General features: G+C 44.1%; 1 protein-coding gene and 1 long non-coding RNA gene across 2 annotated transcripts; one reads left to right on the plus strand and one right to left on the minus strand.

The window, feature by feature from the left end:
• Positions 1 to 184,902: 184,902 nt before the first annotated feature.
• LYST (lysosomal trafficking regulator) lies at positions 184,903 to 974,037 on the minus strand. The gene is made up of 52 exons (XM_073671457.1): positions 973,791 to 974,037; positions 945,140 to 945,329; positions 937,443 to 937,533; positions 909,859 to 911,797; positions 897,433 to 898,357; positions 892,534 to 892,695; positions 833,909 to 834,059; positions 816,444 to 816,655; positions 805,288 to 805,354; positions 787,007 to 787,116; positions 786,375 to 786,768; positions 782,255 to 782,396; positions 737,084 to 737,257; positions 724,491 to 724,651; positions 724,174 to 724,364; positions 717,847 to 718,092; positions 703,464 to 703,637; positions 664,920 to 665,063; positions 653,448 to 653,585; positions 636,190 to 636,388; positions 626,139 to 626,237; positions 599,612 to 600,254; positions 595,701 to 595,878; positions 574,626 to 574,795; positions 560,748 to 560,978; positions 557,580 to 557,746; positions 554,987 to 555,136; positions 551,407 to 551,598; positions 532,445 to 532,584; positions 530,815 to 531,021; positions 502,092 to 502,268; positions 490,093 to 490,169; positions 470,162 to 470,350; positions 447,862 to 448,007; positions 436,195 to 436,291; positions 420,317 to 420,378; positions 398,939 to 398,994; positions 380,190 to 380,342; positions 378,434 to 378,678; positions 376,350 to 376,416; positions 375,337 to 375,493; positions 367,913 to 368,053; positions 365,896 to 366,113; positions 364,806 to 365,036; positions 343,059 to 343,248; positions 334,241 to 334,377; positions 311,960 to 312,058; positions 308,301 to 308,440; positions 292,692 to 292,789; positions 267,139 to 267,295; positions 232,092 to 232,163; positions 184,903 to 186,855 (listed from the first exon to the last, which is right to left on the minus strand). Exons 2-52 carry the CDS (start codon positions 945,320 to 945,322, stop codon positions 186,714 to 186,716), a joined length of 11,031 nt encoding a protein of 3,676 aa, XP_073527558.1. The 5' UTR covers positions 945,323 to 945,329; positions 973,791 to 974,037; the 3' UTR covers positions 184,903 to 186,713.
• Positions 817,817 to 856,460, plus strand: LOC141257206 (uncharacterized). The gene is made up of 3 exons (XR_012318038.1): positions 817,817 to 817,880; positions 833,335 to 833,428; positions 856,301 to 856,460. It is a non-coding gene; the product is annotated as an uncharacterized lncRNA (long non-coding RNA).
• Positions 974,038 to 1,030,599: the final 56,562 nt, after the last annotated feature.

Consider the following 1,030,599-nt stretch of genomic DNA (forward strand, 5'->3'; position numbering starts at 1 on the left):
TATTACAGGGTGTGGATGAGACTCTCCTCTCATCTACACCCGGGTACCATTCGCACATTAGAACGCTTGGATTACGCATGTACATATACAGTGATGCGTAATCCATGCGGTCTAATGCAAGTCAATGGCGGCGAAGACGCAGCACTTCCGCAAAATAATTGGTAGTGCTGCGTTTTTTTCCGCAATGATAATCCGCAGCGGAAATTTCCGCAGCATGTGCACAGCACATGCGGATTATCATTGGGGTACATTGCTGCCCTTCTACTATGCGTTTTTAATGCGTTTCCGCAGCTGCAAAAATGCTGCGGAAACGCATTAAAAACGCATCGTGGGCACACAGCCTTACAGTTTTCCATAGAACTTTGAGCACCAACTGTCATCTCCTATTTCAGTAATGGGAAAATCTGTATTCACTGAAGACATTTTTTTCCCGTTAAGTTAATATTTTGAGAATCAATGTTCAGTCCATGAGAATGAAGCAGATTTCTATAAGATATATTACAAAGCTGATTTTTTAACGTGAACTATTAATGTGTATGTGGGGGGAATTAAATTAAAACAGTGGTTTCTCTTTAAGAACCCTTGGATTCAGCTCATCTGTTCCCGCAGCCTTGTTCACATTGACTTTATGTAGCTTCGCTTGGTTTAGATCTACATTTAGACAACTGAGTATATTAGATGATGAATTAATAGCGCTGGGATCGACTACATCCTCAGCGCTTTCTTCTTTGCTATATATTGAAGACACTATTTAGGAATTCTGCATTCTCTTGATCTTCACTGATCAACTCCACATTACAATAATGTCTAATACTCAAGTAGCAGTCACTATTCTGCTGTTATATGTTGAGTTATACTCCATTCACCTCCAGGGTTGCATTCACTATCCTGCCATTACATCAAGAAAGGAGGGGGCTGGAAACAGCAGAGCTAGGGGGAAGCCACCCATGACCGGGGTTGGCCGGAGGTTTCATTCCCCTCCCAGGTCTGATAGCTTGAATAGTGCAGGTTGGGGATTGGGTAATGGGAAGCAGGGGGGCGGGTAGTGGAAAAGGGGGTATATATAAGGAAAAGTGCGGGAAAACCGCCATTCCCTGAGGAACAACGGAGAGAGTTACCTGTAATGGCGTCCGTTCAATCCCTGGTGGGCCAGCTTCAAGTTGCAGCACGATCACGGAGAGAGGGATGGCTGGAGGCCCAGCTATCTGCCTTGCTGGGAACAGCCGCGGACGCAGAAGCGCAGTCTGGATCAGTAAGAAGGAGCAGGAGGAGGAGGCCACGGCCCCCGGAGAGACTGTCACCCGAGGTACCCACGCGGAACAGGCGCAGGCTCCGGAGCCCCTCCGGGGACCCTGCGGGGGGAGAGCGAGTTAGGGTGGTTCCTGCCCGATGCTCTCGCCCCGCCAGGAATCCACCTAGGCGGCCTGTTGCCGCCGTTCAGCGCGGAGTCCGGCCTACACAGGAGGCGAGGGACGCACCGGATACACAGCCGACGGGACAAGCATTGCGAGACACGGGAGTTCGGACAGTAGCTGGGGGGCGCGTGCGCGGCGCACCTGCGACGCGTGGCGTGTCTGCGACGCGTGGCGCACCTACGTCGCGCGGCGCACCTGGGATGCGCAGTGCGCCTGCCGGCAAGGCCCAGCAGGACTGGATTAGAACCGGAACCATCGAGGGAACAGTGCGGAGGACGGCAGGCACCACTGGCAATGCTCTTGTCGGGGTGCCTGCTGGGACAAACACGAGGAAGACGGGGAGGCAAGCATCCACGGGCAGGCAGCAGTCACGGGATCCACTGCCGCGTGGCTCAAGTGGACGACGTGGAAGGGAAGGAGCGGCGGGCAGCATCGAGCTGCCTGGCAGCACCGGTTCGGGAAGCACGGACCAGGCCCGTGGGTCTGGGTCCAGGAGTCGGAGGAGGACCAGAGCGACATCCAGGATTACAAGACGGGATGGTGGAATACGGTCGCCGAGACGACAACAGCCAGCTGTATCCGTTCAGGTCCCCCCTGGTGACGAGGAGGCCAGGGGCGCGGGCCTGGAGGAGCGAATGGACACCGATGGATCCGACTACAATAGCGACCGCGATGGAAGGAGCGAGCATCTGGATTCAGGATTTCCGGCTGGCGGGGACACAGCACCTGCGCAGCGGCGTGAGTATGATCGTACAGCGTGTTTGGGGCCCGCGGGGGCGGTTTTGCTTGATGAAGGTAGTGATCGGGAGCTAGCATTGAGGGGGAGGGGTTTAGCTGGTCCGGATGGGGCAGAGGTATCCGGAATTAGAGATATATTATATAGCATGTCACAGGTTTTGATGAGAATGGAGAGTGCGGCAGCGGGTGTGTCAAGAGGATCCCCCGTGGATGCCTGGTTACCAGCGCAAGGGTTGTCACCGCAACTTACTGGGGTAGAGGTAGGATCAGCGGCGGGCGTCGAGGGAGTAGCGACTGGGGTTTCAGTCTCGGTACAGACGGAAAAGGACAAGGGTGATACTGTGAAGCTTGATGACAGGGCAAAAGGGGAGGTTTATGTGTGCTTCGATGGGCCGCTGGGGGCACATTTAAAGAAAGAAGTGAAGGAGAAAATTTGGCGTGATGAATATGTGGAAATTTTCTCCCTTCTTCACCTGGAGAAGTTTAATTTAGACAAGGGGAAGAAGGATGATAGCAAGAAGGAGGAGGAGGAGGAGGAGAAGCGGAGGTGGCGCTTGATTCCTCAGACTTTTGTGAATTGGCTTCAAGTTTTTGATATATTGGCCGGGGTCATTGGGGAGAAGTTTCCTGACAATTGCTCGGGTTTATTCTACTATTTAGATGCGATTGGGGAAGCGCATCGTATTTACGGGGGACAAACATGGCTTAGGTATGATGAGCAATTCAGACAGAGGAAGGCGGTACGGCCGGAAATCAGGTGGGACCAAAAAGATATTGGGCTTTGGTTAAAAGTAATGGCCCCCGCTAGATACGGGCAGTCTTTTCACGGGAGTGGGGGGAGCGGGAGTTACTCATCAGGAACGGGCGGAGGCAGCCAGGGAGCACAGGGAGGAAAACATAAGTCAGGAACGTGCTGCCAGTTTAATGACGGCTAGTGTAAATTTGGGAATGGCTGTAAGTTCAAGCATGTTTGCTCCCATTGTAACGGGAGCTCCCACGGGGTGGCAAAATGTTTCAAGAAAGGAAAGGGACGAACGTCGGCGGGTTCTGGTCAAGGGGGCGACTCCGGTGAATCTTCCGAGGATGGCCCCCTTTCTAAATAGATACCCTGACCAAGCGAAGGCCAGAATTATTAGTGATGGGTTTTTAGAAGGTTTCAGGATTCCGCCTCCTGAGCATACAGTCCCCTTTTCGGTTAAGAATCTTAGGTCTGCTTTGTTGCATCCAGAGGTTGTTAGTGTTAAGTTGGCAAAAGAAGTCGAGTTGGGTCGCATGGCGGGGCCTTTTGATAGTTTACCAGTGGAAGGCATGATCATTTCTCCATTGGGGGTTGTGCCTAAGAAGGAGCCGAACAAATTTTGTCTGATTCAGCATCTGTCGTACCCAAAAGGTTGTTCGGTCAACGATGTTATAGCCCGAGAATTATGTTCTGTGGAATATACTTCATTTGATGCGGCTGTGGCTTGGGTTCGCAGGTACGGGCATGGGTCACTGTTGGCAAAAACGGATGTTGAGTCAGCTTTTCGGCTCCTTCCGGTTCACCCGGACAGCATTCCAATGTTGGGTTGTTTTTGGAACAATGGTTACTACTTGGATAGGTGCTTGCCCATGGGCTGCTCTATTTCATGTTCATTATTTGAAACGTTCAGTACTTTTCTCGATTGGGCCGTCAGGGATGTTGCAGGGGTCCAGTCTGTTATCCACTACCTGGATGATTTTTTGTTCATAGGCCCACCTGATTCGTTGGTTTGTAATAATTTGTTAGCAGCCATGGTGTGGGTTGCGGAACGTTTCGGGGTTCCTCTGGCAAAAGAAAAGACCGAAGGTCCTTGTACGGTATTGACTTTTTTAGGCATTTTGATTGACTCGGAACATATGGAGTGTCGACTGCCCGAAGAAAAGTTGCTGTTACTTAGACAGGAGGTTGTGAGAATGGTAAAATTGCGTAAGACGACTTTGAAGGAGCTTCAATCACTGCTGGGGAGACTGAACTTTGCCTGTAGGATCATGACTATGGGTAGAATATTTTGTCGTAGGTTGTCAAGGGCAACGGCGGGAGTGGAGGCATTGCATCACTTTATTCGTTTGAATAGAGAGCATAGAGAGGACTTGTTGGTGTGGAAGCGTTTTTTGGACACGTACAATGGCAGGTCGTTGATTCAGCAGGATTTCCTGAACAGCTTTGATTGCGAGATTTATACCGACGCGGCTGGCATAGCAGGATATGGAGTTTTTTGTAATGGAAAGTGGAGCGTAGGCAAATGGCCCAATTCCTGGAAAGAGAGGGGTTTCACAAAAAATCTGGTTCTTTTGGAACTGTTCCCAATTGTAGTCGCGGTCTGGATTTGGGGCGAATCTTTTTCGAATCGGAGAGTCAGGTTCCATTGCGACAATATGGGCGTGGTGGAAGTGATTAATAGCCTATCGGCCTCGTCTCCTCCAGTCATCAAGTTGGTCAGGGAACTGGTGCTCCGCTGCTTGGAGCTTAATGCATGGATTTCGGCTGTATATGTGCCAGGTGTCAAAAACTCTATAGCGGATGCTTTGTCTCGTTTCCAGTGGGAGCGTTTCCATTCATTGGCACCAGAGGCAGAAGTCGCAGGAGTGGAATGCCCTTCGCGGTTGTGGCAGCTGGTTTCGGACGAGCCGGAAGATTGATCCAAGAGTGGGTGGCGAGTTCAACCTGGGCTGCTTATGAGGCATTGTGGAACATATGGCAAAGTTGGGTGTCACAGTGGGGGGCACTAGAGAGTGACAGAGATAGGACGTTGGCGATATTGTTTTTTGTTGGTAAAGCAGCGGACTCTGGGTGGTCAACATCCAGAGTGAGTAAATTTATAGCCGGGCTTGCTTTTGGCTTTTAGTTACAGGGTTTGACGGACGTTACTAAATCCTTCTTGGTCAAGCAGGCTCTCAGGGGTTTTCAAAAAGGAAACAAGAGTTTGGATAAGCGTAGGCCAGTCACGTTTAGCATATTGGAAAGGTTGGGTCTGGTTTTGGAAACCATTTGTTGTTCCAATTTTGAGGCGGCATTGTTAAAGTTGGCATACGCTTTAGCTTTTTTCGGGGCTATGAGAGTGGGTGAATTGGTAGCCCCGAATAGGAATAGAGAGGGAGGTCTATTAGCCGAAGACATGAGCTGCTGGGCCTGGGGGATCGATTTTTGGATCAGACGGTCTAAAACGGATCAGTTTGGAAAAGGGAAGTGTGTCGTCTTAGGTAGAGTGGAAGGGGCTCTGATGTGCCCTAGAAGGCGCTTAGAGGCCTACTGGCAATTGTAGTCAAATAGATCGGGCCCACTATTACGGCATCGCGACTGGTCATTTCTTTCCCGTTTTCAGTTTATAGCGGTCTTAAAAAAGGGGGTGCAGGAGTTGGGTCTCAGTCCCGAGATTTACGGTTCGCACTCCTTTAGGATCGGTGCAGCGTCGGAGGCTAACAGACGCGGTTTAGGGGCTGAGACGATAAAATGGATCGGAAGATGGAGTTCGGACCATTATTTGTCATATGTTCGCAGTTAATTGCCGCAAAAACTTTGTTAGATGTGGAATAGTGGCTAACCTGCTTGTTTATTATTCTTTTAGGTGATGTTCCCTCGTTAGTCTGGATCATTGGACACTCATATGTGCGAGGGATGGTAGGCAATTAGGTTTTTCAAGGGCATAAGCGGTCATAAGGTGGCTCGGTTTTAGGGGCATGGTATGGGGGCGCTTTTTGTCAGAATTTCATAAAGCGGCGAGGTTAGATCGAACACCGGATATTTTAGTGGTGCATTTGGGAGGAAATGATTTGGGGGCACGGCCAGTGAGGGAGTTGATTAGGGATATTCGTTTTGATCTATTGAGATTGTGGACCTCATTTCCGGGGATTTTGACGGTCTGGTCGGATATAGTGCCCAGGAAAAAATGGCGGGCGGTTCGATCGGAAAAAAGCATAAACAGGGCACGAATACAATTGAATAGGGCAGTGTCTGGCTTCGTGGTAAGGAATGGGGGCATAAGTATTAGGCATTTTAGAGTTGGAAGCAGGGGTTGGAAATTTGTGGCGGAAGGACGGGGTGCATCTCAATGATATAGGTATGGATATTTGGGCCCTTTCAATACAGGAAGGAATTGAAAGGGCATTGGTGGCTTTGGGGCACTCACGAGCCTAAGGTTTCAGGGCTGTTCGTGCTGGCGGGGGGGTGGGGTTCTTGGAGTTTGTTTAAATTGAGTGGGGGTGATCTGGCAGTCGGTTATGGGCTCTGGACGGGGTTTTACCTCGGGAGCAATTTGTTGGTTGGGCTTCCACAGAATGTGGAAGTTTTGGTGCCCTTGAGCTGGTGCTGAACGGCTGAGGGTAAAATGGCGGTTTAATTTTGAGTTATTTAAAGCCAGATCTATTAGCTCCAAGAACCCTCCCTCCATTTAGTCATATATATATATTTATGTTATTGTTATTTGTTGTTTGTTAATAAATGGCCTCTGTGGCCAAAATATTTCCAACAGATAACTTGTGGTGGAGTTTTTATTTCGGGGAAGGGATCAGGGGGATCTCTGGTTACGTTGGATTGAGAAGAAAAAGGTATCAGTTAAGAAACCGTATTGGCCGTAACAGGTCAAGGAGGGGGCTGGAAACAGCAGAGCTAGGGGGAAGCCACCCATGACCGGGGTTGGCCGGAACTTTCATTCCCCTCCCAGGTCTGATAGCTTGAATAGAGCAGGTTGGGGATTGGGTAATGGGAAGCAGGGGGCGGGTAGTGGAAAAGGGGGTATATATAAGGAAAAGTGCGGGAAAACCGCCATTCCCTTAGGAACAACGGAGAGAGTTACCCACCCTCCCTCCCTCTTGTTGACTATGGCTTTTAGGTGAGTGTAAAAAAAAAATAAAAAAAAAATGGGGTGTATACATGTGTTTTTCCGTTTTGTTTCCATTTGTCACAGTGGCGGGGGGGGTTCTTGGAGTTGGTTTAAATTGAGTGGGGGTGATCTGGCAGTCGGTTATGGGCTCTGGACGGGGTTTTACCTCGGGAGCAATTTGTTGGTTGGGCTTCCACGGAATGTGGAAGTTTTGGTGCCCTCGAGCTGGTGCTGAACGGCTGAGGGTAAAATGGCGGTTTAATTTTGAGTTATTTAAAGCCAGATCTATTAGCTCCAAGAACCCTCCCTCCATTTATTCATATATATATATTTATGTTATTGTTATTTGTTGTTTGTTAATAAACGGCCGCTGTGGCCAAAATATTTCCAACAGATAACTTGTGGTGGAGTTTTTATTTCGGGGAAGGGATCAGAGGGATCTCTGGTTACGTTGGATTGAGAAGAAAAAGGTATCAGTTAAGAAACCGCATTGGCCATAACAGGTCATGCTACTGTAGTCACCTCCAGAGCTGCAGCCACTATTCTGCTGTTACATCAGGTATTAGGCTATGTGCCCACAATGCTGAATTGATAGGGATTTTTCCTGAGCGTTTATGCCTCTCCCATGCTGATTTTACATGCCTTATTTCTGCCAGAGAGAAGCATTTTTTAAGCGTTTTCGCATGCGTTTTTTCAAGCGCTTTTCCAAGCGATTTTGAGCATCACTTAGAAAAGGGCTTGACAAGTTGGTCACCACACAATATAAATCCATGCAACTGGCATGGATTTATATTGTGTGACCAACTTATGCTGTTTTAAATGCAGCATCAATAGTAAAAAAAAAAGAATTAAAAACGTAAAAAATAAAAAAAAAACATTATATTTACCTCTCAGTTGGGGTCCTGTGTCCTCGGCGTCCCGCAGTGTTCTGATAGGACCTGCGGTGACGTCATTTAGTCAGCTGACAGGTCACGCAACCGCTGACGTCAGCGTTCATGTGACCATCACATGACTGAATGATGTCACCGCAGGTCCTTTCAGAACACTGCGGGACGCCGAGGACAGTGGACGCCACCTGAGAGGTAAGTATAATGTTTTTTTTTATTTTTTACATTTTAATTCTTTTTTTTTACTAATGGTACCCAGGTCTGGAGGAGAGTTTCCTCTTCTCCAGACCCCGGTACCATCCGCGCATTGAACCGCATAATATCCTCGAGTATACATGTATACATGCGGATGTTACGCGGTTCAATGCAAGTCAATGGAGGTGATTTCGCACGATAAATGGTTGTGCTGCGGATTTTTCTGCCATGATAATCTGCAGCGGAAATTTTCGCAGCATGGGCACAGCACATGCGGATTATCATTGGTGAACATGGCAGACAACTTAACAAGCGTTTTAATGCGCCACGGAAATGCATTAAATCCGCATCGTGGGCACAGAGCCTTATACTAAATCCAGAGCTGCAGTCAGTATTCTGCTGTTACATTGTGTCTTATACTCCAGTCACCTCCAGAGCTGCAGTGGAAATGTCTACATACAACTTCAAACCTCACAATAATGTATCAACCTAACATTTTTTACTCTTTACCTAATCTATTTATTCTTTACATTCTGTTATTTTTCTGATTCTTTAGCATTATGCAGGGGGCATGACATGTTTTTTACGGACATGGCTTAAAATATGTGGCCGTCCTAGAGGGCAAGTAGGAAGTGACAGACCCCACAGTAGACATAGAGGGCAGGCAGAGTGACAGACCCTGCACTATACATGGAGGGCAGGCAGGGCTGCCACCAGGAATTTCAGGGCCCCATACTGGCAAAATTTTTGGGCCCCCTTGAGACTCCGCCAAAGGGACATAGTGTCGCCCTGCACAGTAAAAGGACCCCCCACTGAAAACAGTGTCCTCAAAAATAAAATACATCACAACTGTAATAATATCCCTTAATTAGCCCCTACAGTAAGAATCCTAAATCCTGTCCCCTTTTCTGTAATAATGGACCCCATCCTGGTCCCCATGTGTCTCCATCCTGCCCCCATGTGTCTCATTCCTGGCCCACATGTGTCTCCATCCTGCTCTCATATGTCCTCCCATTCTGGCCCCATATGTCTACATCCTTCCCCCCATATGTCCTCCCATCATGGCCCCTCTCATCCTGGCCCCATATGTCCTCCCATTATAGCCCTATATGTCTCTATCCTGTCCTCCATATTTCCTCCCATCCTGGCTCCGTATGTCCTCCCAACCTGCTCCCTTGTCTCCATCCTGCCCCCCCATATGTCTCCATCCTGCCCCCTATATGTCCTCCCATCTTGGCCCCATATTTCTCCATCCTGCCCCTTCATATGACCTCCCATCCTGGCCTCATATGTCTCCATCCTGCCCCCCATAGGTTTCCATCCTGCCCACCATATGTCCTCCCATCCTTTTGACTCGCCCCATGGGCCTGTGTTGTGCAGGTGAACCCGGAACCGGGCCTGTTGTAGAATGCTGGGGGTTGTAGTCTCCGTGTGGCGGTGACCCGGTCCGTGCCCAGGGTGGTCAAACCAGTGGCAGTCTTAATGTATAGCAAATGTCCGACTACGCCACCCGTGGATTGCGGTCAGTGGGGACCGCCACTGCGCTGCCGACCGCTGAGGCTGATGTTGTTTGCGCAGCCGAGTATGGGATAACTCCCCACGGGAGAAGTATTGCCTCAGGGCAGCTAATGTGAGAGATGATGGGAGTGATGGTGTGAGGGTCCCAGTGCTAATGGTGCTGGTGCGGCAAGGAATCACAGAGTCGTGAGGTGCAGTTCAGGGTCTTTACTGATGGTACAAGGCAGACCCTCCCGGGAGTACTGGCTAGTATAAGGGGCCTGGTCAGTCTGCGAGCAAGCAGGAGTTCCCCTGGCCAGGTGGAGTTGTAGGCCTCCCCGTTTATCTGCACTCTTCCTGGCTACCTGGCTGTAAGCGGTTACAAGTAGCCCACGTCCCTGAGTATACCGTGTGGTGCTCACCCGTATGGCTGGTGACTTGGGGCCTTCTGTTAGCCTCCGCTCCCGGATGGCGGCGCTGGTCCCTTCTTTGTGACTGAGACTCCGGGCTTCTATGGCCAGAGGACCTGTAATCCCCTGCCGGTTGGTTTCTGCTGCTGGGTATATATCAGTGCCCACAGCCTTGGACTCCTGTGTCCGGTTTTAGTAACTTCAGCCAGGGCGAGCTATATCTCTGCTCACAGCCCCTGGCCTTCAGCTGCTGCTCCTACAGAGCTCCTGTTCTCACTTTCCCTCTCCAGGCTCTGACTGCTCTGCTTCTTCTGCAGGCTCTGTCTCACCTAATCCCGCCCCAGACCCAGTTTATAAGGGCAGATTCCTCCCCTCCCAGATCTGGGCGGGCAGTGTTGCATGCTTAGGGCTCCTGACCAGAGAAACCTCCCACTTGCTCTCAGACATAATATCTCAATTACTGTGGCAACCAGACCCCTGGGGTGTCACATTCCCCCCTAGTAAATTTTAGTACTCCGGGACTAAACACATTTTTAAAGAAACATAAATACAGGGTATAAACAATAATACGATAACATATTTACAAGAAGCTTTAGTTCTTTAAAGGTCACGGCGTGTCCGCAACCGGGTGTCCATATCACCCAAGGTGAAGTTTTTGAAACAAGAGGGTGTCCATGTCACCCAAGGTGAAACTTTAAGCGAAGTAGGGGACCTGTCCAAAGCAAACCCCTTGCGTTGGCCTTGGGCGTGGCTGCAAGGGTAGACTAACTACTTTGGGCCGCAAGGAGGCCACGCCAGACAGGTTTTCTCTTCCGCGGCCGTCTTCGCAAAGGGGCACCAAGGTGCAACGATCTACAAAACTGTTCCGGTTATCCAGCGTCCATAACCTGTTAGTCCATAAAAATCTGCAGGGTAACTGAGAAACATAATTAATAACAGGCAACAAACATAAACCATAAACAGTTAATAGATAAATTCACAGTGCATTAGTTTAGATTCTCCAGCGAGCGGGCATCTGACCTCTAGTGACTCTAGTGGACCTACGGAGCTCACTAACTGGTTCTGCACTACAGGGTGTAGGAGGTGTTATGCGTAAGCTGGGCAGCTGTCTGCGCACTCTTTGGCTCACTAGGGGCACGGCAGGCTCACTACTAGCAGAGGGTTGATCCTCCTGTACTGCTGGTGTGGACTCTTCTGCCTCTTGGGCCGGCTGCTCTTCCAGCTCTACCGGTTCCTCTGTAGGCACTTGCGGGGCTGGCTGGAGAAAGGTGAGGACGGGTACCACGACAGCGCCGTTTACTTGTGTCCAAGACCGGGGGAAGTCTCCGAGTACGGTACTGATCATTTCTTCCCTTTCCTCTGCGGGTTGAGGGTTTCCTTGATCTTCTTCAGGGCTTTGCAGCTGCTCGGGACACTTCTTCAGGTGGTCTCTGGAGACAATGGCTGTGGTTTCTCCTCCATCCTTACTGATTACGCAGATTTTTGGGTTCTCATGGCTTGATGACAGTACGGTGTACGGGTCCTTCTCCCACTGGTCATCCAACTTGTGGAGCCGCCTCTTCCTCTTCAAGACCTGCTCTCCAGGTACCAGGGGAACAGCGGGAGCATACTGGTTATAAGCCTTCTCTTGCCTTTCTCTAGCTTGAGACAGACTTCGCTCGACGCTCTCCTGTACTTTCCGATACTGCTGCTGCCGTTCTGTATCCCAGTCTGCCTCTGGCGAGGTGTCCTCAGGCGTCAGGACTCCCATATCCAGGTCAATAGGCAGCTTACCAGGTCTTGCTCTCATTAGGTAAGCCGGGGTACAGTTGGTGGAACCTACAGGGATGTGGTTATACAGGTCCACCAGATCGGGCAGTTTCTCAGGCCACAGACTGCGTTCTTCCAGGGGCAATATTTTTAGCAGATCTATCACCACCTGGTTCATCTTCTCGCAGAGTCCATTGGTTTGAGGGTGATAGGGCGTTGTTCTTATCTTCTTGCAGCCATACAGGTTGCAGAACTCCTGGAAGACCTCCGCTTCGAAGGCTGGTCCTTGGTCTGTCAACACTTGGTCTGGGTACCCGTATGGACGGCAGAAGTGCTGCTGGAAGGCTCTAGCTGCTGTTTGAGCCGTTAAGTCCTTGACCGGGACCACCACCAGGAACCGGGAGTAATGATCTACGATTGTGAGGGCGTAGACATACCCAGATCTGCTTGGAGCCAGTTTCACATGGTCCAGGGCTACCAGTTCCAGTGGCTGTCTGGTGATGATGGGCTGCAGGGGAGTCTTCTGGCTGGCTCGGTGTTTTCTTCTCAGGTGGCACGGGCCACAGTCTCTGCACCACCTCTCGATGGCTCCTCTCATGCCTACCCAGTAGAACCATTCACGCAACAAGAAGTCCAGCTTCTTCCATCCGAAATGCCCTGCTCCGTTGTGGTATGCCTCCAGAACCATAGCCGCGTCTCGTCTTGGGACCACTACCTGCCAGGTCAACTCATATGTTCGAGAGTTAACCATTCTCCGGCACAGCTTCTCCCTGTAGAGGAACAGCTTACTTTTCTCCTTCCACAGTTGCTTGGTCTCCTCCGGAGCATCTGGGTCAAGACGGGCATCGGCCTGGGTCAGCATTTCCTTCACCAAATGGACTGCGGGATCATTGTCTTGCGTCTCCGCCCAGTTGTAGTGGGGCAAGGGATTGAACGTCACGGAGCGCCTGTCCTTCACACAGTGGGAATACAGGGTAATCCCATGACGGTGGAAGGCAGGGAGCTCAACTTCTTCCAGATCTTCTGGATCTTACCCTACGTCCGGTAAGTTCGGCATTCTAGACAGGGCATCCGCGTTGGCATTTGAGCGTCCCGCCCGGTATTTGATGGTGAATTCAAAGTTGGACAGGCGGGCCATCCATCTCTGTTTCAGGGCACCGAGCCTTGCAGTGTCCAGGTGTGTCAACGGGTTGTTATCCGTGTACACGGTGAATTTGGATGAGGCAAGGTAATGCTTGAAACGTTTGGTCACTGCCCACACTACTGCCAGGAACTCCAGCTTGAATGAACTATAATTCTCAGGGTTCCTCTCCGTGGGCCGTAGCTTTCGGCTGGCGTAAGCGATTACCCGTTCTTTCCCTTGCTTGATCTGGGACAGTACGGCTCCTAGCCCGATGTTGCTTGCGTCCGTGTGGAGGATAAAGGGCTGGCTGTAGTCTGGATATGCCAGGATTTCATCCCCCGTGAGGGCCATCTTCAGCTGGCAGAAGGACTCCTCTTCCAGCTTTTCCCACCTAAAGGGCGGCTTCTGGTTTTTGGCTTTCCGAGATTGACCTATCAGGAGGTCCTGCATAGGGGCTGCCATTTTGGTGAAACCGGGAATGAATCTTCGGTAGTAGCCTACCAACCCGAGGAACTGCCGCACTTCCTTTATGCTGGAGGGTCTTGGCCAGTCCTTAATCACGGTGATCTTATCAGGGTCAGGAGCCACTCCGTCAGCACTCACAACGTGTCCCAGTTATTGCACCTTTGGTTTCAGGAGGTGACACTTGGAGGGTTTCACCTTTAGGCCGTAGTTTGCCAGAGCTTCGAACACTTCTGGCAGGTGTTTCAGGTGGTCCTCGTAGGTCTTGGAATAGACGATGACATCGTCCAGATATAACAGGACCGTCTCGAAGTTCCGGTGTCCCAGACAGCATTCCATCAACCGTTGGAAGGTTCCTGGTGCGTTGCAGAGCCCGAACGGCATACAGTTAAATTCGCTGAGACCCATCGGGGTGGTGAATGCCGTCTTCTCCCGGTCCGCCTCTGCTACAGGAACCTGCCAGTACCCGCTAGTGAGATCCAAAGTAGAGAAGAAGTTAGCAGATTTTAATGCAGCTAAGGACTCTTCTATCCTTGGTAACGGGTACGCATCTTTGTGTGTGATACGGTTGACCTTCCTGTAGTCTACACACATTCTCATGGTGTTGTCTTTCTTTTTCACTAAGACTAGTGGAGCTGCCCAGGGGCTACAGCTGTCCCTGATTACCCCAGCCTCCTTCATGTCTCTAAGCATCCCCTTGGCGTGTTGGTAGTGTGCCGGGGGTACGGGTCGGTATCTCTCCTTTATGGGAGGATGGTCTCCCGTGGGGATGTGGTGTTCTACCCCCTTTACTCGCCCGAAGTCTAGCGGGTGTTTACTAAACACTCTCTCGTACTCTCGAACCACCCGATAGACTCCCTGTTTCTGGTGTGAGGGAGTGGAGTCAGTACCCAAATGCAGTTGCTGACACCAGTCCTCCATTGGTTTCTTAGAGCCGTTACCTTCCTCTGGTTGAGATGGAGGCAAGGGTTCCACGGCCTGTACAGAATTCTGGTTTATGGTGAACAATTTGGCTAGCGTGGCATACCGGGGCAGGTATACTTCTCTCTCCCCGATATTTATGATGCGAACGGGCACCCTCCCATGGCGTACATCGACCACCCCCCGTGCTGTCAAAATGATGGGCCTACTGTCTGAGTAGACGGGTTCTACCATTGCTTGGTAGTCTCTACCTCTTAGACCAATAGCTGCCCGGCACCAAATCATCATCTCACTTTTTGGGGGCATGGCAATAGGGAACGGGTCACACATTCTCACGCTACCTATCTCACCACCAGATAGTTCCACCTGTTGCCGCTTCATCAGTGCCCGGATCTCTTTTTGGAGCACACGCTGCTGGCCGGAACTGGCGTTCTTGGCAACCTGCTGTAAAATGAGAATCACCTCTGCAAGACAATTTTCAATCACATTACTTCCCAAGGTTATTCTAGGGTGACTCTCATGACGGTCTATGTCCACTATAATCAGTCCTTGTGCCGCCAGTTCGACTTTACCGATCTTAATTGTCACCTCTTTGAATCCCACCTGCGGCACGGGCTGACCATTGCTGGCGATGATACTCAGGTCGTCATCTGGGTAGCGGGTTATGTCCGAGTCATTCCAGTACTGTTTAAAGAGCACGTACGGGATGGTGGTCACCTGTGACCCAGTGTCTAGTAGGGCACTCATAGGAATGCCATCCAGTACCACAGGCAAGATTGGACATCCCCCTACGTATTTATCACGCCAGTTTGATGGGCCTGATGGTCTTATGCCTGGGGGTTGGCCCTCTACCCCAGGTTGTGCCCGTTTAAATGACAGTACCTTGCCATATGTCCGGGTTGATTGCAGCGGCGGCAGATGGGTCGTCCGTCCTCGTTGTATCTGTCGCTGGGTCTTCCTCTGGCCGGTGGGGTCCTCCTCAGTCGGTGCCACGGGACGTCCTCCGGTCCGGATGCCAGCTGGATCTTTCCTGGAGAAGAGACCTGTAAAGACTGCACAGTTCTGGTTAGCGCGGCAACGCTCTTAGTCAGCTCTTGGACCTGATGGTGCAGGTCTGTAGCCGGGTCACTGTTTAAAGCCTGCGCATCAGCTCCCACAGGCCCTGCAGACAAGGGCGCCGTCTCCTGGTGGTAAGTGATAGCAGGGCGCCTGTGGGTCACAGCGCCACCTGGTGCCGGTTCTCGGAGCACCCGGATGGCTCTGTCCTTGAACTGTGCAAAGTCCAGGTTAGGGTCCTGTAAGGCCATTGCCCGCAACTGGGTTCGGTGGGCATTGCACAGTAGACCCTCAATAAATTGTTCAGTCAACAGCTTATCTTCATTTCCCACGCTGTCAGGGTCTGCCTGCTTAATGGCTCTCAGGGCCTCTTGTAGGTTTAGAGCATAGTCTCTTATACTCTCATGTGCCCGCTGTTTACACCCGTAAAATCTGAACTTTATTTCGGCTGAGGTGCGGGTATCAAATGTGTCTTTCAGCCGGGCTAGTATTTCTCTGACAGTCCTCTTCCTCCCAGGTGGCCAGGACTTTACCTCCCTTTGGGCTGCCCCGATTAATTGGTCCACCAGGATGCTCACTTTTTGCTCTTCTGTGAGGGGGTACACCTGGAAGAGGCTATCCAGTCTTTCTCTAAAGTCATTTAGGGTATGTGACTCCCCTGAGTACTGGGGTAGCCAGGTTGCCCCCGGGATATAGGGCATGGTGAATGGCATGACTGCTGCAGCAGTTGCGCTGGCGGTGGCTGTGGCAGTGGAGCTCCCCTCGGTATCCGGCATCCTCCCCCCCCCTAGTGGACCGTGGCCTACCTTGCGATGCTCTTCTTCCGTAGGCCGCGGCTCCGCAGTCGATCGTCGGGGTTGAGGACCTGGCGTCGCGCTCCGATGACGTCAGCGTCGCTCTTCCTCCCTTCCAGGACCTTGCGCAGCGTCAGAGCGTGGGGCGGAGCGTGGGGCGGAGCTTCGGTTCTCGCGCGCTTTCGGCGTCCACGCCCCTCTTTTTCCTGTGCGGCGTCCCGAAGATGGCGTCCGAAGGCGGGAAGCAGCTGCGGATGGCAGGAAGAAGGCAGAAGACGGCGGGAAACGGTCCAAGATGGCGTCTGATGGCGGGAAACGACTCCGGACGGCGGGAAACTTCACCACAGGTAAGTATAAAAGTCTCTTTTTCAGGCACGCAGTACCCGGTGGTTGCGGGCACGAAATCCTGCCGACTACGCCAAAGTTGACACACCCCCTGGGCCTGTGTTGTGCAGGGGAACCCGGAACCGGGCCTGTTGTAGAATGCTGGGGGTTGTAGTCTCCGGGTGGTGGTGACCCGGTCCGTGCCCAGGGTGGTCAAACCAGTGGCAGTCTTAATGTATAGCAAATGTCCGACTACGCCACCCGTGGATTGCGGTCAGTGGGGACCGCCGCTGCGCTGCCGACCGCTGAGGCTGATGTTGTTTGCGCAGCCGAGTATGGGATAACTCCCCACGGGAGAAGTATTGCCTCAGGGCAGCTAATGTGAGAGATGATGGGAGTGATGGTGTGAGGGTCCCAGTGCTAATGGTGCTGGTGCGGCAAGGAATCACAGAGACGTGAGGTGCAGTTGAGGGTCTTTACTGATGGTACAAGGCAGACCCTCCCGGGAGTACTGGCTAGTATAAGGGGCCTGGTCAGTCTGCGAGCAAGCAGGAGTTCCCCTGGCCAGGTGGAGTTGTAGGCCTCCCCGTTTATCTGCACTCTTCCTGGCTACCTGGCTGTAAGCGGTTACAAGTAGCCCACGTCCCTGAGTATACCGTGTGGTGCTCACCCGTATGGCTGGTGACTTGGGGCCTTCTGTTAGCCTCCGCTCCTGGATGGCGGCGCTGGTCCCTTCTTTGTTGCTGAGCCTCCGGGCTTCTATGGCCAGAGGACCTGTAATCCCCTGCCGGTTGGTTTCTGCTGCTGGGTATATATCAGTCCCCACAGCCTCGGACTCCTGTGTCCGGTTTTAGTAACTTCAGCCAGGGCAAGCTATATCTCTGCTCACAGCCCCTGGCCTTCAGCTGCTGCTCCTACAGAGCTCCTGTTCTCACTTTCCCTCTCCAGGCTCTGACTGCTCTGCTTGTTCTGCAGGCTCTGTCTCACCTAATCCCGCCCCAGACCCAGTTTATAAGGGCAGATTCCTCCCCTCCCAGGTCTGGGCGAGCAGTGTTGCATGCTTAGGGCTCCTGACCAGAGAAACCTCCCACTTGCTCTCAGACATAATATCTCTATTACTGTGGCAACCAGACGCCTGGGGTGTCACACTTTCCCCATATGTCTCCATCCTGCCCCTCCATATGTCCTCCCATCCTGGCCTCATATGGCTCCATCCTGCCCCCCATAGGTTTCCATCCTGCACCCCCATATGTCTCTATCCTCCCCCCCATATGTCCTCCCATCCTTTCCCCATATGTCTACATCCTGTCCTCATATTGCAGATGTCAGTACATAAAAAGTAAAAAGTTTCTCCTTACCTGATCGCGGTTCAACGGCATCCTCTTCCTCAACCATCTGAGGCGCAGACATGTCGGCGCATGACAGTGACGTCATACGCCGGCGACGTGTGCACCAACGTCAGCTGCCGGCCTCAGATTGTCTGGCAGCTTCTATTGCAGTGCAGAAAGCGGGTCCTGCACGGAAATAGATTTCAACTGAACGTGTGTCCTCGGACGCACATTCAGTTACTGAACCAGCAGAATCCTGCCCCTGTAACCCGGTGAGCAGAAGCAAAAATAGGGGGGCCCAGTCTGGGCCCCCCTCCTTGCTTCTGTTCACTGGGCTCTATATGGCAGTAATGCCCTAATGGCAGCCCTGAGGACAGATAGAGAGTGACAGACCCCGCACTACACATGGAAGGCAGGTAGAGAGTGATTATATCATACTACATATACATGGCAGATAGAGATGATCCTAACAATTTATTTTGCATCAGTACAAGAACCCGAAACATAGAGCCAATGTCATTAAAACTATCCTCTGTGTAAAGAATTAGGAGTCCAGCAAGTGATGATCAGGCCTCCACAGAGCCATAATCTCAACATCATTCAGTCTGTCTACAATTACATGAAAAGACAAAAGGATTAGCAGAGGAACACTGTATGATGGTCCCACCCACAACTCGTCAGTTCATCAGATGACCCCCAAACTCTGCATTCAAGCCACAGTACACTCTGAAGACAGTGAAGCATGATGGTGCAAGCATCATGATATGGGCATGTTTCTTTTACTATGGTGCCAGACCTATTTACCGCATACCAGGGATCATGGACCAGTTTGCATATATTATAATACCCGAAGAGGTCCGGTTACCTTCCAAGAGGACATGCCCTTGAAATAGGTGTTTCAACAAGACAACGACCCTAAACACACCAGTAAACGAGCAAAATCTTAGTTCCAGTCCCACAAAATTGAGGTTATGGAGTGGCCAGCCCAATCCCTGGACCTTAATCCTATAGAACACTTGTGGGGTGAAATACAAATGCTGTTTCTGAGGCAAAGACAACAAATGCGCCAAAATTGTGGGATGTAGTCAAAGCATCCTGGCTAGAATAACAGTTGACAGGTACCAGAAGTTGGCTGACTCTATGCAACATAGATGTGAAGCAGTTCTAAAGAACTGTGGTTATACAACTAAATATTAAGTTAGTGATTCACAGGAATGCTAAATCCTCAAAAAGAGAGTACATATTGTGACTTTGTAAAGACAAATGCAGACACTGCTATTTTTTGGAACAGCCCAATGTTCATTTTTTGTTATTTTCTGTAAAGCAGCTAAAATTATACACATTTCTCTTCATGTTTTGAATTAGAAAACAGAGTGCAATGTTCCCAATGCATGGAAATAAAGACTAGTATAAAGATTTTGTGCTTAACTCATGTTTTTGAACACACTGCTATTATTTTGTACACTACTATATGTCACCCATCCTGGTATATATCTTTCATCCTGGCCCCATCCTGGTATATACAGTATATTGCTTATTCTGCTATATGTCCCTTATCCTTGGCCCCATCCTGATATATATCCCCCATCTTAGTATATGTCATCCGTGCTGCTGCTGTTCTTTAATGTATAAAATAAAATTAATTATCATACTCACGAGGGGCGTACATACAGTGGTGGCCAAAAGTATTGGCACCCCTGCAATTCTGTCAGATAATACTCAGTTTCTTCCTGAAAATGATTGCTATCACAAATTCTTTGGTATTATTCTCTTCATTTAATTTGTCTTCAGTGAAAAAACACAAAAAGAATTGTCTTAAAGCCAAATTGGATATAATTCCACACCAAACCTAAAAAAGGGGGTGGACAAAAGTATTGGCACTGTTTGAAAAATCATGTGATGCTTCTCTAATTCGTGTAATTAACAGCACCTGTAACTTACCTGTGGCACCTCACAGGTGTTGGCAATAACTAAATCACACCTGCAGCCAGTTAACATGGATTAAAGTTGACTCAACCTCTGTCCTGTGTCCTTGTGTGTACCACATTGAGCATGGAGAAAAGAAAGAAGACCAAAGAACTGTCTGAGGACTTGAGAAACCAAATTGTGAGGAAGCATGAGCAATCTCAAGGCTACAAGTCCATCTCCAAAGACCTGAATGTTCCTGTGTCTTCCGTGCGAAGTGTCATCAAGAAGTTTAAAGCCCATGGCACTGTGGCTAACCTCCCTAGATGTGGACGGAAAAGAAAATTTGACGAGAGACTTCATTGCAAGATTGTGCGGATGGTGGATAAAGAACCTCGACTAACATCCAAACAAGTTCAAGCTGCCCTGCAGTCCGAGGGTACAACAGTGTCAACCCGTACTATCCGTCGGCGTCTGAATGAAAAGGGACTGTATGGTAGGATACCCAGGAAGACCCCACTTCTTACCCCGAGACATAAAAAAGCCAGGCTGGAGTTTGCCAAAACTTACCTGAGAAAGCCTAAAATGTTTTGGAAGAATGTTCTCTGGTCAGATGAGACAAAAGTAGAGCTTTTTGGGAAAAAGCATCAACATAGAGTGTGCAGGGAAAAAAAGAGGCATTCAAAGAAAAGAACACGGTCCCTACAGTCAAACATGGCGGAGGTTCCCTGATGTTTTGAGGTTGCTTTGCTGCCTCTGGCACTGGACTGCTTGACCGTGTGCATGGCATTATGAAGTCTGAAGACTACCAACAAATTTTGCAGCATAATGTAGGGCCCAGTCTGAGAAAGCTGGGTCTCCTTCAGAGGTCATGGGTCTTCCAGCAGGACAATGACCCAAAACACACTTCCAAAAGCACTATAAAATGGTTTGAGAGAAAGCACTGGAGACTTCTAAGGTGGCCAGCAATGAGTCCAGACCTGAATCCCACAGAACACCTGTGGAGAGATCTCAAAATGGCAGTTAGGAGAAGGCACCCTTCAAATATCAGGGACCTGGAGCAGTTTGCCAAGGAAGAATGGTCTACAATTCCAGCAGAGCATTGTAAGAAACTCATTGATGGTTACCGGAAGTGGTTGTTCGCAGTTATTTTGGCTAAAGGTTGTGCAACCAAGTATTAGGCTGAGGGTGCCAATAATTTTGTCCGGCCCATTTTTGGAGTTTTGTGTGAAATGATCAATGATTTGATTTTTGCTTCATTCTATTTTGTGTTTTTTCCTTGCAAGCAAATTAAATGAAGATAATAATACCAAAGAATTTGTGATTGCAATCATTTTCAGGAAGAAACTGAGTATTATCTGACAGAATTGCAGGGGTGCCAATATTTTTGGCCACCACTGTAGAAGTCATGGTGTTCCATAGAAGAAGTATAATGCACTCCCCATAGACCTCCATATACAGGTGCTTCTCAGAAGATTAGAATATCATCAAAAAAATAATTTATTTCAGTTCTTCAATACAAAAAGTGAAACTCATTATATAGAGTCATTATAAACAGAGTGATCTATTTCAAGTGTTTATTTCTGTTAATGTTGATGATTATGGCTTACAGCCAATGAAAACACAAAAGTCATTATGTCAGCAAATTAGAATACTTTATAACACCAGCTGGAAAAATGTTTTTAAAATCTGAAATGTTGGCCTACTGAAATGTATGTTCAGTAAATGCCCTCAATACTTGGTCGGGGCTCCTTTTGCATCAATTACTGCATCAATGTGATGTGGCATGGAGGGATCAGCCTGTGGCACTGCTGAGGTGTTATGGAAGCTCAGGTTACTTTGATAGCAGCCTTCAGCTCTTGTCTGCATTGTTGGGTCTGGTGTCTCTCATCTTCCTCTTGACAATACCCCATAGATTCTCTATTTGGTTAAGGTCAGGTGAGTTTGCTGCCAATCAAGCACAGTGATACTGTTGTTTTTAAACCAGGTATTGGTACTTTTGGAAATTTCAATCTCCAAAAAGCTTGTCGGCAGAGGGAAGCATGAAGTGTTCTAAAATTTCCTGGTAGACGGCTGCGCTGATTTTGATCTTGATAAAACACAGTGGACCTATACCAGTAGATGACATGGCTTCCCAAACCATCCCTGATTGTGGAAACTTCACACTAGACCTCAAGCAGCTTGGATTGTGTGCCTCTCCACTCTTCCTCCAGACTCTGGGACCTTGATTTCCAAATGATATGCAAAATTTACTTTCATCTGAAAACAACACCTTGGACCACTGAGCAACAGTCCAGGTCATTTTCTCCTTGACCCAGGTAAGACGCTTTTGGCTTTGTCTATTGGTCATGAGTGGATTGACACAAGTAATGCGACACTTGTAGCCAATGTCCTGGATACGTCTGTGTGTGGTGGCTCTTGAAGCAATGATTCCAGCAGCAGTCCATTCCTTGTGAATCCCCCCAAATTTTTGAATGGCTTTTCTTAGCAATCCTTTCAAGGCTGCTGTTATACCAGTTGCTTGCGCACCTTTTTCTACCACACTTTTTCCTGCCACTCAACTTTCCATTAATATGCTTGGATACAACACTCTGAAAAGCCAGCTTCTTTAGCAATGACCTTTTGTGGCTTACTCTCCTTGTGGAGTGTGTCAATGACTACCTTCTGGACATCTGTCAAGTCAGCAATCTACTCCATGATTGTGGAGCCTACTGAAACAGACTTAGGAATAGTGTTGAGCCACCCCCGTAGTGTTCGAGTTCGGTTCGGTTCGTCGAACACCCGTGTGTTCGCCGAACTGTTCGTCGAACTGTTCGTCGAACACCTTCGAACACCGTTAAAACCAATGGCAGGCAAACAAAAACACATAGAAACACATAGAAAACACCTTCAAAGGTGTCCAAAAGCTGACAAACTGCTCAGAAGACACAACTAACACATGGAAAAGTGACAAGTACATATAGTCATGCGAAAAGAAAAGAGGTGGAGGAGTAAAAGGAGGGGGAGACACAGATATAGGCATGTCATGCCCTTCTAAAATCCAAAAAGTGAGAAGCCGACACGTTCAGTCCGCTCCTGCCCGTGCCACCTCCGTGTCGCCGGGTTTGTGCCAGAGCCGCGGTGAACCCTGACGGCCAGCCCCCCTCTCCCAATACTGGTGCCTGTCCGCTGGTGGGTCGAGCGAGCCCCCCTGTGGTGGAGGCAGCTCTAAGCTTTTTAATTTAAAGTCTCATGCCAGCAGCCGCGTAATTCCAGCTCCAGTAGCGTCCACTAAAGCTGCTGCAGTTAAAAAGCTTTTATAAGGATCGAGCTCGACTGTCCACCGCAAGGCATCCTACTGCCAGTCCGAGCCCCTATGCCTTGGGGTGCCTCCTGATGCTCTTCACTGAGTATCCCGTGGTCCCGAAGCATTTCCTTTGAAAAAATGAAGTGTCCAAACTACAGGTGGTGTAGCTTGCTTAACAGCCGGGATAATCCGCTGACTAGCAGACACTGCTACTAGGCACAAAGTATTTCCTGGGCTAGATGCAGTTAAAAATTTGTAATTAGATACTCTCGTTGGATGCTGAGAAAGCATTCCATAGAGTCTCCTGGCACGCCATATATGATTCTCTTAAAAAGCTTGGGGTAGGGGTCTAGGGGACCCTTTTATAGCCAAAATCACGGCCCTGTATCGCAATACGTCACCTAGGCTGAAGATAAATGGAACTGTAGCACCCTGAGGGCTCGGTTGCTACAGAGGTATTGCACCTCACCCAGAGGTGTGATATCTCACTCTCAGGTAAGGATGTAGTGTGGATCAGGACCCGACACCTGCATGTGTAGCGCCCCGAGGGTTCGGCCGCTACAGGGGTATTGCACCTCAGTCCAGAGGTGTGGTATTCCACTCCCGGGTAAGGATGGAGAATGGACCAGGGCTCAGTTAGCTGCATGCAGCACACACACCCCATTTCCGAGGGACAGCTCAACGGTGCTCCCACTAGACAGAAGTGCAGGCACGACCGACCATGTCCCTGCTGGAGTGGGGGGGGAGGGGTGGAACACCCAGTGCTGTAGGGGCAGATAGGGGTTGGTTCCTGAGCGTAGATAGGAGCTCATTGGTTGCTGGTCACCTGGGCTCATGGTCACAGGGAGGTATAAAAGGTGGCACCATCTTAGATCAGGGTTCGTTCTGTGGAGAGGAGAAGACAGGGAGCAGCAGCTCAGGCTGAGTGCTGCTCCAGAGGCAGGCCTAGGGAAGAGGCCGGGGCCTGAGAGGAGAAGGAGAAGTGGGCCTAGAGAAGAGGCCGAGGAGGAGGTGAAGGGGAGCTGAGATTCTGGCTCATCTCAGCTCCAAGAGAAAGGAACAGAAACAGAAAGGAACTGCAAAGAAGGAGAGACAGAGAAACAGAAGGGCTCAGGAACAAGAAGGTGGAAGGGACCCTAAGAACCCACGAGAATCCAGCGTGCAGGGTCAGGCAGATTAAGGGTACCGGATCCCAAGTTGGTGGAGGAGAAACAACCCTCAGCCAAAGACCGGTCGTCGTGATCATCTATTGGTGCGACACCTCATCAAACCTGCTAGGAAGGCACCATATAGGACAGCGGAGGACGGGGCCCACGTTTAACCGCACAAGTCCGCGGCAGCCGGACAAAAGTGGGTCACTGGTGAGGCAGGCCAGAGAAAGGATTGAAGGGGGTCCTGTGCCATGCTCCTGAACTGCCTGGGAGTTGACCGAGCCCCACACCTGGTGGACGCAGCACGGCTCGGGCAGTCATTGCCAGCTGAAGTGACTTGGATATTAACCGTGAGTAAAGACGCTGGACTGCAGTACGTTGTCTGTGTGCTTTTTCGCTCCTCCGGCACTACCGGTACTGGGACTCTCACTACCATCACTCCCAACATCCACTACACTGCCCTGGGGCTGCACTCTTCCCGTGGGGAGTCACATCACCTCAGCTGCACCCATCATCAGCCCCAGCGGACTGCCTTGCAGCGGCGGTTCCTAATAACCGCAATCCACGGGTGGCGTAGTCGGACATTATCTAAAGCACGTAGCAGACTACCATTGGCCTGACCACCCTGAGCCGCGGGACCGGGCCGCCACTACTACTACCCCCATCGTTCCCCTATCGCCCAGATCCGCGTGCCCCACGGCCCAGGGGGCGAGTCACATGCATTACACCACATTGCCGTGGGGCAGGGCGACCAATATGCCCCTGAGATGGGCACGACAGTCCCTGTCCCTGGCTGGAGTGGGGGGAGGGAACACTGAGGAAGGGGAACCCTGTAGTGCAGGAGCAGGGAGGAAGCAGTTCCTGGGTGCATTGAGAAGGGAGTATAAAAGGTGGGCACCATCTTAGTTCAGTGCAGAGAAGTCTGAGCAGAATTGGCAGGGAGCAGGGGCTCTGCATGAGCTCTGCTCCGGAGGCGGGCCTAGTAACAGAGGCCCAGGCCTGGAAGAGGGAGAAGGAAGGAAGAGGAGCGGAGAAGGCTCCAGGAACGAGGAATGAAGGGATCCCAGGGGTGCGGACGGGCGAGTCGCCACCGCACTCCCGAATCCACCTGCGTGGAGGGGTCAGGCCAAAGGGGGAGACCGGTCCCCGAAACTAGTGGAGGCAGGAAACGACCCTCAGCTAGAAACAGGAGGCTGTGACATTTTATGTGGCGCAGCCCCTCGCTACACCCGCTAGGAAGGCACCACATAGGGTCAGGGAAACTGGTGCCAAGTTTACCAAGAGGAGGCCCGAGGCAGCCGGACAGAAGGGTTGGTAAGAAAGGCCAGACAAAGGACACACAAAGGGGGTCCTGTGAAGCACTCCAAAGTTATCTGGGAGTTGTCTGAGCCCCTCACCTGGTGAGCACAGTAAGACGTGGGCAGCCGTTACCTGCAGACGTGGTCTGGATAATAAGAACTGTGAGTAAAGGCCCTGGACTGCATCACTGACTCCGTGTCATTACTGCTGCTGCCCTGCACCATCACCCCCATCCTCCGCATACACTGCCCTGAGGCTATACTCCTCCCGTGGGGAGTTATGCTACGCTCTGCTGCACCCACAACACCAGCCTCAGCGGTCTGCCCTGGAGCGGCGGTTCACTCTGACCGCAATCCACGGGTGGCGTAGTCGGACATTTAAACATCAAAACCACATAAATAGTTCCGCCACTGGTTTGACCGCCCTGAGCCACGGAACCGGGTTGCCGCCACGGAGACTACAACCACCAGCATCCACCAAAAAGGGTCCGGCTCCGGGTGTCCCAAGGCCCAGGGGGCGCGTCAGAACATTTTCATCACCTTTCACAATCACCAATGGGACAAGGCAGGGATGTTCTCTGTCCCCTCTCTTATACATCCTAGTGACGGAGCACCTGCTCTCATCAATTCGCCATAACCCCAATATTAGGTGGATTGAGGTGGGAGGCACCGAGTACAAGTGCTCTCTATTTGCTGATGATGTCCTAGTATATATCACTCAATCACATATATCCATCCATGCTGTTATGGCTGAAATAGATCACTTTGTTACATGGTCAAATTTTAAAATCAATGCAGCGAAGTCTGAGGCCCTCGATGTCTCCCTCCCCAAATCCATATAGGATTCCATCCAGTCCAACTTTCCCTTTGCCTGGCCCTCACAGGGTATCAAATACTTAGGAATTCCTATTCATAGAGACCTCTCCCATCTATGTTATCTTAATTTTGGGCCCTTTATTGAACAACTCCATACAGACCACGGTTGGCAAGTTAGAACTGTAAGATTCACTACGTGAACCACTGGTGTTTTGTGGAAAAGCACATGTACATGTGGCACCCCAGGGGTCTGGTTTCCACAGTAACAGCAATGTTATGTCTGAGAGCAGGTGGGAGGTCTCTTGGTCAGGGATCCTGTGCATGCCACACCTCCTGCCCAGTCCTGGGAGGGGAAGAACTTCCCCTATATAAACCTAGGGCTGAGGCAGGGTTAGTGAGTAGAGAAGAAGTAGAGACAGAGAAGAGAAGCAGATCTAGGAAAAGAACATCAGGAGCTCTGTGGGAGCAGTGCTATAAGGAGTCAGGGGCTGGCAGCTGCAGAGCTCGCCCTGACTGAGAAGCTATCACCGGACCCGGAGTCCGAGGCTGTGGGGACTAATCTTTACCCAGCAGCAGAAACCGCCCGGCAGGGGATTTCAGGTCCTCTGGCCAAGAAACCCGAAGGCACGGTCACACGCGTGGGACCAGCACCGCCGTCGTGGAGCGGACGCCACTAGAAGGCCCCGAGTCACCGGCCATACGGGTGAGCACCACACGGTACACTCAGGGACGTGGGCTACTTATACCCGCCTCTAGCAAGGTAGCCAGAAGAGTACAGTCAGTTTGGGAGGCCTACAACTCCGCCTGGCCAGGGGAGATCCCATCTGCTCAAGGACTGACCAGGCCCCGATCGCTAGCCAGTACTCCGGGAGGGTCTATCTTTATCACCAGTAAAGACCCTGTGTAGCGCCGGCGTCCCTGCCCTCTGCTAGGCAGGGACGCTGCTCCCCTCACCGCTCTGCTCCGTGCCCGGCGTCCTCTCCCCGCTCTGCTGTCAGCGCGCGCTCCTTCCCGGCGTCCTCCTCCCGCTCTGCTCTCAGCGCGCGCTCCTTCCCGGCCCCTGTGCTTAGGGCGCGCGCGCGCGCGCTCCCCTCCTCTTAAAGGGGCCGCGCGCGCCGCCCTAAAGAGTCCCCGGCCAATGGCCGGAGGACTTCATCATATATAAGGCACCTCCTCCAAAATGGAGGTGCCCGAGCAATGTTGTTTGCACCTGTGTCTCACCTGTGCTTCAGCCCTCAGGTCCCGTTGCCAGTTACCTGCCAGTTTCCTGCTAGTTACCTGCCAGTTACCTGCCTGTTTCCTGCCTGAATACTTGTTACCTGTCTGCCAGTCTGAGGTCCGACGGTCTGCCTTACTACTCCTGTCAGTCTGTCTAAAGGACCAGCCTGCCCGCTCACCTGGGAGCGCATATCAGCTACCTGCCTGCTTGCCTGAGGTCCGACGGTCTGCCTTACTACTCCGGCCAGTCTGTCTATGGACCAGCTTGCCCGCTCACCTGGGAGCGCTTCTCCGTTATCTGCCTGCTTGCCAGCCCGGAGGCTCCGTTGTCACGTGCTGTGACCACCAGCTATCTCAGAGACTCTTGCCCGCTCACCTGGGAGCGCATCTCCGTTACCTGCCTGCTTGCCAGCCCGGAGGTCCCGTTGTCACGTGCGGTGACCACCAGCTATTCCAGAGACTCTTGCCCGCTCACCTGGGAGCGCTTCTCCGTTACCTACCTGCCTGCCAGCCCGGAGGTTCCGCCGTCACGTGCCGTGACCACCTGCTATTCCAGAGACTCTCGCTTGCTCACCTGGGAGCACACATCTACCATCTGCCTGCTAGCCTACCCGGAGGCTCTGCCATCACAGGTCGTACCTACCCCTTACCCAGAGACTGCCCTGATCACTTGCCGTAACTCCCTGTCCGTTCACCCAGAGACTGCCACCCGCTCCCTTACAAGGGCCGCCCCCCTGTATAGTAGCTCAGAGGTTCCGCCTCCCGGACCCGTTACAGTCCGCCTCCCGGACCCGTTACAGTTTGCTCGGGCCATGGAACCCGGTGGCACCCAAGCTCCCTCGCTCACGGACCTGTGTCATGAACTGTCCCGTCAAAGGTCCCAACAGGAGTCCATCCTGGGTCACCTGCGGAATGTCAATACTCGCCTGGACACTCTGACTGCACCACCTGCAGCCACTGCCAGTACCATGACTCGCAACCCGGCAGCTCCGCTACCCACTAATACCATGGTAACCTATCCCGGTCCCCGGCTGTCTGCACCTCCTCGCTTCGGAGGCGACTCCGTCCAGGCTCGGGGCTTCATAAATCAGTGCACCCTGCACTTTGAACTTTTGTCCCATCAGTTTAATTCCGACCGGGCCAAAATTGCCTTTATCATGTCCCATCTCACCGGGGAGGCCCTGGCCTGGCTAAATCCTCTATGGGAGAGAGGAGACCCCCTGGTGTCCAACTTGCCTGCTTTTCTCTCGGCTTTCCGGAAAGTCTTCGACGAACCCGGACGGAAGACCTCATCCGCATCCTCTCTGCTACGCCTCCGTCAGGAGGGTCTCACCGTGGGCCAATATGCCATACGGTTCCGCACCCTTGCCTCGGAGCTGGCTTGGGATAACGACGCTCTGGTATCCGTCTTCTGGGAGGGTCTGTCCGGTCGTATTAAAGATGAACTTGCTGGTCGGGACATTCCTACCTCTCTCGATGATCTAATAACCCTTGCCACCCGGATTGACCTACGGTTCCAGGAGCGTGCCAAAGAGGTCACCCGTGAGAGAAGGATTCCACGTTTAGCTCCTACTTTCCAGAAACCCGTCATTCCCTCCATCTCTCCCCAGGTACACTCTCCTGAGCCTATGCAGGTCGACCAGACCAAGATGGTCAAAACCCGTCAGGACTCACGCCGTGCCGAGGGGAGCTGCTTCTACTGTGGCAGTAAGGAGCACCGGATCCGTGCCTGCCCGGAGAGGTCGGGAAACGCCTGTGTCTAGGTTCGCTCAGAGAGGTCCACCTAGACAAGAATAAATCCTCTCCATCCCTGCTGTTGTCAGTTTCGATCATCTACGGGGAGAACCGTTATTTCGAACTAGCCCAACTTGACTCTGGAGCAGCCGGGAACCTTATTTCACAGTCCCTGGTTGAGAAATACCGCATCCCCACCAAACCTCTGGCTGTACCCTTGTCTGTCGCTGCCGTGGATGGGGGCCTCTTACCTCGCCCCATTCAACTCATCACCGAATCCATTACCCTGCAGGTGGGAATGCTGCATTCTGAAAGTATCTCCTTTCATGTTCTGCCTGGACTCTCTCACGCCCTCTTGCTAGGTCTGCCCTGGCTCCAGAGACATGCACCCGTGCTAGACTGGCAAACCGGAGAGGTCCTTCGCTGGGGACAAGACTGTCATAAAACCTGCCTGGTTCCCGTCCATCCCGTCCGTCCCTCTCCTACCCCAGCTAATCTACCTGGACTTCCGATTCCTTATTGGTCTTATGCAGATGTCTTTAATAAAAAGGAGGCAGAGACATTACCACCACATAGACCATACGACTGTCCCATCGATCTACTACCCGGTACTACTCCTCCCCGTGGGCGTATCTATCCTTTATCCGCTGCTGAGACCCGGTCAATGTCCGAATATATTGAGGAGAATCTGGCCAGAGGATTCATCCGGAAATCTACCTCCCCGGCGGGAGCAGGCTTCTTTTTCGTCAAAAAGAAGGACGGCTCTCTCCGTCCCTCTATAGACTATAGAGGCCTAAACCTGATCACGGTGAAGAATAAGTACCCCCTTCCGCTCATTCCAGAATTATTTGATCGTCTGAGGGGGGCTAGGATCTTCACCAAACTGGACCTTCGTGGGGCGTACAACCTGGTTCGTATTCGTCAGGGGGATGAATGGAAGACGGCATTCAACACCCGGGACGGCCACTATGAATACCTGGTAATGCCCTTTGGTCTCTGTAACGCTCCTGCCGTCTTTCAAGAGTTGGTCAATGACATCTTCCGGGACCTTCTCTACTCCTGCGTAGTGGTGTACCTGGACGACATCTTGGTCTTCTCTCCGGATCTCCAGACTCACCGGAGGGACGTTCGTCAGGTCCTGCTCAGGCTAAGGCAGAACCATCTCTACGCTAAATTTGAGAAGTGCCTCTTTGAGCAGACCTCGCTTCCGTTTCTGGGCTACATTATCTCTCAGACCGGCCTACAAATGGATCCTGAGAAACTGTCTGCCATCGAGAAATGGCCCCGACCGGAGGGGTTGAAGGCCATTCAGCGATTCCTGGGCTTCGCCAACTACTACCGCCTCTTCATACCACACTTCTCTTCCCGGACGGCCCCAATTTCTGCGCTCACCCGTAAAGGTACTAATCCCAAAGAGTGGCCACCCGAAGCAGAGGAGGCCTTTCTTTCCCTTAAACAGGCCTTCTCTTCCGCCCCGGTGCTGCATCGCCCAGATGGCAACAAGCAGTTCTTCCTGGAAGTTGACGCCTCCTCCTCTGGAGCCGGAGCGGTACTTACTCAAAAATCATCTTCCGGGAGGATGGTAACTTGTGGCTTCTTCTCTAAACTCTTCTCCTCCTCTGAGCGCAACTATTCCATAGGAGACCGAGAGTTATTGGCCATCAAACTGGCATTGGAGGAGTGGCGTTACCTGCTCGAGGGGGCTCTTCACCCGGTAATAATTTACACTGACCACAAGAACTTGGCTTACCTCCAGCATGCCCAGAGACTTAACCCGCGCCAAGCCCGGTGGTCCTTGTTTTTTGCTCGTTTTGATTTTGTCCTTCATTTTCGCCCGGCTGACAAAAACGTCAAGGCGGACGCCTTGTCTCGGTCCTTTCTGGTGTCTGATCTCGAGGAGGATCCGAAACATATCATCGATCCCGCCAGAGTAATGCAGGTGGCTCCCGTGAGTCTAAATCGTCTTCCTCCTGGTAAGACGTTCGTACCAGTACCTGATCGGGAGAAGATCCTACACTGGGGTCATTCGTCTAAACTAGCTGGCCACGCCGGTCAGAAAAAGACCCTCCAGCTTATTACCCGGCACTACTGGTGGCCTAACCTGCACAAGGATGTAATAGACTTTGTTTCTGCCTGTGTGTCCTGCGCCCGCAACAAAGTTCCGAGACACCTGCCGGCCGGCCGCCTCCTACCTCTGCCAGTACCTGCTGCCCCCTGGCAGCATATAGCGATGGACTTCATTACTGATCTGCCCGTCTCTGCCGGTTGTACGGTCATTTGGGTGGTCGCTGACCGCTTCTCCAAGATGGCTCACTTCATTCCACTGCCAGGTCTTCCGTCTGCACCCGAGCTGGCTAAAGACTTTATCCGCCACATCTTCCGTCTTCATGGCCTGCCCCGTCACATCGTGTCGGATCGTGGGGTACAGTTCACTTCCCGTTTCTGGAGAGCCACTTGTAAATTGCTGGACGTCACCCTGGACTTCTCCTCCGCTTACCACCCACAGTCTAATGGTCAAGTGGAGCGGATCAATCAGAACCTGACCAGTTACCTTCGGCACTTCGTTAATGCCCACCATTCTGACTGGGTGGATCTCCTGCCATGGGCCGAATTCTCGTACAACAATCACGAGAGCGAGTCTTCCTCCAAATCCCCGTTTTTTGTAGTCTACGGTCAGCATCCTCGGATCCCGTTTCCCGTCTCCACCTCGGCGGACAATCCGGCTGCGGAATCTCTTGTTAACAAATTTTCCTCCATATGGGAGAGTACCCGGTCCGCACTCCTTCTGTCATCCGAGCGTATGAAAAGACACGCTGACAAAAAACGTCTGGACCCTCCTCAATTCCGCCCTGGGGATAAAGTCTGGCTCTCGTCCAAATATGTCCGGCTCAAGATCCCTTCCTATAAGTTAGGGCCTCGGTTCATCGGCCCACTGGAGGTCATCAGTCAGATCAACCCGGTGGCCTATAAATTGAAACTCCCGGCCAACTTACGGATCCCTAACTCCTTCCATGTGTCTCTCCTCAAACCTGTGGTGCTTAACTCTTTTTCCAAGTCTACAGGTACGCCTCCTGCTCCGGTTTCTGCTGAGGACGAGTTTGAGGTAGAGAACATTCTTGCCACCAAAAGGGTAAGAGGAAAGACCTTTTTCCTGGTAGATTGGAAGGGGTTTGGTCCTGAGGAGAGAACGTGGGAGCCCCGGGAGAACATCCATGCCCCTCTCATCCTAGCTAAATTTCTGTCTGGCCTAAAAAAGGGGGGGCCTAAAGGGGGGGGTACTGTAGCGCCGGCGTCCCTGCCCTCTGCTAGGCAGGGACGCTGCTCCCCTCACCGCTCTGCTCCGTGCCCGGCGTCCTCTCCCCGCTCTGCTGTCAGCGCGCGCTCCTTCCCGGCGTCCTCCTCCCGCTCTGCTCTCAGCGCGCGCTCCTTACCGGCCCCTGTGCTTAGGGCGCACGCGCTCCCCTCCTCTTAAAGGGGCCGCGCGCGCCGCCCTAAAGAGTCCCCGGCCAATGGCCGGAGGACTTCATCATATATAAGGCACCTCCTCCAAAATGGAGGTGCCCGAGCAATGTTGTTTGCACCTGTGTCTCACCTGTGCTTCAGCCCTCAGGTCCCGTTGCCAGTTACCTGCCAGTTTCCTGCTAGTTACCTGCCAGTTACCTGCCTGTTTCCTGCCTGAATACTTGTTACCTGTCTGCCAGTCTGAGGTCCGACGGTCTGCCTTACTACTCCTGTCAGTCTGTCTAAAGGACCAGCCTGCCCGCTCACCTGGGAGCGCATATCAGCTACCTGCCTGCTTGCCTGAGGTCCGACGGTCTGCCTTACTACTCCGGTCAGTCTGTCTATGGACCAGCTTGCCCGCTCACCTGGGAGCGCTTCTCCGTTATCTGCCTGCTTGCCAGCCCGGAGGCTCCGTTGTCACGTGCTGTGACCACCAGCTATCTCAGAGACTCTTGCCCGCTCACCTGGGAGCGCATCTCCGTTACCTGCCTGCTTGCCAGCCCGGAGGTCCCGTTGTCACGTGCGGTGACCACCAGCTATTCCAGAGACTCTTGCCCGCTCACCTGGGAGCGCTTCTCCGTTACCTACCTGCCTGCCAGCCCGGAGGTTCCGCCGTCACGTGCCGTGACCACCTGCTATTCCAGAGACTCTCGCTTGCTCACCTGGGAGCACACATCTACCATCTGCCTGCTAGCCTACCCGGAGGCTCTGCCATCACAGGTCGTACCTACCCCTTACCCAGAGACTGCCCTGATCACTTGCCGTAACTCCCTGTCCGTTCACCCAGAGACTGCCACCCGCTCCCTTACAAGGGCCGCCCCCCTGTATAGTAGCTCAGAGGTTCCGCCTCCCGGACCCGTTACAGTCCGCCTCCCGGACCCGTTACACCCTGAATTACACCGCATCGTCTCTGAGTGATTCCTGCTACCCCCATCATCCACGTCGGCTGCCCTGAGGCCATACCCCTCCCGTTGGGGGTGATACTATCACGCTGCACAATCCTACCACCGGCCTCAGCGGTCTGCCCTGCAGCGGCAGCTCCTTCGCTGCATTCAACGGGTGGCGTAGTCGTACAACATCTACCACTAATACAGCGCCACTTAGTCTGACTCCCTGGGCACGGACCGGGTCACCACCACGAGACTACAACCCTCAACAGATCCGGCTCCGGGTAAGCTCCCGCGTGCGCAACGCTGCACGATACAGGCCCAGGGGTGCGTCAACTTTTGGCGTAGTCGGCAGGATCTCGTGCCCGCAACCACCGGGTACTGCGTGCCTGAAAAAGACTGTTCAAACTTACCAGTGGTGAAGATTCCCGCCATCCGGCGCCATCTTCTGTCTTCTTCCCGCCATCCGCGAAGTTTTCCCGCCATCCGGCGCCATCTTCTGCCTTCTTCCCGCCATCCGTGGAGTTTTCCCGCCGTTGGACGCCATCTTGAAGACGCCGCGCGGGAAGAAGAGGGGCGTGGACTCCGAAAGCGCGCGAGAACTGAAGCCCCGCCTCACGTGCGGACGTTGCGTAAGGTCCTGGAAGGAGCATAGCAGACGCCGACGTCACAGGAGGGCGACGGAAGGTCCTCAACCCTGACGATCCACTGCGGAGCCGCGGCCTACGGAAGAGGATCATCGCAAGGTAGGCCACGGTCCACTAGGGGGGAGGAAGATGTCGGATACGGAGGAGAGCTTCACCGCTTCAACCCCCGCCAGCGCCACCGCTGTTGCGGTCATGCCTTTCACCATGCCCTATATCCCGGGGGCAGCCTGGCTACCCCAGTACTCAGGGGAGTCACATACCCTGCATGACTTTAGAGAAAAGCTGGATAGCCTCTTCCAGGTGTACCCCCTCACAGAGGAGCAAAAAGTGAGCATCCTGGTGGCCCAATTAACCGGGGCAGCCCAAAGGGAGGTAAAGTCCTGGCCACCTGGGAGGAGGACTGTCGCAGAGATACTAACCCAGCTAACCGAGGAGGAGCTGCAGTACTACCAATACGAGGAAAGCCAAGAGGACCCGGACGGGTCTGAGGACTACCCTCAGGAGGGAGCACAAAGAGGACATAGCTACTGAAGGGAAGTAGCGTGAATAAAGAGCTGTAAATAGTTACCCGTAAGGGTACAAGGACTGCTGCTAATTAAAATATGGTCCCCGTTGGGATTAGTGAATTGTTCCACATGTGCCCCTATCTTAAACCAGGCTGAGGACTGTGAGCAGCCATTCCTTATCCCCACTGGCTGAGGACTGAGAGTGGCCATATCCTGTAAATAATTATGTGTTTCTAGTTATTTATAGGAGTCCTTGGTGGATTTACCGGGAATCCTTTGTGTATAGTTGGAGCGTAACCCAGGACGGACTAAAGACTGTTAAGGACTCGGGGCAGGACAGACCCCTACCTGGTTACGTCTCCCTGTTTTGGTGAAATGGACACCTTGCTTTTCTTCAAAAACTGCACCCGGTTGCGGACACGCCGTGACCATCTTTATATGTTTTTCTTATTGTACTATTATTGTTTATACCTTGTTATGTTTAAAAATATGTTTAGTCCCGGAGTGCTAAATTTCACTAGGGGGGAATGTGGCACCCCAGGGGTCTGGTTTCCACAGTAACAGCAATGTTATGTCTGAGAGCAGGTGGGAGGTCTCTTGGTCAGGGATCCTGTGCATGCCACACCTCCTGCCCAGTCCTGGGAGGGGAAGAACTTCCCCTATATAAACCTAGGGCTGAGGCAGGGTTAGTGAGTAGAGAAGAAGTAGAGACAGAGAAGAGAAGCAGATCTAGGAAAAGAACATCAGGAGCTCTGTGGGAGCAGTGCTATAAGGAGTCAGGGGCTGGCAGCTGCAGAGCTCGCCCTGACTGAGAAGCTATCACCGGACCCGGAGTCCGAAGCTGTGGGGACTAATCTTTACCCAGCAGCAGAAACCGCCCGGCAGGGGATTTCAGGTCCTCTGGCCAAGAAACCCGAAGGCACGGTCACACGCGTGGGACCAGCACCGCCGTCGTGGAGCGGACGCCACTAGAAGGCCCCGAGTCACCGGCCATACGGGTGAGCACCACACGGTACACTCAGGGACGTGGGCTACTTATACCCGCCTCTAGCAAGGTAGCCAGAAGAGTACAGTCAGTTTGGGAGGCCTACAACTCCGCCTGGCCAGGGGAGATCCCATCTGCTCAAGGACTGGCCAGGCCCCGATCGCTAGCCAGTACTCCGGGAGGGTCTATCTTTATCACCAATAAAGACCCTGAATTACACCGCATCGTCTCTGAGTGATTCCTGCTACCCCCATCATCCATGTCGGCTGCCCTGAGGCCATACCCCTCCCGTTGGGGGTGATACTATCACGCTGCACAATCCTACCACCGGCCTCAGCGGTCTGCCCTGCAGTGGCAGCTCCTTCGCTGCATTCAACGGGTGGCGTAGTCGTCCAACATCTACCGCTAATACATCGCCGCTCAGTTTGACTCCCTGGGCACGGACCGGGTCACCGCCACGAGACTACAACCCTCAACAGATCCGGCTCCGGGTAAGCTCCCGTGCGCGCGATGCCGCGCGACGAAGGCCCAGGGGTGCGTCATACACTGTGTTCCAAATTATTATGCAAAAAGTGTTTAGGAGTGATAAGGGAAGAATTTGTTTGTTTGTCAGTTAAACTCATTGATGGTGATGTGTGTCAGGGCTCTTTATATCACTGTAAGCAATTGCAGACACCTGTGCTAATTAGTTTGGCAGGTGTGTCCAATGAAAGGCAAGACTACTTAAGAAGGCTGTCTCACATTATTAAGCAGCCTACATTTTCTGCCAAAATGGGAAAGAAAAAGGATGTGTCGGCTGCTGAGAAGCAACAAATTGTGGAGTGTTTAGGTCAAGGCATGACTACAATCAACATTGTGCGATGATCAGGATGAAGTGTCTTGGCAATCAAGAAGTATGTAGCTGATTAACAGTACACACGTGTGCGTGCTGATAAGGGCAAATTGAGGACTCTTTCCTACAGGCAATTACGTCAGGTTGAAAGAGCAGCGGCAAAAAAGCCTTGTCATAGCAGCAGACAAGTTTTTGAAGCTGCTTGTGCCTCCAACGTCCCCCGAACAACAAGATGCAGGGTCCTTCAGAGGTTTGCAGCTGTGCATACGCCATCCTGTCGACCTCCTCTATCCACTTCACACAAGCAGAAACGGCTCCAGTGGGCCAAACATTACATGAAGACTGATTTCAAAACTGTTTTGTTCACGGATGAGTGCCGTGCAGCGCTCGATAGTCCAGATGGATGGAGTGGAGGATGGCTGGTTGATGGACACCCCACGCAAACACGGCTACAGCGCCAACAAGGAGGAGGTGGAGTAATGTTTTGGGCTGGAATCATGGGGAGAGAGATTGTCGGCCCCTTTAGGATCCCTGAAGGTGCTAAAGATGAACTCCATAATGTATGTGGATTTTCTCAAACAGCACTTCCTGCCATGGTTCAAGAAGAAGAACCGTGTATTTCACAGCAAGATCATTTTTCTGCATGATAATGCACCATCTCATGCTGCACATAAAACATCTGCATCTCTGGCTGATATGGGCATAAAAGGGGACAAACTTATGGTGTGACCCCCATGCTCCCCTGACCTCTACCCCATTCAGAACCTTTGGAGCATCATTAAAAGGAGTGTCTATGATGGCGGGAGGCAATTCACATCTAAGCAACAGCTCTGGGAGGGTATTCTGTCCTCATGCAAAACAATTGAAGCAGAAACCATCCAAAACCTGACAAATTCAATGGACGAGAGAGTTCAGAAGCTCCTTTCGAACAAGGGGTCCTATGTGAAAATGTAACATCACCTAGAATAAAGTTTTGAGTTGAAAACTGTTTGATTTCAGTTTCTAACAACGTGCTAATGCTTATAATTTCAAAAATGACCATTTTTTTGGTCTTTATTAAAATGAAAAGGTTGATCGAAAAGTTTGGGGGATCTAAGAGTGTGGCAACCCAGTAGTCATGATTACTTCGAATTCTGACAATATGAGGGTCATGCTGCAGGTAGTGCAGCAAGAAGGCACTTATGTGTCTTGCGCATCTCGGAGCCCCAAAATTATTTTCCGGGCTAGATGCAGCTAAAAATTATTTTTAATTTTAAATCTGGTGAAGCTTTAGTATAGATGGCCTAATAGGATCAGTGCTGCACACTGCTACAAAGCCCAAATTATTTTCCAGTCAAGATACAGATAAACATGATTAGTAATTTGAAAGCTTAAAACGGTTGGTAGGGTGATTTTAACCAATCATCAAGCTTTTACTCTCCCCAGGATGACACAGGGGTAGAAAAGTCGTTTCGGATCCATGATTTGTTCATCTTTATGAACGTGAGTCTGTCTACATTATCAGTGGAGAGCCGCGTGCGCTTATCTGTCAGCACACTACCAGCAGCGCTGAACACACGTTCAGACAGAACGCTGGCTGCGGGGCATGACAAGATCTCCAAGGCGTAAGTGGCTAGCTCCGGCCATTTATCCAGATTGGAAGCCCAAAAAGAGCAAGGGTCCAGTGACACAGTCGTGGCTTCAATGTTTACTTGGAGATACTCCTGTACCATCGTCTCTAGGCGTTGACTATGTGTCAGACTTCTTGTCTCCTGTGGCCTTGCAAAGGATGGGCTAAAAAAGTGGTGAAATGATTCCGCAAAATTGATGTTACCAGCAGATACTGTGGTTCTGTTACGGTTTGAGTGCTGAACACTTGACGGTCCCACGGTTGGCAAGTTGGAACTGTGAGATTCACTACGTGCACCACTGGTATTTTGTGGAAAAGCACATGTAAGATTCTGCAACAGTCTCTGCTGATACTCCTGCATGCGTGCATCCCTTTCTATGGCAGGAATAATTTCTGCAAATTTACTTTTGTACCGGGGATCTAACAGTGTGGCAACCCAGTAGTCAGGATTATTTCTAATTCTCACAATTCGAGGGTCATGTTGCAGGTAGTGCAGCAAGAAGGCACTCATGTGTGTTGCGCATCCAGGAGCACCAAGTCCCTGTTGTGTTGGTGGCGAGGTAACAATCATGCTTCCTTCCTCTGTCCTCTCCCCCCAACCTCGCACAACAGAAATGTGATCAAGGTCTCCCTCATCTGATGAGTCTTCCATCAGTTCGTCCTCCACTTCTTCCTGGGCTCCTGCACCTTCCTCACTAGTTTGGCTGCTACCATGCGCCCTGGTAAAACCATCTCCCCCACCCTCACATGCCTGCCGCCTTGGTGCTGCCGACCGTCTGGACCTTGCAGATGTTAGCCCTTCCGCATACAACTCCTCCTCCTCTACTTCCTCCACCTCCTCTTGTGCCACCACCTGACTCCGAATTCTGTTTAACATGTGCTCCAGCATGTAAATCACCGGAATAGTCATGCTGATAATGGCATCGTCAGCACTAAACATCTTCGTCGCCATTTCAAAACTGTGCAGAAGGGTGCATAGGTCCCTGATCTGAGACCACTCCTCCAGCGTGATTTGCCCCACCTCTGGATCTCGTTGGCCCAGGCTATACGTCAGAACGTATTGCACCAGGGCTTGTCGGTGCTGCCACAGTCGCTGCAACATGTGCAGAGTTGAATTCCACCGGGTAGGCACATCGCATTTTAGCCGGTGAAGTGGCAGGCCCAACGACTTCTGTAGAGATGTAAGTCGCTGAGCTGCGGGATGCGAACGGCGAAAGTGAGCACACAGCGACCGTGCCCTCTGCAGAAGGCCATCTAGTCTGGGAAAGTGGGCTAAAAATTGCTGGACAACCAGGTTCAACACGTGAGCCATACAAGGCCGCACCCAGGTTTGCAGCATTGTCGCACACGGCCTTCCCTGGTTTCAGGTCCAGTGGAGACAACCATTCATGAAATTGGTTCTCCAGAGCTGACCACAACTCCTCAGCTGTGTGACTCACATTTCGAAGACATTTCAATGTAAAAACCGCCTGATGACGTTGAGCCCTACTGCCAGCATAGTAAGGAGGTGTGCAGGATCCCTTCTGCGCAGTTAGAAAGCTTGTGGCATAACCAGACAGGCTTTGGGTGCAGGTGGAAGACCGAGAGGAGGTTGAGGAGGCAGAAGCAGTGGAGGAACTTTGACATAAAGAGGATTGACGCACAACTCGTGGGGACGGCAAGACTTGGACAGCAGCCCCTTGTCCTGCTGTCACCATAGTTACCCAGTGCCCAGTCAGCGACATGTAACGCCCCTGTCCATGCCTACTCGTCCAAGTGTCTGTGGTGAAATGCACCCTGTCACACACAGAGTTTCTCAAAGAAGCGGTGATGTTGTGTGCGACATGCTGGTGGAGCGCAGGCACACCTTTCATTGAGAAGTAGTGCCGACTGGGCATCTGGTACTGGGGCACTGCGACGGACATAAGGTCTCGAAAATCCTCTGTGTCCACCAGGCGGAAAGGCAGCATTTCTGTAGCCAAGAACTTGCAGATGGTGAAATTCAACCTCTTAGCTTTCTCATGGCTAGGAGGAAATGGTCTTTTACTTGTCCACATCTGAGGGACCGAGGGCTGGCTATTGTGCTTAGATGGGGTTAATAAGGGTGTCACCGGCAAACTGCCGGTCTGTGAGGAAGATGCAGGCGGACATGTTAGGTTGCCTTGATCCAAAGGTGGTGCTATCGATGTCGGACAGCGCTCAACACCAGCTGGTGTTACCACCTCCAAAGAAAATGATGACCTGCAAATCACGCTGGCTGTTGCGGGTAAAGAGGTGGCAGGTCTGCGCCCCAAAACAGGTGTGACTGCTGTCCCCCCAGTCACAGAGGATGAAGAGGCCGCGGATGCACAAGATATGGCAGACGGTGGTTGGCCCGGCCGGCTAGGCCGCATTGTAGCACACTGAGCTTCCCACTGCAACTTATGCTTCATGTCCATGTGCCGGTTCATGCATGAAGTACTCAAACTATGTATTTTTTGGCCTCTACTTAGCTTTTGCTGACAAATGTTACAGATAACACGAGTTGGGTCATCTTTATCGATCTGAAAAAATGCCCAGGCTATGCAAGGCTTAGCACCCATGCGACCTGAAGAGCCACCACGACTTGTGGTGAGAGGCAGAGTTGCGTTTGAGGATGCAGTTGTTGACGTGCTTCCAGTACTACGTCTCTGTCCAGGAAGGCGCAACCTGACCTCGTCGTCACTAGCTTCTTCCTCCACCTCCTCTGCTGACCTCATCTCTTGGCTGACTGTGGGTTGACAGTAAGTGGGATCTCCAACCTCATCATCATCACCCTGTGCGTTATCACACCCGTCGTCCTCAGAGCCAACCTGTTCCTGCCCTGACAAAAAACTAAAGTTGTCGCTCCAATCAGGTATTTGAGTCTTATCATCGTCTTCCTCATTGTCTCCACCAACAGGAGTTACAGTTTGGGAATGAGGGTCTACATTATGGTCAGAACCTTCTGCGTCTGGTCCTGGATCCGACTCATAAAGATTCTGGGGATCAGTGCAGATCATTTCCTCGTCTGGATTCACAGAAGCGCTGGAGTCAACCTCTGATTCCCAGGCTATAGTATGAGTAAACAGCTCTGCAGACTCAACCATCTGTTCTACCTCATACTCAGACGGGCAGCTGGAGATTTGGGAGCTGTGAGGAAGCAAGTGCGATTGGGGTGACACCTTTGAGGACTGGAGTATTTGTGATGTTGAAGTTGATGTGGAGGAGAGCCCACTTAAAGGAGCACTTGATATCCGTTGAAGTACCTGCTGTTTTTGTGCCTCATCTGGAATTTGTAGCGATTGGCGTGGCCGTAAGAAAGGGATCTTAACACATTGTCCGCTAAAAGAAGTAGACATTTTAGTTTGGCTGGAAGATGGTCTTTCTTCTGCAGATGTTACTGTTGCTTTAACACCTACCCCACGGACACAACCTTTTTTCCCCTTCCCAACACGCCTATTCCCCTTTCCACCAGCAGCAGGCCTTTTTCCACTCATTTTGGTGGTTAACTAATTAACAACTCTGGAGTTGTTTGCACAAAAAAACAATGGATGGGAACCGAGCAGAGCTGAGTGGCCAAACTGTGGTATTAGGCCAAAACTATTGGCTGGGTTAGATGCAGAAAAAAATTATATTCAATTTGCAACCTGATGGAGGTCAGTATAGATGGACTAATAGAGAAAGTCCCACACACTGCTAGAAGGCCAAATATTTTTTCAGAGCTAGATGCAGAAAAAAATATATTCAGTTTGCAACCTGATGGAGGTCTGTATAGATGGATTAATAGAACAAGTCCCACACACAGCTAGAAGCCCAATATTTTTTCAGAGGTAGATGCAGAAAAAAATATATTCAGTTTGCAACCTGATGTAGGTCTGTATAGATGGATTAATAGAACAAGTCCCACACACAGCTAGAAGCCCAATATTTTTTCAGAGGTAGATGCAGAAAAAAATATATTCAGTTTGCAACCTGATGGAGGTCAGTATAGATGGACTAATGCAACAAGTCCCACACACAGCTAGAAGCCCAATATTTTTTCAGAGGTAGATGCAGAAAAAAATATATTCAGTTTGCAACCTGATGGAGGTCTGTATAGATGGATTAATAGAACAAGTCCCACACACAGCTAGAAGCCCAATATTTTTTCAGAGGTAGATGCAGAAAAAAATATATTCAGTTTGCAACCTGATGGAGGTCAGTATAGATGGACTAATACAACAAGTCCCACACACAGCTAGAAGCCCAATATTTTTTCAGAGGTAGATGCAGAAAAAAATCTATTCAGTTTGCAACCTGATGGAGGTCTGTATAGATGGATTAATAGAACAAGTCCCACACACAACTAGAAGCCCAATATTTTTTCAGAGGTAGATGCAGAAAAATATATATTCAGTTTGCAACCTGATGGAGGTCAGTATAGATGGATTAATAGAACAAGTCCCACACACAGCTAGAAGCCCAATATTTTTTCAGAGGTAGATGCAGAAAAAAATATATTCAGTTTGCAACCTGATGGAGGTCAGTATAGATGGACTAATACAACAAGTCCCACACACAGCTAGAAGCCCAATATTTTTTCAGAGGTAGATGCAGAAAAAAATATATTCAGTTTGCAACCTGATGGAGGTCTGTATAGATGGACTAATACAACAAGTCCCACACACAGCTAGAAGCCCAATATTTTTTCAGAGGTAGATGCAGAAAAAAATATATTCAGTTTGCAACCTGATGGAGGTCAGTATAGATGGACTAATAGAATGATGCTATGCCCAAAAGATTTTACTTCACTAGGTGCAGTAAAAAAAATTGGTATTCTATACACAGGTGGTATATCTTGCAACACAGATAGGCTACTCCACTGACTAACACACTCTGCAATAGGCCAAAAAGGATTAGCTTTGCTAGATTCAGCCAAATGCTGTGAAAAAAACTTGCACAGCACTGGCACAGACCTGCCTGGCAAAAACTGATAGGAACTGATGTAACCTAGTCCTGAAAAGGACTCCAATTACAATTAGTCTTTACTCCCACAATCTATCTATTTAAGAGCACAGACCTGCCTGATAAAAGTCGTAGGAAATGCTGTAACCTAGTCCTTAAAAGGACTGCAATCACAACTATTCCCTACTCCCAAGCTATCTGTAGATTTGTGCGAAAATTGGCTTGAAATTAACAAGGTATAGCGCACACAGCAACAGCGGTGCCGTCTAACACGCAGCTGCAGCAGTGAGAAAATGGTGGCGACGGGGAAAATGGCTTGGTCTTATAGGGCAAGGACATGTGACATACACTGCCAATGACACATGCCCTTGCTTGTGTGAAAAAAAGCACTTCGCTCCGTGTGTGCGCTGCTGATAGGCTGACAGATTGCACCTCCCCACTGTAAATGCGGGAAAGAGAAAAAAAAATGGAGATCTTCATTGTTCCTGCAGAGATCCATCCCCTGCCCCTCCCCCCACCCCGCTGTACACTCAAACTGCGTATTAACATTAATTTTCATCATTACTGAGAAAAAATCCAGTTATGATTTTGGTGCACGAACAGTTATCGAACATAACCTCGAACAGCCGAATTTTTCTCAAATTGTTCGTGTTCGCCGAACGGCTCGAACACCGCCCAAAACAGCTCGAATTTGAGATTGGCGAACAGTTCGAGTAGAACAACGCTCATCTCTACTTAGGAACCTTTGTAAATGCTTCGGAAGCCTTTGCAGGTGTTTTTTGTTAATTATTCTAATTTACTGAGATAATGACTTTTGTGTTTTCATTGGCTGTAAGCAATAATCATCAACATTAACAGAAATAAACACTTGAAATAGATCACTCTGTTTGTAATGACTCTATATAATATACAAGTTTCACTTTTTGAATTGAAGAACTGAAATAAATTAACTTTTTGATGATATTCTAATTTTGTGAGAAGCACCTGTAGTATAATGCATCCCATGGTCTTTCATATAATATAATGCACAGCTCATAGTCCTCCATATAATATCCTGCACAGCCCATAGTCATACATGTAGTATAATACACAGCCCATAGTCATCCATGTAGTATAATACACAGCCAATAGTAATCCATAAAGTATAATGCACCCCCATAGTCACCTATAAAATATAATGCACCCCATAGTTATCCATGTACTAGTATGGCCACAGATTTAAAAAAACAAAACAAAAAAAAACACTCACCTATCCTTCGCTCCCTCCGCTGCACGTGTCCTCTTGTGAAGCCGAAAGTTGACTTTGGCCTGCGACAGGACCAAAATAAGGTCACTGCCATGCACCCTGTCACATGCACGTTGATGTCAGCTGCTGGCCTCTGATTGGCTGGCAGCATGTATTATCGCGCACGTACCCGATGAGTCTGTGCAAGGCAATACACTTCAACTGGATGTTACTTGTAAATGTTTCAACAATAAGGCATGAATGTGTAAGCCAGTGACCGGATGCAACGCCCAGATAAAGCACGAGGCGGAAGTAACCACTGAAACTATTTAGTTCCCTGATATGGCAGGAATAGTGGTAACTAAAGCAATGACAAATTATGCTAAACAGAATAATTATAGCATAAAATATACAATAACAAATATACAATGAATCCTCGGGTTCACTCTAGCTACTATAACAGTCTCTTGCTATACCTTCTTATAGCCTCTGACAAAGGGGATGATATCAACTGGCCCCTGCCCTTGCTGTTGCACTTGCCCAGACCAATCCCCATACAATACGTCGGTGCTGGAAGCAAGACTCGGCTCACTTGTGCCTACCGTCTTCAGGGACCAGCAGCAACAGGACAATAAGCAAGCAGCTTGGTGAGAAGGCAACAACTGTTGGCACAATTATTAGGAAATGGAAGAAGCACAAGATGACTGTCAATCTTCCTCGGGCACGGGTTCCATGCAGCATCTCACCTCGTGGGGTAAGGATGATTCTGAGAAAGGTCAGGGATCAACCCAGAACTACATGGGAGGACTTGATAAATGACCTGAAGAGAGCTGAGACCACAGTCTCAAACATTACTGTTAGTAACACACTACGCCGTCATGGATTAAAATCCTACAAGGCACGCAAGGTCCCCCTGCTCGCGCCAGTACATGTCCAGGCCCATTTGAAGTTCGCCAATGACCATCTGGATGATCCAGAGGAGGCATGAGCGAAGGTCATGTGGTCAGATGAGACCAAAATAGACCTTTTTTGTATCAACTCCTCTCGCCGTGTTTGGAGGAAGAAGGATGAGTACAATCCCAAGAACACCGTCCCAACCGTGAAGCATGGTGGGGGAAACATCATACTTTGGGTGTGCTTTCTGCAAAGGGGACAGGACGACTGCACCGTATTGAAGGGAGGATGGATGGGGTTATATATCCTGAGATTTTGGCCAACAACCTCCTTCCCTCTGAAAGAATATTGAAGTTGGGTCATGGCTGGGTTTTTCAGCATGACAATGATCCGAAGCCCAGCCAGGGAAACTAAGGAGTGGCTTAATCTACCTGAGTGAAGTTTTTTTTTTTTTAAAAGACTGTGATTCTATTGTGTAAATGCACCCTGAGCCCCCCATGCTGCCTCACTTTACATAGCGAGCCCCAATGCTGCCCTTTCTCCATACTAAGTCCACCATGCAATACCCTCTCCACAGTGAGCCCTCCATGCTGCCCTTTCTCCATAGTGAGCTCCCCATGGTGCCCCTTTTCCATACTGAGCCCACCACACTGACTCTACATACTAAACCTGTCACATTGCAGAACTGTCTATTTTGTGCCCCCCATACTGACCCGCTCCATGTACCCCACATGCTGACCCTGCCAAGCTGCCACCTCTCCATACTAAGGCCCCTCACACTGCCTCTTCTCCATACTGAGCCCATCACTTCCCAACTCTCCACACATAGCCCCCATGCTGTGCCTCTCCATACTGAGCCCCCCATGCTTTCTCTTCTCCTAACTGAGCCCATCCCACACTGCTACTTCTCCATGCTGAGCCCCCCATGCTGCACTCTCTTCATACTTAGCCCCTCACACTGTCACACATCCATTTTGTCTCTTGCACTATCGCTCTTTCTGAAAGCGCTCCTAACAGTTGAAAAAGATCAGTCCATGATGGTCCAGCTTCAAGCTTGAGGCATGAATAGTTAAAATCCATTATTTATTGGTTGTGATTAAAACCTGGTCATACCTTGAATATTTTGTGAACTGTATCATCATGTTTTAATTGCAACAAATAAATAATGGATTTTAGCTATTGAGGTCTCAAACTTGAAGCTGAACTAGGTGAGTTGGTCTCCTTTTTCACTAGAAGTCCCACAACCTCCCAGTCTACAGTAATACTCCCCCCTAAGCTCCAGTCTACAGAAAATTCCCAGCTGAAATTTTGACTTTATATGCTTACCTGCTCGCTGCTCCAGTTTATTTTCTTTTTGTGTTGCATTTTTCAGTTACTTCTGCAGCCTCATCATGCTGCAGCGATATCAGCAGCATGAGTACACTGCCACATTAGGGCAGAGAATGGATTGGAGCTCCTCTGACCCTGGCAGTGCCAGAACACTCAGAAGTTCATTTGCATTTATGTCTTGTATCCTGGTGCAGCTCCCCACAACCCGCCGCCCTAGGCATTGGACCTCCGTTGCCTAGGGCCTGGATAGGTGATAACTTCCTTTTACCATCCACAGAGGAAACTGCTAAAGGATCCGCCAGACGTATGGTAGGAATCTGAAAATGCTCCACAACGGCCTGTTGAATGAGATTCCCAGTGGGCAGTCTCAAAGAAGCGGGTCTCACCACTGGTAACAGAAACGGACAAAGTCAAGGGCGGAGAGGAAGAACTCTTGCCTAGGATGACCTGTCAGAGCGGTCCTAGACACTGGAGTTTCCCGGTCTCACCGGGCAAGAGCGGATCTGATGCTCTATATTGCCACAATAGAAGCAACTCTGCTCGGCACGACGGGTCTCCTGCCGAGACTTGACCATCTTGGCTTGATCAATTTGCATCGGTTCTGGAGAAGACACTCGGGGGAGTGCAAGTTGCGAGACGGGACTTTGGAAGACTAGAGCAAGACGCGGAGGTCTCCTCTCACAGGTCATCTCCTTAGCGCGTTCCAGGAAACGGATGTCAATCCGGGTAGCTAATGACACCAGGTCTCCAGGGAGGGTGGTATGTCACGATAGGCTAGCTCATCCTTGATCCGTCCGGAAAGGCCCTCCCAAAAGGTGGACACTAGGGCCTCATTGTTCCAAGCAAGTTCAGATGTGAGGGTTCGGAAACATATGGCATACTGGCCCACAGTGAGACTCCCTTGGCGGAGACGGAGAAGTGAGGAGGCAGAAGAAGATTTTCGTCCGGGCTCATCGAACACCTTCCGGAAGGTAGTGAGGAAGGCATGAAGATAGGACACCAGGGGATCCCCTCTCTCCCACAGAGGGTTAAGCCACACCAACGCCTCTCCGGTGAGGTGAGACATGATGAACGCCACCTTGGCCCGGTCGGAGGTGAACTGGTGTGCCAGTAGTTCAAAGTGCAGCGTGCACTGATTTATGAAGCCCCAACATAGAATGGGGTCACCACCAAAACGTGGAGGCACAGAGAGTTGGGGTCCAAAGCCGGATGCCACAGTGCCACTTGGTTGAGGTGCCGCCGGTGCGTGTGCCGCTCGGTTAGAGACGGACACAGTCGGGGTGAACAGCGCGTCCAGGCGGGAGTTGACTGTCCGCAGATAGGACAGGATAGTATCCTGTTGGGATCTCTGTCGAGAGACCTCTTGGTACAGGTCTGAGAGCGAAGGAGCCTGGGAGCCACCGGGTTCCATGGCCTGTGCAAACTGTTACAGGTCCGGGTGGTGGAACCTCTGTGCTGAGTTGCAAGGAGGGACCAGAGGGGCGTAACTAAGTGCCAACTCGGACCGACTCTGGCCACATGCCAGCTTAATCGACTCCATGAACCAGGGAGGGACCAGGCAGATGGACTAGGTGCCACTCTGGGACCTACCTTGTGTGAGAGCAGACGACTCCCATGGGTCAGATGGCTGAACCTGACCGGTACAGTGAATGAGCACGGCAGGTAGCTTGATGGGTGGTCTGGGTAGGCAGGCAGGCGGGTTCGGCAGGTAGCCAGACAGGTGATCCAGGTAGGCAAGCAGGCGGACACGGCAGTTGGCCTGACAGGTGATCTGGGTACACAGGCAGGCGGACACGGCAGGTGGCCTGACAGGTGATTCGGGTAGACAGGCAGGCGGGCACAGCTGACAGAAACTGCCCATCTGGTTTCCGGAGCCACTGGGAATCTCATTTCACAGACTGTAGTGGAGCAGTATCAGATTCCTACCATACGTCTGGCTGAATGGGAGGCTTCTTCCGGAGAACATCCTGCTCGTCACAGAGACTGTAACCCTTCAGGTGGGAATGCTGCACTCGGAGAAGATCTCCTTTCATGTGCTTTCTGGTTTCTCTCACTCCCTCTTGCTTGGTCTACCCTGGTTACAGAGACATTAACCCATCCTGAATTGGAGATCTGGTGAAGTGCTCCGTTGGGGTCAGGAATGCCATGAGTCCTGCCTGGTTCCGGTCCGTCCAGCTCGACCCCCGTCTACTCCAGCTAATCTACCTGGTCTGCCGGCACCCTACTGGTCCTACGCAGACGTTTTTGACAAAAGGGAGGCAGAGACTCTACCACCTCATAGGCCGTATGATTGCCCCATCGACCTGGTACCTGGTGCTTCTCCTCCCCGCGGGCATATCTACCCCTTGGCTGAGACTCGGGCCATGTCTGAGTACATAGAAGAGAAACTTGCTAGGGGATTCATCCAGAAATCTACCTCCCCGGCTGGAGCAGGATTATTCTTCGTTAAGAAGAAAGACGGCTCACTACATCCCTGTATCTATTAAAGGGGCCTTAACCAGATTACCATCAAAAATAAGGAGCCCCTGCCTCTCATCTCTGAGCTGTTCGACCACCTTAAAGGTGCGAAGATCTTCACCAAGCTAGATCTTCGTGGGGCGTCATGGAGACGAGTGGAAGACGACATTCAACACCCGGGACGGTTACTATGAATATCGCGTGATGCCCTTTGGTCTCTGTAATGCCCCAGCCGTCTTCCAGGAGCTGGTTAACGACATCTTCCGTGATCTCCTGTATTCTTGTGTGGTGGTGTACCTGGACGATATCTTGGTCTTCTCTCCGGATCTGCCCACACACCGGAGGGATGTTCGTCAGGTTCTGCTAAGGCTCCGGCAGAATCGCCTATACGCAAAATTTGAGAAATGTCTCTTCGAGCAGTCCTCCCTTTCATTCCTGAGCTATATTATCTCTGAGACTGGTCTGCGGATGGACCCCGAGAAGGTCTCTGTCGTCTTAAAGTGGCTCCGACCAGAGGGGTTGAAGGCGATACAGCGATTCCTGGAATTCGCTAATTATTATCGCCTATTCCTCCCTCATTTCTCTTCCTGGACAGCTCCCCTCTCCGCGCTCACCCGTAAGGGAGCAAATCCCAGGGAATGGACTTCCGAATAGGAGGAGGCCTTCTTCTCCCTAAAACAAGCTTTCTCCTCCGCTCCTGTGATGCACCGTCCGGATTGCCACAAGTCTTTCTTCCTGGAGGTTGATGCATCCTCCTCCAGAGCCGGAGCTGTGCTCACCCAGAAATCCCCGTTTGGTAGAATGGTAACCTGCAGCTTCTTCTCCGAGCTCTTCTCCTCGTCCGAGCGCAACTACTCCATTGGAGATAGTGAGCTGCTAGCCATCAAATTGGTGCTGGAGGAGTGGCGTTACTTGCTGGAGGGGGCTCTGCACCCAGTGGTCATCTACACTGACCACAAAAACCTTGCCTATCTGCAGAACGCCCAAAGACTTAATCCGCGTCAGGCCAGGTGGTCTTTATTCTTTGCCCGATTCTGCTTCACTCTACATTATTGTCCGGCGGACAAGAGCATTCAAGCTGACGCTTTATCCCGCTCGTTCCTGTCCACCGACCAAGAGGAGGAGCCTCTATATATCATCGATCCCTCCAAAGTGATGTCCTGTCTCTTCTTCCACCTGGTAGGACCTTTGTGGCGGTTCCGTAAGAAGATTCTACTCTGGGGCCATTCATCCAAACTAGCCGATCATGCTGGTCAGAGGAAGACTTTTCTGCTCATCGAACGACATTACTGGTGGCCTTCCCTGTGCAAGGATGTTGCGGACTTCGTCGCGGCTTGTTCCTCCTGTGCCTGTAACAAGGTTCCCCGGCACCTTCCATCCGGCCGTCTCCTTCCTCTTTCCGTGCCTTCCGCTCCGAGGCAACACATTGCTATGGACTTCATTACGGATCTCCCTGTTGCTGCCGGTTGTACTGTCATTTGGGTGGTCGCTAACTGCTTTTCTAAAATGGTCCACTTCATCGCTCTGCCTGGTCTTCCGTCTGCATCTGTGCTGGCTAAGGACTTCATCCATCACATCTTTCATCTTCACGGCCTACCCCTCCACATTGTGTCTGATCGCGGGGTTCAGTTCACTTTGCGCTTCTGGAGAGCTACGTGCAAGCTGCTGGATGTCTCCTTGGATTTTTCCTCTGCTTATCACCCTCAATCCAATGGTCAAGTGGAACGTATCAACCAGGCCCTTACTAGCTTTCTCCGATACTTCGTCAATGCTCACCATAACGATTGGGTTGAGCTCCTGCCCTGGGCAGAGTTCTCCTATAACAACCATGAGAGCGAATCTTCTTCTAAATACACGTTCTTTGTGGTCTACGGTCAACACCCCCGGATTCCGTTTCCTGTCTCCTCTTCAGTGGACAATCCTGCCGCGGAGTCTCTTGTCAGCGAATTTTTGGCTATTTGGGAAGACAACAGTTCTGCACTTCTTCAGTCCTCCGAGCGGATGAAGAGACATGCTGATAAAAGACATCTGGACCCGCCTCAATTCTGTCCAGGAGACAAGGTCTGGCTTTCCTCCAAATATGTTCGTCTCAAGATGAATTCCTATAAGTTGGGCCCGCGGTTCATCAGTCCGTTCGAGGTCTTGAACCAAATCAATCCCGTGGCCTACAAGCTGAAACTCCCGGTCACCTTACGAATTCCCAACTCCTTTCATGTATCCCACCTCAAACCTGTTGTCCTTAATTCCTTCTCTGACGATCCAGGTATTTCTCCAGCTTCAGTCTCCGCTGAGGACGTCTTTGAGGTAGAAAACATTTTGGCCACCAAGAGGGTAAGTGGAAAGACTTTCTTTCTTGTGGATTGGAAGGGGTTTGGTCTGGAGGAGAGGTCTTGGGAAGCCAGAGATAACATTCATGCCGCTCATCTTCTTGAAAAATTTCTCTCAGGCTTAAAGAAGAGGGGGCATAAAGGGGGGGGGGGATGCACTGTAGCATCGGTGTCTCTGCCTCCTGCCGGGCAGAGACGCCGTTCCCCTTACCGCCGTGGCCCTGGTCCGTGTGACCTTGGTCGGACCGTGTAGGTACTTAGTCATGTCCCTCTGGTCCCTCCTTGCACTGAAGCACAGAGGTTCCACCACCCGGACCTCTAACAGTCACATTTTCCTGAGGAGACAGCTCAGTGTGTCAGTACTATAGGACATGATGAAGAGCTGCCACAAACAGTCCTTGGTAGTGAGGGTAAGTGAGGAGATCTGTCCTGTCACTGTACCCTGCTAGTAGAGGTCCACACATCACATAAGGGACCAGCCTATTAGGGGCCTATCACATTGTGTTCATGAGTTCCGTAGGGGCATATGTCCAGGGATGGATTAAGTGTAGCCAGGGTCCCGGGCAGTTTGGAAGGCGCGGGCCCCCCACCAACCAGCTACCAAATGTATCACGTGACATGTCACATGACCCCCTATGATATATCATGTGATAGGTTCTGTGCGTAACACACAGATGCTTTGGTGCATATCCGTAGATGGAAAACGATAGAGATAGCGGCGTGAGCAGCAAATTTTTCCCTTGTGTATAGCACCATACATAACATAGCGCTATATAAAATAGAGCAGGGGTGGGAGATTAATTTTCACAAGGGGCCACATGAGAGACTAAACGCAAACCGGATGGAATAGCATGCCGCTGCAAGATGCTGTGGTAGCCATACTTGTTCAGTATGCCTTCAATTTTTAATAAATCCCCTACAGGGTCACCAGCAAAGCACCCCCACACCATCACACCTTCTCCTCCATGCTTCACGGTGGGAACCAGGCAGGTAGAGTCCATCCGTTCACCTTTTCTGCGTCGCACAAAGACACGGTGGTTGGAACCAAAGATCTCAAATTTGGACTCATCAGACCAAAGCACAGATTTCCACTGGTCTAATGTCCATTCCTTGTGTTCTTCAGCCCAAACAAGTCTCTTCTGCATTTTGCCTGTCCTTAGCAGTGGTTTCCTAGCAGCTATTTTACCATGAAGGCCTGCTGCACAACGTCTCCTCTTAACAGTTGTTGTAGAGATGTGTCTGCTGCTAGAACTCTGTGTGGCATTGACCTGGTCTCTAATCTGAGCTTCTGTTAACCTGCGATTTCTGAGGCTGGTGACTCGGATAAACTTATCCTCAGAAGCAGAGGTGACTCTTGGTCTTCCTTCCCTGGGGCGGACCTCATGTGAGACAGTTTCTTTGTAGCGCTTGATGGTTTTTGCAACTGCATTTGGGGACACTTTCAAAGTTTTCCCAATTTTTCGCACTGACTGACCTTCATTTCTTAAAGTAATGATGGCCACGCGTTTTTCTTTACTTAGAATTTGTATTATGGCAAGAAAAAAGCAGCTAACAGTCTATTCAGTAGGACTATCAGCTGTGTATCCACCAGACTTCTGCACAACACAACTGATGGTCCCAACCCCATTTATAAGGCAAGAAATCCCACTTATTAAACCTGACAGGGCACACCTGTGAAGTGAAAGCCATTTCCGGTGACTACCTCTTGAAGCTTATCAAGAGAATGCCAAGAGTGTGCAAAGCAGTCATCAAAGCAAAAGGTGGCTACTTTGAAGAACCTAGAATATAAGACATATTTTCAGTTGTTTCACACTTTTTTGTTAAGTATATAATTCCACATGTGTTAATTCATAGTTTTTATGCCTTTAGTGTGAATGTACAATTTCCATAGTCAAGAAAATACAAAAAAATCTTTAAATGAGAAGGTGTGGCCAAACTTTTGGTCTGTACTGTATATATACCCTAATCAATATTTTTCAACAATCTGACCAGAAAAAAAATTAACAAAGTCCAAGAAGAAGCGTATATGATGTCCTTGTCAAACAAAGCACCCTTCAGATCATAAATTGCCAGTCAAGTGGCAATGCAAATAATGGGTTTGTCCAATACTTGGAATGCCCCTTCTCATACCCCACATTTTGCCCCAATAGAATAAAAGTGTCCCGGGGCTCTCATGTTGTTTTTATGACACGTGACTCCGATGCCCAATCAGCATTAGCGTCACTGTCCCCGCCTTAGGAAATATTGAACATGAAGAGGAAGTCCAAGCTGCAGCCGATCTCTCACTTCCTCTTCATGTTCAATTCGACAGAAGGTGGAGACAGTGATGCCAGCACTGATTGGGCACCGGGGTCACGTGTCATACAGCCACACAAGAGCCCCGGGATCGTGAGTGCCAACACCGCAGGAATAGCGGCGACACCGGAGGGGAGTATAGGCTTTTTTATTTTAGCGGGGCCAAACATGGGGGAGGAGAAGAGGTTGTCCTAGTAGTGGGCAACCCCTTTAAAACCACAAAACATCCGCATACCTCAGTCACAATTCTGTGAACATGGACTATCCTACTATATATATATATATATATATATATATATATTTATATTTATACATATAGCTCCTATATGAGTCTCCTGTATACAGTGTGTGCCCCCATACTGCCTCCTGCATCCAGTGTGTGCCCCCATATCGCCTTCTATGTACAATATGAGCCCCTATATAGCCTCCTATATAGAATATGAATCTCTATATAGCCACCTGTATGCAATATGTGCCCCGATATCGCCTCCTATTTACATAATCATCCATCGTATAGCCTCCGATATACAGTATGATCCCCATATAGCCTCCTATATACAGTATGAGCCCCCATATAGCCTCTTATATAAAGTATGAGCCCGCACATAGCTCCCTATATACAGAATGAGCTACTATATAAAGTTTGATACCACACATAACCTCCTATATACAGTATGAGCCCCATATATTCTCCTATATACAGTATGATCCCCATATAGCCTCCTATATACAGTATGATCCCCATATAGCCTCCTATATACAGTATGAGCCCCCATATAGCCTCTTATATACAGTATGAGCCCGCACATAGCTCCCTATATACAGAATGAGCTGCTATATAAAGTTTGATCCCACACATAACCTCCTATATACAGTATGAGCCCCATATATTCTCCTATATACAGTATGATCCCCATATAGCCTCCTATATACAGTATGAGCCCCCATATAGCCTCTTATATACAGTATGAGCCTGCACATAGCTCCCTATATACAGAATGAGCTCCTATATAAAGTTTGATCCCACACATAACCTCCTATATACAGTATGAGCCCCATATATTCTCCTATATACAGTATAATCCCCATATAGCCTCCTATATACAGTATGATCCCTATATAGCCTCCTATATACAGTATGAGCCCCCATATAGCCTCTTATATACAGTATGAGCCCGCACATAGCTCCCTATATACAGTATGAGCCCCCATATAGCCTCTTATATAGAGTATGAGCCCGCACATAGCTCCCTATATACAGTATGAGCCCTATATATTCTCCTATATACAGTATTAGCCTCATATAGACTCTGTATATAGTATGAGCATGCATATAGCCTCCTATATACAGTATGAGCTTGCATAAAGCCTGTTATATACAGTATGAGCCCCTTATAGCCTCCTACATACAGTATGAGCCTGCATATAGCCTCCTATATACAGTATGAGCCTGCACATAGCATCCTGTATACAGTGGGAGCCCCTATATAGTCTCCTGTATACAGTATGAGCCCCCATATAGCCTCTTATATACAGTATGAGCCCGCACATAGCTCCCTATATACAGAATGAGCTCCTATATAAAGTTTGATCCCACACATAACCTCCTATATACAGTATGAGCCCCATATATTCTCCTATATACATTATGATCCCCATATAGCCTCCTATATACAGTATGATCCCTATATAGCCTCCTATTTACAGTATGAGCCCCCATATAGCCTCTTATATACAGTATGAGCCCGCACATAGCTCCCTATACACAGAATGAGCTCCTATATAAAGTTTGATCCCACACATAACCTCCTATATACAGTATGAGCCCCATATATTCTCCTATATACAGTATTAGCCTCATATAGACTCTGTATACAGTATGAGCATGCATATAGCCTCCTATATACAGTATGGGCCTGAATATAGTCTCCTATATACAGTATGAGCTTGCATAAAGCCTGTTATATACAGTATGAGCCCCATATAGCCTCCTACATACAGTATGAGCCTGCATATAGCCTCCTATATACAGTATGATCCTGCACATAGCATCCTGTATACAGTGGGAGCCCCTATATAGTCTCCTGTTTACAGCATGAGCCCCTATATAGCCTCATGTATGCAGTGTGTGCCCTATATCGCCTCCTATTTACAGTATGAGCCCCTATATAATGTAAGGTGGCTAATGGGAGGTATGAGTTACAGAGATGGCTGGTCTCTGTGATGTAACCCGGAGTGTTTCTCTAGTGCATACCGCACTAAGAGGTCGAATTGGTGCACCTGGGACAGGGTTACGGGTAGCTGTGAAGAGTTGGGCAGGTCTAGCTACCCACATACCTCACCTCTGAGTGTGGCTACCTGCCTATATAATGGATACTGTTGTTTGACACATGGTCTGTGTTTGGAGGGAGAAGGCCTCCTGTGTGTTGTTTCCAAACTGAACTGTGTGCTGGATGCTTACCAGCCGTTTACCAGAGACTTTGCTTAAAGCACTGTATTCTTTTGCTTTTGCCTGCACTAAAGACTGTTTGCTTGCATTTTGCTTTTGACAGTTTACAGTGGGTGCGGACAGTATTCAGACCCCTTTAAACTTTTCACTCTTTGTTTTATTGCAGCCATTTGGTAAATTCTAAAAAGTTCATTTTTTCCTCATTAATGTACACTCTGCACCCCATCTTGACTGAAAAAAAAACAGAAATGTAGAAATTTTTGCAAATTTATTTAAAAGAAACCCCTGAAATATCACATGGTCATAAGTATTCAGACTCTTTGCTCAGACACTCATATTTAAGTCACATGCTGTCCATTTCCTTGTGATCCTCCTTGAGATGGTTCTACACCTTCATTGGAGTCCAGCTGTGTTTAATTAAACTGATAGGATTTGATTTGGAAAGGCACACACCTATCTATATAAGACCTCACAGCTCACAATGCACATCAGACCAAATGAGAATCATGAGCTCAAAGGAACTGCCAAGGACCTCAGAGGCAGAATTGTGGCAAGGAACAGATCTGGCCAAGGTTACAAAAGAATTTCTGCAGTACTCAAGGTTCCTAAGAGCACAGTGACCTCCATAATTTTGGAAGAAGTTTGGGACCACCAAAAGTCTTCCTAGACCTGGCCATCCAGTTAAACTGAGCAATCGTGGGAGAAGAGCCTTGGTGAGAGAGGTAAAGAAGAACCCCAAGATCACTGTGGCTGACCTCCAGAGATGCAGTAGGGAGATGGGAGAAAGTTCCACAAAGTCAACTATCACTGCAGCCCTCCACCAGTTGGGCCTTTATGGCAGAGTGACCCGACGGAAGTCTCTCCTCAGTGCAAGACATATGAAAGCCCACATAGACTTTGCTTAAAAACACATTAAGGACTCCCAGACTATGAGAAATAAGATTCTCTGGTCTGATGAGATGAAGATAGAACTTTTTGGTGATAATTCTAAGGGGTATGTGTGGCGAAAACCAGGCACTGCTCATCATCTGCCCAATACAATTAACGCGCCCCCTGTGGTCGTGGGGTACTCGGTAGCCGGGCCGATCCTTTTCTGGGGTAGTCACGGTTGCAGTGACCCGGTCCGTGACCCAGGGTGGTCAATTAGAGGAAAAGTAAAAGGGGAATAAAGTTTTTGGAGATCATGTTCGTGACGCCACCTGTGGTATGCGGCTCTATGGGGCCGCCGCTGAGGTGCAGATCCACTGGAGCTGATGGTGACGCAGTAGAGTTGGTTCAGCTCTCCACAGGCAGAGCTAAGCTCCAGGGCATTATATGATGAATTGTGGAGGTAGATGTTGTTGGTGCAGTGTAGAGCAGGGCTAAGAGAGCGCAGATAATGACCAGACAACAAATTAATGGCGGATTCCTCTTTCTTTACTTGCGGCTTGTCAGAGCAGACCGGGGCATGGGTACTAGCTGGTGGTAGAGGTCTGGGCGGCCTAGATGCAGTTTGGGAGTCCACCTCGCTAGGTGGAGTTGTAGGCCTTCCCACTGCGCTATTCTCTTTGGCCCTGCTGCTTGAAGCTATGCTGCGGCCCTCGTCCCTGAGCAAAACGTCTATTCCTCACCCATATGGCAGGCAGCTCGGGCCTTCTTCAAGTGTCGCTCCTTCGTGGCGGCGCTGGGCCCTAGGATGCTGCTGAGCCGCCGGGTGTCTGGTGGGGCCAGAAGACCTGCAGTCTCCTGCCCTCCGGATTTAGCTGCCGGGCCCTCAGTGCCCGCACAACCATGGACTCCGGTGTCCCATTCCCTTGCGCTTCTCTCTGGGGCGAGCTTGTGTAGCACCCTGAGGACTCAGCTGCTACAGGGGTATTACACCTCAAGCCAGAGGTGTGGTATTCCACTCCCGGGTAAGGATGGAGTGTGGAACTGAGCTCAGTAGGCTGCATGCACTACATACATCCCATTTCCGGGGGACAGAACGACGGTACTCCCACCAGTATATGTGCAGGTACGACAGCGTCTGTCCCTGGCTGGAGTGGGAGGGGGGTGGAACATCCCAGTAGTGTTGGGGCAGATAGGGGGAGTAGTCTGGGTAAAGATAGGAGCTCATTGGGTGCTGGTCACCTGAGCTCACACATAGAGGGAGTATATAAGGTGGGCACCATCTTAGAACAGGGTGAGTTCAGTCAGGCAAGAGGAGCAGAGCAGAGGAGCTCAGCCAGGAGGGCTGACAGGGAGCTGTGGCTCCGGCTGGGCCCAGCTCCAGAGCAGAGCCTGCAGAGAGAGAGAGAGAGGAGTCAGAAGGACCCAGAGAGGAAACAAGAAGGAACCCCAAGACCCCAGAATAAGGACAGAAGGGTGAAGGGTTGGCGGACATGGGTACCGGATCCCAAGCTGGCGGAGGCCCAAAACGAACCTTAGCCAGGAACCGGAGGTCGTGGTCAGGATCTGCCACGACCCTCACCAAATCCACTAGAAAGGCACACCGAGTATAGGGTCAGGGAGCCCAGAGGAGGCTTGACCACCAAGAGACCCGAGGGAGCCGGCCAAAAGTGGATCCCTGGTGGGAACGACCAGAGGAAGGGAGAGTCAGAAAGGAGCTCAGGACCACGCTTCGGAACTGCCTGGGGGTTAGCCGAGTCCCGCACCTGGTGGACGCAGCACGGCTCGGGTGGTCACTCAAGGCCAGAGTGACTAAAGCAACATCAGTGAGTAAAAACCCTGAAACTGCATCTCCTGACTCTGCCTCTCCTTCCTGCATCATCACAACCCCCATCATCTACACCTGCTGCCCTGAGGCCATACCCCTCCCGTTGGGGGTTATACCATCACTGCTGCACATATACCACCGGCCTCAGCGGACTGCTCTGCAGCGGCGGCTTCAAAGCCGCACTCAACGGGTGGCGTAGTCGACAATCAAGTTAACATCTACTGCCATAGACTGCCACTTAGTTTGACACCCTGGGCACGGACCGGGTCACCGCCACAAGGACTACTACCCCTATCCAGATCCGGCTCCGGGTATCCCCTGCACATGGCCCAGGGGGTGCGTCACTTGTTCACAGCTCCCTTCCCCAGGTCCTTCCTCATCGCTCTCCTGTCTCCAACTCTCCTTCCACTAACTTTTCTAACCCCGCCTCCAGATTCCAATTTAAAGGGGAGGAGCTCCCCTTTCTGGTCTGGAGCCAGGAAAGTGTTGGATGCTGGTATACCTGATCAGGGGACCCCTCCTTGCTTCAAGGCATGGCATCACCCCCTGTGAGGGAGGCAATGCCACTGTGGCAACCGGACTCCTGGGGCGCGACACAATCCCAACAGTGAAACATAGTGGTGGCAGCATCATGCTATGGGGTGTTCTTCAGCTGCAGGGACAGGACGACTGGTTGAAATTGAAGGAAACATGAATGCGGCCACGTACAGCGATATCCTGGATGAAAACCTCTTCCAGAGTGCTCTGGACCTCTGACTTGGCTGAAGGTTCACCTTCCAACAAGACAATGATCCTAAGCACACGGCTAAAATAAGAAAGGAGTGGCTTCAAAACAACTCTGTGACCATTCTTGACTGGCCCAGCCAGAGCCCTGACCTAAACCCAATTGAGCATCTCTGGAGACACCTGAAAATGGCTGTTCACCAACGTTCACCATCCAACCTGATGTAACTGGAGAGGATCTGCAAGGAAGGATGGCAGAGGATCCCCAAATCTAGGTGTGAAAAACTTGTTGCATCATTCCCAAGAAGACTCATGGCTGTACTAGCTCAAAAGGGTGCTTCTACTCAATACTGAGCAAAGGGTCTGAATACTTATGATCATGTGATATTTCAGTTTTTCTTTTTTAATAAATTTGTAAAAATTTCTACATTTCTGTTTTTTTTCAGTCAAGATGGGGTGCAGAGTTTACATTAATTAGAAAAAAAAATTAACTTTTTAGAATTTACCCAATGGCTGCAATGAAACAAAGAGTGAAACATTTAAAGGGGTCTGAATACTTTCCGTACCCACTGTATAAAATTAGTAAACTGCTATGGACATTTAAAGGAACATGCCTCCTGCTTGCTTCTTATCGCACCTCAGTGAGTACAATCCCTACAATAGCCTCATGTATACAGTGTGTGCCTCCATGTCGCCTCCTATATACAGTATGAGCCCCACATTCCATACACATATTAATAAAAAAAATTACATATAGACATACTCACTTTGTTCCCGTTCCCTCGACACTCTGCTCCGGTACCTGAGGTCTATGCCAGGATATGTGTGCCACAGATGGCACAAAACATTATAATGAGTGCAATCTGGCTACGGGTTCCACCCAGAGGCTCGGGCCCCCGGCAGTAGCCAAGATTGCCCTCATTAAAATTTGCCTATGCATATGTCTGAACCCCCGTAAAACAGGATGGGGTCATAGACAGTAATGGTGACATCAGAACGAATGTGAGCTCTGGCATGTGGCATTTTTGGTAGAGTACATCTACAGGAGGCGGCTCATCAGAGCGCCCATGGCCCCGTCGGCACATACGTCCAAACCTTGTTTTGCGTGGGGGGGGGTTCAGACATATGCCCCGACGGGAACCATGAATGCAATGTGAAGGCACCCTTACTGCAGTCTCTCTGACTGCACTACCGCTACTAGCACTCGCGAGTTATTCTTAGGGCACGGGTCTGCAGCATGGCAAAGCATCAAGTGGCCCCAAACAGCCTCCAGGGGATCGGCCCGGGGACAAAGGTCACTCTGCCTTGCAGCCCAGCCTGCCCCTGTCTATGCTCACAGGAACATAACCAAAAACCAGAGACAGTTGAAGCACTTATATAACATACCCCATGCAGCCCTTTGACCCAACCATCCTTACATAAAAAATACAGAGTAAAATCCATACTTTTACCAAGGCACCTCAGATACTAAGGCCCCTATTCAGTGACACCCACTATAGAGCATTTTTTGACCCTGGCGTACCTCCCATGTTCTCACTATCTCTGATCTCACTACTCCCTTGTATCTTTTGAGTCACATCACATATATTTGTTGCACATATTTCACAGCTCTGTCACATGACACATATAAAATAGCATTAACATACAATTATATGACATTACTGAACCTAACCAAATAGAATTATAATAGATATTACTTTACTGGTAATATGTAGCAAATATAACAGTGTACTGTAGCACCTGGTAGCTTGAGATCACACATATTCATATTTGCATTGTAATGAGGTGGTGTCTACATTGCAAGCAGGTCAACAGTATCCCATAGAAATCAATACAGGATGTATCAGTGTCAGACAATTTAGAACATAACAATGGGATTCCGGTGGCATTTGTCCTAAAATAAGAACTCTTCCTCCCAACAACATTTTTATCCTCTTAATATATTGCAGTCATCATATTATATAGTACTGTGTACTTACAATTGCTCATTTTACCTTTCTATCCAGTTTATTCTTCTTTTCTATTAGGTCTATGATCTCACGTGAGTAAAAACGAACTATCTGAATCTTTCTAAGCTCCATGTATAAACAAGAGGTCAATTTTCCCTGTATGAGTCATGAATTACTGCAAAAGTCCCTGCCAGGGGGGAAGAGGGAGCAGCTGGGTCAGGAGTTGAAAAGAGGAATGATCCATGCATGGAAATGAGACTTCTTGTTTCTACATAAAGCAGAGAAAAGAGCAGAATTAGCTGTGTAGAAAGGCAAAATGAGCAATGGTACGTGCATAGCATCATATAATATGATAATTGCAATATATTAATAGGTTAAAAACTTTGATGAAAGGAGTGCTTCTTTAATTTCTGTAGAAGACTACTGGACTCAGAGGCAGATGTTGCACGCACGCCACTAGGTTCATATAGGGGCGATACAGGTTACATGAATTCTTTGGAATCCTGGGGGAACCGTTACTCAGGGCGACCATAGACCATGTGCTGCAGCTTCTCTCAGGCACACAGGGGTATTGACCCTCAGGCACAGACACGTAGGTTGTTTCACTTGCTGACCAGACATACTTGACAAGAGTCCTCATAAACGGTAGAACAGTAGCATTTAATAAGAAGCCGCACAGCCAGTGCAAGTTAAGTCTTATGAGCAACAGGCTCCAGTGACAAACAGTACAGTTTCCTTAGCAGCACAGAAGTTCATAGTCTTCCAGTAGTACAGGACAGCACAGTTCTAATGCAAAGGCACAATAATAAACACAGCATTCTTTACAGCACAGTGAGATGGAGGAGGGAGGGTTTGCTGAGAGAGATGATCCCTGTGACACCATTTCTTCCAGTCCTTATCTGTCTGCTTGACAATACTCTGCACTGTTAGTTCAGGAACTCTACCTTATCCTGTGCTTAGCTTCACTCCTGACTTGAATACTTTTCACTTGCAGGGGCGCTTCTGTTAGATACAGAACACACACACCACCTTTCTCTTGGATCCACCCAGACAGTAAACAACTTCCCCACAATCCCCCCTGGAGCTCTGCTAAAAGACTCCCCTTCTCCTGTGACTGTGTTAACCCCTCTAGTTGCTGGATGCTTCTGGAGCAAAACACTTCCTGTCTCATGTGCACTACTTCTGCATGTTACACAGACATACAATGGGTGTATCCTGGACAGCTGCAGAAAAAATTCAAAAGGTAAAAGGAACTCACTTCAACCTCCAAAACATATGACATTGTGCATTATTGAGCTATTAAACTGCAAAGGCCCAATATATTGTTCTTCCTCAGGGGCCCTTTTCTGCCAGCTTCAGCTCCAGTCTGGACCCATTTTTCAAAGGAAAAACTCCAAGTGGGTGGGACTTAACAGTAGCAGGGCAGAAATGTGAGGGTGGATCATAATGCAGCTGGTTGTATTGCAGCCAGACACAGGACAGTGAGATGCTGATTCTTTAGATCACATAGATAAACATTTCTTTACATATTCCTTTATCATTTTAATTGTAATATGAGATATCTTGTGCATTTTCAATGTATAATGTTCATTTAAATGACCGTACAGTCATCTCTATTCTGCCCTACAAGCAGCTCATTGCTTGGCAGGAAGGAGACGATTACCACATTCCGCTTCCTGTAAGACCACAGGGTATCTCCGGACTTTCCTCAATGTAGAAGAGAAAAAAGAGAGACAAATGCACATAGGGTGATACAGTATAGGGTAGAGGAAGTGAGGGGGAGCTGAAGGGGGTGCTCACCTGACCAGGTTGTGCATGTCACAACCCCATTATATGCCTGTAAAGTATACAGCTGCTGCAGTCACACCTGCGGATAGAAGGAAATCTTCATCTATAAATATATAAAAGGAGATGTATGTTTCTGGTTGACTGCGCTGCTGCTGGAAAAATAGTCATTCCACGCTGTGGTAGTATTGGATGGGGAAAAAGAAATGAATGCATTCATATAATGTAGAGTGAGTATGCAGCAGGGTGTATATACAGTACAAAGGGTGCACAGTGACAGAAAAAAGTATTCGTATCCCTTGAACTTTTCTACATTTTGGGATGTCAGTTTAGGTGGACAGCCATGTCTTAGTAGGTTTGCAGTTGTGCCATACTCCTTCCATTTTTGGAGGATGGATTGAACTGTCCTCTGTGAAATGTGCAGAGCTTGGGCAACCGTTGCACCCTGACTGCCAGGTTTGTGCCCAAATGTGCCATAATCTCCACCGTCAGATTACTTTACTCTTTGGCATGCTGCAGAGCAAGGTCGTAGTACACTTTCTGCGGTTCCCCAGTATGGTATGGAGTTAGGAGCTCTGCCCATTGCACTGGGGGAAGTTTCTCCTTGTCTGTTATCCTGTCAAAGACGGTCAGGAAAGCCTTAGGAGCTGATATAATGTAATAGGTAAACAGCAGCCATTCAGCAATTCAAAAACATCAATTCAAGAGACAACGTTCAGACAATATTGTTAGCAGAGGATTAATCCGCGTGACATCCAGAGTTTAGAACACAGAATGTAGGTTTATTTATATCCAGCATAGGCACAGCATGGAGTCTGGTGTTACTGCAGCATGAGGAAATCAAAAAGCAGATATATAACAACAACACAGGAAGAGAAGGAGGGGGCATCCTGTCTGTGGGAGGTTTTTTTTTTTTAACTAAACTTTGTTAACAACCTCACAATATGCACAACATATGAAACAGCACAGTAGTTGTTGCAATACACATACAGATTAATATGTATTATTCAACAACTACTTATCCTCTTAGTCCCATTGTGGTTCTCAATTCTGGGAACCTAGCTCGTGGCAATGGCTTTGTCATAATGTCAGCTACCATCTTATCAGTTTCACAATAGACAAACTGAATTATTCCATGATCTATCAAATCACGTAGATGATGATGTCTGACATCAATGTGCTTGGTTCTAGCACTGATCTTTTCACTGTATGCAAGTTTAATGCATTCTTGGTTGTCCTCATAAATCACCGTCGGCTGAGTTATCGGTTTGCCAAGATCGTCCATCAATTGTCTTAGCCAAACAACCTCCTGGCTAGCATAGGCTGCGGACACATACTCCGCTTCTGTAGATGACAAGGCAACAGACACTTGTTTCCTACTAGACCAGGAGATTGAACTCTCTCCAACTTTAAACAAGTATCCACTTGTGGATTTACGATCACGCGAATCACCAGCCCAATCCGCATCTACATAGCCGGTAAGTTCTAGATCTCCTGCTGCAGATAGTTTTAAATTTACATCTTGCGTTTCTTTCAAATATCGGAGAAGTCTCTTAACAGCATTCCAGTCTCTTTGGCGCGGTTTTTCCACATATCTGCAAAGGATTCCAACTGTTGTTGTGATATCCGGTCGAGTCATAGTTGATATGTATAGAAGTGCCCCCACTGCCTGACGATATTTCTCATTGTTAGGCAACAGGTCATCTTCTCCTTCCAGCTTCAGGTAGGATGGTTCCATTGGGGTTGATATACCTTTGGCCTCTGACATTTTAAACTGATTCAGAATCAAATTAATTTTTGCACTTTGGTTTAGAAGAAAACTTCCATCTTCCTCTCTCTGGATTTGGATTCCTAGATAATATGTCACAATTCCAAGGTCTTTTGTTTCAGAGTGCTGATTCAGAATTTCAGTCATTTTTCCAATTTCTGCGTCGTCTTGATGAACAACAATCACGTCATCCACATATAAGAGAATATACATCCACTTTCCATCTGTATATTTTGTGTATAAGCATGGATCTGCTTGACCTCTTTTAAATCCTTCTTCCAACAAGACTTTATTCATCTTGGTGTTCCATGCTCTTGCTGATTGCTTAAGACCATAGAGAGATTTTTGTAGTTTGCAAACAAGATTCTCTTCACCTCTTTTTACATAACCTTCAGGTTGAGTCATGTATAAGTCCTCCTCAATGTCACCATTTAAAAAGGCAGTTTTTATATCCAAATGTCTGACATACATCTTTTGTACAGCAGCTACAGCTTACAAAGCTCTGAACGTGGTCTGTTTAGCGACTGGAGCCATACTTTTGAGAATATCCTTTTGCGACCAACCTTGCTTTGAATCTGTGGACTTTACCTTCAGAGTCATATTTGGTTTTAAAGACCCACTTGCACTTGATTGCCTTTTTGCCCTGTGGTAGCTTGGTGAGTTTCCAAGTTTGGAGTTGATGAAGCGATTTGATTTCCTCATTAGCGGCATCGATCCACTTTGTTCTTTCATGGACAGGTAGTGCTTGCATTTCATCCCATGACTGCGGCTCTGACTCAGGTAGTGTCTTGACAATGTAGGATAGACGTTTAGCTGGTATACCTTTGTTTGATCTTGACGATCTCCTGATTTCAGATTCACCTGATTTTTCTGTTGTTCCTTCATTAGTTGAAGAATCCAGCCAGACCTCTACATCCTCCTTGTTGCTGTCTTGTAATTGTGACTTCAGCTGGACTACTGGCATGATGTCACAAATCTTGGGTGATACAAAGTTCTCATCAATCACTACATCTCTACTTATTGTGATCTTGTTTGTTTCTGGGTGTAGAATCCTATAACCTTTCTGGGTTTCGCTGTAGCCTACCAGGATACCTTCCTTAGCGTGAGATTCCCACTTAGTTCGCTTTTCTTTGGGAACATGTACAAATGCTTTACTTCCGAATATCCTTATGTGATGTAATTTTGGCTTTCTGCTATTCCATTGTTCAAATGGAGTTTTCTCTGTAGCTTTACCTGGTAGTCTGTTCTGAAAATAGCAAGCTGTCATGATTGCTTCACCCCAATATGCTGTGGGCAGATTTGCATCAAATAACATGCTTCTTCCACTTTCACATAGTGTTCGGTTCCTTCTTTCCGCGACACCATTTTGCTCTGGGTTGTACGGTACAGTGGTCTGAAATAGGATTCCATTTTTCTTTAAAATGCTCTGTGTCTCATTACTTGTATATTCAGTCCCATTATCTACACGTAGAATCTTTGGCATTCTTCCAAATTTATTATATACTTCAGCTAGGTATATTTCAAGTTTCTCTGGATCTTCCTTATTGCTGTGAAGCAGGTGGACAACTGTATATCTTGAATGATCATCAATAAATGTGAGAAAATATCTCTTCTTCCCTGGGGTCAGAGTGCTCATTGGACCACAGACATCTGTGTGTATTAAATCTAGTGGCTGTGCTGTTGTTGTACTAATTCTCTTAGGAAAAGCTTTCCTAGACATTTTCCCTTTGATGCAGCTAGTACACTTCATTGTCTGGTTACATAGATCAATTGTAATATCCTCAGCTAGTTGCTTTTGGACTAACTTTCTTATTGCTCCTGGGTCTCTGTGTGCCAGACGCCTATGCCACACATGAATACAGTTTTTATGCTCTTCTTGTTGCGCTGTATACACACACTCTTTGCATTTCAGCTGATAAAGTTCATCTGTGATGTTTCCCTCTACTAGTGTGTGACCTTCCTTTGAGATGATGCAGCTATCATGCTTAAATGTAACTTCATTTCCTAGTTTTGTGAGTTTCTTCACAGATAGTAGATTACTTTCAAGACTAGGCACATACAGCACATCCTTTACTGGGATCTTCCTGCTTTGTGTTGGTGAGATTTGACAATCAATATAACCATCTCCTATGCCTTCTGAAGTCATGTACTGACCATTAGCCATAATCACTTTCTCTGATTTACTTTGGTCAAGCTTAGAAAAGAAGTCTCTGTTATTAGTCATGTGACTAGTTGCTCCAGAGTCTATACACCATGCATGCTTTGATGTATTTGCACTGACAGTAAATGCAGTTTCAGTATTCACAGAATCATTTTCTCCAGATACAGCACTTTTAACCCTTTGATGACTGCTTTGCTTTTTCAGCTGATTCATTCTAGCTTTTCAGACTCTGCAGTCAGCTTTCAAATGTCCTGATTTCTTGCAAACAAAACATTCACGTTTTTCTTTTATGTGCTTCCTGTTATCAGCTTGGTTTTGTGTCTGTAAAGCAGATTCTGTGTTGCATGTCCTACTGTTTACACCTTCTGCCTTTCGCTTATATTCATCTATGAGCTTCCCCCTGACATACTCCAGTGTAAGCTCATCATCTGGACGAGCATCTAGTGCGGTTACAAGCGTATCATAGCTCTCTGGAAGGCCACTAAGCAGTAATGCGGCCACATGAAAGTCCTTTAGATCTTCCCCAATGCCTCTCAGGCGTTCTACAACTTCCAGAACACTTCTTATGTAATCCCGCATATCCTGGCCTTTCTGTAGCTTAGACTGGTACAGCTTTCTCATGACATAGAGCTTATTGCTTACATTTATCCTCTCATGTACCTTTTGCAACTGCTCCCACATTTCCTTTGCAGTATTACATTTACACACATGCACAATCTGGTCATCATCTATACTGAGTGATATGGTACTTTGTGCTTTCTGATCCATCTCTGTCCACTCCTGTGGCACTGGGTCAGGTTTAGGCTCCTGTGTGTATTTCCACGTACCTTCTCTTATCAGCAGCATTTTCACTTTGAATTTCCAGGATTGATAATTCTGGTTAGTGAGACTTGGCACTGTAAATTTCATGGAGCTGCTGGTGGTGGCCATCTTTGCTTCTTCTCAGTTTGCTGTCTTTCTTTCTTTTCTTTCCTCTGTGTTCTGGGGATCTGTGACTCTGGGACTCTGGTATATCTGGGCCCATAACCTGTTAGCAGAGGATTAATCTGCGTGACATCCAGAGTTTAGAACACAGAATGTAGGTTTATTTATATCCAGCATAGGCACAGCATGGAGTCTGGTGTTACTGCAGCATGAGGAAATCAAAAAACAGATATATAACAACAACACAGGAAGAGAAGGAGGGGGCATCCTGTCTGTGGGAGTTTTTTTTTTTTTTAACTAAACTTTGTTAACAACCTCACAATATGCACAACATATGAAACAGCACAGTAGTTGTTGCAATACACATACAGATTAATATGTATTATTCCAACAAATATGAATAATAGTCTATACTTCTTCATCTACTGCAAATATATGTCTGGCATAATTATGATTAAATGCTATGTCGTCACATTGGGCATATTAGGTGTTGACATAGTGGGGCCAATATTATTCACAAGCTCAGATGCTGAAGCACGATAAGACATCGGTTCCAGAGGCAACTGAGATGAGGAGAGAGAAGCCATGGTCTCCTGTATCATAGCCACCTCTGATATTGGAGGAGTAAGGGATAGGAAGCATTCAATAGGACCAGTTTCAGCCATAAGTGAAGCTATATTGTGTTCTGTGGGATTTGAGAGCTTGGTGGGACAAAACTTAATCTGTTGTTGTCAATCCCCTTCTCCTTAGAGTCCATTAAAAAGGCACATATAGAAGTCCTTGTATTTAAGTAGCATAAATCTAACTCAATAAGTGGATTCTTTCTGATGAGGTAATAGAAGTTGGGCACAGGACCCTCCAGGAGCTGGGAATAGGTGGTCCCTCGTCTGTAGTGCCAAATAGGCAAAAACATAGGGTGAACAGATCATTCAGATAACAGGAGCAACGTCTAATGTCAAGGTCTCCCCAGAGTGGTTAGCGTGGGGGACACAGAGTTTCACAGGCCCATTAAAATATTTATTATACATTTAAGAATTTTTGCTATATTATGGCTGTACTTGTGCTTCCCTTACATTTCTGCTTTTCCCTTCTACTCTTTCCCGCAATGGTACTTATCATTTGAGAGTCAATGTTGTTTCAGCTGTGGTCCTCCACGAGCAAGTTTTGAAAGATTCTGTCGTTTGAAAGGAAGATGTATCTTTATCCTGATTGGTGACCTAGTGCTAGAGACGGAAATATTTCTGCATAAAAGACCCAGCTTCATCAAAATCCGGGGTAGTCCGTGCACAGCAATTCACCAGCGTCCTACCCTCTTTCTGTTGCAATACCTATTAGTTGGCTTAGGCTGGGAGGACTTGGTCCATTTTTGATAGTCACAGTTGATTATTTGATTACTGATAGATTAGTTTAATCCATGGTTTTTAATAATTATGAACGTAATAATTAATGTTTTAACCTTTAACCCCTTTAAAGCCCAGGGTGTACTAATACGTATCTGCGTCCTGGGACTTAAGAGCCTGATACGTATTAGTACGCCCTATCTTTAATGAAGTCGCTGTGATCGCATTAAATTTCCGGCGCCATCTTACCTCTGGGTAGATGGCGCCGTCATTCCAGGGGGTGTCGCTGCCCCCCCGTATCATTGATCACTGTGATTGGCTGTTCAAATCTGAACAGCCAATCACAGCATTTGTCACTGTTTCCAGCAATCTAATTGCCGAAACAGTGATCTGCAGCCTAGGATCGGTGCTCCTAAGAGCACCGATCCTAGGCTGTTACTAGAATACCCCAGCCCTGGCCCCAAAGCGCTAAGACCGGTGCGATCGCACCGATCGTAGCTCTACTGCGCGGCGACAGGGCAGTCATGGGGCAGTGACCGGCTTGTGACCTGAATGTCACCGCCCCATGACCCCCTGTAATGAATGTAAAGCCCCCAGACTACTGTGATTAGAGGGATCGATGATTACATAGCTATACGTATAATACAGGTGACAGGGCGGTCACAAGGAGGTGTCACCTCCCTGTGAACCCCTGTGGTGCATGCTCTGCCCCAGCCATGTCTGATTGGTGCGATCAATGTCACCAATCAGATGGCTGGGGCAGAGCATGCACCACAGGGGGTCATAGGGAGGTGTCACCTCTCTGTGACCGCCCTGTCACCTGTATGTTACCTGACCGGGAGGTGACTGGGTGGTGACCGGCCTGTCATCACCCTATCACCCCCCTGTGACAGCCCTGCAGACCCTCACACTTGGTGAGGATTTCTGCAGAGCGGTCACGTCTGATCTGTCTGCCGCTGGGCCTTGTAGTGCCACAGAATATTCTGTGACACCACAAGACCATCTTCTCACCTGCTCCAGTCGCTGCTGCTGCTGCTCCTGGATCTTCTGCTTTGGCGTCCTGGGTCTCCTGCTCTTGACCTGCTGTGGTTCCAGCTTCAGAGCCTGCTGCTGATCCTGCTGCTGATCCTGCTGAAGAACAGACAAGACTTTGGTAAATCCATCTCTATTCTCCCCTCATCCATCCCAAGCCCCCCCCCCTCTTTTTACCCCCCTTCCCACCATTTTTATTTTTTTTTGTGCGTCCTGCAGCGGTCTCCAGCTCCGGTCCTGGTCTCCAGCGCTGCTCCCGGTCTCCTGGTCTCCTGCTCCGGGCTCCCGGTCCTGCTGCTCCGGGCTCCCGGTCCTGCTGCTGATCCTGTTGATCCTTTGGTAAGTCCATCTCTGATCTCCCCTCATCCACCCCAATCCCCCTCTCCCTACTCCCCCGTCTTTTTACTCCCCTTCCCACCACAATCCCCCCTCACCCAAGTGTCTCTGTTAATTCTCTCTTTTCTGGTCTCCTGCTCCGGTCTCCAGCTCCTGTCTGCGTCTTCTGTTCCGGTCCTGCTGCTGATCCTGCTGATCCTTTGGTAAGTCCATCTCTGATCTCCCCTCATCCACCCCAATCCCCCTCTCCCCACTCCTCCATCTTTTTACCCCCCATTCCACACCAATCCCTCTCACCCCAGTGTCCCTGTTAATTCTCTCGGTTCTGGTCTCCAGCTCCAGTACCAGTCTCCTGCTTCAGGCTCCCGGTTTCATTCTCCGGGCTCCCGGTCTCATGCTCCGGGCTCCCAGTCCTTAAAGAACAGAGAAGACTTTGGTAAGTCCATCTCTGATCTCCCCTCATCCACCCCAATTCCCCTTTTCCCACTCCCCACACATCCGTGCCCACATCCAGCAGCCACCGAGTGTTGATCGGTGACATAGTTCACCAATCCACACTCGTGCTCACTGTTTTCACCACATACAGTAGTTCCTTTTTCCACACACTTTAAATAAAGTACTGACACACACGCACCACATACATAACAAAAAAAAAAATGTCCCACTCATCCCAAACTCGCTATTCAGCAGAGGAGGCATACGCTTTTCTTGCCTCCGACACTGACAACGAGGGCGAGGATCCCATATTTCTTTATTTTTCCTACTCCTCAGGTGCTGCTGTACTGCCCCGCAGTCGTCCCAGGAGAGAAGATGATCCAGCACCCCCCCCCACTACTGATCCTGAAAAAGCCAGAACTTCGGCAATTCTGGAGTGTTGACGTTTTGTATAACACTCCAGTGTCCCGAATGGTCATGATCCGGGAACGTTTTCAGGCCATCCACAAGTTCTTGCATTACCAAGATAATGCAAGGTGTCCTGCACGCGATGACCTGAACTTTGATCATCTTTTCAAAGTTCGGCCGGTCATCGAACACTTCAACAACAAGTTTGCTGAAGTGTACGTGCCCCAAAGGGACATCTGCGTGGATGAGTCCTTAATCGCTTTTAAGGGGCGGCTTGGATTCCGGCAGTACCTGCCCAGTAAGAGGGCCAGGTACGGAATCAAGCTGTATAAGCTGTGTGAGAGTACCTCAGGGTACACTCACAAGTTTAGAGTTTACAAAGGGAAGGACTCCCGGATTGAACCCCCTGAATGTTCCCCTGTTCTGGGAGTGAGTGGGAAAATTGTGTGAGACTTAGTGCAACCACTGCTGGATAAAGGTTATCACTTGTACGTGGATAACTTTTATACCAGTGTCCCTTCTTCAAGTCCCTCTCTGCGCGACGTACCGTAGCCTGCGGTACTGTCTGCAAAAATCAGAGAGGCCTCCCAAAGACGCTAATTGGGCAGCTGCTCAGAAGGGGTGAGAGCAGAGCCCAATGTAGCGACCACCTGCTGGTAGTCAAGTACAAGGACAAGAGGGATGTCCTTATCTTGACCACCATACATTGTGATGGCAGCACCCTCAGCACTGTACAAGGTTCCACTACACAGGTCGCCAAATCAGACTGTGTAGTGGGGTACAACAAGTACATGGGTGGAGTTGATCTCTCTGATCAAGTTCTCCAGCCGTACAGTGCTTTCAGAAAGGCCAGAGTGTGGTACAAGAAGCTGGCTGGGCACATCATTCAGATGGCAATGCACAACGCTTTCCTTCTTGTCACAATGTGCAGGCCAGACTTCTACGTTGTATCTTCACTTCCAGGAGGCCGTTATCAAGGCCCTAATATTTGGCAGTGGTGACGGAGCAAGCCCCAGTACTTCCGGAACTGAAGGACCTCAAATTGTACCGGGCCAGCATTTCCCAGGGCATATCCCACACAGCAGAAAAAAAAGGTAAGTCACGAAAGAAGTGCTGAGTGTGTTATAAAAGGGGAATACGCAAGGATACCATTTATCAATGTGACACCAGCCCCGACAAACCTGGCCTGTGCATGAAAGAATGCTTCAGAAGGTACCATACTTCCATGGACTACTAAATTAATTTCTGACGTATGACAATCTGACGAACACTACACAACTGACGTAGTGTTCGTCAGGTTGTCCTATACAACTGACGTATGACACTACATTATAATGTTGAAAAATCAGCTATCACTTCCAAAAAGGGGGCACTTGTTGGGCATTTCCACTGTTTAGGCACATCAGGGGCTCTGAGAACGTGACATGACGCCCTCAGACTGTTCCATCAAAGTCTGCCTTCCAAAATGTCACTCCTTCCCTTCCGAGCCCTGACATGCGCCCAAACAGTAGTTTTCTCCAACACATGGGGTATCAGCATACTCAGGAGAAATTAAACAACAACTTTTGGGGTCCAATTTCTCCTAATACTCTCGTGAAAATAAAAATATTGCGGCTAAAAGATCGTTTTTGTGGGAAAAAAAAGATTTAATTTTTTTTCACGGCTCTACGTCATAAACTTTTGCAAAACATTTGGGGGTTCAAAGTGCTCACGACACATCTAAATAAGTTCCCTGAGAGGTCAAGTTTCCAAAATGGGGTCACTTGTGGGTGGTTTCCACTGTTTAGGCACATCAGGGGCTCTCCAAACGCGACATGGGGTCAGCTGTCAATTACAGCGAGTTTTGCATTGAAAACGTCAAATGGCACTTCTTCCCTTCTGAGCCCTGCCGTGCGCCCAAACAATGGCTTTCCCCCACATATGAGGTATCAGCGTACTCAGTAGAATTTGCACAACAACTTTTGGAGTTCCAATTTCTCCTGGTATCCTTGTGAAAATAAAAAAAGTTGAAAAAAAGGTAAATGTTCATTTTTTCCTTTCACGTTCAATTAATTGGTGTGAAGCACGTGGAGAGTTAATAAACTTCTTGAATATGGTTTTGAGCACCTTGAGGGGTGCAGTTTTTAGAATGGTGTCACTTTTGGGTATTTTCTGTCATAAAGGCCCCCTCAAAGTCACTTCAAATGTGATGTGGTCCCTAAAAAAATGGTTTTGTAAATTTTGTTGTAAAAATGAGAAATCGCTGGTCAACTTTTAACCCTTATAGCAAAAGGGTACCCTTAACAAAAAAAAATTTTGGTTCCGAAACTGTGCTGATGTAAAGGAGACATGTGGGAAATGTTATTTATTAACTATTTTGTGTGACATATTCTGAGCTATGCTAGATCTGCAGCAGAGAAAAGGTGATTTAAAAACTACAGTAAGCAGACCAGTAAGTGAAATATCGCTGGAATTAGGGTCTCTGCCCCTTCATCATGATGCACTCAGGTGCGGTAGCAAAAAACCTGATGACAAATTCATTTTGAGTTAATTGGTTGTATTTTTGTTGGGTTTTGTGCCACCATGCTTGTAGTAATGACAATTAGCTGGTAAAGTGCACGCACCACCAAGTTCCATCAGGAGATGACAGAAGACAACTGCTTATATTAAAGTGTGCTACATGACAGCAGGATGTTGATTTTGCTTCTATTATTTGGACATTAAGGTTGGGTGGGTGCAACCTAAATAAAGAGTGGCAGCCAAAAATGCACAGTTACAAAATGTCAACAAGAAAGAAACAAAGGATCCAAGGAAATAATAGGATATCTTTATTGTGAACTCTATCAAAAGAAAAGCAGAATAAATCCACAGATTACAAAAATCAAAAAAGCACAGCGATGTGGGCAAAATGGCCAATCCATATCCCAAGTCATGGACATAAGGACACTCCACCCCATACTGAAAATAAGGGTTCCCAGGAAAGAGACAAGAATAGTAAAAAATACTCAATAAGTACAAAAGACTCTTATATCCATGTAACAGAGGCAATATAGCACGGAAAGAGAATTACTAAGCATTGCAGAAAATGGCCAGCAATACAGTGCCTTGAAAAGGGATTCATACCCCATGAACTTTTCCACATTTTTCATGTTACACCCACAGACTTAAATGTATTATATTGGGATTTTATGTGATACCAACACTAACTAGCAAGTATTTGTGAAGCGTAAAGGAAATGATACATGGGTTTTTAAACATTTTAAAATATTATTTCTAGTAACCTGATATATGAGAAATAGTATTATATTATGTTTTTTTAAACATAAGGAAACCCTAGAATTACATTGGTAATGGGAAGAGCTGGTATTTTATAGTATGTTAAGTTTTTTAATGAATTCTTGACATATTATTATATCTCTTGTGTATGTGGATAAAAATAATGTATTATGAAATTAAAAACAACAGCACTAAAAGCCGCCATGAAGTTCTCTGCCGTTCCTCTGGACCCTAAACTGTCACCCATGATGCCCACATCACATTGTATAAGGCAGAGCAGGTCCATGGGCCGCTGCCTGGCTGGTGCCACCTGAGGGTTCCATCACCTGTACACGACCAACTGCCATTTACTTTCAACTGTCGGCTGAAGTGATCGGACGGAGGTCTACAGGCGGGAAGAATGGCGTCTAATGGACCCAAAGAGAGCGAGTATAAGAAGAGAGAAGAGAAGAGGAAGAGAGAAGAGAATAGTGATACCACTGGATTAAATAAGATCATGAAGAAGAGAAGAGAGGCCAAAGACCATGGATTGGAGGATGAAGAGCCAACACCTGGATGCAGCAGAGACCCCGGAACATCCAGCCCCTACCCCAGCCTTAACATGAGCAACTTTACCATCCATGAAACCTTGGGTAGGGGCAGCTTTGGCAAAGTAAGTTTTTATATATTTTTCTTTATCAATGCATATTTGCCATTTTGTCTCCATTTGTTATCTTCTTTAGGTAGATATTCATTGAAGTGTTCTTCTATGAGTGTTCATCCAGGTGCTCCCCTGCCCCCATTATTATTTCACATATTGTAAACAAAAATCACTGCGCTAGAAGGATGAAAACAGAACAACTCCTAAAGCAGGGGTCTCAAACTCGGCTGGGTATTTGGGCCGCACATGGAAAAAATTTGAATTTGGGGGGCCGCATTCTTTGCAGGTCAAAGTGACATTTATAGTGATACCATTTTTTTTTGCATACACCTTTTGAACATTTTTGCTGTGTTTATTTTATTTTTTTATAGCTTGGGTCGTTATGGATGTGGCGATAATAAACGTGCACTTTTTTGTGTTTACTTTAGTTTATATAAAAAAAGCATTTTTGGTGCCAAAATATTTTTTCATGCTTTATTTTTATTTCTTTTTTTTAAATTTTTACAATTTTGTTTCCCCCAATTGGCCACATACAGTAATATTGTCTTACAATTAGCATCATATAGTAATCCTGGCAAACATCTTGAAGTAATGTCCCATCCTGGTCCCCATCTTGTAGTAATGTGCCGCATCCTGGTACTAATCTTGTAGTAATGTGCCCCAACCTGGTACTAATCTTGTATTAATATGCCCTATCCTGGTCCTCATCTTGCAGTACTGTGCCCCATCCTTGTCCTAATCTTGCAGTACTGTGCCCCATCCTTGTCCTAATCTTGTAGTAATGTACCCCATCCTGGTCCTAACCTTGTAGTAATGTGCCCCATCTTGATCCGAATCTTGTAGTAATGTCCCACATCCTGGTCCTAATCTTGTAGTAGTGCCCAATCATGGTCCTCATCTTGGATAATGCCCAATCTTGATTCTCGTCTTGTAGTAATGTCACATCCTGGTCCTGATCTTGTAGTAATAAGCCCCATCCTGGTCCTCATCTTGAAGTAATGCCTCATCCTGGTCCCCATCTTGGAGTAATGTCCCCATCTAGGTCCCCATATTGTTGATATGTCCCCTGTGCCGTTTTTCACACACACATAAAAGAGAGAAAAAAAAAATATTCTTCTCACCTGTCCTCCATTCCCGCTGCGTTTCTGCTGCACATGCAGGCACCACAGACCCCTTGATGATCCCGACCTGGTCCAGGTGGAGCCACCAAGAGCAGGGCTGCATTGCTGCGCAGAGACAGTCTCCCAGTACAGCATTACCAATGCCAGCCGCTGGCCAATCAGAGGCCAGCAGCTGACATCTGCGCATTGCAGTGACATCATACGCCGCTGTGCCGGTACACTAATGTCAGCTGCTGGCCTCTGATTGGCCAGCGGCTGGCATTGATAATGCTGTGCTGGGAGATTGTCTCTGTGTGGCAATGCAGCACTGCTGTTGGTGGCTCCTCCTGGACCAGGTCAGGATCGTCAAGGGGTCTGTGGCGCCTGCGGTTGGAGACCTCTGCCCTAATGACTGCTCAAATGGATACTGAAAAAAGCAAACAACTGACACTTAAAAATAATTGAAGGAAAAGTGAGGTAGTGATAATCAGTTGTGACCGTTCATTCAGTTTACCACCGATAATGGCTTGAACTGTTTTACATAAATCACACCACAAATAGCGCGGGTGTATACCGACACAATAGTCACATTGAGTATACACACCCCACTGATGAAAGATATAGCAGTGTCAGTGTTTGCGAAAGGCGTAGGGGAGAAGTACGGCACTTCCAAGCATCCGTATTTCAGAAGCAGTGTGACGTCACACGCCGTCTGCTCCAGTGCACGGTTCAATTCAGTTTCAGGTGAGTCACCGGTCGGGACTCCACTTCACTGCGCATCTTTAAGACCTTTAAGACCTTTCCATAGAGCAGTCATGGAGCAGACAGTGCATTATGCAGAAAGCTTAGCTTTGTTCTGCTATAAGGTCCAGGTTTTTAGCAGACTCACAAACCACTCAGTCTAGGTGTGTTTCTCCTTATTTTTTTCCTCAGGTGGTCCTGACATCAATCCCCTGCCGAAACATCTATATGGCTGTAAAGATGGTCAAGAAAAAGAAGGTCAATGAAAATATCATTATAAGAGAGCGGCGGATACTCCTGGCGGCTCGAGACTGCCCATTCCTTTGTCACTTCTATGCCGCACAATAGTCTCGGAAGCGCGCGTATTTCATCACGGAGTATCTGTCCGGTGGCAGCCTCGAGGCTTTGATTGAACTGTGCAGCTACTTGAACATCGACAACGTAAGGTGAGGAAGATACACCAAAAAGAGAGAAGGGGTAGAAATAAAAGCGGAGGCTGGGATATAGCTGGGAGAGGACTGGCAGGACATGGTGGGAAGAAATTGCCAGCGATGACATTGATACTACACCCTGTTCTCTCCATCAGATTCTACACAGCAGAGATTGTATGTGGTCTCCAGTTCCTCCATGGACACAACATCGTCCACCGGAAAGCAGAAATTTCGTCCTTCTCTGTTTCCTTTATATTCTAGAAATATTTCCCCCAACTTTCCAGGGCCCCTGTCTTCCTATTCTACCTAATCTTGCAGTTACCAATTTTCCATCTCTTGTATCACTGGGCAGATTTCTTATCCTATTGTCTTTTTTCATTGCAGAGATATTAAGCCAGAAAACATCATGTTGGATGCAGATGGCCACATCCGTATAATTGACATGGGGCTCGCCCAAGATGGTGTCACCTCCTCCAATAACATCACTGGAGTGACGGGCACTTTCTATTTCATGGCCCCTGAGGTACTTCGTAAAAAAGGATATGGCACAGCAGTGGATTGGTGGAGCCTGGGGATTGTGGTATCCGAGATGGCAACAGGACGCCCCCCATTTTACACCGGCTCCGACAGCAAAATGGCTCACAGAGCTATAACCAAAAGAAAGCCTGAAATTCCATCTTGGCTTGATGCTGACTTGAAAGATCTCATCAAGAAGCTGCTGTGCAAAAATCCTCAGAAGCGATTGGTTGTGTGCGGGAACATCAGAGAGCATCCATTCTTTACCACCATCGGCTGGGAGGATCTGGAGAGAAGGAGAGCACAGCCACCATTCATACCATTCAGGCCAGTTCTGGAGAACCATCTTAGGCAGTGGCAGAAGGAAAAGAAAGCCCTTGACCCCGTGGCCTGCTTTAATTACGTGTCACCAAGCTGGGCCCGGTAAGATCATCCTTCTCCAAGGAAAAATCTCATCAAATGTTCTTCTTACCTAGTGGCCATTATCACCATCCTTGTCTTCTCCCACTTTGTCTGCAAATGACTATGTGTCTGTTATTCTTAGGTAGATGAGAATATCTGGGTTGTGAAAGAATCCAAGACCATCTGGTGAGTGACCGCTGTACACACAAGATACCGATCATTATATTTGTACATTATATCTGATGTTCATTATAATGACCATTCCTTTTAGATAACAGAAGATCCAGGAGATAGAAGTTGTTGAAATGTCTTCCCCTTATGTCTTGCAGGATAAGCCCGTGCCAACTGCCCAGAACTTCTTGCCTCCTGACCCATACCTCATGTCTCTGCTGCTGTCACCTCGGCTGCCAGAAAACATCATCTTTCTCCATAACATCTTCATGCTGGACCACAGCCATCATGCCATCGTGTCGCTGCACCAGGCCCTTGACTTGGCATCCTCCAATCCTGGGCTGGCGTTTGCAATCACTCCAGCCCGAAGATCTTCTGCAGCCTCAGGAGCGGCTTGTGCTTAGTGTCCATCTGGTGAGTTCAGGAACAGTAGTCTAATATAGGCTATTATCCCTGAACTCACCTAAGCACAGGCGGGGTAAGTATTTCATCCATCACATCCACATCACCCACACTACATGATAGGCATAGGCCCCACACTACATGATAGGTATAGGCCCCACACTACATGATAGGCATAGGCCCCACACTACATGATAGTTATAGGCCCCACACTACATGAGAGTTATAGGCCCCCACTACATGATAGCTATAGGCACCCACACTACATGATAGGTATAGGCCCCACACGACATGATAGGTATAGGCACCAACACAGACAGACATAGCACGAATATAGAGATTTCGGCTTTTGATCCTGGGATTTAATCTGATCGCCACATTTGGGGTCAGGAAGGAATTTTTCCCCCTAAGATGAGGATAATTGGCCCATTCCTCATGTGGGGGTTTTCGCCTTCCTCTGGATCTACACGGCCTTAAATAGGTTTAGTAATATATCAATAAGTAAGATTCACACAAAAGTAGTGCAAAAAAAAGTTTTAAATTACACAAAACAAACACATTTTTAGTGTAAATATATAACAATTCATTAAAATATTTATATAAAAAAAATCTCACTTCCACTACTTACAGGTTAGGTACGAGCCTTTGATCCTGGGATTTATCACGATCGCCATATTTGGGGTCAGGAAGGAATTTTTCCCCCATCTTGAGAACAATTGGCACATTTCTTACATGGGGTTTTCGCCTTCCTCTGGATCAACACGGCCTACAAATAGGTTTAGTAATATAAAATAAATAAGTAGGTTCTCATATTTATAACGAAAAAATATATGAAAAAAATAGAATTTGATTTTTGGTTTCAAAAAATTAGTTTACTTAAATATAAAAATAAATTAGTCCAAAAATAGAAAATAATTAAATAAAATAATTACACATACGTACATATATGTATCACACATTAGCTATGATAGTTGTATAAGTAATTCACATATTAATAGCTTATTATAAATATATATATAAAAAAAAAATTAAAATATAGGCAGGTTTTCAGATAATTCATAGCTGACACACATAATTTATACCGTAGCTCAGTGCAAAAATAAGAAAAAGTTAAATAGTTTAAGACATTTTTTAGAAATTAGTTTAATTCCACAGGTTTGGTATCAGCCCTTGATCCTGGGATTTATTCTGACCGCCATGTTTTATTTGGGGTCAGGAAGGAATTTCCCCTCCTGATATGAGGAGAATTGGCCTATTCCTCACAGGGGGTTTTCGCCTTCCTCTGGATCAACATGGCCCATTAATAGGATTATTCTAATAGATGAAAAATGTACACATATACATAATCGTAAAATATATAATATCCCTGTCTATAAATAAAATCTTTCTTTTACCCCCTACATCATTGTTCTTGTCATTATTTCATTGGATGTCCATGTAGTGAATGTGCGTTTAACCCCTGAGTCTTTGTTCTCCAGCACAATGGATCTTGATAGGATCGTCTAGTCTCATGTAAGGTTTCTCCATATGGGTCAGAGGTAAAGCCCCAATGTGCTGTGAATAAAGACCAAAATGATCCCTTCTGCACAAACCTCGTGCAGTAAGTGAGTACCCGGCAACAAGTGCTAAACTTCCCTACAGCGCCTCCAAAGACGAAATTAAGTAATGCACATGGTCGTCTGTAATCATTGGGCTGTCCATAGAAATCATGGAAATGTTGAGTCCTCGAGAGCAGGAGATGCTGTTTGTTGGTCATCTCCTTTCTGACTAATAGATGAGAATAGACAAAATCAATGGACAATTTTTAGAAGTGTTGAGCCACCAAAGAAATATATATGAACCTACATATAGATGCACAACCATTAATCATTAGAAAGTAATTTTATTGAGACAAAAAATTAAAAACATAAGAAAAAGGGAAATAACCTACACAGGTGGAACAAACCGGCGAGCAAACGTGCACCAACAAAATATACATACATGATTATAAGATGATAATAAATAAAAAGGTAATCATTCAATTAAATATGCAAGAATTCACAACAAAATGTGGCATGATATGTTCCAACTAAGTATAATAAATAATACACTAAAGCAGGGGTCCTCAAACTACGGCCCGCGGGGCTGTGGGCAGAGGAGAGCGGTGTCAGCGCCCGCCCTTCTCCCCCGCTTGCTCAGGGCCCCGGCAGCCGGATACTTACCCCTCCCCGTGCCTCCGCAGATACGCTGTCTTCCTGGTGCGCGCTCCCTGTGACGTCTTTACACCGCGCCCTCCCCTGAGCCATCACAGGCAGCGCAGAGCGGGATGACGCTGGAGTACAGACCTGAGCTGCGGCAGCAGGTGAGGAGAAGGGAGGTGAGTATTTCATTTTTTTTTTCAATGTATGGAGGCATGGGACAAAATATTAGGGGTGACATGCTGCATGGGGCATTATATGGGGGGGGTGACATGCTGCATTGGGCATTATATGGGGGGGGTGACATCCTGAATGGGGCATTATAACGACAGGGGAGTGATATCCTGCATGGAGCATTATATGAGGGAGTGACATGCTGCATGGGGCATTATATGGGGGGGGTGACATCCTGAAAGGGGCATTATAACGACAGGGGAGTGATATCCTGCGTGGCGCATTATATGGGGGAGTGACATCCTGCATGGGGCATTATATGGGGGGTAACATCCTGAAAGGGGCATTATAACGACAGGGGAGTGATACCCTGCATGGTGCATTATATGGGGGGGGTGACATTCTGAAAGGGGCATTATAACGACAGGGGAGTGATATCCTGCATGGCGCATTATATGGGGGGGTGACATCCTGAATGGGGCATTATAACGACAGGGGAGTGACATCCTGCATGGGGCATTATATGGGGGGTGACATCCTGCATGGGGCATTATAAGGGGGGAACAGCCTGCATGGGGCATTATAAGGGGGAAATAGCCTGCCTACTGAGGACCTATTCTGCCTATTGGGGACATTTACCTGCCCATTGAGGACCTATGCTGCCTATTGGGGACATTTACCTCTCCATTGAGGACCTATGCTGCCTATTGGGGACATTTACCTGCCTATTGGGGACATTTACCTGCCTATTGGGGACCTATGCTGCCTATTGGGGATATTTACCTGCCTATTGGGGACCTATGCTGCCTATTGGGGACATTTACCTGCCTATTGAAATAACGGTTTATCTAACTTTACTTGTACTTCATTTTAAATATTGTATTTGTTCCTGTATTGTTTTTTTTTTACGTCAAAATAAGATATGTGCAGTGTGCACATTCCGGCCCTCCAATGATCTGAGGGACAGTGAACTGGCCCCGTGTTTAAAAAGTTTGAGGACCCCTGCACTAAAGGGTATTAGCATAGAACTTACATATAATAATTAATAAAGTAACAGTGCACATCAATTGGAGCCGATTATACACAGTACAGACCAAAAGTTTGGACACACCTTCTCATTTCAAGAATTTTCTGTATTTTCATGACTATGACTCGTTTTTCTTTACTTAGCTGCTTTTTTCTTGCCATAATACAAATTCTAATAGTCTATTCAGTAGGACTATCAGCTGTGTATCCACCAGACTTCTACACAACACAACTGATGGTCCCAACCCCATTTATAAGGCAAGAAATCCCACTTATTAAACCTGACAGGGCACACCTGTGAAGTGAAAAACATTTCTGGTGACTACCTCTTGAAGCTCATCAAGAGAATGCCAAGAGTGTGCAAAGCAGTCATCAAAGCAAAAGGTGGCTACTTTGAAGAACCTAGAATATAAGACATATTTTCAGTTGTTTCACACTTTTTTGTTAAGTATATAATTCCACATGTGTTTATTCATAGTTTTGATGCCTTCAGTGTGAATGTACAATTTTCATAGTCATGAAAATACATAAAAATCTTTAAATGAGAAGGTGTGTCCAAACTTTTGGTCTGTACTGTATATGAGGTAAGTAAGTGTAAAAGTGCAAAGTGCATAAAAGGACCAAGGATCATACCAAGTTCAGCACAATCTAAATATCTACCAAACTGAATATGGATGTTAAAGTGACAGTGCATAAATGCATATGAAGTAGGTGTAAGAGTGCAAAATGCATATAAATAACCATGCTCATATTGCTCAGACAGGGTAGATAAAGTAGATAGGAGAAAATAACACTAGAATTCAACTGGGCTTTGACGATAGGTATAGGCCCCGGAAAGATGGTGGTCAGCAGCACTTACTGCAAAGGACGCACGTCCATAATCCTCAAGGAACCCACTTGAGGAAATATCAGCATACAAAAGTAAAAGACAGCGTCCATACCAGGGTGTTCAATTGCAAAAGAGGTGTTTATTCTGCCATCCCAAAACACACAAGAAGGACCTGCCACATCACAGGAAAGCGATCATATGACCACACCCATGTGACCTATGATCCCATCATGTTTGCACAAACAGCGTACATTATTGGTCTAAATGCACATTTTATTGCTAGAATTACCCCCACATTATGTATATATACCTCTCCTAACTCCATTTAATATAAACATTGTAATGGCATAAATTGTAAGCGCACACTACCTGTCAGCTGCATCTGCAGGACCGGCCACATCACTAAAGGGCAGTCACATGACCAAGACCACATGATCAGCGGTCATGTGGGCTCAACTATTCACCAAGACTCTCATTCAGCACTAGGGTAACTACCACAAGGAATAGGGGTGGGAAAGCAGAGGGGTGGGGGGAAACAAACTAATGGCTCTAGCATCATTATAATTATTGCAATAATATATATGCCTATGTACAAAAATGCATAAAAATCAAGCAAAAAAAATATCTCCACAGTGAGACAATCATAGGAGGATCAAAGTTCGGGGAGAGGGCCATAGTTAAGCCTACATATAAATTTATATATAAAAATAGTAGTTATCCCCTAAAGGGGTAAATGCCTGATATCTTCGCCCCCGTACTTAGATCCACCTTCAGATTCATCCCAACAACTGGTCTAAAAGACGAAAAAGAAAAGAAGTGTTAAAATCACATATACATATTCTATAAAATAGATCTATGACATCTACCTGCTCCAGATGATGTAGAGTTAGAGTGGAGAATAAGTAAAAAAACGAAATATTAAGACAGTTGAGCGATGAATTGGTTTATGAAAGACTATCTGCCAATCCTACAATCCGTTTTCAGACAGAATTGCAGCTTCTACTTAATGACTCCCTACATACTGGACTCATTGACCAGAATCTGGCTGACTATCTTATCATTGATTCACCCGTGGTGCCAGTCCTATATACTCTTCCCAAGATACGTAAGGATATGGATAACCTCCCAGGACGCCCTATTGTGTTGGGGAGGGGGTCTATATTCAATAGAGTTGCCATTTTTTTGGATCGTATCTTACGTGTTTTTGCTACAAATGCCCAGTCGTATATTCGAGACACCAGTGACTTTTTGAATAAAATTAAGAATGTTAGAGTCACGGATTCAACTATCTTAGCGTCATTTGATGTTGTCTCATTATACACATCCATTGAACATACTAAGGGATTGGTGGCACTTGCAGAGGTGCTATTGAGCCGCCCTGCTGCGCATTGGTGCCACAGAACCCAGAAGGGGGCATGGATGGACTTCTCCACAAGAGGCCCTCACACATTCACACACCTCCACCCTGCCACCTCAGACCAGCAGAGGGAGCCCGTTAGGGATATATAAAGGGAGGGTGGAGCCAGGCAGCTCAGTTAAGAGTTAGTTAGTCTCTCAGACACAGAGAGGGACAGAGCTCAGAGTTGAGCAGAGAGCGTGCTGACGCTCAGAGAGCAGCGAACAGGCAGCAAGCTGGCTGCTGTGCTTAGGCGAGCCAAGGCCTACAGCACGTGTGAAGACCTAGTGAGGGCCCTGAGTGTGGCCGAAGGCGAGAGTAGAAGGAACAAGTAGCAAGGGGGCAGAGGAGCATACCAGGCTCACCCCGATATATATATCGGACACCAGGTCCGCACCTAAAGGGACCCTTTACACCCAGCAGGAACCACCGGAACCCCTGGAGGACTACAGGTCCCAGGTTTACCAAACGCTGACTACAGTACCAGGGCTAGGAGTCACGGAGGCCCCAGCAACCAGGGAGAGTGATCCCAAGAGATGGCCCTACCACCAGGTCAGCAGGTGCAAAGACAGACAGTAACCAAGCTAGGCCTAGCTCCAGGCAGGTCAGAAGCTTAGCGAGTAAAGCCACGGATCAGGAAGCCCTATACCCGCTCACTGGGAAAAGTCCAAAAGTGCCCCCCTTTATCCGGAGTACACTGGACCGTGCCTGCACCATCACCAGTAAAGGTACTGAAGCTTACCCCAGTGTGAGTGTCCGTCTTTCCTCCGGGACCGTCCTGCCTTCTCTCCCCTGCACCACCATCCATTACACCCCCACGCTGCCCTGGAGCTAGCTCTACCTGTGGAGAGCCACACCATCCCTGCTGCCATAACACCAGCTCCAGAGGACTGCTCCGCAGCGGCGGCACCCCTTAGTCGCATTCCACAGGTGGCATCACGAACTTTCCAAATCCCCTATACAGTTAGGTCCATATATATTTGGACAGAGACAACATTTTTCTAATTTTGGTTCTAGACATTACCACAATGAATTTTAAACAAAACAATTCAGATGCAGTTGAAGTTCAGACTTTCAGCTTTCATTTGTAAAAACTGTATATTCCCCTTTTTACTGACCGCCCTGGGTCACGGACCGGGCCAGCCATCGTGATATCCCCTACCGGCAGACACAGAGGCCCGGCTGCCGAGTACCCCATGGCTCAGGGGGCTCGTCAGCCTTGGCATCACGAACAGGATTCCGTGCCTGTTGCCATCGGGTACTGTGCACCTTAAAGGAATGTAATACTCACTGTGGTGAAGGTTTCCCGCCATTCCCGAGATTTCCCGCCATTGTCCGCCATCTTCCTGTCGCCACGCGGAAAGAAGAGGGGCGTAACCGCGGGAATTGAAGAGGCGTAACCGCTGGTAACGCGCGAAGCCCAGGACACGCCCCGCCCCTGACGTCGAACCAGGAAGCGTCAGGTCCTGGAAGGAGCCCAGAGGACACTCTGACGTCAGACGCGAGAGACGCAAGGTCATGGAAGAAGACCGTCACCCACGGAGCTGCGGCCTACCTGATAAAGAAAGTGAAGAAGGTAGGCTCCAGTTCACTAGGGGGGCGCAACCATGGCCGACGACCAGCAAGCCTCCGGAGCACCGGTTAACGCTCCTGATGCCCAACCTGCGCCAGGCGCTGCACAGGCCGGAACGGTCGCTCCACTAGCAGGGGTCGTGAACCCGTTAATACCCATGGCCCTGCCGTATATCTCTGGAGCGAAGTGGCTCCCCCAGTATAATGGCAAACCAGACACCCTGTCCGGATTCAAGAGAAAAATATGCGGTGTGCTAGACATGTATTCTATGACCGGTAAACAGAGAGCCGCTGTTGTGCTGGGACAATTGACGGGTGCTGCAGAGCGGGAAGTTGAAATCTGGCCATCCGCAGACCAGGAATCAGTATCCATCATCTTTAAGAGACTGCAAACTGTGTTTGAATACCGCACTGAGACGGATCTCCGGATGAGGTTCTACCACTGTGTTCAGAAACCTGGGGACAGTATCCGGGACTACGCCTGGCACGTACAGGAAGCCCTGAGGGCCCTGAAACAGGTTAGTCCAGCCAGCATACAAAATGAAAATAAAATGCTGACGGAACAGTTCATCCGGGGGTTGAGGTCCCAGGAGGAGAGCAGAACTGTACGGTGGTGGGCCTTAGACCATCCAGATGCCAACTTTGACACCCTGAAGGACATGGCCATAAAGGGTCTGCAGCCCCTGGAAACAACAGATACTGCTGTCCAACGTTACCAGGGTGGGGCCACCCCAGTGCCTGCAGCACCCACTGCTCCTTCATTAACGGCTGAAACAAAGATGCAAACAGTGCCTCCTAGCAAGCTGTACAGCCTGCGCTCTGAAGTGCGCCAGTTAAGTAAAACCCTGGCTACTGTCCTGAGCACCGTGCAGCTACAGACGGAGCCTGAGCCGGAAGGAAGGATCCTACTGGCCGACAGCCCTGAGGATGTCCCCTGGATGAGGAGAAGAAGGAGGACAACGCCACCCCGTAGGAGGACAACGCCACCCCGGAGGAGGACAACGCCGCCCCGTGGGAGGACCAACGACCAACGTCACCCTCCTCGAGAATTCATCTGCTACCGCTGCCAGAAGGCAGGCCACACAGCGCGGAACTGTCCTTTAAACGAGCAAACTCTGGGGCCGAGGGCCGACACCCAGGAGTAAATCAAGCAGGCCCATCAAGCTGGTACCATCGGTTCGTGGGAGGAAGACCTTTCCTGTCCATTGTGCTGGATGGCATCGCGACACATGCCCTGCTGGACACTGGATCTCAGGTAACCATCATGCCTGATGTCCTCTACAAAAGGTTCTGGTCCATAGACGAACTCCAGCCGCCAGCACAGAACCTTTCCGTGTATGCCTCTAATGGCCTTCCTCTTAACCTGGTAGGGTTTAAGGATGTGACAGTGAAGATAGGGAGAGCGGAACTAAAGGACCAAGGACTGATTGTAGTGGAGTCTAACCCTGGTGATACAGACTTGTATATGATACTTGGTACAAATATTGTCGGTAACTGTTTGGGAGAAGTGTTGTTTTTGCTCCAACAGATTTCTGACACCGCCAAACCAGGGCAGAGGAAGGTGCTCCAGAGAGAGATACGAGCCCTCCTATACCAGCAACAGGTAAAGCTAACAGGTGGTGAGATTGGTAATGTAGGGGTGACAGACCCGATACCCATTGTGATTTCCCGATGAGTGAAATGCTGATTTGGTGTAGGGCAGGTCTCAAAGGACAGAACTACCAGGTGGTAGTGGAGCCCATTAGCTCAGAGCACAGACCTACACTCTTAACTGCCAGAGGGGTGGTTGATGTACGCAATGGGAGGGTACCCGTACGTCTCCTAAAATGTGGGGAGGATGAAGTTAAATTACCACTGTTGCCAGGTTGTATACTGTGGATAACAACGCCATACACACAGTGGAATCCTTGACCCCACCAGAGACAGTGGAGGACAACGACTCCGAAGCTCAGTTGGAGGATTGGAGTCAACAGCTCCATGTTGGGACTGACGCCACTCCTATCCATTAAAAACAAGGTGTATACAGGGTGGTTCAGGAAAATGAACAGGTATTCAGCAAACACTCACTTGATTTTGGGAGGATTAAAGGGGTACAACACCATATACCCTCAGGTGACCATCCACCCATCAAAGAAAGTTACAGGCCCATACCACCAGCACACTACCAGAAAGCGAAGGAAATGTTGCATGACATGAAGAAGGCAGGGGTAATAAGAGATAGCTGTAGCCCCTGGGCAGCTCCCCTGGTCCTGGTCAGGAAAAAGGATGGAAGCATGAGAATTTGTGTAGATTACAGACAGGTAAACCGCATAACACATAAAGATGCATACCCTTTGCCCCGTATAGAGGAATCCCTGGCTGCACTAAAGTCTGCAAATTACTTCTCTACCCTTGACCTCACTAGTGGTTACTGGCAAGTAGCAGTTACCGAGGAGGACTGGGAGAAGACGGCCTTCACTACCCTGATGGGACTCTGCGAGTTGAACAGTATGCCGTTCGGACTCTGCAATGCCCCTGGAACGTTCTAGAGATTGATGGAGTGCTGTTTGGGACACCGTAACTTCGAGACCGTGCTGCTATACCTGGATGACGTGATAGTGTACTCCAAGACGTATGAGGACCATTTGAAGTACCTGGCGGAGGTATTTGAGTCGTTGTCTCGGTATGGGATGAAATTGAAACCTTCCAAGTGCCACCTGCTCAAACAGAAGGTTCAGTGCCTGGGGCATATCGTCAGTCCAGAAGGAGTAGCACCAGACCCGGAGAAGGTCACTGCCATCCAGAAATGTCTGGAACCGAAGAATCTCAAGGAGGTACGTCAGTTCCTGGGACTGGTCGGGTATTACCGGAGATTTGTGAAGGACTATACCAAGAAGGCAGCGCCTTTGCAAGATCTCCTGGTAGGACAGTCCAACAGAGGCAAGAATCCCTTCCAGTGGGGTAAATGTCGCAGAGTGCATCTTCTTACAGTTACCACTGTACTTACGAGAGCTTCAATCAGCAAGATATCTTGAGTAAACAGTATTTACTTCATATTGGTTAAACATGAGATACAATTCAGTGTCACACAGTCCGTGTGCTGCTTACATAACACATTCAGGAAAAAAACACACACAGGAAGTAAGAACAACCAACAATTGAGAGCTTTCCTCCCACCATACAGCAAGCATATAACTTTACACACTATCGCCATCTGCTGTCTGGTTAGTGTAAAGTCCTCCTTTCACTTATAATAAGTCCTAATCTGTTGTATATGACAACACCCTTTCTCAACAGTAAGGACTTATTCAATCAAACCCAACTTTTTTATTAGTCTCTGGTGTTTATCAACATTCAACGCCTTTGTGAAGATGTCTGCTGTCATTTCTTCAGTAGGACAATACTCTAACTTCAAGACTCCTTGTTCCTGATGATCTCTCAAGAAATGATATTTCACATCAATATGCTTGGTTCTTGGATTGACTCTTTCCATCTGAGCAAGAACAAGACATCCTTGATTGTCCTCTTTCAGTTTTGTTGGTTCCAACTGTGGTTGTCCTAATTCTGTCAACAATTGTCTTAACCACAGTACTTCTTGACTCGTATGTGCTGCGGCAACATATTCTGCTTCTGTTGAAGACAGTGTCACAACTGACTGTTTCTTACTTTTCCAACTTATTGGTCCACCTGAGAGAAAAAAAATATGTCCACTGGTAGATCTTCTGTCAGTTGGATCTCCAGCCCAATCTGCATCAACATATCCTGTTATAATGCAATTATCACTTGTGGGTAATTTCAGCTTAACATTGCTAGTTCCTTTCAAATAATGCATTACTCTCTTCACGGCATTCCAATCAGCTTTATTTGGTTTTGATACCTTTCTACTCAGGATTCCTACTGCTGCTGCGATGTCTGGTCTTGTAACGGTCGCTAGATACAGTAGTTTTCCTATTGCTGTTCTGTATTCTTCATTATTTGGTAGCATATTTTTTTCACTGTTCATCTCTTTGAGATAATTAGTTTCCATTGGAGACTTTACTGTTTTTGCATCCTTTAATCCAAATTTTTCTGTTATGTCTTGAATCATGTGATTTTGATTCAGTAGGAAACTTCCGTCTTCTTCTCTTTCTACCTGTATTCCTAGGTACTGTTTTACATTTCCCAAGTCTTTGATTTCGAAATGTTGCTTCCGGATTTTCAGAATGTTTTCTTTATCCCTTTCTTGTTTAAAACAAATCAAAATGTCGTCTACATATATGAGTACATAAATCCATCTATTAATCAGCCTTTTTATGCATAAGAATGGATCAGCTTTGCTTCTTTGAAATTTTTCATTTGTAAGTACTTCCATGATTTTGTCATTCCACGCTTTAGCTGCTTGCTTTAAACCATATATGCTTTTCTGTAGTTTGCAAACTTTTTTTGGATTTCTTTCATATTTGAATCCTGGAGGTTGTTCCATGTAAATGTCTTCTGTTAAATCTCCATTCAGAAAAGCTGTCTTTACATCCAGATGTCTCAGTTCCATCTGTTTCATTGCTGCAACTGTAAGTAAAGTTCTTATTGTAGTGTGTTTGACAATTGGAGCAAATGTCTCATCATAGTCTTCTCCATATTTTTGAGAATACCCTTTAGCTACGAGTCTTGCTCGGTATCTTTCAGCTGTGCCATCTGTTTGGTATTTTACTTTAAAAATCCATTTACATCCTATGGCTTTTCTTCCTTCTGATAAATCTGTTAGTGTCCATGTATTTGAATCATGCATGGATTTAATTTCTATTTCTGTTGCTTCTATCTATTTATTAGCTTCTTCTTCAGGAAGTTTAGATACGTCTTCCCAAGAGGTAGGTTCATAGATTTTTCTTATGCTTGTCTTGTATGAGAGACGTTTTGGTGGTTTTCCTTTGTTCTCTCTCATTGAACGTCTTGGTTCTGTGTCTGTTTATAGTTGTGATTCTTCACTTTCAGTATTTTGTTCTTCATTAATTTCTACTTCTTTCTCATCAGATATTTCTTCAGTTATGTCACTATTGTTTTTCTAATTTTTTGTTTCAACTGAAATCATAATATCTTCATTTAAATCTTCAATGAATGTCACACTGTTACTCACCGTAACTCTGTCTGTTTTGGGATCTAGGATTCTATATTCTTTGCAATTTTCACTATACCCAACGAATATTTCTTCCATGGATCTGTTTTGAAGTTTGGAGCGTTTTTCTGTTGGAATGAATATAAAAACTTTACATCCAAAAACTTTTAAATGATTGACACTTGGTTTCATACCTTGCCACATTTCATATGGAGTTTTCGTCAGTTTTCTGGAAAAAAGTCGGTTCTGTAGATATGTAGCTGTCATTGCTGCCTCACCCCAATATTTCTCTGGTAGTTTGGAATCCATCAGCATACATCTTATCATTTCTGTTAAGAGCTCTGTTTTTCCTTTCTGCTACTCCATTTTGTTCAGGTGTGTATGGAACAGTTTTCTGGTGTTCTATTCCATTTTGTCTTAAGTATTCTTCTATTCTGTGACCTGTAAATTCACCTCCATTATCACTTCTGATGACAATTGGCTTCCTTTGAAATATGTTACTTGATCTTGTTACATAGTATACAAGTTTATCAAAAACTTCACTTTTGTTCTTAATTAAGTATGTGACTGTGTATCTTGAGTAGTCCTCTATAAAAGTCAACATGTATCTATTGCCTCCTGATGTAGTCACTTTCATGGGTCCACATACGTCAGTATGCACCAAATCAAGTGGTCTTTCGCTTTTCATCTCACTTTCTTTTGGAATAGATATCCTTGTGGCTTTGGATTTTATACAACATTCACATCTTACGGTAATTGAGCAATCTGATATCTTTAAATCTTTTGTCAATTCTTTTCTCTGTAGTTCCCTTATACTGTCAGGGTGTCTATGTCCTAGACGTCTATGCCACATGTGAATACAGTTTTTGTGATCATGTGTACATACCTTCATCTGTTCCTTTGGTGTGTCAAAATGATATAATTGTTCATCTGCCTTGACTTTGGTGATCACCTTGTTTCCTGCAATAATTGCACACTCATTGTCTTTGAATTTTACTGTAAGTCCTTTTGCTGTTAAACGTTTCACAGATAATAATCCGACTTCCAGTTTTGGAACATACAACACATCCTGTACAAGTATCTTTGAATCTTGTCCGAACTTGTTTGAACAATTTAGCATACCTTGTCCGATACCTTCTGCTGTTATTTTGCTTCCATCAGCAAGATAAATGGCTTCTTTCTTATCAAAATCAAGATCAGTAAAGAAATTCTTGTCACTTGTCATATGACTCATTGCTCCTGAATCAATAAACCAACCAAGTGATGATTTCTTGCCTGTTACTTTAAATGTGCCATTCCAATTATTCTCACATGAATCGGAAATTGTGTTTTTTACTTTCTGTGTATGCTTTTTATGTTGTAATTTTTGTTGTTCTGCTTTCCATATGGTACAGTCTTTCTTTAAATGACCTTTTTTCTTACATCTGAAGAATTCTCTTGTCTCTTTATTGTAGGGTTTTTTAAATTCTGTAGCTTTAAGAGCGTTTTCACTGTCCTTTTCAGTAGAAGTAGAATTTCTTTGTTCTTTTCTTCTCTGATATTCATCTATTAGTCTTGTTTTCACAAAATCTAATATAATGTCAGTTTCTGGTCTCGTCTCAAGGGCATTTATCAAGGCTGTATACGAATCTGGTAAACTGCACAATAATATAGCTGCTACATGACTATCTTTAATGTCTTCACCAATAGATCTTAGCTGTGATATCACTTCCATCATTGAGAATATGTGCTTCTGCATGTCGTCATTTGCACTCAATCTCATACTGTAAAGCTTTCTTAATAAAATTAACTTGTGATTCAAGCTAGGTCTTTCATACAGTTTTCTTAATTCTTCCCACATTCCTTTAGCTGTTTCTTCATTTCTTATATGTATTAATTGAGCATCATCCACTAATAAGCTAATGGTGGCTCTCGCTTGTCTATTCTTCTTATCCCATGTCTGATTATCTTGATCTCGGCCTTTCTGTAACAATTACTTCCCATAAATCATCCTTAGATAACAACATCTCTACTTTGAATTTCCATAACTGATCATTTTCACTATTCAGTTTAGCTACTGTGAATTTCAGTTCTGTGTTACTCATCATCTTTATATAGTCTTACTTGTTTAGAGAGTTGTACTGAAGATATTCTCCTGTTTGCTTTTTTTCTAGCTGATAGTTCCTGTATGTCCTGCCTGTGTTGAATTCTCTGTAATTATATCCAGCTTCTGGGATCATGAATTCCTTTGTCACTCTGTATCTGGATTTATTTCCTTCTGTTTACAGAGCTTATCTGTGTGCTCCGTTATCTGGGGTTATAAACCAGGATTCTCTTGTAGTGCGGGCCTGTAGTGTCTGGGCCTTAGTGTCTGGGTTCCGGCCTGGGCCCATAACCTGTCGCAGAGTGCATCTTACAGTCACCACTGTACTTACGAGAGCTTCAATCAGCAAGATATCTTGAGTAAACAGTATTTACTTTATTGGTTAAACATGAGATACAATTCAGTGTCACACAGTCCGTGTGCTGCTTACATAACACATTCAGGAAAAAAAACAAACACAGGAAGTAAGAACAACCAACAATTGAGAGCTTTCCTCCCACCATACAGCAAGCATATAACTTTACACACTATCGCCATCTGCTGTCTGGTTAGTATAAAGTCCTCCTTTCACTTATAATAAGTCCTAATCTGTTGTATATGCCAACAGAAAAGAGCAGGCTGAGTCCTTTGCAGTGATGAAAGAGATCCTGACTGGCGAAGAAATCCTGGACTACCCTGACTACAGCCAACCTTTCCTGCTGTACACTGATGCCAGCAACGAGGGACTAGGAGCTGTGTTGAGTCAGAAGCAGTATGGCAAAGAGAAGGTGATTGCATATGCCAGCAGGAAGCTTCGTCCGACCGAGAGGAACCCAGAAAACTATAGCTACTTCAAGTTGGAGCTCCTGATCTTGGTCTGGGCCATCACTGAACGATTCAAGCACTATTTGACCTCCGGTAAGTTCACGGCTTACACGGACAACAACCCCTTGACACACCTACAGACAGCCAAGTTGGGAGCCATGGAACAGCGTTGGATGGCCCGGCTGTCAAACTATCAATTCACCATCAAGTACCGGGCAGGCCACAAGAACGCCAACGCCGCTGCCCTGTCCAGAATGCCTCACCAGTCAGACACTGAAGAAGAAGTAGATGACCTGGAGGAGATTGATCTACTTGACTTCCACAGAAATGGGATGGTCCACGAGCAGCGCACCTCCAGGAGGTATCGTGGTAAGACACTAAACCCGTTACCTCATCACAGTTGGAAGGAGACACATGACAGCGACCCGGTTGTCAGCCGTATCAAAGAACTGATAACCCAGGAAGGTTCCTCCCTGGAGAAGGACGCTTCTCCACAAGCCAATCAACTGTGGAATGAGAGAAGCCGGCTGTTCATCTATAGAGAGAAGCTGTGCCGAAGGTATGTCAACCCTAGGACCCATGAGATGGTATGGCAGATCGTAGTGCCCAGGACAGACATCCAGATGGTATTGGAGGCTTACCACGATCAAGCAGGGCACTTTGGCTGGAAGAAGCTGGAAACCCTCCTGAAGAATCAGTTTTATTGGGTTGGAATGCGGAGTTCCATAGAGAGGTGGTGCCGGGATTGTAGACCCTGTAACCTCAGAAGAAAAGACTACAGCAGCCAGAAGTCACCCTTGCAGTCCATCAAGACAACCCAGCCCCTGGAAATCGTCGCTCTAGACCACATCAAGCTGTCACCCAGCAGGTCAGGCTACTCATATGCCCTGACCATGGTGGATCACTACTCCCAGTTCCTGGTGGTAGCCCCCATCAAGGATCTGACGGCAGAAACTGCAGCAAGGAAGTTTCAAGCCTATTTCTGCAGACCACATGGATACCCGGATAAGGTTCAGACGGATCAAGGCCCTGCCTTTGAAGCCGAGCTGTTCAAGGAGTTTTGCCATCTGTATGGGTGTAAGAAGATCCGGACTACACCGTACCATCCCCAAACCAACGGGTTATGTGAAAAGATGAATAACATAGTCATCGACCTGCTGAAGACCTTACCTCTAGAAGAAAGGAATCAGTGGCCAGACAGACTACCTGACCTGGTAGATCTGTACAATCACATACCTGTGAGTTCCACCAATTGTACTCCAGCATACCCCATGAGAGCAAGACCCGGAAAGTTGCCCATGGACTTGGAGCTTGGAGTGGTAGAGCCAGAAGCAGATATGTCCACTGAAGACTGGGATGCGAATCGACAGGAGCAGTACAGGAGAATACAGGCCTGTGTCGAAGACAGTTTAAGTAGGGTGAGAGATAAGCAGGAAGCACAGTACAACAAGAGAGCACCAGCCGAACCCTTGACACCTGGAGAAGTTGTGCTGAAACGAAAGAGAAGAAGCCACAAACTTGACGACCAGTGGGAAAGGGAACCTTACACTGTGTTGAATTCCAGATTCGACAATAGGAAAACATGTCTAATTAGCAAAGACGGAGGAAGAACAACTGCAACGGTATCAAGAGATCATCTGAAGTTGTGCCCAAGTCCGCTGAAGCCCCAGGAGGAAGTGTCTCTCACCTAACCGAAGGAGCCTAAAGAAGAAGTACTCCATACTGTCTTAGGAGATTTCCCGGCAGATTGGCCTCAACTGGATGAAGCGGTAATAATACCTGTGCTACACTTCTACCAACAGCCAGAAGACTCTCCACCGCAAGTAAGACCTGTAAGTGACCCAGAAGAGCCTGCTCAGGAAGAATCCCCGGAAGAAGGATCACCGGTAGAAGCAGAGCCAGTAGGCCCAGTAACCAGTGTACTTGCCAGTCCCGTAGAGAGGTTAAGGCAGTCTTGCAGTCCACCTACACATAGAGCGGAAAATAGCGCAAGCATCCACACTACACGCATCCCCGTACTACGTAGGTCATCGCGTAGCACAAAAGGCCAGACCTCTGTGAGGTATAAGGAGTAAGTTAAAAATACCTGCAGTATAAATAGTTATCCAGTGGGGTATTGCATAATGTTTATTGTATAAACTGAAATACATGTGTGTATTTAATTACCCGTAAGGGTATATATAAAGGACTCATAGGCTGAGGACTGTGAGCAGCCCAAAAACTGTTCATGTACATAGTTGTGACGCGCCCCTGGGCCTGCTGTGTCGCACAGCGTCTCGCGCTCGGGGGCTTACCCGGAACCGGATCAGATGAGGGTTGTAGTCTCCGAGTGGCGGGGACCCGGTCCGTGCCCAGGGAGTCAAACTCAGTGTGTGGCAGTCTTGATAGGTGTTATTTGAGTGTCGACTACGCCACCCGTTGATTTGCAGCTATGGAGCTGCCGCTGCAGGGCAGACCGCTGAGGCCGATGTAGAATTGTGCAGCGTGATAGTATAACCCCCAACGGGAGGGGTATGGCCTCAGGGCAGCCGACGTGGAAGATGGGGGTAGCAGGAACCACTCAGAGACGGTGCGGTGTAATTCAGGGTCTTTACTGGTAACAACGATAGACCCTCCCGGAGTACTTGCTAGCGAACGGGGCCTGGTCAGTCCTTGAGCAGATGGGATCTCCCCTGGCCAGGCGGAGTTGTAGGCCTCCCGAACTGACTGTACTCTTCTGGCTACCTTGCTAGAAGCGGATATAAGTAGCCCACGTCCCTGAGTGTGCCGTGTGGTGCTCACCCGTATGGCCGGTGACTCGGGGCCTTCTAATGGCTTCCGCTCCACGATGGCGGTGCTGGTCCCACGCGTGTGACCTTGCCTTCGGGTTTCTGGGCCTGAGGACCTGAAATCCCCTGCCGGTCGGCTTCTGCTGCTGGGTAAGAGTTAGTCCCCACAGCCTCGGACGCCGGGTCCGGTAAGAAAGCTTCTCAGTCAGGGCGAGCTCTGCAGCTGCCAGCCCCTGACTCGTAGTAGTATTGCTCCCACTGAGCTTCTGCTGTTTCTTCCTATGACTGTTTCTTGTCTCTGCTTCTTCTCTACCCCTAACCCTGCCTCAGCCCCGGGTTTATATAGGGGAAGTTCTTCCCCTCCCAAGACTGGGCAGGAGGTGTGGCATGCACAGGATCCCTGACCAAAGGACCTCCCACCTGCTCTCAGACATAACATTACATTACTGTGGAAACCAGACCCCTGGGGTGCCACATTCCCCCCTAGTGAAATTTAGTACTCCGGGACTAAACATATTTTAGAAAAACATAACAAGATATAACAACAATAATAGTACAATAAGAAGAAACACATAAAGGTGGTCACGGATATCCGTAACCGGGTGCAGTCTTTGAAGAAAGCAAGGTGTCCATTTCACCAAAACAGGGAGACGTAACCAGGTAGGGGTCTGTTCTGCCCCGAGTCCTTAACAGTCTTTAGTCCGTCCTGGGTTACGCTCCAACTATGTACACAGGATTCCCGGTAAATCCACCAAAGACTCCTATAAACAACTAGAAACACATAATTATACACAAGCAATAAGAAAAACAGGTAACCACAAATAAAACAACTTATACATTTCAAATCCTCCAACGTGCGGGTAACTGGCCTCTAGTGGCCCTAGTGGACCTACGGAGCTGACTGTCTAGCCCTGAACTACAGGGTGTAGGAGCTGTCAAGGGTAAACTGGGCAGCTGTCTACCGGCTCTTTGGCTCACTAGGGGTACGGCAGGCTCACTATAAGCAGAGTGATCCTCCTGTTCTGCTTGTGTGGAGTCTTCTGCCTCCTGGACCGGCTGCTCTTCCAGCTCTACCTGTCGCTCTGTAGGTGCTTGGGATGCGGGTTGGAGGAAGGTGAGTACGGGTACCACAACTGCACCATTGACTTGAGTCCAAGACCGAGGGAAGTCTCCGAGCACAGTACTAACCATGTCTTCCCTTTCCTCTACGGGTCGAGGGTCTTCTTGTTCCTCTTCAGGGTTCCGTAGCTGTTCGGGACACTTCTTCAGGTATTCCCGGGATACAATGGTTGTTTCCCCTCCGTCTTTACTGATGGTACAGACCTTTGGGTTGTCGTGGCTTGAGGGCAGTACGGTGTACGGGTCCTTCTCCCACTGGTCGTCCAACTTGTGGAGCCGTCTTTTTCTCTTCAAGATCTGCTCTCCGGGTACCAGGGGAACAGCGGGAGCATACTGGTTGTAAGTTTTCTCTTGTCTTTCCCTAGCCTGACAGAGACTTCGCTCCACACTCTCCTGTACTCTCCGGTACTGCTGCTGCCTCTCTGTGTCCCAGTCTGCTTCTGGTGAAGTGTCCTCGGGTGTCAGGACTCCCATTTCCAAGTCAACAGGTAACTTACCAGGTCTCGCCCTCATTAGGTAAGCCGGGGTACAGTTGGTGGAACCTACCGGGATGTGGTTGTATAGGTCCACCAGATCGGGCAGCTTCTAGGGCCACAGACCGCGTTCTTCCAGGGGCAACGTTTTCAGGAGATCCATTACCACCTGGTTCATTTTCTCACAAAGTCCATTAGTTTGCGGATGATAGGGTGTCGTCCTTATCTTCCGGCAGCCATACAGAGTGCAGAATTCTTGGAAGACCTCCGCTTCAAAGGCAGGTCCCTGGTCTGTCAACACTTGCTCCGGGTACCCGTGTGGACGGCAGAAATGCTGCTGGAAGGCTCTAGCTGCTGTTCGAGCTGTTAAGTCCTTGACGGGGACGACAACCAAGAACCGGGAGTAGTGATCCACGATGGTTAGTGCGTAGACGTAGCCACTTCTGCTTGGGGTCAGTTTTACATGATCCAAGGCTACCAGTTCCAATGGCTGCCGGGTGACGATGGACTGCAGGGGAGTCTTCTGGCTGGCACGGTCCTTCCTTCTTAGGTTGCACGGGCCACAGTCTCTGCACCACCTCTCGATGGTTCCCCTCATGCCTACCCAGTGGAACCGCTCGCGCAGCAGGAACTCCAGCTTCTTCCATCCGAAGTGTCCAGCCCCGTCGTGGTATGCCTCCATCACCATGGCTGCGTCTCTTCGTGGCACCACTACTTGCCAGATTAGTTCATGCGTCCGGGAGTTAACCATTCTGCGGCACAACTTCCCCTTGTAAAGGAACAGTCTACTCTTTTCTGCCCACAGTTGCTTGGCTTCCTCCGGAGCGTCTGGGTCAAGGCGAGCCTCTGGCCGAGTCAGCATCTCCTTTAGCAGCCGGACGGCAGGGTCGCTGTCTTGCGTTTCCGCCCAGTTGTAGTGAGGCAAGGGGTTAAACGTAGCGGCTTGCTTACTCCCTACCCGGTGGGAACACTGGATAGTCCCATGACGGTGGAACGCAGGGAGTTCGACTTCTTCCAGTTCCTCTGGATCTTCTCCTACGTCCGGTAGATTTGGCATCCTGGACAGGGCGTCCGCGTTGGTATTGGAGCGTCCTGCCCGGTATTTGATTGTGAACTCGTAGTTGGACAGACGAGCCATCCATCTCTGCTCTAGGGCACCGAGTCTTGCTGTGTCCAGGTGTGTCAACGGGTTGTTATCCGTGTACACGATGAACCGGGAAGAAGCGAGGTAGTGCTTAAAGCGTTCGGTGACTGCCCACACCACTGCCAGGAACTCTAGCTTAAAGGAGCTGTAATTCTCCGGGTTTCTCTCGGTGGGTCGCAGTTTTCGGCTGGCGTAAGCGATTACTCGTTCTTTCCCCTGCTGGATCTGGGACAGCACAGCTCCTAGCCCGATGTTACTTGCGTCAGTGTAGAGGATAAAGGGCTGGTTGTAATCGGGGTACGCCAGGATTTCATCCCCCGTGAGGGCCATCTTCAGCTGGCGGAAGGACTCTTCTTCTAACTTCTCCCATCTGAAGGGCGGCTTCTGGTTCTTGGCCTTCCGGGACTGGCCTATCAGGAGGTCCTGCATGGGAGCTGCCTTTTTGGTGAAACCGGGGATGAATCTGCGGTAATAGCCTACCAACCCAAGGAACTGCCGCACTTCCTTTATACTGGAGGGACTTGGCCATTCCTTAATTGCGGTGATCTTATCAGGGTCGGGAGCCACTCCGTCAGCGCTCACCACGTGTCCCAGGTACTGCACCTTTGGCTTCAGGAGGTGACACTTAGAGGGTTTCACCTTCAGGCCGTAACTTGCCAGGGCTTCGAACACTTCCGCCAGATGTTTCAGGTGGTCCTCATAAGTCTTGGAATATACGATGACATCGTCCAGGTACAACAGGACCGTCTCGAAGTTTTTGTGTCCCAGACAGCACTCCATTAATCGTTGGAAGGTTCCGGGTGCGTTACAAAGTCCAAACGGCATACAGGTAAACTCGCTAAGTCCCATCGGGGTGGTGAATGCGGTCTTCTCCCGGTCCGCCTCTGCTACAGGAACCTGCCAGTACCCGCTAGTGAGATCCAAGGTAGAGAAGAAGTTAGCAGATCTTAAAGCAGCCAAAGACTCCTCTATCCTTGGTAAAGGGTACGCATCCTTGTGTGTGATACGATTGATTTTCCGGTAATCTACACACATCCTCATAGTGTTGTCTTTCTTTTTGACTAAAACTAGTGGGGCTGCCCAGGGGCTACAGCTATCCCGGATTACCCCAGCCTCCTTCATGTCTCTAAGCATCCCCTTGGCGTGTTGGTAATGTGCAGGGGGTACGGGTCGATACCTCTCTTTTATGGGAGGATGATCTCCGGTGGGGATGCGGTGTTCTACCCCCTTAACTCGCCCGAAGTCTAACGGGTGTTTACTAAACACTCTCTCATACTCTTGAACCACCCGGTAGACTCCCTGTTTCTGGTGGGAGGGAGTGGAGTCAGTTCCCAAGTGTAGTTGCTGACACCAATCCTCCATTACTTTCTTAGAGCCGTTACCTTCCTCCGGGTGAGATGGAGGCAAGGGTTCCACAGACTGTATAGAGTTTTGGTTGATAGTATATAATTTGGCTAGCATGGCATACCGGGGTAGGTATACTTCCCTCTTCCCGATATTTATTAGGCGAACGGGCACCCTCCCATGGCGTACATGAACCACCCCCCGTGCTGTCAAAATGGTGGGCCTACTGTCTGAGTAAACTGGTTCTACCATTGCCTGGTAATCCCTACCTCTCGGACCAATAGCTGCCCGGCACCAAATCATCATTTCACTTTTTGGGGACATGGCAATAGGGAAAGGGTCACACATTCTTACGCTACCAATCTCACCGCCGGAGAGTTCCACCTGTTGCCGTCGCATCAGTGCCCGGATCTCTTTCTGGAGCACTCGCTGCTTGCCGGAGCTGGCGTTCTTGGCAACCTGTTGTAAAAGGAAAATCACCTCTGCAAGACAATTTTCAATTACATTAGTTCCTAGCGTTATCTTTGGGTGACTCTCGTGTTTGTCAATGTCTACAATAATCAGTCCCTGTGCTGCCAGTTCGACTCTACCAATTTTAATGGTCGCCTCTGTGTCCGATCTGTGGCACGGGCTGACCATTGCTGGCGATGATACTCAAGTCGTCGTCAGGGTAGCGGGTTATATCCGAGTCATTCCAGTACTGCTTGAAGAGCACGTACGGGATGGTGGTGACCTGTGACCCGGTGTCCAGTAGGGCACTCATAGGGATGCCATCCAGTACCACAGGCAAGACTGGACGCCCTCCGACATATTTGTCGCGCCAGTTCGATGGGCCTGGTGGTCTTTTTCCTGGGGGTTGGCCCGCTACCCCCAGGTTGTGCCAGTTTAAAGGACAGTACCTTGCCATATGTCCGGGTTGATTGCAGCGGCGGCAGATGGGTCGTCCGTCCTCGTTGTACCGGTCACTGGGTCTTCCTCTGGCCGGTGGGGTCCTCCTTGGTCGACGCCACGGGATGTTCTCCGGTCCGGATGCCAGCTGGATCTTCCCTGGAGTGGAAGCCTGTAAAGACTGCACAGTTCGGGTTAACGCAGCAACGCTTTTAGCTAGCTCTTGGACCTGATGGTGCAGGTCTGGAGCCGGGTCATTGTTCAAAGCCTGCGCATCAGCCCCTACAGGCCCTGCCGACAAGGGCGCCGCCTCCTGGTGGTAAGTGATAGCTGGGCGCCTGTGGGTCACAACGCCATCCGGTGCCGGTTCTCGGAGCACCCGGATGGCTCTGTCCTTGAACTGTGCAAATCCCAGATGAGGGTCCTGTAGGGCCATTGCCCGCAACTGGGTTCGGTGGGCATTGCAATATAAACCCTCTATAAATTGTTCAGTCAACAGCCTGTCCTCGTCTCCCACGCCGTCAGGGTCGGTCTGCTTAACGGCTCTCAGGGCCTCTTGTAGGTTCAGGGCATAGTCCCTTATACTCTCATGGGCCCGCTGTTTGCACCCGTAGAATCTAAGCTTGATCTCGGCTGAGGTGCGGGTATCAAAGGTGTCCCTCAGCCGGGTTAGTATCCCTGCGACAGTCCTCCCCCCAGGTGGCCAGGACTTTACCTCCCTTCGGGCTGCTCCGGTTAATTGGGCCACCAGGATGCTCACTTTTTGCTCTTCTGTGAGGGGGTACACCTGGAAGAGGCTATCCAGCCTTTCTCTAAAGTCCTGCAGGGTATGTGACTCCCCTGAGTACTGGGGTAGCCAGGCTGCCCCCGGGATATAGGGCATGGTGAAAGGCATGACCGCGACAGCGGTGGCGCTGGCGGGGGTTGAAGCGGTGAAGCTCTCCTCCGTATCCGACATCCTTCTCCCCCCTAGTGGACCGTGGCCTACCTTGCGATGATCCTCTTCCGTAGGCCGCGGCTCCGCAGTGGATCGTCAGGGTTGAGGACCTTCCGTCGCGCTCCGGTGACGTCGGCGTCTGCTGGGCTCTTTCCAGGACCTTACGCAACGTCCGGACGTGAGGCGGGGCTTCAGTTCTCGCGGGCTTTTCAGAGTCCACGCCCCTCTTCTTCCCGCGCGGCGTCCTCAAGATGACGTCCAACGGCGGGAAAACTCCACGGATGGCGGGAAGAAGGCTGAAGATGGCGCCGGATGGCGGGAATCTTCACCACAGGTGAGTTTGAAAGTCTCTTTTTCAGGCACGCAGTACCCGGTGGTTGCGGGCACGAAATCCTGCCGACTACGCCAAAGTTGACGCGCCCCTGGGCCTGCTGTGTCGCGCAGCGTCTCGCGCTTGGGGGCTTACCCGGAACCGGATCAGATGAGGGTTGTAGTCTCCGAGTGGCGGGGACCCGGTCCGTGCCCAGGGAGTCAAACTCAGTGTGTGGCAGTCTTGATAGGTGTTATTTGAGTGTCGACTACGCCACCCGTTGATTTGCAGCTATGGAGCTGCCGCTGCAGGGCAGACCGCTGAGGCCGATGTAGAATTGTGCAGCGTGATAGTATAACCCCCAACGGGAGGGGTATGGCCTCAGGGCAGCCGACGTGGAAGATGGGGGTAGCAGGAACCACTCAGAGACGGTGCGGTGTAATTCAGGGTCTTTACTGGTAACAACGATAGACCCTCCCGGAGTACTTGCTAGCGAACGGGGCCTGGTCAGTCCTTGAGCAGATGGGATCTCCCCTGGCCAGGCGGAGTTGTAGGCCTCCCGAACTGACTGTACTCTTCTGGCTACCTTGCTAGAAGCGGATATAAGTAGCCCACGTCCCTGAGTGTGCCGTGTGGTGCTCACCCGTATGGCCGGTTACTCGGGGCCTTCTAATGGCTTCCGCTCCACGATGGCGGTGCTGGTCCCACGCGTGTGACCTTGCCTTCGGGTTTCTGGGCCTGAGGACCTGAAATCCCCTGCCGGTCGGCTTCTGCTGCTGGGTAAGAGTTAGTCCCCACAGCCTCGGACGCCGGGTCCGGTAAGAAAGCTTCTCAGTCAGGGCGAGCTCTGCAGCTGCCAGCCCCTGACTCGTAGTAGTATTGCTCCCACTGAGCTTCTGCTGTTTCTTCCTATGACTGTTTCTAGTCTCTGCTTCTTCTCTACCCCTAACCCTGCCTCAGCCCCGGGTTTATATAGGGGAAGTTCTTCCCCTCCCAAGACTGGGCAGGAGGTGTGGCATGCACAGGATCCCTGACCAAAGGACCTCCCACCTGCTCTCAGACATAACATTACATTACTGTGGAAACCAGACCCCTGGGGTGCCACAGTTGCACTCCCTGGAGTGCCCCTTAAGTGACCACGGAACAAAAACCCGTTTGGCGTGGCAGAAGATGTGGTCCAGCACCTGGATCACCTATGCCCTGCAGCCATGCCCAGGGCCTACGTTGAGGGTTTTCGGACGGGTCCCTCATGCTGCTCATCTTCACCAGTGAGATGGACACCAGTTAATGGATCTCACTGAGACTTTAAGAAGAGTGTTTTATATAAGAAAATGTATTAATGTTATTATTGTATTATAATGTTACCTGTAACGTTCAAGAAAAGTGCCTCCCATAAAGGGAAGAAATGTTATTGTTTAACCTGTTTTGAGAAAAATGCTTCAGTCCAGGAGTACTGAGGTTTACTAGGGGGGGATGTGGCGCCCTGCTGCGCATTGGTGCCACAGAATCCAGAAGGGTGCATGGATGGACTTCTCCACAAGAGGCCCTCACACATTCACACACCTCCACCCTACCACCTCAGACCAGCAGAGGGAGCCAGTTAGGGATATATAAAGGGAGGATGGAGCCAGGCAGCTCAGTTAAGAGTTAGTTAGTCTCTCAGACACAGAGAGGGACAGAGCTCAGAGTTGAGCAGAGAGCGTGCTGACGCTCAGAGAGCAGCAAAGAGGCCCCACCACCAGGTCAGCAGGTGCAAAGAGAGACAGTAACCAAGCTAGGCCTAGTTCCAGGCAGGTCAGAAGTTTAGCGAGTAAAGCCACGGATCCGGAGGCCCGATACCCGCTCACTGGGTAGAGTCCAAAGTGCGCCCTTCATCCGGAGTACCCTGGACCGTGCCTGCACCATCACCAGTAAAGGTACTGAAGCTCATCCCCGTGTGAGTGTCCGTCTTTCCTCCGGGACCGTCCTGCCGTCTCTCCCCTGCACCACCATCCATTACACCCCCACGCTGCCCTGGAGCTAGCTCTACCTGTGGATAGCCACACTATCCCTGCTGCCGTAACACCAGCTCCAGAGGACTGCTCCACAGTGGCGGCACCCCTTAGCCGCATTCCACAGGTGGCGTCACGAACTTTCCAAATCCCCTATATATTCCCCTTTTTACTGACCGCCCTGGGTTACGGACTGGGCCAGCCACCATGATATCCCCTACCGGCAGACACAGAGGCCCGGCTGCCGAGTACCCCACGGCCCAGGGGGCGCGTCACTATCAGGCTCGGACATGGCGACCAATTGTACACGTCTTGTCCTGACGCTGATTGAGTTCATCCTCGTGAGGAATTGTTTCATTTTCGGGGATGATTATTACTTGCAGCGCCGCGACACCGCCATGGGGTCCAATATGGCTCCACTTATGCAAACATCTACATAGTGATGTTCGAGGACAAGTACATGTACAGTTCCACCCATTGGCACCATGTCCGGGCCTGGTGGCGCTATATAGATGATATTTTTCTGATATGGGAGGGTGGATTGGACGGGCTCCTTATAGTGCAAAATGAGGTGAATCTAGTATTCCCGGAGCTGCAGTTCACACTATGCCATTCTACTGTTGAATTGCAGTTCTTGGATAGGTTCGTATACAAGTATGAGGGCCAGTTGTATACAGACCTTTATGTTAAAGGTACAGACAGAAACAGACTATTGCGCTTTGATAGCAACCACCCCCGCAAGATGATCTGTTCCTTACCATGGAGTCAATTGATTAGGGTGAGATGGATTGTTTCGTGCGAAGAGAGGGTGGATGCGAGACGGGAGCAGATGTGTCATAAGTTCAGAATGAGGGGATACCCTAGTCGGGAGGTCAATAGATACAAAGGTCAGGCTTTGGGATTAAATCGTGAAGATCTATTAAAGGGTGTTCGCCACAAAAGGAATGCCAAAAGGATACCTTTTGTATCCACGTATAGTCCGGCTAGCGGGCGTATTGGAAGCATCCTATATAAACACTGGCCCCTTTTACAAAAAGGTCTCCCAAATATACATGATAATACAAAACCCATTTCTTATAATAAAATCACAATAACACAGGTGTGGATAAATAATGGCCATGATGTTTATTTTTGTTAACTTTATTAATAAATATAATATTAATAACCAACAAATACATAATTAATTTACTAATAAATAATTCCAATCCACCCAGCATTTGTCTCGCCCAGGGGGAATATGGGGGAGACTCGGTACCCGGGCCTTTACCTCCTTGGGATGTCACGGCAGTCGGCTCCTGGGCCCGTCCTCTGGGTCACTCTTTAAAAGGGGTTTTAGTGTTTTTAGTTTGTCTCGTGACGCCACCTGTGGTTTCCGGTAATAGTTACCGGCGCTGCTGCAGACCTCCGGGGGTGATGGGATGGCAGTTGGGATGTTTCTGCTCCCCACAGGCAGAGCGGGCCCCCGGGGCAGTGTAGGTGCAGATGGTGATGCTTGGCGTTGTAGTGCAGGTGCGGTGGGGTGATGGAAATAACCGACAGAGATAGTGGTGTGCAGTCATCGAAGTTTACTCGCAGTTCTTTTTAGTTTCCTCGGGTACACTGTCCAGGTGTCAGACTCCCACGTCGCACTGCGTTTGCCAGGTAGGGGTTTCAACACTCCTTCAGGTGTATCAGAAGCACTTTACGGGACCCCCTGTCTTTATGTTCCTTCCTCGGCAGACTTCCCGCGCTGGGTCTCCTCTCTCTTGCCCTGTGCTCCCCATACACAGTCCCGATCGGGTACTCTGAAGTCCCTCTGGGCAACCTGGAGTTCCCGGATCTACTTGATGCCCTTCACGGTGACTAGGGTAAGGCTGTGGCAACTGCACCATGGAAGTGCAGAAGTCTCCAGTTTTTCCAGCCGAGACCTGGAGTAACACGGCTGGTCCATGGACCGGTTCCCTTCCTGTGGCCTGATCCCTCTAACGCCTGGCAGATTCGGGCGTACGGGTGCCGTCCTGCACTCACCGTACCCCCTGGGATCCCTTCTGTTACCGGAGCCTTCCTCCCTGACTCCCCTCGCACTACTGGGCCTCCATCTTACCAGGTCCCACTCTGGAGCAGAGCTCCTGAAGAGACTATGCTCCCCTCCTCTCCTTACTGCTCACTTCTCTGCACAGCACTGCACTCACTAACTAAAATGGCTTCCCTTTTTATATCTATTCTCTAAGTGCTCCCCTGTTCTACATCCTCCACCCACACCCACTACTGGTTCCCACTCTCTTTGGTTCCCCCCACTCCAGCCAGGGACAGGGCTCAGCAGAACACAGCGCATCTTGCCCTTCCAGCCAGCCTGGAGTAGTGTAGTGTTGAATGCGGGTGTTGGGGTCCCGGGCAGAACTCCATCCTTACTTGAGAGAAGGAGATGCCACACCTCTAGGTGAGGTGCAGTACCTCTGTGGCGACTGTACCCTCAGGGACGCCACACATTCACTGGGCGATTTTCCTACTAACCAGACCTCGAAGAGGAATGGCCCCCCCAAAAACAACACAGCCATTTCTCAATAATAGACTGTAAGTCTAAATTAAAGATGTCCAGGCCAATATCTGATAAATGAACTAGATCCCTACAGTATAAACCTGGGGTAAAGCCTTCCAGGTCTATATGTCTGAATGAAAAACCGTTTAACAAAAGCTTAAATTTCTCCATGCTCCTGTGAACCCTCTTCCTGATTCTTTCCATAAAACGAAGGTTTCAGGATGACCAAATTAATCTGGGAATGATCTCGGAAAAACAAAACATGAATGGTAAAATTCAGTCTTTAGTAAAGAAAGATCCCTCCGCATAAATGATAATAGATCCAATGTGTTGATCTTTCCGAGATCATTCCCCCCAAGAAGAAAAACAATTAAGTCAGGGTATGGCCACTTTAAAACTAAAATCCTCATTTCATCTCGCAAGTTTTTCCACTTCATCCCTCTGACGCCATGCCACCAGACTTCAGTTGAAGAAGGGTGAAACGACAAGTTCTTTGTATAAGACCTGAGTGCTGCTCTTTTTTCAGCCCAAAAAACGAATGAATGTCCCACAATCCATATAACGATAGGATCTAAAAGATGAATTCAAACTTTAATGACTGTATAGGTTTGGACGAACATACAATCTAAATCTGTTCGATTCCCATCTGCCCAGTTTCATAATCTGTTCGTCGCGTAAGCCCAATCGGGACGCCTCAGTTGCAGCTCCTATACGAAAGGAGTGGGAAGAAATCCTCAAATTAGATTTCCCAATCTTATTCAAACATCTTTTAAGTACCACATTAAACTGAAAAACCGTGGCAGGGAAGCCATTAGCATGTGTGAACAAAGAGCCAGGGCCTTGAATCCTTAGTGTCAGCCATTTTTTAACCACTTCGCGCCAGAGCCTGTTTTTGCCTTCGTGACCGGGCCAAGTTTTTCAATTCTGACCACTGTCACTTTATTAGGTAATTACTCTGGAACGCTTCAACGGATTCCCCTGATTCTGAGACTGTTTTTTTGTGACATATTGTACTTCATGATAGTGGTAAAATTTCTTTGATATCACTTGCGTTTATTTGTGAAAAAATCAGAAATTTGGCGAAAATTTTGAAAATTTTGCAATTTTCAAACTTTGAATTTTAATGCCCTTAAATCAGAGAGAGATGTCACACAAAATAGTTAATAAATAACATTTCCCACATGTCTACTTCACATCAGCACAATTTTGGAACCAAAATTTATTTTTGTTAGGAAGCTATAAGGGTTAAAAGTTGACCAGCGATTTCTCATTTTTACAACAAAATTTACAAAAACATTTTTTTAGGGACCACATCTTATTTGAAGTGACTTTGAGGGGCCTTTATGATAGAAAATACCCAAAAGTGACACCATTCTAAAAACTTCACCCCTCAAGGTGCTCAAAACCACATTCAAGAAGTTTATTAACCCTTCAGGTGCTTCACAGGAATTTTTGGAATGTGGAAGAAAACAATGAACATGTAACTTTTTTTCACAAAACTGCTACTTTAACCTCAAATTTTTAATTTTCACAAGGGCAGCCAGAAAAAATGGACCCCAAAATGTGTTGTGCAATTTCTCCTGAGCACGCTGATACCCAATATGTGGAGCAAAGCCACTGTTTGGGCGCACGGCATGGCTTGGAAGGTAAGGAGCGCCATTTGACTTTTGGAATGGAAATTTGACTGGAATCGATAGCGGACGCCATGTTGCATTTGAAGAGCCCCTGAGGTGCCTAAACAGTGGAAACCCCCAACAAGTGACCCCATTTTGGAAACTAGACCCCTCAAGGAACTTATCTAGATGTGTGGTGAGCACCTTGAACCCCCAGGGGCTTCACAGAATTTTATAATGTTGAAGTGTGAAAATAAAAAAACACATTTTTAACACAAAACTGCTACTTTAGCCTCAAATTTTTAATTTTCACAAGGGCAGCCAGAAAAAATGGACCACAAAATGTGTTGTGCAATTTCTCCTGAGCACGCTGATACCCCATATGTGGTGCAAAACCACTGTTTGGGCACACGGCATGCCTTGGAAGGTAAGGAGCGCCATTTGACTTTTGGAATGGAAATTTAGCTGGAATCGATAGCGGACGCCATGTTGCATTTGGAGAGCCCCTGAGGTGCCTAAACAGTGGAAACGCCCAATAAGTGACCCCATTTTGGAAACTAGACCCCTCAAGGAACTTATCTAGAAGTGTGGTGAGCACCTTGAACCCCCAGGGGCTTCACATTAATTTATAATGTTGAAGTGTGAAAATAAAAAAACACATTTTTAACACAAAACTGCTACTTTAGCCTCAAATTTTTAATTTTCACAAGGGCAGCCAGAAAAAATGGACCCCAAAATGTGTTGTGCAATTTCTCCTGAGCACGCTGATACCTGATATGTGGTGCAAAACCACTGTTTGGGCGCACGGCATGGCTCGGAAGGTAAGGAGCGCCATTTGACTTTTGGAATGGAAATTTAGCTGGAATCGATAGCGGACGCCATGTTGCATTTGGAGAGCCCCTGAGGTGCCTAAACAGTGGAAACGCCCAATAAGTGACCCCATTTTGGAAACTAGACCCCTCAAGGAACTTATCTAGATGTGTGGTGAGCACCTTGAACCCCCAGGGGCTTCACATTAATTTATAATGTTGAAGTGTGAAAATAAAAAAACACATTTTTAACACAAAACTGCTACTTTAGCCTCAAATTTTTAATTTTCACAAGGGCAGCCAGAAAAAATGGACCCCAAAATGTGTTGTGCAATTTCTCCTGAGCACGCTGATACCCGATATGTGGTGCAAAACCACTGTTTGGGCGCACGGCATGGCTCGGAAGGTAAGGAGCGCCATTTGACTTTTGGAATGGAAATTTAGCTGGAATCGATAGCGGACGCCATGTTGCATTTGGAGAGCCCCTGAGGTGCCTAAACAGAGGAAACCCCCAACAAGTGACCCCATTTTGGAAATGACACCCCTCTGGGAATTCATCTATGGGTTTAGTGACCATTTTAACTCAATGGATGATTTCCAGAAACAAGCACGCAATGGAAGGTTTAGATTCTGGAGAACCCCCCCCTGGAAATTAAGTGAGCTCTACTCGAATGTGTCATTCACTAAATGAACCAAATGTTTGAATGACAAATTGGGATACATTTTTACAGTTTAAAAATGTGGTTCTGTGTGGAAGATTTTAAAGCAGTCAGTGACGCATAAGGCTGGCAATGATGGGCATTGTGGGCAATAGTAGCGGGTATCATGCCTCATTCCTCTCTTAGTACATACACGACATCTTTTCTGGGGGTTTCTTCTTGTTTCCGTTGCTGGAATAAGTGCAATAAAATGTCGCTCAGTGAGTCTTTTCACATCCTCAGATTCTAATGGATGAGCGGGGCTAACACTTTGAAAGACAAGATTTTCAATGACCTTTTCTTGATAATCAAGAAAAGGATCTGAATTTCCTGCTTTTTTGTACAACACAAAAGAATTGTATGTGGCCACCTGAAACAAATAAATAACCAACTTTTTATACCAGGTATACGACTTTCTTGATACCTGGTATGGCTGTAGAACCTGGTCTGCAAGGTCCACACCCCCCATGTGTTTGTTGTAGTCAATGACTGACATAGGTTTTTGCTTCGGAGTGGTGGATCCTAGTTCTACAATGGCCCTTGTGGCATCTGTGTGGATCGAGCTGAGGACAAAAATATCCCTCTTATCCCTATATTTCAGGGCAAGCAGCTCTCCGTTGCGTACAGCCCCTGACTACCCCTTTTGGAACTTTTGGTTGACCAATGGCTGTGGAAACCCCTGACGGTTTTTACGAATGGTCCCACAAGCCCTGATGTTGTGTTCAACCAGACTTTTAAATAGGGGTATGCTGGTGTAATAATTGTCCACATATAGATTGTAGCCTTTTTGAAAAAATGGACTTATCAGCTCCCAAACAATTTTTCCAGATGTCCCCAGATAAGTAGGGCATCCTGGTGGGTTTAGTTGGCTATCTTTCCCCTCGTATATGCGAAAAGCGGATGTGTATCCGGTTGAACTTTCGCACATTTTATAGATCTTTATTCCAAACCTTGCCCTTTTAGATGGGTTAAATTGCTTGAGGTGCAGTCTTCCTTTGAATTTTACAAGGGACTCATCTATAGAAATATTTTGTGTTGGGGTGTAGAGCCTTAAGAATTTTTCTGACAAATTTTCAATGATGGGTCTAATTTTATATAACCTGTCATGTTCTGGGGCATTTCTGGGCAGGCATTGACTATTGTCGTTAAAATGCCAAAACCGCATGAGCATTTCATAACGGGTCCTAGGCAGAATGACTGAAAACATAGGGGTGGCTTGAACAGGGTGGTTGGACCAGTAGGATCGAATGCTCGGTTTTTTAACAAGCCCCATGGCAAATGTAAGTCCTAAAAATTTTTTTATTTCCGGGACATTAGTTGGTGTCCATAAATTTGCCCTAGCATAGTAAGATCGGGGATTCTGGCTTATGAATTGGGATGCATATAAATTTGTTTGCACGACAATATGCTCTAGCAAGCTGTCTGTAAAAAACAAATTAAAAAAATGAATTGGTCCAAAATCTTCCACCTCCACATTTTCACCAGGAGTGGCGTTGAAATCAGGGCTAAATGGAGCAGCCGAATCCGAAGCCTCCCATCTGGGAAATGCTAGATCATGTGGCAAAGCCCCTTGTACACTGGCGTGCGCCAATTCACTAGTAGCAGGGACAGCGCTTGTACTGGGCAGTGTTCCCTGATTTGGAGACGTTTCTCCAGTAGCGCTATTTGCCCCTATTGCTGTACTGGTCCTTGGGCTTGAGGATGGACCAGAATCACTGCTCATTTCTGAGCTCTCAGTGTCACCGCTACTAAAGCCCTCAAAATCCATATCTTCATCTGAGATTGCACTGTCATCACTATCAGAACACAGCAGGGCATACACCTCTTCTGCAGTATAAGTCTGATGGGCCATTTTATTTTTATATTTTTTGACTGGACTGAACGGACCGGACTGGACTGACCGGACTGACTGATCTGACAGGACTGACTGACTGGACAGACTGATCTGACAGGACTGACTGATCTGACAGGACTGACTGACAGGACAGACTGATCTGACAGGACTGACTGATCTGACAGGACTGACTGACAGGACAGACTGATCTGACAGGACTGACTGATCTGACAGGACTGACTGACTGACAGGACTGACTGATCTGACAGGACTGACTGACTGGACAGACTGATCTGACTGGACTGACTGATCTGACAGGACTGACTGATCTGACAGGACTGACTGACAGGACAGACTGATCTGACAGGACTGACTGATCTGACAGGACTGACTGACTGACAGGACTGACTGATCTGACAGGACTGACTGACTGGACAGACTGATCTGACTGGACTGACTGATCTGACAGGACTGACTGATCTGACAGGACTGACTGACAGGACAGACTGATCTGACAGGACTGACTGACTGACAGGACTGACTGACTGATCTGACAGGACTGACTGATCTGACAGGACTGACGGACTGACTGATCTGACAGGACTGACTGATCTGACAGGACTGACGGACAGACTGATCTGACAGGACTGGCTGATCTGACAGGACTGATGGACTGACTGATCTGACAGGACTGACGGACTGACTGATCTGACAGGACTGACTGATCTCACAGGACTGACTGACTGGACTGACTGATCTGACAGGACTGACTGACAGGACAGACTGATCTGACTGGACTGACTGATCTGACAGGACTGACTGACAGGACAGACTGATCTGACAGGACTGACTGACTGATCTGACAGGACTGACTGATCTGACAGGACTGACTGACTGACAGGACTGACTGATCTGACAGGACTGACTGATCTGACAGGACTGACTGACTGGACAGACTGATCTGACTGGACTGACTGATCTGACAAGACTGACTGACAGGACAGACTGATCTGACAGGACTGACTGACTGACAGGACTGACTGACTGATCTGACAGGACTGACTGATCTGACAGGACTGACAGGACTGACTGATCTGACAGGACTGACTGATCTGACAGTACTGACGGACTGACTGATCTGACAGGACTGACTGATCTGACAGGACTGATGGACTGACTGATCTGACAGGACTGACGGACTGACTGATCTGACAGGACTGATTGATCTGACAGGACTGACGGACTGACTGATCTGACAGGACTGACTGATCTGACAGGACTGACTGACTGGACAGACTGATCTGACTGGACTGACTGATCTGACAGGACTGACTGACAGGACTGACTGACAGGACTGACTGACTGATCTGACAGGACTGACTGATCTGACAGGACTGACGGACTGACTGATCTGACAGGACTGACTGATCTGACAGGACTGACGGACTGACTGATCTGACAGGACTGATTGATCTGACAGGACTGATGGACTGACTGATCTGACAGGACTGACGGACTGACTGATCTGACAGGACTGACTGACTGACAGGACTGACTGATCTGACAGGACTGACTGACTGACTGATCTGACAGGACTGACTGACAGGTCTGACAGGACTGACTGATCTGACAGGACTGACTGACTGACTGATCTGACAGGACTGACAGATCTGACAGGACTGACTGATCTGACAGGACTGACTGACTGACAGGTCTGACAGGACTGACTGATCTGACAGGACTGACTGACTGATCTGACAGGACTGACAGATCTGACAGGACTGACTGATCTGACAGGACTGACTGACTGGACAGACTGATCTGACTGGACTGACTGATCTGACAGGACTGACTGACAGGACAGACTGATCTGACAGGACTGACTGACTGACAGGACTGACTGACTGATCTGACAGGACTGACTGATCTGACAGGACTGACGGACTGACTGATCTGACAGGACTGACTGATCTGACAGGACTGACGGACTGACTGATCTGACAGGACTGATTGATCTGACAGGACTGATGGACTGACTGATCTGACAGGACTGACGGACTGACTGATCTGACAGGACTGACTGACTGACAGGACTGACTGATCTGACAGGACTGACTGACTGACTGATCTGACAGGACTGACTGACAGGTCTGACAGGACTGACTGATCTGACAGGACTGACTGACTGACTGATCTGACAGGACTGACAGATCTGACAGGACTGACTGATCTGACAGGACTGACTGATCTGACAGGACTGACTGACTGACTGACTGACAGGTCTGACAGGACTGACAGATCTGACAGGACTGACAGATCTGACAGGACTGACTGATCTGACAGGACTGACTAACCCTAACTTACTTTCTTTTTTATTTTATTTTTTTCAATTTTACAGTGGCAAGGCTGACAGCTCTTGTCACACTGTTTGTCCTCTGCTCTCTCACTGAGATCAGAGGAGAAACAGTGTTCTATCAGGCAGATCGCCCGGGAAAGTTTGTTGCTAAAACAAACTTCCCTGGTGATCTCTCTGATTGGCTGGTGTGACGCTGACATCATCGAGACCTGAGCCAATCAGGTCTCGATGATGTCAGAGGTCACAGCACCGGGATCCCCGCTGCTCCTGAGGTATGTGGGGGGTCCCGATCGCCGACCACCGGCTGTCACTATCTTTTAAATGCCGCGATTGCTATGGATCGCGGCATCTAGAAGATAGGAACAGGTTAACATCATGGGGACCTGATCCAATCAGGTCCCCATGATGCCACATGTCAGAGCTATCGCTCTGAACCGGTACCGCAGCGCTAGCAGGACCCTGGGGGTCCTGAGCGCTGCGGGACCACCCACCGTTTTTAAACGTCGGCGCTGCACAGAGCCCAGCAAGCGCCGACGTTTATGTACAGTGGGCGGTCGGGAACCGGTTAATATTGTTTACGGGACAAGTGGGAGAATCTGTTATAGCGTTCAGTCTAATTGATGAACCTCAGCCTAGTTGGTCAGTTTTTGAATATCTAATAAACAAGTTGATGCTATTATCAGTTACCTCGACATCCTCAATAAACAGACCAGAAGGCACTGTTTTTTTGTATGAAACTCTCTCTCCTACCCATAATGCAGCAAAAAATGCTAAAGAAAATGCTGTATTAAATAACCACGCTTCAATTACATCTGAACATACCGAGTAAAGAGCTACGCACAACTCTTTAAGCAAGGAAAAGGAAATAGGACGCCTATTGTCCGGAGATAAATTATTCTTCCTAAAGCCCTTCAGAAATTGCTTAACTGGAAATAAGCCAGACAAAGGAGTCTTTCCAGCTAATTTAAGAAAAAATGACACCCCCGCCATTGCATTTGGAGAGTCCCTGTGTGCCCAAACACTGGAGCTCCCCCACAAGTGACCCCATTTTGGAAACTAGACCCCCCAAGGCACCTATCTAGATGCATAGTGAGCACTTGGAACCCCTAGGTGCTTCACAAATTGATTCGTAAAAATGAAAAAGTGGTTTTTTTTTCACTTTTTCATTTTTACGAATCAATTTGTGAAGCACCTGGGGGTTCCAAATGCTCACTATGCATCTAGATAGGTGCCTTGGGGGGTCTAGTTTCCAAAATGTGGTCACTTGTGGGGGAGCTCCAATGTTTGGGCACACAGGGGCTCTCCAAACGCAACATGGCGTCCGCTAATTATTCAAGCAAATTTTACAATCAAAAAGTCAAATGGCGCTCCTTTCCTTCCGACCCCTGCCGTGCGCCCAAACAGTGCTTTTTCCCCACATATGGGGTATCTGCGTGGCAAGGGGAAATTGCACAACAAATTTTGGGGTCCATTTTTTCTTGTTACCCCTGTGAAAATAAAAAAAATTGGGTCTAAAGTAACATTTTTGTGAAAAAAGTTAAATGTTCATTTTTTTCTTCCACATTCCAAAAATTCCTGTGAAGCACCTGAAGGGTTAATAAAGTTCTTGAATGTGGTTTTGAGCACCTTGAGGGGTGCAGTTTTTAGAATGGTGTCACTTTTGGGTATTTTCTGTCATAAAGACCTCTCAAAGTCACTTCAAATGTGATGTGGTCCCTAAAAAAATGGTTTTGTAAATTTTGTTGGAAATATGAGAAATCGCTGGTCAACTTTTAACCCTTATATCTCCCTAACAAAAAAAATTTTGGTTCCAAAATTGTGCTGATGTAAAGTAGACATGTGGGAAATGTTATTTATTAACTCTTTTGTGTGACATATCACTCTGATTTAAGGGCATAAAAATTCAAATTTTGAAAATTGCAAAACCAATCTCAGAATCAGGGGGATCCGTTGAAGCGTTCCAGAGTAATTACCTCATAAAGTGACAGGGATCAGAATTGTAAAAATTGGCCTGGTCATTAACGTGCAAACCACCCTCGGGGGTTAAGGGGTTAACTACATCACAACCAGAACCTTGAAATGGTGGAACAAAAAAAACGCAAAAAATTAAGTTACTGCCCAACCGATCTGGGTAAATGTCTAACCACGGTAGCATTTTTTGCAACATCACTGGAGTCGCTGCTTTTTGCATTACTGTCTCTGAAATTATTTTGTTGGCTCTGATTCTGCTTCCTAAAACACTTTGACATTGGATGGGAGCCTCCACAAAATGCCACAAAAGCGGCAGTTATTGAGCCATTTACAAGATGCCTCATTAAAGGCGAAAGAAACAACTTTTGTATTGGTGTTGCTCAAACCTGTCCTAACGGATGGAGTCCTCTGAGGGAGCGTGAGATTGATCCATAGACCAATATCTTTGTTCCCCCAGCACAAATTTGGATAAGCTGCCATCTTTTGCCTAAAAGCTTCATCGTAAGATAGCCAGGCCATGCCGCCAAAATTACGATATGCTTCCAGGATAATATCAATATGTTGAAATAAACCTGAACAAAGTTTTGGATATCTTTCACCCAGAACAGCTGAATAAATAGCAAAACCCTGAAGACAATTATTAAAAGATCTGTGCGTATTACGCTTTTTTTCATCGGACTCAGGCTTCTCATCTTTTTTACCATATTTGATCAGCCATTATTTTGCTGAGGGTAGCAAGGAAAAAATATCAATGTAATCCCTATTCCAAATCTTTTCTTTTAAAGAAGCACTTAAATGAAGTCTAATGGGGAGAGCTCACATGTAAGTGCTTCTAGATGTATCTCAGGTAAACCTGGCGTTATATTAAAATTTACACCCAAGTTAGAAATGTTCTGTGAAGTATTAGGGGGAACGGTACTAACTGACCTGCCTAATACTTCACCTAATACCTCAATTAAAATGTTCCTAACATCAGTGTGGGGAACTCTTTTCTGAATTCTAGTGTTATTTTCTCCTATCTACTTTATCTACCCTGTCTGAGCTATATGAGCATGGTTATTTATATGCATTTTGCACTCTTACACCTACCTCATATGCATATATGCACTGTCACTTTAACATCCATATTCAGTTTGGTAGATATTTAGATTGTGCTGAACTTGGTATGCTCCTTGGTCCTTTTATGCACTTTGCACTTTTACACTTACTTACCTCATATATATAATCGGTTCCAATTGATGTGCACTGTTACTTTATTAATTATTATATATAAGTTCTATACTAATACCCTTTAGTGTATTATTTATTACACTTAGTTGGAACATATCATGCCACATTTTGTTGTGAATTCTTGCATATTTAATTGAATGATTACCTTTTTACTTATTATCATATCATAATCATGTATGTATATTTTGTTGGTGCACGTTTGCTCGCCGGTTTGTTCCACCTGTGTAGGCTATTTCCATTTTTCTTATGTTTTTAATTTTTTGTCTTAATAAAATTACTTTCCAATGATTAATGGTTGTGCATCTATATGTAGGTTTATATAATAGATGAGAATACAGAACGGGGTCCATTCTGTTACCTCAGATTCCCATAAAATGGCATTTGGATATTGGGTTTTCTAAACTGTTCAAGAAAATTAAAGGTTCAGTCACCGCTAAGTATAGAGTGATCAGTAGCTGTAACCGCACCCCGGGACTCACTGATAGCCGGCTCAGTAGTGCACCAGTATAGATCTGGATGTCATTCAGTGCCGAAGATCGGTTACAGGAATGCTGGTAGGCTCTTGGATCCAGGGCCAGGATCATGAGTGCACTACCCTAAATTTCTAGTTAGTTTTTTTACATTTTTTTTAAAATTAGAATAAACTTCTGTACAGGCACGCACACACACAGGGTTTGCCTGACACACCCTCACGTCACCTTGTAGATCCTTGCCAGCACCATGGTCCTCCCTTTCGGCGCCAACTACAGAAGATGATTTATCCATCCATGTGCAAAGTGACTGCACAGCATTGTGAGAAGCTAGAGGAAGGCTGTGGGGAACAAGACAGCCGGCCCAGAGGAGAGGGGCGACAAATGCAGCCTTCTCCCATCTGTGGCTGCTGTTCACACACAGGAGCTTCCTCCCTCTCCTGTAATGCCATTACCAGCTCTGCATTAGGGCCGGCTGTCAGTCAGTGTTGGGGTGCGGTTACAGCCGCCGCTCTCTATACATAGAGCTGTGATTGAAGCTGAGCAGGAGCCACCCCTGAGACTAAAAGAGAGAGACTGCAGGGAGGAATAAAGTTCATTTCCTCCCAGCAGAGGGGCTTTAAGTGTCGGCACTGCATGGTGTCAGAACACTATTAACCTGCAGATTAAAAATAGCAAATAAGTGGTACCCAGTTAGTTATAATAAATAGCAAGAGGGTAAAACATAACCTTTATTCAGTATTGTTTTAAAAAAAGGTTCAAAAAGGTGCAAGGTGCATGCATAAGTACAAGAGGTACCAAAGTACAATAATTTTAAGACACAATAGGAAACTTATCCTTATCCTGATGGTGTTCCTATATAAGAAATAGGTCACACAAGACCTTTGAGGAAATGATTTCTCAGGTAAATGATGAATACTAACAAAGATAATCTCACTGGTATAGTTCACCAAACAACCGTGTCCTCTCTAGTAGTGTTGAGCCACCCCCGTAGTGTTCGAGTTCGGTTCGGTTCGTCGAATACCCGTATGTTCGACGAACTGTTCGTCGAACTGTTCGTTGAACACCTTCGAACACCATTAAAACCAATGGCAGGCAAACAAAAACACATAGAAACACATAGAAAACACATAGAAAACACTTCAAAGGTGTCCAAAAGCTGAAAAACTGCTCAGAAGACACAACTAACACATGGAAAAGTGACAAGTACATATAGTCATGCGAAAAGAAAAGAGGTGGAGGAGTAAAAGGAGGGGGAGACACAGATATAGGCATGTCATGCCCTTCTAAAATCAAGAAAGGCTGGAGTAAAAATCTAAAATCAGCCTACCAACACCCAGACATCGTGACAAGAAAATTAAAGAAAGAAATATCTTTAGGTAGAATGGCGGTTCCATTCAGAACACTTTCCTTACAAGATGTAGTGGTATCCCCGTTGTGAGTTGTGCCAAAAACGGAACCCAATACATTCGGACTAATCCACCATTTGTCATATCCAAGGGGCAGGTCAGTAAACGACATCGACGCGGAACCAAGTACAGTAGTATATACTGTACATCCTTTGACAAGGCAATCAGGCCGATCAAGAAATTGGGAAGGGTCACCCTAATGGCCAAAACAGACATTGATGCGGAATTCCGGTTACTTACTACCTGTACCTCCTCAACCTCTTCTCAGTCCTCCACCTGCACCCAAAGCCTGTCTGGTAATGCCACCCGCTTTCTAACTGCGCAGAAGGAATCCTGCACACCTCCTTACTATGCTGGCAGCAGGGCTCAACGGCATCAGGCGGTGTTTACTTTGAAATGTCTGGGAAATGTGAGTCACACAGCTGAGGAGTTGTGGTCAGCTCTGGAGACCCAGTTTCATGAATGGTTGTCTCCACTGGACCTGCAACCAGGGAAGGCCGTGTGCGACAATGCTGCAAACCTGGGTGCGGCCCTTCGCCAGGGCAATGTCACACACGTGCCTTGTATGGCTCACGTGTTGAACCTGGTTGTCCAGCAATTTTTAGCCCACTATCCCGGACTAGATGGCCTTCTGCAGAGGGCACAGTCGCTGTGTGCTCACTTCCGCCATTCGCATCCCGCAGCTCAACGACTTACATCTCTACAGAAGTCGTTGGGCCTACCAGTTCACCGGCTGAAATGCGATGTGCTGACACGGTGGAATTCAACTCTGCACATGTTGCAGCGACTGTGGCAGCACCGACAAGCCCTGGTGCAATACTTTCTGACGTATAGCCTGGGCCAACGAGATCCAGAAGTGGGGCAAATCACGCTGCAGGAGTGGTCTCAGATCAGGGACCTATGAAGTTGATGCGCCCCCTGGGCCGTGGGGTACCCGGAGCCGGGCAGGTAGAAGCTGGGGGTTGTAGTCACTGTGGCGGTGACCAGGTCCGTGATCCAAGGCGGTCAATCCAAGGGTAATTTGTATATATGGGTTTAATAATGTCCGACTACGCCACCTGTGGAGTGCGGCCAAAGGGGCCGCCGCTGCGGAACAGTCCTCTGAAGCTGGTGGTTTTGCAGCAATGGTATTATTACTCCCCACAGGAAGAGTGTAGCTTCAGGGCTGTGTGGGTGGATGATGGTGGTTGTAGTACAGGCAGTCAGTAATGAACACAGAGTCCGTGTGATGCAGTCCCAAGATCTTTACTCACAGTTGTTGCAGTCCAGATTACAGGTACCAGAGCAATCTCCCCCGTCGTGCTGTGCGTACTCAGTGAGGGGCTCAGTCCACCCCCAGATAGCTCCAGAGTACTTAGCAGGACCCCCTTCTGTGTGTACTTTCTCTGGCCTTCTCCCTGCACCTCACACCCAGTGACACTTCTGTCCAGTATCCTCGGGCCTTGGCGGGCGACGTGTGTTCCGTCCCCTTGGTCCTATGTGGCTACCTTCTTAGTGAGACTGGTGTGGACTTTGACCTGCAGTACATGAAATGCTGCAGCCTCCGGTTTCTAGTTGAGCCTTGCTGTTTCTCCGCTAGTTGAGGGACCGGTTCCCCTTATCTGGCCTGACCCCTCTACCTCCTGGTAGCAGCGGGCGTACGGGTGGCCTTCTGCACGGCCCGTACCCCTAGGGTCCCTTCGGTTCCTGGAGCCTTCCTGATCCCACTCCTCTCTTCTCTCCTTCAGTCCTGGGCCTCCCAGGCTAGGTCAGCCTCCGGAGCAGAGCTCATGCAGAGCCTCTGCTCCTGTCACTACTCCTCCTCTGACTGGCTTGCTCTTTCTAAGATGGCTTCCTATTTATACTCTCCCTGTCATGTGCTCCCCTAAGCTGCTTTCTCCACCCACACCCACTACATAGGACCCTCCCATCAGCTAGGGACCTGGGACTGTGCTCTCCCTTAGGAGCAATCTCGCCCTACCCCCACTGCGGGTATGTGTTGGATGCAGGTGTTAGGGTCCCGAACCATACTCCTTCCTTACCTAAGGGTGAGATACCACACCTCTGGGTGAGATGCAGTACCTCTGTGGCGACTGAACCCTCAGGGGCACCACACACCCTTCTACACAGTTTTGAAATGGCGACGAAGATGTTTAGTGCTGACGACGATGCCATTATCAGCATGACTATTCCGGTGATTTACATGCTGGAGCACACGTTAAACAGAATTCAGAGTCAGGTGGTGGGACAAGAGGAGGTGGAGGAAGTAGAGGAGGAGTCGTATGCGGAAGGGATAACATCTTCAAGATCCAGACGGTCGGCAGCACCAAGGCGGCAGGCATGGGAGGGTGGGGGAGAGGGATTAACCAGGGCGCATGGTAGCAGCCAAACTGTTGAGGAAGGTGCAGGAGCTGAGGAAGAAGTGGAGGATGAACTGGCGATGGGCATGGAAGACTCATCAGATGAGGGAGACCTTGATCACATTTCTGTTGTGCGAGGTTGGGGGGAGAGGGCAGAGGAAGGAAGCATGATTCTTACCTCGCTACCAACACAGAAAGGACTTGGTCCTCCTGCATGCGCAAGACACATGAGTGCCTTCTTGCTGCACTACCTGCAACATGACCCTCGGATTGTCAGAATTCGAAGTAATCCCGACTACTGGGTTGCCACACTCTTAGATCCCCAGTACAAAAGTAAATTTGCCGAAATAATTCCTGCCATAGAAAGGGATTCACGCATGCAGGAGTATCAGCAGAGGCTGTTGTAGAATCTTACATGTGCTTTTCCACAAAACACCAGTGGTGCACGTAGTGAATCTCACAGTTCTAACTTGCCAACCGTGGGACTGTCGAGTCTTCATCACTCAAACCGTAACAGTAACACAGTATCTGCTGGTAACAGCAATTTTGTGGAATCGTTTCACCACTTTTTTAGACCATCCTTTGCAAGGCCACAGGAGACAAGAAGTCTGACACATAGTCAACGCCTAGAGAGGATGGTACAGGAGTATCTCCAAGTGAACATCGCCATTACTGTGTCACTGGACCCTTGCTCATTTTGGGCTTCCAATCTGGAAAAATGGCCCAAGCTCGCCACTCACGCCTTGGAGATCTTGTCATGCCCTGCAGCCAGCGTTCTCTCTGAACGTGTGTTCAGTGCTGCTGGTGGTGTGCTGACTGATAAGCGCACGCGGCTGTCCACTGAGAATGTAGATAGACTCACATTCATAAAGATGAACAAATCATGGATCCGCAAGGACTTTTCTACCCCTGTGTCATCCTGGGGAGACTAAAAGCTTGAAGATTTGGTAAAATTACCTCACCAACCGTTTTAAGCAACTCTGGGGCAATTGATGCCACTTAAGTGGTGTCTGTGCCACAATTTTTGGAAAAAATGGAGAATCTTTTTGGAGTCCCCTTGCTGTGTTTTACGTGATGTTGGCATCGTCAATTCCAGGTGGGTTGGGTCGTTCCCTACCCTTTTAACTGTAAGAAACTACATACACTATGGCTTGGGGTAACACAGATGGTTGAGTTTGAAGAACTGTTTACTCAGAGGTCTGCTCCAAAGCTTCAGTGTCTGCTAGTCAGCGTAGAATTTTTAACTGCATCTAGCCTAGGCAATACTTTGGGCGTAGTAGCCCAGCTGCGAAGCAAGCTGCACCGCCTGTGTATCTAATAAGAATTTTTAAATGCATCTAGCCTAGGCAGACTGTGGGGACCCCAACCAAACCCAGACGCTCAGCCCCCCTACCGCCCCCCTTTCCTTGACAATACAATAATGTAACTCTTACAACTGGATGGGTGAGGATCGGTCACAGCTTTATTAACTCTTTATACTCATTCCATTAAAAAGGCATTTTATTTCTAAAATAATTCAGCTTGTTGCAGCATGCCCTGGGTCTCCACACCGGCAAGTTGGCCAACAAGTGTAACTCTCCAACATGTCCTTTCTATTTTCAGGCCACGGAGGATCCTGCGTACTCGTATGCAGGACTCTGACCCCCATCCATCACTCTTAACGCTTGTTCCACTCCGTCCTGGAGTCCTGACAGGAATATGTCCAGTCCAATATCCATTAAGTGAACACCGTCGGGCCGTATGAGGCCTGCTTTATCTCTTTCCAGTTGTCGGTGTTGTATCACTACACCGCCTCTGTCTCTTCTAAATTTTGCCATCCGAATATTTATTACCCGCCTTGTCCGTTCGATGGCCGTGATGTCTCGCGCACCTTGCCATACCGCTATCGGCACAATCTCTGACCATACTATAGTTAGTTTTGTGAAAAATTCTCTGAAGCGCTCAGTGTCTAGTTTCATTATTGCCATTAGTTATGCGCTCTTGTGATGACCTAGGTCGTTTCCCCCGGCCTGTATAACTAAGATGACCGGACCTCTTGCCTCTCTCCCTAACTTGATTACCTCCATTAGTACCTGTGGCCATAGCAGGCCTCTAATACCTCTCCAGTTGAAATATGTGTTATGAAACTCTAATTTCCTCCCGCCTGGGCGGACTTTTGCCTTTTTTTCTGCCCAATATATATACGAGTGGCCTATCACCCACACTGTTGGCTTAGCATTAGTGTTGAGCCACCCCCGTAGTGTTCGAGTTCGGTTCGGTTCGTCGAACACCCGTGTGTTCGCCGAACTGTTCGTCGAACTGTTCGTCGAACACCTTCGAACACCGTTAAAACCAATGGCAGGCAAACAAAAACACATAGAAAACACCTTCAAAGGTGTCCAAAAGCTGACAAACTGCTCAGAAGACACAACTAACACATGGAAAAGTGACAAGTACATATAGTCATGCGAAAAGAAAAGAGGTGGAGGAGTAAAAGGAGGGGGAGACACAGATATAGGCATGTCATGCCCTTCTAAAATCCAAAAAGTGAGAAGCCGACACGTTCAGTCCGCTCCTGCCCGTGCCACCTCCGCGTCGCCGGGTTCGTGCCAGAGCCGCGGTGAACCCTGACGGCCAGCCCCCCTCTCCCAATACTGGTGCCTGTCCGCTGGTGGGTCGAGCGAGCCCCCCTGTGGTAGAGGCAGCTCTAAGCTTTTTAATTTAAATTGTCTCTCTAATTTGAATGAATACACTTTAAATCCATTTACAAGGATCTATTGGAGGGCAAGTCTCATGCCAGCAGCCGCGTAATTCCAGCTCCAGTAGCGTCCACTAAAGCTGCTGCAGTTAAAAAGCTTTTATAAGGATCGAGCTCGGCTGTCCACCGCAAGGCATCCTACTGCCAGTCCCAGCCCCTATGCCTTGGGGTGCCTCCTGATGCTCTTCACTGAGTATCCCGTGGTCCCGAAGCATTTCCTTTGAAAAAATTAAGTGTCCAAACTACAGGTGGTGTAGCTTGCTTAACAGCCGGGATAATCCGCTGACTAGCAGACACTGCTACTAGGCACAAAGTATTTCCTGGGCTAGATGCAGTTAAAAATTTGTAATTAGATACTCTCGTTGGATGCTGAGAAAGCATTCCATAGAGTCTCCTGGCACGCCATATATGATTCTCTTAAAAAGCTTGGGGTAGGGGTCTAGGGGACCCTTTTATAGCCAAAATCACGGCCCTGTATCGCAATACGTCACCTAGGCTGAAGATAAATGGAACTGTAGCACCCTGAGGGCTCGGTTGCTACAGAGGTATTGCACCTCACCCAGAGGTGTGATATCTCACTCTCAGGTAAGGATGTAGTGTGGATCAGGACCCGACACCTGCATGCATTACACCACATTGCCGTGGGGCAGGGCGACCAATATGCCCCTGAGATGGGCACGACAGTCCCTGTCCCTGGCTGGAGTGGGGGGAGGGAACACTGAGGAAGGGGAACCCTGTAGTGCAGGAGCAGGGAGGAAGCAGTTCCTGGGTGCATTGAGAAGGGAGTATAAAAGGTGGGCACCATTTTAGTTCAGTGCAGAGAAGTCTGAGCAGAAGTGGCAGGGAGCAGGGGCTCTGCATGAGCTCTGCTCCGGAGGCGGGCCTAGTAACAGAGGCCCAGGCCTGGAAGAGGGAGAAGGAAGGAAGAGGAGCGGAGAAGGCTCCAGGAACGAGGAACGAAGGGATCCCAGGGGTGCGGACGGGCGAGTCGCCACCGCATGCCCGAATCCACCTGCGTGGAGGGGTCAGGGCAAAGGGGGAGACCGGTCCCCGAACTAGTGGAGGCAGGAAACGACCCTCAGCTAGAAACAGGAGGCTGTGACATTTTATGTGGCGCAGCCCCTCGCTACACCCGCTAGGAAGGCACCACATAGGGTCAGGGAAACTGGCACCAAGTTTACCAAGAGGAGGCCCGAGGCAGCCGGACAGAAGGGTTGGTAAGAAAGGCCAGACAAAGGACACACAAAGGGGGTCCTGTGAAGCGCTCCAAAGTTATCTGGGAGTTGTCTGAGCCCCTCACCTGGTGAGCACAGTACGACGTGGGCAGCCGTTACCTGCAGACGTGGTCTGGATAATAAGAACTGTGAGTAAAGGCCCTGGACTGCATCACTGACTCCGTGTCGTTACTGCTGCTGCCCTGCACCATCACCCCCATCCTCCGCATACACTGCCCTGAGGCTATACTCCTCCCGTGGGGAGTTATGCTACGCTCTGCTGCACCCACAACACCAGCCTCAGCGGTCTGCCCTGGAGCGGCGGTTCACTCTGACCGCAATCCACGGGTGGCGTAGTCGGACATTTAAACATCAAAACCACATAAATAGTTCCGCCACTGGTTTGACCGCCCTGAGCCACGGAACCGGGTCGCCGCCACGGAGACTACAACCACCAGCATCCACCAAAAAGGGTCCGGCTCCGGGTGTCCCAAGGCCCAGGGGGCGCGTCAGAACATTTTCATCACCTTTCACAATCACCAATGGGACAAGGCAGGGATGTTCTCTGTCCCCTCTCTTATACATCCTAGTGACGGAGCACCTGCTCTCATCAATTCGCCATAACCCCAATATTAGGTGGATTGAGGTGGGAGGCACCGAGTACAAGTGCTCTCTATTTGCTGATGATGTCCTAGTATATATCACTCAATCACATATATCCATCCATGCTGTTATGGCTGAAATAGATCACTTTGTTACATGGTCAAATTTTAAAATCAATGCAGCGAAGTCTGAGGCCCTCGATGTCTCCCTCCCCAAATCCATATAGGATTCCATCCAGTCCAACTTTCCCTTTGCCTGGCCCTCACAGGGTATCAAATACTTAGGAATTCCTATTCATAGAGACCTCTCCCATCTATGTTATCTTAATTTTGGGCCCTTTATTGAACAACTCCATACAGACCACGGTTGGCAAGTTAGAACTGTAAGATTCACTACGTGAACCACTGGTGTTTTGTGGAAAAGCACATGTACACTGTGTTCCAAATTATTATGCAAAAAGTGTTTAGGAGTGATAAGGGAAGAATTTGTTTGTTTGTCAGTTAAACTCATTGATGGTGATGTGTGTCAGGGCTCTTTATATCACTGTAAGCAATTGCAGACACCTGTGCTAATTAGTTTGGCAGGTGTGTCCAATGAAAGGCAAGACTACTTAAGAAGGCTGTCTCACATTATTAAGCAGCCTACATTTTCTGCCAAAATGGGAAAGAAAAAGGATGTGTCGGCTGCTGAGAAGCAACAAATTGTGGAGTGTTTAGGTCAAGGCATGACTACAATCAACATTGTGCGATGATCAGGATGAAGAGTCTTGGCAATCAAGAAGTATGTAGCTGATTCACAGTACACACGTGTGCGTGCTGATAAGGGCAAATTGAGGACTCATTCCTACAGGCAATTACGTCAGGTTGAAAGAGCAGCGGCAAAAAAGCCTTGTCATAGCAGCAGACAAGTTTTTGAAGCTGCTGGTGCCTCCAACGTCCCCCGAACAAAAAGATGCAGGGTCCTTCAGAGGTTTGCAGCTGTGCATACGCCATCCTGTCGACCTCCTCTATCCACTTCACACAAGCAGAAACGGCTCCAGTGGGCCAAACATTACATGAAGACTGATTTCAAAACTGTTTTGTTCACGGATGAGTGCCGTGCAGCGCTCGATGGTCCAGATGGATGGAGTGGAGGATGGCTAGTTGATGGACACCCCACGCAAACACGGCTACAACGCCAACAAGGAGGAGGTGGAGTAATGTTTTGGGCTGGAATCATGGGGAGAGAGATTGTCGGCCCCTTTAGGATCCCTGAAGGCGCTAAAGATGAACTCCATAATGTATGTGGATTTTCTCAAACAGCACTTCCTGCCATGGTTCAAGAAGAAGAACCGTGTATTTCACAGCAAGATAATTTTTTTGCATGATAATGCACCATCTCATGCTGCACATAAAACATCTGCATCTCTGGCTGATATGGGCATAAAAGGGGACAAACTTATGGTGTGACCCCCATGCTCCCCTGACCTCTACCCCATTCAGAACCTTTGGAGCATCATTAAAAGGAGTGTCTATGATGGCGGGAGGCAGTTCACATCTAAGCAACAGCTCTGGGAGGGTATTCTGTCCTCATGCAAAACAATTGAAGCAGAAACCATCCAAAACCTGACAAATTCAATGGACGAGAGAGTTCAGAAGCTCCTTTCGAACAAGGGGTCCTATGTGAAAATGTAACATTACCTAGAATAAAGTTTTGAGTTGAAAACTGTTTGATTTCAGTTTCTAACAACCTGCTAATGCTTATAATTTCAAAAATGACCATTTTTTTGGTCTTTATTAAAATGAAAAGGTTATTATTATTATTATTTATTATTATTTATTATTATAGCGCCATTTATTCCATGGCGCTTTACATGTGAAAAAGGGGGTATAATACAAGAACAATTTCAATAATCTTGAACACAATGTGACAGCGACTGGTACAGGCGGAGCGAGGACCCTGCCCGCGAGGGCTCACAATCTACGAGGGATGGGTGAGGATACAGTAGGTGAGGGTAGAGCTGGTCGTGCAGCGGTATGGTGGAGCGGTGGTTACTGCAGGTTGTAGGCTTGTCGGAAGAGGTGGGTCTTCAGGTTCCTTTTGAAGGTTTCCACGGTAGGCGAGAGTCTGATACGTTGGGGTAGAGAGTTCCAGAGTAGGGCGGAAGCACGGGAGAAATCTTGTATACGGTTGTGGGAGGAGGAGATAAGAGGGGAGTAGAGCAGGAGATCTTGTGAGGATCGGAGGTTGCGTGCAGGTATGTAACGGGAGACTAGGTCGGAGATATATGGAGGAGACAGGTTGTGAATGGCTTTGTATGTCATGGTTAGGGTTTTGAACTGGAGTCTCTGGGCAATGGGGAGCCAGTGAAGAGATTGACAGAGAGGAGAGGCCGGGGAATAGCGGGGGGACAGGTTGATTAGTCGAGCAGCAGAGTTTATGATAGATTGGAGGGGTGCGAGAGTGTTAGAGGGGAGGCCACAGAGCAGGAGGTTGCAGTAGTCAAGGCGGGAGATGATGAGGGCGTGCACTAGTGTTTTTGCAGATTCATGGTTTAGGAATGTGCGGATCCGGGAGATATTTTTAAGTTGGAGTCGGCAGGAAGTGGAAAGGGCTTGGATATGTGGTTTGAAGGAGAGTTCCGAGTCCAGGGTTACCCCGAGGCAGCGAGCTTGAGGGACTGGGGAGAGTGGGCAGCCATTGACTATGATGGATAGGTCAGTTGGGAGGGTTGAATGAGATGGCGGAAAGATGATGAATTCTGTTTTGTCCATGTTAAGTTTTAGAAATCTAGCAGAGAAGAAGGATGAAATAGCAGACAGCCATTGTGGGATTTTGGTTAATACGGAGGTGATATCGGGTCCAGAGAGGTAGATCTGTGTGTCATCAGCATAGAGGTGATAATGAAAGCCATGAGACTCTATGAGCTGTCCCAGGCCTAAGGTGTAGATGGAGAAGAGCAGGGGTCCTAGAACTGAACCTTGGGGGACACCGACAGATAGGGGGCGAGATGAAGAGGTGGTGTGTGAGTGGGAGACACTGAATGTCCGGTCTGTTAGGTATGAGGAGATCCAGGATAGGGCTAAGTCTGTGATGCCGAGAGATGAGAGAGTCTGTAGTAAGAGGGAATGGTCCACTGTGTCAAAGGCAGATGACAGGTCTAGGAGGAGGAGGACAGAGTAGTGTCGCTTAGATTTGGCGGTTAGTAGGTCGTTTGTGACTTTAGTCAGTGCAGTTTCAGTAGAATGGTGCGGTCGGAAACCAGATTGTAGGCGGTCAAAGAGGGAGCAGGAGGAGAGGTGGGAGGACAGTTCAGAATGGACATGTTGTTCCAGTAGTTTTGAGGCATAGGGGAGAAGTGATATGGGGCGATAGCTAGACACAGAGGATGGGTCAAGGGAGGGCTTTTTGAGGATGGGTGTGATTGAGGCATGTTTGAAACATGAGGGGAAGACACCAGTTGTTAGTGACAAGTTGAAGAGGTGGGCTAGGGCTGGGATGAAGATAGTGGTAAGGTTTGGGATGAGGTGGGACGGGATTGGGTCAAGTTTACAGGTGGTGAGGTGTGATTTGGAGAGTAAGGAGGAAAGTTGATCTTCAGAAATGGTGGAGAATGTAGTTTTGGAGGAGGAGGGTTGAGTAGGTGTGGGGAGGGACTGTGGGGGCTTTAGGCAAAAGCTTTGTCTGATGGTGTCAATCTTCTGCTTGAAGAATGAGGCAAAGTCTTCGGCTGAAATAAGAGGAGAGGGAGGAGGCACTGGGGGACGGAGGAGAGAATTGAAGGTGTTGAATAGTTGTTTGGGGTTGTGGGACAGGGAGGATATGAGAGATGTGAAGTATGTTTGTTTTGCTGCAGTGAGTGTGGACTTGAAGGTAGTGAGGGACTGTTTGAATGCGATGAAGTGCTCATGGGAGTGGGACCTTTTCCATCTACGTTCAGCAGCCCTGGAGGCCCGTCGCAGTTCTTTAGTTAGGCTGGTGTGCCAGGGTTGTCTGTTGATTGTGCGAGTCTTGGTATGCATGAGGGGGGCGACCGAATCGAGAGCTGCAGCTGTTGTGGTGTTGTATAAAGTGGCAGCAGCATCTGCATCATGTAAGGAACTAATGTCTGTAAGAGGGAGGAGGGATTCAGAGAGAGAGTGTAGGTCAAGGTGTTTGAGATTTCTACGAGGGTATTCAAGTTTGTGGAGTGGGGATTGTTGCCCCGGGGAGGAGAGAGAAGAGAATGTGAGTAGGTTGTGGTCAGAGAGAGGGAGAGGTGAGTTAGAGAGGTTAGATAGGGAACAGAGGCGGGTGAAGATGAGGTCCAGCGTGTGGCCGTCTTTGTGGGTGGGTGTGGAAGACCACTGGGTAAGACCAAAGGAGGAAGTGAGGGATAGAAGCTTAGAGGCAGCTGAGAGGGAAGTATCAATGGGGATGTTAAAGTCGCCCATGAGGATAGTGGGGATGTCAGAGAGGAAATGAAGTAGCCAGGTGGTGAAGTGGTCAAAGAAAGTGGTGGCTGATCCTGGGGGGCGGTAGATGACAGCCAGTTGGAGGTTGGAGGGGGAGTAGATGCGCACACAGTGCACTTCAAAAGACGGGAGAGTAATTGCGGGCGGCAGTGGGATCTGGGTGAAGGAGCAGTTTTCTGAGAGGAGGAAACCTATTCCTCCACCGTGCTTGCCGTTGGGGCGGGGGGTATGGGAGAGGTGGAATCCGCCATACGAAAGTGCAGCAGGAGAGGTTGTGTCGGAGGGGGTGAGCCAGGTTTCAGTGATTCCGAGGAAGGAAAGCTTGTTAGTGATGAAGAGATCGTGAATGTAGGAAAGTTTATTGCAGACAGAGCGAGCGTTCCATAGAGCTCCTGTTAGTGGAACTGGGGAAGCGGGGGCTGGGCGGATGGGTGTAAGGTTAGAAGGGTTACGAGAGTTTGGGATAGATCGGGGGTAGGAGGTGGAAGTGAATGTAGGGATGTGGTGAGGAGGGCCAGGATTTGGAGAGATGTCGCCGGCAGTAAGGAGGAGCAGAGAAAGCGTTATTAGGTGGGAGCAGGAGAGGGCATGAGGTGGCTGTCTGTGTTGATCGAAAAGTTTGGGGGATCTAAGAGTGTGGCAACCCAGTAGTCATGATTACTTCGAATTCTGACAATATGAGGGTCATGCTGCAGGTAGTGCAGCAAGAAGGCACTTATGTGTCTTGCGCATCTCGGAGCCCCAAAATTATTTTCCGGGCTAGATGCAGCTAAAAATTATTATTAATTTTAAATCTGGTGAAGCTTTAGTATAGATGGCCTAATAGGATCAGTGCTGCACACTGCTACAAAGCCCAAATTATTTTCCAGTCAAGATACAGATAAACATGATTAGTAATTTTAAATCTGGTGGAGCTTATTATACATGGCCTAATAGAATCAGTGCTGCACACTGCTACAAAGCCCAAATTATTTTCCAGCCAAGATACAGATAAACATGATTAGTAATTTGAAAGCTTAAAACGGTTGGTAGGGTGATTTTAACCAATCATCAAGCTTTTACTCTCCCCAGGATGACACAGGGGTAGAAAAGTCGTTTCGGATCCATGATTTGTTCATCTTTATGAACGTGAGTCTGTCTACATTATCAGTGGAGAGCCGCGTGCGCTTATCTGTCAGCACACCACCAGCAGCGCTGAACACACGTTCAGACAGAACGCTGGCTGCGGGGCATGACAAGATCTCCAAGGCGTAAGTGGCTAGCTCCGGCCATTTATTCAGATTGGAAGCCCAAAAAGAGCAAGGGTCCAGTGACACAGTCATGGCTTCAATGTTTACTTGGAGATACTCCTGTACCATCGTCTCTAGGCGTTGACTATGTGTCAGACTTCTTGTCTCCTGTGGCCTTGCAAAGGATGGGCTAAAAAAGTGGTGAAATGATTCCGCAAAATTGATGTTACCAGCAGATACTGTGGTTCTGTTACGGTTTGAGTGCTGAACACTTGACGGTCCCACGGTTGGCAAGTTGGAACTGTGAGATTCACTACGTGCACCACTGGTATTTTGTGGAAAAGCACATGTAAGATTCTGCAACAGTCTCTGCTGATACTCCTGCATGCGTGCATCCCTTTCTATGGCAGGAATAATTTCTGCAAATTTACTTTTGTACCGGGGATCTAACAGTGTGGCAACCCAGTAGTCAGGATTATTTCTAATTCTCACAATTCGAGGGTCATGTTGCAGGTAGTGCAGCAAGAAGGCACTCATGTGTGTTGCGCATCCAGGAGCACCAAGTCCCTGTTGTGTTGGTGGCGAGGTAACAATCATGCTTCCTTCCTCTGTCCTCTCCCCCCAACCTCGCACAACAGAAATGTGATCAAGGTCTCCCTCATCTGATGAGTCTTCCATCAGTCCGTCCTCCACTTCTTCCTGGGCTCCTGCACCTTCCTCACTAGTTTGGCTGCTACCATGCGCCCTGGTAAAACCATCTCCCCCACCCTCACATGCCTGCCGCCTTGGTGCTGCCGACTGTCTGGACCTTGCAGATGTTAGCCCTTCCGCATACAACTCCTCCTCCTCTACTTCCTCCACCTCCTCTTGTGCCACCACCTGACTCCGAATTCTGTTTAACATGTGCTCCAGCATGTAAATCACCGGAATAGTCATGCTGATAATGGCATCATCAACACTAAACATCTTCGTCGCCATTTCAAAACTGTGCAGAAGGGTGCATAGGTCCCTGATCTGAGACCACTCCTCCAGCGTGATTTGCCCCACCTCTGGATCTCGTTGGCCCAGGCTATACGTCAGAACGTATTGCACCAGGGCTTGTCGGTGCTGCCACAGTCGCTGCAACATGTGCAGAGTTGAATTCCACCGGGTAGGCACATCGCATTTTAGCCGGTGAAGTGGCAGGCCCAACGACTTCTGTAGAGATGTAAGTCGCTGAGCTGCGGGATGCGAACGGCGGAAGTGAGCACACAGCGACCGTGCCCTCTGCAGAAGGCCATCTAGTCTGGGATAGTGGGCTAAAAATTGCTGGACAACCAGGTTCAACACGTGAGCCATACAAGGCACGTGTGTGACATTGCCCCGGCGAAGGGCCGCACCCAGGTTTGCAGCATTGTCACACACGGCCTTCCCTGGTTTCAGGTCCAGTGGAGACAACCACTCATGAAATTGGTTCTCCAGAGCTGACCACAACTCCTCAGCTGTGTGACTCACATTTCCCAGACATTTCAATGTAAAAACCGCCTGATGACGTTGAGCCCTACTGCCAGCATAGTAAGGAGGTGTGCAGGATCCCTTCTGCGCAGTTAGAAAGCTTGTGGCATGACCAGACAGGCTTTGGGTGCAGGTGGAAGACCGAGAGGAGGTTGAGGAGGCAGAAGCAGTGGAGGAACTTTGACATAAAGAGGATTGACGCACAACTCGTGGGGACGGCAAGACTTGGACAGCAGCCCCTTGTCCTGCTGTCACCATAGTTACCCAGTGCCCAGTCAGTGACATGTAATGCCCCTGTCCATGCCTACTCGTCCAAGTGTCTGTGGTGAAATGCACCCTGTCACACACAGAGTTTCTCAAAGAAGCGGTGATGTTGTGTGCGACATGCTGGTGGAGCGCAGGCACACCTTTCTTTGAGAAGTAGTGCCGACTGGGCATCTGGTACTGGGGCACTGCGACGGACATAAGGTCTCGAAAATCCTCTGTGTCCACCAGGCGGAAAGGCAGCATTTCTGTAGCCAAGAGCTTGCAGATGGTGAAATTCAACCTCTTAGCTTTCTCATGGCTAGGAGGAAATGGTCTTTTACTTGTCCACATCTGAGGGACCGAGGGCTGGCTATTGTGCTTAGACGGGGTTGATAAGGGTGTCCCCGGCAAACTGCCGGTCTGTGAGGAAGATGCAGGCGGACATGTTAGGTTGCCTTCATCCAAAGGTGGTGTTATCGATGTCGGACAGCGCTCAACACCAGCTGGTGTTACCACCTCCAAAGAAAATGATGACCTGCCAATCACGCTGGCTGTTGCGGGTAAAGAGGTGGCAGGTCTGCGCCCCAAAACAGGTGTGACTGCTGTCCCCCCAGTCACAGAGGATGAAGAGGCCGCGGATGCACAAGATATGGCAGACGGTGGTTGGCCCGGCCGGCTAGGCCGCATTGTAGCACACTGAGCTTCCCACTGCAACTTATGCTTCATGTCCATGTGCCGGTTCATGCATGAAGTACTCAAACTATGTATTTTTTGGCCTCTACTTAGCTTTTGCTGACAAATGTTACAGATAACACGAGTTGGGTCATCTTTATCGATCTGAAAAAATGCCCAGGCTATGCAAGGCTTAGCACCCATGCGACCTGAAGAGCCACCACGACTTGTGGTGAGAGGCAGAGTTGTGTTTGAGGATGCAGTTGTTGACGTGCTTACAGTACTACGTCTCTGTCCAGGAAGGCGCAACCTGACCTCGTCGTCACTAGCATCTTCCTCCACCTCCTCTGCTGACCTCATCTCTTGGCTGACTATGGGTTGACAGTAAGTGGGATCTCCAACCTCATCATCATCACCCTGTGCGTTATCACACCCGTCGTCCTCAGAGCCAACCTGTTCCTGCCCTGACAAAAAACTAAAGTTGTCGCTCCAATCAGGTATTTGAGTCTTATCATCGTCTTCCTCATTGTCTTCACCAACAGGAGTTACAGTTTGGGAATGAGGGTCTACATTATGGTCAGAACCTTCTGCGTCTGGTCCTGGATCCGACTCATAAAGATTCTGGGCATCAGTGCAGATCATTTCCTCGTCTGGATTCACAGAAGCGCTGGAGTCGACCTCTGATTCCCAGGCTATAGTATGAGTAAACAGCTCTGCAGACTCAACCATCTGTTCTACCTCATACTCAGACGGGCAGCTGGAGATTTGGGAGCTGTGAGGAAGCAAGTGCGATTGGGGTGACACCTTTGAGGACTGGAGTATTTGTGATATTGAAGTTGATGTGGAGGAGAGCCCACTTAAAGGAGCACTTGATATCCGTTGAAGCACCTGCTGTTTTTGTGCCTCATCTGGAATTTGTAGCGATTGGCGTGGCCGTAAGAAAGGGATCTTATCACATTGTCCGCTAAAAGAAGTAGACATTTTAGTTTGGCTGGAAGATGGTCTTTCTTCTGCAGATGTTACTGTTGCTTTAACACCTACCCCACGGACACAACCTTTTTTCCCCTTCCCAACACGCCTATTCCCCTTTCCACCAGCAGCAGGCCTTTTTCCACTCATTTTGGTGGTTAACTAATTCACAACTCTGGAGTTGTTTGCACAAAAAAACAATGGATGGGAACCGAGCAGAGCTGAGTGGCCAAACTGTGGTATTAGGCCAAAACTATTGGCTGGGTTAGATGCAGAAAAAAATTATATTCAATTTGCAACCTGATGGAGGTCAGTATAGATGGACTAATAGAACAAGTCCCACACACAGCTAGAAGCCCAAATATTTTTTCAGAGGTAGATGCAGAAAAATTTTTTATTCAGTTTGCAACCTGATGGAGGTCTGTATAGATGGATTAATAGAACAAGTCCCACACACAGCTACAAGCCCAATATTTTTTCAGAGGTAGATGCAGAAAAGAAATATATTCAGTTTGCAACCTGATGGAGGTCAGTATAGATGGACTAATAGAGAAAGTCCCACACACTGCTAGAAGGCCAAATATTTTTTCAGAGCTAGATGCAGACAAAAAATTATTTTGAATTTGCAACCTGATGGAGGTCAGTATAGGTGGACTAATAGAACAAGTCCCACACACTGCTAGAAGGCCAAATATTTTTTCAGAGCTAGATGCAGAAAAAAATTATATTCAGTTTGCAACCTGATGGAGGTCTGTATAGATGGATTAATAGAACAAGTCCCACACATAGCTAGAAGCCCAAATATTTTTTCAGAGGTAGATGCAAATAAAAATTATTTTTAATTTGCAACCTGATGGAGGTCAGTATAGATGGACTAATAGAGAAAGTCCCACACACTGCTAGAAGGCCAAATATTTTTTCAGAGCTAGATGCAGATAAAAATTATTTTTAATTTGCAACCTGATGGAGGTCAGTATAGATGGACTAATAGAACAAGTCCCCCACACAGCTAGAAGCCCAAATATTTTTTCAGAGGTACTGTAGATGCAGATAAAAATTATTTTTAATTTGCAACCTGATGGAGGTCAGTATAGATGGACTAATAGAGAAAGTCCCACACACTGCTAGAAGGCCAAATATTTTTTCAGAGCTAGATGCAGATAAAAATTATATTCAATTTGCAACCTGATGGAGGTCAGTATAGATGGACTAATAGAGAAAGTCCCACACACTGCTAGAAGGCCAAATATTTTTTCAGAGCTAGATGCAGATAAAAATTATATTCAATTTGCAACCTGATGGAGGTCAGTATAGATGGACTAATAGAGAAAGTCCCACACACTGCTAGAAGGCCAAATATTTTTTCAGAGCTAGATGCAGATAAAAATTATATTCAATTTGCAACCTGATGGAGGTCAGTATAGATGGACTAATAGAACAAGTCCCACACACAGCTAGAAGCCCAAATATTTTTTCAGAGGTACTGTAGATGCAGATAAAAATTATTTTTAATTTGCAACCTGATGGAGGTCAGTATAGATGGACTAATACAACAAGTCCCACACACAGCTAGAAGCCCAATATTTTTTCAGAGGTAGATGCAGAAAAAAATATATTCAGTTTGCAACCTGATGGAGGTCAGTATAGATGGAGTAATAGAACAAGTCCCACACACAGCTAGAAGCCCAAATATTTTTTCAGAGGTAGATGCAGATAAAAAATATTTTTAATTTGCAACCTGATGGAGGTCAGTATAGATGGACTAATAGAGAAAGTCCCACACACTGCTAGAAGGCCAAATATTTTTTCAGAGCTAGATGCAGATAAAAATTATATTCAATTTGCAACCTGATGGAGGTCAGTATAGAGGGACTAATAGAACAAGTCCCACACACAGCTAGAAGCCCAAATATTTTTTCAGAGGTACTGTAGATGCAGATAAAAATTATTTTTAATTTGCAACCTGATGGAGGTCAGTATAGATGGACTAATAGAGAAAGTCCCACACACTGCTAGAAGGCCAAATATTTGTTCAGAGCTAGATGCAGAAAAAAATTATATTCAGTTTGCAACCTGATGGAGGTCAGTATAGATGGACTAATAGAGAAAGTCCCACACACTGCTAGAAGGCCACATATTTTTTCAGAGGTAGATGCAGAAAAAAATATATTCAGTTTGCAACCTGATGGAGGTCTGTATAGATGGATTAATAGAACAAGTCCCACACACAGCTAGAAGCCCAATATTTTTTCAGAGGTAGATGCAGAAAAAAATATATTCAGTTTGCAACCTGATGGAGGTCAGTATAGATGGACTAATACAAGTCCCACACACAGCTAGAAGCCCAATATTTTTTCAGAGGTAGATGCAGAAAAAAATATATTCAGTTTGCAACCTGATGGAGGTCTGTATAGATGGATTAATAGAACAAGTCCCACACACAGCTAGAAGCCCAATATTTTTTCAGAGGTAGATGCAGAAAAAAATATATTCAGTTTGCAACCTGATGGAGGTCAGTATAGATGGACTAATACAACAAGTCCCACACACAGCTAGAAGCCCAATATTTTTTCAGAGCTAGATGCAGAAAAAAATTATATTCAATTTGCAACCTGATGGAGGTCAGTATAGATGGACTAATAGAATGATGCTATGCCCAAAAGATTTTACTTCACTAGGTGCAGTAAAAAAAATGGTATTCTATACACAGGTGGTATATCTTGCAACACAGATAGGCTACTCCACTGACTAACACACTCTGCAATAGGCCAAAAAGGATTAGCTTTGCTAGATTCAGCCAAATGCTGTGAAAAAAACTTGCACAGCACTGGCACAGACCTGCCTGGCAAAAACTGATAGGAACTGATGTAACCTAGTCCTGAAAAGGACTCCAATTACAATTAGTCTTTACTCCCACAACCTATCTATTTAAGAGCACAGACCTGCCTGATAAAAGTCGTAGGAAATGCTGTAACCTAGTCCTTAAAAGGACTGCAATCACAACTATTCCCTACTCCCAAGCTATCTGTAGATTTGTGCGAAAATTGGCTTGAAATTAACAAGGTATAGCGCACACAGCAACAGCGGTGCCGTCTAACACGCAGCTGCAGCAGTGAGAAAATGGTGGCGACGGGGAAAATGGCTTGGTCTTATAGGGCAAGTGACGCGCCCCCTGTGCCATGTTCAAGGGATACCCGGAGCCGGATCTGGATAGGGGTAGTAGTCCTTGTGGCGGTGACCCGGTCCGTGCCCAGGGTGTCAGACTAAGTGGCGGTATATTAGCAGTAGATGTAGGACGACTACGCCACCCGTTGAATGCAGCTATGGAGCTGCCGCTGCAGGGCAGACCGCTGAGGCCGGTGGAAGGATGGTGCAGCGTGGATGGTATAACCCCCAACGGGAGGGGTATGGCCTCAGGGCAGCCGACGTGGATGATGGGGGTAGTAGGAACCACTCAGAGACGATGCGGTGTAATTCAGGGTCTTTACTGGTGACAAAGATAGACCCTCCCGGAGTACTGGCTAGCGGTCGGGGCCTGGTCAGTCCTTGAGCAGATGGGATCCCCCTTGGCCAGGCGGAGTTGTAGGCCTCCCCAACTAATTGTACTCTTCTGGCTTCCTTGCTAGAGGCGGGTAAAGGTAGCCCACGTCCCTGAGTGTACCGTGTGGTGCTCACCCGTATGGCCGGTGACTCGGGGCCTTCTAGTGGCTTCCGCTCCACGACGGCGGTGCTGGTCCCACGCGTGTGACCGTGCCTTCGGGTTTCTTGGCCAGAGGACCTGAAATCCCCTGCCGGTCGGTTTCTGCTGCTGGGTCAAGGTTAATCCCCACAGCCTCGGACTCCGGGTCCGGTGGTAACTCTTCAATCAGGGCGAGCTCTTCAGCTGCCAGCCCCTGATTCCTTTTAGCACTGCTCCCACTGAGCTCCTGATCTTTCTTTCCTAAGCTGCTCCTCTCCAGACCAGACTATGTCTCTGTCTGGGACTCCTCTTCTTCTCACTAACCCTGCCTCAGCCCCAGTTTTATATAGGGGAAGTTCTTCCCCTCCCAGGACTGGGCAGGAGGTGTGGCATGCATAGGATTCCTGACCAAGAGACCTCCCACCTGCTCTCAGACATAACATTGCTATTACTGTGGAGACCAGACCCCTGGGGTGCCACATTCCCCCCTAGTGAAAGTTAGTACTCCGGGACTAAACATACTTTTGTAAACATAACAAGGTGCAAACAATAACATTCTGATAGAGACAACACATAAGGTGGTCACGGCGTGTCCGCAACCGGGTGTAACTTTTGAGGAAAACAAGGGTGTCCATTTCACCAACACAGGGAGACGTAACCAGGTAGGGGTCTGTCCTGCCCCGAGTCCTTAACAGTCTTTCAGTCCGTCCTGGGTTACGCTCCAACTATATGCACAAAGGATTCCCGGTAAATCCACCAAAGACTCCTGTAAATAACTAGAAACACATAATTATACACAAGCAACAATAAACAGGTAAACATTAATAAAATAGTTTGAACATTTAGATCCTCCACCGTATGGGCAGCTGGCCTTTAGTGACCCTAGTGGACCTACGGGGCTGGTTGATTGGTCCTGAGCTACAGGGTATAGGAGCTGTCAAGGGTAAACTGGGCAGCCGTCTACGGACTCTTTGGCTCACTAGGGGTATGGCAGGCTCACTATAAGCAGAGGGTTGATTTTCCTGGTCTGCTTGTGTGGGGCCTTCTGCCTCCTGGACCGGCTGCTCTTCCAGCTCTACCTGTGTCTCCGTAGGCACTTGGGATGCTGGTTGGAGGAACGTGAGGACGGGTACCACAACAGCACCATTGATTTGAGTCCAGGACCGAGGGAAGTCTCCGAGCACAGTACTAACCATATCTTCCCTTTCCTCTACGGGTCGAGGGTCCTCTTGTTCCTCTTCAGGGTTCCGTAGCTGTTCGGGACACTTCTTTAGGTGATCCCGGGATACAATGGCTGTGGTTTCCCCTCCGTCTTTACTGATTGTACAGACCTTTGGGTTGTCATGGCTTGAGGGCAGTACGGTGTACGGGTCCTTCTCCCATTGGTCGTCCAACTTGTGGAGCCGTCTTTTCCTCTTCAAGACCTGCTCTCCGGGCACCAGGGGAACAGCGGGAGCATACTGGTTGTAGGTTTTCTCTTGTCTTTCCCTAGCTTGACAGAGACTACGCTCCACGCTCTCCTGTACTTTTCGGTATTGCTGCTGCCTCTCTGTGTCCCAGTTGGCTTCTGGTGAAGTGTCCTCGGGTGTCAGGACTCCCATCTCCAGATCAACAGGAAGCTTACCAGGTCTTGCCCTCATTAGGTAAGCCGGGGTACAGTTTGTGGAACCTACAGGGATGTGGTTGTATAGGTCCACCAGGTCGGGCAGCTTCTCAGGCCACAGACTGCGTTCCTCCAGGGGCAATGTTTTCAGGAGATCTATCACCACCTGGTTCATTTTCTCACAAAGTCCATTAGTTTGCGGGTGATAGGGTGTTGTTCTTATCTTCCGGTGTCCATACAGGGTGCAGAACTCCTGGAAGACCTCCGCTTCAAAGGCAGGCCCCTGGTCCGTCAGCACCTGCTCCGGGTATCCATGCGGACGGCAGAAGTGCTGCTGGAAGGCTCTAGCTGCTGTGTGAGCCGTTAAGTCCTTGACGGGGACGACAACCAGGAACCGGGAGTAGTGATCCACGATGGTTAACGCGTAGACGTAGCCACTTCTGCTTGGGGTCAGTTTTACATGATCCAAGGCTACCAGTTCCAACGGCTGTCTGGTGATGATGGACCGCAGGGGAGTCTTCTGGCTGGCACGGTCCCTCCTTCTTAAGTTGCATGGGCCACAGTCTCTGCACCACCTCTCGATGGTTCCTCTCATGCCTACCCAATGGAACCGCCCGCGCAGCAGGAACTCCAGCTTCTTCCATCCGAAATGCCCAGCTCCGTCGTGGTATGCCTCCATCACCATAGCTGCGTCTCTTCTTGGCACCACTACTTGCCAGATTAGTTCATGCGTCCGGGAGTTAACCATTCTGCGGCACAACTTTCCCTTGTAAAGGAACAGTCGACTCTTCTCAGCCCACAGTTGCTTGGCTTCCTCCGGAGCGTCTGGGTCAAGGCGTGCATCTGGCCGAGTCAGCACCTCCTTTACCAGACGGACGGCAGGGTCACTGTCTTGCGTCTCCACCCAGTTGTAGTGAGGTAAGGGGTTCAACGTAGCGGTTTGCTTACTTCTTACATGGTGGGAATACTGGATAGTCCCATGACGGTGGAACGCGGGGAGCTCAACTTCTTCCAATCCCTCTGAATCTTCCCCTACGTCCGGTAGGTTTGGCATCCTGGACAGGGCGTCCGCGTTGGTATTGGAGCGTCCTGCCCGGTATTTGATTGTAAACTCATAGTTGGACAAGTGGGCCATCCATCTCTGCTCTAGGGCACCGAGTCTTGCAGTGTCCAGGTGTGTCAACGGGTTGTTATCCGTGTACACGGTGAACCGGGAAGAAGCGAGGTAGTGCTTAAAGCGTTCGGTGACTGCCCACACCACTGCCAGGAACTCTAGCTTAAATGAGCTGTAATTCTCAGGGTTTCTTTCGGTGGGTCGCAGTTTTCGGCTGGCGTAAGCAATTACCCGTTCTTTCCCCTGCTGGATCTGGGACAGTACGGCTCCTAGCCCGATGTTACTGGCGTCGGTGTAGAGGATAAAGGGTTGGCTATAATCAGGGTACGCCAGGATTTCATCCCCCGTGAGGGCCATCTTCAGCTGGCGGAAGGACTCTTCTTCCAGCTTCTCCCATCTGAAGGGCGGCTTCTGGTTCTTGGCCTTCCTGGACTGGCCTATCAGGAGGTCCTGCATAGGAGCTGCCTTTTTGGTGAAACCTAGTATGAACCTTCGGTAGTAGCCTACCAACCCGAGGAACTGCCTCACTTCCTTTACGCTGGAGGGGCTTGGCCATTCCTTAATTGCGGTGATCTTATCAGGGTCGGGACCCACTCCGTCAGCACTCACCACGTGTCCCAGGTACTGCACCTTTGGCTTCAGGAGGTGACACTTGGAGGGTTTCACCTTTAGGCCGTAGTTTGCCAGGGCTTCGAACACTTCTGCCAGGTGTTTCAGGTGGTCCTCGTAGGTCTTGGAGTAGACGATGACATCGTCCAGGTATAACAGGACCGTCTCAAAGTTCCGGTGTCCCAGACAGCACTCCATCAATCGCTGGAAGGTTCCTGGTGCGTTGCAGAGTCCAAACGGCATGCAGGTAAACTCGCTAAGTCCCATCGGGGTGGTGAATGCGGTCTTCTCCCGATCCGCCTCTGCTACAGGAACCTGCCAGTACCCGCTAGTGAGATCCAAGGTGGAGAAGAAGTTAGCAGATTTTAAAGCAGCCAAAGACTCCTCTATTCTTGGTAAGGGGTACGCATCCTTGTGTGTGATACGGTTAATTTTCCGGTAATCTACACACATTCTCATGGTGTTGTCTTTCTTTTTGACCAAGACTAGTGGAGCTGCCCAGGGGCTACAGCTATCCCTGATTACCCCAGCCTCCTTCATGTCTCTAAGCATCCCCTTGGCGTGTTGGTAGTGTGCAGGGGGTACGGGCCGATACCTCTCTTTTATGGGAGGATGGTCTCCCGTGGGGATGTGGTGTTCTACCCCCTTGACTCGCCCGAAGTCTAACGGGTGTTTACTAAACACTCTCTCGTACTCTTGAACCACCTGGTAGACTCCCTGTTTCTGGTGGGAGGGAGTGGAGTCAGTACCCAAATGTAGTTGCTGACACCAATCCTCCATTATTTTCTCAGATCCGTTACCTTCCTCCGGATGAGATGGAGGCAAGGGTTCCACAGACTGTATAGAATTTTGGTTGATAGTATATAATTTGGCTAGCGTAGCATACCGGGGCAGGTATACTTCCCTTTTCCCAATATTTATTATGCGAACGGGTACCCTCCCATGGCGTACATCAACTACCCCCCGGGCTGTCAAAATGGTGGGCCTACTGTCTGAGTAGACTGGCTCTACCATGGCCTGGTAATCTCTACCTCTCAGACCAATAGCTGCCCGGCACCAAATCATCATTTCACTTTTCGGGGGTATGGCAATAGGGAAAGGGTCACACATTCTTACGCTACCAATCTCACCGCCGGAGAGTTCCACTTGTTGCCGTCGCATCAGTGCCCGGATCTCTTTCTGGAGCACTCACTGCTGGCCGGAGCTGGCGTTCTTGGCAACCTGCTGTAAAATGAAAATCACCTCTGCAAGACAATTTTCAATCACATTAGTTCCTAGAGTTATCTTTGGGTGACTCTCGCACTTGTCAATGTCCACAATGATCAGTCCCTGTGCTGCCAGTTCGACTCTACCGATTTTAATGGTCATCTCTCTAAATCCGATCTACGGCACGGGTTGACCATTGCTGGCAATGATACTCAAGTCGTCGTCAGGGTAGCGGGTTATATCCGAGTCATTCCAGTACTGCTTGAAGAGCACGTACGGGATGGTGGTGACCTGTGACCCGGTGTCCAGTAGGGCACTCATAGGAATGCCATCCAGTACCACAGGCAAGACTGGACGTCCTCCTACATATTTGTCGCGCCAGTTCGATGGGCCTGGTGATCTTTTTCCTGGGGGTTGGCCCTCTACCCCAGGTTGTGCCAGTCTAAAGGACAGTACCTTGCCATATGTCCGGGTTGATTGCAGCGGCGGCAGATGGGTTGTCCGTCCTCGTTGTATCGGTCGCTGGGTCTTCCTCTGGCCGGTGGGGTCCTCCTTGGTCGACGCCACGGGATGTCCTCCGGTCCGGATGCCAGCTGGATCTTCCCTGGAGTGGAAACCTGTAAAGACTGCACAGTTCGGGTTAGCGCAGCAACGCTTTTAGCTAGCTCTTGGACCTGATGGTGCAGGTCTGGAGCTGGGTCATTGTTCAAAGCCTGCGCATCAGCCCCCACAGGCCCTGCCGACAAGGGCGCCGCCTCCTGGTGGTAAGTGATAGCTGGGCGCCTGTGGGTCACAACGCCACCCGGTGCCGGTTCTCGGAGCACCCGGATGGCTCTGTCCTTGAACTGTGCAAAGTCCAGATGAGGATTCTGTAAGGCTATGGCCCGCAACTGGGTTTGGTGGACATTGCAATATAGTCCCTCTATAAATTGTTCGGTCAACAGCCTGTCCTCGTTTCCCACGCTGTCGGGGTTGGTCTGCTTAATGGCTCTCAGGGCCTCTTGTAGGTTTAGTGCATAGTCCCTTATACTCTCATGTGCTCGCTGCTTGCACCCATAGAATTTAAGCTTAATCTCGGCTGAGGTGCGGGTATCAAAGGTGTCCCTCAGCCGGGTTAGTATCCCCGCGACAGTCCTCCTCCCAGGTGGCCAGGACTTTACCTCCCTTTGGGCTGCCCCGGTTAGTTGGGCCACCAGGATGCTCACTTTTTGCTCTTCTGTGAGGGGGTACACCTGGAAGAGGCTATCCAGCTTTTCTCTAAAGTCATTCAGGGTATGTGACTCCCCTGAGTATTGGGGTAGCCAAGCTGCTCCCGGGATATAGGGCATAGTAAAAGGCATGACTGCAGCAGCGCTGGCGCTGGCGGGGGTTGAGGCAGTGAAGCTCTCCTCCGTATCCGACATCTTCCTCCCCCCTAGTGGACCGTGGCCTACCTTGCGATGATCCTCTTCCGTAGGCCGCGGCTCCGCAGTGGATCGTCAGGGTTGAGGACCTTCCGTCGCGCTCCTGTGACGTCAGCGTCTGCTGGGCTCCTTCCAGGACCTTACGCGACGTCTGGACATGAGGCGGGGCTTCAGTTCTCGCGCGCTTTTGGAGTCCACGCCCCTCTTCTTCCCGCGCGGCGTCTTCAAGATGGCGTCCAACGGCGGGAAAACTCCACGGAAGGCGGGAAGAAGGCTGAAAATGGCGCCGGATGGCGGGAATCTTCACCGATGGCGGGAAGAAGGCTGAAGATGGCGCCGGATGGCGGGAATCTTCACCACAGGTAAGTTTGAAAGTCTCTTTTTTCAGGCACGCAGTACCCGGTGGTTGCGGGCACGGAATCCTGCCGACTACGCCAAAAGCTGACGCGCCCCCTGGGCCATGTTCAAGGGATACCCGGAGCCGGATCTGGATAGGGGTAGTAGTCCTTGTGGCGGTGACCCGGTCCGTGCCCAGGGTGTCAGACTAAGTGGCGGTATATTAGCAGTAGATGTAGGACGACTACGCCACCCGTTGAATGCAGCTATGGAGTTGCCGCTGCAGGGCAGACCGCTGAGGCCGGTGGAAGGATGGTGCAGCGTGGATCGTATAACCCCCAACGGGAGGGGTATGGCCTCAGGGCAGCCGACATGGATGATGGGGGTAGTAGGAACCACTCAGAGACGATGCGGTGTAATTCAGGGTCTTTACTGGTGACAAAGATAGACCCTCCCGGAGTACTGGCTAGCGGTCGGGGCCTGGTCAGTCCTTGAGCAGATGGGATCCCCCTTGGCCAGGCGGAGTTGTAGGCCTCCCCAACTAATTGTACTCTTCTGGCTTCCTTGCTAGAGGCGGGTAAAGGTAGCCCACGTCCCTGAGTGTACCGTGTGGTGCTCACCCGTATGGCCGGTGACTCGGGGCCTTCTAGTGGCTTCCGCTCCACGACGGCGGTGCTGGTCCCACGCGTGTGACCGTGCCTTCGGGTTTCTTGGCCAGAGGACCTGAAATCCCCTGCCGGTCGGTTTCTGCTGCTGGGTCAAGGTTAATCCCCACAGCCTCGGACTCCGGGTCCGGTGGTAACTCTTCAATCAGGGCGAGCTCTTCAGCTGCCAGCCCCTGATTCCTTTTAGCACTGCTCCCACTGAGCTCCTGATCTTTCTTTCCTAAGCTGCTCCTCTCCAGACCAGACTATGTCTCTGTCTGGGACTCCTCTTCTTCTCACTAACCCTGCCTCAGCCCCAGTTTTATATAGGGGAAGTTCTTCCCCTCCCAGGACTGGGCAGGAGGTGTGGCATGCATAGGATTCCTGACCAAGAGACCTCCCACCTGCTCTCAGACATAACATTGCTATTACTGTGGAGACCAGACCCCTGGGGTGCCACACAAGGACATGTGACATACACTGCCAATGACACATGCCCTTGCTTGTGTGAAAAAAAGCACTTCGCTCCGTGTGTGCGCTGCTGATAGGCTGATAGATTGCACCTCCCCACTGTAAATGCGGGAAAGAGAAAAAAAAAATGGAGATCTTCATTGTTCCTGCAGAGATCCATCCCCTGCCCCTCCCCCCACCCCGCTGTACACTCAAACTGCGTATTAACATTAATTTTCATCATTACTGAGAAAAAATCCAGTTATGATTTTGGTGCACGAACAGTTATCGAACATAACCTCGAACAGCCGAATTTTTCTCAAATTGTTCGTGTTCGCCGAACGGCTCGAACACCGCCCTAAACAGCTCGAATTTGAGATTGGCGAACAGTTCGAGTAGAACGCTCATCTCTACTTAGCATCATCTGTAAAAGAAACAAACCACGTTAGGATAACAAGTCCGGTCTTATGTGTCTCGCCAAACACGTGGATCGCCATCTCCCTATCCTCTGAACTTCCGTTTCTGACAGTCCTGCTCTTGCTGCTTCCGTGGCCGTACCTATGCGGAATGAGTGTGTCCCGTAATCTTTGGGGTGGTTCCCTGCCGATGTTATGCATTTATTAAATATAGCTTGGAACTGGTATCTTGATAATGGCGTTCCACCAATGTGTGATAGGAAGAAATTACTTTGTGATCTGATGGTTATATATGTTTCTACTATTGTTACCCGACTCAGTGTACCGTTTGTGGGTTGTAGAAGTACCCAAGTGCCCCTGCCCGCTGGAACCGTTTTCGATTGGCGTATGCGCAGACGTATTGCATTATTGGCTCTGACTACGTCCTGGTGTAATAAGCCTCCACTGGTGGTAATTTTGGATTAAGGGACTAATTCGCTTATGCATAGTGCCCCGAAGAAGGCGATCGCAAATGCAGTAGACAGTAGTGTTGCTTCAAATTGTGAGTGTCATGTTAATGGTGTTAGGGATATGATGTAAGAAATCAGTTTTAGTGACACGGGACGGGACGTCTACAGTCCTGACTTGGCTGACCCCTTTTCCACCCTTTTATGGATTGTCTGATGATGAATCTCTTTGTCACATCTCCCCAATTCAGTAGTTGGAAGTGAAATGCTACTCCGGTCAGACACCGCTGCGCTGACGCCCCTGATATGCCCCTCATCATTAGCTGGTGGAGAAATTCTATGGTGACTTGTAATCTGGCTTGTTCACATTGGTCAACCTGCTACTAGTCGTGTCCATTCTTCCCATGCCTTACCGTATGCTTGCCACGTCGATGGGGCAACTGACGCTCTGACTAATGGCATCAACTATTCGCCATTAGATCCCGCAGGGAGGGTGGGCAACTGTTGCCCGATGGGTGGGCGTTGGGGAGGAGCTCTGTGAAAATCTGCCAATTGAATTGTGATAAAGAGTTAGCAGCAGCTTTAGACCCCTCAGCATCGTGGCTAGCGCGGACCCATACATTGTGTTTTAGGCACAGGAATGCTAGCCGGCGTAGTAGGCCTAGCACTGGGAGAGACGATGATGCCATCTTATTAATGCAATGCGCTAGGCTGGTGTTTTTTTTTATGAAGCATATATTTTTGTTAGCCAGGCGCGCACCCCATATTTCTATTGCTACCACTATTGGGAAGAAAATTATTTTACAAGCAAGATGCAGCTAAAAACTATTATTAATTTCAAAGCTGGTGGAGCTTGGTATAGATGGCCTTATACAATGAGTACCACACACTACTACTGTGTCCAAAATTATTTTCCAGGCAAGATGCAGCTAAAAATTATTAGTAATTTGAAAGCTGGTGGAGCTTAGTATAGATGGCCTAATAGAATGAGTACCACACACTGCTAATATGTCCAAAATAATTTTACAGGCAAGATGCAGCTAAAAATTATTATTAATTTCAAAGCTGGTGGAGCTTGGTATAGATGGCCTAATACAATGAGTACCACACACTGCTACTAAGCCCAAAATTATTTTCCGGGCTAGATGCAGCTAAAAATTATTATTAATTTCAAAGCTGGTGGAGCTTGGTATAGATGGCCTAATACAATGAGTACCACACACTACTACTATGCCCAAAATTATTTTACAGGCAAGATGCAGCTAAAAATTATTATTTATTTCAAAGCTGGTGGAGCTTGGTATAGATGGCCTAATACAATGAGTACCACACACTACTACTACGCCCAAAATTATTTTCCAGGCAAGATGCAGCTAAAAATTATTAGTAATTTGAAAGCTGGTGGAACTTAGTATAGATGGCCTAATAGAATGAGTACCACACACTGCTAATATGCCCAAAATAATTTTACAGGCAAGATGCAGCTAAAAATTATTATTAATTTCAAAGCTGGTGGAGCTTGGTATAGATGGCCTAATACAATGAGTACCACACACTGCTACTAAGCCCAAAATTATTTTCCGGGCTAGATGCAGCTAAAAATTATTATTAATTTCAAAGCTGGTAGAGCTTGGTATAGATGGCCTAATACAATGAGTACCACACACTACTACTATGCCCAAAATTATTTTACAGGCAAGATGCAGCTAAAAATTATTATTTATTTCAAAGCTGGTGGAGCTTGGTATAGATGGCCTAATACAATGAGTACCACACACTACTACTATGCCCAAAATTATTTTCCAGGCAAGATGCAGCTAAAAATTATTAGTAATTTGAAAGCTGGTGGAGCTTAGTATAGATGGCCTAATAGAATGAGTACCACACACTGCTAATATGCCCAAAATTATTTTACAGGCAAGATGCAGCTAAAAATTATTATTAATTTCAAAGCTGGTGGAGCTTGGTTTAGATGGCCTAATACAATGAGTACCACACACTGCTACTAAGCCCAAAATTATTTTCCGGGCTAGATGCAGCTAAAAATTATTATTAATTTCAAAGCTGGTGGTGCTTGGTATAGATGGCCTAATGCAATGAGTACCACACACTGCTAATATGCCCAAAATTATTTTACAGGCAAGATGCAGCTAAAAATGAATATTAATTTCAAAGCTGGTGGAGCTTAGTATAGATGGCCTAATAGAATGAGTACCACATACTGCTACTAAGCCCAAAATTATATTCCGGGCTAGATGCAGCTAAAAATTATTATTAATTTCAAAGCTGGTGGAGCTTGGTATAGATGGCCTAATAGATTGAGTACCACACACTGCTACAGGCCCAAAAGGTTTTACTTGGCTAGGTGCAGTAAAAAATTAGTATTACATACACAGGTGGTGTAGCTTGCAACACAGATAGTCAGTGGAGTAGCCTTGCAAGAGGCCCAAAAGGATTGCTTAGTTAGATTTAGCCAAATGCTGTGAAAAACACTTGCACAGCACTAAAACAGACCTGCCTGGCAAAAAGTGATAGGAACTGATGTAACCTAGCCCTCAAAAGGGCTGTAATTACAACTAGTCACTACTCCCAACCTATCTGTCGATTTAAGAGCACAGACCTGCCTGCTAAAAGTGCTAGGAACTGCTGTAACCTAGCCCTCAAAAGGGCTGCAATTACAAACTAGTCCCTACTCCCTAAACCTTTCTGTCTATTTAAGAGAAAATTCGCTTGCAATTCAGTTACACAATATAGCGCTAACAGCAGCAGCAGTGCCGTCTAACACTCAGCTGCAGCAGTGAGAAAATGGTGGCGACGGGAAAAATGGCTGGGTCTTATAGGGCAAGGACATGTGACATACACTGCCAATGACACATGCCCTTGCTTGTGTGAAAAAAAGCACTTCGCTCCGTGTGTGCGCTGCTGATAGGCTGACAGACTGCACCTCCCCACTGTAAATGCGGGAAAGAGAAAAAAAAATGGAGATCTTCATTATTTCTGCAGAGATCCATCCCATGCCCCTCCCCCCTGTACACTCAAACTGTGTATTAACATTGATTATCAGCATTACTGTGAAAAAATCCAGTTACGATTTGGGTGCACGAACAGTTATCGAACATAACCTCGAACAGCCGGATTTTTTTCAAATCGTTCGGGTTCGTCAAACAGCTCGAACACCGCCCAAAACAGCTCGAATTTGAGATTGGCGAACAGTTCGATTCGAACACCGCTCATCTCTACTCTCTAGCTATTTCCCATCCATAATTCAGCCAAATAAGATAAGGTATTGATGTAGATACAGTACAATACACAGCGTATGGGAAAGGTATATGCTAGTAAGTGTATAAAGCAACTCAGCCAACCATATAGAACAACAACAACAGCAAAAATGTATTCATTATATCCACAACTGAATAAACTATTTTGTGGCATTAAATATTATGATATAATCATAGAGGAAATTTTTCAACTTATCTGATCCTCCATTAATGATGGGTATGCAGTCTCAACGCAGGCCGGCTCCCGACGCGTTTCCCTTTAATCATCAGGGGAGTAAAGTGCCTATAATCATGCCCCCATTCGTTGGATATGCTTCAGTGGCTGGTTCAGCACTTTACTCCCCTGATGATTAAAGGGAAACGCGTCGGGAGCCGGCCTGCGTTGAGACTGCATACCCATCATTAATGGAGGATCAGATAAGTTGAAAAATTTCCTCTATGATTATATAATAATATTTAATGCCACAAAATAGTTTATTCAGTTGTGGATATAATGAATACATTTTTGCTGTTGTTGTTGTTCTATATGGTTGGCTGAGTTGCTTTATACACTTACTAGCATATACCTTTCCCATACGCTGAATATTGTATCTATATCAATACCTTATCTTATTTGGCTGAATTATGGATGGGAAATAGCTAGAGAGGACACGGTTGTTTGGTGAACTATACCAGTGAGATTATCTTTGTCAGTATTCATCATTTACCTGAGAAATCATTTCCTCAAAGGTCTTGTGTGACCTATTTCTTATGTAGGAACACCATCAGGATAAGGATAAGTTTCCTATTGTGTCTTAAAATGATTGTACTTTGGTACTTATTGTACTTATGCATGCACCTTGCACCTTTTTGAACCTTTTTTTAAAACAATACTGAATAAAGGTTATGTTTTACCCTCTTGCTATTTATTAACCTGCAGATTAACCCTATATCTGTAGGTTAATAGCGTTATTTTACATGACAGGTTCCCTTTAACCTATGATGTCGTTTTGGCACAGGCAGAGGCTGGCAGGTAAATTTTAGCCTGGGGGGAAAACATACAGCAGTGGCCCATGAGCGGCCCATCCTAAGGGCTCATTCCGACCTCAGTGATTTTTCATCAGTGTATAAGTGACAAACCAGAAGTGGAACATACCGAGAAAAACTATAATTGAAAGATTGACATCTGTTCGGTGTTTTTTAGATACTCTTGGTTTTGGCATACAAATATTGATGAAAAATCACTGACAACTACGGTATGTGCACACGTTGAGGATTTTGTGCTTAGAAATTTCGACACCATTTTTGCATCTCTTGTTAGGAAAACACAGCCTCAAAAATATTGGGTTTTTGCTACGATTTTGTAGTGTTTTGCCGCATTTTTTGCTTGCATTTTTCAGTGCATTCAATGGATGAAAAACGCAGACAAAAATGTACAGAGAATTGACATGCTGCAGATTATTTTCTGCACCAAATCAGCAAGTCAAAAATACTCAACGTGTGCATGACACTTCAGGTTTCTCATTCACTTTGCTGGCATCAGGTTTTGCTAGCAAATCTGCATAGCAAAAACGCACCAAACCTGCACCAAATCTGCAACGTGTGCACACATTCTAAGGCTACATTCCCGCGATCAGGAATCAGCAGCGCTTTGGACAGGGATTATTTTCGCTGCGTTTAAGGCTTTGAGTTCTAATCACGCAGGTAAATCCGCACCCTATACATTCTATAGTGAAAATTAGTCTCCGCTAGAGAAATTGACATTCTGAGGTTACGTAAACCCGCGCCGCTGGTGAGTTTACGCGGCGTCACATAGAAGCACAGTAGGCATGGGATTTCTATAAATTCATCTACTGTGCTTTTAATGTACAACGCAGCGTTTTGGATACAGCACAGGTGAGCTATGTCCAAAACGCTCCAAATACTGATCGTGGGCACAAACCCTTTGTGTATTTACAGCTGCCATTAAAAGACAGTGGCTGATAGTGCTTTAACATTGGGATTACACAAGCAAGGCATTATAATCACATCACCCCACTTGCCCTATCATCACACACAGTCCCCTCATACACTCATTCCAGTATAAGCACGCCCTCTGTAACATAATTGCATATGCCACAGGTATTATTCATTATTTGTACTCATAGAAATATATACCTTGCAGTAATATATCTCCTATGTAGTATAATAATCACCCCCACAGGCTTATACACACAGATACACCCCTGTAGTATAATTGCCCCGTTATATAATCACCCACAACACTTACACTAATATCACTCCTCACAGTATATTTACATACATCCCTTGTAGAATAGTAAATCACCCCCATTACTGGAGTATACAGTACAGACCAAAAGTTTGGACACACCTTCTCATTTAAAGATTTTTCTGTATTTTCATGATTAGGAAAATTGTACATTCACACTGAAGGCATCAAAACTATGAATTAACACATGTGGAATTGTAGCACCCTGAGGATTCGGCTGCTACAGGGGTATTGCACCTCAAGCCAGAGGTGTGATATTCCACTCCCGGGTAAGGATGGAGTGTGGAACTGAGCTCAGTTAGCTGCATACACTACATACATCCCATTTCCGAGGGACAGACCGATGGTACTCCCACTAGGTATATGTGCAGGTACGACAGTGTCTGTCCCTGGCTGGAGTGGGAGGGGGGGTGGAACATCCCAGTAGTGTAGGGGCAGATAGGGGGAGCAGTCTGGGTAAAGCTAGGAGCTCATTGGGTGCTGGTCACCTGAGCTCACACATAGAGGGAGTATATAAGGTGGGAACCATCTTAGATCAGGGTCAGTCTTCTGTAGAGAGTGAGTTAGTCCTGAGAGAGGTCCAGGAGCGCCTGCAGAGAGAAGAGAGAGAGGAGAAGAGAAGGACCCAGAGGGGGAGAAGAAGGAACCCCAAGAACCTAGTATACAACCAGAAGGGTGAAGGGTTGGCACGCAAGGGAACCGGATCCCAAATTAGTGGAGGAGAGAAACAACCCTCAGCTAAGAACCGGAGGCTGCGACATTACATGTGGAGCAGCCCCTCACTAAGTCCACTAAGAAGGCACACCAGGCATAGGGTCAGGGAACCCCGGAGAGGTGCACCCACCAAGAGGCCCGAGGGAGCCGGATATAAGTGGACCCCTGGTGAGAAAGGCCAGTAGAAAGGACAGTCAGAAAGGGAGCTCAGGACCACGCTCCAGAATTGCTTGGGGGTTGGCCGAGTCCAGGACCTGGTGGACGCAGCACGGCTCGGGCAGTCACTCAAGGCCAGAGTGACCAACAGAACAGCAGTAAGTAAAAACCCTGAACTGCACAGCCCGACTCTGAGTCTTCTTACCATCCACACTGCACCACCACTACCACCATCCTCTACACCTGACCCCCTGAGGCTATACCCCTCCCGTTGGGGGTTATACTACCCGAAGCTGCACACATACCACCAGCCTCAGAAGACCCTGCTGCAGCGGCGGCCGTATTGACCGCAAATCAACGGGTGGCGTAGTCGACACTAAGAACTAATAACATCTGTAAAGACTGCCACACACTGAGCTTGACACCCTGGGCACGGACCGGGTCACCGCCACTCGGAGACTACAACCCCCATCTGATCCGGCTCCGGGTATCCCCCAAACAACACTGGCCCAGGGGGCGCGTCAACTTTGGCGTAGTCGGCAGGATAACGTGCCCGCAACAACCGGGTACTGCGTGCCTGAAGAAAAGTTCACCGTTACCTCAAAAAGAAGTCTCCCGCCGGTTCCGGAGGGTCCCCGCCAACGGACCCCATCACAGGTCGTTTCCCGCCGGTTGTCCGCCATTTGCAGCTTTTTCCCGCCATCCATGGAGTTTCCCGCCACTGGGAGACGATTCCCGCCATTTCCAAAGATTTCCCGCCTTGGCAGAGCGGACGCCATTATGGGCGTGCCAGAGGGTGGCAAAAGGCCACCTCCCATCGTGGGCCAGGTCGAAGAATGGCGCCAAAAGCGGAAACCGCGCCCACCAACAGAGACTGTGATGCTGGAAGTGTCCATCAGCGTGAGAGAACTGCCCCTGGAACTGACAATCACTAAGTTGCCCCGGGACCACCCTCAATGTGGGCGGAGACAGAACAAAAGAACGAAGATGGGTGCAGCCTGGAGGAGTCTGGAGAGAGCGCACCCGGAGACAAGAAGTCTGGAGAGGAGTCCAGAGAAAGCGTACCCGGAGATGGAGGGAGAGACAGGCAGCACCGACCCAGTGGTCAGGAGCCTGCTGCAAGCAACAACCCCACTAGGCTTAGTGGAGATCCTAGCACAGCTCCCCCGAGACCGGGAGTGTGCACAGACCGCGCTGGAGGGCCTCGCACGGAGGATGGCCCAGGTGCAGCAAGACACGCTGACGGAGTGGAGCCGTGAGATGGCCCAGCAGACCGGAACCCGTCAGCGGAGCACGCCACCCGAGACGAGGAGACAGACCGCCTCTGAGGATGGCGCAGGAGGAATGAAGGCAGGAGACGGCGCCGAGAAGGGAGCTGAACGGACGGAGGCAGGTAAAGGGGACGTCTCTACCCCGAGCCGAGAAACTGTGTACCTGTCCCAGCTCCCCGTCGCAGAGCCCGAAATTCCCCCTGCCGTGCCCGTCGCTGCATCGTCACCGTGCCAGACTAGGCCTCAAGCAGAAGCCGCGGCCGCGACCCCTGTGACGTCACGCGCCTCAACCCTGAGCGCGGCAAAGCAGGAAACACCACCGGCCTGGTCGCAAGGTCTAGTACCCCCGGGCGCCGCAGTACCAACAGCGCCCTTTACCTCCACTGAGCCACCGGCCTGGTCGCTGGGCCAAGTAACCCCGGGCGCCGCCGTCTTCACGGTGCCCTTTACGTTCAGGGTACCCCAGGCCTGGTCGCAAGGCCCGGTCGACCCGGGCGCCGCTACCATCAACGCGCCCTCAACATCTCGAGTGCCGCACCTGGGCGAAGATCTATTTGCCCAGCACACGTGCCCGGATGGGCAGCCCTTTGTATGGCCCCAGGAGTACTACCAACTGGAACTCCAAAAAGCAAGGCCCCTGTGCGAGCCCCTGATTCCGGCTCCGAAGCCCGTTAAAAGGACCCCGCTCCCGCTGGAAGAAGCGCAGTTCGAGTGGGACCCCACCGGAGGAGACCTCATGGGGTTCACTCAAGAAACGCGGGCAGCCGCAGCTGAACGTGCGGAGTGCTGCCGGCAGCAGTTAGAGGTCTTCGACCGGGAGAGGAGAGAGAGGCGGGTCCGAGAGCAGCGGCTGCAGGAACAGAGCGCAGAGCAGAAGAGCCGGACCAGGAGGAACCCCCGTGCAGCCCACGGTCCCCGTGCCACCGGGACTGTAATTAAATTCCAACTGCAGCACGGTTGGGGTTTCATAAGAGACCATCATACCCCCGGCGACGTCTTTGTAACCCGCAGAGACCCATCTGCCGGAGGGACACAGAGGTCGTGACCTATATGTAGGGGACGAGGTCACGTTCACCCGGCACAAGTGTGCCAAAGGACCCTACGCCCTCCATGTGCATCGCCTGACGGAGGAGCTGCGGTGTGAGGAGGAGCAAGAGGACCCGGACGGGTCTGAAGAAGGAGCAGGAGGACGCCGTCATTAAAGTACGGTAAAGAGACTGTACATAGTTACCCGTCGGGGTACAGTGAACTGTTACTGCTGCTAGTTAAAATATAGTCCCCGTTGGGACCAGCAAATTGAACTGAAACCCGTGTGTCCCTATTCCCACTGACCGAGGACTGAGAGCGGTCATTCCTTTCCTAATACCTGGCCGAGGACTGAGAGCGGCCATATTTCCCCTTGTATATAGTTGCGCTTTTCAAGGCGCCCCCTACCGGTTTTATAGGAAAGACGTATTTTTCTACCAGAGACTGTCGCACTTTACCCGGTCACAAGTTGCACCGTGGCCGGAGGAACAAGAAAAAGTTTATGCTGCTGAAAGTGTTTATAATGTTTTATATGTTTATGTTGTTATGAAAATTTGTATGTTTGTGGATGTTTTGTTTTCTTACAGCCCGAGGACGTGCTGTGATTTACCAGGGGGGAATGTAGCACCCTGAGGATTCGGCTGCTACAGGGGTATTGCACCTCAAGCCAGAGGTGTGATATTCCACTCCCGGGTAAGGATGGAGTGTGGAACTGAGCTCAGTTAGCTGCATACACTACATACATCCCATTTCCGAGGGACAGACCGATGGTACTCCCACTAGGTATATGTGCAGGTACGACAGTGTCTGTCCCTGGCTGGAGTGGGAGGGGGGGTGGAACATCCCAGTAGTGTAGGGGCAGATAGGGGGAGCAGTCTGGGTAAAGCTAGGAGCTCATTGGGTGCTGGTCACCTGAGCTCACACATAGAGGGAGTATATAAGGTGGGAACCATCTTAGATCAGGGTCAGTCTTCTGTAGAGAGTGAGTTAGTCCTGAGAGAGGTCCAGGAGCGCCTGCAGAGAGAAGAGAGAGAGGAGAAGAGAAGGACCCAGAGGGGGAGAAGAAGGAACCCCAAGAACCTAGTATACAACCAGAAGGGTGAAGGGTTGGCACGCAAGGGAACCGGATCCCAAATTAGTGGAGGAGAGAAACAACCCTCAGCTAAGAACCGGAGGCTGCGACATTACATGTGGAGCAGCCCCTCACTAAGTCCACTAAGAAGGCACACCAGGCATAGGGTCAGGGAACCCCGGAGAGGTGCACCCACCAAGAGGCCCGAGGGAGCCGGATATAAGTGGACCCCTGGTGAGAAAGGCCAGTAGAAAGGACAGTCAGAAAGGGAGCTCAGGACCACGCTCCAGAATTGCTTGGGGGTTGGCCGAGTCCAGGACCTGGTGGACGCAGCACGGCTCGGGCGGTCACTCAAGGCCAGAGTGACCAACAGAACAGCAGTAAGTAAAAACCCTGAACTGCACAGCCCGACTCTGAGTCTTCTTACCATCCACACTGCACCACCACTACCACCATCCTCTACACCTGACCCCCTGAGGCTATACCCCTCCCGTTGGGGGTTATACTACCCGAAGCTGCACACATACCACCAGCCTCAGCGGACCCTGCTGCAGCGGCGGCCGTATTGACCGCAAATCAACGGGTGGCGTAGTCGACACTAAGAACTAATAACATCTGTAAAGACTGCCACACACTGAGCTTGACACCCTGGGCACGGACCGGGTCACCGCCACTCGGAGACTACAACCCCCATCTGATCCGGCTCCGGGTATCCCCCAAACAACACTGGCCCAGGGGGCGCGTCAGAATTATATACTTAACAAAAAAGTGTGAAACAACTGAAAATATGTCTTATATTCTAGGTTCTTCAAAGTAGCCACCTTTTGCTTTGATGACTGCTTTGCACACTCTTGGAATTCTCTTGATGTGCTTTAAGAGGTAGTCACCGGAAATGGTCTTCCAACAATCTTGAAGGAGTTCCCAGAGATGCTTAGCACTTGTTGGCCCTTTTGCCTCCACTCTGTTGTCCAGCTCACCCCAAACCATCTCGATTGGGTTCAGGTCTGGTGACTGTGGAGGCCAGGTCATCTGGCGTAGCACCCCATCACTCTCCGTCTTGGTCAAATAGGTGTGTTTGGGGTCATTGTCCTGTTGAAAAATAAATGATGGTCCAACTAAACGCAAACCGGATGGAATAGCATGCCGCTGCAAGATGCTGTGGTAGCCATGCAGGTTCAGTATGCCTTCAATTTTGAATAAATCCCCAACAGTGTCACCAGCAAAGCACCCCCACACCATCACACCTCCTCCATGCTTCATGGTGGGAACCAGGCATGTAGAGTCCATCCTTTCACCTTTTCTGCGTCGCACAAAGACACGGTGGTTGGAACCAAAGATCTCAAATTTGGACTCATCAGAGCAAAGCACAGATTTCCACTGGTCTAATGTCAATTCCTTGTGCTTTTTAGCCCAAGTCTCTTCTGCTTGTTGCCTGTCCTTAGCAGTGGTTTTCCTAGCAGCTATTTTACCATGAAGGCTTGCTGCACAAAGTCTCCTCTTAACAGTTGTTGTAGAGATGTGTCTGCTGCTAGAACTCTGTGTGGCATTGACCTGGTCTCTAATCTGAGCTGCTGTTAACCTGTGATTTCTGAGGCTGGTGACTCGGATAAACTTATCCTCAGAAGCAGAGGTGACTCTTGGTCTTCCTTTCCTGGGGCGGTCCTCATGTGAGCCAGGTTCTTTGTAGCGCTTGATGGTTTTTCCAACTGCACTTGGGGACACTTTCAAAGTTTGCCCAATTTTTCGCACTGACTGACCTTCATTTCTTAAAGTAATGATGGCCACTCGTTTTTATTTACTTAGCAACTTTTTTCTTGCCATAATACAAATTCTAACAGTCTATTCAGAAGGACTATCAGCTGTGTATCCACCAGACTTCTGCACAACACAACTGATGGTCCCAACCCCATTTATAAGGCAAGAAATCCCACTTATTAAACCTGACAGGGCACACCTGTGAAGTGAAAACCATTTCCGGTGACTACCTCTTGAAGCTCATCAAGAGAATGCCAAGAGTGTGCAAAGCAGTCATCAAAGCAAAAGGTGGCTACTTTGAAGAACCAAGAATATAAGACATATTTTCAGTTGTTTCACACTTTTTTGTTAAGTATATAATTCCACATATGTTAATTCATAGTTTTGATGACTTCAGTGTGAATGTACAATTTTCATAGTCATGAAAATACAGAAAAATCTTTAAATGAGAAGGTGTGTCCAAACTTTTGGTCTGTACTGTACATACAGCGGGTGAAATAACTATTGAATACAGAAAAACCAATGGGGTGCAAATGACCTTGGAGGGATATATACATAAATGAATACAAAAGCGGAGAACCCTAACAGGTATCCCTCACTAACAGGCCAGAAAACGTAACTTTTAATTAGTATAAGATTAAATGAGGGTGTAGAAAGTGAAACTTTAAAAAAACACATGCCTCTAGTTTGTTATTATATTGCATGTGCATTGAGCCATTGCTTCTACTGATCAGGCGATAACACCCCGGGGTGCCATCATTCACAGGCAAAACAGGGCAATTCAATTTAAAGTATCAAGTCCCCCCAACATGTTTCACCATTTACACGGCGTCATCGGGGGCAGGGACACAAACAATAATGGCCGCCGGCCGTCACGCCCCCTATATCTAGCCTATGTAGGTGTAGACCCACCAATAAGGCACTGAGTGATATATTTGCAATTACCAGTCATGTTGATCGACAGTCCATGCCAATCCTAAAGCTGCTACGTATCACTATCATCCAGTCACACACAAGCATCGTATAAGCAATGTTACTATGGAAATGACTTGCCAATCCAATAAGCTTGCGGTACTACACAGCCCAATGAAGAGTCCACTCGTCACCCAAAACCTCACCATGACGTCTGACACTTTAATAGGGCAACATTCATCGCAGTGCAAGCCAATCCTATGGCTGTGACATACCGCTATTAGCCAACCACGTACAGGTACCGCCTCATGGTCCGTTGTCACAGTAATGAACTACCAATCAGGTCAGTCTGCATCGCCGCATGGACCAATAAGAGCTGTGCTCGTCAGCCATAGCGTCATAATGACGCGGAATAATGTGATATGGCAATTGCCTCTATGAATACTCCGCCCCCCTGTGTACTCTTGGAGTTCCTAAGCGCTCGTCATGATGATGCAACGCATTGTGATTGGATGAGAATTCAGCCGAATCGCTGTATCTGAAAAGACATAGAGCTATGCCACCGCCTATTTACACATTGTAGAGGGATTGAATGCATCATTGTTTTTACATTCAATAGGAAACTTATCCAAACAGCCTGTGTTTAGCTTTGTATTATGAATTTTAATTTTTATATTCTTATTTATAATAAATATGTTTAAAAATAAAAATAAATGTTCAGCATAAAGTATCTTATTTCTATCTTAGCAGTACTACATAATAAGAAAAAATGTAAAATAAATACATAATTTTTGATACCCTGTAGAATGTAAGCCTGCAAGGGCAGAATCCTCTTCCTTCTGTACGAGTCTATCATTGTTCGTGTGTTTACTGTAAGTGATATCTGTATTTGGTAGGTAACCCCTTCTCATGTACAGCACCATGGAATCAATGGAACTATATAAATAAATAATAATAATACACATAAAGGTGCTTCTCACAAAATTATCTCAGTAAATTAGAATACTTTATAACACCAGCTGGAAAAATGATTTTAAAATCCAAAATGTTGCTCTACTGAAATGTATGTTCAGTAAATGCCCTCAATACTTGGTCGGGGCTCCTTTTGCATCAATTACTGCATCAATGTGACGTGGCATGGAGGCGATCAGCCTGTGGCACTGCTGAGGTGTTATGGAAGCTCAGGTTGCTTTGATAATGCTCTTGTCTGCATTGTTGGGTCTGGTGTCTCTCATCTTCCTCTTGACAATACCCCATAGATTCTCTATTTGTTTAAGGTTAGGTGAGTTTGCTGCCAATCAAGCACAGTGATACTGTTGTTTTTAAACCAGGTATTGGTACTTTTGGCAGAAATTTCCTTCTCCAAAAAGCTTGTTGGCAGAGGGAAGCATGAAATGCTCTAAAATTTCCTGGTAGACGGCTGCGCTGACTTTGGTCTTGATAAAACACAGTGGATCTACACCAGCAGATGACATGGCTCCCCAAACTATCACTGATTGTGGAAACTTCACACTAGACCTCAAGCAGCTTGGATTGTGTGCCTCTCCACTCTTCCTTCAGACTCTGGGACCTTGATTTCTAAATGAAATGGAAAATTTACTTTCATCTGAAAACAACACCTTGGACCACTGAGCAACAGTCCAGGTCTTTTTCTCCTTGGCCCAGGTAAGACGCTTATGGCATTGTCTATTGGTCATGAGTGGCTTGACACAAGGAATGCGACACTTGTAGCCATGTCCTGGATACATCTGTGCGTGGTGGCTCTTGAAGCAATGACTCCAGCAGCAGCCCACTCCTTGTGAATCTCCCCCAAACTTTTGAATGGCTTTTTCTTAAGAATCCTTTCAAGGCTGCGGTTATCCCGGTTGCTTGTGCACCTTTTTCTACCACATTTTTTCCTTCTACTCAACTTTTCATTAATATGCTTGGATACAGCACTCTGTGAACAGCCAGCTTCTTTAGCAATGACTTTTTGTGGCTTACCCTCCTTGTGGAGTGTGTCAATGACTGCCTTTTGGACATCTGTCAAATAAGCAGTCTTTCCCATGATTGTGAAAGAGCAAATTGGGTTGAAATATTTGCTACTCAAACCCCAAAGAGACAAACCATTTACCGCATTCGTGACAAATTCAACACCACTGGCTCAATTCTTAATGCTCCAAAAACTGGTCGACTGCACTCCAGGAGGCAAATAGTGCTCCATCCCTCCTGAGTCTCGGCATGTGGCTAAGCAGTACCATACAGTCACATATGGTGTATTGCCACATTCAGGAGAAATTGTAGCACAAATTTTGGTGCCGTTTTTACCCACTTTCCCGTGTGAAAATGTAAAATCTGGGGCTAAAACAAAATTTTGGTAGTAAAAATGTAATTATTTTTTCTTCACTGCCCAATGGTATAAAATTCTGTGACACACCGGTGGTGTCAATAGGATCACTGCACCCTTAGATGAATTAATTGAGAGGTGTAGTTTGTAAAATGGAGTCACTTATGGGAGGTTCTGCTGTTCTGGAACCTCAGGAGCTCTCCCAGTGGGTCATGGCACCCGCAATCCAGAACAGAATAGTCTGCACTATAATATGGCGCTCCTTCCTTTCTGAGCTTTGAACTGTGCCTGAGAAGTATTTCTTGATTATATGTAGGGTATTGGCGTACTCAGGAAAAAATGGACCTCAGTTTGTTGTAAAAATTTCTCCTATTAGCCCTTAGAAAAATGTAAAACTTGGGGCTAAAACAACATTTCAGTGGTAATAATTTAACTTATTCTTTTTACACTGCCCAATGGTATAAAATTCTATGAGGCACATGTGGTGTCAATACGATCACGGCACCCATAGATTAATTCGTTGGGGGTGTAGCTTCTAAAATGAGGTCACATATGGGGGTTTCTGTTGTTCTGGCACCTCAGGGGCTCTGCCAATGTGACATGGCTCCCTCGAACCATTCCAGCAAAATCTGAACTTTGACATAGCACTTCTTCCCTTCTGAGCTTTGCACTGTGCCTCAAAAGTAGTTTTCGGCGACATATGGTGTATCGGTGTACTCAAGAGAAATTGCACAACAAATTTTGGGGTCAATTTTCTCCTGCTGTCCTTGTGAAAATGAAAACATTTAGGGCTAAAACAACATTTTTGTGGGAAAAATATCTATTTTTTTTATTTTCACAAAGTTGTAAAATTCTGTGAAACACCTGGAAGTTCAAGGTGCTCACCACATGTCTAGATAAATTCCTTAAGGGGTCTAGTTTCCAAAATAGGGTCACTTGTCAGTGGTTTCCACTGTTTAGACACATCAGGGGCTCTCCAACCGCTACATGACACCTGCAGACCATTCCATCAAAGTCTGCTCTCCAAAATGTCACTCCTTCCTTTCTAAGCCCTGCCTTGCGCCGAAACACTAGTTTTCCCCCACATGTTGGGTATCGGCATACTCAAGAGAAATTGAACATCAAATTGTATGGTGCAATTTCTCCTGTTACCCTTGTGAAAATAAAAAAATGGGGCTAAAATAACATTTTTTTATGGGAAAAACTTGATTTTTTTATTTTCACAGCTCAAAGTTATAAACTTTTGCGAAGGTGCTCACCACACATCTAGATAAGTTCCCTGAGAGGTCTAGTTTCCAAAATGGGCTCACTTATGGGGGTTTTCTACTGTTTAGGGTCATCAGGGGCTCTCCAAATGCAACATGGAGTCCGCTAATTATTCCAGCAACTTTTGCATTCAAAAAGTCAAATGGCGCTCCTTCCCTTCTGAGCCCTGCCGTGCACCCATACAGTGGTTTTCCCCACATATGGGGTATCGACATGCTCAGGAGAAATTGCACAACAAATTTTGAGGTCCATTTTTTCCTGTTACCCTTGCGAAAATAAAAAAAATTGTCAAAAAAGTAAAATGTTCATTTTTTTCCACATTCCAAAAATTCATGTGAAGCACCTGAAGGGTTGATACATTTCTTGAATGCTGTTTTGAGCACCTTGGGGGTGCAGTGTTTAGATTGGTGTCACTTTTGGATATTTTCTGTGATATAGACCCCTCAAAGTCACTTCAATGTCAGGTGGTCCCTAAACAAATGGTTTTGTAAATTTTGTTGGAAAAATTAGAAATTGCTGGACAACTTTTAACTCTAACAAAAAACAAATTACGTTTTCAAAATTAAGCTGATGTAAAATAGACTTGTGGGAAATGTTATTTGTTCACTATTTTGTGGGAAATAGCGCTCTGATTTAATGGCATAAAAATTAAAAGTTTACAAATTGCAAAATTTTCAAAATTTTCGTCAAATTTACATTTTTTTTCACAAATAAATGCAAGTCATATTGAAGAACCACTTTCGTGAAGAATAATTTGTCACAAAAAAAAACATTTTCAGAATCAGTGGGAACTGCTGAAGCTTTCCAGAGTTATTACCTCATAAAATGACACTGGTCAGAATTGTAAAATTTAGCCTGGTTATGACGGATCAAACAGGCTTGGGGGGTGAAGGGGTTAAAGGGTCGAATACAATAGGTAGCACTAGAGCTAAAGTATTCTTCCCCTCTGAACAGGCTATTTGCATATTTAAATTTCCAGAGAAGAGTTGCCTGACCTTTAGGTCTCCTTGCACCGATTTGGCACTCTGCATAAGGTGAAACATTACCTCTTAGACCCTTATTAGAGGCTTCTCACATAGCCAACTCAGAACTTTTGTTTTGCTTTAATGGGGGACAAACACCCTAAAATATGTGTTACTAGCACCTTTGGAGCTTATTTGTAGGTGCTCTATATTTTAAAATATGCGTGATATCTACATTTATAATCACTATTTAATTGCTCACTTTCTCATATTTTTTATGCCATTTATAGCGCTTGTTTATGCTTATTGCATTTTTGACTGCAGATTATACTATTATCATTAGCACTGTATATTTTGATATACATATATATATCCTCATTTAGATTGCAAATTGTGATTTTTGGATCTTGCATCTATTGTATTCATATAATCACTATCCGACAATCCAAAATGACTCTTTGAAATTTTCCACTCTTTCCTGAGCCCTAAAGTACAGGCTCCTATCACCAAACTCAACACTGACGATCTGGACACTTATTTCCAAGAAAAAAAAAAATCAACTGGGCAGCACGGTGGCTCAGTGATTAGTACTGCAGCCTTGCAGCGCTGGGGTCCTGGTTTCAAATCCCACAAAGGACAACATCTGCAAGGAGTTTGTATGTTCTCCCCATATTTGCGTGGGTTTACTCTGGGTTCTCTGGTTTCCTCCCACTCCAAAGACATACTGATAGGGAGTCTAGATTGTGAGCCCCAATGGGGATAGTGCCCATAATGTCTGTTGAGCGCTGTGGAATTTATGGTGCTATGTAAGTGAGTAAAATAAATAAATAAACTATATCCATGAGGACATTTCCGCCCAATCACCTTAAGTTCACTTTCCACTTTTGGACTTGTCACAGGAGAAGAAATTACCAGGCTCCTCGCTTCTTCTTGTCCTATAAACCTGCACCAATGACCCTTTTCCCTCACATCTCCTTCAGTCTTTCTCCCTGGCTTTCATCTAAAATATTTAACCTGTTTCTTCTAGAATTTTTCCCTCCTCTTTCAAACATGCTGTCGTAACCCTTTTACTAAGAAAAACATCCCTTGACCAGAACTGCTCTGCTAACTACAGACCAATCTCTAATCTGCCCTTCATCTCTAAACTCCTGGAATGTTTGGCCCATGTGTTTTGTGTGTGTTTGTTACTTTTGGATATTTGCCATTTTAAAATATATATAGTAAACGTTAAGTTTTAGTTCCACATTTTGCTGCTATTGGACTACCGGATTTGGCCCAGGGCTGATTGTCTGATTGTTGATCCCACCTTTTTTGCTTCAATACTGTCATTTTATGTACAAACGTATTATGTGGCACTGTATAAAATGCCTGTAAAAAGTCTATATAGAGGACATCAACAGCCGTAACCTAATCCAGTCTGGAACTTACCTCCTCAAAGAAGCTGATCAGATCAGTTTGACAGAACTGATATCTCTTAATCCCATGTTCATGTTGGGTTATGAGGTTATTTTTATTAATATACTCCAGCAGCCAGCAAAGATTTTGTCCACATAGATGTTAAACTTACCGGCCAATAATTTAAATTTTTCCCCCCTTTTTGAATATTAAAACCACAATTATGCACCAGTCTTGTGGTACAGAAAAGTGAGAAAAAAGTGTCCATTTTGGTGGAGTTGGAGTGGGTATAAAATGGATCGACTCTGACTCAGGGGCAGACATACCGCCGATGCAACTGCACGGGGCCAGGAGGTGCAGGGGGGCGGGCCCTTGCAGGGTGGCTAATACTGAAGGCAATCTGGTCTGCTTCTCGGAACCAGAGGCTCAGGGGGCCCATGGCCAGATTGCCCTCACCATACACGGCAGGCAGGAGCGATCCCTCCAGCCCCGCTGCTGACAGGAGGAAAATGGCAGCGGAGCTGAGGGATCCGTCCTTTGTTACTGGCCAGCGCTTCGTCCCTGACACATGCTCACGCTTCTTGATGACACCAGCATGCAGCGTGGGCCTGTGTCAGGTAGAAAGATGTCGGCAATGAAAATGCTGCGTGAGAACGGACGGAGAGGTAAGTGTTTTTTTTTGTTTGATATTTTACTAGCACACTGGGTACAAGTCCATGACAAAGAGGGGTGGTGTGGGAGAGCAATGATGGAGGTGGGAGAGAGCAATGATGGAGGTGGGGTTGAGCAATGATGAAGGTGGGGGAAAACAATGATGGAGGTGGGGGAGAGCAATGATGGGGATGGGGGAGAGCAATGATGGGGATGGGGAGAGCAATGATGAAGGTGGGGGATAGGACAATGATAGGCATGAGGGAAACAATGATGGAGGTGGGGGAGAGCAATGATGGAGGTGGGGGAGAGCAATGGTGGGGAGAATAATGGTGGAGATGGAGAGCACTGATGGAGTTGGGGAGAGCATTGATGAGGATGGGGAGAGCAATGATGGGGATGGCCAAAGCAATTATGAGGATGGGGAGAGCAATTATGGGAATGGGGAGAACAATGATGGGGATAAGGGAGAGCAATGATTGAGGTGGGGGGGGAGCAATGATGAAGGTGGGGAGAGCAATGATGGGAAGAACAATGATGGGGTGGGGGACAACAATGATGGAGGTGGGGAGAGCAATGATGTGGATGGGGAGATGACAATGATGGAGGTGGGGGGAGAGCAATGATGGAGGTGGGGGAGCGCAATGATGGAGGTGGGGGAGAGCAATAATGGAGTTGGGGAGAGCAATGATGGGGTTGGGGGAGAGCAATGATGGGGAGAGCAATGATGGGGATGGGGATAGCAATGATGGGGATGGGGGAGATGACAATGATGGAGGTGGGGGAGAACAATGATGGAGGTGGGGGAGAACAATGATGGAGGTGGGGGAAAACAATGATGGAGTTGGAGAGAGCAATGAAGGTGATGGGGAGAGCAATGTTGGGATGGGGAGATGAAAATGATGGAGGTGGGGGAGAACAATGATGGAGTTGGGGAGAGCAATGATGGGGATGAAGGAAAACAATGATGGAGGTGGGGGAGAGCAATGATGGGGAAAACAATGATGGGGTGGGAGAGAACAATGATGGAGAGAACAATGATGGGGGTGGGGGAAAACAATGATCGAGTTGGGGAGAGCAATGATGGGGATGGGGTAAAGGACAATGATGGGGATGAGGGAAAACAATGATGGAGGTGAGGGAGAGCAATGGTGGGGATGGGGAGAGCAATTATGAGGATGGGGGAGAGCAATTATGGGAATGGGGAGAACAATGATGGGGATAAGGGAGAGCAATGATTGAGGTGGGGGAGAGCAATGATGGGGATGGTGAGAGCAATGATGAGGATGGGGGAGAGCAATTATGGGGATGGGGGAGAGCAATGATAGGGATGAGGGAGAGCAATGATAGGGATGAGGGAGAGCAATGATGGAGGTGGAGGAGAGCACTGATGGAGTTGGGGAGAGCATTGATGGGGATGGGGAGAGCAATGATGGGGATGGCGAGAGCAATTGAGGATGGAGGAGAGCAATTATGGGAATGGGGAGAACAATGATGGGGATAAGGGAGAGCAATGATTGAGGTGGGGGAGAGCAATGATGGGGATGGTGAGAGCAATGATGAGGATGGGGGAGAGCAATTATGGGGATGGGGGAGAGCAATGATAGGGATGAGGGAGAGCAATGATAGGAATGAGGGAGAGCAATGATGGAGGTGGGGGGGAGAACAATGATGGAGTTGGGGAGAGCAATGATGGGGATGAAGGAAAACAATGATGGAGGTGGGGGAGAGCAATGATGGGGAGAACAATGATGGGGTGGGAGAGAACAATGATGGGGAGAACAATGATGGGGGTGGGGGAAAACAATGATCGAGTTGGGGAGAGTAATGATGGGGATGGGGTAAAGGACAATGATGGGGATGAGAGAAAACAATGATGGAGGTGAGGGAGAGCAATGGTGGGGGAGAGCAATGATGGAGTTGGGGAGAGCAATGATGGGGATGGGGAGAGCAATGATGGGGATGGGGGAGAGCAATGATGGGAATGGGGGAGAGCAATGATGGGGATGGGGAAAGCAGTGATGAGGATGGGGGAGAGCAATGATGGGGATGGGGAGAGCAATGATGGAGGTGGGGAATAACAATGATAGAGGTGGAGGAGAGCAATGATGGAGTTGGGGAAAGCAATGATGGGGATGGGGAGAGCAATGATGGGGATGAGGGAGAACAATGATGGCAGTGGGGGAGAGCAGTGATGGGGATGGGGAGATGACAATGATGGAGGTGGGGGATTACAATGATGGAGTTGGAGAGAGCAATGAAGGTGATGGGGAGAGCAATGTTGGGGATGGGGAGATGACACTGATGGAGGTGGGGGAGAGCAATGATGGATGTGGGGAGAGCAATGATGGGGAGAACAATGATGGGGGTGGGGGAGAACAATGATGGGGCGGGGGAAAACAATGATGGAGTTGGGGAGAGCAATGATGGGGATGAGGGAAAGGTCAATGATGGGGATGAGGGAAAACAATGATGGAGGTGAAGGAGAGCAATGGTGGGGGAGAGCAATGATGGAGTTGGGGAGAGCAATGATGGGTATGGGGGAGAGCAATGGTGGGGGAGAGCAATGATGGAGTTGGGGAGAGCAATGATGGGGATGGGGAGACCAATGATGGAGGTGGGGGAGAACAATGATGGAGGTGGAGGAGAGCAATGATGGAGTTGGGGAAAGCAATGATGGGGATGGGGAGAGCAATGATGGGGATGAGGGAGAACAATGATGGAGGTGGGAGAGAGCAGTGATGGAGGTGGGGGAGAGCAATGATGGGGAGAACAATGATGGGGGTGGGGAGAACAATGATGGAGGCTGGGAGAGCAATGATGGGGTGTTGGAGATAGGACAATGATGAAGGTGGGAAAGGTGACAATGATGGAGATGAGGGAATATGATGGATATGTTTTGATTGGTGCATGACTAATAGTATATTAATGGTGGGGTACATATCTGTATTCAGGCGTGCAGTGCGGGGGAGACACTTGTATCTCTACAATATATGTGACCTTGTTATTTTTAGGGCTACGGTGATCATCTTAAGATGTGTCGTGGCTTGAAGATGTCGACATGAAGGTCTGACTAGATGGAGAAGAAGCAGCACAAACCGACTCTAATCAGACGAGACGTCAGAGCTAAGTGCCTGGATGTAATTTTTATTCTGTATCTGCACTGTGTGACTTGGAGTGATAATGTGATTCGTAAAATTCCTTAGGCTGTATTCTCACATTTGTGTGAAATGTCCGTGAGCTGCCAGATTTTTTTATCGGACGGCATAAGGACTCGTAGTTTTCTGGGTCCATTCACACATCTGTGAAAATCACATATCTGAGAATGAGGTCCGTGAGGGTCAGAGAATGTTCTGTTCTAATCAGATTTTGAGGATCAGAATAGTACATACTCAATGCGTCTGTAAAAGCGGACATCACACCAACACTGCACATGGATACAGGAATGTAGCCTTATTATGTATAGCACAGTCCCTTAGTATATAGTGTACTCACTTATTATGTATAGCACCGTCCTTTGTTACAAATTTTCCTCTTTTATTATATATAACACCGTCCCTTATTACGTACCATCCTCTCTAGTTATATATGGTGCTGTCTTATTATATAGTTTCATCTGCTGTTATGTACTGTGCTGTCCCTTACATAGTGTATTCTTGTTATTTTTGTCAGTCGCAGCGCCCTCTTTTACTACACAGTCGTCTCTTGTTAAATAAAATATGACAGCTGATGGAGGAACATCTGACCAGAAGACCAGTCCATCAGCTCCTGCATCAGAAAGAAGCTTTCCCATGCTCCATCAGCCGTCATTGCATTATATATCTAACAAGAGAGGACGCTATGTAATAAAATACAGGGAGCTATACTGTCCGATATTTAAGGGACGATGCTGTACATAACAAGAGAGGGCACTGTGTAATAAGGGATGGTAATATACATAATAAAGGACACTATGTAAGATATATATATATATATATATATATATGTGGCTATATATATATATAGCTGTAGCTTTGTCACCATAAAAGGAGGGGGGACCGAGGCACATTTCTTGCACAGTGGCCCCAAGCTATCAGTGTCCTCCCCTGATCTCACCATATAATAAATTGGTGCAGTAGTACAATGCAGGATGTGCCGTAAATGTTTTCATATGAATTTGGGAAAGTTATGAAATGTCCTATGGTCTGCTCCTGATCTAAGGATGTAGGCTTTTAGTTGAGATAAATCTCTGCTGCACTTTATGAATGTAGCATCGGCATCCCTGCCCTCTGCTTGGCAGGGACGCCGTCCCTCTCACCTCCACGCTCCTCACGTGGGCCCCTCCGGCGCTCCTGCCTCTGTCGGCGCAGCAGCGTCCCTGCCCCATGTCAGACAGGGACACCGTCTCTCTCGGCCCCCGGCTACTGGCGCGGCTTCGCCCTGCGCTCCGTTCCCTGCTGTGGCCGGCGCGCGTTCCTCCTCCAGCAGAATGCTTAGGGTGCGCGCGCACACTCCCCCCCTCTTAAAAGGACGGCGCGCGTCTTCCTAAAAAGTCCCCGGCCAATGGCCAGAGGACTTCCCATATTTAAGGCACCTCCTCCAAAATGGAGGTGCCCGAGCAACAGTTGTCGCACTGTGTCTTCACCTCTGCTTCAGCCCTCAGGTCCCTTTGCTAGTCTGACTAGTCCAGCCTGTTACCTGCCTGTCACTTGTCTGCTACCTGGAAGCACCTGCCAGCACTCGCTGAGTCTATCCTCCTGCTTACCTGGAAGCGCCTGCCAGCACCTGCTGAGTTATCTACCTGCTTATCCGGAAGTTCCCGCCAGCACCTGCCGCGGCTATCCACCTGCTACCCGGAGGCACCTGCTAGTACCTGCCGTGTCTATCTGCCCGCTGGGTTGAAGGTACCTGCCGTTTACCCAGAGACTTTCCCCGTCACTTGCCGTGACCACCTGCCTGTCTACCCAGAGACTGTCCCCGTCACTTGCCGTGACCACCTGCCTGTCTACCCAGAGACTGTCCCCGTCACTTGCCGTGACCACCTGCCTGCTTACCCAGAGACTGTCCCCGTCACTTGTTGTGACTACCTGCTTGCCTCCCCTGGGAGTCACCCGCTTCCTTACAAGGACTTCCCCTTTGTATTGCAGCTCAGAGGTTCCACCTCCCGGACCTGTTACAATGAACATGCTCAGTAGGGAGGCAGTGCTGTGGAGTCGAGAAGTTGGAAGTCAGGGAAATTGAGGAGTCGGAGTCAGTGGTTTGATTTACAGACTCCACTGCCCTGGAAGACATCAGCTCACCGGTATAGGAGGTTTTCCATAATGGATGCAGTGTACGGAGACTCCAGCCCGGTTCCTGGGTGATAAGAAGTGTGGAGAAGTGCGGAAAGTGATCCAGGAATCACAAAAATTGGGTAAGTTAAAACATCACATTTATTAGACCATTAAAATCAAGGAAAAATATAATTATAATAAGTGAGAAAAAATAAATATACCGAGTCTACGTGTTTCGAGCTATAAACTCTTAGGCTAAGTGCCCACGATGCAGAAATGCTGCAGATTTTTTCTGCATCTCCATGGCAGGAAAAACACATGTGGATTTTACATGCGTTTTTCCTGCCAGGTAGAAGCGTTTGTCAAGCGTTTTTGCATGCATTTCCGCATGCGGGTTATCAAGCGCTTTTCCAAGCGATTTTAGCATCACTTGGAAAAGTGCTTGACAACTTGGTCACACTATATAAAACCATGCAACTGGCATGGATTTATATAGTGTGACCAAGTTAATAGTTAAAAAAAAGAATAAAAATGGTAAAAAATAAAAAAAAACATTATACTCACCTTCTGATGGCCCCCGGTCTTCTCTCCGGTGCGTCCGGTCTCTTGTACGGCTCAAGGTGGTGTAAAAGGACCTTCCATGATGTCATTTAGTCATGTGACAGGCCATGCGACCGCTGACGGCATGACTAAATGACGCCATGGAAGGTCTTTTTACACCATCGCGAGCCACCAGGGAGCCAGAACACACCATAGAGGAGACCGGGGGACATCGGAAGGTGAGTATAATGTATATTTTTTATTTTAAATTCTTCTTTTTAACAAGTACTATGCTACCCGGGTCTGGATGAGAGTCTCCTCTTCTCCAGACCCGGGTACCATCCACACATTGAATCGCTTAATATCCGCATGTGCACATGTAGTCATGCGGATATTAAGCGATTCAATGCAAGTCAATGGCGACAATTATGCTGCGTGTCCGCAAAATTAATGGACATTCTGCGGATTTTTCCGCAATGATAATCTGCAGCGGAAAATTTTTCAGAATGTGCACAGAACATGCGGATTATCATTGGGGACCATGAGGCACGTATTACCAAGCATTTTTTAAGCGTTTTCCCTTGTGGAAATTCCGCGGCAAAAACTCTTGAAAAACGCATAGTGAGCACGCAGCCTTAGTCTTGACTATCATTTGAAATGCATAGACACGGTGTCTTTCCTTTTTTCCCCTTGGTTCTACTGGTCTAATAAATGTGATGTTTTAACTTACCTAATTTGTGTTGCTGCTGGATCCCTTCTCACACTTCTTCCTGTGGTACAGACCCTGTTATTTTGAAATCCTTGAATATTAGAAATAATGGTCTGTCTATCATGGTATTTAATTACTGCAGTACTCTGGGGTGTATGCCTTTCAGGCTCAGTGATTTGTCTATTTTGGTGTTTTAAGGTAAAACTGTCCTTCTTGATGGGTTAGGCAAGTGACATTTGATGACATCCCTGATCAAGTCATCTGTCATGGGATTTTCTTGTATAAATACTGTGGAGAAGGCGGCATTTAAAAGATTGGACTTTCCCTTATTATCCACCATTTCACCCAGATTATTTTTGAGGGGTATTAAACAACAAAATTCAGCGATGGCTGTTACCTGATTATCCCATTGTACCCATTTTTCATGGGTTCCCCAAATCACACAAGGGTATCTTTTCTCCCCCCCTTCGCTCTATTATCTCGGGTATGGGTTCACTGAATGAGAATTTAAGCTAATGGCTGGATGAACATTTGTATCCTTTGGTTATTCAAACACCAGCCTATTTGAAAGATACTACATGTGTCCTGAGGGTTTTTGACCAGTTCGTGTGGCAGGAGGAATATAGGTTTGTCACCAGCGATGTTGTCAACCTGTATTCCTCCATCCCTCATGCATTGGCCATCATTGTGATTCAACACCACTTGAATAAATATAGTGGATATTCTGTGAATTTAACAAGGTTTATCATAACATCTTTAAAATATTTGTTGTCCCACAACTACTTTATGTTTGATTCTAAATATTATTTACAGGTACTTGGAGTCCCCATGGGCTCCAAATTCTCACCATCTTTGGCTATTTTGTACATGTCCTGGTTGGAAGAAATGTACATTTTTTTTCTGATGATGATTCTTTTTTTTAGCACATTTTTTGGTTTGGTAGGTATGTTGATGATTTACTTTTGGTATGGACCCCCAGTGACCCCCATTTAGTTTCACAATTTGCTTTATATTTGAATTCCAATCCCTTAATTCTAAAATTCACTGTCAGTGAACCTTCAATTTCCACTCCATTTCTGGATATTTCCCTGACAGGGATAATAACATCTCATAAAGTGGATACCACACTCTAACCTTTGTCGGGCAACACATTACTGTTACCTTCCAGTTCTCATCCCCGCTATACAACTAATGCCTTTCCATTTGGTGAATTTAATCGAGCCCGATGTATATGCTCTTCAGTTCTTCACATAGTTCATTTGTTCATGAGTCATACCATCAAGCAGAGACTCGCTGATAGAGGCTATGGTGCCTCCCTTATAAAACGCGCTTTCAACACAGTCTCTGCAAAACCTAGATCCCTGCAAACCAAAAATGTCTCCAATGTTGATGGCGATTCCATTCTGACATTCACCACAGCATATAGCCCACAATTCAAAGATATTAAATACGTAATTTTTAAATATTTACCTGTCACTAATTAAGATGATATTCTCCGGCAGGTCATTTCTAAGGGCTGTAGATGTATTCCAAAGAAGGGTTTAACACTGGGAAATATTCTTTCCCCTAGCTTGTTGAGACGTCCCACAAACAATAATAACTGGCTAGCAACCACTGGATTTCACTAATGCGGTGGTTCTAGGTGTAATCTCTGTTATTATGCCCAGGATAGAACCTATTCTTTTCCTATTACACCTAGTGTCCAGCATAATATTACCAGCTTTATCAATCGTGATACAAAATTAGTTGAGTATTGCATTTATTGGTCACATCCGTTATGTCGGATTCACCACCCGAAAATGATAGCGGAGCGTATTTCAAATATCAACAGTTGCAATAGCACATATTCTGGGGCATCAAAACATTTCGTGTCCATATATAATAATGATCTCACACATTTTTCTTTCTTTGGTCTTTAGGAAGTTAATTATCCGGTACGGGGTGGAAACAGACAAACACCTTAATATGCGTGAAGCCTTCCGGATCTTGCGCTTAAATACTAAATACCCTTCGGGTATGAATTTCCACAATGATCTATTTTACATCTAAATTCATACTGGTTTATTCCGAGCAGACCATCTATATGGTGATAATCCATGTTTTCTGAACTTATTTAGTGTTTTTTCCAGTTATTATTTGTTGGCGTACTTATTTGCCTTCCTGTATATTGCGCCATCATTGCTCAATCATCATCGCAGAACGCACACAAATGACGCAAATATCCTAAAGATTTCTCAGCAATGACTGCAATTAAAATAATCAAACAATTTTGTACAGCTTTTTTTTTGCTTTATTTTTCATATATTTGTTTTTTTGCCAGTTTTTTCGCAATATAATTTAATTATTAGTTTTTTGTTGATACAGATAGAAATTCCCGTTACATCCACGGCTTCATGAATTAGTTCTGCATCAGATATTTGTTTTTGTCAGTTTCATTATAACTTATATCTGTTTTTCGTTGATACAGATAGAAATTTTTGCTACATCTATAGCCTCGTGATCAAGTTTTGCATTATACTCTATGCAGACGTATCCCATCGCAATCTGATCTGTTATACATTCAATTCTTGGATAGCATGGATTTGTATGTTCCATCTAATTTGGAAGAAGTCTAATATATATATATATATATTTTTTTTGTTTGGCATTGTTATTGCGATGCTATATATTGAATCTATTATTAATTTCAAGCATGTATGTTTCGGTAACTCTACAAACAGTATATTGCCCTACCTTCCGTTCCTACTGTTGATGGCATCTGCAATGTTTTAACTCTGTGATCTCACACTTTCATACTAACCCCGGTGTTGTGTTCCTATATGGGCTAATCCCCTGGCAACTAACACCGTGGTTTCCACACAAATTTCCTGCAATAAACAGTTTATATACAGAGTGGGATACAAATATGCATGAACAAGATTAGGAGGTTTCATTCTATCTTATTTTTCACCATAATGCTGTTTTGCATTTCTGGCTTGTTCGTGTGATGCTTGCAATGATCACCTTGTCTGCATTTGATCTAATTGTCTTCAATGTGAACTGTGGCTGTGATTTTCTTGCACGCCTTTTGCATGTTTAATTGATTTCTTATTTAATGTCCATTATGCTTGTATATATATGACTCCATTGTCCTTTTCTCATCTGCTATGACTAAGGGCGCAACCCTAGCACCAGAAAAGAATTTTAAATTTTTCCCCTTTTTGTTAAATGATCCAATAAAGTTTTTTCATATTTTACCTGTTGGACTGCGGATTTTCTCCTTCTTGTTTTCTCCATATGGCTGTGCTCACCAGCGGGACCGGCACCCTTCAGTGGACTATCTTCACCCTGTTTGGATTCAGCTTTGCAGCTCCCTAACCCTCCCTCCTATTTTTGAGAGGGCTAACATTATCATTTTTGAGTTTCTTACTTTTCATAAAGTTGAATATTTTTGGATTATTTTTTTTTCTTTTGCAATGAGCCTATCTCTCAAGCTTTAGCTGCCTTGATTTTTTTTTCATAATTTTTTGTTTTTTAATCAGTGAATGCCTATTCACTGCACTCTTTTGCTTTAGCTCTCTAAACGCTTTATTTTTTTTGCCATTTATTACATCACAGCTCTATTTAGATATAATGGTTTTCTCCTAATTATAACTCATTTATTCCTATGGAGTACATAATGATCAGGACTAGTGATGGGCGAGCACTAAAATGCTCGGATGCTCGTTACTCTAGTCGAGAAAATTGTAATGTTCGAGTGCACGATCCGAGTAACGAGTATAATGGAAGTCAGTGGGAAACTGGCATTTTTTCGAGGCCCTCCCTCAAAGGTCTCTAGAGGGTCTAAAAATTGGTCAATTTGATGGAAACAGTGCTGAAATGGCATGGGAACAGCATGGGAAAGACCCCTGGAAGGATATCTGAATCCCAGGTCGCTTCTGTGAACAATATTGTCAGAGTATTACGCCACTTTTACGGATTTACAATAAAACATACAAAAACGAAGATAAAATGGATTTTCCTGGAAAAAAAGAAACATTCTTTCCAGGATAATTTCTTGTAAAGAAGGCAAAAGAAATAAGAGAAAATAAATGCTCCTCCAGACCTTGGGCTATGATCACATGTAGTGTTTTTGCACGTTTGCATTGCTATCAATGGTGAAAAAAAACATTCACCAGGAAATTTAATTTTAACATTTTACTACCTAATCTGGCCATGTGGTGTGTGAGACATGATCAAACACATCCTGTTTCATTTATAAAGGAGGGACTCTGAAAGTTGAATTTTTTTTTTTCAGGGCCATCAGGTGCCCTCACTATTTGTAGATGGCCATCAGGCAACCCTTACTATTGTTAGAGGGCAAGCAGTCGGCCCTCACTATTGTTATTGCATCCCAGGTAATGGGTCTTACAGCAGGACAATGACCCCAAACTCAACTAGAAGGTGGAGCCTCCGAAAATCATTTTATCCCATTATTAAGGAGTGGGTCTCATAGACTGGTAAAGCCTATGCACTAAGTGCATAGGCTAACATTTACCCCTGGGGGGTATACAGATATCCCAAAGAATGTTAAAGGTAATCCTGTAAAAATTATTAATGCGGGCATCATAAACTCTCTTAAAAAATTAATTGGGGGGTTGCTTGATGATCACCTGGTTTATATGGAGGTGGAGGAGGAGGACAACATTAAAAAGATGAAAGCCTGAAGGTAATACTCATGTTTGGGTGGGAAGGGGTGCATGGGAATATACTGGATTTCAGTTTACGTTCCGCTGCTGTCATCCGGTGGTGTTGAGAAGTCTGGGCCAATCAAGTCCTTGTTCATTTTGATAAGAGTCAGCCTGTATAGCTTCTTGCTCCATTTCAACTTGCTCTGCCTGCAAAGCCTCCTCTTAATTGTGAGCAGAGTATGTTTCAGTAAACAGAGAAGCGGGATGGTTACGCTGATTATGCAGTCATCGCCGCTCACCATCTTGGTTAAGTCTTCAAAGTTTTGGAGAACTGCACAGATGTCAGACATCCATGCCCACTCATCAGCTCTTATGTGCAGAGGATGACTGGAATATCGAGGGGCATATTGGAGCTGGTATTCAACTACTGCCCTATGCTGCTCACAAAGCCTTGCCAACATATGTAACGCTGAGTTCCAATGCGTGGTGACATCGCACACCAATCTATGAGCTGGAAATTGCAAACGCTGTTGCAGCACTGCCAGGGGGCAGAAGCTGTAGCTGACATGTGAAAATGGGCACACACGCGGCATACTTTCACAAGTAGCTCAGGCAGATCTTCGAAGGTTTTTAGAAACCACTGAACCACCAAGTTGGGCCAGGCATGATACAGTTGAAACCAGACGTTTACATGCACTATATAAAAAGACAGATATGCATGAAATCAGAATAAACATTTCCCATTTTAGGTGAATTAGGATTACCATAATTTTTAATATTTGCCAAATGCCAGAATCATAAGAGAGAGAGAATGTTTTAAGGCATTTTTTTTGCTTACTGCAAAGTCAAAAGTTTACATACATTTCATTAGTATTTGGTACCTTAAACTGAATGACTATTGCCCTTAAACTGAATGACTTGGGTCAAACGTTTGGGATATCCTTCCACAAGCTTCTCACAATAGTTGGTCAGAATTTGGGCCCATTCGTCCTGACAAAACTGGTGTAACTGATCCAGGTTTGTAGGTCGCCTTGCTCGCACCACCCTTTTCAGCTTTGCCCATACATTTTCAAAAGGATTGAGATCTGGGCTTTGTGATGGCCACTCCAAAACATTGACTTAGTTATCCTTAAGCCACTTTGTTACAATTTTGGCAGCATGCTTCAGGTCATTGTCCATTTGGAAGACCCATTTCCGCTCAAGCTTTAACTTCCTGGCTGATGTCTTGAGATGTTGCTTCAGTATTGCCACATAATCTTCTTTTCTCATGATACCATCTATTTTGTGAAGTGCACCAGTCCCTCCTGCAGCTAAACAACCACACAACATGATGCTGTCACCCCCATGTTTCACAGCTGGGATGGTGTACTTAGGCCGGACATTCCCATCTTGTTTGTACTTGCGTATAATTGTTTGTACGGATGAACAAGGCACCTTCAGGTATATTGAAATTTTACCCAAGGATGAGCCAGACTTGTGCAAGTCCACAATTCTCTTCCTGATATCTTGGCTGATTTCTTTAAACTTTCCCATGATGCTACACAAAGAAGCAGTGTGTTTCAGGTGTGCATTAAAGTACATCCAAAATGCTAACAGCAGTATTAATTTATAACGAGCCCTAATGAGGGCTGTTATTGCAATTCAAAGAAATAGAATTGTCGAATCCTTGCCTGTACGCAGATAAAATTCTCTCCCTCATTCAGCAGCATCTCTCCCTGCTCTGCCTGTTTCCGTTGGTAGACTGTGTTGAGCAGAGGGGCCAGGGTCTTTAATAGACCCGATGACGCTATGTGGAGAGCCAATCACGGTAATGCCACTACGAACATGGCTACGGCATGACTGATGGGCAATCCCTGCATGATTATTGGCCATCTAAAAAGCGGGGCAGGGACTCTAGCTTCTGCCCGAGCATTCAAAAAATACTCGTTGAGTAACGAGCATATTGAGTACACTGATGCTCGATCGAGTAACGAACAGTGACAGTGACTAGCTCCCTCATCACTAATCAGGACCTATTCAGGATGGTTATAAAAGTGTCCTATTTGCTTTGTGTATTTTTATTTTCAAAGGCATTATCCCAGTTTATGGTATTAACTCCAAGCGTATGGAAATTAGCCTTCCTGAAGTTTAGTTTCCTTGTTGCCCTTTTAGTATACTGCTTATTAAAAGATAAGTAAACACTTATTATTTTATAATAAATAAATATTATCCAAGAGACTCCCAATCCGTACATTTGATACGCTGTCTGACCTATTGGTTGAAGTTAGTAGTGTCCCTCCTCACATCCTCCATTTTGTTGGGTCCAACACTTGTCTTTTATTATTGTCAAAAACCTGATTCCTTTGATGGACTTTCAGGTTTCTGCTCCCCGACTTATATCAGGGTAGTTGAAGTCCCTCATAATAATGACTTCTCTCAGCATCACCTATTTGCTTTATGAGGATATTTTCGTGACTAAAGCGAACATCACCACTGCTGCCAATGCTGGTATGCTCAGTGACCTGCTAAATAATAAAAATATAATGTTCACTGTAGTTGGTACTGGAGCAGTAGCAGGTAACTAGTTGTGGACCTGGGGAAGGTGAGTACCTGCAGTGTATGTTGTTTTATATTTATGAAAGTACTTGGGACAGATTTGTTTAAAGTGTAAAACCAATTTAATTCCCTTTGTACATTAGGATCAGCTCCCACTTGCACTGTCGATTCTATGTAAAGAATGAAGTCTTTAAATGCACTCCATTTGAGCAATAATTAACGCAGCAAGTAGTATCTGTTAAGGGGCATATGTAGAGTTTATGCTGCCCTAGGCACTTTTAGTATTGAAACCCCCTATTGGTGAGCTGGACAGGTGCTAATACACCTTAGAGAGCTTGACAGTCAAACACTTGAAAGCTATCCCTCCTGACTTTTCCTTATGTGCTATTAAATAGGACGTTTTTCTTCATTATACTGTGTGCTGCCTCCATATTTTTTATACTACATCGGAGGGTTGGTATATACCTGGGAGGCTTTGCACCCTGCTTTGCTGGTGCGGCTTTTGTCTTTTTCTACTAGATAGATAGATATGATGGGGATAGATAGCTAGATAGATGATAGATATGATGGAGATTGATGATAAATAGTGAGAGGTAGATAGACCTACAGAGCTCTGCTATGTACACATTATGTGCATTGCTATTTCCTATCTGATGGAAAAAGCAGTGTAAGGCTATGTGCCCACTATTCAGAAATGCTCCGGATTTTTCCTGAGCGTTTCTGCATCTCCCTGGCAGAAAAAACGCATGTCGATTGTACATGTGTTTTTCCTGCCAGGGACAAGTGGAAGTGAAGCGTTTTTATCATGCGATTTTTGCATGCGGGTTGTCAAGCACTTTCCAGGCGATTTTAGCATCACTTGGACAGTGCTTGACAACTTGGTCACACTATATAAATCCATGCAACCGGCATGGATTTATATAGTGTGACCGTAAAAGAATGGTAAAAAATAAACATTATACTTACCTTCTGATGGCCCCCGATGTCCTTATCCGATGCGTCCAGTCTCCCCGGTGTCTCGCGGTTTTGGAAAAGAACCTGCCATGACGTCATTTAGTCATGTGATGGGTCACGCGACCGCCGACCTCAGCGGTCGCGTGACCCGTCACATGACTAAATCACGTCATGGCAGGTCCTTTTAGACCATCGCGAGCAGCCGGGGACAATGGACGGATCGCTATGAAGACCGCGGGCCATCAGAAGGTAAGTATAATGTATATTTTTTATTTTATTCTTTTTTTTTTACAGGTACTATGGTACTCGGGTCTGGAGGAGAGTCTCCTCTTCTCCATACCCGGGTACCATACGCACATTGAACAGCATGTGCATATGTAGTGATGCGGATATTATGTGATTCAAAGCAAGGCAATGGCGGCGAAAACGCCGTGATTCCGCAAAATAATTGGTAGTGCTGCGAATTTTTCCGCAATGATAATCCGTAGCGGAAATTTCCGCTGCATGTGCACAGCACATGCGGATTATCATTGGGGAACCTGGCAGACCTTCTACCACGCGTTTTTTAAGCGTTTCTGCAACGGAATTGCCGCTGCGGAAACACTTAAAAAACGCATAGTGAGCACACAGCCTAAATGCATATGTGCAGAGCTGAGAGGTGTTTGCAGTTTGTTGCAGGTTTCTATGCATCTTTAACACCAGACTGCTCTGCACAGTGATGAGTCTGTTGCTGCTCTGCAGGCAGCATGTTCCTCCTTCCCCAGCCCTTGTGCTCAGGATGATGTAGCAGAGCTGACACCCCCTCCCCCACCTCTCCTCAGGAGATAACAGCATTATATAGTATACGTCCTGCTATAAACCTTACACTGGTTGTGCTCTGGGGTTCACCTGCATCTGCTCCTGATTAGTGGAACTGCGTGGAGAATCCTGTTGCTTCAACAATCCAGCCTGGCAATGGTGCCACAGGGGGCCCTCAGACACTCCTCTCTGAGAGGGCCCACTCCCATACTACATCTCCCCCACGGACATTGCTCAGGCTGGGAGGCCCCTTTATCAGTGAAGACCAGGGAAACAAGTGTTATTACTTACTGTTTATTTCCCAGTTTGTCCCCAGTGACGCAGCAGGAGCCGTGCATTTCCCTCTGATCTTCAAAGTTCGCACGTCGCCTGGTAAGTGAAGAAGGAGGAGGCGCTTCACCAAATCACAGCGCAGCTCTTTGCTGAGCCGTGCTGTGCAGCCAATGAACAGAGGCACAGTAAAAGCTAACACAGACTGGCTGCTGTGCATTATAATGAGGGCAATCTGGTCAAGCGCCCCCCAAAAAGGCTCGGGCACCGGGCGGTAGCCCAGATTGCCCTCATTATAATCCGCCTATGAACACACCCCATAAATTAAGTGCTCTCTCCTCGCTACAGTAATGGCAAATGTGTAGACAGTAACTGTGGTTTAAGCACACTGTAGGGCTCATAAGGTAGGGGAAATTTGGATTTGGGAGCGCAGATTTAATTAGATTTCTTTTGGTTGGGGAGCTCTGTTGCTTTTCCAGAACCTTTATGGTACCAGTAATGTGGAAATCCCTTATATTTCTCTTAACAGATGACGGACATAAGTGGGAGTTTGTTTTTGTTGGTTGATTTCAAGCTTTTATTGGTGCCATTTTGGATCACTGTTAAGGCTCAGTTCACATTTATCCTCTGCTCTATACTGAGCACTTAAATCCAAATCTCGGAAATACATCTGAGGTTGTGGGTTGAATTAATCACCTAGGAAAGTTAATGATGCAATTAGTTTTATTTCTTCGTCCATGGTCATACAGCAACTTCATGTATATGGCCACAATGAAATGCCCCCAGTTCACAAGATCTCAACGAGAACCGGTAGTTCCACTGCCCCCGTACCAGACGATACCCACTGTCTCACAACTTTTGATTGGTTCACAGCTTTGGTATCTCCCACCGGTATAGTCTGCAGTCACAGTATATGCTCCTCCAGATGACGGATCCCACAACCGTAGCACATGTATCCAGCTCCAGCCAGCAAACCCCCCCCCATTCCATCATCAGTGTCCTAAATACCCCAAGCAGACCCTCCCTCGGTATAAAGCCCGGCCCTCGGGAACCACTCCCCCCCTAAAGCTAACTGGGCATTGGTGGAGGTATTGTCCTGATATTCCCGGTATATATCAATCTTTTAGGTTTTGCTACACACTAAAAAACGTTTTTTGTTTGTTTTTACAAATATTTTTGCACTACAGTATTTTATATGCTATAGTTTTTAAATTTTTCTGCGACAGTCATGTGAGGGCTTGTTTTTTGAGTTGAAAATCTTATGGGTAGGATTTTGGGGTACATATTAGTTTTGAATCAATCACTATCCATTCCAATTTTTGGGAGACAGAATAAGCAAAACCAGCAATTTAGGATATTTTTTTTCCTTTCTTTTGTGCTGTTCACTGTGTGGTAAATGTGATAACACAAGTTTATTCTCAGGGTCAGTACGATTATACTGATACCACATTTATATAGTTTTTTTTTTATGTTTTGCCACATTAACACTAATTGAAAATAAAATGTTTTTGCATCACTATTTTCTGAGAGCTGTAGCTTTTTTTTTATTGTTTCCACTGACAGAGCTGTATAGAGTCTTGCTTTTTCTGGGACAACATGCCTTTTTCAGGGATATCATTTCTATTTACATACGGCTTTTTGATAGGATTTTATCTTACTTTTTGATTGGCGGTTTGATGAAATAACAAGCTTTTAATTTTGAGGTATTCACTGTAGGTGTTAAATAGTGTGACAGTTTTATAGATCAGTTTGCTCTGAATGCAGCAATACCAAATATGTGTACTTTTTCGTTTTTATATAAAATATACGTTATTTACAGATAGAATTTTTTTTTCGTGCTTCAATTTGTGGGCTTTTTTTTACTTTTTTACTTAGTCCCTCTATGGGACTTTCATTTTTGTTTGCCTGATCACTGTTCCTACGCATTGCAATACACATGCATTGCAATGCATTAGTCCTGTCAGTTTTACACTGACAGAATGCCTGTTAGACCCAGCAAAAAACATTAAAATACAAACTTTAAGTTGTAAGGAAATTGTAGTTTTATTTACTTGTAGTGCAAAGAAAACAGTGAATGTACATAAAGAATGATAAAGAAATTGTCATCATACCTCCTTTTATTCTTTTATACATATTACTCAAAAGCAAAAAAGTGACATCTGAAAATTCATGCATAATAATTTTAAATTTAATATTCTTTTTCCTGAAAATTTTTAAATGGAAGCTGCAATCATACTCGCTCTGCCAGAGGTGTCATGAATTGTGACGTGAAAAATAGGGCTGTGTGCAGCGTTATTTTGCCTGTCAATATGATAGAACAGCGATGGACTACAAGCCACTAAATCAGACATGAACAGAGATTTATATATATTGTACCAAATATGTATGAAGATCCCGCAGCATTGTATCAATACAACCATATTCTTCGGATTCACTTTGTGTGCTTCTGTAAGCAGCACCTCATTAAAATCCCCTATGGCTAAAGGACAACTTGACTGCTTCCAAAAAATATTTCAATTGTAAAAAACTTAGGCAGATGATTTTGAAAGCAAATATATGAAAGTTAATCAGCTACACTAATTTAAAGGTGGAAGCCTTAAAAGGCTCTAAGGATTATGCAACAGTACATCCACAAAGAACTTGTGTGGCATATACAAACAGAAAGGTAAAAGTAAAAAAAGAGACAAACAGCACTAAACAAATTATGACATAACAGTAAAACAAACATAAAACTACAACAATTCTCTAAGTTGAATCTATAAAGTGACAGAACACATCATTCGCAGTCATCACTAGAATGGGTCACCTGACAATGAATTTTCAATCAAAACATATAAATAGCTTATTGTTACAATATAATTCATCAATTTCTGACAGTGAAACTAGCACAATAATACTACATGATGTGTACTGGAACAATAAAGATTATATATGTGTAACAATTTAAATTGCATGTCACTAAAAGAAAAAAAAAAATAGATCAGATTTCTGGAAAGTGTATATAGACGTATTCTCGGCATCTCTAAGATGCCTTCAGGAGATCTGCTTTTCCATATGGTTTGTCTACTTTGATCAAAAATATGAATGGATCCTTAGACAAAGAAAAGGAAATGATTAAAAATGTTTTTCTTTTCCTTTGTACTAGGATCTGCCTTCATGTTCTCAGCAGCACATTTACATTCATAAATTAGCCCTTATAAATACAAATGTATTTAAATGTAATAAAGCAAAGAGCAAACACATGACTGCAAAAGTTTTGCTGAAAAAAACACTTAAAAAATACCTATTACTTGAAACAAATATGTAATTTTTTGCCTGGTGTAAATGTCAATGTTCTCCTGAATTTGGCATTGTTAATTTTTAGTTATTGCGCCTCTCAGTTCTTGAGTCATGGACCCCTCTTCCCTGTATATGAATCTAATTTTGTTAGCCAAGGGGGCATGATCCTCAAGAAGACACCTACAAAAAACTTGAGGACTACGCCCACTTGGGTAACAAGACTAGAATTATACACAGGAAAGAAAGGGCATATCTTTGGATCGGAGAGGAGTAGAAAAAAATGTCAGATCTAGAAGAACAAGTATATTTACATTAGATTATTACAAATGTATGTCAAGGGATGGGCATGACTTATTTTATTCTTTGGTAGAAACCTGTACTTCATTGTACTGATCAAATGATCACCTAATATCATATGATGAAAGGTTTTCCAAACAAAATAACCTTTCATTGAAGCTTAAGAGCTAACAAATGCATTAAGCAATTATCAATATTTTCATGATCAAATATATATTTATCAATATTAACAAAGCTAAAATAGATTTTAAGCAAATATTTTTTGAAATGTCGCTATAGACGTTTGTAAACATTTGCAAATTACGGCAGTTTCTAACTTTTTAACAAGCCGCATAGTTGCTGAGGAATGCGTAAAACATGGGTAACTTCTTCAGACGTTGTTGGTCCTTGCGACACCAACCAATCACTGTACCTTCACTGTTTGCAGTGTAAAGATGATGGCCATCACAGGAAAAAGTAAGGCTGGAAGCAGAGCAGATAAAATGGTACATATTATATTACATGGAACTTGATTTAAAAGGCATTAACAAGAAGTCACATGCCATTTTTGTTTTCAAATTAGCACATTTTCAAGGAGATTATAATAAAGTTTTAAACATAAAAAAATGTTTGGAAAATAAATGTTTACAGCTGTGATAAGTGAACCTGTGTCATGCTTATAGTGTCCATATTAGGATTCACAGTTAAATAACATATTAATATACTGCAGATTTGACTACTTCCCTGCCTACTGATAAACTTCAGCCCAAGGCCCCTATACATATTGTGTATGGAGTCTCACAACTCTCCTTGACAGTTAATGACAGGGAGGAAAAATAATTTGAATACTTTTTTGCTTTCAGGGGACATACAGTAAGCCAGTCAGAAGTGTCTGGAGAGGCAATCTCCTCTCTGTGTATTACATACACATGAATTCTCAGCTGAACCAGAAAAGACTGTCTCCCGAACAAATGTTTAGCTATCAGCTATTTTATGTGTATGGACAGCTTTAACGCTTTCACCCCCTGGGCGATTTTCCATTTTTTCGTTCTTTCCTCCCCTTCTTCCAAGAGCCATAGCGTTTTTATTTTTTCATCAATACAGCCGTATGAAGGCTTGTTTTGAGGGACGAGCTTTACTTTTGAATGACACCATTATTTCTACATTGTGTACTGGAAAGCGGGGAAAAAATTGCGAGTGCTGTGAAATTGAAAAAAAATTCCACAACTGTTTTTTTAGGTTTCTTTTATTTACTATGTTCACTATATGGTAAAACTGACCTGGCAATATAATTCTCCAGGTTAGTATGCAGTAGTGTTGAGCCACCCCCGTAGTGTTCGAGTTCGGTTCGTCGAACACCCGTGTGTTCGCCGAACTGTTCGTCGAACACCTTCGAACACCGTTAAAACCAATGGCAGGCAAACAAAAACACATAGAAACACATAGAAAAGACCTTCAATGGTGTCCAAAAGCTGACAAACTGCTCAGAAGACACAACACATGGAAAAGTGACAAGTACATATAGTTATGCGAAAAGAAAAGGAGGGGGAGACACAGATATAGGCATGTCATGCCCTTCTAAAATCCAAAAAGTGAGAAGCCGACACGTTCAGTCCGCTCCTGCCCGTGCCACCTCCGTGTCGCCGGGTTTGTGCCAGAGCCGCGGTGAACCCTGACGGCCAGCCCCCCTCTCCCAATACTGGTGCCTGTCCGCTGGTGGATCGAGCGAGCCCCCCTGTGGTGGAGGCAGCTCTAAGCATTTTAATTTAAATTGTCTCTCTAATTTGAATGAATACACTTTAAATCCATTTACAAGGATCTATTGGAGGGCAAGTCTCATGCCAGCAGCCGCGTAATTCCAGCTCCAGTAGCGTCCACTAAAGCTGCTGCAGTTAAAAAGCTTTTATAAGGATCGAGATCGGCTGTCCACCGCAAGGCATCCTACTGCCAGTCCCAGCCCCTATGCCTTGGGGTGCCTCCTGATGCTCTTCACTGAGTATCCCGTGGTCCCAAAGCATTTCCTTTGAAAAAATGAAGTGTCCAAACTACAGGTGGTGTAGCTTGCTTAACAGCCGGGATAATCCACTGACTAGCAGACACTGCTACTAGGCACAAAGTATTTCCTGGGCTAGATGCAGTTAAAAATTTGTAATTAGATACTCTCGTTGGATGCTGAGAAAGCATTCTATAGAGTCTCCTGGCACGCCATATATGATTCTCTTAAAAAGCTTGGGGTAGGGGTCTAGGGGACCCTTTTATAGCCAAAATCACGGCCCTGTATCACAATACGTCACCTAGGCTGAAGATAAATGGAACTGTAGCACCCTGAGGGCTCGGTTGCTACAGAGGTATTGCACCTCACCCAGAGGTGTGATATCTCACTCTCAGGTAAGGATGGAGTGTGGATCAGGACCCGACACCTGCATGCATTACACCACATTGCCGTGGGGCAGGGCGACCAATATGCCCCTGAGATGGGCACGACAGTCCCTGTCCCTGGCTGGAGTGGGGGGAGGGAACACTGAGGAAGGGCAACCCTGTAGTGCAGGAGCAGGGAGGAAGCAGTTCCTGGGTGCATTGAGAAGGGAGTATAAAAGGTGGGCACCATCTTAGTTCAGTGCAGAGAAGTCTGAGCAGAAGTGGCAGGGAGCAGTGGCTCTGCATGAGCTCTGCTCCGGAGGCGGGCCTAGTAACAGAGGCCCAGGCCTGGAAGAGGGAGAAGGAAGGAAGAGGAGCGGAGAAGGCTCCAGGAACGAGGAATGAAGGGATCCCAGGGGTGCGGACGGGCGAGTTGCCACAGCACGCCCGAATCCACCTGCGTGGAGGGGTCAGGCCAAAGGGGGAGACCGGTCCCCGAAACTAGTGGAGGCAGGAAACGACCCTCAGCTAGAAACCGGAGGCTGTGACATTTTATGTGGCGCAGCCCCTCGCTACACCCGCTAGGAGGGCAGCACATAGGGTCAGGGAAACTGGCGCCAAGTTTACCAAGAGGAGGCCCGAGGCAGCCGGACAGAAGGGTTGGTAAGAAAGGCCATACAAAGGACACACAAAGGGGGTCCTGTGAAGCGCTCCAAAGTTATCTGGGAGTTGTCTGAGCCCCTCACCTGGTGAGCACAGTACGACGTGGGCAGCCGTTACCTGCAGACGTGGTCTGGATAATAAGAACTGTGAGTAAAGGCCCTGGACTGCATCACTGACTCCGTGTCATTACTGCTGCTGCCCTGCACCATCACCCCCATCCTCCGCATACACTGCCCTGAGGCTATACTCCTCCCGTGGGGAGTTATGCTATGCTCTGCTGCACCCACAACACCAGCCTCAGCGGTCTGCCCTGCAGCGGCGGTTCACTCTGACCGCAATCCACGGGTGGCGTAGTCGGACATTTAAACATCAAAACCACATAAATAGTTCCGCCACTGGTTTGACCACCCTGAGCCACGGAACCGGGTCGCCGCCACGAAGACTACAACCACCAGCATCCACCAAAAAGGGTCCGGCTCCGGGTGTCCCAAGGCCCAGGGGGTGCATCAGAACATTTTCATCACCTTTCACAATCACCAATGGGACAAGGCAGGGATGTCCTCTGTCCCCTCTCTTATACATCCTAGTGACGGAGCACCTGCTCTCATCAATTCGCCATAACCCCAATATTAGGTGGATTGAGGTGGGAGGCACCGAGTACAAGTGCTCTCTATTTGCTGATGATGTCCTAGTATATATCACTCAATCACATATATCCATCCATGCTGTTATGGCTGAAATAGATCACTTTGTTACATGGTCAAATTTTAAAATCAATGCAGCGAAGTCTGAGGCCCTCGATGTCTCCCTCCCCAAATCCATATAGGATTCCATCCAGTCCAACTTTCCCTTTGCCTGGCCCTCACAGGGTATCAAATACTTAGGAATTCCTATTCATAGAGACCTCTCCCATCTATGTTATCTTAATTTTGGGCCCTTTATTGAACAACTCCATACAGACCACGGTTGGCAAGTTAGAACTGTAAGATTCACTACGTGAACCACTGGTGTTTTGTGGAAAAGCACATGTACACTGTGTTCCAAATTATTATGCAAAAAGTGTTTAGGAGTGATAAGGGAAGAATTTGTTTGTTTGTCAGTTAAACTCATTGATGGTGATGTGTGTCAGGGCTCTTTATATCACTGTAAGCAATTGCAGACACCTGTGCTAATTAGTTTGGCAGGTGTGTCCAATGAAAGGCAAGACTACTTAAGAAGGCTGTCTCACATTATTAAGCAGCCTACATTTTCTGCCAAAATGGGAAAGAAAAAGGATGTGTCGGATGCTGAGAAGCAACAAATTGTGGAGTGTTTAGGTCAAGGCATGACTACAATCAACATTGTGCGATGATCAGGATGAAGTGTCTTGGCAATCAAGAAGTATGTAGCTGATTCACAGTACACACGTGTGCGTGCTGATAAGGGCAAATTGAGGACTCTTTCCTACAGGCAATTACGTCAGATTAAAAGAGCAGCGGCAAAAAAACCTTGTCATAGCAGCAGACAAGTTTTTGATGCTGCTGGTGCCTCCAACGTCCCCCGAACAACAAGATGCAGGGTCCTTCAGAGGTTTGCAGCTGTGCATACGCCATCCTGTCGACCTCCTCTATCCACTTCACACAAGCAGAAACGGCTCCAGTGGGCCAAACATTACATGAAGACTGATTTCAAAACGGTTTTGCTCACGGATGAGTGCCGTGCAGCGCTCGATGGTCCAGATGGATGGAGTGGAGGATGGCTGGTTGATGGACACCCCACGCAAACACGGCTACAGCGCCAACAAGGAGGAGGTGGAGTAATGTTTTGGGCTGGAATCATGGGGAGAGAGATTGTCGGCCCCTTTAGGATCCCTGAAGGTGCTAAAGATGAACTCCATAATGTATGTGGATTTTCTCAAACAGCACTTCCTGCCATGGTTCAAGGAGAAGAACCGTGTATTTCACAGCAAGATCATTTTTATGCATGATAATGCACCATCTCATGCTGCACATAAAACATCTGCATCTCTGGCTGATATGGGCACAAAAGGGGACAAACTTATGGTGTGACCCCCATGCTCCCCTGACCTCTACCCCATTCAGAACCTCTGGAGCATCATCAAAAGGAGTGTCTATGATGGCGGGAGGCAGTTCACATCTAAGCAACAGCTCTGGGAGGGTATTCTGTCCTCATGCAAAACAATTGAAGCAGAAACCATCCAAAACCTGACAAATTCAATGGACGAGAGAGTTCAGAAGCTCCTTTCGAAAAAGGGGTCCTATGTGAAAATGTAACATCACCTAGAATAAAGTTTTGAGTTGAAAACTGTTTGATTTCAGTTTCTAATAACCTGCTAATGCTTAGAATTTCAAAAATGACCATTTTTTTGGTCTTTATTAAAATGAAAAGGTTGATCGAAAAGTTTGGGGGATCTAAGAGTGTGGCAACCCAGTAGTCATGATTACTTCGAATTCTGACAATATGAGGGTCATGTTGCAGGTAGTGCAGCAAGAAGGCACTTATGTGTCTTGCGCATCTCGGAGCCCCAAAATTATTTTCCAGGCTAGATGCAGTTAAAATTATTATTAATTTTAAATCTGGTGGAGCTTAGTATAGATGGCCTAATAGGATCAGTGCTGCACACTGCTACAAAGCCCAAATTATTTTCCAGTCAAGATACAGATACACATGATTAGTAATTTGAAAGCTTAAAACGGTTGGTAGGTTGATTTTAACCAATCATCAAGCTTTTACTCTCCCCAGGATGACACAGGGGTAGAAAAGTCGTTTCGGATCCATGATTTGTTCATCTTTATGAACGTGAGTCTATCTACATTATCAGTGGAGAGCCGCGTGCGCTTATCTGTCAGCACACCACCAGCAGCGCTGAACACACGTTCAGACAGAACGCTGGCTGCGGGGCATGACAAGATCTCCAAGGCGTAAGTGGCTAGCTCCGGCCATTTATCCAGATTGGAAGCCCAAAAAGAGCAAGGGTCAAGTGACACAGTCATGGCTTCAATGTTTACTTGGAGATACTCCTGTACCATCGTCTCTAGGCGTTGACTATGTGTCAGACTTCTTGTCTCCTGTGGCCTTGCAAAGGATGGGCTAAAAAAGTGGTGAAATGATTTCGCAAAATTGATGTTACCAGCAGATACTGTGGTTCTGTTACGGTTTGAGTGCTGAACACTTGACGGTCCCACGGTTGGCAAGTTGGAACTGTGAGATTCACTACGTGCACCACTGGTGTTTTGTGGAAAAGCACATGTAAGATTCTGCAACAGTCTCTGCTGATACTCCTGCATGCGTGCATCCCTTTCTATGGCAGGAATAATTTCTGCAAATTTACTTTTGTACCGGGGATCTAACAGTGTGGCAACCCAGTAGTCAGGATTATTTCTAATTCTCACAATTCGAGGGTCATGTTGCAGGTAGTGCAGCAAGAAGGCACTCATGTGTGTTGCACATCCAGGAGCACCAAGTCCCTGTTGTGTTGGTGGCGAGGTAACATTCATGCTTCCTTCCTCTGTCCTCTCCCCCCAACCTCGCACAACAGAAATGTGATCAAGGTCTCCCTCATCTGATGAGTCTTCCATCAGTTCGTCCTCCACTTCTTCCTGGGCTCCTGCACCTTCCTCACTAGTTTGGCTGCTACCATGCGCCCTGGTAAAACCATCTCCCCCACCCTCACATGCCTGCCGCCTTGGTGCTGCCGACCGTCTGGACCTTGCAGATGTTAGCCCTTCCGCATACAACTCCTCCTCCTCTACTTCCTCCACCTCCTCTTGTGCCACCACCTGACTCCGAATTCTGTTTAACATGTGCTCCAGCATGTAAATCACCGGAATAGTCATGCTGATAATGGCATCGTCAGCACTAAACATCTTCGTCGCCATTTCAAAACTGTGCAGAAGGGTGCATAGGTCCCTGATCTGAGACCACTCCTCCAGCGTGATTTGCCCCACCTCTGGATCTTGTTGGCCCAGGCTATACGTCAGAACGTATTGCACCAGGGCTTGTCGGTGCTGCCACAGTCGCTGCAACATGTGCAGAGTTGAATTCCACCGGGTAGACACATCGCATTTTAGCCGGTGAAGTGGCAGGCCCAACGACTTCTGTAGAGATGTAAGTCGCTGAGCTGCGGGATGCGAACGGCGGAAGTGAGCACACAGCGACCGTGCCCTCTGCAGAAGGCCATCTAGTCTGGGATAGTGGGCTAAAAATTGCTGGACAACCAGGTTCAACACGTGAGCCATACAAGGCACGTGTGTGACATTGCCCCGGCGAAGGGCCGCACCCAGGTTTGCAGCATTGTCGCACACGGCCTTCCCTGGTTTCAGGTCCAGTGGAGACAACCATTCATGAAATTGGTTCTCCAGAGCTGACCACAACTCCTCAGCTGTGTGACTCACATTTCCTAGACATTTCAAAGTAAAAACCGCCTGATGACGTTGAGCCCTACTGCCAGCATAGTAAGGAGGTGTGCAGGATCCCTTCTGCGCAGTTAGAAAGCTTGTGGCATGACCAGACAGGCTTTGGGTGCAGGTGGAAGACCGAGAGGAGGTTGAGGAGGCAGAAGCAGTGGAGGAACTTTGACATAAAGAGGATTGACGCACAACTCGTGGGGACGGCAAGACTTGGACAGCAGCCCCTTGTCCTGCTGTCACCATAGTTACCCAGTGCCCAGTCAGCGACATGTAACGCCCCTGTCCATGAATACTCGTCCAAGTGTCTGTGGTGAAATGCACCCTGTCACACACAGAGTTTCTCAAAGAAGAAGTGATGTTGTGTGCGACATGCTGGTGGAGCGCAGGCACACCTTTCTTTGAGAAGTAGTGCCGACTGGGCATCTGGTACTGGGGCACTGCGACGGACATAAGGTCTCGAAAATCCTCTGTGTCCACCAGGCGGAAAGGCAGCATTTCTGTAGCCAAGAGCTTGCAGATGGTGAAATTCAACCTCTTAGCTTTCTCATGGCTAGGAGGAAATGGTCTTTTACTTGTCCACATCTGAGGGACCGAGGGCTGGCTATTGTGCTTAGACGGGGTTGATAAGGGTGTCCCCGGTAAACTGCGGGTCTGTGAGGAAGATGCAGGCGGACATGTTAGGTTGCCTTGATCCAAAGGTGGTGCTATCGATGTCGGACAGCGCTCAACACCAGCTGGTGTTACCACCTCCAAAGAAAATGATGACCTGCCAATCACGCTGGCTGTTGCGGGTAAAGAGGTGGCAGGTCTGCGCCCCAAAACAGGTGTGAACGCTGTCCCCCCAGTCACAGAGAATGAAGAGGCCGCGGATGCACAAGATATGGCAGACGGTGGTTGGCCCGGCCGGCTAGGCCGCATTGTAGCACACTGAGCTTCCCACTGCAACTTATGCTTCATGTCCATGTGCCGGTTCATGCATGAAGTACTCAAACTATGTATTTTTTGGCCTCTACTTAGCTTTTGCTGACAAATGTTACAGATAACACGAGTTGGGTCATCTTTATCGATCTGAAAAAATGCCCAGGCTATGCAAGGCTTAGCACCCATGCGACCTGAAGAGCCACCACGACTTGTGGTGAGAGGCAGAGTTGTGTTTGAGGATGCAGTTGTTGACGTGCTTCCAGTACTACGTCTCTGTCCAGGAAGGCGCAACCTGACCTCGTCGTCACTAGCATCTTCCTCCACCACCTCTGCTGACCTCATCTCTTGGCTGACTGTGGGTTGACAGTAAGTGGGATCTCCAACCTCATCATCATCACCCTGTGCGTTATCACACCCGTCGTCCTCAGAGCCAACCTGTTCCTGCCCTGACAAAAAACTAAAGTTGTCGCTCCAATCAGGTATTTGAGTCTCATCATCGTCTTCCTCATTGTCTCCACCAACAGGAGTTACAGTTTGGGAATGAGGGTCTACATTATGGTCAGAACCTTCTGCGTCTGGTCCTGGATCCGACTCATAAAGATTCTGGGCATCAGTGCAGATCATTTCCTCGTCTGGATTCACAGAAGCGCTGGAGTCGACCTCTGATTCCCAGGCTATAGTATGAGTAAACAGCTCTGCAGACTCAACCATCTGTTCTACCTCATACTCAGATGGGCAGCTGGAGATTTGGGAGCTGTGAGGAAGCAAGTGCGATTGGGGTGACACCTTTGAGGACTGGAGTATTTGTGATGTTGAAGTTGATGTGGAGGAGAGCCCACTTAAAGGAGCACTTGATATCCGTTGAAGCACCTGCTGTTTTTGTGCCTCATCTGGAATTTGTAGCGATTGGCGTGGCCGTAAGAAAGGGATCTTATCACATTGTCCGCTAAAAGAAGTAGACATTTTAGTTTGGCTGGAAGATGGTCTTTCTTCTGCAGATGTTACTGTTGCTTTAACACCTACCCCACGGACACAACCTTTTTTCCCCTTCCCAACACGCCTATTCCCCTTTCCACCAGCAGCAGGCCTTTTTCCACTCATTTTGGTGGTTAACTAATTCACAACTCTGGAGTTGTTTGCACAAAAAAACAATGGATGGGAACCGAGCAGAACTGAGTGGCCAAACTGTGGTATTAGGCCAAAACTATTGGCTGGGTTAGATGCAGAAAAAAATTATATTCAGTTTGCAACCTGATGGAGGTCAGTATAGATGGACTAATAGAACAAGTCCCACACACAGCTAGAAGCCCAAATATTTTTTCAGAGGTAGATGCAGAAAAAAATTATATTCAGTTTGCAACCTGATGGAGGTCTGTATAGATGGATTAATAGAACAAGTCCCACACACAGCTAGAAGCCCAATATTTTTTCAGAGGTAGATGCAGAAAAAAAATATATTCAGTTTGCAACCTGATGGAGGTCAGTATAGATGGACTAATAGAGAAAGTCCCACACACTGCTAGAAGGCCAAATATTTTTTCAGAGCTAGATGCAGATAAAAATTATTTTTAATTTGCAACCTGATGGAGGTCAGTATAGATGGACTAATAGAGAAAGTCCCACACACTGCTAGAAGGCCAAATATTTTTTCAGAGCTAGATGCAGACAAAAAATTATTTTGAATTTGCAACCTGATGGAGGTCAGTATAGATGGACTAATAGAGAAAGTCCCACACACTGCTAGAAAGCCAAATATTTTTTCAGAGCTAGATGCAGATAAAAATTATTTTTAATTTGCAACCTGATGGAGGTCAGTATAGATGGACTAATAGAGAAAGTCCCACACACTGCTAGAAGGCCAAATATTTTTTCAGAGCTAGATGCAGAAAAAAATTATATTCAGTTTGCAACCTGATGGAGGTCAGTATAGATGGACTAATAGAACAAGTCCCACACACAGCTAGAAGCCTAAATATTTTTTCAGAGGTAGATGCAGAAAAAAATTATATTCAGTTTGCAACCTGATGGAGGTCTGTATAGATGGATTAATAGAACAAGTCCCACACACAGCTAGAAGCCCAATATTTTTTCAGAGGTAGATGCAGAAAAAAAATATATTCAGTTTGCAACCTGATGGAGGTCAGTATAGATGGACTAATAGAGAAAGTCCCACACACTGCTAGAAGGCCAAATATTTTTTCAGAGGTAGATGCAGATAAAAATTATTTTTAATTTGCAGCCTGATGGAGGTCAGTATAGATGGACTAATAGAGAAAGTCCCACACACTGCTAGAAGGCCAAATATTTTTTCAGAGCTAGATGCAGACAAAAAATTATTTTGAATTTGCAACCTGATGGAGGTCAGTATAGATGGACTAATAGAGAAAGTCCCACACACTGCTAGAAGGCCAAATATTTTTTCAGAGCTAGATGCAGACAAAAAATTATTTTTAATTTGCAACCTGATGGAGGTCAGTATAGATGGACTAATAGAGAAAGTCCCACACACTGCTAGAAGGCCAAATATTTTTTCAGAGCTAGATGCAGAAAAAAATTATATTCAGTTTGCAACCTGATGGAGGTCAGTATAGATGGACTAATAGAACAAGTCCCACACACTGCTAGAAGCCCAAATATTCTTTCAGAGCTAGATGCAGAAAAAAATTATATTCAATTTGCAACCTGATGGAGGTCAGTATAGATGGACTAATAGAATGATGCTATGCCCAAAAGATTTTACTTCACTAGGTGCAGTAAAAAAAATTGGTATTCTATACACAGGTGGTATATCTTGCAACACAGATAGGCTACTCCACTGGCTAACACACTCTGCAATAGGCCAAAAAGGATTAGCTTTGCTAGATTCAGCCAAATGCTGTGAAAAAAACTTGCACAGCACTGGCACAGACCTGCCTGGCAAAAACTGATAGGAACTGATGTAACCTAGTCCTGAAAAGGACTCCAATTACAATTAGTCTTTACTCCCACAATCTATCTATTTAAGAGCACAGACCTCCCTGATAAAAGTCGTAGGAAATGCTGTAATCTAGTCCTTAAAAGGACTGCAATCACAACTATTCCCTACTCCAAAGCTATCTGTGTATTTGTGCAAAAATTGGCTTGAAATTAACAAGGTATAGCGCACACAGCAACAGCGGTGCCGTCTAACACGCAGCTGCAGCAGTGAGAAAATGGTGGCGACGGGGAAAATGGCTTGGTCTTATAGGTCAAGGACATGTGACATACACTGACAATGACACATGCCCTTGCTTGTGTGAAAAAAAGCACTTCGCTCCGTGTGTGCGCTGCTGATAGGCTGACAGATTGCACCTCCCCACTGCAAATGCGGGAAAGAGAAAAAAAAATGGAGATCTTCATTGTTCCTGCAGAGATCCATCCCCTGCCCCTCCCCCCACCCCGCTGTACACTCAAACTGCGTATTAACATTAATTTTCATCATTACTGAGAAAAAATCCAGTTATGATTTTGGTGCACGAACAGTTATCGAACATAACCTCGAACAGCCGAATTTTTCTCAAATCGTTCGTGTTCGCCGAACGGCTCGAACACCGCCCAAAACAGCTCGAATTTGAGATTGGCGAACAGTTCGAGTAGAACAACGCTCATCTCTAGTATGCAGATACCAAACATATATATATATATATATTTTTTTTTTACTTAAGTGGTGAAAAAAAATTCAAACATTTGTAAAAAAAAAAAAAAAAATTTTGCTTTTGTAAAGGTTTTCCATATTTTTATAGATCGGATATTTTTGAATGCAGCGATACCAAATATGTGTATTCTTTTATTGTTTTATTCTGGCCACATCCACTTGTTCACGTGTTTGTGGTTAGGCAGTCCTTCCCAATAACTGCGTTGGTGAGGGCACAGGAAATGTTCTGGGACACGTGCTTTTGTAAGGTGGGGACGCCACACCGGGAGAAACAGTCCCAGCTGCCGCCATGAGGTTGTGGAAAGTTTCCACCTCCACGATCCTAATAGGATAAATTTCTAGTGCAAGCAGTCCAGAAATGTGGCAGTTGCGCTTGCATTCCAAGAACTGGGGTAGGGAGAACTGAACGCTGCGCTGGGACAAGGAGCAGGACGGGAAGCATCTTGGACAGGGGATTAGCGTGCAAGCACAAAAGCGGGACAAGAAGTGGTGTCACCTGCAGACCCTGTTTGTGGGCCCTGGCGTTTGGCCCAGCTAGTCAGGTGCTTTGCTGTCATGTGCCTGAGCATGCCGGTGGTGGTCAGGCTGGTAGTTTTGGTGCTCTTGCTGATGCTGGCCTGGCAGATGCTGCAAATGGCCTTTTTGGTGTCTTTAAAAAACAACCAGACTCGGGAAGACCTAAACAGAATGCTTGCTCCAGCCTGTTCTGGAGCTACGCCTCCCTCCCCCTGTGTGCTGCTGTCCTAGCTCTGCATGTACCCTTGTCAGGTTGGGTCAGTGACTTCATCGTCCCCCACCTTGTCTACCACTTCCGCACCCAGGTTCTCCTCCTGACTTTCTGTCCATTGTGTCTTGTCATCATCCATGTTTTGCAACAGTAATTGCACTTTCCCACCGTCACCTTCGTATTACCATGGCTGCTGAAATATTTGGGCATTGCTACATGCGATCTCCTGTTGCCCTGGTTGAAGCGGACCGAGCGAGAGGCCAGAATCTTTAAATGGAAAGATGAACAAAACAGTTCTTCGGAGTGTCCAAGTGTAGGATCAGTTGTCTCAGGGAACTCAAAATGATGGGAGGAAGGAAGATCAGGGTGAGGAATATGCCGACTCCAAGTAAAAAAAAATCTCCCGTATCCGCACATTCCTCAACCAGACTCACGTCTACTAAGACTGGATCATGTGGCAGACAGGGTGGTGGTGGTGGCAAACTGAGTGGAAGCATTATCTGCTATCCAACCAACAACCTTTTTACACTGCTATGGCTTCAATAGTGGTGTTTCGTGGCCCCCTAGAAACTGGGACAGGAAGGTAGCTCGCCATGATGTGGGTGTTTCTTGTGCTCCCTCAGAAGGCACAGTTTCATCCTGCCCACGGCCTCGGCCTCTGCGTGCAGCATCACCATTATGTCCACTACCCTGTCCCTTGCCACGAGCCTTGCCTATTTTAAATGGAATTTAATATTAGTCACGTTGCCAAAAATGTCTGTATTATTACTACAGTAATATAGGATCACGTCTGATGACCACAGTTTTAGGCAGTGACCTGGGAGTCAGAGATGTTTCCAGGGGTCTTCCCTATGCTGTTCCCATGTCTTTTCTGCATTGTATGGATGTGTCTGATCATGTCTTACTCACTACATGGCCAGATAAGGTAGTAAAATGTTAAAATGACATTTACCGGTGAATGTATTTTTCACCGTTGAAAGCAATGCAAAAGTGCAAAAAACGCATTAAAAACACTACGTTTGAATGTAGCCCAAGGTGTGGAGGATCATTTTTGCTTTTGGTTATTTATTTTGCCTTATATACAAGTCAGTACCCTGGAAAGGATGTTCCTTAACATGTTTCGCAGGAAAATCCATTTTGGTTTAGTTTTGTATGTTTGATTGTGAGCCCATAAAAGTGGTGTAATACTCTGACAATATTGTTCACAGCAGTGACTTGGGAGTCAGAGATGCTTCCAGGGGTCTTCCCAATGCTGTTCCTATGTCATTTGAGCACTGTTCCCATCGATTTGGGCAATTTTTAGGGCCCCTGAGGACATCCGGGGTAAGGGGCTGCCGGAAAAATGTTCGAGTTTCCCATTGACTTAGATTGTTGCTCAGATCGAGCACCCAAGCATTCCAATTTGCTCGACCCGAGCATTTTAGTGCTCGCTCATCACTACATATGAGGGCTATCTTAACATCTGCTACAATGTATTTGTTCATGGAGCACTCAAAGACAGAGACCTCATTGTACTACTGTGTGAAAATGTTACAAGCATATACCATATTTTTTGGACCATAAGACGCACTCCCCCCCCCCCCCCCCCCACAAATTTGGGAGGAAAATTTGGGGGGTGCGTCTTATGGTCCAAACGTAGATAGTTACGGTACCTGATAGTTGCGATGGTGGTGGAGCAGGATCGCAGGGCCCTCCGTTCCCTCCTTCAGGAACCCGGCGGTGGCGGCAGCAGAGGAGGAGGAGGTGAGATACTGCGGGCCGATGTCTGGCTGGGGGCCGTTGAGCAGCGCAGGTTTCCGGTGTGTGCGGCCATCTTCCTGAAGCTGTGATCTACAGGAAAATGGCAGCCTGAGCCGGCGCATGCGCAGACTTGTAGCTTGGACGGTCATTATCCTGTAGATCACAGCTTCAGGAAGATGGCTGCGCACACCGGAAAGCCGCGCATGCAGCTCTGCCAAGCCGCTCACCGGTCCCGGCCCGCAGCCAGACACCGGTCCCGGCCCCCAGGCAGACCCCGACACGCAGCCAGACACTGGCCCCCAGCCAGGCCCCGGGCCTCAGTCAGTCCCCAGTCCCCCAGCAAGGCCCCAGTCACCCAGCCAGACACCGGCCCCCAGTCAGGCCTTGGGCCTCAGTCATCTCACCTCTTCGGCTGCAGCTGCCAATTTCCTGAGGGTGGGAACGGAGGGCCCTGCGATCCTGCTCCACCACCACAACAATTCCCCATTGCTGGAGCACCGGCTTCCTGAAGAACTCTGCCTCCTGTGACCCTCGCTCCACCGCCCCCCAGGTAAGATACCGTACCTATTCAGACTATAAGACGGACCAACATCTTATAAAAATATATATTTTCCTATATGCCACCGAAAAATTTGGGGTGCATCTTATAGTCCAAAAAATACGGTATATATAAAGAAAAAGACAAAAGCAGCACCAACAAAGTTGGGTGCAAAGCCTCCCAGGAAAAAAAAGTTGGAAGCCGCACGCCATATTGTATAGAAAAAAGTGCTGCTTAATAACCAGTGAGGTGACGTTTTGGCTACAAGTGTGAGCCTTTCTTAAGCAATATACAAGTCCATGTGCAGAGTATTAAGGTATACAAATTAGCAAAAGTATTTAACAACAATGACAATAATATGACCATATCATAATATCAAAACATGATATACAGACCAATAGTGTAAGTACATGATAGTAAAAGTGGTAACATAGTAACACAATAACGTACAGTACAGACCAAAACTTTGGACACGCCTCATTTAAAGATTTTTCTGTATTTTCATGACTATGAAAATTGTACATTCACACTGAAGGCATCAAAATTATGAATTAACACATGTGGAATTATATACTTAACAAAAAAGTGTGAAACAACTGAAAGTATGTCTTATATTCTAGGTTCTTCAAAGTAGCCACCTTTTGCTTTGATGACTGCTTTGCACACTCTTGATGAGCTTCAAGAGGTAGTCACCAGAAATGTCATGAAAATACAGAAAAATCTTTAAATGAGAAGGTGTGTCCAAACTTTTGGTCTGTACTGTAGGTTGAAAAAAGACCTAGGTCCTTCAAGTTCAACCTTCCTCCCCCAATTGTACTCCCTACACTAACACTACACTAACTTACTGGGACTGGGCCTCACAATGTATTACCACCATTTTTATTATTGCTGCACTATTACAGTTAAAAATGTACCTGCTTCTAATTAAATTTTTTTAATTACTTTTATATTTTGCATAACTCTTGTGAATTTAATAATGGTACTACTAAAATCCCTATGTCTAAATCTGTTGATCCAGAGCAAGGAAAAAACCTCAGGACACCTTAAACAAAGTTGTGTCACAGGGAAAAAATTCCTTCTTGACCCCGAGAAAAGGCGATCAGTCCTAGAACCCTGGATCAAACCTAATCATGTTACTAGTTATGTCAATACTATTATCGTATTAAATGTACAACTATAGGTGTAATATTTTGTCTAATTTAACTGTAACCAGCAATGTGTATCGAGGAAATCATCCCACCCTTTTCTGAACGCTGTTATAGTGTCGGCCATCACTACCTCTTGTGGTCGTGCATTCCATAGTCTGACTGCTCTGACTGTAAAGAACCCTTTCCTGTTTAGCTGCTGGAATCACCTTTCTTCCACAGGTAATGAGTGCCCCCTGGTCCTTAGTATGGTCTTTGGAAGGAATAAGTCATGTGCTAGTTCTTTGTACTGACCACACATATATTTATACATGTAAATGAGATCCCCTCTGAGGCGTCATTTTTCTAAGCTAAACAACCTCAACTTTTTTCAACCTCTCAACCTATGAGAGGCTTTCCATTCTTTCTAATAATCTCGTTGCCCGCCTTTAAACTGTCTCTAACTTCTGAATATCCTTTTTAAAATGTGGAGCCCAAAACTGGATCCCATATTCCAGATGTGGCCTCACCAGTGATTTATAAAGGGGCAACAGTACGTGGGATTTTATTTCTCTTTTTATTCACCCTAAAATTTTGTTTGCTTTTGCAGCTGCTGCCTGACATTGAGTACTGCTGCTCAGCTTACTTGTAACCAGAATACCCAAGTCCTTCTCCTGTTCTGTAGTCCCGAGTATACTCCCATTTAATGTGTATGCAGCAATAGGATTACTCCGTCCTAGGTGCATTACTCTACATTTATCTACATTAAACCTCATCGGCCAAGTGTTTGCTCATTCAGTCATCTTATCCAGATCATTCTGCAATATTGTAATGTCAAGATCAGATTTTAATATCCTACATAGTTTGGTGTCGTTCGCAAAGACTGACATTTTACCCTCAATCCCATCCCCAACGTCAGATCCCTGCGGCACCCCACTGCTGACTATATCCCATTTAGAGAACATACCACTTATGACAACTCTTTTTTTCCCATTTTTAAGCCAATTCCTTACCCATCTGCATATAGTTCCCCCAAGTCCTTGCTTCTGGAGCATCAGTATAAGGCTGTTATGTGGTACAGTATCAAATGCCTTTGCAAAGTCCAGATAAATCACATCAGCTGCATTACTAACATCCAGATTTGCAGTTACCTCCTCATAGAACCCCAACATGTTGGTTAGACATGACCTGTTTTTCATGAATCTGTGCGGATTATCAATTATTATATTATTTTCTGTGATATAACTCTGCAGGTCATCACTTATATTGCCCTCAAAAACTTTGCCCACTACTGAGGTCAGACTTACTGGACGGTAGTTACCGGGTATAAAGTACATTTTAGTAGTGCATACAGCAATAAACCAAACAAAAATAAATAATATTTAAATTAATAATCAGAAAAAAGCTCTAGAGGATTATTATGTACCACGAGTCATGAAACATTCATATTAGCGCCAATATCGGCATCCTATTATATCAAAGGCGCATGCCCGATCAGGCTCTGAAGTATCCAGAGCCATCTTGGTATAGGAAGAGATGTCATCTGTGCATGCGTTCCAAAGTAATGACGACGTCACATGGTGCGCACCTTCTTGCGCATGCTCCACTACTATCTGAGGATTTAAACACTTATCTTGGGTTATAAACATCATCTTAATTAAAGGGGAAATATATTTATGGCACATATCTCAATATAAGCAAATAAAGGCCTAACTGTGAATATAAAACATGTGAAACCAATTAGTACTCCATGAGTTTTTTCCAAATTTAGAGTCCACTGACTCCATCTTTAAAAAGATTAAATAATCCGGGTAAAAAAGATTTCTAACTCTTTCATGCACGTTGGACTAGACTTTATTATATCTGAAAACTGAGATTGGCTTTGGAGTCACACCAAATAGTACAGGAACACCTGCCATTGGCTGGGGCTGGCAACCTGTTGACCAAAGGAACAGAGGGAGATATGCATCCCCTAAGGAACGCAATTCTCAACCTCCATTTCCAGTTGGATAAGATATCTGTAGTCTAGCCTTCATAAATCAGATAATGTTTTCAGAAAGTTCATTAACTGTGTACATACTCTGTCCAAAGAGATACTAAAGGGAGTCTTGTTGCTTGTATACAAAAATATCAAAAATAGATGAAGTTGAATAAGAGATTTTATAAAGAAAGAAAAAAGACATGCAATTATACAGTATACCTCTTTAGATCTTTATTAATGGAATGAGTCATGTACCCTAGATAACTCCACAGCAGTTATGTAAACTAAAAAGGAAAACAAAAAAAAATTACCGTATATACTCATGTATAAACCAACTTTTTCAGCACATTTTTTATGCTGAAAAAGTCCCCCTCGGCTTATACTCGAGTGAGGGTCCCACTTACCCAGGGCCGGTGTCAGCACCCGGGCAAGTGCCAGGGCCCTGAGCAGTCGGTGGGGCCCACTCACCATCGGGGACACCTCGGCACTATGGGGCCCGTGAGGGGGGAGGCCGGTTCCAGTGTGCGCGAGTGGGCCCCTTCCCGCTTGCTCAGGGCCCCGGCACAATACTTACCTCTCCCTGTTCCTCTGCAGGTCTTGTCTCTCCTGCGTCTCCTGACTTGTGAAGTCTCAGGGGAGAGGGTGCGATGACATCTTTACAGTGCGCCCTCTACTGAGCAGGCACAGTGAAGAGAGCGACGCTGAGGAGTCTGGAGCAGATCAGCGGCAGCGAGGAGAGGTATTTTATTTTTTTATGTATTGAGCAATATATGGGGCTCATCCAGCATGAAGCATTATATGGGGCCCATCCAGCATGGAGCATTATACGGAGCCCATCCAGCATGGAGCATTATACGGGGAACATCCAGCATGCAGCATTATACGGTGCCCATACAGCATGGATCATTATATGGGGCTCATACAGCATGGATCATTGTATGGGGCCCATACAGCATGGAGCATTATATGGGGCCCATACAGCATGGAGCATTATATGGGGCCCATACAGCATGGAGCATTATATGGGGCCCATACAGCATGAATCATTATATGGGGCCCACAGAGCATTGATCATTGTACGAGGTCCATACAGCATGGAACATTATATGGGGCCCATACAGCATGGAGCATTATATGGGGCCCATACATTTACCAGTAGCTGCTGCATTTCCCACCCTAGGCTTATACTCGAGTCAATAAGTTTTCCCAGTTTTTTGTGTGGTAAAATTGGGTGCCTCGGCTTATATTCGGGTCAGCTTATACTCGAGTATATACGGTAATACCTAATAGCTATATCACAAAATGGAGAGAAATCCTATGCAGGAAATCAAAGGTAAACAGCATTACCTATAGAGTGACACCCAATTTGAAATGTTTAGACACTGGTAAGTCAAACCTCTTTTACGTATCGTATATCTGTGATGGTTTATTCTTGTTTTTAAGTCTCATGTCGTTTCCCCTATGTACCAAAGGTTGCATGGCCATTGTAAAAGGTAAATCACATACTCTGAAGAGCAGGTTAAATAATAATTAATAGTAAAAGCCTCCTTAGAAACAGGGTGTTGAAATAAATTACCTTTTAACATGTTTGTTTACGCAATTTAGACAAATGAGGCATGGGTAACAACCAGTTCTATGTTTACCAGTTAAAGAGGTTTGGATGGAGGACCTTTGAGAAAATATATCAGAGTGAACTAGCTTATCTATGATGTTTCTAGCACATTTGTATGAAATCAGTGGTGGAGACCTATATTCCTCTATCTGGTAGACATCTTCTCAACATGGACCAATGTCATTTATCGATATTGGCTATAATTTTACTCTCTTCACAGTAAAGCCCCCATCTCACATAGCGAGATCGCTGCTGTGTCACGGTTTTGGTGACGCAACAGCGACCTCACCAGCGATGTCGCTATGTGTGACACTTTGCAACGATCAGGCCCCTGCTGTGAGGTCGCTGATGGCTGCAAAGTGTCCTGGACCATTTTTTGGTCGTTGCTCTCCCGCTGGTCAGCACACATGGCTGTGTGTGACAAGTGGGAGCAGGGATCAGGCTGGTAACTATGGTAAACATCGGGTTACTAGGGGCACACGCGCTCCTAGCAACCCGTTGTTTATCATGGTTACGAGCCTGCTAAAGTGAGCGGTAACATCCCGCTCACTGTAGCAGAGTGGTAACCATAATAAACAACGGGTTACTAGGAGCGCGTGTGCCCATAGTAACCCGATGTTTACCATAGTTACCAGCCTGCTCCTGCTTCAGCAGGCTGGTAACCAGGAGTAGGACATCGTGGAAAGATTCTTTCCACGATGTCGCTGCTCCCCTGATCGTTGGTGAACCTGCCTGTTTGACAGCTCACCAGCGACCACATAGCGACGCAGCAACGATCCCTGACAGGTCGTATCGTTGTCGGGATCGTTGCAGTGTTGCTAAGTGTGACGGGGCCTTAAGTGGTTACCATTGGTATCCTATTCAATAATCTGTCTTTTCTAGTTACATTGTTTAGAAGGGTAGACTGTTCTAAACCCATCACTTTATCCTTCCATTTATCTAACAATTTCTTAGGTTAGTTCCTTTGTTTAAACTTGTTAGTCATACTTTCCAGAGATGTGTTTAACCCCTTTACCAACTTGAGTGTTCCCATTTTTGTTTTTTGCCATAACTTTTTTATTTTTCGGTCAATATGGCCATATGAGGGATTATTTTTTGTTGGACGAGTTTTACTTTTGAACAACACAATTGGTTTTACCATATTGTGTACTGGAAAACTGGAAAAAAATTCAATGTGCGGTGAAAAGTGCAATTCCACAATTGTTTTTTGGTTTTCTTTTTTACCGTGTTCACGAAATGCTAAAACTAACCTGCCATTCTGATTCCCCAGGTCATTACAAGTTCGTAGATACAAAAAAGAATTAAAAGTTTGCAAAAAAAAAGCCATTTTCCGAGACCCATTGCGTCTTCATTTTCTGGGATCTGAGGCCGGGTGAGGGCTTATTTTTTGCGCGCCGTGTTGACGTTTTTATTAATACTATTTTGGGGTACATACGATCTTTTGGTCACCTGTTATTGCATTTTATTGCAATGTTGCGGTGACCAAAAAAAAGTAATTCTGGTGTTTTGATCTTTTCCTCATTATGCCGGGCGATTCTGAACGCGGCAATACCAATGTTTTATTTTGAATGGGGCAAAAAGGGGGTGATTTGAATGTTTAATATATATATATTTTTTCAATTTTTCAAAAGATTTTTTTTTCTTTACACATGCTTCAATAATCTCCATGGGAGACTAGAAGCTGCGATCATCCAATCGCCTGTGCTACACACAGCAGGGCTCCAGCTGTTGAAATAAATTCAACCACAATAGATGTATATGTCATGTTACACATATTTTTAATACTGCCGTTTCATGATTTATTGAGGTGTATAGAGACACTACATCAAAAGACTCTAGAATAATTATAATTTAGCTTAATGGCCTCAGGTTTACATAAAAAGTCAGTAGTGTCTAATATGAATGAAGTTGCTTGTGTGACCAATGGGCACAAGACCTTATCGAAAAAAAAGCATACCAATAATAACCACTTACTGTTAAGAGAGTAAAATTATAGCCAACATCATTAAATGACATTAGTCTGGGGGGCGTGGCATGGAGTAGGACACAGCACAGAAGGGTCCCGCTTTACCTATGAGATCTTATCTTCTTCCTCGTTCTGCTACACCTACCGAACACGGGAAAAAGAGGAGTGAATACCCACATACCCGATTCCTCGAGAGCTCCAGCCGGTAGAATGACCCGCCAGAGGCAGAAAGATCCTGTAGGAGCAGTACACGTTCATGGTCAAGATGGCGCTGACATCATAACTGAGGCTGAGGATGGAGGTGGTGGTGAAATTAGAGCGCTTTGCCAACCTGGAAAATGAGACTGCTAATATGCACACTACTGCTGCAGTACCTTATGACTCTGTTGATAGCAGCCTGGCAGGAGAGGAGGTGGAGAAGCACCAAACTCCAGCGGAGCATGGTGTGCAGGATTCTCTGGGGAGAGAGCTTGTTTATCAGGCTGCAAGCGGTGAGGAGCCGCCTGAACCGACAATCAAAGATGTGTTCCCTGTGGTATTTTTCTGTAAGTCTACATTAACTACTCTGACCCAACAAATGGGAAGTATAAAAGAGGACATGGCTAACATTAAATCCGAGCTTAAGTGGGATATTGAAAGAACGGGTGCAGTGGAGGAGAAAGTGAGGAGCACTAATAAGGATATCATCTGGAATGTGAAAAGGGTGTAAAATAGATCAGTCCAACGACTATCAGAACTGGTTGCCAAGGTGGATGATTTAGAGAACCGCATGAGAAGAAATAACCTAAGAATAATAGTATTCCCTGAGAAAACAGAAGAGAACACCCCAACTGAATTCATAGAAAGCTAGCTTAAACATAAATTCGGGACTGATGTTCTTACATCATTATTTGACGCTGAAGGAGCTCATAGGGTGCCGGCGAGACCCTTGCCCCCTGGACAGCCCCCTCATCCAATGTTCACCAGGATTCTGCATTACAGAGGCTGTGACATTATATTAAGATGTGTGAGAGATATGCAAGATTTGTCTATAAATGGGAACAGAGTCTCCATCTTCCCAGACTTCTCCACAGAAGTTCAAAAACAGAGGCTGAAATTTACAGAAGAAAAGATTGAGAGACCTATACCTCTCTTACTCTATGTTTTGTCAGGCGCGACTGAGAGTTGTTGCTCTGAATGAATCTCACTTTTTTCTGAGAACGGAAGAGGCCATGAAATGGATGGATCAACATGAACGACAACTATGCGCAATCCAAAATGAAGATTGTTAAGGGAGGAGAGGCGTTCGGTTCTGCGGACAACTCTTTTCTATTTTTTTTTTCCCTCCTGCCGGTGGGGAACTTTTCACGCTTGTGAATGTAGCATAATGCTAGACTCTGGCTTTAGCTTTGAAAATATTCAAACTAATTCTTTTTGACTTTTCCAATAATATAATATGTTTAGGTATTCTGTTTTTTGAATATAATGTTTACTTGTTTGAAATTTAATGATTTTCTTCTTGAAAAGATAGTAGCAGAAGGGGAATATGATAATGGGAGACCTTTACGTACATGACTGTTATAAGCTGGAGGGCTCTTCATCTGTAGTAGGAGTTTAGTTGCCTGATCTCTCAGTGGGAGAGGAAAGTTGCACTCCTTATATGGCTATGTTTGGTAGAGGTGAGGGAACGGGGGAGAGGGGGAGTTTTGGGAAATTGGTTTAATGCCACTCATTATTGCCTTATTTAGTTACAAAATATTGTATAATTCATACTCTGATAGGGTATTTCATGTTTTGATAGATGACAGTTTCCCGAATAATCCTTTTTCCGTTACCAAAAAGGTCAGGAACAATTAAATACTTAGTGGCAATGTTCGAGGTCTCTTGGGTGGGGTAAAAAGAGCTGCAAATTTTCATTATATTCAATGTTCTAATCCTACTATATGTCTCCAGGAAACACATTTTACAAAAGAAAAGACCTCTCTGGTAACTAAGAGATGGATGCAGGCAAGTTACCACTCTATTTTCTCATCATACTCTAGAGTAGTTTCCATTTTGATTCCCTCTGCTGTGCCATTTGAACTAAAATACGTTAAGGTAGATACTGATGGACAATTTGTTTTACTGATATGCAGAATATTAGACACAGAGGTTTCTTGTCTCAGTTTACGTTCCACCGCCATATAGCAGTAAGATACTACAAAAATCATAGACTTGTTAGCACAGTAGCAAGAAATACCTCTGCTAATTGTAGGTGATTTCAATAATATTATAGACACTGGAATAAAGGGAAACATGATACTAAAACGGTGGCGGGGAACATGACCACCTTGGGTCATATATACAGGAGTTAGTATTGAAAGATTTAAGGAGGAGTAGTTACCCTAACATTTACCGTATCAATATGGCTTTGGTTAACTCCTTAAAGGGAATCTGTCACCCCCCGGAAGATTTGAGACCTCTAATGTGGGCATACAGGTTATAGAAAAGTAAATCTATACATACCTGTTTGGCCCATAGTAGAGGTCTGCTTGCAGTGAAATGGAGTTTTATAAAATCTTTTTTCACATGTTTGGCATCCCCCGGATGCCAAGAAATCCCCGCCTATCTCTTTAGTTAGCCCAGAAATCCCCGCCTAACTGCTTATTTAGCATGTTCCCCATCCCCTGCACGTCACAGGGCCCTGTGACGTGCACTGGTCTAACTCATTTCCCGTGCATGAGACGCTCACATGAGGAGCGCTTCATTTCCTCCAGGCCCCGTTTGTCTCTGCACTATTCCACAGTGTTCTGGTGCTCAGGCTCGCCGGCGTAGGGCCATGTGACATGCAGGGGAGGGAGGGAGGGGGGACATGTTAAATAAGCAGATAATGAACGGCATGAACGGGTTGTTCAATGATTACAGAGGGCAATATCTGACCATAGTCCACTTTGTGTATCACTTTTGCTGGGTAAAGACTCCCCTTGAGTGTGGAGGCTCAATGCTTTCTGGTTGCAAATTATAAATGTAGATAGAATATTGTCGTATTTGGAAGAATTTTTTTTCATCTGCATTTGTCTCATGTAATGCAGCGGCTTGCAGCATTACTGTAATGGTCCAGGGGGTGTGCTCTAGCTGACCATTTACCTCTCCCTCAGGTGACTGTTCACATGACTGTGACATCATCGCAGGTCCTGTGCACTGAAGGATATATAAATCTTGGTGCTTTTGAAACGGTGTGAAAGGCGTGAGGCTTGTTTCCCGTGTGTGGGACACCGTGAGAGTGTGAAGCCTGGTGAAGCCTGAAAGGCAGAGCCTGGATCCCCGTGTGTGGGGGATGCCAGTAGCCTTGGACGGCAAGAGTCCTGAAAGGCAGAGGCTGGATCCTTGTGTGTAAGAGATGCCAATAGCCTTGGAGGGAAAGAGGCTTGGAAGACAAGAGTTCTGAAAGGCAGAGGCTGGATCCCTGTGTGTCAAAAATAGCAAATAAGTGGTACCCAGTTAGTTATAATAATAAATAGCAAGGGGGTAAAACATAACCTCTATTCAGTATTATTTTAAGAAAAGGTTCAAAAAGGTGCAAGGTGCATGCATAAGTACAATAAGTACCAAAGTACAAAAATGTTAAGACAAAATAGGAAACTTATCCTGATGGTGTTCCTATATAAGAAATAGGTCACACAAGACCTTTGAGGAAATGATTTCTCAGGTAAATGATGGATACTAACAAAGATAATCTCACTGGTATAGTCCACCAAACAACCGTGTCCTCTCTAGCTATTTCCCATCCATTATTCAGCCAAGTTAGATAAAGTATTGATGTAGATACAATACACAGCATATGGGAAAGGTATATGCTAGTAAGTGTATAAAGCAAATCAGCCAACCATATAGAACAGCAGCAAAAATGTATTCATTATATCCACAACTGAATAAACTATTTTGTGGCATTAAACATTATCATATAATCATAGAGGAAATTTTTCAACTTATTTGATCCTCCATTAATGATGGGTATGCACTCTCAATGCAGGCAGGCTCCCTTGACAAGCCAAGGCCCAGCCAAGACCTCAACTGCGCATGCGCTGCCTCCGGCGGCCATCTTCCTAAAGCCGTAGGCATTATGGAAATGGCCGTCGAGATCCCAGTGTGCGCATGCGCCGGCTTGGGCAGCCATCTTCCTGTAGTGCACTGCGTTCTGCTTCACCACCGACACCGAGCCTATAGCATCTCACTGCTCCTGCCACCGGGTTCCTGAGGGAGGGACCCTGCTTAATGCTATGCCACTCTACCATCACCACAACCTCCTGCTGCTGGGGCACCGCCTTCTTCCACCCAGGGCCCTTTGCAATGCTACAATTCTGCCAGCTTCCTGAGGGACCCAGCCTCCTGTGACCCCCACTTCACTGCCTTCCCCCTGGTAAGAGACCTATTCGGACTATAAGACAAACCCCATGTTCTAAAAACAATTTTTCCCATTTTCCACAGCAAAATTTAGGTTGCGTCTTATGGTCCGATGCGTCTTCTAGTCCGAAAAATACGGTATATCAAAGTTAGTTCACCCAGACCAAATGGGTTCATGGCTAATAAATCTACTGCAATTAATATCCGTTGCCTATTCCTTAATATGCAGCATCCATCTGACAATATGGGTCATAGAGTAGTATTGTCTTTGGACACTGCTAAAGCATTCGAGAGTGTAGAGTGGAGATTCCTGTGCGCGGTTTTACAAAAAATTGGGGTTGGGTCTATCTTTATATCATGGGTCCAATTGCTTTATTCTTCCTGAATATTAAAGCGAAGATTAAAGTGAATGTGGTGCTGTCTCAAAGCTTTAACATGCACAGAGGTACAGGTGTGTCTCACAAAATTAGAATATCACCAAAAATTTAATTTATTTCAGTTCTTCAATACAAAAAGTGGAAGTCATATATTATATAGAGTCATTACAAATAAAGTGATCTATTTCAAGTGTTTATTTCTGCTAATGTTGATGATTACGGCTTACAGCCAAGGAAAACACAAAAGTCATTATCTCAGTAAATTAGAATAATTAACAAAAAACATCTGCAAAGGCTTCTAAGCGTTTAAAAAGGTCCCTTAGTCTGTTTCAGTAGGCTCCACAATCATGGGGAAGTCTGCTGACTTGACAAATGTCCAGAAGGCAGTCATTGACACACTCCACAAGTAGGGTAAGCCACAAAAGGTCATTGCTGGCTGTTCACAGAGTGCTGTATCCAAGCATATTAATGGAAAGTTGAGTGGCAGGAAAAAGTATGGTAGAAAAAGGTGCACAAGCAACTGGGATAACTGCAGCCTTGAAAGGATTGTTAAGTAAAGGCCGTTCAAAAATTTGGGGGAGATTCACAAGGAGTGGATTGCTGATGGAGTCATTGCTTCAAGAGCCACCTCACATAGAAGTATCCAGGACATGGGTTACAAGTGTCGCATTCCTTGTGTCAAGCCACTCATGACCATTAGACAACGCCAGAAGCGTCTTACCTGGGCCAAGGAGAAAAAGACCTGGACTGTTGCTCAGTGGTCCAAGGTGTTGTTTTCAGATGAAAGTAAATTTTGCATTTCATTTGGAAATCAAGGTCCCAGAGTCTGGAGGAAGAGTGGACACAGAATCCAAGCTGCTTGAGGTCAAGTGTGAAGTTTCCACAATCAGTGATGGTTTGGGGAGCCATGTCATCTGCTGGTGTAGGTTCACTGTGTTTTATCAAGACCAAAGTCAGCGCAGCCGTCTACCAGGAAATTTTAGAGCACTTCATGCTTCCATCTGCCCGCAAGCTTTTTGGAGATGGAAATTTCATTCTCCAGCAGGACTTGGCTCTTGTCCACACTGCTAAAAGTACCAATACCTGGTTTAGAAACAACAGTATCACTGTGCTTGATTGGCCAGCAAACTCGCCTAACCTTAACCCCAAAGAGAATCTATGGGGTATTGTCAAGAGGAAGATGACAGACACCAGACTCAACAATGCAGACAAGCTGAAGGCTGCTATCAAAGCAACCTGGGCTTCCATAACACCTCAGCAGTGCCACAGGCTGATCGCCACCATGCCACGTCACATTGATGCAGTAATTGATGCAAAAGGAGCACCGACCAAGTATTGAGTTCATTTACTGAACATACATTTCAGTATGCCAACATTTCGGATTTTAAAAACATTTTTCAAGCAGGTGTTATAAAGTATTCTAATTTACTGAGATAATGACTTTGTGTTTTCATTGGCTGTAAGCCATAATCATCAACAATAACAGAAATAAACACTTGAAATAGATCACTCTGTTTATAATGACTCTATATAATATGAGTTTCACTTTTTGTATTGAAGAACTGAAAAAAATTTAATTTTTGAGGCTAATCTAATTTTGTGAGAAGCACCTGTACAAGGCAAGGATGCCCACTGTCTCCGCTACTGTTTGCCATCACCATTGAGCCTTTGGCTGCTGTGATAAGAAACTCCTCAGAAGTAGTAGGGTTCAGACATGGGCAGATAAAGGAAAAAAAATTGCATGATATGCGGATGATATTTTGCTTTTCTTGGGGTATTGTGAAGACTCATTCCTAAATGTTAAGGATATTCGTGGGAAGTTTGGTTCTTTATCTTACTATTAATTGGGGTAAATCAGTATCGTGTCTTTTGGATATTCCAGTTATTAATTTTAAAGGACAGAATACACAGTTGTCTCCGATTTTCAATATCTGGCTATTACAATATCCCCTTCACTTAGGAACTATGAAAAAAATAACTTCTTTCCCATAGTAGAAAAAATAAAAATGAAAATAGCAGCATGGTGCAAATTGCATCTTTCGGTGGTGGGACGACTGAACCTCATTAAAACGGTATTGATGCCTCAGATTCTATATATACTCAATAATGCACCTGTTTGGATACTTCTAAGTAGATTTCATAGGATAAATGCATTTTTTAGAGATTTAATTTGGCGTAAGGGGCACTCTAGAATCAGATTAGGGCCATTAACCCCTTTACCCCCCAGGGTGGTTTGCACGTTAATGACCAGGCCAATTTTTACAATTCTGACCACTGTCACTTTATGAGGTAATTACTCTGGAACGCTTCAACTGATCCCCCTGATTCTGAGGCAGTTTTTTCGTGACATATTATACTTCATGATAGTGGCAAAATTTCTTCAATATCACTTGCATTTATTTGTGAAAAAAATGGAAATTTGGTGAAAATGTAGAAAATTTCGCAATTTTCAAACTTTGAATTTCCATGCTCTTAAATCAGAGAGATATGTCAGACAAAATAGTTAATAAATAACATTTCCCACATGTCTCCTTTACATCAGCACAATTATGGAACCAAATTTTTTTTTTGTTAGGGAGCTAGAAGGGTTAAAAGTTGACAAGCGATTTCTCATTTTTCCAACAAAATTTACGAAACCATTTTTTAAGGGACCACATCACATTTGAAGCGACTTTGAGGGGCCTTTATGACATAAAATACCCCAAATTGACACCATTCTAAAAACTGCACCCTTCAAGGTGCTCAAAACCACATTCAAGAAGTTTATTAACCCTTCAGGTGCTTCACAGGAATTTTTGGAATGTGGAAGAAAAAAATGAACATTTACATTTTTCACAAAAATTTTAATTTAGACCCCAATTTTTTTATTTTCGCAAGGGTAACAGGACAAAATGGACCCCAAAATTTGTTGTGCAATTTCTCCTGAGCATACAGATACCCCATATGTGGGAGAAAACCACTGTTTGGGCGCATGGCAGGGTTCGGAAGGAAAGGAGCACCATTTGACTTTTTGAATGTAAAATTTGCTTGAATAATTAGCGTATGCCATGTTGCGTTTGGAGAGCTCCTGATGTGCCTAAATAGTGGAAACCCCCCACAAGTGACCCCATTTTGGAAAGTAGACCCCTCAAGGATTTTATCAAGGGGTATAGTGAACATTTTGAACCCAGAGGTACGACACAGAATTTGCTAACATTAGGTCATCATATTGAATAAGTTGCCGTTAGTCTTGAGCGCAAGTGCTCACTACATGAGTTTGCATTGGGTACTCGGGTACGCACCATGTACCGCGGGTGCTCAAGTGACATGCTCGAGTCCCCACTCCGCATGTTTTATGGTTGTTAGACACCCCAAAAAAACATGCGGGGATCGCAGACTCAAGTAGCGAGCACTTGCGCTCAATACTGATCGCCATATCGTCATCATTTATTTTTCTTTACTTTCGAAAAAATCCCAACTCTAGCGCAACCCCAACCCTAGCACAACCCTAACCCTAACACAACCCTAACCATAACCCTAGCACAACCCTAACCCTAGAGTTTATTTTTTATGCAGTTCCTCATGCAGTATAAGTGATTAGACGACTTTATTATTCGGGTAGGTCCGATGACAGCGATACCAGATTCATAGCGGGTTTTCATTATTGATACCTGTCACACACTAAAAGACATTTTTTTTTGTTGCAAAGACTAGTTTTTGCATCATCATATTTTGAGAGCTATAATTTTTCCACGTTTCGGCCGACAGAGTCATGTAACAGCTTGTTGTTCGCGGGACAAGTTGACGTTTTTTATTGCTACCATTTTCAGGCACGTGACATATTTTGATCGCTTTCTATTTCGATTTTTGGGAGGCAGAATAAACAAAAACCAACAATTGAGGAATTGTTGTTTTTTTTTAAAATTATGCCGTTATGCGTGTGGTAAAATTGGTAAGGCAGCTTTATTCTTCGGGTCAGTACGTTTACACTGGTACCACATTTATATCGTTTTTCTATGTTTTGGCGCTTTTACACAATAAAAGCTATTTTCTAGAAAAAAATATATTTTTTGCATCACTTTATTCTGAGAGCTGTAACTTTTTTATTTTTTAGCTGATGGAGCTGTATGGCAGCGTGTTTTTTGCGGGACAAGATGAAGTTTTCAGCAGTACAATTTTTATTTATATTCGTCTTTTTGATCGCATTTTATGCCATTTTTTGTTTGGCGGTATGATGATAAAGCATCAATTTTTGATTTTTTTTTTTTACAGTGTTCACTAAAGGGGTTAACTAGTGGGACAGTTTTATAGGTCAGGTCGTTCCGGACGCGGCGATACCAAATATGTGTACTTTTATTGTTTTGTTTTTTTCATAATAATATTTAATGATGGGTACATTATATTTTTATTTTTTGTGGATTATTTTTTTTAAAATATTTTTACAACTTTTTTTTTTTTTTAACACTTTTTTTTTACTTTTATACCTTGTCCCACTATGGGACTTTTACTTTTTTTACTCTGATCGCCTCTATAGCATAGGGATGGAGCACAATCCCTGTGCTATACAGGATGTCAGCGCTGCAGAGACAGAAGATACTTTGATCGTGCACTGCGCATGATCAAAGTATCTTGCGGCTGTCTGTGGTGTCCCAGATGTTGTCATGACGACATCTGGGTCACCATGACAACCAAGGGACCCGGCCTCAGACAGCGCGGGACGCCGGGGAAGAGGGGAGTACCGGTGCTTACCTCCAGAATGCTGCGATCGACTTTGATCGCAGCATTCCGGGGGCTAATGTGTCGGGAGGGGTGCGGGACCGCATCCCAAAGATGAAGGAGGTTTAACTTTACCTAATCCTTGGTTATATTTTCTACCGACCCAGATTCAACATCTAAGGGGCTGGAAAGAGATGATACCAAAAGATTCGATAAGCATCATTATTCAAAACTTGGTGGGAGGAGGACCCCTGGTGAGCAGCTTGGGAGGTCGGGAAATTTTTTAGTCTGTCGTGACAGGGTCACTCGTGTTATATATAAGGGGAGGTATGTGTCACTATGGATGCTAACCTGTGTGAATTGAACCTACAACTTTTCCCCAGCATGTTATATGTTGGGGGCGTAATTACCATTGTGAAGGGTGTGGTTTTGTGTGAATGGCATAGAGCTCCGGTGGGAAGCCATTCACCATACCTCCTGTCAGGGTGTGGCTGAGCAAGCTTAAATGTTCAGGCACTATTTTTTTTCCCTGATGTGATCTGGAGAGTGAAGTATCCAGGCTGTGTGTGGAAGCTAGAGAGCTCCACAAAAAGATTTTACCTGAATGGCTGGTGATACCGAGAGCGGATGGAACCCGCTCACTTATGGACTGTGCTATACTTTATGTTTTGTTTTGCCATTAGGCCAGAAAGGCCGTGTTTACTTTGCTGACTCTCCAGTGCTGATGCCGCTACAATAAACCTGCAGAGGAAACAGTGTCCTGAGTCTACTTCTGGAAGCAGCCGAGTGAGTCTTCTTGCCGCACTGTCTAAATTCCCTATATTGGGCCTTACTTGAAAAGATCTCGTCTAAAATTAAACAAATTAGAGAAGTAGAGTTCCTTACGATATATTCACCCATTTGGAATACTACACATCTTTCAGAATTTTAGAAACTTTCTGTATCTGGAAATTGGAGGTTTAGGGGTATTCTATATATTAACTAGATAATTAGTAACGATGTGCTCAAAATATTTGAGTGTCTAAAGGAGGAATTTCTTCTGCCCGATAGTAGTTCATTTCAACATCTACAGCTTAAATATGCACATAAAACAGTGTAAATGAAAGAATGGTGTGGTCCAGAAGGATATTACACTGGATACTATATGCTCAACATGGTTACTAAGGGAATAATTTCTTGTAAATATAACGATTTATTTGTCTTTCTGAAAAAATTCCCTTTGCGGATCAAGACAAAGTGGAAATTGAAGATTGAAGTCATTCCTGAGGACAAAGGGTCCGCAGTTCTGGAGAATGTCCCTGGTCTCTCAATGAGTGAACCTGGTAGACTCTCTCGCAGTTGTATATCATTCATAGAGTATAGAGATTTCCTAAGATGTTATTCGATATAGGCTTTAGGCTTAACTCCGACTGCCCACGCTGCTCTGGGGAAGATGTGGGAATTTTTCAAATGCTTTGGTCTTGCTCGCAACTATGCTCAGTTTGGATTGTGGTTCTCAACCTTATAGAACTAGTGTTTGCCTAGAGACACTCCAATTTGTATTCTGGGATACGTTGATGAGTTGAATGTAGGTGAGGTGGGGAAAATTGCTATTGCATGTCTGTTGTTGGCTGCCAGGAAAGTCATCACCAGGAACTGGATTTCGGAGAAGCCGTCAGCCCGCAGAGAGTACATTAAACATATAAAATCTCTTATTTTAACTGAAAAAGGAGTATATATTAAAACAAATAGAAGTGCTTATTTTGATAAACTGTTGTCCCCATGGGAGAAACATAACTATTAGACTCTAAATTAAAGTGTTTTGGGGTGTTTATGACTTTAAAAGTAATGTATATGTTAGATAATATGCTGACTAGTTGCCTCTATTCAGGGATCAAACATACATAATGAGGTTAATTATTATTTAACCTGCTCTTCAGAGTATGTGATCTACCTATTACAATGGCCATACAAACTTTGGTGAATAGGGGAAATGACATAGGACTTTTAAACAAGAATAAACTATCAAAGATATACAATAAGTAAAAAGAGGTTGGACTTACCAGTGTCTAAAAATTTTGTTGAATGTATTTAACATAACGGTGTATAATATGTAAGGTACTTATATGACCTGATGTATAATGTTGCTTTTTCATTTCTCTGGGCACACTGTGCTCTTTCTAAATCTAATAGATACTGTCATGTTTGGTTGCCATACATGGGTAGCCAAATATACAAATGTTTGGTTGTCATGCATATAAATATTAGCATATTGGAATACACTGTTTTGCACAGCAGCACTTTAACTTACCGTTTGGCATTCTCACTATCGCATTACATGATGTGAGTGCATGCGCGTCGGTCTCGATGCTCCGTGCACTAATCTCCCAGTGTTCTGTCCCGTCGCAGCCACGTGGTTGCTACCTGGCGCCGGCCGCTCCACGTGATCGTGACTGAAGGGCAGATGGGCGGTGACGGGGTTGATGATGCACCGACATGCATGCGCTGAATAAACCACCATCATTGGTCCTTGCCGATCATGTGATCGGAAGGTCCTGTTATTTAACCTGGGACATTTTCTATACTTGGCCACGCCTCATGAGGAAGCAAGTACCGTGAAACGTGAGTTGGGGTCATTGGGCGGGTGTGCTACCATCATGCAAGGCAATGAATAATTATTACTTCATGCAGTGACTGTTTGTCTCAACTATCTCCTTCCTGCCTCATTGCGGAGTCACAGCATGCTGCATGATACAAGCGGCTGAGTGCATTTAATTTTATGCCCATCATAGTGAGCTGCATATTTGTAGCCTTTCACCAGGGATTAATTATCAATTTTCATGGTCTTCATTATATTCATGCAATGAGCGTTAATAGTATTAGTTGCATGACCATTTTTTATTTATTTATTTTTTCTTAAGTATTAGCAGCTGCAAGGCGGTGGTGTTCATACCGTGCAATAACTGAGGCAGTGACCCAAGCAAGTCCAACATAAACAGCTTTATTCAGCAACTCACAGGTAAATCGAAAAGTCCTGCGGTTCGCAACCGGGTTAACACGAGTCCTTAAACAACGGTTGCGCCGGGCCGCTCAGAGCCTGACAGGTGCAGAGCCTTCCCAGGCGTGGGTTCAACCACACTCAATCATGCTGAGCTTTCCTGCTATGCTCCTAGCAGGTTCCAACATAGAACAACACTAATCCTTAGTGCAGGGGTTTTTAAAGGACCTGTGGCAAGAGCCACTGGAAAACCCGGGTTGGAGGGAGGAGGCCACCCCACTGCCTCCTGTAACCTCCTCCAAGAAGTGAAGGCCCTGCCGGGTTTTACTTAATCTGCCTTAGCCAGATAGCCTGACCAGGTCAATGCTCACCTTCATTCCTGCATTGAAGCCGCAGGTGAGTTTGTGACTGCAGTGCACTCCAATGGATTTAATAGGTCTCTGTACACATTCTGGGGGATATATAACGTCCCTCGTATACGATCCCGGTCACTGCCTCACACAGCACATCTATAACATTTCTTGATCTTTTTACCAATCATGGAGTGTGATAGGGCATATAATTTCTGTGTTAACTACACAGGTATACTATGCTAGTTCCTCTTTTGCTAATATTAGAGGTTATTAGGTTAGGTTATTATTAGAGGTTACTATCACATTTGTCTTTGTATTGTGACTGGTGGCAGTAGTGGCCCTGATACTGGGTTTATTATTCACTATTGCCCATACTATGTGTGATCTGTTTTTAATTATTTGTTAATAAACTATTTTTCATTTTTAGTAGCATATTTTCTTCATATATATTAGTTTTAGTCGCCACAATTTTGTGGGCATTATTGAGTCACTTACACATTAAGTTAAGATGTTGTCACGCTAGGTAAGGGGAGAACCACTGTATACGACGTGAAAAGGGGAGGGAGCCCTACAACTAGGGAAAGGGAGAGTGGAGACCCCTAAAAAGATCTGACGACAAACCCTGACTCCCCTATAGACCCTAAATAGGTTCTGCACCTATCGCCCAGCAGAAAACCTGACCCTAAGGCTAGGCCCTAGGTAGGTAGGGGTGAGCACTAAGTCAGCTCCACTACAACTGAAATACACACATGAGAAACAAACAGGGCAATACACTTAGCTCCAAGATGGCACTGGAAAAATCACTACAACAATCTACAAAGGAACTCCAAGGTAATTCTAGTCGACTACTAGAATCCCAGGTGTGAAGAATATTCAAGATAATCCCATGTCAATCATTGTGCCCTGTTCGACACTCTTGCAAAGGAGGGGGCCAAGAGGCAGGGAGTGACATCCTTCACAGCAGCTGTGAGTGGCACAGGACGACCCCTCCCCCAGGCCATGTGCTCCTTTAAGTAAGATACTATAATTCAACACCGAGTTATGGGATTATGATACATCCCAGTGCTAAACCAATTAGATTTCTGGAAACCCAAAAGAATGGGGAATGTCACCCTAGCTTTCAGCACAGTCCAGTGCATAGGGAAAGGGAGATACCCGGAACAGCCTTGCGGGGGGCCCTAGTGTGTCCATGGTCTACTATGAAAAGGCAGCGGCAGAAGAGAACCAGGCAGACGAGTATGCTGGTACTGTTAGAAGGCGCACAAATACTGAAAGCAGACACATTGTCAACCACATCCTGATGCAACCCTGGCCACCAAACACTATGGGAAAGGAAGTCCACAGTTGCCTTACTACCTGGATGACCAGCAAGCACAGAGTTGTGATGTTCCTTAATTACTTCACGGCACCAATTAGATGGCACAAACAACCTCCCGGAAGGACAGGAGGCACCCTGAGCCTCCAACACATCCCCTTCGAGGTCAAGGCACAAGGCCGAAATGACCAATCCCTCCTGCAAAATAGGGACAGCGTTTTCATGGTCACTACCACCAGGGAAGCTCCGGACAATGCATCAGTCTTGATGTTTTTAACTCCTGGACGGAAAGTGACAACAAAATTGAACCTAGTAAAAAACAAAGACCATCTAGCCTGCCCAGGGTTGAGATGCTTAACAGACTGGAGATATGACATGTTCTTATGATCCGTGATAACAGTAACAGGACGGACTGCCCTCTCCAACCAATGTCGCCATTTCTCGAAAGCCAATTTAATTTCCAAAAGCTCCCTATTTCACATGTCAATTTCTTTCAGCTGAAGATAGTCTCTTGGAAAAGAAACTGCATGGACGCCATTTACCAGGGGACGGACCCTGAGACAACACAGCCCCAAGCCCCACCTCTGACACATCAACAACGAAAGGTTGAGACATATCGGGTTGACTGAGTATAGGTGCCGTGGCAAAACATCTATTTAAAGAGGAAAAAGCCTGCTGGGCGGCATTCGACCATTTAGAAAAATTCGGCCCCTTTTTTGTCATGTCAGTGAGGGGTTTCACTATTACCGAATATTTCTGGATAAATTTCTGGTAAAAATTAGTAAACCCCAGAAAGAGCTGCAATGTCTTCAGGTTCTCAGGATGATCTCAATCAAGTATAGCATGAATCTTCTCAGGATCCATCCGAAAACCCGACGGTGACAACAGGTACCCCAAAAACTGCACCTCATCGACAGCAAAAACACATTTCTCCAGTTTGGCATAAAGTTTGTTATCTCTTAAAATCTGTAGTACATGATTAGAGACACATTAGGGTCATGTTATATAAGGTGAGTAAAAAATATCATCCAAAGAGACCACCACATACCCGCCCACTAAATGGTGTAAAATATTGTTTACGAAATGCTGGAAAACCACAGGTGCATTGGTGAGACGAAAAGGCATAACCAGACATTCGAAATGACCCTCACGGGTATATTGAAAGCCATTTTCCATTCATCCCCTTCTCTGATTCTAACCAGATTGTAGGCTCCCCTTAAATCCAACTTGAAGAACACTTTAGCAACCTCAAGGATACGGATCTCGGACGGTAATTTGATTTCATTCCCAGAAATCTAAACAGGGATGGAGACACTCAATCTTTCCTATTAACGAAGGGGGGGGTCTGATATGTCCTTTCTCCAGACTCTCAGCAATAAAATCCTTCATGGCTTGTCTCTCAGGACCAGAAAGATTATACAGTCTGGACTTGGGTAGTTTAGCTCCAGGAAGAAGGTTAATGGGACAGTCATAAGCAAGATGAGGAGGCAAATCCTGACACCCTGTTAGAAAAAACGTCCTCAAAAGCAGACATAAATGCAGGTAAGGTCTCCTTAGAGATCACAGAAAGAGAAGTGTTTAAGCAGTTTTCATTACAGTAATCTCCCCATTCCACAATTTCCCTGGATGGCCAAACCACTATCGTATTATGTTTCACCAACCAGGGTAGACCCAGTACAACAGGAGTGGGTTGAGTGGGAAGGCCCTCCAAGACATATCAAGGAATTACTTCATAATGAAGGGGTTCCACCCTTAGTCTTATATCATGTACAATCTGTGTCAGACATCTCTGAGCAAGTGGCGCTGAGTCGATGGCATAAATGGGAATGGGCTTAGTTAACGTGCTTAAAGTAAGCCCATGAGTTCTCACAAATCCAGCATCAACCATGCTGACTCCAGCTCCACTGTCCAAAAACACAGAAATTCTCTCAGTCCTGCTCTCTAGTACCACCTCTGCAGTCAGGACAAACCGAGAGCTGCGTGTAGAAGACAAACACACCCCCTGATTATCCAACTCCACACTACCAAGAATCAACTGAGTTCCAAATGTTGCTTTTAGCTTAAGAACCGACGGACAGACCCCAATAAAATGTCCCTGTTTATTTGGATAGAACATAAAATATATTTATTGTAATACAACTTTGGAACAAAAAACTTTTGCATATTTACAATTTATTATACACTATGCAGTAAGTGGAAAAAAAACAGTTTTCAACAAAAACATACTGAATAACATTTGTGGAGTCTATGAATTTGTTTTGAGAAATAGTATCACCTCCATCAGATCCTCCTTCATAGAGGACCTCAAATCTGAACTAATTATTTTATGGCTAGAGAACAACCTCTCTACACTAACTTGGGTTGGTGGCAAAGCAGTAACCACATGGGCAATATCTCTAACAATTTCAGGAATTTCCTCATGCACAGTCAGTTTTCATGAACGATTGAACTCCTCTACTTCTTTGAGAGCAAGTGAAAAATTTTGAAGCACGTCTCTTCAAGATGGAATCAATTTTAGGGGGTTCTGGCAGCGATAGCCAATTTCCTCACTTTGCTAATCAGAGTTGCAGCATGTCCCTCTTGCAGACTTTCTCTTATTGCCAGCTGATGCGTGCGCACAACACAACACGTGATGAATAGGAGAGAGGTGTGAAGCAGCTTCAACAAGATCATCTAATTGTAAAGAATCATTTTGCTGTTCTTCTGTAGTAATATCTGTTTGTTCCTCAGTTATGGGAACAGGACTGTGGCCTTCTATCTCCAACATACTGAATTTAAAATGTTCTTCTAGCTGCTGTTCACTTTTCATTATTCTCATTCATCAGTTTAATTGTACTTATCATGTTGGAAGAATTATCAGTTATAAAAGCAAGAACCTGTTCTTTTTTGTTCTTAATCCTGCTTTCCTGTTCACTCATGCAGTTCTGAGATGAGTGCAGGCATTCCCATTGTTTTTTTCCCCTTATCTGTAGAGGAGGAGCTTCACTACTTATCATGTACATAAACTGCAACACAGATTCATCTCAGCTAAAAGTTTAGACCCTTAGATCAGAAATAGGACAGACATTTATAGGACATTTCATAACTTTCCCAAATCCTTATAAAAAAAAAATATTTCCCACAAACTGCATTGAACTACTGTACCCAATTTATTATATATTTTAGGAGTCGGAGTCGGTCCATTTTATAACGACTCCACCAAAATGGACACCGACTCCACAGCCCTGATCATACATAAGGGCCAGAGCTCCAAAAAATGATTCAACCGATTGGAGGCAAGCAGAGCCTTGTGGCAAAGAGAAAGCCCAGGATTAATGATCTCCTTGTAACAGTGAGATCACAATCCCCATTCGCTGCTCCTCATCTCCAGAAGAGAAGGGTCGAGGCTTAAAGTATAACCTACAAGCGTCTTTAAACACAGAAAATCTGTCTCTACCTCCTAAAAACCTGTCTGGGAGGGCAATTTGGGCTCAAGCTGGACTGGCGTACCGTGAAAGTCCCCAACATTAGGAGTCTGAAGCCGCTGCTATTGCTGCTGAACAGGCCAGCTACCCCCAGTGACAAATTCTGAAGCCACTCTGCCAGCACTGAAACTGGATCCATAGCAATGCAAAAAAAAAAAAACAACACAAAAAAAAACAAAGTCAGGTTTTTTTTGCTTTTTTTTACTGGCTGGTGATAATGTCACGCTAGGTATGGGGAGAACCCAGTGTATCCGATGGGAAAAGGGGAGGGAGCCCTACAACTAGGGAAAGGGAGAGGGGAGATCCCTAAAAAGATCTGACGACAAACCCTGACTCCCATATAGACCCTAAATAGGTTCTGCACCTATTGCCGAGCAGGAAACCTGACCCCTAGCTGACCCTAAGGCAAGGCCCTAGGTAGGGAGTGGGAGGGGTGAGCGCTAAGTCAGCCCCACTACAACTACAGTAAACACAGGGGAAACAAACAGGGGAATACACTCTAAGATGACAGCAGAGAAAGCAGGATAACAATCTACGAAGGAACTCCAAGATAATTTTAGTCGACTACTAGAATTCCAAGCTTCAAAAACTATTACACGTTATCACCAGCACCTCTCTGAGGGTCTGAGTGTATTTCAGGACACAGGAAGGAAGTGCTGATTAACAGCAAAAAGTTGAGGATAACTCAGGGTCCTAAAGAGAAAGGTATAATCCCCAAGCAAGGTGTGGATCACCGCTGGGTCGTAAAGAGAGAGGAATAATGAAAAGCTCAGGGAGATGTTTGTAAAGCCAAAAACAGCGACCTTCTACAACTGGGCACCATATGACTGTCTGGCAACCTTGACACACCAGTGACAAAATGTTTAACTGGGACTTTTTTTTAAACATTTTGTTGAATGTGGTCACTCTGAAAAAAATGTAAAATGTTGAATTATTGACCATGTACTCCCCCTGAGGAGAGGGGGAGATAGAGTAAAGCTACTTAAAATTAAAATACTTCAATGGATAAGATTAAATACATTGAAACCATATGGACTTAATGTAGATTTCAAATTGGGTGTTACTCTATAGGTAATGCTGTTTGCCTTTGATTTCCTGCATAGGATTTCTCTCCCTAATATAGCTATTAGGTATTAATTCTTTTTTGTTTTCATTTTTAGATTACAAAACTGCTGTGGAGTTATCTAGGGTACATGACTCCTCCCATTAATAAAGATCTAAAGATGTATATAATTGCATGTCTTTTTTCTTTCTTTATAAAATATCTTGTGCAACTTCATCTTTTTTTGATATTTTTGTATACAAGCAACAAGGCTCTCTTTAGTATCTCTTCGGACAGAATATGCATGGGGTTAATGAACCTTCTGAGAACACTAACTGATTTATGAAGGCTAGACTACAGATATCTTATCCAACTGGAAATGGAGGTTGAGAATTGCGTTCCTTAGGGGATGCATATCTCCCTCTGTTCATTTGGTCAACAGGTTGCCAGCCCCAGCCAAAGGCAGGTGTTCCTGTACCATTTTGTGTGACTACGAAGCCAATCTCAGTTTTCAGATGTAATAAAGTCTAGTCCAACGTTCATGAAAGAGTTAGAAATCTTTTCTACCCAGATTATTTAATCTGTTTAAAGATTTTGTCAGTGGACTCTAAATTTGGAAAAAACACATGGAGTACTAATTGGTTTCACATGTTTTATATTCAAAATTGGGCTTTTATTTGCTTATATTGAGATATGCGCCGTAAATATCTTTCCCCTTTAAGATGATGTTTAAAACCCAAGATAAGGTATGCTCCCTAGATTTTTTTCCCCTTAACTAAGATGCCGTTTAAATCCTCAGATAATGGTGGCGCATGCGCAAGAAGGTGCGCACCATGTGACGTCATTATATTGCAACGTATGTGCAGATGACATCTCTCCCTATACCAAGATGGCGCTTGATACTTCAGAGAGCAATCACGCATGCGCAATACAGTGCTCTTTCCTTTTTTATGTTTATTATTTCCTGACATGCTTAATATAATAGGACGCCGGTTTCGGCGCTAATATGAATGGGGTGAGTCATGTTACATAATAATAATCCTCTACGGCTGTTTTCTGATTATCAATTGAAATATTATATATTTTTCCATGGTTTTACTGCTGTATGCACCCCTAAAATGAACTTTATACCACTGTTACTATCATGTACTTACACTATTTGTCTGTATATCATGTTTTGATATTATGATATGTTCATATTATTGTAATTGTTGTTAAATACTTTTGCTAATTTATATACTTTAAATACACTGCTCATTCCACTTGTATATTGCTTGAGTAAGGCTCACACTTGGAGCCGAAACATCGCCTCATTGGCTATTAAACAGCACTTTTTTCTATACAATATGGCGTGCTGCTTCCAACTTTTTTGCTATATATATACAGCACAGACCAAAAGTTTGGACACACCTTCTCATTTAAAGATTTTTCTGTATTTTCATGACTTTGAAAATTGTACATTCACACTGAAGGCATCAAAACTATGAATTAACACATGTGGAATTATATACTTAACAAAAAAGTGTGAAACAACTGAAAATATGTCTTATATTCTAGGTTCTTCAAAGTAGCCACCTTTTGCTTTGATGACTGCTTTGCACACTCTTGGCATTCTCTTGATAAGCTTCAAGAGATAGTCACCGGAAATGGTCTTCCAACAATCTTGAAGGAGTTCCCAGAGATGCTTAGCACTTGTTGGCCCTTTTGCCTTCACTCTGCGGTCCAGCTCACCCCAAACCATCTCGATTGGGTTCAGGTCTGGTGACTGTGGAGGCCAGGTCATCTGGCGTAGCACCCCATCACTCTCATTCTTGGTCAAATAGCCCTTACACAGCCTGGAGGTGTGTTTGGGGTCATTGTCCTGTTGAAAAATAAATGATGGTCCAACTAAACTCAAACCGGAAGGAATAGCATGCCGCTGCAAAATGCTGTGGTAGCCATTCTGGTTCAGTATGCCTTCAATTTTAAATAAATCCCCAGTGTCACCAGCAAAGCACCCCCACACCATCACACCTCCTCCTCCATGCTTCATGGTGGGAACCAGGCATGTAGAGTCCATCCGTTCACCTTTTCTGCGTCGCACAAAGACACGGTGGTTGGAACCAAAGATCTCAAATTTGGACTCATCAGACCAAAGCACAGATTTCCACTGGTCTAATGTCCATTCCTTGTATTCTTTAGCATAAACAAGTCTCTTCTGCTTGTTGCCTGTCCTTAGCAGTGGTTTCCTAGCAGCTATTTTACCATGAAGGCCTGCTGCACAAAGTCTCCTCTTAACAGTTGTTGTAGAGATGTGTCTGTTGCTAGAACTCTGTGTGGCATTGACCTGGTCTCTAATCTGAGCTGCTGTTAACCTACGATTTCTGAGGCTGGTGACTCGGATAAACATATCCTCAGAAGCAGAGGTGACTCTTGGTCTTCCTTTCCTGGGGCGGTCCTCATGTGAGCCAGTTTCTTTGTAGCGCTTGATGGTTTTTGCAACTGCACATGGGGACACATTCAAAGTTTGCCCAATTTTTCGGACTGACTGACCTTCATTTCTTAAAGTAATGATGGCCACTCGTTTTTCTTTACTTAGCTGCTTTTTTCTTGCCATAATACAAATTCTAACAGTCTATTCAGTAGGACTATCAGCTGTGTATCCACCAGACTTCTGCACAACACAACTGATGGTCCCAACCCCATTTATAAGGCAAGAAATCCCACTTATTAAACATGACAGGGCACACCTGTGAAGTGAAAACCATTTCCGGTGACTACCTCTTGAAGCTCATCAAGAGAATGCCAAGAGTGTGCAAAGCAGTCATCAAAGCAAAAGGTGGCTACTTTGAAGAACCTAGAATATAAGACATATTTTCAGTTGTTTCACACTTTTTTGTTAAGTATATAATGCCACATGTGTTAATTCATAGTTTTGATGCCTTCAGTGTGAATGTACAATTTTCAAAGCCATGAAAATACAGAAAAATCTTTAAATGAGAAGGTGTGTCCAAACTTTTGGTCTGTACTGTATATATATAGATATATATCTACATATACTTAAATGTATATATGTATAAATATAGCGACTGCAGACTTTTATGTCAAAGAAAACCTATATGCCTACCATATAATACATGGTCCGCAAATCCCTATAATCAAAGCAAAACCAAAAAGATCTGTTCTGGAGAAAGAGATTACAATACGGGGGAGAGGAGAAACCTTTCCCTCCGAAATGAATAATAATAAAGTCTATAAATAAGTATTCTCCAAACAGACGCATATAAGGGAAATTAGAAAAATTATTCTTTATTGAAGAAAATATATAAATATCATAAAAATTACAATCAATATAAGTAATAAAGTACAAAGTAAGGACAGTGGGGGAGAGGACAGCTAAAAGGTAATATAATGAGGTGACTGGTATAACAAAGAGACTAACACCAGAAAAAAGCATTCAATGGATGGCAGATGTAAATATGCTGCCTATGGATAAAGAATCCTAACACTGACCATATCAAAAAATAATGATTACAAATCCTCTTAGGGAAAGCTAAAAGCACGTCTAGCAAAAGACCAAAAAATCCTGTATGTAAAGTACATGCAGGTAAATATCAAAATGGTTATATGCTGTCAAATAGACTGTAACCGTAATAATTGCGCAGTAGGGTATACATATCAGTGAATTGTAGAACCAGATATGGAGCTTCCATTACCTTGGGTCATGTCTATGGAGTCCAAGGCAGCGTGGGAAAGAATGCTGGGAGTGCAAGGCAGCCTCGACGCGCGTTTCGCCCGGAAGTGGCTTCGTCAGGAATGTAAAGGTAATGGAAGCTCCATATCTGGTTCTACAATTCACTGATATGTATACCCTACTGCACAATTATTACGGTTACAGTCTATTTGACAGCATATAACCATTTTGATATTTACCTGCATGTACTTTACATACAGGATTTTTTGGTCTTATGCTAGATGTGCTTTTAGCTTTCCCTAAGAGGATTTGTAATCATTATTTTTTGATATGGTCAGTGTTAGGATTCTTTATCCATAGGCAGCATATTTACATCTGCCATCCATTGAATGCTTTTTTGGGGTGTTAGTCTCTTTGTTATACCAGTCACCTCATTATATTACCTGTTAGCTGTCCTCTCTCCCCCTCCCCCACTGTCCTTACTTTGTACTTTATTACTTATATTGATTGTAATTTTTATGATATTTATATATTTTCTTCAATAAAGAATAATTTTTCTAATTTCCCTTATATGCGTCTGTTTGGAGAATACTTATTTATAGACTTTATTATTATTCATTTCGGAGGGAAAGGTTTCTCCTCTCCCCCGTATTGTAATCTCTTTCTCCAGAACAGATCTTTTTGGTTAGACTTTTATGTCAAACCTGGGCAACCACTTTAACATTCTGTCACTGTTGTAATACTTCTAAACTCAACTTGAAAACCTGTGTTAGAAATGCAGACTCAAGCCCAAATGTATCAGTATATTTTTGTGGTGTGCTTTAGTTCAAAATAGTATCTTATTTACAATGCCACATATTTATTAAGCATTTATGCCATGCAAGTCAGCTTGTAAATGTGGGTTTGGCCAAGATTTGAACACATTAAAGGGGTTGTCCGGTACTTTTAAAAAAATGCCAGTGTGTTTTAATGATAAATACAACCTTCTTTCTAATTACCTTGCACTGCTGATACTGCCTGTGAGCAGCGCCATCGGTGGCCGCTCACAGGCATCACGTGCCCCGGCGCTGGAGTCCCCGCGATGGCTGCTGGGTTGTGGGCGGGGTTATTCCCCTGCGTCACACCCGGCATCCACCGCTCGCTCTGCCTCTCCACATTCACTGGGAAAGCGCACAGTGGATACTGGGTGTGACGCAGGGGAATAGCCCCGCGGTGGAACGCGGAAGAGGGACCCTCGGCTGCAGCTGCAACTTGTCGTGACGTCAGCGGATGTCAGCGCCGGCTGCAGCCGGGGGTCACATGCTGCCTGTGAGCGGCCAGTGATCGCGCTGCTCACAGGTAGTATCAGTAGCGCAAGGTAATTAAAAAGAAGGTTGTATTTATCATTAACACACAGTGGCATTTTTTTAAAAGTACCGTACAACCCCTTTAAAGAAATGCAACTTCTCTTAGAAGAATGGCAAAAAATTGTGTTTCTAAAGCACACAGACCCTGGTGCAGAAAAGTTGCACAATTTTAGATAGTACTGGCAGTTGTGTCTGTTGGGATAGAGTAATCAAAGAATGTAAATGTAGTCAGATATTTGGCCCATTTCTCAATACCTAGCTTTAATTTAGACATGGGCTGAAAGTATATCCCTTTTGAGAAATGTAGGTCAAAAATAGTAGAATATTTTAATCAAGACTAATTGCTAGAATTAATAGTTGCTACAAATCAGACCCATTTCAACACAGTAAATATTTGACTTACCTTACTATTGGTTTATTTGACTTTGGGAATGTTATTTCTCGAACTGGCTTCAAATCCCATGTACTCCACAATCTGTGAAAGGAAGTTATATATACTCATCACTCCATTATCAAATAAAGAAAATGATCACATTGCTGAAGCCCAAGTAATACCATGATATAAGATACAGTAGAGTGTTTCCATCTGGGGCATTTATGTCATATTGACAGCATATGTCATAAATAACCCACTGCTGGGACAAGCATCTATTTCATGAACAAGGCCCAGTTAAGCAAGCGTGGCTCTCTCTATTCATTTCTATGAGAACTCTACTACACATTTATGTCTTAGCAGGACGGTGGCTCAGTGGGTAGCACAGTAGTCTTGCAGCTCTGGGGTCCCGGGTTCAAATCCCACCAAAGACAACATCTGCAAGGAGTTTGTATGTTCTCCCCGTGTTTGCATGGGTTTCCTCCCACACTCCAAAAATATACTGATCGGGAATCTAGGTTGTGAGCCCCAATGGGGACAGTGATGATGATGATGTCTGTAAAGTGCTGTGGAATTAATGGCGCTATATAAGTGAGAAAAATAAATCAAAATAAAATAAACATCCTGTGGATATGCCATAAATATTACAACTGGGGATTCTCTTTGGTTCTTTGCTAGATCAGCAGACGTGAGCATAAAATCTTTCACCAAGGTTCAACTCTCTTTATAATCATGTAACCTCTGAACACTTTACCATCTTAGATGATCAGCAATGTTGCCTTTAATTTTATTAATGGCTGTGGATTATTTTGGATGTTACCTTTAAACTTTTCACAATTCTCTACCACCATCAAAATTACTAATGACAGCCATCAACTGAGAACTGTGAAAAATTCAGCAACCGCAAAATTCATTAAAACATCGAAGTTATTTGTAGATTAAAGGCCATGTTCACACATTGTGTTTTTTCAGCATTTTTTTAATGCAAATTTTCAGGTGCGTTTTACAGCACCAGCAAAGTCTATGAGTTTCAGAAATCTCATGCACAAACCTTGCTTTTTTTAATCCGTATTTTGTGCTGTGCATCTTTTTTGCACAATAGAGCATGTCACTTCTTTAAGCGTTTTTTTCTGTGCTTTTCATCCATTGAAAGCAATGGGTGGTGAAAAAATGCTGAAAAGATACTTAGTGTGAACATAGGTATCAGATTTTGCTGTGCTTTAAGTGAAAAAAAAAGTACATCAGTATGTGAAACTCATTTATTTTTGTGTTTATACCATCTTGTCTTGGTCACCTGAGATGGCAGTGTTTGGATTAGGACAGTTTAATTAAATTAGTGACGTGTAAAGTGTAAACATTTGCTGAGCTAGGTGTGAGATTGAAGAATACCTATGGCCCACGGAGGTGTGAAATTGAACAACGCCTGAGCAATTCAATGGCAGACCATAGTGTGAAAATAAAGTGTCCTACAAACTTAATACACTGCCAGTGTCTTAGGTAAACTATTCCTGAACAATTCACCTCCCCCCACTGTTACATTTCTAATTCTAGTTAATATGGTTTCACAATGTCTTGCATTGGTGACCAGTGTTCATGCGTCTATGGTGGAAGCCAAGCTGAACTTTGGAATCGTGAGAAACGCAGCAAAAACGCTGAAAAAACGCACCAAAACCTGTGTTTTTGATGCAGCTTCTTTCCTGACAAGAGATCAGGTTTTGCTGCTGAAAAAACGCAATGTGTGAACATAGCCTAAAACATGAAAAAGTGAACGTCAAAAAACGTATTAGCAGAAAAAAAAACAACCGGAAAAAGAAAATAGTACACAAAACGAAAAATTAATTATTAATAATTAATTATTTTTAGCCAAAAATGTATAATTCAGAAACATAAATAATATCCTGTAAGAAAATGTCTGTATATATATATGTACAGTATGTAACACGAATAGCTCAAATGCTACTCAATCTAAAAAAATATAGATCATATCAAAAAGGAATTTTACTTTCAACATGATTATATTGATAAGTAAATAAATCTACTGTTATATCTTTATACCACCATTCCTCATTTCGCTCATATGTATAAAGCTGTATCAAAGCCATTTTAACGAAGAAAAAAAAATCACTGTATTTTCAGTTCTCTTCTATGGATAAATCCTATGCAAGTTTCTCAAAGTAGCAAAAGACAATGTATTTTTTTTATAATAATAAAACATTTAAATAAAGATACATTAAATAATTTTTATAATTTAACCCACTGGGGAATCTGGTGGCTAGGTGAAAAGCCCAAAAGGCTTCTTGTTTAAAGAGAAGCCGCAAGTGGGTAAATAGCTGGCTGAGTGATAGAAAGCAGAGGGTGGTTATCAATGGAGTAAGCTCAGGGGGTGTCAGGGTAACTAGCGGGGTGCCTCAAGGGTCTGTCTTGGGCCCTATATTATTTAATATATTTATTAATGATCTAGTGGAAGGGTTGCATAGTAAAATAGCAATATTTGCAGATGATACTAAACTTTGTAAAGTAGTTAATACAGATGAGGATAGGGCACAGCTACAGGAGGATTTAGATAAATTGGGGAGTTGGGCCAAAAAATGGCAAATGGGGTTCAATGCCGATAAATGTAAGGTCATGCACATGGGAAAGAAAAACAGCAGTCACCCATACATATTAAATGTGAAACCGTTGGGGAAATCTGACATGGAGAAGGACCTGGGCGTCTTGGTTAATAGCAAATTAAATTGGAGTGCCCAGTGGAGTGCCCAGTGAAGGCAAATAGAGTCATGGCATGCATCAGAAGAGGAATAGGGGTATATGATGAGAACATTGTTCTTCCTCTGTATAAAGCGCTGGTAAGGCCGCACTTAGAATATTGTGCACAGTTCTGGGCTCCGGTGCTCAGGAAAGACATATTGGAGCTAGAGAGGGTACAAAGGAGGGCGACTAAGGTAATAAAGGGAATGGAGGGACTAGAATACCCAGAGAGGTTGTCAAAATTAGGCCTATTTACATTGGAAAAGAGAAGGCTTAGGGGAGACCTCATAAACATGTATAAATACATCAGGGGGCAATACAGAGATCTCTCCCATGACCTGTTTATACCAAGGATGGTGACAAAGACGAGGGGGCACACTATGCGTCTGGAGGAAAGGAGGTTCCTGCACCAGCATAGAAGGGGATTCTTTACGGTCAGAGCCGTGAGACTCTGGAACTCGCTGGGAGAGGAAGTGGTGTTGTCCAACTCACTTAAAGAGTTCAAGAGAGGCCTGGATGCCTTTCTTGAGAACAATAAAATTACATCTTATGCTTAGTTAATTAATCCAGGGATTTAATCTGACTGCCAGATTGGTGTCGGGAAGTGAATTTTTCCTCAATGATGTAAATTGGCCTATACCACATGGTTTTTTGTTGCCTTCCCCTGGATCAACGCTGCGGAATAGCTGCAGTGCACAAGAAATAGGCTGAACTGGATGGACGCTAGTCTTTTTTCGGCCTTATAAACTATGTAACTATGTAACTATGTAATCCCCGCCCTGTGATTGATAGAGTGGAACAATTTCCTTGGTGAATGCCATGGAAATTTTGAATGAGAACAAAGTTTTTGAGTCAACAATGAATTTTTCATTTTGTGTATTTTCTTCTTCCGCTTTTTTTTTTTTTTTTTTTGGGGGGGGGGGTGGGGTGGTTTGTTTTTGTTGTTTTTTCTCCTCCCCCCTCCCTTCCCATACCTTTTTCTCACTCTCCTCCCTTTCTTTTCTCTTGTATACATAGGGTTAACAACTAATCACATCTGTGATTTGTCCATTCCACATCTATTTTCAATGCTATATGCATTCATAGCTCCTGCATGTTAAATGTCATGATTAAGAGGTAGTGTAGCTCGAAACGTACCAAACATTGTTTTTTAACTTTTACTTTTTCATGTTTTAATCTAGTAATGAATGTGATGTTTTAATGAATTTTGCAGTTGCTGGATTTTCCACTTTTTTTCCCAGTTCACTTGCTCAGGAAACTAGCCTGAAGCCTCCGTGCACCGCACCCAAATTCCAGGCATTTCTCAACCCACTGACCTGATGATTGCTTCATTGCATTTTTCTACACCAACTGAGAACCACAGTGCTAAAATGATTTATCCTCAATATATCAACATAAATACTACCATACTATAGACCTCCAGTGATATTAACTTGAGCTGATAGATCACCTTAAACCACACAAGACAATATGTATAAAGCCCTAAAACATCGTAGGTCACCAGGGATATTATGATTAACTGTTGAGCTACTGTAGATTACAAGAATTATTTCAAATAAATCCCTCTGACACACCATATATTATTTTGCAACAACAGTGGCATGTAAAAGTTTGGGTACCCCTGGTCAAAATTACTGTTATTGTAAACAGTTAAGCAAGTTGAAGATTAAATGACCCCTACAAGGTCTAAAGTTAAAGATGACACATTTCATTTGTATTTTAGGCAAAAAAAGAAAAACAAGATATATATATTTTTTTTTTTCATCTTTTACATTTTAAAAATTACAAAAAGGAAAATGGGCCAATGCAAAAGTTTAAACACCCTACACATGGTTAGTACCTAGCAGCACCCCCTTTTGCAAGTATCACAGCTTATAAATGCTTTTTGTAGTCAGCCAACTGTATTTCAATTCTTGTTTGAGGGATTTTCATCTGTTCATCCTTGGAAAATTTTTACAGCTCTGTGAAATTCCTGGGTCGTTTTTCATGCACTGCTATTTTGAGGTCTAGCCACAGATTTGCAATGATGTTCAGATCAAGGTACTGTGAGGGCCATTGTAAAACCTTCAGCTTGCACCTTCTGAGGTAGTCTATTCAGGATTTTGACTTGTGTTTAGTATCATTATCCATTTGTAGAATCATCCTCTTTTCAACTTCAGTTTTTTGCAGATGGTGTTATATTTGCATCAAGAATTTGTTGAAATTTCATTGAATCCATTTTTCCTTCTGTGAAATGTTCTCCATGCCACTGGCTGCAACACAACCCTAAATCATGACTGATCCACCCCCATTGCTTAATGGTTGGCGAGATGTTCTTTTCCTGAAATCTTGTGCCCTTTTTTCTCCACACATATCTTTGATCATTGTGACTAAAGAGTTCTATTTTAACGTCATCGATCCACAGGACTTATTTCCAAAATGCATCAGGCTTGTTTAGATGTTTTTTTGCATACTTCTGACAATGAATTTTGTGGGGAGGACGCAGGAGAGGTTTTCTTCTGATGACTCCTCCATGAAGGCCATGTTTGTGCAAGTGTCTCTGAACAGTAGAACAATGTATGACAGCTGCAGATAAATCTTTCTGAAGGTCTTTTGCAGTCAAGCGGAGGTTCTGATTTGACTCTCTAGCAATACTACGAGCAGCTCTCACTGAAATTTTGCTTTGTCTTCCAGACTTTATCTTGACCTCCACTGTTCCTGTAATTTTATCACATCTATGCTTCTCTGTGAGCCAGAAAAGCAAATCTATACCTGCTACAACCTGGCATACTTCATGTTCTGGCATGACCACTAATGAACCTGTCAGTCGGCTTGTGGTCCCACCCCTTTCACTGAACTCCATCCACTCACTTTAAACAAAACTTAAAAGGCAATGGGGAGATTTTGGGGGGTACAAGGTAAAATATAGCCTAGTTTAACACTTATACATCCGCAATACATCTGCAAGGATTATGTTCCACTTCTTTGATCTCTTTTTTATTCTTTCATCATTATAACTGAATTAACTTACTCTCATCAAAGTGCCAATGCTTTATTAATTTAAACCACATTTAATATGTTCTTTTGCAAATAAAATATACTAGTAATCAAGACACTATAAATTCGATTAATGAAAGTGTTTGACTTTTTGCAATTTCATGCCAGTTTTGGCCAGCACAGCCAAAGTGGGCAGAGCTGGAGTGGGACAGGGTGTCATGAAGCCTGCCTGATAAATTCATCAAAAGTTGTGGCATACCTTACACCAGAAATGATACTCCAGTCAATCATTAGAGAAGTGTTTTTGGCAAAGTGCAAAGAGACGCATGTCAGTGATGTGATGTGTCTAATTCAAGTGCTGTGTGCCTGATAATAAATTAGATGCACCTTACTCATTAATACTGGCATGTACAGTGACAAACTTATTTATCTTTCAAGAGTTAAAGGGATGCCACTTTCTCTGCTGGTTAATGCAGCTTTACTCATTAACTGACCATCACTTCTGACCATAAAATGGCTGCTGATTGAGAAGCATGTGACCAGACCAGCAGCTTTCCCATGTGAGGTGTTTTACAATTGGAGGAGGCTGATGGACAGGTCTGGTCACGAGTTCCACCATCAGCAGCCATGATCAGAAGTACTGGTGAGTTAGTGAGGAAAGCTGCACCAACAAGGGAAAGTAGCCAACCATTCTAATGACCATTAATATTGTACATTTGGTGTAGGTAAGAGACGCTCCCATTGCTTATGCCAAAAGTACCCACAGACAATTTTACACCCAAAACTAGACGTTTTTTTTTGAGCATCCACTAGCCTGGTAAAGATAGATATACCTGTTTTTCAGTACATAGTCAATTTCCTAAACAGTTAGGCACTGCAAGTGAAAGTGCGTGTGCATACCTGGCCTACTTGTCCTACTTTTCTACAGGGGATGACCACGGGAGTTAGTATACTAACCATACAGGCAACATTATCCACCAACGGATCATCCTGAGAGTCAACCACTCCAGTTCACCAGGTTGAATATTTTATGAGTTGCACCATCCTTCACATTAATTAAATATTTATAATTTTACCTATTATTCTCTTGATTTTATGTGAGCCTGTTAGCCCAGTGCGAATATCTTATGATTATATTGGATACAAAGCCCTAAATCCCTGTTTTCTTATGGTGTGGTTGTTCACCTTTTTTGCAATGCCTAACTGTATAGGAAATTGACTATATACTGAAAAAAAGGTATATCTATCTTTACCAGGCTAGTGGATGCACAAAAAAGACGGATTTTGGTAAGACCTTACCTGTAAAATCCTTTTCAGCGAAGGAAGGAAGGGAGACACAGATCCATTACTAGTGGGTAGGCGGAGCCCCACAGGGATAGTTCACCTCAGATTAGAAAAAGTGACAACCGGCCCCTCCAGCTTAGGCTCCTCCTACTCCCATGTACTTCAGTCCGTACAGAAGCTAAGGAAGAGCAGACAACACCAGCGGAACAACACAACCCCTTCTGAAAATTCAGAAATGCGAGAGAACAGTCTCACAGAAAAAACACACAGTCCCAGGCACTACTCACTGGACTTGACAACTGCGATGAGCTGGCAATGCTGGAACAGAGCCCTAGCGCGCCGACCCCAGCCCAGATGACCGCCATCAGAGAGGAGTCGCGCCGCATCTAGAAAACAATAATGCACCTCTGCCATGGGAGGGTGCTGTGTCTCCCTTCATTCCTTCGCTGAAAAGGATTTTACAGGTAAGGTCTTACCAAAATCCATCTTTCAGCAGCAGAAGGGAAGGAAGGGAGACACAGATCCATTACTAGTGGGACGTCCCAAAGCAGTCCAGAACTCAAGGGTGGGAAACAGTGGCAGAATCGCCAACACCCCAACAACTTAGTCAAGCGCGCAACAAGCGCCAAAACTAGATAAAGAGATAACCTAAACCACCACCGCCTGCAGGACCCTGCGTCCCAAGGCCGCATCGGCGGAAGCACTCACGTCCACTTTATAAAATTTAGTAAAAGTGTGAAAGGAGCGCCAGGTAGCCGCCCGGCAGAGCTGCGCTGCCGAGGCCCCCTGATGAAAAGTCCACGACGAACCAACAGCTCTCGTGGAATGAGCTCGAACCTTAACCGGACAAGGCTCGCCCTTGAGCCGGTACGCTTCCAGGATAGCCGAACGTATCCACCGAGCTATAGTGTCCTTAGAGGCCCGCTGACCACGCCGACGACCAGCAGGAATCACAAAAAGAGAGTCCGACTTCCGAAACCCTTGCGTGATTGAAAGATAGAACTTCAAAGCCCGCACCAAATCCAACGAGTGCAAGGCTCGCTCTTTTGGACTTTTGGGATTCGGACAGAGGGAGGGCAACACGATGTCCTGATTGACGTGGAAACGCGACACCACTTTAGGCAGAAAATCGCCACGGGTACGAAGCACCACGCGATCCGAGTGGAACTCCAGAAAAGGGGGCAAGCAAGACAGTGCCGCCAACTCAGAAACCCTTCTCAAAGAGGTGACCGCCACCAGGAAGGCCACCTTCCAAAAAAGTAAGTAAAGCGTAGCTGAATCCGTAGGCTCAAACGACCCATGCTGAAGAGCCTCCAAGACTAGATTGAGCCACCAAGGAGCCACAAACGCCCTCCGAGGCGGAAACTGACGTGCAACCCCGCAAAAAAACGAGCGCACATCCCTGCGCGAGGCAATAGCCTTCCGAAAAAGCACGGATAGTGCAGATACCTGACCCCGCAAGGTACCAACCGCCAGACCCTTGGCCAAACCACATTGCAGAAAAGCCAATAAGTTGGGAATGGAAAAAACCCTCGGGTTCCTTGACGATCCAGAACACCATGAATAGAAGGCCTCCCAAGTTCTGTGATAAATCCTAGTCGTAGCTGGACCTCTGGCAGCCCGCAAGGTGGCAATGACCTCGGCCGAAAACCCACGACGGGTCAAGATCTCGGTCTCAAGTGCCAAGCCGTCAAACGAAGCGACTTCAGGTCCGGATGACGAATGGGCCCTTGGGTTAACAGGTCCGGGCGAAGAGGTAGTGGAAAAGGAGGCGCCGCCAGAAGATACACCAGCGTTGAATACCACGCCCTCCGCGGCCAATCCGGCGCCACCAAAATTGACGGAATTCGTTCAAGTTTGATCCGCCGGATGACCAGAGGAAGCAAGGATACCGGCGGAAATGCGTAGATCAGCTCGAACTGGTCCCACGGGGCCACTAGAGCATCTACCGCCACAGCCTGTACCTGGACATGAACGTCGGAATCCTGGCGTTCAGCCTGGATGCCATCAAGTCCACCTGGGGAGTCCCCCAACGCGAGCACAGCAGTGTAAAAACTTCCGGATGAAGACTCCATTCTCCGGGATCCACCTGCTCGCGACTGAGGAAGTCCGCCGTGATATTCAGCACTCCTGGGATGTGAATCGTGGAGATGGCTGGGACCCTCGACTCGGCCCATACCAGGATCCGAGAGACATCCATCATGAGTCTGGAACTCCTCGTCCCGCCCTGATGGTTAATATACGCGACCGCATTGTCCGTTTGAATCCAGACCAGCAGACCGCTCAAGGGGACCGTCCAATGTCGGAGGCAGAGAAAATGACCGACCACCGTGGGAGGAGGACGGATTTCCCCAGGGATAAAGTCAGGGGACGTAACCACCATCCAAGAGACTCTCGCACCCTGCGGGAGATACCGACACAGCGATCTAGCGAAGAAGGCGATCGGTCCCAACGGGTCACAATAAGATTTTGGAGACCCCGGGAATGAAATTGTGCAAACGGTACCGCTTTCATTGCTGCCACCATCAGACCCAGAAGGCGCATACACTTCCGAAGGGACATCGCCATCGCCGACCTCATATTCTGGACATGGTGACGAAGGTTCGCTTGTTTGTCTGGAGGCAGGGACACCACTGCTCGAACCGTGTGGAAATGCATCCCCAAGAACAGGATTGACTGCGACGGCTCCAAAGACGACTTCTTCCAATTGACCAGCCACCCAAAGTCCTCCAGGTGCTGAAGGAAGAGATCGCGAGCCGTCACCGCCTCCTCCGCTGTGGATGACACAATTAACAGGTCGTCCAGGTAGGGGAGAATCGTAACCCCTTGCCTTCGAAGGAGCGCCATGAGCGGCGCCAGAATTTTTGTAAAAACCCTGGGCGCCGAGGCCAACCTGAATGGTAGGGCCACAAACTGGTAATGGGCCTGACCTATGGCGAAACGCAGGAAGATCTGGTGAGCCCTGCCGATAGGGACATGCAAATAGGCGTCGCGGATCATACTGCGACAGGGCCGCCACGACAGAGCGAAGAGACTCCATACGGAATTTCCGGGTCCGGACATAAACATTCAATTCTTTGAGGTCCAGAATGGGGCGAAACTTGTCCTCATTTTTGGGGACCACAAAAAGGTTGGAGTAAAACCCCCTTACCCGGTCCTCCGGCAGAACTGGAACCACCACCCCCTGCTGCAGAAGAGAGTCGACCTCCCGCAGCAGTGCGGCAGCCAGCTTGGGCTCGGACGGGATGCGTGACTGACGAAATCTGTCCGGGGGTCGAGAAGGAAACTCTATGAAATAGCCTGCCGACATAACCCGCGTCACCCAGGCGTCCGATACGCTGGACGCCCAAATCGACCCGGATTGAAGCAGACAACCTCCCACCCGAGAGCCCTCAAGAGGGTTCCTGGCGTCAGTCCACCTTAGCGGGCTTTTTGTCAACCTCCCGTTTGTCCTGACGGAAATGTTGCTTCCAGGGTGTACGGGATTTCTGGGTGGTCTTCTTTCCGGAAGACGAGGGACGACCCGATCTCCAAGAGGGCTGACCGAACCGTCCCCTGGGCCGAAAGGACCGACGACCACTACCGGCACTTGACTTGCCAGACGTAGAAGCCGCTGCTTTCCGCTGCGGCAAAGCCGAATCCTTGGCCTTAGCAATCAGCTCCGTGAGGTCCGAACCAAAAAGCTGACCGCCCTTGTACGCCAGACTCAGCAAACCTTGTTTGGATACCGCGTCTCCAGTCCACTGTTTAAGCCACAGTGCTCTCCTGACTGAGACGGCCGAGGATTGAGCCCTCGACAGAACAGAAGTAGTATCCAGCACTGCGTCCCTGCCATATCGGGTCGCCTCTTCCAACAGCTGGAAGAGCCTTTCCTCCTCAGACAGTGGAGTCCCATCTCGCCACGCCGTCCGCAGCTGATCCAACCACCACAGAGAAGCCTCACTAGCCCACATGGCCCCCAAGGCCGCTCGGAATCCATGACCCGCGGCCTCGTAGATGGACTTCGCCGCTAACTCCGTGCTTCTATCCAGCGGGTCCTGTAGACTCGCCTTCCCTTTAACAGGAAGCAAAGAGGATTTGCTCAGCTGAGACAATGGCACGTCCACTTCAGGAGAGGGGACCCAATTAGTGATCATCTCCGTGGAGCAGGGATACAGGGCATAAAAAAACCGCATCCCCCTGGAAGCGTTTATCCGGACACAGGCGTTCTTTCTCCACCGCCTCGTTAAGTTCATCGTGCGCTGGCAGCGTCGAACGAGCCCGACGCGACTCCTGATACAGCCGGGCCAACTTGCCAGGGCGCCTCGTCACCTCTTCAGACAGCTATAACGCTTCCCGCATAGCCCCAACAAAAGCGTCCACGCGGCCCGAAAGAGAAGCAGAGCGACCCTGCCGATCCTCTTCATCAGAATCGGAGATCTCACCAGCAGAGTCTGTCGGTGATTCCAAAGCCTCTGACGCACTGCGCGGAGGAGACAGCGCCACCACAGGCCTGTGGCGCTTCTTGCCTCGTGACGTCGGTTGGGACTTAGCTGATACCCAATGACCCAGGAGGTCAGACAGACTGTCAATGGAGCGAGTGAGCGCTTCCACTTTAACATCACTGAGACCCCCGACCAGTGTCGAACCTGACGCCGTCGAAGACCCGGCGTATCAGATACGCGTGACCGATCCTGAAGCGGACCGGGGGAGAGGTCCGCGCCCCCTGGTCCCTGATCCGACATGCCCCGACACAGTTGCGAGCGTCATGGATAAGGCGGTAATAACCCCTTACAATGGGTACGGGAACCGAGGATGTGTGATTCTGCTAATACAGCCTGTTCCTACACACAAAACCCCCAAACACTGAAGGGTTAAAGCTCCTCCTTAAAGGGAGAAGAGCTACCCCAGCTGCCTGCAGAGCAAAAGTTAACCTAACAGACTAGGGTCCAGAAAGGGTTAACTGCCCTGGAAGGCCAGACCCCTCAGAAGGGGTTAATGCTGCTGACCACGCAATACGCCTTTGCCTTAGAAGGATAGCGGTGTGCTAGTCCCTCAGCGGGGAAGAAGCAGCGCTGTATATAGCACACCCTGTCTGCCTTAAGAGGCCAGCAGCAAGGTGCTCTGCGCTGCAATAGTGTGAGAAAGGAATCTTCTGCCTTAAAAGACAGAAGTGACTCACCAGCTGGCCGGGGTGACTGCTCTTCCTTACACAGTGCTCGGTGTCTGGTGTAGAGAGCGGGTAGCAGGGAGCAGGAGGTAGCACAAGGTAATGGCCGGAAGAAGAAGAGGGGGCTGGGACAGCTCCAGCGCGCGCTTTCCTGGCACTTCCTGTCTGAGCTATGATGACAGGCAGCAGAGAGGCGCGAAGCCACGCCCCCCGCCGCCGCTACCAACGGAGCCCGCGCTCCTCCGTCCCTGCTCCCCTGCCGATAACACAAACGCCTGCAGCGGAGATATCCTCCTGCAGGGACAAAACAAGCAGTCACCACTTGAAAACAGTAACAGCGGCTGCCACAGCAGCCGCTGAAGCACTCAGACCACAGAGAGCACTTACCCAGCTGAGCGCCACAGGGACCCCCAGGGATGTGTGGCGCCGTGGCCCTTTGCTCCCCCCACGGAGGAGCGCGCAGGGACCCCATAGAAGCGGTGTGCGTCTCAGCCAGGGAGCGCCCTGTATCCCCCGGGGCCGGCAGGCTTCTGCGGGGACCTCCTTAGGGAGTACACAGATCTGCCAGGGGAGGGTCAGGGGTCCCAGCAGCGCCGAGACCCCCTGACACCTCTAGACCATGGGGGGTCCAGGTCTCCGGAGTAAAATAAAAAATTCTTCTGAGGAGCGACTATCCTCTGCGACCTCAAATTTTAGACTGAAGAACATGGGAGTAGGAGGAGCCTAAGCTAGAGGGGCCGGTTGTCACTTTTTCTAATCTGACGTGAACTATCCTGTGGGGCTCCGCCTACCCACTAGTAATGGATCTGGGTCTCCCTCCCTTCCCTTCTGCTGCTGAAACCCTCTAGTTTTGGGTGTAAAGTTGTCTATGGATACTTTTGGCATAAGCAATGAGAGCGTTTCCTATCTACACCAAATGTACAATATTAATAGTCATTACCATCCTTTACATCAATTAAATATTTATAATTTTATCTATTAATCTATTAGCCCAGCGCAAATATCTTACGATTATTTTTTAGCAATACCCTTGTCAACTTGTGGCTGTTATTTTATTCACTGCAGGTCTAATTAGTTATACCTACTAGCACCCCTACATTCTATTTTTGTATAATACCTACTAGCGCCCCTACTCTACAGGTATGTATGAAATATGGCTTCAATTTTTGATACTTTTTTTTAAAATACATTATTTTAAAATACATTATTTTTTAGCTTTGATAGTAGAGACCTAAAATAATAGAGAATAAGGCCAAATGAGCATAACAATGCTACAAATGACTTGGCGTAGCTTCACAAACAGACTCTTCAAGCCTGATTCATTAGCCCCTTTCTAAAAAGAGACGTAGCCATACATCCCTGTGGCCTGGTACTTATTGACCAGGGACGTATGGATATATGTAGACGATTTTGCGCGCACAGAGGCTGTGAGCGAGCGATCGCCGCCAGGTGTCAGCTGATTCTGACAGCTGACACCCAGCACTCAGTGCCAGGAGCGGTGCTCGCATCGCTCCCGACACTTTAACCCGCTAAGTTCTGCGATCCCAGCATTTAGCATGCAGGCAGGGAAGAAAGCCCCTTCGCCTTTGGATCGGAGACCCCGTGACGTCATCCGGATCACCAGAACTAGGAAAGTTGCCAGATCATGCGCAGTGTATGATCTGGCAACTTTGTGTGTCAGTGCAGAACTGACAGATTGCATAGTATAAGAATGCTCCTGCATTCCTATTCTATACAAGCGATCAGCCTGTAAATATTGAAAAGTCTCAGAGTGGGACAAAGTGTGAAAATGGAAAAAAAAAAAGTAAAAATATAAAATAAAAAAAATAAATGAAAAACAAGGCAAAAAACAATGCTTTATCATCATACCGCCTAACAAAAAGTGCAATAAAACGTGATCAAAAAGATGTATGTAAATAAAAATGAGATCACTGAAAACTTCATCGTGTCCCGCAAAAAAAGCCACCACACAGCTCCATCAACGGAAAAATAAAAAAGTTATAGCTCTCAGAAAAAAGCGATGCAAAAATAATTATTTTTTCTATAAAATAGTTTTTATTGTGTAAGAGCGCCAAAACATAAAAAAAGCTATAAATGTGGTACCGCTGTAATCGTACTGAATCGAAGAATAAAGCTGCCTTATCAATTTTACGACACTCGGAACGACATAAAAAAAAAATACCCCTAAAAAAATTCCTGAATTGCTGTTTTTTGTTCATTCTGCCTCCCAAAAATCTCAATAGAAAGTGATCAAAAAATGTAATGTGCCCGAAAATATAAATGTCCAATAAAAACGTCAAGTAGTCCCGCAAAAAACAAGCCCTCACAAGCCCAGTCTGTTGGCCAAAATATGGAAAAATTATAGCTCTCAAAATATGGCGATGCGAAAACTATTTTTTGCAATAAAAAGCATCTTTTAGTGTGTAACAGCAGCAAAACATAAAAACCCGCTATAAATCTGGTTCTGGTATCACTGTAATCGCATCGACCTAAAGAATAAATTCACCTAATCAATTATAAGGCACGAGGAATGGCTTAAAAATAAATAAAACCAATTCTTCACCTGCTGTTGATTTGTTCATTCTGCCTCCCAAAGTTCGCAGTGTGGCTCGGCTCACATTTATTCTGCGCTCTGCGCTTACATCGACGTTTTCTTGTAAATCTCTATAATGAGGCACATGGAGGCACTGTGGATGCCATCTGGCCTATGATTGGTCAGCGTCCGTCTTTTTATTAGGCATGCATAAAAGTGCCGTCGCCCACCGTTTTGTGCACTTATCAAAAGGATAATGCTGAACAGAGGCCAGATGGAGTCCAGAGTAACTCTGCTGCCTCATTATAGTGAATGGATCCCTCGGGGGTTCATCTGAATCATGTTGTCAGAGATTTAGATGGAAACCCCGATATAAGTGCTCAGCATAAAGGGCAGGATAAATGTGATCCAAAATGTTATGTAAAATGTTCCCAACAAAAGCTTCAACTCAAACCACAAAAAAAAGTCCCACTCAGGTCCGTCATACGTAGGGGCTTCCACATTACTGGTATGACAAAGGCTCTGGAAAAACGCCATGGCTCATGGCCTCCCAAAAGAAATTGAGCAAATTCTGCACTCCAAATTGCCTCCCTCCCTTCTGAGCTCCAGTGTGTGCCTAAACCGTAGTTAGCGTCCACATGCTTGGCATTTCTGTAGCGATGAAAGCCTGCCTAATTTACAGGTGTGTGTCTCCAGAAGCATGAGCCGGGCACAATGTACTGATCACTTCAACTTACTGGCCACTACAACGACAGTTTGAAATTTTTACTCAGCAACATCCGCTGATGCTTGTTTCTGGAAAAGACCCATGGAGTCAAAATCGTCACTACACCTGTAGATAAATTCCCAAATGGGTATAACTTCCAAAGTGGGGTCACTTGAGGGGGGTTCTGCTATTTTAGCACTTAGGGGCTCTGTATATGGAATCTGCAAACTTATCTAGAAAAATCTGAGCTCCAAGAGGCAAAAAGCGCTACGTCCCTCCAGATTCTCGCCGTATTGCTAAGCAGTACTGTACAGCCACATATTGGGTATTACTATGTTCAGCAGAAATTGTGGGACAAATTGTGGTGCCATTTTTACCCATTTCCCAGTGTGAAAATGTAAAATCTGGGGCTAAAACAAAATTTTGCTTTGTTTGTTGTTTTGTTTTATTTTTTTCTTCACTGCCCAATGGTATAAAATTCTGTGATCCACCTGTGGTGTCAATATGCTCAATGCACCCCTAGATTAATTCATTGAGGGGTATAGTTTCCAAAATGGGGTCATTTGTTGGGATTTCCACTGTTTAGGCACATCAGGGGCTGTCCAAACGCGATATGATACCTGTAGACCATTCTATCAAGGTCTGCATTACAAAATGTCACTCCTTTCTTTCTGAGCCCTGCCGTACGCCTAAACAATAGTTTTTCCCCACATAAGGGGTATCTGCGTGCTCAGGAGAAATTGCACTAACAAATTTTGGGGTCCATTTTCTCCTGTTACCCTTTTGAAAATAAAAAAAATTGGGGCTAAAAAACATTTTTGTGGGAAAAATGGGATTTTTTCATTTTCACGGCTCCACATTATAAACTTGGGGGTTCAAAGAGCTCACCACACATCTAGATAAGTTCCCTGAGGGGGTCTAGTTTCCAAAATGGTGTCACTTGTGGGGAGGTTTCCACTGTTTAGGCACATCAAGGGCTCTCCAAAGGCAACATGGCGTCCGCTAATTATTCCAGCAAATTTTACATTAAAAAAGTCAAATGGCGCTCCTTCCCTTCTGAGCCATGCCGTTTTTCCTGTTACCATGGCGAAAATAAAAAAATTTGGGTCTAAAGTAACATTTTCATGAAAAAATTAATTGTTCATTGCTTTCTTCCACATTCCAAAAATTCCTGTGAAGCACCTGAATGGGTAATAAACTTCTTGAATGTGGTTTTGAGCACCTTGAGGGGGTGCAGTTTCTCGAATGGTGTCACTTTTGGTTATTTCTGTCAAAGGTCGCTCAAAGTGACTTCAAATGTGATGTGATCCCTAAAAAATGGTTTTGTAAATTTTGTTGGAAAAATTTGAAATCGCTGGTCAACTTTTAACCCTTATAGCTTCCTAACAAAAAAAAATTTTGGTTCCAAAATTGTGCTAATGTAAAGTAGACATGTGGGAAATGTTATTTCTGAACTATTTTTTGTGGCATATCTCTCTGATTTAAGGGCATGAAACTTCAAAGTTTGAAAATTGCGAAATTTTCAAAATGTTTGCCAAATTTCCGATTTTTTACAAATAAACGGCAGTCATATTAAATAACTTTTACCACTAACACGAAGTACAATATGTCACAAAAAAACAATCTCAGAATCAGTGGGATCCGTTGAAGTGTTCCAGAGTTATTACCTCATAAAGTGACAGTGGTCAGAATTGTAAAAATTGGCCTGGTCATTAATGTGCAAACAGCCTTCAGGGGTAAAAGAGTTAAGGTTGGTATAGTACAGTCTTAATGGAGGGGCTTGGCACGGTATGGTGTGCCTAATTCATTAAGATACACATGCCACTTAAAGGGGTTGTCCCACGAACAAAGTACATTTTAATCAATAGATCTTGGAATAAAAATAAGTTCCACAATTGTTCAGACCCAATCATTATACAGTACATAGCAGGGGCACATTTATAAGATTATCTCAGCAGAGGAACATTTTTTCAACAAATTATTTTTATTGAGATTTTACAACATTTTTAATATTAGGAGGGATGCGTGGGAAGAGGGGAGGTTAAAAGGGGATGGTAAAATGGGGAAAAGATAGGAGAAAATAGGTATGGAATAAACCAAACAAACGGTACAAATAAGTCATTACGAAGTAATACTTGCATAATGAGAAAGCAAATAATGCTTTTGAGTATTATAATTGTTACATGAATATTGTTAAAGTATTTCTATAGAAAAAACATACATCGTTTAATCTAAGAACTCTCAAGTTTCCGGCCTTACAGTTTACCATAAAATGACCGCAATGACTTTGAAGGAAACTCTTTGTTCCAGAGATCCCATCTATTGCAGTACTGTTGGAGAGTATTACTTCTTACCTCATATGCTAGTTCAAATGAGTTATGAATTGTAACGTTATCAATTATTTCATCAATAGATGAGATATTACAAGGTATCCAGTTAGATGCTAGTACATTCTTTGTTACTAAAATGAGATGTAGAATAATAGATCTGGATTTAGGTGGAAAATTATCCAGTGATAATAATGCAAGATGTGGTTCCATTGGTATATCCGTGTCTGTTATTTTTCTTAAAAGTGTAAAAACTTACTCCCATAGTTTTTAATTTTGGGGCAGTCCCAAAATATATGATGTATAATTTGCTACCAGCCCACATTCTCTCCAACACAGATTTGAGTCATTTGCAAATGCTAAATGTAGTCTAGAAGGTGTGCAATACCATTTGGTTATAAGTTTTAAGAATGATTCCTGCAATGTGGCGTTAATGGTTGAAGAATATGTAAGTTTAATAGTTTTTTGCCATTTTTCATCAGAGAATGGAGTATTTAATTCCCTTTCCCATTATTTTAGGCATAGGGAGGTTTTGAAAACCAGTCCAGATTTATTATTGAATACATTTCTCTGGTTTTCCATAGGTTAGCTTGTATTGGGTTTTGTATAACCAATAGAATGTCTTTTGGAAGGACCAATGGAAATTGAAGGTGTTTCCTCATGTATTTCCTTAATTCGAAAAATATGCAAAATTCTTCTAGTAAGTTGAAGTTCCATTTTAGAGTTTGGAAATTTATGAAAGAATTTGGCTTATTTTCTTTTATAAAACATGAAAGGTTGTTTATTCCCAATTTCTACTATTTTTTATGAGATAAGCAGGGGATAAAAAATTGAAGAATAGAGATTGGTAAATTTTTAAGAGATATCTCGGTAAGAGATGCCTTAGATTTGTTGAGAAGACTTCTCCATGTTGTGATTGTGGATGCTATCAGGGAATGTGATGGAAGACTAAGTTTAAGGTTGAGTAGATAGGCTAGTATAAGTGATGATATTGGTACCTCATTAGTAGAGGATTCTATTTCAAGCAAAGGAAGTGTTGGTTTGTAAAAACCAATGTCTACTTTGCATAGCCAAACTGGCTATATGGTATGCGCTAAGATTTGATAGGCCTACTCCACCCCTTTTTCTGTGCTTAGTTATGTTTCGAAATCCTGGCTGGTTTATGATTCCAGATAAGTCCCATTAATTGCTTTTGTAGTCCGTTTAACCAACTATCTGGAAAAAGATGGGGGATAGTTCTAAAAATGTACTGTATTTTTGGAAGTATGCACATTTTGTATAGAATTATCTTACCCTTCCCTGAGGATTCGTTCTTTTCAATATTTATTATTTTATATTTCTTTGTATATGCTAGTTAAATTAGCCTCTATTATATTGGATATTGGGTTAGTTATTTTAATCCCTAAATATGTAATAGAATTGTTTCCTCAAGAGTAGGGAAATTCTCTTTTAATAGCTTTAATTATTTCTAGATCTAAATTAAAACTCACAATTTTTGATTTTTTAGGGTTAATTTTATAGTAAGATACATGTGAAAAGATATTGGTTATCTTGGTTAGTTCTTGTAAGGAGCTTAAAGGGTATTCTAGGGTAAAAACTGTGTTATCAGTAGGTTAATTTTATATTACCTGTTATTGGTAGAAATTCCCTTAATTAAATAATTAGATCTAACAAATTATGCTAGGGGGTTCCATTGTTAGGGAAAATAAAAAAGGTGACAGCGGGCACCCCTGCCTATTGCCATTAGAAATTTCAAAGTTCTTTAAAGGACAGTTGTCCATCAAAATGTTAGCTGAAGGAAAGGTATAAAGGGCTTGAATAGCTTTGAAAATAGGGCCTACAAACCCAAATTTATTTAAAGTCGCCAGTGTGAAGCCCCAGTGGATGCGATTAAACACTTTTTCGGCGTCCACTGAAATTATTAGAGATGATATTTTATCTCTTTCTATGATGGAAATCAAATTAAGTAGTTTGCTTGTTCCATCTGAAGCTTGTCTCCCCTGGACAAAGCCTACTAGATCTGAATGCACCAAGTCAGGGATAACCTTTGAACTATGAGCTTGGCATACAATTTAATATCAGTGTTTAATAAAGATATTGTTCTGTAATTGGATAAAATAGAGGGATCTGTATCTTGTTTTGCAATTACAGCGATTGTAGCTTGCAATAATTCTTTGGTGAAAGTAGCTTTCTTTGCTGAATAGTTAAACATATTCAATAAGGGTATAGCTAAACGCTCATTGTATTGTCTATAATATTCATTTATAATTCTGGGCCCAGAGATTTGTTTTCCTTTAGTTTATGAATAACAGATTTAACTTCATCGAACGAAAAGGGTGTATTTAATGTTGATATTTGCTCCTCCGATAGAGTAGGGAGTTAAATGTTATTAATAAACTGGTTTATAGCATGTTTGTCGGGTTGGGGTGTATTCTTGTCTTCTTTAACCCCTTAACCCCTGAGGGTGGTTTGCACGTTAATGACCAGGCCAATTTTTACAATTCTGACCACTGTCACTTTATGAGGTAATTACTCTGGAACGCTTCAACGGATCCCACTGATTCTGAGATTGTTTTTTCGTGACATATTGTACTTCATGATTGTGGAAAAATTTCTTTGATATCACTTGCGTTTACTTGTGAAAAAAATGGAAATTTGGCGAAAATTTAGAAAATTTTGCAATTTTCAAAATTTGAATTTTTATGCCCTTAAATCAGAGAGATATGTCACACAAAAGAGTTAATAAATAACATTTCCCACATGTCTACTTTACATCAGCACAATTTTGGAACCAAAATTTTTTTTGTTAGGGAGCTATAAGGGTTAAAAGTTGACCAGCGATTTCTCATTTTTCCAACAAAATTTACAAAACCATTTTTTTAGGGACCACATCACATTTGAAGTCACTTTGAGGGGTCTTTATGACAGAAAATACCCAAAAGTGACACCATTCTAAAAACTGCACCCCTCAAGGTGCTCAAAACCACATTCAAGAACTTTATTAACCCTTCAGGTGCTTCACAGGAATTTTTGGAATGAGGAAGAAAAAATGAACATTTAACTTTTTTCACAAAAATGTTACTTTAGACCCAATTTTTTTTATTTTCACAGGGGTAACAAGAAAAAATGGACCCCAAAATTTGTTGTGCAATTTCCCCTGGGCACGCAGATACCCCATATGTGGGGAAAAAACACTGTTTGGGCGCACGGCAGGGCTCGGAAGGGAAAGAGCGCCATTTGACTTTTGATTGTAAAATTTGCTTGAATAATTAGCGGACACCATGTTGCGTTTGGAGAGACCCTGATGTGCACACAATTTTGGAAACTAGACCCACCAAGGCACCTATCTAGATGCATAGTGAGCACTTGCAACCCCCAGGTGCTAACAATTTGAGCCGATTTTCCATTCAATTTGTTAGCGGACACCATGTCGCGTTTGGAGAGCCCCTGATGTGCCTAAACAGTGGAGCTCCCCCACAAGTGACCCCATTTTGGAAACTATACCCCTCAAGGATTTTATTAAGGTGTATAGTGAACATTTTGAACCCAGAGGTACGACACAGAATTTGAAAACATTAGGTCATCATATTGAATAAGTTGTCATTAGTCTTGAGCGCAAGTGCTCGCTACTTGAGTTTGCATCGGGTACTCAGGTATGCACCATGTACTGCGTGTGCTCGAGTGACATGCTCGAGTCCCCGCCCGGATGTTTCACGGTTATTAGACACCCAAAAAAAACATGCAGGGATCGCTCGTGCATGGCAGGCAATCCCTGCAAAGTTTTTTGGGCCGTGAAGCATATGGGGCGGAGACTCGAGCATATCACTCAAATACCCACGATACTCAATGCATACCAGAACACCCGATGCAAACTCAAGTAGCGAGCACTTGCGCTCAACACTAGTCGCCATATCGTCATCTTTTTTTCTTACTTTTGAAAAAAATCCCAACCCCATCACAACCCTAACCCCAACCCCAGCCCTAACCCTACCACAACCCTAACCGTAGCACAACCCTAACCCTAGCCCAACCCTAACCTGAGAGTTTATTTTTTACGCCGTTCCTCATGCGGTATAAGTGATTAGACGACTTTATTCTTCGGGTCGGTGTGATTACAGCGATACCAGAATCATATGGGGTTTTTATGACTGACAGCTGTCACACACTAAAAGACGCATTTTTTGTAATATCTAGTTTTTGCATCGCCATATTATGAGAGCTATAATTTTTCCAGATTTTGGCAGACAGTCATTTGACGGCTTGTTTTTTCGGGATGAGTTGACGTTGTTATTGGTGCCATTTTCAGGCACGTGACATTTTTTGATCGCTTTCTATTCCGATTTTTGGGAGGCAGAATAAACAAAAACCAACAATTCAAGAATTGCTTTTTTTGTTTTCTTTTTTATTCTGTTCCACGTGTGGTAAAATTGATAAGGCAGCTTTATTCTTCGGGTCAGTACGTTTACAGCGGTGCCACATTTACATCGTATTTCTATGTTTTGCACTTTTACATAATAAAAGCAATTTTATAGAAAAAATTATTTTTTAGCATAGCTTTATTCTGAGAGCTATAACTTTTTTATTTTTCGGCTGATGGAGCTGTATGGCAGCTTGTTTTTTACGGGACGAGATAATGTTTTCAGCGGTACAATTTTTATTTATATTTGTTTTTTTGATCGCGTGTTATTCCATTTTTTGTTTGGCGGTATGGTGATAAAGCATTTTTTTTGCTTTGTTTTTTATATATTTCTTTTACCGTGTTCACTGAAGGGGTTAACTAGTGGGACAGTTTTATAGGTCAGGTTGTTCCGGACGCAGTGATACCAAATATGTGTACTTTTATTGTTTTTTTGTTTTTTTTTTATAATAATATTTATTGATGGGTACATTATATTTTTATTTTTGGTGGATTATTTTTTTTATTTATTTTTTATATTTTTACAATTTTTTTTAAATTTTTTTTTCACTTTCTGATACTTTTTAGACTTTATTTCTTTGTCTCACTATGGGACTTTCACTTTTTTTTCTCTGATCGCCTGCATGGCACAGGAATGCAGCACCATCCCTGTGTCATGCAGGCTGTCAGCGCTGGACAGGGAGAAGATTGTTTGGAGATGTACTGCGCATGTCCAAAAATCTTCCTGCTGTCTGGTGACCCGGATATTGTCATGAAGACATCGGGTCATCATGGCAACATCCTGGAAGCCACGGCAGACAATGCTGGAAGCCGGAAGAGGAGGTGAGTATCTGCGATCACCTCCCCTTGCCACCGCAATGCTGCGATCGACTTCGATCGCAGCATCGCGGGGGTTAATGTGCTGGGAGCGGTGCGGGACCGCTCCCTGCACATAGTACCGGGTGTCAGCTGTGACAATCAGCTGACACCCGGCGGCGATCGCGCCTGCACAGCCTGTGTGCGCGCGCGATCGCCATGACGTACTAATACGGGTCTGGGTCTTAAGTCTCAGGGCACAGACGCGTATTAGTACGTCAAATGTTGTTAAGGGGTTAAGATTATATAATTTTGAGTAAGGGATTGTAGCAGTTTATGATAATTTTTTGAATAACTGATTTTTCATTCTCTTTAGTTTTTCTGCTGTGTTGGCAGTTTAATTTAATTAAAATATTGAAATTAATTAAGTAGGCTGGGATTTCTTGGCGTCCCCCGGACACCAAGCATAGCTAGAATGATTTTATAAAAATCATTTTCAAAGCAATCAGACCTCTAATAAGGGACATAGAGGTAAGTATAGATTCACATTTCTATCACCTGTATGTCCATATTAGAGGTCTGATAAGTCCCAGGAAGTGACAGATTCCCTTTAACCAAGTTTTCAGAGTGAAGATTTTTTGTCTAGATCTTGAAGTAGTGTCCATACTTTGATCAGGGATTATGTTCAAGTCTCCAAATAGAATCAAATCTCCTCTCTGGACTTTTTCAATTTTTCCATTAATCTATTCAGAAACATCTGACCTCTGTTTGGTGCATAGATATTGACTAATGTGTCTTCCTTATTATTAATTTTGCAGACCAAGATGTGATAGCTACCATTTTTATCCTTTGTCTCTGAGATATATTGGAATATAACCGTATCCTTATAAGTGTGATAAACCCCACTTTCTTTTTCTCAGAAACGGCAGAAAATATATGGGTGAAGTTTCTATGTTGAAACCTGGGTGGGCCATTCGTGCAAAATTTGGATTCTTGGAATCAGATTATTTTAGCCTTAGATGACTTGGATTTCTTCTAAGCCATATGCCTTTTGAAGGGACTGCTTAGTGTTAAAAATTTAACTGCCATTTAATAGTAGTGGAAAAAGCATACCTTCTGGCTGGAATATAACCCTTCTAAAAAACTTTAAGATCAAACACAATTGAATAATGTAACTACAATGAAAACAATTGCTTAAATAACGACATGACCCTATAATCAGGGGTCTTCAAACGTTTTAAACAGGGGGCCAGTTCACGGTCCCTCAGACCATTGGAGGGCCGGAATATAGTTTTTAAAAAAAACTATGAACAAATTCCTATGCACACTGCACATATCTTATTTTGAAGCAAAAATTTATAATGCCCCATTCAGGATGTCACCCCCCATATAATGCCCCATGGAGCATGTCACTCCCCCATATAATGCCCCATGCAGCATGTCACTCCCCATATTATGCCCCATGCAGGCTGTTACCCCCCCATATAATGCCCCATGCAGCACGTCACTCCCCCCATATAATGCCCCATGCAGGATGTCACCCCCCCCCACCATATTATGCCCCATGCAGGATGTCACCCCTAATATTATGTCCCATGCCTCCATACAATAAAAAAAAAAAAAAAAAAAAATGAAATACTCACCTCACTCCTCCTCACCTGCTATCGCTGCTCTGGTCTGGACTCCAGGTTCGCCGGCGTCTTCCCGCTGTGCACTGCCTGTGACGGCTCAGGGGAGGGAGCGGTGTAAAGACATAACCGCACCCTCTGTCCTGAGACGTCACAGGGAGCACAGAGCAGGAAGACAGCGGATCTGCGGAGGCACGGGGAGAGGTAAGTATCCGGCTGCCGGGGCCCTGAGCAAGCGGGGGAGAGCGGGCGCTGGCACTGCTCTCCTCCGCCCACAGTCCGGCGGGCCGGATAAAAATCCTCCGCGGGCCGCATGTGGCCCGCGGGCCGTAGTTTGAGGACCCCTGCTATAATCATGCAACATAGCCGAACTGTTGACGGAAGAACAAATAAACACATCTGATACTTCTCAGCGAGAAGGGTGAGCTCCAAAAAAAGACCTGCGAAATGCCTCAAAAAAAGGTTTAAAAATTCAGCAGAGTCTCTGCTATGATATCCTGGGGAAAATAATAAAGTTTGTTTCAGAAGGAATGGCAAAAGAAGCATTTATTAACCTTCCTTATATCCAGGATTGTCTCTTTTCCCATTAGCATGTTTAGCAGTTCTGTTTATTTTCAGGGATGACAGGAAGACTTGGCCATCTTCTGGATCTTGAATGGTTATGGTTTTTCCATTATGGAATATTATCAATCTTGTTGGGAATCCCCACTCGTAGGTGATGTTAATTAGCCCGAAAAGCAGAGTTAATTGTTGCAAAGCTTTTTCTTGCTTTGAGGGTTTCCTTTGAGAAATCCGCATAGACTTTTAAAGTTTTTGTATGGTGGAGGGAGGTTTATGTTTCTCTTTAAATATTCCATAAGCTATTCTTTAGTGTGGAAATAATGGAGTTTAAAAATGACATCCATGCGAGCTTCCTTGGAGGTGAAAATTGGCTTCTGGAGCCTATGGGCTCTGTCTATGATGGTATCAGGCTCATCAGGGACGGTAGTGTTCTCAGAATCTGTGTTGAATAGTGGATAAGGTCATTTTGGTGTATGTTCTCCGGTATCCCCCAAATTTTTAAATTGTTCCATCTGTTCCTGTCCTCGAGGTCGATGATCTTAGTTTTAAGAAGCTTGATTTATTCTTTGAGGAGATTTTTATTCTCTTTCATAGTATCTTGTCTGATAAGTACGTTTTCCACCTTTTCTTTCATTTCAGAGACTCTTGCTTTGACTTCTTGAAGGGAGATTTGCAGGGTGTCGAACCTTTAGTTAAGAGCGGACTCTAGGGATTTGGCAGACAATGTAATTAGATTACAGAGGAATATTTCTGATGGGGATAGGTTGTTTATGATTGTCAGGGTTTTGAGCTTCAAAGAAAGGAATCTTTTTTAAATCCATATGAAAAATCTTGTGGGTTTGTGATATCCATCCTCGAGCGCTGTTTCTGAGGGCTGCCGTTAGAGTAGTCATTTGACTCATCTTCAGAATTATCATATATAAAAACTGCCGCCCCTTCTATGGTTGCAGAAACACTCTCCATCTCCTTCCGTTTATTTCTGGAGACTGATATTCTAGTGTTCGAGAGTCCTTTCTTAGAGGGGATCTGTCTCGTAGAACTGATGTAAATTTGGTGTCTGCTTCACAGGCATTGGTGTCTTGACTTATTGTATTTAATATCTTTCTGGGTGTGAGGGCTTCCTTTAGTGAATGATCCAGTAAATATCTTTCTATTATGAGACTTTCATGACTAGTAATATGGAGTGATTGATCCATTAGTAATAGGGTATGCATCCGGGTAGTAGCTTTAATCCAATCCCCCCTCATCTGTTTCATTATTATTCCTCTTTACAAAGCTTAATGATCTTTCCTTTCCATCATATTTCTGTCCCATATATTGTCCTACTGACAGAGATTGTTTAACAGAGGGGATAACAGTTTTTTTTTTATGTATTTATTTGTACAAAGGATCATTCCTTGCAGGGATTTCTGTTCATGCTCGGAATCTTATACATTGATTTGTATGAGCACCTAAATTTTTGTCTCCGCCCCCTGTCCAGAGCTCGGAGCTTGAGTTATAAAATCCTCCACTATCTTGTGTTTCTAGCAGAGTCTGAGTGTCACCCTTTTGAGTGACAGCATCTATTTTTACTGCTGCTCCTCTTTGTGCCTGAAGCTCTGTACCTTTATTAATATATCCACTACTTCTATGTGAAAGCAGCTGGGCAGTGTCAGGATGTAGAGACTCCTTCAGATCGTACAGTGAGTCCCTGGTTTGATTGTCATCAGAGCCTGTGGCTGCTGCTCCATTCCATATCCAGAGCTCAGAGCCTGCATTATTAAGCGCTGATATCTTGTCAGCTGTGCCCCTATGCAGGGACTCCTTCAGCTCATGCTGGGAGTCCATGCTTTGATTAAGAACAGTGCCTGTGGCTGCAACTCCGCTCCGTTCCCGCTGGGAGTCCCTGCCTTGAGTAACAGTGGCACTTCTGCCAGCAGCTTCACTCCGTGCCTGGAGCTCTGAGCTTATGTTAATGAGCTCACTGCTCCTATGGCTGTGCGAATGAATTTTAGATGCTGCTGGGGGATCTTTTCTACTCCGAGCACTGCAGGTGTCAGCTGTCATATGGGCAGAAGGGGTGCTTTCTGTAGTGAAGTCTCTGATGGTCAGGCACTCTTGACTTCTGTCATCACTGGTTATACTGGTCTCGCTGCGGTCTTCATGCTGTAGGCAGGTGTTGGCCATCTTGGATTTCCTCTGTGGCAGGGGGATCCTCCTTAAACTTGCGATGTCTTCATCCTCTTTCTTGGATAGAAAAGCTTAAAAAAAGCTTGGTAGAAGGCCTGCCATGTTCCCCAGTGATAATCCGCATGTGCTGTGAACATGCTGCGGAAATTTCCGCTGCAGATTATCATTGCGGAAAAAAACGCAGCACTACAAATTATTTTGCGGAAGTGCTGCGTTTTCGCCGCCATTGACTTGCATTGGAACACATGGATTACGCATCACTGGATCTGTACATGCGCATTCCATGCGTTCCAATGTGCGGAGGGTAACCGGGTGTGGAGGAGAGGAGACTCTCCTCCGGACCTGGGTACCATAGAACCTGTAAAAAAAAAAAATAAATAAAAAATAAATATTATACTTACCTTCTGAGGGCCCCCGGTGTGCTTGTCTTGGATTGCCGGCAGATCGCGGTGGACTGAAGGACCTGCACTTACGTCATTTAGTCATGTGACAGCAGGTCCTTCAGTGTACCGCAAGCTGCCGGCAAGCCAGGAGGGATCGAATAAAGACTCCGGGGGCCATCAGAAGGTAAGTATATATTTATTTTTTTTACCATTCTCTCGGGTCACACTATATAAATCCATGCCGGTTGCATGGATTTATACAGTGTGACCAAGTTGTCAAGCACTTTCCAAATGATGCCAAAATCGCTTGGAAAGTGCTTGTCAACCCGCATGCGGAAATGCATGTGAAGCACGCTTCACATCCACTTGTCTCATGCAGGATAAACGCATGTACAATCCGCATGTACAATCCGCATGCGTTTTTTTCTGCCAGGGAGATGCAGAAACGCTCAGGAAAAAATCCGGAGCATTTCTGCATTGTGGGCACATAGCCTAAAGTCAGAAAATGAAACTTCCTTTTCCAAGATAGCTCATGCCTAGTTCTCCAGATGTTTTTCAAAGCTGATACGTGGTGAGAAAAAGAAATGTTTGTGAAATTTTTGGCTCAATATGCACCCAAACTGCTGTAAGGTAATTAATAAATGTGGACCTATGATCATCTGCCAGGAAAGTAGTAAAAGATCATCTTTTAACCCCTTAAGCCCCGCGGGTGGTTTGCACGTTAATGACCGGGCCAATTTTTACAATTCTGACCACTGTCACTTTATAGGTAATTACTCTGGAACGCTTCAAGGGATCCCCCTGATTCTGAGATTGTTTTTTCGTGACATATTGTACTTCATGATTGTGGAAAAATTTCTTCGATATCACTTGCGTTTATTTGTGAAAAAAATGGAAATTTGGCGAAAATTTTGAAAATTTTGCAATTTTCAAAATTTGAATTTTTAAGCCCTGAAATCAGAGCGATATGTCACACAAAAGAGTTAATAAATAACATTTCCCACATGTCTACTTTACATCAGCACAATTTTGGAACCAAAATTTTTTTTTGTTAGGGAGCTATAAGGGTTAAAAGTTGACCAGCGATTTCTCATTTTTCCAACAAAATTTACAAAACCATTTTTTTAGGGACCACATCACATTTGAAGTCACTTTGAGAGGTCTTTATGACAGAAAATACCCAAAAGTGACATCATTCTAAAAACTGCACCCCTCATGGTGCTCAAAACCACATTCAAGAACTTTATTAACCCTTCAGGTGCTTCACAGGAATTTTTTGAATGTGGAAGAAAAAAATGAACATTTAACTTTTTTCACAAAAATGTTACTTTAGACCCAATTTTTTTTATTTTCACAGGGGTAACAAGAAAAAATGGACCCCAAAATTTGTTGTGCAATTTCCCCTGGGCACGCAGATACCCAATATTTGGGGAAAAAATACTGTTTGGGCGCACGGCAGGGCTCGGAAGGGAAGGAGCGCCATTTGACTTTTTGATTGTAAAATTTGCTTGAATAATTAGCGGACGCCATGTTGTGTTTGGAGAGCCCATGTGTGCCCAAACTTTGGAGCTCCCCCACAAGTGACCCCATTTTGGAAACTAGACCCCCCAAGGCACCTTTCTAGATGCATAGTGAGCACTTGGAACCCCCAGGTGCTTCACAAATTGATTCGTAACAATGAAAAAGTGAAAAAAAAAAACACTTTTTCATTTTTATGAATCAATTTGTGAAGCACCTGAGGGTTCCAAGTGCTCACAATGCATCTAGATAGGTGCCTTGGGGGGTCTAGTTTCCAAAATGGGGTCACTTGTGGGGGAGCTCCAATGTTTGGGCACACAGGGACTCTCTAAATGCAACATGGTATCCGCTAACAAATTGAATGGAAAATCGGCTCAAATTGTTAGCGGACGCCACATTGCGTTTGGAGAGCCCCTCTGTGCCCAAACTTTGGAGCTCCCCCACAAGTGACCCCATTTTGGAAACTAGACCCCCCAAGGCACCTTTCTAGATGCATAGTGAGCACTTGGAACCCCCAGGTGCTTCACAAATTGATTCGTAATAATGAAAAAGTGAAAAAAAAAACACTTTTTCATTTTTATGAATCAATTTGTGAAGCACCTGGGGTTCCAAGTGCTCACTATGCATCTAGATAGGTGCCTTGGGGTGTCTAGTTTCCAAAATGGGGTCACTTGTGGGGGAGCTCCAAAGTTTGGGCACACAGGGACTCTCCAAATGCAACATGATATCCGCTAACAATTTGAGCCGACAATTTGTTAGCGGATATCATGTCACCTCCCCTTGCCCCCGCAATGCCGCGATCGACTTCGATCGCAGCATCGCGGGGGTTAATGTGCTGGGAGCGGTGCGTGACCGCTCCCTGCACATAGTACCGGGTGTCAGCTGTGACAATCAGCTGACACCCGGCGGCGATCGCGCCCGCACAGCCTGTGTGCGCGCGCGATCGCGATGACGTACTAATACGGGTCTGGCTCTTAAGTCCCAGGGCACAGACGCGTATTAGTACGTCAGATGTTATTAAGGGGTTAAAGTGAATCTGTCAGCAGGCTTTTCTATGTAATCTGAGAGTAGCATAATATAGGGCAAGTGAGCCCGATGTATCACTTAGTTTACTGGGTGCAGCAGTGGTGACACAGAGTTCTTAGATGCAGCATAAACTAGAGCTGAGAAAGCTAACCGAGCCAACATCACAGCTTTCTATGTACAGTACAGACCAAAAGTTTGGACACACCTTCTCATTTAAAGATTTTTCTGTATTTTCATGACTATGAAAATTGTACATTGACACTGAAGGCATCAAAATTATGAATTAACACATGTGGAATTATATACTTAACAAAAAAGTGTGAAACAACTGAAAATATGTCTTATATTCTAGGTTCTTCAAAGTAGCCACCTTTTGCTTTCATGACTGCTTTGCACACTCTTGGCATTCTCTTGATGAGCTTCAAGAAGTAGTCACCGGAAATGGTTTTCACTTCACAGGTGTGCCCTGTTAGGTTTAATAAGTGGGATTTCTTCCTCTATAAATGGGGTTGGGACCATCAGTTGTGTTGTGCAGAAGTCTGGTGCATACACAGCTGATAGTCCTACTGAATAGACTGTTAGAATTTGTATTATGGCAAGAAAAAAGCAGCTAAGTAAAGAAAAACGAGTGGCCATCATTACTTTAAGAAATGAAGGTCAGTCAGTGCGAAAAATTGGGAAAACTTTGAAAATGTCCCCAAGTGCAGTTGCAAAAACCATCAAGCGCTACAAAGAAACTGGCTCACATGAGGACCGCCCCAGGAAAGGAAGACCAAGAGTCACCTCTACTTCTGAGGATAAGTTTATCCGAGTCACCAGCCTCAGAAATCGCAGGTTAACAGCAGCTCAGATTAGAGACCAGGTCAATGCCACACAGAGTTCTAGCAGTAGACACATCTCTTCAACAACTGTTAAGAGGAGACTTTGTGCAGCAGGCCTTCATGGTAAAATAGCTGCTAGGAAACTACTGCTAAGGACAGGCAACAAGCAGAAGAGACTTGTTTGGGCTAAAGAACACAAGGAATGGACATTAGACCAGTGGAAATCTGTGCTTTGGTCTGATGAGTCCAAATTTGAGATCTTTGGTTCCAACCACCGTGTCTTTGTGCGACGCAGAAAAGGTGAACGGATGGACTCTACATGCCTGGTTCCCACCGTCAAGCATGGAGGAGGTGGTGTGATGGTGTGGGGGTGCTTTGCTGGTGACACTGTTGGGATTTTTTCAAAATTGAAGGCATACTGAACCAGCATGACTACTACAGCATCTTGCAGCGGCATGTTATTCCATCCGGTTTGCGTTTAGTTGGACCATCATTTATTTTTCAACAGGACAATGACCCCAAACACACCTCCAGGCTGTGTAAGGGCTGTTTGACCAAGAAGGAGAGTGATGGGGTGCTACGCCAGATGACCTGGCCTCCACAGTCACCAGACATGAACCCAATCAAGATGGCTTGGGGTGAGCTGGACTGCAGAGTGAAGGCAAAAGGGCAAACAAGTGCTAAGCATCTCTGGGAACTCCTTCAAGATTGTTGGAAGACCATTTCCGGTGACTACCTCTTGAAGCTCATCGAGAGAATGCCAAGAGTGTGCAAAGCAAAAGGTGGCTACTTTGAAGAACCTAGACTATAAGACATATTTTCAGTTGTTTCACACTTTTTTGTTAAGTATATAATTCCACATGTGTTAATTCATAGTTTTGATGCCTTCAGTGTGAATGTACAATTTTCATAGTCAAGAAAATACAGAAAAATCTTTAAATGAGAAGGTGTGTCCAAACTTTTGGTCTGTACTGTACATTGTTCATTGACAATGAGCTGCTTATCACAGGAGTGACAGAGTCAGACAAGTGCTCACAGGAGCACCAATCTGGGCAGTGATAATAAAACCTTCATTGTAAGTAAACAACAGCAAAAAAAAGTGACACATTGTTGAATTCTATGCTACAGCTCCTGTGTCCTGCTGCCTTCAGATTACATAGCAAAAACCTGCTGACTAGAGATGGGCGAACCCGAACACTAAAGTTCGGGATCCATACCGAACACCTAGTGTTTGGACACGGACCCAAACATGGACTTCCTCAGAAAGTCTGTGTTACTGTTCAGATTCGGGTGTTTCCCATTCTGTCAGCTGCGTGACAGAGCGGGAAACAGGGTCAGAGAGCTGCAGGATCACGCTGTCAGATGTCAGTGTGATCCGCAGCTGTGACTGTGATCCACGGTAAAAAGCTTACCGCGGGTCACAGGCGTACTACTACTCTCATCAGCCTACGCCTTCTGTCACTGTTAAAAGCGAGCACAGGTTTCAATGATGGGCATTGTCATCAGCTGGCGCCTTTGCTCAAAGTTAGAAAAAAAAGTAAAAATTAATAAGTAAATATTGAAATAAAAATAAAAAACACAGTTATACTCACCTAACACCTAATCCCTGAAGCCCTTGTCCCCTTTAAAAAATAAAAAAAAACACCATAATACTTACCTTAATGCTTAATCCCCAAAGCCCATGTCACCTGTAAAAGAGAAAAAAATAATAAACCACCCTAATACTCACCTAAACAAGACGGCATCTTATCCAACATCTAATGCATCCATCTGAACCACCAACTCTTTGGATTAGTCCGGGGCCACGAACACTGGCTGTTTCTCGGTCATACTTCTCTACGACCTTCTTAAGAATAGACTTCCAGGTTTTAGAAAACCTTTCCACCAGACCGTCCATCTGTGGATGGTACATTGAGGTCCTGAGTTGAGTAATTTGCAGGGTTTTGCTCAACTCTCTCATCACCCTCAACATGAATGGAGGCACTTGGTCCGCTAGGATATCCTTAGGCAAACCCATCCTAGAAAAGATATGGACCAACTTCCGAGCTATACACTTAGTGGAGCAATTTCGCAGTGGTACGGGCTCCGGACACCGTCTAGGATAAGGGCAGGATCACCAGAATATTCTGATGCCCTCTGGCGGACTTGACCAGAAGTGCCATATCATGGCTATGTGATCTAATGGGACCTCAATGATGAGCAACGGCAATAAGGGACTACGGAAGTGAGCCACTGGGGAAGTCAGCTGGCAGGTGAGACAGGACCTACAATAGTTCATGATTTCACGGTGACAGCTGGTCCTGTCGAACCTCTGGAGGATCTATTCCTGGGTTCTGTCTACCCCCAGACGACCATCTAACACATGAGCATGGGCCAGATCTAACATCTTGCGTCTGTATGGCCCTGGTACCAGTAACTGCTCGATCACCTCACCTCTCTGCCTGGTGGCCCGATATTGTAAGTCCCCATTTACAGCAAAATATGGATATCGGGTGTTGGATCCCGGCTGTTGAGCAACACCATTAAGTACAGTCACATTATCAAACGCTCCTTTAAGAGTTGGCCTCAGGGGACACTGCCTCATCCTCATCGCCAACCATCACACAAAAGGGAAACCCGTCAGACTTGGCCTGTGTTGCGCTTTCTTTGAGGGTGACCGGGCTGCTGCCTTGTAACCAGGAGATCCCATTTTCCCCCACAAGCCCCAAAACAAGGCAAAGTCCCGCCTTATTATAACAGGGTGTAATAGGTCCTTGACTATTCCAAACTCATGGGACTTGGTGCCACAGTTTGTGTCAATGACCACTCGGGCCACAGGGTAGTCTTTAGTGGGGATATGTCAGAAGCTAGTCCCACCCATCTCTTTAACTGCTCGTAAACCCGGCCCTTGACACGCCCTATTGACTTTCTTAGCACTATAGGTGCTGGAGCCTGCTTTTCCAGGCTTACATTGCTGAGGCTACCATCTTCAATGATACATATCTACCCTCGAGGACCTGTCTGGCAGCTATCTTACAAAGTAAAGCACAAGCGATCAGATGATTGCAGCTTCAAGTCCCCTAAAAGGACTAGTAAATGCAGTAAAAAAGTTTTAAAAAAAGTATTTAAAAATATGAAAAAAAATAAAACAAGTTCAAATCACCTCCATTAAAAATTGAATAGTTAAAAAAAAACCACACATTTTGTATTGCTGCATTTGTAAAAGTTCAAGCTATCAAAATATAAAGTAAATTAATACGATTGGTAAGTGGTGTAATGAGAAAAGAAATCAAAATGCAAGAATTAATGCTATTTTGGCCACCAATAACATGCAATAAGAGGCGATCAAAAAAACATATCTACCCCAAAATGGTATCAGCATAAACATCAGCCCAGGGCTCAAAAAATAAGCCCTCAAAAAGCCCCCTATCCTGAAAATAAAAAGCGTTACAGGTGTTAAAAAATGACGACACAAGCAAAGTTGTTTTTTTTTAATGCAATTTCTAATTTTAATCACCCCTTAAATAAAAAAAACTATACATATTTTGTATCTGCATAATCATACTGACCTCGAGAATCATATCAGTTTTACAGTATAGTGAACATGGTAAAAAAAACCACCCTAAAAAAAACATTGTGAAATTGCATTTTCTTTGCAATTTCAACCCACTTGGATTTTTTTTCCTGCATTCCAATGCATCACATAAAAAATGAATGATGTAATTCAAAAGTACAACTTGTCCCGCTAAAAAAACATCCCTCATACAGCTATGTGGATGGAAAAATAGAAAAGTTATGGAAGAAGGACAGGAAAAAAAATTAAAACGAAAAAAAAAAGAGGAAAATCACGTGGGGATGAAGGGGTTAAACCAATGTTCACAAGATCGAGGTTTCAAAAAATTAATAAAATCAAATTGTAAATATTGGAATAAATACATTGACAGGCTGTCAAAGACAGCAGCAAAATTACCTTCCTTCAAGACAAAATGGGTTTCACTCCACTTGAAATCATCCTATACATTTCAGTACAACAGATGTATTTACAGTATAATCTTACCGCACAACACCATTTTCCAGTCCTCCAGCAACAACATTAACAGATATTCCCTCTGGTTGATTTGAAAATGCAATACAGGAAATTGTCTCTCGGCAATGTACATGTCCAATAAGATCACCATTTACAGTCCAAAGTCTCAGGTCACTGCCACCGCCAACTAAAAAGAAAATAAACCTTGTATAATACACTGTTCATTCTGATGCATACCTAGAATACCCAAATTATTTAATTATATCTAGTCCGAACTTTTTGTAGAGGAACAGATATTTACTTACAGGAGTGCATAATAGTTTGTCAGCAAAAAAGAAAGTGAGGAGTCAGAATTATGTGCAGATGAGATGTTATGGTGTAAAAGGTTGAACCAGGTATCACGGCAAATAATGACATTAAAAAGGGTCTGTATCATGCAATAAATTGTGGACCAAAATCTGGTTCTAGACAGCGACTGTAGCAAGAAGAGAGGTAGCAACATAACACCTCATTAGGACTTTGCAGTCTGATTCTAGTTAGTCAATTTCTGTTGGTCAATTTTTAAGAACACTCTCAAAAACGGCTCAGATGACTGATTTCCTTCAGGAGGAAAAACATGTCAATTCGTTTTAGTCGAAGTGTAAAATAACAAATCTATTAAACTTGGCTTTATATTTTTTATTTTATTCACTTGTATAGTGCCATTAATTCCACAACGCTTCACAGACAATATCGGCACTGTCCCCATTGGGGCTCACAATTTAAATTCCCTATCAGTATGTATTTGGCGTGTGGGATGAAACCGGAGAAACCGGAGGAAACCAGCGCAAACACAAGGAGAATATACAAAACTTCTTGCAGATGTTCTTGGTGGGATATGAACCCAGGACCCCAGCGCTGCAAGACTGCAGTGCTAACAACTGAACCATTGTGCTGCAAACAATATATAGTGATAGAATCACTCTGTTAGTCAATGATAAAAAAAGAGATAAATTAAAAAGAAAAAATGGGCAGGTAAGATTGATTACGTGTTATGGCAGCCATTAGGTTGAAAAAGATTCTGGTTAAGAAGTGGCCCCATCTTGTTTTTTGTGATGATATCAGATGAATTCTTGAGGATAGTTTTCTTGCTAACAGACCTCCTAATCTGAGAGACTTGTTGATGAGAAGTATGTTCAAAAACATCTGTTAAATATGAATTGGTTATCAAATTGCTCCAAGACAATGTACAAATATTCAATGTGTAACTTTCTGCTTAAAACTCAAATGTTTCCGAATTCTAAAGAGGATAAAACACTCTTTATCAAAGATTTCCTTATTTGCAAATCCTCAGTAGTGGTGTATGTAAAATGTCCCTGCAAGGTAAAGACAGTACGACCCCTATGGCCAAGGCCCCACTATCAGTATTTAGTCAGTATTTGGTCAGTATTTGGTCAGTATTTGATCAGTATTTTCTCTCAGGAGTGGGAGCCAAAACCAGGTGAGGAACAATCAGAGAAAAGGTATAATAGAAACAAGTCACCAATTCTGCATTTATCACCCACTCCTGGTTCTGGTTCCCACTCCTGAGAAAAAATACTGACCAAATACTGATAGTGGGGCTGTGGCCTTAGTGTGAAAATCAGTGAAAATATAGGGGGCATAAGATGAGGATATGATAACAAGTCCTTGGCTGCACACTTTCATATGATATCTGATTTGTGTTTTATGGGAATTCACCAACTGCATTTGGGTAGGAGAAGAGGTAATGCCAATAAAATGTTACTTCAGAAGGAGGCAATTTAGATATATAACCTAAACACATCAGCACCGATTTATTCAGACTGGTGTTTCGCATGCTAGTCTTAAAGAGGGGTGTGCAGGAATAAGAATATGTCAAGTTCATTAGGAACGAATCAATGAATTTGGCACATCTTGGTGGCATGCGCCTCACCAGAAATCTTACTCCAGCCAGGGAGTGGATTAACATTTCTGGAGTAAGAAACACTAACACTTGAAGAATTTGATGGGTAGGTGTAGCCAGGCACCGTCCAGCCCTAGCTCCTCCCCAACTTTGGCCATTTTGTGGAGCCGCCCAAAACTGGCATGAACACGACAAAAGTTGCAAAATTTTTGAACAAATTTGTGTTGCTCAAACATTTTGTAACTTTTTAAATGTTTTACACATAAAACACTTTGATGAATGGGGGTTGTTTGTTTTCTTCAGAACTTAATAATGCAATTTAATATAATCGTTTTCTCTGAGTCCAAAAAAAAAAATGAAAGAAAAAGTAGGGATTACTTCTGATGAGCTTTGACTTTGAATGAACAGTATAACTCTAATATCGACACAGGAGTATATACTGTTATACTATTGTTATCTTGATGAAAATCAATTCCTGTGAATAATGGAGTAATAATTGTATTTGCACTTTAAACTCTTCTTTGAATAGCCCCAATTTGGAATGTTTTTTTATTTATTAGGAATGAATATTATTTTTTTTTATTCATTAGACACAAGAAATATTTCCAGCATAAGTTTAACCCCTTCACGACCTCGGGATTTTCCGTGTCCGTTTTTTGCTCTTTTTCTTCCCAGCGCCCTAACTTTTTTATTCTTCCATTAATATGGCTGTGTGGGGGCTTGGTTTTTGTGGGACGAGTTGTACTTTTGAATGACACCATTGATTCTACCATTTAGTGTACTGGAAAAAGGGAAAAAAATTCCAAGAGAGGTGAAATTGCAAATTTTTTTTTTTTTCCTTGTTCACTAAATGCTACAACTGACCTACCATTATGATTCTCCAAGTCACGAGTTCCCAGATGACAAACATGTATAGGTTATTTTTTATTTATGTGGCTTCAATAGTCTCCTTAAGAGACTTGAAGCTGCGATCGCCCGATCGCTTGTGCAATACATAGCAGTACATCAGCCTTGCTATGTGTAGAAAAAATCATCATCTGCTATGAACACCGGCCATGTTCACAGGAGTATTGTAGCACCCTGAGGATTCGGCTGCTACAGGGGTATTACACCTCAAGCCAGAGGTGTGGTATTCCACTCCCGGGTAAGGATGGAGTGTGGAACTGAGCTAGTAGGCTGCATGCACTACATACATCCCATTTCCGGGGGACAGAACGACGGTACTCCCACCAGTATATGTGCAGGTACGACTGCGTCTGTCCCTGGCTGGAGTGGGAGGGGGGTGGAACATCCCAGTAGTGTAGGGGCAGATAGGGGGAGTAGTCTGGGTAAAGATAGGAGCTCATTGGGTGCTGGTCACCTGAGCTCACACATAGAGGGAGTATATAAGGTGGGCACCATCTTAGAACAGGGTCAGAGTTTAGCCTGAGGAGCAGAGCAGAGGAGCTCAGCCAGGAGGGCTGACAGGGAGCTGTGGCTCCGGCTGGGCCCAGCTCCAGAGCAGAGCCTGCAGAGAGAGAGAGAGGAGTGAGAAGGACCCAGAGAGGAAACAAGAAGGAACCCCAAGATCCCAGAATAAGGACAGAAGGGTGAAGGGTTGGCGGACAAGGGTACCGGATCCCAAGCTGGCGGAGGCCCAAAACGAACCTTAGCCAGGAACCGGAGGTCGTGGTCAGGATCTGCCATGACCCTCACCAAATCCACTAGAAAGGCACACCGAGTATAGGGTCAGGGAGCCCAGAGGAGGCTTGACCACCAAGAGACCCGAGGGAGCCGGCCAAAAGTGGATCCCTGGTGGGAACGGCCAGAGGAAGGGAGAGTCAGAAAGGAGCTCAGGACCACGCTCCGGAATTGCCTGGGGGTTGGCCGAGTCCAGGACCTGGTGGACGCAGCACGGCTCGGGTGGTCACTCAAGGCCAGAGTGACCAAAAGAACACCAGTAAGTAAAAACCCTGAACTGCATCTCCTGACTCTGAATCTTCTTTCTGCATCATCACAACCCCCATCATCTACACCTGCTGCCCTGAGGCCATACCCCTCCCGTTGGGGGTTATACCATCACTGCTGCACATATACCACCGGCCTCAGTGGACTGCTCTGCAGCGGCGGCTTCAAAGCCGCACTCAACGGGTGGCGTAGTCGACAATCAAGTTAAACATCTACTGCCATAGACTGCCACTTAGTTTGACACCCTGGGCACGGACCGGGTCACCGCCACAAGGACTACTACCCCCATCGAGATCCGGCTCCGGGTATCCCCTACAGCACTGGCCCAGGGGGCGCGTCAGTATCATATTGCCAGGGGGTCTTCTGCAGACTCCCGGCTGTCATGACAACCCGTCGGCGCCTACCGATCACTCTGCTGGGTGGGCTTTGTGACGCACTTCCGGTAAGCTAAAGTTAAATGTCGCTGTCAGAGATTGACAGCGGCATTTAACAAGTTAACAGCCACAGGTGGATCAAGGTTCCACGCTCAGTTGTTAGCTGCACTCCAATCCCCCTCCCCAACCCCACTTTCTGCCACCAAGCGCTGATCAGTACTTGATCACTGATTAATACTTGATCGCTCGATTTTTTGCCGTTTTTTGTGTGCATTCTGCAGCGGCCGAGCGCTGATCAGGGATCATCACTGATCAATGTCTGTGCTTGCTGCTTTCCAGGACTTTTTTTTTTATCACAGTCCATTTTTTCTCCCTCCCCACTTTGCACCACCTCCGTGCGTACATCTAGCAGCCGCCGAGCGTTGATCGGTGATGCAGTCACTGGTCCGCACTCGCGCTCTCTATTTGCACCACCTCCGGCTATTCCTTATTTTTTTTTATCTTTTTCTTCCAGAAAAAAAAAAAGTTTACACCAAGCACACTGACACACACACGCGCGCACACATACACACACACACACACACACACACACACACACACACACACACACACACACACACACACACACAGTACAGATCAAAAGTTTGGACACACCTTCTCATTTAAAGAGTTTTCTGTATTTTCATGACTATGAAAATTGTACATTCACACTGAAGGCATCAAAACTATGAATTAACACATGTGGAATTATATACTTAACAAAAAAGTGTGAAACAACTGAAAATATGTCTTATATTCTAGGTTCTTCAAAGTAGCCACCTTTTGCTTTGATGACTGCTTTGCACACTCTTGGCATTCTCTTGGAGGCCAGGTCATCTGGCGTAGCACCCCATCACTCACCCCCTTGGTCAAATAGCCCTTACACAGCCTGGAGATGTGTTTGGGGTCATTGTCCTGTTGAAAAATAAATGATGGTCCAACTAAACGCAAACTAGATGGAATAGCATGCCGCTGCAAGATGCTGTGGTAGCCATGCTGGTTCAGTATGCCTTCAATTTTGAATAAATCCCCAACAGTGTCACCAGCAAAGCACCCTGACACCATCACACCTCCTCCTCCATGCTTCATGGTAGGAACCGGGCATGTAGAGTCCATCCGTTCACCTTTTCTGCGTCGCACAAAGACACGGTGGTTGGAACCAAAGATCTCAAATTTGGACTCATCAGACCAAAGCACAGATTTCCACTGGTCTAATGTCCATTCCTTGTGTTCTTTAGCCCAAACAAGTCTCTTCTGCTCGTTGCCTGTCCTTAGCAGTGGTTTCCTAGCAGCTATTTTACCATGAAGGCCTGCTGCACAAAGTCTTCTCTTAACAGTTGTTGAAGAGATGTGTCTGCTGTTCATGTGAGCCAGTTTCTTTGGAGCGCTTGATGGTTTTTGCAACTGCGCTTGGGGACACTTTCAAAGCTTTCCCAATTTTTCTCACTGACTGACCTTCATTTCTTAAAGTAATGATGGCCACTCGTTTTTCTTTACTTAGCTGCTTTTTTCTTGCCATAATACAAATTCTAACAGTCTATTCAGTAGGACTATCAGCTGTGTATCCACCAAACTTCTGAACAACACAACTGATGGTCCCAACCCCATTTATAAGGCAAGAAATCCCACTTATTAAACCATTTCCGGTGACTACCTCTTGAAGCTCATCAAGAGAATGCCAAGAGTGTGCAAAGCAGTCATCAAAACAAAAGGTGGCTACTTTGAAGAACCTAGAATATAAGACATATTTTCAGTTGTTTCACACTTTTTTGTTAAGTATATAATTCCACATGTGTTAATTCATAGTTTTGATGTCTTCAGTGTGAATATACAATTTTCATAGGCATGAAAATACAGAAAAATCTTTAAATGAGAATGTGTCCAAACTTTTGGTCTGTACTGTATATAAAAAAAAATGTTGTTCCGCTTGTCCCTAACCCTCTATTTAGTGGAGGAGGCATACGCTTTCCTTGCCGCCGACACTGACAGTGAGGGAGAGAATCCTACCTTTCTTTATTTTTCTGACTACTCGTCGTCGTCATTCTCCTCCTCTTCCTCCTCAGGTGCTGCTGAACCGCCACGCAGATGCCACAGCACAGAAGACGAACCAACACCCCCTATTACTGACCCCATATGGACCTCGCCCCCTGAAAATTATGAACCACTGATTCCTGATTTTGTGGCGGAATCAGGAATCAAGGCTCTGATATTTGGCAGGGGTGACAGGGCGGGCCCCAGTATTCCCGGAACTGAAAGAAAATAAATATTTTTTTCATGGTGTTACGTTAACTTTTGCGAAACAGTTGGGGGTTCAAAATGCTCACCACCTTAAGGGGTCTAGTTTCCAAAATGGGGTCACATGTGGGGAGTTTCAACTGTTTAGGCACATCAGGGGCTCTCCAAATGCTACATGGCATCTGCTCTCAAATGCAGTGAGTTTTACGTTGAAAACATCAAAGGGAGCTCCCTTCTGAGCCCTGTCGTACGCCCAAACAATGGCTTTCCCCCACATATGGGGTATCAGCGCACTCAGCAGAAATTGTACAACAACTTTTGAGGTCCAATTTCTTCTGTTACCTTTGTAAAAATAAAAAAATTGGGGTCTAAGATAAAATTTAATGAAAAAAAGTTAAATGTTAATATTTTTCTTTCACATTCGATTAATTGCTGTGAAGCACATGAAGGGTTAAAAAACTTCTTGAATATGGTTTTGAGCACCTTGAGGGATACAGTTTTTAGAATGGTGTCACTTTTGGGTATTTTCTGTCATATAGGCCCCTCAAAGTGACTTCAAATGTGGTGTGGTCCCTAAAAAAAAAAGGTTTTGTAAATTTTGTTGTAAAAATGAGAAATCGCTGGTCAACTTTTAACCCTAATAACTTCCTAATAAAAAAAAATTGGTTCCAAAAATGCGCTGATGTAAAGTAGAAATGTGGGAAATGTTATTTATTAACTATTTTGTGTGACATATCTCTCTGATTTAAGGGCATGAAATTCAAATTTTGAAAATTGTGAAATTTTCGTCAAATTTCCGATTTTTTCACAAATAAACACAAGTCATATTGAATACATTTCTACCACTATCATGAAGTACAATAGGTCACAAAAAAATCTCAGAATCAGGGGGATCCATTGAAGCGTTCCAGAGTAATTACCTCATAAAGTGACAGTGGTCAGAATTGTAAAAATTGGTCTGATCATTAATGTGCAAACCACCTTCGGGGGTAAAGGGGTTAAATAAGGGGACATTAGCTACAATCTCATTGGGCAGTTTTGAATTTTTCTGGCCAATATACAGTCGTGGCTGAAAGTATTGGCACCCTTGAAATTTATCCAGAAAATAAAGTATTTTTCTCAGAAACTTATTGCAATTACACATGTTTTGTTATACACATGTTTATTTCCTTTGTGTGTATTGTAATAATGCAAAAAAAACTGAGAAAAAAGGCAAATTGGATATAATTTCACACAAAACCACAAAAATGGCCGGACAAAATTGTTGGCACCTCTTCAAAATTGCGGGTAAACAACTTTATTTCAAGCATGTGATGCTCGTTCAAACTCAACTGTGGCAAGTAACAGGTGCGAGCAATATGAAAATCACACCTGAAACCAGATAAAAAGGGGAGAAGTTGACTCAATCTTTGCATTGTGTGTCTGTGTGTGCAACATTATACATGGAGAACAGAAATAGTAGAAGATAACTGTCTGAGGACTTGAGAACCAAATTTGTTGAAAAATATTAACAATCTCAAGGTTACAAGTCCATCTCCAGAGATCTTGATGTTCCTTTGTCCATTGTGCACAACAAAATTCTACTGTTTACAGAAAACGAAATGAGGCCTATAAAGAAAAGAACACTGTACATACAGTTAAATATGGTGGAAGTTCAAAGATGTTTTGGGTTGTTTTGCTGCCTCTGACACTGTGTGCCTTGACAGTGTGCAAGGCATCATGAAATCTGAAGATAACCAAAGGATTTTGCATCGCAATGTAGTGCCCAGTGTCAGAAAGCTGGGTTTGCATCCTAGGTTATGGTTCTTCCAGCAGGACAATGACCGCAAACATACTTGAAGAAGCACCCAGAAATAAATGGAAACAAAGTGCTGGAGAGATCTGAAGTGGCCAGCAGTAAGTCTGGATCTAAATCCCATTGAACACCTGTGGAGAGTTGAGAGGTGTAAGAATCTTGTTGATGGTTATAGGAAGCAATTTATTGCAGTTATTTACTCCAAAGGGTATGCAACTAAATATTAAGCTGAGGGTGCCAACAAATTTGCTAGGCCCATTTTTTAGGTTTTGTGTGTAATGATGTCCAATTTGCCTTTTTTTTCCCTTTGTTCTTTTTTGTGTTGTTCCAATACACACAAAGTAAATAAACATGTGTATTTGCAATAATTTTCTGGGATAAATACTTAAGTTTCTTAGCCGGTATTTGTGTCTACAGTCCTCCTTGTTGCCCATTTCTTGCAAATTGTCTCTTCAGAGAGGAAGAGGACTAGAACTCTAGTGCCACCTTTAGGAAATAGGAACACTAAAAGTCAATATCGACTCTCTAACGAGCCTTGTCACATGACTTAGGATAAAAGCCAGAACCAGAATATCAATTTGCAGACACTGTGTTTCGGGCTAATGCCCCTCGTCAGTGCAAAGTGTATGATCTGGTTTGGCTGGGTGAGAGGCGTCAGACCGGTATCCAAGGGGTAACGTTTCTCCTTGTGGACAGTAACATTTAAGCATGTCAAGGTGAGGAGACTTTTAAGCCACAATGCTCCTAGCTGGCACTAGAGTTCTAGTCCTCTTTCTCTCTGAAGAGCCAATTTGCATATTTCCCATAGGAGCATTGTGGCTGAAGGAAGACCCAACCACAAGTCTCCACATTTCAAAAAATTAGGGCCATACACCACTAGAGTGGCATCAATTTCACCAGAATAGAAATAGTATAATGAGGAACGAAACTCCTACCACTACAGGAAACACTCTAAAAGGAGACCCAACCAGGTGTCTCCACATTTCAAAAAATTAGGGGCAGACACCACCAAAGTGCCATCAATTTCACTAGAGTAGAAATAGTATGATACGGACTTACACACCTTCCACTACAGCCAGCCCAGCAGATGGAGACCCAAATCAGGAGTCTCCACATTTCAAAAAATTATTCGTAACAGCAGCAGCAGCAATAGCAGGCATAAAAGCCATGACAAAGATGTCATGGACTGCAATAACATGAGATCAATGCAGCACACTAAAAACTACACCATCGCCTAGTCTGCACAGTCTGCGATTGGGGTGCAAAAGTCCTTGGAGATCCATGACTTGTTCATCTTTATGAAAGTTAGGCAGTCTATACTTTCAGGGGACAGCCGGATACACGTATCTCTCAGAACACAACCAGCAACGCTGAAGACACGTTCTGAGAAAACGCTGGCGGACGGGCATGATAAAACCTCCATGGCGTGACAGGTCTTCCATTTTTGAAGACCAAAATGTAAAAGGGTCCAAACCCTCCTTGATGGTATTGATATTCCGGCACCATGCTCTCCAGTCGTTCACTACGTGTCAGACTTGTACTCTGTTGTGCTGGTGCACGAGCTAGTCTAAAAAATGTGTAAAAGACTCACAGAAATTGCTTCTGCCACTTACACTGCTGCTGCTAATGTTTTTGCATTGACAAATTTACGTTCCTGGGGTTGGAAGTCTAGAGTTGCAATGCACACTGTGTGCCTCACTGCTATCTTGGGGAAAACCTCTCCTAAGGTTGTCTAAAAGCGTGTTTCGATACTCCAGCATGAGCGGGTCCCTTTCCAGGGCGGGAAGCATCTGGCAAAATTAACTTTTGTACCGTGGATCTAGCATAGTGGCAACCGAGTAGTCAGCACTATTTCGAATCCTAACAATACGGGGATCATGTTGCAGATAAAGAAGCAAGAAGGCGTTCATGTGTCAGGCTCTTCCATGAGGAGCAAGTCCATGGTGTGTTGGTGGCTGGGTCACACTGATGCTTGCTTCCTACATCCAGTTCCGCCAACCATGGACAACAGTCCAACAATCATTATCCTCTTCTTCTCCTGACTGTTGTTCGCCCATCACCTCTTCCTCCTCCTCCATTTGTTCCTCGGCTCCTGCACCTTCACTAGCAGTTTGTCTGGTACCACGAGCCCCCCTCGATTGCTGTAATCCACCCTCCCTTGGCACCCGCCTGTGTGACAACAGTCTGGAACTTAAGAGACATTGTTATCCCTTCCGCATCCTCCTCTGCTTCCTCCTCTTCCTCTGATACCACCACCTCCTCCTGCAGAATGTGCTCCAGCATGTAGATGACCGGAATAGTGATGCTGATGACGGCATTGTCAGCGCTAACCATCTTAGTAGCCTAGTGCGAAACTAAGCAGAAGGGTGCAGAGGTCTTTAATTTGTGGCCACTCTGCAAAAGTGATTTGCACCATGTCTGTACTGCGTTGGCCCAGGCTACATGACATGAGATACTGCATCAGGGCTCATCGCTGCTGCCACAGTCGCTGCAACATGTGCAGAGTGGAATTCCACCATGTCGGCACATTGCATATCAACTGGTTGACCGGCATGGCCAAAGACCGTGCTTGGGCAGCAGCGCATCCAGGCCAGGATAGTGGTGGACAAATTGCTGTACCACCAGGTTAAGAACGTGAGCCATAAAAGGCACGTGTGTGAGGTTGCCCAGGCATAGGGCCGCCACCAGGTTCGCACCGTTATCTCACACGGCCTTCCCTGGCTCCAGGTTCAGTGGAGACAGCCATTGCTCAAACTTGGCCTGGATAGCTGTACACAACTCTTGAGCTGTCTGACTGCCATCTCAAAGACATTAATTTTAACACTGCCTGATTGCGGTGAGCCCTGGCTGCACAGTACGGAGGTGGAAGGGATTCTCTCTGCACTATTAGAACATGTATCATTAAGGCAGAGTTTGAGGGCGCAGGTGGAGGCCCTAGAGGAGGTGGAGGAGGAGGCAGAAGCAGTGGATAAAGTGTGAAATACAGATGTTTGTCCTGCAAGCCTTGGGGATTCCAAGACTTATGGAGCAGCCTCTTCCCCCGTCTGCCCCCACAGCCACCAGAGTCACCCAGTGCCCAGTCAGCTAGATGTAACGCCCCTGGCTATGCTTACTTGTCCAAGTGTCTGTGGTGAAATGCACCCTGTCAGACTTACATTTATTCAAGGAACGGGTGATGTTGCCTGGGACATGCTGGTGTAGCGCAGGCACAGCTTTCTTAGAGAAGTAACGGCGACTGGGCAACTGGTATTTGGGGACTACGATTTCCATTAGTTTTAGGAAAGCGTCTGTATCCACCAGGTGGAAAGGCAGCATTTCCGTGGCCAACAGATTGGAGATGGTGGAGTTCAACCTCTTAGATTTGTCATGTATAGGATGAAACAATCTTTTACGTGACCACAACGACAGGACCGAGGGCTGGCTGCAGCGCTGAGTGAGGATGGAGTAGGGTGAACATGACAAACTGCTGCACCTCGAGTGAGGTGCAGACGGACATGTTACGATGGATTGAGAAAGATGTGTTGTGATCTGTGAAAAAAAAAACACCAGTTACTTCTGTTACAGCTGATGGGCTCTCACTCACCCAGATTAGAGCAGGTAAACAAATGGAGGTTCTGCGGCCGTAGATCTGTGTGAGAACACTTGCCACGGTGATGGAGAAGGAATAAGCAGCAGATACGGTTGATGGGGAGGCCGATTGTTGGTGAGGCCTACTGGTCCGCATTTTATCGCAGTAAGATTCCCAGACTTAGGAATGTTGATCGCACATGTGCCGGTTCATGCATGTAGTAGTCAAATTATTGCAATTTTTGCCTCTACTGAGTTGTTTTTTTGCAAAGTTGGCAGATAACGTAAGTTGGGTCATCTTTTGCGGTCTCAAAAAAGGCCCAGGCTAGGCAACCCTTTACGTCCCTGCGAACTGCTGACCCGCGACCGCTGCTAGCCACAGCCACAGTTGTGACTGAGGATGCAGTGCTCGTTGTGGTTGCTTCACTCAATGTCTGTGTGGTAGGCCACAATGTAACCTCCTCGTCTTCCTCCTCTGCTGAGCTACTCAGCTGCGTGCCTCCAGGTTCAAACCAAGTAGGATCTACAACCTCATCATCATCCTCTCTGTTCTCCCACTCTTTGCCTTGAGTCACCCTTATCCTCTTCCTGCCCTGACAGCACAGTACAGTCCGCGTGCGCCTCAGGCATCTGAGTCTCATCAGGATCACCTCCACCCCCGAGGGTTAACGTCTGGTGATAAGAGTCAGGATTCTGCTTGAACCCTACACTTTGTCCTGCCCCGGATCCAACAGAAAAAAAATTTGGGCATCGGTGCAGATGCTTTCCTTCTCGAGTCTGTGAATCTTTGGAGCAGACCTCTGATGCCCATGGCATAGAATGTGTGAACAGCTCTGCAGACTCGCCCATCTGTGGTTCACAACAGTTAGTTGGAGAGTTGGGATGCGGGGGGGAAACAAGGGTAATTGGGGTGCCATTTCTGAGGACTGAACTGTGTATGATGTTGAGGTGGAGGAAGAGGAGGAGAGGCCACTAGATGCAGAGCTTGCCATCCACTGGAGCACATGCTCTTTCTGGCCCTCATCTACAAGGCTTACCACTGTGCGGCAGCCAAAGAAAAAAATGGAGTAACCCATCCAGTAACAGAAGTTGTCAGTTGTCTTTGGATAGCACGTGACTGTGTTGGTTCACTAGAGCTTTCACTAACATTACCACCTACCCCACGTACACCTTGAACATCAAGCCTATTCCCCCTTTCACCACGACCTCGCTTTTTCCCACTTAAGATGGTCAGTGTGGCTGGAGCACGCTATTAGCAACAAAAAATTAGATTTTCTACTGCGAAGCTGTGGATACAGCACAATCTCAGCACAAAAAAGAATTACAAGCTGAGATGTGGTCTTGTTTATGTAGCATGGTATCAACAGAAAAAATTAGATTTTTTACTGTGGGGCCCTATATACAGCAGAATCTCAGCACAAACCAATTAGAAGCTCAGATGTGGCATGCTTTATGTAGCACAGTATTAACAGAAAAAATAAGAGTTTCAAAGGTGTACTCCTGCATGGAGCACAATATCAGCACAACAGAGTTCTATGCTGAAATGTGTGTGGCATGGTGTCTGGACCACACTAATATGCTGGAAGGTTGATTTCACAGCCACACAGGATCCTATTTATCTAAACTATATAACTTACAAGCAAATGCCTAGCTAACTATCTCACTCGCTCATAACTATCTCACTCGCTCACTATCCAGTTTCAGCAGCACTCTTTATATCGAGAGGGGCATGTGACTTCAGCAGTCAATGACACAAGCCCTTGTGTCTGGACATTGTGGATGGTTCCTGCACCCTGATTGGCCCTGATTAAAGAAAAATTAAGAATAGCAGTCTGCCGCTCCCCTAACCGATCCCTACACCAAGCAAACACCCCCCACTCATCATACAGCACCACTATCCTAGACAAAGCCCTAAAAAAACACTAGTGGAAACATGATAATTTCCAGCATTCGGCTGAATTTTGCCGATTTTGAGTAAAAATGTTTGTGGATCTGATCACGAATCAGTCCGAATGTGCAATGTTTGTGCTGAATTTGAAAAAAACATACGTTTTCCGAACATGTTCGCTCATCTCTACACCCTACCTTCAAAAACGCCTACAATTTAAATGGGCTGGTAGAGTAGAATATACATCACCTGCTGGTTAAATGGGGGGAGTGCAAGGTCAAACAGGAGGCAGTTACCACCTCCTATAGTAATATGTAAAAAGAACTGACCAGCACATCCTAATGTGAACAGGTGCAAGCTGCAGAAACGGAATAAGATATATAAAAAGAAAGCGCAGCAGCACTCCATTATGGCCAAAATACATAAAGACAATAAAAATGTTTGATTTAAACTGTGTTATTACTCAATGAACTTTACTTACAAAAAACTGAGGTTCTTAGCGCATAAATTGGCCAATTCATGTGTGCCCATCAACCGCTCACCCTATTTAACCAGCAGGTGATGTATATTCTACTCTACCAGCCCATTTAAATTGTAGGCGTTTCAGCCCAGAAGTGACATGTTCTGTCCAGAGTTATAGGCTTGCAGCCCAAGAGAGGCATGTAGGCAGAGTAGTACCCATCAGATGGGAGGTCACCTTGCAGCGGTTAATGGGAGTGCTGCTGCGCTTTCTTTTTATATACCTTATTCAGTTTCTGCAGCTTGCACCTGTTCACATTAGGATGTGCTGGTCAGTTCTTTTTACATATACAGTACAGACCAAAAGTTTGGACACACCTTCTCATTTAAATATTTTTCTGTATTTTCATGACTATGAAAATTGTACATTCACACTGAAGGCATTAAAAGTATGAATTAACACATGTGGAATTATATACTTAACAAAAAAGTGTGAAACAACTGAAAATATGTCTTATATTCTAGGTTCTTCAAAGTAGCCACCTTTTGCTTTGATGACTGCTTTGCACACTCTTGGCATTCTCTTGATGAGCTTCAAGAGGTAGTCACCGGAAATGGTCTTCCAACAATCTTGAAGGCGTTCCCAGAGATGCTTAACACTTGTTGGCCTTTTTGCCTTCACAGTGCGGTCCAGCTCACCCCAAACCATCTCGATTGCGTTCAGGTCTGGTGACTGTGGAGGCCAGGTCATCTGGCGTAGCACCCCATCACTCTCCATCTTGGTCAAATAGCCCTTACACAGCCTGGAGGTGTGTTTGGGGTCATTGTCCTGTTGAAAAAGAAATGATGGTCCAACTAAACGCAGACTGGATGGAATAGCATGCCGCTGCAAGATGTTGTGGTAGCCATGCTGGTTCAGTATGCCTTCAATTTTGAATAATTCTCCAACAGTGTCACCAGCAAAGCACCCCCACACCATCACACCTCCTCCTCCATGCTTCACGGTGGGAACCAGGCATGTAGAGTCCACCCGTTCACCTTTTCTGCGTCGCACAAAGACACAGTGGTTGGAACCAAAGATCTCAAATTTGGACTCATCAGACCAAAGCACAGATTTCCACTGGTCTAATGTCCATTCCTTGTGTTCTTTAGCCCAAACAAGTCTCTTCTGCTTGTTGCCTGTCCTTAGCAGTGGTTTCCTAGCAGCTATTTTACCATGAAGGCCTGCTGCACAAAGTCTCCTCTTAACAGTTGTTGAAGAGATGTGTCTGCTGCTAGAACTCTGTGTGGCATTGACCTGGTCTCTAATCTGAGCTGCTGTTAACCTGCGATTTCTGAGGCTGGTGACTCGGATAAACTTATCCTCAGAAGCAGAGGTGACTCTTGGTCTTCCTTTCCTGGGGCTGTCCTCATGTGAGCCAGTTTCTTTGTAGCGCTTGATGGTTTTTGCAACTGCACTTGGGGACACTTTCAAAGTTTTCCCAATTTTTCGGACTGACTGACCTTCATTTCTGAAAGTAATGATGGCCACTCGTTTTTCTTTACTTAGCTGCTTTTCTCTTGCCATAATACAAATTCTAACAGTCTATTCAGTAGGACTATCAGCTGTGTATCCACCAGACTTCTGCACAACACAACTGATGGTCCCAACCCCATTTATAAGGCAAGAAATCCCACTTATTAAACCTGACAGGGCACACCTGTGAAGTAAAAACCATTTCCGGTGACTACCTCTTGAAGCTCATCAAGAGAATGCCAAGAGTGTTCAAAGCAGTCATCAAAGCAAAAGGTGGCTACTTTGAAGAACCTAGAATATAAGACATATTTTCAGTTGTTTCACACTTTTTTTTAAGTATATAATTCCACATGTGTTAATTCATAGTTTTGATGCCTTCAGTGTGAATGTACAATTTTCATAGTCAAGAAAATACAGAAAAATCTTTAAATGAGAAGGTGTGTCCAAACTTTTGGTCTGTACTGTATATATATATATATATATATATATATATATATACACACATTTTTTTTTAAGACGTGAATCTAGGTTTTCTGGCACTCGTGGCAAGAGTTCAGTTTGGTGCCCCCCACCACCCTCCCAGCACATATGTGATTTGCACCCTTAGTCACGTGCCGATGAGCTGCTCTCCTTAATTCTCTAAATGTTCAGTGAAAAACTGAGAGGAGCAGGAAGAGAAGCTAGTTGTCACGTGACCGTAAGTATGAAAATCGCATACGAGTCAAGTGGCCATGTGATAACTGATGAAACCTGCAAGCACATCTGAATCCTGACAGTGAGTGTATTACACATTGTTAGGATTGGCTACAGGGCTTCATTTTATAATTAAAGGACTTGTCCAGGTTTGAGATGAAAATCTGTAGTCACTCTATGTGACTGCAGGCTTCTGAATTCTCACAGCGCATGCACTGTACACTTTTTTGGATTCTTCCTTGCACAAGTGTGTGATTGGTATACTTCTTGCCACATTCCGACTAGACGTGTCCGGCCTCGCGCTATTCATTTTCATTGAGTGAGGCCACATGTCTAGTCGGCACGTGACCTCATGTATGCAAATCGCCTTAACGAGAGAATCCTGACAGTGTGCACTGTGAGAATGCAGAAGCCTGCAGTCACATAAAATAACTTGGACAACCCCTTTAATGCTCCTAACAAATAAAAATATGGTTATTAGTCAGTATCACAAAAAACATTTGCATCCAGGTATCTGATGCATGACATGGTCTCTGGAGTCGTTTTCTTTCTTTTCTTCTTCATCTTGTCCAGACGCCATGATGACTTTTCTCATCCACAGCCCGTCTCTGCAGGCTTCCATCTTCCCCGGTCTTGTGCAGCACATCCCCACATGATGCCCTTAAAGATAGCAGTATTATCATAATGCTCCTGAATAAAAATATTTGCCCTACACTGAGCCCCTGAAAAAATAATTGTCCCTCATTCTATTCCCTGCACAAAATATGACCCCCACACTATCCCTCTTATGGTACAAGCTCTCCACACTGCCCTCTCTTCTCCATACTGGCCCCCACTTCACACTGTCGTCTCATACTGTGTCCCCCCCCCCATAGGGCCCAGTCTCTATACAGTGCTCCCCCAACCACTCTCGGCTTTCTATTGTTATGATAGGCTACAAGCACTAAGGAAAGACAGGAGATCTGTCCCTACAATAGAACTAAGCTAGATCCCTACGATGTAACGGGGAACCTGATCCTGCGATCAGACCCGCTAAAGTCCTCAGCTAGTCTGAACGAAGACCTATAGATGTGAGGGAGGGATCCCTACAAGAACTAGGGACTGGGAGAAAGTAGGACACCTCCTAGCAGAAATTGTAGCAGTAAAAGACAAACAAACAACATAGAACATAGAGGTCAAAAGACCTAGCTAAACTGACTGAGAAAGGTAACAAAGCACCTGGCTAGCTTAAGAGTAGAAATTACAATGAAGTCCAGCAAGGCCAAAAGGGAGGAGCAGGATTAAATAGGCAAAAACGGTCATGTGACCAGCATAATAGAAAAAACCTAACAGGAGAGTTCTAACAGTACCCCCTCTTCTATGAGGATCCTCCGGATCCCCTAGGCCCAGGCTTATAAGGAAACCTCTTGTGAAACGCTCTGACAAGTCTGGAAGCAGAAACATCATCTGCCCTCACCCATGAGTTATCCTCGGGACCGAAACCCTTCCAAGCGACAAGATACTGCAAACTCCCTCTATACCGTCTAGAATTAAGGATGCGGGAAATTTCATATTCCCCGTACTCCACCACCAGAGGAACAGTGGCAGTGGCGTCTCTATCTGATACATAAGCTTTTTTCAATAGAGAAACATGAAACACCGGATTAATCTTCCAGGAGGTAGGAACCTCCAACCTAACAGCAGATTGGTTAACTACCTGAAGCACCTTAAAGGGCCCTACAAACTTGGGACCCAATTTTTTAGAAGGAATCCTCAACCGCAGATTCTTAGAGGACAACCAAACCATGTCACCAACCGTAAACAAAACCTCTTGACGTTTCCTGTCAAAGTACCTCTTAGATTTTTTGTTAGCCTCCTGAAGATTACCACGCACATCCGTCCAACTCTCTCCAAATCACCGGAAAAACTCTCCTCCTCAGGCACAGCCGATACCAATTTGGAGAATGACCCAAAAGACGGATGTCTCCCAGAACAACAAAAAAAAGGCGAACACCCAGCAGAAGAGGATGTATGGTTCTTAAGAGCAAATTCAGCAAGCGGCAGAAACTCAGACCACCCCTCTTGATTGTCTGCCACAAAACAACGCAAGAACTGCTCAACATCCTGGTTCTTCCTTTCTGTCTGGCCATTAGACTCAGGATGATATCCAGATGAAAATGACAAATGAACTCCCAACCTGTCACAAAAGGCACGCCAAAAACAAGCCACGAACTGAGGTCCCCTATCAGAAACAATGTCAGTAGGAACACCATGGAGTCTGACAATCTCCTTGACAAAGGCCTTAGCGAGTGTCTTAGCGCAGGGCAGTTTGATGAAGGGAACCAAGTGACACATCTTGCTAAACCGGTCCACAACCACCCAGATGACCGTGAAACCCTCAGAGGAGGGAAGGTCAGTAATAAAGTCCATAGCCAGATGTGTCCAAGGTGCACTAGGAACCTCCAGAGGGCAAAGCAACCCCGCAGCAGGAGTATGTGAAGACTTAGATCTAGCACACACAGTACATTGACGCACCCACTTAATGACCTCCTTCTGCCATCCAGGCCACCAAAAACTGCGACCCACAAGTCTCTTGGTCTCAGAAATTCCAGGATGACCTGCCAACCGAGACTCATGACACTCAACAAACAAATCTCTCCTAAAGGTCCTAGGCACAAACAACCTTCCATGGGGAGTGTTAGATGGGGCATTCTCCTGGGCTTTCAGAATCCCATCTTCCAAAATGGAGTCCAATGCTGCTATCACAACACCTTCCTGTAAAATGCTCTCCTCCTCCTCAGTACCAACCATGGGAGAAAAACTGTGAGATAAAGCATCAGCTTTTACATTCTTGGTACCCGGAATGTAAGTAACAGAAAAATTAAACCGCGAAAAAAAAAGTGCCCACCTAGCTTGGCAGCATCAAGGTAGATCTGATTTTTATGATCAGTGAAAACCTGAATGGGAAAATCAGCACCTTCCAAGAGATGACGCCAGTGTTCAAATGCGAGTTTAATAGCCAGCAATTCCCGATTACCAATATCGTAATTAAGTGCAGTCTCAGAAAATTTTTTTGAAAAAAAGGCACAGGGATGTACTCCATCCTTGTTTTCCTGAGACAACACCGCACCGACCCCCACAGAAGAAGCATCAACCTCAACCAAAAACGGCTTAGTCACATCAGGCTGCATAAGGATGGGGGCAGAGCTGAACCTCTCCTTTAGAAACACAAAAGCTTCAATGGCCTCAGTAGTCCACTGAACCGTATTAGAACCTTTCCTGGTGAGATCGGTCAGTGGTTTAACAATAATAGAAAAATTTTTAATGAATTTTCTGTAATAATTGGCGAAACCCAAAAACCTCTGTATCGATTTCAAACCAATAGGCCTAGGCCATTCCTGCACAGCTTGAACTTTCACCGGGTCCATCTCAAAGCCCTCGCTGGAGATAATGTAGCCCAAAAAACGAATTCTCTGTACAGTGAACTCACATTTCTCCAGCTTAGCAAAAAGCTAATTGTCAATCAATAATTGCAATACCTCACGTAAGCTCCGCCAATGAGACTCCAGGTCAGGCGAATAAATCAAAATGTCATCCAAATACACAACCACATTTTTGCCGATCAAAGGTCTAAGGATGTCATTAATAAGATTCTGAAAAAATGCTGGTGCATTGGTAAGACCAAAAGGCATAACCAAATTCTCAAAATGACCCACAGGAGTGTTAAAAGCAGTCTTCCATTCATCACCCTCCTTCATGCGCAACAAATTGTATGCCCCCGGAGATCAATTTTAGAGAACCACTTGGCCCCCACTAACTGGTTAAACAAATCAGGAATCAATGGCAGTGGGTAGGGATTGCGTACAGTGATTTTATTAATCTCGCGAAAGTCCAAACAAGGACGTAAACCGCCGTCCTTTTTTTAACAAAAAAAAATCCAACAGCCACAGGTGACTTAGAGGGTCTGATATGACCGGCGGCCAAGCTCGTCTGTATGTATTCCTCCAAAGCCTTTCTCTCAGGAATAGTCAGATTAAATAAAAGACTTTTAGGAAGAGTCGCTCCAGGGACAAATTCAATGGTACAATCGCAGTCTCTATGGGGAGGCAAAATTTGCGACTCCTCCTCAGAAAAAACTTTCCAAAAATCCTGAATAGGTACAGGTAACTCCCCTTTATCCACAGCAGCAATGCGCCCGTTACAACACTTTTCATAACACTTAGGGCTCCAGGACTTAATTTCATTGGTAGACCAATCCAGTACAGGATTGTGCAATTTTAACCAGGGCAACCCCAAAACTACTGGAGAAGGCAAATTATTTAATACCACCAAATCCAAATTTTCTTGGTGAATACCATTAATAGTGAGGGGAAATTCATAAACCTTGTGAGTAACACATTTCAAGGGAGTGCCATCGACAGAAACCATGGCAATAGGGGATGACAAAGGTTTGGGTTTTAAATTAAGTTTTTCCAAGAATCCCCCATCAATCACATTCAGAGTTGAACCACAATCCACAAATACCCGAAATTCAATTAATTCTTCCTGAGTTGCGGTAGTAGCAGAAAGAAATACCCCCTTAGAATTTAAACAGGCTATATGGGCGTAACTGACCTTTTTTTTTTCTTTGTTCATACGAAGCACACAGTTCTTAATGAAATGGTCAGATTTGCCGCAATAGAAGCACAAACCTTCAGAAAACCTGCGGTCTTTTTCCTGAGAGCGGGGTGACATCGCCCCAATCTCCATCGGCTCTCCAGTGTCAGTACAGACCCTCTCAAGACTCGGAGCTGACATGGCAGAGGATTTACTCACATTAACCCTTGCACGCAGTCTCCTGTCCACCCGTATAGCTAATTGCATTGCCTCCTGCAAGTTTCCAGGTGTAGGATAAGCAATCAGCAGATCCTTAACCCTTTCACCTAGCCCAGCAAGAAACAAACTTTTCAGAGCAGAATCGTTCCACCCCACCTGAGCAGACCACCGATGGAAGTGAGTACAATAATTTTCCACATTACCTGATCCCTGTCTCAAATGTCTCAATTCCGTCTCAGCTGATGAGACACGATCAGGATCATCATACAACAACCCCAAAGCAGAAAAAAAACTATCCACTGATCTAAAGCACGGATCACTAGGTTGGAGAGAAAAGGCCCATCCCTGAGGTTCTTTGCGCAAAAGTGTCATTATGAACCCTATGAGCTGTGATTCATCACCAGAGGATCTGGGTCTCAAACGAAAATACAATAAACAAGCATTTTTAAAGGAAAAAAAATCTTGTTGTTCACCAAAAAATAAAATCAGGTAATCGTACCTTTGGCTCCACAAAATGCGCTCCAGAACAGCTACTCACGTGTTGTTGGAGCTCGGCCACCTCCAGAGAGAGTCCCTGCAGGCGTTGAGCCAAATCCTGAACCGACACCATGATGGAAACTGGAGGTCTTTCCTTAGAGAAATTTTTTGGGCTGGACTTACTGTTATGACCTGCTACAAGCACTAAGGAAAGACAGGAGATCTGTCCCTACAATAGAACTAAGCTAGATCCCTACGATGTAACGGGGAACCTGATCCTGCGATCAGACCCGCTAAAGTCCTCAGCTGGTCTGAACGAAGACCTATAGATGTGAGGGAGGGATCCCTACAAGAACTAGGGACTGTGAGAAAGATGGATACCTCCTAGCAGAAATTGTAGCAGTAAAAGACAAACAAACAACATAGAACATAGAGGTCAAAAGACCTAGCTAAACTGACTGAGAAAGGTAACAAAGCACCTGGCTAGCTTAAGAGTAGAAATTACAATTAAGTCCAGCAAGGCCAAAAGGGTGGAGCAGGATTAAATAGGCAAAAACGGTCATGTGACCAGCAAAATAGAAAAAACCTAACAGGAGAGTTCTAACAATTTTGTCTGCACCGATCCCTCCCTTGCTCCACAAACTTGTGTCCTCAAATAATCTCCACCCAATTTCCACACAGTAAATACCCCCCACACACAAATACCCATACACAGTAAATACCCCCCACACACAGTAAATAGCCCCACAGTAAATACCCACACACATTCACAGTAAATACCCCCCACACACAGTAAAACCCCCCACACACAGTAAATAGCCCCTCACACAGTAAATACCCCCGACACACATTAAATACCTCCCACACAGTAAATACCCCCCACACACAGTAAATACCCCCCACACACAGTAAATAGCCCCCAACAGTAAATACCCACCACACAGTAAATATCCACCCACAGTAAATATCCTCCCACATTAAATACCCCACGCACACAGTAAATACCCCCCACACACACAGTAAATACTCCCACACACACATAGTAAATACCCCCCCACACACACAGTAAATACTTCCCCCCACACACAGTAAATACCCCCACACAGTAAATACTCCCCACACAGTAAATATCCACCCACATTAAATACCCCCCACACACAGTAAATATCCACCCACACACATAGTAAATCAGTGAATACTCCCCCACCACACACAGTAAATACCTGCTCCACATACAGTAAATACTCCCCACAAACAGTAAATAACCCCCCCCACACAGTAAATATTCCCCCTGCATAGTGTATTTACCCCCACCCAGCATAATTATCCCCCACACACAGTAAACCCCCTCAACATTAAATGTCCCCCAGCCTTCTGTTACATTTAATCTTCGGTGTCTTCAGCTCCAGTCTGGAGCACTATCCACCTGTTCTTCGTGCTGGATGCTGTCAGCAGCGTGATCACATGACCTGATCACCCTGCTGGCGTCACTCTGACTCGGAGGTCAGAGCTTCAATTGTACTGGTGTCTGAGAGACATGAGTACAATCACTGGGAGCCGGCGCTCTGCAGCTTCTCAGAGCCAGCAGTCAGCTTGACAGCCGGCTCAGAGAAAGGCCGAATCCCAGTCCGGGGATGGCAGAATGCAGCCGCCGGGGATGACACTTTGGACCGCCGCATTAGGCGGACCCAACTGCGCCCCCCTGTCGGCTGCATGCCTCGCCTGCTCCCCCCTGGAAGCGCTTCTGTATATTTACATATGAAGTCAGCACTATAAATCAGAAAATAATGTGCTCATAATTAAAGTAAGCAAAGGGACACATATAAATATAGAAAATATTGAACCCTAAAGCCAGAACTCCAATCAGAGAGTGCACATAATTGTGCAGTATACTGCACCTTGCTGCACATGTGAAATTAAGTACTGCCACAGAAAAAAATAGCACATAACCCCAAAAAATAACAGTTAGGCTATGTGCCCACGATGCAGAAATGCTCCGGATTTTTCCTGAGCGTTTCTGCATCTCCCTGGCAGAAAAATCGCATGCGGATTTTATATGCGTTTTTCCTGCCAGGGACATGCGGATGTGAAGCGTTCTTCACATGCATTTCCGCATGCGGGTTATCAAGCACTTTTCCAAGCGATTTTAGCATCACTTGGAAAGTGCTTGACAACTTGATCACACTATATAAATCCATGCAACCGGCATGGATTTATATAATGTGACTGAAAGAATGGTAAAAAATAATAAAAAAAAAATCTATACTTACCTTCTGATGGCCCCCGGTGTCTTTATTCGATGCGTCTTGGTTTGCTGGCAGCTCGCGGTAGATTTAAGGACCTGCCGACGTCAGCGTCGCGTGACCCGTCACATGACTACATGACGTCAGCGCAGGTCCTTTAGTCTAACGCGAGTTGCCGGCAAGCAGAGACAAGGATTCCGGGGGCCATCAGAAGGTAAATGTAATATTTATTTTTTATTTTATTCTTTTTTTTACAGGTTCTATGGTACCCGGGTCCGGAGGAGAGTCTCCTGTCCTCCAGACCCGGGTACCATCTGCACATTGAAACGCATGGAATGCGCATGTACAGATCCAGTGATGCGTAATCCATGCGTTCCAATGCAAGTCAATGGCGGCGAAAACGCAGCGTTTACGCAAAATTAATGGTAGTGCTGCGGATTCTAAATTTGGTATAAATAGTTTTCGAATATTTGATCAATACTGACAGCGTTGGCTGTAATGCAGCCATCTATATTTCTACGTTTTATCGGGCAGTGAAGAGAGAGGTTCTTTTGCTAATAGTGGGCTTGGCTCATTATAGAGAGAGTAAAACCATCGGTTAGTCCAGTAGATAAGCTTTCTACTTTTGCAATGAGCTAGAGGTTGAGCTCAACATTTAGGATGTCAAACTTGGATTTAAGCTGTGGAGAAAGATATGTTTTTCATTCTCTCTCTGCTGTGTCAAGTTGTGATTATAAGGTGGATACTTTGGTGTTCCTGAGCTTTTAAGTGTGAGATGCAGGCTCAACCAGAGTAACGTTGGTGGCATCCTATGATGTGGAAGAAGGGGGAGCAGAAAGCATGGTAGAGCAAGAAACAAAAATATTGTTATGATCCATCCAAATGGTATATAAAACTGAAGTGGATGAAAATGGAAGGAGGGAAAAGGAATTTAAAAAGACATGGTCTATGCGAGAGAAAGAAGGGTGAGGGTTGGAGTAGAAGTCCTTGAAGTTCTTCCCAGATGTTACACAAGCCATAACTTTGAAGAAGTTATGGAAATGTAGTAGTGTCTGGGTCACCAAAAGTTGATTTCGGGTATCTGGTAGATTTGTCAACAGTTGGATCAAAAATAATGTTGGAATCTCCGGCTTCTGCAAGAAGAGTTGCTGAGGTGTGTTAGGGATGTAATACTAGACAAGAGTGAGGTCGACATCGAACAAGGATCCCTGGAGTAGGAGATAGCAGAAAGGAGGGTTGACTATTTCCTTTGAACATAAAAAAAGAAGTTCGCACAGGCTTTGAAAAAGTTGGTAGATTAGGTGTATTGGGGTTGCTGGAAGCTGGAATGGAGTGTTTAGTGGATTTGTATATAGTTGAATCAAAACGAAAATTGGTATTTCCGGTCAATAGAAAAAACCCTATCTAGTGTGCAGAAATCACTATAAAAAAAAGGAACGTGTTGCTGATATTTGTCAGAGACGTAATAGGATAAATTTTGAGGTTGATATCAAACAAAAACTCCCTGAAGAAGGGTTTAGTGGCCAAATAGGATTGAATATTTCCTTTGAACATATAAAGGGAAGGGTTTTCTTAAAGTTTTTAATCTTTTAGTTTTCAAAGCCAAAGATAAATGTAAAATGTATTTTCAATACATAGTTACGTACAACTTACCTGAATCACAGACTGTTGCAATGTCTCCTGTTGTTTCACTAGCGGACACTGCTGTTACGGGACTTTTGTGGCCAGTGAGGCTTTGCACATAGCATAATCTTAAGAAAAAATAAATAAATAAATTATTCCTTGCACATATACACGTAATTAATAACACATTTTTAAATTGGGTACGTTTAAGGATTTAGGAACAAACATAGCCACACCATAATCGATGTGCCCAATCCTACACTTATCTCTTGAGGGAGGTTGGAGGGGTTTTTTTTTTGCTTTTTTTATTAATCTTTTTTCTTCTTTTAATTCTAATTTCAAAGCATGTACAACATGCAAAACACTACAGGAGAGGGAAGGAGAGTAAGGGTGCATTTATACTGACCGATAATCGTGAAGAAGTGTTCTTAGTAATGCTCGTTTCAAGTGAAATGATTTTTAAGCTTCCTGTGCTAATAGGACATGCACTGCTGAATACATTAATATTCCATGCACACAGAATCGTCTCTTTCCAATGATTATGTGCACATAGGAAGCGTGGTCGGCCTGTCTAAACAGCCAATTAAATGACTGCCCATCGTTTACAGCCACAGGTTGGATAGTGTAAATAAGCCTTTAGCATGTTGGAAACAAAAATGAACAGGCACTGGAGGTGTCAAACCAACACAAATAAATACAGTCAGTTTCATATCCCCAGAAATATAAAGGCAACGAGCAAGTAGCTGTCATGGGTTTACCGCGACAGAGGAACCAGAAGACCGCATCATCTGATTTCTCCTACTCCTGCACTGATTAGAAATATTTTACCTCCATATTAAATGATGGTTTCTTTTAGCAGTGCAGGGGTTAATCTGCTTAGCTGTGAGCTCCTGGAAGCTTACCTGCCTTGATGCTCTCAGCTGTTCACAGTTAGCCACTCCCCTTTCCTATATATTCTGGGATTTGGCTAGCAGTCATTGCCTGAGCTAGCTCCATGATGAATATGGTTCAGGAGTTTGGTGGTTAGTTGTTGTTTGTGAAGGTGTTTGGTGGATTTATCTAAGACTATTGCGGAATTTTGGTTGTCCCCATTCTCCACTCCCCGGTGTTTACCTCTGTTGCTTGTGTGAGTATATTTGCATGTTTGGTATTTTCCTTTAATCACTGTTTATATTACCTTGTTAGTCTGGTTGGTGTAATGTCCTCTACTACTACTACTACTACTACTCTCCTCTTCCCTGGGTAGGGGGAGGGAACAGACTGAGGGCGGATTTAGGAGCTCAGACAAGGTACGTGGCCCTGGCTTCTTCGCGTTCAAAAGTAATCTGGGGAACAGGGATAGCTAGGGCGCCCCTAGCGTTAGGGACAGGGAAGGAGCCCCTGGTCCCAAGATACCCGACAACAGAGTCGTGACATTAGCTCTGGCCTAAACCGTTTTTTTGATCCATCATGGATCCTATCACTGCTCTTACAGGGCAACTGCAGCAACTCAACCTGTAGGTGGCAGATTTATGCACTATCGTTTTGCAGCACCCTAACACATCAGGTTTCGGAACCGTGACTCTCAGGCAACCCTTAGTGGAGATCGCTTTGCCTGACAGGATTTCTGGGGTGTGTGACATGTTTATTGTTTTCAGGGACCTGTAAGCTACACTTCAGGTTATGTCGTTTCTCCTCAGGAACCGAGGAGACTCCAGTTAACCTTGAGGTGGCCATGTCTCTGGTTATGCGGCTGGATCGCCGTCTTCACCAGAGACATGAAGAGACACCCCAATGTACGGGAGGTCCGGGTCAAGGGAACACTGGTCTGAGTCATCTTAGGAACCCATGCAGTTGGGTGGGGCGACTCGTTCTGTGGATCAAACTGTAGTTTGGCGTAAAGGGGAAGTGTATTTACTGTAGGAAAAAGGGTCATTTCGTGGGTGCTTGTCCTTCCCTACCTCACCATAAACAGCCGCCAGGTGTACATATCTCCTCCGTGGGTAGGTCACAATTTTTTTTACTGGCTGAAATCCATCTGGGCAAAAATAAGGTGGTTATTTCTGTCTTTCTGGACAGTGGAGACAGGTTTAATTTGATCGATGCTAGGTTCGTGCAGGTCCGGGGCCTCAAACCACATACACTGTGCAGACAAATACCCATAATCGCCCTTGATTCTGTACCCTTGAGTCAGGGGTATTTTACTCAAGTCGTCCAAGGGATACATCTAGAGGTAGGAGCCATGCACTCAGAATGTACTGACTGTTATGTTCTAGAGGGTCTGCCCTCTCCTGTGGTCCTTGGACTACCTTGGCTCATACTGCACAACCCTGTAGTTTATTGGCATACTAGGTAGGTGGTAAAGTGGAGCGAGTATTGTCAAAGACACTGGGCACTCAGCTAGCTAGGGTGGATACCCAGTCTATGCCTAAATATCTATCTGACTTTGGGGATGTGTTTTCGGAGCAGGGATTCCAAGAACTTCCTCCCTATCGTCCTTATGTCTGTGCCGTTAATCTTCTTCCCCGGGGCCAAGCTGCCTAAGAGCAGGCTATATAATATCTCTGGTCAAGAGAAGCAAGCCATGAAAGACTATATCTTGGAAAATTTGGCAAAAGGTCATATCAGACCATCCTCATTCCCCGTTGCTGTGGGGTTTTTATTCATAAAGAAGAAAGAAGGGAGTTTACACCTCTGTTTAGATTTCCACAAACTCAATCAGAACACGGTCCGGGATCCGTATCTGCTACCTCTCATCCCGGACCACTTTAATTAGATCGTAGGAGCAAACTGGTTTTCTAAACTGGATCTCAGGGGGGAGTATCTCATTTGTGTTATAGGGGGATGAGTGGAAAACAGCCTTCAATTCACCTGAGGGACATTATGAGAACTTGTGATGCCACTTGGGTTGACTAATGATCCCGCCGTCTTTCAGCACTTTGTATATGACATCCTTAGTCACCTGGCAGGTAGATTTGTTGTGATCTATCTTGATGACATATTAATTTATTCGCCTGACCTTGAGTCACATCAGGTACATGTCAGGCAGGTCTTACATATTCTCAGAGACAAATTATTTGTCAAACAGAAATATATGTTCTCGGTTGAGGAGATCTCTTTTCTGGGCTACATTTCATCGTTCCCTGGTTTTCGCCATGGATCCGGCGAAAGTCCGGGCAGTACTGGATTGGGATCATCCAGAGAATTTAAAGGCGTTACAAAGGTTTTTGGGTTTCGCCAATACTACCACAAGTTCATCTTAAACTTTTCGGTAGTGGCCAAACCTCTTACAGATATGACCAGGAAAGGGACGGACTTTTCCAGATGGTCCAGTCCGGCAAGGGAGGCAATCAATACCTTGATGGAGTATTTTACATCTGCGCTGATTCTCATACAGCCTGACGACACTCAGCCATTTATTGTAGAAGTTGACGCATCTGAAGTGGGGGCTGTTTTGTCGCAGGGTGCGTCTCCTGGTAAATGGCATCCATATGCAAACTTTTCTAAAAAAAAACCTCATCCGCTGAGAAAAATTATGACTTCGATAACAGGGAACTCTAGGCAATCTAGTGGGCCTTTGAACAGTGGCGTCATTTTCTGGAGGGGGCAGTTCATACAGTTATGGTAATCACAGATCTTAAGAATTTTGTATGTTTAGAGTCTACGAAACATTTATCGCCTAGACAAGCAAGATGGGCATTATTCTTTACCAGGTTTAACTTTTTTGTTACATATAGGCTGGGGCATAAGAACATTAAGGCGGATGCCTTATCTCGTTGTTTTCCTGGAGGTGGAGATACCCTTGTTACGACTTTTACTTCCTCCAGATAGTGAAGTTCGATCGTCTTCCAATACCACATAAAGGGGTGGTTATTACGACTATGTGCTCCGATCTTGAGAAGGAGGTTGTTGAGGCTCAGGGGACGCCCCTGCTGCCTGTCCATTAGGTAAACTGTTTGTACCTGTGAATCTCCATCTTACAGTTCTTAGTGAACATCATGATTCGGTCTTGGCCAGACATCCCAGTAATAAAGCCACCACAAATTTTCTTACTCAGTGTTTTTGGTGGTCAGGGGTTCATCAGGATGTTTGGGAGTATGTAACCGCCTGCAGTGTTTGTGCGCGTTCTAAGACCTCTCATACGTGTCAGTCTGCGTCTCTCCAACCATTGCTGATTCCCAGTAGACCTTAGACTCATTTATCAGTTGATTTGATCACTGACCTACCTGTGTCGACAGGTAATACTGTAATTTTGGTGGTGATGGACAGATTCAGTAAGATGTCACATTTCATTGCACTACTCGCTTTACCTAATGCCAAGACCTTGGTGCAAATTTTTTATCAGCGAGATCTTGAAATTACATGGAATCCCTACCGATCTTGTTTTGGATCGGGGGGGGGGGGGTTGCAGTTTATTTCCAAATTTTGGAGGGCAAACTTGTTTGGGGATCCATCTGTTGTTCTCTTCAGCATTTCACTCGCAGTTTAATGGGCAAACTGAACGTGTTAACCAGAATCTTGAGACTTATCTTAGGTGCTTTATGTCTGAGAATCAGGAGGCTTGGGTTATTTACCTCTAGCTGAATTTGAGGTGAATAATTGTTGTCATAAATCTACTGGTGAGTCCCCGTTCTTCGGGCATATGGGTTTCATCCTCAGTTCAGATTATTTAATAGGAATCATTCTTCAGGAATACTTAAAGAACGCTTTCCATCTTCAATTACGTCTGGGTGGCAAGGGGTTCTTAATAGTTTAAAGAAGATGGGGTCCAAATATAGGAGTGTGGCTGATCGGAGATGTTTGGTGGGTTTGGACCTGTGTTGTGGTGACTTGGTGTGGTTGTCATCAAGGAACACTAAGTTGAAGGTTCCCTCTTGGAAACTGGGCCCCAGGTTCATCGGTCCTTATAAGATTGTGGCCATTGTTAATCCCATAGCATTTCGCCTTGCTTTGCCGCCCACCTTTAAGATTCATAGTGTGTTTCACCGGTCTCTACTCAAAAAATACATTGCGTCTTCTGTACCATCACTGCTACTGCCATCTCCGGTCATTGTGGATGGAAATTTGAAATAGTTAAGATTGTTGATTCTCTCTTAGTTCGTCGGTCGCTTCAGTATCTGGTACACTGGAGGGGTTACAGTTCTAAGGAGAGGATGTGGGTACTAGTATCTGACATCCATGCGGCCAGGTTCATCTAGTCTTTTTACGAGGCACACCTTGATAGACCCGGTTCTGAGGTTCTGGAGGTCCCTTGTAGAAAGGGGGGGTACTGTCACGGGTTTACCGCGACAGAGAAGCCAGAAGACTGCAGAGTTTGATTGCTTTTACTCCTGCACTGATTAGAAGCATTTCACCTTCATATTAAACAGTCACTGCCAGAGCTAGCTTCATGCTGCATATGGTTCATGAGTTTGGTGGCTTGATGTGGTTTGAGAAGGTGTTTGGTGGATTTATCTAAGACTGTTGCATGGTTTTGGTTGTGTGTTAATTTTGTTTTTTCCCCAGCCTCCACTCCCCGGTGTTTACCTCCTATTGTTTGTGTGAGGATATTTGTATGTTTGGTATTTTCCTTTATCCATTTATATTACTTTGTTAGCCTGGCTGATGTATTGCCATACACTACTACTTCCCTCTTCCATGGGTGAGGAGAGGGAACAGACTGAAGGCAGATTGAAAAACTCAGACAAGGTACATGGGCCTGGCGTCTTCTCCTTCAGAAGTAATCCAAGAAACAAGGATAGCTAGGGTGCCCCTAGCGCTAGGAACAGGGAAGGAGCCCCTGGTCCTGGGATACCCGACAACAGAGACGTAACAGTAGCCCATGAAAGGAATGGAAGAAAAGGAAGATATAGGGAAAGAAATAACCATGATGTCACTCTCACACTTTTTTAAGAGAAAGAGGGGGCAGAAGGACAGCCAGTCTTTACAGAAAATAACAAAAAATTAACATTAATGAACATTGGGCTGTTCTAAAAAAAATAGCAGGGTCGGCATTTGTCTTTACAAACTCACGATATGTACTCTTTTTTTTGTGGATTTAGCATTCCTGTGAATCACAAACCTAATATTTAGCTGTATGATCACAGTTTTTTAGAACTGCTTCACATCTATAAGTAACCAAAATTTCATTAGGTACATCATAATGGAAAAGACCACCCGATCCCAATTAGGGTCCCAGGTGATTATCAATGCCACTCCATAGATGAAAAAATGGACAAAAATCTGAGTGTTTTTTGGCAAAAAAGTAACAACACACTTTATTGAACATATAAGACAAATAACATATGAAAAAAGGATGACTTGGGCAACTTGTCAATATGAAGATAATACAATCACTGATCACTCTTACCCATAAATAGAAATCAAAGTGCCCAGCATAAGAAATCGCCAACGCACATTTCGCGTGGTGTATTAAAGCTTCCTCGGGGGGAATACCTGTAGGACCTTCCATGCTTACTTAAATACCTTCTAGGACCTGTGGTCACATGACCACGGTGCACCAATGAAATCCCACTTTTTCGGAGCATGCGCACTGAGCTGCACTCGTCAACCACACCCCCATGGCAATCAAGTAGTACTACGCATGTCAGGCAAACCAGGACGCGTTGTCATGGCTCCCGGACATGCGCAGGCCACATATAGATGCCGGGAGAAATGCAGGGACGCCGAAGAGCATAGCACACACGCGCACAAAGAGACAGGTGACAAAATAGTACATGAACATTATAATCGCATAGTACAATAATCCTCCATGATTCATGACTTGAGTGAAGATAGTATATTTCATGGTGCATGGATCACATCGACCCTCCCGGCCGACCGATCGTTTCAGGAATCGACGGTCTATGTGAACCTGTGTGCAAATTCATAGACTATTATTTAAAATCAATGGTGGAAACTTTACCATCCTTTGTCAAAGACACGACGGATGTGCTGAGGAGGGTGGATGGGATCTTTGTGGAATCTGATATGCTGCTTGTTACTGCAGATATTGAGTCTTTATATACCTGTATTGACCACAGAGATGGCCTCAACACTGTCCGCTTCTTCCTGAGGAACTCCAACTGGGACAGCCATCTGGGCGATTTGGTCCTTGAGTTGCTCCAGTTCGTATTAACCCGTAATTTTTTCGCATTTAAGGATATTTTTTATTTACAGAAGCGCGGCACTGCCATGGGTGCGGCCTGCGCGCCAACGTATGCAAATCTCTTCCTAGGTTACTGGGAGAGGGGTTTGCTTGGAGACGTGGGGTCACCTGTGGTAAATCGACTCACTGGGCTTCTAAAAGAGGCAGATACAGGGACTGTTTCTATTTGAAGTGCGTCTGATTTATTGCAGTCCTCATAAATCACATCACCAGAAAAAGTAAATACAGCCTTTGTCTGGCAGAAAGTAAAACATAAAATAACAAGTCCATACAATAGTGCTGTTTAGCCCACCTGGCTTAGACTCCAGAGTCCATGTCCTTTAACAAAGGGATTCACACCAGGAGACCTGCAATCTCCATATATCCAGCATGTGTGCCACAAACAGCTCAGAGATCTCACCTCCAGCCCACCACACACTAAATGCTCTGTAAGGATGCGTTCACACATTGCGTATTTCCCTGCATTTTTTTACCTGCGTTTTTTTACGCAGGTAAAAAAAGCACCTCCATTCACACACTGCATAAAAAAGCGCAGCAAAAAACGCAGTGTGAAATGAAGGGTGACATGTGTACTGTCTGTGTGTCTATGTGTCCTGTGTGTCTATGTGTCGTGTGTGTGTCCCTAGCAGTGTATGTACAGACTATGGATACTCACCTACCCGATGGATGAGAGACGCGTCTGCTCCGTCCCGAGCTTGCAGCATCTGCCGTGAAGCAATCAGCTGATTGTCACGTGACCGGCTTGTAATCAGCTGACCGGAAGCCGATTACAAGCCGGTTAGCTAACAGCTGATCGGCTCACCGGAAGATGCTGGAAGCGCGGGATTGGAGCGGACCGGACGCCTCTCCCCTGACATCGGGTAGGTGAGTATCCACCTGCGCCTCCGTAAAAAAGCGATGGAATTACGCAGTGTGTGAACACCGCTGCGTAATTCCATCGCTTATAATGGGCACAATAGTGCGAAAGCGCGGGCTGCCCTGCGTAAAGAATTGACATGCCAATTCTTTACGCAGCTGCGCTTTCCCGCTGAGTAAAATTACACAGTGTCTGAACGGCAAAGTGAATTTCCCATTCACTTTGCTGGCAGACACAAAGCACATTGCGTATTTTCAAAAAGCGCGCGCAAAAATACGCAATGTGTGAACGCAGCCTAAGGCTGTGTTTTCTATCCTCTCAGTTCCTCCCTTTCTACAGGTGCATTAATCACCCTAGGACCAAGATGGCCGTTTAACCTATTCGTGTGCTGGAAACTTTTCACTATGCACAATCACTGCAGCTATCAATATCAGTGCTACATATCTCTCTCCCCAGAAACCTGCCAGTGACTCTGTCACACACCCCACAAGTGTTCTATCGGATTAAGCTCCAGCGATTGGGCTGGCCACTCCATAATCTCAATTATGTTGAACTGGAACCAAGATTTTGCTCGTTTACTGGTGTGTTTAGGGTCGCTGTCTCATTGAAACACCCATTTCAAGGGCATATCCACTTTGGTGTAAGGCAGCATAATCTCTTCAAGTATTTTAATATATGCAAACTGGTTCATGATCCCTAGTATGTGGTAAAAAAGTCTGGCACCATAGTAAGAGAAACATGCCCATATTATGATGCTTGCACCATCATGCTTCACTGTCTTCAGAGTGTACTGTGGCTTGAATGCAGAGTTTGGGGGTCGTCTGACGAACTGTCTGTGGCCCTTGGACCCAAAAAGAACAATTTTACTTTCATGAGTCCACAAAATGTTTCTCCATTTCTCTTTAGGCCAGTTGATGTGTTCTTTGGCATATTGTATCCACTTCAGTACATGTGTTTCTTTTTTTTTTTTTTTTTTTTTTTTAACAGTGGGACTTTGCGGAACTTGTTGCTAAGAGATTAGCTTCACACAGGCGTCTTCTAACTGTCACAGAATGCACAGGTAACTTGAGACTGTCTTTGATCATCCTAGAGCTGATCATTGGCTGAGCCTTTGCCATTCTGGCTGTTCTTAGATCCTTTCGAATGGTAGTCTTCCGTTTTCTCCCATGTCTCTATGGTTTTGCTTTCTATTTTAAAGCATTGGAAATCATTTTAGCTGAACATCCCTTCATTGTCTGCACTACTTTATAATTTTTACCCTCTCCAATCAACTTTTTAATCAAAGTGCACTGTTCTTCTGAACAATGTCTTGAACGACCCATATTTCTCAGGCTTTCAAGAAGAAATGCATGTACAACATGTGCTGGCTTCAACCTTAAATAAGGGCCATCTGATTCATATCTGTTAATTCACAGAATGATTGACCTCACTAATTGAACTCCACACTGCTATTATTTTGAACACACCCCCTTTCAATTAATTATTCAAGTACACAGACTCAAAAACATGCAGATCATGAATGCTGAGTATAGCATCGGCATCTCTGCCTCTTGCCCGGAAGAGACGGCGATCCTCTCACCGCCACGGCTCGACGTTCCACGTTCCTCCCTCTGGCCTTCCTGCTGCGTCTGCCCGGGGTTCGTGCACCATACTAAGGGCGCGAGCTCCCTCTCTCTTAAAGGGGCCGCGCGCACCGTCCTAAAGAGTCCCCGGCCAATGGTCGGAGGACTGCCCCTATTTAAGGCACCTCCTCCAAAATGGAGGTGCCTGTGCAAAATTGTTGTTTGTGTGCTTTCACTCTCTCCAGCCCTCTGGTTCCAGCCGTGCCTGCCAGCCTGTCTATCAGCCATGTCCGCCAGCCTATCAGCCGTGTCCGCCAGCCTTTCCGTCAGCCGTGTCCACCAGCCTGTCCATCAGCCGTGTCTGCCAGCCTGTCCGTCCACCTTCCCGGTCCCTCCTTGGTTCACGGAGTCGATTAAGCCGCCGTGTAGCCAGGGTTTTAATATAATACAATTAATATGCACTTTATTGTATGAAATAAGTATTTTATACAATAGAAAAACAGAACTTAATATTTGGAACAGAAACCTTTGTTTGCAATTACAGAGGTCAGACATTTCCTGTAGTTCTTGACCAAGTTTGCACAGACTGCAGCAGGGATTTTGGCCCACTCCTGCATAGAGATCTTCTTCAGGTCTTTCAGATTTCGTGGCTGTCGCTGGCCAACATTGAGTTTCAGTTCCCTCCAAAGATTTTCTATTGGGTTCACGTCTGGAGACTGGCTAGGCCACTGCAGAACCTTGAAATGCTTCTTTCGGAGCCACTCCTTATTTGCCCTGGCTGTGTGTTTCATGTCATTGTCATGCTGGAAGAAGCAGCCATGACCCATCTTCAATGCTCTTACTGAGGGAAGGAGGTTGTTGGCCAAAATCTAGCCATGCTTGAGCACCCCCAAAGTATTATGTTTCCCCCGTCAGGTTTCATGGTTGGGACAGTGTTCTTGGGTTTGTACTCCTCCTTCTTCCTCCAAACATGGCCAGTGGAGTTGATACCCAAAATTTCTATTTTTGCCTCAACTGACCACATGACCTTCTCCCATGTGTCCTCTGGATCATCCAAATTGTCATTGGCAAACGTCAGGTCATTGACCAGGTCCTCCTGTGTAGTTCTGGGCTGATTCCCGACCTTTCTGAGAATCATCCTTACCCCACGAAGTGAGATCTTGCATGGAGACCGAGGAAGATTGACAGTTATCTTGTGTTTCTTACGTTTTATAATAATTGCGCCAACAGTTGTTGCTTTCTCAACAAGCTGCTGGCCTATAGTCCTGTAACCCATCCCAGCCTTGTGCAGATCTACAATTTTGTGCATGGTGTCCTTAGACAGCTTTGGTCTTGGCCATGGTGGAGAGGTTGGAGTGTGATTGATTGTGTGGACAGGTGTCTTTTATACAGGTAACAAGGTCAAACAAGTGCAATTAATACATATAATAAGTGGAGAGTAGGAGAGCTTCTTAAAGAAAAACTAACAGGTCTGTGAGAGCCAGAATTCTTGCTTGTTGGTAGGTGATCAAATATTTATTTCATGCAATAAAATACAATTTAATTATTTAAAAAATCATACAATATGATTTTCTGTTTTTTATGTTTAGATTCTGTCTCACAGTTGAAGTGTAAAAATTACACATCTCTCCATTCTTTCCTTATGAGAACTTGCAAAATCGTCAGTGTATCAAATACTTATTTTCCCCACCGTATACCCCTCACATAGAATGGGCAGAGTTATCAATTAGCAATTATAAAAAAAGTGTTCTATTTTGCAAAAACAGCATCATGATTCTCCCAGTAAAAAAGATTTACAAATGTAAATATATAGATGAGTGTATATATAAATTTTATATATTTTTTTTATGTATATTTTTTATTACCGCAATTATATATGTGTATTATCTCTATTCAAATTTGTAAAACTTTTTATTGGGAGAATCATGATGCTGTTTTTGCAATATATAACATGTTTTTAAGAATTGTTAATTGGTGGTAATGCCGCCCATTCTATGTAAGGGATATAATAGAGCTGACTATGTGATCATTTCTTATACACCTGGGGAAGGCTGGATGCAGCCGAAACGCAGTGTTTTTTTAAATAAAAAGTTTTCATTTTTTTATTACCTTTGTTTTATCTGCACTCACTGGATCAATTAGCCTCTTTCCATCACATTTGGAGCGCTATTTGTTTTTTCAGTTCATAACTTACACTGAGACTGCTGTACACTGTGTGCAGAATTATTAGGCTAGTGAGTATTTTGACCATATCATCATTTTTATGCATATTTTCCAAATATAAGCTGTTTATATAAAATTGAATGCTTATTGGATAAAGCATATCAGGTAATGTGTGAGGATATCAAGCTGTGCAGAATTATTAAGTATCTTGTTTTCCAAAAAGGAGATGCAGCATTATTGATATTTCCAAGCTATTGTTGACAAGACCAACAAAAGTTTTGGCGCAAATAGTCAACCGGGTTGCAAAAATGTGTTTAGACAAAAAGGCGCATATTAACTGCCAAAGATTTGAGAAGAATGGCCCGATGTATCAATATAAAAAAGAATTAATCCGATCGGTAAACGGCGTAACGAAAAAAAAATTCTAAACGCCAGAATTACATTTATTGGTCGCCGCAACATTGCAATAAAATGCAATAATGGGCGATCAAAACATCGGATCTACCTCAAAATGGTATCAATAAAAACTTCAGCTCGGTGCGCAAAAAAGAAAACCCTCAACCAGCCCCAGATCCAGAAAAATGGAGACGCTACAGGTCTTAGAAAATGGCGCTTTTTTTTTTTTTACCAAACTGAAATTCTTTTTCACCACTTAAAAAAGAACCTGTACATGTTTGGTGTCTACGAACTCGTAATGACCTGGAGAATAATAATGGCAGGTCAGTTTTAGCATTCACTGAACGTGGTAAAAAAAATAAAAAAAACCCATCTGTGGTATTGCACTTTTTTTGCAATTTCACCGGACTTGGAATTTTTTCCCGTACATGATATGGTAAAACTAGTAATGGCGTTGAAAAGTCCAACTCGTCCCGCAAAAAATAAGCCCTCACACGGCCATATTGACCAAAAAATATAAACGCTATGGCTCTGGGAACAAGGGGAGCAAAAAAGGAAAATGCAAAAACGGAAAATCCCAGGGTAGCGAAGGGGTTAATCTAAGTAATTAGCCACTCCTGAGACTGCAGGGTGGCTGGTAACATAGGCAATGAGCTTTACACTATAAAATTAAAAATCCTATCCATTCATGAAACAGAGAGGATTTTTAAGAGTTGATTGTTTTCACAAACACTTGAGACAACAAATTTAAGAAATTAAAAAACAGTTTTGTTCTACAATACTCATAAAACAGTAAAAAAACAAATGATAAATTGTTGATACAAACCTTTGCAAAACAAAATATCCCCTCCCCAACATACACCCCACAAGAGAGATGTGAACTCTCCAGTGTCATGCTATATATATATATATAAAATTTGTCATATCTCAAAATGAAATTGCCAATAACTTACTCATCTTGATCTCCCCAATCTTAAATCCCACAGAACACATCAGAAGTCATATTTATCTATTTTGCATGCTTACATAGTCTAACGTCCGTTGCTGGCATGGTTCCCCTGCTCTCTCCATGCGGGGCCGCCGACATACCGCCCGAGCCGCCGCAGCATCCTCTCGCTCCTCCTCCTCCTGTGCATGCCTTGTCTTCCGGCGGCAGACCTAGTGCACTGGGAGGCATCTTTTATATAAGGCACCCTCCCCCACAGGGAGGTGTCTGAACAACATCTATAGTTTGTTATTGGTAGTGTGTGTGCGACTGTATGTTGCCAGGTCCCCCATCCTTAGTCTAATATACCTATTTCCCTGTCCTGTATTGTCCTTGTAGTCCTGTGTAGCTTATATGCTATCCTGAAGCCGCTCCAGCGGTGCCTTAATAAAGTGACAGCATCAGCGGTAGTTGAACCATTTGCCGAGACCTGTGTGTCTGAACGATAGCCTATCCCCAAAGTTCACATTGTCCGTACTGTACTTCAGTTCCCGAGTCCTTCCTGTCTGTGACTCCGCTCTTTTGTTCCCGTCCAGCGAACCCGACCCTTGGGATCGGCATCTGTGGTACTGGATACTGCCAAGGAGTGTTACCTGGAGGCTACCTGCAGCTTGAGCCTGACTCCACCTTCAGGAGCTCCAGTGAATACAAGGTAGCCGCTTAGCTACGCCCCTCGTAGGCAAGCCCGGACCCGTGGCACAGTGGGTCCACCAACCATGTGCGCCACCAGTGAGCGTGACACATAGCGCCATTAACTTCCACAATAGTGGAAAGGACAGTGATGATGTCAGTATCATTATCATGATCCTCATTGGGGCTCCCAATCTAAACTGGATTGCCCAGGGGAAACCCATACAAATTCCTTGCAGATGTTGTCCTTGGTGGGATTTGAAATGAGAATCTCAGCGCTGCAAAGTAACAGTGCTAAGCCACCACTGAGCCACCATACTGACCTTTTGTAGTCACCCACAGCAAAAGTCAATGTCCGAAGATTGCCCTAATGGCCTCTCAAGTCATCCAGCAGGGTAAAAATTCTTTTAAGAATTTAGGATATCCCACCACTAAGCAACATATCATATATCAATCCAAATATGGTGTCCTACATCTACCCAAAACACCTTTTATGATATTCTGGTATGTCTACCAAATACAAGTTGGAATGTTCTGGAATGCTAGCAAACTCCATACATTCCAACCGCATGTGGATTAGGTTAATTTCCACTACGCCTCATTTAGGACATTTAGAATTATATCTATTTCCTATTTTAAATAAAAAGAAAGGCGTTATTTACACTGTATATATCAGGAAGATACATAGTGATGTGGCTCTCTAAAGGATATTTTAGTGATAAACTAGTAATCAGTCCTAAATAAAGTTCCTATTTATTTTAATATTCTATATATGTCTACTTTATGTTGGCATCATTTTTTTTATGGGTGTGGTGGGAGACAGACATTTGATGGCTTAGACTTTTAGTACAAGAAAAATATATATTGAGGCTTCAGAGTTCTCAGTGGTTGATACCTTTTTAATGGCTAACTGAAAGATGGTAATAAATAGCAGCTTTCGAAACTATGCAAGTCTTTTCATCAGGCTCAGTATAACACAAAATCTAAAGAGTCACATATTTATACAGTACACAGGAATAATGCAGTAAATAAGACAAGTGATGTGAAGCAGAACTATCAGTATGGGAAGGGTTGTGGCAGTAATATTGGAGGAGTTCATAGATAAGGAGTGTGAAAGTTTTATGGTCTCCTGAGTGAGGTCTAGGCCAGGGTTATGATGCTCCCAAATGGTCTGAGGAGCACATTTCTTAATTGATGTGGAAAGACATAAATATATGTGACACATTCATTCCTCATCTGAGTGTGTCAAAGGTTGTCATAAGTTTGTACTCCTAGATTCTTCTGTCTATCTGAGATTTGAAGTTACCTTTTAATACCAGCAATTTCCTGTCCATGATGCTGTGATCAGGGCTACAAAAATGTTTGGCCACAAGTAGATCGCTTTTTTTTTTTTTTTTCTTTTATTGTGTGGCAATGAGAGAATTCTGAAATAATTCTTTTTGGTATGATTTTTTCGCTTTACATGCCAAAAAACATTTTAACAGGGGTGTGCAGACTTGTTATATCCACTGTACTATGGACAGAGACAGATATGGGGAATCATAGATGGGTGTGGACATAGACTGATGAGCAGAAGTGTACGGTCAGTGTAAGTAGGTTGTCACATCTATGCCAGTGTGACAGGTGGGGGATAAGGTTACGACACAAAGACAGACACAGAGTCTTGGAGAGGGAGCTTAGATCTCAAACACGACACATTCAGTACTGACAAAAACAACTGAAGTATGTAACTGCGGAAATACTACAATGAATCTGTATTTTCCAGTAACTGTTTCAACCTCCATAAAGGAAACTCAATAAATCATTATATTTTTTATAAATATATTTATCATGAGTCATGTTGCTCTAACCTGATCAAGAATACAAGGTAATATAACATACGTGAACCCAATATCTAACAAACCAAATAAGTAGAACATACCTGTTTAGGTCCCATATGATGCATGTTCCATCCATGCTGACACTTATCAGTATGCTGAATGGTTTACAAACAAACAAGCTGGTTATTTCTCCACAATGGCCATATAATTGTACTTGTGATTCTACTTCAATTTCCATTGGCTGCATAAAATAACCATAAATTTAGAAGAATCAATGAACAACTAAAAAAAAATTTCAATAGATTTGTCCATAGCTTCTATGCAAAGCTATGCATTTCCATAATTACAAGCAGGAAAAGGTTGAGCTTTGGCTTTATGGGAAGAAGCCAGTTAGGTACAGGGCTGTATTTCTCATCCAGAATTTAGGTATGTTATGATACAATACATTTTTTATGACTTATTTTTTTTATTTAAAATTAATGCTACACTCAGCATCGCCCACTGAAACAAATGCAAGCTTACACCTGTCAGACAGACACTGTCAGGTCACAGCAGTTTCAGGCCCCGGGTGTAGGCCACACTCGCATCAGTTTTGTGGGCAAATGAAAAGTAGAAAGAGGCTCTGATCAGTCTGCTATTTAAATGTTTCCCTTATTGTACATTTTTGCCACTTTCTGCTAAAATATCCCGATAACCTACCCAACCTGTAGCACTTAACAGCAGATCCCTAACTACTGTACTGTCAGGGAGAGGTCATCAGCCACTAAGCGTATGTGCACACAACGCCTTTTTCAAAAGGATTTTACTCGGAACCCGCCTGAAAAAGGTAGTACAGAACGTTAAAAATAATTTGGCCTTTTGTTACTTCTTTTAACAGCTTCATGTTTCAAAAGTCATGACGTGGCTAAAAACTGACCTTACCATTTTTCAGGTGTCTTCTAAAAAATAAAAAAAACATTGGTGGCAGCAGAAACTGAGAAAATAATGGCAAAACACTTCAGGAAAAACACTGCTTTTCTCCTTCAAAAATTATACAGATACCTCGGCAGGTATAAGACACCATGTGCACATATATTCCATTTGCAGTGTATGATTTGTTTTTTTTTCGGTTCCTTTGTGTACCTTTTTAAGTGTTTTAAGCTTTTGTATGTGTTTGATTACTCAAATAACATTCGGTATCCTCTTGCAGGTCTTCTTGCCTTCGCTTCCTCCCAGTTTAGGTGTTTGCAAATGAGTGGATTATACTATATTATATTATATAACCGGCGATGACCATGGTTGACGGTTGTTAATTGTGTTTTCGGCAGAGTACGTGTGGTGCATTCCCCGGATGATCTCTTGAGGTTTGAGAAACACATATCTATAAGTATGATAGGGGCCAAAAGATTTTCTCTGGAAACTGGATGAATAGAGGATTGCGGCTAAGTAAGGCAGAGGGATTTTATACTGCCAAGAGATCATGGGTCTGATTCATTAAGACTAGCGTTTTCCACACCAGTCTTAGTGAACTGGACCACTGGAGTAAAATGCATCTAGTTCATTGAGGTATGAGGTATGCTCATGTGATAGCGAGGGGCAACCCACCTTAACAGCATGTCGCTGTCAATGTTATATAGTTGAAGGAGCAGTGTTTCAGCAAACACGAATAACATGGATTTGCTACTAATTAGTATTTGGTCAGGTAACCAGAAGAAGGGTGCGTGAATAGTCACCCATTATCCTATGAAGCCCAGCGACAGTCAAAAAGATGTCGGCGATCGGGCAGAGATTTAATATGGAAAGCAGGTGACCCCTGCCACATTGCAAATTTGCACAAAAACTGAGAAACATGACAAAGACTTTAAGATTTTGACTTGGCTTCTAAATATCCCAAACCTCAATCTAATCATACATCTATGACATATTAATCATATGTTGCAAACAGTATAACAACACAAACATTGGGGATTAGATAAATGCAAATGTGTAACCCCATGTCACCAATGAAGGCTAAGCACCCAGATAAAAACCTTATATTGTTTTTGGCTTTGGCTACATGTAATGTTGTTATTTATGAAGGGTTGATGTTTTTACTTTTCTCTAGGACCCTTAATATATATTTTTTATTTGTTATTATCAATTTTCTTATTTTTATGAAGTTTTCATTATATCTTTATTTACATTGATTTATTTTTATTTTTTTCATTGGATCCTTTACCTTTTAGTTCTAAAATAAATCATGTCTTTTTGATAATTTTTCACTGTATTGGGCCTAACTAACTATGATCGATACGGTGTTATAATTTGGATTATATTGATCCTTTATTCCCCATCTTGGTATTTTACATAATTACCTCACATGCACATGCATGGCAACCATTGTGGGCGATACACATTGACACGTATCTATAGGTGTCTTGGGTTGTGTGACCAGACTCTGGCTTGCCTAACTTCTCACGTGCCCCCGATGATGCTTCCTACTTGACACTTTATTAGTGTGCGCAGGCGTCTGTGCCAGAACCACTTTATGCGCCGCAAAATGACTAGCAATTTACAGTACCTAGTATTATTAGCTCTTTATTCCGATTGGTCTTTGGATGGTTTAAGAGATATGCTCTGTTCAATGTGATGCCACATGCCAAAATGCGTGTCAAGGTGGGTGCGACACTCATAGGAGGACTATGGATAGTTCTCTCTATAGATTCACTCAGCATTGATTGCTCTTTTACCTAAACTTTTTAGTCTGTTGATAAAATTGATTAGCATTTTTGAGCTTTGCATTTTTTGAGTACCTATTATGTTAATATTAGTGTGTGTCACCATTCCATTTGAGTGACATTTTATTTTCTACTAAGGCTACAGGTAATGTTGTTATTTAATACAGGTTGATGTTTTTACTTTTTTCTATGACTGTTTACTTTTTCTATGGAGGAGCTAATCTATCAGATATGATATGTGTCCATGAAGGTCTTTATGTTACAAAGAGGTTGTCCGGTCAAAAGTGATAAGTCTGCAGTCACTCTGTGTGACTGAGCGCAAGCACTGTGCGCTGCGAAGATTCAACGGTTTTGAGCCGGGAACGGTGGTGATTTATGCGATATGCAAACTTCTGGGCAGAAACAGTCTAGTGGGCGCGACCTCGCTCTATACATTTGTATGGAGCAAGGCCATGCACACTATATGGCTTCTGCCTAAGAGTATCCATATTGCATACGTCACCGCGATTTCCGGCTCAGAAACCGGTGAATCCTCGCAGTGTACAGTGTGTGCGCTGGAGAATCTGCAGTCACACAGAGTGACCAGAGACTTTTCATTTTAGACAAGGACAACCATTTTAAATGATCTACTGCAAGGTAATCACAGAACACCACCTTTTGCAGCCTATGCTTTCAGAGTGGCATGGGGAAAACTAAAGGTTCCCATACACAGAGCAATGTCGGCCAAACATGCTGATATCGACGGGTTCAGTAGACAGTTTAATGTGTATTGGGGATCTGGCCAACTACGAGAAGATGTAGATCTCCATGTCCAATTTCGGACTGCTGATCGCATCGTTTCCTGGAGATAAGATAAGGTTTTCTTATGGAGACATAGGAACTATTGGCTGAGTGAGTACTCCTGTTTATGGGAGAGTTGACTGAGATGGCTGTCGGCTAAATGATCGACCAACAGCCATCTAATCTAAGGTGTATGGCCTGCTGTACACAACATTAGGCAAGTAGCTATAATTTGATGGCTGATCAGTATATATATATACACATATATATGAAGATAAACATACCATGGTATTAGTGAAACGATTTAAGTATGCAGTGATGACACCACATTTGCTCCCAGTGTAGAGTTGACAGCTGTCTGGTACCCAAGCACAACTTGTGACCTGTGTAAGGAATACAAATACTAGTTAATGTAAGTAAATTTAAAGTGGGTTGTCAACTATGAGAAAAGTTTTTCCTATAAGCTCCGTTAGTAGTAATATAGACAAACAGTTCTTTACTTCCCCTCCCCAGGTCCAATGCTGCGTCTCTAGCTGTACCGGGGTCTTTTGTTGTGTACAGTGCTGATGTCACTTCAACAGGGCTAAAGACTTAACTCAGTGGCTCTGCAAATCTAGATGGCACAAACAACTTACAGTAGATCTCTTTGGTCACTCATTGGCTGCCACGGTTTTGATGTGTCATCAGAAATGCAGACAACAGACACCGAGGTACAGACCTGAGGTTGGACCCAGGGGGAATAAGTAAAGCACAGATTGTTTTTATTGCCAGTGGAACTTCTAGGAAAACTTTTATGAAAATATGAAATAAGAATAATAAACAAGAAAATAGTTCTGATTTAAAGGCTTAGGTTTGTAGTGGTTAATCAGTGATGGTATTTCTTGTTCCTTCATTTCTTGTTAGCAACCGACTAAAAACATGGTTGCACAAATTATGTCATTCAACATTAAGCTTTCCCAGGGGACTGGATTTGTAAAATTAAACTCTAACCGGTTACCGACTGCCCACTGTAGTTAAATGTCGGTGCTTGCTGGGCTTTGCTGCAACACAAGGAAAAAAAACATGCTATGAATACCGGGATTACCAAAAATAACAAAAGTAAATTTTATTGAAACACACCACAAAACAAATTAAAAACATTTAAAAAGTCATGGAATGACAAAAAAGTAACAATTAGCCCAAAATAAGGCTGCACTCTGTCTGCCAAGCAAATAAGAGAGATAAATAACTAATCAATATCACAGAAATACATAGTATCAAAAAGGCCTCAGGACAACACAGATTCAAAACCCTACGGCGTGTATAACATAATAGAAGAAAGACACTGTTGGAAATGAGTGAATCAATATACACCTGGAGACTAAATCGCACACGAATACAGCAATACTGCCCAGTTGACCCCGCTGGTCCATGCTGATCACTTTTCGTTTTCAGAACTTGATTTGCACTTGGCATTTTTGCTTATTATAGTAGGATAAGAGCATTTGCTCTATTGAACCTTTTGCATTTTTTGGTTCATGTCTTCCAATGTGCTGTATTTGTGTGCGATTTAGTCCCTAGGTGCATATTGGTTCACTCATCTCCAACAGTGTGTTTCTTCTAAAATGTTATATACACTGTGGGGTTTGTTGGTCAGGTCAGTTTTATTGTTTTTTTTTACTCTGCTGTGTATTAGCACATATTTATGGTTTCCTGACAATACATGCACACATGATATTGAATCTCTGTTGTCCTGAGGCCTTTTTGATGCTATGTATTTCTGTGATATTGATTGGTTATTTATCTCTTATTCGCTTGTAAGATGGGGTGCAGGATTATTTTAGGCTGATTGTTACTTCTTTATGTCATTCCATGACCTTTTAAATGTTTGTTTGTTTTTTTTCTTGTTTTGCTGTGTGTTTCAATAAAATGTATCTTTTTTATTCTTGGTGATGCCTGCGTTCATAGCATGTTTCTTTTTGCCTGTGTTGCAATAAGTCATTTTTCACATGCTACAGGTTGATCCTAACTATTGGGTGGTTCCCTCCCTTTCTCGCTGGACTTTGCGCAGTGCCAATGTCTGTCCACGATTGGTAGTCTCGCAGCGCTCAAAACACCCAGGGGTCCTGCAAGCGCTGAGATTCCGGTGCAGAGCGATAGCTCTGAAAGGTGAACACATTGGGACCGGATTGTCTCAATGATTTTACCCCTTTGTTATCTTTTAGATGCCGCGATTAATAGCAACTGCGACATTTAGAAGATTGTGAGATGGAGAGGACTCTTTTCCTTACCTCTGCAGCCTCACCGTGACCTGATCACGGGAGGTAGGGGCGGGGAGAGGGGGATCCGAGAGTTGTCATGGCAGCCGGAGGTCACATGATGACCTCTGGGTCTTGCTAGCTACGACAAGCCTGCTAGACCCAGCCAGCAGCAGGGTCTGACAGGCAATCTACCAGTAAAGCAGACAGGGCTCATGTATTGAAATAAAAATTGAAGTTCCATACAGGGACTATGTAAAAAAAGTTAAACTTTTTTTTTTTAAACGATTTATAAAAAATAAATCACAATATAAAAAAAAAACTGAAAAAATATGAAACCAATAAATATGTATGTTTATATAAAAACAAAAATAAACATAAAAAATACACATATTTGGCATCAGCGCATCCGGAAAGACCAGATCTATAAAACTGTCACATTAGTTAACCCCTTCAGTGAACACTAACAGAAACAAAAAACGCAGCAAAAAACTATGCTTTTCATCATACTGCCAAGTTAAATAAAACGCGATCAAAAAGTCAAATGGAAATAAAAATGGTATAGCTGAAAACGTAATTTTGTCCCACAAAAAACAAGCTGCCATTCAGCGGAGCAATAAAAAAGTTATACATTTCAGAAAATAGCGATACAAAAATAATTCTTTATTCTATAAAAATAGTTCTTGTTGCGTAAAAGCCCCAAAACAAACCAAAAAACAACCTGTAAATGTGATATCGCTGTAATCGTACTGACCGGAAGAATAAAGCTGCCTTATCAATTTTGCCATGTGGTGAATGGCATTAAAAAAAAAAACAACCTTAAAAAACAGATCCGTAATTGCTGTTTTTTGGTCATTCTGCCTGTCAAAAATCTGAATAGAAAGTGATCAAATAATGTTATGTGCTCAAAAATGGTACCAAGAAAAAAAGTTAACTTGTCCTGCAAAAAAAACAAGCCCTCACATGATTTCTTTGTGAGAAATATAGAAAAATTATAGCTCTCTTGTATAAAAAGTGTCTTTTAGTTTGTGACAGCAGCCAAACATAAAAAACAATATAAATCTGGTATCACTGTAATCGCACAGACCCGAAGAATAAAGTAGTCTAATTACTTATACTCTACAAGGAATGGCAAAAAAAAATGAATAAAATAAATTTTTGGCCTGCTGCTGATTTGTTTATTCTGTCTCCCAAAGATAGCAGTAAGGCTCGGCTCACATTTATCCTGCGCTCTGCGCTGAGCGCTTACACCGGTGTTTCCATGTAAATCACTGAAATGTGAGTCAGACGGAACCCCCGGAGGAAGATTCCCTATAATGAAGCAGATAGAGATACTGTGGACGCCATCTGGCCTGTGATCCAGCGGTGTTCGTCTTATTAAGCATGCATAAAAGTGCGGTCCGCCACGTTTTTTGCACCTCTGAAAAGAAGGATACCACTAAACAGAGGCCAGACGGAGTACAGAGTAAATTATTCCGCTGCCTCATAATAGTGAATGGCTTCTTTGGGGGGTTCATTTGAATTACGTTATTTGGAGATTTAGGTGGAAACCCAGGTGTAAGAGCTCAGCGTAGAGCACAGGATGAATGTGATCCAAAATGTTATGTAAAATGTTTCCAATTAACGCTTCAACTCCCACAAAAGAACAAGTCCATCATCTGTTAACAGAAGTCTAGGGGGCTTCCATGTACCACAAAAGTTCTGTAGGGGGGGCACTATGGTACCTTGCCCCCGAAAAGAAATCCAGCGAATTCTGCACTCCCAAATCCAAATGCCCCCTTCCTTCTGAGCCCCAGTGTGCCTAAACCACATTTAGCGTTGAATTGGGTGGAATTTCTATAGCGATGAGAGCTCGCTTAATTTACAGGGTGCGTGTCTCCAGTATCACAAACAGAGCACAATGTATGGGCACTACAATGTACAGGGTGCTACAATAGAAGATTTGCAATTTTAACTTGGCAACATCCACTGCTGCTTGTTTCTGGCAAACACCCATGGAGTGAAAATCGTCACTATACCAGCAGATGAATTCCCAGAGGGTTGCAATTTCCAAAATGGGGTCACTTGAGGGAATATTCTGCTCTTCTGGCACTTAGGGGCTCTTAACAGTGGCATATAAAGGTTTGGGCACCCCCGGTCAAAATTACTGTTATGGTAAAAATTTAAGGAAGTTGAAGATGAACTGATCTCTACAAGGCCTAAAGTTAAAGATGAAATATTTTGCGTTGTAGTTTAGGCAAAAATAAATATCATTTTCATCTTTTACATTTTAAAATTTACAAAAAGGAAAATGGGCCGATGCAAAAGTTTGTGCACCCTGCATGGCTGGTTCCTAGTAGCATCATCTTTTGCAAGTATCACAGCTTGTAATCGCTTTTTGAAGCCAGCCAACTGTCTTTCAATTCTTGTTTGAGGGATTTTCATCCATTGTTCCTTAGGAAATTCTCCCAGTTCTGTGAGATTCCTGGGTCATCTTGCATTCACTGCTCTTTTGAGGTCTAACCATAGATTTTCAATGATGTCCAGATCGGGGGACTGTAAGGGCCATTGTAAGACTTTCAGCTTGCGCCTTTTGAGGTAGTCAATTGTGGAATTTGAATTGTGTTTAAGATCATTATCCATTTGTGGAAGCGATCCTCTTTCAGCTTTTTTTTTACAGATGGTGTTATGTTTGCATCAATAATTTGTTAAAATTTCATTAAATCCATTCTTCCCTCTACCTGTGAAATGTTCCCCGTGCCATTGGCTGTAACACAATCCCAAAGCATGATTAATCCACCTCCATGCTTAATGGTTGGCGAGATGTTCTTTTCCTGAAATTCTGTGCCCTTTTTTCTCCACATATACCTTTGATCATTGTGGTAATTTCTTAATTACATTTTGAACTGATGAAAGGGCAACTTGAAAACGCTTTGCTATCTTCTTATAGAGTTATCATGCTTTGTGGGCCTCTACCATTTTCATTTTCAGAGTGCGAGGCAGCTGCTTAGAACAGGCATGTCCAAAGTCCGGCCCGCGGGCCATTTGCGGCCCGCGGTCCGGACTAATAAGGCCCCCAGGTATCCAGCAGCATGTACCTTGCGGCCGCTGCCGCTCTCGTCGCCACCGCCGCTCTCGTCGCCACCGCCGCTCAGTACTCCGGCGCAGGGAGAAGAGCCGAAATCTCGGACATCGCGAGATTTCGGCTTTCCTTCTCCCTGCGCCGGAGTACTGAGCGGCGGCAACCGGCCAGCCAAGATCTCGCGACGTGCGAGATCTCCAGCCCCCAGGGGTTGTAAGACGTTCAGAGGTCAGATAGGCTGAAGACCTCAGCTTAGTTGTGTAAAATTATATAAATAATATATATATTAAGTTATATATAAGTCCCTGCGCCACCTTACACCTCCAGAAAGGTTAGGCCAGCAGGGCTCTCACACAAGCTTGTGGTAGCAAGCTGTCATACCCTTCATTAACCCCTGACTGCCTGTCACTGTGCTATAATTCCATTATCTGATGTGCGACTGTTGCACAGCTTGCTATTCTCTGCCTGTGTTATAAAGCATATAGCAGTATCTTATTTTTGCTGTTCCACCCTCTGCGCCTTTTAATCTCTCCCCTTCTGGCCAATTTTTATAATGGCAACTACAAATAAGAAACGAAAAGTTGACAGTGAGGGCTGCCGCTTCCAGGACAAGTGGAAAGTAGAATATTTTTTCACTGAAATAAAGAATCACTGTGTTTGTCTGATATGCCAAGAGACCGTTGCTGTTTATAAAGAATTTAATGTCAAGCGACACTATCAGACGAGACATAGCACATACGACAAGCTAACAGGGCACGACCGAAGTGAAAAGTATAAGCAACTTGAAGCTGTTTTATTGTCACAACAGCGATTTTTTACAAGAGCCCGTGAGTCAAATGAAAATGCCACAAAGGCGAGCTATGAGGTGGCAGCGTTAATTGCTAAAAATTGCAAATCTTTTGCAGAGGGTGACTTTATCAAAGAATGTGTTATGAAAATGGTAGAGAATGTCTGTCCCGAGAAGAAGCAAGAGTTTTCCAACATTTGCCTGGCTCGTAACACTGTAGCACGGAGAATTGAAGAAATTTCATCGGATATTAAGAGACAGTTAATGTCAAAAGGAGCTGATTTTGACTTCTTTTCAATAGCCTGTGATGAAAGCACGGACCTATCTGACACGGCTCAGTTGCTGATTTTTTTAAGAGGGGTGGACGATGAAATGAATGTGACTGAAGAGCTACTTGACCTCCAGAGCCTCAAGGATCAAACAAGAGGGAAAGATTTATTTGATTCTGTTAGTTCTGCCATAGATGACATGAAACTGCCTTGGAACAAAGTTACTGGGATTATTACTGATGGGGCACCTGCCATGACTGGTGAACGAAGTGGATTATCAACCCTAATCTGTAACAAGGTGAGCGAAGAAGGAGGCAAAGCTATTAAACTTCATTGCATCATTCATCAACAAGTTCTCTGTGCTAAACATCTCCAATATGATCATGTTATGAAACCGGTACTAAAGACCATTAATTTTATCCGCTCTAAAGCCCTGTGCCACCGCCAGTTTAAACAGTTTCTACTGGATATCCAGGCTGAATATGAAGATGTTTCATATCATAACGATGTAAGATGGCTCAGTCGGGGGTCTGCACTGCAACGTTTCTACTCTCTCAGAAAGGAAATAGGAGAATTCTTGGAAACAAAGGGACAAACGATGCGAGAACTATCTGATCCAATTTGGCTGGCTGATTTGGGGTTTCTAGTCGACCTAACAAAGCATCTGAATGTACTGAACATGAATCTTCAGGGCAAAGATGCAGCGGTGAACCAACTTTATTCACACCTCAAAGCCTTTGGAACAAAGCTGCAACTTTTCCTAAGGCAGTTGTCACAAACACCGCCCAATACCATCCATTTTTCAGCGCTACAGGAAATAATTAACAGTTTTCCACAGGATGATATCCATGCGCAAATAAGCAGGTATGCAGCAGACATCACATCTCTGGCTGGGGAGTTTCAACGGCGCTTTCAAGATTTTGCAGCTATTGAAAAGGAGATCAGCATTTTCTCCTCTCCATTCTCTGTTGACCCCGACAATGCTCCTGATCAGTTGCAGCTCGAGCTCATTGAGCTACATTGTGACAGCGAGTTACGCAGTCGTCATCAACAGCTCTCTCTTGTTAACTTTTACCGCCAACTGGATAAGAGCCGGTTTCAAGAGATTCGAACATTGGCTAAGAAAACCCTGAGCTTGTTTGGCTCAACATATTTGTGTGAGAAGACATTCTCTGTTATGAACTTTAACAAGAACCGCGTGAGGACAAGACTAAGTGACTCTCACCTGCGTGACATTTTGCGCATCAAAACCACGGCCATTGAACCAGACCTAGTCTATGTGCTGCAGTCCAGATCCCAGTTTCACCCTTCACATTAGTGCAGGCTAGTTTCTTTTTTTTAATTGAGATTAATATGTTGTAAAATCTCAATTAATGTCAGTTGGATAGACAGTTATATATTTGAACACATGTATACTTGCTGTTATGTTCCTGTTCACATTTTTTGAACTTATAAGTTGACAGACAACCTTACATTACTTTGTGTAATGTACTTTAAAATGTTCCTGAGATATCTCAGTTTCCTGTTTTTATTATATTAAAGGGGTTGTCCAAGTTCAGAACCCAGACATACCCCCTTTTTCACCCAGGCAGCCCCCCTGCCATGGGCATCAAAGCATCTCATGCTCCGATGTGCTCCCTTGCCCTGTGCTATTTACAATGACACACTGCCGGTAGGAGGCTTCACCGGCTCTAATGTGCAGGCTTTAGCGCTGCTCTAGCTGGTTTACTGGTGATAAAGCCCGCCCATCAGTGCCGGTGACGTCACTGGGCTTTCTGCCAGCCCCGTGGAGAGCCGGGTATGTCACTAGAACTCCAGAAAATGCCTTTCCTCTGCGCAATTTAGTGCAGGGCAAAAGTAGGACATTGGAGCATAAACTGCTTCGATGCTCAAGTCGGGGAGGGGCTTCCTGGGTGAGAATGGGGGTATGTCTGGGTTAACCCCTTTAAGGCAGATTGATTAAACACCTGTTTAGATTTGTCATCCAAGTCACAAAATAAAAAGTATGCCGTTTTCAATAAACTTTGCAAAAAAAGTTTATTTGCATTCATTTTAATGGTCCAAAGAATGTCAAGCAAAATGATCGGCCCTCGCACATGTTCACTTCATCAAATTTGGCACTCTTAGAAAAAAGTTTGGACACCCCTGGCTTAGAAGAACCCATGTTTGCTGTTTTTTGGCACAAGGTTAGAGGAGGCTGGGTTTTATAGAGCTGGGAAATTTGAATCACCTGGCATTTCATAATGATAAAAGGCCATAACCTTAACAGGCTAATTTAGGTCTGAAACCTTGGTCAAAGTTATCTGATCACACAAATCTCCAAGTGAGCCCAAACGTTTTCTTCAGAATACACAAACAAAGCTGTTCAAAAAAGTCAGAGTAGGGTGAATATAATTATTAACACATTGCCAAAAGGCAAAAAAATCCCTAACTAAAGACCATTAAAATTTAACTTTTAATTACACTATTTAAGAGGAAAACAAAAATTAAAAATGCAATGGTCAGTATGTGGTTCAGACACATTATGGTACGGTACCTATTTTCGTTATTTACAGTAACCACTATTTATTATGTACATCCTAATCAATATCACTCCTAAAGTCTACATGTAGCTTAGTGCAGCCGCGGATCTACACTATCCTGTGCTACATGCACGCCAATTTATATCCCAGTTCATTTCTTAAACTTTTTTTTCAGTTAGTGTGCACCAAGCTTATATAAAGGTGTGGTCTGCCTTTTCCTTGAGCTGGAAATTCTATTCATCTTGTTCTCAATGGCTGTGTGTTTACTAGCCGGGCTCAGTCTTTCTCTGCCCTTATCCACAATAATGTCACTTGACAAATGGTAAGGTTTTAAATATTAGCGTTAGGACCAGTGTCGGACTGGGGTGTCTGGGGCCCACAGGAGGAATTGATCCTCAGGGTCCACCCTACAGCAATATGCAAATAACTATTAGCCAATATTCCCGTTATAGTGGAGCGTCGACTGTAAATCACAGGCGGCTCCTGCACATATACCGTGCACCACCATAACTGGGATGTACAATTATGGTAGTTTGCATTAAAGGGGTTCTTTGGTTAAAACAAGTTATCAACGATCCATGGGATCCACAGGATCGGTGATCACTTATTGATTGTTTGGGTCCGAACATAGGTGCGTTTTCCAATCGGAAGAATGGGGAAGTTTTATCCCTGTCAGGACACTTATCCCCATTTTAAAATGCAGCGGCAGGTGGGACGTCTGACTGCAGCTCCATTCATTATCTTTGGGGCTTCCAGAAAAAAAACAAGAACAGCCACTGAGGGAATGAATGGATCAGTGGTCAAGTCGCACATGAGCTCCAGTCTAATGGGGATCAAAGCTCCACATTCTACCAATTGGTGCAGGTCCCAGCGTTCAGACCCCCACTAATCAATAATTTATCACTTATCCTGTGGAGAGGTGATTACTTGTTTTCCCTGGAGAACCTCTGTAAGTGCATCTTGTTCCAAGTATTTAATCACTAATGGAAATAAAGAATCTTCTCCTAATTAACACCAATAGAACCACATACAAGGGAGAAATACTACCACACCATGGCCAGACCACATATTACCACCACATAGTGATCGAATAATACTACATACAAGGGACAAATACAGTGACACCCATGACCAGACCACATATTAACACCACATAGTGACCGAATAATACCACATACAAGAGAGAAATAACCCCACACCGTGACCAGACATTAACAGCATATAGCGTCCAATAATTCCCCATAATTGCTCCCCCCCCACCTCCTCTATCATTGCTCCCTTCCATTCCCATCATTGCTCTCCCTCACCTTCTCAATCATTGCTCTCCCCCCATCTTCTCCAACATTGTCATATCTCCCACACCTCCTCCTATCATTGTCATATCTCATCCATCATTGCCATATCTCCCCCACCTCCTCCATCATCATTGCCATATCTTTGCCCACCACCTCCATCATCACTGCCATATCTCCCCCACCTCCTCCATCACTGCCATATCTCCCCCACCTTCTCCATCATCATTGCTATATCTCCCCCACCTCCTCCATCACCATGCCATGCATATCTTCCCCCACCTCCTCCATCACCATGCCATGCATATCTCCCCCCATCTCCTCCATCACCATTGATCTCTCTCATCTCCCCCCACCTCCTCCATCACCATTGCTCTCACTCATCTCACCCCACCATTGCGCTCCCTCATCTCCGCCCATCATTACCATTGCTCTCCCTCATCTCCCCCCACCTCCTCCATCACCATTGCTGTCCCCATTTCTCCCATCTCCAGTCCAGTGTAATTTAAAAAAAAAACAAAACACTTACCTCTCAGCCAGCAGCATCGTCCTCTGCTTCCTGTCTGGCATCTTTCTCCCTGACACAGACTGGCGCTGCAAGATGACGTTATCAAGCAGTGTGAGCCTGTGTCAGGGAGGAAGCGCCGGGCAGGAAACAGAGGGCAGATCCCTCCGCTCTGCTGCCATTTTCCTGCTGTCGGCAGCGGAGCTGGAGGGATTGCTCCCTGCCCGCTGCACAGGATGAGGGCAATCTGGCCATGGGCCCCCCGGAGCCTGGGGGTCCGTGAAGCAGGCCAGATTGTCCTCATCAGCCGCACTGCAGGGGCCCTCCTAACCCTCCGGGCCCTTGCAGTGTGGAGCACCGGTGGCCATATTAACCAGGGGCCCCCGTGCGTCCTCTCGGGGGCCCGCTGAGGACCCGGGCCCACCGGAGAATTCTCCGGTGTCCCGGTCCGACCCTGGTTAGGACTGTCCCAAATAGGGTCACCATGATGTGGTAGGATGGCTTTTGCATTATTTCGATCAAAATTATGTTAACTAAGTACCCTATATTATTTTCATACACTATGCTCTTTATTTATTGCAGGGTATGTGTATATTATGTTTCTGTCTCTGTTTTTTTTTCTGCTATTCAATCAACATCCACATATCTGACTCATGCTGTTAAAAGACCACTCTAAGCCTCCCCAACATGTTTCACCAGACTAACTGGCATCATCAGGGGACTGAGGCTATAATGATCAATTACATGGCTTACAAGGTGGTTTAAAGATTGGTTTCTAATGTCATTAAAGGTCGTCTATATATATTTTAGATCCATATAAAAGGTAAGTATTCCATAATAATGATCCATATTTTATTTTAACTGTTTCATACATATTTAACTATTTCAAACTTTTGCATCAACCCATTTTCCTTTTTTTTAATTTTTAAAATGTAAAAGGTGAAAATATATATATATTGTTTTTGCCTAAAATACAAAGGAAATGTGTCATCTTTAACTTTAGACCTTTTAGAGATCATTTCATCTTCAACTTGCTTAACTGTTCACAAGAACAGTAATTTTGACCAGGGGTGCCCAAATTTTTACTACCCACTGTATATGGAGTCCGCAAACTATTCTACGATAATTTTTTCTCCAGGATTCAAATAGCTTTCCTCCCCTCCCGAGTGGCTAAGCAGTACTGGACATGATGGGGTCCAGAGATGGGGTATTGCCACGTTCAGAAGAAATTGTATGACACATTTTGGTGATATTTTTACCCATTTCCCTTGTGAAAATGTAAAATCTGGGGTTAAAATATTTTTTGTGGTAAAAATGTATTTATTTTTTCTTTACAGCCCAATGGTAAAAAATTGTGAGACACCTGTGGTGTCAATGTGATCACTGCACCCCTAGATTAATTCATTGAGAAGTGTAGTTTGTAAAACAGGGTCAATTATGGGGGGGTTCAGCTGTTCTGGGACCTCTCAGGGGCGGTGCCAATGTGACATAACACCCGCAAACCATAAAAGCAAAATCTGCATTGTAATATAATACTCCTTCCCTTTTGAGCTTTGCACTGTGCCTCAAAAGTAGTTTTAGACCACTTATTGGCATACTCAAAAGAAATTGAGTAACAAATTGTATTGTTTCTTTTCTCCTTTACCCCTTTTGAAAATTACAAACTTGGGGTCAAAGCAACATTATAGTGTAAAAAATGTTAACATTTCATTTTCTCATCCCAATGTTATATAAGTCTGTGAATCACCTGAGGGTTAAAAATACTCATTATACCCCTCTATTAATTCCTTGAGAGGTGTAGTGTCCAAATTGCGGTCAATTGTGGGGGTTTCTGCTGACATGGGCTCTTGAAATGTGACATGCTGTCCACAACCTCATCCAGCCAAAATGGCGCCCATGCCCTTTCGAGCCGTGCCCAATGGTATAAAATTCTGTGACTCACCTGTGGTGTCAATATGATCACTACACCCCTAGATTAATTCATTGCGAGATGTAGGTTGTAAAATGGGGACTCTTATAGTGAGTTCTGCTGTTCTGGCACCTCAGGGGCTCTGCCAATGTGACATGGCATCCTCAAACCAGTCCAGCAAAATCTGAACTCAAATATGGTACTCCTTCTCTTCTGAGCTTTGCACTGTTCCCTAAATTAGTTTTGTACCACATATGGGGTATTGGAGTACTCAGGAGAAATTGCTCAACAAATGCTGGGGTCCATTTTCTCCTGTTACCCTTGTGAAAATGAAAAATTTGGGGCTAAAACAACATTTTTATGGGAAAAATTAGATTTTTTTTATTTTCACGGCTCAATGTTATAAAATTCTGTAAAGAACCTGGTAGTTCAAAGTGCTCACCACACATCTAGATAATTTTCTTGTGGGGTCTAATTTGCAAAATGGGGTCACTTGGGGGGGGTTTGCACTCTTTAGGCACATCACAGGCTCTTCAACATGGCGTCCAGTATCAATTCCAGACAATTTTGTGTTTCAAAATTCAAATAGTGCTCCTTCTCTTCCAAGCTCTGCCACGCGCCCAAACAGTAGTTTTCCCCCCAGATATGTGGTATTGGCGTACTCATGATAAATTGCACAACAAATTGTATGCTGCATTTTCTCATATTACGCTTGTGAAAATGCAATATTTGGGAAGTAACATTTTTGTGGGAAAAATTTAAATGTTCATTTTTTTCCCTTCCACATTAATTCCTATGAAGCACCTGAAGGGTTAATAAGTTTCTTGAATGTAGTTTTGAGAACTTTGAGCAGCGCAGTTTTTAGAATGGTGTCACTTTTGGGTATTTTCTTTTATATACGCCCCTCAAAGTCACTTCAAATGTGATGTGGTCCCTAAAAAAAATGGGTTTGTAAATTTTGTTGGAAAAATGAGAAATTGCTGATAAACCTTAACCCTTCTAACTTCCTAACAAAAAAAATTGTTTAAAAAATTAAGCAGATATATAGTAGACATGTGGTAAATGCTATTTATTAATTATTGTGTGTGCTATAACGCTCTGGTTTAAGGACATAAAAATTAAAAGTTAGAAAACTGCAAAATTATTATTTTTTTTTTCACAAGTAAATGCAAAATATATAGTCCTTAATTTATCACTAACATGAAGTACAATTTATCCCGAAAAAATAAACTTAGAATCATTGGGTTATGTGGAAGCGTTTCAGAGTTATTACCTCATAAAGTGACACTGGTCAGAATTGAAAAAATTGGCATGGTCATGAAGGTGAAAACTTGCTCTGGCGCGAAATGGTTAAAACACACTAACTGGCACCCACTTTTATTAACTCTTAAAGAGAACATATCACCTGAAAAAACGCTATTAACCTGCAGATATTAGGTTAATCTGTAGGTTAATAGCGTTCTGAACATGGCCCAGCGCCAGCACTTAATTTCCTCCAGGCAGCGGGAGTTTAACTCTATTCTCCCCGGCAGCATTCGGCATTGTCATGCGGGTGGCATCAGCGCAGGTTCAGTTAATGCTCTGTGTATAGAGAGCGGTGGCTGTAACTGCACCCCCAACACTGGCTGACAGCTAGCTCAGCATTAGGGCTGGCTGTCAGTCAGAGCGGTGACCGAACCCATGCCGATGCCAACCCTGTGACTGAAACCCGAACGCTACCGGGGAAAATAAAGTTAATATCCCTCCCAGCAGCGGGGGTCTAAATGCCGGCGCAAGGCAGGTTCAGAACGCTATTAACCTGCAGGTTAAAGTGCAGGTTAATAGCGTTTTTTCATGTGACAGGTTCCCTTTAATAGAGAAAAATAGAAAAAGAAATATGATAATTGTTTATCGGTAATTTTGATTTTCCAGAACCATGACAGCACCATACAGAGAGAGAGGATGTCTGCCCCCAGGAACAGGAAACCTACCAAAATAAAATGGATGACACCTCTCTTCCTCCCCAGTGTGTTTACAGAGAATAAGAGGTAACCGCCTTGTTAAGACATCTATGCATACAACAATAGTTAACATTCACCTTATAGTGTTTACACAAACCAGTGTTTTTTTTTGTTTGTTTTTTTAAAAACAGGACATTTTCCACCACCAACGTGAAAGAAGAGGGAAAGGAAGTAGCACGGTGCTGTCATGGTTCTGGAAAATCAAATTACCGGTAAGCAATTATCATATTTACCCTTCACCATGACAGGACCGTACAGAGAGATTAATATAGATGAAATCCCTAGGGTGGGACCACTGCTGAAAGAACCTTTCTCCCAAAGGAAAGATCAGACAGCCCAAGATCCAACCTGTAGTGTCGGAAGAAGGTGGTCGGAGACGCCCAGATTACCGCTTTGCAAATATGGCAGCCGCGACCAATCAGCAGAGCGGGGTTTAAATGTGGCACCAATAATGCTGATTGGACCGGGGAGCGGCGCAGCCTGTGCGGCTACTTCCGCTGCGAGAAGCAGGGAGATGAGCGGCTGCTCGCAGCAGAAGCATCTCGACCGGCGGCGCCGCTCCCCGGGCCTTCGCTCACACTTGCCCTCCGGAGATCAGCGGGCCAAGCCGCTGATCTCCCGACGTTAGCCGCATGGAGGTGAGCGGCGCCGCCTGTCGGGGTACTTGTGCTGCCAGCAGCGGGGAGATGAGCGGCTAGCGCCGGTCATCTCCCTGCTGCATCGCCGCTGATCTACGTCCGGCAGATGAGCCGCTAACGGCCGCCATCTTTTTCTGAAATCCCGCGTCGCTGATTGGCCGCGGCAAGACCAATCAGCGACGCGGGATTTCCTGGACAGACAGACGGGATAAGACAATTATATATATATATATATATATATATATATATATATATACATACATACATACATACATACATACATACACATATATATATATATATATATATATATATACACACACACACATACACACTAGATGGTGGCCCGATTCTAATGCATCGGGTATTCTAGAATATGTATGTAGTTTATTCAGTCATCCTCATTGGAATATTTTCGATTATTACCCATTGGAAGACAGGAAGAGTAAATCGTGATAGAATACAGTAAAGAAGTATCTGTTCAGCGCGCTGTGACTGACAGAACTTGTCCAGTAAACGTGAGTGACCTACGTCGCGCTGTGATTGGGGGTTAAATTCCGCACCAATATCTCTGATTGGTCGCGGCCGGCTTTCGTAAATACCTCATGTTGCCAATACTGCTTGTGCGCGGCGCTATCGCTGACCGCGCACAGGCAGCACGTCACCCCCGGCAGCAGCCGGCTCTTGCTTCCGCTTACGTCACGACTATTTGCGGCTGCAGCCAGGGGTCTCCTGTTCCGCGTTCAACGGTGAGTGACGGGTTGTGGGCGGGGTTATGCCCCATCACACCCGGCATCCACCGCACGCCCATTCATTGACAGAGCGCGCGGTGGATGCCGGGCGCCACCCATCAGGGAATGCGTGGTTCAAATCCTGCGCCAATTCGCGGCCGGACTGCGCCTGTCGCTGATTGGTCGCGGGCGACTGGCGTGACCAATCAGCGACGCGGGATTTCCGTTACAGACAGAATTAGACGATTATATATATACACCGCGTGCAGAATTATTAGGCAAATGCGTATTTTGATCACTTTGATACTTTTTATACATGTTGTCCTACTCCAAGCTGCATAGGCTTGAGAGCCAACTACCAATTAAGTAAATCTGGTGATGTGCATCTCAGTAATGAGGTGGGGTGTTGACTAATGACATCAACACCCTATATAAGGTGTGCTTAATTATTAGGCAACTTCCTTTCCTTTGGCAAAATGGGTCAGAAGAGAGATTTGACTGGCTCTGAAAAGTCCAAAATTGTGAGATGTCTTGCAGAGGGATGCAGCAGTCTTGAAATTTCCAAACTTTTGAAGCGTGATCACCGAACAATCAAGCGTTTCATGGCAAATAGCCAACAGGGTCGCAAGAAGCGTGTTGTCCAAAAAAGGCGCAAAATAACTGTCCATGAATTAAGGAAAATCAAGCGTGAAGCTGCCAAGATGCCATTCGCCACCAGTTTTGCCATATTTCAGAGCTGCAACGTTACTGGAGTATCAAAAAGCACAAGGTGTGCTATACTCAGGGACATGGCCAAGGTAAGGAAGGCTGAAAAACAACCACCTTTGAACAAGAAACATAAGATTAAACGTCAAGAATGGGTCAAGAAATATCTTAAGACTGATTTTTCAAAGGTTTTATGGACTGATGAAATGAGCATGACTCTTGATGGGCCAGATGGATGGACCAGAGGCAAGACCAATAAAGGGCAGAGAGCTCCATTCCGACAGACACCAGCAAGGTGGAGGTGGGGTACTGGTTTCGGCTGGTATCAAAGATGAACTTGTGGGATCTTTTCGGGTTGAGGATGGAGTGAAGCTCAACTCCCAGACCTACTGCCAGTTTCTGGAAGACAACTTCTTCAAGCAGTGGTACAGGAAGAAGTCGGTATCGTTCAAGAAAAACATGATTTTCATGCAGGACAATGCTCCATCACATGCATCCAACTACTCCACAGAGTGGCTGGCCAGTAAAGGTCTAAAAGAAGAAAAAATAATGACATGGCCCCCTTGTTCACCTGATATGAACCCCATAGAGAACCTGTTGTCCATCATAAAATGTGAGATCTACAGGGAGGGAAAACAGTACACCTCTCGGAACAGTGTCTGGGAGGCTGTGGTGACTGCTGCACGCAATGTTGATCGAAAACAGATCAAGCAACTGACAGAATCTATGGATGGAAGGCGGTTGAGTGTCATCATAAAGAAAGGTGGCTATATTGATAACTAATTTTTTTTTGTTTTTGTTTTTGCATGTCAGATGTTTATTTCTAAATTTTTTGCACTGATATTGGTTTACCTGGTGAAAATAAACAAGTGAGATGGGATTATATTTGGTTTTTATTAAGTTGCCTAATAATTCTGCACAGTAATAGTTACCTGCACAAACAGATATCCTCCTAAAATAGCCAAATCTAAAAAAAAAACACTCCAACTTCCAAAAATATTAAGCTTGGATATTTATGAGTCTTTTCAGGTTGATTGAGAACATAGTTGTTGATCAATAATAAAAATAATTCTGCACACAGTGTATATATATGCATAAACAGTTTCCGTCAATAGACTATATGTTGCGGTGATCCGGAGGTGCCCGCCGACGTCGCAAGCTCTAGCTGGAGCAATAGTTTCCAGAAGGGTGTTCCCACCTCTCAGCCCAGCCCTCTGGCCGCCAGGGTTACAGGCACCGCACCTCACCAGGAGAAATCTCCCTAGGTATGTTCTGTAGGTATCCTCTTCCAGGAACAGGAAACCACACTGGGGAGGAAGAGAGGTGCCGCCCCTTTTATTTTGGTAGGTTTCCTGTTCCTGGGGGCGGATATCCTCTCTCTCTCTCTCTGTACAGTGCTGTCATGGTGAAGGGTAAAACAGCAATTCTGCTGTGTTTTTTAAGTTTTAAACTTATGCTATGCAGGTGTTGCACAAATAAAGTGTAACCTTTTTGCTATGGATGCGAGCGATTATACACAATTTTTATGCAACAAAAACAATGCAATTTCAACTTTTATGCAATAAATACACAATTTGGAAAATAGAATAATTTTGTTTTGATCACCATATTCTAAGAGTCATGAGTTTAAAATGTTTCCATCAACAAAGCTGGTCACTATATATTTTTTGCATAAAATCTAGTTTTCGGCGGTACCACTTTGAGCTACACAGTGTATGACTTTTAAATCACTTCTTAAAGGGAGCCTGTCACCAGCTTTGTGTCATAGCAGCTAAAAATATAAACTTATTCAGCGTCTGTGCTGCATTCCCTAAATCCTTCTATTAACCCCCTGACACTTCCTGTATACCCCCGAAAAACCTTTTTAATGTCTCCCACGCTGAATGCTAATCTTCTCAGTCAGGTCCGATGGGCGATGCTTCGCGCCTCTCCATCCCTCCTTCCCCCAGCTGCTGTTTGCTATCCTTCTGCTTTGATTTACATGGGTGATGCCTCCTGCGTCATCCAAATAGCGGGGTGAAATCCCACGCTTGCGCAGAGAAATCGCTGGCTCGCGTCTGTGCACTATGCTCTGCCCTACTGCAAGCAGAGAAGAAAACCTTAGTGTGCATGCGCACAGCAAGGGCCGCGGAATACTTCCGGTACGTGCACCGGAAAGACGTGTGCCAGCGCAGGCGCGCTTCTGTTTTTCGGCTTTGCCTGCAGTTGGGCAAAGCATACTGCGCATGCGCGAGCCGGCGATTTCTCTAAAAACTGCACGCCTCAAGGTGCTCAACACCACATTCAAGAAGTTTATTAACCCATCAGGTGCTTCACAGGAAATAATGGAATGTGAAAGGAAAAAATAAACATTTATCTTTTTTCACAAAAATGTTACTTTAGATCCAATTTTTTTTTACTTTCACAAGGGTAACAGGAGAATATTGACCCCAAAATTGATTGTGCAATTTCTCCTGAGCACGCCGACACCCAATATGTGGAGCAAAACTACTGATTGGGCGTACGGCTGGGCTCGGAAGGGGAGGAGCATCATTTGACTTTTTGAATGCAAAATTTGTTGGAATAATTAGCGGAACTCATGTCGCGTTTGCAGAGCCCATGATGTGCCTAAACAGAGGAAACATCCCACAAGTGACACTATTTTGGAGACTATACCCCTCAGGGAACTTATCTAGATGAGCTGTGAGCACCTTGAACACCCAAGTGCTCCACATAAGTTTAAAAGGTTGAGCCATGAAAATGAAAAAAAACAAACACTTTTTTGTTCCCACAAAAACGTTTTTTAACCATAAATTTAGCATTTTTATAACAGCAACAAGAAAACTTACACTGTACAATTTGTTGCGCAATTTCTTCTGAGTACATAGATACCCCATATGTAGGGGGAAAACTACTGTATGGGTGCACGGCAGAAAGGAAGGAGAGATGTTTTGGAACGCAGACTTTGATGGAATGGAATGTGAATGTCATGTCGTGTTGGAGAGCCCCTGTTGCGCATAAACAGTGGAAAACCCCCACAAGTGACCCCATTTTGGAAACAAGCTGTGTGGTGAGTACTTTGAACCCACAGGTGTATCACACAATTTGACAACGTTGATGTGTGAAAATGAAAAAATATATAATTTTTCCCACGAAAATGTTGTTTTAGCCCCAATTTTTTTCATTTTCATGAGGATAGCAGGAGAAAATGGACCACAAAATTTGTTGTGCAGTTTCTCCTGAGTACGCAGATACCCCATATGTGGTTGAAAACTACTTGTGAGGCACAGTGCAAAGCTCAGAAGAGAAGGAGTGCCATATTGGTGTTCAGACTTTGCTGGACTGGTTTGAGGGTGCCATGTCATATTGGGAAAGCCCATGATGTGCCAGAACAGCAGAACTCCCTATAAGAGTCCCCATTTTACAAACTACATCTTGCAATGAATTAATCTAGGGGTGCAGTGATAGTTTTTTTTTGCAGGACAACTTGATATTTTCAGCGGTACCATTTTTATTTACATTTGTCTTTTTGATCACATTTTATTCCACTTTTTGTCTGGCAGTATTATGATAAAGAATAATTTTTTAACTTGTTTTTTTTTAGACGGTGTTCATTAAAGGGGTTAATTATTGGGACAGGTTTTTAGGTTGGGTCTTTCCAGATGCAGCGATATCAAATGTGTGTACTTTTTTTGTTTATATATTTTTTTCATAAAAATATTTATTTATGGGTACTATATATACATGTGTATATGACTTTGTCCCACTATGAAACTTTCACTTTTTGCAGGCTGATTGCTTGTATAGCATAGAGATGCAGGAGCATTCCTATGCTATGCAAACTGTCAGCGCTGCACTGACAGGCAAACTCGTTAAATCATGCAATGAGCATTATCTAGCAACTTTGCCATCTCTGGTGACCCGAATCCAGTCATGACGACATCGGGTCACCATTGCAACGATCGGGGGCCACGCGATAACATCGCGGGTCTCCGATCCGAGCGCAGAGGGACTTTCTTCCTTCTGCCAGCTCGCTAAATGTTGCAGCATTTAGTGGGTTAAAGTGCCGTGCTGGGTGTCAGAATCAGCTGACACTCGGCGGCGATCGCGCGCACACAGCCTCTGTGCGCGCAACATCACCTGGGCGTGTCCATACATCTAAGGTCGGTAAGTACCTACCGACCTGGACATATGGATACGTCCAAGGTCATGAAGGGGTTAATCAAAACACATTTTATTGGTAAAACTGATATTTTTGAGCTTTCTTTAATGCAAACACATTTTAAAAAAATTATTAGTTCCACCAGGGAACTTGAACATGCAATCCTTTAATCACACAGATAATACTGGCAACTACAAATGTAGAAAAGTGTATTATCGATGTCTGCGAGTGTTAAGGCTTGCTCACAAAGTCGATGATTCTCTCGTGTGAGAGAATCTAGCTGATTATGCTAATGACATCCGATCCGAGTGTGCTCTGATCCTCTTGAAGAGAGAATCACAGCACAGGTGCAAAGGAGATGTAGAATGTAATTTCTCTATCTTCTCCATTGTCTCTGTGTAAGTACATCGGACTGACCTCGAGTGCAGTCTGATGTTTCATATGTACCCATAGACTTGAATGGTTGCACGTGAGCCGATCATCAGAGGCACTCAGAGCATGCTGTGAATGTTTTCTCATGCCAAATATGCATGAGAAAAAAATCGCAGATCTGCACGGTCCCATAGGATAACATTGGGCTGAGTGCTATCCGATAAAACATTGCATAGCACTCACCCATGTTATACGGCAGTGTTAGCGAACCCCTATACTCACAATCAACATATTGGACCTTACTTCTGGCAGAATCTGATGGGCTTACACATATGGCAGACCCAGAAGGTGTTGTTAGATCTACGATTGCCATTACAACCCATCGAAAACCTGCAGTAGAGCTGTAGGGATGCAAATAGAGTGGCAAAGTTGGACACTCCCCCTTTCAAACTACTCATATGCTGCGGTCATCACTGACAGTGGTATCTGAAGGTTAAGGTTAATTTCCCACAAATTGGTTTTTGGTGAGTTTTTGACGCTGCATATTTTAACTGAGCACAAAAAATGCAGCGTCTTCAGTTCTAGCGATGTGGATGGGATTTATAGAAATCTCATGCCCACTGTTCTTTTTTTTAATTAGCATAAACTGATAATAATATTTTTATTTATATAACGCCAACATATTCCGCAGCGCTTTACAATTCAATTTACATACATTATCATCACTGTCCCCATTGGGGCTCACAAGCTACATTCCCTATCAGTATGTCTTTGGAGTGTGGGAGGAAACCAGAGAACCTGGAGGAAACCCACGCAAACACGGGAAGAACATACAAACTCCTTGCAGATGTTGTCCTTGGTGGGATTTGAACCCAGGACCCCAGCACTGCAAAGCAACAGTGCTATCCACTGAGCCACTGTGCTGCCCTGTGGTGTGAGCTTAAAATATGCAACATGTCAATTTCTCTTGTGAGTACACTGAGTTTTATGTGCACATTTTCCCATTAAAATTAAATTAAATGAACATCCACTGTTAAAAAACGCATGACTATCAAAGTTTTGTCAAAGCCAAATACCAGGAAGTATAAAAAACAAATCAGCTTTATTTAAAACATGGCACACTAAAAAGAAACAAAAACCACAGCGTCAAATACAATTGCATGTAAAAAAAAAAATGTCACAAATGCAATGAATAAAACGCAAGCAATCTAAGTTACATAACAAGTGTAGAAATGCTGCGGAAAATGTGCAACATCTAAAACTCACCAAATACTATTAGTATTGACTATTAAAGGTGCTGTGGATTTTTTTTTTGAGACACCTCTACATACAATCAATTCTCATTCGTATAAGATCGGAATTTTCCTTTAAAAGTAAGTAAAAGTAAAAATGTTACCTTATGCAGTTCAGAACACTGAATAAAGTTTACGGGAGGCTCACTCTGTTTGCTTTTCAGTCTCAGAATATTATCAGGATATCCCCAGCTTAGTATTGCAGACCATTGGATATCAGTGCTATGCATACTTCGAACACCTAAACAAGGAGAGTACGGTTTTACTTTGAAGCACTGGTTTATTAAATGACTTTTCTAAAAAAACGGGATCGAATATGAGAATTATAAAGTACGTTTTATTCCATGTTAATTTACCTCTGCTCTTGGAAAAATGTGCATTGTAGTCACAATTATTCACAAACTGCACTATAATAGTATATCACAGAGGGTAGTACCCTTCACAGCAATATATTTTACAACATTTGTAGAGAAAAATGTGGTATTAAACAGCAAAGATATCACTTAAGGTGAAAAGAATGTGTTTATCTCTTCACACCAACATAACTGGGTTGTCAAGAGAGTTACTAATTTACTTTAACCCCTTTACCCCAAGGCTGTTTTCACCTTCATGACCAGGCCAAATTTTACAATTTTGACCACTGTCACTTTATGAGATAATAACTCTGGAACGCTTCAACGGATCCCCCTGATTCTGAGATTGTTTTCTCGTGACATATTGTACTTCAGGATAGTGGTAAAATTTCTTCGATATCACTTGAGTTTATTTATGATAAAAACAGAAAGTTGGCAAACATTTTGAAAACGATGAAATTTTCAAACTTTTGATTGTTATGCCCTTAAATCAGAGAGATATGTCACACAAAAAGTACATAAATAACATTTCCCACATGTGTATTTTACATCAGCAAATCAGGGGCCAGTGACGTGCATGCTTCTCGTTCACACCCTGCGCATGCGCAAAGAGCCTATAACGCGAGGTACGCTTTTTTCGCTACCGGCCCCATTTTTCCCTGCAGTGGTCTAGTACGCAGGTGCCTGTGGTACAGTGACTCCCCGGAGTCTGTGCACTAGACCACTGCACACAGTATTTAATATAAGGGCAGCACTGAGGGAAGTGAGGAAAAGCCAAACTCTGCTACAAAAGGAAGGTTGTAGAAGAAAGTTTCATGTCACAGGTCATACACCATGGCAAGACTGAGCATTAGTGATGATCGAGCATGCTCGTTGCTCAAGATTTACTCACATGTATTAAAGCCGTCAAACAGTCGCAAATCATGTTCACGGAGCGACGAAAGCTTAACCCCCGAGCACGCTGAAGATAATAGGTGCTTGCCCGAGCATGCTCGTAAATCTCGAGCAACGAGCATGCTCGATCATCACTACTGAGCACAGCAACAAGACACAAGGTAATTATTCTGCATCAGCTAGGTCTATCCCAAGCAAAGATTTCAAAGATTGGGGTTTCAAGATGTGCTGTTCAAGATTTTTTGAAGACGCACCAAGAAATTGTCAATGTTGAGAATTCTAGAAGCAATGATAGACAAAGGACTTTTTATTATAGTCTAGGAAATCCTAAAGCTTCCAAAGGGAGAGATAATGGTGGGTGCTTAAAGATTCCCTTCAAGCAGCTTCAGGATCACTGGCCAGGTAAAATGTATTGTTTAGTTGATGAGGCAGCATAAAACACAGATGGACTCCCGGTTTTACAGTTGACGCCTGTGTTACACAGAATACACAATATTACGCAAAGGAGAATTATCTGATTCATACAACCTCAGAGCAGAACATGAAAACATGACTATTTTTTCCTATTTCTATTTTTCCCTGAACAATACAAAATTAATTCATATCAGCAACACCTTTAAAGAGAAGCGCTCACCAGAAAATTACCTATTGTTTTAATCAGGATTTTGGGGTAAATGCATTTTTAAAAAAATTGCAATGTTTTTATTAATTTATTTTTTATGTTGATATAACTATAGGAGCTTGTTTTTTGCGAGAAGAGTAATAATTTTGAATGACACTATTCTGTTTACCATATAATGCTATATTTTGGGGATTTGATGAACGTCTGTGGAAAAAATCCCTTTTTGCTGCAGATTTCATTATCAGTTTATTCTAAAACATATAACTTTGCCATTCACCTTTCCAAGCAAGCCTACTTTACCACCCTCATCATCTCACAATCCAGTAATCCTAAACAACACTTTGACACTTTTCTTTCCTTTTCAGTCCTAAAGTGATGGCCCTTATCGCTAACCTCCGTGCTGGCGCTCTGGCCAATTATTTTCTAGGAAAAATTTACCATATCAGACAGGAAATTGTCTCAGGTCCCCTAATATCATGCAACCTCTTCTATACCCGGCTCCTCGCTTCTTTTCACTTTACAATGTGCACCAGTGACTCTATTCACTCTCACCTGCTCTGCCAGTCCTATGGAATGCACTAAAACGGACAATTTGGTTAATTCCCACTATACACAGTTTTAAGCGTGCCTTAAAAATGCATTTCTTGACTGGCCTACCACCTTATCGCACTAATCTAACTCTTTTCTGTTCTCTCTTTCAATTTTTTTCTCTGAGCCTGATCCCTACTATTCATCTGTTTCCACTCTCTCCATGCACTCAATAGCACTTTGTATCTGTACTGATATAGATTTTGGCTGATGACCGCTTCATGCAGCGTTATTTGAAGGTCCGTATTTTTTATATTGATGGCTGGACCATGCACTAAAACACGGGCATACACTGACAGTGGAGGGTCCCTGTGCAGGACTTTTGTCTGGGCCCCCCTATCAAGCCCCACCCACATATATACACGCACATTAATATTTATATCCCCTTAACGACCTTGGGTCTTTCTGTTTTTGTGTTTTCATTTTTTGCTCCCCTTCTTCCCAGAGCCAGAACTTTTTTAATTTTCGGTCAATATGGCCATGTGAGGGCTTATTTTTTGCGGGACGAGTTGTACTTTTAAACTCCATCACTGGTTTTACCATATCATGTACTGGAAAATGGGAAAAAAATTCCAAGTGCGGCAAAAATGCAAAAAAAATGCAATTCCACAGTTGTTTTTTGGGTCCTTTTTTTTATTTTCCGAGACCTGTAGCGTCTCCATTTTTCGGGATCTGGGGCCGGGTGAGGGCTTATTTTTTGCGTGCCGGACTGTCGTTTTTATTGATACCAAATTGGGGTAGATCCGATGTTTTGATCGCCTGTTATTGCATTTTATTGCAACGTTGCAGCGACCAAAAAAAACGTAATTCTGGCGTTTAAAATTTTTTTCTCGTTACGCCGTTTACCGATCGGATTAATTTTTTTTTTATATTGATAGATCGTGCGATTCTGAACACGGCGATACCAAATATGTGTATGTGTTGTTTTTTTTTTTTTTAATTATTTTATTTTGAATGGGGCGAAAGGGGGGTGTTTTAAACTTTTATATATTTTTTTAATATTTTTAAAAACATTTTTTACACTTTCTGCATGCTTCAATAGTCTTCATAGGAGACTAGAAGCTGCAGTTTCCTGATCGTTTCTACTGCTTACCGGCTGAGCAGATTGGCTGTATGCAGGAGAAATACTCCTGTGCTATGAGCGCCGACCACTAGGTGGCGCTCATAGCTAGCGAGACATGACAACCACAGGGGTCTGCTGCAGACCCTGGGTTGTCATGCCAACCCATCGGTGACCCGCGATCACGTGACGGGGTTACCGATGGGCGGGGCCTAGGAAGCGCTTCCCGGAAGCGCGAGTTGAATGCCGCTGTCAGAGATTGACAGCGGCATTTAAGTGGTTAACAATTGTGGGTGGATCGCGATTACACCCGCGGCTGTTGCGGGCACACGTCAGCTGTAAATATCAGCTGACATGTGCCCGGTTCAGTGCGGGCTCAGCGCCGGAGCCCCCGCTGAACCGGCCTTTCCGACTTGGTGCGTACTATTACTGACCAGGTCGGAAAGGGGATATTCACATTGAGCACAATATAATATAATATGTCCATTTACACATTATACATACTTGTACTTGTACATAGTACACACATGCACAAAATAATATGTATATTGTCATGCACTAGTTCGCATCACTAGACGATTTTCTTTCCACTTTTTCCTTCAAAGTTATAAGGACTTGTTTTTTTGTGAGACGAGCTGTAATTTTGTTAAGTGTCATTTTTACAAACTTACAAACCCGTGTGTATATATATATATATATATATATATATATATATATATATATATATATATATATATATATATATATATATATACATATACATATATATATATATATGCTACTGAACCCGGGTGGCGAGCATTTTTATTGGTATGTGGTCTCCAATGCTGGTATGGGCTGCCCCTCCTGGTATTTGTGCTGCCACCATCCAGTCCCCACCATTCTATCCTGGTATGCATGGCAACCCTCATCACCAGCCTGGTACGCATGGCAACCCTCATCCCCATCTTGGCACGCATGGCACCCCTCATCCCTATCTTGGTATGCATGGCACCCCCCATTCCTATCTTGGTACGCATGGCACCCCTCATCCCTATCTTGGTATGCATGGCACCCCCCATTCCTATCTTGGTGTGCATGGCACCCCTCATCCCCAATCCTCGTATGCATGGCTCCCTCATCCCCAATCCTCGTATGCATGGCACCCCTCATCCCTATCTTGGTATGCATGGCACCCCTCATCCCTATCTTGGTATGCATGGCACCCCTCATCCCCAAATCCTGGTATGCATGGCACCCCTCATCCCCAATCCTGGTATGCATGGCACCCCTCATCCCCAATCCTGGTATGCATGGCACCCCTCATCCCCAATCCTGGTATGCACGGCACCCCTCATCCCCAATCCTGGTATGCACGGCACCCCTCATCCCCAATCCTGGTATGCACGGCACCCCTCATCCCCAATCCTGGTATGCATGGCACCCCTCATCCCCAATCCTGGTATGCATGGCACCCCTCATCCCCAATCCTGGTATGCATGGCACCCCTCATCCCCAATCCTGGTATGCACGGCACCCCTCATCCCCAATCCTGGTATGCATGGCACCCCTCATCCCCCAATCCTGGTATGCATGGTCCACTCACCCCCCAATCCTGGTATGCATGGTCCCCTCACCTCCCAATCCTGGTATGCATGGTCCCCTCACCTCCCAATCCTGGTATGCATGGTCCCCTCACCCCCCCAATCCTGGTATGCATGGTCCCCTCACCCCCCAATCATGGTATGTGTGGTACCCCTCATCCCCCACTCCAGGTATGCATGATCCCCTCAACTCCCAATCCTGATATGCACAGTCCCCTCACCCCACAATCCTGATATGTATGGTACCCCTCATCCCCCCAATCCTGGTATGTGTGGCCCCCTCAACCCCCAATCCTGGTATGTATGGCACCCCTCATCCCTTTCACGCTGCACACACATACAAAAAAATAAACATTTATATTCACCTTTCTTCCCTGTGCTCCAGCGCTGCTGTGTCCTGTTCAGCCGGAGGCGCTGTCCGGCGCCATTTTGCTGAAGACACACTGCAAATGTGTCTTCAGTAAAATGGCCCCGGATAGCGCTATGTGCATGCGCCGATTCCGACGCCTCAATCCTGCCCCGGTCTCCAGCGAAGAGAGGCGCCGCGGCAAAGTTCCTGCCAGTCAGGTAAGTTTTTAAGTATGGCGCCAGAGATCGCGGTATCCATTCAGTGTCTACGCATACTGTGATGTCCGGAGCCATACACACTCCTCTTACCTGTAATGGCTCCATGCGGTCTTCTGTCTGGAGCCAGACTGCGCAGGCGTGTCACGCTTGCGCAGTCTATAAAGGCTTCAGAGACATGCATCTCCCGTTATATTATAGATATATATACAGTGTATATATATATATATATATATATATACAGTGCCTACAAGTAGTATTCAACCCCCTGCAGATTTAGCTGGTTTGATAAGATGCAAATAAGTTAGAGCCTTCAAACTGCAAACGAGAGTAGGTTTTATGAACAGAAGCATAAATCTTACAAACCAAAAAGTTATGTTGCTCAGTTGAATTTTATTAAATTTTAAACATAAAAGTGTGGGTCAATTATTATTCAACCCCTATGTTTAATATTTTGTGGAATAACCCTTGTTTGCAATTACAGCTAATAATCGTCTTTTATAAGACCTGATCAGGCCGGCACAGGTCTGTGGAGTTATCTTGGCCCACTCCTCCATGCAGATCTTCTCCAAGTTATCTAGGTTCTTTGGGTGTCTCATGTGGACTTTATTCTTGAGCTCCTTCCACAAGTTTTCAATTGGGTTAAGGTCAGGAGACTGACTAGGCCACTCCAACACCTTGACTTTTTCCCTCTTGAACCAGGCCTTGGTTTTCTTGGCTGTGTGCTTTGGGTCGTTGTCTTGTTGGAAGATGAAATTACGACCCATCTTAAGATCCTTGATGGAGGAGCGGAGGATCTTGGCCAAAATCTCCAGGTAGGCCGTGCTATCCATCTTCTCATGGATGCGGACCAGATAGCCAGGCCCCTTGGCAGAGAAACAGCCCCACAGCATGATGCTGCCACCACCATGCTTGACTGTAGGGATGGTATTCTTGGGGTCGTATGCAGTGCCATCCAGTCTCCAAACGTCACGTGTGTGGTTGGCACCAAAGATCTCGATCTTGGTCTCATCAGACCATAGAACCTTGAACCAGTCTGTCTCAGAGTCCTCCAAGTGATCATGAGCAAACTGTAGACGAGCCTTGACATGACGCTTTGAAAGTAAAGGTACCTTACGGGCTCGTCTGGAACGGAGACCATTGCGGTGGAGTACGTTACTTATGGTATTGACTGAAACCAATGTCCCCACTGCCATGAGATCTTCCCGGAGCTCCTTCCTTGTTGTCCTTGGGTTAGCCTTGACTCTTCGGACAAGCCTGGCCTCGGCACGGGAGGACACTTTCAAAGGCTGTCCTGGCCGTGGAAGGCTAACAGTAGTTCCATAAGCCTTCCACTTACGGATGATGCTCCCAACAGTGGAGACAGGTAGGCCCAACTCCTTGGAAAGGGTTTTGTACCCCTTGCCAGCCTTGTGACCCTCCAAGATCTTGTCTCTGATGGCCTTGGAATGCTCCTTTGTCTTTCCCATGTTGACCATGTCTGAGTGCTGTTCACAAGTTTGGGGAGGGTCTTAAATAGTCAGAAAAGGCTGGCAAAAGAGATCTTTAATCCACACATGTGAAGCTCATTATTCTTGGTGCCTGAACTACTTCTTAATACTTTAGGGGGACCAAACAGAATTCTTGAGGTTTGAGGGGTTGAATAATAAATGACACTCTGAATTAACTTTTAACGTTTTAAAAAAAAAAACAAAAAAAAAAAAACAAAAACAAAATTTGCTGCAGTGCATTTTCCACTTCCAGGCTGATCTACAGTACAAATGTCACAATGCCAAGTTAATTCCGCATGTGTCAACCAGCTAAATCTGCAGGGGGTTGAATACTACTTGTAGGCACTGTATATATATATATATATATATATATATATATATATATATATATATATATATATATATATATATATATATATATATATATATCTGTTACAGATTTGTTAATTTTTTTATGTAATTAGGACAAAATAACATGACCATTGTTTAAGCTATTTACCTGTGTAATGGTGGCTGCTTCTGCTGGGTTTGGCCTCACCTCCTGGACCCCCTCCATACATGGGGACGCAACATAGGACATTCTATTATGTCCTATGTTGCAAAATGGTTACATTTATATGAAGAGTTTTAACAGTTCGGGATCATTCAAACGATTGTATATTCGGTCCGGCTGCAGTTAGTAAAGCTCGACAGTACACTGACCGCATATACAGTTGTCTGAATGAATGAATCAGTGCGTACATACAATTTTTCACATGGATCAACGGCTTGCGTGAAAAAAATGGCAGCATGAAGCAGTCTGGTGTTTTATAGACCAAGCTAGTGCATGTCATTAGCAAGTAGCATTCAACTCCTTTGCTATTCACACAGAGCCAGTCACATCTGCAATTGGGGGACATGCCTGGTCTTCCGTTAGGTGACCACTGCTGACAACATGCTCATTAACCCCATCACCCCTGGGCGATTTTCTTTTTTTCTTCGGTTTTGTTTTTTCCTCCCCTTCTTCCAAGAGCCATAACTTTGTTATTTTTCCATCAATATGGCCATATGAGGGCTTGTTTTTTGCGGGACAAGTTGTACTTTTGAATGACACCATTCATTCTACCTCATAGTGTACCAGAAAATGGGAAAAAAATTCCAAGTGCATTGAAATTGCAATAAAAAGTGCAATTTCACAATTGTTTTTTGGTTTTTTTATTTACCATGTTCACTAAATGGTAAAACTGACCTGGAAATATGATTCCCCAGATCAGTATGTGTAAGCAAATACCAAACATAAATAAAAATAAATTATGTAAGTGGTGAAAACAAAATTGGAAATTTGTTAAAGAACTTTTTCATTTTTCTGTCCATAGAGCTGTATGTTTTTTTCGCATGTTGAGTAGTGATGCGTAAGGTGTTATCCGAGCACACTTGAGTCATAACCGAGTATCTTCTTGTGTGCTCGAAAAATATGTTTGAGTCGCCGCAGCTACATGTCTCGTGGCTGTTAGACAGCCACAACACATGCAGGGATTGCCTGTTGATTAGACAGCTGACTAGGTTAGGACTCGAGCGTGCTCGGATAACCTCTTATCTGAGCACATTCGTGCATCACTAATGTTGAGCCATTTTGTCATGGATTTTCAAAGTAAACACACCAGTCTCATCAGGTCTCAGAGATCTATTTATTAATGTATGCAGTTTGCATTGTCAAATCAGTTGACAGATCAGCTAAATGGTCAAAAATCTCCCAGTTCACAAAAGGGTAAAAAATAAACATAATTACCTTGTTCCTTGCTGTAACTCATCATTAGGCAGAATTTTCTTGATAGTCCACATATAGCTTTAGTGGGCAAAGCCTGTAACGATCCAAATATTTCTCCATGAGGCTGACTGAAGCAGACAGTGGGATCTGGAGCACTTGGAGAACCAACAAATTCACCCCATTTCAGTCCTCGTATCCAAGGTAATGGACTCTGTCATTTCAAGAAATTGAGCTTTAATCCACAATTTAAAGCTGTTTACCATACATGAAAAATGACAATCAAGTGTAAAGAAATGAAATATATAACATACAAGTAAAAAAACAATTATTCATCTAGATCCGCCATAGCTGAAAATATTGATTATCAATACGATACCACTCAAATAGTAGATTAGGCAGCAAGTGATAAGTCAGCTCAACCAACCAAAATTGTTCATAGGAAGTAGTAAAGACAGACTGTCCGCAACATTTGTACATCTAATATGTAAATTCATTTACTTGAGTTTTTTAATTGTGCTTTTGATAGTTTTTTTTTTTACATGAGTTACTATCATGTTTTGGATGCTGCGCTTTTTGTATGTCACGTTTGTTACAACAGCACCGGCGCCCCTGCACGTATCCCCTTCCTCTACCCTGCAGGGACCCGGCGGGTTCACATACCCGTCTGCGCTCCCCCGGCTTCTCTCACCTCCCACGACCTGCGAAAGGCACGCAGGTCTCCTGGGAAAGTGTTTAGGGTGCACGCACTCCCTGCTTATTAAAGGGGCTGTGCGCGTGCTTCTGAAAATGTCCCCAGCAAATGGCTGGGAGACTGTCACGACTCTTACTGGGTATGCCAGGACCAGGGGCCCTTTCCCTGTTCCTAACGCTAGGGGTGCCCTAGCTGGCCCCGTTTCCCGGATTACTTCTGAAGGTGAAGACGCAAGGGCCACGTACTTTGTCTGAGCTCCTCAATCCACCCTCAGTCTGTTCCATCCCCCAACTCAGGGAAGAGGGAAGTAGTAGTGTATGGCAATACACTAACCAGATTAACAGGGTAATACAAACAGGGATAAAGGAAAATGCCAATCAAAAAAATATATGCACACAAACAACAGAGGGTAACACCGTCAGTGGAAGATGGGGAAAAACCTAAGTAGGAGGAGGAGAAGATTAACCCACAACCAAAACCACACAACAGTGTTAGATAAATCCACCAAAAGCCTTCTCAAACAACAACAAACCACCAAACTTCTGAACCATATGCAGCAATAAAGCTAGCTCTGGCAATGACTGTTTGCCAGAGCCCAGAATATATTGGTGAGGGGAGTGGCTAACAGTGAACAACTGGGAGTGGCAAGGCAGGAGCTCACAGCTAAGCAGATTAACCCCTGCACTGCTAAAAGAAGCCTGCACCATTTAATATGAAGGTGAAAGGCTTCTAATGAGTGCAGGAGTAGGAGAAATCAGACGCTGCGGTCTTCTGGCGCCTCTCTGACGTGGTAAGCATGTGACAGAGACATTAGGTATTAAAGGTACCTTCTCCAAAGGGGAGGTGCCTTAGCAACTTTAGTAATCAGTATACTTCCTGTTACCTAGTTATAAGGTCCCTGTGCTCTCTGAATCTGATCCTGTCTGCACCTATACCCGAACCCATCCTGCCTGTGCCTACTCCTGTTCCTGATCCATCAGAACCAGCACCTGTGATCTGTGACCGTCCTGTGTTCCTTATTATGCATCTGTCTATCTGCCATATCCCTCCTGCTATACCATTTCCTGGACGGTCCTGCTTCCCTGTCCCTTTGGGGTCAGCTGCCATGGCTCCAGAGTCAGTCTTGAGGTAGCACCTGGCATCCATCTGGGTTCAAGTCTAACCACACCATCAGGGGCTCTAGTGAAGAACCAGATGTTCGATTAGTTACACCCCTCCAGGCTCTCTCCGGACCTCGGCACAGTAGTTCCACAACCATGTGCGTAACAATGTTTTAACTAAAGCTGCTTTCTTTTTACTAATTCCTGGTATTAGGTTTTGACAAAACTTTATGGATACAGTCAAGTGTAGTTTACATGCATCTATAGTGAGTTTCCACAGCGGAAACACATTAAAAACACATTTGCATTTTTTACCCATGGATTTTCTGCATCTACTGCAATTCTATTCAGAAAGTCCGCACATAAAACTCGACTAACAAGCAAGAGAAATGAACATGTTGCAGATTTAAAAAAAGCAAAGCATCTATAAATCCCATCGACTTTGCTGGAAGGGTAAAATGCTGCGTTATTTGTGCAGTGAAAATACACAGGATCAAAAACTCACCAAAAACTCAGTGGGAGAACTTATAGAGGTTGGCCCCTACTTTTTTATTGCTGGCTTATCATTAGGATAGGCCATCAACATCTGATTAGTGGGGTTGTGACACCCAGTACCCTCACGGATCAGCAGTTACCGGCGCCAGCAGAAAGTTCTCAGATGCTGCCGGAACACAGCAGCTCCGTCATTTCTTTACTGTCCATGGCACTATGTGAACAGGTAATGACATTTTATGTGCTGATGGTGAGCTGTAGTTCATTGTTCATTTGAGCTAAGATGACAAAAGCTTATTTTCCTTTTGCAGAGCTTGTGCACTAAAAAAGATTAGTCAGCAGGCAAGTGAAAAGGAGTTCTCACACCGAGATGACTGCACATAGAATCACAACCAGTTCTTTCATATGATATTGAGCCTCCTTCACCAACAGTGGTTGCTGTATCATCTTCTCCCAAACTGACAGAAGAAAATAGAATTAGTCTTAACGGTAATTCGGTTTCTAAGATCCTCCACGACAGCACCACCTGGAGGTTGCCTCCCCATCCTAATTAGGGACAGGAAACACAAGAGGTTAAATAGCCCCTCCCCTATACTATACCCAGTGTTTTCAAAGGACCACACAAGACGAATGCTTCAATAATATTTTATTAACACTAAGGAGTTTTTCTGAAAGATCAACAAAGGGTGGGATTTACCCGTGCTGTCGTGGAGGGTCTTAGAAACCGAATTACTGGTAAGACTAATTCTATTTTCTCCAATCCCCTCCACGACAGCACCACCTGGAGCAATACTAAAGAATGAATTTAGGGAGGGACAAGCGCCTGAAGGATTTTCCTTTCAAATGCTAGGTCTCTATTTGACATTACATCCAATCTATAATGTTTAGGAAAGGTTTGGACAGATGACCATGTAGCTGCCCTGCAAATCTGATCGACGGATGCACTAGCCTTTTCAGCCCAGGAGACAGACATGGCTCTGGTGGAATGAGTTTTCAAGGATTCTGGAGGAAGTAAATCTTGATTTTTGAATGCCTCACAAATCACTTTTTTAATCCAATTTGCCAGCGTGTTTTTGGAGATTTTCTTCCCTTTGTTGGGGCCTCCATATTGTATAAATAGGCTCTGATCCTTTCTCCACGACTCAGTCTGACTTAAGTAGAAGATGATAGCCCTTCTAACATCCATCGAGTGGAACTCCTCTTCCCTGCTATTTGATGGATTCTCACAAAAGGATGGAAGGATTATAGGCTGAGACATATGGAATTCAGATGAGACTTTGGGAAGAAATGAAGGCTCCAACTGGAGGATGATTCTGTCTTCCAGTACTTGAAAGTAAGGCTCTCTGATAGAAAGTGCTTGAATTTCCCCCACTCTCCAAGCTGTATTCAGGGCTATCAACAATGCTGCTTTCCATGACAGCTTGTCTATTTGAGATTCAGATATTGGCTCGAAAGGTTGCATGGTAAGACCTTTAAGAACCGTATTAAGATTCCAAGGTGGAACATTCCTTGCTCCCTTCGGGTTCATTCGTGATGCAGCCATCATGAATCTCCTAATCCATCTGTTTTGGGCCAAGTCAGTATCAAAATAGGAGCTTAGGGCTGAAATCTGGACCTGAAGAGTGCTTGGTCTTAATCCTTTAGACCAGTGTTTCCCAAACCCCATCCTCACGGCCCCCCACAGGTCATGTTTTCAGGATCTCCTTAGTATTGCACAGGTGAGGGAATTCCTGATGCCTTGATGATACTTCAATCACCTGTGTAATACTAAGGAGATCCTGAAAAAATGACCTGTGGGGGGCCGTGAGGATGGGGTTTGGAAAACACTGCTTTAGACAAACTGTTTTGTAAAAAATCCAGAATCTTAGACATATTCATCATTCTGTCTATTGCAATCCCCATTAGGAAATGAGCTCCATTATTGACAATGCTATCCAGTGTACATCTTGCCACATGTATGTATTCCTTGAACAGTCGGTCGGGGTTGCTTACTGCTGCGCGAGATGTGTGCACGTTGTGCGTTTGGAAGCCCAGATACTGGATCTAAACGAGCAGCTGGCAACACTGAGATCCATTGACAACATGGAAAGGAGTCTGCTGCTCACTGAGCAGCAGCTCATTGGGGTAGATGTGGGGGAGGGTGGTAGTCGGGAGCTGCAGGACAGTGAGGTCGCTAGTTGGGTGACAGTTAGAAGGGGTGGTAGAGGGAAGAGTGCCAGGGAGGCTAGTCCTGATCTGGCACACCCCAATAAGTTTGCAAAGTTGGCAGATGAGGGGAGTGACGGTACAGGGGTAGCACTACTGCAGCAATGCATGTCTCTTGAAAGCCGGAGGAGTGTCAGCTCCAGTAAAGAGGGAAATAGGAGAGTAGGGCAGGCCAGGCAGGTGCTGGTAGTGGGGGACTCAATTATCAGGGGAACAGATAGGGCAATCTGTCACAAAGACAGGGATCGTCGAACAGTGTGCTGCCTACCTGGCGCTCGAGTCCGGGCGGAGAAAGTGGCTAGAAGGTTGGAGGAGTGTTTAAACTAGGGATTGGGGGGGAGGGTATTCATTTTATAGGTGGGGAAGATAGTGCAGATAGTGACCTGGGCACAAATAAAGAAATTGGGGGTGGGGTTAGAACTGTCAATAAAGTAAGAAGGAATAGAGGTACAGAGAGATACATAAAATGCATGTACACTAATGCCAGAAGCCTCACCAACAAAATAGAGGAATTAGAATTAATTTTGTTGGAAAATAATTATGACATGGTAGGGATATCTGAGACGTGGCTGGATGAGACCCATGACTGGGCATTTAATTTACAGGGCTATAGTCTGTTCAGAAATGACCGTACAAACAAGCGAGGGGGGGGGTGTTTATATGTAAAATCATCCTTAAAACCTGTCTTGCGGGAGGATATATGTGAATCTAATGAAAATGTAGAGTCCCTGTGGGTGGAGATAAGGGGAGGGGGAAAAAATAATAAATTACTGATAGGGGTTTGTTATAAGTCTCCAAAAATAATGGAAGTAGCGGAGAATATCCTCGTAAAGCAAATAGATGAAGCAGCGACTCAAGGAGAAGTCATTATTATGGGAGACTTCAACTACCCTGAAATACATTGGGGGACAGAAACATGTAGTTCAAGCAAAGGTAATAGGTTTTTGACAACTATGAGAGACAATTACCCTTCACAACTGGTTTGGGACCCAACAAGAAGGGGGGCACTGCTAGACCTAATATTAACCAATAAGCCAGACCACAGATCAAATATACGGGTTGGGGTCACTTGGGTAATAGTGATCACAAAATAATACGTTTTCATGTAACCTTTAATAAGACGTGTAGTAGAGGGGTTACAAGGACACTAAACTATAGGAAGGCAAATTTCCAACGGTTAAGAGATGATCTTAGTGCAATAAACTGGGACGATATCCTGAGACATAAAGCTACACAAAGCAAATGGGAGACATTTATTAACATCCTGAATAGGACCTGTGCACAATATGTACCCTTTGGGAATAAACATGCTAGAAATAGGAGGAAACCACTATGGCTAAATAGAGCTGTAAGGGGCGCAATAAGTGACAAAAAGAAAGCATTTAGAGAACTAAAGCAAGTAGGTAGTGATGAGGCATTAACTAAATATAGAAAATTAAATAAATTATGTAAAAAACAAATCAAGGCAGCAAAGATTGAGGCAGAGAGAATCATTGCCAGAGAAAGTAAAAATAACCCCAAAATATTCTTTAACTACATAAATAGTAAAAAACTAAAAAATGATAGTGTTGGCCCCCTTAAAAATAGTCTGGGTGAAATGGTGGATGAGGATGAGGAAAACCAATATGCTAAATGATTTTTTTTCAACCGCATTTACACAAGAAAATCGCATGACAGAAAACATGATCAGTGAGAACAAAAATTCTCCATTAAATGTCACTTGCTTAACCCAGCAGGAAGTACGGCGGCGTCTAAAAATCACTAAAGTTGACAAATCCCCCGGCCCGGATGGGATACACCCGCGAGTACTGCAGGAATTAAGTAATGTCATAGATAGACCATTATTTTTAATCTTTAAAGATTCCATAATAACAGGGTCTGTACCACAGGACTGGCATATAGCAAATGTGGTGCCAATATTCAAAAAGGGGACAAAAACTGAACTTGGAAATTATAGGCCGATAAGCTTAACCTCTACTGTGGGTAAAATCCTGGAGGGTTTCCTAAGAGATGCTATAATAGAGTATCTGAAGAAGAATAACCTCATGACCCAATATCAACATGGGTTTACGAGGGACCGTTCCTGTCAAACTAATCTGATCAGTTTTTATGAGGAGGCAAGTTCCGGACTGGACCAAGGAAATGCAGTGGATGTTGTGTATATGGACTTTTCAAAAGCTTTTGATACGGTTCCACACAAAAGGTTGATACATAAAATGAGAACAATGGGGATAGGGGAAAATATATGTATGTGGGTTAAGAATTGGCTCAGTGATAGGAAACAAAGGGTGGTTATTAATGGAAAACACTCAGACTGGGTCTTAGTTAACAGTAGGGTACCACAGGGGTCAGTATTGGGCCCCCTTCTTTTTAACATATTTATTAATGACCTTGTAGGGGGCATACAGAGTATTATTTCAATATCTACAGATGACACTAAACTCTGCAGGGTAATCAATACAGAGGAGGACAATTTTATATTACAGGAGGATCTATGTAAACTAGAAGCTTGGGCTGATAAATGGCAAATGAGCTTTAATGGGGATAAATGTAAGGTAATGCACTTGGGCAGAGGAAATAAAATGTATAATTATATGCTTAATTGTAAAACACTGGGCAAAACTGTAACTGAAAAAGACCTGGGTGTATTGGTGGACGACAAGCTCACGTTTAGTGGCCAGTGTCAGGCTGCTGCTACAAAGGCAAATAAAATAATGGGATGCATTAAAAGAGGCATAGATGCTCATGAGGAGAACATAATTTTACCTCTATACAAGTCATTAGTGCGACCACACTTAGAATACTGTGTACAGTTCTGGTCTCCGGTGTATAAGAAAGACATAGCTGAACTAGAGCGGGTGCAGAGAAGAGCGATCAAGGTTATTAGAGGACTGGGGGGTCTGCAATACCAAGACAGGTTATTACACTTGGGGTTATTTACTGTGGAAAAAAGAAGGCTTAGGGGTGATCTTATTACTATGTACAAGTATATGAGGGGACAGTACAAAGACCTTTCTACTGATCTTTTTACTCGGAGGCCTGAGACGGGGACAAGGGGGCATCTTCTACGTCTGGAGGAAAGAAGGTTTAATCATAATCAAGATTCTTTACTGTAAGAGCAGTGAGACTATGGAACTCTCTGCAGCATGATGTTGTAATGAGTGATTCACTGTTAACATTTAAGAAGGGCACGGATGCCTTTCTTGAAAAGTATAATATTACAGGTTATAAATACTAGATTCCTTGATAGGGCGTTGATCCAGGGAACTAGTCTGATTGTCGTATGGAGTCGGGAAAGAATTTTTTTCCCCAATGTGGAGCTTAGTGTTTGCCACATGGGTTTTTTTTGCCTTCCTCTGGATCAACATGTTAGGCTATGGGTTGAACTAGATGGACTTAGTCTTCCTTCAACCTTAAAAACTATGTTATGTAATATATTATATTCGGCTGAAAGTGATCTAGTGTATGAGGGTCATACCATAGCTTGAAGGTCTTCCAGATCTTTCCATAAATGGAGTTTGTGACCTGCTTCCTGCAGTGTATGGATCACCTCCTCTGAAAAGCCTCTGGCTTTTAGGATGGTGGCTTCAGAAGCCAGACTGCTAAGGACAGATTTTGAGGGGTCGGATGGTAGATCGTACCCTGATGCAGCAGATCGTGTATCTGAGGAAGAATCAGCGGATCTGCCACCTTCAAACTGTTCAATATTCCGAACCATGCTCTTTTGGGCCATATCGGAGGTATGAGGATTGTTTTTACTCATTCGGCCCTGATTTTTTGTAAAGTCATTGGTAACAACGGAATTGGGGGAAACACATACGCGAGTCTGACATTCCAAGGATGAGCAAACGCGTCTATCCCCGCTGCTGGATCCTTGGGGTCCAGGGAGAAAAAGGTTTTTGCTTTTGAGTTCTCGTGGTTTGCGAACAGATCCATTTCTGGATTTCCCCATTTCTGTACAACCATATGGAATATCTTCCAGTTCAGACTCCATTCTCCCGGATGAATGTCCTTTCTGCTTAATAAATCTGCCTGATAATTGTCGGAGCCCTTCAGGTGCAGAGCCGACAGGGATAGGAGATGAAGCTCTGCCCAGTGAAAGATCCTTTCTGAGATTAATTGCAGGTTTCTGTTCTTTGTGCTTCCCTGATGTCTCAGGTGGGCTACCGTTGTCATATTGTCCGAGTATATTCCGACATGCGACCCCTGGAGTAGGGACTCGGCTGCCAGAAGGGTCTCTTCCACTGCTTTCAATTCTCTTAAGTTCGAGGACTGATCTGCAATTTCTTGTGACCAAATTCCCTGAAAGGCCACCTGGGAGACTACAGCTCCACATCCCCTCTTGCTGGCGTCTGTCTTAACTGATACAAATGGATGCTGAAACCATACTGTTCCTTTCTCCAGATTTCTCGGACAAAGCCACCACCTTAAAGATACTTTCACCTGCTCTGGTAGATGAATCCTACCGGTGAGGGAACTTAGAGATCTGTCCCAGTGGGAAAGGATGAAGCTCTGGAGAAACCTTGTATGTGCTTGAGCCCAAGGTATCGCTTGAAAAGAGGAAGTCATGGTCCCCATGACGGACATGGCGAATCTTATTGAGACCTTGTTCTCGTTCATTAGTGCACGGACTTTTGACCTCAGCTGAATTTGCTTTTGCCTTATCAAAAACGAAGCTTGCTGCTGGGAATCTAGAAGAATCCCCAAAAAGGTCTTCTTGGTGGAGGGAAGTAGATCGAACTTGTCGCGATTTATCAGCCATCCCAATGATTCCAGAGTATGAAGAGTCATCTGGAGGTGCTTCTCCAATATTGGGGCTGAGGGAGCTATTAATAAAAAATCGTCCAAATATGGGACGATACCGATATCTCGTCTTCTTACAAAAGCCACCACTTCCGCCATGAGCTTCGTCAACAAGAGGGGTGCCGACAAAATCCCGAAGGGAAGCAGGTTGAACTGAAAATTATGTATTCTTTGATTTTGACTTACAGCAAATCTGAGGAACTTCCTGTAAGAAGGATGAATTGGCACATGGTAGTACCCCTCTTGCAGGTCTATTGTTGCCATCACAAAATCTTCCCCAATCAGTGGAATTGTGGACTTTAAAGATTCCATCTTGAACCTTCTGTATTTTACATATTGGTTGAGACATTTCAGATTGAGAATTATCCTGTAGGCACCTGACGCCTTTTTTAACAAGAATATTCGAGAATAGTGACCTTCTACTCGTTCTCTGCCAGGAACTGTTGATATTACTCCTGCATTTTGTAAATCCTGGAGACCTGATATTAGGCCTTTCTGCAATCTTGAGGAAGACAAGGTTGTTATCTCTACTCTTCTTGGTGGGTAAGCAGCGAAGTCCATTTTGATTCCTGTTTCCACTATCTCCAGTGTCTTTCTGTCTGTTGATATTAGCCGCCACTGTGGAAGGAAACTTGCAATCCTGCCTCCTACCTTCCTGGCGTCATGGTCTGTCTTGTCTGGAGTTTTGAAAAATATTCTTCCCTCTTCCACCTTTTGGTAAGACCAGCGACCAGATTTTCCTTTGCCTCTATAGTGAAATGATTGCTGTTGCTGAGATGGAAGAAATGGCCTATTCCTAAAGTTCTTTGGAACATTTGGCTCTGGTAAAGATTTTTTCTTGTCCGATGCTTTTTCTAATAGCTCATCTAAGGCCACACCAAACATATATTCTCCTTTAACCCCTTAACCCCCGAGGGTGGTTTGCACGTTAATGACCAGGCCAATTTTTACAATTCTGACCACTGTCAGTTTATGAGGTAATTACTCTGGAACGCTTCAACGGATCCCCCTGATTCTGAGATTGTTTTTTCGTGACATATTGTACTTCATGATTTTGGTAAAATTTCTTCGATATCACTTGCGTTTATTTGTGAAAAAAATGGAAATTTGGTGAAATTTTGAAAATTTTGCAATTTTCAAAATTTGAATTTTTATGCCCTTTAATCAGAGAGATATGTCAAACAAAATACTTAATAAATAACATTTCCCACATGTCTACTTTACATCAGCACAATTTTGGAACCAAATTTTTTTTTTGTTATGGAGCTATAAGGGTTAAAAGTTGACCAGCGATTTCTCATTTTTCCAACAACATTTACAAAACCATTTTTCTAGGGACCACATCACATTTGAAGTCACTTTGAGAGGTCTTTATGACAGAAAATACCCAAAAGTGACACCATTCTAAAAACTGCACCCCTCAAGGAGCTCAAAACCACATTCAAGAACTTTATTAACCCTTCAGGTGCTTCACAGGAATTTTTGGAATGTGGAAGAAAAAAATGAACATTTAACTTTTTTCACAAAAATGTTACTTTAGACCCAATTTTTTTTCTTTTCACAGGGGTAACAAGAAAAAATGGACCCCAAAATTTGTTGTGCAATTTCCCCTGGGCACGCAGATACCCCATATGTTGGGAAAAAACACTGTTTGGGCACACGGCAGGGCTCGGAAGGGAAGGAGCGCCATTTGACTTTTTGATTGTAAAATTTGCTTGAATAATTAGCGGACGCCATGTTGCGTTTGGAGAGCCCCTGATGTGCCTAAACATTGGAGCTCCCCCACAAGTGACCCCATTTTGGAAACTAGACCCCCCCAAGGCACCTATCTAGATGCATAGTGAGCACTTGGAACCCCCAGGTGCTTCATGACGTACTAATACGGGTCTGGCTCTTAAGTCCCAGGGCACAGACGCGTATTAGTACGTCTAATGTTGTTAAGAGGTTAAACGGGATGGAACAAAACTTTGATTATCTCCGCTCCACATTTTCAGCCATAAAGCTCTTTTCGTGGAATTGGAAAGTACTGTCGATCTTGCTGCAATTCTAAGAGACTCTGCAGAGGCATCCACTAAGAATCCTGTGGCTTTCTGCAGTAAGGGAAGAGATGCAAGAAGGTCCACCCTGGGAGTACCTTTCCAGAGATTATCCTCTAATTGCTGTAACCAGAGGAACATGAATCGTGCTACACAAGTTGAGGAGATGTTTGTCCTTAGGGAAGCCGCAGATGTTTCCCATGTCTTCTTCAACAGGCTGTCCATCTTCCTCTCCATTGGATCCTTTAGTTGGGAGGAGTCTTCGAATGGAAGGGTCGTCTTTTTCGCCATCATTGCAACTTGAACATCTACTTTTGGAATCTCTGACCATGCTTTAGTCATACTCTCATCTAGCGGGAATCTCTCTTTCATTTCTCCAGCAATATTTAACCTTTTTTCCGGAAACTCCCATTCATCCATGATGAGACTACGGATATTGTCGTGCACCGGGAACACTAGCTTTTTCTTCGACTTTAAGCCCCCAAACATCTCATCCTGGATTGTATGGGTTTTCTTCTCTTCCTCCACCTGCATAGTGTCCCTCACTGGTAATAACAACTCTTCCATATTTTCTGACGAAAAATAGAACCATTCCCCTAACTTCTTCCATAAGGGACGGCTGTTCCTCTTTCACACTATTCTCCGTACATCTCTGGCACAGGGGTTTCTTATGGCTTGAGGTAAGCTTTTTCCTACAAATGGCACACTTGCGTATTGTAGTACTTTCACTCACTTTCGGTGCAGGATCCTTGTCTCCCTAAAATTAAAAGGGGCGATGTATTTAAAAACTATTTGGATCCTGCTCAAGAGAGTGAGGAATAACCTATCCCAGGAGTACTTACTGGGGCAGTGTTCGCGCCGGGCTCTGCAGATGCAGGCTTTGAGATAACACCTTCCATAGCAACAGACATTTTCTGTCATACTTTATCGGTGTCTTCTCATCTGGGCCTTTTATAGAAGGAACCGAGAATCAGCGCTGACTCCCACCAATCAGGTGGCAGTTTTCCTCCATTTTAGGGGAAAAACGCGGTTTTGATTTCAAATTTCCCACCGCAGCCCCATGTGTTCCACTGTGGAAAAGAACCGGAAGGGACGTCGCCGGCCAAACACCACATACTTCCGGTGCGTCCTGCATGCACGCCGGACACTGCCATGGAGGACGGAGGATCAATCTACACGCTGGGGAGCTACGGGAGGCCCCCAGCCCCCCTGTTAGAACCCTCCTGTTAGTTTTTTCTATCTTGTGTTTTGCGGTCACGTGACCATCTGCCTATATATTCCAGCTCCGCCCTTCTGGCTTTGCTGGACTTCAGTGTTGTTCGACTGTCTTGCTAGCCTGGTGCTTCTGTGCCTATCTCTGTCAGTTCGCTTGGTCCTCTGGGACCTCTAGTACTTTTTGTCAGTTTGTCTTTTGTGTTCTGCAACAACTTCTGTTTAGGTGGTGTCCCTATTTTGTCCCAGTCCTTAGTCCTTTTAGGGACCCCTCCCTTAATTCTATAGGTCTTCGTTCAAACCTATTAGGGATTCAGCTTAGTCTTACTGTAGGGACAGCTTTCCCCCTCTTTCCTTAGTTCTTGTTGCAGATCATAACACCCCCACCCACTCAGCTTTACCCGAAGGCGCAGGAGAGTGAGGAGATAGCTCCCGTTCCCTCCGGAGTGAGATCAGGGAAGGAAGGCCAGAGGCGTTCGATCCCTGCAGCCCGGCTCAGGTTATGTTAATACAGCACTGCTCACCGTCCACAGCTACCCTAGGAAACCTCTTCATACCATAGGGACAGGAAAACACTGGGGATAGTATAGGCAAGGGGCTATTTAACCTCTTGTGTTTCCTGTCCCTAATTAGGATGGGGAGGCAACCTCCAGGTGGTGCTGTTATGGAGGGGATTGGAGAAAAAGCAGATATGCGCTATCTTTTGGCATGATGTGAGCTCCACTCTATATCATCGACGCCACCACCCTCCTCTCCTCTTCTTTACGCACATCACCTCCTCACATCATCTCCTTATCACTCCAATATGGTTCCCTGGTTCTGAACACCATACAATCATCATCATTAAAATCTTCCCTGAATCAGTTGACAATTGTCTCAGTGTGGGACATCAGTGGCTTAATTGAGCAATCATTCCTTTCACTGAAAACTTGCACGGCTCTTGCGAGGATTCTGTGCAGAGTTTTGAGGAATCAGACTCAGTGTTTTATTTTTTTTTTTACCTGGGCAATACTGTATGTGTAGCAGTTACACCCCTCCCCCCTCTCTTGTTTTTTGTCCTATCTTTTGTTTGGCAATTACGGCTGCAGTTGGTGAGCCCTGGTATAACCAGCAGACCAAGGATGTTCTTTTTTTATGATTTTTATTTTATGTAATTAAATATGCTGTATTGTGTTGTCCCCTTTGTAAAATCTTTTGTATACTTTTTTTTATAAACATTGCTTATCTTTCTGGATTAAATATAAAATTTAATATTTCTGTAAGCCACACGCTACCTGTACGGTGTCCAGTCGGCCTGAAAATGATTGGTAGTGGCAGCGAGTGGTTAATTTTTTTTATTGTGGAGCTGGCAGTGACTGTACTGAGGTATATATAATGGGGAAAATAAGTATTTGACACAATGCAGATTTTGCTAATTTTCCCACCGACAAAGCATGGAAAGGTCTGTAATTTTTATATTATGTACACTTCAACTGTGAGAGGAAAAATCTTAAAAAAAAATCCATAAAATAACATTGAATAATTTTTACATAATTAATTTGCATTTTATTGCATGAAATAAGTATTTGAATACAATACAACAGAACTTAAAGGGGTATTCCCATCTTCAAGATCCTATCCCAACAAATAGTAGGTGTAATAATAGTAATATTAGCAAATACCTCCAATTACAAATGTAGTATAGTTTTTCTAATTTGCTGTGTCGCTTACCTCATGTGCAGGCATTGCAGATCCTTAGGTATCCTTGGTTACGACCACTCATATAGTGACAGTTAGTTAGCTAGTTGCTAGTGGTCGTAACCATGGATACCCAAGTCCTGCAATGCCTGCACATAAGGAAAGACATCATGAATCAGGAAAACTATACTACATTTCTAATTGGAGGTATTTGCTAATATTACGATTATTACACCTACTACATATTGGGATAGGATCTTGGAATACTCCTTTAATATTTAGTACAGAAACCTTTGTTTGCAATTACAGTGGTCAGATGTTTCCTGTAGTTCTTGACCAAGTTTGCACACTCTGCAGCAGGGATTTTGGCCCACTCCTCCATACAGATCTTCTTCAGATCTTTCAGGATTCGGGGCTGTCGTTGGGCAACACTGAGTTTCCTCCAAAGATTTTCTATTGGGTTAAGGTCTGGAGACTGGCTAGGCCACTTCAGGACCTTGAAATGTTTCTTTGGAGTCGCTCCTTAGTTGTCCTGGGCCTGGCTGTGTGTTTCGGGTCACTGTCATGCTAGAAGACCAACAGTGTCATTATAATGCTCCTGAATAAAAATATCTGCCCTATGCTAAGCCCCTGTAACTCTCTCAATGCTCCATGCACAAAATATGACCCCCACACTTTACCCCTCTTATGATACATGTCCTCCACACTGTCCTCTCTTTTCCATACTGAGTCTCCTCTTCAGACTGTTCTCTCACACAGTGTCCCCCCTATATTGCTCAGTCTCTACACTGTGCCCCTTCATCACACAACCCCTCCTCAGCATAATATTCCCTCCTTGCTGTGCCCTCATGCTGTCCCCTCTCTATACCTCCTCCCACAACTACCTAATCTCTGTTTTGTGTCCCCTCACACTCTTCTCCCCCCATGCTGTCTCCTCACATCATTCCCCCACTCTCCATACTGTCTCCTTATAATCCCCCTTCCCCAATCTGTTCCCGCACCCATTCACTATACTGTTTCTTCACACATTCTCACCATATTGTCTTCTATAATTTCCCCCCCATCTCTCTCCAATTATAATAAATCTTCAGAAGAGCACAGACATGCACAAAGACACACATGCAGACATGCAGAAGTGCACACACACATACATGTGTGTGCAGATACGCACATATACACACACAGACATGTAGACACACATGCGGACACGCACAGATACACATGTAGCGCAGGTGAACACACACACACTTGCAGACGTGCACATTCACACACGCATGCAGGCACACACTCATGTAGGAAAACTCACACACGTGCAGACATGCACACAAATACACACGCAGACATGCACACACACATAAATGCAAAACGCACTCATGCACAGACACACACAGAAATGCACACTCAGATACGCACACAGAAATGCATACTTAGATACACACACATACAGAAATGCACACATAAACACATGCACACAAGCAGACAGACGCACGCACACACACACATGCAGACAGACGCACGCACACACACAGAAATGCACAAGCACAGGCAGACACACACATGCAGACATACAAAGACATATGTACGCACACTGAAATGCAGCAGCGCGTGTGCACACACAGAGATGCACATGTAGACATGCACACCCAGGCAGCCTCACACGCGTATATACACATAGACATGCACAGACAAACATATACACAAACACATATAGATTCATATAAACATATACAAATATTAGGCTTTGCTTGTTTCTTCGACGGCGGCGCACGGTGTGACATCACTTTTAGCAGATGTGTCTGCTAACTGTGACACGGCTGTGCCTGCGGCCGTGCAAGCGACCCCTGCTCCCTGGCCCAACCCGCCACTGTCCTGAGCGTTGCGCATGCCCTGCACTTTTAAAGGGCCTACGGCCACAAATACTTATGTATATATATATTTTTTCCCCTCTCTCTTCAACAAGGGCCCATCGGGTATTTCCCCGATACCCCACCAGGCCAGTCTGAACCTGCCAATTATATAAGCTATTTAGAACAATTACCTTTGGGCATGTCCTGCTATTAACCCCTCAATGAATAATCACGAACATATACATAACTAAAAATAGAAGAAATATAAAAATTCAACTCATCTATTCTCCCATTAAAAGTGAAAAAAATAAACCATATTTTGTATCGCTGCGTTTATAAAAGTCCAATCTGTGAATATATTAAATGAATTAACCCATGCAGTAGGTGCCGTAAAGAAAAAAAAAATCAAAACACCATATTAGCGATTTTTTTTTGGTCACTACTCCTCCCTAGAAACATTGTTTGTATCCCAAATTGGTATCAATAAAACAGTCATTTTGCCACGCAAAAAATCAAGCCCTCACACAACTTCATCAACAGAAATACTGTGACACAGTCACTTTTTTAAGAATTTGGATTTTTTTTTCACCAAATGAAGAAAAAAATCTATGCAAGTATGAATTGCCGTAATTATACTGATCCAAAAAACCATGGTGGCATAGTATTTTTTCCACCATTTCAACCCACGTGCAATTTTTTTCCTGTTTTCCATAAGTTATACTGAGAATAATACACACATAGGTGGACTCCTTACACGAATTAGGTGACTTTTGGAGGCAATTGATCACTACATGCATGTCACAATTTTCAGATTTATATTTTTAAAATATTTAGAAAACCATGTATCATTTCCTTTACACTTCACAAAAACGTGCTGCTTTGTGTTGATATATCACATAAAACTCCAGTAAAACACATTTAAGTTTGCGGGTGTATCGTGAAAAAAAAAAGTGTCCAATATGGTTCTTTATTTTTTGCCTCTACGCTCCAATGGATTCACTACAAATGCCATCATGCATAACCAGTACAAAGAGGAGCAGTGGCTGGTTTACTTGTATAAGCTTTCGGACTGAATTGAACTTTTTATAACCAAACCTTGCCATAGAGAGCGGCTCTGCTTAATCTCGCTCATTGAGAGTTGATTTTTCTTGTTATCATACTATGTCAGCCTGCGTAAAGCCAGTGTAGTAGGGGGAACAAAACCACTGCACCAATAGCACAATATTTTTCGTGGTCATTAGATAAAATACAGTGGACTAACCAGAATTACCAGGTATATGTGGAGGATGAAAAAGGGTCCTAATAGATCATCCTCTAAGACTCAATAAAATTCACTCTCATCACTATCGCCTGTAGATAAAGAAGTATATGGCCATTCTAATGCTACCCATAGTGAAAGATCTGTGATTGAGAGACTTCTGGGACATTTTAAGGGGAGGCCTACGAATAAGCTGAAATTAACCCCACCACAGTCTATGGAGAAAAAATCCAAATCAAACAACTTTGAGGTAATCAACCTTTCAAATCATGCTCTATCTAATGTCCAACGTGAAGTACTATCACTAGGGTTGACATTTCTCCCAACCAATAACTAACTTTTGTCTAGCAATGAAGGACCTACAATTGTTTTTGAGAAAAGTATTTTTGTGCAAATTACATGCTAAATCGGCTGTGGATGATGGTCTCAACAGTACTATGGAACGGGAGAAGCTATATATTCTAGAGGAACTGGAAAGAGAGAGTGCCTCGAATGCTTCAGGTACTTTTCTGACCTCTGTCCTTGCCAGTTCTACCAATCCCTCTTCCTTTATTCTGTGCCCTAGGGGGAAATATTTAACAAACTGGTTTTGGGGGACTTCAAAAAGCTCCCTAGCACAATCAAGGGCGATAATTTGACCAGTGCTCTTTGTACAGCACTCAAAGAACTTAAATCTCTGAGTGATGTAGTCTTTAAGCGGCAGGTAAGGGGGGGGAATGGTGGTATGGCCAATCGTGGGGTACGAAAAAGAAGCATTTAGAGTATTCTGGGATTGTGAGGAATATACCTCCCTACCGCACAATCCCAGGGGATTATCCCTAAGAAAGTATTTGATTGTCTGTGTGTTAAATGTCAGACTGGACCAACCTTCTACCTATTACCAAAGATCCATAAGGATCCTTTGGAACCCCCAGGACGTCCTATTGTCTCTGGCACTGGAGGGCTGTGTGATCCGGTATGCAAATTTATTGAACATTATTTACATCCATTGTTCGAGACGCTGCCATCCTATGTCAGAGACACTACTGATGTCTTAATGAGGATTGATGGTTTGTGCCTGGACATAGACCTGCTACTAATTGTAGCGGACGATGAGTCTGTGTATACCAGCCACAGACATGTGGATGGACTGAAGGCTGTGGAATTCTTTCTTGGTACAAGCAATTTGGATATTTCATTATGTTTTCTCATCTTGGAGCTGTTACAGTTCATCCTTACTTAGAATTTCTTCACATTCAAAAATTGTTCTTTTCTTCAAAAACGCAGCACTGTGATGGGAGCTGTGACACAAGGTGTGGGAAAGACTAAAGTGCAACACGAAGGGATGAGGAGAGCCCAGACACTAGGGAAAAGGCGAGTGGAGACCTCTTAGGCTGAGTTGTAATTATCCTGTCTACCCCTACAGTCACTATATTGGTTCCTCACCAATTGCCGCACAGGAACCTAAAACCCTGTATTTCCCTAGAGATAGGCCCTGGCTAAGGAAGGGGGAGATGAACACTATTCAGTCCCCACTGACAACTAAACACAACAAGGTAGACCGACACGGGGGAAAGTAACTAAGCTTGAGCCAACTTCAGAGAGATTACACACACGTCCTCTTAGCACCAGAGAAGAAGTAACCAGACTGCAACAGCTCCAAGCCTTCACAAGGGGTCATGTGAATATCACCGGCCCCTCCCTATTGCAAACAAAGTATTTAAACACCAAGGCCAGGGTGTTAATTAGCAAGAGGGAGGTAGCCGCTGGGTCTTAGAATGAGACAGATCTAAGAAGGTGCCTGTAATTTCATACGAAGAGATCTCCTGCAACCAACTGCAGGGCGACTGTCTGTATCAACAGACACACCCGTGACAGGCGCAGAGTGTGAGCTGTTGTACGAAAATTTCTTTCTAGGCTACTGGGAGAGGGAGACCTTCGGCGACAGCACGCGCAGCCTCCTAGGCGGAGTACTGGTACAGATATATTGATAACATTTTCATCATTTAACAGGGTCCAGAGGCTGGGCTTAGAGACTTCATCGGTGTCGCAAAATCAGGCTTACGTATAAATGTAACAGAATTGAAATAGATTTTTTGGACAAAAAGATAGAAATTCAATCAAATGGATACGTTCAAACCGGTGTTTTGCGTAAGGAAACATCAGTTAATGCTCTACTACATGCAACATCTGCCCACACATATTCCACTATTTGGGCTATCCCTATAGGACAATTCTTAAGAATGAGGCGTATTTGTTCTACCGATGGTGCCTTTGAAGCTCAGGCTCAGCACCTTAGTCATAGGTTCTGGGAACGTGGGTACAGTAATAAAAACATCAGGAAGGGCTATTACGGTGAATGCATAACCCCACGTAACCAATTGCTTTGTAATTCTCAGAAAAAAAAACAAAGAAAGACCCACCCTTTAGGTTCATCTCCACATTCAACAGTCGATGGTCTGATATATGCCAAATTTTACATAAGCATTGGCAAGTGTTAAAAACAGAACCAACATTGAATCGTGTTCTACCGGACCGTTCACTGTTGACTGCTAGGAGGGGGAAGAGCCTGAAGGACATCCTGGTCAGAATTACACTGCCAGTCCCTCCAACATGTTCGGTGCTGGAAGGCAAAGATGAGGCTGCTATCCATGTGGCTCGTGTGTGGCATGTAGAAACATACATGCAACCACCTTCTCATCTGCAGTTTGCAGACTTTCAGATCACTAGCTACATTTTCTGTAGTACTAGTCATGTGGTATATCTTGCCACGTGTACGTGCAACCTTAGCTATGTGGGTCTCACATCACGAGAATTTCGCATTCGTGCAAGGGAACACATTAGGGACATCAGGGCAGCAAGGGATGTGGAGGATATCACGATCCTTAAGACAGTCCCTTAACATTTCAAGCTGCGCCATAATTGCAATCCAAATGGCCTAAAAATCAAAGGCATTGATAAAGTACACCTTGGTATTAGAGGTGGGGATTGTAAGCAAATTTTGGCGCATCTTGAATGTTGATGGATTGTCACCCTGACCCTACATGGCCTTAATGAATAACTTAGCTGTACTCCATTTTTATAATGGTCCTCTATTTTTCTCTGGATTTTAATTGTGTTTTTATTTGCTTTTTCATTTTAGTAGTGACATATACCTGTGGGACATCGTCTTCTTTCTCTTTCCCCCTGCTCACCATCGGATCTCCAAAATCATTTCCATTTTACATCTATGGATGACCTGTCAATGCCATTCTATTCTTGACAAAATATGTAACATCTATTATATAGTGTTTCTCTGTATGTATGATTATTTGCACTTATCATGCAGAATATTGTGATTTATGTGGTTATGATGTACCGCTTGAACTCATTACTCATACTTTTTTTGTATTGTTTATATATTTATCTACCTCTCCTGTGGTTTCTTTTTCTCCTCCATTATTTTCTTTTCTCTTTCTTTCTTTTTCCTCCCTTTTTCACCTTGCACATCATTCACATCAACATACCTTTGCCCTTAATTTCTCCCTCAAGTAAAATGGCCGCCACCTGCGTATGCACGGTGAATTTCCTATCCGCCTGCATCTCACATGGCATCCATAAGGGGCAGAGTTAGTCACTGACGTCAAGGGAAATATTTTTTCCACACCGACGCTGTCGCCAGGATTAGCCGGATGTGAAGCGGCCAGTTGTTGGAGTGCCACCCCGCACGAGCTAAATCAACGTGGCAGGAAATATACACACCTGTGAGCAGGCAGATATAGATATAAATACACACAACTCACATGATTCCACATCGCCCCCCGAGGAAGCCTACGCGAAACGCGCGTCGGGGCTTCAGATTCACATCAGGACAACTCTCCACATGGGTAAGCCATGCAACTATACTTAGCTTTTGTGAACAGTTCCCCATTAGCATGTTTAAATCTATTCCTTTCAAACGTGCATATACACATCTCTCCTGACTGATCTGAGCACACTATTGAAACTTTTTCTGCACTTTAACTCCATATTGTGGCATAATGATATTATTACATGATGTGCTTGAATTTCTTGGAAATCGAATTTGGATTAAAGGTGACATGTATTAATTATATTCTATGCCCATTCACTGTGGATTACCAATGTCTTCTTGTCATTCTGTTCTTTTGCGTCCTCACCCATGACCTACTATTTTATGTCTAACTGTCCATCTTTAAGTGTTCTTTGACACTAATTTTAAACATTCATTTTTCAAGACTTGAACATGATTCATATTTTTTATGACTCATAATTTGGGGATTATTTACTCCATCATTTTGCAGGATATATAATAGTTATATTTATGGACTATCGTACTGCAAGAGCTGGTAATTACAAAGTCTAGGAATATTTGAAGGACAATAATTATAATTGAATAGTTATAGCAACTGTTTTGCTAAGAGAAATTATTACAAACTTTCAAATTATATTAAATGGCTTTTTTACATACAGGGAATGTAGGCTCCTTGCTGTGCTCTCTGCTTTCCCGAAAAGCAAATTGAACGAGCAATCCCATGGCTGCAGGGAGTTCTCCTTCCATCAGAAGCTTTGATCCTGTGCGATTCACATGGGATGATTGGAAAAGTTGGCGTGGAGTTTGCCCATATGTTTTTATCATAGTTTCTAAAGCCCGCCTCTGTACGGGGTCTTCAACTGCTGAAACATCCATTCCAAAGTAAGTCTAGAGGGAAAAACAAAGCATTAATCTTATGCCCTAAATCAGTTGATGCACATTATTAATAAGACTATCTCAGCAAAAACCTAGATGACCTACTGCTGGGATGTGGCATTAATATGCCTTCTGTTAAATTGAAGTAGCATTCTGGACAACTGGTGGGAATAAGGTAAAAAAAACACTGAACACACAATTAAATGTGCCGCCAAATAGAAGCAAATGCACATTTTTCCGGGTTGACAATTTTTGGGTTGTCAATTGAATATTTTGTTCCCAGTAACTGAAATAGTTACTTTGTTTTCATTTTTCACTTTTTCATCATGCACAGTACTTTTACTAACAATCTAAAATAATTGCTCTAGGATTGGGAATTCAGTGGCTTGGTGGTTAGTACTGTTGCTTTACAGCTGTGGGGTCCTAGGTTCAAATTTCACCAAGAACAACATTAGCAAAGAATTTGTACTCCAAAGACATACTGATAGGAAATTTATATTTTGAGCCCCTGTTGGGACAGTGATAATGTCTGTAAAGCGCTACGGATTATGATGGCGCTATATAAATAAATAAAATACATAAATGACCCTCAATCTAGCATGTATCACCTATACAGTGGATAGGTGATAAATGTGGCAAGCTACAACACTAACACAATACAGAGACGTGTAAGTACACACGGACGGTACAGGGAAACTGCGAATGGCTCATTGAATCAGTTTAAATCAGACCAAAGACACCATCTGTTGGCATCACAGGAACAGATGTTCACAACTGAACTCTAATTTTAAGGCTTCTGGTAGAACATTTATTAAAATAATATTGATAAAGTAGTTTTTAACAGATTATTTGTAAACAGTGTTAGACTCACAGCTGGATGAAACACATTGATAGCTTGAACAGCAGAACGTCCTTTTTGTTTATAGCCGAAAACCAGATCAATCCAATGACAAATAGTTTGAGAAACGTATTCTGATTCGAGGGCTTGTCGGTGAATCAAGATGAAAAGGCGAGGATCATTTCGCGCCCAAGTTGGAAGATTAACATGATTTACACGTTCTCCATTTTGGCGAATACCAAAATCAAAGCCTGTGTAATTTAAAAACAAATGCTTAAAGAACAGAAACAGACAAGTACTACAAGAACGGAGGCCAAACAGTGTCCACGGTGACTCCTTAGGCTTAAAGGGAATCTGTCCCCCCTGGGCGATATCAGACCTCTACTATGGGCATAGAGGTGATAGAAAAGTAAATCTATACTTACCTGTATGGCCATAGTAGAGGTCTGATGGGAGTCTGTCCCCCCTGGGAGATATCTGACCTCTACTATGGGCATACAGGGTATAGAAATGTAACTCTATACCTACCTGTATGGCCCATAGTAGAGGTCTGATGGGAATCTGTCCCCCCTGGGAGATATCTGACCTCTACTATGGGCATACAGGTGATAGAAATGTAACTCTATACCTACCTGTATGGCCATAGCAGAGGTCTGATGGGAGTCTGTCCCCCCTGGGAGATATCTGACCTCTACTATGGGCATACAGGTGATAGAAAAGTAAATCTATACTTACCTGTATGGCCCATAGTAGAGGTCTGATGGGAATCTGTCCCCCCTGGGAGATATCAGACCTCTACTATGGGCATACAGGTGATAGAAAAGTAAATCTATACATAGCTGTATGGCCCATAGTAGAGGTCTGAATGCAGAGAAATCTGGTTTTATAAAGTCTGATTTCCCGAGGCTTGGCGTCCGGGGGACACCAAGCAAACCCCTCCTATCTGCTTACTATTCCCCTAAATGGCCGCCCCTGTGCTAAATTACCATATTCCCCTCCTCCCCTGCACGTATAGTAATTTAGCACAGAGGCGGCCATTTAGGGGAATAGTAAGCAGATAGGAGGGGTTTGCTTGGTGTCCCCCGGACGCCAAGCCTCGGGAAATCAGACTTTATAAAACCAGATTTCTCTGCATTCAGACCTCTGCTATGGGCCATACAGGTAGGTATAGAGTTACTTTTCTATCACCTGTATGCCCAGAGTAGAGGTCTGATATTGCTCAGGGGTGGGTGACAGATTCCCTTTAATGAAGTGAACGGATCCATCGGGGTACGGTTATAGAAACACACAAGCCAAATAAGGCAATTATTAATTTCCAGAAAAACTATTTACCTGCAGATGCACAGTTAATTTGCAGGTAAATAACATTTAAATCTTATGTAGCCCCCTCACAAGAGCAGTGGCTACAGGTCGAAAATTACGTTTTCTTCTCACTGTGGCCACTTACTTCCACACATTGAGGAAGTGCAGGGAGTGGTTAATCACTGCTCAGTATAAAGTGTTTGCAGACGTAATCACATCCTGGCACTGTGACGGCCTGCTCTCCAGTGTAATTTCTCATGTGGTGTAGTTTATCTGCGGCTGTATATATCCTTCATATTTATCCTATTAAACCCTCTAAGGACCAGATGTTTTTATTTTTTTTTAAATTATGTTCTGTTATGTAAAACCATACAATTCAAAGAGGGTTACTTAGTTTTTCTCACAACTGTACATAGGTGGTCAGTCTTCCAGAGCAAAGTATCTTTATGTCAGCAGTTTTCTGCTTGGCTCATTGAAGGTGTCCTGAGAACTAGGTCTGCTGCATTTTACCGCATGCCTGAAAAAGACGAGTAATTACCGAACGGAGGCCAGACATTTTCCACGGTGACTCTGTAGACTTAATTGAAATGAATGGCTCCATCAGGGTACGGTTATAAAGTTCTTGTCAGAATCCTGTTTTTCAGGGATTTCGTCAGAAACTCAAACATTATGATCGTCAGAGAGTACTGTGTTAGTGTGGCCCTAGCTCCTTTTTTGCAATGAATAATACCCACATCAATTAACATACCTTCTCTGTTCACTAAAAATTCAGGTAAGTAAAAAAATTCTGGAATCAACTCTTTTACATCAGTCATCGATTCATATGAAGACAATCGCCATGTTGTATTCATGGAATGAAAGGTTCTGTCAGGAATATCAAAGCTCTGATCTGAAATGGAAGCAATGTAAAAGAAGTGTGTAAGGGAAAAATTACTTTATGAAGTTAGTGTATCTTTATTCATGGTACCTTTCCCTGAGAAATAGCATACCCGTAGTTCTGAAATGGCTGACTATATTGCAATAAACAAAAACAGTTTGCTAGTTACATTGCAAGAAAGCTATCTCTAAAGTAACATGCAAATCCATCCTTCCACGGACAGCAGAACCACAGGTGTGCTTCTTAGAAAGACTTATCTACATGGACATACTGTACAGTTAATTTATAATGCCATTTTTCCCTGACTGACACGCTTTAAGGGTGTAAACTACAGTCACAGTATAAAAAATGAGCTATAGAAAAACCCAATACATTTAAAAATACCTTGGTAAAAATTACATGCAGCTGAAAAGTTTGCACTGGTATAAATCATAAGTTCCAGTTAAGATTTAAGTTGCTTATTTTACTTTTTACAAAATAAAATAAAAATTATATACAAATCTATATATATCTATGTCTATAGCGCACAGAGTGGTAAAGGGACCCATTCCCACCCCCTAAACAGGTGGAATTGTGCAATATAATGAGCTATTGTGCTGCAAAGGGCCTATAGATTGCTCTTGCAAAGGGCCCTCTCCTGACTGTATCCGCCAGTGATATATATATATATATATATATATATATATATATATACAGTACAGACCAAAAGTTTGGACACACCTTCTCATTTAAAGATTTTTCTGTATTTTCATGACTTTGAAAATTGTACATTCACACTGAAGACATCAAAACTATGAATTAACACATGTGGAATTATATACTTTTCTAGGTTCTTCAAAGTAGTCACCTTTTGCTTTGATGACTGCTTTGCACACTCTTGGCATTCTCTTGATGAGCTTCAAGAGGTAGTCACCGGAAATGGTCTTCCAACAATCTTGAAGGAGTTCCCAGAGATGCTTAGCACTTGTTGGCCCTTTTGCCTTCACTCTGCGGTCCAGCTCACCCCAAACCATCTCAATTGGATTCAGGTCTGGTGACTGTGGAGGCCAGGTCATCTGGCATAGCACCCCATCACTCTCCTTCTTGGTCAAATAGCCCTTACACAGCCTGGAGGTGTGTTTGGGGTCATTGTCCTGTTGAAAAATAAATGATGGTCCAACTAAACGCAAACCGGATGGAATAGCATGCCGCTGCAAGATGCTGTGGTAGCCATGCTGGTTCAGTATGCCTTCAATTTTGAATAAATCCCCAACAGTGTCACCAGCAAAGCACCCCCACACCATCACGCTTTCTCCTCCATGCTTCACGGTGGGAACCAGTCCATCCGTTCATCTGTTCTGCGTCGCAAAAAGGTACGGTGGTTGGAACCAAAGATCTCAAATTTGGACTCATCAGACCAAAGCACAGATTTCCACTGGTCTAATGTCCATTCCTTGTGTTCTTTAGCCCAAACAAGTCTCTTCTGCTTGTTGCCTGTCCTTAGCAGTGGTTTCCTAGCAGCTATTTTACCATGAAGGCCGGCTGCATAAAGTCTCCGCTTAACAGTTGTTGAAGAGATGTGTCTGCTGCTAGAACTCTGTGTGGCATTGACCTGGTCTCTAATCTGAACTGCTGTTAACCTGTGATTTCTGAGGCTGGTGACTTGGATAAACTTATCCTCAGAAGCAGAGGTGACTCTTGGTATTCCTTTCCTGGGGCGGTCTTCATGTGAGCCAGTTTCTTTGTAGCGCTTGATGGTTCTTGCAACTGCACTTGGGGACACTTTCAAAGTTTTCCCAATTTTTCGGACTGACTGACCTTCATTTCTTAAAGTAATAATGGCCACTCGTTTTTCTTTACTTAGCTGCTTTTTTCTTGCCATAATACAAATTCTAACAGTCTATTCAGTAGGACTATCAGCTGTGTATCCACCAGACTTCTGCACAACACAACTGATGGTCCCAACCCCATTTATAAGGCAAGAAATCCCACTTATTAAACCTGACAGGGCACACCTGTGAAGTGAAAACCATTTCCGGTGACTACCTCTTGAAGCTCATCAAGAGAATGCCAAGAGTGTGCAAAGCAGTCATCAAAGCAAAAGGTGGCTACTTTGAAGAACCTAGAATATAATACATATTTTCAGTTGTTTCACACTTTTTATTAAGTATATAATTCCACATGTGTTAATTCATAGTTTTGATGCCTTCAGTGTGAATGTACAATTTTCATAGTCATGAAAATACAGAAAAATCTTTAAATGAGAAGGTGTGTCCAAACTTTTGGTCTGTACTGTATATGCCCCTAATATAGGAAACAAATCCTTTTCCAAACAATTGGAGACTAGACTTTTGCTTGACTCCAATCTTAACAAAATAGTAGGCGGAGATATTAATTCAGTGGTTTCAGTGCACGAGGATAGGAAAAACACTGCTGGTACTCCGCAATCAATAACCTCGCATGACAAAGCGCTAGCACCTCTTATGTCTACCTGCCATTTAATTGATTCATGGAGGTTCCTGAACCCTAGTAATAGAGAATTTACACATTTCTTACACGCCAATGACTCTTGGTCTCGTATCGACAATATTCTTGTCTCTTCTTCTCTGTTGGCTAACTGTACACATTGATAAAATTGATATTTCAGACCATGCTCCAGTAAGTTTGGAACTATAAAAGAAATTCCCTCGGGGCCCTGATTTTTTATGGAAATTTCCAGATTATTTTTGCAAAGACGATTAATTTATTTCCTCTCTCAAATTATGGTGGCAAGAATTCTTGTCTGACAATTCGGCACAACAAGATGACCCCACATTGCTATGGGAATCGGCCAAGGCGGTACTTAGGGGGAAAATTTTGGCATATACGTTTTCTCAAACAAGCCTACACATTTCTTCTTGACCCTTCCCCTTTAAATAAATGACAATGGTCTCAAAAGCAGCCTGAATTCAACCAATACGCAGATCTAAGAGAAAAATCCTCTTATCTCAAACAGAAGCATATTTTTATAGGTTTGGCAACAAATCAGGGAGGATGATGGCCAATTTAGCTAAAGGTCTGAAAAAGCCAAAGGGAATTTTCCAATTAAGAAATTCCAACGGGGTAATTCACACGAATCCGAAATCAATTAATGAGATCCTAGGCTCATTTTATAAGGACTTATATAAAAATCCAAAACAAGCCTTGCCCCTCTCCGATACACTCTTAGATAGGGTCAAATGACCTTTATTTTCAGAAGAACACAAATCAATATTAAATAAACCTATCTCATTGGAAGAGATTACTAATACAATTACAAATTTAAAACCAAACAAAGCCCCTGGACCTGATGGATACACTTCTGATTTCTTTAAATCCTTAAGGGAAGAGGTTTCCCCGTTATTAGTATCGATCTTTAACAAAGTAACTAATGGCGATCCCATTTTCCCTTCCGCAAATATGGCTTATATCAAATTATTACTAAAACCAGACAAAGATCCATTATCCCCCAATTCATACAGACCGATTTCCCTTATAAATATCAACTTCAAGCTATTGTCTAAAATAATGGCTTACAGACTGGCCTCTATTCTACCCCACCTTATATCTCCTGTACAAGCAGGCTTTGTTAAGGGTCGCTCAGCCACGCTAAATATTAGGAAAGTACTGTTGGCGCTAGATAAAATCCACTCTACACCTAATTTGAAAAGTTCCCCGGCGGTTGTCTACCTAGACGCCGAAAAGGCCTTTGATAACATTAGTTGGGATTGGTTGTATAAGGTCTTAAAAAAAATGTCATTGTCTGGCCCCTTTTTTAATTATATACGTAGTTTATACATGTCTCCAAAAGCTCAGGTTTATACCCCGGGTTTTCTATCCACTCCCTTCCCTCTTGAAAAGGGAACGAGACAAGGGTGTCCTTTGTCCCCCCTACTTTTTAACCTAGCACTAGAACCCTCAGTTCGTACTCTATCAGACCCTAAAACTTTTTCAGGCATCCAATTTACTAAGAAATCAATTCAGGCGGCATTTTTTGTACAGGTTAAATTATCCCCCCCTCGTCAAAAAAATTACTAATCAATTGAAGTCATGGCAGGAATTGCCCTAGTCTTTTTTAGGCAGGGCACATTTGTTCAAGATAATCAGTGCTTCTAAAATAATGTATAAACTCCAAACTCTACCATGGCTACTGAAACACACTGACGTGACTACACTCAACAGGGCCTTTAGTCATTTTATATGGAGGGGTTAACGTTCTAGGATTAACCTAGACAAACTTATGTCATTCAAAGACGATGGTGGCATCAATTTTCCAAGCATCAGGAACTATAACCTTGCCTGCCTCTTTCGATACATAATTGACTGGCTCCACAAAAGACATACATACTCTGATTACTCTTTGGAATCAGATTATGCTTACCCCTTCAATTTAACTGCACTTCTCTCTATACTTCCCTAACCCCAGCAATCAAAAAAATCTGTAACTTTTAAATACACCATTTCCGCTTGGAAAGCGGTTAGGAAGAAATATGGCCTTTCTTTCAGAATTTCTAAGCACCTGCCGCTATGGCGGAATCCAGAATTTCCACAGGGCATTGAAAACAAATTATTTTTAAATGGCAGCAAGCGGGTATAGATAACATATCTCACCTTCTCCACCCAACCGATCAGAGATGGTTGACGCACCCAGAGTGTATGGACAAATATGATCTACTTCTCCAACATGGCTTTCAATATGAACAAATTAGACTTTCCATTATGTCAAACTTAAGGGATGTCACTTTCAAGACCTCCCAAAATGAACTGGACGTCATTCTACTATCCCCAACGGGCACCCCCTCAATATCTAGTCTTTATTCGGTTATGAAATCTAATTTGTTAAAGATTCACCCTGACATTTTCTTTAAATATTGGAAGCAACAATTGGAAGACGTTGAAATTCCCACTAAGATCAGATTAGGCTGGAAGTTATTTAGAAAATACATTATAAATGAAACATGGAGAGAAACTCAATATAAAATAATACATGGGGCCATATACGCCTTTAATATACCGAAAAAAGATCCATTATCAAATAGACTAATTGCATGCCCTAAGTGTCATCATCCATACTCTGACCTTATGCATGGCCTATGGTCCTGCACCGATTCAACAGCATATTGGGATCAGGTTTCAGATTTGATTTATACTATATTGGGTCCAGGGTTGTTAAATATTAATTATAGATATTCATTTTATTCTTAATTCTGTACCATACAGATTGCATCAGCCATCGTTTCTAGATGACATGCGCTATTTGTGTGTGTATTTTTAGTTCACTACTATATGCGGAATGACAGGTGCAATAAAAGCCCATGTTAGAAACAGGGGGGCTCTCTTGCCATTCTACAGGACACAGGAAGAGGGTCTGTGTGTAAACCAGCTGCTGATGTCGGCCCAGGAAACACGTTCTTTACCCGAACACATGGTGTCATCCGGACACACGTGCTGGACACAGACAGACGCAATCTACCATCCAGAATCCCAGGGAAAGATGGGTGAATCTCAACAATTAAGCTAATTATGGACAAATGGACAATCACTTTGTAACTAATTATTGTGTGTACCTTCTGCAATAAATCTTTTAAATGGACAACCCGAGAATAAATAGATACATTGTTTTATAAGAATATCTTGATATTGATACTTTGAGAAGTCCTCGATAGAGAAAAAAAATACAGAAAGAAGTATTTATTTTACAAGGGTACACCCGCTCTCCATACTTAGCCCTACTACATTATTGGAGTAACACAGAGAACCCCTACAAAAAAAAAAAAAAAAGGCCCCCCAAATCTGCTCCATACTCTACTCTTCCTGGCAAAAAAACAGATACTCAAACATTGGCTAGACCCTAACATCCCCCCCATAGCAGAGCTGATGATCCAACTGAAACACTTTATGGGAGTAGAACAACTAGACGACCTCAGTAACAAGAATCAACAGGCTGGCAAATTTTTATCAAAATGGAAACAGTTTAGTATAACGTGTTGCTCTCTGACTGAAAAAAATAAAATTGTCGAACCATTTACCTCTACAGAATGGTATATTCTAGAGGATCTAAACAACAACTTAGGACTATTACGCGTAAACTAAAACATGGGAGATAATTAGTAAGAATTACTTATATTTACTTAATTCCTTTTGCTGACAATGATTACTGTACGTTGTTAATACTTAATCTTTGTTTATTTGTTATGCCAGTTAATCAAAATGTATTGATTATACATTGTGCCTGATCTGCGTACAGACTCCTGATTAATGTTCATTTTGGCTCTGTTCATATGTCTTTATATGTTCTTCTTTTCTGAAAATCCAAATAAAAATGATGTTTGAAAAAAAGAAAAAAAAAAGATTCAAGTCTCCTAAGGGAATTTTTAAACACAGTGAAAAGTAAGGAAAAAAAAGTTTTAAAAATTATGAAAAAAAAATATAAAAAAAATCAAATCACCCCCCCCCTTTTGCCCCATTGAAAATAAAATAAATAAAAAAATATATATACAGATACATATTTGGTATCGCTGCATTCAGAAAAATCTAATCTATCAAAATATAAAGTAAAGTAATCCGATTGGTAAACGACGTAACGAGGAAATTAATCAAAAAGCCAGAATTACATTTTTTGAACGCCACAACATTGCAATGAAATGCAATAAGAGGCGATGAAAACATTGTATCTACCTGAACATGGCATCAATAAAAATGTCCGCACAGGGTGCAAAAAATAAGCCCACACCCATCACGAAAAATCAAAACGCTATAGGTCTCGGAAAATGGCGACAAACGCAAAAACTTTTTTTCATACAAATTTCGGAATTTTTTTTCACTACGTAAATAAAAAAAACTATATATGTTTTGAATCTGAGTACTCATGCTAAACTGGAGGATCATATTGACAGGTCAGTTTTACCTATAGTGAACATGGCAAATAAAAAAAATTATGGATTTGCACTTTTTTTGCAATTTCACAACACTTGGAATTTTTTTTCCAGTTTCTAGTAAAGTATATGGTAAAATCAATGGTGCCATTAAAAAGTACAAGTCACCCCGCAAAAAAAAGCCCTCATATGTCTATATTGACGGAAAGATAAAAAAGTTATTTGATCCCATTCCTGAGAAAAAATACTGACCAAATACTGATATTGAGGCCGTGGCCTTAGTCTTCTATTCTGGACCTTGCGGTCATGAATATTAGGTGTGGGAATTACAAAATTTACGGTCATTTGTTGTAATGCTTGAAGTGAAGAAGCAGCAACACTGTATGGACACTCACACACCTCTAATCATGCTTAGAAACTTACCTTGATATGCAAGGAACATTTTGGTGAAAGGAGGCAATCTGACCAAAAAGTGAAGCACGGTACCACTGTTCGAATAGTGTGATCCATAGTGATATGGCTGCACTGGAGGCATTGGGTCATCTTCTCTATCTGTTTTGCAATACTCATCTTCCAAATACTAAAAATATATACAAATTTGTTAGGTTCAAATTCAAGTAGACGTCCATTATCAAAAGTCTTAGATATATTTCACAAGGTACAGGATAAAATTAGATCTTTACATTAAAAGGAATCTGCCGCCCCCTTTTTGAGCTTTTTCAGCTATTAATATGGGCATACAGGTTGCATACAGGTGAAATTAGTCAAAACTGTATGCCTCATGGATGTGGCCTTGTTCAGTAAAAATTACATCTTTCAGGCTAATGGGGTATATGCTCCCCGGTAGATTAGACTGTCTCCGGTCTTTATTATACAAGATTTCTCCTCCCCATCTCTTCAGACGTCCCTTTGACGTCACGTGCGAGGCCGGAAATCCCGCGCCTGCGCATTCTGCCTGCTGTTGCTTCTGGATTTGCCCCTTGATATGTAATTGCCTTTGTCCAGCAAATTTTTAATTACCGGAAATAATATTTAGAAAAAAAAATATTTTTTTATTTGTTATATATTTAAATATTAAAAAATGTGTTATTTTTGATGATTGTTACTCTTCACGTACTACATCTCAGTCCCCATTCACTTCAATAAAAGCTGCAGCACCTGACAACAGCCACTATACAGTGTGTGTGGCACTGTGCAGATTCGGCTCTATACACAATGTACATCTCGCCTCTGGAGCTGTAAACCCCTGATCAGTGCACAATACTTTCTAGATTGGATTTTGTTTATTGTTTTGCAATAGTACCATAAGACAAAGCGAGAGCAACAATTAATAACTAACAAAATAACAATTTCTTGTTTTGGATTCTAAAAAAAATGTTCAGTTTTGACTGAAGGTGTGCGAAAATTACAGAGGCTTTCAAGATAGTCTTTGGTACCTTGTAATTATCTGTATAACGATCTTCTTTCTCCTTTGATTGAACAGCTATAGGTTTCACAAGATTCCTTCAGCACAAAAAAAAAATAATCAAGTATATGGAAGACACAAACTCAAATAAAGATCCCAAGATGTAGAGGTAAATTTATAACAGATATAAGCGCCTACTGCTGAAATTTGAATTTGTAACACGCACTGTTTGTCACAAAAATCACACTTTATATTGTAAGTACTGACATCCTCAGCAAAATCTGCATGTTAATAAACCTATAGACTAGCAAATATTTAAAGAATCCATGTGGAAAAATGTGCTATATTTCCATGTATATTTAGCCAGATATAGATTTCTGTGCATAACACTTAGATTTCTGCAACTCCCTGTTAGCTGTCCTGTGTCGATTGGCACAAGGTCCGAAGTCATCTTAATATTAAAAGCAATTAAGAGGGCTCAAAGCTTAAAGGGGCTGTCCGGTCCAAATCAATAAGTCTGCAATTACTCTGCAGACTGTCACTTATACATCACTTCTATAAGTCACTTATACATACTCCCGGCCAGTGGCTGTGGCCTTGCTCTCCATACACTTATCACACCCACTAGACAGCCGCCCACTATTGAGCCCACTGGCCGGGAGTATGTATAACTCATACATACCCCCCTGTCCCGGGTCAAAAACCGGCGAATCCCTGCACTGCATGCGCTAAGGGGATTCATGTGACTGCAGACTAATCGATTTGGACCAGACAACCCCTTTAAAGAGGGCCTGTCACCAGGTCAAAAGTGGCCAGTTTTTGCTCTTATTTTATCCCTGCTGTCTCCTACGGGAATAAAACCATCATTTGGTTTACAGTTTAAGAGATATGTGCCTTTATATTTAATGCTAATTGTTATAGTCTTTACTAAAGGGGCTCGGATAGCAGGTTAATAATGCAGAGCACCCTAAAGACACGCCTCAAGAGAATCCTTAGAGAAATACTCTCTTGCTAAAAACCCAAAAATTAGCACCCAATCAAAAATCCTATATCTCTGGAATCATATGGAGGATTTAGAAAAAAAAAAAAAAACATTACTCAGGGAAGCAGTGAAAATAAATTAAGTGCAAAAACTGGCCATTTTGGACCTTGTCCTTTACCAATATATGACGTACTGGGGCATCATATGCCAGCTCCCTGACTTTGATGCAGGCTCAGAAACTGATCCTGCATCTTTGCCAGCAGATGATGACTGAGTTTTTCAGCCATCATCTGCCTCTAACAGCCATGAGTAATGCGCAGCTCTGTGGCCCGCGGCAATTAATCTGTTAAATGCAGCTGTCAATCTGTGACAATCACTGGCTGCTCACAGGCATCTCGTGACCCCAGCTGCAGCCGGCGCTGACATCTGCTGATGTCATGAAAAGTGCTGGCAGCAGCTGGGCGTCTCGGTCTTCTGCGTTCCACTGCGCTCTTTCCTAATTTATGGGGAGAGGCAGAGTTGGGTGTGACGCGGGGGGTAACCCCGCCCACAACCCAGCAGCCACCGCGGGGACCCCAGTGCTGAGTCATGCCTCACTTGTCGTGACGTCAGCGCGGGGTCACATGATGCCTGTGACCAGCCCAGGATAGCGCAGCTCACAGGCAGAAACCGCAACGTAAGGTATTTATAAAAATCCTTAGCGGCCCCGGGGGGATACATTGGGCCGGGTAATATAAAGTACTGGACAACTTCTTTAAAAAGGTTGTCTGATTGAATGTTATCACCTATCCACAAGGGAGGGGTCCAACGGCTGTGACTGCCTTCATTTGTAGAATGGGGCATTTCTATCCCTTGTTATAAAATAGATCGGCAGGTTGGATGACTAACCACAGCTTCATTCATTCTCTATAGGGCTGCAGGAGAAAGTCAAGCGCAGCTCTCGGCAGCCCTGTAGGGAATTAATGGAGCGGCGGTCAATCACTGCTAATTAAAGCTTCTTGCACTGTCGATAAGAAATGGCGCAAGCTGTCTGAACCCCACCAATCAATAAGTTATCACTTGTCCTGTGGATAGATGATACAGTAGTTGTCTGGTGAAATCAAGTTAACTACAATGGCTAATCACATAAATACCTGTATATTAAGGTGCTGCTAAGGTCCAGTGTTTCACTGGTGTAATCACTGAGTATGAATGGAAACACAGGATACTGCATTAAGTCATTGAATGATCGTCCAGCATGTTTGTTCAAGTGAGTCAGATATTCAAAGTTGGTTATCTGTCCAGAACACCAGAGTTGGGTCAGAGCAGTAATGTTTCCATACTCTAATAGATTTGGAAGATCATTGGACAATATTTTCTGGAAAACATCATCTCGAACCTTAAAGAGAAACCATACAATTTGCTTAATATGCATTTTCAAAAGCTTTGTATTAATACAAAGATAGGAAAAAGCTATCTAAGGGTATGTTCACATGAGATCTTTAAAGGGATTGTGTAGGTTTGCCACAAAGGTCTGGCAGACTTGTGAATCCTCATGTCGCATACAGTGTGCGCTGTCAAGATTCTCCAGTGCCGGCGGTGAGACTGGGCAGTCATGTGACTGCAAGTATGCAATATACATACTCTCGGCTACATTCTGACTAGACGGAACTGAGCAAGGCTGCGCACGTCTAGTTGTAATGTGGCTGATACCCAGCGGCAGAGAAACCTGACAGCGGGCGCTGTGCCTGATTTGAGGATTTATAAGACTGCAGTCACTTATAGTGACACCAGACTTTCATGCCAGACCCAGTAAGACACTGGCAGACCCGCCGAGTTTTTCAAGCCGATGACGCTTCAGGAAATTGCTGGCAATCTTTTTCCTGAAGCCTCTTCTCCAGCATCTTTTCAGTCATTTTTGAGGCATTGTCTTTTTTAATAAAATTTGAACTATAAATAGCGAACTGTTTCTGCCCGAAAAATTAACAGCTTCCTTCTTTCAGCGGCTTCATAGCTTTCAAAGCCCGTAGCGGTTAAAAGAAACTCCAAAAGACAAAACATACGCTCAGCAAGTCATTTTGACATTTCTTTGTTCATTCCTTGTAGTGTTTTTTAGTGCTTTTTCAGGTGGGTTCCAGTCAGAATCTGACTTAAAACGACGTTGTTTGCACATGCCTTAAGAGGGAATTTAATGATACAAAAGTCTTTTTGTAACTAAATGTGAATCAGTCTTTCCAATATCTTTATCTCACTTTTATTCCACCATTAATAGCGTCCGGCCCTTGCATCTGCCTCACAACTTCCTTCTCCTCTGTGCGTGTACATCTATGGCCCCAATTCATCAAGAGCTTTTAGCCACAACTCTGTTGTATATCTGCTTGAAATGTTGCAATTTTTGTGACTTTTGTCATTTTTACAGCAGTCCCGACCAGTTAGGGCAACTTTTTGAAAAGTGAGCAGAGCACGAGAGGGACAGGGTACGGCCAAATGCTTCCAAAAATGTAATCATAATTTAAGCCACAAAGTGACGTAACTTATGCCAATAATGTAAGCTAGCCCATAGCGTACGCAGTAGAAAGATGCACCTGTTTCATTATGAGATGCATGCATATTTTCACATATGGAAGTAATGGTATACAGCAGCTGTATAGGCACTTTTGCACCCTGTAAAAATGATACCTAGAGACCCTAGGTGCTCTCATGAGAAATGCAGGGTAGAAGCCAATTGTAAATCAGGCTGGAAGTACACTTGGGACATGTCAATGCTTTTGGGCTGTGTTTTTCAAGTGCACTTACTACCTTATTTGCTTATGTGTTTTTAAATGAACATTTATGTACTGTATGAAGAATTCTGATGTATTCTAACTCATTTGTAACAAACTAACGGTGTCAGTAATGCCATACACTTACCTTTGTACTGTCAAAAGCCAGCAACAAGGTTCTACCATTTGTTAAAAACGTTTCTAAAGCATTATCTCGTAACTGCCACCAGCGTTTGTGGACTTCTTTTATTTCTTCATAAGTCCAGGAAAATGATGCAGGTTCTGATTCGCCAAGGAGGGTCTGTAAACAGCATAAACTACAGTAAATTATACATTTATTGTAATTAAAGGTAGTCTGTCAGCCTGTACTTAACACATAGCCTTGTACACTGCCCCTGTTAAAAATCACACCTTTAGTGATCTAATTACTGCTTCTGTTTAGCGAAACTTGAAGTTTACCAAATTTGATAATTAAAGGGGTTGTCCACTACTTTATATGATCCCCCAGTGTATTCCCCCAGGGCCCATAAGTGTTTCTCTAAATACCTTGTGGTGCCTTTTCTGCCTGTGAGTGACGCTATCACTGGCCACTCACAGGCATCACGTGACCCCCGGCTGCAGCCGGCGCTAACATCCGCTGATGTCACGTCAAGTTCCAGCTGCAGCTGGGGGTACTCACTTCTGTGTTTCACGGTGGATGTTGGGCTGTGGACAGGGTTACCCTGCGTGTCACACCCGGCATCCACCGCGCGCTCTCCCTCTCCTCATTCACTGGGAAAGCGTGCAGGAAAACCCCGCCCACAACCCAGCATCCACGGCGGGGAGAGCGTCACTAATGTCACGCCTCACTTGACGTGACATCAGTGACGGGTCTCGAGATGCCTGTGAGCGGCCAGTGATAGGGCTGTTCAAAGGCAGAAAAGGCACCTCAAGGTATTAACAAAAACACTTCTGGGACCCAGGGGGATACATTGTGGGGGTTCATATAAAGTAGTGGACAACTACTTTAAGGTGCTCAGTGTACCTTGGCACAGCTGAAAGGCTCAGTGTTTCAAACTGGTTTTGCATATCCCCTTGGTTGTCTCTGAAATGTCTCTGCAGACACTGTTTGCTCCAATCAAGTGAGAGCTATTAACCACCATTGAGTAAGATGGGGGGGGAGCAAAACCAGTGGGTGGAGAGGTGCAATGAGCTGGGTACCTTATTAAACATAATTTTCTGCAAAACCGAGTCAGTGATAAGAACATTAAGGTGTGATTTTTATAGGGGCTATATCCTGTGTAAGGCTATGGCCCCGATTCACCAAGACCAGTGATTTTCACGGCGGTCTTGATGAAGGGGCGTGTTGGGGTCAGATGCCCTTGATTCATTAATTGGCGTCTGACTACATCATGCCAGGGACTACAGTCACATTTCTGGAGTAAGGAATGCCACAACTTGTCATGAATTACATTAGCAGTGCCATCACACCACATATTGCCCAAATCCCAGCCCAGCTCTGCCCATTTTGGAAAAGCTGTCCAAAACTGGTGTAAAAACGTCAAAAGTCACAAAATTATTGTGCAAAAATGTGGTGACTTTTCAAAGACTTATGCCAGAATTCTGGTGTAAAAGCTTTGATGAATCGGCCTATGTGTTTAGTTTCTACTGTCAGTTTGGTCTGAAGGCACTGAATATACCGCACGTGAGTAGAATGATCAGGAGGAAATGCCAAAATAAAATACATTTGGTAAAGTTGAACATGGAAAAACAATAATTTACAACGGTAAAGAGATGTCAAAAATAGTTCAGTACATAAATGTTTTAAGATAACAAATCTGATAACATTTCATCACCTACTAGTAATAAGCAAACTGTATGCACAGGCACTCGAGAGAGCAACCACAACAGAAGCAAAATATTCCATATCTCATACTGAAATAGAGAACTGCCTCCCAACACGAATTATGTCTGAAATTATAGAGTGAATTGAAAAGGCTTTCCACCCCTCTCTTTTATTTTCTATAATAACTAAGAGTTTTATACAAAAGTAAGTAAGTAGGTGGCGCTAGAGTTCTAGTCCTCTTCCTCTCTGAAGAGACAATTTGCATACAAAAGTAATAAATACCATATACTTTTCCTGCCGATCCCACGAGGACAGAGCAGCTGCCAGGGACTAGTATGAGAATACGTGTTGTTTATTAATTATATAGCATTATGGAAAATAACAGAAAGGTAAGGAAAGACCATTTAGAATGTTTTTCTACTTCAGTCAATATCCTCCGTGGGAGGCTCTGTTTATGGCTATTTTCCGCATTGGCTCATCTTTCTTTGCTTAAAGGGATTTTCCCATGAATGAAAGTTAATTTTAAAAATTGTCTGTCTGACCGTGTATGGAACATACCACATCTCCTGGGCAGGGGAGGAAGCAAAAGACAATACAGACATTACAGCAGGGGATCGCAGAGGAGTCATTTTCTGAGGTAAAATATTGTTTAAAAACAGGCAGTGAAATGTTTTACCACAGAAAATGACTCCTCTGCGATCCTGTGCTGTAATGTCTGTATTGTCTTTTGCTTCCTCCCCTGCCCAGGAGCTGTGGTATGTTCCATACACGGTCAGACAGACAATTTTTAAAATGGAATTTTGTTTGTGGGAAAATCCCTTTAAGTGTCTTCTGCCATTACCAGCAGAATGTAACTTAGAGACTGTAGGACCCATTATTAATTGTCAAATAAAGGAGAATTTACACCTAACCACTAAACAACCACCAATTAGAAAATATTTACTGATTGGTGGTCGTTTCATACCGGTTTACACAAACAGACTGTGGTAAAGATGCCCACTGAACAATCGGTAATTGATCACTCCGAGTGCAAAGGCGGCCATTTCACCTAATGAACAATCATTTTGCTTTTTTATCGGGTGACTGGCAGATTGTTTACACTGTAAGCTTATAGAGAAAGCTAGGAACTCTCGTCCACGATAAGCATTCAGTGAGCAGTCTCATTAGTATGTTCTGGAATCAGCCTACTCCTTTCTTTACATTTTGCCCTATGATGCACTTTGCTTGTATTGTCTAGCTCTTATCTTTCCTATGTCTTATAAGATATAAAGTAAGTAACCAAAAGGGTAAGGTAGAAACTGTAACGTTGTGAAGTAGTTTGGGGGGGGGGGGGGGATATACAGTACAGACCAAAAGTTTGGACACACCTTCTCATTTAAAGATTTTTCTGTATTTTCATGACTATGAAAATTGTACATTCACACTGAAGGCATCAAAACTATGAATTAACACATGTGGAATTATATACGTAACAAAAAAGTGTGAAACAACTGAAAATATTATCTTGAAGCTCATCAAGAGAATGCCAAGAGTGTGCAAAGCAGTCATCAAAGCAAAAGGTGGCTACTTTGAAGAACCTAGAATATAAGACATATTTTCAGTTGTTTCACACTTTTTGTTAAGTATATAATTCCACATGTGTTAATTCATAGTTTTGATGCCTTCAGTGTGAATGTACAATTTTCATAGTCATGAAAATACAGAAAAATCTTTAAATGAGAAGGTGTGTCCAAACTTTTGGTCTGTACTGTATGTCCTGAAAAAAGGGTTTATCACAAAAAAAATGCACTTTTGCTCAATACAAAAAAAACAAACAAAACTGAATGAAAACACAGATACAAAAACTTCTGCATCCTGTTTCACTAAACGTCCACATTACGCATGTATAATAATGCTAAACAACTTAGCAAAGCCATGGTTAATTTGAGCCTAAAGGGGTGGGTCACTACTCCACAGTGGGCAGTGAGACCCACCCAGTAGCTGTCAATGGAACAATGGAAAAATCGGAGGACGCAACAGCAAAATAGGTGAAAATATAAAAATACATTTTATTCATAATTGTCATTAAAAGATGTATATGCAAAGACAACACAAGGAAGGCAGACAGTAAGCACATACACAGTGAAGGAAATAACTATTTGATCTCTTGCTGTTTTTGTAAGTTTGCCCACTGACAAAGACATCAACAGTCTATAATTTTAAGGGTAGGTTAATTTTAACATTGAGAGATAGAATATCCAAAAAAAACATCAAGAAAATCACATTGTATAAATTGGATAATTTTTTTTTTGCATTTTGCAGTGAGAAATAAGTATTTCATCCCCTACAAACCGTTATGAGCTCTGGCTCCTACAGACCAATGTGGGAAAGTGCCAAGTATTAGTAACCCGTGCGCAGGTCTACTTCCCACCACCCCTACTCCATCCCTTGGCACACAACCTGGTAGGTTTTAGGATTCCTTTTGAGGGCTGTTTGGGGACATATTACTAACACTTTGCACCTTCCCACATTGCTCCTCCTATCCCATACCTATCTTTACCCTGATGTTATTGTTCCCTATAGTGCCCCTTTAAATATACATAAAGTGTGAACCACTGTGCTTGCCGCAGAATACTTATGGGAGCCACATACGTATGTGAGGTCTCCTTGGCCATAGGCCGTAGTTCAATAGCAGTTAGGGTTTAGTGGATTAGTCCAGGTTTGGTGCATGCAGACTTATATTGTCTCCAATCAGTACTCCCAATAAAATATCTAACAACTTTCCACCACTCTTTGGTACAGGTTTATATTTACATTAAGGCTGGGTGCCCATGTAGCGTTTTTCAAGCGTTTATGCTGCGGAATTTCTGCAGCGTAAACGCTTGTGAAACGCTAGGTAATCCGCACCTCATGGTCCCCAAGGGGATTCCGCATGTTCTATGCACATGCTGCGGATTTTTCCACAGCGTTTATGCTGCGTACAAAAATCCGCAGCATGTCATTTAATTTTGCGGAAGCGCAGCGGAATTCCCGCCATTGACTTGCATTGAGAAGCATAGAAACCGCGACTGTACATTTGTACAAGCGGCTTCTATGCGTCTCTATGTGCGGATGGTACCCAGTTCTGGAGGAGAGGAGACTCTCATCCAGACCTGGGTACCATTGTACCTGTAAAAAAAATATGTGCTTACTGTCTGCCTTCCTTGTGTTGTCTTTGCATATACATCTTTTAATGACAATTATGAATAAAATGTATTTTTATATTTTCACCTATTTTGTGGTCTCGCCCCTCCGATTTTTCCATGTATAATAATACGCTGGCCTTTCTGTTTCTTAAGTTGGAAAGAGGTTTAGGTATAACTGGTGAAAAGTCCTATTTTGTGGTGGCAGGTCATGAGGAATCATACAGAATCAGGAAGGAGACAAAGAGTAATTTTATGCTCACATCTGCTACGCAAGTTCCTTCATCACAGATTATATTGAAAAAAATGCTGTGCTACATTGTCCAGTAAAATGTCAGACACTATAAAAAAGACCTAATAGAGACCCCATAATAAGTCAATGGAAATTGTTGGGGCATGCAAGTTTTTGTCATTTGATGGGTTTTACATTGCAATTAATTTTTATTTACTCTTTTTTATGACTGAACAAATCAAAAGAACTACCACATATTTCCAGCTCACAATTAGCGCTATACTTACCTCGCACACGTGCGCGGCTTCTTCCCCTCTCATCATTGATCCTCTGAAGTTGGATGCAATCGTAGCGGCTTCAGAGAGGCGCATGATTGGAGGTGAATATAACGCTAGCAATGATGCAGACGCTTGTAAGTTATGTTATCACGCCCACAGGGGAGTGATTACATGCCAAGTCCGCTGACTAGCGTGGGGACACTAACACCCCCAAGACTACTCAAAGCCCTCATTTACATATGATAAACTGACTTATTTTTTTCTAAAGATCTGTTTATGTATGTAATGTAATACAGGGACTATTAGGCAGGGTGTTTATATATGCAGACACAACTGCTGGTAGTTCTGGGGGCACAGGGGACCTAATAATAATAATCTTTTTATTTATTTATCTAGCACCAATATTATATTCCACAGCGCTTTACAATTCAGACAATTTACAGACATCATTGGCACTGTCTCCATTGGGGCTCACAATCTAGATTCCCTATCAGTATGTCTTTGAAATGTGGGAGGAAACCAGAGAACCCGGAGGAAAAACATGACAAGTTCCCTTTAATAATAAAGACCTTCAGTTAAAAATGGCATTTTTTGTTTACTTGTGTTATCTTTGCCTGCTCCTGCATCCCTATACTATAACAACGATCAGCCTGCAATTAGTGGAAGTCCCATAGTGGGACAAAGTGTAAAAGTAAAAAAAAAAAAAAAATTGAAAAAAAAATTGTACAAATTTTTTTTGAAAAAAATCCCCAAATTATAAAAAAAAAATAAAAATATACCGTTCACATAAAAATATTTATTTATGAAGAAAAAAAAAGAAAAAGTACACATATTTGGCATCGCCACATCCAGAACTACCTGACCAATAAAACTGTCCTACTAGTTAACCCCTTCAGGGAACACCGTAAAAAAAAAAAAAAAAAAAAAGAGGCAAAAAACGATACTTTATCATGATACAAAAACATGAACAAAAAGTTGAATGAACCGCAGTCAGAAAGACTAATGTAAATCAAAACAAGCTGCCATACAGCTCCATCAATGGAAAAATAAAAAAGTTATAGCTCTCAGAATAAAGCAATGTGGAACGACATAAAAAAAATAATAATTCCTGAATTGCTGTTTTTTGATCATTCTGCCTCTCAAAAATCAGAACAGAAAGCAATCAAAAAATGTCACATGCCCAAAAATGGTACCAATAAAAAAGTCAATCTTCCCGCAAAAAACGAGCCTGTCGGCCGAAATATGGAGAAATTATAGCTCTCAAAATATGGCGATGCAAAAACTAGCTTTTGCAATAAAGAGAGTCTTTTAGTGTGTGACTGCAGCCAAACATAAAAACCCGCAATAAATCTGGTATCACTGTAATTGCACCTGAAGAATAAAGTCGTCTAATCACTTATACCACCCCAGGAATGGCGTAAAAAAATAAATATAACCAATTTTTCACCTGCTGTTGCTTTGTTCGTTCGGCCATCTCCAAGATGCTATCCCAATATGTAGTAGGTGTAATAATAATAATATTAGCAAATACCTACAATTAGAAATGTACTATAGTATTTTTGATTCGCAATGCCACTTACCTCATGTGCAGGCAATACAGGATCTTAGGAATCCATGGTTACGACCACTAGCAGCTAGCTAACTAACTGTCATTATATCAGTGGACGTAACCATGGATACCTAAGGTCCAGTATTGCCTGCACATGAGGTAAGTGGCATAGCGAATCAAAAATACTATAGTACATTTCTAATTGTAGGTATTTGCTAATATTATTATTATTACACCTACTACATATTGGGATAGGATATTGGAGATGGGAATACCCCTTTAAGGCTCGGCTCACATTTATTCTGCACTCTGCGCTTATACCGGGGTATCCATGTAAATCACTGAAATATGTGATTCAGACAGAACACCTGGCGGAAGATTCCATTTAATCAGGCAGATGAGGGCACTGTGAATGCAGGCTGGCCTATGATCCATCGGCAACCATCTTTTTATTAGGCATACATAAAAGTGTTGTCGCACACAGTGTTTTGCATTGCTGAAAAATACAAAACTGAACAGAGGCCAGACGGAGTCCAGAGTAGCTCTGCTGCTTTATTATAGCAAATGCATCCCTGGAAGTTCATCTGAATCACGTCACTAGGAGATTTCAATCGAAACCCTGATATAAGTGCTCAGCGTAAAGCGCAGGATAAATGTGATCCAAAATGTAATGTAAAATGTTCCCAACAAAGCTTCAACTCAATCCACAAAAAAAGCAAGTCCCCACTCAGGTCCGTCATCTGTTATCAGAAATATAGGGACTTCCACATACAGTTGTGCTCAAAAGTTTATATACCTCGGCAGAATTTTTGCTTGCTTGGCCTTGTTTCAGAGAATATCAATGATAACAAAAAAACGTTTTCTCCACCCATGGTTATTGGTTGGGTGAAGCCATTTATTGTCAAACTACTGTGTTTACTCTTTTTAAACCTGGGAATGTGTGAGCTACAAAGCCACAGGAAACTTGGTAAAAGTTGAAGGAAAGATGAATGCAGCACGTTATCAGCAAATACTGGAGGTAAATTTGCACTCATCAGCCCGGACGTTCCAATATGACAACGATCTAAAACACAAGGCCAAGTCGACCAGTCATTGGCTACAGCAGAACAAAGTGAAGGTTCTAGACTGACCATCTCAGTCTCCTGACCTCAATATCATTGAGCCATTCTGAAGAGATCTCAAGCGCGTAGTTCATGCTAGACAGCCCAGGAATTTACAGGAACTGGAGGCTTTCTGCCAAGAAGAATGGGCAGCTTTACCATCTGAGAAAATAAAGAACCTCATCCACAACTACCACAAAAGACTTCAAGCTGTCATCGATGTCAAAGGGGGCAATACATGGTATACACTGGGGTATGTGAACTTTTTGATCAGATGTTTTTGGTCATTAAGATTTAAAAAGAGAAAACACAGTAGTTTGACAATAAATGGCTTCACCCAACCAATAACCATAAGTGGAAAAATAGTTTTTTTGTTATCATTCATATTCTCTTGAAACAAGGCCAAGAAAGCAAAAATTCTTCCACGATTTGTATACTTTTGAGCACAACTGTAACTGCCAGCACAAAGGCTCTGAAAAAGCGCCATGGCTCATTGCCCCCCAAAAGAAATTCAGCAAATTCTGCACTCCCAAATCTAAAAGCCTTCTGAGCTCCATTGCGTTCCTAAACCGCAGTTAGCATCCACATGTTTGACATTTCTGTAGCGATGATAGCCTGCCTAATTTACAGGTGCGTGTCTCCAGAAGTATAAGCTGGGCACAATGTACTGGTCACTACAACTTACTGGTCACTATAACGGCAGTTTGCAATTTTCACTCCGCAACATCAGCTGCTAGTTGTTTCTGGAAAAGACCCATGGAGTCAAAATCGTTACTACACCTGTAGATATATTCCCAAAGTGGTATAATTTCCAAAATGGGGTAACTTGAGGGAGGATTCTAGCACTTATGGGGGCTGTAAATGGAGTCTGCTTACTATTCTAGAAAAATCTGCTCTCCAGGAGGCAAAGAGCACTGAACTCCAATATGGTGCTTCTTACTTCTGAGCTTTGCACTGTGCATCAAAAGTAGTTTTCGACCACATATGGGGTATCGGCATTCATACGAAAAATTGCACAACAAATATTGGGGGTCCATTTTCTCCTGCTATCCGTGTGAAAATGAAAAAATTGGGGGCTAAAAAAAACATTTGTGGGAAAAATATATATTTTTTCATTTTTACAGATCCACGTTGTAAAATTCTGGGAAGCACCTGTGGGTTCAAGGTGCTCACCACACATCTAAACAAATTCCTTGAGGGGTCTAGTTTCCAAAATGGGGTCACTTATGGGGGTTTTCCACTGGTTAGGCACATCAGCGGTTCTCCAAACGCGATATGGCGTCCGCTAATTATTCAAGCAAATTTTACATTCAAAAAGTCAAATGGCACTCCTTCCCTTCCAAGCCATGCTGTGTGGTTTTCCCCCACAAATAGGGTATCGGCGTGCTCAGGAGAAATTGCACAATACATTTTGTGGTCCATTTTTTCCTGTTACCCTTGCAAAAATAAAAAAAATTGGGTCTAAAGTAAAAAATTTTTGAAAAAAGTTAAATGTTCATTGTTTTCTTCCACATTCCAAAAATTCCTGTGAAGCACCTGAGGGGTTAATGAACTTCTTGAATCTGGTTTTGAGCACCTTGAGGGGGTGCAGTTTTTAAAATGGTGTCACTTTTCTATATTTTCTGTCATAAAGGCCCCTCAATGTCACTTCAAATATGGCGTTCGAAACACGTTACTCCATGGAATTTTACTATGGAATCTGTTTTTATAAAACAATAATTTTTTGGACTATTTAATTAGCTGGAACTCATCCTTCTTTTTCTTGGACTAAAATTTGTGATGTGAGTCCCTAAAAAAATGTTTTTGTAACTTTTGTTGGAAAAATTAGAAATCGCTGGTCAACTTTTAACCCTTATAACTTCATAAGAAAAAAAAAATGTTGGTTCCAAAATTGTGCTGATGTAAAGTAGACATGTGGGAAATGTTATTTATTAACTATTTTGTGTGATATATCTCTCAGATTTAAGGGTATAAAAATTAAAAGTTTGAAAATGATGAAATTTTAAATATTTTCGCAAATTTCCGACTTTTTACAAAAAAACGCCAGTCATACCAATTAAATTTTACCACTATCATAAATTACAATATGTCACGAAAAAACAATCTGACAATCAGTGGGATTCATTGAAGCATTCCAGAATTATTACCTCATAAAGTGACAATGGTCAGAATTGTAAAATTTGGCCCGGTGATGATGGTAAAAACAGGCTTGGGTGTGAAAGGGTTAAGGTTGATTTCCAACAATGAGTTTTTAGTGAGTTTTTATGATCTGTATTTTCGCTGAGGAAATAAAGCAGCGTTGCCAGTTCCAGCAAAGTGGATGTGATTTATAGAAATCTATTTTATTTTTATGCAGCATAAACTGAACTGTGGTGTGGGTTTGAAATCCACATGTCAATTTGTCTTGCACATAAAACTCGTTGAGTTTATGTGTGGACTTTCCCAACAGAATTACATTTGATGTGGAAAATCTGCACGTAAAAACACATATGCTGCAGAAAAGCACATGTAATCCACACAAGACTATATCAATAAAATTTAGTCAAAGTCAAAAAATATCAAAACCAAAGCAGATTTAAAAAATGACATGCCAAAAAATGCAAATTCAAAATAAAATAAAAACGCATGGAAAAAAACACAAGTAACCTAATAGGGGCAGAAATACTGCAGAAAATCTGCATCATCAAAAACTCACCAATATTCATGATTGGAATATTGCCTAAAGGTGGAAAAAGAGCTGAAATGATTCTTCTTGATAAGACTCCCCCAAAGCACTAAGCAGAGGGGTAACATGGTTGGGAGGGGGACCCATAATGCCAGCAGCTATGTTTTACATAGCTGTGTAGATTTTAATCAAGGGGGAACCTGCATTATTGGGAGGAGCCTGGTGGCTTTCTGGGAGGGGAAATAATCAGGGAATGTAATTCCTGTCTTATCTCTCTACTCTCTCCTTCTCTTGCCTTAAGAGCTGGAGGAAACATTTTCCCTCCCAACCACCCTATTAGGCCTCGGCCCCACTATCAGTATTTGGTCAGTATTCAGTATTTTTACTCAGGACTGGGAACCAAAACCAGGAGTGGGTAATTAATGCAGAGTTGGTGCCCTTTTTTCCATTACATATTTTCTCTGATTGTTTCTCACCTTTTGCTCCCACTCATGAGAAAAATACTAACCGAATACTGACCAAATACTGATAGTGTGGCCGTGGCCTTACAATCACTTCTCCAATTGTTTAATTCAGCTTGACTTGCATAGTTATGCATATATTATTGTATTTGTTATATTACCTGTCATGTATCTTGTTGCATGTCCGATTCTATCATGTATATAAAGAGCTAAAATTGGATAAAACTTTCTAAGCCCAAGTGAAGGGCAATCCTTTAGTCATGGTTCCCTAGAGGTTTCCTTCACAGGTTTTTTTTCTCCCTTGAGCACAGTAGGATGAATCAGAGGTTGGCTGTGTTTAAGCCCCTTATTATAATTTATGCAGGCACTCTAATTTACAGTATATCACAAAGGGAATACACCCCTCACATATTTGTCAATATATACATTTTCATGGGACAACATTGAAGATATGACACTTTGATACAATGTAAAGTAGTCAGTGTACAGCTTGTATAACAGTGTAAATGCGGTCTGCCCTCTAATTAACCCAACAAACAGCAATTGATGTCTAAACCGCTTGCAACAAAAGTGATTAACCCCTAAGTGAAAATGGCCAAATTGTGCCAAATTAGCCATTTTCCCTCCCCGGTGTCATGTGACTCATTAGTGTTACAAGTTATCAGATGTGAATGGGGAGCAGATGTGTAAAATTTGGTGTTATCGCTCTCACACTCTAATACTGGTCACTGGAAATTCAACACGGCACCTCATGGCAAATAACTCTCTGATGATCTGAAAAAAAAGAATTGTTGCTCTACAAAAAGTTGGCCTAGGCTATAAGAAGCTTGCCAACGGACTGAAATTGAGCACCAGCACAGTGGCTAAGACAATAAAGTGGTGTAACAAGACATGTTTCACTCAGAACAGGCCTCACCATGGTCGTCCAAAGAAATTGAGTGCACATGCTCAATGTCATATCCAGAGGTTGTCTTTTCAAAATAAATGTATAAGTGCTACCAGCATTGCTGCAGAGGTTAAAGGGATGGGTGGTCAGCCTGTCAGTGCTCAGATGATGCACCACACACTGTATCAAATTAGTCTGCATGGCTGTCATCCCAGAGTGAAGCCTCTTCTAAAGATGATGCACAAGAAAGCCCACAATAACTTTGCTGAAGACAAGCAGACTAAGGAAACTGCTTACTGGAACCAAGTCCTGTGGTCTGATGAGACAAAGATATACTTATTTGGTTCAGAAGGTGTCAAACGTGTGTGGGCAACCAGGTGAGGAGTAATTAGACAAGTGTGTCTTGCCTACTGTCAAACATGGTGGTGGGAGTGTCGTGGTTTGGGGCTGCATGAGTGCTGCCGGCTGTGGGGAGCTACAATTCATTGAGGAAATCATAAATTCCAACATGTACTGTGACATACTGAAGCAGAGCATGATCCCCTCCCTTCGGAAACGGGGCAGCAGGGCAGTATTCCAATAGTATAACGATCCCAAACACACTTCCAAGACGACCACTGCCTTGCTAAAAAAACTGAGGGTAAAGGTGCTGGACTGACCAAGCAGGTCTCCAGACCTAAACCATATTGAACATCTGTAGGGCATCCTCAACCAGAAGGTGGAGGAGCGCAAGGTCGCCAACATCCACCAGCTCCGTGTTATCGTCATGGATGAGTTGAAGAGGATTACAGTGGAAGCCTGTGAAGCTCTAGTGAACTCCATGCCCAAGAGCATTAAGGCAGTGCTTTTAAATAATGTTGGCCATGGCCACACAAAATATTTACACTTTGGGCACAATTTGGCCATTTTCACTTAGGGGTGTACTCACTTTTGTTGCCAGTGGTTTAGAAATTAATGGCTATGTGTTGAGTTATTTAGAGAAGTGTTCCCCAACTCCAGTCCTCAAGGCCCACCTAACAGGTCATGTTTTCAGGATTTCCTTACTATAGCACATATGATGGAATTATTGCCTGTGCAGGTGATGTAATTATCACCTGGACAATACTAAGGAAATCCTGAAAACATGGCCTGTTGGTGGGCCTTGAATTCTGGAGTTGGGGAACACTGATTTAGAGGGCACATCAAATTTACACTGTTATACAAGCTGTACACAGACTACTTTACATTGTATCAGTGTCAGATCTTCAGTGTTGTCCCATGACTATAATAAAATATTTACAAAAATGTGAGGGGTGTACTCACTTTTGCAATACACTATATACAAGTGCTTCTCACTAAATTAGAATATCATCAAAAAGGTAATTTATTTCAGTTCTTCAATACAAAAAGTGAAACTCATATTATATAGAGTCATTACAAACAGAGTGATCTATTTCAAGTGTTTATTTCTGTTTTTCTGTTCATGTTGATGATTATGGCTTACAGCCAATGAAAACGCAAAAGCATGATCTCAGTAAATTAAAATAATTAACAAAAAACACCTGCAAAAGCTTCCTAAGCGTTTAAAAATGTCCCTTAGTCTGTTTCAGTAGGCTCCACAATCACGGGGAAAGACTGCTGACTTGACAGATGTCCAGAAGGCAGTCATTGACACACTCCACAAGGTCCCAGAGTTACAATTTTCATTTGGAAATCAAGGTCCCAGAGTCTGGAGGAAGAGTGGAGGCGCACACAATCCAAGCTGCTTGAGGTCTAGTGTGAAGTTTCCACAATCAGTGATGGTTGTGGAGCCATGTCATCTTCTGGTGTAGGTCCACTGTGTTTTATCAAGACCAAAGTCAGCGCAGCCGTCTACCACGAAATTTTAGAACACTTCATGATTCCCTCTGCTGACAAGCTTTTTGGAGATGGAAATTTCATTCTCCAGCAGGACTTGGCACCTGTCCACACTGCCAAAAGTACCAATACCTGATTTAAAAACAACAGTATCACTGTGCTTGATTGGCCAGAAAACTCGCCTGACCTTAACCCTATAGAGAATCTATGGGGTATTGTCAAGAGGAAGATGAGAGACACCAGACCCAACAATGCTGAAGGCTGTTATCAAAGCAACGTGGGCTTCCATAACACCTCAGCAGTGCCACAGGCTGATCGCCTCCATGCCACGCCGCATTGATGCAGTAATTGATGCAAAAGGAGCCTCGACCAAGTATTAAGTGCATTTACTGAACATACATTTCAGTAGGCCAACATTTCAGATTTTAAAATCATTTCTCAGGCTGTTATAAAGTATTCTAATTTACTGAGATAATGATTTTTGTGTTTTCATTGGCTGTAAGCCATAATCATCAACATTAACAGAAATAAACACTTGAAATAGATCACTCTGTAATGACTCTATATAATATATGAGTTTCACTTTTTGTATTGAAGAACTGAAATAAATTATTTTTTTGATGATATTCTAATTTAGTAAGAAAGCACTTGCATGTTCACCATTGAATTCAACCCTCAGTGACTGAGCTAATTTTGACCTTTATGACCAGGCCACATTTTACAATTCTGACCAGTGTCACTTTATGTGGTATCAACTCTGGAACACTTCAACGTATCCCAGTAATTCAGAGACTGTTCTTTCATGACATATTGTACTTTTGTACTTCATGATCGTGCTAACATTTATTCCATAGGACTTGCGTTTATTTGGGAAAATATCACAATTTTAGGGACAATTTTGAAACCTTTCAATCTTTATATCCTTAAACCAGTTAGTCAGGCTGTACAAAATAATAAATAACATTACCCATATGTATATCTTTACATATGCATAATTTTTAAAATGTCATTTTATTTTGTTAGGATGTTAGAGGGGTTAAAAGTTGAGCAACAATTTCTCATTTTTGAAATTTTTTTACAAAACCTGTTTCTTTAGGGACCTATTCATATATGAATGGACTTTGAGTGGCCTATATATTGGAAACTCCCCAAAATTGATACCATTTTAAAAACCACACCCCTCAAATACTTCAAAACCATTGTCAGGATTTTTTTTTAACCTTCAGGTGCTACACAGGAATCAATGCAAAGTGGAATGGACAAAAAAAATAATTTTACCTCTAAAATGTTGCTTTAGCCCAAATTTTTTCACTTTTGCAAGAGGTAACACTAAAAAGTGGACCCCACAATTTGTTACTCACTTTCTTACGTGTGCGGCGATACCCTAATTGTAGTCAAAAAGTTCTGTTTGGGCAAACGGGCAGACTCAGAGTGAAAAGGAGTAATATTTTAATTTTGGAACACAAATTTGGCTGAAATAGACTGAAGGCGCCATGTACCATTTGCATGGCCCTAAGATGTCTAAAAAGCAGAAATCCCCACAAATGATCCCATTTTGGAAACTACATACCTCAAGGATTTTATCCTGGAGTACAGTGAGCATTTTGAACCCACAGATACTACACAGAATTTGGTAACATTAGGTCGTCATATAAAATATGTCATCATATCATCATAAATCTTTTTGTAACTGTTGAAAAAACCCTAAGCCCAACCCTACCGGCAAAGAATGAAAGAAATAAAAACTGTAAAATGATTTGTTTTTTGTTATGATCTGCAACATGTACTAAGGAAAGATAGGGGAAAGCTGTCCCTACAGTAAGACTAAGCTGAATCCCTACGATGTAGCGGGCTGTCTGTTCCTAGCGAACAGACCCACCTTTGTCCTTGGCTAGTCTGAACGAAGACCTATAGCATAAAGGGAGGGGTCCCTAAAAGAACTAAGGACTGGGACAAAAATGGGACACCTCCTAAACAGAGAAGTTGTTGCAGAACACAAAAAGACAAACTGACAAAAAGGTACTAGAGGTCCCAGAAGGACCAAGCAAACTGACAGAGAAAGGCACCGAAGCACCTGGCTAGAGAAACAGTCAAACACCTGAAGTCCAGCACAGCCAAAAGGGCGGAGCTGGAATATAAAGGCAGATGGTCACGTGACCGCAAAACACAAGATGGAAATAAAAAAACAAACAGGAGGGTTCTAACATTTTTAATCTCACTAAGAGGAGGACACAGGAGTGTATTATCATGGGGGTGCACAGCAAGGCGCTGTCCTAATTACTGATTATTTGGCTTGTGATCACTGTGATAGGACCTATCACAGTGATCAAAAGTCAGCAACCAATAGGAAAAATCTCTGCAGGGTGCCGGCAGGTAGATCTCGGCGGGCACTCACTGTGCATGCGACCGCCAATTTACTTCAGGAGAAGGAGGGCCAGGAATGGCGTCGCCGGTACAGAGGGTGTCCTGGGGACATCATTTCTCTCTCCTCTGACATGTTATATCATGTCAAAGGAGACAGAATGATTTTTAAACCAGATCACACTTTTTTTCTTTTAAAGTGATCGCAAAATCGGGGACTGGAAAACCGATCATGTTCTCAAGGGCCTCAGCTACCCCCCGTAACTGAAACCACGGACATTTTCCAATTTTTGGGGGCGCTATACACTTATTCCCAATCACGGTTTTAAAACGGCAATGAGGGAATATGGCCCTTTACCAGCCGCTGTTTTAATGCGCATCGGTGGTCGTTAAGGTGCTAAAGGGAATTTGTCACCACATTTGACCTATCTGAACTATTAATATAGGCATACAGGTTATAGACTGCTGAAAAAGTTATACCTGTATGTCTCATATCAGACGCCTTGTTGTGAATAAAACATCTATTATAACTTTATGTAAATGACCTCTTCCAAGGGATGGGGAGGATGCTGCCAGGAAGATAAGCTCTGAAGGTGGAGTTATTTTAAATTATAGGGGGAATTACCAGTGTGATGTGTGATGGCCGCTCTCCTGATCTCACTGCAGAGCTGTGTGTGATTATACCTGACACATCTCCTCTCAGCTTTAATCTCACAGGCAGACAAGGCTGTAAAAGTTTGGTAATACAGCAGAGCTCAGAAAGAAGCAGCAAATGTGTCTGCAAGAAGGCCAATTTCATTTCTCCTGTTCTGTGTTAGTTACTTGGCCCACACTGGTAACTCCACTTTTTAATTAAAATAAGCTCTGGAGGCAGAGTTATCTTCCAGGCAACATTCTCCCCATAATCTGGAAAAGGTCATTTACATATAGGAAAAACATGGATTTCTCTGGAATAAGACATCAGATCGCAGATATCAAAGGTATCATTTTATTCCGCTTCCAGTGACCTGCATGTCTATATAGACGGCTTAGGAGGGCTGATCCTACTGACAGATTCCTTGTAAGTCAAAAGGAAAAGAGTGACAAAAAAAGCTTTGAATTTATCTTTTAGGTGAACTGTCACGGCTTTGTGGTTTAGGAGTCAGGTGGACGTTGCAGGCAAGTTACAGTGCACTAATTGTAACTAATACAGGATGTAAAACCTCATGGTAGTGAACAGGCTTGGCTACAGGGGGCCAGCCTGAAGTATGTGGTATGATAACATCTTTTCAGCAGTCTGGCCTTTTGCAGTATGTCAGACAGCTGTAATATCACCGTATGAATCCCTGTGGCTGAGCATTTAACCTGACTCCTACTATGGTTGTTAAAATCCTGTGACTTAAAGGGGTTGTCCACTACTTTAGATTACCCCCCCCCCCCAATGTATCCCCCCAGGGCCCCTAAGACTTTTTGTAAATATCTTCGGCTGCAGATAATGCCTGTGAGCGGCGCTATCACCACCGATAGCGCCACTCACAGGCATTTTCTGCAACGGAAGGTATTTACAAAAAGTCTTAGGGGCCCCGGGGGGATACATTGGGGAGGGGGGGGGGGTAGTCTACAGTAGTGCACAACATTTTTAAATAAAGCTGTGGCCATTTTTGAAACTAGTGTGTTTTGTGTATTTATTTCATTGTCGACACACTGTAGTTATGGTTGTTTTTAGGGGTAGTGAGGGTACATCCCATTGCCAAAAGTTAAGATTCTTCTATATGACAAAAACCTGGCATTTCCACAGCGGTATGTATATATATATATATATATATATATATATATATATATATATATATACACACATACATATACAGTGGGGATTTCACTCTTTGGTAGTTGCCAGGTCCACCCAGGCACGAAGCTTCCTAGTGCAAACAGGAAAGTTTATTGAACATCATAAACTTTCACATAAGGGAAAAGAGACACTTTCCTCCGCCATAAAGGTAAAACAAAATCAAACAAAAAGGCCAGAGACAAAAGGTCAGAGGTTTTTCCACCTCTACTCACAGACTGTGAGGGAGTTCAGCTGCCCTTTTAACCCAGCTGCACCTTCCTAAAACCCGGACCCAAAAATCTGGGCCCATTAACAAACTTCTCAGCACCTATTTTGCTGGGGCCTTCTTCTCTGGGTTTCACATAACCGAGGCCAGGGACCTTGGTGACATACACATTCCATTCCAACTGCAAGCCTACAAAATGTTATATATATGGCCTGTATGGTACAGATCAAATTTCAACGTTAAAATTATAGTATTCATTAAAATTACAAACTGAATACAATTGACTTATAGCATCTATACATACAGTAGATGACACAGGATCCACCATTCATAAATCGATGATTGTCATAGCTCACCTTCTCCTCCTCATTGCACACTGACCTTTGCCCAGATCAGAGTATGTTCTCCAATCATATTATCATATTCAATTTGCCTGAAACATATTGTGGCCAACATACAACAGAGCTAAAGCAACTTTACTTTATATTTAAGAGTGTTTATAATACTTACATTGGATTCCACGGTATCAGTTGTAGAGTCTTCAACAAAATACATGCCAGTTTTCCCTAAACCGAAAAGGAAAATAGTAAAAACTAAAATATATAGAGAAGAAACTAAAATATAAGAACAATACATAAATATATACAGTAATGCTGCAATGTAAGAATGATTTCAATACTAACAGATAATAGTTTATTTTTTTCAACTAACAAAAAGCAACGTGAATGAATAAAAGAGAAATCTAAATCATACAATATTTGGTGTCACCACTCTGTCTTCAATGCAGCATCAATTCTTTTAGATACACTTGCACAAAGTTTTTGAAGAAACTCGTCAGGAAGGTTGTTTCAAATATCTTGGAGAATTAAGCACACAAGCATCTTTAAGCTTGTGCAAACAATTTTTGACTTTTCATGTAATACTAAATAGTTTCTATGATGTTCATATTCTTTTCAGTGAAGATAACTCTTAAATGAATCAGTCAACAGGTTTTTGCTACTTAATCTGAGAGCAGCATGATGTAGAGACAGAGACCCTTATTCCAGTGATGTATCACTTACTGTGCTGCTTGCTATATTCTTTATACAATTACTATTTTATCAGCAAATAAGCAGGAGATTATCACTAGAGGACTTATAAACATGTAGTCCTTCATGTTTATGAGCTATGTATAACACCACCCCCACCACTGATTGGCAGCTTTCTGCCTATGCACATAGAAGGCTGTCAATCAGTAGTGTGGACAAGGTAATACAGAGGTCAGGATTCAGAGAACTGGTGGATCTGCAGCATATTAAACAATGATATTATCAAACCTGTAACAATCAGCCCAGTAAGTGATACATTGCTGGTAAAGGGTATCTGCTCCTACAGTATATTAGTCTAGGGTGAGGTAGCAAAAACCTGGTGACAAATTCCCTTAATGACAATGTATGAATTGTGTAATTATTCTGCGGCAGAATAAATTGTGAGCCAATCAGATGGCTTATTGACGGACCTGTATAATCCAAAAGTATCTGCCTGTATTTCTTAGCATTGAAGATACCATAAATACTGACTAAATTCCCAACTACATTTGATGAAATCAAAACCCAAACTCACAAGGAACATCCACTATTCTTCATTGTTGCTTGCAAACACTCATTATTATACTGCTCTCCAGTCCACTTTCACATAGTTTTTAAACTAACTTGCGCAAATCCTGCTAGCTTTTTTGCGAACAACTAGCCTTCTGTTACAACAAAATATTTCAAAAATTTCAGAACACTTGCTACAATATTTATGCACCCTGGATCTTATATTTTCATGTACAGTTCAGTCACTTGTCCTTATATCCATGTTGAAGGTGTAAGGTGCCCTAGCGAGGTAGTTGTGGGCGAGTTGTGGCCCCTGCTCGCTTTGGCACCTTACAGACAATTCGTGTCCTCCCTCTGATGTGTGGCTGTGCATGTGACATTCTTCACTTACTTCACACCATTCTGTTGCGGCTGTCTCCAGACATTTCTCTTCTGGGACCAGGGCAGTAATAATTTCAGAGGACACAAAGTTATTAAACATAACTGGGGTTTTACTTGGGGGAAAGGAGTAATTACAATATTTACAGTCTGGTAGATTGGATAAGGCCCAACAGGTTCTTGTCTTCCATATAGGCGCTAAAATCATCTTCAGCCCTGGTGCCCTCTTTAGGTGAAGCATCTCTCTGTTTCTATTCCTTAGCCTAAGAGACAGTTCCTCACCAACAACAGTGTGCCCAGATCCTTTATCTCCCTCACGGCTTATCCTGGAGTCCTATTTTCCTCTGCTACCTGCAGACTAGAAGTGCCCCGGGTCCTCAATACTTCTGTTGAGTTTCTCCGGCCGGCTAATGGGACTCCTGCGTGAGGAGATATTCACGCTACGGATTCACTGTCTGAGGGTAGAGAGCCCCCGTCTACCCTAGCAGCCAATTTCCCTGGGCGTCCACACATAAGAGTTCCCGTCACGTCCCTGACAGGGCTTCAACTAACTCAAAAATAACGGCTGCAGCTATTTTTAGCACACCCAGAGGCGCCACCCACTAAGCCATCTGCTTTGCAACTGCCTTGCCTCTCACTGACAACTGTGCCCAGCAGTGGCATCTTTTGGCTGATAAAAAGTACTGCAGCCCCACAAGGAATTATATCTAACCTCTAGACATGCCCAATGTCTATCCCTGTCACTACGTTTCCCCCTTACTCCACTGACTGCGCCACTGAAATTAACCCCGTAACTTGACCTAATAGCAGTTCAGAGAGTGCCTAACTATGGGAATATGTAATTCTAACTACTTCAGTCCCAGGGGAAGGTTACACCCTTCCTCACTATTACAAAAGGTACGGCTTGTTAGCCGCAATCCTTCCATAAAGACCACTTCTGGTCAGACTTCTCCCAACAGTAGATGTGTGTAGCTGTGTCCCACTAGTTGCTACCAGTTCTGAGCTGATGGCACTGCTGGAAATCTTCTGATTTCAAAGTGAAGTAAGCATTATGAATGTTTCATCGGCTGCACTAAGTCTCTTTGGCTGACCAATAAGTCTAAAGTCCTCAATGTTACACATTTCTTGGAGCTTCTTCAAAAGAGGTTGAAAATCTTGAAAACCCAGTCTGCTTTGAAATCTTTGCGTGGGAGAAACCTTACGCATGCTGTATAACTACATTGCGTCTTGTAGATGGCTCAGTCTTGCTGTGGGGTATGACCTGTGACATGAAACTATCATTAACCACCTCAACATTATCACAGACTTGGGCTATTCCTCACACAGTTTTAAGCCTGCTACATAGCTGCTTTAGTTTCAGTTCATGCCTGTTTTTCAATCTAAAAATGATGTTCATTATCACCGGTGTGGTATAATTGGTTACTCATACATGTGATTACTATAATGCTACAAAATTCATGACTTTGTGCAAATATACCTTGAAGAATTGAGGCTGTTTTCAACTCAAAGGGTGGTCACACCAAAAATTGATTTGATTTCATCCTGGTATATATGTCCCTCATCCTCGCCCCATCCTGGCATAATATATCCCCCATCCTGGTACAGTTGTGCTCAAAAGTTTACATACACCGGTAGAATTTTTGCTTTCTTGGCCTTGTTTCAGAGAATATGAATGATAACAAAAAAACTCAAGCGCGTAGTTCATGCTAGACAGCCCAGGAATTTACAGGAACTGGAGGCTTTTTGCCAAGAAGAATGGGCAGCTTTACCATCTGAGAAAATAAAGAACCTCATCCACAACTACCACAAAAGACTTCAAGCTGTCATTGATGTTAGAGGGGGCAATACACAGTATTAAGAACTGGGGTATGCAAACTTTTGATCAGGGTCATTTGGATGTTTTTGGTTGTCATTAAGATTTAAAAAGAGAAAACACATTAGTTTGACAATAAATGGCTTCACCCAACCAATAACCATGAGTGGAGAAAAAGTTTTTATCATTCATATTCTCTGAAACAAGGCCAAGAAAGCAAAAATTCTGCAGGGGCATGTAAACTTTTGAGCACAACTGTATATGTCAATCATCCTGTGTCACAAGGGTGTCACGTCCTCCTGGGAGACGTAGAGTTAGAAGGTCACAATGGGTAATGAATCGCAGGTCCTCTTTTGATATGGTGTGATTTGGGTGCCATTTTAAATGGATTTCCTTTACATCAGTGCTGAAAGCTTAAAAAACTTTCTATGTTGGCTGGAAACAAACAGTGTTGTTGCTCGCAGCTGCTGATATCATTTCCTCTCCCTACAGTTAGGGTCTCCGTTCCAGGGACAGTTTTAGGCCCCTCTCCCTTACTTCAGGCCGTCACATCGCTACATTTTCACCGGCCCCACATTTTGATTCTTGCTATGGATCCAGTCGCAGTCCTTGCAAAACAATTGCAGGGTTTGTAGCTTGAACTGTCAGACCTGCAATCTAGAGTCTCGCAGCAGCAGACTATTGGTCTGCCGGGCAGTCAGGTGGAACCTGAACCTAAGATGGCCCTTTCCGGATAGGTTTTCCGCAGGACGTGATAAATATGTTGTGTTCTGTGAAGCCAGCAAGCTTTATTTTAGGCTTCGTCCACGTTCATCTGGGAGTAAGGAGCAGTGAGTTGGGATTGTTATTTCCTTCATTCAAGGAGATCCTCAATCCTGGGTCCCCCAGACTCACTATCTGTCCGGTCGGTTGATGGTTTTTTTGCGACGCTAGGCCTTGTGTACGACAATCCGGACCGTTTGTACCTTGCAGAGTTCAGTAGATGGGCTACTGACACTAGGTTGAACGATCCTGATCTTAAGAGTCCGTTTTGTCAGGGTCTGTCTGAAAGATAAAAAGACGCACTAGTGCCTCTTGGGGCGGAGGCCGCCATGGCTCTAGCCATACGTATAGACAGATGCGTCAGGGATAGCCCTGTTGTGACTCCACCCTCTTTGGTATTCCGTAAAACCAAAGTTCTCCCTGTGTGCTCCAAAAAACCAATGCAGTTAGGGGAGGCCTCACCTCGGTATGGATCTCTTGCTGTTAAAAAAGTTGGAAATATTCTAACCCCAGGTTGTTTGGAGGATAACAATCTGGGTGTATATATCTCCTCCATATGTGTATCTCAGTTTGTCTTACCTGTGGATGTGGTTTTAGCAGTACGAAAACTGAGATAATGTCTATCCTCTTGGATAGTGAGTTGGGCAGGAGCCAATATGGTGGATGCTCGGTTCCCACGGGACCAAGGTCTTTCCTGTAGGACGCTGGCGAAGTCCATATTCATCTTTGCGATTGACTCCGCACTTCTCGGTCAAAGAAATTTTACGCAAATAGTGCATAATGTGAACCTGCGCATGGGGGCTCTCCACTGGGAGCTCGTTTCTTGTTATAATCTTGGAAGGTCTTCCTATTACTATTGTGATAGGCCTTCCCTGGATAACTATGCATAATCCGGTTATTGATTGGCAGTCCAGAGAAATATTCAAGTGGAGTGATTTCTGCAAAAATAATTGCCTGAGTACCATCATTTCTACTGTTTCCACTAAAACCATACCCTCCCCACCGTGTGTATGATTTCCCCGTAAACTTGGTCCCTGGAGTGAAATTACCCAAAACCAGATTATACAATCTGTCTGGCCCTGAAAAGCACGCCATGAAAGACTAAATCTCTTAGAGTCTTGCTAAGGGACATATTAGACCCTCCTCTTCGACTGTAGTGGCGGGGTTCTTTGACAAGAAGAAAAATAGGGGCCTGCGTCCTTGTTTAGATTTTCGTGAGTTAAATCGGATTACTATCAGAGACCCATATCCCCTGCCATACATTCCCGACTTATTTAATCAGTTTGTTGGGGCAAAATAGTTTTCTAAATTGGACCTCAGGGGAACCTATAATCTGATTAGGATTAAGGAGGGGTATCAATGCTAGTGTTGAGCCACCCCCGTAGTGTTCGAGTTCGGTTCGGTTCGTCGAACACCCGTGTGTTCGCCGAACTGTTCGTCGAACACCTTCGAACACCGTTAAAACCAATGGCAGGCAAACAAAAACACATAGAAACACATAGAAAACACCTTCAAAGGTGTCCAAAAGCTGACAAACTGCTCAGAAGACACAACTAACACATGGAAAAGTGACAAGTACATATAGTCATGCGAAAAGAAAAGAGGTGGAGGAGTAAAAGGAGGGGGAGACACAGATATAGGCATGTCATGCCCTTCTAAAATCCAAAAAGTGAGAAGCCGAGACGGCCAGTCCGCTCCTGCCCGTGCCACCTCCGTGTCGCCGGGTTTGTGCCAGAGCCGCGGTGAACCCTGACGGCCAGCCCCCCTCTCCCAATACTGGTGCCTGTCCGCTGGTGGGTCGAGAGAGCCCCCCTGTGGTGGAGGCAGCTCTAAGCTTTTTAATTTAAATTGTCCCTCTAATTTGAATGAATACACTTTAAATCCATTTACAAGGATCTATTGGAGGGCAAGTCTCATGCCAGCAGCCGCGTAATTCCAGCTCCAGTAGCGTCCACTAAAGCTGCTGCAGTTAAAAAGCTTTTATAAGGATCGAGCTCGGCTGTCCACCGCAAGGCATCCTAGTGCCAGTCCCAGCCCCTATGCCTTGGGGTGCCTCCTGATGCTCTTCACTAAGTATCCCGTGGTCCCGAAGCATTTCCTTTGAAAAAATTAAGTGTCCAAACTACAGGTGGTGTAGCTTGCTTAACAGCCGGGATAATCCGCTGACTAGCAGACACTGCTACTAGGCACAAAGTATTTCCTGGGCTAGATGCAGTTAAAAATTTGTAAGTAGATACTCTCGTTGGATGCTGAGAAAGCATTCCATAGAGTCTCCTGGCACGCCATATATGATTCTCTTAAAAAGCTTGGGGTAGGGGTCTAGGGGACCCTTTTATAGCCAAAATCACGGCCCTGTATCACAATACGTCACCTAGGCTGAAGATAAATGGAACTGTAGCACCGAGGGCTCGGTTGCTACAGACGTATTGCACCTCACCCAGAGGTGTGATATCTCACTCTCAGATAAGGATGGAGTGTGGATCAGGACCCGACACCTGCATGCATTACACCACATTGCCGTGGGGCAGGGCGACCAATATGCCCCTGAGATGGGCACGACAGTCCCTGTCCCTGGCTGGAGTGGGGGGAGGGAACACTGAGGAAGGGGAACCCTGCAGTGCAGGAGCAGGGAGGAAGCAGTTCCTGGGTGCATTGAGAAGGGAGTATAAAAGGTGGGCACCATCTTAGTTCAGTGCAGAGAAGTCTGAGCAGAAGTGGCAGGTAACAGAGGCCCAGGCCTGCAAGAGGGAGAAGGAAGGAAGAGGAGCGGAGAAGGCTCCAGGAACGAGGAATGAAGGGATCCCAGGGGTGCGGACGGGCGAGTCGCCACCGCACGCCCGAATCCACCTGCGTGGAGGGGTCAGGCCAAAGGGGGAGACCGGTCCCCGAACTAGTGGAGGCAGGAAACGACCCTCAGCTAGAAACCGGAGGCTCTGACATTTTATGTGGCGCAGCCCCTTGCTCCACCCGCTAGGAAGGCACCACATAGGGTCAGGGAAACTGGCGCCAAGTTTACCAAGAGGAGGCCCGAGGCAGCCGGACAGAAGTGTTGGTAAGAAAGGCCAGACAAAGGACACACAAAGGGGGTCCTGTGAAGCGCTCCAAAGTTATCTGGGAGTTGTCTGAGCCCCTCACCTGGTGAGCACAGTACGACGTGGGCAGCCGTTACCTGCAGACGTGGTCTGGATAATAAGAACTGTGAGTAAAGGCCCTGAACTGCATCACTGACTCCGTGTCGTTACTGCTGCTGCCCTGCACCATCACCCCCATCCTCCGCATACACTGCCCTGAGGCTATACTCCTCCCGTGGGGAGTTATGCTACGCTCTGCTGCACCCACAACACCAGCCTTAGCGGTCTGCCCTGTAGCGGCGGTTCACTCTGACCGCAATCCACGGGTGGCGTAGTCGGACATTTAAACATCAAAACCACATAAATAGTTCCGCCACTGGTTTGACCGCCCTGAGCCACGGAACCGGATCGCCGCCACGAAGACTACAACCACCAGCATCCACCAAAAAGGGTCCGGCTCCGGGTGTCCCAAGGCCCAGGGGGTGCGTCAGAACATTTTCATCACCTTTCACAATCACCAATGGGACAAGGCAGGGATGTCCTCTGTCCCCTCTCTTATACATCCTAGTGACGGAGCACCTGCTCTCATCAATTCGCCATAACCCCAATATTAGGTGGATTGAGGTGGGAGGCACCGAGTACAAGTGCTCTCTATTTGCTGATGATGTCCTAGTATATATCACTCAATCACATATATCCATCCCTGCTGTTATGGCTGAAATAGATCACTTTGTTACATGGTAAAATTTTAAAATCAATGCAGCGAAGTCTGAGGCCCTCGATGTCTCCCTCCCTAAATCCATATAGGATTCCATCCAGTCCAACTTTCCCTTTGCCTGGCCCTCACAGGGTATCAAATACTTAGGAATTCCTATTCATAGAGACCTCTCCCATCTATGTTATCTTAATTTTGGGCCCTTTATTGAACAATTCCATACAGACCACGGTTGGCAAGTTGGAACTGTGAGATTCACTACGTGCACCACTGGTATTTTGTGGAAAAGCACATGTAAGATTCTGCAACAGTCTCTGCTGATACTCCTGCATGCGTGCATCCCTTTCTATGGCAGGAATAATTTCTGCAAATTTACTTTTGTACCGGGGATCTAACAGTGTGGCAACCCAGTAGTCAGGATTATTTCTAATTCTCACAATTCGAGGGTCATGTTGCAGGTAGTGCAGCAAGAAGGCACTCATGTGTGTTGCGCATCCAGGAGCACCAAGTCCCTGTTGTGTTGGTGGCGAGGTAACAATCATGCTTCCTTCCTCTGTCCTCTCCCCCCAACCTCGCACAACAGAAATGTGATCAAGGTCTCCCTCATCTGATGAGTCTTCCATCAGTTCGTCCTCCACTTCTTCCTGGGCTCCTGCACCTTCCTCACTAGTTTGGCTGCTACCATGCGCCCTGGTAAAATCATCTCCCCCACCCTCACATGCCTGCCGCCTTGGTGCTGCCGACCGTCTGGACCTTGCAGATGTTAGCCCTTCCGCATACAACTCCTCCTCCTCTACTTCCTCCACCTCCTCTTGTGCCACCACCTGACTCCGAATTCTGTTTAACATGTGCTCCAGCATGTAAATCACCGGAATAGTCATGCTGATAATGGCATCGTCAGCATTAAACATCTTCGTCGCCATTTCAAAACTGTGCAGAAGGGTGCATAGGTCCCTGATCTGAGACCACTCCTCCAGCGTGATTTGCCCCACCTCTGAATCTCGTTGGCCCAGGCTATACGTCAGAACGTATTGCACCAGGGCTTGTCGGTGCTGCCACAGTCGCTGCAACATGTGCAGAGTTGAATTCCACCAGGTAGGCACATCGAATTTTAGCCGGTGAAGTGGCAGGCCCAACGACTTTTGTAGAGATGTAAGTCGCTGAGCTGCGGGATGCGAACGGTGGAAGTGAGCACACAGCGACCGTGCCCTCTGCAGAAGGCCATCTAGTCTGGGATAGTGGGCTAAAAATTGCTGGACAACCAGGTTCAACACGTGAGCCATACAAGGCACGTGTGTGACATTGCCCCGGCGAAGGGCCGCACCCAGGTTTGCAGCATTGTCGCACACGGCCTTCCCTGGTTTCAGGTCCAGTGGAGACAACCATTCATGAAATTGGTTCTCCAGAGCTGACCACAACTCCTCAGCTGTGTGACTCACATTTCCCAGACATTTCAATGTAAAAACCGCCTGATGACGTTGAGCCCTACTGCCAGCATAGTAAGGAGGTGTGCAGGATCCCTTCTGCGCAGTTAGAAAGCTTGTGGCATGACCAGACAGGCTTTGGGTGCAGGTGGAAGACCGAGAGGAGGTTGAGGAGGCAGAAGCAGTGGAGGAACTTTGACATAAAGAGGATTGACGCACAACTCGTGGGGACGGCAAGACTTGGACAGCAGCCCCTTGTCCTGCTGTCACCATAGTTACCCAGTGCCCAGTCAGCGACATGTAACGCCCCTGTCCATGCCTACTCGTCCAAGTGTCTGTGGTGAAATGCACCCTGTCACACACAGAGTTTCTCAAAGAAGCGGTGATGTTGTGTGCGACATGCTGGTGGAGCGCAGGCACACCTTTCTTTGAGAAGTAGTGCCGACTGGGCATCTGGTACTGGGGCACTGAGACGGACATAAGGTCTCGAAAATCCTCTGTGTCCACCAGGCGGAAAGGCAGCATTTCTGTAGCCAAGAGCTTGCAGATGGTGAAATTCAACCTCTTAGCTTTCTCATGGCTAGGAGGAAATGGTCTTTTACTTGTCCACATCTGAGGGACCGAGGGCTGGCTATTGTGCTTAGACGGGGTTGATAAGGGTGTCCCCGGCAAACTGCCGGTCTGTGAGGAAGATGCAGGCGGACATGTTAGGTTGCCTTGATCCAAAGGTGGTGCTATCAATGTCGGACAGCGCTCAACACCAGCTGGTGTTACCACCTCCAAAGAAAATGATGACCTGCCAATCACGCTGGCTGTTGCGGGTAAAGAGGTGGCAGGTCTGCGCCCCAAAACAGGTGTGACTGCTGTCCCCCCAGTCACAGAGGATGAAGAGGCCGCGGATGCACAAGATATGGCAGACGGTGGTTGGCCCGGCCGGCTAGACCGCATTGTAGCACACTGAGCTTCCCACTGCAACTTATGCTTCATGTCCATGTGCCGGTTCATGCATGAAGTACTCAAACTATGTATTTTTTGGCCTCTACTTAGCTTTTGCTGACAAATGTTACACGAGTTGGGTCATCTTTATCGATCTGAAAAAATGCCCAGGCTATGCAAGGCTTAGCACCCATGCGACCTGAAGAGCCACCACGACTTGTGGTGAGAGGCAGAGTTGTGTTTGAGGATGCAGTTGTTGACGTGCTTCCAGTACTACGTCTCTGTCCAGGAAGGCGCAACCTGACCTCGTCGTCACTAGCATCTTCCTCCACCTCCTCTGCTGACCTCATCTCTTGGCTGACTGTGGGTTGACATTAAGTGGGATCTCCGACCTCATCATCATCACCCTGTGCGTTATCACACCCGTCGTCCTCAGAGCCAACCTGTTCCTGCCCTGACAAAAAACTAAAGTTGTCGCTCCAATCAGGTATTTGAGTCTTATCATCGTCTTCCTCATTGTCTCCACCAACAGGAGTTACAGTTTGGGAATGAGGGTCTACATTATGGTCAGAACCTTCTGCGTCTGGTCCTGGATCCGACTCATAAAGATTCTGGGCATCAGTGCAGATCATTTCCTCGTCTGGATTCACAGAAGCGCTGGAGTCGACCTCTGATTCCCAGGCTATAGTATGAGTAAACAGCTCTGCAGACTCAACCATCTGTTCTACCTCATACTCAGACGGGCAGCTGGAGATTTGGGAGCTGTGAGGAAGCAAGTGCGATTTGGGTGACACCTTTGAGGACTGGAGTATTTGTGATGTTGAAGTTGATGTGGAGGAGAGCCCACTTAAAGGAGCACTTGATATCCGTTGAAGCACCTGCTGTTTTTGTGCCTCATCTGGAATTTGTAGCGATTGGCGTGGCCGTAAGAAAGGGATCTTATCACATTGTCCGCTAAATGAAGTAGACATTTTAGTTTGGCTGGAAGATGGTCTTTCTTCTGCACCTACCCCACGGACACAACCTTTTTTCCCCTTCCCAACACGCCTATTCCCCTTTCCACCAGCAGCAGGCCTTTTTCCACTCATTTTGGTGGTTAACTAATTCACAACTCTGGAGTTGTTTGCACAAAAAAACAATGGATGGTAACCGAGCAGAGCTGAGTGGCCAAACTGTGGTATTAGGCCAAAACTATTGGCTGGGTTAGATGCAGAAAAAAATTATTTTTAATTTGCAACCTGATGGAGGTCAGTATAGATGGACTAATAGACCAAGTCCCACACACCGCTAGAAGCCCAAATATTTTTTCAGAGCTAGATGCAGAAAATTTTTTTATTCAATTTGCAACCTGATGGAGGTCAGTATAGATGGACTAATAGACCAAGTCCCACACACTGCTAGAAGCCCAAATATTTTTTCAGAGCTAGATGCAGAAAAAAATTATTTTTAATTTGCAACCTGATGGAGGTCAGTATAGATGGACTAATAGACCAAGTCCCACACACTGCTAGAAGCCCAAATATTTTTTCAGAGCTAGATGCAGAAAAAAATTATTTTTAATTTGCAACCTGATGGAGGTCAGTATAGATGGACTAATAGAACAAGTCCCACACGCTGCTAGAAGCCCAAATATTTTTTCAGAGATAAATGAAGAAAAAAATTATTTTTAATTTGCAACCTGATGGAGGTCAGTATAGATGGACTAATAGACCAAGTCCCACACACTGCTAGAAGCCCAAATATTTTTTCAGAGCTAGATGCAGAAAAAAATTATTTTTAATTTGCAACCTGATGGAGGTCAGTATAGATGGACTAATAGACCAAGTCCCACACACCGCTAGAAGCCCAAATATTTTTTCAGAGCTAGATGCAGAAAAAAATTATATTCAATTTGCAACCTGCTGGAGGTCAGTATAGAAGGACTAATAGAACAAGTCCCACACACTGCTAGAAGCCCAAATATTTTTTCAGAGCTAAATGAAGAAAAAAATTATTTTTAATTTGCAACCTGATGGAGGTCAGTATAGATGGACTAATAGACCAAGTCCCACACACTGCTAGAAGCCCAAATATTTTTTCAGAGCTAGATGCAGAAAAAAATTATATTCAGTTTGCAACCTGATGGAGGTCAGTATAGATGGACTAATAGAATGATGCTATGCCCAAAAGATTTTACTTCACTAGGTGCAGTAAAAAAATTGGTATTCTATACACAGGTGGTATATCTTGCAACACAGATAGGCTACTCCACTGACTAACACACTCTGCAATAGGCCAAAAAGGATTAGCTTTGCTAGATTCAGCCAAATGCTGTGAAAAAAACTTGCACAGCACTGGCACAGACCTGCCTGGCAAAAACTGATAGGAACTGATGTAACCTAGTCCTGAAAAGGACTCCAATTACAATTAGTCTTTACTCCCACAATCTATCTATTTAAGAGCACAGACCTGCCTGATAAAAGTCGTAGGAAATGCTGTAACCTAGTCCTTAAAAGGACTGCAATCACAACTATTCCCTACTCCCAAGCTATCTGTATATTTGTGCGAAAATTGGCTTGAAATTAACAAGGTATAGCGCACACAGCAACAGCGGTGCCGTCTAACACGCAGCTGCAGCAGTGAGAAAATGGTGGCGACGGGGAAAATGGCTTGGTCTTATAGGGCAAGGACATGTGACATACACTGCCAATCACACATGCCCTTGCTTGTGTGAAAAAAAGCACTTCGCTCCGTGTGTGCGCTGCTGATAGGCTGACAGATTGCACCTCCCCACTGCAAATGCGGGAAAGAGAAAAAAAAATGGAGATCTTCATTGTTCCTGCAGAGATCCATCCCCTGCCCCTCCCCCCGCCCCGCTGTACACTCAAACTGCGTATTAACATTAATTTTCATCATTACTGAGAAAAAATCCAGTTATGATTTTGGTGCACGAACAGTTATCGAACATAACCTCGAACAGCCGAATTTTTCTCAAATTGTTCGTGTTCGCCGACCGGCTCGAACACCGCCCAAAACAGCTCGAATTTGAGATTGGCGAACAGTTCGAGTAGAACAACGCTCATCTCTAATCAATGCCCTTACAGGAATCATATTACAAACTTGTCTCAAGATGGTATTATACACCTACTAGGCTTCATCATATCAATTCAAGCAACTCTCCCTTTTGTTGGAGAAATTGTGGCCAAAGGGGTGATATCATACATCTTTTCTGGAGTTGCCCCAAAATCCAAAAATTATGGGCTCAGACATCCAAACTACTTAATAACCTATTGAACAGAGAATTCAATATCCCTCCTCAAATGGCCTTACTTTCTTTAGGTTTAGAAACTCAGTCCCTTCAAGAGATCACTACTAATACACATTTTTTTAGTCATCAAGAATGCTATTGCATTCTATTGGAAAAAGCCTGACATCCCCACACTAAAAGACTTAATAGAAAAAATGAATCCGCATAGGACATATGAATATAGATTTGCTGTTATTAACAACTGCGTGGTCAAGTTATCAAAAAAATGGGATATTTGGACAGTTAAGTTTCCATACAGATGTGTGAGTCTTTTGCAACCGTTATCTCACCTGCATTACATAGCTGATCAATCATTAATGGTACTCTGTAATTCTCTTGCATTGTTAATTGTTTATTTTATGTTATAATATTTTACATATGTTATACTCTATTGTTAAATACCAACATTAGTTGATTCAATTTCTTCCCCCTTCCCCCCTCAACTTTCCACTTACTTCCCCTTCACCAGATTCCCCCCTCCTCTATACTCCTTATCTTCCCTGACCCTTCATTTTCAATTATTAAAAAATTTAATAAAAATTATTGTAAAAGGATTAAGGAGGGGGATGTGTGGAAGACGGCCTCTCCTGAAGGGCATTATGAAAACCTTGTTATGCCCTTTGGTTTGATTAATGCACATGCCGTTTCCAAAATTCTGTCAAAGACATTTTTCGGCACCTTGTAGATAGATTTATTGTGTTGTATCTTTACGATATTTTGATATACTCACCTGATCTCAAGTCACATCAGGTACACGTCAGGCAGGTTTTACAGGTTTTGAAGGATAATAAACTGTATGCCAAATTAAAAAATGTGTATTTAACGTACAAGAGGTTCAGTTCCTGGGTTTATTTCTGCCTGTTGCAAGTTTCTGGATGGATCCTGATAAGGTCTGTGCAGTTCTGGAATGGGATTTGTCAGAAAATCTAAAAGTGTTACAACGCTTTTTGGGGTTTGCTAACTATTATTGGAAGTTTATCCAACACTTCTCATCGATTGTCAAACCACTGGTCCAACTGTGCCCATCAGGCATTTTCTTCTTTGAATAAGTGCTTTTCCACTGCTCCTGTACTCATTAAACCTGATGTTTCCAATCATTTGTTGATGTTGACGCATCTAAGGTGGGGGTCGGAGCAGTGTTGTCTCAAGGTTCGTCCCTTGGTAGGTGGTATCCATGTGCCTTTTTCTCCAAAAAATTATCGGCGGCAGAAAGGAACTATGATTTGGGCAATAGATAACTTTTGGCCATCAAGTTGGCTTTTGAGGAGTGGCGTTACTTTATGGAGGGGCCAGTGCACCCTGTCACTGTCATTACTGATAATATAAATCTGTTATACCTCGAATCCGCTAAATGTCTAAATCCTAGACAAGCTAGATTTTCTTTGTTTTTTTCCAGGTTTAATTTTATTGTTACTTACTGTCCTGGGAGTAAGAATGTCAAAGCTGATGCTTTATCTTGGAGTTTCCTTGGGAGCGGTAGTTCAGATGACTGTCCCCTTTTTACAAGAAGGGGTGGTCTTCTCCACCGTGTGTTCTGAGCTGTAGGGAGATGCAATGAAGGCTCAGGGGGACACCCCAGCTTGTTCTTCAGGGAAACTGTTTGTATCTTTGCATCTGCGTCATTAAGTTTAAGGGGCACATCATAGCTTGGCTCTTGCTGGTCATCCAAGTAGTAAAGCAACCTTGGACCTCCTTTCTCGTCGTTTTTGGTGGCGAAGGTTACATCAGGATGTAGTCGACTTTGTGTCTTCCTGTAATGTGTTTGAGCATTCAAAGACTCCGCATACTCCTCCGTCTGGGGCTGTTCTAACATTAACCATACCTGACTGGTCATGGACATATTTATCCATGGATTTTATTACAGATCTTCCTTCCTCCTCTGGTAAGACTGTTCTCTTAGTGGTGGTGGATAGGTTTAGTAAAATGGCACACTTCATTGCTTTACCTGCTCTCCCTAACGCCAAGACACTGGCTCAGGTGTTTGTCACAGAGAACGTGAAGCTTCACGGGGTTCCCTCGGATGTGGTGTCAGATCGGGGGACCCAGTTTGTATCTAAATTCTGGAGGGCATTTTTTCTCGTCTGGGGATGCATCTATCCTTCTCTTCTGCATTCTATGCTCAAACCAATGGTCAGACTGAATGTCTAAATTAAAGCTTGGATGCACACCTCAGGTATTTCGTGTCTGATTATCAGGGGGATTGGTCATATTTTTTACCTTGAGTTGAATTTGCTTTAAACAATCGTCGCAATGAAACCATTGGTCGCCATTTTTTGGTGCATATGGCTTCCATCTGCAGTTCTGTAATTTCAGTAAAGATAGGTCTTCAGGGGTTCCTGGGGAGGAACGATTTTCATCATCATTCTCATCTGTATGGCAAGGGGTTCAAAACAACTTAAAAATCACAGGCGACAGATGCAAATGCATGGCTGATAAGAAACGGTTGGCAGGTGCAGACCTGGGTGTCAATGATTTAGTATGACAGTTTACCAGAAATATTAAACTGAAAATTTCTTCCTGGAAATTAGGTCCTAGGTTTATTGGTCCTTACAAGGTGGCAGCCGTAAATAACCCTGTGGCTTTTCGTCTTGAGCTTCCTCTAACTCTCAAAATCCACAATGTTTTCAACAGATCATTGCTCAAAAACATGTAGCGCATGTGGAGCCATCACTTTGCTGCCGCCACCGCATATTGTTGATTGTAGTTTGGAATTCCAGGTGGCAAGAATTGTGGATTCACGTATGGTTCGCCACTCTTTACAATACTTGGTGCATTAAAAGGGGTATGGTATTTGGAAGAGGATGTGGGAACCAGCATCAGAGGTTAATGCCAGGAAACTAATTCAGTCCTTCTATGCAGCCCATCCAGATAAACCCGGGTCCCGAGGGTCCAGTGTCCCCTCGTAGAAGGATGGGGTACTGTCACAGGGGTGTGTCCTCCTGGGAGACCTGGAGTCAGAAGGTCACAACTAGTAATGAATTGCAGGTCCACTTTTTAGACTATGTGATTCGTGTCCCATTTTAAATGGATTTCCTTTCCATCAATGCTGAAAGGGTTAAGGTCTCTTTTTATGCTGGCTAGGAACATACAGTGTTGTTGCTCACAACTGCAGCTATCATTTCCTCTCCCTACATGTACTAGCTCTGGGCATTTCTTCCTTGCCAGTGAAAGAATCTTCTTCCTGGAAAGTGTAGAGATGTGTAGTGATGGAGTTGTAAGTAGTTGCTGGAGTGTTTTGGCGTGCAATAGTTTCATGAGTATTTATCTCATCATCCGTATTCCTATTTAGTTTGTTTATTCCTCCCTTTCCCTATCCTCCTCCCCATTTGTGGTGAGTGTTTTAATACGATAGTGGTTTTTAGTTATCCCTGTCTGTCTTTGTGTCTTGTTTCTCTCACACTTCTGTCCCATGCCTCATGGTGTGGGGGAAGGACAGATTAGGGTTTAGCAGGAATATAGTAAGGTTGGAGACCCAGGCCTCTCTACCATCAAGTGTACCCCTGGGACAAGGATAATTAGGATCCCATTTCTCGGGACGGTTTTGGGCCTCTCTCTTTATTTCAGACCGTCACATTGTGACATCTTGGCCCCATCCTGGTATATATCCCCCATCCTGGTATATACAGTGGGGAAAAGAAGTATTTGATACACTGCTGATTTTGCAAGTTTTCCCACCTACAAAGAAGGGAGAGGTCCGTAATTTTTATTGTAGCTACACTTAAACCGTGAGAGACAAAATCTAAAAATAGAAACCAGAAAATCACATTGTATGATTTTAAATAATTAAAATTGCATTTTTTTGCATGAAATAACGTTTTGATCACCTACCAACCAGCAAGAATTCTGGCTCTCACAGACCTGTTACTTTTTCTTTAAGAAGTCCTCCTACTCTGCACTCATTACCTGTATTAATTGCACTTGTTTGAACTCATTATCTGTATAAAAGACACCTGTCCACACACACAATCAAGGACACTCCAACCTTTCCACCATGGCCAAGACCAAAGATCTGTCTAAGGACACCAGGGACACAATTGTAGACCTGCACAAGCCTAGGATGGGCTGCAAGACAATAGGCAAGCAGCTTGGTGAGAAGGCAACAACTGTTGACACAATTTTTAGAAAATGGAAGAAACACAAGATAACTGTCAATCTTCCTTGGTCTCGGGCTCCATGCAAGATCTCACCTTGCTCATGGGGTAAAGATGATTCTGAGAAAGGTCAGGAATCAGCCAAGATCTACACTGGAGAACCTGGTTAATGACCTGAATAGAGCTGGGACCACAGTCTCAAACATTACCCGTTAGTAACACACTACCCCGTCATGGATTAAAACCCTGCAAGGCACGCAAGGTCCACCTGCTCACGCCAGCATATGTCCAGGCCTGTTTGAAGGTCACCAATAACCATCTGGATAATCCAGAGGTGGCATGTATTCTTGCCCTCTCAACATGAAGAGAAACTGCTGCTCTGTTGACAGGGAGTAGCTGAATCTCTAGCAGGAGCCGTCAATGACCGGCGCCAGGTACAACAGACAGGTAGTTGACTCTGTTAACAACTACATACCTTTTTTTAAAGTACCAGATATCCCCTTTAAGTCCGCAATAATGGTGAGGTGGTTAAGGATATTTTCATTTCACAGGTCATACACCACGGCAAGCCTTCTACAAGACACAATGTAGTTATACACCATCCGTAAGGTTTCTCCCACGCAAAGATTTCAAAGCAGACTGGGTTTTCAAGATTTTCAACCTCTTTTGAAGAAACACTAAGAAATGTGTAACATTGAGGACCTTAGACACATTGGTCAGCCAAAGAGACTTAGTGCAGCCGATGAAACATTCATAATGCATACTACCCTTTGAAATAAGAAGCCTTCCAGCAGTGCCATCAGCTCAGAACTGGTAGCAACTAGTGGGAGACAGCTACACACATCTACTGTTAGGAGAAGTCTGACCAGAAGTGGTCTTTATGGAAGATTGTGGCTAACAAGCCGTACCTTCAACATGGATATAAGGACAAGTGACTGAACTGTACATGAAAATATAGGATCCAGGGTGCATAAATATTGTGGCAGGTGTTCTAAAAGTTTTGAAATATTGTGTTGGGAGCACATGACTTCATTGCCATGTGCCCCTAGTCACGTGTGCGTCGACGTCAACTGCTGGCCTCTGATTGGCCGGCAGCTAGGACACACATCCAGCTTAAGTATCGGCTGGCATCGGTGGGCCCCTCACCCACCGGTTCCGTTTCCAGTGGCGACCTTTGTAACCCTGGAAGTTACGCCCCTTATTCTTATTTTGCAGCATGTTTTCTACATCTGCCTAAAACATTTGCACAGTACTGTAGGTTGAAACAATGTCATTAACAGGAAAAAACAGCAGTTTAGAAGGCATAAAACTAGGTGAGGAGCAGCAAAAATTTGCTATATGTGTGAGTTTGTTAAGACTATTTCATATCATGGGTCGTGCCTACTTCCCTTTGATATCAGAAGATGTCCAGAAGTGCCATCAGCTCAGAACTGGCAGCAGCCTGTGAGTCACTGCCATACCTATCAAAGGGAAGTAAGAAAGATGTGGCTTTCATCTGATGCACTTATTTTCCTTGGATAACTACAGCATATATGGTGGCCCTCAATATTGCCCATTTATTGTTGCTTATTCAAAACACAACATCTTAAAATGCCAGTCTGCCTTGAACATTTTTCCTAGAAACCTTGCTTATTTAGTATAACTACTTGGTGTGTTGTTGCTATGCTCAGTCTTATCATGCTGTATGACCTATGACATGAAACGGTCTGGAATTAACTAATCTATATAGCAGATTTTGGCTGTTCCTCATCTAGTTTTAGGCCTTGTACACAGATGTTTTTTTTTTCAGTTACTGGCTGTATTTCAACCTACAGTAATGTGTGAAAGTTTTAGGCAGATGTAGAAAAAAAATCTGTAAAGTAAAAATGCTTTCAAAATAGAAGTATTAATGATTTTATTTTTATCAGTACACAAAACAAAATCAAATATTTTGTGTGACCACACTTTGCGTTCAAAATACCTTCAATTCTTCTAGGTATGCTTTGCACAAAGTCTTGGATTTTGTAGAATTATAGTAGTCCGATTGTATGAGTAATCAATTATACAAAACAAGTGATAATGATCATCATTTTCATATGTAAGTTGATAAACAGACATTAACTGAAACTAAAACAGCTTCATAGGAGGCTTATAACTGAGTGAGGAACAGCCAAAATCTGCAATAGAGGTGAGATTCTTTCATGTCATAACTGGCGAGATCTCCCTGTTTAGTTAGAAAAGAGAGACCAGAAAGTGTTCCCATATGTGTGAAGCCCAGGAACACCTCTGTACTTCAATAGAAGACCGATCACTGCAACTCCCCCGCCCTTCACCAGCGATAAGTACTGTATTTTTCAGACTATAAAAAGCACCGGACCATAAGACGCACCCCAAATTTTGGGGTGGAAAATAAGAAAAAAATATTTTTTAAAAGATGGGGGTCCATCTTATAGTCTGAATAGGTATCTTACCTGGGGGGCGGTGGAGCAGGGGTTCACAGGAGGCAGGGTCCTTCAGGAAGCCAGTGGAAGTTGAGGAATGCTGCAGACCCTGGATTCGAGAAGCTGGTGCTCCAGCAGCAGGGAGTTGCGGTGGTGGTGAAGCAGGATCGCAGGGTCCTCCGTTCCCTCCCTCACAACCCAGCTGCTGCAGCAGAAGAGGTGAGATGCTGCGGGGCTGATACCCGGCTGGAGACCGGTGTCTGGCTGTTGGTTGCGGCCTGGCGCCGATGTCTTGCTGTGAGCATCGTGAGCGGCTTCCGGTTCCCATGGCAATCTTTCTGAAGCTGTGATCTGCAAGAAAACAGCTGCCGGCCTGGCAGAACGCATGCGCCGGCTCCGGCGGCCATTTCCTGTAGAACACAGCTTCAGAAAGATGGCCATGGGAACGGGAAGCCGCTCACGCAGCTCTGTCTGACAGCCAGACACCGGCCCCAGTACCTGGCCCCCAGCCAGATACCGGCTGCCTCACCTCTTCTTCTGATGCCGCCACCTTCCTGATGGAGGGGGGGGGGGGACGACGACGGAGGGCCCTGCGATCCCGCTCCACCATCACCGCACCCCCCATTTTCCTCGCAAATTTGGGAGAAAAAAAATTTGTCTTATGGTCCGAAAAATACGGTATATTACAGTTGACCCTGCCTGCCAGCAACTTCTCTGTCTATCACGATCACATTGGTCATTTCTCTGATCAGAGCGTTTTCACTCTGATCACAGCACAGACAAGTGTGAAAATGATAGTGAAGCTGTAGACAAGAAGGGAAGTCTTCTAATAAAGTAGCAGTGTGTCCCTGGGAGCAGCGTGCTTCCGGTCTCTCTGCCTGCACATGCGCATTAGAAGCATGCATAGTGCAGAGGGATTAGTGAGAAGTCTTCCGTGCTTCCCTTGAAAAATAAGTACAAAAAACAAAAGATTTTTAGATAGATGCATCCTGCTTTGAAAGTCAGTATCTATGTAAAATAAGTAAATACACACATATAATTCTTTTTTTTTTTCTAATAAAACTAGATTTTTGGTGATAGGTCCCCTTTAACATCATAGAGGCAGTCTGGGATTCCATCAAGAGATAGATCAATTTATGCCTGCATCGAAAGTAGTTTGCATGCGTACCTAGAAGAATTATGCTGTTCTGAAGGTAAAAGCTGGTCAGACCAATTATTGATTTTAGATTTCTGTTTTGTTCATTCACTTTGCATTTTGTTGATTGATAAAAACCAACTATTATCACTTCTATTTTTTAAAGCAAACTTTGCAGGATTTATTCCACATCTGCCTAAAACTTTTACACAGTACTATACATATACCCACAACTTGACAATGTACAATGTAAATGTAATGTAATTTGAAGCTTACCAACCTAATAATAGTTCTCCAATTGTTTCCCTTGCTGGTGCTACATTAATACACCTTCGATTTACCCTAAACAGAAGGTAAAAAAATAAATATATTTAATTGAAAAAAAATTAAAATGTGAAAATACATTCCCTTAAAGTTGTGTGATAATAAAGGTTTGAAGTACGATAGCCCAGTTCCTTTCCAATGCTGATATTTATTAACTATTACTATTACTTATTAACTTTATACATGTTGGAGATTTGATTTCTGGAACTCCGACCGATTCAGAGAATGTAGGGTCTCCGGTGCATGTTTTTTCCTGCTTAATATCACTCTCATCTGTGCAGGAACCTGTAGCGCATTCCCATTCAAAGGTACTGTGGAGGTCATCTGGCATCACTTTATAAGAAGCTTGCTGGAGGCAATCAAAATGAAATCCTGATATGTAAACTACAACAAACAGAGGGATTTATAATTTGGTACCAAACTAAACAGAATAGTATGTTAGATTGACTTATTAAAATCATATCTGTCTCCAGATTTCACAATATAAACTGCATACATTATTAGATAGAACTTTTAGATATTATTATCACCATACACAGGTGAAAGGTTCTCCAGCAAAACATTTCTGAACTGTAGCTCCGATTACGTCATATACTTACTTCAGTGCCCCTACTGTCTCCACTTGGCTGCTTCATTTCCTTTCCGCTGACATCCCCACTATCATCTTGGGCGACTTCAGCATCCCCATCGACACATCTCTCTCGGCTGTCTCTAAGCTTCTATCCTCTTTTGGCCTCGCTCAATGGTCTTCCGCAGAAACTCACAAAGATGGCCATACTCCGGACCTCATCTTCCCCTGCCTCGGTTCCCTATCTAACCTCTCGAACTCATCTCTCAATCTTTCCGACCACAACCTACTTACATTCACTTCCCTCTCCTCTCCTGGTCCACAATCCCCACTCCATAAACCTGCACAACCTTGATCTACACTCACTTGCTGAGTCCCTTCTCCCTCTTACAGATATAAGTTCCTTACATAATGCAAATGCTGCTGCAGCTTTATATAACACCACAATATCTGCAGCTCTCAAATTGGTCGCTCCTCTCACACATACCAAAGCTCGCAAAATTAACAGGCAACCTTGGCACACCAGCCTGACTAAAGAACTGAGGCGGGCTTCCAGAGTTGCTCAGCGGAGATGGAAAAGATCCCACTCCAAAGAGCACTTCATTGCATTCAAAGAGTCCCTCACTACTTTCAAGTCCACACTCACTGCAGCAAAACAAACATACTTCTCATCTCTCATATCCTCACTGTCTCGAAACCCTAACAAACTCTTCAACACTTTCAATTCTCTCCTGTCCCCCAGCACCTCCTTCCTCTTCCTCTCATCTCACCTAAAGACTCTGCCTCATTCTTCAAGTAGAAGATTGATAACATCAGAGAAAGCTTTGACCCCCACAGCCCTACTCATATCTTCTCAGCCCTTATCCTCCAAAATCAGCTTCTCCGCCATTACGGAAGATCAACTTTCCCCTTTACTATCAAGATCACATCTCACCAGCTGTGTACTCGACCTTTTACCGTCCCACCTCATCCCAAACCTCACCACAGTCTTTACCCCAACCCTAACCCATCTCTTCAGGCTATCACTAACATCTGGTGTCTTCCCCTCATGCTTTAAACATGCCTCAATCACACCAATCCTCAAAAAGCACTCCATTGATCTATCCACCCTGTCTAGCTATCTCCCCCATATTACTTCTCCCCTATGCCTCAAAACTACTGGAACATGATGTCCATCTTGAACTGTCCTCACACATCTCCTCCTGTTGCTCCCTCTTTGACCACTTACAATCTGGTTTCCGATGGCACCATTCCACTGAAACTTCCCTGACTAAAGACACCAATGATCTACTACCCGCCAATTCCAAGTGACACTACCCTGTCATCTGCTTTTGACACAGTGGACCATTCCCTCTTACTACAGATTCTCTCATCTCTTGGCATCACAGACTTGGCCCTATTTTGGATCTCATCATACCTAACAGACCGGACATTCAGCGTCTCCCAATCACCCACCACCTCGCACCCTATCTGTCGGTGTCCCGCTAGGTTCAGTTCTAGGGTCCCTGCACTTCTCCATCTACACCTTAGGCCTGGGACAGCTCATAGAGTCCCATGGCTTTCTGTATCACCTCTATGATGATGACACACAGACTTACTTCTCTGAACCCAATATCACCTCCCTACTAACCAGAATCCCACAATGTCTGTCCGCTGTTTCATCCTTTCTCTCTACTAGATTTCTAAAACTTAACATGGACAAAATAGAATTAATAATCTTTCCCCCATCTCACTCAACCCCTCCAATACACCTATCACTTAAAGTAAATAGCTGCTCACTCTCCTCAGTCCCGCAAGCTCGATGTTCGGGGTAACCCTGGACTCTGATCTTGGCTTCAAACCATATATCTAAGCCCTTTCCACTTCCTGATGACTCCTACTCAAAAATATTTCCCGGATCCGTACATTTCTTACTCAATAATCTGCAAAAACCCTAGTCCATGCCCTCATCATCTCCTGCCTCGACTACTGCAACCTCCTGCTTGTGTGGCCTCCCCTCAAACACTCTCGCACCCCTCCAATCTGTCCTGCCTAATCCACCTGTCCCCTCGCTAGTCCCCAGCCTCTCCCCTCTGTCAATCCCTTCACTGGCTCCTCATTACGCCGAGACTCCAGTTCAAAACCCTAACCATGACATACAAAGCCATCCACAACCTGTCTCCTCCATACATTTGTGACCTAGTCTCCTGGTACTTACCTACACGCAAAGTCCAATCCTCACAAGATCTCCTTCTCTACTTTCCTGTTCCCACAATTGCATACAAGTTTTCTCTCGTGCATACCCCCTACTCTGGAACTCTCTACCTTAACATATCAGACTCTCGCCTACCGAGGAAACCTTCAAAAGGAATCTGAAGACCTACATCTTCCGACAAGCATACAACCTACAGTAACCAGCGCTCTACCAAACCGCTGCATGTCTAGCTCTACCCTCACCTACTGTATCCTCACCCATCCATTGTAGATTGTGAGCCCTCGCGAGAAGGGTTCTCTCTCATTCTGTACCTGTTGGTGACTTGCATTGTTCAAGATTATTGCACTTGTTTTTTTATTATATATACCCCTTTTCACATGTAAAGCGCCATGGAATAACAGGCGCTATAATAATAAATAATAATAATAATGATTTACAAGTTCTCCTGTTTGCACTCTAATTGGCTTAATGAGGTGGTTGATATGCCTTCTGATATGCACTGATCACTAGTTATATTTCCTGATGTAGCACTGCAAGTCCCAACATTTGCTTTAACCCTTCTCCTTTCTCTATAGTCTGCAGAACATTACTTTTACCATTTAATCAGTTCGCATCTTAGTGATTGATATTTTTGTCACAATATCCCTTGATTTAGTACCACAAGTCCCAGCACATTACCTAAATGTTTCCAATTTACCATCCAGTTTTATCATTACCAACAGTGCATTACATTTTAAACTATACAATTGGTTTTACAAGTCTCTAGCATTGCTTGACATAGATCTTTAATAGTTCAAAACTTCGATGTATGCACCATGCATTTTCCTAAATTATTTTTTTAAATGCATGGTACCTACAGTGAAACATGGTGGTAGCAGTGTCCTTATGTTGGGCTGCATGAGTGCTCCTGGTGTCAGGGAGCTACATTTCATTGATGGTATTATAAATTCACAGATGTACTGCTCAATATTGAAAGAGAAGATGCTACCATCACTTCTTGATCTTGGTAGATGTGCACTTTTAAAACAAGACAATCATTCAAAACACATATCTATGGCATTTCTGAATAACAATAAGGGTGAAAGTGATTCAGTGGCCAAGTATGTCTCCTCATCTGAACTCATTTGAACACCTATGGGAAATTCTGAAGAGACAAATGTAGCATCACTCACAATCCGTCATCCAGGCTCTAAGAAGTCATTATTAAAGAATGGAAAAAGATGTTGTAATATGTCGCCAACGTGGTCATTTCATGCCTAGAAGACTTGGTGCAGTCCTTAAAAATCATGGAGGTCATACAAAATCCAAGATGTAGTAGTTTTTGATATGGGGCATATTCATGTTTGCATCAACTAATGTGAGTAAAACCGAATATACTGTAATAAAAGTTATATTATTAACCTTCATCCTATGGGTTAAAGCATGTTCTATGAAACTCAGTCTTGTCTAAATTTTGGAAATTGTTCTGGTGTTCAGTGAGATCTTGATTAAAATCTTACGTTTCATTCAAAATGGGTGTACCTATTTATGCTGAGCTATATAAATGTGTATATATATCTATATATATATATATCTATCTATCTATAATATAACCGGAGAGGCGTTCCTCTGTCTGAAGCCTTAATAGACTGCGCAATGCGCAAGCGCGACAGGTCTGTGCAGTCTGGCTCCAGACAGAAGAACGCATGGAGCCGTTACAGGTAAGAGGAGTGTGTATGGCGCCGGAGATCGTGGTATGCGCAGGCACTTAACGCATACCGTGATCTCCGGAGCCATACTTACCTGACTGGAAGGAGCATTGCCGCGGTGCCTCTCTTCTCGCCAGAGACCGGGGCAGGAGTGAGGCGTCGGAATCGGCACATGCGCATAGCGCTATAAGGGGCCATGTTACTGAAGACACATTTGCAGTGTGTCTTCAGCAAAATGGCGCCGGACAGAACGGTATGGGCACGCGCGTACTCCGCCGCCACATTCCTTCCCCGGCCTCCGGCAGAACGGGACACAGCGCTGGAGCACAGGGAAGGAAAGGTGAGCATAAGTGTTTATTTTTTGTATGCGTGCAGCGTGATAGGGATGAGCGGTGCCATACATACCAGGATTGGGGGGTGAGGAGACCATGCATACCAGGATTGGGGGATGAGAGGTGCCATGCATACCAGGATTGGGGGGTGAGGAGACCATGCATACCAGGATTGGGGGATGAGAGGTGCCATGCATACCAGGATTGGGTGGTGAGGGGTGCCATGCATACCAGCATTGGGGATGAAGAGGCCATGTATACCAGGATTGGGGATGAGGAGGCCATGCATACCAGGATTGGGGGATGAGAGGACCATGCATACCAGGATTGGGGGTGAGGGGTGCCATACATACCAGGATTGGGGGGTGAGTGGTGCCATACATACCAGGATAGGGGTGAGGGGGTACCATTCATACCAAGATTGGGGGGTGAGGGGACCATGCATATCAGGATTGGGGGATGAGGGGGCCATGCATACCAGGATTGAGGGATGAGGGGGGCATGCATACCAGGATTGGGGGATGAGGGGGCCATGCATACCAGGATTGGGGGGGTGAGGGGACCATGCATACCAGCATTGGGGATGAGGGGTACAATACATTCCAGGATAGGGGTGAGGGGTTACCATACATACCAGGATAGGGATGAGGGGGTATCATGCATACCAAGATTGGGGAGTGAGGGGACCATGCATACCAGGATAGGGATAAGGGGGTACCATACATACCAGGATAGGGATGAGGGGGTACCATGAATACCAGGATTGGGGGGTGAGGGGATCATGCATACCAGGATAGGGATGAGGGGGTACCAAGCATACTAGGATTGGGGGTGAGGGGACCATGCATACCAGGATGAGGGGTACCACACATACCAGGATTGGGGGGTGAGGGGACCATGCATACCAGGATAGGGATGAGGGGGTACCATGCATACCATTATTGAAGGGGTGAAGGGACCATGCATACCAGGATTGGGGGGTGAGTGGACCATGCATACCAGGATGAGGGATGGGGTGCCATGCATACCAGGATGAGGGGTACCATACATACCAGGATAGGGATGAGGAGGCAATGCATACTAGGATAGGGATGAGGGGTGCCATACATACCAAGATTGGGGGATAAGGGGGTATCATACATACCAGGATTGGGGGATCAGGGGGTATCATACATACCAGGATAGGGATGCGGGGTACCATGCATACCAGGATGAGGGTACCATGCATACCAGGATAAGGGATGGGGTGCCATACATAACAGAATTGGGGGATGAGGAGTGCCATGAATACCAGGAAAGGGATGAGAGTGCCATACATATCAGGATTGGGGGATGAGGGGTGCCATGTATACCAGGATGAGGGGTACCATACATACCAGAATAGAGATGTGGGGTGCCATGCATACCAGGGTGAGGGATGGGGTGCCATGCATACCAGGATGAGGGATTGGGTACCATACATACCAGGATTGGAGGTTGAGGAGTGCCATGCATACCAGGATTGGGGGATGAGGAGTGCCATGCATACCAGGATTGGGGATGAGGAAGCCATGCATATCAGGATGAGAGATGGGGTGCCATGCATATCAGGATGAGGGGTACCATACATACCAGGATAGGGATGAGGAAGCCATGCATACCAGGATGAGGGATTGGGTACCATGCATACCAGGATTGGGGGATGAGGAGTGCCATGCATACCAGGATTGGGGATGAGGGGTGCCATGCATACGAGGATTGGAGATGAGGGGTGCCATGCGTACCAGGATTGGGAATGAGGGGTGTGCCATGCGTACCAGGATTGGGGATGAGGGGCGCCATCCGTACCAGGATTTGGGATGAGGGGTGCCATGCATACCAGGATTGGGGATGAGGGGTGCCATGCGTACGAGGATTGGGGATGAGGGGTGCCATGCGTACCAGGATTGGGGATGAGGGGTGCCATGCACACCAGGATTGGGGATGAGGGCAGCACATAAGAGGATGGAGGAACAGGATTGGGGAGCACAAATAGCAGGATGGCGGGCAGCACATACCAGCATGGGAGACCATATACCAATAAAAATGCTCACCACCCGGGCGTAGAATGGGTTCAATAGATGATATATATATATATATATATATATATATTGAATTGGCCAATTTATGCGCTAAAAACCTTCATTTTTTGTAAGTACTTGTTGCTTAGTTAAACAGTTTAGATCTAATATTTTCATTGTTAAGATGTATCTTGGCCATATGGAGTGCTGCTGCATTCTTTTGATATATTTTATAGTTACAGCAGCTGGCACCAGTTCACATTAGGAGGTGCTGGTCAGGTTTCTCTGGTTTGTGTGTATATATATATATATATATATATATATATATATATATATATATATATATATATAACTATATATATATATATATATATATATATATATATATATATATATATATATATATATATATATATATATACACATACACAGTACAGACCAAAAGTTTGGACACATCTTCTCATTTAAAGATTTTTCTGTATTTTCATGACTGAAAATTGTACATTCACACTGAAGGCATCAAAACTATGAATTAACACATGTGGAATTATATACTTAACAAAAAAGTGTGAAACAACCGAAAATATGTATTATATCCTAGGTTCTTCAAAGTAGCCACCTTTTGCTTTGATGACTGCTTTGCATATAGAAGATAGACAGAGGAGAGGGGGTCGTCTTACTTACCTCTCCGACGACCCCTGATACCTTCCAGGACCTGGGGTTGCTATGGCAGCTGGAGGTCACATGACCGCCTCCAGATCTGCCATATATGGTGTCCTGCCTGGCTCAGCCTGCACCTGAGGCCAGGCAGGAGACTCTGACTGTGAAACAGTCAGCGAAGATCTCATGTAATGTAATACATGTCTATTACATTACATGAGATCAGTGATCAGAAAGATAAAAATTAATGTCCCACACAGGGACTAAGTAAAAATGTAAAAAAAGTAAAAAAAAATGTTTTTAAACTGTTTAAAAAAAAAATCACAAAATAAATAAAAATAAATAAATAAAATATTAAACCAATAAATCCGTATATTTTTACAAAACCAAAAAAAGTACACATATTTGGTATCGCCGCGTGCGAAACAACCCGAGCTATAAAACTGTCACACTAATTAACTCCTTCTGTGCACACCGTAATAAAAATAAATAAAAAACGGAGCAAAAAAATATGCTTTTTCATCATATCGCCAAACAAAAAGTGGAAAAAAATGCGATCAAAAAGCAAAATAGAAATAAAAATGGTACCGCAAAAAAAAAGCCGCCATACAGCTCCATCAGCCGAAAAATAAAAAAGTTATAGCGCTCAGAATAAAGCAATGCAAAAAAAATATTTTTTTCTATAAAATTGTTTTATTGTGTAAAAGCGCCAAAACATAAAAAAAAAATACAGTAAGTGTAGTATCGCTGTAAACGTACTGACCCGAAGAATAACGCTGCCTGATCACTTTTACCACACGCAGAACGGCATAAAAAAAAACCTCAAAAAACAATTCCTGAATTGTTGGTTTTTGTTAATTTTACCTCCCAAAAAACGGAATAGAAAGTGATCAAAAAATGTCACGTACCCAAAAATGGTAGCAATAAACTCGTCCCGCAAAAACCAAGCCGTCACATGACTCTGTCGGCCGAAATATGGAAAAATTATAGCTCTCAAAATATGGTGATGCAAAAACTAGATTTTGCAAAAAAAAGCGTCTCTTAGTGTGTGACAGCTGTCATAAAAACCCGATATAAATCTGGTATCTCTGTAATCGCACCGACCCGAAGAATAAAGTAATCTCATCACTTATACCGCACGAGGAACGGAGTAAAATATAAATAAAACCAATTCTTCACCTGCTACTGATTTGTTTATTATGTCTCCCAAAGATCGCAGTAAGGCTCTGCTCACATTTATCCTGCGCTCTGCGCTGAGCACTTACACCAGAGTTTCCGTGTAAATCTCTGAAATACGTGATTCAGCCGGAACCCATGACGGAAGATTCCCTGTAATGAGGCAGATATAGGCCACTGTGGATGCCGTCTGGCCTGTGATCCCACGGTGTCATTTGTTTTAGGCGTGCATAAAAGTGCGGTTGGCCACAGTTTTGTGCACTTCTGAAAAAAAGGACACCGCTAAACAGAGGCCAGACGGAGTCCAGAGTAACTCTGCTGCCTCATTACAGTGAATGGATCCCACAGGGGTTTCATCTGAATTACATCACTTGGAAATTTAGATGGAAACCCCGATGTAAGTGCTCAGCCTAGAGCGCCAGATAAATGTTACGTAAAATGTTCCCAATAAAAGCTTCAACTCAGTCCTCAAAAAAAGCTAGTCCCCACTCAGGTCCGTCATCTGTTAGAAATATAAGGGACTTCCAAGTTACTGGTAGCAGAAAGGCTCTGGAAAAGTGAAATGGCCCTTGCCCCCCAAAAGAAATTCAGAAAATGTTGTGCTCCCAAATCCAAATGCCTATTGTACAATAATTTGTTCTCCAATTGTCAAATAGCACTCCCCCCCCCCCCCCCCCAGATCTCGCCGTATGGCTAAGCGGTACGATACAGCCACATATGGGGTATTGCCACTTTTAGAAGAAACTGTGTGACACATTCCGGCACCATTTCTACCCATTGCCCTGTGTGAAAATGTAAAATCTGAGGGTAAAACATTTTTTTGTGGTAAAAATATAATTATGCTTTATTCACTGCTCAATATGGTATAAATTTAAAAATTAAAAAATACTCACTACTTCCCTAGATGAATTCCTTGAGAGGTGTAGTTTACAAAATGGGGTCACTTGTGGGGGTTTCTGCTGTTTCGGCATGTCAGCGACTCTTCAAATGTGACATGGTGTTTGCAACCTATCCCAGCCAACATAGCGCTCCTTTCTCTTCCGAACCCTGCCGTACACCAAAGCAGTGGTTTTCCCCCACATATGGGGTATCGGCGTACTCAGGAGAAATTGCACAACAAATTTCATGGTGCAATTTATCCTATTACCCTTATGATAATGCAAAATTAAGGGATGAAAAACGTTTTTGTGGGAAAAATGTGAAAATTTTATTTTTACAGCTCAATATTATAAACTTCTGTGAAGCACGTTGGGGTTCAAGGTGCTCACCACACATCTACATAAGTTCCCTAAGGGGTCTAGTTTCCAAAATGGTGTCACTTGTGGGGGGTTTCCACTGTTTAGGCACATCAGGAGCTCTCCAAACGCAACATGGCGTCTGCTAATTATTCAGACAAATTTTACATTCAAAAAGTCTAATGGCGCTCCTTCCCTTCCGAACTCTGCAGTGCGCCCAAACAGTGGTTTTCCCTCACATATGGGGTATCAGCACGCTCAACAGAAATTGCACAAAGAAATTTGGGGTCCATTTTTTCCTGTTACCCCTGTGAAAAGAAAAAAAATTGGGTCTAAAGTAACATTTTTGTGAAAAAGTTAAATGTTCATTTTTTTCTTCCACATTCCAAAAATTCCAGTTTAGCACCTGAAGGGTTAATAGAGTTCTTGAATGTGGCTTTGAGCACCTTGAGGGGTGCAGTTTTTAGAATGGTGTCACTTTTGGGTATTTTCTGTCATAAAGACCTCTCAAAGTGACTTCAAATGTGATGTGGTCCCTAAAAAAATGTTTTTGTAAATTTTGTTGGAAAAATGAGAAATCGCTGGTCAACTTTTAACCCTTATAACTTCCTAACAAAAAAAAATTTTGGTTCCAAAATTGTGCTGAAGTAAAGTAGACATGTGGGAAATGTTATTTATTAACTATTTTGAGTGACATATCTCTCTGATTTAAGGGCATGAAAATTCAAATTTTGAAAATTGCTAAATTTTCAACATTTTCGCCAAATTTCTGTTTTTTTCACAAATAAACGCAAGTTATATCGAAGAAATTTTACCACTATCATGAAGTACAATATGTCATGAAAAAACAATCTCAGAATCAGGGGAATACGCTGAAGAGTTCCAGAGTAACTACTTCATAAAGTGACAGTGGTCAGAATTGAAAAAATTGGTCCGGTCACGAAGGCAAAAACAGGCTCTGACACGAAGTGGTTAATAAATAAAAAAAAATAAAAAAAAACAGTGGGGGTCACTCGTAACTTTCATAATCAGCAGAGGGAAAGCTGAGGGCTGTGGGCTGACGTTAACATTCTGGGAAGGAGACAATATCCATAAAGGTTCCCGGGCTATTAATATCAGTTCACAGTTATCTGCGCAACCTTTACTGGTTATTACAGGGGAGACGGCCGTTAACCTAGATTTATTCAAATTGAGCACCCAGCCCAGATTCTCTAAGATGGACATCACTATTTTTAGATGCTTACTACATTTAAGGGCCGAATTACCAACTATCAGGAAATCATCCAGATAAGGGATAATTAATATGTCATGTTCTCTGACATGAGCCATTACCTCTGCCACAATTTTGGTAAATACCCGGGGGGCTATGGTTAAACCGAACGGCAGGGCCCTATATTGAAAATGCTTGATGATCCCATCTATAACCACGGCCACTCTAATATATTTCTGATAATCTGAATGGATAGGTACATGGTAATAGGCATCTTTCAAATCCAAAACTACCATGTAACAATCTGGAAACAGCAACTTTATTGCTGACTTTATCAATTCCATTTTGAAGGTGAGGATTATCAGGAATTTATTCAGTGCTTTTAAATTTATAATACACATGAAAGAACCGTCCGGCTTAGAAACAAGAAAGAGAGCGGAGTAAAATTCCAACCCTCTTTCGGGCGCCGGGACCTCCACCAGGACTGCTTTATGAATAAGGTCCAGTACTTCTTCCTGAAGAACGAACTGTTCTGATATAGAGGAACGGAAGGGGGTCAAGATAAACCTTCCACAAGGAGCTGCTTGGAACTGGAATCTCAGACCTGAACCTATCAGATTAAGGATCCAGTTACTGGCTGAAATCTTTGTCTAGGCAGGTAAGAAGCCAGTCAGCCTCCCCCCCTACCTGGGTTACAAGTCATTGACTCGATTTCTAGGCCTCCCGAGTGGAAGAAGACGTACTGAACAGAAGACCTCTACCTTTGGGTTTACGGTCTTCCCATTTATCCTGGTCTCTCTATGGCTTTTTACGTACAAATCTTCTCCTGCGAAGAGACTGCTTATAGGCAGGCATGGACAGGCTAGGGAAACCTTTCTTCCTGTCGCTTGCTTTGTCTCGGATTTCATCCAGGACTGGACCGAAGAGATGTTCCCCTTCGCAAGGTAAAGCACAGAGTCTAGTTCTAGCCTGGATGTCACCCGGCCAACACTTGAGCCACAGAGCCCTGTGGGTTGCATTAGACATGGCGGCCGATCTAGCAGCTAACTTAACCGAGTCCGCTGAAGCATCCACTAGGAAGGCTGCTGCCCCCTGCATGAGTGGGATACTAGACAAGATCTCTTTCCTGGATGTATTGTTTTCTAAATGAGACTCCAGCTGATATAGCCATATCATCAAAGAACTAGCTGTACAAGTCGCGGCAATTGCCAGATTTAAAGCCCCAGCGGTTGTCTCCCAGGTGCCTTTGAGAAACACATCCGCTTTTCTGTCCAGAGGATCTTTAAGAGCCCCCATATCATCAAAGAGGAGAGCTGACTTTTTAAAAACTTTAGTTATAGCTGCGTCTAGTTTGGGAGCCTTCTCCCAGGAGGAGGAGGCCGAGTCCTCAAAGGGGTACTTTTGTTTAAAGAATAGAGGGAGAGAACCCTTTCTTTCTGGCTTTTGCCACTCTCTATGGATTAGATCCTGAAGTTTATCTTTAAACGGAAAACATTTTCTGTTCCTCTGCCCGAGTCCTCTGAACATGACGTCTTGGACTGACTTCTCTGGTCTGGAGTCCGTAATGCCCAAGGTTGAGCGGACCGCTTTAACCAACAGGTCAACTTCATTTAACGAAAAGCAGTGCTGGCCTGAACCACTATCCGAGGATGAGGAGGATGAAGAAGATGAATCGCCAGAGTCCACCTCCTCGGCTGACGATAGGGAATAATCAGGAGTTGGGGAGACCTCAAAGTTAGCTTCCTTCCTCTCAGACTTTTTAGAGAGGACTTAACTAGGGATTTTAAGCCTGAGGCGAAACTAGAGGTCTCATGTGCCAAAGTTTGGTTTATGCAGAACATCCACAGTCTTTTGGAATATGAGTCCGCCAATACGGCCTCGCATAAGGCACATTGCTTGTGTTTAGCTTTGGAGGTACACTTCTTCCCCTAAACGGTTAAGAAGGGACACCGTATTACCTAAGGGAACTTTCTCGAAGATCACTTACCCAGAGCTCAAATAGCCGGTACTGGTTTAGCTGGAGGACCTTTCTCAGCCAGGGGATCGTAACTAGGGGCTGCAGATTCGTCCGTCCTGTTAGAGTCTCGATAGCCGGACCGGGTTCGCCTAGCCGAAGTCAGAGAATTGCTGGTGACTCGGGGGGGTCGTGGGGCTCCCCAGGCGACGGCTGAGATGGAGAAAGTGGTGGCCGATGGATTTGCTGTTGCACGTCTTCAGAATCCATTAATAATAGAGACCTGAAGTAGCTGGGAAGTCTAGAGCAGCGATATCTCGACGCTTAGATAGTAGCGTCTGCTTCCCCTTAATTCCCCCTCTTTATTTTTTCGATCGCCATCTGCTGGTTGGAGGGGATATTGCAGCGCTCTCCTGGCGTCTGCATGCACGTGGATCGGACTTCCTGTCTGGTCACATGACCGCCCCGACATCATCATACACGCCGCCAGCCTAGTAAAAGATCGGAAGCATGCGGAGCCGCCGCATTCTCCGGCGCTGAACATAGAGGCGCAGCTCCTGCAATCGGCGCTTTCTCCCTCCAGCAGGCTGCTCCAGACAGGGACACAGCACCAGCGTTCACCTGCTGCTAGGGGCGGTCCTACCCCAGCTGGGGCGCAGCTCCCTCAAGAGTCCTGCGCACAGGTTTGGGGCTGCCAACCCCACACAGGGGCGCAGACCCCCAATGCCGTGCCCACCTCAAGTTGGGGCTGCCATCCCCAGATAGGGTCGCAGCCTCTGCCATCACGCTTCATCTGGCTGGAGCTGCCACCCCAGACAGGCGCGCAGCTCACACAGCCCAGGTCACAGGACGGTACCGAAGCTGCTGATGCCAGACAGGGGCGCAGCTCGACAGCACGCTTCTTCCGGACGTCTTCACAGGTAAGCCTGTCAGAGGTTCCCTCCATCAAGGACAGGAAACCAAACTAATGCGAGAAGATAGGGCCGCCCCTTTTAAGCCTGTAAGTTTCCTGTCCTTGGTGGGTGGATCCCTTCTCTCGTGGTACTGTCATGGTCGACCGATAAAACCAGATTTAAACATTGGGCCATTTTCTGATAATACATCCTCTTTAAAGAGATATTCCCATCTCCAAGATCCTATCCCAATATGTAGTAGGTGTAATAATAATAATAATAGCAAATATCTTCAATTAGAAATGTAGTATAGTACTTTTTATTCGCTATGTCTCTTTCCTCATGTGCAGAGCATTGCAGGACCTTAGGTATCCATGGTTACGACCACTAGCAACTAGCTAACTAACTGTGACTTTATCAGTGGATGTAACCATGGATACCTAAGGTCCTGCGATGCCTGCATATGAGGAAAGAGACGCAGCGAATCAGAAAAATATACTACATTTCTAATTGGAGATATTTGCTAATATTACTATTATTACACATACTACATATTGGGATAGGATCTTGGACATGGGAATACCCCTTTAAAGAGTAACCGTCAGTTTCATTTTTCTTCATACAGAAATAGTATGCGTAAAAATAAAATTGCCGGCATGTAAATGTAACATGAGATATGATCTGTAGCAAAGAGTAACCTGCACTACATGTTATACTCTCATACTTTGTATAGTGAATATAATTACTGTGTACTGCTTACATGATAACAAATTGCTAATAACTAGTGTTGAGCAAGTATGTTCTGTTAACCCTTTCGCCAAGTATGCTCGGGCCGAGCTCTGAGTATTTACAGCTGCTCGGTGATATGGTTGAATCGCTCCCGTGTGCATAATTTGCAACTGTTTGACAGTTTTACTACATGTGAGGAATGTCTATTTCTTACACATTCCTCACATGTAATAAAGCTGTCAAATAGTTGCAAATCATGCACACGGGAGTGAATCAACCATATCACCGAGCAGCTGTAAATACTCGGAGCTCGGCCCGAGCATACTCGGAACAGAACATACTCGCTCAACACTACTAATAACCATTTTCAATAAAAAAAAATTGCATACAAACTTTGGACATCTGCTCTAGTGATTGTGGAGTCCCAGTCATTGGACTGTAAGGAATCAGACATTTTTTCATCTACCTAGGGAATAGGGGATAAATTGTAGTACAAAATCTTTTTATAGATTTAAAGGAAATCCAGTTAAAACCATCTCCTCATACATCTACATACACTCCTACAGGGCTCAATAAATATATTATCATAATTTCTTGTTTTTCTTTAAAAAGTTAGAACTATTGAAAAAAAAAAACAGATATTCAAAGGAGAAATCAAAGCTTGCAGATGAATGATCAGGATAAGAACAGTAATGAGAATAATCTTGAGTAGTGAACAAAAAAAATTTAAGCACAAAAAGTTCTATGCCTTCACTGCTGCGATTGTTCTACACATACTACACTCTTTTAAAGGATATCTGTCACCAGATTTCACAATCCTACTGCATAGATTACATCTGATAAGGCAGGTAGGTATACTTATTTTGAGAATCCATGTCAGAATGGTTGCATAACGCTGATATAAAAATGAGCATGAGTACTGGATTTCTCACTCTCATTTTGACATCTGGAGAAAAACTTAAAAAACGATTGCACAGCCATTCTGATATGGATTTTTTTCAAACACGTACCAATCTCATGGAGTCCAATAGATCTATTAATTAATGTATGCGGTTTGTATTTGAAAATTTAGCGACAGATCCGCCTTAAATAAGATGGAAATAAAAGTAAATTACCATAAATGAAAGGCTTTGTACATACAATTTAGAATGCTTACCTTATATGTTCACTTGCTGCTTTCTCTTTTACAGTAGAAGATAAAGAGGAATGTGTTTTGTCTTCAAAAAAGTATGACAGAGGTGGCTTAATAGATTCTGAAACCGGACAAGAAAATTAATTGAAAACAGCAAAATAACAAAATCATAGGAGGAAAAACAGTAATAATAATGGCAGTGACTAATATAAATTATGTACGATCTATAATATAATGGGAAATGCATGTCTGAAGCCTTTATAAGACTGCGCAAGCGCGACACGCCTGCGCAGTCTGGCTCCAGACAGAAGACCGCATGATGCCGTTACAGGTAAGAGGAGTGTGTATGGCGCCGGACATCACGGTATGCGTAGATACTCTCCGGCGCCATACTTACCTGACCGGGAGAAGCGTTGCCGCGGCGCCTCTCTTCGCCGGAGACCGAGGCAGGAGTGAGGCGTCGGAATCGGCGCATGCGCATAGCGCTATCTGGGGCCATTTTACTGAAGACACATTTGCAGTGTGTCTTCAGAAAAATGGCGCCGGACAGCGCAGTATGGGCACACGCGTACTCCGGTGTCACACTCCTCTCCCGGCCTCTGGCAGAACAGTACACAGCAGCGCTAGAGCACAGGGAAGAAAGGTGAGTATAAGTGTTTAATTTTTTGTATGTGTGTGCTGCGTGAAAGGGATGAGGGGTGCCATACATACCAGGATTGGGGTGTGAGGGGGCCATACATACCAGGATTGGGGGGATGCGGGGTCCATGTATACCAGGATTGTGGGGTGATGGGACCATACATACCAGGATTGGGGGGTGAGGGGACCATGCATACCAGGATTGTGGGATGAGGGGACCATACATACCAGGATTGGGAGGTGAGGGGACCATGCATACCAGGGTGAGGGGACCATGCATACCAGGATGAGGGGTACCACACATACCAGGATTGGGGGGTGAGGGAACAATGCATACCAGGATTGTGGGGTGAGGGGATCATGCATACCAGGATGAGGGGCACCACACATACTAGGATTGTGGGTTAGGGGACCATGCATACCAGGATTGGGGGGTGAGGGGACCATGCATACCAGGATTGGGGGTTGAGGGGAGCATGCATACCAGGACGGGGGGGGGGGGGTGAGGGGACCATGCATAACAGGATTGGGGGGTGAGGGGATCATGCATAGCAGAATAGGGATGAGGCGTACCATACATACCACGATAGGAATGCGATGATCCAAGATTGGGATGAGGGGTGCCATGTATACCAGGATTGGGGATGAGGGGTGCCATGCATACCAGGATTAAGGATGAGGGAGCCATACATACCAGGATTGGGGATGAGGGGTGCCATGCATACCAGGATTGTGGATGAGGGAGCCATACATACCAGGATTGGGGATGAGGGGGCCATGCATACCAGGATAGGGATGTGGCGGGCCATGCATACCAGGATTCGGATGAGGGGCCGTGTATACCAGGATAGGGATGAGGGGTACCATGTATACCAGGATAGGGATAAGGGGTACCATGTATATCAGGATTGAGGATGAGGGACCCATGCATACCAGGATAGGGATGAGTAGTGCCATGCATACCAGGATGAGGGTGAGGGAGCCATGCATACCAGGATTGGGGATGAGGGAGCCATGTACACCAGGATTGGGGATGAGGGAGCCATGCATACCAGGACTGGGGATGAGAGCCATGCATATCAGGATTGGGGATGAGAGAGTGATGCATACCAGGATTGGGGATGAGAGAGCCATGCGTACCAGGATTGGGGATGAGGGAGCCATGCATACCAGGATTGGGGATGAGGGAGCCATGCATATCAGGATTGAGGATGAGGGGTACCATGCATACCAGGATTGGGGATGAGGGAGCCATGCATACCAGGATTGGGGATGAGGGTGCCATGCATACCAGGATTGGGGATGTGGGGTGCCATGCATATCAGGTTTGGGGATGAGGGAGCCATGCGTACCAGGATTGGGGATGAGGGAGCCATGCATACCAGGATTGGGGATGAGGGGTGCCATGCATATCAGGATTGGGGATGAGGGAGCCATGCGTACCAGGATAGGGGATGAGGGAGCCATGCATACCAGGATTGGGGATGAGGGGTGCCATGCATACCAGGATTGGGGATGAGGGAGCCATGTGTACCAGGATTGGGGATGAGGGGTGACATGCATACCAGGATTGGGGATGAGGGGTGACATGCATACCAGGACTGGGGATGAGGGGTGGCATGCATACCAGGATAGGGATGAGGGGTGCCATGCATACCAGGATAGGGATGAGGAGTGCCATGCATACCAGGATGACGGTGAGGGAGCCATGCATACCAAGATTGGGGATGAGGGAGCCATGTACACCAGGATTGGGGATGAGGGAGCCATGCATACCAGGATTGGGGATGAGAGAGCCATGCATAACAGGATTGGGGATGAGGGAGCCATGCATACCAGGATTGGGGATGAGGGGTGCCATGCATACCAGGATTGGGGATGAGGGAGCCATGCATACCAGGATTGGGGATGAGGGGTGCCATGCATATCACGATTGGGGATGAGGGGTGCCATGCATATCAGGATTGGGAATGAGGGAGCCATGCGTACCAGGATTGGGGATGAGGGAGCCATGCATACCAGGATTAGGGATGAGGGGTGCCATGCATATCAGGATTGGGGATGAGGGAGCCATGCGTACCAGGATAGGGGATGAGGGAGCCATGCATACCAGGATTGGGGATGAGGGGTGCCATGCATACCAGGTTTGGGGATGAGGGAGCCATGTGTACCAGGATTGGGGATGAGGGGTGACATGCATACCATGATTGGGGATGAGGGGTGACATGCATACCAGGACTGGGGATGAGGGGTGGCATGCATACCAGGATAGGGATGAGGGGTGCCATGCATACCAGGATAGGGATGAGCAGTGCCATGCATACCAGGATGACGGTGAGGGAGCCATGCATACCAAGATTGGGGATGAGGGAGCCATGTACACCAGGATTGGGGATGAGGGAGCCATGCATACCAGGATTGGGGATGAGAGAGCCATGCATACCAGGATTGGGGATGAGAGAGCCATGCATAACAGGATTGGGGATGAGGGAGCCATGCATACCAGGATTGGGGATGAGGGGTGCCATGCATACCAGGATTGGGGATGAGGGAGCCATGCATACCAGGATTGGGGATGAGGGAGCCATGCATACCAGGATTGGGGATGAGGGGTGCCATGCATATCACGATTGGGGATGAGGGGTGCCATGCATATCAGGATTGGGAATGAGGGAGCCATGCGTACCAGGATTGGGGATGAGGGAGCCATGCATACCAGGATTGGGGATGAGGGGTGCCATGCATATCAGGATTGGGGATGAGGGAGCCATGCATACCAGGATTGGGGATGAGGGGTGCCATGCATACCAGGATTGGGGATGAGGGAACCATGCGTACCAGGACTGGGGATGAGGGGTGACATGCATACCAGGATAGGGATGGGGGGGGGGCATGCATAACAGGATAGGGATGTGGGGGGGCCATGCATACCAGGATTCAGATAAGGGGCCATGCATACCAGGATAGGGTTGAGGGGTACCATGCATACCAGGATGAAGTATGGGGTGCCATGCACACCAGGATAAGGATGACGAGTGCCATGCATACCAGGATGGGGGATGAGGGGTGCCATGCATACCAGGATAGGGATGGGGGGGCATGCATACCAGGATAGGGATGTGGGGGGGCCATGCATACCAGGATTCAGATAAGGGGCCATGCATACCAGGATGGGGTTGAGGGGTACCATGCATACCAGGATGAAGTATGGGGTGCCATGCACACCAGGATAGGGATGACGAGTGCCATGCATATCAGGATGGGGGTGAGGGGTGCCATGCATACCAGGATGGGGGGTGAGGGGCCCATGCATACCAGGATGGGGGATACCATACATACCAGGATAGGGATGAGGGATGGGGTACCATGCATACCAGGATAGGGATGAGGAGTACCACACATACCAGGATTGGGGATGAGGGGTGCCACGCATACCAGGATTGGGGGTGAGGGGTGCCATGCATACCAGGATTGGGGGTGAGGGGTGCCATGCACACCAGGATTGGGGGTGAGGGGTGCCATGCACACCAGGATTGGGGGTGAGGGGTGCCATGCATATCAGGATAGGGATGAGGGGTGCCATGCATTACAGGATAGGGATGAGGGGTGCCATGCATACCAAGATAAGGATGAGGGATGCCATGCATACCAGGATAGGGATGAAGGGTGCCATGCATACCAGGAATGGGGATGAGGGGTGCCATGCATACCAGGATTGTGGATGAGGGAGCCATGCATACCAGTATTGGGGATGAGGGAGCCATGCATACCAGGATTGGGGATGAGGGAGCCATGCATACCAGGATTGGGGATGAGGGAGCCATACATACCAGGATTGGGGATGAAGGGAGCCATGCATACCAGGATTGAGGATGAGGGAGCCATGCATACCAGGATTGGGCATGAGGGGTGTCATGCATACCAGTATTGGGCATGAGAGGTGCCATACATATCAGGATTGGGGATGAGGGAGCAATGCATACCAGGATTGGGGATGAGGGAGCCATGCATACCTGGATTGGGGATGAGGGAGCCATGCATACCAGGATTGGGGATGAGGGGTGCCATGCATATCAGGATTGGGGATGAGGGGTGCCATGCATATCAGGATTGGGAATGAGGGAGCCATGCGTACCAGGATTGGGGATGAGGGAGCCCTGCATACCAGGATTGGGGATGAGGGGTGCCATGCATATCAGGATTGGGGATGAGGGAGCCATGCATACCAGGATTGGGGATGAGGGGTGCCATGCATACCAGGATTGGGGATGAGGGAGCCATGCGTACCAGGACTGGGGATGAGGGGTGACATGCATACCAGGATTGGGGATGAGGGGTGCCATGCATACCAGGATTGGGGATGAGGGGTGCCATGCATACCAGGATAGGGATGAGGGGTGCCATGCATACCAGGATAGGGATGTGGGGGGGGGCATGCATAACAGGACAGGGATGTGGGGGGGCCATGCATACCAGGATTCAGATAAGGGGCCATGCATACCAGGATAGGGTTGAGGGTTACCATGCATACCAGGATGAAGTATGGGGTGCCATGCACACCAGGATAGGGATGACGAGTGCCATGCATACCAGGATGGGGGTGAGGGGTGCCATGCATACCAGGATGGGGGATACCATACATACCAGGATAGGGATGAGGGATGGGGTACCATGCATACCAGGATAGGGATGAGGAGTACCACACATACCAGGATTGGGGATGAGGGGTGCCACGCATACCAGGATTGGGGGTGAGGGGTGCCACGCATACCAGGATTGGGGGTGAGGAGTGCCATGCATACCAGGATTGGGGGTGAGGGGTGCCATGCACACCAGGATTGGGGGTGAGGGGTGCCATGCACACCAGGATTGGGGGTGAGGGGTGCCATGCACACCAGGATTGGGAGTGAAGGGTGCAATGCATATCAGGATAGGGATGAGGGGTGCCATGCATTACAGGATAGGGATGAGGGGTGCCATGCGTACCAAGATAAGGATGAGGGATGCCATGCATACCAGGATAGGGATGAAGGGTGCCATGCATACCAGTAATGGGGATGAGGGGTGCCATGCATACCAGGATTGTGGATGAGGGAGCCATGCATACCAGGATTGGGGATGAGGGAGCCATACATACCAGGATTGGGGATGAAGGGAGCCATGCATACCAGGATTGAGGATGAGGGGTGTCATGCATACCAGTATTGGGCATGAGGGGTGCCATGCATACCAGGATTGGGGATGAGGAGTTCCATACATGTCAGGATTGGGGATGAGGGAGCAATGCATACCAGGATTGGGGATGAGGGATCCATGTATACCAGGATTGGGGATGAGGGAGCCATGCATACCAGGATTGGGGATGAGGGAGCCATGCGTACCGGGACTGGGGTTGAGGGGTGCCATGCATACCAGGATTGGGGATGAGGGAGCCATGAATACCAGGATTGGGGATGAGATGTGCCATGCATACCAGGATTGGGGATGAGGGGTGCCATGCATACCAGGATTGGGGATGAGGGGTGCCATGCATACCAGAATTGGGGATGAGGGGTGCCATGCATACCAGAATTGGGGATGAGGGGTGCCATGCATACCAGGATTGGGGATGAGGGGTGCCATACATACCAGGATAGGGATGTGGGGGGGCCATGCATACCAGGATAGGGATGAGGGGTACCATGCATACCAGGATAAGGTATAAGGTGCCATGCATACCAGGATAGGGATGAGGAGTGCCATGCATACCAGGATGGGGTTGAGGGGTGCCATGCATACCAGGATGGGGGTGAGGGGCCCATGCATACCAGGATGGGGGTGAGGGGTGCCATGCATACCAGGATGGGGTTGAGGGGTGCCATGCATACCAGGATGGGGTTGAGGGGTGCCATGCATACCAGGATGGGGGTGAGGGGCCCATGCATACCAGGATGAGGGATACCATACATACCAGGATAGGGATGAGGGATGGGGTACCATGCACACCAGGATAGGGATGAGGAGTACCACACATACCAGGATTGGGGATGAGGGGTGCCAATCATACCAGGATTGGGGGTGAGGGGTGCCATGCATACCACAATTGGGGGTGAGGGGTGTCATGCATTCCATAATTGGGGTGAAGGGTGCCATGCATATCAGAATAGGGATGAGGGGTGCCATGCATACCAGGGTAGGGATGAGGGGTGCCATGCATTACAGGATAGGGATGAGGGGTGCCATGCATTACAGGATAGGGATGAGGGGTGCCATGCATACCAAGATAGGGATGAGGGGTGCCATGCATACCAAGATAGGGATGAGGGGTGCCATGCATACCAGGATAGGGATGAGTGGTGCCATGCATACCAGGATAGGATGGTGGCGACAGGATGGGGGCAACACAAATACCAGGAGTGGGGCAGCACATACCAGCATTGGAAACCATATACCAATAAAAATGCTCACCACCTGGGAATAGAACGGGTACAATAGCTAGTTTATATATAAAGATATATTCTAATATTGTAAAATGTCTACATTAAAGTACCGCAACTCTCAAAGAGAATCTGCCACCTAATGTGACAGCAGCATGCTGTAGACACAGAGACCCTGATTCCAGCGATGTGTCACTTACTAGGCCACATGTGCCAATTTTTATAAAATCACGGTTTTATCAGCAGGAGATTAGAGAACTAGTATACCTGCTACCATTTAGTCCTCCATATTCATGACCTTTGTATAACCCTTCTCAGTGGCGTAACTTAAAGCTCATGGGCCATAATGGAAAAGCTCCATCGGATCTCCAATTATTGTAAAACATTAATAGTATTAGTCTTTTCATATAAACCAAAAGGGACTTTTTGGGCCCTTATTGTAGTTACGCTGCTGCCCTGCCCCCACCACTGATTGTCAGCTTTCTGTCTATGCACAGTGTACACAGAAAACTGTCCATCAGTAATGTGGACAGGATTATATAGATTCTGAGACTGTTTTTTTCTTGATTTACTGCTCTTTATTTTAACAATAAGCTAATAGCAATCATCTGAGAACAGTATAATGTATGGGTAGAGACCCATATTCCAGCGATGTATCACTGACCGAGCTTCCTTGCTGTAGTTTTGATAAAAATCACTGTTATATCTGTTGCAGATATATCAGTTCTCTTAATGCTGAGCCCTGTATAACCACGCCAACACCACTGATTATAAGCTTTCTGCCTATGCATAGTGCACATAGAAAGCTGTCAATCAGTGGTGTGGGAGGGGTTATACACAGTGTTGATGAAAATTGAGGACTACAGGGAGCAGCCTTACTAGTCATCTAGTTATAATTTCATGCTGATTTACCAGTGATTTTATCAAAACTATAGAGACCCCTACAGTTGCAGCTTAATTGTCACAGCAGTCACACGCCGGCGCCTGCACAGAAGAATAAGCAGGGCAGATAAGGTAATTGATAATAGTGAGAATGCAGGGCGCAGGCGGTGGATTCCGGAGCCACAACTGCACATCACATGGCACTGTGACATGGGAAGGGGGTGGTATGATAATGAACATTTCTTCCAGGCACCGAACACCCCGAAGCCTGGAAGAAATCATTAACAAAAGATTAAAATGCTATTTCTCAACAACAAGGCAGAAGCTATGAGGCATACAGGTAAGACTAGTTTAACCATTTTATTATCTGCATGCCCATAGTAATAGCTTAAAAGCATCCCAGGGGTGACAGATTCCCTTTAAAATGTCGATACCACCGCAGAATACTTTGGTGATCAGGTGGGTCACATTCATACTGTCTTTGGAACGCTCGCTGCACAGTAACAATTGATTTATGCTTTGCATACTGTAAAACCAAACACTTTCTCTTACATAGCCGTCATTTTGGGATCTGATGCGGCGTTGCCACCCGGTGAGTCACAAGCGAGTCTACACGCGCGAGTTACAAACTCTGAGATGTGACCTTTCGATAAGTTATTATTACAAAGGGTGAAATTTATATCTTTGCAGTAATATGAATGCAAAACCCGATGAATATTTTAGAATCACCCTGAATATTATATCTTTTCATTGATTTTGAGTATAGGGATTTAATAGGGGCGCTTTGGTGGAGTGTGGGCGCCATCACACATATTTAGAGTGCCAACCCACATGGCCAAGTAGGAGCAGATAGGGCAAGATTAGGGATATGCTAGCCTGGTACACCTCAATATTTATCCCATATTATAGACCCTAAAGGGAACCTTTTTTAATTATCTATTTCTTGTATACCATAATTTAGTCTCATTATCCCTTTATACTCTATAATTTTCTAATCATATGTATAAGGATGCTGCTTTAAGTCTTTTTAGTGTTTTTTTTCTATTCATTAACTTTATTAATCTTGGGGCACCCTGTGTTATTTAATTTTACGACTGACTTTTTCTTGTAGGTCCCTATCCTCACAGTTATCAATGGTTATTTCACGTGTTAATGACATTATGCTGTGTGAAGAAGTAAACATCATTAGAGGGGATATAGATAATTTTGAGCAGATATAGGTGCCGTGTCTGTCCTCGTCTCATATTCTTGAAATCCGGTATTTGCCAATTTAAACTGCTTTCCTTGGCCTGTAAGTACTCTTCCTATTTGTCCATTCTCATTCTGGAAAGGTGTGAATTCTATGTCAATAAGTTACTTTATGTTTCTTAGACTGATAACGATCTTGTAATACTAAGTACATGTAACTCTCCTATAAGCCTTCCATGTTGCATTACGTTATGGACATTTATTTGAATTGCACTTTATTTTATATCACTTAAAGAGAACCTGTCAACAGTTTTGTCATGTGTCAACTAAAACTATCACCTTATTCAGCGCCTGTGCTGCATTTCATAAATGGATATGTAACCCCCTTTGGGCAGAGCTGAAAGCATCAGTGCATATGCGCACAGCAAATAGTTCTGGTACGTGAGCCGGAAAGACGTGTGCCGGCGTATGAGCACTGATGTTTTCGGCTATTTGGATGACGCGAGTCATCACCCATGTAAATCAAAGCAGGATAACGGCGAGCAACAGGCCGAGAGGAAGGATAGAGAGCCCACAATGGACGCCCCTCAGACCGGACTGACAGGATTAACATACAGCGTGGGAGAACTTTAAAATGTTTTTGGAGGGTATACCGGGTCAGAGTGTTATATATCCATTTATAGAATGCAGCACAGGCACTGAATATAGTGATAGTTTTAGATGACACATGAAAAACTGGTGACAGGTTCCCTTTAATAAAGTTCATACATTTGAGACTAAGTAACAAAATGGGAAACCCTTCCTTAGTATTAAAAAGTAAATTGGCAACCAGGTAATATAATTCCCTATGGAATAATTTTCTATTAGTGTTCCTTTATAAAAATAGAGAGGTTTGAGCTGTTCCCAACCTATTGTATATACTATGCTATTCTTTACAAATTCATACATGTTCTATTTTTTCATGTATTTAGTATAAGATTGGCTGCAGATGAGCATATAAAAAATTGTTAGTTGAGTTTTCCGGATGAAACTCCAAACGGATGATGTTCATACATGTGCTATCCGTGTATATATTTTTTAAATCCGCATGACATCCGTGAGATTTCCTATGTGATCCGTTTTCATACATCTATATTAAATAATGTGCATGATCAAATACAGTTTCCTAGGTTTATATTAGAAATGTATCTGTGAAAATCAGATGTCACTTGGATGTTGTGTCTGGGATCTGATTTTTTTACGCACCCATAGACTTGAATGGGAGAGTCTCATCCGAGACTCTGAAGAAAGCAGTGGATGCTGTTATTTTTTTTCAGGGACAATCGGACTGAGAGAAAAATTGCTCTTTGAACAGCTCTACTGAATAACATTAGTCAGTGTACTGTCCGATCAAAAATTGGAGAGAACAAGTCCCGATTGATATGTTTGTCTGCATGAGCCCTAAAGGAAAACCATCACCAGGTTTATGCTTCCCAATCTGCGGACTGCATCATATAGGGTCAACAATCCTGATTACAGTGGTTTTACTTACTGGGTTACTTTCTGTACTTTTGTTAAAATCAGTGCTTAATTGCTGAAGCTCTGCTAGACGTTTCATTGATATCCGGCTAGCCATGCCCACACCATTGGCCGACCGCTTTCTGCCTATTCTTTGTATAGGCAAAAAGCTGTCAATTAGCTTCAGGGAGCTGAGGCGAGATGGAGCTCAGAATATTCTGAGGACTACATATTAGGAGGTCATTAAGAGAACTAGCAGAACACATAAAACAGTGTATTAAATGATCTACAGCAAAAACCCCAGAATTAAGGTATTTTCATCTACTTTACACTCCCCTCAGGACCTGGTGATAAAGTCCTTTTAAGTTTCTTGCCTTGTCACACAATGAGCACCCGATGGAGTTATTTGTATGTATGTGCTGCTTATGTTCTACTTTTAAGCATTTAACAAGGCAAGGTATCAAAAGATATGATGGCTCTTTACAAATAAAAACACTGAGGTACCAATGAAAATATGAATATTTTGTAGTCAAATAAATATATACTTGCAAATCATTTGCAGAAATTATTCCTGAACTGATGTATAGTGTGATAAAAACTTATCTGGACAACCATACAAGTCCAGCACCCAGATTTGGGGTTTTCACTACCAAGTAATTAGGGCCAGTCACTATACTATACTATACTATACTATATTACGGTATACTATACTATAGTAAAGATATGTTTGGTTATGATGATAGTCTCAGTCCAGTTATCCCAGCACAGTGTCCTTCTCTTCAATCTTTTCAAGGTTTACTGTGAAATCCTGTTCATCTTCCCGCTACTTACCTCTGGGCTATTTGGATCTTTACACTAGTACTTTGCCGATTAGAAGAGATACCTCAACAGCCTATATTAACACGAGCAAGTGCATTCCTAGGAGCAGGCTGAGATACTAGTTCAAGGAAATCATGAAATGTACTCACAGCCCACCGAAAACAGTTGCACCAATATATGGGGGCTTTACAAGTAGTAAGAGAGTTTCCAAAAAAACAAACAAAAAGGTAGTGGAAAATAAATAACTTGCCTTCTTTTTTTTGCCTGTCCAGGAGAATGTACTTGTTTGGAATTGTTAAGTAGCATTTTTGTAAACGTCTTCTCTCACGATTTGGACCCTCAGTTGGATCAAGCTGAAAAGAAGTCGGATATGATGCCGGGTCATACCAAACAGCCCTTTAAGATAAGATGCATAAAAAGTGTTAGAATAGAGGTATTAAAGATGAACTTGGCAGCAGCAAGAAAAAAGTCATACAATAAAACACACAACTGACAGCAAATTAAAGTAAAATAAATAAAAAGTAAGAGAACACCCTTCTTAAAGAAGTTGTTCCATAAACAATCTGACATATCCACCAGAAGATGATGAACATATTATCTCTAGAGATCCAGATGCAAAGGTCACCAATGATTCAAAGTACAAGGGTTCCAAAGTCACCTCTCTGCATGCAGAAACAGAGAGGATGTGAGACCACCACGTTAAAATACAGTGAATTGAGCTGTGGTCACACATCCTCCCTACAGCTCCATCAGAAATCACACTGGGCCAGGATTGCTCGCAGATTAATATTTGGGATCCATGGTAGGCACAAACCAGAGGAAAATAGGCACTACAGAACAGACCTAAGACTAGAAAAGAAGCAACTAAAAAAACCCAGTTAGCAGAATTGACCTTATAAATTAGGATCTTGCAACAATGTGATATGTCTATGTCATATCTTAATAACAATAATAATACACAATTTACAGGTATATATGGTAATCAAATTGATTTTGAGGAGCAGAGGAGTGAGGGATGAGTACCTGCTAGAAAGCGAACCACAACTACCGTAACTTAACTCTCTGTTACATTATGTGAGTTATCACCCATTCCATTTGCTTTAGACGTATTAACAGTGAGTATGTTTTTATAGAGAAGTCACTGGAATTGTTCGAGAGATTAAATTCAAGAGGATATGACAAACAGGTTGTCCTGGAGGCAATGAGTTATTTCAGAGACAATTAGCCTTTCAAAAAAAGAAAAACGTTATGGAAAGATCTGTCTTTTCATTTCATTTCAGTCCACTAGCAGATAAAATGAAGGGTACAATAAGGAGACATTGGCATATCATTCAATCAGATCAGGAGCTAATCGAAGGAACCCGTACTCCCCTTAATGTTGCTTTTCATAAATGTAAAGCCTTAAAAACTAGCTAGTACGTGGTAGATACATGGATAAAAAAAAGACATGGATAAAAGAATTTAAACCTAAAAGAAATCATATGTGGTTGTGGTTCATGTAAGTTTTGTTGCAAAATGTGTATAGGGGCCAATCTAAGATTAGTTTCTATTAATCATATGGTCAAAGAACTCATTAGCTGCAGAACGAATGATACAATACGCTCTATTTGTTTTCATGACCATACCATTTCTATTTCAGCAGGAAAAGGTTGTCTATGCCTAATTAATGTTGTTACATGAAAAACACAATGGAGATTCATTCTGGCTCAGATTTTCTGGTATACAACGGATTTATTTGCCAGTTTCTGGTGGAGACAAGAATAAGAGTTATTGAGATGTAGGGATAACTGGATTATTAAAGCAGATGCCAGAGGTCCATTAGGTCTTAATGACAGCAATGAATGCTCAGCATTCTTATAATATTGCACTCTATATGGATTTATGTGGTCTTTTTTAACCCCCTTCACAACACCCCAGCCTGTTTTCACCTTCATGACCAGGCAAATTTTTTCAAATGTGACTTTACGAAGTAAAAACGCTGGAACACTTCAACGTATCCCAGTGACTCAGACAGTTTTTTCATTACATATTGTACTTCATGATAGTGGTAACATTTGTTCGATATGACTTGCGTTTATTTGTGAAAATATTGGAAATTTGATGAAAATTTCACAATTTTTAATCTTTCAATTTTTATGCCCTTAAATCAGAGAGTTATTTCACACTAAATAGTTAATAAATAACATTTCCCACATGTCTACTTTACATCAGCACAATTTTCAACCATTTTTTTTTGTTAAGAAGTTAAGGGTTAAAAGTTAATCAGCAATTTCTCATTTTTTCCCAACAAAATCATTCTTTAAAGGACTACATTACATTTGAAGTGACTTTGGGGGTCTTTATAACAGAAAATACCTAGAAGTGACACCATTCTAAAAACGGCATCCCTTAAACTGCTCAAAACCACATTCAAGAAGTTTATTAATCCTTCAGGTGCTTCACAGGAACTAAAACAATGTGGATGGAAAAAATTAAAATTTTACTTTTCCCAACAAAAATTTTACTTTAGCCCCAAATTTTGCATTTTCACAAAGGTAACAGTAGAAACTGCACCATACAATTTGTTGTGCAATTTCTCCTGAGTACGTGAATACCCCATATGTGTTAAAAAACTACTGTTTGGGTGCACAACGGTGCTCAGAAGGGAAGGAGCGCCATTTGAATTTTGGAGCGCAAAATTGACTGGAATAGATAGCGGACGCCATGTTGCACTTGCAGAGCCTCTGATGTGCCAAAACAGTGGAAACCCCCCCACAAGCGACGCCATTTTAGAAACCAGATCCCTCAAGGAATTTATCTAGATGTATGGGCACCTTGAACCCCAAGTGCTTCACAGAATTTTATAATGTTGAGTCAGGAAAATGAAAAGTCACTTAAGCCCCAAATTTTTTATTTTCACAAGGGTAAAAGGAGCTAAATGGACCATAAAATTTGTTGTGCAATTTCTCCTGAGAACACCAATACCTTATATGTGGTTGAAAACTACTTTTGAAGCACAGAAGGGAAGAAGCGCCATATTGGAGTAAAGATTTTGCAGGTGCTCACTGGCAGAGCCCCTGAAGTCCCAGAACAGTCCCATGGAAGGGAAGGAGTTCCCGACAGATGACGTATAGATACGTCATGGTGATCATGCGGGTAGAGAGTTGTGTGCACTTGCCGCAAGGTGTTCAGCTAACATGATAGCTGACATCCGGCTCTCACTGCCAGGCTGATTAACCTCCTAAATGCTGATTAACCCCCTAAATGCTGTGATCTATATCGATTGCAGCATTTAGGTAGGGACGTAATTAGAAGGCCCGATTATTGCCATGCAGATCCGAGGTCGTCAGGACGACATCCTGGTCACCAGGCTGCTAGATGGTCTAAGAGGCTTCTGTCATTGCAGCCCTGACAGTTATAAAGCATTGTTTGTTTAAAAGAAAATAAAAAAGTACACGTCTGATATAGGTCGGGTTGCTTCAGATGTGGCAATAAAACTGTCACAGTAGTTAACCTCGTCAGTGAACACCGTAAAAAAAACTATGTTTTTTTATCATACCGACGAACAAAACGTGGAATAAAATGCGATCAAAAAGAAAAATGTAAATAAAAATAGTATAGTTGAAAACATCATCTTGTCCCGCAAAAAAAAAAAGCCGCCATACAGCTCCGTTAGCGGAAAAATTAAAAAAAGTTAAAGCTCTTAGAATAAGGTGATGCAAAAATAATTTTTCTTTCTATAAAATAGTTTTTATTGCATAAGAGAGTCAAAACATTTAAATTTTTTATAAATGTGGTATTGCTGTAATCGTACTGACTTGAAGAATAAAGCCACCTTATCAATTTTACCACATGCAGAACGGAATAAAAAAAAGAAGAAAAACAATTCCTGAATTGCTATTTTTTGTTTATACTGCCTCCCAAAAATCGGAATAGAAAGCGATCAAAAAAAGTTGTGACCAAAAATGGTACTAATAAAAATGTCAATTTGTCCTGCAAAAAACAAGCCCTCACTTGACTCTGTTGTCAAAAATATGGAAAAATTATAGCTCTCAAAAATGGCGATGCAAAAACATTTTTTGCAAAAAAAAACAAACCCGCTTTTTTGGTGTGTGACAGTAGACAAACAAAAAAAAATACAAATCTGGTATCGCTGTAACAGCACCGTGCCAAAGAATAAAGTCGAAATCATATAGAAAAGCGTACACAAGAACCCAAAAAAATTAAATAGAATGAAATTTTATTCAAAGCAATTTTACTTAAAACAAACAAAACATGTTAAAAATTACAGTGGGAAACCACAAGATGGCAGCACAATCCATAGTGTCAGTTGTAAGAGCAAAACAAAAGTACTAGGATTGTCCGTATGACCAGGGACATGTCCATAAATGAGAACATAGTCTCTAATATATTGGACAAACCAATCCGCTTCCCTGCATACATGTATAAACTAACAAATCAAAAATAAGCATATACAATACCTAGGAATGAATGATGCCGCCAGCCCCTACGAATGTTTTGGCGCGAGCCTTCATCTGGGGGTGGTATCACACCAGTGAGGGCAGGTATTTATAGGTATAAGTAACCAATCCTCACAGGGAACATAAATCTAGTAAACATTCAGGCCAATCGGGTCACACAATACAATCTGTGGTGTATGGATACCACCGGAACTACATATGTAAATATGGAGATAGTTATGCTGTGTTTGGGGAGGTACCTCAGTCAGCCAGCCAATCCTAGTGGAGAGGGAGTATCTAAAAGATGACATCTTAAGGAAAATTGCTTTGAATAAAATTTCATTCTATTTTATTTTTTTGGATTCTTGTGTACCCTTTTCTATATGATTTCAACTTACCTTGTACTCCTACTTGTTTCATGGTGGTTTGGGACACCCTATAATAGTTGTGGAGTTTTCACACTGACATATTTCATTTATGGGTGTCGCCTTTCCTTGACTCGACTCCTTTGTATTATTCGAAGAATAAAGTCGTCTAATCACTTACACCACAAGAGAAATGGCAAAAAATTTTTTAAATAAAAACAATTATTCACCTGTTGTTGATTTGTGTATTCTGCCTCCCAAAGAACGCAGTAAGGCTCAGCGCACAATTATCCTGCGCTCTAAGCGGAGATCTTACACCGGGGTTTTCCATGTAAATCTCTGAAATATGTGAATCAGACAGAACCTCCGACGGAAGATTCCCTATAATGAGGCAGACGGAGGCACTGTGGACACAGTCTGGCTTATGATCCGGCGGTGTCCGTCTTTTGAAACCTGCATAAAAGTGTGGTGGATCACAGTTTTGATCACTTCTGAAAAGAAAGACAACACTGAACAGAGGCCAGATGGAGTCCAGAGATACTCTGCTACCTCATTATAGTGATTGGATCCTGCAGGGGTGTCATCTGAATCATGTCCCTCAGAGATTTAGATGTAAGAGCTCAGCGTAGAGCACAGGATAAACATGATCCAAAATGTTATGTAAAATGTTCCCAAAAAAAGCAAGTCCCCATTCAGGTCCGTCATCTGTTAACGAAAATATAGGGGGCTTCCACGTTACTGGCAGTACAAAAGATCACCCTTGTGAAAATAAAAAATATGGGGCTAAACTAATATTTTTGCGAAAAAAAGTAAAATGTTCATTATTTCCTTCCACAATTCTTTAATTCTTGTGAAGAACCTGAAGGGTTAATAAACTTCTTTAATGTGGTTTTAAGCAATTTGAGGGGTGCAGTTTTTAGAATCTTGTCACTTTTGGGTATTTTCTATAATATAGGCCCCCCAAAGCCAATTCAAATGTGATGTGGTCCCTAAAAAATGGTTTTGTAAATTTTCTTAGAAAAATGAGAAATTGCTGATCAACTTTTAACCCTTAGAACTTCCTAACAATTTTTTTTTTTTAACTGAACTGCATTGCTGCACACTGGCTGAAGTAAAGTGATGATGTCATCATGTCTGAGACAAAAAGCCTTGGACTCCTGGGAATTAGGATACACAAAGTATTTCACAGTGATCACTATTCATGGCCAAAATTTACATGGCTCATCTTCATATAAGGTACTAGATGGCACAATTTTGCATAACGAGGAAGACATCACCTATTGTCATTGAATTTAATTCATTCCACCTGTGTCTGATCAGAATTTTGTCCAGTGTAAAGGGGAAGTTCATGTGTGTGCATGTATATTAGGGTGACAATACGTTCTATAGGAAAAATAAAAATTTGTTTTATTCCAAGTCTCAACCCCTATAATTGTTACACATAATGATCAGAAATAGCCGTTAACAAAATATTTATTTTGGTTGTGTTTAAAAGGTGGCTCAATGTCAGCTCTTGAACATTTAATAGCCATTAAAATAGGATTTGGGTAGTTTTAATATAGAGCAGCAATAAGGGCCCCACCGCTCCTTGAAAACATCTCCAATTTACTTATTTGTAATTTGTAAAGAATATTTATTATTATTAATATTAGTTTATATTTCCTGTTTCAAAGTAAACTTGTCAGATTACAGACAACATTCAGTATTATTCACTGTTTTAGGTAAGTCTAATCTCTAAATGTTAACGCAGCAGCCTACACCACTCCCATTGTGCCTTTTACTGTCTAATTACATTTTTGCCTGAAATTCACTTACTTTAATTTATAATAGGAATTTGCTAGTGTTGATGAAGTTATGTAATTCGACACGACCAGTAGTAACACTGGTACAAAGGCTGATGTGCATCCTCTTGCAACAGAAACTGCAGAAAGAACTACTGAGTTTGCTGTGTATTCACATTCACAAGCTAATAACTGCAAGGGTGTTTGATGAATTGTGGCCGGCATCAACATGTCCAAATATGAACGTTGTTACGAGAGATTTTCGGCTGCCTGGAATCAACTGGATAAAACCAAGTTTTCGGCTGGAATGGAAGATGACAATTTCAACTGAGCTAGGTCCACTTAAGGAGTGTCTAGTTGAATTTTGCACCAACCAGCTTGCACAATGTCATCCAAGAGGTGATTACAAGAAATTCTTAACACTGGCACTCTTGTTCCTTGGTTCGCCAGCATATCCAAATGTACACATCAACACTCCAGGCGCCTGCCGTCGGGCCCAATTGATGGCCAAAGTGATACACACTCTGAAGATCTTCATGTTTCGTCACCAATTTAATTTAACTTTGAGAGAGTTAAAAATCTCCGGCAATTTAGCACTTTTATTGTCCGCTTATACTTGAAGGCTTGTTACCTCTGTCAGATCCCAGCCACATTGCCGCGAAACGACTTGACATCACTGCAAGAACTTATAGCACACACATGAATCAACGCGTCTGTTGCTTTGGCAGCTATGAAAACTTTCGACAGACACCTGTGGTACCTCAGTAAGATTATGATGGGTTTGACTTTTTTGGAGATTGAGATTCCAACTGCAGAAAAGGTTGAGATGATACTGACTCTGCAGAAGGAAGGAAACGATGTCTGCTCAACTTGAGTGCAGCTTGCCGAAGACCTTGTTTGTTGCCCTGGAAATAAACCAAGATTTTCTTCATCAAGATCCACCTCTGTGGCACACTAATGCAAGGTACACTGATGAATCCTCAAAAGTCGCCAGACTGAAAATCATTAATGATGCCACTGAACGCTCCCATTGCACTCATGAGTACATTCAATTCATTACTGAGCACTCAAGATGACCAGAAACACTTTATTCTCCAGTGTGTGGAGAAGCATTGCAATTAGTATCATGAAGCGTGTTTAGTTAAAAAAAAAAAAGTGAAACTACTGTAAAATTGCACATTTACTTTGCTGCAAGACATTTATTGCAAATAATTGTTAGTTTTGTGATAATTGAGCTACCAGTAAACAATGTTGAATGTTACAAAACTTTGTGCATGTTACACTCACACCAAAGGGAATTATTCCCAGGGGTGAGTCCTAAAAATTGACACAATTTTTATTTATTTATTTTTTTTAACTGTCACGTGTGTGTGTGTGCGTGCGTGTGTATACATATGTATACACACACACTTGAAACCAGAAGTTTACATACACTATATAAAAAGACACATGCATGTTTTTCTCAATATCTGACATGAAATCAGAATAAACCTTTCCTATTTTAGGTAATTTAGGATTACCATAATTTTTAATATTTGCCAAATGCCAGAATAATGAGAGAGAGAGAATGTTTTAAGGCATTTTTACTTACTGCAAAGTCAAAAGTTTACATACACTAAGATTACTATGCCTTTAAACAATTCTGGATGGCCCGTATGATGATGTCATGTGTTGGAAGCTTCTTTTTTTGGCAACATCTGAGTTAATAAGAGACACACCAGTGGATGTATTTTAATGCACACCTGAAACACACTGCTTCTTTGTGTATCATCATGGGAAAGTCTAAAGAAATCAGCCAAGATATCAGGAAAAGAATTGAGGACTTGCACAAGTCTGGCTCATCCTTGGGTACAATTTTAAGATACCTGAAGGTGCCTCGTTCATCTGTGCAAACAATTATCCGCAAGTACAAACAAGATGTGAACGTCCAGCCATCATACCGCTGAGGAAGGAGACGGGTCCTGTGTCCCAAAGATGAACGTGCTTTGGTCCGACATGTGCATAGCAACCCAAGGACAAAAGCAAAAGACCTTGTAAAGATGATGGCGGAAGCTTGTAAAATTGTGTCAATATCCACAGTGAAATGAGTACTGTATCAACATGGGCTGAAAGGCCACTCTGCCAGGAAGAAGCCATTACTCCAAAACATAAAAAAGTCAGATTAATGTTTGTAAATGCACACAGGAACAAAGACCTTAATTTTTGGAGACATGTCCTGTGGTCTGATGAAACAAAAATTTAACGTTTTGGGCATGATGGCCATCGTTACGTTTGGAGGAAAAGGGGAGAAGCTTGGAAGCCTAAGAACACCATCCCAACTGTGTAACACGAGGAGGCAGCATCATGTTGTGGGGTTGTTTTGCTGCAGGAGGGATTGGTGCACTTCACAAAATAGATGGCATCATGAGAAAAGAAGATTATGTGGCAATACTGAAGCAACATCTCAAGACATCAGCCAGGATGTTAAAGCTTGGGCGGAAATGGGTCTTACAAATGGCTGCTCGTCCAGCCATTCACTGAGATTTTCGTTTAAAGAATCGATTCCCGAAATTATAGGGCGCAATGGGGGAGGGAAGACGTCCTTGTGTGAGAATAAGGATGATCCCTCTATACTGTGACATCCCTTCTATTTTGCAAGCTAAACATTCCCAGATCCTTTAACCATTCCTCGTAGGATATACTTTGCAGTCCACTAACCAGCCTGGTAGCTCTTCTCTGAACTTGCTCTAGTTTTTCGATGTCTTTTTTTTTTAAATGTGGTGTGCAGAACTGGACACAGTATTCCAGATGAGGTTTGACCAAGGAGGGGTAGAGGGGATAATTATTTAACGTGATCTAGACTATATGCTTCTCTTAATACATCCCAGAATGGTGTTTGCCTTTTTTTGCTGCTGAATCACACTGTTGATTTATGTGCATCTGTGGTCTATTCGTATACCCAAATCTTTTTCACTTGTGCTGTTCCTTAGTTCTCTTTCTCCCATTTTGTAGACATAATTTTCGTTATTCTTGCCCAGATGTAGAATCTTGCATCAGTCCTTGTTAAATACGATTCTATTAGTCGCTGCCAATTGTTCAAGCTTATCTAGATCCTTCTGAAATCTTTATCTGCCTTCTCTAGTGTAAGCTATCCCTCCTAGTTTTGCATCGTCTACAAATTTAGTTAGTTTACCTTAAGTTCCCTTATCTAGATCATTTATAAAAATGTTGAATAACACTGGAGCCAGGACAGAGCCTTGTGGTACCCCACTTGAAACACTTCCAATTGGTGTGCAACTATTTATTACCACCACAAATTGAATACGATCACTGAACTAGTTATGAATCCACCTAACTGTAGCCCTGTCAATCCCACACTTCGTCATTTTTTCAATAAGGATAGTATGAAATACTTTATCAAATGCTTTGTTGAAGTTGAGATATACTATATTTACGGCATTTTCCTGATCCACCTATTCCATCATAGACGGAAATTAGATTAGTCTGGCGTGACTTATTTGCTACTAACCCATGCTGGCTCTGATTAATTACTGTATTCTTATCCAAGTACTTACATATATGCTGTTTAATAATTTGTTCAAAGATCTTTCCTGGTATAGTAGAAGGGCTCACTGGCCTGTAATTAACTGGCTTCATCTTCTTTCCATTTTTGAAGATGGGGACAACATTTGCCCTTTGATAATCTTCCGGGACTTCTGTTCTCCAGGATTTTTTAAAGATTCTGGATATTGCTTCTGCAATTTCCTGTGCTCTCTCTTTCAGTATCCTAGGATGTAATTCATCTGGACAAGGAGATTTAAAGTCATTTAAATTAGCAAAGTGTTTCCTTACCATCTCTCTGTTTATAGAAAGTGTGGATTCTTGATGTAGGAGCATGATGCATGATGTAGGGGCAGATACCCTGATTCCAGCGATGTATCACTTACTTGGTTGTGTGTTATTTCAATAAAATATGGGTTTTATGAACAGGAGATTATCACTGAAGGACTAACTGCCTCATGCCATCTCCTATTCTATGTAACCCCGCCCATACCACTGATTAGGAGTTTTCTGTTGATATACAGTGTACACAGAAAGCTTTTCATCAGTGGTGTGGGCGGGGTTACACAGGTCTCAGCATTTCAAGTTCGGCTTAACTATGCATCTGATCAGCCTGTGTATAGGCCATTGTGAAAGGTGAGGGTGCAGAGCTGTGACCACGTTTATTGAGAAGGGTGGATCCATTGATATCAGCTGTGTATAGAGGTATTATCTGTCTTTGTTATCCAGCCCCTGATAATATGGAACATCACTGAAATGTCATCCTGAAAGGACATGAAGTGCGAGTCTAAAAAGCCCCAGTGGCCAGTGTAAAAATTGCAAGATTACTAGTTTTGCCTTTATTTTTTCATCAAAGTATAGATGATGATATAAAACAAAAAAACGCTGAATTTTTTTTAAATACAAGTAACAAAAACCTGATTTAAACAAAGGGTCATTTTCTGATGATAGCTTCCGTTTAAGTGGAGAATCGGTTTGCTCTTCTGTTAGGAGTGACTATTTCTGCAACAGATTTAAGGCTTTTTTTGGAGCAAGATGTGAATAACGCTATTTTTCTGGATAATAAGTTTACCTGGATATCCCCATGTGTATGGGACACAGTGATCAATGAGGGCCTTTGGGGCCTAGGAGATAGTTTCTTTATTCTATTCAGTGTGGCTGTAGCAATGCTGTGGAATCTTTCAGGCACTCCATTTAGATCTTTAATGGCAGATGCTGCACTAAGTATTATTTCTTTAATATTGTATAAGTGAAATCTTGCTATAACATGTCTTAGAGAAGCATTGTCAATTTCGGTTTGCAGTGCACACGATCACGATCAATGAGGAGATCCTTATGTTCAACATTGGGAATAAGTGTGTTAGAGACCAACTGAAGGATCAAGCAGATATCCCACCACTGCCACCAATTTGTAAGTAATCAGCCAGTGATCTCCCAGATATACCATTGCTGCCAACAATTTCCCACAAACCAGCACTCCAAATGCCTCCAATCTTCAGGACAATTATGCAATTGACTGACTATTGATGGACAAAGCCATGGCTGCTTTTACTACTAGGCAGGTTATTGTGCACTTCCCAGTTACATATATAGTTACGCAGGTTGAATAAAGTCCAAGGTCCATCAAGTTTAACCTTCCTCCCTCAATTGTACATTTTGTATAATTTAACTGTATCCCACAATGTTATGTGTATCGAGGAAATCGTCCAGCCCTTTTTTAAAAGCTGTTGTAGTATCGGCCATTACTACCTCTTGTGGTAGGGAATTCCACAGTCCAACTGCTCTGACTGTAAAGAAATCTTTCCTGTTTAGCTGCTGGAATCGCCTTTCTTCCCCTTGTAATGAGTGCCACCTGGTCCTTAGAATGGTCTTTGGAAGGAATAAGTTATGTGCTAGTCCTTTATACTGACCACACATATACAGTACAGACCAAAAGTTTGGACACACCTTCTCACTTAAAGATTTTTCTGTATTTTCATGACTTTGAAAATTGTACATTCACACTGAAGGCATCAAAACTATGAATTAACACATGTGGAATTATATACTTAACAAAAAAGTGTGAAACAACTGAAAATATGTCTTATATTCTAGGTTCTTCAAAGTAGCCACCTTTTGCTTTGATGACTGCTTTGCACACTCGTGGCATTCTCTTGATGAGCTTCAAGTGGTAGTCACCGGAAATGGTTTTCACTTCACAGGTGTGCCCTGTCAGGTTTAATAAGTGGGATTTATTGCCGTATAAATGGGGTTGAGACCATCAGTTGTGTTGTGCAGAAGTCAGGTGGAAACACAGCTGATAGTCCTACTGAATAGACTGTTAGAATTTGTATTATGGCAAGAAAAAAGCAGCTAAGTAAAGAAAAACAAGTGGCCATCATTACTTTAAGAAATGAAGGTCAGTCAGTCTGAAAAATTGGGAAAACTTTGAAAGTGTCCCCAAGTGCAGTTGCAAAAACCATCAAGCACTACAAAGAACCTGGCTCACATGAGGACCGCCCCAGGAAAGGAAGACCAAGAGTCACCTCTGCTTCTGAGGATAAGTTTATCCGAGTCACCAGCCTCAGAAATCGCAGGTTAACAGCAGCTCAGATTAGAGACCAGGTCAATGCCACACAGAGTTCTAGCAGCAGACACATCTCTACAACAACTGTTAAGAGGAGACTTTGTGCAGCAGGCCTTCATGGTAAAATAGCTGCTAGGAAACCACTGCTAAGGACAGGCAACAAGCAGAAGAGACTTGTTTGGGCTAAAGAACACAAGGAATGGACATTAGACCAGTGGAAATCTGTGCTTTGCTCTGATGAGTCCAAATTTGAGATCTTTGGTTCCAACCACCGTGTCTTTGAGCAACGCAGAAAAGGTGAACGGATGGACTCTACATGCCTGGTTCCCACCGTGAAGCATGGAGGAGGAGGTGTGATGGTGTGGGGGGTGCTTTGCTGGTGACACTGTTGGGGATTTATTCAAAATTGAAGGCATACTGGACCAGCATAGCTACCATAGCATCTTGCAGCAGCATGCTATTCCATCCGGTTTGCGTTTAGTTGGACCATCATTTATTTTTCAACAGGACAATGACCCCAAACACACCTCCAGGCTGTGTAAGGGCTATTAGACCAAGAAGGAGAGTGATGGGGTGCTACGCCAGATGACCTGGCCTCCACAGTCACCAGACCTGAACCCAATCGAGATGGTTTGGGGTGAGCTGGACCGCAGAGTGAAGGCAAAATGGCCAACAAGTGCTAAGCATTTCCGGGAACTCCTTCAAGATTGTTCTAAGACCATTTCCGGTGACTAACTCTTGAAGCTCATCAAGAGAATGCCAAGAGTGTGCAAAGCAGTCATCAAAGCAAAAGGTGGCTACTTTGAAGAACCTAGAATATAAGACATATTTTCAGTTGTTTCACACTTTTTTGTTAAGTATATAATTCCATATGTGTTAATTCATAGTTTTGATGCCTTCAGTGTGAATATACAATTTTCATAGTCATGAAAATACAGAAAAATCTTTAAATGAGAAGGTGTGTCCAAACTTTTGGTCTGTACTGTATTTATAAAAATTTTTATGATTTATTTAAATGTCGCTGGCAATTTGTTTCTCTGTAGATAACTTTATTAGCTTGATATCTATTTTACATTTCTTATTTAGACCTTTATACTCCTAAAATGCTATTTCTGTATTTCTTGAAGGCCCTTTGTTTTTGTCTTATTAAGCTTTGTACTGTCTTGTTTATCCATAATGGTTTCTGTTTATCCCTGGACATTTTATTACCAGAGGGTATAAATTTTCTACAGGATTCTAATAGTATATTCTTAAACATGCCCCATTTACGTTCGGTATCCCCAGTTACCATGGCATGGTTCCAGTCTACATGATTAAGCTCTTCCCTTAATTTGTTGAAATCAGCTTTCCTGAAGCTCCAGGCTTTTGCATTTCCTTTTTAAATGTTTGATTGAATATTACTTTGAAACTTACCATATTATGATCACTGCTTCCCTAATGCTCCAAGACCTGTAGATCTGAAACAGTATCTGGTCTATGTGACAGAACCAGATCCAGCAGATTACCTCCACTGGTTGGTTCATCTACCAGCTGAGAGAGGTAATTGTCCTGAACTGTGCATAAGAACTTGCAGCTTTTAGCACAACCAGAAGATTCTATGTCAAATTGAATGTCCGGATAGTTAAAATTCCCCATAACAAGGACCCTATTATTATTTGCTGCCTTTTAATTTGTTGCAGAATTTCATCCTCTACCTGTTCAGCTATGAGAGTAGGCTTGTAACAAACTCCAATTGGAAGCTTTCCATTGTACATGTACCCATACTGACTCTACATTGTCGCAGCTCCCCCCAATGTCGTCACTGAGAACAGGTTTTAAGTTGGATCTTACAAAAATACACACCCCTCCACCATTTTTGTCTTTCCTGTCCTTTTTAAGGCTGTGTGCACACGATGCGTTTTTAATGCGTTTCCGCAGCGTTTTTGCAGCTGCGGAAACGCCGCGGAAACGCATTAAAAACGCATGGTAGAAGGGCAGCAATGTTCCCCAATGGAAATCCGCATGTGCTGTGCCCATGCTGCGGATTTTTCCGCAGCGTTTATGCTGCGCTCAAAAATCTACAGCATGTCCATTAATTTTGCGTAAACGCGGCATTTTCGCCGCCATTGACTTGCATTAGAACGCGCCAATTCCGCAAGACTGCATCTGTACTTGCGTTATTGGCGCGTTCTAATGTGCGGATGGTACCCGAGTGTGGAGAAGATGAGACTCTCCTCCACACCCAGGTACCATTAAAAAGCTGTAAAAAAAAGAATAAAATAAAAAAATAAGATATATTCACCTTCCGACGGCCCCCGGTCTCCTTCCCTCTGCTTGCGTGCAAGACTGAAGGACCTTCGGTGACGTCACAGTCATGTGACCGCAGGCCCTTCAGCGCAGTGTCTCGCGATATCCCGGCAGCCAGGAACGAACGCGGCAGCACACGCCGGGATATCGGAGGGTAAGTATAGCTTTATTTTTTTATTTTTTAACATTCTTACGGTCACACTATATAAATCCATGCTTGTTGCATGGATTTATATAGTGTGACCAAGTTGTCAAGCACTTTTCAAGTGATGCTAAAATCGCCTGGAAAGCGCTTGTCAATCCGCATGCGGAAACGCATGTGAATCCGCATGTATTCCGCAGGAAAAACGCATGTACAATCCGCATGCGTTTTTCTGCCAGGGAGATGCAGAAATGATGCAGAAATTTTCTGCTTCATTTCTGCATCGTGTGCACATACCCTTAGGCTATGTGCCCACGATGCAGAAATGAAGCAGAAAATTTCTGCAGCATTTCTGCATCTCCCTGGCAGAAAAAAAACGCATGCAGATTGTACATGCAGATTGTGCATGCGTTTTTCCTGCAGAATACATGCGGATCCACATGCGGGTTCACATGCGTTTCCGCATGCAGATTGACAAGCACTTTCCAGGCGATAGCATCACTTGGAAAGTGCTTGACAACTAGGTCACACTGTATAAATCCATGCAAACAGCATGGATTTATACAGTGTGAACCGTAAAAATTAAAACAAATAAAGCTATACTCACCCCCGAGGCCCCGGCGTGGCTGCAACGCTCGTTCCTGTCTGGTTCCCGGCTGCCGGCATATCGCGAGACAGAGCGGTGAAGGGCCTGCGGTCACATGACTGTGACGTCACCGAAGGTCCTTCAGCGCTGCTGGCATTCAGAGAGAAGACGCCGGACAGGTGAGTATAAACTTTATTTGTTATTTTATTCTTTTTTTACAGGTACAATGGTACCCAGGTCTGGATGAGAGTCTCCTCTCCTCCAGAACTGGATACCATCCGCACATAGAGACGCATAGAAGCCGCTTGTAAAAATGTACAGTCGCGGTTTCCATGCGTCTCAATGCAAGTCAATGGCGGGAGTTCCGCTGCGCTTCCGCAAAATTAAATGACATGCTGCGGATTTTTGTACGCAGCATAAACGCTGCGGAAAAATCCACAGCATGTGCATAGAACATGCGGAATCCCCTTGGGGACCATGGGGTGCGGATTACCTAGCGTTTCACAAGCGTTTCCGCTGCGGAAATTCCGCAGCATAAACGCTTGGAAAACGCTACGTGGGCACACAGCCTAAATGTAGTGTAAATTTTGTTTGCTAGACTTCTTGCATTTGCCAGCAAACATTTAATATTATTAGCACATTTGTTACTCCTATTCAGCTCTCTACTTTCCTTGCATAGCCCAAACCCACCGAAATTCTCATTAACCCCTACTGTCTCACTCTCTCTGTCTACTCTATCCCCTTATTAGCACAACTACCCTTCTCCACCAGATCCTACTTTAAAAGCTCCTTCATCCATCTGATTACTTTTTCCCCAAGCACAGCTACAACATACAGTATATACACACCCGATTCCAACACATGGAATATTTGTATATACTTCTTACAGTCACCGTTTAAGCAGTTGTCTTCACTAAACAAATAGGGCAGAGATTCTTTGCAAGCTTTATACTGGTCATGGTTAAACTATTATGAGCTGCACTGAACCATAATTTTTTACTCCGCAGCATTGCTCTCCAGAAATGTATCAGCATTGCATCCTTGATTCTTTGACTGGGGGCGCTGGTGTAATCACTATATATATATTAGGAAAAAATCTGAAGGTATTCACATTATGAAGAGAATACAGCAGGGTATACAGTATATACATTACATAGGGTATACAGCAGTGTGTGTACAGTACATGTATACAGTGCTGGTCACCATTATTGACACTCCATTTTTTTCATAGACTGTACAATATCTACAGAACTAAATGGAAAGTACCAAAGTTATATCCTCAGGATTTTTTAATTAGTGGTAAGAAGTAATACAACAATAAAACATTGTTTTTCAACTTCCATGTTGCAATTTATAAGAAAAGAAAAAACTGAATAAACATCATGTGCAGCAATAAAAGCAACCATAATTAATACTTGGTTGCACACCCTTTGGCATTGATAACCTCCAAACGTTCCTTGTAGCCATCTATAAGCTTCTTGCACTACTCAGCTGGAATTTTCTCCCATTTTTCCTTTGCAGTTTGTTCAAGGTTTTTGAATGTTTGCAGGGTTCTTTTTCCCAATGGTAAATTTCATCTCACCCCAAAGATTTTCAATGGGATTGAGGTCAGGACTCATTGCTGGCCATTCTAAAACAGTAACTTTTTTCTTTTTCAACCATTCCTGTGTACTTTTGGATGTGGGTCATTGTCTTACTGGAGGACCCATGATCTTCGACTTAAACCAAGTTTTCTTACACTGAGTAGGACATTTTGCTATAAAATCTTTTTAAGAATACTCAGATTTCATGATTCCTGTGATACGGCCAAGGCCTCCAGTACCGGATGCAGCAAATCAACCCCATGCTTAACTGTTGATAAGGTGTTTTTTTTCCTTATACGCTTCATTGTGCCGTTGTAAACAAACTGTTGTTTTGCATTGCCAAAAAGCTCTATTTTTGTTTCATCTATCCACAGAACATTTTCCCAGAAGCATTGTGGTTTTTCAAGGTACTCTTTAGCAAAGATCAGTCACTCTTTTTTATGTGTTTTCTTCAGCAATGGTTTCTTCCTGGTCTTCGCCCCTAACGCTCTGCTTGGTTTAGTGTGCGGCATATGGTACTTGTTAAACCATGATCCCAGACTGTTCCAGGTGGGCTTTCAGGTATTTCAATGTTTGACGTGGTGTTGTTTTCACCAATCGCACCAACCTTCAAAGACATCTCTTGTCAATTTTGCCTCTTTCCCCCATGTCCAGTGAAGTTCTTGATGGTTCCATGGTTGGCAAACTTCTTAATAACATTGCACAGAGTTGAAACTGGGATACCAAGGTCTTTGGAGATGGGCGTATACCCTTTTGAAGTCTTGTGTTTGCTAATGATAGCAGTTCTGATGTCGTCAAACAGCTCCTTTGTCTTCACCATTGTGACAAAGGATCAGGGCCTACCGTGTGGCTTTTTAAAACAGTGAAGTCATCATTCATTGGCTAAGTCTTGCCACATGGGCAAAGACAATCACAACAGAATCTCTTTTGTGATTTACCACAGGCGAGTTAAAATATGTTTCCATACTAAATTAATGTAAAGGGTGCCAATACCAGTGTCACAGCAAGCTTTAGATTTTTCCATTTTTCCCACCTGTTGTTTTTGGTTTTAAATTATTGTTCATCATTTGCTCTTTTGTATTTAACACGAGTGCTCTATACAAAAAAACTGTTTCTCTTGATTCATTTTTTTCAAGAGATATTCCACATTATGTACTTAAAATTCATGGGTGCCAATAAGGATGAGCTGGACTGTATACACACCCTGCTGTATACATACAGATAGAACAAAGAGCAGGATCTGCAGGGAGAGATTGCAGAATTCACAGAAACAGAGTGAGCCCTGCTGAATGCAGTTCTGCCCACCCGCACAACAAGGCCTGCCTACCCCGTCAGTTTCCAGAACCTGGAAGTGAGGGAGAATCTGACCTGACATCACAGGAAGCAGGAGATTCTCTTCCAGAGATCATGTGGGCAAAATAGAAGCTCAGGTTACAGCAGGATTTAGCACCAGATATTTAGTGAAGTGCTTTTCTGTGGCAGTTAGTTCAGATGTAAAGTAGTGGCTCACCCCTATAACTGCTTTTGTGAGCTGTACATCTGTTGCTGAGACACTTTTTTTGACTTTAGGTCATGGAGTTACCGAGAAGTGTAACTGCTAAGGTCGGCATCTGGCCATGCCGTCCACTTACCAATCCACACAGATATTTGTCACCATAATATCCCATATCCTGCACAAACGGTATCTTGATTTTATTCACTGCATAAGTAACACAAATGGTTAAGTTGTGCTTTTACATAATAACATGTTATAGTGTGGGTCAATTTCAGTTTCAGATTTTCTCTGCAACATATGGATGCAACTAAATAATGTGCACAGTGCTAGTAGAAAGCAAATGTTCAGTCTAGGAAATCCAGTCAAAAATAGAGTGTGTTCACATCCCATGTGAATGTACCCTAATTTGCTAAATGTGCCAACGTGCGGGGGAGGGAGGGAAAATGGTAACTAGGCTGATAGGCGGCGATTTAGGGGAATCAGATAGGCGGGCATTGCTTGGCATCCCCCGGACGCCAAGCCTGTTGGAAACCAAAAAGATAAAACTACTCTTCCATGGGCCATACAGGTAAGTATAGATTTACTTTTCTATCACCTGTGTTCCCTTAGTAGAGGTCTGATAACTCCAAAGTGGTGACAGATTCCCTTTAAGACCTTAGATGCATTTGTCAATAGTAACATGTACACAACTTGTGCACAGCCAGGTCATATTCCACACAAGTAAACACTGTGTTACTTGAGAGTCTTAGGGTATGTGCACACGATGCAGAAATGAAGCAGAAAATTTCTGCATCATTTCTGCATCTCCCTGGCAGAAAAAACGCATGCAGATTGTGCATGCAGATTGTGCATGCGTTTTTCCTGCAGAATACATGCGGATCCACATGCGGATTCACATGCGTTTCCGCATGCAGATTGACAAGCGCTTTCCAGGCGATTTTAGCATCACCTGGAAAGTGCTTGACAACTAGGTCACACTATATAAATCCATGCAACCAGCATGGATTTATATAGTGTGACCCGAGAGAGTGTATATACTTACCTCCGATGGCCCGCGCTGTCCTGCTTTACACTCCGTTCTCCCGGCTGCCGGCAACTTTGAATTGAAAGAGCTGCTGACGTCAGCGTCACGTGACCCATCACATGACTCTGACGTCAGCGCAGGTCCTACAACTCACTGCAAGTGCCGGGAACCAAGCAGGAGCGCTGCGCGGGCCGACAGATGGTAAGTATATATATATTTTTTATTTTATTCTTGTTTTACAGCTTTTTTAATGATACCTGGGTGTGGACGAGACTCTCCTCTCCTCCACACCCGGGTACCATCCGCACATTAGAACGCGCCAATAGCGCAAGTACAGATGCAGTCTTGCGGAATTGGCGCGTTCTAATGCAAGTCAATGGCGGCGAAAACGCCGCGTTTACGCAAAATTAATTGACATGCTGCGGATCTTTGAGCGCAGCGTTTACGCTGCGGAAAAATCCGCATCATGGGCACAGCACATGCGGATTTCAATTGGGGAACATTGCTGCCCTTCTACCATGCGTTTTTCATGCGTTTCCGCGGCGTTTACGCAACTGCAAAAACGCCGCGGAAACGCATTAAATGCGCATCGTGTGAACTCAGCCTTATGCTTAACTGAGGAATACAGAAACTGAAATCTGTATACCTAGAATAGGCCTGTACCCACACAAGATTAGACTGGACCTTCCAGGAAACAGAAGATCCACTGGAGAGCCCCTGACTGAAACCATTCCCTATCCCTAACCAACACTATAGTATACATGAATATAATCTTCCTGCCCTACAATAATATCACATCAGAGGCAGCCAGTTGTGTCTTGAGCCGTACACAGCTCTCCAGTCGTGTCACTTTCTTATGGCTGGGATGTGGGAATTTCTTGAGTGACCGTTTCCTTTTCATGAGCTAATGATACTGTGAAACATTAATAGTCTGTCATTGCTCTTATTCTAAAGTCTAAACTGGTATAACTATATTTGCAAATAGAGATACAGTAAGTGACTTTGAACAAGCAGCATTGATTCCGAGAACTGCTCTGGGAACTTCTATTGCTGGGACTGGTGATTTTGCATGACTGATAAGAGGCCAGCGGTGTTCTGAAGATGCAGTGAGAACTGGATGGGTGATTGAGGAGCGGAGCGTCCGGATGAGTGAGCTGTAAGGTGGATTCTATTGACTTTTTTTTATTTTTTTAACATTCTGAAGGCCTTTTACGATTCAGAAACATATCAGCCAGCTCTCACCATTTTGCTGAATTTGTGAGGAAGCAAGTTACAAAAAATCTGCAATTTGGCAAATGCAATTTTTTGTAAAATTCGAGTAGATTACAATTCAACTCTACAATTAATTTGATAATATCTACATGTGACCTTTCTGTTATATATGATTTTGGCACATTTAGCAAATTAGGGTACATTCACATGGGATGTGAACACACTCCATTTTTGACTGGATTTCCTAGACTGAACATTTGCTTTCTACTAGCACTGTGCACATTATTTAGTTGCATCCATATGTTGCAGAGAAAATCTGAAACTGAAATTGACCCACACTATAACATGTTATTATGTAAAAGCACAACTTAACCATTTGTGTTACTTATGCAGTGAATAAAATCAAGATACCGTTTGTGCAGGATATGGGATATTATGGTGACAAATATCTGTGTGGATTGGTAAGTGGAGGGCATGGCCAGATGCCGACCTTAGCAGTTACACTTCTCGGTAACTCCATAACCTAAAGTCAAAAAAGTGTCTCAGCAACAGATGTACAGCTCACAAAAGCAGTTATAGGGGTGAGCCACTACTTTACATCTGAACTAACTGCCACAGAAAAGCACTTCACTAAATATCTGGTGCTAAATCCTGCTGTAACCTGAGCTTCTATTTTGCCCACATGATCTCTGGAAGAGAATCTCCTGCTTCCTGTGATGTCAGGTCAAATTCTCCCTCACTTCCAGGTTCTGGAAACTGACGGGGTAGGCGGGCCTTGTTGTGCGGGTGGGCAGAACTGCATTCAGCAGGGCTCACTCTTATAGACCGTGCTTTGTTTCCCCCCGGCCGGGTTTGTATGAGCACAGTGCCGCAAAAAGTCTTCTTGTTATGTGCCGGGAGTCAGTGGAGCGGAAGTCACAGTGACTCCCCGGCGACTGCACAATAGAGCACTGCGGCACTGTGCTCATAAAAACCCGGCCGGGAGGAAACAAAGCGCGGTCTATAAGAGCCGTGTTTTGCGCATGCGTCGGGAGGGGAGGAAGGAAAGCGCACGTCACAGCGCCCTGTGACGTGCGGGGGAGGGAGGGAAATGGTAACTAGGCTGATAGGCAGCGATTTAGGGGAATAATAATCAGATAGGCGGGCATTGCTTGACGTCCCCCGGACGCCAAGCCTGTTGAAAACCAAAAAGATAAAACTACTTTTCTCTGCAACCAAATCTCTACCATGGGCCATACAGGTAAGTATACTGTAGATTTACTTTTCTATAACCTGTATGCCCATAGTAGCATAACCATGATAACTCCCAATGGGTGACAGATTCCCTTTAAATTATAGCGCCGGGATTGTAATTCTCTCAGGTCCCGGCCACTGTAGTGGGAAGTCAGCTGTAATATACAAGTTGACAACTGCTGACAATGGTGTGGCTACAGCTTCTGTGCCAAAGGTAGTCATTTACTATTGCGCTGTAAGTATATCCCGCTAGAAATGTAAAAGAATGTATTGTTGCCAAGTATTAGTAATTACTTACCTGTCATGAGTCATTTGCTGGACAAGTTCTTGCCAATGTCGATTTGCACTTAAATCAACCTTGTACATATTGCGAATGTGTTGTATAACAGTTTTTCTCTCCATTCCCTGAGACAAACACACACTCTGAGTTATATCACCAGCTATTTTGGAAATCTCTTTCAATTTTGATTCTAGACGTTGGAAAAGTCTGTAAAGAAGGATAAAAATAAACGAGTAAATATGATGAAATTGCCATTAACCCTTTCACCAAAGAAAGGTGTATTGTCAGTACGTTTGACTGACAGGTGTTCCTTCAATAGGCGCTCCTGGTCAGTAACAATTTATCCAAATGAGCTGATTTGTTAAAAAGTAGTGGAAAACATGTCGCATTTTGCCTCAATTGTAGTGAAAATCAGAACTAGTAGCCACATATCTCCTGTGGAGTATTGCTAATAAGAGAGGAGGGAGGCTGTCTTATCACCTTGAGACCACCATCTGGTAGCATCTGTACATCTGCAGCCCGTATAATACACCTGCCAGTGGACTACCAAATGAAAAAGTTAAGAAATATTTATGAAGTGTAATGATACAGTAGTTTAAAATTGTCCCTGCATTTGTATAAGTATTTGTGTGAAAGCATTCCTGCATGTGAAGAGGTATGTGCATGAAGCTGCTGTGGATAAACCTATAAGAAGGAGATCCGGAAATTTGTCATGTAGCATTATAATTTACTATTAGGACCGGAAGAGATTCTTTTTCCCTCATCTGAGTGTGGCTCAAAGGGGTATGGCATTGTTCACTAATATTTTTTTAGGAAAACTTTCCTCTTTCCAATGAGACACACTCCAATACTCTTTTTGACCGAAAATGATTTACATACATGATATATATTGATATACATGGCAGACCTCTTACCAAGCGATTTTAATGCGTTCCCACGGTGGTTATTCCACCGCGGGAACGCATTAAAACCGCGTCGTGTGCACTCAGCCTTAGAGTAAGTAGATCTTTTAAATGTGATGCAAGAACACACCTAGTTTGGAGATTCCACAGAAGCTGCATGCAATATGTGCCATTTCCTAAAAAAGAATGTGCACATAATTGATAAAGTCAGTAGCTAAATGGAATGCATGTGTGAATTGACAGCACAGCCCTAATATAAAAGGTAACATCAGGGTGGCTCAGTGTTTAGCACTGTTGCTGTGCAGTGCTGGGGTCCTGGGTTCAAATCCCACCAAGGACAACATCTGCAAGGAGCTTTTAGGTTCTTCCCGTGTTTGTGTTGGTTTCCTCCGGGTTCTCCGGTTTCCTCCCACACTCCAAGACATACGGATAGGGAATTTAGATTTTGAACCCCAATGGGGACAACAATGATAATGTATGAAAAACGCTGTGGAATATGATGGTTCTGCGTATGCAAAGCATACTAAATAAATAACCACACAAAAAGCTGGCCACGCTTCCCAACTTTTAGTGTACAACATGTTCGCTTGCTTCTAGTTCTGTGTTTGTATATTGAGCTTGGTTCTGGTAACAAATCTAAGTACTTCGCTAGCTTTGTTCTATTACTGTATCTTTGTACTGTTTGGTTCTGTTACAGTAACAGGACATACAGTATAAAGACTAAGCCTCTGTAATAAACCATGTGGGGACTGCTACCCTAAGCTTTTGGGCCTGCACTTTATATTTTCTCCTCTTGTGGACGCCTCACTGTGCTATTGTGGTAACTATACCAGAATTTTCACTGTTATTGCTATATTTATTATATAATGTATATTAGATACCATCTAAAACACTATAGATAAAAACATAAAACACAAAAATATTGAATTATCAATTAAGTCAATAAATGACAGTTTATTTGTAAGTGGGAAAGAAAGCAAAAAAATGGAAAAGATGTTTATTAAAATGAAAGCTGCTGAGCTCTGGAACTGCTGATCAGCAGAATCGAGGAGGGGGAGTTCATGTTTTCTGCGGTGTTGAAAGGCTAGCTAAAGGAATCACTGTAAAGCTAGGGGGTGAGTGAGGAATACTGAAAGACCTGGGTGACTACCCAGAAACCATTCAAGGGCCCACTGTGCGTGTAGCCTTCATAACCACAACCCAGAATATGACTGAAGTGTGGACTGCTGACTGAAAAGACTGGTAAGAGAAAATGTATAGGGCATGAAATCACCTGTCAAAGGGTAGGGGAAAGGAGGCTGCTAATTGCCTAAATAAAGGAGTGCAGCAAGACTGTGTAGAGGTTACCCAACCTGGTCACCCGGGCTGGGTGAGCTACTATTGTGTAATTAGGGTGTCATGGCAATTGTATTGCTTTAATTGAATAGAGATGTGCAAGACCTATTGTATGCTGGCAGACTGACAATATGAACATGGCTAAAAATAGGAGAGGAATGATAATAAGAATTGATGTGTACTGTACATTTAAAATGGAAGAATATATAGGAAATTAGAGACTGCTGGGGCCAGCTACTGGAAAAATAGTGTCAGCTAACTGATGATTGTAGGAGACTTGATGAGTGTTTTATCAGCAAGAGATTATCACTGCCTGGACTATGTCTCATGGTCCTGCTAGACCAACCACGCCCATAAGCAGTGATTAGCAGCTCACTGTCACTATGCAATGTACACAGAAAGCTGTGGAGGGGGCTGGGTTAGCTTTCTGAGCTCTTCTACATGCAATATCCAAGAACTCTGATGGTGTCAGAACAGCTCCACCCAGTAAACTAAGTGATACATTGTTGGATTCAGGGTCTGTTTTCCTACATTATGCTGCTCTCAGATGAGGTAGCAAAACCTGCTGACAGAATCCCTTTAAGGCTATGTGCCCTCAATGCTGAATTGATGCGGATTTTTCCTGAGCGTTTCTGCATCTCTCTGGCAGAAAAAACGCATGCGGATTGTACATGAGGATTGTACATGCGGATTGTACATGCGTTTTTTTTGCCACGGAGAATCGTTTTTTTAAGCGTTTTTGAATGCATTTTCGCATGCACTTTTCCAAGCGATTTTGAGCATCACTTGGAAAAGTGCTTGACAAGTGACGTCATTTAGTCAGCTGACAGGTCACGTAACCGCTGATGTCAGCGGTCGCGTGACCATCACATGACTGAATGACTTCACCGCAGGTCCTTTCAGAACACAACGGGACGCCGAGGACAGAGGACTCCACCGGAGAAGAGACCAGGGGCCGCCGGAGAGATAAGTATAATTTTTTTTTGTTTTAATACTTTTTTTTTACTAATGGTACCCGGGTCTGGATGAGAGTTTCCTCTTCTCCAGACCCGGGTACCATCCACGCATTGAACCGCATAACATCCGCACGCATACATGTATACATTCGGATGTTATGCGGTTCAATGCAAGTCAATGGCGGCAATTTCGGCGAGATTACGCACAATAAATGGTTGTGCTGCGCATTTTTCCGCAATGATAATCCGCAGCGGAAATTTTCGCAGCATGTGCACAGCACATGTCGATTATCATTGGGAAACATGGCAGGCAACTTAACAAGCGTTTTTAATGTGTTTTTGCGGCGGAAAACGCATTAAATCCGCATCGTGGGCACACAGCCTTAATAGGTGGAGTATGCAACTGTGTAATCAATACAACTGGAAGATCAGGAGGTAAGGGAATGGGATTAGTAGGTAACTAGGTGGTGAAATAAAACTAAACAAACTAAATTGGGAAGTGAGGGTGGTATTAAAATAATGCTAATTTGGGTCATCTTCTTAAACCATCACTTTCTTTGCCCGGTCATCCTACTATATTAGCAACCATTCATTCATGGAAAAAGTTGACGCATTCAACTAAAGCAGACACCAGTAAATTATCTATATCCTCTCCTCTGTCAACGTTACAAGTTATAATCCCAAGTATTTCCCTCTCCTGGTGCAAAAATAGTATTCACCTAATTAGTGACCTTTATGAAACAAGCAACCTAGCTTGCTTCCAAAATCTCTCAGATCACTACCAGATACTCAATATCCACTCCTTCAGAACACACATAATAATATCCTTGACCAAGTCAAAGTCAAGGGTGCTAGGTTAGGCCTATTTAACCAAGGTGCAATAATTTCCTCCAATTTTTGACATGTTTTTCTTTTTTGGTACACGAATTTCTCAAGACGTATAGTACTATTTATGGCATCTATAACTTCTTTGATAGACTGCAACTTTACAGTGAGCAGATATACTCTTCCGAGCCTGATACAGTATCCAGAAGATAGCGAGTCGGTGACTCTCCCTAACAGGGATTTCTGCCATATAACCAAGAATGCACACTTTAGGATCGTCTGGGATCTGACAGTTAAAAATACAATTAATAAGGTCCAGCACATCTCCCCAGAAGCGTCTCAAGCGAGGACAATTCCACATTAAATTAATTAAGTCTGCATTTGATACACCGCATTTCCAGCATTGCGAGTCTGGCTTAAGTCCCATTTTAAACAGTAAGAGAGGTGTCTAGTACAATCTACGTATTAAAAAGAAGTGCGAGAATCTAGGAGACTCACTAACGGATACCTTTGGCATTTCTTGCTCTATTTCATCCCTTATATCATCATTTATAGCGCCAGTATTTTTTGGCCACTTCTCTTTTACAGAACAAGACCCTTGTTTGAGTCTAGCTTCTAGCAGACATTTATAGTGTAATGATATAACACTTAAATTTGTACCCCCTCCAGTCACCACGTCTAGGAGCAGAGCATTTGCTATTGGGGTCAATGAGCGTGATCTAGACTGCATCAAACATGCATGTTTTAATCCCTTTACGACCCTGGGTTTTTCCGTTTTTGCGTTTTGAATTTTTGCTCCCCTTCTTCCCAGAGCCATAGCCTTTTTATTTTTTGTTCAATATGGCCGTGTGAGGGCTTATTTTTTGCGGAACGAGTCGTATTTTTAAACGTCGTCACTGGTTTTACCATATCGTGTACTGGAAAATGGGAAAAAAATTCCAAGTGCGGTGAAATTGCAAAAAAAATTAAATTCCACTTTTATTTTTTTTTTACCACGTTCACTGAATGCTAAAACTGACCTGCCATTATTATTCTTCAGGTCATTACGAGTTCATAGACACCAAACATGTATAGGTTCTTTTATATTACATGGTGAAAAAAAATCAAAAGTTTGCTAAAAAAGATGGCGCCATTTTCTGAGACCTGTAGCGTCTCCATTTTTCGGGATCTGGGGCCGGGTGAGGGCTTATTTTTTGCGCAACGAGATGATGTTTTTACTGATACCATTTTGGGGCACATGTGATGTTTTGATCGCCCGTTATTGTATTTTATTACGAAGACCAAAAAAACGTAATTCTGACGTTTAGAATTTTTTTTCTCGTTACGCCATTTACCGATCGGATTAATTATTTTTTTATTTTGATAGATTGGGAGATTCTGAACGCGGCGATACCAAATATGTGTATGTGTTTTTTTTTATTATTATTTTATTTTGAATGGGGCAAAAGGGGGGTGATTTAAACTTTTATTTTTTTATATATATTTTTAAAAACATTTTTTTACACTTTCTGCATGCTTCAATAGTCTCAATTGAAGACTAGAAGCAGCAATTTTCTGAAATGCTCATGTGCTATGACGCCGACTACTAGGTGGCGCTCATAGCAACCGAGATATGACAACCACAGGGGTCTGCTGCAGACCCCGGGCTGTCATGCCGACCCATCAATGAACCACGATCACGTGACGGGGTCACCGATGGGTGGGGTGAATGCCGTGCTTCCGGCGCGGCACTGTTAAATGCCGCTGTCAGAGATTGACAACAGCATTTAACTGGTTAACAGCCGCGGGTGGATCGCTGTTGCGGGCACATGTCAGCTGTAAGAAACAGCTGACATGTGCCCGGTTCAGTGCGGGCTCAGCGCCTGAGCCCTCACTGAACCGGGGGTGATAGCCTGGGGCGGACTAATACGCCCTAGGCTTTAAAGGAGTTAATTGTAAATATTGAAAAAACTTACTATTCGGCAGGCCAAATTCTTGTTTAAGCATTTCAAAAGACTTAAAATGACCTTCTGCATAAAGCTGAGTGATTCTATTCACATCTACATTTTCCCATAATTCAAATCTATTTAGCTTAGCTAATTCTGGGTATCCAAAGTTTCTCCATATTAGAGCATAGTTAGCGACTCCTACTATCTTAAACAGCTTTATGGCTTTGTTCCAAATTTTATCAATACAAATCATTATTTCAAGGGTAGGGTTCATGGTTGACAGGAATGTCCCAGGTTCAAGCATTTGGGTAAGATTATTGCCATTTAACACATATCTGAGTATCTGCATGGAAGAGAAGGGGGCGTCATCTTCCACATCCCATCCCTTTAAGTGCTGTAATTGTGCAGATATATAATATAAGAACGGATTAGGAATTACTAAACCTCCCCCTATTTTAGGTTTATGAAGCGTTTCTAACTTAATCCTCGGAATTCCTTTTTTTCCAAATTAAATCTCGAAATATACTATTAATTTTATGAAGTATGCACAGGGTCAACCAGATTGGTGTATTATGTAGCACATATAAAGCTTGTGGCATAAGAACTATTTTAATTCAATTGGCCCTTCCAATTGGAGAAATTGGCAACTTGCACCAGGCATTCGTTTTTTGTTGGCATTGGTTAAGCATCGGCAGAATATTTAACATTTCAAAATCTCTTCATTATTTCCCAAATTCGAATTCCAAGACATTGCAATGACGACGCCACTTTCAACTGTCCAGCCAAATCATTGACTTCAGGAGTGGGGCCTATAGTCATAAGAGACGATTTGTCCCAATTTATAGATAGCCCTGAAAGGGGTGTAAACTGGTTTATTATGGACATTGCCTCTTTCAGTGAAATTGGCCAGTCACCCAAATATAACAATATATCATCCGCATAAAGCGCCACTTTTTCGTGGAGGGAGCCAAACTGAAATCCCTTCACCTCAGTAGATATCCTGATCGCCGCTGCCAATGGCTCACTTACTATAGAGAATAGCAACGGGCATAAGGGGCAGCCCTGTCCTGTTCCTCTACGTAAGGACTCTTTCACACATAAGTGTGTCCGGTACGTGTGGTGACAATTTCCACACATACCGGAGACACTGACACACGCAGACCCATTCAAATGAATGGGACTGTGCACATGTCAGTGTGTTTCCAAGGACCGTGTGTCCATGTGATCTAAAAATAGACATGTCCGTTTTTGGCCGGCAGAATGGATTACACGGACCTATTCACGTCAATGGGTCCGTGTAAACACGTCCCGCACACTGATGCCATCCGTGTGACACATACCGGCGCTTGGGAATCAGCGGTACAGTTAGCGCTGTTCCCAAGCGCCGGGTGCTGAATGCTGCCCTCATCATTGTCCCCTGCCGGATAATGATGAGAGTAGTAGTCTGCTCCCGAAGTGTCCACCTGTAAAAATAAGAATAAAATAAAAAAATGCATATACTCATCTGTCCTAAGTGTCCCCAGCTGTAATCCATGCGACCGCTTAGCAGAGGAGCCGGCGAGAATGACTCCTGCAGTGAGCGGGCCAAAGAGCTGTGCTCAGCGAGCAGTGTCCTGTCACTCACTGAGCACAGCAGATGTCTGGGGCTCACACGCTGCAGGAGTCAGTATCCCCGGCTCCTCTGCTGAGCGGTTGCATGGATTACAGCGGGGGATACTTAAGAAAGATGAGTAAAATAAACTTCCGAAAGGGGTATAATTTCCAAAATGGGGTCACTTGAGGGGGGATTCTGCTCTTCTAGCACTTAGGGGCTCTGTATATGGAGTCTGCAAACTATTCTAGCAAAATCTGCGCTCCAGGAGGCAAATAGCACTCCGCCTCTCCCGAGTCTCACCGTATGGCTAAGCAGTACTGCACAGCTACATATGGTGTATTTCTACATTCAGCAGATGTTGTGGTACAAGTTTTGGTGCCATTTTTACCTACTTCCCCATGTGAAAATGTAAAATCAGGGGCTAAAACAAAATTTTGTTGGTAAAAATGGAATTATTTTTTCTTCACTGACTAATGGTATAAAATTCTGTGACACACCCGTGGTGTCAATATGATTATTGCACCCTTAGATTAATTCATTGAAAGGTGTAGTTTGTAAAATGGGGTCACTTATGAGGGGGTTCTGCTATTCTGGCTCCTCAGGGGCTCTCCTAGTGGGTCATCTCACCTGCAAACAACAACAGTAAAACCTGCAATAAATTACGGCTCTCCTTCCCTTCTGAGTTTTGTACTGTGCCTCAAAAGCAGTTCTCGATTACATGTAGGGTATTGTCGTACTTAGGAGAAATTGCACAACAAACTGAGGTCCATTTTATCCTATAATCCCATATAAATATTAAAAATTTGGGTCTAAAACAACATTTTAGTGGTAAAAATTTAATTATTCTTTCTTCATTGCCCTATATAATAAATTTCTGTGAGGCAGATGTGGTGTGAACATGCTCACTGCATACCTAGATGAATTAATTGAGAGGTGTAGTTTGTAAAATGAGGTCACTTATGGGGGTTTCTGCTGTTCTGGCACCTCAGGGGCCCTGCTAATGTGACACGGCACCCTCAAACCATTCCAGCAAAATCTGAGCTCCAATATGACGCTTCTTCCCATCTGAGCTTTGCACTGTGCCTTAAAAGTAGTTTTCGACCACATATCAGTGTAGTCAAGAGAAATTGCACAAGAAATTGTATGGTCTATTTTGCTCCTATTACCCATGTGAAAATTAAAAATTTGGGGCAAAACCAAAATTTTTGCGGGAATTTTTTTTTTTTTTTAATTTTCATAGTTCAACGTTATAAACTTCTGTGAAGCATTTTGGGGTTCAAGGTGCTCAATAAACATCTGGTTACATTCCTTGAGGAGTCTAGTTTCCAACATTGGGTCACTTGTGGGGTTTTCCACTGTTTAGGCACATTAGGGGCTCTCCAAATGCGACAGAGCATCCGATAATGATTCCAGCAAATTGTGAATTCAAAAAGTCAAATGGCTCTTCTTCCCTTTTGAGCCCTGCTGTGCTAAGTTTTCCTCCACATATTGAGTATCGGCGCAATCAGGAGAAATTGTACAACAGATTATATGGTACATTTTCTTCTGTTACCCTTGTGAAAATGTTAAATTTGAGGCTCAAAGAATATTTTTGTGGGAAAAAGTAAAATGTTAATTTTTTTCCTTCCACATTGCATTAATTCTTGTGAAACACCTGAAGGGTTAATACACTTTTTGAATGTGGATTTGAAGGGTGCAGTCTTAGAATGGTGTCACTTTTGGGTATTTTCTGTCATAAAGGCCCCCCAAAGTCACTTAAAATGTGATGTGGTCCCTAAAAAATAGTTTTGTAAATTTTGTTGGCAAAATGAGAAATCGCTGGTCAACTTTTAACCCTTCTAACTTCCTAACGAAATTATGTTTCAAAAATGATGCAGATGTAAAGTAGACATGTGGTAAATGTTATTTATTAAAGAAGTTGTCCACTACTTGGACCATCCCTTCTTATACCCCACGCTTGGCCCCAATAAAAAAAAGAAAAGCTTATATACTCACCTTGCATGCCAGCACCATTCCAGCAGTGTCGTCACTTGCGTTCCCAGGGCTCTCATGTTGTCGTTCTGACGCGTGAGCCAGGCGCTCAATCAGGGCTGACGTCACTGGCCCTGTTTTCTTAAGAACTGAACATGAAGAAGAAGTGAGAGCGCAGCCGCAGCCCTGACTTCCTCTTCATGTTCAATTCATACGAAGGCGGGGCCAGTGCCGCAAGCGCTGATTGGGCATCGGGCTCACGTGTCATAACAACCGCACAAGAGCCCAGGGAACCCGAGTGCCGACACCGCTGGAAACGCCGTTGGCACGGGAGGGGAGTATAAGCCCAAGAAGGGGTTGTCCTAGTAGTGGACAACCCTTTTAACTATGTTGTGTGACATAACGCTCTGGTTTAAGGGGATAAGAATTAAAAGTTCGAAAATTGCAACATTTTCTAAATTTTTGGCAAATTTCTGACATTTTCACAAATTAACTCAAGTTATATAGACCAAATTTTACCACTATCATGAAGTAAAATATGTCACAAATATATGTTCTCAGGATTAATGGAATCCTTTGAAGTGTTCAAGAATTATTACCCCATGAAATGACACTGGTAAGAATTGTAAAATTTTGCCTGGTCATGAAGATGAAAACAGACTTGGGTGGTGAAGGGGTTAATGTCACCCATAATCTGTACAATTCAATTGAAATTCCACCCAGAATGATTTCAAAGACGTAAAATAATGTGGCTGTACATATGTATGCAATCCTTTAAACTAATACATTGTTGAAGTACTCTTTGAATTTCTGACAGCATTCAGTATTTTGGGTAGGATTTTGTCAGCATGGCACATCTAGAATTGTCAATCTTTGCCCACTCTTCCTTGCATCAGCACTCCAAATCTGTCAGACTGTGATTCAGGTCTGGGCTCTGGCAGGGCAATTCCAAAACTTCAATTGTCACGACACAGCTGTGAGATGACCAGGGATCAGGGGCTCCTACCCTGACCCTAACACTAGGGGGTGCCCTAGCTCGCCCTATTCCCCGGGATACCTCTGAAGGTGAGGATGCCGAGGCCTCCTCCCTCGTCCTAAACTCCTGAGATAGGCCTCCGCTTGTTCTCCTCCCCCACCCGGGGAAGAGGGGCGCTACTGTGCACCGAAGTGCACCCATCCGACAAACTGGCAACACAGACATGGATAAACAGAAAACTCCAGGCACACAAAGTATTCTCTCACATATAACAGAGGGAAGCACCGGGGTGTGTAGGTAGGGCGAATAAACCAAAATGGAGAAGGATAAGAAATAACCACGCATACAAACCAGACAACAGTCACAAGTTATTCCTCCCAAACTTCTTCTCATAGAACTCCTCACTCTCCTTAGCCATGCAGGAAATGCTAGCTGACAAGGATTTAGTATCAGAGCCCAGTATATAAAGGGAAAGGGAGTGGCTAACAGAGCTCAGCTGTGAGTACAGGGAAATCCAACATAGCCGCTTAACCCCTGTTCTGCCAGAAGAAATAAATACATTTAAAAATGACGGAGAAGTGCTTCTTCTCGGAGCTGGAGCAGGAGCCATCCGGCGCCGAGGTCTCCTGCCTCCATCCTGTCGCGGTAACCCCGTGACATCAATATTTTTTTTGGTAAAGCCATTCTTTTGTTGATTTGGAGGTATGCTTAGGGTCACTGTCATGCTAAAAGGTGAAATTTCTCTCAAGTTTCAGCTTTTTATCACAGGCTTGAAGGTTTTCATTAAAAATTTACTGATATTTGGAAATGTTCATAATTTCTTCCATTTTGACTAAAACCCTGGGTCTATCTTCCAAAAAATAGCCTTAAAGCATAATGCTGAATCCACCATGATTCACTATGGGTATAGTGTTCTTTTGATGATGCGCAATGTTGGCATTGTGTTCAACATCCCTTTTGGAATTATGGCCCAAAAGTTCAACCCTAGTCTCATCTGACATAACATTTTCCCACCTACTTTTGGTAGACTTGATATAGGTTTTGGCAAAATGTTTTTCTTTGTAAGAAAAGGCTTCGATCTTGTCACGATACCCAACAGGCAGGATATATGAATAATATAGGATATTGTTGTCACATGCAGTACACAACCAGTAGTTGCCACAAATTTTTGCAGCTCCTTTGATGTTGCTGTTGGCCTCTTGGAAGCCTCCTGGACCAATTTTCTACTTGTCTTTTCATTAATTTTTGAGGGATGGCCAGTTCTAAGTAATGTCATTGTTGTATAAAAATTAAGCCACTTCTTAATGGCTGTCTTTACAGTGTTACAGAGTATATCTAATGATACCTTTTTTCGTACCCTTCTTCTGACTGATAACTTTCAACAGTGAGATCCCTGTAATGTGTTGTAATCTGTTTATAGACTATGGCTTTTGCTGTAAAATACAACTAAAAAAATGTCAGGAAAACCACAGTAGAACAGCTAAAACACATAATTTTAACTTTGTTACTTTTATTTTCCTTCTAAAATTATTTCAGTTTATTTCTTAAAAATCATTTTTTGCTAGTCATTTAAAAAAATCATAGCAAGAAGAATAATTTCAGATTTTTTTTCCACCTTTCATGCCAACCATAGTCTGTACAAATATATTGATACGCAAACTGAAAACATTGGCTGGTAGCCATTCGGCTATGATTAGCCAAAACCTACATCATATTTCTGTCCAACTGCTACACTGATGCCTCCAGTCATTGCACTGGTTGCCCATACACTGCAGCAGTGTTCCCCAGCTCCAGTTCTCAGGAGCCACCAATAGATCATGTTTTCAGGATTTCCTTAGTATTGCACAGGTTATAACTACATTGTAGCGTCGGCATCCCAGCCTCCTGCTAGGCAGGGACGCTGTTCCCCTCACCTCTCTGCTCCGTGCCCGGCGGCTTCCTCCCGCTCTGCCTGCAGCGCCCGCTCTCCCCCGGTCACTGTGCTTAGGGCGCGTGCGCGCGCGCTCCCCCTCTCTTAAAAAGGGCCGCGCGCGTCGCCCTAAGGAGTTCCCGGCCAATGGCCGGATGATCCTCCATATATAAGGCACCTCCTCCAAAATGGAGGTGCCCGAGCAATGTTGTTGCACTGTTCACTACTCTGCTTCAGCCCTCAGGTCCCGTTGCCAGTTACCTGCCAGTCTCCTGCCAGTTTGCTGCCTGATTCCTGCCTGTCATCCGCTTTCCTGCTTGCTAGCCTGAGGTCCGACGATCTGCCTTCCGACACCTGTCAGTCTGTCTATGGACCAGCTTGCCCGCTCACCTGGGAGCGCTCACCTGCTACCTGCCTGATAGCCTACCTGGAGGCTCCGCCGTCACGTGCTGTGACCACCTGCCAGTCCAGAGACTCTTGCCCGCTCACCTGCTACCTGCCTGTTAGCCTACCTAGAGGCTCCGCCGTCACGTGCTGTGACCACCTGCCAGTCCAGAGACTCTTGCCCGCTCACCTGGGAGCGCTCATCTGCTACCTGCCTGTTAGCCTACTTAGAGGCTCCGCCGTCACGTGCTGTGACCACCTGCCAGTCCAGAGACTCTTGCCCGCTCACCTGGGAGCGCTCATCTGCTACCTGCCTGTTAGCCTACCTGGAGGCTCAGCCGTCACAGGTCGTACCTGCCCGTTTACCCAGAGACTGCCCCGGTCACTTGCCGTGACCTCCTGCCCGTTTACCCAGAGACTGCCCCGGTCACTTGCCGTGATCTCCTGCCTGTTTACCCAGAGACTGTCCCGGTCACTTGCTGTGACCTCTTGCCCGTTTACCCAGAGACTGTCCTGGTCACTTGCTGTGACCTCCTGCCCGTTTACCCAGAGACTGTCCCGGTCACTTGCCGTGACCTCCTGCCCGTTCGCCCAGAGACTGTCCCGGTCACCTGCTGTGACCGCCTGCCTGTCTTCCCTGGTCGCCACCCGCTTCCTTACAAGGACTGCCCCCTTGTATAAGTTGCTCAGAGGTTCCGCCTCCCAGACCCGTTACATACATCACCTGCACAGGCAATAATTCCATCACCTGTGCAATACTAAGGAAATCCTGAAAACATGATCTGTTGGTGGGCTTTGAAGACTTAAGTTTAGGAACACTGCACTACAGAATCCAATATAAACTTTTCAACGTTACATACACAGCTCTCCACAGTTCTGCACCGCACTACATCTCCTCCATCATCTCTGTCTACCAGCCTACCTGTCCTATTCATTCCAGTAATGACCCAAGACTAACATCCTCTGTAACCCAAACCTCACACTCCCAGCCTCCAGGAATTCTCTCATGCAGCACCAGTTTCTGGAATGCACAACCACAGAGAATCCAGTTAATTCACAGTATCCACAGTTTCAAGCATGCCTTAAAATGCATTTCATTAGACTAGCCTATCACCTAACTAATCTAACTAACTATTCCCTGTTTTGTCTTCCACAAACTCAGTAGTACTTCGTCTCTGTACTTCTACAGATACTGGCTGGTGACTGGTTCATTCAGCGTTATTGGAATGCTCCTATTTACTTCCTATAGGTGGCACTAGAGTTCTAGGTCTCTTCCTCTCTGAAGAGACAATTTGCCTATTAAACTAATGGCTGGACCTTACACGACAAGCAGTTTATTTTGACTTTTTGTGTTACCCTATTTCCTCATATTTTGTAAGCCCTCAGTCATCTTGAAATCCGTTGAACTATGTGTTACTCTGTAATGTCTTATTTAATTTTCACAAGTACCCTCTGAATTGTAAAGTACTGCGGAATCTGTTGGAGCTATAGAAATAAAAATTATTATTATATCAAGTAAGTCAAAAGCATGTAGGAAAAAGTGTTATGATCAGATATGCCCAAGGGTGAACTTTTTGGCCAAAATTCCAAAAGTTATGTTTGGCACAAACCGAACATTGCATATCACCAAAAGAACACAACATTATACTTCTCGACTGTATTTCGGCAGAAGGAACTGAGGCTTTAGTCTAGGTGGAGAGAATTATAAACAGTTCCAAATATCAGTCAATTTTGCAACAAAACCTTTAAGCCTCTGTGGAAAGAGCTGAAGATGAAGAGGAACTTCACCTGTCAGTGTGACAACGACCATAAGCTTACCTCCAAATTAACAAAAGAATGCATTCGCCAAAAGATGATCAAAGTTTTGGAATCGCTCAGGCAAAGCCCATACCAGAATCCAATTGAAAATCTGTGGGATGATCTGAATAGGGTTGTAGACAGGTGATGCCCTCGCAATCTGACAGATTTGGAGCACTACTGCAAGGAAGAGTGGACAAAGATTGCCAATTCTCGATGTGCCATGCTTATAGACTTCTACCCAAAAAAGACTGAATGCTGTCATAAATTCCAAGGGTACCTCGACAAACTATTAATTTAAGGTTGTGAATATATACGCAACCATATTACTTTAGTTCTATATTTGTTTTTCTGTCCCCCAAAAAAATTCAGTTTAGTTTTCAAATGAATTGTGCAGATGGGTACACATTAAAGGAGGTAATCTTTTAGGGCGCAGACAGGGTCACATTGCAGTGGACGGACTGGCCCGACACCTCTCCCGACCTGAGCATGACAGCGTGATGTATTTCTATGCAGCGGTCATGCTCAGGAGAGCCGATGGTCAGTGCTGACCATCCGAGGATGGCAATGAGATCCTCGCACAAGAAATACGGCCGTCTGTCTGCCCCTTAAAGTGATTCTTTTTGGTATGATTTTTTTTTTACATGACAGAAACCTGGCATTTTAACCCCTTAGTGAGGAGGTCAAATTTTTCAAATTTGACATGTGTTCACTTTGTGTGTTAATAACCCTAGAATGTTTCAACATATCCCATTGATTTTGAAACTTTTTTTTGTGACACCTTAAGCTATGTTAGTGGTAAATTTGGGTTGATACGTTTTGCGTTTATTTATAAAAAAAAAAAAATACACAAATGGCAAAAACATCAAACAACCAGCACTTTACAAACTTTGAATGCTTATACCTTTAATTTAGACAGTCATGCTACACAAAATAGTTAATAAACAAAATGTAACTTAGGTTTGCCTTACATAATCATCATTTGTAAAAAATCCTTTAATTTTGTTAGGATATTAGGATTTTAGCAACAATTTCACATTTTTTTCATTTTTTTTCAAACCAGTTGAGTTTTGAAGTGACTCTGCAGAACCTATACATTGGAAATCCCCCAAAGTGATACCATGTTAAAAACATCACTCTGCAACATTTTCAATACTGCTGTTAGGCAGTTTGTTAACTGTTCAGAAGCTTTTCAAAAATAACCGCAAAGTGGAATGATTAGAATGAAAAATGATATTTTTACGACTACAGTGTTGCTAACTTCTTAACAGGCCACAGTAGCTAGCAGACTCTAAGGCCATTTCTTCGCCTTGGATTGCCTTGGCAACCATCAGGTCTATACAATCACAATCTCAGGGTGCCAATGGTGTTAATAGGGAATCCCCACGCTTTCTTAACCATCTAGATGACATTGTCACTATTGACAGCAGTATCTAAAGGGTTTAACGGTCATGAACGGTGCCAACACAGATCATGGCTGAGACAGCTATAAGGAAGTGGAGGTGTTGCCCACTACCCATCCCCCTCTTGAGGATATGTGAAGTGATGTAAAACACTATGATGCTTGTATGTTTAATAATTTGTATTGATAGTGATAGAATTGTGCTTAGCCCAGCTATAGGTAGTTGACAGGGATAGTTATAGTTAATAGCTCGGACATAAGTGAGGGAACAACAGAGAGCTCCCGGGTAGAATAAGGGATGAGCTAGAAATAATCGCAGACCTCAAGGTCTGGCTAGGCAGTGGAACCGAATACAGCGGGTGCTTTTGTGGCAACACGGAGACGACCGAGGTAGGTAATGAGCTCCTACGTGAGAAGTGACAACGAGACGGAAATAATGTTTGGAGTCAGACCAGAGTAAAGTAGAGAAAAGTAAGAAGTATCGGGGCCTGGGGCAGGAAGCCTAGCAGGACGGTACGAAGTTGTCTGCTAGTCGGGTAAAGGGACGGAGAAGGAAGGATAAGTGAGAATAAGAGGAAATGCCCCCGTGTGGTAGTCCAGAGGCGTCAATGCGGGTAGCTAAGTAGCAGCTACATTGGCAGAGAAAACTCCCCTAAGGGGAGAAGTACACGGAGCCGCGGGTGGAATTATAGAACTCTTGCTTGCTGGACTGTAGTGCCATTATTGGGGAATAGGATTCTCCAGGAATAGTGTGGTGGGCTGTATTGAGATTCAAAACGGAAGAGAAGCCGACAAAACGAGTCCAATGGTAGGTATAAATATTAAAATACAACTTTATTTGAATAAGAATATTAAAATAAAGGGGCGGAAAAACAACCAATTAGAAAAGTGGACACAATTCCAAGTGACAGTTAACAATACAAACAGGTATCTGGCAAGATGGAATACAATGATGATAAAAGGTAAAGGTGATAGATGTGTAGAACCACAAGTAAAATTATATAAAATTGCAGATAAATATTAGTATATATTGAAACTCATAATAAAATGCAAGAGTGCATAAAACTATAAAAAGACCTTAATGCCAGAACCAAGTGAGGTAGCCAAGTGATAATGTATGAGACGAAAGATATAGGTATAGATGTGTGGCTGTAAGCAACTTCGTATAGTTAGTAAGGTGCAAGTGCATAAGTACCTGGAGTCCACATGGTTACTGCTTGGTATGACATATAGGGAACACTTACTGATATACAGTTCTCAAAGGACTGTGCCAATAAACCATACTATGTCCAAAGTACCATCATGGGACAGTACCTGTGAAAGAGGGTCAGTAGTGGTCTGACCAATATGTACTAATATTAACCTGCAATTTTATATAATTTAACTGTCACTTGGAATAGTATTCTATTTGGTTGTTTTTCTCACCCCCTATTTTAATATTCTTGATCAAATAAAGGAGTATTTTAATATTTATCATACCAAGGACTCGTTTAAGGCTTCTCTTCTGTTTTGAATTTCGCCATCCTCTCCAATGAGTCATTTAATTAGTCCGGGGCACACATGTGGTGGTAGTAGGGAGCTTTTCAAGCACTAATTTATGATAATTAACAAATATACTACCTTCATGTGTATTTATCCCTTCTTTTGAGTTTTCTCTTGTTAATGGGCTGTGTTGAGGCAGAAGAGCCAAGTGGAGTTGAAAGCAAAAGTGACTTCAGGGAAAGTGAGTGTTATTGTTCCATGTCAAAACAGAAAAGTCCATGAAGATGAATGCCTACTGTATGCTGTACATAGTTCCACATAAATTATTCTTCAGTAAAACTATGTTTATTTATGGACTATGGTCTCCCTCACTGAACTCTGTAACATCAGGCCCTGGCCGACTGACTACAATGGCATCATGCGGTCTGCAAGGGCATATCATCATCACACCAAAAATCCATACACCCAGCCAGACCACCCATTTCTATGTAGTGCGCCGAGATATGAAGCACAAGTACCTCGCCCATGGCTACCGCTCCACGCCACGTTACACAGCAGAGTGTCAGCTATAGTGTATAGCTGCATTTTACGTTTTTGGTGGATGTTATGCTCTTATTCTCAGGTCAGTTAAGAGACATATTAGCATTGGTGGTAACTAAAAGCTTAATATGGCTGTGCACCCTTTTTATGACCACTGTATAATACTCAGCATAATACTATACAAAACAGTACTAGAAACATATCACCTGCAGAGATGTCACTGAACGATAAGCCTTTTTATTATAAAAAAAAATGATAAGGAGTAGTCATGCCACATGAGGAGATGCAGCTCATCACTATACCTAAGTGCCTGGGTAAGTGTAGACCTAGGGAATTTGTAGGATCCTTGGTTAGATCAGGTAGTCCTGCTTGTTAAAGGTTTCATCGTCATTCACAAATCAGGTGTAGCTTATGTCCAAATTTAGCTGCATTCAGAACACTAATGGCAGACAATGTGCTATAATTGGTATTAATGGACATTAGGCAAACTAGATAATAGATGTGACTCCTGTAGCTCACACTTCAAGCCACTACACACATAGATTAAATGTTTACTTGCCCAGCAGAGATGTCACATCCTAGAAGTGGAGGGTGAGCAGAGGACAAAGCCAGTATTTCCTCCTTCTAAATTTACCCACTGAGCTGCTACTTGGATCAATTTACACAGCAGGAGTCCGTACAAATCTGACATCCATCCATCCGGGAAACACATGAAAACATGTGCTCTTACACAAAATGCTAATGCAGGAGCGCTGGAGGCGGAGAGTAAGGCTATGTGCACACTTTGCGTTTTCTCTGTGTTTTTACGTGCGGAAATGGGTCAAAAACGCTAGGGAATCCGTGTGTCAGCTAATGCAATGACAATCGTGCTGTGCACATGATCAGGAATATTCCTGTCAGGATTGTCATTGCATTTAAATCTGCAGCATGTCAACTCTTTTTGCGTTTCTGCAATGTTTTTAACCCATTGACTTCAATCGAGTCAGTCAAATCCGCAGCAAAAACACAGGTATAAAAATATTTGCGTATTTGCTGAAGATGTTTGATGCGTATTTGACTGACTCAATTCAAGTCAATGAGTCAAAAACGCGGCAAAAACACACAAAGAATTGCCCACAGGAAGACTACTCCTCCCATCATCCACCGACTGCTCCCGCTGATAATAGCAAGAGCAGGCGCAGCTGAGGGGAGAAGTAGTCTCCTAAGCTGGCACCTGTGCTCCGTGTAAAAAAAAAAAAAAGGTTAAAATAAATTGCTATTAAAATAAAAAACACCTTATATTCACCTACCGCCATCATCACGAGTGTCCCACGGTGATCCGATCACTCAGCAGCACTCTATACACTGACAGGAGTGCGATCGCTCTCGGCAGTGTATAGCGCTGAGCTGCCGGGACTGAGGTCACTGGAGTTCAATCAACTGATGATCAGCTGAGAGCTCCGGTCACCTCACTTACGGCACCGATGCTGCGTGAGAATTTTCTCATGCAACACTAGTTCAGTAAGTGAGGTGACCGGAGCTTATCAGCTGATGGATTTTTTCTGTCTTGATAATTCAATGTTTTTAGTTATTGTTTTACTTGATATATCTCCAATCAGTGTTTTCAAACCACAATGGCAAAACAATAGCCTGTTTTTTTGGCATCCGTCTATCCGATTTTTTTCTATTCAATTGGTTTATTTTATCGTACCTGATAAAGATCAACGTGCTGTGAGTGTAGAGGTGGCTTATGTGCGTCTATGAGTGTGAGCATGAATGCTATAGCGAGTAAGATAGTAACACCCCTTTAAGTATAACAGTAGCTACTGCAGCTATCAAGCAACAAAACATGTGTAGAGCATTTAGCTCTATAGGTCTGAGACCATCAAGATTCAGTTTTACATTTACCCGTAAAACAACAATTGATAACACAAAATAATTGAAACACATTAATTATATATTTTCTTACTTTTGTTGATTATTTACAATTGTTTTTTTCCAAGCTTCTTTGTTGGCAAGCTCTTCGTGCTTATATTTTACCTGTTCCTGAAAATAAAATTCATGTGTTACATTTAACGCAATCAAAATTTTATATTGTAAAGTATATTTTAGTTACAAAGCATGCCGGGACAATACATCTTTGCAGTAAAAAAACAAAATACGCAATAACATGATATATGTTAATAACACTGATGCTTCTCTCATATTTCCAACAAAACCCCTGCAGGAGCCGCTTTCTGAAATTATGTCCTAAAAAAAGGATGAATTAAAAACAAAAATCTAGAGAGGAGATTGGTGTTCTAAACAGTCAACCATTGGAAGGTTTGTGGTTATGTGGTGGCAAATTAAGAATTGTGGATGTTTGGGTTAGAGAGCAAAGAGAAAAAAATGTGGTCTCAGTATTCAAGTATTTTAAAGGGGTATTCCCATCCCTAAGATCCTATCCCGATATGCAGTAGGTGTAATAATAATAAAATTAGCAAATACCTCCAATTACAAATGTAGTATAGTTTTTCTGATTCACTATGTCGCGTATCCCATGTGCAAGGCATTGCAGGACCTTAAGTATCCATGGTTACGACCACTAGCAACTAGCTAACTGCTACTATATCAGTGATCATAACTATGGATACCTAAGGTCCTTCAATAGAACATATAATGGCCCTCAACTACTAAAACAATCCCCTCTGGAGCATAACATCAAAACCTACAAAGAACCATAGGGATAAAAAGTCTCAATTTTATTACACAAATATAAATAAGTATCATATATCAATTTTTAGAATACATCCTAAATTACATGACACAGAAACAGAAAACACCAGGCTACATTTCCTATCACAATAAATAGAAATACCCCTAGTATATAAATCAATTGTGCAATAAATACCAAAATTTATGATATCATAAATATAACATTTATACATAGAAAGCACCCAGATCACACTTGTATGACCCCAATAATATAAACCACATCATGGACCAACATGCATTATGTATCTAAACAGTATGTTGCCTGTAATTATATGCTACAACCTGCAGCCACAAGAAAATCTATATACCTGAATTCATGTTTGGACAGACCGGAGGCCAGGGATAGGGAAGGGATAGGGAAGGAATAGCCAGGAAACGCCGCCTCACACTGCGGCTTCATCAGGAGGTGTGTCATGACGCTTACCCCATATGCAGGCATTGCAGGACCTTAGGTATCCATGGTTATGACCACTAGCAACTAGCTAACTAACTGTCACTATATCAGTGATCATAACCATGGATACCTAAGGTCCTGAAATGCCCTGCACATGGGGAAAGAGACAGAGAATCAGACAAACCATACTACATTTCTAATTGGGGCTATTTGCTAATATTATTATTACACCTAATAGATATTTGGATAGGATTGGAGATGTAAATACCCCTTTAAAGGGCCACAAGATTTCGGTTCCTTAACCCCTTTCTGACATTTGTGGTAATAGGACATCCTTGCGCCCTGGGCCTATTGAGCCAGGGATATACTATTGCGCAGCATGTGATCGCGCCCGCACACAAGCAGTGCGGGGCGATCGCCGCTGGGTGTCAGCTGATTGTCACAGCTGACACTCCCTACTACATGCCAGGAGCGGTCCCGCACCGCTCCCGGCACATTAACCCTCGAAATGCTGCGATCTAAGTCGATCGCAGCATTCCAGTGGCAAGGGGAGGTAAGTGCTGCTTACTTACCTCTACTCCGGCGTCCTGTGCTGTCTGTGTGGGGTCCTGGTGGTTGTCATGGTGACTTGATATCATCATGACGACATCCGGGTCACCAGACAGCAGGAAGTTAGGTAAACTGTTTTCAGTGCGCGGTCTAACTAACTTGTGTGTGCAGGGCTGCAGCTTGCATAGCATAGAGATGCTGCTGCAGCATTTCTATGCTATGCAAGCGATCTAGGTGAAAAAAAATATAAGTCCCATAGTGGGACAAAGTGTAAAAGTTAAAAAAGCATCAGAAAGTGAAAAAAAAAATAAAAAAAAACAATCCCCAAAAAATAAAAATATATTGTATTCATGAATAAATATTATTCTGAAAAAACAAACAAAAACAAAACAATAATTTGGTATCGCCGCATCCGGGACGACCTGACCTATATAACTATCCCACTAGTTAACCCCTTTAGTGAACACGGTAAAAAAATAAAATAAAAATGAAGCAAAAACCGATGCTTCATCATACCGCCAAACAAAAAATGGAATAAAACGCCATCAAAAAGAGGAATATAAATAAAAATGGTACTGATGAAAACGTCATTTATCCCACAAAAAACAAGCTACCATACAGCTCCATCAGCTGAAAAATAAAAAAAATATAGCTCTCAGAATAAAGCGCCAAAATATAAAAAAAAACGATATAAATGTGATATCGCTGTTAACGTACTGACCCGAAGAATAAAGCTGTCTTTATCAATCTTAACACACGCATAACGGCATAAAAAAACCCAAAAAAACCAATTCCTGAATTGTTGGTTTTTGTTTGTTCTGCCTCCCAAAAATCGAAATAGAAAGCGATCAAAAAATGTCATGTGCCTGAAAATGGTACCAATAAAAAAGTCAACTCGTCCCGCAAAAAACAAGCTGTCACACGACTCTGTCGGCCGAAATATGGAAAAATTATAGCTCTCAAATTATGGCGATGCAAAAATTAGTCTTTGCAAAAAAAGTGTCTTTTAGTGTGTGACAGCTGCTAAAAATAAAAACACGATATGAACCTGGCATTGCTGTAATCGCACTGACCCGTAGAATAAAGTCGTTTAATCACTTATACCGCATGAGGAAAGGTGTAAAAAATAAACTCTAGGGTTAGGGTTGTGCTAGAATTAGCGTTAGGGTTGTGCTAGGGTTAGCGTTAGGGTTGTGCTAGGGTTAGCGTTGGGGTTGTGCTAGAGTTAGCGTTGGGGTTGTGCTAGAGTTAGCGTTAGGGTTGTGCTAGAGTTAGCGTTAGGGTTGTGCTAGAGTTAGCATTAGGGTGGTGCTAGGGGGAAGAGATTCAAAGCACACTCTAGACTTGGGTGATGAACAGTTTATTTACATCACCCAAGCAGAGTCCAAATAGTGCAGAAACATATATGTGCTTGAATGTGACCAAAATAGAAGTTTCGACCCTTGTGGGTCCTTTTCAAAGAGTAATTTGAGCGTAGAACAGAAAGAGGAAAGGATAAGATTATTTTTTTAACATGCTGGTCAGACTGCACTTCAAAGGAATAGGTGTAAGCTTGGTCCAACGGAGTCAGGTCAGGGTGCTCCCATGCCCTGTGGTCTTAGTTCATGTGCTCATGTGACCACAGGGCATGGGAGCACAAAACTCTGGAGTGGTGCTTTAACATCTGATGTTGTGGCTTTATATCCTTCTATACATCATTATGTTGCCTCCAAATACTTGTCTTACCATTTAGAGATATATAGTACTGGGTCACTGGTAGGATATATGAGGGGAGGTATGTGTCACGCAGGTTGCTAGCCTGTGTGAACTGAAACCAATAAACTTTCTGCCAGCATATTATATGCTGGGGGTTAACTCTTTTAAAGGGTGTGGTTTTATGGGAATGACAGAGATGGGAGGGAAGTCATTCCTTAAATCAGAGAGATATATCACACAAAATAGTTAATAAATAACATTTCCCACAGGTCTACTTTACATCAGCACAATTTTGGAAACAATTTTTTTTTAATTTTTTTTATTAGGGAGCTATAAGGGTTGAAAGTTGACCAGCGATTTCTCATTTTTACAACAAAATTTGCAAAACCATTTTATTAGGGACCACATCACATCTGAAGTGACTTTGAGGGGTCTTTATGACAGAAAATACCCAAAAGTGACACCATTCTAAAAACTGCACCCCTCAAGGTGCTAAAAACCACATTCCAGAAGTTTATTAACCCTTCAGGTGCTACACAGGAATTTTTGGAATGGGGAAGAAAAAAATGAACATTTTAACTTTTTTCACCAAAATGTTACTTTAGACCCAAATTTTATTATTTTTGCAGGGGTAACAGGAAAAAATGGACCCCAAAATTTGTTGTGCAATATCCCCTGAGCACGCAGATACCCCATACGTGGGGAAAAAGCGCGGCAGGGCTCAGGAGCGCCATTTGACTTTTTGAATGTAAAATTTGCTTGAATAAATAGCGGACGCCATGTTGCGTTTAGAGAGCCCCTGATGTGCCTAAACAGTGGAAACCCCCCACAAGTGACACCATTTTGGAAACTAGACCCCTCAGGGAACTTATCTAGATGTATGGTGAGCACCTTAACCCCCAGGTGCTTAACAGAAGTTTATAACATGGAACCGTGAAAATAAAAATAAACAACTTTTTCCACAAAAATGTTCTTTTAGCCCCAATTTTTTTATTTTCAAAAAGGTAAGAGGAGAAAATGGAACGTAAAAACTGTTGTGCAATTTCTCCTGAGTACGCCAATTCCCCATATGTCGGGAAAATACACTGTTTGGGTGCACGTCAGGGTTCAGAAGGGAAGGAGCACTGTGACTTTTTGAACGCAAAATTGGCTCGAATCAAGAGCGGATGCCATGTCACATTTCGGGAGCCCCTGATGTGCCTAAATAGTGGAAACCCCCCACAATTGACTCCATTTTGGAAATTAGACCCCTGAAGGATTTTATCAAGGGCTATAGTGTACATTTTGAACCCAGAAGTATGACAGAATTTGATAACATTAGGTCATCATATTGAATAAGTTGTCATTAGTTTTGAGTGCATGTGCTCGCTACTTGAGTTTGCATTGGGTACTCGGGTAGGCACCATGTATCGCGGGTGCTCTAGTGACATGCTCGAGTCCCTGCCCCGCATGTTTCACGGTTGTTAGACACCCAAACAAAACATGAGGGCATCGCTAGTGCATGGCAGGAGATCCCAGCAATGTTTTTTTTGGCCGCGAAGCATATGGGGCAGAGACTCAAGCATGTCACTTGAACACCCACGATACTCAGTGCATACCCGAGCACATGACGCAAACTCATGGAAGAGAGCACTTGCGCTCAACACTGGTCGCCATATCGTCATCATTTTTTTTTCTTTACTTTTGAAAAAATCCCAACCCCAACCCTAATACAACCCCAAACCTAACTCCAACCCTAACCCCAACCCTAGCCCCAACCCAACCGTAACCCTAGCTCAACCCTAACCCTAGTCCAACCCTAACCCTAGTCCAACCCTAACCCTAGTCCAACCGTAACCCTAGCCCAACCCCATTCCTAGCCCAACACTAACCCTAGCCCAACCACAACCCTAACCATAGCCTAACCCTAACCCCAACCCTAATACAACTCCAACCCTAACCCTAGCCCAACCCTATAACCCTAATACAACCCTAGAGTTTATTTTTTTCCACCGTTCCTCGTATGGTGTAAGTGATTAGAGGACTTTATTCTTCGGGTCGGTGCGATTACAGCGATACCAGATTCATTCATTCATTCGGGTTTTTATGACTGACAGCTGTCACACACTAAAAGACGCTTTTTTTTGCAAGGACTAGTTTTTGCATCACAATATTATAAGAGCTATAATTTTTCCATATTTTGTCTGACAGAGTAATGTGACGGATTGTTTTTTGCGGGACAAGTTGACGTTTTTATTGGTACAATTTTCGGCATGTGACATTTGTTGATCGCTTTCTATTCCGATTTTTGGGAGGCAGAATAAACAAACACAATCAATTCCGGAATTGTTTTTTGGGGCTTTTTTTTATGCCGCTCCGCTTGTGGTAAAATTGATAAGGCAGCTTTATTCTTCGGGTCAGTACGTTTACAGAGGTACAGCATTTATATTATTTTTTATGTTTTGGCGCTTTTACACAATAAAAACAATTTTCTAGAAAAAATAATTTTTTTGTATCGCTTTATTCTGAGAGCTATAACTTTTTTATTTTTCGGATGATGGAGCTGTATGGCGGCTTGTTTTTTGCGTGACAAGATGACGTTTTCAGCGGTACCATTTTATTTACATTCGTCTTTTTCATTGCGTGTTATTTAATTTTTTGTTTGGCGGTATGATGATAAAGCATTGTTTTTTGCTTCATTTTTTATTTTTATTTTTTACCGTGTTCACTAAAGGGGTTAACTATTGGGACAGTTTTATAGGTCAGGTCGTTCCGGACGCGGTGCTACCAAACGTGTACTTTTATTTGTTTATTTTTTTTCATAATAAATAAATATTATGGGTTCAATATATTTTTATTTTTTGGGGATTATTTTTTTCATTTCTTTTTTATATTTTTACAATTTTTTTTCACTTTCTGCCATTTTTTTTATACTTTTACACATTGTCCCACTATGGGACTTTCACTTTTCCAGCCTGATCGGCTGCATGGCATAGAGAGCAGCAGCTCCCTATGCCATGCAGTCTGTCAGAGCTACACACAGGGGAGACATTACTTTGGTCATGCACTGCGCATGACCAAAGTAACGTCCTGCCTCCTGGCGACCCCGATGTTGTCAAGACGACATCGGGTCGTCGTGACAACATCCGGAAGCCGCTGCAGACATCGCTGGACGCCGGCTGGAGAGGTGGGTATAGCGATCACCTCACCCCTTGCCCCCACAATGCTGCGATTGACTTCGATCGCAGCATTGCGGGGGTTAATGTGCAGGGAGCGGTGGGGGACAGCTCCCTGCACATAGCACCGGGTATCAGCTGTGACAATCAGCTGACACCCGGCGGCGATCGCCCTACACCGCTTGTGTGTGGGCGCGATCGCCGCACGCTTAATAGTACGTAGCTGGTCCATAAGTCCCAGGGCACAGCTATGTACTATTACTGATGTCGTCAGAAAGAGGTTAAAGGGGGCGTTTGACCAGGTTACTGTATGTAATTGGGTTGCCCAAGAGCCGGGGGACGATACCAGGTTCCCCCATTTTGCAGTTCAGGGTGAGTTGCTATATCGGGTGGCTAAACTAAGGGGCGGTGAGACAGTGGAACAGCTGTTAGTGCCAGGGCCATAAAGAAGGAGGGTATTGGATATGGCCCATTCACATGTTCTGGGGGGACACCTAGGGGGTCAAGAAAACTCAGGAGAGGATTTTAAAAAGATTTTATAGGCCTGGGTGTAACCAAGAAATTCTCAACTATTGTAGGCCCTGCTCCACCTGCCAAATAACCGCTCCCACTTCTGTAATCCATTCGTTCCACTGTCGGTGATAGAGATCCCCTTTGAGAGGATTGCTATGGAGCTAGTAGGGCCCTTAGTCAAGTCAGCCCGGGGCCAGCAATACATTCTGGTGATCATAGACTATGCGACCCTGTATCCAGAAGCGGTACCGCTAAGAAATTAATCAAGTAAACGCATAGCCAGGGAACTTGTGCATATATTTGCCAGGACCGGTCTGCCGAAGGAAATCCTAATGGACCAAGGGACCTCGTTCATGAGCAAAGTAATGAAGGAGCTGTTCAAGGTTCTCCATATTACCCAACTGCGAACATCCGAAAACCATCCGCAAACAGACGGCTTAGTAGAGCGCTTTAACAAGACCCTGAAAGCGATGCTCAAGAAGGTCGTAGGGAAAGATGGACATGACAGGGACTACCTACTGCCCTCCTGCTCTTCTCGGTAAGGTGGTTCCTCAAGCCTCTACCGTTTGAGCTACTGTATGGACGACATCCGCGGAGGCTCCTGGATATCACTAACGAAACCTGGGAAGCAGAGGCCGCATTTCAACTGTTGAAGTCAGCACTGTGTAAACAGCCAGTCCTGGTCGCACCAGACTTTAAGAAAGGGTTTGTGGTCCAGACAGATGCTTCAGAGGTTGGTCTAGGAGCAGTACTCTCTCAAGAGATAAATGGGGAAGAACATCCCATTCTCTGAGCCGGAAGCTTCCCCCCCCCCCCCTGAGAGAAAAACTACGCAATAGTAGAAAAGGAGTGTATAGCCATAAAGTTGGCCGTAGATGCACTAAGATACTACCTACTAGGCCGGAAGTTTAAGTTGGTGTCAGACCATACTCCGTTGAGATGGTTGAAGGAAAAGAGGGGTAAAAATGCCAGGGTAACTAGATGGTTCTTAGCTATTCAGGACTTCAACTATCACATAGAGCAGAGGCCCAGGAAGTTACATGGGAACGCTGATGCCCTTTCTAGAATTCCCTGTCTGGTATTGGAAGGTGTCCAAACCCCCAGCTTTGTGCAGAGGGGGGGGATATGTGACAGGGTCATTGGTAGGATATATGAGTGGAGGTATATGTCACGCAAGTTGCTAGCCTGTGTGAACTGAAACCAATAAACTTGTTATATGCTGGGGGTTAGCTCTTTTAAAGTGTGTGGTTTTATGGGAATTACATAGAGATGGGAGGGAAGTCATTCCCCATACCTCCACACTTGAGGGTGTGTCTGTTTTTTTTTTCTCTGTTGTGTGGTTTGGAGAGGCAAGGTCTCCAGACTGGGAGAGCTTTAACTCAGGACAGAGCTGAAGGCTGTGACTACAACCTGTGTGGACGAATCCCATACTCATATGGACTCAGCTATCATTTATTCTTTTGTTTTGTCGTTTTGCCAGTAAGGCTGTGTTTATTTTGCTGGAGTCCAGAGCTTTATGCTGCTTAATAAAGCCTGCAACGAAAACCCGGGTTCCTGAGTCTACTTCCGGAAGAGGCCGAGTGAGACGTCTTGCCACAGTACATATACTACACAGATTAAGGAATTTTAAGTTATGGCTGTTGAATGTCTTTTAAATTAGAACTATTTTCCCTTGACAAATATATATATACTTTATTTTATTTTACAGAAACAAGGAGTTTGTATGGGAGCGAAAGTCTCTCCCTCACGCACCAATATTGATATATACATATGGGATCCAATATATTTGACATTTCTAATCCATTTGCTCATCATGTCAAATGCTGTTGTCGCTATATAGATGAACTATACTGGTAGCGATGAACTGGTGCGTTGAGGTATGTCAGCGGAGCAGACTTTTTTATATTATGTCCCTAGCAATCCAATTTAAAATTTACAGGTCAGTTTAATTACAGTTACAATTATTTTTTGGATATCACTGATTGCAAATATGGATAAATATACAGTTGGGGTTATACCTTTATGAAAACCCATATCCAGCAACATTATACTTAAAGGGGTTGTACCACCATAAAGAATATTTTTAACCAAACAGAAAAGGTGGAAATAAATGGTTTTGTAATGTATTAAAAATTATGCTTCATTCAAAACAAGCCAAGCTTTTATCTTCTGAAGTATGTTCCCTAGCGTCACCTGCTGTTATTACATTCCATCCTACCGGTGGCCGATCAGCTGGCAGAGTATGCGCAGTTCCTGTCATCATAAGAGGTCCGACTTCCCCCAATCCAGTCATATCCCACATACACACGTGGTCAAAATTGTTGGTACCCCTCGTTTAATGAAAGAAAAACCCACGAGTTTAATTTTTTTAAAAACTCTGTGGAAGCAGGGTTGAAAAGCAATGTCTGACTTTCATTTGATCATTTTCATAGATTTTTAATTTCTTATTACTTTTGTCAGATTCAAGTTATTTCTGTGACCATTGTGGGTTTTTCTTTCATTAAACAAGGGGTACCAACAATTTTGACCACGTGTGTATTAAAGGAAATATACTTACAGGTGAATTGCTTATGAAAACATTACTGCTTTGATATGGTAACATACAATAAGGAGTCTGAAAGAGTATGTTTTAGATTAAGAGAGATGGGGCATCTCAACTGGTCACTAAATACAGCTAAATCCAGTTCCCACAATTGATAGAAATAAATTAAAAATGTAATCACAACAAAAATATTAATAACTATCCAGTCACTTTTTCAACAACAGTCTTCCACACAATTACATTATTAAGATAATTAAATTGTCTACCCATATTAAAACAGTACCCCAAATTACGGAGCTTCCTGAAAATTGACGTTCACTATGTAGCCTGAAAAGTGCCCATCCTAGACTCAATCCTATACTCCTGAGGATAAAAAATGCACCAATAAAACATGGCTCTCTCGATCACGTTTTTTTATGTGTGGACATGACCATTGTATATCCTGTAAATAAACGTCAGAATTTTGTTCTATAAGAACTGGTCAAAACATTTTTCTCACACATAAGTGGGGTGTTAAAGGGGTATTCCCATCTCCAAGATCCTATCCCAATATGTAGTAGGTGTAATAATAATAATATTAGCAAATATCTCCAATTAGAAATGTAGTATAGTATTTTTGATTCGCTATCTCTCTTACTTCATGTACAGGCATCGCAGGACCTTAGGTATCCATGGTTACGACCACTGGCAACTTGCTAACTAACTGTGACTTTATCAGTGGTCGTAACCATGGATACCTAAGGTCCTGTATTGCCTGCACATGAGGAAAGACATAGCGAATCAGAAAAACTATACTACATTTCTAATTGGAGGTATTTGCTAATATTATTATTATTACACCTACTACATATTGGGATAGGATCTTGGAGATGGGAATACCTCTTTAAAGCTTTTAGGTTCTTAGGGATAGAAAGAGTTCATGAGCCAATACAGGGGGGATCATAAAAGGAAACTGCTGAATAGGAAATCAAAGTGGGTACTGACTTTGGACACACATGGGTTAAACATTAGACAGGATCTATTATTATTATAGTAATGTCCCATCATATGATTGTTTTGTAAAACTACAGTTTTTGTATTTCTGTATGTACTACTTCCAACTACCGTATATACGTTTTTCCAAATATTTGTTTTTTATTTTTTTGTCGGCAATGTTTAGCTCTGATTGGACGTTTTGAATGCACATCAATTGGCTGACGCCATTTAAACAGATCTAAATACACATTACTGTTATACCATGAGAAAGGCTACACGCTGAAACACATAGGTTTACACCTTTAGTCTATGTTCACACACAATGTTTTTTTCTACAGCAAAAAAGGACTCTACTGGCAGTTAAAATTTGGCCAGGCCACGTTCACACATTCAGTATTTTACATCAGTATTTACAAGCCAAAACCAGGAGTGGAACAGTCAGAGGTAACATATAATAGAAACACGTCACCACTTCTGTATTTATCACCCACTCCTGGTTTTGGCTTAAAAATACGGATGTAAAATACTGACCAAATACTGAACATGTGAACGTGGCCTTAGAGAAATTTAAGAGTAAAAAAAGAGATCCATCAAGCAGGTTGTTGGAAGGAAACAGTTTTCACCTTTCTTAAAATGATTGTCATACAGTCACATGAGCTACTAATTTAAAGGCAGTCAGTAAGATCAACCCCTGAAAACACATGCAGTATGTGGATATGCAGGTCTTTAAAAGCAAAATCTATCAACACCATCTTCTGTCTATTGCATTACTGAAGAGCAGTGCTTCCCAAACTCCAATCCTCATGGCCCCCAACAGATCAGGTTTTCCTTGGTATTGCACAAATGATGGAATTTTATTATCAAGGCATCAGAAATTGTCACAGGTTTCTCACCACTGCAATACTAAAAAAAATCCTGAAAACATGATGTGTTGGGGGCCATGAAGACCAGTGTTTGGGAAACACTGCTCTAGAATAATTGGCGTTTTCATTCATGTGGAAATGTCATGAGGCATTAAGTGCTCTAGGCGTGACAGAGCACATCCCATCCTTAGCATCCCAAGGTTCTTTTCCTACCAGGCACCAGTCTCTTTTGCTTGATCGGTAGCCATCAATCACGCTAAAGAGCCTGGTGCTGAGCAAAGAAATAACCTTGAGAAAGATGCTCGGGAAGTGCTCTGTCACAATCAGAGCATTTAGTGCCTCATTTGCATATGGATAACAATACTGAGTTCTCCGTAATGTAGCAACAAACAGAAGAAATAATGGTTTCAATGGATTTAGATTTCAAAGACCTGCATGTGGTTTGGGGATTGATCTTACTAACAGATTTCCTTTAGGAAAAGGCAACAGAGCAAAACAACTAATACTCAGGATGTAAAGTTCTCAAACCTCTTTATAAGCCTTAATTAGGTCAAGCTCGAGGGGAGCATTTGGAGGGATACATTTATAGCCAGACTCCTTTAGTGCACTCATAAGTAATGCCCCCATGGTTTGGTCTTCTTTTGTCAATTCCTCCTTGTGATTGTACATCAATTCAAACAAATACAGAGACATCTTGGGTCCATGCTGAAAAATAGTATAAAAGTAAAAAAAGTTCTCAATAATTCCAAATACCATAAACAGATATACATTGCAAATTGAAGATTTTTACATTCTTCAACATTGAAATTGCAATATCAAGAAAAAAAAGTTGTGGAATTACAGAAATCACAGGATTCAAAGATATTTTAATGATATGCAAATGATGAAGAAAAAGATGAAAAAAAAATTCTAAACTTCTCAATTTATTCATTATGGAGAATGAACACCACAAGCAAGAATATACGTTTTTACACACCTTGGCATATAATTAATGAGGTTCATAACGATTGTCTGAAGAATGTTCCCTCACACTGAATGCACTTGTGCATGCAAATCATCAATGCCTCATTTCCATATAAATTAATATTCACAGTAAACATGCAATAATCCCATACAGATGCTATGATGTTGGGATTAGGGTTCTGTTGGCAGACACATTATCTCTTACAGGACTCTTCAGTTCTTTTTTACGCTGGAATACCCCTTAATGACATTAGTAGTATTGTTTGGGGTTGTTGAACTGCTGCAGAATAAATTTTGAGCCAATCAGACAACTTCCCAATGGTTTAACATGATGGAAAATGCAGCCCCAATACACTGGAACTTGTTAACGCAACTAACCAGACTCTACCTGAACTATGAAACCTTCAAATCCATGTCAACAATGCCTACAACTCACAATGACCCTGCTGCCTGTGACGTCACTTGTGGGGGCTGGGTTGTTTTCTGCTTGCTTTCTCTTACAGTGCGCACTGACCACTGTACACTGAGAAGACTAGTGCACAGTGACAAAATGAGCATTTGTAGGAATTGACACCTGACACCTGCTCAGGCTGGGACTAGCCCAGTGCCTGAAATGGACATCGCTGATAACGCTTGATTTCAAGATCAGAGTAGAGGCTGCGGCATTGAAAGCAGACACTGTCCCCTGATGACTACTCATTTGTGTACCCAGCATGCACTGGGGTTTCTCATCACACAGGAAGTATTAAAAAAAGTAAAGCAGTTAGACAGAGTAGTTAGGGAATGGATAGGGACTTTTTAATTAAAGTATATTAGAAAAGAGGTTAGATTATGACATTAAATAAACAGAAATTTAGGATGAAAATCAATTTTAGTTTCGGACCACCCCTTTAAACCCTTAAAAGCCCAGGGCGTACTAATACGTACCTGCGCCCTGAGCTTTAAGAGCCAGGTACGTATTAGTACGCCCTGTTGATTTCGCCTGCACACAGGCTGTGTGGGCGCGATCGCCGCCGGGTGTCAGCTGATTGTCACAGCTGACATCCGGTGCTATGTGCTGGGAGCGGTCCCGCACAGCTCCCGGCACATTAACGCCAGCAATGCTGCGATCGAAATCGATCGCAGCATTGCGGGGGCAAGGGGGGTGATCGCGATACTCACCTCTCCTGCCGGCGTCGAACGCTGCCGCGGCTTCCCGGATGTTGCCATGACGATCCGATGTCGTCTTGACAACATCCGGGTCACCAGACAGCAGGAAGATACTTTGGTCATGCGCAGTGCATGACCAAAGTATCTTCTGCATCTGCAGCGCTGACAGCCTGTATAGCACAGAGATGGTGCTCCATCCCTATGCTATACAGGCGATCAGAGTTAAAAAAAAAAGGTAAAATCCCATATAAAAGTAAAAAAAGTGTTAAAAAATGAAAAAAAAAATAATTTTTTTTGTAAAAATATAAGAACAAAAACAAAAAAATAATCCACCAAAAATAAAAATATAATGTACCCATCAATAAATATTATGAAAAAAACAAAACAATAAAAGTACACATATTTGGTATTGCCGCGTCCGGACAGAACGACCTGACCTATAAAACTGTCCCACTAGTTAACCCCTTTAGTGAACACGGTAAAAAAAAAAAACGAAGCAAAACACAATGCTTTATCATACCGCCAAACAAAAAAATGGAATAACACGCGATCAAAAAGACGAATATAAATAAAAATGGTACCGCTGAAAACATCATCTTGTCCGTCCCGGAAAAAACAAGCCGCCATACAGCTCAATCAGCCCAAAAATAAAAAACGTATAGCTCTCAGAATAAAGCGATGCAAAAAAATATTTTTTTCTATAAAATAGCTTTTATTGTATAAAAGCGCCAAAATATAGAAAAACAATATAAATGTGGTACCGCTGTAAATGTACTGACCCGAAGAATAAAGCTAGCTTATCAATTTTACCACACGCGGAACAGCATAAAAAAAATTAAAAAAAAAACAGTTCCTGAATTGTTGGTTTTTGTTTATTCTGCTTCCCAAAAATGGTAATAGAAAGCGATCAAAAAATGTCACGTGACTGAAAATGGTACCAATAAAAACGTCAACTTGTCCCGCAAAAAACAAGTAGTCACATGACTGTCGGCCAAAATATGGAAAAATTATAGCTCTCAAAATATGGCGATGCTAAAACTAGATTGTGCAAAAAAATGCGTCTTTTAGTGTGTGACAGCTGTCAATCATAAAAACCCGATATGATTCTGGTATCGCTGTAATCGCACCGACCCGAAGAATAAAGTTGTCTAATCACTTACACCGCACGAGGAAAGGCGTAAAAAATAAACTCTAGGGTTAGGGTTGTGATAGGGTTAGGGTTGGGGTTGTTATTAGGATTGGGGTTGTATTAGGGTTGGGATTTTTTTCAAAAGTAAAAAAAAAAAAGATGACGATATGGCGACTAGTGTTGAGCGCAAGTGCTCGCTACTTGAGTTTGCATCGGGTGCTCGGGAATGCACCGGGTATCGCGAGTGCTCAAGTGACATGCTTGAGTCTATGCCCCATATGCTTCGCGGCCAAAAAAAACTCGCGGGGATTGCCTGCCATGCATGAGCGATCCCCGCATGTTTTTGGGGTGTCTAATAACCGTGAAACATGCGGGCGGGGACTCGAGCATGTCATTCGAGCACGCGCGATACATGGTGCATACCTGAGTACCCGATGCAAACTCAAGTAGCGTGCACTTGCGCTCAAGACTAATGACAACTTATTCAATATGATGACCTAATGTTATCATTCTGTGTTGTACCTCTAGGTTCAAAATGTTCACTATACTCTTTGATAAAATCCTTGAGGGGTGTAGTTTCCAAAATGGGGTCACTTGTGGTGGGTTTCCACTATTTAGGCATATCAGGGGATCTCCAAACACGACATGGCGTCCGATCTCAATTCCAGCCAATTTTGAGTTCAAAAGGCCACACAGTGCTCCTTCCCTTCTGAACTCGGCCGTGCGCCCAAACACTGTATTTTCCCCACAGATGGGGTATTGGCGTACTCAGGAGAAATTGCACAAAAGTCTTTGGGGTCCATTTTCTCCTCTTACCCTTGTGAAAATAAAAAAAATGAGGGCTAAAACATCATTTTTCAGGAAAAAGTTTGATTTTTTTATTTTCACAGCTCTATGTAACAAACTTCTGTAAAGCACTTGGGGGTTCAGGGTGCTCACCACACATCTAGATAAGTTCCCTGAGGGGTCTAGTTTCCAAAATGGTGTCACTTGTGGGTGTCTTCCACTGTTTAGGCACATCAGGGGCACATCCGCTAATTATTCAAGCAAATTTTACATTCAAAAAGTCAAATGGTACTCTTTCCCTTCCGAACCCTGCCGTATGCCCAAGCAGTGGTTTTCCCCCACATATGGGGTATCGGCTTACTCAGTAGAGATTGCCAACAAGTTGCATGTTGCAATTTCTCCTGTTACCCTTATGAAAATGCAAAACTGGGGGCTGAAAAACATTTTTTGTGGTAAAAATGTGAAAATTTTATTTTCATGGCTCCATGTTATAAACTTCTGTGAAGCACCTGGGGGTTCAAGGTGCTCACCACACATCTAGATAAGTTCCCTGAGGGGTCTAGTTTCCAAAATGGTGTTACTTGTGGGGGTTTTCCACTGTTTAGGTACATCAGGGGCTCTCCAAATGCAACATGGCGTCCGCTAATTATTCAAGCAAATTTTACATTCAAAAAGTCAAATGGCGCTCCTTCCCTTCCGAACCCTGCCGTGCGCCCAAACAGTGGTTTTCCCCCACATATGGGGTATCTGCGTTCTCAGGGGATATTGCACAACAAATTTTGGGGTCAATTTTTTCCTGTTACCCCTGCGAAAATAAAAAAAATTTGGTCTAAAGTAACATTTTTGCGAAAAAAGTTAAATGTTCATTTTTTTCTTCCACATTCCAAAAATTCCTGTGAAGCACCTGAAGGGTTAATAAACTTCTTGAATGTGGTTTTGAGCACCTTGAGGGGTGCAGTTTTTAGAATGGTGTCACTTTTGGGTATTTTCTGTCATAAAGACCCCTCAAAGTGACTTCAAATGTGAAGTGGTCCCTAAAAAAATGGTTTTGTAAATTTTGTTGGAAAAATGAGAAATCGCTGGTCATTAGAGATGAGCGTTGTTCTACTCGAACTGTTCGCCAATCTCAAATTCGAGCTGTTTTGGGCGGTGTTCAAGCCGTTCGGCGAACACGAACGATTTGAGAAAAATTCGGCTGTTCGAGGTTATGTTCGATAACTGTTCGTGCACCAAAATCATAACTGGATTTTTTCTCAGTAATGATGAAAATTAATGTTAATACGCAGTTTGAGTGTACAGCGGGGTGGGGGGAGGGGCAGGGGATGGATCTCTGCAGGAATAATGAAGATCTCCATTTTTTTTTTCTCTTTCCCGCATTTACAGTGGGAAGGTGCAATCTGTCAGCCTATCAGCAGCGCACACACGGAGCGAAGTGCTTTTTTTCACACAAGCAAGGGCATGTGTCATTGGCAGTGTATGTCACATGTCCTTGCCCTATAAGACCCAGCCATTTTCCACGTAGCCACCATTTTCTCACTGCTGCAGCTTCGTGTTAGACGGCACCGCTGTTGCTGTGTGCGCTATACCTTGTTAATTTCAAGCCAATTTCCGCACAAATCTACAGATAGCTTGGGAGTAGGGAATAGTTGTGATTGCAGTCCTTTTAAGGACTAGGTTACAGAATTTCCTACGACTTTTATCAGGCAGGTCTGTGCTCTTAAATAGATAGGTTGTGGGAGTAAAGACTAATTGTAATTGCAGTCCTTTTCAGGACTAGGTTACATCAGTTCCTATCAGTTTTTGCCAGGCGGGTCTGTGCCAGTGCTGTGCAAGTTTTTTTCACAGCATTTGGCTGAATCTAGCAAAGCTAATCCTTTTTGGCCTATTGCAGAGTGTGTTAGTCAGTGGAGTAGCCTATCTGTGTTGCAAGATATACCACCTGTGTATAGAATACCAATTTTTTTACCGCACCTAGTGAAGTAAAATCTTTTGGGCATAGCATCATTCTATTAGTCCATCTATACTGACCTCCATCAGGTTGCAAACTGAATATATTTTTTTCTGCATCTACCTCTGAAAAAATATTGGGCTTCTAGCTGTGTGTGGGACTTGTTCTATTAATCCATCTATACAGACCTCCATCAGGTTGCAAACTGAATATAATTTTTTTCTGCATCTAGCTCTGAAAAAATATTTGGCCTTCTAGCAGTGTGTGGGACTTTCTCTATTAGTCCATCTATACTGACCTCCATCAGGTTGCAAATTAAAAATAATTTTTATCTGCATCTAGCTCTGAAAAAATATTTGGGCTTCTAGCTGTGTGTGGGACTTGTTCTATTAGTCCATCTATACTGACCTCCATCAGGTTGCAAACTGAATATATTTTTTTCTGCATCTACCTCTGAAAAAATATTGGGCTTGTAGCTGTGTGTGGGACTTGTTCTATTAATCCATCTATACAGACCTCCATCAGGTTGCAAACTGAATATAATTTTTTTCTGCATCTACCTCTGAAAAAATATTTGGGCTTCTATCTGTGTGTGGGACTTGTTCTATTAGTCCATCTATACTGACCTCCATCAGGTTGCAAACTGAATATATTTTTTTCTGCATCTACCTCTGAAAAAATATTGGGCTTCTAGCTGTGTGTGGGACTTGTTCTATTAATCCATCTATACAAACCTCCATCAGGTTGCAAACTGAATATAAGTTTTTTCTGCATCTAGCTCTGAAAAAATATTTGGCCTTCTAGCAGTGTGTGGGACTTTTTCTATTAGTCCATCTATACTGACCTCTATCAGGTTGCAAATTAAAAATAATTTTTATCTGCATCTAGCTCTGAAAAAATATTTGGGCTTCTAGCTGTGTGTGGGACTTGTTCTATTACTCCATCTATAATGACCTCCATCAGGTTGCAAATTGAATATAATTTTTTTCTGCATCAAGCTCTGAAAAAATATTGGGCTTCTATCTGTGTGTGGGACTTGTTGTATTAGTCCATCTATACTGACCTCCATCAGGTTGCAAACTGAATATATTTTTTTCTGCATCTACCTCTGAAAAAATATTGGGCTTCTAGCTGTGTGTGGGACTTGTTCTATTAATCCATCTATACAGACCTCCATCAGGTTGCAAACTGAATATAATTTTTTGTCTGCATCTAGCTCTGAAAAAATATTTGGCCTTCTAGCAGTGTGTGGGACTTTCTCTATTAGTCCATCTATACTGACCTCCATCACGTTGCAAATTAAAAATAATTTTTATCTGCATCTAGCTCTGAAAAAATATTTGGGCTTCTAGCTGTGTGTGGGACTTGTTCTATTACTCCATCTATACTGACCTCCATCACGCTGCAAATTGAATATAATTTTTTTCTGCATCTAGCTCTGAAAAAATTTTGGGCTTCTAGCTGTGTGTGGGACTTGTTGTATTAGTCTATCTATACTGACCTCCATCAGGTTGCAAACTGAATATATTTTTTTCTGCATCTACCTCTGAAAAAATATTGGGCTTCTAGCTGTGTATGGGACTTGTTCTATTAATCGATCTATACAGACCTCCATCAGGTTGCAAACTGAATATAATTTTTTTCTGCATCTAGCTCTGAAAAAATATTTGGCCTTCTAGCAGTGTGTGGGACTTTCTCTATTAGTCCATCTATACTGACCTCCATCAGGTTGCAAACTGAATATAATTTTTTTCTGCATCTAGCTCTGAAAAAATATTTGGCCTTCTAGCAGTTTGTGGGACTTGTTCTATTAGTCCACCTATACTGACCTCCATCAGGTTGCAAATTCAAAATAATTTTTTGTCTGCATCTAGCTCTGAAAAAATATTTGGCCTTCTAGCAGTGTGTGGGACTTGTTCTATTAGTCCACCTATACTGACCTCCATCAGGTTGCAAATTCAAAATAATTTTTTGTCTGCATCTAGCTCTGAAAAAATATTTGGCCTTCTAGCAGTGTGTGGGACTTGTTCTATTAGTCCACCTATACTGACCTCCATCAGGTTGCAAATTCAAAATAATTTTTTGTCTGCATCTAGCTCTGAAAAAATATTTGGCCTTCTAGCAGTGTGTGGGACTTGTTCTATTAGTCCATCTATACTGACCTCCATCAGGTTGCAAACTGAATATATTTTTTTCTGCATCTACCTCTGAAAAAATATTTGGGCTTCTAGCTGTCTGTGGGACTTGTTCTATTAGTCCATCTATACTGACCTCCATCAGGTTGCAAATTGAATATAATTTTTTTCTGCATCTAACCCAGCCAATAGTTTTGGCCTAATACCACAGTTTGGCCACTCAGCTCTGCTCGGTTCCCATCCATTGTTTTTTTGTGCAAACAACTCCAGAGTTGTGAATTAGTTAACCACCAAAATGAGTGGAAAAAGGCCTGCTGCTGGTGGAAAGGGGAATAGGCGTGTTGGGAAGGGGAAAAAAGTTGTGTCCGTGGGGTAGGTGTTAAAGCAACAGTAACATCTGCAGAAGAAAGACCATCTTCCAGCCAAACTAAAATGTCTACTTCTTTTAGCGGACAATGTGATAAGATCCCTTTCTTACGGCCACGCCAATCGCTACAAATTCCAGATGAGGCACAAAAACAGCAGGTGCTTCAACGGATATCAAGTGCTCCTTTAAGTGGGCTCTCCTCCACATCAACTTCAACATCACAAATACTCCAGTGCTCAAAGGTGTCACCCCAATCGCACTTGCTTCCTCACAGCTCCCAAATCTCCAGCTGCCCGTCTGAGTATGAGGTAGAACAGATGGTTGAGTCTGCAGAGCTGTTTACTCATACTATAGCCTGGGAATCAGAGGTCGACTCCAGCGCTTCTGTGAATTCAGACGAGGAAATGATCTGCACTGATGCCCAGAATCTTTATGAGTCGGATCCAGGACCAGACGCAGAAGGTTCTGACCATAATGTAGACCCTCATTCCCAAACTGTAACTCCTGTTGGTGGAGACAATGAGGAAGATGATGATGAGACTCAAATACCTGATTGGAGCGACAACTTTAGCTTTTTGTCAGGGCAGGAACAGGTTGGCTCTGAGGACGACGGGTGTGATAACGCACAGGGTGATGATGATGAGGTTGGAGATCCCACTTACTGTCAACCCACAGTCAGCCAAGAGATGAGGTCAGCAGAGGAGGTGGAGGAAGATGCTAGTGACGACGAGGTCAGGTTGCGCCTTCCTGGACAGAGACGTAGTACTGGAAGCACGTCAACAACTGCATCCTCAAACACAACTCTGCCTCTCACCACAAGTCGTGGTGGCTCTTCAGGTCGCATGGGTGCTAAGCCTTGCATAGCCTGGGCATTTTTTCAGATCGATAAAGATGACCCAACTCGTGTTATCTGTAACATTTGTCAGCAAAAGCTAAGTAGAGGCCAAAAAATACATAGTTTGAGTACTTCATGCATGAACCGGCACATGGACATGAAGCATAAGTTGCAGTGGGAAGCTCAGTGTGCTACAATGCGGCCTAGCCGGCCGGGCCAACCACCGTCTGCCATATCTTGTGCATCCGCGGCCTCTTCATCCTCTGTGACTGGGGGGACAGCAGTCACACCTGTTTTGGGGCGCAGACCTGCCACCTCTTTACCCGCAACAGCCAGCGTGATTGGCAGGTCATCATTTTCTTTGGAGGTGGTAACACCAGCTGGTGTTGAGCGCTGTCCGACATCGATAGCACCACCTTTGGATCAAGGCAACCTAACATGTCCGCCTGCATCTTCCTCACAGACCGGCAGTTTGCCGGGGACACCCTTATCAACCCCGTCTAAGCACAATAGCCAGCCCTCGGTCCCTCAGATGTGGACAAGTAAAAGACCATTTCCTCCTAGCCATGAGAAAGCTAAGAGGTTGAATTTCACCATCTGCAAGCTCTTGGCTACAGAAATGCTGCCTTTCCGCCTGGTGGACACAGAGGATTTTCGAGACCTTATGTCCGTCGCAGTGCCCCAGTACCAGATGCCCAGTCGGCACTACTTCTCAAAGAAAGGTGTGCCTGCGCTCCACCAGCATGTCGCACACAACATCACCGCTTCTTTGAGAAACTCTGTGTGTGACAGGGTGCATTTCACCACAGACACTTGGACGAGTAGGCATGGACAGGGGCGTTACATGTCGCTGACTGGGCACTGGGTAACTATGGTGACAGCAGGACAAGGGTCTGCTGTCCAAGACTTGCCGTCCCCACGAGTTGTGCGTCAATCCTCTTTATGTCAAAGTTCCTCCACTGCTTCTGCCTCATCAACCTCCTCTCGGTCTTCCACCTGCACCCAAAGCCTGTCTGGTCATGCCACAAGCTTTCTAACTGCGCAGAAGGGATACTGCACACCTCTTTACTATGCTGGCAGTAGGGCTCAACGTCATCAGGCGGTTTTTACTTTGAAATGTCTGGGAAATGTGAGTCACACAGCTGAGGAGTTGTGGTCAGCTCTGGAGAACCAATTTCATGAATGGTTGTCTCCACTGGACCTGAAACCAGGGAAGGCCGTGTGCGACAATGCTGCAAACCTGGGTGCGGCCCTTCGCCGGGGCAATGTCACACACGTGCCTTGTATGGCTCACGTGTTGAACCTGGTTGTCCAGCAATTTTTAGCCCACTATCCCAGACTAGATGGCCTTCTGCAGAGGGCACGGTCGCTGTGTGCTCACTTCCGCCGTTCGCATCCCGCAGCTCAGCGACTTACATCTCTACAGAAGTCGTTGGGCCTGCCACTTCACCGGCTAAAATGCGATGTGCCTACCCGGTGGAATTCAACTCTGCACATGTTGCAGCGACTGTGGCAGCACCGACAAGCCCTGGTGCTATACGTTCTGACGTATAGCCTGGGCCAACGAGATCCAGAGGTGGGGCAAATCACGCTGGAGGAGTGGTCTCAGATCAGGGACCTATGCACCCTTCTGCACAGTTTTGAAATGGCGACGAAGATGTTTAGTGCTGACGATGCCATTATCAGCATGACTATTCCGGTGATTTACATGCTGGAGCACATGTTAAACAGAATTCGGAGTCAGGTGGTGGCACAAGAGGAGGTGGAGGAAGTAGAGGAGGAGGAGTTGTATGCGGAAGGGCTAACATCTGCAAGGTCCAGACGGTCGGCAGCACCAAGGCGGCAGGCATGTGAGGGTGGGGGAGATGGTTTTACCAGGGCGCATGGTAGCAACCAAACTAGTGAGGAAGGTGCAGGAGCCCAGGAAGAAGTGGAGGACGAACTGATGGAAGACTCATCAGATGAGGGAGACCTTGATGACATTTCTGTTGTGCGAGGTTGGGGGGAGAGGACAGAGGAAGGAAGCATGATTGTAACCTCGCCACCAACACAACAGGGACTTGGTGCTCCTAGATGCGCAACACACGAGTGCCTTCTTGCTGCACTACCTGCAACATGACCCTCGAATTGTGAGAATTAGAAATAATCCTGACTACTGGGTTGCCACACTGTTAGATCCCCGGTACAAAAGTAAATTTGCAGAAATTATTCCTGCCATAGAAAGGGATGCACGCATGCAGGAGTATCAGCAGAGACTGTTGCAGAATCTTACATGTGCTTTTCCACAAAACACCAGTGGTGCACGTAGTGAATCTCACAGTTCCAACTTGCCAACCGTGGGACCGTCAAGTGTTCAGCACTCAGACCATAACAGAACCACAGTATCTGCTGGTAACATCAATTTTGCGCAATCATTTCACCACTTTTTTAGCCCATCCTTTGCAAGGCCACAGGAGACAAGAAGTCTGACACATAGTCAACGCCTAGAGACGATGGTACAGGAGTATCTCCAAGTAAACATTGAAGCCATGACTGTGTCACTGGACCCTTGCTCTTTTTGGGCTTCCAATCTGGATAAATGGCCGGAGCTAGCCACTTACGCCTTGGAGATCTTGTCATGCCCCGCAGCCAGCGTTCTGTCTGAACGTGTGTTCAGCGCTGCTGGTGGTGTGCTGACAGATAAGCGCACGCGGCTCTCCACTGATAATGTAGACAGACTCACGTTCATAAAGATGAACAAATCATGGATCCGAAACGACTTTTCTACCCCTGTGTCATCCTGGGGAGAGTAAAAGATGGATGATTGGTTAAAATCATGTTTATCTGTATCTTGGCTGGAAAATAATTTGGGCTTTGTAGCAGTGTGCAGCACTGATTCTATTAGGCCATCTATAATAAGCTCCACCAGATTTAAAATTAATAATAATTTTTAGCTGCATCTAGCCCGGAAAATAATTTTGGGGCTCCGAGATGCGCAAGACACATAAGTGCCTTCTTGCTGCACTACCTGCAACATGACCCTCATATTGTCAGAATTCGAAGTAATCATGACTACTGGGTTGCCACACTCTTAGATCCCCCAAACTTTTCGATCAACCTTTTCATTTTAATAAAGACCAAAAAAATTGTCATTTTTGAAATTATAAGCATTAGCAGGTTATTAGAAACTGAAATCAAACAGTTTTCAACTCAAAACTTTATTCTAGGTGATGTTACATTTTTACATAGGACCCCTTGTTCGAAAGGAGCTTCTGAACTCTCTCGTCCATTGAATTTGTCAGGTTTTGGATGGTTTCTGCTTCAATTGTTTTGCATGAGGACAGAATACCCTCCCAGAGCTGTTGCTTAGATGTGAACTGCCTCACGCCATCATAGACAATCCTTTTGATGATGCTCCAGAGGTTCTGAATGGGGTAGAGATCAGGGGAGCATGGGGGTCACACCATAAGTTTGTCCCCTTTTATGCCCATATCAGCCAGAGATGCAGATGTTTTATGTGCAGCATGAGATGGTGCATTATCATGCAAAAAAATGATCTTGCTGTGAAATACACGGTTCTTCTTCTTGAACCATGGCAGGAAGTGCTGTTTGAGAAAATCCACATACATTATGGAGTTCATCTTTAGCGCCTTCAGGGATCCTAAAGGGGCCGACAATCTCTCTCCCCATGATTCCAGCCCAAAACATTACTCCACCTCCTCCTTGTTGGCGCTGTAGCCGTGTTTGCGTGGGGTGTCCATCAACCAGCCATCCTCCACTCCATCCATCTGGACCATCGAGCGCTGCACGGCACTCATCCGTGAACAAAACAGTTTTGAAATCAGTCTTCATGTAATGTTTGGCCCACTGGAGCCGTTTCTGCTTGTGTGAAGTGGATAGAGGAGGTCGACAGGATGGCGTACGCACAGCTGCAAACCTCTGAAGGACCCTGCATCTTGTTGTTCGGGGGACGTTGGAGGCACCAGCAGCTTCAAAAACTTGTCTGCTGCTATGACAAGGCTTTTTTGCCGCTGCTCTTTTAACCTGACGTAATTGCCTGTAGGAAAGAGTCCTCAATTTGCCCTTATCAGCACGCACACGTGTGTACTGTGAATCAGCTACATACTTCTTGATTGCCAAGACACTTCATCCTGATCATCGCACAATGTTGATTGTAGTCATGCCTTGACCTAAACACTCCACAATTTGTTGCTTCTCAGCAGCCGACACATCCTTTTTCTTTCCCATTTTGGCAGAAAATGTAGGCTGCTTAATAATGTGAGACAGCCTTCTTAAGTAGTCTTGCCTTTCATTGGACACACCTGCCAAACTAATTAGCACAGGTGTCTGCAATTGCTTACAGTGATATAAAGAGCCCTGACACACATCACCATCAATGAGTTTAACTGACAAACAAACAAATTCTTCCCTTATCACTCCTAAACACTTTTTGCATAATAATTTGGAACACAGTGTACATGTGCTTTTCCACAAAACACCAGTGGCTCACGTAGTGAATCTTACAGTTCTAACTTGCCAACCGTGGTCTGTATGGAGTTGTTCAATAAAGGGCCCAAAATTAAGATAACATAGATGGGAGAGGTCTCTATGAATAGGAATTCCTAAGTATTTGATACCCTGTGAGGGCCAGGCAAAGGTAAAGTTGGACTGGATGGAATCCTATATGGATTTGGGGAGGGAGACATCGAGGGCCTCAGACATCGCTGCATTGATTATAAAATTTGACCATGTAACAAAGTGATCTATTTCAGCCATAACAGCATGGATGGATATATGTGATTGAGTGATATATACTAGGACATCACCAGCAAATAGAGAGCACTTGTACTCGGTGCCTCCCACCTCAATCCACCTAATATTGGGGTTATGGCGAATTGATGAGAGCAGGTGCTCCGTCACTAGGATGTATAAGAGAGGGGACAGAGAACATCCCTGCCTTGTCCCATTGGTGATTGTGAAAGGTGATGAAAATGTTCTGACGCGCCCCCTGGGCCTTGGGACACCCGGAGCCGGACCCGTTTTGGTGGATGCTGGTGGTTGTAGTCTCCGTAGCGGCGACCCGGTTCCGTGGCTCAGGGCGGTCAAACCAGTGGCGGAACTATTTATGTGGTTTTGATGTTTAAATGTCCGACTACGCCACCCGTGGATTGCGGTCAGAGTGAACCGCCGCTCCAGGGCAGACCGCTGAAGCTGGTGTTGTGGGTGCAGCAGAGCGTAGCATAACTCCCCACGGGAGGAGTATAGCCTCAGGGCAGTGTATGCGGAGGATGGGGGTGATGGTGCAGGGCAGCAGCAGTAACGACACGGAGTCAGTGATGCAGTCCAGGGCCTTTACTCACAGTTCTTATTATCCAGACCACGTCTGCAGGTAACGGCTGCCCACATCGTACTGTGCTCACCAGGTGAGGGGCTCAGACAACTCCCAGATAACTTTGGAGCGCTTCACAGGACCCCCTTTATGTGTCCTGTCTGGCCTTTCTTACCAACCCTTCTGTCCGGCTGCCTCGGGCCTCCTCTTGGTAAACTTGGCGCCAGTTTCCCTGACCCTATGTGGTGCCTTCCTAGCGGGTGTAGCGAGGGGCTGCGCCACATAAAATGTCACAGCCTCCTGTTTCTAGCTGAGGGTCGTTTCCTGCCTCCACTAGTTTCGGGGACCGGTCTCCCCCTTTGGCCTGACCCCTCCACGCAGGTGGATTCGGGCGTGCGGTGGCGACTCGCCCGTCCGCACCCCTGGGATCCCTTCGTTCCTCGTTCCTGGAGCCTTCTCCGCTCCTCTTCCTTCCTTCTCCCTCTTCCAGGCCTGGGCCTCTGTTACTAGGCCCGCCTCCGGAGCAGAGCTCATGCAGAGCCCCTGCTCCCTGCCACTTCTGCTCAGACTTCTCTGCACTGAACTAAGATGGTGCCCACCTTTTATACTCCCTTCTCAATGCACCCAGGAACTGCTTCCTCCCTGCTCCTGCACTACAGGGTTCCCCTTCCTCAGTGTTCCCTCCCCCCACTCCAGCCAGGGACAGGGACTGTCGTGCCCATCTCAGGGGCATATTGGTCGCCCTGCCCCACGGCAATGTGGTGTAATGCATGCAGGTGTCGGGTCCTGATCCACACTCCATCCTTACCTGAGAGTGAGATATCACACCTCTGGGTGAGGTGCAATACCTCTGTAGCAACCGAGCCCTCAGGGTAATACAGTTCCATTTATCTTCAGCCTAGGTGACGTATTGCGATACAGGGCCGTGATTTTGGCTATAAAAGGGTCCCCTAGACCCCTACCCCAAGCTTTTTAAGAGAATCATATATGGCGTGCCAGGAGACTCTATGGAATGCTTTCTCAGCATCCAACGAGAGTATCTAATTACAAATTTTTAACTGCATCTAGCCCAGGAAATACTTTGTGCCTAGTAGCAGTGTCTGCTAGTCAGCAGATTATCCCGGCTGTTAAGCAAGCTACACCACCTGTAGTTTTGACACTTAATTTTTTCAAAGGAAATGCTTCGGGACCACGGGATACTCAATGAAGAGCATCAGGAGGCACCCCAAGGCATAGGGGCTGGGACTGGCAGTAGGATGCCTTGCGGTGGACATCCGAGCTCGATCCTTATAAAAGCTTTTTAACTGCAGCAGCTTTAGTGGACGCTACTGGAGCTGGAATTACGCGTCTGCTGGCATGAGACTTGCCCTCCAATAGATCCTTGTAAATGGATTTAAAGTGTATTCATTCAAATTAGAGAGACAATTTAAATTAAAAAGCTTAGAGCTGCCTCCACCACAGGGGGGCTCGCTCGACCCACCAGCGGACAGGCACCAGTATTGGGAGAGGGGGGCTGGCCGTCAGGGTTCACCGCGGCTCTGGCACAAACCCGGCGACACGGAGGTGGCACGGGCAGGAGCGGACTGAACGTGTCGGCTTCTCACTTTTTGGATTTTAGAAGGGCATGACATGCCTATATCTGTGTCTCCCCCTCCTTTTACTCCTCCACCTCTTTTCTTTTCGCATGACTATATGTACTTGTCACTTTTCCATGTGTTAGTTGTGTCTTCTGAGCAGTTTGTCAGCTTTTGGACACCTTTGAAGGTGTTTTCTATGTGTTTCTATGTGTTTTTGTTTGCCTGCCATTGGTTTTAACGGTGTTCGAAGGTGTTCGACGAACAGTTCGACGAACACACGGGTGTTCGACGAACCGAACCAAACTCGAACACTACGGGGGTGGCTCAACACTACTGGTCATCTTTGAACCCTTATAGCTCCCTAATAAAAAAAAATTTTGGTTCCAAAATTGTGCTGATGTAAAGTAGACATGTGTGAAATGTTATTTATTAACTACTTTGTGTGACATATCTCTCTGATTTAAGGGCATAAAAATTAAAATTTTGAAAATTGCTAAATTTTCGCCAAATTTCTGTTTTTTTCACAAATAAACGCAAGTGATATCGAAGAAATTTTACCACAATCATGAAGTACAATATGTCATGAAAAAACAGTCTCAGAATCAGCGGGATCCGTTGAAGCGTTCCTGAGTAATTACCTCATAAAGTGACAGTGGTCAGAATTGTAAAAATTGGCCCGGTCATTAACGTGCAAACCACCTTGGGTTGTAAAGGGGTTAATGCATGCAGTCTGGGGTTGCACCGTTCCATGTTCATATCGACCCCCCATAATGATAATTTTTCTTTTTGTATTTTCCTTTACATTGAATGTATTCTGGCATGTGTTAATTTATGATGCAATAACTTTGCAACGCTTCTTCATATCAAAGTCATTCTGAGACTGTTTTTTTGATGATACACTGTATTTCATGTTCGTTGTATATTTAGGTTGGTATATTGTGGCTTTTTGATTTTGAACATCTGAAATTTGATTACATTTTATATAGATTTGTAATTTTCAAAGCTTGAGTTATTAACATTCTAAACCAGATAAGCATACCACAAAAAAAGTTAATAAAACATATTTACCATGTCCTCTTTATATCAGCATAACTTTTCAAATGTCCTTCTGTTTTTTTTAGGATGATATAAGTGTTTAAGTTTATCAGCAAATTATTAAAAAATGCTATCTAGAAGTTTGTTAATCTTTAATTTAAGGGGTAACATTTTTCCTTACAGAGAGTGACATGTTAAGCATGTCACGGTGAGAAGACTTTTAAAGCCGCAATGCTCCTCTGGGAAATATGCAAGTTGTCTCTTCAGAGAGGAAGAGGTCCAGAACTCTAGCGCCACCTACAGAAAGTAGCCATTCTAAAAGTCAATAGTGACCCTTTAAAGAGCCTTGTCACATGACTTAGGATATAAGCCAAGACCAGAAACTCAATTTGCAGACACTGTGTTTCGGAGAATTGCCCCTCGTCAGTGCAAAGTGTGAGTTCTGGTTTGGCTGGGTGAGAGGCGTCAGACCGTATCTAAGGGGTAACCTTTCTCCTTGCGGAGAGCGACATGTGTTTTACAGGAATTAACTCAAGTGGTTTGACTTTTTATGGTCTCGGTTTTGCATAGCAACACTCGGCAATTACAGGATGCCAATGATGTTAGGGAGGAAGCTACCTTCCTCTGTTAACCATGTAGATGCCAATGTCACTAATGACATTTGCATCTAGAGAGATAAATGGCCATGATCGGTGCCAACCAAGGGTGGATTAAGGGTAGCCAGGGCCCCAGGCAGTTTAGTAGGCGTGCCCCCCCCAGGTACCTCAAGTATCACGTGACTTGTCACATGATCCCCTTTGTTAAATCATGTGATAGGTCATGTGAGCAACACACAGGTGCTTTGGTGCACATCTGTAGACGGAAAAAGATAAAAAGCGGCGTGCTGTGCGTGCCATGCAAATTTTTCCCTTGTGTGCATAACATAGCACTAAACAAAATAGAGCAGGGGTGGGAGATCAATTTTCCCAAGGGGCCACATGAGAGACCGTGACTGTTGTGGAAGCCGCACTAATAGGCTGAAATTAATTCTTCACAATATTAATATTAACATATAAATTATAAATTATTTGTATGACAATATTGAGCACAATTAAGTATGCTGAGATCCCACTATATACAGTATATGCCCCTTAGGTACAATATGAGCCCCCACATAATCCCTCTATATACAGTATAAACCCCACATGGCTCCCTAGATGCGGTACAAAGCCCCACATGGCTCCCTAGATGCGGTACAAAGCCCCACATGACTCCCTAGATGCAGTACAAGGTCCCACATGGCTCCCTAGATGCAGTACAAGGCCCCACATGGCTCCCTAGATGCGGTACAAAGCCCCACATGGCTCCCTAGATGCGATACAAAGCCCCACATGGCTCCCTAGATGCGGTACAAGGCCCCACATGGCTCCCTAGATGTGGTACAAGGCCGCACATGGCTCCCTAGATGCGGTACAAGGCCCCACTTGGCTCCCTAGATGCGGTACAAGGCCCCACATGGCTCCCTAGATGCGGTACAAGGCCGCACATGGCTCCCTAGATGCGGTACAAGGCCGCACATGGCTCCCTAGATGTGGAACAAGGCCCCACATGGCTCCCTAGATGCGGAACAAGGCCCCACATGGCTCCCAGGATGCAGTACAAGGCCCCACATGGCTCCCTAAATACGGTACAAGGCCCCACATGGCTCCCAGGATGCAGTACAAGGCCCCACATGGCTCCCTAAATACGGTACAAGGCCCCACATGACTCCGTGATTTGGCTTAATCCCTGGTATGTATTGGCAACTATTATTCATTATAGGGATTATACATTGAAGGGAGTTGATGAGTAATTCCCTCCTGTCTACTCTTTATGTATTATAGAGGTGATTTACTTGATTACCATACATATATATATATTTATTGATTTTGATTGTTAACCACTGTTGCTATGACAACAACAGTTTGGTGCTCTCTAAGCCTGAGTAATATGATTGTATAAATTAGAATATGTGGGGTCCGTTGGGGCAGTGACTGTGCTTTGTGAGAGGCTTTTTAATGCTACCACTGTTCTCAGGTTCACTTCTCCCCTATTTTGTGCCTTCTATTCTTTTTAATAATAAACTTTATATGAATTTCTAAAGAAAACCTTTGGCAGTCCCTCTTTCGTTGTATGCTTCGGTTTTCTAATTTAAAATAAACGATGGGATTCAATTAGTCCTTTTATGATGGTGCTTTTGGATATTTATATCATTGATTAATATTAATTATGATAGACCCCATTTGGGGCATATGCACTATCGTGTTCTATGAATTGTTATAGCCCTTTTAAACCTTGTAGTGACAAAGTCAATTTTGAGGTTAATGACCAAGCCCATTTTTCAAATCTGACCAGTGTTACTTTATGTGGTAATAACTCTGGAATACTTACAGTATATATCCTAGTGAATATGAGATTTTTTTTTCGTCACACATTGTACTTTATGCTAGCAGTAAATTTAAGTCAATATGTTTTTTCTGTGAAAATATCTGAAGTTTGTTGAAAAACTAGCAATTTTCAAACTTTGAAGGTTTATATCCTTAAAACATATTATCACACCACAAAAAATAGTTCATGAATAACATTTCCCATATCTCTTCTTATGTCAGCACTATTTTTCAAACGTCCTTTTATTTCATTACAGTGTTAGGAGGGTTAAAATTGTACAGCAATTTTTGAGTTTCTCAAGGAAATGTAAAAATACATTTTTAGAGACCTATTCAGGTACCTAAAAAATTTCTCTTGAACGCAGCAAGAAATTACATGTGGTCAAAAACTGTTGTTTGGGCACACAGCTGGGCTCGGAAGAGAAGTGGTGCTATTTGGTACTTGGAGTGCAATTTGGCTGGATTAGATTGCAGACATCATGACTCATTTGCAGAGCCCCTGAGGTGACCAAACAGAAGTGAACCTATTTTTGAAATTAAACCACTCAATGAATTCATGTAGGGGTGTGTTGAGCATTTGAACCTAGGGGTGCTTTATATAACTTTAGAACATTTGGGTGTGAAAATGAAGAATTGCATTGTTTATAGTAAAATGCTTTTTTAGCCCCAAGTTGGTAATTTTCATAAAGGTTAATAGGAGAGAAAGGACCCCATAATTTGTTACACAATTTCTCCCGAAAGTGGCAATTGTTATGAACAACAATTAAAGTTTTAATTCACAGAAAGGGTAATAGGAGAAAATTGACAGGGCATCTTGTTATGCACTGAATGAGGCAATATCCCATATGTGGTGGTATTTGAGCAAACGGCAGTGATCGGATGGGAAGGAGCACTACTTGGCTTTTAAAATGCAGATTCCGTTTAAATCGATTCTTGGCTCAATTAGCCGAGCCCCTGAGGTGCCAGATCAGCGGAAGCCCCCACAAGTGACCCTATTGTGAAGAATATGGGGGATATAATTGCATGCCAATCAACTGTTGTTTCATATTTGGTCTGAGATTATAGACCTTCTTCAAAATGTAAAGCTGAGACAGGACACCTGGCTTAGCAGGTGGTCCAGCTTCAAAGTGGAAAAACTCACACCCCTAGCAGCCTAGCTGGGAACAAGGCCTTTCTGGCAGGATGAACCCCTGCTGGGAGCCCAAGCTGCTTAACTGCTTCAAAGAATCCTCCCAGATTATGGACGGAAGCTGTAATTTCATAAGGAGTTAAGGAGTTACATTTTTGAGATTTCATGAACGGGATGAATGCCCGCTAGGGTATCGACCCGTTCGAGCACCCCGGGGTGGGGAGATGCGTAGAATGGCTAGTAGAAGCCAGGTATCAAAGAAGTGTTTGGTCGCCAAGTGTAACTGGGGCCTGGCCAGATCCGATGGTGCCAAAACTGCCTCCCTATGTCCTTCCTTTGAGAAGTTATGATCAATCATAGGTTTTGGAGTTTAAGCTACCAGGCCCAATGAGAGGGAAACTAGAACCATCCCAAGAGGCAAGAAAGAGAGTGACTGACCAAGGGGTTAATTGCTCATGCGAAGCTATGGCCACTGTTCTCATAGAATCATAGAATCATAGAATGGTAGAGTTGGAAGGGACCTCCTGGGTCATCTGGTCCAACCCCCTGCTCAAAGCAGGATTCACTAGATCATCTCAGACAGATGTCTGTCCAGCCTCTGTTTGAAGACGTCCATTGAAGGGGAACTCACCACCTCTCGTGGCAGCCTGTTGCACTCATTAATCACCCTAACTGTCAAAAAGTTTTTTCTAATATCTAATCTGTGTCTCCTCCCATTTAGTTTCATCCCATTGCTTCTAGTCTTTCCTTGTGCAAATGAGAATAAAGATGATCCTTCTACAATGTGACAGCCCTTGACATATTTGTAGACAGCTATTAAGTCTCCTCTCAGTCTTCTTTTTTGCAAGCTAAACATTCCCAAATCCTGCAACCGTTCCTCCTTCTAAGGGAGGTCACGCAGTGTATTATGTTGGAAGAAACCAGAAATCACTGGCACCACAGACCTCCAATGTAGCTGTGCAGCATCAAAGACTAACATCCACCTGGTAACTGACTATTGTATCATCTGCTTATACTTATTGTACCAGCACCTGTATTTTCATATCTGACCACCGTATGTTTATCCACTCTGTATATAGTGTTTTGTCTAGTGTGCCCTTAAAGCAATAAAATATTTTAACATTGGGCTGCTCTTTTATCTCGATCCACAAATCCACAATCGATGTTCTCGGTTTAACGTCACATGCTATCGTGCCTGGTTTCTGGCCAAATATTATCCCGTTAATTTATCAGGCTTATATCCATCGCGGAACTGGTGGCAGTCCTAACAGGCCTTGCAAGGCTCTGTTTCACTGATGCTAGTGGAATGGGTCTTTCAGCCTGTCAGGGTTGTGAGTGACTGTTATGCCACGTTGACCACCCTCTCTCACACCCTGTGCCTTAATATGCCCGTGTGGATAGGGGGTGTCTGTGTAAAACTGTGCCAAGCTGAACTTGCGTATCCCCAGGGGGTGCGGAACATCACGCTAGTGGAAGTGAGGACACCATACCGCGTGACCCCAACGTATTAGTAACATCAGGCGGTGTGGTTCTTCACATCCATATTGGAAGCTCAAGGCTTAAGGTTTTCATCTAGGCCCTGGGTATAGTGTGTATTTTGAACCCATAGGTGCCTCACAGAATTTTATAACATTAGGATGTAGAAATATAACATTTTAGTGGTAAAAATGTAATTTTTTCTAGTAGCTGCAAGTTTGTCAGTTACATAAGAGTTAATATGTGAAATTGGACCCAACAATTTGTTGAGCAGTTTTTCCTGTACGTGATGATGCCACATATATTCTCAGACATTGCTGTTTAGCCACACAGAAGGACTGAGAAAGAAGGAGCGTTATTCAGCTTTCGGAGCACAGATTTTGTTGTAATAGTTGCGGGTGACATTTGTGGAGCCCCTAAGGTGCCAGCAGAAAAAAACAAAAGTGACCCCATTGTAGAAATTGCACCTCTCAATGAATACATCTACAACTGCAGTCACTATTTTGGCCTACAGGTGTGTTCACTTTATTTTGGAGAATTGCAAATATGCCAGTTTAGTACCCATACCTTGTGCATCTGTAGACTCACACTGCATAAACTGTTAAGTAGCATCTCCCCGCTACAGTAATGCCAAACATGGGGCCACTTACTGCGGGTTTAGGCACAGTGGGGCTCAGAAGGAGGGGGGCATTATGAGTTGGGAGTGCAGATTTCACCGACTTATACTTGAAGGGGTGAAATCCATCTCACTTTACAGAGTCTTTGTTCTACCAGTAACGTGAAAACCCTTATAATAACAGTGACAGATGATAGACCTGACTGGGGGCTGGTTTTGTGAGAGGTTTTATTGATTTATTTTTTGATCACTTCCAGTATAAAAGTGAGCACGCTGAGCACTTACGTTGGGGTTTCTGAGTAAATCCCACAAAAACGTGATTCAGATGACACCCCCAACAGAACCACCCACCATATTGAGGCAGATGGAGGTCTGTTCCGGTAGTATTTATTTTTTTAGGCGTTGACACATACAGGTGCTTCTCACCAAATTAGCATATCATCAAAAAGTTAATTTATTTCAGTTCTTCAATACTAAAAGTGAAACTCATATATTATATAGAGTCATTACAAACAGAGTGATCTATTCCAAGTGTTTATTTCTGTTAATGTTGATGATTATGGCTTACAGCCAATGTAAACACAAAACATCGTGTTTGTTTAGATGAACTTTACACTGGTTCAAGTATTTTAATAAACCAGTGGGAGATTAAAAGAGACAGCGTTTTAGTGTTTACCGATCTACCACAATGTGTCAAGTGACCGTTTTACAGTTCTTCCGGACGCCACGATACCAATTAGGTGTACATTTTTTTGGTTTAACACAAAAGCTGCATTTTTAGTGGCAAAATTAGTTCATTATTTTCTGTGTGCTTTTTTGTGTTTTTTTTCACATATTTAATTTCCTTTTTTTTTTTTTTTTTTTTTTTTTCACATCCCGCTGTTCCAAAACCTTTTGGGGCAGATGCCGCAATGTGTCAGCTGTCATAAACAGCTGTGACCCGTGGGATTTTCGCAAATAGGTGACAAATGTTAGAACAGTGAGGTATGACTGCTTAGAAACTTGTAAACTGTTTTCTTCCACTATTTCCTACCTGAAGGTACCAAACCACTTTGTAGGTTAATGACAAGGCCTCATTTTTTAAATTTGACCATTGTCACTTTATGAGGCAATAACTCTAGAACGCTTCAACGGATCCCGCTGATTCTGAGACTGTTTTTTCGTGACATATTGTATTTTATGATAGTGGTAAAAGTTTTCCCATAAGACTTGCGTTTATTTGTGAAAAAATTGGAAATTTAGGAAAAATTGTAAAAATTTCACAATTTTCAAAATTTAAATTTTTATGCCCTTTAATCAGAGAGATATGTCACACAAAATAGTTAATAAATAACATTTCCCACATGTCTACTTTACATCAGCACAATTTTTAAACCATAATTTTTTTTTGCTAGGAAGTTATAAGGGTTAAAATTTGACCAGCGATTTCTCATTTTTCCAACAAAATTTTTAAAACCATTTTTTTTAGGGACCACATCACATTTGAAGAGACTTTGAGGGGGTCTATATGTCACAGGTGTGCAGAAGTGACAGACAGTCGTCCTGCAGTTGGTTGCAGGAAATCTCTGTTTGGCATTACAGACACCTTCTTAGAGGCTATCTCTAGGACCCAGCGGCTACCTTCCTCTGGCTAATTAACACTCAGGCCTGGGTGTAAAAATACCTGCTGTGTGTCAGAGGGAGGTGCCGGCGATATTCATTACTCCTTGTGAAGGTTTGAGCGAGAGCAGCACTTCTTCCTCTCTGGTGCTTGAGGTCGTGTGCGCATTTGTCTGGAGTTGTCTGGAGTCATCTAAAGCTAAACAATTTTCCCTTTTTTGTCCTCCCTTGTTGTCTTTAGTGTTCAGTGGGAATCGACTAGTGCTCATCTCCTTCCTTCCCTAGCCAGGGCCAAACGCCAGGGAAAGACAGGGAGAGGAACGTGTGTGGCGATTTGTGAAGAGCCAATATAGGGACATTAGGGGAGACAGGGTGATATTCTACCAGCCAGGAGGTCTCCACTCCCCCCTTTCCCTAGAGTGTGGGCTTCCTTTCTCTCTTCCCTTTGTGTTGCACTAAGTCTTTCCCACACCTTGCGTGACACTATATGACAGAAAATCCCCAAAAGTGACACCATTCGAAAAACTGCACTATTCAAGTTTCTCAAAACCACATGCAAGAAGTTTATTAACCCTTCAGGTGCTTCACAGGAACTGAAGCAATGTGAAAGAAAAAAATGAACATTTAACTTTTTTTCCCCATAAATTATCTTTTAGTCCCAAGTTTTTTATTTTCACAAGGGTAACAGGAGAAAATGGACCTTACAATTTGTTGTACAATTTCTCCTGAGTACGCCAATACACCATATGTAAGGGAAAACTACTGTTTGGGTGCACGGCAGGGCTCGGAAGGCTAGGAGCACCGTTTGACTTTTTGAATGCAAAATTGGCTGGAATCGAGAGGGGACGCCATGTTGCGTTTGGAGTGCTCTTGCTGTGCCTAAACAGTGGAAACATACCACAAAAGTGACCCCACTTTGGAAACTAGACCCCTCAAGGAACGTATTTAGATGCGTGGTGAACACCTTGAACCCCCAGGTGCTTCACAGAAGTTTAAAAAGTAGAGCTGTGAAAATAATCTATTTTTTTCCACATAAATGATCTTGTAGTCCCAATGTTTTTATTTTTACAAGAGTAACAGGAGATAATGGACCTCAAAAGTTGTTGTGCAATTTCTCCTGAGTTCCCTAATACACAATGTGTGGTCGAAAACTACTTTTGAGGAACAGTGTAAAGCTCAGAAGGGAAGAACCGCCATATTGGAGTTCAAATTTTGTTGGAATGGTTTGTGTGTCATGTCACATTGGCAGAGCCCCTGATGTGCCAACACAGCAGAATCCCCCATAAGTGACCCCATTTTACAAACTAAACCTCTCAATGAATTCATCTAAGGGTGCAGTGATCATATGAACACCACAAGAGCCTCACAGAATTTTATACCATTGGGCAGTGAAGAAAAAATAATTACATTTTTACCACAAATATTTTGTTTTGGCCCCAGATTTTACATTTTCACATGGAGATATTGGTAAGAAAAATGGCACCAAAATGTGTCACACAATTTCTGCTGAACGTGGCAATACCCCACATGTGGCTGTACTGTACTGCTTAGCCACACGGTGAGACTCAGGAGGGACGGAGTGCGAATTTGCCTGCTGGAGTGCAAATTTTGATAAAATAGTTTGCAGACTCCATATACAGAGACCTTAAGTGCTAGAAGAGCAGAATCCCCCCTCAAGTGACCCCATTTTGGAAATCATACCCCTGCCAAACTTGTGGATGCTAAATGTGGCTTAGACACACTGTGGTGTTCAGAAGGAAGGGGGGATTTGGATTTGGGAGCGCAGAACTTGCTTAATTTCTTTTGGGGCGGGCAAGGAGCCATTTTGCTTTTCCAGAGCCTTTGCACTACCAGTAACGTGGAAGCCCCCTATATTTCCATTAATACATGACGGACCTGAGTGGGGGCTTTTTATGTGAAGCTTTTATTGGGAACATTTTACATAACCTACTAAAGAAAAATGTCAATGCACACTATTGTGATCACCTCAAAAATGACAACATTTTTATTGGTCACATAACATAACAAAAACATAACAAAACATCAAACCACTACAAGATTAAAAACATTAAAAAACACAAAAAGGCATGGAACAAAACACACTAGGTCTATGTTAAGGCCCAGTGACCCTAGCCAGTGGTTATGGGTCCAAAACAACACATGGATGATACAAGTGCTCCAATGCAGTGAAAGTTCAAAGTCATGATGGGGATAACCTGTCCTGGTGCACGAACTAGCATGCGGCTATGACGCGTTATCCCAGTCATTGAACGTAATGAGGTTAAGCCGGTTTCACACATACGACATTCACAGTCTGAGTACTAGGTGAGAGTCTACCGAACAGAACTCAACAACCTTATATGTGCCTATGAGACTGCTGATTTTAGGTCCGATGACCTGCGGCCGGTCCAGACCTCACAGTCCGTACCTGGACCGTCAATGTCAGTCGTATGAAACCGGCCTTAGTTTTAGCGTAGTATGAATCCCATGTCATAGTTAATTATGAGTAAAAGTAGTGGCTAATACACTGTCAAGTGGAGAGCTGTTCTGAGGCAATTAATGAATTAATTAGAACTTTATCTTGAAGCAGATTTGTGTGACTCATTGTGAGGCGTTACCTAAGGATATGTCATCTCCATACAGCACACACAGCCCAGGAGATGAGGTCTGATACCTCTTCCTATTTGGAGTTTAATGAAAGTGATGTCCCAAGAAAGAGGAGGAAGGAGATGGAGATATGCCGGGAAGAAGATATTTAATATGGTGAGGGTTTATAATGTGGTATCCTTAGGAAGAGAGAAAGCCTGAAACGCATAGATACCCCTATATACATATGTTTCTATGTTATTATTATCATTAATTATGAATCAAATTAATATATATTAATGGATTGGCGCTGTGCCCACTTGATGTTTAATGGCCATCGGAAAATTATATTTGGATTTCATACATTTGGAAGTGGGGAGACACAATAGCAGTCCCCCCCTATAAAAAGTGAGTGATTCATAGTTGTTAGTTTACACTTTTTGAAAGTACCCTGGTGTATTTGGTAACTTGCTCTCAGATTTTCTTCATTTCATTCCTGTATATTGCCTGCATGGTTTCTGCACTTGAGAGGATTCGCCAGTTGTGGATTGCATTTGAGTAACCAGGACACTTTGAGTCAGCTTTTGCTGGGTGCTAGTGAGTGCTAGTTATCTGTCACTCACAGAGTGATAGTGAAGATTGCTACATGCATTTGTGTCAAATTCTGTGCATGTTATCAGGCTAAAATCACCAGGGTATGTGAACTTTTGATCAGGGTCATTTGGATGTTTTTGGTTGTCATTAAGATTTTAAAAGAGAAAACACAGTAGTTTGACAATAAATGGCTTCACCGAACCAATAACCATGAGTGGGGAAAAATTCTCTGAAACAAGGCCAAGAAAGCAAAAAGTCTGCCGGGGTATGTAAACTTTTGAGCACAACTGTAGCTATATCGTCATCCTGTTTTCGTCAATTTAGTCAAAAGTGCTTTACCAGTGGTAGGTATTTTTTTTGCTTTATTTTCTTGTTTTCTGTGTGTACATAGGGAGAGACCTGTCAGTCAATGGGATTGGGGTGGAGAGAAGTAGCCAGGGACCATCCTTCCATTAGTTAGCCATATAGTCACTAGAGGGCTTTTCAAAGTATGCTCTCTGTGAAAGAGTATTAGAGGAAAAGTCCATTTGCACAAACCAACTGGCATCATGATACAACTTTTACCAATCGGTGGTCGCTTGACAGTCTGTTTACATAGGCAGACCAAAGCAAACGATGCAAACTGAGAAATCTAGACTAGATTGTTCACTGCGAATAGGCCACAATAATTGTGGGCAGCGAGTGTCCTGTTTACCCAGCATGACGCACTGCAGACAAATATGTTCTTTTATGCTTCACAACAGATTAAGTCCTTGATAAACAAGTGTTTTGCTTGTTCATCTGGTGATCAACAGCCTGTTTACATGACAAGGTAATATTGAAACAAGTGTTATTAACAATGCCCGTTCAAGATTATTTTAAGTATTTATTTATTTATTTTACTCACTTATATAGCGCCATTGATTCCACAGCACTTTACAGACATTATTATCACTGTCCCCATTGGGGCTCACAATATCTTGCAATATAAATGGCCATCATTCCGACAGCATGAATCAAATGGTAGGTTCTCCCTTAAAGGGGTTGTCCGGTCAAAAGTGATAAGTGTACAGTCACTCTGTGTGACTGCAGACTTATGAATCCCCCCAGCGCAAGCACTGTGCGCTGCGGGGATTCACCGGTATGAGACCCAGGACCGGAGGCTATGTATATGTTATACATATCCCCGGCCATTCAGCGCCACCTCTCTCCAATCACTTGCATGGAGCGAAGCCACGCGCAGTCTAGTTTAGTGGACAGCCAGTGGGCGCGTCCAACTAAAAGGCGCGGCCTCGCTCAATAAAAGTGTATGGAGAGCGAGGCAACGCCCACTGGCCGAGGGTATGTACAAAACATACATACCCTCTGTTACAGGGTCTCATACCGGTGAATCCCCGCAGCGCACAGTGCCTGCGCCGGGGGGGATTCATAAGTCTGCGTCACACAGAGTGACTTATCACTTTTGACCTGACAACCCCTTTAAGTGCTGAATTTATAGACAAAGACGATACACATCTGTAAAATATTGTTCTAATTAAAAAGATTAAATAGTAGTAAAAAAATGTCAACAGCAGTTCTGAAACGGACTGAAAAGGACTCTGACAGAAATATAAAGTTTTGGAAATAAACACTTACTTGCAAACCAGAACTGAAACATTCTGTTAAAATATCCTGATGTCTTGGTTCATTTACTATTTGAAGAACTTTTGTTCGATTCTCAGTTGACTGTGAAGGTGACAAAAGATGCACCAAAAGCCTTACCAGCTGAAGGCGAAAAGTATCAGTACATAGATAAAGAATAGTCTTCCACTGATGTTTAGGAAAGCTCCCTTTACCTGAGCCCTGCAGAAGGAGGAAACTTAGTATGAGAACATTTACAGAAAAAACTTAAATGAATTAATTGAAAAGACGTTTACATTCACATATGACAGATTTGTTGCAGAAAGGTGTTATACAGTGTACTTCTGAATGTGGTTGTTTATTTGCAGAGTTGTTAGGGTATGTGCACACGCTCGGTTTTGGCAGCGCTTTGAACACAGCATACTTTATGCTGCGTCCAAAGCGCTGCACGCAGGTGAATCCGCATGTGTTCATTGAACCATGCGGATTCACCGCATCCTATACTGTACAATGCACTCAAATAATTTCTCTTGCGGAGACTGCAGTCTCCGCAAGAGAAATTGTCACGCTGCGGTCTGTGAAGACGCGCCTAATGTCCGTGTCCGCGGGTGATCCACGGATGCACGGAGACACATAGTGGGTATGGGATTTCTTGAAGTCCCATCCACTATGCTGTAACATCTGGTGCGTTGTGTCCAATCCGCTGCGATTACTGATCATGTGCACGTACCCTAACTGAACTTTGTGTCACAAAGTGAATTTATCCTGGACCTCCATCTCCAAGAAACAGGCATACTGTGAACAAGTGAAAGTCATTCTTTGCATAGGAGTTGGGAACATAGGGATAGAGTCCAGTGTATCTATGAAAAATTAGGAAGACAATAACCCTACTCAAACTAACTGCAAAAACAAATAATTTTATTCACACTCCACACACAAAAAAAATATTTACTATGCAGCATTTTAAAATGGAATATTATTTTTTGAGATGATGGTATGATTTCATATTCACTCCTGAATTTAGAAGGCATTGCTGAACATTGCATCTCTTCCCTGTCCTGCTGAGTAATGGGAATGTTAACAAATTCATAGAGGTGTCTTGTTCTATAATAGTTACGTTCTAATCTTTCCTTTTCTAGTCCCCCACTTTTTAAGTGCCCATTTTCTGCTTTCTTTCGTGCTACATATTTTGGGCAGTTTTCGGATGTACAGAAGTAGAGTGCTCATCCCATGAAAACTCTGTTTCCTACTCTGTTAGGACTTAAAAAAAAACACAATTCTTATTTATACTGATCTACAAATGTAAGTTGTCAGTTGCCTCAAACAAGCCTAGACTTGAGTGTTCATGTTTTACTTGTTTCTTTTAACATCTCAAAAAAATTGAATGTTTAAAAAAAAGTGAATTTTTTAATGCCTTAATGTATCAATACTGAAGGTGTTAAAAGGCCTATTCAGCACTTCTCTGTTTAGTATCAGGAGGTGAATCGCCATCCTGATGTGGCATAAAAAGCAGTCTGCTGATTTAATGGTTTATTCTTATTTGGTAACTGAAAACATGGATCATGAAATAGCACAAACATTAAAAAGCGGCATTGTCAAATAAGAAAACCAGATGTTGTTAATTTATAATAAAAATTATACATACAAATGAGAGCATGATTCCTTCAATCATGAGTCTTAATAATTCACTTTGAAATTCCTTTTTTACATGGAAAACATTCAAATGTAATTCATCTTCAGATGCTTCTAAACACAATTCTGGGTCTACTTTTTCTTCTGCAACATCTAAAGCAAACAAACCAAAATCAAGCACATTTCATGTTTAGAAAATGTAACTGTTGGCATCTAAATCTTATCTCTATCTGCACAAATAAAAGAAATGTGTTCTTTTGAATGAAGCATAAGTACAAAATACACCGAATTAAAATGGAAAGTCACGGCACATTTTAATTCTTACCCACAAAAATTGTATACGCAAAGGAAATTTGGTACACTGTATATCAATGAAAGCATAACTTGCTTGGCCACAGAGTGTATTATTCTACTGTATCCACAGTAGAGATGAGCGTTGTTCTACTCAAACTGTTCGCCAATCTCAAATTCGAGCAGTTTTGGGCGGTGTTCGAGCCGTTCGGCGAACACGAACAATTTGAGAAAAATTCGGCTGTTCGAGGTTATGTTCGATAACTGTTCGTGCACCAAAATCATAACTGGATTTTTTCTCAGTAATGATGAAAATTAATGTTAATACGCAGTTTGAGTATACAGCGGGGTGGGGGGAGGGGCAGGGGATGGATCTCTGCAGGAATAATGAAGATCTCCATTTTTTTTTTCTCTTTCCCGCATTTACAGTGGGGAGGTGCAATCTGTCAGCCTATCAGCAGCGCACACACGGAGCGAAGTGCTTTTTTTCACACAAGCAAGGGCATGTGTCATTGGCAGTGTATGTCACATGTCCTTGCCCTATAAGACCAAGCCATTTTCCCCGTCGCCACCATTTTCTCACTGCTGCAGCTGCGTGTTAGACGGCACCGCTGTTGCTGTGTGCGCTATACCTTGTTAATTTCAAGCCAATTTTCGCACAAATCTACAGATAGCTTGGGAGTAGGGAATAGTTGTGATTGCAGTCCTTTTAAGGACTAGGTTACAGCATTTCCTACGACTTTTATCAGGCAGGTCTGTGCTCTTAAATAGATAGATTGTGGGAGTAAAGACTAATTGTAATTGGAGTCCTTTTCAGGACTAGGTTACATCAGTTCCTATCAGTTTTTGCCAGGCAGGTCTGTGCCAGTGCTGTGCAAGTTTTTTTCACAGCATTTGGCTGAATCTAGCAAAGCTAATCCTTTTTGGCCTATTGCAGAGTGTGTTAGTCAGTGGAGTAGCCTATCTGTGTTGCAAGATATACCACCTGTGTATAGAATACCAATTTTTTTACTGCACCTAGTGAAGTAAAATCTTTTGGGCATAGCATCATTCTATTAGTCCATCTATACTGACCTCCATCAGGTTGCAAATTGAATATAATTTTTTTCTGCATCTACCTCTGAAAAAATATTTGGGCTTCTAGCAGTGTGTGGGACTTGTTCTATTAGTCCATCTATACTGACCTCCATCAGGTTGCAAACTGAATATAATTTTTTTCTGCATCTAGCTCTGAAAAAATATTTGGCCTTCTAGCAGTGTGTGGGACTTTCTCTATTAGTCCATCTATACTGACCTCCATCAGGTTGCAAACTGAATATATTTTTTTTCTGCATCTACCTCTGAAAAAATATTGGGCTTCTAGCTGTGTGTGGGACTTGTTCTATTAATCCATCTATACAGACCTCCATCAGGTTGCAAACTGAATATTATTTTTTTCTGCATCTACCTCTGAAAAAATATTTGGGCTTCTAGCAGTGTGTGGGACTTGTTCTATTAGTCCATCTATACTGACCTCCATCAGGTTGCAAACTGAATATATTTTTTTTCTGCATCTACCTCTGAAAAAATATTGGGCTTCTAGCTGTGTGTGGGACTTGTTGTATTAGTCCATCTATACAGACCTCCATCAGGTTGCAAACTGAATATATTTTTTTCTGCATCTACCTCTGAAAAAATATTGGGCTTCTAGCTGTGTGTGGGACTTGTTGTATTAGTCCATCTATACTGACCTCCATCAGGTTGCAAACTGAATATATTTTTTTCTGCATCTACCTCTGAAAAAATATTGGGCTTCTAGCTGTGTGTGGGACTTGTTCTATTAATCCATCTATACAGACCTCCATCAGGTTGCAAACTGAATATATTTTTTTCTGCATCTACCTCTGAAAAAATATTGGGCTTCTAGCTGTGTGTGGGACTTGTTCTATTAATCCATCTATACAGACCTCCATCAGGTTGCAAACTGAATATATTTTTTTCTGCATCTACCTCTGAAAAAATATGTGGCCTTCTAGCAGTGTGTGGGACTTTCTCTATTAGTCCATCTATACTGACCTCCATCAGGTTGCAAACTGAATATAATTTTTTTCTGCATCTAGCTCTGAAAAAATATTTGGCCTTCTAGCAGTGTGTGGGACTTTCTCTATTAGTCCACCTATACTGACCTCCATCAGGTTGCAAATTGAATATAATTTTTTTCTGCATCTAACCCAGCCAATAGTTTTGGCCTAATACCACAGTTTGGCCACTCAGCTCTGCTCGGTTCCCATCCATTGTTTTTTTGTGCAAACAACTCCAGAGTTGTGAATTAGTTAACCACCAAAATGAGTGGAAAAAGGCCTGCTGCTGGTGGAAAGGGGAATAGGCGTGTTGGGAAGGGGAAAAAAGGTTGTGTCCGTGGGGTAGGTGTTAAAGCAACAGTAACATCTGCAGAAGAAAGACCATCTTCCAGCCAAACTAAAATGTCTACTTCTTTTAGCGGACAATATGATAAGATCCCTTTCTTACGGCCACGCCAATCGCTACAAATTCCAGATGAGGCACAAAAACAGCAGGTGCTTCAACGGATATCAAGTGCTCCTTTAAGTGGGCTCTCCTCCACATCAACTTCAACATCACAAATACTCCAGTCCTCAAAGGTGTCATCCAAATCGCACTTGCTTCCTCACAGCTCCCAAATCTCCAGCTGCCCGTCTGAGTATGAGGTAGAACAGATGGTTGAGTCTGCAGAGCTGTTTACTCATACTATAGCCTGGGAATCAGAGGTCGACTCCAGCGCTTCTGTGAATCCAGACGAGGAAATGATCTGCACTGATGCCCAGAATCTTTATGAGTCGAATTCAGGACCAGACGCAGAAGGTTCTGACCATAATGTAGACCCTCATTCCCAAATTGTAACTCCTGTTGGTGGAGACAATGAGGAAGACGATGATAAGACTCAAATACCTGATTGGAGCGACAACTTTAGTTTTTTGTCAGGGCAGGAACAGGTTGGCTCTGAGGACGACGGGTGTGATAACGCACAGGGTGATGATGATGAGGTTGGAGATCCCACTTACTGTCAACCCACAGTCAGCCAAGAGATGAGGTCAGCAGAGGAGGTGGAGGAAGATGCTAGTGACGACGAGGTCAGGTTGCGCCTTCCTGGACAGAGACGTAGTACTGGAAGCACGTCAACAACTGCATCCTCAAACACAACTCTGCCTCTCACCACAAGTCGTGGTGGCTCTTCAGGTCGCATGGGTGCTAAGCCTTGCATAGCCTGGGCATTTTTTCAGATCGATAAAGATGACCCAACTCGTGTTATCTGTAACATTTGTCAGCAAAAGCTAAGTAGAGGCCAAAAAATACATAGTTTGAGTACTTCATGCATGAACCGGCACATGGACATGAAGCATAAGTTGCAGTGGGAAGCGCAGTGTGCTACAATGCGGCCTAGCTGGCCGGGCCAACCACCGTCTGCCATATCTTGTGCATCCGCGGCCTCTTCATCCTCTGTGACTGGGGGGACAGCAGTCACACCTGTTTTGGGGCGCAGCAGACCTGCCACCTCTTTACCCGCAACAGCCAGCGTGATTGGCAGGTCATCATTTTCTTTGGAGGTGGTAACACCAGCTGGTGTTGAGCGCTGTCCGACATCGATAGCACCACCTTTGGATCAAGGCAACCTAACATGTCCGCCTGCATCTTCCTCACAGACCGGCAGTTTGCCAGGGACACCCTTATCAACCCCGTCTAAGCACAATAGCCAGCCCTCGGTCCCTCAGATGTGGACAAGTAAAAGACCATTTCCTCCTAGCCATGAGAAAGCTAAGAGGTTGAATTTCACCATCTGCAAGCTCTTGGCTACAGAAATGCTGCCTTTCCGCCTGGTGGACACAGAGGATTTTCGAGACCTTATGTCCGTCGCAGTGCCCCAGTACCAGATGCCCAGTCGGCACTACTTCTCAAAGAAAGGTGTGCCTGCGCTCCACCAGCATGTCGCACACAACATCACCGCTTCTTTGAGAAACTCTGTGAGTGACAGGGTGCATTTCACCACAGACACTTGGACGAGTAGGCATGGACAGGGGCGTTACATGTCGCTGACTGGGCACTGGGTAACTATGGTGACAGCAGGACAAGGGGCTGCTGTCCAAGTCTTGCCGTCCTCACGAGTTGTGCGTCAATCCTCTTTATGTCAAAGTTCCTCCACTGCTTCTGCCTCCTCAACCTCCTCTCGGTCTTCCACCTGCACCCAAAGCCTGTCTGGTCATGCCACAAGCTTTCTAACTGCGCAGAAGGGATCCTGCACACCTCCTTACTATGCTGGCAGTAGGGCTCAACGTCATCAGGCGGTTTTTACATTGAAATGTCTGGGAAATGTGAGTCACACAGCTGAGGAGTTGTGGTCAGCTCTGGAGAACCAATTTCATGAATGGTTGTCTCCACTGGACCTGAAACCAGGGAAGGCCGTGTGCGACAATGCTGCAAACCTGGGTGCGGCCCTTCGCCGGGGCAATGTCACACACGTGCCTTGTATGGCTCACGTGTTGAACCTGGTTGTCCAGCAATTTTTAGCCCACTATCCCAGACTAGATGGCCTTCTGCAGAGGGCACGGTCGCTGTGTGCTCACTTCCGCCGTTCGCATCCCGCAGCTCAGCGACTTACATCTCTACAGAAGTCGTTGGGCCTGCCACTTCACCGGCTAAAATGCGATGTGCCTACCCGGTGGAATTCAACTCTGCACATGTTGCAGCGACTGTGGCAGCACCGACAAGCCCTGGTGCAATACGTTCTGACGTATAGCCTGGGCCAACGAGATCCAGAGGTGGGGCAAATCACGCTGGAGGAGTGGTCTCAGATCAGGGACCTATGCACCCTTCTGCACAGTTTTGAAATGGCGACGAAGATGTTTAGTGCTGACGATGCCATTATCAGCATGACTATTCCGGTGATTTACATGCTGGAGCACATGTTAAACAGAATTCGGAGTCAGGTGGTGGCACAAGAGGAGGTGGAGGAAGTAGAGGAGGAGGAGTTGTATGCGGAAGGGCTAACATCTGCAAGGTCCAGACGGTCGGCAGCACCAAGGCGGCAGGCATGTGAGGGTGGGGGAGATGGTTTTACCAGGGCGCATGGTAGCAGCCAAACTAGTGAGGAAGGTGCAGGAGCCCAGGAAGAAGTGGAGGACGAACTGATGGAAGACTCATCAGATGAGGGAGACCTTGATGACATTTCTGTTGTGCGAGGTTGGGGGGAGAGGACAGAGGAAGGAAGCATGATTGTTACCTCGCCACCAACACAACAGGGACTTGGTGCTCCTGGATGCGCAACACACATGAGTGCCTTCTTGCTGCACTACTTGCAACATGACCCTCGAATTGTGAGAATTAGAAATAATCCTGACTACTGGGTTGCCACACTGTTAGATCACCGGTACAAAAGTAAATTTGCAGAAATTATTCCTGCCATAGAAAGGGATGCACGCATGCAGGAGTATCAGCAGAGACTGTTGCAGAATCTTACATGTGCTTTTCCACAAAATACCAGTGGTGCACGTAGTGAATCTCACAGTTCCAACTTGCCAACCGTCAAGTGTTCAGCACTCAAACCGTAACAGAACCACAGTATCTGCTGGTAACATCAATTTTGCGGAATCATTTCACCACTTTTTTAGCCCATCCTTTGCAAGGCCACAGGAGACAAGAAGTCTGACACATAGTCAACGCCTAGAGACGATGGTACAGGAGTATCTCCAAGTAAACATTGAAGCCATGACTGTGTCACTGGACCCTTGCTCTTTTTGGGCTTCCAATCTGGATAAATGGCCGGAGCTAGCCACTTACGCCTTGGAGATCTTGTCATGCCCCGCAGCCAGCGTTCTGTCTGAACGGGTGTTCAGCGCTGCTGGTGGTGTGCTGACAGATAAGCGCACGCGGCTCTCCACTGATAATGTAGACAGACTCACGTTCATAAAGATGAACAAATCATGGATCCGAAACGACTTTTCTACCCCTGTGTCATCCTGGGGAGAGTAAAAGCTTGATGATTGGTTAAAATCACCCTACCAACCGTTTTAAGCTTTCAAATTACTAATCATGTTTATCTGTATCTTGGCTGGAAAATAATTTGGGCTTTGTAGCAGTGTGCAGCACTGATTCTATTAGGCCATCTATAATAAGCTCCACCAGATTTAAAATTACTAATCATGTTTATCTGTATCTTGACTGGAAAATAATTTGGGCTTTGTAGCAGTGTGCAGCACTGATCCTATTAGGCCACCTATACTAAAGCTTCACCAGATTTAAAATTAATAATAATTTTTAGCTGCATCTAGCCCGGAAAATAATTTTGGGGCTCCGAGATGCGCAAGACACATAAGTGCCTTCTTGCTGCACTACCTGCAACATGACCCTCATATTGTCAGAATTCGAAGTAATCATTACTACTGGGTTGCCACACTCTTAGATCCCCCAAACTTTTCGATCAACCTTTTCATTTTAATAAAGACCAAAAAAATGGTCATTTTTGAAATTATAAGCATTAGCAGGTTGTTAGAAACTGAAATCAAACAGTTTTCAACTCAAAACTTTATTCTAGGTGATGTTACATTTTCACATAGGACCCCTTGTTCGAAAGGAGCTTCTGAACTCTCTCGTCCATTGAATTTGTCAGGTTTTGGATGGTTTCTGCTTCAATTGTTTTGCATGAGGACAGAATACCCTCCCAGAGCTGTTGCTTAGATGTGAACTGCCTCCCGCCATCATAGACACTCCTTTTAATGATGCTCCAAAGGTTCTGAATGGGGTAGAGGTCAGGGGAGCATGGGGGTCACACCATAAGTTTGTCCCCTTTTATGCCCATATCAGCCAGAGATGCAGATGTTTTATGTGCAGCATGAGATGGTGCATTATCATGCAAAAAAATGATCTTGCTGTGAAATACACGGTTCTTCTTCTTGAACCATGGCAGGAAGTGCTGTTTGAGAAAATCCACATACATTATGGAGTTCATCTTTAGCGCCTTCAGGGATCCTAAAGGGGCCGACAATCTCTCTCCCCATGATTCCAGCCCAAAACATTACTCCACCTCCTCCTTGTTGGCGCTGTAGCCGTGTTTGCGTGGGGTGTCCATCAACCAGCCATCCTCCACTCCATCCATCTGGACCATCGAGCGCTGCACGGCACTCATCCGTGAACAAAACAGTTTTGAAATCAGTCTTCATGTAATGTTTGGCCCACTGGAGCCGTTTCTGCTTGTGTGAAGTGGATAGAGGAGGTCGACAGGATGGCGTATGCACAGCTGCAAACCTCTGAAGGACCCTGCATCTTGTTGTTCGGGGGACGTTGGAGGCACCAGCAGCTTCAAAAACTTGTCTGCTGCTATGACAAGGCTTTTTTGCCGCTGCTCTTTCAACCTGACGTAATTGCCTGTAGGAAAGAGTCCTCAATTTGCCCTTATCAGCACGCACACGTGTGTACTGTGAATCAGCTACATACTTCTTGATTGCCAAGACACTTCATCCTGATCATCGCACAATGTTGATTGTAGTCATGCCTTGACCTAAACACTCCACAATTTGTTGCTTCTCAGCAGCCGACACATCCTTTTTCTTTCCCATTTTGGCAGAAAATGTAGGCTGCTTAATAATGTGAGACAGCCTTCTTAAGTAGTCTTGCCTTTCATTGGACACACCTGCCAAACTAATTAGCACAGGTGTCTGCAATTGCTTACAGTGATATAAAGAGCCCTGACACACATCACCATCAATGAGTTTAAGTGACAAACAAACAAATTCTTCCCTTATCACTCCTAAACACTTTTTGCATAATAATTTGGAACACAGTGTACATGTGCTTTTCCACAAAACACCAGTGGTTCACGTAGTGAATCTTACAGTTCTAACTTGCCAACCGTGGTCTGTATGGAGTTGTTCAATAAAGGGCCCAAAATTAAGATAACATAGATGGGAGAGGTCTCTATGAATAGGAATTCCTAAGTATTTGATACCCTGTGAGGGCCAGGCAAAGGGAAAGTTGGACTGGATGGAATCCTATATGGATTTGGGGAGGGAGACATCGAGGGCCTCAGACTTCGCTGCATTGATTTTAAAATTTGACCATGTAACAAAGTGATCTATTTCAGCCATAACAGCATGGATGGATATATGTGATTGAGTGATATATACTAGGACATCATCAGCAAATAGAGAGCACTTGTACTCGGTGCCTCCCACCTCAATCCACCTAATATTGGGGTTATGGCGAATTGATGAGAGCAGGTGCTCCGTCACTAGGATGTATAAGAGAGGGGACAGAGAACATCCCTGCCTTGTCCCATTGGTGATTGTGAAAGGTGATGAAAATGTTCTGACGCGCCCCCTGGGCCTTGGGACACCCGGAGCCGGACCCTTTTTGGTGGATGCTGGTGGTTGTAGTCTCCGTGGCGGCGACCCGGTTCCGTGGCTCAGGGCGGTCAAACCAGTGGCGGAACTATTTATGTGGTTTTGATGTTTAAATGTCCGACTACGCCACCCGTGGATTGCGGTCAGAGTGAACCGCCGCTCCAGGGCAGACCGCTGAGGCTGGTGTTGTGGGTGCAGCAGAGCGTAGCATAACTCCCCACGGGAGGAGTATAGCCTCAGGGCAGTGTATGCGGAGGATGGGGGTGATGGTGCAGGGCAGCAGCAGTAACGACACGGAGTCAGTGATGCAGTCCAGGGCCTTTACTCACAGTTCTTATTATCCAGACCACGTCTGCAGGTAACGGCTGCCCACGTCGTACTGTGCTCACCAGGTGAGGGGCTCAGACAACTCCCAGATAACTTTGGAGCGCTTCACAGGACCCCCATTATGTGTCCTTTGTCTGGCATTTCTTACCAACCCTTCTGTCCGGCTGCCTCGGGCCTCCTCTTGGTAAACTTGGCGCCAGTTTCCCTGACCCTATGTGGTGCCTTCGTAGCGGGTGTAGCGAGGGGCTGCGCCACATAAAATGTCACAGCCTCCTGCTTCTAGCTGAGGGTCGTTTCCTGACTCCACTAGTTTCGGGGACCGGTCTCCCCCTTTGGCCTGACCCCTCCACGCAGGTGGATTCGGGCGTGCGGTGGCGACTCGCCCATCTGCACCCCTGGGATCCCTTCGTTCCTCGTTCCTGGAGCCTTCTCCGCTCCTCTTCCTTCCTTCCCCCTCTTCCAGGCCTGGGCCTCTGTTACTAGGCCCGCCTCCGGAGCAGAGCTCATGCAGAGCCCCTGCTCCCTGCCACTTCTGCTCAGACTTCTCTGCACTGAACTAAGATGGTGCCCACCTTTTATACTCCCTTCTCAATGCACCCAGGAACTGCTTCCTCCCTGCTCCTGCACTACAGGGTTCCCCTTCCTCAGTGTTCCCTCCCCCCACTCCAGCCAGGGACAGGGACTGTCGTGCCCATCTCAGGGGCATATTGGTCGCCCTGCCCCACGGCAATGTGGTGTAATGCATGCAGGTGTCGGGTCCTGATCCACACTACATCCTTACCTGAGAGTGAGATATCACACCTCTGGGTGAGGTGCAATACCTCTGTAGCAACCGAGCCCTCAGGGTGCTACAGTTCCATTTATCTTCAGCCTAGGTGACGTATTGCGATACAGGGCCGTGATTTTGGCTATAAAAGGGTCCCCTAGACCCCTACCCCAAGCTTTTTAAGAGAATCATATATGGCGTGCCAGGAGACTCTATGGAATGCTTTCTCAGCATCCAACGAGAGTATCTAATTACAAATTTTTAACTGCATCTAGCCCAGGAAATACTTTGTGCCTAGTAGCAGTGTCTGCTAGTCAGCGGATTATCCCGGCTGTTAAGCAAGCTACACTACCTGTAGTTTGGACACTTAATTTTTTCAAAGGAAATGCTTCGGGACCACGGGATACTCCGTGAAGAGCATCAGGAGGCACCCCAAGGCATAGGTGCTGGGACTGGCAGTAGGATGCCTTGCGGTGGACAGCCGAGCTCGATCCTTATAAAAGCTTTTTAACTGCAGCAGCTTTAGTGGACGCTACTGGAGCTGGAATTACGCGGCTGCTGGCATGAGACTTGCCCTCCAATAGATCCTTGTAAATGGATTTAAAGTGTATTCATTCAAATTAGAGAGACAATTTAAATTAAAAAGCTTAGAGCTGCCTCCACCACAGGGGGGCTCGCTCGACCCACCAGCGGACAGGCACCAGTATTGGGAGAGGGGGGCTGGCCGTCAGGGTTCACCGCGGCTCTGGCACAAACCCGGCGACGCGGAGGTGGCACGGGCAGGAGCGGACTGAACGTGTCGGCTTCTCACTTTTTGGATTTTAGAAGGGCATGACATGCCTATATCTGTGTCTCCCCCTCCTTTTACTCCTCCACCTCTTTTCTTTTCGCATGACTATATGTACTTGTCACTTTTCCATGTGTTAGTTGTGTCTTCTGAGCAGTTTGTCAGCTTTTGGACACCTTTGAAGGTGTTTTCTATGTGTTTCTATGTGTTTTTGTTTGCCTGCCATTGGTTTTAACGGTGTTCGAAGGTGTTCGACGAACAGTTCGACGAACACACGGGTGTTCGACGAACCGAACTCGAACACTACGGGGGTGGCTCAACACTAATCCACAGCCTGAGGATGCAGATACATTGAGAGATGCCAACCATCAGAACAAGTGTTGGAATGAGCCTTTGTCCCCAAATAGTTAGCATTGGCTCGCTGTTTGACTTAAAAACGCTAGGCTGATTAAGGTATTCACTATTTATGGACAAAAATCTGCCCATGTAAATGTGCATTTAAAAGCATCAGTTGTTGGGGCTGGAAAAATCACGTGTTAAAATATATTTTGAATATCATATATGTACATATACAAACTGTACATTATATATATATGTGTGTGTGTATATATATATATATATATATATATATATATATATATATATATATATGAAAAGCCTCTCAGCTTTCTGACATATGATGATTTCATATAATCTACATCCATAGCTATACACAGTACAGACCAAAAGTTTGGACACACCTTCTCATTTAAAGATTTTTCTGTATTTTCATGACTATGAAAATTGTACATTCACACTGAAGGCATCAAAACTATGAATTAACACATGTGGAATTATATACTTAACAAAAAAGTGTGAAACAACTGAAAATATGTCTTATATTCTAGGTTCTTCAAAGTAGCCACCTTTTGCTTTGATGACTGCTTTGCACACTCTTGGCATTTCCTTGATGAGCTGCAAGAGGTAGTCACCGGAAATGGTCTTCCAACAATCTTGAAGGAGTTCCCAGAGATGCTTAGCACTTGTTGGCCCTTTTGCCTTCACTCTGCGGTCCAGCTCACCCCAAACCATCTCGACTGCGTTCAGGTCTGGTGACTGTGGAGGCCAGGTCATCTGGCGTAGCACCCCATCACTCTCCTTCTTGGTCAAATAGCCCTTACACAGCCTGGAGGTGTGTTTGGAGTCATTGTCCTGTTGAAAAATAAATGCTAGTCCAACTAAATGCAAACCGGATGGAATAGCATGCCGCTGCAAGATGCTGTGGTAGCCATGCTGGTTCAGTATGCCTTCAATTTTGAATAAATCCCCAACAGTGTCACCAGCAAAGCACCCCCACACCATCACACCTCCTCCTCCATGCTTCACGGTGGGAACCAGGCATGTAGAGTCCATCCGTTCACCTTTTCTGCGTCGCACAAAGACACAGTGGTTGGAACCAAAGATCTCAAATTTGGACTCATCAGACCAAAACACAGATTTCCACTGGTCTAATGTCCTTTCCCTGTGTTCTTTAGCCCAAACAAGTCTCTTCTGCTTGTTGCCAGTCCTTAGCAGTGGTTTCCTAGCAGCTATTTTACCATGAAGGCCTGCTGCAGAAAGTCTCCTCTTAACAGTTGTTGTAGAGATGTGTCTGCTGCTAGAACTCTGTGTGGCATTGACCTGGTCTCTAATCTGAGCTGCTGTTAACCTGCTATTTCTGAGGCTGGTGACTCAGATAAACTTATCCTCAGAAGCAGAGGTGACTCTTGGTCTTCCTTTCCTGGGGTGGTCTTCATGTGAGCCAGTTTCTTTGTAGAGCTTGATGTTTTTTGCCAAGAGTGTGCAAAGCAGTCATCAAAGCAAAAGGTGGCTACTTTGAAAAACCTAGAATACAAGCCATACTGTATTTTCAGTTGTTTCACACTTTTTTGTTAAGTATATAATTCCACATGTGTTAATTCACAGTTTTGATGACTTCAATGTGAATGTACAATTTTCATAGTCAAGAAAATACAGAAAAATATTTAAATGAGATGGTGTGTCCAAACTTTTGGTCTGTACTGTACATATACACACGAGTGTTAAAAAGTGTTTGCCCCATTCCTGATTTTTTATTCTTTTGCATGTTGTCACACTTAAATGATCACAAAACAAATTTAAATATTAGATAAAGATAACACAAGTAGAAACAAAATGCATTTTTTTAAATGAAGATCTTTATTAAGGGAAAAAGAAATTCAAAACTACAGAGCCCTGTGTGAAAAAAGTGATTATCCCCCCCCTTAAGGCTATGTGCGCGCGATGCGGATTTGTAGCAGAAATTTCCTGAGCGTTTTTGCCTCTCCATGGCAGAAAGAACGCATGCGGATTTTACATGCGTTTTTTGAAGCGTTTTTGTACATCAATGAATGCTTTTTGGAGCTAAATAAAGTTATTTGGTAGGACATTGCTTAAACCCTTGGATTACCATAGAACTGGGGTGAGTATATTGGTTCATTTAAATGTTTAAAGACTGTGTCTGCTGTAATTCAAATACAGTGTGTAACATCCCTGGCGGCGTGCTTGCATAGTGCACCACCTCCCACTATGCAAGACCGCAATCTTACCTGTCAGTCCAGCCTGCAAATCTTGCTCCAGTTCATGCTGTGTGCATGTCTCTTGACTGACTGCTTAGGGCGGCGGCCTGGTAACTTCATGATTCTTATAGCTGCTGTGGGCGCACCCCTAATGCGTCTCCAGCCTATTGCTGTGAGTCACTGGATATTTAAACCCCCTCCACCCAGTAGGAGGTGCCTGAGCAACACTAACATTCAGTGTGCTCCTTTACTCTGAAGTTGCCAGGTCCAGTTCTGCTTCTTGTCGGTTTCCGCCATCTCTGGGGACTGCATACCCAGACCTGTTATCTGTGACTTCTTGTCCGTTTCCGCCATCTCTGGGGGCTGTATTCCCAGGCTCGTTCTTGTATCTCTTGCAGTAGCAGTTCCTGTCTGAACTGTATCCTAACCTGTTACCTGTTTGTCTCTATGTCCGTACCTTCCCTTTTCCTGCAGTATATGAACCTGCACCTAACTCCAACTCATTGTCTCTGTACTTCTGTTTGTGAGTTTTGTGTCCACTCGCTACTTCATAGGAAGTACCTTGTGTGTATCTGGTTCTGCTTGTCCCTTTTCCCTTCCTCTGTATCTTCCTCCTGTGTTCTAGCCATCCTCCTGTATTTTCCAGTCTGTTCCATATGAACAGAGCCCTGTCCTCTCTGCCTGCATCTTCAGCCCTGTTCGGCTCTGCTTGCCCACCGCTCCGGCGGCTTCCCTCTGCTCTGACTTGCCCACCGCTCTGGCGGCTTCTCTCTGCTCTGACTTGCCCACTGCTCTGGCAGCTTCTCTCTGCTCTGCCTTGCTCACCGCACCAGCGGTTTCTCTCTGCTCTGACTTACCCACCTCTCCGGCAGTTTCTCTCTGCTCTGACTTGCCCACCGCTCCGGCGGTTCTGCTCTGCTTTGTCCACCGCACCTGCGGTTTCTCTCTGCTCTGCCTTGCCCACCGCTCCAGCGGCTTCTCTCTGCTCTGCCTTGCCCACCGCTCCGGCGGTTCTGCTCTGCTTTGTCCACCGCACCTGCGGTTTCTCTCTGCTCTGCCTTGCCCACCGCTCCAGCGGCTTCTCTCTGCTCTGCCTTGTCCACCGCTCCGGTGGTTCCGCTCTGCTCAGTCTTGTCCACCGCACCTGCGGTTTCTCTCTGCTCTGCCTTGTCCACCGCTCCGGCGGTTCCGCTCTGCTCTGCGTTGCCCACCGCACCTGCGGTTTTCGCTCCGCTCTGCTTGCTCACCGCACCAGCAGTTCCTCTCTGCTCTGCCTTGTCCTCCGCTCCGGCGGTTTCGCTTTACTCTGCTTGTCTACCGCATCTGCGGCTCTGTACCTGTCTCCCAGTCTGTACTGGACCCTATCCAGCCTGCGCTCCAACCTGCTAGTACCTCCCTGTCTGCACTCCAGCCGTGCTTGCCAGTATCTCCCTGTCAGCATACCAGCCGTGCTTGCCAGTGCCCACCTGTCTGCATACCAGCCGTGCTTGCCAGTGCCCACCTGTCTGCATACCAGCCGTGCTTGCCAATGCCCACCTGTCTGCATACCAGCCGTGCTTGCAAGTGCCCACCTGTCTGCATACCAGCCGTACTTGCCAGTACCCACCTGTCTGCATACCAGCCGTACTTGCCAATACCCACCTGCCAGTATACCAGTCTAACCTGCCTGTTCCTGCATTCCCCGGTGTGGGTCAACAACTGTGACCGGGGTCTGACCTGGAGCCGCACCTGGTCCCTCTGCTCGGTTCCTCCTTGGTCCACGGAGTCGATTAAGCCGCCGTGCCACCTTGGTCGGATCGGGTTGATACTTAGTTATGCCCCTCCAGGCACTCCTCGGTTCATGGTACAGTGGGATCACTAATCACACTAACGCCAGTCAGTCCGAGCGCGAGCGTAACACAGTGTTTACTCTGTGTCTGTGTGTTTATTTAACTCTTTACTTTACTTTAATTAAGTTTGGTCATGAAAAGGTCTGATTGACACCTTGACATAACCAAACAAAAGAGCTGGGAGTCAGCTAGTCCCTATTCACCCTATTTTCATTAGCATTTCTATTAATGTAATTTATGCAGCTGCTGTGAGCTGCTATTTTTAGCCTGGGAAGGTGCCATTAGGCAAACGTTTTCCCTGGCAATAATTATCATCTTACAACTGTTTCATTAGCCGCTATGTCCCCCCGATCAGCTCTCAGCAGCGCTTTGGACGCAGCATATTTTTGTTGCGTTCAAAACACCGTGTTCTAATACTGCACTTTTGATGTTGGTACATGTGAATCCACCGCATCTAATGACACTTCAATCGGTCAAAATCTACAGCGGAGACTAAAGTGTCCGCTACAGAATTTGACATGCTGTGGGTGAGTTTGGGTACGTGGACACGGTCAGGAGCCGCTGCAGGTTTGACACTGCGTGTTTATACAGCATCAAACCCGCAGCATCCAGATGTTACAGCATAGTGGATGGGATCTCTAGAAATCCACTAAGATTTCATCAGAGGCTGCGAATCACCCGTGGACACTGACATGTGGCACGTCTTTCAGGACCGCAGCATGTCAAATTCTCTTGCGGAGTCGCTAGTCTCTGCAACAGAAAATTGATCACTAGAATGTATTGAATGCTGTAAATCCGCATGGTTCAGTGAACACATGTGAATTTACCTGCATTCAATAGAATGTAATGTTTTGGACGCAGAAAAAATTTGCGTCCAAAGCGCTGCCAAGTCTGAATTATGGGCACAAAGTCTAAAATTAAAAAAAAGAAAAATGGCGTGGGCACCCGCGTCATTTTTATAACCAGCAGAGGGAAAGCCAACCGCTGGGGGCTGATATTAGCAGCCGGGGAAGGGGCCATTAGCCAACAATTTTCCCCGGCTATTAATATCAGTCCACAGCTGTTTGCTTAGCCTTTACTGGCTAGATTACAGGGGGACCCCAGAAAAAAATTGACGTGTATCCCCCTATAAAATCTACCCAGCAAAAGCTAAACAAGACAGCTGCAGGCTGATATTAATAGCCATGGAAGGGGCCATGGATACTAGCCCTAGCGCAGCTAATAATATCACCCCTCAGTAGTCCCAGAAATGGCGCATTCATAAGATGTGCCAAATCTAGCGCTTAGCCTCCGCTCTTTCCACTGCCATGTAGCAGTGGCGAGTGGGGTAATGGGGGTTGGGGTTCACGTCAGCCTTGTATTGGCGGCTGACGTGAAGCCCAGGTTAGAAATAAGACGCCCCCATTACTAACTGCGTAGTAAAATGGTCGCTGCTTTTTCAATAAAAGACACAGCCAGAATAAAGTATTTCAATGAAATAAAAAACACACACGGTTCTACAATTATTTTTATTACCCTCTGTCCATGAAGCCCTCGATCTCCTGAAAAAAACGTAAAAAAATAAACAACCATATCCCTCACCTGTCCGCCATCAACGACACAGTCCATGATTACGCCGAGTGTCCCATGGCGATCTAGGATCACTGATGTCACTGCTGTAGAAGACAGCAATGTATACTGACAGGGGTGTAAAATTTCCCCTGCCAGTACATATGTTGCTGCAGGAGGTCACTGGGGTTCATCAGCTGAAGATCAGCTGATCAGCCCCACTGAGCATACCACTCTGGGAACATTCTTTCTTGCGAATGTTCCCAGGGTGAGCATCAGCTGATGGTCAGGTGACTATCAGCTGATCGTTGCCGGCACTGATCAGCTGATGGCCACGTGACCATCACATGATCAGTGACGTCACCGCAGGTCCTAGCAGCTCGGTACACTGCGGGGCGTGAGCCCGCTCCCCGCAGTGTACCGCTGACTGCCGGGGAAATAGCATCGCCGGGGACCAGGAGGACAACGGGGGCTGCCGGACAGGTGAGTATAAAGTTTTATTTCTTTCTTTTTTTTACTACCGTGGGCACACTGCTGCTCCTCTCATCCACACAGTTCTCACTGTTATCAGCCAGAGCCGCGGTCGGATTAGAGAAGTAATAGCCTCCTCGCCCGACCTGGGTACCACCCGCACCGCGTTTCCGATGCGATTTCGCGCCTATTGATTTTCATTGAAACCCAGCAATTCCGCAGGTATAGATATTCTATCTGTGGGTTTGCTGCGACTCAATGGGTGCGAATTCGCCGCAGAATCACGCAATGAATGGTTATGCTGTGGTTTTTACCGCAATGGTAATCCGGAGCGGAAATTTCCGCATCATATGCACAGCACACCCGGATTACCATTGCTATACATGGCAGACCTATTAACAAGCGGTTTTAATGCGTTTCTGTGGTGGCAAAATAGCCGCGGAAAAGCATTAAAACCGCGTGCATATAGCCTAAAACATAAATTAATTGTGGTTCATCACATCATTGGGAAGCTGAGTTCAATTTCTCAACCTTACACAGGCCTGATTACAGCCACTGATTACTGCCACATCTGTTCTCAATCAAGAAATCACTTGAATAGGATCCTCAAAAGTTAGACATCATGCTGCGATCCAAATAAATTTAGGAACAAATGAGAAACAAACTAATTAAGATCTATCAGTCTGGAGAAGGTTATAAAGCCATTTCTAAAGCTTTGGGAATCCAGCGAACCCCAGTGAGAGCTATTATCCACAAATAGCGAAAACATGTTACAGTGGTGAACCTTCCCAGGAGTGGCCGGCCAACTAACATTACCCCAAGAGCGCAGCAATGACTCATCCAAAAGGGCACGATAGACCCCACAACAACATCCAAAGAACTGCAGGCCTCACTTGCCTCAGTTAAGGTCAGTGTTCATAACTCCACCATAAGAAAGAAACTGGGCAAAAGTAGCCTGCATAGGAGAGTTCCAAGATGAAAACCACTGCTGAGCAAAAAGAACATAAAGGCTCATCTCAGTTTTGCCAGAAAACATCTTGATGATCGCCAAGACTTTGGTGAGAATACTCTAAGCTGACGAGACAAAAGTTGAACTTTTTTGAAGGTGTATGTCCCATTACATCTGGGGTAGAGGTAACACAGCATTTCAGGAAAGGAACATCATACCAATAGTAAAAAATGGTGGTGGTAGTGTGATAGTCTCAGGCTGTTTTGCTGATTCAGGACCTGGAAGACTTGCTGTGGTAAATGGAACCATGAATTCTGCCGTCAACCAAAAAATCATGAAGGAGAATGTCGGGCCATCTGTTTATGACCTCAAGCTGAAGCGCACTTGGATTAGCAAGAGGCCAATGATCCAAAACACACCAGCAAGTCCACATCTGAATGACTTAAGAAAAACAAAATTAAGACTTTGGAGTGGCCTAGTCAAAGTCCTGACCTTAATCCGATTGAGATGCTGTGGTACGACCTTAAAAAGGCAGTTCATGCTCGGAAACCCTCCAATGTGATTGAATTACAACAATTTTGCAAAGATGAGTTGACCAAAATTCCTTCAAAGCGTTGTAAAAGACTCATTGCCAGTTATCGCAAACGCTTGATGGCAGTTGTTGCTGCTAAGGGTTGCCCAACCAGTTATTAGGTTTAGGGGCAATCACTTATTCACACAGGGCTCAGTTTTGGATTTCTTTTTCCCTTAATAATAAATACATTCATTTACAAACTGCATTTTGTGTTTACTTGTGTTACATTTATCTAATATTTACATTTGTTTTGTGATCTGAAACATTTAAGTGTGACAAACATGCAAAAGAAAAGGAAATCAGGAAGGAGGTCCAATGCATCACATAAATAAATTTGGAAAAATTTTTGCTAACTACCCTCTTTGATGTCATGGGTGCAAAATATCTAATTAATAATTATGGGTCAATGGATATTGGTAAATATCTCTTCACTTTTTGATTGCAGGTTATTTAACTTTTTTAACATCATACAATAAAAAAAGATTGTAAACCTTGATAAATAAGTCTGTTGACACCAAGAACTGTCAATCGCTGAAGTCTTTGCACAAACTCTGATTCAGAAGCGCTTATTGGATTTTCTTGACTCATTCTTTTGTGCATTAGTTCTGTAAGCGCACTACTTGCAAAGGAACGCATAGTCATTAAAAGAGGGTCTGATTGAGCAAAAGGTAACCTTTGTGCACCTAGAAAGCAAACATAAATTGTTAAAGTGTATAACAAAAGTAAATAGTTTTTATATTGTTCTTTTATTATTTTGGAATATTCAAATTTTGCATGGTTTATGGAATAAGTAAAGTACACAGATTATCCTGGTTGTACATGCTGTTGTGTAAAATTATTGGCTGGTCAGAAAAATATTCCATATTTCTACAACAATATATTCACATATACACACTTTTTTTTTGCAAGATGCTACTTAGTAATGTCTTTTAAATTATTTCATTTACACAAAGGTTGTTTTTACAAGCTGTACCATGGAGCTGTAGAGAGGATGTTATCTAATTTCATAATAGTTTGTATACCTTAATGAGACTGATATACTTTCTTTAAAAATTCATGTCAAAATAGCTGTATAATCCTTTTTGAAATGTAACCCAATTTCAAAATGAGCATTTTTGGATGTCTTCCTTTGGTTCATCTTTACCTCCCTTTCATTAATTCTCTGCATCAGTGATTATGTCTTTGACCTGGATATGTGATTGCTGCAGCCAACTATTCAATGTAACAGGTCATCGGTATCACCAATGATTGACTACAGCAGTCATATGCCTAGGTTGAGGACATTATTGCGGCAGGAGGTCATGGAGATGATAGGGGAATCCAAGACGTGCAAGAACCAGTACGAAATGGAAATAGGTACTGGATTATGTTTTAGGTTTTTAAATGTAAACAGGGTATGCTTGGAAGATGATGTGGACACACAAGCTAGCTTCAGTTCGTTGGCAGTTGGAGAAGGAGTATACAGAAAAGCTCAAGGGACTCACCGAAGTCCCACCTGAATCTAAGTAAGTTGAAAGCATTTCACTTTGGCTTTTCTTTCACTTGTTGTCAGGGTTTCCTCTATCCTCCAGGGAGGCAAGGATTACCAATACTGTATCACTTGCTAAGGCCAGGGATTTACCACTCGCTGTGCCAATAGAACTCTAAAAAGACTCCTCACCAACTGCCACAGGCTCCTCCTACTAACAGACAGAACACACTCAAGAACAGGCACGCATTGGCTTCCAGGGGATACAGAGGGGGCACAAACTACTATCACCACAGCGTGACATTATAACTGGCTTAGGAAATACCCCCTTAGAGTGAATGTTTTTTTTTTTGTTAACTTAGACAATTCTAAACAGTTTAAGAAATTAAAGAGGTTTGGGTATGTGTACACTGAGTCTTACTGCTCAGTTCTTGGAGCAGAAACTCCAAGTTTTTGAGGAGTTTTGATATTTGGAAGAGGATTTGCAGAGTTTATGCTTCAGAAATTTCATGAAATACTCCATGTGTACATAGCCTTATCCAGCAGGACAATTTTTTTTTACTGATGGTAAACTTCAGATAAACATCTAGCAAAAGCCTAACAGTCAGATAAAGGAAACCTATAATTAAAAAAATATATATTTCTCAACTGCAATTGTAACAAATATTAAGATATTAAAATAGCAGAGTTTGTATGCAGCAATCCCAACAAATTAACATAACATGTTTATTCCAAAAATATTAAAAGTATCGTAAAAATTATAAAAAGGAAAAATGGGCCGGAAAAGAGGTTAATAAAATCACATTAGGAAAAGAGGTGTTTCGAACCTCATAGGTACTTAATGATAGCCTGTTATATAATGATAGCCAAGCGTATTTAAACGCTCGCTTGATACCGGAAGGTAGTGTATACTAGGCAGAATATACTAATAGCAAGGCATTCCCAATGTACTATATCAGTATAAATACATCACATCTATTTTGAAATTAATTAAGACCTGCTGGTATTTGAGTTTCCAGGTTAAAGATCCAGTGTTCTTCATTCATTAAAAGTGTCTCCAATCACTGCCTCTGACAAATCTCTTAACCTTTTCTATTCCCGATGCACTATACTGTGTTAAATCACCAGTGTATGTTTCTAAGAAATGGTGGGATGCTCCTGACAGACTTTTTTTTTTTGAAATTTGAAAGGTGAGCTGGCCATGTACTTTAGTTGGGCCAAAAGCATGTGAACTAATAACCAAGCTGATGCTTTTACAGTTTAGTAATGTACTGAAGAAACTGATAGTGCAAATGTCTTAAATGGTCACTATTGTTTCAACAAACTTATGGTTATTATATTGCTAATATCTAACCTACCAAACGTGTAATATACTTGCAATAAAAAAATTTGTGTGAAAAATTGCTGTAAAGTTACGGCCACTTCAGATAACTTGCTGTCTTCACAAGCCTGAAGCTGCTCCGGCTCCCGCAGACACAGGACCTCCTGCTGCACAGAGCCTCAGACTGCCCCACAGCGGAACCGGGTAAATCCCTCATTGACCCCAGGAATTGGCTCTTATGCTTCTACATGAGCAATGCTTGACAGACTATACTTGATGCACTGTATACAGACAAAGGCAGCATCTCCGTATTTATTACTAAATTACCCAGTTCATTATTATATTATATAAAAGCGTACACTGAGATGACATAGAAAAGCCATAGCCTTCTCAATATTACCATAAGGGCCGTTTCCCCACCAATCATCTGACAGCTTCTTGCTGTTGTTTAAAGGGGTACCCAGGGAGATAAAAAAAAAATTCTACCGTCCCTGCACTCAAACTATAAAGATGAGATTCCCAGGGCAGTTTTATGATCTTTAGAACCCTTGTAATCCCATGTGACAGAATCTGCTCCCCCTCCCATCTGAGTCATTACATCACACACAAGTGTTCAGCTCCCAACTGTAAGGAACAGCCAGCCTGAGAAGAGGGGCATGGCCACTTCCCTGATCTCTGCAGAGAATCAGCGATGATCAGCAGACTGGCTGATAACAGTGGAGAGCTGCACACTGCTGTTATGGAGAGTGGGGTGAAAAGTAGCTTCTGTCACACCAGCCCCTGATAATAGCTCCCTGTCTGCAGTCGGAGGTGAGGGGGCATGGCCTGCTCACTGCTAGCAACCCTGCAGACAGCGAGACCTTATCAAGTGGCTGGCGGCTGCTGCTACTAAAAGCCAGGAGCAGGCCACGACCCCACCACACCCCCTCACCTCAGACTGTAGACAGGGAGCCATTATCAGGGGGCTGGTGTCACATACACCTGTCATACACTTGTATGGAGCAAAGCCGCGCCCACTAGTCGGGCTCTGGCCGGGAGCATGTATAACACAGAAATACCCTCCAGTCACGGGTCAGAAACCGGCGAATCCCCACAGTTCCTGCGTTGGGGTGATTCATAAGTCTGCAGTCACACAGAGTGACTGCAGACTTATCACTTTGGACAAGAGAATCCCTTTAAGAAGGAACCGTCGAATGGTGGATAACATGTTTAATAGTTACAATAAGTACAAACACAAAGACAACTATAGAATTTTTTTTGTAATCAATCACATACTACTTACCGGTTGCACTTTTTCTTTTAGGGTATTTTGCATGTGAAGATTGAGGACAATTAGAAGGGGAGAAAATATTTTGAGGATCCTGGTTTGAAGTTGTTTTTATGAACTCCACAGCAGAGTGTAAAATTTTGAACTGCATTGCAACAGCAATGTCTGGAAAAGAAAAACACCACCAAAACAAACTTATTGTGAGTCAAATTCAATCTTTAAAAGGGATCCTTTTATATCCAAAAACACTATTTACCTGCACAAATAGGGTTAATATGCAGGTAAATAAGGTTAAAATACTGCCCGTCTGCCTTACTGGAAGGAAGAGTGGCAACAGGGAGAAAATGACGTTTTATCATCCCTTTAGCCATTCACTTCCAGTCATAGGGGCGGTTACAGTCCCCCCGGACTACACAGGGACAGCGCTGTAATCACTCCCTTACACAATGAATGACAGCCTGCTCTGAAGCACATGTGTGCATTATACATTTTGCTGCGTACACCATGCAGTATATATAACATGTTATATTGATTCTGCAGGTCGTTACATTTACTGGCAATACTGAACTTGTATTTATTTTTGTATTTTACTACTTTTGCACAAAAAACACCAATTTTTGTGAAAGAAATATTTTGTTATTATTTTGCTACATTTTGTCAGCAATAACGTGTTTTTTTTATCAACGAAGCTGTGTGGGACTTTTTCTGGCACATTTTTTTCGGGTACATATAACTTTTTCATTCCATTTTTTTGCATAAGGGGAATGATGAAAAACAACCATTCTGCCAGGTTTTTTTTAAGGTTTTTGTTTCAGCATTCATCATGCAGTATAGATGAAGTGTTAACTTTATTCTGTAATGCAGTATGATTACGACATTTACACAATTATTTTTCTTTATATTATATTTCTGCGCAATATACAAAAACAATTACAAAATTGTATGCACAGTGGCTTGCGAAAGTATTCCCTCCCTTGGCTTTTTACTTGTTCTGCTACATTACAACCTGTCTTTAACTATTTTTGTAATCCATTAATGCATAAATATAAACAATTAATATGAGACATGTACACACTGCAACATAAGACCTATAGAAGAATACACAACTAACCAATAATGTTAAATCACCATTTTATTCAATAACACATAAAAACAGAAAGAAAAAAAGGAAAAACCACCAAAGTGGACTAAAATCCAGGTGAGTATAAGGCTGTACAGTGACAAATTTTTTTTGTCCAATAACAAATTGTACATGATGGTAATAAATAACAACAATTAAAATCACTATGTATGAAGGACAAACAGATCAAATTAAGTACACTATATATCTCAGATTATCTCCATTATTAAACCATTATTAAATAAATAAATAAATAGGTAAAGTGTCAAGTACCCAATCTGCTGTAATATACTATTACTAATAATCAAGAAATATATCAATAATAATAGAAAAAGTGCATATTAAATACTCAGGTAATCAATTTGTATCAGTATCTAAATCAGGAAAAATAAATAAAGTGCCAAGTGCTAATGTAATAGAAATAAATCATGAAGTACAATATAGAGACACCATGAAGATAGGAGTAAAGATTCCAACAAAGATCCTAATGGTTACTGAATATGAGCCGATATAAAAAGTGTCCACCACAGCCTTATATCACCGCTCCCAACGTGCGTTTCGCCAGGGCTTTATCGAGGGAATGACAAAGTAAGGGTAATCCTATATAAACCCGAGCTATCCAACAGGATTAAGTCTGCACGCCTGTAATTAATTAGTACCATGCATGGTAAAGGTACTGACTAATCACAGGCATGCTGACTTAATCCTATTGGATAGCCTGGGGAAACACTGTTTTCTAATACCCATAACTTTCTTTTATTTTTCTGTAGACAATTGTGTGAGGGTTTATTTTTTTGTGAGACTAGCTAGAGTTTTTACTAGTACAAATTTTGGGTACAAATGAATTTTTGATAATTTATTCAGTTTTGTTTCTGTAGAGGGAGTGGGCAAAAAACTGTAATTCCTTATGTCCCTACATCATCAAAACATATGGGGAACTTCTCTACCCTGCGAACTAAGAGGACAGGCAGAAATTTTAATTAAACCATAGACGGTGTCCTGAAACTCTATCCCCTTTGTATTTTTTATGCATTTTCCAAGATATAATACTTCACCAAGATACTCCAATATAAATATATCTGAGACTTAACCTAAACTGCCCTCTGTGGGATCTCTCATACAATTAAGATCCTTACTTTGAGACCTTTAACCCCTTCACCACATTTGGTTTTCCCTTTTTCTCCCCTTGAACGCGTCTGGCCATTGTGTTCACACCCACAATAAACTGTCTGCGCGGACTGAACAACCAGTGTGAGTTCCCATGTGCGCATACACACGTGCGGCAGTGAGCGCTGTCCATCAGAAGTAGTCCAGGAGCACTAGAACACCCTCATTTGCACAGAAATTCAAAGATATTTTCTTAGGCATTGTAACAGATACAGTAGTATTATCAATTTTATAAGGGCTAAATTCTAAATATAGTCAGTTTAAAAGGCATTTTGGAGGTGACACACTCCCATTAACACAAACTTAAATGAAAATCCTTACTTTGCAACTTTTCATTTTTGCTTTCATTCAGATATCCAAGAATCACTATCAAATCCTCCACAATTCGAAAATACTGGGATCCAGATGAACTACAGGAGTGTATAGTAACAGCTATCAGCAGTTGCTGCAAGTCAGAAGCAAGCAAAATATATTCATCCTGGGAAACGCTAGAAGATGGAACGAAAAAGTTTACAATGTTTGAATGAGTGGGGTGTATATTAATACATAAACCTCTGTAATATATTAGGGAAATGTGGCCTCCTCCTCACCTTCTCACAGCCTTCATCTTTGACTAACAAATATAACAGGAACTGGTTACATTGTACATGCAGTTCAATATGTGGTCAGCATATTATAGAGGAGAAACTGAGCCGCATGCTATACAAGCTGTTGGAAAAGATTTAGCACAGCTTTTATTTTAAGCAATAAAATCTCTAGTGTTTGTATACAGAGGAGTCCAGCAGGCGGTCCTATTGAGCGATTGACGGCTATCTCTGCAAGCACAGTCATATAGGGCAGACTGTCAATCACTGAATAGGACTGCCCACCGAACTCATATGCACACAAACACCAGGGATTTTAATGAACAAAATGTAAGTTTTGGTATAACATCAAGCCTGCAGATCAAATACCATCTTCAACAATACATCCAGTTCACTTTAAGAAGAACTGGATCACATGACTTGTGAGGAATCTGCAGTAATCACCAATAAATTGGCTGGAGGCATAAAGGTTACATATCCCATCACCATTACATTGTATTTGTTTTCAAGGCAAACTTTCCATGCTGCCTGATTGTCAGTCTGTAGGTTATCTTAAAGTGGTTGTCTGAAACCAAACTTTAATGTAATCCGAAATGTCTATTTAATGTAATAATCTAATCACTTTTCTAATATATTGTAATATAGTTTCATTTAAAATTAAAAATTTGCCTAGCCCCTATTTTAATAGTGTACTAGGCAATTAGTCATTCTTTTCCCCTTGGCCTTATAAGAATTATCAGGCTTTGTGCGCAGGGCAGCATCAGCTATACATCCAGAACTGTGTACTAACTATGCAGAACCATGATGATAATTAAAAAGGTTTCTAACCTTTTTAACCCCTTCACGCCACGGGCAATTTCCATTTTTGACTCCTTTTCTTCCCAGAGCCATAACTCTAATTTATTTTGTCTACATACATGTATGGAGGGCTTGCTTTTTGCAGGACGAATTGTACTTTTAAATTACACCATTCATTTTACCACATAGTGTACTGGAAAATGGGGGAAAAATTCCAAGTGCGGTAAAATTGTGAAAAAAGCACAATTCTGACATTGTTTTTTCAGGAATTGTTTTCAAGGTGTACATTTTGTGGCAAAAATGACCATGCAATTTGATTCTCCTCATCAATATGATTACAGCGATACCCAACATGTATAGATTTTTTTATTATTTTAGTGGTGAAAAAAAATGAGACGTCTGCAAAAATAAAAATGTTGGGTTGTGTCACTATTTTCAGAGACCAGTAACATTTTTAAATTTCAGCTGATCAAGCAGGGTAATGGCTTATTTTTTTGCGGGGCTAGACAATGTTTTTACTAGTACCATTTTGGGATAGATGTGACTTTTTGATTGCTTGTTACAGCATTGTTAATGAAATTGAGGTGACCAAAAAACATAATTTTGGCGTAATTTAATTTTTTCCATTTACAATGTTTACCGATCGGGTTATTTTTCTATTTTGATAGATCAGACTTTCCTGTACACGGCAATAGCACAGATATGCATTTTTTATTATCTTTAATTTCAATGGGGGAAAAAGGGTGTTTATTTGAACTTTGCTTTTTTCCCCATTTTTGAAGACTTTTTTTTTTTACTCTTAGCTGTTATTGTTAGCCCCCTTAGGGGACTTGAAAATGCAATCGTCCGATTGCCTGTGTCATATGCAGCACTGCGACAGCAAATATGACAGTCTTCCTTGAAGCCCAGCCACAGGCAGGGTGTCAAAGGAGCTCCATAATGATTGGCACGAGGGTCATCAGCTGACCCCCGGCTGTCATGACAACCAATCGGTGACCTGCGATCAAGTCACAGGCGCAACGATGGGCAGAGAAAATGACACTCGAGCATGTCAGTGCGTATTAAATGCTGCTCTCAGAGACTGACAGCGATAATTAACAAGTTAACAATCATGGGCGGAGCACTGCTCGACCGTCGATTATTAGGGGCAGATCCTGGCTGTGATACACAGTCACCACCTGCCGGGTGAATGAGCCCGCTCCATACACCCGCTTCCGACATATGCCGTACATGTACGGCGAATGTCGTGAAGGGGTTAATAGATAAAGCTGTTAAGTTATGACAAAACCTTGCAATTTAAACCTTATTTCTATTGTGTAGTACTATTTTCCAGGTTGTTGTATTCAGGTAAATAAAATTGGCCATCTTGCTGTATCATAGATAATAGTGCTGGGAAATCTTAATATTTAATTCTTGACGTTTACACAGTTTTGTGTATTGCAGTAGCGTGAAAAATCTAGTAACAATCACAATAATATTTTTTTATCTTTCGTTTCTTTATTAATCTATGCAAGGATGACAAGTTTGAAATATCTAAAAAAACACATAGAAAAGCATTGAATGTTTCTAGTTATGTACAATGCGCTGTAGGTAATGGTGGTACAGCCCCATCAAGCCTACCCTATTTGAACAGATAAGCAGTGCATTTAAATATGTATATTGATACTTAAGGCCGAATTAATCATTGCATTTCCGCCAGTTTTTTGTATTAAATACCTCACAATTAGTGACTTTTTGATTTGCAACACCAATTTTTTTTTTTCATATTTTTTGTGTCACTTTGCGAAATATGCAAAAAGTTGCAAAACCGATTAAAGACTTAAAAAAATGGTCAGCTTTAGGCTTTGCACAAAATTCATGAATCTAGTGAGCCACTTTGGTGAATTTGATGCAAAAAATGATAGTGAAAACCTCAAGTCAAAAGAGACAAGTGATTTAACCCCTACAACCCCCATATGATGAATTGGGTCCTTAGTGTTTGGCTGCACAACATCAATATACATCTACCACTGATGAACAGTATTCAAATGGCTGCTTATTGAGCGGGGTATGCTCGTATAATTATCTGTGCGGCTCACATAAATATCACAAAAGAAAACAATCTTACCTTGTTTGAATACCACATAGGGTTGCTAATGTATTACACAAGGCATACAGCAAACCACTGTCAAGCAGCATATCGGCAACTTTTGAGCAAGAATTAATCATCTGAAGCAAAAGGCAAAAGGAGTTGTGCAAAAGGCGAGCATCATGTAAAGAGTTCTCAATCAATCCAAGAACTGGGATGATGCACCACTTCCTGAAAATATTTGCAGATTTGATTTCATCAACATTAAACCTGTTTAGGAAAAAAACAAACTATTAGCCATTTAAATAAATATCTTTATTGAAATTAAAACCCAAACCCAGACAACTATTTATCAAGTTTTATTGAAATTGCACAAATACAGCCGTGATAATAACTCCATTCATTCCCTATGGAGAGACCAGATCCATTCCCTTTGGGAAAACACTCAGCTTTTTTTAACAGACCCATGAAAAAATTAATGGCACTGCGTCCAACCTAACACACCATTTTTGTAGTGGGCATAAAAATTACCGGATCTGCCAATCCAACAATCAGCAAGTTATCATCTATTCTTTCAATAAGGACAACTAGCCGTGTTCAAGCACTTTTGTAAATGAGATTTTCCATTATGTCCTAAACCGGTATGCTTTCGTATACCTACATAACATTTCTCTAAGATCTGGACTCTTATCAATGGCATGTTTTTTTCAGTTTTACACAGAATGCAGAAAAATATTCTACAGAAAATTCAAGAAATGCATATTTGAATTTCAAGAATTAGGGTATGTGCCCACGATGCAGATTAGAAGCAGAAATTTCCTGAGCATTTCTGCATCTCCTTGGAGGAAAAAACGCATGCAGATTTTACATGCGTTTTTCCAAGAGATTTTGAGCATCACTTGGAAAAGGGCTTGACAAGTTGGTCACACAATATAAATACATGCAACTGGCTTGGATTTAAATTGTGTGACCAACTTAGAGGAAATTTCTACTATCAAATGCTGTATCTAAAGTAAAAAAAATAATTAAAAAATAGAAAGAAATAAAAAACCTTATATTCACCTCTCCGGCGGCCCTTGGTCTCCTCCCAGCCGCATCCTCTCTCCTCGGCATCCCGCGGTGTACTGGCAGGACCTGTGGTGATGTAATTTAGCCAGCTGATGGTCACGCTGCCGCTGACGTAAGCGGTCATGTGATGGTCGCATGACCATCAGCTGACTAAATGACGTCACCGCAGGTCCTGCCAGTACACCGCGGGACGCCGAGGAGAGAGGATGCGGCGGGGAGGAGACCGGGGGCCGCCGGAGAAAGGAGTATGAATAATTTTTTACATTTTTTACTTTATAATTCTCTTTTTACTTGCAGGTATCATGGTACCCAGGTTTGAGGAGAGTCTCCTCTTCTCCAGACCCGGGTACCATCCGCACATTGAACCGCATAACATCCGCATGTATACACTTATACATGCGGATATTATGCGGTTCAATGCAAGTCAATTGGTTGTGCTGCAGATTTTTCCACAATGATAATCCACAGCGGAAACTTCCGCAGCATGTGCACAGCACATGCGGATTATCGTTGGGATACATCCCAGACCTCTTAACCAGCAATTGTAACGCGTTTCCGCCGCGGAAACGCATTAAATCCATATCGTGGGCATTCAGCCTTACCATTTCTAGGACATATCATCTCAGGTGACTTCCAAATGGATTCTGAAAAGGTTTAGGCAATTCTGTAGTAGCCACAATCCGTGGGCCCTAAAACACTTCAAAGATTCGTTGGCTTTATTATTACTGGCAGTTAATCAAGAACTATTCCCAAATAGTTTTCCCTCTTCCTTACCCGGAAGGGTACCAATTCTTGTAACTGGCTGAACTCTGCAATCCAATCATTCAGTCTTCTGAAGTCTTGTTTCTCCTTTGCTACATTATGCATCATACTGATCTCAAGAAACCAATAGCTGGTTCTCATGCAGAGTCTTGTGAGTCTGACAACCATTACCCTCAATTATTTATTTTTTAAACATTCTTGCCTTTTCAGTGAAATTATTACACTGAAGACCAGAAACGTCTTGCCATTAAATTGGAAGAGTTTTGACATCTTTTGGAAGGAGTTAAGTGACCTGTTACCATTTATATCAACCAAAAAAATCGAATATCTTCAATCTGGCCACAGACTGAATCCTCATCTCAATTTTGATCCTATGGTTCAGAAGGAAAAAACTACACCCTGTTTAGATTCTTTGATCCATTTGACATCACTGAAGAGTCACCGTCTCATATTATTGAAACTAAATGCATCTTGGCAAATTTTTCTGTCTCCTAATGTTCTCTCCGAAGACACAATACTTGGTCTCTAAAGCAATGCGCCAGAAAGTGTTGACTTGGGCCCATTCCTCATTTTTTTCTGGTCAAACAACTTGCTTCTATTGGTGTCATAAGTGGAAATATGATTTTAACAGGAACCTGTCATTAAATTCATACTTATCATACTGATCAATGGCCAACATGAATTAAAGCCGGACTGCATGATTGCAGTCAGGTATGTTTTACTTTGAAACACTGCGTAACTTCAGAGGAAACATAGTTTGAATACCCAGCCGGGGACCATAGAGAGAATCTTGATTAGTCCTATGACGTCCCAGGCAGGCTTCTTCCCACCCTGCTTCAGTTGATTGTACACACATGGGAAAAACAATTAGTCAAGTGGAGCGCGGCAGAGAGACGTCTGCTACTGAGGCCATCGTCTTCTTTTCAAACTATATTTTATCTGAAATGCCCCAGAGTTTTAGGGTAAAAGATACCAGGCTGCAATCGTGCAGCCAGGCTCTGACACATGTCTGTGGTTTAGGCAGTATGAACCTAAAGATAAATTCACTATAAGAAGTTTGTGGCATCTTTCCTTTAATGTGCCCAATTGAACTCCATTTGTAAAGCACCTCTTGATTGTTTGCAACCACTATCCATTCCGAGACCTTAGTCTAAATTTTCCAAAGACTTTTTCCCAGACCTTTCTGTTGCACAAAAATGTACTACTATTTGGGTCGTGGGGGGGATCATTTCTGTAAAATATCACGTTTTGTTGCTCCAATCTGATGTCAAATTCTGGTCAAAATCTTGGAAAACATCTGCATTTCATGTATTACACGTGACCTATCTAGCTTCATGCGAGGAAAATCGAAAGCCCTCAACCCCTGTTTATTTACCTGCAGACTATCTATGATAAAAAAAGATGCTAATAAACCCTTAGATTCTACTGAGTGGTCTTTTCTCTGGATGACCATGCACCAAATGGACTTTGGGCCAATGTTTATTAAATGGGTAAAACTCTTACACATGTATCAGGTACGTACGTACGTACATGTCTGATTATTCTCATTTACGTATCAACTTTCCTTATATAAAATAAAGTACTACGTATCTTGAAAAAGTTTCTAGTACGCATCTATTCTAAATACATGAAGGAGCAGCGCGACATGCCAAACCCTAACATTTCCCTGCAATGAACTCTTTGTAACCAATGGACCACATCCAAACCGAACAAGGGTCACTTTAACAATTCCCTGGTCCATCCTTTAAACAAGTATAGGTGTTGCATTCTGAACACAACTAATAACATCAACAAGTATTACATATTTTCTAATAGCATCCAATATATGTGAGCCTGTCTATATTCAATAATCTCAAATCCAGGTTCTCTTCTTTAATTTGACAGAGTCGTAGATCCAGGGTCTGTTGCCAAGATCTGCAATATTCTTGGTTGAGAGGGGAGTCTTCTTTACCAGATCCTAGACTATATAACCTGGAAGTTCAACTTTCCCATATATGTAGATGGACTTCCTGAGTGGCCCTTATGGCTATTATCCAATCTTATGACCTAGAGATTAGATTGCATGTATGGTTTTGCTCCTCTAAGGGGGTCCTTGAGTACACAGCAGATACCCAATCCTCAGGCAGACTGTATAGGTCTGTGCTGCAGTCGGATAGCTTTTCTGGGTGCCTAACCTATAACAATCACAACCATCTCTGGCATAACAAGACTCTTTTTGAACTACTTGACCTGAAAAAGGGGCCTTTATGGGAGAGAGTAGGATTGTTTACTTGGGTCAAGTTGTTCGCAGGTGGGGTCCTTAAATCACTCCAGGCCTTGAAGGATGACCTTGCTCTCTTGAATAATTTACTTTTCCATTTCCTACAGCTCAGGATACCTTGTAGGCTCAATTCCTGAATGCTCCTCATACCCTAAAGGATTTCCCCGTGACCAGAGTGCCATTAGACCCACCAACAGGAAGATGCATGTTCTATGTGCACATTCTGCTACTGGCTGAAAGTACTGGGAAATCCCTTCTCTACATTATACATCGTACATATCATGCCAAAGCCAGAGTACGAAGGGTTCACTCACAACTCCAAGATTTATGCCATATTATCGTAGGGGCACAGAAACGTTTTCCTACCTCCTGTGGGTATGTCCAGTGATTAGTGGATACTGGGTCCAAGTGGTTAAATTTCTACAGGATAGTATGGGGATGACCATCACAGAGGACTCTGGAACTTGATGACCCTGAACAGTACTTGGTGACATCAGACAGGCTGTTTGTTTATTTCTCAGAAATTCATGGTTACGAATTGGCTGTCTCATAGAACGTACATACCATTTCTGAATGTAAATCGGAATTAAATCTTTCCTTTGTTTTGAAGCGCACCTGTCAGCAGGATTGTGCTCAATAAACTACATACAGTGTCAGATGCGCAATATTACACTGATTAAAATGATGCCTTGGTTGATGAAATCCGTCTCCAAATCTTTACTTTCAGTTTGGAGATAATGATATGCTCGTGCTTCGGAGCGGCCTGTGGGGGGAGCTCTATCTGGTGCTCTGCTTACATATTCATCTATATGCTCTTATGATAGCTCACTGATCGTTCACTGACCTGCCTCCTATTTTACATAATGCATCTAGTAGTGCAGGGCTAGGTAAAATAGGAGGCAGGTCAGTGGAGGCACAGTAAGCTGTCATAAGAGCACACAGATGAATAAGTCACATTTTAAGAGCCCCTGACATGCCAAAACCCCCAAAAGTGACTCCATTTAGCAAACTACTTTCCACTTCCTGCCGACTCCAACTCAAAAATATCTCCTGGATCCACACATTCCTCAACCATGAATCTGCAAAAACACTAGTGCACGCCCTCATCATCTCCCGCCTTGACTACTACCATCTCCTGCTCTGTGGCCTTCCTTCCAACACTCTTGAACCCCTCCAATCCATCCTAAACTCTGCTGCCCGACTAATCCACCTGTCCCCTCGCTATTCCCCGGCCTCTCCTCTCTGTCAATCTCTTCACTGGCTCCCCATTGCTCAGAGACTCCAGTTCAAAACCCTAACCATGACATACAAAGTCATTCAAAGCCATCTCCTCCATATATCTCTGACCTAGTCTCCAGTTACATACCCACACGCAACCTCCGATCCTCACAAGATCTCCTTCTCTACTCCCCTCTTATGTCCTCCTCCCACAATCACATACAAGATTTCTCCCGTGCTTCCCCCCTACTCTGGAACTCTCTACCGCAACACATCAGACTCTCGTCGACCGTGGAAACTTTCAAAAGGAGCCTAAAGATCCACCTCTACCGACAAGCCTACAACCTGCAGTAACCACCGCTACCCTCACCTACTGTATCCTCACCCATCCCTTGTAGATTGTGAGCCCTCGCGGGCAGGATCCTCGCTCCTCCTGTACCAGTCGCTGTCACATTGTGTTCAAGATTATTGTAATTGTTCTTGTATGTATACCCCTTTTTCACATGTAAAGTGCCATGGAATAAATAGCACTATAATAATAAATAATAATAATAAAACTGCACCTCTTAAGATCTAAAAAAGCAATGCATGTAGGATGGGAAAAATAAGTGAAGGACAGATTAAAGGTGTTACTGTCCTTCACTTATTTTTCCCATCCTACATGCAGTTATTTTTTAGATCTTAAACGGGCGATTCTTGATGGTTATATTGTTACCTCTACATTTTTGAAACCCAAGTCAGGTAATAGTATTTTGCATGCCAATAGCGGACACCCACAACACACCATCAAAGCCACATCGGTAGGTGAACTCACGCAAATCAAATGTAACTGTAGTAGTGTGAACAAATTGGACAAAGAAATTTCAGAATGCAAAACTAGACTAACTAGAAGAGGGTATCCCTCAGACATTCAAAAGAGCCGAAAACATAGTTAAGAAAAAAACAAGATCAGACTTAATTCAGATGTCATCTTACAATATTTCTGATAATACATTTCCCAACAAACAAAAAAACTAAAGGAGTGGACAAGCCAGTAATTTCTCTTAAATTCAGCACCCAGTTTTCCAAAATTAAACATAATGTATTAAAACATTTGCCCACTCTATATGAAGATGCCACAATGGCTAAAATACTAGACCCAGGTTGTTTGGTAGTTGCAAAACGAACCCAAACATTGGGGAATTTATTATCTCCTAGTTTTATTGATCCAACAAAAAAAGTCACACTTGGCTCAATTGTAGAGGTTTTTTCAAGTGTGGCCAAAACCATTGCGGTATGTGCCGCTATGTTAAAGTCACAAACAACTTTTCCAACACAGATAAATCACAGCAACATGAGATAAAGAATTATATCAACTGTAACAGTGACCATACAGTCTATATATAACTTGAATGCACAAAATGCAGTGTATTGTATGTTGGTTGTACTATACAAAAAATTAAGAGGAGCATTGCAGAGCATATAGTCAATGTAATTAACCGCAACATTTCTTGCACTTCCAGGCATTTCATTCAGGTCCCCAGTAGAAATACTTCCTCCTTCCAGGTTTATGGCATAGAGTGACTTTGCATGAATCCTAGAAGCGGTGACAACTGGAGAAGCCTACTCGATCGCGAAGCTTTCTGGATGTACCACCTAAACACATGTTATCCAGATGCTTTGAACATGCGGCGCGAGTTGCTATTTCACTATACCCAAGTGCTATATAATGTGTTCCGTCAATATTAGATATAAACATTTCTCTTTACTTGGCATGTTCATGTTTGATTATACATATATTTTTTGTGACCACATGTTTTTAATAATACCACGTGTTTTGTATATGTTGTTCTATTGGCGGATTTGTGCATATACAGTACAGACCAAAAGTGTGGACACACCTTCTCATTTAAAGATTTTTCTGTATTTTCTTGACTAGGAAAATTATACATTCACACTGAAGGCATCAAAACTATGAATTAACACATGTGGAATTATATACTTAACAAAAAAGTGTGAAACAACTGAAAATATGTCTTATATTCTAGGTTCTTCAAAGTAGCCACCTTTTGCTTTGATGACTGCTTTGCACACTCTTGGCATTCTCTTGATGAGCTTTGGAGATGTATCTTGGCATCTATTTTTAATTCTCAATTAAGAAGAATTTTTGGACTATTCCTGAGCTGGAACTTCCTTTCTCTTTTTCTACATTCACGTTACGAAGTGGTTCCTCGTGTTCCGCGCTCCAGGACACTAGAGCACAGGTGAGCTTGTGAGTTTTTCTGTCATGCAAGGTGTGGGAAAGACTTAGTGCAACACAAAGCGTAGAGGGAAAGGGAGCCCAGACTCTAGGGAAAGGGGGGAAGTGGAGACCTCCTAGGTTGACCTAGCATCAGGCTGTCTCCCCTAACGTCCCTGTATTGGCTCTTAACCAATCGCCGCATGTGTACCTCGCCCTGTCTTTCCCTGGCGTTTGGCTCAAGCTAGGGAAGGGAGGATATGAGCACTAGTCGATCTCCACTAAACACTATAGACAACAAGGAAGGACAAACAGAGGACAAGTGCTTAGCTTTAGATGACTCCAGACAAATGCACAAACACGTTCTCAAGCTCCAGAGAGGAAAAGGTACTGCTCTTGCTAAGCCTTCACAAGGAATAATGAATATTGCCGTCTATAACACAGCAGGTATTTATACACCCAGGCAAGGGAGTTAATCAGTCAGAGGGAGGTAGCCGCTGGGTCCTAGAGACAGCCTCTAAGATGTCTGTAATGCCAAACGTAGAGATCTCCTGCAACCAATTGCAGGATGACTGTCTGTCACCTCTGACACACCCGTGACATTTTCCCTTCGCACTGGAGTGTGTCAATGAATGCCTTCTGGACATCTGTCAAGTCTACAGTCTTCTCCACAATTGTGCAGCCTACTGAAACAGACTAAGGGACATTTTTAAATGCTTAGGTAGCCTTCACAGGTGTTTTTTGTTAATTATTGTAATTTTCAGAAATAACGACTCTTGTATTTTCATTGGCTGTAAGCCATAATCATCAACATTAACAGAAATAAACACTTGAAATAGATCACTCTGTTTGTAATGACTCTATATAAATATGAGTTTCACTTTTTGTATTGAAGAACTGAAATAAACTTTTTGATGATATTCTAATTTAGTGAGATTCACGTGTGTGCGCGCGTGTGTGTGTGTGTGTGGCAGAACTGGGTAGTTGTTGTCTTCCATAATAATTACTTCTCCCAATTCGCTGCATCATCTATTTGCTTTATAAGGATATTTAGAGATTTATAAGGATATAAAACTGCTGCACTACAAAGACAGAGATGCCATCCTTAAGGTTGCCTGTGATAAAGGAGACTTATCTATTAACGGCCAAAGAATTTCCTTTGTTCCAGATTACTCCATTGAAGTTTCAAAACGTAGGGCGCAGTTTCTTGATGTAAAACGAAGACTGCGTAGTCTGCAAACCTCATACTCCATGATTTACCCTGCGACACTTAGAGTGGTGGCTCTGGGAGAGACTTTCTCTTTTGAACAAACGAAAGATGGACTCCGTTGGATTGATCTGAATGAGCATGGGAACCGTCAAAATCAGCAACTTTGAACCTGGATAATTAAAGATACATGCCATCGGAGTTTCCCGATTGAATATTGGAGTCATATCCTTTACTGCCTAGCCCACGGCCCAGTGGACACAACTATCCTGAGCTATATCCGAATATTGCAGGCCCCCAGGAATTGTTTAACCCTTTTCGTTTTAGGATGATTGTTTGCTTGCCTTGTATATGGCTACAGCATGGACTGGTGCCTTTCCTCATCCAGATTGAATGGATGGATTAATGTTTACTTGTTTAAATGTATTTGTGGGGTTTGTGTTTCTATACCTTGTTGTCTGGTTCTGCAAATACCAGCGGTCAGGTCGACTAAGTGGAAATACTGTAAAGAGGTTTATAAAAGGGAAGAGAAAGGTGAGATACCATATAAGTCACCTGTATTTTTCAATCCCTATATAAGTAGATATAATGTCTAATAAAGTAAAATGTCTTTCATGAAATGTTAGATGTCTGGGGGACTCCTTAAAGTGAGCGGCGGTCATTGAACACATCCTGGATCACCTGCCTGCAGTGGTGTGTCTGCAGGAAACACACTTTGGGAAAAACAGTGTTGTGGTCATGAAATATTCATGGATAGGCCACAGCTTCCAATCTACCTTCTCCACATATTCTAGGGGGTTAGCATCCTAGTACATAGGACTATCCCTTTGGACTTAATTGATTCCAAGATAGATGGAGAAGGCAGATTTGTGGGCATCCACTGTAAAATATTCACAAAATAAATTTTACTTGTGGCAGTCTATGTTCCTCCTCCATATAACAACATTACTTTGAAAAATATTGCTTCACTAATGAACAAGATGCCGGGAGTTCCAGTCCTTTGCATGAGAGATTTCAACAATGTTGTTGATTTCTTTTGGGATAGATATAAATTAGACACTGCTACAAAAAATGCCCCCGTAACTAAGTTTGGAGAAAAATTATCAGAACTATCATTAGTGGACATATGGCGTCTCAAATATCCTAACACTAGACAATTTTCTTACTATTCTTAGACACATAAAACATTGCGTATTGATATGATATTGGGCACAGAACATATTTCCCCCTTGATAAGAGCAGTGGAATATTTACCCAGAGAGCTATCAGATCATTCACCCTTGCTGACTACTCTTCGTTTTTTACCCAGGCCGCTGGATTCTCTGACTATGTGGGCCATGAATCCCTTCTGGCTTCAAATTATAGATTTTACATTGATCACATCTACTTAGAACACTATTCTAAGGCAAACGAGTGTCGCAAAACACATTATGGGATGCCATGAAAGCGTGCTTACGAGGAGTCTTAATACAGGCCATTAACACATCCAAAACTAAGACAAAACAGTTTGGGGAGATTTTACGGGATAGATTAGATCTACAGAAGATAAATTTGTACTAACCGGTGTAAAAGAGGACCTGATGGAGTGGGGAGAGGCACAAGAAGCGTACACCACACATCAAGGAAAAAGCAAAAAATAAAGGCATGTTTGCCCAGACACACTTCTTTGAGGGGGAGAAGGTGGGACACTTATTGGCCATGATAGCAAGAGCCCAGATGGGGAGTTCTTTTATTGGTGCTTTGAAGGACAAGGAAAGAGTGGTAGTAAACCAGACTGACCAGATATCAAACTGCTAGAACTTTATAAAGATCTATATACATCCAAACTGCAATTTAATAGAGAACAGATCTTATCTTATTTGAGGGAAATCAAACTACCGACATTCAGCAGTAAAGATCAAGAATTATCATACAGACCACTACAGCTGGAGGAGTTACAAATGGCTGTAGACTCTATGACTAATAAATCGCCAGGACTTGATGGGCTTCCCACAGAAGTATATAGGAAATTTGGAAATATTCTACTTCCCCACTTACTGGCTAGCTTCGAGGAAGCAGTGAGGAGGGGAGCCCTATCCCATTCAATGCAAGAGGTGGTGATCGTAGTCATACCTAAACCAGGTAGAGACCATTTAATCCTTGACTCATATAGGCCCATATCTATATTGTCAACTGATGTTATAATTATTGCGAAGGTTTTGGTGTCTAGATTGAATACAGTAATTTCCACAGTAATTCATACTAATCAGTCAGACTTCATGCCTGCTAGATCCACAGTTGTTAATATCCGGAGATTGTTTCTTAATCTTCAGTTGCCGGTGGATGGTGATGGGGACCGGGCAGAATGTTCTCTGGACGACGCTAAGGCATTCGATTGGGAATATTTATGGGCGGTGTTGCAAAAATTTGGTATAGGACCTAGTTTTATTTCATGGGTTAAATTGCTGTATGGTAGGTTGGTGGCTAGAATATGGGTAAATGGACACCTCTCCACCGCTTTTGGACTGAGTAGAGGTAAGCGGCAGAGGTGCCCGTTGTCCCCCTTGCTCTTTGTACTGGCCTGGAATCGGTTATCAGGGAGCATCCAGGAATAGTTGGGTTTCGTAGAGGGAATAGTTAAGAGAAGGTCGCTTTATACGCTGATGACACTATTATTTCTGGCTAAAACTTCTGAGTCCCTTCCTATAGCAATGAAAAGATAGAAAAATTTGGAAAATACTCTGGTCTGAAGATAAACTGGAGCAAATCAGTCATACTTCCATTGGATAATACAGATGAGAATGCTTCTCACTACATTAATTCGTGTTTACAATGGATATCGGAGTTTAAATATTTAGGCATCAATATATCGGCAAAAATAAATGTTGAGAAACTTGAATCTTGACCCAGTCTTAATTAAATTTAGAGATAAACTAGGCACCTGGTCTAAGTTACCGTTGTCGGTTGTGGGCCGTGCTAACCTGGTCAAAATGATCTGGATGCCACAATTGCTGTATGATTTAACTCCTGGAGCGCCAAGGGTTTAAACAGACTTAATCAAGTGCTGATAGGTGATGTGATTAAGAAATTCTCACAGCTGCAAAACGAATATGGGTTACCTCACTCTGAATTCTATAAATATACATAAATTTAGGCACGCATATCAGGTGGAAAGCACTGTTCTGGAAGGGGGGGGTACCCCGAAACTCAATAATACAGAGAATAGCTAATCTACACAGTTCTCGTGGACTGATCTCATTACTTTATAACATCCTCTTTATAAATTATATTGACAAACTAGGTGATAAAATCAAAAGAGAAATGGGAGAGTGTAATGGGACCCATAGAGGAAAATCACTGGTCAGATATACTGGAAAGAGTTCCACAACTGTCTTTAAGTGAATCCCATAGACTGTCCCATATATATGTGATACACCAGGTATACAGGACCGCAATTCTTATTTAACATAGGATTTTGTTGAAGCCCCCACTGTCCTAGATGCAAAACTAACATAGCAGATATGCTTCATATGATGTGGAACTGTCCTAACTTGGTGTCCTTTTGGAAGAGTGTTGTAGCAATGATTAACAGGGTTTATTCAATTAACGTAGAGCTTTCACCATTAGTATGTATACTGGGATATGTTGAAGATCTGACTATTGATGAGTATGGCAAAATTGCGACAGCACGTATGTTATAAATGGCAAGAAAATTGATAGCCCAAAAATGGATACCAGACCAGGAGCCTATGATATCAGAATTTATTGATAAAGTTAACTGGCTAGTAAATTGGAAAAAGGCATATACCCAAGAAGAGATACTATCTCTAATTTTGACAAGCTATGGGGTCTATGGATTGATGGCTCTGGTTTGACATCTAGGCAACTGAGGAGATTTCGCCTTGGATTGCTATGTGTTACGTTTATATGATGCCTCAAATTAAACGTCTTAGGAAATTAATAAAAATGTTATTAGTACTTCCACAAGTTATAGGTAATTGGATTGACTATTGTCACTATGTTCACATATTTGTTCATCTAATTATGCTGGTTTTGCAGAGCCAAGATGTATAAATAACTCATGTTTAATGCTTCTTAAGATTGGAGGGTGGAGAACTGTGTTTCTCCAATGTTTGTCTGGTTGTTGTTTTTTTTACCTTTGTGAAAATCTTTATAAAAATCAATAAAAAACATTTGATTTAAAAAAAAAAAGTTTGTTTAAAGGGCTGGCTCACAATTCCTGTTCTAGTTAATCTCAAAGGTTTTTCGATGAGGTTAAGGTCAAGGCTTTGTGTGGGCCAGTCAAGTTCATATAGACAAAACTCACTCAATGCATCACAACTGCACTGTCTGGCTTCTCCCTTTGTCTATACAATTTATTGAAAAGAAATATTCACATAAATCAGTTAGCATAAGGAGGGATACGCGGTATATTATTCACACATGGAACTTTTAAAGCTGTTACCTCTGAAGTACCTCTGAAGGAGTTTTCTGAAATAAATTAGGTTGCAAATAGGATATTGAGACAATCAATTTTAAAGTTCACAATTACAGGAAGATATAAACAGTACATGTGTCACGGATGTGTCAGAGGTGACAGACAGTCGTCCTTCAGTTGTTGGCTGGAGATCTCCACGTTTGGCAATGCAGAAAGCTGCCTAGATAGGAGGCTGTCTTTAGGACTCAGCGACTACCTCCCTCTGGCCTGGGTGTATATATACCTGATCTCTCCAGGTGGGCGTCGCGACGGTTATACTCATTTCTACTTGGAACTTGGCTGAAGCAGCATCACGTCCTCTCCGGAGTCTTGAGGCCGTGTGCCCTGTTGGAGTTTCTTCTAAAGCTAAGTTCTTATTCCCCTGCGGTGTCTTTCCTTTTTGTCTTTAGAGTGCTAGCGGAGGTTGACCAGTGCTCATCTCCTTCCACCACCAGCTATAGCGTTATGCCAGGGATAGTAGGACGGGGCACGTGATCAGCGACAGCTGCCGAGGCTGTATAGGGACGTTAGGGGGAGACAGGGTGACGCTAGTCCAGATTAGGAGGTCACCTCTTCCCCCTTTCCCCGCTGTGTTGCACTCACACCTGGCGTGACAGCTCTATGGTTAGCTACTGAGGGGCAAGAGTTCCACACTGCATTTATACAGTGTCTGTCAGGACATGCAACTGGTATGAAATACTAAAAAGAATAATTGATATGATACTTACTCCTCATCCAATCCAATGTGTCGCCCGAAGGACATTTCAAGCAAACATTCCAAAACTTCTTGACTACCCTGATGGAGATATAGCTGGTTGGCAAGTAGGGAGAAACCACTTTTCTTTAAAAAGGCCTCCTTCTCTTCTTTAGATGCCCGATGAAAATAAGCATTCAGTAGCTAAAAAAAAAAAATAGATTTTACATATGTGGCATTACACATACATATATACAGAATATTTTATACATACATTATATTTTAGAATCCTTTTCCAGACTAGTAGGCGAGTTCCCCTCTAGGGAACTTAAACCTGTAATCACACAATTGCAGGTACAATATATTACAATACTTTTGTATTGCAGTGTCATTCTAACAATCTCCTATTAATTAATACTACAGAAATAGGAGATATAAGGGTCCAGGCTGTTTGTGCGTGATACATGGGGTGTGGACTATATGTGGATGGGGTACATGGGGGTGCAGACTTTATTTGTGTGTACATCGGGTGTGGACCACGGCTGTGGAGTCGGAGTCGTGGAGTCCGACTCCTAAAATATATAATAAATTGGGTACAGTAGTTCAATGCAGTTTGTGGGGAATATTTTTTCATAAGAATTTGGGAAAGTTATGAAATGTCCTAGAAATGTCTGTCATATTCCTGATCTAAGGGTCTAGACTATTAGCTGAGATGAATCTGTGCTGCAGTTTATGTACATGATAAGTAGCGAAGCTCCTCCTTTACAGGTAAGGCGGAAAAAAAATAAAACACACAAGGAAGAAGCCTGCACTCATCTCAGAACTTCTGGAGTGAAAAGGAAAGTAGGATTAAGGTAAGTACTTCTTAAAGCATATCTAAACTTTCAATAAACGGTGCATAAATCAATAGTGCAGTATATGTTGTCTCTGTATGCTTGATGTTTTAGTTCGTATTTCCTCTTAGCTTATAAGTATATTTTATGTTCTATCTAAATGGCTTGATTTATGTATCATAATAATGATTAAAAGCCTGATGTTACAATTTTACTATAGTAAATATATCACTTAAACTTAACATGAGCCATGTATGCGGGAGTCGGTGTCATGGAAATCGAGGAGTCGGAGGTGTGGACTGTATGTAGAGGTGGTACATGGGGGTGCAGGCTGTATGTGCGTGGTACATGGGGTGTGCACTGTATGTGAAAGAGCGCCACAAGCACTCCTTAGTGGAGCTGAAGATACAAGCAAATTTTACTGTAGACAGAGGGAGGGCACAGTATGGAAGGAGTAAAGTGTGAAGAGCGGGTACACTATGGAGAGGGGGCATTGAAGAAGGGTTTGGAGGCTATATTTTATAACGCAGGAACAGTGTGTAGGGAGGACAGTGTATAATAATAATAATAATATTTGTTTATTTTTATAGCGCCAACAAATTCCGCAGCACTTAACAATTAAGCGGGGACGTGTACAGACAATAAATTCAATACAATTTAAGACAGTTTAAACAGTTACATTAGGAGTGAGGTCCCTGCTCGCAAGCTTACAATCTACAAGGAAATGGGGGGGACACAATAGATGAAAAGTGCTTGTTATTTCAGGTCTGGCAATTATATAAAGCTGTATGATCCAGTCATCAGCCAGTATGTTTAAGTGCAATAGTCGAGTACTGAGTGCAGTTATCTTGTGCATGGAGGGTGTGGAGACAGATGAAGAGTAGGGAACAGATTCTGAATACTATTTAGAAAGAGGGAACAGGGGAAAGTTAATTTACTGAGTAGTTAAGGTGTTAAGCTTGTTTAAAGAGATGGCTTTTTAAAGCGCGCTTGAAGATATGGGGTCTAGGCATCAGTCGGATAGCCTGGGGTAGTGCATTCCAGAAAACTAGCGCAGCACGAGAGAAGTCTTGGAGACGGAGGTGCGAGGTTCGGATTATGGGGGATGTTAGTCTTAGGTCATTTGTAGAACGGAAGGCACGTGTAGGGAGATAGACAGAGATGAGAGAGGAGATATAAGGCGGTGCAGAACTGTGGAGAGCTTTGTGGGTGAGAGTGATGAGTTTATATTGGACCCTGAGGCGGAAAGGCAACCAGTGTAAAGACTGGCACAAGATGGAGGCATCGGTGAAGCGGCTGGACAGAAATACGACCCTGGCTGCCGCATTCAGAATGGATTGGAGAGGAGAAAGTTTTTTTTAGAGGGAGACCGATCAGAAGAAAGTTGCAGTAGTCCAAAACGCTGCAGAAACGCTTAAAAAACGCATGGTAGAAGGCCAGTCATGTTCCCCAATGATAATCCGCATGTGCTGTGCACATGCTGCGGAAATTTCCGCTGCGGATTATCATTGCGGAAAAAAACGCAGCACTACCAATTATTTTACGGAAGTGCTGCGTTTTCGCCGCCATTGACTTGCAATAGATCGCATGGATTACGCATGACTGTATATGTAGATGCGCATTCCATGCATTCTAATGTGCGGATGGTACCCAGGTCGAGAGGAGAGGAGACTCTCCTCCGGACCTGGGTACCATAGAAAACTGTAAAAAAAATATATATATATATACTGACCTTCTGGCGGCCCCTGATGCACTCCTCCTCGCATGCCGGCAGATCGCGATGGACTGAAGGACCTGCGCTGACGTCATAGTCATGTCACGGGTCACTCGACGCTGACGTCGGCAGGTCCTTTAGTGTACCGCTGCCGGCAAGGGAGAACGGAGTGAAGCAGGACACCGGGGGCCATCAGAGGGTAAGTATATATTTATTTTTTTTATTTTTTACCATTCTTTCGGTCACACTATATAAATCCATGCCGTTTGCATGGATTTATATAGCGTGACCAAGTTGACAAGCACTTTCCAAGTGATGCTAAAATCGCTTGGAAAGCGCTTGTCAACCCGCATGCGGAAATGCAAGTGAAGAACGCTTCACATCCGCATGTCCCTGGCAGGAAAACGCATGTACAATCCGCATGTAAAATCCGCATGTACAATCCGCATGTGTTTTTTTCTGCCAGAGAGATGCAGAAACGCTCAGGAAAAATCCTGAGCATTTCTGTATCGTGGGCACATAGCCTAAGAGTTTTAGCAGTTTCAAAGGTGAGAAAAGGTCGGATACTGGAGATGTTTTTAAGATGCTGGTGACAGGAGCAAGTGAGTGATCGGATATGGGGGGTAAAGGAAAGGTTAGTGTCGAATATGACCCCCAGGCAGCGGGCGTGCTGCTTGGGAGTTATGGTTGAACCCTCCAAGGTAATTTCGATGTTAGGTAGAGTTGGGTTAGTGGAGGGGAGAAACACAAGAACTTCAGTTTTAGAGAGATTCAGTTTAAGATATAGGGAGGACATGATGTTAGAGACAGCAGACAGACAATCCTTGGTATTTTGTATTAGGGTAGGGGTGATGTCAGGTGAAGAGGTGTACAGTTGAGTGTCGTCAGCATAGAGATGATACTGGAACCCAAATCTGCTGATTGTTTGTCCAATAGGGGCAGTGTATAGAGAGAAGAACAGTGTATATGGACCATAGTTATTAATGGGGGATGGTTAGACAGTTAATGTTTATGAAAAAGGACAGTGTGATGGCCATAGTTAATGGGGGGGGGTGATGGAGAGGTATTATAATATACAGGTGCATCTCACTAAATTAGAATATCATCAAAAAGTTAATTTATTTCAGTTCTTTAATACAAAAAGTGAAACTCATATTATGTGGAGTCATTACAGAGTGATGTATTTCAAGTGTTTATTTCTGTTAATGTTGATGATTATGGATTACTGCCAATGAAAACACAAACGTCATTATCTCAGTAAATTAAAATAATTAACAAAAATCACCTGCAAAGGCTTCCTAAGTGTTTGAAAAGGTCCCTTAGTCTGTTTCAGTAGGCTACACAATCAAGGGGAGGACTGCTGATTTCACAAATGTCCAGAAGTCAGTCATTGACACACTCCACAAGGTCCCAGAATTCCAATTTTCATTTGTAAATCAAGGTCCCAGAGTCTGGAGGAAGAGTGGAGGCGCACACAATCCAAGCTGCTTGAGGTCTAGTGTGAAGTTTCCACAATCAGTGATGGTTTGGGGAGCCATGTCATCAGCTGGTGTAGGTCCACTGTGTTTTATCAAGACCAAAGTCAACGCAGCCGTCTACCAGGAAATTTTAGAGCTCTTCATGCTTCCCTCTGCCGACGAGCTTTTTGGAGATGGAAATTTCATTCTCCAGCAGGACTTGGCACCTGTCCACACTGCCAAAAGTACCAATACCTGGTTTACAAACAACAGTATCACTGTGCTTGATTGGCCAGCAAACTCGCCTGACCTTAACCCCATAGAGAATCTATGGGGTATTGTCAAGAGGAAGATGAGAGACACCAGACCCAACAATGCAGACAAGAGCTGAAGGCTGCTATCAAACCAACCTGGGCTTCCATAACACCTCAGCAGTGCCACAGGCTGATCGCCTCCATGCCACGCCACATTGATGCAGTAATTGATGCAAAAGGAGCACCGACCAAGTATTAAGTGCATTTACTGAACATACATTTCAGTAGGCCAACATTTCAGATTTTAAAAATATTTTTCAAGCAGTTGTTATAAAGTATTCTAATTTACTGAGATAATGACTTTTGTGTTTTCATTGGCTGTAAGCCATAATCATCAACATTAACAGAAATAAACCCTTGAAATAGATCACTCTGTAATGACTCCACATAATGAGTTTCACTTTTTGTATTGAAGAACTGAAATAAATTAAGGTAAATTTTTGATGATATTCTAATTTAGTGAGATGCACCTTTATAAGGGGGGATGGTGTGGAGGCAATAATTTACAGGAGAGGAGGTCATGTATCACACTGCCTCCGCACTTCATCTCCATATATCTCACTTTCCATCAGCGTCAATCTGTGCCATTGACGACTGCTGCTTGAGAGGAAATCTCGCACGTGTGCACTAATGTTTCTTCTTCCTCCGCAGTCTTCTGCCATCCTATAGGCATCAAGTGTAATCTGTGAAGGTGCTGTTCCCAGCGTGATTAGACGCACGCGTCAGAGATCACTGGGAACGGCAACTTCGCAGAAGACATTTGATGCCTATAGAAGGGCGGAAGACTGTGGAAGAAAGGAGAGAATAGTAATGCTCACGTGCGAGATTTTCTCTCAAGCGACAGACGATGTCACAGGGACAGAGAGTCTCTTATGGGAGGTGAGATATATGGAGATGAAGTGTAGAGGCAACATTATCTTCCTCCCCAGAGCCTGGAAGAGGTCATTTATATAAAATGATAAAAGAGGATTTATCCACAACAAGACCTCTCACCAGAGTCTCCCACACACCGAGTTCTTCTGTGTTCTCTATGAGAAAAGCGCTGTCAAACATCTTTGGTGGTGGCCTGTCTCCTAGACAATAAAATGATCAGCAGTCTGATAGTAGACATGGCATGTCCTCACGTCACCAACAATCATTTGTCAGGGGCCCTTTACATATTCCCCAGGTGAGTATTTGGTGTATGGGATTAATCGAATGGGAGGAGAATCAGGCAAGAGGCAGTTACACTCATCCCATTAACCAGCAGGTGTTGTATAAACAGCTCTGCTTGCCCTTTAAATGTAGGTGTTTATAGCCCAGAAGAAGACATGTTTGTCCATTTAGTTGTAGGCTTGTAGCCCAAAAGTGGCATGTTAGGCAGAGTAGTTACCCATGAGGGGGAAGTCACCTTGCCGTGGGTGATGGGCACACATTAATTGGCCAATTTATGCGATAAAAACCTTCATTGTTTCTAAGTACTTGTTGCTAAGCAAAACAGTTTAGATCTAATATTTTCATTATTTTCATTGTTAAGACGCATCTTGACCATATGGAGTGCTGCTGCATTCTTTTGATATATTTTATAGTTACGGCAGCTGGCACCAGTTCACACTAGGAGGTGCTGGTCAGGTTTCTCTGGTTTGTATTTTATATATATATATATATATATATATATATATATATATATATATATATATATGTATATATGTGTATATATATATATATATATATATATATATATATACATACATACATATATATATATATATATATATATATATATATATATATACACACACACAAACACACACACACACACTACCATTCAAAAGCTTGGGGTCACCCAAACAATTTTGTGTTTTGCATGAAAACTCATACTTTTATTCATCAAATGAGTTGCAAAATAATTAGAAAATATAATCCAGACATTGACAAGTTTAGAAATAATGATTTTTATTTGAAAGATTAATTTTCTCCTTCAAACTTTGCTTTCGTCACAGAATGCTCCTTTGCAGCAATTTCAGCATTGCAGACCTTTGGCATTCTAGCTGTTAATTTGCTGAGGTAATCTTGAGAAATTCCCCCCATGCTTCCTGAAGCTCCTCACACAAGTTGGATTGGCTTGGTGGGCACTTTTTGCGTACCATACGGTCAAGCTTCTCCCACAACAGCTCAATAGGGTTGAGATCTGGTGACTGCGCTGGCCACTCCATTACAGATAGAATACCAGCTGCCTGCTTCTTCCCTATAGTTCATGCATAATTTGGAGGTGTGCTTTGGGTCATTGTCCTGTTATAGGATGAAATTGGCTTCAATCAAGCGCTGTCCACAGGGTATGGCATGGCGTTGCAAAATAGAGTGATAGCCTTCCTTATTCAAAATCCCATTTACCTTGTACAAATCTCCCACTTTACCAGCACCAAAGCAACCCCAGACCATCACATTACCTCCACCATGCTTTACAGATGGCGTCAGGCACAATTCCAGCATCTTTTCAGTTGTTCTGCGTCTCACAAATGTTCTTCTGTGTGATCAAAACACCTCAAACTTTGATTCGTCTGTGCATAAAACTTTTTTCCAATCTTCCTCTGACCAATGTCTGTGTTCTTTTGGCCATATTAATCTTTTCCTTTTATTAGCCAGTCTCAGATATGGCTTTTTCTTTGCTGCTTTGCCCTGAAGGCCAGCATCCCGGAGTCGCCTCTTCACTATAGACGTTGACACTGGTGTTTTGCGTGTACTATTTAATGAAGCTGCCAGTTGAGGAGCTGTGAGGCATCGATTTCTGAAACTAGAGACTCTAATTTACTTGTTCTGTTGCTCAGATGTGCAGCGGGGCTCCCACTTCTCTTTCTACTCTGGTTAGAGCCTGTTTGTGCTCTCCTCTGAAGGGAGTAGTACATACCGTTGTAGGAAATCTTCAGTTTCTTGACAATGTCTCGCATGGAATAGCCTTCATTTCTAAGAACAAGTATAGACTGTCGAATTTCACATGAAAGTTCTCTTTTTCTGGCCATTTTGAGAGTTTCATAGAACCAACAAATGTAATGCTCCAGATTCTCAACTAGCTCAAAGGAAGGTCAATTTTATAGCTTCTCAAATCAGCGAAACCGTTTTCAGCTGGGCTAACATACTTGTGCAAGGGTTTTCTAGGGTTTTCTAAACATCCATTAGCCTTCTTACAAAGTTAGCAAACACAATGTATCATTAAAACACTGGAGTGGTGGTTGTTGGAAATGGGCCTCTATACACCTATGTAGATATTACAATAAAAACAAGACGCTTGCAGCTAGAATAGTCATTTACCACATTAACAATGTATAGAGTGTATTTCTGATTCATTTAAGGTTAGCTTCATTGAAAAAAAATGTTCTTTTCTTTCAAAAATAATGACATTTCTAAATGATCCCAAACTTTTGAACGGTAGTGTATATATACATAAACACACACGTATACATATATATACTAGCAATAGAACCCGTTCTAAGCCCGGGTGGCGAGCATTTCTATTGGTATATGGTCTCCCATCCTGGTATTTGTGCTGCCCCCATCCTGTTCCCCCATACTGTTATGTGCTGCCACCATCCTATCCTGGTATGCATTGCACCCCTCATTCCTATCCTGGTATGAATGGCACCCATCATCCCTGTCCTGGTATGCATGGCACCCTTCACCCCCATCCTGGTATGCATGGCACCCCTCATCCACAATCCTGGTATGCATGGCACCCCTCATCCCCAATCCTGGTATGCATGGCACCCTTCATCCCCAATCCTGGTATGCATGGCACCCCTCATCCCCAATCCTGGTATGCATGGCCACCTCATTTCAAATCTGGTATAGATTGCACCCCTCATCCTAATCCGGGTATGCATGGCACCCCATCTCTCAGCCAGGGATGCATGGCCCCCTCATTCCAAATATAGTATACATGGCACCCCTCATCCCAATCCTGGTATGTATAGCACCCTATCGCTCATCCTGGTATGCATGGTACCCCTCATTCCTATTCTGGTATGTACGGTACCCCTCATTCTGGTATGCATGGCACCCCATCTGTTAGAACTCTCCTGTTAGGTTTTTTTTAGTTTGCTGGTCACATGACCATTTTTGCCTATTTAATCCGGCTCCGCCCTCCTGGTCTTGCTGGACTTCATTGTATTTACTACTCTTGAGCTAGCTTGGTGCTCTGTTGCCGTTCTCTGTTAGTTTTGCTAGGTCTTCTGACCTCTATGCTTTTAGTTGTGTGTTTGTCTTTGACTGCTACTATTTCTGCTAGGAGGTGTCCAAACTTATCCCAGTCCCTAGTTCTTGTAGGGATCCCTCCCTCACATCTATAGGTCTTCGTTCAGACTAGCCGAGGACTTTAGCGGGTCTGATCGCAGGATCAGGTTCCCCGTTACATCGTAGGGATCTAGTTTAGTTCTATTGTAGGGACAGTTCTCCTGTCTTTCCTTAGTCCCTGTAGCAGATCATAACAGTAAGTCCAGCCCTAAAAAAAAAAAAAAAAAAAATTTCTCTAAGGAAAGACCTCCAGTTTTCCATCATCGTCTCGGTTCAAGATTTGGCTCAACGCTTGCAGGGACTCTCTCTGGAGGTGGCCAAGCTCCAACAACACGTGAGTAGCTGTTCTGGAGCACATTTTGTGGAACCAAAGGTACGTCTGCCTGATTTATTTTTTGGCGAACAACAAGATTTTTTTTCTTTTAAAATGCTTGTTTATTGTATTTTCGTTTGAGACCCGGATCCTCTGGTGATGAATCACAGCGCATAGGGTTCATAATGTCACTTTTGCGCAAAGATCCTCAGGGATGGGCCTTCTCTCTCCAACCTAGTGATCCGTGCTTTAGATCAGTGGATAGTTTTTTTTCTGCTTTGGGTTTGTTGTACGATGATCCTGATCGTGTCTCATCTGCTGAGTCTGAATTGAGACGTTTGAGGCAGGGATCAGGTAATGTGGAAAAATATTGTTCTCACTTCCGTCGGTGGTCTGCCCAGGTGGGGTGGAACGATTCAGCTTTGAAAAGCTTGTTTCTTGCAGGGCTAGGTGAAAGGGTTAAGGATTTACTGATTGCTTATCCCACACCTGGAAACTTGCAGGAGGCAATGCAATTAGCTATACGGGTGGACAGGAGACTGCGTGCAAGGGTTAATGAGAGCAAATCCTCTGCTATGTCAGCTCCGAGTCTTGAGAGGGTCTGTGCTGACAATGGAGAGCCGATGGAGATTGGGGCGATGGCACCCCGCTCTCAGGAAAAAGATCGCAGGCTTTCTGAAGGCTTGTGCTTCTATTGCGGAAATTCTGGTCATTTTATTAAGAACTGTGTGCTTCGTTTGAAGAAAGAAAAAAAAATGGTCAGTTATGCCCGTATTGCCTGTTTAAATTCTAAGGGAGTATTCCTATCTGCCACTACTGCTGCTCAGGATGAATTAATTGAATTTCGGGTATTTGTGGATTGTGGTTCTACTCTGAATGTGATTGATGGGGGATTCTTGGAAAAACTTAGATTAGAACCTAAAACTTTGTCATCCCCTATTGCTGTGGTTTCTGTTGATGGCTCTCCCTTGAAGAGTGTTACTCATAAGGTCTGTGAATTTCCCCTCACTATTAATGGTATTCACCAAGAAAATTTGGATTTGGTGGTATTGGATAATTTGCCTTCTCCAGTAATATTGGGGTTACCCTGGTTAAAATTGCACAATCCTGTACTGGATTGGTCTACCAATGAAATTAAGTCCTGGAGCCCTAAGTGTTATGACAAGTGTTGTAACGGACGTATTGCTGCTGTGGATAAAGGGGAATTGCCTGTACCTATTCAGGATTTTTGGAGAGTTTTTTCTGAGGAGGAGTCACAAATTTTGCCTCCCCATAGAGACTATGATTGTACCATTGAATTTGTCCCTGGAGCGACTCTTCCTAAAAGTCGTTTATTTAATCTGACTATTCCTGAGAGAAAGGCTTTGGAGGAATACATACAGACAAGCTTGGCCGCCGGTCACATTAGGCCTTCCAAGTCTCCTGTGGCTGTTGGATTTTTTTTTGTAAAAAAAAAAGATGGTGGTTTACGTCCTTGTCTGGACTTTCGTGAGATTAATAAAATTACTGTACGCAATCCTTACCCACTGCCATTGATTCCTGATTTATTTAACCAGTTAGTGGGGGCCAAGTGGTTCTCTAAAATTGATCTCCGGGGGGCATACAATTTGTTGCGCATGAAGGAGGGTGATGAATGGAAGACTGCTTTTAACACTCCTGTGGGTCATTTTGAGAATCTGGTTATGCCTTTTGGTCTTACCAATGCTCCAGCATTTTTTCAGAATCTTATTAATGACATCCTTAGACCTTTAATCGGCAAAAATGTGGTTGTGTATTTGGATGACATTCTGATTTATTCGCCTGATCTGGAGTCTTATTGGCGGAGCCAACGTGAGGTATCACAGTTATTAATGGACAATTCGCTTTTTGCTAAGCTGGAGAAATGTGAGTTCGCTGTACAGAGAATTAGTTTTTTGGGCTACATTATCTCCAGTGAAGGTTTTGAGATGGACCCGGTTAAAGTTCAAGCTGTGCAGGAATGGCCTAGGCCTATTGGTTTGAAATCGATACAGAGGTTTTTGGGTTTCGCCAATTATTACAGAAAATTCATAAAAAAAATTTCTATTATTGTCAAACCGCTGACCGATCTCACCAGAAAAGGTGCTAATGCTGTTCAGTGGACTTCTGAGGCCATTGAAGCTTTTGTGTTTCTAAAGGAGAGGTTCACTTCTGCTCCCATCCTTATGCAGCCTGATGTGACTAAGCCGTTTTTGGTTGAGGTTGATGCTTCTTCGGTGGGGGTCGGTGCGGTGTTGTCTCAGGAAAACAAGGATGGAGTACATCCCTGTGCCTTTTTTTAAAAAAAATTTTCTGAGACTGAACTTAATTACGATATTGGTAATCGGGAATTGCTGGCGATTAAACTCGCATTTGAACACTGGCGTCACCTCTTGGAAGGTGCTGAATTTCCCATTCAGGTTTTCACTGATCATAAAAATCTGATCTATCTTGATGCTGCCAAGCGCTTGAATGCCCGTCAGGCTAGGTGGGCACTTTTTTTCTCGCGGTTTAATTTTTCCGTTACTTACATCCCGGGTACCAAGAATGTTAAAGCGGATGCTTTGTCTCGCAGCTTTTCTCCCATGGTCGGTGTTGAGGAGGAAGAGGAGAGCATTTTACAAGAAGGTGTTGTGATTGCTGCTTTGGACTCAGTTTTGGAGGATGAGATTCTTAAAGCTCAGGAGAATGCCCCATCTAACACTCCCCATGGGAGGTTGTTTGTGCCTAGGACCTTTAGGAGAGATTTGTTTGTTGAGTGTCATGAGTCTCGGTTGGCAGGTCATCCAGGAATTTCTGAGACCAAGAGACTTGTGGGTCGCAGTTTTTGGTGGCCTGGATGGCAGAAGGAAGTCATTAAGTGGGTGCGCCAATGTACTGTGTGTGCTAGATCCAAGTCTTCGCATGCTCCTGCTGCGGGGTTGCTTTGCTCTCTGGAGGTTCCTAGTGCACCTTGGACACATCTGGCTATGGACTTTATTACTGACCTTCCCCCCTCTGAAGGTTTGACGGTCATCTGGGTGGTCGTGGACCGTTTTAGCAAGATGTGTCACTTGGTTCCCTTCATCAAACTGCCTTGCGCTAAGACACTCGCTAAGGCCTTTGTCAAGGAGATTGTCAGACTCCATGGTGTTCCTACTGACATTGTTTCTGATAGGGGACCTCAGTTCGTGGCTCGTTTTTGGCGTGCCTTTTGTGACAGGTTGGGAGTTCATTTGTCGTTTTCATCTGGATATCATCCTGAGTCTAATGGCCAGACAGAAAGGAAGAACCAGGATGTTGAGCAGTTCTTGCGTTGTTTTGTGGCAGACAATCAAGAGGGGTGGTCTGAGTTTCTGCCACTTGCTGAATTTGCTCTTAACAACCATACATCCTCTTCTGCTGGGTGTTCGCCTTTTTTTTGTTGTTCTGGGAGACATCCGTCTTTTGGGTCATTCTCCAAATTGGTTTCGGCTGTGCCTGAGGAGGAGAGTTTTTCCGGTGATTTGGAGAGAGTTTGGACGGATGTGCGTGGTAATCTTCAGGAGGCTAACAAAAAATCTAAGAGGTACTTTGATAGGAAACGGCAAGAGGTTTTGTTTGCTGTTGGTGACATAGTTTGGTTGTCCTCTAAGAATCTGCGATTGAGGATTCCTTCTAAAAAATTGGGTCCCAAGTTCGTAGGGCCCTTTAAGGTGCTTCAGATAGTTAACCAATCTGCTGTTAGGTTGGAGGTTCCTACGTCCTGGAAGATTAACCCGGTGTTTCATGTTTCTCTGTTGAAAAAAGCTGATGTGTCTGATGGTGACGCCTCTGCCACTGTTCCTCTGGTGGTGGAGGACGGGGAATATGAAATTTCCCGCATCCTAAATTCTAGACGGTATAGAGGGAGTTTGCAGTATCTCGTCGCTTGGAAGGGTTTCGGACCTGAGGATAACTCATGGGTGAGGGCGGATGATGTTTCTGCTTCCAGACTTGTCAGAGCGTTTCACAGGAGGTTTCCTGGTAAGCCTGGGCCTAGGGGATCCGGAGGATCCTCTTAGAAGAGGGGGTACTGTTAGAACTCTCCTGTTAGGTTTTTTTTAGTTTGCTGGTCACATGACCATTTTTGCCTATTTAATCCGGCTCCGCCCTCCTGGTCTTGCTGGACTTCATTGTATTTACTACTCTTGAGCTAGCTTGGTGCTCTGTTGCCGTTCTCTGTTAGCTTTGCTAGGTCTTCTGACCTCTATGCTTTTTGTTGTGCGTTTGTCTTTGACTGCTACTATTTCTGCTAGGAGGTGTCCAAACTTATCCCAGTCCCTAGTTCTTGTAGGGATCCCTCCCTCACATCTATAGGTCTTCGTTCAGACTAGCCGAGGACTTTAGCGGGTCTGATCGCAGGATCAGGTTCCCCGTTACATCGTAGGGATCTAGTTTAGTTCTATTGTAGGGACAGTTCTCCTGTTTTTCCTTAGTCCCTGTAGCAGATCATAACACCATCCCTCATCCTAGTATGCATGGTACCCCGCATCCCTATTGTGGTATGCATGGTACCCCTCATCCCTAATGCTGGTATGCATGGCACCCCTCACCCCCCAATCCTGGTATGCATGGTCCCCTCACCCCCCATCCTGGTATGCATGGTCCCCTCACCCCCAATCCTGGTATGCATGGTACCCCCTCATCCCTATCCTGGTATGCATGGTACCCCCTCATCCCCCAATCCTGGTATGCATGGTCCCCTCACCCCCCCCCAATTCTGGTATGCATGATCCCCTCACTCCCCCAATCCTGGTATGCATGGCACCCCTCATCCCCCAATCCTGGTATGCATGGCACCCCTCATCCCCCAACCCTGGTATGCATGGCAACCCTCATCCTGGTATGCATGGCACCCCTCATCTTCTAATCCTGGTATGTATGGCCCCCTCATACCCCAATCCTGGCATGTAAGACCCTTCATGCCTATCACACTGCACACAAAAATAAAAATCAACACTTATACTCACCTTTCTTCCCAATGCTCTAGGGCTGTGTCCCGTTCTGCCGGAGGCCGGTGGAGTAGTGCGGCGCCAGAATAGGCGCATGCCCATACCGTGCTGTAAGCGCCATTTTGCTGAAGACACACTGCAAATGTGTCTTCAGTAAAATGGCGCCGGATAGCGCTATGCACATGCACCGATTCCGACGCCTCACTCTTGCCCCGGTCTCTGACGAGAAGAGAGGCGACGCGACAATGCTCCTCCCGGTCAGGTAAGTATGTAAGTATGGACCCGGAGATCGCGGTATGCGTTCAGTGCCTATGCATACCGCGATCTCCAGCGCCATACACTCCTCTTACCTGTAACGGCTCGATGCGTTCTTCTGTCTGGAGCCAGACTGCGTGACGCGCATGCGCAGTCTATAAAGGTTTCAGATAGGGGGAGGCAAATATATACAGTACAGACCAAAAGTTTGGACACACCTTCTCATTTAAAGATTTTTCTGTATTTCCATTACTATGAAAATTGTACATTCACACTGAAGGCATCAAAACTATGAATTAACACATGTGGAATTATATACTTAACAAAAAAGTGTGAAACAACTGAAAATATGTCTTATATTCTAGGTTCTTCAAAGTAGCCACCTTTTGCTTTGATGACTGCTTTGCACACTCTTGGCATTCTCTTGATGAGCTTCAAGAGGTAGAATATAAGACATATTTTCAGTTGTTTCACACTTTTTTGTTAAGTATATAATTCCACATGTGTTAATTCATAGTTTTGATGCCTTCAGTGTGAATGTACAATTTTCATAGTTATGAAAATACAGAAAAATCTTTAAATGAGAAGGTGTGTCCAAACTTTTGGTCTGTACTGTATATATATATATATATATATATATATATATATATATACACATATACATACAGTGAAGGCAATAATTATTTGATCCCTTGCTGTTTTTTTAAGTTTGCCCACTGACAAAGACGTGAAAAGTCTATAATTTTAAGGCTAGGTTAATTTTAACATTGAGAGACAGGATATCCCCCACAAAAAATCAAGAAAATCACATTGTATAAATTAGATAAATTTATCTGCATTTTGAAGTTAGAAATAAGTATTTGATCCTTTGCAAACCATTATGAGTTTTGGCTCCTGCAGACCAGTTAGACGCTCCTAATCAACTCGTTACCTGCATTAAAGACAGCTGTCTTACATAGTCACCTGTATAAAAGGCTCCTGTCCACAGACTCAATTAATCAGTCAGACTCTAACCTCTACAACATGGGCAAGACCAAAGAGCTTTCTAAGGATGTCAGGGACAGGATCATAGACCAGCACAAAGCTGGAATGGGCTACAAAACCATAAGTAAGACGCTGGGTGAGAAGGAGACAAATGTTGGTGCAATAGTAAGAAAATGGAAGAAATACAAAATGACTGTCAATCGACATCGATCTGGGGCACCATACAAAATTTCAGCTCGTGAGGTATCCTTGATCATGAGGAAGGTGAGAGATCAGCTTACAACTACACAGGGGGAACTTGTTAATGATCTCAAGGCAGCTGGAACCACAGTCAACAAGAAAACCATTGGTAACACATTACGCCTAAAAGGTTTAAAATCCTGCAGTGCCCGCAAGGTCCCCTTGCTCAAGAAGACACATGTGCAGGCCTGTCTGAAGTTTGCCAATGAACACCTGATGATTCTGTGAGTTATTGGGAGAAGGTGCTGTGGTCAGATGAGACAAAAATTGAGCTCTTTGGAATTAACTCAACTCGCCGTGTTTGGAGGAAGAGAAATGCTGCCTATGACCCAAAGAACACCGTCCGCACTGTCAAGCATGGAGGTGGAAACATGTTGTCGGGGTGCTTCTCTGCTAAGGGCACAGGACTACTTCACCGCATCAATGGGAGAATGGATGTAGCCATGTACCGTAAAATCCTGAGTGACCTCCTTCCCTCTGCCAGGACATTAAAAATGGGTCGTGGCTGGGTCTTCCAGCAAGACAATGACCCAAAAAATACAGCCAAGGCAACAAAGGAGTGGCTCAAAAAGAAGCACAGTAAGATCATGGAGTGGCCTAGCCAGTCTCCAGACGTTAATCCCATAGAAAACTTATGGAGGGAGTTGAAGCTCCAAGTTGCCAAGCGACAGCCTCAAAATCTGAATGATTTAGAGATGATCTGCAAAGAGAAGTGGACCAGAATTCCTCCTGACGTGCGCAACCCTCATCATCAACTATAAAAAACGTCTGACTGCTGTGCTTGCCAACAAGGGTTTTGCCACCAAGTATTAATTGTTGAGTGCCAGAGGAATCAAATACTTATTTCTCACTGCAAAATGCAAATTTATCTACAGTAAATACTCAAGTATAAGCAGAGTTTTTCAGCACATTTTTTGTGCTGAAAAAGCCCTACTCTGCTTATACTCGGGTATATACCCGAGTATATAGAGATTCCGTTGGTGGATAGCGTCGGGGGGTTGCGGTGGAGGAGGAGCAGGGCACACGCAGTAGCCGGCTGCTGCAGCTACCACGTGTGCCCGCTAAAGAGAAATTAATATTCCCTCTTCTCCACGCCTATGGGCGTGGAGAAGAGGGAATATTCATTTCTCTTTAGAAGTGGGCACGGAGGAGCGCAGCTCCTGCTAACAGTGCCCGCTACTAAAGAGAATGCATATTCATTGTTCTCCACGCCCATAGTCCCGGCGTGGAGATTAGTGAATATGCCGGCAGCAGCTCCTTTCAGTGTCTGAGAGCGCATGGCTATGACGCCATGCGCTGCTCAGATGCTGACATGAGCTGCAGCAATAGAACCGAACACAGCGCTGGAGCAGAGGTGAGGAAGGAAGGTAAGTATGTGTTTATTTTTTTATGTGTGTGGTGATGGGGCCATACATACCAGGATTGGGGGATGAGGGGTGCCATACATACCAGGATTGGGGGATGAGAGGTCCTATACATACCAGGATTGGGGATGAGGGGACCATGCATACCAGGATTGGGTATGAGGGGACCATGCATACCAGGATTGGATATGAGGGGGCCATGCATACCAGGATTGGGGATGAGGGGGCCATGCATACCAGGATTGGGGATGTGTGGGCAATACTTACCAGGATGGGGAAATTTACCAGTAGCTGCTGCATTTTCCTCCCTAAGCTTATACTCGAGTCAATAAGTTTTCCCAGTTTATTGTGGTAAAATTAGGTACCTCAGCTTATACTCGGGTCGGCTTATACTCGAGTATATACGGTAATTTATACAATGTGATTTTCTTGACATTTTTTTGGATATTCTATCTCTCAATGTTAAAATTAACCTACCCTTAAAATTATAGACTGTTCATGTCTTTGTCAGTGGGCAAACTTACAAAAACAGCCAGGGATCAAATAATTATTTATATATATATATTTCAAAAGAAAAGCAGACAGCACTACAATAGTTGTGAAAAAATTAGGAAATAATAATGAAATGAGCCTTGCTTATATGAGTAAAATATCTACTAGCAGCTTATATAATAACCCTCCACCTTATTTTAAGAGGTTATAGCGCAAGCATCACGCTAGGGGATGTTTTCCCAAATAAAAATGGCAACCGCAATCTCTTTTTGATTACTACGAATGGGCGGAAGTTCATGCGAACAGCGTGGTATAATGACTGATCAGACCTTTGTGACGCGCACGGACATGAGCAGTGCTGTACTTCCGGACGCCGTGTAAAGGCGGTGTGTGTCAAAATTATTTACTATAATTTTATATGGGCGAGTCAACCTTCTGTTCTAATTATGCACAGGTGCGCAAATCACATCAATTATTGAACAGGACACTTTATCTATTGGAGATATGATGAATTTATTCATATGAATTATCAAGGTATTTTCGGTACCATATAAAACATGCACTGATCACTTTAAAATGTATTTTAATCCATCACTGTATTTTATGAAATCTATGTTGAATGACTCATAATAGTAATATATAAATTCACTGGTATATATACTCTACACTTGCTTTTGCACATTGCTTGAAAAAGGCTGTTCTCAGCCGAAACATTGCCACACCTGATGGGCCAATACTGGTGCTGTTCCATTCTCTTCCAAACTATATATATGATATGGCTTAATAAGTGGACATTTAACCCCTTTACCACCGAGGGTGGTTTGCACATTAATGACCAGGCCAATTTTTACAATTCTGACCACAGTCACTTTATGAGGTAATTACTCTGGAACGCTTCAACGTATTCCCCTGATTCTGAGAATGTTTTTTCGTGACATATTGTACTTCATGATTGTGGTAAAATTTCTTCGATATCACTTGCGTTTATTTGTGGAAAAAACGGAAAGTTGGCGAAAATTTTGAAAATTTTGCAATTTTCAAAATTTGAATTTTTATGCCCTGAAATCAGAGAGATATGTCACACAAAATAGTTAATAAATAACATTTCCCACATGTCTACTTTACATCAGCATAATTTTGGAACCAAAATTTTTTTTCATTAGGGAGCTATGAGGGTTAAAAGATGACCAGCGATTTCTCATTTTTACAACAAAATTTACAAAACCATTTTTTCAGGGACCACATCACATTTGAAGTCACTTTGAGGTGTTTTTAGGACAGAAAATACCCAAAAGTGACACCATTCTAAAAACTGCACCTCTCAAGGTGCTCAAAACCACATTTAAGAACTTTATTAACCATTCAGGTGCTTCACAGGAATTTTTGGAATGTGGAAGAAAAAAATTAACATTTAACTTTTTTCACAAAAATGTTACTTTAGACCCAATTTTTTTTATTTTCGCAGGGATAACAGGAAAAAATGGACCCCAAAATTTGTTGTGCAATTTCCCCTGAGCACACAGATACCCAAAAAAGTGGAAAAACCACTGTTTGAGTGCACAGCTGAGCTCGGAAGAGAAGGAGCGCCATTTGTCTTTTTGAATGTAAAATTTGCTTGAATAATTAGCGGACACCATGTTGCGTTTGGAGAGCCCCTGATGTGCCTAAACAGTGGAAACCCCCCACAAGTGACACCATTTTGGAAACTAAACCCCTCAGGGAACTTATCTAGATGTGTGGTGAGCACATTGAACCCCCAGGTGCTTCACAGAAGTTTAGAACATTGAGCCGTAAAAATAAAATGTTCACATTTTTGCAACAAAAATTTTTTCAGCCTCCAATTTTGCATTTTCATGAGGGTAACAGGAGAAATTGCACCATGCAATTTGTTGTGCAATTCCTCTTGAGCACGCCGATACCCCATATGTGGGGGAAAACCACTGTTTGGGCGCACGGCAGAGCTTGGAAGAGAAGGAGCGCCATTTGACTTTTGAATGTAAAATTTGCTTGAATAATTAGCGGACGCCATGTTGCGTTTGGAGAGCCCCTGATGTGCCTAAACAGTGGAAACCCCCCCACAAGTGACCCCATTTTGGAAACTACACCCCTCAAGGATTTTATCAAGGGGTATAGTGAACATTTTGAACCCAGAGATACGACACGGAATTTGATAACATTAGGTCATCATATTGAATAAGTTGTCATTAGTCTTGAGCGCAAGTGCTCGCTACTTGAGTTTGCATCGGGTACTCAGGTATGCACCATGTATCAAGGGTGCTCGAGTGACATGCTCGAGTCCCCGCTCGCATGTTTCATGGTTATTAGACACCCAAAACAACATGCGGCGATCGCTCGTACATGGCAGGCAATCCCCGCAAGTTTTTTTTGGCCACGAAGCATATGGGGCAGAGACTCGAGCATGTCACTTGAGCACCCGCGATAGTTCGTGCATTCCTGAGCACCCGATGCAAACTCAAGTAGCGAGCACTTGCGCTCAACACTAGTCGCCATATCGTCTTTTTTTTTTTCACTTTTGAAAAAAATCCCAACCCCATCACAACCATAACCCCAACCCCAACCCCAAAGTTTATTTTTTACGCCGTTCCTAGTGCGGTATAAGAGATTAGACAACTTTAATCTTCAGGTTGGTTCGATTACAGCGATACTAGAATCACATCAGGTTTTTATGATTGACAGCTGTCACACACTAAAAGACGCATTTTTTTGCAAAATCTAGTTTTTGCATCGCCATATTTTGAGAGCTATAATTTTTCCATATTTTGGACGACAGAGTCATGTTATGGCTTGTTTTTTGCGGGACAAGATGACGTTTTCAGCGGTACCATTTTTATTTATATTCGTCTTTTTGATTGCGTGTTATTTCATTTTTTGTTTGGCAGTATGATGATAAAGCATTGTTTTTTGCTTCGTTTTTTTACTGTGTTCACTGAAGGGGCTAACTAGTGGGACAGTTTTATAGGTCAGGTCGTTCCGGACGAGGTGATACCAAATATGTGTACTTTTATTGTTTTTTTTTCATAATAATATTTATTGATGGGTACATTATTTTTTTATTTTTGGTGGATTATTTTTTTTTTATTTATTTTTTTTCCATTTTTTAACACTTTTTGGATTTTAATTCTGTGTCCCACTCTGGGACTTTCACTTTTTTTATTCTGATTGCCTGTATAGCACAGGAATGCAGCACCATCCCTGTGCTATAAAGGTTGTCAGTGCTGCACAGGGAGAAGATTGTTTGGAGATGCACTGCACATGCCCAAAGAATCTTCCTGCTGTCTGGTGACCCGGATGTTGTCATGACGACATCGGGTCGTCATGGCAACTTCCAGGAAGCCGCGGCAGACAGCGCTGGAGGCGGGAAGAGGAGGTGAGTATTGCGATCACCTCCCCTTGCCACCGCAATGCTGCGATCGACTTCGATCGCAGCATTGAGGGGGTTAATGTGACGGGAGCGGTGCTGGACCGCTCCCTGCACATAGTACCAGGTGTCAGGTGTGACTATCAGCTGACACCCGGCGGCGATCGCCAAGCACCGCTTGTGTGCGGCGCGATTGCCATATGACCTAATAGTATGTCATTGGTTCAATCAGCCCAGGTCACCATGACGTACTATTAGGTCATACGTCAGAAAGGGGTTAAAAAACATTATGAATTTATAAGCATTTCTTCAGAATATTAATTTTTTTTTAATTCTTTCCACCCGAAGCATCATTTTTTTTTCTATTTTATGATACAGTAAACTATGCAAATTGCAATACTTGCGGTTACATCACAGAACCCTTTCACTGGCAATACTGGGGGTGCAGTCACTATTTAAGCAGAAGACCGGACAATCCTTTTAAAAGGTAACAGCACACACCGAGACAAGAATAAAAAGAATAATAAACACATAAAAATAAAATCTTACTTTCAGAACTCCTTGTTGAACAAGTAACGATGGATGGTTAACCAACACTATAAGGATATCAGCGCATATGATTTCACTGAAAACTTCAGAAACCATAAAATCTGGCATAGTAATTAGAACTCCACATAGAAGGCTATAAAGCCCGCAGCACACAAGTTGCATACATTCATCCACTGATCTTTAAAAAGAAAAAAAAAACATTTGATATAAAATGTTTTGTTAAATACATTTATAACATGATAATAGCAATATAGAAAAAGTTAATACATCCTATTCAATGTAAGTATTAAAAAGGACCTTTCACCAAATTTTTCATGTTGAACTGGACACAGAATGTAATAGTGGCTATAAAGTGGAATTTGGGCTCATTCAGACGTCTGTAGATTTTGGTCCGATAGTGGACCGCAGTGCATGGAATGGCCGTGCGTGACAACCTCATAGAAATATATGAAGCTGTCACACCTAAATCAGGAGACCAGGAGCCAATCCGTGTATTAATGGTCCACGCTCGGATTGATTGGCAAAGACATCTAAATGAGCTTTTTTTTATTTTTTTTTATTTTGCCTTTCCGTTACAGAGATATTAGCAGTTACAGTATTTGGCATCTAATCAGTTAATTTTGTCCATTTGAGTGTTTTCAGATTTTCACTTGGGGTGTACTTCTTCCCTCTGTGTATGAATGGCCCTATCATCAGCAGGCAGCAACACACTGAAGGAGGAAGAACTCGCCCCTATCATTTGTTAGAGCAAGTTTCTTACAAGTTGCTGTGAGACCAAGACAGTGGGTTCGGAAAGTATTCAGACCCCTTTAAATTTTTCACTCTTTGTTTCATTGCAGCCATTTGGTAAATTCTAAAAAGTTCATTTTTTTTTCTCATTAAAGTACACTCTGCCCCCATCTTGACTGAAAAAAAACAGAAATGTAGAATATTTTTCAAATTTATTAAAGAAAAACTGAAATATCACATGGTCATAAGTATTCAGACCCTTTGCTCAGTATTGAGTAGAAGCACCCTTTTGAGCTAGTACAGCCATGAGTCTTCTTGGGAATGATGTAACAAGTTTTTCACACCTGGATTTGGGGATCCTCTGCCATTCTTCCTTGCAGATCCTCTCCCGTTCCATCAGGTTAGATGGTGAACGTTGGTGGACAGCCATTTTCAGGTCTCTCCAGAGATGCTCACTTGGGTTTAGGTCAGGGCTCTGGCTGGGTCAGTCAAGAATGGTCACAGAGTTGTTCTGAAGCCACTCCTTTGTTATTTTAGCTGCGCGCTTAGGGTCATGGTCTTGTTGGAAGGTGAAACTTTGGCCAAGTCTGAGGTCCAGAGCCCTCTGGAAGAGGTTTTCATCCAGGATATCTCTGTACTTGGCCGCATTCATGTTTCCTTCAATTGCAACCAGTCATCCTGCCCCTGCAGCTGCAAAACACCCCCATAGAATGATGCTACCACCACCATGTTTCACTGTTGGGATTGTATTGGGCAGGTGATGAGCAGTGCCTGGTTTTCTCCACACATACCGCTTAGAATTATCACCAAAAAGTTCTATCTTCATCTCATCAGACCAGAGAATCTTATTTCTCATGAGTCTGGGAGCCCTTCATTTGTTTTTGAGCAAACTCTATGCGGGCTTTCATAAGTCTTGCACTGAGGAGAGGCTTCCTTCGGGTCACTCTGCCATTAAGGCACGACTGATGGAGGGCTGTAGTGATAGTTGACTTTGTGGAACTTTCTCCCATCTCCCTACTGCATCTCTGGAGCTCAGCAACAGTGATCTTGGGGTTCTTCTTTACCTCTCTCACTAAGGCTCTTCTCCCACGATTGCTCAGTTTGGCTGGACGGCCAGGTCTAGGAAGACTTCTGGTGGTCCCAAACTTCTTGCATTTAAGAATTATGGAGGCCACAGTGCTCTTAAGAACCTTGAGTAATGCAGAAATTCTTTTGTAGCCTTGGCCAGATCTGTGACTTGCCACAATTCTGTCTCTGAGCTCCTTGGGCAGTTCCTTTGAGCTCATGATTCTCATTTGGTCTGACATGAACTGTGAGCTGTGAGGTCTTATATAGACAGGTGTGTGCCTTTCAAAATCAAGTCATAACAGTTTAATTAAACACAGCTGGACTCCAATGAAGGAGTAGAACCATCTCAAGGAGGATCACAAGGAAATGGACAGCATGTGACTTAAATATGAGTGTCTGAGCAAAGGTCTGAATACTTATAACCATGTGAAAACGCTTAAAAAATGCTTGGTAATACGTGCCCCATGGTCCCCAATGATAATCCGCATGTGCTGTGCACATGCTGCGGAAATTTCCGCTGCGGATTACCACTGCGGAAAAATCTGCAGCATGTCCATTAATTTTGCGGAGACGCAACGTAATCGCCGCCATTGACTTGCATTGAAACGCTTCATATCCGCATCACTACATGTGCACATGCGGATATTAAGCGATTCCAGGCCTGGAGAAAAGGAGACTCTCATCCAGACCTGGGTACTCTCATCCAGACCTGGGCACCATAGAAACTGTAAAAAAAAGAATTTAAAATAAAAAATAAAGATTATACTTACCTTCCGATGTCCCCCGGCCTCCTCAGCGATGCGTGCGGTGTGTTGGGCGGCTCGCGGTGGTGTGAGGACCTGACATGACGTCATTGAGTCATGTGACAGGTAACGTGACCGCTGATGTCAGCGGTCGCGTGACCTGTCCCATGACTCAGTGACGTCATCGCAGGTCCTTCACACCCCCGCAAGACACCGGGGAGACCGGACGGAGAGGAGAAGGAGATCGGGGGCCATCAGAAGGTGAGTATAATCTTTATTTTTTATTTTTCACCATTCTTATTCTTTTTTTTCAACTATTACTTGGTCACACTATATAAATCCATGCCGGTTGCCGGTTGCATGGATTTATATAGTGTGACCAAGTTGTCAAGCACTTTTGCATTAAATGCAGTGAATCTGCATGGTTCCTGGTTACCTGCGTTCTATATAACGCAACGCTTTGGACGCAGCATAAAAAAATCCATGCGGATTTAGCTTGAAAATAGACCTGTGATGCTGATTTTTAATCCATAGAATTTCATTTTACGTTACACATTTTCACCTCTACTAAGAAATAGCACTTGAAAGGTTCACCACAACATTAAAGAGAACTTGTCAGGCGATTCATCCTCCCCCAGATCTCGGACAGCAAGAATCGCAGTCTGGCAGCACCGTAGCAAACCGTATATTAGTGAAGTGTTTCAGAGAAAACATACTTTGAAGATCCAGACAGGGACCATAGCCATAGATAACATTAGTGTGGTGCCGCCTCTGGCCAGCTCTTCCTAGAGCCGCTACTGTTGATTGATAAGTCTCTACCTTGCATGTACATAGGGAGAACGCTGTCAATCACCTGCAGAGGAACAGCTGGCCGAGGGCAGAGCTAGACTAGTCTAGTCTCAGTCTATGGTCTCTGGATGGATCTTCAAATTATATTTTCTCTGAAACATCATGGTTTGGGCAGCATGAATCGCCTGACAGGTTCTCGATAAAATCAAAGCAAATTACTGGTTTAGAAAATGTAATAATTAGCACATTGGAGGAGAGCCCGTGTTATCTTTACTTTTTAATGTTACATATCTATTCTGTGTGAATATGACAAACCATATCAGCAAATATTTCCAGGTGGTTATATCATATCTGCACATGTATTGTATACAATGAGTGAGCAGAGTTCAGAATCAAATTTGTATGTGAGAGAAAAGAAGATCCTGTTTTATTCTTTGGTGGGTATTTGTGTGTCTAATAATTGATATATCATCACCTTGTGTATATCAGAGTAAAAAAAACAATAATGAAAAACAAAACATTTCCCTTGTGTTCTGAAAGCATGTTGACTTAAATAATGTATAATAAAAAGAAATATAGTACCTTTCTTCCATATTGACTAAATTTGCATGAGCAAGACCGAATACCGGTGAGAAGGAAAAGCGCCTCCTCCGATCTTCAGATTTTTTATTTTCTGGAATAACTTGCCCAGTTACATTAGGGAAAGATCCACATAAGGAGAAAGGAAGACTAATGCTAGCAACATTGACATGTCCTTGTCCAAGTGAGTAAATCCCTTTCAATTCACCAGGCCTCAGCAAAACTGTGTCTTCTCCTATTACGTCCTGAGGTGTTAGGATGCTTGACTCCTCATTTACAGCAAACTGGTCCAAATCATCTTTAGGGAGCTCAGTTACTGTGATATAGTCAGGAAGTAAACTTGACTCACAGACTGTTTGGGCTGACTCACAGACTGTTTGGGCTGACTCACAGACTGTTTGGGCTGACTCGCAGCTGCTCACATTTTGATCATCTTCTGTTTTAAGCACTTCTAGCCTGTGGTCAGATCTGCACGTTTCATTTCTCACTGACTTTTCACTGTTTGTTAGATCAACTTCACTCCTACTAAAGTGATCTCCTAATATGACCGGCTGCACTCTGCGTAAACGAGAGGGAGATGCTGGCAAACTCTTGGAACGAAACCTCTTAAGGTGGTGTTGTGATGAAAATACAGAAGTTTCTTCACCTATATTAAAGAAAATACATATTATTATACAATACTTTATAAAAACTAGTCAGCATTTTAGTAAGCAATAACAAATTATTTTGTCCTACCTACCTAACCACTATTAGTTGTGAAAAGAAAAATACAGTAGTGGCCAAAAATGTCTGACACAAATTTTGGTTTTCACAAAGTATGCTGCTTCAGTGTTTTTAGATCTTTTACTCAGAAGTTTTTATGGTATACTGAAGTACAATTATAAGAATCTAATACGCTATTAAACTTTTAAAATTAAAAAACTTTTTAAAATTAACAAATACATCAAGTTTTGTCATCAGAAAAAAACGCTATTAGGCTATGTGCCCACGTTGCGGAACTGACGCATATTTTTTACGCTTCTCCCTGGCGGGAAAATCGCATGCGGATTTTACATGCGTTTTTCCTGCCAGGTAGAAGCGTTTGTCAAGCGTTTTTGCATGCATTTCTGCATGCGGGTTATCAAGCGCTTCTCCAAGTGATTTAAGCATCACTTGGAAAAGTGCTTGACAACTTGTTCACACTATATAAATCCATGCAACCGGCAACCGGCATGGATTTATATAGTGTGACCAAGTAATAGTTAAAAAAAAAGAATCAGAATGGTAAAAAATAAAAAAATAAAGTTTATACTCACCTACCGATGCATTCTCTGCCCCGTCCGGAGTCTTGAGCTGCTCACGCTGTTGTGTGCAGGACCTGCGGTGACGTCATTGAGTCATGTGATGTGTCACATGACTCAATGACGTGGCAGGTCCTTCACACAACAGCGCGACGGCGGGAAAACACCGGGAAGACATCAGAAGATAAGTATAAACTTTATTTTATTCTTTTTTTACAGGTTCTTTGGTACCCAGGTCTGGATGAGAGTCTCCTCTCCTCCAGACTTGGGTACCATCCGCACATTGATTCCGCATGCGGAAACGCAAAATTAATGAACATGCTGCGGATTTTTGACCGCAGCATATACGCTGCGGAAAAATCCGCAGCATGGGCATTGACATTGCGGAATGCCATTGAGGACCATGGGGTGCGGATTACCATGAGTTTTACAAGCGTTTACGCTGCGGAAATTCCGCAGCATATACGCTTGTAATACGCAACGTGGGCACGCAGCCTTAACCTGCACATATGGAGAGAATATGCAGAGTAATAGCAATTTTTCTGGTGACAGGTTCACTTTAATATTAATAGTGTTTCCCCCCCTATTTCTCAAGACTTCTGCAATTCGTCCTTCCATGCTGGTTATCAGTTTCTGGGCCAAAATCCCATTCTTCTCTAATCAGTGCTTACAATTTATCAAAATTTCTGTGTTTTTGTGTCTCAGGAAAGAAAAACAGGTGTACCAGCTCACCATATCCAAAGTCCAGAGACCCGGAAAATGTTCAGACCAAATGTGGAATACGAAGTAGAAAAAAAGAGATAATTCAGCTTCTGGTAAGTATAAAAATTCCAAACATTTATTACAGATTTAATTAAAATCCAAAATCCATGGCCTTGAGGAAGAACTCAGTTAACGTTCGAAACGTCATGCTTTATCCTGCTCCCTGTTTGCTATTCTAATATTAGATTTTAATTACTGTACGTCTCCAATAAATGTTTTGAATTTTTATACTTACCAGAAGCTGGATTTTCTCTTTTTTCTACTTTTGTTTCTCAACCTGCTTTTTGATGATTGACTTGAAGTTCTCAATTGAGATGTGGAGGAGTTTGGCCAAGAGTCCAAAATTTCAATGTTCTTTTCACCAAGCCACTTATTTAACACTTTTGCGTTGTGGCATGGTGCTGAAAAATGTAGTTCATCTCCAAATTGCTTAAGAATCATTGGGAGAAATTTATCTTTCAGAATTATTTTGACAAAATTCTTTATTTATAGCAATGTTCTTAGGCAAAATTGTGAGTTAGCCCACTCCCTTTGGGAGCAACCAAATACAAGACTAGTCTAAGGATGCTTCATGGTTGGGATGACAAGGACTCATTGAAGAAGTCACCTTCTCTTCTTCGTATAATCATTCTTCCAGATGTCTCAATCAGTCTCAAAGAGGTTTCATCCGAGAAAATAACTTTACCAAGTCCTCTGTTGTCCAACCACAGGTGTAGCTAGGGGTAGTGTTGAGCCACCCCCGTAGTGTTCGAGTTCGGTTCGGTTCGTCGAACACCCGTGTGTTCGCCGAACTGTTCGTCGAACACCGTTAAAACCAATGGCAGGCAAACAAAAACACATAGAAACACATAGAAAACACCTTCAAAGGTGTCCAAAAGCTGACAAACTGCTCAGAAGACATAACTAACACATGGAAAAGTGACAAGTACATATAGTCATGCGAAAATAAAAGAGGTGGAGGAGTAAAAGGAGGGGGAGACACAGATATAGGCATGTCATGCCCTTCTAAAATCCAAAAAGTGAGAAGCCGACACGGCCAGTCCGCTCCTGCCCGTGCCACCTCCGTGTCACCGGGTTTGTGCCAGAGCCGCGGTGAACCCTGACGGCCAGCCCCCCTCTCCCAATACTGGTGCCTGTCCGCTGGTGGGTCGAGCGAGCCCCCCTGTGGTGGAGGCAGCTCTAAGCTTTTTAATTTAAATTGTCTCTCTAATTTGAATGAATACACTTTAAATCCATTTACAAGGATCTATTGGAGGGCAAGTCTCATGCCAGCAGCCGCGGTAATTCCAGCTCCAGTAGCGTCCACTAAAGCTGCTGCAGTTTAAAAGCTTTTATAAGGATCGAGCTCGGCTGTCCACCGCAAGGCATCCTACTGCCAGTCCCAGCCCCTATGCCTTGGGGTGCCTCCTGATGCTCTTCACTAAGTATCCCATGGTCCCGAAGCATTTCCTTTGAAAAAATTAAGTGTCTAAACTACAGGTGGTGTAGCTTGCTTAACAGCCGGGATAATCCGCTGACTAGCAGACACTGCTACTAGGCACAAAGTATTTCCTGGGCTAGATGCAGTTAAAAATTTGTAATTAGATACTCTCGTTGGATGCTGAGAAAGCATTCCATAGAGTCTCCTGGCACGCCATATATGATTCTCTTAAAAAGCTTGGGGTAGGGGTCTAGGGGACCCTTTTATAGCCAAAATCACGGCCCTGTATCGCAATACGTCACCTAGGCTGAAGATAAATGGAACTGTAGCACCCTGAGGGCTCGGTTGCTACAGACGTATTGCACCTCACCCAGAGGTGTGATATCTCACTCTCAGGTAAGGATGGAGTGTGGATCAGGACCCGACACCTGCATGCATTACACCACATTGCCGTGGGGCAGGGCGACCAATATGCCCCTGAGATGGGCACGACAGTCCCTGTCCCTGGCTGGAGTGGGGGGAGGGAACACTGAGGAAGGGGAACCCTGTAGTGCAGGAGCAGGGAGGAAGCAGTTCCTGGGTGCATTGAGAAGGGAGTATAAAAGGTGGGCACCATCTTAGTTCAGTGCAGAGAAGTATGAGCAGAAGTGGCAGGGAGCAGGGGCTCTGCATGAGCTTTGCTCCGGAGGCGGGCCTAGTAACAGAGGCCCAGGCCTGGAAGAGGGAGAAGGAAGGAAGAGGAGCGGAGAAGGCTCCAGGAACGAGGAATGAAGGGATCCCCGGGGTGCGGACGGGCGAGTCGCCACCGCACGCCCGAATCCACCTGCGTGAAGGGGTCAGGCCAAAGGGGGAGACCGGTCCCCGAACTAGTGGAGGCAGGAAACGACCCTCAGCTAGAAACCGGAGGCTCTGACATTTTATGTGGCGCAGCCCCTCGCTACACCCGCTAGGAAGGCACCACATAGGGTCAGGGAAACTGGCGCCAAGTTTACCAAGAGGAGGCCCGAGGCAGCCGGACAGAAGTGTTGGTAAGAAAGGCCAGACAAAGGACACACAAAGGGGGTCCTGTGAAGTGCTCCAAAGTTATCTGGGAGTTGTCTGAGCCCCTCACCTGGTGAGCACAGTACGACGTGGGCAGCCGTTACCTGCAGACGTGGTCTGGATAATAAGAACTGTGAGTAAAGGCCCTGGACTGCATCACTGACTCCGTGTCGTTACTGCTGCTGCCCTGCACCATCACCCCCATCCTCCGCATACACTGCCCTGAGGCTATACTCCTCCCGTGGGGAGTTATGCTACGCTCTGCTGCACCCACAACACCAGCCTCAGCGGTCTGCCCTGGAGCGGCGGTTCACTCTGACCGCAATCCACGGGTGGCGTAGTCGGACATTTAAACATCAAAACCACATAAATAGTTCCGCCACTGGTTTGACCGCCCTGAGCCACGGAACCGGGTCGCCGCCACGAAGACTACAACCACCAGCATCCACCAAAAAGGGTCCGGCTCCGGGTGTCCCAAGGCCCAGGGGGTGCGTCAGAACATTTTCATCACCTTTCTCAATCACCAATGGGACAAGGCAGGGATGTCCTCTGTCCCTTCTCTTATACATCCTAGTGACGGAGCACCTGCTCTCATCAATTCGCCATAACCCCAATATTAGGTGGATTGAGGTGGGAGGCACCGAGTACAAGTGCTCTCTATTTGCTGATGATGTCCTAGTATATATCACTCAATCACATATATCCATCCCTGCTGTTATGGCTGAAATAGATCACTTTGTTACATGGTAAAATTTTAAAATCAATGCAGCGAAGTCTGAGGCCCTCGATGTCTCCCTCCCCAAATCCATATAGGATTCCATCCAGTCCAACTTTCCCTTTGCCTAGCCCTCACAGGGTATCAAATACTTAGGAATTCCTATTCATAGAGAACTCTCCCATCTATGTTATCTTAATTTTGGGCCCTTTATTGAACAATTCCATACAGACCACGGTTGGCAAGTTAGAACTGTAAGATTCACTACGTGAACCACTGGTGTTTTGTGGAAAAGCACATGTACACTGCGTTCCAAATTATTATGCAAAAAGTGTTTAGGAGTGATAAGGGAAGAATTTGTTTGTTTGTCAGTTAAACTCATTGATGGTGATGTGTGTCAGGGCTCTTTATATCACTGTAAGCAATTGCAGACACCTGTGCTAATTAGTTTGGCAGGTGTGTCCAATGAAAGGCAAGACTACTTAAGAAGGCTCTCTCACATTATTAAGCAGCCTACATTTTCTGCCAAAATGGGAAAGAAAAAGGATGTGTCGGCTGCTGAGAAGCAACAAATTGTGGAGTGTTTAGGTCAAGGCATGACTACAATCAACATTGTGCGATGATCAGGATGAAGTGTCTTGGCAATCAAGAAGTATGTAGCTGATTCACAGTACACACGTGTGCGTGCTGATAAGGGCAAATTGAGGACTCTTTCCTACAGGCAATTACGTCAGGTTGAAAGAGCAGCGGCAAAAAAGCCTTGTCATAGCAGCAGACAAGTTTTTGAAGCTGCTTGTGCCTCCAACGTCCCCCGAACAACAAGATGCAGGGTCCTTCAGAGGTTTGCAGCTGTGCATACGCCATCCTGTCGACCTCCTCTATCCACTTCACACAAGCAGAAACGGCTCCAGTGGGCCAAACATTACATGAAGACTGATTTCAAAACTGTTTTGTTCACGGATGATTGCCGTGCAGCGCTCGATGGTCCAGATGGATGGAGTGGAGGATGGCTGGTTGATGGACACCCCACGCAAACACGGCTACGGCGCCAACAAGGAGGAGGTGGAGTAATGTTTTGGGCTGGAATCATGGGGAGAGAGATTGTCGGCCCCTTTAGGATCCCTGAAGGCGCTAAAGATGAACTCCATAATGTATGTGGATTTTCTCAAACAGCACTTCCTGCCATGGTTCAAGAAGAAGAACCGTGTGTTTCACAGCAAGATCATTTTTCTGCATGATAATGCACCATCTCATGCTGCACATAAAACATCTGCATCTCTGGCTGATATGGGCATAAAAGGGGACAAACTTATGGTGTAACCCCCATGCTCCCCTGACCTCTACCCCATTCAGAACCTTTGGAGCATCATTAAAAGGAGTGTCTATGATGGCGGGAGGCAGTTCACATCTAAGCAACAGCTCTGGGAGGGTATTCTGTCCTCATGCAAAACAATTGAAGCAGAAACCATCCAAAACCTGACAAATTCAATGGACGAGAGAGTTCAGGAGCTCCTTTCGAACAAGGGGTCCTATGTGAAAATGTAACATCACCTAGAATAAAGTTTTGAGTTGAAAACTGTTTGATTTCAGTTTCTAACAACCTGCTAATGCTTATAATTTCAAAAATGACCATTTTTTTGGTCTTTATTAAAATGAAAAGGTTGATCGAAAAGTTTGGGGGATCTAAGAGTGTGGCAACCCAGTAGTCATGATTACTTCGAATTCTGACAATATGAGGGTCATGCTGCAGGTAGTGCAGCAAGAAGGCACTTATGTGTCTTGCGCATCTCGGAGCCCCAAAATTATTTTCCGGGCTAGATGCAGCTAAAAATTATTTTTAATTTTAAATCTGGTGGAGCTTATTATAGATGGCCTAATAGGATCAGTGCTGCACACTGCTACAAAGCCCAAATTATTTTCCAGTCAAGATACAGATAAACATGATTAGTAATTTGAAAGCTTAAAACGGTTGGTAGGGTGATTTTAACCAATCATCAAGCTTTTACTCTCCCCAGGATGACACAGGGGTAGAAAAGTCGTTTCGGATCCATGATTTGTTCATCTTTATGAACGTGAGTCTGTCTACATTATCAGTGGAGAGCCGCGTGCGCTTATCTGTCAGCACACCACCAGCAGCGCTGAACACACGTTCAGACAGAACGCTGGCTGCGGGGCATGACAAGATCTCCAAGGCGTAAGTGGCTAGCTCCGGCCATTTATCCAGATTGGAAGCCCAAAAAGAGCAAGGGTCCAGTGACACAGTCGTGGCTTCAATGTTTACTTGGAGATACTCCTGTACCATCGTCTCTAGGCGTTGACTATGTGTCAGACTTCTTGTCTCCTGTGGCCTTGCAAAGGATGGGCTAAAAAAGTGGTGAAATGATTCCGCAAAATTGATGTTACCAGCAGATACTGTGGTTCTGTTACGGTTTGAGTGCTGAACACTTGACGGTCCCACGGTTGGCAAGTTGGAACTGTGAGATTCACTACGTGCACCACTGGTGTTTTGTGGAAAAGCACATGTAAGATTCTGCAACAGTCTCTGCTGATACTCCTGCATGCGTGCAAACCTTTCTATGGCAGGAATAATTTCGGCAAATTTACTTTTGTACCGGGAATCTAACAGTGTGGCAACCCAGTAGTCAGGATTATTTCTAATTCTCACAATTCGAGGGTCATGTTGCAGGTAGTGCAGCAAGAAGGCACTCATGTGTGTTGCGCATCCAGGAGCACCAAGTCCCTGTTGTGTTGGTGGCGAGGTAACAATCATGCTTCCTTCCTCTGTCCTCTCCCCCCAACCTCGCACAACAGAAATGTGATCAAGGTCTCCCTCATCTGATGAGTCTTCCATCAGTTCGTCCTCCACTTCTTCCTGGGCTCCTGCACCTTCCTCACTAGTTTGGCTGCTACCATGCGCCCTGGTAAAACCATCTCCCCCACCCTCCCATGCCTGCCGCCTTGGTGCTGCCGACCGTCTGGACCTTGCAGATGTTAGCCCTTCCGCATACAACTCCTCCTCCTCTACTTCCTCCACCTCCTCTTGTGCCACCACCTGACTCCGAATTCTGTTTAACATGTGCTCCAGCATGTAAATCACCGGAATAGTCATGCTGATAATGGCATCATCAGCACTAAACATCTTCGTCGCCATTTCAAAACTGTGCAGAAGGGTGCATAGGTCCCTGATCTGAGACCACTCCTCCAGCGTGATTTGCCCCACCTCTGGATCTCGTTGGCCCAGGCTATACGTCAGAACGTATTGCACCAGGGCTTGTCGGTGCTGCCACAGTCGCTGCAACATGTGCAGAGTTGAATTCCACCGGGTAGGCACATCGCATTTTAGCCGGTGAAGTGGCAGGCCCAACGACTTCTGTAGAGATGTAAGTCGCTGAGCTGCGGGATGTGAACGGCGGAAGTGAGCACACAGCGACCGTGCCCTCTGCAGAAGGCCATCTAGTCTGGGATAGTGGGCTAAAAATTGCTGGACAACCAGGTTCAACACGTGAGCCATACAAGGCACGTGTGTGACATTGCCCCGGCGAAGGGCCGCACCCAGGTTTGCAGCATTGTCGCACACGGCCTTCCCTGGTTTCAGGTCCAGTGGAGACAGCCATTCATGAAATTGGTTCTCCAGAGCTGACCACAACTCCTCAGCTGTGTGACTCACATTTCCCAGACATTTCAAAGTAAAAACCGCCTGATGACGTTGAGCCCTACTGCCAGCATAGTAAGGAGGTGTGCAGGATCCCTTCTGCGCAGTTACAAAGCTTGTGGCATGACCAGACAGGCTTTGGGTGCAGGTGGAAGACCGAGAGGAGGTTGAGGAGGCAGAAGCAGTGGAGGAACTTTGACATAAAGAGGATTGACGCACAACTCGTGGGGACGGCAAGACTTGGACAGCAGCCCCTTGTCCTGCTGTCACCATAGTTACCCAGTGCCCAGTCAGCGACATGTAACGCCCCTGTCCATGCCTACTCGCCCAAGTGTCTGTGGTGAAATGCACCCTGTCACACACAGAGTTTCTCAAAGAAGCGGTGATGTTGTGTGCGACATGCTGGTGGAGCGCAGGCACACCTTTCTTTGAGAAGTAGTGCCGACTGGGCATCTGGTACTGGGGCACTGCGACGGACATAAGGTCTCGAAAATCCTCTGTGTCCACCAGGCGGAAAGGCAGCATTTCTGTAGCCAAGAGCTTGCAGATGGTGAAATTCAACCTCTTAGCTTTCTCATGGCTAGGAGGAAATGGTCTTTTACTTGTCCACATCTGAGGGACCGAGGGCTGGCTATTGTGCTTAGACGGGGTTGATAAGGGTGTCCCCGGCAAACTGCCGGTCTGTGAGGAAGATGCAGGCGGACATGTTAGGTTGCCTTGATCCAAAGGTGGTGCTATCGATGTCGGACAGCGCTCAACACCAGCTGGTGTTACCACCTCCAAAGAAAATGATGACCTGCCAATCACGCTGGCTGTTGCGGGTAAAGAGGTGGCAGGTCTGCGCCCCAAAACAGGTGTGACTGCTGTCCCCCCAGTCACAGAGGATGAAGAGGCCGCGGATGCACAAGATATGGCAGACGGTGGTTGGCCCGGCCGGCTAGGCCGCATTGTAGCACACTGAGCTTCCCACTGCAACTTATGCTTCATGTCCATGTGCCGGTTCATGCATGAAGTACTCAAACTATGTATTTTTTGGCCTCTACTTAGCTTTTGCTGACAAATGTTACAGATAACACGAGTTGGGTCATCTTTATCGATCTGAAAAAATGCCCAGGCTATGCAAGGCTTAGCACCCATGCGACCTGAAGAGCCACCACGACTTGTGGTGAGAGGCAGAGTTGTGTTTGAGGATGCAGTTGTTGACGTGCTTCCAGTACTACGTCTCTGTCCAGGAAGGCGCAACCTGACCTCGTCGTCACTAGCATCTTCCTCCACCTCCTCTGCTGACCTCATCTCTTGGCTGACTGTGGGTTGACAGTAAGTGGGATCTCCAACCTCATCACCCTGTGTGTTATCACACCCGTCGTCCTCAGAGCCAACCTGTTCCTGCCCTGACAAAAAACTAAAGTTGTCGCTCCAATCAGGTATTTGAGTCTTATCATCGTCTTCCTCATTGTCTCCACCAACAGGAGTTACAGTTTGGGAATGAGGGTCTACATTATGGTCAGAACCTTCTGCGTCTGGTCCTGGATCCGACTCAAAGATTCTGGGCATCAGTGCAGATCATTTCCTCGTCTGGATTCACAGAAGCGCTGGAGTCGACCTCTGATTCCCAGGCTATAGTATGAGTAAACAGCTCTGCAGACTCAACCATCTGTTCTACCTCATACTCAGACGGGCAGCTGGAGATTTGGGAGCTGTGAGGAAGCAAGTGCGATTGGGGTGACACCTTTGAGGACTGGAGTATTTGTGATGTTGAAGTTGATGTGGAGGAGAGCCCACTTAAAGGAGCACTTGATATCCGTTGAAGCACCTGCTGTTTTTGTGCCTCATCTGGAATTTGTAGCGATTGGCGTGGCCGTAAGAAAGGGATCTTATCACATTGTCCGCTAAAAGAAGTAGACATTTTAGTTTGGCTGGAAGATGGTCTTTCTTCTGCAGATGTTACTGTTGCTTTAACACCTACCCCACGGACACAACCTTTTTTCCCCTTCCCAACACGCCTATTCCCCTTTCCACCAGCAGCAGGCCTTTTTCCACTCATTTTGGTGGTTAACTAATTCACAACTCTGGAGTTGTTTGCACAAAAAAACAATGGATGGTAACCGAGCAGAGCTGAGTGGCCAAACTGTGGTATTAGGCCAAAACTATTGGCTGGGTTAGATGCAGAAAAAAATTATATTCAATTTGCAACCTGATGGAGGTCAGTATAGATGGACTAATAGAACAAGTCCCACACACAGCTAGAAGCCCAATATTTTTTCAGAGGTAGATGCAGAAAAAAATATATTCAGTTTGCAACCTGATGGAGGTCTGTATAGATGGATTAATAGAACAAGTCCCACACACAGCTAGAAGCCCAATATTTTTTCAGAGGTAGATGCAGAAAAAAATATATTCAGTTTGCAACCTGATGGAGGTCAGTATAGATGGACTAATACAACAAGTCCCACACACAGCTAGAAGCCCAATATTTTTTCAGAGGTAGATGCATAAAAAAATTATATTCAGTTTGCAACCTGATGGAGGTCTGTATAGATGGATTAATAGAACAAGACCCACACACAGCTAGAAGCCCAATATTTTTTCAGAGGTAGATGCAGAAAAAAATATATTCAGTTTGCAACCTGATGGAGGTCAGTATAGATGGACTAATACAACAAGTCCCACACACAGCTAGAAGCCCAAATATTTTTTCAGAGGTACTGTAGATGCAGATAAAAATTATTTTTAATTTGCAACCTGATGGAGGTCAGTATAGATGGACTAATAGAGAAAGTCCCACACACTACTAGAAGCCCAATATTTTTTCAGAGGTAGATGCAGAAAAAAATATATTCAGTTTGCAACCTGATGGAGGTCAGTATAGATGGACTAACAGAGAAAGTCCCACACACTACTAGAAGGCCAAATATTTTTTCAGAGCTAGATGCAGAAAAAAATTATATTCAGTTTGCAACCTGATGGAGGTCTGTATAGATGGATTAATAGAACAAGACCCACACACAGCTAGAAGCCCAATATTTTTTCAGAGGTAGATGCAGAAAAAAATATATTCAGTTTGCAACCTGATGGAGGTCAGTATAGATGGACTAATACAACAAGTCCCACACACAGCTAGAAGTCCAATATTTTTTCAGAGGTAGATGCAGAAAAAAATATATTCAGTTTGCAACCTGATGGAGGTCAGTATAGATGGACTAATAGAACAAGTCCCACACACTGCTAGAAGGCCAAATATTTTTTCAGAGCTAGATGCAGAAAAAAATTTGATTCAGTTTGCAACCTGATGGAGGTCAGTATAGATGGACTAATAGAATGATGCTATGCCCAAAAGATTTTACTTCACTAGGTGCAGTAAAAAAATTGGTATTCTATACACAGGTGGTATATCTTGCAACACAGATAGGCTACTCCACTGACTAACACACTCTGCAATAGGCCAAAAAGGATTAGCTTTGCTAGATTCAGCCAAATGCTGTGAAAAAAACTTGCACAGCCCTGGCAAAAACTGATAGGAACTGATGTAACCTAGTCCTGAAAAGGACTCCAATTACAATTAGTCTTTACTCCCACAACCTATCTATTTAAGAGCACAGACCTGCCTGATAAAAGTCGTAGGAAATGCTGTAACCTAGTCCTTAAAAGGACTGCAATCACAACTATTCCCTACTCCCAAGCTATCTGTATATTTGTGCGAAAATTGGCTTGAAATTAACAAGGTATAGCGCACACAGCAACAGCGGTGCCGTCTAACACGCAGCTGCAGCAGTGAGAAAATGGTGGCGACGGGGAAAATGGCTTGGTCTTATAGGGCAAGGACATGTGACATACACTGCCAATGACACATGCCCTTGCTTGTGTGAAAAAAAGCACTTCGCTCCGTGTGTGCGCTGCTGATAGGCTGACAGATTGCACCTCCCCACTGTAAATGCGGGAAAGAGAAAAAAAAATGGAGATCTTCATTGTTCCTGCAGAGATCCATCCCCTGCCCCTCCCCCCACCCCGCTGTACACTCAAACTGCGTATTAACATTAATTTTCATCATTACTGAGAAAAAATCCAGTTATGATTTTGGTGCACTAACAGTTATCGAACATAACCTCGAACAGCTGAATTTTTCTCAAATTGTTCGTGTTCGCCGAACGGCTCGAACACCGCCCAAAACAGCTCGAATTTGAGATTGGCGAACAGTTCGAGTAGAACAACGCTCATCTCTAGCTAGGGGTTTAGCTCGGGGTAGTGAAACATCTGAGTGGGCCCCTAACCAGGCAACCCTGCTTACAACTACGGTGGTGCATCCTAATTGTGGGAATAGGGGAACCTCAGCAGATGACCATGGTATAACTAAAAATAAATCTCTATACAAAGACCAACACCGATATTACTGCCATATGGCACCCAGGTAGTGATAGATACCAGTCTTGAAGAACATATACGAGATTACAGAACAGTTATAGATGGTGACTACAAGCTTATGTTCTTTCTGATGGAGTTTCACTTTTTCCATCTTTTCCATCAGGCCCAGACTGCCATGATGACTTATCCAGCCACGAATCGTCTGCAGAGTTTACAACATGGACACATTCGACTTCTCACATTTCCAACACGGTCCCCATCTATTCCCAACCTGCATAAAACTCATCATGCTACTGAAACCCCAATACTGAGCTGCTGCAGCCGTATGTGTCCCTATTACTGCACTTGCTGAGTGACACAAAAACAGTGCTCCTCTTACTACCTCACATAATAATTGCCCACCACTGTGCCCCTTATATAGTAAATGCCTACTTTGTGCTCTCTAGATGGTAAACGTTCCCCCTAGAAAATATTAATGCCCTGTGCAAGTGCCCTAGAAAACCGTGTCCACACTTAGTCTCTAGAAATGCCCAATGTGCACCTTTGACAGTCACAATACCGTGAGTGGCCCTATAACAATAATGCTTCTTAAGTGCCCACTGAACATTTAATAATATCCCCTTAGTCATGTACAGCTCAGTATTATGAGCCTACAGCTTCTCTATACACAGTATAAGGGACCCAAAGCTCCACTATACACAATATATCGCTCTCACAGCTTCCCTATACACAGTATGACGGGCCCACTGCTCCCTCAAAACACAATATAATGACCCTCACAGGAGTCCACACACTGTATAATGGCCAACACAGTAATACCCACACTACATAATGCCCCCCACATTGTTTAATGGTCCTCACAGTAGCCCCCATATTGTATAGTGGCTCCCTCAGTAGTGCTGATAAAGTATAATGTCCCCACACTGTATATTAGCCCCTGCAGTAGTCCCCACAAAAATGATGGACCCTAAACTGTATAAGGGCCCTCACATTAGCTCTCACACTGTATAATGGCTCTCATCGTAATTCCCACACATTTTATTGGCTCCCACACTAGTCCACACACTGTGTGATAGACACCAAGCAGTATCATGGCCCTCTAGTTAGCTCCCACCGTGTAATGCAATAATAGCAAAAGATAATAGGCCAACAAAAATCTTATGTTACCCAAAATTAACACAATCGTAGATATATAGCAGCAAGGTGAGAATAATTAAACATAACTTTTAATTATCATATATAATAGCAACCACCCAAAACACCTCACGAGGGGTATTCCTAAAGGCCAGTACCTGCGTATATGCCGTAATTGCTCCGATAATGAGGCTTTTGAAAGACAGGCAAGTGAGTTAAGAGAGAGATTTCTCCAAAGGGGCTATCCTAACTCAATAGTAAAGGAAGCCTATAAAGGAGGCAAAGTAAAAAAAATAGGGTTGAGCTACTGGCATCCACGCCGAGAAATGAGGTGGAAAATTTTATCATATACAGGTGCTTCTCACAAATTTAGAATATCATCAAAAAATTAATTTATTTCAGTTCAATACAAAAAGTGAAACTCATATATTATAATTTTAGAGCACTTCATGCTTCCCTCTGCCGACAAGCTTTTTGGAGATGGAAATTTCATTCTCCAGCAGGACTTGGCACCTGTCCACACTGCCAAAAGTACCAATACCTGATTTAAAAACAACAGTATCACTGTGCTTGATTGGCTAGAAAACTCGCCTGACATTAACCCCATGCAGAATCTATGGGGTATTGTCAAGAGGAAGATGAGAGACACCAGACCCAACAATGCAGACAAGAGCTGAAGGCTGCTATCAAATCAACCTGGGCTTCCATAACACTTCAGCAGTGCCACAGGCTGATCGACTCCATGCCACGTCACATTGATGCAGTAATTGATGCAAAAGGAGCCCCGACCAAGTATTGAGGGCATTTACTGAACATACATTTCAGGAGGCCAACATTTCAGATTTTAAAAACATTTTTCAAGCTGTTGTTATAAAGTATTCTAATTTACTGAGATAATGACTTTTGTGTTTTCATTGGCTGTAAGCCATAACCATCAAAATTAACAGAAATAAACACTTGAAATAGATCACTCTGTTTGTAATGACTCTATATAATATACGAGTTTCACTTTTTGTATTGAAGAACTGAAATAAATTAACTTTTTGATATTCTAATTTAGTGAGAAGCACCTGTATATCACGACAAACACGAATGGGACACACGAAATAAGGTCCATATTGACAAAGCAATGGCTTATTCTCATGACGAACAAAGATATCAAGGGGCATGTGGATTCAATCCCTGGAGTTCCTATAGAAAGGATAGGTCACTCAGGGATAGACTGGTCCAAAGTCATTTTTCTGCACCATGCCCCAGAACATTGCTTTCTACTGATCTTAAGGGATGCTATAGATGCGGAAGGTGTGTTGCTCACTCCTAAGTAGCAACTGGTAAGACCTTTTGTAGTGATGGTACACATAGGGAATTTGAGATTAGGGACTTTATTATCTGCAGTACAAAGGGAATTGTATACAATGCCACATGTATGTGCGGCCTTGAATATGTAGGCAAAAATAAAATGTGAATTTAAATGTTGCATTGGAGAACACATGGGAGATATCGCACACAAAAGAGACATCCCACTGGCAAAGCATGTCAATTCCTACCACAGCGGAGAAAAAACTTCAGTCAAGTTTATAGGAATTGATAAAATAGTTAGGGCAGTTAGGGGAGGAGACTGGGATCAAATGATTATGAGAAAGAAGACCAGATGGATTTTTACCTTGGGGGCGGTCTCCCCATCTGGGTTAAACAAACAATTACATTTTGGGTGTTTTTTATAATAGTATTTCACATCAATTTATATAACATCTTTATTAATAATCTGATTATGCGTTTTGCAATGACTGAATTTTTTTTTTCAGACCCAGACCATTTACTATATAAATTTCCCTTCTGGAGTGACTAGGGATCTGGTATTAACTCCAGTCTTTATAATGTCTCTGAAAGATCATCAGTACCGTTGGCTAAAGCGGATGATTGATTAAATTATGAGAGGACAATCTTCAATATGGTAGTATATCTATTTGGATGGAAATGCCTGCTGTGAGAATCCTGTTCCTTTAAGGTGTTGTAGGACCAAATACAGATAGTACTTCATGGAGCACCTGTACCCTTAATAGAATCGTATGTGTTACCCTTTTTGACATACCTACTCAAAGGGTTATGTTACATGGAGGATCAATTGCACAGTGTCACCTTCTTGAAAATGGGACCTATGTGCAGACGCCACAAAGAGATTGAGCCAAGTTCACAATTGTGATCACGTGACGCGTCACATGACTTGTGGCGAGTCATGTGACTTATGATGCGGCTCTCCAGGAAGGTCCTGCAGAGCTGCGCTTCCTTTAACACTGATTGCGATGCCTTGCGGCCTCGGGCCCGAACGGCCTGGACGCATGGCAACAAGACGATATATTCCAGGTAATACTTCCTGGATGCGGTGCGTGGTCCTCAACCACGTGTGTTTGATTTTGATTGCATGCAGATGAGGCCAGGTCACATGGGACTCCTAACCAGGTACTTATATGGATTGGATGAGTCTTTCCTCTGCCACACTATTCTGATAACCAGCAGGGTGGTCAGTGGACATTTAGCCTTTAATCGGTCATAATGCATGCACATATCCTCCCTGACACGTTTCTCCTAATAGGTCAACAGGGAGGATATGTGCATGCGTTATGACCGATTAAAGGCTAAATGTCCACTGACCACCCTGCTGGTTATCAGAATGGTGTGGCAGAGGAAAGACTCATCCAATCCATATAAGTACCTGGTTAGGAGTCCCATGTGACCTGGCCTCATCTGCAGGGTTATTCGGGGCCAGTCCAGCTGAGGGACAGCTGTGGACTGCCCTTGTAAGTGCAGGAGTTATGGGGCATTTAGAGTTATTATATTGACCCATAGGGCTTAATAGGCCTAATTGCTCCCATCTCTACCCTTTCCAGACCTGATGAGGATTCTGTCCTTTGTTGCCTTGGATGAGGAAGAACTTCCTATCCATCCAGTGGACCAGAATATTTTGTGAGAGATTTCCATTTTTTCCCATCGATAATGTTGGCATTTTCCCTTGTACTTCACATGCACAGTGTATGACCACTGTCATTTTCAGGTATTTTTGTGGAGTCTTTCTTACAGGTCCATTTTGTTTACAGATATTATGTCCACCACTGTGGTGGTCTGTTATTTTAATGTATATCTATGAAAAGCTGAGGCATTTCATTTTTAAACTACTGTAGTTGCTTTTATATACGATACTTAAAAGTTATGTTTTATTATTCTCACCTTGCTGCTACATACCCACTGTATAATGACCCCACCAGTAGTCACCACACTGTATAATGGCCCCCAAATTTTATGAGTACCTCACACCAAATGAGGGTCCCCTACAATAGTTCATACAATGATTGAGGGTCCCCATACTTTATGATGCTTCCACAGTGACACTACAAGTTTTAATTAAAATAAAAAACATCATATACTTCACCAAACCCAGAATCCAGACGAATACACGGGCAAAACGTGGATGGACCAATGCTTTGTCATCATGCTTGGCGCAGACGTGAGCCAGCGACAGACTCTTTTTGTAAACTGTATCATTAAAGCGACAAGCCGTCTACAAAACACGAGAGCAGTAGTGCAGGAAAATCATGTCGACCTGCATTAACGCAGAGCTTAACTATATTGGTGTGCTGCGTATGCCGATACAGGAGTGGTGGTAGCTCTGAGTGGAGGGGTCCCAGGTGACCGTACCCTATCCCACCTGGTAGCTATGCTACTGGTGCCCCCTATAAACAATAATGCTTCTTAAGTGCTTGCTTAACATTCAATAATTAGTATACGGCACTCCGGGACTGTGAAAAGGTTTCCGAATAGGGTAAAAATCAATAATAGAAAATATTGAGGTATGCAACAAGAATGAAATTTTATTCACATTGTACTAAAATTTCATTCTTGTTGCATACCTCAAGTGTCGAGTTCTACTTATATTAACATTTAATAATGTTCCCTGGGTCTCCCCATGTACAGTAATAATGGCCCAAGTATCACTGATGTGAGCAGGCGGTCATGTGACCACAGGTATGCAACTTGCAGTCATGTGACGTCTAGACTCCTTTGGCTTCTCTCAATTCTCTTTTATTGAAAGATGCCAAACGCATCTAGTTAGCAAGTGCAAGTAGAATACATGTGCTCGAATGACTGCCTGATCGCACCTGATCGGACTCATGACAGCAGGCGCACTGCCCTGTCATGATTTGGCAGTCTGCAGTCACATACAGTACAGACCAAAAGTTTGGACACACCTCATTTAAAGATTTTTCTGTATTTTTCCCAGAGATGCTTAACACTTGTTGGCCCTTTTGCCTTCACTCGGCAGTCCAGCTCACCCCAAACCATCTTGATTGGGTTCAGGTCTGGTGATTGTGGAGGCCTGGTCATCTGGCGTAGCACCCCATCACTCTCCTTCTTGGTCAAATAGCCCTTACACAGCCTGGAGGTGTGTTTGGGGTCATTGTCCTGTTGAAAAATAAATGATGGTTCAACTAAATGAAAACCGGATGGAATAGCATGCCGCTGCAAGATACTGTGGTAGCCATGCTGGTTCAGTATGCCTTCAATTTTGAATAAATCCCCAACAGTGTCAGCAGAAAAGCACCCCCACACCATCACACCTCCTCCTCCATGCTTCACGGTGGGAACCAGGCATGTAGAGGCCATCCGTTCACCTTTTCTGCGTCGCACAAAGACACGGTGGTTGGAACCAAAGATCTCAAATTTGGACTCATCAGACCAAAGCACAGATTTCCACTGGTTTAATGTCCATTCCTTGTGTTCTTTAGCCCAAACAAGTCTCTTCTGCTTGTTGCCTGTCCTTAGCAGTGGTTTCCTAGCAGCTATTTTACCATGAAGGCCTGCTGCACAAAGTCTCCTCTTAACAGTTGTTGAAGAGATGTGTCTGCTGCTAGAACTCTGGCATTGACCTGGTCTCTAATCTGAGCTGCTGTTAACCTGTGATTTCTGAGGCTGGTGACTTGGATAAACTTATCCTCAGAAGCAGAGGTGACTCTTGGTCTTCCTTTCCTGGGGCGGTCCTCATGTGAGCCAGTTTCTTTGTAGCGCTTGATGGTTTTTGCAACTGCACTTGGGGACACTTTCAAAGTTTTCTCAACTTTTCGGACTGACTGACCTTCATTTCTTAAAGTAATGATGGCCACTCGCTTTTCTTTACTTAGAATTTGTATTATGGCAAGAAAAAAGCAGCTAACAGTCTATTCAGTAGGACTAACAGCTGTGTATCCACCAGACTTCTGCACAACACAACTGATGATCCCAACCCCATTTATAAGGCAAGAAATCCCACTTATTAAACCTGACAGGGCACACCTGTGAAGTGAAAACCATTTCCGGTGACTACCTCTTGAAGCTCATCAAGAGAATGCCAAGAGTGTGCAAAGCAGTCATCAAAGCAAAAGGTGGCTACTTTGAAGAACCAAGAATATAAGACATATTTTCAGTTGTTTCACACTTTTTTGTTAAGTATATAATTCCACATGTGTTAATTCATAGTTTTGTTGCCTTCAGTGTGAATGTACAATTTTCAAACTCATGAAAATACAGAAAAATCTTTAAATGAGAAGTTGTGTCCAAACTTTTAGTCTGTACGGTAGATTGACTGCATATTTTATCCCAAGTCTGGACAACCCCTTTAAAAGGAGCCCGACAGGTGATAAATGCTGCCCAAATCACATGCAGGATGTATCAGGCACAAGCAGTAGTATTCCAGCCATGAATGTTTGTTTCTGAAACGCTGTGGTGTTTCAAAAAAAGACATACTTCAACCGAAGCCACACTGTGCACTCGTCGTACAGTGACTGACAAGCCTCTTCCTACATGCACGTACAGGCAGAGACCTGCCAGTCACTGTCAGCAGGTGGGGAGAAGCAGCTGGGACCCGCCTGTATGACTAATGTACAGCGTGGGTTAATAGCGCAGCTATTCAAAGTATCTTTCTCTGAAACACCTCAGCTTTACAGAGTCAAGCATGCCTGGCTGAGATCATACAGCCGGGGACCAATACATTCGGCACATGGTTGGGCAGCATTTTTAGGACTTACATTTTCCATGGGTCTTGTTAACTGGTCCAACCGCCCTGTTGAAGCCACCCCTATGTTTTCTGCTGTTCTTCCTAAAACCCGTTATAAAATTCTCATGAGATTTTGGCATTTTAACGTCAATAGTCAATGCCTGCCCAGAAATGCCCCAAAAAATGACAGATTATATAAAATCCGACCCATCATTGAAGACTTGACAGAAAAGTTCTTAAGGCTCTACACCCAAACACAAAACATTTCTATAGATGAGTCCCTTGTAAAATTCAAAGGAAGACTGCACCTCAAGTAATTTATTTCATCTAATAGGGCAAGGTTTGGAATAAAGCTCTATAAAATGAGCGAGAGTTCAACCAGATACACATCCGCTTTTCGCATTTATGAGGGGAAAGATAGCCAAGTAAAAGCCACCAGGTGCCCTACTAATCTGGGGACATCTGGAAAAATCGTTTGGGAGCTGATAAGTACATTTTTACAAAAACACTACAATCTGTATGTGGACAATTACTAAACCAGCATATCCCTATTTAAGTCTGGTTGAACACAACAGAGGGGCTTGTGGGACCATTCGTAAAAACCATCAGGGGTTTCCACAATCATTGGTCAATGAAAAGTACCAAAAGGGGCAGTCAGGGGCTGTACGCAATGGAGAGCTGCTTGCCCTCAAATATAAGGACAAAACAGATATTTTTATCCTCAGCTTGATCCACACAGATGCCACAAGGGCCATTGTAGAAGGATGATCCACTACTCCAAAGCAAAAACCTGTGTCAGTCATTGACTACAACAAACACAAGGGGAATGTGGACCTTGCAGACCAGGTTCTACAGCCTTAACAGGTATCAAGAAAATCATATACCTGGTATAAAAAGTTAGTCATTTATTTGTTTCAGGTGGCCACCTATAATTCTTTTGTGTATACAAAAAAAAGCAATAAATTCATATACTTTCCTTGATTATCAGGAAAAGGTAATTGAAAATCTTGTTTTTGAAAATGTTAGCCCAGCTCATCCATTAGAATCTGAAGATGTGAGAAGACTCACTGAGCGACATTTTATTGCACTCATTCCAGTAACAGAAACAAGAAAGAACCCCCAGAAAAGATGACGTGTATGATCCAAGAGATTAAGGAGGCATGATGCTATTATTGCCCACAATGTCCATCATTGCCAGCCTTATGCCTCACTGACTGCTTTAAAATCTTTAAAATCTTCCACACAGAACCACATTTTAAACTGTATTAATGTATCCCATTTTGTCATTCAAGCATTTGGTTTATTTAGTGAATGACACATTAACAATTTCCAGGGGTGTGAGGGGGGTGGGTTTCTCCAGAATCTAAAACTTCCACTGTGTGCTTGTTTCTGGAAATCATCTATGAAGTTAAAATGGTCAAAAAAAAAACCCACAGATGAATTCCTAGAAAGGTGTCATTTCCAAAATGGGGTCACTTCAGGGGGGAATTCTGCTAATCTGGCACTTAGCAGCTCTGAAAAGTGCCAGAACAGCAGAATCCCTCCTGAAGTGACCCCATTTTGAAAATGACACCCCTCTGGGAATTCATCTATGGGTGTAGTGACCATTTACCTATCTACCTATTTTCCATGTAAAATCTGAAGTTAAAACAACACTTTAGTGGTAAAAAAGTGGTAATTATTTATTCTTCACCGCCCAATGGTATACATTTCTATGGAACAGCTCTGTGGTGTCAGTATGCTCACTGCACCAATAGTTGAATTCATTCAGAGGAGTAGGTTGTAAACTGCGGTCACTTTTGGGGGGTTCTGCTGTTCTGGCACCTCAGGGGCTCTGACAATGTGACATGTCATCCACAAACCAGTCCAGCAAAATCTGCTCTCCAATACGGTGTATACGCCGTACAAACCACACACACTGTATACGCCGTATGCACCACCACAGACACACACACTGTACACACCACACACACACTGTATACGCCGTACAAACCACACACACTGTATACGCCGTATGCACCACCACAGACACACACACTGTACACACCACACACACACTGTATACGCCGTATGCACCACCACAGACACACACACTGTACACACCACACACACACTGTATACGCCGTACAAACCACACACACTGTATACGCCGTATGCACCACCACAGACACATACACTGTACACACCACACACACACACTGTACACACCACACACACAGTGTATACGCCGTATGCACGACCACAGACACATACACTGTACACACCACACACACACACTGTACACACCACACACACACTGTATACGCTGTATGCACCACCACAGACACATACACTGTACACACCACACACACACACTGTACACACGACACACACACTGTATACGCCGTATGCACCACACACACACTGTATACGCCAAATGCACTACACACACACACTGTACACACCACACACACACACTGTACACACCACACACACACACTGTATACACCGTATGCACCACTACACACACACACTGTATACGCCGTCCGCACCACACACACACTGTATACGCCGTCCGCACCACACACACACACTGTATACGCCATATGCACTACACACACACACACACACACACTGTATACACCACTACACACACACACACTGTATACGCCGTACGCAACACACACACACACACACTGTATACACCGTACGCACCACCACACACACTATATACGCCGCACGCAACACACACACACTGTATACGCTGTACACACACACACACACACACACACTGTATACGCTGTATGCACCAACACACACACACTGTACACGCCATACGCACCACACACACACTGTATACGCCGTACGCACCACACACACACACACTGTATACGCCATATGCACCACATACACACACACACACACACACTGTATACGCCATATGCAGCATACACACACACTGTATACGCCATACGCACCACACACACACTGTATATGCCATATGCAGCATACACACACACTGTATACGCCGTACGCAGCCTCTTGCGGGGTACCACCAGCGGAACACAGTCGCGAACGCGCCGTACATGCCGTCGCCAGGATCAGCCGAATGATTCACTGACCGCCGCCATCTTTGTACAGGAGGAGCGCATGTGCAGTTTTAATGTGACCACCGTTATCGGTCTGCACAAATATGGCGGCAGTCTGAAGTACTGTGCCTGCGCAAATTCCGCGCAGGCGCAGTGAATCATTTGGCTGATCCCGGCGGCAGATGCACGACTACAGGCAGAAGAAGCCGGTCACATTAAAGGGGTTTTCCCACGAATGAAAGTTCATTTTAAAAATTGTCTGTGTCACACCGTGTATGGAACATACCACAGCTCCTGGGCAGGGGAGGAAGCAAAAGACAATACAGACATTACAGCACAGGATCGCAGGGGAGTCATTTTGTGAGGTAAAACATTTCACTGCCTGTTTTTAAACAATATGCTCCCATGTCAAAGTGAAAGGTATTAATACACCACTTCAAGGAAAGTTGTTATGTAATAGTGATAAAATCTTTACAAGGAATGTTGTTTATAAAAATGTTTTACATTAATCTATTTAATTTGTAATATGATTAATAGATACCGTGTATGATTTACAGGTAGATGATGGATAAATATCACATAGATATACATAGATAGTATAATAAACAGATAAGATATTTTATATATACACATATATATGACAGACATAGATAGGTGGATAGATAGATGCACATACACATAGATAGATGTTTCATAGCTATGAGATAGATATAGATTGTGTGATATATAGATAGATATTTAATATTGTAAGGTGATCACAGGGGAGATATGTGTCATCCAGTTTGTAAAACTTGGTGATATGAACCCAGATTTAATGCTCCAGTGTCGCAGATGGTGAGAGACTTAAATTAACTTTAGAAGGGCTGGGTTTTTTGTGAACAGCTAAAAAGATGGGCGGGACGGCCATTCACCATATCTCCACCTCAGGGTGTGATCCATAGAGATAGATAGATATAAACATACATTGATAGATAAATAGATAACTAGATAGATATGAGATACATAGATAGATGATAAATACATATGACATACACTGATAGATGATAGATACATATGAGATACATCGATGATAGAGACATACATAGATGAGAGATAGATAGAAATGACATACACACATTAAATATAGATTGAGACACAGACAAATAACAGATGATAGAGACATAGATGATAGATCAATATAAAATACATATATAATAGATAGATACAGGGATAGATAGATAGACATAGATTATAGAATAAAATGTGTTTTTTGTCCTTATGTGGATAGAATGTAAGTTAAAGCACCTTTGTCAAATTTTTCCATGTTAATACAATGTTACCTGTACCTACTTTGCTTTCATTTTAACACAAGGGGAGGGGTAAGTGCACATAGGAAAGAGGACACACAGGGGGGAGACAGCTGAAACGAGGGAACACATGGAGGGAAGAAGACAGCACAGGGGTGGAGAGAGAGAGGGCAGACAAGGGGGAGAGCGCATGGGGTACACAGGTCAAAGAAGAGATCACAGACGTGAGAAATCAGCACATGGGGGAAAGAAAGAGTGGATAGGGGGGAGAGAGACAGAGCACAGGGGGGAGAGAGCTAAAACGGGACAGCACATGAGGGGAGAACACAGCACAGGAAGGAGAGAGACAGTAGACAAGGGGGAGAGCACATGGGGTAGACAGGTCAAAGAAGAGAGCACATGAGAGGAGAAGACAGGAGATGGGGAAGAGAGAAAGCGCACTGGGGGGAGAGAAACAGAGCACAGGGGGGAGAGAGCTAAAACGGGACAGCACATGAGGGGAGAACACAGCACAGGAAGGAGAGAGACAGCAGACAAGGGGGAGAGCACATGGGGTAGACAGGTCAAAGAAGAGATCACATGAGAGGAGAAGACAGCAGATGGGGAAGAGAGAAAGCGCACAGGGGGAGAGAGACAGAGCACAGGGGGGAGAGAGCTAAAACGGGACAGCCCATGAGGGGAGAACGCAGCACAGGAAAGAGAGAGACAGCAGACAAGGGGGAGAGCACATGGGGTAGACAGGTCAAAAAAGAGATCACATGAGAGGAGAAGACAGCAGATGGGGAAGAGAGAAAGCGCACAGGGGGAGAGAGACAGAGCACAGGGGGGAGAGAGCTAAAACGGGACAGCCCATGAGGGGAGAACGCAGCACAGGAAGGAGAGAGACAGCAGACAAGGGGGAGAGCACATGGGGTAGACAGGTCACATTAGAGAGCACAGACAGGAGAAATCAGCACATGGGGGAAATAGAGAGTGGATAGGTGGGTGAGCACATGGGGGGGGGGGGGGGGAGTGATTCTCAACGCTGCAAAGCCTGCCCCTATCATGACATTATCCGCCCCCTCCCCCCCGATGCCTCCATCTAGTTGCTACTATAAAAACTGAAGCAACAAAGTAAAAATAAAAACTTTCGTCAGACACAAAAGATTGTCCATAACCGTATATTCTACTACAGACCTCTATACTTTCATATCTTCAAATATAGCACCACTCGAATTTTGAACAGCACAGCCAGTTCTTTTTCATACAGAGATCTTAGTGAGGATTTCATTTTGAAGTCTTGATGTTTTTGGGGTAGTAGTTTGGACTAGAAAATAAACATTTATGAAATTTGCATTCACCCTTTGAGCTAATTCAAGTTGTGATTCTATGTACTCTGTGTGGTAAATACAGTTACATAGGGTGTAAAAAGACAATTGATTAAAAAACATTAAGAGAGTCTGTTGAATAAAAAAGTTGGCAACAAAAACAGGACTCTTTAATTTATATTACTGGGAGCTGTGTAAAGCTTGGTTTTCCTTATGGTACTGTGGATGGTACTGTAGCTCCAGAGAAGGTTTCCAATAGCAATACTCTTTGTGAACAATAATGACTGCTTTTCAAACACTACCCTTTTGCCTCCTAAGGGAGAAAATACTTCTGCCTGACCTCAAAAAGATGGGATCAGCAATTATTGGGTAAGCACCAAATTTAAGGGGTTATCCGGTCTTGGGGTTCAAGTTTGCAATCACTTTGTGACTGCAGACATATGAATCTTCATAGCGAGCACCATATGAAATTCTTACTGACCTTTTCTGGAAAACACAGCACTGATTGAAGATTGCCCTCCAACTGAAGAATGCCTTTGACTTATTACAGATTTAAGTTTCTCTTGAAATATCTTATCATCTGACAAGAGAGAGAGAGAGAGAAATAACAAAATTACTATTTAAAATAAAAGTTGAAAAGCAAAATTAAGAAATTCTTAACATTCACACTAATTAATGTATCCCAAAAACATGTGCTGACCTTAACGTGTTCCCCTGTCAGGACTCTTTATAATCAAAAGTTGTCATCAGGTATAACAGCCAGATGAGTAGTTTTCTCCAGAGTCAATTTTTCACTTTTCAAAGACTCTCCATTATGGCTAATAGGGAGGGACGCAGTGTAGGAGAACCCCCTTCCTGTGGAGATTATGTTCTTGACTACAACCAGTGCATCTGCACCTCCCCTTATAACTATGATCATTGTATGAGCCCAGTTAGTGCAGAAACATGTTTTAGACACAGTAGCACAGTATCAAGTGACCATCTAAAATATTTAAAGGAGAACCTGTCAAGTGCCCAAACTATTATCCTGCAGATATAGGTTAATCTGTAGGTCAAAAGCATGCTAAAGCTGACCAGCTGCAGAGCTGAAGGTTTAGCTACCGGGAGCAAATTAACTTTATTCCTCAGTCATAGAGGCGTGGCTTCAGTTACCGCTAGGTATAGAGTGAGCAGCAGCTGCAAGCACGCCCTGGCATTTTGACTGGCACCATCTCTGCAATGATACTCTGTAGAGATGGACAGCTGTCAGTTAAATTGCCACGGTATGCTTACAGCAGACACTCACTATGTACTAAGCGGTGACTAAGACTGCACTGGCACGCCTCTATGACTAAAAGCCTTAGGATACCAGGAGGAATAAAGTTAATTTCCTTCTGGTAGCCATGTTTTCAGTAAACCGTCTGGGCAGCTTTAAAATGCTATTAACCTGCAGATTAACACGATATATGCAGGCTAAAAGTTTTGGGGATATGACATCCTCATACTTTTCAGGTCTCTAATTATAGCATATATATATATATATACACACACACACACGAGGGGCATTCATTAAAGATTTCCCCTGACCCACTTCCTGTGTACTGAGAGCAATGAAACTTGGCACAGTTATTAGTCCTTCTCTACATAGGTGCCACCTAGGGACACACACTTCTCCCTTCTCTTTAAGCAACTGTAAACACCTCGCTTGTAGAAGTCCCTTTGGTGAGCATGCCACATCTCTTGGTTTTGATGGCCTCATGCAATTTCCACAGCAGTGAAGTAAAGTCAAAAGACCTTGTGAAGATGATGGCGGAAGCTTGTAAGATTGTGTTAATAACCAAAGTGAAACAATACTGTATCAACATGGGCTGAAAAGCCACTATGCCAGGAAGAAGCCATTACTCCAAAAGAAGATTAATATATTGGAAATGCACAATGGAACAAATACCTTAATTTTTGAAGACATGTCCTGTGGTCTGATGAAACTAAAATTGAACTTTTTTGGGATAATGACCATTGTTACATTTGGAGGAAAAAGGGAGAAGCTTGGAAGCCTAAGTAATGGCTTCTTCCTGGCAGAGTTTCCTTTCAGCCCATGTTGATACAGTACTCATTTCACTGTGGTTAATGACACAATCTTACCAGCTTCTGCCATCATGGTCACTAGGTCTTTTGCTTTTGTCCTTGGGTCGATATGCACATGTCGGACCAAAGCACGTTCATCTCTGGGACACAGTACCCGTCTCCTTCCTGAGAGGTATGATGGCTGGACATTCCCATCTTGTTTGTACTTGCGTATAATTGTTTGTACAGATGAACGAGGCACCTTCAGGTATCTTGAAATTGTACCCAAGGATGAGCCAGACTTGTGAAAGTCCACAAATCTTTTCCAGATATCTTGGCTGATTTCCTTAGGCTTTCCCATGATGCTACACAAAGAAGCAGTGTGTTTCAGCTGTGCATTAAAATACATCCACAGGAGTGTCTCTTATTAACTCAGATGTTGCCAAAAAAGAAGCTTCCAAACACATGACCTCATCATATGGGCAGTCCAGAATTGTTTAAAGGCATAGTAGACTTTGCGATAAGTAATAAAAATGCCTTAAGGGTATGTGCACACGATGCAGAAATGAAGCAGAAAATTTCTGCATCATTTCTGCATCTCCCTGGCAGAAAAAACGCATGCAGATTGTGCATGCGTTTTTCCTGCGGAATACATGAGGATTCACATGCGTTTCCACATGCGCTTCCGCATGCGGATTGACAAGCGCTTTCCAGGCGATTTTAGCATCACTTGGAAAGTGCTTGTGACAACTAGGTCACACTATATAAATCCATGCAAACAGCATGGATTTATATAGTGAGACCCGAGAGAATGGTAAAAAAAAAAAATACATGTATACTTTACCCTCTGATGGCTCGCGCTGTCCTGCTCACTCCGTTCTCCCTCGCCGGCAACTTTGAATTGAAAGACCTGCCGACGTCAGCGTCACGTGACCCGTCACATGACTCTGACGTCAGCACAGGTCCTACAACTCACTGCAAGTGCCGGGAACCAAGTATGAGCGCTGCGCGGGCCGACAGATGGTAAGTATATATATATTTTTTATTTTATTCTTTTTTTACAGCTTTTTTAATGGTACCTGTGTGTGGATGAGACTCTCCTCTCCTCCACACCCGGGTACCATCCGCACATTAGAACGCGCCAATTACGCAAGTACAGATGCAGTCTTGCGGAATTGGCGCGTTCTAATGCAAGTCAATGGCGGCGAAAACGCCGCGTTTACGCAAAATTAATGGACATGCTGCGGATTTTTGAGCGCAGCGTTTACGCTGCGGAAAAATCCGCATCATGGGCACAGCACATGCGGATTTCAATAGGGGAACATTGCAGCCCTTCTACCATGCGTTTTTAATGCGTTTCCGCGGCGTTTACGCAACTGCAAAAACACCGCAGAAACGCATTAAATACGCATTGTGTGAACTCAGCCTAAAACATTCTCTCTCGCTCATTATTATGGAATTTGCCAAATATTAACCACTTCGCACCAGAGCCTGTTTTTGCCTTCGTGACCGGGCCAATTTTTTCAATTCTGACCACTGTCACTTTATGAGGTAATTACTCTGGAACGCTTCAACGTATTCCCTTGATCCTGAGATTGTTTTTTCATGACATATTGTACTTCATGGTAGTGGTAAAATTTCTTCGATATCACTTGCGTTTATTTGAAAAAATCGGAAATTTGGCGAAAATTTTGCAATTTTCAAAATTTGAATTTTCACGCCCTTAAATCAGAGAGATATGTCACACAAAATAGTTAATAAATAACATTTCCCACAGGTCTACTTTACATCAGCACAATTTTGGAACCAAAATTTTTTTTTGTTAGGAAGTTATAAGGGTTAAAAGTTGACCAGCGATTTCTCATTTTAACAACAAAATTTACAAAAACATTTTTTAGGGACCACATCATATTTGAAGTCACTTTGAGGGGTCTTTATGACAGAAAATACCCAAAACTGACACCATTCTAAAAACTGCACCCTTCAAGGTGCTCAAAACCACATTCAAGAACTTTATTAACCCTTCAGGTGCTTCACAGGAATTTTTGGAATGTGGAAGAAAAAAAATGAACATTTAACTTTTTTCACAAAAATGTTACTTTAGACCCAATTTTTTTTATTTTCACAGGGGTAACAGGAAAAAATGGACCCCAAATTTTTTTGAGCAATTTCTCTTGAGTGTGCTCATACCCCATGTGTGAGGGAAAACCACTGTTTGGGCGCACGGTAGGGTTTGAAAGGGAAGGAGCGCCATTTGACTTTTTGAATGTAAAATTTGTTTGAATAATTAGCAGACGCCATATCGCATTTGGGGAGCCCCTAATGTGCCTAAACAGTGGAAACCCCCCACAAGTGACACCATTTTGGAAACTAGACCCCTTAGGGAACTTATCTAGATGTGTGGTGAGCACCTTGAACCCCCAGGTGCTTCACAGAAGATTATAATATTGAGCTGTAAAAATAAAATATTCACATTTTTCCCACAAAAAATGTTTTTCATTCCTTAATTTTGCATTATCATAAGGGTAATAGGATAAATTGCACCATGAAATTTGTTGTGCAATTTCTCCTGAGTACGCCGATACCCCATATGTGGAGGAAAACCACTGCTTTGGTGTACGGCAGGGTTCGGAAGAGAAAGGAGCGCTATGTTAGCTGGGATAGGTTGCAAACACCATGTCACATTTGAAGAGTCGCTGACATGCCGAAACAGCAGAAACCCCCACAAGTGACCCCATTTTGTAAACTACACCTCACAAGGAATTCATCTAGGGAAGTAGTGAGTATTTTTTCATTTTTAAATTTATACCATTGGGCAGTGAAAAAAGCATAATTATATTTTTACCACAAAAAAATGTTTTACCCTCAGATTTTACATTTTCACACAGGGCAATGGGTAAAAATGGTGCCGAAATGTGTCACACAATTTCTTCTAAAAGTGGCAATACCCCATATGTGGCTGTATCGTACCGCTCAGCCATACAGCGAGATCTGGGGGGACGGAGTGTTATTTGACAATTGGAGAACAAATTATTGTAGAATAGGCATTTGGATTTGGGAGCACAAAATTTTCGGAATTTCTTTTGGGAGGCAAGGGTCATTTCGCTTTTCCAGAGCCTTTCTGCTACCAGTAACTTGGAAGTCCCTTATATTTTTAACAGATGACGGACCTGAGTGGGGACTAGCTTTTTTTGAGGACTGAGTTGAAGCTTTTATTGGGAACATTTTACGTAACATTTATCCGGCGCTCTAGGCTGAGCACTTACATCGGGGTTTCCATCTAAATTTCCAAGTGATGTAATTCAGATGAAAACCCTGCGGGATCCATTCACTGTAATGAGGCAGCAGAGTTACTCTGGACTCCGTCTGGCCTCTGTTTAGCGGTGTCCTTTTTTTCAGAAGCGCACAAAACTGTGGCCAACTGCACTTTTATGCACGCCTAAAACAAATGACACCGTGGGATCACAGGCCAGACGGCATTCACAGTGGCCTATATCTGCCTCATTACAGGGAATCTTCCGTCATGGGTTCCGGCTGAATCAAATATTTCAGAGATTTACACGGAAACTCTGATGTAAGTGCTCAGCACAGTGCGCAGGATAAATGTGAGCAGAGCCTTACTGCGATCTTTGGGAGACATAATAAACAAATCAGTAGCAGGTGAAGAATTGGTTTTATTTATTTTTTACGCCGTTCCTAGTGTGATATAACTGATTAGATTACTTTATTCTTCGGGTCGGTGCGATTACAGAGATACCAGATTTATATCGGGTTTTTATGATTGACAGCTGTCACACACTAAAAGACGCTTTTTTTTGCAAAATCTAGTTTTTGCATCACCATATTTTGAGAGCTATAATTTTTCCATATTTCGGCCGACAGAGTCATGTGACGGCTTATTTTTGCGGACGAGTTGACATTTTTATTGGTACCATTTTTGGGTACGTGACATTTTATGATCGCTTTCTATTTCGTTTTTTGGGAGGTAAAATTAACAAAAACAAACAATTCAGGAATTGTTTTTTGAGGGTTTTTTTTATGCCGTTCTGCGTGTGGTAAAAGTTATCAGGCAGCGTTATTCTTCAGGTCAGTACGTTTACAGCGATACTACACTTACTGTATATTTTTTTATGTTTTAGCGCTTTTACACAATAAAACAATTTTATAGAAAAAAATATTTTTTTTGCATTGCTTTATTCTGAGCGCTATAACTTTTTTATTTTTCGGCTGATGGAGCTGTATGGCGGCTTTTTTTTGCGGAACAAGATGACGTTTTCAGCGGTTCCATTTTTATTTCTATTTTGTTTTTTGATCGCATTTTTTTCCACTTTTTGTTTGGCGATATGATGAAAAAGCATATTTTTTTGCTCCGTTTTTTATTTATTTTTATTACGGTGTGCACAGAAGGAGTTAATTAGTGTGACAGTTTTATAGCTCGGGTTGTTTCGGACGCGGCGATACCAAATATGTGTACTTTTTTGGGTTTTGTAAAAATATACGGATTTATTGGTTTAATATTTTATTTATTTGTTTAATATTTTATTTATTTATTTTTCTTAATTTTGTGATTATTTTTTTTAAGAGTTTAAAAACTTTTTTTTTACTTTTTTACTTAGTCCCTGTATGGGACATTAATTTTTATTTTTCTGATCACTGATCCCATGTAATGTAATAGACATGTATTACATTACATGAGATCTTCGCTGACTGTTTCACTGTCAGTCTCCTGCCTGGCTTCAGCTGCAGGCTGAGCCAGGCAGGACACCATATATGGCAGAGCTGGAGGCGGTCATGTGACCTCCAGCTGCCATAGCAACCCCAGGTCCTGGAAGCTATCAGGGGTCGTCGGAGAGGTAAGTAAGACGCCCCCCTCTCCTCCTTCTATCTTCTATATGCCGCGATCACTATAGAACGCGGCATATAGAACATAGCAAAGGGTTAACATCACTGGGACCTGATCCAATCAGGTCCCGATTATGTCCCCTGTCAGAGTTAACACTCTGCACCGGAATCGCAGCGCTTACAGGACCCTGGGGGTCCTGAGCGCTGCGAGACCACCCACCGTTTTTAAACGGCGGCGCTGCACAGAGCCCAGCAAGCGCCGACGTTTATCTACAGTGGGCGGTCGGGAACCGGTTAACAATGATGATAATCCTAATTGACCTAAAATCATTTTATATAGTGTATGTAAATATGTACTGTATATGTACTGTATACATATACAGTACAGACCAAAAGTTTGGACACACCTTCTCATTTAAAGATTTTTCTGTATTTTCATGACTTTGAAAATTGAATCTCATAAAGAGAATGCCAAGAGTGTGCAAAGCAGTCATCAAAGCAAAAGGTGGCTACTTTGAAGAACCTAGAATATAAGACATATTTTCAGTTGTTTCACACTTTTTTGTATATAATTCCACATGTGTTAATTCATAGTTTTGATGCCTTCAGTGTGAATGTACAATTTTAAAAGTCATGAAAATACAGAAAAATCTTTAAATGAGGTGTGTCCAAACTTTTGGTCTGTACTGTGTATATATGTATATATATATATATATATATATATATATATATATATATATATATATATATATATATATATATATATATATATATATATATATATATATATATATATATATACACACACACACACTGCTCAAAAAAATAAAGGGAACACTTAAACGACAGAATATAACTCCAAGTGAATCAAACTTCTGTGAAATCAAACTGTCCACTTAGGAAGCAACACTGATTGACAATCAATTTCACATGCTGTTGTGAAAATGGAATAGACAATAGATGGAAATTATTGGAAATTATCAAGACACCCTCAATAAAGGATTGGTTCTGCAGGTGGGGACCACAGACCACATCTCAGTACCAATGCTTTCTGGCTGATGTTTTGGTCACTTTTGAATGTTGGTTGTGCTTTCACACTCGTGGTAGCATGAGACGGACTCTACAACCCACAGAAGTTGCTAAGGTAATGAAGCTCCTCCAAGATGGCACATCAATGCGAGCTGTGGCAAGAAGGTTTGCTGTGTCTGTCAGCGTAGTGTCCAGAGGCTGGAGGCGGTACCAGGAGACAGACCAGTACACCAGGAGACGTGGAGGGGGCCGAAGGAGGGCAACAACCAAGCAGCAGGACCGCTACCTCCACCTTTGTGCAAGGAGGAACAGGAGGAGCACTGCCAGAGCCCAGAAAAATGAGCTCCAGCAGGCTACAAATGTGCATGTGTCTGCACAAACGGTTAGAAACCGACTCTATGAGGGTGGTATGAGGGCCCTACGTCCACAGATGGGGGTTGTGCTCACAGCCCAACACCGTGCAGGACGCTTGGCATTTGCCACAGAACACCAGGATTGGCAAAGTCGTCACTGGCGCCCTGTGCTCTTCACAGATGAAAGCAGGTTCACACTGAGCACATGTGACAGACGTGACAGAGTCTGGAGACTCCAAATCCAGGCCTCCATTGGTTAATAAATGTGATTTCAATGGATGATTTTTGTGTGATTTTGTTGTCAGCACATTCAACTTTGTACAGAACAAAGTATTCAATGAGAAGATTTCATTCATTCAGATCTAGGATGTGCTATTTGAGTGTTCCATTTATTTTTTTGAGCAGTATATATATATATATATATATATATATATATATATATATATATATATATATACACACACACACAAATATATACACATACACACACACACACACAGGTGCATCTCAATAAATTAGAATATCATCAAAAAGTTAATTTCAGTTCTTCAATACAAAAAGTGAAACTCCTATATTATATAGAGTCATTACAAACAGCGTGATCTATTTCAAGTGTTTATTTCTGTTAATGTTGATGATTATGGCTTACAGCCAATGAAAACACAAAAGTCATTATCTCAGTAAATTAGAATACTTTATAACAACAGCTTGAAAAATGTTGTTATAATCTGAAATGTATGTTCAGTAAATGCCCTCAATACTTGGTCGTGGCTCCTTTTGCATCAATTACTGCATCAATGCGGCATGGCATGGAGGCGATCAGCCTGTGGCACTGCTGAGGTGTTATGGAAGCCCAGGTTGCTTTGATAGCAGCCTTCAGCTCATCTGCATTGTTGGGTCTGGTGTCTCTCATCTTCCTCTTGACAATACTCCATAGATTCTCTATAATAGATTCTCTATGGGGTTAAGGTCAGGCGAGTTTGCTAGCCAATCAAGCACAGTGATACTGTTGTTTTTAAACCAGGTTTTGGTACTTTTTGCAGTGAGGACATGTGCCAAGTCCTGCTGGAGAATGAAATTTCCATCTCCAAAAAGCTTGTCGGCAGAGGGAAGCATGAAGTGCTCTAAAATTTCCTGGTAGACGGCTGTGCCGACTTTTGTCTTGATAAAGCACAGTGGACCAACACCAGCAGATGACATGGCTTCCCAACCATCATTGATTGTGGAAACTTCACACTAGACCTTAAGCATCTTGGATTGTGTGCCTCTCCACTCTTCCTCCAGACTCTGGGACCTTGATTTCCAGATGAAAATTGGAACTCTGGAACCTTGTGGAGTGTGTCAATGACTGCCTTTTGGACATCTGTCAAGTCAGCAGTCTTCCCCATGATTGTGGAGCCTACTGAAACAGACTAGGGGACCTTTTTAAAAGCTTTGGAAGCTTTTGCAGGTGTTTTTTTTTGTTAATTATTCTAATATACTGAGTTAATGTCTTTTGTGTTTTCATTGGCTGTAATCCATAATCATCAACATTAATAGAAATAAACACTTGAAATAGATCAATCACTCTGTTTGTAATGACTCTATATACGAGTTTCACTTTTTGTATTGAAGGACTGAAATAAATTAACTTTTTGATGATATTCTAATTTAGTAAGATGCACCTGTATCTCTATATCTAGCTATATATATCTATATCTAAATATATAGATATATATAGAAAAAATAGTCTTCCTTTGTTGCTTTTCTTTTCATAAAAATAAGTAGCATACTTAACCTCTAAGACGGTTTAGTTTTTTTTTTGTTAAAGGGAATCTGTCACCACTTTGGAGTTATCACACCTCTACTATGGGCATACAGGGTATAGAAAAGTAAATCTATGATGTGCAGGGGAGGGGGGGACATGATGATTAAGCATATAGGCGGGGATTTGGGGGAATAATAAGCACATAGGCGGGGATTGCTTTGGGGTCCCCCAGATGCCAAGCCTGTAGAAAATAGAATTGATTAAAGAGCTTTTCTCTGCAATCAGACCTCTGCTATGGGCCATACAGGTATGTATAGATTTACCTTTCTATACCCTGTATGGCCAAAGTAGAGGTCTGATAAGTCCAAAGTGGTGACAGAATCCCTTTAACACATCAAGTGAAAATGTTTTAAGAATAAATTGCTATAAGGGGTAGAGAAACCATTATTTTGTTACAGAATTAAGCAAGTGGTTATCTAACATTGAAGTAAAAAACTTAGAAAAAGATGGCACCTCACCTATGTGTAAGGAAAATAAAAAATTATTGGGATTATGACAAACAAAAGTGTTTGTTGGTGGATGGACTGCCAATAAAAAACTGACGATTAACTTAAGTAGGTCCAACTCCGGAGGTGATCCAAGTACTTCTTCAATAATTTTTATATAAGATCCACAAACTTCTTGAGGAACAGATGTTATATAGCCTTCCCTATGTTCCTGGTATAGGAAAGAAAACATAAAAATGAAAATTAATAACACAATTTAAAAAATGCAACTACAACTATTAAAACAAATATAATAAAGGAAAAGTGACTGGGCTGAAAATAAGCGTGCGTTAATGACTAGAAAACTAACATCTGTATTTATAAGCTGTTAAACGTAAAATCACTGTTAGGCTAAGTGCCCACGATGCAGAAATGCTGCAGATTTTTTCCGCATCTCCCTGGCAGGAAAAACGCATGCGGATTTTACATGTGTTTTTCCCACCAGGTAGAGGCGTTTGTCAAGCGTTTTTCCAAGCGATTTTAGCATCAGTTGGAAAAGTGCTTGACAACTTGGTGACACTATATAAATCCATGCAAACGGCATGGATTTATATAGTGTGACCAAGTTAATAGTTAAAAAAAAAGAATAAAAATGGTAAAAAATAAAGATTATACTTACCTTTTGATGGCCCCCGGTGTTTTCTCCTCAGCGACGTCATTTAGTCATGTGACAGGTCACGCGACCGCCGACGTCAGCGGTCGCGTGACCTGTCACATGAATAAATGACGTCATGGCAGCTCCTTTCACACCACCGCGACCCATACAACAGACCGGACGCATCGCTGAGGAGACCGGGGCCATCAGAAGTTAAGTATAATCTTTATTTCTTATTTTAAATTATTTTTTTAACAGGTTCTATGGTATCTGGGTCTGGAGGAGAATCTCCTCTTCTCCAGACCAGGGTACCATCCGCACATTGAATCGCTTAATATCCGCATGTGCACATGCGGATATTATGCGATTCAATGCAAGTCAATGGCGGCAATTATGCTGAATGTCTGCAAAATTAATGGACATGCTGCATATTTTTCCGCAATGATAATCCGCAGCGGAAATTTCCACAGCATGTGCACAGCACATGGGGATTATCATTGGGGATCATGGGGCACGCATTATCAAGCGTTTTTTAAGCGTTTTCGCTGCGGAAATTCCGCGGCAAAAACGCATAGTGGGCACGCAGCCTATCACTAGCTAACTTGATCTCTGAAGCTTTTAGGTTTATTGCTTCGGCTTATACTGTCCACATGAAGACGTTTTTACTTGTAATGATGGTGGAGATAAGTTGATACAGTATGCATTTCTCTAATAAATGGAATATTTATATTTATTTTTGAATAGTTATTTTCAAGTTCTTTAAAATGTAAAAACAAGCAATTTTGCAAAAGCAAATATTTAAAAAATGCTCCATTCTAATAGTTTACTGCTGGTTGTCTAAATTATTGGTTGCAGTCGCAGGCTATCAGCATTGGCCGGCAAGGAGTTCAGCATTTGCTAACACTGCTCTGAATGTATCTGTTAGAGAAGTAATTGTAACTCGGTCAAATGTTAAATCAATGCATTACATAGTAGTTCTCCATTTAGTTGGTGTTCAGGGTGTAAGTCTATGCTTCCTTAGTGTTAGACAGGGTACAGCAGCCTTGCTACTTTTTGGGAAATGTTATTTTTGATAATTATGTATGGTTTTCTGTATCGTATGATGTGTGTTCGTTGTGTGTATAGAGATTACTTTGGTCTCTGGTCCTCTCCCAGTTTTCCTCCTTTCCTTCACTCAGACTGTGGTATTAACTGGACCAGATACATCACACAGGAAGTAGGAAAAAATGCAACAGCAGTTAGAGGGTGTAGTGAGGGAACTGGAGGGAATTTTTAATACAAGCATATTAGAAAATAGATTAGTTTACGGCACTAAATACATAGGGATTTAAATTAAAATTTATTTGACTTTCTGACCACCCCTTTAACTTCATCTCAACTGCATTCTTTTCAAAGATCTTCTTGCTCCTCAGCAAACATTGACGAGAAATTTGCCATCAACAACTGTCAAGCCATGTTAGTAACTAAAGTGGGCGAATTCCAGTAAAAGTTTGTGATTATGAAACATGACTTACAGAAAATTAGAGAACACATCAGTGGTGAATTGCAGAATTTCAGATGCAGAGAATACTATGAGGCCTACTCTGTCTCAAATTGCAAAATTAAAGAAACAAATTAATGTTTCTAGTGAAAAAGCAGATGATGCTGAAAATTGGCTCAGGAGAAATGATATCACGATAGGGGGGCTTCCAGAGAAAACCTAAGGACCTGATGCCGTATCCTTTATTAAAAACTAGTTGAAAGATCTGTTGGGTGAAGAAGTTTTCTCGCCGTTCTTTACCATCAAGAAAGCAGATAGAGTACGCACATGACCAGGCCCTCCTAGTAACCCTCCTAAGCCATTATTTTCCCAACTATTGCAATACTGTGATATAGATGGCATACTTAGGGCTATCCTCCTTAAGCATGAGGTGCTGTGTCATAACAATTCGATGGCTTTTTACCTGGATTTCTCATTTGTCGTGGGTTAAATAATCAAATATTAATTCCTAATTACAACTCTGAACTGGTACATTGCTTCACCTGCATGAAAGTTTCAGCTGACAATACATGTGTTATTTCTGTACACTTAGCTCAGGGTAGACGGTAACACCATATATAGAAATAGGTGCTATATGATACATATATAAACCATGTGACACACGGGGGGGGCTCTCTTCAATCACTTCATTTATTATAAAGGTCTACGTGCAACAGCAGACACGTGCTACTATAACCTACTGTAACCCGGACGGACACTCATGGACTCGCAACTAATCTACTGAGCTAATTATGGACAATTTCTTTGTAAACTACTTGATCTATTTTATATTTTCCTGCAAATCTATTTTATATTTTACTACTGTATTTAGTCTACACTGTGCCCGCTACTAAAGAAAATGAATATTCACTGCCCCCCGCGCCCATGGGCGTGGGGAGCAGTGAATATTAATTTTCCCTAATAACCGGCACAGTGTGACCGCAGCGCGGCTCCTAGTATGTATGGCACCCTTCATACCTATATGTATGGCCCCCCTCATCCCTCATCCTGGTATGTATGTCACCCTTCATCCCTGTATGTATGGCCCCCATCATCAAGGTATGCTTGGCACCCCCTGATTCCCGTCATGCTGCACAGAAAAAAAATAAACTTTCATACTCACCTCCAGTGCTGTGTCCAGCTCTGTGTCGGAATAGTCACTGCTCCCTACGCCGGTTCTGCATGCGTGGGGAGCAGTGACCATTCATTCTACCTAATAGCGCGCACACTGTACCCGCAGCATAGCTGCTGCTGCGCTCGGCTGTCAGTGTGCCCGCTATTAAAGCCCATGAATATTCACCACTCCCATTGGTGTGGTGAATATTCATGGCCTTTAATAGCGGGCACACTGACTGCGAGCGAAGCAGGAGCAGTGCTGCGGTTACAGCGTGCGCGCTATTAGGGAGCAGTCCCGGCGTGGGGAGCAGTGACTATTCCGGCACAGAGCGGAAGATAGCGCTGGAGGAGAGAGGTGAGTCTGATTGTTTATTTTTTTTCTGTGCAGCGTGACGTGGATGAGGGGCCATACATTCAGGGATGAGGCATGAGGGGGGCCATACATACAGGGATGAGGCATGAGGGGGGCCATACATACAGGAATGAAGGGGGCCATACATACAGGAATGAAGGGGGCCATATATACAGGAATGAAGGGGGCCACACATACCAGGATGAGGAGGGCCATACATACAGAGATGAGGGGGGGCCATACATACAGGGATAAAGGATTAGGGGGGATATACATACAGGGATGAAGAGTGCCATACATACCAGGAAGAGGAATGAAGGTACCATACATACCAGGAAGAGGGATGAAGGTGCCATACATACCAGAATGGGTGTGAGGGGTGCCATGCATAACAGGATGGTGGATTGGGGTGCCATTCATACCAGGATTGTGGATCGGGGTGCCATGCATATCAGGATGGAGATGAGGGCCACGTATAACAGGAAGGAGGGGGCCATATATACCAGGATGGGGGATATTAACAGAATTAGGGGACATTACCCTTATAACAGTGTCAGCAGCAGACCCTCTCCTCCTTAACAGGGCATCATGACCACATTTTTTGCTTATTTTTTTTTCTATTTTCCTCCTCTAAAACCTAGGTGCGTCTTATGGTCTGGTGCGCCTTATAGTCCGAAAAATATGGTAAGTGTTGTTTGCCAGAGGAATCAAATACTTCTTTCTCACTGCAAAATGCAAATACATTTATCTAACTTATACAATGTGATTTTCTTGATTTTTTGGGGGGGATATTCTATCTCTCGTTGTTAAAATTAACCTACCCTTAAAATTATAGACTGTTCATGTCTTTGTCAGTGGGCAAACTTACAAAAACAGCAAGGGATCAAATACTTATCTCCTTCACTGTGTGTATAATATGTGTGTGTGTGTGTGTGTGTGTGTGTGTGTGTGTGTGTGTGTGTGTGTGTGTGTGTGTGTGTGTGTGTGTGTGTGTGTGCGTGCGTGCGTGCGTGTAGCGGCCTCACATCCACTCTGACTCCTTCCTTGCACCTCCAGCCAGTGAGGAAAGCGGCTATTGTCCACCTATTTTTCTACCTGGAGTGGCATTCTTGAACTATAGGTGTGGGGGTTTTACTGGCCATTTCTACTCATTTTGATATTATCTATGGCATTTATTTAGAACACGGGGTCAATATACCTTAACCTGGCCTGATACTCCAGCACCTGGCACTCAATTGCCTACAAACCTCCCCCACACATTTTTTCAATACTTGTTCTCAGGTTTATGATGTTACAGTCTATCATTTAGTGCTGGAGGTTCATTAGTATATCAGCTTTTCTCTTTACAGTGTGTGTGTGTGTGTGTGTGTGTGTGTGTGTGTGTGTGTGTGTGTGTGTGTGTGTGTGTATACACACATATATACAGTACAGACCAAAAGTTTGGACAACTGAAAATATGTCTTATATTCTAGGTTCTTCAAAGTAGCCACCTTTTGCTTTGATGACTGCTTTGCACACTCTTGGCATTCTCTTGATGAGCTTCAAGAGGTAGTCACCGGAAATGGTTTTCACTTCACAGGTGGGCCCTGTCAGGTTTAATAAGTGGGAATTCTTCCCTTTAAATGGGGTTGGGACCATCAGCTGTGTTGTGCAGAAGTCTGATGGATACACAGCTGATAGTCCTACTGAATAGACTGTTAGAATTTGTATTATGGCAAGAAAAAAGCAGCTAAGTAAAGAAAAACGAGTGGCCATCATTACTTTAAGAAATGAAGGTCAGTCAGTGCGAAAAATTGGGCAAACTTTGAAAGTGTCCCCAAGTGCAGTTGCAAAAACTATCAAGCGCTACAAAGAAACTGGCTCACATGAGGACCGCTCCAGGAAAGGCAGAGTCACCTCTGCTTCTGAGGATAAGTTTATCCGAGTCACCAGCCTCAGAAATCGCAGGTTAACAGCAGCTCAGATTAGAGACCAGGTCAATGCCACACAGAGTTCTAGCAGCAGACACATCTCTTCAACAACTGTTAAGAGCAGACTTTGTGCAGCAGGCCTTCATGGTAAAATAGCTGCTAGGAAACCACTGCTAAGGACAGGCAACAAGCATAAGAGACTTGTTTGGGCTAAAGAACACAAGGAATGGACATTAGACCAGTGGAAATGTGTGCTTTGGTCTGATGAGTCCATATTTGAGATCTTTGGTTCCAACCACCGTGTCTTTGTGCAATGCAGAAAAGGTGAACGGATGGACTCCACATGCCTGGTTCCCACCGTGAAGCATGGAGGAGGAGGTGTGATGGTGTGGGGGTGCTTTGCTGGTGACACTGTTGGGGATTTATTCAAAATTGAAGGCATACTGAACCAGCATGGCTACCACAGCATCTTGCAGCGGCATGCTATTCCATCCGGTTTGCGTTTAGTTGGACCATCATTTATTTTTCAACAGGACAATAACCCCAAACACACCTCCAGGCTGTGTAAGGGCTATTTGACCAAGACGGAGAGTGATGGGGTGCTACGCCAGATGACCTGGCCTCCACAGTCACCAGACCTGAACCCAATCGAGATGGTTTGGGGTGAGCTGGACCACAGAGTGAAGGCAAAAGGGCCAACAAGTGCTAAGCATCTCTGGGAACTCCTTCAAGATTGTTGGAAAACCATTTCCGGTGACTACCTCTTGAAGCTCATCAAGAGAATGCCAAGAGTGTGCAAAGCAGTCATCAAAGCAAAACGTGGCTACTTAGAAGAATCTAGAATATAAGACATATTTTCAGTTGTTTCACACTTTTTTGTTACGTATATAATTCCACATGTGTTAATTCATAGTTTTGATGCCTTCAGTGTGAATGTACAATTTTCATAGTCATGAAAATACAAAAAAATCTTTAAATGAGAAGGTGTGTCCAAAGTTTGGTCTGTATTGTATATAGATATATACATATCTATCTATATGATTATATATATATATATATATATATATATATATATATGACAGATAGATATCTATATCTATTGTAATGCAGCAGCTTGCTAGCATTACTGTAAATGGTCCAGGATGTGTTTACCGGACCATGTACCTTCCCCTTTAACTGACTGGTCACATGACCGTGACATCACACAGGTCCTGATGCACACAGTTAAGGTCCTGTCAGTATGTGTATGTGTATGTGTGTGTGTGTGTGTGTGTGTGCACGGGATGCATATATAAACCCTGCTTAATTTGAGACAGGTGTGTTCAGTGTGAGGCGTGAGGCCTGTGCTCCGTGTGTGTGGGACACCGTTTGTGAGAGGCCTAGTGAGGCCGAGTGAAGCCTGGCAGCCTGAAAGGCAAAGACTGCATCCTGTGCGGATGCTAGTGGCCTTGGAAGGCAGCGGTTTTGGAGTGAAGCCTGGTACCTGAAAGGCAGAGCCTGGGTCCTGTGTGGATGCCAGTGGCCTTTGAGGGAGAGCCGGCTTGTTGAGGAACCCTGAAAGGCGCAGGCTGGATGTCAAGTGTGGAAGACATACCAGTAGACTACGAGGGGACGACGGCTAGAGACCCCTACCTGGGAAGCCACAAAGCCACAGTGGTGGCAAGCGTAATGGACTGCAGCAACTAAACCCGGCAAAGGTAATACCCTGTGCTATATGGACATTGTGATATGAACATTGCTACTTTATTACCTTGCCGTAAGCTGTAACCTGGAGCAAGTGGGCCTGTGTGCCACTTGGCTCATGAACATTGTGTTTATGTGTGTCGGCGTGCCACGGAGTTGGACCCGGTGAACTGTGGCTTATGAAGTAATAAACTGCAGCTTTGTGAGAAAAACGTAAAGACATTGCACGTGTGCATTGATTGACGCAGCGAAGCGAGTAACCCCCAGTATGATGACTAGCGCTGCCTTACACTATATATATATATCTATCTATCTCTATATATATGTATAGATATATATATATATATAGATATATACATATATATAGAGAGATATACACACATATATACACTAGCTATTGAACCCGTTCTACACCCGGGTTGCGAGCATTTTTATTGCTACATTTTTGTGCTACCTTGAAGGGAACCTGTCACCAGAAATAACGCTGTTAACCTGCATATATGTGATTAATCTGCAGGTTAATAGCGTTATTATGCTGCCCGATGCCGGCATGCAACCGTATGCAGAGGGGAAAGCCTTAGTTACTTACCGGTAACGGGATTTTTCGGAGCCCATGACAGCACCACGTGAGAGAGAGAGGATCCGCCCATCAAGGACAGGAAACCTACAGGTTAAAAAGGGCGGCCCTCTCTTTCCGCCTCAGTTTAGTTAACAGAGCATGAGAGTACCGCCAAGGTTAGTTATAACAAAACAATCACATTAAGTACATTACTTTTCATCAATTTCCCACAAGGGTGCACAAAAAGAAATCAAATCTACAGGAGTGCACAACACCAGTGAAGGGAGGGAATATACGGGTGCTGTCATGGGCTCCGAAAAATCCCGTTACCGGTAAGTAACTAAGGCTTTATTCGGTCGTCCATGACAGCACCACGTGAGAGAATTACGGAGACGAAGGAAATTAGGGAGGGACCACAGCTTGAAGCACCCTTCTCCCGAAAGTGAGATCTGCAGAGCCACCCAGATCCAATCTATAGTGCCTATAGAAAGTAGAGGGAGAAGACCAAGTGGCAGCCTTACAAATCTCCTCAATGGAAAGCCCTGTCTTCTCCGCCCAGGAGGTTGACACCGCTCTGGTAGAATGCGCCCTCAATCCCTCCGGTATCTCTTTATCCCCTGAGGAGTATGCGAGGGAAATGGCCTCCTTGATCCATCTAGCGATTGTAGCTTTTGAGGCCTTACAACCCTTCCTAGCCCCCTGATAGCAAATAAATAGGGACTTATCCTTTCTAAAGCCATGTGATACTTCTAAGTACCTTAGTATGCACCTCCTAACATCTAAAGTGTGAAGTCTCTCCTCTTTTTGATTTTTGGGCGGAAAGCAAAAAGTTGGGAGAACTATTTCCTGGGTTCTATGGAATCGAGTGGCCACTTTAGGAATAAAGGCTGGATCTGCTTTTAATATAATCCTATCGTCCAGAATTTGCGTGAATGGAGGGCATATTGAAAGGGCCTGTAGGTCACTGACTCTCCTGGCTGAAGTTAGGGCTACTAACAGGACCGTCTTTAGGAAAATAATTTTGGGGGAGACTAAATCTAGTGGCTCAAAAGGAGGACTGGTCAAGGCATCTAAGACATAATTCAAATCCCAGGGAGACATCTTTGCTTTGGTAATGGGTCTACACCTAAAGGAAGCTTTTATAAAACGGTCTATCCAATAGTTATCGGCAATATTGGAAGAAAATAAAGCTCCCAACGCCGACACCTGTACTTTCAAGGTACTGGTAGTGAGACCTAATTCTAAGCCTCGCTGCAGAAATTCCAGAATTTTCCCAATAGGGGGCCCCTCCTCCACCTTAACTTCTGCAAAGGACAGAAACTTCCTCCAGGTCCTGGCATAAATACGGGTGGTAACAGGTTTTCTGCTAGCCAGGAGAGTATTCACTACATTTGCGGGGAATCCTTTGTTGGTCAATAACACCCTCTCAAATTCCACGCCGTCAAATGTAGACTCGGGGTTGGAGGATGGGAAAGTGGCCCTTGAGTGAGGAGGTCCGGAATCTCCGGAAGAACCCAGGGATCTGATATGGACATCTTCCGGATACAAGGGAACCACGGTCTTTTGGGCCAAAAGGGACATACGAGTATCACTCTGGCTCGGTCTGCCCTGATCTTTTTTATCACCGCTGGGAGCAGAATCATGGGAGGGAAGGCATATGCCAGAGGAAACCTCCAGGGAACCATAAAGGCGTCCACTGCCAGGGGTCCTTCTCTGGGGTCTAAGGAACAAAAATTTTCCACTTTCCGATTGGCTCTTGTTGCGAATAAGTCCACAGACGGAAGGCCCCACATCTCTACGATTCTGGAGAATATTTGTGTATTTAGGGACCACTCTCCTTCTTTTACAGAAGTACGGCTGAGGAAATCCGCTGTGATGTTTTCCTTGCCTTTTAGATGAGTAGCCGAAAGAGAGAGACCGTGATCTTCGGCTTTCAGCAGAAGTGCGTTCGCTACCCTCATCAAGTTTCTTGAGCGGGTTCCCCCTTGGTGGTTTATGTAAGCTACCGTGACTTGATTGTCCGAGAGTACACGGACATGCTGGTCCTGAAAATATATAAGGAACTCGTTGAACGCATGCTGCACCGCCAGAAGCTCCTTAACATTTGATGACCACTGTTGCTCACTGCTTGACTAGGTTCCCTGCACTAATTTCCCTTCAAAGTGAGCTCCCCAACCTGTAGCACTTGCATCAGTGGACAAGACTGCAGTTGGACTACATTCCCAGGGAACCCCTTTAGCAAGATTGTCTTGTCGTAACCACCAACGAAGGGACCATATGGCACGAGGACCTAGCGTAAACTTACGGTCTAGATGCCCCTCTAAAGTTGCGTTATTGTACAACACATCCCACTGAAAGGCTCTTGAATGCAATTGTGACCAACGAACCGCAGGAAAAGTGGAGGTGAAGGTTCCCAATAGTGACATGGCCTTACGGAGTGACATAGAAGGTTTACGTATACATTGTTCTACCAACTCCCGGATTCTATCAATTTTCTCTTCTGGAAGACAACATAGCTGTTTCCTGGAATCTAATATGACCCCCAGATATTGTTGTACCTTGAGTGGAGATAGTCTAGATTTTTCTAAATTTAGAAACCACCCCAAACTCTTTAAGACCGACATGGTCTCCTGCAGGTGGGTCTCGCATTGAACCAACGAATTCCCCACTATCAGGAGATCATCCAGGTAAGGGATAATTAGAATGTCCCTTTCTCTTATATGGGCCATAACTTCCGCCATTACTTTAGTAAAAACCCGTGGGGCTATAGCTAAACCGAAGGGGAGTGCAGTGTATTGGAAGTGTTTAACCACCCCGTCTATTTCAATGGCCAGCCTCAAGTATTTCTGGTAATCACTATGAATTGGGATATGGTAATACGCATCTTTGAGATCGAGCACTACCATATAGCAGTGGGGAAAAAGTAACTTTATTACGGATTTTAAAGACTCCATTTTAAAGGTGTGTATTTTAAGGAAATTATTCAGGGGTTTCAGATTTATAATTGTCCTGAAACTTCCATCCGGTTTCGGAATCAAGAAGAGCGGGGAGTAGAAACCAAGACCCTTTTCAGCTTCCGGAACCTCAATCAGGACGTGCTTTCTTATTAGGGTTTGTACTTCCGAAACGAGGGCAGCCTGGCGTTCTGGGGAAGAACTGGAGGGAACAACCATGAACCTTTTGTGAGGCAATGCTTTAAATTGAAACTTAAGACCATACTTAATCAGGCTCAAAATCCAATTACTATGAGAAATCTGTTCCCAAGCTGGGACAAAAAATGACAATCTCCCTCCCACCTGGGCTGATTGTGTATCCCCTGGCTTCTGCTCAATTTTTGGAGACGGACCAAAGAGTAGACCTCTACCTTTTCGACCTCTTTCATCAGACTTGTCTTGCTCCCTGAAATATCTCTTCCGGAAAAATTTCCTCTTCCGGAACGATCTCTTAAAGGAGGGTAGAGGAACTGATGGAAACCCCTTCTTAGGGTCCCCCGCTTTCTCCAATAAGTCGTCCATGGTCTGACCAAAGAGGTATTCCCCTTCACACGGGATTGTACACAGTCTGGACTTAGTCTGTAAATCCCCTGGCCAGTTTTTAATCCACAAGGCTCGCCGAGCCGCATTTGACAGTGCTGCTGACTTTGCTGCCAACCTCACCGAGTCCACAGATGCATCAGCAAGAAAAGCTGCCGCCCCCTGAACCAGTGGAAGGGAAGAAATAATGTCTTTCCTAGAAGTCCCATCCTTCAACTGACTGTCTAGCTGTTCAAGCCACACCATCAGGGCTCTGGACGTACAGGTAGCTGCTACTGTTGGTCTCAGTGCTCCCGCAGGTGTCTCCCATGCCCCTTTCAGGAAAGTATCAGCCCGTCTGTCTAGGGGGTCTCTCAATGCACCCATATCATCGAACGGGAGGGAAGTTCTTTTCGCTGCTTTAGTAACAGCAACATCCAGCTTGGGTGCTTTTAACCAGGAGGAACACATAGCATCCTCAAACGGATATTTCCTTTTAAAGGATGGAGGAACACTACCCTTCTTGTCAGGCTTTCTCCACTCCTTATCAATGAGGTCTTTCACCCTTGAATTTACTGGAAAGACCCTTCTCTTCTTTAGCCCCAGACCACCAAACATAACATCCTCAGCTGACTTCTCTACCCTCGAGTCCACTATCCCCATTGTAGATCGGACGGCTTTTACTAGGGCATCGACCTCCTTCAGGGGGAAGCACTGTCTGTCTGGCTCACTATCAGAGGAAGAGAAGGCGGAGGAGGAAGCGACCGATAGCTCAGAGTCTGAACCCGGCTGGGTTTCTTGAGGAATATGCCCAGACTCTGAACCTTGCAATGCTTTGCCTATTTCTTCCCTTATTAAAGTTCTTAGGCCTAGGGAAAAATCTGGGGTCTCCTCCGATATCATTTTGCTGATACAAAGCTGACACAACCTTATGCTATAAGAATCAGGGAGTGGACAGCTACATAAGGCACACTCTCTGTGCTTGGACTTCGAGGAACATTTCTTGCTCTAAAAAAAAAAATAGATAGAAAAAAGGAAGAAACATTAGTAGAACTTTCACGAAGATTCCACTCACCCCACAGAACCTTCGGTACCGTAGAAGCAGAGGAATCCAACATGCATGGCGAGGAATCACGCCGCACCGGACCGTCCTTCCTGCTCTTAGTGGTAGCTCTTCTAGTTGCACGACCAGACCCTAGCCGGGAATGACGCTGCGCCACTAGTTGTGAGGGCTCCCCAGAGGGCTGCTCCTGCAGCAGATGTTGTTGCCTAGGTGACAGCTCCTGTGAATCTTCCATAGCTTACAATGTAAGAATGGGCTGGGAAGCACCTCTGTATGTTACCAGACTCTTTATATACTGGTATACTGGCCATACAGGTACCATGTGTGGGTGTGTGTTTCCTTTTTTTTTTTTTTTTTTTTTTACCCAGGAGGGCGTTACCTGCTCCTTGGTCTTCCTCCCCAGGTCCAGGTGGGATCCAGGTGGGCTACTCGCCGCCAGGTCCTCAATCCCCCGGCGTTCAGCTGCTCGCGCCAAAAAATTCAAACGAGCCCCACCCCTTCCGGTGACGTCACAGGGCTTCCTGCCCGGCGCACCGGAAGTCGCGTCAGAAGGTCGCGCCCGTCACGTGCGCCACTGGCGCGACCTGGATCTCCTGCAAGCGGTAGCGAGGGGGGGGGGGGAGCCCGCTAGCGGCCCCACACCTGGCGGACATCTACCTCCCGTGAGGCGATGTCGCGCCTGCCGCAACGCTCACGGAGGCGCCCCCATGAGCCCTGCGGACCGGCTCCAACCACCTGCTGTGGCCCTCTCTGGGACAGGAGTCCATCTTCTGCAGGTAAGCCTGCAAGGTCCCCCATCATGGACAGGAAACCTAAACTGAGGCGGAAAGAGAGGGCTGCCCTTTTTAACCTGTAGGTTTCCTGTCCTTGATGGGCGGATCCTCTCTCTCTCACGTGGTGCTGTTATGGACGACCGAATAAAAAATGAATTTTATTCTCCCCGCCATCATTCGGTTTCAGTCATGGGGGCGGGTGCGTGGGCGGTTCAGTCATTGCTCTGAGTATAGAGAGCACCACCGGCTCTGACTGACACTAGCTCTACATTGGGGTTCAGCTGTCAGTCAGGGCCGGGGCATGGTTACAGCCGCTCTGTTTACTAAGAGCACGACTGAGACCGAATGATAGCGCGGAGAATAAAGTTGATTTTCTCCTTGCTGGATTCGGCTGCATGCAGGCGCCAGGCAGCATTGTAACACTATTAACCTGCAGACTAACCGCATATCTGCAGGTTAATAGTGTTATTTCTAATGACATATTCCCTTTAATTTTGTTGTACAATACTTCAATAAAATGGCGCAAGAATCAGGGCATGAGTATACTGTTGTCACGCTGTCTCTGTATACTGGAGGTAGGGGGCCTAAGCTGACCCTAAGCTGGGGCCCTGACTAATCCCTCAACCTGGAGGTACTGTTAAAGGTACAGAGGTCCAGGCCGCCAGCGTAACCCCTACCTCCTGAAGATCCCTGCACCTCAGTAATCTAGTCCTGAGAAGGACCCCGATCACAACCAAAGGGAACAAGAAATAATATGCCCAAACACAGTATTTAGACGAACGAGACAGTACAAGGGAAAAACCAAAACCACCTTGCATACAAACAACTTCTCAACTACAACAGAGGGAAAACCAACGGGAAAGGAGATAAATGATAAAGCGAGGAAAGGGAAAAAACACTTCCAAATACACTTATCTCAGCAACTCCAAACACCACGATCCGCTCTGTCAGTCTGAATGAAATGCTTTCACCGACACCTCCCAAACAGACCAGCAGGTATATGAAGGAGTCTCACTACAGAAGTATTGATTGCAGCTGGGCGAGGCTGGACCTCATCTAGCCCAGAGAGAGAGAGAGAATTAACTCCCTCACTGCCGAGAAACACAAAGCACCAACAAGTCAGCTGCGAGAAGTCAGGCTGTGTACTCGTGACGATCTTCGTGGCAACACACCCGTGACAACTGTGCTATCCGGCGCTTTTTTTTTTTTTTATTAAAGACACTGTGTCTGCAAATTCGCATATACAGTGTCTTCAATAAAATGGCGCCGAAGATCACTATGTGCACACGCTGACTCCGGCGCCATTTTATTGAACTATTGCACTAAAATGTTAACATAGCAGTGCACACACTGGGGATAATGGCGACGGCTGGCGTGTGTGCACTGCTATGCTGACGTGATAGTAGAATTCTTCAATAAAATAGCGCCAAAGTCAACGCGTGCGCATCCTGTGATATACAGCGCCATTTTATTGAAGACACTGTATATAGTGTCTTAAATAAAATGGCGCCGGAGATCGCGGTATGCGCACTCGCTGACTCCAGTGCCATTTTATTATTGCCTGTGATACAGGCTGTAGGAGGCCGCACCTTTCCCAGGCTTTAGAGGTGGCGGGGAGCCAGGATCACCGAAGTGGAGGCACGGGCCAGCAATGGGACATGCGAGTAGTGGGTGACTGATCGGCCGCCTGTGTTGGCAGCGTTGGCGTCCGCACTACGGCGCCATAGTGCGATATGCACATGCACTGACTCCAGTGCCACACTGCGTAACATCTATGGTTATATTATAGGTGTGTTTAGAATAGCAGCACAGTACTATTGTTGTTGGTTCAATACTTACTAAAGCAACCAGGCAAAAGCCTCCAAATATAAGAAAAATAGAATGAAGGCAGCACTCCAATAGAAATTAATTCCACTAGAGTGCTGCGTCGATGTATTCTCAGTACCTTATATATACAGTGCTCAGCATAAGGGAGTACACTCCTGTATTATCAGTATACTATATATACAGCGCTCAGCGGGAGTACACCCCCTGTATTCTCAGTACGTTATATATACAGTGCACAGTATAAGTGAGTACACCCCTGTATTATCAGTACATTATATATACAGGGCTCAGTATAAGTGAGTACACCCCTGTATTATCAGTACATTATATATACAGAGCTCAGTATAAGTGACTACACCCCTGTATTATCAGTACATTATATATACAGGGCTCAGCGTAAGTGAGTACACCCCTGTATTATCAGTACATTATATATACAAGGCTCAGCGTAAGTGAGTACACCCCTGTATTATCAGTATACTATATATACAGCGCTCAGCATAAGTGAGTACACCCCTCTGTATTCTCAGTACATTATATATACAGTGCTCAGCATAAGGGAGTACACTCCTGTATTATCAGTATACTATATATACAGCGCTCAGCGTGAGTACACCCCCTGTATTCTCAGTACGTTATATATACAGTGCTCAGTATAAGTGAGTACACCCCCCTGTATTCTCGGTACGTTATATATACAGCGCTCAGCATAAGTGAGTACACCCCCCTGTATTCTTAATACATCTTATATATGCCAGATGCGTCCTTCTGTCCAAAGCCGGGATGGAACGGGTTCAATAGCTAGTATTATACATACATATACACAGTCACACTTGCTGTGGTTACTCTGTAGCCTTTTCTCTGGCTCCACACACAGTATATACTGTATAGATAGAAACCCCTTTATATACACTTTCCATGTTTCTATAATGGTACAATTTGGGAAATGAGCTTTTAGGGTTACTACACTGCTGCTGAGCAGAGGTGCTCCCTAAAAACCAGCCTGGTATCTGGGGACGTGTCTCATTAGAACACTGTACGCTGAGCTGCCAATCCCAAGATGGTGGATCCCATAAACTGATTTTCTCATAACATAATTAACGTAATGATAGTCAATATTCTTCCAAAAGTAGTTTATTTATACAGTCTCCTTACTGTAATATATCATAGAATGTATGAAAGCGATAGGTCCTCTTTAAATCTGTGTGTTGTGAAATGATTCTACAAGGTAAAAATACAGTACATTTATGGTTTAGATTGCTCAAGAAATATTCAGAAAAAAACAATTCCAAATTGCAGAACGTCTTAAGCGATTTATTTATTGGAGTGTAGTTGTCAATTCCAGTATGTGGGTCATAAGATCCAAACCATCAGGAAACGCATGAACTAGGGCTAATATTAAAAACTGTGTTCAGAACCATAGTGTTTCTCAATACTTTTGTTTTGAGCAAAAGAAAGATCATGCATCCCTAAAATTAACTACCCTTGAACATATTCCCCAAATCATTACAGTAGACCAATTAACAGGGAATCCTTTTGGATTTATAAGTTTACATTTTACACTAGAAGGGCTAAATGAATGTGTGTAAAACACAAGTTAAAATTTCTATTTCTTGTTTTTTTATTTATATATTTTGTGTGTATTTTCTATATATTTTTTTTTTTACATCTTTTTTTATGTCTTTTGTAACCCAAACCTCAACATGTGTTTGTCATTTAGTGACAATCTTGATAGTCTGAGTATTTCAGCTAGGTCTGTGAAATTGTTTGACATGCCTGAAAAAGAAACCTTATCAGTATGAAAATGCACTGTATATATTTCATCCAATAAACTTTTTTATTTTTGCATACCCCTTTACTCCTATTGGCTTGTTCCTGTTATTTTTCTACACTATGTAGTTGATTTTATAGGTGGAGCAGCAGCCGCTGAGGAGAGTCCAGTATCCAATTTCATGTTTATCCTCAATGTTGTGCTTTATCCTTACACAAATACACCGGGTGAGCACTTACCGTACATTTTTCATTACCTTTACCTGGCCATATTTTTTTTCACTATGGAAAGCTCCAGATGATATTTTTTTATATTCTCACTGCAGGAAACCACATTTCGATTTTAATAAAACACTGGTTAACTAACCCTAGAGGTCAAGTGTCTAACTTAATAAATAAGATTTTCCTAATTTTATGTAAAATTTTTCATCTGACAGTTTTTCCCTCCTATAGAAGACAACAAATTCTTAAGTATAATTTAAGTCTGGAACCCTTTAATAAATATTACATTTCATTAAATGTAAGTGAAGTAAAGCTTATAAAATGACATACCTGTAGAACCTGACAACCAAGCAGGAAGTGATGCACCACTTTGGCTTTTAATAACTGTTTTATATTAAACACTTTGTAAGGATGGGTATCTCGGATTAAAAGCTCCAGACAGGTCATTAAAGTTTCCCAGACTCCAACCTAAAAATAAAGGAAATCAAATTAGCAATTAGGTAAGAGTAAAATCTAAAGTATATATACAGCTATACAGTGACAACAGCTATGCCTGCTCTCATGTAAAATACAGACAGAGAGGGAACATGCATAATCTTCAGAAACCTTTATCCCACATCAACATCTGTAACTGTTCCCGAGACTTGTGCCCTATATACCTCCACACACTCCTGCTAACGCCTGTACTGACAACCAAGACAACTCATCTAATTATTAGTTAAAAATATTCCTACCATTATATTTGTTACTTTTCACAACTTAATTTCTTTATGGAGGACAGCCATTTCCTATAGTGGGGTGACTTTGAGACTGTAAACAAACCTGTGGCTGGCAGATGTGGGAAGGGGTGGGGTTGCTGTGCCAGGCAATTATTGGGGACCTACGGCTGGAACTCTGGGGTCTCCTCTAACAAATAAAAACAAGATTCTTTTCCCCTCCAAAATAAAAGATTAACCAGATACTGAGCACACAAAAACATATCTTTAGTACTTTGTAAAACATCAGACAAAAAACAAACAGTATAACTTGGCGTGCATCAAGTATGCAACAAAGCTGTCATTTGTCATTGTAGCCCCAAGTTGCTTGCGCTACTGTGAGCAATCTGAGCATTCTACACATGCCATCATGGCTTGTAGTGTCTTCAGGCTTGTTTCTAGCACACCTGGCACACCATTACTTGGCAACTGCAAGGGAGATGCCAGCTGTGGATCTTGATGATTTGTGTGCCTACGAGAATTCAGTGCGACAGAAAATTCCTCAGACATCCTCATTGTTAACATGACAATAAGGGCATGAATTTCTTTGCATGCCTCCCATACTGAACAAATAGAAATTTATAGAAAATGTTGTTCTCATGTTTTTTTTTTACTGTTCCTGCACTCATACTTTAACCCCTTTACAACCCAAGGTGGTTTGCACGTTAATTACCAGGCCAATTTTTACAATTCTGACCACTGTCACTTTAGGAGGTAATTACTCTGGAACGCTTCAACGGATCCCCCTGATTCTCAGATTGTTTTTTCGTGACATATTGTATTTCATGATTGTGGTAAAATTTCTTAGATATCACTTGCGTTTATCTGTGAAAAAAACGGAAATTTGGTGAAAATTTTGAAAATTTTGCAATTTTCAAAATTTTAATTTTTATGCCCTTAAATCAGAGAGATATGTCACAGAAAATAGTTAATAAATAACATTTACCACATGTCTACTTTACATCAGCACAATTTTGGAACCAAAATTTTTTTTTATTGGGAGCTATAAGGGTTAAAAGTTGAGCAGCTATTTCTCGTTTTAACAACAAAATTTACAAAACCATTTTTTTAGAGACCACATCATATTTGAAGTCACTTTGAGGGGTCTTTATGACAGAAAATACCCAAAAGTGACACCATTCTAAAAACAGCACCCCTCAAGGTGCTCAAAACCATATTCAAGAACTTTATTAACCCTTCAGGTGCTTCACAGAAATTTTTGGAATGTGGAAGAAAAAAATTAACAATTAACTTTTTTCACAAAAATGTTACTTTAGACACAATTTTTTCTTATTTTCGCAGGGGTAACAGGAAAAAATGGACCCCAAAATTTGTTGTGCAATTTCCTCTGGGCACCCAGATACCCCATATGTGGGGAAAAACCACTGTTTGGGCGCACGGCAGGGTTCGGAAGGGAAGGAGCACCATTTGCTTTTTGCATGTAAAATTTGCTTGAATAATTAGCGGATGCCATGTTGCATTTGGGGAGCCCCTGATGTGCTTAAACAGTGGAAACCCCCCACAAGTGACACCATTTTGGAAACTAGACCCCTCAGGGAACGTATCTAGATGTGTGGTGAGCACCTTGAAACCCCAGGTGCTTCACAGAAGTTTATAACATTGAGCCGTAAAAATTTTCACATTTTCCCCACAAAAATGTTTTTCAGCCCCCACTTTTGCATTTTCATAAGGGTAACAGGAGAAATTGCACCATGCAGTTTGTTGTGCAATTTCTCCTGAGTAAGCAGATACCCTATATGTGGGAGAAAATCACTGTTTGGGCGCATGGCAGTGTTCGGAAGGGAAGGAGCGCCATTTGACTTTTTGATTGTAAAATTTGCTTGAATAATTAGCGTACGCCATGTTGCATTTGGGGAGCCCCTGATGTGCCTAAACAGTGGAAACCCCCCACAAGTGACACCATTTTGGAAACTAGACCCCTCAGGGAACTTATCTAGATGTGTGGTGAGCACCTTGAACCCCCAAGTCCTTTACAGAAGTTTATAACATGGAGCCGTGAAAATAAAAAAATCAAACTTTTTCCACAAAAATTATGTTTTAGCCCCAATTTTTTTATTTTCACAAGGGTAAGAGGAGAAAATGGACCCCAAAAACTTTTGTGCAATTTCTCCTGAGTAGGCCAATACCCCATATGTGGGTAAAATACAGTGTTTGGGCGCACGGCAGAGTTCAGAAGGGAAGGAGCACTGTTTGACGCCCCTGATGTGCCTAAATAGTGGAAACCCCCCACAAGCGACCCCATTTTGAAAACTACACCCCTCAAGGATTTTATCAAGGGGTATAGTGAACATTTTGAACCCAGAGGTACGACACAGAATTTGATAACATTAAGTCATCATATTGAATAAGTTGTCATTAGTCTTGAGCGCAAATGCTCGCTACTTGAGTTTGCATCGGGTACTCAGGTATGCACCATGTATCACGGGTGCTCGAGTGACATGCTTGAGTCCCCACCCGTATATTTCACGGTTATTAGACACCCAAAAAAAAACACGCGGGGATCGCTCGTGCATGGCAGGCAATCCTCGCAAGGTTTTTTTGGCCGCGAAGCATATGGAGCGTAGACTCGAGCATGTCACTCGAGCACCCACGATACTCAATGCATACCCAAGCACCCGATGCAAACTCAAATAACGAGCACTTGCGCTCAACACTAGTTGCCATATCGTCATCTTTTTTTTTTTTTACTTTTGAAAAAAAAAACCAACCCTAACCCTAGCACAGCCCTAGCGTTTATTTTTTACGCCGTTCCTAGTGCGGCATAAGTGATTAGACAACTTTATTCTTCGGGTAGGTGCGACTACAGAGATTCCAGAATCATATCGGGTTTTTATGATTGACAGCTGTCACACACTAAAGGACGCATTTTTTTGTAAAATCTAGTTTTTGCATTTCCATATTTTGGCTGACAGAGTCATGTGACTGCTTGTTTTTTGTGGGATGAGTTGACGTTTTTATTGGTGCCATTTTCAGGCACGTGACATTTTTTGATCGCTTTCTATTCCGATTTTTGGGAGGTAGAATAAACCAAAACCAACAATTCAGGAATTGTTTTTTTTTTTTCATTTTTTTATTCTGCTCCGCGTGTGGTAAAATTGATAAGGTAGCTTTATTCTTCAGGTCAGTACGTTTACAGCAGTACCACATATCGTTTTTCTATGTTTTGGCGCTTTTATACAATAAAAGCTATTTTATAGAAAAAGTTATTTTTTTGCATTGCTTTATTCTGAGAGCTATAACTTTTTTATTTTTCGGCTGATGGAGCTGTATGGCGCTTGTTTTTTTGCGGGACGAGATGACGTTTTCAGCGGTACCATTTTTATTTATATTCGTCTTTTTGATCGCGTGTTATTCCATCTTTTGTTTGGCGGTATGATGATAAAGCATTGTCTTTTGCTTCGTTTTTAATTTTTTTTTTTACCGTGTTCACTGAAGGGGTTAACTAGTGGGACAATTTTATAGGGCACATCGTTCTGGACGCGGCGATACCAAATATGTGTACTTTTATTGTTTGTTTGGTTTCTTTCATAATATTTATTGATGGGTACATTATATTTTTATTTTTGGTGGATTATTTTTATTTTTTTTTTTTTTTCACTTTCTGACAGTTTTTTTTATTTGTATACTTTGTCCCACTATGGAACTTTCACTTTTTTTTATTCTGATCGCCTGCATAGCATAGGGATGGAGCACCATCCCTGTGCCATGCAGGCTGTCAGCGCTGCACAGTGAGAAGATAGTTTGGTCATGTACTGCGCATGACCAAAAAATCTTCCTGCTGTCTGGTGACCCGGATGTTCTCATGACGACATCGGGTCGTCATGGTAACATCCGGGAAGCCGCGGCAGACGGCGCTGGAGGCCAGAAGAGGAGGTGAGCATACGATCACCTCCCCTTAGCCACAGCAATGCTGCGATCAACTTCGATTGCAGAATTGCGGGGGTTAATGTGCCGGGAGCGGTGCGGGACCGCTCCCTACACATAGTACCGGGTGTCAGCTGTGATCACAGCTGACATCCGGCGACGATCGCGCCCGCACAACCTGTGTGCGCGCGCGATCGCCATGACGTACTAATACGGGTCAGGTTCTTAAAGCCCAGGGCACAGAGGCGTATTAATACGTCATGGGCTTTAAAGGGGTTAAAGATGAGATGGTCAGTGCAGTTTTTAACCCTTGTAATTCCATGTGAGAGAATCTGCTCCTCCCACCCGTCTGGGTCATTACATTATACACTAGGTGCTGCTCCCCCCTGTAAGGAACAGCCAGCCTGAGGAAAGGGGGCGTGTTGGGGGCATGGCCTGCTCCCAGCTAGTAGTCCTGTTAAGGAGCCATTATCATCAGGGGGCCACGCCCCCTCACCTCAGACTGCAGACAGGGACATTATAAGGGGGCTGGTGTGACAGAAGCTGCTCACCCCTCATTACATTACAAGGACATTACAGCAGTGTGCAGCTTTTCGCTGTTATCAGCCAGTCTAATAGCCGTTTCCTTGCAGAGTTACAGGGGAATGTCCACGCCCCCTCTTCTCAGGCTGGTTGTTCCCTAAAGTTGGGAGCTTAACCCTTGTGTGTGATGTAATGACCCAGACGGGAGGGGGAGCAGATTCTGTCACATGGAATTACAAGGGTTATAAAGATCATATAACTGCACTGGGCATCTCATCTTTATAGTATATGAGTGCAGGGACAGTACGAACATCTTTTAATTCTCCCCAGAGTACCCCTTTAACATGTCTATCAATCCTTTGATTGATCCATTATATTTGTGCAAGAATTTTCAACTTTTTTATTTTTTACACTCAAACCACTTTTCTAAACAGAGGTAAGTGGAAAACCATGCACATCCAGACAAATTTACTATTTACTATAATTAATGCCAAAAACTGGCGTAAATTATAGTGCATACCTGGTGTAGGGGTTTTACTCACTTGGGTGCGACGGGGGAGGAGAACAGGAAGCATGTTCCTTTAAGAGTCCATGTCGGTTTATTGCTTCATAAACCAACAAGCAAGAAAAAGAAAACAAACAGCCTTTAGATCAGGCAAACAAAGTAAAGTGTCCTTAGCAGGTCTCTGCTTAATCAGTCCTGTGGGCACCCAGGCTGCGTAACGTCCAGTATCCTGGCTCGGTCTGGAGCCAACCACACACAGGAGGCCTTCTCCCTCCAAACACACAGACCATGTGCAAAGCAACAGCCTGCATTTTATAGACTGTTAACCACACCCAGAGGTAAGGTATGTGGGTTGCTGGACTCGCCCATTCTCTCCTAGCTACCCGTACCCCGGCTCCCAGGTGCACTAAACAAACCCCTTAGTGCAGTATGCACTAGAGAAACATTCCGGGCTACATCAGAGACCAGACATCTCTGTGACACATACCTCCCATCGACTACGCGACCATTAGCCACCTTACACTGGACTGACTTTTTGGCACATGCCCATCAAGAAATGCCTTATTATGCATTTTCATCAGGTTATTTCTTGTGTTCATATGAAGGTTTAATTTATAAAAACTTTCAATCTCTCACTAATTCTTATTGTATTGTAATTCTGCATATTGTCTCTTTCATTTTCATACTTTTTATTTACTACTCATCCAATGGTTCTCATCTTTCTTGGCAACATCTTTACATTCCACCTTCACTATCTGTATTATTGGTTGTTTTATTTGCAGTGACCTTGTATGTGTCATTTGTAGGACAATACTTCCATTTGTGTATGTACCATGTACTCCTATAGCAAGGGCCGGCAATAAGAGGAGTAACTGGGTAATTGGCAAAGGCCTCCAATCCCTTAGGGGATCCTAGATTATACAGCAGGAGCTACACTGATAACAGCATTATCATAATGTGGAGACTGCATCAGGAACTTTGGTGACATCACGATCATGTGACCGTGATGTCACCACTGGTCTTGTACTCTGCAAGAGTCAGAAGAACTGAAGAGCAGATAAACTGGTAGTAAGTTTTCTATTGTGTGTGTCTGTCTGTGTATCTGTGCGTATGACCAAAAAAAAAAAATTCTTGGTGTAAAGTAGCACCAGTAATCCATATAAGAGAACAAACTATCCGAATAGTGGAAAATATAAAGCTTTATTGTATACTATTAAAAAAAAAAAAAAAAAAGTGCATAATAAAACCAGTTAAAAATGAAAGACAAAAAAAGTATTAGTCTTTGCAGAAAATACAAAATCTCCACAACAGAATATGGTTGTGGAGAAATAGACTAACACCCTCCAAGATATACAGATTTATGCATGGGTAATATGTCCAAAAAATGATGATGGCAAAATATAACAGTAACACCTATATTAAATCAAAAAGAACACAGAAATATAGTAAATTCAAATAAGTAGTAAGGATATCAGATCAAGAAAAAGACGTGTGACCTTTTGATATTACACAGAGTATGAATAGAGGGAAGGGAGAGGCTAACACCAACAACATGTGGCTTCTTCAGGGGAGTGTGTCAAATGTTCATACATTACAGCTATACAGTAACTGTATAGGAAAGCACTGGAGATTGCACTTTCCTATACAGGGGAAACTGCAAAGAGATGTATACAATGCAGTAACGTCTCTTTAAAGTAGGTCCCTACAGTGGACGGATGCTTCGGGATTCAAACTGACAGTGCACTCTGATATAGAAGGGTTAATATTTTCTTCTATACTCTATATTTTGGTTAATATTAACTAGACTCCTATTAAGTTAGTTATTTTTCTTAAAGCGCACCTGTCAGCAGGATTGTGCTCAGTAAACCACATACACTGTCAGGTGGGTGACATTACACTGATTAATATGATACCTTGGTTGATGAAATCCGTCCTGTGGTTCTTGTGTGATCTTTATTTTCAGTTTTGAGATAATGATATACTTGTGCTTCGGGGCGGCCTGTGAGCAGAGGCTTTATCTGGTGCTCTGCTTATATATACACTTTCTGCATTTTGGACAGGTCACTGATCCTTCAGTGATCAGCCTCCTAATTTAAATACTGCATGTGTAATTCTGTGGTTGAAATCAAGAAATTTACATGCAGCAAAATGGCCCCGCCACCCGTGCATGAGCAGTAGCATCTCTCGTTTGCCAACAGATGCTACTTCGCAAGCACGGCTGGCGGCGCTATACTCCAGCAGCCAAATTTTTTTCCTACAGCAAAATGACGCCTGCGCAGTAGCATCTACCGCTTGCTGATAGATGCTACTGCGCAAGTGCTGCCAGCGGCGCCATTTTGTTGGAGGGAAAAGAAATTTGGCTGCAGTAATATGGCGCCGCCGGCCGAAATTGCGAAGTAGCATCTGTTGGAAAACTAGAGATGCTACTGAGCATGCACGGGCGCCAATTTGCTGCATGTAAATTTCTTGACTTGAACCACAGAATTATATACGCAGTATTTAAAATAGGAGGCGGAAGGATCAGTGACCTGTCAAAAACGCATAAAGTGAAAATGTAAGCAGAGCACCAGATAAAGCCCTCCCCAAAGGCCGCCCCGAAGCACGGGCATATGATTATCTCAAAACTGAAAATAAAGATTACACAAGAAACAACAGGACAGGTTTTATCAACCAAGGTATCATATTAATCAGTGTAATGGCGCCCACCTGACAGTGTATGTGGTTTACTTAGCACAATCCGGCTGACAGGTGCGGTTTAAGGTTTCATATTTGATTTAATATTTTCCTATACAATGCTTCGAGAAACTCAGTTATGGGTAGTGCAGTGGGAAAGGTATGACAGCTAAAATTCTCATAACTCATTTCTGAGAAGGAGGCAGCTGGCAGAATTTTCTAATTGAAACTACATCAGTCTGAAAATTGTATAAGAAAACTGCTCACAGGAGAATATACAGAATTGTTTATGCACATGACCGGTGTGCATTCTTTTTTACGAGCGCTCGGAACGAAGGAGCTCTAGTGCCACAATTTGGCCTCACTGGTGATCCCATAATCTGACAGAGTACCAAAAAAAACAGCTACATCAACACTGATGGGTGCATACCTCCTGAGTGTATGCATCCAACAGAATCCACAAGTGCAGTGTGGTCCTAGCTTTAGTTTGGGCCGCTTCCGGAGTAGTTTCAGCTGATAGTGAGATTGACGGTCCCCCACCAATTTTATATTGAGGAGAGTCGTCAATTTTAACAACTATGCGGTACATGTCTCCGGAAGCACAAGCCAGACACTAAAATGGTATATCAGCAATTTTGATTCTGCAACACACTAATTTCTAGAAAATGCCAGTGTGGTCAAAATAGTCACTACACCACTAAATGATTTTCCTGAGTGTAATTTTCAAAATGGGGTCACTTTTGGGGGATTTCTGCTGCTTTGGAAGCTTAGGGGTTCTGCAAACGGTGCCCAAAAACTTTGCCATAAAACTCTCCTCTGTAAAAGCCAAATGGTACTCTCTCTTTCTCTTCAGAGCCCTGCCATATGCCCAAAGAGAAGTGTATAACCACAAAAAGGGTATGGCTGCATTTGGAAGAAATTCTTTATAAATGTTTGGGTTTATTTCCTCCTATTATTCTTTGTGAAAAATAAAAATTTAGGGCTAAAAAACATTTTTGTGTAAAAAAACTTAACTTTTAATTTTCACATGCCAATGTTATATAATTCTTTCACGCAATAAAATGAGGAATACAGTGGTTCAGAGTCCACGCTGCCCAAGTTTCAAAAGTACGATCACCCACAAAGGTGAAACATGAATGCAGTCTATTATGTCAATGCGTTTCAATGAACTCAAACCTCTTCATCAGGACCAAACCACAATCACAATTGAGTAGACCTGTGATAGGAAGAATATAACCCGAAAATGCATTTAATCATGGTGCAATACAGCACAACCCAAATAGACAAAGATCTATGAATAAACTAAAAAACTATTTCGAACAACAAAATTAGACTACCATAGAAGATTTAATCCATATCAATTTATTGAAAAAGACACCACATGACAAACAAGCATTAAAAATACATTAAAGACAAGATAAAATGAAGTAAATAAATGAAAGGGGAGAGGCAATGAGACATCAGCAGCATAGAATAATAAATTCAACGTGCTGGGTCAGAAACCAAAGTGTATGAAATGTATAGGAGTATAAGGTGCCAGTGCACATAAAGTGACAAATGCAAAGATGAGACCAGTGTGTATGAACAGTAATCTGGTACCTACACATAGGTGAAGTAGAACACCTAAGTTTGCAAAAAAGGAAGGAGTTTTTAAATATTTACTGACCCAAATTCGGGCTGGAGATATGTCCACGCCACCCCTCACACCAACGCGAGTTTCACTCGTGGTTCCTCAGTGAGTGATAGAATAGGTGGGGCAGGTACAGCTGATAAATCACAATTGTGGTTTGGTCCTGAAGAGAAGGTTTGAAAACCTTGAAACACGCTGACACAATAAACTGCATTCATGCTGCACCATTGCGTGTGATCGTACCTTGGAACCGTGGGCAGCGCAGACTCAAACACCGTATTCCTCATTTTATTGCATCGTATCTCATTGGTGGTCCTGCAGCAGCCTTTACATGCTTCTATAGGAGTTGTTACTGTCACAACTCTATCAGGTGCGTGTACCAATAAAATGTTATATTACTTGGTTATAAGATAAGACCCTAATTGCACCCTTTTGTCTCTCCAATTTTACCATTTGATTTACAAAAGTTTTTGAGACAGCTGTGGGTTCAATGTTCTCATCACAACCTTACATGGAATTCCTTGAGAGGAGTAGTTTCCAAAATGGGGTAATTTGTGGGGGGTTACTGCTCTTCTGGCAGTACAAGGGCTCTAAAAATGTGCCATAGTGCCAGCAAACCATTTCAGCAAAGGCTGGTTTCCAAAATGGTACTCCTTTCTTTTGGTACTGTGTGACAAACAGTTTTCAGCAACATATGGGGCATTGCCGAAGAGAAATTGCGCAATAAATTCAGTGGTTTATTTTCTCTTGATACCCTTGTGAAAATGAAAAATTTGAGGCTAAAGCAACATTTTTTGGGGAAAACGTAATTTTTAATTTTCATGGTTCAATGTTTTAAAATTCCGTGTAGCACCTGTGGGTTCAAGATGTTCACCACACCCCTAGCTAAATTCTTTGAGGGGTGTAGTTTCCAAAATGGGGTCACTTGTGGTGGGTTTCCACTGTTTTTGCACATCTGGGGCTCTTCAAATACGACAGACATGACGTCAGCTATCTATTCCAGCCAAGTCAAACAGTGCTGCTTCTCTTCAGAGCCCTGCTGTGTTCCCAAACAGTACTTTTTCACCAAATATGGGGTATTGGCGTATGCAGGAGAAATTGCATAACAAAACAGTATGGTACATTTTCTCCTGTTACTTTTGCGAAAATAAATAATTTGGAGCTTTGTGGGAAAATTAAATTTTTTATTTTTTCCTTCCAAATTGCTTTAATTCCTTTGAAGCACCTAAAGGGTTAATAAATGCCTTGAATGTGGTTTTGAACACTTTGAATTGTGCAGTTTTTAAAATAGTGTTACTTTTGGGTATTTTTTTTCATATAGGCCCTTTAAAGTCACTTCAAATGTGAAAAAAATTGGCTTTGTTGGAAAAATGAAAAATTGCTGATAAACTTTGAACCCTTCTAACTTTCTAGCAAAAAAAAAATAATGTTTCAAAAATGATGCGGGTGTAAAGTAGACGTGGTAAATAATATTTATTAACTATTGTTTGTGGTATAACTATCTGGTTTAAGGGTAATAAAGTTCACATTTTTAATATTAGAAAAATATTGACAAAAAGTTTTAAAAATTTTGCAAATAAATGCAAAACCATATTGACTTAAATTTACCACCATTATAAACTACAACGGGTCACAAAAGAGAAAGAAAAGCAATCTCAGAATCAGTGGGATACTATGAAGAATTCCAGAGTGTCACTGGTCAGAAATGAAAAATTTGGCCTTCTGTAGTCTAGTATGAGAATAGGACTTATTTTTTAAATAGTTTTAGGAAAAATAAAAAACTAATTTCTTCAAAAGTGCTAAATAACACATTAGCATATTTTAATATATACCTCTCCCTTTGACCAAACTTTCCAATCTAAGAGCAGCTGTTCCAGTAATCCAACATCTTGAATTACAGCAGTTGTTTCATTATGTGGGCAAAAATTTTCATTTTCATTTAGTAACATATCACCAGTGCATCCTTTCAGAATAATCTGCAATATAAACAGAGTAAACATGAAAAAAAGACTATATGGAATTTGCAAAAGTAGTAGGAAAAAACATTTCACTTGATAAACTAAAACATTTTTCAAATCAAATAGTTCAATCCTAAGGCCCCTAAACACAGATAAAAGCAGACAAGACTCGATTTTGGAGGAGCATCTAAAGTGTATTTAGGCGTCCTGACACTCCTCCAACATATGATGCTTTTCAAAAAGCTATGCATGCAAATAGTGTTTGGGGTTGTATCTAACCAATAAGAAATTTTAAGGCTATGTGCCCACGATGCAGAAATGAAGCAGAAAATTTCTGCAGCATTTCTGCATCTCCCTGGCAGAAAAAACGCATGCAGATTGTGCATGCGTTTTTCCTGCAGAATACATGCGGATCCACATGCGGATTCACATGCGTTTCCGCATGCAGATTGACAAGCGCTTTCCAGGCGATAGCATCACTTGGAAAGTGCTTGACAACTACGTCACACTGTATAAATCCATGCAAACAGCATGGATTTATACAGTGTGAAATGAAAACAAATAAAGCTATACTCACCCCCGAGGCCCCGGCGTGGCGGCAGCGCTGCTTCCTGGCTGGTTCCTGGCTGCCGGCATATCGCGAGACAGAGCGGTGAAGGGCCTGCGGTCACATGACTGTGACGTCACCGCAGGTCCTCAAGCGATGCCGGCATTCAGAGAGAAGCCTTCGGAAAGGTGAGTATAAACTTTATTTGTTATTTTATTCTTTTTTTACAGGTACAATGGTACCCAGGTCTGGATGAGAGTCTTCTCTCCTCCAGAACTGGGTACCATCCGCACATAGAGACGCATAGAAGCCGCTTGTAAAAATGTACAGTCGCGGTTTCTATGCGTCTCAATACAAGTCAATGGCGGGAGTTCCGCTGCGCTTCCGCAAAATTAAATGACATGCTGCGGATTTTTGTACGCAGCATAAACGCTGTGGAAAAATCCGCAGCATGTGCATAGAACATGCGGAATCCCCTTGGGGACCATGGGGTGCGGATTACCTAGCGTTTCACAAGCGTTTATGCTGCGGAAATTCCGCAGCATAAACGCTTGAAAAACGCTACGTGGGCACCCAGCCTAAGGCTGTGTGCCCACGTAGCATTTTTCAAGCGTATATGCTGCGGAATTTCCGCAGCGTAAACGCTTGAAAAACGCATGTAGATCCGCACCCCATGGTCCCCAATGGCATTCCGCAATGTCAATGCCCATGCTGCGGATTTTTCCGCAGCGTATATGCTGCAGTCAAAAATCCGCAGCATGTTCATTAATTTTGCGGAAGCGCTGCGGAATCAATGTGCGGATGGTACCCAAGTCTGGAGGAGAGGAGACTCTCATCCAGACCTGGGTACCAAAGAACCTGTAAAAAAAAGAATAAAATAAAGTTTATACTTATCTTCCGATGTTTTCCCTCCGTCGCGCTGTTGTCTGAAGGACCTGCCACGTCATTGAGTCATGTGACCCACCACATGACTCAATGACGTCACCGCAGGTCCTGCACACAGCAGCGTGAGCCGCTCAAGCCTCCGGACGGGGCAGAGAATGCATCAGAAGGTGAGTATAAAGTTTATTTTTTTATTTTTACCATTCTGAACAAGTTGTCAAGCACTTTTCCAAGTGATGCTTGGAGAAGTGCTTGATAACCCGCATGCGGAAATGCATGCAAAGACGCCTCACAAACGCTTCTACCTGGCGGGAAAACCGCATGTAATATCCGCATGCGATTTTCCCGCCAGGGAGAAGCGTAAAAAATATGCTTCAGGTCCGCAACGTGGGCACATAGCCTAAAGGATTTTTCCCACAATCACATTATTTTTCACAAAGCACAGTAAATGCATGCATATTGTTAGGCTATGTGCCCACGTTGCATTTATGAAGCAGAAAATTTCTGCTGCATAAATGCAAGTCCTCTCCCGGAAAAACGCATGCGGAATTCCACACGCGTTTATCGCGCATTTTTAGCGCGTTTATCACGCGTTTTCCACATGCGGAATTGCCTTGCGTTTTTTATGCATTGGACAAAGGCAATTCCGCTTGCGGAAACGCAAAATTAAATGACATGCTGCGGATTTTTGAACGCGGCATAAACGCTGCGGAAAAAACCGCAGCATGTGCATAGAACTTGCGGAATCCCATTGGGGACCATGGGGTGCGGATATACATGCGTTTTTCAAGCGTTTACGCTGCGGAAATTCCGCAGCATATACGCTTGAAAAATGCTACGTGGGCACACAGCCTTAACGTACAGACTGACCCTAACATGACATTTCAATCTTGTACCTTTGTGTGTTTTCTCTTCTCAATCTACCCCACTGTGTATCTAGCTTCAAATAGATGGAAGGGCAGTCCTATTTTTGCACTGCTAAAACTAAAACTATACGTACCATCAGACCCTGCTTCTCCTCAGTGCAGCAGACCCCCCCATCTTTTGAGTGCTCTAAACTAGCTCCACATCTCCCTCTCTGAGTTATCATCAAGCTACTACACTAAGTGTTGAATTCACTTTAGGCCTCATTCACATATCCTTGTTTAACCCCTTCACCACCTTGAGATTTTCCGTTTTTTCCGCTTCCCTTCCCAAAGCCATAACTTTTTTATTTTCAATATAGCCTAATGATGGTTTGTTTTTTTGCAGAACAAGTTGTACTTTTGAATGACAACATTGATTTTACCATATAGTGTACTGGAAGACGGGATGAAAATTCTAAGTGCGTTGAAATTTAAAAAAAAAAGTGCAATTACACAATAGTGTGTTTGTTTTTTATCTACCATGTTCACTAAACGCTAAAAAAAACTTGCTATCATGATTTCCCAGTTCAGTACGAGTTAGCAGATACCAAACATGTATAGGTTGTTTTTTTTTTTTGTTTTTTTTAAGGGGTGAAAAAAAATCCAAAGCTTGTAAGAAAAAAAAATTCGCCATATTCCGAGACCTTTGGCGCCAACATTTTTCGGAATCTCAGCCTGGATGAGGGCTTATTTTTTGAACACTGAGCTAACGTTTTTATTAATACCATTTTGGGGTAGATCCGATGTTTTGATCGCTTGTTAATGCTTTTTATTGAAATGTTGCGACGACCAAAAAAACATAATTCAGGTGTTTTGATTTTTTTTTCATTACACCATTTACCGTTTGGATTAATTTATTTTATATTTTGAAAGATCGGATATTTCTGAATGCAGCTATACCAAAAATATGTATTTATTTTTGTATTGTTTTATTTTACAGAGTGTTCAAAATAATAGCAGTCTAATATGACTAACCAGATTAATCATTGTTTTTGGTATAAATTATATAACAAAAACAATTTACCAGTTGATGCAGTAGATTCTAAGAAAACCAACATACTCACCATTCACGATCTGCATGTTTTTGAGTCTGTGTATTTGAATACTTAATTGAAAGAGGGGGTGTTCAAAATAAAAGCAGTGTGGAGTTCAATTAGTGAGGTCAATCATTCTGTGAAGAAACAGGTGTGAATCAGGTGGCCTTTTTTTAATGGTGAAGCCAGCACATGTTGTACATGCATTTCTCCTTGAAAGCCTGAGAAGTATGGGTCTTTCGAGACATTGTCCAGAAGAACAGCGTACTGTGATATAAAAGTTGATTGGAGAGGGTAAAACTTATAAAGAAGTGCAGACAATAATAGGCTGTTCAGCTAAAATGATCTCCAATGCTTTAAAATGGAAAGCAAAACCAGAGAGACATGGAACAAAACGGAAGACTACCATTCAAATGGATCGAAGAATAGCCAGAATGGCAAAGGCTCAGCCAATGATCAGCTCCAGGATGATCAAAGACAGTCTCAAGTTACCTGTGAGTACTGTGACAGTTAAAAGACACCTGTGTGAAGCTAATGGAGAAACATTTTGTGGACTGATGAAAGTAAAATTGTTCTTTTTGGGTCCAAGGGCTTTAGACAGTTCGACAAACGACCCACAAACTCTGTATTCGAGCCACAGTACACTCTGAAGACAGTGAAGCATGGTGGTGCAAGCATCATGATATGGGCATGTTTCTCTTACGGACCTATTTACCGCATACCAGGGATCATGGACTAGTTGCATATATTAAAATACTTGAAGAGATCATGTTGCCTTATGCTGAAGAGGATATGCCCCTGAAATGGGTTACAACAAGACAACGACCCTAAACACACCAGTAAACAAGCAAAATCTTGGTTCCAGTCCAACAAAATTGAGGTTATGGAGTGGTTAGCCCAATCCCCAGACCTTAATCCGATAGAAAATTGTGGGGTGACATCAAAAATGCCAATTCTGAGGCAAAGCCAACAAATACCAAGAAATTGTGGGATGCAGTCAAAGCATCCTGGGCTGGAATAACAGTTAACAGGTGCCAGAAATTGGTTGACTCTATGCAACATAGATGTGAAGCAGTTCTAAAAAACTGTGGTTATACAACAAAATATTAGGTTAGTGATTCACAGGAATGCCAAGTCCTCAAAAAAAAAGAGTACATATTATGAGTTTGTAAAGACAAAAAAAAATAGCAGTGTCTGCATTTAACAGCCCAATGTTCATTTTTTGCTATTTTCTGTAAAAATCACAGACTATTAAATGGGTGTAGAAAAACTACTCAGATCACAGACTCTAAACACCAGTACATGTTAGATAAATAAAACATCACTTTTATTTAAATTCTTAAAAAATTACCATATACGAAAACAAAAGATAGAAATTGATAAAAACTTTGGCCAAAAGATAGCATCCAATTATCAAGTAGGCAGGTTTGGGGAATTATTCCTACAATGATACTATTATCTCCCTACCTGACAGCGGAGGTTGGCACCCTTATTCTATGCCGTGGCGCCACTGCATAGGATAAGGGTGCCAACTTCCGCTGTCCAAGGTCATAAAGGGGTTAAATATGTACGTGAGAAAATGGTACTAGTGCCATCAGTGTGTCCGTTTTTGCCATCAGTGTGTCATCTGTGTGTCCGTTTCTACCATCAGTGTGTCATCAGCGTTTTTCACGGATGGATGGAGAAATGAATGAGAAATAAATAAATAACAAAGCTTCTCCTATACTTTGCAATGGTAAACAGGGATGGCACATGGATGCCATCCGTGTGCCGTATGCGTTTTTCACAGTCTCAGACTTCTATTTGCCCTTGTCATCTGTGCTGCCGGAAGAAAACTGACAAGACTCCGTGTGTTTTGCATGAACACATGATTCGTGAAAAACACGGATATGTGAATAGCATGTAGATTATAACGGGTAAGTGCTGTATCCGCGAAAAAAATGGATACAACACTTAGGATCAACAAGGATTTGTGAATGAGGCCTTCAAACTTTTATTTTTATGCCCTTATAATAGTCATATTACACAAACATTTTTCACACTTCCTTTTATTTTATTTTTTTTAAGATGTTAGACTTCGTAGCAATTTTTCTATTTGTTTCAGCAAAATATACAAAAAAAATTTTTATAGACATAATAAATTTTGAAATGACTTTGAAGGAACTAGGTGTCAAAAATCTCCGAAAAGCGATAACATTTTAAAAATGTCAGTCCTCGAAATATTCAAAATCACACTCAGGAAGGTTGTTAACCCGGGTGTTTCACAGGAATTAATAAAGAGTGGAATGAAAAGAAAATGAAATAATAATTAAATAATTTTAATTAAATCTTAATTTAGTCCCAAAGTTTTCATTTAGCCAAGAGGCAGCAGCAGCAGAATATGAACCCCACCATGTTTTACCCACACACTGGAATCCATTGTGGTCGGATTCGACTGTCTGAGCATGTGGCATGGCATGGAAGGTGGAAGGGAAAGTGCTCTATTTGACTTTTGGAATGCAAATTTGGCTGAAATAGACAGTGAACGCCATGGCACATTAGTAGAGCTCCAGGTGTGCTAAAACAGCAGAAACCAGCCAAATGAATTCCCATTTGGAAATTATACTCAATAAATTCATTTAGGGGTATAATCGCCATTTTGCACTCACAGGTGCTTCATTAATGTTTATAACATTGTGAATAAAAACTGAAAAACGCATTTTTTTCTATTAAAAAATTGCTTTAGTCACAAATTTTTCATTTCACAAGTGGTAACAGGAGAAAATGGATGCAACAAGCTATTTGGCTGGACTAGTTTGTAGGCACCACTTTCAGTGCCCCTGAGGTGCCAAAACAGCCGAATACCCCCAAAATGACCCCATTTTTTAAACTACACCTCTCAGGGAATTCGTGTAGGAGTGTAATATTTTTACCCTGAAGTGTTTTGATTTCTTAACCATTGGGATGTGTGAAATTAAAAAAAATACATTTGTTACAATAATAAAGTAGACTAAATTTAAATTGTTTAATTTTTACCATCACTAGTAATAAACATAAAAAATATCTCAAATTATTATGTAATTTCTCCCAAGTGTGGCAATAAACTTTATGTGGTCATATACTACTGTTTTGGCAAAATAGCAGGGAAGAGGGAGAGGGAAAAAAATATCAGCTCACCCGTTAGTAGACAGCTGGAGGCTCTGTGTTAGAGGTGATCCGACAGCGGAATAGCCTTGGTTCCAGGCAATCACTTGGAATATAGAGCAAGGAAAAGGAGAGCAGCAGGTATCCAGCGGATCTTCATTAAAATATAGCTTTTATTGGAAACATATAAAAGCAGTCATGTCACAAGGACAACACATGGAGTACTAATACACAGAGCATGGTAGTCCCAAAGTTAAATTCTCTCTCTTTTTATTTGTTTGTTTCATGATTTATATATACACTTTTCTTAGATTTGTTTTTTGCTGTGATGGTATAATATTGTTACTTTTAACATGTATTCTGTTATATGAGCATGTCACTTTTAAATTCACTCCTATTCACTAATTAGTTATTTACCACCTGTGCCTAGGTGGAGCTACCTTTGTATGTTCAGTTATATATACTACTATGCTTCACAGTGAATTTATCCCATGATTAAGGCTAACACCTAGCTGAAACGCGTTGGGACTACCATGCTCTGTGTATTAGTACTCCGTGTGTTGTCCTTGTGACATGGCTGCTTTTATATGTTTCCAATAAAAGCTATATTTTAATGAAGATCTGCTGGATATCTGGTGCTCTCTCTTTTTCCTTTCTATATACTACTGTTTGGGAACAAAGCAAGGATCAAAAGTGAAAGAGTGTGATTTTGCTCCAAGAGCACAGATTTTCATTGAGTCGTTTGTGTGTGCCAGTTGCAGAGCCTCTGAGGTAACAAAACTGCAGAAATCCCTAAAAAGTGACCCCATTTTGAAAATCACTCTCAGGTTACTCATCTACACATGAAGTGACTATTTTTACGTAACCAGCGTTTTCCAGAAATTAGTGTGCTGCTGATGTTGCACAGTGAAAATTGCAGACATGTAATTTTAGTGCCCAGCTGGTGCTTCTGTAGAAATGCACCCCATAAATTGGTAAACAGATTGTTCAGGATAATTTTTCGTCTTCAATGCCTAGTGTTCTAATATTTATGAAGCACAAGTGGGTTCAAAATGCCCACCACATGCTTCGATTAACTGCTCAATAAATGTAGTTTACAAAATGGGGTCATAGAATCATAGAATGGTAGAGTTGGAAGGGACCTCCTGGGTCATCTGGTCCAACCCCCTGCTCAAAGCAGGATTCACTAAATCATCTCAGACAGATGTCTGTCCAGCCTCTGTTTGAAGACGTCCATTGAAGGGGAACTCACCACCTCTCGTGGCAGCCTGTTCCACTCATTAATCACCCTAACTGTCAAAAAGTTTTTTCTAATATCTAATCTGTGTCTCCTCCCATTTAGTTTCATCCCATTGCTTCTAGTCTTTCCTTGTGCAAATGAGAATAAAGATGATCCTTCTACAATGTGACAGCCCTTGACATATTTGTAGACAGCTATTAAGTCTCCTCTCAGTCTTCTTTTTTGCAAGCTAAACATTCCCAAATCCTGCAACCGTTCCTCATAGGACATGGTTTGCAGACCAGTCACCATTCTGGTCGCTCTTCTCTGAACTTGCTCCAGTTTGTCTATGTCTTTTTTAAAATGTGGTGCCCAAAACTGTACACAGTATTCCAGATGAGGTCTGACCAAAGAGGAGTAAAGACCGATAATGACTTCACGTGATCTAGACTGTATGCTTCTGTTAATACATCCCAGAATTGTATTTGCCTTTTTTGCTGCTGCATCACACTGTTGACTCATGTTCAGTCTATGATCTATTAGTATACCTAAGTCTTTTTCACATGTACTGTTGCTTAGCTCTATTCCTCCCATTCTGTATATGCTTTTTTCATTTTTATTGCCCAGATGTAGTACTTTGCATTTTTCCCTGTTAAAAACCATTCTGTTGGTTGCTGCCCACTGCTCCAGTTTATTTAGGTCTTTTTGAATCCTCTCTCTCTCTTCTCTAGTATTAGCTATCCCTCCTAGCTTTGTGTCATGTGTGTGTTAGTAAGTGGGTGATGGTAGGAGGGGGGTTGGTTCTGCTGTTTTGCCACTTCAACAGCTCTGGAAAAGTAACATGGTGATCGCAATCTATTTGTGTCAAAATTAATCTCCAAAAGTCAAATAGTGCTCCTTTCTTCACTGTACTCAGAAGAAATTGCGTAAAAATTTGTGAGGTCAATTTTCTTCTATCACCCCTTGTGGGAATCCAAAATTTGAGGATAAAATCAACTTTTTAAAGGAGAAAAAACTTTGTAAGTTAAAAATGCACTACCACAGCGGTAGAGGAAATTTTTGAGCGGTTTAGTTTCCAAAATGGGTTGAATTGTGGCAGTTTTTCAAGCGTTTATGCTGCGGAATTTCTGCAGCGTAAACGCTTGTGAAACGCTAGGTAATCCGCACCCCATGGTCCCTAAGGGGATTTCGCATGTTCTATGCACATGCTGCGGATTTTTCCACAGCGTTTATGCTGCGTACAAAAATCCGCAGCATGTCATTTAATTTTGCGGAAGCGCAGCGGAACTCCCGCCATTGACTTGCATTGAGACACATAGAAACCGCGACTGTACATTTTTACAAGCGGCTTCTATGCGTCTCTATGTGCGGATGGTACCCAGTTCTGGAGAAGAGGAGACTCTCCTCCAGACCTGGGTACCATTGTACCTGTAAAAAAAGAATAAAATAACAAATAAAGTTTATATTCACCTGTCCGGCGGCTTCTCTCTGAATGCCGGCATCGTTTGAGGACCTGCGGTGACGTCACAGTCATGTGACCGCAGGCCCTTCACCGCTCTGTCTCGCGAGATGCCGGCATCCAGGAACCAGACAGGAAGCAGCGCTGCAGCCACGCTGGGGCCTCGGGGGTGAGTATAGCTTTATTTGTTTTAATTTTTACGGTCACACTGTATAAATCCATGCCGTTTGCATGGATTTATACAGTGTAACCTAGTTGTCAAGCACTTTCCAAGTGATGCTATCGCCTGGAAAGCACTTGTCAATCTGCATGCAGAAACGCATGTGAATCTGCATGTGGATCCGCATGTATTCTGCAGGAAAAACGCATGCACAATCTGCATGCACAATCTGCATGCGTTTTTTCTGCCAGGGAGATGCAGAAATTTTCTGCTTCATTTCTGCATCGTGGGCACATAGCCTGATACTCCCTTCTCAAGCAAAATCATTCAGAAAGGGTGGGTCAATCACAGATCAGTTGGTACAAAGTCTATACACAAAAAGTTACAGGTACTTGACTATAGAACAGAGCCATGGGGACATTTAAATGTGAAAAATGCAAATTCTGGAGGTTTGTAAGAACCACTAATACTTTTACCCATCTTGGCAGTGGTATTACTATAATTGGCTGACCGTCTGACATTATAATTATTATTCATTTATATAGCACCATTGATTCCATGGTGTTGTACATGAGAAGGGGTTACATACAAAATAAAGATATTACTTAGAGTAACAAACAATGATGGACTGGTACAGAAGGAAGACGACCCAGCCCTTGAGGGCTTACATTCTACAGGATGGTGGGGAAGGAAACAGTAGGTGGGGGGTTGCAGCAGCTCCGGTGTTGGTAAGGCAGCAGATCCAGTGGTGTTGAGGAGGTAACGGGGTCATGGCAGGCTGTAAGCTTTCTTGAAGAGATGGGTTTTCATGTTCTTTCTGAAGACATGACATCATCAGTAATTATTAAGGAACAGGCGCTGCCGGGCTCGACACACTGACGCCACTGCACACCTGTGTGACAGTTCGTATTGAAGGGAGAGAATGCGTGTCCAGGCTTGTGAGTGCACAGTATAACGAATCAGAGTCCTGTACTGTTGATTCTGGTGCTGAAGCTGAACCATCATTCTAATAGTCATTGTAAGGGCTAATCCTTTGCTTTGCTGTTTGGATCACATACATTCTGTATTTAGTTTAAGGAGGGAGAAAGTCACAGGAGCAGGGTGAGTGACAATAAAGTCTGTATACAGGGCTTAGGGCTGTGTAGTCCATTGGCAAATTTTGTTTTAGAATCTCCTAACAGGATCACCTGTGCTAGGCGGACTACAAAGACTTCAAGTGAAAAACTGACCAGCGAGGCTACCGAGCATGCAGAGGCTGATTGAGCGTCCCAGAGGAGGCATAAGTACAGAGGGGCAGATAAGTACATAGTTAAACGCAATATCATAGTTTAACACAAGAGCATAGTTTGGTGTTTTCCTTACTAGTCTTCTATTAGTTTTTCTGCTTCTACCTGTATTGTTTATCCCCATTTAATATGGGCTCCATGGACAATGCTACCAGGTGTGCATCTTGTGACATGTATGCATGCCTTGAACTGCCGATTGAGGGTGAATATGACTGCGCTCGATGTCAGCGAGTTACATGTTTGGAAGCACAGATACTGGGTCTAATTGTGCAGCTAGCAACTCTCAGGAGCATTGCTAACCTGGAGAAGCGTTTAGAGCTCACTGAGCTTGAGCTGGCTGGGATCAGTGATATGGAGGAGGGTGGAGATGGGGAAGATAAGGACCCAGAAGTAGGTACCTGGATAACAGAAGAAGGATTAGGGGGAAAAGTGCCAGGGAGCCCAGTCCTGGTCTGGCACAACCTAGTGAATATGCCTGTTTAGCTGATATTAGGAATGCAAGCCCACGATTAGGATCACTGCAACAGGACGTTGCTCCTAGCCACCAGGAAGACGACTGCTGTAGGAAGGAGGGCAATAGGAGTGCAGCAAAGGCCAGACCGATGTTGGTGGTAAAGGACTCTATAATTAGGCGGACAGACAGGGTCAGCTGATGCAGAGATTGTGAATGCCGAAGTGTGTTGTCTGCCGGGTGCTCGGGTTCGACATATTGCGGATCGAAAAGACAGATTGCTGGGTGGGGCTGGAGAAAACCCAGCGGTCATGGTACACATCGGTACCAATGACTAAGTTAGAGGGAGGTGGAAGGTCCTTAAAAATGATTACAGGGAACTAGGAGAGAAGCTGAAGGCCAGGACCTCTAAGATGGTGTTTTCAGAAATACTGCCGATGCCACGATTGTCACTAGATAGACAGCAGGAGCTTGGGAGATACATAAGTGCCTCAGAAATTGGTGCAAGAAAGAAGGGTTTGGGTTCATGGAGAACTAGACCGACTTCGCTGTCGGCTACAGGCTCTACGGTAGGGACGGGCTGCATTTCAATGGGGAGGGTGCAACTATGCTGGGGGAAAAATGATCAGACGGATGGAGAAGCTTTTAAACTAGGATCTGGGGGCGAGTGGGAGGGTGTTCGTGCTCATAAGGGGATAGAGTAGGCAGAGAGAGTGAGATAGCAGGCGTTATAGAGGATCTAGGGGGGGTTGGGATACGCAAAAAAGTAGGGAGCTGAGTAGCAGCAATAAATGTGCTAATGGTATTAAATGTTTGCTGGCAAATGCAAGAAGTCTCACAAACAAAATGGCTGAACTGGAGACTCATGTCGGTCACGGAGTATGATGTGGTAGGTATTACGGAAACCTGGCTGGATGAAAGCCATGACTGGATGACAAACATGGAGGGATACACTACATTTAGAAAGGACAGGAAAGACAAAAAATGTGGAGGGGTGTGCATTTTTCTAAGATCCAACTTAAAACCTGTGCTCAATGACAACATTGGGGGGAGCTGCGACAAAGTAGAGTCAGTCTGGGTTAATGTATACGGGGATGGCCATAATGGGAAGCTTTTAATTGGAGTTTGTTACAAGCCTCCTAATATAGCTGAACTGGTAGAGGACGAAATGCTGCAAAAAATTAAAAATGCAGCAAACAATAATAGGGTCCTTATTATGGGGTATTTTAACTATTCAGATATCCAACAGGAAATAGAATCGTCCAGTTGTGCTAAAAGCTGCAAGTTCTTATCCACAGTTCAGGACCATTACCTCTCTCAGCTGTTAGATGAACTAACCAGGGGAGGTAATCTGCTGGATCTGGTTCTGTCAAATAGACCAGATACTGTTTCAGATCTACCAGTCCAGGCGCATTTGGGAAACAGCGACCATAATATGATAAATTTCAATGTAATATTTAATAAAACACTTCAAAAAGGAAATGCGAAAACCTAGAACTTTAGGAAAGCTGATTTCAACAAATTAAGGGAAGAGCTTAATCGTGTAGACTGGGACCATATCATGGTAACTTGGGGATACCAAACGTAAATGGGGCATGTTTAAGGAAATACTACTAGAATCCTGTAGAAAATTTATACCCTCTGGTAATAAAATGTCCAGGGATAAACAAAAACCTTTATGGATAAATAAGACAGTACAAAGTTTAATAAGACAATAACAAAGGGCATTCAAAATCTTGAAGGCCGAGAATACAGAATCATAATTTCAGGAGTAGAAAGACCTAAATAAGAAATGGAAAAAAAAAATCAAGCTAGCAAAATTATCTACAGTTATCTTAAAATAAATCCCAACATTTTTATACATACATCAATGCCAAAAAGAAAAAATCAGATGGTATCGGCCCCTTAAAAAACAATAACAAGATAATTATAGAGGACAAAGAAAAGGCTGAGATATTAAACAGGCACTTTTCATTCATGTTCACCAACAAACCGTCCGTTCCAGGGATTTTTCAACAGGGCAAAAAATCAAAGTTCACCACCTAATATAACTAGCTTAACACAAAAAGAAGTATGCCTGCGTCTGAGCAAATTAAACATTGACAAATCCCCCGGCCCAGATGGTATTCATCCACGGATACTGAGGGAATTAAGCTAGTAACTGACAAATCGCTGTATCTCATATTCTTAGACTCTCTGGTAACAAGGGTAGTACCACAGGATTGGAGGAAAGCCAATGTGGTACCGATATTTAATAAAGGTAAAAAGGTGGATTCAGGTAACTACCGTCTGGTAAGTCTGACATCAGAAGTGTGCAAGGTTTTTGAGGGCATCATAAGAGATGACCTGCAGAGATATACACAAGTGGTCAAAATTGTTGGTACCCTCGTTTAAAGAAAGAAAAACCCACAATGGTCACAGAAATAACTTGAATAAGACAAAAGTAATAATAAATAAAAAATCTATGAAAATGAACAAATGAAAGTCAGTCATTACTTTTCAATCCTGCTTCCACAGAATTAAAAAAAAAAATTAAACTCATGAAATAGAGCTGGACAGAAATGATGGTACCCCTGAAAATAATGTGACAAAAGGGACATGTTAAATCAAGTTGTGTCCACTAATTAGCATCACAGGTGTCTACGATCTTGTAATCAGTCAGTGGGCCTGTATATAGGGCTACAGATACTCACTGTGCTGTTTGGTGACATGGTGTGTACCACACCCAACATGGACCAGAGGAAGCAAAGGAAAGAGTTGTCTCAGGAGATTAGAAAGAAAATTATAGACAAGCATGTTAAAGGTAAAGGTTATAAGACCATCTCCAAGCATCTTGATGCTCCTGTGACTAAAGTTGCACATATTATTCAGACATTTAAGATCCATGGGACTGTAGCCAACCTCCCTGGACGTGGTCGCAGGAGGAAAATTGATGGCAAATCAAAGAGAAGGATAATAATAATGGTTACAGAAGTGCCCAGGATAACTTCTAAAGAGATTAAAGATGAACTTCAAGCTCAAGGAACATCAGTGTCAGATGGCACCATCTGTCGTTGTTTGATCCAAAGTGGACTTCATGGGAGACTACCAAGGAGAACACCATTGTTGAAAAAAAAATCATAAAAAGCCAGACTGGAATTTGCCAAACTGCATGTTGACAAGCCACAAAGCTTCTGGGAGAATGTCCTATGGACAGATGAGACAAAAATGGAAGTTTTTGGCAAGGCACATCAGCTCTATGCTCACAGACAGAAAAATGAAGCATATCAAGAAAATAACACTGTTCCTACTGTGAAACATGGAGGAGGCTCTGTTATGTTCTGAGGTTGCTTTGCTGCATCTGGCACAGGGTGTCTTGAATCTGTGCAGGGTACAATGAAATCTCAAGACTATGAAAGGATTCTAGAGAGAAATGTGCTGCCCAATGTCAGAAAGCTTTGTCTCAGTCGCAGGTCATGGGTCTTGCAACAGGATAATGACCCAAAACACACAGCTAAAAACACCCAAGAATGGCTAAGAGGAAAACATTGGACTATTCTGAAGTGGCCTTCTATGAACCCTGACCTAAATCTTATTGAGCATCTTTGGAAAGATCTGAAACATGCCGTTTGAAAAAGGCAACCTTCAAACACGAGACAACTGGAGCAGTTTGCTCATGAGGAGTGGGCCAAAATACCTGTCGAGAGGTGCAGAAGTCTCATTGACAGTTACAGGAATCGTTTGATTGCAGTGATTGCCTCAAAAGGTTGTTCAACAAAATATTAAGTTAAGAAGAGTACCATCATTTCTGTCCAGGCCTATTTCATGAGTTTAATTTTTTTTTTAATTCTGTGGAAGCAGGGTTGAAAAGCAATGACTGACTTTCATTTGCTCATTTTCATAGATTTTTAATTTATTACCACTTTTGTCAGATTCAAGTTATTTCTGTGACCATTGTGGGTTTTTCTTTCATTAAACGAGGGGTACCAACAATTTTGACCACGTGTGTATCACAGAGAATAATATAATAAATGCTAACCAGCATGGATTCATTGTGTCTAACCAACATGTTGGGGTTCTATGAGGAGGTAAGTGCAAATCTGGATGTTGGTAATGCGGCTGATGCGATTTATCTGGACTTTGCAAAGGCACTGGATACTGTACCACACAGCAGTCTTATACTGAAGCTACAGAAGGAGGGACTTGGGGGAATTATATGCAGATGGGTAAGGAATTGGCTAAATGATAGGAAATAAAGAGTCGTCATAAATAGTAAGTTCTCTAAATGGGATACAGTCAGCAGTGGGGTACCGCAGGGATCTGTGCTAGGAACAATTCTTTTTAACCTCTTTATTAACCACTTCGCGCCAGAGCCTGTTTTTGCCTTCGTGACGGGGCCAATTTTTTCAATTCTGACCACTGTCACTTTATGAGGTAATTACTCTGGAAAGCTTCAACGGATCCCCCTGATTCTGAGATGTTTTTTTTGTGACATATTGTACTTCATGATAGTGGTAAAATTTCTTCGATATCACTTGCGTTTATTTGTGAAAAAATCGGAAATTTGGCGAAAATTTTGAAAATTTTGCAATTTTCAAACTTTGAATTTTCATGCCCTTTAATCAGAGAGATATGTCACACAAAATAGTTAATGAATAACATTTCCCACATGTCTACTTCACATCAGCACAATTTTGGAACCAAAATTTTTTTCTGTTAGGAAGCTATAAGGGTTAAAAGTTGACCAGCGATTTCTCATTTTTACAACAAAATTTACAAAAACATTTTTTTTAGGGACCACATCTTATTTGAAGTGACTTTGAGGAGCCTTTATGACAGAAAATACCCAAAAGTGATACCATTCTAAAAACTGCACCCCTCAAGGTGCTCAAAACCACATTCAAGAAGTTTATTAACCCTTCAGGTGCTTCACAGGAATTTTTGGAATGTGGAAGAAAACAATGAACATTTAACTTTTTTTCACAAAACTGCTACTTTAGCCTCAAATTTTTAATTTTCACAAGGGCAGCCAGAAAAAATGGACCCCAAAATGTGTTGTGCAATTTCTCCTGAGCACGCTGATACCCCATATGTGGTGCAAAGCCACTGTTTGGGCGCACGGCATGGCTCGGAAGGTAAGGAGCGCCATTTGACTTTTGGAATGGAAATTTGACTGGAATCGATAGCGGACGCCATGTTGCATTTGGAGAGCCCCTGATGTGCCTAAACAGAGGAAACCCCCAACAAGTCACCCCATTTTGGAAACTAGACCCCTCAAGAAACTTATCTAGATGTGTGGTGAGCACCTTGAACCCCCAGGGGCTTCACACAATTTTATAATGTTGAAGGGTGAAAATAAAAAAACACATTTTTAACACAAAACTGCTACTTTAGCCTCAAATTTTTAATTTTCACAAGGGCAGCCAGAAAAAATGGACCCCAAAATGTGTTGTGCAATTTCTCCTGAGCACGCTGATACCCCATATGTGGTGCAAAGCCACTGTTTGGGCGCACGGCATGGCTCGGAAGGTAAGGAGCGCCATTTGACTTTTGGAATGGAAATTTGACTGGAATGGATAGCGGACGCCATGTTGCATTTGGAGAGCCCCTGAGGTGCCTAAACAGAGGAAACCCACAACAAGTGACCGAATTTTACAATCTACTCCTCTGTATAAATTAATCTAGTGGTGGGAAAATAAGTAGGTAAATGGTCACTAAACCCATAGATGAATTCCCACAGAGGTGTCATTTCCATAATGGGGTCACTTCAGGGGGGATTATGCTGTTCTGGCACTTTTCAGAGTACCAGAGCTAAAGAATCCCCCCTGAAGTGACCCCATTTTGGAAATGACACCCCTCTGGGAATTCATCTATGGGTTTAGTGACCATTTTAACTCGATGGATGATTTCCAGAAACAAGCACGCAATGGAAGGTTTAGATTCTGGAGAACCCCCCCTGGAAATTAAGTGAGCTCTACTCGAATATGTCATTCACTAAATGAACCAAATGTTTGAATGACAAATTGGGATACATTTTTACAGTTTAAAAACGTGGTTCTGTGTGGTAGATTTTAAAGCAGTCAGTGACGCATAAGGCTGGCAATGATGGGCATTGTGGGCAATAGTAGCGGGTATCATGCCTCATTCCTCTCTTAGTACATACACGACATCTTTTCTGGGGGTTTCTTCTTGTTTCCGTTGCTGGAATAAGTGCAATAAAATGTCGCTCAGTGAGTCTTTTCACATCCTCAGATTCTAATGGATGAGCGGGGCTAACACTTTGAAAGACAAGATTTTCAATGACCTTTTCTTGATAATCAAGAAAAGGATCTGAATTTCCTGCTTTTTTGTACAACACAAAAGAATTGTATGTGGCCACCTGAAACAAATAGATAACCAACTTTTTATACCAGGTATAGGACTTTCTTGATACCTGGTATGGCTGTAGAACCTGGTCTGCAAGGTCCACACCCCCCATGTGTTTGTTGTAGTCAATGACTGACACAGGTTTTTGCTTCGGAGTGGTGGATCCTAGTTCTACAGTGGCCCTTGTGGCATCTGTGTGGATCGAGCTGAGGACAAAAATATCCCTCTTATCCCTATATTTCAGGGCAAGCAGCTCTCCGTTGCGTACAGCCCCTGACTGCCCCTTTTGGAACTTTTGGTTGACCAATGGTTGTGGAAACCCCTGACGGTTTTTACGGATGGTCCCACAAGCCCCGATGTTGTGTTCAACCAGACTTTTAAATAGGGGTATGCTGGTGTAATAATTGTCCACATATAGATTGTAGCCTTTTTGAAAAAATGGACTTATCAGCTCCCAAACAATTTTTGCAGATGTCCCCAGATAAGTAGGGCATCCTGGTGGGTTTAGTTGGCTGTCTTTCCCCTCATATATGCGGAAAGCGGATGTGTATCCGGTTGAACTTTCGCACATTTTATAGATCTTTATTCCAAACCTTGCCCTTTTAGATGGGATAAATTGCTTGAGGTGCAGTCTTCCTTTGAATTTTACAAGGGACTCATCTATAGAAATATTTTGTGTTGGGGTGTAGAGGCTTAAGAATTTTTCTGACAAATTTTCAATGATGGGTCTAATTTTATATAACCTGTCATGTTCTGGGGCATTTCTGGGCAGGCATTGACTATTGTCGTTAAAATGCCAAAACCGCATGAGCATTTCATAACGGGTCCTAGGCAGAATGACTGAAAACATAGGGGTGGCTTGAACAGGGTGGTTGGACCAGTAGGATCGAATGCTCGGTTTTTTAACAAGCCCCATGGCAAATGTAAGTCCTAAAAATTTTTTTATTTCCGGGACATTAGTTGGTGTCCATAAATTTGCCCTAGCATAGTAAGATCGGGGATTCTGGCTTATGAATTGGGATGCATATAAATTTGTTTGCACGACAATATGCTCTAGCAAGCTGTCTGTAAAAAACAAATTAAAAAAATGAATTGGTCCAAAATCTTCCACCTCCACATTTATACCAGGAGTGGCGTTGAAATCAGGGCTGAATGGAGCAGCCGAATCCGAAGCCTCCCATCTGGGAAATGCTAGATCATGTGGCAACGCCCCTTGTACACTGGCGTGCGCCAATTCACTAGTAGCAGGGACAGCGCTTGTACTGGGCAGTGTTCCCTGATTTGGAGACGTTTCTCCAGTAGCGCTATTTGCCCCTATTGTTGTACTGGTCCTTGGGCTTGAGGATGGACCAGAATCACTGCTCATTTCTGAGCTCTCAGTGTCGCCGCTACTAAAGCCCTCAAAATCCACATCGCCATTTGAGATTGCGCTGTCATCAGTGTCAGAACACAGCAGGGCATACACCTCCTCTGCGGTATAAGTCTGACGGGCCATTTTATTTTTAGATTTTTTGACTGGACTGAACGGACCGGACTGAACGGACGGGACTGATCTGACAGGACTGACTGACAGATCTGACAGGACTGACTGACAGATCTGACAGGACTGACTGACTGACAGATCTGACAGGACTGACTGACTGACAGATCTGACAGGACTGACTGACTGACAGGACTGACTGACTGACAGGACTGACTGACTGGACTGATCTGACAGGACTGACTGACTGGACTGATCTGACAGGACTGACTGACAGGACTGACTGACAGGACTGACTGACAGGACTGACTGACTGACAGATCTGACAGGACTGACTGACTGACAGATCTGACAGGACTGACTGACTGACAGATCTGACAGGACTGACTGACTGACAGATCTGACAGGACTGACTGACTGATAGATCTGACAGGACTGACTGACTGATCTGACAGGACTGACTGACTGATCTGACAGGACTGACTGACTGATAGATCTGACAGGACTGACTGACTGACAAATCTGACAGGACTGACTGACTGACAGATCTGACAGGACTGACTGACTGACAGATCTGACAGGACTGATCTGACAGACTCACTAACCCTAACTCTTACTTTCTTTTTTATTTTATTTTTTTTACTTTCACAGTGGCAAGGCTGACACAGCTCTTGTCACACTGTTTCTCCTCTGCTCTCTCACTGAGATCGGAGGAGAAACCGTGTATTTATCAGGCAGATCGCCCGGGAAAGTTTGTTGCTAAAACAAACTTCCCTGGTGATCTCTCTGATTGGCTGGTGTGACGCTGACATCATCGAGACCTGAGTCAATCAGGTCTCAGTGATGTCAGAGGTCACAGCACCGGGATCCCCGCCGCTCCTGAGGTATGTGGGGGGTCCCGATCGCCGACCACCAGCTGTTACTATCTTTTAAATGCCGCGATCGCTATGGATCGCGGCATCTAGAAGATAGGAACAGGTTAACATCATGGGGACCTGATCCATTCAGGTCCCCATGATGCCACATGTCAGAGCTATCGCTCTGAACCGGTACCGCAGCGCTAGCAGGACCCTGGGGGTCCTGAGCGCTGCGGGACCACCCACCGTTTTTAAACGTCGGCGCTGCACAGAGCCCGGGCAGCGCCGACGTTTATGTACAGTGGGCGGTCCTGAACCGGTTAATGACCTTGGGAATGGGATTGAGAGTAAAGAGTCAGTTTTTGCTTACGACACCAAACTATGTAGGATATTAAAATCTGATCTTAACATAACAATATTGCTGAATGATCTGAATAAGATGACTGAATAAGCAAACACTTAGCATTTATCTACATTAAATCTCATTTGCCGAGTAGTGCACCTAGGGCGGAGTAATCCTGTTACTGCATATACATTACATGGGAGTATACTCGGGACTACAGAACAGGAGAAGGTCTTGGGTATTCTGGTTACAAGTAAGCTGAGCAGCAGTACTCAATGTCAAGCAGCAGCCGCAAAAGCAAACAAGATTTTAGGATGTATAAAAAGAGAAATAAAATCCCACGTACTGTTGCCCCTTTATAAATCACTGGTGAGGCCACATCTGGAATATGGGATCCAGTTTTGGGCTCCACATTTTAAAAAGGATATTCAGAAGTTAGAGTCAGATCAAAGGCGGGCAACTTATTACAAGGGATGGAAAGCCTCTCATATGATGAGAGGTTCAAAAAGTTGAGTCTGTTTAGCTTAGAAAAACTACGCCTCAGAGGAGATCTCATTTACATGTATAAATATATGTGTGGTCAGTAGAAAGGTCTAGCACATGACTTATCCCTTCCAAAGGCCATACTAAGCACCAGGAAGACCTCATTACGGAGGGGGGGGGGGGGGGTTGGGTGAGCGATTCCGGCACCTATGCAGGAAAGGTTTCTTTACAGTAAGAGCAGTTGGACTGTGGAATTCCCTACCACAAGAGGTAATAATGGCAGACACTAACAGCTTACAAAAAAGGGCTACACAATTTCTTCGATACACAACATTATGGGCTACAGTTAAATTAGACAAAATATTACACCTATAGTAGTACATTTAATACAATACTAGTAATTACATAACTAGTATCATAATTAGATTTGATCCAGGGTTCTAGGACTGATCGCCTTTTCACAGGGTCAAGAAGGAATTTTTCCCCATGATGCAAATTGGATGAATGTGTCCTGAGGTTTTTGCCTTCTTCTGGATCAACGGATTTAGGCATAGGGATTTTGGTAATACCATTATTAGAATCACAAAAGTAAAACAAAATATAAAACTAATTAAAAAATTATAAATGGGTTCATTTTTTAATTGTAGTAGTGCAGCAATAATAAAACTGGTAATAAAAACATAGTGTAGGGAGTACAATTGGGGGAGAAAGGTTGAACTGGATGGACCTAGGTCTTTATTCAACCTATGTTACTATGAAAAAAATATATGGCTACAGCTTTTTTTGTTGGGGGGGGGGGGGTGAAAAAATCGAATATGTTTGGATGCATCAAGTATTACGTGCTTTGAGGTACTACTTGTCATATATAAACACTCCCAAAAATTATTGAAACATTTTTCTGGGTTAAATTTCTCACCCATACACTATTCCGTGGTGTGGGATACATTTGAAAAAGTGTCCAAAAGTTTTTCAGAATTAAATTTATCAGCCATACAGTATTACATGATTTGTGGTACATTTGAGTGGAATATAATACTCAAGAAAAGCACTGAAACATTTTTCTGGATTGAATTTGAATGTCATCCATACACTTTTGCATTCTGTTAAATTACGGTGGTATTAAACTCCGAAAAACCAATTTGATTGCTGTAGATGACCAATTTTTTTCTATTATTAAAAATAAAATTGGTTTCAAGAGACCTAGCAATAACAAAAAAGGAATAAGGTGTGCGTTAAGGGATGGGGAAGTGGAAGTGCTGATGGTGGTGCATGCAGATGCCGAGGACGTGGGGCAGGTGCGATTACGCCTGTTACTGAAGCACAAGAAACACACCCATCCACAACACATAGGTTCCTGTGCCACTTAGCAGGGAGGCAAGGTACACCACTTCTGAAGCCAGAGCAGTGTGAACAAGTGGTCGGTTGGATAGCAGATAATGATTCCAGCAGGCTTGACATCACCACCCAGTCTTCCACATGGTCCAGTCTCACCAGCTGGATCACTTAATCCTCACCCTGATCCTCCTTCCTCCCCCCATGTTTAGTTGCAGGAGACTAGTGATCCTACACTAGGACACTCTGAGGAGCTCTTTACAACATAATTTCTTGATTTTGGCCTCTCAACCTACAAGCTCCAAGAGGGACAGGAAGATATGCTTAGAGCAGCTTCATCCAAAAGAACATGATGGTGGGGAATAGAAAATTTTGAATAAGAGGAAGAGGATAATGAGACACAGTTGCCACTAAGTCTTCTTGTTGTTAAGTCACAAACGAAGGTAGTAGTACAAAAGGTTGCAACGAGGAGTTGGATGACGAAGTCACCGGCCCAACCTGGGAAGCTGGCATGCAGAGCGAGGCCAGCAGGGCTGAGGGGGAGAGATCGGCAGAACCGAAACAGACAGGAAGAGGCAGTGGAATGACCAGAGGGAGAAGGTGGGAAACTGTTCCGCAGAGCACCGATACTCGTGAATTTCTCTGTCAAAGAGTTAGGTGTTCCCCAGTCTGGGACTTTTTTTTAAAGAGAGTTCTGCGACAAAAAAAATGGTCATTTGCAACTTGTGCCATGCCAAGATCAACAGGGGCCTGACCACTAAAAGCCTAACCACACAAGCATGATCAGGCACATGTCATTTAAGCACCAGACTCGGTGAGCCGAACGCCTGTGTCCACGATTGGTGCCAGCGGGTGACACCACTGCCTCTTCCCCTGTGCTAGGTACTTACCAATCTCGTTCATGACACTGGTGCAGATGCCTGTTGTCTAGCACCTTCCATTGCACATTCTGAGGCACCTTCATCAGGCACTTCAAAATCCAGCACAGCATTTAGCAGTCCATACCTCAGGCCTTAGAACAAAAAAGAAAGTTCCCAGCCACCCATAGGACCAAACGCTAAATGGGCACATTTCCAGGCTGCTAGCCGTGGAAATGTTGCCATTTAGGCGGGAAGGCACTGAGAATTTCCTCCGGTTCATGGCGGCAGCCATCCCTTAGTACTCAGTCCCCAGTTGCCACTTTTTCTCCCGGTGTCATGTCATCGCCTTGTACCAGGTCGTGTCCGTGGACAAGCGCTTGTGGCCAGGGATGCTACATTCCCCTGGCGGCACACTGGGTGAACATTGCGGAGGCTGGGGCAGAATGTTTGCTCCCGACGCCAAGAATTGCTGGCCCTACTTCTATCAGGGTTTCCTCCACCTCCTAAAGCAGTTCCTACACCCCCTCAGCCTCCATCTCCGATGTGCTATCTCAGAGCACGTCGTCCACATCAGTCGGAAGCTGGAAGTTCTGCAGTACTGCCTCAGAAAAACGGCAACAGGCACTACTGAAGTTAATTTGTCTGTGAGACAAACCGCACACCGTGGTAGAGTTACTTACAGGAATAACAGACTGTGGTTTTTGCACCTGAACCACCAACCAGGCATGGTCATGTGTGATAATGGGTGTAACTTGGTGGCGGCTGTGAAGCTTGGCAAGCTCACACATGTCCCATGCTTGGCACATGTGTTCAACTTGGTAGTTTAGTGGTTTCTGAAAACATACCCAGATTTTCCAGAGTTTCTGGTCAAGGTATGCCGCGTCAGCGCCCATTTCTGCAAGTCTGCTACAGCTGCCGCTGGTCTGGAAGTCCTGCAGCAGCGCTTGCAAGTGCCAGCTCACTGACTGGTGTGCAACATGCCCACGAGCTAGAACTCCACACTGACAAGGCTTTGTGAGCAGCAGAAGCCAGTTGTTGAGTACCAGCTCCAACACGCCAATAAGTATTCTGGTCAGTCTCCGCACATAACAACTGAATACTGGGCACGGATGTCTGACATTTGTGCGGTTCTCTAAGACTTTGAGGACTCCACAAAGACGGTAAGCGGCAATGACGCCATAGTCAGCGCAAAGATCCCACTTCTGTGCCTACAGTTGCTGCTCACAATTAAACATGAAACTATGCATGCAGACCAGGTGGAGATGGAGGAAGACAAAAGACAGATTCTACCAAACCCAGCCTCATCTCATCTGCTCAGTGCGGAATGGGTAACAAAGAGGAGGTGGACGCTGAGATAGAGGAGGAACAAAAGCTGGTGGCTAATGCAAAAGTGACTAGTACCCACACAACCTTGGTCCCTCCGATGTGGATGGGATGAGGATGGGAATGAACAAAAAGAGGGGGAAGATGGAGAGTCGTCATCATGGTGTAGCCAGGAAAGTGTTGGCTATAGGGAGCTTGGCACATATGGCCGACTTTATGTACCGGTCCCTTTCCTGTGACCCTACCATTACATTCATCTTGGGCAAAAACAAAAAAAGAGTACTGGTTGTCCACCCTGCTAGACCCACTCTACAAAGAGAACTTTGCATCTCTTCTTCCCGAGGTGGAGAGGTCTTCTAAAATTGTGCTATACTAGAAGGCCATTGTGCAAAATATGTTGAAAAGGAAAAGTTTTAAAAGATGGTCAAGCAATACCTGAATGACCAAACCAGTGTACTCCTTAATTCCTCTGCGATTTTCAGTTTTTGGGTCTCAATGCTGGAAACCTGGCATGAGCTGTTCCTCTATTTGGAGGTGTTGTGCTGCCCTGCCGCTAGTGACTTGTCTGAATAGATTTTTAGTGCCACAAGGGGGTCATAACAGACAGGCGCTTTCGCCTGTCAAAAGAAAGTGTTGACAGGCTCACTCCGATAACAATGAACAAAGCACGGCTTAGACCTGATTTTTACACACCACCAGGTGACAGCAGCACAAAGTGTTTTTAATGTTCTATATTTGAATAAGTCCTGCCAGTTGTTGCCTTATAGGGTCTATGGATGACCCTACTTCTAATTTTTTGACTAGCTTTGCATTTTGTGCAAAGTCTTTATGAGTGTGAGACTACCACAACTACACTTTTCACAATATTTGAATGAGGCACTACAGTTGGTGCCTAAAAGGGTGTATGGATGACCTTGCTTGTAATTTCTGGCAGGATTTGCACTTAGTGCATAGGCTTTATGAATCTAGGAGTAGTACTACATGACAATTTGAACAAAAGGTGTATGAGGCCCTCATTTATGTCTAATACAGGGTACATCTGAGTCCCTAATTTTTGGAAGTTCTTGCTTCCTTTATAAATTACACTGAAATTTCCTATTTTTTAATAAAAAATTTAATTTTGGTTTACTTAAATTATAATTTTTTGTTAAATCCTTTTTAAATTTTGCCTTATATACAAGTCAATATAAAGGAAAAAACATTAACATTTTTTTCCTGTGAACTGCTATTTCTCGAAGTTTCGTAATGTTTTATTGTCAGACTTAACCCCCTCAACCCCTAAGCCTGTTTTCACCTTCACAACCAGGCCAAATTTAACAATTCAGACCAGTGTCACTTTATGAGGTAATAACTCTGGAATGCTTCAACTATCGCACCAATTCGAAGACAGTTTTTTCGTCACATGTACTTCATGATAGTGTTAATTTTTTTTCGATATGACTGGCGTTCATTTGTGGGAAAAAAAAGAAATTTGGCAAAAATTTGGAAAATTTAGCAATTTCCAAACTTAATTTTTCAGACCTTAATCCAAAGTTATGTCACACAAAATAATTAATAAATAACATTTTTCACATGTCTACTTTACATCAGCGCAATTTTTGAAACATAAAAAAATATTAGGAAGATAGAAGGGTTAAAAGTTGACCATAGATTTCTAATTTTTCCAACAAAATTTACAAAAACATTTTTTAGGGACCACATCACATTTGAAGTGACTTTGGGGGGCATATGTGAAGACCCGGGGTCTCCCGGGCCGTAAGGCAATTCAGACAACACAGGGTGAGGGTAAAACAGAGTGGCAATACTTTATTGAACCTCAAAGCGGACAATAAACACACACAACAGTCCCAGCAAATGCCCAAGATGGTACAACATTACACAGTCTCACCCTTCCTTCTCCGCCTGTCTGGGATAGAACAGCTGCGACTTTGGAGACTTCCAGGGCCAACTACCTCAGCCAGTGGCCCCCCGCTTCTGGCGGGCCCCCACAGAGAGGAGGTAGCGACAGGCTTAGGAAGCTAGCAGTCCATCGAGGTACAAGACCAGGAGATCCGAAAGTCCAAATCTGGCCTCTCCGAGAGTTTCCATGGGACCAGGCAACCGGTGGGTCACTCCTGGCAACCCCAAAACAACATATCCATGGGGCCAGGTGACTTATTCATCCTCTCATGGACTCCCCAAAATGTATTTATGTCTCTCTGATGGTTAATGGAGCGATCCGAATCTTTCCATTCAGGGCCGGTACCCTTAGACTAGAATAATATAGAATCTGTGTCTCTTTGGTAATGCCATGCAATCCATCTGATGTCCTGGAGGATGTCTCTCATTCTCCTTCCAAAGTCCGTCTCAATCTCGGTCCCAAGACTGTCTGCTACAGAAGAACATCTCCTTTCTGCTTTTCTGGGCTCAGTCCCCTGAATGGCAGAACGGCTCTTACCCTCCTCCCCCAAAGCTTAGTGTGTATATCACATATCAGAAGTAAAGGTGCAGGGCTCACCTATCATTGTTTGAGCTAATCTATTTACATAGCTGGTATCACAGGGGCTATTGCAAATAGCTGGCTTTTAGTACAATTAGCTTATTAGAAAATGACAGTTTCCAACCCCAAGAGGAGATCGCAATCAGGGTTAGACAAACACTAGTCTGACCTTTAGAAATACACAAACATGTACAAGACAATTTAAACACAATAGTGTATTTCTCTTGACTTAACAAATCTAAATGTCTGGCTTATTAAGATTTTACTCTGTATCGTCACAGCATATATAACAGAAAACACCCAAAAGTTACACCATTCTAAAAACTGCACCTCTCAAGGTGCTCAAAACAACATTCAAGAAATGTATTAACCCTTCAGGTGCTTCATAAGAATTAATGGAATGTGAAAGGAAAACAAACATTTAACTTTTTCTCATAATAATGTTGTTTTACTCTAGACTCCGTCTGGCCTCTGTTCAGCGGTGTCATTTTTTTCTCCAGAGAACTGTGGCCAAAGTGCTTTTATGCACTCCTAAAAAGTCGGACACCACCGGATCACAGATGGCGTCCACAGTGCCTCCATCTGCCTCATTATAGGGAATCTTCCTCCGGGGGTTCCATCTGAATCACGTATTTCAGAGATTTACATGGAAATCACAGTGTAAGCGCTCAGTGGAGAGCACAGGATAAAGGTGAGCCGAACCATACTGGGATCTTTAGGAGGCAGAATGAACAAAACAGCAGCAAGTGAAGAATTGGTTTTATTTATTTTTTACGCCATTCCTCATGCGATGTAAGTGTTTAGATGACTTCATTCTTTGGGTCAGTGCGATTATAGCGATACCAGTTTTTTATCGGGTTTTTATGCTTGGCAGTCTCACACTAAGACACTTTTTTTTTGCAAAAACGCATCACCATATTTTGAGAATTATAATTTTTTCATATTTTAGGCCGACAGTCATATGAAGACTTGTTTTTTGTGGGACAAGTTGACGTTTTTATTAGTACCATTTTCGGTCACAAGACATGTTTTCATCGCTTTCTATTCCAAGTTTTGGGGGGCAGAATGAACAAAAACCAGCAATTCAGGATTTTTTTTGTGTCGTTCCACGTGTGGTAAAATTGATAATGCAGATTTATTATTTGCGCCAGTACGAGTACAGCAATACCACATTCATATTTTATGTTTTTGTTTTTGTGCAATAAAAACTATTTTATAGAAAGAAAAATTCTATTCGCATCGCTTTATTCTGAGAGCTATAACTTTTTTTATTTTTCCGCTGATTGAGCTGTTTGGCGGCTTGTTTTCTGCAGGACAAGATGACGTTTTCAGCGGTACCATTTTTTTATTTACATTCGTCTCTTTGAACGCGTTTTATTCCACTTGTTGTTCGGTGGTATTATAATAAAGCATCTTTTTTTGCCTTTTTTTGTTCAGTAAAGGGGATAACTAGTGGGACAGTTTTATCGGTCGGGTCATTCATAAAAATATTTATGGGTACAATATTTATATACAATTTGTTTCCGGAAAATGCTCGGATTTTCCATCGACTCCCATTATACTCGTTACTCGAAACGAGCACCCAAGCATTAGGAATTGCTCGGTCCGAGTAACGAGCATTTTAGTGCTCGCTCATCTTTATTCTTCAGTTCAGCCAGAGGAATCAATTTTTCCATTCAGTGACAGTAAGCAGAGGAAGATCTGTGGGTTGGATCTTATGCATACATAAGACCAGACCCAAGATTGGTAATCAGGTATAGCAATCATTTCATTAATCTCGTTAGTGTCTCAGGGACCTCAAGCCATTGTTATTCCAGTCACTAGTCCCATTGTGTGGATAGGGATAGCAAACTCAGTGGAGTCATCACCACAGGGGGTCTCACATGCAGTCCCAGGTAATGGGGCTCAGCCTGAAGAAAATACCTCCACAAAGCACAGTTAGCTTTGGTGGTGAGGGTTTTTTTCTCAAGGGCCGAGCTCAAATCCTGGGGGAAAGGGGCAGCCTGGGGTATTTAAGACTAACGAGTAAATGGAGGGGTTGTTGCTGGCTGGAGTGGGATACACGTGATATCCATCATCTGGAGGAGCATGGACTGTGATTACAGACTATACTGGCAGAAGATACAAAAGCTGTGGGCCAACCAAAAGTTGGGGGACAGTGGGTATAGCCTGGAACAAGAGCAAAGGAACTACCAGCCCCGGGTTAGGATCTTGTGAACTGGGGGGGCATTGCATTGTGGCCATCTACCCAGAATTGCTGGAATACCTTGGATGTAAGGAAGAAAAAGTAGTTGTATAGTTAACCTGCTTAGGTGATTATTACAACCCACAACCTCAAATCTTCAAATTTTGTATATTATAATATAATCTATAATATAATCTATAATCTAACACAAGTGGGCAGCAAGGAATAAGCAATAAAGTCCCTCCTAATTGCAGTGGTTATCGTCTCTCTGGAAACATAAAAATGACAACTGTGAATTGAGACCCAAGGAAAGTTTCGCCACTTACAATAAATGGATTGGAATGGACATATGCACTGAAGGCAAACCGATATCACGCAGTGAAATGAACGCATAGGTATAATTTTCTTGTCTTGGGCTTTCTTTTGACATGTGCATTGATGGTAAAATACACACCACCATTTGTGACAAATTAGTCTACAGACTAATAATTATTATTATTATGTAACTACTTATTTGAGAAATCAACTGACCCAGTGCAGATCTATGGATTCCCAGGGTCAGCCAACGTCGAGTGAGGGCACTTTTGTTGCATTATTTTTAGGGTACAAACCTTTGCGGTTAGCAATTGGTGGAAATAAGGCTCAATGGGTTTAACATGTCTAATTTACTCATGATAATTTGATAATTAAGGCTGTTAATAGAGGGATTTTCCTCATTCTTGTAGACTTTATGGCATTTCTGCTACCTATAAATTATTCCCAATTTATATATATTTTAATTGTTGCACGGTCATTTTATCCTTTTCATGGGACAACTTCTATAGTTCCTTTTTAATGAATACCAAAGCGAGCAATTACTGGACATCAAGGTAGAGAAGCAACAAGGCGAAGAGGAAGACCAGCAACCCGATGGCCTGACACCATCAAGATAACAGCAGAGAACACTCTGGTGGACCTAGCTTGGCTAGTAGAAGATAGATCTTCCTACAGATGATTCTTCCATCTGTAGCGTTGGCGTCCCTGCCCTCTGCTAGGCAGGGACGCTGTTCCCCTCACCTCTCTGCTCCGAGCCCGGCGTCCTCCTCCCGCTCTGCTGGCAGCGCGCGCTCCTTCCCGGCCACTGTGCTTAGGGCGCGCGCGCTCCCTCCCTCTTAAAGGGGCCGCGCGCGCCGTCCTAAGGAGTCCCCGGCCAATGGCCGGAGGACTTCACCATATATAAGGCACCTCCTCCAAAATGGAGGTGCCCGAGTAATGTTGTTGCACTGTTCACTACTCTGCTTCAGCCCTCAGGTCCCGTTGCCAGTTACCTGTCAGTTACCTGCCTGATTCCTGCCAGAGTCCTGCCAGTTTGCTGTCTGTTTCCTGCCTGATATTCCTGCTACCTGCTTGCTAGCCTGAGGTCCGACGGTCTGCCTTCCTACTCCTGTCAGTCTGTCTATGGACCAGCTTGGCCGCTCACCTGGGAGCGCACATCTGCTACCTGCCTGCTAGCCTACCTGGAGGCTCCGCCGTCACGTGCTGTGACCACCTGCTATTCCAGAGACTCTTGCCTGCTCACCTGGGAGCGCTCCTCCGCTACCTGCCTGTTTGCCTACCTGGAAGATCCGCCGTCACATGCTGTGACCACCCGTTCATCCAGAGACTCTCGCTTGCTCACCTGGGAGCATACATCTTCCATCTGCCTGCTAGCCTACCTGGAGGTTCAACCATCACAGGTCGTACCTACCCTTTACCCAGAGACTGCCCCGGTCACTTGCCGTGACCTCCAGCCCGTTCATCCAGAGACTGCCCCGGTCACTTGCCGTGACCTCCAGCCCGTTCTTCCAGAGACTGCCCCGGTCACTTGCCGTGACCTCCAGCTCGTTCATCCAGAGACTGCCCCGGTCATTTACCGTGACCTCCTGCCCGTTCACCCAGAGACTGTCCCGGTCACCTGCTGTGACTGCCTGCCCGTCTTCCCTGGTCGCCACCCGGTCCCTTACAAGGACCGCCCCCTTGTATAGTAGCTCTGAGGTTCCGCCTCCCAGACCCGTTACAGTTTGCTCGGGCCATGGAACCCGGTGGCACCCAAGCTCCCTCGCTCTCGGACCTCAGTCATGAACTGTCCCGTCAGAGGTCCCAACAGGAGTCCATCCTGGGTCACCTGCGTAATGTCAATTCTCGCCTGGACACTCTGACTGCTCCACCAGCAACCTCCGCCAGTGCCATGACTCGCAACCCGGCAGCCCCGCTGCCCACCAATACCATGGTATCCTACCCCGGACCCCGGCTTTCTGCACCTCCTCGCTTCGGAGGCGACTCCGCTCAGGCTCGGGGCTTCATAAATCAGTGCACCCTGCACTTTGAACTCCTGTCCCACCAGTTTAACTCCGACCGGGCCAAAATTGCCTTCATCATGTCCCATCTCACCTGGGAGGCCCTGGCCTGGCTAAATCCTCTATGGGAGAGAGGAGACCCCCTGGTGTCCGACTTGCCTGCCTTTCTCACGGCTTTCCGGAAAGTCTTCGACGAACCCGGACGGAAGACCTCATCCGCATCATCTTTGCTACGCCTCCACCAGGGAAATCTCACCGTGGGCCAATATGCCATACGGTTCCGTACCCTTGCCTCGGAGCTGGCTTGGGATAACGACGCTCTGGTGTCTGTCTTCTGGGAGGGTCTGTCCGGCCGTATTAAAGATGAACTTGCCGGTCGAGACATTCCTACCACTCTCGATGACCTAATAACTCTTGCCACCCGGATTGACCTACGGTTCCAGGAGCGTGCCAAAGAGGTCACCCGTGAGAGGAGGTTTCCACGTCTAGCTCCTACTTTTCAGAAACCCGTCACTCCCTCCGTTTCTCCCCAGGTACACTCTCCTGAGCCTATGCAGGTCGACCAGACCAAGATGGTCAAAACCCGTCAGGACTTACGCCGTGCCGAAGGGAGCTGCTTCTACTGTGGCAGTAAGGAGCACCGGATCCGTACCTGCCCGGAGAGGTCGGGAAACGCCTGTGTCTAGGTTCGCTCAGAGAGGTCGACCTAGACAAGAATAAATCCTCTCCATCTCTGCTACTGTCAGTCTCTATTATCTGCGGGGAGAATCGTTATTTCGAACTAGCCCAACTTGACTCTGGAGCGGCCGGGAATCTTATTTCACAGTCCCTGGTAGAAAAATACCGCATTCCCACCAAACCTCTGGCTGTACCATTATCTGTCGCTGCTGTGGATGGGGGCCTCTTACCACGTCCCATCCAACTCATCACCGAATCCATAACTCTGCAGGTGGGAATGCTGCATTCTGAGAGCATCTCTTTTCATGTTCTGCCTGGACTCTCTCACGCCCTCTTACTAGGTCTACCTTGGCTCCAGAGACATGAACCCGTGCTTGACTGGCAGACCGGAGAAGTCCTTCGCTGGGGACAGGACTGTCATAAGACTTGTTTGGTTCCTGTTCATCCCGTCCGTCCTTCTCCTACCCCAACTAATCTACCTGGACTTCCGATTCCCTATTGGTCATTTGCTGATGTCTTTAATAAAAAGGAGGCAGAGACATTACCTCCTCATAGACCATACGACTGTCCTATCGACCTGTTACCCGGTACTACTCCTCCCCGTGGGCGTATTTACCCATTGTCCGCTGCTGAGACCCGGTCGATGTCCGAATATATTGAGGAGAATTTGGCCAGGGGATTCATCCGGAAATCTACCTCCCCGGCGGGAGCAGGCTTCTTCTTCGTAAAAAAGAAGGACGGCTCTCTCCGTCCCTGTATAGACTATAGAGGCCTTAACCAGATCACGGTGAAGAATAAGTACCCCCTTCCGCTCATTCCAGAATTATTTGATCGCCTGAGGGGGGCTAGAGTCTTCACCAAACTGGACCTCCGTGGGGCGTACAACCTGGTCCGTATCCGTCAAGGGGATGAATGGAAGACTGCATTCAACACCCGGGACGGCCACTATGAATATCTGGTAATGCCCTTTGGTCTCTGTAACGCTCCTGCCGTCTTTCAGGAGTTGGTCAATGACATCTTCCGGGACCTTCTCTACTCCTGCGTTGTGGTGTACCTGGACGACATCTTGGTCTTCTCTCCGGATCTCCAGACTCACCGGAGGGACGTTCGTCAGGTCCTGCTCAGGCTCAGGCAGAACCACCTCTTCACTAAATATGAGAAGTGCCTCTTTGAGCAGACCTCACTTCCGTTTTTGAGCTACATTATTTCTCAGACCGGCCTACGAATGGATCCAGAGAAACTGTCTGCCATCGAGAAATGGCCCCGACCGGAGGGGTTGAAGGCCATTCAGCGGTTCCTGGGCTTCGCCAACTACTACCGCCTCTTCATACCACATTTCTCTTCCCGGACTGCCCCAATCTCCGCGCTCACCCGTAAGGGTACTAATCCCAAGGAATGGCCGTCCGAAGCAGAGGAGGCCTTTCTTTCCTTAAAACAGGCCTTCTCTTCCGCCCCGGTGCTGCATCGTCCGGACGGCAACAAGCAGTTCTTTCTGGAGGTTGACGCCTCCTCCTCTGGAGCCGGAGCTGTACTTACTCAAAAATCTTCTTCCGGGAGGATGGTAACTTGCGGCTTCTTCTCCAAACTCTTCTCCTCTTCTGAGCGCAATTATTCCATAGGAGACCGAGAGTTATTGGCCATCAAGCTGGCATTGGAGGAGTGGCGTTACCTACTCGAGGGGGCTCTTCATCCGGTAATAATTTACACTGACCACAAGAACTTGGCTTATCTCCAGCATGCCCAGAGACTTAATCCGCGCCAAGTCCGGTGGTCCTTGTTTTTTGCTCGCTTTGATTTTGTTCTACATTTTCGCCCGGCTGACAAGAACATCAAAGCGGACGCCTTGTCCCGATCCTTTCTGGTATCTGACCTCGAGGAAGAACCTAAACATATCATCGATCCCGCCAGAGTAATGCAGGTGGCTCCCGTGAGTCTAAATCGTCTCCCTCCCGGTAAGACGTTCGTATCGGTACCTGATCGGGAGAAGATCCTACACTGGGGTCATTCGTCTAAACTAGCTGGCCACGCCGGTCAGAAAAAGACCCTCCAGCTTATTACCCGGCACTACTGGTGGCCTAACCTGCACAAGGATGTAATAGACTTTGTTTCTGCCTGTGTGTCCTGCGCCCGCAACAAAGTTCCGAGACACCTGCCAGCCGGTCGCCTCCTTCCTCTGCCAGTACCTGCTGCCCCCTGGCAGCATATAGCGATGGACTTCATAACTGATCTTCCCGTCTCTGCCGGTTGTACGGTCATTTGGGTGGTCGCTGACCGCTTTTCCAAGATGGCTCACTTCATTCCCCTGCCAGGCCTCCCGTCTGCACCCGAGCTGGCTAAAGACTTTATCCGCCACATCTTCCGTCTTCATGGCCTGCCCCGTCACATCGTGTCGGATCGTGGGGTACAGTTCACTTCTCGTTTCTGGAGAGCCACTTGTAAATTGCTAGACGTCACCCTGGACTTCTCCTCCGCTTACCACCCACAGTCTAATGGTCAAGTGGAGCGGATCAATCAGATCCTGACCAGTTACCTCCGGCACTTCGTTAATGCCCACCATTCTGACTGGGTGGATCTCCTGCCATGGGCCGAATTCTCGTACAACAATCACGAGAGCGAATCTTCCTCCAAATCCCCGTTTTTTGTAGTCTTCGGTCAGCATCCTCGGATCCCGTTTCCCGTCTCCACCTCGGTGGACAATCCGGCTGCGGAATCTCTTGTTAACAAATTTTCCTTCATATGGGAGAGTACCCGGTCCGCACTCCTTCTGTCATCCGAGCGTATGAAAAGACATGCTGACAAAAAACGTCTGGATCCTCCTCAATTCCATCCAGGGGATAAGGTCTGGCTCTCGTCCAAGTATGTCCGGCTCAAGATTCCTTCCTATAAGTTAGGGCCTCGATTCATCGGTCCTCTGGAGGTCATCAGTCAGATCAACCCGGTGGCCTATAAATTGAAACTCCCGGCCAACTTGCGGATCCCTAACTCCTTCCATGTATCTCTCCTGAAACCTGTGGTACTTAACTCTTTTTCCAAGTCTACAGGCACGCCTCCTGCTCCGGTTTCCGCTGAAAACGAATTTGAGGTAGAGAACATTCTGGCCACCAAAAGGGTAAGAGGGAAGACCTTTTTTCTAGTAGATTGGAAGGGGTTTGGTCCTGAAGAGAGAACGTGGGAGCCCCGGGAGAACATCCATGCCCCTCTCATCCTTGCTAAATTTCTGTCTGGCCTAAAAAAGGGGGGGCCTAAAGGGGGGGGTACTGTAGCGTCGGCGTCCCTGCCCTCTGCTAGGCAGGGACGCTGTTCCCCTCACCTCTCTGCTCCGAGCCCGGCGTCCTCCTCCCGCTCTGCTGGCAGCGCGCGCTCCTTCCCGGCCACTGTGCTTAGGGCGCGCGCGCTCCCTCCCTCTTAAAGGGGCCGCGCGCGCCGTCCTAAGGAGTCCCCGGCCAATGGCCGGAGGACTTCACCATATATAAGGCACCTCCTCCAAAATGGAGGTGCCCGAGCAATGTTGCTGCACTGTTTACTACTCTGCTTCAGCCCTCAGGTCCCGTTGCCAGTTACCTGTCAGTTACCTGCCTGATTCCTGCCAGAGTCCTGCCAGTTTGCTGTCTGTTTCCTGCCTGATATTCCTGCTACCTGCTTGCTAGCCTGAGGTCCGACGGTCTGCCTTCCTACTCCTGTCAGTCTGTCTATGGACCAGCTTGGCCGCTCACCTGGGAGCGCACATCTGCTACCTGCCTGCTAGCCTACCTGGAGGCTCCGCCGTCACGTGCTGTGACCACCTGCTATTCCAGAGACTCTTGCCCGCTCACCTGGGAGCGCTCCTCCGCTACCTGCCTGTTTGCCTACCTGGAAGATCCGCCGTCACATGCTGTGACCACCCGTTCATCCAGAGACTCTCGCTTGCTCACCTGGGAGCATACATCTTCCATCTGCCTGCTAGCCTACCTGGAGGTTCAACCATCACAGGTCGTACCTACCCTTTACCCAGAGACTGCCCCGGTCACTTGCCGTGACCTCCAGCCCGTTCATCCAGAGACTGCCCCGGTCACTTGCCGTGACCTCCAGCCCGTTCTTCCAGAGACTGCCCCGGTCACTTGCCGTGACCTCCAGCTCGTTCATCCAGAGACTGCCCCGGTCATTTACCGTGACCTCCTGCCCGATCACCCAGAGACTGTCCCGGTCACCTGCTGTGACTGCCTGCCCGTCTTCCCTGGTCGCCACCCGCTCCCTTACAAGGACCGCCCCCTTGTATAGTAGCTCTGAGGTTCCGCCTCCCAGACCCGTTACACCATCAAGTTGCCATGGTTCAACATTGAGCTGGAGGATGTTAAAAAAAAAAATGCATTTCTCTGTGAGACATCTGTCAGTGTAAGGCTAAGTTCCCAAGATGAGCTTTTGGTGATTTTTTTTTTCGTTGTGTTTTTTTACTTGAATTTTTATTGCATTTTTTGTCTCTATTTGATATATTATGTTTTAAATAAAGCTGCTAAGTTTTTGATACTTTATGGTATTTGGCTTCATGTACAGATTACATGCAACTTTGGTGTGGTTTTGCAGTGGAAACGAATTAAAGAAAGCATACAGTAACGTATTATGTCTTGTCCCTGCCATTAATACAGTCTCACAAGCCGAGCCGCATCTTTCCTGGCAGATGATGGCTGATGGCCTGCAGCTGTTAACATGTTAAATGTCGCTTTCTATGTCTGTCATTTAATACTTGCCAGCAGAGGGGAGCCGCTTGGTTGCCATGACAGTCGGGGGTCTGCTGAAGACCCCCGTGCCTGTCATTACTATACTCCTGTGAAAGCCAACGTTTAGCTGGCATTTATAGGAGATCGTGATTTTAGCAATACATAGCAGTGCTAATGCACTGCTATGTACACCACAACCAATAGGATGATGGCAGCTTTACGTCCTTTAAAGGGACAAGTACAGTAAAAAGTAGGAAAAAAAGGGGTTTTAAAAATCAGAAAAAATAACGAAAGTTCAAATCTCACCCCTATTGTCCCATTAACCCCTTCACAACCTTGGACATATGGAATATCACAGCTGATACCCGGCTCTCACTGCTAGCAGCAGTTTAACCCCCTAAATGGAGGGTCTCAGAAATGGCGACAAAAGCAAAATATTATTTTTTTTTTTTACAAACTTCCGAATTTTTTTTCACCACTTAAAAAACAAAACTATATATGTTTGGTATCTATGTAATTGTACTGACCTGGAGAATCATATTGCCAAGTCAGTTTTACCATATAGTGAACTGAATAGTGAACATGGTAAATAAAAAAAAAACATGGTGGAATTGCACTTTTTTTTGCAATTTCAACGCAGCTTGAATTGTTTTCCATCTTCCAGGGCATCACATGATACAATTAATGGTGTCATTTAAAAGTACAACTTGTCCTGCAAAAAACAAGCCCTCATACAGAAAGAAAAAAAAAAAGGAAAATAGCCTGGTCATAAAGGGATTAACATAACACCACCACATGTTGCTTGTGCTACTGTGAGCAGAAAAAAGGTAAAGTTTAACCAGCTCACCATTCATTAAGGCGTTGATGAAATCCGTGCTGTGGTTCTTGTGTAATCTTTACTTTTAGTTTGGAGATAAAGAAATGCTCATGCTCCGGGACGGCGTGTGGGGGGCGCTCTATCTGATGCTCTGCTTACATATTCATCTGTATGCTCTTATGACAGCTTACTGTGCCTTCACTGACCTGTCCCCTATTTTACCTAGCCCCACACTACTAGATGTAGTGTAAAATATAAAATTATGTAAAATAGGAGGCAGGTCAGTGAAGGCACAGTAAGCTGTCATAAGAGCATACAGATGAATATGTAAGCAGAGCACCAGATAGAGCTCACCCTACAGGCTGCCCCGAAGCACAAGCATATCACTATCTCCAAACTTAAAGTAAAGATTACACAACAACAACAGGACGGATTTCATCAACCAAGGTATCATTTTAATCAGTGTAATGTGGCCAACCTGACAGTGTATGTAGCTTACCGAGCACAATCCTGCTGACAGGGGCACTTCAAGTTGTACCTTCCTTGGGTCACTGCCTCATTACTGCACAGTGTGAACACCGCCGCACTGCATTCAGCATGGCAGAACATTTCTAAGTCAGCCCTTAACCTCACTGACAGCATGCCAAAGTTGTAAGTATGCTTATTTTTGTGTGCAGTACTCATACTGGATACTGAATAAGTCAAAATGCTTTAATAATTTTGCCAACTTCTTCTTTTTCTTTTAATTTGCATATTAACAGGTCTATCAATCCTGTTACATGTTAATTCCATGTTTTTCCTTCTGGGTGTTGCAGTTAAAATGTTGAGGAGGTTTTATTGGTCTTGGTATTTGCATAGTGTATCTTACTCAGTAACAGCATTGTCATTTGCAGAGGAGCCACTATCCACACTATAATTTGTACCCTTTCAGATGTGTTTTGCACCAACTTCCTACCATGCTAAACTCCTAGCTACGCCTAGGATTTAAACTGTATATTTCAGAAAAATATAAATTTTCATGTTTTTCTCCAAAGCAAATGACAATGAAAATAAATAAAAAAAAATTAAACACATTTCAAATAAAACATGATTTAAAAATAATAGGGCATCTTCTGATGACATTTATTTTAAATAAAAATCGTTAACACTTAATATACACACCTTTAGTATATGAAATCCGACAATACATTTGGGTTGCATTAAAACTTTGTGTATCATAGGATATATGTCACAGTTTCCACTTTCCTGTATTCTCTGCTGGTTATACTTGACTAGTGACAATACAATCTGTAATCCTAATGATTGTGTTTTTTCACAGTTGCAGATTTCCACAATCTGAAACAAATGTTACAACATTTAAAACATTTTTTACAATATTACTCACACAAGATCACCATAATAAACAATTATTGTGAAAAACATGGTCAATTATGCAAAGACTCAAAGGCTTGAGGATTGGCACTAGGATGATGCAGTGTTTTCTGCAGTCCAGAAAATAGTTTGGTTACACCCCTGAATCCTCTCTTCCTTTCTCAATCTGCACTTCTTTAATATACTACTGTGCACTTCCCTGCAGTTCACCCTACTCTTTTTTTCTGTTCAGCCTCCTTCTTGATTTCACTCTGCATTTTTTACTCTCTTAGGCTATGTGCCCACATTGCGGAAATGAAGCGGAAAATTTGCGCTTCATTTCCGCATGTCCTTTCCCGGAAAAACGCATGCGGAACTTCATATGCGTTATTCGCGCGTTTTGCACATGTGGAATTGCCTTGCGTTTTTTATTGCATTGCAAAGGCAATTCCGCATGCGGAAACAAAAAATTAATTGACATGCTGCGGATTTTTGTGCGCATCAAAAACGCAGGAACTTCAGATGACTAATTGTGATTCCTTAAAGGGAAGGTACCATGATTTGTATTTTTGTATTCATAATTATTCATTATATAATCAATTATTTTTAATACAAAATTAAATGCACTGCTTTAACAGTTTTATATTTATTAACTTTTACTGCAGCTCCTGGGGGCTGCTATTTTTATTTGCTGGTGTGTTAGTGTCTAAGCATGACATTTAAACACCTCAAATATGGCAGCCCCAGGACATATGAGACTGCAGTTGGTGTCAGACAGCATCTTTATGGCGGCCTCCAGCTGTGACCTGGGCATGCTCAATGGGCTGGCCAGATCACTGATGTGGTAGGAGATGGATGCCATTATTGTTAAGCCCACAGCTATGCTCCGAGCAACATTTTCCCTGTCACAGCTCACAGTGCAAGCAGTCAGAGACAGGAGGTGCCTGATGAGGGGGAGCGGAGGTTCGGGATGAAGCGAGTATGGCGGTGAGTGAGCGGTGACCAGCAGCCTGACATTAGTAGTACAATACCATGCTGCAGACAACAGGTCACCGCTGCTGTACGGCATTATTCAAAGAGCTGCAATGTAATCAGCGATGGTGATGGCTGTCCCAGTTCAGTAAGCTGTTACTTGCAGTTGGTTTTCAGTAGGTACATGTGGATAAATTTCTATCCATTTCTTTCCCAATCATAATATCCAGGAAGGGTAGACAACATTCATTCATTTCAATGGTAAACCTAAGACCAATATCACTGGACTTCAAGTGTTTAACAAAAGGTATGTAACTATTCTCTAGATCCACACCATAAAATAAAAATATAATCAATGAAACAACCCCAAAATAAAATGTTTAGGGTATACCAGGTAGTATTATCATGAAATACAATAGTTTCTTCCCACCAGCCGAGGAGGAGGTTGGCATGGGATGGCGCACATGATGTGCCCATCACAGCTTGTGTAAGTACTTGCCATCAAGTTAAAGGGGTCTTCCCATCTCCAAGATCCTATCCCAATATGTAGTAGGTGTAATAATAATATTAGCAAATACCTCCAATTAGAAATGTAGCATAGATTTTCTGATTCGCTGTGTCTCTTTCCTCATGTGCAGGCAAAACAGGACCTTAGGTATCCATGGCTATGATCACTGACATAATGAGTTAGTTAGCTAGTTGCTAATGATCGTAACCATGGACACCTAAGGTCCTGCAATGCCTGCACATGAGGAAAGAGACACAGCGAATCAGAAAATCTATACTACATTTCTAATTGGAAGTATTTGCTAATATTATTACACCTACTACATATTGGGATAGGATCTTAGAGATCAGAATACCCCTTTACAAAATAATTGTGTGTCAGGACAAACCAAAGAAGTTGGAAAACAAATTTGTGTTTGTCAAAGTTGGTGGCTCTAGATCCCAAAAAGTGTTTTGTTGCCTTGATCCCAAAATGGCGGGGAATGCTGCTGTACAGGAACTGGACATCGATGGATACCAAAAGCGTGCCTCTGTTAAGCACTACATCCTCTAGCTTGAGTAGCAGGTCCTCTATGTCTTTTATTTAAGACCATAATGCCACCACAAACTAACGCAATATCTGGTCCACATAAATACTCACATTTTGGCTGACTGAGTCAATACCTTAAACAATAGGACGCCCTTTGAATAGGGAGAGTCTTTTGTGAATTTTTTGGGGCTATAAACTTAAATTACTTTAAGTAATTGTGGGAGATGAGTTGATTATTAATAGCCTCAACCAAAATCGTTGTCAATGCTTCCCCACATGAGATGGTGGGATCACTCTCCAAAATCTTATATGTTTCCCCATCTCTCAGAATGTAAAAGCACATCGAACGATAAGTTGGATGGTCTAATAGAACCAGGTTGCACCCCCCTTATCCGTGGGCTTGATTATATTGTCCTGTTGTTCTCCAGATCGTCAAGGAGATGGACCACCTAAATTGTAAGATTTGAACAGGATGCCATATTCCTCCCAATTTTCTTTAATTCTTCCTCCACAATTTTCAAGATGATGTTCACACAATTTAATTCACCAGGTGGTGACATCTTGGTGCTTTTGGGTTTGAGACTGGTAAAGGGCCTCAAACTCCTCTCCCGTTCCTCCTCTGTCAATAAATCAAGTATTTGAACCACTTCCATATCCTCCATTGTGATTTCTAGTTTTTATCACTATTCCCTGTTGTGTCATTTTTGGATGATAGAGTGCTCTGTGAGATGTTTAGAGATTGAGTTGTTTTTTTTTTGTTTTTTTTATATCCCAACTCTACTTTATTATTCTCCACAACTTTATCCTTGACCTGTTTGGTGTTTTCCTTGGTTTTCATAATGCCTTTTTAATCCCCAATTTTCTCATGCAACCCTCTGAGGCCTTCACAGAACAGCTGTAGTTATACTGAAAATAAATTACAAACAGGTGGACTCACTTTACTAATTATGTGAATTCTTGAGGCGACTGGTCACTCGTAATTTTATTTTGGGATATCAGACTAAAGGGGGCTGAATACAAATGTACGTCACAATTTTCAACTTTATATTTTTTAAATAATTAGGAAACCTTGCATCATTTCCTTTAGGCTTTGTGCGCAAGTTTAGGATTTGATTGCAGAAATTTCTGCAGCGTTTTTGCATCTCTTGGCAGGAAAAACACTGCAGAAAAAAACACGTTTTTGATGTGTTTTTTATGCATTTTTTGTGTGTTTTTGTACATGAATGAATGCATTTTGGAGCTATATAAAGATATGAGAAAAAGAAAGGTGTGACATTACTTTAACCCTTGGATTAACTTCAGACCTGGGATGAGTATATTGGATAATTTAAATGATTAAAGAATGTGTCTGTTGTATTTCAAATAAAGTGTTTTACTCTGTGTATGTATTTAACTCTTTACTTTACTTTAATTAGGTTTGGTCATGAAAGGGTCTGATTGACACCTTGTCATCACTAAACAAAAGGGCAAGGTGTCAGCTAAACCAATCTCATTAGCATTTCCATTCATGTCATTTCAGGGGCAGCTGAGAGCTGCTATTTGCAGCCTAGGAAGGTGCCAAAAGGCAAACATGTTCCCTGGCTATTAACAGCTCACAGTTGTTTGAAGCCACTACGTCCCCAAGTCCAGCAACAAGCATCGCTTTGGATGCAGCCTATTTTAATAAATATTTTTATTGTACATTCAGATCGCGGGTACAAAGCCTAAAAATTTTTTAAAAAATGGCGTGGACTCCTGTGTCATTTTCATAACCAGCAGTGGGAAAGCCGACCGCTGGGAGCTGATATTAGTAGCCGGGGAAGGGGCCATTAGCCAAAGATGCTATCTGGTTATTAATAACAGCCCACAGCTGTTTGCTTAGCCTTTACTGGTTAGATTACAGGGGGACCCCAGAAAAAAATTGCCGTAGGGTCCCACTATAAAATCTAGCCAGAAAAGCCTAAACAAGACAGCTGAGGGCTGATATTAATAGCCAGGGAAGGGGCCATGGATCCTGGCCCCCTCCAAAGCTAATAATATCAACTCTCAGCAGTCCCAGAAATGGAGCATCCATAAGATGCGCCAAATCTGAAGCTTAGCCTCCGCTCTTCCCACTGCCGTGTAGCGGTGGCGAATAAGGTAATAGGGTTGGGGTTCAGGTCAGCCTTGTATTGGCGGCTGACATGAAGCCCAGGTTAGTAATGGAGGGTGTTTATAAGACGCCCCCATTACTAACCCCGTAGTAAAGGTTTACGACGTTTTTTCAATAAAGACATGGTCAGAATAAAGTCTTTTATTGAAATAAAATTACACACGGTTTTAATAATTTATTTATTGTTCTCCTAATCCCCGAATCACTTGTCTCCTGTTTAAAAAAAAAAGCAAAAATAAGCAACCATGTCCCTCACCTGTCCACCGCCATGATGTAATCCGAGTGTCCCACGGCGATCCGGGTCACTTCGACAGCAGCCACATCAATCACTGATGTGACTGCTGTAGAAGACAGCACTGTACACTGACAGGAGTGTGATCACTCCTGTCAGTGTACATCGCTGTGCTGCAGGCTGAGTTCACCTGAGCTCATCAGCTGAAGATCAGGTGATCAGCCCCGGTGACCTCATTTACAGCATCAGTGTTGGTGGGAAAATTCGTGAGAATATTCCCACGCAGCACCGATGCCATAAAGTGAGGTCCTGGAGCTCTCAGCAGATCTTCAGCTGATGAACTCACATGACCTCATCCAGCAGCTCAGCGATGTACACTTCCGGGAGCGAATGCGCTCCCGTCAATGTACTGCCAGGTGATCGGGTGGCCAGGGGACATCGGGAGGACGCCGGACAGGTGAAAAAAGTGTTTGTGCGGTTTAAAAAAAACAATCTCTATTAAAATACCAGAGATGCCGACTCGGCTGTGGAGACTACATCTCCCCTCAGCCGCAGGACTCTTGCTGTTATTAGCGGGAGCGGCGGTCAGATGATGGTAGGAGTTGTCTTCTTCCCCGGCCTGGGTACCATTCTTTGTGCGTTTTTGCGCTGCAGAAACGCTACAAACAATGGACATGCTGCGAATTTTAACGCAATGACATTCTTGAGTGGAAAATTCTGGATCATGCGCACAGCACTTCAGGATTGTCATTCCATTAGCTGGCAGACGGATTACCTAACGTTTTTGGTGCATTTCCGCGTGGAAAAAAAGCATCAAAAACGCACTGTGTGCACATAGCCTTACACTTCACAAATTACTTTTTGTTGTTATATTACATAAAGTCCCATTAAAATACATTTAAGTTTGAGGGAATGACGTGAAAAAATGTGTCTACCTTCTATCAGTGAAATTAGAAAAGTTTCCAAAATTTAATTTAAACCTAGCATTTAGTCTTTTTGTGAAGGAGTCTATCAGTATTCTCAAATCTAGAATCTTGCAGGGACATCTGAATGAAGTTTTACTGCTGAGTCTGCAAAGCACATCAGAAGAGATGACTGTCACTAGTTATTAGACATTGTACATTGAAAATGAATGTACTTTGCAGAAGAAACACTAAAGCCTCATTCAGACTTCCCTGCATCACAGACATCTGAATGAGGCTTAACACTGACATAGCAGAGCTGAGTCACTTTTTATAGCACAGCAGCATAATGATTTCACTACTGTGCTCTGAACAATGCAGCGGTGACAGAGGCGGTGAGAAAACACCAGAAGCTTGATATTGTACTACTAATACCAGGCTACAGAGCTGTTCACACCGCTGGAAGAAGTCACATCCGCAAGCCTGATCACATCGTTAGAGCTGTCATATACATATATATATCCTGCCTCTAAAGATGGCTATTATGAACAGGCTTGGCACTAGCTTAATTGTTTTCCAGGTCCGAAGGGGTTGCCCTGGCCTTTACTCGTTAACCTGGACTATCTCCACCTTTCTCTGGGTTTATGAAACCAAAAATGTCAATCAAATAAGGAGGTGGTGGCGATAGAGCGAAAACAAGTAGGTTGAAAAATGTAGTTGAATGATTGGCCCTGCAGTGAAGCATGGAGCGATGGGCCTTAGTTTGTACATTCATTCTGAGCTGACAGAGTCCCTTTAAACACGTCTGTGAAAAAATGGTACAAGTATCATCAATGTTTTGGATCAGTGTGTCACTAGTGTAAGGTCCGTGTATCCGTTCTCATTATCAGTGTGTCATCAGAGACGGCGGTCGCCATTACGGCAACGATTTTTCTTCATATATGGTTCCCACAACAATCCGTATCATTCCAATGTAAGTCTGGATTCAGGTCCAAAATGTTAATTTAGATATTTTTTTAGGATTGCAGGAATACATTTTCTTCATTCTCACTGCCAGTTAGGCACCTAAAGCTGACATAGGTAAACAGGCAATGTCTGCAAAATCAGTGTGACTTCAAGTGCTTATTAACACAAATGTATGTGTCAATTACAGACCATTTTTCTTTTGTGTGTCATCTCTATTGCATCCATGTTGTATTAGTTTTTTATTCCTCATCCATTAAAAACTGAAGTAGATAGACTGTGCTTTTAGCTATCCATTGAATCTTAAATAAGGACCAGTGAAAAAAAAATAAAGGATAACTGTTCTTTCAAGAAACTATTCAGAATAAGGTAATGTGTGTGTGTTTGTGTACATAAGGACCAACACTATCTGGATATTTTTGTGACTTCTATCTATTCAGTGTGCTGTCAGAGAAAAAACGGACAGCACACAGACGAGTAAATTGGATGTGTAAATGTAGCCTTAAAGGAAATCTTTCACAATATTTTTGCTACCCTATCTGAGATCAGCATGATGTAGAATCATAGAATCATAGAATGGTAGAGTTGGAAGGGACCTCCTGGGTCATCTGGTCCAACCCCCTGCTCAAAGCAGGATTCACTAAATCATCTCAGACAGATGTCTGTCCAGCCTCTGTTTGAAGACGTCCATTGAAGGGGAACTCACCACCTCTCGTGGCAGCCTGTTCCACTCATTAATCACCCTAACTGTCAAAAAGTTTTTTCTAATATCTAATCTGTGTCTCCTCCCATTTAGTTTCATCCCATTGCTTCTAGTCTTTCCTAGAAGCAATGGGATGAGGGAGCAGAGACCCCGATTCTAGCAATGTATCACTTACAAGGCTGCATGCATGTTAATAACATCACTGTTTTCTCCGCAGCAGATCTACTGGTTCTCTAAACACTGAGCTCTGTATAACCTGGCCCACACCACTGATCGGTAACTTTCTGTGTACACTGTGCATAGGCAAAAATCTGCCAATCATTGGTGAGGCTGGAGTTTTACAGAGCTCATGAATATGATTCCTAGACTTACAAGTCCTCTAGTCATAAAATCACTTTTATCAGTGGAAGATCAAAACTACAGCCCAGTAACTGACTGTCACGGGTGTGTCGCCACGAAGATCGTCACGATTACACAGCCTGACTTCTCGCAGCTGACTTTTTGGTGCTTTGTGTTTTTCGGCAGTGAGGGAGTTAATTCTCTCTCTCTCTGTGCTAGACGAGGTCCAGCCTCGCCCAGCTGCAATCAATGCTGCTGTAGTGAGACTCCTTCAAATGCCTGCTGGTCTGTTTGGGAAGTGTCGGTGAAAGCATTTCATGCAGACTAACAGAGCGGATTGTGGTATTTGGAGTTTCAGAGATAAGTGTATTTGGAGTGTTTTTTCCCTTCCTCGCTTTATCATTTATCTCCTTTCCCGTTGGTGTTCCCTCTGTAGTAGTTGTGTAGTTTTTGTATGCAAGGTGGTTTTGGTTTTTCCCTTGTACTGTCTCGTTCGTCTAAGTACTGTGTGTGGGCATATTATTACTTGTCCCCTTTTGTTGTGATTGGGGTCCTTCTCAGGACTAGATTACTTAGGTGCAGGGATCCTCAGGAGGTAGGGGTTACGCTGGCGGCCTGGACCTCTGTACCTTTAACAGTACCTCCAGTTTGAGGGATTAGTCAGGGCCCCAGCTTAGGGTCAGCTTAGGCCCCCTACCTCCAGTATACAGAGACAGCGTGACATTTTCACCGACCCACTTAGTTTTTCTCCAGCTACCATGGATCCAGTAGCCGGTCTAGCTCGGCAGTTGCAGAGTTTGTCCATGGAGCTGGCGGACGTTAGGTCCAAGGTTTTGCATCCTCAGGAGCAAGCCGGACCAGAACCTAAAGTAGCTCTCCCTGACAGGTTCACTGGGGGGCGGGACAAGTTTTTTGTTTTCCGGGAGGCATGCAAGTTGTACTTTCGGCTGCGGCCTCGGTCATCGGGGAGTGAAGAACAAAGGGTGGGAATTGTCATCTCGCTCCTACAAGGGGACCCACAATCTTGGGCATTCTCTCTTCCCCCGGGCTCCCCGGCTCTCCAGTCAGTGGATAGGTTTTTCGCTGCTCTGGGACTCGTATATGATGACCCAGATCGGATCTCCCTTGCTGAGTCTAAGTTACGTAGGATCCAGCAGGGAGATCGTCCGGCGGAGGAATTCTGTTCGGAGTTCCGTAGGTGGGCCACGGACACCCAGTGGAATGACCCGGCTCTTAGGAGCCAGTTTTGTCAAGGTTTATCCGACAAATTACAGGATGTGTTGGCACAGTATGACTCTCCCGCGTCACTGGAAGCCGCTATGGCCCTTGCTATTCGCGTTGACAGACGGCTTCGGGAGAGGTGCGGGATAACTCTACCCCCTGTGATGACTCCACCTCCTACAAGGTCCCCTCATATGGTGGTTCCCCTGGTCAGTCCAGAGGAGCCTATGCAATTAGGAGGGACATCATTTCGGGGGAGGGGACCGGTGGTGCGCCATAAGACAGGAAGGTGTTTCTTCTGCGGGAGAAAGGGACATTTTATTGGGGGGTGTCCATCCCGTCCCTTGCAGAGTGAAGAGTCGTCGGAAAACTGTTGATCCCAGGTTGTGTGGTGGACGGCAATCTGGGAGTAGGTATTTCGTCCCTAGGTTCGTCTCAGTTTCTCGTACCGGCGGAGGTGGTGGTGGGTACGAGAACTGAGAGGATATCTGTTCTTCTGGATAGTGGGGCCGGGGCTAATCTGGTTGATGCTCGGTTTGCCCGGGTTCAAGGTATGCGATTGAGTGAGTTGGCTAAACCCATCCCCATATTCTCGATCGATGCCAGGCTTCTCGGTCAGGGAAGTTTTTTGCAAGCTGTGCATGACGTAAAACTTCAAGTGGGGGCGATACATAAAGAACTATTGTCTTGCTACGTGTTGGAGGGTCTTCCCACTCCTATAGTGTTGGGCCTTCCTTGGTTAACTAAGCATAACCCGGTTATTAATTGGCAAACCAGAGAGATAAGCCAATGGAGTAAATTCTGTAATAAAAACTGCATGAACACTGTCATCGGTACGGTTACTCCTTGGGTCTTACCTCCATTTCTGGCGGACTTTGAGGATGTATTCTCGGAGAAAGGGTGTCAGGAACTACCTCCTCATCGCGAGTATGACTGTTCTGTAAAACTGCTCCCTGAGGCCAAGTTACCTAAAGCTAGGTTGTATAACCTTTCTGGTCCTGAGAGGCAGGCCATGAAGGATTATATTTCAGAAAGTCTGGCTAAGGGGCATATTAGACCTTCATCTTCACCGGTGGCTGCGGGGTTCTTCTTTGTTAAGAAGAAAGATGGAGGCCTACGCCCTTGCCTGGATTTCCGTGAACTTAATCGGATTACGGTCCGAGATCCGTATCCGCTCCCACTTATTCCCGATCTCTTTAATCAGATCGTGGGCGCCAAATGGTTCTCTAAGTTGGATCTCAGGGGGGCGTACAATCTGATTAGGATGAAGGAGGGGGATGAGTGGAAGACGGCGTTTAACACTCCGGAGGGGCATTATGAGAACCTTGTCATGCCATTCGGTCTGACTAATGCCCCGGCGGTGTTCCAACACTTTGTTAATGACATTTTTCGCCGCCTGGTGGGACAGTTTGTTGTCATATATCTGGATGATATCTTAATTTACTCGCCGGATCTGGTGTCTCATCAGGAGCACGTTAGGCAGGTGTTACAGATCTTGCGGGATAATAAACTGTATGCCAAATGGGAAAAGTGTGTGTTCGCCGTACAGGAACTCCAGTTTTTAGGCTTCCTGGTTTCAGCGTCTGGTTTTCGTATGGACCCTGGGAAAGTGCGGGCAGTTCTTGAGTGGGATCGGCCAGAGAATCTTAAGGCACTACAACGTTTCCTGGGGTTTGCTAATTATTACCGGAAGTTCATTCGTAATTTCTCGTCCATGGTTAAGCCTCTCACAGACGTGACTAAAAAGGGGACGGATTTTTCTAGGTGGTCTGACAAGGCTTGTCAAGCATTCTCCTCCTTGAAAAAATGTTTTGCCTCGGCAACCATACTCATTCAACCTGATGCGTCACAGCCATTCATTGTAGAGGTAGACGCTTCCGAGGTAGGGGTGGGAGCAGTATTGTCACAGGGTTCGTCCCCTGGTAAGTGGCATCCGTGCGCCTTTTTCTCTAAAAAAATTGTCGTCCGCTGAGAGGAATTACGATGTCGGCAATAGGGAACTCTTGGCCATTAAGTTAGCTTTTGAGGAGTGGCGCCATTTCTTGGAGGGGGCAGTCCATCCGGTCACCGTCATCACCGATCACAAGAACCTGCTATATCTGGAGTCCGCGAAACGTCTGAATCCCAGACAAGCTAGGTGGTCATTGTTTTTTACCAGGTTTAATTTTGTCGTTACATATCGTCCTGGGTCAAAAAATGTAAAGGCGGATGCCTTATCTCGTAGTTTCCCTGGGGCCGGGAATACGGACGACCCGATTCCTATCCTTCAGGAGGGGGTGGTGGTTTCGGCAGTATGCTCTGAGCTGGAGGAGGAGGTATTGGAGGCTCAGGGGGACGCCCCTGTTGGACCTCCGGGGAGACTGTTTGTTCCAGATCAGTTGCGACAAAAGGTGATCGAGGCACACCATAACTCAGTTTTTGCAGGACACCCGGGGAGTAAAGCAACTGTGGATCTCCTCTCGCGTCGGTTTTGGTGGCCTAACTTACATAAGGAGGTGGTAACTTTTGTCGCGTCCTGTGGGGTTTGTGCACGCTCTAAGACCTCACATACCCGTCCGTCTGGGGCCCTCTTACCTTTGAAGATCCCGGAGCGTCCTTGGACTCATCTGTCTATGGACTTTATTACGGACCTCCCTCCGTCTTCGGGTAAAACGGTCATACTCGTTGTAGTGGACAGGTTCAGCAAGATGGCACATTTTATCGCTCTTCCGGCTCTCCCTAATGCTAAAACTCTTGCGCAGGTGTTCATTGGGGAGATTGTGAGGCTTCACGGGGTACCCTCCGAGGTGGTGTCTGATCGGGGGTCTCAGTTTGTGTCCAAGTTCTGGAAGGCGTTTTGTGCACGGCGGGGGATGCATTTGTCATTCTCATCGGCTTTTCATCCTCAGACCAATGGTCAGACGGAACGTATGAACCAGAGCTTGGAGACATATCTCCGGTGTTTTGTGTCAGAGAACCAGGAGGACTGGGCTTCTTTCTTACCTCTGGCAGAGTTTGCTCTTAATAATAGGCGGAGCGAGTCCACTGGTAAGTCCCCGTTTTTTGGGGCATATGGTTTTCACCCCCAGTTTTGTACTTTCAGTAGGGGGGGCTCTTCGGGGGTTCCTGAGGAGGAACGATTTTCCTCATCACTCGCTTCAGTATGGAGAGGGGTGCTGAAGAATCTGAATACTATGGGGAACCGATACAAACGTATGGCTGATAGGAGAGTGTCTGGTCCGGACCTAAGTGTGAACGATCGGGTATGGTTGTCTACCAGGAATATTAAACTTAAGGTTCCCTCCTGGAAACTGGGTCCCAGGTTCATCGGGCCGTACAGAATCAGTTCTATTATTAATCCGGTGGCATTCCGTCTTGACCTCCCCCCTACGTTTAAAATTCAACAGATCGTTGCTTAAGAGGTATGTGGCGCCGGTGGTACCGTCACCTTTACCTCCCCCTCCAGTGGTGGTCAATGGTAACTTGGAGTTCCAGGTATCGAGGGTCATCGATTCACGCTTTAATCGCCGGTCCCTTCAGTACCTGGTTCATTGGAAAGGGTATGGTCCTGAGGAGAGGATGTGGGTTCCTGCGTCGGATATTAACGCAGACCGATTAGTTCGGGCCTTCCACACGACTCACCCGGATAAACCTGGCCCTGAGGGTCCAGAGGCCCCTCGTAGAAGGGGGGGTACTGTCACGGGTGTGTCGCCACGAAGATCGTCACGATTACACAGCCTGACTTCTCGCAGCTGACTTTTTGGTGCTTTGTGTTTTTCGGCAGTGAGGGAGTTAATTCTCTCTCTCTCTCTGTGCTAGACGAGGTCCAGCCTCGCCCAGCTGCAATCAATGCTGCTGTAGTGAGACTCCTTCAAATGCCTGCTGGTCTGTTTGGGAAGTGTCGGTGAAAGCATTTCATGCAGACTAACAGAGCGGATTGTGGTATTTGGAGTTTCAGAGATAAGTGTATTTGGAGTGTTTTTTCCCTTCCTCGCTTTATCATTTATCTCCTTTCCCGTTGGTGTTCCCTCTGTAGTAGTTGTGTAGTTTTTGTATGCAAGGTGGTTTTGGTTTTTCCCTTGTACTGTCTCGTTCGTCTAAGTACTGTGTGTGGGCATATTATTACTTGTCCCCTTTTGTTGTGATCGGGGTCCTTCTCAGGACTAGATTACTTAGGTGCAGGGATCCTCAGGAGGTAGGGGTTACGCTGGCGGCCTGGACCTCTGTACCTTTAACAGTACCTCCAGTATACAGAGACAGCGTGACACTGACACATTGCTGGCAACAGAATCTCTGCCTCTCAGATTCAGAGGCAAAACCATGTTGACATATTCCGTGTAAGTGGTTAAAAGGGAAACTGATTATTTAAGCTGTGCAATTAGAAAAACTTTTTCTAGATTTAATGAACACCGTTAAAAGGGAGCTTGTTATGTCCTCAAACGCTATAAACCTGCCAATATAGGGGTTAATCTGAAGGTAGATGGCATTTCAAAACACTCCGACCCTCATACTAAGCCGTCAGCTTTCAGAGTCGTGCCCGGAGTAGCCACAGTAAGGATGTCAAACTCAAACACACAGAGGGCCAAAATGATAAACTTGGATAAAGTCACGGGCCAACCAGTATACAGGATAATGGTTCCCACATAGTCCTCCATACAGTATAATGAGCCACACATAGTCCTCCATAAAGAATAATGGCCCCACATAGTCCTCCATATAGGAAAATGGGCCCCACATAGTCCTCCATACAGTATAATGGGCCCCACATAGTCCTCCATACAGTATAATGAGCCACACATAGTCCTCCATAAAGAATAATGGCCCCTCATAGTCCTCCATACAGTATAATGGGCCCCTCATAGTCCTCCATACAGGATAATGGGCCCCACATAGTCCTCCATACAGTATAATGGGCCCCACATAGTCCTCCATACAGTATAATGGGCCCCACATAATCCTCCACACTGTATAATGGGTCCCACATAGTCCTCCATACAGTATAATGGGCCCCACATAGTCCTCCATACAGAATAATGGGCCTCACATAGTCCTCCTTACAGAATAATGGACCCACATAGTCCTCCATACAGAATAATGAACCCCACAATGTCCTCCATACACAATAATGGGCCCCACATAGTCCTATATATAGAATAATGGCCCCACATAGTTCTCCATACAGAATAATGGCCCCACATAGGGGTGGCGGTTCTGGTGTCGTGGGCCAAATATAACCACTCTGTGAGCCAGAATTGGCCCATGGGCCAGAGATTCACATGTTTCAGCTACAGGCACCGCTTAGTACACTGTGAGCACGTCCTGACCCTTTGATTGACAGCTCTCTCTGTATAGATGTGCTGCAAAACCAAAAAACTGTGTACTTACAGTCGCTATTCACTGAGGGGGTGATCGATGCAGCTCTGGGCATACCTTTATGATTAAAAGCTATCAGCTCCCAGGAGGAATAAATAAATTTTCTCCCAACAGCCACACTTTGAATACAGCGGCCTGACTGCTTTGTAACATTATTAACCTGCAGATTAACTTCATATCTGCAGGTCAATAGTGTTTGGGGATATGACAGGTTCCTTTTAAGCATAACAATAGATCAATTATGGATTCAGGCCTACAGCAATCCCCTTGTCCATTTACAAACTAACAATTATGCTTACAATTCATTTTTTAAAACTTTGCAGTGAAAGGAAAAATAACTAACCCGAGCAAAAAGAAACACAATTGATCCAATTCCTCCAATCTCATGCAGAACACTCTGAATATTTTTTTCATTGCATGGAAATATCATTTTCAGTGCTTGAGAATCCAAGGATTTGCTTGTAACTTCCTTTGTACTAAATGGTCTTTGAGATGGTGTGGTTTTCAAGCATCCTTTCATCCTTATTACTGGTTCATAAATCGTGTAAGTCGCAGGATTTTCCATATTGTACACGACAGCAAGATTTTCCTAGGGCAATAAACAATATTATGCTTTGCAATCACATTTTCATTTAAAGAGAACATGTACCTACAGTAGATCAAAAGTGCCCAGCTTTTCCTCTAATTTTATTCCAGTTGTTCCCTTGAGCACCTTTTTTTTTTAATTTACCATATAGTTCCAGAGATATGGGACTTTTTAATAAGTAATACTTTAATGGTCTTTACCAAGGAGAGTTACTTACAAGGTAATTATGCATTGTGGCTTTTTGGCTTTTCCGGGACGACCATGGACAGGGACAGCCAAAGAACTTTATGCAGTGATGTGCCACAGTATGCAGCTACTCTCAGTCCGATGTCTCATTTTCACTGGAATCAATATCCTCGAGATGGAAATACCAGTAAAAACAATGATAGATCCCTCTTCCATCATTGAGCATGTGCGTCAGAGCAGCAGGTGTAATGACGTCAATACATTATGCCATTTGTGCACACAGCGAAGACCAAAGCTACGGAGGAACGGGGTAAGGGAGTAGTTTTTTTTTTTTCTTTTTTTAATCATTCTGCAGGGGAAGTGGTGACAACACTATGTAGGGACATCATTCTAAATGAGGGACAGTGTGGGCACTTAATATTGTGCAAGGAGGCTGAGTGGGGACATAATACTGTGCAAGAGAAAAGTGTGGGGAGATTATTCTGAATGGGGGATTGGTGGGGATATTACTGTGCAAGGGGGCTGTGTGGGGACATCACTCTGCATGGGGGCTGTGTGGGGATATCATTTTGCATGGGGGCTTAGTGAGGACATCATTCTGCATGGGGGCTGTGTGAGGACAACATTCTGAGTAGGGGACTGAGGAGATATAATACTGTACAAGAGGGCTGTGTGGGAACATACTACTGTGTAAGGTAGTTGCGTTTGTACATCTTTCTGAGCATGAAACTGAGGAGACAATACTGTACAAAGGCGCTATGTGGGAATATCATTCTAAGTGGGGGACATAATACTGTACGAGGGGGCTGTGTGGGGACATCACTCTGCATGGGGGTTGTGTGGGGACATCGTTCTGCAGGGGGGCTATGTAGAGACATAATACTGTGCTATAGGGCTGTGTGGGGACATCATCCTGAAATGGAGGCTATGTGGGAACAGAATACTGTGTAAAAGGGCGGTGTGGGGATATCATTCTACATGGGGGCTTTGTGGGGGCATAATACTGTGTAGCTAGACTGTGTGGGGACATCAAACTGTGCTGGGGACTTTGTGGTGACATGATACTATGTGGGGACTTTGGAGGCTTCATACAGTGGAATGTAAAATTTTGGGCACCCCTTGGTCAAAATTACTGTTATTGTTTACGGATACGCAAGATGAAGATGGATAGATCTTTAAAAGGCCTAAAGTTAAAGATGACATCTCCATTGTATTTTATGCAAAAGCAAAACCATTATATATTAACATACACACACATACATATATATATTAGTGGTAGATCGGTTCACTCGGCTGCACATAGAGGTAGACACAGGAACACTGTCTCGTTAAATCTTCTGATGGTTTATGAAGAGTACTACATAAACCATGACAATTTTATCAAAACAAACATGGCCTTCTTAGTCAAACAGGAAAAACAAAACATAACGTATGGCACAGTCCTTGATGCTACGGGTAACTGCCCGCTTCAAGAAAAAACAATCCAAGGTTTAGCTTTCCTTTACATAACAATACAGCTTCAGAGCTCGTGCCTCCAGACCCTCCCCACACCAAATGCTCTAAAAAGCTGGGAATTTATCCTCTGAACTCCTCCCTCTCTACAGGTGTTTAATCACCCTAGCACTAAACACGGCTGCATAACCCCTCTCTCATGACTTTGTGTGCTATAACATTTTCCTATGTGTATATTACTGGAGCTAACAATCTAAGTGCTAACTATCTCCCCCTCCAGTACTCTTGTCAGTGACTGTCACTATATATTATATTACATTATATATATATATATATATATATATATATATATATATATATATATATATATATATATATATATATATAGTACAGACCAAAAGTTTTGGACACACCTTCTCATTTAAAGATTTTCTGCATTTTCATGACTTTGAAAATTGTACATTCACACTGAAGGCATCAAAACCATGAATTAACACATGTGGAATTATATACTTAACAAAAAAGTGTGAAACAACTGAAAATATGTCTTATATTCTAGGTTCTTCAAAGTAGCCACCTTTTGCTTTCATGACTGCTTTGCACACTCTTGGCATTCTCTTCATGAGCTTCAAGAGGTAGTCACCGGAAATGGTTTTCACTTCACAGGTGTGCCCTTTCAGGTTTAATAAGTGGGATTTCTTGCCTTATAAATGGGGTTGGGACCATCAGTTGTGTTGTGCAGAAGTCAGGTGGATACACACCTGATAGTACTACTGAATAGACTGTTAGCTGCTTTTTTCTTGCCATAATACAAATTCTAAGTAAAGAAAAACGAGTGGCCATCATTACTTTAAGAAATTAAGGTCAGTCAGTCCGAAAAATTGGGCAAACTTTTCAAGTTACCTTTTCCTCAGTTCATAATGTAAATAAGAAATGGCAGTTAACAGGAACAGTAAAGGTCAAGATAAGGTCTGTAAGACCAAGCAAAATTTCAGTGAGAGCTGCTTGTAGGATTGTTAGACAGGCAAATCAGAACCCCCACTTGTCTGCAAAAGACCTTCAGAAATATTTAGCAGACTCTGGAGTTGGGGCACACTGTTCTACTATTCAGAGACATCTGCACAAATATGGCCTTCATGGAAGAGTCACCAGAGGAAAGCCTCTACTGCGTCCTCAACATAAAATTAAGAGTCAGAAGTTTGCAAAAGAACATCTTTAGCAAGCCTAATACATTTTGGAAACAAGTCCTGTGGACTGATTGAGGTTAAAGTAGAACTCTTTGACCACAATGATCAAAGAAGCGTGGAGAAAAAATGGCACAGAATTTCTGGAAAAAAACATCTCGCCAACCATTAAGCATGGGGGTGGATCAATCATGTTTTGGGGGTTGTGTTGCAGCCAATGGCACAGGGAACATTTCAAGTGCAGAGGGAAGAATGGATTCAATGAAATTTCAACAAATTATTGATACAAACATAACACCATCTGTAAAAAAGCTGAAGTTGAAATGAAGATGGCTTCTACAAATGTATAATAATCCTAAACACACGTCAAAAGCCAAAGTAGACAACCTCCAAAGGCGCAAGCTGAAGGTTTTACAGTAGCCCTCACAGTCCCCTGATCTGAACATCATTGAAAATCTGTGCCTAGACCTCAAAATAGCAGTGCATGCAAGACGACTCCGGAATCTTACTAGAAAACCAGAAGAATTTTCCAAGGAAGAATGGATGAAAATCCCTCAACTGCCCAAACTTTTGCATCAGCCCCATTTTCCTTTTGTAATTTTTAAAATGTAAAAAGATAAAAATACCGTATTTTGCGGAATATAAGACGTGCCGGACCATAAGACGCAAGAAAAAAAGGAAAAAAATGTTTTTAAATAAAATTGTGGTGCATCTAATAGTCTCATTTTATGGTAGCTTACTAGAGGATCGGCGGCGGTGGAGCAGGGTCACAGGAGGCAGGGTCGCTGCTTCAGGAAGCCGGCAGCAGAAGTGGGGTGATGCTGAGTTCCTGAGCTGGGAGGAGGGAGTGACCCAGTACTGTGGGACCTGGGCTCTCCTAAGATGTCGGCCTAAGAAGTGGAGTCCTCCTTTCCATCGACTACCCTGTGATCTCCCAAGATCTCAATCTGCACATGCACAACCTTTGGCGGACACTTTTCTGAAGCCCACCACAGGGAAGTCAATGGGAAAAAGGACTCCACTCAGTGCCGCTATCTTACGAGAGCCCAGAGTCTGCAGCCTCGTGACACCCTCTCAACCCAGCCTGGGGCTTACAGCATCCCCCCACTCCTGCCACCTGCATCCTGAAGCAGTGACCATGCTTCCTGTGACCCAGATTCATTGCCACCGACCCCCCCCCCGGTAAGCTACCTTACAGTAAACACCCCATTTTCCTGCCAAATTTGGAGGAGGGGGAAAGTGCATCTTATAATCTGAAAAATATGGTATATATTTTTTTTGTCTTAAATACAAGGGAATTGTGTGATCTTTAACTTTAGGCCTTTTAGAGATCATTTCATCTTCGACTTGCTTAACTGTTCATAACAGTAATTTTGACCAAGGGTGCCCAAACTTTTACATGCCATTGTATTGTGTTTGGAGCTGTTGATAAAGATACAAGGACTGCATAACAGGAGCAGTATAATTAACTTCTTTATATAACCTTTATAAAAAGCAGTAAATTATATGATTTTGATTAGCTTCTACATATAAGAATACATGTTACAATAAGCCCTACTGTAACATATATTAACAGCAGCAGCTAGTCAACATATTTAATTTGGCTCAATATTTAGTGATAAAAATAAATATAAAACAAAAATAATAAGCAGAATTAAGTTTGATCAGTTGGTTCAGTCCTCCACAACAGTCACAATCTCTTGTGTGGGCTCCAGGAAAAATTAATTGCCCCACCCCTGGTAAAAACCATAAAAATCTCTAAATAAAAAGTCCCATCTCTCTGAAAATGTATGCCAGATATAAAATTAAAAAAAAATCTGTATACTCAGAGGAGCAGCTGGAATAAAATAAATGTGAAACAGCTATTATTTCACATGGTAAATGCACTTTTATTTACCAGATTTTCTATTTTCAAACTAGTAACTGACCTGAATAACCAACAATCAGTTAAAGGGAACCTGTCACGTCCTAGTTGTTATGTACACTGCCCCCATAGCGTTGTTAATGATGCAATGTGCATCACTAACAGGCTTTTTCATTAAAATTGGTGGCAATATAATGAGTCTATAACATTTTATAGACTTATATCCTACCTGCTCGTTTTAGTCATAGGGGTGTGATCCTGGTATTAAGTCAGGGGCGGCGCGGCATCAGTCAGGGCTGGCGCCGCCCACGTATTTGATTTTTTCTCCCGGCTAGCGCTGATATAAGTGGGGTTCTTGCGCAGTTTTACATCGCCAGTCTCGGCTCCCTGCGCATACGCAGTGAGGCTGTGTAGTTCCCAGTTTTACTGCGCATGTGCAGTGACGAGCGCCTCCGGCCGCACACAGTGAAGCTGGGAACTTCACTGCGCACGTGTGGGGAGCTGCTCGTCACAGTTCACGTGCAGTGAAGCTGGGAACTACACAGCCTCACATCGCACGCGCAGGGAGCTGAGGCTGGCGATGTAAAACTGCGCAAGAACCCCACTTATATCAGTGCTAGCCGGGAGAAAAAATCAAATACGTGGGCGGCGCCAGCCTTGACTGAATACCAGGATCACACCCCTATGACTAAACAGAGCAGGTAGGATATAAGTCTATACTCATTATATTACCACCAATTTTAATGAAAAAAGCGTGTTAGTGATGCAGATTGGATCACTAACAACGCTATGGGGGTAGTGTAGATAGTAGATAGGACATGACCGGTTCCCTTTAAAGTTTGATAAAGTTTAGTATTCTTAAAAATAATTTTACAGACAGGAAAGGTACACAGATATTAAAAAAAAAAAAAAAAAAAACACAACTGAATTTCTTCCCTTTATCTCCTTTTCTTCTTTCTAAATAATTTGTCTCACATTACAATAAAAATGAGAAATATACTAAAAAATTCTCCCTTGTGCATGTCAGGAACTGAGCCATTTTCCCCCCTAACATGTCAGATTGAAAGACAACTAGTTGGAGCAATAACATCCCTCTTCTGCTTTGTCTACAGTAGGATACAAAATTATTTATCCACAGCCCTAAACTAAATCTCATCACTAAACTTAACCCCAGCTGAAAATAGTACAGATCAGCAACGTTTGTGGTTTATATCAGAAGTCACAAAGCCCTGTCATTTCTGTTGTTTGCTTAAAACTACTAGTGCTAGATGTAGCCAATTGTCGTATAATGGCATTCATCAGATTTTACAATGACTTCTCTCAAATCTGCTGATGAGTACAGTGTGAATAGTACTGTAAAATACCACTGAATAGTCTTCATTTGACATAAGTACTTACAGCTAAACCCATTAGGTCGATTTCTTTGTTTTCAAGAAGAAAATCATGAATTTTTCTATTTTGTAATATTTCTTTTGAAATGTATTTGCAATGATCGATAATAACATTGCCATGTTTACAAGTCATTAATGAAGTTAAATCTGGGCCTCGACAATATAAATGAAAAGCTTCTTCTATGCCAAGAACAGGACCTTGATATAAGGAGAAAAACAAATTACACGTTGTTCATACAGAAAATAATTAAATTAATTATTATTCTAATTTGAAAAAAATAAAAATATATTGGTGTTTAAGTTTTTTTTTATACTGAATCTCACCATTAAAGAGGAGCAAGTTTCCTAAACATAGCTGTCCCACTGAAGGAATATTCTCTTCTTGAGATGATACAAGATGACCAATCATACAAAATGTTCGATTGCTGTCCGAAGAGAAACTTCCTTTTCGGGGAGAATTATATTCCAGAGTAACTTCTGTGGTCCTTTATTTGTTAGGTTTTTTTTCAGGGGGAGTAAAACAAAGCAAAACATAAAAAAACACACAAAAATAAGAATTCATATTTTTTTTAGCAATAATTATTTCAAACATAGCCTAAAGATTTAATAATAAAATGCCAAGTTATTCCTTTTCCAAACTTGCTGATCGTTGCGGGTCCGACCACTGGGACCTCCAGTGATCCCAATAACAATGGAGCAGAGGGGTGCATGGTCAGCCTCTGCTCAATTCATTGTCAATGGGACTGCCTGAAATAGCAGAGTTCAGCACTCGGCTTTATCGGACATTCTCAGACAATAAATGAAGCCAAGGTTAAGCATGAGCACCTCTGCTCCAATCATGAAGGAGATGCAGAGCTGTGTTCTTGGTGTTCCAGAGCCCCAATTTCTGGATTGCTGGGGCTTGCCAAGTGCAGCAGATTATCCCTTATCTCAGGAATAGAGGATAATTTAAGATTTGGGGAATAATCCATTCAAAGATTAAATTATGTGATAGCGGGAGGCCTCCACTACTGGGGATCCACAATCGTGGACCGCTGACGGCGGTCGTGTGACCTATCACATGACTAAATGACGTCATGAAAGGTCCTTTCACACCACCGCGAGCCGTACAACAGACTGGACGCAGCGGAGAAGGTAAGTATAATCTTTATTTTTTACCATTTTTATTCTTTTTTAACTGTTAACTTGGTCACACTATATGAATCCATGCCGGTTGCATGGATTTATATAGTGTGACCAAGTTGTCAAGCACTTTCCAAGTGATGCTAAAATCGCTTGGAAAAGTGCTTGATAACCCGCTTGCAAAAATGCATGCAAAAACGCTTGACAAACGCCTCTACCTGGCGGGAAAAACGCATGTAAAATCCGCATGTATTTTTCCTGCCAGGGAGAAGAGGAAAAAATCTGCAGCATTTCTGCACCGTGGGCACATAGTCTTAAGCGTGTTTCTGTTAGCATATAAATCTAAAAGTGTGCTTCTGTTACAATAACTACAGCGTAAGCATGCTTCTGTTTCCATATTTTAATAGTAAGTGTGGCTCTGCTACCATACAGTGACATATAAAAGGTTGGGCACCCCTGGTCAAAATTACTGTATTATGAACAGTTTAGCAAGTTGAAGATGAAATATTCTCTAAAAGCTTAAAGCAAAGAAGACACATTTCCTTTCTATAATAGGCAAAAATAATAAAAAAATATACAGTGGGGAAAATAATTATTTGATCCCTTGCTGTATTTGTAAGTTTGCCCACTGACAAAGACATGAACAGTCTATAATTTTAAGGGTAGGTTAATTTTAACATTGACAGATAGAATAACCCAAAAAAAAAAAATCAAGAAAATCACATTATATAAATTAGATAATTTTTTTTTTGTATTTTGCAGTGAGAAACACCAAGGTTACTTACCGATAGCCGTTTTTTCCTGAACCCATGACAGCACACCTTGCGAGAGGGATCCGCCCCATCGAGGACAGGAAAGAGTCTGAAATAAAAGGGCGGTACCTCTCCCTCGCTTCAGTTGTTTACAGAGCATTGAGAGGACCTCCCAAAAAGGTTAGGTATATAACCAACACCTACAATATATATATATATAACACCCAAAACAGTGCACACTAGGGTGTGAGAAACAGAAAAATAGGGGGGGGGGGGGACTAAGGGTGCTGTCATGGGTTCAGGAAAAACCGGCTACCGGTAAGTAACCTTGGTGTTTTCCCCTCACCCATGACAGCACACCTTGAGAGAATTTTGGAGAATTATGAGCACCCTAGGGAGGGACCACCGCCTGAAGTACCCTTCTCCCAAAGGTAAGGTCAGAGGAGGACAGATCCAACTGATAGTTTTTATAGAAGGTGGATGGTGTAGACCAAGTAGCAGCTCTACATATCTGATCGATTGAGACGTCTGCCCTCTCCACCCAGGAGGTTGCGACGGCTCTGGTGGAATGAGCCTTGACATTGTCCGAGGACGGAGCTCCTGTGGACGTATATGCTAAACAAATGGCCTCCCTAAGCCACCTAGAAATGGTACCCTTGGACACCCCGTGACCTTTCCTATTCCCCTGAAAGGCCAGGAACAAGGAATGGTCCTTCCTCCATACACTAGGCATGTTAATGTACTGTGGCAGGGATCTTCTAACATCTAGGTTATGGAACATAACTTCCCCTGGGTTTTTTAGATTGCTGCAAAACGAGGGTAGTACAATCTCCTGGTTACAGTGAAATCTAGATACCACTTTGGGAAGGTATGCAGGATTTGGTCGCAAAGTGACCCCATCATCATAAATTTGTGTGTAGGGAGGATCAACCGAAAGGGCCTGCAGGTCACCCACCCTACGAGCAGCCGTTAAGGCCATTAAGAGGATGGTCTTAAGGGTGAGGATCTTTGGAGAGACATCCTGTAGGGGTTCGAACGGGTCACTGGTAAGTGCGTTCAAGACCAAATTCAGGTCCCAGGAAGGAACTCTTAGGGACCGAACCGGTCTGGCTCTGGCACAGGACTTGATAAATCTAGAGACCCACCTTTTCCCAGCCAAGTTACAATTATAGAGCGCCCCCAAGGCCAACACCTGAACTTTAAAAGTCCCCGTGGCTAGACCCAGGTCACGCCCCTTTTGCAGAAACTCCAGGATTCCCTTGATTGGAGGCTTGTATGATAACGGGGCATCTATAAAATCTAGGAATTTCCTCCAGACTGGTTATACATTTTAGTTGTTATTGGTTTCCTACTACCAAGCAAGGTAGAGACTAGCCCTGGTGAAAACCCCTTGTTACTTAGCAGTGACCTCTCAAATTCCACGTCGCAAGATGGAAACCTCTGGCTTGGGCGTGGAATACTGGTCCCTGAATGAGACGGTCCGGCCTCTCTGGTAGAAGCCAGGGATCTGAAACCAACATTAGTTGAAGCAGGGAGAACCAAGGTATCTTGGGCCAAAAAGGGGCTATAAGAATTATCCTTGCGCCATCCTCCCGAATCTTCCTCACCACTGCTGGAACCATTACTATCGGGCGAAAGGCATAGGCCTTCCTGAACTTCCAAGGAATCTGGAGGGCATCTATAGCATGGGGATTTTCTGCTAGGTTTAAGGAACAGAATCTAACTACCTTCCTGTTTGCTCTTGTGGCGAACAGATCTATGTCTGGCTGTCCCCATAACTGGACAGTCTGTTGCAAGACCCCCGGGTTTAAGCTCCATTCCCCTTGTCTTAGGGTGTGACGGCTGAGAAAATATGCCCTTACGTTTTCCACCCCCCTTATGTGAAGGGCACTGATGGATGGGAGGAGTTGCTCTGCCAGATGTAAGATTCTGTCTGCCACAGACATCAGAGGGCGTGACCTTGTTACCCCCTGGTGATTTACATAGGCTACTGATGTCCGGTTGTCGGACCTGACCTGGACGTGGTGACCATGAATGTGAGGAAGGAAGCCTATCAGGGACTTCTCCACTACCCAAAGTTCTTTTAAGTTTGAGGATGCCCCCATCTCGTGGTATGTCAAGTGACCCTGTACTGAGAGCTCTGCTAGATGACCCCCCCCATCCGGAGCTGTTCGTAATCACCCGATCTACTGGTCTGGACCACTGCACGCCTGAGGTCAGATTTTCCCTGTCTGTCCACCATGAAAGGGAATCTACAGCTTCTGGGGAGAGAAAGAACTTGCTTTCTAAACACCTGTTGAAGGACCTCTGCGCTGACAGGACCTCCCACTGAAGAAGTCTCATATGCCCCTGAGCCCATTTGACTGCTGGGAGACAGGCCGTCATAGAGCTGGAGACCGCATGGCTTTCAAGACTAAATTGATTATTTTGCAGACCTTGTCTTCTGGGAGGAAGCAGGCTTGGAGACGAGAATCCAGGATTAGACCTAGGAAGATCTGAGTCCTTGAGGGGGATAGTTTTGACTTTTGGGAATTTACCAACCACCCTAGCTGTTGCAACACCGCCGTGACTTCTAGAAGTTGACTGGAGCAGTGGACTTCTGATTTCCCTATTACCAAAAAGTCGTCTAAATAGGGAACGATCACTACGCTCTTGACTCGTAGAAAGGCGGTTACTTCCGCTATTAATTTCGTGAATATTCTCGGGGCTATGGAGAGGCCGAAGGGCAGGGCAGTAAACTGAAAATGTCGCAGCTCTTTCTGAATGAACAGGGCTACTCTCAGATACTTCTGGTAGTCTGGATGAATTGGGACGTGATAATATGCGTCCTTCAAGTCTATTACTGCCATAAAGCAATTGTGGTGCAAGAGCTTCACTGCAGTGCTCACTGACTCCATCTTGAAAGTCTGGTTCTCTATCAACTGGTTTAGACTCCTTAGGTTGATGATGGTCCTTAAGGACCCATTGGTTTTTTTTATCATGAACCGAGGGGAATAGAATCCCATCCCCCTTTGTGGTATCGGAACTTCGAGAAGGACCCGTTTCTCTACTAGCCCTAATATTTCTGACTCCAGGGCTATTTGTTCTTCCTGGACCTTCCTTTTGGGGGTAATCATAAAGGTCCTGAGAGGAATCTGGCTGAACGGTCAGGCCACTACTCACAATATTCAGAATCCAGTGGTTTGATGTAATGGCTTTCTAAGCTGGAACAAAGTGGGAAAGCCTCCCCCCTACCTCCAGCCTGGCGTCATTGAGAAGACTTTTTTGTATTTGAGGACGGTCCTCCAAACATATAGCCTGACTCCTTCTTGGATTTGGACTCCATCTTCTCCTGTCTCCTGGAGGGCGACCCCGATTAAATTTTCTCCTCTGAAAACTAAACCTTTTTGAGTCCCCTGAAACTCCTGGGAACCCTTTGTTCCTATCACCCGCTTTTTCTAAAAGGTCATCCAGCTTCTGGCCAAACAGGAGTCCGCCGTCACACTGGGGGGAACATAATTTATGCTTGGATTGTAGGTCGCCTGGACAACCCTTGAGCCACAAGGCCCGTCTGGCAGCATTAGACAGACTTGCTGATCTAGCCGAGAGTCTAACAGAGTCCGCTGAAGAGTCTGCCAGGAAGGCCGATGCTGCCTGCATTAGGGGTACATTTGAAAGAATTCTATCCCTAGGGATCTTTTTATCCCTAAGTTGGTCTTCCAATTGTTGGAGCCACACCATTAGAGATCTTGCCACACAGGTGCCAGCTACCGCCGGCTTCAGGCCTCCTGCTGCAGCTTCCCAAGTGTGATGCAGAAAGGAGTCAGCCTTTTTATCAAAGGCATCCTTTAGGACACCTGAATCCTCCAATGGTAGGGAACATTTTTTTGGATGACCGAGCTACAGTCCTGTCAACTTTGGGGATTTTATCACAAGACTCAGAGTCCTTCTCTTCACAGGGGTACCTTCTTTTAGAGAAGGAGGGTAAGGCCCCTGATCTCTCTGGTTTCTTCCACTCTCGGTCAATTAGGCCCTGAATTTTAGTGTTTACCGGAAAGGAGCATCTCTTTTTTTCTCCAAGGCCCACAAACATAACATCTTCCTGGGATTTGGATGCTTTCTCCTCCCCCAGACCCATGGTTGATCAGACTGCTCTAACCAGTCTGTCTGTACCCTCAATGGGGAAGCAGGGTCTACCGTTATCCGATGAGGAAGAGGATGATGAATCACAGCCATAGATCCTCGGACTCGGAGGAATCAGAGTTGGAGGAGACATCTCTATGGGATTTTATCTTCCCTCTAAACAACCCCTTCAGGGATCCTTGAACTTCTGCTTGGACTATGGATTTCAAATTAGATGCGAAATCCAGATAAATTTCTGCTATAGTTTTAACAATGCAGTTTGGGCAAAGCGGCTTTTGCCAGTCTATGGGAAGGGAAGTTTGGCATAGGGCACAAATCCTGTGCTTTTGCTTGGAGCTACTCTTCCTAGGCTCCTACAAAAGAAGCACAAGAGACTTCCCATTACTAAAAGGTGACATTCACGAAGATCACTCACCAGTGAAGTCACAAACGGGTACCGGTTTTGTAGGCGGTAGCAGAACCGATGATTCCTTTCTGGACGGTCCAGAGGTGTCTGACACCTTGCTCCGGCGGCTGCCACTGCGATTGCTTGAGCGGCCGTCCGTGTAAGAGGCGTCCGTCTGCTTCTTCCTTTGCTGAGGGGGGGTGGGGGGGGGTTAGCTGCTGCTCATGACTATCCTGGTCAGCCATTTTGCAGAAGCGTGCCTCACTCCCAGGATAACCCCCCCCCCCAATATAGGGCAATCCAGAACCTCCTCCGGCTCAAGGGCCCTCCCCCTCCTTACCAGGCCGAAGCTCCACAGAAAAACCGGCCCGGGAGCGCTTTACAGGGCGCCATCTTGGATCGGGTGCCGCACCCTGACGTTACCCGGCACGCCTTCTCCCAGTGTGCACCGCACCGTGACGTCAGGCACGTCATACCCGGAAGTTAAAGCTCCGGAACACGGCCGACAGGAGCGGCAGGAGGAGGGCGGCACAGCGGTCTACGTGAGGCTGGAGCCTGCCTCACCGCGAGCGCCCGCTCGGACGCTGGATCCCAGGGGAGCGGTGGATGGCGCTTCTGGAGGCTGGAACCCGGTGCACAGGCCAGCGCCCGCTCTTCCACACCGGAACAGACCCAGGTAAGTCTTTTTTTTCCAGACAGGTTCCCATCAAAGACAGGAAACCAACTGAAGCGAGGGAGAGGTACCGCCCTTTTATTTCAGACGGTTTCCTGTCCTTGATGGAGTGGATCCCTCTCTCAAGGTATGCTGTCATGGGTGAGGGGAAAATAAGTATTTGATCCCTTATAAACCATTAGGAGTTCTGGCTCGTAGAGACCAGTTAGACGCTCCTAATCAACTTGTTACCTGCATTAAAGACAGTTGTCTTACATAGTCACCTGTATAAAAGACTCCTGTCCACAGACTCAATTAATCAGTCAGACTCTAACCTCTACAACATGGGCAAGACCAAAGAGCTTTCTAAGGATGTCAGGGACAAGATCATAGACCTGCACAAAGCTGGAATGGGCTACAAAACCATAAGTAAGACGCTGGCTGAGAAGGAGACAATTGTTGGTGCAATAGTAAGAAAATTGAAGAAATACAAAATGACTGTCAATCGACATTGATCTGGGGCACCATGCAAAATCTCTTCTCGTGAGGTATCCTTGATCATGAGGAAGGTGAGAGATCAGCCTAAAACTACATGGGGGGAACTTGTTAATGATCTCAAGGCAGCTGGGACCACAGTCACCAAGAAAACCATTGGTAACACATTACGCCTAAAAGGTTTAAAATCCTGCAGTGTTCGCAAGGTTCCCCTGCTCAAGAAGGCACATGTGCAGGCCCGTCTGAAGTTTGCCAATGAACACCTGGATGATTCTGTGGCCGTGTTTGGAGGAAGAAGGATGAGCACAACCCTAAGAACATCGTCCCAACCGTGAAGCATGGTGGGGGAAACATTATACTTTGGGGGTGCTTTTCTGCAAAGGGAACATGACGACTGCACCGTACTGAAGGGAAGATGGATGGGGTCATGTATCGCGAGATTTTGGCCAACAACCTCCTTCCCTCATTAAGAGCATTGAAGATGGGTCGTGGCTGGGTCTTCCAGCAAGACAATGACCCAAAACATACAGCCAAGGCAACAAAGCAGTGGCTCAAAAAGAAGCACAGTAAGGTCATGGAGTGGCTTAACAGACCTTAATCCCATAGAAAACTTACGGAGGGAGCTGAAGCTCCGAGTTTCCAAGCGACAGCCTCAAAACCTGAATGATTTAGAGATGATCTGCAAAGAGGAGTGGACCAAAATTCCTCCTGACGTGTGCAACCCTCATCAACTACAAAAAAACGTCTGACTGCTGGGTTTGCCAACAAGGGTTTTGCAACCAAGTATTAAATGTTAAGGGATCAAATACTTATTTCTCACAGCAAAATGCAAATAAATTTATCCAATTTATACAATGTGATTTTCTTGATTTTTTTTGGATATTGTATCTCTCAATGTTAAAATTAACCTTCCCTTAAAATTATAGACTGTTCATGTCTTTGCCAGTGGGCAAACTTATACATACACACAGTGGGGGAAATAAGTATTTGATATACAGTACAGACCAAAAGTTTGGACACACCTACTCATTTAAAGATTTTTCTGTATTTTCATGACTATGAAAATTGTACATTCACACTGAAGGCATCAAAACTATGAATTAACACATGTGGAATTATATACTTAACAAAAAAGTGTGAAACAACTGAAAATATGTCTTATATTCTAGGTTCTTCAAAGTAGCCACCTTTTGCTTTGATGACTGCTTTGCACACTCTTGGCATTCTCTTGATGAGCTTCAAGAGGTCGTCACCGGAAATGGTCTTCCAACAATCTTGAAGGAGTTCCCAGAGATGCTTAGCACTTGTTGGCCCTTTAGCCTTCACTCTGCGGTCCAGCTCACCCCAAACCATCTCGATTGGGTTCATGTCTGGTGACTGTGGAGGCCAGGTCATCTGGCGTAGCACCCAATCACTCTCCTTCTTGGTCAAATAGCCCTTACACAGCCTGGAGGTGTGTTTGGGGTCATTGTCCTGTTGAAAAATAAATGATGGTCCAACTAAAAGCAAACCAGATTGAACAACATGCCGCTGCAAGATGCTGTGGTAGCCATGCTGTTTCAGTATGCCTTCAATTTTGAATAAATCCCCAACAGTCTCACCAGCAAAGCACCCTCCACACCATCACACCTCCTCCTTCATGCTTCACGGTGGGAACCAGGCATGTAGAGTCCATCCGTTCACCTTTTCTGCGTCGCACAAAGACATGGTGGTTGGAACCAAAGATCTCAAATTTGGACTCATCAGACCAAAGCACAGATTTCCACTGGTCTAATGTCCATTCCTTGTGTTCTTTAGCCCAAACAAGTCTCTTCTGCTTGTTGCCTGTCCTTAGCAGTGGTTTCCTAGGAGCTATTTTACCATGAAGGCCTGCTGCACAAAGTCTCCTCTTAACAGTTGTTGAAGAGATGTGTCTGCTGCTAGAACTCTGTGTGGCACTGACCTGGTCTCTAATCTGAGCTGCTGTTAACCTGCGATTTCTGAGGCTGGTGACTCGGATAAACTTATCCTCAGAAGCAGAGGTGACTCTTGGTCTTTCTTTCCTGGAGCAGTCCTCATGTGAGCCAGTTTCTTTGTAGCGCTTGATGGTTTTTGCAACTGCATTTGGGGACACTTTCAAAGTTTTCCCAATTTTTCGGACTGACTGACCTTCATTTCTTAAAGTAATGATGGCCACTCGTTTTTCTTTACTTATCTGCTTTTTTCTTGCCATAATACAAATTCTAACAGGCTATTCAGTAGGACTATCAGCTGTGTATCCACCTGACTTCTGCACAACACAACTGATAGTCCCAACCCCATTTATAAGGCAAGAAATCCCACTTATTAAACCTGACAGGGCACACCTGTGAAGTGAAAACCATTTCCGGTGACTACCTCTTGAAGCTCATGAAGAGAATGCCAAGAGTGTGCAAAGCAGTCATCAAAGCAAAAGGTGGCTACTTTGAAGAACCTAGAATATAAGACATATTTTCAGTTGTTTCACACTTTTTTTGTTAAGTATATTATTCCACATGTGTTAATTCATAGTTTTGATGCATTCAGTGTGAATGTACAATTTTCATAGTCACGAAAATACAGAAAAATCTTTAAATGAGAAGGTGTGTCCAAACTCTTGGTCTGTACTGTACCTCCCCCTCATATATCATACCAGCGAGATATATATATATATATATATATATATATATATACATATACATATACACTACATCAGAAGGAACAAGCTGAAGATTTTATATTGGCCCTTACAGTCCCCTGATCAAAACATCATTGAACATCTGTGGCTAGACCTCAAAGTAGCAGTGCATGCAAGATGACCCAGGAATCTCACAGAACTGGAACAATTTTCTAAGGAAGAATGGATGAAAATCTCTCAAACAAGAATTGAAAGACTCTTGGCAGGCTACTAAAGGCATTTACAAGCTGTGATACTTTCAAAAGCGGATGCTACTAGGTACTAACCATGCAGGGTGCCCAATCTTTTTAATTGCCCCATTTTACTTTTTGCAATTTTTAAAATGTAAAAAGGAAATATATTTTTTTTGCCTAAAATATAAAATAAATGTGTCATTTTGAACTTTAGGCCTTTTATAGATCATTTCATCTTTAACTTGTTTAACTGTTCACAATACCAGTAAATTTCACCAGGGGGCAGTGGCGTACCGCCAATGGTGGCAGACCACGCCACTGCTATGGGGCCCGTGGCCGTAGGGGGCCCGTGAGCCGGGAGGGTCCCAAGCAGCGTGGGAACGAGGAGCATACGTGAGTAGGAGGTTGCGGCGGCAGAGGAGCGGGTTGCGGCAGTGGAGGAGCAGGGCACACGTAGTACCCCTGCCGCAGCTACTACGTGTGCCCCCTGCTAAAGGGACATGAATATTCCCTCTTCTCCACTCCCATGGGCGTGGAGAAGAGGGAATATTCATTCTCTTCAGCAGCGGGCACGGAGGAGCGCTGAGCCGCGGCTCCTGTCAGTGCCCGCTGCTAAAGAGAAAGCATATTCACACTTCTTCACGTCCATAGTCCCGGCGTGGAGAGGAGTGAATGTGTCGGCAGCAGCAGCAGCTCACCTCGGCTTCTGAGAGCGCGCGCTTCTCAGATGCCAACATGAGCGGCTGCAGACATGACTCAGCGCTGGAGCAGAGGTGAGGAAGGAAGGTGAGTATTAGTGTTCATTGTTTTATGTGTGCAGTGATTGGGGGGATGAGGGGGCCACACATGCCAGGATACTTGGATTGAGAAGGCCACACATACCAGGATTTGGGGATTGAGGAGGCGACACATACCAGGATTTGGGGATTGAGGAGGCCACACTTACCAGGATTGGGGGATTGAGGAGGCCACACATACCAGGATGGGGAAATTTACCAGTAGCTGTTGCATTTCCCACCCTAGGCTTATACTCAAGTCAATAGGTTTTCCCATTTTTATGTGGTAAAATTAGGGGCCTCGGCTTATATTCGGGTCGGCTTATTTAAAATATACGGTATTTTAAAATCAGTGAGTACGTGGTGCCCATAATACTGCAGGACTGTGGCGTGCATTATACTATATGGGGGCTGCATTTTACCCTATGGGGTGTGTAATATACTGTATGGAGGACTATGGGGAGTGCATTATATTCCATGGAGGACCATGGGAAGTTCATTATACTATATGGAGGATTATGGGGGGCGCATTATACTATATGGAGGTTTATGGGGGGAGCATTATACTATATGGAGGATTATGGCGGCGCATTATACTATATGGAGGATTATGGGGGGAGTATTATACTATATGGAAGATTATCGGTGGTGTATTATACTATATGGAAGATTATCGGTGGTGTATTATACTATATGGAAGGCAATGTTGGGCCATTATAATATTTGAGGGTTATGTGGGGGGCCATTATACTGTATGAAAGCAATTATACAATGTGAAGGTTTGTGTGGGGTCCATTATACTGTTTAGAGGGCTGTGTGGGGGCCATTATACTGTTTGGAGGGCTGTGTGGGGGCCATGAGAGTGTATGGAGGGCTCTGTGGGGTTCACAGTTGGGGGATTATATTGTGTTAGGGTCACCATACTTTGCCGTGGGAGTTGAAGTGGGGTACAATAGGGTAATGATACTGTGCATGTGGAGGCTAATTTGGAGGAATGCACCATAGGGGTATCATACTGTTTGGGGGGCACTTTTGTTGGCATCATACTTTATGGGGCAATGAAAGAGGAATCTACGACTTCAGAAGGAGGAAAATTACTATGTAAAGGCTGGAAAGTTTTTTTTTTTGGGGGGGGGGGGGGGCCCAATTAGAGCTTCTGCTATGGGGCCCCATGACTTCTATGTACGCCGCTGCCAGGGGGTGCTCAAACTTTTACATGCCACTGTATATAGTGGGTGTGATAGAGTTACTATAACTGTATAATGAACATGCTTATGTTACCATATCTAAAGTGACATGTTCGAGTCCCCACGACTGCATGTTTCGCGGCTGTTATACTGGCAATCCCCGCATGTTTTGTTGCGGTTGTTAGATAGCCACAAAACATGTTGGGACTGCCTAACATAGGCAGCCACAAAACATGTGGGGATTGCCAGTTTAACAGCCGCGAAACATGCAGGCAAGGGGACTTGAACATATCATTTGAGCACTCGTGATACTCGGTGCATACCAAGCACCCTAGGCAAACTCTATTAACAAACACTTGCGCTCATCACTAGACAGGAGGAGGTGAACAGGTTAAAGATGGACCAGTGATGTGAACGTATACAGTAAAGCTCATAAATATAGATTGATTTTAAAAACAGATACTACTGTGACATAATCTCAAACTTTAATATTGACATTTCTATTAGTCACAAAATAGGAGAAGATGGTATCTCATCATTAAGAACAGAAAAACCTACCTCTGTCCAGAGACCCACAGCATTATTTTACTGCACACTTTGTTCTTACTTTCAAAAATTTCTTTACATGTAAACGCCAAGTGTTGCCAGTTTCCAGAATCTAGTATGTTCTCTTGAGTTTCAACTTGTGCCAAGGGGGTTAATTTACATTCATCACTTGTACTTGAGCATAGTCTACAAAAATATAAATTAATTCTGTTAAAAAAGTGTCATTTCACGTCATTTTTTAAGAGAGACCCTAAAATGTTCTACCAATATTAATAAAAAGCCATTTATTATTGTAAATTTTACCTTCATTACGGCTTTACTTAGCATAGTCTTCCCTTCTTAGTGTAACAAAAACTACTTTACAGCTCTGATGATAATATCAGTCATATGTAAAGCCACAGATAACAGAGAGAACTTGTAAGTACAGATAAATGTAGCAGATGATAACTGAAATCCTTTTTAAGGCTATGTGCCCACGATGCAGAAATGCTCAGGATTTTTTCCTGAGCGTTTCTGCATCTCCCTGGCAGAAAAAAAGCATGCGGATTGTACATTCGGATTGTACATGTGTTTTTCCTGCCAGGGACATGCGGATGTGAAGCGTTCGTCACATGCATTTCCGCATGCAGGTTGACAAGCGCTTTCCAAGCGATTTTAGCATCACTTGGAAAGTGCTTGACAACTTGGTCACACTATATAAATCCATGCAAACGGCATGGATTTATATAGTGTGACCGTAAAGAATGGTAAAAAATCAAAAAATAAATCTATATACTTACCTTCCAATGGCCCCCGAGACTTGCTGCGCTCCTGTGCTGGCTGCCGGCAGATCGCGGTGCCCTGTACTGAAGGACCTGCCGTCACATGACTGTGACGTCAGCGCAGGTCCTTCAGTCTTGCGCGATCTGCCCGCAAGCACAGAGAAGGAGTCCAGGGGCCGTCGGAAGGTGAATATAATCTTTATTTTTTATTTTATTCTTTTTTTTACAGCTTTTAATGGTACCTGGGTGTGGAGGAGAGTCTCCTGTCCTCCACACCCGGGTACCATCCGCACATTAGAACGCGCCAAATACGCAAGTACAGATGCAGTCTTGCGGAATTGGCGCGTTCTAATGCAAGTCAATGGCGGCGAAAAAGCAGCGCTTCGGCAAAATTAATGGACATGCTGCGGATTTTTGAGGCAGCATAAACGCTGCGGAAAAATCCTCAGCATGGGCACAGAAAGTGCGGAATTGCATTGGAGACCATGGGGGAAGGTTTACTAAGCGTTTCCCAAGCGTTTACGCTGCAGAAATTCCGCAGCATAAATGCTTGAAAAACGCATCGTGGGCACACAGCCTAACAGCGCAGAAAAAACACAGTGATACCTGAGTGCAGCCACCATATTCCTCAGTGACAGGGCCCTTAAGTCCATGTTCACAAGTTGCGGTTTTGAAGAGCTATTTTGCTCCGTTTTTATGAACTTTAAGGCTATGTTCACACATCATGGTTTTTTCAGCATTTTTTTTTCTGCAGCAAAACCTGAACTCTTGCCAGGAGGTTGTTCAGGATTTTTCTTACTTTCTTGCTTGTTTTTAGGTGCGTTTTTTTCCACTGTCCTTTTGTCTCTGATATGCATGTACATAAAGTGCAGTGAAAAAAAAATCTCATTCTGGTTTTGGCATAACTGTAGGGGAGGTGAATTGTTCAAGAATAGTTTACCCAAGACACTGGCAGTGCATTGAGTTTGTATGACTCAATTTACTTTCATACTATAGGGTCTGCCATTCAGTTGCACAGGCATTGTTCAATCTCACACATAGCTCTGCCAATGATTACACATCACTAATTTAATTAAACTCTCCCAATACAAACTACCATCTCAGTGACCAAGACAAGATGGTACAAATCACAAAAATGTGTTTCACATACTGTTGTACTTGCTTATTTTCACTAAAAACACAGCAAACCCCAATAGCTATGTTCACACTAGGCGTTTTTTCAGCGTTTTTTACTACCCGTTACTTCCAATGGGTGAACAACGCTGAAAAAGAGGCTGAAAGTAAGGACATGCTCTATTTTGCAAAAAAAACATGCAAAGTACAAAATCCTGATAAAAAAACAAGATGTGTACATGAGATTTTTGGAATGTCATAGACTTTGCTGGTACTGTGAAACGCAGCTGCAAAATTGCATCAAAAAACGCAGAAATAACCAAGATGTGTGAACATAGCCTAAAAGCTGCTTTTTACAGTACCAGCAAACACTATGATATTTCAGAGATCTCACGCACACGCTTGTTTCTTTCCTGACTGAATTTTAAAACTGAAGTATTTTTGCATGTCATTTCATTCAGCATGTTTTTGCAGCATTTTTCGACTTCTAGAAAGAAAAGAGTGCAAAATGCAGCAATAACACTGCTATAAGTGAGGCATTTTTGGTGAAAAACAAGTTAGGACATGAAACCATTAATAATATGTGCTAAAAGTAAACAATGCCTTAACTAATAAATATAAAATACTCTTTTCCCTAAATAATTTGATCAAATTGCTCTTTTTTTCAATAAAAGTTTTATGGTATCACATGTTGCCTAACACCTTGTATCTTTATACTTGCCTGGTGGAAACAAAGTTAAAATTTGGGGATCCTGAAAAATGCAGGAAAAAGGCATCTAAAATGCAGGGAAAAAAAAAGCAGCAACTTGCGTATTAGCCGCAACATTTTTTACTGCCAATAGATTAGTTTTTGCCTTCAGAAAAAAAACATAGCAAAATCACAACTTATGAACATAGCCTAAATTTATTTGGCATAGCTTGTGGCAGCATAGGTTTGTACAGCAAATTTACTAGCAACAAAAAATAGACCAAGCCAATTACGACAGAAATGTACTGTATTTTTCGGACTATAAGATGCACTGGACCATAAGACGCACTTAGGTTTTAGAGGAGGAAAATAGAAAAAAAAATGTAAGCAAAAAATGTGGTCATGTGCACTGCTAAGGGGGAGGAGGTCTGCTGCTGACACTGTTATAAGGGTAATTGTAGCATCGGAGTCTCTGCCCCCTGCCAGGCAGAGACGCCGTCCCTCTCACCTCCCCGCGTGGCGTCCTCCTGCGCTCCTCTTCCTGCTGCTGCCGGCGCGCGCAGCTTCCCGGGCACTGTGCTTAGGGCGCGCGCCGTCCTAAGGAGTACCCGGCCAATAGCCGAGGGTCCTCCCATAGATAAGGCACCTCCTCGAAAATGGAGGTGCCCGAGCAAAAGTTGATGCACAGCATACTTACCTCTGCTTCAGCCTTCAGATCCAGTTGTCAGCCTGACTACTGTTCCAGTCTGCCAGTCTGACTTCTCTCCAGCCCGACAGTCAGCCTTCCGTTCCACCCTCCAGTCTGTCTATAGACAAGTCCGCCTGCTTACCAGGAAGCACCTGCCTGTTACCGGCCTGCTACCTGCTGTGCCTGCTAGCCCACTCACCTGGGAGCACTTGCCTGTTACCTGCCTGTTACCTGATAACCTACCTGGAGACTCCTGCTGTCACTTGCCTGCTAACCTTGAGACTTCAGCCTGCTTGGCCGTCACTTGCCGAAGCCTACCTGGAGGCTCCTGCTGTCACTTGCCGTGACCACCTGTCTGTTACCTAGAGACTTCAACCTGCTCTGCCGTCACGTGCTGTGACCACCTGTCTACTATTCAGAGACTTCTGCCTGCCTGTTGTGTCCATCCGCTATACCGGTCAGTCCCAGTCTGCTGACCCGTGGAAGCCACCTGCTCTCTCACAAGGTCGTCCCCAGAGTAGCACCTGGTCCCTCTGCTCAGTCCCTCCCTGGTCACGGAGTCGTTAGTGGCCGTACGACCAGGGTCTGTCTGAGTTGATACTTAGTTACGCCCCTCTGGGTCCCTCCTTGCACCGCGGCACAGAGGTTCCACCACCTGGATCCGTAAAAGTTTGCTCGGGCCATGGAACCCGGTGGACCCCAGGTTCCTTCGCTTGCTGACCTGTACCAGGAGGTTTCTCGTCAGAGATCCCAACAGGAAACCATCCTGACCTACCTGCGGTCTGTCAACACTCACCTGGACACGCTGTCCGTACCACTTGTGTCCGCCCCTAGTCGAGCAACACCAGCTCCGGCAGAGCCGCTGCCCACCAATACCACGGCATCCAACTCAGGCCCCTGGCTTTCTGCACCTCCTCGTTTTGGAGACGACCCCGCTCTAGCTCGGGGTTTCATAAACCAGTGCACCCTACACTTTGAACTCTTGGCACATCAGTTCATCTCCGACCGGGCCAAGGTGGCATTCATCATGTCTCATCTCACTGGGGAAGCACTGGCATGGCTAAATCCCCTGTGGGAGAGAGGGGATCCCCTGGTGTCCGACCTATCATCTTTCCTCGCTGCTTTCCGGAAAGTCTTCGATGAACCAGGATGAAAATCCTCTTCAGCCTCCTCCCTGCTACATCTCCGCCAAGAGAGTCTCACCGTGGGCCAATATGCCATAAGGTTCCGTACCCTCGCTTCTGAGCTTGCCTGGGATAACGAGGCTCTGGTGTCGGTCTTCTGGGAGGGTCTTTCCGGACGGATTAAGGATGAGCTAGCCGGTCGGGACATTCCTACCACCCTGGATGACCTGGTGTCACTCGCTACCCGGATTGACATCCGGTTCCAAGAACGCACCAAAGAGACCACTCGGGAGAGAAAGTTCCCCCGCCTCGCTCCTACTTTCCAGAGACCTGCCTCTCAACTGGTCACTCCCCGTGCGCACTCGCCCGAACCCATGCAGATCGACCAGACCAAGATGGTCAAATCTCGCCAAGAGTCATGTCGAGCCGAGGGGAGCTGTTTCTATTGTGGCAGTAAAGAGCACCTGATTCGTTCCTGCCCGGAGAGGCCGGGAAACTTCAGTGTCTAGGACCGCTCGGAGAGGTCGTCCTAGGCAAAAGTAAGCTCTCTCCATCCCTAACTTTGTCTGTCTCTATCTCCTGGGGAGAGAACCGTCTCCTTGAAATTGCTCATCTGGATTCTGGAGCTGCAGGAAACCTCATTTCCCAATCCCTGGTAGAGAGATACCGTATTCCTACCAAACCTCTAGCTGAACCATTGTCCGTCGCCTCCGTGGATGGAAGACTCCTTCCGGTGACCATCCAGCTCGTCACTGAACCCATAACCCTGCAGGTGGGAATGCTGCACTCGGAGAAAATCTCCTTCCATGTGCTGTCCGGACTCTCTCACTCTCTATTGCTAGGTCTACCCTGGCTCCAGACACATGAACCCGTGGTGAACTGGCAATCCGGTGAAGTACTCCGGTGGGGGCAGGACTGCCATAGGACCTGCCTAATTCCGGTTCGCCCGACTTGTCCACCACCTACCCCAGCTAATTTACCTGGTCTACCGGCTCCTTACTGGTCCTACGCGGATGTCTTTGGTAAAAAGGAAGCAGAGACACTGCCACCTCATAGGCCATATGATTGCCCGATCAACCTGGTACCTGGTGCCACTCCACCCCGTGGGCGTATGTACCCGTTGTCGGCGGCCGAAACCCGAGCCATGTCTGAGTACATTGAGGAGAATCTGGCTAGGGGATTCATCCGGAAATCTACCTCCCCGGCTGGAGCCGGATTCTTTTTTGTCAAGAAGAAGGATGGTTCGCTTCGCCCCTGTATTGATTATAGAGGACTCAATCAGATCACGGTAAAAAACAAATATCCCCTGCCGCTCATCTCAGAGTTGTTTGATCGCCTTAAGGGCGCCAGGATCCTTTCCAAGCTGGATCTTCGTAGAGCATATAACCTGGTCCGTATCCGTCAAGGAGATGAGTGGAAGACGGCATTCAATACCCGGGACGGTCACTATGAGCACCGTGTGATGCCCTTCGGTCTCTGCAATGCTCCCGCTGTCTTCCAAGAATTGGTCAACGAAATCTTCCGTGATCTTCTTTACTCCTGCGTGGTGGTATACCTGGACAATATCTTGGTCTTCTCTCCGGATCTTCCCACACACCGGAGGGATGTTCGTCAGGTCCTGCTTAGGCTCAGGCAGAACCACCTCTATGCAAAATACGAGAAGTGCCTCTTCGAGCAGACCTCTCTTCCATTCCTGGGCTATGTTACCTCACAGACAGGCCTACGAATGGATCCTGAGAAGCTCTCTGCTGTCCTAAAGTGGCCCCGTCCTGAGGGGTTGAAGGCGATTCAGCGATTCCTGGGCTTCGCCAACTGCTATCGTCTCCTCATCCCGCACTTCTCTTCCCGGACTGCTCCCATATCTGAACTCACCCGTAAGGGAGCAGATCCCAAGGAATGGTCGCCCGAAGCTGAGGAGGCCTTCCTTTCCTTAAAGCAAGCCTTCTCCTCTGCCCCAGTGCTGCACCGTCCGGATAGCAACAAACAGTTCTACCTGGAGGTAGATGCTTCCTCCTCCAGAGTCGGAGCGGTGCTCACCCAAAAGTCTTATTCCGGGAGAATGGTAACCTGCGGCTTCTTCTCCAAACTCTTCTCCTCCTCTGAGCGCAAGTACTCTATAGGAGACCGAGAACTGTTAGCCGTTAAATTGGCGCTGGAGGAGTGGCGTTACCTGCTTGAAGGGGCTCTATACCCGGTGATCATCTATACGGATCACAAAAACCTGGCATATCTGCAGAATGCCCAAAGACTCAACCCGCGCCAGGCCCGGTGGTCTTTGTTTTTTGCCCGCTTCGACTTCGTCCTACACTTCCGCCCGGCGGACAAGAATGTCAAAGCCGACGCCTTGTCCCGATCCTTCCTGTCCTCCGATAAAGAGGAGGATCCTATGCACATCATCGACCCCTCCAAAGTGATGAATGTGGCCCCCTTGGATCTGACTCGTCTTCCACCCGGTAAGACGTTTGTAGCAGTACCGGATCATGAGAAGGTTCTTCGCTGGGGTCATTCATCTAAATTAGCCGACCATGCTGGCCAAAAGAAGACCTTCCTGCTCATCGCCCGGCATTACTGGTGGCCTACCCTGCGCAAGGATGTGGTAGACTTCGTCTCAGCCTGTTCATCCTGTGCCCGCAACAAAGTTCCCAGACATCTACCAGCCGGTCATCTCCTGCCTCTTCCCGTACCTGATGCTCCGTGGCAACACATTGCTATGGACTTTATTACAGATCTCCCTGTCTCTGCCGGTTGTACAGTCATTTGGGTGGTCACCGACCGCTTTTCTAAAACGGCTCACTTCATCCCTCTGCCTGGTCTCCCGTCTGCATCAATGCTAGCTAAGGACTTCTTCCTCCACATCTTCCGTCTCCATGGCCTACCCCTCCACATCGTGTCGGATCATGGGGTTCAGTTCACCTCACGTTTCTGGCGGGCTACGTGTAAGCTGCTGGATCTCACCCTGGATTTCTCCTCCGCTTACCATCCACAGTCCAATGGTCAAGTGTAGCGGATCAACCAGATCCTTACCAGCTACCTCCGGCACTTTGTTAACGCTCACCATACTGATTGGGTGGATCTCCTGCCATGGGCTGAATTCTCCTACAACAACCATGAGAGCGAATCATCTTCCAAGTCTCCGTTCTTTATAGTCTATGGTCAACAACCCCGGATTCCGTTTCCCATCTCCATTTCTGTGGACAACCCTGCCGCGGAGTCTCTGGTCAGCGAATTTTCCACCATTTGGGAGAATACTAGGTCCGCACTTTTTCAGTCCTCCGAGCGGATGAAGAGACATGCTGACAAGAGACGTCTGGATCCGCCTCAATTCCGTCCCGGAGACAAGGTTTGGCCCTCCTCCAAACACGTTCGGCTCAAAATACCGTCCTACAAGTTGGGTCCTCGGTTCATCGGTCCATTTGAAGTCCTTAAACAAATCAATCCAGCGGCCTACAAGTTAAAACTCCCATCCACGTTACGGATTCCCAACTCCTTCCATGTATCTCTCCTCAAACCAGTTGTCTTTAATTCTTTTTCCGACAATCCAGGTTCTTCCCCTGCTCCGGTTTCTGCTGAGGACGTTTTTGAGGTAGAGAATATTCTGGCTACCAAAAGGGTAAGAGGAAAAACCTTTTTTTCTGGTGGATTGGAAGGGGTTTGGCCCAGAGCAGAGAACTTGGAAACCCAGGGAGAACATCCATGCCCCGCTTCTCCTTGAAAATTTTTTTTCTGGCCTAAAAAAGAGGGGGCATAAAGGGGGGGGGGGTACTGTAGCATCGGTGTCTCTGCCCCCTGCCAGGAAGAGACGCAGTCCCTCTCACCTCCCCGCGCGGTGTCCTCCTGCGCTCCTCTTCCTGCTGCTGCCGGCGCACGCAGCTTCCCGGGCACTGAGCTTAGGGTGCGCGCGCTCCCTCTCTCTTAAAGGGGCCGCGCGCGCCGTCCTAAGGAGTCCCCAGCCAATAGCCGAGGGTCCTCCCATATATAAGGCACCTCCTCCAAAATGGAGGTGCCCGAGCAAAAGTTGATGCACAGCATACTTACCTCTGCTTCAGCCCTCAGGTCCAGTTGCCAGCCTGACTACTGTTCCAGTCCGCCAGTCTGACTTCTCTCCAGCCCGACAGTCTGCCTTCCGTTCTATCCGCCAGTCTGTCTATGGGCAAGTCCGCCTGCTTAAGAGGAAGCACCTGCCTGTTACCTGCCTGCTACCTGCCGTGCCTGCTAGCCCGCTCACCTGGGAGCACTCGCCTGTTACCTGATAACCTACCTGGAGGCTCCTGCTGTCACTTGCCTGCTAACCTTGAGACTTCAGCCTGCTTGGCCGTCACTTGCCGTAGCCTACCTGGAGGCTCCTGCTGTCACTTGCCGTGACCACCTGTCTACTATCCAGAGACTTCTACCTGCCTGTTGTGTCCATCCGCTATACCGGTCAGTCCCAGTCTGCTGACCCGTGGAAGCCACCTGCTCTCTCACAAGGTCGTCCCCAGAGTAGCACCTGGTCCCTCTGCTCGGTCCCTCCCTGGTCACGGAGTCGTTAGCCGCCGTACGACCAGGGTCGGTCTGAGTTGATACTTAGTTACGCCCCTCTGGGTCCCTCCTTGCACAGCGGCACAGAGGTTTCACCACCCGGATCCGTAACAGTAATGTCCCCTAATTCTGTTAATCTTCCCCATCCTGGGATAGGTGGCCCTCATACCCATCCTGGTATGCTTGGCCCCCTCATCCCCCATCCTGGTATGCATGGCCCCCTCATCCCCCTTCCTGGTATGTATGGCACTCTTCATCCCTGTGTGTAAGGCCCCCTTCATCCCTATATGTATAGCCCCCCTCATCCTGGTATGTATGGCGCCCTTCATCCCTGTATCTATGGCCCCCTTCACCCCTGTATCTATGGCCACCTTCATCCCTGTATCTATGGCCACCTTCATCCCTGTATCTATGGCCCCCTTCATCCCTGTATCTATGGCCCCCTTCATCCCTGTATCTATGGCCACCTTCATCCCTGTATCTATGGCCACCTTCATCCCTGTATCTATGGCCACCTTCATCCCTGTATCTATGGCCACCTTCATCCCTGTATCTATGGCCCTCTTCATCCCTGTATCTATGGCCACCTTCATCCCTATATCTATGGCCCCCTTCATCCCTGTACCTATGGCCCCCCTATATCCCCATCACGCTGCACAGAAAAAAAATAAACACTCATACTCACCTCCTCTCTCCTCCAGCGCTGTGTCTTGCTCTGTGCTGGAATAGTCACTGCTCCCCACGCTGGGACTGCACGCACACTTTAGGCGCAACCTGGCTCTTGCTGCACTCAGCTGTCAGTGTGCCCTCTATTAAAGGCCATGAATATTCACCACACCCATGGACCCAGCGCTGAAGGAGAGAGGAGGTGAGTATGAGTGTTTATTTTTTTTTCTGTGCAGCGTGAGGGGGATTAGGGGGTGCCAAGCATACCTGGATGAGGGGGCCATACATAAGGGATGAAGGGGGCCATGCATACCAGTATGAGGGGGGCCATACATACAGGGTGCCATACTTACCAGGAGCACCACTGCAGGCACAGTGTGCCGGTTATTAAGGAAAATTAATATTCACTGCTCGCCACGCCCATGGGCGTGGGGAGCAGTAAATATTCATTTTCTTTAGTAGCGGGCACAGTGTAGGCTGCAGCAGGCAACTGCTGCCTCCTGTGCACCACTGCTCCGCCACTGTCACTTCCCCCACATCCCCCACAGCCACAGTATTTTATGTATAAACTAAACTATATACAAGACTAAGACGCACCCCCCACTTTCCTCCAAAATTTTGGAGGAAAAAAGTGCGTCTTATAGAAATACGGTACTTCAGTCCCTAACCAGAGCAATATTTCTAACATTGACAAACGGCAGTTGAAAAATACTGCAACTTCATTAAATAAGCACTCCAATCAATGTTTTCATCCTCTTAATATATTGCAGCGATCGTATTATATAGCACTGTGTACTTTTAATTGGCAATTCTGCCTTTCTACCCAACTCATTCGTCTCTTTTCTCTGCTCTATGTATTAACAGAAAGTCTTGGCATTTATCATCATTCTCTTCAACTACTGACCCAGCTGCTCCCCCTCCTCTCTCCCTGGGACTTTTGCAATTTTACAGGCAAAATTGATCTCTTCAGTCTACATAGAGCTTAGAAGGATCCAGCTATACATTTTTTAATCACCCAATGTCACAGACCTAATGGAAAACAGCAGAATTAGCTGGGTATAAGGGCAAAATGAGCAATTGTAAGTACACAGTGCTATATACCGTATTTTTCGGACTGGAAGACGCGCTTTTTTCCTCTAAAATTTTGGAGAAAAGTGGGAGGTGCGTCATATAGTCCGATATACATAAATACTGTGGCTGTGCGTAGTGGGGGATGTGGGGGAAGCGACAGTGGCGGAGTAGAGGTGCACATGAGGCACCAGCCGCCTGCTGCAGCCTACATTATGCCCGCTACTAAAGAAAATGAATATTCACTGCTCCCATGGGTGTGGTGTATATTCATGACCTTTAACAGCATGCACGCTGATAGCCGAGCGCAGCAGGAGGCGTGCTGCGGCTACAGCGTGTGCGCTATTAGGAAGAATGAATGGTCACTGCTCCCCACGCACGCAGTCCCGTTGTGGGGAGCAGAGACTATTCCGGCACAGAGCTGGACACAGCGCTGCAGGAGAGAGGAGGTGAGTATGAACGTTTATTTTTTTTCTGTGTAGCGTGACAGGGATCAGGGGGTGCCAAGCATACCAGGATGAGGGGGCCATACATACAAGGATGAAGGAGGCCATACATCCCGGGATGAGGGTGGCCATGCATACAAGGATTAGGAGGGCCATACATACAGGGATGAGGCATGGGTTGGGGCCATACATTCAGGCATGAGGTGGGGCCATATATACAGGGATGAAGGGGGCCATACATACAGGGATGAAGAGGGCCATACATACAGGGATGAAGGGGGCCATACATACAGGGATGAAGGGGGCCATACATACAGGGATGAAGGGGGCCATACATACCAGGATGAGGGGGGCCATACATACAGGGATGAAGGATGAAGGGGGCCATACATACCAGGATGAAGGGTGCCATACATAACAGGAAAAGGGATGAGGGGGCCATGCATACCAGGATGGGGGATTGGGATTCCATGCATACCAGGATGGTGGATTGGGGTGCCATGCATACCAGGATGGGGATGAGGGCCACGTATAAGAGGAAGGAGGGGGCCTTACACTACCGTTCAAAAGTTTGAGGTCATTTATAAATGTCATTATTTTTTAAAGAAAAGCACATTTTTTTCAATGAAGCTAACATTAAATGAATCAGAAATACACTTTATACATTGTTAATGTGGTAAATGACTATTCTAGCTGCAAACGTCTTGTTTTTATTGCAATATCTACATAGGTGTTGTAATGCAGGAGCTTGCTAGCATTACTGTAAATGGTCCAGGATGTGTTTTACCTGACCATGTACCTTCCCCTTTAACTGACTGGTCACATGACTGTGACATCACACAGGTCCTGTATGCACAGTAAAGGTCTGTACACATGACTGGGACAGCACAGGACCTATACACACAGCTGACTGATCACATGACTGTGACATCAGCAAGGTCCTGTCAGTTTGTGTGTGTGCGCACAGGATATATAAACCCTGGTAATTTGAGACAGGTGTGTTCGGTGTGAGGCGTGAGGCCTGTGCTCCATGTGTGTGGGACACCGTTTGTGAGAGGCCTAGTGAGGCCGAGTGAAGCCTGGCAGCCTGAAAGGCAAAGACTGGATCCTGTGCGGATGCTAGTGGCCTTGGAAGGCAGCGGCTTTGGAGTGAAGCCTGGTACCTGAAAGGTCGAGCCTGGATCCTGTGTGGATGTCAGTGGCCTTTGAGGGAGAGCCGGCTTGGTGAGGAGTCCTGAAAGGCAAAGCCTGGATCCTGTGTGGATGTCAGTGGCCTTTGAGGGAACGACGGCTGGAGACCCCTACCTGGGAAGCCACAAAGCCACAGGGGTGGCAGATTAAATGGACTGCAGCAACTAAACCCGGCAAAGGTAATACAGTTTGTTACATGGACTGTGTTATGGACATTGATAATTTATTACCTTGCCGTAGGCTGTAACCTGGAGCAAGTGGGCCTGTGTGCCACTTGGCTCGTGAATATTATAGATATGTGTGTCGGCGTGCCACTGAGTTGGACCCGGTGAACTGTGGCTTATGAAGTAATAAACTGCAGCATTGTGAGAAAAATGTAAAGACATTGCACGTGTGCATTGATTGTCGCAGCGAAGCGAGTATCCCCATTATGATGACTAGCGCTGCCTTACAGTGTATAGAGGGCCATTTCCAACAACCACCACTCCAGTGTTTTAATGGTACATTGTGTTTGCTAACTGTGTAAGAAGGCTAATGGATGTTTAGAAAACCCTAGAAAACCCTTGAACAAGTACTGTATGTTAGCCCAGCTGAAAAAGGTTTGGCTGATTTGAGAAGCTATAAAATTAACCTTCCTTTGAGCTAGCTGAGAATCTGGAGCATTACATTTGTTTGTTCTATGAAACTCTCAAAATGGCCAGAAAAAGAGAACTTTCATGTGAAACTCGACAGTCTATTCATGTTCTTAGAAATGAAGGCTATTCCATGTGAGAAATTGCCAAGAAACTGAAGATTTCCTACAACGGTGTGTACTACTTCCTTCAGAGGAGAGCACAAACAGGCTCTAACCAGAGTAGAAAGAGAAGTGGGAGGCCCTACTGCACAACTGAGCAACAAGACAAGTACATTGGAGTCTCTAGTTTGAGAAATCGACGCCTCACAGCTCCTCCACTGGCAGCTTCATTAAATAGTACAACCAAAACGCCAGTGTCAACGTCTACAGTGAAGAGGCGACTCCGGGATGCTGGCCTTCAGGGCAAAGTGGCAAAAAAAAGCCATATCTGAGACTGGCTAATAAAAGGAAAAGATTAAACTGGGCAAAAGAACACAGACATTGGACAGAGGAAGACTGGAAAAAAGTTTTATGGACAGACGAATCAAAGTTTGAGGTGTTTGGATCAGCCAGAAGAACATTTGTGAGACGCAGAACAACTGAAAAGATGCTGTAAGAGTGCCTGACAGCATCTGTCAAGCATGGTGGAAGTAATATGATGGTCTGGGGTTGCTTTGGGGCTGGTAAAGTGGGAGATTTGTACAAGGTAAATGAGATTTTAAATAAGGAAGGCTATCACTCCATTTTGCAACGCCATGCCATACCCTGTGGACAGCGCTTGATTGGAGCCAATTTCATCCTACAACAGGACAATGACCCAAAGCACACCTCCAAATTATGCATGAACTATTTAGGGAAGAGGCAAGCAGCAGGTATTCTATCTGTAATGGAGTGGCCATAGCAGTCACCAGATCTCAACCCCATTGTGCTGTTGTGGGAGCAGCTTGACCGTATGGTACGCAAAAAGTGCCCATGAAGCCAATCCAACTTGTGTGAGGGGCTTCAGGAAGCATGGGGTGAAATTTCTCGAGATTACCTCAGCAAATTAACAGCTAGAATGCCAAAGGTCTGCAGTACTGTAATTGCTGCAAAGGGAGCATTCTTTGGCGAAAGCAAAGTTTGAAGGAGAGAATTATTCTTTCTAATAAAAATCATTATTTCTAACCTTGTCAATGTCTGGACTATATTTTCTATTCATTTTGCAACTCATTTGATAAATAAAAGTATGAGTTTTCATGGAAAACACAAAATTGTCTGGGTGACCCCAAACTCTTGAACAATAGTGTATATACCAGGATGAGGGATATTACCAGAATTGGGGGACATTACCCCTATACCAGTGTCAGCACCAGACCCCCTCCCCCTTAACAGGGCATCATGACCACATTTTTTGCTTACATTTTTTTTTCTATTTTCCTCCTCTAAAACCTAGGTGCCTTATAGTCCGAAGAATATGGTAATACTATATAATATGATGATTGCAATGTATTAAGAAGATAACATTTTTTATTTATGTGCTTCTTTAAAAAGGTGCCCTGCTATTAAAGGTAATGTGTGTAAGGCAGCTATCGGACAGATCGTTGATGGGAGGTATGTGTCACAGAGATGGTTGTCATCTGTGATGTAACCCTGGAGTGTTGCTCTAACGCACATAGCACTAAGAGGATTGTTTGGTGCATCTGGGCCAGGTTTTTATGGGCAGCCATGAGAGACGGGTGGGTCTGGCTGCCCACATAACCTCTAAACCACACCCAGAGATGAGGTATTATGGAATCCTTTGTTTGACACATGGTCTGTGTTTGGAGGGAGAAGACCTTCTGTGTGTTGTTATCTCCAGACTGAGCCAGTGAACTGGATGCTATCCAGCCTGTGTGTCAACAGGACTGGCTAACCAGAGACTTTGCCTAAAGGATTGTTTACTTTGTTTTGCCTGCACTAAAGGCTGTTTGTTTTCCTTTTGCTTATGAAAGGTTTATGAGGTAATAAACCGACATGAACATTTAAATGAAAACACTTCCAGTTTGCCTCCCGACACACACATGTGAGCAAAAACCCTACATGTGTCACAATTTTTTTAGAAGGAGCTTGCGCCATTTTATCGTAGCACAGTGCTGGGTTGCAATATGTCTATCACCTGTAATTGCGGTGATCATCGTGGAGCAGTCATGTCATTGTCGCTCTCAGTAGTGACCAGTAAGATCTCACCAGGTTTAGTCACCAGGGCTACAGTAGTGATTTGTCCAGTGACAAAATGTCATTCACAGTAATAACCAGCGAGCACTCACCAGGTTCAAGAACCAGGTATGCTGCAGTGACTTCATCCAACGGTGAGTACATATCACTTGATGAAATCACTGCCGCAGCCCTGGTGGCTAGGCCTGATGAGCACTCACCAATAATGTCTAATCCGAGTGCACAATGACATGACTGCTCTACTCAGATCAGAGTAATTATCCGTTCAGCTGTGTATCTAATCCTATCATATGTGACACAGTCAACAGAGCAGAGTGGACTGTGTGACACAGCCAGATAGTCATGTATTATATCTAATCCTATCCTATCATGTACTATACAGTACAAAGCAGTGTATCTAACCCTATCATGTGTAATACAATCAAGATGGCCATATATCTAATCTATCATGTGTGATACAGTCCACTGAGCCATGTATATAATACTATTATGTATAGTAGAGCCAGATAGTCACGAATCTAATCATGCTATGTGTGATCCAGTCCACATAGCCATGTATTTAGATGTTAGTTAGATAGTATTACCGTATATACTCGAGTATAAGCCAACCCGAGCATAAGTCAAGGCACCTAATTTTACTCAAAAAAACTGGGAAAATTTATTGAGTCAAGTATAAGCCTAGAGTGGGAAATGCAGCAGCTACTGGTAAATTTCCCCATCCTGGTCTGCATGGCCCCCTCACCCCCAAGCCTGGTCTGCATGGCCCCCTCACCCCCAATCCTGGTCTGCATGGCCCCCTCACCCGAAATCCTAGTCTGCTTGGCCCCCCCACCCCCAATCCTGGTCTGCATGGCCCCCTCACCCCCAATCCTGGTCTGCATGGCCCCCTCATCCCCAATCCTGGTCTGCATGGCCCCCTCATCCCCAATCCTGGTATGCATGGCCCCCTCATCCCCAATCCTGGTATGCATGGCCCCCTCATCCCCAATCCTGGTATGCATGGCCCCCTCATCCCCAATCCTAGTTTGCATGGCCCCCATCACTGCACACATTAATAAAATAAAACACTTCTACTCACCTTCCTCCTCTCTGCTCCAACGCTGCTCCTGTTCAGCCAACAGCAGCTCACCTCCGCTCCTGTTCTGCCAGCAGCAGCTCACCTCCGCATCTGAGCAGCGCATAACGTCACAGACATGTGCCCTCAGATGCCGAGGCGAGCTGGGGGGATATTCATTTCTCTCCACGCCGAGACTATGGTAGTGGAGAGGAGTGAATATCCCTGTTCTTTAATAGCATGCACACAGTGTCGGCAGAGCCGCAGCTACCGCTGCAGCTCAGCGATCTTATGTGCCCGCTACTAAAGAGAATGCATATTTACCCTTCTCCACGCCCATGGGAGAAGGGTGAATATTCATTTTCCTTTAGCAGCGGGCATACGTGGTAGCTGCAGCAGTGGCTATTGCCTGTGCCCGCCCCAGCGCAGCCGCAGCCCCCCACCACCACCGGAATGTATATACAATAAAGTATATACCCGAGTATAAGCCGAGGGGGGCTTTTTCAGCCTAAAAAATGGGCTGGAAAAGTCGGCACATACTAGAGTATATACGGTATGTTATGTGCGATGCAAAACATGTCCAACAAAATTGAGGTTATGGAGTGGCAAGCCCAATCACCGGACCTTAATCCAATAGAACACTTGTGGCGTGACATCAAAAATGCCATTTCTGAGGCAAAGACAACAAATGCCCAAAAATTGTGGGATGTAGTCAAAGCACCCTGGGCTGAAATAACTGTTGACAGGTGCCAGAAGTTGGTTGACTATGCAACATAGATGAGAAGCAGTTCTAAAAAACTGTGGTTATACAACTAAATATTAGGTTAGTGACTCACAGGAATGCCAAGTCCTCAAAAAAAAAAAAAAGAGTACATTTTGTGAGTTTATAGAATTATATACATTTCTCTTCATGTTTTGAATTAGAGAACAGTGTGAAATGTTATCAATGCATGGAAATAAAGACTAGTATAAAGATTTTGTGCTTAACTCTTGTTTTTGAACACACTGCTATTATTTTGAACACTACTGTATGATAAAGTACGCTGAATTGAGTATCTAATCCTATCATGTGTAATGAAGTCCACTGAACTAATTATCTAATCCTATCATGTTTAATACAGTGAGTATAGCCATATATCTAAACATGTGAGATATAGTTCACTGAGCCATATATAAAATTCTATCATGTATGATACAGCCATATAGTCATGTATCTAATCTTATCATGTGATACAGACTGTTGAACTGTAATTACTGTCATCTGAGTGATGCAGACGAAATGATATGACTGCTCCACTGAAATCTCTGTAAAAACCAGTGAGCAGTGCAGTGCCAACTAACAGAATTGTAGATGACACCTTTTGCAAACACTCTGAAGGGGAGATGAGGAGTAACATCGGACAAAGGCGAGAGGATTCTGTCCACATTTACTGTAGTCATAATCAAGCTAACAGAACACTAGGTTTTCATGGTAAATGTCAGCAGCTGCTCCCCATAGTGTTTAAAACATCAAAATGTTTGAAATCATTTTTCCTATTTTGTATAATTTAAAAATATATATTTAAATAAATTAAAAACATTAATACTTTTAACATTTTTATATTTTTGAAAAACAAAAAATATTTTTGATAACACATTTCCTTTAATGAATTTGGCACATTTTACTCCAACATCCAGATAATCAAGTCTTGCATGCAAAATGCCAGCCTTGGAGAATTGGGTTGTTAACCCCTAAAAGACCGAGCCATTTTGTAGGTTAATGACTAAGTCTTATTTTTTAAATCTCAACACTGTCACTTTATGAGCTAATAACGCCGGCTGATTCTGAGACTGTTTTATCGTGGCATATTGTACTTAATGATAAAGGTAAAATTTCTTCGATATGACTTGCGTTTATTTGTGAAAAAAATCGGAAATTTGACAAAAATGTTGAAAATTTCACAATTTTCAAACTTTGAATTTTTATGCCTTTAAACCAGAGAGTTATGTTACACAAAATAGTTAAAGGGGTTGTACACTACTATGTATTTTTATGATGAAAATAAGTTTCTTTGTAAATACCTTGAGCTGGTGTTACTGCTTGTGAGCGGGTGCTATCACTGGCCACTCACAGGCATCACGTGACCCCCTGCTGCAGCCGGCTCTGACATCCGCTGATGTCACGTCATGCTCCGGATGCAGCCGGGGGTCTCTCTCTTCTGCGTTCCACAATGAGTGATAGGCTGTGGGTGGGGTTACCCCACGTGTCACACCCAGCATCCACCGCGCGCTCTCCCTCTGCCCAGTCAATGGGAAAGTGCGCGGCGGATGCAGGGTGTGACGCGCGGGGTAACCCCGCCCACAACCCAGCAGCCACCGCGTCACTGATGTCACGTCAAATGAGGCGTGACATCAGCAAGGGGTCAAGTGATGGCTGTGAGCGGCCAGTGATAGCGCCACTAACAGGCAGTAACAGCAGCGCAAGGTATTTACAAAGACTTCTTTTCATCATAAAAATAGATTGGCCTATTTTCAATAATAGTGGACAACCCTTTTAACAAACAAGATTTTCCACATGTCTACTTTACAACAGCACAATTTTTGAAATATAATTCTTTTTTGTTAGGAAGTTAGAAGGGTTATAAGTTGACCAGCGATTTCTCGTTTTTTCAACAATATTTACAAAACCTTTTTTTTTTTTTATGACCACGTCATATTTGAAGTAACTTTGAGGGTTCTAAATGACGGAAAATACCCAAAAGTGACACCATTCTAAAAACTGCACCCCTCAAGGTGCTCAAAACCACATTCAAGAAGTTTATTAACCCCTGAGGTGCTCCACAGGAACTGAAGCAATGTGTAAGGATAAAAAGGAACATTTAACATTTTTTCACAAAAATTTTACTTTAGACCCAATTTTTTTTATTTTCACAAGGATAACAGGAAAAATGTAGCCTAAAAATTGTTATTCAATTTCTCCGGAGTACGCCAATATCCCGTGTGTGGGGGAAAACCAGTGTTTGGCTGCACGGCATGGCTCGGAAGAGAAGGAGCACCGTTTGACTTTTTGAACACAAAATTAGCTGTAAATCGAGAGTGGACATCATGTCGTGTTTGGAGAGCCCCTGATGTGCCTAAACAGTGGAAACCTCCCACATGTGACCCGATTTTGGAAACAAGACCTTTAAAGTAACTTATCCAGATGTGTGGTGAGCACCTTGAACCCCCAGGTGCTTCACAGAAGTTTATTACGAAGAGCCATGAAAATAAAAAATATATATTTTTTTGCCACAAAAACGATTTTTAAGCCCAAACTTTTTATTTTTACAAGGGTAGCAAAAGAAAATAGACCTCAAAAATTGTAGTGCAATTTTTCCTGAGTGCACCAATAACCCATGTGTGGTCAAAAACGACTTTTGAGGCTCAGTGCAAAGCTCAGAAGGGAAAAAGTGCCATATTGGAGTTCAGATTTTTCTGGAATGGTTTGAAGGTGCCATGACATATTGCCAGAGCCCATGAGATGCCAGAACAGCAGAAACCCCCCATAAGTGACGTCATTTTACAAACTACACTTCTCAACTAATTCATCTAGGTGTGCAGTGAGAATGTTGACACCACATGTGACACACAGAAATTTATAAAATTGGATGGAGAAGAATGAATAATTACATTTTTTCCACTAAAATGTTCTTTCATAAGGGCTAATAGGAAAAATGGACCTCACGGTTTGTTGTGCAATTTCTCCTGATTGAAACAGTACCCTACATTTAATCGGGAAGTACTTTTGAGGCACAGTGCAAAGCTCAGAAGGGAAGTAGTGCCATATTATAGTGCAGATTCTACTGTTATTGTTTGCGGTTGCCATGACCCACTGGGAGAGTCCCTGGGGAGCCAGAGCAGCAGAATCCCCCCTAAGTAGCCTCATTTTACAAACTACACCTCTCAATGAATTCACCTAGGGGTGCAGTGACACCACGAGTGTGTCACAGAATTTTATACCATTGGGCAGTGAAGAAAACATAATTACATTTTTACCAGAACAAATTTGTTTTAGCCTCACTGTCAGGGAGATATTAATGTCAGGAAAATATTAACCATTTCTCCCCCCTGAAGCCTCCCTCACCACCTGTCAGTGCAAGAACTGTCTCCATAAAAATCTCAGCACAAAGCTCTAATTAACACAGTCATTAGTAAGGCCTCAAGCAAACGATGCAGCCAAGAGGTGCCACCAAACTACTTAAAATGCAAGCATCCTTCTCCCTAGAAGACCCAGGAGTGATTAGACACAGAGAGGTGGACGAAGCTTGTTAAGTTAAAAGGCACTCACAAACAATTCTCAGCCACCAGCCCCAGTTCAATCAGAGCCGATATGAAATATGGAATAACTGAAGTTCCATAATTCTAATGATAACGGGACCCATATTTTTAGTGGCAGGGACAGCCAAGAAATAAGATGCTCAGTTTTTCGTAGCCATAGGCCCCTCTGGTGGGCTGTGGCGCAAAAGTAACAAAATAGCAAATTGCAACTGTGCGATGTGTGGTCTCTAAACTAAGGTAAAATCATAATAGAAAATATGGTACCACCTTTGGGCTTCTGGGATCAACCAGCGATTAGTTATCCCAAAAACCAGATTTTTAATACAAACATGAAGGGTGGAGCAGAGCCCACATGATGTCATCACAGGGGGGTCTCTCCCTTCAGCACAAAATAGTTTGCTGAGGCTGGAGCCGTGTTCTTTGTCCAGGAGTATATGTCTATCATAGCGGAGGACCCTGTTCGATAACAGTTTAAGCGAAGAGTCTCCCCTCCACCTATATTGAATCGTCGCAGCGATCTTTATAGTGTAAGTTTCTTCTTGAATCCTTATTACTTTGTGTAACTGCTTTTGTACTGTAAATGTTCCCTTTAGTAAAATTCTTGTATATTTTTCCTAACACTGCCTCCCTTTTGGATTAAATATAAAATTTAATAGTCCTGTTTCTTTTGTCCTGTATTCGTTCCCTTCCCCAAAGCCATACGCTACCAGAACACAGGCGTCCGGCCAGGTCTGTATTACATTTCAAACTCGGCCGGTGGTGGCAGAGAATAATAATAATTGGGCTATCGTGAAGCAGACAGTGACCGTACGGAGGGCGTAAACACGTATTCCAAGCGTTGGAATACAGAGGTGTGACGCCCATACGCTCACTGGTCGCTTGCCGATACCTAAGGAGTGAGTAGTCGATCATGAGCTCGTGATTCCGGACGAAATACTGACAGCATGATGGCACGGTGAGATATTGCGTGATCCCCGGTGACGTCTCTGTGGGAATCCCTGACACTCAGATTTTACATTTTAGCACTGGAAAAAGTGTAAAAAATGGCACCAATATGTGTCACACAATTTCTGCTTAACGTGGCAATAACCCATATGTGGTTGTACATTACTGCTTAGCCACGTGGGAAGACTCGGGAAGGACAGAGCGGTATTTGCCTCATGGTGGGCAGATTTTCCTATGATAGTTTACGGATTCCATATACAGAGCTCCTAACTACTAGAAGAGCAGAATACCCCCTCAAGTGACCCCATTATGTATACCACTGCCAAACATGTGAATGTTTAACGCGGTTTAGGTACACTGGGGCTCAGAAGGGAGGGGGCATTTGGATTTGGGAATGCAGAATTCGTTGAACGTCTTTTGGGGGGCAAGGAGCCATAGCGCTTTTTCAGAGCCTTTGTACTGCCAGTAACGTGGAAGTCCCTATATTTCCAATGACAGATGACGTACCCAAGTGGGGACTTGCTTTTTCTGTGGATTGAGTTGATTCTTTTATTGGGAACATTTTACAGAAAATTTAGGATCACATTAATCCTGTGCTATACACTGAGCACTTACAACAGGATTTCCAACTAAATCTCCAAGTGATGTGATTCAGATGAAACCCCCAAAGGAAAGGACTCATTCACTATAATGAGGCAGGAGAATTACTCTGGCCTGTGTTCAACGTTGTCCTTTTCAGAAGTGCACAAAACTGTGGTCGACCGCGCTTTTATGCACGCCTAAAAAGATGGACACCACAGAATCACAGGTCAGGCGGCGTCCACAGTGCCTTCATCTGCCTCATTATAAGGAATATTCCGCTGGGGGTACCGTATGAATCACATATTTCAGAGATTTACATGGAAACCCCAGTGTAATTGCTCAGCGATCCTACTGCGATCTTTGATAGGCAGAATGATCATATCAACAGCAGATGAAGAATTGGTTTTATTTATTTTTTTACGCTGTTACTCATGCGGTATAAGTGATTAGATGACTTTATTCTTCGAGTGCGATTGCAGCGATTCCAGAATTATATCTTTTTTTATGTTTGGCTGTTGTCACACACTAAAAGACGCTTTTTTTTTATTACTAACACTAGTTTTTGTTTTGCCATATTTTGAGAGATATCATTTTCCATCTTTCGGCCGAAAGTCATGTGAGGGCGTGTTTTTTGCAAGACAAGTTGATGTTTATATTGGTACCATTTTTGGGCCAACAACATTTTTTGATCGTTTTCTATTTAAATTTTTGGGAGGCAGAATTGACAAGTACCAGCAATTCATGAATTGTTTTCTTTTTTATGCCGTTCTGTGTGTGGTAAAATTGATAATGTGGCTTTTTACTTCGGGTTGGTGCGATTACAGCGATGCCATATTTATATAATTGTATATGTTTTGGTGCTTTTATGCAATAAAAACTAAATTAATAGAAAAAAATTATTTTTGCATCACTTAATTCTGAGAGCTATAACTTTTTTATTTTCCCGCCGATGTAGATGTATGGCGGCTTGTTTTTTGCGTAATAAGATGACGTTTTCAGCTGTACCATTTTTATTTACATTCGTCTTTTTGACCGCGTTTATTCCACTTTTTGTTCAGCAGTATGATAAAGCATCGTTTATTGCCTTGTTTTTTTTTTACGGTGTGCACTAAAGGGGATAACTAGTAGGACAGTTTTATAGGTCGGGTCATTCCGAACGCTATGATACCAAATATGGCTATGTGCCCACGATGCAGAAATAAAGCGGAAAATTTCCGCTTCATTTCTGCATCGTGGGTACATAGCCATATTTGTTAGAAAACTAACAAAAAATGTGTGCCCGAAAATGGTACCAATACAAACGTCAACTCGTCCCGCAAAAAACAAGCCATCACATGACTGTCAGCCGAAAAATATGGCTTTGGAAAAATTAGTTTTTGCAAAAAAAAAAAAGGGTCTTTTAGTGTGTGACAGCTGCTAATCATAAAAACCCAATATGAATCTGGTATCGCTATAATCGCACAGAGCCAAAGAATAAAGTCACCTAATCACTTATACCACACGAGGAACAGCGTTAAAATAAATAAAACAAATTCTTTACCTGCTGTTGATTTGCTCATTCTGCTTCCAAAAACAACACAGTAAGGTTGGGCTCATATTTATCCTGCGCTCTGCGCTTACACCGTGGCTTATGTGTAAATTTCTGAAACACGTGATTCAGATGGGTATCCCCCCCCCCTGGTGGAAGATTAAATGTGCACCTCTGAAAAGGACACAGCTGATCAGAGGCCAGACGAAGTCCAGAGTAACTCTGCTGTTTTATTATAGCGAACGGATCCCTCGGGTGTTTCATCTGAATTCTATCACTTGGACATTTAGATGGAACCCCGATGTAAGTGCTCAGCGTAGAGCACTGGATAAATGAGATCCAAAATGTTATGCAAAATGTTCCCAATAAAAGCTACAACTCAATCCACAGAAAAAGGAAGTCCCCACTTAGGTCCATCATCTGTTAACAGAAATATAGGGGGCTTCCACGTTACTGGTAGCACAAAGGCTCTGGAAGAGCGAAATGGCCCTTGCCCCCCAAAAGAAATTCACCAAATTCTGTGCTCCCAAACTCAAAAGCCCCCCTCTCTCCTGAGCCCCATAGAGTGCCTAAACCACATTTAGGGTCCACAAGTTTGGCATTTCTGTAGCAATGAGAGTCCGACTAATTTACGAGTGCATGTCTCCAGAAGCATGAGCTGGGCACAACGTACAGGTCACTACAGCGTACTGGTCACTACAACGGCAGTTTGCTATTTTCACTCAGCAACATCCACTGCTGCTTGTTTCTGGAAAACACCCATGGAGTCAAAAGCGTCACTACAGCTATAGATAAATTCCCAAAGGGGTATAATTTCCAAAATGGGGTCACTTAAGAGGGATTCTGCTCTTCTAGCACTTAGGAGCTCTGAATATGGAGTCCACAAACTATTCTACAATAATTTGTTCTCCAAGAGTAAAGTAGCACTCTGTTCTTCCAGAGTCTCGCCGTATGGCTAAGTAGGACTGTACAACCACATATCGGGTATTGCCACGCTCAGCAGAAATTGTGTGACATATTTCGGCACCATTTTTACCCACTGCACTGTGTGAAAATGTAACATCTGAGGCTAAAACTATTTTTTATGGAAAAAATATAACAATTTTTTCTTCGCCGCCCAATGCTATAAATTTCTTTGAGTCACATGTGGTGTCAATAAGATCACTGCACCCCTAGATGAATTCATTGAGAGGTGTAGTTTGTAAAAAGGGGTCACCTATAGGGGGTTTCTGCTGTTCTGGGACCTCAGGGGCTCTGCAAATGTGACATGGCATCCACAAACCATGACAGGAAACCTGCAATGTAATATGCCGCTCCTTCCCTTCTGAGCTTTGAACTGTGCCTGAAAAGTAGTTTTTGAAAACTTATGGGGTATTGATGTACTCAAGAGAAATTGCATAACATTTTCTCCTATTACCCCTTTTGAAAACTGCAAACTTGGGGTCAAAGCAACATTTTAGTGGTAAAAATAGTAATATTTCATTTACTCAGCCCAATGTTGTAGAAGTTTGTTTATCACCTGAGGGTTAAAAAATACTCACTACTCCCCTAGAAGAATTTCTTGAGGTGTAGTTTACAATATAGGGTTACTTGTGGGAGTTTCTGCTGTTTCAGCATGTGAGGGACTCTTCAAATATGACACTGTCCGCAACTTCTCTCAGCCAAAATAGCGCTCCTTCCCTTCCAAGCCCTGCCGTGCGCCAAAGCAGTAGTTTTCCACCACATATGGGCGTACTCAGGATAAATTGCACAACAAATTTTGTCTTCCATTTTCTCCTGTTACCCTTGTGAAAAAAAAATTGAGGTTAAAGCAACATTTTTATGGGAAAAATGTTGCTTTTTTATATTAATGGCTCAACACTATAAAATTCTGTTAAGCCCCTGAGGGTTCAAGGTGCTGACCACACATCTAGATATATTCTTTGAGGAGTCTAGTATCCAAAATGGGTTCATTTGTGGGGGATTTCTACTGTTTAGTTACCTCAGTGGCACTCCAAACGCGACATGGTGTCCACTATCGATTCCAGCCAATTTTGCATTCCAAAAGTCAAATGATGCTTCTTCCATTCCGAGCCCTAGCGCAAAAGCAGTAGTTTTCCACCAGATATGGGGTATCTGCGTACTCCGGAGAAATCACACACAAAATTTTACGGCGCCTTTTCTCCTGTTGTGTGACATAACTCTGTGGTTTAAGTGTATTTGAAAATTGCGAAATTTTCAAAATTTTCACCAAATTTCCGACATTTTCTGAAATAAACACGTGTTCTATCGAACAAATTTTACCACCATCAGGAAGTACAATACGTCATGAAAAAACATTCTCAGAATCACTGGGATATATTGAAGCATTCGAGAGTTACTACCTCACAAAGTGACACTGGTCAGAATTGAAAGAATTGGCTTGGTCACGAAGGCAAAAACAGGCTCTGGCACGAAAGGGTTAAGTACCAGGCGACCTGGACGTATGGATACGTCCAAGGTCATAAAGGGGTTAGGGAACGACATCGCACTGTATGGTACAGTCAAGCGGAAGGGACTTTTATAAGTTGTATAAAAGCTGAACTAGGGAATGTAGCAGTCATTTTAAGATGGTTTAAAACAGTGAGAGGAAGTCAGATCTTAAAGCTCAGCAACAGAAATAGGAAGAAAATCCCTAAAACATTGGACAAACATTCCAAACAGTAATACAGCAATACGATTTATAACTGAAGCAGTGAAGATGACTAATAGTCTGAAAATAATACAGATTTGATTGATAGGGTGAGGGAGTGATGGCAAAAGTGTTACCAATAATGACCTCCTTAGTGTGACTGATCACAGAAATGGATTTGGTGTAGATGACATTTCTCCTGATGCATTTGAATTACAAAAACACATTTGTTTTCCTTATTTTTATTTCACTAGACAGTAGCAGCAAGTCACAGGATAAATCAACTGAAATTAATGTCAGTTACAAGAAACTGTACTGAGTCTTTCAATTCTTCCGTAATCCTTTTTGTGAAAGTTATAATTGCTTTCTAAAAAATACAATAGAAGATTCCCCAAAATTTTTCACCGCTACCGTCTACCTCACTAGGGTGCGCGCTGCCATGTTTTTACACATATGTTTTACTAGTCAAATTTTACATTTGTGCACACCACATCAATGCAGAGCTTCAGTTGTAGATGCTAGCTTTTTGGAGGTGTACCTAACTGACATTTCTTAATTTGCCATTTATTGGAAGTTATTTTTTTTATTAGTAAAATAAAAAAAATCAAAATAAAATGTAAACATTTAGCTGTGTATTTCTGTTTTGAACATCTGTTTTACTAATCCAATTTGCCAAGCATAAATGCCACACTGATACTGTGCCCTGCTGCCTTACTCAACTTTCTTAACATTTACCTACTTATCTAGCATCTCGTTAGGGCATTTGGGTCAAGGGTTGCAAAGTTTGTCAAAAGTTAATGATAGTGTTGTACAAATTGTATAGCAAAAGAAAAATGGTAATGGCAACGGACAAGGCAATATATTAAAAAAAAAAAAAACGTGGCTAAAAATGTGGGAGCCGTTGGTTGCAGCAGGAAAACTACCACCACTAATGGGACTAGCCCTCCGGCCAGTAGTACTAACAAATAGCACTATGGCAAGCATACTAGTATGGAGGGAGTGGAGGATGTTATTGAGCATACGGCACATCACTCATCTCAGTCACAGTAAGATGATGTTACCTCTGATATTAACAGTCAGTGTTCTGACCAATTACAAGATTACAAATGACTAAAGAATAATAAATTTAAAAAAATTCCGTAAATGGAAAGTCTGTAAGTGCACTGTGCTGTTAAATAGGCTGTTGGTTAGAGAAGGTATCATAATATCTTTCGAGAGGTCACTTTGACATTACTGTCTTAAAGGGAACAGGTCACGTGAAAAAACCTATTAACCTGCAGATATGGGGTTAATCTGCAGGATAACAGGGTTCTGAACCTGCTCAGCACTAGCACTTAAACTCCCTGCTGCCGGGAGTAAATTAACTTTATCCTTCCAGGCAGCACACGCGTTTCAGTCACTGGGGGCGAGGTTACAGCCACTTGTTCTATATACACAGGGCAGTGACTGAACCCACACAGGCATCACCTCCATTACTGAAATCGTAACGCTGCCAGGAGGAATAAGATTCATTTCCTCTCGACAACAGAGGTTTAAGTGCTGCTGCTGGGCAGGTTCAGAACCCTATTATCCTGCAGAGCAATCTTATATTTGCAAGTTAACAGCGTTTTTTCACATGACTGGTTCCCTTTTAAGAGCTTCAAATGGATTGGGTACATTCCTAGAAGACTTCAGAGTGTTACGTCTGTTTCTGGGCAATTTTAGGCTTTGGAGTATTGCAATTTAAGGTGAATCAATTTTCTGGGAAACATTCTTTGAAGCAGGAAAATTTGAATTTCAATTCTACACAATCCAGTAAAACAAGCAGTCAACTACATTTGTACAAATAATTACTGTAAACTGTGTCGAATTTTTTTCTAGCAAAGGTGTTGGACGCCAACATGGAAGATCTACACCAAGTTCAAAATTTTTATGCAAATTGGATTTAAATGTTATAAAGATGCAATTTTTTGTTTTTCATATAAATTCATGGATGGTATTTTTTCTCAAGGCTCTTTCGATCACTTTATTAAATCCCAAACCCCTGTAATAATTAGTTTGCTAGCTTAGCCCAATTAAAGAAAAACTACTTAAGTAGGATGCTTAACATTATTAACCAGCTCACAGATTTCAAGTATTATGGTTAAGAAAGTATCTGTCTGCTGCCGAAAAGCGTAAATAGTGCAATGCCTTGGTATGAAAACATTTCACAAAAACGTAAGTGATTATCATGTTGTGAAGAGATTTGTGACTAAAGCTATGTGCCCACATAGCGTTCTTGTAGCGTTTTTGCGGCATTTTTACGGCCGCGAAAACGCTTGTAAGACCGTCTGCCATGCAAAGCAATGTGAATTCGGATGTGCTGTGCACATGATGCGTTAATTAGCGCCGAATTCGCATTGCGTTGCAAAACACAGCATGACCATTTCTACCGCGATTACGCCGCAAATTCGCGGCCATTGAGGAACATTGAAACGCAGCAAACCATCAGGTATATGTGGATTTGCTGCGTTTCAATTAAATTCAATGGCCGCGAATTTGCGGCGTAATCGCGGTGCGTGTTGTACCCGGGATGAAGAGTAGACTACAACTCCTCTTCATCCCGGCTACCACGGGGTGAAAAAAATAAAAAGTTAAAAATAAAAAAAACCTGTATACTCATCTTTAAGGTTTCCTCCCGGCCGCGTCCTCTGTCCTCGGCGTCCCGCGGTGTACTTGCAGGACCTGCGGTGACGTCATTTAATCAGCTGATGGTCACGCGACCGCTGACGTCAGCGATCAGGTGATGGTCGCGTGACCATCAGCTGACTAAATGACGTCACCGCAGGTCCTGCCAGTACAAAGCGGGACGCCGAAGAGAGAGGACGCGGCCGGGAGGAGACCGGAGAGGTGAGTATACAGGTTTTTTTTATTTTTAACTTTTTAATTCTTTTTTTTTTTTTTTAACTATAGATGCAGCATTTAAAGCATCTAAGGTGGTCACACAATATAAATCCATGTCAGTCGCATGGATTTATATTGTGTGACCAACTTGTCAAGCACTTTTCCAAGTGATGCTCAAAATCGCTTGGAAAAGTGCTTGAAAAAACGCATGCGAAAACGCATGTAAAAACGCTGAAAAAACGCTTCTCTCTGGCAGAAAAAACGCTGAAAAAATGCTTCTCTCTAGCAGAAAAAACGCTGAAAAAACGCTTCTCTCTGGCAGAAAAAACGCATGTAAAAATGCTGAAAAAACGCTTCTTCCTGGTAGAAAAAAGGCATGTAAATCTGCATGCGTTTTTTTTCTGCCACAGAGAGGCAAAAACGCTCTGCATCAAATCTGCATCGTGTGCACTAACCCTAATACAGAGCACAGATTATATATCAATATTACAAAGCAGCAAACAGATATTTGATACTGCTGGAGCCCCTGGAGTCTTCAAGGTGTGGGAACCTCCAGAGGCTTGCATTTGTGCATAAACCTATTATGCGGCCTCCCTTAAATAGTGCTCATAAGCAGAAATGGTTGCAGTGGGTCCAGGCATACATGAAGACTAATTTTAACCCCTTAGTGACCACCAATGTCTTTTTACTGACCTGTGATATAGGAGACTAGCGTTCCCCGACAGGTGAATATACTTTAACTGTCACCTGTACACTATAACTGAGACCCTGCTACATCAGCCACGATCAGTGTTAGCACCGACCACGGCAGTTTAACCCCTTAGATGCTGCTGTAAATAGTGACTACAGAATCATAGTAGTTAATAGAGTGTGGGGGTTCTCTCTTTAACCCCATTGGTACCGTGAGATCTTGATTGTGTGGTCCTGATGTTTGCCATGGCAGTTTATGGCCAAATAATGGCCTTAGAGTCTGCCGGCTATAGCAGCCTGTTCAGAAGTTATCAAAATTTAGATAGTAAAAATTAACTTTTTCATTCCTGTCATGCCATTTTGCATTAATTCCTGAGAAGTACCTGAAGAGGTAATGAACTACCTGTGTACATTGAGGGGTGCGGTTTTTAAAATGGTATCACGTTTCGGTGGTTTTAAATATATAGGACCCCCAAAGTCACTTCAAAACTGAACAAGTCCTTATAAAAATAAGTTTTGTAAATTTCCTTGAAAAAATTACAGCTACATCTTTAAACCTTCTAAAATTCTAACAAAATAAAAAAACATTTTCCAAATGGTGCTGATGCAAAGCCGACATGAGGGAAATTTTATTTATTAATGTTTTGTTTGGTATGACTATCTGGATTAAAAGGATAATCATTCAAAGTTTGACAATTGCAATGTTTCTTAAATTTCTATCAAATTTCAGATTTTTTTTTTTTAAATAAACGCAAAACATTTCAACCTAAATTTACCATTAATATAAAGTGTAATATGTCACGAAAAAAACAATCTCAAAGTCAATGGGATATGTAGAAGAATTCCAGAGTTATTACTACACAAAGAGACATATGTCAGATTTAACGAAGTTGGTCCGGTCACTAAAGGGTTAAAATAGTCTTGCTTAAAGATGAGTGCCGCGCAATTCTGATTGGTCCAGATGGATGAAGTAGTGGATGGTTAGTAGATGGCCATCATGTCCCAACAATGCTGCGATCAGCAAGCAGGTGGCAGAGTCAAGTTTTGGGCTGTAATCATGGGGAGAGAGATGGTAGGCCCCTTTAGGGTCCCTGAAGGTGTGAAAATGACCTCGGCAATGTATATAGAGTTTCTGACTGACCACTTTCTTCTTGGTACAAAAATAGGAACCGCTCCATTTGTAGCAAAATCATCTTCATGCATGACAATGCACCATCTCATCCTGCAAATACCTCCGAGTCATTGGCTGATGGGGGAATAAAAAGAGAAACTCATGGTGTGGTACGATCCTCCACTGACCAAGACCCTATGGAGAACCTTTGGAGTATCCTCAAGCAAAAGATGTATGAGGGTGGGAAGCAATTCACATGAAAAGATTAGCTATGGGGGGCTATACTGACATCCAGCAAAAAAATTCAAGCAGAAACTATCCAAAAACTCACAAGTTCAATGAATGCAAGAATTGTGAAGGTGGCATCAAAGAAGGGGTCCCATGTTAATATGTAACTTGGCCTGTAAAAATGTTTTTGATTGAAAAAGCTTTTGATTTCAGTAAATGTGACTCCTTAATGCTGAAAATTCAACAAATGACCATTTTCAGTTCTATACAACCTATAAAATGTTTGGAAACACTGTTGTGCATGCAATACGATACAATTTATTGATCTAGAGGGAAATTTTAGCATAATAATTTGGAACAGTGCATTTTGAGTTTTTTTTTAAGTTTTGAAAAAAGTACTGTAATCATTGGGAGGTTTGTTCAATAAAATTTGATTTATACTTTAATGATTGAGGATTTGAATATTATACTGACTCATTTGTACTGACCATTTAGAAAAATCTGAGAAAAATAGCACTTGCATAATAATTTGAAACCCGATGCATTGATAATTGAACTCTGGATTAACCAAACTGCTATCAAAGTGACTGGAAATATCAATGGTTCGCGCACCTGTTTGGAATAGACAGCTTGTCTAAGAATACAAAGGCCTAAGTGTTGAATGGTTTCATTAGTGGACTAGCCTGTGATTGGAATGAACTACTGTCACTGTCACAGAGAGAAATTAAAATCCATACAGACATCTCTGGAGAGGGGACATACCACCCTAACATTGAACATATAGGATTAATTATGGCTGTGAAACAGAAACTAATTATAACTCAGGAGAGAGAAACTAATTAAAACAGGGGAAATTAGAGGGAGAGCAGACACTTCCATTTTCATTGAAGTAGGGGCCCTCCTGCAGTGAACAGGTAATGACCATAGGAGATGTGTTCTGGAAAAAAGACAGTAAGACAGATTTGTTTCCTAAGAAGCAGGGAAGTAAACTTCCCAGGCATAAGCTTCTTGTGATCAAAACACAGCTCCTAGACCTTTCAGAGCCAAGGGTCAGTGATGAATATTGGGGTTTGTATCAATCAGATGTTTATTGGAGATGTATTTTGAGCATCGTAGCGAATGGAAAAAACAGAACGCTTTCACTCACATCACTGTAAGGCCAGCATAACCCTTCCAACTTAATATCGGGCCAATGGATGGTGCTAGCCATGCCATTTTTCATCTCTATAGACAGGTAAAATTGCGATAAACATGACGACAATATCTATCGCCTGGGATCTCCAGGGCCAAAGATATCATGCAAGTTGGGGATCTCATAAAATTCTGAAGGCTCTAGCACATCCCACAACCAGCCCCCATGTGATCTCAACAAAGGGAGGTATGTGGGAGTAACCTTGATCTAATAGCTAAATTTGGATTTGGTCATTTGTCAGTCCTGGAAGGTACCGCTTGCTGTGGGTTCTGTCCGTTTTCCTAAGGAGTTCCTTCCTTCACGAAACTCAGCCATTTCCATGATATCCGGTTTAGTCATTTTCTTTTATTATTCCTTTTTTATGTAATGTATTTGTATCGATCGTATTGTTTTGTTCTTATTTTGTATCACCTTTGTAAAAAAAAATATGTATAAACACTGCCTACCTTTCCAGATTATATATATAAAATTGAATAGCTCTGTTCCTCATGCTCTGTAAATCGCACCCGTGAAGTCATACCCCTTCTTGTAATGGGTGTCCAATATGCCTATAAAAACAACTGGTGGTAGCAGCTAGTGGTTCCCTTTTGCTATTGTAGAGTTAGCAGTTATCGTATCAAGGTATATACAGTACAGACCAAAAGTTTGGACACACCTTCTCATTTAAAGATTTTTCTGTATTTTCATGACTATGAAAATTGTACATTCACACTGAAGGCATCAAAACTATGAATTAACACGTGGAATTATATACTTAAAAAAGTGTGAAACAACTGAAAATATGTCTTATATTCTAGGTTCTTCAAAGTAGCCACCTTTTGCTTTGATGACTGCTTTGCACACTCTTGGCATTCTCTTGATGAGCTTCAAGAGGTAGTCACCGGAAATGGTTTTCACTTCACAGGTGGGCCCTGTCAGGTTTAGTAAGTGGGATTTCTTGCCTTGTAAATGGGGTTGGGACCATCAGTTGTGTTGTGCAGAAGTCTGGTGGATAAACAGCTGATAGTCCTACTGAATAGACAGTTAGAATTTGTATTATGGCAAGAAAAAAGCAGCTAAGTAAAGAAAAACGAGTGGCCATCATTACTTTAAGAAATGAAGGTCAGTAAGTGCGAAAAATTGGGAAAACTTTGAAAGTGTCCTCAAGTGCAGTTGCAAAAACCATCAAGTGCTACAAAGAAACTGGCTTACATGAGGACCGCCCCAGGAAAGGAAGACCAAGAGTCACCTCTGCTTCTGAAGATAAGTTTATCCAAGTCACCAGCCTCAAAAAATTGCAGGTTAACAGCAGCTCAGATTATAGACCAGGTCAATGCCACACAGAGTTCTAGCAGCAGACACATCTCTTCAACAACTGTTAAGAGGAGACTTTGTGCAGCAGACCTTCATGGTAAAATAGCTGCTAGGAAACCACTGCTAAGGACAGGCAACAAGCAGAAGAGACTTGTTTGGGCTAAAGAACACAAGGAATGGACATTAGACCAGTGGAAATCTGTGCTTTGGTCTGATGAGTCCAAATTTGAGATCTTTGGTTCCAACCACCGTGTCTTTGTGCGATGCAGAAAAGGTGAACGGATGGACTCTACATGCCTGGTTCCCACCGTGAAGCATGGAGGAGGAGGTGTGATGGTGTGGGGGTGCTTTGCTGGTGACACTGTTGGGGATTTATTCAAAATTGAAGGCATACTGAACCAGCATGGCTACCACAGCATCTTGCAGCGGCATGCTATTCCATCCGGTTTGTGCTTAGTTGGACCATCATTTACTTTTCAACAGGACAATGACCCCAAACACACCTCCAGGCTGTGTAAGGGCTATTTGACCAAGAACGAGAGTGATGGGGTGCTACACCAGATGACCTGGCCTCCACAGTCACTAGACCTAAACCCAATCGAGATGGTTTGGGTGAGCTGGACCGCAGAGTGAAGGCAAAAAGGCCAACAAGTGCTAAGCATCTGTGGGAACTCCTTCAAGATTGTTGGAAGACCATTTCCGGTGACTACCTCTTGCAGCTCATCAAGGAAATGCCAAGAGTGTGCAAAGCAGTCATCAAAGCACAAGGTGGCTACTTTGAAGAACCTAGAATATAAGACATATTTTCAGTTGTTTCACACTTTTTTGTTAAGTATATAATTCCACATGTGTTAATTCATAAGTTTTGATGCCTTCAGTGTGAATGTACAATTTTCATAGTCATGAAAATACAGAAAAATCTTTAAATGAGAAGGTGTGTCCAAACTTTTGGTCTGTACTGTATATATTTCATGTGTAGGAATGAGAGATGTATATACCAAACGCTCACTGTTAGTTCCCCAATAACCATCCTTGTAGTGGAAGCGCTGCTACAGCGTCCATCCCTCATCAGTCAATTGCCCTGATGATTGGAGGCTGCGGAGTTGCGTCTCCTTGACAAACTGCTAACAGCGGTGGGAGCTGCATGCCACCCCTGGCTATTATTCTCGACAAACTGATGGCAGTGGTGGGATCTCCGTGACCGCCCTTCCCCCGGCTGTTATCTGCATGACCCCACCCAGCTGTTATCCTTGACAATCTGGTGACAGTCACTCTATCCTGGTTAAACAAACATGGTCTCAGGCCTTTGGCACAAAAACTTATGATGACCACGGCAACCATATTTGGAGAAGACCCATATCTTATTGCTACAGTATCCTTTAGGCTAGTCCATCCAATTAGCTTCCAGCAAAGTATGGTGATGTGGGTTGTATGTGGGAGTGGATATGATCTCATTTGGTTTACATTCAGCATCTTAACAGAGGTAGATGACATTAGGCACTAGATGACATTAGATCACAATAGATTGGAAATATTAGATATATGCTTGATACCATTCTCAGGTTTTATGGACCCTATGCAAAGAAGAATAAAGAAAAAATAGTGGGCGTAAATGCGCACCTCAAGTTTATGAAATCTCACAGTGCCATGTATAACACAGCAATTCGTAAGAATTTAGTTAAAACGTAACTTCTAAAAAATCACTAGGTAAAATGTAATAAACGTTCTGCCCATAAAAAGGGAGGCAAGGACTCCAGCCAAGATATAAGTAAACCTTTGGCGTGAGATGGAGGTTTACCCATTTTCACACACAATATAAAATAGAGTTATGATCCTGGATCATCCTCCATTATTGATATCCAGGTCATAAAATGTACAAGGTAATGTATCACGGATAACAAAAGACGCCGGAGTCGACAGTTTAGAGGGCCACTGTCCAAGCATCAATGCAAATCCAGGAGACAAAATATCCTATAGGCATCCAAATTTCATTACTGGACATAAAGGTTTCTAGCTAGTTATGACAGGATGTACTCCGACAGATGTCGATTCTATAAAGTCATAACATAATGTAATAAAATATAGTATAAGCTTACAGTGGTCATACAAGATATATGAAACAATCTACAATACTCATATAAGATTATAGTAAATTATAAAGGTAAACAAATAGCATAGTGGGTCATCATCCCATACATAGTTCCTGGTACATACAGGACCAAGCAATTTAATTAAAAATACATAGGAAAGTTCTCACCCAGTTGATGCTCTTTAACCCCTTATACGACGTGGTACGCGGTCGGGTTACCTGTCACATGACTAAATGACGTCATGGCAGGTCCTTTCACACCATCGCGACCCATACAACAGACCGGACGCATCGCTGAGGAGACCGGGGGCCATCAGAAGGTAAGTATAATCTTTATTTTTTATTTTAAATTCTTTTTTTAACCGGTTCTATGGTATCTGGGTCTGGAGGAGAGTCTTCTCTTCTCCAAACCCGGGTACCATCCGCACATTGAACCGTATGATATCCGCATGGGCACATGTGCTCATACGAATAATATGCGGTTCAATACAAGTCAATGGTGGCAATCACGCTGCGTGTCCGCAAAATTAATGGACATGCTGCGTATTTTTCCGCAATGATAATCCGCAGCGGAAATTTCTGCAGCATGTGCACAGATTGGGGACCATGGGGCACGTATTACCAAGCGTTTTTTAAGCGTTTTCGATGTGTAAATTCCGCGGTAAAAACACTTGAAAAACGCATAGTGGGCACACAGCCTAAGAGTGCATACAGACATCGCTGTCAATCATGAATAGGACCACCTACTGGATTGAAAATCCCAGAAAGAGTAGAAGTTTAAATTATGAAAACACAAGTAATACTAAATCTTTTCTCACAAAAATATATAAATCAATCTATTCAGCTTTCCTTGCTCTAAATTATGGTGCCTGCAGATTTGACTGCATTTTCCTTGTGACATATTCCCTTTTAACGCCCTACTTCTTCAGCAGCTCCTATACAAATTCGAAAAGTCAGGGTTATCGCCTCTAACCAGCTTTTGTTTTTACCTTGTTACAGAGCCCCTTGTCATTCCAGGGCTGTGAAGTTAGAGTCGGTGTCCATTTTGGTGGAGTCGGTATAAAATGGACCGACTCCAACTCCTAAAATATATAATAAATTGGGTGCAGTAGTTCAATGCAGTTTGTGGGGAATATTTTTTCATAAGAATTTGGGAAAGTTATGAAATGTCCTATAAATGTCTGTCCTGTTCCTGATCTAAGGGTCTAGACTTTTAGCTGAGATTAATCTGTGCTACAGTAAATTTATCACTTAAACATGAGCCATATATGAGGGAGTCGTGGAGTCAGAGTCGGAGGTTTACCTTACTGACTCCAAAGCCCTGCCATTCTGATCTGTTCCAACGTAAATATACATGGTGTCACAATTGGCTCCACACAATATAAATTAAGTCTATCTGCTGCTGATTTTTGCTCACCTCATTACCAAACAATCTCCTTCCTGGACAATATTGCACTAGCTTCCAGCCACAAAATTAACTACGATAAAACAGAAACTCTCTTTTTAAGGTTCCTCCACACATGCAAAAACTTCAAGAATTAAACTTTTAAACTGAGGCACAGCCAAAGTCTATCACCTACCCAGGATTAAAACTTAACTGTCCCTTATACATGTGCAAGTATCCAGCTCCAATCAACTAATGGCTGATATCTGCATTTGGTACTAAACTCCATCTGCTGGATTGGGAGTAAAAATTCAGTAAAATGATCACATAACCTGAAATATTATATTTATTTTTTTACTTCACTACTGCATTAATAAATTGAGATATTAGGGTCCTATAATATGCCATTTTAAAATTTATTTTGGGCTAATAAACCAGTTTACATCAAAGAAAAATTAATGCAGTACAACAAATGTCTGACTACTGATCAGCTACACATATTTCCCCCTATTATAATGCAGATCAGTTAGTACAGCTCATTGTTATAAATGCCACAGACGTCCCCTTGTGGGTTAATATTTAGTCCTTCTAATTGAAAGGGTTGTCCAGTACTTTTAAAAATATGCCAATGTGTTTTAATGATAAATAGAAGCTTCTTTCTAATTACCTCCTGGTGCAGTTTCTGCCTGTGAGCGGCGCTATCGGTGGCCTCTCACTGGCAGCACGTGACTCCCCGATGACGTCACGTCAAGTGAGGCGTGACTCAGCGCTGAGGTCCCCGTGGTGCCTGCTGGGTTGTGGGCGGGGCTATTCTCCGCGTTACACCCAGCATCCATAGCACGCTTTTCCAATGAATGGGGACAGGAAGAGAGCTCAGTGGATGCCGGGTGTGACGCGTGAGGTAACCCCGCCCACAACCCAGAAGCCACCGGTGGAACGCGGAAGAGGGACCCTCGGCTGCAGCCTGGACTTGTCGTGACGTCAACGGATGTCAGAGCCGGCTGCAGCTGGGGGTCACAAACTTCCTGTGAGCGGCCACCGATAGCGCCGCTCACAGGCAGAAACAGCACCAGGAGGTAATTAGAAAGAAGCTTCTATTTATCATTAAAACATATTGGCATAATTTTAAAAGTACTGGACAATCCCTTTAAGTCTTGAAATATGCAATCTCTTTTCTGCTGTAATGACCCACTGCAACCTATGTTAAAGACACCGCCCAACTGCACAACATTCCATCATACTATAGAGGCGATTAAGACATCTTCAGCAACTCTTCACTACATACTAGAATGTTCCTAAGGCTAAGATCCCCCCAAGCCTCCAGCTTGACCACTTTAGATGATGAGTAGGCAAAGATTTGGTATCAGGCAGGAAACATATCAGCTCAACAAATGATAAAATATGAACCTTCTGATACAAAGCATTTTAGCAGGTATGCGATTCTTCGTCTGGCTCACTCTCTCACGAATGCAAAGTAGCTCCCAACTCCTACTTTATTTAAACTTTTATGCCAAGTCTCACCAATTAGCCTATGCCACATCTACAACACATCTGCAGCTGTGAGTCAACTCCCACCCAATACTAAACTACCATTCATGCTCTGGGAAGAGCAAATGTAACATAACTGTTGGCAGAATTTATTTACCACAATTATGAAAAGCAGTCATCAAGTCAGCTTGGTTGAATCTTACATCAAAACTCTACAAAAGTTTCGACTTGCTTCCTACTGGGGTCCACCATTTTTTGCCAGAATTATCTCCACTTTGTTTAAGAGGATGATTAGATCCTGGCTCCATGGCACATATATGGTGGCAATGCCCCAAAATTTCTTTCTTTTGGTCCGAAATCTCTAAGCTAATATCTCAGGCATTGTTAACACTATTCCCCAAATCCTCATTATCTCTACTGGCCAATAAACCACAAGGTTTTTCTACTTAAGCTTATAAACTATAATAATACATCTGCACGGCAGCACACAGTCATATTGCCTTAGAGTGGAAATCTTTGCATCCAAGTGTTGATGTAGAGTAGTTAAGTTGAGAATAACCAGTATAATGACCTATGAAAAATTAAACAGCATCTGTAAAGATTTGAGGAGCCCTTTCTGAAAACGTGGTAGTCTTTGGCCAATTTTTTTTTTTTTTTTTTTTTTTTTAATATTCCTGATCTCTGTACTTTAATTTTCCTCTAATTTCTAGCATATATATCCTTGGAACTTACTCCTTTACCTCCCTCCTAATTGCTCTAATTTGGGTAACTCCATCCTCGCCCTTATCAATTGTTTGTCTTCTTCGTATAAGGATTGTACCTTATCAAAATGATTTATACTATTTTGTTATGAAATTAAGTATCCACAAGTATAATAATGACCCCTGCGTGGGGAACTTGTTTGTGCTTTGCATGTATTTTGCAACAATTGTTTTACTAAACAAAACCTTTTAGCAAGAAAAGTATAAAATTAGAAAAAACATTGACAAGCGTGACGCTTTACAGGTAAGCTGTCACCAAATTTAGTCACCATGTTTTAACTGCATGTTGGGGCACATATGCTGCAAAGCATTGCATACCTTTTTTATTGAACCTGGTGGTGGTGTAGTTTCCTACTGGCAGTTTTGGGACAATAATCACCGCAACATGAGCACTTGCCAACAGTTTAATGTATGTTCACATACAGATTATGACTGTACTGCATTTTTTGCTGTTACCAAAATACCTTAAAAACACAGTGTGCTGCAATTGTGGCTAAAATTGCAGCAAAAAATGCCGGGCAACTGCATAACGTCAGTAAGCCCTTAGTGTCTCAAAGGTTGGTGGCGACAGGTTTCATTCGAGCCTTTGGCATATCAATTTTCTACAAACTTTTAGGAATATAAAATTACTATTATAACACTTCCCATAATTAGGAATAGCTTTAGGCTGTGTGCCCACGATGCGTTTTTTAAGCGTTTCCGCAGAGGCAGAAACGCTTAAAAAATGCTTGGTAGAAGGTCTGCCATGTACCCCAATGATAATCCGCGTGTGCTGTGCACATGCTGCGGAAATTTCCGCTGCGGATTATCATTGCGGAAAAATCCGCAGCACTACCAATTATTTTGCGGAAGTGCTGCGTTTTCGCCGCCATTGACTTGCATTAGAGCGCGTGCATTCCGCTTCACTAGATAAGCACATGCGGAATACATGCATTCAATGTGTGGATGGTACCCAGGTCTAGAGGAGAGAAGACTCTCCTCCGGACCTGGGTACCATAGAAACTGTAAAAAAAAAAAAAAAAGAATAAAATAAAAAATAAATATGATATTTACCTTCTGACGGCCCCCGGTGCGCTCCTCCACCCTTGCCGGCAGATCGCGATGGACTGGAGGACCTGCGCTGACGTCATATTCATGTGATGGGTCACGCAACGCTGACGTCGGCAGGTCCTTCAGTGTACCGCGATCTGCCGGCAGTCAGCACCGAGCGAAGCAAGACTCCGGGGGCCATCGGAAGGTACGTATAGCTTCATTTTTGATTTTTTGACATTCTCTCGGGTCACACTATATAAATCCATGCCGGTTGCATGGATTTATATTGTGTGACCAAGTTGTCAAGCACTTTCCAAGTGATGCTAAAATCGCTTGGAAAGTGCTTGACAACCCGCATGCGGAAATGCAAGTGAAGAACGCTTCACTTCCGCATGTCCCTGGCAGGAAAACGCATTTACAATCCACATGCACAATCTGCATGTACAATCCGCATGCGTTTTTTTCTGCCAGGGAGATGCAGAAACGCTCAGGAAAAATCCGGAGCATTTCTGCATCGTGGGCACATAGCCTAACCATGAGCAGTAGGCAACCGTAGTATCAAAATGTAACCACAATATTAAGGAGACTCTTGCTATATAAGTAGCTAATGAGGGTAATAAGAGTAAAAAGCCAGGCTGAGAGATTAACTATGTGCAAGACTTAGTGTGTCCAAGTCTTGCATCATAGTTAATCTCTCAGCCTGGCTTTTTACTCTAAAGGCCCCGTCACACATAAGGAGATCGCTAGTGAGATCGTTATTACGTCATGGTTTTGGGATTGCTGGAGAGTCATTTTGTGATCGCTGGGGAGCTGTCAAACATGCAGAACTTCCCAACGATTTCGGCCGCCCCAGCGATCTAACTAACGATCTCGGCGGTCGTTGGGACGCTTTCACACAGCAGCTATTTCAATGATCCACACCTTGATAGGGACTGTACTGTGTCACAAAGGCGTGCATAAAATCACTTTTCCGCGCCCCCTCATCTCCGATTGACCAAGATTGACAAGACCAGATGTACGGCCAGTCACAGCCGGAGAATGCTACAACGATCCGCAAAATCAGGACTCAGTCGAATGAACGGATATCAACAGCCCGGAGAATTCTGCTAGGATCTGCAATCCAGCACGAGGTCAGAAACAAAGGATGGAATCGCTATTCTGTTGCCTTCTTTATGCACGGCGGAAAATGAGAACGCTGTAGCGACCACCAATCGGGGACGAGGGGCGCGGAAAAGTCCAATTTATGCACGCCTACGTGTCTCAGTTCTGAATCGCTAACGAGGTCGTTGATAAGGTGTCAAATGCAGCGATGCACACTGCCCAGCGGGAGCGCAACGACCCAGGAATGGTCCAGGAAGCTTTGTAACGATCAGTGATCTCACATCAGGGGCCTGATTGTTGCCACCTGTCAGACATAACGAGATCGCTAGCGAGATCGCTATTGCATCACAAAAACCGTGAAGTATCAACGATCTCGCTAGCAATCTCGTTATGTGTGACGGGGCCTTTACTGCTACATGTTATTACATTCTCACATGAGACTATGCATTTTGGCTAAGATATCTCTGGTACTTGCTTACCCCCTCCCAGGGACGCATGGACTTGGGTTTATATATGTGTATATGTATGGTATTACCCTCATTAGTTACTTATATAGCAAGAGTCTCCTTAATATTGTGGTTACATTTTGATACTATGGTTGTCTACTGCTCATGGTAATATATACACTGTATGACACTGTGGGGGCACATTAGTCTCTGACTCATGTATTTTATTATCAATAGGGGTGATTCTTTGGATATGGTCTACATTATGGTCTTTGGTTGCTGTTTTTAATTGTTTTTAGTGTGGTAGTGTGCATTAATAAAGCGATCATTTTTTATACCATTCGCTTGCAATTTGGTGTGCATATCTGTCCTGTGCATTGATTTTTTCTTCTCTTGATGCTATTTATGGTCTTAAACAATGCAGGATATAGCACCCATTATTACTTTATCAGGTACATGGTGCGCCCCTTTTTTCTACATATAATATTTGTTTGGGTTTTTTGGCATATAGGCCCCTCAAAGTCACATCAAAAGGAAAGTGGTCTCTAAAAATAACATGTTGCAAAAAATGAAACTTGATGTTAAACTTAAGACTTGTAAAAAAAAAAAAAAAAAAACATTTACAAATTATACTGACAAATTAGCCATGGGTTAAATGTTAATTATTATTTTGTATGGCATGATAATCTGTTTTAATGCATACAAAAATTCAAACTTTGAAAGTTACAACTTTTAATTTTTAAAAAATGTACAATATTTTCATAAATGAAGGCAAATATTATTAACCTAAATTTACTAATAACAAAGTACAAATGTGTTTCGAAAAAGCAATCTCAGAATCATTTAAAAAATCTGGCCTGGTCAGAAAGGTGAAAAATGAAGATGAACACTGATGTTAAAAACTGAAATACTGACCAAACACTGATGAAACTCTGATCCAAAACACTGGTACAGCTCATCTTTTTTTTTTTTTGCATACACGAGAAATCACTGACATCTGAATGAGGCCTTAATCAGAGGATAATAAACATTTCACATTCATTTTTTTAACTTCTTGAATAATTTACTACTAAACGTGCATATCTCCCAACTTTGAAAAATAGGAAAGATGGACACATATTGTTACACATATAGCAGGATATGGCAAGTTTTATTTTACACTAAACAAGTCACCTAAACTTAGCCAGTAAATGATACTTGTCCACACATAAATACTGTTTGTTCTTAGGATATGTGCCCATGGTCCGTTCCAGCAACGGTTTGAACGCAACTCACCTGCGCTGCATCCAAACAGCTGTGTTGCAGGGTAGAAGCACAGTGGATGGGATTTATAGAAATCCCATGCCCACTGTGCTTCTATTAGCCGCCGCGTAAACTCACCCATGCAGAGGGTTTAGGAGCCGCAGCATTGTCAATTTCTGTTAGACGCCAGTCTCCGGAACAGAAATTTCACACATAGAAAGGATATGGTGCTGTAACCCCGCACGTGTCCAATGAACACATGCCGATTTACCTGCCAGATCGGATGCAGCATAAATACGCTGCGCCAAAGCGCTGAAATAGCCTGATCATGGGCAGTAGAATATCTGTTTTATGCCCACACAGTGACCGCCCCCTCCCCTCCACACACAGTATAATGTGTCCCCAATGCCTGCTGCAGTATGAAAACCCCCCAAAATGCAGCCCACATAGTACGATGGCCATCAGTGCCACCCATACAGTATGAAGATCCCCATAGAGTCCCTGCTCTGTAAGATGACTCTACAGTAATTATCCTCCTCGTTTACTGTGATGCTCCCAAAGTACACATACTTTATATGTATGATTTCCCCACAAAGCATGGTGCCATCCACAGTATATTCCCACAGTGCTCCCCACACAGTATGATGCCCCCACAGTACATTTCCCCCACGCGCAGCATATTACCTCCACAGCACATCCCCCCCTTCACAATATTATGCCCCCTCACTTTTCACAAAGTATGATGCACTCCACACACCCATCATGCACACAGTATGAAGACTCTCCCTTCTCAGTATTATTGCCACACAGTATGGAGTCACCAGAGTGGCCTCCACCCAAACATCCCACATCCTGTCACATTCCTGCTCCTCTGCAAATGGGCTGGTCTCTGCTGGCTGCCTAGTCGTGTGACCTGAAGGACATGCCAAGACATCAGGTCTGATCACATTCTCAGGTCACAAGACTGGGCAGCAATCTTTACCCAGTCAAAATGGTGGAGCAAGGTTAAAATGTCTCTCTGCTTCGCCATCATATTCAACTATATTCGAGTCCTGATGACATAGATACAGTTGATGATGGGACTTCTCTCCCAACCATCCCGCATTTGAGTAGTCTTAATAGTAGGTAGGAAACAAGTGATCCTTCCACTCATACTGATAAAGCTGCTTTACATCACTTGTCTTATTCACCTCTCTCTCTATTACTACTCTAGTACTACTAGTACACAGGGCCCTGTGATGTGAGAGGGGGGATATGATAATTAAGCAGAGAGGCGGGATTTCAGGGAATAGCAAGCAGATAGGAGGGGTTTGCTTGCTGTCCCCAGGACGCCAAGCCTGTGGGAAAAATAATTGATTAAAGCACTTTTCTCTGCACTCAGACCTCTGCTATGGCCATACAGGTAAGTATAGATTTACATTTCTATCACCTGTATGCCCATAGTAGAGGTCTGATATCTCCCAGGGGGACAGATTCCCATCAGACCTCTACTATGACCATACAGGTAGGTATAGAGTTACATTTCTATCACCTGTATGGCCATAGTAGAGGTCAGATATCTCCCAGGGGGGACAGATTCCCATCAGACCTCTACTATGGGACATACAGGTAGGTATAGAGTTACATTTCTATCACCTGTATGCCCATAGTAGAGGTCAGATATCTCCCAGGGGGGACAGATTCCCATCAGACCTCTGCTATGGGCCATACAGGTAGGTATAGAGTTACATTTCTATCACCTGTATGTCCATAGTAGAGGTCAGATATCTCCCAGGGGGGACAGACTCCCATCAGACCTCTACTATGGGCCATACAGGTAGGTATAGAGTTACATTTCTATCACCTGTATGCCCATAGTAGAGGTCAGATATCTCCCAGGGGGGACAGACTCCCATCAGACCTCTACTATGGCCATACAGGTAGGTATAGAGTTACATTTCTATCACCTGTATGCCCATAGTAGAGGTCTGATATCTCCCAGGGGGACAGATTCCCATCAGACCTCTACTATGGGCCATACAGGTAGGTATAGAGTTACATTTCTATCACCTGTATGCCCATAGTAGAGGTCTGATATCGCCCAGGGGGGTGACAGATTCCCTTTAATGAAATAACATTTTAGTAGTATAAAAGCGATTACCTAAAAGTAAAACGACCCGATGCCACGTTGAACCAGATCTGCATCATGAGCACCTTAGAGCCCAAGGACAGCACATGCATATAACCATCTTCTAAAGGTCTGTCAGAAGTGGAATTATCTGCTCCAATGAACTTGTCATTTGCTGAAAATGAAACACACACACAAACTCTTAATAGTCATATCCTACAAAAGCACTAAAACATGGTGCTTAGTGCATCTGTTATAATTATCCTCCTGAAATTGTCCTGCAAGCCTGAATCAACACTGAAGAAATGTCCTATTTTAATTTCAAACATCATTAATAAACATGTAAGTTCATTATCTATCCTACATCATGACATGTTATGCATATTATAATGCCCACAGTAAGTTCCTATTTAGTATATAAGAATAAAACTAAAACTATGTTCCAATAATAAGGGGAGTATAGCAAGTTATACTTTTTTAAAGGAAATCTGTTCTGATGATCGACGCTCCTAAGCCGTCTATATGGTCATGTAGGTCATAGGGAGCTGAGTAAAATGATATCTGCGATCTGATGTCTTATAAAGAAATCCACGTTTTTCTTATATGTAAATGACTTCTTCCAGGCTCCGGGTTAGGATGTTGCCTGGAAGATAACTCTGCCTCAGAGCTTATTTTACATGAAGGGGACATTACCAGTGTGATGTGTGATGGCCGCTCTCTGCTCTCCTGATCTCACTGCAGAGCTGTGTGTGATTACACCTGACACATCTGCAGGTTCAATCTCACAGGCAGACAGGGCTGCAATATTGTTACAATATAGAAGAGCTACAGCTGCTAACTGTTGGGTATGAGACAAATGTCAGTTCTACTTCTTTCATTTAACCCCTTCATGACATGTGATGTATATTCACGTCATACGTTGTGTCCCTAAATTCGATGTGGACTCCAGAGCTAATCCGACATCTTTCTTCGGACATGACAGCTGATTTAATCAGATGTCATGTGCATTTAACAGCTGCTAGTGGATCGCTCCACCTGCAGCTATTAACCAGCTGATCCCGCTTGTCAATCTCTGACAGCGGGATTTAACACGCACCAGTTGGAAACACGTCACAAATCCCACCTATCTGTGCCCCCAGTCACGTGATTGGGGGGCACAGATGGGTTGTCATGACAGCCAGGGGTTTGCAGAAGACCCCCATGCTTGTCATGGCTCTTGGCTGGCATTCATAAGAGATAGTGATTAATGCTATACATGGAGGATAAGCACTGCTATGCATATCACAGGCAATCAGACAATCGCAGCTTCAGGTCTCCTAAAGGGACTATTGAATACTGTAAAAAGTAATAAAAAAAAGTTTTAAAAAAATTGGGAAAAACAAAAAGTTCAAATCACCCCCTTTTGCCCCATTGAAAATAAAAAATACATATTTAGCATCGCTGTGTTCAAAAAAGTCAGATCTATTAAAATATAAAGTAAAGTAAACAGATTGCGTAACGAGAAAAAAAAATCAAAATGCCAGAATTATACTTTTTTGCCGGACGCAACATTAAAAGAAAATGCAATAGATCAAAACATTTTATCTGCCCCAAGATGGTATCAATAAAAAAAATCAGCTCAGGGCGCAAAAAATACTTTTTCACCCAGCCCCAGATCTCGAAAAATGAAAAAGCTATGGGTGCCAGAAAATGGCGACAAACGCAAAAACTTTTTTTCATACAAATTTTGGAACTTTTTTTCCCCACTTTGGATGATTGCAGCTTCTAGTCTCCCATGGGCTTTTTAAAAAAAATAAAAAAAAATTCAAAATCACCCCCCTTTCGCCACATTCAAAATAAAACAAATAAAAAAATCAAATATACAGATACAGTGGGGAAAAAAAGTATTTAGTCAGCCACCAAATGTGCAAGTTCCCCCATTTAAAAAGATGAGAGAGGCCTGTAATTGACATCATAGGTAGACCTCAACTATGAGGGTATGTGCACACGATGCAGAAATGCTCAGGATTTTTTCCTGAGCGTTTCTGCATCTCCCTGGCAGAAAAAACGCATGCGGATTGTACATGCGGATTGTACATGCGTTTTCCTGCCAGGGACATGCGGATGTGAAGCGTTCTTCACTTTCATTTCCGCATGCGGGTTGACAAGCGCTTCCCAAGCGATTTTAGCATCACTTGGAAAGTGCTTGTCAACTTAACACTATATAAATCCATGCAACCGGCATGGATTTATATAGTGTGTGAATGTCAAAAAATAAAAAATAAATATATACTTTACCTTCTGATGGCCCCCGGTGTCCGGCTTCGCTCGGTCCCGGCTGCCGGCAGTGAAGACTTTAGGACCTTCCGACGTCAGCGTCACGTGACCCGTCACATGACTCTGACGTCAGCGAAGATCCTTCTTCATTCAACCGCGAAGTGCGGGGAATCAAGCAGGAGCGCTGCGCGGGCCGTCAGAAGGTGAGAATATATATATTTTTTATTTTATTCTTTTTTTTTTTTTAATGGTACCTGGGTCTGGATGAGAGTCCTCTCATCCACACCCAGGTACCATCCGCACATTAGACCGCATGAAAAGCGCATCAACATATACAGTGATGCGGATTCCATGCGGTCTAATGCAAGTCAATGGCGGCAAAAGAGCAGCATTTCCGCAAAATTAATTGACATGCTGCGGATTTTTGACCGCAGCGTTTACGCTGCGTAAAAATCCGCATCATGGGCACAGCACATGCGGATTTCAATTGGGGAACATTGCTGCCCTTCTACCATGCGTTTTTCATGCGTTTCCGCGGCGTTTACGCAACTGCAAAAACGCCGCGGAAACGCATGAAAAACGCATCGTGTGAACTCAGCCTGAGAGACAAAATGAGAAAACAAATCCTGAAAATCACATTGTCTGATTTGGAAATAAATTTTTTTCAAATTTTGGTGGAAAATAAGTATTTGGTCAATTACAAACAAGCAAGATTTCTGGCTCTCACAGACCTGTAACTTCTTCTTTAAGGCTATGTGCCCACGATGCAGAAATGAAGCGGAAAATCTCCGCTTCATTTCTGCATGTCTTTGCCAGGAAAAACTCGTGTGGATTTTAACACGAGTTTTTGACGCGTTTTTGACATGCGGATTTGCCATGCGTTTTTCTAATGCATTGAGTAGGCAATTCTGCATGCGTAAACGCACAATTAATGGCCATGCTGTGGATTTTTTCCGCACATAAAATCTGCTGCGGAAAATTCCGCAGCATGGGCATAGAACATGCGGATTGTTATTGGGGACCATGAGACACTTATTACCAAGCGTTTTTCAAGCGTTTCCGCAGCGGAAATTCCGCAGCAAAAACGCTTGAAAAAAACATCGTGGGCACGCAGCCTAAGAGGCTCCTCTGTCCTCCACTCATTACCTGTAGTACTGGCACCTGTTTGAACTTGTTATCAGTATAAAAGACACCTGTCCGCAACCTCAAACAGTCACACTCCAAACTCCACTATGATGAAGACCAAAAAGCTGTAGAAGGAGGAGGACTCTCACTCCTCATGTAACTGTTGAAATGTGGGTTACTCGGTAATGTCGTTCTTGTCTGTACATGTCCCTGCATAATTGTAAAGTGCTGTAGAATATGGTGGCGCTATATAAATAAAAATTGCTTGTGGCAGCATAGGTTTGTACAGCAAATTTATAAAATAGACCAAGCCAATTACGACAGAAATGTACTGTACTTTATTATTATTAAAGATTTTATCATTAGAAATTGTGTCCTGCAAAATTCTATGTAGGTATATATTTTTAAAAAATAGTACAAACCCTCCCCAAAACTATATAACCCAGGTATTGCTGTAATAACCTGCATAACAAAATTATCTTAACTTTTCATTTTTTTGCACAATGAACACGAAAAATTAAACTCGGAAAAATAACGGAGAATTTTTCTGTTTTTCAATATACTATATGGTAAATGGAAAGGTGCCACTAAAAATAAGGTTTGCCCCAGAAAAAAGAAGCCCTCATATGGATATATAATCATAAAAAAAGAAGATATGGCTCTTGGAAAATAGGCATGAAAACATTTAACCAGAAAAATTGTTGTGTCTTTAATAGGTTAATTTTTTTATTTTTTATAAAATTGGGCTCTTTTTATTAAGCAAAATATATACCTGTACTTTGGGCTTGAAAAGGTAACCTCTTTTTTCTCTTTGTTTGTTTTCGTCTTATTAACCGTTCTGATTCTTGATTGCACTCCAGTTTCAACCACAGTGTGAGACTGAATCCATCAGACATATGTGGCCAACAATTCTGACCAACCAAAGGTAAATGGATAGGTGCAATATGCCACGGGCAGAGCAAGTGATCACAATGAAGATCTTTATTTTGCCATGCTTTTGTTCTTCGACAGAATGCTGGTAATTTTGCAGGGGTAAAGCCAGAAGATTTGTGCCCAACACAGTTTGCTCCAATCAAGTTCTGCTGCAGAGGAAAGGTCACGTGTCTCAGGGGTATCATGCCAGTGTTGGCTTCAGTGATCTTGAGGACGCCTTTTAATAGGATTTCCTAAAACAATGGAAAGACCATACACTTAGGTGTAATTTACTTATAAAATTCACATTAGTGAGATATAATAATATATTTTAACTCAAAAATATAAACTGCAAAGTGTTGAATGCTATATTAAACTATCCTAATTTATTTGGTAATATTATTCTCTAAGGTGAAGCCATCAATATTTCATGCTAGAGAACATTGGTAAATTGCAATTTTAATTATTCTATTAAATTGATGGTATACTCACATTAGGCAAAGAATTTTCCAAGAAACAATGCAACAAAAGAGCAAGTTCATCTGAATTTATACTATGACCCATTAATGTAACCAAAATGTCGATCAATACTTCATGACATTCTGAAAAAAAGGAACATATTTATTAAACACCGTGTTCGACACAAGACTTTTTTTTCACTCTGTAGCATTACTGTAAATGTAATAACTCATGTGATAATCTTGATTCCTTGCGCTCATCCTGCATGTTATTCCTCTAAGCTCTGCTATCAATCCTATAATGCATCAGCATAGCATCACATTGACAGCTAAAGCCAGTATCATATTCACGTCAGTGGTAACAAAGTGAACATAATCCCTCTATATTCCCCCAAATAAACTAATAGATTAAGAAGGTTGTCCGGTCTAAACCGATAAGACTGCAGTCCCTCTGTGAGACCGCAGACTAATGAATTCCCCTAACGCAAGCACTGTGAGCTGCGAGGATTCGCCGATCCATGCAGCTAACAGTGTGTGCGCTAGGGTGATTCATAAGTCTGCGGTCACACAGAGGGACTGCAGACTAATCTGTTTGGACCGGACAACCCCTTTAAGTATACACAACACAGAATATATATTTACACCTTTTTACTGTAAGAAATGTGTTATATTCTTTTGATATTAATATTTATTGGGACTGCTTTCAATATCTTGAACTACACTGACGTTTTATGTTTTGCACCTAAAAAAACCCTTTTTCTAAGCTTGAATAGGTGCAGATTAGTAGAGGTGGACTGAAGACTTTCTGTAAGGGCTGTGACAGTCACTGGCAGAATACTGGAGGGGAGGATATGTTTCACTGAGGTTGTAAGCTTCAGTGATGTGAAACATGGAAGTTTCTCCTGCATAGTAGGTGCAGAGAGGGTTAAATTTTGTTTTATAGGTGGATGTCTGTAGTGCAGGCGGGAGGCCATCCAAAATATCTCCACCCCAGGGTGGGGTCTGGGCTTTAAATAGCCAGCTTTTTCACTCAGGTGGTGTTCAGTGTGTGGAAGCTAGCTCCTGAGAGAGAGGAGCTTGTGTTTCTGCTAAAACTGGACCATGTGCTTTTGCTAAGCCTGAGTGGCTGGACCTTGCCCGAAGTAAGGACTGTTCTCTACCTTTTTCCTTTCTGTTTCCTGTTATGCCAAAAATACACTTGACCATGGTTTATGCTGCTTTCTACAAATAAACCACCAAGTCATTTAAAGAGACAGTGTCCTGTATCTATCTTTGAGTGCAAGAGAGCGAGAGACTCCACCACAGGCTCATTCAGACATCAGTGATTTTCTCAATTTGGTCACTATCAGTTTTTACCATGAGTGTTTCATCAGTTTTGCTTGGTTGAAAAAAAAATCTGGAGGTTTCTCAACATTTAAAAAAGCTAAAGCTGACCTTGATAATTAATTACCACATTGAATAGCGTAATGCAGCTATCTCTAATACTGCCTCAAAAAGATGGTTCATGCTCAAAAACCCTCCAATGTGGCTCAATTACAACAATTTTTTTAAAGATGAGTGGGCAAAATTTCCTCCAGAGCGTTGTAAAAGATTCATTGCCAGTTATCACAAATGCTTGAAGGGTGGCCCAACCAGTTATTAGGTTTAGGGGGCAAACATTTTTTCACACAGGGCCCTGTAGGATTGAATTTCGTTTGCCCTTTATAATAAAAACATTCATTTAAAAACTGCATTTTGTGATACTTGTGTTATCTTTGTCTAATATTTAAATTTGTTTTGTGATCTGAAACATCTAAGTGTGACAAAGATGCAAAACAATAAGAAATCAGGAAGGGGCAAACACTTTTTCACACCACTGTATGTATGTATGTATGTATGTATGTATATATATACACACACACACACACACACACACACACACACACACATATATACATACAGTACAGACCAAAAGTTTGGACACACCGTCTCATTTAAAGATTTTTCTGTATTTTCATGACTCTGAAAATTGTACATTCACACTGAAGGCATCAAAACTATGAATTAACACATGTGGAATTATATACTTAACAAAAAAGTGTGAAACAACTGAAAATATGTCTTATATTCTAGGTTCTTCAAAGTAGCCACCTTTTGCTTTGATGACTGCTTTGCACACTCTTGGCATTCTCTTGATGAGCCTCAAGAGGTAGTCACCGGAAATGGTTTTCACTTCACAGGTGTGCCCTGTCAGGTTTAATAAGTGGAATTTCTTGCCTTATAAATGGGGTTGGGACCATCAGTTGTGTTGTGCAGAAGTCTGGTGGATACACAGCTGATAGTCCTACTGAATAGGCTGTTAGAATTTGTATTATGGCAAGAAAAAAGCAGCTAAGTAAAGAAAAACGAGTGGCAATCATTACTTTAAGAAATGAAGGTCCGTCAGTCCGAAAAATTGGGCAAACTTTGAATGTGTCCCCAAGTGCAGTTGCAAAAATCATCAAGCGCTACAAAGAAACTGGCTCACATGAGGACCGCCCCAGGAAAGGAAGACCAAGAGTCACCTCTACTTCTGAGGATAAGTTTATCCGAGTCACCAGCCTCAGAAATCGCAGGTTAACAGCAGCTCAGATTAGAGACCAGGTCAATGCCACACAGAGTTCTAGCAGCAGACACATCTCTTCAACAACTGTTAAGAGGAGACTTTGTGCAGCAGGCCTTCATGGTAAAATAGCTGCTAGGAAACCACTACTAAGGACAGGCAACAAGCAGAAGAGACTTGTTTGGGCTAAGTAACACAAGAAATGGACATTAGACCAGTGGAAATCTGTGCTTTGGTCTGAGGAGTCCAAATTTGAGATCTTTGGTTCCAACCACCATATCTTTGTGCGACGCAGAAAAGGTGAACGGATGGACTCTACATGCCTGGTTCCTACCGTGAAGCATGGAGGAGGAGGTGTAATGGTGTGGGGGTGCTTTGCTGGTGACACTGTTGGGGATTTATTCAAAATTGAAGGCATACTGAACCAGCATGGCTACCACAGCATCTTGCAGCGGCATGCTATTCCACCCGGTTTGCGTTTAGTCGGACCATCATTTATTTTTCAACAGGCTGTGTAAGGGCTATTTGACCAAGAAGGAGAGTGATGGGGTGCTACGCCAGATGACCTGGCCTCCACAGTCACCAGACCTGATCCCAATCGAGATGGTTTGGGGTGAGCTGGACAGCAGAGTGAAGCCAAAAGGGCCAACAAGTGCTAAGCATCTCTGGGAACTCCTTCAAGATTGTTGGAAGACCATTTCCGGTGACTACCTCTTGAAGCTCATCAAGAGAATGCCAAGAGTGTGCAAAGCAGTCATCAACGCAAAAGGTGGCTACTTTGAAGAACCTAGAATATAAGACATATTTTCAGTTGTTTCACACTTTTTTGCTAAGTATATAATTCCACGTGTTAATTCATAGTTTTGATGCCTTCAGTGTGAATGTACAATTTTCAAAGTCATGAAAATACAGAAAAATCTTTAAATGAGAAGGTGTGTCCAAACTTTTGGTCTGTACTTTATGTATATGTTTTTTGTTCATTTTGCCTCCCAAAAATTGGAATCGAAAGCGATCAAAAAATTGCTGTGTGCTTGAAAATGGGACCAATAAAAATTTCAACTTGTCACATAAAAAACAAGCCATCACATGACTGTTGGCAGATATGTAGAAAAATTATAGAAAAAAAAATTGAGAAAAGCCTCACCGCACCTTGTCGCTGCTTATATCATTAGTACCACGGTCTAACCGCCGACCAGCAGTATAAATGTGGAAAAAATGGAAAAAGGATCGATACTTGGATAAAATAAATGGAAGTTTTATTTTTCAATTAAAAACAGGGATATCCATGGTTACAAATACAAAGATTCTAACCCGTTTCTGGCATGACTGCTATTAATCATAGAATATACCAAAGTAATGAAAAATGCCATATATATTGCAAAAGCGTACTAACCACCTGATCATACGATACGTCATTACCTTATACCTACTAAAAGACATGCATGAAAACCCTACAAACCATATGCAATTAAACAAAAACAAAAAAATATATACATAATGTGACAAAGTCAATGGAAAGTACTGGAGGGGAGATATGCATCACTGAGGTTGTTAGCTTCAGTGATATGAACCTAGGACAATTGCACTTTTTTTCAGAAAATGTTTACTTCAGATCCAATTTTTTTTTATTTTCACAAGGGTAACATGAGAAATTGGACCCCAAAATTTGATGAGCAATTTCTCCTCAGTATGCGGATACTTCCTATGTAGGGTATAACTACTGTTTGGGCGCACAGCAGGATTCGGAAGGGAAGGAGCACCGTATGACTTTTTGATTGCAAAAATGGCTGCAATCGAGAGTGGATGCCATGTTGCATTTGGCGAGCTCCTGATGTGCCCAAACAGTGACACCATTTTGTAAACTAGAAGTCTCAAAAAATTTTATCCAGGGGTGAGCATTTTGAACCCACAGGTACTACACAAAATTTGAGAACATTAGATAGTCATACTGAAAATTTTCATTTTCTTTTACGAAAATGTAGTTTTAGCCCCAAATTTGTAATTTTTAAAATGGATAATTGGAGAAAACGGACCCCATAATTTGTTATGCCATTTCTCCCGAACGCGTTGATGCCCTGTATGTCATCAGAAATTACTATTAGGCCACACGTCAGGGCTGAGAAGGAAAGAGCACTATTTGGCTTTTGGAGCATAGATTTTAGTAGAACATTTTGTGGGCAACATTTGCGGAGCACCAAAGGGACCAGAACAGCAGAAAAACTCCAAAAGTGACCCCATTGTAGAAATGACACATCTCAGTGAATTCATCTACTGCTGCAGAGACTATTATGTAACATCCCCACCAGGCTTTATTCTGGAGAATTGCAAATATGCCAGTTTAGTGCCCATACATTCTGCCCCCATAAAGTGTAGTGCCCTCATATATTGTAGCGCCCCCATACATTTCTCCTGATGACATACACCCCGTAAATTGTTGAGTGCTCTCCCCGCTACAATAATGCCAAACATGTGGCCACCTACTGCGGTTTAGGCACAGTGGGGCTCAGAAGGAGGTGGGCATTTGGATTTGGGAGCCAAGAATTCACTGGATTTTATTTGAGGGGTGGGAGCTGTCACTTTTCTACAGTCTTTGTTCTACCAGAAAAATGGGACCCCCTATAGTTCCAGTGACAGATGACAGACCTGAGAGGGGGCTGGTTTTATATGGGATAAATTAGGGGTTTTATTGGTAACATTTTGGGGTACATCATTTTCTATTGCTTCTAGAATAAGACTGGACCGCCAGTCTACGCTGAGCACTTAAGTCAGGGTTTCTACGTAAATCCCACAAAAATGCGATTCAGACGAAACATCCAACGGAAACACCCACCATAATGAGGCAGATGTAGACACTTTGGAGTCCGTTTGACGTCTGCTCCGGTGGTTTCCATCTTTTTAGGCGTGCACAGATCTGTGGTCACCCACACTTGTGCACTAAAAAAAGAATAAAATGATGGGACGCCGCTGGAACAGAGACCAGTCCAAATTGACTCCATCAGCCTCCTAAGTGAGACGTTTCATCTGGGGTTTTGTTTGAATTGCAGATTTGGGGAATTTCCACGGAAACACCGACATAAGCGCTCAGATAAATGTGAGCTGAGCCTTATTCCGACTTTTTTGGAGGCCGGATTAACAAATAGACAGCAGTACAAGAATAGTCCTTATTTAAATTTTTGCACTGTTTCCCATGCGGTAAATGTGATAAGACCAATTTTTCTGTCGGGTCAGTACGATTACAGTGATACTAGATTTATATATACTATTTACAAAAAAGAATTTTATTTTTCCTCGTCATTCTTAGAACTGTAACTTTTTTATTTTCTTGTCGAATGAGTCATATTATGACTTGTCTTTTTGCAGGATGGTTAGGCGCTTTTAATTATAGATTTTTTTTTTTTACATACGTCTTTTGATTGCTTTTTATTCACTTTTCTGTGAGTCAGTATGATGAAAAAGTCATTTTTGCCATGGTTTTTTTTTGTTTGTTTTTTTTAAGGCATTCACCAAATGTAATAAATAACGTGCCAGTTTTATAGAGCGGGTTGTTCCGGACGCGACGATACCAATTATGTGTACGGTTTTTTTGTTAAATTTTTGTTTTATCACAAACGCTGCATTTTGAGTGGCAAAACGGATTTTAGTGACTTGTGTGCACTTTTTTTTTTTTACATATTTTATTACACTTTTTTTTACTTTTCCACTAAGTCCCACTGTGGGACATGTGTAATTTTCAATTTGATCGCTGGTCTCATACACTGCAGAACTCCAGTACTGCAGTGCATGAGACAAGTCAGTGAGTCACTGACTCAGCCTGACTCTGCCTGTGAGACCCAGCTTATTGATGGATCTCACAGGTCACCGTACCCTGGGATCATCGCATGATCTCAGGGTATCATGGTAACAATTGGGACCAGCGATTCTTATTGCAGAGGTCCGATGGTTACTAAGGGGGCCTTGCAACCCCCTTGTAACAACTTAAGTAGAACTGTCATGATTGACAGTGGTATTTAAGGGGTTAACAGGGTCGCACCCGGATAGCAATTCAGGTCCTGCTTTAGGCTCAGCGTGTCTACATTCAACAACAAGGTCTCACCCAGACAGCAATTCAGGTCCTGCTTTTGGTTCAATGTGCTAACCTTCACTGGTTACTAACCAGCTCCAACAATTCAAACTCAGATTCCCGAGCTGACAGACTCAAATGAACACATGATAAATGAACACATGACCTGGTTCTAGTCATAGCTAACCAGGTGAAGCTATTCAGGACCTCTAGTGCTAGAATTTAATCCCATCCTACAGGGCTTTCCTACTCTATATAACAAAAATGTAAAAACAAAATATACAAAGGTTTCTTTTTTGTGGGTGTGTGTGTCTCTCTACACGCTCATAGAAGAGTTCAGGACTTTTTAGACATCTGGAATCCAACTGCTTACTATTTTTACTACAGAAAATTGATTCATTTTCAGAAGGAATTACAGAGTTATTCTGGGATGAATTAAAAAATACTCATATGGGCCAGGTAGTTTATTTCATGATATATACAGGTTATATTGTTACATCTGGTGACTAGTGTTGAGCATTCCGATACTGAAATATCGGGTATCGGCCGATATTCGCGGTATCGGAATTCCGATACTTAATTCCGATACTTTTGCAATATCGTATACCGGAATCTGAAGTTCCCATAATGCAATGAGCCATTTTCATTTTATTCAGCCAATGAGGATCCTAAGAAGTGTGGGCACATCCTGTTAGGCATGTAGGCATCTTAACTAATGGCATGGCTGTGATTGGCTGCTGAAATGATGTCATGATGCACTATAAAAGCCGCCGCCGCCATTTTGAGCTCACTCTGCTGTGAATTCAGTTAGGGATAGGATGCTGTTGTTCTGAGGGACAGTTTTAGCTACCTATTTGGTCTATTCTGCTTTACCCAAGCTACTTTATAAATCGCTGTGCCTTGCAGCGCTAGTGCACAGTTCTCTGTGCTGTTCACCGCTTTCTGCAAGATCTCTGTGTGTGAGTGCAGCTCACCCTGTAGTGTGTGCTTCAGCCACGTCTGGTTATAGTGCACTCAGTGTGTGTCACTGCCTCATACATTGTCCTTTTTTGCCAATTCATAATTTTTACTGATTTCTCCTATTAGTGTGGTGGTTCCATCCGTATTCAGCTAAATTTGTTCCAAACACACTATATAGGAGTAGATAGAGAATTTTTTTTGGTCTTGCAGCGCTAGTGCACAGTGCTCTGCATCTGTACTGTTCACCGCTGTCTGCAAGGTCTGGTGTGAGTGCAGCTCACCCTGTAGTGTGTGCTTCAACCACGTCTGGTTGTAGTGCACTCAGTGTGTGTCACTGCCTCATACATTGTCCTTTTTTGCCAATTCATAATTTTTACTGATTTCTCCTATTAGTGTGGTGGTTCCATCCGTATTCAGCTAAATTGGTTCCAAACACACTATATAGGAGTAGTTAGAGGAGCCTTTCTGCAGCATTGGGCCCTGCAGCCCCAGCCAGATTAGTATTAGCCTATTTTTTGCAGCCTCATCTATTGCATTGTAGGTTACCTTCCTACATTGTAATAGCTACAAAAAGTTTGTGATACTATCGTTATTACATCTTTAGGCACATCCAGTGTCTTTTTGTGACAAAAAAAACCTAAATAAAGTTCACCAAACACTCCACTTTACAGTTGTGTAGGCCACATTAGCTCATATTAAAGTCTAGTCCACACTTTATAAAATTAGTGTTTCTTATACCTGTTAGCAGCTGTTCAGGAATAAGCACACTAAGCCCTTAGTACTTTTCTGCCTATCTTTATCAGTCTACCAAGATGAAGAAGGCAGGGAGTAAGGCATGTGGTCGTGGGCGTGGAGTTTCTGCAGGGAGAGGACGTGAGGATTCTGTGCCTGCAGGGAGAGGACGTGGGGATTCTGTGCCTGCTGCGGGCACCAGTGACTCAGCATCCCCCAGTTTTACCAGGGAACAGTCCTTTATGCGCAGCTTTGTAGGAGCTAGCCGTACCCCACTGCTGCGGGAGGACCAAATTGAAGCCGTTGTCGGATGGATGGCAGCTAACGCATCGACTTCAATTAGTTCCTGATCCTCTCAGGTCCTGAGCACTGAAGAGCACCCATCTGTCTCTTCACCACCTGCCAAATTGCCCAGGCAGTCAGAGAGCCCTGGACAGGAGCCATCTCTACTTCTGTTCTCTGAATCTCTTGGCTTGGAAAGAGGGGGCCAGCCAAGCAGAATTCGAGAATTTGAAGAAGAGGTAGTATGCAGTGATGCGCAACCGTTTTGTCTCTCTGACTCTGAAGAGGCGGGTGGGCCAGTGCCTATGGTCAGCAGCACACCTCAGTACGCATCTGATGATGAGACTCAGGTGCCACTTTCTGGTGCGTACTGTGCTGTCGAGACTACCCAGGAGAAGCAGTTGTTTGAAGAGGGTGGTGTAGATGATGAGGTCCTTGACCCATCATGGCGTGAGGGACAGGAAGGTGGTGGGAGCAGCTCTGAGGAAGAGATTCCCCGAACAGCCCAAAAAGGAGGGAGAGGGAGGGGGCAGACTTGGTTGCCTGTAGCCTCCACTTCGGCACCCATTAGGAGCATGGCTCTTCCAAAATCCAAAGCGGGCGCTCCCAAGACTTGCAGTGCCTGGTCCTTTTTTGACACAGTTGCAGATGACATTTGCTTTGTCAAATGCAAGCTGTGTAATCAGAAGGTGAAAAGAGGGAAAAGGGTCAGCAACCTCAATACCACAAATATGTGGAAACATGTGCGGACCAAGCACGTGGTGGAGTTACAAAAACACACTGAAGACCTAGGCCAACCTACAGCGCCACCTACCACCTCTTCAGCTCGTGTTGTAGCCTCTTCCTCCAGCTCACACACAGCTGGTTCGGCTTCCTCACAGGATCGCCATGGAAGAATCTCTGGCACTGTTGTACAGAGACACAGTGTAATTCCACTCACAGCACCACTTTCCCAGTCATCCTCACACTCCCAGGCCAGTCTACAGCCATCGTTAGCACAGGCATGGGAGAAAAGGCGCCCATACTCGGCAAACCACCCCCGAGCACAGGCTCTGAATGCTGGCATTGCTAAACTACTGGCCCTTGAAATGCTATCATTCAGGCTGGTGGAGACTGACACATTCCGTAACTTTATGGCATTGGCAGTCCCACAATACAACGTGCCCAGCCGATTTTATTTCAGCAGGCAAGCCGTCCCTGCCCTGCAACATCATGTGGAGGGAAAAATTAAACATGCGCTACAAAACGCCGTCAGTAGCAAGGTCCACCTGACCACCGATGCGTGGACCAGTAAGCATGGACAGGGACGATACCTTTCCCTCACTGCCCATTGGGTAAATGTTGTGGAGCCGGGTACAGATCTTGAGAGTGGCGCTGTACTGTTCTGCCAACTCCAAGGATTGCAGGAATCCAGTCTGTACACATTGACTCCTCCTCATACTCCAGTTCCTCTGAATGAGAGCTGCAGGGGCCGTCACGGTCTACCTCCACATCGACCCGTGAACGGTTACCTGTTATGGTGACCAATATGAGCACAGCCGTGGCCAAACGTCAACAGGCCGTATTAAAATTAATTTCTTTGGGGAATCGAAGCCACACAGCGCAGGAGCTCTGGAATGCCATCAAGCAGCAGAGCGACGTGTGGTTTGTGCCAGCGAATCTCCAGCCAGGCATGGTAGTGTGTGACAATGGCCGAAATCTGGTGGCAGCTCTGGGCCTAGGCAACCTCACTCACATTCCATGTCTGGCACATGTGCTCAACTTGGTCGTGCAGAGTTTTTTGAGGGACTATCCGGATCTTGATGCACTGCTTCACAAGGTCCGCATAGAGTGCGCTCACTTGCGGCGTTCCAGCAATGCAAGATCACGCATTGCAGCTCTGCAGCGCCGATTACGTCTTCCGGAACATCGCATCATATGTGACCTACCCACCAGGTGGAATTCAACGTTACATATGTTGGAGAGGTTGTGTGAGCAGCAGGCAGCAGTAATGGAGTACCAGCTGCAGCAGGCGCAAAGAAGTCGCAGTGCGCGCCGTTCACACTTCACCACCACTGAGTGGGCCTCTATGAAGGACATTTGCCACGTTTTGCGTGCCTTCGATTATTCCACGCGGATGGCGAGTGCAGATGATGCACTAGTCAGCATGACTATCCCCCTTATCTGCCTGCTTGAAAAAACACTGCAAGCACTAAGGGACGAGGTTTTGGAAGAGGTGGAGGATGAGGAGTCACAAATGCCATCTGCTTCTCTACAGTCTGCGCAACGTGGTTCCTCACAAAGGCCTAGGCAGGGGACACTTTGTGAGGAGGATGAGGAGGAGTCAATGGATGAGGAAGACATCTGTCCAGAGGAGGGAGGTACACAATGCTCTAGTAGTCAGTATCTAGAGCGAGGGTGGGGTGATGCAGAGCAGGCAGAGATCACGCCTCAAGCAGGGGACAGCGTTTCTTGGCCAGTTGGCAGTCTGCAGCACATGGTTGATTTCATGCTGCAGTGCCTGAGAAACGACCGCCGCATCGCCCACATTCTCAACACGGCTGATTATTGGGTGTCCACCCTCCTAGATCCTCGCTACCGGGACAACTTACAAAGCCTCATAACACCGTTGAACCGGGAGCGTAAAATGCGGGAGTACCAAGACGCACTGGTGCATTCCATCATGTTCTCCATTCCAACCGAGAGCAGTGCTGCTAGTGCTTTACAAAGCAGCTCAGTGCGTCGAGGCAGTGGAGGAAGCTCTGCACAAAGAGGGAGCAGAAGCAGCGCCTCAGCACAAGGCAAGACCAGTATGGCCGAAATGTGGCAAAGTTTTGTGTCCCCGCCGCCACAAATGTCTACACCATCACAGACGGCTCCAGTCAGCAGGAGGCAACGTTTCCGTCAGATGGTGACAGACTACATGTCTTGCCCTCTTAGTGAACTCCCAGACGGCTCTTCTCCCTTCAAGTTTTGGGTCTGTAAGCTAGATACATGGCCAGAGCTAAGTCAGTATGCATTGGAGGTGCTAGCTTGCCCTGCTGCTAGTGTATTATCGGAACGCGTCTTTAGTGCCGCAGGTGGTGTACTAACAGACCATCGCATGGGACTATCCTCCGATAACGTTTACCGGCTTACTTTTCTCAAAATGAACAAGTCCTGGATCTCTCATGAATTTGCCAGTCCTCTTCCAGAATAAATAATTGTTGGCAAAAGTATCCAGGTCTCCTGTTCTGTTCATGTTTCTACCACCTGAACTGTAATCCCTGAGCTCCAACACCGCCAGTTGGCACTCGGAAGTGCCGTCTGCACAGTCAACACTTGCTGCCGTGTCATTGGGGTTCAGTAACGTCAGCTGTTCCCCGGCTGTGTAGACGGCAATTTCTCCTGCTCTGTCCACATTCTCACTACTACAGATTTTAAAGTTGCTCCAATTACACCTCTGGCTCCTCTGTTTTCAGTATTATCCCTGAGCTCCAACACTGCCAGTTGGTGCTCGGAAGTGCCGTCTGCACAGTCAACACTTGCTGCCGTGTTATTGGGGTTCAGTAACATCAGCTGTTCCCCTGCTGTGCGGACGGCAATTTCTCCTGCTCTGTCCACATTCTCACTACTACAGATTTTAAAGTTGCTCCAATTACACCTCTGGCTCCTCTGTTTTCAGTATTATCCCTGAGCTCCAACACCGCCAGTTGGCGCTCGGAAGTGCCGTCTGCACAGTCAACACTTGCTGCCGTGTCATTGGGGTTCAGTAACGTCAGCTGTTCCCCTGCTGTGCGGACGGCAATTTCTCCTGCTCTGTCCACATTCTCACTACTACAGATTTTAGAGTTGCTCCAATTACACCTCTGGCTCCTCTGTTTTCAGTATTATCCCTGAGCTCCAACACCGCCAGTTGGCGCTCGTAAGTGCCGTCTGCACAGTCAACACTTGCTGCCGTGTCATTGGGGTTCAGTAACATCAGCTGTTCCCCTGCTGTGCGGACGGCAATTTCTCCTGCTCTGTCCACATTCTCACTACTACAGATTTTAAAGTTGCTCCAATTACACCTCTGGCTCCTCTGTTTTCAGTATTTACCCTGGGCTCCAATACCGCTAATTGCTGCTCAGAAGTGCCGTCTGCACAGTCAACGTTTGCTCCAGTGTTATTGGGGTTCAGTAACGTCAGCTATTCCCCTGCTGTGTGTCCGGCAAATTCTCCTGCTTTGTCCACATCCACTGTACTACTGATTTAAAACTTGCTCCAATTACACCTCTGGCTCCACTCTGTTTTTAGTATTTACCCTGGGTTCCAGCACCGCCAGCTGGTTCTCGGTAGTTCCATTTGCTCTTGTACTTTCTACTACCCATCCGGGTTCCAGTACCGTCAGCTGGTTCTCGGCAGTGCCTTTGGATTAGGTGCCTCCTTCTCGGTATCCAAGTTCCACCAACGTCTGCTGGTTCTTGGTAGTGCTTTCTGGCACAGGTACCTCCTGCTTAGTAACCGAGTTCCAGTACCGTCAGCTGGTTTTCGGCAGTTCCATTGGCTCTTGTACCTTCTGCTAAACATCCGGGTTCCAGTACCGTCAGCTGGTCCTCGGTAGTTCAATTTGCTCTTGTACCTTCTACTACCCATCCGGGTTCCAGTACCGTCAGCTGGTTCTCGGCAGTGACTTTGGCACGGGTACTCCCTCCTGCCCAGCCTGGTTCCAGCACGCCAGCTGTTTCCGGGTAGTGTCAACGTCACTTTGCCTCCAATGCGTTGTCCTGTCGTGTTGCGGTCGGGTTAGCCGACTCTATGGTGCCTGCAGTTTAGGTGACTCCTATGTGGGCTGCGGGATCTGGCAATGAAGGCTGGTTCCATAGTGCCAATAGGACAAGCACCCCCTGTAGGACTGTGGGTTTTGGTAACTGCGGCCGGCTCGCGGCCTTGAGCTTTTTTTTTACATGGGTACCTTCTGCTACCCATCCGGGTTCCAGTACCATCAGCTGGTTCTCGGCAGTGCCTTTGGATTAGGTGCCTCCTTCTCGGTATCCAAGTTCCACCAACGTCTGCTGGTCCTTGGTAGTGCTTTCTGGCACAGGTACCTCCTGCTTAGTAACCGAGTTCCAGTACCGTCAGCTGGTCTTCGGCAGTTCCATTGGCTCTTGTACCTTCTACTACCCATCCGGGTTCCAGTACCGTCAGCTGGTTCTCGGCAGTGTCTTTGGCACGGGTACTCCCTCCTGCCCAGCCTGGTTCCAGCACGCCAGCTGTTTCCGGGTAGTGTCAACGTCACTTTGCCTCCAATGCGTTGTCCTGTCGTGTTGCGGTCGGGTTAGCCGACTCTATGGTGCCTGCAGTTTAGGTGACTCCTAAGTGGGCTGCGGGATCAGGCAATGAAGGCTGGTTCCATAGTGCCAATAGGACAAGCACCCCCTGTAGGACTGTGGGTTTTGGTAACTGCGGCCGGCTCGCGGCCTTGAACTTTTTTTTACATGGGTACCTTCTGCTACCCATCCGGGTTCCAGTACCGTCAGCTGGTTCTCGGCAGTGCCTTTGGATTAGGTGCCTCCTTCTCGGTATCCAAGTTCCACCAACGTCTGCTGGTCCTTGGTAGTGCTTTCTGGCACAGGTACCTCCTGCTTAGTAACCGAGTTCCAGTACCGTCAGCTGGTCTTCGGCAGTTCCATTGGCTCTTGTACCTTCTGCTACCCATCCGGGTTCCAGTACCGTCAGCTGGTTCTCGGCAGTGACTTTGGCACGGGTACTCCCTCCTGCCCAGCCTGGTTCCAGCACGCCAGCTGTTTCCGGGTAGTGTCAACGTCACTTTGCCTCCAATGCGTTGTCCTGTCGTGTTGCGGTCGGGTTAGCCGACTCTATGGTGCCTGCAGTTTAGGTGACTCTTATGTGGGCTGCGGGATCAGGCAATGAAGGCTGGTTCAGTAGTGCCAATAGGACAAGCACCCCCTGTAGGACTGTGGGTTTTGGTAACTGCGGCCGGCTCGCGGCCTTGAACTTTTTTTTACATGGGTACCTTCTGCTACCCATCCGGGTTCCAGTACCGTCAGCTGGTTCTCGGCAGTGCCTTTGGATTAGGTGCCTCCTTCTCGGTATCCAAGTTCCACCAACGTCTGCTGGTCCTTGGTAGTGCTTTCTGGCACAGGTACCTCCTGCTTAGTAACCGAGTTCCAGTACCGTCAGCTGGTCTTCGGCAGTTCCATTGGCTCTTGTACCTTCTACTACCCATCCGGGTTCCAGTACCGTCAGCTGGTCCTCGGTAGTTCCATTTGCTCTTGTACCTTCTACTACCCATCCGGGTTCCAGTACCGTCAGCTGGTTCTCGGCAGTGACTTTGGCACGGGTACTCCCTCCTGCCCAGCCTGGTTCCAGCACGCCAGCTGTTTCCGGGTAGTGTCAACGTCACTTTGCCTCCAATGCGTTGTCCTGTCGTGTTGCGGTCGGGTTAGCCGACTCTATGGTGCCTGCAGTTTAGGTGACTCCTATGTGGGCTGCGGGATCAGGCAATGAAGGCTGGTTCAGTAGTGCCAATAGGACAAGCACCCCCTGTAGGACTGTGGGTTTTGGTAACTGCGGCCGGCTCGCGGCCTTGAACTTTTTTTTACATGGGTACCTTCTGCTACCCATCCGGGTTCCAGTACCGTCAGCTGGTTCTCGGCAGTGCCTTTGGATTAGGTGCCTCCTTCTCGGTATCCAAGTTCCACCAACGTCTGCTGGTCCTTGGTAGTGCTTTCTGGCACAGGTACCTCCTGCTTAGTAACCGAGTTCCAGTACCGTCAGCTGGTCTTCGGCAGTTCCATTGGCTCTTGTACCTTCTGCTACCCATCCGGGTTCCAGTACCGTCAGCTGGTTCTCGGTAGTTCCTCAGCTTTCTTGTACCTTCTGCTACATTTCCAAGTTCAAGCTTTTTGAAATGGTTCTTGGTAATCACTCTGGATCTCCCTGACGAGGACCCTGAAGACGAGGACCCTGAAGACCAACCCTAAGAAGACGAGGACCCCGAAGACAACGACCCTGAAGACGAGGACCCTGAAGACCACCCCGAAGAAGACGAGGACCCTGAACACCACCCCGAAGAAGACGAGGACCCTGAAGACCACCCCGAAGAAGACGAGGACCCTGAAGACCACCCCGAAGAAGACGAGGACCCCGAAGACGAGGACCCAGAAGACCAACCCGAAGAAGACGAGGACCCCGAAGACCACCCCGAAGAAGACCCTGAAGAAGTTGACCAAGAGGACAAAGAAGAGAAGACAAGCACCAAGATACAGAAGAACAAGAGACAGAAAACCAAGAAGCAGAAATACAAGAAGCTGCAGAACAAAAAGCGGAAGAACATTAAGCATAAGACTAAAAATCAGAGCAAAAGATAATATCTAAATTATAAGCAGAAGATGACTAAGCAGTGTATGGGGGTGAGTCCGTTCCTCCTCGTGGTGCCCCTGGAAAAGACCTGCTGCTGCAGGCCAAACTGAACGCGGACAAATCCTGTTGTAAATCTTTTGTGACGGGCAGAACGAAAGGTGTAATGTCCAACCTTTTATAGATAACAACTACAGGAATGCCTGTCACAAATAAGAATATGATGAAGAAGAAGAATATGAAGAAGATGAAGAAGTAGAATATGAAGAATGTAAAAAAAAAGAATAATACGAAGGTGAAGAAGAAGAAGATGAAGAAGGTGAAGAAGAAGAGGATGAAAAAGATGCTGAGGATGATGAAGGAGAAAGTGTGGGAGAAGTAAAAAAGAAGGTGAAGAGCATGGAAGTAGTGAAACATAAATATCTGACAAAATATAAAAATACTTAACATAGTCAATATTTCCGTAACTCAGAACGTCTTAAAAAAAATATTAATTCCTGCTATTCCATTTGATTGGGCTAAACCTCTATGCCTTTATTGTCTCCCCCACCTCCCCCAATACATTCTACATTATTCTTAGTTGTTTTCCTTCATGTAGAATTAACCTACAAGGAAAGAAAGGGTTTATTTTCATTCCGATATTTCTGTCCCATTGACTTGCATTGGTTTCCGGTATCGGAATCGGCGATATCCGATACTTTTTCGGTATCGGTCCGATCCAATCCGATCTGATATTTCCTGATATCGGAAGGTATCGCTCAACACTACTGGTGACATTCTCTTTCACTTCTTAGGCGTGTTGAAAGGTTAATCTCTACTCACCCTTTAATATTTTCAATATGAAGCCTGGCCCTTTTAAATTTTAGAAACACAACTTCTAATAACCTTTCTAAAAGTTAGTTCACTTTAGGTGCCTTTCTCTAATTAACTGCAATTTTATGATTTAATCTTATATAATTCATTGGATTTAATTCCTTTGTTACCTGATTAATACAGATTCTCCTTTATTTATAGTGGAGTTCCAATAATAAATTTTTGGATTATTCATTGACTTTTATTGTTTATATGGAGCATAGTCATAATTTTTTTGTTAAACATATTTATGTATATTATAAGGCAACCAATATAATTATGGAGATAATGGTTAGTTAAAACGCTGAGTATGAGAGGTGATTTGGTATTATTAGCTGCACTAGTATTTGTATTAGTGCTACAGATATTATTACCATTGTCATTATTGCTGTTAGGATTATTAGTAGTAGTTATAACAGTTTTTGAGCGTTATAATAAAGTGTGGCTCATATTAGTCACATGTTATACAAAGGTGAATAAAGGTTATACGAGTGCGGAATCATTTATAAAAAGGGCAGCTAAGGTCAGTCACATATGATGCCAATATCTGGAGTTAAAACAGGTTACAGCTACATGTAGAAATGTAAAGTCGGGATAATTTCTTCAACAAAGTTGCAGAGACCACTGTAATCCTCATTAGCAGTATCTGTACAAGTTTAGTACACAGTAAGGCTGATGTACCCAAAATATGTTTTTTATCAGCTTTTTACAGGATTGTCAAGTACCGTACATTAAAGTAAATATGTTAGAAGGTTTTTGCTACCTCATCTGAGAGCAGCATGATGTAGGTAAAGAAACCCTGAATTCACAGATGTATCAGTTAGTTTATTGGGTGCATCAGTTGTGACACAATCAGATGAAGAATGCAGCAGAGCTGAGAAAGCTAACCCCACCCTCACCAGGCTCTGTATGTACATAGCCTATAGACAGTGAGCTGCTTATCACTGGAGAGGGTGGAATTTGACTAGCAGGCACACCCTGCTGTAGATGGTGTAGTCCAGACAATGATAAATCACCAGGTGATAAAACCTTAGTAAAAAGTAAACAACAGCACACAGCTTGAAATGTGACACATCGTTGAAATCTGTGTTTTAAACCCTACCTCATGCTGTCCTACGATGACATAGCAAAAACTGCTGACAGATTCCCTTTAACATCCGGATCCTATCCTGCTGTTAAGAACAAACATTCAAAGCGTGGTGAGGATCCTACGCTGGAGTAGGAGAGTGGGGTGGGTGACTACTATCTGGCTTTATTTCACATTACCGGAATCATTTGGAGTTTACTCTTCTAAATCCACGTCAGCTATGCTACGCAAGTCACAGCATGTTAAAGGAACTCCATAAGGCAAAATACATTCACATTCTAGCACTACAAAGCTACAGCAATGGAAATTTACATATATAATTTAAAGTGTTAGAACCAAATTTAGAAGTTATTCCCCAGCAATCAGGAATCTATTCCCTAGAGGATAAACTTCTACATTGGTACAAACCCATAAAATATTAAATTACAACCCATTACTAACCTTGCACCAAGAAATCAGTGCTTCTGAAAAGACAGTGAAATCCTCTTAGCAAAGATTTTGTTGTTCCCTAAAAACAGAAGAAACATTAAATAAATTTTGGAGTTTATAATTGGTTATCAACTTAGGCTAAATTTTTATAGTTTGCATCAACTTTTCAACCCATCACCAAAATGAATATAATTAAAAGGCATAAATAACAACGCATGATAAAATAATGACAAAACTAATGGAGACCAGGCCCGGATTGGGCATTTTCCCCACTGGGCAAATTCTTGCTGGACTGCAGTGCTCCAGGTACAGGGATTGCAGCTGGCCCCGGTTTTATGGCTTGTGGCCCTTTAATTTTTATTAATAGAAAGAGTGAATGCGGGTGCCTGCCTACATGTGCTCAATATTCAGTACACTGCAGCGGTTTTACAGTGTGCCACTGTTAGCTTCAGGCCTCAGGAGAACTTTCTTTGTGGGTGGTGTCTGCTCTCTCACTCCGTTACTTCAAACAGCAGCAGGCACCGGGCATACTGTGCACCAGGCTTGGTGAGTTACCAACATTAAAAGCTCCAGTCAGGGTCTTCTATGTGGTGTATAAATACCTACTTCAGTGTATCCTATACAGTGTATATACACGGGCCCCTGTGTATCCAAAGTGTATATACAACATTCTCAGTGTATCCTATATGGTTTATATACACCAGCCCCTGTGAATCCAATGTGTATACAGTACAGACCAAAAGTTTGGACACACCTTCTCATTTAAAGATTTTTCTGTATTTTCATGACTATGAAAATTGTACATTCACACTGAAGGCATCAAAACTATGAATTACCACATGTGGAATTATATACTTAACAAAAAAGTGTGAAACAACTGAAAATATGTCTTATATTCTAGGTTCTTCAAAGTAGCCACCTTTTGCCTTGATGACTGCTTTGCACACTCTTGGCATTCTCTTGATGAGCTTCAAGAGGTAGTCACCGGAAATGGTCTTCCAACAATCTTGAAGGAGTTCCCAGAGATGCTTAGCACTTGTTGGCCCTTTTGCCTTCACTCTGTGGTCCAGCTCACCCCAAATCATCTCTATTGGGTTCAGGTCTGGTGACTGTGGAGGCCAGGTCATCTGGCGTAGCACCCCATCACTCTCCTCCTTGGTCAAATAGCCCTTACACAGCCTGGAGGTGTGTTTGGGGTCATTGTCCTGTTGAAAAATAAATGATGGTCCAACTAAACGCAAACCGGATGGAATAGCATGCCGCTGCAAGATGCTGTGGTAGCCATGCTGGTTCAGTATACCTTCAATTTTGAATAAATCCCCAACAGTGTCACCAGCAAAGCACCCCCACACCATCACACCTCCTCCTCCATGCTTCACGGTGGGAACCAGGCATGTAGAGTCAATCCGTTCACCTTTTCTGCGTCGCACAAAGACACAGTGGTTGGAACCAAAGATCTCAAATTTGGACTCATCAGACCAAAGCACAGATTTCCACTGGTCTAATGTCCATTCCTTGTATTCTTTAGCCCAAACAAGTATCTCCTGCTTGTTGCCTGCCCTTAGCAGTGGTTTCCTAGCAGCTATTTTACCATGAAGGCCTGCTGCACAAAGTCTCCTCTTAACAGTTGTTGAAGAGATGTGTCTGCTGCTAGAACTCTGTGGGGCATTGACCTAGTCTCTAATCTGAGCTACTATTAACCTGCGATTTCTGAGGCTGGTGACTCGGATAAACTTATCCTCAGAAGCAGAGGTGACAATTCGTCTTCCTTTCCTGGGGCGGTCCTCATGTGAGCCAGTTTCTTTGTAGCGCTTGATGGTTTTTGCAACTGCACTTGGGGACACTTTCAAAGTTTGCCCAATTTTTCGCACTGACTTACCTTCATTTCTTAAAGTAATGATGGCCACTCGTTTTTCTTTACTTAACTGCTTTTTTCCTGCCATAATACAAATTCTAACAGTCTATTCAGTAGGACTATCAGCTGTGTATCCACCAGACTTCTGCACAACACAACTGATGGTCCCAACCCCATTTATAAGGCAAGAAATCCCACTTATTAAACCTGACAGGGCACACCTGTGAAGTGAAAACCATTTCCGGTGACTACCTCTTGAAGCTCATCAAGAGAATGGAAAGAGTGTGCAAAGCAGTCATCAAAGCAAAAGGTGGCTACTTTGAAGAACCAAGAATATAAGACATATTTTCAGTTGTTTCACACTTTTTTGTTAACCGTCCACTTAGGAAGTAACACTGATTCACAATCAATTTCACATGCTGTTGTGCAAATGGAATAGATGTGGAGGGGCCGTAGGAGGGCAACCCAGCAGCAGGACCGCTACCTCCGCCTTTGTGCAAGGAGGAACACTGCCAGAGCCCTGCAAAATGACCTCAAGCATGCCACAAATGTGCATGTGTCTGCACAAACGGTTAGAAACCGACTCCATGAGGGTCGTATGAGGGCCCGACGTCCACAGATGGGGGTTGTGCTCACAGCCCAACAACGCGCAGGACGCTTGGCATTTGCTACAGAACACCAGGATAGGCAAAGTCGCCACTGGCGCCCCGTGCTCTTCACAGATGAAAGCAGGTTCACATTGAGCACATGTGGCAGTCTGGAGACGCAGTGGAGAGCGATCTGCTGCCTGCAACATCCTTCAGCATGACCGGTTTGGCAGTGGGTCAGTAATGGTGTGGGGTGGCATTTCTTTGGAGGGCCGCACAGCCCTCCATGTGCACGCCAGAGGTAGCCTAACTGCCATTAGGAACCGAGATGAGATCCTCAGACCCCTTGTGAGACCATATGCTGGTGTGGTTGGCCCTGGGTTTCTCCTAATGCAGGACAATGCAAGACTTCATGTGGCTGGAGTGTGTCAGAAGTTCCTGCAAGATGAAGGCATTGAAGCTATGGACTGGCCCGCCCGTTCCCCAGACCTGAATCCTATTGAGCACATCTGGGACATCATGTCTAGCTCCATCCACCAGCGTCACGTTGCACCACAGGCTGTCCAGGAGTTGGCGGATGCTTTAGTCCAGGTCTGGGAGCAGATCCCACAGGAGACCATCCGCAACCTCATCAGGAGCATGCCCAGGTGTTGTAGGGAGGTTATACAGGCACATGGAGGCCACACACAATACTCAGCCTTATCAGGATCATGCCCAGGCGTTGTAGGGAGGTCATACAGGCACGTGGAGGCCACACACAATACTGAGCCTCATCAGGAGCATGCCCAGGCATTGTAGGGAGGTCATACAGGCACGTGAAGGCCACACACAATACTGAGCCTCATTTTGACTTGTTTTAAGGACATTACATCAAAGTTTGATCAGCCTGCAGTTTGATTTCTATTGATGATTTTTGTGTGATTTTGATGTCAGCACATTCAACTTTGTACAGAACAAAGTATTCAATGAGTATTCAATGAGAATATTTCATTCATTCAGATCTAGGTTGGGTAATTTGAGTGTTCCCTTTATTTTTTTGAGCAGTGTATATGTATATATATATATATATATATATATATATATATATATATATATATATATATATAATATATAATATATATATATAAACACACACATAGTGGTGTAAAGGAGTGTTTGTCCCCTTTTTCCTGATTTCTTATTCTTTTGCATTTTTGTCACACTTAAACGTTTCAGATAGATAACAAAACATATTTAATTAGCCAAAGATAAAGTGGCTGGCCGACCAAAATTACCCCAAAAGCGCAGCGATGACTCATCCAAGAGGTCACAAAAGACCCCACAACAACATGAAAAGAACTGCAGGCCTCAATTCTCACTTGCCTCAGTTAAGGTCAATGTTTATGACTCCATCATAAGAAAGACACTGGGCAAAAAGAACATGAAGGCTTGTCTCAGTTTTGTCAGAAAACATCTTGATGATCGCCAAGACATTTGGAAGAATAGTCTGTGGACTGGCGAGACTAAAGTTGAACTTTTTTCAAGGTTTATGTCCCATTACATCTGGCATAGAAGTAATACAGCAATTCAGAAAAGGAACATCATACCAACAGTAAAATATGGTAGTGGTAGTGATGGTTTGGGGCAGTTTTGCCGCTTCAGAACCTGGAAGACTTTTTGTGGTAAATGGAACCATTAATTCTGCTCTCTACCAAAATATCCTGAAGGAGAATGTCGTGACCTCAAGCTGAAGCGCACTTGGGTTATGCAGCAGGACAATGATCCAAAACACACGGGCAAGTCCACCTCTGAATGGCTTAAGAAAAACAAAATTAAGACGTTGGAGTGGCCTAGTCAAAGTCCTGACCTTAATCCGATTGAGATGCTGTGGCATGACCTTAAAAGGCGGTTCATGCTCAGAAACCCTCCAATGTGGCTTTATTACAACAATTTTGCAAATTAGAGTGGGTCAAAATTTCTCCAGAGCGTTGTAAAAGACTCATTGCCAGTTATCACAAATGCTTGATTGCAGTTTCTGCTGCTAAGGGTGGCTCAACCAGTTATTAGGTTTAGGGGCGATCACTTTTTCACACATGGCCCTGTAGGTTTAGATTTATTGTTCCCTCAATAATAAGGGCCTTCATTTAAAAACTGCATTTTGTGTTTAACGGTTTTATTTTTGTCTAATATTTAAATTTGTTTTGTGATCTGAAACATTTAAGGGTGACAAACATGCAAAAGAATAACAAATCAGGAAGGGGGCAAATACTTTTTCACACCACTGTGTATATATACAAACATTTATATATATATATACACATATATATACATATACATACATATATACATATATATATATACACATATATATTATATATACACATATACTAGCTATTGAACCACCCGTTCTACGCCCGGGTGGCGAGTATTTTTATTGGCATATGGTCTCTCATGCTGGTATGTGCTGCCCCCATCCTGTCCCCACCATCCTATACTGGTATGCGTGGTACCCCTCACCCCAATCCTGGTATGTGTGGTACCCCTCACCTCAATCCTGGTATGTGTGGTACCCCTCACCCCAATCCCGGCATGTGTGGTACCCCTCATCCCCAATCCCGGCATGTGTGGTACCCCTCATCCCCAATCCCGGCATGTGTGGTACCCCTCATCCCCAATCCCGGCATGTGTGGTACCCCTCATCCCCAATCCCGGTATGCGTGGCACCCCTCATCCCCAATCCCGGTATACGTGGCACCCCTCATCCCCAATCCCGGTATGCGTGGCACCCCTCATCCCCAATCCCGGTATGCGTGGCACCCCTCATCCCCAATCCCGGTATGCGTGGCACCCCTCATCCCCAATCCCGGTATGCGTGGCACCCCTCATCCCCAATCCCGGTATGCGTGGCACCCCTCATCCCCAATCCCGGTATGCGTGGCACCCCCATCCCCAATCCCGGTATGCGTGGCACCCCTCATCCCCAATCCTGGTATGCGTGGCACCCCTCATCCCCCCAATCCCGGTATGCGTGGCACCCCTCATCCCCAATCCTTGTAGACGTGGCACCCCTCCCCCCAATCCCGGTAAGCGTGGCACCCCTCAGTCCCAATCCCGGTAAGCGTGGCACCCTCACCCCCAATTCCGGTATGCGTGGCACCCCTCACCCCAATCCCATTATGCGTGGCACCCCTCACCCGCAATCCCATTATGCGTGGCACCCCTCACCCCCAATCCCGGTATGCGTGGCACCCCTCATCCCTATCCTGGTATGTATGGTACCCCTCACCCCCCAATCCTGGTATGCGTGGTACCCCTCACCCCCAATCCTGGTATGCGTGGTACCCCTCACCCCACAATCCTGTTATGTGTGGCCCCATCATCCCTATCCTGGTGTGTATGGTATCCCTCATTCTGGTATGCACGGTACCCCATCCCTCATCCCAGTATGCATTGCACTCCATCCCTCATCCCCATCCCGGTATGCGTGGCACCCCTCATCCCTAATCCCGGTATGCGTGGCACCCCTCATCCCCAATCCCGGTATGCGTGGCACCCCTCATCCCCAATCCCGGTATGCGTGGCACCCCTCATCCCCAATCCCGGTATGCGTGGCACCCCTCATCCCCAATCCCGGTATGCGTGGCACCCCTCATCCCCAATCCCGGTATGCGTGGCATCCCTCATCCCCCCAATCCTTGTAGGCGTGGCACCCCTCATCCCCCCCAATCCCGGTAAGTGTGGCACCCCTCCCCCACAATCCCGGTAAGCGTGGCACCCCTCAGCCCCAATCCCGGTATGCGTGGTACCCCTCACCCCCAATCCCAGTATGCGTGGTACCCCTCACCCCCAATCCCGGTATGCGTGGCACCCCTCACCCCCAATCCCGGTATGCGTGGCACCCCTCACCCCCAATCCCGGTATGCGTGGCACCCCTCACCCCCAATCCCGGTATGCGTGGCACCCCTCATCCCCAATCCCGGTATGCGTGGCACCCCTCATCCCCAATCCCGGTATGCGTGGCACCCCTCATCCCCAATCCCGGTATGCGTGGCACCCCTCATCCCCAATCCCGGTATGCGTGGCACCCCTCATCCCGGTATGCGTGGCACCCCTCATCCCCAATCCCGGTATGCGTGGCAGCCCTCATCCCCAATCCCGGTATGCGTGGCAGCCCTCATCCCCAATCCCGGTATGCGTGGCAGCCCTCACCCCCCCAATACCGGTATGCGTGGCGCCCCTCATCCCCCCAATCCCGGTATGCGTGGCGCCCCTCATCCCCCCAATCCCGGTATGCGTGGCACCCCTCATCCCCCCAATCCCGGTATGTGTGGCACCCCTCATCCCCCCAATCCTTGTAGGCGTGGCACCCCTCATCCCCCCAATCCCGGTAAGCGTGGCACCCCTCCGCCCCAATCCCGGTATGCGTGGCACCCCTCAGCCCCAATCCCGGTATGCGTGGCACCCCTCAGCCCCAATCCTGGTATGCGTGGTACCCCTCACCCCCAATCCTGGTATGCGTGGTACCCCTCACCCCCAATCCTGGTATGCGTGGTACCCCTCACCCCCAATCCTGGTATGCGTGGTACCCCTCACCCCCAATCCTGGTATGCGTGGTACCCCTCACCCCCAATCCTGGTATGCGTGGTACCCCTCACCCCCAATCCTGGTATGCGTGGTACCCCTCACCCCCAATCCTGGTATGCGTGGTACCCCTCACCCCCAATCCTGGTATGTGTGGTACCCCTCACCCCCAATCCTGGTATGTGTGGTACCCCTCACCCCACAATCCTGTTATGTGTGGCCCCCTCATCCCTATCCTGGTGTGTATGGTATCCCTCATCCTGGTATGCATGGTACCCCATCCCTCATCCCAGTATGCATTGCACTCCATCCCTCATCCCCAATCCCGGCATGTGTGGTACCCCTCATCCCCAATCCTTGCATGCGAGGCACCCCTCATCCCTATATGCGTGGCTCCCCTCATCCCCAATCCCGGTATGCGTGACACCCCTCATCCCCAATCCCGGTATGCGTGGCACCCTTCACCCCCAATCCTGGTATGCATGGCACACCCTCATCCCCAATCCCGGCATGCGTGGCACCCCTCATCCCCATCCCGGTATGCGTGGTACCCCTCACCCCCAATCCTGGTATGCGTGGTACCCCTCACCCCACAATCCTGTTATGTGTGGTACCCCTCACCCCCAATCCCGGTATGTGTGGTACCCCTCACCCCAATCCTGGTATGTGTGGCCCCCTCATCCCTTTCACACTGTACACACATACAAAAAAAATAAACAGTTATACTCACCTTTCTTCTCTGTGCTCCAGCGCTGCTGCGTCCTCTTCTGCCGGAGGCCGGGGGAGGAGTGCGGCGCCGGAGCACCGCCCTGTCCGGCGCCATTTTGCTGAAGACACACTGTAAATGTGTTTTCAGTAAAATGGCGCCAGATAGCGCAATGCGCACGCGCCGGTCCGACACCTTCACTCCGCCCCCAGGTCTCTAGCGAAGAGAGGCGCCGCGGCAACGCTCCTACCGGTCAGGTAAGTATTTAAGTCAGCGGAGATCAGCGGTAAGCGTTCAGTGTCTACGCATACCGCGCGATCTCCGGCGCCATACACCTCCTCTTACCTGTAACGGCTGGATGCCTGCTTCTGTCTGGAGCCAGACTGCGCGTCACGCATGCGCAGTCTATCGAGGCTTCGGACAAAGACACGCTTCTACGATTATATTATAGATATATATATATATATATACACACACACATATATACATACATACATACACATATACACACACACATACATACATATATCAGATACACAGCCATTGCCAAAAGTGTTGGCGCCCTTGAAATTGTTCCAGGAAATTAAGTATTTTTCCTAGAATATTATTGCAATTACACTTGTTTTGTTATACACGTTTATATCTTTTGTGTGCATTGGAGCAACACAAAAAAAAAGAGAAAAAATAGGCAAAATGGACATCATTTCACACAAAACACCAAAAATGGGCCAGTCAAAATTGTTAGCACATTTCCAAAACTGTGGGTAAGAAACTTTGTTTCAGGCATGTGATGCTTTTTCAAACTCACCAGTGGCAAGTAACAGGTGCAGGCAATGTGAAAATCACACCTGAAACCAGATGAAAAGGGAGAAGTTGACTCAATCTTTGCATTGTGCGTCCCACGCTAAGCATGGAGAACAGAAAAAAGATAAGAAAACTGTCTGTTGATATTTTTGAACAATTTTGGTTCTTAAGTCCCCAATCTCAAACTTACAAGTTCATCTCCAGAGAGCATGATGTTCCTTTGTCCACGTTGTGCAACAAAATCAAGAAGTTTACAACTCATGGCCCTTTAGTTAATCTACCTGGACAGCAGAGAAAAATTGAAAGGTTGCGATGCAGAATAGTCCAGGTGGTGGATAGTCAGCCACAATTAAGTTTCAAAGAAATTCAAGCTGTACTGCAGACTCAGGGTGCATCAGTGTCAGCACGAACTATCCGTCGACATAGGAATTAAATGAAACGGTATAGCAGGATACCCAGCAGGACCCCACTGCTGCTGCTGAGACAGACATAAAAAAATCTAGATTTCAGTATGCCAAAATAAATGCAAGTAAGCCACAATTCTTCTGGGAAAGTGACTTGTGGACAGATGAGACCAAGATAGAGCTTTTTGATAAATACATTATTCTACTGTTTACTGAAAACGGAATGAGGCCTAAAAAGCAAAAAACATAGTACCTAAAGTCAAATACGGTGGAGGTTCAAAGATGTTTTGGGCTTGTTTTGCGGCCTCTGGCACTGGGTACCTTGACTGTGTGAAAGGCATCATGAAATCTGAATATTAGCAAAGGAGTTTGGATCAGAATGTAGCGCCCAGTTTCAGAAAGCTTGGTTTGCGTCCTAGGTCATTTTTGACCGGCCCATAGAGATCTAGAGATCCTTATCTATAATATAAGGCAGGATGAGTGTCTCTGTCTGAAGCCTCGATAGACTGCGTATGCGTGACGCGCAGTCTGGCTCCAGAGAGAAGCACGCATCCAGCCGTTACAGGTAAGAGGAGTATATGGTGCCGGAGATCGCAGTATGCGTAGACACTGAACACATACCGCGATCTCCGGCGCCATCCTTACATACTTACCTGACCGGGAGGAGCGTTGCCGCGGCGCCTCTCTTCGCTGGAGACCAGGGGCGGAGTGAAGGCGTCGGACCAACGCGTGCGCATTGCACTATCCGGCGCCATTTTACTGAAGACACATTTACAGTGTGTCTTCAGCAAAATGGCGCCGGACAGCGCGGTGCTCCAGCGCCGCACTCCTCCCCCGGCCTCTGGCAGAAGAGGACGCAGCAGCGCTGGAGCACAGAGAAGAAAGGGGAGTATAACTGTTTATTTTTTTTGTATGTGTGTACAGTGTGAAAGGGATGAGGTGGCCACACATACCAGGATTGTGGGGTGAGGGGACCATGCATATATCAGGATTGGGGGGTGAGGGGTGCCACGCATACCAGGATTGGGAGTGAGGGATAGGGTGCCATGCATACCAGGATGAGGGATACCATACACACAAGGATAGGGATGAGGGGTGCCACGCATACCAGGATTGGGGGTGAGGGGTGCCACGGGGGGTGAGGGGTCCCACGCATACCAGGATTGGATGGTGGGGACAGCATGGGGGCAGCACAAATACAAGGAGAGGGGCAGCAGAAATACAAGGAGGGGGGCAGCACATACCAGCATGGGAGACCATATACCAATAAAAATGCTCACCACCTGCGCTGAGAACGGGTTCAATAGCTACTATATATATACTGTACATTAATATATATATATATATATATATATATATATATATATATATATATATATATATATATATATATATATATATATATATATATATATATATATATACACACACATACACACAAACATATTTGTGTTTGTATATATTGTGAGAATGTCACTGGTAAAATATTTTTTTAAATTCGCCATACAGTTCCAGAGATGTGGTAATATTTATAGCTTATACAAAGAGGTCTTTAGGGGCGTGTTCTCTGCATAATAACCCTGTGAGCAACAATCCCTTGGCATAGACCATAAAAAGCAGCTCTAGATAACAGGGCTGTGGAGTCTGAGTTGGTGTCCATTTTGGTGGAGTCAGACTCTGTATAAAATGGACCGACTCCTAAAATATATAATAAATTGGATTCAGTCGTTCAATGCAGTATGCGCTGTAAATGTTTTCATAAGAATTTGGAAAGTTATGAAATGTCCTATAAATGTCTGTTCTATTCCTGATCTAAGGATCTAGACTTTAAGTTGAGATTAATCTGTGCTGCACTTTATGTACATGCTCTGTAGTGAGGAAGTCAGGGAAATTGAGGAGTCGGAATTGGTGGTTTGGCTTACCGACTCCACTGCCCTGCTAGATAAAAAGGCCCATATCTCTAGAACCATATGGCGGATTTACAAAAATAAAATAAAAAATGGAATACTCAGGAATAAAGCTTAAATAAATCTAAAAGTAAAAATTGGCCACTTTTGATTAGGTTATGAGAGCTCTTTATACATTTACTATCTTAAGAAAGTGAAAAATAATTATTTTTACATTTCTCATATTACGTCTATATTTTACCAATTTTTCTGAAATTCAAACCACAAGTGTACTCCTCCATTATTCTACTCAATATTTACTTTTTTCATTCTTATGTAATTCTTTTAAATTACAGCTTAACTTACTTGTTGAACTAGAAGTAAAACATTTTTTTTCCTCATCTTCAATATTTTCAAAAAAGTGTGCAAAACTTGGTTAACCAAGGTTGCGTTTGAATGATGTCCAAAAAGTAAATTCAGCACTAAAGCACATATTTCAGGATAAAGAAGTTCTCCAGTGGTGCGCGTGTCTACTTGATCATTTGTGTTTCCCAACTCTTCCAACTCTGTTTTGACTCCTACAAGAAAAAAAAAATGGGCAATAGGCTAAACACATCCAAATAGATACACAAGTCATCTTGTGGATTTCAGAAATCTACCTTAACCTCTATCAGAAAGGGCGACTTTCAATTTTCGCGCTTTTGTTTTTTCCTCCCTTCTTCCAACTGTCATGATATTTTTTATTTTTCTGTCAACATAGCCACATGTAGCATATTTTTTTAAGCCAATAACTGACGTTCTGAATGACAAAGTTCATTATACCATTAGACTCGAATACTTGAAAAAAATAAAATGTACAATATTTTTTCTTTTATTTTTCCAGCATTCATTGTGCTGTAAAAGTGACTTGACACTATTATCCAGTTCAGTACAATTACGGTGATTAAAAACTTGTGCTGTTTAGTTTTTAAGTGGTGAAAACATCTGTATTACTCTACATGAATCGCATTATAAACTGTATACAATGTGGTATCTTACCCATAGTAGGCTTTCTAAAGCCTATACAAATGAATCCCCTTTCTGTACGTTGGAATGCAATATGAATGGAGATATTTTACACATCTTTTAGTGCTGTCCCAAGGTAAAAGTGCTCTAGAATTATTTTACTTCACTAACTAATCAGATTATCCATTAAAACTTTACCCATACTCCTCAGAGCACACTTTATCATTAAACTTAACATACAAACCTATTGTTATTCATATTTTTTGGTATTAAAAAAAAATCTAAATGGCCGAAAGATGGGTATACTTAAATACCTTCCATTTTAGAAGTCATTGAAAAAACATGTTCAATCATTATGCAATCATTACAAATGAATACAGATCAAAATATTTGTTTTTGTTATTCTGATAAACATTGCATACCACTAGAAAAAATAATGTATGTTTGCTTCTTATAGATCGTATCTTCTACGAGTTACAAATGGACATTTTAGTTATAATATGTGTTCTTTATATTTTGTTTGTTGTTTGCTATTTGGTTTTCTTTTAGGACTGTCCACTGGACCAAAAATACAAGAGCGAGCAGAGGATTAAAGGATGAAAACACAGGTTATACTGAATCTTTTCTCAAAACATTATCAATAATATACTCCGCTCCTCCTGCTCTGTAACATAATACATGTATATTGAACTGCATTTTGCTGGAAAAAGGGTCCCTTTAAGGTCATGGTCACATGACAATCCCAGGTCACGTTACTAAGCTGCATAGAAGACTGAAGAGGAGCAGAACACAAGCAAGGTGGGTGAAGGTGGTTGGCAGAGCAGAGAATGAGTGCGTGACAGAGCGGAGTGTGTAAGCGTGTATGAGGCAGAGCAGAGAGTGTGTGTGCGAGAGCGAACGAAGCGGAGCCATAAGAGTGTATGTGTGTGTCCGTGGCAGTTCTCCTGCAAGTGACATCGCTGGTCTCTGCACGCTGGGTATTCAGACAAAGGGCTCTGTTTCCTGTTCGTTAATATAGATCTGAGCTGGCAACACAGTGCTCTGTCATTGTGCACATTGCACTGGGACCAGCCCAGCCTCTGAAAAGAATATCACTGAAGACACCTAACAAGACGATACATAATAGTTGATGGACAGTACCTCGCCATTGCGAGGCTTCAAGCATGATATTCTCAGACTGAAGTGGCCATTGAGCTTAGAGTGTTATCAGCAAGTTGCAACAGAGAGACAGAGTCACAGAAAGGAAAAGAAGTGGACGTCGTTTGGCTACATACAACACTGATGACCTCTTCATTGTGAACAATGTCACGTCAGACCATTCAAAACCACTTACATAAGTGAGGTCTGCGTGCTAAACGACCTGCAAAGGTACATGACTAAACCACCAGGCACAGGTGTCATCACAGGGAGCATCTACACTGGAGGGACCATTGGGCCTCAGTGTTGTTCACTGATGAAGTGGATTTACGGTGCTCAGAATTGATGGCTGCCAACTATGTTGGAGACATCAAGGAGAGCACTATGCATCAACCACTATTGTCACCAGACAAGCCTTTGGTCGTGGTCGTTACAGTGTGGGCAGATGTGTCTACTCAATACAGAACTGCCCTACACTTTGTGAATGGTACAGTGACAAGCCCCTATTACTTAAATTACATCATTAATTCAGTCATTGTGCCTCTGCATGAACACCACAAACCTAATTTAATCTTTATGGACGACAATGCTCCAGCTCATTGAGGTTGCATCCTTAGGGAACGCCTGCTGGAGACTGGGCTACCTTAAACTCATTGGCATGCACTTTCTTTAGACCTTTATATTATAGAAAACCTATGGGATCAGCTGAGTCACCGTGTAGAGGCTAGTAACTCTTTACCCCAGAACCTCCATGACCTGAGGGCCACCCTTCGAGAAGAATGGGATGCCATGTCTCAGGAGACAATAACTCGACTTGTGAACAGCATGGGATGTCGTTGTCAAGCTGTAATTCATGCTCAAGGCAACATGACAGGTTATTGAGACATTGACATTTTTTGTTGAGGTATACCCACCAATGTGGTTGGCTTTTGTTTCAGATGAGAAAATCACCATTGCATGCTTCTACTTAAATGCCCTACTTTTCTATTAACCCCTTAACGACCTTGGGTCTTTCTGTTTTTGTGTTTTCATTTTTTGCTCCCCTTTTTCCCAGAGCCAGAAATTTTTTAATTTTCGTTCAATATGGACGTGTGAGGGCTTATTTTTTGCGGGACGAGTTGTACTTTTAAACACCATCACTGGTTTTACCATATCGCGTGCTGGAAAACGGGAAAAAAATTTCAAGTGCGGTGAAATTGCAAAAAAAAATGCAATTCCACAATTGTTTTTTGGGTCCTTTGTTTACCACGTTCACTGATTGCTAAAACTGACCTGCCATTATTATTCTCCATGTCATTACGAGTTCGTAGACACCAAACATGTATAGGTTCTTTTTTATTTAAGTGGTGAAAAAAAATCCAAAGTTTGCTAAAAAAAAAAAATAAATGACGCAATTTTCCGAGACCCGTAGCGTCTCCATTTTTCGGGATCTGGGGTTATTGCATTTTATTGCAATGTTGCAGCGACCAAAAAAACGTAATTCTGGCGTTTAGAATTTTTTTCTCGCTACGCCGTTTACCAATCGGATTAATTCTTTTTTTTATATTGATAGATCGGGCGATTCTGAACGCGGCGATACCAAATATATGTATGTGGGTTTTTTTTTTAATTATTTTATTTTGAATAGGGTGAAAGGGGGGTGATTTAAACTTTTATATCTTTTTTATTTTTTGAATATTTTTAAAAAACTTTTTTTTTTTTTTACACTTTCTGCATGCTTCAATAGTCTTCATAGGAGACTAGAAGCTGCAGTTGTCTGATTGCTTCTACTGCATACAGGCGATGAGCAGATCGCTTGTATGCAGCAGAAATGCTCACTTGCTATCTTGCTATGAGCGCTGACCACTAAGTGGCGCTCATAGCAATTGAGACATGACAACCACAGGTGTCTGCTGCAGACCCTGGGTTGTCATGCCCACCCATTGGTGACCCGCGATCACGAGACGGGGTCACATATGGGAGGGGCTTAGGACGTGCTTCCCAGAAGCGCGAGTTAAATGCCGCTGTCAGAGATTGACAGCGGCATTTAACTGGTTAACAACCGCAGGTGGATCGAGATTCCACCCGCGGCTGCTGCGGGCACATGTCAGCTGTAAGAATCAGCTGACATGTGCCCGGTTCAGTGCGGGCTCAGCACCGGAGCCCCTGCTGAACCGGCCTTTCCGACCTGGTGCGTACTATTACTGACCAGGTTGGAAAGGGGTTAAAATATCACTGTAGCGTGAACTTATGTTTTCCATAAATTTCACTTGAAAGCCAAAAATCCCTAACTTTTTGTGAGTTGTGCTTATACATACACACATAAACACCCCCTTCTTAGCAAATAAATGAAGGGGTTTTACCTTTACGGATAGAACCATAGACTCCAAATTTTCAGAGTGATGTTAGTCGCACATTATTATGATTTTTTATTCAACCAATTAACCTCCATACCCCATACAATACTATTGTGACACTGAGTCACTATTCACAGGCAAGCCGTGAGACAGTTTAGTCAGGAGGTCCGAAGGTGAGATACCTGGAGGGCTTGTAGTACAGAGGGGCAAGACAAAGGCAAGGTCAAGTAACAGTCAATGGTTAAACGTCAGGAGGGTACGTCAAAACAAGGGAGTAAAATAAACGGACAGTAAGAGGCCAAGTCCGTGGTCAGATACCTGAAGGCAGTGTGTCAAGAGCAGAAGGGATAATCCACACAAATAGCCATGACAAATCTGAGATCTGGCAACAAGTTCAGAGAAATCAGACACAAGGCTAAGCACACACACCTAACAAATGTAAGCTACAACTGACAGTGGACTGCTCACAGATGGCCAGCTAAACAGCAAGCAAATCATTAAGGACAAAAGAAACCTGGGGAAACTACCCCAGGCTAGACCAGATTGAGAGATTGAGCAGCAGTGCTGTCAATCAAAATGCTCTCAGCCCAGCATGCCCCGTGATCAGACTGGATGATTGCACTGTCGCTCACAAAACTGACACTCCAGCACACTCCAAATCCTATAGGACGGCTGAACTGTGACTGGCAGCATCCCTAGGCCACAGTCAATGATGAAACCATGAAGCATAGACTGCTAATACACGGCTCAAAAAAATAAGGGAGTTATATTCTGTTGTTTAAGTGTTCCCAAGTAAATCAAACTTCTGTGAAATCAAACTGTCCACTTAGGAAGCAACACTGATTGACAATCAATTTCACATGCTGTTGTGCAAATGGAATAGACAATAGATGGAAATTATTGCCAATTATCAAGACCCACTAAAAGGAGTGGTTCTGCACGTGGGGACCACAGCTACATCTCAGCACCAATGCTTTCTGGCTGATGTTTTGGTCACTTTTGAATGTTGGTTGTGCTTTCACACTCGTGGTAGCATGAGACAGACTCTACAACCCACAGAAGTTGCGCAGGTAGTGCAGATCATCCAGGATGGCACATCAATGCGAGCTGTGGCAAGAAGGTTTGCTGTGTCTGTCAGCGGAGTGTCCAGAGGCTGGAGGCGCTACCAGGAGACAGGCCAGTACACCAGGAGACGTGGAGGGGGCCGTAGGAGGGCAACAACCCAGCAGCAGGACCGCTACCTCAGTCTTCGTGCAAGGAGGAACACTGCCAGAGCCCTGCAAAATGACCTCCAGCAGGCCACAAATGTGTATGTGTCTGCACAAACGGTTAGAAACCTACTCCATAAGGGTGATATGAGGGCCCGATGTCCACAGATGGGGGTTGTGCTCACAGCCCAACACCATGCAGGACGCTTGGCATTTGCCACAGAACACCAGGATTGGTAAAGTCGCCACTGGCGCCCTGTGCTCTTCACAGATGAAAGCAGGTTCACACTGAGCACATGTGACAGACGTGACAGAGTCTGCAGACGCCGTGGAGAGCGATCTGCTGCCTGCAACATCCTTCAGCATGACCGGTTTGCCAGTGGGTCAGTAATGGTGTTGGGTGGCATTTCTTTGGAGGGCCGCACAGCCCTCCATGTGCTCGCCAGAGGTAGCCTTGACTGCCATTAGGTACCGAGATGAGATCCTCAGACCCCTTGTGAGAACATATGCTGGTGCGGTAGGCCCTGGGTTCCTCCTAATGCAGGACAATGCCAGATCTCATGTAGCTGGAGTGTGTCAGCAGTTCCTGCAAGATGAAGGCATTGAAGCTATGGACTGGTTCGCCCGTTCCCCAGACCTGAATCCTATTGAGCGCACCTGGGACATCATGTCTCGCTCCATCCACCAACGTCACGATGCACCACAGACTGTCCAGGAGTTGGCGGATGCTTAAGTCCAAGTCTGGGAGCAGATCCCACAGGAGACCATCCGCAACCTCATCAGGAGCATGCCCAGGCGTTGTAGGGAGGTCATACAGGCACGTGGAGGCCACACACAATACTGAGCCTCATTTTGACTTGTTTTAAGGACATTACATCAAAGTTGGATCAGCCTGTAGTGTGTTTTTCCACTTTAATTTTGGGGCTGACTCCTAATCCAGGCCTCCATTGGTTAATAAATTTGATTTCCATTGAAGATTTTTGTGTGATTTTGTTGTCAGCACATTCAACTTTGTACAGAACAAAGTATTCAATGAGAATATTTCATTCATTCAGATCTAGGATGTGTTATTTGAGTGTTCCCTTTATTTTCTTGAGCAGTGTATATCAGTCCCAGTTACAAGGGAAATAAGACGAGAATAAAAATACTTTAATATTCAAATGCTCACCCACAAAGGTCTTTTATGAACTTTATGTAAGAGGGGGGCACTATGTAAAATAAATGAAAAAAAAAAAGCCACTGTGTTTCCAAATCACTGTTACTAGCCATGTCCGATAAAAAAAAACAAGTGTCCGATATACAGAAATATATTTGTTACAGAATGGAGAACAAATTTTTAAATGTATATTAATATTCTTTGTTGTCATGAAAAAAAATAGGGAAAAAGCGACTTATTTCCCTCATTTTCTCACATATATTTCCCGAAATCAGCAAAAAAAAAAAGTAAATATGATAGGGACATAAAAATTAAGCCCCATGTATCATAATAAAATAACACAAAAATTACCAGAATATCCAAACGAGAAAAAAATATGTATAGCACTATAAATCACATATACGAAAAAGAAAGAAAAAAAATGCTCCTGGACAGGAACTGGGGTGAATGGCTCAGTCAGTCAGGTTAAATAGCTATTACCATATTTTTGGCTGCTTGCACACACATTAGCAGCCATACTGCAGCAATATTCTGCGCAGCCAAGTGCTGCTTCCTGCGTGATTAATTATTTGTGCTGGAAAAAAAGCTGTTTCATAAGGAATTGCCATATTTTTCGGACTATAAGACGCACTTTTTTCCTCCATGGGAGGGGGTGAATATTCATGCCCTTTAATAGCGGGCATACGCGATCGCCTGGCAGCAGGAGCCGCGCTGCGGCTACGCTGTGTGCTGGCTATTAATGAGCATGAAGTCCCTGCTCCCTGCGCACACAGTCCCAGCATGGGGAGCAGTGATTTCCGGCAGATGATCTCTCTTTGTGAGCCACGCACGGCAGTGCCGCCATGCGCGGCTCACATGAGATCAGTGTGGTCAGACACAGAGCTGGAGGAGAGAGTAGAGAGGTGAGTAGGAGTGTATATTTTTTTTTATGTGCAGCGAGATGGGGATTAGGGGGACCATGCATACCAGGATAAGAATGAGGGGGCCCATACATACCAGGATAAGGATGAGGGGGATCATACATACCAGGATAAGGATGAGGGGGATCATACATACCAGTTTAAGGATGAGGGGGATCATACATACCAGGATAAGGATGAGGGGGATCATACATACCAGGCTAAGGATGAGGGGATCATACATACCAGGATAAGGATGAGGGGTGCCATGCATACCAGGATAGGGATGAGGGGTGTCATGCATACCAGGATAGGGATGAGGGGTGTCATGCATACCAGGATAGGGATGAGGGGTGTCATGCATACCAGGGTAGGGATGAGGGGTGCCATGCATACCAGGGTAGGGATGAGGAGTGCCATGCTTACCAGGGTAGGGATGAGGGGTGCCATGCATACCAGGATAGGGATGAGGGGTGCCATGAATACCAGGATAGGGATGAGGGGTGCCATGCATACCAGGATGGAGGGGTGCCATGCATACCAGGATGGGGATGGGGGTTACGCATAATAGGAAGGGGGGCATATCCACCAGGTTGGGCGATATTATAAGAATTGGGGGACATTATACCCCTATACCAGTTTCACCAGCAGACCCGCTCCCCCTTAACAGTGCATTATGACCACATTTTTTGCTTCAATTTTTTTTCTATTTTCCTCCTCTAAAACATAGGTGCGTCTTATGGTCCGGTGCGTCTTATAGTCTGAAAAATACAGTACATGCAGACTTTGCAATTACATGTGCAGTATTGATGGTAAAACAGCTTTCACTCTTCACCCTTTGGAAGTGCATTGAGGTGAAGGGTGCATTGCTGGAAAAGGGAAAAAAAAAAAAAAAAAAAACTCTTTAAATCTCTTAGTTTGCGAGTGTGAACGAGCTGAGTGTGTCCGGAGCTTAAGTGCGAACGAAAGTAAGTGTGTGACTTGTTTTTCAGTGACTTTGGATTCAGGGAGTTTGGAAGGGAGGACTTTGGACTGAATTGCTGTCGGTATTTCATTAATTCTTTACTTTTCTTTTTACTTAACATTCTGTCTATTGCAATCCCCATTAGGAAATGAGCTCCATTATTGACAATGCTATCCAGTGTACATCTTGCCACATGTATGTATTCCTTAAACAGTCGGTCGGGGTTGCTAACTGCTGCGCGAGATGTGTGCACATTGTGCGTTTAGAAGCCCAGATACTGGATCTAAATGAGCAGCTGGCAACACTGAGATCCATTGACAACATGGAAAGGAGTCTGCTGCTCACTGAGCAGCAGCTCACTGGGGTAGATGTGGGGGAGGGTGGTAGTCGGGAGCTGCAGGACAGTGAGGTCGCTAGTTGGGTGACAGTTAGAAGGGGAGGTAGAGGGAAGAGTGCCAGGGAGGCTAGTCCTGATCTGGCACACCCCAATAAGTTTGCAATGTTGGCAGATGAGGGGAGTGACTGAACAGGGGTAGCACTACTGCAGCAAGGCATGTCCCCTGAAAGCCGGAGGAGTGTCAGCTCCACTAAAGAGGGAAATAGGAGAGTAGGGCAGGCCAGGCAGGTGCTGGTAGTGGGGGACTCAATTATTAGGGGAACAGATAGGGCAATCTGTCACAAAGACAGGGATCGTCGAACAGTGTGCTGCCTACCTGGCGCTCGAGTCCGCCACATCGCTGATCGGGTTGACAGATTACTGGGAGGGGCTGGTGAGGACCCAGCGGTCTTGGTGCACATTGGCACAAATGACAAAGTTAGAGGTAGGTGGAAGGTCTTTAAAGATGATTTCAGGGAATCAGGCTGCAAGCTGAAAGCAAGGACCTCCAAGGTGGTATTCTCTGAAATACTACCGGTACTACGTGCCACGCCACAGAGGCAACGGGAGATTAGGGAGATAAATAAGTGGCTCAAGAACTGGTGTAGGAAGGAGGGATTTGGGTTCCTGGAGAACTGGGCCGACTTCTCAGTTGGCTACAGACTCTACGCTAGGGACCGGCTGCACGGGTGTAGCCGTGCTGGGGGAGAAAATGGCTAGAAGGTTGGAGGAGTGTTTAAACTAGGGATTGGGGGGGAGGGTATTCATTTTATAGGTGGGGAAGATAGTGCAGATAGTGACCTGGGCACAAATAAAGAAATTGGGGGTGGGGTTAGAACAGTCAATAAAGTAAGAAGGAATAGAGGTACATAGAGATACATAAAATGCATGTACACTAATGCCAGAAGCCTCACCAACAAAATGGAGGAATTAGAATTAATTTTGTTGGAAAATAATTATGGCATGGTAGGGATATCTGAGACGTGGCTGGACGAGAGCCATGACTGGGCAGCTAATTTACAGGGCTATAGTCTGTTCAGAAATGACCGTACAAACAAGCGAGGGGGGGGGGGGTGTTTATATGTAAAATCATCCTTAAAACCCGTCTTGCGGGAGGATATATGTGAATCTAATGAAAATGTAGAGTCCCTGTGAGTGGAGATAAGGGGAGGGGGAAAAAATAATAAATTACTGATAGGGGTTTGTTATAAGTCTCCAAAAATAATGGAAGTAGCGGAGAATATCCTCGTAAAGCAAATAGATGAAGCAGTGACTCAAGGAGAAGTCATTATTATGGGAGACTTCAACTACCCTGAAGTACATTGGGGGACAGAAACATGTAGTTCAAGCAAAGGTAATAGGTTTTTGACAACTATGAAAGACAATTACCTTTCACAACTGGTTCAGGACCCAACAAGAAGGGGGGCACTGCTAGACCTAATATTAACCAATAGGCCAGACCGCATATCAAATATACGAGTTGGGGGTCACTTGGGTAATAGTGATCACAAAATAATACGTTTTCATGTAACCTTTAATAAGATGTGTAGTAGAGGGGTTACAAGGACACTAAACTTCAGGAAGGCAAATTTCCAACGGTTAAGAGATGATCTTAGTGCAATAAACTGGGACGATATCCTGAGACATAAAGCTACACAAAGCAAATGGGAGACATTTATTAACATCCTGAATAGGACCTGTGCACAATATATACCCTTTGGGAATAAACATGCTAGAAATAGGAGGAAACCACTATGGCTAAATAGAGCTGTAAGGGGCGCAATAAGTGACAAAAAGAAAGCATTTAGAGAACTAAAGCAAGTAGGTAGTGATGAGGCATTAAATAAATATAGAAAATTAAATAAATTATGTAAAAAACAAATCAAGGAAGCAAAGATTGAGGCAGAGAGAATCATTGCCAGAGAAAGTAAAAATAACCCCAAAATATTCTTTAACTACATAAATAGTAAAAAACTAAAAAAGGATAGTGTTGACCCCTTAAAAATAGTCTGGGTAAAATGGTGGATGAGGATGAGGAAAAAGCCAATATGCTAAATGATTTTTTTTCAACCGTATTTACACAAGAAAATCGCATGACAGAAAACATGATCAGTGATAACAAAAATTCTCCATTAAATGTCACTTGCTTAACCCAGCAGGAAGTACGGCGGCGTCTAAAAATCACTAAAGTTGATAAATCCTAGGGCCCGGATGGGATACACCCACGAGTACTGCAGGAATTAAGTAATGTCATAGATAGACCATTATTTTTTATCTTTAAAGATTCCATAATAACAGGGTCTGTACCACAGGACTGGCGTATAGCAAATATGGTGCCAATATTCAAAAAGGGGACAAAAACTGAACTTGGAAATTATAGACCGGTAAGCTTAACCTCTACTGTGGGTAAAATCCTGGAGGGTTTCCTAAGAGATGCTATACTAGAGTATCTGAAGAAGAATAACCTCATGACCAAATATCAACATGGGTTTACGAGGGACCGTTCCTGTCAAACTAATCTGATCAGTTTTTATGAGGAGGCAAGTTCTGGACTGGACCAAGGAAATGCAGTGGATGTTGTGTATATGGACTTTTCAAAAGCTTTTGATAAGGTTCCACACAAAAGGTTGATACATAAAATGAGAACAATGGGGATAGGGGAAAATATATGTATGTGGGTTAAGAATTGGCTCAGTGATAGGAAACAAAGGGTGGTTATTAATGGAAAACACTCAGACTGGGTCTCAGTTAACAGTGGGGTACCACAGGGGTCAGTATTGGGCCCCCTTCTTTTTAACATATTTATTAATGACCTTGTAGGGGGCATACAGAGTAATATTTCAATATTTGCAGATGACACTAAACTCTGCAGGGTAATCAATACAGAGGAGGACAATTTTATATTACAGGAGGATCTATGTAAACTAGAAGCTTGGGCTGATAAATGGCAAATGAGCTTTAATGGGGATAAATGTAAGGTAATGCACTTGGGCAGAGGAAATAAAATGTATAATTATATGCTTAATTGTAAAACACTGGGCAAAACTGTAACTGAAAAAGACCTGGGTGTATTGGTGGACGACAAGCTCACGTTTAGTGGCCAGTGTCAGGCAGCTGCTGCAAAGGCAAATAAAATAATGGGATGTTTTAAAAGAGGCATAGATGCTCATGAGGAGAACATAATTTTACCTCTATACAAGTCATTAGTGCGACCACACTTAGAATACTGTGTACAGTTCTGGTCTCCGGTGTATAAGAAAGACATAGCTGAACTAGAGCGGGTGCAGAGAAGAGCGACCAAGGTTATTAGAGGACTGGGGGGTCTGCAATACCAAGACAGGTTATTACACTTGGGCACTTTTTACTGTGGAAAAAAGAAGGCTTAGGGGTGATCTTATTACTATGTACAAGTATATGAGGGGACAGTACAAAGACCTTTCTACTGATCTATTTACTCTGAGGCCTGAGACGGGGACAAGGGGGCATCTTCTACGTTTGGAGGAAAGAAACTATATTCATAATCACAGACGGGGATTCTTTACTGTAAGAGCAGTGAGACTATGGAACTCTCTGCCGCATGATGTTGTAATGAGTGATTCACTACTAAAATCTAAGAAGGGCCTGGATGCCTTTCTTGAAAAGTATAATATTACAGGTTACATATACTAGATTCCTTGATAGGGCGTTGATCCAGGGAACTAGTCTGATTGTCGTATGTGGAGTCAGGAAGGAATTTTTTTCCCCAATGTGGAGCTTAGTGTTTGCCACATGGTTTTTTTTTGCCTTCCTCTGGATCAACATGTTAGGCTATGGGTTGAACTAGATGGACTTAAGTCTTCCTTCAACCTTAAAAACTATGTTACCATGTATGTTACTCCATATTGTTTGTGCAGGTAAGTGCTGAAAATACTGCAGCTGCAATGGGATGCTGCTGCTTTTGGCCACAGCACAGCAAGCCGGGCAAGAAGGCTTCCTTTCTGTATTCCATAATTATAGATAATAGCCCTGGTCCAGTTGCCACGTCCAGTGTCGTCCTTAGCCGCTGGATGGGAGAGCTGTAAACAACTTCCTATCTGCCATCATACCCGGTACAAATTGTGAATTGAAGACACAGCACAACATCATCAGTGAGGCATGATGCACACATGACCTTGTACTAGGACTACAAACCTGAAAAGGCCCCATAGGTAATGACAGGCGGCTGCTAAATTAGACCATTAAAACTGGCATTGAAATATTAAAATATGGGGTTTTTTTGTTTTTTTTTAAAGATTTAAAAAAAAAAAACAATAACAAACCTGAGCCTTTCCAAAAAGAATGGGGCAAGGAAAGCTAGGTATGTTTAACCCCTTCACCGCCTTGGGATTTTCCGTTTTTCGCTCCTCTTCTTTCCAGAGTCATATCTTTTTTATTTTTCTGTCAATATGGCCATGTGAGGGCTTGTTTTTTTGAGGGACGAGTTGAACTTTTGAACGACACTATTGATTTTACCATATAGTGAACTGGAAAACTGGAAAAAAATTCCAAGTGCAGTCAAATGGTTTTTTTTTAAGCATGTTCACTAAATGCTAAAACTGACATTGGATTATGATTCTCCAGTTAATTATGACTTCGTAGATAAACATTCTTTTTCATTTAAGTGGTGAAAAAAAAAAAAAAGTTTATAAAAAAAAAAGAAGAAATTCCAAAAGAAGTTCCAAAGAAATTGAAGCTGTCTTGCAGGCTCAGGGTGCATCAGTGTCGGCACGTACTATCAGTTGACATTTCAATGAAATTAAACACTATTCTGGTGTATGTAAACCAGAAGTTTACATACTCTATATAAAAAACACATATGTATGTTTTTCTCAATGGAAAAAACCTGGGAGTCTGAACTGAAACGTAAATTGTCTGAGCTGAAAGGTTCATTCTGCCTCTCAGGTCCATGCTTTTACTAAGAGTTCAGTCTCTCTGCCCTTATCCATATGTATGTCACTTGACAAATGGTAAGGTTTTAATATTAGCGTTAGGACTGTCCCATAAGGGTTATCGTGACGTGGCGGGATGGCTTTTACATTATTTTGATCAAAATTTACGTTAACTAAATACCCTTTATTATTTATCATTATTTATATGTACTGTGCGATTTATCCATTTACTTTTAGGTATTAGTGTATTTAGCTTTTGTCTTTTTTTTTTTTTTTTTTTTTTTATGTTTTTCTCAATATCTTTCCCGTTTTAGGTCAATTAGGATTACCATAATTTTGAAATTTGCCAAATGCCAGAATAATGAGAGCGAGAATGTTTTAAGGCATTTTTAATAGTTACTGCAAAGTCAAAACTTTACATATGTAAGGTGCCCCAGCAAGGTAGTCATGGGCGAGTTGTAGCAACTGTTCGCTTTGACACCCTACAGACAATTTGTGTCCTCCCTTTGATGTGTGGCTGGGTATGTGACATTCTTGACTTACTTCCAACCATTTGATCGTGGCTGTCCCCAGGCATTTCTCTTCTGGGACCAGGGCAGCAATAAATTCAGAGGACACAAAGTTCTTAACTATAACTGGGATTTTACTTGGGGGAGAAGAGTATATACAGTATTTACAGTCAGGTACATTGGATAAGGTCCAATAGGTTTTCATCTCCCATACAGGTGCTAGAAACATCTTCAGGCCAGGTGCCCTCTTTAGGTGAAGCATCTCCCTAACTCTATTCTCTAGCTGAAGAGAAGTTTCCTCACAAGCGACAGTGTATCTGGATCCTATATCTCCCTCACGGCTTAACCTGGAGTCCTATCTTCCTCTGCTACCTGCAGACTAGAAGTGCCCCGGGGTCCTCAATGCCTCAGTTGAGTTTCTCCGGCCGGCTAATGGGACTCCTGCGTGAGGAGATATTTACACTGCTTTTCCACTGTCTGAGGGTAGGGAGCCCCCATCTACCCTAGCAGCCAATTTCCCTGGCTGTCCGCCCGTAAGGCTTCCGGTCACAACTCTTACAGGACTCCAACTGCCACTTTCTGGAAAATTCTCCAGACTTTACCTAGGATGCCCCGCCCCCTGTGGCAGTTAATTCCTCACTGTCATTCTGGTAGCAGGCTATCACTAACAGCTGCGGCCGACAGTGGCATCTTGTGGACGAATAAAAGTATTACAGCCCCACAAGGAAATATATCAGGGACAAGCTTTATACACACTTTATGCTTGATCATGGCACTAAGTTCCCCCTCTACTCTACTGGCTGGATCATCACAGCTAACCCCTTAACTGGACCTAACAGTAGCTCAGAGAGATATAACTATGGGAACATTCTCTTGTAACCCTTTCATTGCCAAAGGAAGGTTACACCCTTCCTCACTATTACACATACAGTAAGATTACTATGCCTTTAAATAATTCTGGACATCCCATATGATGATGTCATGTGTGTGGAAGCTTCTGATAGGTTTTTTTGGCAACATCTGAGTTAGTTAATTAGAGACACACCTGTGGATGTATTTTAATGCACACCTGAAACACACTGCTTCTTTGTGTAGCATCATGGGAAAGTCTAAAGAAATCAGCCAAGATATCAGGAAAATAATTGTGGACGTGCACAAGTCTGGCTCATCCTTGGGTACAATTTCATGACACCTGAAGGTGCCTCGTTCATCTGTACAATTCTATGCAAGTACAAACAAAATTTAAATGTCCAGCCATCATACCGCTCAGGAAGGAGACGGGTTCTGTGTCTCATAGATGAACGTGTTTTGGTCTGACATGTGCATATCAACCCAAGGACAAAAGCAAAACACCTTGTGAAGAGGATGGCGGAAGCTGGTAAGATTGTGTTAATAACCATAGTGAAAGGAGTACTGTATCAACATGGGCTGAAAGGCCACTCTGTCAGGAAGAAGCCATTACTCCAAAAGAAAATTAATATATCGGAAATGCACACAGGAACAAATACCTTAATTTTTGGAGACCTGTCCTGTGGTCTGATGAAACTAAAATTGAACTTTTTAGGCATAATGACCATCGTTACATTTGGCGGAAAAAGGGAGAAGCTTGGAAGCCTAAGAACACCATCCCGACTGTGAAACACGGGGGGGGGGGGGGGGGTGGCAGCATCATGTTGTGGGGTTGTTTTGCTGCAGGAGGGACTGGGGCACTTCACACAATAGATGGCATCATTAGAAAAGAAGATTATGTGGCAATACTGAAGCAACATTTCAAGACATCAGCCAGGAAGTTAAAGCTGGGGCGGAAATGGGTCTACCAAATGGACAATGACCTGAAGCATACTACCAAAATGATAACTAAGTGGCTTAAGGATAACCAAGTCAATGTTTTGGAGTGGCCATCACAAAGCCCTGATCTGTATCCTATTGAAAATTTATGGGCATAGATGAAAAGGCAGGTGCGAGCAAGGCAACCTTCAAACCTTGATTAGTTACACCAATTTTGTCAGGAGGAATGGGCACAAATTCCGACCAACTATTGTGATAAGCGTGTGAAAGGATATCCCAAATGTTTGACCCAAGTCATTAAGTTTAAGGGCAACGGTATCAAAATACTAATGAAATGTATGTAAACTTTTGACTTTGCAGTAATAAAAATGCCTTAAAACATTCTCTCTCTCTCATTATTCTGGCATTTGGCAAATATTAAAAATTATGGTAATCCTAATTGACCTAAAGTGTGAAAGGTTTATTCTGATTTCAGTTCAGAGATTGAGAAAAACATGCATGTGTGTCTTTTTATATAGTGTATGTAAACTTCTGGTTTCAACTGTATTTAGTAGCTGTAACATGAGGGGAAGAAAGGAGAAAAAGCCATATAGGTAAATGTAGATCTTCAGTATAAATATGTGGTAGATGGTGGATAGATGTGAGGTAGAAATTTAGATAACTAGAAAGATACAAACAAGAAAAATAGAGTAACATTACAGTCAGTGTAATCATGACAATGGGCACAAAGCCTTACAAGATTCCACAAAGAACATTTTCATGCATGCTTCTCAAAAAAACTAAACTAACTTTGTTGCAAGTCTGGAATTCAAGTGTAATGAACTTGATTCGGCCAGTATTGTGACAACTGCTAAATACATTGAAGCCTTTCTCAAGCACGTGTATGGTGTACAAATCAAATATGAATAGAAGTTAGCTGCTTCTGACTGCAATGCACTCATGGGAAATTTTATACTGCTTGTGCTCACACAGGACAAGCTGCTGCCCACTCAAAAGAAGAGACTAAAATTGCAGAGGACTGAATATAGAGGCTGAAATTGGTGAAAATCATATTTGACAGTGGCTGGTAAGGTAATGATGTGCATTATTCCAGAGAGTTTCTTCCCAAATTCATGCGATAACCTCCTTAGCCGAGAAAGTTCTGTTGTAGATTTCCCCATTTTTATTGAGAATAATATAGTTCAGCATTTTGCATGGAAAAAAACTTTGCTCTTTGCTTTGTATTTACCATTTCTTTATCCAAATTGGACACTTACCAGCAAGTGAGATGTATTTTCCGTCTTCATAAGACATAATTTATACTACTACTGAAATAAAAGTTTGCCACAAGGGAGTTTCAAAAACACATCTAATCAGGAGATTGATAGGTTTACACACAAGTGTATTGTTAGGCTATTTTACATAACAGCAATTAGCTCAGTGTTTGGAATTAGTATTTGTAAGGCAAAACCAGGAATGGAGCATACAGATAGACTAATGGTATAATGAAAACAGGTGTTGTAACAAAATACAGATTTGTGTAAGTTGCCTTAAAAGGTTTAATTACCATCATCTTCAGATGCATCTTCGGGATTACTTTCACTGTCTGCTTCATATCCTTTTTCTTCTCCAAAATTGCGAAACTTGCAGCTGTGACTTTCCTCCGGCTCTTGAGAAATTTCTCCATGCGCTAAAGCCAACTCCTCAGTCTTCTGTACCTACCAGAAGAAAGCCATATTAAAATTAATCTCCATGGCATGGTGTATATTTGCTCACAGCTGTGCCAGCTCTAGTGTACTCCTCTACAACAGCTGCCTATGGGCCCACCAGTGAGAAATTCAATTGTCTAGTTAATACGTAAAGTCTTGTTAGTTTACCTCCATTGTCAGTGTCTTACCCTGAATTTGACAGAGGGTCATGTGCAAGTTTGGCATATTTAAAAAGACACACAAATCGTATATGATTTCAGATTTCAAATTATAAAGTACAATGAATAATACATTCATCATGCTCATTTTATTATTATTTTTAATAGAAGACTGGTTGGAACAAAACAAATCATTGGAAAGGTATCACAAGCCGACTGCAGAACAACAGCTAAGGCAGCCCATAGCAAATCCAAGATTAACTGTTAATGTTGGAAACAGAAGTCTCTAGTCTTCATCTCTAAGGAATAAAATGGTTGAAATTAAAATGAAAAAGTCCTAGACTGCTGTTATTTGTAGATGAAAAAAAATTCCTGAATTCCTGCTTTTTGTTCATACTGCCTCCCAAAAATCCGAATAGAAAGGAATAAAAAAAGTAATGTGCCTGAAAATGGTACCAATAAAAACGTTGAGTCGTCCCACAAAAAACAAACCCTCACATGACACGGTCGGCCGAAATATGGAAAAATTGTAGCTCTCAAAATATAGCTATGCAAAAACTAGTTTTTGCAAAAAAAAAGCGTCTTTTAGTGTGTGACAGCCAAATATAAAAACCTGATATAAATCTGGTATCGCTGTGATCGCACTGACCCCAAGAATAAAGCCGTCTAACCACTTATACCGCACAAGGAACCACGTTAAAAATAAATAAAACTAATTCTTCACCTTCTGTTGAATTGTTCATTCTGCCTCCCAAAGATCACAGTAAGGCTTAACTCACATTTATCCTGCACTCTGCGCTTACACCGGAGTTTCCGTGTATATCACTGAAATACGTGATTCAGACAGAACCCCCAGCGGAAAATTCCCTGTAATGAGGCAGATGGAGGCACCGTGGACGCCGTCTGGCCTGTGATACGGCGGTGTCCGTCCTTTTAGGCATGCATAAAACTGCAGTCGGCCAGAGATTTGTGCACTTCTGAAAAGAAGAACACCGCTGAACAGAGGCGAGACGGAATCCAGAGTAACTCTGCTGCCTCATTATAGTAAATGGATCACTTGGGGATTTCATCTGAATCACGCCATTCGAAGAGTTAGATGGAAGCCCAGATTTAAGTGCTCAGCATAGAGCGCAGGATAAATGGGATTCCAAATGTTATGCAAAATGTTCCCAACAAAACCGTAAACACAATCCAAATAAAAAAAAGCCCCCACTCATGTCAGTCATCTTTTAACAGAAATATAGGGTCTTCCCCATTACTGGTATTACAAGAGCTCTGGAAAATCACTATGGCTCATGGCCCCCCAAAAGAATCCAATGAATTCTGTACTCCTAAATCCAAATGTCCCCCTCCCTTCTAAGCCCCAGTGTGCCTAAACCACAGTTAGTGTCCACATGTTTGGCATTTTTGTAGTGATGAGAGCCCGCCTAATTTAGGGGTGTTTGTCTCCAGAAGCATGAGCTGGGCACTACAGCGTACTGGGCACTAAAATGGCAGTTTGAAATTTTTACTCAGCAAGATCCACTGCTGCGTGTTTCTAGAAAACACTCAAGGTGTCAAAATCGTCTATACACCTGCAGATATGCTCCTCTAGCACTTAGGGCAGTGATGGCGAACCTTTTAGAGACCGAGTGGCCAAACTGCAATCCAAAACCCACTTATTTATCGCCAAGTGCCAAAACGGCAATTTAACCTAAATATTGAGGTATATTGCTTAGAAAAATAGCTTAGAAAAAACAACTGATACAAAGAGCAGGCGAGGGCAGCATAGAGCAGCCACAGGAAGGAGCAGGGGTATGAGACTGCAGAAATAAAGAATGTGCTCACCCCCATCCTTGTATATATGCTTCCCTCCCCCCATCCTTGTATAAATGCTGCCCTCCCCCCATCCTTGTACATTTGCTGCCCTCCCCCCATCCTTGTATATATGCTGCCTTCCCCCATCCTTGTATATATGCTGCCCTCCCCCATCTTGTATATATGCTGCCCTCCCCCATCTTGTATATATGCTGCCCTCCCCCCATCCTTGTATATATGCTGCCCTCCCCCCCATCCTTGTATATTTGCTGCCCTCCCCCCATCCTTGTATATATGCTGCCTTCCCCCATCCTTGTATATATGCTGCCCTCCCCCATCTTGTATATATGCTGCCCTCCCCCATCTTGTATATATGCTGCCCTCCCCCCATCCTTGTATATATGCTGCCCTCCCCCCCATCCTTGTATATATGCTGCCCTGCCCTCATCCTTGTATATATGCTACTCCCATCCTTGTATATATGCTGCCCTGCCCTCATCCTTGTATATATCCCCCCCAATCCATGTATATATGCTGCCCTCCCCCAATCCATGTATACATGCTCCCCCCCAGTCCATGTATACATGCTCCCCCCCAGTCCATGTATACATGCTCCCCCCAGTCCATGTACACATGCTCCCCCTCAGTCCATGTATACATGCTCCCCCCAGTCCATGTATACATGCTCCCCCCCCAGTCCATGTATACATGCTCCCCCCCCCAGTCCATATATATATATGCTACCCCCCAGCCTGCTAGCGCCGCTGTTCAATGCATATTAAAAAAAAAAAACACTCCTACTCACCTTCCTCCTTCTCCCGCACAGCGTCCTCTCCTGTAGCCGGCAGCTGACTCCAGCCTCCTAACGACGGGGGCGCATGACGTCACTACCATGCGCCCAGTCGCGTGTAGGCTGACGTCAGCTGCTAGCTGCCGGCCTCTGATTGGCCAGCAGCGTGTCTTGCGGCGCACGGGCCTGGCAAGTTCGTGCGCTGTAATACACTTCAGCTAGATGCGAGTCCGAGAACGCACATCTAGTTGAAGTAGCGGGGCTGGCATCGGCACTTGGCGGGCTCAGAGTACTCACCTACCGGGCCCTATCCAATAGCGCTAGTGCTGCGGCGATGGTGCGCGTGCCCACCGGGAGGGCTCTGCGTGCCCCCTCTGGCACGCGTGCCATAGGTTCGCCAGCACTGACTTCGGGGCTCTGTATTGCTAGTCCGCAAACTATTCTAGGAAAATCTGTACTCCAAGGAGCAAATAGCGCTGTTATTCCCGAGTCTCGTCATGTGTCTAAGCAGTACTGTACAACCATGGGGTATTGCCACGTTCAGCAGAAATTGTGAGACAAATTTTGGTGCCCTTTATACCCACTTCAACATGTGAAAATGTAAAATCTGGGGCAAAAACAAAATTTTGGTGGTAAAAATGTAATTATTTTTTCTTTGCTGCCCAATGGTATAAAATTCTGTGACACACGTAGAGTCAATATGATCACTGCACCCCTAGATGAATTTGTTGAGAGGTGTAGTTTGTAAAATGGGGTCAATTATGAAGGGCGTGGGGGGTTTGCAGTTCTGGCACCTAAGGGGCTCTTCCAGTGGGTCATGGCACCCGCAAACCAGAACAGTAAAATATGCACTATAATATGGCACTCCTTCCCTTCTGAGCTTTGCATTGTGCCTCAAAAGTATTTCCCAATTATATGTAGGGTATTGGCGCACTGAGGAAAAAATGGATCTCAGTTTGTTGTAAAAATTTCTCCCATTAGCCCCTGGAAACATTAAAAACTTGGTGCTAACACAACATTTTAGTGATAAAAATGTAATTTATTATTTCTTCACCACCCAATGGTATAAAATTCTGAAGCACATGTGGCGGCATCACTGCACCCCTAGATGAATTCATTGGGGGGGGGGGGGGTGTAGCTTCTAAAATTAGGTCACATATGAAGGGTTTGTGTTCTGGCACCTCAGGGGCTCTGGCAATGTGACATGGCCCCCTCAAACCATTCCAGCAAAATCTGAACTCCAATATGGCGCTTCTACCCTTCTGAGCATTGCACTGTGCCTCAAAAGTAGTTTATGAACACATATGGGTTATGGGTGTATTCAGGAGAAATTGCTGAACAAATTTCGGGGTCCATTTTGTCCTGCTATCCTTGTGAAAATGAAATAATTTGGGGCCAAAGCAATATGTTTGTGGGAAAAAACATATTTTTTCATTTTCACAGATTAAAATTATAACATTCTGTGAAGCACCTGGGTTTTCAAGGTGCTCACTACGTTAGATATATTCATCCATCTAAGTTTGCTCTCCAAAACGTCACTCCTTCCCTTCCGAGCTCTGCCATGCGCCCAAATGGTGGTTTTCCCCCAAATATGGGGTATCACCATGCTCAGGAGAAATTGCACAACAAATTTTGGCGTTTATTTTTTCCTGATACCCTGGCAAAAATAATAAAATTTGGTCTGAAGTAAAATTTTATTAAAAAAAAGTTTAATGTTCATTTTTTTTCCACATTCCAAAAATTCTTGTGAAGCACCTGAATGGTTATAAATTTCTTGAATGTGCATTTTTTAGAATTGCATCACTTCTGGGTATTTTTTGTCATATAGACCCCTCAAAGTCACTTCAAATGTGATTTGGGTCCTAAAAAAAAGAAAATATGGTTTTGTAAATTTTGTTGGAAAAATGAGAAATCACTGGTCAACTTTAAACCCTTATAACTTTCTAACAACAAAAAATTGGTTCAAAAATTGTGCTGATGCAAAGTAGACATATGGGAAATTTTATTTATTAACTATTTTGTGTGCCATATCTTTCTGAGTTAATGGCATAAAAAAAATCTAAGTTTTAAAATTTAAAAATGTTCACAATTTTAGAAAATTTTCAATTTTTTTTCACAAATAAATGCAAGTCAAATCAAAGAAATGTTCCCACCATCATGAAGTACAATATGGCACGAAAAAAAATCTCAGAATCAGGGGGATCTGCTTAAGTGTTCCAGAGTTATTACCACAAAGTGACACTGGTCAGAATTCTAAAATTTTGGCTTGGTCATGAAGGTGCAAACAACCTTGGGGGGTAAAGGGGTTAAAGGAACCCATCACGAAAAAAAAAATGCTACTAACCTGCAGATATAGGGTTACTTTGCAGGTTAATAGCAATTTGAAATGCCCAGAATCGACACTTAGATCCTCACTGCTGGGAAGAAAAGCTTTATTTCTCCCAGCAGTGTTTGGGTTTTAGTCACGGAGGTGGCACCGACGCGGTTTCAGTCACTCTGTGTATAGAGAGCAGCAGCTGTAACCGCGTCCCTTGTACTGACTTAAAGCTGGCTCAGCATTAGGGCCAGCTGTCAGTCAGCAGCGGGGCGCTAAATGCGGGTGCCGGGCAGGTTCAGAACACTATCAACCTGAAGATTAACCCTACAGTGGTTACAGAACGTATTCAGACCCCTTTAAATTTTTCACTCTTTGTTTCATTGCAGCCATTTGGTAAATCCTAAACCGTTCATTTTTTTTCTTATTAATGTACACTCGGCACCCCATCTTGACTGAAAAAAAAACAGAAATGTACAAATTTTTGCAAATTTATTAAAAAAGAAAAACAAATAACACATGGTCATAAGTATTCAGACCCTTTGCTCAGTATTGAGTAGAAGCACTCTTTTGAGCTAGTACAGCCATGAGTCTTCCTGGGAATGATGCAACAAGTTTTTCACACCTGGATTTGGGGATCCTCTGCCTTTCTTCCTTGCAGATCCTCTCCAGTTCCGTCAGGTTGGATGGCGAACGTTGGTGGACGGCCATTTTCAGGTCTCTCCAGAGATGCTCAATTGGGTTTAGGTCAGGGCTCTGGCTGAGGCAGTCAAGAATGGACAGAGTTGTTCTGAAGCCACTCCTTTGGTATTTTAGCTGTGTGCTTAGGGTCATTGTCATTGTCTTTTGTTGGAAGGTGAACGTTCAGCCAAATTTGAGGTCCAGAGCACTCTGGAAGAGGTTTTCATCCAGGATATCTCTGTACTTGGCCGCATTCATGTTTCCTTCAATTGCAACCAGTCGTCCTGTCCCTGCAGCTGAAAAACACCCCAATAGCATGATGCTGCCACCACCATGTTTCACTGTTGAGATTGTATTTGGCAGGTAATGAGCAGTGCCTGGTTTTCTCCACACATAAAGCTTAGAATTATCACCAAAAAGTTCTATCTTTGTCTCATCAGACCAGAGAATCTTATTTCTCATAGTCTGGGAGTGCTTCATGTGTTTTTGAGTAAACTCTATGCGGGCTTTCATATGTCTTGCACTGAGGAGAGGTTTCTGTCGGGCCACTCTGCCATAAAGGCCGGACTGGTGGAGGGCTGCATTGATAGTTGACTTTGTGGAACTTTCTCCCATCTCCCTACTGCATCTCTGGAGCTCAGCCACAGTGATCTTGGGGTTCTTCTTAACCTCTCTCATAAAGGCTCTTCTCCCACGATTGCTCAGTTTGGCTGGACATCCAGGTCTAAGAAGACTTCTGGTGGTCCCAAACTTCTTCCATTTAATGATTATGGAGGCCACTGTGCTCTTAGGAATCTTGAGTAATGCAGAAATTCTTCTGTAACCTTGGCCAGATCTGTGCCTTGCCACAATTTTGTCTCTGAGCTACTTGGGCAGTTCCTTTGAGCTCATGATTCTCATTTGGTCTGACATGCACTGTGAGCTGTGAGGTCTTATATAGACAGGTGTGTGCCTTTCCAAATCAAGTCTTATCAGTTTAATTAGACACAGCTGGACTCCAATGAAGGAGTAAAACCATCTCAAGGAGAATCACAAGGAAATGGACAGCATGTGATTTAAATAGGAGTGTCTGTGCAAAGGATTTGAATACTTATGACCATGTGATATTTCAGTTTTTCTTTTTTAATAAATTTGCAAAAAGTTCTATATTTCTGGTTTTTTTTCAGTCAAAATGGGGTGCAGGGTGTACTTTAATGAGAAAAAAAATGAACTTTTTAGAATTTACCAAATGGCTGCAATGAAAGAGAGTGAAAAATTTAAACGGGGTCTGAATACTTTCCATACCCACTGTATATCAGAAGGTAAATAATGTATTTTTCGTGTGACAGGTTCCTTTTGACCCTTCTCGTATAACATATTTTTTTCTCTAGAATGATGCTTATGTAAAGTAGACAGGTGGTAAATGTTACATATTAACTATTTTGTGTGGCATGACTGATTTAACCCTTTCATTATCGGGCGATTTTCCGGGTTTGTTTGTTTTGTTTTTTTTTTCTTTCAAGAGCCATAACTTTATTTTTCCATTCACATTTTAGCAGGGAGAGTTGTACTTTTGAATAACACCATTCATTTTACCATGTGATGCACTTGAAAGCGGGGAAACAATTCCAAGTGAACTGAAATTGCAAAAAAAAATAGCAATTTCACAAATTGTTTGTATGGTAAAACTGACTTGGCAACATGATTCTCCAGGTCACTCCATGTCAACACGATTATGCAGATGCCAAACATGCATAGTTTTTATATCATCTTACTACCAACTTAATGTTGAAGTGAGTCCGAAAAAAAACATCATCTGACGGAGCGATGACTCTGTTGTTGTAGATGACAACGATGAAAGGGAACATTTTCCTATTGAATTTTTAAATAGCTTAACCCTATCAGGCGTGCCAAGGCATTGCCTTAGACTCAAGGTGGGCCGCATTATTATGTTGTTGAGAACCCTTAAAAAATAAATTAACTGTGGTTTATCACATCTTTGGGAAGTGGAGTTCAATTTCCCTTAGCCACACACAGGCCTGATTACTGCCACACGTGTTCTCAATCAATAATTCACTTAATTAGGACCTGCCTAACAAAGTGAAGTAGACCAAAACACCAATATAACAGATATATGTATAGTTATATAGATAGAGAATATATACATTCAAATTCAAAAGACAATTTATTGGCAGGACTAAAACAGTTTTGCCAAAGAAAGTGTACAGTAGGGAATAGGGTGCACAAATGAAGGGTGCTGGTCCAATCTTGTCTTTCTCTTCTGGAACAACATGATATATCAAACAGCACAGGCCCCAATCACCGACCTCAGCGCAGACGATCTGGCCAATTATTTCAAAGAAAATATTGACCATATCCGACAGGAAAATTTCTCCCAATCCCCAAACGTTATGCATGCTCTCTCCCTCAGATCTTTCCTTCACTCCTCACATCAAATCACTCGCTCGTTCATGTCATCTACACCTCAAAAACATCTCAAGAATCAGGACTTTTCTCACCTTTGACTCGGCAAAAACTCTTACTGTAGCCCTTATTCATTCTCGTCTGGACTACTGCAACTCTCTACTTATCGGGCTCCCTCTTACTAAACTCTCCCCTCTCCAAATCAGTCCTTAACGCAGCAGCCGGGATCATATTCCTCGCCAACCGCTACACCGATGCCTCTTCCCTGTGCCAGTCATTGCATTGGTTACCCATCCAATATAGAGTTCAATTTAAACTTATCACGCTTACCCACAAAGCGCTCCATGCTTCAGTACCCCCCTACATCTCCTCCCTTGTCTCAGTCTACCACCCTACACGTGCCCTCCGTTCTGCCAGTGACTTAAAACTAAAATCCTCCATAATCCAAACTTCCCACTCTCGTCTCCAAGATTTCTCGCGTGCTGCGCCAATTCTTTGTAATGCAATACCCAGGACAGTTCGATTAATTCCCAATACCCACAGTTTCAAGCGGACCCTAAAAACCCATTTCTTTAGACTGGCGTATCACCTCGACACACTATCTGTCCATCCCAGTTGTCCGTCCCAGTTCTCCCCCATATTAAAGTCTTCTTCAATTTCAGGTTCATACCAACAATGCACATAATAGCCTCGGTCAGGACTGCACACATACTGGCAGACGACCAGTCCATGTATTATTTATCCTGTATAGTATATCAAGGCTGCATTGTACAATATATGTACATTCTACCTTTTGTGTCTCCCCCATTTCCTCAGACTGTAAGCTTGCGAGCAGGGCCCTCACTCCTTTCGATATGAGATATGTTTATTCTGTATTGTTTGTATAAGTCCCCCCTAAAATTTGTAAAGTGCTTTGGAATATGTTGGCGCTATAAAAATTATTATATTATTATTATTATATAGCTTTTGCTTGGGTTGATGGGTAGCCCATGTAGAACTGAATTTCTCCAACATTTCATTGCTGTCTTGGAAATCTCTCTTGGTTGTTGACAACAGCAGTAGGTTATCTGCATAAAGCAGGAATTTCACCTGGGTGTGAGATATATACATATATCTATATATTTATATTAGATACTAGATATACATTCTCTATCTATGATAGAGATATACCTCTATAGTGTACCCATGACAAAAATTACAGACCTCCCCATTCATTGTAGGTGGGAAAACTTGCAAAATCGTTAGTGTGTCAAATACTTAATTTTCCCACTGTGCGTGGGTATATAAACAAAAATGTTTTTTTTATAAATAACTATACATACACACACACACCTATGAACACATACACATAGATATACTCCGTAAATATAGTCTCATATATGTATAATACATTTCAATATATTTATGGAGTAGATCTATCTATCTATGCATACACATAATTATATATATTATATATATATAAATATATATACACACAGTACAGACCAAAAGTTTGGACACACCTTCTAATTTAAAGATTTTCTGTATTTTCCTGACTATAAAATTGTACATTCACACTGAAGGCATCAAAACTATGAATTAACACATGTGGAATTATATACTTAACAAAAAAGTGTGAAACAACTGAAAATATGTCTTATATTCTAGGTTCTTCAAAGTAGCCACCTTTTGCTTTGATGACTGCTTTGCACACTCTTGGCATTCTCTTGATGAGCCTCAAGAGGTAGTCACCGGAAATGGTTTTCACTTCACAGGTGTGCCCTGTCAGGTTTAATAAGTGGAATTTCTTGCCTTATAAATGGGGTTGGGACCATCAGTTGTGTTGTGCAGAAGTCTGGTGGATACACAGCTGATAGTCCTACTGAATAGGCTGTTAGAATTTGTATTATGGAAAGAAAAAAGCAGCCAAGTAAAGAAAAACGAGTGGCCATCATTACTTTAAGAAATGAAGGTCAGTCAGTCCGAAAAATTGGGAAAACTTTGAAAGAGTCCCCAAGTGCAGTTGCAAAAACCATCAAGCGCTACAAAGAAACTGGCTCACATGAGGACTGCCCCAGGAAAGGAAGACCAAGAGTCACCTCTGCTTCTGAGGATAAGTTTATCCGAGTCACCAGCTCAGAAATCGCAGGTTAACAGCAGCTCAGATTAGAGACCAGGTCAATGCCACACAGAGTTCTAGCAGCAGACACATCTCTACAACAACTGTTAAGAGGAGACTTTGTGCAGCAGGCCTTCATGGTAAAATAGCTGCTAGGAAAACACTGCTAAGGACAGGCTACAAGCAGAAGAGACTTGTTAGGGCTAAAGAACACAGGGAATGGACATTAGACCAGTGGAAATCTGTGCTTTGGTCTGATGAGTCCAAATTTCAGATCTTTGGTTTCAACCACCGTGTCTTTGTGTGACGCAGAAAAGGTGAACGGATGGACTCTACATGCCTGGTTCCCACCGTGAAGCATGGAGGAGGAGGTGTGATGGTGTGGGGGTGCTTTGCTGGTGACACTGTTGGGGATTTATTCAAAACTGAAGGCATACTGAACCAGCATGGCTACCACAGCATGTTGCAGCGGCATGCTATTCCATCCGGTTTGCGTTTAGTTGGACTATCATTTATTTTTCAACAGGACAATGACCCCAAACACACCTACAGGCTGTGTAAGGGCTATTTGACCAAGAAGGAGAGTGATGGGGTGGTACGCCAGATGACCTGGCCTCCACAGTCACCAGACCTGAACCCAATCGAGATGGTTTGGGGTGAGCTGGACCGCAGAGTGAAGCCAAAAGGGCCAACAAGTGCTAAGCATCTCTGGGAACTCCTTCAAGATTGTTGGAAGACCATTTCCGGTGACTACCTCTTGAAGCTCATCAAGAGAATGCCAAGAGTGTGCAAAGCAGTCATCAAAGCAAAAGGTGACTACTTTGAAGAACCTAGAATATAAGACATATCTTCAGTAGTTTCACACTTTTTTGTTAAGTATATAATTCCACGTGTTAATTCACAGTTTTGATGCCTTCAGTGTGAATGTACAATTTTCATAGTCATGAAAATACAGAAAAATCTTTAAATGAGAAGGTGTGTCTGCACTGTGTATATATTATATATATATATATATATATATATATATATATATATATATATATATATATATATATATATATTTATACATATATACACATACACACTGCTCAAAAAAATAAGCAGAGCACTCAAACAACAGAATATAACTCCAAGTAAATCAAACTGTCCACTTAGGAAGCAACACTGATTGACAATCAATTTCACATGCTGTTGTGCAAATGGAATAGACAATAGATGGAAATTATTGCCAATTATCAAGACCCACTCAATAAAGGAGTGGTTCTGCAGGTGGGGACCGCAGACCACATCTCAGTACCAATGCTTTCTGGCTGATGTTTTGGTCACTTTTGGTTGTTCTTTCACACTCGTGGTAGCATGAGACGGACTCTACAACCCACAGAAGTTGCTCAGGTAGTGCAGATCATCCAGGATGGCACATCAATGCGAGCTGTGGCAAGAAGGTTTACTGTGTCTGTCAGAGTAGTGTCCAGAGGCTGGAGGCGCTACCAGGAGACAGGCCAGCACACCAGGAGATGTGGAGGGGGCCGTAGGAGGGCAACAACCCAGCAGCAGGACCGCTACCTCCGCCTTTGTGCAAGGAAGAACAGGAGGAGCACTGCCAGAGCCCTGCAAAATGAACTCCAGCATGCCACAAATGTGCATGTGTCTGCACAAACGGTTAGAAACCGACTCCATGAGGGTGGTATGAGGGCCCGACGTCCACAGATGGGGGGTTATGCTCACAGCCCAACACTGTGCAGGACGCTTGGCATTTGCCACAGAACACCAGGATTGGCAAAGTCACCACTGGCACCCTTGTGCTCTTCACAGAAGAAAGCAGGTTCACACTGAGCATATGTGACAGAGTCTGGAGACGCCGTGGAGAGCGATCTGCTGCCTGAAACATCTTTCAGCATGACCAGTTTGGCAGTGGGTCAGTAATGGTGTTGGGTGGCATTTCTTTGGAGGACCGCACAGCCCTCCATGTGCTCGCCAGAGGTAGCCTGACTGCCATTAGGTACCGAGCTGAGATCCTCAGACCCCTTGTGAGACCATATGCTGGTGCGGTTGGCCCTGGATTCCTCCTAATGCAGGACAATGCAAGACCTCATGTGGCTGGAGTGTGTCAGCAGTTCCTGCAAGATGAAGGCATTGAAGCTATGGACTGGCCCGCCAGTCCCCCAGACCTGAATCCGATTGAGCACATCTGGGACATCATGTCTCGCTCCATCCACCAACGTCACATTGCACCACAGACTGTCCAGGAGTTGGTGGATGCTTAAGTCCAGGTCTGGGAGGAGATCCCACAGGAGACCATCCGCAACCCCATCAGGAGCATGCCCAGGCGTTGTAGGGAGGTCATACAGGCACGTGGAGGCCACACACAATACTGAGACTCATCAGGAGCATGCCCAGGCATTGTAGGGAAGTTATACAGGCACGTGGAGGCCACACACAATACTGAGCCTCATTTTGACTTGTTTTAAGGACATTACATCAAAGTTGGATCAGCCTGTAGTGTGTTTCCACTTTAATTTTGGGGGTGACTCCAAATCCAGGCCTCCATTGGTTAATAAATTTGATTTCCATTGATGATTTTTGTGTGATTTTGTTGTCCGCACATTCAACTTTGTACAGAACAAAGTATTCAATGAGAATATTTCATTCATTCAAATCTAGGATGTGTTATTTGAGTCTTCGCTTTATTTTTTTGAGCAGTGTATATTTATACATATTTATATAGTGTGTATATACTGTATATACAGTTGTGCTCAAAAGTTTACATACCCTGTCAGAATTTTTCCTTTCTTGGCCTTGTTTCAGAGAATATGAATGATATCAAAAAAACTTTTTCTCCACTCATGGTTATTGGTTGGGTGAAGCCATTTATTGTCAAACTACTGTGTTTTCTCTTTTTAAATCTTAGTGACAACCAAAAACATCCAAATGACCATGATCAAAAGTTCCCATACCCTGGTGATTTGGTTCTGATAACATGCACAGAATTTGACACAAATGGGTTTCAATGGCTACTAAAGGTAACATCCTCACCTGTGAATTTTTTGCTTTTAATCAGTGTGTGTGCATAAAAGCTGAGTGAGGTTCTGGGATCCAAACACACCCTTGCATCTTTCATCTAGCCACTGATGTTTCTGGATTGTGATTCATGGGGAAAGAAAAATAATTGTCAACGGATCGACGGAAAAAGGTAGTTGAACTGTATAACACAGGAAATGGATACAAAAAATATCCAAGGAATTGATAATGCTAGTCAGCAGCGTTCAAACTGCGATTAACAAATGGAAAATTAGGGGCTCTGTAAAAACCAAACCAAGGTCAGGTAGACCAACAAAAATTTTAGCCATAAAAGCCAGGAAAAAAATTGTTCGGGATGCAAAGAACAATCCACAAATAACATCACCTGAAATTCAGGACTCAATGAAAACTAGCAGTGTGGCTGTTTCAAGATGCACAATGAGGAGGCACTTGAAGAAAAATGTGCTGCATGGTCTATTCACCAGAAGAAAGCCATTACTTCGCAAATGCCACAAAGTATCTCGCCTACAATACGCCAAACAGCACACAGACAAGCCTCAAAACTTCTGGAACAAGGTAATTTGGAGTGATGAGACCAAAATTGAACTTTTTGGTCACAACCATAAACGTTACATTTGGAGAGAGGTCAACAAGGCCTATAATGAATGGAACAGCATTCCTACAGTAAAGCACGGAGGTGGATCGCTGATGTTTTGGGAAAGTATGAGCTACAAAGGCACAGGAAACTTGGTAAAAGTTGAAGGAAAGATAAATGCAGCACGTTATCAGCAAATACTGGAGGCAAATTTGCACTCATCAACCCGGAAGCTGCGCACGGGACGTACTTGGACGTTCCAACATGACAACGATCCAAAACACAAGGCCAAGTCGACCTGTCATTGGCAACAGCAGAACAAAGTGAAGGTTCTGGAGTGGCCATCTCAGTCTTCTGACCTCAATATCATTGAGCCATTCTAGGGAGATCTCAAGCGCGCAGTTCATGCTAGACAGCCCAGGGATTTACAGGAACTGGAGGGTTTTTGCCAAATAGAATGGGCAGTTTTACAAATCTGAAAAAATGTCATTGATGTTAGAGGAGGTAATACACAGTATTAAGAACTGGGGTATGTGAACTTTTGATCAGGGTCATTTGGATGTTTTTGGTTGTCATTAAGATTTAAAAAGAGAAAACACAGCAGTTTGACAATAAATGTGTAACATCCCTGGCGGCGTGCTGGCATGGCTTACCACCTCCCACCATGCAAGACCGCCATCTTCCCTATCAATCCAGGCTACACACTTTGCTCCAGTACCTGCTGTGTCTTTTGTCTGATTGCTTAGGGCGGCGGCGCGGCTACTGCCTGATTCTTATAGTTACTGTGTGCGCACTCCTAATGCCTCCCCAGCCTATTGCTGTGAGTCACTGGATACGTAAACCCCCTCCACCCACTAGGGGGTGCCTGAGCAACACTTTCATTCAGTGTGTTCTGTGCAACTGAGTTGCCAGGTCCTGTCCTGTATCTTGTCTGTTCCGCCACCCTGGGGGCTGTATACCCAGGCCTGTTGTCTGTATCTGTGTCTTCAAGTCTGTTTCCGCCACCCTGGGGGCTGAGTTCCCAGGCTCGTACCTGTATCTTGTTTCTGGTTTAGTTTTTGTCTGAACAGTGTCCTAGCCCATTACCTGTTTGTCTCTATGTCCGAACCTTCCCTTTTCCTGCAGTGTCTGAACCTGCACCTAACTCCAACTCGTTGTCTCTGTACTTCTGTTTGTGAGTTTTGTGTCCACTCGCTACTTCATTGTAAGTACCTTGGTGTATCTGGTTCTGCTTGTCCCGTTTCCCTGCCTCCGTATCTACCTCCTGTGTTTCTAGCTATCTTCCTGTATTTTCCAGTCTGTTCCATGTGAACAGAGCCCAGTCCTGTCTGCCTGCACCTTCTGCTCTGTTCTGCTCTGCTTGCTTACTGCACCTGCGGTTCCGCTGTGTTCTGCTTGTTCACCGCACCTGCGGTTCCGCTGTATTCTGCTTGTTCACCGCACCTGCGGTTTTGCTCCGCTCTGCTTGTTCGCCGCACCTGCGGTTTTTCCTCCGCTTGTTCGCCGCACCTGCGGTTTTGCTCCGCTCTGCTTGTTCGCCGCACATGCGGTTTTGCTCTGCTCTGCTTGTTCGCCCCCTCTGCTTGTTCGCCGCACCTGCGGTTCCGCTCCGCTCTGCTTGTTCACCGCACCTGTGGTTTTGCTCCGCTCTGCTTCTTCGCGGCACCTGCGATTTTGCTCCGCTCTGCTTGTTCGCCGCACCTGCGTTTTTGCTCCGCTTGTTCACCGCACCTGCGGTTTTGCTCTGCTCGTTCGCTGCACCTGCGGTTTTGCTCCTCTCTACTTGTTCACCGTGCTCTGCTTGTTCGCCGCACCTGCGGTTTTGCTCCGCTCTGCTTGTTCGCCGCACCTGCGGTTTTGCTCCGCTTGTTCGCCGCACCTGCGGTTTTGCTCCGCTCCGCTTGTTCGCTGCACCTGCGGTTTTGCTCCGCTCCGTTTGTTCGCCGTACCTGCGGTTTCGCTCCGCTTGTTCGCCGCACCTGCGGTTTCGCTCCGCTCTGCTTGTTCACCGCACCTGCGGTTTCGCTCCGCTCTGCTTGTTCACCGCACCTGCGGTTTCGCTCCGCTCTGCTTGTTCACCGCATCTGCGGTTTCGCTCCGCTCAGCTGTCCACCGCACCTGCGGCTCCGTTCCTGTGTCCCAGTCTGTACTGGTCCCTATCCTGCCTGCGTTCCTACCTGCCAGTACCCGCCTGTCTGCATGCCAGCCGTGCCTGCCAGTGCCCACCTGTCTGCATGCCAGCTGTGCCTGCCAGTGCCTACCTGTCTGCATGCCAGCCGTGCCTGCCAATACCCACCTGTCTTCATACCAGCAGTGCCTGCCAGTACCCACCTCTCTGTATGCCAGCCTAAACTGCCTGTTCCTGCATTCCCCGGTGTGGGTCAACAGCTGTGACCGGGGTCTGACCTGGAGTAGCACCTGGTCCCTCTGCTCGGTTCCTCCCTGGTTCACGGAGTCGACTGAGCCGCCATGTGACCTTGATCGGATCGAGTTGATACTTAGGCACTCCTCGGTTCATGGTCCAGTGGGATCACTAACCACGCTCACGCCAGTTAGTCCGGGCGTGAGAGTAACAAAATGGCTTCATCCAACCAATAACCATAAATGGAGAAAAAGTTTTTTTGTTATCATTCATATTCTCTGAAACAAGGCCAAGAAAGGAAAAATTCTGCCGGTATATGTAAACGTTTGAGCACAACTGTATCTATATAGATATACTCCATGAATATATTCTTTATATATTATAATATATTTACGGAGTATATCTGTGTGTGTATATACACACACACACACACACACACACACACACACTGAATGATTTTTACATAATTAATATGCATTTTATTTAATGAAATAAGTATTTGATACAAAAGCAAAACAGAAGCTAATATTTGGTGCAGAAACCTTTGTTTGCAAATACAGAGGTCAGACGTTTCCTGTAGTTCTTGACCATGTTTGCACACACTGCAGCAGGGATTTAGGCCCACTCCTCCATACAGATCTTCTCCAGATCTTTCAGGTTTCAGGGCTGTTGTGGGGCAACAGAGTTCCAGCTCCCTCCAATGATTTTCTATTACTTTGAGATCTGGAGACTGACTAGGCCACTTCAGGACCTTGAAATGCTTCTTACGGAGCCACTCTTGATGCCATGGCCGTGTGTTTCGGGTCATGTCATGCTGGAAGAGGAAGCCCCGAGCAAAGACCCATCTTAAATGCTCTTACTGAGGGAAGGAGGTTATTGCCCAAAATCTCACGATACATGACCCCATCTATCCTCCCTTCAATACAATGCAGTCATCCTGTCCCCTTTGCAGAAAAGCACTCCCAAAGTATGAGGTTTCACCCACACTGCTTCAAAGGTTGGGACGGTCATCTTGGGGTTGTACTCAACCTTCTTCCTCCAAACAAGGCGAGTGGAGTTGATACCAAAAATTTCTAGCTTGGTCTCGCCTGACCACATGACCTTGTCCTATGCCTCCTTTGGATCATCCTGATGGTCACTGGTGAACTTCAAACAGGCCTGGACATAAGCTGGGGTGAGCAGGGAGACCTTGCGTGCCCTGTAAGATTTTAATCCATGACAGCGTAATGTCTTACTAACGGTAATGTTTGAAGACTGTGGTCCCAGCTCTCTTCAGGTCATTGACCAGGTCCTCCCGTGTAGTACTGGGCTGATTCCTGATCTCACTCAGATTCATCCTTACCCTATGAGGTGAGATCTAGCATGGAGCCTCAGAACAAGGTAGACTGACAGTCATCTTATGTTTCTTCCATTTTCTAATAATTGGCTAACAGTTGTTACCTTCTCAACAAGCTGCTTGCCTATTGTTTTGTAGCCCATCCCAGACTTGTGCAGGTCTACAATTTTGTTCCTGGTGTCCTTAGACAGCTCTTTGGCCTTGGCCATGGTGGAGAGGTTGGAGTGTGATTGATTGAGTGTGTGGATAGATGTCTTTTATACAGGTAACGAGTTCAAACAGGTGCAATTAATACAGTTAATGAGTACAGACTAGGAGGGCTTCTTAAAGAAAAACCAACAGGTCTGTTAGAGCCAGAATTCTTGCTGGTTGGTAGGTGATCAAATACTTATTTCATGGAATAAAATGCAATTTAATTATTTAAAAATTCATACAATGTAATTTTCTGCTTTTTTCTTTTTAGATTCCGTCTCTCACAGTTGAAGTGTACCTACAAAAAAAAATTACAGAGCTCTCCATTCTTTTTAAGTGGGAAAACTTGCAAAAAAAGGAAGCGTACCAAATACATACATATATACAGTGAGGGAATGTATGCTTTCTAGAGTTTCTATTTAGTTTCTCATTGCGCTGTTTACCAGTCGGATTAATTTATTTTATATTGTGATAGATTGGACTCTTAAGAATGCAGTGATATCAAATATCTGTATTTTTTTATTTATTTTTTAATAGTTTTATTTTTCATGAGGTAAAAGGGAGTAATTTGAACTTGTGTTTTTTTTTATATTACTTAAAAAAATATATATATCTTAATACTTTGTACTTAATAGTCTTCTTGGGAGGCTTAAAGCTGCAATCGTCTGATCGCTTGTGCAATATATATCTATGATCACAATCTATTAAATGCTGGCTTTCACAGGAGTATCGTAATGACAAACGTGGGGGACTCCTGGTTGTCATGGCAACCCATCTGTCAGATTGATAGCGGCATTTCATAGCTTCATAGGGGCAGGCAGCTCTCCGCTCCACCTGTGGCTGTTAAGGTACATTATGGCTAATTAAATCAGCCATTATCTGATGCATCGGGGACACGACCACTGACATACATGTACGTCAAAGGTCGTGACGGAGTTAAGAGTATAAAAATTGAAAAGTTTCAAAATTGTGAATCTTTCCAAATTTTTGCCATATTTGAGATATCTTCATAAATAAATGCAAATCACGTCAACCTTATTTTTAATATCAACATGAAGTAAAACATGTCACGAAATATAATCATGCCAGAGTTATTACCACAAAGTTATATGCCAGATTTGCAAAATCTGGCCAGGTCAGGAAGATGAAAACTAGATAAAGCATTAAGGAGTTAAAGGAAATCTTTCATGAAAAAACGCTATTAACCTGTAGACATGGGGTTAATCTGAAGGTTAATAGCGTTCTTACACCGTACGACTGCCGCACTGCCAGGAAGAAATTAACTTAATTCCCCCGGAAACCTTGCTCTTCAGTTATAGGAGTGGTGCAGACACCGTTTCGGTCACGGCTCTGTGCATAGAGAGCAGTAGCTGTAACAACGCCCCGGAATTGACTGACAGCCGGCACCTCATTAGGTCATCACTGACAGCATTGTGAGCAGCGGTTGTAAGAACGCCCTGGCGTTTTGATTCACAGCTCGCTCTGTACAGATGCACTTCACAGCGAGCTGTCAAAGTGTCGGGCGTGCTCACAGCCGCTATTCGCTGTGCACTGTGTACATAGTGGTGAATGTAGGAGATTCATACATGCCTCTGAATGCCAGCAGCTACTGGGAGAAAATACGTTTATTTTCGTCCGGTAGCAACTCTTTCAGTAAAGCAGCCGCCAAACATTGTAATGCTATTAACCTGCAAATTAACAGCATTTGGCAACATGAAAGGTTCCATTTAAGAACCACCCACCAAAGATCACAAGAAGTCAATCTACAAAAGTTTATTAAATAGATTTTGTAACCTTATGAAGCTTGCATACTTCATTAAAAAATCCTTTTCAGAATCGGTGTAAATTAAGACTTGAAAATGAATCCATCTAACATTAAAAGGATTATTTTAGAATTCCAGCTCAATTATTTCAGTCTAGTTTAAAATGTTCATTAGAATATCAGATGGGAAAATCTTGAAAATAGTTTATTGTATGCTATTTTCTCTACATGACAAAGGGGCAGCATTTTAAGATACGCCTTACAGCAGTCACATAGACCATAAGAAGAAGCAGACTGGAGAAGATTAATTGGATTCAACTAGAGTGACTTCTAGGAATATGCATTTACATGTGCAGTGGTCATTGTAGAAGAGGGAGGAGATGTCTTATAATGTGATACCTAAATAGAAGGTCTCACCTGTCGTCGTAATCTAACCTGTGATGATGCAATTACTGCTGAAAAGTGACCTCTACCGCACAGAAAGTGTCAGCCAATAAGGATATTTGGGCCTTATTCACAAGTCAGTATTCTGTATTTTCATTTATAAGAGAAAACTAAAAGTAGTTTCCAAAAAAAAACAGAAGAGGTGAGAATCTTTCAGTTATAGCTTTTGTAGAAAGGAACCACTCCCAATAATTTACAAATACTTAAGCCAAATATTGGCATATAAATAAGCCCTTAGAGACCAGAGTGAAAATAAAAGATTTTTTTCACTTAAACAGATATTGACATAGAAAATGGAAAATTAATATTTCCAAGATTTCCTTCCAAAAATATGATTAACACTAAAACTTGATTTAAACAATGGGTCATTTTCAGGTGACATCACTTTAAAACAGGTGTCAAAGGAATCAGGCAGTCGCATGTCAGGTGTTTACCAGTAAGACTGCCAAGGAGATAAGACTAAAGCAAGTTTCACCACCCTAGTTAGGGCTCATTCATAAGTCAGATACCCTCATATAAGTGCCATTCTTGGTTTTCACGGATAGTAATCGTACGTGTAACAGTCTATGAGACTATACACATGTCGGTAATTTTTCGCGGACAGAGCAGTCTGCTCAAAATCACAGAGACATGTCCGATTTTGATAGAGTGTCAACTCAAAATCGGAAATGCAAGTCTATAGGTTTGTGAAAAATCAGACTGCACTCCGATGACATCCAAGTGCGATCTGATTTTGACTGTTGTAAAAGGAGAAGATGCAGAAACTGTTTCCCGCCCAACATACGAGAAAAACTGATGACACTTGGACTATACGCTGCTGAAAATAAACGGTCTGTTTTTCTCATACGTGAGAAAAACGGATGTCTGAATGAGGCATTTTCATGAAAATATAATATAGCATAATGTATATGTACATACGAGGGGCGTTCATTAAAGATTTCCCCTGACCCACTTCTATTTATCACAGGACGCTGAAACTTCACATGTGTAATGATATAGGTCTCTATAGGTTACGTGCCAATTTGCAACTCAGAACTGATAAAGGTCTTGATTTTACAGGTGCTGAAGTGGTGTGAGGTTTGATAATGGACCCAGTGGAATACAGAGCAGTCATCAAGTTCTTTTACTTGAAAGGCCACTAACCAAAGGAGACGTTCGATGAGATGAAAGAGGTTTATGGTGATGATTCCCCATCATATGATGTAGTCAAAAACTGGCATCATCAATTGAAATGTGGTCAAACTTCGGTGCAAACAACTCCAACTCGAGGGCGACCCCACTCTGCTATTGATGAACACACCATCCAGCAAAGTGGAGGTCGCCATTTTGGAAAATCGCCGGGTAACCATTCGCCATGTAGCTCAAAATGTCAAGATTAGTGTGGGGTCCGTGGAAAAAATCATCCAAGACCATCTTCAAATGCATAAGGTATCCGCTCGCTGGGTTCCCCGGCGGCTCACACCTTTCCAGAAGCAGGAACGAGTAGAATGCTCTCAGGCTCTATTGACAATGTGCCAAGGAAACCAAGAGGACTTTTTCAACAGACTGATCACACAGGGTGAAAGCTGGGTCCATCACTATGATCCTGAGACTAAAGTCCAGTTGATGCAATGGAAGCATCATGACTCACCGCCTCCAAAAGGCACATGCCCAACCCTCGGCAGGCAAGGTTATGTTCACAGTATTTTGGGACCAGCACGGAGTAGTATTGATGGATTTCCTAGCAAGGGGTACCATGATCACTGGGGCACACTATGCTTCACTGCTGCAGAAATTGCGTGAGGCCAACAAAACCAAGAGACGTGGCATGCTCACCTTCTGCAAGACAATGCACCAGTTTACAACTCACATGTTGCCCAAATGGAAGCATGCTCCTGTGGCTTTGAAATTCTACCGCATCCCCCTTATTCATTCGACCTCGCACCATCGGACTTCCAGCTCTTCTCAAAAATGAAGTTATTTTTGAAGGGCAAGCATTTTCCAGATGCTGAGACTCTGATTTCCTTAGTCACAACATGGCTTTTGGAGCAACCTGTCAACTTCTACAAGCGAGGTGTTTACAGTCGCTTAAAGAGATGGGAGAAGTGTGTGTCCCTAGGTGGCACCTATGTAGAGAAGGACTAATAACTGTGCCAAGTTTCAATGCTCTCAGTCCACAGGAAGTGGGTCAGGGGAAATCTTTAATGAACGCCCCTCGTATATACACATACAGTGCAAAAGTTTTCAGCAGGTGTAGAATAAATGCTGCAAAGTAAGAATTCGTAAAAAATAATAAATGTTAATTCTTTATTTTTTAACAGAATGCAAACTGAATGAACAAAAGAGGAAATATGTCAATATTTGGGATGACAGCCCATTGCCTTCAAAACACCATCAATTCTTCCAAGTACACTCGCAGATTTTAACAAACTCGGTAGGAAGGATGTTGCGAACATCTTGAAAAACTGTCAACTATATGTATACAGGTTTGTGCAAATCCTTCTACCTCTTCATGTAAGTTATTAACCATTTTCAGTGTTGTGATTGTTACCCGAAAAAAAGCGAAGAGATCAATAATGAATATTAAAAATTGCAATCATGTTAATTAAAAACAGATGCATGTAAGGGACACATGTAAGGGACACATTGACGTAACTAAGTTAATACCTAGTAAATTTTAAAAACATTCTGGACTCACAACAAGATATCAATACACTAACATTTTTGTTGAAGCACAATGGCTATAGTACAAAATTAGCTACTGATGTAGTAGCATTTTTGTTAAGATATACCGAATGACTATATAAATTGGTTTTCGTTTATAAATATAACATTTACATATAATTAGAAGGATCAAGGGATCAAATGTGAATGCAACAATAATAATCCTTCTTATATATATTTGGAAACAATAATAAAAAAAGGTACAATAAATATGCCGTTTGTAACCTATGTTCACAATATACATGCTCAATACACTGTGCAGAATTATTAGGCAAGTTGTATTTTAGAGGATTATTTTTATTATTGATCAACAACTATGTTCTCAATCAACCCAAGAGACTCATAAATATCCAAGCTTAATATTTTTGGAAGTTGGAGTAGGTTTTTTTTTAGATTTGGCTATCTTAGGAGGATATCTGTTTGTGCAGGTAACTATTACTGTTCAGAATTATTAGGCAACTTAATAAAAACCAAATATAATCCCATCTCACTTGTTTATTTTCACCAGGTAAATCAAAATCAGTGCACAAAATTTAGGAATAAACATTTCTGACATGCAAGAACAAAAACCCCCAAAAATAGTGATCAATATAGCCACCTTTCTTTATGATGACACTCAACAGCCTTCCATCCATAGATTCTGTCAGTTGCTTGATCTGTTTTCTATCAACAATGCGTGCAGCAGCCACCACAGCCTCCCAGACACTGTTCCAAGAGGTGTACTGTTTTCCCTCCCTGTAGATCTCACATTTTATGATGGACCACAGGTTCTCTATGGGGTTCAGATCAGGTGAACAAGGGGGCCATGTCATTATTGTTTCTTCTTTTAGACCCTTACTGGCCAGCCACGCTGTGGAGTAGTTGGATGCATGTGATGGAGCATTGTCCTGCATGAAAATCATGTTTTTCTTGAACGATACCGACTTCTTCCTGTACCACTGGTTGAAGAAGTTGTCTTCCGGAAACTGGCAGTAGGTCTGGGAGTTGAGCTTCACTCCATCCTCAACTCGAAAAGTTCCCACAAGTTCATCTTTGATGATACCAGCCCATACCAGTACCCCACCTCCACCTTGCTGGTGTCTGAGTCGGAGTGGAGCTCTCTGCCCTTTACTGATCCAGCCTCTGGCCCATCCATCTGGCCCATCAAGAGTCACTCTCATTTCATCAGTCCATAAAACCTTTGAAAAATCAGTCTTAAGATATTTCTTGGCCCATTCTTGACGTTTTATCTTATGTTTCTTGTTCAAAGGTGGTCGTTTTTCAGCCTTCCTTACCTTGGCCGTGTCCCTGAGTATCGCACACCTTGTGCTTTTTGATACTCCAGTAACGATGCAGCTCTGAAATATGGCAAAACTGGTAGCGAATGGCATCTTGGCAGCTTCACACTTGATTTTCCTCAATTTATGGGCAGTTATTTTGCGCCTTTTTTGGCCAACAAGCTTCTGGCGACCCTGTTGGCTATTTGCCATGAAACGCTTGATTGTTCGGTGATCACGCTTCAAAAGGTTGGAAATTTCAAGACTGCTGCATCCCACTGAAAGACATCTCACAATTTTGGACTTTTCAGAGCCCGTCAAATCTCTGTTCTGACCCATTTTGCCAAAGGAAAGGAAGTTGCCTAATAATTAAGCACACCTTATATAGGGTGTTGATGTCACTAGTCAACACCCCTCCTCATTACAGAGATGCACATCACCAGATTTACTTAATTGGTAGTTGGCTCTCAAGCCTATGCAGCTTGGAGTAGGACATGTATAAAAAGTATCATGTGATCAAAATACTCATTTGCCTAATAATTCTGCACACAGTGTACTTTGATTACCTATGAATAAATTTAAAGAAGTTGTCCACTACTATTTAAAATGCCCCCAATGCATTTAAACTGTGCAGATAAGTGTTTTAGTAAATACCTTTCGTTGTCTTTATTGACTGTAAGCAGCGCTTTCCTAATGAATGAAGGAGAGGGAAAGCGCGCTATGGATGCTGGGTGTGATGTGCGGGGTAACCCCGCCCACAGCCCAGCATCCACTGCGGGTACCGCGTCACTGAGTCTCGCCTGACTTGACATCAGCAGATGTCAGAGCCTGCTGCAGCAGGGGGTCACGTGAAGCCTGTGAGCGGACAGCGATAGCGCCACTCACAGGCAATAAAGACAAGGAAAGGTATTCACAAAAACACTGGTCTGCAAAGTTTAAATACATTGGGGGCATTTTAAATAGTAGTGAACAATTCCTTTAACCCCTTTAAAGCCCAAGACGTATTAATACGTATATGCGCCCTGGGCTTTGAGAGCTTGACAAGTATTAATACGTCTTTCCGATCGCGCCTGCACACATGCTGTGCGGGCGCGATCGCCACCGGGTGTCAGCTGATTGTCACAGCTGACATCCCAGCTGACACCCGGTGCTATGTGCTGGGAGCGGTCCCACACCGCTCCCGGCACATTAACCCCCGCAATGCTGCGATCGAAGTCGATCGCAGCATTGCGGTGGCAAGGGGAGGTGATCGGGATATTCACCTCTCCTGCCGGCCTCCAGCGCTGTCTGCCGCGCTTCCCAGATGTTGCCATGACGACCCGATGTCGTCATGACAACAGCCGGGTCACCAGATAGGAGGAAGATATTTTGGTCATGCGCAGTGCATTACCAAAATATCTTCTGCATCTGCAGCGCTGACAGCCTGTATAGAACAGGGATGGTGCTCCATCCCTATGCTATACAGGCGATCAGAATAAAAAAAGTGAAAGTCCCATAGTGGGACAAAGAATAACAGTAAAAAAAAAATGTCAGAAAGTGAAAAAAAAAAATTGTAAAAATATTAAAAAAAAAATAAAAAAAATAAGCCACCAAAAATAAAAATATAATGTACCCATCAATAAATATTATGAAAAAAAACACCCACAATAAAAGTACACATATTTGGTATCGCCGCGTCTGAAACGGCCTGACCTATAAAACTGTCCCACTAGTTAACACCTTTAGTTTACACGGTAAAAAAAAATAAAAGAAAAAACAATGCTTTATCATCATACCGCCAAACAAAAAATGGAACACCACGCGATCAAAAAGACGAATATAAATAAAAATGTTACCGCTGAAAACGTCATCTTGTCCTGCAAAAAACAAGCTGCCATACAGCTCCATCAGCTGAAAAATAAAAAAGTTATAGCTCTCAGCATAAAGCGATGCAAAAAAAGAATTTTTCCTATACAATAGCTTTTATTGTGTAAAAGCGCCAAAACATAGAAAAACTATATAAATGTGGTACCGCAGTAAACGTACTGACCCGAAAAGTAAAGCTACTTTATAAAGTTTACCACACGCGGAACAGCATAAAAAAAAAAACAATTCCTGAATTGTTGGTTTTTGTTTATTCTGCCTCCCAGAAATTGGAATAGAAAGCGATCAAAAAATGTCACATGCCTGAAAATGGCACCAATAAAAATGTCAACTCATTCCGCAAAAAACAAGCCGTCACATGACTGTCGGCCAAAATATGGAAAAATATAGCTCTCAAAATATGGCGATGCAAAAACAAGATTCTACAAAAAAATGCGTCTTTTAGTGTGTGACAGCTGTCAATCATAAAAACCAGATAGGATTCTGGTATCGCCGTAATCGGACCGACTCGAAGAATAAAGTGGTCTAATCACTTATACAGCACGAGGAACGGCGTAAAAAATAAACTCTCGGGTTAGGGTTGGGCTAGGGTTGGGGTTGAGATTTATTTCAAAAGTAAAAAAAAAAAAAAAAATGCCGACAATATGGTGACTAGTGTTGAGCGCAAGTGCTCGCTACTTGAGTTTGCATCGGGTGCTCGGGAATGCTCTGAGTATCGCGGGTGCTCGAGTGACATGCTTGAGTCTCTGCCCCATATGCTTCGTGGCCAAAAAAAACTTGGCGGGCATTGCCTGCCATGCACTAGCGATCCCCGCATGTTTTCTGTGGGGTGTCTAATGACCGTGAAACATGCAGGCGATGCAAACTCAAGTAGTGAGCACTTGAGCTCAAGACTAATGACAACTTATTCAATATGATGACCTTATGTTATCAAATTCTGTGTCGTACCTCTGGGTTCAAAATGTTCACTATACCCCTTGAGAAAATCCTTGAGGGGTGTAGTTTCCAAAATGGGGTCACTTGTGGGGGGGTTTCCACTATTTAGACACATCAGGGGCTCTCCAAACGAGACATGGCGTCCACTCTAGATTCCAGCCAATTTTGCGTTCAAAAAGTCACACAGTGCTCCTTCCCTTCTGAACTCTGCCATGCGCCCAAACACTGTATTTTCCCCACATATGAGGTATTGACCTACTCAGGAGAAATTGCACAAAAGTTTTTGGGGTCCACTTTCTCCTCTTACCCTTGTGAAAATAAAAAAATTGGGGCCAAAAGATAATTTTTGTGGAAAAAGTTTGATTTTTTTATTTTCACGGCTCCATGTTATAAACTTCTGTAAAACACTTGGGGGTTCAAGGTGCTTACCACACATCTAGATAAGTTCCCTGAGGGGTCTAGTTTCAAAAATGGTGTCACTCGTTGGGGGTTTCCACTGTTTAGGCACATCAGGGGCTCCCCAAACGCAACATGGCATCCGCTAATTATTTAAGCAAATTTTACATTCAAAGTCAAATGGCGCTCCTTCCCTTCCGAACCCTGCTGTGCACCCAAACAGGGGTTTTCCCCCACATATGGGGTATCTGCTTACTCAGGAGAAATTGCACAACAAACTGCATGGTGCAATTTCTCCAGTTACCCTTATGAAAATGCAAAATTGGGGGCTGAAAAACATTTTGGGGGGGAAAAATGTGAAAATTTTATTTTTACGGCTCAATGTTATAAACTTCTATGAAGCACCTGGGGGTTCAAGGTGCTTACCACACATCTAGATAAGTTCCCTGAGGGGTCTAGTTTCCAAAATGGTGTCACTTGTGGGGGGGTTTCCACTGTTTAGGCACATTAGGAGCTCCCCAAACGCAACATGGCGTCCGCTAATTATTCAAGCAAATTTTACATTCAAAAAGTCAAATTGTGCTCCTTCTCTTCCGAACCGTGCCGTGCGCCCAAACAGTGTTTTTTCCCCAAATATGGGGTATCTGTGTGTTCAGGGGAAGTTGCACAACAAATTTTGGGTATTTTCAGCCATAAAGACCCCTCAAAGTTACTTCAAATGTGATCCCTAAAAAAAATGGTTTTGTAAATTTTGTTGGAAAAATGAGAAATCGCTGGTCAACTTTTAACCCTTGTAGCTCCCTAATAAAAAAATAATAATTTTGGTTCCAAAATTATGCTGATGTAAAGTAGACAAGTGGGAAATGTTTTTTATTAATTATTTTGTGTGACATATCTCTCCGATTTAAGGGCATAAAAATAAAAATTTAGAAAATTGCAAAATTTTCAAAATTTTCGCAAATTTCTGTTTTTTTTCACAAATAAACGCAAGTGATAACTAAGAAATATTACCACAATCATGAAGTACAATATGTTCCGAAAAAACATTCTCAGAATCAGGGGGGATATGTTGAAGCGTTCCAGAGTAATTACCTCAAAGTGACAGTGGTCCGAATTGTAAAAATTGGCCTGGTCATTAACGTGCAAACCACCCTCGGGGGTAAAGGGGTTAAGTAAACTAGTATCCACTTTACCGTCGTAAATGCATTTAACCTTGCTGAACTGCAAGTTTTTTTATGGATAGGTGTTATTTTGTTTGCTATGTTAAGTTTTTTTTGTAGGAAATAATGATTGTTACATATTTACTGTTGAAGTCAATATGACCTGGTAGTGTTTTATACTGATTTCTCGCCATATTTTTAGTCACAAACGATTAATAATATCATTGTGGATTATCTATTGAATCTACTATTGTTTATCGATTTCTCCAGTTTCTGCTGGACCATGTGCTCAATACATTTGCAAATTACTGCAGATGGATGGGTTTTGAGCACAGGTCTATGCAGGTCTGTTACGCTGTAGTATATAAGCTCTTGTTGATACACTGGTCTGTGTTTGCTGCGATTTTATTATTATTGCTCTTTATTCATATAGAGCTATTTTATTCCTGAATGCTGATTTTACCCCGTGAAAGTGGTGAATGTCCATTATTTTCAAAGTTAGATAAAAATGTGGAGAATACATCCATCGAGTTAAGCGGAATTGAAAAATCTTGCCAACGCCTCAGATTCTAAAAAGATATCCAACCGGATAAAGTTTCTGAAGATGAGGACCACATAAGTGGTGGGGAAAGTGATCACAGAATTCTGAAGTTGAATCTGATGCGGCACGACACCCAGACAACTAGTCCGATGCAAGTAATTCAGTCTAAAAACAAAAATGTAATTTGGAGCTTGTAGCCTTCTAGCCCAGGCAGGAGAATTATCCTCTGCTAACATCAGATAATTCTCTAATAACTAGCCGTTATTAGATTAGTTTGGGATTAATGGATAGAGATTCTTCCAAAATTCTATAATACTGGTGAAAATGTAGCTGTGGATGAACAACTTGTGGCATTCCGAGGTAGGTGCCGTTCACACAATATATATCTTATGGACACTTTGTGACAGTAGCAGTTCATATGCTCCAAACGCTCAGGTACAGTTCCTCTGCAAGGAAGAATGGCAGAGGATCCCCAAATCCAGGTGTGAAAAACTTGTTGCATCATTCCCAAGAAGACTCATGGCTGTACTAGCTGAAAAGGGGGCTTCTACTCAATACTGAGCAAAGGGTCTGAATACTTATGACCATGTGATATTTCAGTTTTTCTATTTTAATAAATTTGTAAAAATTTCTACATTTCTGTTTTTTTTCAGTCAAGATGGGGTGCAGAGTGTACTTTAATGAGAAAAAAAATGAACTTTTTAGAATTTACCAAATGGCTGCAATGAAACAGAGTGAAAAATTTAAAAGGGGTCTGAATATTTTCCGTACCCACTGTATATACCGGAAAAAAGCCTGGAGAAAAACATGAAAAGAATCAGGGTATGCGAGTTGTTTCAGATTTCACATATAGACCAAGAGGACAAAATTGTGACATGTGACAACTTTTTTTACTTCACATCAACTGGTGCAGCTGTTGCCAAAACAAAAACTTACAATGCTTGGCATTGTAAGAAAAAGCAAGCCTGAACTGCCGCAAGGCATCCTTGGTAAAAGAGATATTCATAGTTCAATGTTTTACTCTACTGGAGATATGACAGTGATTTCTAACAATCACAAAAAAAACACAAAACTGGTCATTCCGAGGAACACTATGAAAATTCAGTAAGTAGTCAAGATGACAAAATGCCGCAGGTGATATTAGATTATAATTCCACCAAAGGGGCAGTCGATACACTAGATGAACTAATAGCTTAGTACACATGCAGACACAAAACAATCAGTGGTCAATGGTTTTATTTTATAACACTGTTGATATATCTGCCTACAATGCATTTGTTTTTGGCGTGAAATAAATCACGATTGGAATGCCAATAAACTGCATAAACGAAGACTCTTCCTGGAAGAATTAGGAAAGTCACTGTTATGCCATTTATTTTAGGAAGAAACGTAAAACCCTAAAGTGAAGGTGCATCAGCCATAGTAAACTGTATCCAGCAGCTCAACAACGTGAACCCATGGCCTCCACCAGCACTGGGAAAAGACTAAAAAGGAAAAGATGCAGCAACTGTCCATCTTCATATGATAAAACAAATATTACATGTTCTAGTCGTAGTAAATATTTATGTAAAGCACATGCGAGTTATTTCTGTGCATTATGTAAGAATGCCTGTATATACCAATAAGTGTACCTGTACAACCTTTTTCTAATGAAAATAAAGCAAATTGAAGTTTTGATTTTCATTTATTGTTGACTAGTGTTGAGCATTCCGATACTGTAATATCGGGTATCGGCCGATATTCGCTGTATCGGAGTTCCGATACTGAGTTCCGATATTTTTACAATATCGGATACCGGAATCGGAAGTTCCCATAATGCCTGCGCTCTGCAGTGTCTCTGAAGGATGACAAGCTGGATGGCAGCGCTCAGCTGCGATCCAGCCGGTCATCTCAATGCCATCCCAGTGTGGGAGAATTCTCCTGATTGTTTAAAAGTCGGCGGCTTTTTACCGCCCGCCGGCTTTTAAACAATCACTCAGTCCCATACTCGCTTCCCCGCAGCCTCCCACCCCGATCCTCCGCTTCCCTCGCCACCTCCCATCCCGATCGTAAGTTAGGACTGGGCGGGGAGCGCAGCACCAAGGAGCGGGGAGCGAAGGACCCGGGCGGGGAAGCCGGCAATGAAAAGACTTCAGCGCCGGCTTTCCCGTTATGTGCTGTGCTTTCCCGCCGGTTATTTCAAATGAACAGCTGAGGTATCAGGTGATGCTGATCATCTGTTCATTTGAAGTGGCCGCGGTGCCCTCAGAGGGTTCATGTGAGTTCATGCTTGACTGCATTGCATGAACTCACATGAACTTTCCCACGGCCACACAGGTCAGCCTCCCAGACCATCAGACCCGTCATGATTGGTGTGTGCGTGCAGGCAGACATAGGCCGATGTGACACTACTACTATCATCGGCCTATGTCTGTCCCAGGCCCACTCGTGCCAGCAGGATCAGCTCGATGGGAGCAGTAGTTCCCATCAGCCTGATCCTGCTATTTAAATTGCCCTACTGTGTCCCCAATAAATTTTAAATACATTTCATTGGTGGCCAGTGGTTACCTAAAATAAATTAGTTTATACATTACCTGTCCCCGCCGATCGCCGCCTAAAATAAAGTAAAAAATAAAAAAATACACCTATACTCACCTAGACACCTAATTCCCCGAAGCCATCGATCTCCTGTAATAAAATATAAAATAATAAACCACAACCTTATCCTTACCCCTCCGTACTAGTTCACGAGTGTCCCACGATGATCTCCACTTTAGAGCAGCCACACGGAATGTGACCGCTTTGAACCGCTGCCGCCGCTAGAATGACGGGGCCGTAAAGCAGCCCCGCCATTGCATAAGCGGGTTCGCCGGAGTTCAGGCAGCGCTGCTCCGGTCAGCTCCTTTACGGCCCTGCTGTACCGTGAGAAATTCCCACGGTACAGCAGTGCCGTAAAGGAGGTCTCCGGAGCTGCGCTGACTGAATGCACTCCGGTGACCTCAGTCAGGGCTCACGCTGCCGGGAGCGGACGTGTTCCCGGCAGCGTGAGCTTACAGCAGCCATGCACAGCTGTCACCATCTCCAGATGTGACAGCTGTGCATGGGAGATCAGCGCAGGAACGTGGACAGGTAACTATTTTTTTTTAGTAAACTAAGAATTAAATAAAATGGTGTGTTTTATTTCAAATAAATTATTTTTTCTGGGTGTAGTGTGTCTTTTTTCTTTTTAACACTTTGTAGGTTAGTAATGGGGGTGTCTTATAGACGCCCATCATTACTAACCTGGGCTTCATGGCAGCTGGCGCTGACATGAACCCCACCACTATTACCCCCTAGCACCGCACCAGGGCAGCGTGGAAGAGAGAGGCTAAGTGCCAGAATTGGTGCATCCTATGCGCCATTTCTGGGGCGGCTGACGGCTGGTGTTTCTAGCTGGGAGGGGGCCAATATTCATGGCACCCTTCCTGGGCTATTAATATCAGCCCCCAGCTGTCTGCCTAGCCTTTGCTAGCTATTAAATTAGGGGGGACCCCACGTCATTTTTTTTTGGGGGGGGGGGTCTCCCATTTTAATAGCTAGTAAAGGCTAGGTATTCAGCTGAGGGCTGATATTAGTAGCCTGGGAAGCTCCGCTAGTATTACCCCCTTCCCAGGCTTCAAACATCGGCCCCAGCTGTCTGCTTAACCTCCGCTAGAGACTAAAATTATGGGGGATCCCACGCCAATTTTTTTTTAATAAATCCTTTATTTTAACACTAAATGACACTTGAGGGGTTAATAAAGATGCAGTCCCTAAATTATTATTTAATTTTTAATTAATTTTTCCCAAAAATTTTGACGTGGGCTTTGCCATATTTTTGTATGCCAGCCAGGTACAGAATCCAGGAACGGGCTGCCTCCAACTCCCAGCTGCCTATTTGTACCTGGCCGGACACAACAATATAGGGAAGCCCTTTTTTTTTATTATTTCATGAATTTCAAGAAATAAGTTTAAAAAAAAAAATATATATACGTGGGCTTCGCCCTACTTTTGTGTCCAGCCAGGTACAACTAAGCAGCTGGGGGCTGGAATCCACAGCGCAGGGTGGCCCAAGCTTTGTGGGTCCCCCTTGCTGCGAACTGCAGTCCGCAGCCACCCCAGAAAATGTTGCATTCATAGAAGTGCCATCTTCTGGCGCTGTATCCAGCTCATCCAGGGCACTGGTGCGGTGGCTCACTGGGTAATAAAGGGGTTAGGGCCAACTTTGTATTATCCGCTGGCCCTAAGCCCGAAATTCATGGGGTCACGCCAATATTAGACATGACCGCCATGAATTTCTAGTAAAGTATTTAAAAAAAACACAACACCCAGAATAAAGTCCTTTAATTGAAATAAACACACAATTCTTTATTGTTCTAAATTAAACTCTACTTACCGTCACGCCCATTCCAGCTGAAGCCAACGATCTGCAATAAAAGTAAAATAATAAAGCAACATCATCCTTACCTTTCCATGGTTCCCAGGACAGCTTCAGCTCTGCTACATTCACATGACAGGCTGGATGGCAGCAGAAAGCGGCCATCCAGCCTGTCATCCCGCAGACACTGAGAAGCGCAGGCATGCTTGCGCTCCTCAGTGTCTGGCTGTGACGGCATCCCGATGAGCCGACAATGAACTCAGCTCACCTCATGCACGTCACTGACAGTGTGGGAGAATTCTCCTGCGCATGAGGTGAGATTGAGAGACTTGGCTCATCTGGATGCCAAGTTTCTTATGAAAATGCAAAATTGGGGGCTGAAAAACATTTTGGGGGGGGAAAATGTGAAAATTTTATTTTTACGGCTCAAAGTTATAAACTTCTGTGAAGCACCTGGGGGGTTCAAGGTGCTTACCACACATCTAGATAAGTTCCCTGAGGGGTCTAGTTTCCAAAATGGTGTCACTTGTGGGGGGGTTTCCACTGTTTAGGCACATTAGGAGCTCCCCAAACGCAACATGGCGTCCGCTAATTATTCAAGCAAATTTTACATTCAAAAAGTCAAATTGTGCTCCTTCTCTTCCGAACCGTGCCGTGCGCCCAAACAGTGTTTTTTCCCCAAATATGGGGTATCTGTGTGTTCAGGGGAAGTTGCACAACAAATTTTGGTGTCAAATTTTTTCCTGTTACCCCAGCGAAAATAAAAAAAAATTGGGTCTAAAGTAACATTTTTGTGAAAAAAGTTAAATGTTAATTTTTTTGTTCCACATTCCAAAAATTTCTGTGAAGCACCTGAAGGGTTAGTTAAGTTCTTGAATGTGGTTTTGAGCACCTTGAGGGGTGCAGTTTTTAGACTGGTATCACTTTTGGGTATTTTCAGCCATAAAGACCCCTCAAAGTTACTTCAAATGTGATCCCTAAAAAAATGGTTTTGTAAATTTTGTTGGAAAAATGAGAAATCGCTGGTCAACTTTTAACCCTTGTAGCTCCCTAATAAAAAATAATAATTTTGGTTCCAAAATTATGCGGATGTAAAGTAGACAAGTGGGAAATGTTTTTTATTAACTATTTTGTGTGACATATCTCTCCGATTTAAGGGCATAAAAATAATAATTTAGAAAATTGCAAAATTTTCGTAAATTTCTGTTTTTTTTCACAAATAAACGCAAGTGATAACTAAGAAATATTACCACAATCATGAAGCACAATATGTTCCGAAAAAACACTCAGAATCAGGGGGGATATGTTGAAGCGTTCCAGAGTAATTACCTCAAAGTGACAGTGGTCAGAATTGTAAAAATTGGCCTGGTCATTAACGTGCAAACCACCTTGGGTTGTAAAGGGGTTAAGTAAACTAGTATCCACTTTACCGTCGTAAATGCATTTATCCTTGCTGAACTGCAAGTTTTTTTATGGATAGGTGTTATTTTGTTTGCTATGTTAAGTTTTTTTTGTAGGAAATAATGATTGTTACATATTTACTGTTGAAGTCAATATGACCTGGTAGTGTTTTATACTGATTTCTCGCCATATTTTTAGTCACAAACGATTAATAATATCATTGTGGATTATCTATTGCATCTACTATTGTTTATCGATTTCTCCAGTTTCTGCTGGACCATGTGCTCAATACATTTGCAAATTACTGCAGATGGATGGGTTTTGAGCACAGGTCTATGCAGGTCTGTTACGCTGTAGTATATAAGCTCTTGTTGATACACTGGTCTGTGTTTGCTGCGATTTTATTATTATTGCTCTTTATTCATATAGAGCTATTTTATTCCTGAACGCTGATTTTACCCCGTGAAAGTGGTGAATGTTCATTATTTTCAAAGTTAGATAAAAATGTGTTCAGCCTGGTACAACTAGGCAGCTGGGGACTGGAATCTGCAGCGCAGGGAGGCCCAAGCTTTCTGGGCCCCACCCGCTGCAAATTGCAGTCCGCAGCCACCCCAGAAAATGGCGCGTTCATAAAAGCGCCATCTTCTGGCGCTGTACCCAACTCATCCAGGGCCCTGGTGCGGTGGCTCACTGGGTAATAAAGGGGTTAGGGCCAGCTTGGCATTATCAGCTGGCCCTAAGCCCGAAATTCATGGGGTCACGCCAATATTAGACATGACCGCCAAGAATTTCTAGTAAAGTATTTAAAAAAAACACAAACACCCAGAATAAAGTCCTTTAATTGAAATAAACACACAATTCTTTATTGTTCTAAATTAAACCATACTTACCATCATGCCCATTCCAGCTGAAGCCAACTATCTCCTGCAATAAAAGAAAAATAATAAAGCAACATCATCCTTACCTTTCGATGGTTCCCAGGACAGCTCCAGCTCTGCTACATCGAGATGACTTCTGCTGTGGTCCAGCCTGTCATCCCGCAGACACTGAGAAGCGCAGGCATGCTTGCGCTCCTCATTGTCAGGCTGTGACGGCATCCCGATGAGCTGAGTCTCTCACGCTCACCGCATGAGCAGGAGAATTCTCCCACGCTGTCAGTGACATGCATGAGGTGAGCTGAGTTCATTGTCGGCTTATCTGGATGCCGTCACAGCCAGACACTGAGGAGCGCAAGCATGCCTGCGCTTCTCAGTGTCCGCGGGATGACAGGTTGGATGGCAGCTTTCTGCTGCGGTCCAGCCTGTCATCTCGATGTAGCAGAGCTGGAGCCGTCCTGGGAACCATCGAAAGGTAAGGATGATGTTGCTTTATTATTTTTCTTTTATTGCAGGACATGGGCGTGATGGTAAGTATGGTTTAATTTAGAACAATAAAGAATTGTGTCTTTATTTCAATTAAAGGACTTTATTCTGGGTGTTTGTGTTTTTTTTTTTTAACTTTGACTATGGGGTTAGTAATGGGGGTGTCTTATAGACGCCTCTCCATTACTAACCTGGGCTTGATGTCAGCTGGCATTATAAGCTGACATCAACCCCAGCCCTATTACCCCACTGCCACCGCTACAGGGCAGTGGGAAGAGCGAGGCTATGGATGCGCCATTTCTGGGGCAGCTGAGGGCTGGTGTTTCTAGCCTGGGAGGGGGCCAATATTCATGGCATCCTTCCTGGGCTATTAATATCAGCCCCCAGCTGTCTGCCTAGCCTTTGCTAGCTATTAAAATAGGGGGGGGGGGCCCACAATTTTTTGGGGGGGGTCCCCCATTTTAATAGCTAGTAAAGGCTAGGTATTCAGCTGGGGGCTGATATTAGTAGCCTGGGAAGCTCCGTGGGTATTACCCTCTTCCCAGGCTTCAAACATCTGCCCCAGCTGTCTGCTTAACCACCGCTAGAGACTAAAATTACGGGGAACCCCACGCCAATTTTTTTTTTTTTACTAAATCCTTTATTTTAACACTAAATGACAAGTACAGTAACCAACACTATCACTGTACTTATTATATATGTGACTGACATGTTTCTATCTATCTAATCTATGTGTGATGCTCTATTATTTCTGTTATAAATTGTCGGGTACCGCTGCTGAATTGCCGGCCGGCTTTTTTAAAGAGACGGTGCATGAAAACACTAATATTTTTTTAAATAAATCCTTTACACTAAATGACAAGTACAGTAAGCAACACTGTCACTTTACTTCATATATATGTGACTGACATGTTTCTATCTATCTATCTAATCTATGTGTGAAGCTCTATTCTTTCTGTTCTAAATTGTCGGGTACCGGTGTATGCCGCTGCTGAATTGCCGGCTTTTCATGTTTCACTGTGAGCACTGTTCCCATCGATTTGGGCAACCACCTCCCCCAGTACATTCTACATTATTGTTAGTTGTTTTCCTTCATGTAGAATTAACCTACAAGGAAAGAAAGGGTTTATTTTCATTCCGATATTTGTGTCCCATTGACTTGCATTGGTTTCCGGTATCGGAATCGGCGATATCCGATACTTTTTGGGTATCGGCCCGATCCAATCCGATCCGATATTTCCTGATATCGGAAGGTATCGCTCAACACTATTGTTGACCAACCATGTTCACATACAGATAAACAATGCAACTGGTATTCAAATAATACGCTTACAGTAGCTATATGTCAAAATTAACAGACTTTAATAGGTCGGGTCATATTGACCTGACCAGTACAAGAGTTTAGCCAATCCGAACAGAACAGCAGGGCTAAATGACATGATGGGGAAAGGTTAAGCCATGTTTTAACCTTCAAGTTGTGTGTTAAAATATATATATATATATGGATAGATTCACAACCTTAAATTGGTCTCTGCTTTTTTTTTTCCTCTCTTGGGATTTGGAGAACATTTCAGGGACTTTCTTTTTATAGCCATTCCCACTCCTGAAATAGAAATCCTTAATACCATCACAATTGCTAGCCGATGTACTACTTTCCGCTCGAGACATACCAGAGGTTTTGGAGAGATTTCTAGACCTTGGTTGTTGTGATGTATATTTCTTCTGTTGCCACCAAAAATTGTGATAGATTCATAGTCTGAGACATCCCTTAACCCCTTCATGACCGGAGCATTTTCCGTTTTTGCGTGTTCGTTTTTTGCTCCCCTTTTTCTAGAGCCAGAACTTTTTTATTTTTTGTTCAATATGGCCATGTTAGGGCTTATTTTTTGCGGGATGAGTTGTACTTTTAAACGCCATCACTGGTTTTACCATATTGTGTACTGGAAAACAGGGAAAAAAATTCCAAGTGCGGTGAAATTGCAAAAAAATGCAATGCCACAGCTGTTTTTTTTTTTTTTTACCACGTTCACTGAATGCTAAAACTGACCTATCGTTATTATTCTCCTGGTTATTATGAGTTCGTAGGCACCAAACATGTATAGGTTATTTTTTATTTAAGAGGTGAAAAAAAAATCCAAATTTTGTAAAAATAAAAATGATGCCATTTTCCGAGACCCGTAGCATCTCCATTTTTCGGGATCTGGGGCCGGGTGAGGGCTTATTTTTTGCGCGCCGGGCTGACGTTTTTATTAATACCATTTTGGGGTAGGTCCGATGTTTTGATCGCCCGTTATAGCATTTTATTGCAATGTTGCGGCGACCAAAAAAAAGTTAATTTTGGAGTTTGGAATTTTTCTCTCGTTACGCCGCTTATCAAACGGATTAATTCTTTTTTTATATTGATAGATCGGGCGATTCTGAACTCGGCGATACCAAATAGGTGACGTTGCGATACCCTGTGACGTGCCCTGCTCTGCCTCCCCCCCCTCGCAAAGCGCCGCTCCCATACTGCCAGCGGAGCGGAAGTCTCAGTGACTCACCGTCGCTTGCGCAATACAAGGCTGTGGCGCAGTACGCAGCCAAAGAGGGCTGGAAGGAAACAAAGCGCACTCCATGGGAGGAGAGGCAGAGCAGGGCACGTCACGTCACAGGGCCTGCAGCGGAGGGTGGAATATGATAAATTAGCAGAGGTGGCGATTTAGGGGAATAATAAGCAGATAGAAGGGGTTTGCTTCTATCTTATTACTATTGGAAAACAGACTTTATAAAACCAGATTTCTCTGCAATCAGACCTCTGCTATGGGCCATACAGCTAAGTATAGATTTACTTTTCTATCACCTGTATGCCCATAGTAGAGGTCACCCAGGAGGGTGACACATTTCCTTTAAATATTCCACTGGTTTATTTAAAAGTACTGCATAAGCCAGTGCAACGTTAGCAAAACAAAGCACGGCCTTCCCGCCCTAACAGAAAAAGCAAAACTTAATGTATGGTGCAGTCCTTGTTACGTAAATCCGCCCACTTCAGGAACAAACACAAGGTCGAGCTTTCCTCAACATGAAAACAGAGCTCCAGAGCTTGCATCTCCAGAGCCACCCCACACTGACTGCTCTAGAAAGCTGGGTATTTACTAGACTCCTCCAACTCGCAATCATCCTAGCACTAATCATGGCTAATTAACCCTCTCAGTACTTAGTGTGCTGGAGCATTTTCCTAGGTTAATACTACTGAAGCTAACAACCTCAGTGCTACATATCTCATGTCTAATACTTTGCCAGTGACAGTCAAATATCCACCCTTCTGCCCAAAGCCATAGGTTTTGGCACCTTCAGTCACTAAACCAGTAAGTCTAGACAGGGCATTGGCGTTTCCATGCAGCTTCCCAGGCCTGTGTTCCACATGAAAGTTGAAGTCCTGTAGCGCTGAGGTTCAACTTTGGGAATGCCATCTCTGCTTCAAGAGGTCATTTGGCCATTGACTTCTTCATGTCCTTAAGGTCGGTCAGGGGTGCGGGTATCAAGGCGAAATGAGGGATACACCCCTGATAGTATCCCACAATTTCTAGAAATGCCCGAACCTGTTCTTTGGAGACATGTTTCGGACAATTTGAGGTAAGCTGCGGTGTACTTTTTGTCAGAGGCAAAGATCTGGTCAATGACCCTCCGGAAGGTAGCTTGAGCTCCTTGCAGCCCGAACGGAATTCTAGTATACTGGAAGCCAACGTCAGGTGTAGAGAAGGCAGTCTTCTCCTTGGCACTTACAGGGGAGAATTTGCCAGTAACCTTTCATTAGGTCCAGGGTGGTGATGTATCTGGTTGACCCGCTTCTCTAGGAGTTCATTGACGCGGAGCATCGGATACTCGTCACATTTCGACACCATATTTAGCTTCATGTGGTTATTGCAGAAACGCAACTCTCACCAGGCTTCAACACTAGGACAGTGGGCCTGGACCTGCCGCTATTTGACTCCTCGATGACGCCCAGGTTTAGCTTTTCCTCACCTCCTTTGAAATCACATCGTGGCTGGCTTCGGGGCTTCTATACGACTTTTGGTTCCCACGCACATGTGGTTCCATCAGGATTTCATGCTCAACCACCTGCATATGTCCTAGCAACTCGGAAAACAGGTCCTGGTTCCGCTGAAGCAGTTCTGGGCACGTTTTCTGGGCCGGTGACCGTGTATCTGCCACTGACATCCTCAGTGGCCCCCTTCTGGCTTGTCCAGCCGACATGGAGTTTCAAAGGGGTCCCTTTGTTGCCCTGCCTTGATGGGTATTGGCACGAGAGGATTTTGGAAGTGAGAGGTGGGAGCAGTTAACTGGCAGTTGGGACAGGACCTGCAATACCTGAGGATTTCTCAGTCACATCTGGGCCAATAGACCCTCCGCATGACCTGTTCTTGGGTTTTATCGCCACCCAGATGGCCACCCAAGACATGTGAATGGGTCCTGTCCAACACACTTTGTTTATAGGGTCCTGGTACCAACAAATGCTCCACCACCTCCTCCCTCACCTTATTAACCCAGTACAAAAGGTCCCCACTCAACATGAAATAGGGAAACTTGGTGTCAGCTCCCGACTCCTGTGGTATGCCGTTTATAACAGTTACCTTATTCTGTTAGAGATAGGTCCCTATGTTGGATGAACCCAAAATTTTCTCTGGTCACCCCTATCTCAGGAACGTCTGCCTCATGGTATACTACATTCTCCTCTTCTCCCTTTATACAAAAGGGAAACTCAGACGACTCTGGGGGTTAGTGAGACTATTTTAGGGCCAATTCGTTTCTTACCCGAGCAGTCACGGTCTTCGTCCCTCCCCCACAAATGAAAACCTATGATAATCGGGTGCAATAAATTCAGGACCAAGTCATCCTCATGAAACTCAGTACCTCAGGCCGTCTCAATGACCACTCTGGCCACCAGATAGTCTTTAGTATCCCTGTGAATGCAGAGGATGCCTACCTTCTTTCCAGGGATTAATTGGAGAGGGAGTGTGCCCTCATGAAGGTCACCAAACTGCCTGAGTCTAGTAGTCCAGTTAAGCTTGGGGCCCCTCACAAGGAGGACAGTCCACACCGCAAGCTGAATATGCGTAGAATGAACGCCGGCGTCCCATGCTACAGTCCATTTTCTAGGTGATCAAAAAACAATGGGCAGCTATATGACCTGGGCCATGACATCACCAGCAAATTACATTCCCCAATGAGGTCCTTGGCATAACCTCCTCTGCCCCTTTGGACGCCCCACTCCCTTTTTAAACTCCATCCCCCCCCAGTATGGAGTGGGCTGCCTCCCCACGAACCCTTCGACCCCCTGATACTTTTTGACCAGTGCGACCAAGTCATCGGCGTTTCGGGAATCTCCCCGGGCAACTCAAATCTGCATCGGGCTCGGAAGGGAGTGCACAAACCGGTCCATTATAACTCTGAAGAATGGCACAGAGAGATCACGCAGAATCCCACCGCTGTCACCACATGTGAAAGATCCCACTGCACCTCCCACCTGACGTCGCTTTTAAGTCAGAAGAATCGTGATACAGCTCCGCACTTTGCACCAAAGTGAAGTTCCGAACCCCCGCAAGTTCAGATTGGTACAGTTCAAAACAGACACCCCCTGTCCTCACAGGTTCAGGAAGGTACCGGGAGTGAGAAGAGGTGGCCCACTTCGTCACTGATGTGGCACAACACTCACTCACACCCCTGACACGCTGAGAGGCTTCTCTCACTGACCCTAGTGAAACCGAACCTCATCAGCCTGGTAGAGCTGCGACCACTTTTTGTTAGATATAAGCCCCGGTCCGTAAAGGGAATTATAAACTCCACCCCTGGATTCTAGCAGCTAGAAACTCCAGAAACAAAATGGGTCATAACTCCTTAATGGACGGTCCTAGGTAGCCGGTTCTGGTGTCAGCGGATCCAGCCGGGCCCCTGCTACGCATGGAGACTAAAAACTGTGGCACTATGGATTTCTGAATGGCTGCACTGTCTCCCTATCCCTAAGTGCTTGACTGGGTGTAGACCCAGGCAGACATTCATCATGTCATGGGGAAAATATATTCGGTGTATGGCTAAGACATAGTAATTCCATATCGAGTTATGGAAATACTGTATCTGCCTATCTAAAGGAAACCCATATAGCTTAGGACCACATGGCAGTAGGTTCTTCTGTCCTGAGAGGGAAGTTAAAACGTGTGATATTTATCACACAGTCTCTTGACCCCTCCCCTCCTGTAGCTGCTAGGTGTCTTGTACTACTGCACACTGAAGGGGGCTTTATAATCCTCTGCCAAATAGGAGACAATGATTGACATGGAATTATCTCTCCAATATTCTTCACAAACTATCTGTTAGAACCTTGCTCTTAGGTTTTTTCTATTGCTGGTCACATGACCTTGTTGGCCTATTTAGTCCTGCTCCGCCCTTCTGGCCTTGCTGGACTTCATTGTATTACTACTCTTTAGCTAGCCTGTGCTCAGTATCTAACTCTGTTAGTTTGCTTGGTCTTCGGACCTCTGTGTTCTTTATATTTTGTTTGTTCGTCTGTTTGTTCGTCTGGAATAATTTGCATATTCCCACTGCATTTTGGGGTAAGTGAAGAGTCTCCGCGAGCTCAAAGAACACTGGATTTTGGCTGTTGGAGCTGAAAAGAGGACATCGGTAAACCAGGGGAGGAGTCCTGAGGAGATAATTTGCATATTCCCACTGCATTTTGGGGTAAGTGAAGAGTCTCCGCGAGCTCAAAGAACACTGGATTTTGGCTGTTGGAGCTGAAAAGAGGACATCGGTAAACCAGGGGAGGAGTCCTGAGGAGATAATTTGCATATTCCCACTGCATTTTGGGGTAAGTGAAGAGTCTCCACGAGCTCAAAGAACACTGGATTTTGGCTGTTGGAGCTGAAAAGAGGACATCGGTAGCTTTTTTTTTTAAGCTTTTTTCACTGTTTTCAGAACATTAACAATAAGAACATGGAAGAGTCCAGGAGCCATTTGGTGAGCTGCATATCCTGCTACATGTTCACAGACTTGCCAGTGGAAAAGCCAAACTTCACATGCCAGAAATGCAAGCTTGTGTCCCTGTTGGAGGAAAAGTTGCGAAATCTAGAAGAGAGGTTAACTACCTTGAAAATCATTAAGGAAGGTGAAGAGTTCTTAGACAGAGCAGAATTATCTCTTCATGATTCAGAAAGAGAAGAAATTCGAACTGCACCTGACGAAACAGAGGAATGGAAGCATGTGACCCACAGAAGCAGGAGGATCGAGAGGCAGTCAGCACCCATACTGCTCAGGAACCAGTACCAGGCTCTCACGCAGGAGAACCATGAAGAAATACAGCAAAATATGACTTTGCCAGCAATGAATAACCTTGTAAGCCCTCAGAATCCTCCTGGATGGAGAAAGAAGAATGTTGTGAAGAAAAAACGGAGGGTGGTGGTCATGGGGGATTCCCTGTTAAGAGGAACAGAGGCCGCTATCTGCAGACCAGACATAACCTCAAGAGAAATGTGCTGTCTTCCAGGAGCAAAAATTAAAGATGTGTCTGACAGGATATCAAGACTCTTCAGACCTACAGATCACTACCCATTCCTGCTAATACATGTGGGGACAAATGACACCACAAGAAAGGACCTGGAAACCATCTGCAGTGACTTTGAAGACTTAGGCAAGAAAGTGAAAGAATTGGGAGCGCAGGTGGTCTTCTCATCCATCCTCCCAGTGGATGGCCATGGAACAATGAGGTGGAATAAGATTCTACAGGTGAACAACTAGCTACGTCGATGGTGCCGTCAACAAGGATTTGGATTTCTGGATCACGGAATGAATTACCTATACGATGGACTACTTGCTAGAGATGGGGTGCACCTTACGAAGACTGGAAAACATGTATTTGGAAGTCGCCTTGCTACACTCATCAGAAGAGCTTTAAACTAGAACAATGTGGGAAGGGAAGCAAAAGGCCAGAAAAAGCCATACAGCTGACAAATACTATTGAGATCTCTGCTACTGGAAGTGGAAAAGAAGAACAAAGACAAAAAAATCTAAATAATAAAAATATGGGAGGAAGAGAAACCAATCACAAACTAAAATGTTTTTATACAAATGCACAAAGCATGGGCAACAAACAAGGAGAATTGGAACTACTAATGCAGGAAAAAGAATATGATGTCATTGGAATCACTGAAACTTGGTGGGACGATACACATGATTGGAATAAAAGGCTAAAAGGATACAACTTATTTGCAAGAAACAGACTTGATAAACGAGGAGGAGGTGTTGCATTGTATGTTAGAAAAGCGTATATCTGCACAGAGATTGAAGCTTCAGAGACTGGGAGTTCTGTGGAAACTGTTTGGGTAATAATACAAGGAGAGAACAACGGAAAGGACACCATTGTAGGCATTTACTACAGGCCACCTGGGCAAGCTGAAGATATGGATGAACTCTTTATGTATCAAATGACCAAGTACTCCAAAAAATATGACGTAGTGGTCATGGGAGATTTCAACTATCCAGACATTTGTTGGGAATCTCTCTCAAGTAAAACTAACAGGTCAAGCAAATTCTTATCCTCTCTTGCTGACAACTTTATCTTCCAAAAGGTAGGGGAGAAAACAAGGGGATCTGCTACTTTGGATCTAATCCTTATAAACAGGGAGGAAATGGTTGAGGAGGTAAAGGTGGCTGGGACCCTAGGAGGCAGCGATCATGCTATTATAGAATTTTGGATAACTAGAGGAGGAAGACGTGTGAAGACTCAAACTTCAAGGTTAGATTTTAGAAAGGCAGATTTTAAGAGACTCAGAAAGAGAATAGGAGGGATCCAATGGCTGGATGTCCTTAAGGACAAAAATGTCCAGGAAGGATGGGAAATTTTTAAAAATGAGATTCTCAAAGCACAATCCCGAAAAGTAGGAAGAATGGGAAGCATTTAAGGAAACCAGGATGGATGAACACAGAACTTAAACACATGCTAAAAAGAAAGAAAGAAATGTTTATTAAATGGAAAGAGGGAGGCATATCTAAAGAAGATTATAATGCAGTCTGCAGATCCTGCAGGGCACGTATCAGGTTAGCTAAAGCTGACAATGAATTAAGGCTTGCAAGAGATGTCAAAAGCAATAAAAAAGGATTTTGGGGGTATGTCAAAAGTAAAAGAAAAGTCAAAGATGCTATAGGATTTTTACAGGATGAAAATGGAGAAATGGTAAGAGAGGATGTTGAGAACGCCGAACTTTTTAATTCCTATTTTGCATCTGTTTTCTCTCAGAAAGAAAATGTAACATCAACTGATCTTCACTGTCCTTTTAAAGGAATAGAGGAATCCAAGTTATCTGTAAACAGAAAGATTGTGAGGGAATATTTAGCTAACATAAATGAGTTCAAGTCTCCAGGTCCAGATGAATTACACCCCAGAGTACTGAAGGAGATCGTAGAAGAAATTTTAGAACCACTCTCCATAATCTTTGAAAATTCTTGGAGAACAGGAGAAGTCCCAGAAGACTGGAGAAGAGCAAATGTTGTTCCTATCTTCAAAAAGGGGAAGAAGGTGGACCCAGGGAACTATAGGCCGGTGAGTCTGACTTCTATACCAGGAAAGATCTTTGAACAAATTATTAAACAACATGTATGTAAGTACATGGATAAGAATGAAGTGATTAACCAGAGTCAGCATGGGTTTGTAACTAACAAGTCATGTCAGACTAACTTAATTTCCTTCTATGACAGAATCACTGACTGGGTGGATCAGGGAAATGCTGTAGATATAGTATATCTTGACTTCAGCAAAGCATTTGACAAAGTATCTCACACCATCCTTATTGAAAAAATGACCAAGTATGCAATGGACCAGGCAACTGTTAGGTGGATTCATAACTGGCTTAGTGATCAGACTCAAAGGGTGGTTGTAAATGGCTTCACATCCAGCTGGATGAATGTCTCAAGTGGGGTACCACAGGGCTCCGTCCTGGGACCTGTATTGTTCAACATCTTTATCAATGATTTAGATGAAGGAATTGAGGGTAAACTGATTAAATTTGCTGATGACACAAAGCTAGGAGGGATAGCTAATACTAGAGAAGAGAGAGAGAGGATTCAAAAAGACCTAAATAAACTGGAGCAGTGGGCAGCAACCAACAGAATGGTTTTTAACAGGGAAAAATGCAAAGTACTACATCAGGGCAATAAAAATGAAAAAAGCATATACAGAATGGGAGGAATAGAGCTAAGCAACAGTACATGTGAAAAAGACTTAGGTATACTAATAGATCATAGACTGAACATGAGTCAACAGTGTGATGCAGCAGCAAAAAAGGCAAATACAATTCTGGGATGTATTAACAGAAGCATACAGTCTAGATCACGTGAAGTCATTATCGGTCTTTACTCCTCTTTGGTCAGACCTCATCTGGAATACTGTGTACAGTTTTGGGCACCACATTTTAAAAAAGACATAGACAAACTGGAGCAAGTTCAGAGAAGAGCGACCAGAATGGTGACTGGTCTGCAAACCATGTCCTATGAGGAACGGTTGCAGGATTTGGGAATGTTTAGCTTGCAAAAAAGAAGACTGAGAGGAGACTTAATAGCTGTCTACAAATATGTCAAGGGCTGTCACATTGTAGAAGGATCATCTTTATTCTCATTTGCACAAGGAAAGACTAGAAGCAATGGGATGAAACTAAATGGGAGGAGACACAGATTAGATATTAGAAAAAACTTTTTGACAGTTAGGGTGATTAATGAGTGGAACAGGCTGCCACGAGAGGTGGTGAGTTCCCCTTCAATGGACGTCTTCAAACACAGGCTGGACAGACATCTGTCTGAGATGATCTAGTGAATCCTGCTTTGAGCAGGGGGTTGGACCAGATGACCCAGGAGGTCCCTTCCAACTCTACCATTCTATGATTCTATGTCTGCTACTATTTCTGTTAGGAGGTGTCCATTTTGCTCCCAGTCCCTAGTACTTGTAGGGATTCCTTCCCCACATCTATAGGTCTCCGTACAGACTAGCTGAGGACTTTAGCAGGTCTGATCGCAGGATCAGGTTCCCTGTTACATCGTAGGGATCAAGCTGAGTTCTATCGTAGGGACAGATCTCCTCGCTTTCCTTAGCTCTGGTAGCAGAACATAACAGTAAGTCCAGCCTGCAAATTCTCTAAGGAAAGATTTTTCTGTTCCATCATGGTGTCGGTTCTGGATTTGGCTAAACGCCTGCAGGAACTCTCTCTGGAGGTGGCCGAGCTCCATCAGCACGTGAGTAACTGTCCTGGAGCACATTTCTTGGAGCCTAAGGTACGTTTGCCTGATTTATTTTTTGGTGAACACCAAGAATTTTTTTCATTTAAAAATGCTTGCTTATTGTATTTTCGTTTGAGACCCAGGTCCTCTGGGGATGAATCCCAGCGCATAGGGTTCATAATGCCACTTTTGCGCAAAGAGCCTCAGGAGTGGGCCTTTTCTTTGCAACCTAGTGATACATGCTTTAGATCAGTGGATAGTTTTTTTTCTGCTTTGGGGCTATTATATGATGATCCTGACCGTGTCTCATCTGCTGAGACTGAGTTGAGACGTTTGAGACAGGGATCAGGTAATGTGGAAAAATATTGTACTCATTTCCGTCGGTGGTCTACTCAAATAGGGTGGAACGATTCTGCTCTGAAGAGTCTGTTTCTTGCTGGGCTTAGTGAAAGGGTTAAAGACCTGCTAATTGCTTATCCCACACCTGAAGATTTGCAACAGGCTATGCAATTAGCTATACAGGTGGATAGGAGACTGCGTGCAAGGGTTAATGAGAGCAAATCCTCTGCTAGGTCAGTTTCTGGTCATGAGAATGTGTATACTGACAGTGGAGAGCCGATGGAGATTGGAGCGATGGCACCTCGCTCTCAAGAAAAAGACCGCAGATTTTCTGAAGGTTTGTGTTTCTATTGCGGAAATTCTGGTCATTTCATTAAAAGCTGTGTGCTTCGTATGAAGAAAGAAAAAAAAATGGTCAGTCATGCCCGTATTGCCTGTTTAAATTCCAAGGGTGTATTTTTAGCTGCTTCCACTATTGCTCAGGATAAATTAATGGAATTTCGGGTGTTTGTCGATTGTGGGTCTACTCTGAATGTAATTGATGGGGGATTCTTGGAAAAACTCAATTTAAAACCCGAACCTTTGTCATCCCCCATTGCTGTGGTTTCTGTGGATGGCTCCCCTTTGAAGAATGTTACTCTCAAGGTCTGTGAATTTCCTCTCACTATTAATAGTGTTCACCATGAGAAATTGGATTTGGTAGTTTTGAATAACTTGCCTTCTCCGGTGGTGTTGGGATTGCCCTGGTTAAAATTGCACAATCCTGTACTGGATTGGTCTACCAATGAAATTAAATCCTGGAGCCATAAATGTTATGACAAGTGTTGTAACGGGCATATTGCAGCTGTGGATAGGGGGGAATTGCCTGTTCCTATTCAGGATTTTTGGAGAGTTTTTTCTGAGAAGGAATCGCAGGTTTTGCCTCCCCATAGAGACTATGATTGTACTATTGAATTTGTCCCTGGAGCGACTCTTCCTAAAAGTCGTTTATTTAACCTTACTATTCCTGAGAGAAAGGCTTTGGAGGAATACATACAGACAAGTTTGGCCGCCGGTCACATTAGGCCCTCTAAGTCTCCTGTGGCGGTTGGATTTTTTTTTTGTAAAAAAAAAAGGACGGCGGTTTACGTCCTTGTCTGGATTTTCGTGAGATTAACAAAATTACTGTACGCAATCCTTACCCACTGCCATTGATTCCTGATCTGTTTAACCAGTTAGTGGGGGCCAAGTGGTTCTCTAAAATTGACCTTCGGGGGGCATACAATCTGTTGCGCATGAAGGAGGGTGACGAATGGAAGACTGCTTTTAACACTCCTGTGGGTCATTTTGAGAATTTGGTTATGCCTTTTGGTCTTACTAATGCTCCTGCATTTTTTCAGAATCTTATTAATGACATCCTTAGACCTTTGATCGGCAAAAATGTGGTTGTGTATTTAGATGACATTTTGATTTATTCGCCGGATCTGAAATCTCATTGGCGGAGCGTACGTGAAGTATTACAGTTATTAATTGACAATTCGCTTTTTGCTAAGCTGGAGAAATGTGAGTTCGCTGTACAGAGAATTAGTTTTTTGGGCTACATTATCTCCAGCGAAGGTTTTGAGATGGACCCGGTGAAAGTTCAAGCTGTGCAGGAATGGCCTAGGCCTATTGGTTTGAAATCGATACAGAGGTTTTTGGGTTTCGCCAATTATTATAGAAAATTCATTAAAAATGTTTCTATTATTGTCAAACCTCTGACCGATCTCACCAGGAAAGGTGCTGATGCGGTTCAGTGGACTGCTGAGGCCATTGAAGCTTTTGTGTATCTCAAGGAGAGGTTCACCTCTGCTCCCATCCTTATGCAGCCTGATGTGACTAAGCCGTTTTTGGTTGAGGTTGATGCTTCCTCTGTGGGGGTTGGCGCAGTATTGTCTCAGGATAACGGGGATGGAGTACATCCCTGTGCCTTTTTTTCAAAAAAAGTTTTCGGAGACTGAACTGAATTACGATATTGGTAATCAGGAATTATTGGCTATTAAACTCGCATTTGAACACTGGCGCCACCTCTTGGAAGGTGCTGAATTTCCCGTTCAGGTTTTTACGGATCATAAAAATCTGATATATCTTGATGCTGCCAAGCGCCTGAATGCCCGTCAGGCTAGGTGGGCACTGTTTTTCTCGCGGTTTAATTTTTCCGTTACTTACATCCCAGGTACTAAGAATGTTAAGGCGGATGCCTTGTCTCGCAGTTTTTCTCCCATAGTCGGTGCTGAGAAAGAGGAGAACATTTTACAAGAAGGTGTTGTGATAGCTGCTTTGGACTCCGTTTTGGAAGATGAGATTCTTAAAGCACAGGAGAATGCCCCATCTAACACTCCCCATGGGAGGTTGTTTGTGCCTGGGACCTTTGTAACATACCTGGCGGCGTCCTTGCATGGTGGTCCATCTCCCACTGTGCAAGAGCGCGCACTTGATCTCCAGTCCAGAATGTCTCTCTGGCTTCCCTCCATGCTGTCTGTTTGTGTCTGTTTCTGCTGCTTAAGGGCGGCGCTCGATCACTTCCTGCTTTTTGTACCTGCTGTGGGTCACACCCCTTGTGCGTCCTCAGCCTATTGCTGTCTGTCACCTGGTATATAGCTCAGCTGCTCCCATCTATCCCTGCCTGAGCATAGTGTTTCATTCAGTGTGTGCCTTCACTCTGAAGATGCCAGGTCCCGTTCTTTGTCTTCTGTCTTGCGGTATCAGTTCCCGTGTCTGAACTGAGTCCTGTCTATGTCTCCTGCCTTGCGGTATCAGTTCCCGTGTCTGAACTGAGTCCTGTCTGTGTACTCTTGCCTGCTGCCTTTCCTGGAGGCTGTATTTCCAGGCCTGTCTGAACATGCTCCTAGCCTGTTCCTCCCGCCTTCTAGGGGCCGATTACCTAGATCCGTTCCTGTATCTTGTCTGTCCTGTCTGAACACGCTCCTAGCCTGTTCCTCCCGCCTTCTAGGGGCCGATTACCTAGATCCGTTCCTGTATCTTGTCTGTCCTGTCTGAACACGCTCCTTGCCTGTTTGTCCCGCCTCTCTGGGGGCCGATTACCCAGACCTGCTCCTGTATCTTGTCTGTTCTGTCTGAACACGCTCCTTGCCTGTTCGTCCTGCCTCTCTGGGGGCCGTATTCCCAGACCCGCTCCTGTGTCCCGCTCCTGTGTCGGTCTCGTCCGTACACTCAGTTCCAGTCTGTACTCTCTCCTATCTTTCATCTGTCTTTTCTCTATGTCCGTTCCTTTCCTTTTTCTGCAGAGTCTGAACTCGTACCTAACTCCTGCCTGTTGTCTCTGTACTCCCGTTTGTGAGTTTGTGGTCCACTCGCTACTTCACTGCAAGTACCCTGTGGGTGTCTGGCTCTGCCTTTCCCTTCCTGTCTGTTCCGTGTGAACAGAGCCCTGTCCCCCCTACTCAGCCTTGCCTGCTCTGACTCCTTTGCTCACTGCTCCGGCGGTTCTAGCCTGCTCTGACTCCTTTGCTCACCGCTCCGGCGGTTCTAGTCTGCTCTGACTCCTTTGCTCACCGCTCCGGCGGTTCTAGTCTGCTCTGACTCCTTTGCTCACCGCTCCGGCGGTTCTAGTCTGCTCTGACTCCTTTGCTTACCGCTCCGGCGGTTCTAGCCTGCTCTGACTCCTTTGCTCGCTGCTCCGGCAGCCTTGCTCCGCTCTGACCCTTTTGCTCGCTGCTCCGGCAGTCTCGCTCCACTCTTGCTCACCGCTCCAGGCGGCCTCGTCCTGCTTTACTCTTGCTCACTGCTCCAGCAGTCTCGCTCAGCTTTGATCCTTTGTTCACTGCTCCTGGCGGCCTTGTCCTGCTCTACTCTTGCTCACCGCTCCAGGCGGCCTTGTCCTGCCCTGTTCTCGCTCACCTCTCTGGGCGGCCTCACTCTGCTGTGTTTGTCCGCCACATCTGTGGCTCTGTTCCTGAGTCCCAGTGTGTACTGGGTCCTATCCCGCCAGTGTCCCTACCTGCTAGTGCCTCCCTGTCTGCACTCTAGCTGTGCTTGCCTGTACCCCTCTGCCTGTATTGTTCCTGAGTCCCAGTGTGTACTGGGTCCTATCCCGCCTGTGTTCCTACCTGCTAGTGCCTCCCTGTCTGCACTCTAGCTGTGCTTGCCTGTACCCCCCTGCCTGCTTACCCGCCTGCCTGCATACCAGTCGTGCCTGCCTATACCCACCAGTCTGTGTGCCAGCCTACCAGTCTGTTCCTGTATTCCCCTGTGTGGGTCAACAGCCGTGTCCGGGGTCTGTCCTGGAGTAGCACCTGGTCCCTTTGCTCGGTTCCTCCTTGGTGCACTGGCGTCGTATGCCGTCGTGCGACCCTGGTCGGATCGGGTGAATACCTAGTTAAGCCCCTCCAGGCATTCACTCTCCGGCACGGTCCAGTGGAATCACTACAATCACACGCACACGCCGCTCAGCCCGGGCGTGTGCATAACAACCTTTAGGAGAGATTTGTTTGTTGAGTGTCACGAATCTCGGTTGGCAGGTCATCCCGGAATCTCTGAGACCAAGAGACTGGTGGGTCGCAGTTTTTGGTGGCCTGGATGGCAGAAGGAAGTCATTAAGTGGGTGCGTCAATGTACTATATGTGCTAGATCTAAGTCCTCACATACTCCTGCTGCGGGGTTACTTTGCCCTCTGGAGGTTCCCAGTGCTCCTTGGACACATTTGGCTATGGACTTTATAACTGACCTTCCCCCCTCTGAGGGTTTTACTGTCATCTGGGTGGTCGTGGACCGTTTTAGCAAGATGTGTCACTTGGTTCCCTTCGTCAAACTGCCCTGCGCTAAGACTCTCGCTAAGGCCTTTGTCAAGGAAATTGTCAGACTTCATGGCGTTCCTACTGACATTGTTTCTGATAGGGGACCTCAGTTCGTGGCTCGTTTTTGGCGCGCCTTTTGTGACAGGTTGGGAGTTCATTTGTCGTTCTCATCCGGATATCATCCTGAATCTAATGGCCAGACAGAAAGGAAAAACCAGGATGTTGAGCAGTTCTTGCGTTGTTTTGTGGAAGACAATCAAGAGGGGTGGTCTGAGTTTCTGCCACTTGCTGAATTTGCTCTGAACAATCATACATCTTCTTCTGCTGGTTGTTCGCCTTTTTTTTGTTGTTCTGGGAGACATCCGTCGTTTGGGTCGTTCTCCAAGTTGGTATCTGCCGTGCCTGAGGAGGAGAATTTTTCCGGCGATTTGGAGAGAGTTTGGACGGATGTGCGTGGTAATCTTCAGGAGGCTAACAGAAAATCTAAAGACTACTTTGATAGGAAACGACAGGAGGTTTTGTTCGCTGTTGGTGACATGGTTTGGTTGTCCTCTAGGAATCTGCGGTTGAGGATTCCTTCTAAGAAATTGGGTCCCAAGTTTGTAGGGCCCTTTAAGGTGCTTCAGGTTGTCAACCAATCTGCTGTTAGGTTGGAGGTTCCTACCTCCTGGAGAATTAATCCGGTGTTTCATGTCTCTCTGTTGAAAAAAGCTGTTATGTCGGATTGTGACGCCTCTGCCTCTGTTCCTCCGGTGGTGGAGGACGGGGAATATGAAATTTCTCGCATCCTTAATTCTAGATGGTATAGAGGTAGTTTGCAGTATCTCGTGGCCTGGAAAGGTTTCGGACCCGAGGATAACTCATGGGTGAGGTCGGATGATGTTTCCGCGTCCAGACTTATCAGAGCGTTTCACAGGAGATTTCCTGATAAGCCTGGTCCTAGGGGATCCGGAGGATCCTCTTAGAAGGGGGGGTACTGTTAGAACCTTGCTCTTAGGTTTTTTCTATTGCTGGTCACATGACCTTGTTGGCCTATTTAGTCCTGCTCCGCCCTTCTGGCTTTGCTGGACTTCATTGTATTACTACTCTTTAGCTAGCCTGTGCTCAGTATCTAACTCTGTTAGTTTGCTTGGTCTTCGGACCTCTGTGTTCTTTATATTTTGTTTGTTGGTCTGTCTGCTACTATTTCTGTTAGGAGGTGTCCATTTTGCTCCCAGTCCCTAGTACTTATAAGAATGGACAGGTATTATATAAACATTAACAGGACACTGTTAACTAATACTTCATTATGCTACAATAAACTGACCATTAGTGATTTGAACCCCTCCACTTATTTACACCACCAGGGAGGTTTAATTTGTAGGAAACATGAAAAGGATACACATATTTAATATATCAAAATATCTGTATATATCATTTGGTATTACTAAAAAAATATAAAAATTATTGTAGCTGAGAGTTGCCTAATTGCGCTGTTCAGCTGTTTGTTTTGCACAACTTAAAACATTAGTCCTGCATTTGTTTATCTGCTAGATGTATTATCACTATGTCGCCATCTGCTGGTCAGTATTTATTCAAGGCTCACTCTTGCTGATTCCAATTAAGTGGTTCAAACTGGGTGTGGCTTCACATGGCAGTTGGTCACTTGCTCTTGGCAGCCATTTTATAGCCAGAGTTGCTGAAAGACAGTGACAACTTGCTGGACTGGTGAAGTTCTCAATTTCTGACTAGCAGCAACTGATGTCAGCAGCTTCAGAGAAAGATACAGGATTGTACCAACAAGTATTTCTGTATCCGGTTATAAATAAACCAAGTCTTGAATTGCACCCTTGCTGTGGTTCTTCATTCGAGTCCACTGATGCTGAGCCTGAGCCGGTCCTGTAACCACCTTGGATATAGAGGTAAGGAAAAAATCTCACAGCAGCTTATCTATCAGCTACACCTCCAATCGCCTTATGTGGAGACATTACTGTCAGAAATTAATATTAGGCCTTGAATCAATTTCTAAAAGGGCCTTAAGAAGTGGCAATCAGGATGCTCCTATTTACGGTTTCTTAAAGTACAAAGGCTTCTGAGGCCTTAAAAAATTCCTATAGTAATACAAGGTTTAGGAGGCGATACCACCTCATCAACACGTTTGAGTCAATTCAATACAGTGTGCTAATGAAAATCAACCAGGATGTCAATCAAAATGCTAACAAAAGAACATATCATATCAGGATCCTTTGTGAGCATGTTGTAGGAAAAGAGTTCGTAAATCAAAGCAGTTCTTTAAAGGGAATCTGTCACCCCCTGGGAGATATCAGACCTCTACTATGGGTATACAGGGTGTAGAAAAGTAAATCTATACATACCTGTATGGGCCATAGTAGAGGTTTGATTGCAGATGAAAGCGCTTTAATCAATTCTATGTTGCACAGGCTTGGCGTCCGGGGGACGCCAAGCAATCACCGCCTATGTGCTTATTATTCCTCCAAATCCCCGCCTATATGCTTAATTATCATACCCCCCCCCCTCCCCTGCACGTCACAGGACCCTGTGATGTGCACTGTGCTCCCTGACTTCCCGGCATGCGCGAAGCACCTCTCACATAGAGCGCACATTGCTTCATCCCATCCCCGTCTCTCCGTGCACTGCGCTGCAGAGTTCTATTGCGCAGGCGCCGGGAAGTGACAGTGACTCCCCGGCGCCTGCGCAATAGAAACCTGCTGCGCAGTGCACAGGCAGACGGGGCCGGGATGAAGCAAGGCGCGCTCTATGTGAGAGGTGCTTCGCGCATGCCGGGAAGTCAGGGAGCACAGTGCACGTCACAGGGCCCTGTGACGTGCAGGGGAGGGGAGGAATATCATAATTAAGCATATAGGCGGGGATTTGGGCGAATAACAAGCACATAGGCGGGGATTGCTTGGCGGTCCCCGGACGCCAAGCCTGTGCAAAATAGAATTGATTAAAGCGCTTTTCTCTGCAATCAGACCTCTACTATGGGCCATACAGGTATGTATAGATTTACTTTTCTATACCCAGTATGGCCAAAGTAGAAGTCTGATATCTCCAAAGTGGTGACAGATGCCCTTTAATCACAAAAGTGAGATACAGTGTCTCCAGGTTGGAGGGGAAAGTAGATAATTAGAGTCCCAAATAGGATATAAAGGATCCAAGTGTGACACAGGAAAAAAGAAAAGGAAAAGAAGGAGAGGGGGAAGTAATCCCTAAAGAAGAGACATTAGCAAAGGAATCCCTTTGAAAAAAAATAAAAATTGATGAAATGTATTTCTGCTTGCGATAATAGTGTTTCTTACGCATATTTTTTCCTATTCTTTTTGGTATGTAACCCTGCAGCGCATTTTATAGTAAGGTGTGTTCTATAGTCCCAAAAATACAGTACCTACATAAAAAAGTGAAAATTTCGAGAATAAAAAGGAGCATAAAAAGAATTTTGCAACAATAATGAACAAACAAGATTAAAATCAACTGACTCAAATTAGAGATGTTAGACTTAAATAAACACAGCTAAACTGTGACTAATACTGAAGGACCAAAATATGTTTCACATGAATTGGTTAAAGGTAATCTGTCACCCCCTGGGAGTTATCACACCTGTAATATGGGCATACAGGTTATAGAAATGTAAATCTATATATACCTGTATTGCCCATATTAGCGGTCTGATTGCAGAGAAATATCTTTTCATAAAATCCTTTTTCCCAGGCTCGGCGACCGGGGGATGGCAAGAAATGCCCTCCTATCCACCCCACCTCCTCTCCACGTCACAGGGCCTTGTGACGAGCACTCTAGATCTGCACATCCTGCGGCTGTGCAGAGCGCCTATAGCTTAAGGCGGATTTTTTTTTTCTCCCTGCCCTATTTTACTGCTCTGCTCTAGTGCGCAGGAGCTGGGAGTCACTGTGACTTCCGCTAACTAGTTTCAGGTTTCATTTACCCGGATTTAGTGATTACAAGTCTGACTTATGTTCATATATTCTTCATGTTACTTACTTTTTGATGATCCACAATTTCTTCATGTATGGCCTAAGTTTTTTTCCTTCAATGTAGAGACGTCTCTATGGGGGCCAAGTATTCACGGCTCCTTGCTAACCAAGTACTGGGAATTGAATTATCTGCATATACCAACCAATCCTTTTTGTGTGGATCTTAAATGGCATGGCAGATAAATTGATGACCTCCTTTTCATTTGGAGGGGCGATCTATGTGCCACACCCAGATTCATTGAGTACATCAATGACAATACATACAATTTATCCTTCACTTACAGTTATCATCCTACTTGTATGTCTTTGCTAGATCTCAAATAGGAGGGTAGAGATTGTACAATTGCCACCTCTACTTTCTATAAACCACTTTCTGGTAATATGATTTTACATGTGACTAGTGGCTACCCAAAACATACCATGAAAGCTATCCCGGTGGGTGAGTACACTAAGATAAAACGGAACTGCAGTGATCCAGACAAATTGGAGAATGAGTTGATGGATTGTAATAAAAAATTATTTAACAGAGGGTATCCATCTTGGGCTCTTAACAGGGATAGTTATATTGTGCAAAAGAATAGGAAAGATTTGATTCATTCCACACATTCAAATATTAAATAATCTGAAAAGAAATCTGTTCTTTTTCTTCAATCTATGCCTCAATTTTAGAAGATAAAATATAGTTTTGAAGTATTTACCTTACTGTATGAGGATCCCATTCTATCCAAAGTTATTGGCTCAGGTTGCCTGGTGTTTGCAAATAAATGCGAGATCTTTAGGAAATATTCTATCCTCCATTTCCTCTAAAGCTGTTGAACATCATCACACTTGGTTAAATTGTAAAGGATTTTTAGGTGCGGTTTTAACCGTTGTGGTGTGTGCCATTATGCATTCATTACTAAAAACTATTCTAGTGCAGATTGGTCCGCAACACTTAGATATTAAGGATTACATCAATTGTAATAGTGATCAAGAGGGTCTATGTTATTAGATGCACTGAATGTGATAAAATGTATGTGGTATGCACGATCCGAAAATTGAAAAAATGCATCTGAGCATATATCTGATATCTATAATCTTTCCATTACTAACCGTGCTATGTCCCACACATTCAGGCACTTTATCTAACAACACGATCGTGACACTGTTCTTTGAAATTGGAAGGGTGCTGGCATCTGAGAGGCGGAGACATTAGGAAGCGGCTACTCGACCGTGAGGCTTATTGGATATACAATCTAAAGATCTGCCATCCAACTGGACTAAACTGTGAATTGATATTCCATTATTAAACACAGGATTAAGGGGTATATATATATTGTGACAAAGTCATGGGCAGTGCGTCGGGGGGGAGGGGGGGGATATGCGTCACTGAGGCCGTCTGCCTCAGTGATGTGAAAACATGGAAGTTTCTCCTGCACATTAAGTGCAGAGAGGGTTAACGGCCCAGGTTTGCAAGAGAATGTTTTTAGTGGATGACGAAGTGCAGGGCAGGACGTCATCCACCATATCTCCAATCCAGGGAGAGGATTTTTCTTTTTTCCTCTCCATTATTCTAAAGTGGTCCCTTGGAATCCGTGCCTCATAATGCCTATAGCCTAGGTGAGCTGTTTTTCTCTGTTTTTGTTATCAGCCTTCCTTAATTTGGCAAAGTCTCTGAGCACTGAACATCTTTTACTTCTGGGTATGCAATGGAGGCTGTAGTTTTGAAATATGACAGCACTGAAAATGGGATCTTGGTCACTTCACATTTGACTCTTCTCAAATCTTTGACAGTTAATAGTTGTCTTTCTCAACACGTTTTTTTGAGACCCTGTTGACTATTTGCAATAAATCTTTTGATGGTTTTGTGGTCATGCCACAATATCTTAGCATTTTCAAAAGTGCTACATCCCTCTGAAAAACGTTACAATTTTTGACTTTTTCAAAGTCCGTTAAATCTCTTTTTCTTGGCCCATGCCTAAAGAAAAAAAAGCTGCCTAATATTTCTGCACACCTTGTTAAAGGGTGTTAATATCCTTAAGCCACACTTTTGCTCATTACATAAATGCAAATCACCTGATCTGTTTCAAACCAATAAGCATAGAAGTTTAAATAGCTTTGAGTTGGAAAACCTGCATAAATATAATGATACAGTCAAAATACCCACTTGCCTAGTAATTCTGCACAGTGTATTTATTTTTTACAATCTTTTGATTCCACTTACCTCTTCACTTTGTTCATCATACGGATCAGAGAGTAAAGGAACATTTGACACAGCCACTTGCAGAAGGCTATCAAAAATATGTGGTGAAAGCTTTGTCTCAAGAATTCTTGAATGTGCTAGTAGCTCCTGTATTCTAAGCATAATATGTTGGACAGAGATATTCTACAAGGGAAGAGGAGATTGTTAAAAGTTTAACTAATACATGTAATATAATCCGTTAATTTCTAACATATTACAATCAACTGTATTTTACATTGATTTCAGAAAATGCTACATCCCTATCCTGTAAAAGCACATATGCCCATTTTTTATGATTTAACGGGTACGCCTCTCTTTGCAAAGTGACATGACTGAAACGTCAATTTAAAGGCGAATTGTAGACCATGCAATACTACTCCAGGAAGATATACAAATTGACTCTTCAGAGAGGAAGAGGACTTGAATTGTAGTGCCACCTACTAGAAGTTACAATCCTAAATGTCAAAATCAAGCCTCGCCACAAAACTTGGGATAAAAGCCAAACCAGATACTCTTGCTTTGTGGTATGGGCCTCTACTCAGTGTAAAGCAAGAATTCTGGTTTGGCTAGGTGAGAGGCATCTCACTAGGGTCTAAGGGTTAACATATCTCCTTGCAGGAAGGGACATACCTGACATGCCAATGTAAAGAGACTTTTAGGACATGCAATGCTCATATTTCATGCTTTGCACTGAGGAAGGGCTAAAAACAGAAAACATGTGTCTGAAAATAGGTGAGAGCCAAACCAGATACTCTAAGTCATGTGTCAAAGCTCGTTGAAGGGTCGATATGGACTTTTAGGATTGCTACTTCCAGTAGGTGGCAGTAGAATTCAAATCCTCTGAAGAGGCAATTTGCATACTGTCACGGGTGTGTCAGAAGTGACAGACAGTCACCCTGCAGTTGGTTGCAGATCTTTGTTTGGCATTATAGACTTCTTAGCAGCTGTATCACTAGGACCCAGAGGCTACCTTCCTCTGGCTAATTAACACCCTGGCCTGGGTGTATAAATACATGCTGTGTGCCAGAGGGAGGTGCCAGCGATATTCATTACTCCTTGTGAAGTCCTAAAGAAGATCAGTACTTCTTCCTCTCTGGTGCTAGAGGACGTGTGCGCATTTGTCTGGAGTAGACTAAAGCTAAGCGCTTTTCCCTTGTTTGTCCCCCCTTGTTGTCTTTAGTGTTCAGGGGGATCGACTAGTGCTCATCCCCTCCCTTCCGTAGCCTGAGCCTAACGGCAGGGAAAGACAGGGTGAGTTACACGTGCGGCGTGGTGAAGAACCAATATAGGGACTTTAATGGAGACAGGGCGACACTAGATAAACCTAGGAGGTCTCCACTTCCCCCTTTCCCTAGAGTCTGGGCTCCCTTTCCCTCTTCCCCTTGAGATGCACTTAGTCTCTCCCACACCTTGCATGACACCTACATCTTTTATGAAACATATTATTTGCAAGGTCATACATATACAAATACAGAAAACAGCGGCAGGATAGGAAACATTTAATCACGCTGATCCCATCACTGCGATTTTGATCAAAATTATGTTAACTAAATACCCTTTATTATCTATTATTATTTTTGCACTGTGCGATTTATCCATTTACTTCCAGTTATTTGGGTATTTTGCTGGTCTTTGGTTTTTCTCTCTCTAGTGGCCTTATGTGAACATGCATTTACATTTTGCATGAACATCAATTTACGTTTCAGTTCAGACTCTCAGGTTTTTTCTTTGTAGTTTAGTGTGCTTTAGTACATATAAGGGTATGGCCGCCCTTTGTCTGAGCTGAAAGGTTCATTCTGCCTCTCAGGTCTATACTTCTACTAGGGGTTCAGTCTCTCTGCCCTTATCCATATGTATGTCACTTGACAAATGGTAAGGCTTTAATATTAGCGTTAGGCCTGTCCCATAAGGGTTACCTTGACGTGGTCGGATGGCTTTTACATTATTTTGATCAAAATTATGTTAATTAAATACCCTTTATTATTTATTATTTTTGCACTGTGCGATTTGTCCATTTATTTCCAGTTATTTGGGTATTTTGCTTGTCTTTGGTTTTTCTAAATATAGAAAACAGCGGCAGGATAGAAAACATTTAATCACGCTGATCCCATCACTCTCCAGCACCGAATAGGCGGTGAACGTTGGTACAGTAAGCACTACAATGGAGCTGAAGAATCCAAAATCTTGTGAGGGAACGGTAAAAGGTGGGGGGGGGGGGCGTGTTTGAGGAGAAGGCATGGGCAGGGAGAAATGTGAGGAGACAGTACGGGTGTGGGGGAGTTTGTGAGTAGACAGTATGGGTCAGTGGGGGGAGGATGTTTGAGAAGACTGTGTGGAAGTGGTTGGAGAAATGCATGAGGAGACAGTATGGGGAGTGGGTGGAATAATGTGTGGGGGAGACCACATGGGAAGGGTGGGGATAGCATGAGAGGAAAATATGGAGGGAGGAGAAATGTATGGGGCAAGACAAGTGATAGTATGTAGGAAGTACAGTATAGAGACTGGGTAGTGGAGGGTTGCAGAATAGAAGGGGAAGCATGGGGGGCACAGTATGAAGAATCATTATGGCATCTGGACAAAATGGAGAAAAAAAATAAACGACTCCAATCAGAGGAGAGGTCAGCTAGAATATACTTGGATGTGTTTATTTCTGACACTGCCTTCATCTCATCAGTACTGTAGTTTCTGTAGTCTGATGATGGCTGAAAACAACAACTTCCAGCATCTCCTTACTTATGTTAAGCACATACTGGGAATTGTCAGTTCATGCTATACAATTGTTTAGGAGGCTGACTTACAATTACAATTGATCGCTGTACTAAGTTTGGTGATGTATTCCGGTACTGAAGTTGGTTTTGGTAATATATTACTATATTGATGTTGGTTCTGGTGATGTACTCTTGTACTGATGGAGGTTCGGGATATTTCTGCATTGATGGCAGTTAAATACTGATGGTGATTCTGGTGTTGTATTTATGTACTGATGGGGGTTCCAGATATGTATTTCTGTACATCTGGTGGTTTTGGTGATATATTCCTATGGAGTTATAGGTTTTGATCCTGTACACATGTAATAATCCACAGCTTGCAAGCTGTTGGCCATGTTAATAAAATATTGCGCCGTCTGACAATTAATGGTTACTACATTTGTATTTATGTTAAATGCATTAAAAGGGGCTGCCCAGGATGGTCATTGAGAGAAGCTAGTTGGTACATGACCGTAAGTATGCAAATAGCATATGAGTTCTCATATGATGACCACTGGAACTGGCAAGCAGAACAGTGTCCTGACAGCGAGTATAGGATTTGGCATGCTACAGTGCTGAATTTTATAATTAAAGGTAAACTGTAAGCCCACAAGACCAGGATCCTCTCCTTTCTGTATCAGTCTGTCATCATTAGTTTGTTTATTGTATTTTATATTGGTATCCTGTATGTAACCCCTTCTCATGTACAGCATCATGGAATCAATGGTGCTCTAAAAATAATCATAAAAGGGTTGTCCAGATTTCTGATGAAAGAAAGAAAGTGTTCACTGTATGTGACGGCAGACTTTTGAATCACTCACTGTGCGCCATCATATGCCATTTACATACTTATGGTCAACTAGCTTCTCATCCTGTTTATCTCAAACACAAATAAAGAGCTGTTTTTTTCAAATAAAGGAGAAATGATAAAAGGGAGAGGAGGTGGCTGCTGCATCCTGTAGAAGCATTAGTTTTCTGACATGTGTTAATACCTAGGGATGCCTACTTTCTGAAAAAAATATATATTTTCTTATCTCATTTTGCTTTGTTATTGCTTTGGATTTTACTGCAGGGCCTCACAAGACAATGAGGATCCTTGACGTTGGTTGCATGCTTGCGTATTTTGACAAAAAATATCTGTTAATACTTCATGCAATTTATATTTACTGCTCATTTTTCTCTTTTTTTTTGCAGGATGCAGCCAAACTCATGAATGTCAGCCTTGTAAAGTAGGGTGCCTGTCCCCATGGTGGCAGCCTGCCAACTCTAATAGTATGGTCGCCACTAAAAGGCTGTAAGCCAGATACTGTGCACTACATCTGTGTGACTGGTTCGCTATACAAACCTTACTTGTGTAGAATTCTAATTCTAGTCGGACACTCCCCTTCTTAATTGGTAGTTACGTGAGTAGTTGCTTCATCAATATTTTGCACCTGTGTTGCCTCCACCTTTATTAAGTGGGGGGGGCAGCTGCATCCGATAAGTGCATTCATTTTCTGACCTGCGTTGTTAAATACGGCTGTCATTTTTCTGCTATGTTTAAAGGAGAAATTATTGTTTTAATTTGGAAGCGGTGGTGGGTTTAATGCATCTTGAATAGGGTTGAGCGAGTATGTTCTGTCCGAGTATGCTCGGGCCGAGCTCCGAGTATTTACAGCTGCTCGGTGATATGTTTGAATCGCTCCCGTGTGCATGATTTGCAACTGTTTGGCAGCTTTATTACATGTGAGGAATGTGTAAGAAATAGACATTCCTCACATGTAGTAAAACTGTCAAACAGTTGCAAATCATGCACACGGGAGCGATTCAACCATATCACAGAGCAGCTGTAAATACTCAGAGCTCGGCCCGAGCATACTCGGCGAAAGGGTTAATAGAACATAATCGCTCAACATTAATCTTGATCCCTTCCTGGCATACAGCAGATGTAGGGTCCACGTGCACAGAATGGGCACAGAATGTGCTGTACAACAGTGCCAGCTGTGTTATACAGCAGCAGTTGAATGTTTAAAATGCATGTCTGGTCAGCATGAATCAGCTGACTGGTTCCCATTAATAATCTTACAAAATCCAAACAATTGTACATACAAAAATTACAGAAAAATGTATAGTGCAATAATAAAATTTGGTTTACCTGGGATGTTTCCAAATCGGACTTATATTGACTGTTTTGTGCACTATGAAGACAAATAGATAATAAAGCTTCAAATAATTTTCCAACACCAGATGACCACTTCTGAGCATCAGTTTTGCCATCAGACAACAAACTTGATTTGTCATTTGAAGAATCAGGTTTCATATAATCTTGGCTTGTAATTAAAATTTGCCCCTGCTCACAGGATTCCAAATTGTATTTTTCTGCTGTACATTGCTTTGATGTTTCTGAAAGTGAAGACTTGAGTATTGCATCACCAAAGTCTTCAAAACTGCATAACTTACTGATCATCATACAAACAAGCTTATAGCACAAATCAAAGCCACCGATTTTGAGGAATTGCTTCTGGAACATCATATCTCTTAAGTAAAGCCGGTAACACATAGACCAAATGTCTGCTGCTTGGTGTAATTGTGCTGGTGAAGGCAAGAACAAGCTTTCAGAATTCAGCTTTGGTAAAATGTTTTGTGGTTCACTCGCGGTACTGTCATAACCAGATGTGTCTTCTGATTCATTGACTGATTCAAGGTCAGACTCTGCATCTTTGCTCACTGTCAAAAATGCCAAGCAAAGAAATATATTTATTGTGTTTATCTTCTCATCAATATCCTTTCTTTTCTTTGGACAAGCATCTCTCAGGACACCATAAAATTTACTCAAACTTTTAGAAATATTTATGCTTTCATTAGACTTTAAAAGATGAACAGAAAATTCTGAAGTCAGTGGTGTGTTAGCATCATTGGTACTAACGTCTGAAGTAGGTGGTAAAAGGTCAGTTTGCAGCTCTCCAATGCAAATAAGGGTCTCAAATACTTTCAAACAAAAACCCCTCAATGAATCCAAATAGTGAAGTTCAGTAATTTGATTTAATCCATTCAAATTGAAGAAAGCTTCTCGAACTACCCTGGAAGAAAAAAAAATAATATTAAACTAGGTTTTATTTCCTTGAAGAGGAATAAGAAGCAGTTTGTTTGTTTTTTTAATTCGGACTCTCCCTTGTGGAAATATTAACAAAGTATTTGCCACTTAATGAATTAACTTTTGTTAAGTCCAAGTGGGTATTGATAGTTTTCATTCTGTATGAGTTGCTCAATGAGAAGCAGGCAGCAACACAGCAGAAATGTTAGATGCCTTACATCTCCCAGTATGTGAGATGTAAGCATACAGCCCTAATCTCCCGTTGTAACCACTTGCATGATGATAAAGTGCTGGGAGCTTAGAGCACAGATGGCTACTCCTTTTACATAAGGTCCCTGTGGGGAAAAGGGCAGTACAGCCGAGTTTAGCCATGTCACATTACAAAAGCCTTCTACAGTAACATGAAAAAGTATTCATACCCAGTGACCTTTTCCACATTTTTTTCACATTACACCCAGAAACTTAAATGTATTTTATTGGGATTTTACATTTGTCCAAGAAAAGGGAATGAAACATTGTTTCCTAATTTATATTTTTAAAATAATCTGAAAATTGTGACCACCCTATGTATTCGGTCCCCACTGTAGTCTGATGCCCCTAAATAAAATCCAGAGTAACCAATTGCCTCCAGAAGTCACAATTAGTAAATGGAGTCGATGTGTGTAATTTATTATCAGATTAACTACAGGTGTTCTGTGAAGACCTTAAACATAAGTAAGGATCAAACAGCATCATGAAAACCAGAAACACACCAGACAGGTCAGGGACATAGTTGTGGAGAAGAGCAAAGCAGGGTTAGGTTATAAAAAAAATAGCCCAAACTCTGAACATTTCATGGAGCACTGTTCAATCCAACATCCACAAAATGAAGTTGTATAGAACTGCAAACCTACCAAAACATGGTTGTCCATCTATACTGTCATCCCAATCAAGGAGAGCACTAATTATAGAAACAGCCAAGAGACCCATTTTCACTCTGGAGGAGCTGCAGAGAACTACAGCTCAGGTGGGACAATCTGTCTACAGGGCAACTATTCGTCATATATTCCACATATTTGGCCTTTGTGGAGGAGTAACAAGAAGAAAGCAAGCCATAAAAAGTCCTGTTTGCAGTTTGCAAAAAGCCATGTAGGGAACACAGCTAGCATGTGGAAGAAGATGCTCTCATCAGATGAGACCAAAATAGATCTTTTTAGGTTAAATGCTAAGTGTGGCAGAAATCTAACGCTGCACATCACCCTGAAAAAACATGGTGATGGCATCATGCTGTAGAGATGCTTTTCTCCAGCAGAGACAGAGAAGCTGGTCAGAGATGATGGGAAGATGGATGGAGCTAAATACAGTGTATTCCTGGGAGAAAAACCTGTTAAAGGCAGCAAAAGACTTGCTACTGAGGCACATGCTCACCCTTCCAGAAGTAAAACAATCCTAAACATACTGCCATAAATACAATGGATGTTTTAGATTAAAGAATATTAAATGTTAAATGTTTTTGAAAGGACCAGAAAATGTCCAGACCTAAACCGCATTGATTCGTGGCAAGTCTTCAAAATTACTGTTCATAGATGCTCTTCATCCAGTCTCACTTAACTAAAGATAGTTTGCAAAGAATGGGCAAAAGTTTCATCCTCAAGATGTGCAAAGATGGTAGAGACATACCCTATATGACTTACAGCAGAAATTGCAGCAAAAAGTGGTCCTAACTCAGGGGGGCTGAACACAAACTTACGACACTATTTTCAGATTTATATTTTTAAAATAACTCGAAAATCATGCAGCATTTCCTTTGTACAAGTATTTGGGAAGTATAAAATAAATGATACCTGGTTTTCTAATTTTAAAAATATAAATCTGCTTTGCAAACTAGCTCTAGCTCAGTGAGAGATTCTCAATGGAATTTAGGTCTGGACTTTAAATGGACCAAACACCTGAATATGCTTTCATCTACAACAATCAATTGTAGCTCTGGCAATATGTTTGGAGTCATTGTTCTGCTGAAAGGTGAACCTAATTCTCAGTCGCAAGTCTTTTGCAGCCTCTAACAGGTTTTTCTCCAGGAATACCCTGCATTTAGCTCCATCCATCTTCCAATCAACTCTGACTAGCTTCTCTGTCCTTGCTGAAGGAAAGCATGCCACAACATGATGTTACCACCATCATGTTTGACGGCGGGGGTGAAGTTTTCAGGGTAATGTGCAGTGTTCGTTTTCTGCCACACACACAGTTTTGCATTTACCTAAAAAAGTTCCACTTTGGTCTCATCTGACCGAAGACCCTTCTTCCACATGCCGTGGCCCCTACAAGGCTTCTGTAAACGTAACTTCTTATGGCTTGCTTTCAAAAAGTCTTTTTTCTTGCCACTCTTCCATAAAAGGCCAGATTTGTAGAATATATGAATAATAGTTGTCCTGTGGAAAGAATCTCCTACTTGGGCTGTGGATCTCTGCAGCTCCTCCAGAGTGACCATAGACCTGTTCACTGTTCTAATAAGTGATCGCCATGCATGGAATGTCAGTTTAGGTGGACATGTCATGGTAGGTTTTCAGTTGTGCCACACGCATTCCATTTTGAACATGGATTGAACAGTGTTCAATGAGATGTTCAGAATTTGTGCTAATTAATAAAACCTAACCCGCTTTACTCTTCTCCACAACTGTATCCCTGACCTGTCTGGTGTGTTTCTCGGTTTTCATGATGCTGTTTGATCTCCTATGTTCTTAAAACAATCCTCAGAGGCCTTCACAGAACAGCTGTATTAGAAGAGTTAAATTACTTCCAACTAATTTCTCTCGCATATGGCAATTGCCAAAATGTGGTCATACACTACTACTTGGATAAGCGGCAGGAAATTATCAAAGTTTTGTAAAGTATACTCAACAAAGCATACAGTACAGACCAAAAGTTTGGACACACCTTCTCATTTAAAGATTTTTCTGTATTTTCATGACTATGAAAATTGTACATTCACACTGAAGGCATCAAAACTATGAATTAACTCATGTGGAGTTATATCCTTAACAAAAGAGTGTGAAACAACTGAAAATATGTCTTATATTCTAGGTTCTTCAAAGTAGCCACCTTTTGCTTTGTTGACTGCTTTGCACACTTTTGGCATTCTCTTGATGAGCTTCAAGAGGTAGTCACCGGAAATGGTCTTCCAACAATCTTGAAGGAGTTACCAGAGATGCCTAGCACTTGTTGGCCCTTTTGCCTTCACTCTGCAGTCCAGCTCACCCCAAACCTTCTCGATTGGGTTCAGGTCTAGTGACTGTGGAGGCCAGGTCATCTGGCATAGCACCCTATCACTCTCCTTCTTGGTCAAATAGCCCTTACACAGCCTGGAGGTGTGTTTGGGGTCATTGTCCTGTTGAAAAATAAATAATGGTCCAACTAAATGTTGGACCATTATATACTTAACTTTTTTGTTAAGTATATAATTCCACATGTGTTAATTCATAGTTTTGATGACTTCAGTGTGAATGTACAAGTTTCATAGTCATGAAAATACAGAAAAATCTTTAACTTAGAAGATGTGTCCAAACTTTTGGTCTGTACTGTACATCTAAAGGTGTAATGAACATTAGGCCATCAGTCATAAAGCCTGACATTTTTCATGTTAGGCGTGCTGGAATTCGACGCGCCCTATTCATGAAGAGGTGAATGGATGTTAATGAATGTGGCACATCTAAAAGTAGCATGTGCCTCACCACAAATCTTACTTCAGTCACGTACTAATGAATTAGATGGACTATAGCTTTTTGCCTCCGCTCCAACCATTGGAGCTGAACAAAACTGGCATGAAAACGGCAAAAAAGTTAACATTTTTTGATCAACTCGATGTTGCACAAAAATTTGGGACTTTTCAAAGCTTTTAATGCTAGCTTTCTGGCGTAAAAGCTTTGGATGAAATAGGGGATTTTGACTGCGCAGGCATTTTCCAGAAATCAATGTGCTATGGATGAGTAAAAATTGTATTTTATCCATGGATACATTTATGCGGCAAATATATTCTAACCAGCGTGTGCCAGTGTGAAACGACAGCTCATTAATTACTATGTTTTCTGGATATAATTGTAGCACTAAACGTGAGGCTGAAAATTTTACAGGGCTCAGAAGTAGAGAATGGCAAAAAGTTTCAAAGTACCCTGGTCTGGACCTGGGAAGGGCGCACTTTCGTTCGGAAATCTTTTACCCAGCTTTCTAAGGATGTCAGGGACAAGATCATAGACCTGTACAAAGCTGGAATGGGCTACAAAACCATAAGTAAGACGCTGGCTGAGAAGGAGACAATTGTTGGTGAAATAGCAAGAAAATGGAAGAAATACAAAATGACTGTCAATCGACATCGATCTGGGGCACCTTGCAAAATCTCACCTTGTGGGGTATCCTTGATCATGAGGAAGGTGAGAGATCAGCCTAAACCTACATGGCATGAAGTTATTAATGATCTCAAGGCAGCTGGGACCACAGTCACCAAGAAAACCATTGGTAACACATTACACCTTAAAGGTTTAAAATCCTGCAGTGCCCGCAAGGTCACCCTGCTCAAGAAGGCACATGTGCAGGCCTGTCTGAAGCTTGCCAATGAACACCTGGATGATTCTGTGAGTTATTGGGAGAAGGTGCTGTGGTCAGATGAGACAAAAATTGAGCTCTTTGGCATTAACCCTACTCACCGTGTTTGGAGGAAGAAGGAGGATGAGTACAACCCTAAGAACATCGTCCCAACTGTGAAGCATGGTGGGGGAAACAATTTGGGGGTGCTTTTCTGCAAAGGAGACATGACGACTGCACCGTACTGAAGGGAAGAAGGATGGGGTCATGTATCTCGAGATTTTGGCCAACAACCTCCATCCCTCAGTCAGAGCATTGAAGATGGGTCATGGTTGGGTATTCCAGCAAAACAATGACCCAAAACATACAGCCAAGCCAACAAAGGAGTGGCTCAAAAAGAAGCACAGTAAAGTCATGGAGTGGCTTAACAGACCTTAATCCCATAGAAAACTTATGGAGGGAGCTGAAGCAAAAAATTGTCTAATTTATACAATGTGATTTTCTTGATTCTTTTTTTGGATATTCTATCTCTCAATGTTAAAATTAACCTACCCTTAAAATTATAGACTGTTTATGTCAGTGGGCAAACTTACAAAAACAGCAAGGAATCAAATACTTATTTCTCCCACTGTATATGATAATTGCTTACTGGTAATTTGATTTTCCAGAACCATGACAGCACCGTACAGAGAGAGTATCCGCCCCCAGGAACTGGAAACCTACTAAAATAAAAGGGGTGGCACCTATCTTCCTCCCCAGTGTGTTTACAGAGAATAAGGGGTAACCGCCTTGTTAAGACATATATGCATACAACAATAGTTATCAATGTTCACCAAAGTGTTTGTACGAACCAGTGATTTTTTTTTTTTTTAAAAAAGGAAGTTTTCCACCACCAAAGTAAAAGAAGGGAGTAGCACAGTGCTGTCATGGTTCTGAAAAATCAAATTACCGGTAAGCAATTACCATATTTACCCTTCACCATGACAGCATCGTACAGAGAGATTAAAATAGATGAAAACCCTAGGGCGGGACCACAACTGAAAGAACTTCTCTCCCAAAGGAAAGATCAGACAGCCCAAGATCCAACCTATAGTGTCTGAAGAAGGTGGTTGGAGATGCCCAGATTGCCGATCTGGTCTACTGAGGCATTGCCTTTCTCGCCAAGAGGTAGCTATGGCCCTAGTAGAATGTGCTTTTATACCCTGAGGGGGATCACGGTCAGAGGCAGAGTAGGCTAAAATTATGGCCATTGTAACCCATCTGGCAATCGTGGATTTAGTAGCTGCCTTACCCTTGTTTGCCCCCTGAAAAGAAACAAACATGGTCGAGGACTTCCTCCACTGACTCGTTACCTCAAGATATCTAAGGATACACCTTCTCACATCTAGGGAGTGAAATGTTGGGGGTCTGACCAGGTTTAACCCTGGTGATTTAAATAAGCCACTGCTGTGCTGTTGTCCAATAGGATTACTACATCCTTCCCCATACAGAATTTTAAGGTTGCCTGTAATGCTTTTCTGACTGCGGTCAGTTCTTTTAGGTTTGAGGAACCCCTTTTTAATTTGGAATCCCATAGACCCTGAAACCAACACCGCTCTAGGTGGGCACCCCCAACCTGTCAGACTTGCGTCCGTGGTGATTACAACTGGATTTTTTACTGTCCATGGGACCCCTTTTTGAAGATTTTCTGAATCAGTCCACCAAGTTAGAGAATTTAGCGTCCTTGCAGACAGCTGAAATCTGTAGTCCAGCCGATCTCCTACAGAGGTCAGTATTTGTAGGATCTCCCGCTGTAGTAGTCTTGTGTGGAATTGAGACCACTGTACTGCTGGAATTGTGGCTATTAGGAATCCTAGCAAGGACATGGCTTCTGTTACCGAGATAGGTCTTCCTTGAACAATTCCGATTTTTTGTTTGATTTTTTGCACTTTCTATTGTGGGAGGAAGCAACGCTGATGAATAGCATCCAGGTTGATGCCCAGAAAAGTTTGAAGTTGAATGGGTTTGGGTTTTAGTTTTTCTTCGTTTATTATCCAACTCAACCTTGTTAAGATGGATAGTACTTGTTTGACCGCTAAAGTACAGTTTTTTTCTAAGTACCCGACTATCAAAAAGTTGTCCAGGTATGGCACCATTAATATGTCTCTTTTCTTTATATAGGATGTCATCTCCGCTACTATTTTGGTAAAAATTCTGGGCGCTAGTGACACCCCAAATGGCAGGCACTGATATTGCAGATGCAAAAGATCGCCTTGGATCTACTGCCACCATGAGATATTGTTGGTGGTCTGGGTGGATTGGGATGTGATAAAGGATGTGTACTAAGTCTATCACTGCCATGAAACAGAAGGGGTACAAAAACTTTACTGTCGATCTCAAAGTCTCCATATCAAATTTTTCTGTTTTTATATACGTTCAAGGCTTTCAGATTTATTATTGTTCTGTAGGAACCATCGGTTTTTCTTTATCAGGAATATATTGCTGCAAAAACTTCTTCCTTTTTCTTCCTCTGGCACACTGACTAGCATGCGTTTGTCCAGTAACTTTACGATCTCTGCTACTAATGCCATCTGCTTTATCTTGCCTACCCGGGACTCTATCAACCAAAGTGAAGGGAATGGAGGGAAAATGTATTTTTAAGCCTCTGGAAAGGGTATCCACTACCCACTGGGTAGCGGGCATCGAGGCCCACTGATGGCAAAACTGTTTTAATCTTCCCCCCACTGGTAAACTAGTATCATTGGTGCTTGGGTCCCCCTTTGTAGGTGGCGCCCTTACTAAACAGGAACCCCCTGGACTGACTCCTGTCTCTTCTCCAGGGTCGACCCCCTCTTCCACTATCCTCTCTCTGGCTTCTTACTCTTTCCCTAGTTGTTGACCCTTGAAAGGACTTTTTATATTTTTGAGAGGGAGGGGGAAAATTTTGTTTTTATCTGCTGTGTTTTTAATATATCGTCGAGTAATGACCCGAACAAAAAACACCTTGGCAGGGAATGGCACGGTTTCATTTTGGATTGAAAATCGGCTAACCAATTCTTAAGCCAAAGGGCTCTCCGTGCAGAGTTCGAGAGACCACAGGCCCGGGGCTGCAAACCTCAAGCTATCTACTGAGGCGTAAGCCAAGAAGTCAGCTGCTTTATGGATAGTGGGGAGTGCTTCCAGGAGATTTCCCTAGGACATTTATTCCTAATCTGGGACTCCTTGTAGCCACTTCACTAGAGACCTGGCAGTGCATGTAGCTGCGATGCTGGGTTTAAGGGAACCGGCCGCTGCCTCCCATGTGCCTCTGAGGAATGTATCAGCCTTTTTATCTAAAGGATCTTTTAGAGAACTTCGATCCTCAAAAGGAAGGGCTACTGCCTTAGAAACTCTGGCAATAGCCACGTCAATCTTTGGGGATTTTTCCCAAACACTAGTCAACTCATCCTCAAACGGATACTTCCTTTTAAGTGTGTTTGGGACTGACACCTTTTTAACTGGTCTTCTCCATTCTTTTTTTATCAAGGAAAGTAAATTTTTGTGTACTGGGAAGATCCGATGTTTGCACTCCTCCAGGTTACTGAACATTGAATCCTGCACAGATGTATGCTCCCTCAGGGTCTCTACCCCCACAGTCGTCCTAATGATTTTCAGAAGTTTTGTCGTTTCTTCCACCCGGAGCAAGGCTGGCCATATTCGCCAACAGATGAAGATGGTTCTGAGCTATCAGAGTCAACTCATTCTCCTGATTTGTCCTTTTCCTCTACTGAGCTAATGTCTGAGGGTGTATGCTGTATGCCTGAGGAGGTAGACGGACCCCGGGTATGACGCATTTCCTCTTTTACCGTATTTTTAACTTAGTCTTTGATTAGGGTTTTTAACTCCTGAAACAGAGACAGGAATTCCTCCATTACGGTTTTCTCTATGCAGGCTCGGCAAAGCTTTTTAGCAGTAGACTTTGTTAAAGCATCCTTGCATAAGGCCCATTCCTTATTTTTTGTCTTGGTCACGGTTTTCCTGAGTCTATCCTAAAATGGGTAATGACACCAGTCTGTATGTGTGTGCAGGAGAAACACTCATCCCGTCCTAGGGCCCCAGAACTACAGCTCCAGGAGCAGGTTTCGGCTCATCCCCTTCAGGTAGGTTTGGATTCTCCATTTTCTCCGCAAGGATGGACACCAACCTTGTAGCAGTTAGCACACTCAGAAAATCTTGTGCTAAGCGTACCGCAGCTGCTCAGGGACCCACACCATATGCTACTTATAATAGGTGTGGGAGGAGAAGGGGTTGCACGGGGAATGGGGTGGGGGTGGGGGTGGGGGACCTTTTTTTTTTTTTTTACTGCGGTCACCGCCGTAACGCCACGTGTAATGGCGGTCACTCCTTCAGAATCCGTTAGTAGACCGCCCTGTAGGCCCCGCTGATGTCCTCTCCAGCGTCACTATGCCCCGGAAGTCAACCCCACACCTCCGCATGCGCCGTACTGCAAACCGGCACCATCTTTCTTACGCACTTCCGGTGCATGCTCTGCGCTCCTCTCAGCGCCAACCTCCGAATCCGGAGGTGGCCCACTGACTTCCCACGCTCCGGCTGGAGCGGTTCATTCAAGAAGAGTGCCCCCACCTCTTGGATCATCCCTCTGGCCGCCAGGTTAACCGGGTCACGGCACCAGGAGAAATCTCCCCAGGTAAGCTGTTCCACCGTAGGTATCGTCTTCCAGGAACAGTAAATTACTGGGGAGGAAGAGAGGTCCGCCCCTTTTATTTTAGTAGGTTTCCTTTTCTTGGGGGCGGATACTCTCTCTCTCTCTCTGTACGGTGCTGTCATGGTGAAGGGTAAAAAAGTTTTTAATTGCAGGCAGTTAGTGGTTCTCTGCTCCACAATACTTTTTAACTTAATATGTATCTGAGGAAGCACAAGCAACTGAAAATATAATTGACATCAGCAGGATCTACCCCAGGTTTGCCAGCGTGCAGTGTCTCAGTCTGATAAGTTAGAAACAGCATTTTTCTGCTCTGTGTAAGACAGCTCAGATCCAAAAATTAACCAGATGACAAGAGCAGCCCTGCATGTCTTTAAGCTTGTCAATTTTGTGTAGTTTCAGTGAGTGGCAGAAAAGCAATGTCTCACTAGGAGATCCGTGTTGTCTATCAAAAATCACTTATATTACTCCATAAGGCATTTAGGTAGCTGTTAAAGGTAAACTGTCATCACGACTTAGTAAGTTAAAATAAAGGAATGACCATAATGGCAGTTTTATACTGATTTACTAGATACCTGTAGGGAAGAAATCTGCATCCTGGTTCTTGTTTAATTCATGAACGTTTTGGTGCAATATCCTCTTTGTGCATTGGTGCGAGACTGTGTGTAGGGTATTCGCATGTCAATCGGCGCATGTGTCGCTATCGCCGTCATTTAGCTGAAGACCACCAGAACTTTAAAATAAAACGCAGAGGTACCACAGCAGAGCTGAAAGCCCTACACACAGTCCTGCCCCGATGCACGAAGAGGATATTGCACCAAAACTTCTAACGTGAATTAAACAAGAACCAGGATGCGGATTTCTTCCCTACAGTATCTATTAAATCAGTATAAAAGCGTCATTATGGCCAAATCTTTATTTTAACATACTAAATAGTGATGACCGGTTCCCTTTAAAAGACTGTTAATGGTTCATGCAGTGTTATTTAAAAGCCCCTATTTATTATATTGATGGCTAGACCGTACACTACAAGCCATTTTTTACCTTTCGTGTCACCCCTATTTCCACATAGAATGTAAGCTTGTGAGCAGGGCTCCCACTCCTCTTGGTACATGTTGAATTATGTGTTACTCTATAATGTTTTATATTGTTTGTAGATGTCCCCTCTGAATTGTAAAGTGCTCTGAAATATTTTGACACTATAGAAAAAAAATGTATTCTCGTCAGAAAATGACCTATAGTTGAAATTAGGTTCTTCTGTTAAAGAGTAACAGTCATTTTAATTTGTATTTCATAAATCAATAGTTAACTTTGTAATATATCTTATCCAAGTAATCAGCTTCTTTCTCTGACAGGAACAATCATTCCTTAGCAAAATCCGAAATTACGGGTAAAATATGTATTTAGTGAAGACTGTTACATTATTGAGATAGGAGATCACAGTTGCCACTGATACGATTCTATATGGCGAGGAGGGAGGATCTTATCAGTAGCAGCTCTCATCTCCTTTGTTAATAATGTAACAATCTGTTTTCACTGAACACAGATTTTATTACCCAGAATTGAAAATTGAGAATGAATAATCAGTCCTGTCAGAGAAAGAAGTTGATATCTCTGATAAGATATACAAAGTTACTTATTTTCATGTGTAATATTAATTTAATAAAAATTAAAACCAATATTTTTTACTCCACATGACAATCTGTATTAAAAATAAAATATAAATATTCTAATTATCACTGACAATGGGGCTTTTAGACTATAAAGTTCTGTAATTTCAGGAAACAACACCTAAGCATTGGTCCCAATGAGCATACTCTGACACCATCTTCTGTATTAAAGCAAAAGCCTTTGCAAATGTCATTGTTTAGGAAGAAGCAGAGTCCTGTCTACCAGTCGTGCAGTATCCATCCTCCTGCTATCCGGTTCCTGATCGTCCTGACTCTCCAAGTCTATTCTTGCTTCCCAACACCCCTTAGGAGGGTCAGCTGCTGAGGCTCCAGGGTCTGTCCTCGAGTGATACCTGGGTCCACCAAGTTTAACCACCAGGAGCTCTAGTGAAGAACCAGGTGGTCTCTTCATTTCGCCCCCCAAGGCTCTACCCAGACATGGCACAGTGGTTCCACAACCACGTGCGTAAACGTACAAATTATACATATACAGTGCTATAATATATATGGCAGAATTAAAGATCTTGCAAAAGAAAAAAAAAAAACAACAATCGTAAAAACAAAATGCAGATGACTACTAACCTGGATTTAAGCAATTCCGGTAAACTTTTTAAATAAACTTTAAGCATTTCCAGGAAACATGATTTCTGGTAATCATCAGGCTGGCCATACAATGTAGAAATACCAAACTGTTGGCAGTGATGAACCATTTCCACCCCTCTTTGCAGAACTCCATTAAAAATAAGAGTATATAATTTTCTCTGAATGACTGCATTACCTTCTTGAATTAAGATGCAAATGTGGCTAGAAATAAGCAAGCTTAGTTGCAAGTCATTGCCAAATACAAGTTCCTGGTAAGCTGCTAAAGAATCCCATTTCCACATCATATCCTCAGATCCTCCGCATGGTAAAACTCCTTGTAATCTGTACGGCACATTAGACAAATTTGATGCAGACGGTAAGTCGGCTTTCTCTAGAAATGGATCGTATTTCTCTGTTAACTGATCATTGTCCATCACACACATGTTACAAGATGCTTGTTTAAGAACACTGGCTATTTTGCCTCCACCCAACTGATTCAGTAAAAAATTTGCAACAATACTTAGTATGTGGTGCTGCAGATTTTTTAAGGTTGGCACTTTTAAAGCATGAAGAAGTGGAGTGATAACAGATAAAGGATCCATGCAGCAACAAATCCCAGCATTCTCAATTCCTAGGAGAATCTGCAAGAATGTAGCAGTTTCTGACACACTCTGAAGTAAACGCAAACAGTGATGTGCACACATTGCTATGCAACATCTTCTCTCAGGATGGCAGATTTCCCCACACATACTTTCATCAAGTTGATCATTCTTGAAAAGTGAAATGGGAAGACCTGATAGGTCTCTGTGGTGGTGCATATAGTGCGAAAACTCGCATCTCCGATGCCTTTTTCGTGTGCACATTGTTTGATGGAGTTGCTCAGATTTCACCTTTTTTATTAGGCTGACTATTTTTAAAACAATGCTAATAAGAATCAACACATGGTCAGAAGCTTGTGAATGCAGATTTTCATAACGTAAGCTTAAAGATTCCATCTGAATTATTGAATTTTCAAAAAGAACAAAGCCACTATATTGTATAAAGTCATGTAAAAGTTCTATACATTGACTAAAATAGAGAGGATTTGGAGCTGCATATTTAAGACATGAAAGAAAAATTTGAAAAACACCTCCAAGGAGATCTGCAATAAAAAAAGCTTGATGTTCACAGCTTTTGTGGTCCACAGTATTTTGTAATAGTTGTTGGTCGGAGTTTTGCTTTTTATCCGAGTAATACTTTAGTTTCAAAGATGTCTGTAACAAGCCGATAAGATTATTTCTAAGATTGTCAGGCATGACATCCTTCTCATTAATGTCTACCGAGAGAAGACTTAATACTGTATGTAATAGCATTCTCTGAACTAATGCCACTGGTTCCTCAGTCCACCCTTTTATTACAGTTCCTTTTCCAGGAGCGTTACATTCACCGATTTCAGATATGAATTCAGTAATTCCTGGAATGATGCAGACAGAAATTACAGAACTATGACTCTGCATATCAATCTTGCAAACGTTTTCAAGCAGGGATAACAAGATCTGACATAGACTAAAGGGTGAAGCTTCCTTATTGGATATGCAGGAGGTTTCTTCCATCGGAGTTATTTCTGTTGAGAAAGTGGTTTCCAAATCTGGATTCAGTTCCTTCTGCCGTTGTGAACTTTTGTCAGCTATCTTAGGATCTCTAATATATGTATGTGCTTTTTTTCTCTGCTTAATCAAAGATATCGATTGTTTTTGTAAAGTAGTCTCAGAATCTGATGAAGACCGTGATTTTTGGCTATCCTTCAGTGAATGAGTACATACGCTTTTGGGCTGATGCCTTGCTTTATTTTGCAGCAAGTCTGAGTTGGATGTTCTTTCAGTATCTATCCTTTTCTGAGGTATCTGTAACATTTCACTGGTAGCAAATGTTTCTAGTCCATTAGGAAACAGGTTAAACTCTGAAAAAGACAAGTTTAAAGTTAAAATTAAATTAGTCACTTTAAGCCTTTTCATGTGTTAAGTCTGTACATACAAGGGGATAATTGCCTGGCTATTATTTTTATTTTAGAATCGCCTGTTTCTATTAGCACAGCTCTATAAGAAAAGTGCTGTGGTCTGCGACAGCTGCTTAGTTTAAAAGGTGTTATTTCCAGGCCTTTTGTTTTCTCTATTGTGCTGAGCACTTTACAGGGATGTAACAGTCAATTACCAACAGCTAGTAGCTAATTAGCTGCCTGTTCGGCCATGTGACAATCTCTTCAACTCAGAGCAGTAAGGCTGAGTTCACACGATGCGTTTTTGATACCTTTTCGCAGCGTGCAGACATATCTCTTGAAGATGGCATAAGGCTCTATCTCCCCTGAAGAGTAAGGAAACATGTCGGGAGACCAAGCATGGTTGAACCGACACTGACACCAATGAAGGAGACTTCATGACAGATCAGTCTGCCTTTATGTATAGAAAATTGGTGACAATGGTCCAATAATTATGCCAATTATTTAATTCTACTAAAAACTGTGGGCTACTAAGACAGTTTGATAAGCAGCAGGATTTCAAAAAAAATTTTAATGTATAAGTTATGACATTGTATTGGAGGGTTACGGAATTTTAGTGCCTCAGACTCATTTATCCATTCGGATAACTCTGACTTAAGGGCAGTACGATATTTATTCACACCAATCCCTTATTTAAATGGGGCAATAAGAGGGTTTTCTGATTAGAAGCAAAATACAGAAGGACCTCCCTCATATAAGCGCTCGAGTCGTGGTATAATGATTGAGTGATTATCAGTAAGCCCTCTGAGCCCCCTGTATGAAGATAAAACAGGGTATATTAATGGGAAAATGTGCATTCAGTTCAATAATTTGGTTTTGAAAAAAAGCAATTCCAGGAACATTTTTTGTCTTCTAAATCAGGTTGCATAGATAGATGTATATCTGAGATTTTATATGCACGGTGCACTTTTGGGTGATAATTCTATATGTTTTTACTATAAACAAATAAAACATTGATATTTTAACCTCCTGCTACTACCTTCCCGCTGATAACAGCGGGAGCGGCGTGGATGGAAGGAGCAATAGTCTTCCCATCCAAGCCAGCTAGCACATGGTGTAAAAAAAAAAAAAAAAAACCTCAAGAAATAAACCTCTATACTCACCGATTCGGCGGCGAGCTCGCTCCCAGTAGTATACTGTACTTACAGGACCTGCGGTGACGTCACCGCTCAGCTGATCAGCTTATTTTCAGCTGATCAACCCCAGTGACCTCCTGCAACACTGTACACTGACAGGGGGTGATTTTACACCCCTGTCAGTGTACATTGCTGTCTTCTACAGCAGTGACATCAGTGATGGCTGCTGTCACTGCTGTAGAAGTGACACAGATCGTCGTGGGACACTCGTTTGAGTAATCGTGGACTGCGTCGTTAACGGCAGACAGGTGAGGAATATGGTTCTTTGCTATTTTACGTTTTTTTAAGGAGATCAAGGGCTTCGCGGATGGAGGGTAATAAAAAAAAAAATTGGAGAACCGTGTGTGTTTTTTATTTCATTACAATACTTTATTCTGGCTGTGTCTTATAGACACCCTCCATTACTAACCTGGGCTTCACGTCAGCCGCCAATACAAGGCTGACGTGAACCCCAACCCCATTACCCACTGCCACCGCTACAGGGCAGTGGGAAGAGCGGAGGCTAAGCGGCGGATTTGGCGCATGTTATGGATTTCTGGGACTGCTGAGGGGTGATATTATTAGCCGTGGAGGGGGCTAGTATCCATGGCCCCTTCCATGGCTATTAATATCAGCCCGCAGCTGTCTAGTTTAGCCTATGCTGGTTAGATTTTATAGGGGGATGCACATCAATTTTTTTCTGGGGTTCCCCTGTAATCTAGCCAATAAAAGGCGAAACAAACAGATGTGGGCTGATATTAATAGCCAGGGAACATTGTTGGCTAATTGCCCCTTCCCCAGCTACTAAAATCAGCCCCTAGCGGTTGGCTTTTCCTCTGCTGGTTACCCCTTCTGACTGAAGGTGCTATTACTTCGATAATTGAGAAGGAAAAGGAATCCAGGTCACCTCGATGCTTCTCTTTGATGTGTCTTGAGATCGGTGTGTCCATAGCATGTTTTATGTCCCCTATGTGATCTCCTATTCTCCTTCTAAGTTCCCTTCTAAGTCCCATGCTAGTGACACACAGATAAAAATAATCTAAGCCTGATAGATAATGTCCTAGAATAAATGAATTTATACATTAATTTATCATATATGTATTAAGTGGATACTTTGATCCTCAGGATAGAGTTGCCTCTTCTTCTTTTTTTTCTTTTATATCTGCTGCTAAATTGTACTGATCAGAGCTGCCGATATATATTTTTCTCTACCGTATGCCGTTATTTATCAACGTCTCTACCTCATACTTTTGCACTTTTTGTCACTATAGGTTGATATAGGGAAAGTAGTTCAAGTCGTTAGTGAGCGGTGCGCCATTGCGCAAGATATAGGGTGCCAACCTCCGCAGCAAGGTAGGGTCAGGCAGTGAGGGAAAAAAGGAAAGGCACTCCCCTTCATTCTTTCTGCACTGATAATGTGGTTATTGTTTTAAATTGTTTGATTTTAAGGTATATATTAAAAGTTAATTTTTAATTGTATTATGAAGTACAGATTCTGTGAGCCTTCCTGTTTATTGTTGGTACTGGAGTATCTATTTGTTGTTCTGATTCATGTTGATTGACAGCCTGAATGGGGGGAGCCAGTTGCTTATCAACATGAAATCAACAGTGACACCCAGTCGAGAGCAAAGGGAAAGAACAAACTGATCTGTCGATGTGACGTCACAGAAAGCATGAGAATTGTTGCCAGGAGATGTCCGTGACCGCCCAGAGTCGGGAGAGATTGTCGTAGGGTAGAACAGTCAGGTAGTTAACTACCTGATAGTAAGAAAACAAATAAAAGTCCAGTCCAGGATAACCCCTTAAATGTTTCATACAAAACCTAGTGAAATCTGAAATATACCTCCTGCTTTATTGTTCTGGTTGCTGCTCTCTCCCCTGCAGTTGCTCAGAAGGGAAGGAGTACCAAGTAATTTTTGCAGTGCAATTTTTGATGCAACAGGTTGCAAATGCTATTCTGCATTTGCAGTGCCATCAATGGACCAAAATGGAAAAAACTCACTTAAAAAGTGATCCCATCAAAATGTTGGCATTTTGAACCAAAAAGGTCATAGATGGAATTGAATAATCCTAGGCTTTGAAAATGAAATGAGTTTCTTAACCCCTTAATGACCGCCGTGACGCATTTTTACGACTGTCATTAAGGGTACTTATGCAACAGCGATGTGAAAAAGAGTCGCTATGGAATGAGCGTATAGTGCCGCCCGGCGGCGGCGATTCCTGCAGGTGTCAGCTGACACCCTGCAGTATCGGCCCCGGCCGGTTTCGATGCCGATCGGGGCCGATTGACAGCGGTATTTAAGTTGTTACAAGGGAGGGGGGGGTCACAAGACTCCATTAGTAACCATTGGACCCCCGCGATGAGAATCACGGGTCCCGATGGTTGCCATGGTACCCTGATATCATGTGATGAACCTAAGGTATGATGGCCTGTAAGATCCAGCAATAAGCTCTCTACTCTCTATCCCAACATAGACTACCGTGGAAACCTTCAAAAGGAACCTGAAGACCCACCTCTTCCAGCAAGCCTACAACCTGCAGTAACCACTGCTCCACCATACCGCTGCACGACCAGCTCTACCCTCACCTACGGTATCCTCACACCTCCCTTGTAGATTGTAAGCCCTCATGGGCAGGGTCCTCTCTCCTCCTGTACCAGTCGCTGACTCATTTTGTTCAACATTATTTTAAGTGTTTCTGCTATCTATACCCCTTTTTCACATGTAAAGCGCCATGGAATAAATGGCGCTATAATAATAATAATTATTACAGTACAGGACTGCTGCAGTGTATGAGATCAGTGATCACAATAAAACATATACTACATGTCCCAAAGTGAGACTTAGTAAAATATCCCAAAAAAAAAAACACACAAAAAGTGCACACAAATCACTAAAATCCGTTTTGCAGCTTAAAACGCAGCGTTTGTGATAAACCAAAAATAAATGAAAAAAAGTACACATAATTGTCATCACCATGTCCAGAACGACCCGCTCTATAAAACTGTCACATTTAGTCTGTTTCGCGAATGCCGTAAAAAACACGCCAAAAATGAAGCTTTTTTTCATCATACTGACTCACAAAAAGTGAATAAAGTGATCAAAAAATCGTATGTAAAAAAAAACGTCCAAACCGTCCTGCAAAAAAACAAGCCATAATATGGCTCACTCAGCAAAAAAATTAAAAAAAAAGTTACAGCTCTCAGAATGTTACGATGCAAAATCAAATTCCTTTTTGTAAAATGTGTAAAAACAGTAAAGTATAAAAAAATATATATAAATCTGGTATCGCTGTAATCGTACCGACCTGATGCGCAAATCACTTTTACCGCACGGTGAACGGCGCAAAAAATCAAAAATCAAAACAAAAACTGAATTGCTGTGTTTTGTTCATTCTGTGTCTGAAAAATATGAATAAATAGCGATCAAAAATTACTATGTGCCCCAAAATGGTATTAAAAAAATCTGCAACTCGTCCCGCAAAAAATAAGCCATCATACAGTGCTGTTCACCAAAAAAATAAAAAAGTTACAGTTCTCATAATATGGCGACAAAAATAACTACTTTTGTAAAAAAAACTAAAAAAAACAACATATAAATCTGATATCGCAGTAATTGCACTGACCCGAAGAAAAAATCCGCCTTATCACTTATACTGCACGGTGAACAGTGCAATAATAAAAATAGGAACTATTCTGGTACTTCTGTCTATTTCTTCATTCTGCCTCCAAGAAAATCAGAATAAGGCTCGGCTCACATTTATCCTGCTCTCTCCACTGAGCGCTTACGTTGGGGCTTCCGTGTAAATTCACCAAAACCGTAAATCAGACAAAAAACCCAGATGGAGCCACTCATGAGGCCGATGGAGCCCCTTTAGACTGGTCTCTGTTCCAGCGGCGGCCCATCAATTTAGGCTTTTTTTTTTAGCGCACAAGTGTGGACTACCTAAGATCTGTGTGCACCTAAAAAGATGGAGACCACCGGAGCAGACGTCAAACAGACTCCAAAGTGTCTCCATCTGCCTCTTTGTGGTGAGTGGTTCCGTTGGGGGTTTCATCTGAATCGCATTTTTGTGGGATTTACATGGAAATCCTGATGTAAGTGCTGAGCGTAGACTGGCGATCCAGTCTTACTCTTGAAGAAATTGAAAATTATGTACCCCAAAATGTTACCATTAACACCCCTAATTTATCCCACACAAAACCAGCCCCCTTTCATGTCAGTCATCTGTCATTGGGACTATAGAGGGTCCCACGTTACTGGTAGAACAAAGACTCTGGAAAAGCAACAACACCCACCCCCTCAAATAAAATCCAGTGAATTCTGTGCTCCCAAATCCAAATGCCTCCTCCTTCCAAGCCCCACTGTGCCTAAACCGCAGTAAGCGGCCACATGTTTGGCATTATTGTAGCGGGAAGAGCACTTAATTTACGGGGTGTGTGTCACCAGGAGAAATGTATGGGTGAGCTACAATATATGGGGGCACTACACTTTATGGGGGCACAATGTATGGGCAATAAACTGGAATATGTGGAATTCTCCAAAATAAAGCCTGGCAGGGATGTTACATAATAGTCACTGCAGCAGTAGATGAATTCATTGAGATGTTTAATTTCTACAATGGGGTCACTTTTAGGGCTTTTATGCTGTTCTGGCATCTTAGGGGCTCAGCAAATGTCGCCCACAAACTAATCTACCAAAATCTATGCTCCAGAAGCCAAATAGTGCTCCTTCCTTCTCAGCCCAGGGACATATCATTTATTTATGGGGAAGAATATGGCTGGTATCACCCAGACTACCTCCCTCAAGGCACCTTCTCTACTCATATGCACCACGGATAGCTCAGATTAGGTTTCAGTTTTACCAGATTCCTCCATCTTCAACAGTCTCCAGCACAGAAGATACACAGAAAGCAGCCAAGTCTTTTAAACTACCTGTTCTGCCATCTTCTCTGCTTCATGCGTTCCACTTTGGAACGCACGCCGACTGTTCCTTTAAATTTTCAAAAAGTGCAAGCTCCCGCGCGAACCGGAAGTTGTCACCGGAAGTGCCGCCACATCAGGTCCCAGAACCACAGCGTGCAGGAGGCTGTGCTGGAGCCGGGAGCCTTGCTCAGAAGAAAGGAACAGCGCTACACTTGCCAGGGCTGAGGAACCCTCCTTGGGAGGGAGTCAGCCGCGGACATCTTCTCAGGCGTAAGGAGAAGCTGGGCCGCCTGATCCCCCTTGGTCTGCCGTTCGGTAGGTTCTTCAGGTCCTCGGATCCCTTGCTCCTCTCCTATTCCTATCCTTCCAAGGACGGTGGAGGGGGGGGTGCTTTTAACCACTCGTGTTTCCGGTCCCTGAAAGGATTAGGAGGACGTCCTCCATGGTGCTGTCAGGGGGACATTCTGGAAAAAACAATTCCTGAATTGTTGGTTTTTGCTTATTCGGCCTCTCAAAAATCGGAATAGAAGGTGATCAAAAAATGTCACATGCCCGATAATGGTACCAATAAAAACTTCAAATTGTCCCACAAAAAACAAGCCCTTACATGACTGTCGGTCGAAATATGGAAAAATTATAGCTCTCAAAATATGGCAATGCAAAAACTAGTCTTTGCAAAAAGAAAAAAAAAAAACTTACTGTATGGCAGTTGCGAAGCAAAAACCCGATATAAATCGGCTATCGCTGTAATCCCTCCGACCCGAAGAATTAAGTCGTCTAATCACTTATATTACATGAGGAATGGCAAAAAAATAAATAAAACCAATTCTACACCTGCTGCTGATTTGTTCATTCTGCCTCCCAAAGATCGCAGTATGGCTCGGCTCACATTTATCCTACGCTCTGCGCTGAGCGCTTACACCGGGATTTCCATGTAAATCTCTAAACTACGTGATTCAGACGGAACCCCCGGCGGAATATTCCCTGTAATGAGGCAGATGGAGGCACCATGAATGCCATCAGGCCTGTGATCCCACAGTGTCCGTCTTTTTATCACGTGTGTATAAAAGTGCCGTCGGACACAATTTTGTGAACCTCTCGAAAAAAAGACACTGCTAAACAGAGGCCAGACGGAGACCAGATTAAGGCCAGTTTCAGACATCCTGAAAAGCCAATACTGGAGATGTGTGTGTCGTGTGCATCTGTGTGGCATACATGTGGCAACTGTGCCCCGCATTGGGAGAACAAGTACTGGTGCCGGGGAATCAGCGGTACAGTTAGCGCTGTTTCCAAGAGATGGGTGATGAATACTGTCCTCATCATTGTCCCCTGCTTGCGCTGTGATCAGCACGAGCAAGGGACAATGTTGAGAGTAGTATTCTGCTTCCACTATGTCCTGGTGTGAAAATAAGAATAAAATGAAAAAAAATCCTTATACTCACCTGTCAGAAGATGTCCTCTGCTGCAACCCATCTGACTGCTCACGCTGAGGAGCAAGGGAGAATGACTCCAGCGAGCGGTCTCCAAAGCTGCGCTCAGCGAGCGATGTCCTGTTACTCACTGAGCTCAGCGCAAGTGACTATCTTCCTCATTATAGTGAACGTTTAGACAGCGGTTTTGACTGAATCATGTTTTTAAAAGATTTAAATGGAAACCTTGATGTAAATACTCACCATAGAGCACATGATAAATGTGAGCAGAGCCTTACTGCCATCTTTGGGACACAGAATGAACAAATCAACAGCAGTTCAAGAGACACATTTAAGTTTTTATGCCATTCATTGTGTGGTATTAGTGATACGACTGCTTTATTCTTCGGGTCAGTATGATTACAACGATACTAGATTTTTATTGTTTTTTAGGCTTTGCTACAATCACACACAAAAAAAAAAAATTTTTTTGCATCACCATATTTTGCAAGCTATAATTTTCTTTTTTTTCTGCAGGATAAGTTGAAGTTCTTATTGGTACCATTATGGGGTATATAACCTCTTTCTATTTGATTTTTGGGAGGCAGAATTAACAAAAAAACAGCAATTTAGAATTATTTTTTTCTCTCCCTCACACCATATACCAGGTAGTTAAAGTGATGGCAGCTTTATTCTTCAGGTCAGTACAATTATACAAATGCCACATTTATACAGTTTATGTTTTGTTACTTTTAGATAAAAAACGGGGATTTGACCTACCGGTAATATTGTTTCTAGGAGTCCATCCTGACAGCACCATGGAGGGGGTCCTTCTATCCCTTATAGGGACAGGAAACACAAAGACACAAAACAGGTTAAAAAAGAGGTTTAAAAGACCCCTCCCACCTACACCCACTAGTGTATTTTCCAAGTACCACATCAGGATGGAAGCAACTCAAATTTACTAAACTTCTGCAGAGTTAACCTTCATAATAGCACAAAAATGAACAAAAAAGAAGGGGGAGGGAAGTAACAGTGCTGTCAGGATGGACTCCTGGAAACAATATTACCGGATGTTCTAATCCCCGTTTTCCAGGACGTCCCTCCTGACAGCATCATGGAGAATACCAAAGCATGAAACATTTAGGGTGGGACTACTGCCTGTAGCACCTTCCTACCAAAGGCCATTTGGTGACTTAACATGGTGTCTAACTTATACTGCCTACAAAATTGTTGAGGGTAGACCAAGTAGCTGCTTGTCAAATCTGTTCTACTGATGTCCCGACTCTCTGCCCAGGAAGCAGAAAATAGCTCTAGTTGAATGGGCTTTTGGACCATCAGGTAAAGGTCTGCCTACAGATAAATATGCTGAGCTAATGGTGAATGTTATTCACCTGGCTAATGTAGGTTTGGAAGCTTTTTTCCCCTTATTTCTGCCCCCATACTAAATGAATAAATTATTATCCTGTCTCCACTCACTAGTGGCCTCCAAATAGCAAATGACTGATTGTCTTACGTCTAGAGAATGAAAGAAACGCGCTTTGTGATTTTTCGGCTGCTGCCAGAAAGAGGAAAGTATAATTTCCTGTTTTAGATTTTGGAGGAGAGACAACTTTGGGCAGGAATGATGGATCTAATTTTAGAATTACCTGGTCATCCACGATCTGAATATAAGGGTTCTGTACGGAAAGGGCCTAGAGCTCTCCGAGTCTTTTGGCTGAGGTGACCGCTACCAAGAAAATTGTTTTCAATGTCAGCTTAGCAATAGAAATCTCTCCTACAGGCTCATAAGGAGCTTTGCATAGGACGTTGAGAACTAAATTCAAATCCCAAAGGGGAACCGACCTCCTCAATGTGGGTCTTAACCTTTGGATAGCTCTGGAAAATCTTGCCACCCAAGGGGAGAATCAATGAGAGGAGATAAGAAGCCGGGCTGATCCTCCGCGCTGGTCCAGAGACACACAAGGGTTAATGATAAACCAAACCTTCTTTATTACTTTTTGACTTTCCTGGATTTATGATTCAACCTAGATTCTCTAATGTCTCTAATGTAGCGATGACCGTCTTGAGCTGACTTTTTAATTCGGTCACGGATCCGGATATCAGCAGAAAATCGTCCAAATAAGGAACTATAATAATCTCTCTCTCTTAGCCAAGCTACAATTTCTGCGATCAGCTTGGTAAATATTCAGGGGGCTGAAGCCAGACCGAAAGGAAAACATTTGAATTGAAAGTGGCAGTTCTGATTTTCCGACTTTATTGCAAAAGGTAGATACTTTTGACACTAGAGATGGATGGGAATGTGATAATAGGCATGTTTTAGATCTATTGTACACATAACTGCATCCCTGTCTATAAGAGGGATGGCATACTTTATAGACTCCATCCTGAATCTCTTGTACCTTATCCATCGGTTTAGTGGTTTTAGATTTTTTATGGTGCTGCTTTCTCCTGATGGCTTTTTTATAGTGAAGAGACTCGAGTAATGACCAAGACCCTGCTCTGATTTGGGTACTGGAATTACTACTCCTGAAATGATCAGCTCCCTTATGTCTGACCACATCGGAGAATGGAAAGAAATGGTTGGTGGATTTGTGACCACAAATCTCTCCGGAGGTTCCCGGATAAATCCCAGAAAGTAATCTTGGGAGATTGTTTTCTGCATCCACTGATTTTGGGAGATGCGACCCCAGGAGTCCGCAAACTCCCTTAGACGTCTTCCAACTCTTATGGCATCATTGTCTGCTATTTCCTGACCCAAGGGGAGGGGGGGGGGGGGGTTCTACCTCTACCCCCTTTAGGGTAGTTCCAAGGACCGCCTTTACCTTTACCCCGGAATTCCTGTCTTTGGGAGGGGTGGGACCTCTGAAAGGATCTTTAAAACCTGTCCTCAGGGAACCCTTTCTTTTAATCTGAGGCACCCTCTAAAATACTGTCCAATACTGGACCAAAAACTCTCAACCCTGAAAAGGGGATGGAACAAAGTTTATTCCTAGACTGATTGTCACCCGACCAAGTCTTCATCCAGATGGCTCTATGAGCTGCATTGGATAGAGAGTCGTTTCTGGCCGAGAACCTAATAGATTCTGCAGATGCATCAGCCAAAAAACCTGTAGCTAATTTCATTAAGGGGAGACATTCTAGCATGTCTTCTCTCTTAACTGCTCATCCAGCTGGTCGATCCACAGGTGCATGGATCTAGCAACTGAAGTGGCAACTATGTTAGTTTTCATAACTGCGGCTGACGCCTCCCAGGCTCTGCAACTGAAGTGGCAGCTATGTTAGTTTTCATAACAGCGGCTGACGCCTCCCAGGCTCTTTTCAAGAGGCCATTGGCTTTTCTGTCCATGGTCTCTCTAAGACTAGACGAATCTTCAAACAGAATTGAAGTTTTCTTAGCCACTCTGGCCACTTGGACATCGATCTTCAGGATCTCCTCACAAGTCTTAGTGTCTTCTGATTCAAATGGTAGCCGCAGTCTGAAATCCTGAGGGATAACTAGACGTTTCTCCGCATCCTCCCAATCCCTCCAGAATCATTGCCCGGATGTGGCTGTTCACAGGGAAAACTCAATCTTTTTGTGACCTTAGGCCTGCAAACATTTCGTTCTGGACCGACTGGGGTTTTAGGGTCTCTTCGATCTGCATAGTACCTCTTACTGCACGAAGCAGTTCGACGGTGTCCTCTGAGGAAAAGAGATACCTCTTGCCTACTTCCGGAGGTTCCGATGTGATCTCTCCCTCTTCTTCCAGGTCAGAATTTATGGACTGGACAACCTCATCTGAAGTCAACTCCATCTTCCACCGTGGTCTCTTGGCACGAGGGCCTGGCTGAGATGACTGTGCTGGCAAAAGACTAGATATGGAGGCCTGGACCTCCTCTTTTACCATCGTACGCATGTCCATAAGGAAAGAAGATTGTTCTTCCTTAATGACTTTAAGGGTACAACCCTCACAAAGCTGTTTGGCCCAGGAGTCAGGTAGCTTACAATTACAGATAGCACATCTCTTGGTCTTTCCAGAGGATTGGCCTGTCCTCCTTGAAGAGGATGTCATGGTGGCTGCTACCGCTTTGTCCTGGTAAGTAATATATAGGACAATATATTTAGTATATGCCTGTTGTCTGAGTGAGGGTTTTAAAATAGAGGCCACTTACTGTCCCCAGGGACTGTTCAGCAGGAGTCTCAGCTTTTCCAATATTGTCCATGCTGTTCTAGAGGTGTACTCTATCACAGTGGCGTATGTGCAATTTTAGAGTAAAGTAGCTCTTATATGTCCTACCTTGTCTTCGGTGCCTGGACACCACCTGGGAAACACCCCACTTCCGGAAAAAATCCTGATGTCACACAGGGATGATAGTCAGTGGGACCATACGCCGGAAAAAAATCCAAAGTGTTGAGTGCCACTTTCCCCTCTCAGTCCCCGGCCGCCCGCGCTCGATCCTGAAAATGCACGCCGGAAACCGGAAGCATGTGTTTTTCTCCATCTGGCCTCCGGCACTTGTGCTCCACCGTGGAACGCACCAGAAGCACATGGTGCGGCGTCTGACGTCACAGGAAGCACGTCTCCCTGCGCTCCGGCAACAGCGCATCGGCCGGTGGTGAGAGCCGAGAGGCCCCGCTGGGAGGGAAGCGGCTGCAGGACCAGGAGCACTGCTCGACTGGATGTCTGGCTGAGGAAACCCCTCTGGGGGATGTCAGCCTGGGGCCACTTGACAGAGGGAAGGAGAGGATGGACCCCCCCCCCGATTACCGAGCCCACAAGGTAATCTGAAAAAAAGGCTGTAATGCCCCGTACGTCTTCACTCGTGTCTGTCCTTACATGGACAGGAAAAACACTGGTGGGTGTGGGTGGGAGGGGTCTTTTAACCTCTCGTGTGTTTCCTGTCCTTATAAGGATAGAGGGACAACCTCCATGGTGCTGTCAGGAGGGACGTCCTGGAAACAATTTAAAAAAAAGCATTGCCATATCTTAAGAACTATAGCCATTTTTATTTATTTTAACTCCTTAACATCCCAAGCCCGTTTTCACCGTTATCACCAGGCTAAATTTTACAATTCTGACCAGTGTCACTTTATGTAGTAATAACTCTGGAACGATTCAACAGATCCCACTGATTCTGAGACTGTTTTTTCGTGACATATTGTACTTCATGATAGTGGTAAAAATTATTCGATTACACTTGCGTTTATTTGTGAAAAAAATGGAAATTTAGCAAAAATTTCGCAATTTTCAAACTTTGAATTTTCATGCCCTGAAATCATAGCGTTATGTCCCACAAAAAATAGTTCATAAATAATAGATCCCACATGTCTACTTTACATCAGTACAATTTTAGAACCAAAATTTTTATTGTTAGGGAGTTATAAGGGTTAAAAGTTGACCAGTGATTTCTCATTTTTACAACAAAATTTCCAAAACCATTTTTTTTTTAGGGACCACATCACATTTGAAGTGACTTTGAAGGACCTTTATGATAGAAAATACCCGAAAGTGACACCATTCTAAAAACTGCACCCCTCAAGGTGCTCAAAACCACATTCAAGAACTTTATTAACCCTTCAGGTGCTTCACAGGAATTTCTGGAATGTGGAAAAAAAAAATGAACATTTAACTTTTTTCACAAAAATGTTACTTTAAACCCAAATTTTTTTTTTTGCAAGGGTATCCGGAAAAAATGGACTCCAAAATTTGTTGTCCAATTTCTCCTGAGCACGCTCATACCCCATATGTGGGGGAAAACCACTGTTTGGGCGCACGACAGGGTTCGGAAGGGAAGGAGAGCCATTTGAATTTTTGAATTTAAAATTTGCTTGAATAATTAGCGGATGCCATGCTACGTTTGGGGAGCCCCCGATGTGTCTAAACAGTGGAAACCCCCCACAAGTGATCCCATTTTGGAAACTAGACCCCTCAGGTAACTTATCTAGGTGTGTGGTGGGCACCTTGAACCCCAGGTACTTCACAGAAGTTTATAAAGTTGAGCCGTAAAAATAATATTTTCACATTTTTCCCACAAAAATGTTTTCCAGCCTCCAATTTTGCATTTTCATAAGGGTAACAGGAGAAATTGCACCATGCAATTTGTTGTGCAATTTCTCCTGAGTAAACAGATACCCCATATGTGGAGGAAAACCACTGCTTGGGCGCACGACAGGGTTCGGAAGGGAAAAAGCGCCATTTGACTTTTTGAATGCAAAATTTGCTTGAATAATTAAGGACGCCATTTTGCGTTTGGGGAGACCCCGATGTGCCTAAACAGTGGAAACCCCCCACAAGTGACCTCATTTTGGAAACTACACCCCTCAAGGATTTTATCAAGGGGTATAGTGAACATTTTGAACCCAGAGATACGACACAGAATTTGATAACTTTAGGTCATCATATTGAATAAGTTGTCATTAGTGTTGAGTGCAAGTGCTCGCTACTTCAGTTTGCATCGGGTACTCAGGTATGCACCAAGTATGGCGGGTGCTCAAGTGACATGCTCAAGTCCCCGCCCACATGTTTCACGGTTGTTAGACATCCAAAAAACAGCTGCAAAACATATGGGGCAAAGACTTGAGCATGTCACTCGAGCACCCGCGATACTTGGTGCATACCCGAGCACCCGATGCAAACTGAAGTAGCAAACACTAGCGCTCAACACTAATCGCCATATCATCATCATTTTTTTTTCTTGACTTCTGAAAAAATCTCAACCCTAACACAACCCTAACCCCAACACAACCCTAACCCTAACCCCAACACAACCCTAACCCCAACACAACCCTAACCCCAACACAACCCTAACCCTAACACAACCCTAACCCTAACACAACCCTTTTTACGCTGTTCCTCGTGCGGTATAAGTGATTAGATGACTGTTCTTCGGGTCGGTGTGATTACAGCGATGCCATTGATATTAGATTTTTATGATTGACAGCTGTCACACTAAAACGACAGTCATGTGACGGCTTGTTTTTTTGCGGGACAAGTTGAAGTTTTTATTGGTACCATTTTCAGGCACGTGACATTTTTTGATCGCTTTCTATTCCGATTTCTGGGAGGCAGAATAAACAAAAACCAACAATTCAGGAATCGTTTTTTTTTATGCCGTTCTGCATGTGGTAAAATTGATAAGGCAGCTTTATTCTTCGGGTCAGCACGTTTACAACGGTACCACATTTATAAATTTTTTTATGTTTTGGCGCTTTTACAGAATAAAAACTATTTTATAGTAAAAAGAATAGTTTTTGCATCGCTTTATTCTGAAAGCTATAACTTTTATTTTTCGACCGCTGGAGCTGTATGGCAGCTTGTTTTTTGCAGGACAAGATGACGTTTTCAGCGGTACCATTTTTATTTACAGTTGTCTTTTTGATCGCGTTTTATTCCATTTTTTGTTTGGCGGTATGATAAAGCATTGTTTTTTGCTTCGTTTTTCATTTTTTCTTTTTTACCGTGTTCACTAAAGGGGTTAACTAGTGGGACGGTTTTATAGGTCAGGTCATTCCGGACGCGGTGATACGAAATATGTGTACTTTTATTGTTTTTTGTTTTTTTTCATAAAAATATTTATGGGTACAGTATATTTTTATTTTTTGGGGGATTATTTAATTTTTTTTACAATTTTTTTTTCCACTTTGACACTTTTGGAATTTTTATACTTTGTCCCACTATGGGACTTTCACTTTTTTTACATTCTGATTGGCTGTATAGCATAGGAATGCAGCAGCATCCCTGTGCTATGCAGGCTGTCAGAGCTGCACGGGAAGAAGTTAATTTGGTCGCGCACTGCGCATGACCAAAGTGACTTCTTGCCTCCTGGTGACCAGGATGTTGTCATGACGACATCAGGTCACCTTGACAACATCCGGGACGCGGCACAGACACCGCGGGACGCCAGAGAGGAGGTAAGTATTGGCGTTTATCTCCCCCATTGCTCCCGCAATGCTGCGATCGACTTCAATCGCAGAATTTCGGGGGTTAATGTGCAGGGAGCGGTGCAGCACCACTCCTTGCACATAGTACCGGGAGCCAGCGGTGACAATCAGCTGACACCCAGTGGCGATCGCGCCCGCACAGCCTGTGTGCGTCTGACCCAAGGCGTACTAATACGTATCTGGCCAATAAAGCCCAGGGCGGAGATACATATTAGTACGCCTTGGGTCAGAAAGGGGTTAAGGAGCACACAACATTTGATGTGACTTAGAGGGGTCTAAATTACAGAAAATACCCAAAAGTAACACCATTCGAAAAACTGCACCCCTCAAAGTGCTCAAAACCAAAGTCAAGAAGTCTATTAACTGTTCAGGTGCTTCACAGGAATTAATGGAATGTGGAAGGAAAAAATAAACATTTAACTTTACACAAAAATGATACTTTAGACTCAATTTTTTTTAAAAAATGGAACCCCAAAAAAAAAAAAAATGCAACCCAAAATTTGTTGTGCAATTTCTGCTATATAATATTCAAAATATAACTTCACACACCAAATATGTGGAGGAAAACTACTGTTTGGGGGCACAGCAGGGCTTGGAAGGGAAGGAGTGCCATTTGACCTTTTGCAAACTTAGCTGGAATAATTAGCGCATGCCAGGTCGCATTTGAAGAGCCCCTGATGTGTCTAAACAGTGGAAACCCCTACAAGTAACATTTTGGAAACTAGACCCCTTTGGGAACTTATCTAGATGTTTGGTGAGCACATTGAACCCCCAAGGTGCTTCACATAAGTTTATAACGTGAAAATAAAAAAAAACTAAAAAAAAACAAAAAAAAAACACGTTTTTCCCACAAAAATGTTGTTTAGCCCCACATCTTCTCATTTCACATGGATTGCAGCACTAAATGGACCCTAAAATTTGGAGTGCAATTTCTCCTGAGTACGCCGACACACCATATGTGGCCAAAAACTACTTTTGAGGCACAGTGCGAAGCTCAGAAAGGAAGAAGCGCAATATTGGAGTTCAGATTTTGTTGGACTGGTTTGAGGGTGCCATGTCACATTGGCAGAAACCCTGAGGTGCCAGGGTAACAGAATTCCCCCTATAAGCGACCCCACTTTACAAACTACACCTCTCAATGAATTTATCTAGGGGTGAAGTGATTGACACTACAGGTAGGTCATAGAATTTTATACCATTGAACAGTGAAGAAAAAAATAATTACATTTTTACCACCAAAAATTTGTTTTAGCCCCAGATTTTACATTTTCACACTGGAAAATGGGTAAAAATGGCATAAATGCTAGAAGAGCAGAATGGCCTCTCAAGTGACCCCATTTGGGCAATTATACCTCTTTGGGAAGTTATTTACAGGTGTAGTGACGATTTTGACTCCACAGGTGTTTTCCAGAGACAAAGCAGTAGCGGATGTTCCCGAGTGAAAATTGCAAACTGCCGTTGTAGTGACCAGTGTGTTGTAGTGACTAGCTCATGCTTCAGGAGACATGCACCCGTAAATTAGGCGGGCTCTCATCGCTACAGAAATGCCAAACATTTGGAAGCTAACTGCGATTTAGGCACACTGGGACTAAGAAGGGAGGGGGCATTTGGATTTGGGAGATTAGAATTTGCTGAATTTCTTTTGGAGGGCGAGGAGCCATTTAGCTTTTCCCTATATTTCCGATAAAAGATGATGGATCTGAGTGGGGCCTTTTTTTGTCGATTGATTTGTAGCTTTTGATGGGAACATTTTCCATAACATTTTGGATCACATTTATCCGGTGCTCTACGCTCACTTACATCGGGGTTTCCATCTAAATCTCTGAGTGACGTGATTCAGATGAAACCCCTGAGGGCTCCATTAATAGGCTGAACTGGATGGATGCTTGTCTTTTTCGGCCTTATAAACTATGTAACTATGGCCGAAATGGAATATTCTTGAATGGCCAAGTCAGTCACCTGATCTCAACCCAATTGAGCATGCATTTCACTTGTTAAAGACTAAACTTCAGACAGAAAGGCCCACAAACAAACAGGAACTGAAAACCACCGCAGTGAAGGCCTGGCAGAGCATCAAAAAGGAGGAAACACAGCGTCTGGTGATGTCCATGAGTTCAAAACTTCAGGCAGTCATTGCCAACAAAGGGTTTTCAACCAAGTACTAGAAATGAACATTTTATTTACAATTATTTAATCTGTCCAATTACTTTTCGTCCCTTTAAAAACAGGGTGGCACATGTTAAGGAGCTGAAACTCCTAAACCCTTCATCCAATTTTAATGTGGATACCCTCAAATGAAAGCTGAAAGTCTGAACTTCAACTGCATCTGAACTGTTTTGTTTAAAATTCATTGTGGTAACTTCTAGAACCAAAATTAGAAAAATGTTGTCTCTGTCCAAATATATATGGACCTAACTGTATATATGGCCCCCTCCTTCCTGTTATACATGGCCCTCATCCCCATCCTGATATGAATGGTGCCACAATCCACCATCCTGGTATGCATGTCCCTCCTCATCCCAGTCGCGCTGCACAGAAAAAAAAAAAACAATTATACTCACGGGGAGTCTCTTGAGCGTCTCTCCGGGCAGACGTGTTTTAGATCTGCTCTCCAGATATCGCTCTACACCGAGATCCTATCGACACCTGCTGGGGAGACTATTGCGACCCACTGAACCCGAGACTCCCTGGTTCCCCAGTCACCTTTTTGACAACCCTCTTGTGGCAGCCTGATGCTCCGGACGGAGTTCTGAGGAGCGGAGAAGACGGGCCCTCAGTGAGAAGGCGCCATCTTGGTCAGCGGTCGCCTCCGCACTTTGCCTCCGTAGGACCTGCAGACGCCAGGGATCGGAGTGGCTGGTGGCAGAGCCAGCGTGGAGATCCTGCCTTGAGCCGGGTGGAGTGGAGGCGGCGCCTGTGAGAAAACCAGCGGATGGGAGAGACCCGGAGTTCGGCGGGTGGAAGGATCCAGATCCTGTGGTAGCGGCCATCTTACCCGACAGACCACATCCATAGGTGACTGAGCTACAAGCGGCTCCCCCTGAGACGCAAGCAGAGGATCTCTACCCCATATTCTATCTTCCCATACCCTCACCTATACCCTGGGCAGTATATACACTTCAACTTCTTACCCAACAGAAGTGGTGGGATTCGCCCCAAGACATACAACAAACGGCTCTCTGGGACTACTTTTTCTGGTGATTGCACACCACATTAAACCAAAGCAAACCCATAAAACAGCACCTTTCTATGCCGGAGGACGTACAAAGGGGAGAATTCACCCATGCCCCCTGCAATCATTCCAAACAATAACAGATGAGATGTATTCCAAAAAAAAAAAAAAAACCTAAAGTGAAGGAGGGGCTTGCTGATAGAGGGTTAGGACTGTCAGACCGGGTGCCTTACCCCTCATAGCCACCCACAAGTAAATCTACTCACAGGTGCATATGGGCAAACCTAGACAATCGACAAGACAGAACACAGGGTCAGAGAACAACTCTAAAGAGATGTATCGTTACTTAAACTCTAATATCCAGGCCAGAAATACAAGATCTAAAATGGCTAAAAATGCTTCTCGGGATAGCTCCCCCTCACGTGAATCCCTGACCCCACATGGGTCACCCCGAAAATTAATGGAAGACTATGAAAGAGACAGTGAAACCACAGACTATATGAATATCTCTGAACTAAGCAAATACATAAAAGCTATACCCACCAAAAAAGATTTAGAGGGATTTGTTTGTAGACTAGAAAACTCCTACAAAAAAGAACTTAATAACTTAAAAGCAGAATTCACTAAAGATATTGAGGAGGTTGAGAAATCCCAGGAAGAAATACTACAAGAGCTACAATCTCAGAGAAATTATAACCAGCCACAGTCTCCAATTAGAGGATATAGCATCTGGCATGAAGGACCTAGAAAACCGCAACAGAAGAAACAACATACAAATCTGTGGTCTACCAGAATCTATTCCATCCTCAGAACTTGATCACACAGTGCAAAAACTATTCTTGGACATTTTAGGAGACAATGAAGCCAACTTAATCGAGTTTGATCGTATTCACAGGTCTCTGGGCCCCAAACCAACATTGGAACCCAGTCCTAGGGATGTCATCTGCAGAAAGCATTATTACAAAGTCAAAGAGGCCATCATGACTGCAGCAACACAAAAAGGGAACTTAAACTACTCTGGATCCCAAACTATGCTGCTTTCGGACCTCTCCAGACGCACGTTACAACTAAGAAGAGAACTAAAACCCCTTCTGATGGGCCTCAAAGAAAAAAACATTACTTATATGTGGGGATATCCCTGTCAACTGATAGCTTTCAAGAGAGAGAAAAATCGCAATATTCCGAAGAATTGGAGACCTAGCCAACTATTTGGGAACCTTTGAGCTCCCAATGATCGACTTTCCTGAATGGCCACAGGTTCCACAACTTCCAACTGCCCCTCCAAGATGGCAAAATGTGCAACATGCCAAAAGGCAGAAGAGACATGGAGCTGTTCCCAATGTCACTTGATGGGACTCTGTTCTCATTTAAGTTCTCCTTCAGAAACTTACTTTTCTCCCCTTTTTCCCTTCCTGGGTCATGATACCCTTCCGATGGAGGGAACCTTAAACTGTTAATAGATCTGTCTGATCTCTGTATAATGCCTGTTTGTTCTAATCTGTTTAATGTGTTTAGAGACAAGTAATAATTAACCTTTAGAATTGGTCGGTGGGTTACTCATAAGAAGCTCCCTAAGTGTCAGACGCTCCTAGAAATATTCATTTTCTCATTTAACAGACACGACAAATGACCAAACACAACCTGGCGTCACGAAATAATTAAAGGTGAACTGTTATTGATTTTCCTTCCGACCATACATCTCCAATTAAATACAGTATGTTACTGTTATTTAAAAGGTTAAATCAAAGTAATTATGATTGTTACTTAAAACACTGTGGGTGGTTGGGTGGGGGGCAGCGGACCCCGTCAGGCTTTCTCCCTTCCTTTTGGGTAGCCAAAGGTAGAGAACTCTACCAATCTCTGCACCAATGGCGCTTGACTTATGGTGCTCTAGCATCACTCACTTATACTTTCAACTCTTTACTCTACACCTTTTTTATCACCTTATGCATTTACCCTCTCAATCCTCTCCACGGTAATTCCCCTGGTCTCTACCCTGGGACAAGCAGCTAAGCCCTCAACCCTTGGGTAAACAATATGGATAAGAAAGTTTTGCTCCTTTAATGTCAAGGGGCTTGATATCCAAGAGCAAAGAAGACAGGTACTGTACTCACACCATAAACAGCATGTCTCAGTGTTATTGCTCCAAGAGACTCACTTTAAAACTGGCTCTGTGCCGAATTGCCTCTCGAAATACTATCCTAGGTGGTTTCACAGCACCAACTTAAGTTCCAAATCTAAAGGAGTCTCAATAGCCTTCCATAAATCTTTCATTCCTGAAATATTAGACTCACTAATAGATACAGAAGGTAGATATTTATTTCTGAAGGTATCCTGGGCTTCACGTAAATATGTCATTGCTAACGTCTATTTCCCAAATGAAGGACAACAGAGATTCGGTGCAACATGTAAGAGGCTCCTAGAAGAGTTTGCTGGTTTCTGTCCTGAGATACTCGGGGGCGACTTCAACCTTTCCATGAATGGATGTTTCCTCTGGTAAGTTCTCTTACCCCTCTTCCTCTATCCAACAAGTCAAAATATAGCTACATAATGTAAGACTACTGGATGTCTGGAGGGTTCTTCACCCTAAAATTAAAGATTATAGCTTCTTCTCACAAATTCATAACGTGTACAGTAGAATTGATTATTTCTTCATCTCCCACAATTTGTTAGATTTACCACTGGAGTCGGGTATGGGGTCAATCTTGTGGTCGGACCACGCTCCTATATATCTTTCAAGATCAAGTTTTTCTTGGCGCTTGAATGAAAACCTGCTCCAAGACTCTCAATGTAAATTGGAAATAGATCAAACAATCAATAATTTTGTGGCGGACCACAAGGTAGACCCCACTTCACCAGCCATCAAATGGGAAACGTTGAAAGGTATTCTGAGAGGCATATTCATATCACATGGTTCACGTCTCAAAAAAGAACGTACGGCTGAAATAGCTAAACTCTCCTCCCAAATTCTAAAACTAGAATCTCAGCACTAACAAGATCTATCCGCCAATAAACTTTTACAACTCTCAACAACTAGACAGAAGTTACTTACTGTGATAGATCAGAAAACACGTTGCTTCAGAGACCGAATCAAAAGTCGCTTCTATCACTTAGGCAATAAAAACGGCAAATTCCTGGCCAGGGCTATACATCAACGCAACCCTTACACATACATTCCTTCTATTAAAAATTCCAAAAGGAAAAAGGTCTATAACACCGGCGACATTCTCACATGCTTTAGTGATTACTAAAAATCCCTTTAAAACACCATAAAGACCTCCCCACACAACTCATTCGAAATAAGATCCAAGATTAATAACAAGTAAATAAGTTACCCACAATATCAGAGGAGATAATAGCAGATTTCCTTTCCACCTCAGGCCCTATCGGCCCATATTTCAGTACTCCCCAAACCCGAGAAAGACCTTTCATCATGTAGCAATTTCAACCCCATTTCCTTGATAAATATCAATATCAAAATGTATGCGAAGAGGATTTCGAAAAGGCTATGCGCCCTCCTCCCAAGATGGATTAATCAAGATCAAGTGGGTTTCATCCCGGGGCGTGAAGCAAGAGACAACACTATTAGAATGATTTCCTTGATAGATGTGGCAGAGGGGAGGGGGGGGGGCATGTGTATCCTGTCAATTGACGCCGAAAAAGCGTTCGACAGGGTCCACTGGAAATTTATGTTCTTGGCACTTGAAGGAATTGGACTATAAGAAAATATGATGCATAGAATATCCTCTTTATATAGCTCTCCTTCTGCGCAGGTTACTGGGTTTCTCTCGAGGCCATTTCCAATTAGAAACGGCACAAGACAAGGATGCCCCCTGTCACCCATATTATATATTCTAATTATGGAATATCTAGCAGTCACATTACGGGCAAAACATCAATCAAAGGAGTAAAGACACGATCAGAAGAACACAAACTAGCATTATTCTCAGACGACATTCGCTTGTACATCACATCCCCACTTGTTAGCATACCAAATAGAATATCGGAACTACACAAATTTGGATCCCTTAGTAATTTCAAAATGAATTCACATAAATCCTGAATAATGAACATATCACTACAACCATCGCTGGTGGCTCAACTATCTACCTCCTTCCCTTTTAAATGGTGCTCTGACTCGATTACTTATTTAGGCATAAAACTACCAGATAAAACGTATAAGCTGTATGAAGCTAACTTCAAGATTGCTTTACATAGAATAGAGCTTGACAGGGAGAAATGGAACAAATTACAATTATCTTGGTTTGGCAGGATCAATACCATGAAAATGGATCTCTTGCCGCGCCTTATATACCTCTTTCAAACAATACCGCTGTACCTCCCAGCTTCTTTTTTCTCCAGACTCAAGAAATAGATTACCAGATTTGTCTGGTCTCATAAACGCCCATGTTTATCGTATTTTCTCTTAAGTAGATCTAAACAGAGAGGGGGAGCGGGCTTACCTGACCTCTCCCTGTATAGTTATGCCTCTTTAGGAACCTGTATCCTTGACCTATTCCATCATGAGAGTCGCAAGAAATGGGTTGGTCTAGAAAAAGATCTTTCTAAATGTGATCCCCGGGCAGAGTTATGGACCACAAAAATCACTGGTGAAGGCGGAAGCTTGACCCCTTTCCTCACAAGAAATCTCATTCTCTTTCTCAGACAGGGGAATAGGTCCCTTCACACCTCATGCATACCAGATCCATTTACACCAGTTTATGATAATCCAGCCTTCCTAGCAGGTAATAACAGAACAACTTTTTTAAACAAACGCAAAGAGGCACACCCCATTATATACGACTACATAAACCACTCTGAAAGGAGATCACTACAAGACATATTTCTTGGCTTGGAACCCATAACAGGTTCATGGTTCTTCCACAAACAATTAAAAAGCTATATCAACTCACTAACCAAACAAACACCCCCTTTCAAACTCTATGCCTTTCAAAGAGCCCTCCAGACCATACAGTTTCTTTACTATACAAAGTTTACCAAGACAGCCAAGCCACTGTACAAAATTTCCCAAGGTTCTTTTCCAATTGGGAAAGTGACATTGGAAGATCGTTATCACCAGCGGATCGATCTAAAATTCTATTTACTTCGAGGTCGGCATTGTGCTCGGTGTCACAGGAGAGGAGCTACAAGATCTTATCGAGATGGTACAGATGCCCCTCCATTTATCCCACAACTCCAGACACTTGCTGGAGATGTCTCAAGGATATAGGCTTATACACTCATATTTGGTGGTCATGTCCACCTATTAAGAGCTTATGGTTAGCAATATTTGAACTCTGTAACAAACTATCCATTAGAAGGACCCAACCCACACTAGAATTAGCCCTATTATCGTTAAGTGACATCTCAATATCAAAATTCAATAAGGGCCTACTCAGACATTTTCTCACGGCTGCCAGAAATCTGATTCCACAATACTGGAAGCAAGAAAGAACCCCAACGCGCCCAGAATTTGTGTCTGAACTCAATAACATATATAGAATGGAGTTACTGATAGGACAAGATACTGGAAATCCTGACAAAGTTTATAATACGTGGGCCCCATGGATTGTCTTTAGGGAAACTACTGATCTAGATACTTGGCTGAACTAAATATTCATAATCCGTTATTCACAACACGCCACATTCTATACCTGTTTCTTATAACTCCAATTGATTACAAGATTAATCGAAGACCATGCTCCTTTGGAGCTTCTGATACAAACTTGTTCTGGGACAAGACTTAATCCCCTCTTTGCCCTTACTCCCTCATCCTCTTCTATCACTCTTTTCCTCTCCAATTTCTCCCTTTCTACATCTCTCCTTCATACCATTGTCATATTTATATCATACTATTATCGTTCATGTTTTTGTTTTTTTTACTCTATTAATGTTAATAACGACATATATTCTATATTGTTAATTAAACTCAAGTGAATACATTTTTTTTTCTATTTCAAAATGCACATGTAATCTAAACTTGAAATTATATATAATTATCCAATTGTTATGCTCTATTAATTATTCATAATTCTTCAATAAAGCTTTGATTTACAAAAAAAAAAAAAAAATAATTATACTCACCTCCTCTCTCCTCCAGCACCGTGTCCCGCTCTGTGCCGGAATAGTCACTGCTTCCCACCCCGGAACTGCGTGCGTGGGGAGCAGTGACCATTCATTCTCCCTAATAGCGCGCACACTGTAACTGCAGCGCGGCTCCTGCTGCGCTCGGCGATCAGTGTGCCCGCTATTAAAGCCCATGAATATTCACCACCTTTCTGGACACACCAATACCAAATTATGTATTTTTTTGGTTTATTTTTGCTTTTGCATAAAACATGCATATTTATTGGCCCAATTTTTTTCATTCATTATTTTGTGTGGGTATTTTTTTTTTTTTACTTTTTCAGCAGGTGGCCTTTAGTTGCCATGACTACCATTGGCTCCCCACAATCTTTTCCTGGAGCTGCTGTTAGTGTGAGAGGGAGCCTCCTCCCTGTTTCAACCTTCTAAATAATGAAATCACAGCATTTAGAGAATTAAACAGCAAGAGACGGTGCTGACACCGGCCATGGCAATTGCAGCTGGTGCTCGGCTGTCAGTTAAGCACAGATTCTATGTCTGCATAATCAAGTGGACATACTGATATGATATTTGCAGGAAGTCATTGACTGTTGTAAGTTTTCTGTCATAGTCAACATCACAGCTCGCCACAAATTAAAAGAGCTGTGGCGTCACGACCTGTCACACCGCCATCCTGCACAGCTGCTCCCATTGTCATGCCCCTGCCCCAGCTCTGTTTATTTTGATGGATCTGGGAGAAAACTCCAAAATTCTTAAAAGTTTTGCAGAACTATGAGTTGTGCAAAAAATGTGCTTTTCAAAGCAATGAACTCATTAATATTGTACTGAGACCTTTTCATAAGAAACAGAATTAGGAAAAAAAAAAGAAAGGCATTATTAACTACATACATAAGCATTCACAAATTTATGTTTGAAATTTACCTCTTGCCTCTTCTTCTTCCACAGGAATCTTCCAAACCAAAGGTAAAAGGGACATAATTAGAGTCCTAAGCTCTTCTCGACAGGTTAAGCTCTGTAATAAATACACAAGTATAAAATTATGAACAAGGAAGTGAAAAGAAATAAACACTCACAAATTAAAGGATTATAAGGCAATATACTCAGTGGTCACTGTTGGAAGCCAACATGGGCAAGGTCATTAACATCAAGCACAGGACATCTTATTTGATCACTGAACTCTAGATTACTCCAAATGTAATCAAAAGGATTAGAACATCAAAGAAACTGGTGATAAGGCCTTTAGTATTATCACTGGGAGGAAGTATTTATGATAAAGAGCTTGTGCTTTGAATGAAAGGCTGGCCTAAGGCCTTTATTATAAAGACTTTTCATTAATGCAAGGTTGCTATTCGCAGGAGGATGACGACCACTGTGACCATGTTTATAAACGTCCCTTCAATCTCTAATCCATTTTGGACCCAATAGTGCCACCTTTTTAGAGTGTCGACATCAGCAATTGGCATTTTCCTGCAGAACTCAAGGCAGCAACCTGAGTAGATGGTTTTATTATGTGGAGGGGGTTACAGTGACTAGCAGTGTTTATTGGTGTAAAAAAAGAAAAAAACGGAAATTTGGCGAAAATTTTTAAAAAATGTTTTCATTTTCATGCCCTTAAATCAGAGAGATTTGTCACACAAAATAGTTAATAAATAACATTTCCCACATGTCTACTTTGCATCAGCACAATTTTGGAACCAAAATTTTTTTCTTGTTAGGGAGCTATAAGGGTTAAAAGCTGACCAGCGATTTCTCATTTTTCCAACAAAATTTACAAAACCATTTTTTTTTAGGGACCACATCACATTTGAAGTGACTTTGAGGTGTCTATATGACAGAAAATACCCAAAAGTGACACCATTCTAAAAACTGCACCCCTCAAGGTGCTCAAAACCACATTCAAGAAGTTTATTAACCCTTCAGGTGCTTCACAGGAATTTTTGGAATGTGGAAGAAAGCAATGAACATTTATTTTTTTCTTCACAAAAATGTTACCCAATTTTTTTTCATCTTCTCTCAAGAGTAACAGAAAAAATGGGCCCCAAAATTTGTTATGCAATTTCTCCTGAGCACGCCAATACCCCATATGTGGGGGAAAACAACTGGGCGAACAGCAGGGCTCGGAAGGGAAGGAGTGCCATTTGACTTTTTGAATGTAAAATTTGCTTAAATAATTAGAGGACGCCATGTTGCGTTTGGGGAGCCCCTGATGTGCCTAAACAGTGGAACCTCCCACAACTGACCTTATTTTGGAAACTAGACCCCTTAGGGAACTTAACTAGATGTGTGGTGAACACCCTGAATCCCCAAGTGCTTCACAAATTTATAACGTAGGGCCATGAAAATAAAAATTTCAAACTTTTTCCCCAAAAATTATCTTTTAGCCCCAACTTTTTTATTTTCACAAGGGTAAGAGGAGAAAATGGACCCCAAAAACTGTTGTGCAATTTCTCCTGAGTACGCAGATACCCCATATGAGGGAAAATACACACGTCAGGATTCAGAAGGGAAGGAGCACTGTGTGACTTTTTGAACACATAATTGACTGAAATCGAGAGCAGGCGCCATGTTGCATTTGGAGAGCCCCTGATGCGCCTAAGCAGTGGAAACCCCCCACAAGTGACCCCATTTTGGAAACTAGACCCCTCAAGGATTTTTATCAAGGGGTATAGTGAACATTTTGAACCCAGAAGTATGACACAGAATTTGATTACATTAGGTCATCATATTGAATAAATTGTCATTAGTCTTGAGCGCAAGTGCTAACCCTAACATAGCCCTTTTTTAAAAATATTTTTTCAATTTTTTTTGTTTTTCACTTTTTGACACTTTTTCACTTTTACACTTTGTCCCACTGTGGGACTTTTTTTTGCAGGCTGATCGCTTGTATAGCAGAGATGCAGCAGCATCCCTGTTTTATGCAGGCTGTCAGCTCTGCACTGACACAAGTTACATACTTTCAGCAACGATCGGGACCCCATGCTGAAAGCACGGGGTACCGATCCAAGTTAAGAGGAGCCTCTTACCTCTGCCTGCCCCGGAAATGCTTCTATTGGCTTAGATCGCAGCAATTCGGGGGTTAATGTGCTGGGAGCGGCGAGGGACCGCTCCTGGCACATAGTACCCGGTGTCAGCTGTCAAAATCAGCTGACACCGGTTGGCGATATTATTATGTATTATTAAGCCTCACGTCAGAAAGTGATTAAAGAAACAGCCACAGTTTAAACCTACGCATGCCAAACAATATACTTCTTAATCATGACAGGATATGTTGGATACCGTATACGATTTACTTTTATAGGAAGAAAGACACCCTTAAAATCAACAATGACTTAATCATTTGTGAGTTGCAAGATTACCAATTCATTATCTACACATGAACACAATGCAGAAAATCCTGATTTTATATTGGCACATGCTGCAGAAAGTTCCAATTCAATATTACCACTTGGCCACACATTGCTGAAGATTCTAATTCATTAGCATTTTTGTTTGGAATTTTTTTCTTTCTGTTAATGATTTTTAAATTGGCAGATGGAAGGGGCCCCAAGGGACTATACAATATCATTGTCCTTAGCAGAAGGTCATGGCTTAGTGGGAGGAGTTTACAGTTTTCTCAGAAGAAAATCCCTTAAAAGATCACATCAAGCGGTAAGGACGATACATAGATGACGTCGCGATGAAACGTCTCTAACATCATTTGTTCAATATATTAACGGTAATGACTTTAATTTGCGATTCAACGTAACCAGTGAAGTTGATAAAATCTCCATTTTAGATATCCACTGTTAGGGATCCGGGTGGTGGAACCTCTGTGCTGCGGTGCAAGGAGGGACCCAGAGGGGCATAACTAAGTATCAACTCGGACCGACCCAGGTCGTACGGCGGCTAACGACTCCGTGACCAGGGAGGGACCGAGCAGAGGGACCAGGTGCTACTCTGGGGACGACCTTGTAAGAGAGCAGGTGACTCCCACGGGTCAGATGGCTAGGACTGACCAGTACAGCAGATGAGCACGGCAAGCAGGCTGACAGAAACTCCGGACAGACGGACTGGCAGACAAGGCAGGAACAAGCAGAAGCCTCCAGGTAGGCTGCCAGGCAGGGCAGGTAACGGGCAGGAGCCTCTAGGTAGGCTGTCAGGTGGTCACAGCAAGTGACGTGCAGGTACCTCCAGGTAGGCAGACAGGTGGTCACGGTAAGTGACAGGCAGGAGCCTCCAGGTAGGCACGGCAGGTAGCAAGCAGGAGCCTCCAGGTAGGCACGGCAGGTAACAAGCAGGTGCTTCCAGGTAAGGAGGCAGGCAGAGTCCATAGACAGACTGGTGGACTGAACGGAAGACAGACTGTCGGGCTGGAGAGTAGACAGGCTGGTGGGCAGGACTAGTAGTCAGGCTAGCAGCGGGACCTGAGGGCTGAAGCAGAAGTAAGTATACTGTGCAACAACTATTGCTCGGGCACCTCCATTTTTGAGGAGGTGCCATATATATGGGAGGACCTCCGGAAATTGGCCGGGGACTCTTTAGGGCGGTGCGCGCGGCCCCAAGCACAGTGCCCGGGAAGCTGCGCGCGCCGACAGCAGCAGGAAGAGGAGCGCTGGAGGACGCCGGGCGGGGAGCGCGGCGGTGAGAGGGACGGCGTCTCTGCCTGGCAGGGGGCAGAGACGCCGATGCTACATCCATTTTGTAGGCAATTCAACATCTAATAAAATAAGGCAAGTATATTTAGAAAACCTCAAGCCAGGAATAAGATACTGGAGGCCACTAGTGCACATCCATTACACACCATCAAAGCAATATCCAAAAGGAGAATGAATTAGGATGAGGAGAGCATGTAGTCAGGATTCAGTTGGTTATAAACAATTGGAAAAAACTAAAAAAATAAAATTACCTGATAGCAGATATAGCACTAATATTCTAATGCAGAAAAAGCATTAAGCCATCAGAACCTACATAGCTTTTTTTTTTATATGTCTGATACAATATATATTTTTTTCTTGCAAGATGGCCGCCGGTCAGGTCCTTGAGGGGAGAAAGGTGTCAAGGTTGGTAGATTCAGTGATGTTAAAAAGGAATAGCATGCTCCCGCAAGTTTAGTTCTGGGAGGGTTAATAGGGCGTATCAGGGCCGGTTTTTACAAGAAGTCATAAGAGATAGGTGGGAATGACTGCTCACATATCCCCACCCCGGGGCGTGGTTTTGTGTAAATAAAGTGGAGACCAAATGTCTCATTCAGAGTCTGTGTCTGGAGATGTGTGGATCTCCAGTGTGTTGGTCTATGCTAAGGACCGGACACTAACCTGAGCGGGGGAACCCGCAACATTATATGGACATTTTACTTTATGTTTCCACTTTATGCCGAAAAAGGTTGTTTTTTTGTTTTGCTTCCTGAGCGGTTTATGCTGTTTAATAAACCAGCCTGGATTTCACTGAAAACGCTTCTGTGCCTACCTCAAACGCAGCCGAGTGACTACCAAACCCTACAATATATATAATAAATATAGTTTTTTCCACACCATATAGTAACAATTTTTACAATATTAAAAAAAAAATTATCTTGAAACATATACCAATTTTATTGCAGGCGGTCACTAGGTAAAATTTGAAAATGGCTTTCGAGTAGTTTCTAAACGAGAATGTAATCTGGAAGATATGCTCTCCTCAAGTTTAGAAAAACTATGAAAATGGAGTAACCATAAACCACCAAGGAGTATATGAGAAAAAAATACTATAAAAACACATACGGTATATACATATTAAAAATACTTGGTCTATATAGAATGAGGAAACATGGAAACTGTGCAGGAAGAGACATGGTAAGGTTCATGATATGGGAACAAAGCTCATAGAATACCACGAGGGAGTATCTAAGACATGCATAGGATAAAGCATCCTAATCAATTTGGCAGCAGATCAAATCCATAGAAAAGAGCATTGTGCAGTATGTAAATGACTAATGCTTGACCATAGTGGTCCCAAGCCGTGGATAACTCTCTCCCTTCAGCGCCTGACGCGCATACCAGCTTTATCGAATGGGTGTCGCATTTGTTTTCCTGTCCCATATAAATACCTTCAGGCCAGATAATGCTAGCAGATGCGGAGCATGCAACTTGGGTTAAGCCGCCACACTAGTCACTTCCAGGATGGCCGTCATCATGCCCCAAGTCGGGTCAACTCTGACCCGATGACGTCATTGGGAATGCGTGTGGAGCTCCTCAAGTTTAATACAATGTAAAAATTAAAAAATTTAAAATGTTTTTTCCAAAAGGGTCTTATTTTTTTTTTTTTTTTTTTTTTTAATATGGTGGAGCTAAATGCAATATGTGCATTAGAACCAAAAAGACAAGATTTTCAATCCAGTGATCACAAACTTTCAAAATTTCAGTCACTTATATATTAGAACAAAGAAACAGAAGACCAGGCTATAAGGCGCTTCCACTCAGATGTATCAAGGATCCAAAAGTATAGATGGATTGAGATATTTAAAATTAAAAATCTATCAAAAAGTTGCTAGATAACATGTGACAAATTTAAAAAATAAATAAAATCAATTAAACAAATACAAAACATTTCGACTGTCTAGCCTTCATCAGATGTATATCTGATAGGATCCATACAGCCTATTTATACCTTTTCATTTGTATTGGTGGGAGGGGGCTGGGGCGGAGGAGCGTGCCTAACCGCACATTGCACTTCCACCATAATCCATCCCCCTAAAGGTGATGTCAGTAAGTAAAAATAAATCACTCCAGTTACAAAAGGTGCTGTGAAGTGTCTGGAGTCATCAACCAAACGGCAACTTGACAACTTGCATATGATAATCTCAACAACAGGAGCACAAAGCCGCACAAGCTTGTTAAAATATTAAAATGATCTGAATAAATAATAAAGAAAATACATTTTGCTATATCTCTTCCAGCTTGTTTAATTGCCTCTATTGTTAATCTAACATATCTTTATTTCATATTTTTTATTTTTAAAATAGTTTTTAGTTAGGCTTTAAACCCTATCACAGCGATCAAAAGAAAAAAAAATAATAATCAAATTCCCCTTTGTCACCCTCCTTAGTTAGATAAAAAATTATAAAATAAAAAAAATAACAAATTTCCCATTCTTTGCAGCTAGGATTGTATTTGGGTTAGGGTTCTTATCTCAGCTCAGGAACATTTTATTTAAATACATTCAATCATGGAAGTTATTATTATTCACAAATTTATTGATTAAAATGAACTTTTGTTCGTGGGAAAACACCTTTAACAATGTGTTAGACACCAAAAAATAAAAAGCGCCGAAACACAAGTAAGGCACAACCGACAAGAAACGCAATAAAAACAGATCAATAACATTGTATGTGCGCCAAAAAAGTATAAAAAAAATGTAATCTTGGCATACAAAAAACAAAACCTGACATAGCTACATTGACAGAAAATAAAAGTTACAGGTCAAAAAAGGGAGACACAAATGAAACCAAAATTTGTTTTAGGCTGAGTTCACATGATGCGTTTTTAATGCGTTTCCGCGGCGTTTTTGCAGCTGCGGAAACGCATTAAAAACGCATGGTAGAAGGGCAGCAATGTTCCCCAATTGAAATCCGCATGTGCTGTGCCCATGATGCGGATTTTTCCGCAGCGTAAACGCTGCGCTCAAAAATCCGCAGCATGTCAATTAATTTTGCATAAACGCGGCGTTTTCGCCACCATTGACTTGCATTAGAACGCGCCAATTCCGCAAGACTGCATCTGTACTTGCGTTATTGGCGCATTCTAATGTGCGGATGGTACCCGGGTGTAGAGGACAGGAGACTCTCCTCCACACCCAGGTACCATTAAAAAGCTGTAAAAAAAGAATAAAATAAAAAAATTTATATATACTTACGTTCTGTCGGCCCGCGGTGCACTCCTGCTTGGTTCCCGGCACTTTGCAGTGAGTTGAAGGACCTGCGCTGACGTCAGAGTCATGTGACGGGTCACGTGACGCTGACGTCGGCAGGTCTTTCAATTCAATGTTGCCGGCAAGGGAGAACGGAGTGTAAAGCAGGACACCGGGGGCCATCGGAGGGTAAAGTATACATTTATTTTTTATTTTTACCATTCTCTCGGGTCACACTATATAAATCCATGCTGTTTGCATGGATTTATATAGTGTGACCTAGTTGTCACAAGCACTTTCCAAGTGATGCTAAAATCGCCTGGAAAGCGCTTGTCAATCCGCATGCGGAAACGCATGTGAATCCGCATGTATTACGCAGGAAAAACGCATGTACAATCCGCATGCGTTTTTTCTGCCAGGGAGATGCAGAAATGATGCAGAAATTTTCTGCTTCATTTCTGCATCGTGTGCACATACCCTTAAGCTCTGAATTTTTTTGAGCACTAAAATATATATAACATTTTTTAATAAGTTTAGTAGTACTGTACTCGTACTGACCTAAAGAATATTGTCATGTCATTTTTACCCCAAAATGAATGCAAAAAATAAATAAAAGTGGAGACAGCATTTTTTCTCCACCGTATTACCACATATTAATGCTACAGTATTTCTCAGACAGCACTTGGATGCATAACATTTAACTGAACTATCCACATTTTTTTCTCTTTTCTTGTAATGTAGCAAATACAACATACCGGACCAACAATTTTATTGAGTGTGGCAAGTAGCAGATGTCCTCGTCCATTCGTTAGGTAATCCACAAGTATTACTATATGGCTTTCATCCTCTTCATCATCCTTAATCTCCCCCTGCACACTACAAAGTTTATTAACATCAGACAAAAATTCTCTAGCAATGTCATTGCAGGGGACATTCATGATGAATCTGGAAAGAAAAACAAAACATTACTTACAATGAAACATTCACTGTATTTGAATATCTAATTCACTAAACTAATCCATTATAGCACAAAATTTCAATGAAAAGATAGAAAGCTTAATTGCAAGAAAATACAAGGGCTATATCAGGGGTTAGAAACTTAAAAGGGATTTAAACGAGTCGCAATGTAATTTCTTCCAGCCCCTAGGAACATTCTCAGGGACAGCAGCACTTGGGCCACAGGTCCAGTTTTGCTGGCTGCCAACCCTTTTAAAAATTCTTCAGACTGTTCACTCCTAAATCAAGGATTAGGTCCTGAGGCTGGATAGTGTCAACATGAGGGCATTCTTTCTGGGTGGATTAGGCGCACCCGTACCGTTTGTAATGATGAAGGCAGCAGTTGCAGTGTCTCCTATGTAATGTACAGCAATCAGTGTGTCTCCTGCGTTATGTACAGTGCCTTGAAACAGCACTCATACCCGATGAACTTTTACACCTTTTTTTTCACGTTAAGTTTTTGGATGTACAGTACAGACCAAAAGTTTGGACACACCTTCTCATTTAAAGATTTTTCTGTATTTTCTTGACTATGAAAATTGTACATTCACACTGAAGGCATCAAAACTATGAATTAACACATGTGGAATTATATACTTAACAAAAAAGTGTGAAACAACTGAAAATATGTCTTTTGGTCTGTACTGTAAGTGTATTTCATTAGGATTTTATGTAATATACCAATACAGAGTAACAAGTATCTGTGAAGTGTAAAGGAAATGATACCTGGTTTACTAATTATTTTAAAAATATAAATCTGAAAATTGGAGACATGCATTTGTATTCAGCCCCCTGTTGTCTGCTGGCCCTAAATAAAATCCAGAGTGACCGATTGCCGCCAGAAGACCCATAATTAGTAAATTGACTTCACTTGTGTGTAATGTATTCTCAGCATAACTACAACTATTCTGTGAAGGCCTCAGAGATTTGTTTGAGAAAATTAGGGATCAAAGCGCATTATGAAACACAATAGACAAGTCAGGAATAAGTTTGTGGAGTAGAGTAAAGCAGGGGTAGATTATATACAATGATGTGAAAAAGTGTTTGCCCCCTTCCTGATTTCTTATTCTTTTGCATGTTTGTCACACTTAAATGTTTCAGATCACAAAACAAATTTAAATATTAGATAAAGATAACACAAGTATCACAAAATGCAACTTTTAAATAAAGGGTCTTTATTATTAACTCCTTAACGACGTTGGGATTTTTCATTTTTTTGCATTTTCGTTTTTTGCTCCCCTTGTTCCCAGAGCCATAGCGTTTTTATTTTTTGGACAATATGGCCGTGTGAGAGCTTATTTTTTGCAGGACGAGTTGTACTTTTAAACGTCATCACTGGTTTTACCATATTGTGTACTGGAAAACGGGAAAAAAATTACAAGTGTGGTGAAATTGCAAAAAAAATGCAATTCCACATTGTTTTTGTTTGTTTGTTTGTTTGTTTTTACCACGTTCACTGGATGCTAAAACTGACCTGTCATTATTATTCTCCAGGTCATTACGAGTTTGTAGACACCAAACATGTATAGGTTCTTTTTTATTTAAGTGGTGGAAAAAAAAAACAAAGTTTGCTAAAAAAATTAAAAATAAATAAAAATATGGCGCCATTTTCCGAGACCCGTAGCGTCTCCATTTTTCAGGATCTGGGGCCGGGTGAGGGCTTATTTTTTGCGTGGCGGGCTGACGTTTTTATTGATACTATTTTGGGGTAGATACGATGTTTTGATCACCCGTTATTGTATTTTATTGCAATGTTGCGGCGACCAAAACAAAGTAATTCTGACGTTTGGAATTTTTTTCTCGTTACGCCGTTTACCGATCAGATTCTTTTTTTATATTGATAGATTGGGCGATTCTGAACGCGGAGATACCAAATATATGTATGTGGGGTTTACTTTTTATTAATTTACTTTGAATGGGGCTAAACTATTATTTATTTTTTTTTTTTTTACACTTTTTACTTGCTTCTATAGTCTCCATAGGAGACTAGAAGCAGCAACTGTCTGATCACCTCTGCTACATAGCGGCGATGAGCAGATCACCTCTGTGTAGCAGAAATGCTCCTGTACTATGAGCGCTGACCACTAGATGGCGCTCATAGTAATCTTTACATGACAACCACTGGGGTCTGCTGCAGACCCCGAGTTGCCATGCCCACCCATCAGTGACCCGCGATCATGTGAAGGGGTCACCGATGGGCGGGGTAAGTGACGCACTTCTAGCGTGGCGCTGTTAAATACCACTGACAGCGGCATTCAACTGGTTAACAGCCCGCGGCTGTTGCGGGCACATGTCAGCTGTAAGAATCAGCAGACATGTTCCCGATTCAGTGCAGGCTCAGCGCTGGAGCCCGTGCAGAACCGAGGGTGATGGCCTGGGGCGGACTAATATGCCCCAGGCCAGTAAGGGGTTAAGGGAAAAAGAAATACAAGCCTACAGGGCCCTGTGTGAAAAAGTGATTGGTTTATGTTTTAAGGGGGAAGAGGGCAAAGTTAATTTATCACATCTTTGGGAAGCGAAGCTTAAATTTCCCTTAGCCACACACAGGCCTGATTAATGCCACACCTGTTTTCAATCAAGAAATCACTTAAATAGGACGTGCCTGACAAAGTTAAAGAGGTATTCCCATCTGCAAGATCCTATCCCAATATGTAATACTGTAGGTGTAATAATAATAATAATAATAATAATAATAATAATAATAATAACAACAACAACTAAGCAAATACTTCCAATTAGAAATGTAGTATAGTATTTCTGATTCGCTATCTCTCTTACCTCATGTGCAGGTATAGCAGGACCTTAGGAATCCACGGTTACATCCACTGATAACGTCACAGTTAGTTAGCTAGTTGCTAGTGGTCGTAACCATGGATACCTAAGGTCCTGCGATGCCTGTACATGAAGTAAGAGAGATAGTTTATCAGAAATACTATACTACATTTCTAATTGGAAGTATTTGCTAATAATTATTATAATATTATTATTATTATTATAATAATACATAATAATTACTACTACACCTATTACATATTGGGATAGGATCTTGGAGATGGGAATACCCCTTTTAAGTAGCCCAATTTATGAACATCACAGGGATCACTGTTTGTTTCTATAAAATGTTTTTCATTGTGTAAAAACTGCAAAACATGAAATATAAATGTGGTATGACTGTAATCATACTGACCTGAAGACTAAAAGATTTTTACCACACTAACAGCACACAAAAAAACACCTTAATTGCTGTTTTTTGCTAATTCTGCCTGCCTCCCATGTAAAACAAAAAAAAAAAATAGAAAGATCAGTGCTAGCTCTTGAAAAATGGCATCAATAAAAACTTCCACTCATTCCGCAAAAACTAAGCCCTCAAAATGACTCGTCAGCAGAAAAATTATAGCGCTCAAAATATGGTAATACAAAAAAAGATGTTTTTTTCAGTGTGTGATAGTAGCGAAAAGTAAGAAAAAAAACAACAACAAAAAAAACCACAGTAAATCTGTCATCAGTGATCGTAGTGACCCAAAGAATAAAACTTATCTCTTAAACCACTAGCTGAAAAGCATAAAACAATAAACAAATCCAATTCATGAACTGCTGTTGATTTGTTCATTCAGCCTCCCTAAGGCTCGCCTCACATTTATCCTGCGCTCTACGCTTAACAGTTACATTGAGGTTTCCGTGTTAATCTCTGAAATCTGTTATGAACACAAAATCCCCAACAGAACATTCCCTATGAGGCAGAAGTGGTAATTTTGGACTTTGTCCGGCTGTGATCCGCAGTGTCCCTCTTATTTATGTTTTTTTTTTTCATAAGAATGTACAAAAGCACCATTGGCTACAGTTTTGTGCACCTTTGAAAAGACGCACACAGCGGAACAGAGTAACTGATGCAACATTATAGTAAATGGATCCATCCGGGGCTTCATCTAATCACATACAGTATTTCAGAGCTTTAGATAGAAACCCTTATGCAAACTGATCCAAAATATTATGTACCCTAAAGTGCTACCAATAAAAGCTTCCACTCAACCCACAAAAAAAACAACTCATGCCACTCATCTGTTAAAGGGAGCCTGTCATATCAGTTGGAGCATGGAAACTGCCCCCAGGTGGTTGTTAGTGATGCAGTAGACATTACCAACATGCTTTTTGCACTAAAATCGGCACAATAATCTTTAGTAAAAAACACTTAAAGGGGTATTCCCATCTCCAAGATTCTATCCCAATATGTAGTATGTGTAATAATAGTAATATTAGCAAATACCTCCAATTAGAAATGTAGAATAGTATTTTTGATTCGCTATTTGCTAATATTATTATTACACCTACTATATATTGGGATAGGATCTTGGAGATGGGAATACCCCTTTAACACTACCGTTCAAAAGTTTGGGGTCACCCAGACAATTTTGTGTTTTCCATGAAAGCTCATACTTTTATTTATCAAATGAGTTTCAAAAGGATTAGAAAATATAGTCCAGACATTGACAAGATTAGAAATAATGATTTTTATTAGAAAGAATAATTTTCTCCTTCAAACTTTGCTTTCGTCACAGAATGCTCCTTTGCAGCAATTACAGCATTGCAGACCTTTGGCATTCTAGCTGTTAATTTGCTGAGGTAATCTTGAGAAATTTCCCCCCATGCTTCCTGAAGCCCCTCCCACAAGTTGGATTGGCTTGATGGGCACTTTTTGCGTACCATACGGTCAAGCTTCTCCCACAACAGCTCAATGGGGTTGAGATCTGGTGACTGCTATGGTCACTCCATTACAGATAGAATACCAGCTGCCTGCTTCTTCCCTAAATAGTTCATGCATAATTTGGAGGTGTGCTTTGGGTCATTGTCCTGTTATAGGATGAAATTGGCTTCAATCAAGCGCTGTCCACAGGGTATGACATGGCGTTGCAAAATGGAGTGATAGCCTTCCTTATTTAAAATCTCATTTACCTTGTACAAATCTCCCACTTTACCAGCCCCAAAGCAACCCCAGACCATCATATTACTTCCACCATGCTTGACAGACACTCTTCCAGCATCTTTTCAGTTGTTCTGTGTCTCACAAATGTTCTGCTGTCTGATCCAAACACCTCAAACTTTGATTCGTCTGTCCATAAAACTTTTTTCCAATCTTCCTCTGTCCAATGTGTTCTTTTGCCCATATTAATCTTTTCCTTTTATTAGCTAGTCTCAGATATGGCTTTTTCTTTGCCACTTTGCCCTGAAGGCCAGCATCCCGGAGTCGCCTCTTCACTGTAGACGTTGACACTGGCGTTTTGAGTGTACTATTTAATGAAGCTGCCAGTGGAGGAGCTGTGAGGCGTCGATTTCTCAAACTAGAAACTCCAATGTACTTGTCTTGTTGCTCAGTTGTGCAGCAGGGCCTCCCACTTCTCTTTCTACTCTGGTTAGAGCCTGTTTGTGCTCTCCTCTGAAGGGAGTAGTACACACCGTTGTAGGAAATCTTCAGCTTCTTGGCAATTTCTTGCATGGAATAGCCTTCATTTCTAAGATAAAAAATAGACTGTCGAGTTTCACATGAAAGTTCTCTTTATCTGGCCATTTTGAGTTTCATAGAACAAACAAATGTAATGCTCCAGATTCTCAACTAGCTCAAAGGAAGGTGTTATGGGTCCGGGTGGTGGAACCTCTGTGCCAAGGTGCAAGGAGGGACCCAGAGGGGCGTGACTAAGTATCCACCCTAACCAACCCTGGTCGTACGGCAGCTAACGACACCGTGACCAGGGAGGATCCGGGCTGAGGGACCAGGTGCTACTCTGGGGACGACCTTGTAAGAGAGCAGGTGGATCCCACGGGTCAGATGGCTCGGACTGACCGGTATGGCGGATGGACACGGCAAGCAGGAGGAAGTCTCTGGTAGCCGACAGGTGGTCACAGTTCGAGAAAGCAGGGCAAGTAGCAGTCTTTAGGTTTACCAGGAAGGTGGTCACAGCAAGTGACGGCAGGGTCTCCAGGCAGGCTGGCAGGAAACAGGCAGGTGCTCCCAGGTGAGCGGGCAGACAGACGAGGGGGGTAACTGACAGGTAACTGGTGGGCGCTCCCAGGTGAGCGGGCTGACGGACACAGCAGGTAACAGGCAGGTAACTAGTGGACACTCCCAGGTGAGCAGGCAGACAGACGAGACAGGTAACAGGCAGGTAACTGGTGGACGCTCCCAGGTGAGCGGTCTGACAGACGAGGCAGGTAACAGGCAGGTAACTAGTGGACGCTCCCAGGTGAGCGTTCTGACAGACAGGGCAGGTGGATGCTCCCAGGTGAGCGGACAGATAGCCAAGGCAGGTAACAGGCAGGTAACAGGTGAGCGCACCAGGTGAGCAGGCTGGCAGGCTCGGCAGGTAACGGGCAGATAACAGGCTGGCAGGCAGGACGAGAAGTCAGGCTAGCAGCAGGACCTGAGGGCTGAAGCACAGATCAGACAGTGCAAACAACTGTGCTCTTGGAACCGGATGTCAATCCGGGTGGCAAGTGTTACTAAGTCATCCAGGGAGGTAGGAATGTCCCGACCGGCGAGTTCATCTTTAATCCGGCTGGATAGGCCTTCCCAGAAGACGGACACTAGGGCCTCGCTATTCCAGGCAAGCTCGGAAGCAAGGGTACGGAACCGTATGGCATATTGGCCCACGGTGAGACTCCCCTGGCGGAGGCGTAGCAGAGAGGAGGAGGATGAGGTCTTTCGTCCTGGTTCGTCGAAGACTTTCCGGAAAGCCGTGAGAAAGGCTGGCAGGTTGTACATCAGGGGGTCTCCTCTCTCCCATAGGGGATTTAGCCAAGCCAGTGCCTCCCCAGTGAGATGGGACATGATGAAGGCCACTTTGGCCCGGTCGGAGGTGAATTGGTGTGCCAAAAGTTCGAAGTGCAGGGTGCACTGGTTAATGAAGCCTCGTGCCAGACCTGGGTCTCCACCAAAACGAGGGGGGGCGGATAGACGGGGACCGGGAAGGGATGCCATGGTATTGATGGGCAGCGACGCTGCCGGGGTAGGAGTCGTGTGACTGGAAGCAGGTCCCGATGAAGCAGTCAGTGTGTCCAGGCGGGAGTTAACATTACGCAGGTGACTCAGGATGGACTCCGGTTGGGACCTCTGACAGGATAGTTCATGGCATAGGTCCGAGAGCGAGGGAGCTTGGGTGCCGTGTTCCATGGCCTGAGCAAACTGTTAAGGGTCCGGGTGGTGGAACCTCTGTGCCAAGGTGCAAGGAGGGACCCAGAGGGGCGTGACTAAGTATCCACCCGAACCGACCCTGGTCGTACGGAAGCTAACGACACCGTGACAGGTGGTCACAGTTCGAGAAAGCAGGGCAAGTAGCAGTCTTTAGGTTTACCAGGAAGGTGGTCACAGCAAGTGACGGCAGGGTCTCCAGGCAGGTGCTCCCAGGTGAGCGGGCAGACAGACGAGGCGGGTAACTGACAGGTAACTGGTGGGCGCTCCCAGGTGAGCGGGCTGACGGACACAGCAGGTAACAGGCAGGTAACTGGTGGACGCTCCCAGGTGAGCAGGCAGACAGACGAGACAGGTAACAGGCAGGTAACTGGTGGACGCTCCCAGGTGAGCGGTCTGACAGACGAGGCAGGTAACAGGCAGGTAACTGGTGGACGCTCCCAGGTGAGCAGTCTGACAAACAGGGCAGGCGGATGCTCCCAGGTGAGCGGACAGATAGCCAAGGCAGGTAACAGGTGAGCGCACCAGGTGAGCAGGCTGGCAGGCTCGGCAGGTAACGGGCAGATAACAGGCTGGCAGGCAGGACGAGAAGTCAGGCTAGCAGTGGGACCTGAGGGCTGAAGCACAGATCAGACACAGTGCAAACAACTTTGTTCGGGCACCTCCATTTTGGAGGAGGTGCCTTAAATGTGGGAAGTCCTCTGGCCATTGGCCGGGGACTCTTTAGGAAGACGCGCGCTGTCCCTTTAAGAGGGGGGGTGCGCGCGCGCGCGCCCTAAGCACTCTGCTGGAGGAGGAACGTGCGCCGGCCACAGCAGGGAACGGAGCGCAGGGAGAAGCCGCGCCAGGAGCCGGGGGGCGAGAGAGACGGTGTCCCTGTCTGACATGGGGCAGGGATGCCGCTGCGCCGACAGAGACAGGAGCGCTGGAGGGGCCCACGTGAGGAGCGCGGAGGTGAGAGGGACGCCGATGCTACAGAAGGTCAATTTTATTGCTTCTCAAATCAGCCAAACCGTTTTCAGCTGGGCTAACATACTTGTGCAAGGGTTTTCTAAACATCCATTAGCCTTCTTACACAGTTAGCAAACACAATGTACCATTAAAACACTGGAGTGGTGGTTGTTGGAAATGGGCCTCTATACACCTATGTAGATATTGCAATAAAAACAAGACGTTTGCAGTTAGAATAGTCATTTACCACATTAACAATGTATAGAGTGTATTTCTAATTCATTTAATGTTAGCTTCATTGAAAAAAAATTTGCTTTTCTTTCAAAAATAATGAAAATTTCTAAATGACCCCAAACTTTTGAAAGGTAGTGTATATACTTAGATCTTAATTGCTCGTTTAGTCATAGGGGTGTTAATTACTGTATTCAGTCCAGCTTGTCCCCGCCCACTCAATTTGAATCATCCCGATTTGTGCAGACGTCACATGAATAGTCTTGTTGAAATCCCGCGCTTGGGCACTGTATACTGTCACCCACGTTTGCGCAATGTGTATTGTAAAGCCGCGCATGCGCATTGAGGAGCTGCTCCCATGTACGCAATTGGGCGCGGAAACCGCTCGTCACTGTGCATGCGTGGCTTAACAATACACATTGCTCAAGTGTGGGTGAAAGTATACAGAGCCCAAGCGCGGGATTTCAACAAGACTATTCATGCGACGTTGGCGCAAACCGGAGACAATTCAAATTGAGTGGGCAGGGACAAGCAGGACTGAATAAAGAAAAGAACTCCCCTATGACTAAACAAGCAAGTAAGATATAAGTATATGAAGTGTTTTTTAGTAAAGATTACAGCGATGATTTTAATGCAAAAAGCGTGTTAGTGATGCAATGTACATTGCATCACTAACAACTAGTGTTGAGCGAGTATGTTCTGTCTGAGTATGCTCGGGCCGAGCTCCGAGTATTTACAGCTGCTCGGTGATGTGTTTGAATCACTCCCGTGTGCATGATTTGTGACTGTTTGACAGCTTTATTACATGTGAGGAATGTGTAAGGAATAGTCATTCCTCACATGTAGTAAAACTGTCAAACAGTCGCAAATCATGCACAAGGGAGCAATTCAACCATATCACCGAGCAGCTGTAAATACTCGGAGCTCGGCCCGAGCATACTCGGCGAAAGGGTTAATAGGACATACTCGCTCAACACTACTAACAACGCAATGGGGGAAGTTTACATGCTCCAACTGACATGACAGGCTCCCTTTAAACAGAAATATAGAAGGTTTCCATGTTACTGATAGCACAAAGACGCTGGAAAAGTGACATGGCTACCACCAAAAGAAATCCTGCGGTGTCTACGTTTCCAAATCCAAAAGCCCCCTCCCTTCTGAGCCCCACAATGTGCCTAAAGCGCACATAGCCCCCATATTGTTGGCATCACTGTAGCGAAGAGAACCCACTTAATTTACGGTTATGTTGATTTAGAAGCACAAGCTGGGCACAATGTACTGGGCAGTATTTTGGCATATTTGAATTTTCACTCTGCAACTTCCACTGCGTATTTATATTGGGAAATCATCCACAAAGTCAAAATCGTCACACTACCCATAGGTTAATTCCCAGGGGGTGTCAAATCCAAAAAGGTGTCACCTGAGGGTGTTTCTGCTGTTCTGGCACTTAGAGCTCACCAAATAGAGTCCTATTCTAAGAAAATCTGCATTGCAAAACTCATGCTCCTTCCCTCCCAAGCCCTGATGTGTGGCCAAACTTTTGGGACTTTTTTTTAACTTATCTCCCCTTGCAAAAATGAAAAATCTAGTGATAAAATAACATTTTAGTAGTAAAAATGTATTTATTTTGTCACCACAAATGCGTCAATATGCTCAATGACTCACTAGATGTATTCACCGGGTGGAATTTGGAAAATAGCATCACTTTTGGGTGGAGTGAGGGGGTTGCAGCTGTGGCACTTCAGGAGCTCTACCAATGGGTCACGGTACCTGCAATCCATTCCAGCAAAACCTGCATTTTAATATGGTGCTGCTTCTATTCTGAGGTTTCCACTGTGTATGAAAAGTAGCTGCCGACCAGGGCTGTGGAGTCGGTAAGCCAAATATCCGACTCATGTTTAAAAGGGTTTGTACAGTACTTTTAAAAATATGCCAATGTGTTAATGATAAACAGAAGCTTCTTTCTAATTACCTCCTGGTGCTGTTTCTGCCTGCGAGCGGCGCTACTATGGCCGCTCACAGACCACACGTGACCCCTGGTTGCAGCCGGCTCTGACATCCGCTGATGTCACAAGTCCAGGCTGCAGCCGAGGTTCCCTCTTCTGCTTTCCACCGATGGCTGCTGGGTTTTGTGCGGGTTTACCCCGCGCGTCACACCCGGCATCCACCGCGCGCGCGTGGTGGATGCTGGGTGTGACGCTGGGAATAACCCCGCCCACAATCCAGGAGCCACCGCGGGGACCCCAGCGCTGAGTCACGCCTCACTTGACGTGACGTCAGCGGGGGAGTCACGTGCTGCCAGTGAGAGGCCACCGATAGCGCCGCTCACAGGCAGAAACAACACCAGGAGGGAATTAGAAAGAAGCTTCTATTTATCATTAAAACACATTGGCATATTTTTAAAAGTACTGGACAACCCTTTCAAGTGATAAATTTACTGTAGCACAGATTCATCTCAGCTAAAAGTCAAGACCCATTGATCAGGAATAGGACAGACATTTTTAAAACATCTCATAACTTTCCCAAATTCTTACGAAAAAAATATTCCCCACAAACTGCATTGAACTACTGTACCCAATTTATTATGTATTTTAGGAGTTGGAGTCGGTCCATTTTATACAGACTCCGACTCTACCAAAATGGACACAGACTCCGACTCCACGGCCCTGCTGCCGACCACATATGGGGAATTGGCGAACTCGAGAGAAAACGCATTATGTGGTCCATTTTCTCTTATTAGCTCTTTTACAAATTAACTCGAGGTTAAAATTTTAGTGGAAAAAAGTTACTTACCGGTAACGGGATTTTTCAGAACCAACGACAGCACCACGAGAGAGGGGGTCCGCTCACCAAGGACAGGAAACCTACAGGCTAAAAAGAGCGGCACCTCTCCTGCATCAGTTGGATTACAGAACATGAGAGGACCTCCAAAACGTTATTATGTCAAACCACAAATACATTTTTTACCAGCACTACATGACACCCAAAGTGTGGGACTATACTGCTAGTAAGAGGAGTGCTCACCCACAGTGACGGGAGGGAATATAAGGGTGCTGTCATGGGTTCTGAAAAATCCAGTTACCTGTAAGTAACTAAGAGACTTTATCGATCACCCATGACAGCACCACGAGAGAATTACAAAGACTAAAGTAATCTAGGGACGGACCACAACCTGGAGCACCCTGCTCCCAAAGGTGAGATCAGGCGATACACCCATATCTAATCTATTGTGTCTATAGAATGTAGAAGGAGAGGACCACATAGCAGCCTTACAAATCTCTTTCATTGAGGCATCTGTTTACTCTGCCCAAGAGGTTGCCACGGCCCGAGTGGAATGAGTGGAGTGAGCCTTTAGAACTTCCGGCACTTACGTGCCGCTTGATGAGTAGGCTAGAGAAGTGGGCTCCCTAATAAATTTAGCAATGGTGGTTTTGAGACTTTATACCCTTTCCTAGACCCCTGGTAAGATACAAAAAAAAAAAAAAAAAAAAAAAAAAAAGACCTATCCTTCCTATAGTCCTTAGTAGCTGAAAGGTACCTGACTACACAACATCTAATGTATGCGATTTCTCTTCCTTGTTCCTTGGATTAGAACAAAAAGGAGGGTAGAAATACCTCTTGTAGCCTATGAAAATGAGTCGCTACCTTAGGAAGATAGTGATCTTTAGACCAGATCCAGCCTCTGTCGTCCAGGATCTGCGTAAACGGCAGGGCTATAGACAGAGCCTAGATAACAAGAACCCTCCTGGCTAAGGTCAATGCTATCAGCGGGGCAGTTTTAAGGGAGAAAACTAAGGGTTGCTGATCCTAGAGGTTCAAATGGAGTGTTAGTCAAGGCTGTTAGTGCCATGGGACCTAAATTTGGTCCCAAGTTCACTTTAGCAGTGGGCCTAGATCTAGAAGATTCCTTAATAAAAATCAAGAAACCCAATAATTTCCTGCCCAACCGCAGCTATACAGAGCCCCAAGGGCTGACACCTGAACCTTTAGTGTGCTGGTGGATAACCCCAATTCAAGGCCCTTTTGTAGAAACTCCAAAAAGGTTTCCTATTGATTCAAGGTTTCCCCAATTCAAGGTCCCTTCCTCCACCCTAGAACCTGAAAAGGATAAAAACTTTTTTCAGGTTCTAGCATATATCTGGGTTGCGATAGCCACTCTGCTGAAGAGCAGAAAACCTATGAGATTTGGAAAAAGCCTTTTTCTTTTAACAGTGACCTCTCAACTTCCACATCGTCAAGTGCAGGCCGGTTGCTTATGGATGGAATATCGGCCTTTGGGAAAAGAAGGTCCGGGATCACTGGTAAAATCCACGGATCGGACACTGACATGCTCCTCGGGCATGAGAAGCAAGGTTTCCCGGGCCAAAAGAAGGCGATCAACAAAATCCTCGCCTTGTCTTCCCTGATCTTGCTTATGACGATGAAAAGCAGTGACAGAGGAAAAGTGTACGCCAGGCTGAAATTCCAGGAAATCAGGAGAGCGTCCACAGCCAGGGAATTCTCCCTGGGGTTCAGGTAACAGAAGTCCCTCACCTTCCGATTCAGCTTTGTGGCAAAAAGATATACCACCGGGAGACCTCAGCTTTGTACTATCTGGATAAAGACCTCTTGATTCAGACTCCATTCCCCTTGCTCCAGCGGACTGCAGCTTAGGAAATCTGGTCTGGTGTTTTCTTTTCCCCTTATGCGGAGTGCAAGGAGAGGAGATGTCTTTCTGCTAACTGAAAGATGATCTGTCACCCTCAATGTTTTTGACTGTATCTCCTGGCGGTTTACATAGGCTACAGATACTCGATTATCCGAAAGTATTCTAACACTGGCACTGTAGAGATACAAGGAACCCGTTTACAGCCTTATCCACTGTCAATAATTCTTTCGCATTTGAGTTAAGTATTTTTTCGCTCTGTCCAGGTTTCTCTGGACTACATCTTTTCCTAGGAGGGCTCCCCACCCTGTGGGACTTGCGTCTGTGGGGACAGTTCGGGTGATAACCTCCCAGGGAACCCCCCAGGACAAGTTTGTGTCATCCAGCCATGACTGCAGGTACTCTATTGACAGAGCTAATAATAACATTTATCCCTCTAAGTGCCACCTAAGGGAAAATGCATTATGTAACACATCCCACTGCAGAACCCTGGAAAGGTATTGCGCCCATAGAACTGCTGGGAAGCATGCTATCAGGGTACCCAGCAGGGACATTGCACCCCTAAGGGACACGGAGGGAGCTGCTATAGCTTTTTCCACCTTGTCCTGAATTTTTCCTATTTTTTTAAACAGGGAGGTAACATTCCTCAGTTTCCGAATCCAGTATAATCCCCAGAAACTGCTGACTCTTAAGAGCACTAGTCTGGATATCTCTAAATTCAGCAGCTAGCCTAGATTTTTTAGGATGGCCATTACGTCGTCTAGACGTTTACTACATTGGTGCGACAAATTCCCTACCACCAAAAAAATAGTAATTAAAATATCATGTTCTCTGATATAAGCCATGACCTCCGCCACTTCCTTTGTAAACACACTTGGTGCTATTGCTAATCCAAATGGGAGGGCCCTAAATTGGAAGTGCCTAACTCCCCCACCAATGACTACGCACAGGTTATTTCTAATATTTTGCATGTATGGTGGGTATATAATACGCATATTTTAAATCTAGTACCTCCATGTAACAGCCAGAAAAAAGTTTTTATTGCTGACCTGAGAGACTCCATTTGTATTTTAAATTGACAATAGTCCTGAAGGAGCAGTCAGGCTTGAATATCAAAAAGAGGGGGGGGGGGGGGGGAGTAAAATCCCATCCCTCCCTCTCTCAGACACCGGGACTTCCACCAGGACAGTCTTCTGATCCAAGTCGAGAACCTTCTTCTGTAGGGCCGACTGCTCTCTCAGGGAGTAACGAGCCAGAAAGCACACCCCCCCCCCACCTAGGCTGGGTGTCACTGACATGGCTTCCTAGGCCCCTGAGAGGAGAAACCGAACAGAAGACCTCTACCTTTTGCCCTGCGATCTTCCCATTTGTCCTGCTCTTTTGGAGGCCTACTTCGGACAAATCATCTTTTATGGAAGGATCGCCTGTATGTAGGCATGGATAAGCTAGGGAAACATTTTTTCACATTTCTTGCTTTTTCCAGGATCTCATCTAGAGCCAGACTGAAGAGATACTCTCCCTCACATGGAATGGAGCATAGTCTTGTTCTTGCGTGGATATCTCCCGGCCAACACTTCAGCCATAATGGCCTATGGGAGGCTTTGGAAAGGGCAGACGACTTCACTGCCAATTTGACAGAGTCTGCTGAGGCATTTGCTAAAAAGGTTGATGCGACCTGCACCAGAGGAAGGGTGGATAGGAAATCTTTTCTCGTCATCCTGTCTTTCAGTTGGGATTCTATCTGCTCCAGCCAAATCATTAATGACCTGGCCATGCATGTTGCTGCTACCGCTGGCTTTAAGGCTTCAACCATTGTCTCCCAGGTCCCCTTGAGAAAGATGTCTGTTTTCCTATCCAGTGGGTCCTTCAGAGCTCCTGGATGCCTTCATTATAGCTTTGGACAAAGCCCCAAGACTAGATGTAAAGGACAAAGAAGGTTCCTCAAAAGGGGTATTTTCTTTTAAAAGAAGGGGGAAAAGGAGCCCTTCCTCTCAGGTCTTCTCCACTCCTTTTGCACCAGCCCCTGGATCTTTTCGTTAAAAGGAAAACACCTCCTCTTCCTCTGATCTAGGCCTCGAAACATCAAATCCTGAACTGATCTCTCAGGTCTAGCGTCCATAATGCCTATGGTCGATCGGACCGCTTTAACTAGTCCATCAACCTCATTCAATGGGAAACAATGGTGCCCTGAGCCACTATCCGAGGACGAGGCCGATGACGAGGAACAGTCTGAATCCTCCTCGTAGCTTGATGTGAGGGAGACATCAGAAACTGGGGCGATATCTCCATCAGCTTCCCTTTTCTGCTTCCCTTTCTTAGACAGGGCCTTGCTGATCTCAACCTTAATGAGGGTTTTTAAACCAGAGGAAAAGCTAGGGGCCTCTTCTGCCACAGTTTAGTTTTCTGCTCCTCTTTCCAGAGAAATACCTCTTATTTTTCTGTTCACATACACATATTAGGGCTTGGTTTTTTTTGTGGACGACTTGTATAACATTGATTTTACCACACAGTGTACTGGAACACGGGGAAAAAATTCCAGGTGGGGAGAAATTGTGAGAGGAAAAAAAAATCCATTCTGACTTTTTTTTTTTTTGGAACTGCTTTTACGGTGCACATTTGTGGTAAAGGTTACCTTGCGATATGATTCTGCTAACCAGTACGATTACAGTGATAAAAAAACTGAACATGTTTTGGTATTATTTTAGTGGTGTAAAAAAAAAAAAAAAATGAGAACTTGCAAAAAAAAAAGTTTTTTGAGTTGTGTTGCCATTTCCGAGACACGTAACTTTTTTATTTTTAGGTTGATGGAGCTGTGTGACTAGACATTTTTTATAGATACCATTTTGGAGATAAATGAAGTTTTGATCTCTTGTTAAAGAATTTTTTGTGGCGCTACAGCAACCCAATAAAACTTGCCATTTTTGATTTTTCTCATTTACAGTGTTTACCGGTCGGGTTAATCATTTTTGTATTTTGACTGATAGGACTTTTCCGAAAGTGGCGATAACGTGTATTTTTTAATTTTATCAATATCTTTAATGGGGGAAAAGATGGATGATTTGAACTTTTTTTTAGTTTATATTGTTCATGTTAGTTCTCTTAGGGTACTTGAAGCTGCCATCATCTGATCGCTTGTGAGACAGGTGTTTCTCACAAAATTAGAATATCAAAAAGTTAATTTATTTTAGTCCTTCAATACAAAAAGTGAAACTCATTACATAGTCATTACAGAGTGATCTATTTCAAATGTTTATTTCTGTTTATGTTGATGATTATGGCTTACAGCCAATGAAAACACAAAAATCATTATCTCAGAAAATTAGAATACTTTATAACACCAGCTTCAAAAATGTTTTTAACCCCTTTACAGCCTGGGGCGTAATAGTAAGCAACAGGCTGTCACCCCCTGTTCAGCGCGGGCTCCGGCGCTGAGCCCACACTGAACAGGGCACATGTCAGCTGATTCTTACAGCTGACATGTGACAGCGGCATTTAACATCGCCACGCCGAAAGCGCGTCACTTACCCCGCCCATCAGTGACCCCGTCACGTGATCGCAGGTCACTGATGGGTGGGCATGACAACCCTGGGTCTGCAGCAGACCCCAGTGGTTGTCATGTACTGATTGCTATGAGCGCCACCTAGTGGTCGGCGCTCATAGCACAGGAGCATTTCTGCTACATAGAGGTTATCTGCTCATCACCAGAGGTGATCAGGTAATTGCTGCTTCTAGTCTATGGAGACTATAGGAGCAAGCAAAAAGTGAAAAAATAATTTTTTAAAAATATAAAAAAAATATATAAAAAAGTTTAAATCACCGCCCTTTCGCCTCATTCAAAATAAAATAAAAAAAAAACCACATACACATATTTGGTATCGCCGCATTGAGAATCACCCGATTTTATCAATATTAAAAAATAATTAATCCGATCGGTAAACGGTGTAACGAGAAAAAAATTCTAAACGCCAGAATTACGTTTTTTGGTCGCCGCAACATTGCAATAAAATGCAACAACGGGTGATCAAAACATTGGATCTACCCCAAAATGGTATCAATAAAAACCTCAGCTCAGCACGCAAAAAATAAGGGCTCATCCGGCCCCAGATTCCAAAAAATGGAGAGCTACGGGCCTGGACTAAAGCATCCGCCAACTCCTGGACAGTCTGAGGTGAAACGTCACGTAGGTGGATGGAGCGAGACATGATGTCCCAGATGTGCCCAATCGGATTCAGGTCTGGGGAACGGGCGAACCAGTCCATAGCTTCAATGCCTTCATCTTGCAGGAACTGCTGACACACTTCAGCCACATGAGGTCTGGCATTGTACTGCATTAGGAGGAACCCAGGGCCAACTGCACCAGCATATGTTCTCATAAGGGGTCTGAGGATCTCATCTCAGTACCTAATGGAAGTCAGGCTACCTCTGGCGAGCACATGGAGGGCTGTGCGACCTCCAAAGAAATGCCACCCCACACCATTACTAACCCACTGCCAAATCGGTCATGCTGAAGGATGTTGCAGGCAGCAGACCGTTCTCCGCGACGTCTCCAGACTCTGTCACGTCTGTCACATGTGCTCAGTGTGAACCTGCTTTCATCTGTGAAGAGCACAGGGCGCCAGTGACGACTTTGCCAATCCTGGTGTTCTGTGGCAAATGCAAAGCGTCCTGCACGGTGTTGGGCTGTGAGCACAACCCCCATCTGTGGACGTCGGGGCCTCATACCACCCTCATGGAGTCAGTTTCTAACCGTTTGCGCAGACTCATGCACATTTGTGGCCTGCTGGAGGTCATTTTGCAGGGCTGTGGCAGTGCTCCTCCTGTTCCTCCTTGCACAAAGGCGGAGGTAGCGGTCCTGCTGCTGGGTTGTTGCCCTCCTACGGCCCCCTCCACGTCTCCTGGTGTACTGGCCTGTCTCCTTGTAGCACCTCCAGCCTCTGGACACTACACTGACAGACACAGCAAACCTTCTTGCCACAGCTCGCATGGATGTGCCATCCTGGATGAGCTGCACTACATGTGAAATTGATTGTCAATCAGTGTTGCTTCCTAAGTGGACAGTTTGATTTCACAGAAGTTAGATTTACTTGGAGTTATATTCTGTTGTTTAAGTGTTCCCTTTATTTTTTGAGCAGTGTATTTATACACAATAGGACACAGAAATAATGCAATAGATGAGACAAGTGACGTGAAGCAGAACCACAAATCTGGAAATCCAGGAAGACCAATTAATTCATGTGTGGGCACCCTTACTGAGCAAGTTTCTGGATGTGTAGAGGGTGTTCTTAAACTCCTGGTAAAGAGTACACCCAACTACATTCAGGATAGAACAGACCTACTGAATAAACTAGCAGTAATAGGTCCTCTAGCAGAAGGAACCATCCTGGCCACCATGGATTTGTATTCTAATATCCCACACCAGGATGGATTAAATGCCTGCAAAATCTTCATTGAAAATACATGAATTGATGCAGATACTGTGGTGAAACTTACAAAATTCATCCTCACCCACAATTACTTTGAATTTGATAACAATATATATCTACAGGAGACTGGTACAGCGATGGGAAGTAAAATGGCTCCACAGTACGCAAATCTTTTCATGGCCAAGCTTGAAAGTAACTTTTTGTCCTTATGTTCCATCAGGCCTTTGGCATACTATCGTTAAATTGACGATATTTTAATCATCTCGAAGGAGTCTGAGCAACAGCTAAAAACGTTCCATGAACACTTTAATCAATTTCATCCCACCATCAACCTAACACTCAACTACTCCTGTACTGAAATTAACTTTTTGGACACCATCATTAAGCTACAGAACAATGAAATAGAGACATCCCTGTACCGGAAGCCAATCGACCGTCCAACATACCTTAAATGGGACAGTTTCCATTCAAAACAAACTCTATTGTCTACAGCCAAACAATCAGATATGTTCCAACCCTATGGATAGAGAAAACCTTGGTGGCCTCAGAAAGACCTTTTTTAAATCATGGCTACCATCCAAGAACAATTGAGAACCAGATTACAAGAGCCACTATAATACCAAGGAATCATTTCCTACATTACAAAACTAAAGAAGAAAGCAATCGGGTGCCTCTAGTAGTAACCTACAATCCAAATCTGGAGGCGCAAAGGGGAGCTGCACTGAAACTACAACCTTTACTACAAAAAGATGCCCAATTACAATCCATATTTCCAGACCCCCCCACTCCTGTGCTTTAGGCAGCCCCCAAATCTAAGAAGTATTATTGTCAGAAGCTCCCTGTCCTCTCCACAAGCTACAGGAACCTTTCCCTGCAACCAGAAAAAATTTAAAATCTGTCCATTTATAATGATGTGACAGTCACTGGCAGAATACTGGAGGGGAGATACGCGTCACTGAGACTTTTAGTGATGAGAAAACATGGAAGTTTTCTCCTGCACATTAAGTACAGAGAGGTTTAATAGCCAGGAGTTACCATGGCATGCTTTACCGATGGATGACTAAGTGCTGGGAGGGAGTCGTCCACCCTATTTCCTCTCCAGGGTGGGGCTTGGGGGCTAAAAAGAGCAAGCCTTTGGACTCAGGAGGTGTTCAGTACCTGGAGATCATCTCCAGAGTGAGGAGCTCCTGTTTGGTGGTGCTAAACTGAACCGTGTGTTTTGCTAATCCTGAGTGGCCGGACACGGCCGGTGCAAGGACTTTTGCTGGACATTTTCTTACTTTGTTTTGCCGTTATGCCAGATTGGCTATGTTTATTTTCATGAACTTTGCACTGGTTTATGTTGCTTAATAAACCAAGTGAAAATTTAAAGAGACAGTGTTCCGCGTTTAACTCCATGTGCAGCCGAGTGAGCGGATCTACCACGATGACCACAGACAAGATAAAAAGATTCCCAACTCACATCAGGAATACAAGATCCCAGGTAATTTAAGTTGCATTACAGCTAATGTGGTGTTCTTAATTCTATGTACCAAATGTCCAGCTGGGGATCTGTATGTTGGGGAGACCGAGCAAAAATTTAGAACAAGGATGAATTCTCATCGCCACACAATAAAAGAATAAAAAAAATGTTTTGCCAGAGGCAGATCTATTCGTTTCCCTGATCACAACATCATGGACATGAAATTTCTGGCATTAAAAGGTAATTTCAAATCTCAGTGACAGAAGAGTCTGGGAATATAAACTTATTACAACCTTTAACACACTCAATGCAGGAATGAATGTGTCGCTCCTATTGACCTGTGGGATCATCACAAAACTCAACCAGACATCAATCACATAACAATAAAACTTTCACACTCCTTATCTATGTACTGCTCCAATATTTATGGCCATATTTGTTTATCCCTCTCCCATGCTCAAAGTTCTGCTTCACGTCACTTGTCTCATCTATTGCATATAAATATGTGGCTCTTCAGATTTCATGTTATACTATGCCTGATGAAGAGACCTGAGTAATCTCAAAAGCTTGCAATTTGTTACCATCTTTTCAGTTAGCAATTAAAAGGTATCAACCACTGAAGACTCTCAAATCGTAATATTTTGTTGGGTCTGGTGTCTCTCATCTTCCTCTTGACAATACCCCATATGGGGTTAAGGTCAGGTGAGTTTGCTGGCCAATCAAGAACAGTGATAGTGTTGTTTTTAAACCAGGTATTAGTACTTTTGGCAGTGTGGACAGGAGCAAAGTCCTGCTGGAGAATGAAATTTCCATCTCCAAAAAGATTGTTGGCAGAGGGAAGCATGAAGTGCTCTAAAATTTCCTGGTAGACGCCTGCACTGACTTTGGTCTTGATAAAACACAGTGGACCTACACCAGCAAATGACATGGCTCCCCAAACCATCACTGATTGTGGAAACTTCACACTAAACCTTAAAGAAGTTGTCCATTACTTTATATTACCCCTGCAATGTATCCCCTTGGGGCACCTAAGGATTTTTGCAAATACCTTACATTGCTTTTTCTACGTGTGAGTGGCGCTATCCTTGGCCGCTCACAGGCATTACGTGACCCCGCGCTGACATCACAACAAGTGAGACGTGACTCAGCGCTGGGGTCCCTGTGGTGGCTGCTGGGTGGTGGGCGGGGTTACCCCCTGCATAACACCCAGCATCCACCATGTGCTTTCCCAATGAATGGGGAGAAGCAGAGCGCACGGTTGATGCCGGGTGTGACGAGGGGGGTAACCCCCGCCCACAGCCTGGCATCCACTGTGGAACCAGGAAGACAGAGACCCCCAGCTATTGCCAGCACTTGTCGTGACATCAGCGGATGTCTGAGCCGGCTGCAGCGGTGGGTCACGTGATGCCTGTGGAGCGGCCATTGATAGCGCTGCTCACAGGCAGCATCTACGTAAGCTAATTACAAAAATCCTTAGAGGCCCCGGGGGGATAATCTAAAGTACTGGACAACCCCTTTAAGCAGCTTGGATTGTGTGCCTCTCCACTTTTCCTCCAGACTCTGGGACTTTGATTTCTAAATGAAATGCAAAATATACTTTCATCTGAAAACACCTTGGACCACTGAGCAACAGTCCAGGTCATTTTCTCCTTGACCCAGGTAAGACGCTTTTGGCTTTGTCTATTGGTCATGAGTGGCTTAACACAAGTAATGCGACACTTGTAGCCAATGTCCTGGATACGTCTGTGTGTGGTGACTCTTGAACCAATGACTCCAGCAGCAGTCCACTCCTTGTGAATCTCCCCCAAATTTTTGAATGGCCTTTTCTTAATAATCTGTTCAAGGCTGCGGTTATCCCGGTTGCTTGTGCACCTTTTTCTACCACACTTTTTGCTTCCACTCAACTTTCCATCAATATGCTTAGATACAGCACTCTGAACAGCCAGCTTCTTTAGCAATGACCTTTTGTGGCTTATCCTCCTTGTGGAGTGTGTCAATGACTGCCTTCTGGACATCTGTCAAGTCAGCAGTCTTCCCCATGATTGTGGAGCCTACTGAAACAGACTAAGGGACCTATTTAAACACGTAGGAAGCCTTTGCAGGTGTTTTTTGTTAATTACTTTCATTTACTGAGATAATGACTTTTGTGTTTTCATTGGCTGTAAGCCATAATCATCAACATTAACAGAAATAAACACTTGAAATAGATCACTCTGTTTGTAATGACTCTATATGAGTTTCACTTTTTGTATTGAAGAACTGAAATTAATTAACTTTTTGATGATATTCTAATTTAGTGAGAAGCACTTGTATACTCAGTGATGCCACAGCATCGCTGCATGCAGTAAAAATCATGGTCTCCTTTGAAGTCGTCACAGGCAGAGTTTCAAGGAGTTCCGTAATGACAAGAACAGAGATCTTCAAACAGACCCATGTCTGTCATAACAACTCATCGGCAACTTACTGTCTCGTCAAGTGCGATTATAGGCACATGGAATGACACGTCTCCGTGCCGACACACGTTAAAAGACGCTTTGCTCTATCCGCGATTGTTAGAAGCCGGCCTTGGTTCTAACAAACAGCCATCAGCTGCCAGGAATGGGGCGAGCTCACCCTGTGAGCCCGCTCCATACACCGTCTTCTGACTTGTGCAATACATGTCGTTAAGGAGCAAAATGCTGCTGTCAGAGATTGATGGCAGCATATGAAGAGTAATTGTCACATTTTTCATTCATAAATCAGTAGAACACATGAAAATCAGTAACTTTGTAATATATGATATCAGAGAAATTAGCTTCTTTCACCTCCTAGATTGATTTTTCGATTTCAATTCATGGGGAAAAGTTGTATTCAGTGAAGACAGACTTTCATATTACCAAGATGACAGTTTGGGCTTTCAAGATTCTATGAAGAGGGGAGAGCAGGAGGGTGGAGCTATATGCAAACAGATATTCTACTGCTAGCTCTCCTCTTAAACAGTAACTGTCATTTCAGAAGAACATGTAGCAAAATATGTCAGCCTCTAAGGGCTTGTTCACACTACCGTATTTTCAGTCCGAGTGCTGTTCATAAAAGACCTGCACTGTTCCGTTGAATAACATTGGTTTGGCAGCGATGACCAATTTATTTCATGGATCGAATCGGTATGTGGGGGGTGGGGGGTGTGGTGGTGGGGGGGGGGATTGGATGCCAGACAAAGCCAGAGTGCAGAATCCATTGTTCACAGATACACTGTAAACTGTAAATAGTGTTGTAATTTATAAAAAGCTTCTGCTAAAAGACAAAAAACAGATTACATACAGTACAGACCAAAAGTTTGGACACACCTCATTTAAACATTTTTCTGTATTTTCATGACTATGAAAATTGTACATTCACACTGAAGGCATCAAAACTATGAATTAACACATGTGGAATTATATACGTAACAAAAAAAGTGTGAAACCACTGCAAATATGTCTTATATCCTAGGTTCTTCAAAGTAGCCACCTTTTGCTTTGATGACTGCTTTGCACACTCTTGGCATTCTCTTGATGAGCTTCAAGAGGTAGTCACCGGAAATGGTTTTCACTTCACAGGTGGGCCCTGTCAGGTTTAATAAGTGGGATTTCTTGCCTTATAAATGGGGTTGGGACCATCAGTTGTGTTGTGCAGAAGTCTGGTGGATACACAGCTGATAGTCCTACTGAATAGACTGTTAGAATTTGTATTATGGCAAGAAAAAAGCAGCTAAGTAAAGAAAAACGAGTGGCCATCATTACTTTAAGAAATGAAGGTCAGTCAATCCGAAAAATTGGGCAAACTTTGAAAGAGTCCCCAAGTGCAGTTGCAAAAACCATCAAGCGCTACAAAGAAACTGGCTCACATGAGGACCGCCCCAGGAAAGGAAGACCAAGAGTCACCTCTGCTTCTGAGGATAAGTTTATCCAAGTCTCCAACCTCAGAAATCGCAGGTTAACAGCAGCTCAGATTAGAGACCAGGTCAATGCTACACAGAGTTCTAGCATCAGACACATCTCTTCAACAAATGTTAAGAGGAGACTTTGTGCAGCAGGCCTTCATGGTAAAATAGCTGCTAGGAAACCACTGCTAAGGACAGGCAACAAGCAGAAGAGACTTGTTTGGGCTAAAGAACACAAGGAATGGACATTAGACCAGTGGAAATCTGTGCTTTGGTCTGATGAGTCCAAATTTGAGATCTTTGGTTCCAACCACCTCGTTTTTGTGCGACGCAGAAAAGGTGAACGGATGGACTCTATATGCCTGGTTCCCACCGTGAAGCATGGAGGAGGAGGTGTGATGGTGTGGGGGTGCTTTGCTGGTGACACTGTTGGGGATTTATTCAAAATTGAAGGCATACTGAACCAGCATGGCTACCACAGCATCTTGCAGCGGCATGCTATTCCATCCGGTTTGCGTTTAGTTGAACCATCATTTATCTTTCAACAGGACAATGACCCCAAACACACCTCCAGGCTGTGTAAGGGCTATTTGACCAAGGAGGAGAGTGATGGGGTGCTACGCCAGATGACCAGGCCTCCACAGTCACCAGACCTGAACCCAATCGAGATGGTTTGGGGTGAGCTGGACCGCAAAGTGAAGGCAAAAGGGCCCACAAGTGCTAAGCATCTCTGGGAACTCCTTCAAGATTGTTGGAAGACCATTTCCGGTGACTACCTCTTGAAGCTCATCAAGAGAATGCCAAGAGTATGCAAAGCAGTCATCAAAGCAAAAGGTGGCTACTTTGAAGAACCTAGAATATAAGACATATTTTCAGTTGTTTCACACTTTTTTGTTAAGTATACAATTCCACATGTGTTAATTCATAGTTTTGATGCCTTCAGTGTGAATGTACAATTTCCATAGTCATGAAAAAACAGAAAAATCTTTAAATGAGAAGGTGTGTCCAAACCATTGGTCTATACTGTACATATTATACCTAGCCTTTCTCAGTCATTCAAAATGCTGTCTTCACTGAATAAAGATTTAACCCCTTCACCCCAGCTTCAGAGGTGCGCACTGTGCATGACCGGGAGTTCAGAAGGGAAGCGTACATCCGGCTTCAGAGACGCAGTGACGCTGCTGGAAAGAGGGCAGCCTGCGCAGATTTGCATTAGCTGGTGATGACGCCATTCGTGCATGTTATGTTATCACACCCACATGTACATGATAACATGGAAAGAGGACTGACTTGTCTGGGGAACTAACGCCCCATCGACTAGTTAAAGCCCTCATTAGCATAGGGAAAGCGCAGGATATAAATACTTTTTTAAAGCATATAATTTAGCTGAATTATGTCACACAGGGCTGGTTAGGGAGAGGTTATAAAAGCATATAACCGAATGCTGCTGGATTGGAGGGCAAGGGGGACCTGAGAGGTTGCCTAGTTTTGGAATGGCCAAGTCAAAGTCCTGACCATATGACATTTCCTATAGATGTAGAAGTACCTAAAATGAGCAGTATATGGGACCACCAACATTACAGACTTGGAGATGCTTCGTAAGAAATGGGCTAATATTCCTTCTTGCCAATGTGCAGGATGAATCAACCATTACCAGAAACATTTAGCTGCAGTTATTAATGCACGGGGGGGGGGGGGGGGGGTTCACACCAGATACTGAAAGCAAAGCAGGGAGTGACGGCACTGGGAAGGGGTGGGGGGGGTGTCAGCCACTGGGAAGGGGATGGGGGAGTGTGGGTGTCAGCCACTGGGGATGGGGGAGTGTGGGTGTCCGCCACTGGGGAGGGGGGAGGAGGGGGGAGTGTCGGCCACTGGGGAGGGGGGAGGAGGGGGGAGTGTCGGCCACTGGGGAGGAGGAGGGAGGGTTGTGTTGGCCACTGGGGAGGGGGGAGGAGGGGGTAGCGTCGGCCGCTGGGAAGGGGGAGGGGGGGCGTCGGCCGCTGGGAAGGGGGAGGGGGGGCGTCGGCCGCTGGGAAGGGGGAGGGGGGGAGCGTCGGCCGCTGGGAAGGGGGAGCGTCGGCCGCTGGGAAGGGGGAGCGTCGGCCGCTGGGAAGGGGGAGCGTCGGCCGCTGGGAAGGGGGAGGGGGGGGCGTCGGCCGCTGGGAAGGGGGAGCGTCGGCCGCTGGGAAGGGGGAGGGGGGGAGCATCGGCCGCTGGGAAGGGGGAGGGGGGGTTGTGTCGGCCACTGGGAAGGGGGAGGGGGGGTTGTCTCGGCCACTGGGAAGGGGGAGGGGGGGTTGTCACGGCCACTGGGAAGGGGAGTGTCTGCCACCGGGAAGGGGGGGGGGGGGGAGTGTCGGCCACTGGGATGGGGAAGGGGGGTTGTGTCGGCCACTGGGATGGGGAAGGGGGGTTGTGTCGGCATCGGGAAGGGGGGTGGGGGGGGTTGTGTCGGCAGCGGGAAGGGGGGTGGGGGGGTGTCAGCACTGGGAAGGGGGGTGGGGGGGGTGTCAGCACATGGAAGAGGGGGGTGTCAGCACTGGGAAGGGGGGGCTGGGGTGGGAGTGTCAGCACTGGGAAGGGGGGGTGTCAGCACATGGAAGGGGGGGTGTCAGCACTGGGAAGGGGGGGAGGTGGGAGTGTCAGCATTGGGAAGGGGGGAGGTGGGAGTGTCAGCATTGGGAAGGGGGGCTGGGGTGGGAATGTCAGCATTGGGAAGGGGGGGCTGGGGTGGGAGTGTCAGCATTGGGAAGGGGGGGCTGGGGTGGGAGTGTCAGCACTGGGAAGGGGGGGCTGGGGTGGGAGTGTCAGCACTGGGAAGGGGGGGGCTGGGGTGGGAGTGTCAGCACTGGGAAGGGGTGGGGGGGGTGTCAGCCACTGGGAAGGGGATGGGGGAGTGTGGGTGTCAGCCACTGGGGATGGGGGAGTGTGGGTGTCAGCCACTGGGGAGGGGGGAGGAGGGGGAGTGTTGGCCACTGGGGAGGGGGGAGGAGTGTCGGCCACTGGGGAGGGGGAGGGAGGGTTGTGTTGGCCACTGGGGAGGGGGGAGGAGGGGGTAGCGTCGGCCGCTGGGAAGGGGGAGGGGGGGCGTCGGCCGCTGGGAAGGGGGAGGGGGGGCGTCGGCCGCTGGGAAGGGGGAGGGGGGGCGTCGGCCGCTGGGAAGGGGGAGGGGGGGCGTCGGCCGCTGGGAAGGGGGAGGGGGGGCGTCGGCCGCTGGGGGGGGGGAGGGGGGGGGGCGTCGGCCGCTGGGAAGGGGGAGGGGGGGGAGCGTCGGCCGCTGGGAAGGGGGAGGGGGGGGTGTCGGCCACTGGGAAGGGGGGGGGGGGTGTCTCGGCCACTGGGAAGGGGGAGGGGGGGTTGTCTCGGCCACTGGGAAGGGGAGTGTCTGCCACCGGGAAGGGGGGGGGGGGAGTGTCGGCCACTGGGAGGGGGGGTTGTGTCAGCCACTGGGATGGGGAAGGGGGGTTGTGTCGGCATCGGGAAGGGGGGTGGGAGGGGTTGTGTCGGCAGCGGGAAGGGGGGTGGGGGGGGTATCAGCACTGGGAAGGGGGGTGGGGTGTCAGCACTGGGAAGGGGGGGCTGGGGTGGGAGTGTCAGCACATGGAAGGGGGGGCTGGGGTGGGAGTGTCAGCACTGGGAAGGGGGGGTGTCAGCACATGGAAGGGGGGGTGTCAGCACTGGGAAGGGGGGGAGGTGGGAGTGTCAGCACTGGGAAGGGGGGCTGGGGTGGGAATGTCAGCATTGGGAAGGGGGGGCTGGGGTGGGAGTGTCAGCATTGGGAAGGGGGGGCTGGGGTGAGAGTGTCAGCACTGGGAAGGGGGGGGTGTAAGCACTGGGAAGGGGGGCTGGGGTGGGAGTGTCAGCACATGGAAGGGGCGGTGTCAGCACTGGGAAGGGGGGGGAGGTGGGAGTGTCAGCACTGGGAAGGGGGGGCTGGGGTGGGAGTGTCAGCATTGGGAAGGGGGGGCTGGGGTGGGAGTGTCAGCATTGGGAAGGGGGGGCTGGGGTGGGAGTGTCAGCATTGGGAAGGGGGGGCTGGGAGTGTCAGCATTGGGAAGGGGGGGGCTGGGGTGGGATTGTCAGCACTGGGAAGGGGGGGTGTAAGCACTGGGAAGGGGGGCTGGGGTGGGAGTGTCAGCACTGTGAAGGGGGGGTGTCAGCACTGGGAAGGGGGGGCTGGGGTGGGAGTGTCAGCATTGGGAAGGGGGGGCTGGGGTGGGAGTGTCAGCATTGGGAAGGGGGGGGCAGGGGTGGGAGTGTCAGCATTGGGAAGGGGGGGCAGGGGTGGGAGTGTCAGCATTGGGAAGGGGGGGCTGGGGTGGGAGTGTCAGCACATGGAAGGGGGGGTGTCAGCATTGGGAAGGGGGGGTGGGAGTGTCAGCATTGGGAAGGTCAGCATTGGGAAGGGGGGGCTGGGGTGGGAGTGTCAGCATTGGGAAGGGGGGGCTGCAATGTGGTGGCCGCGCTGCTGTCTGATATACTGGCTAATTAAGCACCCCTCACTGAGGCTGGGCCAAGGAGTCTCCATAAAGGGGTCTGATGCAGGAGAAGCAGCAGTTGGACCACACAGCATCACTGACAGAACCCAAGCAAGAAAGCACTGGAGCAGCTCCTTACCAGCTCGCAGAGCGGCACCATAGACACAAGGACAGCTGCCACTACTGCACTGGCTGAGGCAGCACTGGGAGACTAGCGATGCCACAGAACCGCTGTGCCAGAATTACCAGGCGCTTCCCCTCACGTGACGGGAGCTGAGCCGGAAGTGCTGTGACGCAGATCAGGGCCAGTGTAGAGAGGAAACGCTCTGCAGACGGAGCCGCCACTAATTCCCGATAGACTGCAGCGAGAAGCTGGGGGGCTTAGTGTATCGGGGTCTTTATGTAACACATCTGTTCTAACGAACGAGGGAGCTTCTTGTCACGTGCTTCTGTGAGGAAACGCAGCCAAGGCATCACGCCAAATACATCATATGGTAGACGCCAGAATGGAGGGGACGATGTCACTGGTGGGGGCGGGGCCTCCTTCAGTCCAATGAAGACCCGATAGCGGCAAGCAGCGTTGTGTGGAGGCTGCTGAAGAGACGACTGAGGGTTGCGTCTAGATCGGAGTTGTTTTCTGGTGGTCCTCACTTTGGCCACTCCGATCTACACCCCTCATTGCTGAGCTGTCTAGATCGGAGTTGTTTTCTGGTGGTCTTCACTTTGGCCACTCCGATCTACACCCCTCACTGCTGAGCTGTCTAGATCGGAGTTGTTTTCTGGTGGTTTTCACTTTGGCCACTCCCATCTACACCCCTCACTGCTGCGCTGTCTAGATCGGAGTTGTTTTCTGGTGGTCCTCACTTTGGCCACTCCGATCTACACCCCTCACTGCTGCGCTGTCTAGATCGGAGTTGTTTTCTGGTGGTCCTCACTGGCCACTCCGATCTACACCCCTCACTGCTGAGCTGTCTAGATCGGAGTTGATCATTTGAGGTTCTCACATTATCCACACTGATCTAGACGGCTCACTGGTGAGGTGAGTAGATCCTCAAAAAATCCCCTCTGATGTAGACAGTTCAGCACTGACACCACTAGATCCGAGTTGGTTCCAGGAGCTGCTCATACACACTACAGTGTAGTCGCCTCTTTTGGCTTTTTAATGCATTTTTATGGAATTGTGCATGTTTTTAATGGAGCAAACATCACAAGTCATATATTATTTTTTTTTACAGTTATGTATAGTGAGAGACAGAAACACAGATGCAAACAACACAGTGAAGATAAATCTAATCCCAATGGACCCATGTTATTGCATATAGGACTAATAAAAAGAACGGGCCATCATCTTGTAACAGTAAAGGGAAGGGGGGGTTGTTCCTCTGTGAAGCAGAGAAACAAAAAGATGGCCACACAAGTTCAAAATAGTAAAGAAGTAAGAAAATTCCTTTATTAACACATGTAGTAAACACAAATTACAAAAATAATTGCGGACGACAGAGTGGACACAGAGTGCTGGATCCACATGAATAAAACAATGTTAAAAACTGTGACACAGCGCCCGAAAGGTCAGCCTATATAGCAAGTGGAAATATAAGGGGGACAGCAACAGGGTCAACAGTTATATTATGTAGTTTTACAATTATATAGTTTAGGTATTTTTACACTCCTATATTTTATGTATTTGGGCAAAATACTTTTTCTCCTGATTAATAAAACGTGCATTTTTATTGTCGCTTTATGTAATATAAAAGATTATACTCATCGCTGATTATTCAGTTTTGCCAAAATGTGACTCTTACTATTTGTCAACCAGTCCTGTCCGCAGCACTGACATTGTGAAGAGCGGTCAGAGTTCCACGGGTAGAGGCGTAAAAGAGCTCCACCGACAATCACCATAATGTACAACACAGAAGTGACAAATTATTACGGGAATGTTTGGGGTCACTGGAGGACACTGCTGGTAATATATATCTATAATGTAACTCTACAAGCGTCCCTCTGTCCGAAGCCTTTATAGACTGCGCAAGCGCAGACGACTCGCTCGGCCGCTTCCGTAAGTAGACTCAGGAGCCCGGGGTTTCTCTACAGGCTTTCTTAAACAGCATAAAGCTCTGCAGTCCAGCAAAATAAACACGGCCTTACTGGCAAAACAACAAAACAAAAGAATAAACGATAGCAGAGTCTATATGAGTATGGGATTTGCCCACCCAGGTTTTAGTCCCAGCCTTCAGCTCTATCCTGAGCTGAAGCTCTCTCAGTCTGGAGACCTTGCCTCTCCAAACCACAACACAGAAAAAAAAACAGGACTGAACATTTAAACCTCGCTCAGCCACACCCTGAGGTGGAGGTATGCGGAATGACTTCCCTCCCATCTCTATGTCATTCCCATAAAACCACACTGTTTAAAATTGTTAACCCCCAGCATATAACATTCTAACAGAAAGTTTATTGGTTTCAGTTCACACCTGCTAGCAACCTGCGTGACACATACCTCCCCTCATATATCATACCAGTGACTCTGTCACATATTCTCCCCCTCTTCCCAAAGCCGGGGGTTTGGGCACCTTCCGATAGCAGACAGGGAATTCTAGAAGGGGCATCAGCGTTCCCGTGTAACTTCCCGGGCCTATGCTCTATGTGAAAGTTGAAGTCCTGAAGAGCTAGGAACCATCTAGTTATCCTGGCATTTTTACCCCTCTTTTTCCCTCAACCATCTCAACGGGGCATGGTCTCACACCAACTTAAACTTCCGGCCTAGCAGGTAGTATCTTAAAGTATCTACTGCCCACTTTATGGCTAAACACTCCTTTTCTACTATTGCATAGTTTTTCTCACAGGACAAAAGCTTCCGGCTCAGATAAAGAATGGGATGTTCTTCCCCATTTATCTCTTGAGAGAGTACGGCTTCTAGACCAACCTCTGAAGCGTCTGTCTGGACCACAAACTCTTTCTTAAAGTCTGGTATGACCAGGACCGGCTGTTTACACATTGCTGACTTCAACAGTTGAATCGGTCTCTGTTTCCTCCATCCACTTTACCATGGTTGACCTGGTGCCTTTTAGGAGATCCGTCAGTGGCGTGGCCATCATGGCAAAATTTGGGATAAACCGCCAGTAATATCCCACCATTCCCAGGAACGCTCTTACTTGCTTCTTGGAGAGCGGTTGCTGCCAGGTCTGGATTGCTTCCACTTTATTAACTTGCGGCTTTATTTCGCCTCTCCCGACGACATAGCCCAAGTACTTGGCCAACTCTTTTCCAACGGCGCATTTTTTCGAATTTATTGTAAATCCAGTCATCCTTAGAGCATCTAGAACAGCCTGTTGTTAGCTCAAACTGGTCTAGTCATTTACCTAAAGACTACAATGTCGTCAAGGTAGGCTGCAGAATACTTCTTATGTGGGGCTAGGATCCGATCCATAGCCCTCTGAAAGGTGGCTGGGGCCCCCTGTAGTCCGAACGGCATCCGAGTGTATTGAAAGCACCCATCAGGTGTCGAGAAAGCCGTCTTCTCCTTGGCCGTCTGGGACATGGGGATCTGCCAGTAGCCCTTTGTCAGGTCAAGAGTGGTTATGTACCTTGCTGGTCCAAGCCTCTCTATGAGTTTGTTGACGCGGGGCATCGGGTATGCATCACACTTGGACACCTCATTCAGCCGGCGGTAGTCATTACAAAACCTCCACTCTGCATTGGGTTTTGGCATGAGGACGATTGGGCTCGACCACCCACTCTTTGACTCTTCTATCACCCCGAGGTCTAGCATCCTCTTCACCTCGTCGGAGATCACCTCCAGGCGGGCTTCCGGAATTCGGTACGGCTTCAGATTCACTCTTACATGTGGCTCTGTCAGCACGTCATGCTCTACCACCTGAGTATTCCCCGGCAACTTGGAGAACAACTCCCGATTTCGCTGTAGTAGTTCTCAACACTTTTGCTTCTGGGCCGGCAACAGAGTCTCTGCTATAGTGACCTCTTCCACCTTGCCTTCTGGAGCGGCTCCCAGGCAAGGAGTTTCCACCGATTCTCGGTCCTGCCACAGATTGAGCAAGTTCACATGGTATACTTGGTGCTGCTTTCTTCGGCCAGGCTGGTGGACTTGATAATTAACTTCGCTGACTTTCTCCACCACCTTGTACGGACCTTGCCATTTGGCCAGGAACTTGCTCTCAACTATAGGGATTAGCACCCAAACATGGTCCCCGGGCTGGAACTGCCTCAGCCTCGCTGATCGATTATAGACCCTTGTCTGGGCTTTCTGCTCCTGGAGGAGATGCGCTTTCACGATCGGCATCACTTTTGTTATTCTTTCCTGCATCTGGGCGACATGTTCAACGATGCTGCGGTGTGGCGTAATCTCAGCTTCCCAGGTTTCTTTAGTGATATCCAGGAGCCCTTGCAAATGTCGCCCATACAGGAGCTCAAACGGAGAGAAGCCAGCGGAGGCTTGGGGAACTTCCCTGACAGAAAAAAGTAGAAACGGAAGCAGGTAGTCCCAGTCTCGACCATCCTTCTCCTTCTCGACAACCTTTTTGAGCATCGCTTTCAGGATCTTATTAAAGTGCTCCACCAGGCCATCGGTCTGCGAATGACAAGGTTCGCAGCTTGGTAATTTGAAGCACTTTACAAAGCTCCTTCGTCCCCTTTTACTGAATGAGGTTCCTTGGTCTGTCACGATTTCCTTCGGCAGACCGGTCCTGGCAAAGATGTGGACAAGTTCCCTGGCTATGCATTTACTTGATGTATTTATTAGCGGTACCGCATCTGGATACCGGGTCGCATAGTCCATGATCACCAGAATATATTGGTGGCCTCGGGCTGACTTGACTAAGGGCCCTACTAGGTCCATAGCAATCCTCTCAAAGGGGATCTCTATCACCTGCAGTGGCATTAATGGACTACGGAAGTGGGGAGAGGGAGCAGTTATTTGGCTGGTGGGGCAGGACCTACAATAGTTGAGAATTTCTCGGTAACACGCTGGTCAATAAAATCTTCTCAAAATCCTCTCCTGAGTTTTCTCGACCCCCTAGGTGTCCCCCCTGAACATGTGAATGGGCTATATCCAGTACCCTCCTTCTGTATGGCCCCAGCACTAACAGCTGTTCCACTGTCTCACCGCCCCTTAGTTTAGCCACCCGATATAGCAACTCCCCCATAACTGCAAAGTGGGGGCACTTGGTACCTGCTCTTGGGTAACCCCATTACATACAGTAGCCTGGTCAAACACCCCCTTTAAGGTCAGGTCCCAAACTTGAGCAGTCCCAAAGTTCTCTCCGGACATATCTAACTCAGGGAGGTCGGCTTCCTCGGTCACCGTCTCTCCCTCATCGCCGGCAAGGACGCATAGTGGGAACTCATCCACTTGAGGCTTCATCGGGGGTTCTTCTGCAGGTGCCTGGATTTTGCCCACGCTACTTAGTCCAATCCCCCCCCCCCCAAATCCCAAAATAAAGAAAAATCACGGCCCAGTATGACGCGATGTATCAAGTCCTTAACCACCTCAACCTCGTGGGACAGGGCACCACAGTCTGTTCCCACTGTCACTGTGGCCTTGGGATAGTCTTTGGCGTCACCATGGAAGCACCTAATGCCCACAGTTTTGGAAGGGATCAATTGGTGGGAAAGGGTAGCTCTTATTAAGGTCACCAGAGTCCAACAGTCCAAGCACTTTTACTCCATTAACAGTAACGGCACACGCCTGAGGCCCCTCTCCAGGTCAACAGTCCACACTGCAGGCTGGATAAGCATAATAGGAGACCCGTCTGCCTAGGCTGCAGTCCGTGGGCTCAGGGGACATGTGACACCTGGCAGCTACATGTCCAGGGTTGTGACACCGCTAACAAACTATATCTTTAACAACAGTCATTGTGGCACCTTCAGTGGAAGTGGGATGCCCCCCAGTGGTGGCTCTAGACCCCTTCCGTGGTGAACCCGTCCCCCTTTTGGGTATCCCAGTACGGAGAAGTGACTATATCCGGTTTCCTGAGGGATTTCTCAACCACCTGGTGTAACATCCCTGGCGGCGTGCTGGCATGGCTTACCATCTCCCACCATGCAAGACCGCCAACTTACCTATCAGTCCAGGCTGCACACTTTGCTCCATTACTTGCTGTGTGCCTGTCTCTTGTCTGATTGCTTAGGGCGGCGGCGCTGTTACTTCCTGATTCTTAAAGCTACAGTGTGCGCAGTCCTAATGCGTCCCCAGCCTATTGCTGTGAGTCACTGGATACTTAAACCCCTTCCACCCAATAGGAGGTGACTGAGCAACGCTTTCTTTCAGTGTGTTATGTGCAACTGAGTTGCCAGGTCCTGTCCTGTGTAGCGTCGGCGTCCCTGCCTCCTGCTAGGCAGGGACGCCGTTCCCCTCACCTCTCCGCTCCATGCCCGGCAGCTTCCTCCCGCTCTGCTGGCAGCGTGCGCTGCTTCCCGGCCTCCGTGCTTAGGGCGCGTGCGCGCGCGCTCCCCCTCTCTTAAAGGGGCCGCGCGCGCCGTCCTAAAGAGTCCCCGGCCAATTGTCACACTGTCTCTGTATACTGGAGGTAGGGGGCCTAAGCTGACCCTAAGCTGGGGCCCTGACTAATCCCTCAACCTGGAGGTACTGTTAAAGGTACAGAGGTCCAGGCCGCCAGCGTAACCCCTACCTCCTGAGGATCCCTGCACCTAAGTAATCTAGTCCTGAGAAGGACCCCGATCACAACAAAAGGGGACAAGTAATAATATGCCCACACACAGTACTTAGACGAACGAGACAGTACAAGGGAAAAACCAAAACCACCTTGCATACAAAAACTACACAACTACTACAGAGGGAACACCAACGGGAAAGGAGATAAATGATAAAGCGAGGAAGGGAAAAAACACTCCAAATACACTTATCTCTGAAACTCCAAATACCACAATCCGCTCTGTTAGTCTGCATGAAATGCTTTCACCGACACTTCCCAAACAGACCAGCAGGCATTTGAAGGAGTCTCACTACAGCAGCATTGATTGCAGCTGGGCGAGGCTGGACCTCGTCTAGCACAGAGAGAGAGAGAATTAACTCTCTCACTGCCGAAAAACACAAAGCACCAAAAAGTCAGCTGCGAGAAGTCATCCTGTGTAATCGTGACGATCTTCGTGGCGACACACCCGTGACAGTACCCCCCCTTCTACGAGGGGCCTCCGGACCCTCAGGGCCAGGTTTATCCGGGTGAGTCGTGTGGAAGGCCCGAACTAATCGGTCTGCGTTAATATCCGACGCAGGAACCCACATCCTCTCCTCAGGACCATACCCTTTCCAATGAACCAGGTACTGAAGGGACCGGCGATTAAAGCGTGAATCGATGACCCTCGATACCTGGAACTCCAAGTTACCATTGACCACCACTGGAGGGGGAGGTAAAGGTGACGGTACCACCGGCGCCACATACCTCTTAAGCAACGATCTGTGGAACACGTTGTGAATTTTAAACGTAGGGGGGAGGTCAAGACGGAATGCCACCGGATTAATAATAGAACTGATTCTGTACGGCCCGATGAACCTGGGACCCAGTTTCCAGGAGGGAACCTTAAGTTTTATATTCCTGGTAGACAACCATACCCGATCGTTCACACTTAGGTCCGGACCAGACACTCTCCTCCTATCAGCCATACGTTTGTATCGGTTCCCCATAGTATTCAGATTCTTCAGCACCCCTCTCCATACTGAAGCGAGTGATGAGGAAAATCGTTCCTCCTCAGGAACCCCCGAAGAGCCCCCCCTACTGAAAGTACAAAACTGGGGGTGAAAACCATATGCCCCAAAAAACGGGGACTTACCAGTGGACTTGCTCCGCCTATTATTAAGAGCAAACTCTGCCAGAGGTAAGAAAGAAGCCCAGTCCTCCTGGTTCTCTGACACAAAACACCGGAGATATGTCTCCAAGCTCTGGTTCATACGTTCCGTCTGACCATTGGTCTGAGGATGAAAAGCCGATGAGAATGACAAATGCATCCCCCGCCGTGCACAAAACGCCTTCCAGAACTTGGACACAAACTGAGACCCCCGATCAGACACCACCTCGGAGGGTACCCCGTGAAGCCTCACAATCTCCCCAATGAACACCTGCGCAAGAGTTTTAGCATTAGGGAGAGCCGGAAGAGCGATAAAATGTGCCATCTTGCTGAACCTGTCCACTACAACGAGTATGACCGTTTTACCCGAAGACGGAGGGAGGTCCGTAATAAAGTCCATAGACAGATGAGTCCAAGGACGCTCCGGGATCTTCAAAGGTAAGAGGGCCCCAGACGGACGGGTATGTGAGGTCTTAGAGCGCGCACAAACCCCACAGGACGCGACAAAAGTTACCACCTCCTTATGTAAGTTAGGCCACCAAAACCGACGCGAGAGGAGATCCACAGTTGCTTTACTCCCCGGGTGTCCTGCAAAAACTGAGTTATGGTGTGCCTCGATCACCTTTTGTCGCAACTGATCTGGAACAAACAGTCTCCCCGGAGGTCCAACAGGGGCGTCCCCCTGAGCCTCCAATACCTCCTCCTCCAGCTCAGAGCATACTGCCGAAACCACCACCCCCTCCTGAAGGATAGGAATCGGGTCGTCCGTATTCCCGGCCCCAGGGAAACTACGAGATAAGGCATCCGCCTTTACATTTTTTGACCCAGGACGATATGTAACGACAAAATTAAACCTGGTAAAAAACAATGACCACCTAGCTTGTCTGGGATTCAGACGTTTCGCGGACTCCAGATATAGCAGGTTCTTGTGATCGGTGATGACGGTGACCGGATGGACTGCCCCCTCCAAAAAATGGCGCCACTCCTCAAAAGCTAACTTAATGGCCAAGAGTTCCCTATTGCCGACATCGTAATTCCTCTCAGCGGACGACAATTTTTTAGAGAAAAAGGCGCACGGATGCCACTTACCAGGGGACGAACCCTGTGACAATACTGCTCCCACCCCTACCTCGGAAGCGTCTACCTCTACAATGAATGGCTGTGACGCATCAGGTTGAATGAGTATGGGTGCCGAGGCAAAACATTTTTTCAAGGAGGAGAATGCTTGACAAGCCTTGTCAGACCACCTAGAAAAATCCGTCCCCTTTTTAGTCATGTCTGTGAGAGGCTTAACCATGGACGAGAAATTACGAATGAACTTCCGGTAATAATTAGCAAAACCCCAGGAAACGTTGTAGTGCCTTAAGATTCTCTGGCCGATCCCACTCAAGAACTGCCCGCACTTTCCCAGGGTCCATACGAAAACCGGACGCTGAAACCAGGAAGCCTAAAAACTGGAGTTCCTGTACGGCGAACACACACTTTTCCCATTTGGCATACAGTTTATTATCCCGCAAGATCTGTAACACCTGCCTAACGTGCTCCTGATGAGACACCAGATCCGGCGAGTAAATTAAGATATCATCCAGATATATGACAACAAACTGTCCCACCAGGCGGCGAAAAATGTCATTAACAAAGTGTTGGAACACCGCCGGGGCATTAGTCAGACCGAATGGCATGACAAGGTTCTCATAATGCCCCTCCGGAGTGTTAAACGCCGTCTTCCACTCATCCCCCTCCTTCATCCTAATCAGATTGTACGCCCCCCTGAGATCCAACTTAGAGAACCATTTGGCGCCCACGATCTGATTAAAGAGATCGGGAATAAGTGGGAGCGGATACGGATCTCGGACCGTAATCCGATTAAGTTCACGGAAATCCAGGCAAGGGCGTAGGCCTCCATCTTTCTTCTTAACAAAGAAGAACCCCGCAGCCACCGGTGAAGATGAAGGTCTAATATGCCCCTTAGCCAGACTTTCTGAAATATAATCCTTCATGGCCTGCCTCTCAGGACCAGAAAGGTTATACAACCTAGCTTTAGGTAACTTGGCCTCAGGGAGCAGTTTTACAGAACAGTCATACTCGCGATGAGGAGGTAGTTCCTGACACCCTTTCTCCGAGAATACATCCTCAAAGTCCGCCAGAAATGGAGGTAAGACCCAAGGAGTAACCGTACCGATGACAGTGTTCATGCAGTTTTTATTACAGAATTTACTCCATTGGCTTATCTCTCTGGTTTGCCAATTAATAACCGGGTTATGCTTAGTTAACCAAGGAAGGCCCAACACTATAGGAGTGGGAAGACCCTCCAACACGTAGCAAGACAACAGTTCTTTATGTATCGCCCCCACTTGAAGTTTTACGTCATGCACAGCTTGCAAAAAACTTCCCTGACCGAGAGGCCTGGCATCGATCGAGAATATGGGGATGGGTTTAGCCAACTCACTCAATCGCATACCTTGAACCCGGGCAAACCGAGCATCAACCAGATTAGCCCCGGCCCCACTATCCAGAAGAACAGATATCCTCTCAGTTCTCGTACCCACCACCACCTCCGCCGGTACGAGAAACTGAGACGAACCTAGGGACGAAATACCTACTCCCAGATTGCCGTCCACCACACAACCTGGGATCAACAGTTTTCCGACGACTCTTCACTCTGCAAGGGACGGGATGGACACCCCCCAATAAAATGTCCCTTTCTCCCGCAGAAGAAACACCTTCCTGTCTTATGGCGCACCACCGGTCCCCTCCCCCGAAATGATGTCCCTCCTAATTGCATAGGCTCCTCTGGACTGACCAGGGGAACCACCATATGAGGGGACCTTGTAGGAGGTGGAGTCATCACAGGGGGTAGAGTTATCCCGCACCTCTCCCGAAGCCGTCTGTCAACGCGAATAGCAAGGGCCATAGCGGCTTCCAGTGACGCGGGAGAGTCATACTGTGCCAACACATCCTGTAATTTGTCGGATAAACCTTGACAAAACTGGCTCCTAAGAGCCGGGTCATTCCACTGGGTGTCCGTGGCCCACCTACGGAACTCCGAACAGAATTCCTCCGCCGGACGATCTCCCTGCTGGATCCTACGTAACTTAGACTCAGCAAGGGAGATCCGATCTGGGTCATCATATACGAGTCCCAGAGCAGCGAAAAACCTATCCACTGACTGGAGAGCCGGGGAGCCCGGGGGAAGAGAGAACGCCCAAGATTGTGGGTCCCCTTGTAGGAGCGAGATGACAATTCCCACCCTTTGTTCTTCACTCCCCGATGACCGAGGCCGCAGCCGAAAGTACAACTTGCATGCCTCCCGGAAAACAAAAAACTTGTCCCGCCCCCCAGTGAACCTGTCAGGGAGAGCTACTTTAGGTTCTGGTCCGGCTTGCTCCTGAGGATGCAAAACCTTGGACCTAACGTCCGCCAGCTCCATGGACAAACTCTGCAACTGCCGAGCTAGACCGGCTACTGGATCCATGGTAGCTGGAGAAAAACTAAGTGGGTCAGTGAAAATGTCACGCTGTCTCTGTATACTGGAGGTAGGGGGCCTAAGCTGACCCTAAGCTGGGGCCCTGACTAATCCCTCAACCTGGAGGTACTGTTAAAGGTACAGAGGTCCAGGCCGCCAGCGTAACCCCTACCTCCTGAGGATCCCTGCACCTAAGTAATCTAGTCCTGAGAAGGACCCCGGTCACAACAAAAGGGGACAAGTAATAATATGCCCACACACAGTACTTAGACGAACGAGACAGTACAAGGGAAAAACCAAAACCACCTTGCATACAAAAACTACACAACTACTACAGAGGGAACACCAACGGGAAAGGAGATAAATGATAAAGCGAGGAAGGGAAAAAACACTCCAAATACACTTATCTCTGAAACTCCAAATACCACAATCCGCTCTGTTAGTCTGCATGAAATGCTTTCACCGACACTTCCCAAACAGACCAGCAGGCATTTGAAGGAGTCTCACTACAGCAGCACTGATTGCAGCTGGGCGAGGCTGGACCTCGTCTAGCACAGAGAGAGAGAGAATTAACTCCCTCACTGCCGAAAAACACAAAGCACCAAAAAGTCAGCTGCGAGAAGTCAGGCTGTGTAATCGTGACGATCTTCGTGGCGACACACCCGTGACACCAATGGCCGGAGGACCTCACCATATATAAGGCACCTCCTCCAAAATGGAGGTGCCCGAGCAATGTTGTTGCAAAGCCTTTCAACTCTGCTTCAGCCCTCAGGTCCCTTTACCAGATACCTGCCAGATCTCTGCTTGATACCTACCTGATTCCTGTCTATCTGCTTGCATTCCTGCGGTCCGACAGTCTGCCTTCCAACACCTGTCAGTCTGTCTATCGATCTGCCCGCCCGCTCACCTGGGAGCGCTCACCTGCTACCTGCCTGCTAGCCTACCTGGAGGCTCTGCCGTTACTTGCCGTGACCACTTGCCTGTCCAGAGACTCTTGCCCGCTCACCTGGGAGCGCTCACCTGCTACCTGCCTGCTAGCCTACCTGGAGGCTCTGCCGTCACTTGCCGTGACCACCTGCCTGTCCAGAGACTCTTGCCCTTCTCACCTGGGAGCGCTCACCTGCTACCTGCCTGCTAGCCTATCTAGAGACTCTTTCCCTGCTATCACTTGCCGTGACCACCTGCCTGTCTAGAGACTCTTACCCTGCTGTCACTTGCCGTGACCATCCGCCTGTCAAGAGACTGTCCCCGTCACTTGCCGTGACCTCCTGCCCTTCTACCCAGAGACTGTTCCTGTCACTTGCTGTGACTACCTGCCCTTCTACCCAGAGACTGTCCCTGTCACTTGCCGTGACTGCCTGCCCGCCTTCCCTGGGAGCCACCCGCTTCCTTACAAGTACTGCCCCATTGTATAGTTGCTCTGAGGTTCCACCTCCCAGACCCGTTACATCCTGTATCTTGTCTGTTTCCGCCACCCTGGGGGCTGAGTACCTAGGCCCGTTACCTGTATCTGTGACTTCTAGTCTGTTTCCGCCACCCTGGGGGCTGAGTACCCAGGCTCATTCCTGTATCTTGTTCCAGGTTCAGTTCCTGTCTGAACTGTGTCCTAGCCCGTTACCTGTTTGTCTCTATGTCTGATCCTTTCCTTTTCCTGCAGTGTCTGAACCTACACCTAACTCCAACTCGTCTCTGTACTTCTGTTTGTGAGTTTTGTGTCCACTCGCTACTTCATTGCTAGTACCTTGTGTGTATCTGGTTCTGCTTGTCCCTTTTCCCTGCCTCCTTAACTACCTCCTGTGTTCTAGCTATCTTCCTGTGTTTCCCAGTCTGTTCCATGTGAACAGATCCCTGTCCTGTCTGCCTGCACCTGTGTTTCTGCTCTGCTCCGCTTGTCCTCCGCACCTGCGATTCTGCTCTGCTCTGCTCCGCTCGTCCTCCGCACTTGCGGTTCCGCTCTGCTCTGCTCCGCTCGCCCTCCGCACCTGCGGTTCTGCTCTGCTCTACTTGTCCTCCGCGCCTGCGTTTCTGCTCTGCTTGTCCTCCATGCCTGCGGCTCTGCTCTGCTTGTCCACCACACTTGCAGCTCTGTTTCCGTATCCCAGTCTATACTGGTCCCTATCCAGCCTGCTTTCCTACCTGCCAGTACCTGCCTGTCTGCATATCTGCCATGTCTGCCAGTAGCCGCCTGTCTGCATACCTGCCGTGCCTGCCAGTACCCACCTGTCTGCATACCAGCCATGCCTGCCAGTACCCACCTGTCTGCATACCAGCCGTGCCTGCCAGTACCCACCTGTCTGCATACCAGCCGTGCCTGCCAGTGCCCACCTGTCTGCATACCAGCCGTGCCTGCCCGTTCCTGCATTCCCCGGTGTGGGTCAACAGCTGTGACCGGGGTCTGACCTGGAGTAGCACCTGGGCCACCTCCCACGTCCCTCCTCAGACCACGGAGTCGATTAAGCCGCCGTGTGTTCGTGGTCAGATATGGCGAGGCCCCTAGTCACGCCCCTCCAGGCACTCCTCGGTTCGTGGCCCAGTGGGACCACTAACCACGCTCACGCCAGTCAGTCCAGGCGTGAGCGTAGCAGTTTGCTCAGGCCATGGACCCCGTTGATCCCCACGGCCCTTCGCTCTCGGAGACATTTGAATCCTGGTCTGGCGAATACGTACACCAAGGAAAAAAATTTTCTCAAGCTGAGGTACAGGCGATTTACACACCAGCCCAAATTGAGCTATCAGCACTCGTTCCTGCGGATCCACCACGATACTATGGGGATCCAAAACAAAGCCGTGCTTTTGTGGAGCAATGCATGCTGCATTTCAAATTCTATGCTCACTATTTTCCCACCGATCGGGTTAAAGTAGAATTTCTGATGTCCTACCTAGCGGGTGATGCCTTGAATTGGATCACCCCCCTATGGGAAGCATGGGATCCTATAGTCTCTGACCTACAGGCATTCCTGGTGGCCTTTCAAATAGTCTTCGATGACCCTAACCCTGAAGCTTCTGCTAAAGCTTCCCTTCCCAATATCCTGGAGCAGTCCCGATGGGTGATGCGTGTAGGTAGCCCACCAGTTCCCCAGCCTGAAGAGGCTGCTGCCCACGCAGAATCCACACAGGATGACAATGCTCCGCAGAATACTTCTCTTCCCCAACTCAAGAGACAGTCCAGACATGCAAGGCTTAGAGGTAAACGTCACGTCTGGTTCTGTCCTCCCAAAGACCTCCTGTTCCCCAGCCTGTAGAGGCAGCTATCTGCACAGAATCCATGAAGGTTGACCATGTTCGTCAGGCAAAGCAGAGGCCGGAACTCAGTCATAAAATCGGATTGCGGACCCACTGCGGTTGTTTGGGTCACCCTGACTGTCTTTGTCCAGCGAAGGTTGGAGAGTCCCAAGACATTAGGCCTGTAGGAGAGGCTGCCCTTGGCGTTAGTGTTTCCTATCCACAGATGACCATGACTGTCTCCGTGGCAAGTGAAGGCCTCGGATTAACCGGAAGTTTCGGGCTTAAAAGCTGTTATGCACACGCCCGGGCTAAGCGGCGTGTGCGTGTGATTGGTAGTGATTCCACTGGACCGTGCCGGAGAGTGAATGCCTGGAGGGGCGTGACTAAGTATTCACCCGATCCGACCAGGGTCGCACGACGGCATACGACGCCAGTGCACCAAGGAGGAACCGAGCAGAGGGACCAGGTGCTACTCCAGGACAGACCCCGGACACGGCTGTTGACCCACACAGGGGAATACAGGAACAGGCTGGTAGGCTGGCACACAGACTAGTGGGTATAGGCAGGCACGACTGGTATGCAGGCAGGCGGGTATGCAGGCAGGGGGGTAAAGGCAAGCACAGCTAGAGTGCAGACAGGGAGGCACTAGCAGGTAGGAACACAGGCGGGATAGGACCCAGTACACACCGGGACTCAGGAACAATACAGGCAGAGGGTTACAGGCAAGCACGGCTAGAGTGCAGACAAGGCTGAGCAGGGAGGACAGGGCTCTGTAGAAAAAGGAAGGGAACGGACATAGAGGCAAAACAGGTAAAGGATAGGAGAGAGTTCAGACTGGAACTGAGTGTACGGAGGAGACCGACACTGCAGCGGGATACAGGAGCGGGTCTGGGAATACTGCCCCCAGAGAGGCAGGACGAACAGGCAAGGAGCGTGTTCAGACAGGACAGACAAGATACAGGAGCGGGTCTAGGTAATCGGCCCCTAGAAGGCGGGAGGAACAGGCTAGGAGCGTGTTCAGACAGGACAGACAAGAGAACACAGAAAGGACTCAGTTCAGACACGGGAACTAATACCGAAAAGCAGGAGACATACAGGACTCAGTTCAGACACGGGAGCTGATACCGCAAAGCAGGAGACATACAGGACTCAGTTCAGACACGGGAGCTGATACCGCAAAGCAGGAGACATACAGGACACAGTTCAGACACGGGAACTGATACAAAAAGCAGGAGACAAGAGACGGGACCTGGCACCTTCAGAGTGCAAGCACACACTGAAGGAAACACTATGCTCAGGCAGGGATAGAAGGGAGCTGCTGAGCTATATACCAAGTGACAGACAGCAATAGGCTGAGGACGCACAAGGGGTGTGACCCACAGCAGGTACAAAAGGCAGGAAGTGATCGGGCGCCGCCCTTAAGCAGCAGAAACAGACACAAACAGACAGCATGGAGGGAAGCCAGAGAGACATTCTGGACAGGAGATCAAGTGCGCCCTCTTGCACAGTGGGAGATGGACCACCATGCAAGGACGCCGCCAGGTATGTTACAGTACCTCCCCCCTTACGCCCCCTCTTCTTCAGGCCTGCCAGAAACTTCCGCAGGGAATTCGAGGACCAGTCGTTCACTGGGTTGGAGGGGGACAGAGACTTAAGGGTAATCTCTGCTTCGAGGTACATCTTGTCAAGCTCACAGGAAGAAATAGACGGGTTATCAGGTACATAATGAGGAAAAGTCACTGTCTCTTTGTTATCTGGTGGTATCCCGGAGGATTCAGGAAACAACTGGAGGTCCTCCGCCGGGTCAGAAGAGTGCAGAGGCTCAGAGAAAACAACTGCTTCAGAGTACACTAGGTCGGACTCACTGGAGGAAGCAGGCGAGGTATCGGGTACCGAGTATTTGAAAGTCTCTGTCCATTCACCACCAGGTGGCACCCCGAAGGGTTCTGGAGACAGCTGGCGGTCCTCCGCCTGGTCAGAGGGGTGTAGAGACTCACGGGTAACCTCTGCTTCAGAGTACACTAGGTCGGACTCACTGGAGGAAGCAGGCGAGGTATCGGGTACCGAGTATAGGAAAGTCTCTGTCCATTCACCACCAGGTGGCACCCCGAAGGGTTCTGGAGACAGCTGGCGGTCCTCTGCCTGGTCAGAGGGGTGTAGAGACTCACGGGTAACCTCTGCTTCAGAGTACTCTAGGTCGGACTCACTGGACGAAGCGAGCGAGGTATCAGGTACAGAGTATAGGAGAGTCTCTGTCCTTTCGCTACCAGGTAGCACCCCGAAGGGTTCAGGAGACAACTGGAGATCCTCCGCCTGGTCGGAGGGGTGTAGAGACTCGGAGGTAACTACCACTTTGGGGTACCCATTGTCAGGCTCACAGGACGAAGCGGACAAAGTATTGAGTACCGGGTGTAGAGAAGTCTCTCTCCATTTGTCATCGAGTGGTATCCCGGAGGGTTCAGGAGGCAACAGGGGATCCTCCGCCAGGTAGTAGAGGTGCACAGACTCTGAGGTAACCACAGCTTTGGAGCATCCTTGGACATGCACACCGGTTAAAGAGAAAGAAGCATCTGATGCCGGGTGCAGGAAGTTCTCCTGTGTGGAGTCTGGATGGGCAGAAGTCTCTTCGGGCAGGAGAACTGGTGCACTACCCACGCACATCACCCATTGGGGTTTCTCCGGGATACAGGGAGATGAAGCTTCAGTAGGGACTTCAAGGTTGGGGTCAGGAGGTCTCAGGGAGGACAGACCCTGGCGTGACGGCTTGCCTCTAAGTCTAGCACGTCTGGACTGCCTCTTGAGGTTGAGAGAAGTATTCCGGAAAGCGTAGTCACCCTGTGAGGATTCTGGGTGGGCAGTAGTCTCATTGGGCTGGAGGACTATTGCGCTACCCACACACATTACCCGTCGGGGCTGCTCCGGGATATTGGGGAGTGAAGCTTCAGCAGGGGCTTCAGAGTTAGGGTCCTCGAAGACCATACGAAAGGCCACCAGGAAGGCCTGCAGGTCAAGGATGACAGGATCCCATGCTTCCCATAGGGGGGTGACCCATTTCAAGGCATCACCCGCTAGGTAGTCAATCATAAAGGCCACTTTAGCCCAATCGGAAGGAAAATAGAGAGGGTAGGCCTTAAAGTGTAGCATGCATTGCTCCACAAATGCACGACACTGTCTTGGATCCCCATAGTAACGTGGCGGATCCGCAGGAACGAGAGCTGATAGATCCATCTGGACGGGTGCGTAATTCGCCTGGAACTCAGCTAAAGGGGGGAAAAAAATTTATTTATTTATTTTAATGCATGTATTCGCTGGAAAAACTTCTCAAAGAGCGAAGGCCGTGGGGCTCAACGGGAACCATGGCCTGAGCATGCTGTTATGCACACGCCCGGGCTAAGCGGCGTGTGCGTGTGATTGGTAGTGATTCCACTGGACCGTGCCGGAGAGTGAATGCCTGGAGGGGCGTGACTAAGTATTCACCCGATCCGACCAGGGTCGCACGACGGCATACGACGCCAGTGCACCAAGGAGGAACCGAGCAGAGGGACCAGGTGCTACTCCCGGTCAGACCCCGGACACGGCTGTTGACCCACACAGGGGAATACAGGAACAGGCTGGTAGGCTGGCACACAGACTAGTGGGTATAGGCAGGCACGACTGGTATGCAGGCAGGCGGGTATGCAGGCAGGGGGGTAAAGGCAAGCACAGCTAGAGTGCAGACAGGGAGGCACTAGCAGGTAGGAACACAGGCGGGATAGGACCCAGTACACACCGGGACTCAGGAACAATACAGGCAGAGGGTTACAGGCAAGCACGGCTAGAGTGCAGACAAGGCTGAGCAGGGAGGACAGGGCTCTGTAGAAAAAGGAAGGGAACGGACATAGAGGCAAAACAGGTAAAGGATAGGAGAGAGTTCAGACTGGAACTGAGTGTACGGAGGAGACCGACACTGCAGCGGGATACAGGAGCGGGTCTGGGAATACTGCCCCCAGAGAGGCAGGACGAACAGGCAAGGAGCGTGTTCAGACAGGACAGACAAGATACAGGAGCGGGTCTAGGTAATCGGCCCCTAGAAGGCGGGAGGAACAGGCTAGGAGCGTGTTCAGACAGGACAGACAAGAGAACACAGAAAGGACTCAGTTCAGACACGGGAACTAATACCGAAAAGCAGGAGACATACAGGACTCAGTTCAGACACGGGAGCTGATACCGCAAAGCAGGAGACATACAGGACTCAGTTCAGACACGGGAGCTGATACCGCAAAGCAGGAGACATACAGGACACAGTTCAGACACGGGAACTGATACAAAAAGCAGGAGACAAGAGACGGGACCTGGCACCTTCAGAGTGCAAGCACACACTGAAGGAAACACTATGCTCAGGCAGGGATAGAAGGGAGCTGCTGAGCTATATACCAAGTGACAGACAGCAATAGGCTGAGGACGCACAAGGGGTGTGACCCACAGCAGGTACAAAAGGCAGGAAGTGATCGGGCGCCGCCCTTAAGCAGCAGAAACAGACACAAACAGACAGCATGGAGGGAAGCCAGAGAGACATTCTGGACAGGAGATCAAGTGCGCCCTCTTGCACAGTGGGAGATGGACCACCATGCAAGGACGCCGCCAGGTATGTTACAAAAGCCTTGAAGAATCGGTGTCTGATTCCCCTCCGACAACTCCACAATCTGGTTTGGGCATTGTCAGCGGAAGGACGAGCCCTACTCAGAAACAGTCAAAATATGTCTGTACAAATTAAACTCCAGATTGGAGCATTACACATGAAGAAGTTCACATTCCAGGTGCTGTCTGGTTTACCCACAGGTCGTCCAGAGCCGAGAGATCTAGTGCCCGCTCAGTTCTGGAGATCCTGCATGGTGTTTCCTGGGGTACTTCTGAGGTACAAGGGGTGTACAGTCCCCATACCTTCAGGACAGTCAGCAATGTCTTCTTCTTCTTCACCAGATCTGCTAGTCGCTGAAGTCTCCGAAGGAAGGGAAGCAGAGGCAATGTCCCCACACAGTCTCGACTATTGTACCAATGATCTGGCTTCAGGTACCGCCCCGCCTCGCAGACGTGTCAGCTCAGAAACCAGACTGAAGTTGGTCCCAAAGCAAGGATCCTCCATCTCTAATAAATCTGGCAATAAGTCCATCAAGGCGGTGGCTACCTCCAAGTCTCTGCACCCCTCCAACCAGGTGGAGGACCTCCAGTTGTCTCTTGAATCCTCCGGGGTGCTACCTGATAACAAATGGAGAGAGACTTTCCTACACCCTGTACCTGGTACTTCGCCCACTTCATCCAGTAAGCTTGGCAAAGTGTACGTCAAGGCGGTGGTTATCCTTCCAACCCGGTGGAGGATCTCCAGTTGTCCCGTGAATCCTTTGGGGTGCTACCCGATATTAACAAATGGAGAGAGACTTTCCTGTGTCCTGTTCCTGGTACTTTGCCCACTTCATCTGATGCTGAGGATGGCTCGATGGGAGGAAGCATCCTAGTCACCAAGATGGTGAGACCAGTCTCGTTCCCTCTAGTGGACAGAAGAGGTAATCTTTTTGAAGAGAAGGATCAGCCTCCAAATTCTCTGCAGAAAATCTTTGCAGGCTTGAAGAAGAGGGGGTGTAAAGGGGGGAGGTACTGTAACATCCCTGGCAGCATGCTGGCATGGCTTACCATCTCCCACCATGCAAGACCGCCAACTTAACTATCAGTCCAGGCTGCACACTTTGCTCCATTACTTGCTGTGTGCCTGTCTCTTGTCTGATTGCTTAGGGCGGCGGTGCTGTTACTTCCTGATTCTTAAAGCTACAGTGTGCGCAGTCCTAATGCGCCCCCAGCCTATTGCTGTGAGTCACTGGATACTTAAACCCCCTCCACCCAGTAGGAGGTGCCTGAGAAATGCTTTCTTTCAGTGTGTTATGTGCAACTGAGTTGCCAGGTCCTGTCCTGTATCTTGTCTGTTTCCGCCACCCTGGGGGCTGAGTACCTAGGCCCGTTACCTGTATCTGTGACTTCTAGTCTGTTTCCGCCACCCTGGGGGCTGAGTACCCAGGCTCGTTCCTGCATCTTGTTCCAGGTTCAGTTCCTGTCTGAACTGTGTCCTAGCCCGTTACCTGTTTGTCTCTATGTCTGATCCTTTCCTTTTCCTGCAGTGTCTGAACCTGCACCTAACTCCAACTCATTGTCTCTGTACTTCTGTTTGTGAGTTTTGTGTCCACTCGCTACTTCATTGCAAGTACCTTGTGTGTATCTGGTTCTGCTTGTCCCGTTTCCCTGCCTCCGTATCTACCTCCTGTGTTCTAGCTATCTTCCTGTGTTTTCCAGTCTGTTCCATGTGAACAGATCCCTGTCCTGTCTGCCTGCACCTGTGGTTCCGCTCTGCTCTGCTCTGATTGTCCTCCGCACCTGTGGTTCTGCTCTGCTCTGCTCCGCTCGTCCTCTGCACCTGCGGTTCCGCTCTGCTCTGCACCACTCGTCCTCTGAACCTGCGGTTCCGCTCTGCTCTGCTTGTCCACCGCACCTGCGGCTCTGTTCCTGTATCCCAGTCTGTACTGGTCCCTATCCAGCCTGCTTTCCTACCTGCCAGTACCCGCCTGTCTGCATATCTGCCGTGCCTGCCAGTACCCGCCTGTCTGCATACCAGCTGTGCCTGCCAGTACCCACCTGTCTGCATACCAGCCGTGCCTGCCCGTTCCTGCATTCCCCGGTGTGGGTCAACAGCTGTGACTCAGGAACCCGGGGTTTCTCTGCAGGCTTTATTAAACAGCATAAAGCTCTGCACTCCAGCAAAATAAACACGGCCTTACTGGCAAAACGACAAAACAAAAGAATAAACTATAGCAAGAGTCCATATGAGTATGGGATACGCCCACACAGGTTGTAGTCCCAGCCTTCAGCTCTGTCCTGAGCTGAAGCTCTCCCAGTCTCGAGACCTTGCCTCTCCAAGCCACATCACAGAAAAAAAAACAGGACTGAACATTTAAACCTCACTCAGCCTTACCATGAGGTGGAGGTATGGAGAATGACTTCCCTCCCATCTCTATGTCATTCCCATAAAACAACACCCTTTTAAAGAGTTAACCCCCAGCATATAACATGCTGGCAGAATGTTTATTGGTTTCAGTTCACACAGGCTAGCAACCTGCGTGACACATACCTCCCCTCATATATCATACCAGTAACACTGTCACAATATATATATATATATATATATATATATCTATATATATACAGCAATGTCCAGAGTCACTGGAGAACATTCTGTTATAATTTACGCCACTTTTGTGATTTCAATTATGATGATTTTGTCGGCTGCGCTCCGTCACTGTCACGACCCTCCACAAATCTTCACCCAATCTTAGTTTGAAAGTGATTTTTTTTGTGAGGACCTCACTCCAGAAACTCCACTGTAGTCACCTCGGTACTGAGCCGTCTAGAGTGGAGGCTACGGCGAGACCCTCAAAACATGAACTCCACTCTAGTCACCTCACTAGTGAGCCGTCTAGAGTGGAGGCTAAAATGAGGTCCTCAAAAATCAACTCCGATCTAGACGGCTCATTATAGAAGCGGCTAGAATGGAGTTACTGCAGTGCGGTGGATAACGAGGCCCCGAAATAAATGAGATTACAGGTGATTTGTTTTCTTGAATATTTATTATTATATATACAGTACATACAGTTAGGTCCATATATATTTGGACAGAGACAACATTTTTCTAATTTTGGTTCTAGACATTACCACAATGAATTTTAAACAAAACAATTCAGATGCAGTTGAAGTTCAGACTTTCAGCTTTCATTTGAGGGTATCCACATTAAAATTGGATGAAGGGTTTAGGAGTTTCAGCTCCTTAACATGTGCCACCCTGTTTTTAAAGGGACCAAAACTAATTGGACAGATTAAATAATTGTAAATAAAATGTTCATTTCTAGTACTTGGTTGAAAACCCTTTGTTGGCAATGACTGCCTGAAGTCTTGAACTCATGGACATCACCAGACACTGTGTTTCCTCCTTTTTGATGCTCTGCCAGGCCTTCACTGTGGTGGTTTTCAGTTGCTATTTGTTTGTGGGCCTTTCTGTCTGAAGTTTAGTCTTTAACAAGTGAAATGCCTGCTAAATTGGGTTGAGATCAGGAGACTGACTTGGCCATTCAAGAATATTCCACTTCTTTGCTTTAATAAACTCCTGGGTTGCTTTGGCTTTATGTTTTGGGTCATTGTCCATCTGTAGTATGAAACGACGACCAATCAGTTTGGCTGCATTTGGCTGGATCTGAGCACACAGTATGGCTCTGAATACATCAGAATTCATTTGGCTGCTTCTGTCCTGTGTCACATCATCAATAAACACTAGTGACCCAGTGCCACTGGCAGCCATGCATGCCCAAGCCATCACGCTGCCTCCGCCGTGTTTCACAGATTATGTGGTATGCTTTGGATCATGAGCTGTACCACGCCTTCAGCATACTTTTCTCTTTCCATCATTCTGGTAGAGGTTGATCTTGGTTTCATCTGTCCAAAGAATGTTCTTCCAGATCTGTGCTGGCTTTTTTAGATGTTTTTTAGCAAAGTCCAGTCTAGCCTTTTTATTCTTGATGCTTATGAGTGGCTTGCACCGTGCAGTGAACCTTCTGTATTTACTTTCATGCAGTCTTCTCTTTATGGTAGATTTGGATACTGATACGCCTACCTCCTGGAGAGTGTTGTTCACTTGGTTGGCTGTTGTGAAGGGGTTTCTCTTCACCATGCAGATTATTCTGCGATCATCCACCATTGTTGTCTTCCGTGGGCACCCAGGTCTTTTTGCATTGGTGAGTTCACCAGTGCTTTCTTTCTTTCTCAGGATGTACCAAACTGTAGATTTTGCCACTCCTAATATTGTAGCAATTTCTCAGATGGGTTTTTTCTGTTTTTGCAGCTTAAGGATGGCTTGTTTCACCTGCATAGAGAGCTCCTTTGACCGCATGTTTACTTCACAGCAAAACCTTCCAAATGTAATCACCACACCTCAAATCAACTCCAGGTTTTTTATCTGCTTAATTGAGAATGACATAAGGAAGGGATTGCCCACACCTGTCAATGAAAAAGCCTTGGAGTCAATTGTCCAATTACTTTTGGTCCCTTTAACCCCTTAATAACATCTGACATACTAATACGCGTCTGTGCCCTGGGACTTAAGAGCCAGACCCGTATTAGTACGTCATCGCGATCGCGCGCGCACACAGGCTGTGCGGGCGCGATCGCCGCCGGGTGTCAGCTGATTGTCACAGCTGACACCCGGTACTATGTGCAGGGAGCGGTCCTGCACCGCTCCCAGCACATTAACCCCTGCGATGCTGCGATTGAAGTCGATCGCAGCCGATCGCAGCATTGCGGGGGCAAGGGGAGTTGATCGCAGATACTCACTTCCTCTTCCGGCTTCCACCGCTGTCTGCAAAGGCTTCCCGGGTGTTGCCATGACGACCCGATGTCGTCATGACAACATCCGGGTCACCAGACAGCAGGAAGATTGTTTGGACATGCGCAGTGCATCTCCAAACAATCTTCTCACTGTGCAGCGCTGATAGCCTGTATGACACAGGGATGGTGCTGCATTCCTGTGCCATGCAGGCGATCAGAGAAAAAAAAGTGAAAGTACCAGAGTGGGACAAAGTAATAAAGTATAAAAACTGTCAGTAAGTGAAAAAAAAAAAAAAAAATTGCAAAAATATAAAAAAAAAAAAATAAAATAATCCACCAAAAATAAAAATATAATGTACCCATCAATAAATATTATTATAAAAAAAAACAAAAAAAACAATAAAAGTACACATATTTGGTATCGCCGCGTCCGGAACAACCTGACCTATAAAACTGTCCCACTAGTTAACCCCTTCAGTGAACACGGTAAAAAAAAAAAAAAAAAAAACGAAGCAAAAAACAATGCTTTATCACCATACCGCCAAATAAAAAATGGAATAACACGCGATCAAAAAGACGAATATAAATAAAAATGGTACCGCTGAAAACGTCATCTCGTCCCGCAAAAAACAAGCTGACATACAGCTCCATCAGCCGAAAAATAAAAAAGTTATAGCTCTCAGAATAAAGCTATGCTAAAAAATATTTTTTTCTATAAAATTGCTTTTATTATGTAAAAGTGCAAAACATAGAAAAACGATATAAATGTGGTACCGCTGTAAACGTACTGACCCGAAGAATAAAGCTGCCTTATCACTTTTACCACACGCGGAACAGAATAAAAAAAAAAAAAAAAAACAATTCCTGAATTGTTGGTTTTTGTTTATTCTGCCTCCCAAAAATCGGAATAGAAAGCGATCAAAAAATGTCACGTGCCTGAAAATGGCACCAATAACAACGTCAACTCATCCCGCAAAAAACGAGCCGTCACATGACTGTCTGCCAAAATCTGGAAAAATTATAGCTCTCAAAATATGGCGATGCAAAAACTAGATTTTACAAAAAATGCGTCTTTTTGTGTGTGACAGCTGTCAGTCATAAAATCCCGATATGATTCTGGTATCACTGTAATCGCACCGACCCGAAGAATAAAGTCATCTAATCACTTATACCGCACGAGGAAAGGCGCAAAAAATAAACTCTTGGGTTAGGATTGGGCTAGGGTTAGGGCTGGGTTTGGGGTTAGGGTTGTGCTAGGGTTAGGGTTGTGCTACGGTTAGGGTTGTGCTACGGTTAGGGTTGTGCTACGGTTAGGGTTGTGCTACGGTTAGTCCTGGGGTTGGGGTTAGGGTTGGGGTTAGGGTTGTGATGGGGTTGGGATTTTTTTCAAAAGTAAGAAAAAAGATGACGATATGGCGACTAGTGTTGAACGCAAGTGCTCGCTACTTGAGTTTGCATTGGGTGCTCTGGTATGCATTGAGTATCGTGGGTATTTGAGTGACATGCTCGAGTCTCTGCCCCATATGCTTCGCGGCCAAAAAAACTTTACGGGGATTGCCTGCCATGCACGAGCGATCCCCGCATGGTTTTTTTTGGGTGTCTAATAACCGTAAAACATGCGGAGCAGGGACTCGAGCATGTCACTCGAGCACACGCTGTACATGGTGCATACCTGAGTACCCGATGCAAACTCAAGTAGCGAGCACTTGCGCTCAAGACTAATGACAACTTATTCAATATGATGACCTAATGTAAACAAATTCTGTGTCGTACCTCTGGGTTCAAAATGTTCACTATACACCTTAATAAAATCCTTGAGGGGTATAGTTTCCAAAATGGGGTCACTTGTGGGGTAGCTCCACTGTTTAGGCACATCACGGGCTCTCCAAACGCGACATGGTGTCCGCTAACAAATTGAATGGAAAATCGGCTCAAATTGTTAGCGGACGCCATGTTGCGTTTGGAGAGCTACTGCGTGCACAAACATTGGAGCTCCCCCACAAGTGACCCCATTTTGGAAACTAGACCCCCCAAGGCACCTATCTAGATGCATAGTGAGCACTTGGAACCCCCAGGTGCTTCACAAATTGATTCGTAAAATTGAAAAAGTGAAAAAAAAACACTTTTTCATATTTATGAATCAATTTGTGAAACACCTGGGGGTTCCAAGTGCTCACTATGCATCTAGATAGGTGCGTTGGGGGGTCTAGTTTCCAAAATGGGGTCACTTGTGGGGGAGCTCCATTGTTTGGGCACACAGGGACTCTCCAAATGCAACATGGTATCCGCTAACAAATTGTCTGCTCAAATTGTTAGCGGGCATCATGTTGCGTTTGGAGAGCCCCTGTGTGCCCAAACATTGGAGCTCCCCCACAAGTGACCCCATTTTGGAAACTAGACCCCCCAAGGCACCTATCTAGATTCATAGTGAGCACTTGGAACCCCCAGGTGTTTCACAAATTGATTCAAAAAATGAAAAAGTGTTTTTTTTTCACTTTTTTATTTTTACGAATCAATTTGTGAAGCACCTGGGGGTTCCAAGTGCTTACTATGCATCTAGATAGGTGCCTTGGGGTGTCTAGTTTCCAAAATGGGGTCACTTGTGGTGGAGCTCCAATGTTTGGGCACACAGTGGCTCTCCAAACACAACATGGCGTCCGCTAATTATTCAAGCAAATTTTACAATCAAAAAGTCAAATGGCGCTCCTTCCCTTCCGAGCCCTGCCGTGCGCCCAAACAGTGTTTTTTCCCCACATATTGGGTATCTGCGTGCCCAGGGGAAATTGCACAACAAATTTTGGGGTCCATTTTACTTGTTACCTCTGTGAAAATAAAAAAAATTGGGTCTAAAGTAACATTTTTGTGAAAAAAGTTAAATGTTCATTTTTTTCTTCCACATTCAAAAAATTCCTGTGAAGCACCTGAAGGGTTAATAAAGTTCTTGAATGTGGGTTTGAGCACCTTGAGGGGTGAAGTTTTTAGAATGGTGTCACTTTTGGGTATTTTCTGTCATAAAGACCTCTCAAAGTGACTTCAAATGTGATGTGGTCCCTAAAAAAATGGTTTTGTAAATTTTGTTGTAAAAATTAGAAATCACTGGTCAACTTTTAACCCTTATAGCTCCCTAACAAAAAAAAATTTGGATTCCAAAATTGTGCTGATGTAAAGTAGACATGTGGGAAATGTTATTTATTAACTCTTTTGTGTGACATATCTCTCTGATTTAAGGGCATAAAAATTCAAATTTTGAAAATTGCAAAATTTTCAAAATTTTCGACAAATTTCCATTTTTTTCACAAATAAATGCAAGTGATATCGAAGAAATTTTACCACAGTCATGAAGTACAATATGTCACGAAAAAACAGTCTCAGAATCAGGGGGATCCGTTGAAGCGTTCCAGAGTAATTACCTCATAAAGTGACAGTGGTCAGAATTGTAAAAATTGGCCTGGTCATTAACGTGCAAACCACCCTCGGGGCTTAAGGGGTTAAAAACAGGGTGGCACATGTTAAGGAGGTGAAACTCCTAAACCCTTCATCCAATTTTAATGTGGATACCCTCAAATGAAAGCTGAAAGTCTGAACTTCAACTGCATCTGAATTGTTTTGTTTAAAATTCATTGTGGTAATGTCTAGAACCAAAATTAGAAAAATGTTGTCTCTGTCCAAATATATATGGACCTAACTGTATATATTATAAATTATCACAAAATGTCAGTGGTCACTGGAGAACATTTCTGTTGTAATTTATACCACTTTTGTGATGTAAATTATGGTGGCTGAGACTTGTGGACATACAGGAAAATTTGAATCCTATCAAAAAAATGTTTATATTACGAAAAGCGATCGTAAAAAAATATTTTATTAATTTAACAAAAATGCACAAAGTGGCCGAGCTTTCTCCCCCTCACCCTTCATTAAAGGAAATATCCTGGACTTTATGAAAAACAAAAAAATGCGCCTAAGCACTAACTGGCAGGTAATTGCTACTTACCTGCCTGTTGTGCCCGGTGCCGTTCTTCTCCAGCACAGAGTGGGCACAGACTGCTCCTGTTGGGGATTCAGTTTCCACTGCTGACATCACTCCGACAGAGCGGAGATTTCTTTTCTGCTCTGCTCTTTTGACAGGGTGGGACTGTCCACATCATACTGATTGACAGCCAGATTCCCGCTGTCTAATCTGGCGATCAATCAGTATGACTTTGGAAGTCATGCCCTGTTGCGTCAGCAGAGGCAGCTGATTTCCTGGCAGCAGCGGTCTGTGATCAGTCTGTGGCGGCGAAGAATGGTGCCGGACACAACAGGCAGGTAAGTAGCAACTACCTGCCTGTTAGTGCTTAGCACATTTTTTGTTTTTCCATAAAGTTCCGGATATATGCACTTTAAGACTGGCATACAAAATTCTGTTCTTCATGAATTGGGGCTGTAATCTTGTGTAACTGTCTGCCAAGAAATAGTTCCCTGCAGCAACTTCATTCTAGCTATCTCACTACAGAGATAACTAGAGCAGAGTTGCTGTACAGAGGTTCATGATTTCTGGGCACACTGTACTGTCTTTAAGGATGTCCTCTGTACAACAAATGCATTCTAGCTGTCTCACTACAGAGATAACTAGATCGGAGTTGCTGTACAGAGGTTCATGATTTCTGGGCACCTTGTTCTGTCTATAAGATCGTCATCTGTACAGCAACTCCATTCTAGCTGTCTCACTACATAGATGATGAGATCGGAGTTACTGCACTGCGGCTCATCATTTCTGTAGTCTATTCTACAGGTTAGGCCACGGCCCCAATATCAGTATTTGGTCAGGATTTTTTTTCAGGAGCTGGAGCCAAAACCAGGAATGGGTGATAAATGCAGAATTGGTGACTTTTTTCTCTTATACCTTTTCTCTGATTGTTCCTCACCTGGTTTTGGCTCCCACTCCTGAGAAAAAATATTGACTGAATACTGATAGTGGGGCCGTGGCCTTACACTAAGGCTTCCATGCACCTAAAGCCAAAGTCGACAGGTTCAGCCAACAATCTGATGTGTATGGGGCTTCTCGACTTTCCTTCCACACTTTATGTGAGGGAAGGGAAGGATCCGACATGTTGGAATTCCAATAGTTGATCCTCTTGTTCTCTCTAAAGATAAGCCGCCGCTAGATGAGCCAGACATCTGCTAGTAGAGAGCACAAGAACTTTTGGTGAACTTCTCCTGTGTATGTGATAGTCAGGAGAGATAGCTGTCTGTCCTAAAGCCGTTAGGCCGACGGGCATCTAATATATTTGAGGGCCTTAAAGGGACTCTGTCCACAGAAAATGACTGTTCAAACCAAGCACAACTGCTCAATGCACCCTTGGTGCTGCCAAACATTTAAGTGCATCTTCCCACCTACTTCTTTTCCATCTATCTCCGCCCTTCTCTGGTTCTATAAAGCCAGAGCTGTCAATCAAAATAGAGGGAGGGCGGAGATAGAGAAAAAAACAAGTAGATAATAAGGAACACTTGAATGTGTGGCCACACCAAGGGTGCACTGAGCATCTGTGCTTGTTTTGAATAGACATTCTGTGTTGACAGAGTACTTTAAAGGGGTTGTGAAGAGCCGGGGTCTTCCATGGGCATAATTCTACTCAGACAACACAGGGTGAGGGTAACACAGCGTGGCAATACTTTATTGAACCGCAAAGCAGAGAATAAACACATAGAACAGTCCCGGCTAATACCCAAGATGGTACAACATTACACAGTCCTCACCTTTCCGCTCAGCCCGCCTGGGATAGAACAGCTATGACTTTTGGGACTTCCAGGGCCAACTACCTCAATCAGTAGCTCCCTGCTTCTGGCGGACCCCCACAGACAGAAGGTAGCGGCAAGCTTAGGAAACTACCAGTCCATCGAGGTACAAGACCAGAAGACCCGAGGGTCCCAACCTTGCCTCTCCGAGAGTTTCCATGGGGCCAGATGACCGGTGGGTCCCAATCTTGCTCCTCCAAATGTCTCCATGGGTTCCAGGTGACCGAAGGGTTCCACCTGGCAACCCCAAACAACATATCCATGGGGCCAGGTGACTTTATCATCCCAACCTGGTCTCCCCAAATATATCAATGGGTTCTATGATGGTCAATGGAGCAGATCCGTATCTTTCCAGTCAGGGCCATATACCCTTAAGCTGGAATCATGGCTACCAAGCTGAATGTCTGAGAGAGTCTGATCTTTGATTCTCCTTGTCAAGTCTCTTTCAATTCTCTGTTTCAAAATCTCACTGCTACAGAACCATATATCCTTTTTAAGTACACATCCACAGGTCAAGGGTTAGGGATGATATCATTCCACATGGCTCAGGTCTCATTGTTTGAGCATTTAGTCAATTTACATAGTTGGTATAGAAGGGTGGGTTTAAATAAACATCTAGCTGGCTTTCATATAACATTCAATTAGCATAGCAACAAACAATTGTTTCACAGACCAATAGAAGACAACAATCAGGGTTATACAAATACTGGTCTGTACTTCTTGACCAGCTACAGAAATACACATCTATTTACAAGTCAACAAAAACACAATAGTGCATTTCTCTTGGCTTCACAAATCGAATTGTCTGGCTGATTAAGATTATAAGCTGTATTATAAAGATTCACAGTGGTTGTGTAGTGAAAACAAGTTATCACCTAACTATGGGATAGGTGATAACTTGCTGATCAATGAGTGTGCGACCACTGAGACCTGCACTGATTGGCAAAACAGGGACTTTCTATCCCCGTTACAAAATGGAGCGGCTGGTTGGATGCCCGACCACTACGCTGTTTATTCTCAATGGGGCTGCTGGAAAAAGTATAGCGCTTTGCAGCTCCATAGGACAAGAAAGGAACTCAGACTGAGCATGTGCACTGCTGCTCAATTCTAAGGGCTCGCTTACACTAGCGTATAATCCAGGAGAGTGGGAAGATTTTTTCTCACTTGTCATCTGTATACAATCTATTTTTTTTACCGCAGCAGCTATTAATCTTTTACAGGACCATTTACAGTTTCCCATCTTACAGTATTGTAATGTAGCCGTAAAAATCGGATGTCACTGATGGTCTGTAAGGCATCTGATTTTTTTTCTCACACCCATCAGATTTCAGAGTGAAATTGTAGCATGCTGAATACAGCCGAGAAAATAGTCAGATCTGCACAGCTTCATTATAACATTGGTCTGAGTGCAATCTGATTTATTATCGAATTGCACTCATCCAAGTTATATGCCAGTGTGATTTTAGACCTTAAAAAGATAAAAATGCTCCATTCTGCTGATCAGTGCAGGTCCTCGCTGTTGGACACCACCGATCACTTATCCTGTAGACAGGAGATAAAGGGGTTGTCTGATGAAAACAAGTTCTCCGTATTCATGCTTGGAAGCATCGTTATAAAATACAGATTTCCCTCATAATGAGATTTTAGTATTATGTATACCTGGGGTGTCCAATTTTCCCAAGGAGCCACATGAGAGACTGTGACAGTTGTAGAGGGTCGAACCCATAGGCTGAAATTAATTCTGCTCAATATTAATATAATTTTTACTATTTTATATTATTTGTATCACTTAATACTGAGCAGAATTAATTCCGCTGACTCGCTGCTATATGTTACGATAGGGATTATTGTAACTTGTACCCTTACTTGTAGCAGTGAATATCACCAGATAATTCACTGCTTTTTATAAAATTCATAAATCATTTGTTCCCGTTATTCAGCCAATGTACCTTGATAAACAGCTACACACAGTATGATGTCCCCACATCCCTCCCACACACAATATGATGTCCCCACAGCCCTCCCACACACAATATGATGTCCCCACAGCCCTCCCACACACAGTAAGATGTCCCCACAGCCCACCCACACACAGTACAATGCTCGCCCATCCCTCGCACACACAGTACGATGCCCCCCACACACAGTATGATGCCCCCACATCCCTCCCACACATAATACAATGCCAACACATCCCTCCCACACATACAGTACGATGCCCCCACAGCCCCAGCCACATACATAGTACAATGTCCCTAACATAATTTGATGGCCCCACCCAGACAGTATGACGGCCACACAGTATGGTGGATCTCCCAGCCCCCCTCCGCACATGGTTTGATGGTCACCACACCCCCTACACAGTGATGGCACCCATATTCCCCCACAGACAGTATTGATGGTCATCACAGCCCTCCTCACAAACAGGATGGTCCTCACAGTGCCCCATGCATGGTATAATGGTTCTCACAGGCCCCTATACAAATTGTCATCCCACACAACATCCCTCAGACAGTATTATGGTCACCACAGCCCACCTATATAGTATGAGCCCCACACAGCCTGCCCCCCCATATTCCGATGAGACCCCACACATTCACACACAAAAAAAATACTCACCTTTCTCCCATTCCCCCAGCGCTCTGCTCTTGTCTTTCCTGTTTACAAGGAGGCTTTGCACAGCAGACGCAATGTAGTGACATCATCACGTCTTCTGTCACAGTTGCTTGCGCTGAGTGGTGGGAGGAGCCAGTTGCTCTTTTCTCCTATAAAATATTCATGCCAGCAGGGCTGCCTACTCCGCTATATGTTGTGACGCCAGTAGGCTTGCCAACTTGACTTTTCATTTGTTTCTGGACAGCTTATCAAAAAAATCAGACAGGCAACATTATTGTATGGACATATTGAAAAATCATAATAAATCATTATGACTGTAAATGATACATATCTCCAGCCCATAATTTTGATATAAAGACAATAGCTGCATTCACTGTAAAATTATGAGAATTACAGTCAAAATTATCTGCATAAGTTTCTTCTAAAAAAAAAAAAATCAAGGACCCCTTAAATATTCTTTTACCGACCAGGCCAAAAATTGCCATATTTTTATGAACTGTCCTGGAATTTTTGGACACCGGGAGGGTGGTTTCAATGTGCAGCCTGTGGGCCACTGTTTTCAGCCCTTTGACTGCCTCAGTCCACGAGCCAGACAGGAACAGCCAGAGGGCTGGACGTGGCCTCCATGCTGCACTTTGCCCAGGTCTGCTGTACACCCATCTATGTACAATAGATTTGAGTTACTGAACATTTAATGTCCTCCTTCCTGGCTAAAAATACTCCTCAAAATTGGTAAGAGGAGTGTTTTTACTCCTCTGTAAAATATGTAGTGTGACCTCTGCCAGAGCCCGTCCTATGGAACAGTGGGGGACCAGCAGTCAGACATCAGCAACTGATGGCCCTTTAATAAAAATCTGTAAAAATGTGTTTTGTCCCATGTGACTTGTACAATAGATCAGCTGTATGGGCCACAGAAGATGGTAAGGGGCCACAGAGGATGGTAAGAGGCCACAGAGAATGGTAAGGGGCCACAACCTACATGGTCAGCTGCAACATGTGCTACATGTTCACAGATCGACCAGAAGCTGAAACCAACTTCACCTGCCAGAAGTGTAGACTACTGTCTCTTTTAGAAGAAAAGGTGCGGGGACTGGAAGAAAGAATTGCGACATTAAAACTCATCAAGGAAAATGAAGACTTCCTGGACAGAACAGAAGCGTCACTACTGGTCACGGAAAGTCAAGGAAGCATCAGAGAACCTCCAGAGGCAGACAAGTGGAGGCAAGTGACCAAAAGAAGCAAGAAGACCATGGAGACACCAACAACCAGACAACTGAGAAACAGATTCCAAGGACTTGTGGAGGACGAAGATGGCACACCTAAGGATGAGGAACTACCAGCAAGCAAAAAAGAAAAGAGCACCCAGAAACACCCAGAAGCGACAAAAAAAAAGGACAGCCAAGAAGGGAAGAAGAGTGGTGGTGGTGGGAGACTCACTACTGAGAGGAACAGAAGCAGCTATCTGCAGACCGGACATAACCGCAAGAGAAGTATGCTGCCTCCCAGGGGCGAAGATCAAGGATGTTACCGATAGGATACCGAAGCTCATCAGTTCCAAGGATGTCCACCCATTTCTTCTTATACATGTTGGCACCAATGACACGGCAAAGAAGGACCTACCGACAATCTGCAAGGACTTTGAAGCATTGGGGAAGAAAGTAAAAGAACTGGATGCGCAGGTAGTTTTTTCTTCTATCCTTCCAGTAGACGGGCATGGCGTCAGGAGATGGAACAGGATCCTTGATGTGAACAACTGGCTGAGACGATGGTGCAGACAACAAGGATTTGGATTCCTGGACCACGGTGTGAATTACCTCTATGACGGACTCCTTGCCAGAGACGGACTACACCTCAACAAACCCGGGAAACACACATTCGCTAGGAGACTCGCAACACTCATCAGGAGGGCGTTAAACTAGAAGAAGAGGGGATGGGAAGAAAAACGCCGGACACGAACATGCAACCAGAGAACATACTAATGAAAGATATGAAGTGCGACAAAGAAGGTCCAAGACAAGATACTTGGAAGGGAGGTAAGAAAATTTCTAATACAATCCACAGGGAGAAGATTGGAACAAAACAAAATCGTGTAAACTGCGTGCTAGCAAATGCCAGGAGCCTGACAAACAAGATGGATGAACTCGAAGCAGAAATATCTACAGGTAACTATGACATAGTGGGAATAACCGAGACATGGTTAGATGAAAGTGTAACGGGTCCGGGAGGCGGAACCTCTGAGCTACTATACAAGGGGGCGGCCCTTGTAAGGGAGCGGGTGGCAGTCTCTAGGTAAGGGGTAGGTACGACCTGTGATGGCAGAGCCTCCGGGTAGGCTAGCAGGCAGATGGTAGAAGTGTGCTCCCAGGTGAGCAAGCGAGAGTCTCTGGAATAGCAGGTGGTCACGGCACGTGACGGCGGAACCTCCGGGCTGGCAGGCAGGTAGGTAACGGAGAAGCGCTCCCAGGTGAGCGGGCAAGAGTCTCTGGAATAGCTGGTGGTCACCGCACGTGACAACGGGACCTCCGGGCTGGCAAGCAGGCAGGTAACGGAGATGCGCTCCCAGGTGAGCGGGCAAGAGTCTCTGAGATAGCTGATGGTCACAGCACGTGACAACGGAGCCTCCGGGCTGGCAAGCAGGCAGGTAGCGGAGAAGCGCTCCCAGGTGAGCGGGCAAGCTGGTCCATAGACAGACTGACCGGAGTTGTAAGGCAGACCGTCGGACCTCAGGCAAGCAGGCAGGTAGCTGATGTGCGCTCCCAGGTGAGCGGACAAGTTGGTCCTTAGACAGACTGACCGGAGTTGTAAGGCAGACCGTCGGACCTCAGGCAGGCAGGCAGGTAACAAGTATTCAGGCAGGAATCAGGCAGGTAACTAGCAGGAAACTGGCAGGAAACTGGCAGGTAACTGGCAACGGGACCTGAGGGCTGAAGCACAGGTGAGACACAGGTGCAAACAACATTGCTCGGGCACCTCCATTTTGGAGGAGGTGCCTTATATATGATGAAGTCCTCCGGCCATTGGCCGGGGACTCTTTAGGGCGGCGCGCGCGGCCCCTTTAAGAGGAGGGAAGCGCGCGCGCGCCCTAAGCACAGGGGCCGGGAAGGAGCGCGCGCTGAGAGCAGAGCAGGAGGAGGACGCCGGGACGGAGCACGCGCTGACAGCAGAGCAGGAGGAGGACGCCGGGACGGAGCGCGCGCTGACAGCAGAGCGGGGAGAGGACGCCGGGACGGAGCGCGCGCTGACAGCAGAGCGGTGAGGGGAGCAGCGTCCCTGCCTAGCAGAGGGCAGGGACGCCAGCGCTACAGTACCCCCCCCTTTAGGCCCCCCCTTTTTTAGGCCAGACAGAAATTTAGCTAGGATGAGAGGGGCATGGATATTCTCCCGGAGCTCCCACGTTCTCTCCTCAGGACCAAACCCCCTCCAATCTACCAAGAAAAAGGTCTTTCCTCTTACCCTTTTGGTGGCAAGAATGTTCTCTACCTCAAACTCGTCCTCAGCAGAAACCGGAGCAAGAGGCGTACCTGTAGACTTAGAAAAAGAGTTAAGTACCACAGGTTTGAGGAGAGATACATGGAAGGAGTTAGGGATCCGTAAGTTGGCCGGGAGTTTCAATTTATAGGCCACCGGGTTGATCTGACTGATAACCTCCAGTGGGCCGATGAACCGAGGCCCCAACTTATAGGAAGGGATCTTGAGCCGGACATATTTGGACGAGAGCCAGACTTTATCCCCAGGACGGAATTGAGGAGGATCCAGACGTCCTTTGTCAGCGTGCCTTTTCATACGCTCGGATGACAGAAGGAGTGCGGACCGGGTACTCTCCCATATGGAGGAAGACTCGCTCTCGTGATTGTTGTACGAGAATTCGGCCCATGGCAGGAGATCCACCCAGTCAGAATGGTGAGCATTAACGAAGTGCCGGAGGTAACTGGTCAGGTTCTGATTGATCCGCTCCACTTGACCATTAGACTGTGGGTGGTAAGCGGAGGAGAAGTCCAGAGTGACGTCTAGCAATTTACAAGTGGCTCTCCAGAAACGAGAAGTGAACTGTACTCCTCGATCCGACACGATGTGACGGGGCAGGCCATGAAGACGGAAGATGTGGCGGATAAAGATTCTAGCCAGCTCGGGTGCAGACGGAAGACCTGGCAGGGGAATGAAGTGAGCCATCTTGGAAAAGCGGTCAGCGACCACCCAAATGACCGTACAACCGGCAGAGACGGGCAGATCAGTTACGAAGTCCATTGCTATATGCTGCCAGGGGGCAGCAGGTGCTGGCAGAGGAAGAAGGCGGCCGGCCGACAGGTGTCTCGGAACCTTGTTGCGGGCGCAGGACACACAGGCAGAAACAAAGTCCATAACATCCTTGTGCAGGTTAGGCCACCAGTAGTGCCGGGTAATAAGCTGGAGGGTCTTTTTCTGACCGGCGTGGCCAGCTAGTTTAGACGAATGACCCCAGTGTAGGATCCTCTCCCGATCAGGTACCGATACGAACGTCTTACCAGGAGGGAGACAATTTAGACTCACGGGGGCCACCTGCATTACTCTGGCGGGATCGATGGGGCAGTCACATGGTCTATGAGGTGGTAATGTCTCTGCCTCCTCCATATCAAAGACATCAGCACAAGACCAATAAGGAATCGGAAGTCCAGGTAGATTAGCTGGGATAGGAGAGGGACGGATGGAATGGACGGGAACCAGACAGGTTTTATGACAGTCTTGTCCCCAGCGAAGGACCTCTCCGGTTTGCCAGTCAAGCACGGGTGCATGTCTCTGGAGCCAAGGCAGACCTAGCAAGAGGGCGTGAGAGAGTCCAGGCAGAACGTGAAGGGAGATACTCTCTGAATGCAGCATACCCACTTGCAGAGTAATGGATTCGGTGATGAATTGGATGGGGCGAGATAAGAGGCCCCCATCCACGGCAACAACAGACAAGGGTACAGCCAGAGGTTTGGTGGGGATGCGGTATTTCTCCACCAGGGACAGTGAAATAAGATTTCCGGCTGCTCCAGAGTCAAGTTGGGCTAGTTCGGAATAACGATTCTCCCTGCAGATGATTGAGACAGACAGCAGCAGGGATGGAGAGGATTTATTTTTGTCTAGATCAAGTCCTCTGAGCGAACCTAGACACAGGCGTTCTCCCGACCTCTCCGGGCAGGCACGGATCCGATGCTCCTTACTGCCACAGTAGAAGCAGCTCCCCTCGGCACGGCGAAAGTCCTGACGGGATTTGACCATCTTGGTCTGGTCGACCTGCATAGGCTCAGGAGAGTGTACCTGGGGAGAAACGGAAGGAGTGACGGGTTTCAGAAAAGTAGGAACCAGACGTGGAAGCCCCTTTTCACGGGTGACCTCTTTGGCACGTTCCTGGAACCGTAGGTCAATCCGGGTGGCAAGAGTTATTAGGTCATCGAGAGTGGTAGGAATGTCCCGACCAGCAAGTTCATCTTTAATACGGCCGGACAGACCCTCCCAGAAGACGGATACCAGAGCTTCGTTATCCCAGGCCAGCTCCGAGGCAAGGGTACGGAACCGTATGGCATATTGACCCACGGTGAGGCTTCCCTGACGGAGGCGTAGCAGAGATGATGCGGATGAGGTCCTCCGTCCGGGTTCGTCGAAGGCTTTCCGGAAAGCCGTGAGAAAGGCAGGCAAGTCGGACACCAGGGGGTCTCCTCTCTCCCATAGAGGATTTAGCCAGGCCAGAGCCTCCCCGGTGAGATGGGACATGATGAATGCAATTTTGGCTCGGTCGGAGTTAAACTGGTGGGACAATAGTTCAAAATGCAGGGTGCACTGATTTATGAAGCCCCGAGCCAGGACGGAGTCGCCTCCGAAGCGAGGAGGTGCAGAGAGCCGGGGTCCGGAAAAGGATACCATGGTACTGGCCGTAGTTGCAGGTGGTGTTGTCAGAGTATCCAGGCGAGTATTGACATTCCGCAGGTGACCCAGGATGGACTCCTGTTGGGACCTTTGACGGGACAGTTCATGACACAGGTCCGTGAGCGAGGGAGGTTGGGTGCCACCGGGTTCCATGGCCCGAGCAAACTGTAACGGGTCCGGGAGGCGGAACCTCTGAGCTACTATACAAGGGGGCGGCCCTTGTAAGGGAGCGGGTGGCAGTCTCTAGGTAAGGGGTAGGTACGACCTGTGATGGCAGAGCCTCCGGGTAGGCTAGCAGGCAGATGGTAGAAGTGTGCTCCCAGGTGAGCAAGCGAGAGTCTCTGGAATAGCAGGTGGTCACGGCACGTGACGGCGGAACCTCCGGGCTGGCAGGCAGGTAGGTAACGGAGAAGCGCTCCCAGGTGAGCGGGCAAGAGTCTCTGGAATAGCTGGTGGTCACCGCACGTGACAACGGGACCTCCGGGCTGGCAAGCAGGCAGGTAACGGAGATGCGCTCCCAGGTGAGCGGGCAAGAGTCTCTGAGATAGCTGGTGGTCACAGCACGTGACAACGGAGCCTCCGGGCTGGCAAACAGGCAGGTAGCGGAGAAGCGCTCCCAAGTGAGCGGGCAAGCTGGTCCATAGACAGACTGACCGGAGTTGTAAGGCAGACCGTCGGACCTCAGGCAAGCAGGCAGGTAGCTGATGTGCGCTCCCAGGTGAGCGGACAAGTTGGTCCTTAGACAGACTGACCGGAGTTGTAAGGCAGACCGTCGGACCTCAGGCAGGCAGGCAGGTAACAAGTATTCAGGCAGGAATCAGGCAGGTAACTAGCAGGAAACTGGCAGGAAACTGGCAGGTAACTGGCAACGGGACCTGAGGGCTGAAGCACAGGTGAGACACAGGTGCAAACAACATTGCTCGGGCACCTCCATTTTGGAGGAGGTGCCTTATATATGATGAAGTCCTCCGGCCATTGGCCGGGGACTCTTTAGGGCGGCGCGCGCGGCCCCTTTAAGAGGAGGGAAGCGCGCGCGCGCGCCCTAAGCACAGGGGCCGGGAAGGAGCGCGCGCTGAGAGCAGAGCAGGAGGAGGACGCCGGGACGGAGCGCGCGCTGACAGCAGAGCAGGAGGAGGACGCCGGGACGGAGCGCGCGCTGACAGCAGAGCGGGGAGAGGACGCCGGGACGGAGCGCGCGCTGACAGCAGAGCGGTGAGGGGAGCAGCGTCCCTGCCTAGCAGAGGGCAGGGACGCCAGCGCTACAGAAAGCTATGACTGGGCAGTTAACTTACAGGGTTACAGTCTGTTTAGAAGGGATCGAAGAAGTCGGAAAGGGGGTGGAGTCTGTCTATATGTAAAGACGTGTCTAAAGCCTACAATACGGGAGGATGTATGGGAGGGAAATGAGGAGGTCGAGTCCTTATGGGTGGAGATACATGGGGCAAAAAACAATAGTAAAATTATCATAGGAGTCTGTTATAAACCACCAAATATAGCAGAAGCCACGGAAAGTCTATTAATGAGACAAATAGACGAAGTAGCAAAAAATAACGAGGTGATTATTATGGGGGACTTCAACTACCCCGATATAGACTGGGAAACCGAAAGCTGTAGATCTCAGAAAGGAAACAGGTTTCTGTCAATTATCAAAGACAATTATTTGTCACAACTTGTGCAGGAACCAACTAGAGGGACGGCCCTTTTAGACTTAATATTAACTAACAGGCCAGACAGAATAACTGAGGTGCAGGTCGGGGGGCACCTGGGAAATAGTGACCACAACATTATACAATTCCACATGTGCTTCAGTAGGGTGCCCAGCAAGGGAGTCACAAAAACACTGAACTTCAGGAGGGCAAAGTTTGATCAGCTAAGAGATGCCCTTCACCTTAAAGACTGGGATAGTATCTTTAGTAATAGGAGCACGGATAGAAAATGGGAAATTTTCAAAACGGTCCTACATAGTCACTGTAGAAGGTACATACTTTATGGGAATAAAAGGGCTAGGAATAGGAGGAAGCCAATGTGGCTAAATAAGGAAGTCAAGAGGGCAATGAAAAACAAAAAAAGGGCTTTCGGTAAACTTAAACAAGAAGGCAGCGAGGAAGCGCTAATATCTTATAGGGAAAAAAACAAAATCTGTAAGAAACAAATAAGAATAGCAAAAGAGGAGACAGAGAGACTAATTGCCAAGGAAAGTAAAACGAATCCCAAACTGTTCTTTAACTATATAAACAGTAAAAGGATTAAAACTGATGGAGTTGGCCCATTGAAAAATAACCTGGGTAAAATCATAGAGGGCGATGAGGGTAAAGCAAACCTAATCAATAGCTTCTTCTCCACTGTTTTCACAAAAGAAAACAATTTATCGGAGGAAATGCAGAGTGATAAAGTAAACCCTCTGCTAAATATCACCCACCTAACCCAGGAGGAAGTTCAGAAACGCCTAAATAATATCAAAATAGACAAGTCACCAGGCCCAGATGACATACACCCCCGGGTGCTAAAAGAATTAAGTAATGTGATAGACAGGCCGCTGTATCTTATATTCAAGCACTCTTTATGGACAAGGACTGTCCCACTAGACTGGCGCCAAGCAAATGTGGTACCAATATTCAAAAAGGGGTCTAAAAGTGACCCTGGGAACTATAGACCAGTCAGCTTAACGTCTGTTGTGGGTAAATTGTTTGAAGGATTTCTTAGAGATGCTATTGTAGAATATCTTAATGATAATAACTGTCTAACTCCATATCAACATGGATTCATGAGGGATCGCTCCTGATCGCCTTCTACGAGGAGGTGAGCTCACAGCTGGACCGGGGAGAGTCAGTAGATGTTGTATACCTTGACTTCTCCAAAGCGTTTGATACCGTGCCACACAAAAGGTTGGTATATAAAATGAGAATGCTTGGTCTGGGGGATAATGTGTGCAAGTGGGTAAATAGCTGGCTGAGTGATAGAAAGCAGAGGGTGTTTATCAATGGAGTAAGCTCTGGGTGTGTCAGGGTTACTAGCGGGGTGCCTCAAGGGTCTGTCTTGGGCCCTATATTATTTAATATATTTATTAATGATCTAGTGGAAGGGTTGCATAGTAAAATAGCAATATTTGCAGATGATACTAAACTTTGTAAAGTAGTTAATACAGATGAGGATAGGGCACAGCTACAGGAGGATTTAGATAAATTGGGGAGTTGGGCCAAAAAATGGCAAATGGGGTTCAATGCCGATAAATGTAAGGTCATGCACATGGGAAAGAAAAACAGCAGTCACCCATACATATTAAATGGGAAACCGTTGGGGAAATCTGACATGGAGAAGGACCTGGGCGTCTTGGTTAACAGCAAATTAAATTGGAGTGCCCAGTGTCAGGCAGCAGCTGCGAAGGCAAATAGAGTCATGGCATGCATCAGAAGAGGAATAGGGGCATATGATGAGAACATTGTTCTTCCTCTGTATAAAGCGCTGGTAAGGCCGCACTTAGAATATTGTGCACAGTTCTGGGCTCCGGTGCTCAGGAAAGACATATTGGAGCTAGAGAGGGTACAAAGGAGGGCGACTAAGGTAATAAAGGGAATGGAGGGACTTGAATACCCAGAGAGGTTGTCAAAATTAGGCCTATTTACATTGGAAAAGAGAAGGCTTAGGGGAGACCTCATAAACATGTATAAATACATCAGGGGGCAGTACAGAGATCTCTCCCATGACCTGTTTATACCAAGGATGGTGACAAAGACGAGGGGGCACACTATGCGTCTGGAGGAAAGGAGGTTCCTGCACCAGCATAGAAGGGGATTCTTTACGGTCAGAGCCGTGAGACTCTGGAACTCTCTGGGAGAGGAAGTGGTGATGTCCAACTCACTTAAAGAGTTCAAGAGAGGCCTGGACGCCTTTCTTGAGAACAATAAAATTACATCTTATGCTTAGTTAATTAATCCAGGGATTTAATCTGACTGCCAGATTGGTGTCGGGAAGTGAATTTTTCCTCAATGATGTAAATTGGCCTATACCACATGGTTTTTTGTTGCCTTCCCCTGGATCAACGCTGCGGAATAGCTGCAGTGCACAAGAAATAGGCTGAACTGGATGGACGCTTGTCTTTTTTCGGCCTTATAAACTATGTAACTATGTAACACAGAAGGCCGAGATAGGCTGTGCACGCACGTTCAGGATTTGATTACAGACATTTCTGCAATGTTTCTGCATCTCTTGGCAGGAAAAACGCTGCAGAAAAAACACATGTTTTGCCGCGACTTTGATGTGGATTTTGATGCGTTTTTATACATCAATGCATGCTTTTTGGAGCTGAATAAAGATATTTGAAAAAAGAAACGTGGGAATTTGCTTTAACCCTTGGATTGCCGTCAGACCTGGGGTGAGTATATTGGTTAATTTAAATGATTAAAGAATGTGTCTGTTGTATTTCAAATAAATTGTTTACTCTGTGTATTTATTTAACTCTTTACTGTAATTAGGTTTAGTAATGAAAGGGTCTGATTGACACCTTGTCATCACCAAACAAAAGGGCTAGGTGTCACCTAATCCCATACATCCAATCTCATTAGCATTTCCATTCATGTAATTTATGGGAGCTGAGAGCTGCTATTTTTTAGCCTTGGAAGGTGCTGTTAGGCAAACATGTCCCCTGGCTATTAATAACAACTCGCAGCTGTTTCGTTAGCCGCTATGTCCCCACGATCAGCAATAAGCAGCGCTATTTTCGCTGCGTCCAAAATGCTGTGATCTAATGCTGCACTTTTGTTATCAATACATGCGGATCCACCGCATATAATGACATTTCTATCGGTCAAACTCTGCAGCGGAGACTAGCATGTCCGCTACAGAAATTGACATGCTGCGGGTGAGTTTGGGTACGTGCCCACAATCAGGAGCCGCTGCAGGTTTGAAGCTGCATCCAGATGTTACAGCATAGTGGATGGGATTTCTAGAAATCCCATGTCCACTATGTGTCCATCTTTGCCTGCGGATCACCTGTAGACACTGACATGCAGCGCGTCTTTCCTAGACCGCAACATTCGCAACATGCGACTCCACAACAGAAATTTGACCACTATAATGTATTGAATGTGATAAATTCGCATGGTTCAGTGAACACATGTGGATGTACCTGCGTTCAATTGAACGCAGCGTTTTGGACGCAGCAAAAATATGCTGTGTCCAAAACACTGCTACATCAGGATCATGGGCACATAGCCTAAAATTTCAAAAAAAAAAAAAAATGGCGTGGGCTCCCGCGTAATTTTTCTAACCAGCAGAGGGAAATCTGACCCCTGGGAGCTTGTTACGCTCGCGCCCGGGCTGGCTTGCGTGAGCGTGATTAGTGATCCCACTGTACTATGAACCGAGGAGTGCCTGGAGGAGCGTAACTAAGTATCTACCCTAACGACTCCGTGAACCAAGGAGGAACCGAGCACAGGGACCAGGTGCGACTCCAGGTCAGACCCCGGTCACAGCTGTTGACCCACACCGGGGAATGCAGGAACAGGCAGGTTAGGCTGGCATACAGACAGGTGGGTATTGGCAGGCACGGCTGGTATGCAGACAGGTGGATGCTGGTAAGCACGGCTGGTATGCAGACAGGGAGGGGTACTAGCAGGTTGGATTTCAGGCAGGATAGGATCCAGTACAGACTGGGATTCAGGAACAGAACCGCAGATGCGGTAGACAGGCAGAGCAGAGCGGAACCGCCGGAGCGGTGAGCAAGGCAGAGCAGGAAGGAACCGCCGGAGCGGTGAGCAAGGCAGAGCAGGAAGGAACCGCTGGAGTGGTGAGCAAGGCAGAGCAGAGCGGAACCGCCGGAGCGGTGAACAAGGCAGAGCAGAGAGGAACCGCCGGAGTGGTGAGCAAGGCAGAGCAGGAAGGAACCGCCGGAGCAGTGAGCAAGGCAGAGCAGAGAGGAACCGCCGGAGTGGTGAGCAAGGCAGAGCAGGAAGGAACCGCCGGAGCGGTGAGCAAGGCAGAGCAGAGAGGAACCGCCGGAGCAGTGAGCAAGGCAGAGCAGAGAGGAACCGCCGGAGTGGTGAGCAAGGCAGAGCAGGAAGGAACCGCCGGAGCGGTGAGCAAGGCAGAGCAGGAAAGAACCGCTGGAGCGGTGAGCAAGGCAGAGCAGAACGGAACCGCCGGCGCGGTGAACAAGGCAGAGCAGAACGGAACCGCCAGAGCGGTGGGCAAGACGGAGCAGAGCGAAACCGCAAGTGCGGTGGACAAGGCAGAGAACAGGGCTCTGTTCACACTGAACAGACTGGAAGGGACAAGCAGAACCAGATACACACAAGGTACTTGCAATGAAGTAGCGACTGGACTCTAAACTCACAACAGAACTACAGAGACAACGAGTAGGAGTTAGGTGCAGGTTCAGATACTGCAGGAAAAGGGAAGGTACGGACATAGAGACAGACAGATAACAGGCTAGGATGCAGTTCAGACAGGAACAGCTACTGCAACAAGATACAGGAGCGAGTCTGGGTATACGGCCCCCAGAATGGCAGACAAACAGGCTAGAAGTAACAGGCAACAGGTCTGGGAATGCAGCCCCCAGAGAGGCGGAAACAGACTACACTGTGTTCCAAATTATTATGCAAATAATATTTTCTCCGATATTCCCAAATTACCTATATGAATTGCAGTCATTGTAATTTTCCAGTCAAATAACTATTAGAGTACAATTGAAAGGTTTTTGTACAAACTGCCTATGATAACAGTATATTTTATTAAAAAAAATAAAAAACTCAAACTGCACTCAAAATGCATGTTCCAAATTATTATGCACAGCAGAGTTTTCAACCTTTTCATTTTAATAAAGAACAAAAAATGGTCATTTTTGAAATTATAAGCATTAGCAGGTTATTACAAACTGAAATCAAACAGTTTTCAACTCAAAACTTTATTCTAGGTGATGTTACATTTGCACATAGGACCCCTTGTTCGAAAGGAGCTTCTGAACTCTCTCGTCCATTGAATTTGTCAGGTTTTGGATGGTTTCTGCTTAATTGTTTTGCATGAGGACAGAATACCCTCCCAGAGCTGTTGCTTAGATGTGAACTGCCTCCCGCCATCATAAACACTCCTTTTGATGATGCTCCAGAGGTTCTCAGTGGGGTTGAGTTCAGGGGAGCATGGGTGCCACACCATAAGTTTGTCCCCTTTTATGCCCATAGTAGCCAGAGATGCAGATGTGTTATGTGCAGCATGAGATGCTTTTTCAATAAAAACACTGCCAGAATAAAGTCTTTTATTAAAATAAAATTACACACGGTTAATAATTTTTTATTGTTCTCCCAATCCCTGATGTCCTTGGCTCCTGAAAAGAAGCAAACATAAAAAGCAACCATATCCCTCACCTGTCCGCCGTCATGACGTAATCCAGATTTTCCCACGGCGATCCGGGTCACTTCTACAGCAGTCACATCAGTAGAAGACAGCACTGTACACTGACAGGAGTGTAAAATCACTCCTGTCAGTGTACAGTGGTGGCCAAATGTATTGGCACCCCTGCAATTCTGTCAGATAATACTCAGTTTCTTCCTGAAAATGATTGCAATCACAAATTCTTTGGTATTATCTTCATTTAATTTGCTTGCAAGGAAAAAACACAAAAGAAAATGAAGCAAAAATCAAATCATTGATCATTTCACACAAAACTCCAAAAATGGGCCAGACAAAAGTATTGGCACCCTCAGCCAAATACTTGGTTGCACAACCTTTAGCTAAAATAACTGCGAACAGCCGCTTCCGGTAACCATCAGTGAGTTTCTTACAATGCTCTTGTTAGAACCCTCCTGTTAGTCTGTTTTCTATTTTGTTGGTCACATGACTTTCTGCCTATATAATCCAGCTCCGCCCTTCTGGCCTTGCTGGACTTCAGTGTTTCATTTACTCTTAAGCTAGCCATGTGCCTTGTACCTAACTCTGTAGTTTGCTTGGTCTGTGGACCACTAATACTTTGTGTTTGTTTGTCTTTGCTCTGCTACTATTTCTGCTAGGAGGTGTCCAACTATATCCCAGTCCTTAGTTCTTGTTAAGTGACAATTCACTTTTTGCTAAGCTGGAGAAATGTGAGTTCGCTGTGCAGAGAATTAGTTTTTTGGGCTACATTATCTCCAGCGAGGGCTTTGAGATGGACCCGGTGAAGGTTCAGGCGGTGCAGGAATGGCCTAGGCCTATGGGTTTGAAATCGATACAGAGATTTTTGGGTTTCGCCAATTATTACAGAAAATTCATTAAGAATTTTTCAATAATTGTTAAGCCGCTGACCGATCTCACCAGGAAAGGTTCGAATACGGTTCAGTGGACTACTGAGGCCATTGAAGCTTTTGTGTATCTCAAGGAGAGGTTCAGTTCTGCCCCCATCCTTATGCAGCCTGATGAGACCAAGCCTTTTTTGGTCGAGGTTGATGCTTCTTCGGTGGGGGTCGGTGCTGTTTTGTCTCAGGAAAACAAGGATGGAGTATATCCCTGTGCTTTTTTTTCAAAAAAATTTTCTGAGACCGAACTTAATTACGATGTTGGTAATCGGGAATTGCTGGCTATTAAACTCGCATTTGAACATTGGCGTCATCTCTTGGAAGGTGCTAAATTTCCCATTCAGGTTTTCACTGATGATAAGAATCTGATCTATCTTGATGCTGCCAAGCGCTTGAATGCCCGTCAGGCTAGGTGTGCACTTTTTTTTTTGCGGTTTAATTTTTCTGTTACTTACATCCCGGGTACCAAGAATGTAAAAGCTGATGCTTTATCTCGCAGCTTTTCTCCCATGGTTGGTACCGAGGAGGAGGAGAGCATTTTACAGGAAGGTGTTGTGATAGCAGCATTGGACTCTGTTTTGGAAGATGGGATTCTGAAAGCCCAGGAGGATGCCCTGTCTAACACTCCCCATGGGAGGTTGTTTGTGCCTAGGAACTTTAGGAGAGATTTGTTTGTGGAGTGTCATGAGTCTCGGTTGGCAGGTCATCCAGGAATTTCTGAGACTTGTAGGTCGCAGTTTTTGGTGGCCTGGGTGGCAGAAGGAAGTCATTAAGTGGGTGCGTCAATGTACTGTGTGTGCTAGATCTAAGTCTTCACATGCTCCTGCTGCGGGGTTGCTTTGCCCTCTGGAGGTTCCTAGTGCACTTTGGACGCATCTTGCTATGGATTTTATTACTGACCTTCCTGCCTCTGAGGGTTTCACTGTCATCTGGGTGGTCGTGGACCGTTTTAGCAAGATGTGTCACTTGGTTCCTTTCATCAAACTGCCCCGCGCTAAGACACTCGCTAAGGCTTTTGTTAAGGAAATTGTCAGACTCCATGGCGTTCCTACCGACATTGTTTCCGATAGGGGACCTCAGTTCGTGGCTCGTTTTTGGCGTGCCTTTTGTGACAGGTTGGGAGTTCATTTGTCATTTTCATCTGGGTATCATCCTGAGTCTAATGGACAGACAGAAAGAAAGAACCAGGATGTTGAACAGTTTTTGCGTTGTTTTTTGGCTGACAATCAGGAGGGGTGGTCTGAGTTTCTGCCACTTGCTGAATTTGCTCTTAACAACCATACATCCTCTTCTGCTGGGAGTTCTCCTTTTTTTTGTTGTACTGAGAGACATCCATCGTTTGGGTCATTCTACAAATTGGTATCGGCTGTGCCGGAGGAGGAGAATTTTTCCGATGATTTGGAGAGAGTTTGGACTGATGTACATTGTAACCTTCAAGAGGCTAACAAAAAATCTAAGAGGTACTTTGACAGGAAACGTCAAGAGGTTTTGTTTACGGTTGGTGACATGGTTTGGTTGTCCTCTAAGAATCTGCGGTTGAGGATTCCTTCTAAGAAATTGGGCCCGAAGTTTGTAGGGCCGTTAAAGGTACTTCAGGTAGTTAACCAATCTGCTGTTAGGTTGGAGGTTCCCACCTCCTGAAAGATTAATCCGGTGTTTCATGTTTCCTTATTGAAAAAAGCTGATGTTTCGGATAGGGACGCCACTGTCTCTGTTCTTCCGGTGGTGGAAGACGGTGAATATGAAATTTCTCGTATTCTTAATTCTAGATGGCATAGAGGGAGATTGCAGTATCTCGTCGCTTGGAAAGGTTTCGGTCCCGAGGATAACTCCTGGGTAAAGGCGGATGATCTCTCTGCTCCTAGACTTGTCGGAGCGTTTCACAGGAGGTTTCCTGATAGACCTGGGCCTGGAGGATCCGGAGAATCCTCATAGAAGAGGGGGTACTTTTAGAACCCTCCTGTTAGTCTTTTTTCTATTTTGTTGGTCACATGACTTTCTGCCTATATAATCCAGCTCCGCTCTTCTGGCCTTGCTGGACTTCAGTGTTTCATTTACTCTTAAGCTAGCCAGGTGCCTTGTACCTAACTCTGTAGTTTGCTTGGTCTGTGGACCACTAGTACTTTGTGTTTGTTTGTCTTTGCTCTGCTACTATTTCTGCTAGGAGGTGTCCAACTATATCCCAGTCCTTAGTTCTTGTAGGTAGAAGCAAAAAACACTGCACAGCTATTTAAAGTGGTGCACGAGTAGGGGCCGAACCCATACTATACTGAAAATAACCTCGGCACTCAATGGGTATGAAAGAATATGATATTTTATTATAATATGCAGTCCAAATTATAAGTAAACGTTTCGGTCCACATTGACCTTCATCAGTATTGCTGCAAAATACAAGTAATGCAGTACAGAGATTAAATACAACATACATTTGAACATAAATTGAACTAGATAGGGACAAAAAGGGGGAGAAAAGGGGAATGGGAGACGGTATAGGGTGCTGCCTATGATCGCGGAAGCAAGCAACTAGGGGAGACCTACCAGACTGCCAGTGAAAGTGTGCGTGGCTGAACGGCCCGGACAAAGAGTCTCTAAGGCTACCTAGAAGCATACAAATGTCAAGGTAAGAGGCTGGTAGTACTGGAGTGTAAAGGGGAGAGACAAGGAGTACTATACCTGAGCGGTGACCTGTGTATGGCCTGAACTACGCGGTATCCCCCGCTAGTAGAGAGCGCTGCCATAAGGTATGGAAGGCATATATTTATAGGGCAAAACTAATTGAATAGAACGCTGCAGAGCGCGCCGGCGCGGAAGCGGAAGTGACGTCACCGGATGTGACGATATGGGTGATGCGTGCGGTCCAGAGGCTTGCGTTCCACACTAATAGGAAGTAACTGGGCGTGCGCTACCGCTGTGGAACCAGAGGAGGGACTGGATAGGAGGGCAGGAACAGAGGGCAAGGATATCTAAGAGGGAAGGAAACAAAGAATAAATAAATGCATACCAATGCAGTAGCCAATTGTAGACAGAGTACAGTAATATTGACATAAGATCATACAGGGAAATTACAGTATTTGTGCAACATTTTATACAAGTCAAAACAGCAATCATGGAGCATAATAATAAGGAGTACCCAATTTTATGATCATAATACCTGGATAAATCCCAGGGGGGGGCTGTATATAAGGTTATAATGATGTGTGAAACAAAGAGAAAACTATGCCTAGTGGATGCAATCTTACATAAAAGCTGATAAATCGTATTCCCTATTCAGACCCTTAGGGGTTCTGGATTCCAGCTCGTGGATCCAGAAAGCTTCTCTCTTTTTTAGGAGTGTGATACGATCACCACCTCTTCGTGGTGGTGGTACCTGTTCCAGAACTTGGAACCTTAGTTGTGAGATATTGTGTCCTTTTGTAATAAAATGGTGGGGAATGGGTAGTAGCATATTTTTACATCTTATGGTAGATTTGTGTTTGGAGATACGATCTTTCACCGATTGCGTGGTTTCACCAATGTAGATCATGCCGCATGGGCATTTAATAAGATAGACCACGAATGAACTGTCGCACGTAAAATAGTCTTTGATGGTGTATCTCTTACCTGTCTGAGGATGGGAAATGGAATTACCCTTAAGGACATTATTGCACTGGTGGCAATGTAGGCACGGGAATGTGCCCGTTTTTGGATTCTGGAGGAAACGTTGCGTCTGCCCAGTTATACTACCACCAATATCCGCGCATACTAGCGCGTCTTTAATGTTGGGAGCTCTTTTGAAGCAGGGCATGAAGGGTTGTTTGAATGAGGGTATGGTAGGATATGCTTCTTGTAGTAAGTTCCAGTGTTTTTTGATGGCTTTATGAAGAAGATAGGCATATGGATGGAACGTATGGACAAAGGGAACTCGTTCCTTTTTGTTCGTAGTTGAACCTCCAGTTGAGTTCCTCATACTAGTTTGGAGAGCGGAGGATGGGTAACCCCGTTCTCTAAATTTAGATTGCATCTCCTGGAGTCTTAGGGCTCTAGTGTCTGGATCTGTGACAATGCGTTCAACCCTTTTAAATTGGGACCTGGGGATGGATGTTATCATGGGTTTGGGGTGATTGCTGGTGAAGTGTAGTAAACCATTTCGATCCGTGGGTTTACGAAAGAGGTCTGTACTCAGGCGCCCCTCGGTGTCTTTCAACACCAGGGTGTCTAGAAAACTGATCTTAAATGGATCCTGGGTCATGGTGAAACCAAGATCAGGCCAAGCCGAATTGAGGAAATTGTAGAACAGTTTGAGGGACTCCAATGGGCCGTCCCAAATGCAAAAAATATCGTCAATAAATCTTTTCCATATGACGGAATGTGTCTGAAACAGAGGGTGTGAGTAAACCATCCGGTTTTCAAAGGTAGCCATATAGCAATTTGCATAAGGGGGGGCCACATTGGAGCCCATTGCGGTGCCCTTGATCTGGAGATAGTAGGAGTCTCCGAACAGGAAGTAGTTTTTGGTGAGAACCAATGTGAGTAACTCAATGGAAAGGTCTATAACCCGGGGATCTATCAATGAATCAGTCATGAGAGTTTTGACTGTTTCTATACCGGTGTCATGAGGTATGGACGTGTACAGGTTTCTGACGTCAAAAGTGACTAGCAGTGCGTCAGAGGGCACTTGTCCCACCTCTTTAAGGGCCGTAAGAAAGGCCCCAGTGTCCAGAAGATAGGCAGGGCTTTTCTGGGTGAGAGGAGTTAAGATTTTCTCCAAGAAAATAGCCAATGGAGAGAGGAGAGAATCTGTGGAGGCTACGATCGGTCGGCCCGGTGGGTTCGTCAAACTTTTGTGTATCTTGGGTAATGTGTAGAAGACTGGTGTGACCGGATGAATCTTTGTTAGAAATTCGCATGTTTTGGTATCTATAACTCCGGCTCCAGCAAATCGGCCAATAGTTGTGTTGATCAGCTTGCTGAACTGGAGGGTGGGATCATGTGGTAGACGGCGATAAGTGGTGGTATCGTTTAATTGCCGTTCAATTTCAGTGATGTATTGTGCTCTATCCATGACCACTATTGCTCCCCCCTTGTCAGCTGGTTTGATGATATTTTTGTCCTCTTTTAGAATTTTGAGGGCCTGTTGGTCTAGGGATGATAGGTTGGATTCATAGTGTAGCCTGCCCCTGTCTGCTCTGGACCTCAGGTCCTTGAATGCACTGTCAACAAAACCAATAAAAGTTTCGAGGGCATGTGAGCCTTGGGGTGGTCTATATGAACTACGGGTGTAAAGGCCAAGACTTTTGGAAGTGATGGCTACCTGAGGATCTGAGGGATGGACTGAGAGGGGATGAGAGATATTAGGAGAGTTAGGTTGGGCAAAATGAACCTTGAGTCTGAGTGACCGATAGAACCTTTGGAGTTCCATCTCCAGTTTGAAAGTATTGGGGCGGTAAGAGGGACAAAAGGAAAGGCCTTTCTGTAATAGAGTTGTTTGAGCTCTATTCAAGGTTTTAGATGATATATTTACCACCAGGGGCGTTGTGTCTGGGAGCGAGTTATCCTGGTGAAATCCATGCCGCCTCTGGTGCTGCCCGCCTCTTCTCGTCTTCTTCGGGATGGGCGTCTCTTGTATTGTCCTAAAAAACGAGAAGAGGAAAAGGATTGATCTCTTCTGTCTGTCTCCGAGCCCGAAGAGGAGACGTCGGTGGATGAGTGGATATAACGGCGAAAGCTTCCACCAGCCGGATGTCTCTCCTGCCATCGGTAAACTCGTTGTAGTTCGTAGTCCTCAGTATCTCTCTGGAATTTGAGTTTTTTTCTGGCCTCGGTCTCCTTTCGGTGTAGGTCAATATTGGTTTTAATCTTGGCTTGCAAAGTAGACCACTCCTCAGCGTTGATTGAGGATGTAAGTTGTCTTTCGGTATCCTTGATCTGGTCCCTCGTGGAAGAAATGGCCTTGTGTAAAAAATCTACAGTTAATGTCATGAGATCAAGTGAACATTTATTTAAAATCTGTTCAAAGCGGTTGCAGTAATCCGGTAGATCGGAGAATAAGGTGGGTCTCAAGGGTACTGTAAGACCTCTGGGAATGCGCTGTTCCTGCCCTCCTATCCAGTCCCTCCTCTGGTTCCACAGCGGTAGCGCACGCCCAGTTACTTCCTATTAGTGTGGAACGCAAGCCTCTGGACCGCACGCATCACCCATATCGTCACATCCGGTGACGTCACTTCCGCTTCCGCGCCGGCGCGCTCTGCAGCGTTCTATTCAATTAGTTTTGCCCTATAAATATATGCCTTCCATACCTTATGGCAGCGCTCTCTACTAGCGGGGGATACCGCGTAGTCCAGGCCATACACAGGTCACCGCTCAGGTATAGTACTCCTTGTCTCTCCCCTTTACACTCCAGTACTACCAGCCTCTTACCTTGACATTTGTATGCTTCTAGGTAGCCTTAGAGACTCTTTGTCCGGGCCGTTCAGCCACGCACACTTTCACTGGCAGTCTGGTAGGTCTCCCCTAGTTGCTTGCTTCCGCGATCATAGGCAGCACCCTATACCGTCTCCCATTCCCCTTTTCTCCCCTTTTTGTCCCTATCTAGTTCAATTTATGTTCAAATGTATGTTGTATTTAATCTCTGTACTGCATTACTTGTATTTTGCAGCAATACTGATGAAGGTCAATGTGGACCGAAACGTTTACTTATAATTTGGACTGCATATTATAATAAAATATCATATTCTTTCATACCCATTGAGTGCCGAGGTTATTTTCAGCTTAGTTCTTGTAGGGACCCCTCCCTTATATCTATAGGTCTGCATTCAGACTAGCCGAGGACTTAGGCGGGTCTGTTCACAAGGAACAGGTCCCCCGCTGCATCGTAGGGAATCAGCTTAGTCCTATTGTAGGGACAGTTTTCCTATCTTTCCTTAGTGCTTGTAGCAGTTCATAACAGCTCTGCTGGAATTGTAGACCATTCTTCTTTGGAAAACTGCTCCAGGTCCCTGATATTTGAAGGGTGCCTTCTCCAAACTGCCATTTTGAGATTTATCCACAGGTGTTCTATGGGATTCAGGTCTGGACTCATTGCTGGCCACCTTAAAAGTCTCCAGTGCTTTCTCTCAAACCATTTTATAGTGCTTTTGGAAGTGTGTTTTGGGTCATTGTCCTGCTGGAAGACCCATGACCCAAGACCCATGACCTGGCTTTCTCACACTGGGCCCTACATTATGCTGCAAAATTTGTTGGTAGTCTTCCGACTTCATAATGCCATGCACACGGTCAAGCAGTCCAGCGCCAGAGGCTGCAAAGCAACCCCAAAACATCAGGGAACCTCCGCCATGTTTGACTGTAGGGACCGTGCTCTTTTCTTTGAATGCCTCTTTTTTTTTCCTGTACACTCTATGTTGATGCTTTTTCCCAAAATGCTCTACTTTTGTCTCATCTGACCAGAGAACATTCTTCCAAAACATTTTAGGCTTTCTCAGGTAAGTTTTGGCAAACTCCAGCCTGGCTTTTTTATGTCTCGGGGTAAGAAGTGGTGTCTTCCTGGGTATCCTACCATACAGTCCCTTTTCATTCAGACGCCGACAGATAGTACGGGTTGACACTGTTGTACCCTCGGACTGCAGGGCAGATTGAACTTGTTTGGATGTTAGTCAAGGTTCTTTATCCACCATCCGCACAATCTTGCGTTGAAATCTCTCGGCAATTTTTCTTTTCCGTCCACACCTAGGGAGGTTAGCCACAGTGCTATGGGCTTTAAACTTCTTGATGACAATGAGCACGGAAGACACAGGAACATTCAGGTCTTTGGAGATGGACTTGTAGCCTTGAGATTGCTCATGCTTCCTCACAATTTGGTTTCTCATGTCCTCAGACAGTTCTTTGGTCTTCTTTCTTTTCTCCATGCTCAATGTGGTACACACAAGGACACAGGACAGAGGTTGAGTCAACTTTAATCCATGTTAACTGGCTGCAAGTGTGATTTAGTTATTGCCAGCACCTGTTAGGTGCCACAGGTAAGTTACAGGTGCTGTTAATTACACGAATTAGAGAAGCATCACATGATTTTTCAAACAGTGCCAATACTTTTGTCCACCCCCTTTTTTAGGTTTGGTGTGGAATTATATCCAATTTGGCTTTAGGACAATTCTTTTTGTGTTTTTTCATTGAAGACAAATTAAATGAAGATAATAATACCAAAGAATTTGTGATTGCAATCATTTTCAGGAAGAAACTGAGTATTACCTGACAGAATTGCAGGGGTGCCAATACTTTTGGCCACCACTGTACATGGCTGTGCTGCAGGCTGAGGTCACGCGAGTTCATAAGCTAAAGATCAGCTGATCAGCCCCGGTGACCTCATACTGCATCAGTGGTACGTGGGAACATTTGTGAGAATATTCCCACGCAGCATCGGTGCCGTAAAGTGAGGTCTCGGAGCTCTCAGCTGATCTCCAGCTGATGAACTCAGCCGGCAGTGCAGCGATGTACACTGCCAGGATGATTGGGTCGCTGGGGAACGCCGGACAGATGAGAATAAGGTGTTTATTATTTTAACATTGATTTTTACTTTTTTCTTTACACCCCCGGCTCAACTGAGGAAACTACTTCTGCCCTCAGCCGCGCCGCTCTCGCTGTTATCAGCGGGAGCAGCGGTCGGATGATGTGAGAAGTAGTCTTCTTCCCCCGACCTGGGTAACATTCTTTCTGCTTTTTTTCAGCGTATTTGAACCATTGACTTCAATTGAGTCGGGTCAAATACGCAGCAAACAACCACTGCAAATCCGCAAATATATTTATACCTGCGGGTTTGCTGCGGTTCAATTGCACTACAAAGAATGGACATGCTGTAGATTTAAACGCAATGACAATCCTGAGCGGAAAACTCCGCATCATGTGCACAGCACATCAGGATTGTCATTGCATTAGCTGGCAGACGATTACATAGAGTTTTGGGTGCATTTCCCCATAAAAAAACGCACAGTGTGCACGCAGTCATAGACTGCTGGGCCCGAATAAATTTGCTACATAAGCGATTATCGTCTTTTAATTTACCTTTTTTTAATTTAAATGCTGCTCAGGATAGGAAAGAATTATTGTCAGAGAGATCTGAACAGTTTAGTGCGGATCTACTGCTGATGACTTTGCTACAGATTGTTTCCCCAACAAATTGCAATGTGTGAACACACCCCGAGCTTTAGAAAAATAGAAATAAAAATTCAACACATAATTCTCAAAACTTTTATTAAAACACATGTAAATAAGTCTTGACATATATTTATCTGAAGTGCCATTATCTTATTTGTTTGGACATTGTGATAATTTACATACACAAGTGGTCAAAATTGTTGATACCCCTCGTTTAATGAAAGAAAAACCCACAATGGTCACAGAAATAACTTGAATCTGACAAAAGTAATAATAAATTAAAAATTTATGAAAATGATCAAATGAAAGTCAGACATTGCTTTTCAACCCTGTTTCCACAGAATTGAAAAAAAAATTAAACTCATGAAATAGGCCTCGACAGAAATGATGGTACTCTAACTCTAACTAACAAAAGTGACATGTTTAACCCCTTTACCCCCGAGGGTGGTTTGCACGTTAATGACCAGGCCAATTTTTACAATTCTGACCACTGTCACTTTATGAGGTAATTACTCTGGAACGCTTCAACAGATCCCCCTGATTCTGAGATTGTATTTTCGTGACATATTGTACTTCATGATAGTGGTGAAATTTCTTCGATATCACTTGCGTTTGTTTGTGAAAAAAAACGGAAATTTGTAAAAAATTTTCAAAATTTGCATTTTTATTCCCTTAAATCAGAGAGATATGTCACACAAAATAGTTAATGAATAACATTTCCCACATGTCTACTTTACATCAGCACAATTTTGGAACCAAATTTTTTTTATTAGGGAGCTATAAGGGTTAAAAGTTGACCAGCGATTTCTCATTTTTACAACAAAATTTACAAAACCATTTTTTTTAGGGACCACATCACATTTGAAGAGACTTTGAGGGGCCTTTATGACAGAAAATACCCAAAAGTGACACTATTCTAAAAACTGCACCCCTCAAGGTGCTCAAAACCACATTCAAGAACTTTATTAACACTTCAGGTGCTTCACACCAATTAATTGAACGTGAAAGGAAAAAATTAACATTTAACTTTTTTTCACTAACATTTTATTTTAGACCCCATTTTTTTATTTTCACAAGGGTACTAGGAGAAATTGGACCCCAAAAGTTGTTGTGCAATTTCTACTGAGTACGCAGATATCTCATATGTGGGGGTAAGCCATTGTTTGGGCGCACGGCAGGGCTCGGTAGGGAAGGAGCGCCAATTGACGTTTTCAATGTAAAACTTGCTGGAATTGCCAACGGACCCCATGTTGCGTTTGGAGAGCCTCTGATGTGCCTAAACAGTGGAAACCCCCCACAAGTGACCCCATTTTGGAAACTAGACCCCTTAAGGACCTTATTTAGATGAGTGGTGAGCACTTTGAACCCCCAAGTGTTTTTCAAAAGTT

The sequence above is a fragment of the Phyllobates terribilis genome, unplaced genomic scaffold, assembly GCF_046119375.1.
Source record: "Phyllobates terribilis strain yellow unplaced genomic scaffold, ASM4611937v1 Scaffold_3__8_contigs__length_932513732, whole genome shotgun sequence".
NCBI classification, from domain to species: domain Eukaryota; kingdom Metazoa; phylum Chordata; class Amphibia; order Anura; family Dendrobatidae; genus Phyllobates; species Phyllobates terribilis.

Excerpts from the sequence above, each read along its gene's own strand:
- LYST (XM_073671457.1), bottom strand. The coding sequence starts at position 945,322 with ATGAATGTCCCCTGCAATGACATTGCTAGAGAATTTTTGTCTGATGTT. Across the intron at positions 551,599-554,986 it reads TAAAAGAAAAAGTGCAACCG|GTGCACAAAGGTTACCTTTT; the intron begins GTAAGTAGTATG and ends TTTGCTTTCTAG. Across the intron at positions 378,679-380,189 it reads TGGCTTTTGACAGTACAAAG|GTTCGAGATGATGTTTTCCA; the intron begins GTAAGTGTATGG and ends TTTCTCTTTAAG.